General features: G+C 39.0%; 6 protein-coding genes, 4 long non-coding RNA genes and 2 pseudogenes across 36 annotated transcripts; 5 read left to right on the plus strand and 7 right to left on the minus strand.

Moving 5' to 3' along the window:
- Positions 1–1,307: 1,307 nt before the first annotated feature.
- Dapl1 (death associated protein like 1) lies at positions 1,308–22,034 on the minus strand. 2 transcript variants are annotated; one of them, XM_048345430.1, is made up of 4 exons: positions 21,938–22,034; positions 13,158–13,245; positions 10,628–10,688; positions 1,308–1,583 (listed from the first exon to the last, which is right to left on the minus strand). In XM_048345430.1, exons 1-4 carry the CDS (start codon positions 21,993–21,995, stop codon positions 1,467–1,469), a joined length of 324 nt encoding a protein of 107 aa, XP_048201387.1. In that variant the 5' UTR covers positions 21,996–22,034; the 3' UTR covers positions 1,308–1,466. The 2 variants fall into 2 exon arrangements, with proteins under 2 accessions (XP_048201387.1, XP_048201386.1); XM_048345429.1 differs by having other exon boundaries at positions 10,613–10,688.
- A 119,895-nt stretch (positions 22,035–141,929) lies between these two features.
- On the minus strand, positions 141,930–381,248 carry Pkp4 (plakophilin 4). 17 transcript variants are annotated; one of them, XM_048345408.1, is made up of 23 exons: positions 381,112–381,248; positions 291,630–291,766; positions 236,497–236,609; positions 215,366–215,400; positions 201,084–201,209; positions 200,778–200,968; positions 197,334–197,883; positions 194,955–195,005; positions 190,639–190,827; positions 188,370–188,586; positions 181,168–181,300; positions 179,432–179,645; positions 164,920–165,103; positions 161,723–161,840; positions 160,218–160,409; positions 159,877–160,050; positions 157,017–157,167; positions 153,841–154,036; positions 149,854–149,938; positions 149,614–149,731; positions 146,717–146,842; positions 144,976–145,049; positions 141,930–142,922 (listed from the first exon to the last, which is right to left on the minus strand). In XM_048345408.1, exons 2-23 carry the CDS (start codon positions 291,759–291,761, stop codon positions 142,674–142,676), a joined length of 3,618 nt encoding a protein of 1,205 aa, XP_048201365.1. In that variant the 5' UTR covers positions 291,762–291,766; positions 381,112–381,248; the 3' UTR covers positions 141,930–142,673. The 17 variants fall into 17 exon arrangements, with proteins under 17 accessions (XP_048201365.1, XP_048201362.1, XP_048201363.1 ...); XM_048345405.1 differs by having other exon boundaries at positions 201,078–201,209; positions 381,112–381,247; XM_048345406.1 differs by lacking the exon at positions 381,112–381,248 and adding an exon at positions 379,997–380,157 and having other exon boundaries at positions 201,078–201,209.
- On the plus strand, positions 254,419–275,346 carry LOC125350647. The gene is made up of 3 exons (XR_007210783.1): positions 254,419–254,632; positions 272,574–272,580; positions 275,335–275,346. It is a non-coding gene; the product is annotated as an uncharacterized LOC125350647 (long non-coding RNA).
- On the plus strand, positions 332,131–334,710 carry LOC125350870 (golgin subfamily A member 2-like). Its single transcript, XM_048345755.1, has one exon. It carries the CDS (start codon positions 332,131–332,133, stop codon positions 334,708–334,710), a length of 2,580 nt encoding a protein of 859 aa, XP_048201712.1.
- Positions 381,249–381,430: 182 nt separating the features above from the next.
- On the plus strand, positions 381,431–655,706 carry Ccdc148 (coiled-coil domain containing 148). 3 transcript variants are annotated; one of them, XM_048345423.1, is made up of 16 exons: positions 381,431–381,640; positions 381,790–381,927; positions 467,126–467,188; positions 468,169–468,290; positions 478,374–478,477; positions 486,054–486,136; positions 486,344–486,495; positions 487,354–487,449; positions 487,532–487,713; positions 516,131–516,269; positions 518,471–518,677; positions 577,041–577,181; positions 603,160–603,278; positions 645,496–645,613; positions 648,492–648,632; positions 655,372–655,706. In XM_048345423.1, exons 3-16 carry the CDS (start codon positions 467,137–467,139, stop codon positions 655,516–655,518), a joined length of 1,803 nt encoding a protein of 600 aa, XP_048201380.1. In that variant the 5' UTR covers positions 381,431–381,640; positions 381,790–381,927; positions 467,126–467,136; the 3' UTR covers positions 655,519–655,706. The 3 variants fall into 3 exon arrangements, with proteins under 3 accessions (XP_048201380.1, XP_048201381.1, XP_048201382.1); XM_048345424.1 differs by lacking the exon at positions 468,169–468,290 and having other exon boundaries at positions 381,431–381,621; XM_048345425.1 differs by lacking the exons at positions 467,126–467,188; positions 468,169–468,290 and having other exon boundaries at positions 381,431–381,621.
- Positions 564,196–564,619, minus strand: LOC125350075 (annotated as a pseudogene).
- A 28,350-nt stretch (positions 655,707–684,056) lies between the features above and the next one.
- Positions 684,057–715,517, minus strand: Upp2 (uridine phosphorylase 2). 3 transcript variants are annotated; one of them, XM_048345431.1, is made up of 7 exons: positions 715,266–715,512; positions 711,841–711,958; positions 706,319–706,477; positions 703,431–703,545; positions 697,206–697,415; positions 695,319–695,465; positions 684,057–685,228 (listed from the first exon to the last, which is right to left on the minus strand). In XM_048345431.1, the coding sequence occupies exons 1-7, from the start codon at positions 715,316–715,318 to the stop codon at positions 685,077–685,079; spliced, it is 954 nt and encodes a 317-aa protein (XP_048201388.1). In that variant the 5' UTR covers positions 715,319–715,512; the 3' UTR covers positions 684,057–685,076. The 3 variants fall into 3 exon arrangements, with proteins under 3 accessions (XP_048201388.1, XP_048201390.1, XP_048201389.1); XM_048345432.1 differs by lacking the exon at positions 684,057–685,228 and adding an exon at positions 689,846–690,741 and having other exon boundaries at positions 715,266–715,516; XM_048345433.1 differs by lacking the exon at positions 706,319–706,477 and having other exon boundaries at positions 715,266–715,517.
- Positions 715,518–900,325: 184,808 nt separating this feature from the next.
- On the minus strand, positions 900,326–902,288 carry LOC125350649. Of its 3 annotated transcripts, none has more exons than XR_007210785.1 (2): positions 901,629–902,288; positions 900,326–900,982 (listed from the first exon to the last, which is right to left on the minus strand). It is a non-coding gene; the product is annotated as an uncharacterized LOC125350649 (long non-coding RNA). The 3 variants fall into 3 exon arrangements; XR_007210786.1 differs by having other exon boundaries at positions 901,617–902,288; XR_007210784.1 differs by lacking the exon at positions 901,629–902,288 and adding an exon at positions 901,315–901,602.
- Positions 902,289–902,377: 89 nt separating this feature from the next.
- Positions 902,378–1,026,987, plus strand: Acvr1 (activin A receptor type 1). 4 transcript variants are annotated; one of them, XM_048345434.1, is made up of 11 exons: positions 902,378–902,707; positions 959,524–959,707; positions 975,361–975,434; positions 994,185–994,448; positions 997,007–997,218; positions 1,000,818–1,000,917; positions 1,004,537–1,004,683; positions 1,008,955–1,009,230; positions 1,013,348–1,013,545; positions 1,024,660–1,024,790; positions 1,025,799–1,026,987. In XM_048345434.1, the coding sequence occupies exons 3-11, from the start codon at positions 975,368–975,370 to the stop codon at positions 1,025,931–1,025,933; spliced, it is 1,530 nt and encodes a 509-aa protein (XP_048201391.1). In that variant the 5' UTR covers positions 902,378–902,707; positions 959,524–959,707; positions 975,361–975,367; the 3' UTR covers positions 1,025,934–1,026,987. The 4 variants fall into 4 exon arrangements, with proteins under 4 accessions (XP_048201391.1, XP_048201395.1, XP_048201392.1 ...); XM_048345438.1 differs by having other exon boundaries at positions 959,524–959,634; XM_048345435.1 differs by having other exon boundaries at positions 902,378–902,644.
- Positions 933,474–937,122, minus strand: LOC125350652. The gene is made up of 2 exons (XR_007210787.1): positions 935,783–937,122; positions 933,474–933,684 (listed from the first exon to the last, which is right to left on the minus strand). It is a non-coding gene; the product is annotated as an uncharacterized LOC125350652 (long non-coding RNA).
- A 3,744-nt stretch (positions 1,026,988–1,030,731) lies between the features above and the next one.
- LOC125350653 lies at positions 1,030,732–1,048,190 on the plus strand. Its single transcript, XR_007210788.1, has 4 exons — positions 1,030,732–1,030,743; positions 1,038,946–1,038,952; positions 1,046,696–1,046,699; positions 1,048,118–1,048,190. It is a non-coding gene; the product is annotated as an uncharacterized LOC125350653 (long non-coding RNA).
- Positions 1,048,191–1,048,194: 4 nt separating this feature from the next.
- Positions 1,048,195–1,050,308, minus strand: LOC125350871 (annotated as a pseudogene).
- Between the last annotated feature and the right edge of the window lie 53,309 nt (positions 1,050,309–1,103,617).

The following is a 1,103,617-nucleotide window of genomic DNA, read 5'->3' on the forward strand; positions in this document are numbered from 1 at the left end:
GCTTTTGTAGCTTGAATAGCAATGGCAGTCTACATTTATAGTTAAAGATTCTTGGTAACTTACACAAGCACTTTATAGTATTTGTAAAAATTCAGCTGAGAAAAAGAGCTTCTATGAGAGCCTATCTTTTCTTTTTCTGGTCATGGGGCTTGAACTCAAGGACTGGGTGCTGTCCTTGAGCTCTTTTGCTCAAGGCTAATAATGCTCTACCACTCTGAGCCACAGTGCCACTTCTGGTTTTTGAGTGGTTAATTGGAGATAAGAGTCTTGAGAGGACTTTTCTGCTTGGGCTGGCTTCAAACTGAAATCCTTAGATCTCAGCCTCCTGAGTAGCTAGGATTGATTACAAATGTAACCCATCAGCACCCAGCCAAGAGCTTAGCTTTTACAGATAACATAAGAAGCATTCCTAGATGAAATTATTATTGTAATTTTCTCCAAACATCTAGAAGGAGAGCGGGAGGCAGGAAAGAGACTTGACACTACCTCTAGCTAAAGTAAGACTGGCCACATAATTATATTGACCCAACCTTTGGGAATTCTTGAAAGTTTCATGATAAAATAACTCAAGTTCATTTAGTAAAATCTACATATGAGTTGTTGTTTTTATACAACCACCACATCTTTTTTTCCCCCTTTCACTTCACATGATCCTCAGGTAATTTCTTGATCCCCATTCACTGACCCCACCCAAAACCATATCTAAACTCTCTCTATTGATTTGTTGGCAAACTTTTATCCCTTTGGTCAAAGACATTTCTGTTGGCAGGAATCATGCCTTATTTATCTTTGTATCACATTGCTTACAATAGAATTTGTTGAATTGAGATGAGCTAACTAAGAGCATCTACCTGTGAGTCCTTGGTCGCTGACTCCCCTCTCCCATTGTCATGGTTCACTTCAGGAGCTCCTGCCTGGAGCTACAGCACATCTGTGCAAGGACAGAGAACAGCTCCTTTGTCCAAATCACCTCAGAATTCTCTCATGATAAGGCAGGTTAGTCAGATGAAGAGACAGGGAAATTATGTTATTTTTAACAAATAACAAAGGACTAGAATCACACATTAGAATGAAGAAGTAAAAACTGAAAAACCAGGCAACTGGCTCTTCCTTCTACCACCCTATTTTAAATGCACGCATTATTGGACTTTGCAAAACTCAGTGTGTTGCTCTCTAAATGTGGCCTGCAAGGAGAAGTCAGTGTAGATGGAGTAACTTAGGGTCAGCGTGCATGAAAAGATGCTTCATTTACTCTATAGAATTTGGACCCTGGCATGTGGTGAGAAGGGGCACAGAATGCATTGGAGTTAGTTTGGGATACTTTATTATCTAAAGTCAGGAGAGAAGATACAAAAGCGGTCTTAATTTACCAAGCAAGTATTCTAGGCCTACAGAAGTTCTTGTCTTTTGGCTAAGCTGTCAGATGCTTGAGGCAGCTGGCAGACGGCTGTATTTTATGTTCTGGCTTAACATTTTCGAGGCTGCTGAATAATGTAGATCCTTTTCAGCGGAGCGACCTTCTCCAGAGCAGGTATAGGTTTTTGATGTGCCTTGTGCCCCGTAGCTGGAAATTTATGGTTGAGCTAAAAGGTGAGAAGGGAAGAAGAAATAAGCATATTGGATTATTTTTTTTTTGGTCATGAAATATTAAGGTAGTAGAAAGCAATATAGTTTGTCAGGGAAATTTCACTGTTTTGTTTATTTCTCTAATAATATTTTATCTTTTCCCATACTACTTTCTGTCTTGAACCCAAAGAACTATGTGTTAAACTGGCATTTACCTCATGTCTTTAGTTTTTTAAATGATAGGATGTAGATAAATAAAGCTTGGCATGGTGGTGCACTAATGAGCTTAAGGCCAGCCTAGGCAAGACCCTGACTTAAAAAAACAAAACCTAACCACCCCCAAAACAAACCAGTATTTGACACACACAAAATAAGCATACATATATGTGTATATATATACACATAACATTATAACATACATACTTAATTTATGCATATATATGCACATTTCAAAGTGATATTTTAAAAAGTAGAAACAATAATCTATATCTGCAGTGCTCTGACATTATAGAAATTTTGGAGGCATTCATATGCATTTACATATCACTATATCCTAAGAAAGGTGCAGGGGACACTGGACAAAATCTTGAGGAGGAGAAATCTCTTTAACTGTCTAAAGATCAGAAAGAAAGAGCCTCCAACAGAATGACACTGTTTGTTATGTCAAAGCATTTGGCGCTGCAATGTTTTCTCTTAAAGTGGCATAAAGACCATTCCATATTATTCTATCTAAATAGCTTCATGAAAGAAAACTGAGAAACAGCTTAATGGCTTTGAGTAACAAAAGTTACCACAACATGAGGAAGAAGACTTAAATGGATTTAAGTGATCATAGCCTGAGACTTTTAGGAATGAATTTCCTGTGAAAACAAGAGACCACAAGGAAATTATACTAAGGGCAGCTTATGATGAGGTGGTTCTCTAATGAGGCTCAATGCTTCACTTTTAGTTTTCATTAGGAGAGTTTGAACTCTATTTTAGATTTGATTCCCATCAACACTGCCCAAGGATACTTCCCCTAGCCCGCCAAGAAAGGATGTACTAGGAAGCTAATTAATCACTATTGAACTTAGATGCCCTGGCTTTGACACTCAAATTAAATAAAAGGAAGAGATAAACTGTCCATGACCCCAAGCATCACATTGTTTATGGCATGTTTGGGCTTTTCTAAACCATGGAAAACATTTGTGCAATACATCTGTTCTCAGATATCCTAGCCCAAGCTAGAGGCACATAGCAGTCTCTTTCATGTGAAACGTTGTTCCAAAATGTCTTTTCTTTTTCATCTTAAAAAATTAAACACATTATAGCGTTATCAGTGGTTATCTCTGGGGCATAGCAGATTGAGCAATTCTTAGTCTTTGTTGTACTTGTCATTATTTCCCTACTTTTGTTTTTTTCTTTTGCAACAAGTAAGTACAAGTTATATACTAATTCAACTCAAGGGTGGTCTCTGCTGATATGCTAGCCAAATGGAACAACATAATTCAGATATTGGTTATGGGTATTGCTTTAGTCTGAAAATGAGCTGGGGACTTTTTTTTTTTGGTCAGGATAATTATTCTCGGTGTGGATGGCATGAATTTCACTGTGTGGGAAGGAAAGAGAAGGATAGAGTGAATGTTCTGCCTTGTCTCTTGTCTTCCTTTTCACATTAGAATGAAAAGGGAAACTTAAGGGTTTACTGACTTCAGCCATTTGCTTCCAGACTACGTGGTTTGGCTTATTTTTTATTTTTTTGGTTGTTGTTGTTTGTTTCAACTAAAACAGATGGGATAATTCAGGTAAGCTTTAAATCACGTTCAAGAAATTACAGGCAGGAAAAACCATCTGGTAAGGTACTTAAGGTCAAATGTAAGGTGAACAAGCATAAGAAAGGAAACACGTAACTGTGGTCAAACAGAGATGGGGCAAACAGCTAAGGTGTGAGGCAAGAAGACAAATAGGCACCACAATGGAGAAAGCCACAGGCTGTTCTTCAGGGGTGAGAAATGATGGGTGGAGTTAGGAAAGGAAAGCGGAAAGCACAGGAAGTTAGTGTGCTAGTCCATCCTTACTGTTTGGTTAACATTTAGTATTATTTGACCATCTCCAGATAATCTCTAAAATTTAGAGGCTATATTTTATTCATCATTTATAATTATAGTGGAATGGAACATGAAATTATCTATTTTTATGTATATGTGCAGGTCAGTTGCATTAATGTAAGCACAATTCATGGTGATTTGCTACCATCACCACCATCTATCTCCAGAAGTTTTATCATCCCAATCTGAAGCTTGAAATCATCCCAATCTGAACTAGAAATAAATAAAAATAGCTTTCCAGAGTTCAATCTACAACCAGCTGTTTTCTAATCTGGCAATTTGGGGGAAGCTCTGGAATTTCTGTTATTAGACTTTGTAAAATTATGGTGCTTGTACAATGAAAAGTGTTTCTTGTCTGATTTATTAGAATAAAAGAATCTAATGAAACTTCACTAAGAAAATACATGTATATTCATTATACAACAGTTCCAAGTCCTTTTTCTCCCAAGTCTCTGGTGATGGCGACTTACTGCCTCTATCAACCTGACTATGCTAAGTTTCTCACAGCAGTTAATTCACATAATGTTTGCTTATGTGTCTGGCTTATTTTGCTAACATATGGTACATTTATGGTTCACTCGGGGTATGGTATGTATCATAGTGCCCTTCCCTTTTAAGGCTGAATAATATTTCATTGTGGTATATGCCACACTTTGTTTATCCATAAATCTACCCACAGATGCTTGGAGGCTGTTTTCACTTTTTGGCTGTTGTGAATGATACTGTAATAAACACTGCTACACAAATATCTGCTTCAGTCCCTATTTTCATTTTCTTGGTGTATATCCAGAAGTAGAACCACGGTATCATCTGGCAGTTCTATGGTTTAAATTATTTATTTTGAGGAACTACCATATTGTTTTCTGTAGCATCTGTGCCGTTTTATGTGCCCATCAGTGAAGCATAAATGTTACAAATTATATTTTAGTGTGACTGAAGTTCTAAAAGCACTGCTCAATTTCTCCTTAGGAGAGAACCGTTACAAATTAGAATAATTGGAAGCTTGAGTTAGTTGTTGGGGCCTGTGGATTGTTTGCCAGAATGATTTCTGCTTCCTTCTCAGTCTTGTTGATTTATTTTTCTTCCCAATCTTTCCAATTCACAAAGTTAGAAGAATTGCCATGGTTATTAGGCTACAAGTATACAGGTTCTGTGGATCCTGCAGCCGAGTTTCATAGCAACTCCTGATTATAAGGAAACAGAAGAAGAGTCAAGTTCTCTTCTTCATATCCCCATCCCTGTCAATCAGGACCATGCTGAAGTAGAAGCGCAGAGGGATGTTGGGTAGACAGTCTGCAAAGGGCCTTAACTCAGAATCTATGAAACTGCAAAGCACTCTTAGGCCAGTCACCAAGTGCACTATCTTTGCTATAAAGTTTATGTCAACGGAGACAAATACATTTTACTTTGAAGTCAGAACTAGAAATAATAGAAACAGCTTTCCAGAGTACAGCCTACAATGATCTGTGTTTTAATCCGGCAATTTTGGGGAAGCTCTAGAATTTTTGATAGTAGACTTTGTAAAATGATAGTGCTTGTAAAATGAAAAGTGTTTCTTACCTGATTTGTTAGAATAATAGAATCTAATGAAACTCCACTAAGGAAATCGGTGTATATTTTGTCTTGTTGTAGCTTCCTTACTGGGGCAACATATTAAAAATGAAAAGCACGCCAGGCCCTGTGGCACATACTTATAATCCCAACACTTGGGAAACTGAAGGATAGCAAGTCTGAGGCTAGCTGAACTACAGAGGGAGACACTGTCTCAAAAATCAAATACACAAAACAAACCAATCACAACAACAACAATAAAAAGAAAAGCAGAACAAAGGAAAATTCCACATTGAGAATTTACCTTCATTTTTGAGTGCAGCATCTGCTATCTCAGAACTTATATTTTTAGTTTCAGAGGAAAAGTGAAAGAAGTGTGATGAAGATATTTGTGATTTAAAGCTATAAAAGAATTTCTAAATGACAGAAACCCAGCAGCAGGTTTTGTTTTAGAGCCTGAAGTTGGGTAGCTTGAGCAGTCTTCAGGTCTTCATTCATCTTTCAGGGATGTTAACTTCCAGCTCAAAGTTGGCCCTTAAATTTCCACACCCTGTTAAGCAACATGCTTAAAACATTCAGTTCACACAAATGAAATTCAAGGATACTCCTACAGTGATGCTAATCTACAGAACAAGAAGAACCTTTTAAAACTTGGAGATGCCTTTGATAAATTTTCTCTTCTCCAGGATTTAATTTTACAGGCATTTCACTGACTTTAGCTAGTGGTGACCCAAAGTCTGGTGAGTTTAAAAAAAATGGCCCAAATTTTAACCAGGCTTCAATGTTCTATTTGCCGTATAATCCAACTCCATTACTAATGTTTTAACTGAATACTTTCAGTGCTGAGATGTGTCATGTGTATTGCTAACTTTAACTTCCATGACTCTTCACAGATTTAATATATTTGGCAGTGTCATCTCTTTCACTCTTTGCTCTAATTTTTTTTTAAAGTAAATGAGCAACCATGAATCTCAGAGGAACTTCATGACTTCTAAGAGGTTAAATAACCTTTAAGTAGTGGGTGGAACTTGGTTTAAGATCAGGTCTGCCAACTTTTGAATCCAAGGAGCTTTTGTGTTTCATGGCACCTTCTTCTGTACAGGAATGCCCTACCATGTTATTAAGCACCAGACAACAGGAATCCTTTTTACTTGGGACAGGAGTGGTGAAAGGGACAGGCTGGAGAGATAGATGGGAAAGGAGAAGTGGGGTGGGAGAAGAAGTCTAGGTGGAGAAATATGGTAACAGTGGGGAAATAGTGAGAAGGAAAAGTTCAAATTCTTTACTTAGATTTTGATAATCTCAATCCTTTGAGAATTGTTTTCAGTCTCCTCAATCTTAAACCCTAGGGCAGCTTTCAAGTAGGATATGCAGAAATGAGTAACATATAGAGAGAATTTGCTGCTGTGACTAAATACTTAATGGCACCCTGTGGACTGGGGGTTGGTTGACTTAGACTCTTCCATTCTTGCAATCGCTATTAGAAATAACATGGATCTAGGGACTAGACATAACTGCAGTGGAGGATGAGAATAAATGCTAACAAATTGAGGTCATGACCTCAATTCTGCTACCATATATCCTATATTTCTTTCTGATCAACTGCATGTTGTTAGGTCTCCTTGACAATAAAGAGTATGAGAGGGGAAGGACACTGGAATACAGAGAAACTCTATCAAGAAGTGTTGTTTTGTTAGTTTTGCTTTTGTTTTTGTCAGTTGTGGGGCTTGAACTCAGAGCCTGGGTGCTGAGCTTTTTTTGCTCAAGGCTAGTGCTCTGCCACTTTGAGCCAAAACTCCACTTCTGGTTTTCTCATGGAACTTTCCTGCCCAGGTTGGCTTTGAACCTCAATCCTCAGATCTCAGCCTCCTGAGTAGCTAGGACTACAAGCGTGAGCCACTAGCACCCAGCTTCAAGCAGTATTTCCATTTTAGCATTTTATGTCTTTTGATTTTTGTGGTACCAGTCTATACAGTTATGTGGCATATTGTTTCATTTTTTGAAAAATCAAGATCGAATTCACTCATAGTGAACTAGCTATTTTAGTATTCTGCTTACTGAGTTTTCATGATTGCATTTCTGTGGCCCCCACCACACATAGGACTATTTCATCATTTCCCTCAAATCCCCTCTCCTGTCCCCAGACCTGACAGCCACTAATCCTCACAGATCTATTATTTGGTGTGTCTCAACCCCAGACTGGCTTTGATTATGAATCACTTTTTGCTTCAGGTGGAACTATGAATTCAAGACAGATTTTCTTTCTTTTCTTAGCATACTAACTTCCATATTTGAGACAGTCACTTATGGTAATTTTGGAGCTTATTTTTGTTGCTGGCTCCTTATCCTTTGCTTGGGATTCCAAATTATAGAAGGCTGGATGCATGCCCAGGAATAGAAGCAAACACTGCCTGAAGGTTTGCTATACTAGGTACTTTGCATGTATTTGTGATATGACTTCATTTTACTATCACACGCTCTTCTTATGAAGTAGATGCTATTAATCAGTGCATTCGCATGTACTGATGAGGAAAGACAAGCCAGAATAGGGAAGAAAACTGTCCATAGATACTAGCTAGTGAGTGACAGAGCCAGCCTAGGTACCAAGCAGATGTGAGAACCTGCTGTCAGATCCAGAAGCCTTCACAGCCTTAGCTACAGTCTGATTGTAGTGCACACTGACTTTAAACAGGTATAGCTACTGTTAAAAAATATTTGTAATAGCATGCCATAATATTCTCTTACAGTTTCTAAGCACAACTTATTAACACTACTTATTATGACACTACTTATTACTATAACACTACTTATTACTTATTAATTAATAATTAGCATCTGGGGGAGAGATTGCTCTTTTTAATCTTTGAAATAAATGATAGTGTTTTTAATGCAAAGGAAAAGAACCCTCTATGTCACAGACATAAACATGGCTGGGTATAAGAACACAATACAGAGTCTAGCATTATTCTTGTTATACAAAATGATCAGTCATTAGTGAGAGGTTCTTTTATTTTGAATTAACATCTATATCCTAGGTGAAGTGTTTCTTCTACCCAATTGCAGTTACAAGTGCAGGTGTGTGTGGGGGTGTCTATTGCCCTGAAGGCAAAGAGCTCAGGGACAGGAATAGGAGCATGAGATGCCACTGTAGCAGCTGCATCACCTTGGTGGGGCTCATTCATCACCCTGGCTTCCAAAGCCAAGGAGGCCAAGAGTCATTTGTGACCTCACCCCAAAACTGACATGGCAGAACCAAGCCATGTCAGAAGACTGTGGCTATAGCTAACAATCAAGAGCTCACCCTGCCACTCTTCCAGTACCATCATGTGCTTTAGACAGATGGTTCATTTCACCAGTATAAACCCAGCTCTCTGGCCTTCACAGAGAGTGCCAAGAGATCATGCTCTGCTTTACACTCTCCAAAGACCTTCATGTCTGGGAAGGCATTGACTTCACACAACAGTTCTTATAGCTACATATTTTTCTTTACCTCCATTTTACAAATGAGGAAACTGAAACACAGGAGACAACTTGCTACATAGTATGCTACATAGTAGACAGTACTAAGTGGGAACCCTAAGTATACCTGCTCAGTTTCTGCCTCTGTTTTTATAAGGTCAGACTGATGGTTCTCAGACTCTTTTGGCAAAAACAATACCTTAAATATAGGACTCTGGCAAGCTGATTATTCAAGCCAAGAGCCTAGAAAGCAGTGAGTGCAGAAAGGAGCTTTCTTTCAAGTCCCACTGTTTATCTACCCAGCAGCCAGATCTTCCAGACAACTCCCTTCCTCAGCTTTCTCATCAACCAGGGGAACTTATGCATATCACAGGAAGGAAGATAAGAGTGGTATTTCCAATTTAAATAGTTCATGTTCCCCACCTCCCTTTCCCCAATAGAGCCAAGGTTGCAGCTTCTAAGTCTCATTGTGTTGTTGCCTCCTCACTTTTCTCCCCTGTGACGCCGCTGTGCACGTAAAAAATCTGTACTCCTTTTCTTCCACTCATGTGTTTTGTTTCCGATGAAGTGATTAAATCTCAGAAATGTTGAGGAGTTTTAAACTTTACTCTAGCAGTAAAGAGGCTACTCTGTCCTGCAGAGGCCACCCTGTCCTGCCCCATCAGTAAATATGGGGGTCGCAGAAGAGAGGTTCTTAATTACCTTGAATGTACTTCCCATAGAGTAAGAGCCCTCACTAAGCTTGTCTACAGAATTTAGGAATAAACTATTGACTCTAACAAAACCATATTGAGGAGTTGAGAATGTGGCTTAGTGGTAGAGTGATTTCCTAGCATGCATGAAGCCGTGGGTTCCATTCCTCAGCACTACATAAACAGAAAAACCTGGAAGTGGCTCTGTGGCTCAAGTAGCAGATTGGTAGCTTTGAGCAAAAAGAAGCCAGAGATAGCAGGGAGCCAGGCCCTGCGCTCAAGCCCCAGGACTGGCAAAAACAAAAACAAAAAACATACTGCTAGACGGGCACTGGTGGATCATGCCTATTGTCCTAGCTGCTCAGAATGCTGAGATCTAAGGATTGTGGTTCAAAGGCAGCCTGAGAAGGAAAGTCTGTGAAACTCCTAGCTTCCAGTTAACTACCAAAAAACTGGAAGTGGGCTGGGGATATAGCCTAGTGGCAAGAGTGCCTGCCTCGGATACACAAGGCCCTAGGTTCGATTCCCCAGCACCACATATACAGAAAACGGCCAGAAGCGGCGCTGTGGCTCAAGTGGCAGAGTGCTAGCCTTGAGCGGGAAGAAGCCAGGGACAGTGCTCAGGCCCTGAGTCCAAGGCCCAGGACTGGCCAAAAAAAAACAAAAACAAAAAAAAACTGGAAGTACCACTGTAGATCAAAGTGGCATTGAGTGAAAGAGCTCAGGGACAGCACCCAGGCTCTTAGTTCAAGCCACATGATTGACCAAAAGATTGACCAAAAATATACTGTTGACAACTTGGCAAAAATAGCACTGGTCAACTATCTTTATAAACAAGCTTTATTGGATAAACCCAGGTAATGTCCAGTATTTCTATAGCCCTAAATCATACAATTTTCTCTAGCCATCCTTGCCTTAAATAAAGTATTTCCTCATGGGAATATTAAGTGAAAGGAAGGTAAAAAAAAAAAAAATGCTGAATTTCCAACACAGGCTGGCTGACTTCTATAAAAACATGCTAGTGTTTCCAAGAAATACTTGAGGGGGAAAGTTTTGCTAATTCAGTATGATTCTCACTTTATTTCCTATCATATTTTTCAAATGATTTATTAAATGGATATTGTTTCTCGGACCAAGTGCAGTATTTTTTTTTTCCAGAATAACATCAAATCTCTGGGTTAGGAGAATTTTTGGTGGTCCATGCCCCCTCCCCCCATCTGTTGGGTGGATACCTTAGTAAAGCACTGTATGATTCACCTGTATGTGTCTCACCTTGTCCAGCGTGTCATTCAAAGCATCTAGCATCTGTATTTTGACAACATTGGCAATGGTGCTGTGAAGATGAAAAGAAACTTCAAATAAGACTCAAAAATGTTTCAATAGCTGGTGGTTCACACCTGCAATCCTAGATACTTAAGAGGCTGATATCTGAGGCTCTCTGGCAACCTACTGGGTGCAGGAAAGTCCTCAGACTCTTATATCCAATTAATCAACAAAAAGCCAGAAGTAGAGCTGTGGCTCAAGTGGTAGAGTGCTAATCTTGGGAGCAAAGCTAAGGGACAGCAACCATATCTGATTTCAAACCCCTGTGTTAGCACATGCATGTGCACATGTGCACATACACAAATAATAATAAAATGTTCACACTGAATGATTTATACAGAGAGCTGTCTCCTTGACCTTTAAGTTTTCCTCTGCTTAATCACACATACAAGGTGAACATTCTGTTTCTGTGTATCCATGTGCATGAGCTTTGTAGGCCAAATTACTATAATAATTGTTTTATTCCCCCATTGAAGTGTTTAGCTAGGTCAATATTCACAAACTGGAACCACTCATGAAATCAACTGCTCACCAAAGGCTCACACTATTTTGACTTAGAGCCCATAGGTTAGTTCTGGTTTCAGATTTCATAAAATGAACCATCTGTAACATGTACTCTTTTGTATTTGGCTTTTTTCTCTCAGGTCAAGTTATTTTGTGGGAAATTTTCAATCAGGGTCGAGTTTGAGGTACAATGTCTCGAAGGAAACTGTGCTTGGCATATTTTTTCCTGGATGGTTCATGCTGGTTAGTAGAAAGTATTAGGGAACAGACATAGATAGATGATGCTTAGAAATGTAGTCTGTGTATATACATATGTGTTATATGGAATGCATTCCATATACACATCAAATATATATAGAATATATATAACAAACATATGTATTTAAAAAAGGTATTCTGTAGGAAGTGCTTGTCTATGGAAATAGAGCACACACCCAAGTAGAAGATGTGACTTGCACAGGAGGATTTACCGTGGAGTTAATTCAGCTTCTATCACAAGCCCCCTCCAAGGTGCCAGGAGTGCCCTAGCCATTTCAATGGTCATTTTTGGTTATTCTTTAAAAATCCCTTCGCCCAGTCTCTATTTTTCCAGTCTCCCATAACTTGAATCTGTCCCCTGCAGTTAGGGCAGCAGAGACTGTTCTTTCTTGCTGTTTAAGTTCTTCCTAATAACTACTAAAAAAACAATGAGTTTTAAAAAGAAGGTTCCAATCACTGCTTTAATGCTTACCAGACAACTCCTCTGCACTGTTTGAATTAACAATGAATCTCCATTTTTCTGAGGTGCAGAGGAATGAATGACCTGCCCATTGGCTGCCTGCTAAAAGTCATTTCCAAGCTCAGATTCTTTAGTGCCTGAGACTCTGGCCCAGACATGTTAACTGGTGTGACAATAAACAAGGTTTACGCTTGAGTGGACCTTTAGAAACAGAACAGACTTTCTAAATTAACCAGCTTGCAAGTCAACAACAGTCTGGTATCTTTTACAATGTGCATTTGCCATCTCAAGAACTGCCCAAGATGCTGGGTCAGAAGATAAATACTGTGTACTCCTCACTCTTTCATCATGGGCTGGCTATTTTCTAAAAATCAGTATGTTTCATTCTAACATGGAGTGGTGGGGAATTCTTTAAAAATTCCTTCCCAGGAAGTAGGAAGAAAATTTGAAAAGTCATTTACAAATAATTTAATATTGCAGAGATTCTCTGAGATTTAAGGTGCCTTGACATCTGTTTATCAACTCATTCAAATCACTCATCCATCAATCTATGGAAACCATCTTAAATTAATAGTCTCTCAAGAATCCCTCATTAGGATACTTGGAGGAAACAGTTCTGTATGCTTATTTCTCTTTAAATGCCCTGGTTTCCATAGCCAAGGCTTAGTGTGGTTGGACCATTGGTGCAAGGAATCCAGCCCACCCTCTTGGCTTGGCTCTGGGAATAGCCAATGTGTCCAGGTCCTGGCAGAGGAGCTGGGAGAAACCAGCTTTAGTAGCTGTGTGCCTTTCAGTAGCTGTGTGTCTGCCAAACATAGTGACTGTTCTTTCTTAAATAATTGAGTGATACATTCAAAACAACAACAGCAAAAAGCATTTGTTTTTAATTCAGGAGATTTGTTTCAGCAGAAAGCATGTTAGGAAAACAGGTTAGACCAGGGACAATATGGGATAAAGGAAACTGGGATAAAAGGGTGTGTGCATCAGGGTTAGCTACATTTAGAACCATGTTTTAGAAGTAGGAGGTGGCTGGGCTCACTGCAGGGGCTAAGGGATGGATAGGGGTCATGGTGAAGCCCAGAGAATCCTCCAAGTGGTAACCAAGTCAACACACATCAAGACCCTCACTGCCACCCCACCCCTTGGCTGGCTGCCCAAATGTATCTGGGAACTTTGTTTGTTCTAAAATAACTTTGAAAGCAGAGCCATTTGAAAATCCTCAAGGTGTTGAGGGAAAGGAGATTAAGCAATCCTTACCTTGATTTCTCTAATCCTGCTTTTTTGGTGTGTCTCTCCAAGATGCTCATTTCTTGCTTTTTGGAAATCCGCATGCCTCCAGCTTTTACTATAAAACAAATAACCATCAATATGGAAATTAGAGAAGGTTTGTCATTCAAGGTATGATGTCAGCTTTGAACATAATTTTCAGATTTCTCCTTTAAAGGTTGAAACTTTTACCTAAAATACCACGAAAAGGTGAGGTGAGAAGAAGGGTTAATGTTTGCTGTTTATACTCAGAGAGGTGGAGCCGAGGTTGACACAGCAGGTTTTACCTTAGGTTTGGGGAGAAGAATAACATACTCCCATAGGTTTTTACATTGAAACACTTTTTTTCTTGTGTTCAAACCAATTATATTCTTCATGGTAGCATTTCACAATTACAATGTGACATTCTGTTTTCCCACAAGATTAAAGCTTTTGCATGGCTTGCATTTTTATGTCAACTAAGGCTTCCAAAAGCTAGATTCTGAGAGATGAGCAATGAGTCACACAATTCAACAGAGGTGCTTCAAATTTCACCGGATGCTAGCCTTCCATCTCAGATCCCAAACTTCTGTGCATCTCAGTTCAGAGGTTATAACAAGTAATTAAATTGAATTAATAATTCTGCCATTCAAGAGATCAATTAGTGTTAATTAAGCTACAGATGACCTAACAGTAATTCAAGTGTTTAACCATGTCAGATGAAATCAACTTTTCAAAAAGAACAATCCCTTTCAGATTGCAAGTCAAAGCAAATACTTTTTTCAGTTCCCAGGAAAATCACACATCTAAAATCTGACAAGCTGAAACGAGAAACAGTTAAATGGACATTGATGTGTTTGAACTTGTTAATTCTTTTTATAGAAATGCCACATGAACAATTTTCTGCAACTAGTTCTCAAAAGTTTCTGAAACAAAGAAAACTGATTTCTTGATGCCTTTGTGAATTGACTTTATCATAGTTCTTTGAAAGTTATTATCTACTTTTTGGAATGCACGGAGGAAGCTTTTTGAATACAATTCAAAAGGCATAAAAAGGTTTACAGGCTCCTCCTGCCATTATATCCCAGCTTCCATATCCTCTCCCAGATATTGCTAAGCTTACAGGTGTTTTTAAAAAAATTTATTTATTTATTTTTTCAAATTTTTATTATCAAACTGATGTACAGAAAGGTTACAGTTTCATACGTTAGGCATTGGATACATTTCTTGTACTGTTTGTTACCTTGTCCCTCATACCCCCCTCCCTCTTCCCCCTTTCCCTTCCCCCACCCCGAGGTGTTCAGTTCACTTACACCAAACAGTTTTGCAAGTATTGCTTTTGTAGTTGTTTGTCTTTTATTACCCTGTGTCTCTCAATTTTGGTATTCCCTTTCAATTTCCTAGTTCCAATACCAGTATACACGGTTTCCAATATACTCAGATAAGAATACAGAGATAGTGTAGGTACAACCACAGGAAGGTGATACAAGAACATCATCAATAATAGAAGCTACAGATACACATGGGACATTGAAAGTAGTTACAACTGTGATATAACAATTGTTTCCATAACATGGAGTTCATTTCACTTAGCATCATCTTATGTGTTCATAAGGGTATAGCTATTGGGCCTTGTGATGCTCTGCTATGACTTGCCTAAACCTGTACTAATTATTCCCAATAAGGGAGACCATAGAATCCATGTTTCTTTGGGTCTGGCTCACTTCACTTAGTATAATTTTTTCCAAGTCCTTCCATTTCCTTACAAATGGGGCAATGTCATTCTTTCTGATAGAGGCATAAAATTCCATTGTGTATATGTACCACATTTTCCTGATCCATTCGTCTACTGAGGGGCATCTGGGTTGGTTCCAGATTCTCGCTATGACAAATTGTGCTGCGATGAACATTGTTGTGCTGGTGGCATTACTGTGATTTTGTTTGTAGCTTACAGGTTTTTTATGTCTTCACAAATATCTTTTTTCACCCTCTTTCTTTCTCCTGTCCTCCCTCCATCTTTCTTTTCCTTCTCCTTCTTGTACTAGGATTTGAACTCAGAGCACTGGGCTAGGTACGCAAGGATTTCTACCACTTTTTGTAGCCATACGTTAGCCTGTGTCATTTCTAGAAAATTGTAGCATATAATAACATGTTTCTACATACTCTTTATTTTTTTCTGTTAGTCTTGTATTGTGGAGAAAGTTGTATATTTATGTACTTATATCTGTGTCTTTCATTTTAGTGTCTATTTTGGAATTCCATTATACAAACTTTCTCTGTGTTTACTTAACCAGTGTGTTGATGTTGAACATTTCATGCTTTTGATTTATTACTATCACAACAATCTTTCAATGGATATACATAATTTGCACCATATGTAAACATATCTACACATGTATCCACACATATATGTATATATACGTGGAATAAATTCCTAGAAATGATATTGTTAGCTGTTAAGAATATGTGCATTTGTGAGATTTTTGTTTTTTGTTTTTGACAGTGCTGGGGTTTAAACTCAGAGCCCCTCACTTGCTAGGCAGGTGCTGTGCCTCTGGAGTCTTATTTCCTAGCCATTTGGAATTTTGTTAACTCTTGCCAAGTTGTCCCTTGCAAAGCTTGTACCAGTTTACAATCTCATTAGCTAAGGTGACAGCAAGTGTTCCTCAGGATTACTAGTAACTATGATCTAGGACACATTGCATTTTGTCAACTACCAAGTTTTAAAAAAGAGTAGGTATCTTGGCTGGACATGGTAGATCACACCTAAAATCCTAGCTACTTTTGTGAGACTGAGATCAATTAGGAGAACTGAAATTTGAAGCTAGCCTGGGAAAAATGTTCTAAAGACTATATCTCATCCAATAAAAATCTAAGTGTGGTAGCATATATCTGTCATTCCAGGTGTGCAGGATGTTTAATAGGAGGATTGTGGTTTAGGCAAAACTTGAGGCCATGCTCAAATAAGAGCAAAAAGGATGAGAGCAAAAAACATGGGGGCATGGCCTAATGTTGTATTGTGCTTGTCTAACCAGTACAAGGCCCTAAATTCAAACCCCAGTACCATCAAGAAATAAAGATAGAAATAAAATATGGTGTCTCATTGTTATTAAACTTTGAGCTTGTTTGCGAGTCATTTGTATTTTCTTTTCTATGAACTGTTCAAAGTCTTTGTCCATTTTTTGCTATTGGTCTTGTCTCCATCTTTTATCTTCTTGATTTATAGGAGCTATTTGTCTATGCGATTCATTGCAAGTATAAAATATTTTTTGTACCAGTTACTGCTTTTTAAAAAAACTTTGTTGATAATGTTTGTGCATTGCAGAGATTTGTAGTGTTATTCAATGTGAAATGCATTGCCTAGCACAATAAAGAGTTCCTTGCTCTCTATGTATTAAAGTGAGGAAAGGAAGTCCACTGGACATAAGCACCAGAGAATTGTGCCAAATTTCATAGAAGTTGAGCCATATATATCTCTATATATATGTATATATATATATATATATATATATATTTTTTTTTTTTTGTCAGTCCTGGGGCTTGGACTCAGAGCCTGAGCACTGTCCCTGGCTTGTTTTTGCTCAAGGCTAGCACTCTGCCACTTGAGCCACAGCACCACTTCCGGCCTTTTCTATATATGTGGTGCTGAGGAATCAAACCCAGGGCTTTATGTATACGAGGCGAGCACTTTACCACTAGGCCATATTCTCAGCCTGAGCTGTATATTTTTTGTGATAAAGTCTTCTCTGTAATTCTCTTTGTCTCTACCTCCAAAAGAAAAATCTATCACTTTCCTCCTCTGGAAGCAGTATAGAATTCTTAGCAGAGAAATAAATGTGGAAAGATTAAAAGCCCACAAAAACATAAGGATAATAGAAGATCACTTTTTAAAAGAATTAAGTAGTTGTACAAAGAGGTTTCAATGTCATAAGTCAGATATTAATACAATGGATTTTTAAGATTAACTTTTTGTGTGTGCCTGTTCTGGAGCTTGAACTCTGGGCCTGGGTGCAGTCCCTAAGCTCTTTTGCTTAAGGCTAGTGCTCTCTACTTGAGTCGCATCTTTATTTCTGCCAGTTTTTCTAGTTAATCGGAGATAGGAGTTTCACAGACCTTCCTTCCTGGGTTGGATTTGACCTACGATCCTCAGATTTCAGCCTCCTGAGTAGCTAGGATTGCAGGCATAAGACACCAGCACCCAGTTCTTAAGATCAGCTTTTTTTTTTTTTTTAAGAACAATAAAACAAGGTAAAACGAGAGTAGAGGGCAGAATCTTCTTCCTAAGAAGATTCTTCTTACCCTACAGTAGTCTTTAACTCTTCTCTGTTTTGGGGCTGTGGATGATAATTTAGTGCTGTAGGAAGCAGAAGGAAACCACACCTTGGATTTCCAGAGTACAGTTCTTTTACCAATTGTGTTCTGTGAGATAACCTCCTCTGTCATCCACATACAGTAGAGAAAAGCAGAAGATAAAATTCTCATAGTATGACATGCCCACTGAGTTATGGATTAAGGCTCTCACTGCCTGGGGGTAGTTCCATCAGATGGAACTAGTTTGTGGGCGATCATCTTCAAAGCTCTGTTGGGAACATTGGTCATACTAGTTTCCCAGGATCTAGATGAACCATCATTTATAACCCAACACAATTATGTTCTGGCCCATTTTGTTTATAACAAATAAGTCTGACTCAATGGATCTTTCCAAGATTTCACCATAGCCAAAATAATCCATTTAAAATTGTAATAATTTCATAACTCCATGTTTGGCACTATATACATTTTCTTGAGACTGTGTAGAAAGATCAGCTAGAGCAGAGCAAAATAAAATATAAATAAACTGCTTAACATTTTAATGGGAAAAGTAAAATTTGAGTATAAATGCTTAAGTATTGAGGACCTTGCAATAAATAAGATGATTTATAAAATAAAGTGTAAAAGATGCTCTTTTGGATAGCTTCATTAGAAAAGCAGAATTTGAGGTGGGACTGTAGCTCAATCATAGAGTGTTTGAAACTAGAAAACCTAAATTAAGAGAGAACACTTTGCTTTCCTAGCTTTGTATAAAAATTGAACTTGTGGTAGAGTTTGTGGCTTATGACTTTTTGAACGTAAACTTTGTAGTTTTAAGTTCTATATAATAATTTCTGGTTAATATTTTTTCCAGACATTTTGTATGTTTTTTGGGAGGTAGGGGAGTGGTAGAGAGTAGTCAAGATTTTAAAAAGCCTACAAGAAAAATTAGAATTTTATTTCTTCCCTAATCTGCAGAAAAAGCAGACACAAAAGTTGGTGCAAATTCTGTTTGTGATCAAGAATTTTAACTTGTACGTTTTAAAACTAAAAGGCAAATGTTTGAAAAATGCCTATTTAGGTTCACAGCTGATTTAGCAGCAAATTTTTAGTTGTCAGTCAGTCAAGACCCAACAAAAACACCTTCAACAAGAAAAGATTGCAGAACAAATCAGGGCTTTTAAGCCAGAGGGTACTGACACCAAGCTAACTTACTTTCTTTTCTGTGGGGAGGGGACTTGAAGTCAGGACCTCATGTTCTCACTTTTCCCTTAAGATTACACTCTACCACTTGAGTCACACATCCACTTTTTTTGGGTGTGTGTGTGTGTGTAATTGGAAATAATGGTTCAGATTTGTCAGCCCAGGCTGGCTTTGAATTTCGATCTTTAGATTTCAGCCTCCTGAGTAGCTAAGATCACAGGTATAAACCACTAGTACCTGGCCCAACTTTCTTTTTCAATCCCAGTTCCAATGCCCTAAGCCTGTGTGGATTTGGTCCCTCAATTCCATCAAGACTCAGTTTGCTCTTTCTTCTGTCATCCATCTGTAGGGCTGCTTCCATGTCTAGAAGTGCCTGTGCTATATAAGGTGCCCAGTTAGCATTGAGCAAATCGCAGCTTTTCCTACAGTCACTCTGTCATCCCCTGTGATGTCTGGGACATTGTATCTCACAATCCATCTCTTTGACTTCATAAACGTGCCCCTTCGACTCTCATAAGTTGAGAGGATAGAATTGAGAGAATCAAGCTTTATTTTGGTTTTGTTTGTAAAACGACACTAGCCCTTATGTAGTCCTAGTTATTTGCCAGGGCTTTGTTAAAAGGTTTTTTTTTTTTAAAAAATTTACCAGGTTTTGTATTAATTTTCACACTTGTGCAAATCTCTTCTCCCCAATTTTTTTCATTCTCCCATGAGCCAGAAAGCTTGGATTCAATTGGCTTAAATCAACTTTAAAAGCGCAGGAAATATAGACAAATTGATGAACGACTGCTAGCCTTTCTGTTCATCTTGGGTTTAGCTCCTCTGGACCACTTTCTACTCACACATTTTTGGTACTGCTTTTCATGTAATGGGGTTCTTATTAAAACTAAGAGTGAGGTAAATCAAAAAAGCAGGCAATTCAAAGCTATGCTTCCTAAAGCCCAGGCCACCTTATGTTTAATGTAGTCTTGTTCCACAGCATAAATGTATAACCAGGACTAACTGAGGTGCAATAGATTACATTAATACACATGAAAGAAACACCTCTAAGCACTCCACACGTAGGTGGGAGAGTTACAGTTGGCTGACTTCTGAGTGGTTTCATTTTTAATGACTATGCAGCAGGCATAAGTATAATTTCCACTGCAATAGCTTTCTGTCCTGATGTTTGTAGCAAGGCCTAATGTAGCTCCAACCTCAGGAGTTGTTGAAATGGGGGAGCATCATTTCTGACTGCAGGGTGTTTTACTAGACTAGCATTTTTAAAGGGTCAATGTTCATGTAACAGATACTTTACATAAGCTATTACTTTTGCTGAGCCTAGGTGGCTCTCATGCTTGTAATCCTAGCTACTCAGGAGGCTCAGTTCTTAGGCTTAGGGAGTGGACAAAAAGAGAGGGATGTTGGGGAGGAAATCTGAGAGGCTCCATCCTCAATTAACTAGCATAAAGCCAGGCTGGAGGCATGGCTCAAGTGGTATAGTGTTAGCTAAGCAAGCCATGTGAGTGAGAGTTCAAACCTCAGATTGGCCTATTTTATTCTAAAAAATGAAAAAATACTCAAACAACAACAACAAACCTATCAGCCCTAATAATAACAACAACCATAAAAAAGTGATATTATTCATGTCCCCTTTTGGGAGCTATGAAAGTTAAGGCTCAGAGGTGTAGGATGAAAGCAGCATTCGAATCTCATTCTGCCTGGTTTCCAAAGTCATGGCATACCTTTCCCATTATGCCAGATTGGCTTCCATTTTGCAGATCTGTATTTTGCTTGTAAAAGTTGAGTGAAGACAGTAGGTCAGCCTCTAATTATTTTTATTCCACAAATAAAATTTAGTGTTACTGCAAACTGGTTCAAACTTTACAAAATGCAGCGAGACCAACTGAAGGATGAAGCTCCTTTGTTCTCTTGGGCTTGGTGGGGAGGCAAAAGTCGGCATTCATCTCCATTCTAATTATCCCAAACCTCTTATCTCTAGTGTCACAGTTTATAATAATTAATTGTTATGCCAGAGGCATCATGACATGCTTGATGGAGTCGTGGTGTGCTATGTACACAGAGTAATTAGCAATCATTAATGGTGGGGACAGAAAGTTCCTGGTGGTTTCAAACTTTCATTTGGTTTAAGTTTATCTCTGTGTTTCTTGAACAGAAATATAATTTAGCAAATCAGATTTTCACCTGACTATTTTGTGAAGGATTGGGGGGTATAGGTGGTTGCAAGAGAACATTGTCTCCTTCTCCCTCTTAAAGTAACTGCTGAGCATCTCTCCTAATAACTTGCACATGTAGTTCCTGACCATTAGTTTGTATCATCATTACCTTTAAATACAGATGGTGTTAAATACCGCTAAATGTAGTTACACACATGTCAATAGAATGCCCAACAAAATCAGGCCACAGTGCCCTTCCACTGTACTGCCCACCAGAAGCTCTGAAACTAGGTCAGACTTCAACCCTTTGAGAAGGCGGTACCTCTCACCAGCTGCAGCCGAGATACTGACATAAGCTGGACTTGGATGTGCACAGAATTCTACCAATAGCTAAATTTTGTAAGTAGAGAACCACAGGTACAAAAACAGTCAAGCTTTTGAGAACCTGTTTAAGGAAAAAATAAGGAAGACAGTTCAAAGAACATAAGACTAACAATAGAGAGGTACACCTCAGCCAACCTATGTAAACACATGCTTCAGTACAATGTTCAGTATTCCAGAGAATTGATACAAATAGCAAAAAAAAACCCAACCTGTGGAGGCCTTTCAAAACCCCATTGATAGCTACCTTTCCCAGCCATTGCCCCTCCAGTCCTGCCCTTGTGTTTGTTAGAAAGTGCTTCTCAGTTTGACAGGCAAACTTTGTCCCAAATAGTCTACTCAATCCCAATGCCCGAAGAGAAAGGGATGGTGCGCTATCTTCTGTGGGGGAGCTGGTTTGCCTTGGTACAAGGTCAGATGAGGTACAAAAATCTTGGGCAGACAGTCTGAGAGCTAGGACTTTGAGGGGGAGGGTTCCATGGTAGCAAATCATCCAGGTGTAGGTGCATCAGAGCAATCTAGAGCCAGGCAAGTACAGATAGCATGGTGATGGTTGGGGGAAGCGGGGCTGACAAAATTCCCAGGGGCCTTTATGCACCAACTAAGAATGATGAAAAAGACACAGGAGAAAATCAGGCCAAAAAAGAAATTGTGGTTGGTGGAGAACCTCTTCTGGGGGTGGAGGGAAGGTTCTGTGAGCTTTGATGAGACAGAGGGGTTCAATGCAGCCATTTGCAGGCCAGAGGACAGGTGGGAGCCTACCTGCAGGAGGACGCCCCACTTTCAGCGGGGCCAGCAAGACTTTTACTTCATTCGCCATGGTGCGTGTGTGTGCCAGGGCCTTGCCAGTGCTCTGGAGGCTGAGTGCCAGCTGCAGCTGCCCTAGCACCTTGCCTTTATACTCACAGGGGAGGGGCCCCTTGAGGGAATTGCTGAGCAGCAACAGTGTTTGTCACCCAGCTCTGTGGGATTCTGCATCTCCTTGGTAAACTTTCTCTTCAAAGGCAACTTTCTTTTCTTCATCTGAAAAGACAGGGAAGGTGTCTACAGGGGACAGGATGTTCTGATTTTCTGTCCCAGGAGGAAGAAGAGACACTTGGGACTTGGCAGAATTCTTTTCATCATCAACTATTCTTTCCTCCTATTAGTACAGTGGAATGGTATGACAGGCTCTTTGTCATACACTGGCAGGATATGAAGGGCAAGACAAGACTTTTGCTTCAACAACTCTGATCTTTTTGAAGGGATGATTATAAACCAGCACTTTGTCTTTGTTTTTCCCTTTGCAATTATAAGTACTTTTACTAAGACAATAGTTGGAGTTATGTACAAAGGATGGAAATCATGTGTTTATCTTTTGTTTTGATGAGAGTCCATATAAACACCTCAAAATACAGAGAGGCTAGTTAAATTAAGATGCAGTGATGGAAATGCAATGTAAATCATAATGTAAATCATGCTTTCACATAACATCTAATGACGTGAAGCTAGTAATAAGTTAGTGACAAAGTAGACTGAAAAATCACCGGATGCAAGTGGGGTCTTTTTTTGTTTGTTTGTTGTAGGGCTTGAACTCCGGGCCTAGGCACTGTCCCTGAGCAATTCAGCTCAAGGATAGTGCTCTACTACTTAAGCCACAGCACCACTTCTGGTTTTCTGGTGGTTAATTGGAGATAAGAGTCTCATGGACTTTCCTGCCTGGGCTGGCTTTGAACAGCAATCCTCAGATCTCAGCCTCCTGACAGATTCATTTTATTGAAACAAAAAGATATGCCTTTAAGTTTAGACAATGTTTTAACTACAGGATCAAAGCTAGCATATTAATGTATGGTCTTCAATACAAACAAAAAGTGCTCTTCAAAGAACATGGATAAGAAAATAAAGACAAGCCATTGTGTGTGTGTGTGTGTGTGTGTGTGTGTGTGTGTGTGTGTGTCTGTCTGTCTGTCTGTCTGTCTGTCTGTCTGTCTGCATGGAGGCTTAACTCAGGGCCTGCCCTTTCACTCAGTTTTTGGTTACAGCTGGTACTCTACCACTTGAGCCACCCCTCTAGTCTAACTTTTTTTGCTGGGTAACTGGAGATAAAATTTGTCAGGCTTTGCTGCTTGGGCTGGCTTCAGACCTTGATCCTTAGGCCTCAGTCTCCCAAGTAGCTAGGATTATAGGCATGACGGCATCAAGTTCCATCACTGTATAAGTCAGTAAAATCAGTTAACTGTTTCTTGGGTAAGGAAGTTTGCTAGAGTATTGTGACAGAGGTATGTGTGTGCTTGAGGAGCAAAGAGCAGGGAAAATCCACACCATCTAGCCAGTACTTGGTGAGAGAACCTCCTTGCAGGGTTCAGAGATGATACCAGGCCCTGTGCTCTTCTTAGATACTGAAATCTCATGGGGGAAGTAGAAAATGGAATGAGAAGAAGGCTAAGATGATTCCTTCTATGGTTGACAAAGTTTATTGTGGCATTGTTCAATAGAAATGTCTGTGGTTCAGCAGAGGATCACAAGATCCCAATAGCTATACCCTTATGAACACATAAGATGATGCTAAGTGAAATGAACTCCATGTTATGGAAACGACTGTTATATCACTGTTGTAATTACTTTCAACATGCCATGTGAAACCGTAGCTTCTATTGTTGATGATCCTCTTGTATCCCCTCCCTGTGGTTGTACCTGCACTATCACTGTATCTTATCTGAGTACATTGGAAACCGTGTATACTGGTATTATAACTAGGAAAGTGAAAGGGAATATCAAAATAGAGAGATACAGGATAAAAAGACAAATGGCTACAAAAGCAATACTTGCAAAACTGTTTGGTGTAAATGAACTGAACAACTCATGGGGGGAGAGGGAAAGGGGGAGGGGGAGAGGGGAATGAGGGAGGAGGTAACAAACAGTACAAGAAACATATCCAATGCATAACTTATGAAACTGTAACCTCTCTGTACATCAGTTTGACAATAAAATTTAAAAAAATAATGACAATAAAGCTGAATTTAGAAAAATGAAAAATAAAGAAATGTCTGTGGTGGTGGAAATGTTTTATGTCCATTCTGACTACAATGGTAACCTCAAGCCACATGTTGACTTAAATATTTGAAATATGGCCATTACAATGGAAGCACTAAACTTTTAATTTTTTTTCTTGCCAGTCCTGGGGCTTGGACTCAGGGCCTAAGCACTGTCCCTGGCTTCTTTTTGCTCAAGGCTAGCACACTGCTACTTGAGCCACAGCGCCCCTTCTGGCCATTTTCTGTATATGTGGTGCTGGGGAATTGAACTCAGGGCTTCATGTATTTGAGGCAAGCACTCTTTGCCATTAGGCCATATCCCCAACAAACTTTTAATCTTAATTACATTTAAAATATGGATGGTGTTGAGATTTACAGTGGAATTATGTTTTGATAAATCCAGTAATTTGAAAATATAAGTTGAAATGCATTTAACACACAACCTACAGAAGATTGTTGTTTACTTAAACATGCTCAGGATACTAATATTTACCTACATCAGGGAAAAAAAAGAGTCTAATACAGAGCCTATTTTTACAATCATGTCTTACATACCTCAAAATTTATTAAATCCTGTACGGAAAGTAAAAGCTTGGTAGTTGTATGTGTATGCTTTAGCCTCATGATTGAGTTGAAAAATCCTAGTTTGAATCATTGTAAAGTGTCCATAGTATTAATTGATATGAATATAGGTTGTTTCCAGCTTGTGTTCAAGTATTGGCCTGGATGGGTCTGTCGCATAACACTTGGGTGTGGTTGTTCGTTGCCTAGATCTCACTAATCCTCCACCTTCAAGTTGTGGGAGGAAGGGAAAACCAAGGGCAATGGAAAGTCTGTATGTAGGGTGGGACAGGAAAGGCCAGGCCACAAGAAGGGACCAGAATATAAGGCAGAGAGAGCTGCTTTGGAGAAAATGTTTTTGTCTTTAGCCATTAAGTAATGTTAAACAGGCTTCCTATCACATCACTCAGAAGTAGAACCTTCAATACATGGAGCCGTGAACTTCCATAAAGGGACCTGGCAAGGCAACATTTCCACAACTTTTGTTTTCAACATGGAAAGCTTTGTTCTTACCGTCTCCTGAGGCATACCCACTTACAGTTTATGCTCTTGAAATCTGAGTTGGAAAAGTTACCTGAGGTAATGGAACTGATGATGTCCAGGACATGGGAGTAAAAGAGAAGCAACCAAGAAAATACAATAGCTGTCAATAGCTAGAAATCCACAGGCATCTCTAAGCATTAACACAGACCTCATGGACCACAGATTTGAGAATTCCCTAATCCAAAAATCTGAAGTCTGACATTCTTTAAAGTCTTAACATTTTTTGAGCACCTATGGGACACAGTAGAAATTTCCACACTTGACCTCTGGTTGTTCATATACAAATGGTTTCGTGCACAAAATTATTTAAAATGGTGTAGCAAGTTACCTCCAGGTTATGTGTAGAAGATGTATATGAAGCCCAAATGAATTTTATATTTAGACTTGGGTCTTACCTTCAAGGCAGCTCATTATGTATATGCAAATATGCAGAAATCTGAAAACAATATAAAACACTTGAGATCTTAAATGTTTTGGAGAAGGGCCGCTCAGTCTATAATAGGCAATATAACCACTGGTTTTTCCTTTACCCAAAAGTGGAAAATATTATAAAGGATAACAGGACTTGGAAAGAGGATTTTTCAAAAGAGTAAACCTGTAAGTGCATCAGTGATACTAGATACTATGTTGAAAACGAACTTACAACTTGTGGGAAAGGAGGACAGGAGAGAAAAACTGGGAGAAAATGAGGGAAGATGTGACACTGTTCAAAAAGAAATGTACTCATTACCTAGACCCATGTAACTGTAACTCCTCCGTACATCACCTTTACAATAACAAAAAGATATTTTAAAAATATGAAACAAACAGTACAAGAAATGTATCCAATGCCTAATGTATGAAACTGTAACCTCTTTGTAATTCAGTTTGATAATAATATATATATATATAATTTAAAAAAATATGAGTAAAAGGGGCCAAGGGAAACTGAGGTCAAAGTGGCTTGCCTCATGGATGGCTCTTTCAGTGCCTGCTTGATCTACTTCAATCTTGTCTCCACAGGACTCAGAGGTCCCAGTCCCAACTCTGACTGGTGAATGTGGTAGCAATGAGAGTGATAGGCTCTTTCTTCCCATGCTCCAACTTTATGTTAGTCATCAAAAGCCCAGACCTGTTTTTAAACTCTGAGTTAAGTGGAGCCCAGATTATTTGCTTTGGGATGCACTAGAATTTCCATTAGGATGAAAGTCTCCCTGAAGGAAGGCAACATGCTATTACCCTTTGAATGAGCTTATAAACTACCTTTTAAAAGAGGCATTAGTCTGGTTAACTGTAGTGGCAGAGTAGACCAAAGTATTTGAGATTGTGCTGGGTAATGCTATAGTCTAGTAAAAATGGATTCTCACCATGGTGAGGTTGCCAGATTGCCTTTTGTCTTTTAAATGGAAGCATAAAATATAGCACTGATGGTATTACTCAAACTTCACTTTCATCATGGTACTTTTTTCTTTTAATTTGTGTCTGAGGAGACATTATTACATTCCTCCTGTGCTCATATTTTTTGTGGCATGCACCTCTTTTTTTCCATTTAACTTTCTCTTAATGTTGCTTATATGTGGTCTTCTAATGCTAAGTTCTGAAAGTATTAGAAATCTTTGTCAGAAGTCTCAGGTAGAAAAGCCAACTGGGTGTGGGTGGCTATTCTGTGTTTGAGTAGTTTAGAAGGAAGCCTCTTCTCAGGGGTTCTGCTCTGTTTTTATAAGATACCTGGACATGTTTAACAGATTTTCATTTTGTTTTGTTTATAACATGCAAAACCTTGGGGGTGTTCCTTTTATCCAAAGACATTTTAAATTCTTGGTTTTTTTTTTTTGTTGCCAGTTGTGGGGCTTGAACTCAGGGCCTGAACACTGTCCCTGGCTTCTTTTTGCTCACACCTAGGACTCTACCACTTGAACCACAGTGCCACTTCTGGCTTTTTCTATATGTGGTGCTGAGGAATCCAACCCAGGGCTTCATGTATACGAGGCAAGCACTCTACCACTAGGCCATATTTCCAGCCCAATTCTTGGTATTTTTAACACAGACATTTTTTGGGGTTTTTTTTTTTTTTTTTTTTTTGGCCAGTCCTGGGCCTGGGACTCAGGGCCTGAGCACTGTCCCTGGCTTCTTCTTGCTCAAGGCTAGCACTCTGACACTTGAGCCACAGCGCCACTTCTGGCCGTTTTCTGTATATGTGGTGCTGGGGAATTGAACCTAGGGCCTCATGTATACAAGGCAAGCACTCTTGCCACTAGGCCATATCCCCAGCCCTGCAGATTTTTTTTTTTTTCTTGCCAGTCCTGGAGCTTGGACTCAGAGCCTGAACACTGCCCTGGCTTCTTTTTGCTCAGGGCTAGCACTCTGCCACTTGAGCCACAGCACCACTTCTGGTCATTTTCTGTATATGTGGTGTTGGAGAATCGAACCCAGGGCTTCATCTATATGAGGCAAGCACTCTTGCCACTAGGCCATATCCCCAGTCACAACACATATTTTTTTGTCTTCCCTCTCCATTTACTATGTCTGAAGCAATGAGCCCAACAATATTTTTATCTAGATATAAGAATTTTTCCTGATAGTTATTACATAGATGTCTTTACATATAGGAGACTTTCCCTGGTCCCAAAGAAGGCTCGGGCTTTGAAGTTTTTGTGACAGATGTTAGAGCCAAGAAGCTAATGCTTTTAATTAGAAGATAAAAATAGATTACTTGTTTATAGACAGTCACTTGAGAAGATTATGAAAACACTAATTTTTGCAATCCTCTATCTTTTTTTATTTAAATTTATTTATTAATTAAACAAAAAATTTTTGATATGGTGTTGTGCAAAAAGGGTACAGTTACATAGTAGGGCAGTGTGTACATTTCTTGTGATATCTTACACACTGTTTTTCTTTCCCTTCCCTAGGTCAGGCAGACATATATACAATACCCAATGTACCAAGAACATATACAGTAGCCACATGGCCTACACCAAAGAAAATTCACCTAGGACTTTAAATGTAATGTCGACATTAGACAATAGGTCGACAGTAGTCTTATAAGAACATACATACATAGCTTTTGAGCTGTTGTATTACACTGAGAGGCCAATTTTTGACCTTTATATGTTGAGTAGTTGTTTGGTTTTAGTTACATAATGTTGGGCCACTGACCCAATCCTGCGGGAAATACCATTTGACAAGCAGTTTTTGGTTTCACAGACCTGGTCTCTACTGTCTCTCCATCACCCCATCTTAACAGTCATATATCAGGGAGATCATGCCCCTTTGTTTTCTGTGTTCTAGGCTTGTCTCGCTCAACATTATTTGTTCAAGTTCTGACCATTTCCCTGCGAATAACAATATTTCACCATTCCTAATTGCTATGTAGTATTCTATTGTGTATAGGTACCATATTTTTTTCATCTGTGGAGGGGCATCTGGGTTGTTTCCATATTTTGGCTATTGTGAATTGTGCAGCGATAAACATGGAAATACAAATGTCTTTTTGATATCTCGGGACCTGTTGTTCAGGATAGATGCCTAGGAGTGGTATAGCTGGGTCATAGGGTAGGTCTATACTGAGCTTTTTGAGAGACCTCCATACTGTTCTCCAAAGTGGTTGTACTAATTTGCACTCCCACCAACAATGGAGAAGGGTTCCTCTTTCCCCGCACCCCCTCCAGCATTTGTTGTTGCCTGAGTTCAGAGTATAGGCCATTCTAACTGGAGTGAGGTGGTATCTCAGGGTTGTTTTTATTTGCATTTCCTTTACTGCCAGGGATGTTGAACATTTCCTCATATGTTTCTTTGCCATTTTTATCTCTTCTCTTGTGAAATCTCTCTTTAGCTCCTTTGCCCATTTCCTAATTGGTTTATTGGGCTTGGAGGGGCTTAGTTTTTTGAGTTCTCTGTAGATGACAGATATTAGGCCTTTGTCTGTTGCTGTGCTGGTGAAGATCCTTTCCCATATAGTTGGCTGTCTTTCTACTTTGGTGGCTATGTCCTTAGCTGTGCAGAAACTTTTTAATTTGTAGTAGTCCCATTTGTCGAGTCTCTCCCCTATTTGTTGTGCCCCTGGGACTCTATTCAGGAAGTTCCTTCCTGTGCCTATAAGTTCTAGCGTCTTTCCTACTCTGTCCTTCAGTAGTTTCAAGGATTCAGGTCTGATATTGAGGTCCATGATCCATTTTGAGTTGATCTTGGTGCATGGTGATAGGCTTGTGTCTACCTTGAGTTTTCTGCATATGGCTGCCCAGTTCTCCCAGCACTAGTAGTTGAAGAGGCTATGTTTATTCCATTGTATGTCTTTAGCTCCTTTGTCGAATATCAGCTGACTGTAAGAGTGTGGTTTTATTTCTGGGTCTTCAATTCTGATCCATTGGTCTTCCGGTCTGTTTTTATACCAATACCAGGCTGTTTTTGTTATGATGGCCCTATAGTAGAGCTTGAAGTCTGGTATTGTGATACCTCCTGCATTGCTTTTTTTTGCCTAGAATTGCTTTGGCTCTTCTAGGTCTTTTGCTGTTCCATATGAATTTATGGATTGTTTTCTCTATTTCAGTGAAGAATGTGACTGGGATTTTGATGGGGATTGCATTGAATTTGTATAACAGTTTGGGCAATATGGCCATTTTCACTATATTGGTTCTGCCTACCCATGAGCATGGGAGGTCTTTCCATCTCCTTGTGTCTTCTTTGATTTCCCTTTTTAGATTTTTATAGTTCTCATTAAATAGGTCCATCACATTCTTGGTTAGGTTGATCCTTAGGTAATTTATTTATTTATTTTTTGGCTACTGTAAATGGAATTGTTTCTATAATTTCCTTTTCTGCTTGTACATTGCTGGTGTACAGAAAAGCTGCTGACTTTTGTGGATTGATTTTGTATCCTGCTACTTTGCCAAAATGGTTTATTAGGTGTAGGAGTTTGGGAGCTGAGTTTTTGGATCCTTCAGATATAAGATCATGTCATCTGCAAATAGGGATAGCTTGATTTCTTCCTTGCTGATGTGGATCCCTTTGATGTCCTCCTCTTGCCTTATTGCTATGGCTAGGGATTCCAGCACTATGTTGAAAAGAAGTGGGGAGAGTGGGCATCTTTGTCTTGTTCCTGAGTTTAGGGGGAATGATTTAAGTTTCTCTCCATTTAATATGATATTAGCAGTTGGTCTGTTTTATATGGCTTTTATTGTTTTGAGGAATGTTCCATCTATTGCTGTTCTCTCCAGAGCTTTTAATAAGTATGGGTGTTGCATTTTGTCAAAGGCTTTTTGGGCATTGACTGAGATAACAATGTGATTCTTGATTTTAGTTCTGTTTACGTGGTGAATTACATTGATTGGTTTACGGATGTTGAACCATCCTTGTGACTGTCATGATGTATAATTTTCTTGATCAGTTTCTGGATCCTGTTAGCTAATATTTTATTGAGGAGCTTTGCGTCTGTGTTCATTAGTGATATTGGTCTGTAGTTCTCTTTTTTTGTTGGATCTTTGCCTGGTTTGGGGATGAGTATAATATTAGCTTCATAGAATGAGTTTGGGATTTCTATTTCACGGAAGAGTTTGAGGAGTATTGGTATTAGCTCCTCACTAAAGGTTTTATAGAATTCGTTGGTGAATCCATCTGGGCCTGGGCTTTTCTTTGTTGGGAGGTTCTTGATTACCCTCTGTATCTCACTGTAAGTTATTGGTTTATTTAGTTGATTTATTTCTTCTTGGTTCAGTTTGGGCAGTTTATACTTCTCTAAGAATTGATCCATTTCTGTAAAATTATTGTTTTTTAGTGAGTAGAGGTTCTGGAAATAGTTCCTAATGATTGTTTGAATATCGTGTGTACTTGTTGTAATTTTTCCGGTGGAGTCCCTGATTTTACGTATATGAGTCTCTTCTCTTCTTTTTTTTGTAAGTCTTGTGAGGGGGTCTGTCAATTTTATTTATTTTCTCAAAGAACCAGCTTTTAGTCTTATTTATTTGTTGAATGGTCTTTCTATTTTCAATCAGATTTATCTCTTCTTTAATCTTTTTTTTTTTTTTGGCCAGTCCTGGGGCTTGGACTCCGGGCCTGAGCACTGTCCCTGGCTTCTTCCCGCTCAAGGCTAGCACTCTGCCACTTGAGCCACAGCGCCGCTTCTGGCCGTTTTCTGTATATGTGGTGCTGGGGAATCGAACCTAGGGCCTCGTGTATCCGAGGCAGGCACTCTTGCCACTAGGCTATATCCCCAGCCCTCTTCTTTAATCTTTGTGATCTCTCTCCTCCTAGTCATTTTGGATTCGATCATTTCTTGTTTCTCCAGTTATTTCAGTTTTATCGTGAGGTTATTCACCTGCTCTGTTTCCATGCTTTTAATGTGAGTGTTGAGGGCGATGATTTTGCCCTCAGTACTGCCTTAGCTGTGTCCCATAGTTTTATTTGTGATGTATTTCATTGTCATTGTGGCTTATGAATTCGTTAATTTCATCTTTAATTTGGTCTGTGGTCCAAGTGTTAGAAAAACAGTGAGGAGTTTAGCCTCCAAGAATGTGTATAGCCTCTGTGGTAACCGTTGTTATTGAGGGTTACCTTTATTCCACTGTGGTCAGAGAGAATACATGGGATGACTTCAATACTTTTGTATTTGCTGAGGTTCTTTGTGTGGGCTATGACATGGTCTGTTTTGGAGTATGATCCATGTGCTGCTGAGAAGAGGGTGTATTGGGTCTCTGTAGGGTGGAAGATTCTGTATAGATATGTCAGATCCATTTGGGATATGGTGTTACTTAGGTTCTCAGCTCCCTTGCTAATCCTCTGGGTGTTAGATCTGTCTATTGGAGAGAGTGGGGTATTAAAGTCACCCACTATGATTGTGTTTGGGTCTATCTTGTTCTGTAGTTCTGTGAGAATTTGCTTGACATATGTAGGGCCTCTTTTGTTTGGTGAGTATACATTTATCACCATGATGTCTTGATTCTGGATTTTTCCTTGTATTAAAATATAGTGGCCTTCTTTGTCTTTTTGAGTTGCTTTTAATGAGAAGTCCAGCTTGTCCGAGATCAGGATGGCTACTCCTGTCATTTTGGTAGGTGCGTTTGCTTGGAAGATCTTGTGCCATCCTTTCATTCCGAGCCTGTTTTTATCCCTTGCTCTAAGGTGGGTCTCTTGTAGACAACAGATGGCAATTTTTTGTTTGTGGATCCATTCTGCCAGTCTACTTCTTTAACAGTTTATATTCAAAGAGATCAAGGATACGAGTGTTTTTTCTCCTTCCATTTTCTTGCTGGGCTGTTTTACCTCTTTTTTTTTTCTTGTCTTTAGTGAGCTTCTCTTTCTATTGGGTTGTGGCTATTGTAGTTTCTTTCTGTTTCTGTCTGTGTGTCCTGTACGGTTTCTGTTGAGTGGGATTCCCCTCTTAGAATTCGCTGTAGGGCTGGTTTTTTATTCACATACTCCTTTAGATCCTCTTTGCTATGGAAAGATCTGGTTTTCCCCTCGAATGTGAACTCCAACTTCGCTGGATATTTTATTCGAGGTTGACAATTGTTGGCCTGTAGAACTTGGATGGTGTTCTTCCACTCTCTTCACGCGTGGTAGGTTTGTGTGGAGAGGTCTGCTGTTATTTGAATCCTCTTCCTATTGTAGTAAATTTCTTTCTTCGCTTTGGCTGCATTCAAAATTTGCTCTTTATTCTTGAGATCTGAAGTCTTGAATATTATGTGCCTTGGTATGGCTTTTCTGGGGTCTGGTCTGCCAGGTGTCCTATAGGCTTCAGTTTCCTGGATGGGGTCCATTGTGAGATTGGGGAAGTTTTCTGCAATCACTTTATTGAGAATATTTTGAAGCCCTCTGCTCTGGTATTCGGCTCCTTCTTCTATTCCAATTATGCACAGATTATATCTCTTGTCTTTGTCCACTAGCTCCTGGATTATTCTGCCCTGGAGCTTTACCGTTTCTTGGAGTGTGGTAATTTTCTGGTTCTTGTCGGCTGCATCATCATCCAAGAGAGAGATTCTGGATTCAATATGGTCAATTCTTTGTGCTGTGGATTCAATTGCGGAGTTTATGGATGTCAGAGAGCTATTTATGGTTGCCAGATCAGCTCTGATTGCGGAAATTTCTTCCTTTAAAGAGTTGTATTTTAAATCTATTTTTTCATGCATTTCACTTCTCAGGATGTTAAAGTCTTCTTTAAAGGAGGTTTGCACTGTATCCATTTTTGCTTCCATTTCTTTCTTGGCTTCCTGGATGTCCTTCGAGACTTCTACTCTAAACTCCTGGAATTGTTTTCTGATTTCATTTCTGACGCTTTCCATCATTGCTGCTAACAAAGCCTCGGTTGTTTTTTTATTCTCCATCTCCTCTTCAGTCGTGCTGCTTTTTGGAGCTGGCGAGTTGGCTTGCCCTTTGACGAAACTCGTTATATTTCTTTGTGATTTGCGCATCTGGAGATCTGTGGGTGGCTTCCCTGGTTTGGCTTTGTGATGGTTCAAGCTGGTCCGTCAGTGGGAGACTAGTTTGTTCCTGGCTCTGGGTTTGAGTTTGGCTGTTGCTCTGGTGCTGATGTTTTTGAGGGGCGGCCCACCCAATTGTGCAGAGATGTGCCTAGCAGAGTGGGCGCTACCACTGGGGGGGCCCTGCCTACCTGTGCAGAGTGTGCCCACCAGAGCGGGCGCTGCCACTCGGGGCCCCGCCCACCTGTGTGAAGCTCCTGTGGAGGTTTGGGCAGGAGGTCCTCTTGCTGGAGGGCTAGCACGCTGCCCCACGCTGGCCCTCGGGGGGGATGGGCGTGTGCACTCCAGTGCTTCCTTCGGGGGTGTGCTGCCCCGAGCTGCCGGGGGCGGGGGAGGCGCTTGTGCCCTCTCGCGAGTCTGCTGGGGGGGCGGTATGCATGAACCCCAGCTGGGCCAAGTATCCGGGTGCGGGTTGGTGCCCACAGACTCTGTGCCTCAGCTGTGAGGGGGGCGTGTGTTCGGGCTCAGTGGGCCTGTGACTGCTGTTCAAAAATCCCGCGAGGACCAAGTGCCTCAGGTGGGGCTTCCAATGCCCACCAGTTCCCGGGCCCCTGTTGGGGAAGGTGCAAGGCCGGTGCGGCCCAATGTGGGCTGACTCTGGCTCCTCTGCTAGCTCCTGTGTCCTCCCAGAGACTGCGGGGGGGGGGGGGGCCCTTGCCGCCTGACTTGTGGCTGGCTCCTTTGTTCCCTCGGAGTAGGGAGGGGGAGAGAGGGAGCTCTAGCCTCCTTACAGGCCTTGGGTCTCTGTTAGAGCTGGTCACTCATTGGGGGGGGCGGTAATGGGGAACTTACTGGTCCCGGGTTGTGTGAGCGTCTCACGCCACCGCAGGCTCCTTGGGCTGTGGTGCTGGGGTTCGGGGATCAGTCGTTTGGTGGTGGCATCCCCGGCTCTCCCCGTCTGCGCCGCCCGGTTCCCCTGCTGCTGACGTCCGATCCTGGCCGTTTGGTCCCACAGCTTCGTTGTCTCTGTCGGTCTGCACTCAGTTCTGTGGTCTGTGGAGCTCCTGCCGTCTGGACTCTGTGCTCCTGGCGTGACTTTTCAGCAGTTGGTTTGCTGGTCCCCTTTCCCAGACTGGCCCTGTTCGGGCCAGGGTCAGCGGGTCGGGGAGGGGTACCCCAGAGATTTTCTGGCTCCGTGGAGGCTACAGGCTCTTCTTTTTTTGCTCTTTTTCGTTTCCTGAGTTCCTCTGTTGCTTCTGGTTGTTGGTTTTGCTGGATTCTTGATGGGGTGTTGGGTGCTGGAGTTCCCAGCTCACTATTCAGTTGGAGCGAGTTGGGGTGCCTCCCTACTGTGGCGGCGCCAACTTCCTTTCCCCCTGCAATCCTCTATCTTTTCCACTTTCATAAAGATAAAATGTACACATCCCATATTAGGAAAAGGCCATAAAAGGAGATAACGAGAAGCAAATGAGTTGCCAAACAGAACAAGACAGCAGAGAAATGCTTGGCTCATTGTTGGTCAATCATTATTGTCCAGGATTGAAATACCTATATGAAAAGTCAATCTGGGAACATAAATAGCAATAGCCAAAGAACAGAGGGGGAGAGGAAGAGATATAAGTTTCCTAGGTCCTTTGTGGGTCACTCTGCTCCATTGATGGCTTCTCTCCCTGTTAAGGCTAGAGCTGAAATCGATATAAAAGACAATCTCAGCAGCATTTTACTGTAATATTTTTCCTTTCGGTCTATAGCAATTTACTTGCTTTGGTTTCTCTTTAAACTTCATTCACTATTATTTTCTTTATGCTCCTCCATACTATGTACTGTAGGTGGATAGCTAAGTGGTAACATTCTCACATGAAGACCTTTCTGTGGTTTTCCAGAGGACCCCAGGGTGGGTTTCTGAGCCTAGAGGCCCCTTCTCATGAACTTGAGTCCCAGGGGTCAGGATCTGACCTGTTCCTATGAAGTCCCATCCTTCTATTGGGGAAATCCTCTCATTCATTCATTCACTTCCAGATTTTTGGTGATTAATTGGAGATAAAAGTCTCATAAACTTTCCTGCTCAGGCTGGCTTTGAACCACAATCCTCAAACCTCAGTTTCCTAAGTAACTAGGATTTGAGGGATGAGCTACCAGAACCCAGCAACATTTTTATTTATTAAATAGATAATACAGTCACATGATTCAAAAGGTAAATGAAAAACTGCATGCCCTTCTGTCGGGAATGGCTATACCTTTAAGACCTGGGACTGCTGGCTGCTAGCCACTCCTACCTTCTCCCTGGGTCTGGAACCTCCCCCGCACTCTGTCTGTAAGCACACGTCTCGTACTGGCACCGGGGACCGGTCTTGGTGGGACTGTGGTCTCTGCCTCTGCGGAAGTTCCGTGATATCACTGAGATGGACATGCTCACCAGCCTATCGTTAGCACCTGGTCAGTCCCTCCCCCTCCCTCGTCATTACTGTTATATAAGCCCCTCCCCTGAATAAAACTTTCGGAAGTCGGTAGTCCATCAGATGGCTCCCCGAAATCTCTGTGTCCAGTGTCTGCTGTTAAACGTAAGGGGGGCTTGGGACGGGTGGTTTCAATGGCCCTACTCCATCTCAGCTTAGTCTCAACTGGGATATGCTCTGCCCTCCCGCTGGCGGGAGTAGCTCGCAGAGCCGAGTGTCCCCCACAATTTATGTAGTCCGACACTCTTCTTCACTTTTTCCCCTGTTACCCCTCTGCACCTCCCGTATCTTCTATGGGAGCAATTAAAGTTACCAGTTTTCTTAAGACATTTCATGTACCTTGGAGAAATTTTTATAATTGTTTTCCTTGTTAGAATGCACTTGGTAACATATACATGCTTTACTTAATCTTCACCTAACTTTTCTCTAGCCACAGACTATCTTCCACCCCTTCCACCCCCACCTTCCCCCACCCCTCATCCTGCAGCTTGAACTCAGAGCTTTGGCACTGTCCCCAGCTTTTTTGACTAGATTTTTGGAGATAAGAGTCTCACAGGGACCTTTTTGTGACCTGGACTAGCTTTGCACTGCCATCCTCAGATCTCAGCCTCCTGAGTAGCTAGGATGACAGGCATGAGCCAACAGTGCTTGGATCCATAGAATATCTTGAAGATAAGTTTTCTCATTAGATGTAAAACTTTGACTCTTATTCAGTGACTTTGATGACTTTCCATTTGTGGGTGGATCCGAATTTACCTGCGCTTTTCTGGTTAAGATTTTAGTTGTTTCTTACTGTTTTCTATTCCAAATATTGCTGCAGGGAATAATATTGTATAACTGCAACTTTGCCTGCATGTGCCAGATTATCTAGAAGATAAATTCCTAGGAGTAGATTGTGAGGTCAAAAGGGAAGTGTGTTTGTTTCACTGGAATTGCATAGTCGCTATCCATAGACCAGGAAGTGCAGCTCCCACTAGGAATAAGTCAATGTCTCCCCCCCACCCCCACAGTTTTGCCATTTTACCACCTTTTGCTCTTCGCTAGGTAGATAATTTTTTTAAGTATTTAAATTTATTTTTATCTGTATTTCTCATAAGTATGAGACTGAATGTCTTCAATGTTTAGGACTCATTTGTAGTTTTTTGTAATGCATTATGTATTTGCAAATAATGTTGACTCTTTATTGTTTTGTTGGTAGTTGGACATTTATCATCATCATTAGTTTTTAGAAGCTCTTTGTATACTGTAGCCAGTGTAACAAGCAACTCTTGTAATTTTCTTATGTATATCAGAAAAGAGGCATACATTATTGATCTAAATGCTGAAAGTTCTCTCCAGGGAATATTCAGTCATTTTTAATGTTGTTGCACATTCATTTAAAATATGTTATACTGATATTTTCAAGCATTTAGAGAAGTGGAGAGAATAACATAGAAAACTGCTAGGGACCCATTTTACAGAGGTTCTTAGTGCATGGCACTCTCATTGTTATTACCCTCTTCCTGCCTGGCACCCACAAGCCCTCACAAATTTTTCTTTAGCTTTTGATTGCCAAGTCTCTGATGCACAGTGTCACAGTGATGGTTTTTGTTTTAAGTTATTCCTACTAAATCTCTTAAGCAAAATGAGCAGCCAATTTTATTACCAACAAATATGTAAGCAATATTTGCATTTTTCTGATGCCTCATAGCTCTTTGCTTACAGAATGAAAACAAATGTAAATGTTGCAATTGATTAACAGATCTGATAATTGTGGTTTGGGAGTGCTGGAGATTAAACCCAGGCTTCCACGTGCTGCCCATGTGCTTGTACCATTGAGCTACACACATCCATCAGCTGTTAAATCTGTTCTTTTTTTTTTTTTTTTTGCCAGTCCTGGGCCTTGGACTCAGGGGCCTGAGCACTGTCCCTGGCTTCTTTTTGCTCAAGGCTAGCACTCTGCCACTTGAGCCGCAGCGCCACTTCTGGCCATTTTCTGTACATGTGGTGCTGGGGAATCGAACCGAGGGCTTCATGAATACGAGGCAAGCGCTCTTGCCACTAGGCCACATCCCCAGCCCACATCTATTCTTAACCTGCCCTTTGTTAGACTTTTAAAAAAGTAATTATTACAATTATGTGTTGAAGATGCTATATCATTATCTTAAACAACTTGTTACATTCTGGGTCTTGGTGGATTTGTTATGTTGCATGAACACATTCTTGTTCCTGCAGACTGGTGTGTAGATCTGGAAGATTCAGGTGATTTGTTTTTTTCGGTTACGAAGATGTATATACATTGGGGGTGTTATTGTGTACTTCCTGCTGAATTATAGCAAGAGGCTCATGAAGTCTGCTTGTCTTTGTGTAATGTTGAGGTTGATCTGTCACTGTAGTTGGCATGCAGCTTTTAAACAATACTGTTTTCGAAAATAAAATTTGTCTCTCTATGGTAAATGAAGTGTCAAAAAAAAAGGAACCCACAAGTGTTGGTTTTTCATAGTTAATACAGAAGATTCAGGGGACACACTGTGCAAGCTGCCTTTTGTCCTCAGTTCAGCAATATGCCATCAGATGTTTGTGGGATGAATTTGCTGGCTCACTGTGTCAAAACATGTTTGGAGTTCAGGCATTTTGTTCCTTCTTTTCCTCTACATTTCACTTGGTCTAGATCATCTTTATTTATTTATTTATTGCCAGTCCTGGGCGTTGGACTCAGGGCCTGAGCACTGGCCCTGGCTTCCTTTTGCTCAAGGCTAGCACTCTACAACTTGAGCCACAGAGCCACTTCTGGCCATTTTCTATATATATGGTGCTTGGGAATTGAACCCAGGGCTTCATGTATATGAGGCAAGCACTCTTGCCACTAGGCCATATTCCCAGCCCTCTCCACATTTCACTTGGAAGAAGAATTTAAATGCTGGGTGTAGGGGATGGCTATACCTTTAAGACCTGGGGCTGCTTGGCTGCTAGCCCCTCCTACCCACTTCTGGATTCTACCAGAAGAGATAGCAAACCAGCACCGCCTTCCGCCTCAGCCATGTGTGATATCATAATGGCGTCAGGCCGAGCCCAAGGAGGCGGTTCTGTGGGCCGTGGTCTCCGCCTCTGCGGGAAGTTCCGTGACATCACTGTGATGGACAGTTCAGTCGCCAATCGTTAATACCCAGTTAGTCCCTCCCCTTCCTGCAGCCATTACAGATATAGAGCCCCCCCCCCCCCCAGTAAACCCGGTGGGAGTTCCAGAAGCTCACCTTGAGATTGCCCGCACTGGCATCCTGTGTTGTTCTTTAAGGGACCGAGAGGAGGAGGGGCATCTCGTGACTACGCACCCCCAAGGTCTGCACACTGGGCCCGCACTCCAGCTTTTCCTCCTGGCGGGATGGGGCGGGAAACGCGTGAGGGTGAAGAGGGGAGCACGACAGAAATGGTGCCCAACAAGGGGAACACGGCAAGCCCTTGGGTTGTGGATGGTATTATCCAGGCATGTGTGGGTGTGTGTGTGTAGTACCCCCAAATGGTGGGGCAGAGCTCAAGTTGGTCCATGCTCCAAAGATACTGGATCAGACTTGTGGGACCCTTGGGCTGAGGACCGAGGGATTTCAAAACATGCTGCTGGCCTTTTCAACCTGGCTGCTAGAGAGAGAGGCGGCTTCCTGCTGCCCAGGGGGGGATGGCTCGCCCACAAGTCCCTCGACGCAGTGCTGGAAAGAGCGGAACCGAGCATGCGTCCCGTGGCAGTCCTGCCATGGCGGTTTCGCGCCAGGCGGGGTGGAGTGGAGTATGTGTCCTGCGGCGGGTGCGGCAGGGGAGTGCAGGTGGCTATTGTGCCTGGAGCAGGGTGGGCGCCGGCAGCGGCATGTGGACAGCGCCATTCCCGAGCCGCTGGCCCAGAGCAGCTTGCCCTCAGGCCCCCCTTGCTCTTTTTCTGCTTCTGAGGCCCAGCGGTGGCAGCGGCAACCTGCAGAGCAGCGGCTTCGTGCGCGCAGTTTTAGGGGTGGCCCACTGGCAGCGCTCAGGTCCGCTGTGGCTGGCAGCTGGCAAGGCAGGCCGCAGGGGTGGAGCAGAAGCTGCAGGGTTTGTGGGTTCCCATTCGCAGCAGCACCTCTCCCTCCCCACAAACAGCCCCAGCTGCCAAATTCCTGGAAGCTGGGCAGGGGCTTAAAGATATCTTGCTGTGTTAAGCCGTGCCGTGAGTCTGTGTTTTATTCATGTTCTGTCTCCAAACTGTTTTTTTTCAAAATGTGGTTTCTTCATTTCCTTGTTAGGTAAACTGTGAAAGTTTTTACCTCCTAGAAAAGGTTTCTCTTGCCTTTTTATCTGACCACGTGGTTCTATTATGGGCAAAATAATATCATTTGCCACTGGAATTCCAGAAAACTTATATGGCTAATCAAAAAAACAATTTTAAGAGCGCTCAAAGTTTATGCACATTGTCTGTATGTCCGTATGTCTATGTCTATCTGTTGGTAAAAGCAAAACAAAAACAGGTCTTGGGCTGGGAATATGGCCTAGTGGCAAGAGTGCTTGCCTAGTATACATGAAGCCCTGGGTTTGATTCCCAAGCACCGCATATACAGAAAACAGCCAGAAGTGGCGCTGTAGCTCAAGTGGCAGAGTGCTAGCCTTGAGCAAAAAGAAGCCAGGGACAGTGCTCAGGCCCCTGAGTCCAAGGGCCAGGACTGGCAAAAAAAAAAACCCAAAAAACAAAAACAGGTCTTAAACCCAAACTGGTCATATTTGGGTACAAGCAAATGTGTCTAAGATGCAAAACCAGTGTGTTAAAAGTCAAGTGTACATCTGATCCTGACAATTCTTTGGTATAAATTAAGATTTTACTTTTCCATTTTTCTCTCCTGTGCTCTCATAAACTCTTAAGATCGAGGAATCAGAATCGTTTTATACAAGTGTGACTATTAACCTAAATTTTCCTGACCCAAAATTAACGTTTTGCTTCACAAAATACAGATTAAAAAAATATATAAGCTAGCCATGTGGATTTTGTGATTAGAAAAATCCTTTTACCCTGCTTGAACCAGAAGGGCATCAGCCTCCAAAAGCCAGAGAATACTCAGAACAACCAACCAGGAAATGCTGGGGGATTTTAAATGTCTTTAACCAATCTGTGTAGAATTTTGCAGGCAATCTTGCTGGAGGTGTCTCTGTGATCTTACTACAGCCTCACCCAGATCCAGCTCATCTCTCCTGCCTGACTCCATCACACATGGCATGAAGCCTGCTAATTTGGGATGGAAGACACAACCACTGCTGAAGCTGAGACTTTTAATTTATCCTAAATCTTTTCCCTCTTAATTATTATTCATTTGTGCTCTTTTCCACCTGCCAGTAAGATCAAATGGTATGATTTAAATTGATGGCACATAGATCTCATGTTCTGTAAGTGTTACAGCAAAACCTTGGCAAGTATTTGTTGGTCAATTCTCGACAAGTTACAGGCTAAACTCTTTTCCTGTTTCTTTCCTCATTGCTAATTGGATATAAAAAAAGGGGGGGGGGGGCTTATGACTAAAACTCCTCAGAATGCAGTTCAAAGCCAGCCAGGGCAAAAGAAAATCTCTCTAAAACTCCATCTCCCAATTAACCAGCAAAGAGCCAGACTGGAAGCTTGGCTCAAGAGATCCAGCAAAAGGCTGAAAGCAACACCATGGCTCAAGTGGTAGAGCACTAGCCTCGAGCAGAAGTACTCAGGGACAGTGCTCAGGCCCTGAGTTCAAACCCCGTGAATGCGGATGGGAGCATGCCATGCCAGCAACAAGTGCCTGAACTCCTGGGACTCAGCCAGTCCAAGAAACCGGGATATGGAGAGGAGTAAGAGGAGAATGATGTCACATCCTAAACGGAGTTGCCTTGTCTCGCCCTTCCAAAACTAATCAGAGCCGGGAGATCAAAAGCAATAGTTACCTGTCCATTTTCCTTTTTTCTGCCAGTTGTATATATGTATATATATTTATTTTAGCCTCTGACTACTCCAAACCGGTTCACTAGCACTAAACACTTCCTCTAGTTATTCCTCCTTCCTTGTAATTGACCACAATTGGGGTTATGTTCTGAATGGAACTTTCCTGGCTTATGCCCAGGATATGTTCTCCTATGCCATTCATGTTAACTAGCTCTGAGAACTTGTCAGTCTTTTGCTTGATCTTTTCAAAAGTCTCTTCTAACAGAATAACATCCCTCACTGAGGTCACCACCTGGGAACTTGCAGTTAAAGGCCATCATCTTTCTACACTGCTGTGCCGAAACTACAGGAGCTGGCCAGAGGAGATCATGACACCCTGGCCCTGATGACCATTCTCGTAGTAATGATGAGGACTTTTGCCAACCAAACTGGACAGTGCTAGGCAAATCAGGGGCCCCTGACCATTTCGCCCCCTTTCAGCAGGAAGTAGTTTCAGAAGAAATGACCTTCGCCCATACTCCCAGCCTGGTGCCCTCCTGTGTCATTTTAAAAAAAAAACAACAAAAGAGGGGGGACAGCCCCCATGACTAGTTAAGGACAGCTATGCTTACATTAAATATCTTAATATCTTAAATTTACTCAAAAAAGAAATTTTAAATCTTCCCAAAACAGTGCGGGAAGGAGCATTGTATGTGCCTTTCCAGATTGGGAAATTAAGCCTGGAGCACTCGCTCTGGAGAAATGTCTCTCCTTGCTTTCTCCCTAGGAAAACAGAGGTAGTGGTGGATTTTTCCTGTTCTCCCATGGAAGTGTGCAAAGCCTGCCTCTGTACATTAGCAGTGGAACAGTGCCAGTCCTGCTTGCTCCCTGGACCCCGCCTGGCGTCCCTTGGCGCAATGTTTTGCTGTGACAATATTGCCCGCAACCTTGCAGAAAATTGGAATGGAGTTTTATTACCTTGTTCTTTCCCTTTTACCTTTCACCCTGCTGCTGAGTTTAGGGGCTCACTTTGGAAAAAGATAGGTGTGAGGATTTAGACACCTTACTTCAATGTTTATGATAAAATGTTTTACTAACCACATGTGTTAAGTTACCACCGGTGGACCAACAGAGATGCCAAAGCTTCGACCTGCTTTTACCTCACCGCCAGAAGAGGGAAACGATGCCTGCATTATCCGGAGTGGCGCAGAAACGGGCTAAGAACTCCACTTTCTCTGGATTGAGCCAAATGGATGGCCCCTTCACCTACCCCTTCCCTTGTGGAAGGGGCACCATATATATCCTATGTCAGCATTTGCCTCATGCCTACATATGCCATATGTTTACAGCATCTCCTGCTAATTTAAAAAAACAAAAGAGGGAGATGTAGGGGATGGCTATACCTTTAAGACCTGGGGCTGCTTGGCTGCTAGCCCCTCCTACCCCCTTCCAGGTTCTACTGGAAGAGATAGCAAACCAGCACCGCCTTCCGCCTCGGCCACATGTGATATCATAATGGCGCCAGGCCAAGCCCAAGGAGGCGGTTCTGTGGGCCGTGGTCTCCGCCTCTGCGGGAAGTTCCGTGACATCACCATAATGGACAGTTCAGTAGCCAATCATTAATACCCAGTTAGTCCCTCCCCTTCCTGCCACCATTACTGATATAGAATGCTCCCCCCCCCCCCAGTAAACCCGGTGGGAGTTCCAGAAGCTCACCCCGAGATTGCCCACACTTGTGTCCTGTGTCGTTCTTTAAGGGACTGAGGGGAGGAGGGGCGTCTTGCGACTACGCACCCCTAAGGTTTGCACACTGGGCCGCACTCCAGCTTTTCCACCCAGCAGGATGGGGCGGGAAACGCGCCGAGGGTGAAGAGGGGAGCCAGACAGCTGGGTAATATGTTTCATTTTTTTAAAATGTTTTTTCCAACTGTCTCTTGTAAGAGTTCAGTGGGCTTGGAAAATGTTCTAGAGATCAGAAGGCCTCAATGGCTAAGGTTGACCTTCAGTTTCTAGAAGACTTTTGCTTGTTTTCTCTGCTGAGCTTTTGCCTTCCTTTTCCCTTCACACTCATCTAGTGCTTGGTTGAGCCCTAAAGTGTCTTCTTCTACTCCACTCTTCTCTTTTATAATGCTTGGTGGGGTTGTTGAATAAAATCTTACAGGACCTGGGATTCAAACCTGGGACTTGAATTGATCAGTCCTCAATAAGCATGAACAAAGGGAATCAAGTTTCTACATCTTGTGCTACTTTGAAGACTATTTTGTGGTTTTTCAATGGAAAATTGCTTTTCCAAAGTCATTCTACAGTATCTGCAATTTCTTATTGAGCTTACACTGGGAAGCAAAATGAATATAATTTCATGGATATCTTGGATAAGAGATAATTCTCTATTATGCAAATAAAGAAATTGGGAATAATCATGCTTTGTAAATGGTTTTTAAAATTATGCCAATCCTATTAGTCCTCTCGCTCTGTCTCTCTGTCTCTCTCTCTCTCTGTCTCTCTCACATGTGGCCATATTGCCTATTATAGATAGAGTAGCTCTTATCCAAGATGTTTAGGATTTCAAGTGTTTCATATTTTTTTCCAGATTTCTGGATATTTGCATATACATAGTGAACTGCCTTAAAGATGAGACCCAAGTATAAACATAAAATTCGTTTGTGTTTCATATAGATTTTATAAACATAACCTGGCAGTAATTTCTACTTATGTCCTATGGGCCCTCAAAAAAAAAAGATTTGAAAGAGTGTCAGGGGCTGGAAATGTGCCTTAGTGGTAGAGTGCTTGCCTAGCATTCATGAAGCCCTGAGATGGATTCCTCAGTACCACATAAACAGAAAGCGCTGGAAGGGGTGCTATGGCTCACGTGGTACAGTGCTAGCGTTAAGCAAAAGGAAGCTCAGGGACAGTGTCCAGGCCCTGGGTTCAAGCTCCAGAACTGGCAAAAACAACAACAAAAAAGAGTGTCAGATTTCAGATTTTTGGATTAGGGATTCTCAATCTCTGGTCCATGATGTCTGTGCTAAAGGAGAGTCCTACGGTTTTCTAGCTGATTATAGCATCATATTTCTTGGCTGCTTCTCTTTTACCATCACATCCTGGGTATCATCAATCTTATTACTCAGATAGCACACACACAATCCTGATAGCTAATGTGATAAACTGATGTAATTACAAAACCTCTTCCTTGAACGTTTGCCACAGATGGCCTTCCGTAGGCCTCTCTTTCCTGTGGGTATAAAGGAAACAGCAATAATTTGTCTTCAAGTAAAAGATAGGTCCTTGTGTGGGTTTGGGAGCAGATAGGTGTGGAGAGGATGGAAACGATACTCTGTTCTTTTGGGTATTATACTGTTGTTGCATTAGGATCTAGTTGCACAAATGGTGGAGGTGCTTTAGAAATTGGAAAACAAGTGAAAATCTGAAGACAATGACAGTTCTTATAGATTAGATTTCAACTGTTACAGCAGAAGAGTTGTGAGAGAATATCCACTTTCTGAAAACAATCTTATATTGAATAGCATTGATTAAGGATTTTAAAAATGGTTCACACAAAGTATTCTTGACTCAAGGTCTCATTGAATAGCCAAAACTAGCCTCGAGCCTGTGATTTTTCCTGCCTGTACCTGCCAAGTGCTAACATCATATGAACCACTATGCCTGGCTTTAAATTTTTCTATTGCACATTTTTTTTTTTACAAATTATATCTGGAAGTAGCATATTATCTCATCCAAGGATCTTATTTCTGAATGAAAAACCTTTTCAATGGTAAAAAGAAATTCCTTATTTCACATATAACATAGGGACTAAAACATGATAATCCTTTCATTTTAATCCCTTTGCTTCAGAGTGCTAGGTCACATACTATCTGAATTCCTGTGTCTACATAGGTAAGAACAGTAAGAAATGGATCTTAAGATGCAGAACAATCATGACAAAAACTTTTCTTTTTACTCTGCCTCTTCAGCTCCTCAATGAATTTTGGCACCAGTTAACTAGCAACACGTGCATTTTTATCTCTGCATACATTTCTATCTTTCAAGGTAATAGGAATGGGAGGGCTGAGAATAGGGCCTGTTTGTTATTCAGGTCATGTGGCATGTGGTTAGCACAAAATAAATGCATGTTATGGACCATGCTGAGAAGACTAGCATGGACAGTACTAGGAGGTATTGTGATCATAATTGTGTGGTACCTGGGAGTGAGTAGTAGTCACAGGAAACCAGTCTAGTTCCATCTCTAGCATTCCTCTCTGGACAGGAGGGGTCACCAAAAAATCTTACTGGTGCATCTGGAAGAAAAATATGACAGTTGTGACCAACTAATATTTTAATGACTTCTCCTTTGCTGTCTGTGTGTTCCATGAGCACAAAAATACCAGGAAAAGACATCTTAAGCCCTTGAACAATGGGAATAATCAGAAAACAACTATGAGAATAAGCAAAGAATGGCATTTTCAAAAATGAGTAGAGGAGGGAGAAGAAAGTAAAAACAAAATTACAAAGAACATCTTGTATAAAATGGAAATTGGGTGGTGGGGTGCAGGATGAGGAGGGGGGGAGCTGATTTCAAGAGCAGACTACACAGAATACCAAGCCCTTTCAAATGCCAGCTTTCTGTGATTTCAAACCAGCAGGAAATGCTTCAGAGGCACAGCAATATCCTTTGCTGAAGCCCATTCAATTTAAAGTGGAAATGTCAATAAGGCTTGTGTGCCTGGGCTCCTGGAGTGGGTGGGGGGAGGTGGGGCTCTTCATGCTTTCTGTTCAGCAGTAGAAAACAGAGCCTTTGGGTCTGAAAAAGTAATTCTTTAAAAAAAAAAAAAAAAGGCCTGTTGAAAACCAACTTTTATTAAGTTTTCTTGCACAATCCAGATGCATTCTGGCTTTTCTCCTCAAATGTTAGATCCCAATTCATTTTAAGAGAAAAACAACTCTATTTCATTGTTTGCTATCCTATGGCATCCACATTTTGAAAGATTTTTACCACCCAAACTGCACTCAATGAGGGATTCACAGTTCCATTTTCTTAATCAATTGTGCAAACTAAAGCTCTGAATGGGTATTTCCTTAATGTTGACTAAATTCTACAAAAGCTTAGTGTCTGAGAAAAGCTGTGAGGCAAGAGTTGCAATCTGATTTTCTGATTGTCCTAAAACACAATTTGGACATTTTTTTTCTAAAATTAAATTTAATTAATTTTTGGCAGAACCAATACTTTAGTTTGTGAAAAGCCACCTCACTCTCTACAAAGTTACTTCTGCTTCATGCGGTGAGATGGATGGTCTGACTATGATAGGAGAGTGTATATGTTCTAATAACCTTTAAAATGAGCTGAAAATTGCTCTAGATCTTGATTTATAATCTTTACAGTCTTTGAGAGGTCTGACAACTGCACGGGATCATAAGTGGACCTATAAGGTAGTTGTTTTTTGTTTCTTTCTAGAGTGATTAGATCCAAAGGAATCCTAATCACTACCTAAAGGATGAGCTGTTTCTACTCTTGCTTTTCCCACACTATTTATAACTATCATGCACTGCTCATTTAGTTACAAATGAAAACAAACTTTCATTTGGGCAATATAGGAACTCTATTATTACATATATTTTGTCCTCAGTTTGCTTATTTATTTCTTCATTCCATCTTCTTTTGATCTATAGAGAGAAAATAGAAGAACTAGCTTTACTCAGAAAGGAAGTCAAAATAACCTTTAGAAAACATGTGGTAATATCTGCCTCTGCTAGCACCTCTGGTTAAAGAAAAAAAAGGAAAAGGGAATTTGATCTGAATATCACAGAGAAAAAAAGAAAGAAAAATAGAATTTAAAATCTTATCTGCCTAAAAAATAGTCATCCATTCGATACTTGGGTCAATGTGGTGAAATTTTGTGAAAAGTGAATTTCTGTAATGATCTTAGTTGCTTTTCATTCTTTTTAAAAACAATGAAATATGTTTGTAAAAATTACTCATGTTAAAAGATACACTCCAGATTTGTTGTGGAAGTCTACCTGTATTCAAAAAGGAGGCAGACAATGACCTTCCCCTTCCCCCCCTCCCCCCACCAAAGAGAATAACAAGTACTAAGAAGGTAGGAGAGGATAAGCCCTCAGGGCAGAAAGAGCCTTTAGAAGTCAGTTAGCCAAGGGACCCATTTAACTTTGTAATACATTCATGTTCTTATTCTATAAGTGGATATGGGATAATATCCATTGAAAGATATTACTAAGGTCCAAAGCTTCAGGTAAAAGGAAACCTAAAAAACCAAACCAAAACAAAACAAAATCCTGCTTCATTTATTCTATATAGCTGAGCATAATTTAAAGATGGGATAGTGTATGGTTTTTCATGTCTGAGGAGTCTGACTACTTATTTGTTAGCTGTAAATTGAGAAATAATTTTCAATGAGTTTCTCATTTCTGCATTTCTTGGGACAGATGATCTTTTCAGGGATGTTTGTAATAGCAGATATTCTTAGAAGATAAGGGGTCTCTTTCCTTCCTGGGAAAGAATAGATTTCTTTCTTATCTAAGATAATAAAAATAATCTAAGCCTGTGTTGTAGCCCAGAGGTAGAACACTTGCCTAACATGTAAGATGCCTGAATTTAATTCTTAGAACTAAAAGCAAAAGCAAAATTCCCTTTGGGAGCAAAAGTTGGGTGAGTTTATTTGCAGCTTCCTTATAAGAAATTCCGGTTCCTCAGCTCTGACCCAGGACCGAGCATTATCTACAAGCACTCATTCTTGTTGCCTCTGTGATTAACTGTCCTAATGCATACAGGACTTCTATATTCAAGCTGAAACTGTCTTGGGCAAACTAGGAAACTGATCTGCACATGAGAGTCATTTTGTCTGTTGTACTATTAAAGTCCTTAAGACCTTCCATGTTCATTGACTGGCAGAACAGATAGTGTGAAAAATCGCTATAGTAACAAAAGCAATGTATAAATTTGATATAATCCCCATCAAAAGCCTGATATCATTTTTTACAGAAATAAAAAAATTCAGAAAATTGATATAGAATCATAAAAGCTCCTGAATGTAGCCAAAACAATCCTGAATAAAAAGAGTAATACTGGAAGTATTTCCATATCTGACTTCTATATTATAGAATCATAGTAACAAAAATGTCATGGTATTGGCCAAAAAGATATCGACTAAAGAAATAGAAAAGAAAATCCAGAAATAAATTCACAAATTCAGCCATCTGATTTTTGACAAAGGACTCAAAAGCATTCGTTGGAGAAAAGACCTTCTGTTATTTATGTTTTTCTGGGAAACTGGATAACCTCAGATGGAAGACTGAAACTAGATATTTGTCTCTGACCCTGTACAAAAACGTGAATTCCAAATGGACAGACTCAATGACCTTAATGGAAGACTTGAAACTTTGAAATTAGTACCAAAAATATAGCGGAAACACTTGAAAATAAGCAATTACTTTCTGAATAGAACTCTAGTTGCCCAGAAAGAAAGAGCCCAAATTAACCAGTGGTATTGCATCAAATAAAAAAGCATAAGCAGATCAAAGGAAATAATTACCGGATTTAAGAAACAACCATATTCATCCACAAAAGATTAATATCCAGAATATATAAAGGAGAGACTAAAAATAATAACATCCAGGGAATAAATGCTCCAACTGGTAAATGGGCAAACAGGCTATTCTCCACAAAAGTACAAAATGGTTAGACACATGAAGAAATATTTGACATCTTTACCCAACTCAATCAAAACAATACTGAGATTTTATCTCATCCCAGTGAGAATGACCATCATCAAAAAAAAAAAAAATAAATAAATGCCAGGGAGGATGGTGGAGGATGGTAGTGGAAAGAGAGTGGGTAAGGAATTTTATACACTGTTGGTAGGAATGTAAACAAGTGTATTCACAATGCAACTCAGTATGGTGATTCCTCAAAGAATTAAAATTGAAGAGAGAATGTCACATGATCTTGCTATCACTTTTAGCAATGTATCAGAAGAGATATAAGTCAATGTATAATAGAAAAACTTACACATTCATGTTTTTTTCTCTCTTTCTTTTTCTTTCTTTATTGTCAAAGTGAAGTACAGAGGGGTTACAATTTCATGTGTAAGGCAGTGAGTACATTTCTTATCCAACTGGTTACCTCCTCCCTTATTTTTTCCCCTGCCTCCCTCCTCCCCATTTCCCTCTTCCCCCATGAGTTGAAAAATTGGTTTACACCATATAATTTTGTAAGTATTGCTGTTGCATTGGTTTGTCTTTTTATCTTTTGTCTCTCAATTTTGGTATTCTCTTTCCCTTCCCTAGTTCCAATACACGTACATACAATATCCAGGGTATTAAAATAAGTTACAGCGGTATCAGAGGTAAAACCACAGGAAAGAAATACAGAGGAAAAGGTGGTACTGTTTCACATGGCATGTTGAAAATAATGACAGCAATGATATACCACTTGTTTCCATAACTTGAAGTTCATTTGCTTAACATCATCTTATGTGTTCATACAGGCATAACTATTGAGCTATTGTGATCTTCCACTAGGACTATTGTAGACATGTACTAATTATTCCCAGTGAGGGAAACCACAGAGTACATGTTTCTTTGGGTCTGTCTGGCTCACTTCACTCAGTATGATTTTTTCCAAGTCCTTCCATTTCCTTACAAATGAGGCAATGCCATTCTTTCTGATAGAGGCATAAAATTCTATTGTATATATGTACTATATTTTCTTGATCCATTTATCTATACCCATCAATATCCCACACCATTCTTTAATGAAATAGAGGAAGCAATCCAGAAATTCATGTGGAACAATAAAAGAACCCAAATATCAAAAACAATCCTAAGCAGAAAGAACAGTGCTGGAGGAATTTCAATACCAAAACTTCAAGCTGTATTAAAAAGCTATAGTAATAAAAAACAGCTTGGTATTGGCACAAGAACAGGCCTGAGGACCAATGAAATAGAACTGAAGACACAGATATGAACCCACAGACCTATGACTACTTAATTTTTGATAAAGAAGCTAAAAACATAGGATGGAAGAAAGACAGCCTCTTCAACAAATGGTGCTGGCAAAACTGGTTCAACACTGGTAACAAACTAAAACTAGATTCTTATATATCACCCTGCACCAAAATCAGTTCCAAATGGATCAAAGACCTAGAGGTAAAATAAGATACCCTGAAAACACTACAAGAAGGAGTAGGAGAAACACTTGGGCTCCTTGGCACCGAACGAAACTTTCTTAATAAAGGCCCAGAAACACAACAAATCAAAGAAAGGTTGGACAAATGGGATTGCATTAAACTACAGAGCTTCTATATGACAAAGGACATAGCTTGCAAGATAAACAGAAAGCCCACAGATTGGGAGAAGATCTTTACCGGCCATAAAACAGACAAAGGCCTCATAATTAAAATATATGTAGAACTCAAAAAATTAATTCCTACAAAACAAATCCTCCAAGAATCAACTGCCGGGCTGGGGATATGGCCTAGTGGCAAGAGTGCTCGCCTCCTATACATGAAGCCCTGGGTTCAATTCCCCAGCATCACATATACAGAAAACGGCCAGAAGTGGCGCTGTGACTCGAGTGGCAGAGTGCTAGCCTTGAGCAAAAGGAAGCCAGGGACAGTGCTCAGGCCCTGAGTCAAGCCCCAGGACTGGCCAGAAAAAAGAAAAAAAAAAAAAAAGAATCAACTGCCCCCTCAACAAATGGGCTAAAGACCTAAAAAGAGACTTCTCTGAAGAGGAAATGAGAATGGCCAAGAGATACATGAAGAACTGCTCTACATCACTGGTTATAAAAGAAATGCAAATCAAAACAAAACTGAGATTCCACCTCACCCCAGTAACAATTTCTATTATCAGGAAAACTAACAATAACAAATGTTGGAGGGGATGTGGCCAAAAGGGAACCCTACTACATTGTTGGTAGGAGTGTAAACTTGTTCAACTACTCTGGAAAGCATTATGGAGGTTCCTCAGAAGGCTAAACATAGAGCTCCCCTATGACCCAGCAGCCCCACTTGTGGGCATCTACTCAAAAGATTAACAAGCAAGACCACACTAAAGCCACCAGCACAACTATGTTCATCACAGCACAATTTGTCATTGTTAAAATATGAAACCAACCCAGATGCCCCTCAGTAGGTGAGTGGATCACATTCATGTTTATAGCAGCACTGTTTGTAATAGCTAAGCCAAGAATTAGCCTAGGTATTCAACAACCCATGAGTTTACAAAGAAAATGTGGTACATTGGAGAATTATCCAGCAAAAGGAGAATGCAGTCATACCATTTTGCAGGAAAATGGATGGAACTGGAGACCATGTTGAACTGAAAAAAGGCAAGCCCACAAAGACAAATATCACATATTTTCTCTCATATGTGGAATCTATATACTCCTCAAGTAGTAATATGGCATGAGTGTAAAAGGGGGAAACTTTTTGGAGGGGGAAGTGATAAAAGGATGGAGATGGAAAAATACCATGGAAATACATTCTCTCTATATACATGAATGAAAATAGCATTGTAAACCTCAAAACTTTTAAATGGGAGTGGGAGATGGGGTGAATTTGATCAATATATATTTATGTTTATTATAAAGATCACAACGAAATCTCTTTGTGTAATTAACTTGTGCTAATAAAAATTTAAAGTAAAATGAAATAAAAATAAAGTCCTTTGTCTCTTTTCTGGGAGTCTTCTGTCTTCTTCCAGAAAGCATGAAACCATGGCTAGGTAATTCTCGAGAATGTTGTATAGTAAGATCTAAGAACTTCACGTTTTTGACAGGTGTCTGGCAAGTACTATGCCAAGGCTCCATGAAGTAAAGCTGTTCAGATCAAATCACCCTATTGGTTGGGTTGTGTGTGGGGTATGTTTGTGTATACCTTCTGGGTAGTTCAAAAAATTCTCAGTCATTTTGATTTTTATTAACGTGATCAGATTGGATTCATGGTTGAGTCTGGTTAGTGGTTAAAATGTCCCCAACTGGATGGAGAAGTCAGTGACCCTGTATAATCCCAGCACCTTTTTAAAAAGCCCCCTTTAATCTAATTTTTTAAAAGACAATGTCTAATGACATTTAATATTCTGCTTAGGCCCTTAGTGACACTTCACTTCCTTCTTTAAGATCTCCAAGAAATAAAAAAAGTTCCAGGTAACAGCTTCAGAGATTATTTAGGTGAAGTAACACGGACAAATTTCACATCTATCATATAAGATTAATGCTACACACAGTCAGTTAATCTCATTGTGATGGAAAGCAAAGTTGAAAATTACTTGTCTTTCAAAACATTTTATAGGTATTTTTGTTGTTTTTAGTGTGTGACAAATTTATGGGTCTTCCGTATAACGGTCAGAGATAATTTTCTTTAGAAGAAAAAAAGAACTCCAGGTTTCCTTGATTTGGAGGATTAAAAATAAACATCTGTGCAGTCTTTTGTACAATTGGAGGCCTGGATAATGTTCAGATTTTGTGTGACAGAGGAATGTTACATTCTTCTCATGAGTTACAGAGAAAGCATATTTAAACTGAAAGTGGTTATGGGATGATTTGAAACTGTCTAGGAAAATGGATTCATTTGGGAGTCTGATTATACCTCAGTTAGCCAGTTCATTTATGTGTGGGTAAGTTGAGAATGACAGACATGAAAAACCAGTGCCTCTGCCTTTATTCTCACGTGATAAAGCCTGGGTAGAGTTCATGCATTATTCTGTTTCTGTTCTGAAACACCGATTTCCATTTCACTTGCAGGCTTAGATCAGTTCTGGTTGTTTTGTAAATGTAATCGGAGAGTCAGTGAATTCATTCTTAAGCAATCTGACTATCTTTTCTGAAGTGGTAACGGTCATGGTAGCTCCTTTGGGGAGAACTATGGCTTGATGTTTATCTCTAGGAAACAGAAAACATTAAAAAATGTTGCATGAAGGAGCTAATTAAACATTTAGTGAGATGTAATCAGACAAACATGGAGTAGCCCTCTCTGACCTGAGCTGAAAATCCATCTACAGCCTCAAATGTTCTGTAGTAAAGAAGCTGTACTTACCAAGATACCTTTTTAGTGTGTGTGCACGCATATATACACATAAATATGTTTATATACATATATACTTACATACATATTTATGTAAAGAGAGAGAGAGGTAGAATTGACATAATATTAACACAGTTTTGCTTTCAAAAATACTCATTGTTTCTCTTTTCCTTAAACTCGGTTGTTCTTACCTCAGTTTCCATCTCTTAATGTTTCCATCTCCTGATGGCTCAAGCCACTTGGTTCTGAACATGGTCTTCTCAACTCCAATTCTTGTCTTTAGGCATTGTCCCCTTTATTTTGTAAGATCTAGGCTCCACAGTTTGATCTTATACCTGTGCTTCTAGTGAAGTATTTGTGGCTGCTCTTTCATGGGCATGGACCTCGAGCCCACAGGCCTAGGATTTCGGGGTTTTTTCCATCAGCCTCCTTCCCTCTCTCCCAGCTTTGCAGTCCCACCACCCTGCCCTGGGCTCATCTTTGCCTCTGCTGTGTGGTTTATACAGCCTCAGGAGACAGCTCTGGATCAGTGATGACCTTTATTCAAAACTAACTTCCTTGCCAAGGTCATGCTAGAGGCTCTGCCTTCTGTTTCATTAGTTTCTAGAGTAGTTTTTGGAGGCTACTGTAACAAAGCATGACAAATTGGGTGCTTTACACAAAAAAATTTTTGTCACCCAGTTTTTGAGACCAGAAGTCTACAGTTACAATGTGGCAGGGTCATCATGCTCTCCCTGAAGCATAAGGAATGATCTACTCCAAGTCTTCCCAGCTTGTGGGAGCATTAGTTCTTCAGTTTTTGTCTTGTTGATGGATGTTTGCTTGTGACTCTTTATAACATCTTCCCTCTCTGCCTAGACTTCTTTTTCAGGACAAAGCCATAGTGGATGAGGGCCCGTCCAGATCATTTCCTCCTGATTAGTTCATCAGCAAGCCTCATTTCCAAAGAAGTTCCCATTGAAAGCCCATCAAGAAATGGATCTAAGGCACAGCATGTGAAGTGAGCCCAGGTACCTGGCTCAGGGCTGTGAGAGCTAATTTCCAACTGAGACCCACACTAAGCCATACACCCCCAGCCTTTTTCTTTAACACAGAGATGCACTCCTTAAAGGTCAGCCACCTCAAAGTGGTTGTTTTTGTTTTCCATTCTAATTTGCACTGAGGTACTCTGCAGGCTGGTTGAGGTCCCACAAGGTCAACAATGGATTTATTCAAGGACATTTATACTGAGTACAGATTTTTTTCTAATTTGGTTATTTTGTACATATCAACTCTGTGGTTTGTTTGGTATTAGAAAGGTTCAGTCTTTTTAGTATTTTCTTTAGCAGAAATAGCCTTATGATCAGTCTAGAATTTGTTTTCTATGTGATTTCACAGCTTAGGGAGAGGAATCATTAACAAACCTGTATGGTGTGTCAGATGAATTCAGATCCAAATGGGTGAAGTAGCCTGACTTCCTGCCATCTCTTCCATTCTGGATCACAAGTACTTCACAGACTCAAAGGTGAATATTTGGAAGAACAATTGTCACTCTTTCCTCATAGCATCCAACTGTGGAATAAAAATTGCTGTCTGGGCTTGCTTATTATTTGCAAATTTTAAAGTACATTTCACTAACAGTTTGTAATTAAAACAGAAAAATCTCATCTAGCACAGTGAGGAGCTCTTCTCCCAGTGGTTTGCTTGATGCTGAAACATTTGAATCACTTTCAAATCCGGTCATTGTCCATTCAATTCAGTGGGACAACAGGAGTTCAGGCTCAGCTTTCTAATTCGGGAGTTTGGCACTCATGGACGCTATTTTGGTTGTTCACTGGGGATGGTGATGGCAGCTTCAGAGAGACCATACTGAACGGCATCTGCCACTCCATGTAATGCTGACTCTGCTTAGTCTTCCCATGGACTTATTTTCCTGAGTGTCTTTGCCAAGCCAATGGAGTAAATCTGAATAGAGCTTGAAACCGTGTTTTTCTGCCCACACCCTCTCCAGAGAACCCAAAGCCACAAGACTGAGAAAATAAACTGTTGATTTAGCAAGGTCAGTGGCTAATGTGTAAATCCTAGGTTGTGACTGTCCAGAGTACTGGACAAAGTCTGTAAAAACAATTGCCCAGCAGAGTCATAAAGAAGCCATGGTATATCAGAGTATATTGCAAGGAAAGATTTAGGGATGGAGTAATGATTTTTTTTTATCAGTATGTACTGCCTTTCTAAAGGAAATCTGACAGAACTCACTAATATTTTGAGCTCAAGTAGATTTTTTAAATTTAACTTTCTTTTTATTGTTATCCTAAAGGTGATATACAAGGGGTTACAGTTATATGTCAGGTAAAGAGTACATTTCTTTTTCAGACAATGTTACCCCCTGGCTCACTGTCTCCCAGTTTTTCCTCCCATCCCCAAATTGTATAGTTCAAGTAGAAGATCTTTATATTGCTTTTTCTTCTTTACCTATAGTGATGCTCTATAGCCTCACTGGAGAGCCTCATACTAATTAACTCAAATGTTCATACAAATACTGGAAAGAGATTGCTCCCAAATGTTCAAATCATAGACCAGAGTTTCTAATGGATGGGGATTTAGAAAAGCAAAGCAAACATGACTATCCAAGAGATGTGTGGTATGGTCTGGGAAGGGGGAGTTATCAGAAAACTAGTAAAATATTTCTGGTGTGTCTGTGAAGCTGCTTTTGGAAGAGGTTAGCATCTGACTTCACCTAAGAACCACTTCTGCTATTTTGGATGGTACCATTCAGTCCTTTAGGAGCTGGAACAGAATGGTAGAAAATGGGCAGACTTACTGTTTGTGAGCTGCGATATTCATCATCTGCCTCAGACCTCAGAGCTCCTAGTTTGACTGGCCTCTAGACTGTGGGATTTATACCAGTGTTCCCTCACCCCCACTCTCCACAGATTCTTACTCCTTCATACAAACAGAGTTCCACCATTGGTTTTCCTAACTCATAGATGGTAGATCAAGAGATTTGTTAGCTTCCTTAATCAAAAGATCCAACCCACGTAATAATAATAATGGTGATGTATGTCTACTACATTGGTTCTGCTTCTCTTGGAGACCCCTGACTAACATACCAAGTAAGGTCAGTCATGTCCAGGCTGTTAAATGTGCTCATTTAGTGACTTTACCACCCAATAGTAAAGCCCTTCAAAAAGCAGACTTTCCTAGAAGGCCCACCTGCCTTTAAATGCATATGAGATCATGCTCACTTGGAACAGTCACTTGTCATGTGAACAGGTGATTCAGGAGATGCCTAGCTAAGGCTAGTGGTGTATTGCTCCACACAGCAGTGGACTGTAAGGACTGTTATGCTCTTCACTGCTGGTGGACTATCCATGAGAAGGGTACTACCCTTTGCTGATGAAGCTTCCAGAAAAAGGTAGATTTCCAAGGAAAAGTCAGGCCACAGGAGTGTTTGGGTAAACTTCCTCCCAGAGTCTTCCTGTCAATAAGTCTCTGGTTAAGCATCTTGGAGACAAGGGACCTGCACAAATGGACTTAAAACAAAAGCGAAGCTCAAATGTACTTCTCAGAACATGGAATGAGGAGTAGAGAGGGAAGACACAGGGAGGAAAAGCCTTGGCAAGAAAACCCTTTCTGAACAACTGTGTTAGGGGGCAGGGTTTCTAGGAGAAGAGAAACAAACTGATATGCTGCTTCATTTGACCCTTCTTTGGGCTCACAAAGATTCAGTGAGGACCAGAAAAATGCCTGGAGTAATAGTGTCCTTGTGATAATGAAGGATCTGTGTTCTACTGGCATGGGACAAAGACACAGTTCACACATCTTGGTAAAGGGGTGGTTAACTAGTGGGCAACTTCTATTAAAAACAGGCTTATTTTATATCCTGGCAGGGAGTCAGGAGTGGCAGGGAGGATGAGGGTATCAGTGGGCTGACACTTCCAGAGGAGCGGCAGAGGTGTGTGAAAATTCCCTAGAGGAACTGAGCAGGGAGCTGTGTAAATACAGACATGGTATAACAAAATATGGTGAAGAAAGGGATAAGTGATTCCCTGTGTCAAAAGACATGAACGTCTCACTTGGCAAGTCCATGAGGAGCATGTGTAAGAGGTCTGTGAAGCAAGAGACATCTTGTCTTTCTTCAGTAATGCCAAATACATTAACCAGGTAGACAGGAAAAATGTAAAAGGGCAAGTTTATGAATTTTCTTCTACCTTTTCTTCTCTTTATTTCCAACATCCAGAGAGGAGAGTCCCAATATTTTTGAGAATAAGGATTTTTCAATGCCAAAAATCTTGAGAAAAAGAGTAAGAGCATTTGTTTCTACTAGGTATTATATCAATAATATTCTTAACAATATGTAATTAATGTCAGTTAGATGTTCATCTTAGTAATCTTAAACAGAACTCTGAAACAGAACTGAAATATAGCTTAAACAACAAAAATAAATTTCTCTGTCATATAAAAGTGTGCTATGGGGGTATTATGATTTGCATGTGGTTTAATTGTGTTTCTAGTCCAAACACCTTTTGTGGTTGAAGGCTTGGGACCCAGGATGGCCCTACTGGGAGATGATGGATCTTTTGGAAGGTGGGCCCTAATGAGAGGTCCTTAGGTCTCTGAGAGCATGTTTTTTTGAGGAGATTATGGAACTGCGGTCTTTCTGTCTCTTCTGACTCCCTATTTGGCAATGTAATGCTTCCAGGCATGTTTCCATTAGATATTACTGCAGTTGGGAGGGCCTTCATCAAGGACACCTAATACATGCACCAGGCCCCTGAACTTCTAAAACTGTAAGCTAAGCTAAAATAAATCTTTTTTTTTTCTTTATGAAGTGAGCCATATCAGGCATTTTATTATAGTAATGTGAAGTTGACTAATAAAAGAGGATCCTCAGTCACTGGCAACATAGGTTAATTCAAGGTATGTGTGTGGGGGGAGAGAGAGACACACACAGAGGGTGAGAGACAGAGAGACAGAGAGAGACAGAGACAGAGAGACATAGAGAGGGTTTAGTGCATGCTTGGTGAGTGCTTTTCCAGTGAGCCACACTCTATCACCCTATTTCCAACTTCCTTTTTTTAAATTTAATTTAATTTTTTATTTATATATATATTTTTATTATCATACTGAATTACAGAGAGGTTACAGTTTCATACATTAGGCATTGGATACATTTCTTGTACTGCTTATTACCTCTCCCTCATTCCCCCTTCCCCCTCCCTCTTTCCCCTCCCCCCTCCATGAGTTGTTCAGTTCATTTACACCAAACAGTTTTGCAAGTATTGCTTTTGTAGTTGTTTGTCTTTTATTACCCTGTGTCTCTCGATTTTGGTATTCACCTCCAATTTCCTAGTTTTAATACCAGTATACCCAGTTTCCAATATACTCAGATAAGATACACAGAAAGTGAAGGTACAACCACAGGAAGGTGATACAAGAAGATCGTCAATAATAGAGGCTACAGTTACATATGGCACATTGAAAGTAGTTACAACTGTGATATAACAATCGTTTCCATAACATGGAGTTCATTTCACCTAGCATCATCTTATGTGTTCATAAGGGTATAGCTATTGGGCTCCTGTGATCCTCTGCTGTGACTTGCCTAAACCTGTGCTAATTATTCCCTATAAGGGAGACCATAGAATCCATGTTTCTTTGGGTCTGGCTCACTTCACTTAGTGTAACTTTTTCCAAGTCCTTCCATTTCCTTACAAATGGGGCAATGTCATTCTTTCTGATAGAGGCATAAAATTCCATTGTGTATATGTACCACATTTTCCTGATCCATTCTTCTACTGAGGAGCATCTGGGTTGGTTCCAGATTCTAGCTATGACAAATTGTGCTGTGATGAACATTGTTGTGCTGGTGGCTTTAGTGTGATTATGTTTGTGGTCTTTTGGATAGATACCCAAAAGTGGGGCTGCTGGGTCATAGGGGAGTTCTATGTTTAGCCTTCTGAGGAATCTCCTTACCACTTGCCAGAGTGACTGAACCAGTTTACATTCCCACCAACAATGAAGTAGAGTTCCCTTTTGGCCACATCCCCTCCAACAGTTGTTATTGTTAGTTTTTTTGATATAGGACATTCTTACTGGGGTGAGATGGAATCTCAATATTGTTTTGATTTTCATTTCTTTTATGGCCAGTGATGACCAGGAGGTGTACAGATGACTTCAGCCACCATCCTTTTGTTCCCTTCCAGGTTCATACTAGGATAGGTGCATGTCTTCTTCTCCAAACTTCTACTAGTTGTGTGTGATATAGAGCACTTTTTCATATGTCTCTTGGCCATTCTCATTTCCTCATCAGAGAAGTCTCTTTTTAAGTCTCTAGCCCACTTGTTGAGGGAGCTACTGGTTCTTGGCGGTTTTGTTTTGGAGGAAGGTAATTTTTTTAGTTCTGCATATATTTTAGATATGAGGCCTTTGTCCGTTGAATGGCCAGTAAAGATCTTCTCCCAATCTGTGGGCTTTCTGTTTATCTTGTGAGCTATGTCCTGTGCCGTGCAGAAGCTCTGTAGTTTGATGCAGTCCCATTTGTCTAACCTTTCTTTGATTTGTAGCCTGCTGTATGGTATTAAGTGTGGCAAGAGGACTCACAACATCACATACACAGAGATTCACAGAGAGAAGGGAAAATGACAATTTAAGAAAACTTAGTAATTCACTAGAAAAGCATTCGTTCATGGTTGAGATAATCATTCATTGGAAAAGTAAGGAGCTATAGTACAAATTCCAGACAACAAGCCACAAGAGGTGAAGGGTTCAAGGCTCAGGATGTCCCTTGGGCATCTAAGAAAGCATACAGAAACGAGAAGGTAAACATTAAACTGGTTGCAGCTCGTGTAGGATTTCACAAGATGGTTGGGAGAAGCTGTACTTGGCAGGTTGAGATGAGACCTTTGGGGTGGGCAAAAGGGTGAAATATGTGAATAATAAAGGACATCCTAGTGTTTGGGTGATTTCATGTATAATATACTTTTAAAGGTGAAAACAACTTATGAGTACTATGTTGCCGTGGTACATGGCTCAAGAATCAAGATGGAAGTTTATCACTTAAATAGAACATTGTAATGCTCAATTCTAATTTCTTTTCCTTTGTGCATTATTGTGAACTCTCCAGTGAAATAGAGAAAAAGCAGAAAATGGACATCCTATTTAATACCATCTTTGAAATAGAAAAGGGACAATTTAAAACTAACTTCCTAGTCCTTTTACAAGATCAGGCCCTCTCGTTTCAGATCATGACAAAAATAGAATGTACGCAGAAAATTGCTGTATATGGTACTTCATTGTGGTAAGAATTAATAGACACTAAGTTTAGCTCTGCATGCCTTTCTGTAGAATAGGAAGCGTGAAGCCAGCACTCGTCTTTGGTGTGTGAATTCTCTTTGGCTGGTTGACTGCCCCCAGCGTGGTAGGCAAAGAATCAATCAGGGTTGAACTGGGAAAGTGGAGTTACTAGGAAAGTTATGGAGGAAAGGATTTGTGATGCCATTGTGGGAGAAGCTGAGGAAGCAATGGCCTCAAGGATTTCGAAGGCCAGAGAAAAAAGTTGCTAATCTGGTGGGCAATTTGGAACAGGTAGGGAAACTCGGAAATAGACCCAGTGAGTAGGGTAGGACCACGAAGGGAAGCTGGTTAAAGATGTTATTCTTTCTCACAGTTGCTTCTGAAGGGCTGAGATCAAGACCTGAATGGGCTGCAGGATGCCATTGGTCAGCAGTTTTGGCAGTTGGGCAAAGCTGATCACAGCCAGGAAGAGTCAGGATAAGCTGGAAGCCATTGACACCTGTCTGTCTGACTTGTCTGTCACCTTTAGGAAATAGTGGCTGTTGCAGCACTCTTGCCTTCCAACTCTTGCAGAACTTACTCTTTTGGCCAACTGTACCTCAGAATCATAAGGGGAGTCCTGGCAAAAATCCTTCCAGTTAAAATCAATTGGACAGAGTACATATCCCTCAATAAAACAATCATAAAAGGAGAACTTATAGCTTGTGCATTTAAAAAATCTTGTACTATTAATGAGCCCCAGTTCACCTGGTTCATATAGCCACAAGTACAAAAACAAGAAAAGCATAGAAAACTAAGCAGCTGCAAAATGTCACATGATGGCTTCCATCTTGTAAGTATAAAATAGCTAAATAATTTTTCCATAAAATTCCCATTACAGACATGGTTTTGGTATCTAGTAACTATGGGGAGGAGGAGGTAAACACTAAATGCTGGATTTGACAGAGCATCAAGAGTAGCATGTTATTGTCTGAGGACCACAAAGTATCCCAGGCCATTTACAAAGGCAATTTATCCCAGGAACAATCTCACTAATGGTTTTCCACTAATGGTGCTTATTAATGCTCATTATAGATTATCGCTCTTAGCACCATTAGGCTTTAATCTCAGCTGTTTTCTGGCACATTAACAATATGGCAGACCACCAAAGGAAGGGTAGTTACCATTTTAATTTTATGCGAAAATTCATTTGGCCAGTGCATTGGATGGGTTGAAAAATTGGAGTCAGATCTTATTCTACTAGGAAGATTTTTAAGAGGCTGTGGAATCTTGTGTGGACAGTCTTGTCTCTATGCAGAGCAAGGGCTTCAGAAAAATGTTTCATAGAAAGCGCCAAAGAAGGGGCCTCTTTGGTTTTGTTTTCCAGAGAATTCAGACATCACTCAAGAGTGTACAGATGACTTCAGCCACCATCCTTTTGTTCCCTTCCAGGTTCATACTAGGATAGGTGCATGTCTTCTTCTCCAAACTTCTACTAGCTGTGCTCAGGGATGGCCCAGGGTGAAACGCGGGGAAAGGACCACTCCTCTACTGCTTCTCCTTCTGATATGCCTTTCTCTGACACTAGGTGTCCTTGATAAACTTTTGATTGCCCAAGGTCACTCAGTGTTGCTTGTTCCTTAGATGAGCTTGGAACGGGCAAGGCTTTGTGTATCAGAATTTCCATTTTCTCTGCCTCTATCTACATGTTCCCTTCCATTGTCCCTCTGAAACCTTCCTTCAGCTAGCAGCACCAGACTGCTAATGAGTCTAAAAACAGTCAGCAAGGGCCTCTTTAATGGGTGTGTCCAGTCTCCCAGATTTTTCTGCCTGTTCTGATAGGCTGATAATTTGGGTAAGCCTTTGGCAGTTTCCACTGGCCACCTGCGCCACCTACACATAAACTAAATCATGGACATAAATGTCTGGTTAATTGTTAATGTGATTGATGTTTACCGATTGCTCAAACTCAAAGGTCATAAATTTGTAGCATGTATGGCAGCTTCATAAATGCTTATTGGCTGAGATAATCTTTGAATAGTCTTTGTCTAGGGATTTTACTGTCTATAGACAGGTAGGCACCAGTATTCCATGAGACAGAGTAGAGAAACTGCTGAGAAAAAAAGGGATAATTATGGAAAGCAAAGCTGGATATGTGAACAGATAGGCAGAATCCATAGCAAAGACATGTGAGATGCTAGGCTAGGCTTGTGGCAAGAAAGTGAGCCATTGTTGGGGTCCATCATGGAAAAGATGGAGAAGGCCCACCTGGCATGTAGACATGCCAGGCCACAGGACTGATCAACATTGATTTAGTTAGTGCTTTATTCAGAGTTTCATACAGCATTAAGAGCATGTCTTTTCTGAGAGTCTGGGATTACTCAGAGACTTAGCCCTATATGGTTCATGTCCTGCTACTCACATCCTTAGAGGTGTAGGCTACTTTTTATACAACGTAGATTGTCTGTAGAGCATGTTGGGTGGTAGGCATGTTGGGTTACTCTTTATTGAATATATTCCATGCTTTTCACTAAACCATCCACAGGGGAGGCTGGACTAATTTGGTACCCTAATGTTAGTTTAGAGTTCTTTGCACAAAGTAGAGATGGAAGCCGGGTACCAGGGGCTCACACCTATAATCCTAGCTACTCAGAAGGCTGAGATCTGAGGATTGCAGTTCAAAGTCTGTGAGACTCTTACCTCCAATTAACCATCAGAAAACCAGCTTGAAGTTGTAGAGTGCTAGCTAACTTTGAACAAAAGAGCTCAGACACAGCACCCAAGCCCTGAGTTCAAACCCTACAACTGACAAAAAAAATTACAGTAGATATGTCATTATGATGGTCTTTGGCTAATTCTTTTGACCACATAGTGAAGTAGGGTAGGAAGAGACTTGGAATGAGCCATGGTTTTGTTGATTGGTTGGTTATAAATTTGGGCCATGTAAAACCTCCCTGGTTCTCAGTTTCTTCACTTATAATACAGAAACCTGATGATCTTTGCCTATCTCTCTACTTCCCAGTGTCCTTGAGAAGGTCAAATCAGATGATGCATATAGAAGGGTTTGGTTAAATCTAAAACACCGTGCAAATGTACTTTGTGTATATGCGTATTTATAGCTATATCGATAGTTTATTTACTAAAATACCCTTGAATAAATATTTGTCCAAAAAGAATGTTCTAATAAGTCTGCTTTACAGTCCCAAGACTTCAGAGATTCAGTGTTTCAGAGAGGGGAGTGAAAGTTCTCTGAGTTGAGGGGCATTTTCTTAGTTTGCCTGGGTTTTGCTTCTGCACATGGTGAGAGAAGACAATACAGACAATGACAAGAACTAGAAACATGGAACCTTTATCTCTGGGCTACACTTCTAGGTCCACGTGGACTTCTAGATTCACTAAAAATTTTTAAAATACACCTTGGGTGAGAATTTCTACCCTCTTAAGCTCGTTGTCACCCTTCATATGCCATCTGCCAGGACATAAATATGAGACTTTAAATTCATTTGCTTAATGACTTTCAGAAAGCAATAGCAGGGAAGTTGGCACAACTAGAAGCCAATGTGTTCCTGAAGGGCTAAAATTAGAGGATAAGGTCAGCCACCTCAGGCTGTGACTTCACTGGTGGAGCAGAGGTGGCAGCAGGCGCTGGCTGTGGCTCAGAAGGAGTGGAGCTCAGGATAGGAAAAGCACCAGCTAGACAATACGGTGAAAGAAAACAAGTTTTTATACTGTGCCAACTTTCAGAGAAGGAAAATAATCTACTGAAATGCAAAGGAATATGTATTATACCTATTGCTATTCTCTGTGGCCCAGTATACACTTTTTAAATTGGTTGTGATAAAATATATATAACATAAAAGTTATCTGTCCAGTATTTTTTTAGGTGTATAGCTTCATGTCATAAAGTACACTCACAGTGTTATGTAACTGTCACCAACCTCCACTCCAGATCTTCCTAATCTTCCTAGGATAAAACTAAACCCATTAAATATTCACTCCCCATTATTCCTCCCCTTCATGCCCCTTTTTACCTCTACAAACTCTTATAGGTATGTCATATAAGTGGAGTCAGTTTTTATCTTAATTGGCTTATTTCACTTAGCATAATATTCAAAGTCCATCCATCTTGTCACAGGTATAAGAATTTCCTTCATTAGGTTGGGCATTGTAGCTGACATCTGTAATCCTAGCTACTCAGGAAGCAAAAAGTGGGAGGACTGAGATTCAAGGCCAGCCTGGGAGAAAAAGTTTGTGAGACTCAACCAATCAAAGCTGAGTGTCCTGGCACATGCCTGTCATTCCAGCTATGTGTCTTTGAACATACACTAAAGATGCCAAAGCAAAAAGGAGAGAAATGAGTGCCATGACCCAGCCATTAGACCATCTGCTTAGTAAATAGGAGGTCCTGAATTCAAACCCCAGTATCATCAAAAGAGAATTTTCTTTTCAAGCCTGACCATCTCATTTTATTTTGACCTCACTTTATCTATTTATTCCTCCTTCACTGGACACTTGGGTTTCTGTAAATAACACAGATACAGGATACTGCATCCTGCTGTTGCTTCTGTAGTGTAAATGTGGTTGAGTTCATTGTCGTGTGCTAAGTCTCTGGGTGTAGGGTTGTCATGTCAATGCCAATACTATGGAGACTGCAGTATTCTCCATCCCTACAACAAACACATACAGATCCCAATTTTCCCACACCTTCAATGTCTTCTACACTTCCTAAATGTGACATGGGTTAACACAGCAGCATGCCTGTCTCACAAAGATTTGTGGAATTGCTTTTGATCACAGGTCCTTTGAACTGTGATTATTTTCAAATTGTGACTTGGTCTTGTTCTTGGTGGTCATTTTTGTGGTTTGCTTGGGGGTACCTTGGAACACTAGGCTATGACCAGCTGTATTTCTACCCTGATCTCAGAGAAGATTCCATCTTGGCTTGGTGGATTATCATTTCTAGCCTCTCTTAAGAAACATGTTATTTTCCACTTTGCTCCAGGCTGTGATGCATACCTAGACATCACATACTACTCATAAAATCCCTTGTTTTAGCTAAATATAGTCAGAATATACTGATTTGAAGCATATGCATGCATGAAAATAAAATAGTTAAGGTAGTTTAGAGGAACAAAAACACTAGCTGTGGGAGGAAGAAAGTTGCTCTGTTGTGGAAGGGGGGGTGGGCAAAAGCAGTGGGGTGTGGGATGGGCATTAGAGCTGCCCTGGGCTTCATCTCCCCTAGCTTCCTCTGCTTAGGACAGTAGGCTCTTAGGTACAACTGTTGGTGGTGTGATAACACAGGATGTAGAAGAAGCAGCTCTTCCTTTTGGGCTGCCCATCACTGATGTCTGCGTGTTCAATTTCCCGATATTCAAAGAGCATCACAAATATAACATGGAATGTGTTTTCCAAATTAACTTTTATTTCTTCCTTAGTATTATTTTTAATGCCTTAGATGAGACTCTTCTACCTCTGGCTTTCAAGTATTTTCTGAGCTAGTTTCTCCTTATTTTACCTAGGCAGCTCTCAGGGTTTATTTACCTGATTACTCTTCCCCAAGCTGGCAGCCAAGGCACCTCAACCAGCCAGAAATCCACTTATCACTCAACACACAAAGCCAGCTCACAACATGCATCCACCTGCCTCCAACCCTGGGAAAAGACAGCTTTAGACCTGATCATTGGCCCATTGGTAGCTTAGATTGACTACGATAAACTTGGGTTAGGCTGGGCCAAGAGTGTCAGATTCTACCATGAACTTCTGATGAGTAATCCTGCCTTGGCCTTGCTTGACAAATGTCTTTGCATCCAGTGACTTGCATAGTTACCACAGTGGTGATTGCCTCCTCCTACCCATGTGCGTCAGACAAGTTTCTACCTGACCTAAGATGGCTAGGAGGCTGACAGGGAGGGACTCTGGAGCCAGGAGGCCACCTTCTTGCACAGCCAGGCCTTAGAAACTTGTTCTGACTTGGGAAAGAGGCACCTACTTGAAACAACCATGGTCCACCAAACGTGTTGGAACAGAGACCTGAGGTTCTATGAAGCACTGGGCTGTCTTTTAATTGATTAAAATCTTCAGTGTTCTTTGAAATAAAGGTATCACTTGCAAATAAACAAGTTTTTTAAAAAGAAAATATATAGAAAAAAATTAAATCCTGCTTATTTCCCTTCCTCACTCTAGCTTCTCATTGTTGGTAACACACACACACTCACATTTTAAAGAAAAAAACAACAAGTATGCATATGTGTTTATCATGTATGTCAGATATCTTTCTCATCTGAACCTGGAACACAGAGCTATTTGTCTCTTTATTTGGGGGTAGGGAAGATATGCAGAGTCTGTTGTTCTATGCAATGGTTACAAAGGAACTTAGGTATTGCATACTCCTTTGGAGAGTCATAATTTGAATGATTTCTGATTTGAGGTTATTTCTCCTGGTGAACACCCTTGTCTCTTAAGAGCCACTCTGTGATGGCAACTTCTAGGCCTTTCTGTCTTTCTCCTTGCCTCTCTTGAGTTCCTGGCCTGTTAGGCCAACTTCCTTACAAACAGCTCACCCAGGAGGCCCTGTCTCCTCAGCTCCAAAGCCTTCAGAAGCAAGGCTATAATCCTTACCTGTTATTCTATCCATCAGGTCATCCAAGAGAGAAACTGTTAAATCATTTTTAATACTTTTCCTTTGGTTGTTCAATAAATACTTCTACTTCTAGCTTAAAAATGTCTCAAAACATCTCCCTGTTTTCTTTCTCCCATTGATACTGTCATCACCTCCTTATTCAACAAGTACTTATGAAATATTACAGTGTGCCAGTCAGTCTTACCATCCAGGAGTTCATGGGTTAATAATCTCATTCAACCTCCAGAGGGTCTTATTATATCATAACTCTGAACTCATGCAGGAGCACATACTACCCCCTGCTGCTCAAGATTCAACCCAGCTTCTTGACTGGACAAAGTCTTTCCATGATGTCATGGGAAACCTCTGCAGTTTTACCATTGCCCTTCTTTCCGTGGTTAGGACCCAGTGCCCACTGGGGCTGCATGCCTCCTGTGTTCCACACAGCTTGGAACACATCACAGTATGTAAGTAGTCTACTCGAATGCTAAGATTCTTTTTGTTTGTACCAGTGCTGTGACTTGAACTAAGGGCCTAAGACTCTTGCTTAGCCTTTTTGATCAAGGCTAATGCTCTACCACTTGAACTACACCTCCATTTCTGACGTTCTTGATGGGGTTGGTGTTGAACCACAATCTTTAGATCCCAGTCTCCTAAGAAGCTAAGATTATAGGCATGAACCTCTACTGCCAATATCCAGCTTTTTCTTTGTTGTTGTTTTGGTGGCAGTGACCTCAGGGCCTTGTGCATGCTAAGCAGGTGCTATGCTATTGAGCACACCTCCCACCCAAACGCTAATGCTTCTGTCTTCCTTGAACTCTCCTCTGGCCTCAGCTTCCAGATTGTCAGCAAAAAGACAAGGGCTGCATGTTAGTATCCTGGCATGCAGCATGATTTCTGATATAGAATAGTAAATAAAAGAAGTGGCTATTGAGTCAGCTTTCCATCACTTTGACAAAATACCTGAGAAAAGTCACCTCTAAAGAGGCAAAGGTTCACTTTGGCATACTGTTTCAGAGGTTTCAGCCCATATTCACTTGGCTCTGTTGTTTCTGTCTTTGTTGTGAAGTAGAACATCATGGCAGAGAGGGCATAGTAGAGCAGAGTTGCTCATTTTGTGGTAACCAGGAAAGTGAGGAAAGATAAAAGGAGGGAAAGAGGAAAGAAAGTAGAGGGAGAGGGAAAAGGAAATGGGAACAAGAAATAGGAGAGAGAGAGAGAGAGAGAGAGAGAGAGAAAGAGAGAGAGAGAATAGCAAGACAAACCTGTATTTGAAAATATATGCCCCCAGTGACCTATTTTTTCCAAGTAGCCTGTTCAGCTATGAACTCATTAGCTCTCTAATCATTCAATCATTTCCCAATAATGCCACTAATTTGGAACCAGTCTTTAACACTTGAGTCTTTGTGGACTATCCATGTCCAAATTGTAACAGGTGGGTGGGTACCAGGTTGGTCAACCTCTGGATTGAACACTGCTTTATTGCAAACAGTTTGAGCAAAAGTTTCTTTAATTCTTGAATATATTGATTACGAGTAGCAAAACCCCATCTCTAATTAGCTTAATCACAAATTGGTTTATACAACAGTCCAGTCCAAGGATACAGCTGCACTTAGTGGGTCCAAACAATATTATCGGGGATTTCATTTACACTCTCTTGTCTCTGGTTTGTTTGCAGGTGTCCTCTTTTTTTTTTTCCTTTTGAAGTTTGGCAGCTGTTGATCTATGTCCTTACAGTTGCTGATGCACAAGAAAGAAATCTCCTTTCTCTCAGCATCTTTCTCTCATGAAGTACCTGTTTTGCCATAGAGCTTAAAAAAATCTGATTGGCTAAGCATGAGTAACACACCCATCCTTGGTGGAGTGCTGAAAATGACTAGCCCTGGAAGAACATAGGTCGGGCAGAGCTCAGAAATAAGTATACTTTAGTTGCATATTTTTGCATTAGACTAGAAGTTCCTTACACTTGTCATTAGAATTTTTAAAATGCACATTCTCCAGAGTAATAGAGGGAGGAAGGGTAAGCAGATGCAATTATATTCAATGGACAACTGGGTGAAAAAGATGAACTATGTAACTTGAGGGTGTGGATGAAAGGGTGAAATGGGAGAGAACAGAAAAAGAGTGACTTTGACCAAGAAGCATTATATTCACAATCTGATCCCTTTGTGCAACTACTTAACAATAAAAGAAAATGCAAATTCCCATGAAGTACAACTAGGTAGGGACCTAGATTTCCTATATTGCTTTGCAAGCTGTATTAACAAAATTGGACGAGGTGACTTAAACAACAACAATTTACTTTCTTCCAGTTCAAAGTTCCAGTTCCAGTTCCAAGTTCAAGATTGACTTCCAGTTAGGACTCTTCCTGGCTACATAGCTGCCCACCTTCTGTCCTCACATTGCCCTGCTTCTGTGCGGGAGTGAAGAAAGAACTCTGGGGTCTCTTCCTCTTCTTATAAGGACCTCAGTTCTAGTGAAGTAGGCCTCTGCCTTTATGGTCTCATTTAACCTTAATAATCCCTGTAAAGGTTCTATCTCTAAATACAGTCATATTGAGTGTTGTTAGAGTTTCAATATAATCATTGCTTTGGAGGAGAAAGGGGATAAACTCACTCCCTCTCTAGATAGAACCAGCCAGAGCCTAGAGCCCCACACCCTCAGATCTGAAGGACTGATGTCCTGTTATGGATTCTCATAAGATTCTCTGGTTGCTGTTCTCTGAGTTGGTTTCCAGTGACTATGGAGACAAAATTTAGTGATTAGGAATTTTTCACTTACTTTCAAACTGGTTTGAAGTTGTTGGAGTTCTTCATTTTGGGAAAAGTGCAATTATACACTGTTGTTTAATTACTCAGGGAAGTCAGCTAATAAAGCTACCACCCTGCAAAGAGGGCTGGTACCCATGGGGTTTCAGTCTTAATTTGCTGCCCTTTATATTACATTACAATACTCATATGGCAATACTAATAGAAGAGTGATTACAAGGCCATTGCATGACCATGAGGCACCATTTAAGTTGCTCAATAAATTATTGCAAATCACTCATGGGCTGATTGAACTTCTTCAGAATTATATTTTGAAGCCCTAAAGCACACACTTCAAAAATATGACTTTTTAGAGATACCATCTTTAAAGAAGAGATTAGGTTAAAATGGGATATTAGGATGGAGTCTCAACCCTATATGACCCTATATACTGGTGTCCTTAGAGAAAAAGGGACACTCACAGAGGCAAGATAGCTGCCTGCAAGCCAGGAAGAGGTCTCAGGAGAATTGATACCTGCTGACACCTTGATCTTGGCCTTTTAGCCTCCTTATTTTGAGAAAATAAGTTCTACTGTTAATGCTATCCAGTCTGTAGGATCCTGTTATGGTAGCCCTGGCACACTAATAAACGAGCTGAACAATCACATTTCACTGCATTCCTCCACTCAACAAATGCATTCCTTTACTCAAACACTGCATTCCTTCACTCACTCCTACAAAAAGACACAGCCCCTGCCCCTACTCAGGCTGGTGTAAAGAAAAGAGACAAGAACAGTAGAGAAGAATCTGGAGGTGAGAGTCTGGCTGATGTTATGTCTCATCTTAGGTCCACAGCAATGGAGCAAAATGACCATGGACTGAAACCTCTGAAATAATGAGTCAGAATAAATCCTTCCTCCTTTGAGTTATTTTCCTTAGGATTTTTGTCACAGGACTGAAAAACTATTATAGCAGAACACTGCCATAGTAGTAATATTATCTGATTTTTCTAAGCAAGAGAAATCAAGGATATTTTTTGTCATTTTCTAGCTGCATGCACTATCCTAAAGCAACATATATACTTCCCAGTGCAGCAGCTTAAAGATTAGATGATCAGTACCACATGGTTTCTTTTAATGATGATACATGCAGGGGTCCAAGACTAACAAAGACTAACAACCTGTGCCCTAAAGAGCAGTTTCCAGTTCAAAGGCTCCCCAGCAAGGACATTGTGTTCTGCCCTGGGGAGAACTCTGGGGCATCCATTAGTCATTTGGTCAGGTGGTGGCTAGAACTGACTCAGAACAGATTGGTTTCTGTGATAAACCTTTGTTCTGGCCTGGTTAGTTCTGTGGCACGCTGGGCAGCCTTGTGTCTGGGCAACTTTCACCTGCACTTTTACCATATAGAATTGCCCTTTACAATTCATGTAGACTTAAATGAAAACCGGTCCAAGAACTTTAGTTATCTAATTCGCTATTCTTGGTACAGCCTTCTCTTACCAAGTTCTTTACTGTCCCCGACCCAGCTCGTGAGACCACCGGGAGCCCATTGTCCACATCATTCATCCATTTTGTGCTGCATCCATCAACGGTATGACTCAAATATCCCCTCTTGGCCTCGGCGCAAATCCTGCTGCCCTTCTGCTTTCCAGGCACTTCTTGATTGAAGCACCAAGAAATGAAATTCCAAGATGCTATGGAGGTCATTGGTATTATGCTGCTGCCATCTCTGTTTCAAGACCAATTATTTCCCTTGTCCCAAATAAAACCCCACACTCACAGAATAGTTGCTCTCTATCCAGTAATCTCCCTTATGCCTGGATGCTGCTAATCTGCATTCGGTCTCTTTGTATATTCTGAATATTTCAAATAAATGGAGATTCCTTAACATAAAACCTTTTATGTCTACCTTGATTCAGCTTTTTGGTTATACTGTTTTCCTGTTTTTTTTTTTTCCTAGTTGTATGTCAATATTTTGTATCCTTTAATGGCTGAATAATAATCTATTATAATTTGTGTACCATGACTTATTAAATTATCCACTGATGGATATTTGTTCTTGGCTCTACTGAACAGTTCTACTGTGAACATACATGCATTAGACTTTCTCATTGATGTGACAAAGTACCCTGATGTAGATGACATAAGGGTGGAAAGATTTCTTTTGCTCATGGTTTTAGAGATTGGAGTCCGAAGTCTTTGGCTCCATTGATTCTGGCGTGTAGTGAGGCAGAATGTCATGGTGGGGGGAGCATGTAGAGGAGAAGGAGGCGGTTACCTCATGGAAAATAGGAAGTAGAGAAGGAGGCAGGAAGGGAGGAGTCTGAGATGAGATAAAGCCACCCAGAAGCCATCCCAAAGCCCTTTTCTTCCAGCTAGATCCCATCTTTGTAGTTTTCAGAATCTCTCAAAATAGAAACATCAATTGGGAATTAAGTTGTTAACACATGAGTCTATAGGGGACATTTCAGACCCTAAAAATACATAGACACGATTTGTTTCTGAGCACTTGTTTTAAATTCTTTTGGCAAACCCACCTACAAGTGGGTTTACTGGGTTGTATGGCAATTCTGTTTGATTTTCTGAAGAGCCGTCACACTGCTTTCTAAAGCAGCCAAATCATTTCACATTCACCCTAGCATTGTACACAGTTTCCAACCTCTCTACTGCCTTCTTACACGTCATGTAAAGTTTTGCTTTTTTGGGGGGAGGGACTTTATTTTCCTATTACAAAAAAACAAACAAAACTTAAATCCTTTCAACTAAACTGGTTGAATATGTAAACTATGGTCATTTTTGGTAACTGGAAAGTCTGCCTTCATTAATTTAACTATGAAGAATTAAATGCTGCTTTTCAAGTTATTTTACTTGCTACAATTTATGCGAAGGCCTTACTTACAAAAAGACTTCTAATAACTTTTGTGTCTACCCTTGATTTGATTTTCTTTTTCCTTCCTTCCTTCCTTCCTTCCTTCCTTCCTTCCTTCCTTCCTTCCTTCCTTCCTTCCTTCCTTCCTTTCTCTTTCTTTCTTTCTTTCTTTCTTTCTTTCTTTCTTTCTTTCTTTCTTTCTTTCTTTCTTTCTTTCTTTCTTTCTTTCTTTCTTTCTTTCTTTCTTTCTTTCTTTTTTGTCAGTCATGGGTCTTAAGCTCAGGGCCTGGGCACTATCCCTGAGCCTTTGCAATGAAAGCTAGTGGTCAACCACTTTGAACCACAGTGCAACTTCCGGTTTTCTGGTGGTTAATTGGAGATAAGAGTCTCACAGAGTGTCCTGTCTCAGATGGCTTCAAACATTGATCCTCAGATCTCAACCTCCCAAGCAGCTACGATTTCAGGAATGAGCCATCAGCACCCAGCCTTGATTTTGATATTCTACACCCAAATTCCTATCATACAGATGGCTGTATCCTAATAATCCTTAAAATTTTCCTGTAATTATCTGCCAGCTTACAGCTCTCCATTGTTAGATTTGGCCATTCTAGGCTGGGATTCCTGCAGACAGAAGTTCACAGGCTTGGACAGAACCACGACCCACCACTTAGTGGATGGGTGATAGGTAGGTATTTGCAGTGGGTATAATTAGGAGAGCACATGAGCTCCCCCTTGTGGTGAGTAGGAGTGAGCCTACACACTCTCTCACTTTTCCTGGTGATGGCACAAGCCTAACAATTCTTGACATTCTAGGGATGAATTGAAGACAAGTGAGAGGAGCAAGCATGCTGAGCTCTTCGGAGAACCACAGGATGTAGAAATTTGGCTTTATTTTATTGAAGGAACAAAGCAAATGACTCAAGATTGTCTTCACTTTATCGTGCCTACAAGAAAGTCTGGATCTTGGAAATGACATTTGGCAGCATTCAAATGAATCATCCATGCAAAGATGTAAGACTTCTTAGTAAATTATGCCTCTCATGTGCTGGGCTGGAGCCTAGATTTGTGGTCATGAGTACCCTTCTCATTTTTTGTCTTCTGCTGTAAAATTGGAAGAGAACACAAGTCCTTCTTCCTGTTGCCTATGAAAAGACATTTGCTCATGTCTCATTTACACAAAAGTGCCTGGTCACAGAAAGGAAAAAGTAAATAAAACCTCACTTGGCTCTCAGTGTGGCCACATTTCAAAGTATATATGCTACAAAGCCACAGACATGCAGCATTCTGAGAGAAAGAAGTCTCCATGGCAAGTAATATAAAGTTGGTTTCCAGGCATACATGAAGGATATGGAGAAAGAGCACTTTATTTCGGTTTTATTTTGGTCAGTTGGGTCCCATCCTCAGATGAAGATCTAAATATTTTCCAGACACAGTTTTAGAGCTCCTACAGTACTGGTTTTCTAGCAACACTAGAAAGGCAGTAGCTTGGGGTAGAGAGAAAAGCATTGGACTAGGAGCTTTTTTCAACTGAGAAGTTATTTCACCATAAAAAGAGGCAGCACAGGATACAAGAAGGATGCATGATTTGCAGTGGAAGTCTTGGTGTTGAGTCTTAGATCTTCTCTGTCCTGGCATTTTCCCATTGCTCACCTGGGTGTGACTTTTCTGCCCCTTTTTCCTTCCCATTCCTTGGGGGACCTTTAAGTAGCTAAATCTAAGGAATGTCAGCAAATTATCACATTGTTTTAAGATCACAAGTGCTGTCATTAAACCCCAAAGTTTATTTCTTGGTTGACATGGCCATTACCATTCTTCTTATTACTAATTGCAGAATGCTAGCGTTCAGGCTGGAGTTGCTTTCAGCTTGGTTGTTGGTCAACACACGAGCCTGAACATCTATTTTAACCACTCTTCTATCTATGTAACATGGATAGGGAAGGCTCCTCCTTCCCACAGATGTCTAGTTAAATTTGGTCTGACCCAGTTATGGTCCATTTCCTTCCTGGACACATGTGCATCCTTTGACCTGCCACCTTTGCTTCTCCAGACTGCAGCCCCCCTCCCCTAGGGCTCATGCTTTCTTCAGTCTTGTATCAGCTTGACACAAAGCTTGCTACCTCCTAGAAGTGCCCAGAGGATTGTGGTACTGGAAACTCAAGTGAAAACTCAAGGGGAGTGGTGGGACAGGCAGCCTTGGAAAGCTCATATGTGGGGAACCAAGCGGCCCTTCCTCCTCTGACTTTCAATTTTTCAATCATCCTCTTCATCTTTTGTTTCTCACACAGCATGAAAAAGACAAACCCTAACCAGACCATTCTGTCCACACTCTTTTTTTTTTTTTTGTCATGGGGCTTGAACTCTGGGCCTGGGTGCTGTCCCTGAGCTCTTCAGCTCAAGGCTAGCACTCTACCACTTAAGCCACAGTGCCACTTCTGGTTTTCAAGTGCTTAATTGGAGATAAGAGTCTCACAGTCTTTCCTGCCCCAGCTGGCTTTGAACTGCAATCCTCAGATCTTAGTCTCCTGAGTACTAGGATTATAGACATGCGACACTAGTGCCCAGCTTCACTCTTTTTAAAAAAATCAAATATATTCCCATCAGAATTAGCCTTCTCTTCCCAGAAACAATCCTAGTGCATAGGTTTTTCTCCAGCTCAGCACCCTGGCTTTGGAATTTCATCCAAGGCTTAGGGCCTCAGAGCTAGGAGGCAAATTCCAGGGCTAACTTCAATAAAGCCTGCCAGGATTTGTGAGAAGTTCACATACTACACCATGACCTATATTTGGCATTTTCAATACAATTCTAAAGCAGGTGGCTTCCACCATGACAGCTTATTATTATGTAAGAATTCTCCTGCATCCTTTGTCATACACTCTCTGCTGGTTCCTACTGCTGTTGTCTGAGGAAATGACCATCTGGCTGGGACTTCCTCCTGATGACCACTAGAGGGCACATGGTTTCCAGCTCACAAGGCCTCTTCTACAACCAATTTCTGGTGCTGCTTTGCAGCATGAAAGGATCAGGTTGTGTGTTTGCTTGTTTGTTTGTTTTCCCCCTCAGAAACAAGAGCAAAGCACTTGAAATTCCCTGGATGCTACTAAGACATTTTCTACAGCATTCTTCTGTGAAATCTGGCTTCTAGCAGCAGACTTTTCTGGCGGGTGGAGTTGTCAGTTCCCATCTCTATTCTCTTCAAGAGGAAGAGAAAAGAACCACAGAAGCAGCACAGATGAGCTTTGATTCCCCCCCCCCCCCGCCCCCCCAAGCCAGATTATTAAAGTGAATATGCTTGTCGGCTCCATGTGTCTCTTCAGTGGAAATAATGTGTCTGGAATTTGGACATACCTGGGATTTGTCTTCTATGTTCTGGCTTCCTGTCAAGATGGCAGATTAGTGTGGCTGCTGGTGGCCTCTCCCAGGTCCACCCTGGAGGGGCATCAGGGTGGGGGAGGGGAGCAAAGCTGGAGACCCAGCAACATGAGATTGGATTTTCCCTTGGGTAGGTTCCTTGGAAAGCCGTGGGGCTCCATTCTCAGTGGGGAGTTATGATAGGTCTACATCCTACTCAGAGGATAGGGATCATGATAGTACTGAGGAGTTCAGAAGTACAAATACAGTATTATTGATCACAACCTTGGAGTTGCCAGAATAAGGTCAAAATTAGAATGCTCAATGATTAAGCTACAGCAGGTGAGAATTCAATGGGAAATGGAAATTAATCAAGAATTGTGGGGCTGGGATGTAGCTCAGTGGCAAAGCACTTACCTAGCAAGTGCAACTTCCTGGGTTCGATCCCCAGTACCAAAAAACAAAAGACAACAACAACAACAAAAAAGAATTGTGTCGTGTTGTGGGTGAAAACTCTGAAATAAGATGCTAAGCAAATCCTCATAATACAGCACCTAAATGCTCTTACCAAGTTTGTGACTTTGGATGGAAAATACAATCTCCACTGAGCTTCAGTTTCCTCATCTTTAAAATGGGTACAGTTTCTGTGGCCACAGTTTGTGGTGGAGATTTCACATTATAATATGCCTTACAGTCCCCTGTGCTTGACCCTTCCTCATCTTCTTTCTTTACTATGGTTAGAATCTAAAGACTTAGTCATTTAAAAGCATTCCTTTGTTGGACCTGTAATCTTAGGCTACTCAGGAGGCTGAGATCACAGTTCAAAGCCAGCAAGGCAGGAAAGTCCATGAGACTCATCTCCAGTTAACCACAAAAAGCTAGAAGTGGTGCTAGGGCTCACAGTGGTAGAGTGTTAGCCTTGAGCACAAAAGCTCAGGGATAGTGCCTAGGCCCAGAGTTCAAGTCCTAGGACCAGCAAAAAAATACAAATAAATTAAAAAATTACTAGATTTGTGAAGCTGTAAGAGTCAGAAAATTGTATATAAATGAATAAGGAAAGCAGTACCATCTTGGTAGTGAGATATCATGAGGCAGATGATGTAATGGAGAGACTTCTTATCACAGGGCCAATCAATGCAGCTTAGCAGAATCACCAGAGCTTCAGATCCTTTCTATACTTTGGCTCTGCCACCCTCAGAAGGTTGACATTTGTCCTTGTGTCCCTGGCATCATGGCTCTAAGATGGCTTCCATACCACTCATCTAGCGACAAGTGGGTCTCACTGACCAGCAGTGGCCACACTGTATTTGTCTGTGCCAGTCCTGCTAAAAGAGGATACAGGACCCTATGTCTTCTGGAGCTGCTGGCACCAGAGAAAAACCAGGCCCGATGAGGCAAAGAAAGAAGGAAGAGGTGGTTCTTGGTCTGGAGACCCGAGTCTTTCCCAAGCACTAGTGGATGTGGGGTACATTGTAAGTGAGTGCTCCATATGTGTCACCTAAGTCCTTGAGTGCATGTACTAAGTGAGGTCCCAGACAAGCAAGCTAGCATTAACATATTGCAGTGTATGCAAGCTCTGCAAGGGAACAGAGGCAGAGACTCAAATCAGTGATCAGGGAGGATTCACTGGTGGAGGCATGGTAGCCAAAGGACAAGGGAAGAACTTGCTAGATGGCTGGGGTTTCAGGACAGGAGCATGAATGAATCCTGGAGTAAGCATGCTTATGAGATTCTCAGGGCTGAAAGTTCACCATGGGATCATGGGATAGAGGGGGCTGGGCAGCCTGTGAGGGCCAGTGGTGCAATTCTTGGATACCATGGTGGTGCCAGCAATGGTTTGGGCACATCAAGAGCACTGTGGGGTGCAGTTAATGCACTGGGGCATAACCAATCTAATTATGGTTCATTTGAAAGTGGTTTATCAAAAAATGTAGTAAAAATGGCAGATTCCTAACCAGTATTATCTTTAAGGCACATCGCAGAGAGTATGATGCTTGGTTTTCTGCATGCACTACTATGACTTGGTGATTCTCAGAGGTTGCTGCTATTGCAGGTGAGGAAACTAAAGCACCTGTCTGGATCTTCTGTGAGATGGCATGAACGGTGTCCTGTTTCACCCACAGAATGGTACACTGAATCTATCAGCATGACGTGGACAGGAGTTAGGGTTATTGCTGCTGGAACATGCCTGAAAGTGGCCTTGGAAGAAGAGAGCCAAGTGAAGACAGGAGCTCAGGGAGAGGGTACTGTGAAGATGGAAGCAGAGGTGGGATGGCACAGCTATGAACCAAGGAGCATCCAGGCGAGCCTCGCACAGACCTTCACAGACCTTCAAACTCTTTGTTGAAGGGATATTGAAGGACAGAGTGAGGAATCTGAACGAAGTCAGATGGGGTCACTTTTAGTGTCCCTGATCCCCCTCTCCCACCGCTTAACAGCTTCAAACTCCCGCCAACCTCTGTCTCTGCAGTTCCACAGCCTCCTTGCCCATTTAATATAGAGCAGGCGAAAAGGATGCTGGTGGCCTCCAATAAAGAGACAAATGTTGCTAAGAGCTCTGGGCCAGCCTCATGGTTGTGTATGACATTCCCAGATTATAGCAGGATGCCCAAATCCTGTCTGCTGAAACCTTGGCTCTGTCTCAATGTGATGGATAGAATTAAACTTGGTCTAGACTTGTGGGAAGTCCAAGGGGATTTATAGTCCAATATAAAGGAATGGAAATTCCCAAGCTTGCTTGACTTTTCTAGGTGTCAGGATTAATTCAGCCTTCCACATTAGGATGTTCACTAGATTCTAGATGGGGCCACCAGGCCTTGTCTTTTCTTGATGTGCAGTGTGATGGGTTGTTACCTGCAGGTGCATCCTAGTAACACCTCCCCCCCCGCCCCCTGCCGCCCGCCATTTGGGGAGAAGCTGTTCCTGCATCTGGAAGATGCAGAGGAGAGCCATTTGGGGTGAACAACTAATACTTTTCAAGTTTCATGTCCCAGGAAACTTCTGAAGACCTTGAACATGTACTTTTTTTTTTTTTTTTAAAGCATGTCCCTCCTACCTCCCTCTACCGCTGTCAAAGGGACTGGAAGCAAAACCAGACTCTCTGCCTTTGAATTGTGAGCTGTCATTTATTAATGCCAGGTGATTCCATTTGTCCATGTCTCTGTTTTGTTCACCTGCAAAAGAAAGCTAGTAAAAGTAAATCATGGAGTCACTTTAAAGATTAGAAAAGAACACACATACCCATACACACACAGTACATTTTCACCTCTGACTGACTGGAATAAGGACTGAAAAAAGTGAGAAATACTCTTGTCACATTTTCATGTGCAGAAATGGGTCCTTCCAGTTTCTGGAGACAGCTTTGCTTTCTTGGCAATATGCCATGACAGGAAACCTCCCTCTGCTACCCTCAGATGGACATGACTGGGGACATCTGACCTCTTCCCCACAAACCTTTTACGTTAAACTTTTACACTGATACCAAAAATAGGGTAGATGCATGTACAGTTTCAAGAATTACTAAATAAGGTAAAACTCTCAATGAATATCTGTGTTGGAAGATAGAACCTTGCCAGCCATCGCCAGAACTGTACTTTCTTCCTTCCAAGCATCTCTTCATGTCTATTATGAGCCCAGAAATGCTTTATTGCTTCTTTCAGGGTAAAACAGGTATCACTGTGGGCCTATCTGATCATGAGTCTTCCTTTATCTAGAAAACCAAATGGTCCATGTCTCTTTCATGTTGCTCATGTTTGGGTTTGGAGCAGGGGATAGGAGGAAGCAGAGAAGCGAGATTTCTAAAGGAGATCTTAGGTCCACACAGAGATTTAGGAATGTTACCTTCCTTTCTGGGCTATGCTACACACACTGTCACTTGGGAGGGAACACTGAACTTGGTGTTATGTAGCTTAGGGAAAAGAGCCAATAGTCACAGCTCATTAAATCTCATCTGCTTCCTGAGAGTGGGAGAGCCATTCCTGCCCACTCAGGGACCTGAGATCCACCTAAAGAGCTATCGCCTGCGGGTTCTCCTGCTACAACCTTGTATTTTGCATGGGAGCAGTCATCCTCTGACTTTTCTAGATCAGGGCCTTTTACACCCAAACATGTTCCTTCTCATTCTCCAACCCCCAGCCTAAAATAGTATAAAACATTGCTAATACTATCTTTAACACAGAGCCCAGATCTCTGGCTGTGGCAATATATTGTTAGATCCAGAAAAGGAGAAGCTGAGAGGGTGTGGTAAAGGTCACTGGGACTTCAGCCTGGAGTCAGAAGCTCAGAGAACATCAGTCCTCAGGGACTGGGGTGTGGAAGGGAAATGAGGGCTATTGGAGGAAATTATTCATTGATGGGGTGGACAGCTAGAAACAATATCTAGGAAGCACAACTGAAGGATGGCATGGTGTGTCTGTTTCATTTGTATAGAGCAAGGAATCCAAATAATAATGGCTTGGGTATATAAAGACTAATTTAACTTGGGAGTTATGCACAACAGGCAGGGTATGCTGTTTTTGATTGTTAGGAAGCTAAACTTCCAACTACTTGCATTGTTGTCATTAATGTTGAAATAACATCCTCAAGGACACTTCATGCTCCAAGATAGTTGCTAAAAGGCCAGCCATTACCTCCAAGCTTTAGGCTGAACAAAAAGAAGGGTCAAGAGGATATGTCTTATAGCAAGGTGTTCTTTTAAGTAGGCTCCCCAGAATCTATATCTGACAACTTTTTCTTCATTGAATATGCTTAGCTTAAAAGTAGTCTGGGAAAATATAGCCTTGGCTTCCAAGAATAAAGTTGTGGTTCTTCTGGAAGGTATCCAGAGAGAGTGAACGTGAAGGTGGGTGACCAGTACCTTCTCCCCATACCTTGAGACAGTGGAGACTCATGGTGAAAGCCAGTGGACTTGGGATCATGTTTGGGCTGGCAGTACCATCAAGGTCAAGATGGTAAACACTTCCAACACAGAGTTCTCTCGTTTGTAAAACAAGACAAACAGCCCAAATAAGAGGCTGGTAAAAGCCCAGACAGAGTTGGCTACAGTGCTGGGCACCATGAAAGCAGTCCAGTCCAATGGCTACTGCTAGGATTCTGACTTAAGAGGCTTAGAAAGCAAAATCATGGTGCCCTTAATGTTCACATATGGTTAAAAAAAGTATAAACCTCGTTTAAATAAGATGCAACCAGCCATCCCTCACCAATGGAAGCATGATTCTCACTGGGGCCTGATAAATTCAGTTAGCCTTGCATTCTAGTGTGAGAGGGTCTCACCAGCGTGGGAGATACCATGAACTTGGAGCCTGTGAGTGTTCTCTAACTCCCTTTCTGTCAGCCTGGCCGGGTTGTAAGCTCAGAGACTGCACACTCTGCTCTGCACTGGGCCCTCTACCTTCAGATGTGTCCTAAGCTCTACTCTTGCTGGCTGGGCCCCACTTAGAGCTCTCCAAATCTTTAGGTTTTTACTGTTTGATGGGTCTGCTTTCCCCCAGATCTAGGGAACCACTAACCCCTTCTTAATCTGTGCTTCCTAAAGTGTGTATCTACAGAAACATAGGTCTCAAACACTACTCCAGTACCCAACACATGTGAGAATTACTCTGCACTCTAGTCTTACTTGGAGGACAAGCAGTGAACATAAGCAGATTGAAAGTTTGGAGAAGTCCTGCAATGCTACAAAGGTTAAGAAAAATATTTAAAATATTAATCGACTTGGCATTTCCCATTTACCAATTAAGATACCTGAGCCTAGAGGTCACATGAACCTTTAGAAACCTAATTTCCTGGTTAATGTTGCTTTTCTGTGATATGTAGGATTCTTACTGGGTTCCTTTTTTCTACCAAGGAGATTGTTTCTGAATCTCACTTGCAACTCTGAACTGATCACTGTTTTTTTTTTTGTTTTTGTTTTTGGCCAGTCCTGGGGCCTGAGCACTGTCCCTGGCTTCTCTTTGCTCAAGGCTGCTATAGCACTCTGCCACTTGAGCCACAGCGCCACTTCTGGCCATTTTCTGTATATGTGGTGCTGGGGAATTGAACCCAGGGCCTCATGTATACGAGGCAAGCACTCTTGCCACTAGGCCATATCCCCAGCCCCGATCACTGTTTTTTGAAATGAATAAGTGATGCACCTTTTTCTGATGCCACTTAGAAACCAATCCGCCCTATTTCCTTCTGTTCTCTGGGATGAGATCATGTCTCTAAAAAGTGCTTTAGAAACCATCAAATGCTATATAAATGTTAGTTGTTACTATTTCAATGACTCACTCTGGTGCTCCAAACTTCTCTCTGGGAAGGATTTTCAGAATTTCAGTTTCATAATACAAAAATAACTGAAACCCACACACATAGTAATGGTCATTTCTACACTGTCACTGTAGTAAGAAACTAACTACAAAGTATGCCATATCTCCATCCAGTACAGGAAGTGGATTCAGGAAACTCTTTTTTAAGGTCCCAGGTTATATCCAGCCATACAAACACAGCAACCACACATCGTGTCCAGACACCCCTATTGTTCAATGACAGCCTTTTCTGGATTGCTCTGAAGCGGAGCAGGAAACACCAGCCAATGCCTGAATCCCCTGTACAATGGACTCTTCCTGGCTTGGAGACCTTGGAGCTTGGTTCCTCCTTCTAACAACTGAGCAATTTCCAGAATGAGCCATGAGTCTGGAGTTAACCCTGAAGTCTACTTTGTCAGTCTCTTTCCAATGTCTACTCCAGAGCAAACAGGGGAAAGAATGAAAGGGGTTTAGTCCTGGTGGTTCATGCCTATAATCCTAGCTAGTTTTGAAGGCAGACGCTGAGAGGATTGTGGCTCAAGGCCAATCTGGGCAAAAAAAGGCAGAAAGACCACATTTTAGCAGAAAAAGATGGGTGTGGTGGTATGTGCCTGTCATCACTGAATCTCAGTTCTGGACAAATGAGCCTCAGCCAGAAAAGTCAAAATCCACAGCCAGAAGAGTATCTCAGGCATCTCCAAGCAACTCCCAGCCCTGAGAGATCCCAATGAGAATGCCTTTAGGACAGGAGCAGGAACTCCTCCCTCATCTTTCTGAAGCATCTTCTCTACATCTAGAAACAACCTGGAAAGGTTTCTATTTTTCCTTTGATGGGGTCTGAAAAGTGTATTGCAGTGCAGGTCTCCCTCCATCTGACATGTGCATGAGGAGTGTGTGTGATCACAGACTGCTACAGGCTTTGGTTGTAGGGACCAAAGAAGCCCACTAAGCAGAGACCCTTGATCTGAACTTTGCTGATAACTGGCAGATTTGCTGACAGGTTGGTTAATGAAGCGGAGTCTGCATTTCAGACAGTGACCTCCAGGTGGCGCCATGTCGCAATGAATACCTACAAGAGGAGTGGCTATGCCACGTGGAGCTTTTCTAGCTCCATTCAGAGGCAGGGGATAACCCCACAGCACCTCAGAGACATACACCCCCTTCCCAAATCTAGGCCTCCCGGATCTGATTTAAAGATGGTAGAACTTTGATCATCTAGAAGACAATGGTTCAGGGAAGGCATCAAGTCAACTGAGGACACTATATGGAGCCATTTGCTTTGGCCTTTTACCAGGAGAGAGATGACCCATGCCCTGGGTCAGGACCCCAGGGATAAAGGTTCATGTCCACATGGGCAATTGTTACTTGAGTGTCCACGGGTGGCTATCCTCTCAGTTGTCAGGCAAGAATGCATTCAGGCCCTGAGCTCCCGGAACAGTGTGTGTGTGTGTGTGTGTGTGTGTGTGTGTGTGTGTGTGTGTGTGTGTGTGTGTGTTGTGCACGCATGCGCACATTTCCCTCCTCTTTTCAAGTCTGTCTGGTATCAGGAAGTACCACAAGTGAGCAGGACATAGGATGGAGCCATCCCCTCAGAAGGCAGGGCCAGCAGCCAGGAAAAGGAAGAGTAGGTGAATCTGGCTTTTTTCCCTGTGCCACGGCCATTCTTTACACACATGGTTGACCTGCATACCTGCCAACCTAGGCACAGGACAGGCTCCTCCATGGCCTGGATCATTTCGCAATCCATGGCCATCAGAAAGAAGCAAGGGAACTCTCAGCACCCAAGTTGATTCTGGGTTTCTCCATTTTACCACAGGGCTGCCAGAGTGCAGTCATTTCACTTTTGCTGATCAAGACTATTCAGGAATCTGTGCAAATGGCCATTACTTAGCCAGGTGGCTACTCACATTCACAGAACCCTCGAAAGGCTCCATGCCGGCCCTGGTGGGGGGAGGGTGAGAGAGAGAGAGAGAGAGAAAGGGGGAGGGGGGAGAGAGAGAGAGAGAGAGAGAGAGAGAGAGAGAGAGAGAGAGAGGAGAGAGAGAGAGAGAGAGAGGAAGTGCCTCTTTCAGCCCTCACACCAGAAACAATCTGGTGTGCTGTACTATCTAGTACAATAGCCACTCACTATAAGGGGCTATTTGAAAGTCATTACAATTAAAATTAACTCCGAAATCACACTTGCCCCACTTTACATGCTCAATAGCCACATGCAGCCAGTAGCTATAACAATGGACAGTAGAAGAATAATTGCATTATTGTCAAAAGTTCCATTGGATGTACAGTTCTGTGGCACGTGGGGCATCTATGGGAATGGTTTGGGCACCTACAAGGTGGCAGAGAGTTAATAAGAGGCAACGCGGGCTCGGACAACCCATGTTTTCTGATTTCCAGAGTTTTAGAGACCTTGTGAGGATGTTCTTAACTGATACCTTCCATGCCCTATATGGGGTGGTGGTAGTTATTAGGACTTACAGTAGTTTAGAAGCACACTGCAGCTTGCTGTTCATCTGTGATATTCTTCCCTACCTCCCATTTTGAGAAACTCTTACTGAGCTGAACTATGTGTCAGGGGCCTGGTCTAAGTTCTTCTACAGGCCTGATTTAATTCTCACCACCTCTGGGAGGTGAGTACTTGCATTGGAATTACTGTCTACCCGAGGAACAGATTCCTTTCTTCTTTCCACATGCTATTCCTGCTGCCGCTCATCCCCGAGAGTATTCCACTCCCACCTCCAGAGAGGGGAGCCCACCTCTTGGGCCTAAGAAGTTCAAGATGAATCCTTTGCCTTCAATAGGCCAAGGAACCCAGGGCAGGGCCTGGGTGTGGTATTCTTAGCAAGTAGCTGCAAAGTGACTTCTTTGGGCAGATAGGAAACAAGAGGAAGTTGATAAGGGTTTCTGGGAAAGAAGCTTGCCTTCTCTTAAAGAGACATTGACTGGAGGAAAAAATATCTGTTTACCAACCCTGTACCATGTCCCTAGTCTGGGCTGAGGCCCTGGCTGGCCAGCCTGCTTTTTACTTCCCCAATAAATCCATCTTTTTACTTGAGACTGTCTCTGAGTGGCGGACTCTTGGAGGGATGGGGGATTCCCTCCCCCCTCAGACCCCATTACATTGTGGTCCCCTCCCTTGGAGGGACCCCATCACAATGATTATCTTTTGCTGATTGTGATATTTGGGCTTAAATGAACTTTGGTATGCCAAAGTCACCTATGTGGTAAATAGCAGAGACAAAGTAGAAATATAGATACATTTTTTTTTTCCTTTTCCAGGGCTTGAACTCAGGTCCTGTATGTGTATGCGGTACTACTTGAGCCATGCCTCCGGTCCTGCTTTTTGCTGGTTATTTTGGAGACAGTCTCAGTGATTTTTTTTTTTTCTGCCCAAGCTTGCCTTGAAGCTCAATCCTCTGGACCTCAGCCTTATGAGTAGCTAGGGTGAGAGGTGAGAAATGCCAGTTCTGGAGTTATAGATGCTTTTGACTCCCAAGTACATGTTCTTTTATTTTCATCATGCTATTTTTTAAACTAAAATTCATTTTTGTTCCCCTTAAGTAGTTGCACTAAGGGGTTTCAGTTCAAGATATCAACTTATTTTCATATTGTTCTTTCTCACTTGAACTCTACCTGCATCTCAAAGGATCTGGAAGAGAGACTCCAAGAAATGACATCACGAAGGCCTCGAGAACAGGATTTTACCTTGCATATTACCTGAGGATGCTCAGAGAGTCTAGTTTTTATAGGCACTTGCAATACATATGAAGACTGTTAAAACAGCTGAGAAACTCCTAGATAACTGCTTAAATACAAGCCTTCACCAAGTGTTTCAACTAAGTACCTAGGCTCCTCCCAAGGACTCAGCTTGAGGTCCCCTGATCTCACTTCTGTTTAGTGAGTGGAGGAGCTCAGCTGGCTGGTGATGAGCAGGTGACTGAACTTTCCACAGGAAGCTGTGGCCATTGCCCTAGAGGGACTTCTTTCAATCTTTCTGGATTTCAGGAGAGGGCTGGAGTCCTGATCTCTCTGTCTTCTTGGCTAGTCTCACGGTGTCTCTTGGCTCCCTTGCTCAACAGTGCTTTTGACCTTACCAGTTAATGAAGGTCATCCTCCCAGCAAATATCACATTAAACATATCAGGCACTGATCAACGGAGAGATTTCCTCGTAGAAAGGTCACGGCTGGAAGGCATCATCTTTCCCCATCCTCTCTGACAATAGCACCAGCTGAGAAGTTCCAGGGAGGCGCAGGTATTCAGTTCATAAAGCCCCTCGGAGATTACCAGAGAGTCATTGGCTGCTCTCCTGCTGTCATGCTGCATGAACTCAGGCTGCCATTGAGAACTTTTATCTTTGTTCTCTTGAAAAGGGCTGCTCACATTGAGAGCCAACAACGTGCAAAAAGTAGTGGTTTTTATGCTATACAAGGGTTTGAACTCTGGGCCTTGTGCTCTTGCATAGCTTTTCCACTCAAGGCTGGTGTTTTATACCACTTGAGCCACATTTCCACTTCTGCTTTGTGCTGGTTCATAGGAGAGAAGAGTCTCTTGATTTGCCTGCTTCAGCTGGTTTTGAACCTCAATTCTTACATCACAGCTTCCTGAGTAGCTGGGATTTCAAGCATAGCTACCAGTTCTCCGAATTACTTTTCTTGATGCTTCATGAAATGATGGCATTGTTAGACATGGAAAGCTGCAGTGAGATTTTTCTCTCGCATTCTCATCCTACACATTTGCTCTCCTGGACACATTGGCTGATGATTAAAATACCGCTTTTCTCCAAATTGAAGGCCAAGGGTTGATGACCTATGTTCTATGTAGTAACAGGGCCACTGGGATGTTCTGAACAGGAAATTAGACCTAAAGACCCAAAGTAGGTGTGCCTCCAAGTATTGATTCCTCCCATATACACCAAAGATCCAAGTAGGATATAACCTGCAGGCTACAGGCACCTTTGGGTCTGGGTGCCGTAAGACTGTTGGGACTATACCATTGGATCATCGTATTTTTCATTTCCTTTACAAATGCCCCAAGCACCTGGCCTACCTCTTTTCTGTAGGTTTCCCACTCTACACATATGATCCTCTGGGTTTCACCCACCGCTTCACATTAGCTCTGGTGGGAACGAATGTTGAGAATCAGGGAGCTCACATTGAGACTAAAATGTTAAATTCTAATAAAAAGGGATGGCATAAGCACTAATAAGGGATGAACAATGAAAGGCAGACTATGAGACATATTTTCTTAGTAAGGCCTCACTGACTATCCTAGATTGAGACAGGACTGTGCCTCCTTCCCATAAAGATGCTTTGAGGTTAGCAGGGGTTTGAGGGAGGGAGGCTGCAGTAGGATCCTGCCTGGGTCCTTAGGCCCATTTAAGATCATTTAAGACACTGCTGTGTTTGTGGATCCATCAGCTGGAACATCACTGCACCAGTATTCACCAGAGAACAGGATGTGAAGAGAGACATTCTCAGTAGACTCTATCCACAAGGATGTGTCACAGAAGTTCTAAGATTGCTTATGAAAGGTGGCACCATTCCAGAATCTAGCCCTAAGAATGAAGTCTTGTTGGTGCCAGTGGCTCATGCCTAATCCTAGTTGCTCAGGAGGCTACGATCTGAAGATCATGCTTTAAAGACAGCTGGTCGGAAAAGTCCCTGTGAGACTTGTCTCTAATTACCAGCTGTCTTCAAAGCAACAACAAAAACCTCCACACTACTGGAAGTGGTACTGTGGCTTAAGGTGGTAGAGCGCTGGCCTTGAGCAAAAGAGCTCAGGAACACTGCCCAGACCCTGAGTTCAAACCCCATGACTGACAGCCCCTCCCCCACAAAAGTCTTAACCAGATACCATGTATGTCTGTTGTGTTGGTGGAGGTTGTGTAATATTGCCTTCCATTTTCTTCTCACCTCCTCCTAAGTTAGTGCCAGTTCAGGTTTGTCCAACCCAGGACATAGTACTACTGGGGAATTCTTTCCCCCAGTTCTAGATTCCTGGCTCAACCTACTGAGCATTCTCTAATTCTTTCTTCTAAAGTCCTTCATGCCTGGCTCCTAGGAATCCTCCTATTTCTTTGCATCATTCTGCATCATCCCACAGGTCAAGCAACTCCAAAGCCATGGAAGAGGGCAACTTCTCTCCGCCCTCTTGCTTCTAGCCTCATAGAAGCATTCACTACCCACCCACCCCCAGCACCTTTCAACCCTGCTTCCTCTGTCCTCTGCCTCCATCCACAAGCCTCTACACTTCCGTTTGAATAGAAGCATCTAACATCTCCCACTAGCCCATTAGCTACAGCAACAAAGATGATCCAATTACAGTCATAACAGGTGATTCTGTTTACTTCTCTGGGGCTACAATACCAGGCATAGAGAAAGGACCCTGGAGGGGCTCTGCTCTCCAGTGTCCAGCTCTCCAGGCTGTGGGAGGTGAGAAGGGCCAAGGATTCCCAAGATGCTGGCTGGCAGGCATGCTCCTTGGAACATGGCTCTGGCCTTTCCTGCTTCCAGAACTGTATATGGAAAGCAAAAGTGAGCTCCTCCAGGCTTCCAGGTGTGTAAGCTGCAATTGCGTTCCCTCTTGGCTTCCCCATCACCCCTGCTGCAATGCTCTAATGATACTGGGAGCTCACCCAATCAACTACATTGCTATGACATAGGTCCAAAACCTCCACCCCAAGTGCACAGAGTAGACTTTCCTCCCAATCTGGTTAGGCAGATGGTGCACGTGTCACTGTCTTTAGCTGAGTGGGCTTCTGAGCAGTGACCTTTCTGAGCCATAGGCCCACCAGGCTCCTGCTGTCCAAGCTGTAGAGAACTCTGGAAGCTCACCACAGGGCTCACTTTCCAAGTCTTTCACTTATTCCTCATGTGATAACGGACAAGTGATTTCACCTCTTTATGCTATAAAGTCAGCATAGTTTTAGTGCCTACTGGATAAAATCATAATGAATAGTTAATGGCCCAATGTGTTCTAGAAAGTGGCAACCATTGACAGGAGAAATAATAATGATGTTCATACAGGTCCTGTACCACAAAGAATTTCCTAGAGAAGAGATGACCACTGCTAACTCAAATGACTAAATGCATAACTTTCTTGCAATCACCAGATTTTTCCCAATGTGACTCCCTGTTTGAACACCACAGATTTATGGGAATTATCTCACCCTTAGCTTGGATTCAGATGGTCATTTAGCATGAGGCAAAGCCAGATAAACACTGGCACATCTCTGTCCAGACTCTCTCTATGAGATCTGCCTGAGGAAGCCAAAACTTGCATCCAGATGAAAACTGTCATCCCATCTTTCTTAGCTAAATTCAAACTCCATGCTGATAAGTCTCCCACTCTCCATTACAGCCATTTGGAGATCTTCATATGCTCAGGTTGAGGAGTGATGAACTGAGCTCTGTGACCTGGCAAGGATGTCCCAAGATCATTAGCCCAGGCCTAGCTCCTGAGCATGCCATCAGGCCCAGATGGCATCATGCATGCTCCTTGGAGTTTGCCTGTGCTGAGAGCTTGGGCTCACCATCCGTCTTCACCTGTGTCCTCCAGCACCCAGCTTGCTAGACACAGTTTGGTATCCTTGGGCTTAAGGGAGAACACATGGTGGAGGTATTTTCCTGAGACTCATTCCTAATCATCATGTGCACAGCCAGCAGGTGTAGCTGCTGGAAGAACCTGAGGCCCAGGAGGTGAATTTGGAATGCAGATATCATGAGCTCAGCCCAGAGAAATGGAACTCATCTTTGGGGCAGAGCCAACTGAGGCAGCCAAGACTGGGAGACCAGCCTGGCAAAGCCCTCCTCATTGGATCTCCTGGGAGAGGTGCCTGAGGGCTGAGTGCCAGAACTGGCCATTCTTTACAACATAAGGAGCTTCATCATCTCGTACCCTGCTGGTGGGGGCAATAGACAGTAATGGAGCAGCTGCAAGGCGCCACGCTACTTCTTGTAGACAAATTGCAGAGGTCTGCATTGGAAACAAGCTCTGGGCTGTGTCAGCCATGTCAGTTGACAGGACTGGGTGCTTGTCAGTTCCTCAGGCTGGAGAACATCTGTTGCCGTGGTGTGCATAGTCTCTTCTTGAACAGCTCAGAAAAATAATAGTTATTTGCAAAAACAGGTGGAGTGCTTGGAAGAAAAGCCCTGTATAAACAGAACACAAACAGCAGGTTGCTCTGCTTCAGGCTAATCCAACTCTGTCCTCACCCAGGTTTAGTCAGCAAGGCTGCAGCTTCCCCAGAGAGGACACTTGAGGCTCCAGTGGATGGGCACTACGAGTGCATCCTAGGGGTCAGAAGACCTTATGCCAAGTTACTCAACTCCTCCTCCACTTTATTTCATCACCTGGGAAACATGGAAAGCTGAGGTACTTTGCTGTCCTGTCAGAGTTAACTAGATAATGCTTAAGATATGTGTTGGGGCTGATAGAAGTAGTCTGATAGGAGCTGGTGGACAGAGTATATGAACTTCCTTACTCGTGCCATTTGTAGTTTCCTGCAATCCTTCCTTTAATGCTATATACTGAAGATAGCCTTTTCTGGATTGGGGACTGTATCTCCAATTTACTTCCCTTTCTTCAAGGCTTAGGGATTTAAAAATGAGGTCCAGCTCTCTCTCTCTCTCTCTCTCTCTCTCTCTCTCTCTCTCTCTCTCTGTGTGTGTGTGTGTGTGTGCGTGCATGTGTGTGGTGATGGGGTACTGGGGTTTGAACTCAGGGCCTCATATTCACTATACAGATGCTTTCCCATTTTAGCCACGACTCCAGCCCCAACCTTCAAGATAAGAAAACTGAAGATTAGATTGTGTAGAGTCCTCCAGCTAACTAGAGCTGGAGCCAGGACATTGTCTTCCCCAATTCTTAGGGTTGGCTTAGTTCATAGAGCAAAGACTCAATACAGAATTCTGTTACCAGTCAATGGGAATGATGAGGGAGGATCTTATCTTTGAATGTGATGCACTGTTGTGTTTTGTGTGCCGGTCTTGGGGCTTGAACACAGGGAGGGCCTGCCACTCTACCACTTTAGTCACCCTTCCTTCTGGCTTTTTGATGATTAACCCAGGATAAAGAGTCTCGGGGACTTTTCTGCCCTTGCTGGCTCCCATCCACCACAATCTTCAGAACTTAACCTCTTGAGTAGCTAGGATTATAAGCAAGAGCTACTGATACCCAGCCCTTTTCTTTTGCTGGTCCTGGGCTTGAACCTGGGGTCCTGGTTATGTCCTTGAGCTTTTTAGTTCAAGGTTAGTGTTCTATCACTTTGAGCCACAACTTCATTTCTGGCCTTTGGATAGTTAATTCAAGATAAGAGTCTCACAGACTTTCCTGCCCAGGCTGGCTTTGAACCTCAGTCCTCAGATCTCAACTTCCTGGGTGACTAGGTTTACAGGCATAAGCCACTGGTGTCCAGTTCCAGCTCTCTCTCTCTCTCTCTCTCTCTCTCTCTCTCTCTCTCTGTTTTAGAAGAAACTTTGACACACAGATTTGCTGCTCCTCTTGGGAGAGCAAACAGTGGGTGTAGTTCACTGTTTCTGAATCAGAGGGCCAGAGTGCACCCTTGAGGCTGGACTGAAGATCTAGAATCTATAAAGCAAGATAGACAGATAGTGTAGTAGGAGAGGGGACTACCAGAAACCCTCCTCCAACCACTTAGTTCATACTGGCCAGAATTTGTTTTAGAGAAAGCTTGGTGACAATTTATAGGCTCAGTAGTATACCCTGGAGGAATCCATTAAATGCTTGGTGAAGGACAGGGACAGAGCCCTGTCTTGCTGGGAAGAACACATGACCTAGGGCCATTTCTTGGTGACCTAAGGTGACTTCATGTAGGAGGAGGTGGTGTGAGCCATCTACAATCCTCATCAACAATATTGCTGTGGATGGTCTCTGTCTTTTGCGTGTTTGGCTTTAACTATCTTTTTTGTTTTGTTTTTTTTTTTTTGGCCAGTCGTGGGCCTTGTACTCAGGGCCTGAGCACTGTCCCTGGCTTCTTCCCGCTCAAGGCTAGCACTCTGCCACTTGAGCCACAGCGCCGCTTCTGGCCGTTTTCTGTATATGTGGTGCTGGGGAATCGAACCTAGGGCCTCGTGTATCCGAGGCAGGCACTCTTGCCACTAGGCTATATCCCCAGCCCTTTAACTATCTTTTAAGAAAAATAACCCAGCTTCTTTTTAATCAGTAACCACTGTAATCAGGAGCAGCCCTCAGAGGCCAGTAGGAGTGGTTAGTGGGTTTAATCAGGAAAATGGCTGGGCTGTCCTCTCTGAGGAGGACATGAAATGATGCCTTGGATGGCTTTCCTCCTTGCCCAGACGCTTGTCCTCATTTCAGTGGCGAGCCAGCTGGCTGTGCAGGACCGCCATCTCTCAGTGTCTGTGCTGTGCCAGGGGATACTGCGAGAGGCATAAATATTCAGTAAATAAGCTCATGTGAGTGCAGGCCATCCAATGGGAGCTGTGAGGTGATAAAGTCGAGTAGAACAGTATCTGTGACATGAGGCAGGCAAGTAGAGAGACAGAGAAGAAGGCAAAGTGAGGAAAGGCCTGGCCATAACACACAGGCTGTGCCTTCCTGGACTGATTAAAGACATCCTTTCCCCTGGGCCAGCTGAGGCAGGACAGCAAAACGGAGGGAAGGGTGGCCAGAGCAGGGTGCTGGTGGAGAGAGGCACAGGCAAGCTAGTGGATGCTGAGGCTTGACTGGGGGAAGGTGGCCTGACTCTGTGGACACCCATCTCCTGTTCTTGCCCTTCCTCAGGGGCTGGGTGGCCTCTATGACCCATGCGGGTCATGCATTTCAAGTTAACACCAGGAGAAACTAGGAGAATACCACTGGCAACAAGGAGGAAGTAACATGAGAAACCACTGGTTGCTCTGGTGCATCCTTTTGAGTTGTTCAGCTACAGAAGGGATCTGGTCCTTCCTGAGTTTTGTCCCGTTATTCTATTTTTCCAAGTGGGCTCAGCCACATGCCTGGTTGGTCCTCTTACCTAGCCAGCCACAACCTAGCTCCTGAGCGTCCTTTTCGCCGTTCCTCATGCTACGTTATGAAGAGTTTCTATAGCTCCTGTGGGCATCCCCAACTCCTATATGTTTCTATGTTGTTCTTTAAAAGTTTTCCTTCCTTCCTGTGTAGGTAGCAAATGCACTCAGGTGAAGGGATGGCTTGTATGGTTTCATTTCCCCCATCTGTCCCCTGCACCTAGGCACAGAGCTCTGTTTGAAGCAACACAACTCCTACTCTGAGCCCATGCATCATATAAGAGGCTGCTTGCTGCATTTCTCCTCACACCCAAGCTGTGCACACCTGCAGGGAACAGATTTTTCTAACCACACTGTTTTCAATGTTTCTCTTGACTTAAAATTTCAGTTCCCAGAATGTGTATGTATGCATGTGTTGGCCAATTTTTGCCTACCTTCAAAACAAATCAAATTCTAACTTCTTGGCTTTCTCTCAGATCTGTGGGTTATCACACATGTGCCCTAGGAAGTACATAACCTCATTTTGAGAGATCTGGATGGCTGAGAGGGAATAGCACCCCAGCATTAGAGTGCAAAGGACATCTCCCTGGAAGGCAGGTGCTATCACTTGGGTCCTGCACATGGGACCAAATGTGCAACACAAAAATGTCAATTGTCTTCCTTTGGAAACTGTCCCTCCTCTTTTGGATCAATTTAATTACAGGCCCGGATGCCCACTGGGGGTGGGAAGCTAACTGGGAGCCTTGGATTTCAATAAAGCCCAAACTGCTTTGAAATCCAAATACAGCCAACCTTCAATTATCCATGCTGAGGAAAGGGAGCATGGATAATCCTGAACAGCAGATGATTAAAAATCATTTCTTTTGGCTTTTGGGAGGTACCATATGCTATTTGCAACAGAGCAGCACAATTTCCTCTCTAGTTGTGTTTTGCTCCAATTAATATTGCAATGAGCTTGCATTTCTCCTCATGCATCAGCTGATGGCAGAAGGAGTCTGACGGAGGAGGCTGTTCAAAATCACACTGAGTGGTGGGGGAGTCATCATGAAGAGGACGACAGAACTGTGGCCTGAAACATGGAAGGAAAAAATCCTAAGCTCTGGATTTTCTGTCTGAATTTGGAGAGAGGGAAAAGAAGAGGAGAAGGAAAAAGTAGCAAATCAAACCCCAAATGGAGGGATCACATAGAAAAGGGGAACACCTTCTGGGGCTCTAGATAAAGCTTTCTACCATCTCCTGAGCACCCTCGTGCTCAGGGAAGAACTTCCATCCCTGGTTCTATTTTACAGAAGTTCAGCCAAAAGGTAAAAAAACAAAAAACAAACAAACAAACAAAAACAAAACAAAACACTGAGAAGCACTGAGTTTGTTAGTCTTCTCCATTTTTAATGCTGATTTTAGCATTTTCTTAAATAGAAACAAAAACAATCTTCAGAGAGTAGATGCTGAAATAGTACAGAGATGGTTGCAGGAGACATCTCTTCAGATCACCCGGGCTACTGGCTCTGTAGCACACAGCACAGTGACTCTGGCGTTCCTGTCCCCTTGACCTTGTTCCCACTGTTTTCTCTGCCTTAAATGCCCTTCCCCTTCCTCTCCCATGCAAGGTTCATCCATCTTTCAAGTCCCAACATTTCCCACCACACCCATTGGAAGCACTCCTTTTCCACCTTTCTCCCTCTTCCTCTTTGAGCATGCAGAGCATTCTCAGCAGTCTCTATTTAAATCTATCTGGAGCATAAGTTTCATCAGCTGCGAGGAGGGACTACCAGATCTCTAGCATCTGGTTGTTTTTGTTGCATGGAAGGTGCTCTTTAGGAAAGACATGCAGGCTAAATTCTACAGGTAGTTATAATGACACTAAGCTTGGGGAGTGTGGTCTCTTCTGGGGGACTTGGGGAAACAGCCCTGGCTGGACCCCACAGGTGCTGCTTTGAAGTAGGCTAGGTAGGGCTCAACTAGGGGTTGTGAACACCTGCTGTGCTAGCAGGGAGGAAGTTCCATCCTTGGTTCCATTTCTCAGAAGTTCAGCCAAAAGGTTAAAAAACAAAACACTGAGAAGCACTGGGGTTGAGAGTGTTCTCCATTTAATACTGATTTTTAGCATTTTCTTAAATAGAAAAAAAGCTTCAGAGAGTAGAGGCTGAAGTAGCACTTGAGATTTGCAACAGCATCTTTGGACTGCCTTGACCTGAAGCTGCCTGTGTCCTGCCTCTGAGTATCTGCCCCAGAGCTGCTTGGTATGTTACATTTAACACTGGGGTGCAGTGTGGGCTATACAGCAGTATGTTGGCCCCAGTTCCATACTCAGCCATCATTGCAATGAATTGTGTGAATTGTTGCTGCTACATGGCATTGAGCTTCATTGCCATTTAAGTGATTTCAAAAAAGATTATGCTACTATTTGGCACTGAAATAAAAAATTATTGCACACATAGATGAGCATGGAAACAGAAGCAGGGCATAAATTTGACGTTAGTAAAAATAAACATTTTCTGGAGGAATAATCGTACTTACTTTCTTGCAAAGAAACCACTCATTGGATCAGTTACTTTAGAGCTTTGCTGACTCAGCAAAGATCTTGGGCCCCAGCCACATTGGCCTCACCTAGAAGCTCGTCATGGCTGCTGAATTTTAGGCTCTAGTCTATATCTATTCTGTATTTACAGCTTAGCAAGATCCCCAAGGGATTTGTATGGACATGAAAGTTTGAAAAACAAAGCTTATAGGATATAAAAAGGGAAGATAGCCACCAGTAAATAAAGCCAAGTTAGGGTTTGCCAACTCCAGAGATTCAGCTCCAGGTGGGAGGAATCTGGCCAAAGCCATGGAGTATATTTAATGCTCCCCAGGTCATATTAATGTCAGAAAGATGGAAAACCACTAACGGTGAGAGGTAACAGGGATAACTTTTTAGACTAGCATTCTGAGTTTTTTTTTTTTTTTTTTTTAAGGAGAGGCTCTTGGGGAGAAAATGATCACTATAACACCATGAAACATGGTAAAAAATTAGTAATAAGAAGGTAGGCCTGGTGGCTCAAGCCTGTAAGTCTAGCTATTTAGGAGGCTGAAACTGAGGGATTGTGATTCAAGTTCAGTTCCAAGGGAAGGAGTGAGAGTATTTCTTTTTTCTTTTCTTTTCTTTTTTGCCATTCAACAAAGCAGTTTATGAATAAATCTTCACAAGTGATTCCCAGACACACATGAACTTGTGACACAGTAAATCACATTACTCACGCACTTCAACTCCATCCAATCAGTTTCTTTAGTTTTCAGTCAAAGGCCTTCAATAATCTCTCCACCTGCATAACCACTTTTCAAAAACAATCTGTTTTTATTACAAAAATCTGGCCCTTATTGAGAAAGCTTTAGTCTCTCAAACATAGCCAAGAGAAAAAGCTCCAAGCCACCCAGGATCTCAGGTGAGGTACCAACTCTTGTTAACATTTGCATGGGGATACCTGAGTGTCTTTTGCTTCTCTGTATCCTGTGCATCATATTGCACATCTGCTTTAGAAAAAAATTGGTTTGTATTACTTACATAGGGGGAGAATTTCATTGTTAAATCTCCACTTTTGTTTACACTGTACTCCAATCAAGTTCACCCCCTCAATCACACTCCTTGCTCCTTCTTACAAAAATAGCATCCCTATGGATTTCCTTGCACTGTTTTCAGAGTTGCAAATCATTTATTTTGACAACATTCAACCTCCTTTATCCTCCCTACCACCAATCCCCACCTCCTGCTAGTCCCTACATACCCACAACAGAATCTTTCTCTTCCCTCCATCCCCCTTTTGATGATCAATTTTTGTTGAGTTTTTTTGTGTTGCTCTCATATATATTTGCGATGTATTACACAGTTATCCATCCTCTTTCCCCTCTCCTTTCCTGAGGAGTATCTTAACTTGATTAATGTTCTATGTTTAATGACCTACATACTTAGGTTTATGGATATGTCCAATGTACTGTACATGAGTAAGACTGTCTTTTAAGTCTAGCTCCCACATATAAATGAAAACATACAATTTGTTTTTGGGCTTGCCTTGTCTTAGTATGATATCCTCTGATTACAACTATTTTCCTGCAAATAGCATGATTTTATTTTTCTTTATGACTATAATAATTTCATTGTACATGTGTACATATGTAGGGGAAGATATAGATAGATATATAGATATAGAGGGGAAAGAGGATGGATAACTGTGTAACACATTACAAATATATATATGAGAACAGCACAGAGAAATTAAACAAAAGCTGAAGATTAATAGGGGAATGGAGGTAAGAGAAAGATTCTGTTGTGAGTATCTAGGGACTAACAGGAGGTGGGGTATAGTGGTAGGGAGGATAAAGGGGGTTGAACATTGTCCACATATATCTTTTATTTATGTTTTATTTATCTGTTGTTGGACACTTTGGTTGTTGCACTGTTTGTGAACAGTGTTACAACAAACATGGATATGCAGGTGTCTTTCTGTGTATTGATTTACTTTCCTACTTACCATAGTGGTATGGTAAGATCATAAGGAAGATCTATCTTTTATGCTTTTGAATAGTCTTCATACTGATTTCCACAGAAGCTGTATTAGTTTGCATTTCTACCAACAGTGTCTGCGGGATCCTCTTTCCCTCATCCCCTCTAGCATTTGTTTTTGTTTGCTTGAGGGCTGCCACTCTGATGAGATGGAATCTCCATGTGGATTTGCTTTGCATTTCCTTTATGGCTGACAATGTTGAACATTTCCCCTATGTATCTATTAACCATTTGTATTTTTTTATGAGAACTGTCTGTTCATTTTGCTTGTCCATTTCTTGACAGGATCACTTGTTCTCTTACTGTTCTGTTTTTCTGGTTCTCTGTATATTCTGAATATGAATCCTTTTTCTGTTGAACAGCCAGCAAAGAACCCCCCCCCCACCCCGCCCATTCCACGGCTGTCTCTTAGTTCGAGTTCACTTTTCTTGACACCTATATGGTTTTGTAGCTTGTTTTTCCAACTGAACATCTTCTCGGCTGACTCTACCTTTTGCCTTTTCTGCTCTGTCCTTATCTTCATAACTTTACTAAGTCAATCACCTTTCAACTTGACCTTCTGTTGTGAATTCGGGACTCTCCTTGCATCGTAATGGTTAATTCAGTTCAGAAGCATGAACATGCTCCTCCTGGAGTCACAAATGGCTCTACCATCTGGACACCCAACTGTTCTTTCAGCTGTACCTGAGGTCATCCTAGATTCCTTGGGCATCTCACAGCTTAATTTTAACTGACTGTCAAAGCATGTGTCCCTTTTTAAATCCATACTGCTTTAGAGTTCTATTTAGGTTATCATCATCTTTACCTTTATTTCTCTGGCCTCCTAACTAATCTCTTTGTCCCCACATAATCTGAGTGATGCCATAAAGTCACTATTATTACCTTTATGATTAAATCACAGTCCTTACCAAGGCATTCAAAACCCATGTGATGCAACACTTGTTTGAATAATGCACCGTACACACCCCTCCTTTGAGTCCTCAATCTACTAGGGAATGCTCTTTGCTCTCTCTGTTCTACCCAAAGCACACTTTTAAAAAATTTTTATTAATTAAATTTTGTTGACAAGGTGTTGTGCAAAAGGGGAACATTTATATAATAGGGTAGTGAGTACATATCTTGTGATATCTTACACCCTCGTTTTTCTTTCCCTTCCCTAGATCAGGTAGGCATATATACAATACCCAGTGTACCAAAATCATACCCAGTAGCCACGTGGTGTATGCCAAAGAAAATTCACCTAGAACTTTAAATATAACATCAACAATAGAGTTTGCTTATCCTTGTCTTATATGATCATATGTACATAGCTGTTGAGCTATTGTGATCCACTGATAGGTCTATCCTTGACCTTTTTATGTTTAGTAGTTGTTTGGTTTTAGATACATAATGTAAGGTCACTAAAGCACACTTTTGATTCCTTCTTCTGTGGAGTATTACTCAGCTTGCTGGTCTTACATGGTTCCCAGAGCTGGATTAGATGCCCTGCTGAGTGTTCCTGAAGACCTTCCCTCCCAAAACTCCCACCACACTGAATTACATTGGTCTCTCTGCTTAGCAGCTTTCCTTCCAGACTGTAGCTCAGTGGCCATGTCTATTTTGTTCATCATTAGGTCTCCAGTATCTAGTGACAAATAACAAAGCCTTTTTTTTAAAAAAAGAACAATGGATGATGGAATCCCCACATCATGTAACCTTTTAATGAAAAAGTATCTGCTCTGTACTGTGTTCTCAGTTGCTATGCAAAGCCATAACAAGGGCCAAGTCACACTTTCTATATGGTACCTGGGATCCTAACATGAGGAGGTGGCTGTAGGCTAGCAGTCTCTCAATATTTCTGTGCTACATTGCCTTTCCTAATTCTATTCTCCTTTTCCTAGTCTCCTCCTGCTTTGCAACCTTCAATTCAAATTAGCCAATATGAATTTTGCATGAGCTTAGTTTTATTTTTCACAGTGGAAACTCCTTATCTCTTCATTAATAATAGACACCATTGTAACCCAAAGCTCTGTAGCTTTTCAAGTAGAATCATGTTAACGAATATCAGGAGCTAGCTTGCTATTGCTACCAACATCTCTAACCATTTAGTGTTGGTAAAAGTAGAGATATGGAAGCCTGGTTCCCAGTGTTTCTTTCAAGGAGTTTGGTTTCCTTCTTGAGAATCTTGTGAATCTCGAGCTGTCTGGCACCACCTGGGGGCAGATCTGGCCTCACAGAGTGTTAGGCATATGTAATTTGGGATTCCTCTTTAACAAAAAGAATTCAAGATTATAAACCTACCACTCAAAACCCTTAATAATAGTTGTGTGAATGCAGCTCCCTGAAAATCAGCCTGTCAGATAAATCTGTTCACCATCTTCTATCTTAATTCTTTTTTGCTGCTTCAGACATTTAATTTGAAATATTTGTGCATCTATTTTTTGGTGCATCTAATTTTAGTGCATCTATTTTTTGTTGTTAGTAAGGAATTACACAAAAGTGTTACAATTCCTTATGTCTGGTAATGAGTACAATGTTTCTTGGACAATGTCACTTCTTCCTTCACTTTCCACATTCCTCCCTCCCCCATCCCTGCACATAAATTGCATAGTTTTTACATAGTGTATATTGAATACCATGACTGCATTTGTTCATCCTTGCTTCATTCCTACACCTCCTTTTGCCCACTCCCCCCCCCAGAAGACAAAAAAGGAAACAAAACCACTAACAATAAAAAATAACCACAACAAGGAAAAAATGTTTCCATTTCCTAGAATTTGTTTTGGTAAGTAGTATTTTAGATGTTCACAGAAGAGTTGTACCTTTGGGTTCCTACTCTAAGAGTACTCTCCTTAAGTCTGTTTGTGTATAAATGTATACAGCCCTATATAAATTGTTGTGTCTAGTGATGTCTTAGATCTCGCTTCTGCCTATGAGAGAAAACTTGCACTATTGGTCTCTCTGAGTTTGGCCTACTTCATTTAACATTATTTGTTCTAAGCCTGTCTATTTCCTTCCAAATGACATAATACTCTTTCTAGTGGATGAGTAAAATTTCATTGTGTATATGTACCACATTTTTTGATCCACTCATCAATTGTAGGGCATCTGAGCTGTTTCCAAAATTTGGCTATTGTGAGTAATGTATGAACAGTAATGAACATGGAGATGCAAGTATTTTTTTTTTTTTTTGCCAGTCTTCAGGGGCTGGGCACTGTCCCTGAGATTCTTTTGATCTAGGCTAGCATTCTTCTGCTTGAGCCACAGCACCAGTTCTGGCTTTTTCTATTTATATAGTACTGAGGAATTGAACCCAGGGCTTCATGCATACTAGGCAAGCACTCTTTCAGCCCAGTGCAAATGTCCTTATAGGGTCCTGACTTGTGATATACTCAGTAGATACCCACAGGTAGTATGACTGGATTGTAGAGAAGGTCTATGTTTAGGGTTTGTTTTTGTTTTTTTTGAGGAACCTCCAAATTGCCTTCCTGAGTGGTTGTACTAGTTTACATTTCCACCAACAGTGCAATAGGGTTCCTGTCTCCCCAAATCCCCACCAGTACTTGTTTTTGTTTTTGTTTTTAATTTTTATTATCAAACTGATGTACAGAGAGGTTACAGTTTCATACATTAGGCATTGGATACATTTCTTGTACTGTTTGTTACCTCATCCCTCATTCCCCCCTCCCCCCTCCCCCTTTCCCTTTCCCCCCATGAGTTGTTCAGTTCACTTACACCAAACAGTTTTGCAAGTATTGCTTTTGTAGTTGTCTTTTTTTTACCCTGTGTCTCTCGATTTTGGTATTCCCTTTCAATTTCCTAGTTCTAATACCAGTATAGACGGTTTCCAATATACTCAGATAAGATTACAGAGATAGTGTAGATACAACCACAGGAAGGTGATACAAGAACATCATCAATAGTAGAAACTACAGATACACATGGGACATTGGAAGTAGTTACAACTGTGATATAACAATTGTTTCCATAACGTGGAGTTCATTTCACTTAGCATCATCTTATGTGATCATAGGGGTATAGCTATTGGGCTCTTGTGACCCACCAGTATTTGTTATTGTTCAAATTCTTGATGTTGGTCAATGTAACTAGAGTGAGATGGAATCTCAAAGTTGTCTTAATTTGTATATCCTTTATGGTCAGAGATATTGAGTATTTCTTCATGTGTCCATTTGCCATTCTTCCTTCAACTGAGAAGTCTCTCTTTAGTTTGTTTGCCAATTTATTGATTGGTTTTTTACTTGGGGGCATTATTTCTGTGCTACTTGTAAATTTTGGATATTGGGACTTCGTCAGATGTATTTCTGGTAAAGATCTTCTCCTACTCTGTTGCCTGTCTTTCAAGTATAGTAGCTATGTCTCTTGCTGTGCAGAAACTTTTTAGTTTGATATAATCCCATTTGTTAAGTTTCTCTCCTATTTGCTATGCCCCTGGAACTCTTTTCTGTAAGTTCTAATGTTTTTACTACTCCATCTTGCCATAGTTTCAGTTTCAGGTCTTGAGTTGTTTCATTTTAATTGTTATAATTAGAGAAACTGAGGCCCAGTGACTAAGCTTAAGGACTACTCACTGACTATCCCTCTCTACTGTGGGACCTGAAACTTGTTATGAAGTGAGATGGATTTTTCGATATCAACTAATTTCTCATCTTCACCCTTCACTTACACAGGCCACACCAGATTTCATGGTGGGGAAGGCCAAGATAAGACAAAACAAAGCAACCACAAAACACTTTCCATTGAAGTCTGCTTCTGCATGGACAATAAAGTGCTTGATTTGGTGGAAAGAATTCTGGGTGGGGAGTTGGGAGAAGTTCTTGTTGATATTATTGAACATCTACAAAAATAGTCATGCTTATGCTGATCTTGAAATGGATTAATCCTGAGCCAGATAACAAGTTTCTGCTCCAGGTTAATAGAGAAAAAAGCCAAGTTGTGAACTTAGTGGAGCTGTGAATCTAACAGAGTCCTCCAATAAGACTCTACTTTTGCACAAAATCATGTTGACTGTTGTCTTGCCAGCAGTAATGACGGTGTGTCAAGAGTGTGTGCAGGAGTGGTGGTACAATTTAAACTACAGTCCCAACTGTGTGCCTTGAGGGTATCCTTGCCCCAGTGTCCTAGCTTCTAAGAGTTGACTTCACAATCTTGAAAGCCCTTTGCAACTCTGCAGTCTTCTAATACTAAGTAAAGTTGTAATGAAAACAATAAAGGTAACGTGTATGGTGGCAAATACCTGGAATCCCAGCCAAGGCAAAAGGATCAGGAGTTTGAGATGGCCTGGATTAACAGTGAGACTCCATCTCAAAGCAAAAACAAAACAAAAACAAAAATAGGCCCCTTGCCACCACTAAATGAAGTTGGCCTGCTAGTCAGGAATACTCTTCTATTGCTTTGTTTGTTTTGTTTTACTGATGAACAAGATAAGCAGGACCTGGCCATGCAGGGTGTGGTTGCTCTGCCTGGGTACCTTCTATTTGAAAACACTAACTTTGACATGTGTCAAGTCCTATACCCAGAGAGGTTGTGCTGTGTGAACTGCCATGCACTGGTTGCTGACATTTGGGTCTGTCCTGTGGCACATGGGAAAATGTCTAGCTTGGGGAGACTGGGGAGCTGAGGTGTCTGGATTCTCCACACCATCCTCTCTGAGGGGCCAGAGAGAAAGGGCAAATGGTTATGGGACCAGGGAAGCAGCTATGGATAGCAGGCTGGAGGAGGTAGTCTTAGTACTGCTGGAAAGAAGTCCATTTGGGTCAAAGTTTCTGAAGCCTTAGAGCAGAGCTGTAGAGGGGAGCCCCTCACCTATGATGGAGAGATCAGAGGTTGTCACACAGTGGCCCTCAGTAGTGGGCTAATTCCCTCAGTTTTGAACAAGTATGAGATACTCTGCTCCCTTAACCACCCACAGTCAAGCCTTGGGCACCTGGGACATTCAGGTAGGGCCACAGTGGTTTCCCTGTGGCCAGGTTTGGTGACCTCCAGAGTCAATGTTTGTCTGTGATTGCTGGTTCTGTTGTGTTTGCTGAAGCTCTGTTACTTGCATACTTACAGGCCTGATCAACAACTGGATCCATGGCTTTGAAGGGCACCTTTGTCCAGGAAGAACCCCCTAGAAGGCCAAGGGCAGGGATGGGGTCACTCCCTATTTGTTCTAGCCTGGCTGTCAGCCCTACAGCTGCAGCTGGCACTAGGCATGAGGCCGGGCCTGCTGAGAAGCTGGGTGAGGAAAACAACATACTCCTTGAAGCCCAGAAAGACTCACTAGTAGTAGAAGTGGATACATGTGGGATTATTTTGGGACTTCCCTGCCTTCTGCTTTGCAGAGAGTGATTAGTGGACTCACTGGGGAGGCCAAAGGACAAAGACTAACAAAGTCCACTTGTTAGGAACTCAAGAGTTCCTCTATACAGATGACCCCACCTCAGCCAAGCCAGTGCAAAAGGCTCAGCCTATGGAAGTAAAGCAGGCAATATCTTTGCCTTGGGCTCTCCTCTCTGGGAAGGGGAGGGAGGAGCCAGGCAGGGTAGATCTACTCTCATCACCTGGGCAGAGCTAGGCATGTTAATACTAGTTATCTGAGTGATTCTGTGCCAAACATTGTGCTCAGTTCTCTGTTTAGCTGCACAATGAGCCCTATAAGGCAGGCACCAATAGCAGCATTTTAGAGCATAGAGATGAGGGAGCAGGTGGCATGCAAGGTCACTTGACAGGCAGGAGCAGGGCCAGGAAGTGACCAGTTCTGTCCATCTGGAATTGGAACTCTTCAGGATTCCTTTGAATTGGATTCCCAAGGACTCTGTTGGCACAAAGTAGGAGCCAGTCTTGGCTCTTGGCCATTCTTCAGAAAGAGGGTGCTGTCAGTAGGGCCCAAGTGGGCATGAATGGGGGTGGGAATGAGTACTCACTTCCCGTTTTCCTTTCTTCCCCTGAAGCTGTGCCTGGGTTCCCACTAGACACTCAAACAATAGGAACATGACATCTGTCTGGCTCAATTCACTTCTTGTTTATCTGTTCTGTGAATGCCTCTTTTGATCATAAACTGAAGTAAAATGGGTTACATCTGGTTCGTCTACCAAGAAGAGTGGTGGACACTGCAGGAATTAAGGTGCTGTGGGGAGGCAGATAGATAGCAAGTATTGACCAAAAGAACGTGAGCCCCATATACTGGAAACTCATGGCTATGTTGGTGCATGCTGGGAGGGAGGCATTCTATCTTTTAACAAGAGAATGGTGACTTTTTTCCAAAACCTTTTATCTGGTGTTGAAGGAAAGGTGATTCACAAGGATGAAGACCAGTTGCACATAGGTTCAGACTGCTTACCTGGGGCACAGGCTCCATGAACAACACCTGATGGTATGCATGCTGCTTTGCCACACTTTAGGCTGATAAGAGTGTGACTCATCAATGCACCGACTTTTCAGACATCATAGCTGGAAGATCCTTGGTGAGGGTGTGAGAGTGTATGTGTATATGTGTGCATGTTTGTAACAAAAGTTTCAGCAAATTGTGGAAAGCAAGTTGAAGAGGTTCTGGAAGTTAAAAAGAAATACAAACTTCTCTTTTTTTTTGGTACTTCTCCCCATTTTCTCTTAAGCCAAATGCTCGTATGTGAAATTTGAATACAGTAATTATTTTAAGTCAAATCAATCTTGGAACAGAGTTAGAGGTTTATAGACTCCCTTGGTCGTCAGTGGATTGCTGATTAATGATGCTGGAGTCAGTAATTATCCTGCTGTCAGGAGGCTGAGTATCCTCAATAAATCTAGGCTCATCTACCTTTCCCAAGACACCAAAGAGGAGTGGCTTGATTTATCCCCCAATTGGCACAAATTCTCTTTACTATACCTAAGAGAACTCTCAACTCCTTAATGGTTAGAGAGGTCAATTTTCCTATGGTTTGTATTGAACAACCTAGAATTGAAGTCTCCTTGCCCATGGCTGTAAGGACATAACTTGGGTTTTTCTTTTTATTACCTTCTGGTTCATTTCTCTCTCAATATATCTATTTCATTAAAAAAAGGATCTGGACTGTGACTTGCAAAACTGGTGACAATTCCCATTCCTGTTGGAATCCATGCCTATAATATATGCCCTCTGTTTAGGAGCTGGAACTTATTTCCTTATTCCTTGAGCCTGAGCTGGCATTGTGACTTGCCGGGGCTAGGAGAAGGCAGTGGAAGTGACAAGGTGATAGTTTCAAGGCTGGTGTTCAAGAAGCCCCTTTCTCTTCCCACTCGCTGTAAGAACCCAGCCAAGTTGGGCTTTGATGAAGCCCAGACTTGGCTGATAAGAGGCACATTCCTCGACCATCCCATCCCATTGCTAGAAGCAGAGCCTACAAGACCTGCTGCTAAGCTTGTCCAAGACCAGAAGTGTGACCCAACAGAGCTTGTCTTTAACATCCTACTTGGTGAATAATCATGCACTAGACAAATGACTGCCTTGGGTTTGATTTGATGGGCAAGTTAATAGGTAACTGATGCCCCTGGCTACCTACTCTGACCCCCCAGAATCTGAAGCCACAGAGAATTGGAGGTACAGACAAGGATGAGGTATAGTTCTGGTCTTTGAGGAATTTGCAGTTTGGTGAGGCAGACAGCCCAACAAACATAATTCCAATGGAAGTGACAAGGTGACATTTTACTGAGCATCATTTAAGTGCAAAACATGGTGCTAGGATTTTTTTTTTTCTATGTCATCTTACTTAAATCTTGCTGCAAGCCTGGAAGGCTGACACTAGTATGGCTCACTTTATGGAAGAAGACCCTGCTATGGAAGGAATATAAGTCAAGTGCTAGCTCGTGGTTTCTGTCAGTCCTTGTTGCCCCTCTATGTCATGCACAAAGCATTATGGGACCAGAGGAGGGGGCAGCTGGCCCTCAGAGTAGGAGAGAAAGCCTTCCCAGACCCTGGCTGAGGTCATAGGACACCGAGGCAGCTCAGGCAAACTGTTGTGATCATGAAGAAGATGGATATGCTGCTTTTGGATGAAGATCCCAATGGGGAGCTTCGAATTTGGATAGACTGGAAAGGGCAGGCTAGAACCAGGGGAGGCTGGGGTACGTAGGATGGAAGGAACTCTGTTTGCTCTCCAGGACAAGAAACATTATTCTTCATTACTCTTCTTCAGAGTGTTCAATGTCGGGTAGTATCTGATTGGGAAGCTCTGCATCGAGTGGACCGTGTGTGTGTGTGTGTGTGTGTGTGTGTGTGTGTGTGTGTGTGTGTGTACTGGGACTTGAACTCAGGGCCTAGGCATTGTCTCCAAGATTTTTGCTTAAGGCTGGTTCTCTGCTCAAGGCTGGTGCTCTATCAAAAAGCCACTTGTGGCTTTTTGCTGGTTAATTGGAGATAAAAGTCTCATGGAATTTCTTATCTGAGGCTAGCTTTGAACTTCAGTCCTCAGATATCAGCCTGTTGAGTAGCTGGGATTACAGAAATGAGCCCCTAGCACCTGGCTTAGAAAGGACCTTTAAAAGCACTTTATTACTAAGAGGAATTCAGTTTTTTCCTCTGTTGCTTTTTGACAATGTGCCTTTAAGATGTTTATTTTTAAATCAATTTTTACAGTGTTTCTGAGGGCTTGGCTGGCTGAAGGGACTCACACTGCACAAGGTCCTGGCACCTCCTATCTACTTCTGCTCTAACCACCATCTGTTCTTTGTAATGTCTGCACAGGGGCATTGAACCAACAACATGTGGTTCTTGACATTTGCAAAAGCCATGTTTAACCTGTGAACCCCTTGAGGATAGCACCCAGAGGTTACTATAATTTGTGTTCCCTTGCTAGAAGCAGAGGTCAGGTGTAATAGCAGTAAGCATGGACAGACCACTGCATTCAGGCACTCTGGTGTTTCTGTGTTAATTCACAGGAGCACAGACGCTACCACTGCCTTGGTTTCACCCGAAGAAACAGGCAGCAGGGACAGCTATATCTGAGGCCTCACAGTTAAGTAGGAGCGAAGCATGAGTTATGAAGCCAATGGTCGCTAAGGTGGGGAGGAGGAGGAAGGCGTGGGGGCAGGGAGAAGAAGGTCTTTCACTTTGTACTGCAGGATATCTGTAATTACTCTGGGGTGAAGATGTGATAGAGAAACAAGCTGCCTGGACACTTCTGTTCCTTCCTCTCAGCCCCACCCAAGGGCAGGCAGGCTGTACTTAACTCCGCTTCCTTCTCTATGTCTCCAGAGCCTGCTCTCATGTGGGCCCTGGCCTGACCACAGCAACTTTTCTAGGCTCCTCCTAGGCCTACTTTGGGGATATATTTCATGTCCTTTTGATCTTCTTCCTGATCAGTGCTCTTCTGCACTGTACATCTGAATGTCATCAGACTAATAGAGTGATTAGTAAAGATAACCAGCTAACTTTATTTTCCCTCTTATGGTTATAGCTAGATTTTTAACACTGACCATGTATGACTCCTATACCTACTGCTGCAGCCAGCCTGGCTACTGGGAGAAAGAGATAAGATTTGAATGCCTCAGCTTAGACCTGTGATCCTAGCTACTCTGGAGGCTGAAATCTGAGGATAGAAGTTTGAAGCCAGCCAGATCAGAAGAGTCCATGAGACTCATCTCAAATTAGCAACTAAAGAGTCAGAAGGAGAGCTGTGGCTCAAATGGTAGACAACCAACTTGAGTGAAAAAGCCAAGCAAAAGTGAAAGGTCCTGAGTTCAAGCCCCTGTGCTGACACCAAAAAAATTAATATATTTTTAACAAAAAGAAAGGAAAATAATAGAAAGCTTCAGTTAATCTCCTTAGTAGCAAGAAGAGTTGCTAAGGAGAAAGGAGTCAGTAATTGTAGAGCTTCAGTAAATTCTATTTTCTGGCAAAGCCAGGGATGTGAACTACAAAAATCCATTGTTTTTTCATTCTCTTCTCATTCCAAAGAATTGCCCTCCTCTCTCTCACCATCTGCAGAGAAAAGGGGTGGGAGGCTGTGATATAATCATGGATGCGGATAGATAAGATCTTTCAGATGTGTAATCATTCTGAAGCAAGTGTTAAGAGTTTTTCCATGTCATCTTATGCCTCATTTTCTGTAGTGACTCTGCTTTCATAGTCAATCTTCCTCAAAATAAGAGCAGTCATTTTCTCTCTGATTCTCTGAAGCAACATGGCAGACAAGTCTGTATTGTGTGGTTCAGAGAGTGGAGGCATGCTACCTCTTCCCTCCCTGAAGAAATACACTTTCTAAAGTCCCAGACACTTCCTTTCCCTGCTTGCACAGTGGCCAGTGATGGCTGAAGAGGAAATGAAGGTCAGGGAGTAATTTTGATCCTCATCCTGTATTTAGGATTCCAGCTTCCCCCCTCACCTCCCTGGTGGTTTTGTTTAGGAAAACACCACTTGTTTTCCATGGAACAAAGGTTTCTGGAAAGCAGGAAGGCCATCCTAGCAGAGCCCTGTGTGGGGAAGTGAGCTGGAAGCAAATGTTCTACCAGCTCCCTGCGTGAGTTTTGGCTGGGGAGGACCAGGGAGGCTTTAGGGCACAGGTTCCTGGAAGGAAGCTTGGGAGGTCAGACCGCACCCATTTCTTGCAAAAACAAGACTATAGCCTGCAATTTCAAGAACTCAAAATTTAGGGAAAACTTCTGTAATTCAAAAGCTGCAATTCTTCTAGGAACAATCTTACCTTTTTTGGGAGGGGGAGTGTGTTTGACACCTGCAGAATGGAGACAGTAACAGTATTCTCTCCTCCATGGGGGCACAGACTTAAAGAAGGTGCAGGTGTAGAGGTTGCTAGGCTTGGGAAAAATGCAATGGATTAGTCTCATCCTCACTCCCAACTCTATGGTATATGTATATGTTCCATTAAGACAATGTCCATTCACCCTTTGGGGGACCTGAGGGGTGTAGCTCATACAGGCAGGTCCAGTCCATTCTCTTGTAAAAGCTGAGTCCTGAGATAATTCCCTAGATTCTGTAGATCAATATTTTCAAAGTGTCAAGTACTATAAGATATTATTAAATATTCTGGGAATGTGTGCTTTATATTTGATTTAATTTAGGAAACACTGGATTAGAAAGTTAAGCCTGGTCTTTTCTGCAGATCTTCTCAGAGCATTTATCACACATTTCTTGGAATGACTCATGGAATCAAATGAAGCTTTTCTGACATGTTTTTGATCAGAAAGGAATATTTTTCTCCTGGTACAACTGTTAATTGGTCTCAGAACAAAGTAGAAAATGCCAGTGTTCACTCTTCTGCCTTTGGCTATACAAAATATCTATAGTCAATTGATTTTGGCTAAATAATATTATGCTATTCTTATCAGCAACATTAAAAACATTTTCTCAGACTTTTACTTCAGGGAAGATGAAGTAGGGCATGCTTTTGACTGATCCTTCTCTTAAATGCATAGGCATTCTCTTAAAGCCATAGGCATTATATGTCAAATAGATGTAAGAAGATTCTGAAAGGTTAGGGATTGGCTATGTACCAGGATCTGAGGAGGATATAGTAGTGTGTTCATAGTTTTTCTTTTACCTCACATGATCCAGATTTTCAGATAAGGATAATAGTACCCAGAAAACAGCAATGAGCAAATCAAAAAAGCCCCCCCCCCCCAAAGTCATCACTAAGCCAGGCATTAGTAGCTCATGCCTATAATCTTAGCTACTCAGAAGGCTGTGCTCTAAGGATCACAGTATGAAGTCAGTCCAGTCAGGAAAGGCTGTGCGCCTCTTATCTCCAATTCACCACTAAAATGCTAGACATAGTGGTGTGGCTCAAATGGTAGAGCACTAGCCTTGAGCAAAAAGGCCAAGGAGGAACACCAAGAACCTGAGTTCAAGTTCCAGTTCTGCCTTACACTCACACCCTCGTCTCTTCTCTCTAGCCAAAGGACTATGAAGGCAGCTTATCAAGAGAGAGATTGATAAAGACAACAGCTCTATTTCAGCTAGATAACAGAAAAAAACTAACACATATGTACTCTTTTCAACAAAGACTCCATGGAGCCCATGACTTCTGAGTTCCTTGTGCCATGGAAGCCCAGCACTTGCCCCAGAGAGGGTCAAGAAGTGGCCTGCATGCTTATCCTTGTTGGCTGATAGTGCTATACATACTCTTTCTTCACATGTCAGCAAAAACCACACAGAGACTCTGTTGGTTCTGGAGGTCAGAAGTCCATCCCACCCAACAGTGATGGTGTGGTGACACTCCCTAGTGGAGACTCAAAGCTGTTTCCATTTCCCAGTGGTAATCAAAGGAGCAGAAAGGAAGTCAAGGCATTCTGAGATGAAGGAAAACCTGTAGAACTGCTTCCGAGCAGACCTAGCTTTAAAACATTGCTAAAGAAAATTTTCTACACAGAACAGTTTCCATTATTGAAAGAAGAAGGAATTTTGGAATATCAGGAAGATAGAAAGAACATGGTAAGCTCTAAAATAGAGGTAATGATAATAGGATTTATCTTTCCTCCTGAGTTTTCTAAATTATGACTGGTAGTTAAACAAACTGCAATGTGATCTAATGTGGTTATAAATGTATGCAAAGAAAATATTTAAGGCAGTTAGTTCATAAAAACAGGTGAGTATAAAGCAATGTAAAGGAAAGTAAGTTTTCTATAATTTCCTTACTGGTTAAATAACACAAGTATACAGTGATAAGTTATATATGTGTATATGCATAATGTTATATATAAATTATATATTATGTTATATAAATTATACATATGTGTTATATACATATATATACAGTGTATATAGTAAATAGAAAATTTACTAAAAAGATGCACAAAGAGGTGCTCAAAACTTTACATAAATCAAACTGAAATTTTATAAAATATTTAGCTAATTCACTGGAAGGTGGGAAAGAGAAATTGAATCTGGATGTCAGTGGTCCATGCCTATAATCCTAGTTATTCAGAAGGCTGATATCTGAGGACTGTGGTTTGAAGCCAGCTTGAGCAGGATAGTTCATGATACTTTTATCTCCAATTAACTAGAAAAAAGTCAGGAATGGACTATGGCTCAATCGGTAGAGTGTCAGCCTTCAGTGAAAAATCTAAGGGACAGCACCTAGGCCCTGAGTTCAAGTCCCTGTACTGGCACACACACACACACACACACACACACACACACACACACACACACACACACACACACACAAAGGAAGGCAGGGAGGGAGGGAGGGAGGGAGGGAAGGGGAGGGAGGGAAAGGGATAGAAAAAAGGCAAGGAAGGAAGAAAGAAAGGAAAGAAAGAAAGGAAGGCAGGAAAGAAATTGAAAGCACATTGGACAAACAGAAAATTAAAAAAATGAGAGACTGTCCTAATATATTAATAATTAGCCATAAGAGATCTAAAATACCAATTAAAGGCATAGACTTGGTGAGTGAATAAAAAAATCCAAGCCTCACCACACATAATTATAGAGGTGGCTCAGAATAAAAGGATAAGACCACCTCACATTTCATTACGATGATCATTTCAAAGAAAATACACACAATAGAAAATGACAACTATTGGTAAAAATGTGGAGAAAGAAATTGGAACTGTTGATCCAATGATTTGGAACAGAGAGTGGTAATGTAAAATGGTAGAGCTGCCATGGAAAATAACATGGTGGTTCTTCAAATAATCAAGCATAAAATTACTATATGATCCTGCAATTCCACTTCTGGGTATGTATCCAAAAGAAATGAAATAGGAATTTTGGATATTTGTACACCTGTGTCCACAGTAGCATTATTTCCCCCTCAATAACAAAAAGCTAGAAGCAACTCATTTGTTCATCAATGGATGAACAAATAAGCAAAATATGGTATATGCACACAACTGAATGTTATTCAAACTTTTAAAAAGAAAGAACTTTGGATATATGCTACCATATAGATAAAACTCAAAGACAGGATGCTAAGTGAAATAAGCCAGTCACCAAAGGAACAATATTGTATGATTTTATTTGTATGAAGTAACTACATACATACATTTGTAGGGACAGAAAGTAGAATTGTTGGTCCCAGGGACAGAGGCAAAGGGAAAGGGCAGTTTAATGGATACAGAGTTTTAGTTTGGGAAGATGAAAACAGTTGTAGAGGTAGATGGTGAGGAGGGCGGTACAGCAATGTGAAATGGTAAAAGTGGCAAAAATGTAAACAGAAAGTCTCCAGCAAACAGACATAATCAAAGGGAATCAGGAGTAGCTATATTAACATGAAACAAAGTATATGTCAGAGCAAAGAAAATTACCAGAGATATAGAGGGGCATTATAAAATGATAAAAGGGTCAATTTGCCAATAAGACACAGTAGTTCTAATTGTGCATACACTGAAAAACAGAGCTGCAAAATATGTAAAGCAATCATTAATGAAATAGTCAGGAAAAAGAGGAAAATCCACAATTACAGTAGGAGACCTCTGTGCTCCTCTCTCAACAATTGATCTAAGAAGCAACCAGGCAGAAAACCAGCAAGGATAAAAGAACTAAGCAATATCAGTCTACTGGATCTAATCAACATTTATAGAAAACTCCTCTGAACAATAGCGAGTCCACGTTTTCATGTACACCACATCTTGAGCTGAAAACTAACCTTAACAAATGTAAAAGAATCAAAATCATTTAGAGTAGGACCATAGAGCAATCAAACTAGAAATCAATAAGAGAAAAACAACTGAAAAATCTCTCCAAGACTCAGAAACAAAACAACACAGTTTCCAATCATCCATGGGTCATAGAAAAGGGCTCAGGGAAATAAAAATATCCTAAAGTAAAACAAAGTGAAAACATAACCTATTAGCAGATAAGGCAGTTGCAAAGGAAGTTTGTAACACTAAAGACAAACATTACAGATGTAGAAAAGTCTCATATCAATAACCTGAGAAGTTATGGAACTGTCTCAGAGCAAAGCAAAATAAACCCAAAACAAACAGAAGAAAATAATAAAGTAATACCTGAAATCCATTCGATTGAAAATATATACACTATCAGTGATACAAAGAGCCGATTTTTTCCCCCAGTTCTAAAGACTGAATTCTAGGCTTCATGATTGTTAGTCAGGTGCTTGCTCTGCTCCTTGAGCTATCCAGCCTGTGCAGCTTCCAGCTGCTTCTTGCATTGGTTAATTTTGAGGTAGGGTCTAAGTTCATGATTGGGCTGGCCTGCACTGCAGTCTTCCTGCTTGTGATTCCTCGTGTTGCCGGGGATGACAGGCACGGACCACTGTGCCTAGTTACTGTGCACTCCTGTAGAGTGTCCTGGGATAGCAGATGTGCACACCTCTGGCATGCTATTGGTTGAGATGGAAATCTTATCAACTTCTTTTTGCCCAAGCTGGTCTCAAACTGCAATTCCTGAATTTCCTCTTCCCAAGTAGCTAGGATTAGATGCTTGAGCCAACAGCTAAGAAGAATTTTTTCAATGATCAATAAAACTGGTAAGTTTGGAAGTAAAACTTATAAAGACACAAACTATAAGTACTAGGAATGAAAGCGGGGTATTCATTATAGATCCCGAAGCTATAGAAAGGATAAGGGAGTGTTGTGAACAACTCTATACATGTTTGACAACTTAGACCATGCAGACTCTTTCCTTAAAAAATGAAAGCTACTGTGATTCACTTACATGAAATATGCAGTTTAAATAAGTCCTATGGTAACTAGGAAACTGAATTTGGAGTTTAAAGATAAAAAAACAAATCTCAAATATTGAAAGGGGTGACATTAATCAAGGTGCACTACATTCATAAATGGCTTTGTTAATGGAAACTCCTTTATACAACTACTTAAAGACAATAAACATATTTTAAAAAATCTCCAAGGGAGCTGGGAATGTGGCAGAGTGGTAGAGGGCTGGCTTAGCATGCATGAAGCCCTGGGTTCAATTCCTCAGTACTACATATGCAGAAAAAGCCAGAAGTGGCACTGTGGCTCAAGTGGTAGAGTGCTAGTCTTGAGCAAAGGGAAGCTTGAGGACAGTGCTCAGATTCTGAGTTCAAACTCCAGGACTGGAAAAAAAAAAATCTCCAAGACCATGGGCTGGGAATATGGCCTAGTGATAAAAGTGTTTGCCTCATATACATGAAGCCCTGGGTTCGATTCCCCAGCACCACATATATAGAAAAGGCTAGAAGTTGCGCTGTGATTCAGGTGGCAGAGTGCTAGCCTTGAGCCAAAAGGAATTCAGGGACAGTGCTCAGGCCTTGAATCCAAGCCCCAGGACTGGCAAAAAAAAAAAAAAAAATCTCCAAGACCTAATGGTTTAATTGGAGAATGCTACCACATGTTATTAAGACCAGCTTGATGCAGAAGGAGGAATAAGCACCTATTAATTCATTTATAAAATGGTTATTGTATACTATCTGGCTATCACAATATCACAATGAAATACATGCCAATGAGACTAACATAAGAAATGATGACAACAGAAGTCTGGGAGGGTGGGAGGAAATGGATTTCTCACGGGATCTCCCTGGAGGTAGGATCACTCCTGGACTGCTGGTGGGAATGTGGAATAGCGTGTCTACTTGGAAAGCAGTTGGGCAGTTTCTTAAATGTGCATAAACATGCAACCACCATATGACCCAGAAATTGCACTTTTGGGCACATACCTCAGAAGAATGAAAATATACATTCACATTAGAACCTGTTCATAAATGCTTATAGCAGATTTATTTATAATAGCCCCTAATTGGAAACAACCTAGATGTCCTTTGATTGGTGAATGACTAAACAAATTGTGCCACTCAACACCATGGGATACTACTCAGCAATGAAAAGGAACGAGCCATGGATACATGCAGCAACCTCATTTAATCTCTAGAAAATTAAGATGAGAAGAAAGAAGCAATGTCAGAAAGTTATAAACTTTCAAACTCCATTTTTGCAACATTCTTGATATGATAAAGTTATAGAGGTAGAGAACAGATTAGTGGATGTTTGGAATTTAAAAGGTAGTCAGATTGCAACAAAGTGGATCTCCGGCTGCAAATGGCAACTTGAGAGCAACATTGTGTTGCCCATCAGCATTCTGTGTTGGTTGTATCAATGTCAGTGGGCTGGCTATGATATCAAAGTAGGATTCTGTCTAATCTTCTGAGGATACTGGGTAAAGAATACACGAGTTCTCTTTGCATTATCTCTCACAGCTATAGGTTACCTCAATATCAAAAGCTTGAAAAACATTCCATGGGGGATGGTGACACATGCCTGTAATTCCAGCATACAGTAAGCTAAGGCAGGAAAATTGTGAATTGGAGGTCAATCTGGTCTACATAGCAAGATACTATCTCCTGAAAACAAAACAACAAAAGTACTCTTTTAGCTTGATCATTAGATGATACATACTATTATGTGCCACATAACAAAATAAAACTTCAATATTTGATATGGATAGAAGAGCAGGTGAAATTAGAGTCTGTCTGGCAAGACTAGCACTAAACGGGGGAAGCTGGTCATCTCCAAGGCAACTGGGAGAACCAGGGGACCAGGAATGTCTTAGGAGAAGGGGTGGAACACATGTTGAGAATAGATTCAGAGCTGGTGTAGGTGTGAGTCAGTTCCCTGACTTATTGGTGTGTGAGCAGGGAAGGTTGTCAGTCTTATCAACCTTGGTTGTATGGAGATTGCCAGGCCCTATGGGATGCGGGGAGGAACCCAGCCATCTGGTGAATGAAAGCATCTCACTGATCCACCAGTAGTTAGTCTGGAAAGCACAGACACAGGCACTCGTTAGTCAACATCCAAAAACCACCGCTATGTGAATTGCAGGATAAAACAACTAGTAATATAACTCAGTGCAATATTTATTCCCTTGTGAAGTGTGTCTCTAAATGATCCAGGAGACTGCTCTGCTACGTACCCCAAGGAAAGAGTGACAAGTTAGGTACAGGTATCAGAAACTATTTTCCTTCAAAAGTAAGTAGCAGATAACGAACCTGTGCTCATTAGAGGTGAATTGCTTTTATTTTTAAATTTTGGGGTGGTCAAACCCAGGACCTTGACCATGGTAATAATTGCTCTACCACTGGGCTACAAACCCAGTCCATAAATTGTTTTTAAAACATGCTAACTAAGGCAATGGTATATTCCAATGGTATAACTCCTTTGGACAACTAACCTAGAGTTTAGGGAAATGAATACCGAGAAGCTGGAACTGTGTTATTGTTGGGGCAGACAAATGGAGAGAGGAGGAACAGATGAATACAGTAATAATATTCAATGCATGTATGTGACAATGGACCCAGATTACTTGAGGGGATGGCTAGGATTGGGAAAGATAGGGGAGAATGATGGAAGGGGTGACATTGAGAAAGAGATATTGCATTCAAAAATTGATATGTTGAATTGAAAGCCCTTTTTACAACTATTTAAAAGTAATAAAAATGTCAATTATTAAAAATGGCTGAGAAAATTCAGATGCACTAAATGCAACATGAAAAATGTTGTAGAAGTTGCTTTGATGACTGTAAATGCACTTGTAATTCGGTGACTGAAAAAAGCAGATTAATAAAGAGGACATCAGCCCCTTCCTGTTTGATTTTAATTGAAAATATGTTCAGGACTATTCAAGTTTACAGAAAATTGAATAGAATGTACATTTATTCTTATGTTTCTTCCCCATCTTCCTGATTTTTCTATTATTAATGTCTTGTATGACTATGTTACATTTGTTACAACTGATGAAACATTAATAATGATATTATATTATCAACTAAAGTCCAAGGATTATATTAGGGTTACCCTACTCTTTCTGTTGTTGCCTTTTTTTTTTTCTTATAGTATCATACAGAACACTTTCATGGCCCTAAAAATCTTTAGTGCAGAATTTTTGGTGGACTTGTTTTGAACTCATTTGGTAGATATTTATGAGGACATGGGATGACTTATGGTAAGAGTATATTTACTTGTGCGAGGAACTGCCACAAGTCTTTCAAATTGCCTGTACAGTTTGCGTTTCAACCAGCTATGAATGAAAGTTCCTGTTCTTTCTCATCCTCACCAGCATTAGACGGTGGCAGTATTTTGGATATTAGCCAATTTAAAAGATGTATAGCAGTAATAGTCACTCTCCTACGTGGGTAGGAAAGTTAACCACTAAGAATGCTACTAGTGATTTTGTTGGGGTATAGTTTTTAACCTTGTTTCTGTTGTTCCTCTTATTCAAGATTAACACACTAACATTCAGTACTCATTTAATTATTAAGGGGTGTTTCTTTATTCTGAATTTTCCAGTTTGAATATGATATTCTTGAGTGTAGTTTTTTTTTTTTGGCCAGTCCTGGGGCTTGGACTCAGGGCCTGAGCACTGTCCCTGGCGTCTTTTGCTCAAGGCTAGCACTCCACCACTTGAGCCACAGCGCCACTTCTGGCCATTTTCTGTATATATGTGGTGCTGGGGAATTGAACCCAGGGCCTCATGTATATGAGGCAAGCACTCTTGCCACTAGGCCATATCCCCAGCCCTGAGTATAGATTTTTGACATCTATTCAACTTAGTGTTTTCTGAGCTTCCTGGATCTGTGCTTCATTGCCATTAATTTTAGGAGATGATTAGTCATTTATGTTTCTAATAGCTATTTTCTTTCTTTCTTTCTTTCTTTCTTTCTTTCTTTCTTTCTTTCTTTCTTTCTTTCTTTCTTTCTTTCTTTCTTTCTTTCTTTCTTTCTTTCTTTCTTTCTTTGTAATCCCATATGTGTCTATTAACTTTTGCAGTTTGTCCCACAGTTCTTGGATATTTTAGTATATATTTTTTCTTTTTCATATGTTCATGTGTTTATGGCCCTACCAATCAACCTCATTATTTTTCCCTCAAATGTGTTTATCAAAAGCATTCTTTATTTCTGTCAGTTTTTATCTTAAGGTTTTATTTTCTTTAATTTTCATTTCTCTTTTACATCATCTATTCTTGCATATAGTTATTTTTTCCCTTAGCATCTGTAATCACAGCTACTTTAAATTCCTGGTCTGATCATTCAGTCAGATTCTATTGCTTCTTTTGTGTCTTTAAACTGTATGTTTTGACTTTTAGAATGCCTTGTAATTTTTCATTAAAAGCCAACCATGATTCATGGAGCAGACAGAACTCAGTAATGTGATGCTAAGGTGTGAGAGGAAGAAGAGGCAATGTATAGTCCTATGATTAGTCTAGGTCTTTCCATAAGCCAGTGCCCTGGACTTGAACTTCATACTGCTTCTCAGCACCCCACCCACAGTCCCTTAAGTAGTTATGGGAGTGCCTGCTAGATATTTCCACTACTCTTGAGTTGCGGTTGGGTATTTATCTTTCTTTAGGTAGATTAAACTCTGGAAAAATAATTCCTCCTGAGGGCAGGTTTGTTAAGAGAATAATGCTCTTTTGTATTTGAAAAAGGGCTCCTCATGCAGGAATCAAGAGGGGAGTTTTCTTTCCATCTTCATTGTGAGATCCTGACAGGGATCCTAGAAATAGAATCATATAATTGTTAATGTTCAGACTTGTCTACTGCAACCCTCCAACAACTCATCAATTTCAGTTCAGGGTTTTCTATCCCTTCAATGTTTCCCTCTGACGTTCCTGTTCCTGGATTTCTGCTACCTTGTTGTGTGGGATTTGCTGTGACCTCCGTCTATCTCTCCAGTTTGAGGGGCCAGTTTGTCTGTGGTCTCACTTCTGTGATAGATCTAAGAGTCATTGATTTTCAGTTTAGTTACTATTTTACTTGTTAGTGTGGAGTAACAACTTCAAAGCTTCCGTACATGCTGGGCCAGAAACCACAAGCCTAAAAGGTTGTTTGAGATAAATATAAAATTGTTTCTTCAACTTTTTACTTTACACATCACATGACAAACAGGATCCTTTCATTTTCCTTCTGGAAAACGGATGTCAGAAGATATGAGCAGAAAATCCCAAGAGGCATAGCCCTCCTTTGTGGGGAGGGGGTAGGGGGTGAGGGGGTAGGGGGTGGGGGGTGGGTGGGGAGCTCTGTAAGCCAGAAACCTCGGTGTTAATTTTTTCCCCAGAAATGCCATGACAAGTCAGCTGCCAACCTGCCTTCCCGCTGAGGACAGATTTGAAGTGGGACTCTTGCAAGGTTTCTCCCTGTCAAGGAACAGGTTTCTGTGAGCAAACAACAACAACAACAAACAAAAACACAACCTATCACATGAGAATCAAATGAACATTGTTTGTACCATCTTGGGGCAAACATAGCCAGGGGCATTTTGATGTGCCCAATCCTTCCTGAGTTGCTGTGCTTTTATCAACAGTGCTTTCACTTCATTTTCTTAAGAACACAGACTCCAGAAAATTTAATTTATATGAAGGTACTCTAGGTGTGTACTCTAGATAGGCTGTGCTCAAAAGCAAGACAGTGCAGAGGCTGAGTGTGAGGACCAAGATTCAGATTCGGCAGATTTCTGTGACAGTGCTATTTTATGTTATGAGCCAAGGTTCCTTACCCCAACATCAGCCACTTCCTTCTGCGAGAGTGAGTAAAACTGACACAATACAGGGAACTCTTTCGGCCTAGTGGTTAGGATATAGAAGGGAGAAACACAAGTTTCTAGAATTTGGTTCTTTTCCTCTCTCTGTCTGTGTTTATGTGTGTATTTGTGTGTTTGTATATGTGTGTATATATGGTATGTGTATGTGTGTTTCTATTATGGAGGTCCAAAGAGAAACAAGGAGGATAGAAACAAGGAAGTATGAAGAACTTGATATCTGGGTGATGGAAACTGTTTCAATTATCTACTGTTGGATAACAAAGCAAATTACATGATAAAGCTGCAGCCATTCCTAATACCTGTAGGTCAGGAATTTGAACTGGATGTGGAGGAAGGCCTTGCCCAGTTGTGTGACATTTGGGACATTCCATGGAAGGATTAAAGTCTAGATGGGGGCTGGAACTATCTGGAGGTATCTCCACTATCTAGGTAAGGGCATGAGACATTTCTCTTCTCTCCCCTCTCTTGCAATCCCCTTCCTGTGGTCTCTACCATAGAGACCTCAGATGAAAATCTATGGCTCAGAACTCACCATGTCATTTTCAACTGACTTTACTGGTAAAAGTAGAGGTAAGCTCACTTAGATTGGATAGAGAGATTTAGATGTTGCCTTTCAATAGGAGATGTGCAAAGAACTTGTGGCCATGCTTTAAAAGGAAGTCAGATATTGCGGTCCATGTCTGTAATTTTAGTACTTGGGAGGCTGAGGTAAGAGGATCATTAGTTCAGGGACAGCCTGTGGTACTGTATCTCAACAAGACAAAACAAAACAAATTGCAGCAACAGAACACCAAAAAGCAACAACAAAAACCAACCAACCAACCATAAACACCTCATTGCAAAACCTTCCACTAAATACCATGGATTCTACACAGTTCCCATGTTCCTGTGGCATCCATTCCCTGTGCTCTTCCATGGAGGAAAAGCTCTGTGTAGGACAAGCACACAGAAGAGGAATGATCTGCTCTTTTGGCACCTAACATTGGTTGTAGAGAGCAAAGAAATGGCTGCTCTTTTCTTTCACTTCTGCCAGCTGTTCTATGTGTATTTGGGGGCTAAAAGTGGGCATGCACCTTTCTTATTTCAAAACACAGGCTGCTACCACTCTAGCCAGAAGGTCACTCCTTCCTTGGGTGTTGCAGGTTGAAAATGCATGTCCCTTAGGAAACTCAGAATGCAACCTTATTTGGAGGTAGGTTTTTTTTTTCAGATGTAATTTGTTCAAGATCTTGAGATAAAAACCATCCTGGATTTAAGGTTGCCTAAACCTAGTTACTGGCATTCTTATAGGAAGAAGGGAGAACCTGGAGCCTTTCAGTGAAGAACATTATGTGAAGACAGGGCCAGACGGCTGGGGTTTGGCTCTGTGATAGGACACTTGGCTAGCATGCACAAGGCACTGGCCTCCAGCCCTAGTACAGCCAAAAATACAGGGGCACACTGAGTTTGCTGCTACATGCCAATGAAAACATAGGGCCACCAGAAACAGAGCCAAAACAAGCTTCTCCCCTAGAGCCTTTTTGAAGGGAATATGACCCTGCTGACATCTTCATTTTAACATGCTAAGCCTCTGGAATTGGGGTAGATAAATGTTCTAAGTCCCCCAGTGTGACACAACAGCCTAAGAAGTTGATGTGTGGGATCCATGAAGAAAATTTACTTGTAGTACTCTTGGACCAACAGAACCAGTGGAATGAAGTTTATAATCTCATCCAGGTCACTACTGACATTTTAGGCCAGATCTTGTCCGGTGTCTCAGGGGAAGTTTATCAGTATTCCTAGAGACAGGTAGCACCCTCACCCCTGTGTCATACTAAAAATGTATTTAGTTTTGGTTCCCAGGGGAGGCAAGACTCATCGTTGGTTGAGAGCCACTGTGTTAGGCAGACAAGCTGTGACCATGGAGACAAGGGCTTTGAAGAATTGGAAACAAAGAAACACTTAGGTTTTTGCCTTTTAGGTTGCTCTGCAGGCTAGCAGGAGACAGGTAATGAAATTGATTTGATGATTGGTTGTTGGTTGTCCCTTCTCCTGCTGACTTCATGCTCTCTCGGGCCTGGACACGTTCTGTGGCTCATCATGTTGAAAGCCTATCCATTCATTGGGAGAAAGAGAGATAGCAGAGAGAGAATGAGCGAGCACACTGCAGAATCCTTGCGGGCCTTGGGCATTGGCTGGAGCTCCTCTTGGGAACACTAGGAACTGTGGCTGGCCCAGGAGAGCACATACCTTAGGCCCCATTTGGCTCTGGGAGATATCTGTGGAAGGCTGGAGAGAGGAGGGCTGAATACAGGTGAAGCTCAGGTCTGTGGAGGCCCCAGAAGACTTTGGAGGAAGAAAGCCTAGTTAAGACAGGACTTACACATCCATTGATTCCACTCCTAGTGTCCCCCCTACCCTGCCCCTCACCCTTTAATCTTTTTTTTTGGCCAGTCCTGGGCCTTGAACTCAGGGCCTAAGCACTGGTCCCTGGCTTCTTCCCGCTCAAGGCTAGCACTCCGCCACTTGAGCCACAGCGCCGCTTCTGGCCGTTTTCTGTATATGTGGTGCTGGGGAATCGAACCTAGGGCCTCGTGTATCCGAGGCAGGCACTCTTGCCACTAGGCTATATCCCCAGCCCTCACCCTTTAATCTTGACATCATTCGTTTTCTCTCCTAAAGCACCAACACGTTAATTATTCAGGTGCAGCCACTTTTGTTTTGTTTTTTGGTTGTGACAGAAGTCACTAATGTGCAGCTAATAGGAACCACAGGTCATCTCAGTCCCCATTGGAGTCTCACACCAGAGTTGTGACATTTCCACGGTTGCTGGGAGGGGAGAGGTGCCCAACACAGGCCACAGGACTGGGAGACTAGCAGATCAGCTCATCTATTCTTTCTGTCTTTTTTCCCTTATTTTTTTTCTTTTCTTTTCTTTCCCAGGCTGTTGTTCTTTGGGTGAGCAAACCATGAATCAAAATGAATCAGTAGGTGTGGCAGGTCAATGCCTGGCAGAGACAAGGTCTTCAAGCTAGTCCTGCCTTTAGAGCTGCGTACTGGGCTTCCAGCTGCGGACTTCACACCTCTCTGTCTCTCTGTCTGTATTCCTCTACCTCTCTCTCCCTCTCCCACCATCTCTCTCTCTCTCACATACACACACACACACACACACACACACACACACACACACAAACTTTTGTAAAAGGTCAAGTAAGAACCTCAGTGACTCAAGCCCCCAAACTCCTCTGAGTAACTGCTATCCAATGAATCCTACTCAGTCCATATGGAGATGATTCTCCATATCTTTTACTGTGTAAACTATCAACCCTGATTCCTGAAACAGAAGAATATTGAGTTAAAAATGCGACCCGGGGCAGTCAGAGTGCTTCAGAGAGCAAGAAGGCCAGTAGTGAAAATTCGTAGGAAGAGAGAAATAAAGATCTTGTAAATCTTCCCACTTAGAAACCAGGAATAGAATAGATCCTTGTATCACAAACCATTGAACCCCAAATATGATAGGCATCCATTTCTCAATTTCCTTCTCTTTGCATCCTTATTTATTTAGATTTTTTTTGATTGGATGAGTCTGCCTTCTATTTTGTCCAGGAAGCCCCTTGGGAAAAGCTTAGTCTACAAATTTGATTGTCCACATTTTATATGAGGACAGAGGACCTGAAATTCAGATGACTTTATACTTGACTTAATTTTGGGTCGCTGTCTAGTTTCTTGAACAATTTATTTCCAATTTTTTCTCTTTGTGCTTTCTCTAGGATGCTTCTTAGATAAATAATTTCTTTAGAAATACTGCCTAATTTAATAGTTCCTTCCTCAGCTACAATAAGCTACTCAGTTTGTCACTTAACTTTATTTAAATTATGTTCATTTTGTATATAGGGAATCTATTTGGATATTTACAAAGAGTCTTTGTGTATGTGTGTATGTGTGTGTGAGAGAGAGAGAGAGGGGGAGAGAGAGAGAGAGAGAGAGAGAGAGAGAGAGAGAGAGAGAGAGAGAGAGAGAGAGAGAGGGGAGAGAGAGCGCGAGCTGGTCCCAAGGCCTTGAACTCAGGACCTGGGCATTGTCCCTGAGCATGTTTGCTCAAGACTAGTACTATAGTTCTACTTCTAGTTTGGGGATGGTTAATTGGAGGTAAGGGTGTCATAGACTTTCTTTCTGTCTGGCTTTGAATCGTGATTCTCAGATCTTAGTCTCCTAGTAGCTAGGATTATAGGTGAGAACCACTAAAGAGTCATTTTTTAAAACATCTTCCTTCATGTATATTTTTAAGTTATTTAAAGTATATTAAAGATTTATTTGGAATTTTATCTAATAATGGCTCCAGGTGCCTTTTAGCATCTAATTTTTTGTTGGTAGTTTTTTTTTTGCTGAATTTTTTTATTGTCTTTTGTTTTTTGGTACTGGGGATTGAACCCAGGATGTCATACTTACTAGGTAATAGCTTTGCCAGCCCAGGATGTTGCACTTACTAGGCAAATGCTTTACCAGCCCTGTTGGTAGTTTTTGTTGACTCCATTTATGGTGGCTTATTTCCTGTCCATTATCTAATATGCTATTAGAGTTCCTCTACATTTGGGAATTCTGTTAGTAAAACAAAGTTCTGTGCTATCATTCATGTCCTGCTGCCCACTTGCTGCCAAGGGCTAGGGAGGAGTGGTGAAGACTGTCAGCCTCCTGCCCCAGTCCATTTTCTTTCTACCAGTCAGTCCCTTGGTATTGGCCTGGGGGAAGTGGCAATGCAGCTTGCCCAGCGCTGGTCTCACCTCTGGTAGGCCTGGTTCTGCATTTCCAGTCTAAGACCTAGACTTTTCTCTTCCAGAAGTGAGAGGCATCCCTAACATGCTACGAATTGGGGGCATGGTGGCATGGATAACTCTTTCCTTCCTGCTGCCTTCTTCTGTGTATCTTTTCATTTTTTAAAATCTAAAACAGCACTCTGGCATCTCGCCTGAATTCCTTTGCTCTTGTGAAGGTAGTTTGGTGTGTGAGTGTTGCTCAACGACTAGTATTTGTGGGGGGATGATCACTGGAGGATTGTACACAGCTGCCATCTTGTTCTGTCAGTTATTTTTTGGTACGATATTGCCAAACTATCTTTTAAAGTCAGTGCCTTTTTACATTCCCACCAGCAACAAATGCGAGTTCCTGAGTTTCACATCCCTATCAGCTTCTGCAGTGGTCAGTTTTTGTCCATTCTGACAGTGTGTAGTAGCATTTCATTGGGGTTTAATTTGGCTATTTCCTAACAAGATGATGTTGATATTGTTTCATAAGTTTGCTTATCATGTCTCTCTCTATATAGCTTTTTTGGTGAGGTATCTAGGGATTTGGGCTCTTGTTAATCAAGCTATTTCTCTTTCTCTCTTCCCTCTCTCTCTCTTCCCTCCCTCTCTTCTTTCCCTCCCTCTCTTTCTTTCTTTCTTTCTTTCTTTCTTTCTTTCTTTCTTTCTTTCTTTCTTCCTTCCTTCCTTCCTTCCTTCCTTCCTTCCTGTTTTTCTTCTTCCCTTCTTCCCTTTTCCTTTTTGTTCTTTTGGTGGTTCTTGGATTTTCTTAGAGTTTTGTGCTTCCTAGGCATAAGCATTATCACTTGAGCTGCTACCAGACCACTTCTTAAGTTATTTTTGGTAGGGTTTTATTTTTTGCCAAGGGACAGCCTCTGACTATAATCCTACTACCTATGGCTATGTATCTTGGATCAGAGGCACATGCCACCAGGCTGGATTATTTGTTGGGATAATGTCTTGCTAACTTTTTGTCTGTTTTGTCCTTGAATTTCATTCTTCCTGATCTCTGACTCCTGAGTGGCAGGGATTTTTTTTTCAAGTGTGACCCACCACCATACCTGTAATAGGGAGGTCAGATCTGGCCAGTGCCATCATTAACTGTGGAGGAGCATCAGATGGACTCCAGATCAGATTCGAGCAGAAGCCAACTCCATCTTCACTAAGATCTCCCCCACCCTATCCAGGGAAGTTCTTCTTCACTGTGATAAGATTGTGTAAACTTGCTGACCTCCTAAAGCATGGAAGTTTCAAGGAATGTTCAAGGTTAAACCCATGCCCTCCTATGAGTAGATATATCCACCTGCATCATGTGAGCCCTGCCAAATCCATGCGCCAATTCTAATTAGAATGATAGGTTGGTTCAAATAGATATCAAATAGATATTATGAGACAGACTGTAACTCTATTGGCCACCTGCGTGCGGCCTAGCATGCTCTGTAAGTGTTGTATCCTCATTGGCCCCCTGCATTTGGCAAGTTTGGCTGTGATGTTTGCCTTATAACCAGGCTGGAAGGACACATGGTCACGCGGTTCCAGCTCTGGGCTGTACACGTGCGGGCCACTCCAGCTCCCGAGTCTGGGCCCTGACCCTGCACACGTGGTCGGTAGTTTCGGCTCCCGAGTCTGGGCTGCGACCAAGGCTGGTTGGTTCACTTTTTGTTCACTTTTTACTTCCCCAATAAATCTGTCTTTTTGTCATCTTGTAGCTGGAGACTGTGTGGTGGACTCTTGGGGGAACCAGGAATCCCTTCCCTTGAGGGAAGGGGGGCGTTTCATCGTAGCGAACCCCCACTCTACTTCAATATCCAGCTTGTTTTCTTATTTTTGACCTTTAAAAACTCTTTATATGTTTTAACTAATAGTTCTTAATCAAACTGACATGAATATATTATGATAATCTTTGTCTTTTCTGTTTCTTTAGACATTGGCTCTTGTAGAGCTGAAGTTTTACATTGTAGATAAATGTAAAATCTCAGAAAATCTACAATCACTCACTATACAGATGATAAAACTGAGATTCAAGTCATGTCTCTAATCCACAGTAATGGCTAAGCCAAGATTTATCATCTATCCACACAGCTCCTAAAACAGGATTTCTGACCTGAGTCTCATAAACACAGTCTTGTAGAGGGAACAAGGTGAAGCCAAGCTACCATACACAACACAGAAACCTGAGGGTTTCCTTTTCTGTCATTTTGGCCTACAGCAGAAAACTTGTTATCATGTCTGACAGTTCACCTGAGGTCTCCCTGTCTATGTCCTGTTCCTCTAGACCCATCTCTCAGTAGGTCTTAGGAAGTTGGCCCGAGGGAGGGGCTGTGCGTGGTGGGGGCAGGCAGCATGTGGCCTTTACACTTGCAGCTGCCACAGTTCCTGTCTTCTTTTCCCTCTGTTCTCTTTTGTGTCTGGGCTTCAAATTCTCCAGGGCAAAGATGAAAGTCCATTTCATCTTTTCCTGTGTGTGAGAAAAGAACAAAAGATGGATCTTCTTGGCTCTCTCATATCATGGACAACTAAAACCCTACAGGAGAACTGAGCACGGATTATAGACAAAGTTTAAACCCATTTTTTCAGGAATTAGGCAGCTTACAAATGAAAGCAATATCTGTGTTTGGACAATGACTCTCTTGGGGCCCTTGTGGATTTAATGAATTCTATACATCAAATATCTTTAAAATCCTCTGAGGCAAGATCATACAAGTTGACCCCTATTTTGCTGGGCCCCAGGAAATATGGCAGGCAGTAGTGGGGAGACAGAGAAGAGCATCAGCCAGGCTGGGCCATGGTGGCTGACAACCAGGCTGACCTCCAGGTGTCCCACCCGCAGGGCTCCCTGAGCAATGGATGCTCCTGGGGTTACCTGTGGTGGGAACCTAGCTGTCTAGGAGCATGGAGACAAATCATGCCTTCATTTCTCTTGGGAATATGCAGAGGAGGAAGAAGCAATTATCAGAAGCAGTGGTCCTCAAAGGTGGTACATACGACCCCTGGAGTCCTAGAGACCCTCTCTAGGATCATGATTTGAAACTATTAATCACCACATTACTCATTTGTCATCTTCACTGCCTACTCCTCTTTCCAAATGCTGATTCTAGAGCTTAAATTCAGGGCCTGGGCACTGTTTCTGAGCTTTTTTTTTTTTTTTTGCTCAAGGCTAGCATTCTACCACTTGAGACACAGCTCCATTTTCAGCTTCTTTGGTGCTTAATTGGAAATAAGAGTCTCAGAGACTTCCCTTCCCAGGCTGACTTCGAACTGCAATCCTCAGATCTCATCCTCTGGAAAAGCTTGGATTACAGACGTGAGCCAGGTGCCCAGGTCCTTTCCCTTCTTACCCTCTCATTAACATACAGTGGTGACTTCTGGAGACCAAGTCTGTGTCACATCACAACTCTTACAGAAGTAGTTATGAGAGAATGTTTGAGTACTACTTGAATTCCTGAGTATAGGAGCTGAGGCCTTAGTACAAGTGTCCAGGCTATATCATGCACCATCTCTTGTCTTCTACACAATACATGGGTCCTGAATTCAGTAGGCTATTTTGAATTTAAGTCTAAAAAGATATGTATATATATATTTATAAACATATAATATACTTATTTATAAATTCATTTGTAAATGTACAGACTTCATAAGGAAAAAAGAAGCTTCATTTATGAGTGAGAATAACTTTTATCTACTTTTATTCCAGAACTACTGGATTTCTGAATCCAGTGTGTACTGCATGTCTTTTCAGTGCCTTTAATATGAAGCTTAAAGGTACTGTGGATCTCTGAGAGAAACACATTACATTGCATTTTGCAGATGTATTTGACTATAAATCTTCTTTCAGGAACAACTTGTAGAGCTAAAGTCCTGAGGAATGTACATTGAGAAAGTGCTCCTGAGTGTTGATGCCACTGCTTAGTACTCTAGTGAGGGAGGTGGGAGAGCTGGCCCTGAAGTGTTCAGTGGTGTGTGTGTGTGTGTGTGTGTGTGTGTGTGTGTGTGTGTGTGTGTGTAGAAAGATGGTGTATAATGAAGCAGGAGGCTAGAGAAGTGAAGTGTGTGGGGGAAAGCAATGATGAAGACTTTCTAGATCCAGAGGGAAATGTGGAGTCCCAGGGATGGAAGATCAGAGCTTCCCCCCTGGTGGGACATGATGCTAGAAGAGATGGGAAGCCCAGGGCAGATCTGACCTGTCATAGTAGAGGACTTCATAACCCTGAGGTACTGAACATCACCCCTGTCTTCCTATCTGCTCTTAGGGAGGGGTCCTGCTTTCTTTCTGGAGACTCAGTTTAGTCTCTCTGCATGTTTGTGCAGGGGCTTCTGAAGGCTCAAATACTCTGAAGTGGAGGAACTTCTAGAGAGATCCTGAGCATTGAAACCCACTTTCTTGTGTGTGAGGTGGATTTGCAAATTGAAATCAGAGCTTGAACTAGAGTAAAAGTCAGGATTGCAGTGGTATCTAGGTAAAACAAACACACCCAACAGTATGTGGGGTCTCCTGCCGTGCAGAGCAGCCTGAGAAGTGAGTCAGGTACTTTGGCCCTCCCCCGAGTAGCCGACATCTCTGAGCTTCCCTTATTTCTCCTCCTCTCATCAGAGGATGCTCTTCTGCTCTTGTGCTTGAAGAGCAATGAGGACAAATGAATAAGTGAAGAAGAGGGTGCAAGGTTTAGTCAGGGGCTAGACTTCCCTTGCTTTCGGGCAGAGGCTGACCTGCCTCACCTGTTGCCCAGATCAAGCAGGTGAGCTGCTCTTAGAAGCTGTTCTGGGGAAGTGTGATTAACTGAGCAGGAGAGGATGTCTCTTTGGGGTTCTTTGATTGTAGAAAGTCTCTCCTTGCACATCTATGTAGACTTGGAGTCTAATTTTTGAACGGGAAACCTGATAATTTCTTTCAAAGACATCAATTTTGACTTGATTCAGTGCAGTATTTTTCTAAACATTACAGTGGATTTGCATTCTTTGAATCTATTTAGGCTGGGAAGCTAGTAGGAAGGCTGCAGGGGGATTCTTGGCTGGTGGAGGAATTGGCATGGGTTTACTTCAGCACAAATATAGATTATACAAGGGCCTAAAGGACTGGGATTTGCTCTCCCAGGAAAGGATTAGTATCTAGAGGTTCCAGGCATCTATCCCTAGTTGATATGACCTCGAGCCATTTATGTTACAATTCTAAGGATGATCTCTCTTCCACTGTGTACCTTGCTTAGGATTTTTGTGAAGGCTGAGTGCAATGAGGTAGTGAAAGCATATAACACAGTGTTTAACACCTAATCTATTTTTTTAAATAAATACTTTTATTATCTTTAAGGAGTTGTACAAAGGAGTTGTCATTCAACAAAGCAGTTTAAGAATATAATGTGTCTTGTATACTTAATATCTAAGTAAACTCCCAGAAAATGGCTTTATTGTTACTATTAAGAGAGGCCAAAGTGCCAGCATTTCTTTCATCCTTACAACCACTGGCAGGCGCTCACTGTTGCTTCTTTCTGTCTTTCCAACTCACCCTTCTTCCTGTTTGCAGGTTCCCTGGGTTTCCTCTTAGTCTAGTCTCTGTCATTTTCCGGTATTTCTTGGTGTCTTTACTCAAAATGAACCCAGTGTTTAGCCCGAGTGCCTTGTGCTCTCTGAGTATTTCTTGACAGCTCACTCTGGACTTGATACCTGCTTTGTGCATACGTTGCAAGTTCCTGGGGCAAAACAAGATTCAACAGCTTCCAGACTGCCCACAATGCCTACAGCTGTGTGTGTGTGTGTGTGTGTGTGTGTGTGTGTGTGTGTGTGTTTGTGTGTGTGTGTGTGTTGCTCACAGTGAGCTGAAGTGACTCTCACTCAGGTGGCTTTGGGCAGCAGCTGCTGTCCTGGCCCATCAGAAATACAAAGATTCACAAGGCTTTAGGGAGGTGCTCCTAAGGTCAGTCACTGACTGACTTGGTCAATCATTATTTTTGCTTACAGACCTGGAACATTTGCTAAAATTCCCTTGCATGAGTATGGCATGTTGAAAGTTATGTTTGGTCCAGTGGGGTGGGGCTTCTGAGCACAGGTGACTGGCTTCCTGTGTTTAGCTTATCATCTACGATATAGCACTGTAAACTGAGTCTTTCATGTCTAGGAGAGATGAGCTCCCTAGATTCTGCTCAAGTGTGCAAGTAATACAACACAAGCTTGTAGCTCATGTTCATAGGAGCCAAAGTAGCAAAAGGGCAGTGATCACCTCATAACATCATCAGCCATCCTGCTCCTTGTTATGTCCATCTCACAGTTCAAAGTGCATTCAGCCCATATGCAAGAGTCCTCATTAGTCTTAGCTCTTCTAGCTGAAAAGTCCAAGTGCAAACTCTCCCAAGACTGAGGGCAAACTCAGCTGTGAGCATCTGTTAAAACACACACACACACTTCTAAGATACAATGGCAGAGAGAGACTTCCCATTCCCAAAGTAGGGAATGGGGATATAGAAAGGAAGGATGAGATGAAAGTAAAACCAAAATCCACGATGGGAACTATTAAATCATGTAGCTCCATGCCTGGTATCTGGGAGTACGCTGTGGCATGATATGAGTTCTAAGGGTTTTGGAAACCTAGAACCTGTATTCTTACATGCTGCTGCCCACACAATCTTCCTCCTGGGATGTCTCTATTTGCTGACTGAGTTTCTCTCTGCAAGTGATTCATATTTCTTGTACCTCTAACTTCCTGATAACTCTAGTACAGCTTTGCCTTTACTCTCACAGGTTTCCACATCACTTTCTCAAATATACCCTGCATGGTTGCTTGCCCTGTCTCATATATTCTGGCCACCTAGGCTTTTCTTCGAACTCTCAGTGGAAGCCCCATGACCTACAACTCTTTCTATGCCCCTGCAAACCAACATCATATGGATGTTGCCAATGTGTGCTGATGACATGAGCCAAACTGGGCCACTAGAACCACAGCTCTACTTCTGACTGCCTGGATTGCTGGAAACTGGGAAACGAATTCCAAGAAAAACACTTTCCTAGACATCTCTGTAGCAGAATGATCTAGGGCTCTCTCTCTCTCTCTCTCTCTCTCTATTTCTTTATTGTCAAAGTGATGTACACTCACTGCCTTACATATGAATCTCTAACCCCTCTGTACCACACCTTGACAATAAAAAGTTTAATTAAAAAAAGTGATGTACAGAGGTGTTACAGTTTCATACATAAGCAGTGTGTACATTTCTTATTCAGCTTGTTACTTCCTCCCTCATCCCCCCACTTTCCCCCTCCTCATTTCCCTCCCTCCATGAGTTGTACAGTTGGTTTACACCATATAGTTCTGTAAGTATTGCTGTTGCATTAGTTTGTCTTTTTATCCTTTGTCTCTCGATTTTGGTATTTCCTTTCCCTTCCCTAGTTCCAATACACATATATACAATATCCAGGGCACCAAAATCAGTTACAGTGATATCAGGGGTAAAACCATGGAAAAGAAAGACAAAATAAAAAGGCCATAATTTCACATGGTATCTTGAAAATAAAAGCAAGAATGATAAACCACTTATTCCCATAATTAGAAGTTCATTTCGCTTAGCATCATCTTATGTGTGCATATGGACATAGCTATTGAGCTATTGTGATCTTTTGCTAGGATTCTCTTTTTTCTTCAAAAAGTTTACACTTTTATAACTTTGAACTGCCAATTCCTGAGTTGCCCTGAGGAAATTGTACCTATTGAGCAGATGCAAAGTCCCTGGTTTCTTTTTAATGGTGCCAATCTCCACATTTTTAGCTGTAATTTTATATTAATTCTTTTTTCTGACTAAACTGAAAGTTTTGCAAATCTTTCTGCTCTGTTTTATGTTCTCACTTTTCACTGTAAGTCTGGCTAAAAGTCAGCAGTACCCATGCTGCTGCTTACATACCATGCTGCTTTGAAATTTCCTCTACCAGATACATTTCTTTGCTCACTCTTACACTTAAACCTCATACAAAGTCTCAGGGTATGGACCAAGTGTAGGCAAGTTCTTTGCCAGAATGTTTCATGGATAGACTACTCCAATTCTAAACAGAGTCCTCATATGCCTCTGAAACCCTCATGAGAATCCTTTACTGTCCACATTTCTATTAGCATCTTCCATTAAAATCTGCTTACTGGTTTGGGTGCTGGTGTCTCATTCTTGAAATTTTAGCTACTCAGGAGGCAGACATCTGGAGGATTGTGGTTTGAGATTAGCCTGGGCAAAAAAGTTTGCTAAGGGCTGGGAATGTGGCTTAGTGGTAGAGTGCTTGCCTTAGCATGCATGAAGCCCTGGATTCGATTCCTCAGCACCACATAAACAACAACAACAAAAAGTTGGGAGTGGCACTGTGGCTCAAGAGGTAGAGTGCTACCCTTTAGCAAAAAGAAGCCAGGGACAGTGCTTAGGCCTTGATTGTAAGCCCACAGACTAGCAAAAAAAAGTTTGCTAGACTCAATCTCCAAAATTACCAGCAAAAAACAAAGTTGGAGGTATGATTCAAACAGTAGAGTACCAGTCTAGCAAGTATTAGGCACTAAGTTCAGAAAATCCCAGTACTGTTAAAAAAACAAAAAACAAAAAACAAAAAAACAAACAACCCCACAATTGCTTACCTTCTCCTAGGCTTTCTCTAGTTTGCTTCTCCAAACTTCTTCAAATTTCTCCCACAAACGAATTACATTGGCTTCCAAATTATCAAGTAATTATCAAGTACGCTTAAAGCAATAGCCCCATTTCTTGGTATCAGTTTCTGTGTTAACCTTTCATTGCTGTGATAAATACTTGCTATATCAACTTAAAGGGAGAGAAGGAATATTTTGGCTCAAAGTCTCAGAGATTCCAGTTGATGGTTATTTGGCTCAGTTTTTTTTGGGAAGGCTCTGTAGTGAGGTAGAACATCACTGTGGGAGCATGTGGAAGAGCAAAACTGCTTACCTCAGGGAGACTGGGAAGCAGGAGAGAGAAAGAGAGAGGCAAGGCCAGCATACTAGGGCCCCAGTATCCCCTTCAAGGACATTCTCCCTCAAATGACCTAACCTCTGGGCCAACCTCCTAAGGTTCAACAACCAACCTTCCTTCCTTCCTTCCTTCCTTCCTTCCTTCCTTCCTTCCTTCCTTCCTTCCTTCCTTCCTTCCTTCCTTCCTTCCTTCCTTCCTTCCTTCCTTCCTTCCTTCCTTCCTTCCTTCCTTCCTTCCTTCCTTCCTTCCTTCCTTCCTTCCTTCCTTCCTCCTCCTCCTCCTCCTCCTCCTCCTCCTCCTCCTCCTCCTCCTCCTCCTCCTCCTCTCTCTGTCTGCCTCTCTCTCTGTCTCTGTCTCTGTCTCTGTCTCTGTCTCTGTCTCTCCTTCCTTCTGTAAGGTTCACCAGAAAGGAAACCACCACATGGTTCAGGCAGAAAGGAGTTTATTGAGGGGAGAGCAAACTGACGGCCTGCATGTACAAGATGGAGGTGTGGGGAGACAGAGAACTTTGCTTTTTTGCTGGTTATGTTGCAGGTTGAGTATAGCAAACTTTTTTTGCCCAGAGACAGAGAAAGAGAAAGAGAGCAAGAGAGAGTAAGAGAGAAAAGGAAAGTGAGAAAGGGAACAAGAGAGAGTAAGACAGAAAAGTCAAGAGAGAAAGAAAAAGAGAGAAAAGAAAAGGAAAGAGAGCAGGGACTCCTCTTGAGCCAGATTATACAGAGAAAGGTGGGAGATATATATGGCCAGGTGGATTGGATGTGACCTCCAAGTGTGCCGGTTACCTAGGTAACTCAGGTACTGGGTGCAGACTTAAATTGGTGAGGGGCATCTGCATGGAATCCTCCCAAGGTTGGACCTTGTACTTTCTCTCTCTTCTTTCTTTCTCTTTCTTTATTATTATAAAGGTGAAGTACATAGGAGTTGCAGTTTCAACTACTTTTCAATCACATACAAGCTGAAAACAAAGCCTTTATTATGTAGGTCTGTGGGGGAGATTTAAGACCCAAATGATAACACTCAGTGGTGATATATCATTACCACAACCCATTCCTGTGGCCTTAGAGAGATTTTCTCCAATTACAATTATATAGTAATAGACCTGAAGAGTTTGAATACCACCTCCCTTTTCTTGATAGCTTTTTCCTTATAAATATTCATTATCAAAGAAGTGACTTAAAAGGATACACAGGGATAGAAAAAAAGTAAGAAAGAAAACCTCATTATTTATGAACTGATTAAACATACCATTATCTTTGATCAAAGTTAGAGACAAGAAGGAGATTTGTGGTCACTGTGGCTCATGATAATCACAGTGATTTTTTTTTTAAAGTGGACACATAGATATTTAAATCATTCACCTACAGGATGTGCCTCTTGGTTTATATTCACAAAATACTTTTAATGAAACCTTGAAATGCATTCCTTATAGCAAACAATTTCTAGGATGGCTGGATCCCTTCCTATTGTAATGGGGTCCCCCCAAAGGAGGGGACCACAATGTAGTGGGGTCTGAGGGGGTAGGAATCCCTGATCCCTCCAAGAGTCCACCACTTAGAGATAGTCTCAAATAAAAAGATGGATTTATTGGGGAAGTAAAAAGTATACTGACCGGCCAGGGTCACGGCCCAGTCTCGGGAGCTGGAACCACAACCGTAAAAAGCCAGCTGGCCAGCCAGGGCCTCAGCCCAGACTCTGGAGTTGGGACAATGAGCTTAGGGCCATGCCCGGGGTTGGGTTATAAAGGCAAATACCACATGGTCAAGCCTGCCACACGCAGGTGGCCAATACTTACAGAGCATGCCAGGTCACTCACAGGTGGCCAATGGAGTTACAATCTGCCTCAGGGAAACTGTTTGAAGTAACCTATCATTTTAGTTAGAATTGGCACACTGATTTGGCGGGGCTCACATGATGCAGGCAGATATGCCTACTCATGGAAGGGCACAGGTTTAACCCTGAATGTTCCACAACTCAGGTAGTCAAGCAGTTTACACAATCTTATCACAGTAAAGGGGAACTTCCTTGGATAGGGTGGGGGAGATCTTAGTAAAGATGGAGTCGGCTTTTGCTCTCTTTAACTAATCTGAGATGGAATCAATCTGACACCTCTTAACAGCCAGTGATGGCGCTGGCCAGATCTGACCTCCATATTACACTATGACCACTATTTCCAATTTGGTGCCCAACTGCGATGAACACTTTCATACAGTCCTGAAGAAGCAAGGCTTGCTTCCTGGCACTTATTCTCACCCCTGGAAAGGAACAAGGCACACCTAGGATTGGGCTGGGATAGTCTTTGACTATGGAGACTATTAAAGAGAGACCCTAGGGAGGCTTTATCCTCCCTGAAGTCATTTTATTAGGTAATCAGTGGATGGAATCTTATCAAGGCACGGGAAAGCCAAACACATTAGCTTTCATTGCCAGCAAATAAAGGCACATTTCAGGGATGTTGGGTAGTAAATTAACAGTTACAAGAGATTTCTGAAGGAAGAATTGGATATTTTCTCCACCAATATCAGGATTACACCTTTGACTGAGAATTAAGTAGTGTTTAATTTTATTTTCTGAGACAATGCACTGGTCTGCTCTGGAAACATTGAGACCTGAATGGAGGGTGAAATAGCCCATCACATCATTAAGTCTTTATCAAAATTTCCCCAACTGTTCATGGAAGTTTAATAATGAAAGAGCTAGTTATAGCCTATGCAAATGATTATGACAGCACAAACTGCTTTTTAGTGATTTCAAGTTAGAGAATTAGGCAACAGCAATAGGCACAAACAGCCACTTAGGGGACATGCCAGCTGCTTCCAGCAAAGCTGCTGATATAAAAACAGGGAAAGGCACTAAAACAGACTCAATTCAAGTCATAATTTGCTTGCTAAAAATTTCCTGTTTGTGTCTGCAGTCTTCAAGGAGTGTCCTGAGTCAGGGCGTTCCTGAGGACATGGAGTTGATTCACACCGTCATGTGAGTTCACATCCTCCCATCACAAGGGTACAGAAGGCTAGCAACAAAAGTGAAGACCTTTGAAAAGTGAGAAAAATCGTGGCTTATACGAGTCCTTCCTGATTCTGAGGCCCAGTTTAGCCCATGGCACAAGCCAGAAAAAGGCAGCTGAAGGTCAGAGGTGGCAGCTACCATTGGCAGTCCCAGCCTCCTTTACTTGCTATTGCACATTAATTAAGAGTAAGAAAGGTCACTTCCTCACCAGGATTTTCTTGACCTGCAGCAAAGTGTCCTTTGATTTCAAAGTCTGCCCTGCGTTCCTAGAGTTCAATAAGCCCCACTAGCTGTTCTGCCCCTGATTTCACTGGCCTGTTTTTCTGCTCCCCACACCGGTCCAGAACTTTGCTGAAAAGACTGGGTTCCCACATTTCTTCCCTGCTACCTAGGGGCCTCTGAGGCAGGTGGATGAAGTGTTTATTTACACCTCTCTTTGGCTCATTAGATAAAAGGGGCACACACTTTTCTTTCTGGCAACTTGTGTAGACATGAGCCTGTTTTACTTTTTCACTTCTGTTGTCAACACACACACATAATCTGTGTACTCAGAGATTGTTCAACTCCCACACAGTGCTTTACAAATATATATTTTTCCAGAATTCTGTTCAAAATTAATTTAGTATGCTTCCAGCTTTGAAATGAACTTGTGGATAACTAGAAAGAAATTTTGTGTGAAACCCTTTTCTGTGAGAAACTATATAGTGGATGTTTTGTTATGATTTGAAATAAATTGGGTTTTCAATTTAGGAGAGCCTGTCTTAACTTCAATTCTAGATCTTAAGGCTGTCTTAAATGATGCTATATTTCTTTAATGGGATTTTTTTTTCAATATTTGGATTTGAACTCAGGGCCTCATGCTTGCTAGATGAGTACTCTACTTCTTAGCTATACCTGAAGCCTTGTTTATTTGCTGATTATTTTTAGAATAGGGCCTTGCTTCCTTCCCAGACTCCTGCCTGGACTGTGATCCACTTGCTGGAACTGTGATCCTACCAATCTCAGTCTCAAATAGTTTGGAATGATAAGCATATACCACTGGGTCCAGCTATGCGTTGAAAAGGGAGTCCCACAAACTTTTCTGCCATGACTGGTCTTGAAGCATTTTTTTTCCAATATCACATGCCCAAGTAGCTAGGATTATAGGTGGGAGCCACTAACACCTGACTTAAATTCTTTTATTGGGATAAAATTTACATGCAGAGAGTGCTGGTCTTACACGTACATTTTGTTTTGATACCCATGCACAACTGTGGGCCATCCCAACCCAAATATTTACATAATCTCAAATCATTCTCCCACCCCATAGACAACACGGTGCTAATTTCTCCACAGATGAGCACTTTCTGTTCTTGAATCATTAGTACTTTGTGACCTTTGAGTAACGTTTGTCCATGTCATGGTACCTATGGCTCATTCTTTTTGTGTTTAGTATTCTATTATGTGAATTTATCATAATTTTATTCATTCTTGGATAATTCTTTTGTTTATCCATTTTTCTGTTGGAAATTTGGGTTGTTCCTAGTGTTTTTTTGTGTTATAAGTGCATGCTTTAATATACAGGGCTATTTAAAAAAATCTAATAAGTGAACAGCAATGGCCTGGCTTTCAAATATGCTTTTCTTTGTAATTCAGTTTGATCATAGAAATTTTCTCCTATCTGGTAGATTTATAGAGGTGTTCTTAAGGTACTGTTGAGGATATTGCTGACAGTATTGTTGAGATCTTAAAACCAGAGGACACCTGGTACTCATGGGCCTGTGTCACAGCCTAACCTAATCACACACCAACAGGACCAGGACTCAGGTTTCTCACAATGGGTTCATGCAACACCAACAGTGGTAGATCAGATGAATTTTTGGTGGTTACAACAGGGGCATTTTTATGTTTAATAGTTAAGCATTCAATTTTTATCAGTTATCGTTAGAAAATTCAAGAGAGTAATGAGTAATATTTAATAAATACTAATTTGGTTGGAATTCCAATTATTAAATTTGTAAAACACCAGCTGACTATGCACTGGCTGAGTGATGCTTAGCAAGTTAAACTCTCAGTTTGTAAGTACAAATCTCACACATTTGCTGTGACAGTGAAATGTGCTATTCTTTAGTACTAGCCCATACTCAGAGTGAACTGTTGGTATTTCAGTGCAAGAAATCTTTTATATATTGAGTTGGCACTTGAGCCAGCTAGCAGTCAGGCTGCCTGCACCCTGTTCCCTGCCTACCCCACTCTCTGGCCAGACTCAGGGAACAGCCATCTTCCTGAGGGTTGACTTCTGTATACTGCTTGGTGACATCAGGATAGCAAGACAACACCAATATTGTTTCAGCCATCAGGCAGCCTGACTGCTAGCTGGTAAGGGATTATTGGTAGTGTGATGAGGCTGTGTAAGCAGCTTTTGTAATACTTATGAAATGTCCATGGACTCAACTTTAAACATCTGACTCTCCAAGTTTAAGATACCACTAACACTCCATATCTGCAGAATTATCTGATGACAAGGCAGGATGGTAGTGAGGAAGTATGGTGGGCAGCTGAGTGGCTTCGACTTGACTGTACTGTGAATGACCAAGGGGCCTTTCTGGGTACTGAGGCCTGGCCTCCACCTTCTCTGGTTCTGGTTAATCCTCTTGCATCTTCTAACATGGGATCCATTGAACTCTGATCTTCCAGTGTGGGCTGGAAGTGGGCTGGTCTTGGCTATGCAGAGCCAGTCAGCCTTCTTCCTGAAGGCAGAATTGTGTGTGTGAGTTGGTGACATGAGGACAGCAAGAGTGCACCAATATTGCTCAGGCAGAGCTTGTTTATTCCCACTGTTTGGGAATGGGCTCAGCTTTTTGATCAATGACCCAGGTTTCTGTTGTTAAGTTTCTGTGTATATTTTTCAGTCACAAGTTAGGAGCTTTATAGGCTTCAGATCATCCATGGCCTCTTTACGGCTCTGTTATGTCTGATTTGGAGGCCTGATTAAGTTCTTTGCAAATCAAATTCAGATTAATTGTGGGAATTCTGCCTCTCACAATGAGGTCAGTCAGCTCAGGAGGCTTCAGATGGTTTCCCTGTCTCCTCAGTGAAGTCCTACAGCTTAACTCAGACACCAAAACATCAGGCTCAGGACAGTCAGTAATCCCATTTCAAAGACCTGGTATCAATTCCTTGGGAAAATTTGAGACTTCTCGCATTTAGAGAAGGCTGCTTCCTGAGCTGGCTAGGGTATGAGGTGGTCAGCACACAGGAAGGAGGGAAGTCTAATTCTGCCGTCTGGCTCAGGTATCCATCTAGTAAGCCCATACCCCAGAAATCTCTCCCCATTTGCAGACATTAGCAATCTTCCTGCTGACTTATATTTCCATTTCACTTCACTTCCTAATCTTGGGCAACTGTCTATTCAGAAAAGCACTTTTTTTGTTATCTCTTTTTGTGTACTCACAAATGATGGGCCTGTGAAAAATTTTTTAAAAAAACAATCATGCTTGCAGTCTAAACTGCAACATCTATACAACCCTCAGGAATACCCAGGCTTTGGGCTCAGGGATAGCAAATGTAAGACTTTGGAAGACCTACCTGACTTGAGGCCTCTCGAGGTTAGTGGCTTTTACTGTCCCCACAGATGGAGAAAAACTCACATAGTACTGGAATTCTTGCTTATGATGTCTGTAGGGCTTTCCCTATCCCATCTCTAATCTAGGAACCAGTTTCTCAAAGACTTGATCAGCAAACTAATTACTTAGAATTGAGTTGGCTTACTACACTGATGCCAACAAAATAAATACTAATCCAGTGTTCTTATGTAATAACCGAGTTCTTAAAAACAATGCCCAAAGGAATTTTTGCCAATTTAGTTATGGCCAGCCTCCCAGATATAATTTTTCTTATGTGGAAAGTGGAATTAAATACATACAACAATCTGACAATAACAACAAAAACCCAATACAATAAAACTATAGAGTGCATTCAATTCAAAACAGAGCCCAGGAAAAAACAGTATCAAGAAGAAGAGAAGGAAAAGTCCTCACTTCATTCTTTGGTGTGGCCCATCTCATAGTCAGAAGATAAAAAGAGAACAGGGAACACACTTCCAAGGATGAAATTTCCACATTTATTTTTCTTTCATGTGCATAGAAAATGGCAGTGACGTGTCCTATGAAAGAGGCAGGGAATGGGCATGGCGCTGCGATACCAGGCTGGACATTGTGCTTCCAAAGTTCACTATTCATTGTGAAAACAAAGGTGTCCACGTTGTTTGAAACTGTTAGCCATTCCTTGAGATACCCATTTGGTTGTAAGCTGTCACTTTCTTCAACTCTCTTTTCAAATGACACACTGCATTACAAATGATGGCACTTAACCAATGTGGCATTTCCATATTTACACCAACAAAAGAAATTTACAGGACATAATAGCATACAATCTTGACATTTAGTAATAGCAATAAAACATGAAGGGCATCCATTTTTTTCTGTACAAACTATCAGAACATAACTTTATTCACATTAAAAAAATCATCTCTTGAATTTGATTTGACCTACACATACCCCGTCTCATTTCACCCATTTCTCAAACCTCTCGTCACATCACCCACACCTTCACCAAGACTATAGAACCTACAAGTAGTTAGATCTAACACCTAGATAAAGCTTAGAAAGTCCTCTCCCACGGATTTCCTCACTTCCCTGAAAATTCCTCAAAAGAAAATAAAATATACTCTTCACTCATTCCTTCCATTTCACTTTCATATTTCATCATCAAATCAGCAAGATGGACTTTTCACCTCAATCCAAACAAGATTAGAAAGAAAGAGTTCCTCTGCCCAGTGTCTCAATGCTACACCCACGAGTCTGGGGACCCTGGGTACTGTTCTGCTCTATAAGAAGGTCGTTTAGTGGAATAAAAGTCTACATAATTTGTGGTTGATTTCAGTCCATACTGTGTTGAGTAATCAGTAGAAGCTGGAAAGTGAACTCGGTCATCAAAATAAGGATCTTCATAGCTATGAGGAGACTGCAAATACAATCTGTAAGCATCAAAATTCTTTCTGTTGGAGTCATCTTGACTATAATATAGTTGTTGATGCTGTTGACAAAATAGAAAGGCAAATAAATGAAAGCACTTCTTGAAAATATACACTGAACACTAATGTGGGCTTTCTGTTTCACATTTTTCAAGCTCTATTTGTGGACTTAAGGAGTTGTTTCAGGTGCACCCATGTGTTTGGAAGGATTTTCAATTATACATATAGACAGGCCAGCCTGTTTTGCTCAAGTCCTGTCCTAAAGGCCTCTAGAGAAGCTAATGCCACAGCAGAGCACAGGAGCTCTGCTGTGTGTGCTGCTCGAGGGGCCTGTTACCTCTAGGCCAAATTGTAAGGAGGGCCTTGATTCTTGCTTTTACATAGCTAACCTTGACTACTTAATAGATTTAGTTGGGAGCTAGATTTCTGGTCTCAGATAATTGTGTGATTATGCAGTCATCTTTAAGAACATTTACCTTCGAGGATTGAGTCCATCGTTTAATTAAAAAATAAACAAACAATGGGCTGGGGATATGGCCTAGTGGCAAGAGTGCTCGCCTTGTATACAGGAGGTCCTAGGTTCAATTCCCCAGCACCACATATACAGAAAATGGCCAGAAGTGGCGCTGTGGCTCAAGTGGCAGAATGCTAGCCTTGAGCAAAAAGAAGCCAGGGACAGTGCTCAGGCCCTGAGTCCAAAGCCCAGGACTGGCCAAAAAACCCCCCCCTAAAACCCCCCCAAAAAAACAGAAATGTGTTTTGATGAACACCAATCTTCCTTTGGAAACCCTGCTATAAGTTGTCCTATTAAAGGGATAAACAATGTCAAGGTAGGAGAGTAGTAAAATTAGCAGAGATGTATGAGCACATACAGTTTTGAGGAAAAGGCTTCATTAAGCCCAGAACTAATGAGTCCATTTGAAGAAAGCAGTCTGCACAAGTGAGCATTTACACAGGCAACCCACTCCCCATTACCTTCTATGCTGCTTTGATCTCACATTAATTTCTCCAAATCATCATAGTTCTTGTGTCTTCCTTCCTTATCATATCCAATACCTAGACCCCTCAAATTTACCATATAGATATCAGCATCTTACTCTAATACTAAATTAATTCTAACATTTACAGCTAAAATCTACCAACAGAAAACTCTTGATAGAAAACTCTACCTTCTCTTTTTAAGGTAGTTATAATTCTGAGGCTCTTTTCCTTGACTAAAATCAAGTGAAAAACAGAAACTGGGTGTAGTGGTATATGCTGAAGTCTCAGCTACTTGGGAGGTTGAGACAGGAGGACAGCTTGAGCCTACAAGTTCAAGACCAGCCTGAGCAAAATAGTGAGACCCCAATCTAAAATCAAATTTCAAATATGTTACGAACTACTTTGTTTTCCCATCTACAAAGAAAAGATGGCAGCATGGAGAGAGGCCTCCTCTGAAGGATAGGATTTATTTTATTCTTGTCTTGGGAAAATGTAATTGTTCTGTGTTTTTGGAAAATAAAAGGGGACATCAGATGGCTTAGGTGGAACCATCAGATGGCCTTGAGAAGTCCCTAGCACTAGTTACAAGGCTCTTGCGACAGCAGAGCAAGGGTCTGCCAAATACACAGGACTCTGGCATGAGAGCAGCTGCCCTCCAGCGGGGGCCAAGTCCACTTTGACCTCTGAGGTAAACAGATCTGGCCTCAGGGCTTTTCAATCATGGAGCTGGAAGAGGGGAGAAGTTCGGAAGATGGAGAATGAAGTCTCTGAGAAAAAGGACAAGATGCGAATAAAGTGTGTGTGTGCCAACCTTTCCTCACCTAGAAGACAGAAGTTATTTCAGAGCTGGGGGGGGCAAAGGGCAGGAAGGAGTGGGAAGGGACACGGTTGAGTGCAGAACACATATTATGGACTCAGCTGTCCCCACTAGTGGTGGTGTGCGGTCTTAGTAGCACTGATGGGTATTCAAGAACATGAAGCTACCACGGAAGTAAAACCACAAGTACATTTCTAAGGAGGCAGATTTCCTCAGGCCCTGCCAAGTTGGCCCAGTTTTGGGAAGTCAACCCGCGTTGGCCCCCTTACTGTGTTCCTGCTAATCGACCTTCTGTACAAAAGATATTGCAAATTCACCTGTAGCCGTCTATTTTGTTCTCTTGCTGGTGAGGAATAGGAACTGATGTAAATTGGTGAAGGTTTGCTGGAGCCTGTAAGAAAATATTTTATGAAATTAAAACTAATGCTCATTATTCTGATCCGTTATGACTGTTGTAGTCTCCCTACAGTAGGGCGACTAGTACTCTCCCCAACAGGGCCTGCCTTCCCCAGAGCCAGGGAGGACAGAGAGACAGAGAGACAGCAGTCTTGCCTCCCTGGATCTTGCTTGGCTGCTGTGTAGCCTGGGGCGGGTTGGGGCTAAGAGCAAAAATGAGCCATGTGTGCTTTAACAAAAAAGCAACATAAATGCAAGCTCATCCCCAAAGGGGTCTTTCTCAAGTTCTGCTCAGCCACGGGGGGATTTCTCTGCCTGGCTTTGAGCAGCAGCACTCTTCTAAGCCTCTGAGCTACAACTAGGATCAGAGAGAAGGTATATGAAATATGAGGCTGAGCTCTGTACTTTCAAAATGACTGTGATCCAAAAGTGCAGGTTCTGGGAAGAGCAAGCACAGGCATGTACTCAACAACGGGGCCACATGTGTCTGCCATGGTGAAGCAGGTTGTAAAATGAAAAGATCTTGGTAATGGTGTTTCAGAGTCTATATAGTTACCTTCCTATTAGTTTTAAGGCTACCAAAGATTTTTATTTTTTTCTAAGAAGGAGAATGAAACTTACTGGAGGCAAGTTAGTTTATTGAAGCAAGCAGAGAAGACACAGAAAAGCATGCATGCTGAAGAAGCAATCTTTACAAGCAGGCATCTGCACATCTAGACCAGCTACACATTGGAGTTTGTATGTGTGCTGCCTTCTGCACAGAACCTGGTATTTGAGATGTAGCATCTATAATTTCCTGAGCTATTAAATGCCATGGTAACAATAGTCAATTAGTAAACAGCTCTGTAAAATCACAGTTTCAAAGACAACGGTACAACCGAGACTGCTCCCCCAGCAGTAGTTAAGTTGCTGCTTGCTTTTATTTCTTTTTAATAAATAGATGTGTTTTTTTTTCCTTTGAGGCAAGATACTTTTGGTTGGGAGGGGAGCTCAGACTGATTTGAAACTTCTGGTATAGTTAAATAATTTTTCTGGAGCCCTTTATGAATATGATATGAAACATCAACATATTATATATGTTATTCTTATAAGAAATAACCACTGAGGAAAATCACATCATACATTCACTTTTTCCCTAGGAAATAGAAATGGAACTGACCACCACTCTCTGGTTTGAATTTGGAGATGAGCCAGTCTGGAACGTGCAGGCCTCACAAAACCACACAGAGCCCAGGGTTATATAACATGAGGAACATGGAACCTCTCTGTACATCACTTAGACAATAAATAAGGAAAAAGAAAAAAAAACTTCGAAAGAAAAAAATGAGAAACATGAGAAACATGGAGAGAAACTGCCAGGCAGTCAGGGAGTGGAGCAAGGAGCCTCCCCCCATCCCCCCCGCCACGGGACAGCATAAATGAGCTCTCATTTGAATTCAGTCCTCCTTTTACTTTGGGCAACCCTATAGTTACATTTGCTTAGTTTGCTTAAAAAAATGGAAAAGGCAACCATCCTGGGAGGAGGGAAGACGGATTGGGAACATGGTTGGCTGCTGGGGGACCAGCTCAATACAAGCACAAGCTATTTCCTAGGACACTGGCCGAGTGACCAGAAATGTGGCTTTTCCAGGTACTGTAGCATACACCCAACTGGCATCTTACCAGGGTACAGGCCTTTGTGTGTGGCATCCCCTTGGCTATTGTAATACTGCATAGGTGGCTGGGTCCTATCGTACTCAGAGCGGTCTCTGATTCCTAACAGTGCTGGTGAGGAAGAGGTGCTGCCAACTGAAGGAGAGGCAAAGGAGGAAAGAGAGAAAGAGGGAAAGAGAGAGAAATCAGATTGTCAGTGTCTTTGGAAATTCTCTCCAGGTAAACAAAGGTCAGTCATTAGGAAGCTACACAGTTGGTGTTTCAAGTCAACTCTGAGAGGAGCTAGCAGTTGAGGAGCAGCCAGATCTGTGGATCTGGAACCCACACCCCATAGACTGAGCACTGTTAGCACCAGTAGTGGCTCTCACGGCAAGAGAGAAAAGTGCATTGCAGAGCCCAGCATAGCTACAAGGCTTTGCCAGCGCTGTGACCACTTGAAGCTCAGCCCTCAGAAACACAGTGAGTCAGGAACTTCACAGCCATGCATGGGTTACATTTGCTATCTGGCCATCCCAGTTTAGTTGCTTGTAAACAGCCATCTATTATCTTTATGTGTGGCTCTTCAGTAAACAGATTTTATGGCATGTTTTCTTTTCTAATTATTTCAAAAATATCTGCATCTCTAAATGTGCTTGATCAAGAGTGCCTAAGCTCATAAAATTTATAATTCTCTTATGGTAGTCTATTGTCAGGGAAATCATGCAAGCTCATTAAGGCTGAGGAAGCTCATCTAGAAGTTCCTGGTACTAAGCCCGGACTTCGCAAGGCCCAGACTTCTTATCCCAGTTTCGGCCAAACATCTAATAATGACATGACCATCCATATATAATTATTATAAGGTTTTTTGTGTTTTTTTTCACAAAAGGGAGAAACCTGTCTGGCATGCAAGTTTGTTACAAATGAGTGGCTACTTATTCATGTGATACACTTAACAGTCCCCCAACCTTGGCCCCAGTGGTTTGCCAGGCACAGATGCCTTCACAAGGAAGCAGACATTGACTAAAGTACTTTCTCTATGCAGTCACTTCCCACCGACAGGACACTGGTGTGTTCAATATAGGTAAGCACATGGGCAGGGTCTACAGGGCACTCATCTGCCTGCTTTTCTGGAAGGTGGTAGGACAGAAAAGACAGGCTTGCTTCCCATAATTACAGGTGTTTCCATAGGTAGAGCCCACACTAGTGATAAAGGATGGAAGGTAAGCATTAAGAATAACTGTAGTAGAAGAAGAGTGACATATAACCTATACCTCTGCTACTTTGAGCCTCAAATAATTTACTTTGTCAGTCATGGGCCTTGAACTCAGGGCCTAGGCGCTAGAAATGTACCCACTGCCTTACGTATGAAACTATAACCCCTCTGTACATCACTTTGACAATAAATAAGTAATTATTAAAAAAAATAACCTACCTCTGAACAGAATGCAAGGGATACTTAGGAACAAGGACTAGGGCCAGCCAATATATTTTTTTTCCCCAGTTGTGGAACTTGAACTCAGGGCCTGGGCGCAGTCCCTAAGCCTCTTTGTGCTCAAGGCTGGCACTCTACCACTTGAGCTACAGCACTACTTCTGGGTTTTGAGCGGTTAAATGGAGATAAGAGTCTCATGGGGACTTTCCTGCCCAGGCTGACTTCGAACTGTGATCTCAGATCTCAGCTTCCTGAGTAGCTAGGATTACAGGCACGATCCACCAGCACCTGACATTTTTTCAGCATATATGTCTAAGAGGTCCAAAGAGCAAGCTTGTTGCTTAGTAACTATATGCTACTCTGAGATGGTTCTTTTTGTGTATATATTCCTTTTTTTAAGTAGCAAATTTCTTTCTTTGCCTGGCATCTTTCTTTCTAAGTCCCTAAAGATTCTTCTGTAAAAGAAGACAGCCTCAGGCTTTGTGAGGAGGTTAAAACCAGAAATGGGGCTTTGGAGACAACAATTCATGATTTCAAAACAAAGATATAAATATCTACCATACATAGTAGGTGCAGTTGTGTTAAAAAAAATTCCTAGTACAAGGGGGACTTTCAATTTATCAGCAACCACTGGGCATATAACTTTGTTTTTTGGCCATATTTATTCCCATGAACAGTAAGACGGCAGCACATTTGACTAGGGCAGATAATACACAGATGTCAGAATGCACAGTTTAAAGCCAAATAAAAATAAGAACTCTATTAACTTTCCTATTTTATTTAAGAATTAAATTTACTGGACTGACTTGGCTTGGTAGTCATAATCTGCCCTTACCTGTGAAAAAAATTTAGGCTGCCTCTCAAATCATTCCACCAAGTTGAACACTACAAATAGGTAGGGGGCAGAGATTCCCAACTTAAAAATCAAAGGGAATTTTTAGAAAGCCACCGCGGTAAGGCATGTTCCTAGGGCAGTGGGTGCCAGCGGCTTGTAATGAAGCCACACCAGGAGGTTTCACTGGAAAGGAGATGGCCCTTAAGGCTGTGGGCCAAAAAAGTCTAAGTTCAAGAACCAAGTGGTTTCAAAAATGTAATTCCAAAGCCAGTTTGAAGCAGATTCCAAATTGATGGCCAGCTTGCAGACAGGACATCATCAGTGTGCCCCAAGTGTGGCCCCATTACCCCAATCTCCTGCATCAGTTACCCGCACGCTGGCTAGTTACCTGAACCTAGTGAAGCAGAAGCAGGGGCTGGGGGAAGCCCTGGGAGTTTTTTCAGATGCCACAGCTGATATAAATAGTGCAAATGTTTCAAATGTAAGGAAGAAAGCGGGCTTATTGTTTACAACAGCAGCAATTCCCAAAGAAGGCTCTGAGCTTGAGGTGCAGTGCTACAGAAGACATGCTTAATCAACTAATGTTTAGTCTTCCCTGATGGGCAAACATTGTTCTGTCATGGGAATGTTTTCCAAGAAGAGTGGTTATTGCCTACTGACCTGACTGAAGGATGGGTGACATTTGTTGGTTGGTGGTGGACAAGGAAGGATGTGATTTGAATCGGTCTCGCTCTAACGTTGACACAGGTGTAATAAAATGGTTCTGGTTCCACCCATCCTGGAAAGTGAAAAGAGAAAAGGAAAGCTCTTAAAATGAATAATGGCATTTCACACAATAAAGGATTAGGAATGTGTGTTCTGATGAATACTAATTAGGCCAGAGCTATTCTTGCAGGTTACCTTTCTGTAAATGCTCCGGAGGTCCCGATATTGCCACAATGTATTCAAGACCTGTGCTGCTGCCTTCACCACTTTCAGGGATGACCTAGGGAGAGAGCACTGTCAATAAGGAATGTGGGCAGTATGGCCTCAGGCCCCACATGGAGAAACTCAGGCTGCAAATCAGTGGCCAAGAAAGAGGCTGTCACTTTCAGGATCAAAAGGACAGGGGCTGCTGCTGGGAGACATCCTGAGTAATCGTGTGTGCCTGGGAGTTCAATACCCAACCAGTGGTGGCAGAAATCAAAGTGAGGCCCTCAGGCTATCAGGTGAGGCTGTTTTAGCTGTCAGCACCAACCCCCCTTCAGACTGTCACGGGGCTCCTGGAGCTGTGGGTTTAAGGTAACTATGACCACATGCTGTGGGATTAAGGTGACTATGACCATATATCCTATGTTTGCAGCTATCCCAAATTAATGTTTTCTCCTTCATTATAAGGCCTTTGAATACATACTTTAATTGCTTGTCACTGACACCTCTACTACAAACTTGTTAGGTTATAACAGTTGGAAAATATGGCTTCCACTCTGTGAATGTTGATGCTCTGCTTAAGCCTTGCTGACCCACAAGTAACTGGGTTTACGTGGGGGAGGGGGCAATGATGTATATCAGTGCCTGCACAGATGAATAGGCACAGCTTTCTGCCTTGGGTAAGGTCTTTAGCTCACGTGTGTGTGTGTGTGTGTGTGTGTGTGTGTGTGTGTGTGTGTGTGTTTACTCATGGACTAGTGCTTGAGTGAGCCTTGAGGATAACCTAATGCCTCTATTTTAAGAATAGATTTTAACACTGAATGTTTGACTATAAGTGTATATGAAATCTAAAACCTGATTTCTTCTTATCTTCCCAGTCAAATTAATCATGTGGAAGGAGGAGAAAGGCACGCAGGCTGCAAACCACTTCCTTTGCCTCTACCACTGCAATGTGGGCTGCTAAAGTACTGAAGGCTTAGGAAAGGAAAGAGCATAGCAAATTCAGGGATTTTACGGGCTCTGGTAGTGTTGGTGAGACCTCTCTGCATCCACCGCCCAAGTCAGCATTTGCCTACAAATAGGACAACTGTAGCACTTGACAAGGTGGGACCAGGCCTGGTTTATGATACTGAGATAGTAGATGTTTCTAGGCACAAGTTCTATGAACAGAAACCCGAATCTTCAGAAAAGGATCTTTTTCTACTCTTCTGCAGTACTGTTCCTTAAATTATATAGTCACATCTCTGACTTCTCATCTTCTATCTCTTTTGAAACGCTGGTATGGGGGCTTGAACTCAGGACCTGGCAAAGTCACTCAGCTTTCTTGCTCATGATTGGCTAAGCCTTACCTCCAGCCCAGCTACACTATAGTCCAGGGTGGCTATGAACTCATGATCCTCCTGTCCCATCTTTCAAGTGCTGTGATTACGAATACAAATTCTTGGCTCCTCTTCTCACCAACAACACTTACTTCCACGGTGATGGCTGTTTCACTTCTCCTAATACATCACTGAGACTATTGTTGATTTCCAAATTTCTATGTTCAACCTGAGCCCAACCTCATACACTCTGCTGTTGATGGTACACTTAATCTGAAGGACTAACACACTTCTCAAAAGCAACAAGTCCAGATCAGATACTAGCTCATCCCCCCCGAGAGCTTCTCTATCTTGGTAAGTGGCAGTTCCACTCTGGGTCTCATTTGCCAAGAGCCTTGAAGTCATCCAGGACACTATCCTCTTCTGCTGCACGATTCTACTGAGTTCTTGCCAAGGATGAGGTCTTCTTCACCATCTAAAGAGCTGCTAGTGTGGTTGCCACTGGGGGGAGGGTTAAGGTCATTTGATTCACATTCCTCTTCTGCTGAATGCTCTCCCATGGCTTGAGTTTTACTTGAGAGTTTAAAACAAATTTATTTTATGAATCTACAGGATCCTGCATATGTGGCCTCATTGCCTCTCTGACTTTTTTCCTTCCCTGGCTGTGTGCTCCAGCCTGACTCCCTGCTGTTGCATTCTATCATAGGGCCCTCTTACTGTCCCTCTGGCTGAAATCCTCCTCCCCCAGAGAGCCACCATAGTCCTCGATCCTCCGAATCTGTGTGACCCAAAGGCTCTCTTCCCATGGGGTGGGCCTTCCTAAATCACCTTCCCCGATCCTGGCTTGTCTTGTCTACTTTCCCTGATATTACTATTTGTCCTACCTTCAGCATCATCTGCTATGTTTTGTGTGCTGTTATTCACATAGTGCCTAGTCTACCTACAGTGGGACTGAAGGATCTGTTGGGCTCACAGCACAGAGAACAGTGTTTAACATACAGCAGCTAGGAAACAGTTACTGAATGAAAGAATCATGAGGGATGTAAGTGTGTGGAGACAGAAGACAAACTTGATTTGAACCAGGACTGATTTGTGTTTTTGTGGTTTTTTTTGAGAAGGGTCATGATTCTATTTTTTAGTATGTACAAGTTTGATATTTCTACAGCTTCTTCTTGTGCCTTGCACCAGTGCAGACAACTTAAAGTGATTATGGTTACCTCAGGAGAAGGGGAGACAGGGGTAATGAGACCTTACTTAACTCTATCTGTAATGTTTAATTTCCTTGAAGATAACAAGGAAATTGTATGCATTTGTTATGCATGCACTAAAAACACCTTATAAAAAAAAGGACTGAAAGGAAATACTGTTTATGTTGATACAGGGATCTAAAGGGTAAGAATATAATATGCTACATTATTCCTCAATTTTAGAAATCTCTTTAAACATATAGACTGAAAAACTTAGTAAGACATCACATGAATTCTAGCACTACCATTGAGCGAATCTAATTAGTATTTTCTGAGCACCTATTTGGGGCCAAGCTCTGTTCTAATTAGGACACAGAAGTGAATGAAATGAGAAGTCCCTGCTACTGGGAGAGATGGATACTAAGAGAAAGATTTATATAACACATGTTGGTAGGGATCAGAGCTAGGAAGGAAATATAGTGAGGCACAGGGTGGAAAGTAAGGGAAGGTGTAGCATTTCCCCATAGTGCAGGGTGCCTGTTTTCCTGTTGTTTTGAGCCAGTGCTAAGCATCCTGGCTTAACATTTCACTGGTCTGAGCACAAAGGAAATTTATAGTTACTGCTATAACTCCAGGCCAAGGGGCATTTTGCTTTTGCCACTGATTGTCCCTTCCACACTTGTGCTGCTTCGTCAGTTAGTGTCATCCAGAAGTAAAGGGAAATGTGTGACCAAGTGCAGGGCACATTCTGAGGCCACACAGCAGACCCTCTGCAGAGTGGTGGTTTTCACACTAAGCACCTGGCAGTGGAATCAATCCCCAAACAGAGCATTCAAGATGGTTTTTGTAGAACATGTCCTCAGGCTTGGAGGAGACCTCAGGGCACAAGGGAGATGCCTCCCACTCCTTTAGGATTTCCTTAATACTGGCATTTCTGATTCTTCTAGGTGCTGACATGAATAGATGTGGCTGGTGTTAAGAAATTGCTATGGTCTGAATGTTTGTGTTTCCCCTAAATTCCTATGTCCAAACCCTGACCCCCAATGTGTTGGTGTTTTCTTTGGGAAAAGAGGCCCAAGAGAGCCTGACCACACCACCAGGTGAAGACATAGCTAGAAGTCACCATCTATAAACCAGAAATGGCCCCGATCAGAAATCAAACTTTGCAAGATGATGAGAGATAGTTTCTGTGGTTAACCAAGTACCCAGTCCATGATATGTTATAGCAGCTTGAGCAGACTAAGATAGAGGTAGAAAATGGCGGAGGGGTAAGGGATGTTAAAATAAAATAAAGCTAGAGAAAAGTCTACATGTTGGAAAACACTTCTTCCAACATTTCAGGATGTAACTGCTGGAGCTGGATTAGCTTGTCAGCCTGTATAAAATAAATAAATAATTCTACAAAGGCCAAATCACAGGGAAATGGCAGGAAAGAGCACCTTACTTGTGGCCCAGCCTTGCAACACACTTGCCTGTCCCCCCTGCCTTTGGTGATGTTCACCAGCTTCTCGATGCCTCCTGAGTCGGCCAGGGCCTTGGCATTCTCCATGTTTTTGCTGGTGACCTCGTGCAGGGCACAGCAGATGGCCGCCATGGTCTCGTCTGACAGTATGCTGGGGCCGTTGCCGCCTGGAAGCCGGTTGACCAGGTCTCGCATTGCATATTTACCTGCCAAGTGCAAAAGACTAAATTCTACTTTCAAAAAGTATGTGTTTTTTTTTTCTTTTTGGTTATTGCTGTTGAAAACCCTTATACTATAAAGGATTAAAACAAATAAAACCCACAGCAAGGAAGAAAAGCACCAACATTCACATTTACTACTATGCTACTTGAAAAAAATGAATGATTTATAAAACATTACTGCCATGGCGTTGCAAAAAGAAATGTTATTGCACAAAAGTCAATTAGACTGACCATGGTGCTTTAAGTATTTTCAGGAATAGTGTGTATAATTAGGAATTGGGATAGTAAGTTTTATTCTTGACTGAATTCAACTGCAGCAAAATAGCCCAATTTCCTCTGGAAGCATTTAAAAACTTACCTTTGATTTTGGATCAAGCAAGGCTGCCACACAATACTTTTCATTAAACCTTCCTAGGTCTCAATGTGTAAACTGGGCACAGTGTTTTATTAATTGAGGTTGTACATTGGCCAGTCTGACATTAGCAGCAGCAACGTACTATTCTCTTAAAGAATTTTGCTATGCAGAGTACAGGTATGTTATCTCCCAGGAGTAATGCAATAACCATAACAATAAAGTACTCGATAGGAGGAGGCTGAGGGAGTTTTGTAGCTATTGAAGCAATTCTTTATAAATACTGAGTTTCTCTTACATCTCTCTAAAAATAGATTATCTCCAGCTTTTTCAATTTCAATTACCAACTGACAAACTGAGATAAATGCACTCCAAACAAAAGAAATTAACTAAAGCTCAAGTAAATATTTTCTTAAGTTTTTATTTTTTTCCTCTCTCTCTATGCTAATGGAGAGAGTAAATGTGGTTTTCATCAAAGACCTATTTATATACAGTGGTGTATATACTGACAGGCTGCTACAGGTCTTGTAATTTCCTGTATGTCTGAGGAACGCTCTAGCTTACTCACAGCAAACATTGTTAAGAAGAGCAGAAAAACAGTGACGACACTGGAAGCTCAGAAGACAAATGTGGTATTTCAGCACAGATGATAAGTTAGCATTGCTAATTTTGAATACTCACGAATGACCAAAAGGTACATGACATGCAGTTTGTCATTTTGCTAAGGCATAACTTTAAATTGCACTCCTGGGGCTTGAATCGCTGCCTCTCAATGGGCCCAGCTGCCCCTCAGATCCTGCAGCTCCCGGCAGAGGTAGGCCCCACTCAGCTGAGTGTACAGTAACTATGATGAACTAACAAAACATTGACACACACCCACAACATACATACAGACATATATGTCCAATGTTTATGTGGTTGTTTTGGTGAAAAATGGTCCAGAAGAGAAAGTCTCTTGCTAGTGCTGATGCTGAGGAAAAAAAGAGGTGTTCAAAGAAAAGGGTGGGTGCTGGGAACAGAAGTGCACAGTAAAGTAGAGCTGAGCAATGAACCCAGGTGGGGCTCCGATCTCACAAATAAGGAATCTTTACAAGGATATACAAAATAGTTATCTTGTATGCTTGGTCTTCCAGGTGTGGAAAATAATAAGCCAAAAGATGTGTAAAATATTTTTTCTTTCTTTAGAAATGCCCAAATGATATGTGTTTCTTATATGAAATTCAAAGAATATGGATGAGGGAGGGGTGACAATGTTCTCATTACCTGACTCATGTAACTGTAACTCCTCTGTATATCATCTTTATAATAAAATTTAAAAATAAAAAAAACTGTAAAAAGTAAAAAAAAAAAAAAAACACCACCAAAAACAAAGATTATAGATGCAACAGAAACAATTTGGAAAAAATCTCTTCAGGATTTCTTGCAAGGAGGTGTGGAAACTTGAGAGTCACAGTCTATCTAATTGGATCAGGTAGGAGCAGGATATGAAACTCTTGAAGAGACCTCCCGGCATCTCTGTTGTGATATAATGGCTTAAAGGAGCTATGCTAAAAGCAGGCTAATCTGGACAAGAACTTGAAACAGCAATTCTGCCAGGCACTGTGTCAAGGACTTTCGTTCTAAGTCACCACATTTAATCTTCATGGCAACTCTAAGATACATATTATTGGCCTGTTCTCTCTCTCTCTCTCATTCTTACCACTCATCTTTTTAATATAAGTGGAATCTACAGTAACCAGCTGTGAAGCTCATCCAGTTGCAGGAGTTTCCCTCAGTCTCTCTCATTTCTTCCAATTGTTAAGTCCTGGCTATACCATCAGGAGTGGTCAGCCCCCTATCAGAGTCTGCTAAGGAAGAGTTCCTTTCCAACCCAGATGAAGGGACTGAGCCAGCATGGGGTTATAAAGGACAGTATGGGATACAGGGCCAGGAGGCAGTGATTCAAGACTGAAGCTCAGCTATTGTGCTCCTCTGCTAGGACTATTCTAGATATATACTAATTCTTACAAATGAGGGAAACCATGAAACTCAAGTTTCTTTGTGTCTGGCTTACTTCACTTAGTATGATTTTTTTCCAAGTCTTTCCATTTCCTTACGAATGGTGCAATGTCATTCTTACTGATGGAAGCACATTGTGTATATATACCACATTTTCTTGATCCATTCATCTACTAAGGGGCATCTGGATTGGTTCGATATCTTAGCTATGGTAAATAAGTACTGCAATGAATATGGTTGTGCTGGTAGCTTCAGTGTGGCCTTGTTTGTGATCCTTTGGATAAATGCCCAGAAGTGGGATTGCTGGATCATCCTAGCAGAGGAACACTAAAATAGCTCAATAGTTGTGTACATATGACCATATAAAATGATGCTAATTGAAATGAATTTGAAGATATGAAAACAAGGGGGTTTTCATTTTTAATGTACCGTATGATGTTACTTCCTTTTTCTTTCCTTTTGGTTTATCCCGTTGTCACTGTTTTTGATTTTGAGACCTTGTGCCTTTTTATACACATTTATCTGATTTGGGGAAGGGAAAGGGACTAAATCAACAGAAGAGAATTTTAAATATTGTTGTTTTCCTTTGTACTTCCCCTATTCACCAAAATGTACCTATAAGTTCCTTGTTGCGAACGTCCAGTGCCATATTCCTCAGGGCAGTCGCCACAGAAGAGACCACTCTATCATTATCCATCCTCAGAAGCTCTACAAGGATGGGGAGCCCTTTTTCCTTTCGGACAGCTGCCCGGATGTATGCTGCAAACTGGGGAGCAGAATAAGGCAATCAGTAATTTCACATTGAGTGCCAGTCTTGCGTTACTGCAATCTAAAAGGGATGTTTCCAAGAGATGAACTAATAAATTAAATGTTTTCTTCCCGACTGGAGATTAAATCTGTGGTGCCAGAAAAAAGAAAAACAGAGTTAGAGAGAAAGATAGGTTGGGATGACTGATTTAAAAAGAAATCCCAAAGCCTGCAGATCTGAAACCACCATCTGTCAGATATTTTTGTGCACAACAGAGAAAGCAGTGATTACTTTCTATCTCAGATACATAAACATGATTAAGGAAGGACGGTGTGTTTTCTTTGCATTTGGCTCCGTGCCAGGTCTAGAGGCTCTAAATAGGCTAGTAGAGACAGTAACCAACCCATCAGTAAACATGAAAGGAGAACATGTCTCAATTCAGGCACTTATTTTTCTGTATCCTCTGCAAAATATTTAGATTTCAGTAACTTGTTAAAGAGATTGCTTGGAAAAATCCTTCGCCTTTGAAGAAAGGGAATTTTCCAGAAACATTAGCATCATAATTCACATACACTGTAAGAGGAAGTATGACAGTGTGCAAAATGCATTCTCATTCAAGATTAGTTAGCTACTTTACACCACATGAATTGGAAATGAAGGCTGAGTTATCAGTAAAACAACCAAAAAGCCCATCAGAAAATGGATCTTTAATCTTGTTTTGAGCTATGAGCTTTATTTGACATTTTAATCAATGCAAATCATCCTTTGGAAATCAGGAAAATTGAAAGATGCTGCTCATGGAACATCTAATGCCTTCCTGTGGTGGCCAAGTCATGAGGACAAAGATTCCCCCACTGGTATAGTTCTGTGAACATTAAAATATGTGATTGACCTCCTTGTCTCCTGAATACCAACATAATAATAATGCAAGTAAGAGGAATAGATAGATGCCTTTCAGAGATCTGATTAACATTCTTCACATGAAATGGTACCTTTATTTTCCAAACCTAATGAAATCTACAGGTGGGGAAAATAGACAACTCTTACTATATAGGGTGAAGCACTCATGCAGTCTGACGTCTAATTGAAATTTGATGGAAAAATCCTTTCCTGCCTCACTTGGAGACCAACTTGCAGTCAGAATTCTGTTTTGTTAGTGAGGCTCTAATACTTTGACTCACTGCTTCTGATACACGAAAGCACCTCAAATACAAGGTTTATATTTTAAGTGAGCTTGTCATTGAACTTGGAGTCACTGAATGATAGATCTACTTCTAAAAAAAAACAACCCTAGAATCCGATGTACTTTAATTATTGTCATTTTTAATATCATCAAATGATTCTTTGGTCACTAAAGCTGGGTGTGAACACTGGCCTATAGCATAAATACTTATAGATCCTTATTTTCCAGGAACTGCCCTCAGTCTAACATGTTAATCTCTGTAAGCCTTACAACTACCTCATAAGGTAACTTCATTTTACAAATAAAGAAACTGAAGACAGAGATCATAGGCCCAGATGATATGTACAGGAGTCTGAGCCAGCACTTAGCACTAAGTTTAATTGGGAGTGTTAATAAGGAACAACAACAAAATATATTAGCTATCATAAATATCTATCTATCTATCTATCTATCTATCTATCTATCTACACACATCAGCTGCTACTTGCATAAAATAAACAATACTTGGGCCTTTCAGTGGTCTTTACATGTGTAAAAGGAGACAGACATGAGAGCTGGGTACTGTGGAAGAGAGGACTAGGGGAGCATCTGTCTCCTTTCCCATGGTGCTGCCTGACCTAAGCTCTAACTTGGGCTCCTGTCATCTCTCAGTTGAATGCTGTTCTGGTTCCCAAAGGAAGCCCTAACTTCTCCTTCTCCTCAATTCCCCCTCAGCTAGGCCACAGAAATAATCCATTGGCATCCACATGGGCCTGTGTCACTCATTTGCTTAAACTCTGTCTGAAGACAAGGTCCCCATCCTAAGGCTTGACCTTCAGGCCTGAATGTGATACCTTGCTCCAAGTCAATCATTCCTGGCCCACTTTCTCAGTGGCCAGCCTACAGTCTGCACCCATGCTATCCTTCCTTCCCATACAGAAGGCTTTATTTCTGTTTTGTTTTTTTGCCAGTCCTGGGGCTTGAACTCAGGGCCAGAGCACTCTCCCTGGCTTCTTTTTGCTCAAGGATAGCACTCTACCATTTGAGCCACTTCTGGCTCTTTCTATATATGTGGTGCTGAGGAATCAAACCCAGGGCTTCATGTATACAAGGTGAGCACTTTACCACTCGGTCATATTCCCAGCCCAGAAGGCTTTATTTCTAATGTCCCTTTATCTGCATTGTCCCCTCTATAGTACAACTTCAGACCCTGCTGGCTTAGTTTTACTCCTCCATAGAGCTTCAATCTGGAAGCACTGCCCTGCAGGAAGACTTCCACCTCTGCTCTACTTCTCCCTAATCTTTCTTCCCTGTCCTCTTTCAGGATCCCATCGAACAGTACCTATACGCTATTCTAAACTGTCAACAGTCTGTTTGGCTCACTGCCTTCAGTTTTGTATTGCCAGCCACTCTGCTGTATTATCTCTGGCTCCCCAAGTCAACTGCTTTTCTCCTTTTCCACCTCTCTCTCTCTTTCACAAACTCTAAACAGCACATCCTTTTCACATCTCGGCAGATCTGACTGTAGAGATGGAAAAAAGTGTAGACAGAGGTAGACATCTCACCTTCCAGTTGCCAGCAGAGAGGTTCTGGAGAGATCCAGCAGAGCCTTCCAAGGTGGCTGGGTTGGAACTTTCTGCTAGAAGAGTCAGATATGGTTTTACCACTGAAGGATGCCATAGCATTTCAACTCCCTTGGGAGACTTTGACAGTCCTGGAATAGGGCCAACTCCATCCCACTGCAAAACAACAGCTCACAGTAAGTGGAAGCAAAATGACAATTACCTTCAATACTCGAGAACATTCATCTTTGCTGGACCCAGATTTAGCTACATAGGAAATTTTGTTTTTGCCCAATATGTGAATTCATCCCAGAAAAAGAAAACACATGAAATAAAATGCTAGCCTGATCCTCTTGTGGCATCCTCTTTTTCTTTTTCTTCTTCTTCCCCCAGCAGCTTGGCTCGGAGTCTTTGCTGGGAGATTCTTTCCCTAGCAAGTCATCGAGCTCGTTCAGCCCGAGTAGCCGCGCTTGAGGGACCTCGAGCTCCAGCCGATAGGACAGGTTCCTCAGGGTGCACACACAGTTCTCCACCGTCTGAAACCCAACATGGCGTATAATTAAAAACACCACACTACTTCTGTACTGAGCACGTGCAAAGGCAATAAATGAGAAGGACAAAGGAACTATGTCTTCATTTATGGGAGCGTAAAATAACCCAAAGAAAATATACTAGAGATTTTTGTGCGACACTCAAATGGTGGGATACAGATGTTCTCAGTATAATCAAGGACCTGATTCTATGCTCACTAAAAATGCCCAAGGCTCTGGCTCAGTGCCATTGAAGGTTATATTGCACTTAAGATACCAAAACCCTATTCTGCCATCACTGTAGGTCCTTGGCAAGACAAACTATCTCATCACTTCCTTGCCTCCTCCTCTATCTCCCACTACCCCTTCCATCTGATGGGTGGCTGCTGATTTATTCCTATTGATACTTTGCTTTCTTCATATAATCTTTTGTTCTTAAATGTCTGTATCACACAGACAACTACAGTCTCTCTCAGACTCACCAAGTTCAGCACTTGTCTAATTTGCCTACCAACTTATTTAACCTGTACTCAATTTCGCTGAAGCTCAAATAAAAAGTAGGCTGTTATTTGAACCTCTCCTCTGCTTTTTCCCTAAGCCTATCACTTATTATTTTTTTCTCTTATGAACCAAGGTCTACCAACGGCCTCTTTTTATTCAGCCCATCTTGACACCATGTATCTGTCCCACTCTGTAACTCTGGATACTCTGGCTCAATCTTCCTTTTCTGAGCACTTTCTTCATCATCTAGGGAAGCTCATCCTTGATTGTCACAGCTGGAAAATGACAAGTAGAATGCTCTAGGCTCAGGAGGGAAGAAAACAGAAGGGCTCATGAAGAAGCTCATATTGAGAAACCTAGGCCAGGGGCAGGAGGAAGACATGGAGGAACATTAGAAAGTGCGGGCTGTGGGCTGCACTAGGGTGAGAAAGGTAGAGAGGTCAGGGGTTTCTGAGCCTTGACTCAGTAGACATGAACAGGGATGCATCTAGGAATAAGGCACACAGAATTGGAAGAAGCGGTAGCAGGGATGTTTACTTGGAGTATGAGCCTGGGAGGCCATAGGAAGAAGTGAGACTCAGGGTAGGGTCTTTATTATACCCAGTCATGAGAATTTCATGGTTCTAGGGATATTGTTTTCAGTTCTCATGTTCCTGTCTTTCCCAACTTGCTATTCCTGGAGACTCATCCTTAGATCTACAAGGTATTCTTACAAGTTGCTTGAAATTTTCAGAAAACTGATGGCATGCAAATAGTGATTGGCAGCAGTTGTCACCTGCCATTTGGGGATGGATACGCAGGGTCAGGTGGCCACTGACCTTGCTGTCGTAGTCAGATGTGTTCACGCACGTGTGGATCACATACAGCAGCGAGTCCACCAGCCCCTCACAGGATCGCATTTGTTTCCGTGCTTCCTCCCCTGCAGAGCTGAGGTTCCTAAATGAGAGGACACAGGTGGGAGCTGCTGAGATGAACAACTCACTCCTTAGCCATGAAGCCTACCTTAATGATACCAGAACAGTTGATGGCAGCCATTTAGGAGGAATTTGGAAATTTGTATTTTAGCATTCCCAAAGCTGACAAGAGTGGCTGGTGCCTCATTATCACACAGGAGAGCAGGGCCTCTCAAGCCTCACTGAATTACTCTCAGGACATGTCACCATATAGAGACCCATCTTCCTTAGTGTCCTCATGTTTAAGAGAGAAAAACAATGTAACCATCTCATAGGGTGGTTGTGAGGTAGAAATTGTGCATACAACACAAGAAAAGTATCAATTTACAAAAGACACACAACTTGCTGTTAAACTTGCTTTTCCTCCCTTGTTAGGTGATGTAAGTTTGTGCACCTATTAATACAATATTATCCATGTAGCAGGTGGTTATTGAATACTTTTGAAGAAGCAGAGGAAAACATAGCATTTCTTACATAAAAATGTCAAGTTAAATATGGATGATTGCTTATGTTAAGTTTTTTTTTCAGGGTTGGAGGTGTGGCTCAAGTGGTAGAATATTTGTCTACCAATAGCAAAGCCCTGGATTCTAGTCCCAGTACCACCAAAGAGGATCAAGTTTTTCTCATATTTTCAATTATAGGACATCTTGAAAATTATTTTAGGTCTCATTCATATGAAATTTTTGGTAACAATTTGTCTTAAAAATTATGTAGTTCAGCCATGTGCCAACGGCTCACACCTATAATCCTTAGGACTCAGGGGGCTTAGATCTGAGGATCATGGTTAGAAGTTAACCTGGGGAGGGAAGTCCATGAGATACTTATCTCAATTAGCCACCAAAAAAGCCAGAACCAGAGCTGTGACTCAAGTGGTAGAGTGCTAACCTTGAGCAAAAAAGCTGAGAAAGAGTCCAGGAACTGAGTTCAAGCCTAAGTATTAGCTCCCCGCAAACCAAAAGTGGCTCAGCAGTAGTCTGCCTGTCTAGCAAGTGTGAGGGTCTCAAGTTCCATCTATAGCATCATTAAAAGAATAATGATGCTATACTATAATGATTATGAGGAATGAAGATTAGTGTGAAGTTATGCAAATGGAGAATATGTAAAACCATTAATCCCTCCACCTCAGGCTCTGAGCTCTACACCTCTCTGGCTTATCTCTATTTCACTGCCTTTCCTCTTGGCCTCTTCTGCCCCTGGTTTCATCTAGGAAACCTGGGCTTTGCTTTGGTCCTCTCTCCTTTTCATCTTTGCACCCTCCTGGGTGCCTCTTTCTACTTACTCTACAACCTGCAAACAAAGTGTTATTTTTGGCCCTGAGCTCTCTGGAACTCCAAATATATACTCCCACTGCTTCCTTGACTGTACCACATGGGCAGCAAGTTCACGTTTTAAATTACACATGATCAAACTCCCAGCTGCACTCCTCCATTCATCTTCTCCCTTCCCCTCATCCTGTCATCTCAAAAACATTTCTATTACAGAGATCTAGGTGTTATCCGTAGTTGCTCACCCCTTCCTATTAACCCATGAGTATGCCTTGTTAACTCTTTCTCAACAAAACAACAGAATCTGCCTAATTCTCTGTAGCCCCTGATCCTGGCCACCCTTAGTGCTTGCTTGGATCACTGCCATTATCTTCTACATCACAGTCAGAAACCTGCCCATTACTCCCCAGCTTATAACCCTCTCATGGTACTTAGAATAAAAAACCAACCCTGCCTCATAAAAGCCAACCTGATTGTCAGCCACCTTGCATTTTGCTCACTAAACTAGAACTGCAAACTCATTCCTGCCCCAGGGCCCATATATAACCACATACTTGGCCTGGAACACTCGTTCTCCTGTCTCCTAATTCTCAGGTGAATGGCTTTTGGGATAGTTCAGATATAGGCTTAAGTTTTTACCTATTTGGCAAGCAGAGTAATTACTCAGCTGCTATATTATCCTTTTTTTAAAAAATGGTGTTATCATTTTCTGGTTCCCTTATTGATTTTCTTCAAGAGCATGTGGTTCCCTAAGAGCTGTGAGCCTTGTCTGTTGAGTTCCTGAGCACATTGCCAAGTGTGAATACCCTGAGGCATTCAGGGTGAAGAGCATGTCCGCCTCACCTTTCCCCATCCTGGATCTAGGTGTGGGAGAGGATGACAAGCTGCCGCTCTAGGGACTAGGTCATATGACATGTCATATGATTTAGTAGGAATTTTCTGTTTTCTACTCTTCCCCTTATACTGCCTGCAGGTCTGACAGCCATCTGACTGGAATGACTCTCCTTCCTTCTCAAGCTCCCTGCCACAGGGATGCACAGATTTCTTAGTGTGAATAGTAAGTAGTGCTCACTGTCTGACACAATACTGAACAATTCCACATGACTTCTCCTGACTCTGAGATGGTGCTGCCATCTCTATTCTGCAGAAAAACAAACTAGGTCCCAAAGGTGGACAGGACAGACTGAGGCCAGAGCCCACTCTCTGATTAGCACACCACTCGGTGCCAAGGCCTCTCTGTTAGGTTCCCAGGGAATTGTTAGGCTGGGAGATGGAATAAAAGTGAGCTGCAGAGGGTTAATGGCAGATAGAGAGTTGCATGGTGTATACTTTCAAGAGGTTTATAAGTTTTAAATGCTAAAGGTAATGACGAAAAATAGCACTTGGGCTTGTTTTCATTTGTTTATAAGATTCCAAACAATGATGGCTTAAATTTTCTTCAAGCAAAATAATATTTGAATAATAATTCAAAACATTTTGAATTTAAACAAAAACCAGGCTGCAAACATGTTAGCATATAGAACATTATAACTAGAAAAATGTGGTTATAGTGGAAAACACTGGGATTTTGGCAGTGCACTTAGACTGAATAGCCTTTCTGAAGAATTCACATTTTTAAGACGGCTGTGTGAAGGCCATAAGTCTGTGCTTATAATATAGTAAGCCAGTCCGGCTGCCTACATTGTGAAGCAAAACTGTAAAACTAGGTAGATGTTAATAAAACAAAGTCCCCATTTTACTTATGACACACATTATTTAATCAGAGCATTAATTGCAAAGAAGAAATAAAGAATTTACCTCAGGCAGCCTGTTGTGTTACGCAGAACTAGTGAAGTCTGAAATTTAATCTTATGATCATCATCAAAAGAAGAGTTATTCCACCCAGAATGTGGAACAATCACAGTGTTGGTTAAGGGTGAGAGAGCATCACGAATGATTGTCATCTTTACGGCATCACATGAAGATAAATTCCAAAGAACTCCTAAAAATATAGAATTTCAAAAGTCAGACTTCCAGTTAGAGATCCCACAGTTTTTTTTTTTTTTTTTTTTTTTTTTGGCCAGTCCTGGGGCTTGGACTCAGGGCCTGAGCACTGTCCCTGGCTTCTTTTTGCTCAAGGCTAGCACTCTGCTACTTGAGCCACAGCGCCACTTCTGGCCATTTTCTGTATATGTGGTGCTGGGGAATTGAACCCAGGGCCTCATGTGTACGAGGCAAGCACTCTTGCCACTAGGCCATATCCCCAGCCCGAGATACCACAGTTTTAAGAATGAAATTAGCCTGAACTGATATGAACTCAGTCTGTTACAACTAACCAGTGGTCTCTTTTTCTAAATGGCCAGGTGCTTGGCTTCTAATGATTGAATGGACATAGGTGAGCTTGTGTTAGTATATTCCAAAGTCTTTAGACCTATTTTTAAGATTCAGAGACACAGGCAAGTTACCTGTGGTTTTTGCAGAACAAATTGAGTTTCTCTGGGTAGAGGAGTAATCCAAGCAATGGTCATAAACAGAGAGTGCCTGTGGTTTCTGTTAACCTGTCCTTCAGTGCATTATCCTTTAAATCTGTGACTAGACACTGTGGAAAACTTTCCTTTATCAAGCCTCCAATTTGCAGGGGGGGTTGGGGGGTGTCTCTCATAGCTCAAGCTTAAATACAATACTTGGAGTAACTTTATTATCTTGGGAGGTGAATGTATTTGCTTCATCTTCCTCATTTGGATCATTTCATTATTTTAAGCAAGTCTTTTTGTTTCATTTTGTCAGCCTTGCGGCTTGAACTGAGCACTGTTGCTGGCTTCTTTTTGCTCAAGTCTAGCACTCTACCACTTGAGCCATGGCATTACTTCTGGCATTTTCTATATATATGGTACTGAGGAATCGAACCCAGGGCTTCATGTATGCGAGGTAAGCATTCTACCACTAGGCTATATTCCCAGACTCAAGCATGTCTTTTAAGAGTTTGATTTCTGTTTGTTTCAGGATGGCAAGTTAGTGTCATTCCTTTTAAGATGCATGTGAAACTAACAATAAATTAAAAATCACCCATACTGTAGTTCATATCAATTTTTTTAGGACAAGGGACTGGAAATGTAGCTCATTGGAGTGTAATTTAAATTGTCAAGCTTTTTAGAGGGGTTTCATTTCTGTCAACTCTGACATGAGGCAAATCATCATTAGAACACACTTTCCAATAATTGTTCATAGAGAAATTAGGGCAAGACTGAGATGACATCTACTTTAATGCAATTCTCACACGAATACAATTTTTCCCCTAAATTAAAGGGTAGAAAGATAGCAGCTAGTGTTCTGTGCATTGTAGCTCTCAGAGACAAACACTCCTGATATATCACTGGCAAACAACTTGAGTCTTCATAAACTACCACATGTAGTATCATGATGTGGTACCATGGTCCTATGGAAAATAAAAGAGTTGGCAAAATCCACCTATGACCATGGGAGTGTGTCAGCCTTATAAACATGATTTATCAAAAGCAATGGGCCAGAGACAAGCCTGAAAACTGCTGCTCCAGGGTATTGTAGGCCAAGCTGCCAGCCCAGAACCTGCCGACTCAGCCTTCTTTGGGCATGAAATAAAGAAGAGAGGCAAGAAAGAGCCGACAAAAGCTTTCCCTATCATGGGGGGGGGGGGGGTGAATGGCAGAAGTGCAGGGCTAAAACTGAAAAGAGAACAGGAGGGCAAGCCTTTCCCTTGCCTGCCTACACACTGACAATGAAGGCTGATGTTTGTGTTCTGTGTTGGCCTGCACTCCATATCTGTGCCCCTGCTTGGCTTTTTATTACTTTGGTTTCCCTTGTCTTTTTCCCCCACCATAACTGCAGCTTTTCAGGAACCTATCCTTTGAGGTGGCCTATCTAGTTGGCCTAGAAGGCTCTTCCTTAAAGTAGGATGGGCATGGGCCTAGGAAAGCATTCAGACCACTGAGGATCAGGAAGACTTTGGTTTTGAAAGTTTGTTCTGTCCACTATGACAGATCTTGGCTGCTTTGTTTGGTGTCCCACTAAGCAGACATTTGACATTTGACAAGCACTGTCATAGGGCAAAGCAATAGAAGTTAGTGACCACAGAAGGGACCTGAGAGCTAAAAATAAGAAACTACTCCTTGTTGGTCTGTCCTGGACAAATAACAGAAGATAGGAGAAAGAATGGGTAGAGGGTATGCATATTTGCATGCGCTAGAACGCAGCTGCAATGTGGCTTTCACATTTCCTGATGAGTCCAGCCATAATGGACACACAACAGCCAGCCGTGGTGTCAGCCTACAGTCCACAGACCATTGACAGGCAAGGTGTCATTTCCTACCTTTCCTGCTGACAATTTTATAGCATGTGATTCCTAAAGTCATTGGTGTAATTCTCTGTCAAGGCCTTTCAAATTACTCACTTCAAAAAATTCAGCTCATGGGGGAGACCTTCATTTTCCAATAAACTACTTGCTACTTCACAGAGTAAGTGTATTCTAGTAAAGTTAACAGCAAGACAAGGCTCATAAAAAGCAAAGCCAATCAAATTAGAGGCTCTATGTAAAGTCAGATATAAAATTGCTCCTTAGTATCCACTGGGGTTTGTTTTGAATGCCCCTATGGATACCAAATAAGCAGATATAGAATGGTTGGTATAGTTTCATATGTTCTCTCCTGCACATTTTTAAGTCATTTCTAGATTGCTTATAAAACCCACAAATGTAAATACTATATAGTTATCACATTATACTTTTTTACCTTTTGAACTTTAACTTGTTTTGGTGCATTTTCTTATTAATGTCACTTACCCGATACTAAGATTACAGGCATTCACCACTGTGCCCAGCTTTCCTAAATAGTTTTGATATGCTGTGAGTTGACTATGAATGCAGATTCTGCAGATACAAGGGACTGTGAAGTGTACAAAAGTTAAAAAACTGGTATCACAAACTTTATGTGAAATCATGAGGGGTCTAAGTTGACCCTGAGGATATCCTGCTTCCCTCCCTCCTTTTCTTTTCTTCCCCTTCTTCCTCCCTTTAGTGCTGATACCAGGACTTGAACTCAGGCTTTTTCTGCTTATGGCTGGCATGTACTGCTTGAGCCATGCCTCCACTTTTGGCGTTTTGCTGGCTAACTAGAGATAAGAATCTCGAGGATGTAGCTGCTTGGCTAACCGGGGTTCTTACATCTCAGACTCCAGAATAGATAGAATGACAAAAGGAGCTGTATTTCATCATCTAACGTAGTATTGGACATAACAATGAATGTTCTTCAATATAAACAAAGGCAAAGTTACCATTTACTGTGGCTTTATTCTATTATGCATTGTTAAGATGCATAAATGAACTAGCTTTCCCATTTGGTTATTCCATAATTTCGAAATTCCACATGTTGACTTCTTAAAGTATGATGAGTATTACATTTCCAAATTCGATTTTCATTTAAATTTGATTAGGCAAGTTTAAAGAGCTATCCAGTTATCATCCATGTTTTTATGTACTGTTAGGCATATGCAGGACACATAGTAGGTACTCAAAAACATGCCGAAGGATTAATTTTATATTCTATATTTGTTTTTGGATTCTTTTCTTTTCGGTATTGAGGATTGTATTCAGGGCTTTGTACATGCAAAGCAAGTATTATATCACCTGGGCCATACTCTCCCAGCCCTGTGCCTTTTCTTTAAAGTATTTAGGAGTGTTGTTAAGGTCTACAAACGCAGGAAGAAGGCCAGAACAATGTTCTGCATTTTTACCAGGATGGGTCAGCCTGCCTGTCACATTGAGACCACCATCTTAGTTATGGGGACAGCAGAATTTCACTGCCATTGCATTTTCCAGAATCAAAAGAGCCATACCAACACTCTAGAATTCCCATCCTTCAGAAAAAAAAAAAAAGAGCAGTGTTGCAAGAATATAAAATGAAAGTTGTTAAATATGCAACTCTTCAGTAGATAAGCTGATTATGCTATCTTTGGTCACATAAGATGACTTATTGATCATAAAATCAGTCTACTACTGAAATTCAGGCTTTCATTTCTATAATGAAAAATTGTTCAAAGCTATTCTTTGCCAGGAAAAAAGAGATTCTATTTTTGCTAAGCATGTGCTATTCTGCAGGCCGATACAAAGGCAGCTTCGTCACCCTGCAGTGCGCATCGCTGCATTTCTACCATTCTGAACTTCACACAGAATTGAAAGAGCTACAACATTTGGTGTGGATTTAACTATCCATTTTCCAACATCAAAGTTTCAAGACATTGATTTTTCTTCCCTAATTTCTATTCCCCAAATAAGGTTACATAAAGGCCAAAACAACTAGTTCTGATGAACAAATACTAGATGAAAAAAGGCTCAATTAAACTTAAAAGCCTTAGCTATGGGATGATTAATTTGGATTTTCTACTCAAAGAAAAAAGCACCATTCTTAAGACCACCTAATAATACCTGTGTGTACTCTAGGTCACTAAAAAAGTAATAAAATCATGTTCTTTCCACTTAGTCTATCTAGGGCTTCATTTAATGGGTCAGGAAGTTATCTTGCTAGGGTTGTAAGTAATGAATAGAATATACACCAACTCCCAGATGTACTGAGACAGATGAAAAAACGGAGAACAGGAGGATTAGCATTCTCCATCAGCAGGATAAAGCCCTGGCTCTGACATCCTAATGTAAAATTTATTTAAAAAGTACTTATTGGCATACTCTATTATCTCCTCGTGCCCGAAGAGAAAGTTAAAAATAAAGTATAATTTGGTTTAGGAGGCTGGGGATTTTATTTAATTTAAAGTAATTATTAGCTATTTGTTGTGTGGAGTAAGAATATACACATATAAGTGAATTTAGAAAATATTAGGAAATTTCACGCATACTGTCATCTAAAAATGCTGCTTATTTTCTACTACAGGAATAAAGTACACATAAATATGAATAACTAATAAGCATAATGAAATACTGCCATGAGATGAAAGTTCATTCCCACTCCCCCAAAGAATGAATAAAGCAGTTAAAATACCATTTCACATAAATCTATGCTGCAGAATTTTGAAAGAGCTCATGTTTAAAACAAGCTTTACAGCTATTCTAATAGCCTACAGATAATTTTATAGCCAAATTAGAAGCTGATTTTACAGATTAATTAAAGAAATAACAACAATTTGGAAAGTGTGTTTTTTGAAGACCATTTAAAACTAACCAAACAACATTTGAAGTGATTTCTCTGGTAGCATAAACACACAACAACCTACACGTTTGTCTTCCTTTGTCATGAAAGATAATTTTCTACAATTCATTTTTATGTAGCATTTAATTTGTCTTGTTTCCTAATGATTTTTTTTTAAAACAGGAACCCCATGTTTGTAGATATTGCCAAAATTAAATGAACAATCAAAACAGGCCCAAATACTAAGGCATTCTAAATACTGGACATACTATGCTTGCATTTGCTATCAAAAGCTAGCCTCATTCTTTAGTTCTTTATGTCATTAATGAGATAAGTGTAATTGCCTTGTCCTTGGGGTATGCAGAATTTAAAGGAGACAACAAATGTGTTCACAAATCAACCAGCACAACCATGCTCTAGTTCTCTGGTTCAGAGGTAGTCCTTTTCTGGCAATTTTGACTTGTGGGAACACACTGGTGCCACACACACCATCTTGCAAACATTCTTTAAAAATAGGGAGAGAAAATTATAGTGGATTCTAGGCATTCACACACAGTGAGGCCAATGGAGGATACTCGTTGGGGAGGAACACAAAGGTGTAATGCCTTTGTGACACTGATCACATAAAAAAATGTCTATCAAAATGAACTCCAGGAAAGAGAAATAAGAGGTTTCTTTATTTTTTCATTTTCTTTTTGTGTTCCTTGTTCATGTGTTTGTCTTTGGTAGGCATGGAGAGGGCACAGAAATGGAGGGACAAAGGGTAAACAAAGGCAGCAGTGAAGACAGAAAATGAACTATACAGCTTATGGGTAAGGACAGGAGAGGGAAAAGACTGGGAGAGAGCGAAGGACAGAGTGACATTGTCCAAAAAAGACACATATTCATTACCCAATTTATCAAATGGTAACATCTCTGGTCATCACCTTTATAATAACAATAAATAATTAACATCAACAAAAAAAGTAATGCAAGTTGGGTGGAGGTGTTCAGCAATTAACCAAAGAACTAGGTTTAGTCTGAAGCACTTGGAGGAGTGACAGGGTCTGATGTAGGGAAAACACTGAGGCTCAAACCTCACAGACTTCTAATCTGGAAGAATTCTGGGCAGAGCATTAAAGTAATACTGTGGGATTTAAAAAATTTTAAAAAACGGGGGTAGAGGGCTGGAAGCATGGCTCAAGTGATAGAGTCCCTGCTTAGCAAGGGGAAGGCCTTGAATTCAAAACCCCCAAACTGTAAATAAATGAAGAAAATATTTTTTAAGTGAGAGTAGAAATGTTAAATTATGCCAGACATGGTGTATCATGTCTGTAATCCTAGCCACTTAGGAGACTGACATTGGGAGGATCATAGTTCTAAGCCTGCCCAAGCAAAAAGTTGAGATCTTCCCCCCCCCCCCCCGCCCCCACAGTGCAGGGGCCATGCCTATCATCCTAGGCATGGGGCAAATGTAAACAGGAGGATCACTGTCCATGATGGACAAAGGAACAAGCAAGAAGGCTGCTCACTGCATATGTAGTGTAGGAAATGTAGAAATCTCAGAAACCGACACTCTTGTTATCAAGGCAGGAAGGTAAGCCTCTGGTCTAAGCACCTGTCTATTCATAGCATGTGACCACCCATTAGTATTTTGCAAAAGCCTATCTCCAGTTTTTCTCTTTGCAGTTGTTCCTGATGTTCTCCTCTGATATCTAAGTGAGATTTTTACAGACATCTGTAGCTTCTTGGAGAAAGTGACTATGTCATTATTTGGCCAACCCCCTCCCTGTGCAAGTTTTACTTAAATTTACAGATGTCAGAGCTTTTAGATTTATACTGCCTTTACCCAACACATTGTGGAGGTTGAGTAACCATAATATGATGACTCAATATATGAAAGGCTTCAAAATCTGATTTTGAACTTTTATATTATAAATGCTTAATCAGTATAATTTAGGTAAACATTCTAAAATGTGAAAAACTATATAGTTTTAAATATGTCTGACTCTAATCTGCACATAAGGGATGCTGACTTTGTACAGGCCTATGCTATCCAATATGGCAGCCTTCAGCCTCATGCAGTGACATTTCCTGACTACAGGCACAGGGCCTAGGGCCTCCTCGTTGGCCTACTAGGTCTGCTAGTTGCATTCTGTACTGCAGAACTGGCCTTGTGAATAGTAGAAGTGCAGTGATCTCTGTGGAGGCCCTGCCTTGCTCACCTAGGCACTCTGGCTTTTACTGCCCACAGCAGATGCATAATCCCTGTCAGGCAGGTCAGTCTTGCTCTGTGATGGAATGGTACTCAGCTAGTCTGAAGGAAGGAAGCTATCTAGGAGGGATCAGGACCAGAAGGGACTTGATTAGGGGACTTGCTTAAGGTCCCTTAAGGGACATACCAGATGAAGAACATGAAGGCTAGAAATGTAGTGTCTTCAGATAACAATTACTACTGGCTTGTGTTTCTACCTATAATTTTGCAGGCACAAAGATGCAGCATAGTCATTTTGAGAAGTTCTATAAATTTCTCTAGATTCATTTACAGAATCATATTTGCATTTCAACATATTCTGGTTTATCCTAGGTAGTTTTGCCATTCATGGATATGTGGAGAGGATTAATTGCACAGATAGTTACATGGTTTTATGTTCCCTGGAAAGACATTTCTATAGAAAATAAATAGGCTTATGATTCAGGAATGTTGAGAATTACTCATCAGGGACATAATGCATGGTTCCTTTTGTTAGAGGAATTAATATCAGGGATCTAGTCACATAAAATGAAATCTGGGACTTGTTCTGAGACAGTGGCAGCCAGGACAGAGCACTGCCTCCTTACTGTTCTGTGGGTTACATCAAAGTCTGACAAAGAATTATGTTATTTATACCACCAAAGTGAGATCCCCTATAGTCACTGAAGTTGTTATTTCCCATAGCTGCCTTGCAGGTGGAAACACACAAAAAGCACATTTATTCTTCTGTAGCTGTACTAAATCTTCAACCTACTTGTCTGGTATCGGAAGATGAAAACAGCCTAGAGGGGGAAGTGACTCATGGTGAGCTATAGGGCATCAAGAAAGTTCAGAAAATGAAAAGCACTTGAGAAATCTAGTCTGGGATTTCCTGGACATTTTTGTCTTGGACTTACTCCATGTGCCCTACTTCATATTCACTGGCTCTCCAGTCCTCCAAGAGTCAGTCTCTCTCTCTTGCTGGGAAATGCCACCGACCAACTGTTAGGCATCTAGTTCTCTACATGACCTCCTTCTCCCTTTGACTGCCTTATTTTCTTCAGCATTCACAAGCCTAAGCTCAAAATCTAACACCATATACCACTATATGGGTACATCTTGTCATATTCAGAGAATAAATCTTGAAAGGCTCCCAGGAGCAAAATTACATTTCAGTAAACTGAAGCTTTATGATAATACCTGATCATGGTTTGACATGACCATACCAGTGGTGGGTTTAAGGTTATTTCTACCTAATGCGGAGAAAAATTCAGACAGTTAAGGTTACTATACACATTTTTTGGTAGTATTTTGAAAGAACTAGGGAAATGACATTTGGAATATAGGAAATTAAATGCTCAGATTTGCTTCTGTTTTGTATCTCTAGTGGCTTGGGGACGGGCAAGGGTGCAAAGGGCCAGGGCAGAAAAAGAATTACAGTTCACATGTCAGGACCTTAATCTGAGAGTCACTCACTCAACTGTTCTCCAGTTGTTACTCTTTCGTAGTGTGTGTGTTTGTCTCTGTGTGTGTGAGTGAGTGGGAGTGAGAGGGAGAGGGAGAAAGAGAGACAGAGACAGAGACAGAGATGCAAGTGTATATATGATAATTACTTTAGGGTCTTTTCCAGTTCAAAGCTTTCTATAAATTAAGAATTAGCCCATTTATAATAAACTATTTTAGGCTCATTACCAATTAAAAAATTTAAATGTTGCCATTTTATTTCTTGTTACCATTTTTCAAAGTCATCATTTGAAATGTGAGTTGGAAGAGGGAGGGATACTGATTGAATGATCTGTATTGTTGCTCTTTAAAGTGGACCCAATGGTAAGAATTCTTACTGGTTTTGGCTGAGAAGCATGACTAGGTAACTGAAAAGAACATACAGATCTACTTGTAGCTCACATGGTCCACAAAGGCAAGGCAGAAGGTGATAGATTGTCTCCTGTTTGGTCCAGGGAAGAGATGATTATTTAGAGGCATAATAAATGGTTAAGGGGACATGTTTAGTAAATGGTTTCATCCTGTAATGTGAGCTCAGTTTATGCTATATACCACCTACTCTGTTCTTACTATTGATTAAGCTTTGCCTGGCTCATTTATTCTTACTAAGTGCACAATTTTACTATTAATTTGTCACCCAATTAGAAAAGTGAGACTAATGATTAGAAAGGGAATGTGCTCCGTTTCATGTTCTGCACAGTGTCGGAATATATTGCTGGCATCCAAAATATCAAAATAAGAGTGCAGGAATATTGTACTTAGCTATGTGAATGAATATTACTTTCTAAATTGTATAGAATGAATATAGGAATGACATGAGCAAAGTCTACTCTTATTAAAGAATAAAATAAGGCTACTCTCTTGTAGCATTAATAAGAAGAAATTATTGTAGTAATCTTAGGACATTTGTAAAGAGCAGGCAGCTGGCTTCAGATTTTGGGTGGTAGTTTTAGTTTCTATGGTTTTAAAAGATGAAAATTTCAAGATGTTCAGTAACTAGAAAGCCATATTTCCTAGTTTAGAAAAACAATATTGAAAAAATGAATTAAACATATCTTTTAGTGACAAGACATTCTTATTTTCAATCTATAGCTTGTAGTCTAGAAGACATTAATTTCATAACCTGACTCTGACAGTCATACTTTGTGCAGCTTTGAAGTTTATATTTTCAAGGTTAGGGGACTTTAAATTTAAGAAAACAGTCAATGCATCTGTATATATCAGTAGTTACCATAAGAAAAGCTCATAGGTTTCACCCTGGAAAACGTTCAACACAATGAAGAAAACCCAAGAATCATGTTACATGTTAGAGAATCATTTTAATGAACAATGATAGCCATACTATCTTGGGAAGATACACTTGGCAGACTAGTACATTTTCCCCTTGAAAATGAAGATGTAGACAGAAATACAGGCCTTAAGTAGTTTTTATATTTAAAGCAAAAGCAAGGCATTTTAAGAAGAAGAATAACTAAAAATTCCTTCATTTAAATACAGTAAGAATTGCCCAACTAAAACAAAGAGGACAAGGAGGAAAAAAAGATGAGATTAATAACTGCGTTGAGTTACTTAATATGAGAACAGTAGGAAACCTAGGTTCAAAGGAATGGTTAATTTCCTCAGTACAGTTCACTGCACTGAATAAACATGTTCAACAGTTCATGATCCTATGTTAACTGAAGAACTCTTAGGCTACACATACAAAGGCCATGGGTCAAGTAAGGATGGCCAGGGCCATGGTATGTGGGGATGACACTGGTCAAATATTAAAATTAGGCTATGGGCAACTGACAGGCATTGCTGGGGACACAGGCACATAGCACAGTGTTTCTTATGTCCGGAAGAGAATAGTTCAGACTAGAGCACACTTTCCTGCTTAAGAGGGGCCCAATGGGCTGAGTTGGTATATAGGGCCATCCTTGGGCAAAATGAGCTCCCAGAGGTTTGTCTTCCTCCCATTTCCAAATCATGACAAATATCTTGTGCTTTTGGTACAAGCTATGAGCCTCCAGTCCTAGTGGGTTCAATCACATGATAGGTGCTTGTGTGAAAGCAGTTCTGGGGACTCATGCTTTGGATGGCTGATTGGGCAAAAATGAATTTTGAGATTCCATTTGACTTGTGATTTTACAAATTAAAGAGCTTATGAAACTATGACTTGAGGAAGTACTAATGAAAAAAAGACTCAAGGATCTCCGGACACAGAAACAACTCTGCTAGATTCATATTGTGACTTGATGGTGTCACCTTAACTAGATGATGTTTTTATACACAGGAATCAAATGCAGGGTGACAGCTAGACTTTGGGAACTAGAAATACACTTCGGAATCCTCTAGTCCAAATACTTTACATCTGGCAGCTGAGCAATGAGCAATGTGTGGACACACCACCCTCTCCCATTACAATGTTACGAAAGGAATACATCCGATGCAAGCCGTTCATTTATCAAAACAAACTGGTTGTAAAAGTATGTAATTGTAAAATACCAATTTCCTCAATATATACCCCCTTCCTCCAAAATGATTAATGTTGGGAAGCTCCTGGCAAATATTTTCAAAAGAGAAATATCAGGACTCTTCAGAGTTTTATGTTGAAAGATGCACTATTGGGAAAATGGTGCTTTTTTGAATAGCTCTTCAAGGCCATGACCCACATGTTGAAACACCTTATGTTCATAATGACTAGCCATGTCCATACATATAAGTAATGAGATAAGATGGGAATTAGTACTCAAGTCACAGCATGCCCCAGGTAAATTGGGATGGAAGGGACTTTCGTAAGTGCAGTCTGGCTCTACTTCAAATAACGTAGATTTACTTTTAAATAAAAATAATTAAAAAAAAAGATCACCAAACTTTCATGGACTAGTAAATTTACCAATTATTTGGGGTCAACTCAGCAAAGGCAATGTTTCTTTCTTCAAAACTTCAGAAACAAAAATTTACGAAAGTCTGATTTCTTCTGTGAGAAATCATGAAAGAACAGAAAAAAAAAGAATAAAAAAAACGGGTGAAAGCTGTGTTTTTTGTCAGATTGTCTTGGGCTGATCTAAGTAGAGATGCATACAGAACATTCTGCAGTGTTGTTGGCTCAAATGCATGTTATTGCAATTGGACATTACACAGTAGGTTCAAACAGATGGGGAAAAATACACTGTTTTCCTCCTCTTCCTTTTGTAGGCCAAGCTAGGTTTTCTATCATCCAGAGACTTTCCTATCCATCCTGTGTGTCCAAACCTGACTTCTACTAAGTATGGCCATTGTCACATTTCCCAACATCCATAGCCCTCAGACTCTGCAAACAACACCATCTCCTTTGTCATCTTAGGAGGCAGCTTCAGATCAAGTTTGGATATAATAAAAAATGATGTCTAGAATGGAGATAATGATGTTCATTTTCTTAATACTAAATAATTTGTTTCAATTATTATATTTGCACACATATAAATTCTAAACTATTTCTAGCTTGAGAGGATAAATACTTCAAAGGCTTTTCAAAGAAGAAATATAAACTATTAAGTGAACATGTAACTTAAAAGGTTGAGACATTAATACTGAAATACACAGACAGGAAGTCCATTACCAAGTTCAAGATGAGAGCTGGAATATATTTTACTTCTAGTATGTAAATTCTATACCTGATTTGACATGCAAGGAAATATTAATATTGTATTTTTAATATTTATATCTTATGAAAAAATTGATTCCCATTAGATATTACATGCATGATGATTTGCTACATTCCCAATGGTTACTGAATTATTTCTGACAAAATTTACAACTCTGATTTCATAATAGAAGCCAGTAGGGAATGGGATTAATTTCAAAGAAATCTTGCTTAAAAATCTGAAATTAAATATCTCAGGCATAAAAAATAGCACACAAAATATGAAACAAACATGTAGGTATCCACCATCTAGCTTTATCAAATATTAATACTTTGCTATAGTTATTTTTGATTTCTCTAAAGAAATAGAGGTAGAATACATTCTCCAGTCCCATTTTCTTTTCTCTTTCCTCACAGAGGTAACTACTGAATCTATTTTATCATTCCAATTAGAAATCTTTAGTTTATGTGCATCTATCTAAAAATAATTTATAGTTTGAATCTACATGTGCAAAAGCTTTACACAAACAGTATCATGCTGCAGTTATCTGTAAATATTTCTCAAGATTTATCTGTGCTGCTATATATAGCTCTAAAGTGCTTATTTTACTCTTGTGTGGTTTCACAGTGTGAGGTACCACAATTTACTCCTTTCCTGACAATGAATACTTAGTATTGGCATTCTCTATTATAAATTACCAGTGGCAGTTCTATATTATAAATAATGCTGTCATTAATTCATCCTTCTGCATAGTGGTCCCTTTGTCTGAACCTCAAGAATGCCAGGACACAGGTACTTAGCCTTGCATGTTCCAGTATCTCCAAACAAACCACCATCTCTCATTCCTTCATGTCTCTGTTCTCCTATATGACCATTACGCCTCATTTCTCTAACTGTTCCCTCTTTAAGCCAGTGCCACTAGATGGGTGATCTCTTCATGGACTTCTCAGGCACCAGGCTTGTTCCCATCAAATGAATCCTCTACTCTACTTCCTGCAGGCCGAATGTATTTTAAAACCCCAAATGGCCATGATATGCTCCAGTGTCCTTACTGCATGTAACACACAAGTGCTTTGTAAAGCACTAGGTATGCAATCTCTTACAAGACTTGTTTTCTTCCAGTTTTATGACACAACAGTCCCCTTCTGCTGGTAGGAAGAAGAGTCAAGTCCCATGTCATTCTGAGCCTCTGCTTGTGAGTGGAAATATTCCCTATTGTTCAAGGAATGTTCCTACCCATCTCTATGTTCCTGATGCAACCTCTATGGAATCATGGCGCTTGCCACATTGTCCTGAATTTCACAGAACCATCTATAATTCTTCTGCCTGAGTGCTACTTGTGGACAGGGCCTGGGTTTTATTTGCTCTTACATTCTAGTGGCCTAGCAAAGTGATTGGGAAGCAAGCAGATTCAGACACTGGATGAATGGAAGGAAAGCGGGAGAAAATGAGGGAGGGGATAACAATGTTCAACAAGAATTGTGCTCATTTACTTATGGAACTGTAACCCCTCTGTATACTGCCTTTACAATAAAAAAATAATAAATTTAATACTGCCTAAAAAAAAAGAAGAGACAGAACCAAGTATTTAGCCCTCCAGGAACAAGATGTTTGTTAGTTGATAATTATGCATTGATAAGCACAGTAACTGGTAATGAATTGATCTCTACAATTACCTTCTGAATCCTTAAATTATAAGATGGATTTTTCATAGTTGCTATTTCTCTCTCATCCATGACTTAAAATCCTACAACTCCTTCATAATGGTACTATAGAAGGGTAAAGTCTAGAATGTTTTTTGACATTTCCTCTAGGTCAATGTTACCTTCTATACTTACCTGTAACAAGTTCCCTGACTTCGGCATCAATAGATTTTCTCAATAGTCGCAGCAAGGCAGGTATCCCACCAACATTCTTCATCGCTATTTTATTTTCATCTGTAGACTTGCCAAAAACAAGGTTTCGGAGGGCACCACAAGCATTCTTCTGAACTTCCAAAACTCTGTGGTCCAAAAGGTCAACCAGATGCTTGATTCCCCCTAGTCTATAAACCTAAAATTAAGATATATTGGGTACCAGGTGTAAGTGGCATGTGATTAATCAGTAATCAAAAAAAAGTCTCTCTTTAGGAAAGATATTGGGAAGTGTATACCTTCAAAACTTCTGAATGTTACTTTTTACTTTAAGTGGATCACCTTTTGTAGATTTTCGGGACACACTCTATAAGGATGCTCCTTTCTTGGATTCATGACTTAAAAAGTGATGGCAGGCAGCTGGGCACTGGTGGCTTATGCCTGTAATCCTAGCTACTCAAGAGGCTCAAGATCAGAGAATCAAGATTCAAAGCCAACCTAGTCTGAAAGACCATCTCCAATCAATCAGCAACATGCCTGGCTGGAGGTATGACTTAAGTGGTAGAGTCCCAGTTGTGAGCAAAACAACAATAACAAACAAAAACAAAACAAAAACAAAACAAAAAACCCAACAGAAAAAAACTTGAGAATATGAGGCCTTGTTCATACCCTGGTAGTGGTACAGAAATATTAGGGGTACAGGGAGTACATTTAGGCAGTGTAGTTTTTTGCCAGGCTTCTGAACACACACTGGGAATTACTTTCATTTCAAGAGAACAATGAGGCCACATGTATACATGATGTCTGCAGGATCACAGACCATAACTGGAAGGTACTTCTGAATAAGTTATTTAGTGTCTAGAATTAATTCCCTAGGCAACTCTTTTTATACTCCCATTAGTTTGTGATTTCATTAGAATATTTGTTAACCACTTCTGGACTTTATTCACTACATCTACTTGTAGCTCTGTAGCAATATATCCACTGCATATTAAACTGTATATGGGGGGGGGGGCTGAAATGTTAAGACTCTTTGGTTTATGGAATACCAGTCAATGACCAGTAACTTAATGTTTCTAAAAACACCTAAATGCTGTATCACATGAAATACATTAACTCCCAAGTTCAGTAATGATATAATTTTTATTCTAGTAGACTTTTGGCAAATATTTCTAAAATGAGGGTTGAATTGACTTTTGCTTCAAGCTTGCTAATGATGTGAATACATGATTTGATAAGGCTGAAAGCACTCTAGGAAATATATGCATTCTACTTTTTTTCTTAGTTAAGAAGCAAAAGAACATTTGAAATAAAAAATATCCCTTCAAGAAGGGATCTTCAAACGGAACAAGGAAACTTGAGGGGATGTGTGGGGTTGGGACAGATGAAAGGGGAGACATGGATCAAGATGGAATGCACTTGTAAACTGACACACTGAGATGAGACTCCTTTGTGCAACTACTTGATGATGATGATGATGATGATGTTGATGATGATGATGATGATGATGATGATGATGATGATGATAGAACTTTAAAAAAGGCATCTGGTATTTTCCCTCCCTATGGTGATGCTGTAGATTGAACCCTGGGACTCTAAGTACACACGTTGTCCACCCCTGTGCTTCCTCCTAATTCTGGTTAACTTTGTAAATAGTGATTGTGTGGCTGCTAGCTGGGAAGCACCAGCCCCTGAGCCATCCCAGGCCCTGTGTCTGATACCTCCATCTTCACTTTGTTGTCCCCAAAGCACAGGTGCTGCAGGTAGGCCGCCGCATTGGCCTGCACGGACGGGAATTGGTGCTGCAGCATGTGGATGACTTCAGGTAACTCCGGATCACGCCAGGCGAACTCCCTACACAATGGAAACATAGATTCAGCAAAGAAGGTGTGTTGGGAATAACACACTGAACAGCACGTTCTTCATAGGGGGAAAAGGCTCAGCGGAGACAAAAATAGGACGTTACAAAAATCTCTAAGTACTTAAGTGTAAATGATTGTTTTCCCCTGATGAGCATACGCTAAGGTCTAGATGCTTATGAGCTTAAAGAAACCATGATGCAGGGCTGGGGATATGGCCTAGTGGCAAGAGTGCTTGTCTCATATATGTGAGGGCCTGGATTCAATTCCCCAGTACCACATATACAGAAAATGGCCAGAAGTGGCGCTGTGGCTCAAGTGGCAGAGTGCTAGCCTTGAGCAAACAGAAGCCAGGGACAGTGCTCAGGCCCTGAGTCCAAGCCCCAGCACTGGCCAAAAAAAAAAAAAAAAAAAAAAAAAAAAAAGAAACCATGATGCACAGATGCACAGAAACAGAGCCAGGGAACAAAGCAAATTCTTAATATGGTAACTTTTCCTCTCCAGTGTTCCTCCTCCTGATTCTAATTTTATGCCTTTCTACCCAAGGAAGAAATCTGCAGGTGTGAGGCCCAGGTAAAGAAGTATACTTCAGCTGAGTGTGGTATCATGCCTGAGAAGAGAAAGGGCTGATGGTGAAGGTCAGAGCTGGTGTCAGTCTATTCATGAGGAACACAGTCAGTACAGATTCTTAGGAAACTTAGCATTTATACTTGCTCTTGAATATAGAGACAATTATCCAAAGAAAAAAACACCACAATTATACACCAGTAGTCCTATTCAGAGAAAAGCACTGTTGACATTTCCTAGACTTTTCTTTATATGTATGGAGATATGCTCATGTGGGGGTATAAAATACTTTTTCCCCCCAAGAAATTGGACTGTTATTAAATAGTATTTGATATGTCATGAGTATCTGATCTGTTCTGTGTCAGGTACTTCTTTAGGCCATATGTATTATGTGTGCACATAGATATGTACATTTATTCTAGCTTTGTTCATTACAAATATTTCCAATTGTCTGTCTGTCTGTCTGTCTGTCTGTCTCTCTCACACTACAGCACCATTTCTGGCTTTTCCTGTTTATGTGGTACTGAGGAATCGAACCCAGAGTTTCATGCATGCTAGGTAAACTCTCTACCACTAGGCCACATTCCCAGCCCAATGTTTCCATTTCCTTACAAATGGGGCAATGCCATTCTTTCTGATGGAAGCATACTCCATTGTGTATATATAACACATCTTCTGGTTCCATTCATCTACTGAGTGGCATCTGGTTGGTTCCATATTTTAGCTATAGTAAATCATGCTGTAACGAACATGGTTGTGCTGGTAGCTTTAGTGTGGTCTTGTTTGTGGTCAGCTGGGTAAATGCCCAGGAGTGGGATTGCTCGGTCATAGGGAAGCTCGACGTTTAGTCTTTGGAGGAACCTACATACTACTTTCCAGAGTGGTTGAACAAGCTTACATTCCCACCAACAGTATAGTACTATTCCTTCTTGGCCACATCCCCACAGAATCTGTCATGATTAGTTTTCTTGATAATGGCCATTCTAATGGGGGTGAAGTGGAATCTCAATGTTGTTTTGATTTGTATTTCTTTTATAGCCAGAGATGTTGAAAATTTCTTCACAGGTCTATTGGCCATTTTTATTTCTTCTTTGGAGAAGTCTCTTTTTAAATTTTTTTTTTTTTGCTTTTTTGCTTTATTGTCAAAGTGTGATACAGAGAGGTTACAGATTCATATGAAAGGCAGTGAGTATATTTCTTGTTCTACTTGTTACCTCCTCCTTCCCCCTCCCCCCTTTTTAAATCTTTAGCCCACTACTTCCATTGTCTAGTTTTTGTTTTGTGCTAGTCCTCAAGGCTTGGGGCTTTTATGCTCAAGGCTAGTGCTTGACCACATGAGTCACAGCTCCACTTCTGACTTTTTGGTGGCTAATTGGAGATAAGAGTTGCACGGATTTTCTTCTTCGGGCTGGCTTTAAACTGCAATCCGCAGATCTTAGTCCCCTGTGTAGTTATGATTACAGGCATGAGCTATGGGTTCCTCAGCTTACTGCTTAGCTTTTGAAACCCATAGTTTCACTTAGTCTGGCAAGGTTCCAGGTTTACAGTCCACTGCAAAGGAACAAATCACTACATACCTGGACCCATATATATGTACTGACTACTTGCTCTATAACAAAAATTTACTGAACCCTTACTGTACTAGAAGTGCACAGTATGTACTGGAGGTAATTTTAAAAAATAAGAATTAACAAAATGAAAAAACGGGCTTTATATGTATAGGTCTTGCATGCTAAAGTAAGACATTGCTTTTGTTTTGGTCATTGTTTTAATTTTTCTTGCAGTATTGGGGAATGAACACAGGGTTTCATGCCTGAGCTACATTCACAGTGCTTTTGTTTTTATTTTGTTTCTGAGATAGCACTTGGCTAATTAGCAAAACTGGATTAGGTTTGAACTAATGATCTTCTTGCTCCTGCTTCCTGAGAGGCTGAGATTGCAAGCATGTGCTACCATGCCAGGCAAAAGTTTATTCTTCAAAATAATAAGAGGAGTTAGCAATTAGTGAGATTACCTACATCACATATTGTATCATGAAATTTATATTTATTATGTCATTTGTCGGGTGGTAAGTACTATTATATGTCATTATATACTTGTAAAAATCTGGGAATATAATTAAGTGGCAAAAGTTAGTAAAACTATGTTCTATATGTGTCCACTCATAAAAAATTGAAGGCTAATGGAGATTTTATATACTTAAAATTGTATACTTACAATTTTATATGCTTACAATTTGTATACTTACAATTATTATATAGATATTTAAGTAAGGGCATTCTCTATAATAGTTGTCTTTTAGTGCAATGAAGATGTGTTAGCCATTTCTGATGAAAATCTTTCTAAGCCTATTATGTAAATCTACGCTGTAATTAATAACAGAGTGCAAGAAGTGTGATTTAGTCTTTCCTTGATGAGTCACAACATTAAAAGCATATATTTTGTTCTTTTCAAAAGGCTTAATGATAGTCACAGTTCCCTGACATCCCTAGGTGTCACAGGGCCAGACAAGAGAAGGGTGTCTTCTGCCTGGGGCTGAACAATTTGGCTTGGTTGGCATTAGTTCCAACCTTGACTAGACTTTGTCCTCCCATGAACATCCATAAAGCTGACTAAAATGTGTGAGGCAACAATTACCAGGATCTAGACAATAGGCTCTACAAGAATGAAATCCTTGCTGGGGGCCAGTGGCTCACTCCTACCTAGCATCCTAGTTATTCAGGAGGCTGAGATCTGATGATCATAGTTCAAAGTGAGGTTGGGGAAGACAAATCTGCCACCAACCAGTAAAAAGCCTGTACTGGAGCTGTGGCTCAAGTGATAGAGTGCCAGTTTTGAGTGAAAAAGATAAGCAATGGCCCAACACATTGAGTTCAATCTCTAGTACTGGCACAAAATATATATGCAAGCAAATAACATAAAATGAAAAAGAATTAAATCCTTGAGAGGAGGAAAATGCCTACAAAATCCCATAGCCACTTGGCTTTCTACTTTGGGTCACTTGGTTGAAGATGATGCAAGAGATTGAGACCAAGTCGTACCTGATGAAGTAGGTGAGCTGTGGGGAGGGAAGGACAATGTAATTTAGTGATATCAAAGCAGTTAGACTCCAGTCTCCTTGGCGAGCAGACCTTGTAAGTGCCTTAGGGATTTAGTCAATGCTCTACAAAGGCCATGTTTGAAAAGGAAAGACCATGCAATATACTTGGGGCTATGTTCTACAGCTGAACTGAATCTGAAATAGGCCAAAGAACAGCAAAACCAATATTGACAAGATTAAAACCATCTGCCAATAATTTAGTTATCAGCTATAACAAAACTTTGCACAAAGTAGAAAACAGAATCTGGGTTCCCCATAGTGTATTATCTGCAACAGTCACATATAATCAAAAAGCCACTAGATAAGATGAGAGATAAAAAAAGAAAAGCAACCCATAGAGATAACTTATAGACAAACCAGATATTGGAATAATCAGGAGACCGTTAAAATAAATATTACAAATGAGCTCAAAGACTTAAGGAAAAGATGTACACAAGATGGAAGTAGATGAAGAACTTCAAAACAGACACAAACAAGCAATAAGGTTGACTTTGAAAAGACAGGCCCAAACCTCCCAAATAAAATTATTCAAAACAACATCAACAGCAACAACAACAATTGCAACAAAACTAAAAGATGAGTACTGGATCCTGTGCCTGTAATTCTAGCTACTCAGAAGGCTTAGTGATCTTAGGATCATGGTTCAAAGAGAGCCTGGACAGGAAAGTCCATGAGACTCCTTACATCTAACTACCAAGAAAAAGAAAGTCAAGTACTAAAAGTGCAAGCCTTGAGCAAAAAGCTGGCATGTACACGTACGTACACACACACACACACACACACACACACACACACACACACTCTCTCTCTCTCTCTCTCTCTCTCTCTGAATAGGCTTAACAATAGGTTGGGGCTGGGAATATGGCCTAGTGGCAAGAGCACTTGCCTTGTATACATGAAGCCCTGGGTTCAATTCCCCAGTACCACATATATAGAAAATGGCCAGAAGTGGCGCTGTGGCCACTTCTGTTTGCTAGCCTTGAGCAAACAGAAGCCACGGACAGTGCTCAGGCCCTGAGTCCAAGACCCAGGACTAGCAAAAAACAAACAAACAAACAAAAAACAATAGGTTGGAAGCTGTAGAAGAAAACCTGCTAAGTTTTAGATAATTTAAATGAAAGAAACCCACTCTGAATACGAGAAAAAAGTTTTTTTCAATGTTTTTAAGAATAGAGGTCAAGGGGCTAGGAATATGGTCTAGTGGCAAGAGTGCTTGCCTCATATACATGAAGCCCTGGGTTCGATTCCCCAGCACCACATACATAGAAAACAGCTAGAAGTGTCACTGTGGCTCAAGTGGCAGAGTGCTAGCTTTGAGCAAAAAGAAGCCAGGGACAGTGCTCAGGCCCTGAGTCCAGGCCCAGGACTGGCAGAAAAAAAAAAAAAAGAAAAAAGAATAGAGGTTGAATAATTTGTGATGTAATTAAAAATCCTCTCCCCATCCCTTATTTCTTTAAAAGACTATTATCAGCAAAATTATTAACACCATATAGGTTTAACCATGTACATAGACATTAAGTACTTGATGACACCAATGTTGAGGGGAATGGGAAGGGACATATTCTGCCCAGTATCGCAGTCCAGTCCTTGAACAGAAGAACCAACAAGAACATGGACATCCTTTGTCATCATCAATTTCCATAGCAAATACTTTTAGGTTTCTTTCTTTAGAAAAATTATTTATATTACTAATAAGTTTGTCTCCTAAATTAAAAACATAAAAAAAAATCCACAGATTTCCTTTTACCTCTAACATACCAGTAACTTTTTCAATTTTATGGATAATTTATCCGGTTCATTATCATATAGCATTTCAAAGAAAAATTTACAAGTGAATAAAAATATTAAAGTGGCTATTTGCAAAACTGAGAAGTAGAAGTTGTCATGAGTATTCAAACTTCAAATTCACCCCAAATTCCAGTTTCAGCTAGAATAAATGTACCAATTACTATAAGATAATCACATATTCATCTTATGAAATGCATTACCAAAAAAGTTTCACACAATCAGCTAAACATAACAGTTTTATGCATTAGACTATGAAATTATCATAGTAGGAATAGCTGAAATACATTATCATACATGAAATTCTTGTTTATGGTGAATTATATTAGAGGTCAGAGCTGAAGTCTTCAGGGACACATATTAAATTCAAAACTCAAATCACACTTCACTGCATTTGCAGGTAACAATCATTTTCTCTGCAGGTCAAGCTAAGATATGATATAAATTACCCATAATTCAAAATCTTTTTGGGAATTTCTGCATCTGTTTGGGTGGCCTAGTCTTTTGTCCTTCAAAGATCTAAAAAAATGAAATAATTTAAGAATATTTCTCATAATTATATGTAGGAAGTGCTATTATACAAATTATTTTTTAAACTCCTTTAAAATGGCAAATAATAACAAGGAACAGAAGAAAGTTAAAAAAATTTAGGTATAGCAGGGAAATGGCTTTAGTGAAGTATAGAATTTGGAAGTACCCTATTTGAGTGGCTAAAACCTCATTTTAATTCATATTCTTTAGAATAACTTGGTAGGTTGCTAAAAATGAATTGATAATTTTAACAATTTTCCAGTGAAACAACTATCAGTGGGCGAAGAGTGAATGAAATCTTGCTAATACGTGCCTTAAAATAACACCAAAGCTACTTAAAACTTAGGAACATATTTCATGATTCCAGAAATGAAAATTCTCTTTTAGTTTTGAAACATATTTGTTGTCTAGCTATTGTAAAATAGATTTCATTAAAGATGAAGCGAGTTAAAAAAATCAATCAATAATGAAATGATTCATACTTACCTTAAGAGTGTTGTCTATGTGGCTCAATAAAATTTAAAAAAGACAAAATAGGTTTTCTTTGCCAAATACATTTTGCTTATGGGATATGAGAATTTCTTGAATGCCATATTCTCCTAAATGGTAAAATTCTTTTCAAAGGACTTAACAGAAATTCTACAGAGCATTGAGCAATATGATTTGAAATGTACACAATACTGATCTTTTCTGGCTTAGAATAATATATGCTTTACTGAAGCCAGTGCCCAAGAAGTTGGTCAGGATCAGGGAAGAAGGTAAAAGGCTCTTTCAAGTCTTTTGTTTAAGTCTTAGTAAATGCCTATCTCAGATAGTGGCCTGGGTAAAGTACTTAAGTGATGAATGCTTCAGATATTCCCACAGATCTATGCATTCTCTAAGCTCTAATTAAAGGATGGAAAGAATCAATCTATCTTTAAAAAAAGAAAAAGAAAAAAATTATTTTCAATAGCCAACACAACAGGAATACAACTGGAAGTGGTAGAGATAAGGTATAATTGATATTATAGTAGATTTTAAAGCTTAAAAAAGTCAGGATGGAAGAACCATAGTATTGTGGAAGTGCCCAATTGGAACTTGCCTGGGGTCTTTCTGAATGCTGTCTATTGATGGAGATCTCGTTGTGCCATCATCAGCAGGCGCAGAGTGGGGAAGCCTGTTGTAATTGCACTCTTGGACGCGGTATTGTATTGGCCTGTAGGGCTCCGCGTAGGTAGCTGTTGTGTTCAGGGCATAATTATTTCTTTGGTATGTAAGAGTACTCCGTTGGCTGGATGTCCTTTGCAGATTTCCAATACCTAAGAAAGTCAACATTTTGAAAAGATTAATATGTTCTCCACTAGGTCATACTTCAAAAAATTTTTCCTTTCAATTTTTTTTTTTTTTTTTTTTTTTTGCCAGTCCTGGGCCTTGGACTCAGGGCCTGAGCACTGTCCCTGGCTTCTTCCCGCTCAAGGCTAGCACTCTGCCACTTGAGCCACAGCGCCGCTTCTGGACGTTTTCTGTATATGTGGTGCTGGGGAATTGAACCTAGGGCCTCGTGTATCCGAGGCAGGCACTCTTGCCACTAGGCTATATCCCCAGCCCCTTCAATTTTAACATATGTAATTTTAATATGTTTATTAAGATTTAGTTCTTTAAAACTCCAAATAAGAAATGAATCTGAGAAACAAATGATAAAGTAGTAAAGTGTTGTAATTTTATTTGCATGAGATCTTAATTCAAATTCTTTGTATTTTTATACCTTTAAGTAGTTGTACAAAGAAGTATCATTCAACTGAAACTATCAAACCTTTAAACTTTGTGTACTCAGGTTACTTATTTTGACACACTCTTCAACCTCTATACCTATGGATCTTGATAACATTGGAAAATCTACCAAAGAAAAATACTGAAAGATGAAGTTATTCTATCACTATGCTCATGTTATTATAAGATGTTATATACAAAACTACGGTTTACTGTATTTAATATTTCTGTATCACTTATTATAGCATGTATCCTTCCAATGATTATATACATATTCTTCATGCAATTAAAAAGATCATCATCTGGGCACTGTGGTACACACCTGTAACCCAGATATTTCAGTTTGAGAGTAGTGTGGTTATGGTAGTGGGTTCCAGGGCAGCCTGAGCTATATATCAATGATTATAGCCAGGTGCCAGTGGCTCACGCCTGTAATCCTAGCTACTCAGGAGTCTGAGATCTGAGGATCATGTTTCAAAGCCAGTCAGGATTCTTATCTCCAAGTAATCACCAGAAAACTGGAAGTGGTGCTGTGGCACAAGTGGTAGAGTGCTAGCTTTGAGCTGAAGAGCTCAGCAATGTAGCACCCAGGCCCAGAGTTCAAGACCCATGACCAAACAAACAAACAAACAAACAACAACAACAAAAAACCCAAGCCAAAATAACAAAAAATGATTATAACATTTCTCAATCTGATCAAAGAAATTCCAAATTCCTATTCACAGAACACAGTAATAAGTGATTAGTTCCTCATTATCATTCAAAGTTGGTGCTTTTTATTAGAAGGAAAATTACTCTGTGGAGTAAACTGTAAATTTCTAGAAAAGAACAAATACAAACACTCTTCTCTCTGCTGGTGTTCTGGGAGGTATCTCCCCTTAAGGAGCCCCTGAAGCTGAGGGGTTATCATTGCTCGTTGGAGTTCTTGTGTGGAGAATATAGTAATAAATCTGTAAGACTTTTTTTTGTTGCTGTTGTTTAAAGAAAAGCTGACTCTGAGAGTACAGGAGACCATCCCGCATTCTTCTGGAAGGTCAGATCATCTTCAGGTCCAGCTTTGGATTCATGAGTGAGGGTGGGAGGCTGGGGTACGGGTGCCTGAGCTCCCTGTTTTAATAAATGCTTCTACTGCATTTTGTTCTGATTTAAATCCACCACAAGGGCTAGCTAGTTTACATTATACATTTCTGTATTCTGAATAACTCTAACATGTTAAAACATGCAGCTGGGCTCCTTACATGCTAAAGATAACTATGTCAACTATATATGGATTTCCTTAATACTTGATTTAAGGAACAAAAATTACAAAGAAATATTTCTTCAACAGTCTTCCTCTCTGTATCTGGTTTGTTCCTAATCCGAAGACAATCACATTTGTAGCTTAACAAATTTATTCCTAGATTAATTTTTGTACAATCACCATGTTCATGGATTATATTAGAGTGCAACTCATCACATAAAAATATTAAACGAACATCTCTTTTACTATTTACTGGTTGCTTATCTAATTGCTTGTCTAACAACTAAATGGGCCAGGGCACACAATTTCAATAAAATCCTTCTCCTGGTGGGCCAGTGAAAGCCAGAAAGCTGCTGCCCACCTGAGCCTGTGCGGTACAGTGCTGTCTGTGATCCCTGGAGCTCCACAGTTCCATGGTTTGGGCTGCGGTACACTGGGCTGTAGTAGGTCCTCCCCTCATAGATAGGAGTGATGTGCAAGTCTGGAGACACAGCTGAACGAAGGTCTTGCCCAAGCTGACTGTGCTGACTAGCATACGAACTCCGTAAGCCTAGAGGCAGCAAAATAAAATCCTTCACACGTAAGGAAACCATGGTGGGATGGAGAACCTTAAAGTCTTAACCAACACGGCTATGCACATGTTCAACATAAACACTCAAAGCAGTAAGTTTTATAATGAAGCAGTATCCAGTGCGAAAAAGATTTATGCCAGGTGCTGGTGGCTCACACCTGTAATCCTACTCAAGAGGCTGAGATCTGACGATCATGGTTCAAAGCCAGCGCAGGCAGAAAAGTCCATGAGACTCTCATCTCCAATAAACTACTCAGAAAAAGCTGGAAGTGGTACTGTGATTCAAGTGGTAGAGCACTAGCTTTGAGCACAAAAAGGCTTGGGGATAGTGTCCAGGCCCTGAGTTCAAGCCCCCGGACTGGCAGAAAAAAAAAAAAGAGAAAGATTTCATATACCATACAGTTCAAAAATAAAATGTTCTATTGCTGTGAGAGGAAAAAATACTAAATGGTTTGATCTACTTGAAATTCACTGCCAAATTGCAAAGGTATTATATGATGGTGAGCAAGTAGTAATAAAAATAATGTTTTGGTCAGTGATAGTCTATATATACCTTGGTGCTCCTGTGAAAATACACTGCCTATTGATATAGTTGCCACTTTAGGCAACTATGCTGTGTATGTTGTCTTTGTGTCTATGATGGCTGCATATTAAAAAAATAATAAAATAAACCCAAATAAACAGAAAACCCCAGTCGATTGAAACTGGGTACTGGTGGTTCATGACTATAATCCTAGCTATGCAGGAGATTCAGATCTGAAGGATTGAGGTTTGAAGCCAACCTGGGAATAAAAGTCCTCCAGACTACTCCTCTTCCAATTAACCAGCAAAAATCTGGGCTAAAGGTGTGGCTCCAGTGGTAGAATGCCAGCCTTGAGCAAGAAAAACTAGAGAGCTGGCAGCAGTGGCTGACAAATGTAACCCTAGCTAGTCAGAAGTCTACGATATGATGGTGGCGATTCAAAGCTAGTTTGAGCAGAAAAGTCCATCAACTCTTACTTCCAATTAACCAAAAAGAAACCAGAAGTAGAGCTATATGGCTCAGGTGGTAGAGTGCTAGCCTTGAGCAAAAAAGCCAAGTAATCACAAAGCCCTAACTACACACCCTAGCAGTGGCACAAAAACAAATCAATCAAAACAAAACCATAGACTAAAATATTTGAGAATTATGCCTTGCCTTTAAGTGTCCCATCACTGTACTAAGAGTGGTTTATGCCTCTTTTCTCTTGCCCTGTTGATTGCCCCATCTCACTAAGTAGAAGACCAGCACTGAGAACAAAGGATCTAGAGTGTCCCACATGTATACATCTCAGATCAAGCTAAAATGCTAATTAGGAAAGGTAGATGCTTAAGAACTAGAAATGTCTTTATTAATTCACATATGATTTTCTGGAAAAATACCAGAAATTTTATGCTGTATTGAAATATTATGAGTGCATACTAATAATATCTATTATTAAGAAATGTTATTTTACGCTACCATTGTATTTACTCTTTCTTTAAAAAATAATTAAATTGTTGCTTTTACAGGAATTCACAGGCCAGATGCTCATTAAATTCTTTCTAGCATAAAGAAAAAGTACAAAGCTAGTAATAACTTTGAGATTATTTAATATATTTCTGATTCAAATTGCTACTGATAAATGTTTATAAACATACACATATATATATACACATATACATGACTCAAGACAAAAGGTCAATTTAAAATACATTTTGATTTTATTTTTAAGTGAATTAGTATATTCTCTATTATGGTGTTAATAAGTTTATGATTTGTCATTGTTAGTAATTAAAATCTTGTCACTTGGTCAGAATACCAAAATTACTTTCTAGATATAAGCAAGAGGAAGTATATCATATCAGAAGTCAGCATATATTTTCTTTAAAAAGGTTGCAAATAACACAGTAACTAATTATAAAAAGATAGGATCATTCCCATCTCGTTAGCTCAGTTAATCAAATCACAAAAGCAAATGGCCTGAATATAAGTGATAATTACATGTTGCTTCCTGAGGAGTGGCAAGAAAGTTAAATACTTAAAGCTTCTAAAGTGAATGATTATTACCTACTCTGGGCAACAATGCAACATGGGAAGAATCTAAATAAAACAATATGGGTTTCAGTATTGGCTCCCTGAATTGCTAAAATAAAAACTACAGGTTCATAAAATCTAGTAACCTTGCCAAGCCTTCTTAAGCCCAACAGGAAATTTGATTCACTCCCATTATAAAGCTACTTCCTTTAGGGCTGGAAGAAAGCACAGATCAGTGTCTGTTTTGTACCCCACACTGGATACCGCCATGCCTCAAGGACCAAAGGCATGTGGGATGAGGCACCCTGAACTCATGAAGCCTTTCACAAGCACGAGGTTTAAGAGGGAGGTTAGCCTACCAGAGATGGATTTAGAGGTCTAAAAATGACCCTATAAGTTGAACTCAAGACCCTGTCTGTGCTTGCTCTTTGGGTCTTTGGCACTTTTCAAAAGTGCCTCACATATTACACTTACATAGCTAGGATGACAGGTATACGGCATTGAGCTCAGCTCTTGATTGAGATGGGACTTCAAACCATGATCCTCCTGATCGGCAGTTCCCAGGTAACTGGGATTACAAGCATGAACCACTAGCACCTGGCGTAGGATGGTTATTGCATATACATATTTAGTGCCAGTATTGGGGCTTGAAATCATGGCCTGAGCATTTTATTTTAACTTTTTCACTAAAGGCCGGGGCTCTACTACTTGAGCCATAGTTCCACTTTCAGCTTTTTGATGGATAGTTGGAGATAATAATATCATGGACTATCCTGTCTGGGTTAGCTCCAAACTATGATCCTCGGATTTCAGCCTCTCAAGCAGCTAGGATTAAAGGTGTGAGTAGTTTGAGAACTTGGAAGAAAAAGTACAGGCACTGCTTTAGTTAACTGTCTCATATATCAGGCAGATGAATATACCTATCCCTCAGTAACCCTATCAATGTGTCATGCCACAAACAGAGCCACACTCTTGACTCAGCATGAGATGCTGAAGATCAGTCACACTTGGACAGTCAAATGAGAACTGGATGCTGCTCAGCTCAGCTGAGCCCAGAAATGTGGTGTAACAGCAGAGCGTTCTGCACTGACTTCCATAATGCCATATTCTGCCACTGCACAGACCCACCTGGATTCTTTAGAATTCACGTAATTTGAAAAATTTTGTAAACTTTTACTTGGATTCTGGGATAGAGGCAATCAGACTTTTACCCTTTTAAACTATAAAAGGTAACCGGCAGAGACTGCCTTGCGATAGAATTATTACATATGACAGGCTATAGTAGAATAAATAGCTTAGAATTATAGTAATAAACACCCATAGGATTATAATATGTGACAGGCTGTAGTGGAATAGTTGGGAATTATAGTGCCATGTAGAACTTTCTTGATATTATTGTAATTCTGAAGAACATAACAATGACCATTATTCTGTTTGTTTATGCTCATGCTTTTCTTTAAAAACATATAGAGACCCATAGATCAATATTCAAAAAAATTATCATAGCCACTTTAAGTATACAAAGCCCACCATAACTTAGTACCACTAAGACTGAGATATAAGTAATTATGTTTTATGATTGGTATTAGAAATAATGTTCCGGAAATATTTCCAATTAAGTTTAAATAATTTTTACTTTTTGTTCAAAGATGGAAAATACTGATATGCCATAATATTTATTCAACCAATAATTTCTATTTACAACCTCAAAACAGCTCATTGGTTCACCTGTCAAAGTCATACATTTCATGATTCAAAATTTTTATACTTAATTAGAAATAATCATAAATTTATTTTTAAAATATTGATTCTTAAAACTTTCCATACTAAAATGAGTAGTTTAGGTCATTTATTTTTTGTTTTTATGGTAAGAAATTTATATATACATGTGTCATTACTTGAATTATGATCACTAAATATTCAAGTCTCTGAATTTTTACAGAATATTGATTAGGCATATTAATTAGCAATTAGTCCTTTCCAAATCAAAAATGATTATAAATATTACAAGCTCATTTATTTTCTGAATTTATTTTAGAACAAAAGAAAAGAATTCACAAGTAGGATTTACAATCTGCATAAATGGTCAGGTGAATCACAGGAAACAAAGATTCTTGAGAACCTAAAAAAAATTAGTGAGAAGCTAGATCTAATATAATATACACACATATATGCACATATATAAAATTATACACACATACATATTTTTTTCTTCTCTTGAAAAGCAGAAATCTAATCTCATCTGCATGTTAGAAAACAGAATTTAAAACAACTAGCCCTCACAGAGTTAAACATGGAGACAGAGAGGTGTATGCTGCCTCCCCTCCCTGGGTCTGTCTCACAGATTTAGAAGCTGGGATTTCAGGCACAAGTGGAAGAAGGGTGTCTTCAGGACTATTTATCTTTCAAGGTTTCCTTGGGAAGCAGAATTTCACAAATGATTTCTACGTGACTTTGTTGTAAACTTTTTAAATGCATAACAAAATATTTGTGACAAACACATTCCTTTTGATGGTGCAATTTTGGAAAAGAGGTAGTTTCACTGCTAGGATTATCTCAGAGCTCAAATTCAATATGAATTTTTCCCAAAAAATTGTACATTAAAAAATAAAACAACAGCTTCACACTGCCTAGGTACCAAAGAAAAAGACATTAGCTTTTAACCACATAAAATAGAAAAAAATTATATAAATAACTCCAAAAACAATTGCATCAATAACTTCAGAAATAAAAAAGATAAAATATAAAAATAGCTTAAGACATATATTACAGAAAGATAATTTAAGTATAAAAGGTTTTTATAGATTATAAAATGACAATATAGCTGAACCCGTGTCTCTAGGAAAGGTAAAATAAAATAGCTGATAAATATATGGGGTCTTCAGCCTTAATCATTACCTAATAAAGAACATTTAAAACAATGAGACACAGCTTCTTACCTACCAGATTGGCAAGGTTGAAAGACTTGGATGACATGCAGTACTGGGTGCAGGGAGAGAGGTACACTCTAAGTATAGGTGAAAATAGAAGCCCACACAAACTCCTTGGAGGGCAAATTGACAAATTTTCTACTTTAAAAATATGCACACATGCTATAGCTAACATAGTACCCACCAAATCAAATATGCAGGAGGAAGAATATATACTGCAATCTCTAACAGCTGAAAATGACAAACATCCTAAATGACCATTGATTGGAGGGCAATTAAGAAGTAGCACACACAGAAAAGAGCTCTGTATCTTAAAAAAAAAAAAATATGAGTAGCTGGGTTTTAGTGGCTCATGCCTGCAAGTCTGTGTACTCAGCCTAGGCAGGAAATCATGAAGCTCTTATCTCTTATTAACCCCCCCCCTCCCAAAAAAAAGCTAGAAGTGGAACTGAGGTTCAAATGGAAGGGCATTAGATGAGCTCAAAAGCTTATCGACAGCACCCGGGCCTCAGTTCAAGCCCAGGACTGGCAAAAAAAAAAAAAAAAAAAAAAAAAGAAGAAAGAAAGAAGGAAAAAGAAAAAGGGAGGAGAGTGAGAGAGAGAGAGTGAGAGAGAGAGTGTGTGTGTGAGAGATTTTTAGACATACTAAGTGAAAACAATAAGGTATAGAATATACCTATAGTAGTATGTTCATCATTAGTGTATAAGGTAACACAATACAGTATGTGTATATTTGCATCAATGCATACTACTTTTACCTGTGAATATCCTGAAAAACATTCTTTTGGCTAATTAGGAGTGGGTAAAGGAGAGCTGGAAACATCCGCCAATCATTTCATATTTTCCTGTATAGTCTTAAGTTTTAACATTCTGTTTATATTACTTTAAGGACAAATTTTGTTTTAGTAAAAGGAATCAAGTTTTTATAGTTTGTGCAAAACCTTTTGTAAAAAAAACTAAAAGGAGTCAGCTACCTCCTAGATGAGTTCTCTCTCTGATTTAATGCAGATTGCATGTGAAGATACTTCACAAGTTCTTTGTGCATTTCTCATGGGAATGTCAAAATCAAAGCAGGAACAGGTAAGATTTATATTCTACTCCATATCCCTTATGCATTTCTTTAGGAATTTTAAGTTAAATTAGGTTAATTATAAAACAGATATTCTCATACCATATGTTAAGCCTTGCATGTGAAAAATCCGTTATTAAGAGAAAAAAAAAATCAATATTCAGGGTTAAGGATGCAGCCTAGTGGTAGCGCGCATGCTTGCAGGCACAGGGCCCTTTTCTGAAACAAATCCAAACGAAAATCTTTAAGTAGCTGGAAACAAAATAGGTATTTTCAGACCTCACCATTGAGGGGAAATCTGTCTCTATCTACGAGAGTTCTGTTGATGGACGTGTACACGATTTCACGGATAACCAGGTTGGCACGAGGTGACGACACCTTGGGCACCCGCTGCAGTGGGTCCCCAGGGATAGGGGGCCCGGGGCCTGTGGGTGCTGTGGCCAGTACTCACCAGTCAGGCTGTCCGGCCGCGGAGGGACCATCCTCTCGTAGATCTCGTACGGCTGCTGTGCAAATGGCTCTGAGTCGTGAACAGTCCGTGGCAGGGAGGGTCCCAGATGCTGCGGGACGGCGGTCATGGTCGCGCGTTTGGGGGACGACGACCCCACCTGGCCTTGGGATGGGGAAGCGACTCGAGTCTGTACATCCGTCAGGGTCAGCGGGGACCCCACCCTGCCAGCGGTTTGGTACTGAGGGGCTGGTCCGTTGGGATTGGAGGTCTGCCGGGAGGTGACCGACCCGATCCTACGCACAGCGGTCGGGGAGGCGGGTCTCTGCGAGTAGGGTGAGGCCGCCCTTGGAGCAGGCAGCGTGGTGGAGGAGTACGCACCGGGGTTCAGAGGCCGGGGGTCGGTCACTGACGGAGAGCCAAAGCCACTACCCATAGAAGTTCTCAGTGACCCCCGAGAAGGAGACACGCCTGTGCTGATAACATAAGAAGGAGACTGTGCTCTAGATGGAACTGAACTAACTCTTCTCATGGCCCGATTGGCTACTGATGGCTGATGAGAGGGGGGGAGAAAAGAGAATGGGTTTATCCAGGGGTTTGTGTCCATGGTCATTACCAAAAAAAAAAAAAAAAAAAAAAAAAAAAAAAAAAAGCACAAAGCTCACTATAGCAAGCGAATTCATAATTTATTTTAGGCATCCAAATGTCTTTTCTGCATCATGATTCAGAGTTAGACCTTAAAAGATTTTCCTCATTGTGCTTTTCTTATACATTAAAAAGCAACTGAATCCTAAGATGAGTCTGAAGATATTTAATGTCCCTCCCCCATTTTGGTCTTTACATTTCTTACACTTTTGTCCATACATTTTTCACAGCACAAAGGATGTTTTATTCCAAGGGCTACAAATAACTCATGAATGAGTTAACATACTTTCTTCCTTGTGAGCCACAGGTCAGTCATGATAGTACAATTTTGTAAAACAAAAATTTTATTTAAAAAATAGTCTAAATGTAGACAGAGGCTTATTTATAAAGTCTTTATGGTTGGCCCTATTAGCAAAAGAAACAAGTTCTTTCAGTGTGGAAAAAGATGTGAATTTACTTCATAGTGTGGTTGTCTAGGTACCCTAGCCAAATACATTTATTCTTTTAAGCAACTTTTAAAACTTCTTCTGGTCTTTGAAGTCTTAAATTTACCTGGTAGATTTAAAGAAATGCAACAAAGACACAACAGAATCTGGCCTAGATGCTCAGAAGCTACTGATTTTTGGCCTAGCCAGTGGCAAAAGACCAAAAAGGGGGGCTGGGAATATGGCCTAGTGGCAAGAGCACTTGCCTCATATACATGAAGCCCAGGGTTCAATTCCCCAGCACCACATATATAGAAAATGGCCAGAAGTGGTGCTGTGGCTCAAGTGGCAGAGTGCTAGCCTTGAGCAAAAGGAAGCCAGGGACAGTGCTCAGGCCTTGAATCCAAGCCCCAGGAAAGGCAAAAAAAAAACCCAAAAAAACAAAAAAGACCAAAAAGGAAGCAAGTGTCCCTGCCTTGAAATATTCTACTCAGAATCTAGAGACATCTACAAACATGACAAGTTTCAGATACTTTTCTTGATGCTGGATGGAAATGAAGAATGGATAGTTGGACGAGAAAAGTGGCGAGGGGAACAGGAATGGGAAAGCAGGCTGAGAAATGAAATTAGACAACAGGGCTCTGGTTGAGACTTGGATCACACTGACTACACTGACCAAGTGATTGTTAGGCCCTATTGCCATCAACTCCTACCCACTTTTAGTTGTGGGAAGCAGGGATAAGATATGGATTTCACACTCTTAGTAAGAGGATGTTTGCTTGACTTCCAGGTGTCATAATCAACTGGATGGCTGAAATATCTCTTTTGAGACCTCAAGCATGCTAAAATTGAATGATTTGAGGGCAGTAATAGCTATGAAGAAGAGGTGAGGTGAGGAAGGAGGTGGATGTTAAGTAGACAATAAAGTAATGGATAGGGTTGAAAATCTACTGACCAGATTACATGGAAATTGCAATGTAATTCTCAACCTTTAGGCACAAAACCATCTTAATATAACTTTCTTTAAAAGAGAAATAAGCTGGGTGCTGGTGGCTCATGCTTGTAATCCTAGCTACTCAGAAGGCTAAGAATTGAGGGTCTCAGATTAAAGCCAGCTGGGGCAGGAAAGTTGATGAGACTCTGATCTCCAATAAACCACCACAAAAGGCCAGATGTGTAGCTGTGGCTCAAGTGGTAAGCACTAACCTCAAACAAAAAAGCCTAGGGCAGTGTCCAAGCCATAAGTTCAAGTCCTAGGACTAGCAATAACTATGCAAAAATGTGAATTTAGACTTGTAAAAATAGAAATCCATCTAAGTGGATGACTATTTTAAGTGATTTAACTCAAAACTTCTCAAACATTTCCACCAAAACACCTCTAAAAGCAAATGAATGTGTATACAATTTGAATTTGAAGAGTGGAACCTGAAGCAGCTTGCTACGAGTACAAGAGCTCCCACTGTAGATTAAAAGTCATGATCTTATCTTTTATAAATCAGTTTTGGTGCTGGTAACTTGGCCTACTTCTGATTTACTCCTGGATTGCATTATGAAGAACACAGTGTCTACTGAACTTCTGATTGTTTGCAGTTTTCTTTTTCTTTAGCTCCAAAAAAACCCTCCAAGTACAGAGAGAGAGAGAGAGAGAGAGAGAGAGAGAGAGAGAGAGAGAGAGAGAGAGAGAGAGAGGAGAGAGAGAGAGAGAGAGAGAGAGATCTCTTTATTGTTTACTATTGCATAAGACTCCTGGCTGCTTGTCTTCCTCCAGGCTTACGCTGGTGGAATGAGGTGAATGAAATTGCCATGAGGAAGGACCTAAGGAGCTTGCGTAAATATCTATCTGCAATATTGTCTTTTTTTTTTTTTTGCCTTTCAGATAGAAAGCCTTAACTCAATATTCTAGTAAAACAAAGAATTGCACTTCCAGAGATAAAGATAAAAACTTTGGACCAAGTTTCTTTATGGAAGTATGGAAAGAGTGCTCTGCCTTCTAAAAATTTCTATAGCATATATAGCTGCAGTATTTTTAGGAATTCAAAACCTCTCAGAAATAACATTCTACTTAGTTCTGTACTGTCTGACTTGACAGGTCAAACTTGTTGCTTCTGAAAAAAATTACTATGCCTAGGAATATACCAGAATTGAAGTAATTAATACTATTAATAGGAGTAAATTAATTTGAAGCAAATGTATTTTTAGGTTTAAGCAAGAAACTTCCTTAACACTCAAATAGTACAAAAGGTTTTTTGTGACTTTAGCCAACATATAAACTCAAAACTGTATACATTAGATTTTCTTTTAATAAAGAATACCTATAACAAATACTAAACAACGACAGAGTAATTCTTTACAAAGATCTTGATTGTGCTTGGCTTACCTGAACTAGTGTTTGTCCTTCAGCTCTTGAATTCCTCACCAAGTGATTATTAGTTGATCCTATGAATGAATGCTGTTGTCTATTATCTGCCTTGCTCAAAGTCTGGTTGTTGTGGAAACTCCCTGCTTCTTGGTACCCACTGTCAGAATATGAATTCATTTGTGTTGAACTTCTTGAATTACCCAATGACCCTGCAGGAATGAAACCAGCAGGAATATCTTTATTATAAACTTCCAAAGTTTACTTTCAAAAAGAAAATATGAAAAGCAAATCTAGTTCTTAAAATATAATACAACAGACCCTCACTTTCATGAAGAGATGTCTGTTCTGGTGAATAGAGGGTCCCTTGATCTGGCTCTGTCCTGATGAGATAGTTGTTGGGATGGCCAGCATCAGAAACTCTAGGTTTGCTTATACCAGTATTTGGCACATCTGTAAGAATAAGTTGAATCAGCTAAATATGACAATATTACATAAGAACTTACTTAAAAAGGCTTAGGTATCTATCAGCAACATTTTCCAGTATCTGTTAATACATTTTTATAATAAATAACATAGTTCTCTTGATTCTAAGCTATGTAAATGTGTTCCACGTACACTATTATTTTTTTCTTAGTTTCATAAATGTTGTTTTTCTTGACTAATGGATCTAAGTTAACTTGTGAAATATATCAAACCAAAATCTGAAAACTGATCGATGGCCCCCTTGGAAAACTCATTTCCACCTAACTTCCTCCAGAAAGATTAAAGCTGAGCGAAATTACTTAAAATATGGTTTCCTGTGTCTCAAACTTTTAAAATATAAACACTGAACTCATGATTCTGAGCTCAGTGATGAACCCTTGGAAGGTAAAATACACTTTTTTATGTTATGCTCCATATCACCTGCAATCAAAGAAGCTCTACATAATTTTCAGAGTTGGTGGAATAGAAATATCTAACATCATAACCACCTACTTAGTTATTTCTTTAGTCTTTGCCAGATGATATGAAGTCAAAGCTAAGTGTTATTTTCCCTGATCAGACCTGATTTCTATTTTCTTCTTTTATTTTCACCTGGACCATTTGCCACCTTGAGCTTGGAGGAGGAGTGGAGGCGCTTGAAACCAATTGTCTACTTCCCCATTCCAATATATGTGTTATATGCTATGAATTTACATGGTATAGGGCATGTGCACTTTTCCTATTGAAGAATGGTCTTTCATCTAATGTCTAAAACATCTATCTCCTCATGTTCTGATTATCCCCACCACAAGTCTTTTCTCAGAGTTAACTTTTACTTCTTTCCAAGACACTTCAAAGATTTAACTAATTCTCTGTCAACATTCTGAGTTCAACACACAACCCTAAGAATGCCAATGTCTTCATTAGTTTTCCTGATTCTGCTTGTTTTATTAGGTTCTATAAGCCAGGCTTAGGGACGAGCGGGTGGATGGGATGGGGGAATCTAGAATGGAAGGATAGGAAGACATTTCTAGAGGAATTAACTTTGACATGAAATTCATTTACGACAAGAAGCCAGGTTTTCTTTTCTTTATCATCCCTCTCTATTACAATATAAGCTCAAGGAGGGCAGACGTGTCTCATCTGTTTGGGGTTATATCCTCAGTGCCTCAGCTGGTGCACTGTTCTCAGTAAACATTGGCTGAACATTCATTCCCAGGAACAATGGCAGCTTCCCTTTACTGGTTCCACGTTCATACCTAGTATTGTGCTGCGGCTTTACTGTGTCCAACAAAGTTGGGATATGGAAGCAAAGTAAAATTTTTAGGAATTGCTGCTCAAGTTAAAGATTAATATGAGGTCTAGAGGAGAATGTGGAAATTATTTTGAACCTTTATCTTGATGTCAGATTCAACCTAACGTTTTGTTTCCTGGCCTCTAGAAAGACAGGCTGACATTCTTAGTGCAACTTCAACAACCTGTCTGCTGATACATCATTTGACAAGAATACTTGGAGGTGGCGGAGTTCTGTGATAGTTCTGAATTCTCAAGTCTGGAATTTTAAAAAGATTTTTGATTATATGCAGTTTCTCTGGCACATTCTGAAACATGATCTTAGTCACTGCCAGCCTGTTAATACTGGAAAGTGAGCTGCATTTGTAAATCTATTTTGAGTTTCCAGAGTTTTGAACATTCTTACACACTAGTGCTTGAAGGAGTTTTGTTCAGGATTAGACAGAGCAGAGAGTGTGCTAGGCCAGAAGAGTTGCAGAGATCAGCAATGGCCACAGTGGCTGCAGAGGAACTGGGAGATGCAGGCCTGGCAGAAGCCCATCCTGTTCCACCTAGGAATAGAATCTCCCCCCCCCCCGACCCCCAAAAAGCTAAGGAAACAGGAAGAAATTATAGATAAAAGCTGCACTCATCTTAAGGAGTCACAAAGTAGGGAAAATGCTCAATTTCAATAAATGATAAAACCTGGGACACCAATACATCACGGGGTTAACTTGAAACACCAAGTGCTGTGCAGAGTCGGCACTGGAAAACTATCACCATGGAAACAAAAAGCTACTGGAAGTGTGCATATGCTGTCTGTGTAAAAAAAGAAAGAAAGAAAGAAAGAAAAACCAAAGCCTTACTATTCAGAGCTATTATTTAAATAGGAAGAGACAAAGATACATTCTAAAAATCTATGCATGAGCAATGGCATCCTTCCAGCTGATGGAATATTTTCTAGAACCATGCTAAAAAAATCTAGAAATTATGCTTGTTTTAACTCTTCTTTATAAGGGAGTATTTAAAACAAATAAACTCAGAGCAGGCAAAAGTTATGAGATATGTGTGGAATCAGTACCTGGAAAAATAAATAAAATTATCCTAACCCTGCACCCTTCACATGGTACCCTGACTCTGTTATAGTTTTAAATGTAATGTCCCAGGAGCCAGAATACAGAAAAGAACACTGAGGTGGTTGCTTAAACACTAACGACGCACACATTCCTCTGTTCACAGAGTTCAATGTGACAATGTAGTGGGCTGGGCTGAGATCAGAGATGAGTTTTTAAGTATATGTAAGTGAGACATGAAAAAAACAACAACAGATGAAAGATTTATTTGATATGAAGTAGCAAGCAACCAATTTCATCCTATAAATAAGCTCTGCAGTTATTTTTCCAGTTGTACAGTGGAGTACCACAATTATGAGTATCTATAGAGACAAAAAGATCCTTAAATCTCTCCAGTATCATAAAAAAGTGATTTTCAAAGTAGTTTTGCTCTTATTTCCCTGAAAACTTGTAAGTCACAAATTACATATTCACATGTACAAATGTATGTACATATAAATAAAATATTACTGACTGTAGAATAGTAGGGGTCACGTTGGGCAATTATGTACTACTAATGCAATATTCCTATAAGAAGAATGTCTTTTAGAACATCTCATATGGAATAGAGGGAGAGAGTAGCCAAATTCACCAGATACAGTATGAGATTAACCATTTCACATCCAATGCTGTAACTTAGAAGTGAACAGTTGGCAAATAATTTAGTTTGATCAGCACAAAAAAGTAAGAGGCATCATATAAGTCAAAATGGCAAACAGTATGTGAATGCTACTTCCTTTTGTATACCGAGAATACTATTACTTAAAAACAAAATCACAAACATGTATTCTGAGACACTAAAAATATATCTGGGGGCATCAGTGTTTGAAAGTCACTAATCTTCAAACAAAACGTGAATCTAAAAATGTAGAATTTGAACACAATTCAAAATTGGATAAATCTCCATCTGTGTCTAAAATTAGGGAATTATCGGAATCCCAGTTCTCTTGCCTGTCATATGTTATCTGAAAGCTTCAATTTTGTATAGGTGATTAATTTGAAAATGTAGAAGACTCTGTGTAAGAAAAACATTAGCAGGTCAGAGAAAGTAAAGGTACAGAGATATACAAATCTACTATGTTATCCACCCCAACAAGCTCATAATAAAAGATGGAATATAATGTGAATTACTACCTTTAATGTTATGTATACCCTTAAATACGCAAAATGCGTATGAAATATACTCAATAAGTCTTTACGAAGACTTTGAAGTTACTAAAATGGCTCTGCTTTGTTAATCTGTATGTCTTGCTGTTTATATTGCATGCAGTGAGAGGGTCTGTACTAAGTAAAATCACCATGGAAACAGGAACCTGGAGATCAGTAAAGAGATTTTTAGTATATACACCCTTGTAACTGGTCTTTCAAAGGCACACTGTGACCTCATGCTGGCTTCTTCTTGTCTGTGCCTATTCTAAGTTGCTATGGTGCTTAGGATTTGCCCTTATATTAAGATATGGCGTGGGTTTTGGCAGGACTCTTGGGATTGTATTAGCACATACTATTAAGGCAGACAATACTGCCTTTGACAGTTCCTTCCAAAGGAATGCTTGGTGAGGACTTACTTTGACCATGAGTCTCAGCTTAAGGAGCACAAGCTAGGAGGGAATGTTTTCCACAGTGGTGAAGAAATATTGTAGACTTTCCTATATTTAAGAAGGAAAGCTCTAGGAGAAATTGTGGAGGAGGACTTGGGAGACAGCATTCCAAAGACTTCTTTACTACCTGCTATAATAACCCGCTGTGTTTCTGTAGCTGCTTAGTGAATTATCTGAGGGAATGAGGTTATCCAGAAATTCTACTTTAGAGTAAAAGTGCAAATAGGGTGAGGAAAACACAAAGCCCCAAAACATTCTTGAGTGCACATGAGTAAAATGGATGTTGGCTGTTATTTGAAGAACAGTGCAGACACTTGGAGTTTGTTAACTAAAATGTAAAGAACTTTATCTTTGAAAAGCTAAATTTTAACAGAATTAAAGACAAGAGAAAGGGAAGAAAGACCATGTTTCTTGAAATTATTTCATCTAGTTTTCTTGATGTTTTTGGATGTTATAAATATTGATATTCTTTTAAGTAGTAATACTGGCTCTACAACTATATTATACATCTAGAAAATATTACAGACTTGAGAAATATAAAAACATTAATGAAGTGCCTTCTAGTTCACTTTATTTTTTTCAATGACAGTAGTAATATTTTACTTTTTAGATTTTTAAAACTTTATTGTAAAGGTGATGTACAGAGAGGTTACAGTTGTATAAGTCAGGTAATGAGTACATTTTCTTTTGAAAAGCGTCACTCCCTCCCTCATTCTCTCAGTTTTCTAATTCACTTTAAACTCTGCTCTAAAGATCAACCAGTTTTCCTTGCTATTTACTGTAAGAACTTGTCTGCCTTGTTCAACTTTGTGGTTTTTATATAAACTAGTATAATAGTGCTTTACTTCCTACCATAACAAATTTAAAAAGTATCTTAGTTGTGTACATCACCAGAAATATCTTGTTTATAAATACTTTAACAGAAAGCCATTAAAATAATTGTCAGGGGAAAAAAACCCGAATAGGTATTCTCATAAATAGTCGTAGCAAAATGACTACGAATTAAGCATTTTTAGTCTGAGTACTAAAATACAGGTGGCACATTGACCAGAAGAATTTATACTTCATATCTACAAAGGAGGAAAAGAACAAGGAGGAAAGACATATAAAGATGAAAAGAAATGGATGAGATACATTTGATCAACACCAAGTTAACAAGTGCATGTTAATAGCCTTTGGTTCTTGTTTCTTACCAAGAAAGCTGAAAAAAAGATTAAGGAAGGATCCAGCTGTAGTAGCCCATAGCTATAATCTGCAGACTTTAGAGGTTGAGTCCAGAGGATCTTGACTTTGAGGCTAGACTATACCACATAGTAATAACATTAATCCAGCTACCAGAAGGCTGAGATTGGGAGGATCACAACTTGAAGACAGCCTGAGCAAAACAGTTGGTCATGAGACTAACGAATTAATCAACAGGATGCTAGGTGTGGTGGTGTGCACCTGTCCTTCAAACCATGCCAGAAGCATAAACAGGAGGATTATGGTTCATACTGGCTGAGACAAAACTGGTGACCGTGTTAGAAAATTTTTAAAAAAGGAAGGCTAAAAATGGAACAAGTTGGGTAAGAAATGTACGCCCTCCCTTATGTATGAAACTGTAACACCACTGTACATCACATTGACAATAAAGAAGTAATTCTTTTTTAAAAAGCTGAGGATATGGCTCAAGTGAGAGTGACTTGCAAATATTTGGCAGGTGCTCTAAGTTCAAACCCCAGTATTGTAAAAAAAAAAAAAAAGTCTGAAGACATTCATTGTAATGCAAAGACATTAGTACTCTAAACTATTTTTCAAAGACACATTCCTTTTGGAAGATAAAATGCTACAGCACATAGAAAAAGGAACATCTGACAGTGGGAAATATAAGATACTGTAGATAGCTTTTGTTATGAAACAAAAACAACTCTCTTAAAACTACTCCATATGAACATATAAAGGGTAATATTCATTGTCAAAAGAAATAAATGGTTCTTTTGAAATACAGCTTTCCTATACTTTTCTCCTGGTTACTGTTTTGGGTAAACTTTATTGGGATAAACGTAACTGTGGACTAACTGTAGCAAAAGAATGGACTGTGGATTTATAGGTTGCAGTCTTTCTGATACAATTGTAAACTGAAGAACTGAATGTATTGAGGAAGTGGAAAACTGGAAAGTTAAACTTGACAGTTTAAATATTTACTTGACATGTTTGTAACAAACATAATATGTTAAAGTTTGAAATGAGTCATCTAATTTTCACACAAAGTACTAACCCACTATATTTATGCTTTAGGGATATGTTTAATACAACATGCATAAGATCATATTGCTAAGGCAAAATGTTAGGACACAAGATGTGGGTATGTAGCTGAGGGCCTTAGCCTCTTGAGAAGTAGAATCATAGGCCTAGATCACCAGACCTGGACCATTTAAATACTGTGATTAAATTTCAAGGACAGGTTGATTTCCAGTCACCACAAGAACTAATCAAATAATAGGATGGTCAGGGATATGCTGAAGTCTCCATGGAATGTTATGATGGAATGTTAACAAATATTTGATAATGTAATCTTTTTTATTGTTTAATCTGTCCATAGACCTAATGATATGAGGGAATCTGAAATGAGTAATTTTACAGTTTAATAACTTATTAAAATGTTAAATATTCACCAAGATACACAATCCGGCACTCTGGTATCATAGTAAGCACAGGAAGAGGAACAGTTGGTGCCAATAATGTTACAATTATTAAGCAGCCTCCATTTATGAATGGATATTATGCTCCACATATACATGCAGGCATTCCTATACAGGTGATTCCACTCCTAGAAAAAGATTGAACACAGATACTAAGATACCTAGTGGTAATCTTTACCATTGCTTTTTAAAGTGATAAATGAAAAAAAAAACACCATTTACTCACAAGAGATTATATATAAATTTTCCTAACAATGGTAATGCTTGGGAAAAAATGTGTACTATATAGTGAAAAAGAAAAAAGGAAGCTATCTTTATATCCTGACATGGAACCTAATGGTTTTACACTGCTGTTAAGGAAAAAGATGTAAGTCCAAGCATATAGTGTGTGTTATATTAAACCAAACACAAATATGGTTGTTTAGACACACACACACACACACACACACACACACACACACACACGATGAACAAAAGAAAATCTGGAAGACAAACTATGGATGGGTTAAAATGGTATATTTTCTTCCAGATTTTCTCTTATTCATGGTGTGTGTGTACATGTGCATATGTGCGCATGCATATGTTTAGATGTAAGAGGCATAGTTAATGCATGAAATATATAGGAATAAAGCTAGTTTTCACCTGTTACTCAAAATTTTCTAGATTTTTAAAATGGTTGTTCTTTTCAGGCAAGAAGTGTGTTGCTTTTGTAACAAAGTATTAAAGAGTGAGAAATATCTTTTAAGGGCCCCATGGAATCCACAGCAGTGCATTTGTGGCAGTTGACTGCTGGTATGATCATGTGGCCAGCAGATCCAAAAGAGATTTAAGAACTTGGACTCCAAGCTTGGTTTTAAAACAAGTTCTTATTCTCATGGTATTTAGAAGAGAACAGGAGGGAATACAGGATGAAGAAAAGTCATTTGTTAGTTTACAGCCATAATAAATCATAACATCTGAAACCTTCGATAATATACTTGGTCTTTTATACATGATTGCTGATCTAATAGTGTTTAGGAATATGTAATATAAAATATCACTTCCTTCTGTATCTCCTTTATAAATTTGGTCTATTTCTACTGATGTATAAAGTGTTCCCACTTAACTTCATGTTTTATCTCATGATGAACTGATGATTTCTTTTATGTGTTGCAAATTAGTTGCTCCAGATGGAGGAAACAGAAAGATGGATTGACTTAGGGCTAGGCTGTCAATTGTCTTTTATCTTCAGTATTTGTGTATTGTGTTTTGTAAGCTCACTCCAGTGGCAGAAACGATAGCTATACAGTTCAGAAGCACAATACACACATATACCAAATGTAAAATCTACTTCTAGGATCTTAAATTTAGCAGTACACATTAACTATTAATGTCTCATAGGAATGGTTTAAATGGCCAGCATGTTAAAATCACAACATTTCCATGCATGTTACACAACAAATGAATTTAAATCTGAAGGGAAATAGTTTAGCTTATTTCCTTACTATTGTTATTCCTTTCCTTCCACATTTATTATCAAACATTAAAACTCTTTTGTGCACCTAACTGCTAAGTTGTCTCTTCTATTCTTCCAGATCTACTAGATGAATGTACCTTCTGGGCTAATCAGAATTTTTCTGCTCTTTCATTATCTTGTGGTTTTTGTGCACTTGTAGAGGGCAAGGAATGAGGCTAATTTCCCTCCCCTGTGCTTCACAAAAACACAATGCAACAACTGGCAACAAAGCTGGGTGCTGGTGGCTTACACATTCAACCCTAGGTTCTCGAAGATCATGGTTCAAAGCCAGCCAGGGCAGGAAAGTTTGTGAGACTCCTGCTGCTAATGAACCACCCAAACCTGCTGAACTGGGGCTATGGCTTAAAGTGGTAGAGTACTGTCTTGAGCAAAACAGCTGAGAAACAGCTCCTAGTCTCTGAGTTTAAGCCTAGGGACAAGCATCAAAAGCTCTTAACAAATAAAATTAATTATAATTGCCTGGAATGTGCCAGATCCCAGACAATTATAATTAATCTTCCCAAGCCCATCAGAAAAACTGTGACATTGTGACTGGTAGTAAATTTCACCTCACAAAATGTGGCTGGAGGATGTAAGTAACAACCAGTGGTCACTTGATGAAAGGACTCCATCTTGGACTGTGAGGTATAGCTTCTTTCTGATGGTCAGCATAACTGATGTGGCTGTATTTTACAGTTTGTGTGGCTTTCATTTCTTAAAAGAGTGCTAACTCCAAAGGTTTCTTTTCATAAAAAATTCCATCAAGTACTTTCCACTACGAAGGGACGTATGGTAGAATGTATAAGGTCAGTCTTTTCCTCAGCATCTACTTACTGTTCCAATTGTATTTTCCATGATTCTGAGCTTCTTTTCTGAAAAGCCTCCCTAAACTTGGAAGGAACACAAGAAATCTACAAATGTACAACATGATACAAAGAAGTGAAGAGTGGAAATTGACACACTACAGAATGGAAACAAAGGAGCAGGCATAGACTGTGAGCTCCTGTCTGAGGCGAAGACACAGTTGTTAAAAACGTTAAGCTAAAGAAAAGACAAAGCTAAGAAACAAAACATTAAGCTTCTCTTCTAATTAAAGACAAGATGTGCATTTATGCTTTAGAAAGTAAATGTGTAACACTGTTAAGCTAGAAAACACAGAATAATGAAGAGAGAAGGTAAAAAAGGCAGGATAGTGATAAAACATGAATGATGCAAAACAACTTTATTACTTCTAGGGAAGCAATGTAGACCTGACCAAATAAAAATGTCTGGAAAGCTTGGCAATTCTGCCTCAGTCCTTGTTAAAAGACTTAGCCTTTTTATTTTGAAACAGCCTACCATCGCTGGAGAGGTTAAAAACCAAACAGCTACCCCAAAAGAAGCCCAGCTAGATTCTCCTGAGGTGAATTATAAAGAAATGGAAATCATTTTTTGCCTAAGGCATCCTAAGTTTTCCCTTAGAAAAGAATGCAGCAGTAACTTAGCTATTTAAAAGCAAAATTTAGCAGCTGGGCTCAGTTTCTGCCATTTCAACGGAATGCATTATCTTCAGGACAACCTGGGTAGGCCAGGCTCTCTCCCTGGCCTGTATCAAACCACTGGCTGCCGAACAATTCACCTTCTTGTGGAGAGGCTTTTCAAGGGCTTAGCTTTCCAATAAAATTGGTAAAAGTTTAGAAAGGGAAGAAAAAGAGGCAGAGAAATTGTCTGCAGGCAAATGTCCAAAATATGAAAGAAAAAAGGAGAGTAACAGATCTTCAATCCTAATTCCTTTTGTGTAGTCCTTCCTTACACAGGAAAATAAGAAAATGAATAAAGGCGTGGATTTGGTCAAGCCCTAGTCAGAGTAGACTTGATATTTTTAAAATTATTTTTCCACATTTAAGCCACCCCTGTCTCACACAAAAAAGTAACACTTGCATAGATAGACAAAGTGAATATAAATTACTTAAAATATTTTCCTGGATATTTAGAATTAGATGGAATGTTTTTATAAAACAAAAAATAATGTGATGAAGACAGCTAAGATATGATATGATGATAGTAAGGATAAAATACAGCAACCCCCATCCATGTCTTTTTTTTTTTTAACTGTATTTTTTTAATGTTTTCTTTTTTGGTACTGGGGATCAAACCCAGGACGTTGCACTTGCTAGGCAAGCGCTTTGCCACTGAGCTACATCCTAGCCCCCCCATCCATGCTTAAAGAATCAAAACTAGAACTAAGCTCAGGAGATGGGCATACTTGCCATCAGTGAAATGAAATACTACTTTATAATCCCTAGAACAGCAATGATCAATGGGACAACAGTAAGTGCTGGAGACCACAGGAAGACCCATTATATTTTACTGAGGGAAAAGTCAAATGGTACAATGACTTTGATTGTTTTAAAAACTGAAGCATAGAGCTACTCTATGTAGCAATCTTATTCTGTACAACACTTAAGAGAAATGAAGATGCACATCTAAAATATAAGCATCAATGATGAGAGCAGCATTGTTTTTTTTACAGCCAAAGGGGAAGTAATTAAATGTCTATCAACTGATGAATAAAGAAAAAGTGTCACACTCATCCACTGGAAGAAGTACTGACACATGCTAAACAAAAGGGGTGAACCTTGCAGACATCATGCCAAGGGAGAGGCCACATGCTATATATCTTGAATGTGTAGCACAGGCTAATCAAAAAATTATATAATAGCTTGGGCAGAAAATGGTGCTGATTAATTAGCATATGGTTTAAGAGTAATATGTTACAAAGAAACTGTGGTAATGGATACCCAACACTATAGAACATTAAAAAGCATTCAGGGGCTGGGGATATGGCCTAGTGACGAGAGAGCTTGCTTCGTATACATGAGGCCCTGGGTTCGATTCCCCAGCACCACATATACAGAAAACGGCCAGAAGTGGCGCTGTGGCTCAAGTGGCAGAGTGCTAGCCTTGAGCAAAAATGAAGCCAGGGACAGTGCTCAGGCCCTGAGTCCAAGGCCCAGGACTGGCAAAATAAAAAAAAAGCATTCAAGTGTATAGTTTAAAGAGGTAAATTGTACAGTATGCGAGTTCTAGCTTAACAAAGTTACTATAATAAAAATAAAGGGAAACAAAATTAAGTTCATGTTGTATGTGTTAAATCAGCAGATACAACCACAATACTGGCCAAGGTCCTCTTAGGTTGTAAAGATTTGAAGTACATTTTGAGTGAAACTAAGAATCAAAGAAATGTTCTTGGGAGTTAAAAAAAAAAACAACAACACCATAACTTTTCAATCTACATTTCATAATCTATATGTCATTCCTAGATGAAAGTATTTATCTCACACATTAGGTAGATTTAAAAAAAACACAACTTTGCCAAGGATTGAGATTCTGGGCATCTATGCAGAATGATAAGTGATACCATCTAAAGGCTTAGAGTTTAATCATAAAGCTAAGTACACACACTTAAGTATTCCTCAGACGGTCAAGAAACATTTTTTATTCATGCATGCATGCATGCATGTATTCCTCCATTCAGTTGGTAGATTGCCTTCCCTAGACACAAGGTCTTTGGGGTGCTCTGGTGAATAGGGAAGACGCAGTGCCTGCCCTCAGTAATGACCTTACACGACAAAGTAAGGGAGCAGTGCTGTGTCTTAACTGACTGCTGGCAGGTGATGTCAGATTGCTGGTTGTTCTCTCATTACCTCCCAGCATAGGCTGTTCTCCTGAGCCTAAGCTTTGCTCTTCCACTCAGTCATCCCTTATCCACAGCACTTTGAGCCACATAATAAATACTAATTTGCAAGCTCCTATCAGTTTAAGAGTGTCTTCCTAGGGCTGGGAATATGGCCTAGTGGTAAAGTGCTCGCCTTGTATACATAAAGCCCTGGGTTCGATTCCTCAGCACCACATATATAGAAAAAAGCCAGAAGTGGAGCTGTGGCTCAAGAAGTAGAGTACTAGCCTTGAGCAAAAAGAAGCCAGGGACAGTGCTCAGGTCCTGAGTCCAGTCCCCAGGACTGGCAACAAAAACAAAAACAAACAAACAAAAAACAAGAGTGTCTTCCTGCACATTTGATTAAGGCTTTCTTTAGTAATTACATTTATAAATGCTTACTGAATGGACTCATATGCTCATTTTCATCATCTCAAATTCCACACATCCAACACTAGTCCCGAGCCGGCTCTCCTAAGACTGGCCTTCATTATCATGCTTCAGGTTATTTCAACGGAAGCAACATCCTTCCACACTCAGACTTCAAGGTTAGCATGGTTTCTTCTCTCCCTTATTAAACCAGACTAAATCCTAGGAATCACTAATCATGTCTCATATACCAAATTCTGCAATACCCTTCCAGCTTGTCTTTTTTCTTTCCCTTGCTTTTCCTTTTTCTTTTTTTTTTGTCAGTCCTGGGGCTCAAACTCAGGGCCTGGGGCTGTTCATGAGCTCTTTTGCTCAAGGCTAGCATTCTACCACTTTGAGCCACCATGTCACTTCTGGTTTTCTGGTGGTTAATTGTAGCCAAGAATTTCACAGACTTTCCTGCCTGGGCTGACTTCAAACCATGATCCTCGGGTCTCTGCTTCCTTAGGAGCTAGGATTATAGGCCTGAACCACTGGCGCCTGGCTCCAATTTGACACTAATTTTTCCTTCCTCCAGTTCAAGACTCTGCTGTTTCTCCTGAAGAATGTTTTAAATTGTGTGACTTTTTGCTTAAGATTTTCAAATGTCTCCTCACGACCATTAAATGAATGGAGACTCCCCAAAATCTCTATAATATGACCCAATGCAGCCCTCTAAACATCTGTAATTTTTATTATTTCCTATACCAGTAACGCTCCTACTGTCTATTCTCCTATCCAATAACAATGCCTTCTGCAGCCTGACCACCTTCAGGGTCAGGTGGTCTCCAGCAGAGCTACAGGGGGGCTGTCTATTTGGAACAGTGTCCCCATATAATACTCACTTGCCAGTTGGTCACATATTTCATGGTTTATCTTTCCTTGCTGTTAGTAAGTCTTGTTAGGTAGCTTTTCAAATGATTTTGGTGCATGATCAGTTTTGTATAACCATTACAATTCTTGAGAACAGCATCTTTGTAAAATACCAGTTCCTGGTACGCTCCATAGAGACATCAGAATCCTTCTACCAAATGCAGATAAATTCAGATACTGGTCATTTGGTGATCTAACATTCCTTCAATTCATACTTTGTTTGAAAAGTGGTAAAGTTCTTAGATACCTATTCTAATATTTTAATCTTGAGGGTTTACTATAGCTCCATGGTGTCGGGGGCGGGGACAAATGCATGTTGTGCTATCTCTTGTCTGCCAGGCAGGAGGCATGGGATTCAAGCCCAAGAGGTACTCAATAAACATTTAATGAAATGAAAACTGAGCATGAGAACACCAAATATTTGTGGTAGTGGCAGGCGCTCTCCTTAATGTAATTTATTCTTCAAAATGTCATGAGTATAGAGTAAAAAGATAGACTATATTAAAATATGCCAGTTTATATTGTGCTATCTTAGGAGCTACCATATTTCACTGTGGGCACTGAAAGAAAACAATTCTTTCTAGTAATTCTTTTCTGAGTATGAGAAACATCGTAAAGACTTGATTTATATAAATGACTAACCAGCTTTCCCAGATTAAATGATACCTTTATGTGAAGACATCCTTCTGTTTCCATATGATGGAAAAGAAAAAAAATCTAGATATAGGGTTGAATAAAAAATGTCGCTAGGCAAATCTTCGTAATTTACAGAGAAAATCACCTATTCATGTTCAAAATTAGCATCTTAAGAAGTACAGAAAACTACTGGGTCATGTTAAAAATTAAGCATGTTAGTAATTAATATGTTAAAGTAAAACATCTCAATATTACCACTATTAAAGGCTGAGCTTAACCAAGAGTTAGTAAACTAAAGAGTAGATTAATTGCTTCTTTTTGTATGAATAAAAAAACAAGAACTTTTTATATGTTCTTAAAAAAAAATCATACCTGTTGATCTCCAAGGAAATGACTTCTCAGTTGAGCTAAGGAGAAAGAAGGAAAAAATATTATTTTCTTGGTCATAAAATTTAACTGCAGACTTGTTTTGAATCTGAACATTTTAATTCTCATATTCAGTTATATACAAGTATAAAATATCCAAATAAAATTTAAGGTTACCCAAGTTGATTTTTTAAACATATTTATTTTTCCACATCAGTTTGGAGCAAAACATATTTTCTACTTGGAAATTCAAGCAAATTACAAAGTGACATGGTTGTGTATATATAATTATGATGGAAATATATTCAATAGATATATGATAACAGAATAAAGAAACCCATTAAGAACTGTAAACAGGAGAGAGAGAGCAGTTAAGAAAGAGTAATACAGAGGGAAGGAATTTGATCACAGTATATTATATGTACCTTTTGTACAATTAACTTTGACACAAAATATCCTTTACATAAGACAAAATAACATAACTAAGTAGCATGTTCATAGTATTTATGTGATGTTTGAGGTAACACAATAAAATACATATATAACATACATTTTAAATAAATGATTCTCAGTAGATACAAAAGTCAGTGGGGGTCAGTTCTGAATTGGATGTTGCCTTATAAAATTTAAACCATAGTAATGGAACAATATAAAGAAGTATAAGATCTTACAGTTAGAACAAAGTTTTAATTACATTTTTTCCTTGATTAAGAGTATATATTTAAAAACCTACCTGTGTGGCTTATTGCCTAGCCCCAACCAATACAGGGCATCATGGTGTTAAGGGACAGAGAAATGGAACACAGGAATAATATGCTGGCAGGCAATATTTTTACCATATGAAAAAGTAAGCTCCACCTTACATATATTATCATTTTTTTTAATTTCAGAGAGAATATATATTTGGGCAAGTTAAGTGTTGGGTTTAAACCCAAGATAGTCTGATTTCAAAGTCAATGCTCCTATACACTGTACTTAATAAGAGAACAGCTCCAGTCTCATTTCTCTGTCACACACATGTGTACAGATACAGTATATCCAGGAAAAAGTCTAGAAGATAGAAAGCTAAGTAGTTGTTTCTGTGGGATGAGAACATAAACATTCCAAATTTCTATTTTTGTTTTTAAATTTTTTGGCATACTAGGGTTTGAACTCAGAGCCTTTTGCTTACTAGGCACTTGAGCCACATCCCCTGGGCTTCCCCCTTCCCCCCTGAAATTTGCACTTTGATTTAAAAAATCAACCCAACAACCACATACTGAAAGTGTTTTTGATGTGTTTAGTCAATTTATGAAAATATGTGTTATTCCAGGCTTAAGGAAACAATATGTAAAATGGAGAACCTGGAATAAACAAAGAAGATCATTTTAGTACTACCACTCTAAGTTCTTGTTAACTTCTGGATATTTTCCTGAGTCAGTAATGGGTTAATGGAACTCTTGCCAAGAGAAAACTGTACATTCAGTAAGAACTTTCCAAGCTTCAATTGTGTGTGTGATTTGCTTTTTCTTTGTCACAGAGCTGGCAGCTCCCAGCCCAGAACCCTGCACTAGCTGCAGCAAACGGGAGACACACTGCTGTCAGTGAATGAGGCCAATCACTTCATGCTGCTCTCCAGAGCCGAGCAGTTCTCCTTTATCTGAGGCACTGTGAAGTGATTTCAAAAGGAGAAATCACTGATGAGGGAGAAAATGAAAATTTGGTCCAATGTCCATAATAGCACATTTGTCTTGTTCCTGAGGGCAGGTCATTGTGGTCTGGGAGTCTCCAAAAGTGGCTCACTACTCTGAATTTTGATGCCTTTGAATCTGTATTGGTTATTTGATTCTATTATCAAATTACTTTCCAATTACACCAACACTGTGTCAACAATCAAAACAATCACATACTGTGACAATATTAAAATACCTAGAAATGTTTACTATACCTCAAGTTTCTTGGAGATGCCATAAAAGTTTAGCATTTTCTAGGCTTGAAACTTATATAACTTTAGTGAAACAGTTTATGAGATTTTTTTGTCTTTAAAATTATAAATCCAAAAATATAATTCAGAGTAGGTGCTTGAAAGCAGTCAGGGGCTATGGCTTCTTTGTTCAAGTATGTATCATAATGGCGCTGTGGCTCAAAGTGGTAGAGCACTAGCCTTGAGCAAAAGACAGTGCCTAGGCTCTGAGTTCAAGCCTCACAACTGATGGAAAACAAGTACATAAAAAAAAATGAGGAAAGATAGAAATCCCTATACTCAAGTATATATCATATCACCTGAGGCCCAAGAGATTCTTTTTTTTTTTTTTTTTTTTTTGCCAGTCCTGCAGCTTGGACTCAGGGCCTGAGCACTGTCCCTGGCTTCTTTTTGCTCAAGGATAGCACTCTGCCACTTGAGCCACAGCGCCACTTCTGGCCATTTTCTGTATATGTGGTGCTGGGGAATTGAACCCAGGGCCTCATGTATAAGAGGCAAGCACTCTTGCCACTAGGCCATATCCCCAGCCCCCAAGAGATTCTTTTTTTTTTTTTTGGCCAGTCCTGGGCCTTGGACTCAGGGCCTGAGCACTGTCCCTGGCTTCTTCCCGCTCAAGGCTAGCACTCTGCCACTTGAGCCACAGCGCCACTTCTGGCCGTTTTCTGTATATGTGGTGCTGGGGAATCGAACCTAGGGCCTCGTGTATCCGAGGCAGGCACTCTTGCCACTAGGCTATATCCCCAGCCCCCAAGAGATTCTTAATCTATATTGTTCTTATAATACAAATTGTGAAAAAGTTCTCCAGTCTCTTGAATCATCAGGTATGCTTAGGCTGGTTTATTAGTTTGAGCAAGTCAAGTTACTTTTCCTCTGTGGTTAGGAGGCTCCAGCAGCCTTAGTCTTGTGTGACAATCACAAAAACAATATTTTTGCTGCTGAAAAGGCTTTTTTTTGGTAAGCGAACTACAATAAAGTATTCCTAGGTGAAGGCAGTGGGAAGCTATAGTTAAAATTAATTTTTCCTACTCTAACATAAAAGATACTATATTATTCAAGTAAGATAATAAGGTTTTAAAATAGGCAAAATCGGGCTGGAGATATGGCCTAGTGGCAAGAGTGCTCGCCTCGTATACATGAGGTCCTGGGTTCAATTTCCCAGCACCACATATACAGAAAATGGCCAGAAGTGGTGCTGTGGCTCGAGTGGCAGAGTGCTAGCCTTGAGCAAAAAAGCTAGGGACAGTGCTCAGGCCCTGAGCCCAAAGCCCAGGACTGGCCAAAAATAAATAAATAAATAAACAAATAAAATAGGCAAAATCTTGGACATATTTTGAAGACTATGTAGTTTGTCAAGTTATCCTCACATTAAAAAATTAACTCCACACTAAATTCTACAATGCTATATAATACTAATTATGTGTTATTCAGAAGATTACTTTCCTTTTGAACTCTTCACTTTGTTTTCAAATTGTTCATTGCCCTGTGATTCTGGTATTACTAAATAAATACTAGGATTTTGAGTTGATAGTTTAAGTAACTGATGTAACCTGCTTTTTTATGTTCTTAAAGAACCAGGCAGATCTGTGTTAGAAGTAGCTTCATGCTAGAAGTAGAGGCGTATTTCCTTTCTCTTCTCTTTGCAAATCTATTCCTAGAAACACTTCCTACCATGATAATAGATGCCTTGTCTGCAGGCTCTGTGCCCATAAGTGACTCTATCATTCTTTTCCATGTCTCTCCTGAATATGCCAAGCTGCTTGTGTTCTAGAAGCTTCTACTGGAATGTGAAGGGCATTTTAAAATACAAGAACCCAAGGATCCAACATCCCTTTGTTTCAATGGGAAGATGTACTCCTAGTTTCAAATACCTTAATCACCAACAAACTTTTTGAGGGAAATCTCTATAAGTTTGGGATTGTCTGGTCAGTCTCCGAGGAACAATTAAAAATAAATTCACTAGTAAATTAATAAATCAAAGCAATTCATTTTAATGTTAAAAGGAAGAGATTATGCATTCATTGTCATATACATGAACACATAGAAAATGACTGTAACAGTCTACACACTTCTGAGATTCTTTTCATGCAGATACAAATGGAGCATGGGTGGCTCCCCCTTGTAATCTTAGCTACTTACAAGGCTGAGATCTAAGGATTATGGTTCAAAGCCATCCCAGGCAAGAAAACTTTATGAGACTCTTATCTCCAATTAACCACCAAGAAATGGAATTGTGACTCAGTTTGTATAGCATTAACCTTGAGCAATAAAACTAAGGGACAGCACCCAGGCCCTGAGTTCAAGCCCCAGTTCTCAATGTGGCAAGCTAGTGGGAGAGGGTGTACAATATGGCTTGTGATGTGAGAAGGTAGTAGTGTCAGTGAACACTGGTCCTTGGATACCCAGATTGACAATATGGCTCATGGGCCTTCCTAGAAACTCTGTGAGTTGACATCAAGTACTTTTAAATTATTTCCTTTTCTACTTATGCAAGATGGAGCGGAATCTATGATTAGTAACTAAAAATGCTGACTGGTAATATCTTAGAAGAAACACAAGCAGGTCCTCTGAAGGAAGTGCAAACCCCTCTCCTTAGCAGTAGACCATATTTCCAACAGCATACCAGATATTAGATCATGTCACACTTTGCGCCCAACACATTATAAAGCTTAATAGTTTTGGTTAAGGTACTAGGGTTTGAGCTCAGGCACACTACCACTGTAGCCACACCTTTATCCCCAACCAAGTCCCTCAAACAGGCTGTTTTTTGGTTAGTACTGCACGACCACACTGAGGAGCAGAAGTCATTGTATTAACTGTTCTCTCTATTGTGTGTATGAACTTGAAGGACATAAAGCTGCTGTGCTCACAGATGTGTTGTAAGAGACGAAGGCAGCATCTGGCACATGGCTCTCACTGAAAATGTCATCTGAATTAATCTCTACTACATTGGGGGCCTCCATCTTCTCATCCTGTTTTTTTTTTTTTTTTTCTTCTGAATATTTTTTCCGGCTTTGATCTCTCATCCTTTTAGGCTTTCTTCCCTCCAGCCACTACAGTGGTATTTTTTTCAGACTCAAAGTTACATTATTTTCCCATTGGGAATGAAAACAAATCCATAGAAGACAATGGAAGCACCTTATGCTGGCAAAGATACAAACATCATAGGAGGGCCCAGAAGGTCCTTCCTGCAGCACCTGGTTCCTTCTGCTTTAACCTTTTCCACACAAACCTATATTCTAAGCACTTCTAAGTACTTCCAGTTGCCTCATACACAAAGCTGCTTCACACGTTCAATGCTATTTTTGGAGCAGAATATGCAGGAACACAGTCTGGAAATTTTTTTTAGGGTTGTTCAAATTCCAGAATGTATGTATATATTCCACAAAACTGAATACTCTAATAATAAAGTTTACTTTTTCTTCATATCATTTCTTACAAAAACAACAATATTCTCAAAAGGTTCTGCTTTATGAAGCCAGTACCAGCTTCCTCCCAATTCTTCTGGTTGTTGTGAGCCAGCCTTCTTGGACCCTACTGGGTAAACATTAGGGGAAAGCACAGTGGGAAACTGGGCAGTCACATGTTGTTAGCCAGAATGTTAGGAGGTTGTTGTGTTTTAAAGTAAGCCCTATGTGATTTAAGACAATTTTAATCATTTAAAAAAGGCCTCAGATTTCTTCCTTGATGAAGCATTAGCTTTCTTGAGTTCTCTTGATTTTTTATACTGAGAATACCATCTTTGAACATAATATCTGTGAAAAAATTAGTTCTTGAAAGCATTTACCCTGTTTGGCCAATTAAATTTTCTGTATTCAGAATGGGAGCTATGTCACAAGTGGGACAGCTCCTGACCAGCAAGGTCCTGAGTTCAAATCTCAGTATCACCAAAAATTTTAAAAAAAGGAATATTCCCTCTAAGATTTGCTTTTGGCTACACTGCATAAATTAAACTTAAAAAAAAAAATCTCCTTCTTCTGATCCTTAACAAGGATGCCATGGATGTGCGCACACATTTGTATTTATGTGTTTTTGTGCTAGTACAGGGCTTGCACTCTCACTGGGCTTATTTTGCTTACAGCTGGTACTCTACTACCTGAGCCATCCCTCCATTTCCAGCTTGTTGCTGATCAGTTTGGAGGTGAGAATCCTGTAGATTTGATTGCCTGGGCTTGCTTTGGACTGAGATCCTTGATCTCAGCCTACTGAGTGGCTAGGATTATAGGTGTGAACTATTGATGTCCAGTTCATAGGTATAATTTTATATGAATACATGGAAGGCATGGTTGAGAAGTGAGAGGATACACAGGTAGAAAAGAGATTTCCCTAATGTTGTAAACCTGATGTTCCAAGAACTCATACCATCTACCAATAGGTAATTTTTAGGTTCAATTCATTTTATTTTTCCTAGTTTGGGAGCTGGGGAACTCATCGTAGGTTTCACTTAGATAAGAATCGACTAAGAAATAATCAGATTTACTTTCTGTCGTAGAACCAAAGCAACTTGAATAGTTAGAAAAAAACTGAATAATTCATGATGATTCTTCCCGAGACAGATGTGTATAGGTCTTTGTTCCACCACTAAACTATTTAGGTAAGTCAAAAACAGAAAGGCAAGATAAGGAATATGAAATACATTTGCCTAGAGGAGAAAGAGCAATAGATATTTTGATCTATCACATTATTAGCCTCTTAGGGGCTCTGAAGACCTTAGCTTAAAAAAACCTGTAGCCTAAAAAACCCCCCAAAAACTGTAGCCGACATAGTAAGGACACCCTCCCCCTCCCTCTCCCCCTCCCCCTCTCCCCCCTTCTCTTTTGCAAAGCATTACTATGAAAGTAATTATTGGTATTTAACTGCCTTTTCAGGAACCTCTACAAAATATAGTGTCTATAATCTGTACAAAATATTTTTTCCCCAAATTCATAGCTTTTCACTGACAAATGCTTGTCTTTATTGTGCTATTGGATCCTGGGCCATTCTCTGTTGTCCAGAGGTTAGGGCCATTCCTTCTGAGAAAGAGCTACTTACTCATTTTGGCTTTTCATGTGGATAGTCGCTATTGCACCTCTCATCAAAAGGTTATTCTCAAGGTCTCAGCAGGCAGGAAAAATACAAACAAAGAATAGGTCCATAATTGTAGATTATTTTGCATATGCTATGACTTTGACCCTGCAATAGTATAGGGCCATAATTTGAACCAGGCAAGGCATAACAAATGACATAGGGCATTGGGTCTCTTTTCATAATTATGTATTTGCTGTGATACTAAGGTTACCAAAAGTAAAAATGCACTGAGAGTAAAACAATATATCCTTTATAATAGGATATAGTAGCTCCTAATCTATCAGCAACAGGACAGAAGCCATAAGTTGTCTCCCATTAGCAGCTAGAGATTTGCATTGCTCCTCCACCCTAAACCCAATTGTAGGGGCTGGGAATATGGCCTAGTGGCAAGAGTGCTTGCCTCGTATACATGAGGCCCTGGGTTCGATTCCTCAGTACCACATATACAGAAAATGGCCAGAAGTGGCGCTGTGGCTCAAGTGGCAGAGTGCTAGCCTTGAGCAAAAAGAAGCCAGGGACAGTGCTCAGGCCCTGAGTTCATGGCCTAGGACTGGCAAAAAAAACCAAACCCAATTGTAGATGTGAATGATAAAGTGAGCAAACAAGACAGCTATGGGACAGCAGCTCTCACACTTTATCAAGTGAAGTAAAGGTCAGAGATCTAGAGTCTAATTATAGGATTTCCCATTCAATAACATTTTACTGGATAAACTTGGCCATGCACTCAAAGTGTACTTATAAAAATCATGAGCAACAAACAGGAATAGCAAAGTACTCCTGGGACTTGATGCCATTGGCCCAGGCCTATAAACCTAGCTACTCAATCTTAGGGTTGTGGTTTGAAGCCAGGCAAAGATGCCTGTGAGGCTCCATTTCCAAAATAACCAGTAAAAAACTGGGCTAGAGTCCTGGCTGAAGTGGTAGAGTAACAGCTGAGCAAGCAAGCAAGGTGAACAAGTATGAGACCCTTCATTCAAAGTCTTGCACTGGTAAGGAATAGGGGAGAGTCGTGGTAGTTTTCACTGGCTACTAGCAAGTATGAGTAAAGCATGTGGTGGTCATCCACTAGGCTGAACATTTTGGTATCCTCTAGCTCTATTTTGTTTTCACTCTTGCTTTTACAATTTTCCATTCTACCTGTTCCTCATACTGCTCAGCCGTAATTGTGTAAACACATTCTGAAAAAAGGTCAGATAAAAATAAATAATATTAAGATCAGTTTCCTAAAGCAAAAGCTACTTATGTGATATACAGTGAAAGCATTTCAGAACCAGGAAATGCACTCTACATCACCTTCATGGGGACTGGAGGTGAACATATCTCAGAAGATACTAAATATTCTTGACAAAAGCACTTGTGTTAGTGCTTTGAATCTATGAATAAAAGATTCAGAAGGCCATATGGGAAGAGGGAGATCAAAGAGGATGTAGTATTAGACAAAATAAGACAAACAATCCCCCCTGGCATCTCCATAAATTACAGGAAGCCTGACTTTTGTGGAGGCCCACGCCACAACAGTGTCCTGGCAATTCAAAGCAGATAACAGAATAGAAAAGTTTTCTAACATCTAGGCTGACATTTATTTGGAAGAGAGAAAGTAACTGAGATGAAAAGAGTTAAATGGCTAAACACAATTCTAGACTCTCCTCTGAAGTACTCTGTCAGAACCCAAGATCAGGTCAGGCAAAGGGGCAGTATGAGAATACAGTTTACTGGAAATTGTCTTTTTTCATGGTCTTCAAAATGTTACTGTTTCTCTCCAGTCTATTCTCTCAAAATTATGCAAAAATGAAGATAGGGGAAAAATTTTAAAAATTTACAACAAAGAATATAGTTTATATAAAATATTTTTCTTTTACAAATGAATAAAGAAATTCATGTAAGGCTGGACTTAGTAGAGAGAAGGAAATGGTTCCTATTTTTCCACTTGGTCCCCATTCGAAAAACTGAGCACAGCACTGCACTGGTGTAAGCTGTAGATATCTATAGTAAGAGACACATTGGCACTCAACACCTTTCAAACTGATAAATGGATTGCTTTGATGCCCACAATCTCAATTTGTCCATTAGAATTTAAAATGCTTGGAAAAGTCTTTGTAAAAGTAATTTTTTTATTAAAAAACAATTTCAAGATAAAAGTTTTAAACATTTACTCCCCCTGACCTATTACACAGTTCTGATATTCCAGGGAGGTATGACAGCACACACCTATAATCCCAGTGCTCAGAAGCAAGAGGCAAGAGGCAGAGGCAGACCTACACAGTAAGAACCTTAGAAAAACAGCAGCAGCAACAACAGGTAAATTATTTATTCACATACAATTCTTTCTCTACACAGAGATAAATCAAATTGAATGTGTCTAAAGAATTATATTCACTTTCTGTCCACTGAATAGCCAGAGTAAGATTTAACTTAATTATAATGAATAAAGTTCCTTTGATTTTGAAGAAAAATTGTATTCCAATTATGAAAATGAAGAGGAATATATGTTTTTGCTTTGTTGATAAGAATTTCTCCCTGTAATGCCCTTTTCTGCTCTTGCTTCATAGTTGAACACAATAAACAGAGACTTTAGTATTAAAAAAGAATGAATTAGAAATGGCTTTGTGGTTCAAGTAGAGGTAGAGTGCTAGCCTTGAGCACAAAGACACTCAGGAACAGTGCCCAGGCCCTGAGTTCAAGCCCCAGGACCAGAAAAATAAATTCCAGAGTGTTTGCCAGGTGCTGACAGCTCATGCCTGTAATCCTAGGTACTCAGGAGGCTGAGATTTTAGGATCATAGTTAGAAGTCAGCCCAGGCAGAAAAGTCTATGAGACTCCTTTTGTTTGTTAGTTTTTCAGGTATTTCAAATTTATTATTGCTTATTTTGTGGCTGAGCACATGCTGTGTCATGTAGAATATTCCATTAGTTGTTTTTCTTAATTTTATTTTTATTGAGAAGGTGATGAGCAGGGGGGTTATAGTTACTTAAGTAAGATAATGGGTACATTTGTTTATAATCACTGTTACCCCATCCGTCATTATTTCCACATATCCTTCTCTACTCCCTTTCCCCCAAGTTGTAAGGTTCAAACCCCACACAATGTCAAATGGGTATCAATGTTGCATTGGTTCATCCTTTGTCCTGCTGTTTCTGTGATTCCCTTGGGGCTCCTTAGGAGATTCATTGCCAATTAACCACCAGAAAAACTTGAAGTAGAGCTTAGCTCCAAGTGGTAGAGCGTGAGCCCTTAGCAAAAAAGTTCAGGTACAGTGCCCAGGCCCTGAGTTCAAGTCCCATGACTGGAAAAAAAAGAAAAGAATGAATTTACACATGGGGGTGGGGCACAGTCCAGGATCATCAAACTGGGAGAAAGCCTAGGTGCATGAGCAGATAGACAATATTCAGCAAAGCACATACAATGTTTCTACATAGTAAAAGACAAAGAAATTTCTGGAACACAGGAAAATGAATTTAGACTGTTTTCAATCCTCCTGAAAGCGTTCGCAAATTCCTAATTAGTTTCGCACTTCCATACCCATCCTATGTTTTCTCTTATCTATTTACCCACTCTAGCCCCATATAACTATACACAAGTTCCAAATTACCAAACAAAGGAATGAAACAAAAAAGTAGACTATTAGGAATAATAATAATAATGTACTCAGTCTAATAAAATAGGTATTTCAAAACAGTGTTTTGATACATAGTGGGTGATAAACATCGTTTAGTGTTTAAAATTTCTAGCTTCAATATCTAGCATTTTTCTTTGAAGAAATATGAATCCAAAAAGAAGCATGAGTTTACAAGATGACAAGGAGTTAGTTAACCAGCTTCACCCTTCCTCTATTTTCCAGAACATTCTAACCTCTAGACTTATCCTTAATTTACCACTCCACTCAATAATGTATCTTCTGCCTTTGTATTTATGTGAACATTAGCTTCACTTACTATTTGAAAGTCCTCACTGAGAAGAATTTTGCTCAGAAAATAGATATATGTGTATATTTTGTATTCCTTAAGCACCAGTTCTTGTATTTGGGCTGGCCAATTTGATATGAATTATTTTCTCTGGCTCAATTGCATCATATGGATAATGTAAGTAAAACACAGATCAACCTATAAGTGGCTTAGAGTGAAGATCAGAGAATCCTAAAGTAATTGCCTAGTCTTCCTTTTTCTTAGAACAAGTAAGGTTAGAGAAAATACTCTCATATTGTAATCTATATGTGAACCAGAAATGTTAAGAGGAAGGTCGGTGGGATGCTTAAGTCTTTGAAACAACTTCTTGATACCCCAATAGCACATCAACACGGAAAACACCATTGCTAGGGGCAAATATATAATTGGAGGTTATAAGACGCATTTTTTTAAGCTGTGAAAATCTGTGGCTAGAGACTTTTCTCTTCTTCAGTTTTAGTGTGTTTTTCTCCCTATTTAATAGAGGAGTAACACAATAGCAGAGTAGAAATATCTATGCAAAAACAGATTAGATTGATTTGTTATTAAATAGACTGTGAAGCCTCAGGGAGAAGAGCTATAATAACAATCAGACATTACAAAGTCTGGCAAACTTGTCAGTTTTTTCTTATTTTCTCTCTCCCTAGGCAGACATGCCATGTTCATTTTTGTGGAAAGTTGATTAACTACTGAAAATGAACAAATGGATGGTCCTCACTTTTACATAGATAATCACATTTTCAATTTCCTTTCCCATCCATCAGTGGATCAGAGCTGTATTTAGTGGTTCTCTGAAGGGTTAAGGAAACATCTCTGCACATCACTTTTTCTGCTCTTATCCTGTTGATGGATAATGAGAATGCAAGTTTAACACCAACTTCCTTCTCTTCCATCAAGAAGATTAAAATGATTACAGGAGAGAATGGCAAACTCCTTCTAAATAATTAATGACAGAAAGTACATTAATGGCGGTACAGTCGTTTTCCAGAATTTTTGAATGAGTATTTCCATGACTGTTTGTATCTTGGTGGTGTTGATGAGGAAAAGCACACACAAGCACATGAGCACACGCCACACATAAGCAGCCCAGCAGCACTTGCAGGTGGGACAACAAATCGTGGAGGAGGTAGAGTTGGAGGCTGGGTTATGGCTGTCTTTGGATAGAGTCTGGCTGGGCTGTGGGGAATGAACACAACTGAGGCAAGTCAGGAAAATCAGAAGGTATTTTCAAGAATGTTCATTGGTAACATGGATAGAAACTGGTTGTAGTGGCTGACGTTTATAACTGGGAGGACTGTTGTTTAAGTCAGCCTGTGCAAAACTTAGTGAGACCCCAACTCAACGACAAACTAGATGTAGTGACATCCTCATTGTCAATCTCAGCTACATTGTAGGCAGAAGTAGGAGGATTGTGGCTTGAGGCTAGTGTGCGCAAAAGACATGAGAGCACAACAGAAAAAGAAGGTAGAAAATATTTAAATTGAGGAAGTAGCTCAAGTGGTAGAGGGCCTGTCGAGCAAGTACAAGGCCCCAGAACTAACACACACACACACACACACACACACACACACACACAAACACACACACACACACACACAAATAAACAGGAATAGACCAGAGGTAATTTCAATAAAGAAAAATATAACATGTTCTTAATTATATGTGGAAGCTTAAAATTGTATCTCAAAGAAGTTGAGGCTAGAATAGTGGTTATCAGAGCCTGTGAGGGTGGAGAGTGGGGGACATAGAAAATGTTTAATGGGTGGCCAGGCATCATCTATAGGAGGAAAACCTTCTCATGTTTTACAGGACAATAGGATAGCTTTGTCTGACAAAAATTAAATATTCCAAAGTGATTAGCAGAGAGGACTTTAAATGTTCCTAACATCAAGAAATAATGTCTATCATGAGAAATATGAAGATGATTTTTATCTGATACTTACACATATTTATCTACTGAAATGTTATGCAGTATTAAATAAATCTGTACAATTACTATGTGTCAATTAAAATAAAATATAATAGGAATATTATTGCTACATTAATTATAATATTATAAATTTTCAATAGAGAATGGTTATACCATATAATGATGTTTAAGTATTATAGCTATTTAAGAATGTAGAAGGTAAGCAGTAGGTAGCTCAGACCTATAATCCTAGCTACTCAGGAGGCTGAGGTCTAAGGACTACAGTTCAAAGCCAGCCTGGGCTAGAAACATCTGGGAGACTCTTATCTCCAACTATCCACAAAAAGCCAGAGGTGAAGCTGTAGTTCAAGTGGTAGAGCACTAGCCTTGAGCAAAAAGAGCTCAGGGATGGTGCCCAGGTTCGGAGTAAAAGTCCTAGTTTAAGAAAAAATGAACTAGTACCTATGTGTGTCAAAGAGAAAAATCAAGGTACAATTATACATATATTATACTATTTGTACACATTTAAGAAGCAACATAAGCTATTAGCCACATTTATGATATTCATATATATGTATATATTCAATAATACAGTTACACAAATCACAAAATGACACACAAATAGTTAAGCTATAAAGAAGGGAGAATGGGTCAAAGGAAATTGCATTTCGTATTTATTTCTTTTTTAAAAAGGAGCCAATAATGAACTCTCAGTAATTTTCAATTCTGGGATGTGAGTACTTGAATTTTTGTGATATCACTCACTATACTTTAACATTTCTTAAGATAAAGAAGATTAAAATATACAAGCAACCTCAAAATGATACTCTAAAGAAAATGTAGCATTTAAGAGTATTGCTGTTGCTTTGATATGGCAAACTAATGATTAATTCCTATGAAGCTGTAAGATATTTTTTTTTTCAAGAAGCATCTTAAAATTTCCTATACAAGCTGCATTAGTATTTAAGTATTTTAACAACATGAACACATGCTTTTAAAAACTTAAGATTAAAGAGTGAAGGCTAGAAATATGATTCTTGTTTTGATTCAATAATTCATTACTGCTAAATAATTTAAGACTGATAATTACAGAATGTGAACCATGAGAAATTTCAGGAAATGAAATAACGTTATTCTAATTAAAATGGTTCTTTTAAAGATAATTAAATAATGGCATGATACATATATTTTAAATGCATGGGTCTCTTAATTTTAACAAGTAAATTTTCCTCTTCATTAATTAGAAAAATTAACATGGCTGTGCTTTCTCCATATTCAACCAAATATACACAGTAGTACTGAAATAATCTGAAACTAACACTAAATCTAAAATTATGTTTTTGTGGTTCCTCTAGCCTATATCCACTTAACATTTTAAAATTCTTAGTCTAGGAGATAGCTAACTCATTTTGGAATTATTCACTATAATTAAAATGTTTGTTTCTTTTTTGTGCTGGTCCTAGGGCTTGAACTGTTGGTCTAGATACTATAACTGAGCTTTTGCTCAAAGACAGTGCTCTACCACTTGAACCACAGTTCCACTTCTGGATATTTTGGGTAGCAAATTGGAGATTAGAGTCTCATGAATTTTCCTACCCAGATAGGTTTCAAACCGTAATTCTCAGATCTGATCCTCCTGCATAGCTAGGATTACAGGTTTAAGTGACTGGTTTTATTCCATTGTTTAAGGACAGTATTAAACTAGACAACAAACAACTTTTGTGTGGTTACCATTCCCGAGGCTTGAACTTAGGTCAGGGTCTGAGTACTGTCCCTTAGCCTTTTTGCTCAAGACTAGTAGTCTACCACATGAGCCACAACTTCTGGCTTATTGCCAGTTAGCTGGACTTAAGAATCTTATAGACTTGGGCTGGGAATATGGCCTAGTGGCAAGAGTGCTTGTCTCATATACATGAAGCCTTGGGTTTGATTCCCCAGCACCACATATATAGAAAACGGACAGAAGTGGCGCTGTGGGTCAAGTGGCAGAGTGGTAACCTTGAGCAAAAAGAAGCCAGGGACAGTGCTTAGGCCCTGAGTTCAAGGCCCAGGACTGGCCAAAAACAAAATAAAACAAAAACAGAATCTCACAGGCTTTCCTGCCCAAATTGACTTTAAACTCCAATCCTCAGATTTCAGCATTCCGAGTAGCTAGGATTATAGGCATGAGCCATTGGTGGCCCAGCAGTATTTGGTATAATGTCTGAATTTTATATGGTTGCATTGTTAGCTTAAAATAAGGAAAACCACGCTGGGTATTGGTAGCTCACTTCTGTAAACCTAACTACTCAGGTTGAGATTTGAGGATCACACCTCAAAGCCAGCCTAGGCAAGAAAGTCTGTGAGATTCTTAACTCCAATTAACCACTAAAAAAGCCAGAAGTGGAGCTCTGGCTCAAGAGGCAGAGTGCTAGCCTTGAGCACTGCTTTAGCTCAGGGACAGAGTCCAAGCCCTAAGTTCAACCCTTGGGACAGGCACAAAAAATAAAAGTTGCCACTCTGAGTGATGTGTATGTCTTAGATGTAACTAGCTTGTACTTGAAATGGCAATGAGACACACTAATTAAAAACACCTTTGGGAAAAACTGCTGAACAAAGTGCTCCAGATAAGTGACTGCTGGAGAGCTGCATGTCAGGCCGACTTATTTTCTATCTTTCAGATAGGTGACATTTTATTTCACTGTGTTTATAACAGGAATTATATCAGAAAAATACAGTGTTAGTAAAATTTGTTCACAACAATTTCTACTTCGTAAATATTCACCATGTAGACCTCAAAGAGTGTCTCTGATCATTATTTTCACATATTTAATGGTTTATTCCTTCTTTTGTATGAATTACAAATGGATCTTTTATTTGTTTCACCACTGAGAGTCACTAATGACCAAATATAATACTATGAAAGAAAATTTGTGATGAACTCTGTAGAACATGCTTTACCTACTATAAACTTAAAAGTAAATCAGCACAGACCACTAGCTCAGTAATAAACAAGAATTTATAACATAAGAAAGGGAAAGAAAGTGAGCTTTTGTTGAGATAGTGGGAGAATGGATGACAAGGCCCAAAGAAATCTTCTGTGTACTCTCCGTATCCCCAATCCAGGAACATGAGGAGCAAAGCCTCAACATTGCTTCCTCCTAACCCTGGGACTCAGCAGCATTCCTCACAAAGAAAGTATGGTGTAGCCATACAGTGGAATGTTACTTGGAAACAAACAGCATCGTGACACATGGATGAATCTTGGGAATACTATGCTAAGCAACAGAAGCCAGACCCCAAGGATCATACACACATGTAAGAAATGTCTAGATCAAGCACATCCATAGAGACAGAAAGTAGTGGTGCCTGGAATTGGGGGAAAGGAAGAATGAGGTAAAAATTCTATTGAGTGGGGAGGGTTTCTTTTTTTTTTTTTAATGGGGAATTGATAAAAATATTCTAAAATTAGGCAGTGGCAATGGTTAAATAGCTCTAAAATATGCTACGAAAACACTACAATTTGAACTTCAAAAGTCTAGATTTTAAGGTATGTGGGAAAAAGCTCATTAAAACTAGTTGGTTTTGGCAAGTAAGAGTACTTTAAGTCAAAGGGACAGAACTATATCACACAGTTCTGAAAGTGGTAAATTAAGTAAAAAAAAATGGTTGAGGGACATTCATTCAACCTTTCCAAGGACTCTTCGTCTTTAAAGAGTGTGTTATTTGAGGAAGTTCATTTCCCAATGACTTAAACATATTCACCGAAGAAAGAATCTGAACCATACAAGAGCATTTTCTGTTACTCTCAGGCCTAAAACATGTATAGAATTTTTAATGGGATCAGTGAAAGTCTGATGAGCAGGCACCAGCAAATGACTATAAATTGTGAAAAACAAAAAATGCTGAATGGCTATAGGGAATCAAATCTTTTCATTAAAAATATAAGTTGGGTGGGGGGAGGGGGTGGGGAGCTGGGCACTGACAGTTCATACCTGTAATCCTAGCTATTCAGGAGGCTGCGATCTGAGGATTACTTGAAGTCAGCCAGGGCAGGAAAGTCCCTGAGATTCTTATAACCAATTAACCACCAGAAAACTGTGGCTTAAAGTAGTAGAGCACTCGCTGATCAAGTCTTCTACCTCAGTGTACATGCCATTGGAAGGCTATAGTAATTTCTATCTGATGCCAAATTGCATCACTAGGCCTCCAGCAATTGCTTCCTTGAGAATTTTTTTTGCCAAGCAGGAGTCACTAGAAGTTGTTTAAAGAATAAGCCTGTGTGTCAAAGTGAAAGTTTAGGAACAAGACAGAAAATTACTCATGGGAAAATACCTTAAAGGAAAAAAAATGCTAAGAAAGAAATGCAACGAACAGCAAAAAGCAGCTGCTTCATATTATAAAAGTTTATGAAAATGTTCTCTATGTTCTCTAGGTGGTAGTCACAAAAGTGTACACCAAAGTGTCAGTTAAATTCATAAAAGCGCTGCTACAGATGAGTGGATTTTACTGTAATTTATACTTCTATAAACCTGAATAATTCAAAGTACAGGAGGTACCTGGGAGTTAGAAATTTCTTTATTCCTTCTTCCACTTTACAAACACTCCAAGATGACCATTACTTAATACTATAGTTAAAAAAAAAAAAAAAGGCTAAGTATATGGCTATGGCCCCCTCACTCAGTGACCTTGGGTGCACAGGAGGCAGAAGCAGCAGGATAGGCAGGTTAGTAATGCAGAGCAGGTAGGCCCTTAAATCTAAACTCAACTAAGGAAAGAACAATCCTCTACTGTGATACTGTGGAAGAAAAGAACCAAATCCCATCAAAATTAGTATTTGAAGGCTAGGAACTGCCTCAACAGGAAGTTTAGGGGGCATATTTCCCCTGTGTCTCCTTGTGAGTTTCCTGTGGTAAGCTGTATAATAGAGTACTCCCTGAGAATCATTTGTTACTAAAGTACATATGCTCTATGCCCAGTAGACTGCAACACAGGACATTTCGCATCTCAGCACTCACTGCTGCCCATGACACTCATAGGCTCTGCAGACAGAAACAGTCATAGTGGGCAGCCTGCTTAGTGCACCTGAAATTGCTCCATTCCGGGACATATGCTCAACCTAATCCTGAGTGCAGCTCAGTGGTGGAATTGGTCCCCTGGAGAATTCCTTTTTGTTAAGGTGCTACTCTGTCCCTTTGTATTCCATTTAACATCAGAAACACCCCCTATCAACCTGCTTTTGTAAATGATTGGCTAGAAACCACTGAAGGTGCTACTTGCTTCACCTGTCATCTTCTAATGAGACCAAACAAGAGAAAAGATTTAAGCCTCTGCCCTAGTAAAGGGGTAGGTGGGAAGGCGGGGCAGGCTGTGAAGAATCCTCCTGAGCAACCTGGTTTGCTTTTATGTCATAGACACGTAATTTATGAAGCTTATTAGTACTTTTGCCTTTAGCATACCTACTAGGATAGCAGAAGTGGTTCTCTCTCTTTCTTATATAAAAGACATGTGGCAACTTACATTTTTGGTACTGTTTTAAACTTGACTTCATCTTATTTTTGAAATTTTTAGTCTTCATCTTTCCCTAATTTCCACATTCTATTTTGAGCTTTTATATTTTTAAAGGTATTTCAAATAATTTGGGATAAAGTGAAATATTAAAACACACAGATAACATTTATTCAGAACAAATGTATAAGCCCACATTTAAGGCTATGTAAAGTGTTGGTCTAATACATCCTCTCTGGATATAGGTTAAGAACTATTATAATATATTGATATTGCTAGACTTTTTAATACTTTTTTGTGGAAAATTAAACAAATGGAAAAAATCAGATAAGAAATTATTGAAGACTATTGCTTCTAAAAAGTCATTAATAGAAAAACTAAGCAAGTTCACTTTATGGCACTCTGTAAGTCGATTAAAAGTGTGAGAGAACCGAAGTGCTCATTATTAAAGCCACTCAATACAAGGTGATCTGGAAGATATTCTTATTTTTCCTTATGTAAAGTTAATACAAATAATTCAAAGGAAAAAGTAAAATGAGTATTTTTGATTTTTCAAATGTCCAAATCTTTTTGCCATATTGTCTTCACTAAGAATGAAGAATTATTGAAGACTATTGCTTCTAAAAAGTCATTAATAGAAAAACTAAGCCATATTGTCTTTACCCTGTGAACAGTGAGGCAATGGAATGAATAAAATCCAACAGGAAGCTTCATAAGAAGCAATTCCTCTTTTGAATTAATTAGAAATGGCTGGCAGGAAAGGGGATGTAGGTGGTAAAATCAACTTTCAATTTATATCCTTATACTGTGGCTCTAAAAATGGACAGTTAGAGGAACTGGGAGAAACAGGGGAGAGGTGTATCTCTCAAATAACACATTAAAATGTTTTCTCTCCCTTTGCTAATATACTGTTTTCTAATATTTCCTTGTTAGAGTATAGACCTTGCAGTCATTGATCAGAACAACTGTATCCATAGTCTTTTTAGGTCCATAGGAAAGATCCTGAAGGAAAAGGAAATACAGATACAAAATGGATGGCCTGATGGCATAGCATCCTCCAATGAGCTCAAAACCTACTGGACCACATTAAACTTTATCATTCATTCAATGATATTCTATCTGCAGAGTATCCTCTAATGAGCTCAAAACCTACTGCATTATATTAAACTTTACCATTCATTCAATGATAATCTATCTGGGTGACAAGGCTTTGGGATAGGAAAGGCCTCACCACATAACTGATAAGCTGACAGGGGCCCAGTCAGACAATTCTGATTTTCTATGAGAGAGAGAGAGAGAGAGAGAGAGAGAGAGAGAGAGAGAGAGAGAGAGAGAGAATTTTCCCTGAGGAACTTGGAAAAGGCTGTAAGGAAATATTAGCATTTAGTTGAAGCATCAAGAATAGAGTAAGGCAAGCCAAGTGGATCAATTACCATTTCAATTAGAGTTTACTAAGATTACCATTGAAATTACCATTTCAACTAAGAGTTTATTACAGTTCTTCATACTAATTGGTAAATACATTGGGGAAATGTATCAGACCATGTTATTATTTCCCTTGTTAATACTAAAGCTGTAGATAAATTTTAAAAATACTGAATAGAATTAAAACTAATGTCTGTTTTGATAATCTTTCTTCATTTCTTTGATAAATTACCTCATTGACAGAATTAGAAACTTATAATTTATAATTTCATACCTTGACTTTTAACTATAAAAACTTGCTTATGTAGAAAACCTAGCTAGAAAACTTATCTAGGAAAGTGATCACATAATTTTCTATTTGGTTTTAAAGGAGTTTTTGACTCTTCTATGTTTTATGCATTAATGAACACAGCAATATACACAAATTTCAACAATATACATGATTGTCAAGCTAGAAATGAAAAATTCAGGGAAATACAATTTACAGCCTAATAGTTTAAAATGCATACCAACAAGTGGCATGAAAAGGGAAACTGAAAATAGCATTTTATTCAGCAAAAAAAGAGGGGGCTTTTTCCCTATGAGTAACAGACACTGAGGAGTAGTAGAATTATGTGGCTAGAAGTAAATGAGGTAAATTATTGTGGTTATATCTATTCAAGGGCAAACAAACCCGACTTAAAAATGTAAGCAATAGAAATATTTTACAGGAGACTTTCTAGAAATGTGTAATTACTAAGAAAGAAATCCACAGATAAGATGGTGAGCAATTTAACTATTTTATTTGAAGTTTGCCATAGCAATCTATACAATGGTCTTTTTAAGAAGAATCAGAGAGCTGATTCTGTTTTTCAGTCAAATACTATTTATACTATATTTATACTGTATACAATGAACTATATTTAAATTCCCGATGCTTCATGTAGTAATTAGTAATTATATTCTAGAAAAACAACTAAAACTTGCCAGTTAAAAATATCCTTTTGTCGAAAAAAATCCACATTAAGTTTTCAAAGCAACAGTCAACAAGGTTTACCAAACAGCTGGCAATTAACTGTGAAATATCCATCAACTGTGTCTCGATACAAGAAATCAAATTTCTGTAGGCAGTATAGCTTCTTTCACTATTGAAGCTTCCCAATAAAACATACAACACTTTAGGCACAGGACTGAAAGGTAATCAATATTGTAAGAGGCTTCTCAAAATTAAAATAAATTGACCTTTTTGTTGTCAAACTCTGGAGGCAAATTAACAGGACAACACTAACAGAATCACCTGCTACTTCTAGGACAACATACTAAGAAATGTAACTTGAGGAGGTGTAAAGAAAGAACCACTGGTCAGTACCTGGTGCTGGCGATGCTTGGTGATTCTGCTCCAAGCCTACATCTTTCTAGCTGACTGGCAACAATCTGCCTTTCCACTTCCAGTTCTCGAGTAAGTCGTTGAAACTGAAGCTCCTGTGATTCAAGGGAATAAAAGGCATGTAAGGCAGTGAAGCTTGCTGCTGAGCCAGATATGAGAATTAATGTATGTAACAGGAAACACAGGAACATACCCATAACATAAATCTATCTGTAGTGGGGCTTTGTCAAGTGCTAGGTCTAGATGACATATATATGTGACTATTTTTAACTTAAAGGGACCAGAGTTTTAAGTTTTTGGTATGTGTTGTTTTTTTTTCAATCAGTCTTTTGTTGTTTTGTGGTACTGGGGTTTGAACTTGGCACCTTATGCTTTATCACTGAGCCACACCTCCAACCTCGTTTCCCCCTCACTCTTGTTATTTTGAAATTCGTATCTCTTTCAGGCATGTGCCTGAGCCAACACCTGTCTGCTTTAGGTTTCCCAGTGTGGCTGGGATAACAGGAGCACACTGTCATGTCCAGCTTCCCTTGTATGGATGAAGTCTCACAGACGTTCCCCTGGGGCTGCTCAGGAACCAAGATCCTCCCAAACTTAGCCTTCCACATAGGTGGAGATGACAGGCATACACCGCTGTGCTCACCTGTGTCCAGAAGGGATTTCCAGAACTTTCCTGTCCAGACTGTCCTCAAACCAAACCCTCTCCATCCTCAGCTTCCCAAGTAGCTAGGACTATAGGTATAAACCAATGGGCACCTGGCAAGTAATAATCCTTTAAACAGTATTTCTGTAACATGCCATATTAAACTTAAGGTTTGCAGAGACTTCACTTGAAGAGTTTATGGAAGCACAGCAACCTATGGGCCCCTTCCTGCTAATTGGCTGATTTTTTTCCCCCATAACATAATGTATGGAAGAACAGCATTAAAAAAAAAAAGTAAATCTCCACAAGAATCACTTTGCCACGTTTGATAAAAAGCCACTTAAGTAAGGAAAAACCTATTCTAATCCCACAGAAAATCTCTATATTTGTCTACAACATAATCAACAAAATTTTCTATGTTCACAAATGTATTCATGTGAGCAAAGGAAGAGAGAAGAAGATGAAAGAGAGTAAACTACAATGTGAAAATGTACTAAAGCTGGAAAGATGTCTAAGGAAATTAAACTCTTCAATCTATGCTATATCACGAAGGCAAACAAGTTCTAGTGTAAGAGAAACGCTTGCATTTTATTTGTACTTCTTTCATTGTTAGCTTGATAGGATTTTAATAAATAAATAGTTTATCATCCAAAAAAGAATCTGAACATCAAATCACACACAGTTTGAAGGCTTTAAACTACAAATCACATCTCTAAGAATATCAAGACTCTCTGTATCCTATTCTCTCTCAATAAGTCTATTTAAAGCAAACACCAAACTATAAGCAGTTCAACTTGACAATGACTATTGGTTCAAAATACTAGGCATATGAAACCTAAAAACTAATCAGGAATAAAACTAAAATATCTTATGCATTCATTATAAAATTTTAATTGAGGAGAACATTAACTTCCTGTGGAATTAGGCACGTGTAATCTATTTGAAAGCACTGGCTTTGCAAAGCCCACAGCTATTTAAAACAAATAAACAACAAGAAAAAAAACAATAACCTCTGACTCTTTATCACCTTCTGATATTCAGAATCATTTCCTAATGAACTCAACTGATATAATCACATTGGATAGGTGAATATTAACTAGCTTAATAATACTGTACAGTATGATCACAGTAGGTAAGGACAATGCCTGCCTCTGCCTAACAATTCCTAGACTGCTGGTTCTTAATAAAAAGAACCAGTAACAAAAGACCAGATACACATAAATTGTACAATATTCAGATTCAAGCTAAGGCAATCTTATCAAGTAATATTATACTTACCTTGCACTATTTCTTTGCTCTTATATAGCATGTTTTTGTGCCAGGTTCATTCTTTTATTCATTTTACTTTATTATTATACACATATTTTCTCACAAGACTAGCAGGGATCACTCAAAAATCCCCAGTATTCCTCAGACCACTATAGTACCTTTGTCCACGGCTTTCAATGGCTTCCTAGAGACTGGGAGCTGGAGTGCTTTCCTTGTTTTAGGACAGTCAAAAGCTACCATACCAGAGCAGGATTAAGGTTTGTTTCAAATAAGAACTCAGCAAAACCTAGAGGTCTAATGGCTAGGTGATGCATCTTAAAAAAGAGATTGATCACACTATAGAGGCATATGTGAATCATTTTTCCTTTTTCTAATTATTTAAATTTAATTGGGTATTAACTTGAAGTGGTGAAAGATTGTTTTGGGGGGGAGTTTGTTGCAATGGTTTTGCTGTAAAAAGTGTTTCAAACTCTGCTGAAGGGTTTGTTAGCTGAAAAGTGAGTGCTGGTAACAGTTCACCAATCCGTGGCTGCTCATTCTTGCCTACTTTTTCCCTCCGAAGGAGGTTAGCATTGAAGGTGATATGGAGAAGCCTGCATGCATGTTTAGTTCTTTGTTTCTTCTCCTTCCCTTTCCCCTGCCATCCCTTCATAATTCCTCCTCCCTTCCTTCTCCTTCGCTTGCTCAACCTCTTTCGTTCAGTATGTGTAACTTGAAGCTAATTAGTACTACTGGATATCTGACTGGAGCCACAGATACAGAATCTGTACTGTTCTTACTGAAACACAGCATGGGATTAACATTAAAATTAAATAAAACAAACCTAAATGAAAAATGCCGAATACATTGTGCTTCCATCCTTTATACTTCTAAAATAAAATCTCTGGTCCAAACATATTGACAATGTTATGTTTGTCTGAATGTGAAAAGATATAATATACCCCATTCCAAAAATCATTTATGTTTCCCAAAGATGTATATTTTGCAAAAACAAAAATGTTGCTTGTAATCTGGTTGTGAAGAATACTGAGTCATCTAAGTCTTTGACATGTCCTGTTTTCCAGGCCACTTAACACAGTATTTATGTTAATCATTAAAGTATAACATGTATATTTTAAAAAAAGAACTCAGCAAAAGAACTCCATTTATAGAAAACAATTCCACTGTAGATTTTAAAAATCATGTTTGTAACTGTCTAAATGTCCTTGCAAACAACCTTGTAAGGAAATGGCTGAAAAAATTCCTTAGAGGCAAAGGTAGAACAGTTTCCCATAACCTCTTTCCTCAGCAGAGACAAGTGAGTTTGGCACAGTCTAGAAGATGCACACTGTTCTAGACTTGAGATTTCTGACATCATTAAACAGGAAGCTCTTTTCTCTCTTCTTCCTTTCCGCTGCACTCCAATATTAGATTTCAAGGTGAAGATCCCAATTGTGTATGCAATATGTTATTGTTAGTAGTTTATCTGACCCAATTACATATATGAACTGGACAGTTCCTGAAAGCTTAGTCTCAAACTCTTTTATCCAGTCCTAGAACCAAGTGTGGAATCCATCAGTGAACACTGAAGGAACCTGAGTTTTGCTTAGTGAGGTCAGCCTGTTTCAATTAGAAGGCACCTTGCTTTAAACAGCTACAGAAACCATCACAGTTGAGTTGCTAGGAAAGCCTGAGTTGTTAGAAAAGCCAATGTACCTGTGATATAGCTAATGTTCTTATTTAAAAGCTGGGTGATTCCATTAGTAGTCTTATGAACTGAATAAAGTCCACATTACTTTCCTATTGGCTATGGAGCCCATGGCATTAAAAATCATATATTATTATTATCATTGTTATTATTATTATTGTGTGTATATGTATGTGTGTGTGCCAGTTCTGGGGCTTAAACTCAGGGCCTAGGGTGCTATCTCTGAGCTTTTTTGCTCAAGTCTAGTACTCTACCATTTGCAGTCCACTTCTGACTTTTTATTTTATTTTATTTTTTCTATTTATTGTCAAAGTGATGTACAGAGAGGTTACAGTTTCATATGATAGGCCTTGGGTACATTTCTTGTACTGTGTGTTTTGGACTTCCCCAGGCTGGTTTCAAACTGTGATCCTCAGATCTAAGCCTCCTGTGTAGATATGCTTATAGTTGAGAGAGCACAGCTAACTGAAGTTTTCAGTTTTTTTTTTTTTTTTTTTTTTTTGTGGCCAGTCCTGGGGCTTGGACTCAGGGCCTGAGCACTGTCCCTGGCTTCTTTTTGCTCAAGGCTAGCACTCTGCCACTTGAGCCGCAGCGCCACTTCTGGCCGTTTTCTGTATATGTGGTGCTGGGGTATTGAACCCAGGGCCTCACGTATACGAGGCAAGCACTCTTGCCACTAGGCCATATCCCCAGTCCCTGAAGTTTTCATTTTTAATGAAAAATATCTGTGGGGCGCACCGACCAACCCCACCTGGTCCCGCCCCAGAGGCGTGTAACTGTTGTACCGCCTAGGGAAGAGGGATCCCGGCTAGCCCCTCCTGCCTTCCCAGTCCAGAACCGGAAAGGCGGCTCTAGCTGGCCACGCCTCCCAGCCTTAAGACCACATGCAGCTAGATGGCAGCCAGTTGTAACCTGGGGGCATCCTGCTAATTTTGATGTAGACTTAGGCCGCCCCTTAGGGAGGTCCCATGGCCTTCCGCCCTTGGCTGACAGCTCCGACCACCAATCGTAGCCCCTGGCTAGGTATGTTACACCCCTCCTCTTCCTGCCTCTATTGCCCATATTTAAGATCGGTTCACACCAAATAACAGAGAGCGGTCTTGAACTTCTTTCTCCCTAGTAGTCTGTCTAACCTCCGGCGAAAGGTTGGGTTGGGCTGTGTGAGGGCAACTCGTGGCTCGTTACCTATTCTGGGCTTACCCTGCGCAGGGCGCGCTTCCTCACCTCTCCCGCTGGTCAGGAGAGCGCCCGGGGCGCAGGGACCCCTGCAGTATCCTAACTAATGTGTGCCCACACTTCTTATGAGCTTTGTTAATGTGCCAGAAATCAGAGTACCAGGTAGCTAGAAACTATGGGATTATGCTGTGGGTAGTGTCTAATGTCTATAATCCCAGCTACCCAAGAGGCAGGCATTGGTAGAACCATAGTTCAAGGCCAGCCTGGACAAAAAAAAATTAGTGAAATACTATCTCAACCACTAAACTGGGCACACATCTTATAATACTGACAACATGAACTTAAGTAGTAAAGTAATGGCTTTAGGCCAGAAATTTTAGTTAAAAAATAACTAAAACAAAAAGGGACATGGGTGTGGCTTAAGAGGTGAAGCACCTATCTAGTAAGCCTGAGGTCCCGAGTTCAAAACCCAGTACTGCCAAAAGAAAATAAGAAACATGGGATTTTTGAATGCTATCTAATACATATGAATATTTAAAAGTAAATATGTGCTTGCTTTGGTGTAAAATGATGGCGGTTGCCCTACAGAAGCTGGCTCCAGGGCGGAGGACGAGGATATAAATATTTGACAATTTTGTCTCTACTGGCTTCTTAGATTGACGGATGAGGAAGAAAGCATTTCGCACTCAGATAAAAACACATCCCATGATTTCTAAAATAACTCATTAAGATGATTATGCAGAGATATAAACCTAGCTATCTAATTTTTTAAACAATATCCTCCAAACATATACTATGCAAGCTGATCCTTCAATCAGAAAGCAAACCTGGACATGTGGGTTATAGGGCGATCTTATGTTTGTTCTCTTTTGAGAAAAAAGGGGAGTATTAATGTTAGAAGTGTTTTCCAATGATTTTGTAGATGGCAACTTTCTCATACTTTGGCAATCAAATCCATAAACTTATACAGAATGTCAAGGCTATGATAAGCTATAAAAACAGAATCAGTTAAGATATTTTCCAAATGTCTTCTCTAGCTTTACTTCATCTCCCTCATGTAAACAATGATAATTGACTATGGAAAGAGTCAAAGGTCTAGAAGAAAAAAAATAAGCCCTGCTTTCATGACAGAGGAAAGAGATCAGCTGGTGAAAAAGCTCAAGGCAGGATTTGCTGTTCCCGATGCCAGTAGAGGGCCTGGTTTGAACTTCACTGGTGTCTTACTTGAAAAAAAATAATAAGAAAAAAGACCAGACCTAGACTTGCTCAGAATTTGAGGCTTAGCTATGGGTTTCAATTCTGCATGGTATCTAATATTCTTTCTTGTCTAATCTGGCATTTCTTTCCCCTCTCCTCCACAGGAGTTCATCCATGACAAATATTCTGAAGACAAAATTTCATCTTGGTGAAAATCAAATCTACAAGACTCTTGTATTTTGACTTCTTACTATAGAATGATAAAACAATGAATTTCTGTATAACTGAGTCACAAACCAGCTATAACAAATATTTTTTAAATTCCCATTTTTTGCTTCAGATTCATTGAGAAATAAAGTACTATAAGTTTATTTTGAAACACAACAATCCGTTGTGCTTCTGCTATGGCATACTTACAGATCCACAAAAGATATACCATGTTGCTTTGTATATCCATATGATTTATGTAAAAGGAATATTGGTTTTTTTGTAGAATGCTTTGAGTACTTCAATATGATATTTAAATTTATCAATATCAATACATGTGCATCTAGTTTACTTTTACTGCCCAATAGTACTCTATTTTACAGTTAGAGCAAAATGTTTTCATTTTCTCATCATGATGAGCCTTGGGTTGTTTCTACTTGCTTATGCAATTAAAATATTCTGTGAAATAGACATTCTTGAATAAAACATCTTATGCCTATCAAGACAGACTTCTCCAAAGAAGCAGAGGTAGAATTTTGAGGTTAAAAAAAATGTGGACCTCTTCAATTTTGTTTGATGACAGTTTTTAGACTCCTTTTAAGAGTAAATGTATCCATGAGGGACAAGGCAACAAACAGTACAAGAAATGTTATCCAATGCCCAACGTATGATACTGTAACCTCTCTGTACGTCACTGTGATAATAAAAATTTGAGAAAAAAAAAAAAGAAATACAGAGGACACTTCAAAAAAAAAAAAGAGTAAATGTATCCATTAATAATCTACCTGGCATTGTAAGAGAGTTCTGACTTTTCCACATACTCATGGTTACTGATACCATTTGCATTTGAGGGCTAAAATCCCAACTCTCTTCCCTTCTGTAGTCACATACTTTTTTATTCTGTAATTCCCTGGCTAACAACTTCTTTTCCTGGGTCTAAAGTCTTAAGACGAAAATTCCTCCCTCCTGCCAGCACCTAGACCTGCTATCCTCTTTGGAACAGGCTTTTAATCACATTACACTAAATGTGAATGTGTACATTTCTATCCCTGGACAAGGAATCTCACCATCCTTCCACCTTGGGCATCACTTAAGATCAGCAGCTTTGGCAGCTATCTTCACAGTACTAGCAAATTTTAATGCTTAGTCAGCAGAGGATTCTTTGATTTCAGGTTTCCTTTCTGTGAATGTTTTCCTTTCTTCCTAGCTTAGCAATGCTTTAAAAAGTATGATGTAATCACTCAACAGTATATTTAGTTTCATTCAGGAGAAAATGGTTATTTAGCTTGTTAGATCTACATCACAGGCTTTTCATATTTTCTCCTAATGTCTCTTGGCTATATCATGAAGAGTTTCTTAAGGACTACATTTAGCTAACTATTTCCCTCTTTGCCCTGTTCATGATTTCTCTCTTGTACCATATATTCTTTTCCCCAAAGGTATTTGCCATTTCAGATATTTCTACTTGGTTCTTTTACATGTCTGCTTGCTCTTGCATGCTCCTTTACAGTAACAGATTTCCCTTCTTTCCTTCTTATTTACGTTTCCTTTTACCTAAATTTCCAGCTTCCACAGTCCTAAAAGGGGTGATTAATTGGAAATTCCAGTACCTCTTTGAAACTGGAATATTGGGTATCCTGCACATGCAGACACAAGACAACTGTGTCTGTCTGGCTCCGGAAATGTTCAGTATCGAGTATTCATACTCCTATCCACTCTGATCAGCAGGAGTAGCTCCAATCAAACTCCCAGTTGTAAAGACTGATGCTGGCACTAAAAGCAGAAAATGCTCCACCCTCCTGTGGCCACCTCATTTCTCTGACCCTCATTAAACCCTCATGGACAGACACAGTGTCACATCTCCTGACCCTTTCCAACTGTGCCCTGGCAAAGTCCCACGACAGATTACAAACTGTTCATTTTTTCATCAGGATAGTCTCTATCTCTGTGTTACCAAGAATATCCTCTTACTGAATATCCTTTAACTGAAATATAGTTCTTTTCTAAAAATACAACATTTTCCTATAGTTCTCTGGAGAGAACCAGGCAGTCTTCCACACCCCAGTCTGAGGTGCCTTGAAGAAGGGAAGTGACTTTTATCTAACTCCTTGCCACCTCTGCTTCTGAGCACAAAGTTGTTTACAACATCCTCATTGTCGGTATGTTATGCAATTATTCTCATTGTCAGGGTTGTGCTATCAATGTCTTTGTCTCTTCTAGGATGATCTTGCTTCTTTTTCTTTTTGGAATCCTCAACATTTCATTTTAAGACATTTCTATCTAAAAACACCATATATTAGTGTTCCTCAATCTGCCTTCTTCTCCTTTGACCTCTTTTGATAAATATTTTATTTTATATTGATTCCTTTTTAAAGATATAGTGTCATTCTAGACACTATCATCATTGAAATCCAGATTCCAAATGTTTTTACAATTTTCTAATAGAAATGTTAAACATTTTTAATATAAATTAAATTACATAATAATTTCAATAAACTCATATGTATGCAAAAAATTATCTCATATTAGCAATACATGTAAAACACAATGAGGATTCAAGGGGTGGTTCAGGTGGTGAAGCACCTGTTTAGCAAGGTCAAGCCCTACTATCATCAAAACAACAGCAGCCGGAGGCTGGGAATATGGCCTAGTGGCAAGAGTGCTTGCCTTGTATACATGAAGCCCTGGGTTCAATTCCCCAGCACCACCTATATAGAAAATGGCCAGAAGTGGCGCTGTGGCTCAAGTGGCAGAGTGCTATCCTTGAGCAGAAAGAAGCCAGGGACAGTGCTCAAGCCCTGAGTCCAAGCCCCAGGACTGGCCAAAAAAAAAAAGAAAAGAAAAGAAAAGAAAACAACAACAGCTGCAACAAATATGAGAAATCGTCAATACCTTTCCATGCCCTTAAATCTCATCATGAAAGCACTAACTACCATTTACATTAAAACATGAAAACAGACATGGTTACTGTATGATAAAATTACTTAAGAAAACATAGTAGTGTACAAGCAGAAAGGGAAAAAAGGAAAATAACCTCAAAAAGAATAAATATCTAGGAATTAACCTAACCACAGATGTAAAGGACCTATTTAATGAAAACTATAAAAATTTAAAGAGAAAAATCAAGGAGGACACCAGGAAATGGAAAGACATTCCCTGCTCATGGATAGACAGAATCAATATTGTCAAAATGGCCATACTGCCAAAAATGATATACAAATTCAATGCAATCCCCATCAAAATACCAACGACATTCTTTACTGAAATAGAGAAAACAATCCAAAAATTTATATGGAACAAAAGACCTAGAACAGCCAAAGCAATTTTAGGCAAAAGAAGCAATGCAAGTGATACCACAATCCCAGATTTTAAGTGCTACTACAGAGCCATAACAACAAAAACAGCTTGGCATTGACACAAAAATAGACCTGAAGACCAATGGAATAGATTGGAAGACCCAGAAATAAAACCACAGACAGTCAACTGATTTTTGACAAAGACATACCATGAAAAAAACACAACCTTTTCAACTATTGGTGCTGGGAGAAGTGGGCAGACATGTGCAGAAAACTAAAAGTGGCCCCCAGCTTGTCACGAAGCACTAAGATTCAACTCAAAATGGATTAAAGACATCAATGTCAGACCTGCAACTCTGAAAGTATTGCAGGACAGAGTAGGAGAAACACTAGAACTTACAGGCACAGGCAGGAACTTCCTGAACAGAGTCCCAGGGGCACAACATATTGGAGAGAGACTTGACAAATGGGACTATATTAAAATAAAAAGTTTCTGCACAGCTGAAGAGATTGCTACTAAACTAGAAAGACAGTCAACCAAATGGGAAAAGATATTTTCCAGCAAGGCAACAGACAAAGGCCTAATATCCATCACATACAGAGAGCTCAAGAAACGAACCCCTTCCAAAGCTAATAAACCAATCACTAAATGGGCAAAGGGACATAGACATTTCTCAGAAGAAGAAATAAAAATGGCAAAGAAACACGTGAGAAAGTGCTCACCATCCCTGGTCATAAAGGAAATGCAAATGAAAACAACACTGAGTATCACCTTACCCCAGTAAGAATGGCCTATATTCTGAATTCAGACAACAAATGCTGGTGAGGATGTGGAGAAAGAGGTTGGAATCTAAACCACTAGAACCACTCTGAAAAGCAGTCTGGAGGTTCCTCAAAAAACTAAACACAGACATACCCTACTACCCAGCCATACCACTCCTCAGCATCTATCCTGAACAGAAACCAGGATATGACAAGGACACCTGCACCTCCATGTAAATTGCTGCACAATTCACTATTCAATAGCCCAGATAAGGAAACAACCCAGATCCCCCAGTACAGAAGAATGGATTAAAGAAATGTGGTACCTGTGGAATTTTACACTGCCATTAGAAAGGATAAAATAATGGCATTCACTGGAAAATGGATGGAACTAGAACAAATCACGCTGAGTGATACAAGCCAAGAACAGAGAGACAAACGGTGTATGGTCTCCCTGACATGTGGGTGTTAGAATTAAAATGCAAAGAAATAGAATAAAAGAAAACAGGTCTCAAGATACCAAAATGCAGTAAAAAGAAAAGAGGACACACAATGAGTGGGAAGTGTGTGAGAAAACTAATAACAATAATAAGAATATAGCAGAGGGGACCATCAGCTATACTGGACACTGATGAAAGGGAATTAAGGAACTCATGGGTAGGAATGGGAAGAAAGGAATGAGTGAAAGAGGGAACAGAAGTTGCTAAACAAAAGGAACGTAATGTACAAATCATCCAAAATGGAGAAAACAATTTTATTGTTGAAGTTCACAGACTTCATAAGCTATGTAGAATCGAATGACAATTTTCATCATTGTGAAAGTTAAAATGTATGCTATGAAATACATGTAATAACTTAAACCCAATAAAAAAGAAAATATTGGTTTTTGAACCATTATTGCTTTTTAAATCTCCTAAAAATAATGTTTCTGCCTTAGTATACTGTGTCATATAGAACTAAATAAAAGGTTAGATTTTTAAAGATCTAGTCATTTGACTCAAGTACACTCTGCCTATACCCATGACATTTTATGGTATTAACCTTCCTCTATTTCCCACATTCAAAAGATGAGTAATTATGGCCATAATCATTTCCATGAGTTTCCTCAGCTAGGCATAGGGATCTATTTTTAAACATTTCCTAATCTAAACTGGCACTAAGACCAAAGCAGCCATATATAGGTCTTGAACTTCTCAGCATTAAGATGTAAGTTCCTATTGTAGAGGCGATAAATATCCTGATCATTTATCACAATCTAATAATAATAATAATCTAATAATAATAATAATCTTAATAACTGACAAACCATTATGATGTCTACTTGGTAGTACCTAAATCAATAAGTAATTAATTATAGAAATAAGTAGGTATGTGAACTCTTCCCTTGTGTCAGTAGAATCAGGATAACTGAACTAGGGGATACAATGCATATACGTTGCTATATACATTGCTATAATACAATGCTAGTTACACATTATGTCATATATAGCTTAAATGTATTATTATGCACGTTTTAAAAATTGAAAATTGAAATGAAAAAGGTAACCCTTTTGTCGACATCACAAAAACCTAGCTTACAAATGCAAGCACTGATGTTGTATAGCCTGGAGACATGGGAGATGTTCATTATTACTGTGACTTCAATGCTCTGAGCTAGTCAAAGAGCTGTGTATGTAATTTATTATAACTACAAAATTCTAATAGAAGATGATCAATTGTTTTATATTGCTACTAAACCACACACACACACACACACACACACACGCACACACACACACACACACACTACCAGGCTCAAGCTGCGGTCATTAGTTTTAATGAAGCAGATTAGACAAATAGCAACGTTTACTAGTTACTTTAAATTTATATTCAAAGGCTTAGGCTTTTGTCTGTAACTTAGTCACTATGGCTCATTCATTAGAAAATGAAAATGAAGTAAGAAACACACAAGCAAAGTTACTGCTTAGAGCCAAGTGCAGATGAGAGGCTCAAAGCAAGCAGGTAAAAATCAAGGCTGATTGCTTCCCCTTCTCTCAGGCTCTCACTTTAAGTGTTTTCATCTTTCAACACTTCCTCCCCTTCTTGTACATTAAATGCTTCTCAAATCCTGACACTCAGACTTTAATGCTGGCTGAATCCATTTTCTTGCTGGGCATTCTTTCTCATGCTCTTATGCAGGTTCACATTAACTTTAGGCTGTTAGGATGATTTCTCACTAAAGCTTCTCCCAGTAAAGGGACATGGCTTGGCCTTTACGTTTTCCAGATATAACTGAAGGTTCATACTACTCAGTAACCCTTATCTTTTACTGATTTTACTGGGTTCTTAGCTTTATAAGGGTGTGTGTGTGGTCGTGGGGCCTAAACTCAGGGTGTGGCCATTGTCCTGAGCTTCACTTTATAAGGGTGTGTGTGTGTGTGTGTGTGTGTGTGTGTTCCTGGGGCCTAAACTCAGGGTGTGGCCATTGTCCTGAGCTTCACTTTATAAGGGTGTGTGTGTGTGTGTGTGTGTGTGTGTGTGTGTGTGTTCGTGGGGCCTAAACTCAGGGTGTGGCCATTGTCCTGAGCTTCACTTTATAAGGGTGTGTGTGTGTGTGTGTGTGTGTGTGTGTGTGTGTGTGTGTGTGTGTGTGTGTGTTCGTGGGGCCTAAACTCAGGGTGTGGCCATTGTCCTGAGCTTCTTTGTGCTCAAGGCTAGTTCTCTAGTACTTTAGCCAGAGCTCTTCTTCTGACTTTTTTGAGTAATTTATTGGAAATAAGAGTCACAGATTTTCCTGCATAGGTTAGCTTCAAACCATGATCCTCAGATCTCAGCCTCCTGAAAAGCTAGCATTCCAGGCATGAGCCACAGGTGCATGGCTCTATTTTTAAAATTTTGTTCAATAGTTTTCCTTTCTTTTTTCTTTTGAATAGCTTATTATCTTTAAGTAGTTGTACATAGGAGTTGCCATTCACCAGAGCAGTTTATCTGTACAGTGCATCTTGATAACTGTCACGCCTTCCAACATTCTCACCAGCCCCATCAACCTTCCCCTTCTCTCACTTTTTAGGTGATGTATTGAAAAAAAATTTTTTGCCATTTAACAAAGCAGTTATGTGTACAATGCATCTTTATCTGTGTCACCACTTCAATATCCTCACCACCATGCCTCCTTCAGCCCAACCCTTGCCATAGATTTCTCAGTTCTCTGGTGTATATAATGAATTCTTGCCAGCCTTCTCTTCTTCTCCCTGTTCATTCTTCTATCCCTCTTCTTTCAGCCCCACCTTCCTTTCTTACAAGTACCCATATGGAATCAGCCCAGATGCCGCTCGATTGACAAATGCACCAAGAAAATGTGGTATATAAACACAATGGAATTCTATTCATCCATCAGAAAGAATGATATTGTATCATTTGCAAGGAAATGAAAGATTCAGGAAAAATATTAAGTGAAGTCAGCCAGTCCCATGGAAACACAGGTTGCATGGTTTCCTTCCTCTAAATCTATAAATAAACACATTGGGTGGTAAGCAAATGGTTACAAATGAATGAACTGAAGCATAGTAGACTCTACGGAGAGCTCAAATAGTATACTTCTTTTAAAAGACTAGTACAAAATTTTAGAGGTATTTTTAATTCCATATCCTAGACCAACAAAGTGAACAGTTACCCTCTCCTCATTAAGAATTGACTTGTGCATTCAAAATTAAGATTTGAAACCAATTATGGCCTTCCCAGCACACCCTATAGTATAAATCATAAAAATCCAACTAAGCGTTATTATAAGCACTTAATACAGTTTGGCCCTCAATATTTAAATCTTTGGCCACACCACTTCATGCAACTATACTGAACTAGTTGTATTTCTTTATACGTAACACTCAAGAGGTTGCCTTATTCCATCCATAAAAATTATCACCTTTCTGTGAATACCTACAGTCCTTTGTTCACCATTGGGGGGTGCAGCATACTGCCATTACATTTTCTCCACTGCCTAAGTTGAATTCTTGAATGGAATCTGTATTTCATTCTTCTCACTATCCCTCTGGCTCCTTGAAAAAAATAACAAACCCTTTCCAATTTATTCAGACTGACTTGTATACTATATTTCATTTGATTGACTGCATGGTGTTAAATTTATTAATTTCTTAGTATTTTTTGTAGATGGGAATAGCACAGCTTGCAAAGTCTTTTTTGAGCATTCCCAAGGTTAAGATTAAGCATCTCCTTAATATAATTGTAAAGACAATTACAAAAATATATGGTACAAAGGAATGTTACTTTTATTTAAAGTAACAGAGGCATGGCTGAAGCTAGAACCATTTTACTGACTGTTCTTTTAACAAATTACCTCTACTAAGATTTTCATATTATTAATGATGGCAAAGATAAATAGTATTTTTCAAAAACGTGTGCATAATTTTAGTAGCATTTTGCTTATTGTTGACTCTTGTCTTTCATTATTTTACCTGTTGCTACCAGCCTGATTCTCTGATTTCTTTTTTTTTTAATAATTTTATTTTTTCTAATTTAGTTATTTTAATTTCCCATAGCACCTTGGCAATGTTAAAAACAAATACAAGGATGTACTTATTTTAACATTTTATGCATAAGCATGTGCCACAACATTTTGGGGAGGGGGGCAGTTCTGACAACAGGACAAACCTAAGCAATGGACAAAATAGAAAGCCAGGTAACTAGTTCTGATACCCCACTCCCAACACTTGAGATATGTCACCCAGGGACACATGAATCAAGATTTAAAAACAAAACAAAAGAAACATTGATGTGGGCATTTCTTTGTATAGTACAACTTTGTATAATACAACACTAATCAGTGTTCTCCGAAAGAGGACAGTGTAAATCCTTTTGAGGAGTTTTTATAAATTCTTAAATATAATATATGATGGTTTTTTTTCTAATTTTTTATATTTCCTTACTGTTTGGTGGCTACTAATTGAACTCAGGCTTTTTTTGGCATATGCCTTTATAGGTAGTCTGAGCTTTGAGGAAGACTCTTGGACATGTCAGTTTTCATTAGGTGAATGAGGACATTTTAAGAAGTTGAATTTGTTTTCAGGTTGACAATAAATTCTCTTTTAAATTTTATCTGATTATTAAATAACTTAATGTTTATTTTTGAAAGCCAAGAACTTTTTATGAATTTTTAAGTAGAAAGTTCCAAAAATTGCAACTCAAATATCTACAAGCTATGTTAAATGTTTTTATTTTCAGTTTTACAGCAGAGAACACTGCTTCTCTGATTTCTTTTTTTTTTTTTTTTTTGGCCAGTCCTGGGGCTTGGACTCAGGGCCTGAGCACTGTCCCTGACTTCTCTTTGCTCAAGGCTAGCACTCTGCCACTTGAGCCACAGCGCCACTTCTGGCCGTTTTCTGCATATGTGGTGCTGGGGAATCGAACCCAGGGCCTCATGTATACGAGGCAAGCTCTCTCGCCACTAGGCCATATCCCCAGCCCCGTCTGATTTCTTAAGCATCATGTCCTGCTCATCATAAAATCAGAAGTTTTTCAACACTGACACAGCATTAAAAAAAGCAACAATTATGAAAACTTCTGTGAATTTTAATATTTCAATTGGTAAAACATCAATGCTGTTTTTATTTCTATTTGACTTCCTTCATACAGATTAGAAATAGTGAATTTTTTATGACTAAATTTTTTTCTTTTTTGTGTGTGTCAGAACTGAGACTTGAACGCAAGGTTCTGGTACTCTTAACTTTTTGCTCAAGGTTGATACTCTATTACTTGAGACACAGTTCTACTTTCTAGCTTTTTGTTGGTTAATTGGAGATAAGAGTCTCAGGGTCCTTTCTGTCCAGGTCAGCCTTTTGAGTAGGTAGAATTAGAGCAAAAGCCATAGTGACCAGCATAGACTCATATTTTAATATACATGTCTTAAATAAAATATACAAATATATGTGCATCATATAATTCTTATGTAATTTTCTAATCGTGGAGGTTTTCCTTACACTTAAAATTCTTATACTTGTAGAAGTCCCACTTGTCAAATAAATATTGAAGAAAGGTGACACCATAAGGAAAACAAATACATGGGAGTCAGTATTAGGTGTCACTGTCAATAACAACTGTAGTTGTCATTTAACAATAAGGCAATTATTTGGTAGAATTATTGCCAAAATTGTATTGTTATTTTCTTTTTTCCCCAAAATTTTTATCTTCTTTCAAATGTAGTTTCTTGAATATTTGATTAGCATTTACTTTAAATCACATTAAGAAATTAGAAAAATAGTTCTAACAACATTAACCATTTATCATGTTTCTGAGTACATATATTTCAACATTACTAAATGACCAATGATGCATGTCACCAAATATTAGATGCTTATTTAAGGGTTAATTGACTGCACAGTACATGGTAATAATTCAGACAAATCATTATTTGCTGAAATGAAAGGCTAAGAAGAATAAATGACCAATGTCCTGATTCCTTTATGTAGACAAGTTACTGCATACACAGCAAAATATAGATAGAAGAGAAACAAGGCCACATTTAATCTTTTTTCTTTAGAATAACATCTAGCTCAGAAAGATTCTTATAACTATGTTGGGTTTCTGAATATAATAATTGTTCTGTTTGGTCTGCAGATGTTTTATGCCCAAAGTGTGTGTGTGTGTGTATGTGTGTGTGTGTGTGTGTGTGTAGTAAAATTAGAATGTGCATTTATTAGTTGTACTGCAGAAAGCTAAATGGTTCCTTGAGAATGCTTGTTACCTGGCTGAAGTAGTAGTAGAAGCATTTTTTAAAATCCTAACTCTATAATTTTTCATTTTAAACTTCAAAAAATTACACTAGGCTTCTTGGGAAATAAAGTTAAGGGAGATAGCCACATTGGTACTATTGATGACCACACAGTATATTGAACCCACAAGGATGATTAAGACATAGGATGGAACTGAGGTCTGTCTAGCTAGAGATAAGAGTCTAAGCTCAATGAATCTGCATTCAAAAAAATGCACATTTCAGCCTTCAGGTCCACAGGGCCTTATTCTTGGCATTTTTCATATGTTATAGTCTACTGCTGTGCTTTGACTCTCTTACTTTCCCTCAAAAACTCACTATAACTTCGCTAGTCATTCCTATTGAATACCTGTATATTCCTTATTAATCGAGAAAGGGAGACAAGTTAGGGACAGAGGCATACTCAATGACAAATTGTGCATTCAGCCTATCTCTACCCTGGATTCAATCTTCAGCACCATAAGTTAACTAACTAACTAACTAAATCTGACTAGTTAAGTAATGTTACTTTTTGTCTTTCTTATGTTAAGTCTAAAGGCTATCAGTAAAAAAAAAAGAAAAGAAAATTTTTTCTAGGAAAAAAGGGTGCCAGATTTGACTACATATTATTTTAGCTTTACAGAATACTTGTCTGAAAGAATGTTTAAATTAGCACACTAAGATTTTTCCCTTTTGCATATAGTACATGCTCAAGATCTGATTTCATTTTCTTATGATTTAATGTCAAATGTCTCACTTTCTCTTTCTGTTAAGTCATAATAATAATATTACTGGGTACCACCACTAAGTCAATGCTGACTGTGGGTAAAATTCTCTCCATATTTATTCTTAAAGACCTTAAAAAGCACAGGCCAGTTTGGGGCTTAGCAATTGAGAACTAAAATAAATAAAGAACATGTTCAAGGTTACACAATCAGGAAAAGAAGGACTAAATTCTTGTTTTAATACATAAAGCTCAAAATTAAGGTTGTTTAACTTTCTATTCCTGAGGACCATATTTAAAACCCAAATAGACAATTATGTCAAAATCTTCCCAAATCAAATGAACCTTAGAATTTGGTAGAAGCAGATACAAATACACACAGAAACTTACTAAGAAAAAAAGTGCAATTGGCTGTGTGGCACATGCCTATGATCATAGCTGAGATCTCTCTGAGGATCACAGTTGAAAGCCAGCATTGGAACCAAAGTTTGTGAGATTTGCATTTCCGATTAACCACCAAAAAAGCTGGAAGTAGAAATGTGGCTCAAGTGGTAGAACACCAGCCTTCAGCAAAAATGCTAAGGGACAGAGCCTATGCCCTGAGTTCAAGCCCTAGTGAATGTGCACACACACAGACATACAGATACACAGACATACATAGACACACAGACTGAATTTAATGGGAAAAGAAATGCTAGTTTATTTAGAGAAAAGAAACCTTACTACTTTGAACCATACACATGCATGTGTGGGCACATGTATGTGAAAGTTTATAGAAAATAAAGATTTAAATATCTATATAAGCAAGTCACCTAAGATGAAGTATAAATGCTAATTAAAAACTGGGGGTAAGGGGTCAAAATTACTAGCAAGCAGAAAGAAATGAGATAATATAGCACCATTTTTCATCATATTGGCAAACATTTTAAAAACCAGGCACTATTTGAATGTACTGATGCCAAAGTGTGATTTATTATAATGCTCTGGAAAGTTGGTTATATCTATTAAAATTAAAAAATCATACTCACTATGTATTCCTTACCTTGTAATCCTTCTTTCAAATATCTAGTCTGAGAGATAAAAGCAACTGTATATGTAAGATATTCATTGAAGTAGCACTAGAAATAATTTGAGTGTCTATTCATATGGCAGTATTCTGAAGGGGAATAGGTACACTGGCAGCAAGCCATGTAAACATTGGAAAGAATGTTGCTTGAAGATGACCATTTTATATGGTCATTAACAGATTAGCAAGATCTGAAATGTAAGAGGATACAGTTGAGAAAGGGATGAAGAGGTTGTTTACATTTTACATCATACTTGTTTTTCTTGAGACAAATAGTAGGTGATTTCTTTAAAATCTTATTCAGAATTAAAGAGGAAAGCAATGAATGAAAGGGATTTTTTAAAAAGTATTATTTATATTTACCAGGATAGATCCTGTTTGGAAGCAAAGCTCAATTCCTGGAAAAAAAAAAAAAAAAAAAAGGTGGGGGGGGTGGGGAGGAAGGGACTGAGACCAAAAAAAAAAAAAAAAAGGATATTTTGTTTCAATAAAGTTACTAAAATATTTCAGTGGAGTTATCATAATGTTCTAATAACCTGTAAAGGTTACTAGCTGTTAGTTTAAAACCTAGTACTTGTCAGATAGTAAAATATAGTACATTGAGAAGAGCATGAAGAAATAAGATAGATGAAGAGATGTTTACTCCTTTAAGATTGCAATAAGACACCAATTTTCCACTACCCATATGCTTCAATTTTAATCTATTAAAAAAGAATGTTTTAAAAATCAATCTTCAAAAGAACATGAAATATGATAATAGCACTAAATATCTGATTTACAAATCCATGATGTATGAAAAACTGATCGATACCACTGCACTCATTTCTCCTGGAAATCCATCTAATGATTCAATAAAGAATTGGTATCTTTAGAAAGATGATTCCTGGCTCACTCTTTTAATTTTTTTTAGTGGTACTGGGCTTGAACTCAAGGTGTTTTCTAGTAGGCCCTTTACCATTTGAGCCATGTTTCTAGCTGTTTTGTTTTTGCTCAGTTATCTTTGAGATATGGATTTTTTCCCCCCTGAGGCCAGCCTAGACAGTGAATTTTTTATTTGTGATTCCTGAAGTAAGATGACAGGTTCCTATCACCACATCCAGTCTTTGCCATTGATTTTGGGACTTGTGCATGTTTTTGCACTGGCTGCCCAAGAATCACAATCTCAGCCTCCTACACAGCTGAGGAGGCATGCTGCTGCACCCACCCTACTGTCTGTTATGGGGTCTCACAAATTTTTTACCCAGGCTTGCCATGAACCATAGTCTTCCTCATTTAAGCTTCATGGGAAGCTAGGATTATAGACATAAGGCACTGAACAAGGATGGCTGACTCTTCAGTTGCAATTACTCTTCTTTCATAAACTTCTTTCAAAACTAGTAAGAAAAAAAGTTCAGCCATGCCTATAAATAAAATATACATAATTTTTCTTACAAATTCTATTTATCAATACACTGAAAGCAAAAGATGTAAAAGGACCTATTGAACCTTAAGTTTAAAACATGACAGGGCTAAATCACTTAATCAAGTGGGACAATCAAGTGGTAAATGGGTAATATTAGCCATTTAACATTATTGGTAATACAGATATTAGTCATTCAATCGTGATGATCATTTTGGTTAGGCATTTAAAGTAGGCATGATTTCTTAAAGCAATACTTGTCAAGACTGTTAACAACTTCACAAAAGTTAGCAGAAAGGTCTTATCTATAAGGATCAAACCAGTCAAACAGCTTCTCACTCTATAACTTAAAAGACTGGTTTGATTACATATTCATACATGCATAAATTTGACTGTGCTGGACAGGAAAAAGGAAGAAGTGAGGGAGGAGGAGAGGGAGAGAGAGGGGGCGAGGGAGAGAAGGAGAGAGGGAAAGAGGTCGAAGGAGGAAACAAAGAGACACATGTGCATGTGGACTCTGGAGCAGTGTGGTCTAAAGCTGATGGTGTTCTAAGCTGAAGCGATTTCTCCTGAGATAGCAGAGAATTGAATCACAACATTATGACTGAAGGATGAAAACCTGTCTGTGTTTCAAGATGCCAAGTCAAAGTAGGCACCTAGCATGAAAGCTGAGGAGGGTGATAGACTACATGGCTTGAAATCTGCCTTATAAGTTGTGGGACCACCAAAAGACATAAGGTATGTGAAATCTTTCCTAGACTTTCAAGTTCAACCCACAGTTCCTAATCATAGATTTTTGTCTTGATGTCCTAGAGCAGGGATTGGGGAAGCTTTTCCATAAAAGGCCAGCCAGTAAGTAATTTTTGGCTTTGAGCCAGAAAGTCTCTGTCGCCATTGTTTGCTTTACCCTGCCTGCGAAAGTAGAAATAGGCAGGTCATATAAATGAATGTGGCTGTATTCCAATAAGATGTTATTTATGGGTACTGAAATTTGAATGCCATCTAATCTTCTGGTGTCACCATTCATTTTCTTTTGATTATTTTTCAACTATTTTTCACATGCAGCTTGGAAAGCAAGACTGAACTGGAATCACACCTAATTTTATGGTCACCAAACAGTCCTTTCCTTTTGATTATTTTTTCAACTATAAAAAAATCTATCACCAAATATTCATTTTCTGTTGATTATTTTTCAACTATAAAGAATCTATAATATTCTCTGCATGCACCTTGTAAAACAACAGGTGGGAGACCAGATTTGGTCTGTGGTCCGTCGTTTCCAAGTGCTATTCTAAAGTTGAAAATTCTAACACTTACAAGCATATAATTTAAAATAGATTGGAACAAAGAATGGAAAGATTTGCTTCTTTCTGAATCCAGGCTGTCACCCACTGGCTGTATAATAATGGACAAGTCACTTTTCACATCTATAAATCCAGGTTTAGCTATCTGTAAAATGAGGACAGCACCAAAAATGAAGTTAGTTTGAAGTCTATGAGAAAAATGTTACAATGCTGTGTAAATTCTAAACATGTTTTAAAAGAGGCTTTTAGAAGGTTAAAAAAAGTTAATTTTTGAAATATTTTACTTTAGCTTGGTGCTGGTGGTACAAACCTGTAATCCTAGCTATTCAGGATGCTGAGATTGGAGGGTTATGATTCAAAGCCAGCCCAGGGGGACAAACCCAAGATATTCTTATCTCCAATTAATCATCAAAAAGCTGGGAATGGAGTGTGGCTCAAATGGCAGAGAGCCAGCCTTGAATGAAAAAGTTAAGCGCTCTCTCTCTCTCTCTCTCTCTCTCTCTCTCACACACACTCACACACACACACACACACACACACACACACACACACTTAAGAGGTTCACTTGCCAAAAATTTGGGGGCTCAAAAAAAATCCTAATTTGTCTTATGGATGTCTTCCACTATATTTAGTAAGGATTCCACTTTTACTAAGTTTAACATTGAACACTGTTATTAACTATGCAGCTAACAACTTACTGCTTTCAACTTATCATATTTTGTTCTCTTGTCTTATGAAGAAGATGACATTTTATCATGAAATCATAGAAAGTAGTAGCTGATTGTCCCATATTCCTTTGAGGGGTTTGGTGGACGATCCTTCAAAAACTACTTTTGGCTGCCACAGGTGCAGGAAAATCCACCTCTGCTACCTTGGTGTTCTCTTTACACATTTCCATATTCATCTCAATAATCACTCCACTCTCTTGAGAGTGCCCCAGTCTCCTATTATGTTTATTTCAGTTCTCTCTCCCCAGACACACTTCTTGTGGCTCTTGATTTACTTAGGTCTCATTTTACCTTCACCTCTTTGTTCTGTCTGTTACTATAAACTCTTCACCAAGTATTCTGGCCAAGGTCATCACTGACCTGTGTCTTGATGGAGAAATTGAATGTGCCCTTTAAGGTCTACATCTACCTTGACCTTCTGCATCCTCTAGCATCACTGACTTCTTACTTTTTGACATTTCTCCTTCCCCGTTCACTGCCCCTGGGTGGTTGTTTGTGGGGTTTTTTGGCCCACTCTCCTCCAAAACTAATATTTTTCTCCAGTTACACTTTCCTTCATAGGATATTTCTTTCCTATCTTTTGTAAGACTGGTTTTTCTAGTCCTCTACTCACTGCACAAACTTCTTATAGATGATTTCATCAACAGCAATAGCTGACATTGACTAAGCATGTACTCTGTACCACTTCATATTTTAAGCTTTTAAATCTCAATGAGTAAGGCATTGGCCTCTCACTAACTGTGCTTATGAGGCAGTGATGGTTCCCTTGATTATTTAGAAGAGATGGAGGCACTGGAGGTTAACTTATGCCTGGCACACAGGGACAAAGTAGGTCCAGCATCCCTTACTAAGGCTCACCTATATTTTTCATGTCTGCTGCTCCTATAGCTTCAAGTCATGGCTGTGAACCTTACATCAACAACATTAGTACAGATCTTCTATTTTTTAAGTCTTTTTGAGGATGATCAGCCATCCCACGGCAAAACAAAACAAAACAAAACAAACCCACCTGAATAAAACGTATTAATGTATTCTCTCATCTGTCACCAGCTGCCTCCTACAAAATCAAGCTAAGTCCATCTGAACATATTCTAAACACAAAGGCCCATCTTGTCCTATGGCCCACCATCCTTGAATCTAACTCAGAATCTTCAATTTAACTATACAGTTGTGACATAAAAAAAGGTATATTAGGATGGAAAACATTTAAATTATACTTTTATGCATGTTGCAATATCAAATGGTAGGTAAAAATAATGATTTGGCAAATTCTGGCATTTTCTTACCAGTGCACAAGTTAATCTGAACAACACATTATATTAAAATGGCACACATGTGTCTGGACTTAACAATGGCAGAAGTTCCATTAAGTGGCTGTTTGGTGGATCTCAGACTCCTTAGGGAATTATAGAATTCCTTAGATATTTTCTGGCTTATTATCACACCTCATTCATAAGGCCAAACACACAAACACACACACACACACACACACACACACACACACACACACACACTTAAACATTGGCCTGTGTTTTGAATCAATCTAGATTTAAAGAAGCTCCATCTAAAGTTCCATTTAACGAATTACAATAAACACAGTATTTTTTTCCCTATTTGGTTTTTAATGATGAGCCATTCACTGTAGTAATGCTTCCATATGTTTAACATAGTGAGCAACATAAGTTGAAAGCATTTTGTTCAACTATTTAAAGTTAATAAATAAAAAACAAAAACAAATGGTGAGTATAAGTTATACTCAATGAATGACTTCTATTTACAAAGTTCTAATTGAATTTCTACAACTTCCCAAGAGAAACATATTGTTCTTATTTTAGAGAGGGTTCCACACCCTGTAAAAGCAGAACAGGGACCTAAAGGCAGAGATGCGATTCCAGAGCTCCTTATTACTTTCAGCCTTACATCCTGAGCTCAGATTATGGCAATAAAATTATTCCAAGGGGTTAGAGTGGAAGGTAATTATTTCTTAAGAACAGCACAAGCCTAAGTAATACATCAAAAGTTTATGACCTGCTTATTTTACTCTGACTTGATCACATTCTTCAATTTAATCATTGTTACTCACAAGTCTTTGACATTATCTGAGCATGACAGAATACAAAACAGTGATGGTCAGAACTATATAGTTTCCAAAGATGCAGTGACACAGCTATGGATGTAAAGAGTCTAGTTTGCAAATGTTCAGGAATGGTCTTCTCCATAATTTCCGATTAGTGCCTTTTAAAACACCCAACTCACTTTCTAGAAAGATGGACTACTTTCACAGGATTTTTACTCTCTTGGCATCACAAATAAGAATTGTTAAGTACAAGTCAAAAATGGAAGAGTGTTATCTTGCTTCATTTAGCTATCTCTACTTTCCATTCTGAATTTTCTATGAGTTCTGTTTTGAAGCTCATTATTGTCAATATATCTGATTGAGAAAGAAGCTAAACAAGTCCCAGGTGAGACTGTACCATAGCAACAGGCTTGCCATGAATTCTTGCGGGAGAATTTCAGATGTATTTGATTGCCTATTCACACTCTTGATTACAACACACCAAGCTTTTAAACTAAATTGTAAGCCATTAGTGTATTGAAGAAACTTAAAAAAAATTACTCTGTGTGAAGATATTTTTCACACGTACATCACATCCACATTGATTGTTTGTAGCCCTCCTTCACTTTCATTTAGAAAGCAAGGGAAACATCTTTCAACTATTGCAGAACTTAACAATGTCACAGGACTGTAATGTGATAAATAAGACATTATGCTTTATGATTGGAAAATATTACATTTCAGTTCAAATGTTTCTTTAATCTTCTATTTTAATTATGAGAGTATAAATGTCCTCTTCTTAGGACTTGATCAGGAGCTTAAAAGTATCTTGAGTTAGATCAACATTGCCAAAATGAGCTATAGAAAAATCCAAAGTGAGTCTCACACCGTGAAATTCTCTCCATAGGAATGGTAGGTATATAGAGAATGGAGTCTACCATTTCTGCGATGATCAGATTGCAGCCAGAGAGGACAGGTGGCAGGGGCATAATCTATCATAATCATAAGAAATAAACTGAACATATTTCCAGGTAAGTATGGATTATTACATCTTCATTTAACCTGCATTTTCTACACTTGGCTATGAGTTGTGCTGGAGCAGAGTAAAACATTTTAGAAAGGCTTAGATCAAAGGACAGAGAAGTATTTAGGTAAAGTTAATATATTTCCAGTTATTTATGCTAATAAAGATGTCCACTGGTGTGAATCTAAACCAAATTATATTTGGATTTGCAATGCTTGACATAATGTTTCTGTAGTAGATTTGCCTTTCTAATTACATTGTGCTTTGTTATTAAAGTCAGTTTATGCTTCTTTGATACAAATCTGCTGCATATGAAGGTGGGAATCCTGAAAGCTGCTGGGCAGAAGCACAAATTCACCCAATTGATTCCTGAGAAGAAAAAAATGGATGGAGCAATCTCAAACTTCCATCACTTTATAGACACTCAAATTTTACATAAAATTCACAAGGGTCCCTAATTAATATTGATCATTTTTGCTGATGTTGGAGCTGGCCTTCTTAGAAGCATAGGAAGTTTCCTGAAGTACCTAGAACACAATAGAAGTATATATGTGCTTATGTTTAATTAAACATTGTTTTTAAAAGAGACAATTCGCTTGAGACTGATTAGGCCATTCAGGACATGTTACTGTATCCTGGAATACCATAGAATACATGGAGTACAATACTATGGAATCATGCAATGTTGCAAGTACTATTTGGTGCATACTTGTTTTGACCATTTAGCATAATCACATCACTCTCCTATGTGGGACATTCTCAGTTTTCTCTGGAAAAACCTATCTTCCCTATTCTTGGACCAGTAGAGTGACTCAGAATATGCGAGTGACGGCTAGACAGAGAGAAGACACCGAGAGAGAGAGAGAGGGGAGGATAGGAGTCAAACTGGCCAGAGGATAAAAGGAGCATATCTTCTTAACAACAAATCTCCTAATCTCAGTGTATTCTGACAATTGGATGGGTTGAGAACCTCACATATCATCAAGTTGTGCATTTGCTCTTGAATTTTACTCTAAGCAGCATGAAGAAAAGCAAGCCCACACCTTCAGTATTTGGTCTGGAACTTTGCTTAGCTAATATCCAGTTCTATTTCTCACAGAGCTCCCATACAAGTGTGAAAGACAAGTCAGCTACGTTTTACCCAATAATACTATTAAAATGGCTTTCTTTCCTCTGGTTGTTAAGGGAGTAAGGGTCTTGTGCTTACTAGGCAGACACTACCACTTGAGCTATGGCCCCAGCTCTCTTCCAGTTTCTGTATTCTCACTAACATTCACATTTCTACCAGCATTTTATTTAAAACAAGGTAGAGTTTATCATGCCCCTTACATTTTTCCAGTTTCTACCTATACTCCGATTCCAAAGCCAATTTCATTTTTAAGTATTTGTCCCAGCAGCACAACACTTCCTGGTGAAAACATTTGACATTTTTCTCTTTTGGCAACTATAACAAATTACTGAAAAAAAAATCTGATGGATAGAAAATAAAATCTTATTCCCTCAGTGTTCTAGAGATGAGAAATCTGGGATCAATTACAATGGGCCAAAACCAAAGTGTAAACTGGACATTCCTCCATAGGTACTTAAGGGAAAATAATCTCTTTGCTCCTGATAGGTTCTGGTGACTGCTAGTATCTCAGACTTCCCGCCACATCACTCCAGTCTTTGGCTCCCCTTTCACATTACCTTCTCTCTTCCTGTGTTACAAATCCTCCTGTATTCCTATCATATATGGCCCCTTGTGATGGCATTTTGATCTTACCCACACAATCCAAGATAATCTTCCATCTCAAAGTCCTTAATTTACATCCTTAAAGACCTCTTCGATAACATTTATAAGCTCTAGGCATTGAAATCTTGTGTCTTTGTATAAGACCATTCTCTTGTTTATTTACTGATAGTACAGAGGTACAGTATATTAATTTACTATAAACAAATGTTGGTGAGTCTTGTTCAAAGTGACCACTTATTAGTGAATATTGCAATAAATATTACAAGATTTCTGAAGTTATGTTAATGTTAAATATTTATTTTTTCATTTGCAAATAAGTGTAATTAACTCTGAAAACAATATTAAGATGTGGCCGATATGACATTAAGTAGTAAACACTGGTAAATTAGCAAATAGAAGTAGTCAGACTTAAAATATTTTTTCAGAAAACATTTTTAAAAGATCATAGAAACAGGTGTAGGTTTTCGACTTGTGCATATGTGTACACTAGGGCTTGAACCAGGACCTCTTGCTTGTTTGGCTGGCGCTCTACCACATGAGCTATGCCTCTAGCCTAACTTCTTGCTGGTTATTTTGGAAATGGAGTTTTGCCAACTTTTGTGTCTGGGCTGGCTTTGAACCTTGGTTCATTGCCTTGGTCTCAGCCAGTAGCAAGGATTACAGGTTTCAGAAAGCATTGTTCACTGGAATAGGCATCCTGTTGTTTGGTTAAATTACTATTACACTTTCATTGTTTGTGGTTAAGGAAGCATAAGGTAGTCAGACTGCAAAAGGGAGAATATTGGCTGATATAGCTAAGTCTGATATAGCTGTCTATAGCTAAGTCCCTGCAAATACATTCAATGATCCTAGGAAGTGGCAATGAGACTGATAGATGGATGAATCCTATTGGCATACTACATGAAGGAAAGCAAGACATAGAAGGGCACTGGTTATGCTAAACAAATGAATGCCATTTTGGTAATAACCTACAAGGAAATACTAAGGTTCTCTATAGCTGCAAAGACTAAAGAAAAACATGCCTTTGCTAATAGCTTTTAAACGTCACCAGACAGCACAGGCTAAATGGAAATCTTACCAAGAAAACTGTTCTTTCCCATTTAAATCTTGAGAAAAGAAAGTTACATTGAAGAATGATCAATATTTAATATTAAAAATAATAGCGGGCTGGCAATATGGCCTAGTGGCAAGAGTGCTTGCCTCATAAAAATAATAGCAACTAAATAACTGGATTTGTAATTTGTAGTCACAGTGTCATATAAAAAGTATTAATAAGCAACAAAACAAGCTAATCCTTTTTTTCTTCTTCTGTTATTGCACCTCCAGAAGGCCCAGTGGTCCGGCCTGTGTGCTTTTAAGCTGTTCATCAAAAACATTCATTTTGCATACATATAACACCAAAATAACAAATCTTAAGCACCTAAAAATGGTCAGTCCTTCATAAAATCCAATCACAAACATAAATGACAAGAATAGTTTTCAACAGCATCTCCCTAACAAAGTTGCATGAATTTTCCAATGAGACTGAGAGAAAAACTTCAAATTGGAAAGTTTGGGAACTTTTCAGTGAAAGACTTATCCTGAAAAATAGCCTTAGCCTTAAATGTTCTCTGTGTTGATTGTGGTACTTACATGACTGTATTCATGTATCAAAACTAACAGAACTATATGTCTGCAGAGTAAATTTTACTGTATGTAAATTATAACTCAGTGAAATTATCTGATAAACACGAAACACATATCTCCATTTTCTTTTTATGAAGTTGCAACATTTTAATCTACAGGTATAATTTTGACAATACTATTATAAATTTAATTATCAATCCTTTATGCATATTACAATTGATTATTACATTTGAGGCAGCTAATAGATTGCTTTAACTTCTCTTTGACAGATTTTTTTTTTCCTTGAGCAATAACATACATTTACTGTTTTTGCTTAGGGTAGAGCCACAGAATCATCCAGTGGTTCCAACCTGTAACCTTAGCTAATCAAGATGCTGAGATCTGAAAATCCACATTTGAAGCCAACCAAACCAGCCAGCCCAGAAACAAATCAGTGAGCCTCTTATCTCCAATTAATCAGCAAAAGAAGTCAGAAGTGAAAGTGTAGCTCAAATGGTAGAGTGATAGCCATGAGCAAAAAGCCAAGTGACAGTGTAAAAGAATTCAAGCCCAATTGCCAGCACTAAAATAACAATAAAATACAATAAAATGGAATAAAATCAAAAATTTTAAAGCCATAAGAGAGTGAAGTCTTGATCCTTATGTTTCCTTTCTTCTCCATGATGTTGGGCAGTACCATTACCACTAGTGACAAGGTAAAATACTTACATTAGGTTGAATTTTTTTTTAATGATTTTAAAACCACAATCATACATTTCTAAGGAATGATCTTAACTGTATTTTACAACTTCAGTATCCTGTGAGTTCGTAAAATGTGAGCAGTAATATAGAGAAAACACATTCTAGCTTAACACTTGTATCAATAATGTGAAAATATAAGTACAAAATCAAAGAAACTTGAACAAATCTTTTGTTAGTGCAAAATATGAATGTTGATATAATGGCAAAATTTTCTATCTGGCTAGCATAAAAAATGATTAAAATGCTGACTTATGTAGTTAAAGCAGTCTCTATATTCATTAACATATTACCAACTAGTTAGGGGGCAAGGAGCAGAATCTGTCTCTTTCTGAACAAATTCTTGTTTTCAAAATGAATTTTATAGGCAAAGAAAACATTTTTTAGCTATATAAAGCTACAAGGTATTTGAGGAAGTACTGGGGTGTTTTATTAACCCCTTTGATGTCAGGCCAAGCAGAGATGGAGGTGACAAGAGACAAAGGAAGCTGACCCATGAACTCACTTTGAGGGATACTCATGTTCTTCCTATACAGGAAGGCCATCAGAAGAATGAACCCAACCCAGTAAGGTCCTTTACGGAAAAAATCTGGGCACTAGTGGTCCATGCCTATAATCCTAGCTACTTGTAAAGCTGAAGATGGAAGAATTGTAGTTCAAAGCCAGCTTGAGTAGAAAAATCCAGGAAACTCAATCTCTATAATGGGAAGCTAGCAGACTGAGGAGAGGCAAAACCCTATTTCAAAAATAATGTGGGGAGAGGGACATTACTGACTACAGAATGGCTCAAATGGTAGGGAGCCAGCCTACCAAGTGTGAGAACCTGAGCACAAACTCTAGTACCTAAAACATGCTCAAACAAACAAACAAACCCTAAAACAAAACAAACCTCTACCAAGAGGAAGCAGGACCACCTGTGAAAACATTAGGTCTGATTTGTCCATCAACCAACCACTGACCTCTAAAACTTACAGGAAAATGATAAGTAGATGAGTGAGTGAAGAGCAAGGGTTAATCTTCTTTTGTCAAGACTCATCTATGTGCACTTACAAGAGGTATTATAATTAAAACACAATGGTGAAGTCCCTAATTTAATCATATTTGTAGATGTTCATAAAAACACCAAACCAAATGGCTGAACTCTGTACAATGAAGGGAAAGATGAGCCAATGAGAGGGAGGATAAAATATGGATAACTTGAAAAGGACAGTGGCACTTAAATACCTAAGGGCCAGGTCTGCCCCAGTGTTGAAGGGAGACCCCTCTCAAAAAATAACAAGCAGAAAATAGTGGTAAGAGTGCCTATCTAGCAACACAAGAACTACAGTGATAACTCCAGCACAGCCAATCAATCAATCATTTAAAAAGCAGAGGACAGACTCTGAAACTGCACCAGTGTGCTCACTGTCCCATCTCTAGAGTTGGGTTACTGATCACTCAGGAGCGAATGTACTGATTGTCGAGTTGGAGATGCCTGGACCTAGGAAGGCAGCAATGCAAGAAGACACGGAGACAAGAATGTTGCAGATGCTTTTTAAAACAAGTGAAAACAATATGAGAGATCAAGTGTTTGAGACAGTCTTTGTACATGAAGAAAATGGAACTCAAAGTGAAAAATTCCTCACGCATATCTGACTGGTATCCAGAAGGACTTTGGGGAAGAAGTTGGGTGAAAACGGGAGGTATGACTCCCCTGCCTGTTCCTTCATTGCCCAGCCTGCCACTCCCCACTCCTACAACACAGAAACACCAGAAACCCATAAAAACCGCCTCCAGAAAGATGAAGGCACGCAGAGTGGGAAAACTTCCCAGAATCACAATGACGTCCAAATCTATGTGAAAATTGACCCGGGTGGAAAGGCACGTGGTTCTGAGCAACCTGGAAAAGACTCTCCCTCTCATTCCACAAGCACATCTGCTCACAGAAGGACCAGCACGGGCCCCAAACCATATATGTGCAAGAAGTGTGGAAAATCCTTCTCATTCTTGAGTAGCATCCAGCGACACATCAGGGCCCACACCAGAGAGAAGCCCTATGGGTGTGAGCAGTAAAGGAAAGCCTTCAGCTACCTGACTAACTTCCAGCAACACAAACAAACTCACACTGGCAAGAAACCTTACGTGTGCAATCAGTATGGAAAAGCCTTTGCCTTCTACAACTCCTATCAGCAGCACAACCAGACTCACACTGGAGAGACACTACGTGTGTAAGATGTGCGGGAAGGAGTTCACCAGCTGTATGTCCCTGCGCTACCATGAAAGTGTCCACACAGGAAAGAAACCCTATGTGTGCAAGCAGTGTGGGAAAGCCTTTCCCTGCACCAGCTCCATCCGCAGGCACAGCATGATTCACATTGGCGGGAAGCCCTTCCTGTGTAAACACTGTGGGAAAGGCTTCATCTCCTCCAGTTCCTCCCGCATCCACAAGCGCATTCACACGGGCGAGAAGCCATTCATGTGCAAGCAGTGTGGCAAAACTTTTGTGGGTCATCACTCTCTTAAGTGTCAAGAGAGTATCCACACGGGGGACAAACCCTATGTGTGTGAGCAGTGTGGCAAAGCCTTTTCTTCCCTGAGCAATTTTCGAAGACACAAGCAGATTCACACGGGCGGGAAGCCCTATGTGTGCAAGCAGTGTGGGAAATCGTACCCCTATAATGGTTCCCACCAGAGGCATGAAAAGAGCCACACATGAGAGAAATCCACAGAGGAGGATGCATGAACCGCCATGTGTAATAGTATGAGATGCTCAACATGAAGAATGAGCCCAGGGGACTGGGGACATGGCTCATGTGGTAGAGAACATCAGCCTACCAAATCCCAGGGGGGGGAAATGGCCCAGAGCTGGGGACAGGTGGCTCACGCCTGTCATCCTAGTTACTCAGGAGGCTGAGATCTGAGCCTCTTTGTGCTCAAAGGCTGGTGCTCTACCACTTGAGCCACAGCACCACTTCTGGTTTTAGAGTGGTTAATTGGAGATAAGAGTCTCAATGGGGACTTTTATTTTCTGCCTGGGCTGGCTATGGACAGCAATCCTCAGACCTCAGCCTCTTGAGTAGCCAGGATTACAGACATGAGCCACCAGACTCAGTTATATTATTAAAGCCTTCATTTGTAAAATAATTTGTCCTTCATTCAACATATTAAATGTTATATTGTGCTGATGTAAGGGTCTTCTTTCCTAAAGACCACAAAGTCAAATGAGATGTAATATCAAATGAAATGTAATGAATTATACCAATAAACTTCAAAAAAAAATACCAAAAACCAACCCCCCCCCCCAAAAAAAAAAAAACAGAGGACAAGGTCAGGTATCAATAGCTCATACTTGTAATTCCAGCTACTCAGGAGGCTGAGATCTAAGGATTATGGTTCAAAGCCAGCCTGGGCAGGAATGTTCATGGGACTCTTATCTCCAATAAGTAACCAAAAAGCCAGAAGTGGTTCAAGTGGTAGAGCACTAGCTATGAGAACAAAAGATCAGAGACAGTGCCCAGGCCCTGAGTTCAAGCCCCAGGATTGGCACAAAAAAGAAAAGCACAGTACACTCATTTATAGCTTTATTTGTTTCAGGGATGGAGATCAAACCTACACCTTTGTACATATTAGGTCAAAGTGCTTTATCACTGAGCTACAACCAAAGCCTGCATCTTTTTGTGACACAGGGTCCTGTAAGGTAGCCCAGGCTGGCTTTGGACTTACTATGTAGATGAGGCTTGCCTCAAATTCTGGATACTTCTGCGTCAGCCTCCCAAGCTTATGTAACCATGCCCCAAAAGTTTAGGTGTTGAGGGAATAAAAACACAATTCTATTCTGTCAAATATCTTTGTCAGTATAATACTGGAAACTTAGCATTTATGGGGTTGTATTTTTTTAAAAGAAATTTCTTTAGTGAACACCCAGAAGCCAAATATTAAAATTTCCCAAAAGTTTAAATTTTTACTTATTCATCTATTCTGGGTTTTTATTAGAAAATATTACTGTAGCTGTTCAAATCTTAAAATGCTTCTCAAACACAAGATGTGATTGCTACAACACGGTCCTCAAATTTGTGAGTCAAATATGATTTTATTAAAAACTAGTAATACTGGCTCTTTAGGTCATTTCCATAAAACCATTTCCTATCAAAGCACTCCTAAGAGTCTGAATCCCCGTCTGACATTCAAAAGGCTTTTTATCTGTATGCTACTAGCCTGATTTAATGCTAACCACTTAAGAATGAGTTATGGTTCAAACTAGATAAGTTCAGCTCGAAAGGCCATACTGTGAATGGCCAAGCCATACCACTTGTCACTAAGGACACCACGAAGTCCAGTGCCTCTCCTAATATCACACAGTGTCCAGTGATATACAATAAACACTTAAAGAAAAAAACATAGTCATTTGACTTAATTTGTGCTTTGTGAATCTACCTTGTCTCTTACCTATTCCTTTTGCAAATCTTCAGGCCAAGCTTTGTACTATGTCTCTGTGTAAATCTCCTGCTTTTTACTGTAACCCGTGTCCACCTTGATGCTTCCAAGCTGTTTTCCTAGGTGTACCTTCTATCTTGAGCTCCACTGCTTGAGAGGAAATCTTTTTCTTGGGAGTGAAATCAGCTTGAATTTGACACCTTTCTTGGGCTGCCTACCACTACATTTTTGGCTTATGCTCTGTGCGTTTTCTCGACCATAATTTCACTTTACTTTCCTGTACTCAGAGCAAGTCAACCAATCTTCCAAGTATCTTGTGACTATTTTTAAAAAGAAGCTTCTCAAAGCATCAGGTTAAAGACATAGTTTCTATGGTTTCTTCCACTTGTCTTCTTTATTTTACTTTTTTATTGTTATTATAAAGGTGATATATAGAGGGGTTAGAGTTACATAAACACCTGACAATCTTTATTTCAGCATTTCCTATTTGTACATTCCTCTGAATGCCATGAGAAAACAGTTTTCATAATACTGCAAAAAGAATGAAGCAAAAATAGGAAGAAAAAATTATCTTTAACAGGCTCTGTGGGATTAACAGAAAGGGGGAATAAGAATGAATGTGGTCAGAGTAGTTTATTTGAGAGCATGGAAACAGAACAATGAAACCTGTTAAAACTGTTTTTAGGAAAAGAAGGGGGATAAGCAGGGGCGGGCGGGGAAGGGATGAGGTTGATTTGTGAATGCATGGAAATGTCACAATAAAATTTCCTTCATACAATTAATCTAGGCTAATAAAATAAGAAAAAATTATATTGAAGCAAAAAACTTTAAGACAAAAATAAATTGAGTAAAAGAACTTGCTATGGCATAAGAACCTTACTGGGTTTTCCTTTTTCTTTCTTTTGTGCTACTACTAGAGCTAGTAATTCAGGACCCAAGAGCTGTCCCTTAGTTTTTCCACTCAAGACTGGTGCTCTATCCCTGGAGCCACAGCTCTACTACAAGCTTTTTGCTGGTAACTGGAGATAGAATCCCATGGACTCTTCTGTCGGGGCTGGAGTCAAGCTTCAAACCTCAAACCTCAGCTTCTTGAGTAACTAGGAGCCACTAGTGCTGGCTGGTTTTATTTTAACAGTATTCAAAGTATATTTGGAAGCCAAGTATGGTAATTTGCACTAGTAGTCCCAGCTACTGAAGAGGCTCAAGAGGGAACATCACCTGAGCTCAGAAGTAGAAGACTAGTATAGGCAACATAGCCTGGGCAAATGTGTCTCAAAAACCAAATGAAAATAAGTAAATATACGTTTTATATAGAATTTTCCACTTAAATAAAATTCAATTCAAATGAGTCCTTGGATAGTGACACAAATTCAATATAGTTTAAAATTGGACAGTCAAATGCAGAATTCACATGTCAATATGTATTGCCAGAAGAGCCAATTAAGTAAATATCTATTTAATCTGAGTTTACACTCCATATTTTTTTCAGGATTCAAATCAGCAAGAATAAGTCAGTATCCACCTCAACTCAAAATACATTTCTAATTCTGAAATACTGTCAAAAGTGCTGCATATAAACTTTCCTTGACTGATTATGAGAAACTGAGCATAGAGAGGAAAAACTGAATCTTGAGAATTACATAAAGAATGTAATCACAATTCTCTGCATTTATATAGAGATTTTACCTTCAAAAAACTTTTCCATAATCATTAAACTAAATTAAGCAATGCATTTAAAAAACCATACGAATTTACAATTAGGAAAGAACATATAGTACCAAGTTATAATAGAGCATGACCCTGGGGATAAATGTATAAACATTTGTGCACAAGCACCCCTCCCATACCCCTAAACCTGTGACTGCAATTACTTGCGGATTTGGCTAAAACGTATGAGAATTAATTTTCAGTAAGTATGAAGATTATGAACCGAATACAGATATTACTGGCAAAATTCTAACATGTACAATTGCTCAGACCCCATAATCATCATATATAAAAAGCATTGGCCCATGAGATTTTATTAATGCTCTAGAGTATTTAGCAAGAGCACTTGCCCTCTAGCAGTTTAAGTTTATAACGTAAAAGAACAGACTTACTGATACTTCCAGTTTTAAAACTTTTCTTCACAGCTTTTTTTTTTTCTGACAAAACAATAGGAGACAGTGCTGCTAGTCAGGATGCCAAAAAGAGCAAAAGGACAGGTGAAGGAGCAGAAAGAGGGAGAGTGAGCAGAGCAAGGGGCTAGCTCACAAGGGAAGAGGGTGGAGGCTCTGGGTAAGGAACTTGAGCCCCCAGGAACGTAAGACTTCTCTCTGAGCTAACTGAAACTGATTCGGTGTGATGCCCAAGTGTCATGTGTTTAGAATTTCCAAAACAAATGTCGAAGAACTGGGCTGGGCGTGCTCTTTCATGCTTTGGACCCAAGACTACAAGTGATGAATTTCACAGTATGATTAATTCCAACAGTGTGCACTGATGTATGGAGGGCAGAAACAAATCTAAGCCTTACCAATAACAGGCCGGAAGCAGAGTTTCATTCATTAAGCTCTAGCTTTCTTAAGTCAATTCACTGCTATTGCTGAGATTACAGCTATACATAACCACTTATTTCTATGTAAGCACTTCCTTTTATCATTAGTCACACAAGCTCTTCTACCCCATCAGCAATCAAGTAAGTAGTCCCATTGTCCAACAGTGAAACTAAAGCTTGGAAACATTCTATGGCTGCCATAGAGTTCCAACTAGGAGGTGGTTTTGCTTGAAGCCAGCATGGCACTGGTGATCTCTGCGGTGGTAGGACTATCAGGTGTGCATGGGGTTAATTGCTTATGAATTACTTGACCTCCAGCAGCTAGTAATCCACTTATACCCCAGGCTTCTTGCATCATAAATGAGATAACCCTCATAAATCCTAAACTGCAGAATGATGGTGAAATTAAATGAAGTGCACTTGTCATCATCAGCACTTAAGTGCTCAGTAAACACTACCTACTATGTTAACAACAAAATTCTCCTTGCCATATAGTGCTGATCTCCTAAGTTACTTACGATATTTTGATCAATTGCTTAAAACAAGCAAACAAGCTGTCCTTGATCCTTTGTGGTATTTAATAATTTTTAATTTCTCCATCATTTATAATAAAGATCAATTCCATAGAATTAAAATTTCTGGTTATGCATTTTTTCCTCAAGTGTTAATTTATTCCTAATTTCAAACTACTGATTATACCCTGTGACTGATTAAATAGAATATGGGAAACACATACAGTTTGCATGATGACTGAGATAGTGCCATAAATGTGAGCAGCCCTGTGGAGAAACCTCTGGTTCCCTGGCCCAGTTTCAATTTTTCTGTCAGGTCCCCAGCTGGTGCTACCATTTTTCCTCTTCTACTTTTGATCTACTTTCTCTTCCCTGCCCCTTGGTGTCTCTCCTCTCCCCACTGCTTAACCAAATTATGTACATCTAAAACACATTCACACAACAATGTCTGGTAATTCAATTGTATAATTTTAGCTAATGTGACTATGATTTAGATGGGGACTAACAGGCAAAATAGAAGCTTTGTGGTTATTTGGAGGTATTTTAGTGTAACTTTAGTATATCTGAAAGAGCTGAAGTTGCCAATAGCCCAACTTCTACACCAAGGCACACCCGTGTGTGTATGTACATGAGTGTGCTTCAGTATGGGTGTGTGGGTGCTATATGTGAATGTATTAGGTATTCAGGATGGTTACTATAGTAAAAATATTTTCAATTATTTTTATTTCATAGTTTGGAACACAGAGTGGATTTTATTTTCAAAGTTTACAGATGATTAGGTCAATAAACACCAACCTCTCACATGCCAGGTACTGTAATAGGTATTGAGAATAAAAAATTGAAAAAGACAGATAACTACTTTACTTTCATAGATCAAAATGTTTTACATTCAAAAGGTTTTCTTTCTGTCTTAGAAAGGAGTATTTTAGTTTGGAGTTTTCCTCATGTTCAATTATATACTATAAAAGAAAAAATGTTCAGGCAATAGAGAAACATTTCTTTAACATGAATACAAATGTAACGAGATTCTAAATATTCTAGAAAGAAACGTAATATTACAAAGATAAATTTAATGTTAAAACCTTGTAGTAGTACAGTAGTGTTTTCCAAATGTAGGAACTGATAAGAAATAGTAATAAAACATTTAGGATCTCATAACATTATTAATTACTCATACTGAGGATATTCTGTAATTTTGATTATTTTATTAGGTGGTGTGAACGTAACAGTTCAATACAAAGAGTTTGCTTTTGAAAATTGTTTATGAATTCTAAAAGTTGCTATGTTAAAACTTAAGGGGAAAATGAACTTACAGAAATACTTTAAAATATATTGGGAACACAAAGTAATAAAATCTTATTTTATCCTCCATTGCACTCCTTTCATTAGGGAAACAAAACCATGTTGCAGGAAAAAAAAATCTAAGAAAGTTAATTCTGGTCCTTAATGGGCAGCCATGCAAAATTCATCAACAGATGAGTAAAGTTAAAGGAGGCAGGAGAACAGTGGAGCACCAAGGGTCAGATGGGGCACTCCTCTTCCTAAGTACGTGGTAGCACAAATGCTGGCTGCACCATTTCAGTTGAGCACATGTTGCTTGTCAGTGGAACTACAAGGAAACAGCCTTTTCTAGCCCATGCTCTTCCAAACAAATTTGTATGGGCTCCATGGTTTCCTTTTCCCCACCTGTTCAGCTGAACTGAGAATTGCCCTAAACCCAGAGATGGCAGCAATATAGTAAAGTGCCCTGGCAAGCTTTGTAGCATGCTTCTCTCTGCACTGTTTCATAACAGAGAAATATATTTCCATTTTGCTAAAGCCATGGTATTTGGATGTCTCACTGGTAACAGATGCAAAACCTGAAAACCAATTAACACACAGATTTTTGACAGAACTGTGTTGGTTCCTACCTGCTTTAACATCTGAAACTGCTAACCATGTGCTAATGATGCTCCTTTAAAAAGCATATTAGAAGGAGGGTGTCAGTGGCTCATGCCTGTAATTTTAGCTACTCAGGAGGCTGAGATGTGAGGATCATGGTTCAAAGCCAGCCTGGGTAGAAAGGTCCCTGTAACACTCTTATCTCCGATCAACTATCAAAAAATCGGAAGTGTGGCTCAAAGTGCTAGAGCACTAGTAGCCTTGTGCAAAAGCTCTCAGGGTGAATGCCCAGGCCCCAAGTTCAAGTACCACGACAAAAAAAAAAAAAAAAAAAAAAGGCAGATGGGAAAAAAGGAACCATGGAGGCCATACAAATTCATTTGGTAGAGCATGGGCTAGAAAAGACTGTTTCCTAATAGTTCCATTTGGTGGCACATACCACTGAACTCAGATTTATGGGAGCTGTGTAATAAGAGCCTGTAGGCCAAGTATCTATATAACAATTACAGATTAATTGATTCTTTGTTCCCAGCTACGTGAGAGTCTAAGTCAAGAGGTCTGCAAGTTCGAGGCCACCAGGCAGCTAATCTTCCCCCATTCCCCAAAAAGCCCTCAAATAATCTTAAATTTCTTTTTTTTTTTTAACTTAGTAAGAAAAGTAAGTCAGAAGCTCATGTCTGTAATTTTAACTACTGAGGACGCTAAGATCTGAGGGTGGCATTTTAAAGTCAGTCTTAGCAGAAAAGTCTGTGATACTCTGATCCCCAGTTAACCAACAAAAAGCCAGAAGCAGAGGTGTGGCTCAGGTGTTAGAGCACACCCTTGATTGAAAAAACCGATCAAGAGCATGAAACTCTGATTTCCAATTCTCAATAATATGGGCTAGACATTTTAAGGCATGAGAGTTTCAGGACCTGGAACATACTGGGTTGCTTCTGTGTGTCATGCTCCACTGGGATCCAAACCAACCCATAGGTACACTTGCCTGAAGAGCCAGACTTTATTCACGACTTGGCATAACAGCCTGCAGCTTATGGCTGCAAAACAATCAGATTCAGCAGACTATTCTTTCCAAGTAATGACATAATATTATTTGAGACTGTAGAATGCTCCAATGCATTTCAAGTAAGCAAGATCTAGCAAGAAAAGAAAAGTGGGGTGGGGGGGATAATCTTAATTCACAAAAAAGAATTGAAAGATTGAGAATTGACTATCTATGGTAGATGAGATAAAAACAAGTTAGTGTTTCACAGGAAATAAAGAACAACATAGGCCAGACGATATGGTTCACATCTATAATCCCAACTGCTCAGGAATTGGGAGACTGGGAGGATCAGCCTTGGGCAAAAAGTTAGTGAGACTCCTTTTCAATCAACAAACCAGTGTGATGATGTGTGCATGTAGTCCCGGCTATGAAAGAAATTTTAGATACAAGGATCATCATCAGCCCTAGGCAAAAATGCCAGATACTACCTGAAACATAACTAAAGGAAAGAAGGGCTTGGAGTGGCTCAGGTAGTAAGAGGGCCAGCTGAGCAAGCAAGCTGAGTGATCATAAGGTGCAGAGTTCAAACCCTAGTACTACCAAAAAAGTGACTATTTTGAAAATTGCACACCTTATCAGCTTTTCAGCATTTTAAACATGTGGTTTTAAACAGGTAGTTAACTGAAGTGTCACAACAGCCTAAGGACTGGTTATTCTTACTGCTCACTTGATACAATCGGAAGCAGTGGAAGTTATTTGTAACAGTCTGCATTTGATTCCAAGTTGTCTGTCTGACACGATGGCTTTCATTAGTTTCACCACTGGAAGATGTGCCAGAACACTTTTCTGCATTCTTTAGGAAACTATAGGGAAACCTTAGGAGTTTACTGATGTTATCGAGGATCATCCTGTTATGACTATACATAATACAAGTAAAAATGTAAAATATTCAACCATGATACAAGGGTGTCTTAAAACATATCAGAAGTGCCTAGAGACTCTACTAGAAGGTTCTGGGCACTGGCTGGGTGCAAGGAAGTCCTGGGTAGATGTATTAATCAGTCCACCCAAAACACATCAGGAATGTTCAGCTGAAGACAAGAAGGAGCCATGTTTTCTTAGCTCACTTCTTGATGGTAACCTGGTTGGCTGGTTGGCTCTCCATTGGCTAGCTAACATTGCTCTGAGCTCAGGGGCCTTGCCCTTCCAACAGACCAATCCTAACCATCTACAGGAACCAAAACATCACTGTTTTTGTTGATGAAGACTTTTGAAGCAAAAGCCTTCTTAAATACTAATTTGAGAAAGTCAAGCTGCTAGCTAGAAGTCACAGGACAACCATAGTTTGTATCTAGTGATATTTTGTGGCCCATCTACTCTCCTTAATTATACATTTTAATCTGTCTGGATAAAAACGTTAAGGCTGGACTTTTTCTCAGATAAAAGAACGGAACTGGAAATTAGCTATTTTTTTGGCATGGTGCTAGTCATAAAATAAGACAGTCCTAATTACTACCTTTATCTTCCTCTGTGTAGAAATATATCATAAGGGAATATGTGCAGTATACCGGTGTGAGCTCTGCCAGGTCTCATAAATCGGTTCGAGTGATTATGCTTGGCTTTGGAGTGCATCCAGGTTATGGCAGGCAAGAACAGATTAGGGGTGTGTGTCATCACAGCAGTGACATACTCCTGCCTTCTTTGAAAAAGCACGTTATTTCTTCAGGCTTTTCTGTGACTCACTCCAGCTACATTTTCAATGAAATATTGCTGCAAGCATTCAAAAGCTGGAACGTATAATCCTGTCAGTACAGATGTCTGCTCTCTTTAAAAAAAAAAAAAAAAAAAGGTGTGACATCATTTCAAACTGCAGTCAGTCTGCTGTTCCCTGGCTGTTGAGTTGGATATGCTCATGTCTGTACAAGTAAAAGAACAAGTCTAATGGGGACCTAATCAAGATACAAGAACCAGTTTTTCATTTTCAGATATACAAAGGTTCATTGTCTAAACAAATTTCTTTTGGCTATAATTTTTTTTGCAAATTTATTTTTTTAGTAGCCAAGGGAAAAAATACCAGATATAAGATATCAAATTACATGTCATACGGTAATATTTTTCTCCTCTTCTGTAGCTCCCCACCTCAATATTTCTGAGGGCCGGAGATGCTTCTGACTTGGTCCTCACTTCTCCTGAGTAGTTCATATGAATCAAATATACATTAGTATATTTGGATTGTGTTTCCCATTTTACTTTCCATGAAACTCAAAATATTTTCAACAAATGAAATACTCAAATACCGAAAGCTAACTAGTATCTGGTAACATTCTGGCAAGTTCATATCCTGCAATACGGCAGTCCAAAAATAGAGTATTTGTGTGTATTAGTCTACATTTTCGTCATGATGATTTATGCAATTCCCTTCAAGGAAATTGGTAAAGAAATATCTGAGAAAGTTTTTAATGAGATTTCTGAATGTATTCTATAAAGTGGTAAGAGTTGGATTTGCAGGATTATGTAAGATAACTCATCTCACATCACACAGGTCCAGACAGATAACGGATCTTTTCCATAAGACTGTGAGACAACCTGACAGCATGAAGTTCATCCCGCATATGACCAAACCTCTAAGTCTCCTTGTGTCCGAAAACCTTTCCATAGGTCACATCATCCTCTGAATACTCCTCAGTATGGATGTAAGGATCCCTACCTTGCACTGACATTTCTACTACCTTTAGAATAATCCCACTAGTGACTGTTTTATGAACACTTAAACCAATTTTAGTATCATAGGATCACCAATCATAAGGGCACTGGTGACCTCACATAAGTAACCTAGCTCAAGGTCACACAGAGGAGGTGGAGGAGGAAGCTCTGACCCTTAGCGACTTCATACTCTATCAGATATGAAGATTGCTGCCAGTGGAAATATATTTTCCATGTTTATATACAAGCCAATTGAGTTTCTCAACCACATCTCATCCAACAAGTTTTCCATCTTTTGTAACCTATGCAAACTTATTTCTTTTCCTCCCTTCTCTGTTAACCTTGGCCTAAGGTAACTTTTTTTTTTTTTTGGCCAGTTCTGGGGCTTGGGACTTAGGGCCTGACCACTGTCCTTGGCTTTGTTTTGCTCAAGGCTACCACTCTACCTCTTGAGCCACAGCGCCACTTCTGATTTTTTCTGTTTATGTGGTGCTGAGGAATCAAACTCAGGGCTTCATGCATGCTAGGCAAGCACTCTACTACTAAACCATATTCCCAGTCCCTTAGGGTTTTTATTAAACACAAAATGTTTGTTCTAAGAAATCTGAAAAATACAGTGTGTGGGTGAGATATCTGAAGAAATAAACTTAACATATAGAAGTGTCTTCTTGTGTTTTATTAATGATTGCAGATGGGGAAATATATATATATATAATATGAATATGCATACCTATAGCAAAATTGATCATTGCAAACTTACAACTGTATGCCTTATGCTTTCATCTGAAATTGTATACCTGTTTCATTAAAAACACTTTAAATCACATACATGTACTCTAAAGTAATCATTCTACCTGTACTGAATCACCTTATTGCTAATTTTTAGATATAACAAGCATAACTATAATTGATGTCTTTATGCTGGTATTCAATTTTTCCTAAGGCTGAATTCCTAGAACCATGACTATTGAATCACAACCATTTTTAAGGATTTACTACAGATCATTACACTAAAATCACATAGCTCACATGGCTGCTCCAGTTTACTTTCACCAGTGCTGTGTGGAACTGCACCATCACTACATCCACCTAATACTTGATTTCACTGTAGCCAGTACATTAAGCAAAATATATTCCCAGTGTTTTAATATTCCTCTGCATACTGGTAAGCTAAAACATTATTTCACATGCACATCTGTCATTTATATTTCTTTCTTTGTCAACTGTCAGTTGAAGTCACATACCTTCCTTTACACACCCCTACCCCATTTGTAATTACTCTGCATAGATTAAACTGATTCAATAGGCACCTGCTACTAAATTCCTATTACTTACCCTGTCCTGTGCTTAGGACACAATTCTTACCCTGGGCAACTAAAAATACCATTGGTAATTTCCTTATGAGATGTTTTTAAGGACATATTTTAACCTAACTAACATCATACTGCCAATACCATTACTTAATTACAATTAGAATAATACTAACCTTTCTTAGAAATTATGATAACATGTAAAGGAATATGGTCCCAGCTTAAACTCTTGATTATTTCTTTATCTGTCCTGGCAAATTCAAGAAGCCAACAAACCATGACTCAAGTCATTAAAGTTTATTAGATGCAAAATTCCTTAGTCCTAGGACAATGAGAAATATAACTCAATTCCAAAGCAAAATGTTGCACTGTCAATTCTCCCAGAATAGTGTACATAACAGCTAAATACTTTATTTTTCTTTTATTATTATTATTTTTTTTTTGGTCAGTTGTGGAGCTGGAGCTCAGGGCCTAGGCACTGTCTCTGAGCTCTTTTGCTCAAGGCTAGCACTCTACCACTTTGAGCCACAGCTCCATTTCCAATACTTTAAACATTCTCATGAAGACCAGAACAATGTTCTGAACAATAGTTCAATAATCAGAACAATATTCCAAAGACAGTAACAAAACAATCTAAACTATAGTTAGGAGTATGTAGCTTGAGGACTACAAGAAACAGGAAATAGAGGAGCTGAAGAATGTAATTGGTGACTCCCAATAACCATTGATTTCTGATTTAGGTAACTGCATACCATGACTTTCTCATTCTTCAGTAATGAGTTTAATAGAAGGAGTACATCTTAAGTAACAAAAAGGGGAGCAGGGAACAAGAGTAAATATAAGGAGAGTATCTTTTGTTTAGGTATGCATGTACGTGTGTGTGTGTGTGTGTGTGTGTGTGTGTGTGTGTTTCTGGTATTGTAGTTTAAACTCTGAAGCTCCCAGTTGCTTAGCTTCTTGGTAAGCTGATCTCTACCATGTAACCTTCACTTTCAGCCCTCCATTGTGCTGTTTATTTTGAAGATGGAGCTTTGTGGACTTCAGTGCCCCAGATAGCCTCAAACAGTGATACTTCAGATCTCAGCCTCCTGAACAACAGGCATAAGTCTGCAATTCCTAGACAGGTCTCATTTCCATAGATAATGGCTATTATATCATGATCTCTTTAAATCATTGTGCCAAGGGCTGTATTTTCTGCTCAGCAAAGTTGTTTTTAAGCTACACTTAAGTATTGATTTGTTCCTAACTACTTAAAATCCTTTTCAGGAAAACCCACATTTCCTTTAAATCTTCTTTTTGAGGCCTTCATTATGTCTAGTAGCACTTTCCCTAATTTCCCAGGATAATTTCTCGAATATACTTGTTATCATCCATAATTCAATTTTTTTCTATCTCCACTTTTCTCTAACAAATGCACTACAGGGTTTAATTGTTTCGCATACATATCCTAAGTATGAGTGTTTGGTTATAAATCCCAGAATCCCTGGGTACGCTTTGGCAAATACTCAGTTTCTCTGAACGTCAAGTTTCCTTATCTATAAATAGCAGTAATGAGATCTATCTGCATAATTTAACATTTTCAGTTACAAGCAACAGAAAGACCTTTGGCTAATTTAAAGATAAATATAATTTACTAAAAGGATATTGTACTACTCAAGACTACATTTTCCCATCAAGCATAGAAATTAGGGACAAATAAATTGGGATTAGATGCTCCATGGCTCCAAGAACATAGTTTTTGTTATATTAACTCAACAAGTTATCCTAATATAAGGAATCCTCCATGCAACTTGTTAAATACTATGCCTGGCACAAGGTGAAGACCACACTGGATCTTTATTCCACAGAGATCACTGATTCTAATGTCAAATTATAACTTTCTAAGTTCTTTGTTTCTTTCAGTAACAATAAAGGCAGTAATGGTGGTGCAGAAGCAGTGAAGTGTCACAAGGGAAATACCGGGCCTGTGTTATCACAGCAGCACTGTGCAGTGCATTGGCGTTGATGAGCCACTGGCCAGTCTAGTTTTAGACTAAAAGGAAAGCTTTCCAAGTCTTTTAACAGGGCAAGAATATTTGATGCAGGATATGTATCCCTCTCCCTCCCTCCCCACCCGCTTTTTCTAATTAGGTCTTCACTGACATTTAAGGGAAAACAAAACATCATCAAAAGTTGAGGAAATTTATTATGTAAAAGCTATTCAACCTGATAAAATAGTTTCACATCAATAAAGTGAGCTTGCCCAACTGTGTAGTATAGATCAGATAAGTTTAGAATCACAGAAAACACAGCAATAAACGTTATTTCATATTCTTTCCTGTAGGCCTTCAAATCTTATCAATCAGCTGAGGACAAAACCAAGATCAGCAATCAACAAAATAGTTCACATAATCATTTAATAATAATGTCTTCTTTGGGGAGAACACAGAAAAGGAGGGAGGAAAGGTGAAATGTAATTGTGCTATTCAGTAAGCATTAGGTAAAAATGAACTATGTAACTTGTGGGCAGGAATGGGAGGGAGAAACTGGAGGAAAATGAAAGGGGGGGGGGGGGAAATGTACTCATTACCTGACTTAGGAAATCACAGTAACCCCTCTGTACAACACATTAATAACAATAAAACTATATTTTAAAAAAGAATGTCCCTTTTCCTTATTCTTTACTAATGGAAAGAAAAATCAAGATCCTACTGCTAAGAGTTTACATTATGTACATTTAACAAAATATTATTAAAGAACAAATGGGAAAACTCAAGCTTTCCCTCCTAACAGTCATAGCCTTAAAACAAGAAACATGAGGGGTCTAATGTATGCAATGAAAAAGGGAATGGTAATTTACTCCACACTTGAGCAAAAGAACTTTCAAAAAAGATAAGGCAATTTATAGTATCATTGGAAAGAGAAGAAGTCTCATCAACTCTGTGAAGAATCAGTATTTATAAAGTAATAAAAAAAAAAAAAAGCCTGGTTCACTCCTGTGATCCTGGCTATGCAAGCAGGAGGTTGAGGCCCATCGTCAAAGCCAGTCTGGGAAGATAGATCTGACAGATATGTGTGTCCAATTAACCAGCAAAAAAAGCCAGAAGCAGAGCTGTGGCTCAAGTGGTAAAACGCCACCTTGAGTGAAAAGAGAAGCAAAAACACAAGGCTCAACCTTCAGTACCAGCATATATAATTTAAAAAAATTAAAATGTAGAAATACCAAATGTAGGCAAAATAGTAAGAGTTAATTCCTTCATAGCTGCTAATTAGAAAACTATAGACATGGCAAAGAAACCTGATCTTTTTTAATTAATTAAATTTTATTGACAAGGTGTGCAAAGGGGGTATAAGGTAGTGAGTACATTTTTTGTCATATCTGTTACACCCTCATTTTTCTTTCCCTTCCCTAGTTTAGGTAGGCATATATACAATATCCAGTGTACCAAAATCACATACAGTCACCACGTGGGGTACGCCAAAGGAAATTCACCTAGAACATTAAACGTAATGACAACAATAGAATCCTCCTGTTTCCTTCTCTTGGAGTTGTTTTGCTTACCCTTGTCTTATATAATCATGTGTACATAGCTGTTGAGCTACTGTGATCCACTGAAAGGTCTATCCTAGAACATTTTATGTTTGTTTAGTAGTTGTTTGGTTTTAGATACATAATATAAATTCGCTGACCCAAACATGTGGAAATACCATTTGAAAAGAAGTTGGTTATTTTGCAGAACTGGTCTCTATTGTTCCCCCCACCGTGCCCCCAACAGTCATATATCAAGGAGACCATACCCCTTTGTTCTCTGTAAGAACCCTGATCTTGATTTAGCCTCTAAGAATGACTTTGGGAAAGTATATAAATGAAATACAGAGCTACATGGGTGATGCCACATGCCAAAAAACCTCAGTGATGCCATGCTACTTTGTACGAAACTTAGTATTAGATACATTGAAATAACTAGAACCCCAATTACTGAAGGAAAATTAAGTATTATTTTAAGAGCCAACGAGATATCAACTGTAAGTACAATGCCTTCCTATTTGATAGCTATTTTCATTATTTGAAATATGATTATATAGAAGATAATTTGCTTCATGCCAAATTTCTTTTCAATTTGTTTACAGATTGTTTCTATAAGTGTAACTCCTGGATTATTAAATTTTGAGTGCATAAAATATTTTAGGATTCTATAAGTTAATACACACATTTGTCTGAACTCAATAAAAGGACTTTACATTTAAATTATTTTTCTCAGAAATTTCCATAACAAAAAAATCATAATGTGAATTGCTTGCTGTAATCACTAGACCTGATTACACTGAAAATAATACTCATAAAATGTAACATATGAACAGATGATTCATTTCTGCAAAGTAACAAAAATGACTATTCAGAAATTAGGAGCACTTAATCATGAAGATAAGCACCAGAAAATCAAGTTTCATGTCAGCACTGGAGGAACATTAAGGTTATACTTCAAGGGAAAAGTACCCTCTCTCCCCAGAAGTAATTCTGTAAGAAAGAGTGATCATCCAGAGCAGAGAACTCAGTGTTAGCTGGTTTTGTTATCCATTGAATTTTACCATCTCAGATGTAAGAACATGAAGTTTGCATGTGCAGGGGAAACACTATTCATAAATGAATAACTTAACTCTGAAAGAACTGTGAACTGGGTTACTCAACTGAAAAGGAAATTAAAATTTCAAACATACATAGTCAGGGTTGACTTAAAATATTAGCAAAGGAAAAATATTCTATTACCCTAAAATGTAAATAGAAGGTAATTCTAATTCAATGGCAAAATTTAAGGTGAAAACATATAAGCTAACAAATCAATGTACAACTGGCATAATATAATACATAGAGATCGCATGCTTAAAAACAAAAGGGGCAATAGTTCATGTTCTTAGATCTTGTGATTCAATTACTATTGTGGAGCTACTGGCTCCACAATAAAATATGCAACAGGCTTTTCCCTGTGCATTCTCCTGAGAATAGAAACTATATGAAACTCGTCATTATGTCTCCTTAACAGACACCCCTTTCCTATACAAAGAGCTTTTGCTCACCGTAGGCTTTCAGCAAGTATTTTTAATTAATGAGACAACAAGGCTAAGCTATGCACAGAAGGATAGTGTGTGTTTATTTCATAATTATCTGGAGGCACCTACTACTCATTTAGCACTTACATGCGTGATCCCACTATATGTGAACAGTCAAATGGAGTCTGCTCAAATTCCTAGAATTTAGGAATTGGTCCGAAAAACCCTGCAGTCTCAACAACTTAAGAAGATGTTTCAAACTAAATTCAATAGAATACTAGTCTGGAAATATAACTGAGATCACGTTACACTGGAAAACTTTGCTACCAGGTCAGATGGTCATCAGATTGTCAGAAAACATAGCAACAAGCTGGCTATCTTGGTAGCCTATTCTTTAATCATAGATATTTGAGGCAAAGGAGTCATTGCATCATTAATACATAGGAAATATGTTACATTTTGATTTTTACAAACAACTCAAGAGAACTGACTTTTTTCGGGCCAAGGTATGAGCATTTAAAATTCTTGAGTTCAAACCAAATTATGTCACAAGAGCTTTACCATTTGACTCATTTTGAACCTAACTTGTACAATATTAATAGAGAGTAAAATAACAAAATCTGGTCATCCCACAGAAATCACTAAGAGTCTTACCTTTGTTTCATGATGAAGCTCAAGCATGGTAGACTTCATTATAAGTTAGATAATAATTACAACTCTTAGTTTAGTTATCAAAAGAAAAAACATAATAAAGTTATCTCTGGTACTAAGGACTGAAAAAAGGCATTAATAATTGCACTTTTAGTGCTTTTAGCTCAACCATGAACTGTTTGTTTACAACTAAAATTTTAAAAACTGTCTTCTGTTTGTAGCTCAAGTGTGTTAAAGGATGATTTCCTTGTAAATAAACTCAGGGCTGAATAAGAGGAAGCTGTAAAGGCAGGTGCCTAACAGTTGAGTTGTTTCAGTTTCAGAAGAATAAAGTAAATAATTGTACTGGAACTTGTTCAGTTCTGGGCATCCTGCCATACAGGAAGGGTGTGTAATTATTGAAGCTAACATGTCCATGTAAAAATGAAGTAATATCAATAGGACACAGTTTGGCTCCAAATTTCCTTGTTTTAATCTTCACCAATTAAGGAACTCTGACTTTCATGTCACTCATATTTAAGTTAGTATGGACACAGTGAAGGTAGAAATTTTAATTTCCACAAAAGAAAAAAAAATATATTGAAAGCTCTCTCTCTCTCTCTCTCTCTCTCTCTCTCTCTCTCTCTCTCTCTCTCTCTCTCTCTCTCTCTCTTCCTCCCTTCATATCTCCCTCCCAATGCCTATCCTGGGACTTGAACTCAGAGCATAGATCCTATCCCTGAGCTTTTTTGATGAAGGCTAGTGCTCTACCACTTAAGCCACAGTCAGCTCCATTTCCAGTTTTTGCATGGTTAACTAGAGGTATGACTCTGGTGTGTTTTCCTGACCAGGCTGACTGTGAACCACATTCTACAAATCTCAGTCTCAGGAATGGCTAGGATTACAGATGTGAGCCATGGGTGGCCTGGCAAATCGGGTTCTCTTTGAGAGCCCAACAGATGAGGAACATTGTAATTGTTACCCATCAAAGACAACAACAACAACAACAAAAAGTATACACAGCACCTAATTTGTGACCTCATTAAAGAGGAATGCACAAAAATTTAGCATGTCTTACCAAATTGATTCTTTGCTTACTATTTCTTGCCATCTTGATTGGCCTTGACCTTAAATCTGGACTCCCAGTTAACACCTTAAAAGCATGGCCAAGTTCAAACAGATATCTCAGTTAGTCAAGAAACTTTATGATCTAAGAGTCTAATAAATATTACATACGATTCTACAGGACACAAATCACCACGCACCCTAAGAAACACATTGGTTAGCACTATTCATGATTGACTATATGGTTCTCTTTTAAAGAATATTTTTTAAAACTAAAGGACCATATTTTATCAATCACAAAACTCCAATGTACTCTGCCAAATGACACTACCCTGATCATTGCTTCCATGTGCTTGTGAAGTGAGTACTCTGGCCCAACCTAGATGTATGGGGTGAGGAGTAAGGCTTTGGATGAGCATCCAGTGTCCTGTACAATCAATCAATTTGGTCTACAGCTTCCACGGGAGGAAGCAGTCTTGTGAGCACCACCTTTGGGCATACTCCATCTAATTATCACACGGAAGACATTAAGCTAGTCATTCAGCACCGTCAAGTTTGCCAAGTATCTGAAAACCATCAGGATACAAAATACGACGCCTCTCCTCTAAATGTATTTATCTTGGACTCCAGGGTTCTTATTAGCAGGAGACTTAAACAGCAGAACCTGTCAAGTGACCATCCTGATTATAACTAATGCATGGTTAGACCTTCAACTCAAACTTCCTGTAACTTTACATTCAAATCAAACTATGGCAATCCTTCATTATTTGGGTTGTTTTAACATCTCAGGGAGCATGATCTTCAACATTTCTCTAGCTGTTACCCATATGACCTCATGTACATGACATCCATAGATAATAACAAGATAGCCACACCCTTTTTTTGTTTGTTTTTAGGTTTTTTTGTCAGTCCTGGGGCTTGGACTCAGGACCTGAGCACTGTCCCTGGCTTCTTTTTGCTCAAGGCTAGCAATGGACCACTGGAGCCACAGTGCCACTCCTGGCCGTTTTCTGTACATGTGGTGCTGGGGAATTGAATGAAGCCAGGGCTTCATGTATAGGAGGTAAGCACTCTTTGCCACTAGGCCATATCCCCGGTCCCGCCACAACCTTTTATTCCATACACTTTATGCTCACCAATTTGGGCAAATAGGACAAATAATATTCTTGTCAATATTTGGTCATCAATATGAAATAAATTTTACTTGCAAAGACTGGATGTAATTTCTGGACCATTATGAGTATGGTACAATTTAAAACAATTTAAGAACTAGAATGTACACATGTATAATAAACTGTCTAGATGCTATTTATTAGACTCTTCCTCACAAAGTTTCTGTGAATGTGGTTTCAAGGCCCATTTTATGTTAATGAAAATAGCAATTTACAAGTCAATCTATATGGATGAGCATTAACTCCATTCTCCCTTGAACATTCACTATTGCAAGCCCAATATATTTACTCTAAAACCTGGCTCTGTCCTTAGCTGGCCAGTTATATAAATCCAAAGTAACATAGGATTAAGAGTCACAGCAGTGAAGTAAAGTGCTAATGGAAATCAGAAAATAAGAGGTAGCAATGTACAGAAGTGAACAGTTTCAGCATTTGGACTCAAGACAGACCTACTCCTTGAGCCATGCTGCCAGCCTAAGGAAGCTCTATCTGACAAAGTGTGGACTTTTTCTGTACATGCATATATCTGTGACTGACATCAAGGTAAGAAGTACTACTGTTTCATAAAAGAAAGAGAATGTGGATTCAACATTAGGCCAAACATCAGGAACAGCTGCTGGCAAGGGAGGCCTTGCGACAAGCCTGGCCAGTGAAGAAAGATTGTATGGTTTTAATGACAACCAAAAAACAAGACATATATTTAACAGACTAGAAATTTGTTAAGAAGACTGCTTTGAGTTGCTTGCCATTTTCCTCCATACCATGCCTTACAAACTGCCCAAGAGCACATATGAGATTTATTAGCTGTCTGGATGTACTTAAAACTTTTGCTCTCAAAATTCAGATGCATGTTAAATGATCTTACTTTGCAGCTCTTTTTTTTTCCCTCCCCCAGCACTGGGGCTTGAACTTAGGGCCTGGGCACAGACCCTGAGCTTCTTTTGCTCAAGGTTAGCACTCTACCACTTGAGCCACAGCACCACTTCCAGTTTTTTCTATTTATATGGTACTGAAGAATCAAACCTAGGTCTTCATGCATGCTAGGCAAGCACCCTACTACTAAGCCACATTCCCAGTCCTTTTTGAAGTTAAGTGCCTTGACAGTTGAAGTTGCAAAGAACTGCCATGTTAATGAAACTTATTTTCACATGTTTTATTTCTCATAATATACACATAAAATGGTTCTCATTTGTGAGGCCAGTAAAGTGAAGGTTTGAAGGTTTAGTGCTATGCCTAAGTAAAATACGGACACAGCACAGATATTGTTCAATGTTCAAAATGTTTTATCTTCTGACATCCATGTTCAACACAAGTCTCACTGAATCCCTACATATATGTCAAAGTAGAGCCACCAGCCCCTCTGGACAACAGCCTTTTTTTTTCCCCACCATCAATATAGGGGAGAAATGACAACAGTAATATTAGCCTGACCAGATGCAAGCTACTGTTACAAGCATTTTACGTATGTTAATCTAATGTCTTCTCTGACCTTTGTTACTCAATTAAAAAAAAGGAAACTGAGAAACAATGAACTTTAGAAATCCTGAGCTCACAGAATAAGCAGAGAAGTCAGGATGGGTCCCCTTTGGTATTCCCTAATGACACACCCTACCAGAGACCATGCTGCTACCAGTCCAGTCTGTGTCTTACAACCAGGAGAGCTGACACCACCACTCCATAGTTACAAACAGAGCGTGGCAAAGAAGGGTCTCATTTTTTAGAAGTCATTATACATCCCATCTAGGAATAGTGATCTTTTGATACTTATTGATCTCAACATTACTCATTGTATTTGACTGTAACACATAAGCTAAAAATGTCACTCAAGTACTTAACATCAGAAATATCAGAAATTCATGACAACTGCAAATATGTATTATGGATTCAAATTCCTCAAAACATAAAAAGATAAGACTAGAATACAGCTTCCCACTAACTAAATTACCTTGGAGATATTATATCTACTCTTTTAATAAACTACTATGTTTTGCTAGTGCCTTTGAGAAACTGGAATTATTCTTGGCACTTCCCATGAAATATACACTATTTCCAAAAGAAAAATTGTGATGTATTCTGATATCATCAAAGAATTCTAATTCCAAAAATCACAACAGATTTCCATATTTTTCTTAATATGTAAGACATCAGGTTGTCAGGTATAAAAATAAAGTTCCCCTTGCTATACTTGCTGCAGACACTTTTTAGTTCTAAGTCAGTATGGGCATTTTGGCCAATTTACCATGCTTCACCAGACCACAGTAAACACTAAGAGCCCCTATGAGTCAGTCAGTCTTCTCATCTTCCAGCCCTTTAGAGGAGTCCTGACACTATTAATTGCTATGAGATATGTCATATTTCCCCCTTTGCTAACAGTAATAGCGGTTTTATTGCCTTGTGTCTTAATGTCCCACTTTGTGAAATATTTAATAATTTCAGTGAGGTACAGAAAATGTTTTGACATCTTGCTACTAGAATGAGTTGTGAAAGTATTTTCTCACACAGCTCTGATGTCAGGTATATGTTGTAGGTATGGAGCGATTTTGTTCATGCCACAGGAATTGTTCATTGCCTAGTTTAAATTATGGCAAATTATTTCTTCATTCTGTTATCATTAGTCATTTGATGTGCTGACAATAATTTTTTTAAAAGAACATCTCAGAGAATATGCAATATTTAGTTCATTTCTTGAGATTAAAAACATGTGTGGTTTAATTATAACACATTTTAAAAAATGGTAGAAAAATGGAAGGGGTGGCATTGACCAAGACATATGAAATTGTAATCACTTTGCACAAACATTTGGTACTAATAAAATATTTTTTAAAATGAATATTCAAATTATTTCAGCAGAGTAATCATCATGGATTTTTTTGAGGGGGGTACAGAAATTCAAAAGGAAATTCCAGAATTCCAATTTCTCTGAGTCTTATTACTAAGATCTAATTTTAAAGGTTACTTTAGTCTAAAGGATATAGTGTATTAGTGCTTTTAAAGAGTACACGTGAACATGACATTGAAGCAAACTGGAACAATCTGACAAGTTTTAGAACATCAGCTCACAAAATGAATATGTTTGGATTTAGACAAACATACAAATACAGCTTTTTATCCAAAAACCACAGAGACAACTCTAAGAGCTATGTTAAAATGCTGAAAATATCTAAGGTGGACAGAGTCCCAATAGGAAAGTCAGCACTGTGAAATACGCTTCACAAAGCTTGGCGTGCATGCATACACTCTGCGATGTGGGGCAGACAGAGACACCAATCACCATCGATTTTGTCCTTACTTGCAGCCGCACAAGTATCCTGCATGATCCGATTCTGACTGGCAACTGGAGCGGCTCTACATGCCAGTCATCCCAATGTACTCAGGGATGTAAACACCTTATAATTAGAAAACGTGAAGGTGTCAAGGACGTTAGACAAATTGAAAACACATCCAAAGATTAATTTTTTAAAGGCATTGAAGAAATAATTCATTGCAAATTTCAATAAGAGGATGTACCTGCTCCTTCACAGAAGCTAGAATAGTGGTGGCTGTGGTCTCGGGTTCCATGCCTGGGCCAGAAGAGGCAGCTTCCTGGTGGGTCTGTGTTTGTCCCTCCTCCACCACTGACGCCTGCTGAGGAGCGGGCATTCCTCCTGCAATCAAGCAGGCAAAGGGTTAACACTTTCTCCTGGGTGCCTATGGGGACTGAGATGGCTCCTAAGAACTATAGTAGATTTCTACATTACAACTCCTTCAGTGTGTCGATTTCTGGAAGGTAATATCTAGGGCCAAAAGTATAGCTTCTATTATAAAAAAAAATGAAAATGATAATAAATACTAACATAATATTGAAAGATCATCATAATATAAAAATGACCTAAAGCGTTGGGAAAAGATTTCTTTTTATGGGGGGGGGGGGGGGGAGTCCTGGAGCTTGAACTCAGGGCCTGAGCACTGTCCCTGGCTTCTTTTTGCTCAAGGCTAGCACTCTACCACTTGAACCACAATGCCACTTCTGGCCTTTTCTATATATGTGGTGCTGAGGAATCGAACCCAGGGCTTCATGTATATATGGCAAGCACTCTACCACTAGGCCATAGTCTCAGCCCTGAGATTTCTTAATTAAAAATACATTAAGTAAAGATGTCAGAATCCCATTTAATGACTGAATTTCCTGAAGAAACACAGTAAATATGATAAACTTACCAGCTAGTTAAATAATAAACATTTTAGGTTGCTACAAGTGTCAGTTTTCAAAGTATGCACATACATAACACATACACAAACAGTGACCGACTTACAGAACAGGCCTAATGCATATAACAGGAAAAAAAGAATGTAAAACTCAATAAAGTCTTAAAAATAAATACAAGTATGCAGTGTTGACACAATAACTTAATAACTTGCAATACAGATAACCTTGGAGGGGTCTTATGGTTGAGTTGGTTTCCTTATAGAAATCTAATTATCTAAAGATGGCAATGGCTAGGGAAATAGTGTTGAAAAAGATACTCTATTTGTCAGTTCCTCAGACTGTAGCAGAATGGTTCTTAGCAGGAGATAGAGTGACTCTCTAAGATAACATTCCCTGAGACTAGCCTAATGCTGGCATATGTAATAGATGCTCAATTAATCACTGCTGAATAAATGAATATATAAATGAAGTTAGCACCTTTCCACCATCTCATTCCAGTCATTTAGCAAATCCCACCAGAACCTAGAATGCCCAGGAGACAGTATTTGTTTAGATGTATTTTTCATACACTCATATAGATAATGAATATTGTCCTCAACAGTCTTCATAGTTTTTCCAAAATATCATGTTGGGATTTTATTTCAATTTCTTATCAGCTACCGTCTACAATGTTGATCTATATTTGATCCAGGGATTTCTTCCCCTTTGTTCATTTCATTATCAGCACATGATTTACAAAATCTTAAGTTATAAATATAAAGGAAAATGTGTAAAGGAAGGCACAGAAATGGAGAGACAAAGGGCAAACAAATGCAGCTGTGGTAATAGACACTATGTCAAAAATGAACTACACAACTTGCGGGTGGAGGACGGAAAACCTGGGGAGGGGATGACATTGTCCAAAAAAGAAATGTATTCTTTACCTGACTTATGTAACTGTAATCCCTCTGTACATTACCTTTATAACAACTTATTCACAAAATTTTAAAGGAAGACATGCACAGCACCTGAATTCCCATCTTAGTCCTAACTCTCCTAACTTCCAGGTTGGTAGAGAAGGTCCGGGTTCTAGTTTTCAGCGTGGTGGTTACTGCTGTATCAATAAGCACAAATGGACAACAGGTCCAGTGGGTTTATTTATGCATCCCCCCCCCCCCAATGACATCAGTTCCATCAGGAATTCTCATGCCCATTCTAGAAGGTAAATTCTCTACCTCCGGTTTCATAGCACACTAGGTAAAATGGGTCCAGTCAGCAAAGAGGGTCTTCTCAAGTATGACTGGAAGGAGGAGCTCCTGGCTGGGAGCACAGTGGGTGACAATGAAACCCCGGGTACTGTGGAACTCTGGGTACTGTGGGACATCACCACACCTCTGAGCCTCATGAGCCTCACCGATAAAAAATAGCTTCCAGCTGGGAATGTGGCTTAGTGGTAGAGAGCTTGCCTAGCATGCATGAAGCCTCACCGATAAAAAATAGCTTCCAGCTGGGAATGTGGCTTAGTGGTAGAGAGCTTGCCTAGCATGCATGAAGCCTCACCGATAAAAAATAGCTTCCAGCTGGAAATGTGGCTTAGTGGTAGAGAGCTTGCCTAGCATGCATGAAGCCCTGGGTTCCATTCCTCAGTACCACCAGAAGTGGCGCTGTGGTGCAAGTGGTAGAGCACTAGCCTTGAGCAAAAGTAGCTCAGGGACAGTGCCCAGGCCTTGAGTTCAAGTCCCAGGACTAGCAAAAAAACAAAAACAAAAAGAAAACAAAACAAAACTCCCCATTTCTTTTATGCAACACATGAAATAATTTTATCGTATATCTATATTTGGTAAGTTACTGACACATACAAAACACATTTAAAGTATCAATTAGACAAAATTCCCTCCTGTATTTATTTAGTGCTCATCAAAGACAAATGAATTCTGCCAAAGAAAATAATGCCTTAAAGAATTTAAAAATTCTGTATTAGTATTTAAGGCAAGATATGAAAGTATTCAATGTTGCTGAGAAAAGAAACGTACACCTTAAAAATAGCAGATGGTTTGCAAAGAACAAAAATGTTACTATGCAACAGTGAAACAAATAATTGCAAGAACCAAAAAAATTAAATGTCATGAAACAACTGATGCATTTGATAAGGAAAAAATTCAGTAAACAAAGACAATTTGAGAAAAAGAGAAACAAAATCTTTGAACCAGTAATTACCTATTCTTACTATAAATAAAAGGTATCATACTATTTAAAGGAAGATAGAGGAAGCAGGAGGCAGTTATGGCTCATCAAGTAGATGATGCAGCAAAACATGAATCAGACCAAGGTAAAGAATAGAAAGATACAAATGATGACATTAACACTAAAGTCAAGAGAAAGAAGTCTGAAGAGGATATAAATTTGTACAGAAGATGACTACAGGGTTACATTCAGTAAAAGAACATTTCATAGGCAGGAATAATGTTGAATTCTGATTTCTCAGTGGCTGTGATACAATACAGTTGCTCACAATGGATGAAGAGCCAGCTATAAGCCTATGAAGGCTACCTGTCCATTTTCTTGTAATTCTTACAACTGTCGATCATTTACTAAGTTGGAAGCTATAAACTAAGTAAGCCGAAAGAGAGATTGAATCATCTTTCTACCAAGTGCACAGGTAAATATTCATAATAAGTAAGGCCAAAGAATCATGTTATTCCCCTTCCCAAATGGCAAGACAAAAAGCCACAAGTAATTATAAAACCAAGAGAGAGAAATCAGGCTTTGTGATTTTTCTCATGACCTCAATTTTACTTGATGTGAGTGATAACATTATGGAGACCAGAGAAAACTGCAGACAGCTATATTTTTTAGGGGTTCAAAGACAGAGAATGTAAGATTGCCAAAAAGGGAAATGACATGGTTCTATTTAGAAAAGGACAAGGTACATTTATCACATTAAATTTTAGAGCTAGACAAGATCTTGGGTAAGATTTAGAGAAAGATGTTATTTAAGAGTCATTTGTAAAACCCAGAAGCATACAAAAGGAAGGTCATGTTAAGTTGCTCTAATTTCCATCTTTGTCAGGGTAAGCATGGAAATGCAGTATGTCTAAACTGTAGTAAGAGATGTAGGACATTTTAAGTCACACAATGATATAGTAATTAACATAAAATGGGGCTGAAATAAGGGCAAGTGGACTCAAATATCTATCTAAAAATAGCTAAATAAAGCATCAACTTATGTAGGTTTAAAGGGAAATGCCAGAGAGTTCTAAACTTGCCCCAAACCTAACCAAAAACTCTAGCCATCAGAGAAATAAGTATGTACAGAGTATGCCTGCAGTCTTCAATAACTGAATTTACCAGACAATAAAATTAAAATGCAAAAACTACAATTTATGTGGCAGCAATGATCGGAGATAAAAACAACAGGATAAATGAGGGTTCCTGTATTTATTTAGGTTAGCTCAAAAGCCTGCTGGGCAAAAAAAAAAAAAAAAAAAAAAAAAAAAAAAAAAAAATGTTGACACTTTAGATCCCAGAGCAATATGAATGAATCACTGCTCAAAAGCTAAAGTCAGCTTACATTGTGTTAATATTAAGTATACAAGAAAACCAGAGGGAAAAGTGGATACACAACCTTTTCTCAGGATTCTTGAAACAGACCCACTTTTAGTTATGAGTGAATAGAGGATAGATCTATTCAAAAGGAAGACTGGGGTGTTGAAGAGATTCAGTCATGACTTCCCATCATTATTTCCTATTCCTATGAGCAGCTCAAAGCCTGGCAGCACACAGGAGGAATACTTTGTCAGTGGAACAGAAAGGTTGAAATGGAGAAGGTAAGTACCAAGTAGAAAAGCTAATTCTGAAACCAGGCTTCACAGGAAGCTGAGCTACAGAGGAAGTTAAAATTGGAGAAGCCAGGTTCAAAGTTAGCCTGGACAAAAAAGTTCATAAGCCAGAAGTGGAGATGTGACTCAACCAGCTTTGAGCTAAAGAGAAATGTGACAATGCCCAGTTCCCTGCCCCAGTACTGGCATGTGCCGTGTGTGTGTGTGTGTGTGTGTGTGTGTGTGTGTGTACACACATACAATCACAAAATTTAGGAGAAATATTACTATGAATAGTTGTACATTTTCATTATACATTTTAGTAAAGAAAAAGAATCTTTTATGCGAAAGTCATTATAGTGTTGGGTATGTATATACATGTATGTACAGCAATCTTATATTAAATCATAACTGATAGCCATTTTCTTATGCTCAGGACACAGGCCACACATACTCAAGAGTGATGACTGAAAACTATATGTTTAAGTTAAGGATGCAACATATGAGTACAACTTATGGCTCAAATATAATTAGTTTTATTAAAAATGTGTACAGGACAGTCATCTCTCTGCTAAATCTTTAAGGGAAAAGATCAATTAAACCTAGATTCTACTCTATTTCTTTTTGAAAAAAAAAGCATCATTTTATTTGTACACTTAAAAAGTTGTACATAAAAACTCTCAATACAGTTCTATAAAACTGCCAGGGGAAAGGGAAGGTGATACCTTTTTTATTGATCATTAAGAAAGTTATCCAGATAAACAAAAACGCAGTAAAATGTTTAAAAAATTAAAGAACATTTTCCAACTATAAATTTATAAATATAAAACAAATTCACAAATTACTCTGAATGCTAAATAAATATCTAGTTAATAAACTCCAATTTAATAACCTCCAGCCAGCACTGGTACGGCAATTCAAGGATATAAAATTGGGCTCATTCATGTCTCTCTTTTATTTCTTTCTGATTTTCTTCCCAGTAATCTCTGTTCATCTTCTGCTTCATCTTAACCAGTGAAATAAATTCGAATTCACATATTTCACCTTCCTTTTTTGAGTTGGAAGCCTGGGATATAAAATGTTATAATGACAAAAACCATAATTTAAATATTTGTAAGTAAAATAATAATGTTTGAGTACAAATTAAGAAAAATAAAGGGCAACTACAACACTTCAATTTGGTTCAAAATATAATAATGTAGGAAAACAAAAGTAGTCTGTGTAAGTATAGAATGAATAAAGTATTTTAGTAGCAAAAACAAAAAATACTAAGTATTATTATCTAAGAAAAAAGTTTCTCTTTGTTATACTTACAGTGAAACTGGAACAGATATTATGGAATCAAATACAGTATGAGAAAATTGAAAATATGTCTGAAAAGTAAAAGTGTATTTAGAATGTTATGGACTACAGTCTAGAATTATAAAAGGGACACTAGATAAAATTTTCAGTTAAAATTTTTTAAATAATCTTGCAATAGAAACAGGAACAAAACCTGCAACCATTTGGAGGATTAGAGGTAATTACAAACCTTTCAATCAGGCAGTTCATCCAAAACATTTATTTATTGACAAGAATTTATATAGAAGGGAGCTACAAGCTAAATGCCCAGCAATTAAAGGGAATAGTCTATACAGAATAGATGTTTTGATTTATGGACATAAGTATGTGTGTGTCTATGTCTGTGCATATGTCTCTGTGAGGAGTTTTTTTGTTTTGTTTTGTTTTACAATACTGATTTTGAGCTCAGGGCTTTGTATTTGCTTGGTAGGCACCCCATTGTTTAAACTATTGCTTAAAAAAGAGCCTTCTTGCTCTTTTTGCTGTTAATTGTTGGGATAAGGCCACTTTTTTGCCTGGGCCAGAATGGACCTCCATCCTTTTATTTACATGTCCTGCTATAACCAAGATGACAGGTGCATGCCCTCACACAGAGCTCTTGCTTGGAGTCTTGTGAACTTTATGCCTAGGCCGGCTTTGACCTGTGATCCTCCTGATTTTACATTCACAAAACAGTAGTAGGGATATGCTTTCATTTATAAGTTAAGCTGGCACTCTCACACACACTTATGTGCATGTGTATACATATGTATACACAGTAAATATATATATATATATACGTATCCGTATACATACATATAGAGGTTGAAATATTATATATATATATAAATATATAAATATATGTGTATGCAAACAACATGCGAACAAAGCCTTTCCAAGAAAAGGCTAGATGGGCAATATGGAGATCCTCATCCTTATTAATGACTAGAAAAATAAAAATAAACACATCTAGGAGATATCAATATACAATCAGAATAGCAAAACACTGAAATACTGGCAAGGATGGGGGACAATGATAACTGATAATACTGTTGATGAACATGTGAACAGTACCATTATTTTGGAATATATCTTGGTATTATCTAGAAGAGCTGTCAATAAACATATTCTTTTTTTTATCAAACTGAATTACAGAGAGGTTACAGTTTCATACACTAGGTACTGGATACACTTCTTGCATGGTTTGTTACCTCGTCCCTCATTTCCCCCTCTCCCCTCCCCCTTTCCCTTCCTCCCCCCATGAGTTGTTCAGTTCATTTACACCAGTTTTGCAAGTATTGCTTTTGTAGTTGTCTTTTTTATCCTGTGTCTCTCGATTTTAGTATTCCCTTCCAATTTCCTAGTTCTAATACCAGTATACCCGGTTTCCAATATACTCAGCTAAGACACAGAGATAGAGTAGGTACAACCGCAGGAAGGTGATACAGGAAGATCATCAATAATAGAGGCTACAGTTACATATGGCACATTGAAAGTAGTTACAACTGTGATATAACAATCATTTCCTTAACATGGAGTTCATTTCACTTAGCATTATCTTATGTGTTCATAAGGGTATAGCTATTGGGCTCCTGTGATCCTCTGTTGTGACTTGCCTAAACCTGTGCTAATTATTCCCTATAAGGGAGACCATAGAGTCCATGTTTCTTTGGGTCTGGCTCACTTCACTTAGTATAACTTTTTCCAAGTCCTTCCATTTCCTTACAAAATGGGGCAATGTCATTCTCTCTGATAGAGGCATAAAATTCCATTGTGTATATGTACCACATTTTCCTGATCCATTCGTCTACTGAGGGGCATCTGGGTTGGTTCCAGATTCTAGCTATGACAAATTGTGCTGCGATGAACATTGTTGTGCTGGTGGCTTTAGTGTGATTATGTTTGTGGTCTTTTGGATAGATACCCAAAAGTGGGGCTGTAGGGTCATAGGGTAGCTCTATGTTTAGCCTTCTGAGGAATCTCCATAGCGCTTGCCAGAGTGCCTGAACCAGTTTACATTCCCACCAACAATGAAGTAGGGTTCCCTTTTGGCCACATCCCCACCAATAGTTGTTATTGTTAGTTTTCTTGATATAGGACATTCTTACTGGGGTGAGATGGAATCTCAATGTTGTTTTGATTTGCATTTCTTTTATGGCCAGTGATGTAGAGCACTTTTTCATGTGTCTCTTGGCCATTCTCATTTCCTCATCAGAGAAGTCTTTTTTTAAGTCTCTAGCCCACTTGATGAGGGGGCTATTGGTTCTCTGAGGTTTTGTTTTGGAGGAAGGTAATTTTTTTAGTTCTGCATATATTTTAGATGAGGCCTTTGTCTGTTGAATGGCCAGTAAAGATCTTCTCCCAATCTGTGGGCTTTCTGTTTATCTTGTGAGCTATGTCCTTTGCCCTGCAGAAGCTCTGTAGTTTGATGTAGTCCCATTTGTCCAACCTTTCTTTGATTTGTAGCCTTTCTGGGTCTTTGTTAAGGAAGTTCCATACTGTGCCAAGGAGCCTAAGTGTTTCTCCTACTCCTTCCTTTAGTGTTTTCAGGGTGTCTGTTTTGATTTTGAGGTCTTTGATCCATTTGGAATTGATTTTGGTGCAGGGTGATATATAAGGATCTAGTTTTAGTTTGTTGCATGTGTTAAACCAGTTTTGCCAGCACCATTTGTTAAAGAGGCTATCTTTCTTCCATACTATTGTTTTAGCTCCTTTATCAAAGATTAAGTAGGCGTAGTTCTGTGGGTTCATTTCTGGGTCTTCAATTCTGTTCCATTGGTCTTCAGGCCTGTTCTGGTGCCAATACCAAAGCTGTTTTTATTACTATAGCTTTATAATGCAGCTTGAAGTTGGGTATTGTAATTCCTCCAGCACCGTTCTTTCTGCTTAGGATTGTTTTTGCTATTGGGGTCTTTTATTGTTCCATATGAATTGCAGGATTGCTTCCTCTATTTCATTAAAAAATGGTGTTGGGATATTAATGGGTGTTGCATTGAATTTGTAGATAGCCTTTGGCAATATTTCCATTTTGATTATATTAATCCTCCCAATAAACATATTCTCTACCCAAGTAATCCCATTCTTAAGTAGAGACACTCGGGCCTGGACGTCCCTGGAAGGACATGCAGATATGTTCACAGTAGCACTCTTTGTAAGTTCTCTAAATTGAAAACATCTCAAGTGGCCATTAATAGTGGAATAATAAATATATTGTGGTATATTCATTAATGTATTTCACCTAGGGCTACAGATGAACAAAGCTCTAGTTTCACAACCATAATGTTGAATCAAAGAAGTTGCAAAAAGATTTTTTAAGTGGAATATCATTCATGCCATGTTTAAAAACAGGCAAGATAAACTATTAATGAGGGAATACAGGTATAGACATGCAAAAGCAGCAAAGAGACGACCACCAATGTGGTATAAGGGGCCACTTCTGCAGGGAAGGAGAGGCTGTGATTTGGAGGAATAAGTTGCATGAATGTACTTAATTTTAAATATTATTTTTAATGCACTTCTATAGCTATTTCTCATTTTTACAAAGGAGAAGGATTAACACAGTAGAATTGATATTACGCTATGCTATCGTGTAATTCACAAATAGAATTAATGTTATATTTTAGAATACTTAGAATTTATAAAGTCAATCAGTTAGCAACTTAACTGCTAAACATTAACCACTTTTAAGAGAGTTAAACTAACTCAACCTTCATGACTCATAAATTCCTACAAGGAATTTATGTCAATAAGAGGAACCTATGTTACAAACGTTGTGACCTATACGTTTTCTGAAAATAAAACAGAGTTAATAAGTAACATTAGAGTCAACAATGCTCACATTCCTGTGCAACCATTCTGGTTATATGCGATGGGCTTCTGGGTATTACACAGTGTTGAGCTAGCCCTATCACAATCAGGGAGCACCACAGAACTGTTAAGAAAACCAGAAAGTCTATCATGATGAACATGGAGAGCAATTAGGCATTTCCAACTTTTCTCTTGAGCATGTTATTTCTTATGGAGAAGAAATAAAATAATGAAAAGAGAGGGAAAAGGGAAGGAGCAATGAGAAGAAAAAAGAGAAGGGAATCTCTTAGAGAAGAGAATGGATTCTCCATTTCTCTCATTTTTGGTTGTTTGTGTTAAGCAGTTAAATCTTTATAGCTATAATGAAAAGAGAAGACCTGGCAATCACAATAAATCCAGAGTTGTTCCTGTAAACATAATGACTGCAGACCCATTTTAAAGTAAGTGGAGGAAATCAGAACATAAACCAGGTAAAGCCTTGGGAGGAGAGTTGGGGGCTCAGAGATGAGAGGATTCCAGATTCCATGGGGCCAAGATCAGGATGACCAACAGGACATGAGGAAGGGGGACAGGGAGTAGGAAGGGGAGGAAGGGGAGAAAGGGAAGAGAGTGAAGAAAATTCTCCAAATCTAAATATGAATCATTTAAAATGGGATAATAATTAACATGAATGAAACAAATTACCTCAAGTCAAACATGTTGAAGTTTCTGGGTCCCAGGTGTAAAAGGCATGGGGGGGAGGGGAGAAGGAGAATCAGTTTGGAAACCAATCTTGTCTCAATTACAGTAGATACAGAAATAGCTTCCAAATACTTCCAAAACTTACAAGTGAAATTGAAGGCAAAATAAAAGACATTTTATGACACATCACGGCTTGGAATTTGCTTCAGGAATCTTTCATAAGTTCTGCAACCCAAATTCAAATATGACCAGAAAGGTTATGACACTAAAAACACAGTGAAACAATTTAGAAAACGCAGAGATGAAACAGATTTTGCTTCTATCTGGTATCAAGCAAGGAGAGAGTGAAAAGCTGGCAAACAAAGTTGTACCCGTGTCCTGATCTAACTTGAGGAGAGAAGAAATGAAAAATAGAGGACTGGTGACTAGGTGCACAAGACTTTGCAGATTCTCTCAGGAGGAGGCAGCATGCAAGGTCTCCCCTTACTCCAGCTGGTCATGTGATTTGCTTGGACAACAAGATGGTAGGGATATGATCTTGTGAAGCACCAGAAATTTAATTCCTAAATAGCCTCAAAGCCCATTCTTTTGAACTGAGATTCCCATGCTGTGAGGGAGCTCAGGAGTCCAAGAGATCCCAGCCGTTCTAGCCAAGAGCTCAGAGAGTGTAAGACTGACCTTAAAATAACTGAAAACCATGCCCTGATTAACCTACCCTACCAGCTGACTACAGCCACCTGAGTGAATCCAGGCAAGAGCAGAAGAATCTCTTTACCAAAGTGGAAGGGCCAGAACAAAAAACTACTGTTGTTTGGGCTACTGAGATTTATGATGGCTTGTTTTCCATTGAATAAATAAATATACCCACCAAAATAAAAGATGAGATAATGAAAATAAAGCTTCTTTTGTTTTAAGTTTAGTAAGTTTTTTTTAAAATGTTCTTTTTTTGTCAGTGATGGGGGCTTCAACTCTGGGTCTGGGCACTGTCCCTAAACTCTTCAGCTCAAGGTTAGTGCTCTACCACTTGAGCCACAGCACCACTTCTGGTTTTTTGGTGATTAATTGGAGAGAAGAGTCTCATGAAATTTTCTGCCCAGGGTGGCTTTGAACTGCAATCCTCAGATCTCAGCCTCTTGAGTAACTAGGATTACAAGCTTGAACCACAGGTACCCATTTGTATCATAAGATTTAAAGACATAAATTTTAAATGTCGGATTTTCCTTATACTTATTTGACTGCATTAGATATTGATCTATAAAGTAGGTGTTACCTAAACCACATAGACAGATAAAAGTTGACAGCGTACCAAATGTGTTGCCCTTTGTAAGACAAAACAAACAACTAAGTGCAATGAAATACGGGTTTGGAAAATGGAGAAACTAAGAGCTAGAGCTAGCACACAGAAAAGTTTCAAGATATGCAGATACCGGAATGCTATTCCTGGCAGAATGGACTGACTCAAGTTGGGAAAAGCCCATTTACAATGTATAAATTTAATTAAGCAAATTGACTTTAGGTTTCATAGATTTCTAAAAACAACCTCCCTGGACTGTTGTTTTCATAGAATTTGCAATTAAAGGTAAGGTAAGACATATCAAACTTCAATCTATTCAAATAAAATATTTGTTACAATCATTAGTTCTTTGCATCAAATGCTACTGTTAGCCAAAATTAAAGACAATGAAATCACTACTACAGCAATATGAGGATTTAAAAATACAGTTATTGATATGTGAACTACTAAAGGCAACAAAATAAAGTAAACTGCCTAATTAAGGGCTTGTGTATTTAATAATAGTTATGAAGTATATTTAAAAAACTTATTAATGCAGCAACACCTCATTATCTTAAATAGTAGCTGTCTTTGTATCTCTGACATTGGCTTTATGTTCTATATGAACTAACTGAATGGCTTTTCAGTGTCTAGGAATGTAATCCAGGATCTCAAAGGCACTCTTCACCCAGAAGCTGGGCTTTTTTAAAAAAAATTATATTTTCATTATCTTTAAGTAATTGTACAAAGTTATTCAACCAATCAGTTTATAAACACAATACATCTTGATGAATGTCACCTTTCATTATTCTTCCCCATCTTTCCCAATTTCTTCACTCCTATCAATTTCCCCAGTTTCACGGGCTATGCATTGAATCTTATGATTGCTCTTAGATTAAGTAAAAAATTAATTCATTTGTAAATTAAGATTCAACTTAAATTTAAAATTCTCAAAGAAGGCTCCTTGGCTCATTTCTTACAATTCACAATGAAGTTTCTATTGTAAAGTCAGTAAAGAGTATATACAGCAACGTTTGGCATCTTGTTAAAGTGGGATCTAGGCACCAATAGTTCCAAGTGTAGCTTGAAACATGAAAGTAATGTAAGACTGAGGACTGCCCCAGAATGTTCTTGTGAACATAATCTCTGGTATCAGAGATCAGAAAGTTTGAGAAATATTAGTGTGGAATATCATGAAGGCTCTGGGAAATCATGAAGTAAATGAGCTTGGTAATCTCAAGATCATCAAGCCAAAATTAATTTAAAAACACACAAACAAAAAACTCCACCATTTTTCCTGTACTAGGGATCAAATACAGGAACTCACACATGCTAGACAAGTCCTCTGCCCCGAGATATTATCTCTAGCTCTTCCACATTATTTAACTAGTGGCTTCCATCTTTTCAAGGACCATCCATTAACATTCTTATAGCATACTTGGAAAATCTTTCAATGTAGTAATCATTCTTATTAATGAATTAAATGTAAGTAGAAATAGATACTGCTCCACAATTCAAAGTAGGCTCTAATGATTCATTACATGAAGACAAAAACATTAACTGCTTTTCAAAAATTTATATAGAAAAATTTAAACTTTTTTCAGTAAAGATTACCAAAACAAAATTTAACATGAAATTGTCCTTGGCTGGTAAAATGAATACCAAATTTTTGAAAACTTAGCTTGTAATTGAAGGACTGAATTGCTTTCCAAAAAAAAAAAAGAAAGAAAGAAAGAAAGAATCAGCTTGCTCCAGGCCATTTACAATTTTTCAAGTATCTCTTTAGAGTAAAAGAAAATACTAGCCATAAAAAGATATAATAAGGGGGCTGGGGATATGGCCTAGTGGTAAGAGTGCTTGCCTCGTATACATGAGGCCCTGGGTTCAATTCCCCAGCACCACATATACAGAAAATGGCCAGAAGTGGCGCTGTGGCTCAAGTGGTAGAGTGCTAGCCTTGAGCAAAAAGAAGCCAGGAACAGTACTCAGGCCCTGAGTCCAAGCCCAGGACTGGCCAAAATAAATAAATAAATAAATAAATAAATAAATAAATAAATAAATAAATAAATAAATAAATAAATAAATAAATAAATAAAAAGATATAATAAGAAAAAAAACTTTACTGTAGATTAACAATTGTAATAATGTCCTTTGTTTCCTCTGCCTTCTGCAAGCTAAATTGCTGGACTAATGGTTGCCTTTCAGGCTTTTTCACAATTTTCCTTTGTTCCCCCCCCCCCCATCAGATACTGAGACTCTAATTATTGGCAGGCACCCTACCACCTGAGCCATGCCTCCAGGCCCTAGTGCTGTTTTAGACTGCATATTTAATGCTATTATTTTGTTTTTACAAAGCCAAATGCACTTTCACATGTAACATCTCCAAACAGCTTTTTGAAGAAAGCACAAAGCACCAGCCATTATAAATGGATCTATAATTTTGACATATACAGAACAAGTGATGGACTGAGCAGTAGCCTCCAATTACTTTTCTGTACCACTCCAACAATACACTATTGGTTCAGTATGGGCAGGCACTAATTTGATGTAGATCATCACTGCATTCAAAGCACCTAGGAAAGTACTTGAAACAGCAGTACATAGTATTCTCTGTCTTTTCTGTTGAAGCACAAAACAAACTGAAACAAGGTAAAAAACAGACAAGGGTAGGTTTTATGGCCATTAAGGGTCCACAGGCTAGCAGGAAGAAGAGCAATAAAAATAGTATGATAAATGTAATGGTTAAAATGCATAAAAGTGACCACAGTAAAAGGGAGATGAAAGGTCAGCTTTCAGGGAAAAGGAAGGGCAAGATGAAAGTCACTACAAAACACAGTGTGTTGTGTTGGGAGAATGCCCATCATCTAGAATCATGGTGGAAAATGAGGGAAAGGAAGAAGAGGAGAAAATCGAGAGAGAAAAAAACCCAGGAGGTAAGAAGATAGAGGAAGTATGAGGACAGGAAGAGAGAAAGGATCTTCAAAACTAAGATCGAAGTGGAGGTGTGGATAAGGGGGTAGAATGCCAATCTGGAGAGGAAAACAAAAACAAGAGAATGTGAGGCCCTGAATTAAAGCCCCAATAGTGGCACAAACAATAATACCAGTGACAACAACAAAAACAGACTAAGATGATGGTGAACATTGTGAAAAAGAATTAAACCAAAACAGTGCTTTGCTAGGAAACATGGTAATATAGTCTGGAGTTATAATTCTCCTTAAAGGAGGAATTAAAGAAGATTAAAAGCTCCAGTTGCTAATAGCTCATGCCTGTAATTCTAGCTACTTAGGAGACTGAGATCTGAGGATTGTGGTTCAAAGCCAGCCTGGGCAGGAAAGTCGACAGGACTCATCTCCAATTAACCACCAGAAAACTAAAAAGAAGAGTTGTGGCTCAAAGTAGTAGGGTGCTAGCCTTGAGTAAAAGAGTTCAGGGAGAGTACCCAAGGCCAGAGTTCAAGTCCAATGAATGACCAAAATAAAGGAGGAAGGAAGGAAGGAAGGAAGGAAGGAAGGGAGGAAGGGAGGGAGGGAGGGAGGGAGGGAGGGAGGGAGGGAGGGAGGGAGGGAGGGAGGGAGGGAGGAGAAGAGGAAGAGGAAGAGGAAGAGGAAGAAGAAGAAGAAGAAGAAGAAGAAGAAGAAGAAGAAGAAGAAGAAGAAGAAGAAGAAGAAGAAGAAGAAGAAGAAGAAGAAGAAGAAGATTGAAAGCTAAACTGTGTCAGGAGAGTACTGGAGAAATGTATGAGAGGCCTGATGAGAAGCTGAGAAGCAACCATCAAGGGTAACAATCCTCCCTTCCTTCCATTTGCCAAGTCCCTAGAGATGCAATGATGAACAGAATCCTAAGAAACCTCATCTTGCATTGTCCATGTGATTATTTAAGATCACAAAGATGTACTCAGGTACGCCCCCCCTCCTTTGCACCAGACACATATGGAGTTGCTATTTAAACCTAGAAGGAGCTTCAATGAGAAGAACACTTAAAAATAAATAAAAGAAGTTATGATTGGATATGGATGTAAAAACTAGGTATCAATAAATGTAACCCCCTCAGGAGCTTCAGAAATGATAAAACTAGCTGGGTCCCAGAGGCTCCTATCTGTAATTCTAGCTACTCAGAAGCTAAGATCTAGAGAACAAAAAATTGAGGCTAGCCTGGGCAGAACAATTTGCTAGACTCCATCTCTCCAAACTAGCTGGCAAAAAGCAGGTTTGGAAATGTGACTGAAGTGCTAAGACATCAGGCTAATAATAAGCACAAGGCCCTGAGGTAAAACTGTAGTACAATATAGGTATTATTCATCAGGCATGATCATCATTAGATTTGAAGAAGTGCAAAGAAAGGTATCTTACTTAGGTTGCTACACTATGTGAGGAAAGAGAAAGAAGAGGAGAGATCACAAAAAAAATCTTCATGCTTAAATGAAATCTATCTTTTCCTTTCTGACAGGATCCTGGGTTTACCAAGGCAGCAGCCACAGTGGTCTTGGAGAAGCCAGTTTAGCAAATACTGCAGTTTTGTAGTTCTGAATTAAGAAATCAGTGTCCAATTAGTACAGTACTCCTAGATCCTAGAACTCTAACTGAAGACAGCTTGAAGTGTGTAGTGTCTTCAAAGGTCAGTGGTGTGACTTCAGAGGAAGATGGTGTTGCTACTAGTGTTTTCCCAAGATAAAAAACCCAGCTGAACTGTGGCTCAAAGAGATAGAGTGCTAGCCTTGAGCTGAAGAGCTCAGGGACAGTGTCCAGGCTCAGAATTCGAGACCCAAGACCAATCAAAAAACAAAACAAACAAAATGGACAAAATATTTTTATCCTAAATATTTGTAATATTTTGTTCAAGCCCAATACTGACCAAAAAAAAAAAAGGAACAAAATATCCCAAAGCATTCTAGTTATTTTTCTCTTAAATATTCTTTAATATTTGTAATTCTACAACACTAAAAACATATTTTACCTCATTACTTTTTATATTTTGATTTTTAGTCTGTGTTAAGTAGTAAATAAATTCTATAAAATAGTCTTACAGTGTGATGAATTACATAAATTTGTATAAAGAAATGGATTTGTGTGTGTGTGTGTGTGTGTGTATTATATGATACAATTTAGGCAATATGACAAAAATCTGTCCTGAAAGAACATGTATTTTGTGTTGTTTTTTTTTTAAATAAATGGTTACTAACAAGTTCAAAAAAAAAAAAAACCCAGCTGAGATTGAGAAATTTATTAAAAGATTGACACAAAATCCTTGCAAATGAAAAGGTTAGTCAATATGAGTAATACATCTCTTAGTCACACATGCTGAAAACAACTAAATACTCAAAAATGAATAAGGCTTCAGCTCATACAGTGCTCTATGCACACAGGCACACCACGGCTGTTCAGTCAGAATCTGTCCCACTTGACATGGCTGCCTAAGGTGTTTTATAAGCAACTGTGCCAGGTGAGCCTTGACTGTGGCCTTGTGGTGCAGTGCTCATGTATTAAAATACCACTGTGAGCGTATTAACTCCCCTCTTTCAATATTCACTGGTTTAAATCATCTTTTGAAGATGGTATCTTAACTCCTGAATATCACTTATATCAATCATTTGTTTAACAATTCAACTTTTTGGTAGCAATATATTTAAATTTTATATATACTGCAAAAAATTCCAAAACTAAGAACAGGGATAATATGACACAGTATTTCACATATATTAGAAACAATGTGGAGCCAGGCATTGGTGGCTCACACCTGAAATTCTAGCTACTTGGGAGGCTGAGATATGAGGATTACATTTCAAAACCAGCCTATCCAATTAACTACCAAAAAGCCAGAAATGATGTTGTGTCTCAAAGTGGTAGAATACTAGCCTTGAGTACAAAAGGTCAGGAACAGCACTCAGACCCTGAGTTCAAGTCCAAAGATCTGCACCAAAAAAAAAAAAAGTAACCACTTAAGGCAACATTCTTACTTTGTACATCTTTAAAATAAACATCCTTAGGGGCTGGGGATATGGCCTAGTGGCAAGAGTGCTTGCCTCATATACATGAGGCCCTGGGTTCAATTCCCCAGCACCACATATACAGAAAATGGCCAGAAGTGGCGTTGTGGCTCAAGTGGCAGAGCACTAGCCTTGAGCAAGAAGAAGCTAGGGACAGTGCTCGGGCCCTGAGTCCAAGCCCCAGGACTGGCCAAAAAATAAATAAATAAATAAATAAATAAATAAAAAATAAACATCCTTAATATAGGTATAGACTCATCTTCAAATTGCACTGAGTAACCAGAAAAACCTCTCTCTAGATAATGTCATATTAAAAACAGTTATAATTTATGCCATATTTATTGGTATACTATCTTATTCCATACTTTACTTGCAAACTGCCCATTTTTATGACTAAACATGACTAAATACCCAATGGGACAGTTTCAAATGGGATGGAGATGTTTTTATGACAGGCTTTTGTTTACATGTGACTACCTCAAATGTAAAGATTAAATGCTATATCTTAAGAGAAAAAGTATATGTTTCAGTATAATGACATAGTAGAAGGTGGAGCTTTGACTCTAGTAGAAGAGCACCAGCTTTGAAATGAAAAGCAAAGCAAGAATGTGAGGCCATGAGTTCAAGCCCCAGTATATATGCACATGCACAAGCTTGGACACACGCGCGCATACGCACAGACAAAGAAAAGGGAAAAATATTTCATTTGAAAACACCTTCCTAATAGTTGGTTGGCTGACTCCTGTCTCTGTCTCTCTCTGATAAGTACATTTGTTACTGCTTGCCAGGAAAAAATTCAATCAAGTGACACAGTTAACTGGACAAATGTAATTTATCAGATAAATAATACATTAGATTTTTCAAAGATAAATCAAATTCTCCAACACACTCATTTCTTCCAAAGGACAGAACACTGTTTTGAAGTTCTGGTAAATTAGAGCATTCAAATAAAATTGCCTATCTAAAATTAGCCCAAGGCACTCTTTTGATCAACATAATACAACTTGTTCAAAAACAGTGTTGATTTAAAGGCCCTGGGAAATGGCTCTGTGCTGACTGGTCATGAGGTCTCAGAGGACTCTGACATGGTTTTTGCAGACCTTCAAACATTCCTTCTGGTCCACATTCCTTGGAGGCCTCTCCTTCACCTGATTCAAACTCACCCAGTTTTCTCTTATACTGTCTGGACTTTTTAAACAGGAATTGACCTAGGAGCAGGCTAGAGGTAGAGCTCAGCAGAAGCTTGTGTGCTTAACATGTTCAAGGTTCTAGGTTCAATGTCCAGAACCAACAAAACAAGAACGAGAAACAAAAAAATGGTGAAGAGTGATAGATCAGGTACAGTAATAGCGAAATTGGAAGCAAAAATTCGGTGGCGATTTGGAAGGGGTCCCTGCATTCACTTGTCCCCAAGAGGCAGCCACATGATGCAGCACTTTCTCTCCATAGGCCTAATCCCATGCCTTCAGTGAGCTGCTAGTACCAGGGGAAGTAGATTCACCCCCTCCTCTGGATCACACTCTAAGCTCCAACCCTGCCCTCATTGTCTTTTCAAAGTCCACAAGAAAGTGTAAATCCAAGTTGATTGCCACCATTTCTTCCTTTTACACACATATAACTTGTACATTCCTCATGATTACAAAGGCACTTCATGCATTCTGGAACTGCTATTTTTAAGTGGGGTGAAAGGTTGGATGACTCACCCCTTTAATCCACCCAACCCAGTTCAAGTCTTGACAACACACAATGCTTATTTGCACCCGCTTGTTTTTTCGTTAAAATATTCTTTTGTCTACTTAGATTGAAGTTTATTGAGACCACGATATGATCGCTGTCCTCTTGTCTGTGTCTAACATGTGTGCTGAAGCATTTAATAAAATGCTTGCTGACAGAAATGGATTTACTCTCTGGCACAATAACACCACACTTACACAAAAATGGTTAATATATTACATTGCTCATAGTCAGACACAAAGAATCACTGAAAACTTGCTTCCTTAAAGAAGCCTTTTGTTCATTAGTTGGCACTAAAAATATCAGAAAGAATTAGATTTCATCTTTAACCTTCTGAGTTAGGTAACTTGTTTCTTTTTAAGTGAGAGCTTTGAGTTTCTTAAAGCAAGAATTTAGGAAAATAACCACAAGTCAAGGAAGCTACATTCCATTTTCAGGAGATAATACAGCTATGTCACAATGCAGTCACACCAGGAGCTCTAAATTCTCACCTGCAGAGTGAATAACTACACTGTACTTTCAATCTGACCCTGTGAATCAGTTATAATTCTAGCAACAATCCAGAAAGCTGTTATCAAAGTCTTGATTATATTTCAACATATGGAAATGTCACCTGACAAATGAAAGCAAGAAAATGAAGGGCTGCATTATTTTACCTTTTAAAGAAATTTTTTATTCCTGCCAAAAAAATAAACCAGATTCCAGTGTTTTGATTTAAATGAACAAATCAAAAAGCAGCATTGGGCCAGACACTGGTAGCTCATACCTAACATTCTAGCTATTCAAGAGGCGGAGATGTGAGGATTGTGGTTTGAAGGCAGCTTGGGCAGAAAACTCCATGAACTATCTCCAATTAAGCATGAAGGAAGGAAGAAGAGAGAAAGACAAGAAAAGAAAGCAGAAAGTACAGCTGTGGCTCAAGTGGTAAAGCTTGAGCAAAAAAAAAATCTCAGGGATCACTCCCAGGTCCCGAGTTCAAGCCCCAGGAAAGCACATGTGTGTCCCCATATACGCACACATGCACACATGCACAGCCCTGCCCCTACTGCACATGCAGCATTTGGTGATTCTAAGGGTCTGGTAAAATATCTGAAAGACTTAGCTATACTTACATCTCTTATAATTTTGTTAATCTGATTTGCTTAACACTTCATTTACTTAGAGTGCAAAGAAAACTTCACTCTATCAAACTGAATTGATTATATATAATTAAATCTAAATTAATGTGACACAATCAAACCTCAAAAAGTACTTTGAGTCTAACATATGAAGGTTCCTAACACATTTTCGTGCCATTTCAACTCAAATAACGAAGCTACTGACAAGAGTTTTGGAGAAAATCTACCTAATACACTCTGAAAGGTAGAACAAGCAGCAACAAAGTATCAACAATAAAGAGCAATTTACTAAATATTTAGAACACTTGGAAGAACAAAGAGCACATATTAGACAAGTTCCCACAAGTGCACTAAGCTCTCTTTACAATTACGGGAATAGTACCGCGTAACACTTTGATGCCCAATCCTTCTCCTGAGATTATAAAGGCTATGTCAGAAGTACCATCTGTCCATGCAGAAATATGTGTGCTCACAACTCAAGAATCACAGCAGCACAGATAATCTTCAACATCAGAGGTACCATGACAAATAAGACAATTTAATGCTTCCTGAAGATGGGAGCAAGCTGGCACTTTGATGGGGCAGAAAAAGAAACTGAAAAGGCAATCTGTTCACTTTCTAATCCAACATTCTCTCTTCTTCCTGAGTCACTACAGCTACTTTGAAAGCAGCTAGGTCTCTCAGCACTAATTTTCTACCTATATATCAATTATAAGCTACAACAAAGCCTGCATTAGAATTGCCCGCATTAGAATTGTGCACAAAATTAGGAATTGCCTAGGACATGCAGCAATTTCTAACATTCCTTCTTTTACAATTTGCTTCTATTTCCAAAGTCATATATGGAATGTCATGACCGTTGGGTGGAGAAAACTGGTTATTCCTAAGAGAAAAAGCAACAGTCATTTTGTGGCAGAGACTCAATAAGCAGAGGTGAAGCAAGCCAATTACAGGTGATGGATGCATGAATTTTTCAGTCCTGGACAGAAGTCCAACACCGGAGAATAATAGCTCATACTCTGCAGGCACCAGCAACCATGATGGAAAGCTTTTCCTCCACAGTATCCCACATTCAAGGAAGGCCTCAAACACTACTATGTTTTCAGATTGCTTCAACAATGTAATTTCTCTGCTCTTTTGATATCTGGGAGAAACAAAAGAAGTTTGAGCAAGACCGTAATGGTAACCTCAGTATAAAAGAACTGAAAAATATTAAACTAAGATGCAAGTCTCTGCTTCTCTCCAGATGGGTAATTCATTTCCCCAAGGAGTAGAGTTTTTCAAAAGAGGAAAGTTAAACAAAGCAGGGGCAGAGAAAGTGTCAGATAAGACACATCAGAAAGACTTGGGGTACTTTCATATGGCCATGACCATTTGACCATTTGACCATTATGATATGTAAACCAGCAGACTTTCAAATTATTAACAGCTGCTATGGTCAGCTACAACTTTACAAGGCCACCGCACTGATAGCATAGACTTATGTTTAGTCCCTTATTATGGTCAGTCACATAAAAACACTGAAGATTGGTAGAATGGCTCAAGTGGCAGAACACTTGCCTAGCAAACACAAGGTCCTAAATTCAAACCCAAGTAAAACACAAATGAAAACAGATCTCTATAAACTTGAAATCATATTTCTTGATGCATCTCTACTTCTGTACTACTATAACATATGCAACCAAACATGTCAATGTAAAGATGCCCAAAGAATGGACATCTAACTTTGGCCTTGGAAGAAAGAGAAAGACAAGATAGCAATGGCTGAACAGAAAAGCCTTATGCTGACCATAGAAATAAATGGACTATTTCTATCCTTTCTTTGTAAATTACAAACTGCTGTTCAGAAGGAGTGGCAGCAACCTAACAAAAACACTGGTTCTAAAAAGTGCAACCAAGAATAACCTTAAAATACCTATAGTGCCTTTAGAAAATACTAGTTCTTTTCTTAACCACTTTTGATAGATCCTCCTTAGTGAAGAACCAAACACTTCAGCCAGCAGTTTGTAACCCATCTATCCAAAAGTACTTTAAAGTGAAATTACATCAGTGGGAACTTATTGGCAAAATTTTGTGTCAACATTTTATTTAGAAGAAATGGGGAGATATTCTCATTCTAAGTCTCTTTTCATATCTATTGTAGAATATTCTAATTCACAAAGTAATACTAAAAAGTTAAAAACAGACACAAAATTTTTGAAGAAATGTGTTGTTTGGAATTCAATTTTAAATACAACTCCATGAAGAGTAGTACTTAAGTTGAGTAGAAACACTAGCATCAAGGTAGGTCTGGTCCCAATACAAGAGTAGCCAATAAGCACTTCTGCCAGATTGTACTGAGGTCACCTGTACCCAGATCTAAACATTTTTGTAGGTAAATTATGTAGTGGTAACATATACTCAAAGACCAACAAAAGCAATAGCTTCAAAAAACTCTAGATGGGGAAGTATGTAAAGATCATCCACTTGAGTTTTCCAAATGCCTTCTTAACATTTTTAAGTAACATGGATGGAAACACCAATGTGCTCCTCCTGGGCCCCTGTCACCTCCTCAATCACAGCCAGCACTGAAAATCTCCAAGTTGGACCAGCCCAGACCCGGCCAAACAACTGAAGGAAAATCAATGAAGGTTCACAGTGCAGGGCAAAGTGACAGGAGGCTCAAAACCAGAATGCAGGCAGCCCACTTTCAACCTTCCCTGTGGGTTGGTTTGGTCTGGGTTCTTTCAATTACAGTGGGCAAATATAGCAATACAATTTTTTAAAGGGGGGGGGAGGGGAGGACTGAAAAGTACTTAATATCACATAACCAATCTTTTCAAAATCCACAATAGCTTGGAAGGAAAATGGCTTATTGTTCTCCAAATGTTTTACTTATTATTACAAAATGCAAGTTGCTGGTGCTCCCAACTGAAGGATGTGCCACTTGTGTATGATATCATCTTCTAGAACTTTCTCTTCTGGAGAAGCAGGCCCTGCCCCCATCCACATGCTTATTTCAGGAATAGCATCACACTGCCCATCCCTCCACCTGCATTCACACTTGCTGTCCAGACCCAGATACGCCCATGGCCCAGCATTTTGTCCTTTACCTCATTCTGCTGAGTCGATTCACTTGAGGCTTTCTTTCAGCCCAAAGCCCACAGATTCTCTCTTGGAAACTACACTAAGCCCTTACTCCCTTTCCTACTCACTCTCAGGTTTTTCATCCTAATAAACTTATCATCACCTGACGTTTCTGTCTCATCCAGGCTCACCTCAAATAGAAGCTACATGACTAGAGAACAGACTTGATCTAAATCAAGAGCTACTGTAAGCATCATACACAGGAGGAAAAAGCTGGTGACACCTTGGTTATATGATCTGGGGTCAGTGTCCTGATTCCTATTCCTGGTAAGCTGCAGAAGTTGTTAAGGGGCTGGTTAAGTCTACATTTAGTGGGTGGGTGGAATCTTCACACCTTTATGATCACTTCTAGGAAATCTGATTCTGGTTAAAGCCGTTTTGATTTTTCATGTGTCCTAGACATCAACAGAGTGTCCTCCCAGACATTCAAACTCAACATACCGAGTGCTGAATTCATAGTCTTCCTAATGCTGCCATACAGTTATCTAACACACTCATACAAAAATTTTGTGAAGCAAGCAGGAGCAATATAAAAGTATTTTATAAACTAGAGTTCATAAATCATGCTGATTAGAACCAGGGCAACAATGAGGTTTCTCTTAACTGTAACCTGAAATCACTAGTTAGCTATTCCATTTTTATAGTAGAAGAGGCATTTCAAAGGCTGATAGAACAAGTAAGTTGATAATCTGTAGTAACTTTTATTTGTTACATACAATAAACAGGACAGCTAGCCAAAACAAAGGTAAGTCATTACTGAATTGCACAGAAATAGCTGATGAACATAGATGCTCAACATTTATAAACTATGATAATGCACTTTTAGGATGCAATAAACAATTGAACATTCCTATAAATTCGTATGAAGAGTTTATAATAATGTCTAATTTGCTACCCACATTCCAAATAAGGTGATAAAGCTATTGAAAAAAAAACATATTTAGAAGGTCACAAAGCCAGTGTGAATAAATGAAATCCTTGAAGGGTATTACTCCATATTGCAATGAGCAATTATGTATTACTAGTAAATAAGTAAATGTGAAGGCTTAATGAACAATTCATCCTCCATTCTTGCAGGGCAGAAGAGCACGAGAAGTTTAAGAGAGCTCTTGGGCTGGGGATATAGCCTAGTGGCAAGAGTGCCTGCCTCGGATACACGAGGCCCTAAGGTTCGATTCCCCAGCACCACATATACAGAAAACGGCCAGAAGCGGCGCTGTGGCTCAAGTGGCAGAGTGCTAGCCTTGAGCGGGAAGAAGCCAGGGACAGTGCTCAGGCCCTGAGTCCAAGGCCCAGGACTGGCCAAAAAAAAAAAAAAAAAAGAGAGAGCTCTTGGTCAAAGTTGGATCAGCCCAAGTTTTTAAAAGGGGAAGTTTGCTTATTTTTATTTATTCCAATCTTTAATTTAGCATCCATCTATTGATTATGAGGCACTGATTCTATAATTTATAGGAACCTGGTTATACTGACTTTCTAATTCCAATACAAAGTTGGCTGTACAGAAGATATTGGAGTGAGGTGGTCATAGCTCAAGCCTGTAATTCTACCGGCTCAGGAGGCTGAATGTTGAGGAAGAGGTTTGGCGCCAAGCCCAAACAGGAAAGTCTGTGAGACTCTTATCTTCAATTAACTGCCAAAAAGATGAAAGTGGAGCTGTGCATTAGCAAAAAGCTAGGGACACCACTCAGGCCCTGCAGTTCAAGTCCCAGTACTATTACCCCCCTCCCAAAAAAAAGAAAAGAAAAGAAAATCACTGGAAATAGTCCACCCTCAAATTATTAACAAAATGCAGCAAATATACATTTGTCATTTACCAGGTAATATCAAGCATGCTGTCAACACTATATAAATTTAAATCAACATAAGAAAAATGCCATATTCTGAGAATAGCAAGAAAGGGAATATGTGGCTAAAGAAGCAACTTGAATTTAGCTAGGTGAACCATAAAAATCTATGGGTAGCTATACCCACAGTCTATTACATCTTCAACTCATTATATTTGAAAATTGCAGTAAATTGCTACCAGAAATCCTAAGTCAGTGATTTTCAAAGTATGCTTCTGCAGTATCAGCAAGCAGCTTAGAACTACCACATCACGAAGTCTTAACTGTACAGCTCAACATTTTATAATCAAAATATTAAAGATACATCTTATTGGGACAGGAATGTGGCTTAGTGGTAAAGTGCTTGCCTAGCATGCATTAAGCTCTGGGTTCAATTCCTAGTACCACATAAAGAGAAAAAGCTGGAAGTGGCACTGTGGCTCAAAAGGTAGAGTGCTAGATATAAGGTTCACCGGAATGGAAACCTTCCACATGGTTCAAACAGAGAGGAGTTTATTGGTGGGAAAGCAAACTGCCAGCTCATACATGATGGAGGGGTGGGGAGACAGAGAGGAAGGAAGAAGAGAAAAAGAAAAGGAGAAAGAAAAGGAAAAAGCGTGGTGACTGTGTTGAGCCAGATTATATAGGAAAAGATGGGAGGTATGGCTAGGTGGATTTGATGTGACCTCAGAGAAGAAGGTAACTGCCTCCAGGTGCGCCAGTTACCTTGGTAACTCAGGTACTGGGCACAGACTTAAACAGATGGAGGGCCTCTGCATGGAGCCCTCTTGAGGGTGGATCTTACATTCCAGCCTTTTAATAATCATAAAAAGGGCGTCGACTCTCTCTGGTTACTTCCCGCTGGCAAGGGGCATCAACATTAGGGGTAAAAGGTGGAGATGTGGCCCCTCTGGGAGAAGGCAAGCAGCAGCTGGCCCTTGGTGGTCCTTGAATGAAGCCTGGAAGAAGACTCAGAAGGCAGGGGCTGCAACTTATTAAACCATAAATACTTGTCAGAGTTATTTCTTTAAAACTGCCTGCTTTTTCCTTTGGCTTGCAGAGTAGATCAAACCCAGAATGGCTAGCCTTTGATACAGAGAACCTAGAGGGGGGTTCTTGGAACCCAGCCTTCATCACACTCTCTAGGGAACAAGACAAAAGGTTGGGCCATTGAGACTGATTTTCTAGCCTATGAGGCATTTTGACTTTTTGGAGTAGTCTGGTGAGGACATAGCCGTCCATAAGGATGTAGATGGGGGTCCACAAGGACAGAGTGTCAAATTCTCAATTCACGCATCCCTGAAATGAGAACAGACTGGCCAAAAAGGCATAAGGGGGTCCCTCTGGCATGGTCAGACAGAGGACCTGGAGATGGGAGTCATTGACCAGATGTAGAGAGGAGAGGAGATGGTGTGGGGGATGCATAGTTAGCAGTGGTAAAGGTGAGAAGTTCAAGGTGTTTCCCCTGGTTTTTGGCAGTTTAGTCTGAGGAGGGGCAGTCAAGGGGTGTCAGAGGAGCAGAGGGAGGAGAGGATCCAGCGACTCCTGACTCTGTTTCCTCCTGAGTCATGGCACTAGATGTAAGGTTCGCCAGAAAGGAAAGGAAACTGCCTACATGGTTCAGGCAGACGAGTTTATTGAGGGGAGAACAAACTGCCAGCCCACACAAGATGGAGGCATGGGGAGACAGAAGGGAAGAAGAGAGGGAGAGAGAAAGGGAGAGAAAGGGGGAGAGAATGGTGCTGTGGCTCAAGTGGCAGAGTGCTAGCCTTGAGCAAAGAGAAGCCAGGGACAGTGCTCAGACCCTGGGTCCAAGGCCCAGGACTGGCAAAAAAAAAAAAAAAAAAAGTTCAATTTATTCGACTGGGGAGTAAAAATATTTCTGAGCAAATGAATAGCATAACCTTTGCCTAGTTGCTAAATTTTCCAATTAGAAAAAAGAAGTCTATACCACTTGGAAAGTCCAAAATTTTAGCAAAAAGTTTCGATGGGAAACACAAGCTCTTAAGTTTTGAAAATGTAATGAACATGATTTGAAAAAAATATGAATTTATAAACTTATTTTATTTATTTTATCCAAATATTCTCTGCCTTGTAGAGTTACTAGATAATAAGTTTATATATTATTCAATTTTATAAAGTTTATAATTATCAAAATATTTTTGAATCATCAGATGGGAAATCAGCAAAGAAAAAAAAAGGAACATTCACAGCTAATTGGTTTACCAACTAAATGTGAAATGATTTAAAGACAAAGCAGTACTGGAATTCCTTGTGATAGGTCCTCCACATAAGTTGACACATATCTATGAAATACTAGAAGCATGGTTGAGTAGTTTAACAATTTGCAGAGTGCTTACATCATCAAACAAATGTTGCTCCCAGAAGAGGCTCCAACTTCTTCACATGTGTTAGGGCTCAAACTTTTTAATTAGGATTAAGAATTCCTACAAAGGGAGGTTCTAACTAGATTTACATAAAACAGATGTGGATTGCAAAGCCAGGCGAGTTATAAGATAGGCCTAAAGATTTTAGCACTTACCAAGAATTCCCTCAGCATTCTTTAAAATTCTTTTAAATAGAAGATCACAGAGCAGAAAGTCTCAAGGATTCATGCCAAAATTTTATTTTAAAACTGGAGCTTACTAGTCTATGCTTTTATGAATGTCTACTTTTATTCCTATAAATAACATACTGTAGAGTTTGTATGAAATGTAAGCAAGCAATGGGCAACACTACCAGAACCTATTATCATTCTGAGTTAACAAAAGTTTGTAAACCATGCTGTGTGTCCATCTGTACCAGGTGTATCTCTCTGTAGGATGAAGTGTTATGTCCTATGGAGATGACCTAGGCTGCAGGACTAGAAACAATTAAGTCAATACTAAGGAATCAACTAGAAAGTAGCTGGGGTGATCCCCAGAGATCAGGACCTGGAGAAAAAAAGAGGTGATCCGAAGACTTGTCACTTGGAGACAAATGTAGGAAACTTGAGGCTGAGAACAGAAGCTCAGGGACAGAGCCCTGAGCGAGAGGCCATCGGTCACTCAATTCTTAAGGACAAGGATATTTGAAAGGCAATTCAAACTGAAGATACCATCCTAGGGGCACTAGCTTAGGAATGAGATTTTCTGTAAGCTTTTTGGAGAATCCTCCCCTAACAATAGGAAGATGGCTTCTAAGAGACCAGAATGAATCCTAAGCTGCTGAGTGCTAATAAAACTGGTCACTATTGTGCCCAATATGCTATTTCCCGGAACCATTTTCCAGGTTCAGTCAAGCTGGTATAGTTGCCTAAAACATAAAAACACTCTTTCATACTTGCTAAGAGCATGAGATGTCATCATCTTTAAAATCCAAGTGAATGGTCTACTCGTTATCATGAGTCAAACAGTTTTGATTTTACTTTATGTAGTTAAGTACTTTGAGTTCTCAGAAAAACTCCAAATAGGAATGTAAGCACCTATCAACTGTGCTTCATAAGCCTATCCACACACTACCTGCCCAACACCAGCAAACCAAGCCCTTGAGTGAGTATAAATCATCGTATGACCTTAGTGATATAAAGAACTGAAAAGATGAGGGACAAGGCAACAAACAGTACAAGAAATGTATCCAACGCCCAACGTATGATACTGTAACCTCTCTGTACGTCAGTTTGAAAATAAAAATTTGAGAAAAAAAAAAATAAAAAAAAATAAAAAAAAAAAAGAACTGAAAAGTACGTGGGAAGATGTAGGTCACAAGAAAACCTTACCTACTCAAAGATCTGCCCAATACTGTGCATTTGCTGAGATGACAGAAGAAAAAGGAATCAAAATAGGCACCATTCACCAAACTATGAAACTTGGGGTCTGGTGCTTAAATTTCCCTCTTCAACCAAACACTTCACATCAGAAGTGCCAAGGCCCTGGGGCACATGCAGTTTGTAGGTCTTGTAGCGCCTCCACTGCAGTTCAGCTCTGTGGACTGGGCTGAGCGAAGGGTGCATGTCAGTGGGGTGTGCGGGCAGCTGCTACGTGAGAACTCCAAGCAGGAGTCTGTGTAGGGCTGGGAGGAGAAATCTGTGAAGATGACTACAGCACAGCTTTGAGTAATGTAGCATCTGTGGAATGCTGAGAAGCAGAAGTATAGACACCAACTTGGCATGCAGCTATTAGGAAAAAAATGCTTCATTCTTAAGTGACATCAGTGGATAACCAGAAAAGCAAAAAGGCAAAGCTGTAAGACAACTCTCAACACTGGGCACATTTATCATCACCACCTCTACCATCATCATCATTGTATTATCCCAAGGGTTATTAGTAATGTTAGTCTTCTTGATAATGTATGTCCCAGAAGTCAAACAGTGTGCTAGAGACCACAGCTCAGGGAGTAAAAAGGCTTAGTACAGAAGAATAAGGAAGCCTGCCCAAGGAAGTACAGTATTCATGGAGTACTGCTGAGATGGACCTTCTTTATGGAGTGTCCAGGATGCAAAGTTTAATCCATAAGCCTTCTGTGCCCATGACCAACCATAATAAATTCAGACAAAGCAAATGCTCTACAGAATGTCACCCAGTCAGAGGTACCAACTAGCAGGGGAGCTGGGTAGGGAGGTGAACCCTTATCAACTAGGGATTAAACAGGTCCTAAAGGCACAATTTTCAAAGGAACTCAAAATACAACTGCCTTCTCAATAGTCCATGTCCTATCCCAGATACCTGAATATCTGATTGGTTTACTTATTATTAATTTTTTTAAACCATGATTAAGGCTGAAAGTAGGAAACTCCTTATAAGAAGCAAGAAGCACCATACCTCTGGGCCAAACAGTACAGGAGAGCTGTCTCAATATTTGACATGGTCTTGTGGACCCTGTGCTTAAAGTCAGATTGTAACTTGATAGTACCTTCCTAGGAAGTGCCTCATTTTCTCCTTAAAACCTACCATCTGCAGGTTTATTTTGGGGAGTATTTCTGTTAAGTTAGATAACCATCATATTTTTTGTTGCTTGGGGTAACAAAATACCTCTATCAGCAAAAGATTTTGTGCCTTTTCTTTAATGAATCTAGGCTTTCATGAGAATGGATTATCTTTATTTTTTGCTATTATGTATGTTTACCAAAGAACAAAAGCATATTTGTTAGGCAAAAATGAAATTTCTGCATGCTTAATAATAGACTGTGACTGGTACAATCATCAAAGCTGTCATTACTAGCAGTTATCTAGATGATTTCTTTCTCTAGAGAAGCCACTGAACCACCCAGGCCTTCACATTTGTCACTGTCTGGAGGGGGAGGGCGAGTACTGCACTGCAGTTAGGACGCTCTAGCTTCTTGCAATAAAGAGAGAAATGATGGAAGTTCTAAAAATAAAGTAATTAGGAAACAAACATGCCAGATTAGCCTGCCCTGATTATTCATGAATGTAAAATACACTAAATTACTTTAGATACTGTCCATAAAAGTGCCAAGAACTTACCATTGAGGATGACTTTCATGACTGCTTTTTCTAACATTAGTACACTAATTAGAACTTTCTCACATTTCTGAGAGATTACCATCTCATCTTCCGATACATATTGTGTATGATAACAGAATCAGAAGATGCAAACTCAAGTCTAAAGAGGAGAGAGGAATTCATACATCCCACCCTGCTGGAAACTGGGTAGCTATAATTGATGTATTCAAGAAATCTGAGACTAATGCATGTGCATGGGCAATTTTTGAAAAATTGATCCAAATAATACCAGTCAGTTTTAAAAAAGACAACAACAGGTTGTTTCTTCTTCCAGAAATAATTGACCTCATTTCTCACTGAGTGGATGAAGAATAAGTACAATGGCATGATTTAGAACACATTGTCACAGAGCCAAACCACCAAGCTTTGAAGCCATAGTAGGGGTCAGTGGTGTTTCTTGGCCACCCACATAGATATAAATGTTCCAATGTTCCTCCAGGCCAGTGGACTCATGCCCAACTTTTCTTTAGAATGATCAACACTGACCTCTGCTACTCTAACTCAAATACAAACACATGCTGAATACTAGCTATCCAGCCAAAACTCGGTAGTGTTACAGTTTCTCTATAATTGGAGACATAACTGGGTCATAAAAAGTGGTACTGAGAATAAGCTAGAAAGCTGATCAACTGCCATCAGGCTGTTGGGTTTACATTTTGGATGGGGGACTCCACCAGGACACTGGACACTTGAGTTGGTTGATGGCTTACCTTCAGACAAGTTTTTTGACAGTGTTGCTATAAAGGGATAATTTTTTTTTTAAATCTTAAACAACAACAAACTAAGCCTGAAGCTAGTGGCTCATGCCTGGAATCCAAGCTACTCAGGAGGCTGAGATCTGAGGATCGCAGTTCAAAGCCAGCCTTGGCAGAAAGTCCCCATGAAACTCTTATTTCCAATTAATCATTCAAAAACCAGAAGTGGAGCTGTGGTTCAAAGTAGTAGAGTGCTAGCCTTGAGCAAAATTGCTCAGAGACAGTACCCGGGCCCTGAGTTCAAGCCTTATGACCAACAACTACACAACAAAAACTGTCTAATGGCTGGGTACTGGTGACTCACCTGTAATCCTAGATCTTCAGGAGGCTAAGATCTAAGAATCACAGTTTGAAGCCAGCCCAGGTAGGAAAGTCTGTGAGACTCTTAGCTTCCTAAAAACCAGAAGTGCTGCTGTGGCTCAAAGTGGTAGTACAGTGCTAGCCTTAAGCAGAAAAGCTCAGAGGCAGGGCCCACACCCTAAGCTCTATGACCACAAACAAACAAACAAACAAAACAAAACAAAACAAAACAAAATCTTGTCTAAATGAGTCAGGTGTGGTGTTATATGACTTCAATCTCAGTACTCAGGAGGCTAAGGCAAGAGGATAATAAAGCCATAAGGCTGGTCTGGACTACATAATGAGACACTGCCTCCAATTGTCAAAAAAAAAAAAAAGACTAATGGATCATTTAATTTTATATATTTAAAGTTAAGCTTCATTGTAACCACTTGTAAACTGTAATAAACTGTTCAAATTTAGGGCAATCTAGTGGTTGCTCTCCTGAGGGCACCATATAGTGTTTCTGAATACTGCTTTCCTATTCTTCCTGCCTACGTTCTATACTTGCTTTGCATCCAAGGAGCTCTGACCTGATGCACTGCCCCACCCTAGTCCCCCAGCTCAGGATCTAGGCAAGGAGGGAGCTTTACTTTCTCTCTTGAGGCCATATTTCTATAATGGCATGGTAAGCAGAGACAGAATGTACTGGATCACCAAAAATCTCTCAGTCCTAGAGGAAATAAATCATTCAATCCTCCTAAAACAAGTAGGAGGTGTGCAATAATATTTGACTAAATGGAGCAGGTATGTATAAAGACAAAGCAGGAATTATGGTTACAGAAAAAGTATTCCTTACCAACCTATCCCTAATACTTAACATTGCAACATCTGGCTGGGTGCCAGTGACTTGAAGCTGTAATCCTAGCTACTCAGGAGGCTGAGATCTTAGAGTTGTGGTTCCAAGTCACACCAGACAGACAAAACTATGAGACTCTTATCTTGAATTAACCAGAAAAAGTCTGAAGTTAGAGGTATGACTCAAGTGGGAGATTGCCAGCTTTGAGTAAAAAGTTAAGGGGCAGTACCCAGGCCCTGAGCTCAAGCCACAGTACGGGGGAAGAAATGGAGGGTCCCCAAATATTTTGAGGAAACATCCTGAGGAAGATGGCTATAAGACCAACATCACCACAACACACTAGATTCCCAGTGATTGATACCACTAAAAGGAAGCAAAAAGACACTCTACTCGCAGTCATATGGAAATTTTCGGATAAATCTGTAAAACTAATATGATAAAATGCTAACATTTTTAAAGTATCTCACAAACAAATGAAACTAAGTAGTAAAATACAGTGTCCATCATAAGAATAGACAGAAGACTACAGAAATGCTTTTTTGTTCTGTTTTGTTTTAAAGATAAGGTTTGGGGCTCATTTCGAGCCAACCTACATTTCTATTTTCATAGTCATGTACATTTCAAACTATGTAGAGTTTAAAACTATAACCCATACCCTCTTCAACCATCCTCACCTTGCCTCAAAGCCATTTATCATTCATTTATCACCTATATGGTTTTGTTAAGTCAGGAACAAAGGCTTAATTTTCCCTTGCTCATTCCCTTCCTCTCCTCATTCTTTCTATCATAGTCCACATCTAAGTTCCTAGTACACTAAGTGAACTTGAGTTTTATCCTGTCTCTACCCTTTTGTTAATTTGTGGGGGATGTTCAGGTTGTTTGTTTTGTGCTTTTGGGTCTTCACTGAACAGGAAAAGTTTATTTGTGACAGTATTTGAAATAACATGCTGGGCGTCTACCACATCGAAAGATCGTGTTACAATAGCAACATCAGCAACCAAGTACTGAATACTTCGCATGAGTACTTCACAAACTCCTATTGCTTAAACTTCAAGGCAAAATTCAATGACACATTAATCCTTCTTTCATAGTGGGGAACACAGATGCAGGAAAGTTAAACAACTTGTCTTAGGTCACACAGCTAGTCTGGTCCCCAAACCTAGATATATCTGACTCTAGGGTCACCATCAGTTCTAAGGAAGATAAAATAATTCCTCCTTAATTCACATTTACTTTCTCCATATAACTTATATTTTTAGCACTGGTAAAGTGTAAGCTAGAGAACTAAAGAAGAATAGGAAAAGAAGGAAAAATAACTTGGAGATGTAAACTATTTAAAGAGAGAGAAAGGACGGCCAATCAAATGCGTATCAATGCAAATGCAACCTAACATAGAATGGCCAAGTTAGCACCCACCTGCACAAGGCTGCAGGTTTCATTCCCAGGGCCATATTCAATAGTCATAAAAAAAAGTATTTGTTTAAACATACCATTTTACAAGCACAAAGCTTTTAAAATACAAAGCTATGATTTATAGCTACATAGAAGTCAATATATAATAAAACTTTATTTACAATTGTACCTATTCTCCCAGTTCTAATGGGGTTTGAATTTGAACCCTTGTGCTTGCTACACAGGCAATTTACCACTTAGTCACATCACCTGTTTTGCTATAGGTAGTGTCTCACATTTTTGTCCGGGATAATCACAGATTATGATCCACTTCTGCCTCCTGAGTAGCTGAGATTACAGGTGTGCAGCCTCACACCTAGGTTTAGAATTTCAGTTCTTAATAATACAAACAACTCAGTAAAAAAAAAAAAAATCTTTGTGGGCTAGAGTGAATATTTCCTTGCAGTACATTAGAAGTCATTAGCCAAATAAGATTTTGTCACTCTTTCTAGTCTTTGTCAGTATGACCTATGAAAAGGTGGTACTTCATTGTTTTAATAGTTTTTTTTAATACTAATAAGACAGAACCTTTTTCTTTTTTTTATCTTTAAAAAGAGGGGGCTGGGAATGTGGCTTAGTAGCAGTGTGTTTGCCTAGTATGCATTAGGTCCTAGGTTCAATTCCTCAGTACCACATAGACAGAAAAAGCCAGAATTTAAAAAATATTTTTTAAAAAGAAAATAAATAAAAATAAATTAGGGCTGGTAATGTGGCTTAGTGGTAGCGTTCTTGCCTAACATGCTTTATGAAGCCTTGAGTTCAATTCCTCAGTACCACATAGACAGAAAAGGCCAGAAATGGCACTGTGTCTCAAGTGGTATGTAGAGTGCTATCCTTGAGCAAAAGAAGCTCAGCGATGGTGCTCAGGCCCTGGTTTCAAGCCCCAAGACTGGCAAAAATTAATGAATTAATGAATTAATTAACTAACGAAAAAAAGAAAACAATGGTCATTTATTCTCAAGGCATATGTACCAAAATACTGTATGTAAGAATTATCATTATCTCACTATTAAAAACAAAATAAAAATAACATTTGTAACAGTTAAAATATTTGCCCAAATTTAATTAGCCAGCATACAGCAAAACTGAAATCTCTATTTGGCTTTTCACATAATGGTTTATTTACAGAGTTAAAGAACTATCAAATACATTTTATCTATAATGAGAATATTTAGTACCATGAAAATGTCTTTGTAATTAGTTTAGAAAATTTTGTATTTAAAATCTAAATAAAAAGTAATTGAATAATGAAAGTGATCATTACCATATTTTAAAGTGTTTCTACTATATGTGATTGCCTAGTTCATATATTCTATCCCAAAACAAATCAGCTTTAATGCTATTAATCATCATTTCAAACATATCAGCTTCATAATTTCCTCATCTACTTTCAAAATAACTAAGATAGATTTCAAATTACTTATTCATACTACTTCAAATAAGTTTCTAATTCACAGTACATTTTTGGTATATGTGGTATTTCAAATAAACTTCAGGTCAGACTATATAAAAATCACATATTTTTTAGTATGAATAATCTTTCTTGATTTATACAGAACTCATTTCCCCCTTAACAATTAAAAGAAGTGTGACACTGAGGTGAAATGATTTTCAGAATACACATAATCAAAATCTATATCCTCTTGTCCTTGAGTGGTGAAGGCAGAATAAAATGCCTGGAGTAGTGTGACGCATGAGTGTCTTCCTTGAAGTATAATGAGAAATATGCTAAGTGCAAACAGTGTTTCCCTCTTCATCAGGGAACCATTTACAGTCCCTAGATCTTAAAAAGAAAATGATCTAATTTTTATAATGGCAAGAATCTGCCTATCTCCTAATAGGTCTGAAAATGTCAGCCTTGTTTAAAATGCATTTTTCAACTCTTGATTCTATCTATCCTTTTCCTTCCCAAAGACCAAGAAATCTAAGTAGTGCAGTTGGCAATTGCACTGGAGGATGAAAGAAGATTGAATGGAGAGAAGCAACAGTCTCTACTACACTAGCGATAAAGTCTCAACATTCCTGAAATGTCAGTGGGAAGTGTTTTGCCAAGTGAGCAAGCAAATGAGAAGAAGGCTGACTATGCTTACCACCACCATCTGGCAAGTGCTAGACATCCACAGGGAATAGAGACCTCCTGAGACCCACTGAAATCCCAAATTGGCCAATAACATATCACTGACATGCTGACGCTGTAGCAACCTAGAGAGCCTACAGTGTAGCAAGTAGTAGGAATACTGGCCTCAAAGCAGAAAGTCAAAAGAACAAAGTGGAACACAGGTTGCCTGCTAGACTGACCACATGGAAACCGGTAAAGGAAAGGGGCAGAAGGAGACTATGGGAAGATCTGGTCATAAAAACAAATGGAAAAATAAATGAGGGACGAGGTAACAAACAGTACAGGAAATGTATCCAGTGCCTAATGTATGAAACTGTAACCTCTCTGTAATTCAGTTTGATAATAAAATTATATATATATATATATATGGAAAAATAAGACAACTATTTCCATTTGGAAAAAAAAGCCCTTGAACTTAAAAGGAAAAGATGGCTCACTGTTTAATGATGTTTGTAGTCAAAAAAGAAAAAAGCAAAATAACAGTGACTTAATAAAGAACATGAATACACTAATATTAGGAAAATGAAAGAAAAGGGATGAAAGGCAGAAATTTCCATCCCCCTAAGAAAATCAAGAATGTTTGAGAACGCCCCTGAGGCTTTCTCCGGGACACCCACGCGCCCGTGTCTTTCCTTGGAGGGCATGGGGGATCTCCCACTATGCTCACCTGAGGCTACCCGTGGTCTCCGCTCCCACGATTAATACTTACTGGCCAGGGGAAATGAGAGAGCGAGAGAGGAACACACATGGAAGAGGCAGAGAAGCCCAGGACCCCCACGTGGATGGGGGGTAGAGCGAAGCCCGGCACTACACAGTCTTTGATTTAAAGGGGTGGGCCACCATGCTGGCTGTTCAGGTGTTTTCTGAATGGAGGTCGTTGACTTTGGAAAGCTGGAAGTAGGCTCACTAGAAACAAAGCATCTTATGGGATTGACTTGGGTCCTGGCTTAGATACTGGAGGACAGTCTGGAATCTGGAGGTTGCTGGATCAGTTTTCCCTGTGGACCATTCTGCTCCATTTTCTACAGGGACTGTGGTTTGGCATCCACAGCTGCTGGGGTCTAATACCAGTATATACAGTTTCCAATGTACTAAAATAAGGTACAGTGAACCAACAGTCCCCTCAACAAGTGGGCTAAAGACTTAAAAAGAGACTTCTCTGATGAGGAAATGAGAATGGCCAAGAGACACATGAAAAAGTGCTCTACATCACTGGCCATAAAAGAAATGCAAATCAAAACAACATTGAGATTCTACCTCATCCCAGTAAGAATGTCCTTTATCAAGAAAACTAACAATAACAAATGCTGGAGGGGGTGTGGCCAAAAGGGAACCCTACTTCATTGTTGGTGGGAATGTAAACTGGTTCAGCCACTCTGGAAAGTGGTATGGAGATTCCTCAGAGAGGTAAACATCGAGTTCCCCTATGACCCAGCAGCCCCACTCTTGGGCATTTACCCAAAAGACTATAAACAAGAACACATTAAAGCCACCAGCACAAAAATGTTCATCACAGCACAATTTGTCATCGCTAAAATATGGAATCAAACCAGATGCCCCTCAGTAGACGAATGGATCAGGAAAATGTGGTACATATACACAATGGAATTTTATGCCTCTATCAGAAAGAATGGCATTGCCCATTCATCAGGAAATCGAAGGACTTGGTAATAATTATACTAAGTGAAGTGAGCCAGACCCAAAGAAATATGGACTCTACGGTTTTCGTCATAGGGAATAATTAGCATAGGTTTAGGGTAGTCATAGAAGAGGATCACAAGAGCCCAATAGCTATGCCCTTATGAACACATAAGATGATGCTAAATGAAATGAACTCCATGTTATGGCAAAGAGTGTTATATCACTGTTGTAATTACTTTCAACTTGCCATGTGAAACTGTAGCTTTTGTTGTTGTTGATGATGATCCTCTTGTATCCCCTTCCTGTGGTTGTCCCTGTGCTATCACTGTATCTCATCTAAGTACCCAGATACTTTATGTACTGCTATTAGAGAAAGGAAAGAGAATATCAAAATCAAGAGATAAACGATAAAAAGACAACTAACTCCAAAAGCAATACTTACAAAACCATTTGGTGTAAACCAACTGAAGAACTCTTGGGGGTACAGCGAAAGTAGGGGAGGAGGTAACAAATTGTACCCACTGCCTTCTGTATGAAATGCTAACTCCTCTGTACATCACTTTGAAAATAAGTAATTACTGGAAAAAAAAAGAAGAAGTTAAGGGAGCAAATGTTCCTTCTTTGGTTCAGACTGAGGAGTTAAGTTGAGAAATCCTAGTGACAGACATCTAAATAGAGTATTTCCATGTCTACCAGTACTTGTCTGGCAATCTCCACTAAGGGAATAATCAAGTCCTCTACTCCAGGTAGCCATATTAAGAACCAAGAGAAGACACAGTAGCCTACCTACAGGCTACTAGAACATGGATGGGCTGAACTTAAGGAAGATGATGGTCAAGGGATACAGAATAGAATCTCACATGAAAACAAAATCAGATTACCTCTGGTAAGAGTTTGGATTGGGCTAAACATGGAGAACACAAGCTGATTACCACTCACTCAAAATTTATCAAAGAAGAAAGCCTGGAGAAGAAGAGAAGACAAACAAAGGCTGGAGAGGTCATGGTGAGCCACCAGTAATGAGGGGATGCTGGTCAGTAAGAAAGAACAGGCAGATTCATAGACACCAAAGGAAACTTCAAGGATTGTTGACACATGAGAAAAATGAAAAGCCTGCTGAATAGCAAAAGATAAGAGCAGATTAGAAATGTTCTCCAGTTAAAGTACTTATTGGACAAGCTGAGGAGAGTCTCTATCATTCAAACACCCATAACAATGAAAGGAAATCAGGATTACATGAGCTCTTTTTTGCTGAGAGTTTATTGTGTTTTCTCTGTAACTCAAAACTGCATTAATATATGCAACTAATACCAGCAAATTCTGGTACATTACTTTCACATTAGAATGAAGGGAGAATAATGGAAAATCTGGCTCTGCAAAATATGGCATCCAGGAGACAGCTATATGTAGTTATGAAGTATTAAAAATGTGGTCTGTACACAAGTATCATAGGGGAAGCACTTTAAGAGAGTTGAGATGGCTGGGACTGGGAGGGAGAGAACAACACTGACATCCTCACTGGGCATCAGAAAGCCTTGACAATTTCAGGTCAATTCACTTCAGTCCAGAGAAGAAGCCCAGGGGAAAGGCTGGAGAGATCCATCTTGGCTCTGAGTAGAACAACAAGGCAGCATGGGAGAGGAGGAGCAGCAGCAGCATCTGGGAAACACAGGACCAGGAATGGATCATGCTGACAGAGGTAGACAGGCTATGAGGCTAAGAGACCTTCAAAACAACATGGAAGGAATAGTGAAATCCAACAGGCTACAAGAAAGAATGGGGTTCACTGGAGGGATTTCTAAACCATGAAAGAATGGACACAGAGCTGTGAGGGCACAAAAGAAAAGGTATCAGTTACTTCTGTTGCAGGTTGTTCATCTATTCTCTGAGACCCAGGACCAAAGTTGAGCGTTTATGGTGTTGTGCAACACAAGAAAGTGTATAGCAACAGCCTGGCAGAACGCACTTAAATGCCTCCAAGTGACCAGAGTTGTGTGAGGAAGGCCAGGAAAGTTCACTTGTGAAACTGTACCTCTCCAGCAAGAGCAGCCCCCCCCCCCACAAAAAAAAACCTGCATAGAGATGTGGGGGGGAGGAGCTGCAGGTGCAGCTCTCATAGTGACTCCATCCATTCTGCCTGAATCACAAGACTCTGGCCACACCCTCTGTGTTCCTGTTTCTCTAACCAATGAGATACAAGCATTGAGGCCACGCCCACATTCCACACTGTCTAGTAGCACTGGGACCCCCTCTATTGGCTCACACCACTAGAGCAGTTGAAGGAGGTAGAGGTGGTGAGTGTTGAATGCGCGAATCGAGTTGAATTTGGAGATATAGTTGCAGGTTGACTGAGTTATTGGTCATTCTGAGAATGAGCCTGGGAATGTGGCCCCCCCACCTTCACCAGCCCAGTGCTGGGTCTAAACAAAAAAGACAAAAAATACTAGCTGCAGGAAGAAAACTACTGCAAAAATGCCAGCAGAGGAATAGTGGTAGTGTGCCTGCAGAATCCAAGAACAAGAAGAAAATGAAAGAGGGAGGTAACCCCAAGATGAACACCACTGGGGACTGTACTTTACTCAAGGGTGCAGCCAAGAATCACGCAGACCCTGAGCCTCCCCCCACCCTGAGCACTGTCAGAGCTGCCGGGGTCCAGAGCGGCACAGGTCCCAATAACAGCGACAGCATGGAAAGGCACTGCCAATGCCTCGTGCTTGCCTTGGACTACAGCAAAAGACACAACCAGCAGCTCTACAGTGAGATCCAACAGCTGAAGCAGGAAAAGAAAGACCTGCAAGATCAACAGGGGAAAGAACATGAGAAGAAGACCTGTGTGTTCAAAGCAGTGAAAGCAGATCTGGAGCAGCACAGGCTATCCGTACAGATGTTGGCATCAGAAAAACCCAGTTTACAATCTGCCCTGGCCCCCACGCAGCGGGTGGCCAATGAAAGCGCCCTGGAGCAGGAGGCTCTCACCAGCCACCTGCAGGCCGCACAGCAGCGAGTGACAGAGCTCAAGCTCCAGTTGTCTGCGGTGTCCACCATGCAGAAGGAGACCGAGAACAACAACACAGAACTCATGAAAGCCCTGAACCACGTGAAGGTGCAGTTCCAGGAAAAAGCCAGAAGCTATGAAGACCTGGAGGACAAGAACACCAAGCTGCACAAGAGGCTGGAAGTGCTTCTGACACAGAAGGCTGACATGAGGATCCAAATCCACAAGTGCCAAGAGACATTGGTGGAGCAAGCAGAGTTGCAAAGACAACTAAACGACATGAAAGAGTTGGTGACAGCATTAAAGGTGGAGAAAGACACCTTTGCAGAGGAGCTGAGGGCAGAGAGCTCCGCGGGGAAGGAGAAGGTGCAGCAGCTCTCAGAGCAGGTGAGCCAGCTGAGAGAGGAGAAAAAGCAGGGGGAGAGGCAGGTGTGGGAGCTAGAGAACAACCTGGTGGAGCTGAGAGCGCAGCTGGCAGAGCTGCAGCCCCCGAAGCCCCCCACAGGGCCATCTGAGGCTGAGCAGCAGCTGCAGGCCCAGGCCCTGCAGTTGCAGAAGGAGCTCAAGAGCCTGGAGGGGCAACTGCACATGCAGTTGAAGGAGAACCAGAGCCTCTGCCTCCAGAACCTGGAGCAGCGGCAACGGCTGCGGGTCCTGGAGAAGAAGGCCGAGGAAAGGGACCAGCATGCTGAGGCTTGGCTGAAGATCTTTGAGATGATGGAGAAGGAACAGAAGACCAAGAGGCGCATGCTGGTGCGCAACCAAGAGCTGAAAGATGAGCTGGCCCAGCTGCAGGATGCCGTGCAGAGGCTGAGCGCTGAGAAGCAGGAGCTGGCCAGCCTCCTGCGCTCAGAGCATCAAGAGAAGACAAACCTGCGGGAGAAGCTGGAGGAGCTGGAGGAGAAGGAGGTGCCAGGAGGCAAAGAGATGGCTGAGCTGAAGAGCCAAGCGGCTGAGGACCTGCAGGAGCTGCGTGACAAGTACCTGGCGCAGGTGCAAGAGGTCATAGCCACCCGTGAACAGCACAGGGCCTCCGGCCAGCAGCTGACCTCTAAGAAGGAGGCCCTGAAGCAGCACCTGCTGAGGCAGAGCCATCTGCTGGAGCAGCTGAATCAGGAGCATGGGCGGCACAAGTTGCTGGCCCAGATGGAAAGGGAGAAGTTCCAGGACACTCTGAAGTGTCTAGAAGCCACAAGACGCGAGAATGCTCAGCTGCAGGCCCAGCTGAGCACCATGGCTTTCCTGAGGGAAGGGGAAGGCCTAAGCCAAGAAGGAGACAAGGGTGAGGAGGCGACTCCCCCCACTGGGACTGTCCCAGAGGATGTGGACAACCTGCAAAGCATGTGGGATTTTTACATGGAAGCGCTGTCCATTGCAGAGTGCAAGAAGGCGAGGCTCAGCCGGCAGCTGCAGGAGCAGCAGGCCCGCTGTGGGTGCCTGAGCCAGCTGGCAGCCCAGTGCCAGAGAAAGCTAGAGCGCCAGGCCTCCTTCCCCAAGCGCTGGCTCCAAGGCCTGTTGGGAGGGTGGAAGCAGGAGATACAGACGCCTAAGAAGAACCTGCATGTCTGCTTCCCCGAAGACCTGGCCGACAAGGTGGACACCCAGAGTCCAGTGGATGCCCTGCAACATCGCTGCAGCCAGCTGTCCCAACACATGGCCACCATTGAAGAGACCATCGTGTTCTACAAAGAACAGATGAACATCCTGGAGAAGCTGTGTCAGGAGAAAGACAAGTGTGTCAGCCAGCTGTCGGAGGGGAAGAGGAGGAAGATGAAGGAGCTGAAGGAGCTGCTGCTGCGCCTTGCAGGGGAGGGCACGGAGTGCCAGGATGTGGTGCTGGCAGCCGCCCAGGCCCCTGCTGCCGAGGTTCCCTCACACCTCTCAGGCCCCATGCAGAGGGAAGTTGTGCAGGAGCAGCAAGAGTTCAAAGACATACATCTTAGAGAAAAGTTGGGGCCTGTCCCTGCAGAGGCTGGGGCGCCTGGACCCCTGGAGAACCCCACTGCGGAGCCTCCTGTGCTGCTCCTACCTGCCATCCAGCCCCACCAAGAGCCCGCAGGCTTGGGTCAGGGGCCCTGCCTCCCTTTCTTCTACAAGACTGGTAGAAATGATACACTGGGAATAATTACTATTTAAAGAGCTGGCCACCACTGTCTAGAGAACTGTCCGCCTGTCTCCTTTTGGACATGGCACCTGGGTGGCAGGCCTTTCCTCAGGCTTTGTTATAATGGGGGCCAGGAAGGAGGAAGTGTAGGCTAGATAGGGCAGCCACTACTGAGTGGTGGCCAAACTTCACAACAGTCCACTGGTTGCTAGCCAAGATGCCCAGGTGACGTTTATTACAAAGACTAAATTTTTTCCAAAGGAGAGGCCACATAAGGGCATGTGTTTTGCTTAGCATATTGTCTTAGTGATGTTATTTTATGAATTACTTATATTCTAGCATACTGGTATTTTGTGAGATATCTTATGTTGGTTTATGGAGTAGTTTTCATGATTCTTTATTTTTTTGAGGAGAAATTTTAATTTTTTCCTCAAATGAGTTATTTCATTATTTTATAGTATATGTTGGTGCATTCATGTGTTTTTCATATTGTTCACCAGCAATACAAATTTATTTTTAAATTTTAATATAAAATGCTATTACAGTGGTGAGAAAATAGCACAAACTGAAAAAGAAGAATATGTTATTAAACCTGACAGTTTGGCAAAAAGAAATAGGAATAATATAACAAATGGAGGTTTTCTGCAGTGGAAAAATATACAACAAAGTACTGAAATGTAATGGAGAATAATACTCGATTATAAAATGTCTACAATGGGAATGTCAAGTATTCACCTTTTTACTTATGAATTGTTGAAGTGATAAATGTAGCATATTCATTGAATCAAATAAAATATTAAAATTTTAAAAAAAGAATGTTAACAATTGCTCATTTAACAAATGTATAACCATATCCTTGAGAAATTAGGAGATGAATGTCTGATAAAACAATTGGAATTTTATACTACCTGCAAAAAAGAGGCAAGAAAGTTAAGGAACTGTTAAATTATATGCCTTTCAGTATTATACTTATGCACATGCTTAGTAATAAAAAATAAAAATAGAAACAGTAACCAATATTAAAACAAAAACAATTAGGAAAATACATATTATTAGGTGAAGGAAATGAATGCTAAGCATAAGGATTATATCTGAGTCTGAACAGTTGATTCAACATTCATAAAAAAGTCAAAACTAAGACATTTTTTTTTTTTTTTTGGCCAGTCCTGGGCTTGGACTCTGGGCCTGAGCACTGTCCTTGGCTTCTTTTTGCTCAAGGCTAGCACTCTGCCACTTGAGCCACAGCGCCACTTCTGGCCATTTTCTGTATATGTGGTGCTGGGGAATCGAACCCAGGGCCTCATGTATATGAGGCAGGCACTCTTGCCACTAGGCCATATCCCCAGCCCCAAACTAAGACATTTTTAAGTAAACTACAGATCATTCATCTTTGTTGTTGTTGCTAACAGCACTGGGGTTTGAACTAAGGTTTGTGCTTATTAGGCAGGAGTTCTACCACTTGAGCTATGCCCCCACCCCTTTTTTTCTGGTTATTTTTTTGACATATGGTCTTTGCATTTTTGCCCACTGGACCATGATCCTATTTATGTTTACTGCTTGTAGCTAGGATGACAGGCATGTGCCATTATGCTCAGCATTTTCTGATGAATTGGAATCTTGTTAATGTTTTTTTCCCAGGCTAGCATGGAACTTGTGATAGTAGCATCCCACATTGCTGGGAAAACAGGAATGCACCACTGGTCCCAACTATATCATTTTTATTATTCCACACACTCTACTGTAAGCACAAAGTTTTCATAAGAAAAACGGAAATAAAGTAATCAAAAGGGAAGTGGTTAGCTAGAAACAGAACTTAAAGTGTAAGAATCAGAACAATTAAAGGAAATTTCTGTTTTACCATGAAGAGACAATGGGACCAGGACAGTTGTGTGCAGGTAAAGGCAGGTTGCTAGTTGCTAAAATATAAGGAGTTGGAGATGTTTAAGAAAATGCAAGAGGAGGCAATAAGAATTTTTTTTTCAAAAAGATAATTTTCCAATTTTAAAAAAAAGGATGATGGGGGACAGAGGAGGTGGAGCTTCTATTATAAACAGCTTATGGACTACTTGACAATATTCTAGTATATGGCATAAACACAGTATTATGAAGAATCTGGCCACTCATAATGCATTTTGACAAAATACGAATCCTAATATAAAAAGGGAAGAGTTATTACACTACTAACATGTAACCCAGTTATTATATAAAATAACCAATTTAAAATAACCTTAACAGAATGTGCATGTTTGATAACATTTTCAATGTTAAATAAATGTTAAGAGTGGAATTTATTCTTAAACTTAAAACAGAGGTAGAGTTTTTATCATTTAGCAAATGCTCAAAAATGCTCAGAGCAAAAAGAAAGTTGCTGAACAACATATTTGGCTTGACTAATTTCTATTTATGTGTAAGAGCCAGTTATTTCTAACCTTGGCTCCATATTAGAATCACCCAGGAAATTATTAAACTATAAGTGTCTGGGTCCCCCACCCACCACCACCTGAATAGTGTAGGGAAGAAGAAAGGAAAGTAGGGAGAGGTTTGGGATTTAGATGTTTCACTTCTTTTTTTTTTTTTTTTTTTGCCAGTCTGGGAGCTTGAACTCAAGGCCTAAGCACTGTCCCTGGCTTCTTTTTGCTCAAGGCTAGCAATCTGCCACTTGAGCCACACACCACCTCTGGCCTTTTCTGTACATGTGGCACTGAGGAATCGAATCCAGAGCTTCATGTATATGAGGTAAGCACTCTTGCCACTAGGCCATATTCCCAGCCCTTCACTTCTTATTTTGCACATCTGTGCTTTGCTTGACTTCTAAAACAATGGAAATACACAATGGTATAATTCAATTGGACACATTTCTATTAACAATTAATAAAAGGAAAATTGTTTATAAGTTTTAAAATGAAAACAGGAAAATATTTTTTGAATTATGTTGCAATGTTTAGCTGTCTATTACAGCACATTTATATAAAACAACAAACCTAGTATAGTTGGAGTACAAAAGCCAGTGAACGGCAATATGGTACCTACCAGGATGGTGTGAGACACAATGATGGCTTTGCTATGCTCTATGTTCATAGGCCTCACCCTATAGAAAACTGCGGCCATTCAAAGACTTTTGACCAAAGCAGTGACATGATTCCAGATGGAAGGCAGCTAAACTGTAAAACGTAAAACTATAAAGTTAGAAGAAGAAAATTCTGCCGGGCACCTGTGGCTCACTCTTGTAATTCTGCCTACTCAAGAAGATGAGATCTGGGAATTATGATTGGAAGTCAGCCTGGGCATTTGTGCAAGAGATTCTCATCTCCAATTAACCACTGGCTCAAGTGGAAGAACATCAGACTTGAACGAAAAAGCTAAGGAATGACATCCAGGCCCTGAGTTCAAGCCCCAGTACTGACACCCCCACACACCCCATGCACGAGTGCATGAGTGCACATTCCCTCCCCCCACCCCACTCCCTACACACACAAAGAGGAGGGAAGAAGACAGGAAAGTCTATGAAACTTGTACCTCCAATTAACTACCAAAAAGCTGGAAGTGGAGCTGTGTGACTCAAGTAGTAGAGCTCTGAGTTCAAGGCCCAGGATCAGTATGATAATCTATGATTAATAGGTAGAATAAATTCTCACTCCAGACATATTTTAATTGTTACACAGATCCCAATGTGGTATGAACCCTTTCTGTGGTGATGGGACAAGGAAGCAATCTAAATACTAGACACTGAGTGAGTAGAAAGATAAAACTGGATGTTTGAGCATCAGAAAATGCTGAACTAAAGTCAGAATGAACAAGCTAATGTTGACACAGCAAAAAGGAGGGAGTTTTTAAATAAATTGCTGAGCGGGAAAGATTCAGTGAAGGAGAATAATAGCATTTATGTAACATCTTACATAACACAAAATACGTATCATACAAGAGTACATAATACTCTGGGACTGACCTAAAATAAAAAGAATACTCATTGCTGGTCACTTTAAGAAAGAGTACAGGGGCTGGGAATGTGGCCTAGTGGTTGAGTGCTTGCCTCATATTCATGAAGCCCTGTGTTCGATTCCTCAGCACCACATATATAGAAAAAAGCCAGAAGTAGCATTGTGGCTCAAGAGGTAGAGTGCTAGCCTTGAGCAAAAAGAAGCCAGGGGCAGTGCTCAGGCCCTAAATCCAAACCCCAGGACTGGCAAAAAAAAAAAAAAAAAAAGAAAGAAAAGAAAGAAAGAAAGCATAGCATATAACACATCATACAGAGTATACACTACAACAAAAAACAAATACATCATATAAAGTGCCTATGAAGATGGTGGCAGATAAAGGAGATGAGAATAAAGTAAATGAATAAGGAAAACACTGAAGCTAGATGTGGTGGCTCACTAGTAGTCTTAGCTATCTCGGAGGTTCAGGATTGTTCAGTGCTGTCCTGGGCAAAATTTTTGCAATACTCCATCTCAGGCACTGGCTGGATATGTGGCATGTGCCTTTCATCTCAGCTGAAATCAGGAGGCTGAGATTAGAAAAGCTCAAGTTCCAGTCCAAAAAAGCAAAAAAAAAAAAAGACTATCTCAACAAAATTGGGTCTGTTGGAGCATATCTGTCGCCCCAGCTATAACAGTGGGTATAAATAAGATGATTATGGTCAAGAATGGACTAAGGAAAAAGTGAGACCCTATCTAAGAAACAACCACCGTTGTATCTACTGAAAAGGCTGAGATCTGAGGACCAAAGTTCAAAGTCAGCCCACTCAAGAAAGTGTGTGTGACTGTTATCTCCAATTAACCACCAAAAGCCTCAAGTGTAGATGTAAACCTTGAGCAAGAAAGCTCAGGGACAGGGTCTAGGCCCTGAATTCAAGCCCTAGTATGGACACACACACACACACACACACACACACACACACACACACACACAAATAACCAGAGAAAAAAAAGGATAGAGATCTGGCTCACCTGGTATATAGGCACTTGCTTCGTAAACACAGTCTTGAGTTCAAACCCTATACCACTAAAAATAGAAAATAATTTTCTTGACAAAGAGCTACCAACTGAGCTGCATAAACAATTCAACCCTTCCTGAACTTTAATTTTAAAATGCCTATAAAGAAAAACCAGTAAATAAAAGGAGTAGAATGAGGAGACCCAGACAAAAAGAATCGAGTTCTGGCAGTCCTTGGTGGTATTAATTCATGAAAACTACTGAGACTCATGCTCACCTGAAATCCGAGTGAATAAATGGTGAAATCACGTTAATCATCCCTCACATCCAATCCTGAGAAACCCCACGCCTGCTTATCCCAACTTGCTACCTTCCCACTTCCAAACTGCAGCCAGCTGTGATAAATCAGCTATTCTCACCATCTAACACTCAAGAACATTTTTTAAAGAAATAGCACTAAAATGAAGATTTGTTATAGGCTTTTTGAAAGTCTATCTATGTATACTTTTTTTTTCTTATAGATAACATGTATTTCTCCTGTGGAAGAGTTAACATTCAGTCTGGTGACTGTAACTAGGAGAGCACAGAGCCCAGCAACAAAGATGGACTCCGAAAGTCCCCAGCAGGCCCATTTACACCTACCTACTAATGTGCTGTCACAGGACAGTGTTTAAGTTAAATTTATATATTTGGGCTCACAAATCCAAATTTCACCCTTCAAAATAAAAAAAAAATGCTAGGTAGATGCCACATGTTATCAAATTGGGTGAAAAATACTTCAAGTAAATCTCACAATTTCATCTATTGTCTCTAATGGTACATGTGATAAAAAAAAATCGGAAGCTGGGTTCAGTGGCAGCTCAAGTACTACAAAGCTAGCCTTGAGCCAGAAAGTAAAGATAGCATCTAGACCCTGAGTTCAAGCCCCAGGACCAGCACACAAACACAAAATCTTCAAGTTGGACTACCCCTAATTCCTTAGTAAGGACCAAGAACAAGACAATTACTCATCTCAGTCTGTTGTTTTCTCAAAGGCAGCTGGGTGGAAGCAGCTGTGAGGGCTGGGCCTATGCCAGACTCAGGAACCCAGCTCTTCTCACCTTAGTCTTCCTCTACATCTTGTTTTAAGTTTTGCAGGTTATCATAATGTTTTCACCATATATACTTTTGTCTTGTTGGATAAAACCAGCTTCACAAATGATTTTCCACTGATCCCAAATGGCATAAAAAATTTGGACATAATAAAAGAAATAGGGCTTAAATTTGGCAAATGAGCAAAATACAGTTTATGAGAGGCACTTTTAAACCACAGTGACAAGGGCCTTAGGAAAGAATCCACCTGCCTCCATCCAGCTGTGAACTTCCAGTGTCAGAAGGGTGACCATTACTCCAAATGGCACATGAGATCCCGAGTGCAGTGAGTATGGAAGGCAGTCCAGGGTACCATGCCCACTGCATACAGCACAATCATTTCCCTAGCAAGTTTTCTTTTGGGGGGGTGTGGGGTGTGGGGTGTGGGGTGTGTGTGTGTGTGTGTGTGTGTGTGTGTGTGTACACCTACCAAGAGGCTTGAAATCATGGCCTGGGTGCTGTCCCTCAGCTTCTTTTGCTCATGGCTATAGCACTGTGATCCAGTTCCTGAGTAGCCAGGATTACAGGTGTGTACCAGAGCCTGGCTTCAGCAAGAGTTTTAAGGGTTTTGGATGGGTGTTAGCTTCAGAAATTTCTAGATTTGTCAAGAACACAAACTCAAAAATGTTAAACCAGCCTTCATAAAAAGGCAGCTGAGTTACATGAATCTTACAATGACCACAAGATTTCTGAATAAAAAGAACTTCACAGTACCCCCAAAAATTATTTTAAATGAAACACCTGTACTAAAATGTAAAATACTGGGCTGAGAATATGACCTAGTGGTAGAGTGCTTGCCTCATATACATGAAGCCTTGGGTTCAATTCCTCAGCACCACATATATAGAAAAAGCCAGAAGCATGCTGTGGCTCAAGTATAGGGTGCTAGCCATGAGCAAAAAGAAGCTAGGGGCAGTCCTCAGGCCCTGAGTTCAAGCCCCAGAACAAACAAAAAAATTTAAAGTACTGAATTCATACAAGTAGTGAAAATCAAAATCATCAAGTTGAATTCCACTCATTTTAGAGATGAAAAAAATATGACTAAGAAAGATGCAATTTGGCTCCAATGCCACTGAAGTAGTTCAGGCAAGCCTGAAATGAAGTCTTCCTTCAGGGGCCCACTGCCTAGCTCCAGTTCCTATTTGTTTCTCGACATTCTTTGGACAGCTTTCTTTAAACCTTTAGGAGCATCATCCCTGCCCTGACTCAGAGTAGGATTGTAAGTGTTTTCACCAGGAAAACCATCAAAAATCATTGATAACATTGACAATCACAGGGGGTGATATACAAAGAAATATTCTATCCTCTAGAAGTGAACAAAGGAGCTGGAGATGTAGCTCAGCACTAAGGGAAAAAAAGTGAACAATGAATTCAGTTAGTCAGTGTTCAGGAGAAAGGAATTCAAGAAGTATGACTCCAAGGGACAAGATCTCTGGAGGCCAGCCTCAAAGCTACCTGAAGTATACTCCCAAAGGGACACCTGGGTAGAATCGAGTGCCAAACACTCAATACAGTGTTGGTGACAATCTTCCTAGGCTCCTCCACATGTTTAAAGTGTGAGGCATTACTAGCAACATACTAAAATCCAAGAAAAAAAAAAACACGTGGTGCATATGGGAACTTGGCCAGGCAGTATCTCTGGAAAAGCCTCAATAATCAAATGAAGAAAAAAACAAAGTCATCTCTGAAGGAAATGAAAATGCTGAGGAGATGGTGAGGAATTCTAGTAGAATGAAAAGTACCTTCAGGGCTCCTAGAGCACAGCAGGCTTAACCAGCACTTGTTGAATTAAACTTCCCCTCCATACTTGCAGCCTATGGCCCCCAAACCATTCTTTAAATGAACTGGTGTCATGAAAAACATATGTGGAACAGCAAATGGATCAAAACAATGCTTACAACTAATTTAGTAGGCAGCAGTAACCTTGCTGTTGAGATGACCTAGAATATGGTTTGCTCCTATGGAATTAACTCTGAAATTAGTAATTCCACAAGCAAAACTATCTTATTACTCATAATTTAGGTATATCACAGGAGTTTCCTACTATAATGATTTCATGTTATATTTATCACCATATTTATTTGGGAGGAACGGTGTGGTGGTGATGTGCCAGTCCTGGGGTTTAAACTCAGGGCCTGGGCACTGTCCTTGACCTTTTGAGAGCAAGGCTAGTCCTCTACCACTTAAGTCACAGTTGTACTTCCAGCTTTCTGGTGAACAGAAGGTCAGAGTCTCACAGACTTTGCTGCTTCAAACCACAATCCTCAGATCTCATCCTCCTGAGTACTTAGGATTATAGGCATGAGTCACCCGCACCTGGCACCATATTTATTTCTAAAAAGGCTTTCTTCCAAAAGCACCTGCCAAATATTATTCATTCATTCATTCATTCAATTGTTCATTCTCCCACTCATTCATTCAACAACCAATCCCTTTGAAGTGGAATAGTGTCTTCAGCAGTATAGTACAACATCCTTACTCAGAATTCAAAATGACATAAAGAGAACAGCGTGGAATAGTATTTGTAGAAACTATTTTAACATTCGAGTTCTTCCAGGACAAGTTTGTCCAAATTTAACTTCAACAATTACATAAACATTTTATCTGAACAAACTCAAACTTTCAGAACCACTGTACAATTTACATAAATGTGCTCTTAAAAAGGCTGTGTGGCTCATGGCTGTAATCCTAGCTATTCAGGAGGCTGAGATCTGAGAATCTCTCAGTTCAAAGCCAGCCAGGACAGAAAAGTCCTGGACTTTTCTGTCCTGGTATGACTCTTATCTCCAATTAACCACTCAAAAACTGGAAGTGGTGCTGTGGTTCAAGTAGTAGAGCGCTAGCCCTAAGCAAAAGAGGCTCAGGGACAGCACCCTGGCCCTGAGTTCAAGCCCACAATCTACAACAACAAAAAAGAAAGGCTGTTTTCAGCCGCAGGAGGGTCTTAAGGACTCACTACGTGAGTTGCGCTGTTTTTAATTATCACACAAAGATAACAGGTTGTGTGAAAAACATCACTACAGGTTGAATCATATTATGAGAACCTCCACATTCTGGTCACGTAATTTGCTGCCTTCTCTGTCCCATATCTGCATAAATTTATTCTTTATGTTAGGATGTTGATGTAACACATTTCATAAGGAATATATCATAGAACTAAGAACAGGCACAAGACTATATTGTATGGAAGGTGTTTTTCTTAGCATGTTTCTATAATTCTGACCTGGCCAGTAGTGAAATAGTCCTGCTAAGACTGCCATTGCACTCACATGTTTTATTATTCATCCACAACCCAGCCTAGATAGATGATGGGCCTCATGTTCATGCTTAAGACATCATCTCAAGCATGACAGAATGAATTTCAATCACAGTTATCCCCATACTTCATGACAATGGACTCTTCGTTAGTGATACGTGCCAATTTGTCTTTCCAGGCATCTTTCTAGACTGTTCTTTGAACATAGTTTTCCACGTAGCCACTACTCATTCATTGTGTTTTATTTAGTTCAATCTCCAACAAGAGCTGGATTTTTAATATGGGTTACTACATTCTATACACACACACACAGACACACACACACACACACACACACTTACACACACAACCATGACCTTCCACAATGCTCAGAAAGCTGGGTAGTATCTATAGGTCTTACAAATCTCATAGTCCTTCAAAACTTGGTTCTTTAAATCCTCAGTTTGACCTAAAATTTAGTGTTACACAGTCAAACAATTAGTTTACCAAAACCCCATTAGATTATATGCAGCAGTGGAAAATGTTCAATCATATTCTGTTTAAATTTCTGCAGTTCGCCATGATTTATTACTGCAATAACTGAGAGGGAAAAAATTCTACATTGTGTGACACAATTAATATTGTCTCCATTCTTTACAAAATTTAATAAAATTTTCTTTCTATATGTACATATATTCAAATAAGAAACTAATTTTAATTATAGCCTATCACAAAAGAAGTTCAAAATTGAACTGCAAAGTTATCGTCTAAATAATTTTACTATGACTTTAAATTATGTGTTATAAAATTCTTTTTTAATCAAATTCCATTTTTGTAATTCTGTTAGTTTGAACTCTATTATTATTGACTATATAGATTTAGTTAAAAATACTCAAGGTGGACAAAATCAGGATATGCATTTTTATTTTTGCAACAAATGTTTGGTATTTAAAAGAGCATTAAGCAGGGCAGCAGTGGGTCAAAGCTGTAATCCTAACTACTCAGGAGTCTTGAGGTCTGAGGGATCATTGTTTGAAGCCAGCCCAAGCTTCAGAGTCTATGAGACCCTTACCTCAGAGACAGTGAGTCCAAGCCCCAGGACTCACACCTACTCAAAAGCTATAATGAATTAAGACAGCAATTTACTCTAAATATAACTTTAATTAGATTTATGTGCAAATATATTTTGATTATTGGTATTAAGGATGGGTGCTCAAGCTAATTAATACCTATTGTCACATGTGTTATTAAAACAATACTACAAAAACAAAACTTTTGACCATTTATTTTTATGGTACTGGAATTTGAACTTAGTGTCTTGCACTTGCTTGAAGTGCTCTACCACTAAGCCACCACTCTAGCTGATATTTTCTTAAATTAGAATCAATAAGCATATAAAAATGTCATTACCATTCCCTCATTTTAAGATGATATTGAGCTAAAGGGTTCATTGCTTTGCTTGTAGGAGGCCTTTAGGCAAACCTCTGGTAGTTCATGTCTGTAAACTGGGGAGGATCACAATTTGAAACCAGCCCCAGCAAAAAGTTTACATGACTCCATTTCAACCAAGGCTGCTGGAGCTGTCTCCCCGGCTATATGGAAAGCATAAGTAGAATGATTGTGGTCCTGGATTCCCTGGGTGAACAGTGAGACCCAGTCACAAAAATAATGAGAGGAAAAGGGCTAAAAGTACAGATCAACTGGTAGAGTAGCTGCCTAACAAGCAATCTTTGAGAGCACAAAACCTCCACCACCAGAAAAAGAGGGAAACCCTGGTTTCATGTAAAAATTCATTGCTTGCTTTCTTTTATTTATTCATTCATTCAACAAATGTTTCTGTGTTCTGTGTCTATAGAGTTGTGGCTAATCAATTGTGATTAATCAGTTAATTCATATAAGATGAGTGGTATAGTGCCTGCCACATAGTAAACATTCAACAAAGTGTGGCTATTATTTTATAAAAGAAACTGAACATTGTATTGTCGTTTTGGAACCTCCAATTACAGAGGAAGGCCAGCCATACACGGCCATGAAAGACACAGTCAGGCTTGCAGTCTTTCCCAACAACAACAGTAAGTAGTGTAAGGCTATGACCTAATCAAATGTCCTTTTTTTTTTTTTTTTTTTTGACTTGGCATTTGGAGAGAGAAAAGTGAGGTATACTGAGATGTAATTATGCTAAACCACAACTATTTTACTATTTCATTTTTATTGCCAACAACACAACATTTTCTTAATACCTTCCTTTAGACAAAGACACTTGGGCTGTGCAGGCAGATTCCTTGTTTTCTGTGTTTATACAACCAGGAAAACTTCTACTTACTACAATTAACTTGAAACCACATTCCTAAAGAACAGGTTCATAGCTAACTACCCATTTGTAATAGCAAAGAGGCTATTTATTAACACTTTCTAAAATGCCATTTTAAAACTTTCTAAAATGCCAAAGGTCAATTATCATCACCTTTTTCAGAGGAAATATGCCAGAAGCCCATTAGTTTTGACTATCTTTGAGAAAGACATAGACTACATATCCAGTGTGAAGCAATGTAAAATTTAGGGGTGGGCAAGTGAAAGAGAAAAATCTCTGTAAGAGCAGACTACATGAATACTGTGATGAAATGCTAACCTTGAGCCATACACAGCTCTAAAATTTGCCAAATGAGGAAGGTGATGAACCTTTGAAGAGAACCTCAATGCTTGAGTTCTCAAAGGCAAGTTAAACTAATGCAGTTCACTCAGGTTCTAGAGACTTTAAAAATGTTCAAAGATTCATTTTCCTGTTATGCTTACCTCTAATGTTCACAAACACATCATACAGATTCACTAGTCAGGCTGGGACTAGGTAATCAAATGGCTGAGGAAAATCAAATTAGCTGACAATGGTTTTCTGCTGTCAGTCCCTAAAGCACTTTGCAGAAGTCAATGAGAACCAATACCTTTTGAATTATTTGTTAATTTCTCTATCTCTTAACACTGGGGCTGGGAATATAGCCGAGTGGCAAGAGTGCTTGCCTCCTACACATGAAGCTCTTGGTTCGATTCCCCAGCAGCACATATATGGAAAACAGCCAGAAGGGGCGCTGTGGCTCAGGTGGCAGAGTGCTAGCCTTGAGCGGGAAGAAGCCAGGGACAGTGCTCAGGCCCTGAGTCCAAGGCCCAGGACTGCCCCCCCCCCCAAAAAAAATACTGCCTGCAAGTTTCCTTACAGCAGAATATAATTCCAAATTCAACTTGTTTAAAAAAGGTCTTAAAGTGGTTTAATCAAAGAGTTAAGCAGTTAGGTAAAAAAGTTTCAAGCTCTAAAAAGAATAAAAACACTTTGGCAGAAGACCCTTAGAATACCATCTCAATGTACAAAAAAGGTACTTGCAGCCAGATGTCTGTGGCTCACAACTGTAATCCTAGCTACTTAGAAGGCTGACATCTGAGGATCACAGTATGAAGCCAGCCTGTGCAGTAAAGTCCCTGAGACACTTATCTCCAATTAACCACCACAAAGCCAGAAGTGGCACTGTGGCTCAAAATGGTAGGGTGCTAGCCTTGAGCAATAAGAGCTCAAGTACAACACATAGGCTCTGAGTTCAAGCCTCATGATTGACAAAAAATAAGTTACTTGCATCCAAGTGTGGGGAGCACTATCTACAATCCCAGCACAAGGTAGGCAGAGGCTTGGACAACTGCAAATTTTGAGGCAAGATGGAGATATATAATGAGATTCTATTTCTGAAACACAAATAAATGCTCTCCAACCTGACACATAGATTCTCTCTATAACACTCTAGTACATATGTTTTCACATCTTGCTAGAGTTAATATCCAAGTAACTACACAGATTCAAAAATGTATGTGAAATCATCAGGTATTGTCATAGCTGAAAATACAAACTTCAGCAACGGAAGAACAAAAAGAGAGAGAAAATGCTAATGCGAAAAATTACAACCTCTGAAGAGCACATTGCTTATAATGCAAAAGAAGGAGAATCAAGAATTCCCAGAATGGAACTACAAATTAGGGAATATAAAAAAATGTAGTGATGGGCTGGGGATATGGCCTAGTGGCAAGAGTGCCTGCCTCGGATACACGAGGCCCTAGGTTCGATTCCCCAGCACCACATATACAGAAAATGGCCAGAAGTGGCGCTGTGGCTCAAGTGGCAGAGTGCTAGCCTTGAGCAAAAAGAAGCCAGGGACAGTGTTCAGGCCCTGAGTCCAAGCCCCAGGACTGGCCAAAAAAAACGTAGTGAAAAGAATAAAACAATATAGGACAAAATGCTCCACCATGAAAACTGGACAAATAGGGAAAGGAAACTAACTCTGTCTTCAGCACTTACTTTTACTTTCCAAAAGGTATCAAATTTATAACTCACAACACTGATTTTTCTTATGTGGCACTAGTAAAGTGGCAGCTACTCATAACACAAATGGTATAAATGACTACTTTTGATGTCTAAATGTCAGGTCTTAGCCACCAGGATTTCCACGGGGATGTGGGAAAACTACTTAAGAACTTATCACTGAGTTGGACACTGTTGGTTCATACCTATAATCCAAAGTACTCAGGAGGCTGAAATCTGAGGATTGCAGTTTGAAGCCAGCCTGGACAGGTAAGTCTGTGAGACTCTTATCTCCAAAAACTACTCTGAAAAAGTTGGAAGTGGTGCTGTGGCCCAAGTGGTAGAGCACTAGCCTTGATCACAATGAAGCTCAAGGACAGAACCCAGGCACTGAGTTCAAGCCCTGGGATGGGGAGGTGAGGAGGAGGAGGGGAAAGCTAATCACTGGTCTGTGTGTAGAACAAGAACCACTACGTGCACCACATACTTCCAGAAGTAATTTCTCTTCCTTTGCAGTACTATCTGTAAGTAAAAACATCAAGTTCCAGAAGGGCTGTAGAGAATTAAAGAGAGTAGTCAACTTAACCTTTATGAAGAAAACCAAAATAGTAACAAGGAAGAGTATAAACCTAAACTAGAAATGACTATAGATGCTAAGACGAGTGCTACAGGATTGGGAATGTAGCTCTGTGGCATATTACTTATGTAGGCTGCACAAGGCTCCTTGGTTCAGTACCCAGTACTGGGGGAAGACAACTTGCCACCAGTATGAAAGGCATGGAATACAGAAGAGAAGGATATTGACAGGAATAACAGGCACAAGCACATTATCTTTCAATATGGGGATCAGTATGAAATCATAAGGCTCTAAGGCAACAGGTTAAAAATAAAATAGAGGGCTGGGGATATAGCCTAGTGGCAAGAGTGCCTGCCTCGGATACACGAGGTCCTAGGTTCGATTTCCCCAGCACCACATATACAGAAAACGGCCAGAAGTGGCGCTGTGGCTCAAGTGGCAGAGTGCTAGCCTTGAGTGGGAAGAAGCCAGGGACAGTACTCAGGCCCTGAGTCCAAGGCCCAGGACTGGCCAAAAAATAAATAAATAAATAAATAAAATAAAATAGAAAATCTATCACTGTAACTTCGAAGCTTTAAGATGACTTTGATCTGCACTATCCAATAGAACTTCCTATGAGGACAGAAACACACATTTGCCTATTAGGCATTGCTCAGTAGGGGGTACTGAGCATGTGATATGTGACGTGGCGAGTGTGGCTGAGAAACACAACTTTCTATTTAATAGTGACATATGACTAGACAACACAGATCTTAGCACATGAAAGACCACAGGTAACAACTCCATAAACACTGCTGATCCTACTCCTCAAGTAGAATATAGTAAAATATTACTAACATTAACAATGGTTAGAATCTGACACTAAAGCTATACGCTAATTTGGCACCACTTTAATAGTACATAGGGGTGGAGAACATTCATTTGTACAACCACTTTTGCTGTTTTATGCGTTGTATGGTAGTTAATTCTCCACATATATTTTACACACTCATTATCATTCGACCCTACCAAGTTCTCCTCCTTCAAAAGCTATCATAGGGTGAGGAAGATGGCGCCGCCACAGTAGGGAGGTACCCTGACTCGCTCCAACTGAATAGCGAGCTGGGAACTCCAGCACCCAACACCCCATCAAGAATCCAGCAAAACCAGCAGCCAGAAGCAGTGGAGAAATGCAGGAAAACAAAAAGGAGTAAAAAAGAAGAGCCGAAAACCTACACGGAGCCGGAGAATCTACGGGGCACCCTCCCCCCCACCAGCTGACCCTGGCCGGAACAGGGCCAGGCTGGGAAAGGGGACCTGGTGATCCACAGACCGACAGCCGGGAGCGCAGAGTCCAGACAGCGGGACTCCACGAACACTAGGGAGAGTGCAGACCAAGACACACGGCCACGGCGGCGACAGGAAATTCGGGCCCACACCAGGAACGCACGGACGTAAGCGGCTGGGGAACCCAGCGGTGCAGAAGGAGAGAGCCGGGGACGCCACCAGGATCTTTCGCTACACCCGAAGGACCAACGGTGGCGCGGGACACACACACAATCCAGGACCAGTGAGTCCCCCATTACCCCCCTCCCCCAGCGGAAGACCAGCTATCAGAGACCCAAACCCTACAAAGAAGCTAGATCTCCCTCCCTCCCGCTCCCCACCCCGAGGGAACAAAGAACCCCCAAATCAGGCGGGAAGCTCCCATCAGGCACTGGGAAGTCACAGGAGTTTAGCAGGGAAAGGGTGGAGCAGCCCCAAGACCGCCCAAGATCCTGAACTGGCCGAATCGGCCCTACCCCCTTCCCAACAGGGGCCGAGGGACGGCCGGTAGTGCAAGCCCCACCCGAGGCACCTGGACCTCGTGGACCTTTACAACTAAAATCACAGGCGCGGGTGGGCAATACCAGCACAGCAGGGACACCTGGACCTGATCACGGGCCCGCCTTGCAGCAGAGGCACAGTCTGAGGGCGCTAACCCGCGCACGGACAGTTGATCCCACTGGGCCCCACACATACCACCCCCCACAGTGGACTCGCGGGAGGGCGCAAGCACAACCCAACATCCTGGGATTGTGTACAGGGCCGCAGTGGCAGCGCACAGGTGGGCGGGACCCTGGCGACAGCGCCCGCTGTGGTAGGCGCGCCTACACAGGAGGGCAGAGCTCTCCATTGGCCCATGCCCACTCAGTTTGGCGCATTCTGCACAAGTGAGTGGGCCGCCCCTCAACAACACCAGCCCCCGAGTGGTCCACACAGGAAGGTGAACTGCCTGAGAGGTGAGCTCCTCTGATCAAGATACAGAGCAGAGGGCTTCATCATATTTTCAATAAAGTTATTGTAGAAAACTTCCCCAATCTCACAAGGGACCCCATCTAGGTAAACGAAACCTATAAGACACCTGGCAGGCCAGACCCCAGAAAAGACACCCCAAGGCACATAAAATTCAAGACTTCAGATCTCAAGAATAAAGAGCAAATTCTGAATGCAGCCAAAGCGAAGAAAGAAATTTTCTACAATGGGAAGAGGATTAGAATAACAGCTGACCTCTCCATACAAACCTACCAAGTGCGAAGTGAGTGGAAGAACACCATCCAAGTACTACAGGCTAACAATATGCAACCTCGGATCAAATATCCAGCGAAATTGGAGTTCACATTCGAAGGGAAAATCAGATATTTCCATACCAAAGTGGATCTAAAGGAGTATGTGAATAAAAAACCAGCCCTACAGCAAATTCTAAGAGGGGAAACCCACCTAACAGAGATCTTACAAGAGATACAGACAGAAACAGAAAGAAACTACAATAGCCAAAGCCCAACAGAAAGAACAGCTCATTAAAGACAAGGAAAAAAAAAAAAAGAGGAAAAAACAGCCCAACAAGAAAATGGAAGGAGAAAAAACACTCTTATCCTTGATCTCTTTGAATATAAATGGTTTAAACTCTCCGATATAGAGGAGCAGACTGGCAGAATGGATTCACAAACAAAAAGTTGGCATCTGTTGTCTACAAGAGACACACCTTACAGCAAGGGACAAAAACAGGCTCCAAAGGAAAGGATGGAGCAAGATCTTCGAAGCAAACGCACCTGCCAAAACGGCAGGTGTAGCTATCCTGATCTCAGACAAGCTGGACTTTTCATTAAAATCAACTCAAAAAGACAAACAAGGACACTACATTTTACTACAAGGAAAATCGAGAATCAAGACATCACGGTGATAAATGTATACTCACCGAACAAAAGAGGCCCTACATATGTCAAGCAAATTCTCACAGAATTACAGAACAAGATAGACACAAACACAATCATAGTGGGTGACTTTAATACCCCACTCTCTCCAAGAAACAGATCCAACACCCAGGGGATCAGCAAGGGAGCTGAGGACCTAAGTAACACCATTATCCCAAATGGATCTGACAGATCTATACAGAATCTTCCACCCTACAGAGACCCAATACACCTTCTTCTCAGCAGCCCATGGATCATACTCCAAAATAGACCACGTCATAGCCCACACAAAGAACCTCAGCAAATACAAAAGTATTGACGTCATCCCATGTATTATACCTGATCACAGTGGATTAAAGGTAACCCTCAATAACAACGGTTACCACAGAGGCTACACATATTCTTGGAGGCTAAACCCCACAGTTATCCAACACTTGGGCCACAGACCAAATTCAAGATGAAATCAACGAATTCATAAGCCACAATGACAATGAAAATACATTACAAAGAAACCTACGGGACACAGCTAAGCAGTAATGAGGGGCAAGATCATTGCCCTCAGCACTCACATTAAAAGAATGGAAGCAGAGCAGGTGAATAAACTCACGATGAAACTAAAACAATTGGAGAAACAAGAAATGACGGAATCTAAATCGACTAGGAGGAGAGAGATCACAAAGATTAAAGAAGAGATAAATCTGATTGAAAATAGAAAGACCATTCAACAAATAAATAAGACTAAAAGCTGGTTCTTTGAGAAAATAAATAAAATTGACAGACCCCTCACAAGACTTACAAAAAAAAGAAGAGACTCATATACGTAAAATCAGGGACTCCACCGGAAAAATTGCAAGTACACATGATATTCAAACAGTCATAAGGAGCTATTTCCAGAACCTCTACTCAGTAAAAAACAGTAATTTTATAGAAAGGGATCAATTCTTAGAGAAGTATAAACTGCCCAAACTGAACCAAGAAGAAATAAATCAACTAAATAAACCAATAACTTACAATGAGATACAGGAGGTAATCAAGAACCTCCCAACAAAGAAAAGCCCAGGCCCAGATGGATTCACCAACTAATTCTACAAAACTTTTAGTGAGGAGCTAATACCAATACTCCTCAAACTCTTCCACGAAATAGAAACAGAGGGAGAAATCCCAAACTCATTCTATGAAACTAATATTATACTCATCCCCAAACCAGGCAAAGACCCAACAAAAATAGAGAACTACAGACCATTATCACTAATGAACACAGACGCAAAGCTCCTCAATAAAATATTAGCTAACAGGATCCAGAAACTGATCAAGAAAATCATACATCATGACCAAGTAGGCTTCATCCCACAGTCACAAGGATGGTTCAACATCCGTAAATCAATCAACGTAATTCACCACATAAACAGAACTAAAATCAAGAATCACATTGTTATCTCAGTCGATGCCCAAAAAGCCTTTGACAAAATACAACATCCATACTTATTAAAAGCTTTGGAGAGAACAGGAATAGATGGAACATTCCTCAAAACAATAAAAGCCATATACAACAGACCAACTAACATCATATTAAATGGAGAGAAACTTAAATCATTCCCTCTAAATTCAGGAACAAGACAAGGATGCCCACTCTCCCCACTTCTTTTCAACATAGTGCTGGAATCCCTAGCCATAGCAATAAGGCAAGAGAAGGACATCAAAGGGATCTACATCAGCAAGGAAGAAATCAAGTTATCCCTATTCGCAGACGACATGATCTGATATCTGAAGGACCCAAAAAACTCAGTACCCAAACTCCTACACCTAATAAACCATTTTGGCAAAGTAGCAGGATACAAAATCAATCCACAAAGGTCAGCAGCTTTTCTGTACACCAGCAATATACAAACAGAAAAGGAAATATGGAAACAATTCCATTTACAGTAGCCAAAAAGAGAATAAAGTACCTAGGGATCAACTTAACCAAGGATGTGATGGAACTATTTAATGAAAACTATAAAAATCTAGTAAGGGAAATCAAAGAAGACACAAGGAGATGGAAAGACCTCCCATGCTCATGGGTAGGCAGAATCAATATAGTGAAAATGGCCATATTGCCCAAATTGTTATACAAATTCAATGCAATCCCTATCAAAATCCCAGCCACATTCTTCACTGAAATAGAGAAAGCAATCCATAAATTCATATGGAACAGCAAAAGTCCTAGAATAGCCAAAGCAATTCTAGGCAAAAAAAAATAGTGCAGGAGGTATCACAATACCAGACTTCAAGCTCTACTACAAGGCCATTATAACAAAAACAGCATGGTATTGGTATAAAAACAGATCGGAAGACCAGTGGATTAGAATTGAAGACCCAGAAATAAAACCACACTCTTACAGCCAACTGATATTCAACAAAGGAGCTAAAGACATACAATGGAATAAACATAGCCTCTTCAACTACTGGTGCTGGGAGAACTGGGCAGCCATATGCAGAAAACTCAAAGTAGACCCAAGCCTATCACCATGCACCAAGATCAACTCAAAATGGATCAAGGACCTCAATATCAGACCTGAATCCTTGAAACTACTGAAGGACAGAGTAGGAAAGATGCTAGAACTTATAGGCACAGGAAGGAACTTCCTGAATAGAGTCCCAGGGGCACAACAAATAGGGGAGAGACTCGACAAATGGGACTACTACAAAATAAAAAGTTTCTGCACAGCTAAGGACATAGCCACCAAAACAGAAAGACAGCCAACCATATGGGAAAGGATCTTTACCAGCACAGCAACAGACAAAGGCCTAATATCTGTCATCTACAGAGAACTCAAAAAACTAAGCCCCTCCAAGCCCAATAAACCAATTAGGAAATGGGCAAAGGAGCTAAAGAGAGACTTCACAAGAGAAGAAATAAAAATGGCAAAGAAACATGAGGAAATGTTCAACATCCCTGGTAGTAAAGGAAATGCAAATAAAAACAACCCTGAGATGCCACCTCACCCCAGGTAGAATGGCCTATACTCTGAACTCAGGCAACAACAAATGCTGGAGGGGGTGCGGGGAAAGAGGAACCCTTCTCCACTGTTGGTGGGAGTGCACATTAGTACAACCACTTTGGAGAACAATATGGAGGTTTCTCAAAAAGCTCAATATAGATCTACCCTATGACCCAGCCATACCACTCCTAGGCATCTATCCTAAACAGCAAACCCCAAGATATCAAAAAGAAATTTGTACTTCCATGTTTATCGCAGCACAATTCACAATAGCCAAAATATGGAAACAACCCAGATGCCCCTCCACAGACGAATAGATCCAAAAAATATGGTATCTATACACAATGGAATACTACATAGCGATTAGGAATGGTGAAATATTATTATTCGCAGGGAAATGGTCAGAACTGGAACAAATAACGTTGAGCGAGACAAGCCTAGAACAGAGAAAACAAAGGGGCATCATCTCCCTGATATATGACTGTTAACAAAGGGAGATGGAGAGACAGTAGAGACCAAGTCTGTGAAACCAAAAACTGCTTGTCAAATAGTATTCCCCACAGGATTGGGGCAGCGACCCAACAATATATAACTAAAACCAAACAACTACTCAACATATAAAGGTCAAAAATTGACCTCTCAGTAGAATACAATAGCTCAAAATCTACGTATGGACGTTCATTTAAGACTACTGTCGACATATTGTCTAATATCAACATTGCATTTAAAGCCCTAGGCAAATTTTCTTGGGCGTGGCCACGTGGCTACTGTTTATGTTCTTTTTTTTTTTTGGCCAGTCCTGGGCCTTGGACTCAGGGCCTGAGCACTGTCCCTGGCTTCTTCCCGCTCAAGGCTAGCACTTTGCCACTTGAGCCACAGCGCCGCTTCTGGCCATTTTCTGTATATGTGGTGCTGGGGAATCGAACCTAGGGCCTCATGTATCCGAGGCAGGCACTCTTGCCACTAGGCTATATCCCCAGCCCTGTATATGTTCTTGATACATTGTATATTGTATATATGTCTACCTGACCTAGAGAAGAAAAAGAAAAACAGGGCGTAAGATATCACAAGAAATGTACACACTCTCCTACTATGTAACTGTACCCTTTTTGCACAACACCCTGTCCAAAAAATTTGTGTTCAATTAATAAATAAATTAAATTAAATTAAATTAAAGCTATCATAGTACTTGTAACTGCATTTGAAACAAGCCAATTTAAAAAATGGACTAAGATTTTAAGTATTTCTCCAAAGAAGATATGCAAGTAGCAAGAAGCATATGAATAGATGGTCAAGTCTCTAGCCATTAAGAAATGTGAATCAAGGGGGCTGGGGGCTGGGGATATGGCCTAGTGGCAAGAGCACTTGCCTCGTATAATTGAAGCCCTGGGTTCGATTCCCCAGCACCACATATACAGAAATGGCCAGAAGTGGCGCTGTGACTCAAGTGGCAGAGTGCTAGCCTTGAGCAAAAAGAAGACAGGGACAGTGCTCAGGCCCTGAGTCCAAGGCCCCGGACTGGAAAAAAAAAAAAAAGAAAAGAAAAGAAAAAAGAAAGAAATGTGAATCAAAACTACAATGAGCTATTGTTTAACACCTACTAGAGAAGTTATAATAAAACACAGATTACAGGGTTGGAGGCATGACTTAAGTAGTAGAGTGCCTGCCTAACAACCTGGAGGCCCTCAGTTCAAAACCAAGTACACATTCTTATTTTAAAAAGTAGATAATAAAGTGTTGGTGAGAATGTGGAGGACTGGAGTGCTCAAACATTACTGATGGAAAAGTAAGGTTGTACAGCTGATTCTCAAACAGTTTGAGGCTGTCTCTAACAATTCTAGGTAGATACTCAGTAGTGAAAACATGTATGCACATAAATACATACAGGAAACAGGAACAGGACACCAGTAACTCACACCTACAATCCTAATTACCACAGAGGCTGAGATTTGAGGATTGTAATTCAAAATCAGCCTGGGCAGACAAACTTATGTGACTATCTCCAATTAGCCAGTAAAAGGTCAGAACTCAAAGCAAGGCTCAAGCCACAGAGCACCACCACTGTGAGCAAAAAAAGCTGAGTGAGAATATGAGGTCTTGATTTGAAGCCCCTGCAATCCCATCCCCAAAGTTAATAAACATCATTGCTCATGATAGCTAAAATATAAAAACAACCCAAATGCCCATAGCTGATGAGTAGATAAATGTAGTATATCTAGACATAGGAATATTACTGAGTCATATAAGGAAATGGCACATAGATTCAAGCTAAAATATAAATCAACCGTAAAAACATTAGATTAAGCAAAAGGCAATTCTATGAAATGTCTAAAATAGGCAAATCCACCAAAACAAAAAGTAGATTGGTGCTACTAGGGCTCAGGAAAATTGCAAGTATCTGCTTAATGGATACAGGGTTTATTCTGGGGATGCTGAAATGTTTCTGGAATTAAAGCTGAGAGCTGTATAACATTGTAAACATATTTTTTAACACTAAACTGTATACTGAAAGGATGAATTTGGATATGTAAGTTGTATCTCTGTTGGAAATTCTCAATTCTTAAAATTCTTGAAAATTTGTTAGTATCCTATGTATAGAATTTTTGTTGTTGTTGTTATCTTTTTCTTCCTTGAAAGACAAACTGGTCCTTTTATTAAATGAGTTTTCTGAAAGCAAAAATCTACAAAAATTCTACATAGAGGGCACATTTTGTGAATTGATAGTTACTTAAAGCCACAAAGGAGCCATGTGACAAGAAAGCACTAAAATTTCTGAGGTGGCACTTCTGAGCTGATGACAGCCGTATACTCTGCCCTAGAGACAAGGGGAAAATCTGAAACCTGAACCACAAATTCTGGAAGATTGAATATTCACCCTTTCTGAAATCCTGAGACTTTCTCTCCTCAGGGACGAAGGACACAAGGATTACACTACATAAGCAGCCCTAGATGATGTTAGGGATGAAGCAAAACTGGGGAGCCAAATTAAATGTAACTCCTGGTTTCCAACATTAAATGAGTAAACAAGCAATTTTACTTAATTTGTTTTGGTTTGGTTTTTTGCAGTCCTGGGGCTTGAACTCAGGCCCTGAACACTGTCTGTCCCTGGCTTCTTTTTGCTCAAGGTTAGCATTCTACCACTTGAGCCACAGCATGACTTCTGGCTTTTTCTATATATGTGGTGCTAAGGAATCGAACCCAGGCTTTACAACTAGGCCATATTCCCAGCCCTTTACTTAATTTCTATCCTAGAAGTCACAAATAGAAATGAGGATAAAGAAAGAACACTGAAATATAAACTTTTAATAAATCTCACAAAGGGGTCAAATACCTTAGAAATAAATACATTTCTGTGTTACGATCAGGAAAAGGTTTGCTTATCTGGATTCCATAGGAAATCAGAGGCTCTTAGTCACTTCCACAAACCACAGAGAATAGACTTGCCATGTGGCGTGATTTCCCTTAATGCAGCTGATTATTAGTCTTCTAAGCTGATGAAGATATGATTCTAAAAAATGACAATCTCCTTACACATTAATATTGAAGAAAGTTATACATTTAAATTATGATAAATTTTAAAGTTAGCTAACATTTAACATCTAAATTGTTGGACAGCTGAAATGGCTAAAAAATAATGATTTTTAATGGACCCCTACTAATGGAAAGCAAAAACAATGGAAACCTTTCAGTGAAAGCTAGCTGGGCAGCGGAGTCTAGGAAAGGAATGGGAACTAGTCTTCCTGAAGTACTTAGTGGGCATGGTTTACAATATCTCTAATAACGGGTGGGGGGGGGGAGACAGGAAGTCATAAGCAGAACAAACATTTCAAACATTTCCAGCAAATACAAGCCTATGTTTATAGAAATACACATGTGAAGTAAAAAGAAAAGATAATGAGGGTAGGAACTAACCTGGAACTCTCAAGCAAACAGTTAAAACAGGATTTAAAATTTTAGTTTCATGAGCATTCAATACAATAATCTCTATAGTTTTCCATATATACTGATATACTCTATAAAAACTTAAAATAAGCTGGACAGCACTGGCTCATGTCTGTAATCTTAGCTACTCAGCAGGCTGAGATCTTAGGATCGAGGTTCAAAGCCAGCCAGGACAGGAAAGTTTATGAGACCCTTATCTCCAATAAACTACCAAAAAAAAAAAAAAAAAAGAGCCAGAAATGGAGTGGAAGCTCAAGTGGTAGAGCACTAGCCTTGAGCTAGTGCCCAGACAAGTTGCACATGCACGCACATGCATGCACACACATGCACACGCACACACACACACACACACACACTGGAGTTTTATAATTCTTGATAATAAAATATGTTTTCAATGCCATTTGGTAACCACCAAAATATGTAAATTGTTCACTTTTTTTTTGTGCTTCAACATGTTGAGGTAAGCCACACTAATAAGTTGGGTGATTCTATCAGAATATTTAGAGAGCTACTTAACAGAAAAAAGATAAGCCACTACTGCCAGTGAAGCAGTGGGCAGCAGGCAGATGGCACCTGCTGATGACCCCATTTATCTTTTTTTTTTTTGGCCAGTCCTAGGGCTTGGACTCAGGGCCTGAGCACTGTCCCTGGCTTCTTTTTTGGCTCAAGGCTAGCACTCAGCCACTTGAGCCACAGCGCCACTTCTAGCTGTTTTCAGTATATGTGATGCTGGGGAATTGAACCCAGGGCCTCATGTACATGAGGCAAGCACTCTTGCCACTAGTCCATATCCCCAGCCCCCCCATTTATCTTGATTAGAAGAGCATCTAGTACAACACTTCTAAAGCATATTAATGTCTTTTGACATAGGAATTTGAAGACCATGCAAATTATAGGCATAGTCCAGAGCAGTTATTAAGGTATGATCTGAAATTCATAGCCATGTGCTTGCTTGTGAGCATCCCACTGTACAACATCTTAAACCATTTACTGAGAGAAGGAAAACACACCATGTAAAATGATTCTTTTTAACAAAACTTTTCACAATGATTCTCTAATTAGAAAGATAAATAACAATGTCATTATTATCAAGGTTGAAGCTATAACTTCTATTCAACAGCTTCACATTTTCTAATAGCTAATATGAAGTTAATATTAAGATTCAAACCACACCCTTTCAAAAACAAAACTACAAATTTAATATCCCTTTGCCAATCTATTTTAGAATGCTGAAAATGTTTTCAGCCTGAACTATAAATTTCTTTATAGAACATAAAAGGTAAGGGAATAAACTTTGTCCCTGGCTTATCATTTTTATGTATGAAGTATTAGTATAGTTATCAACTATTTGTGTATCACTGAAGAGTTGCTACAGCATAGCTGGTGGCATGAGGCCTTGGCCATATTTTTAATCAGGAAATTGTTGCCAGGCAATTGGACCCTTGCCTAATCCCATTCAATCAACAGGACAGCAGAACTTCAGGAAACATTAAGATTGAAACTTCACTCTTCTTTGCAGGATCTAGGCTCTGCTGTGACTGCCTGAGAATTGGGCCATAAATCTATACTTCAATGGTGCTGGAGCTGATAATTTGGCACTAAAGTGTTGTCCTTTGGAATGGTTTTCTTCCAGTTCTTGGACTGGGTGGGCCTGAATCATCTGTTCTTTTCTTGGGGGGAGGGCAGAGGGTAAAAGGTCCTATACTTCTATCTAGATTAGCTGATGAGCAAGATAGTATGTTAGCCAGGATGAACCATACTGGACCTGCAATTATGAGCAAATGGGACTTCTCCCTGCTGGAGACTTCAGAGGAAGACTACAAAAAGATACGTCTCAGATGTCCCAATGAAGGAGTGAAGAAGTTATTGGTTAAGGGCTGCTCTTGGAAAAGGAGTCCCTCAACACTTCTGATTTGTCCCAACATAGTGGAATAGAAGCTTCTAGTCATTTAATTCTCAGGTGCTTACAAAAGAACCTGTTGGCTTAAGTATCATGAGATATGTCTAGGACACAGAGTTATTTTTCTGCTTTTCCCATCCATTAGTACACAAAAATAATTTAAAATGCTTAGATTAAAAATACAAACTGCAGTATTTACAATTACCATATGCCTACTCTGCACCAAGTTCTTGGCTGGGTACTGAAGATTAAAACATGAATGAAGTCAGTTCTATGAATTCTGAAGTGCAGATAAAGAGGAAAAATACATACAAGAAATAAACACTCTTAATAAACCATTCTTAAAAATAGGACAAGAGATGCTAGGCATTTCAGAGGGAAAGATGAGCTTTTCCAAAACAGGTGTGAAAGTACTTAATGGTTCTACTGGTACAAAGGAAGACTAGCAGCCTGGTCCAGTGGTACACTGCTGTAATCCCAGCACTAACTACAGGCTAACACAATGATTTTGAGTCTTAGGCCAGCTGGGACAGCATATTAAGATCCTGTCCAAAAAACAAAGACAAAAACCACAGGAGGAGGAGGAGGAAGAGGCGAGAAACCCCACCCTGAATGGCAAGAAGAACAAAAAATGCCATACAACTTGCCAATTCACTTTTTTCTTCAACTCTTGTGAGTTAAAGAAAGACTTGGAAAACCTGGAATGTATGGCAAAGGGGGCACTTGCAAGGTCAGACTTGTTTAGTGAAGGCACATAATGATGGATGCCTTAAGAATTGAGCTACAGAGCTGGGAATACAGCCTAGTGGCAAGAGTGCTTGCCTTATATACATGAAGCCCTGGGTTCAATTCCCCAGCACCACATATATAGAAAATGGCCAGAAGGGGCGCTGTGGCTCAAGTGGCAGAGTGCTAGCCTTTAGCAAAAAGAAGCCAGGGACAGTGCTCAGGCCCTGAGTCCAAGGACCAGGACTGGCACCAAAAAAAAAAAAAAAAAAAAAAAAAAATTGAGCTACATTGTTGGCAAACAGATGCTAAGTGTTAGCAGACCAGAGACTATTGTGAGACCTCAGGAATACTGCCAGAATCCCTCTATCTCTATGGTGGAGCAAAAGCTTTAAGCTGCTGGAGATAGGCCAAACTAACCCACTTTTAATCTAGTGCTTCAGGACACTGGTAAAACCATGTGGCTGGTGAGAATCTTTATCCATCTCTAAGCCACCTCACTGAAAGAATAAGCTAAAAATGGCATTCTCACAACTTCAACACCCAACTCCCATACTTTAGTCAAGCCATCAACCTAAGCCTTTCCTCAACAAATACTGTGACGCCATCATGAATGGAGTGAGGAATCTCTCAAGGCCTTGAAAGTAAGGGAGAAAGAACTATGGACCAAGACAGGGGTGGAATGGAGAGGGAGGATTTCACAGTAAAGACTTAACTATGTTAATGGGATATGCGTGGAGCAAGCCAAAGAACAGAATGAATAGAAATCGGAAGGATGGGTTACAAATCACTTAGCATGAATTTTCTTTGAATGTTGCCATCAGCGTGGATGCTTAGGTATGCAAGTTTCATTTTTGCTTAAAATCAGGAGAAAACCTATGAATAGATCTCTGGATTAAATTTAGCATCAGATTTAATTTTTACAGTCAAGAACAATTAAATTGTCTGTTCATGTTTTCTGGATCAAGAGAGCTATTCACCCTGAAATGCGTAACGTTATTCTCATTGTGAATGAAAAGCCTTCAAGTGCTGACAAAAGGATTGTGCTTTATTTCAAATTGTGCACATCACTGCAGTAACAGAGGCTCATTACACATATGAGAGAAGACACACTGGAAGACTCATCTCTTCTAGTTGATTTGACATAAGCAGTAGCATCCAACTTAAATATCAATGAATGCTTATTTGAATATTTCTCCAGTCTTATTCAAAATCAGTATCATCAGTTACAAAATCAGGATAATTTCTTTTTTCTATTGACTGCCATTTATTGAACTAAGCATTATTTCAAAGTAGTCATCATCGAAAAGCAATTTCTTTTTTTAGATACTTCATTAAACTTAACAAAGGCATTAATCACTCTGATGACTGAAAATTTAAACATGCCTAAATTATTCAGTCTCATTACACGTTACCAAATTTTAAAAATACCTGGTCAGCTGCTCTCTAAAAGAAAAAAAATGCATTCTTCCTCAGCATTTTTTTTCTGCTCCAAGAAGCTCATGAAACCAGAAACTACATGAAACAAGAAAGGTAAACAACAAAGTATCTTCAAATTGATCTTATCAGTTCCAATATGTTTACCATCAAATTGAGCTACATAGACAAGAGAAGGCTGTGCACACTCATTATAACCTATACTTTTCCTAAGAGGAAACCCAATCACCTAATATTTTTTTAAGTACTATAAAATGAGGCCACAGGCTATATTGAAATGTTATATTTTAAATGTTAGAAGCTTAAATATTAAAATATATATATTTAAAGCAATTGTTATATCTTAGGGGTTTTTTTTTTTGCTTCAAAGCCAAGTTTATGGAAATTTAAAAACTGGGTATTTGTATGGCTTATAAGGTCAGCATTAAAAGAATACAAGATGACTGATTGTCTTGTAGTTGTGAAGCAAGATACTAAGAACACTAAATGAATTGCTTTTCTTGGGTAGATTTCCTTACTCAGTATACCAAAGTACTACGCATACCAGGTTGCTTTGCATTTTAATTCTGAGCAATTTACTTTTCTTCTTTCATCCCCAGAATCATGGACAATTTAAACTAAGCTTCTTGAGGTCATGTGCTCTGCCTTTTAACTCCCTCACCACAGACTTAAGCATGGGATTGGAGAAGAAAGTAAGAGACTATGGGAAACTCAAAGTTGCTACCTAGATGAAGGAAAATCTTTTTATAAACAGTAATGATATTCCTGGGAACTCCAAATTCTGCTCCAATACTACTATTTTATTTATCTTTTGATCAATATACATTAGTTGTACAAGGGGCTTTCATTGTGGTATTTCCATACATGCATGCAGTGTAGCCCATCAAATTCCCCCCTCTAGGAACATTCTTGAATCTAATAAAGGCTGTCTATGACAAACTCACAAAGAGCATTATATTTATGGTGAAAAGTTAAAGCCACTTCCTCTAAAATCAGGAGCAAGACAAGGTTGTCCGCTCTCTCCCCTCCTCTTCAACATAGTACTAGAATTCCTTCCCAGAGCAATAAGGCAAGAGGAAGACATAAAAAGGATGATCCAAATAGGAAAAGAGGAAGTTAAACTTTCTCTCTTTGCAGATAACATGATCTTGAATCTAAAGAACCCATACACTATTCCCAAGTTACTTGAGCTAATCCCAAAACTTTGGCAAAGTAGCAGGATATAAAATAAATCCTTAAAAATCAATGGCTTTTCTATATGCCAACAACCTGAAAAGCAAGACTGAAATCAGGAAAGCAACTCCTTTTACAACAGCCTCAAAAAAAACATAAAATGCTTAGGAATAACCTTAACCAAAGAAGTGAAAGACCTATGATGAGAACTTTAAAAACCTGAAAAAGGAAATCAAGGAAGAACTTAAGAAATGGAAAAACTGGGCTGGGGATATGGCCTAGTGGCAAGCGTGCCTGCCTCGGATACACGAGGCCCTGGGTTCGATTCCCCAGCACCACATATACAGAAAACGGCCAGAAGCGGCGCTGTGGCTCAAGTGGCAGAGTGCTAGCCTTGAGCGGGAAGAAGCCAGGAACAGTGCTCAGGCCCTGAGTCCAAGGCCCAGGACTGGCCCCCCAAAAAAAAAAGAAATGGAAAAACCTCCCATGCTCCTGGATTGGGAGGATTCACATTATGAAAATGGCAATATTGCCAAAGGCTAGGTACAAATTCAATGTAATGCCCATCACTAGCCCAACACCATTCTTTAGTGAAATAAGAGGAAGCAATCCAAAAATTTATATGAAACAATGAAAGACCTAGGATAGCAAAAACAATCCTAAGGAGCTGGGAATATGGCCTAGTGGCTTGCCTTGTATACATGGAGCCCTAGGTTCAATTCCTCAGCACCACATATATAGAAAAAGGCCCGAAGTGGTGCTGTGGCTCAAGTGGTAGAGTGCTAGCCTTGAGCAAAAAGAAGCCAAGGACAGTGCTCAGGCCCTGAGTTCAAGCCACAGGACTGGCAATAACAAACAAACAAAAAAAGCAATCCTAAGTAGAAAGAACAGTGCTAGAGGAATTTCAATACCAAACTTCAAGCTGTTTACAAAGCTATAGTAATAAAAACAGCTTGGTATTAGCACAAGAACAGGCCTGAGGACCAATGGAACAGAACGGAAGACCCAGAAATGAACCCACAGAACTATGCCTACTTAAGCTTTGATAAAGGAGCTAAAAAAAAAAAAAAAAAAAAAAAACAGAATGGAAGAAAGACAGATTTTTTAACAAATGGTGCTGGCAAAACGGGTTCAACATCTATAACAAACTAGATCCTTTTTTTTTTTTTTTTTTTTTTTTGCCAGTCCTGGGGCTTGGACTCTGGGCCTGAGCACTGTCCCTGGCTTATTTTTGCTCAAGGCTAGCACTCTGCCACTTGAGACACCACAGCACCACTTCTGGCCATTTTCTGTATATGTGGTGCTGGGGAATCGAACCCAGGGCTTCATATATATGAGGCAGGCACTCTTGCCACTAGACCACATCCCCAGCCCCTAAAACTAGATCCTTATATATCACCCTGCACCAAAATCAATTCCAAATGGATCAAAGATCTCAAGGTCAAATCAGATACCGTGAAAACACTACAAGGAGTAGAAGAAACACTTGGGCTCCTTGGCACAGTATGAACTTCCTTAATAAAGGCCCAGAAACTCAACAAATCAAAGAAAGGTTGGACTGCATCTGCACAGCAAAGGACATAGCTAGCAACATAAACAGAAAGCTCACAGATTGGGGGAAGATCTTTACCAGCCATACAACAAAGAAAGATATGAGTTTCCTTAGGCCATCTTCATACATGAACATATTTGTGTATATTCATTCTCCATCATCCCCTTCCCTTCTTCCTTGTGCCCCCAAGTAGTCTCACAATTGCAATCCTAACACCATTTCTAACATAAAAAACTGGACCAGTGTCACTGGACTAACACCAATGATACTGGAAACTTGCTTCTATAAAATTGCTTTTAAGATATTATAACACCAGTGAAATGGAAAACAAATGAGCCAGTCTGTGTTCAATTCCACATCCCTTCCAAACCCCAGAAATCAATAGTTGTTGACCAGAAGTCACTAATTTCACTGGAAACACCAAATGATAAGCCCAATTAAAATTTAAAAAACAAAAACACTTGAGATTTTAAGTGAGAACAAGATCACACATTTGTATACCACATGCTTTCTATAATTCACTAATCAAATATTTACTTCTTATTTTATAATAAGGAATATACACTTAGTCTTTCTTCCTGTCTCCTAGCACAGAGTTTATATAATTCTTGTGACTTTCTGAATGATAGACGTGAAAAAAGAGCACAAAAAGAGCACTGTAGTATTTTTCTCATTGTCTGGTTCATGACATAAAACTTCTGGAATCCTTTGAACTTTCAGCATGTACTTAAGGTCAGGACTGACCTCTGGGATACCAAGTGGGCAACTTGAGTTGGAGCACCTGGTATGAGGGGAAGCCCCAACATCTGATGTCAGAAGGTGACATGAAGCAGTATTTCCTCATCTCACAGTTACAAAACAACTATCTTGTTTCAGAGGACTGAAATATGAAACAAACTTATGGTATGTTTTAATATCCTTTAACAATCACCAACTATGACTTTTAATTTAAATTTCCTCACTTGTAAACTGAACATCGCACACTACCTATTTTACAATGAATGGAAGAGTTGAATATTTATATAAATGCTTTGGAATGCAAAGCTGTGCTGTTTGCTTGATTATTCTAAAAGCATCTATTGTTTCATTATTTTACCTGTATACCACTGCCAATAGAAGATTCTGCAATGTGTGTGGCTACTTAGCACTTCAAACCTGGATAGTATGAATAAAGAACTAAGTTGTTTTTATTTAAATAGGCTGTGAAACCAGTGGTAATAGGAACAACACAACTCTGCAGAAACATAAAATAGCTTCCCAATGTTAAAATGAAAATTTCCAGAAATAAAACGTTATTTCCTTAGCCATAGTTTTCACTCTTCTATATGGGACAGTGAAATACAAAAACTAAGAGGTAACAACTTGGAGAAGCAAAACTCTAGCACAAGCTCATTTGTTGTGCTGTGAGGTCTCCAAGAGAAGGTCAATAAGATATACCAAGTGGCATATTAATGCCTATTAATAAAAGACAAATAAGAGACCACTTTTAGAGAGTACAGTCTCCTTTATTAGGTGTTGACTTTCAACACACTTCCTCTCCCCCTCCCCCTAGTTCTGTGGCTTGAGTCCTGAACTGCACTCACGGCTTTTGCTTTTATTCTGTTTGTGATAGGGTCTAACTAACTTTGTCCAGGCTGTCCTAGAAATCCCTACTTATTCTTTTAAAATGATAGTGAGGTTTGAATCTAGGGCCCTATACTTGGTAGGTAAGTGCTCTAACACTTGAACACTTTCAGCGCTTGGTTTAGAACTAAGTGCTCTTAACACTTGAACACTTCCAGCCCTTGGTTTAGAACTCTCAAACCACTGCCTCTACATCCCAAGAAGCCTCAATTACAGGTGTGCCTGACCATAACTGGCCCATCTCTACTTCAAGGGTGACCTCAAAATGAATGTCACTTGGAACAGAACCCTGCAATCAACAAAATATAATCTATTGAAGGAACTACCCATGAGAAAAGTTAACCAAATAGAACAAAAAAAAAAAAAAAAGCTCAATACAACAACAACAAAACTATAATAGGAAGTTTATAATGAAAAGCCAGTGAACAAGAAAGGACACTTAGAAAAGGCTTGCTGACCAGAACTGGTTTGAGGCCTCACAGAAGAGGAAGGAAGGATTGAGGTCTTTGAGGACTGGAAGATGTGATCTCAGCAGGAAGAGGCAGGAAACTGAGACAATGAGGAAGATTCAGGAAGGAGATTAATCAGAGTTTAATTGTGAAGGGCTTTAAATATGGAGCTTGGATGTGATCCTACCGGGTAAACCATGGGGAGTCACAGAAAGTTAGAGAAAAATGACAACTAAGGTGGTAAAGTATTTAATTATTGATCCACAGCAAGCATCTGGGGCTTCAGGTGATCAGAATATCGCTACATGAGAAAACCACAATGATGGGTGTGGCACGGTTCTATCCTGGGCAAGGCTCAACACAGCCAGTAAACAAAGAAGCAAACGTGTGACTAGTGCTCACTGCAGAGTTGTGTGCAAAACAGACAAGGACAGGAGAAAGGTTTAAACCTAGCATGGTATAGGGTGGAGAGAAGAGCCAGGAAAGCTTGCCTTGGGAGGGATGGAATGAGGTGGTTTTGTTTCCTAGGTTTTTTGTTTCTTTGTTTTAGGTGGGGGTTCTTTTGCCAGTCATGGGTTTAATCTCAAGGCCCAAGCATTTTGCTTAAGGTTAGCACTCTACCATTTGAGCCAGAGTGCCACCTCCGGTTTTTTCTGTTTATGTGGTGCTGAGGAATTGAACCCAGGGCTTCATGCATGCTAGGCAAGCACTCTACCACTGAGCCACACTCCCAGCCCAGATGATTACGTTAGACCTTGAAGAAAAAAAAAAAAAAAGAAAAAAAAAACAAGCGCTTACCAGGCACAGAAAAACATACTAAGAAAGCCTTCAGGAAATATATATCCTGTTGTGAAATTAAAAAGTGCTAAGATTAACTCATACAAACATAGAAAAAGGATCAATTTTTTTTTAAAAAAACATAGTATTTTAAAAGTATATCATAAGCCAGGCACCAGTGGTTCACACCTATAATCCTGGCTACTCTAGAGGCTGAGACATGATAATCAAGGTTCAAAGCCAGCCCAAACAGATAAAAATCCTTGGGACTCTTCAGTTAATCAACAAAAAGCCAGAAATTGAGGCAATAAAGTCCCGTCCAGGAGCAAGAAACTCAAATGGGATAGGCTCTTGAGTTCAAACCCCAGTGTAGTACACATAAGCACACATATGTGCATGCATGCGTACACGTACACACACACACACACACACACACACACACAGTTCTTGTGCGGGGCACCAGTGGCTCATGCTGATAATTCTAGCTACTCAAAAGGCTGAGATCTGCGGATCACCATTCAGAGACAGCCCAGGCAAAAAAAAAAAAAGTCCAGGGGGCTTATCTCCAATAGACTAGCCCCCCCCCCCAAAAAAAAGGTGGAAGTATACTGTGGCTCAAGTGGATGAGCTGAAACCTTGGGCAAAAACAGCCCAGGAGCAGAGCACAAGTGGTTCACGTATGTAATACTAGCTACTCAGGAGGCAAAGATCTGAGGATTGCAGTTCAGGGCCCCACTACTGAGCCTCTCCCGGTGAAAAAAAATCAGCTCAGGGACAGGTTCCAGGCCCTGAGTTCAAGCCCCAGGACACCCACAAAAAAGTTATTATATAGCTGTTGTTTTAGAATTGCTTTAGGATTGCTTGTGGAAATGGAGCAAACACTTATCTTGAGTATAATTTTAGGAGACTCAATAATGACACTAAAAATATTAGAATCAACATAAACAATGCATAGCAAAGTTATTTTTTGTTTTATTTCCTGCTGGACCTGAAGCTAGAGCTCTGGGGTCTAGGTATTGTCCTTGAGCTTCTTTTGCTCAAGGCTAGTGCCCTACCACTTGAGCCACAGCACCACTTCCAGTTGTTTCTGAGTAGTTTATTGGAGATAAGTCTCACTGACTTTTCTGACCAGGCCTGCTTTAAACAGTAATCCTCAGATCTCAGTCTCCTGAGTAGCTAGAATTATAGGTGTGAGCTACTATAGCTACCAGCTTACAAAAAAGTTTAAAACCAATTAAAGAATTTAATGTTAGTTAAAACTAAGGAAACACACAACTTTGACATTCAAGGTTAAAAAAAATATCAAAAGCTAATCAATCCACCAACCATGAAGATTTTATTTGGGCCAGATATTATTTCAAACCTCTTCTCTGGCAGAAAGTACACATAAAAACCACACAAAACAAGATGTGTGGGCATGTGAGACACAGGACAACAGGCAATGAGACAATGAAGGTCCAACAAGGAAGGACCTTAGTGGTGCTGGAAACATTTTGGTGTCTTGACTCAGTCAACGTCAATATCCTATTTGTGGCATTACACTATAGTTTACCAAAATTTAGCATAAAGGGAAACTGGGTGAAGAGTAAGAGGCTCTCTGAATTATATCTTACAACTGCATGTAAATAAATAATCTTCTTACAGTAAAAGAAGATCTTAATTTAGGCAGGTATGATGATGCAAGTCTGTAATTCTAACACTTGGAAATGGAGGAAGGAGGATTGTAAATTCAAGATCTAGTGAGATTACCCAGGAGAAATGACCACTAAACTATATAAGAACATTCCTAACTAAATTATTAAACCAAACAAAGGTATAGTGTACTCACTATATTAGAACAAGATATGATCTTTCCCAAATTATTTCCTCATTCTTTGGAAGTACTGCTGTTTGAACTCAGAGCCTTGTGCTTGAAAAATGTGTACTTTACCACCTGAGCCACATCTCCAGCCTTATCTGCTTTTTCTTATTTCAGATTTGGTCTTGTCATTTTTGTCTTATCTCCTGGAACTGCAATGCTTCTTACTCCAAGGAGCGGAGTGACAGACATGAGCCACTGTATTGGCAAATTTCTTGTCTTGAAGTATCTAATATCAATGATAAGCATATTTTAATACCTAGTCCTTCAAAAGTCATTATTTACTTTAAATTACATTTACCCTGAAAATCTAAATACTAAAACTAAATATTACAAACTCACAAAAGGCAAAGATATAGAAAGTTTATTTAATATTACACTTTCAAAGCATGGCCCAGCTGGTCTTAGTGCTTAATGGCTGTCTAGTCAGTTTTAGAAAGAGTATTATGTAAAGGGATCTCAGTATGGCTAAAATTCAGATAATTAAGATTACAATGAATATGCATCTGTTTAAAATTTTAAATTAATGTCCTTAGTAGCACATTTGATAGGTGTTAGTAAGGCAATTTTTTTTCTAAACAAAAATTTAGGTTTTTCCATGGAAACATGTATGATTCGGGTCAGACTACTACACAAACACAATTAACAAAAGGGCAGAGGATGAGTGTTAGAGAGATTATTTGAATTGTAAGTGAAGCTGTTGCAAAACATCTTTTTATTCAAAATTCATTCATTTATTCTAGAAACACTAGAGTTCAAGATTAAGTGATATGGAAAAACTGAAATCTCTGCTGCTGAGGGGCTCAGGCAAGAAGAATCACTTTCCCATGGATGCAACATATTCATAGTGTAAGTATCATAAGGATAATGGACTTGTGGATTAATATTGCATCTATGGAGAATTGTAATCAATATTTGAGCAATGTTTTGGAAGACGGACACTTGCTAATATGCTACAGATTTCAAACTAACATTAATTTTTCATCTGCTTATAGTTTGTTAGATATTTAACATCTCCACTGTTTATCACGGGTCTCAAAGTAATAGTAGTTCTTGTGTAAGTCCAGTTGTATTTTCTGATTCCTATTTCAGTGCCATTTTTTTCCTTTTTTTGTCTAGTGGGGAGAATGGGGTTTAAACTCAGTGCCTGATGCTTTGGCTGATGGGCTAGCACTCTACCAACTGAGCCACACCTCCAACCCCTCAGTGCCTTCTTTAAACGGACTTTGCTTCTTATTGGGTCACTAACAAACTAACAATAAGTAGAAAATTCCCTTCAGTGTGTTAGTTTGAGAGTCAAGGTAAGATTAAATGAGATCATTTATTCTAGCCAATGTCACAAGAGATTTTCAAAACATTCTTCTGTCTATTCATAACAATGGAAGGGAATATTTTCCATTAATTTAGACTCAAAAAGACACATAAATTACATGGAAACAAAAGAAAAACACAATAACCCAAAGTACTGCTATAAGAAAATGAAAACAAGAACTTACCAAAATGGCAAGTCTTCAGGAATACATTATAGTTTCTGACAAATAATGTGTCTTCATTGTGATTATTCTACATGGGTTATTTGTTTAAATGTTTCAAGAGATATAACCAAATAATCAAGTTCATGTCTAAAACTTGTTTTGAAATCACTATTACCACTGGTAGGCAACAACTTTTCACATGCAGATCTTTTAAGAAGAAAGCCAACTGGCTGTGCTGAACACATCTCTCTAGATTCGAATAATTAACCAAGCAACAAACACCTAAGCAAGTAGAAGTTAAAACCTAATTATCTTGCAGCTAATTATTAACACATATAGAACAATTTTTACATGTTTACATGCCAAAGTTTCGAAGACAATCTTCTCCTGTTCATGTCTTATCTTTCCTAACTAGACTGTAAAATGCATCATGGATTCTGTAAAGGCAGAAATTCCATTACCAAATCCAACACAGATTATAGCACTCCCAGAGGAAGGTCATCTTTTTTGCCTGTGAGGCCTTGCAAACAGTCTGGTATACAGCAGCGGACTAATGAATGTTGGGGGAAAGAACCTAAAATGAATCATCCTGAAATAGTGATATCTTTTGGAAAAAGTAATATCCAAACCTGAACACCAATACCTCACATACAGGAGGGCTCCAACAAATATCTTAACAGCACATTTAATTGTGTTTAGGAATGAGAACTGCCCCTAATGACTGAGCCACTTGGGAATAGAGCAGATAACAGTAGAGATGTTCAGATGTGAGGGAATCTCACAGGCTGGGAGACCTTGCAGAGACATAATTAGGAAGTGTACAGGCTGTAAGAGAAGATGTCAACCTGTAGACAAAACAGTATGGCAACCACAAGGCACATGTGTCTACTGAGCATCAAAATGTGGCTAGTCTAGGCTGAGGTATGTTGTTAAAAATAAATGTAAAATAATACATTATTGTTTTTTATATTGATGACGTGTCAAAATATTTTGATACATTGGGCCAAATAAAATATTAGCACACTCACTTAAAAAAAAAAAAAAGAATCGCCTCTAACTCAAATTCTTACTTTCTACTCAAATTAGGGTTCAAGTGTTAAACAACCAACCTGAATATTTTAAGCTAGTGTTTTCCAAGGATATGGAGGGGTGTCTTTTCATGCCCTGCATAGTGATTTCCCTCTTGCCCCATTTTGGATAGGAGATGTAGGAGAAACTTTCTTCATTAATTTTTCAAACTACTGTTTTTGCTCTTACGAAACACAAGTCCAAGTAAAAGGCTCATTCTGCCAAAATCTACCACCACAATTTCTCAAAGTTGGGGGATTTACTTATAAAACTTGAGTTGAATGAAAAAACTGATGAGTATATATAATAAGATAGAGATCAGTGAGTGCCTAAGAAAATATTTATAGAAAATGTATTTTGTGGTTGTTTCAGTCCCTTCAGGAGTAATCAAACCATTTGAGCAAATGTTAAGTAAGGCCTTCTCATTTTAACAAGTCCCCTATAACCGTTGCCCTAAATTACCCTGAGTTTCCATCAAACCTCTGGAAAATTTAGTTTTAGGGGGGGTGAAGGCTTCAGTAGACCCACAGGACTGGCTGTTAACAAATGAATCCCAGTGGGATGGAATTGGGGAGGGGAAGAAACCAACTGTGCTGTGTGTGGCCTGTGTTAGAGCTTGTTGCTCAGCTTCTGCTGGTTGCTGCCTTGGGAAGCCCCCAAGGTCCTCTAGAATACTTTACACAGCACTACCACCAGCAGATATAGAGTCCTTGATTCAGCCAGATCACAGGTTTGTGTGGCCTGCACACTTACATTTTCAGCTTCCAGGAGCTGAGAATTTTCAAGCATACAACTTCAATTTCCTCCCCTTATCCCAGAGGGTAAACTGTAATAAGTTCTTGAGGAAATGGTGTGTTCTTGCTAAGGAACAAATGTAACCGAAAAAAAAAATGCCTCATTTTCTGAGTGTGAAATATTAAGTACTAGATTGATGCTAGAGAGCATCTAGATGGACTTACTCCTTTAATAAATAAATAAGAAAACAAAAGCTCAGGAGTCTCTGTCTCTGACTGGGACACACTTGCCTAGCACCAAAGCCTGGGCTAGAACAAGTGCCCTTTTATATTCATTAAACCATAGTTTGTTGTTTTATCTCTATTACCTTCCAAATCTCCTTCCTAGTTTTTCCCCTTTGGTAGTCTCAGGCAATTTTTCCTTCTTGGTATTTTGTTTCTAAAGGTGATTAATTTCAGAAAGAAAAAGGGAGTATTAAATGATCAACACTTACTATGACTTTCTTCATGGGTACTAGCAAATAAATATATTGTCTAAAATGACTACTACCCAGTATTATAAGTGCAAAAAAAGTCTTCCTATTTAGAAAGTATGTTTTACATTTTGCATGTGTTTCTCTTCTGTTCCTGCAGCATAATACTATGTCTCTACCTTTTAAACATAACAGCATATTAAGGCATTTGCCCAAATCTACAACTTTTTGGTTAGAGATATTTAATACCTCCTTAATGCCTAACACAAAAGGCTACTTTATTAAAAAGTATGTCTAATTATTTTTGCTGGATTCTCTTCCTCACAATCTCTTGTAAACTATTAAGACCATAATTTTTCAATATTTTTCCTTGCAATATCCAGCTTAAATCTATAACCATTTTGAATAAGCCTGCAACAACTTGTCCAAATATAATAGATGCTTCAGAAAGTGTCATAAATCTGGCATTGATATAATAATAAAAATGAATTACATGCCTTAAGTGCTGGCCCTGAGCAGGCCCTGCTATAAGTACTTTTACATGTATTGGCTCATTTAATCCTCATCATATGAGGTGGGGACTTTCATCCCATTATACAGATGAACAAAATGAGAATCAGACAGATTGGCTAGAGTTGCCAGACCTGAACCCTATCTGCTAACCATAACACAGCACTGCCTTTTTCATGTCATGTTCAGTGTCAACATGAAATTCTAAAGCTTTCCTGATCTCAACTATCACAGTTCACTTTGAAGTGAGATGGGGTTAGAAAGCAAGACTTCAAGAACATTATAAACACCCTTCATTTCTGAAATGCTACTGTTGAAAAACAAAACTGAAGTTACTTACCATAAATGTTTAAAAGGTTCAAAAATCTCAAATGAGAAAGCCAACTTCCTGGGGCTGGGGATATAGCCTAGTGGCAAGAGTGCCTGCCTCGGATACACGAGGCCCTAGGTTCGATTCCCCAGCACCACATATACAGAAAACGGCCAGAAGCGGCGCTGTGGCTCAAGTGGCAGAGTGCTAGCCTTGAGCAGGAAGAAGCCAGGGACAGTGCTCTGGCCCTGAGTCCAAGGCCCAGGACTGGCCAAAAAAAAAACAAAACAGAGAAAGAAAGAAAGCCAACTTCCTGTTGCTATGACTTCTACTATGAAGGGGAATGAGGACTTGTGGGTGTGGGTGTGGGTGTGCTGGTCCTGGAGCTTGAATTAAAGGCCTGGGAGCTGTCACATTTTCACTCATGACTGGCAGTTGACCATTTGAGCCACAGAGCCACTTCCGCCTTTTTCTGAGTAGTTTCCTGGAGAAACTGAGTAGTCTCACTGCCTTTCCTGCCTGGGCTGCATCCAACCCCAATCCTCAGATCTCAACTTCCTAAGTAGCTAGGATTACAGGTGAGATTCTCAGATCTCAGCTTCCTAAGTAGCTAAGAATTGCAGGTATGATACTGAGATCTCAGCCTCCTAAAATAGCTAGGATTGCAGGGGTGAGCCACCAGTGCTCAGCATGCTTATGACTTGTGTTTGTGCTGGTACTAGGAGCTATCCTTTCACTTTTGCACTCAAGGCTGGCATTCTACCACTTGAGCCACAGCTCCACATTTGGCTCTTTAGTGATTACTTGGAGATAAAAATCTTGGGGATTTTTCTGCCTTAGTAGGTAGGATTACAATTACTATAATGATCTCCCATGCCTGGTTGCTTAGGACACTATGAAACAGCAACAACAAACAACTGAGGACTTGAGAAATGTGGAGCTGAAAGGTAATTTAGAGAAATGTAATCTGCTCCCTGGGTTCTTTTAAAAGGAGGATGCTATCATCCAAACATTGAATGATTCGTCAAGGTAAAATGGTTGAACAACAAATCTTCTCATTTTGGGCTTAAGATGCTTTTCAGCTCTCTCAGTTTACAACTTAAGAAAATATTTATGATTTACAGCTCCAGTAGCACTTCATCCCTTATCTAACTTTACACAGAATGTCATTATTTTAATGACAAAACTCACTCCAATTCTAAATCTGATCTGCAACACTAAGCACCAGCATCTAGCTCTACTTTGGGCAAGTGACATGGGCCCCTCCCGGCAGACAAGTTGTGTTGCAGATGGCAATGTGGAGGAATCCAGATTAGAATTGTACAGGATTCACACCTGGTTATTAGCAATCGCTAGATTCAAATTCAATAGAGGCTAAAAGCCAATCACTGGTTCCCCAGGCAATTCTTTCCCTTCATTGTGCATTCTGAACTTTGTGTATACGTACCTATACATATACATATTCATATATGTATGTATAATATGTGTCTTCCTACAGGGACTGGCACCCATCAAATCACCAGGAATTATCCAGTTTATGAAAATACTTATGTGACACAACTACTAATTCAGATACCTCCACATATTTTATAGCACTAAAATTTTACTGTTCAATCCTTAATGAGGTCATAATAAACTATGTTATCAAGACTTTGAATAAGATCATCAGTGATATAGTCAGCATTTATAGGTATATTAAATGTAAACCTAAGTTATAAAACAAAAAAATAAAATTATGCCAATGTCATTAAACGTAGAAGCTGTTCTAAGTTTATTGAGATGTACTGTCATGTAATATGCTTAATTAACTAAAGATAACATAGCCCCCAAACATTACAATAGTTCCAATGAATTTTTTAAAAGGCAACTTGAGCCTGCTGAATGTTGTGAAGCCAGCAAGCACATAAACTGTTGCTCTTGGCAAATTGAGTGTGTTCCCTTCACCCCGGGGCGGGGGGGGGGGGGGGAAACCTGCTATTTCTACAGTACTAAAATGACCTGCTGAAGGCTAACACCACCGCAAGGCAGTATATGAAGTCTGATATCCATGTGTCTTCAAGTTTTAATTCTTCTTTCCTTCTTTGAAGCTAGCTTCAAAGTCTGGCTATGAAATAGTTATTGCATTCTGCAAGCATGCCTAGTCCACTGGTGTTGTACTTCATATCTTTGTTCCCCCCTTCAGTACAGAAAGGGTGCTATTGAACCATTTAACCCATGGATAAAGTAATTATCCCCCAGTACACGGAAGGTGTAATGACAATTTCCCATTGTGACATGTAATTCCACAGACATTTATGCCCTGGAAAATCCTACAATCTCTACTTCATCTCTAAAAATGAAGGTATGCTGTCCACTTTAAAGTTGAGCAAGGTAATGAGTTACCTCTTCATTAAAAATAGAAACAGAGCTAGGTGCCAGTGGCTCAAGCCTGTAATCCTAGCTACTTAGGAGGCTGAGATGTGAAGATTGTGGTTCTAAGCCAGCCAGGGCAGAAAAGTCTGAAAGTGGCCCTGTGGCTCAAGTGGTAGAGCACTAGACTTGGAGCATAAAGAGGCTCAGAGACAGTGCCTAGGACCTGAGTTCAAGACCCAAGGCCGACCCCCCCCCCCCAAAAAAAAGAAGCACCACCAAAATATGAGTTCTCAATATAGCTCAGATTTCAAAGTAGTCAGGTAAGGAACATCAACTGACAGATGGTTGGCATCAAGCAGTGTATGAAAATCTATTTAAATAGAACTCTGGCTAACAGTAAGGAAATTACTGTTTATAAACTGGCAATAACTGGATATTTTTAAATGAATTTAAGTGAACTTAGAATTCTTAAATTTAAATTTACATTGCCAATCTGTATAAACCAGAAAGAAAAATGCAATTGTGATTCAGTAGAGACTTCATTCAAATACTCAAGGTCATACAATTACTAAAGTTTTAAGTAAACTAAATTTGGTAGGGTTTTTTTTTAAGTTGATATTATGTCAGGATGATTCATGGAATTAGTCTGACTTATTCCACTGGTAAGCACAGTAATAATGTATAAAAATTTTCTTTCTGGCGGACTACCAGCTGCTTTTTTTTTCTTCCTTTATACTGTATGCTTCCTATCTCCCTCCCCAAAACAGTATAGATAAGAATTAAGACACTTAATACTTTTCTCCAATTGAGACTCTTTACTATACGACACAAGACACCAATGCAGCACTTAAACCTTACATAATGGTAGATTAAGAGAGAATGCATTTGGCCAAAAGAGTTTAGCTTATTTCCTCCTGTGAAAGACTACCAGTTGCAAAGCCTCCTCTATTCAAACATCACTGAGAAACTGAATGGGTTTCTAATCCAAAGCCTGCCTCTACTTGAAGCAGGTGAAGCTATTTGCACAACTAACCATGTATCATTGTAATTTGTTTTTGAACAGAGCTTTCAACTTCCAACACAGCAGAGAAACTAAATTTGCCTTCTATTTGGGGGAGAGGGGGCTTCTGCTAGGGATAGAACTCGGGGCAGGGTATCACACAGGCTGCAAAATCCCAATTCCTTCTGCCTAGCTTTTTACTTTGTAATCTTGATATGAAACCAAATAAACAGGAGTTAAACTCTGATGTAATATGATATTGTTACATAATAAAAGTTTCCTGTTGGCATTTACAAACACCCCCCAAAATCCTCCACAGCAGTTACTGTACACAAATTAAACCTCTAAATTAGAAGGTTCACTGATTATGGACATACTTGAACAACAATGTAGCAACCAAAGACACAACCCTTCATTTTCTTTTCCTTGGATCCTTAACTAAATGGCTCTCACTGTATATACTTTTCAATGCTCTTGATCCACACAAAGTAGGGGTTTAAAGACAACTGATTGGCTAGACAACTGCCTTAGTTTACTGAGTCTGATACAAAATAACAAGTGCAGAGAGGTTTTTATTATAATAAAGGTATCCTTCAAAGCAAACTGTCAAAGCATACATTGTATGCTTTTCAACATCCAGAAACGCTTAGCTCAGGCATTGTTATTTGCATGTTGCCATTTTCCATAACTGTTACATTGGCACACCAGACATGAAAATACCTGTATGCAATACCGTAGTACATTCGAAAACAGACGCGCTTTCCCCTTAAAAAAAAAAAAAACTAAGCTCAATCTGTCAAAAATTGCTTTTCTGTATTAAGACAATAAGATTCGACAAAAGATGAGTTCTAACCATTGATTTTATATACAAATATTTATCAATCTATAAAAGTTACAGGGCTGTTATTTTTAAGTCAAAGTCAGTAGCAAAAGAAAAAGAACTAAGACCTGCACTAATAAATTATATCTTGAAATATATGATTGCAGTGTCCCCGTTGATTCCAATGGTAACTGACACGCCCCGAATTTAACTGTACCAGACAGTTCTATCTGTCCCATCGCTGACCAAACACTGCTTCTCTGTTTCTATTCATTATGTATTATACGAGGTCTAAACACAGCCTCACACGATGAGGGGGAAAAATTACAGTTCTTTTAACAACAAAGTAATGCACTCAAAAATCTCTCTTGCAGTACATTCCGGCCCATAAGCATTAACAGACTTTATTTTTGATAGATAAAATATGTTATCTGTGAGCTCATTACTCTTACGAACCCTCAGCTGTTTCTTGCAGATTTTCAGAAAACCCTAGTTTAAAAAATAAGCGCTTTGCAAACCAAACTTGCAAAGAGTCTATGCAATGATCAATAACCTTGCTTACACTGCAGTCAGCCCCAAATTCAGACTTGGAGACCAATACGGGGGGGAAAAAAACCAAAAAACCAACAACCACGAAAGCCAAGGTGGAGCCCAAAGAAACTAGCGCGCTCCGGCCCCTCGGCCGCCCTCTCTGCCGCATGTAGAGGAGCGATGGGAGAGTGGAGTCAGGCTCACCAGCTTAGCTCGGAAGATGCTCCGGTGACCTCTGTCTGCGCAGCCGAGAGCTGGGCCAGGAAGGCGCTAGTGCAGCCTCGTCGGGCCGTGCGGACTCTGCCCCTGGTGCATTCCTCGCATTCCTGCACAATCTGTCGCCAGCCTGGGAGCTGGCAGCCTACGTCCCTACACACACACACACACCGCCACACACACACCTGACTCTAGCTGCGCCCCGAGCGGCCACGGCCGCCGCACCTCCACAGCCCGCGCTTGAGGTCGGTCGCACTCAGCCAAATCCCGGCCCCACCGCTCTCCCGCTTCACCTCTCCGGCTCCGGGAGAGGCAGAGAGGACCGGGCAGCCCCAGCGGGCGGACAGGGACACCCGTTTTGCCAAGGGGTGCTGCTGCAGCTTCCCTCAACTCCTGGCAGGGAGACGAGGAAGCGGCGGCGCAGGAGGGCAGCGGGGAGGCCCGGGCTGGAGAAGCGGGAGGGGTGGAGCGTGACTATTCGCTGCGAGGAGAGGGGCGCGCTGGACCCGCAGGAGTGAGGGGCGCGGGGCGGGGGGGGGGGGGGGGCGGGGAGACAAACGCAGGAGCGAGCCGCCAGCAGGGCGTGGGAGGAAGAGGAGTCCGAGGGCCAGGATGCAGGTTCTGGGGCTTGGGAAGAGCAGACGAGACAGCTCCCGGGACTGAGGAAGGCGGGTGCCCCAGGGTGCTGGGGGCGCGAGGCGGCGTGCCAGGAGGGCGGGAGTGGGGACGCCGGCCGGCAGGGGTCCGGGCAGGATAGCTCCGCACCGCGCTCAAGTTCGGGGTCCGGGGTGGAGAGGGAGGGTGGTCGGGATCGAGAAGCCCGGCGTGGCTGGGGAGGGGTCCTGCGCGGCGCGGAGCAGAGACCCGCGAAGAGTCGTCGCCGGTAGAAGAGCAAATGGAGGGTGAAACTTGTGCGCCTGCCGGGGGGAGGGGAGCGGGAGGCGAGTGCGGGCACGAACACGAGGCGGGGTGGGGAAGCGAGGCGGCCGCGAGGCCGGGGGACCGAGTAACGGAGGGGGAGAGGCAGCGCCCATAGGAAGCGGGGGCGAGGGGCCCGGGGGGCGCGGGACTCCTCGCGCCCCGAAGCGAGCCCGCATACTTACTTTCCACGTTAAGCAGCGGCCGTCGTCGCTCCAGAGATCGGGGACATCCGCGCCGAGGGATCGCCGCTGCGGCACCCGAAAAAATTAAAAAAGTGCCGCGGCCAAGCTGCTACCCACCCCTCCCTCCCCCACCCGCCCCCTCCCCCGGAGAGGCTCTCCCACCACCCCGGTGGCGGCGGTGGCCGACAAACCACTCTACCCCGTGCCCATGGTGCCGCCTCCGCGGCCGGCGTCAGTGAGGACTCAGCCCCGGAGCCCCCTCTACTGCCCAGAGGCCGCCGCCACCGCCCGCCCAGCCGCCAGCCCGCCAGCCCGGCCAGCCCCAGGCTCCCGGGAACGTCAGCACGCTGCCGTCTCCGGACAAGCTTTCCTCCAGCCCCATTGGTCGGAGGGAGAGACCTGGCCCTCCCTATTGGCCCGGCCCTCATATTGAACGTGCCAATAGGAACCGCGGTCTCAGGTCGCCATAGAGACCGATGCTGTTAAGCCGAGTGAGAGGGCCTGAAGAAGGTGGGAGTTGAAGGCGAAGGTGCCTCTGGCCTTGGGCGCTTGGAGAGGGGTGGGGGACTAGAAGTACTGGGGAATTCCTTAACGCTGGCTTTGAAATCTAATGTAGGCTTTGCTTTTTTTTTTCTTATTGTCATCCAACTGTGCACGGTTTGTCCCTGGCGTTAAAAGCTAGAGCAACCGAACCCTTAGACTTACCCTTGACAGTGAGAGCCTGCGAGGGGGCATTCACTTTTCCTGCCTCTGGGAAGGGAAAGCCCTAAGGCTTTGCCCTTTGACCCTTGACATCTTGTGCAGCTTCTTCTCCAGGTGAGTTTGCACCTCCACCTTTAAATCACTGGTTTTGCCTGAGGCCATTGAACCACTTGAGTTGTACTTGTTCTTCCCACCCACTCCCCCTTCCCAGTGGAGGATCTTGGCCTACATTTGGGGGTCATTAACGTTACCAAGAGACTCAAAGAGTATTTTCTTTGCGTGTTATTTTGTATGGAAACAGGCTGATGGATTGATGATAGATGCCAAAGAATCAACACATAATATAGCATGTACTTTCCTTCCCAAACCATACCTCTCTTATCTCCCCCATTGGCGAGTATTTATTAAATGATTCTGTATATGGATTCTCGCTATGAACTTAACAGGTGCGTACTCCTCTTCTTTTTTTTTTTTTTTTTTTTTTGCCAGTCCTGGGCCTTGAACTCAGGGCTAGCACTCTGCCACTTGAGCCACAGCGCCACTTCTAGCCGTTTCCTATGTATGTGGTGCTGAGGAATTGAGCCCAGGGCTTCAGGTATGTGAGTCAAGCACTCTTGCCACTAGGCCATATCCCCAGCACATGCTCTCCCCATTACATGCTCTTTTAAGAAGTTACATCTAAAGAAGGATACAAGTGACAGCCTATCCTTCATTGCCTTCTATTTGTTTTCATGAGGGAACAATTGATTACAGCTGATACTTTTCTGGCTACTTTCCAATTAAATTGTTGCTAAACTTGATAAAGAAATGGACTGAAGCATGAGTCAGCAATCAAAAAAATCTTGAGCTTTAATAATGTGTGCTATACTTTCATTTAAATTCAGTTAGTGATAGTTTGTCAATACTACTTATTTTTTATCAACAATTTTCCTATTTACATACTACCTTTTTAAATGGGGCTTCATGAATTTACTAATCTTTGAAACATTAACTGCTCCATCATAGAGCCACTGGTAATCTTCTCTTTCTTCTTTAGGTGATTTTTGCTATTTTTTAAATAACCACTTTAAAAAAGGAAACAAGCAAACTGTTTATCTTACTACCCCTCAAATTAGAGAAACCATATTATACTGTGTGAAAAAGCTTATAGGATTTTAGAAATTAAAAATAATTTGTTCAGGGAAACATTAATGTATGCACATGCTACCTATGTGATGTACTATGATCTGAATTTTAAGTTGGATGACACGCTTTGCTCTTGGTTTTTATCTCACTTCAAGGATTACAAAACATAAACTAAGTAATCTTAATACAGTACCATGCTTGGAAAATTTTTACCCCTCAATTTGCAGTAAAATCCAAGAACATTTGGTAATCCTGTGTGGAATTGGTCTGTGGAACAAAACAGAAATACTGCATGTAAATGTATTCTCTCAATATTTTCCAAGTAAAGGACCAGCAACAAGAGCTAGGCAATGATATCTCCTGTCTTTTCATCATACAACTAAACAGCTTTGACTTATGCCTTTCTTTGATGTGTGTTTGTTTTGTTGGTGTGTGTGTGTATGTGTGTGTGCAAGTGTTTGTTGGCATATGGGTATGTGTGTGCATGCTTAAACTCAGAGCCTGGGCACTGTCTCTCAGCTTTAACACTCAAGGCTAGCATTCTGCCACTTGAGTCACAAGTTCCACTTCTGGCTTTTTGCTCATTGGAGATAAGAATCTCATGTACTTTCCAGATAGACTGAACTCAAACCAGGTCTCAGCCTCCTAAGGAGCTAGGATCACAAGCCTGATCCATCAGCACCCAGATGTTTATAGGAGAATCGAAAAAAAATACAATACATTTTTAATAAGACATTGTGGTGCACTGTCAAAATAACAGTAGTTTAGGTTTTATAATTTTCAATTATACTACTGCATGGATGAAAAGTCTGTCAGAAAGAAAACCTGGACATTTCCCTTTTTCCTTTCTTGGGCTACCATGGAAAGAACAACCAAAAATCTAGCTGTTTTTTCTACTATAGTGACCTTTCAATTTTGTATTTTTCTAAGAGTATGCGTTGATTAGTATTTTGTTGTTGTGTGCTTCATATTTATAATGTCACATGTCATTTTGCCTAGCTTTCATGTCAGTAATTAAAATGTTACTAAAAATCCAAAACGAATGTCTCCTAAAATCAGTTGTCACTCAATTTTTCTTGTCATATTAAGTGGAAAGGTTTCTTTTGAACTTGCTTTGCATACTAAGCCTCATCAAGTAAGGCTGAGGAATCACTTCATTCCACTAAATATTAATTTATCATCAGGAGGACAATTATCTAGAGCACTTACCTGGGATATTATACAGAGTACTTCCCCCAAATCTTCTCCATATCTGCACTTCCAAATTCCCACTGTTCTTGAGCTCCCTCAGATTCTACAAAGGATCTTACTTTGTGCTTCACTGAGGGGAATCCAGCATGAGGCTCCTCAGTTTAACTTTTGTAAACCTCTGTCTTAATTATCATGCATGTTCACATCCTTCAGCCCCTGGGGAGAGCCAGGGCTTCACTCTTAAGCTCATACTCCAGTTTGCTACAGAACATGAGAAATCCTCTCTCCACTGTGATCTTTTCTGTATGGATTATAATTCTTCTCTTATCTTGTAGATCCTCTCTGAAGAGTTTTCCTAAGCCTTCATATCTAGCCTTTTATGAAACCGCTTCCCATTTATCCTGCCTTCATCTCCATCTACTGCCCTTCCCTTTCACCAAGAAACAACACAGAGGATTTCTTGAGGCATTTATTTTGTCACCCCTGCTGGTTTGCCCTTTGAACACTACTCTAATGATTCTGAAAATTGTGCTATTTCTTCTCAAAATCCAAGTTCATTTTACCAATTAACTTTTTCATACAAAAATACCTTTTGCTTTGGAGAAGCAATGCCCCAATTCCAGGTTTCTAGGGGAGAATAGAAACCTTACCTAGCTAGAGGACCCATAGAAATGCAAATGCCCTACTTGAATTGAGAAAGCTTTAAACAAGCTAGCATTAGCTAGCATCGTTCTACATGCTGAGATGTTGTGGTGCAGAGAGACCCTTGGCAGGTGAAAGTGCTTGGGACAAAGTTGAAAAGATCCAACAGATTGGGTGACACCACCTCAAGTAAACAGCAGAAACCATTGAACTTTTCAATTACCAGCTCTGAAAGAAGTCAACTTGATCTTTTCAAAGATTAGGAACACTTGTAACTTTCCAACATTTATTGTTTTTATTGTAACTCATAATGGTTAGTGATAAGTTCTTTGTAAAGTCAGAAAACAAGCCTTAGGGGAAAGCAGGAAAATTGTCTCACAGTTACTACTTCTACGGAAGTGGTGGAAAAAAAGAAGACAAAAAAAAAAAATCCACTTGGTGTAAATCAACTGCACAACTCTTGAGGGGAGAGGGAAAGGGAGAGGGGAGGTGGGAGGGAAATGAGGGAGGAGGTAACAAGTTGAACAAGAAATGTACTCACTGCCTTACATATGAATCTGTAATCCCTCTGTACCACACCTTGACAATAAAGAGAAAATATTAAACAATAAATAAATAAATACCTGCAAAACTACCCTGAGGATGATAGTTATCTTTTAAATAGGAATGTTAAAATAGCCCCTCAGCAAATGAGGAAAGGAGCTATGGAGTACAAGGCCTGGCAGGGCAGGTAGGTTTTAAAAGGTTAGTTCAGTTTAGAGGGCTTTGGGATTGCCTGGGCAGCTCTTTTCTGAATATGTAGATCTATAGCCCCTCCCATCTTAAAGACCTAGCCCAGTTTCCAAGCCCCTTGACTCTGTCAAAGCTGATTTCTACCCCAAAGTATTTATTTCACTTGTCACTCTACCTCCTAGGGTAGTTGTGTATCAGTCCTGTTCCCTAGGAGAAGAATTGGATACTTGACACTACCGTGACTCTCTTCTTGTAGGAAAAGCTAATAGTCTTTTTGTGTTTGTTTTTTTGGTGGTTTTCCTTTCTCCTTTTCATTTTAGTCCTTGGAAGAATTTGACTTCAACCATGAAACAAACGGAGTCAGTAATGTTGGGAGGTAATTAGGAAAAGATGACAGTAGACATTCAGTGTGGAAAAATGAGGTAGACCATAGTAGAGCAGAGAAGTTTGGGCATGTTGCCTGGGAAGAGAGAAAGGCCTCTGGCCTTTCTGCTATCAGATTATAGGGGAGAGTGGGAACCCTGTGAAAAGGACTGGCTACACAATGCTCTGGCAAACCTTAGGGAACAGCCCTCATTTACCATCCATTTCCTACTTCCCTTCCTCTCTATCTTATCGCTTGCCCCCTAGCAAGAAGCCTTAAGTCCTCTTTTGTCTAGCCTTAGTCTCTGCAATAATTGTGGAAACTGATAAAGTGATCTTAAAATGGCAATAAATGGCAACAAGAATACCCAAACTAATTTTGAAAAAGAAAAGCATAATGATCATATCTAATTTTAAAACTTTCTCTAAAATTAAAGTAATAAATGTAGCAGTGGAGTCATGATAGCCATTTTAATTAATGGATCAAGAAGGTACAAAGTTTAGTCCTTACATTTATGGCTAATTCACTTTCGTATTTGTTTATTTTTGCCAGTCCTGGGGCCTGAGCACTGTCACTAGCTTCTTTTTTTTTTTTTCTTCTCAAGGCTAGCACTCTACCACTTGAGCCACAGCACCACTTCTGGCCATTTTCTATATATGTGGTGATAGGGAATTGAACCCAGAGCTTCCTGCATACAAGGCAAGCACGCTTGCCACTAGGCCATATTCCCAGCCCTTCTGGCTTCTTTTTGCTCAAGGCTAGCACTCTACCGCTTGAGCCACAGTGCCACTTCTGGCTTTTTCTATATATGTGGTGCTGAGGAATTGAACCCAGATATGCTAGGCAAGCACTCTACCACTAGGCCACATTCTCAGCTCCAGTTTTGTTTTCTTTTTCTTTTCTTTCTTTCTTTTTTGGTAATGGGGATTGGACACAGATACAAGCATTGTACCACTTTAGCTATCTCTCAGTGTTTTTCAATAGAATCTTGCTAACTTTGCTGAAGCTGGCCTTGAATTGTCATTCTCTTGCCACCATCTCCCATGTAGCAAGGAATACAGATGTGAACCACCACACCTGCCTTGTTTTGGCAAGATTTTATGATTATGGCATCAAAAACATAATCAATAAAACAATAAAATGATAACTTGAATTTTATCAAAATGAAAGTATTGCCTTTCAGAAGTCATCAAGATACCAGTAAGAAAATGAAAAGACAAATCTAGAGTTGGAAAATAATTTATAAATCTTATAATCTAGTAAAGGAATTGAAAAATAAGCAATTCAGGTAAAATATTTTAATAGTTTTTTCACCAGTTATATATGCAAATGGTCAATAAGGACGTAAAAGTATGACCAACATTATTAATCATTAGGAAAATTCAAAATAGAACTATATTGTATCATACCATAAGATTCTACTAGAAAAATACCAAGTGATGACAGACTGTGGAAAAACTGGATTTCTCATGAATTTCGGATTGGAAAGTAAAATGGAATAACTGTTTTTGGATAATAATTGGCAGTTTCTTTCTTTTGTTTTCTTCTTTCCTTCCTTTCTTCTTACCTCCTTCCCTTCCTTCCTTCTTTCCTTCCTTCCTTCCTTCCTTCCTTCCTTTCTTCCTTCCTTTCTTCCTTCCTTCCTTCCCTCCTTCCTTCCTTTCTTTCCTTTTTTCCTTTTTTTTCTTTCTTCCTTTTGTAATGCCCTGGCTTGGTGCTAGGTGCTGTTTCTGAGCTTTTGTGCTTAAGACTGGCATTTTACTACTTGAACCACAGCTCCACTTTCAGCATATTTTAAAATTTATTTATTTACAAAGTCTCTTGGACTTTGTTGCCGGGGCTGGATTGAAACTGTGATCATCAGATCTCAGCCTCCTAAGTATCTGGGATTCTAAGGATGAGCCAGAGACAGTAGATCATTGGCAGTTTCTTAAAGTGATAAACATTAACTTACTATATGACCTTTTAATTATACATCAAGAAAATGGATGTCAACCTAGAGATTTTCGCATGAAACATGTAAGTATTATTTATAGGACTAGAGGCATGGCTCAGTTGTGCGAGTGCTAGCCAATGAGTAAAACCCTCAAGTACCAAGGTCAAGTCTGTCTCAGACCTAAAAAAAATTTATTATTTATTATAATATATTGTGTAAATGATCCACATATCCATCAATGTTTATAATAACAAAATGTGGCACAGTGGAATACTATCTAGGTATAAAACTTACTAAATACTGAAGCTGGGTGCAGTAGTTCACATCTATAATCCTAGCTACAGGGCTGAGAATGTGGCTTAGTGGTAGAGTGCTCGCCTAGCATGCATGAAGCCTTGGGTTCAATTCCCTAGTACCATATACACAGAAAAAGCCAGAAGTGGGCACTGTGGCTCAAGTGGTAAAGTGCTAGCCTTGAGCAGAAAGAAGCCAGGGACAGTGCTCAGGCCCTGAATCTCAGCCCTATGACTGGCAAAAACAAACAAACAAAAAAACTAGAAGAAATAATCCTTGCTACTTGAATGACTAAATTTGGGATCATCACAGTTCAAGGCCAACTTGGGACAAGATCATCATGAGACCCCCCCATTTCAACAGAAAAAAAAACACAGCATGTAGTATAGATCTGCAATTCCAGCCAAAATGAGAAGTATCATCTAGACTGGCCTAGGAAAAAGTGAGATAACTATCTGAGAAAATAACCAGAGCAAAGAAGGCTAGAGGAATTCCTCAAATGGCAAAGCACCTGACTAGCAAGTGGAGTTCTAGAGGTCAAACTCAAGTACTGCCAAAAGATAAATTAGATAGGGCTGGGGATATGACGTAGTGGCAAGAGTGCTTGCCTCATATACATGAAGTCCTGGGTTCAATTACCCAGCACCACATATACAGAAAATGTCCAGAAGTGGCACAGTGGCTCAAGTGGCAGAGTGTTAGTCTTGAGCAAAAAGAAGCCAGGGACAGTGCTCAGGCCCTGAGTCCAGTCCCCAGGACTGGCAAAAAAAAAAAAAGATAGATAGACAGGCAGACAGAAAGGTAGGTAGAAAGGTAGAGAGAGAAACAGAGAGAGACAGGAAGAAAGAGATGCAAATACACATTATGAACACTATGCAACATGACAATACTTCATTTTAAGGGTCACTAGAGGGAAGAAAGCTAGACACAAAGAAGACATGTTATGTGATATGATTTATATAAAACTCCCCAAAAGAAAACAAATACAGAGGTAGAAGTCAATTTAGTGAATACCTTGGAAGGGGCGTGGGAGGATTGAATATAAGGGTTCTAACAATGTTTCCTAAGTGATGGAAATGTTCTTAAACTGGATGGTAGTAACATTTGTATAATGCTATACCTTTAAAAAATACTCATTTATTTGTAATGAATTGATTGATGGAATGTAAATTATATATATATATTTTTTATAAGTTGTGGGGCAGGGGAGGTTTATGCTGGTACTAGGGCTTGAAATCAGGCTTGGCTGCTGTTCCTGAGTGTATGTGTGTGTAGTCTAGCGCTCTACCACTTGGAGCCACAGCACCACTGTGGGCTTTTGTTTCGGTCGTTCATTAGGGATAAAAATATCATGGATGGGGCTGGGAATATGGCCTAGTGGCAAGAGTGCTTGCCTCCTACACATGAAGCTCTCGGTTAGATTCCCCAGCACCACATACATGGAAAACGGCCAGAAGGGGCACTGTGGCTCAGGTGGCAGAGTGCTAGCCTTGAGCGGGAAGAAGCCAGGGACGGTGCTCAGGCCCTGAGTCCAAGGCCCAGGACTGGCCAATATATATATATATATATATATATATATATATATATATATATCATATATATATGATATATATATATATATCATGGACTTTCCTGCTCAAGCTGGTTTCAAACTGTGATCTTCAGATATTAGCTTCCCAAGTAGCTAGGATTACAGATGTGAGCTACTGGTGCCCAGCTAGTACAAAACTTTTTTTAAAAAACAATTTTCTCTCATGATTGGAATTTTCCAAATCACATTTTATTGGATTTAGACCTTATTTAGCATTTTAAAAACTTGCAAAGAAAAACTGACATCAGGGAAGTTAAAAATTATAGAAAAATACTAAGCCATAACCTTTGCATAATTGGTTATGAAACTGAAATTTGAACATCTTAAGTGAAACCAATACTCTACTTCTTCTATATCTTTCTGGTACCTATTTTAGTTATTAAATCCATTAAGCAAACCATGCATAGAAACAAACTGACCTTAGATGTAGAATTCTTCTATTCTTTGGTACTATGCCAAGATTTTCAAAATAAAATGTTTCCTATCACATGATTATCATTAAAATTTATTAGAATTTTCAATACTATCTGTATCATATTGTATATCTTTTTCTTGTGTAAGAATTTTTTTATTATTTATGCTTTGTGATTTGTATAATATTAATAAAATATACTTAAGGAATTTAAGGTAAGTAATTTTGGAAATGTGCTCAAAAATGTCTGTGAGTTAAGGTGTGTGACAGATTGCATTTGAAGACTCCGTTTCCGTAGAATGTGTTTAGAGAAAAATGTTCATTTTCCGCTGTTTCTATTTTTTGGTATTTGATTTCTTTTTGGTTGTTACTGTTGTAGGTTTTTATGTTTTTTTTTTTATTTCTATCTCAGGAACTAAGTCTTTGGAGAACTATATTCTAATCTTATTCATTTGCTCTTTTCTTTGTTTTCAAGGAAATTATATCATTTGCCTCTAGCAAGTCATCTTTGACACCCTATAATCAGCAGAGAAGGTGTTCATTATTGTGACCCCACCTGAGAGAGGTCAGGGCTGCCTCCATCACGGTGCAGTAGAATGTAGCCTTTGGAGACTATGCCATTTTTTTTTTTTAATTACAAAAGAAAGAAAACCAAGTTATTGCTATAAAGTAGGGAAATTGACAACAGGTATCAAAGTACACCAACACAAAATTAATGCATTTTATGAAGTCAGTAGAAATCTGTGATTTATAGTGTGGCCATGGAAAGGTAACTTATTTTCCATTGCCTCTGTCCCACATTCCTGGAAAAGAAGCTTTATGTACTTCTCCACTTCCATAAACATTAATTATTAACTTAAAAATGTAAACTATATAAACTTCTGAACTTTTTGGTAGGGCTGTGCCTCTGTACTTCTGGGTTTATCTCAGGAAAGGCTTCCTAATTTCTACTTTACATCTAATTTTTTTTCTTTCTTTCTTTTATCAGTTCACATTAGGTAAAATGTTTTTACTAGCTAACATAAGTGCCAAAGATAACATAATCATGAGCATTTTACCAACTTCTTGTAATTTTCATCCATTTTGGAAAGTTTTTTTAATAGACTTATTTTAGGTATTTAGCATAACTTCTTTGGGCAAATGTGCCTCAACTTTAAATATATTTCAAATATTAATTTTTATGTTTTTGGGTTTTTTTTTTGCCAGTCCTGTGGGGCTTGAACTCAGGGCCTGGGCACTATCCCTGAACTTATTTTGCTCTAGACTAGCATTCTACAACTTGAGCCACAGCACCATTTCTGGCTTTTTCTGTATATGTGGTGCTGAGGAATCAAACCCAGGGCTTCATGCATGGTAGGCAAGCACTCTATCACTAAGTCACTAAGCCTTCCTTTTCCTGCCTCCAGGCTCTTACCTTATCTTAATGAAGGAGTTCCTGTTTACTTTAAAAAAAAAAAAAAAAAAGCCAAGCCTGAGAGCTAAGGTTCATGGTTCAAAGTCTGCTGGAGCAAAGTCCCCTAGGCCCTGAGTTCAAGCCCCAACAAAACGCCAAAGACTGCCATGGTTGTGCCAGTTCTGGACCTGTCTGTTGTTCCCCGGGTGGGGGGGGGGAGGGGCGAATAGTAAAGGGTAGTTGAGGGGGTAGGTCATGTGAGTAGGCAAGTGGGGAAATCATGGGGTAGACTGGGAATGACAAGGCTAGGTGTGTGGGCTGTAGACTAAAGTCTAGGTTTACCTGTGGTCTTTACTACTGGCTTTTATATGATCTTAGACTTAAACTTCCTCATTTGCAAAATGAGAACAATGTTATCCAGATATTATTATAAAGATCAAATAAGACAAAATAGGTGATGCTCTTAGGATCATCTCATAAAATAGAAATAATTTCCACCCAGGCTAGAGAAGAGAAAGCTGAAGCAGAGTAGTACCACCTTTGGGAGAGGGAACCTATGCCCTGTTGACTGGCCCTTTAAGGAGGACATGTTTGCCCTGCTTCCTGTTATATCTCTCCTAGTTATTATTTTGGGATGTTAATATGGTGCAAAAGTATGAAGATGAGGAAAAGTAACAACATTTGTGGGTGATAATCCTTTTATTTAATTTGAAGGGACAGCTACCTACAGCATTTTTTTTCCACTCAAGTAAACTTTCTGTTTGAAACATGATTTTTTTTGGTTTTCTACCATGTTCTTGAAACAAGCATGCCATAATTATTATTATTATATTCTCAAACATTAAAGAGAAAGATCCAGGAATTGTCCTTTGTATACCTTATGTGTGTATTATTCCATTTGAGAACAGCAAGGGAAAAATTGTTCTCACTGAAGAATGCTAATTGAAGAAAGCATTTCTTTACTAATAATATGAGGAAAGCAATGCATTCTTAGGTCTTTCAAACCACAAAATAGATATAGCCACTAGTGAACAAAAGCCAGTTATTTATTTTCTATACAACCTTTTAACCACTCATTGTTTTTAATAGTAGGGCTCTTTTTCATTCTCTGTCAAAGCAAGTTTTTAAGATGTAATAGTTCTTTTTATAAGGAAAAGCCAGCCAAATTGAATAGCAAGCTTTAAATTGGGTACAAAACATACCTTCCACATCAATATGGGCTTTTTTTAAAAAGAGGGGTTTATCTGTGTTGCTTAAGAAATATCATTATGGGGCTGGGAATATGGCCTAGTGGCAAAAGTGCTTGCCTCCTACACATGAAGCTCTTGGTTCGATTCCCCAGCACCACATATATGGAAAATGGCCAGAAGGGGCGCTGTGGCTCAGGTGGCAGAGTGCTAGCCTTGAGCAGGAAGAAGCCAGGGATGGTGCTCAGGCCCTGAGTCCAAGGCCCAGGACTGGCCAAAAAAAAAAAAAAAAAAAAAAGAAGTATCATTATACCTAATACCCTAACATGTGAGCATAAAAATATATCACATCAAAAATAAGGCACCAGTGCTAGACACCAGTGGCTCATGCCTGTAATCCTAGCTACTCAGAGGCTGTGATCTGAGGATCATGGTTTGAAGCCAGCCTGAGTAGGAAAGTCCATGAGACTCTTATCTCCAATAAACTACTCAGAAAAAGCCAAAAGTGGCACTGTGGCTCAAGTGGTAGAATGCTAGCCTTGAGCACAAAGGATCTCAGGATCAGCACCCAAACCCAAACCTAGAGTTCAAGAAACTCCAGGACCAGCATAAAATTACTATTTACTAATTAACTATTAAGAAAAAGTAAGGCACCAGGGTAGGTCCTGGTGGCTCACCCCTGCAAGTCTAGCTACTTAGGAGTCTGAGATTAGGATTTTAAATGAAACCAGCCTGGACAAACGAGTTCGTGGGACTATATACTCAGTTAACCAGCAAAATGCCAGGATAGAGACATGGCTCAGATGGTAGAATACCAACCATGAGCAAGAAAGCCAAGCAAGAGTTTAATTCCCAGTATTGTTATTTAAAAGAGAGTGGAGAGAGGACATATGAAATTTTTTCCACTAGTAAACTGAAATTTTTTAGCATTTACCAAATTATATTATTTTAGGTACCTGATATATATATATGTCACATATATATATATATATATATGGCAGGTAGTCAATCTGCATAATCAGTATTTTACTTTCCCTCGTAATCTTTTAAGACAGAAATCATATTACAAATTAATAATGACAAAAATGATTCATATATGTGCCTAATTTTCAGTAGTATGTGTGAATTAAAAGCAGAAATATCTATGAAAGTAGAAAATAGAATTTCTGAGACATTGGGTTTCATATAGCAAAAACTTTGGTCTTTTAAGAAAAAACTTCAATAAATTTTTATTTCAAATATAAATGTAAGAGGAAAAAAGATAACATTGAAACATATAATAAATATGTAAAATAAGTAAACCTCTTTAGTATGTATAGAAAAATTATACTCTGTCCTCATTTTGGCAACTGCTTAATTTTGTATTTATGATTTACATTAAAATTTTTGGTGATAGTCACTTAAGAAATGCTGTGTGTGTGTGAGAGAGAGAGTGAGAATGTGTGGGGGGGGTGGGGGGCGGGGGGTCGTTCTGGGCTTTGAATGTTCTGGCACTATCCTTGAGCTTTTGTTCAAGTCTAGCACTCTACCACTTGAGCCACAGCTCTACTTCCCACTTTTTGGTGGTTAATTGGAGAGAACAGTCTCATAGACTTTCCTGCCCAGGCTGGCTTCAAACTGCAATCCCCAGATCTCAGCCTCCTGAGTAGCTAGGATTATACAATAAGCTACCAATGGGGGCTGGGGATATAGCCTAGTGGCAAGAGTGCCTGCCTCGGATACACGAGGCCCTAGGTTCGATTCCCCAGCACCACATATACAGAAAATGGCCAGAAGCGGCGCTGTGGCTCAAGTGGCAGAGTGCTAGCCTTGAGCAAAAAGAAGCCAGGGACAGTGCTCAGGCCAAGAGTCCAAGGCCCAGGACTGGCCAAAAAAAATAAATAAAATAAGCTACCAATGCCTAGCTATGAATAGAATCATTTTCACCCCTTCAAATATTTCCCTAACTATCCCTTTCTAGGCAAATATACATCTGCTTTTTATATTTTGTTTTATTTTATTTTGTGTCATCACAGCTTAATTTCTCTCTGTTTAATTATTAGAGATTCATGCATATTGTTATATGATGGCAATGTTAGTTTCTTTGCATTTGCCATATTAGTTCATTGTGTGTTCACATTAGTTCACTCCTTATTGTTTCATTATGTTTTTCTTGCTTTATCTGCTAATTGATGTGTGTTTGGGTTCTTTCAGTATTTGGTAATTTTGAGGAACCTAGGAATATTTATGTACAAGAGTTTGTGGAGGTGTATATTTTGTTTCTGTTGGAATTTCTGAGCCCTAGTCAGTTTATGCCTAACTTCTTAGAGAACTGCCATACAGCTTTCCAAGCATTCTATATACACTGCCCTCAGCAGTGGAACTCAGTCCAGTTACTCCACATTCTTGTCAGTGTTTCAGTTTTAGATATTCTAATGTGTATGTGGCGGTGTCATTGTGGTTTAATTAATATTTCCTTGCTAAATAAAGATGTTGAACAACTTAATTTTTACTGGGTGTTTGTGTATCTTTTATTGTGAAATATTTGTTTAGATACTTTAACCTTTTTAAAATTGGACTGTTTATCTTATTGTTGATATATAAAGATTGTCAAATATGTATATAATAGATATTTTCACCAAGAGGATTGTTGACATTTTATATTTCAGAATAGTACCTTTTCTGCAACTAAAGTTTTAATTTTGATTAAATCAACTGCATCAGTTATTTCTTTTATTGTTTATGCTTTGGGTATCTTGCTTAGAAAATACTTTTCTGAATAATAAAGAAATTATTATGAGCTGATACCTCATGCCTGTAATCCTAGCTACTCAGGAGGCTGAGATCTTGAGGATGGCAGTTCATAGCCAGCCCAGGCAGGAAAGTCTGTGAGACTCTTATCTCCAATAAACTACTCAGAAAAAGCCAGAAGTGGTGCTGTGGCTCAAGTGGTATAGAGTGCTAGCCATGAGCAGAAAAATCTTAGAGACAGCACCTAGGCCCTGAGTCCCAGCCCCAGGACTGCCTCCTTTTGGACTGACAGAGTGTCTCAAGTAGTGAGTACCTGGTACCTTAACTCCTCAGAAAAGCATTTCAAAGGCTTACATCATACTTTTTGTGTGTATATGTACTTGAGTCTTATATTTTCTTGGCTCCTTTTTCAAAATATGTTTTTCCACTGCTTTCTAGAATACCAGTGTGATTTGATTTTTCTTCTTACTTGCCATTTATTTTAGAACTCCTTTTTAATCTCATCATCCTTTACCTGGCACTTATATCTTGGTATTTTTCAAGGTTTAGTTCTAGGTACTTTTTCTCTTTAATGGCATATTCTCTTCCTGAGAATGTAAGTAACATTAAACAACTCTTGTTGCTAGGCACTGGTGGCTCACACCTGTAACCCTAGCTACTTAGGAGACTGAGATCTGAGGATCACAGTTTGAAGCCAGCCTGGGTAGGAAACTCTATGAGACTTTTTTTTTTTTTTTTTTTTGGCCAGTCCTGGGCCTTGAATTCAGGGCCTGAGCACTGTCCCTGGCTTCTTTTTGGCCAAGGCTAGCACTCTGCTATTTGAGCCACAGCGCCACTTCTGGCCTTTTTCTGTATATGTGGTGCTGGGAATGAACCCAGGGCTTCATGTATATGAGGCAAGTACTCTTGCCACTAGGCCATATCCCTAGCCCTCCAAGAGACTTTTATCTCCAATAAAACTACTAAAAAAGCCAGAAGTGGTACCACTGTGGCTCAAGTGCTAGAGTCTCACCTTGAGCAAAAGAAGCTCGGGAACAGCTCCCAGGCCCACAGTTCAAACCCCAGGACCTGAAAAACAAAACAAACAATAAGAACAACAAAAATCTCTCAAACTAATGCAAATCAGCAAAATCAGCAAATCCAACTTGTACCTCCAACCTAGACTTCTCCTACATGTTTAGATGTAGGAAATGTCTCTAAGGCAACTCAGAATCAAAGAAACATAGACTCCATGCTTTCCCTCATTTGTAATCCTAGCAGAGGATCACAATAGCTCAATAGCTATGTACATCTGATCATATAAAATGATGTTAATTGAAATGAACTCCAAGATATGGAAACAAGAGGGTTTTTTGTTTGTTTTTGTTCAATGTACTATGTGAAGTTATCTCTTTTTTCATTTTTTTCCCCTTTGGTTTATCCCCTATTGTCACTGTTTTTGATTTTTGGTACCCTGTGATATATATATATATACATTTGTCTGATTTGGGGAAGGAAAGGGGAATAACAAAGTAGTGAGACAGAGGACAATAGGTGAATCAATTCTACAGTGATACGAGACACTGTTGGAAATGAACTTTACAACTTAGTTGGGGAGGGGATGGAAGAGTGAGAAAATGGGAGAGAACAGGGAGTGGGTAACACTATTTGACAAGAAATGTACTCATTACCTTACTTATGAGACAACGGTGCCCCGTCTGTATATCACCTTTACAACTAAATTTGAAAAGGAAATAATTGTGACTTTCTCACCTACTGTGACACCTGACCCCACAGGGAGCACACTTCCTGTGTTCTCTGTTTTGTGAGTTATTCTTCTGCCTAATCTAGTTGTGCTATTCAGAAACCCTGAGGAGATCTTGGACAGTTTCTTTCCTTTTATTCCTCTGAGATCTCTGACGCTGATTGTTCATATGTTCTCCTTTTCAGCACATTCTGCATTTTTACCTCTTAAAATCTTAAAATTTCTCACCATTGTCACTGGAACAGTCCAAGTTAAATATAATCTTGTACCAGATTCACTATAATAGTCTGTTAAGTTGCTTCTGTATATCCCCTCTAATACTACCTAAATCAGCTCTCAATACTCCAGACTAAAGTAGTTTTCCAAAGTGCAGTTCTGTGCACATTACTCTTTTCCTGAAATCCCTCAATAGAGTTTCATTGATTTTAGGATAAAGACCCTAATCCTAAACAAGGCCTAAAATACCCCACAGGGCTTGACCCTCTCCTGTCTCTCTTACCTATCTTCTGGTCCCAGTGCCTCTGACAGTTCAGCCATTCTGATTTACTTATGTTACTGAAAGATACTCTCTCTTTTCTTGCCAGAAATCTTCAGCATATAACATTCTATTTGGAGTATCCTTTTCTACTTCTCCAAATTCTACTTCTCCAGGTTAACTGCTATTTTTAAAAAATAGATTTCAACTTATGTGACCTCTTTGAGAAGGGCTTTCCCTCTATAAATAATACTTTCCATAAAATTATACAAAATGGAATATGTCAGTGCTTTGTCTTCCAGTAGAAATCATTCATATCCTCAGCATCACAAAAATATTTTTGAACAGATGAGTGAATTAAATACTTAATGATAACTTTAATAAGTAGGCTTTCATGAGCAGAATAGACTGTTTACAAAAATTTGTTGACCCTTTTATGAATTATTACCTAATATGTATTGTTGTTTCAGACATTATGAATGATGGTTTATTTATAGCCTCATGAGGGAAGATGATTTTTTAAGTATAGTTAAAAATTTACTTCTAGTTCCTATGCAATTTCTTAGTGTCTTTCAAAATGTTTCCACTTTCCACTGAATAATTGTGCATTCTTACAAAGGAGAACATGGTGCCTCATTTCTAATGAGGAACATAAGCTTGTAGAGCAGTTCTGATAACTCTACATATGTACTTACAGTCACTGTGGAAGGTTTGAGATTTCTGTGTGAAGTGAAGTAAGATAAATATGGAAGAGACATACCTCCTGATCTCATTCATATGTGAAATATTTAGAAAATTTAACCTCACAGAAGTTAAGAATAGTAGAGTTGCTAGTAGTATGGAGAATATGAGAGAGGAAGAAATCTTGAAGGGTTGGTGAATAACTTGTTATTCATAGGTAGGAGAAATATATATTTGTGTTCTAGGATATATGATGGTGTGCAAAGATAACGATAATGCAGATTTGAAAAATGGCTGGAAGAGTTATATTTGTCTTAATTAGAAAGAAATGTTAAATATTTGGAGACGTGGATATTTTTCTCCAGATTTGAATACTCCATAGTATATACAAAAACCAAAATATTGTATGACACTCCATAAATATGTATGTTTATATGCCAATTAACAAAAATATTCAAGCCCAGAGTAATTCAGTTACTCTAACTATAGTTAGTAAGTAACAGAGCCAGGATTTATGAGACTTCAAAATCTATACCTTATGTGCTTCATGAGTTCATTATTCTTTTTACCATGGAAAAACCGAGAAATACCTTTATCTGTGTTTTTCCCATGCAATTTATGACATCAAATTCAATTTTAGTGTGTTCACTGCTGAATCAATCTCATGACATCAAATTAAAGATAATTTTGTAAAAAAATGTTTCATTACTCATTTTTAATATAATTTTTCGAAAAGTAATTAAATGTTCATAGCACTATTTTACAATTTTATGTTTAACCATTTTGGGTTTTCAGTTCTTTGGAAATCGATGGAATTATTTGACACTTGTTTCCAAATATTAAAAGTTAATCATTTAAGCCTGTTAGCTTAATTAGTTAGACTGTTATCTTGGTATTGATTAGAATACAGTTCTGTTGACCTCCTTTGTTTTTTTTTTGTGTTTTTTTTTTGCTTGTTTATTTTGTTGTTTGCTGGTCCTGAGTGCTATCCCTGAGGTCCTTTTGCTCAACACTAGCACTTTACCACTTAAGCTACCATATCACTTCCAGCTTTTCCTGTGCTCAATTGGAAATGAGTCTCATGGTCTTTCCTGCCTGGGCTGGCTTTGAACCATGATCCTTAGATGTCAGCCTCTCAAGTTGCTAGGATTACAGGCGAGAGCCACTGGGACACGGTTGCCTATTGACCTCTTATAGAAAAAACTACTGCCGCCTCTTATTTGGGTATTAATTTCTCTAGTAATGTCATGAAGCACAGGACATGAGCTTGTAGAGCTAGTTCTGACCATCCCCCTTTAATTTTTAAAAAAATGTTTACAAGAAAAGTTTAATTATTAAAAATAGTTTTCTCAAATATTGCATTTAAACTTACCTATTATCTGTTCTACATAACAAGCATCTATTCTTTTTATAGAAAATTATTTATTAAGTTACATACATTTAGAAGGGACAGCCTATACTGAAACCTGTTATACTATTTCTAATTGAGTGGTGGGTTATATATTAGTTTTATCTACATGTCACATTAAATAAATAAAGTAATGAATGACCCCCTTTTATATATGTACTTCCTGTCACTGTGTCAGATATTCCTGTGTGAAATGAAATACATACAGAAGGAAACACAACAACAAAATTAACAGAAAATCAAAGATTGTATTGTGCTTATAACACCTACCCACCCAAATAAATGGGAGATGATTATTGCAACTTTTCACTTTTCTGAATTTTAAAGTATATTTCTTTTTTCATTTTATTTTTTTCCAGTCCTGGGGCTTGAACTTAGGGCCTAAGCACTGTCCCTGGCTTCTTTTTGCTCAAGGCTAGCACTCTACCACTTGAGCCACAGCGCCACTTCTGGCTTTTTCTCTATATGTGGTACTGAGGAATTGAACCCAGGGCTTCATGTGTACGAGGTGAACACTTTACCACTAGGCCATATTCCCAGCCCTAAGGTATATTTCTTATAACATATATGTATTTTCTTTTTTTTTTTCAAATTTTTATTATCAAACTGATGTACAGAGAGGTTACAGTTTCATACGTTAGGCATTGGATACATTCTTGTACTGTTTGTTACCTTGTCCCTCATGCCCCCCTCCCTCCTCCCCCTTTCCCTTTCCCCCCCTGAGGTGTTCAGCTCACTTACACCAAACAGTTTTGCAAGTATTGCTTTTGTAGTTGTTTGTCTTTTTTTACCCTGTGTCTCTCAATTTTGGTATTCCCTTTCAATTTCCTAGTTCTAATACCAGCATACACGGTTTCCAATATACTCAGATAAGATTACTGTAAGGAAATGGAAGGACTTGGAAAAAAATTATACTAAGTGAAGTGAGCCAGACCCAAAGAAACATCGACTCTATGGTCTCCCTTATTGTGAATAATTAGTACAGGTTTAGGCAAGTCACAGCAGAGCATCACAAGAGCCCAATAACTATACCCTTATGAACACATAAGATGATGCTAAGTGAAATGAACTCCATGTTATGGAAACGATTGTTATATCACAGTTGTAACTACTTTCAACGTTCCATGTGTATCTGTAGCTTCTATTATTCATGTATATATTTTCTCTCTTCTGTTCATTAAGAAAGCATTTTTAATGTTTGCTACATGCCAACTATCATTCTAGAAGATATAATGAATAAGCTGCACAAATGTTTATGCCGCATAAATTCAAGTATAATGGAAAAGACCAACAACTAAGCAGCAAATTAGTGATGATTGTGGTTAAGAAAACATAAGAGATATTCTGACAGATTTGGGGATTGATGGTGTTACTTTGGACAAAATTACCTCATATGATCTAAGATTCTGTAATTGAAAAATTCCTTGGAAATTATCATGTGCAGCCCTTTTATTTTAGGTATATGAAAATTTGATCTTACAATGATTACATTACTTGTAGGGTTTTCTCTGTAAACCTAAACTGGCCAGGATTTGAGCTCAGGTTTTAATATTACAAAATCTAGTATTTTTTCCAGAACCCCCCCCCCCTTTTTTTTAAAGTTTTCCCTGGAGCTTGATCTCAGGGCCTGGGAGCTGTCCTTGAGCTTTTATGAGCTGTCCCTCAACTTTTTTGCTCAAGGCACTGTACCACTTGTGCCACAGCTCCATTTCTGGCTTTTTCAGTAGTTAGTTGAAGATAAGAGTCTCATGGACCTTCTTCCCCGGGACTGGATTCAAACCATGATCCTCAGATCTCAGCCTCCTGAGTAGCTAGTTTGTTTTAATCAGAATTATGCATGCTTTTTATTTATTAAATATTTGTGCTGTCAAGGCTCAAACTCAAGGCATCACTCAAATGAGGACAAGCTTAGTATTCTAAAATATGGATATCAGAACATGAATGAATGGATGAAGCTCTGGTCATTCAAGCTTCAAGCCTTTGGAGAGTAAGCACTTCCAATATATTCAAAACTTATACCATGAAAAAGTATTTGTTGGATAGCATCTGAGGACATATTAACTTTTTTACTTTATTTGTATTTTCAATTTTGAAAAATGATTATTATTTGCATATTTTAGTTTGGGGTGCATATTTAAATATTTTAGATTTTTTTGTGCCATTGTTGGAACTTGAACTTAGGATGGGCACACTGTCCCTGAACTTCTTTTTGCTCAAGGCTACTGCTTGAGCCACAGTGCCACTTCTGGCTTTTTCTGTGTATGTGGTACTGAGGAAGGGCTTCATGCATGCTAGGCAAGTACTCTACCACTAGGCCAAATTTCCAGCACAAGATTTTTTTTTAACTGGGCTTTGAACTTAGAACTCAAGGATTCCTGCTTTTTTCCTGCTCATGGCTGGCATTCTACCACTTGAGCCATACCTTCACTTCTGGCTTTTTCCTGGAGATAAGGGTCTCTTGGATTTGTCTTCCCAGGCTGGCTTTCAACTGTTATTCTTAGATCTCAGCCATTGAGTAGCTAGAATTATAGAAATAAACCACTGGTACCCATACATACCAACATTTTAAAAAGCAAGTTAGCATTAAGGATGATTTTGTATAGAAGTGGATTATTTCATAGTATAAAATCATTATTCTGGGGCTGGGGATATAGCCTAGTGGCAAGAGTGCGAGGCCCTAGGTTCGATTCCCCAGCACCACATATACAGAAAACGGCCAGAAGCGGCGCTGTGGCTCAAGTGTCAAAGTGCTAGCCTTGAGCGGGAAGAAGCCAGGGACAGTGCTTAGGCCCTGAGTCCAAGGCCCAGGACTGGCCAAAAAAAAAAAAAAAATCATTATTCTTGTTATTACACAAATTCTTATTTTTTCTAATTTTATTCTATTTTGGCAAAATACATTTTCTTTCATAATGAATATACACACATACACACTTTAGTTTGCAACAAAAAGACAACAAGATGACATTTAAAATGATGTAATAGTGTATGGATGGCCCACTTAGGAGCTCATTTGAAATATCTGTTATAATAAGTTGTTAAAATTCTCAGTATCCTTCACTTAACTCTAATGCAAAGATTCTTATTTCTTTTTTTTATGAGTCAAATAACAGGATCTAGATCCTTTATTCACTCTGCCACACTGTTTTCTTTATATATATATATATATATATATTACCAAACTGAATTACAGAGAGGTTACAGTTACATACATTACAGTTACAGTTTCATACATTAGGCATTGCATACATTTCTTATACTGTTTGTTACCTCGTCCCTCATTCCTCCCCCTCCCCCTTTCCCTTTCCCATCCCCCCGTGAGTTGTTCAGTTCATTTACACCAGTTTGTAAGTATTGCTTTGGTAGTTGTTTGTCTTTTTTTATCCTGTGTCTCTCGATTTTCGTATTCCCTTCCAATTTCCTAGTTCTAATACCAGTATACCCGGTTTCCAATATACTCAGATAAGATACAGAGATAGTGTAGGTACAACCACAGGAAGGTGATACAAGAAGATCATCAATAAAGAGGCTACAGTTATATATGGCACGTTGAAAGTAGTTACAACTGTGATATAACAATCATTTCCATAACATGGAGTTCATTTCACTTAGCATTATCTTATGTGTTCATAATGGTATAGCTATTGGGCTCCTGTGATTCTCTGCTGTGACTTGCCTAAACTCTTTAAAAATTTTAAAACTTTCTCTCCAGAGCTAGACCTTTATTAATGAACTTCTTTCTATGTAAAAACTCTACTCCTTTAAGAGCTTTGATTTGTTTATGCTTATTTTTTTCTGTACTTCTTTTAAAATTTCCTAACATCTTAGTATGTGCTTTACAGTATTTCTATTCTAAATATTTTGGGTAAACTGTATATGATTAAAATCTTGAAAGATTAAATAACCCCCTAGGCAGGGCAGTATTTAGTTCAGCATTAGCAAACTATAGCCCCTAGGCCAAATCTGGCCAGGTCTTAATTATCATTTTATGCCTAATGGCTAACCTAGAACTAGACTTACAATAGATACTAAGCAAATATTTGTGGAATAGAGTTGATTATGGTTTTACCTTAATTACTTTTAAAAATTAAATACTTCAAATTAAAAACAGATTTCCTCCCAGTATGGTTTTATTAAAATGTCACTACAGAGAAAATTAGCTCAATAAAGTGACCATTATAAATAATCTCCCCAGGATGATTTGTAATACATTAAAAAGAATGTCTTTTATGCAAAAACTATTAGTTTAATGGAATAATATGTTTGTGAGAGTCTATTTGACCCCCCGATGCTTGCTTCTCTTAACATTTTGCTTTTTATATGAAGATTCCTTGAACAATTTCTTAATATTGTAGGCATAACAGCTTATTAAATTCCTAGACTCAAGTGCATTCTCCTCAAATATTTTTAGTAAATGTATTCTGGTAACTAGTGTGGGAAAATTGTTTGGGCAGTAAAGTCCTTTTATATGGCTACATATGAAATGCAAAACTATAATAATTATTGTATTACTGTAATGGCAACATTTGTTAACTCTAAAACTTTAATAATATATTCATTACTTGTATTAAAGTTTCACAAATAAATAAATCTAACTTTAAATAGATGATAGCTTTTCTAAAGTCCTCCTTTCTTTTCTTCTTCTTTTCTTTTCTTTTCTTTTTTTGAGACAGGGTCTCAATATGTAGCCCAGCCTGGCCTTGAACTCCTAATCATCTTACCTGAACCTCCTGAGTGCTGGAAAACAGGCATGGTTCATCACTCCCAGACCCTTGTTTTCCTTCTTTATAAGCCTGTTCTCGTACAATAGGCAAAAATATCTGTGAGAACTTTAGAGAATTTCCATGAAGTCATAAGGATAATACAAGGCACTTCTCTTTAAAAAGTTCCTACCCTTCTCTCTTCAAAATTCTTATTATTTATTTCTGAGTATGAGGCCAAGGAATCTTCCTTCTTAAAGTATCACCACCCCTAAATTCTAACTACTTTGACCATTACAGTTTGCATACATATATCAAATTGTCACACTGTAAGACATAAACATGTACAATTAAAATAATAGTAACAAATAAAGTATAACCCCTCAAGTGGTTTACTTTATGAGAAGTATAGGAAACAATGCTTTATGAATATCTTCATAGGGGATGTCAGCAAGATGGTGAACTAGGATGTCTAAACCCTTGTCCCTCACAGAAACAATGATTTTACTATGTACAAATGAAAATAGTTCAGGAAAACATCAGAATACACCAGAAAACTATGCCTCGAGGAGTACCAGTACTGAGGACAGGGAAATGTTAGAAGCCTTTTACCTGCATTGTCCCATTCCTTTAGTCTATCACAGCTCATCACCAAAGGGGATCTCCTTGTCTCCAATTTTTCCCTTATGGAGAAAAATGGGAAGACCCTAGCAGCTTTACCATCATAGGCCCTGGCAACTTTGCCACCAAGGAGCCCTGAAAGTCTTTGTCACTGAAACTCCAGTTGACAGAGTTACTGAAAGCCTACATTGCTGTGTCCTCCAGAGCCAGGACTGCCTTTGTGAACCTTTGTGCTGGAGCTAATCTACTTTCTCAAGACTTATACTACTGCATGCCTCTTCCTCAAACCCTTGTTCCCCACACAGGCTAATTATTGCTATGTACCCACACTGACTCACTACCCTAATAGGCACTTGTCCACAGGAATTTCTCCCCAGGAAAGCCTGACTAAATTATCGAAATGTTAAGTTCCACTTCCAATATGCAGACACCAATTTGAGATCACAAGTACAATAAAGCAAAAAAAAAAAAATAGGTGAAACATGAAAGCACTAAAAGAAAATAATTCCCAGTAATCATCTCCCAAGAAGTGATTGATTAATTGTCGGGCAATTGTTTTAAAGAAGCTGAGCAAGATAAAGAGAACACACAGATAACTCAGTGAAATCAGAAAATACTTGAGCAAAGTGAATTTAACAAAGATAACAGTCATGAAGAAACATCTAACAAAATTCTGTGTATGAGCTGGGTGCTGGTGGCTCATGCCTGTAATCCTAGCTACTCAGAAGGCTTAGATCTGTGGCTCTTGAGTCAAAGATAGCCCCCACAGGAAAGGCCATGGCACTCTTATCTTTAATTAACCACCTAGAAATGAAAGTGGAGTGGTGGCTCAAAGTGGTAGAGTGCTAGCCTTGAGCACAAAAGCTCGGGAACAGGCTCAAAGTTCAAGCCCTACAAGTGACAAAAAGTGAAACAAAATAAAATTCTGTGACACACACACACACACACATACACACACACACAGAGTTAATTGAGTTTTGAATTCATGGACTCATGCTTGCTAGGTAGGCAGGTACTCTTTTATTTGAGTCATATTCTCTTCCCTTTCAAATGTCAGTTACTTTTTTTCAGATGGGATTTTGTAGTTTTGCCCCATACTTCTACCATGCTCAATTTATTTGTTGCAGCTAACTTTTTTTATGGCTGTCCTTGAACTGTACTCTTCCACTTCCCAAATAGCTGGGGTTATGCATATGACTGGCCCCAAACAAATCTCTACCAATAACAGAAAGAATAAGATTTTTTTTTTTAACTAACAGAATAGAGAGCCTCAACAGCTAATTCAACCAACTAGAAGGAAAAAACCAGAGAAACTGAAGACAAGTCATTTCAAATCATCTAGTCAGAAAAAAACAAAGTGAAATGAGAGTCCAGTGATGTCTCAAAGATGAAAGTTAGTAGAGAAGCAGGCGATCGGGAAAATAAGGTTTATGCAGCTTGCAGATGGCAGGATAAGTGGCTACACCAAACCAGCCTGACAAGGAAGTGAGGACGGGGTCTACAAAGGAATGAGGCAGTAAGGAATGAGACACTAAATCTTTGGCACCAGGACCTTATAGGAATTAGAAAGGAGACCCACATGCCAATCAGAAAGCCATCTTCCAAAACTCCAATTATCCATATTTAACCCAAGGCCAATCTTTGTAACTGGGAAAATAGCACAAGATGGCTGAGATGGCTTATGTTTTAGGGGATCTTTATGCTCTCTTTCTCTTCCATAGTTCTTTTTTTTTTTTTTTTTGGCCAGTCCTGGGCCTTGGACTCAGGGCCCGAGCACCGTCCCTGGCTTCTTCCCGCTCAAGGCTAGCACTCTGCCACTTGAGCCACAGCGCCACTTCTGGCCGTTTTTCTGTATATGTGGTGCTGGGGAATCGAACCTAGGGCCTCGTGTATCCGAGGCAGGCACTCTTGCCACTAGGCTATATCCCCAGCCCCTCCATAGTTCTTTTCTAATGAAGTATCCTATCACCTTTACTCATATTTGCCTCTTGCCTGAAGTATTCTCTTCTCAGATGCAAGTATCCAGGTCAGCTTAGTTGCCCTAAATTTCTAGTAACAAATTTGGCATTACCCAGTTTACCAAAAACTTAGGGAGTAAGTATCGTGTCTTCTTCTGACATGGATTCAACAAAAGTGAACAGGGGTCCACACTAGTAGACCAATATTTAAATGATGGAAATCACACAGGATAAAAGACAGTAGTACATGGCAGAAATCCTACTTAAAGAAATGCTAGAACACTCCACAAATCATGGAAAAAATATCCAAATTCCAGAATCCCAAAGGAATCCATACAGGTTGAACAGGAAAAAGAACATTATATTATAAAAGTCAAGGCTAGTAGGGCCCTAGTAGCTCATACCTGTAAACCTAGCTACTCAATATATTGAGATCAGAGGATTGCTTTTTGAAGCCAAACCAGCAGAAAAGTCCATGAGTCTCCAATTAACCAGCAAAAGAGCTAGACCAGGGGTATGGCTCAGATGGTAGATTTGCCTGTGAATGAAAAAGCTGAGCATCAGCTTTCACAGAGAAGGCAGGTTTAAATAGCACCTCCTATGTCTAAGAATCTTGATCATTAATATCCAGAATTTGGAGTGGAAGTAGGGGAACTTAACTGGCTTTTCAGTATACTTACTTATTAACTTCTAGAGACTGAAATTTTAAGTACCCACCATGGGACTGACAATGGATTTCTCAAGAAACCTGACAACTCAAGGTTATATCATATATGTAGAAATTTCTAAAGATGCAAGAACAGTAAAATAAAAAGTGAGAACTGATAATTCAGTCAAGTTGCAAAATGAAAAATCATACTCAGTGATGTTTCTTTACATAATGATTTAATCCAAAAACAAAATTAAGAAAGTAATTCTATTTATACCATTAACAAAATAATAAAACACACAGCAATAAACAACCAGAGAAATTAATGACTCCTGTAGTGAAAATTGTATGTTACTGTTGACAAAAAATAAGGCAGTCACAGACATCCTATGTTCATGGAATGGCTGGGCTTACATTGCTTAACGTACTTGCTATCAAGAGACCTACATGTTCAATGCAATCACTATCAAAATCCCAATGGTTAAAAAAGAAGAAATGTGGAAGCTTTTTTTTTTTTTTTTGTCAGTTGTGGGGCTTGAATTCTGGGCCTGGACGTCTTCCTGAGCTCTTCAGCTCAAGGCTAGCACTCTACTACTTTGAGCCACAGTGCCACTTCTGAAAACTTCCACATTTCATAAAGAACTAACTACAAAAGATCTCAAATAGCCAAAGAAAGCTTGGGTGAAACTGAAGAGATTTGGAAGCCTCACATTTCAATATGGACTATAAACCTACAATAACTGAAACAATGTAATACAGGAATAAAAACAGACACAGACAATTGAACAGCATAGAAAGCACAGACATAAATGTATACACCTGTAGCTATTTTTCACTAGGATACCTGTAGCACATACAGTGAGGAAAAGATTGTCTCTTCGATAATTAGTGCTCAAAAAACTGGAGAACCACATATATCCATTTGGATCATGATATCACACTTTATACAAAATTAAACTAAAATTTTATTCTAGACTTAAATGTAAGACCTGAAACTATAGTAGTAATAGAAGAAATCAGGATAAAACTTTCTTGACACTGGTTTGGAAAATGAACTTTTTGATATAACAACAAAATAGCAGAGATAATAAAAACAAGGAAGAGAAAATACTTGTAAACCTTATATCTGAAAAGGCATTAATATCCAAAACATATGAGCAACTCTAACTGACTCAATTTAAAAATGAGCAAAGGACCTGAAAGATGTTTCTCAACAGAAGACAAATAAATTACTGCCAAGTATTTGATAAGAGTCTCAACTTCACTCATCAGAAAAATGCAAATCAAAATCACAAGGAGATGTCACCTCCTTTAGAATGACTATTTAAAAAAAATCTGAAAGTCCAAACTGTAGAGAAATATTGTTGATGTAAATATAAAATGGTACAGAGATTTATGGAAAAAAACTATGATGAGCAATTCCACTTCTGGGTGTATTGCTAAGGCCAATACAATTAGGCAAATGCATTGCAACACTGTTCACAGAAGCCAGGATGTGTAAATAATGTAAATAGCTGTCAATGGATGAACACATAAAGAAAATATAGTACAGGGATATAGTGAAATCTTTGTCATTCTTAAAGAAAGAGCTGGGTACCAGTAGCTAATGTAATCCTAGCTACACAAGAGGCTGAGATTTGGGGATTGCAGTTCAAAGCCTGCCTGGGCATCAAAGCCCATGAGATTTCTTATGTCCAAGTAACCTCCAAAAAGCCCAAAGTGGAGCTATGGCTCAAGTGATACACCACCAGCAGGAAAAGCTGAGGGACAGGGCCAAGGTTCTGAGTTCAAGTCTCAGTAAGCACACATTCACAGACTGAGTTCAAGTCTCAGTAAGCACACATTCACAGACAGAGAGACAGACAGACACACACACACACACACGACAAATTGTGAGTTGTGTTTGTGACTAAATGGATGAATATAGAATATAATAACTGAAATTAGCCTAACACAGAAAGACAAATACTGGAGAATCTCACTTTAAAATATCTTTTTTTTCCCTTTTCTTTTCTCCCACCTCTTATTTTTTTAGTATGACACCAATATGCACCCAGGTCTCAATATAGTTTTAAACTCATAATCCTCCTGCCTCAGCTTCCTGTATGCTGAGAATACAGGTATGTATCACCATGCTTGGCTGGAAAAAGAAAATCTAATTTCTTTGTAGAATTTAAAGTAGTCAAATTCACAGAAGCAGAGAGTGAAAAGATGGTTGTCCAGAACTAAGAGAAGACAGAATGGGAGATGTTGTTCATGGGGTACAAAGCTTCCATTATGCAAGAGGAATAATTCTGGAGAGCTAATGAACAACAGTGTGACTACAGTTAACAACACTGTATTCTATCTTCAAAATTTGCTTAAAAAGATACATCTTAAGCATTATTGCCATAAAATAAATAAACATAGTTATGTCAGGTTAGAGGAGAATATGGAAAAATAATTAATTAAGGTTATTTGACTATATGTTAATTAGCATGACTGTGATGATTATTTCATGATTTATACAATATCAAAACACTAGTATATACAGCTTAAATATTTACAATTTTTATTAGTCAAGTGTTTTTCATTAAAATAGCACTTTCATATTTTCTGAATCATGTATGAAATGGTTCAAATAGAACTTGAAATCCTTACTAAGACCCATAATGTAATTCCAACAATGAATGAGCCCTTTTAATATTAGAACTTTCAGTCTAACACATTCAAAGTACACTAAATATTAGACAGTCTTATCAGTTATGTAGAGTAAGGTTCTTTTTGAAAATTTATTTATTTATTTTTCTTATTTATTGTCAAAGTGATGTACAGAGAGGTTACAGTTTCATACGTTAGGCCTTGGGTACATTTCTTGTACTGTTTGTTGCCTCCTCCCTCAAGTAAGGTTCTTTTGAGGTTTTAGTCACTGTGTCTTTTTCAATATTTAAACCTTATTTGGGTCACAGATTTCCTTTAAGAACTTGAGGACATCTGTGTAATCTCTCACCAGGAAAATTATCACAAAATTTTTTACATATAATTACAAGGCTGTGACAAACTTGGAGATATGATGATGGATTCCAGCCATGGGCCAGTTTAAGATCTATTCTTCTGTTGTGGTACACTTTATTTTTAAATATCCTCTATATGTAGGTATCTTAACATATCCTTAATTCATTTTTTTCTGTCAGATGCTATACTACCCAAAATGCAATAAATAGCTTGTTTGGTGGCATGACTTTCTGGTTAAATAAGGTGTATATTTCCATTTTATGACTTTTAAATAACATGTTGATTTTGTAAAATTTGAATATATTTTGACACAATTCTACTTTTGAGGGAATCTATCTATAAAAACGCAAGCAGCTGAGTTTGTTCATGGACTGGAAGAAGAGGGTTGCTTGAGGCAGGTAGAATCCTGATAGACTTACTATATGCCTGGGAAGACCAGGTGAGGGGATTGGAAACCAGCAATGAAAATCCTCAGGCAGACCTGGGTCAGCATGAGCTCTTCGTCCCTCCTTGATTTCAGAAATGAGAATTCAGGGAGAAATGTGAACAGCTTGGGTGGCAGATGGCTACAGAAGAGAATCATTTCTACTCAAATTTGAATATTATATCAAAATCCTTGGCAGAAAGAACCTTATTTTCTTCAAGGTCTCAAGGGTGAAGTCAGAGGAGGAGAAAAGGAAAGAAATATTGAGGGAGGGAGAAGAAAAAATAGAAGGGAAATGGAGAGAAGTCCAGGAAAGAAATCAAGTTTATTAATTAAATGAAACTGGGCTCATTTCTGTGAGAATGGAATCTGCCTATTGACCATCACTTCAAGAATGTGTGCCTTAAAATGACTTTCGGAATGTACTTAACTGTTAGTGGATGATTATTCAAGAGTCACAAGGCCTACATGCATACAATGTATATATATCGTGGCTCAGGTCTCTCACTTCACCTGCAAAAGTGTGGCACTAGAAACAGACCCTACCCCATAATAGGGAATGTGGCTTGGTAAGCACAGGCCAGTTGTCATTATAACATTCCCTTTTCTATGTTGCCATCTTCACATATTAGTACTCACTGAGGTTTGGATGACTTTTCTACCACAAGTCTGGCTGTTACAGTTTAGTCTCTAGATTTGTGATATTGGGAGATGCTGTGGACTTTTTCGGAGTCCTTATGGGAAGTCCTCAGGGCATTGGCCCTCAAAGTAGATTATGGGATCTGGCTTGAAGATGATTGTGGGATCTGGTTTCTCGGGCTTTCTGCTTGCTAGTTGTGAGGTGAGTGATGTGCTCCTCTTCATAGTTTTCACCATCTGGTATCTGCACCAGAGGTCCCAATGGGGTCACCTGATCTTGGATCGGAACTTCCAGAAATGGGAGCAAAATAATCCTTTTCACTCTCTAAGATAGTGGCGTCAGGTGTGTTACTCTGCTAGTACAAATCTGATTAATATAGTTCTTTTTTTTAAGACTTGCATTTCTGTTTAAACTTCAAACAATAGGAAAGATATAAAGAACATTTGAATCTGTATAAGGACTTTGAAAAGACCTTCGACTTATTGAGCTTTGTTTCTTGTAATCCAGCTCTGAGTAAATGTGAGTCTGGACAGGTGGTCACAGAGCAGTCAGATTTGGGAAAGATGTGTGTGGAGAGATCAAAGAGGAAACAGATGTTGGTCTAGCCAGCCAGGAATGAGGCCCATGTTTCAGCCACAGGGCTCTCACTTCCAGATGCTAGATTATGTTCTCCCATGTAATCCTAAAAAGAGTTGTAGAAGTCACCATGCACACACATACACACATGCACACACACAAACTTGGAATTCATATACATATTTCATATACTCCTGAGTCCTAGCCACTCTTCCATATGGCTTATACTATCACAACCAAACAATGTACTATCCATAAAATGCAATTAGTGTTAATAATTAATTCCTGTTGTGTCTCCTATGACAAAATATGGGTAAATAAGGTAAGTTGTTAGGTTGTTTGGGGGAAATTTTAAAGCCACAATTCAATTTTATTAAACTATCTTTAAAACAATATTTAGTGCTAATAAGCCAAACATCTGACACATTTTGTTCATGGAAACAATTAAGCTGAAAATATTTTACACGTATTTCTAATATTTTCTACAGTTCTTGCTCTGTTTCCATTTCCTTTTGCAAGTTCTCTGAAAATCTGGGCAAGAAAGCTAATGTTGATCAGATGTATTGTGTCCATGTCGTTTCTCGTGTCAGTCTGGATTGCCTTTAATTAACTGGAGCCAGCCTATTTGCTTCACTTAGATGTAGTGAACATTTTATATTACTCATAAAGCCTATGGTTGTAAGAGTATGTATGGAAGCACTTTAATTTCTCTGTTTAAATTTGGTTTTATTGTTTATATGTTCAAGGCAGTGTATGTGGCTTTTCATTTTCCTAACATAGGCAATTAGTTAACTAGTTTTAATGTGTAATGCTTGATGTAGATAAAATGCTGTATCCAAGGAGAAGTTTTATTATTATAGTCTCCTGTTCTCTTCCAGCCCTATGTGGAACCAGTTGTGGCACTTCCTTGTTAACCATTACAATATTTCTCAGTGAGATTTAGAATTGCTATAAATAGATATTAAATAAAACAAAAAAAATGAAAAATTATATTCTTATTTTTCTTCCCCAAGCATGTCTGACAAATTTATTTTTTTTTCAAATTTTTATTATTAAACTGATGTACAGAGAGGTTACAGTTTCATACGTTAGGCATTGGATACATTTCTTGTACTGTTTGTTACCTCGTCCCTCATTCCTCCCTCTCCTCTCCCCCTTTCCCTTTCACCCCATGAGTTGTTCAGTTCACTTACACCAAACAGTTTTGCAAGTATTGCTTTTGTAGTTGTTTGTCTTTTTTTACCCGGTGTCTCTCGATTTTGGTATTCCCTTTCAATTTCCTAGTTCTAATACCAGTATAGACGGTTTCCAATGTACTCAGATAAGATTACAGAGATAGTGTAGATACAACCACAGGAAGGTGATACAAGAACATCATCAATAGTAGAAGCTACAGATACACATGGGACGCTGAAAGTAGTTACAACTGTGATATAACAATCATTTCCATAACATGGAGTTCATTTCACTTAGCATCATCTTATGTGACCATAAGGGTATAGCTATTGGGCTCTTGTGATCCTCTGCTGTGACTTGCCTAAACCTGTGCAAATTATTCCCAATAAGGGAGACCATAGAGTCCATGTTTCTTTGGGTCTGACTCACTTCACTTAGTATAATTTTTTTCCAAGTCCTTCCATTTCCTTACAAATGGGAAAATGTCATTCTTTCTGATAAAGGCATAAAATTCCATTGTGGGGCTGGGGATATGGCCTAGTGGCAAGAGTGCCTGCCTCATATACATGAGACCCTGGGTTCGATTCCCCAGCACCACATATACAGAAAAATGGCCAGAAGTGGCGCTGTGGCTCAAGTGGCAGAGTGCTAGCCTTGAGCAAAAAGAAGCCAGGGACAGTCCTCAGGCCCTGAGTTCAAGCCCCAGGACTGGCCAAAAAAATTCCATTGTGTATATGTACCACATTTTCCTGATCCATTCGTCTACTGAGGGGCATCTGGGTTGGTTCCAGATTCTAGCTATGACAAATTGCGCTGCGATGAATATTGTTGTGCTGGTGGCTTTCCTGTGATTTTTGTTTGTGGTTTTTTAGATAGATACCCAAAAGTGGGGTTGCTGGGTCATAGGGGAGTTCTATATTTAGCCTTCTGAGGAATCTCCATACTGCTTACCAATGTCTGACAGATTTAAAAACTGTTGAGTTATAGTTGTGAACCACAATGCGAAGCTTGTTCTTTGAGGTTAGGTCATGTTTGCCCAGGCTAGTCTCAAACCGTTGTCTTCCTCATCTCTGCTTCTCAAGTAGCTGGGATTACAGGTATGCACCACCACTGCTGGCCTCTAATTTTATAAATCTCTTTAATTTCTAACATAAAAGCTATGCTAAAGACACCACATGGGAAACTGTAAACTGATCTAATAGAAGTTAAGGTTGTTTTATGATAAATGCAGATTTTTAAAGACTTGTAACTTCAAAGTCTCATGTAAAGTAACATTGCAAGAGTTTGATCTTTCTGAATTTAGAATGCTAAAAATAATTGATACTAACAGCTGTCTCCAATATGATCATATTATCAACTGCCTACAAAATTGGGAGCTTTTGAGTCAATTGAGCCTTTCCTACTTCAGGGGTTGTTTGGCAGTCGTTTACCCATACAGCTTTGTGTTTCATAGTGGCTGGCACTGGAATATTGCTTGAGTAGGAGGTTAAGATCTAAGGATCGTGGTTTGAAGCTGTCCCAGGCAGAAAAGTTAATGAGACTCTTATTGTCAATTAACCAATCACCAAAAAGGCAGATCTGTGGCTCAAGTGGTAGAGCACCAGCCTTGAATGAAAAAGGTAAAGGACCATACCAAGGCCTTGAGTTCAAGCTCTAGTAGTGGCAAAGGAGCGTGTGTACACGCGCGCGCGCGTACACACACACACACTGCTGCACAGACTGATTAGGGTGATCCTCCATCCTTGCCTCATAGAGCCCCCATTCAACCATAAACGTGATCCAGATAGGACAAATTCTGTGGTTCTTCCTTCTTTTTTTGGGTGGGGGGCATTACTAGAGATCAAAATCAGGACCTCATGCTTATAAGGCAGGCACTCTACTTGAGCCATGTTGAACCCCCTGTTTGCATTGGTTATTTTCATAGGAAGGTCTGGCTTTATGACTGGGGTTGTAATCCTCTTACATGTACTTACCCATGAGCCAGGGTATGATAGGTGCACAGGGATTGTGCTTTCTCAGTGGTAGCTGGAATAACAGGTGGTCCCTGCTAAACCTACCCAGCCACTGGTTGAGATGGAATCTCTTGAATTTCATTTTTGCTTTATTTGGCCTTGACCTGAAATCCCCTGATCTTTACTTCTTAAGTAGCTTACATTACCAGCTTGGCTTGAGCCACCGTACCTGCTTGTGGTTTCTGTTAATTATCAGATTTCTTTTTTTTTTTGGCCAGTCCTGGGCCTTGGACTCAGGGCCTGAGCACTATCCCTGGCTTCTTCCCGCTCAAGGCTAGCACTCTGCCACTTGAGCCACAGCACCGCTTCTGGCCGTTTTCTGTATATGTGGTGCTGGGGAATCGAACCTAGGGCCTCATGTATCCGAGGCAGGCACTCTTGCCACTAGGCTATATCCCCAGCCCTGGATTTCTTAATAAATTATTTTTGGTGCTGGTCCAGGGATTTGAACTCAGGGCCTGGGTACTGTCCTTGAACTTTTTTTCTCGAGGCTGGTGCTCTGTCACTTTAAGCCACAGATTCACTTCCAGTATTTTTGGTGGTTAATTAGAGACAGGCGTTTCATGGGCTTTCCTGCCCAGGCTGGCTTCAAACATCCATCCTTAGACCTCAACCTCTTTCGTAGGTAGAATTACTGGTGTGAGCCAGTAATGCCTGGCTAGATTTCTCAATGATTTTCAGGGCTAACTTTTAATGGGAATTTGCTCTACACAAGGTACTGTGCTGAGCTTGACATTTCTACTTTATCACTGCATATAGCACAACTCTACCACTTGGCAACTAGTGGTATTATACATTATAAAGGCTAGTGGATGCTAAGAGAGCTCATATAGTTTACCCAAGCAAGCATATAGTAACTGACGTACAAGTGTGACTAGAAATTTAGCACAGTTAACCTTTTTCCATTCTTTTGCTCAGCATGAGAATTCCAGCAAGATGTGTGCATAGTATAAGTGACAGGAAAGTTTGTTAGGAAAGAAGTATGGCAAGGAAAGAAATTTCTTGGCATTCCTTCAGTTCATTTTTATCTATGTTCTGGGTATAGACTTAAGTGTTAGATTTATGTGGAGAAACAATTAGGGGCAGGAGGCAAAAATATGCATAGTTTGAGTCCTGATTGCCTGTGAGTCCTGGTTGGTCATTAGATCAATTCTAGTTCTTCTGGGTTCCTGGAGAAGTTACTACTCTCATCACTCGAGGGAAGCAGACTGATTCATGTGAGATGATTTCTCCATCTCCAGGGTGCAGCCTGGACATTACCAGTAATTTTCCTCATTTGGGGTGATCTATGTTGCAAAGTTCTGCTGTTCCTTAGGAGTAGTTTTAGTCCTTGGCATAAAGATGTTATCTGTTAGTCTTGTTTGTCAGGGAACCCAAGGTGATTGCAAAATGAGCGTGGAGATAACAGCTTAACTCAATGACACACACACAAAATGGAAGCAGACATGTCTGGCTCTCCTCCCACCCCCTCCTGCTCATGGCAGTAAAAAAAACTTTTTTTTTTGCTGGTCCTAGGGCTTGAACTTAGGACCAGGGTGCTGTTCCTGAGCTTCTTTGCGCTCAAGGCTATCATTCTTCCACTTGAGCCATAGTACATTTTCCAGCTTTTTCGGATTAGTTTATTGGAGACAAGAGGCTCACAGTCTTTTCTGCCTGGGGTGGTTTCTAACCAGGATCCTCAGAGCTCAGCCTCCTAAGTAGCTAGGACTACAGGTGTGAGCCACCAACACAAGGCTTGAAAATGACTTTCAAGTGTCTGTTGCAAATATATTTTCAATATGATGAAAGTGGTTTGTCTATGGTAAGAACAATAATATTAGACTTGGAATTGCCTGTGAGAAATTCCTATCCCTAGGTCCAGTCTACAGAGCTGGCTGCATTTACCTGTGAGCTGAACTATCTTTTGCTTGACTATGCATTTTCCCATTGTTCATAACTAACTTCTACTTCTCAGTAGGATTGGAATTCAAGTCTGTTGTGTCCACACAATCACTATTGTATGTTTGCTGTGTCATGAGGACCAATTTGTAGCCTCCAAGTTAGATTGAGAACAGCTTTGGGGAGCAGGGATAACTGTTTATTTTGATGGCCTTAAATTTATTCAGCCCATCTGTCTGCTAAATAAATAAATTATTTCAGTGCTTTGTGTATATTTGTGTATGTGGTTTTTGATACAGGACCAATAATTCTGGCAGTGTTGTGTTACAATGGCTTTATAAATTTTGTACTGAATGCCATTTTGAATTGTGTAGTATGTGGGGCACATTAGGGACAGTGGTCTATTGTTTTACCTTGGAAAAGCTGCTTTCTGTCAGGGTTGTGAACAGTTGTATTGTTCAGTTCATATGAAGGTCAGTAGTTCTAAAATCATGCAACCCAATGCTGATGTAGGAGATATTTCCTGTATGTTACAGGTACTTTCCCTTGTTGGCTGTTTTTGGAGAGAAGGTGTGTATACATATGATCTTTAACATATGTCTCTTGGTGAGCATGCATCCAGTCTTAACAGTCTTACCAAATGGACTCTAACATCTCTATTTTATGAAATCCCAACATCACTGTGATTCTATTTTATATTACTGGTTTATGACATTTTGTCTCTGTGCTTTTGAAACCCAGGCTCTTGGTGAGGAAAAATGATTTGTGGTCTTTTTTGTTTTTTTTTGGTTAAAAAATATTGAAGCAATGGATATAGTTTAGCTTGGCAGCTTTTACAGGTGACTTCAGTTTCTGCATCTTGAAGCCTGTCCCAGCTTTTCCCTTGGCTTAAGAGATGGTTTCTTTTCTCTCTCTCTCTTCTTTGTCTTAGCTTGATGAAGTGTTAAGATTTGTTCATTTCAAAACAGACCATTTAAAAATGAAGGAAGCACATTGTTTAGTTCACTAGACTGGGAGCCTTAGAGACATGTTCTATTCTCAGCTCTGGAAAAATCTCTGAAAGCTAAATCACATGATACCCCCTCCCCAAGCAGACAGAAAAAGTATTACTCTTGTTTGAGATATTCCATTTTGCTTTAATCAGTGTTGAAAGCATAGTATTAACTGGAAAGACCTTGGCAAAGTTAAATAGACAAGCCCTAAATTCTGGCAGGGAGTATTACTTTGACATACACTCCCCTCCTCCCTTTAAGAATCTTTTCTTGACTGTAACCCTTCATTTTCAGAAAGATAATGAGAGATTAGTATATTTACAGAGAGAAAAACACTTTGCATGAAATTTACAGAAATGTTAGCACATTTTAATCCTGAATTATTGTTGTCTGGGCTGGGGTCATTGTTGTTGAATTGAGGTTTCCCTGATCTGTGGTAGAGGCTGTTAGTGGTTCTATGCCTGACACCCCAGGGGAAGTGATGTCTTAGATATGTGGATCCAATTTTCTATGTATTTTCTATGAGATTTTTTTTAATTCCACCAAGGTAGATATGCATTAAAAAGAAAACATACACAAAAAACTCCCAGAACTTCCTTAAGTGTGAAAGGAAAATTATAAAGAAAATAACAAACTTAAAACTCCATCATCATAAGAAAAAGATAAGATTTCTGAATTGGTGTAGTGAATAGCACAGAATATTTAATGAATTGGCTTTGTACCTCTAAACAGTTAGCATAATCTTTCTATCTCTTTTCTGTAAAGTAAGAGAGTAACACTCCAGATGACTCATGTGGGACCAAGTGATAATTGTGAAAGAACTTTGTAAAAGACAGATGTTGGTTGTGCTAGTGATAGATCCCGCCTTAGAGCAAATAGACACACTAAATACTCTGTCCAGTTGTTTTTCTTCACTTGGTAGAAGCTCTGAGAGATAATTTCAGACTATGGGTTGGCCCAGGGTGGATTCTTACTGATCCACCTTCTCTTCTGTCTGGGCTAAAGTTCTCTAGAGGAGGTAATGTGAACCCTAGCTTACATTTTATGTCTTTTGTGCTTCCATTCTGTTCATTCTTTCTCTCAAGGAGAGCTTTGTCTTTTCTGAGTTAACCCCACCTTGTGGACTTTTCCTTTGTCCCTTTCCTTCCAGGGTTTTATTTATTTATTTTTTTTAACCTCATCTTCTCTTGCCCTAGTTGCTTTATTAGGATATCATTTATAGGAGGATGTTGAGACTGATTGTTGCCTTCTTTGCTTTACCTGGGCTCCTGTGTGGATCTGGTTGTTGTTGGTCCTGCTGCCTTTGTGAATGAGGGGCTCTTCCTTCCTCAGCCTCTCAGCCGAGGCTCCAGGTCAGCCCTAGGTGGACATTGATTGATTCTCTCCCAACTTCGAAAGGCTCCTTGAAGCTTTCCAAGTGAATTTCAGTTTCTAGCTTGAGAAGGCAGAATGATGACTGAACACAGTCCACATATGTTTTTACTCTTTTTAATAATAATTGTAATTCTGGTAGTATGGGCATTAGTAGTAGTAATTGGAGAACTAGTCACAGAAATGCTGTGCATCATTTATTGCCTTTTATAACCATGTATGATAGAAGGTTTCTATATACACTATATTACTTAAATGTCTCAAAAGCTTCCTGAGATGAATCTGCTCATGTGTGTGTGTGTGTGTGTGTGTGTGTGTGTGTGTGTCTCATGGTGAGGTTGCCAAGATGAAGTAACTTGTCTGAGGTCACAAAACTAGTAATCTAGAGAATCAGTATTTTAAAAAAGGTGTGTCTGACTTCAGAACTAGAATATACTGCTACATATTCTGGAATACCTTGCTGTTGGGGTACAGGCCCCAACACAAATAAACATAGGGGCCAGGTCAGAAAAATTAGTGGAGTTGGCAAAACCCTGGTGTCAGTGTGATGATAGGTGACAACTCCCATTGTCCTCAGTGTCAGTGCATGCTATAGGGTAAGAAGAGGGACTGTAGGTATTGAGGAATGCATGTCTTATCAGCAATGACAGCTGCTACTTCAACTTTATTCTCATAAAAGAAGATGATGCTTTTGTGTGTGTGTGTGTGTGTGTGTGTGTGTGTGTGTGTGTGTGTGTGTGAGTCCAGGGGGTTGAACACAGGGGCCTGGGTGCTGTCCCTAAGCTTTTTTCCTAGTTGAGCCACAGCTCTACTTGTAGCTTTCTGGTGGTTAGTTAGAGATAAGCCTCATAGACTTTCCTTGCCCAGGTCGACTTCAATCCATGATCCTCAGATCTCAGCTTCCTAAGTAACTGGTATTACAAGTGTGAGTCATCAACACCCGGAAAAGATATGCTTCTTTTTTTTTTTAATCAACATTTTATATTGAAAGTTGACAAATACGGGCTGGGGATATGGCCTAGTGGCAAGAGAGCTTGCCTCATATACATGAGGCCCTGGGTTCAATTCCCCAGCACCACATATACAGAAAACGGCCAGAAGTGGCACTGTGGCTCAAGTGGCAGAGTGCTAGCCTTGAGCAAAAAGGAAGCCAGGGACAGTGCTCAGGCCCTGAGTCCAAGGCCCAGGACTGGCCAAAAAAAAAAAAAAAAAAAAGAAAGTTGACAAATACAACACTTAAATACAGTGACACCTTACAACTGTATAGAGAACATGAAATGATGGAGGGCTGGGAATGTGGCTTAGTGGAAGAGTCCTTGCCTAACATGCATGAAGCCCTGGGTTTGATTCCTCAGTACCACATAAACAGAAAAAGCCGGAAGTAGTGCTATAGTCAAGTGGTAGAGTGCTAGCCTTGAGCAAAAAGAGGCTCAAGGACAGTGTCCAGGCCTTGAGTTCAAGCCCCAGAACTGGAAAAAAATATATATCTCCAGATCTCAGCCTCCTGAGTACCTAGGATTCCAGGTGCCAGCCACCAGTGCCTGTCTATTTTATATACTTTTTTAATATGCAGTTTGTATGTTATTTTTATTCATTTTAATCTCTATAGTACTTATTTAACTCGAGGAAAAGAAATGTGAGAGGTTAAATAAGGATAACAGCTTGCCAAAGTCATTTCTGTAGTGAGGGGTTGAAACTTCCTGCTCAGCTTTAGACCGCCTGTACAGTGCAATGGTGCAGTGAAGTTCACTTTGTGAAGAACTCACTTGGACCTGGTGCAGTCTCCACATGGCCACTGCACTTCCTTTTGTTTCAGTGGGGATGGTTCCTCTAATCAAAACCTGTACACTACTGGGAATTCTCCCCTGTTACTTTATCGCCCTACCCAAAAAGTTACCCTTTAGAGATTCTTTTCTGTTATACTACTATTCCTGGGGAGTTCCTTGGTTCATTCACACATCAACATGATATGTGATTACAACCTTCACAAAGCCAGCTGAGGTAATGGGAATTTTCCTGGATGGCAGGGAGGAGGCAGGGGGCCAATGTGTGGTATGAGTTATAGGATGAGATGGTGGAAGCTGTCATAGGCCTTTCAGACACAGGCATTGTTTGTTGGCCACTCACCTTGTTCCTGGAACTCTCAAGTGTTTAAAGCTGTTTTATTACTGGTGACACTTTTAATCCTACTATATTACAAGAATGAAGGGTGGTTATTTTGGAACTTCTATGTGTGTGTGGAGGGGTGGGGGTTTACTTGAGCTATCAGCTTTTTCACTCAAAGCTGGAGCTCTACCACTTGAGCCATGACTCCAATTCCTGATTTTGGCTGGTTGATTGGGGATAAGAGTCTCTGATTTGTCTGCGGGGACAGGTTTCCAACTGAGATCCTCAGATCAGCTTCTTGAGTAGCTAAGATTAGAGAGCTGAGCCACCAGCACCTGACTTTTTATTTTTTTAACATCTTTTATGCTTGTAAAATGAAAATGCAATCCTTAAAAATTTATGGTTTCTGTTTCGATTAAGAAACAGATCCAATTAATAATTAAAGAGAAACAAAGCTGAAGAAATAATCACAAAATGGTTGTCTCTCAGGGATAGGACTGAGATAGACTTCTTATGTATTATTTGAATTTTTTATAATATGATAACTCATTTTCAAAGAAGAACAAACAGAGTTTTACTGTTAGAGCAGGGTAAAAGAAAAATTCTTAGTTGTCAGGATGTAGTAAGAATTCGATGGGCAGCTGGGTTTCAGTGGCTCATTTCTGTAATCTTAGCTACTCAGGAGACTGAGATGTGAGGATCAAGATTTGCAGTCAATCTGCAAAGTCCATGAGACTTATCTCCAATTAACCACCAAAAAGCTGGAAGTGAAACTATGGCTTAAGTGGTAGAGTGCTAGCATTGAGCAAAATTTCTCAAGGACAACGCCCAGTTCTTGAGTTCTGGTCCCAGGTAGGAGAGTGCATATACATACACACACACACACACACACACACAGACACACACACACACACACACACAAATTTACCAAAAAAGGGTTTACAAAGTTGAAATCTGTACCTGAATGACAGGGATCCTACCTAGTGCATATGAAAGAGAGCAGTTGGGGCTGACTTGAAGTCCCCTCCTTGGGAGACTTTTCCTTAGTCTTTCCTTTTTTCAAGGAGCATAGGGATTCTCCATAATATTTTTCTGGTGCAAGGGAGAGTGAAAGATGGAGGAATTCAGGATTATTCAATGGCAGAAACTCACTGACATCTGTTAAACCCTCATACAGTACTGTTAATTATTTGACAGCTTTGCCTCAAGCATTCCCGTAATGTTTCCTATGCCAAGCTCTATAGAATTTGCTTGTACCTTCTTGTAGCATGAATCCCAGAGTTTAATTTTTTTCCTTTTTCTTTCACTTTGGAAATGAGGTATGAAAAGTTTGGTCCTTTTGTCATGGTTGTCACTTGGGGTCCTTTGCGCATTTGCTCATTACTTGTCAGGGGAAATTCTTGGCTTTTCCTTAATTGTCTTCTTGCAATTTTTGAAATGTCTCAGAATTTAAGAGTAGTGTGTGAAGGTGTACATGTATCAGCACATAATAATTAGGAGTTACCTTCTGTGAATACACTCAAATCTGGTGGGCAGTGTTAGTAGTGAAATAAGATTCCTGATAGTTATTTAAGAGTTAAGAAGACTACAAAGAGAATATCAGGGTCTAGGCATTGAGGAAATTCTTCCACCATTAAAGGCCAACCATAATCAGATCCTTTGAAATTAAATTTATTATGTGTGTTGATCCGAATGCATTGAAAACATGGTTCTCAAGTGTAGCAGTGTTGAAATGAAGTATCTTTGGGAGGTAATTGAGCCATGAGGGCTCTTCTCTCATGGATGGATTAACCTACTCATCAGTTAGTAGTTATGGCTTCAGTAGCTCTGTTGTAACAGCAAACTCTGGCAAGTTTGCTCCATTTCATACATCACTTTGCATTTGGCAAGTTGACTTATCAGGTTCTTAGTACATGCTGACACGTGCTCTTGAACCTCCTGGCCTTTAGAATAATATATTAAAAAACCCTCTATCGTTCATAAATGGCTTAGCATGTGGAATTCAGTTACAGCAACAGAAAGTGGATGAAGACATTATATAATTATTCCATTTTTCCACCCCACAGCTATCTGGTACTAGGAAAGGTTTTAATTGGTGCATTGGCCTACTATCTGTAATATACTTGAAGATAAGATCCATTCATTTTGTTTTCAAGAAAGTTGGTCTACAGCAGTGTCTTTTAATATGACATGTTCTCCAGTAGTTTCTCTTTAAAAATCTATCCACCTCTGATCTGTTCTTGTCAGCCCAGTCTATTTAATTTTGGCTGCCCTTTTCTGTATTGAAGCCATCAGTGCTCTTGGAACCAGCACATTCCTGTCAATTCTCTTTTTATCCTTTTTTTTTTTTTAACTTTGTCTCTATTCAAAGCTGCCCCCTTGGCCCCTTCAGTTCAGGAACAAAGATTTACTTGTTGGAACCATGCATGCTCTATACAGCAGTGCTTCCTGGATGTATGTGTGTGTGCATGTGTGTCTGTGTGTGTGTATGAGTGTGTACATGTGCATGCTCTCTCTCCCTACAGCTAGTGAAACCACTGCTATTCAAAACTCACTTTGAACATCACCTGCCCACCCCCATTGACCTTCTACCCCAAACAAAATTAGGCCATCTGCCCATGTGCTTCAGGAACACATTGTATGTATCTCCAATATCAACTCTGCAGACTGGTATGAAGTATGGGACAGTGCAGGCAGTGTTAGATTTTCTACTTATAATTATTTCTCATCTAAAGCTACTGAAATAAGCCTTTCTAACTTTCAACACTTAAGTTCATTCTGGCACCTTTACTCAGTTTCCCTGTTATTCCACCTTTCATTTCATACATTGACTCATATTCAGCATGTTATAGAAAGTTGTAGTTACTTTTATATGGTTTTAAGAGGATTTACAGATTATATTTACTTTTTATTAAACCGAAACCACCTTCATAAGCTGGATGTGTGATTTAAATGCATTTCTACAAAGAATCTGGATTGTAGATAATACTTGTAACTTGAACACAAGAAGTGAGAGAGATATGTCAGAGTTGACTTTATGAGTCTTTCTGGACTTGCTGGGAAGTATTGAGGCTTGTAGAAGGTGCAGTGGAGCTGTCATTAGAGTCACTGATGACAAAAACAGTAGCAAAAGCAATCTAGTGTTGTCTTATGCAAGATTTAAAATTACCAAGGTCATTTAAAATACAGATTAATGTCAATACATGCTATCTAGAAGCATTAGAAATAACTTAATTTTTTTAATTCCACAGAACAGTGGTTGTCTAACCCTTTTGCATTAGCTGTTTTTGAGACAGTGTCTCATTCTATACCTGGGACCTAGCCTGGACCACAGTTGTGCTATTTCTGCTTCCTTTCATAGCTGAGATGACCGGTGAGAAACACCATCATGCCCAGCCATTATTCTTCCCCTATAGCTGGAATGACAGGCCTATGCATCGGGATGAAATCACAGAAACTTTTTGCCTGGGCTAGCCTGGAACTTTGATCCTCCAGATCTCAGCCTCCCAAGGAATTAGAGTTATAGACCTACAGCTGAATCTACCCTAGCAGCCTTATTTGCATGGCTTATTTTGTCCTGAGGTAGTAGAAGTAATACAGTAGTATGGTAATAAAAATGAAGAGGCCCCTGCTTCTGTACATTTTATTGAGATCATGTTTAGAGCATTGAGGACTGAGACTGTTGCTTTCATCTTTGTAACTCTAGCACCAGCACAGTGACAGAAATATTGCAGATACTCAAGAAATACTGAATGAGTGAGAAAAACAATGGAAAACTAATACAGGAAAATGAGTGCTGTGCAGAAAAACCCTACCAAGTATAACCTCAAAGTACAGGTGAGGAGTCAACATCCAAGTGTCTGATGACTCAGACCCAGGAAGTGGGTTTGTGTCTGGGTAGATGGTCAGATTATGACTTTGTAATGTAAATATGTCTGGTGAGCTCATCACTTTGTGTCTCGAAGGAAAGGACTGCCAGTTAAATGAAAATTTGGAAATCTTCCTCTTTTGAATTGCACCCAGATTCTCAGCTTCTCATCCAGGTCTTGTCCCCTCTCACCTCTATTCCTTTTAGTTCCTATCACCACAGAACACTGGCTGGTCTGAATTACTGAATGATTTTTACTGATATCTATGCATTCCCTGTCTCAAAGATAAGATCATTCATTTCAGCTCCACTGACATATATAGCCCTCATGCCCAAGCTTCATCCTTCAACACACTTAACCAAAAATACTTTAAGCTCATTTTGTGACATTGTACAAGAAATTTTACTTTAACACTCAAGTTATTTTTTTTTACTACTTAAGGATTAGTTATACTTGGAAGTTCTGGGTTTCTAATGTAAGAGTCCTGAAATCATTTTATTCATAAATAACAAGAGTGGTTAGAAAAAAAGCAGTATAGGCTAGCAATAAACTTATGCTTTTACAAGTAATGGAAGTCTCATTTTCCCAATTTTCTGGAAGCAAAACAGTTTGAATAACCAGTGATATAAAACACAGTCTCATTACTTTGGTAGCAATGGTGTAATTCATCTATGCCAACTCGATTAAATGTTCTCTAAGATTGTACAGTAGTTGTAAGCTGACCTAGTATATTTTAGTGCCACCAATATGAGCATTTTAGGCTCATTATAGCTCTGAGTTCAAACCTCAATATTGCAAACAATAATGTATGCTTTTTACAAATAATATTGCTCTTTTAATTAAATGGTAAATGTAAAACATTTATTTTGAGCACAAGTTTTGTTTTGTTTTGCCAGTACCAGGATTTGAACTCATGGCCCCACACTTGCTAGGTTTGCTTGCTTCACTAGTGCTCTACCACTTGAGCCATGCCTCCAGTCCAGCTTTTTGCTAGTCAGTTGGAGATGAAGAATCAAGGACTTTTTTCCCCAGGCTGGCTTCAAATTGCAATTCTCTGAATCTCAGACTCCTAAGTATCTAGGATTGCAGGTATGAGCCACCAGCACTCAGCTGATGACAAATATTATTTATTACATTACTGGGAAAGAATAGCAATGATCGGAAAGCGGTAGAGTTTGATTCTTTGATTCACTACTTGTATGCACAGGAGGTGATGGACGGTAAGTACTATTGAGGGTTAGAAACTTGTCCTTTGAATCTATGCTGCACCTGCCATACTTAGTAGAGCAGATAGCTCAGAATAAGAATCCAAAAAGTATTCATGAAATAAATGATGTGCTTCTGGGTCTCTTACACCCCTCTCTTCCTTTGGATAGTGCTCAGATATGGCAAAGGGATTTCTAAATTTTGTTTCATTATTTTGTGTGTGTGTGTGTGTGCGCGTGCGCACGCGTGTGCTTGCGTGCTTATACTGGGACTTGAACTCAGGGCATTTTGCTGGTTAATTGGAGATTAAGAATCTGGTGGACTTTTTTTTCCTGGGCTGGCTTTGAACCATGATTCTCTGATCTCAGTCATCTGAGTAGCTAGGGTTACAGTTGTAAATCATCAATGTCCAGTAGTGTTTGTTTTGTTTTAACTTTATGAATAAGTTGAAGGAAATGTTTTGCTTCTTGATTTCTTTATGGATTTGTGAGCTCAAGATGCTAAGCATTTCTGATCAGTAATACTAGAGAATGGATCCTACTCATCCTTAACCATGTGCTAGAAGTGGTCTATGTTATGTAGAAAATACCGTCTTTATATGCTTTTATACTTCATGCCCTTTATTTAAGCATTATAGGAATAGGTAGTGTAAACCTTATTTACTTTATTTAATAAAAGTGGAATAACATATAAAATGCAAAAATAAATGAAGTGCATGCACATAGCACCATACCACTGCATGCTCAGAAAGACAAATGTCAACTAGTAGCTACTTCATGGGATAGTGGCTTTCCATTTCTGATCTGGAGAATAATGGTCATATATGGAGATGTTGAGGGGTTCTACAAACAGGAAATTGCTTTCTGCCAACCATTTTATAGTACCTGAGTAATGATCAGGATTCTTAGTTCAATGCAATCTAGACAAAGTAAATTAAACAAATTATTGGCTCAGGAATGCAAAAGAAAGAAAGGAAGGAAAGAAGAAAGAAAGGAGAAGGAAAGAGTCAAAGGAAGAATGAATGAAAGAAAATAAGAAAAGAAAAGAAACAAAGAAGAAACCAGAATACAATACCTGGTCTCGGAATAAAATACCTGTCCCTCTCAGCACATGGCTTCCTGCTCACATGTTCATGTGGCTTCATGAACATCATTTCTGGTTCCTTTAACTTTTAGTAGGAAGCATGTTTGAGACAGCTGTGAAGATCTGTGTCTTAGGACTTTTGCCATGGGTTAAAGATTGACTCAAACTTTCCATAGTGTCAAAATCTTGGAAGAGGAATTTTGTTTACAAAAGCTTAGCTATTAAAATTGTTTAAAGGCTTCTACTCTATGTCACTCATTTGCAACCCCACCATCTTAATTTTGTCCCAATCCATGCCTTTCTAGCATCACAACTTTCATTGTGACCTTGCTCTCTCCAAGCTGTTCCCTGCTCTTACCTCTCCTCCAGGCCCTTTGTCCTGAGCTTTCCTGTTCTCTGTATTCTGATAAGACTTTTGGTCTTTCCATCACCAGGTGTAGAGAATCTCCTTCAGCTTTCTGTTGGAGAAAAGTTGAGTTGCAGTATTATGTAAATAATATGTACATATGTACATATGTAAATAATATGTACATAATTCTGCAGTTGCAGTATTATGTAAAATAGAGCAATTGTTTTTCACTGTTGCTTTGCTTTTTAAAAATTATATTTCAATAGTTGTATAAGGAATTGCCATTTAACAAAGCAGTTTGTGAATACAATGCATCTTGATCTGTGTCACCTCTTTCAGCATTCTCATCCCCCTTTGACCCACCCCTTTCCATTACTTTTCTTAATTTTGTAGTATATACAATTATTTTTTAATTGCTTTCTCTTATTCTCCTCTTCCTTCCTTTCTCCCCTTGCCTCTGACTCTTGATTTTATGTTTGTTTATATTTTGTCAAGTTGGAGAGAGAATGGAAAATACATTCATTCTAAAGACTGCCAACAGCTGCTGTAACTTGTAACTACTTGTAACTTGTAACTACTCTGAGAATTTGATTAGTTTTGTATTCTTTCAAACATCATTAAGGAAAAGTATAAATATTTGTGCTAAATCCATCCAGGTAGTTTTCCTATCTGATTTTGCACTCATGGGATTATAATGACATTAATACCAAATAATCACCTAGGTGACATTGTCTCCTCAGTGTAATCTATCTTTCTTTCTTTCTTTCTTTCTTTCTTTCTTTCTTTCTTTCTTTCTTTCTTTCTTTCTTTCTTTCTTTTTCTTCCTTCCTTCCTTCCTTCCTTCCTTCCTTCCTTCCTTCCTTCCTTCCTTCTTTCCTTCCTTCCTTCCTTCCTTCCTTCCTTCTTTCTTTCTTTCTTTCTTTCGTTCTTTCTTGTGCCAGTACTCAGGGCCTGCATGCTGTTCCTTAGGCTTTCTCCTCAAGATTATTGCTCTACCAAAGGACCTATTCTCCCCTTCTGGCTTTTTAATGGCTAATTGGAGATAAGGATCTCACAGACTTTCTTGCTTGGGCTGGCTTCTGATTTGAGCATCTGGATGGTCCTCGGGTCTCAGCTTCATGAATAGCTAGGATTACAGATGCGAGCCACAGGTAGCTGGATAATAATCCATTTATTACTGTGTTTATAAGCACCAATGGCTATTCTTTAATAACATTAATAACAACACTTTTGGAGGGTAATGAAGGTGGAACTTAGGGTTTCCCACTTCCTTGGGCATGTGCATTAACAAGTGATCTATGCTTCTAAGCCTGTGTTTTTCTTTTCATGTTTTTCTGTTTTGATTAGTAGAGTCTTGTTCTGACCTAGCCTTGGACCATGATTCTCCCATTGCAGCCTCCCAAGTAGCTAGATTATAAGTTTGAGCCACATTTCCAAAGAATAACTAGTTTATTTTTCTTTTATAGTACCAGAATTTGACTCAAAGTCTCGAACTTGGTAGGCTTGAGCATAACAACCATCCCTTTTTTGCTTTAGTTATTTTTTAGGTAGTGTCTCACATTTTTGCCTGGGGCCAGACTCAGATCATAATTCTCCTACCTCTGGTCTCCTACATAGCTAGGATTACAGACACAAATGACCATGTCTAGTTTACTTTTTGAGGTTGGGGTTCTCAGTAACATTTTGCTTGAATAGAAATCTTCTCAATTGTCACTTCCTAAGTACCTAGGATTACAGCATGAGTCAATAACATTTCTTTTGGTCAGTTGTGGGGCTTGAATTCAGGGCTTGGGCACTGTCCTTGAGCCTCTTTGTGCTCAAGGCTAGTGCTCTACCATTTGAGCCACAGTGCCACTTCCAGTTTTTGAGTGGTTAATTGAAGATAAGAGTTTCATGGGGATTTTTCTGCCAGAGCTGGCTTTGAACCATCAACCTCACATCTCAGCCTCCTGAGTAGTTAGGATTAAAGGCATGAACCACTGGTACTCAACAATTAATAACATTTTTGATGAGCTTTTTGACATCAGATGATGTGAGATAAGTCATCTTTTCTCCCAATATGGGCTGCTTAAAAGTTCCTACTTTGGCTTGGTTGCTTGTCTCTTGTTGATTATCCTGCTAAGACAGTATCAGTAAGCAAAGAAAGGAAAAGAGAAAATTCTTTGAGATGGACTTTTGAAATGTAAGGTCTTAACTGATTGCTCCAAAATAGAAGGGAAACTAAGCCACCTCAGATTGTTCAAGAAAATAGGAGAGGATGTGACTATATTTTGAGATTACTTGGGTACTGTTAATCTTATTCAAAGTCCTTTAATGGTCACTTTATGTGACTACATACCACTCTCTTAAAACTAGCCAATCCTGAGCAGATTGTGAACCTGAGCTCAGCCAATCCTAGCAGTGGGGCAGGGTCTGCTGGGTTGGGGTTAAAAAGGGAACAGCCTTCCTGTTCTGTGTGCTTGCTTACCAGAGTTTTGGCTTATGGCTTACCCTTCTGCTGAAGTAAACCTTGCTTGGCAAGTTCCCTTCAAGTTGGTGTCCTTATTTCTTCTCAGCACTCCTATCTCCTGAGCCATTTCTAACAAATGAGTTTAAGAATATTTGTGTACTGCTTGCTATAGTCCTTCAATAACTCTAGGAATTCTAGCTATTCTCATTATTATGATTATGATTATGATTATTTTTCATTAGTGAAGTTTGAACTTAGGTTCCTGTGCTTGTCAGGTAGGTGCTTGACTATTTGAACTATGCCCCTAGTCCTATCCTCATTTTAAAATATCAAAAACAAACATAAAGTACCGGGCTCGCGTCGCCTCCCCAGGTGCGGGGATTAAGGCTCTGCTATGCTTCTAACAACTCCCTTTCTCACGCTCTCCCCTGGTCACCCGACCCGCAGGCAAGGCCAGGGTGGAGTGGGGGGCTCAGGAAAGACCTCAGGTGCACGGGGGCCGTAGGAGATCCCTCCTTACCCATAAAGAAAGCCAGGCGTGCGCGGATCTCGGAGACGCTTCGTGAGCAATCTGATTTATTAGGGTGGGGCAAAGGCTAATGGTAGGAAGGGAGGAGAGAAGGGTGATCGGCCAGAATGCTGATAGGCTGGCGAGCTTGCCATAGGACCCCCTCAAGAGCTAACGTCACTTGGAAAGCGCCACGCTAGGGGTGAAAACCCGAGACTGGGGGCACATGGGCTGGTGAGAAAGTTTGGGGGGCTGTTTGCAAAGCCAGTTCTTCTGGTTCCGGACCCAGAGAATTGTGGCCTGCTTCCACATTTCCCAGGGCTGGGGGAAGGGCGGCGTCTTGGGCGCGCTCTCCAATGCCCATCAACCTGAAGGCCAAGGGTGAATCCCAACAATAAAGAAATTAAGAAACTTGACAAAGTCCCCAATCTGGATTTTGCCTAACAATAGGCCAGCTCTAGAGTTCACACTACCTCACTACCTTAGCTCATGTGCTTTAGTTCTGTGATATTTTCCCTGTTAGCAAGCACTATGGAACTATTCCTGCCACTCCTGTCACTGACTGCTCATACTTATAATCATTTTCAACAGTAAGGGCTCTTGTTAATGTAATGAACATCTCTTTTTAATTTCTTAGAATAAAAAGATTCCAGAAAATGTGAGTGCTTTCTATTCCAGGGATTTTACTCTCTTAGATTAATTTAAATATCAACTGTTTTTAGAACTTTCAGTAGAAATCTACTAAACCATAAACATGACAAAGTGGAGGTGCATGTTTTTAGGAAGAACAAAATGTTTCCTCTAGTCAGTTCCCTTTTCCTCTTCTTCCATTTTCAACAATCAATTCTAAATGCATTATCAAAAGAAGAAAACTGATATTTAAGCAAGATGGAGAACATGTGGTGCCCCAGGGCACAATGCAGAAATTCTAAATGGTACTTACTTAGGACAGTTGCCCTACCTGTGTCCAAAACCATATAGAATAGGGATGGTGTGCATATTAGAACTCAGGTGAGGTAGGGTAGCATTATACAATGGAGAGTAGCCTGACACAATGTGTCAGTGCTCAGGCAAGGTCAGAAGGCATCACCACAAGGAGCCCAGTGTGGGGTTTGAAACTCAGCTCCAAGGGAGGCATGTCTACTCGATGGAGCAATGCAGCCTGGGGGTTCAGAGCAATGCAGAAATGCATCAGTTTGGAATGTAATATATGATGAAATATTGAAGTCCACGTGAGTGGAGGTTGGGAGGGCACCTGCTGAATGTTGTTGGGTTCCAAATAGGGCAAGGAAGATGTGTGTAGAGGAGAGGTTGAATTAGGGATGAGAAGTTGGGTTTCTCACTCTTAGAGAACAGCATGGCAGATATAGGAAGGGAAAAAAGGTAGAATGAGCGCTACATTGGTATATTGAAACATGGGAGAAGTTGATATGTGGAAGGGATCCTGGAAGAGTGTGTGTGCGTGTGCGTGTATGTGTGTGTGTGTGTGTTTGTTTGTATAAAATGAATCTCTGAAAAAGAAATAGAAGACTTGGTGAGTTTATGAGCCTGAGCATTGTCTTTTGTTAACAGTTGTGTAAAAAAATATTAATGGAAGGAGCTCCACCCCATAATAGGATCTATGAGTAGATGGTAATTCTTAGGATTATAGAGTCTGGAGCATTTGAGTGTGAACTGAGAGAGCATTGAGAAAAACTTCAAACTGAACTGGTCTTTGAGGTTGAATATTTAACTGTACCTCCTGGTTAAAAATACATGTGTTAATTTAAAAATTAAGTTCTAAAAGGATGCATGTGAAAGTTGCCTTCATGGATAGAAAAGCATGACTGATTAGTTAATCATAAATGTTTCGTGGGGAGTTTTGGAAAAGGAATGTAGAGTCAGAAATCACTGGAAAGGGGAAAGGGTAAAGCCAGTGCCTTCCAAACCTGCCCTCACCAACCTGAAGTGTGCATCTGTGAGCAGGTTACTCAACTCCTGTGAACTTTAGGTTCCTCACCTGTAAGATGGGCTGATTGAAGCTATTCTGTATGCTCTAATGTGTACTTGGTAATTTCTTTTTGCTTTATTCCCTTACCCATTCATGCCTGTTTTGTACTGGATGGGATAGTTCACATCCTAGATATTGTGGAATGAAAGCTGATCTTTGCTGAACATAATGTATTCAATTTGGTAATACGTTAGTTGTGAAAAGCCAGGCCACCCTGTCTGTCTTTTAGGATCTGAGGAGGGGGCACAACACTGAAAACATAGAAGACAATGCAGAGCCTTCTTTTCAGGATAACCTTATTTAAATGGCAGATGGGTGTGGGAAGATCATGACAGATTAGGGTCTCTTCCCTTTTCCAGGAACCTTCCTCACACTCCAGGAAGGATGCTGAATTCTCTACGAAGTTGTCTGAATGTCTGTTTGACCTATGGCAATGTGGAGGTGAATACAAGGAGATCTGGAGTGGCGGGGTGGGGGGGGGGCGTGTAATTTGAGGATCAAAATTAGAAGGTAACAGTCTGTAGCCTAAGGAATAAAATGAATCAGTTTTTTTAATTAAAAAAATTATCTTTAAGTAGTTGCACAGAGTGTTTTATTTCAACATGTCAGCTTATAAGAACAATGCAGGGGCTGGGAATATGGCCTAGTGGCAAGAGTGCTTGCCTCGTATACATGAGGCCCTGGGTTTGATTCCTCAGCACCACATATACAGAAAATGGCCAGAAGTGGCGCTGTGGCTCAAGTGGTAGAGTGCTAGCCTTGAGCAAAAAAGAAGCCAGGGACAATGCTCAGGCCCTGAGTTCACGGCCTAGGACTGGCCAAAAAAAAAAAAAAAAAAAAAAAAAAGAACAGTGCAGTTTGATCAATGTCATCCCTTTCATTATTCTCCTCCATTTCTCCCAACCCCTACCTGTGACTTCAAATTTCCTAGTTCCATCTCACCTATATCCATTGAATATGATGACTGCATTCATGCACTCTTCCTCTCTCCATTTGTCTACCCCACCCCCCGACTCCCTCCTTAACACCACAGGATGCAGCTTCTTGGTATTCGTCTTGTTAAACTGTAAGTTGATTAAAGAGGGTTACCACTGGAATTCTCCCTGGTATATGCCATACTTTAGTTGATGTGTGTGTGTGTGTGTGTGTGTGTGTGTGTGTGTGTGTGTGTGTGTGTGAGAGAGAGAGAGAGAGAGAGAGAGAGATCCTGTAGATGTCTACATATATAGATAGAATTTAGATTCAACTTCTAGGGAGAAATTTGTATGTTTGTGTGCACGTACATATGTGTGCCAGTACTAGAACTCGACATCAGGGCCTGAGCACTCTCCCTTAGCTTTTTTTGCTCAAGGCTGGTACTCTACCACTTGAGCCATAGCTTTCATTTGATGATTAACTCGAGATAAGAGTCTCACAGACTTTCCTATACAGGTTGGCTTTGACTTGTGATCCTCAGATCTCAGCCCCCTAAGTAGCCAGCATTTCAGGCATGAGACCCCAGCTCTTGGCTGCATTTTCTAGACAAGGAAAGTAAGGCTTGGACAGTCTCAAGATGTCTTGTGCTGAGGAACTTGGAGGACCAAGCCAAAATGTATGTTTTGTTCATTGTACACACATACCTATTACCCACTCTGCCCACTGTTATGCATAGTACATTGGACTAGAGCATTGGCTGGACCAGTTTTTCCAGTTTCAATAACTGCAGAGTGGATACAAAGTAGACTTTCTGGGAGGACCAAGGCAAGGAAGTGGAATCGTTCTATAGAAAAGAGGAGGTACTGTTAAGGCCAGGCAACCTATAACAAGAAGAGGCTGCGCTTTTACGGAGAAAGTCAAAACACATGAAGTCTTGCTAGGACACTGAAAAGTCAAAAGTGTTTTGTTTGTGTGTTATGGGTGACATTGGCCAAATAGGACATTAAAAATCACTAGTTCCTTATTTATGAAACTGTAACCTCTCTGTAAATCACTTTGACAATAAAGAAATGAAAAAATCACTAAAAAATGAATCCATATTGATTAAAAATACATAAATTGTATGTTTGGTGAGTAATTAAAATAATTGCTTCCAAAGTGCTTTTCCACAAAATATGGACTGACTCCAAGTGGAACAGCAACGACTTTTCATTGGGAGACCTCACCAACACTTCTTGAATTAAGTGGGGAACATCCCCAGTAAAGACAAAAGGAAACCGGGCAATCCTGTGAGAAGAACACATCATCGTTTTTGTGGTATTGCTGCCCCAGATGCATAACATGATCCTAATCAGAAAGAAACACCAGACAAGCCCAGTTTGAAGGACAATCTACAAAAAAAACCTGGCATATAATCTTCATAGTGTCAAGATCATGAAAGTCAAAGGCAGGATGAAAAGCAATTCCAGGCTGAGGGAGACTAAAGAGACATGACAACCAAAAGCAATGCTTGATTTGGAACTGGCATCTTTTGATATCAAGGACATTATTGGAACAATTGGCCAAACTTAAATGATGTCAAAGGATAAATCGATAGCCATTATTACCCATGTTAAATCTTTTGTTGATGGCCATCTGATGATGGCAGCGGAAAATAGTCTTGTTCGTAAGGAAGATACCCTTCAATATTTAGGAGTGATGGAGAATTAAGTCAGTAATGTCCTGTGAAATGGAAGATTATTTTAGATTGTATTTGCAATTTTTCTGTAAGCTAATGATAATTTCAGAAAATTAAAATTTTAAATAGGAAATTATTTTTCTTCTAGTACTTCATAAAAATAAGGGAATTTTTCTTTGAAATTTATAGTAGGTATAGGAATAAAAACAAGAAAATAAAACTCAATTGTATTCCTATTGTTTATTTCAATTGCATTTACATATATATGTTTGTGCTCATTAAATACACATGTATACAGGTATATATAAGCATAAGTAACATATTTTATTAATAGGATTTTTATATAAGATTATTTCTATTTTGTGTTTTGCCTGAGGATTTTTATATGTCATTAAATAATCTTCTGTAGTATTAGTTGATTTTTTTGTGCCAACCCTGGAGTTTGAACTCAGGACCTGGTCATTTTCCTTGTGGTTTTTGTTCAAGACTAGGCACTCTGTTACTGGAGCCACAGCTCTGCTTCCAGCTTCTTGGTGACTCATTGGAGATTAAGAGTGTCATAGACTTCCTGCCTATCTTCAAACTGTGATTCTCAGGTCTCAGCTTCTTGAATTCAGCTAGGATTACAGGAATGGGCCGCCAGCTCCTAGCACATGAATAATTTTTAAGAGGACACACCTATTAATATCACATAGGGTTTTAAGTTTCAACATAGAGTTTGAGAAATACTGCCATCAGTCCACAGTATCTAGGCTGTCTCTAATTTAATACTACCAAGAGTAATGTGACTATGAGCATATTTATACATGTCTCCTGACAACTGCACACACAAATTTCTATTGGGTACCTGCAGGGAAGAATAGCTCGGTCACAATGGCTGAACTGATGTGAACTGAAGAAGATACACCAACTTACATTCTCATCAAGGGTATACTAGTATTCTGGTGGTTTAACTTTTTTACTAACATGGGGCATTTCCTTTTTCAGTTTACTAACCCTATTTTATTGATAAGAGTATTACACTGAGGCTTTAAATTGGATTTTCTTAATTAGTAAAGTTGAACATCCTTTCATTTATTTATTGGCATTTAAGCATCCTTTTTTTTTTGTGTGTGGGGGTTGTCTCTTTAGTTTTTCTGCTCTGTTTTCTATTGGGTAGCTTTCCTTTTTCTTAATAATTTGTGTCTTAAAGGATATATGTTCTGGATGAAGCTCTTGTTAAATATATATAATCAAATATATTCACTTTTTAGGTTTCCTTTTCACTCCTTTAATAGAATCTTTGCTTGAACAGAACTTTTAAATTTCATTTCCCAACTGGCTTTATATTTATGATAACATTTTTTTCTTTTCTTTTTTTTATTATAAAACTGATGTACAGAGAGGTTACAGTTTCATACGTTAGGTATTGGATACATTTCTTGTACTGTTTGTTACCTTGTCCCTCATACCCCCCTCCCCCCTTATGATAACATTTTAAAGAACTCTTTGCCAACTCCAGAATCATGAGTAAGTTTCCTTAGTTTTCTCCTGAAAGCTCCATTTTTTTAAATCCTTCAAATTTAGATCCCTAATACATCTGGAAATGATTTCTGTAATGGTTGGGAGGTAGGAATTCAAGCATCGTTTTTTCCATATGGATGTCTGAGTGATGCAGGAACATTTATTGAAGACTTTTCTATACTGCACAGCAGTGTGGCTCAGCTCTGTCATAAATCAAGTGATGATACAAGTTGGATCTGTGTCTTGTCTCTATGTTGTTCAGTGGTCTGTTTTCCCACCCATGCTGTGTTAGCACACTGGCTTTTTTTAAACTGTAGTTTCATAATGTATCACAATATATAGACCTCAGTTCCTCCAGCCTTTCATCATCAAGATTCTCTTGAGCATTCTCTGTCCTTTGTTTTTTCTTATTTAATTTATTTATTAATTGAACACAAATTTTTTGACAAGGTGTTGTGCAAAAAGGGTACAGCTACATAGTAGGGCAGTGTGTACATTTCTTGTGATATCTTATGCCCTGTTTTTCTATCCCTTCTCTAGGTCAGGTAGACATATATACAATATACAATGTATCAAGAACATATACAGTAGCCAAGTGGCCACGCCCAAAAAAGTTCACCTAGGGCTTTAAATGTAATGTCGATATTAGACCATATGTCGACAGTAGTCTTATATGAACGTACATACGTAGCTTTTGCGCTATTGTTTCCCCTGAGAGGTCAATTTTTGACCTTTATATGTTGAGTAATAGTTTGGTTTTAGTTACATACTGTTGGGTCGCTGCCCCAATCCTGTGGGGAATACTATTTGACATGCACTTTTTGGTTTCACAGACTTGGTCTCTACTGTCTCTCCATCTCCCTTTGTTAACAGTCATATGTCAGGGAGATCATGCCCCTTTGTTTTCTGTGTTCTAGGCTTGTCTCGCTCAACATTATTTGTTCGAGTTCTGACCATTTCCCTGCGAATAACAATATTTCACCATTCCTAATCGCTATGTAGTATTCCATCGTGTATAAGTGCCATATTTTTTGGATCCATTCGTCTGTGGAGGGGCATCTGGGTTGTTTCCATATTTTGGCTATTGTGAATTGTGCCATGATAAACATGGAAGTACAAATGTCTTTTTGATATCTTGGGGTTTGCTGTTTAGGATAGATGCCTAGGAGTGGTATGGCTGGGTCATAGGGTAGATCTATATTGAGCTTTTTGAGAAACCTCCATACTGTTCTCCAAAGTGGTTGTACTAATTTGCACTCCCACCAAAAATGGAGAAGGGTTCCTCTTTCCCCTCACCCCCTCCAGCATTTGTTGTTGCCTGAGTTCAGAGTATAGGCCATTCTACCTGGGGTGAGGTGGTATCTCAGGGTTGTTTTTATTTGCATTTCCTTTACTACCAGGAATGTTGAACATTTCCTCATATGTTTCTTTGCCATTTTTATTTCTTCTCTTGTGAAGTCTCTCTTTAGCTCCTTTGCCCATTTCCTAATTGGTTTATTGGGCTTGGAGGGGCTTAGTTTTTTGAGTTCTCTGTAGATGACAGATATTAGGCCTTTGTCTGCTGCTGTACTGGTGTCTTTCCCCTATTTGTTGTGCCCCTGGGACTCTATTCAGGAAGTTCCTTCCTGTGCCTATAAGTTCTAGCATCTTTCCTACTCTGTCCTTCAGTAGTTTCAAGGATTCAGGTCTGATATTGAGTTCCTTGATCCATTTTGAGTTGATCTTGGTGCATGGTGATAGGCTTGGGTCTTCTTTGAGTTTTCTGCATATGGCTGCCCAGTTCTCCCAGCACCAGTAGTTGAAGAAGCTATGTTTATTCCATTGTATGTCTTTAGCTCCTTTGTTGAATATCAGTTGGCTGTAAGAGTGTGGTTTTATTTCTGGGTCTTCGATTCTAATCCACTGGTCTTCCGATCTGTTTTTATACCAATACCATGCTGTTTTTGTTATGATGGCCTTGTAGTAGAGCTTGAAGTCTGGTATTGTGATACCTCCTGCACTATTTTTTTTGCCTAGAATTGCTTTGGCTATTCTAGGTTTTTTGCTGTTCCATATGAATTTATGGATTGTTTCTCTATTTCAGTGAAAAATGTGGCTGGGATTTTGATAGGGATTGCATTGAATTTGTATAACAATTTGGGCAATATGGCCATTTTCACTATATTGATTCTGCCTACCCATGAGCATGGGAGGTCTTCCCATCTCCTTGTGTATTCTTTGATTTCCCTTATTAGATTTTTTGTAGTTTTCATTGAATAGGTCTGTCACGTCCTTGGTTAAGTTGATCCCTAGGTACTTTATTCTTTTTTTGGCTACTGTAAATGGAATTGTTTCCATAATTTCCTTTTCTGTTTGTCTATTGCTGGTGTACAGAAAAGCTGCTGAGTTTTGTGGATTGATTTTGTATCCAGCTACTTTGCCAAATTGGTTTATTAGGTGTAGGAGTTTGGGTACTGAGTTTTTTGGGTCCTTCAGATATCAGATCATGTCATCTGCGAATAAGGATAACTTGATTTCTTCCTTGCTGATGTGGATCCCTTTGATGTCCTCCTCTTGCCTTATTGCTATGGCTAGGGATTCCAGCACTATGTTGAAAAGAAGTGGGGAGAGTGGGGCCCGGGGCGCGCAGAGCAGAACTAACCGACCCCAGCCCGGGGTCGCATTCCTCTTGCTCCGGCCCCACTGCTCCACTGACATGCTTCCGCGGGAAGCGCGCCCCGCTCCCTCCGCCGCCCGGCGCCAAATCGCCACGGCGGGGCAACTCTCTGGCGCCGCGTCCCGCGAGCCTGTGTCTCCATGCTTCTGCCCCGTCTGGATGGGCAGGACCCTCCTCTAAAATCCTACTTAGCAATCTGTGGGGATACTGTACCCCGAGCTTCTCGGCCGTACAATTCGGTCCCCGTCTGGGCGCCATTTATGTTGGGGTTCTGGACACCCCCTTTCTCCCCCCACGGGGAGAATGGTAACCACAAACTCTATGAAAGAGCACCCAGCCTGGCCCTCCGCCAGCGGAAGGCCAAAGGCGTGCTCACATGGGCAAACGCTAAGTTGAGGACGGGTTGCTGAAGCTTCCCCTCCCCCCAGTTCCCCCCACATGTTACCGAGGGCGGAGGCGAAAAGGAAGGCATCAGGGACACGCTGCGGTGGTGAAAAGCGTCTCAAAGACTTTAATATGGAAGGGCACTTATATAGAAGTAATGGTGGGAAAGAAAGGGGGCTGGCCAAAGGGTCAGTCATAGGCTAGGGGTCACGTTCATCAAGTGACATCACGAAACTTCCCTTTGTGGGCGGGACAACCCCATCATGGTGGCACGCACGTGTTCACCTCCCAAGGGGTGGAGGTCAAAAGGTGGGAGGGGCTTCTATTGTCCCAAGGCTGGTGGAAGGGCAGTCTTTCCCAGGCCATAATAATCCCCAACAGTCTTGTTCCTGAGTTTAGGGGGAATGATTTAAGTTTCTCTCCATTTAATATGATATTAGCAGTTGGTCTGTTGTATATGGCTTTTATTGTTTTGAGGAATGTTCCATCTATTCCTGTTCTCTCCAAAGCTTTTAATAGGTATGGATGTTGTATTTTGTCTAAGGCTTTTTGGGCTTCGACTGAGATAACAATGTAATTCTTGATTTTAGCTCTGTTTATGTGGTGAATTACGTTGATTGATTTACGGATGTTGAACCATCCTTGTGACTGTGGGATGAAGCCTACTTGGTCATGATGTATAATTTTCTTGATCAGTTTCTGGATCCTGTTAGCTAATATTTTATTGAGGAGCTTTGCATCTGTGTTCATTAGTGATATTGGTCTGTGGTTCTCTTTTTTTGTTGGGTCTTTGCCTGGTTTGGGAATGAGTACGATATTAGCTTCGTAGAATGAGTTTGGGATTTCTCCCTCTGTTTCTATTTCGTGGAAGAGTTTGAGGAGTATTGGTATTAGCTCATCACTAAAGGTTTGGTAGAATTTGTTGGTGAATCCATCTGGGCCTGGGCTTTTCTTTGTTGGGAGGTTCTTGATTACCTCCTGTATCTCACTGTAAGTTATTGGTTTATTTAGTTGATTTATTTCTTCTTGGTTCAGTTTGGGCAGTTTGTACTTCTCTAAGAATTGATCCATTTCTGTAAAATTATTGTTTTTTGCTGAGTAGATGTTTTGGAAATAGCTCCTTATGATTGTTTGAATATCGTGTGTACTTGTAATTTTTCCGGTGGCGTCCTTGATTTTACGTATATGAGTCTCTTCTCTTCTTTTTTTTGTAAGTCTTGTGAGGGGTCTGTTAATTTTATTTATTTTCTCAAAGAACCAGATTTTAGTCTTATTTATTTGTTGAATGGTCTTTCTATTTTCAATCAGATTTATCTCTTCTTTAATCTTTGTGATCTCTCCCCTCCTAGTCGTTTTAGATTCTGTCATTTCTTGTTTCTCCAGTTGTTTTAGTTTCATCGTGAGGTTATCACCTGCTCTGCTTCCAGTCTTTTAATGTGAGTGCTGAGGGCAATGATCTTGCCCCTCAGTACTGCCTTAGCTGTGTCCCATAGGTTTCTTTGTGATGTGTTTTCATTGTCATTGTGGCTTATGAATTCGTTGATTTCATCTTTAACTTGGTCTGTGGCCCAAGTGTTTGATAGCAGTGTGGGGTTTAGCCTCCAAGACTATGTATAGGCTCTGTGGTATCCTTTGTTGTTGAGGGTTACCTTTAATCCACTGTGATCAGATATAATACATGGGATGACGTCAATACTTTTGTATTTGCTGAGGTTCTTTGTGTGGGCTATGACGTAGTCTATTTTGGAATATGATCCATGGGCTGCTGAAAAGAAGGTGTATTGGTTCTCTGTAGGGTGGAAGATTCTGTATAGGTCTGTCAGATCCATTTGGGATATGGTGTTACTTAGGTCCTCAGTTCCCTTGCTAATCCTCTGGGTATTGGATCTGTCTCTTGGAGAGAGTGGTGTATTAAAGTCACCCACTATGATTGTGTTTGCGTCTATCTTGTTCTGTAATTCTGTGAGAATTTGCTTGACATATGTAGGGCCTCTTTTGTTCGGTGATGTCTTGATTCTGGATTTTTCCTTGTATTAATGTGTAGTGTCCTTCTTTGTCTTTTTGAGTTGATTTTAATGAAAAGTCCAGCTTGTCTGAGATCAGGATAGCTACACCTGTCATTTTGGTAGGTGCGTTTGCTTGGTAGATCTTGCTCCATCCTTTCGTTCGGAGCCTGTTTTTGTCTCTTGCTATAAGGTTGGTCTTTTGTAGGCAGCAGATGTCAACTTTTTGTTTGTGGATCCATCCTGCCAGTCTGCTCCTCTTTATCGGAGAGTTTAATCCATTTATATTTAAAGAGATCAAGGATAAGGGTGTTTTTTCTCCTTCCATTTTCTTGTTGGGCTGTTTTTTCCTTTTTTTTTTCTTCTTGTCTTTAGTGAGCTGTTCTTTCTGTTGGACTTTGGCCATTGTAGTTTCTTTCTGTTTCTGTCTGTGTGTCTTGTACGATCTCTGTTGGGTGGGGCTCCCCTCTTAGAATTCGCTGTAGGGCTGGTTTTTTATTCACGTACTCCTTTAGCTCCTCTTTGGTGTGGAAAGATCTGGTTTTCCCTTCAAATGTTAACTCCAATTTTGCTTGATATTTGATCCGAGGTTGCATATTGTTAGCCTGTAGTACTTGGATGGTGTTCTTTCACTCACTTCACGCTTGATAGGTTTATGTGGAGAGGTCTGCTGTTATTTGAATCCTCTTCCCATTGTAGAAAATTTCTTTCTTTGCTTTGACTGAATTCAGAATTTGCTCTTTAATCTTGAGGTCTGAAGTCTTGAATATTATGTGCCTTGGGGTGGCTTTTCTGGGGTCTGGCCTGCCAGGTGTCCCATAGGCTTTGGTTACCTGGATGGGGGTCCCTTGTGAGATTGGGGAAGTTTTCTGTAATAACTTTATTGAGAACATGTTTAAGCCCTTTGCTCTGGTACTCAGCTTCTTCTTCTATTCCAGTTATGCACAGATTATATCTCTTGTCTTTGTCCATTTGTTCCTGGATTAGTCTTCCCTGAAGCTTCACCGTTTCTTGTAGTGTGGTCATTTTCTGGTTGTTGTCGGCTGCTTCATCGTCCAGGGGAGAGATTCTGGATTCCATATGGTCAACTCTTTGTGTTGTGGTTTTTTTTTTTTCGTTTTTTTTGCCAGTCCAGGGGCTTGAATTCAGGGCCTGAGCACTGTCCCTGGCTTCTTTTTGCTCAAGGCTAGCACTCTACCACTTGAGCCACAGCGCCATTTCTGGTCATTTTCTATATATGTGGTGCTGTGGAATCGAACCCAGGTCTTCATGTACATGAGGCAAGCACTTTTGCCACTAGGCCATATCCCAGCCCCGTGTTGTGGTTTCAATTGCAGAGTTTATGGATGTCAGAGAGCGAGAGCTATTTATGGTTGTCAGATCAGCTCTGATTGTGGAAATTTCTTCCTTTAAAGAGTTGTATTTTAAATCTAGTTTTTCATGCATTTCAATTCTCCGGATGTTAAGATTTTCTTTAAAGGAGGCTTGCATTGTATCCATTTTTGCTTCCATTTCTTTAAAGGAGGCTTGCATTGCATCCATTTTGCTTCCATTTCTTTCTTGGCTTCCTGGGTGTCCTTCGCTCTAAACTCTTGGAATTGTTTTCTGATTTCATTTCTGACGCTTTCCATCATTTCTGTTAACATGGCCTCATTTGCTTTTTTATTCTCCATCTCCTCTTCAGTCGTGCTGCTTTTTGGAGCTGGCGAGTTGGCTTGCTCTTTGATGTTATGTTTCTTTGTGATTTGTGCATCTGGAGATCTGTGGATGGCTTCTCAGGTTTGGTTTGTAGCTTTGCCCTCCCTCCTGTGTAGACGCATCTACCAGAGCAGGTGCTGCTGCTGTGGCCCCGCCCACCTGTGCGGGGTATGCCTACCAGAGTGGGCGATGTCACTGGGGGCCCCGCCCACCCGTCCGAACCCGGTGTGGACCCGAACTTCACTGCCGTCGTATGTCTTGGTCCGCACCCTCCCTAGTGACCATGGGGTCTCCCGCTGTCTGGATTCTGTGCTCCCGGTGGGTTCCCCTTTCCCAGCCTGGCCCTGTTAGGGCCAGGGTCGGCTGTTGGGGGGAGGGTGCCCCGTAGATTCTCCGGCTCCATGTAGGTTTTCGGCTCTTCTTCTTTTTTTTTTTTTTTTGGTCAGTCCTGGGCCTTGGACTCAGGGCCTGAGCACTGTCCCTGGCTTCTTCCCGCTCAAGGCTAGCACTCTGCCACTTGAGCCACAGCGCCGCTTCTGGCCATTTTCTGTATATGTGGTGCTGGGGAATCGAACCTAGGGCCTCGTGTATCCGAGGCAGGCACTCTTGCCACTAGGCTATATCCCCAGCCCACGGCTCTTCTTTTTTACTCCTTTGTGTTTTCCTGCATATCTCCACTGCTTCTGGCTGCTGGTTTTGCTGGGTTCTTGATGGGGTGTTGGGTGTTGGAGTTCCCAGCTCGCTATTCAGTTGGAGTGAGTTGGGGTGCCTCCCTACTGTGTCGGCGCCATCTTTTCCTCCCTCTGTCCTTTGTTTGTGTACATTTGAAATCAGCTTGTGAGCTTTCAAACACATAGTAACCTTCTAGAATTTCAGGTGAGATTATGTAAAGCAATTTGGAGAAATTGAAATTTTCACAATTTTGAGTCTTTTCTACCATGTAAGTAAGTTGCTCTGCTGCACTTTACAAGTGGTGGGTCCAGAATTCAGTCTTTCACAGCCCAGTACTACTACTGTGTGCCTCACTTGTAAGGTGGTGCTTTAAAAAATATTCATTTCCTTATTGTCAAAGTGATGTACAGATGGGTTACAGAGTGGTTACAGTTTCATACGTAAGGCAGTGAGTACATTTCTTTTTTCTTTTTTTTTTTTTGCTTGCAAAACTGTTTATTGTAAATCTACTGAACAACTCATGGGGGGAAAGGGAAAGGGGGAGGGGGAGAGGGTATGAGGGAGGAGGTAACAAACAGTACAAGAAATGTATCCAATGCCTAACGTATGAAACTGTAACTGCTCTGTATGTCAGTTTGACAATAAAAAAAAAAATAAAGTAGGGAAATAGAAAAAACCAAACAAACAAAAAACCAGAAACTAGAAGTGGAACTGTGGCTCAGTGTTCCAGTGCTAGCCTTGAGTGAAAGAGCTTAGGGAAAGTATCTAAGCTCTGAAATCCACTCCACAAAAAAGGAAAACAAAAAGAATACAGCCAAAAGCCATGATACAGTGCTGCCTTAGAGTTTAGTTCAGAATGAGTACCAGAGGCCATGCTCGTATGTCCTTCTTGGGGCATCTGTGGATGGACTTCCTTCTGGAATACAAGCCTGAGGCCACCTCATCAGACCCCAGATTCATACTGAGTGATGACTTCTCTGGGGACAAATCAGAAATTGCAGACTTAAGGCAGCTAATTGCAGACTTAAGGCATTGTCCCTGGCACCAGAGTAGTGATACGTTATGCAAGGGAGAGACTGTGTTGGAAGTTTTGCCTCCTGTACAAACTCCTATTAACTGGGGTCACTTAGACACATGGTATGTGAAGGGTGGAGGCACATTGCTTCCAGAAGCTCCCTAGACACCCCTCATCCAGCTGCCAGGCTTGATCTCTAGGTAGGCTGCTAGAATTTGCCCACTTCCTTCTGGACATCTCAGGAACCTCAACCCCTTGCTGGGGACCTTGGCAGAAGCCTGTACCTAAATAGAAAGCTAGCTACACTCTTTGAAAGTTCAGTGTACAGAGGATTACTGAGATCCGCACCTGGACTGGTTTATTATTACAGAAAAGAGGAGTCTATGCCTAGAACCCTCATCTCAGGACCCTAAAGAGTCAAGTACATTTCTTATCCAACTTGTTAACTCCTCCCTCATTTTCCCCCGCCTTCGACCCTCCCCATTTCCATCCCTTTCATGAGTTGTACAGTTGGTTTACACCATATAGTTTTGTAAGTGTTGCATTCTTTTGTCTTTTTATCCTTTGTCTCTCCATTTTGATATTCCCCTTCCCTCCCTAGTTCCAATACACATATATACAATATCCAGGGTACCAAAATCAGTTACAGTGACATCAAGGGTAAAACCATGGGAAAGGAAGACAAAAGAAAAAGGAAATAATTTCACATGCTATGTGGAAAATAACAACAATAATAAACCACTTGCTCCCATAACTTGGAGTTCATTTCACTTAGCATCATTTTATGTGTTCATACGGACTATTGAGCTATTGTGAAATTCTCCTGGGATTATCCTAGACATGTGCTATGTACTAATTATTCTCAATGAGGGAATCCATAGAATCTGTTTCTTTGGGTCTGGCTCACTTCACTTAGTATGATTTTTTCCAAGTCTTTCCATTTCCTTATGAATGAGGCAATGTCATTCTTTCTGAGAGATCAAGGCATAAAATTCCATGGGGAATATGTACCACATTTTCCTGATCCACTCATCTACGGAGGGGCATTTGGGTTGGTTCCATATTTTAGCAATGACAAATTGTGTTGCGTTGAACATTGTTGTGCTGGTGGTTTTAGTGTGTTCTTGTTTGTGATCTTTTGGGTAGATGCCCAAGAGTGGGGCTGCGGGGTCGTAGGGGAACTCTATGTTTAGCCTTTTGAGGAACCTCCACACCACTTTCCAGAGTGATTGAACAAGTTTACATTCCCAACAACAATGTAGTAGGGTCCCCTTTTGGCCACATCCCCTCCAGCATTTGTTAATATTAGTTTTCCTGTAATGGACATTCTTACTGGGATGTGGTGGAATTTCAATGTTGTTCTGATTTGCATTTCTTTTATGGCCAGTCATGTAGAGCACTTCTTCATGTGTCTCTTAGCCATTGTCATTTCCAATTCAGAGAAGTCTCTTTTTAGGTCTTTAACCCATTTGTTGAGGGACCAGTTGGTTCTTTGAGGTTTTGTTTTGGAGGAATTTAATTTTTTGAATTCTACATATATTTTAATTATAAGGCCTTTGTAATTCTGGGCCTTTGTTAAGGAAGTTCATCCTGTACCAAGGAGGCCAAGTGTTTCTCCTTCTCCTTCTTGTAGTGTTTTCAGGGCATCTGATTTCACCTTGAGGTCTTTGATCCATTTGGAATTGATTTTTGGGCAGGGTGATATAAGGTTCTGGTTTTAGTATGTTGCAGGTGTTGAACCAGTTTTCTCAGCACCATTCGTTGAAGAAGCTGTCTTTTTTCCATCCTATTTTTTTAACTCCTTTATTAAATGAGGGAGGAGGTAACAAACAGTACAAGAAATGTATCCAATGCCTAATGTATGAACCTGTAACCTCTCTGTACATCAGTTTGACAATAGAAATTTTAAAAAAATAAACTCCTTTATCAAAGATTAAGTAGCCATAGTCTGCAGGGTCATTTTGGGGTCTTCAATTCTATTCTGTTCTTCCTCGGGCCTGTTCTTGGGCCCATACCAAGTTGTTTTTGTTACTATAGTTTTGTAATACAGCCTGAAGTTTGGTATTGTAATTCCTCCAGCACTGTTCTTTCTACTTAGAATTGTTTTTGCTCTTCAAGGTATTTTGTTGTTCCATATGAATTTTTGGATTGCTTCCTCTATTTCATTAAAGAATGGTATTGGGTTATTGATGGGTATTGCATTGAATTTGTAGATAGCCTTTGGCAAAATTGTCATGATAGTGCTGTTTTGATTTCATTCATTCATTCATTCATTCATTCATATGCATGATCTCACTGTTTAATGCAGACTGGCCCAGAGCTCATTATGTAGCCCAGTCTATTCTCCAACACTGGACCCTCCTATCTCAGCCTCCCAAGTGCTGGAATTATCAGCCAATGTGTACTATAATGGTTGGCTGATTTCAATTATGCTTTAAGTAAGTCTCTTTTGTTTGTCTTTCATGATTTATTCTTTAGCAGTATCTTTTTTAAAGTTCCCATTATAAGAATCTCCCAATATTTACTTTTTCCAATCCTCTATTATTACGCATTTAAAAAATTTTAAATTTACGCAGTTTTTTCCTCCAAGTAAATAATTTTCCTGTAAGCATCCTTGTAAATGCATCATTTTGTGGTCATCATTCACCACCTCTGGAATTGTCACTGGTTCAAATGATAGGAATAAATGTAAAGAGTTTTGCTATATTGCCAAACGTCTTCCTATTTCATTTGTCTAATACTCACCAACAACATGATAGAGGTAATACCTCCTAATTCATATTTGTTTTTAGATCTTTCCTAACATGATTAGAGCTATTGCAGTTATTATTTTAAATTTTATGTCATTGATGGCAACTAATCAATGATAATTAAATTACCATATTATATGTTAATATTTCATATTATTGACCATTATATTTTAAACTAAAGGTAGTGTGTGTGTGTGTGTGTGTGTGTGTGTGTGTGTGTGTGTGTATACTCATGTGCCATTCCTGGGGCTTTAACACAGTGCCTGGATGCTGTCCCTGAACTTTTTTGCCCAAGACTAGTGCTCTAACACTAGAGTGGAGCCACAGCTCCACTTTCTACTTGTTGGTGGTTAATTGGAGATGAATTTCATGGACTTTCATGCCTGGGCTGGTTTCGAGCCACAAGTCTCAGATCTCAGCCTCCTAAGTAGCTAGAATTATAGGCATGAGCCACTGGCACCAAGCTCTGAACCAAAGTACTGTGATGGAACTTTTAAAGTCAAACGGAAAATCCTGTGTAGCTACATTCTTACTGCTTGTCCCTGAGTTATATGATACTTTGCCCCCATCTCCCCTTACTTTTGACTTCTCAGGCAAAAAAGGAGAAGTCTTTCTTTTTTCTTTCTTTCAATGAGCAAATCTTTCCTGGCTTTCATACATTACTCAGAGTTTCCGTAAGAGGTCTTTGATATCATTGTTCAGATGATTCAATATAGGTTCTTTTGCTAGAAAATCACAAAATAAAAGATGGTGAAGAATTGTCTTCTTTTCTCCCGGCTGATGGGTGGGTTGGAACTTCCATGGAAGCAAGTTGAGCCTGACATCCTGTTACTAAAGCTTTCCCTTAAACACTTCTTAGGTCTTCTTCCTTCTCCAGAAGGAACAGCTTATCTTGAGTTAGCCAGCTTTTCTTGCTGGAAATCCTACCCAAATCACCTTCTGACAATATATATTTCTTTTTCCTCCTCATTTTCCCCTTCCTGCCCCCCCCACCAGTTACGTAGTTCAATTTTTCACTTCCTGCACATTAAATACAATTGCTGTGTTTGCTCACCATCCCTCCACTCCTGTGTCCTCTTTGCCCCATCCCCCAAGAATAAAACCTACTTTCATTTCCTGGTATTTGTTTTGCTAAATACTACTTTAGTGGTTCAGAGAAGTTACACCTTTTGATTCCTCTTCTAAGTATATTTATTCTAATTGACACATTGTGGTTATGCATATTTATATGGCACTGGGGCATTTCACTATATGTACACAATCAATAATGATCAGTCCAGTGCAACTGGCATATCACTTAACTCAGATTATTTTTTGATACCTCAAAATTATCTACTTTAACTCCTCTATCCTAAAATGTTACTGTGCAGTGCATCTAAACTATAAGTTTGCCTTTATGAAGGAAGAATACTGTCTTTTAAAAAATCTATACTTGGAATTGGAAAGTAGAAATAGAAAGTTATTAGATACAGGGGAAAAGCTGGGAGAAAATGAGGGAGGGAGTGACACCATTCAATAAAAAAATGTGCTCATTACTTGACTTATGTAACTGTAACCCCTTTGAATAGCACCTTTACAATAAAATTAAAAGAAAATAAAGTTATTAGGTGTTCCCCTCCCTTCCTTGTCTTCTCTCTGATTTGCTTCTTTTCATTCTCCCCCACCCTCCTGCCACACACTTTTTCTTTCCTTTTTTTTTTTTTTGGCCAGTCCTACCGCGTGGACTCAGGGCCTGAGCACTCAAGGCTAGCGTTCTACCCCTCAAGCCACAGCGCCACTTTTGGCTTTTTCTGTGTCTGTGGTTCTGAGGAATTAAGTTCTGCACTCTACCAGTAGGCCAAACTCCCTGCCTCACATTTTCTTTTCAACAAGCAATTTTTTTTATTGTTGTAAAGGTGATCTACAGAGGGGTGACAGTTACATAAGTAAGGTAATGAATACATTTCTTTTTGAACAGTGTTACTCTTTCCCTCATTTTCTCTTGCTTCCTTCCCCAACCCCACTTTTTTTTTTATATCAGTACCAGAGCTTGGACTCTGGACCATATGCTTTTGCCTGACCTTTTCCATACAAGGCTGATACTCTACCACTTGAACCATTCCTTCACGTCCAGCTCTTCACCAGTTAATTGGAAATAATCTATCAAATTTGTCTTCCCAGGCTGTCTTTGAACCACAATCCTGAGATCTCAGTCTCTAAAGTAACTAGGTCACCTGGTTCTTTCTTCATTCTTTCTTCCCTTCCCCATAAGCATTATCTTAACTCTTTAATGTTTAATTTTTCACTTCCTAGACTGGCTATATTTTCAAACTCAATTAGCAATAATAGAAAATAAATTAACATTATTTCATTCATTTAAACTGGATTGGTGGTGGCCATGTTGTATGCATTGTAGCTTAACAGTTTTATAGTCTTTGTTGTAGATTGCTATTTTTCTTTAACAATTACGAAAGCTTTTGGGTAACATTTCAGAAGAAAATTGCTACTGTAAAATTGATCCTTTATGGGAAAATATTTATTTTGGACTGTTGTAAACCCACCAATATATTCTTCTGTGTTACTTCTTTTGTGTGTAAACCCACCAGTATATTCTTCTGTGTTACTTCTTTTGTGTGTAAACCCACCAATATATTCTTCTGTGTTACTTCTTCTGTGTGTCTGATGTATGTGTGTGTGTGTGTGTGTGTGTGTGTGTGTGTGTGCGTATTTTATTTATTTATTTTCCAGTCTTGGTGCTTGCCCTGTCCCTGATCTGATCTTTTGCTCAAGGCTAGCACTCTACCACTTGAGCCACAGTACCACTTCTGCCTTTTTCTGTTTATGTGGTACTGAGGAATGGAACCCACAGCTTCATGCATACTAGGTACGCACTGAACCATTGAGCCACATTTCTAGCCCTCCCCCTCCCACCCCGGCCTGATACTTTTTAACAGTGTGATTAACTTTTGAGTATGTTTTATTTCCATTTTCAGAACTACCTACACATTTTTTTTTTTTGGCCAGTCCTGGGCCTTGGACTCAGGGCCTGAGCACTGTCCCTGGCTTCTTCCCGCTCAAGGCTAGCACTCTGCCACTTGAGCCACAGCGCCGCTTCTGGCCGTTTTCTGTATATGTGGTGCTGGGGAATCGAACCTAGGGCCTCATGCATCCGAGGCAGGCACTCTTGCCACTAGGCTATATCCCCAGCCCTACACATTTTTTTTTAACCTACTCCCTTTCAGATCTGTTGAAACTGCAAAGGAAACTATAGGCATTTTTTTAATGTTAAGCTATTAGAGTTTTAAGATGGAATATTTTGCTTGTTCTTCTTTCCTGCTGCTATTGAAGAGCATTGAGGGTAATGTTTTATCTCAGATCTATATTGATGGGTATTTTTTTCTAGAACATTTTTATGCTACTTTATATGTAATTGTATAAAAATCTTCTGAATGCCTCTGTTATACCAATGTATAGCAGTTGAGAATTTTGTTTGGCTGAAAATTATGACACCTGAGCACAGAAGCTTAGAGATTAAATTTTTTCATAACAGAATGCATAGAATTCATAAGAGCAGATCAAGAGATCCTTGATGGTGTTCCAGACTCAACTCAGATTTCTTTTCTGTGATTGTTATTCTATTAGTGCATGCTATTAGACAGCATCCTGAAGTCCAGTTTCATAGCCCTATTTCAGGAAGGAGGAAGTCAGAGAAGAAGGGACAGTGCCTATATAATAAGGATGATTTGCCAGCCACTGGTGACATATGCCTGTAATCTTGGTTACTCAGGAGGCTGAGATCTGAGGATCCAGGTTAGAAGCCAGCCTAGGCAGGAAATCTGTGACATATTACCTCCAATTAATGACCAAAAATGCAGAAGTGGAGCTGTGTCTTAAGTTCTAGGGCACCAGACTAAGCCAGAGTACAAAGCCTTGAGTTCAATACCCTCTACTGGCGGGAGGAGGAGGAAGAGGAGGAGGAGGAGGAGGAGGAGGAGGAGGAGGAGGAGGAGGAGGAGGAGGAGGAGGAGGAGGAGGAGGAGGAGGAGGAGGAGGAGGAGGAGGAGGAGGAGGAGGAGGAGGAGGAGGAGGAGGAGGAGGAGGAGGAGGAGGAGGAGGAGGAGGAGGAGGAGGAGGAGGAGGAGGAGGAGGAGGAGGAGGAGGAGGAGGAGGAGGAGGAGGAGGAGGAGGAGGAGGAGGAGGAGGAGGAGGAGGAGGAGGAGGAGGAGGAGGAGGAGGAGGAGGAGGAGGAGGAGGATCTTCTTTTTATTTTCTGAGCAGATCTCATGCTATGTTTCATTGGTTAGAACTCTATCTCATGGTCACTTAGAACCCCAGGACTATTGAAGGAATGAAAAACTTTGCCTTGAACAAAACTAGAAATCTTTTGGGGAAGAAACAGAAGGAGAATAGATGCCAGCACCTTGCTGTGTTTGTCAGTTTGAAATTTCAGATGATAAATTTCTCTGCAATAAAAGCAAAAAGCACATCTTTCCATGTAATGGTTGAACTCTGTATCTGTAACCTTACTTGTGGCTGTGGCTTTTGCAGTTTTCTTTTAATGAACAAGCTTGTAATCAAGAAAAAGAGCACTGAATGCATTTATAACAACTAATCACATGCAAAAGTGCAGGGTTTTAAAACATTTTGTTAAAGAAGGTGTCAGGAAAAAATTACCTCACAAGGCACAACCCATCTGTATGAAAAATATATAACAATATTTCAAATTAAAGGTAAAGCTAACAGTACTTTGGGCTGGCCATCACAGGCTACTGCAACTTAGCAGGGTCAAGTTGTCCAGGAATTGGCTTGAGTTAGTAGGTTGAGAAATGCCTGTGACTGGTGCCTGGAATCTTACCAGCAAAACCCAAGAGACAGTCATTTATAAATGAATGCCATTTAACTCTACAATAGAGCATGTTATTTAATGATAAACATTGTTGTAGTAGTGTTTATGACTCTTAATTATATAAATAGATACTTTGTAAAAATGCAAAGATTTCATTTTGGGTGGAGCTAAGTCCTTTTTGATATAAACCTCCAGTTGCAGCATCTGTCTTAGTTTGGAATGGGGTGTGTGTGTGTGTGTGTGTGTGTGTGTGTGTGTGTGTGTTACCTTGAATTATATTGTGTACCTACATATTTATGTAATGATATCACATGATATGTATCTTGGTGCACTTTGCTTTCTTCACTCAGTACTCTATATTGAAGATGAGGTTAGATCATCTATTTACTTCTATGTGCACACAATCCCTTATTTCAACCAAAGCCCTGGGAAGAATAAAAGACACTGGATATCCTTAGATTACCAATAAATGAAGACGTTGCCCAGCATTCTTCCTGCGGGGCCATGTGCTTTGACTGGCAGCCGAGTAGCTGGTAAGGACCCACTGACAACTCTAGTTCCCATGAACTAATAATAGTCAACATCAAAACTTGGGGTATATTTTCCTTCCTCACTTCATGTTCAGTCTTAGTGTTTTTTTGTTGTTTTGTTCTTATTGTGCATTTTTATTTGGTGATTTATTTATTTATTTAATTTTGGCTAGGCTGGTGCTGCTCTAATCACTGAATCATGACTCCAACCCTATTTTCTGCTGGTAATTTTGAGACAGTCTTAATTCTTATGTAGGTGGAGGCTAGGGTGCCAATGCAACTGTGTTATGCTTCCTGGTAGTAAGGATAACAGGCATGTGCCACCATACAATTCTTTATGGAGGAGGGGTCTTGTGAACTTTTCTGCATGGATGGCCTTGGACTGTGATCCCAATAATCCTTGCCTCCCAAGTAGTTAGGATTACAAGCATGAACTACTACTGGCATCTGGTCAATATGGAATTCTTTTTTCTATGGTCTGGTCCTGGAGCTTGAACTCAGGGCCTGTGTGCCATCTGAGTTTCTTTTGCTCAAGGCTAATCCTCTGCCACTTGAGCAACAGCACCACACCTGGCTTTTCATCAAGGCTAGTGCTCTACCATTTGAGCCACACTGCTACTTCTGTTTTTTGTTTTTTTTCTTCTTCTTCTTCTGTGATTAATTGGAGGTAAGTCTCATGGACTTCCTGCTCAGGATGGCTTTGAACTGCTATCCTCAGATCTCAGCCTCCTGAGTAGCTAGAATTACAGGCAGGAGCCACCAGTACCCTGCTTATAAAGTTTTTGATTTTTATTTTTGTCTTTTCTTTTTGGATACTGGAGACGTTGCATTTGCTGAGCAAGGACTTTACCACTGAGCTGCATCCAAGCCCCCTATGGCTAATTCTTTTTTTTTTTTCTTTTATTGTCAAACTGATGTACAGAGAGGTTACAGTTTCATACGTTAGGCACTGGATACATTTCTTGTATTGTTTGTTACCTCCTCCCTCATTCCCCCCTCCCCTTCCCCCTCCTCCTCTCCCCCCATGAGTTGTTCAGTTGCTTTACACCAAACAGTTTTGCAAGTATTGCTTTGGAGTCATTTATATTTTTATCCTTTGTCTCTCGATTTTGATATTTTCTTTCACTTCCCTAGTTCTAATACCAGTATATACAGTTTCCAATGTACTCAGATAAGATACAGTGATAGTGCAGGTACAATCATAGGAAGGGGATACAAGAGGATCATCAACAATAGAAGCTTACGGTTTCACATGGCATGTTGAAAGTAATTACAACAGTGACATAACAGTCATTTCCATAACATGGAGTTCATTTCACTTAGCATTACCTTATGCATCCATAGGGGCTTAGCTATTAGGCTCTTGTGATCCTCTGCTATGACTCTATGGCTAATTCTTAATAATAATTTTTATTTTACACAAGTAAGCCTAGATTTCAAACAGGGTAAGGGCACATAAAACTGTGTTTGCCTGTCATGCTACCATGATTTAGGAATGAGACTATGATGTAAAAAGCAATTAGTAAGGGCCTTTTCAGTAATGTGTATTGAAAGTCTCTCACACGCTCAATTCTATTCTAGATACTCTGGAGACATAATCATAACACCCTAAAGGTCTTGCATCCATCAACCTTACATACTAGCTACAATGATGAACAATGAGAAATTTAAAAACTATAGGACAGGCATGGTGGTACATGCCTGTCATCCTAGCTACATGGGAGGTGAAGATTGGGAGGATCAAAGTTTGAAGGTATCCTGAGCATAAGCTGTAATCCTATCTATGCAGAAGGAATGGGTAAGAAGATTTTGGTCTGAGGCTTCCCATGGGCAAAATCACATGACCCTATTTTAAAAATATAAAGTATAAAAGGGATGGAAATTAGACTCAAGTGGTACAGTGTCTGCCAAGCAAGTACCTGGAGTTCAAACCCAGTACCACCAAAATTATGTTTTGGTCAGCTGACTAGCTATCTAAATCATCTCTGCCATCTTTATTCCCCTTTGCCATGTAGCATAACATATTCATAGATTCTGAGGGTCAAGACTTATGTGGACATCTTTGGGACTCCATCAGTCTACCTTCCATAGCACTGTGTATCTATGGGTCTGCAAATGGTCGGAAAACTCAACACATTGAGTTTGCTTCCTATCATGGAGAGCAATGGGAAATTACTTGGTAAATAATAGATTTCTGTGCTATTTGTGTGTGTGTGTGTGTGTGTGTGTGTGTGTGAGAGAGAGAGAGAGAGAGAGAGAGAGAGAGCAAGAGAAAGAGACAGAGAGTGAGAGAGAGAGAATGTTGTGGGGCTTGAACTCTGGGCCTGGATGCTATCTGTGAGCTCTTCAGTTCAAGACTAGTACTCTACCACTTAAGCCACAGTGCCACTTCTGGTTTTCTGGTGATTAATTGGAGATAAGAGTATCAGGAGCTTTTTCCTGCCAGGGCTAGCTTTGAACTATGATCCTCAGATCTCAGCCTCCTAGGTAGCTAGGATTACAGGTGTAAGCCAATGACACTTAGCTTATATTTGGTTTTTTTGAGCATCACTCATTTGAACATTGTATAATGGAGGCTGGTGCTAAGAGAACAGATGAAAGCATATTGCAGGGTCTGGGAATGTGGCTAGCACTATAGTGCTTGCCTAGCATGCATGAAGCCAATTCCTTAGAACCACATAAACAGAATAAACAAAGTGGTGCTGTGGTTCAAGTGGTAGAGTGCTAACCTTAAGCAAAAAGAAGCCAAAGACAGTGCTCAGCCCCTGAGTTCAAGCCCCAGGACTGGCCAAAAAAAAAAAAAAAAAGCCAAAGCATATTGTAGAAATCATTTTAAAAGACTCATAGGGGTGAATTACATAGTACCCTTCTCTAATTAAATAGACTAAAAGTAAAGGGAATCAGGATTGAACTGTACATCAAGACTATGTAAAATGAGAAGGTAAATTCCAAACTGTGTTACAATGTTAAGAAATGTCCCAAATAGCAAGTCAAGTAAGGAGGAAAAACAGTGAGTCTTTCCAAAGGAGAGGGGTCATGGTCACTACTGTTTCTTTATGACCCCCAGATTGGAGGAAAATTAAGAAGTATATAGATTAGAGACTCACTATGCAGCTGGCCTCAAAGTTACCATGTAGCCCAGTCAGGCTCTGAATTCACTTTCCTTTGGTCTCATTTTTTTTTTTTTTAGTGCTGAGATTACAGATACTCAACACCATCACACACAAAGTTATATATTTTTCATAAATAGAACTGATTTTCCATAAATTGATTTTGCAAATCTTAGAATTCCTTCTAGCGACTTATAGTCAAAGATTCTAAGATTATCAATGCAAATGGTATAAATCCATATATACCTCCCCCAAATATCTAGACTCCCAGGTTGCTTACATACCTTTTCTCTTGGGCTATTAGAATTATTATTAATGACTATTAAAATACAGCTTAACCTAAAGTTGAGTTCCTCTGGGCCTTATGCCATCTAAAATATAGAAGAAGTACGGTCCTGAGCGGCTGTACTTTAGATCCCCCCACATACTTAGAATCCTAGAAACTCCAGAAACAGGCTCCCTCTAGTTTATTTGTCTTGGTTAACTCTTTTCTTTCTACTTAATTATAAATAGGCTAATATTTGGATCATTTTATTAGAAAGATTCCTATAGGCTATCTTTCTTGAGACATAAAAGTAGAGATATTGCCAGGTGCTGGTGGCTCATGCCTGTAATCCTAGTTACTCAGGAAGCTGACATCTGAGGATTGCAGTTCAAAGCCATCCCTGGCAGGAAAGTCCATGACACTTTTTTTTTTATACTTATTTATTGTCAAAGTGATGTACAGAAAGGTTACAGTTTCATACATTAGGCCTTGGGTACATTTCTAGTACTGTTTGTCAACCTCCTCCCTCATTCCTCCTCCCCCCCCTTCCCCTCTCCCCCCATGAGTTGTTCAGTTGCTTTATACCAAGTGGTTTTGCAAGTATTGCTTTTGGAGTCATTTATCTTTTTATCCTTTGTCTCTCAATTTTGATATTTTCTTTCACTTCCCTAGTTCTAATACCAGTATATACAGTATCCAGTGTACTTAGATGAGATACAGTGATATCGTGGGTACAACCACAGGAAGGGGATACAAAAGGATCATCAACAAAAGAAGCTATGGTTTCACATGGCATGTTGAAAGTAATTACAACAGTGATATAACAGTCGTTTCTATAACATGGAGTTCATTTCATTAGCATCATCTTATGTGTTCATAGGGGCATAGATATTAGGCTCTTGTGATCCTCTGCTGTGACTAGCCTAAACCTGTGCTAATTATTCCCTATGAGGGAAACCGTAGAGTCCTTGTTTCTTAAAAACCTCCCATGCTCCTGGATTGGGAGGATCAATATAGTCAAATGGCAATATTGCCAAAGGCCATCTACAAATTCAATGCAATACCCATTAATATCCCAACACCATTTTTTAATGAAATAGAGGAAGCAATCCTGAAATTCATATGGAACAATAAAAGACCCCGAATAGCAAAAACAATCCTAAGCAGAAAGAACAGTGCTGGAGGAATTACAATACCCAACTTCAAGCTGTATTATAAAGCTATAGTAATAAAAACAGCTTGGTATTGGCACAGGAACAGGCCTGAAGACCAGTGGAACAGAACTGAAGACCCAGAAATGAACCCTCAGAACTATGCCTACTTAAGCTTTGATAAAGGAGCTAAAAAAATAGGATGGAAGAAAAATAGCCTCTTTAACAAATAGTTATCGCAAAACTGGTTCAACACTTGCAACAAACTAAGACTAGATCCTTATATATCACCACACACCAAAATCAATTTCAAATGACATTGCCCCATTCGTAAGGAAATGTAAGAACATGACACTCTTATCTCCAATTAACCACCAGAAAACCAGAAGTGGCGCTGTGGCTCAAATGGTAGAGTGATAGCCTTGAGCTGAAGAGTTCAGGGAGAGTGACTAGGCCCTGGAGTTTCAAGGCTAATGAATGACAAAAAAAATTTTTTTTGAGATATTTACAAAAAAGTGGTATGGAATTTGCTTCATAAGCAAATGTATATGAATTATAAAAGAGCAAAGATTTTATGGATTTCTTTTGTTTGACTATGGGTTTTGTTATATAGTAAAAGAGCAGAAGTATTTTAGAAAAACTTCATATTCATTTTAAATTGATTATATACCATTTTGTAATCATTAAAGATATATGTGTATGAATATACAGGGACATAGAAATAAAATTATAAAGAAAAAAACCAGTAAATTATTACATCTATAGAAACTGTGTATAAAAAACTGTTTATCAGGAAACATATGGCCTAGATTTCTGGTGTCTGCAATACCCTGGGATCATTTCAGCCTGTAGGAGGATTCCCAGCCTGTAGGAGGAACAATGGACCACAAGCGGCAAGTTCGAATGTAACAAATGAGGAAATTCTTTCATCTAGAAGTGGGACAGACCTTCATGTTCATCAGAGAACACACAGGAGAGAAACCTTATGAATATAACAAATGTGGACAGACCTTGGCATGGATAATAGAATTCACACAGGTGAGAAACCTTGTAAACATAGAAAGTCTTTCAACCAAAACTCACTTTAGCAGGCATAAGAGAATTCACACATGTGAGAAATGTTAGGAATGTAATAGATGTGGAATGTCTTTCACCTGGAAGAAAACTCAGTTTGCATTGGAGAATCCAAACAGGATAAAAGCCTTGTGAATGTAAATCCTTTTTTTTAAAAAAGAACTCTTAAAACAGCCTCAGATTGTGTGGTGAGCAGCAACTAGAGTAGAGAGAGCTAACAAAGAATATTGCTCATAAAGTTTACTTGCACATATGAAAATACAATTAGGTTATTAATATGGAGAAGATAACATGACATCCTACATAATTTCATAGAAAAGTACATTCTGTGCATATTAGGTAACATAATGAAATCTACTGAATAATCAACAAAAAATATTGTCTCTAAGGTAAACATAATTGTCTGCCTACTGAAAAAATAGTCAATATGTTTAATGAAATTAGCAGCAAGATAAACTTAGAAATCAGACTACTCAGTAAATTTTTAATTTGTCATTGAAATCGGTTATTTTAGAGTATGTCTCTTTCAAAAGTGTTACATTTGATTTTAGATAATCAATCTCTTGTTTAATGTGTACTTAAAATAAAGGTAATCTCTTAATGTATGAAACTGTAACCTCTCTGTACATCAGTTTGATAATAAAAATTTTAAAAAAAATTAAAGAAATTAAAAAAAAAGGTAATCTTAATGGCAAAAATTGATAAAAAATAATGGCATTCACATGGAAATGGTCAGATCTTGAATGAATAATATTGAGTGAGACAAGCCTAAAGCACAGAGGACAAAGGCGCATGGTCTCCCTGATATGTGGTTGTTGGAGGGGGAGGGGAGAACAGTAGAGATCATGTCTGTAAAGCAACAAACTTCTTTTCAAATGGTATTTCTACATATTTTGGTCAGCGACTTTAGATCATCTCTCTAAAACCAAACAATTACTAAATAAACATAAAAAGGTCTCAATAGCTACAGACATATGATTATATAAGATGAGGCTAAGCAAAATGAACTCCAAGAGATGGAAACAGGAGGATTTTACTGTTATCAATGTTTAATGTACTAGGTGAGTTTCCTTTGATGTACCCCCTGTGGTCACTGTCTATGATTCTGGTACACTGGATATTGTATATATGCTTATCTAAACTGGGGAAGGGAAAGAAAAAATGAGGGAGGGTATAACAAATATGACAAGAAATGTACTCACTACCTTATTATGTAACTATACCCTCTCTGCACATCATCTTATCAATAAAATTTAATTTAAAAAAAGGAAATTATACTAAGTGAAGTGAGCCAGACCCAAAGAAACATGGACTCTATGGTCTCCCTTATTGGAAATAATTAGTACAGATTTAGGCAAGTCATAGCAGAGTATCACAAGGCCCAATAGTTATACCCTTATGAACAAATAAGATGATGCTAAATGAAATTAACTCCATGTTATGGAGACAATTGTTATATCACAGTTGTAAATACTTTCAATGTTCCATGTGTATCTGTAGCTTCTATTACTGATGATGTTCTTGTATCACCTTCCTGTGGTTGTACCTATACTATCTCTGTAATCTTATCTGAGTATATTGGAAACCATGTATACTGGTATTGGAACTAGGAAATTGAAAGGGAATACCAAAATTGAGAGACACAGGGTAAAAAAAAGACAACTACAAAAGCAATACTTGCAAAACTGTTTGGTGTAAGTGAACTGAACACCTCAGGGGGGGAAAGGGAAAGGGGGAGGGGGAGGGGGGGTATGAGGGACAAGGTAACAAACAGTACAAGAAATGTATCCAATGCCTAATGTATGAAACTGTAACCTCTCTGTACACCAGTTTGATAATAAAAATTTGAAAAAAAATAAAAAAGGAAAAAAAATAGTTTCATGAATTCTAGTTTCTTCTATAACTATACAAATATGGAAACCATAGTGAGTATGTATTGAAATTACTGTTGCCCCAGCTTCTTTTAAGATGTTTCTCTGCTTTTTGTAAAATAAGGAGAATTTAGAAATCATGCTGAAGCATGAAGAAGTCAAAACTAACTAATCTTATTCCCTAGAAATTTGTTCTCTTAGATATTTGGCAACCAGAATTAGAACTATTGCTTTCTTTTCAAGCTTTTTGTTATTCTTCTTAAAGCCCCTTTGTTCTTGCATATTTTACAAATACAAGTTCTACAAATTACTTTTACAATTTATTTCTGGACATATTCTGGTTTTATTCTTTGATGTGAGGTCTTTTTCTATTGTGTTTGAATCAATTATATTTACTCTGAAGCTTAGCAGTTGAGCTATTTCTTGTTAGTTCTGAAGGTTTCTCTTTTGGTTTCATTAGTTTTTTCAAGACAATAAATTTTATCTATGTGAAATAAAATACATAATGTTTCATGATGGAAGTAATATGCACCACTCTGCTTAGACTTTTAGAGAATTTTGAATGCTCAAAAACAGCATTGTTTTATCTATGTAATATTTGAACTAATATTGAAAATGTCATGAGATTTTTCATATTAGAAAGGTCAGACGTTGATGCTATATTAAATGGATACTTGTCATAGTTGTTCTTATACTGCTTAACCTGGTAGTATCTCCATCAACTTAGAAAACTCACCCTCTTGCAGAAATTGACCAGTTAGTGAGCTGAGTTAACAAGCTATATGCTTTCTAGTCTTAAGCCAAAGTACATTTTTCCCTTAGTGTAGTAAAATTTTTAATTACAGAACAGAAAACTACAAAGTTTATCTCTGTTATATTATCTCATTATGTAAATAATCTATTATTTTCCCCCCTCATCTTTTTCATCTCCCTATAGAGACTCATTAAGCTTATGTTTGTTTGCTTGTTTTAACAAAAGATGAAATTCTCTACCAAATCTGTAAAAATGAAATTTTATATTACAATTTTATCAACACTGTAGCCACTGAAAAGTTCTCATTACAGTATATTTTGAAGTGCTCCTACTGTGCCCTAAAAATCTCATGAAAATACATTATTTTAAAATATTTTCAGTAATATAATATATCTAAAAGACTCACCATTTTGATAATACTCAAACTGTTTCTAGAATGTCACATAATATGAATGTAGAATCATTTTCTAAAATTAGTGCTAATTTTTTTTTTTTCCAGTCCTGGGGCTTGAACTCAAGGCCTGGGCATTGTCCCTGAGTGTCCTTTGCTAAAGGCTAGCACTCTACCACTTGAGCCACAGCGCCACTTCCATATTTTTCTGTTTGTGTGGCACCGAGGAATGGAACCCAGGGCTTCATACATGCCAGGCAAGCACTCTTATCACTGAGCTACATTCCCAGCCTGTTAAATTATTTTTTTTTTTTTTTTTTTTTTTTGGCCAGTCCTGGGCCTTGGACTCAGGGCCTGAGCACTGTCCCTGGCTTCTTTTTGCTCAAGGCTAACACTCTGCCACTTGAGCCACAGCACCACTTCTGGCCATTTTCTGTATATGTGGTGCTGGGGAATCGAACCCAGGGCCTCATGTATATGAGGCAGGCACTTTTGCCACTAGGCCATATCCCCAGCCCCCAGCCTGTTAAATTATTTAACACGAAAAATTTTTGTCCAAGTAGCAGTTTCTCAGCTGAAAGCATTTAACCACAGGCTTCAGTAGTCAGTTTGCGTTTTTCCGCTGGCATAAAACTACAAAGGTCCTGATATGTGCACTTGTTTCAAAATCAGAAAGAATTGGTTTCAGTGCAGTTTCTTAGTCCCTTCTCTGATATGTATAAAGATCAATGTACTTCTGATTTTTTTTCATATTTTTAGAGCTGAGTTAAAGCACTAACCACAGTACAATTTTGCACAGATGTGTGGATATTCCTATTAAGTAGGATAAACTTCAGTTTAGTTTAGGCTAGGCACCATGTAATTTCAGTTCAGGCTGGCTTTGATTTTCATGATGATTTTTTTATGTCAACATTTGTGTATTATAATGAGGTGACTGTGTGTGTGTATGTGTGTGTGCGTGTGTGTGTGTGTTGTTACTAACTTGAACTAAGGGCTTTGCCCTCTGGCTTAGCTTTTTCTTTTTCTCTTGTTTTTTTATTTCATTTTGATAAACATCATTTTATGTGATGTTATGAGGCTTGGCTTTTACACTCAAGATTGGTATTCTTCCACTGGAGGTACATCTCCTCTTCTGGCTTTTTGCTGGTTATCTGGAGATAAGTGTTTCATGGACTTTTCTGCCTGCGCTGGTTATGATCCTCATATGATCCTCATATCTTAGCCTCCGAGTAGCTAGGATAATAGGTACAATCCTATACAGCTGTATAATTACAGTTGTAATCCTGTAATGTGTTATAACTATAGGTATAATAGATTTTGAACCTGAAGTATCAGTGCTTATCACTATGGTATCTGGTCCTAGTAATTTTTCTGAACCATCTCAAATGCTCAAAGAAGAAGGTGGACTCGGGAAGTTATTTACAAACTTTAAAATTCCAAATCTGTGTATCTACTAAGTTCTCTGACATAGAAATACTACAATTCAGTACTACTTCTGTTTAGTAGTTCCTTACTTTTAGAATTCTTGAAAAGCAAGAGTATTTATTCATGATCCACATCAAAAGACACAGTATATAGGTCCAGATATGTTTTCACTTGGTCTCTTTTATAGTTGGAACTAAAATAAGTTTCATCTTCATAAACACAGATTCATTTTTGATTTCTAGAGTGCATTTTGAAATTCAGAATCCATTAGATTTTATTTATAGAATGTTTTAGATTTCCAAAGTACTCTAGAGATAGTGCAAAATATTGGTGAGTTGTGGTTTCCTCTGTGATTTTTTTTCTATAATAAAGGTGATAAATTACAGAATTAGTCCAAGGTAGCTGAAAGGGAATCTACAAAACCCCATTTTGTTTCAGAGCCAGAATCTCTTCAATCTCATCACTAAGAAAAATGAGTCTAAATCCAAAGGGTCTCAGCTATCCATTAAGGAAAGACTAACCTAATCACTTAGAGAATGAGTGATATGTCCTGCTGGGTGGAGATGACAGACTTGCACAATTAAACCATAGGTAGAAGAGTAGAATGAAAACAACAGAATTGGTACTATAGGCCACAGCTAGCATACCAGCTTCAACTTGTTTGTTCATAGTCTTGCTTTATGCGTTGGCTTATATATTACAAAAAGAAAACGATGAATTCTGTTATCTTTGTTGTAGAATCTTCAGCTTTCTTTCTTTCTTTCTTTCTTTTTTTTTTTTTTACATTTCTTGCAATATTGCTTCTTGTCACTTTTCTTAGCTTAATGGATAGCCTCACAGGGCATTTAAGCTTGCCACTTTTGTAGTAGGCTATAGTATTAAAGTAGATGGAAAGAGCTGGGTACCAGTGGCTTACTCCTGTAATCCTAGTTACTCATCAGGTTGAGTTCTGAGGATCGCAGCTCAAAGTCAGCTAAGGCAGAAAAGGCAGAAAAGTCCATGAGACTCTCATCTGTGACTCAACTGGTAGAGTATCAGACTTGAGCAAAAAAATAGCTGAAGGACAGTACTCAGGCACTGAACTCAAGCTCCTGTATTGGCACCTAAAAAAGTAGATGAAAACAAATAAAATAGTTAAGGTAGGGAGATAGGCTACAATATGGACTTAGAAGTTGACATTCTTCTGAGTAGCCAGAGGGCAACATTATTATTAATTATTATTATTATTATTACTTTATTTAAGACAGGTCCAGAATGGTTTTGAGCTCATAGTTCTCCTGCTTTAGGCCTCCTGAGGAGTTGGCCACACCTTATTTATTTCCTCAAAGAGAATTTATTGACTATGCTGTGTGGATACTCAGGGATATAATCAGAAAGAGGAATACAACAGAGTACAAGTTAGCAGACATCAATCAGTAAAAATGCAGATGTAAAGACATACTAGTGATCACAGCAAAGAAAAGTATAAGAGACAAACATGCAGTCCTCTTGTTTACATGGAGAGGTCTAGTTAGGTATCTCTGAGGATGTGATAGTTTAATCAAGATGAAGGATGAACAGAAACCAACTAGATAAATGCTGGCAGGAAGTGTCTTAGTATAGAGGAAACAGCCAGTGGGAAAGCCTTGATTGAACATGATATGGAGTAATAAAGAGAAATAGAAAGTATGTTGGACTATGTGAAAAAGATGAGGGTGGAGAGATGATGAAAGTGAAGCATACTAAACTATATAGGACATCAGAAAGAGTTGGGGTACTATTTAAAAAGTGGAGTGGAAAACCCCTGAAGGGATCCAAGCAAGACTTTTAAGAGGTTACCTGAGTAGAGGATGGGCCGTGCGGGCACCAAGTGGAGCTGCTGCTATAATGCAAGCATAAGTGGCATGACTCCTTTAAATGCAATAGAAATGGAAGACTGAATGTTCACCTTGGAAGAAGAATATTAATGGATAAGATGTTGGTATGAGTAGAAATCAGCCTCTAGGGAGGATCATCAATCATTTTAAAGCCTTGAAATGAGACTTTTGTGACCAAGGACCTATGGAAATTATACACTGGAGTTTATGCCCAAATAAGTTGGAAAATAACATAATTTATTGTTTTTTAAAAAACGGATTTATTGTCAAAGTGATGTACAGAGGGGTTACAGTTTCATATGTAAGGCAGTGTGTACATTTCTTAGCAACCTTGTTACCTCCTCCCTCATTTTTCTCCCCCCTGCCCCTCTCCCCAATTCCCTACCCTGCCCGAGTTGTACAGTTGGTTTACAGTATACAGTTTTTTTAAGTATTGCTGCTGCATTGAGTAGCCTTTTTCCCTTTGTCTCTCCATTTTGATGGTCCCCTCCCCTTCCCTACTTCCGGTAACATAATCTATTGTTTATTGACACTGTTTGCAAAAGTCATGGACCTTTGCCAGTTTATCTTCTATTTAAGATGGTTTAAGTTATTGCAAAGGCCACTGAATATGGCTAGTTTATCCTAGTGGATACTGTTAAGTAGCCACTGGGCTAATGTAATGGAGGCACAAGAAGGTGGCTTAGTTGAGTGCTACTTCAGGTTGGGTTGAGGAAGAAAATACCAAGGTAGATTTTGGGTTGGGGTGTGTGTGTAGGGTGATGCAAGGTATTTACAGGAAACCAAACCACTGAAGAGAAAGCAGAATTAAGCTGAGGAAAAGTCCACTTCAGTTCAGGTCCACCAATGTCCAGGTAGGAAGCTCTGGAGCAACTTTTTACCATCAGTGTCTCACCTTGAGCCTGGACTGTTTTGTCATCCACCTTACTGAGTCACTTGGCATTGGCTGTCCCTGGAAGTATGTACCTTTGCAGCTGAGTCCAGCCTGGAAGAAGTGACAAGCTCAAGGTCATCTGTAAACTGCACTACCACAGCCAGGGTGAGGGATCTGGCTGGTGTATCACAAGCGAAAAGCAGACACACCATTCTAAACACCCAGTGTTGATGAATGGGCACAATTCAATGAAGGAGGATTAAAAGCAAACAGATAGGAAGAAATGGCCCACGGTGAGAATGGCACAGAGGCATATACTAATAGAGTGAGGCTTCCAGAGGCTCAGAGGAGCAGATAGTAATAAAATAAAGAGTAGTGCCTCACTTTGAAAATATTACAATTAACTTTAAAAACCATTTAAAAGTTGAATAAAATTTATATTCTCTTGTTCTTTGACAGATACAGAAAACATGAATAAGAGAAACTGTCCATTTATGACAACTCAGAAAACTACTAGCTCAGGTACTTATTTTTTCCAATTCCAACTCTGTTTTGTGATTTATAGGAGAGTGTGCAGTAATAATATAAAGTTGAGATAATGTAAAGTTGAAACCTTCATTTCTAACTTTAAATAAAAAAGCACACTTTCTGTTTCCATTGACTTATTGACTAGTTCTCTTACAATGTATTTGTTTTAATCAACAATAGCCAGGACAGCTTTGTCTTCTACATTTGCCTTTACTGCATTCTGAACCTCTTAAAACCATTCAGAACCTGCTTATAGTCATATAATTCCATTTGAGCCACTTCTTCACTTCCATATAACCTATGACTTCTTCAATAAATACTAATTACTTCATTTCATACAGCTTAGTTATTTATCTTATATAATTAAGACATAAGTCTATGTGTCATTGAATTCAGGCTGACTCTCCTATTTATGATTAACTTTATAAAAAAGTAAATATTTCAATAAGTTAGGACATTGTATATATTTAGGTAGCGAATACCAGGTTTACATAATTTGTAATCTTATGCAAATCACTAAATGTTTAGCTTTCACTTTTAATTTAATTTAAATTATTTTGGCCTAAGTTAGAAACTCATCTATGGCTTCAAATTTACTTAAGTAATTTGAATAGGTATTAAACTTATGAATAAAAGTGTTCACAATTGATGCCTAAGGCATTTTAAATAAAATGAAGGCTTTCCAATTGTCATCTTGGCATTATACAATTCTAAAATCTACAGTACACTAATTCACATGGAATTGTTCTTTCTATGTTCTTCTAGAAGTAATGTATGCAATGAATGCAACAGCTACATTGTAAGAGTTTTTAGAAATAGAGGTAAAATGTATTATGAATATGTAATATATCCTACGTTTGCTTTTAAAATATTTTTCAATGAGATTTGAAGACAACATCTTTTCTTTACCTATATTGTCACTTGAATAGCATAATACAATTCCTCTGTCATTTTTCTATTTTTATGAAAAATAGGTAATCTGGCATTTGGTATGGAAAATGAGATGAGAAGAGCCAAGTATAAACCAGTGGACTATCAACAACTGCATGCCTTAACCGAAGCAAAAAAATTAGCTTCTGCTTCCATAGAGCTAAAGGTTAGAAAGTATGCAAGTGTGTGTGTGTTTCTAATTTGGAACAGCTGAACTACTAAGAAGTATAATAGTATTTATATTGCAAAAACAAGTGGCTGTGTTGCCTTTAACTCTTCTACTATTAGTAATAGTGAACAGTAGTTAATATTTACGAAATGTTCTTGGGCACTGTTAGTTTATAAGCATTACTCATTTCATATTTTTAACAACCCTGTGAGGTCTGAATTCATCTTTATTTTTTGATAAATAGTTACTTCATTTGCTTTCAGCAATTTCAAACAAATCTGAAAAATGAAAAATTCTATTCACTGCCAGCCATGGACTATCATCTTCCTTAGGGTCTTTTTCAACATTGTATAAATGGGGATTCTAGAATCCCCATATTTGCTCAAAGGTATGTTCCATGCCATGACAAGGTCAACTTGGACTAGAGTTGAAAGTGACTATGTGCAAATGATTGTGCCAGTATTTTAGAACTATATAGAGTTTAGGATTAATCCTGTAGGATATTTCTCTCAGGCACATTATAGAGCTCTTTAGAATCAATATTTTTGTGGGTTGGTGCATTGAAACAAAATTTTGGTGAAGCAATGCACTAATTTACAAACTTTCTTTGTATTCCCAATTTTACATATTTAAAATGTAAACTCTTTTTTTATTAATATCTTTAAAAATTCTAATAAATATGAATTCAAAGCACATTTGATACATTAGTCTATACATATTATCCTATATCCATATTTATATGAGTTGAGTACTTTAAAACTGGTTTGTGGGCTGGGGATATGGCCTAGTGGCAAGAGAGCTTGCCTCGTATACATGAGGCCCTGGGTTCGATTCCCCAGCACCACATATACAGAAAAAGGCCAGAAGTGGCACTGTGGCTCAAGTGGCAGAGTGCTAGCCTTGAGCAAAAGGAAGCCAGGGACAGTGCTCAGGCCCTGAGTCCAAGGCCCAGGACTGGCCAAAAAACAACAACAAATAAACTGGTTTGCATCATTGGTTTGCTTCAGATATACTGTATTTCATGGTATAGGAATATTTAAAGAAATTTAATAGAAAAGTCACACGACTGCCATCATAATAACACTATTTTCCTATCTGTGAGTTTTATTCTGACATTTTGCCCGTTATATATACATATATATATATATACACACACATATATGTAATTTAGTCCATATTTTATTTTCTTCCAAAGTAAACATAAAGATGAAATCCTGTATACTTTTCATGTTTCATACCACTTTTTTATTTCTTATATGATACTTCTTCCAGTGTACGTAATTTATGGTGTGCCTACTTGTTTGCCTTGACAATACTGTAGTGAATAAATACCACACTGACTTGCCCTTATGCAATGTACTGTTCAGTGGGAGAAGAGTCAATGTCTATCAAATAAACCTAGAAATAAAATTAAATTAAACATAATCTGCAATAAAGCATACTTCCCTGTAAATAATAGCTGAATGTTTTCCTATTTGAGTTCCTGGAAAATGCTTTTTTGAAGAAATGACTCTGGAATTGAATCTTCAGGCCTATTAAAAACTAAGCAATCCCAACACACAGGAGGCTGGCACAAAGGAGGACTAGAAATTTGAGACCAGACTGGGGCTACATGGCAAGACTATTAAAAAAGAAAAGAAAAGAAAAAGGAGAAAGAATTAACAAATCAAAGACAAGTGTCCCAAATCCTGTATTCTAAATAGAAAATAACACATGCATTTTCACACCTGATTTGGGGGTATTAGTTTGCATGCTATTGGAAATGGTGCTACTATAGAATCTTCATACTCAGACATTCTTCTGTGTTTCCAAATGCTCTGTATCTGTAGTATAAATTAGCATAATTAGATGTCTGAGCGAAAATGTATGAATATTTTTAGTGTTTTTGAGACCTGTTACCAAATATCTTTCCCAAGTTAATATTTTAGTAAAGATAGCAACATAAACATATCTTTTATATCCTTTTCATGCTGAGTATGAACATATATACGTATATATATATTATTATTAAATCAAACCATCTATTCATGCATCCATCCGTAATCTATGATGTACCAAAATAGACACTTGGCTGGATGTAGAACAGTTGAATGTTTAAATCAGAATCTGGTCAAAGCTAATTTCTCTTTTGTAACAAACTTGCTATCAAATAATAAGCACATTTAAGACTTTTCATTATTATTTTAGTTTTGAAATTTTGACACTAAATACAAAAACAATCATTTCTCAACACTTTCAGCTGTTAGATTGCATCTCTGGTGACTCTATTATACATTTGAGAGGTTGACTAGTTGCTCCTTTAAACAGGTATTTTAAATAGTGTACTGTATGTTCTGTTGATAATGGAATATAACTCAAGAAAAACCTTTTTAGTTATGTATTTTTCTTTGTGTCCCAGTTTTCTTAGCTTGGCAGATCTTTTCAGCTACAAAACATAATTCATGGTCTGTTGTGACCAGTTTCATGAGTTTCTATATTCTATTTTTAGTGTCTATAGATTCATAATAAGTTTTTGAAAAAAATATTTTGTACATTGCCTCTTGTATTACACATACAAATTTTATCTTGTACCAAATAATTTTCTAGCCATTTTCTCCATACAGTTCTTACGTTTTTGTTTTGTATTTTTTAGTTCTTACGTTTTTTATTATATCTGAATTAAAGAAGATGAATTGACAACATTCCCAAATATGGTTTGGGGAGTTTTCTCATTTAATTTAGAGGCAGAAAATTTGATATTTTGGTTTTAGTTTATGTTTGCAGATGTAAAGAATTCCTAACTAGTACTTTTCTTTGTTAAAGTCTTGTGGCTTTAATATGATGTAATAATTGAAAATTAAATGAAAGTTGAGTTTACTTTCTATTTTTATGTAGTTGTACTAAAGTTTATTTTTTCATGTTATGGTTGCTAATTTGCCAAACCTTCTGTACCAACTAGAATTAGTTATGCCATCTATGTTGGTCTTATGTTACTATTTACATTCTTAATAAAATGTGTGGCTTAAAAGTTTGGTTACTCCTAATGTTACATAGCCAAATAAATTCTCTCTTAAGATTTGTATTAATTATCAGTATATCTCCCTGTTTATTTTACTGTATAAATGTGCTTACTTTATGCACATGAAGTTAACAGTTTTAACAGCTGTTATTAATTATTACACCATTTTACTCTGGACATATTAAACATATTTAAATTGAATGACAATGTTAAAGGATGTACGGAGAATGCTATTTGCTTAATTGGTATTATTGATGCTGCTGTATTGAGTAAGTGTGATACTCATTTACATAATCAATGTGCCATTGTTTATGATAAATTTTTAGATACCAAATGAGACACTGAAGTGAACATTGAGTCATTCAGAGATTAAAATTAAACCTGAAGCTGTAACATAGATTTGTGCTGGAAACGGAGATCAGTTTTTGCTAGACTGCGATCATTTTGCTAAATTGTTCCTTTGGTATTTATTAGGTAGAGACACAATCATTATAATTATTTTAATTTGAGTTTCTTTGCTTAGCAAAACGGATAATTTTTCTTGCCTACCTCAAGTATCAATAAATTAATGTTTTTGAAAAACCTTATGGAAAACTATAAACATGTGGAAAATTAGTATAAATAGTATAACGAATATCTATGTAACATCATCTGACTTCAACAATGATACATTTCACCCATTGTTTCCTTTACAGCTCTGCCTACAAAACTTCCCCCAGCAGATTGTTCTGCAGCAACTTTTTGACATCATTATGTCTTGCACAAAATTATTTCAACATATAACTCTAAAATGTTAAAACCATTAGAGTTCTAGAAGACCATTATTATGTCTAAAAATGTTTTTAATAGATTCATGTGTGAATATGTGTGCATGTGCCTGGCCAATAATGGGACTTGAACTCAGGGCCTGGTCACTCTCTCTTAGCCCTTAGCTTTTCACTCAAAAGCTACCCCTTTGCTTCTGGAGCCACATCTCTACTTCTGGCTTTTTACTGGTTAGTTGGAGAGAAGAGTTTCAGAGGGGCTGGGAATGTGGTTTAGTAATAGAGTGCTTGCCTAGGATACATGAAGTGCTGGATTTGATTCCTCAGTACCAAATACACAGAAAAATCCAGGAGTGGTGCTGTGGCTCAAGTAGTAGAGCACTAGCCTTGAACCCAGAGAGGTTCAAGGACAGTGTCCAGGCCCTGAGTTCAAGCTCCAGGACTGGCAAAAAAAAAAAAAAAAAAAAAAAAAAAAGAGTTTCAAGAACATTCCTAGCCTTCCTGCTGGGATGGCTTTGAACCACAATCCTCAGATTTTGTCACCCTGTGTAGCTAGGATTACAGATGTCATCCACCAGTGCCTAGAGCTCTCTCTCTCTCTCTCTCTCTCTCTATATATATATATATATATATATATATATGTATGTATGTACATATATGTATATATATTTATTTATATTTATATTGTGCTGGTCCTGGGGCTTGACTCATGGCCTGAGTCCTATCCTTGAACTTTTTTTTTTTTTTGCTCAAGGCTAGTGCTCTACCCCTTGAGCAACACTTCTACTTCCAGCTTTTTGGTATTTGATTGGACATGAGACATTCACAGACTTTCCTGCCTGGACTGGCTTCAAACCATGATCCTCAGATCTTAGCCTTCTGAATAGCTGGTATTACCAGCAACTAGCTCAATAGTTGCCCTTTTGCCAAATTGTTACATGGAAGATTGATGAAGGTAGATAAAATTGTATCTTAGGGGCTGGGATATAGCCTAGTGGCAAGAGTGCTTCCCTTGCATGCATGAAGCTCTGAGTTCAATTCCCCAGCACCACATGTACAGAAAACAGCCAGGAGTGGCACTGTGGCTCAAGTGGCAGAGTGCTAGCCTTGAGCAAAAAGAAGCCAGGGACAGTGCTCAGGCCTTGAGTCCAAGCCCCAGGACTGGCAAAAAAAAAAAAAAAATTTGTATAGCTTTCTTTTGCTTTATATTTGTGTTGAAAGTATTTTATTGAAGCATAACTCACATATGATAAAATGTACACATTTCAGTGTATATTCCATCAATTTTGGCAAGTATATTGTTATACCTGTAACTTGTAATTGCTCACTGATTACTGATGTTTATTTCTTTTCCTTTCCTTCTTTCTTTCCTTCTCTCTTCAACTCCCTCCATCACCATCTCCTCTTTTTCTTTCTTCTTGCCAAGAATATGGCTTGATCTCAAGGCCTCATGCTTTCCCTTAATGGTTTTTGCTCAAGCTTTGGGCTCTACTACTTGATTCATGCTTCTGCTTCTAGCTTCAAATCAAGATTCTCACATCGTGGCCTTCTGAGTAGCTAGGATTACAGGCTTGCATCACCAGGGTGTGACCTGATATTTGCTTCTGAAGATGGATTCTTTGCCCCAAAAGACTTTTGTAGTGTTTTGGGATACCTATTTAGGTAATATCTTAGATAATTATAATACACCTCACACTGGAGGCTTCCAGTTTCTGATTCTTTTATGAATTTATTATTTTTGTCCTTTTTTCAAAGGACTTTTAAATCATCTGTCTGCATAAGTCATTGCCTACCCTACATGATGAGTTCATATGTCATATTGCTCAATAAAATGAACCAGAATGATGTAGAAATATCTGTTGACAAAGCTACAACTTTAAATCATTGTATTTTTTTTCTTATTTATTGTCAAAGTGATGTACAGAAAGGTTACAGTTTCATACATTAGGCCTTGGGTATATTTCTTGTACTGTTTGTATCTCCTAATCATTGTCTTTTATATATATATATATATATTTTATTATCAAACTGAATTACAGAGAGGTTACAGTTTCATACATTAGGCATTGGATACATTTCTTATACTGTTTGTTACCTCGTCCTTCATTCCCCCCTTCCCCTTCCCCTCTCCCTTCCCCCCCCATGAGTTGTTCAGTTCATTTACACCGAACAGTTGTTTTTTTTTTTATTTTTTATTTTTTATTTTTTGGCCAGTCCTGGGCCTTGGACTCAGGGCCTGAGCACTGTCCCTGGCTTCTTCCTGCTCAAGGCTAGCACTCTGCCACTTGAGCCACAGCGCCGCTTCTGGCCGTTTTCTGTATATGTGGTGCTGGGGAATCGAACCTAGGGCCTCGTGTATCCGAGGCAGGCACTCTTGCCACTAGGCTATATCCCCAGCCCAACACCGAACAGTTTTGCAAGTATTGCTTTTGTAGTTGTTTGTCTTTTTTTAACCCTGTGTCTCTTGATTTTGGTATTCCCTTCTAATTTCCTAGTTCTAATACCAATATACCCAGTTTCCAATATACTCAGATAAGATACAGAGATAGTATAGGTACAACCACAGGAAGGTGATACAAGCAGATCATCAGTAATAGAGGCAACAGTTACATATGGAATGTTGAAAGTAATTACAACTGTGGTATAACAATCGTTTCCATAACATGGAGTTCATTTCACTTTGCATTATCTTATGTGTTCATAAGGGTATAGCTATTGGGTTCCTGTGATCCTCTGCTGTGACTTGCCTAAACCTGTGCTACTTATTCCCTATAAGGGAGACCATATACCTTCCTCCAAAACAAAACCACAAAGAACCAATAGCCCCCTCATCAAGTAGGCTAGAGACTTAAAAAGAGACTTCTCTGATGAGGAGATGAGAATGGCCAAGAGACATATGAAAAAGTGCTCTACATCACTGGCCATAAAAGAAATGCAAATCAAAACAACATTGAGATTCCATCTCTCCCCAGTTAGAATGTCCTATATCAAGAAAACTAACAATAACAACTGTTGGAGGGGATGTGGCCAAAAGGGAACCCTACTTCATTGTTGGTGGGAATGTAAACTGGTTCAGCCACTCTGGCAAGCAGTATGGAGATTCCTCAGAAGGATAAATATAGAACTCCCCTATGACCCAGCAGCCCCACTTTTGGGTATCTATCCAAAAGACCACAAACATAATCACACTAAAGCCACCAGCACAACAATGTTCATTGCAGCACAATTTGTCATAGCGAGAATCTGGAACCAACCCAGATGCTCCTCAGTAGATGAATGGATCAGGAAAATGTGGTACATATACACAATGGAATTTTATGCCTCTCTCAGAAAGAATGACATTGCCCCATTTGTAAGGAAATGGAAGGACTTGGAAAAAGTTATACTAAGTGAAGTGAGCCAGACCCAAAGAATCATTGTATTTTTTAAGACTTTACTTTTCTTTCCTTTTGGCCTGAGGATACAAGTAGAATCAACAAGCGAATTTCCAGAAAACAAAAAACAAAAAAAAAATAAGGATGTTGTACAAAATATTAGACGAGTATAGTGAAAAATAGTAACTTTATTTATTTTGGCTTTTATAATCTATTTAATTGCCCTTTTCCTGGGTCCAAGGCAATAGTATTGATTCCCTCCCCCCATAAGCTGTAAAAACATAGCCAACTCTTCTACAAATGTATTTGAATTTTTTGTGCAACATGTATCAAATATGACAATGAACTCTAATTTGAAAAGTTGTACCTGTCAACAAACTTTAGGGCCTGAACATTGTAAAATGTTGGAATAAGTTTAGATACTCTTTTTTTTTTTTTAGTTTAAGAAGAGGTTTAGGGGGCTGGGGATATAGCCTAGTGGCAAGAGTGCCTGCCTCGGATACACGAGGCCCTAGGTTCGATTCCCCAGCACCACGTATACAAAAAAAAACAAAACAAAAAAAAAAAAAAACGGCCAGAAGCGGCGCTGTGGCTCACGTGGCAGAGTGCTAGCCTTGAGCAGGAAGAAGCCAGGGACAGTGCTCAGGCCCTGAGTCCAAGGCCCAGGACTGGCCAAAAAAAAAAAAAAAAAAAAAAAAAGAAGAGGTTTAGATCTATAGACCAGGCTAGTCTTGAACTTAGAATCTTTCTCTCAGCCTCTTGAATGCCCTGCTCATGTTTACACATTTTTAAAACAAGTGCTAGAGTATCAGACTTTAGAAATGCTAGATGTTCTTATAGTTCTTTTAAATTAGAGACCACTAGATATTTGTCTGCAGTACCTTATTTTTTTCTTAAGTTTTATTGTGGCACTAAGAACTTCTGTGGAAAAGATTGACTCTGTACTTTCTAAAGTAGTCTTTAGGCTAATTTTTTAAAATATCCTTAATCAAGAAAAGCAGATAAACTCAAGGTTAAAGTAATCAGTGAATAACACCTAGCAGTAGCATGCATTATGAAGATTCCTTTCTGGGAGTTGTCTTCTGCAGTTTTAATATCCTCATTATTGATCTTTAAGATATCATCAGAGTGCTTTGCTATTCTAGTAGCAGAGAATTTATGAAACTTGCATATGTTATGAAATTTCTGATTTGTACTTCCACACATGTTTAAAACAACTTGTACATGGAATATACAAATTCAGAGTACATGACTACAAGTCAGTCACCCCAGGAAGCAGACCCCACTTGAGGATTATTTGATATAGAGGAATCTAATGAGAGCAAATGATCATGCAGGTGACAGGGCTAAAAATCAGAGGCTGATGAGGTAATAGAGATTAACAATCACTGAAAACCACTTACATCCCTAGGTCAGAGAACCCAAGCAGTGGGCTGAAGTTATCAGAAATATCTAGAACTACATTAGATCTTTCTAGAGGCAGTAACAGAGAAAATGCAATTGTTCCAAGGACTCCTCTAAGAGGAGAAAAGAGCAGTGAGGGTAATGCTTTTACTTCTTTCTTTCCTTTTAATCTTTCAAGGCCAGTATTTTCCTTTGGCTAAACCCAATTTGAAGCCAACCTGAAAGTCACAGGCTGCTCTCTGATTTGGAGATCAGAGAAAAGGAAGGAATTGGTCGAAGGCAACAGATCTGGGCCTTGCACATTTGGCAGAAGAAACCTGAAAGTACTCATTATTTGCTGCAGTTTTGAAAGCCAACCAGTTTGGAGAAAATTAAATTTAGTTGAAAGTTTTTAAGTGTTCATGTTATGTGATTTTTTTCATTGTCTTTTGTTTAGTGCAAAAGTATTTGCCTAAATCTTAAAAAATGTATATTTATAGGCAGGTGCTAGTAATCTTTGCTATGCAAGAAACAGATCTGGAGATTTGGAGTTTGAGGCTGATCTGTACAGAAAAGTTTTCTGGATTTCATCTCCGAAATAACCAGCAAAAAGCAGGGCTGGTGATATGACTTACATAGAGTGCCCACCTTGCAATTTTGAGGCCCTGAGTTCAAACCCATATCACCCAAAAAATGTATTTATAAGGACATGGAGTTGAAAGACTAAAATTATGCATTTGAGGTCATAATTCTAGTAATTTCTGAGTCTGGGTCTAAAGCTACCCTGTAATATCTCATCTAATGCATCTCTCCATCATATGCTGAAATTTTAGATAAACACTAAACCAAACAGCAAGGCTCTGTGTGATTCAGATGTTTATTTATGATCTTGACCAAGCCTTTAGACTTGCTTACCTTCGAGGTCCTCAACTGTAAAATGGAAATAATGATCCCCATAGGATCTGGAGGGAAGATTTGTCCAAAATGGAGATATGTTTGTGGAAAACTCCTGAAACATTTTCTTGGCCCATGTGAATTAAGACACTGTTTATTATATGCATGGAATATAAAATGGCTTCACTTTTCTTTTCATTATTTGATCAATATTTGGTCAGTATTCCAAGACATTTTCTCTTTCTTCTCTTTGCTGCTTAAAATAATACTTATTTATTTTGATTAGCATAAATTAATTCTACAAAGGGGTTTCATTGTGATGTTTACATATATGCATATAATGTACTTTAATAAAAAACCAACCTCTTTATATTCTTTCTCCTTCTAGTTTTAAAGAATGTTTAAATTATTTTGACTCTATATGTATATTTATACAATAAAGAATATTTATATATATACATATACATATATGTGTATGTATACATACTCTATTATATATTTGATATATGTACTACACAATACTTATTTTAAGTGGGTTGTGTGTCCAAAGATACACTAATAAAACTAAAAATCATTAGTACTTAGAAATACAGATTAAACATTTCTGTGTATAATGAATTTTTCAAAACATAGAGGCTGCTGCTTTTTTATTTTTGCCTAACTGTAGATCAGAAAAGCAGTGGACATGTCAAAGACATCTAAAGAACAAAGGTTACTAAAACAACACAAGCAAGTGTGGTGGAAGGAATACCGGAGGCTAAAGGAAGTCAGGTAAGAACTGGGGGGGGGGGGGGGGGAACTTGGTAAGGACACACAGAATGACTACAAGTTAGTTATCTGGCCAGATGCTCTATAATGGTCCAGGTTAATTAAACATGACAATCAGAATTTAAAGTTCCAATTTGAGTCATATGCAAATCTTTTCATTGCCTCAGTTTAATCTTGAATCCAGGGAATATATTAACATGACTTTTCTTTCCTGTAGGGAAAGAAAATAATAGTCTTTATGGGTCAATCACTTGCTCTTCTGCATTTTGCTTGTCCTAGGCTTGCATTTTGCATGGGTTCTATTGTGCACAGAACCCTGTAATGTTGGTCATCCCTTTGAAGTGATTATCTTCTGAGGACTGCCCTCTAATCACATTCTTCTTTACATCATGGGACACATAGTAGAAGACATGTAAATGTATTTTATACATTGATGTAAATAACCTGAAGAGTTTACTTGTTCAGTGATTTGTGTGATATAGTTGTATCATTGCTTACTTATGAAACTTTGATTTTTGACTTTGTTATTTCCTTCCAGCAGTCACTTAAAGATGAAGTAAAACGAAATAATAAATTATATTTGATATTAATTGTAATGTTTAAAAATAAATTTCTATTAAAAAATCAAGACAGAAAGAGAAGACAGGTGTTTCTCTTTCATTAAAAAAAGACATATGGGGGCTGGGGATATAGCCTAGTGGCAAGAGTGCCTGCCTCGGATACACGAGGCCCTAGGTTCGATTCCCCAGCACCACATATACAGAAAACGGCCAGAAGCGGCGCTGTGGCTCAAGTGGCAGAGTGCTAGCCTTGAGCGGGAAGAAGCCAGGGACAGTGCTCAGGCCCTGAGTCCAAGGCCCAGGACTGGCCCCCCCCCCCCGCCAAAAAAAAAAAAGACATATGGTTTAGTTATGAAGATATACTTTTAAATATGGATAGTATTAGTCATTTGCTTTGTATTAAATTAGACAATTTCTGTGATCTTAAGCTAAGTCAAGTTTCAAATATCATTAATGTTACTTTTGATTTAGATGCTTTTCACAATAGGATTTTATTCTGGCCTGTAATTTTTGTGTTTGAGGTAAAAGGTTCATGGCTGGCAAGAGTTTTATTATAATGGCATAGCTCAAAATTATATAGACTTGATTACCATACTTCTGTTATAAAAACAAGTAAACTGGATTACATCACTTTTTTTTTGTATGGAGGATCAAACTCAGGGCTTTGTGCTTGTAATACAGGCACTCTGTCACTTGAACCAAAACTCCAGCCCTCCTTTCCATGGTCATTTAAAAGGCAGGGTGTCTATGTTTGGACTGGTTTAGGCTGTGATCCTTCTATGTGAGCTTCCACTTGTCACTGGTACATACCACTGGGCCCAGCCATTGTGCTTCCTCCATAGCTGAGGTAACAGGCTCACCACCAGAACCATCCAGTGGTTGAGACAGAGTCTTGCAAACTTCTTTTTGCCTGGGCTGGCTTTGGACAGCAATCCCTGTCCCCTAAGTAGGTAGGATTACAGGCTTGATCTACTGTGTCTAGCTACATCAGTCACATCCTTCAAAAAGTCATCTCTTGGGCTGGGAATATGGCATAGTGGTAGAGTGCTTTCCTCGCATATCTGAAGCCTTAGGTTTGATTCCTCAGCACCACATCTATAGAAAAAGCCAGAAGTGGCGCTGTGGCTCAAGAGGTATAGTGCTAGCCTTGAGCAACAAGAAGGAGCCAGGGACAGTGCTCAGGCCCTGAGTCCAAGCCCCAGAACTGGCAAAAAAAAAAAAAAAAAAAAAGTCATCTCTTTTTTGAAACAAAAATATTTGGACTTTCTGGAATAGTCTTAAAAATTTGCATAACTTGAAATATCACAATAAGGAAAGCCCTTAGGACGCATTCATTATAGTGTTCAGAGTCACAATCTCAAATGTAATCAAACATAAAAGAAGACACTGGAAAAATTGTTCTTTTTTTAAAAACTGTCTGTTCTACATTCTGTATATGTTGTTTCTGAGCTAGATGATAAGGCATATATATCATATTATGGAAAGCCAGTCTGCTGACTGATTTGGAATGACACAAAGACAGTGGAAGTGAGGAGCCATTTAGTAATAATGACCTAATGTCTTGAAAATTGGACAGGAAAGAATTCCAAGAGAGTTTGCAATGTTCTTCTAGAAAGCAGGCTAATCCCAAAGTAAGGTCAGTGAAAGTGAGAACAGCATTGCAAGATAAGCTGGAATGATGGTTAGATTTTTGGAAGAGTTAGAATTCCAGCAAGTTAGTAATTTAAGGTTTATCAGTAATTTAAACTTTATCAGTATTTGTCAACCTTCAACAGTCTCTACACTTTTTAACCAAAAGGTTCTCAATGCCTCACCCTTCGACTCTTTTTGAAAATCTCAGGGTTTCAGAAGACAAGGGCCTACCATGTCTAATACTGTAGGATAATTTGGTATGTTCCAGATAATACGTACTTTGCTCACTTTATCTCACTCATCCTTCCAATGGACCTGTAATGTAGGGTTCATGGCAAGCCAGTGTTACAGGTGAGACTTATTGGTCGGAGAGGATTATAGTTACTTGCAGAAGGTTGAGAAGCTGTTTTGGCTGTTTTATGTAGATCGGGTACTGAAATATTTGCACTTATTTCTAGTGTTCCATGGCCCTGGAATTAAACACCTGTTTCATTTTTAATACTTTAAAATCTGTACTAAGAAAAGGAGAGGATGGTGCCAAAGTTCTAGGGGGAGAACCATTCTCCTCAGAGCACCCAAATATACCACTCCTTCCTTTTTCTGGCAACTTGTATGTGCTCTTAAAGTTTTGGGGGTGCTAATTTTATAAGGAAGCTGAACTTTCTGAAATAGATTTTGGTCTAACTCCATGACAAGGCCTCTATCTTCCATGTAACAATTGCAAAAGCGTTTTGGCAAAAACTATCTCCTGGCAAAACCTATGTGCTGGGAAAATCATTTATAGTAGTACTTCTCCTCCACCCATAAAAAAACCAGGAAAAATCCTGTCTCAAGTAGGAAATTGGCTTAGCAGATATCAATGTCTATCTATATATGCATTGATATGATTGCATAGATGATTATATAATGGAATACTACCAAAATTATTTAGAATTATAACTAAAAAGTAATATTAAGCAAAAAAGTTCCTACAACATAAAATGTTATTACATTATTGTATAAAACATTATACATTGCATTATTATAGCAATATAAAATACATGTAGTTGGGACTAGATTTTTACTTGAGAAAAATTAAAATAATCATTGTATTAAAATATTGCTATTGCAATATTTTCTTTTGTAGTTATGCACTATTTCCTATACCATTTTAATTTTGTACATTCATAATTATACTAAAATTATGACTTAATTAACAGCCACAAGCAATTAATAGATTGTAGCATTGTGGATACCCATTTACAGCAAGTTATGTTTTCACACTAAAAATAATTATGTTTTAAAAAATATTATAAAAGATTATACAAATTATTACTGTTATCAAAATAATACTTTTATACTCATTCCCCTAAATTAGAGTAAAAATTTTAAAAATTCTTTGTCATTTCTGACAATTGTTTTGAATTGGCATACATTGTCAATATAAGTACGTTTCATTATGGTATTTGTTTACATGCACACAAGGGCATTTTGAACATTCACTCCCTCCTTCATGTTGCCTTTATTCCCCTTCTCCTCTCCTCCTTTTCAAACAGCATTTCATGGGCTTCACCATGCTGTTGTATATGTATCTATTTGTGTGTGTATACATATATATGTATATATACATATATCCTTTTATTGTCTTCACCCACACTCAGTATCTTTTCCTTTCCTCCTCCAATTCCTACTGGTCTCTTTTTTATATTTATGACATCATTTCTGTTTGCTCTTTGTGATCATTGTTGATTGTCGTCATCATCATCATCATCATCATCATCATCATCATCATCATCATCATCATCATTTTAGGTCTATATTTCACAGATAAATGAGACCATGGGGTATTTGGCTTTTTTTTCCTTTCTTGCTTTCTTTTTTGCCAGTCCTAGGGCTTGTGCTCAGTGCCTCAGCACTGTCCCTGAGCCGCATTTTGCTCAAAGGTAGCACTCTACCACTTGAGCCACAGCACCACTTCCAGCCTTTTCTGTTTATGTGGTACTGAGGAATTGAACCCAGGGTTTCATGCATGCTAGGCAAACACTCTATCACTAAGCCACATCCCCAGCTCTGATATTTGGCTTTTTGAGTTTGGTTTACCTTAGTCAACATGATGATCTCTGGTTTTCTTTATGACAGAGTACTAGTCCATTCGTATATATGTATGTTTGCATATACTATCAGTTCTTAGCACCTTGATTAATCCCCCATTTCAGCTATCATGATCGGAGCTGCAATAAACATGCATCCACAGGCATGCTTCTGGTATAGTGATTTACTCTCCTTTGAATCTGTGCCCCACGGTGATATAGTAGGGTCATACAGAAGGTCTACTTTTAGTTTCTTCATTTTATTTTTTTGAGGAGCCTTCATACTAACTTGTATAGTTCTTGTATTAATTTACATTCCCACTAACAACATATGAGGAAGGGTTCTTTTTTCTCTGCATCCTTACGAGGATTTGTTATGGTTTTGATGTTAGCCATTTGGACTGAGATAGTTAGGACCTTAGTGTAATTTTGATATGTGTTTTCTTTATGACAAAAGATATTTGTTCATGTACTTATTTGTCATTTGTATTTCCTCTCCTGAGTACTATCTATTGAATTCATTTGTTAATTGTCTGTTCTTTTGCTGTTTATGTTTCTGAGCTTTATGTATATTCTGGGTAATAATCCTTTGCCAGTTGATAATTTTTTTCTATCTCATTCTGTGAATTGTCTCTTGATTCTGGCAATTTTTTTAAATTGTGTAGGAACATTTTAATTTTTTGCAGTTCTATTTGTTCATTCTTACTCTTACTTCTTGGGCAATTAGAGTCATATACCCAACATAACTATCTATGCTTATATCTTCCAGAGCTTTTTACTATGTTTTCCTTTGGTAATTTTATGTTTAACATTAATGTCTTTGGCTCATTTAGAGTTGATTTTTGTGTAGGGAGAGAGGTGTGTAGATAGCCAGTTTTCCTTCCTGGCCCTATTTGTTGATCAGACTATCTTTTTTTCCAGTGTATGGTTTTGAATTCTTTTGTGAAAAATGATATGAATGCAGTTGTATGGTTGCATATGGACTTCTATCCTGACCCATTGCCTTGTATTACTATGGCTCTGTAATATAATTTTAAGCCCAGCATTGTGATGTGTGGCTCTTTGGCTCAGGATGTTTTTTTTTTCATTTTGCTGTTTTGCTGTATTTCTACATGAATTTTAGAATTGAGTTTTCTGTTTTTGCAAAGAGTGGCATTGTGATTTCCATGGGAATTACATTGAATCTGCATGTTGCTTTTGGTAGTGTGCCCATTTTTACAATATTAATTCTTTCTACCTAAGAACACAGATATTTTCACCTTCTGATGTTTATTTCAATTTATTTCTTTAAGGATTTATAGTTTTCATTTAGTGGTCTTTTACTTCCTTAGTTCAGTTTATACCTTGTATGTTTTAAAGGCTATTGCAAATGGAACTGTTTTCCTAATTGTCCTTGAAGTCTTCATTGCTATATACAAAAGCTACTGATTTTTGTATGCTGATCGTGTATCTTGCTGCATTGCCAAAGTGCTTCTTGGATCTAGGTGTGTGTGTGTGTGTGTGTGTGTGTGTGTGTGTGTGCAATCTTTAGGGTATCAGTCATTTAGCCACTTGAAGACATTGTGTTCAATTATTCTCTATAGTTTGGTGGGAATGGGTGTTGGTTGGGTTGATGGGTTATTTCTTAATACTGACTTGCGGTATAATTTAGCAACAATAAATTCATCAAGTCACTGCCAATCCAAAGATTTACATGCAGTAAAATCCCATTAGCAATATTATATAATAGATTATGTTATATATGAAGGGACCAGTAGGGTGTACAGTAGGGAGAATAGAAAAAACAAAAATTATGTGTTAGAGTTAAAATATAGGTGGTACAACTAAGAAGAGTGAGAGAAGCAAAAAGGAACTGGATAAGGAGTATGAGGGCCACAGGTACCCAAACTATAGTACCCAAAATATAGTTCAATTACTGTGGAGAAGGTGCTACTGTTAGGGACTGCAAAGGGAATGAAAAACCAAGAATAAAAGCAAGAGGTGGAATAAACCACTAGTAGACTGGTTTATGAGTGAGAAAATGGTAAAGTGAAAATAAAAAGTACAGAGTAAAAAAAGGCAATTTATAAAAGTTAAAAAAGGAAAAGGAGAGTCTATATATTTTTCTTGTTGGGTTGAAATGTGTATATGTGCTGAGATCAGTCAGCAAACTGGGTGAGCTCCTTCAATCTCTGCTCCTCCACGTTGTGACTGTAGTTCTCCTGCTGTTGCTCAAAAGTGTTAATTGGGGCTCTGCAATGATCTGGTATATCCTGGTGCATGTTCTGTTGTTGGTTAAGGCTCTGGGTCAGGGTTAGCTGGTGGGGTGGGGCTTAAACAGCCCCGTGGAGTAGTGGCAGTTCCCTGGGTTTGGTCTACTTTGCCCCAGTTCAGTAAGGTGGTTCTAGGCTGGAAAGTACAGTTAGAGTTGTGTGGCTGGGTTCTCTGAGTACACGTAGTGGGTCACAAAGCACTCTGTCACTCTCAAACCCCAAGGTTTGCCTGCTCACAGAGCCCATGGCTACCTCCATTTAGTGTCTTTTTTTTTTTTTTTTTTGAGTGTAAAAGATGAGTAATTCCTATCACCAGATACTGCACTCTAGTTGTAATCTTCCTGTATTCTTCCTTTGTTTTGGAATAGAGATGCAGACCCCAGACCCTGAGCTCTAGTTTGGCACAGTGAACCAGATGCCATGGAGCAAGTTATCCCACAGGTCTAGTGCCATGGGTGAGGCCTAATCAGCCAGAAGTTTTCCCTGGAACCAGATGAACTTTCATCCCCATCCTGGGCTTGGCTAGGTAGCATTCCTGAGGGGAGCACTGGCCATAGAGAGCTCACATGGCTTCAGCCACTCACGGGTGCAGAACCAGGGATGAGATCTTTTAGTGAGCCTACATAGCTGACAGTTTTTGCCAGGAGACAGGAATTTGCATCTTTGTACCAGCCATTTCAGAGCTTTGAAAATAGCCCCTTTCTTGGTTGAAATCTGCCTAATCTCTTCCTCTTTCTCTTCCATTTCCATTGCTAATCCTGCCTTCAGGCCCAACCTCCAGCTTTCTGCCTTGAGAATCTTTGTGAAACACAATTCTGAGCAGGTGAGGTTGGCTTGCCATCCTTCATTCACTTCTTGGCAGTGCCCACAAGGAGTGGTGCCAGGGCCTGCTGTACACTGCCTTTGGCCATGCTGTTCCTTCTGCCCATGTTAGAATTTAGTACATGGTCTGAATTAAAGAACGGATGGACAAAACCACATTTAATTGATAATTCCTCCTGCATTTTTTTAACCTGCATGTACATTTATAATTGCAAAATGTTGACTAAAATTATGTCTGTTTCAGATGTAAATTGGAATCTGAACTAAAATCTTTTTTCAATGAAGATAATATTGGAAATGAATGTCTTAGTGACCTTACAAATTTTGGTGAGATTTATTTGTTTTTTGATCATATATTTGAAGAGAAATTTTGGCATGGAAGAATAAAAAAAGGGCCACCAGTGACATGCTTTTTGAATATTAACAGCTACTTAGTGTTTTTTGTTTCCCCAAGAAATTTAAAAGTCTGTACTCCAAAGACTGGTTCTTCAAGAACCTTAAAAAATAAGGTGTTTCAATGTTGTTTCATCACAGAACAAGAACTATTGGAACAATGGTGTACATTTCTGGACAGGGTGATAAGTCCTGTGCTGCGGCTGAGAACAGATCTGAGGTACAGACAGCATCACATTTTAAAGTATGCAGAGCTTCAAATGGAGTTTAATGCAGTTTTAGTACTAGAAGAGGTCAGTATGTTACCTCTTGGATGTGTATGTGTGTGTGTGTGTGTGTCTGTGTACCTGTTTTGGGATTTAAGCTCAAAGCTTCACATGCTCATTTGGATTTTTTTTTGCTGAAAATTGCTCAAGATTTATGGCTCTATTTCTGGCTTTTTGCTACTTAATTGGAATTAAATATTCCACAGACTTTCCTGCCCAGGCTGGTTTTGAAACTTAATTTTCAGATCTCTCCAAGCAGCTAGGAACATGAGCATGAGCCGCCAGAGCCCAGCATATTACCTCTACTTTTAACAATGTAAGGTATTTTTTGTCCCACCTAGAACAGTTTCAGATAAGAAACGTGTCTTGTGTATATAAACAGGTTGCTTGCTGTTATAAACACAGGCCCAAGTCTGTCTGAGTATGCACATTTTAATTTGTCTTTTTGCTTTTGTTCTATCCTTTCCCTTCAGTGTATTACTCTCTGTATGGTGGGATCAAGTCTCTACATTTCCGCTATTCTGCAGTATAATTATATTGTCTTAATGAATAATAATAATACAAACAAACCCATGCCTGACTGGGGACTAGAGGCAAGGTTCCAAAGGAAAGGGAGAAGTGATTGAATTAGAAAATTTAAGTTTTTTATCTTACCATGACCAAATCTAAATGTGAGTGCAGGTGGCTGTGAGCCTTCTTTTTTGCTTATGTATCTTCATTGAACTTAATTTATCTGATGAGCTCTCCCTGGTTTGTCTTCAAGGACTTTTTCTCTTATCTAACCATCATTTATTGGTTTTTGGGCATAATATTCCTGTCTTTATAAATATGGGTTGAATAGCAACAATTGGCTTATTACTTATTCCACATGTCATTGTCCTCTAGGTTGACTTGGTAAAGAAACAATTGAAAGCTGTCTTTGAAAGACTTAAACTGGAGCAACAGAAGATAGAAAATAATCTTTCAGACTATAGTACGAGAGTAAGTATAAAATAGCTAGTAATTTATTTGCTTTTCTATTTGTAATTTATATAAACTATCATGTAATTGGTTTTTTTTTCAGATTCTAGATTATTCTTCAGAAGAGAAAACTAACTTGCTTAGGGCACTGCCCCTGGAAGTAGAAACTTTGGAATGTCCGTACCCTGATCTGAAATCTTCAGTCCTTAAAGAGTTTTGCAACTTTACAAAGAAATATCAAAAGAAGCTTGATGATTTGGATTTGCAGTTACAAGATACCTACAGGTGATCAGATAAAATTAATGAGTTCTGTAGATTCTTTTTTTGCCAGTCCTGGAGCTAGAAATTAGAGCCCAAGCACTGTCCTTAAGCCTTTTTTGCTTTGTTAGCACTCTACCACTTGAGCAACAGTGCCATTTCCAGCCTTTTCTGCTTATGTGGTACTGAGGAGTCGAACATAGGGCTTCATGTATGCTAGGAAATCACTCTACCACTAAGCCACACTCCCAGACCTGTAGATTCTTAACACTAAAATTTACCTTTTCTTTAGGGTCACTGTATTCCTGCCTTAATGATTGTAGTTGCTAATGATTGAAATGTCGTTGATGAGTGTTAAATTTATTGAATGGAGAGGAATTTTCCCTAAATTCCTGTGTAATGATTTGTACAAAAATTTTATATGTTTAAAACATGATGATAACATCTATCTTACTATCTTATTGCACAGGAAGGTTTTTTTTTTTTTTTGGCCAGTCCTGGGCCTTGGACTTGGCCTGAGCACTGTTCCTGGCTTCTTCCCGCTCAAGGCTAGCACTCTGCCACCTGAGCCACAGCGCCCCTTCTGGCCATTTCCCATATATGTGGTGCTGGGGAATCGAACCGAGAGCTTCATGTGTAGGAGGCAAGCGCTCTTGCCACTAGGCCATATTCCCAGCCCTAAAAGTATTTTTATTTTTTTGCCAGTCCTGGGCCTTGGACTCAGGGCCTGAGCACTGTCCCTGGCTTCTTTTTTTGCTCAAGGCTAGTACTCTGCCACTTGAGCCACAGCGGCACTTCTGGCTGTTTTCTATATATGTGGTGCTGGGGAATCGAACCCAGGGAGTCAAGCACTCTTGCCACTAGGCCATGTTCCCAGCCCCACAGGAAAGTTTTTAACTAAAAGTTTTTAGTGACTACTCAGTTCCATTTAGACATATAAAGCACTTTGAAGTAGAAATTTAGAAATCAGCACTAATAATTGATTATAATGAAATATACCTATGTTTCTTGTAATCCACTGATTTTGTCTTATGGCAAGACACCAGAGTATGTTATTCAGATTAGAAAATTTTCTTAGCAAAGTACTGATGGCTCATGCCTGTAATCAGGAGGAGATCTGAGGATCCAAGTTTGAAGCCACCCTAGACAGGAAAGTCTATAAAACACTTGTTTTCAGTTAACTACCAAAAAGCTGAAAGTGGAGCTGTGACTCAAGTGATAGAGCACCAGGCCTTGAGTGAAAAGCTAAGGGATAATATTCAGGCCGCAACATCAAGCCCAAGTACAGACACAAACAAAAATTTTCTTGTGTATGTTAAAATTTTGTTTGTTTGCTTGCTTGTTTACTTACTTAGAAAATAGGCTTTGGGTTGTATCTTGAGAAATGATAATCCTTTCTGAATTGCAAGTATAATGGCCAGTGGTTTAAAATTCAGTTTACTAGTGATCATCTTCTCTGATGTCTTCTGTGTGATAATTCTCTAGTAGTGCTTGTATGTGAGCTCTCTCTCTCTCTCTCTCTCTTTTTCCAGTCCTGGGTCTTGAACTCAGAGCCTGAGCACTGTACCTGGCTTTATTTTCCTCAAGGCTAGCACTCTACCCCTTGAGCCACAGCACCATTTCTGGCTTTTTTCTATATATGTGTTGCTGAGGAATCGAACCCAAGCCTTCATGTATGCAAGGCAAGCACTTTACCACTAGGCCATATTCCCAGCCCCTGTATGTGAAATTTCTTTGAAACATTTTATTAAAAAAACACCTTCTCCTTCTATAGTATTTATCTCAAAATTTTCAATAAAGAACTTATATTTAAAAGGAAAGGAAAATTATAGAAGGGAAACATTTATACCAATTGAAAATAAAATAAGAGTTTCCTAACTGCAATGGGAGATAAAAAATTTGACAGAAATTTATATTTCTTATTAGTTGTTATAATGCAGCTCCTGTAATGAAACTACTTGTGTTAAGCAATGAATAACAAGAGAGCTTGCATAAGTCCTTCCAAACCGGGTTCTAGGACAAAATCCAACTGTATAGACAAACTGCTACTTATCTGCACATACTTGAGATGGTACAGCCAGTCTTGGTGATATTAGAGCCTTCCCTGACTTTGGTTTCCTTCTCTCTCCCCTTTGAAGATATCCCTGTGTTTCTGTCAGATAACTTTTGGTCTCCAGAAAACTCCTCCTTCCCCTTCTCTTTCCCTTGCTTTCTTCCTTCCGACCTTGTAATAAAGCCGAGAAATAAATGAATAATATATGTGTACTTGATAATTGATTAATTACCTTTTAATTGGAATTCAGTTACAGTGAAGCATTAGCATAACCATGTACATCTCTAATTTAGTTTACATCTCTAATTCTAAAACAAATAGGTTTTCCTGTTCTCCATCCCAACCTAATTATAGAGATTTTAGAATGTTTTGTTTGGCAGAGGGATGAAGCATTATTATCAAACTGATGATCCATGGCTGTAACTTTCCTACCAAATACCTTGTTCCCTTGGGAGAGCTGGATGAGTTAGTGCTACCACTTGGCTAGCGGTGTGCTGTGCTTGTTTCATTCTGGGAAGACCCATCAATCATTGTCCAGTTCACTCCCTTTTGAAGAATCTGAATTTTTCTTTTTTTGCATTTCTTTTTGCCAGTCTTGGGGCTTGAACTCAGGGCCTGAGTACTGTCCCTGGCTTTTTGTTCAAGGCTAGCACTCTACCACTTGAGCCCCAGTGCCACTTCTGGCTTTTTCTATATATGTGGTGCTGAGGAATCCAACACAGGGCTTCATGTTTGCTAAGCAAGCACTCTACCATTAGGCCACATTCCCAGCCCCTGAATTCTTCTTTTGTGAAAACTTGTGCCATGCAGAGAAAGTTGGGAATCACAACAACACAGAAACTAAGTAAGGAATTAGATGAATCTGTACCACATGCTAAAATTTCTGCAGAGGTAAGAAATTTGGAGGATATAGGGAATTTTGGTGGAGGAAAAAATGAACTTATGAACTCTGGAGAAAGTAGGCCGGAGGATGTTTGAAGAAGGATATTAAATGCTAGGCCACAAATCCCCCAAGGATAAAATAATTAGTTATATTTGTATCCTTACACCTAGCACAGTCTACACATTACATCTTCTAAGTGATTGAAAGTGAAAAAGATGATGAGAAGTGTGGTCAAACATGTTACAGGGACAGTAGGAATAGGTTTTGGAGAACTAGAAGGTTCATAAACTTTTTGTTTAATAGTCTGCTTGCCAATTATAATTATCTGGAGTTCACTTTATATAATGGATGATGTGTTTTACTTGATGAATATTTATTGACTAATCCTTCATATACCTCTGCTAAACTGCTCAGTTCAGCAAACAGAGAAGTCTGTTACATGGCTTTGCCTCTGAGAAGGCTTGAAATATTTTGGAGAAGAAACATGTATACATATACCCTGGCAAAATAAAAGTTACATGCAAACATTCAGGCAGTAGGTAATGTATCAGCCATAAAGATGGAATGAATTTCTAGGAATTAGTTTCCTGAAACTTCTATTTGCCAAGATCTACCTTTACGTGTGTGTGTGTGTGTGTGTGTGTGTGTGTGTGTGTGTGTGTGTGTGTGTATTGGTTGATTGCGTGGTCTCTTTCCCTGAGTTTTTTCAGCTCAAGGCTAGTACTTAATTACTTGAGCTGCAACTCTACTTGTGGCGATTTTTGTGATTAATTGGAGATAAGAGGCTCCTGGACTTTCCTGCCTGGCCTTTGAACTGTGGTCCTCAGATCTCTGCTTCTTGGGTAGCTAGAACTACAGGCCTGAGCCAACAGCATCCAACTTAGCTTTACTTTTATAGGACCATTTTTTCTTTTTTGTTATAGTTATTAGGTCTTATGGAAATTCTCAGAGAGAGAGAGAGAGAGAGAGAGAGAGAGAGAGTGTTTGTGTGTATATGTTTGTGTATGTCCATGTGCATGACTGTGGGATTTATTGTGAGCATAGTGCTAAGTCAGTTTATTTTGAGTTTTTAGTTATTTGCAATGAAATGCTAATTTGACATATATAATAACTACCCAAAGTCCACAGTTTACATTAGAGTTATAATCCTACTACCTAGAGTTATTCATTTTCAAACTTTGTTTAAGTGTTATTACATGTTTTATTCCTTTACTGTGGTTTGGTAAAATTTCAAATCAGAAGACCATACCCTCTTCTCAATAGTTTCTATAACTCAAGAATACATCATATAAACATACTTGAATATATACACGTATATACACACACAATGATTTGTTTTAGTTATAAATTGTAGTAGTGAAAAATTGAACAAAAAAGTAATAAGGAAGAGTTTGATATTATTGTATATCTAAATAACTTATTATTTGATAAAAAAATTCTACAGATGACAAAATATGACAACTTACAAACTTACATTTACTGACCTGAAAAAATATCCAAGGTTAGAATGAGGTTGAGGCACAACTCAGCAAAACAATAGATATAGACACTGTGTAATATGAGAAAAAGAAATTGCAACCTCTGCACACGTTGCTTTTTTATATCTGAAACAATTCATGACATATAACACTCATTGCCTCTGGGGAGGGAAGGCAGATGTCTGAGAGATGAAGTGTAAGGGAGAACTTCCATTACACTTCCCTTTCATTATATTTTATCAATTTTGAACCATGCAAACATATTTTCTTACTAAATAGGTAATTTTTAAAGGGAAAAAGTTGACCAGGGTCAAAAGTAAACAACCAGCATCAAAATATTGGCATCAGGTTAAAATTTCTAATTGCAAATTAACTTAATAATGAGTAGCTAAAAGGGAAAAGAAACAACAAAGATGAAGACAAGTTGTATTTATATGTTCAAGAAAAATTTACTAGGCATCTACTGGTATAAAATGGATAAAATTCTCTGTTGGAGGCATACTAAACTCAAACCTACTCCATAAGTAAACTATGCAAGTTGTATGTAAGAATGTTGAAAGGATGCACTGTATTCATAAACTGCTTTGTTGAATGGCAACTCCTTTGTAAAACTACTTAAAGATAATAAAAAGTAGTCCAAAAAAGGAAAAAAATATATAAGAGTAAGAAGGAAAGATGATATTGGTATTGTGAAAAATTTCAAACCTGAAATAAAAGGTTGAGGAAGGCTGGAGGCATAGTTCAACTGGTAGAGTACCAGCCAAGCACACACAGGGTCCTGAGTGCAAATCTCAGTATTGCAAAACAAAAACAAACAATAAATGAATAAATAAAAGTTTGGGGATTGATCCTGGTTGATGATGTGACATTGAAGCAGTCAGGAAATGTGGAAGAGAGCTAGCCAGGTAGACACTTGACCTGAAAGCATTCTAGGTAGTGTTTATGTTTCGGTGGCCCTTTTCTTAGAAGAAATGAAAGCAAATTACAGATTGGAACTTGCATGAAATGGAGATGAAGACAATTTGTCATTTCATTTTGTTTTGTTCAAACTAGGAGAACCATCAATGTATTTGATGGTGATGAGAATAATTTTGGAAGGGATAAACTGATGCAGAGGAAACAGGACTTGCTGTCTGGTGCTTGGAGTTGAAAGGAGGGTTGGGATTTAGTGGAGAGAAGGAGATGGAGTGCAGGTGACTCACATGCCTAAGTAAGAGCTAGGGGATGCAGGGGCTTGTGATGCAGTGTGAAATACCGAAGCTGGGAGGTGAATAGCTATCACCGTGGCAGTTTGTGGCAATTCTCTAAATACAAATGAATAAGAAATGCATGGGCCTCACTGGTCATTGAAGCAATGGAAAATAAAACAGTACCTGTAAAAATGGTGAAACAAAAGAATTTCATCCAAGGTTGAAAGTGGTATGGGGAAAGAACATTTTTCAAAAATATTTGATTGACATATAATTTTTTAGACAGCAATATAGCAGTATGTCATCAAAAGATCTTATGGGAATGTTTGTCCCTTTAGAAGTGATTTTTAAGGAATAATCATAAAATTATATAAGTATTTTACTGCAAGTTGTTCAACATTAATCTTTCTTCTCATTAGTTACAGAAAATTGTCGAATATTAATAGTTAGCAAATGAGGGATCAGTTTCATCAAGTGTAGTATTATATATCCACAGTAGCAATACCAATACTGATCAGCAATACTGATATTTAATGCAGCAGATAGTTGTAATGTAAAAACAAACCATAAAATAGTTAATTTTTTTGTAGACACTGGTGGCTTATGCCTGTAATAGTAGCTGCTCAAGAATCTTGACACCTGAGATGATGGTTCAAAGGCAGCCAGGACAGAAAAGTTCACAAAACTCTATTTTAACCAGAAAAAAAAGCAAGCAAGCAAGCTGGAGAGAAGGTGTGGCTCAAGTGCTAGAGGTCCAGCTATAAGTAAAAAAGCCTAACAAGAGCACAAGATCCTGAGTTCGAGCTCTGATACTGGCACATTCACACAAAATTGTTAATAAAACATGAATTATCTCTTTTTTTCTTAAGTTACTACATTTACATGTGTACAACCAAAGGGTGCAAAAGCCTCGAATCTTAGCCACTCAAACAAGGAATATAAATTATTCTAGGTGATAAGATTATGAACATTTTTGGTAGATTTGGTCTTTATATTTTATAAAATATAAACACAGGTTTAAAAAATCTAAGAGGAGGAGATCATTGATATTTAGTGACATCTACATATGATGTTAACCTATAGTTTATCCCATTTAAAAAGCTTCATTTTTGCTGGTATGATGGTACATGCTGTTGATTCCAGGATTGGGAGGCTGAGGCAGAAGGATCACAAATTTGAGGCCAGGCTGAGCTACCTACTGAGAGTTTGTTTAAAAAAACCAGAAGTTTTGATTTACAGATGAAGAAGAAACTGGGACACCTTTTGGCTGAGCTGGTAGATGGTTCAGCAGGAGCAAGTCTCTTCTGTCTATCTGAGTAGAAATCTTCCTCTCAGACTATGCTACCTCAACTGGTTTTTGTTGGTGGTGGTTGTTGGGCTTGAATTCAGGACCTGGGCATAGTCCCTGAATTCTTTTGCTCAAGGATGGTGCTCTAGCACTTTGAGCGACAGCTGTACTTCCAGGTGTTTTTTTTTTTGTTGTTGTTTGTTTGTTTTTTGTGTGTGTGTGTGTGTGTGTGTGTGTGTGTGTGTGTGTGTGTGTGTGTGTTTAAGTGGTTAACTGGAGATAAGATTCTCATGGGCACTTTTCTGCCCTGTCTGGCTTTGAATCAGGATCCTCAGAACTCAGCCTCCTAAGTAGCTAGGATGATATAGGTATGAGTTACTGGCACCCAGCTACAGTATTTTGATGTGCCATGAAGCTGAGAAACCAGCTTTGTACTAGGTTAAGTGCCGTTTTATGTTGACCACAGGGGTAATTTACAATGTTTAAGTAGCTGTATTAAGAAACTGAAATTTAAAGATAAGATATATTGAAAATATATTTTACCTAACTCAGTATTTCTAGTGTACTCTCATTATAACATACAATTGTTATTTTTAAAAAATCATTTTTGATCATGGTATGGGGGCTGGAACCTAGGGCCAAAGGACTCTCTCTCCCTTATCTTTTTATTCAAGGCTGGTGCTCTATTACTTGAGCCACAAGTCCACTTCTAGCTTGCTGGTTTATTGAACATAAGAGTGTTGTAGACTTTTCTGGGCTTGCTTCAAACTGTCATCGTGAAATCTCAGCCTCCTAGGACTCCTAAGATTACAGGCATGAGCCACCAGCACCTGGCTAAAATAATCAATAAAGACATGCTCTCTTTTTCATGTAGCCTCCTAAATCTGCTCTCTATTTTATACTTACATCTTGAGTTTGGATTCATCACGTTGTAAGCCATATGTGGCCAGTGTGGCTTGAATATCATGGCTGGCCCAGCTTCAAAGGAATCTTCTGTTTACTGAAACACATTTAAAAAACAATTTGGCTACAACTGAACCTCGTCCTTTATTTTTTTTTCTCAAATTTTTATTATCAAACTGATGTACAGAGAGGTTACAGTTTCATACGTTAGGCATTGGGTACATTTCTTGTATTGTTTGTTACCTTGTCCCTCATACCCCCCTCCCTCATCCCCCTTCCCCCCCCCCCCCCCCAGGTCTGAACCTCGTCCTTTTTTCATGGTGTTTGCAAAGCTATTTAGATTCTATTTGGGCTGTATTTCATTAGTAACACAAAGACAAGTTTAATTGCTTGTTTTAGGCTCAGATAAGATTGTGGCTTTAATTCCATAACATTTGGATGAATTAATCATATAGAGGAGACATAATTGTCTGATGCTCCATTTAGCTGTGTCAGATCTGAAGGCAATATGTGGGAAATGTGGTAGAGCAGTGAGAAGTAATTTCTATTTTATTGTTGACAGGTATATTAAAGTTTATAATGGTGGGTTATAATTAATATTCTATTACTTTATGAAATCTAAATCCACATGCGATTTAAGATCCATAATACTTTCACAATTCTGCCCCTTAGTTATACATGTATTTCTGATGCTTATACTTTACATTTTTAACTAAATTGTTTGAATTTTCTCTATTTGTTAGTAACATTTACTGTTTAGTGTATTATGAGCATTTCATTTTATGTATTTTTCCTCAATACAGAAAAATACATTTATTGGAAAAGAAGTTTAAAGTTTTTCTTCACAAAAATGAAAGATATGCTATATACTTATCTACTGGTTTACTGCTTTGAATATTATCAGATATTAATTTTATAAAATTAGTGTTTGCTAAGCTTATATGTTTCAACTCATCTGCTAAATACTCTTTTACAATCTATTCTTTACTATATTTATATTACTGTAATATATTCTTTATTATATTTATAGTTAGTTTGTTCAAAGGAATTATAGCATTGGACATGTCCTCTAAGCATACCATCTATTAGTTAGTTTGTATGTAGAGGCATATAACCCTATATGTTATTGTGTATGATTTTGTAATAGATATAACTTCCACATTTGGGGCAAAACAAGTGCCATTTGTCTCTTCAAGTGCTTGACATCACTTAACAATTTTTTACATCCTTCCAATTCCATGGAAATAACATTCTATATAATACATTTTTTTTTTTTAGATTTTTGAAGAATCCAAAAACCACCTTCCTGAGTGGTTGCACTCCTTTACATCTCATCACCAGGGAATAGGGTTCCTTTTAATTGTTTCACAAATACACACATTGTCTTTCATCCTAATCTTGAATCAACTGATATTTGTTAAAACAGGTTGCAGTTTTACACAACATCTTACCCTCTTTTTTTTTCTTTTCTTTTTTGCCAGTCCTGGGGCTTGAACTCAGGGCCTGGGCACTATCCCGGGCTTCTTTTTGCTCAAGGCTAGCACTCTATCACTTGAACCACAGCACTACTTCCTGCTTTTTCTGTATATGTGGTGCTGAGGAATTGAACCCAGGGCTTCATGTATGCTAGGCAAGCACTCTATCACTAGGCCACATTCCCAGCCCTCTTAAAATTTCTCTAATCCTAACCAGAGCCGTAACCCTCACTCGAACACTGAGGCTAACATGGACCCTAATAGTACACAAATCCTAATATTAATAGCAAAACTTTATTTCACATTTATGTTAACACTTACTTGGCCTGTAGTTCTAAAATTAACATTCAGTTTGACCCTAAATTTTCCATTTCCATTTCCCTAACCCTAACCCTAACAGTCACACTAAGTGACACTGAACTGTAAATGTAAGAAAAATAATGTCATTAAAAAATTCTTCTAGGCTGAGAATGTGGCTTAGTGGTAGAGTGCATGCCTAGCATGCATGAAGCCCTGGGTTTGATTCCTCAGTTCCACATAAACACATACACACACATACACACACACACGCTGGAAGTGGCACTGTGCTCAAATGGTAGACTGCTAGCCTTGAGCAAAAGAAGCTCAGGGACAGTGCCCAGGCCCTGAGTTCAAGCCCCAGGACTGGTAACCAAAAATAAAATCTTCTATACTTCTAATTGTTAGAAGAAAACTTACTTTCATCCTAAAGCATACCATTCTGTAACCCTAAACATAGCCTGAAATAGAAAACCAACCATAGCCATCATCCTAATGACACTCAGCTGCTAAAAATAACATAAAACACTAGTTTTCTTTCATCCTAAATTTGAATCAACTGATACTTGTTAAAATAGGTTGCAGTTTAACCCAATACCATACCATTTTTCTAACCCTAACCCTAACCCTAACACTTAAACCCAATTGACATCCTCATGTGATTAATCTCCAAGAGATCATTAGGAAAATACTGTACTTTCTTTTAGATTTCATGTGTATTTTCATTCTAGTTGTTAGTAGAAAACTCAGATTTACCCTAAAGCTTACTCTTCCCTAGCCCTAACAATATTGCATACTAGAAAATGAAACCTAACCTTAATCCTATGACTCTTGAATGCTAAAAGGAACAAAATACACTTTTTTCTTCCATACCTGGAATCAACTGGTTCTATCTAAAACAGGTTGCAATTTTACCCAGTACTTTACTATATTTCTAAACCTATCCCTACCCTTACACATAATCAGAAACTTAACCCTAATAAAGAAAAGTGAGAAAAGTATTGTAGTTTTTTTTTCAAATTTCATGTGTATTTTACTTCTAGTTGTTACTGGAAAACTCAGTTTTACCCTGAAGCTAATCTTTTCCTCTTCCTAACCCTAACGGGAACTAGGAAACTAACCCAAATCCTATATGTAATGAGGACCTAATGCTAACAGGAACAGATTCAAAACTACCCCTGCCCTGACATCAACTGGTGATTTTTAAAATTGGTTACAATTTACCCAATTATCTTATCTTTTTTTTTAAATCCTAACACTTCTTGTAAACCTAATAAAAAACTTCACCCTAATGATCCCAAAGAGTAATACTAAGGAAAATACTGTAGTTTTCTTTTAGCTTTTACATGTATTTTACTTTTTGTTGTTAGTAGAAAACTCACTTTTACCCTAAAGCTTACCCTTCCTTCACCCTAAACAAAGCCTGAACTAGAAAACTCGTCCGAACCCTAACACTAATGACCCTTGGTTGCTAAAAGGAACACAAATATACTTGTTTTCTTTCATCCTGACCTGAAATCAACTCATACTTAAAAAAATAGGTTGTAGGTTTACCCAATATCTAACCCTAGTAAACCTCTTGTTGATTTTCTGTATGTAGGATGTCTTTAAGTATCTTAAGTAGTGCTAGTTCAGTAGAGATACAGTGTTTCAATTTTTCTTTGTAATGGAATATTTATATTTGTTCTTTGGCTATGCTTTACTGGATACAGTTATCTTGGTTGGTAGTTGTTTGCCTTTAAGGAGTGGCATACATCTTTCCAGGCTCTATTTGCTTTCATGCTCTCAGCTGAGAAATCTGTGGTTACTCTGACTTGTTTTCCTTTATTAGTAGTCAATTTTTTTTTCTCTGACAGCTTTTGTATACTTTCTTGGTCTCTGTCAATCCTGTGTGGATTATAATGGGGTGCTGGGATGATCTTTTGTGGTCTGTTTGGTGTTCTAAAGGTCTTATATCCAAATGGGTTTTTCTTTTAGGATATTTGGAAAATTCTCCACTAGAATCCTATGATATATGTCTCCTATCCCTTTAGTTGCCTAATCTTCTTCCTTGATACCTTTCAGCCACAGATTTTGTCTTCAAATTGAGTTGGAAAGTTCCTTCAAGCTCTTTTCTTGTTTCTTGTATTTGTTGTATATAATTACCACCACTCACTCTATTGTATGTGCTCTACTCACTTGATTATATGTGCTCTATCTTCTAGCCCTGAAACTGTCTTCTACATTGTCTAGAAAACCCAGATTTACCATAAAGCTGATTCTTCCTTAACCCTAAACCTAGCTTGAAGTAGGAAACTAAGAGTAACATTACCCCTAATGACCCTCCAAAGCTAAATGGCATGCACAAATACCCTACTTAAATTTATCTGGACATAGAATTAACTGTAATTTGTTAAAATGAGTTGCAGTTTTACCCAATATCTTACCCTTTTTCTAACCCTACCCCCTTCGCTAAACATAATCAGAAACCTAACCCTAATTACTCGAAGAGTGAAACAAGAAATATATTGTAGTTTCTTTTTAATTTTGCATGTATTTTAGTTCTAGTTCTTAGTAGAAAACTCAGCTTATCCTTCTAAAAATGAAAGTTACCTTTCTCTAACACTAAACCTAGCCTATACAAAAAAAAACACAACAACTCTAATACTAAAACTAGTGACCTTTGAATGCTAAAGCAACACAAATACACTGGTGTTCTTTCATTCTAACCTTGAGTTAACTGGTACTTGTTAAAATGGGTTGCCTTTTTAGCCAATATCTTACTCTTTTTCTTGCCCTAAACCAAAATGGATTGTAATAATGAGGCTAACTCTGATGTTAGTGCTATGTGAATCCTAATATTAATAGCAAGGATTTATTTCACATTCATATTAACATTTACTTGGCTTGTAGTTCTAAAAATTTACTTTCAATTTGACCTGGATTTTACAAATCCCTAAGCAAACCCAAACACTAACACACTATGTAAGTCTAATTGACCCCAAATAATAGATGTAAAGAAAATATTGTAGATTTTTAAACAAATTTTCATATGTATCTTACTATAAATTGTTAGTAGAAAATTCACTTTTACCCTGAAATTTACCCTTCCCCAACCTGAACCCTAACCCTAGCAAAGCAAACCCAAACCGAAAGCCAAATGACCCTCAAATGTTAAAAATTATACAAATACACTAGTTTTCTTTTATCCACTCCAATCAAATAATACTCATAAATACACATTGCAATATTACTCTTTCTCTAATCCTAACCCGAACTTTTCCGGGAACATTGAGGCAAACTCTAACCCTAATAATACTAGAGTATTAATATTAGTAGCAAGACTCAATTTTACTTTCATATTAGCACTTATTTGGTTGTAGTGCTAATATTTATTTTCAGTGTGATGTTAAGTTTTTCATAACACTAACCCTAAACTACACTAACCCTAAGCCTAAACCCCTAAGCCTAACCATAACCCTAATATTAACCCTGTCCCCTAACCCTAATGCCTAGCATCTACCCCAAATTCTAACCCTCTCTCCTTATTCCTAACCCTAGCCCTAATCCCTAGTCCTAATCCTAATGCTAGCCATAGCCCTAATCTTTGCCCTAACCAGAGCCCTATCCCCAACCTTACCCTAGCCCTTGAAACTACCTACTGTGGTTGTGGTTGTACTACTTTACTATTTTATCAACCTCCTTCCCTCCATTTGTGTCTGCCCTTCTTTGCTCTTCCCCAAAACATGTTTCTATTTTCTGGTATTCATTTTGTTAAAGAGGTTTTTGTTTTTAAATTGTTCAGAGGAGTTACACCCTCACACTATCCCTTCCCTAAGTATACCAAACTTTAGTCAATTTGTGTGTATATACATAACATCTTGTATATGTTATCATGCACATTTGAATTTTAGATCTAAAAATCTTTCAGATTTTTTAATGTGTAAAATAAATGAATTTATATGTATCTGTTTCTTGATGAATATAAGAGAAAAAGAAAGGAAAAGGCTCGCAAGTTGTCTGACGCCTGCTTACTTAGATGAGGTCACATGCAAGTTTTGACACAATAATTCTTTTTTAAATTTTTTGAAAATACATTCTCAGATCTGTCAGAAAGATTCAAAGCCTGAGCATGTGCAATGAATGTTGGATTCTACATTTCTGGTGTGGGTTGGTTGGAGGGCCAAGGATGATTAATAAAGATATTCTCACAAGAAGAGGCATAATTACTTGATCTTGCTGTTTTCACTTAGTCATGTTGATTAAATAATCCCTTCAACCAATGTCCTGGGTCCTTGTACCTCCTATATTCCCTTAGTGCATTCCAATGTTATTGCAGACAGTGCTGGAATTTATATCTGTAGAGTAGATGAGTAATGGTTTTCTTTGTCATATAGCTATAGTGACTTTGTTAGAACACTGAATATATCATCACAAATAATGCCTTTCTGGTTTTATGCCCTATTGAGTCAGAAACATTTTGTGAGTATTCCATGTTGTTTATGTTTGTTAGGGGGATAAGATATTTTTAAAATTCTCTTGGCTATGGTGGAATGCCTTTTATTAAAGGAAAAATTAGAACCAGGTTTGTAGTAACACTAGCATTTGCTTACTTGTATTTACATGTGTATTACGTACTCATGAAAAGTATATCCAAGAACAGTGGTTACAATTATCTACTCAACAGTCTTCATTGGTTGCACTATCACAGATCACACCTGCTTTTATTTTTAAAATCAATACTTCTTATTTATTGTAAAAGTAATGTACAGAGAGGTTACAGTTTCATACATTAGGCCTTGGGTACATTTCTTGTACTGTTTGTTACCTCTTCCCTCATTACCTCCTACCCCCTCCCCCTTTTCCTCTCCCTCCATGAGTTTTTCAGTTAGTTTACACCAAATGGTTTTGCAAGTATTGCTTTTGGAGTAGTTTGTCTTTTTATCCTTTGTCTCTCGATTTTGATATTCCCTTTCACTTTCCTAGTTCTAATACTAGTATATACTGTTTCCAATGTACTCAGATAAGATACAGTGATAGTGTGGGTACAACCACAGGAAGGGGATACAAGAGGATCATCAACAATAGAAGCTACAGTTTCACATGGCGTGTTGAAAGTAATTACAACAGTGATATAACAGTCATTTCCAAACGTGGAGTTCATTTCACTTAGCATCACCTTATACATTCATAAGGGCATAGCTATTAGGCTTTTGTGAGCCTCTGCTGTGATTAGCCTAAACCTGTGCTAATTATTCCCTATGAGAGAAACCATAGAGTCCATGTGTCTTTGGGTCTGGCTCACTTCACTTAGTATATTTTTTTCTAAGTCCTTCCATTTCCTTATGAATGGGGCAATGTCATTCTTTCTGATAGAGGCATAAAATTCCATTGTGTATATGTACCACATTTTCCTGATCCATTTGTCTACTGAGGGGCATCTGGGTTGGTTCCATATTTTAGCTATGACAAATTGTGCTTCAGTGAACATTGTTGTTCTGGTGGCTTTAGTGTGTTCTTGTTTTGGGTAGATGCCAAAAGTGGGGCTGCTGGGTGATACGGAAGCTCTATGTTTAGCCTTCTGAGGAGTCTCCATACCGCTTTCCAGAGTGGCTGAACCAGTTTACATTCCCACCAACAATGAAGTAGGGTTCCCTTTTGGCCACATTCCCTCCCACATTTGTTATTGTTAGTTTTCTTGATAAAGGACATTCTTACTGGAGTGAGTTAAAAAAAACAAACAATGAACAATATCACTAAGTATGGATTATTAAAATAAAAACAGTTGGAAAAAGGTAAGCAGATTAAAGCTAGTCACACAAAAATTGTCAATTTACATTCTTCAAAACATATGGACTGAATTACAATAATTTCATCCTCTTTCTTTAATAATTACTTACTTATTGTCAAAGTTATGCACAGAGGGGTTACCGTTTTTTATGTCAGTCCATGGGTACATTTCTTGTACTATTTTTATCCTCTTTTTACTATAGAGCAAATACCTTTTTGTACCTGTGGAAAAAACTATATAGAAATAAAATTTCACTATGGTTTAAAAAATAAAATAAAAAATACTTGTATTTATTTTAAAGTGACACAGGGAAATGGTACACATTTTAGGGAGCAGTGAAATTTCAGTACAGGTTTACATTGGGTAATGTGTCACTTCAGATATTTATATGTCTTTGTGTGGGGAACATTCAATTTCTAATGGCTATTTAAAAGTATTCAATTAACTAATCACAGTTATCCCAAAATAATATAGAAAGTAGAAGTAGTTCTTATATCCAGCTGGAGATCTGTTAACCATTCTCTTTCTGCATCTCTCTTGCTCCTGTCCTTCCCAGGCTGTGGGTACTTTCATCTGATCCTCTACTTCTGTGAGATAAGTTTCATATTTTACATGTATAAGCAAGAGCATGCAGTATTTTTCTTTCTGCACTTCACTAATAATGTACTCCAGTGCTATTCATGTTGCTGCAAATGACAAAATCCCTTTTGATGGCTGAGGAATATTCCATCCCATTTTAAATATCAAATTTTCTTTATTCACTTGTTGGTAGATACATTGATTAATCTGTATCTTAGTCATCATGAACATCAACAATTCTATTTTTTGTCTTTTTGATAGTAGCCAAATCATGTCTCATGGTTTGGTTCACTCTTCCCTGATGATCAGTGATGCTAGACTTTTTCTTTTTTGAGATGCCTATTCAAGTCATTTGATGATTGGTTGGATTGTTTAGGGAGTTTTTCTGTTAAGTTGCTTGAGTTTCTTTATAACTTTGGAAATTAGTCTCTTATCATGTGCATAGTTTGCTTTTGTCACTCCTTTCAACATCCCCTCCCACCCCTCCCACTCCACCCCCTCCCTTACTTTTCTTACTTTTTAGGCTATATATTGAACTTTTTGCCATTTAACAAAGCAGTTTATGTGTTCTTTAAAAAATGTTTCTGGTTAAATTCATTATCTTACTAGGCATTTTTTCTTATATCAATTGTAAATGAGATTGCTCCCATGATTTCTTTCTCAGCAATTTCATTATTTTTTCTCAGAAATATTTTATTATTTTATATGAAAAAGCTCTTAGTTTATGACGTTGATTTTTGTATCCTGACACCTTAATAGATTTGTTTGTAAGCTATAATACTGTTTTCTTCATGTAGTCTTTAAGTTTTTCTGTACATAAAAGCACACCAATTGCCAACCGAAATACTTTGATTTTTTTCTATTTTATGTGGATTCCCTTTCTTCTGTTATCTTATTTTTTCCTCATTTCATTTCTCCTGTCTTCTAATACAACTTTGAGTTATGTTGTTTTAGTTTTTCATATGTGCAAATAAACTACTTTGACCATATTCATCTTCATTTACCATCTGCTTGTCTTCCCTTTGTTGGTACCCATGCATGAAAAGATACTGGTTTACTTTCCTGTCATTCATTTTTTTTCTGAATAAATACTTCTTTATTGTCAAAGTGATGTATGGAGGGGTTATAATTTCATAGTAAGGCAGTGGGTGCATTTCTTGTACAATTTGTTACCTCCTTCATTCATATTTTGTAGTGTGTATTCACTGTACCAATGAATTTACCTGTAGTTTTCCAAATTTGTGTATATTTTAACCATTACTATCATCTGTACTGCTTTCTTTTTCTTTTCCTCCCCCCAGTTCCTATTGGTCAATGATTTTCACTGCAAGTTCTTTAGTATTCTTCATATATAGCTGCAGTGTATTTCAAAACTATTCACCCTCCTCCAATCTTGCTTCCTGTATTCACAAGATTTGGTTCTCCAGCCCCCTGCTTTCTCTTTGTGGCAGTCCTGGGGCTTGAACTCAGGGCCTAGGCAATGTTCTGAGCTTCTTTTTGCTCAAGGCTGCACTCGACCACTTGAGCCACAGCACCACTCCTGGCTTTTTCTGTTTATGTGGTACTTAGGAATGGAACCCAGGGCTTAATGTATGCTAGGCAAACACTCTACCACTAAGCCACATTGCCAGCCCTCAGCCCTCATTCTCTCTCCTCTCTCTCTCAACAGTTCTGAGGCTTGAACTCAGGGCCTGAGCACCATCCCTGGTTTCTTTTTGCTCAAGGTCAGCACTCTACCACTTGAGCCACAGAGCCAGTTCTAGTTTTTTCTATATATGTGGTACTGAGGAATTGAACCCAAGGCTTCATGTATATGAGGCAAACATTCTACCACTAGGCCATATTCCCAGCCCCCTCTTTCTCTTTTGAGTATCTTCTTTACTACTAGTTTTAATACAATTTACTACTGATGGTGGCAATCATCCTTAGGACTCCTTTGAGCATTTCTTGTAGGACCAGTTTGGTGATGATGAATTTCGTTATTATTATTTTTTTACTTTCTATTTCTCCTCCATTTCTTTTATATGTATATATATATATATATTATTATCAAACTGAATTACAGAGAGGTTACCTTGTCTTCTCCATTTCTGATGTTAGCTTTTCAGGGAATAGTATTTTGAGTTGACAATATATTTTTGTTTAAGATTCTAGGTATATCAAGTCACTGTTTCTGTTTTATAAAGTTTCTACTGATTAATCTAAGGAAGAACCTCTTATATCTGACATGAAATTGTTCTTTTCCTCTCTTTATAATTTTCTCTTTGTCTTATTATTTTGAAAGTTTGTCTATAATGTGTATGAGACAGGATCCTTTTGAGGAGGGAGGTTTGAGTCTATTAAGGATATTTTGAGCTTTCTGTAATTTCGTGTCCATATTCTTAATAAGATGGAATATTTTCAGCAATTATTTGTTAAGTATTTTCTCCATGCCATTTCTTTTCTCTTCTCTTTCTGAAATGCACTTAATGCAAAAGTTTGTTCATTTAATAATGTCTTATGTAACTGTAACCTCTTTGTACATCACCTTGACAATAAAAATTAAATAAATTAATTTCACACTTAAAAAATGTCCCATAGTTTTCAAATGTTCCTTTCATTTTTCATAATTTTTTCTTTTCTTAAAAAATCTGATTGGGCTATTTCAAAAGACCTGTCTTCAAGCTCTGGCATTCTTTCATCTGCTGTATTGGTTTTCCTGTGGTATTTATTTTATTAATTGTATAGTCCCAAAGTTTCTGATTTTTTAATGTAATCCATCTCCTTGCTGAATTTGTCGTTCTATGAATTTCCTTCCTAATGTTGTTCAATTGCCTATACATTTTTAAATCTAATAAAATTACTTTTTTGACAATTCATTAGTTTCCTTTTCTTTACAGTCTGTTCCTAGAAAGTTATCACATTCCTGGTGAGTACCACATTCCCTTGCTTTCTTTCATTGCTTGTGTTCCTAGATATTTGTGACTAGCACATTGTTGCCTCTACCAGTTATGTATGGTGGCAGTTTTAGTAAAAGTCTTTCTTCTGCTTGTACATCCTGGGTGTTTGTTAGACATATTGTGCAGGATTCGTTTCTAGGTTGGCACTTTAATGTCCATATAGTTTCTTCAGCTGTAATTAATATTGGCAATGTCTGCAAAGTATCTTAGTGCACTACTGTGTAAGAGTTGTGGGAAAAAAAAAGAGTTGTGGGGTTGGCTGGGGATGCAACTCTCTTAGGTGAGCTGGCTCTCAACTCTTAAGTGCAGTGTGCTCAACTGTGAATGTGGAGCACCTATCAGTTTCTTCAAGTCTTACAGGGGTGGAACTATCCTACCTAGCTGGACCAGGTGGGTGTGGCGTGGCATGCCTGATGACAGAAAGGTGCTTCTGCAGACCACACCACGGGGGCACAGCTGGAACACCAGTCGGTGTCTAAGGGCTACAAAGCTTACTTTAAAGGACTTCTAGGGGTGGAGGTGGGGATGGGGGAAGGGACCAGGTACAAAGGGATATATTCCTAGATGCTTTCAATGGCCCAGGCTGACTGGACAATGCTTTCTGGGGCAGTGGGTGAGTGTCACACATGAATTCTTGAAACAGTGTCTCACTTAGGAAGTACACAATATAATGACAATTAATGCTAATTTTCAACACTTTAAAGAGATGAAAAATCTTAGTTTTATAAAATGGAGGGAATGTTATTTACCAGAAGTTTCTATCCTTAAATGTGTGTGAAATCAAAGTAATCATGAAAATAAATTGATCAGAGGAAATGGAAACTGCAGGTTGTTGGGCTAGCCAATGGATTTTTTTTTAACTTGTGACTGGTTAATATCGAGTTTGTTACTAAAAATATGCATCTGTTGGGCTGGGGATATAGCCTAGTGGCAAGAGTGCCTGCCTCGGATACATGAGGCCCTAGGTTCGATTCCCCAGCACCACATATACAGAAAACGGCCAGAAGCGGCGCTGTGGCTCAAGTGGCAGAGTGCTAGCCTTGAGCGGGAAGAAGCCAGGGACAGTGCTCAGGCCCTGAGTCCAAGGCCCAGGACTGGCCAAAAAAAATAAATAAATAAAAAAAAATATGCATCTGTGAGCAAGTAAGAGCAAACTCCTTAAGGATAAGATTGTAAAATTTTGACACAGGGGACTATAACATATTTTATATATCAAATCAGTTATTTTTAGCAAGTTTCACTATTGCTTATCCCTTGAAATTCAGCTAGGGAAAATGTAATCTGGTTAGGAAACCACCATTATTAGAAATGACACTCTTGAGAACCAGTAAAGTAAGGAATTGCAGTTCCTGCATTCACAGTTTTATATTTACTTGCCATATTGATACTTATAACAACATGAAATTGAACACCATGAAAGAATTAAACACTCTTAGAGATGACTGAGAAAAGTGTATCATAATGTATTCTTGTAACTTCTTAATGACTACTGCTAGTCTGTTTCAAGTAATAGTATAACATTTTTATGTTGCAATTAAAATTCCAGAAACCCTGATGATAGCTAATTAATCTTTCTTTATATTAACCCAAAGAAACAGACCAGTTTTATTGTTTTATTATTCTTGAGTTATACCTGGAAAACGGAGTCCTACGATTCATACAAGGTAACGTTATTTTATTCAGCTTTAATGAAGAGTATTTGTGCTTCCAAAAATGAAGAAAAAATGGTATCTTACAGGCAGATTTTGGCTCAATACAAGGATTTAAAAATTAGAGCAATCATTTGTAGATTATCTTGTCTTCACTCTATTCATTTCAGTTTGAGATATTGTTTTGCTTTGTCTTATAAATGGCCTTTTGTGTTGAAAATTTATCTGCCCCCAGTTAGCTCAGAGCTGCAGGGCTGGAGAGCCTTTATTTTGCCAAGGGCCTTCTGGATATTTATAATATCATTCTCTAGCAATACAAAATTATCAATACAGGTAGCTGATGTGAAGCAGATTATGTCTGTCCTGATATGTACCAAATGACTTTGCTGGTGTATGAACCATAGGTCAGATATTCTTTACCCTTGCCAGTGCTCTCAGTCTATACCAATTCTGTATCTCTGTCATCTCTACATCCCTTTGTAGTATTTAGTATTTTCTTTCCAAAGAAATATTAGGATGCTACTGTGTGTGTGTACATGTCTTTGTGTGTACATGTGTATATGTGCATGCTCCAATAGTGGACTTCAACTCAGGGCCTCACATTCCCAATTTGGCTTTCTTGCTCATAGCTGGTACTCTACCGCTTAAGTCATGCTTTCAGTTTGGCATCTTGCTGGTTGTTGGAGATGGCCTCTCACAGACTTTTCTGCATTCAGATCACCGACTTCAAATTGAGATGTTTCAAGTCTCAGTTTTCTGACAGAATGCTACGTTTAAAAATGTAACTTGTTAGTCATTGGTTTTTTACTATTAGTAAGGATATCAGTATAAGAAAATATTCCACTGCAGTGAAAACAATTGAGGTAATGAAGGAATTTCTCATTTACCAAGAAGTCTAGAAATGGAGAAGCCTAGGTAAGGCTTGCCTTCCTACAGGCTAGGTGGCCTTCTGTCCTGTGTAACTGTGACAGTTCAATGACACCAACCAGAAACTAAAGGAAACAATCCTCATCCTCCTCATCCTGATTCTCTTCCCTCACCCCCACCCCACCTCATCTGATAGTACTGGGAATTAAACTCAGGACTTCATGTCCATGCACCTCTCAAACATTGGCTCAGGGAACAGGAAACTTGTAGAACGATGTCTATGAGTGGGTTGTGATTGGTATTCACTTCCAAGGCTGGAGATGAAGAAGCAGCAGGGTGGGAAGGTGGAGGAAAATGGATCCTGAATAAAACCAGCATTCTGGTGGTTAGGAGCAAGAGTAGGTAGGAACAATGTCTGCTGTAAGTTTTTTTTCCTTACATTTTTATGATGATTTTCTTGTATCCCCTTCCTATGGTTGTACCTGCACTATCACTGTATCTTATCTGAGTACATTGGAAACTGTATATACTGGTATTAGAACTAGGGAAGTGGAAGGGAATAGGATAAAAAGGATAAAAAGGATAAAAAGGATAAAAAGACAAATGACTCCAAAAGCAATACTTGCAAAACCATTTGGTGTAAACCAACTGAACAACTCATGGGGGGAGAAGGATAGGGGGAGGGGGAGGGGGGGATGAGGGAGGAGGTAACAGTACAAGAAATGTACCCAAGGCCTAATGTATGAAACTGTAACATCTCTGTACATAACTTTGACAAAAATAAGAAAAAAATTATTATGAATCTGGTGCAAGGAATAATTGAGCCATTCTATTTTATTTGTAACAGGCTATTTTATTTTGATCACATGATTCCAAAAGTTCCATTAAAATCATATTGCATTTTTAAGTAGTAGTAGATGGACACAGAGGACAAGGAATTGTTTAGAAATCTTGCCATTACTCCCTATTCTACCTTTAAAAAGTCCACATTCTAAATAAAAAATTAGGCCTTCTATATTAAAAAAACAACCAGTGCCCAGTCTGGGTGGCTTACACCTGTAATCCCAGCTATTCAAGAGGCAAAATCTGAGGATTGCAATTTGAAGCCCATCTGAGTAGGAAAGACTATGAGGGTCTTTATCCCCAATTAACCACCAAAAAGCCAGAGTAGAGCTTTGGCTCAAATGGTAGAATGCTAGTCTTAAGGAAAAAAGAAACTCAGAGACAGCACCCAGGCCCTGATTTCAAGCCCCAGGACTGGCATAAAACAAAACAACTCAAAACAACCAGAAGCACTAATAGTATGCTTCCCATTTGAAAAATGTAGCTCCATAGCTCCCTAATAAATAATGTAGCTTCTTCTGACCAGAGTCCAATTCCTAATCCTATACCCACTACTATTAAAACTGTACCATATTGTTCACTTTCCTATCATCCTTTAGAAGAATGAGGATTTGATTACCAGTGTAAGTTCTGGCTGTACCCCATGGGTCACATTAAACAAAATTATTTTTCAGTGAATTCTGGCTACTCTTCTTAGAGCCCACTTCATCATGGTTGTCAGGATGCGACAACTACGTTGTCCCGTGTGAATAGTCAGATTAGAAGCCCAGATACCATGGAAGTGAGAATGACTAAGTAAGCGTAAATCTCCCAGGGAGAGAATGTAATACACCCAAGGAAATGTGTGTGGGGGGGCAAATTCTGTGGGAAATGAGTCTGGGTCCAGGGACCCCCACTCAATAAATCAGGCTGCAAATCAGAGATTTCTACTTAGACATGAGACCTGAGTGGCATGGTTGGTGGGTGACCAGGCACCAGTGTGGGAAGGCACTTCTAGTTTGGGAAGATGACAGTGAAAAGTCAAATAAAGTAAAAGTCAAATAATGTGGCCTGAAGTAGCCAGTCAGACAAGCATTATGACAGAGCTGTCTTTCATCCACACTAATCTACTGGTAACTGCAATCTTGCTACTTAATGGAAGACAGGGTCTCCTCTGACTTACCATACTCCAAGAAATAAGAATTTTGCTTTATGCCAGCTTCACTGGGGCCACTTCCATCTTAGGTAGTTTCAAGTGCTGGTAACCAACTAACTACATAGCTCGCTTCAGAAAGTACTGTCTTTGTGCCTGGAAAACTCTGTTCAGTTGGAGAAAAACAAAGCAGCTTTCTGCCCATCTACAAACACAATGTTCAGTTCCATAGATTTGTTTCTGTTGATCAAGTGCTGATAAGCATCCTGTTTTCCATCTTTGTCCAACCGCTGCTTCCAAATATATTCTGAGGGAAGTGGTTTAAAATGTTTGTGATTAAAAATGAGTAGCTAACTTAATTGTGAGTCAACTTCAGCATTTGGAGGGACTCAAACAGAATTACAGAAATAATGGACTGAATTTTCACAACCTCATTTTCCTTGTGTTTCAAGTAGCTGTTTTGTTTCACTTCCTGGAAAACCATAGCGACATAGAATCTGAGTATCTTTAGGGGTCGGGGAGGCTGACTGGGAATTCAGTGGTACATGGCCCACAATTCTGTAGGCTGGAAGTGTGAGAAATTCAATAAAATTGTAAACTATAAATTCTTTGTGTGCTACGACAAAGAAGAAAATTTCAAAGTAGAAAATTTTAAATTAGAAAGTACAGAAAACTGAAAGAGTAGACATTGAAGACAATTGCCAAAATCTTTTGTCTAGATATTAACTAAATTTTTAGTATAATTTTAAGTTTCTTTACATTTTATTTAGATATATGCACATATACTTAATAAAACAAAATGTATGTATACATATATGTATCACAAAATGTTATGTTTGTTATATATGTGTATATATCCATATTTGTCCATATATGTGTTTATATAGATGTGTATGTATAGTGTATATGTATATATGTATAGTGTGTTTTGCTTTAATTTTTTTTTTTTTTTTTGGCCAGTCCTGGGCCTTGGACTCAGGGCCTGAGCACTGTCCCTGGCTTCTTTTTGCTCAAGGCTAGCACTCTGCCACTTGAGCCACAGCGCCACTTCTGGCCATTTTCTGTATATGTGGTGCTGGGGAATCGAACCCAATGCCTCATGTATACGAGGCAAGCGCTCTTGCCACTAGGCCACATCCCCAGCCCCTTTGCTTTAATTTTTGACAGTCTTGCTATAGAGCTCAAAATGGCCTTGAACTCTTAGTTCTCTATAGTGCTGGGATTATAGGTGTGCACCACCACACTTGCTAAAAATTATAGATGTTTTCCAAACTAGCTGAAATATGTTTGCTAGTTTTGTTATCATAATGACTAGTAAAACAACTAGGTACAGTGCAACAAATGGAAGATTAATTAGAAAAGGCAACTGTCTAGATTTAAGCTTAGAAACATGGAGATGCTGAATATAATTTTATGTGAGAGGCTAAAAAGTGGCGATTCTAGAAAATGGCTACTTTGTGAGACAAGCATTTTTTTTTTTTTTGACCCGTCCTGGAGCTTGGACTCAGGCCTTGAGCTCTGTCCCTGGCTTCTTTATGCTCAAGGCTAGCACTCTGCCACTTAAGCCACAGCGCCTCTTCTGGCCGTTTTCTACATATGTGGTGCTGGGGAATCGAACCCAGGGCTTCTTGTATACTAGACAAGCACTCTTGTCACTAGGCCATATTCCCAGCCCGAAAATGGCTACTTTGTTACTGTATAATGTTTGGACATTTCTATTAGATTTTTTTTTACTGCCTGTACTTAAGATATATATGCAGGAGATTTCTCCCTCCCTCCTAAGCAACATTCTAATAGAAATGTATGGCTATGACATGACTATTGCCCATGAGAGTATTTGCCTTAAGATTTAAGCCTGCAGCTCAGAAAACTGCTATAAATACTCTAAAAATAATAACATTGTGAGTATTTCTATGTAATTTCCTTTCACAATATTTTTCATTTTTATTCTACTTGTACTAGAAAAATATGACTGGCAATCTGGATAATTATGGTAAATAGGAAAAGCCTCACATCAACAAGAAGTTCAAAATGATGTCATTACTGTTCATGGTATACTTGATTTTGAAATATCTGGTTTTAATGTTTTAGAGTCATTTCATATGTCTAAGTGGTTTTTAACATTGTCACTAAAATGGCACCTAATTAATACATTCACACAATATATAAAATGTGTGCACTGAGTGCCACAAATTTTCCTGATGTTCTGTTTATTTATAGCATTGCTTAATATGTGATTTCATTTGAAAAGCATTTTTCTAAATGCCTGCTATTTACACTTTCTCTTTGTACACAACCACAATCTTCTCCCACTCTTCAGTAGGCAAGATCATCAGAGTTTAAAAGTACTTCTCCACTCATGAAAAGATTTAAGACATTTTTGAAAGTAATGAGTATTGCTCATAGATTATCTTAGGTTGGGCCCAGTAGAAATACAATTGACAGCTGGCTTCCTAGAATAAGTGTTGTGGGGGAATGTTCTGAGGAGGCAGAACAAGGCAGGGAAAGTGCCTAAGCCGGGAGGCCCTTTTTGAACATCAACTCTGCCATTTGTTCCCCCAGTGAAAACCTGGAGTAAGGATGATGTCACAGATTGGTCCTATCTGGAAGCAAGTGTACTGACGGTCCACAGCAGGTTGTCAGTCACTGGTTGTGACTGGTTGTGAGGTTGGGAAGGTAGCCACTTGGGTAAGACTGTTTCCAATTGGCTCTGGGGTAATTCTCCAGACAATGGATGGACATCACATAGTCATTAGCAAGACTTCAAGCATCTTGGTGAGGAGAAGTCCATCTAGTAGAAGCCAAGTGGCATGGCATCAGCAGCCTCCACTATACAGATGAATGCAATGGTGTAGCGAATGTGTTGGAACCAGGTTCCATCATGTTCCCCTCCACAGGACTCACACACATATGCATGCTTATAACCAGATAACAGTGGAAATTCAAACGCTGGCAAAGGCCTATATGTGTACACAGAACTGATTCAGACAGAACTAAAACATTTGGTATGTTCAATGGATGAAGTAATCACAAATCTTTTTTTTTAAATGCTATCCTGAAGAAATATCCTTTTTCTTGGTAGATCACCTCCAACTCTCTTGCTCTTCTTTTTATGGTGAAGATGGAGAACATTTCTTTTTGGAAAAATAACTCTTCTTTTTTTGTGCTAACTTACCAGCATAGTGAAGTACTTCACAGAAAAGAAGTAATTTTGTGTGAGAACAATGGAATTCTTATTAGTGTCACTGATTTAAAGGGCATCATATTTTGTTTTAAACTGTCAAGTATTTTTCAGGGGCACAATGACAAACGAAAACTTTTCTGTATTGCACAATTAACTTTAACTTGTCAGATCATTGATAAAGAGTAGAAATAAACAATGGCAAGTCTCTATTTTAGATCAAAGAAATGTTTGTTGCTAATAATATTTCCTCTGATTGCATTTGTATTTGATTATTCTAATTTATTAAACAGGAATAATAATATGCAAATAAACTCAGAATATAAAGAGACATTAATTCAGTTTAGAGTTCTAGCTGTTAATTCAAACTTTTCACTTTGCATAAGACTTGGCTAATACTTTGCATCAAATGGAAATCTTACCAGTGCTTGTGTGATTTCTCAAAGGAACAAGATTTTGGAGCAAAATGAAAATGTGATTTGAAGATAAACTTGAAATGATTCAGCTTACAACTGACTTATTTAGTGATCTGAAATACAGCACTATTGGCTATCTGTTTCACCCTAATGTAAAGTATTACCTGAAAGAAGCATGAAGCTAAGAGGATAAAGTAAAAGATAATGTTAGACTTTCCTTTGGACTCAATCTTTAAAAAATTTTTTTTTCTTATTTATTGTCAAAGTGATGTACAGAGGTTACAGTTTCATACATTAGGCCTTGGGTACATTTCTTGTACTGTTTGTTACCTCCTCCCTCATTCCCCCCTCCCCTCTCCCTTTCCTTCTCCCCCCATGAGCTGTTCAGTTGGTTTACACCAAATGGTTTTGTAAGTATTGCTTTTGGAGTCGTTTGTCTTTTTATCCTTTGTCTCTTGATTTTGATATTCCCTTTCACTTTTCTAGTTCTAATACCAGTATATATAGTATCCAGTATACTCAGATGAGATACAGTGATAGTGCAGGTACAACCACAGGAAGGAGATACAAGAGGATCATCAACAATAGAAGCTACGGTTTCACATGGCATGTTGAAAGTAATTACAACAGTGGTATAACAGTCATTTCCATAACATGGAGTTCATTTCACTTAGCATCATCTTATGTGTTCATAAGGGCATAGCTGTGGGGCTCTTGTGATCCTTTGCTGTGACTAGCCTAAACCTATGGACTCAATCTTAAATAAATGTCTCCCTCAGTCTATCTTTATTTTCCTGTGATTATTGATCTAATTCTATATATTTATGTTTTTCTCCAGTGCGGACATAGGGACTTTTTTCAAAAGACACACAAAAAATACCTCCTTCATCTGTGTGTAAAGAATTTATTATTTTTAATTTTTTATGATTTAGTGATTTTTTAAAATATTGCCCTAGCTGAGATAGTATAAATATTTTTTTTAAAACATTATGTTTCAGCTCAGCACTGGTGGCTCATGCCTGTAATCCTACTTACTCAGAAAGCTGAGATCTGATGATCATGGTTCAAAGCCAGTCCAGGCAGGAAAATCCGTGAGACGTATCTCCACTAAACTCTCAAAAAAAGCTGGAAATGGTGCTGTAGCTCAAGTGGTAGAGTGCTAGTCTGGAGCTCAGAGAACTCAGGGCCAGAGCCCAGGCCCAGAGTTCAAGCCTCAGGACTGGTAAAAAAAAAATTCTCATCAAATTCTTCAAACCATGCTTTTTGGAAGACCAAATGAACAATCATTGTATAAGATTTTTACTAACTTACAAAAAGTCTTAGTCACATGTGGTGACACCTGCCAGGAATCCCAGCTACCATGGAGTGTGAGGCCAGAGGAATTAGAGAACAACTGGATAACATAGCGCACAAACTTACTTCATTTTATATAATTATCACTTGCTGATGGCTTGAACAGTTGAGGTCCCTGCATGTTGTAATGCATTTTTGTTTCCTCTAGAAACTTTCAATTAAGTAAAGAAGATCACTGGGTTTACCAGATTGTGTTAGATCAGTATTCTGGAGAACTCTTTGGCAGACGGACTCTGTATCTAGATATGTTGCAAAGATATTTTCCTCACAAATCTAGGCATGATTTGGTAAGTACTGGATCCTTCCTACATATTGGTGAATTGAATTGTTCTAGTGTTGAGCAATGCTTAAGTTGAGTGTGCATGTGCATGCATTTTCTACACTACAGAAAATAGCAGATTACAGGTTGAAACTATGTGTGTATGTCCTTTTCTCAGGTCTGTACATTTGAAAGAGGTGGGGGCCAGTTCTGGCAGCATTTATTCTTTCTTTCCCCTTTCACCACAGAGATCTACACCATGGCTCCTTCACTGGCATCTCACTATCAGGTGCCCATGTACTTATCTGCATACCCTCATCTGTTCTACCATGTCTGGGTTTTGCCTGAAAGTGGAATGCTGTTCTTTCATGCATGGAGCCTGTCATGCCTCAGTCTCTCTAGGCACTGAGAAGCCAACACTTGTGACTTGGCCCTTACACATACCCTCTGTATCACCTTGCCTGCCTGGCTCCACAGCCCAAATGCAGAGCCCAGAACATAAGTAAATGTTTATCCTATGGTGGACAAAACCACAAAGATAACAAAATAGAAGATACCATGGCATCAATTAATTTTGCAATAACTCACCTTATATGTGGAAAACAAGCAGATGAACTCTTGATTTTAAATGAACTGTGCTATAAAATATTATCACATACTGTGCACTTCTGCAATTATTTCAAATTAATCAAGTAGCAATGGTAAGTATGGGTATGTTACTGTATGCTAGTCCTGTAGAAATTCCTTAAGCACATATAATGGCAAATGAGCATCATACCACTGTTTTTCTTATTTTCTGCTACAGAAATGGAAACAAAGCTAATGTCACCATCCTCTCAAGTCTTCCTACCCCCACCTCCACAACAATTTTTTCCTTTTATTTTTGTGCCAGTCCTGGGGCTTGTGAACATAGGGACTGGGTGTTGTCCCTGAAGGATTTAAAATTTTTCCCTCAAGATTAATGCTCTATCACTTTAGGCTAGCTCCACCTCTAGATTTTTGGTAGTTAATGGGAGATAAGAGTCTCATGAACTTTCCTGTTCCATATGGCTTTGAACCATGATCCTTAGATCTCAGCCTCCTGAGTATCTAGGATTATAGATGTGAGCCATAAGTGTCCAGCTCAGTTCTTTGTTTTAATTCTGGCTTTTAAACTTAAATCTGTTGTATAATGAACCATTTGCTCTGGATTTAATTTTTTTCTCATTTGATTGATTTAGAGCTTTTAATCTGTATCAATTCTATTTGCTGCTACAACTAGCTATCTGCATTACCATTCTACTATTGACACGATAAACATTTTTACTTTCTATGTTGAATTGATAGTATCTGTTTCTTTAGGGTATATGCCTCCCTTATTGCTATTTCCCAGATGTTAAGGATGCTTTTGGGTTTATGGAACAAAGCTGAGAAGTTTATACAGATTTTAGGAGCTGGTTTAAGTGAGACCGTATTCTGTTTCCCTCTGTACCTGATGAACCATATCTTAAGTATTCTTTTTAGATAGGACATACCTTATCTTGTATATTAGCTTCTTTTCTTCCTAGTGCACCAAAGAGATGTGATCAGTACACGAAAAAGAATAACTTATCTCAGTGCCTTTCAACATCAGAAGTCATCCTTTGAATGAGGAGATTTTTGGAATCACCTGCAGAGATTTCTCTCTCCTTAGGCTCCCTCTAGCTCTGTTCTTCCTCCCAAACCTGTACTTGCCACGGTTGAGATTCATGAAGGAGAAACCAGCACAGGATACTATGTTCCTCAAGAGTAAGGAAGTGACATATTGCCATAATTAGTTTAAGTTTAGCATCTTAAACTCAAGATTAGTCACTAAGGACTAATCTGAGATTTTCTCAATTCTTATAGTCATTTTTTTGGTTGATTACACACTGACTAACTGAAACACTGATGAAAGTGTTAAAAAGACTGTATTAAAGTTATATATAGGTGGAAATATTGCTTTTTGCTTGACAAATCACTGTTATTTAAAAGCAGAAGTTGTTTGAGATGCCAGCTGGTTTGATTCCATCATGTATGAGGAAAATAAGGATTTATAACATTAAATGACTGTCCATTGGCAACCAGTTAACTAGTGGGGGACAAGTTAAGCTTGTCCCCCATTTTTCAAAATCACTGATTATAATTACTTTTATTCATTTTCATAAGCATGACATGAACTAAAGGTCCACTTTCACAGTGATAAATGATTATCATTTATTATCTTTTCAGGTAGAACATGAGAAATATTGTGTCCAACATCACTTTGCTAAGGAGCAGCGAAGGATGCTGATAGAAAACTGGAGTAAGAACAGGAAAGACTTTACACAGAAGGCAGCGATGACGCTCCTTGAGGCCTGTGTAGCTCATGAATTGGAGAGCACATTGGCAAAGGACAGGAAAAAGCAACAAGAACTGTGTGCTCATCTGAAAGCCAAGGTAAAGATACTTTGGTATTTGTGTAGATGTCATTTGAGAACCTGTTTTTCTTTTTGCTTAAATTTAAACCTACCATTCAGTTTCACTGTAGAGCCTATCTTAAATGAAATGGTTAGTTTGAACCACAGGAAACAACAATTCTTTCAGGCAAAACATAGTCAGCAAACATTAGTGTTATATTGTTCAACCTAAAGTTATAGGATATTAATGTTGAAAAATTTATGGGTATATCCAGCAACAACTATAGATGCTGTACACTGGAATGAAGTGCTAGAAGGAAATATAGGATGGAATTACAAAGGAGCTGAACAATTATGGGCTTTTCATTTATATCAAAGATATAAAGTTATGGCCGGGTGGTGGTGGTGCACATCTGTAATCCTAGCTATTTGGAAGACTCACATTGGGAGTATCCTGGTTCAAGTCCAATATGAGAAGAAAAATTGTTAGACTTCTCCACAATCAAGAACTGGGTGCAGAGGTATGCACCTGTGACCTTAGTTAAGATAGGAAGCCTAAAGAGAGATTGATAGTGGCCCAGGTATGCTCCTGCACAAATGTAAGACTCTATCATAAAACAACCAGCTCAACAAAGGGTGAAGTCAAGATATGAAGTAGAAAAGGGCATTCATCAGAAAATTTATTGGGGCAAGTTTTTACTGGGCAATGAATAACCCTCCACAAACTGTGGGGGAAGAAATAGGATTATCCTCCTGTTAGTTGGCCTGATTGAGGGCTGATGTTGGATGCACACAGGGAAATCAGCAGCAGTTGCCTCAGTGGCAGAACTGAAAAGAGTATCTGCTCTGTTGGAACAACTGCCATCTCCATGCCAGTCATAATGTCTGAGCCCTGGTGGCCTGATGCAGACACACTACCAACCCCCAGGGCATTGGCAGGGGCCAGGAAAACAAATTATACTCAGGTGGAAATGCAACAAAGTGCCCCAGTCTTGCTTTGATGATATATGATAGAATAAGAGGATGATGGCACACCAAGAAAATTTATTCACTTAATAGAAATAAAAACCTGGAAGACATTATGCTGTAGCCATGAATAGGTATGTAAAAACAAACGTTCCCGTTTTATAACATTACAGGAAAGTGCTTGCTCCACATTATTTTTAATAAACCAGAAAGGTATTTCTTTTCATACTGCATAAGTTTAGGCCTGAAAAGGAAAAGAATTGAGGCTGGTCTACAACAGACTACAGAGCTTATACATGTTCCTTCCCCACCCTAGGCTGATAGAAAATGCACAGGATTAGGGGCCAGGACAAATCCTACCTCTTCTGCACACTGTTATTAGCCCTTGTGCTGTGGTGCAAGTGATGTTTACTTTGCATTGTATTGTATGAGGTAAACATACATACAGAAAAATGCACAGTACTTAAGTATACTATTGGATGAAGTCTACTTACATATACACCCAGGTAAAACCATTGAGATTATGAGCTGGAATGTTTCCTGCAGCCCAAAAGGCTTCTTCATGGCTCGTCTCAGTAAATACTAACCCATTTGTTATTGCTGTTCTGACTGTAGATGATTTTTGTCTAGTCCAGAACTTCCTATGATTCTAATCACACATTAAGTCCTCGCTTCCTTCTTTCAGATTACTCTCATTTGATTTTTTAAAAAGTCATTGTGTTGTATTTCACTGTGTGCACATAGTACAATTTTGTTATATGTTTTCCTATTCATAGAAATGTCCATTCATTCCAGAATTATTTTTCCACGATGATAATGACACTATGGTTATTCCCTTTTTTTTTTTAGTAATAATTACTTATTTATTGTCAAAGGGATTACAGTTTCATATATTAGGCCATGGGTACATTTCTTGTACTATTTGTTACCTCCTTCTTCACCCCCCTCTCCCCTCCCTTATATTCTCCCCTCCACGAGTTATTCAGTTGGTTTACACCAATGGTTTTGCAAGTATTGCTTTTGTAGTCATTTGTCTTTTTATCCTTTGTCTCTCGATTTTGATATTCCCTTTCACTTTACTAATTCTAATACCAGTATATACAGTTTCCAGTGTACTCAGATAAGATACAGTGATAGTGCAGGTACAACCACAGGAAGGGGATACAATAGGATAATCAACAATAGAAGCTACGATTTCACATGGCATGTTGAAAGTAATTACAACAGTGGTATAACAGTCATTTCCATAACATGGAGTTCATTTCACTTAGCATCATCTTATGTGTTCATAAGGGCATAGCTATTGGGCTCTTGTGATCCTCTGCTGTGACTAGCCTAAACATGTGATAATTATTCCCTATGAGAGAAACCATAGTGTCAATGCTTTTTTGGGTGTGGCTCACCTCACTTACTATATTTTTTTCCAAGTGCTTCCATTTCCTTACAAATGGGGCAATGTCATTCTTTCTGATAGAGGCATAAAATTCCATTGTGTATATGTACCACATTTTCCGGATCCATTCGCCTACTGAGGGACATCTGGGTTGGTTCCATATTTTAGCTATGACAAATTGTGCTGCAATGAACATTATTGTGCTGGTGGCTTTCATATGTTCTTGTTTGTAGTCTTTTGGGTAGATGCCCAAAAGTGGGGCTGCTGGGTGATAGGGGAGCTCTATGTTTAGCCTTCTGAGTAATCTCCATATCACTTTCCAGAGTGGCTGAACCAGTTTACAATTCCCACCAACAATGAAGTAGGGTTCCCTTTTGGCCACATCCCCGCCAACATTTGTTATTGTTAGTTTTCTTGATAATGGACATTCTTACTGGGGTGAAGTGGAATTTCAATGTTGTTTTGATTTGTATTTCTTTTATGGCCGGTGATGTACAGTACTTTTTCATATGTCTCTTGGCTATTCTCATTTCCTCATCAGAGAAGTCTCTTTTTAAGTCCTTAGCCCATTTTTTGAGGGGGCTGTTGGTTCTTTGTCGTTTTGTTTTGGAGGAATTTAATTTTTTTAGTTCTGCATATGCTTTAGATATGAGGCCTTTGTCTGTTGTATGGCCAGTAAAGATCTTTTCCCAATCTGTGGGAATTCTGTTTATCCTGCGATCTATGTCCTTTGCTCTGCAGAAGCTCTGCAGTTTGATGCAGTTCCATTTGTCCAACCTTGCTTTGATTTGTTGTAATTCTGGGCCTTTATTAAGGAAGTTTCATCCTGTGCCAAGGAGCCCAAGTGTTTCTCCTACTCCTTCTTGTAGTGTTTTCAGGGTATCTGTTTTTATTTAGAGGTCTTTGACCCATTTGGAATTTGGCCCATTTGGTGCAGGGTGATATATAAGGATCTAGTTTTAGTTTGTTGCAGGTGTTGAAACAGTTTTGCCAGCACCATTTGTTAAAGAGACTATCTTTCTTACATCCTATTTTTTTAGCTCCTTTATCAAAGATGAAGTAGGCATAGTTCTGTGGATTCATTTCTGGGTCTTCAGTTCTGTTCCATTGGTCTTCAGGCCTGTTCCTGTGCCAATACCAAGCTTTTTTTTTTTTTTTTTTTTTACTCTAGCTTTGTAATACAGCTTGAAGTTTGGTATTGTAATTCCTCCAGCACTGTTCTTTCTGCTTAGGATTGTTTTTGCTATTCGGGGTCTTTTATTGTTCCATATGAGCTTTTGGATTGCTTCCTCTATTTCATTAAATAATGGTGTTGGGATGTTGATGGGTATCACATTGAATTTGTCGATAGGCTTTGGCAATATTGCCATTTTGACAATATTAATCCTCCCAATCCAAGAGCATGGGAGTTTTTTCCATTTCCTTAGTTCTGCCTTAATTTCATTTTTCATGTTTTTAATGTTCTCATCGTAGAGGTCTTTCACTTCCTTGGTTAAGGTTATTCCTAGGTATTTTATGTTTTTTGAGGCTATTGCAAAAGGAGTTGCTTTCCTGATTTCAGCCTCTGTCTTCAGGTCATTAGCATATAGAAAAGCCATTGACTTTTGAGGGTTTATTTTATATCCTGCAACTTTGCCAAAGTTTTGGATCAGCTCTAGTAGCTTGGGAGTAGAGTCTATGGGGTTCTTTAGGTATAGGATCATGCCATCTGCAAAGAGAGAAAGTTTAACTTCCTCTTTTCCTATTTGGATCCCCTTTATGTCTTCCTCTTGCCTAATTGCTCTGGCTAGGAATTTTAGCACTATGAGAGGAGAGAGCAGACATCCCTATCTTGCTCCTGATTTTAAAAAGAATGGCTTTAGCTTTTCACCATTTAGAATTATGCTTGCTGTTTTTTGTCATAGACTGCCATTATTCAGAAATGTTCCCTGGAATCCCAGTTTTTCCAGGGCTTTTATCATAAATGGGTGCTGGATTTTATCGAATGCCTTTTCTGCATCTAGGGATATAACCATGTGATTCTTTTCCTTGCTCCTGTTGATATGGTGGTTTACATTAATTGACTTGCGTATATTGAATCAACTTTGCATCCCTGGGATGAATCCAGTTTGATCATGGTATATGATTTTTTTTGATGACCTGTTGAAATCGATTAGCCAGAATGTTGTTGAGAATTTTTGCATCTATGTTCGTCAGGGAAATCCGTCTATAGTTCTCTTTCCTTGATGAGTCCCTGCCTGGTTTTGGGATGAGGGTTATACTGGCATCATAGAATGTGTTTGGTAGCGAACTTCCTCTTTCAATTTCATTGAAGAGTTTGAGAAATATTGGTGTGAGTTCTGTTTTGAAGGCCTTGTAGAATTCTGCTGTGAATCTTTCTGGACCTGGGCTTTTCTTGGATGGGAGATCTCTTATTGCAGTTTCTAATTCAATGTTGGATATGGGTCTGTTTAGAAGGTTTAAATCTTCATGGTTGAGTTTGGGATATCCATTTTTGCTAGGAAATCATCCATTTCTACCAGGTTCTCAAATTCGTTGGCTTAAAAGTTTGTAAAATAGTCCTTTATTGTGTTCTGAATTTTGGTTTTTCTGTGGTGATGTTACCTGTTTCATCTCTGATCTTGTTTATTTGGGTGTGCTGTCTTCGTTCTTTGGTCAGATTTGCTAGGGGTCTGTCTATCTTGTTAACTTTTTCAAAGAACAAACTCTTCCTTTTGTTGATTCTTTTGATAGTTTTTTTTATTCTAAGTCATTGAATTCTGATTTGATTTTAATTATTTGCTTCCATTTATTGGCTTGGGGTTTGGCTTGCTGTTCTCTTTTGAGGAGCTTAACTTGCTTCTTTAAGTTGTTGAATTGCTGTTTCTCCTGTTGATGTAGGTACTCAGAGATAGAAATTTTTCTCTGAGTACTTCCTTTACTGTGTCCCAAAGGAGCTGGTTCTTTGTGTCCTCATCTTGGTTGAATTCCATAAACATTTGAATTTCCATTTTAATTTCTTCAATGATCCACTGATAGTTCAGCAATGTGTTGCTTAATCTCCATGAATTTTAGGATTTTCTGTGGTGGCTGTTTGAGTTGAGCTCTCATTTTATTCCATTGTTGTCTGAGAGAATGTAGGGAACGATTTCGATACTTCTGAATTTGTACAGATTTTCTCTGTGCCCTAAGATATGATCTATTTTGGAGAATGTCCCATGTGCTGACAAGAATGTGTATTCTGGTGTTGCTGGGTGGAATATTCTGTAGATGTCGGTTAAGTCTAGTTGGTGTATGCAGTTGTTTAGTTCTGAGGTTTTTTTGCTCAGTTTTTGGCATGTTGATCTGTCCAGAGCTGACAGTGGAGTGTTCAAGTCTCCAACTATCAATATGTTTGGGTCTATGAGTGTTTTTAGAATCAGTGGTTGATGAAGTTGGGTGCTCCTGTATTTGGGGTATAGATATTTAGGATGGTTATATCCTCCTGTAGGAGAGATCCATTTATTAGTATGTAGTAACCTTCTTTGTCTCTTCTTACCATTTTTAATTTGAAGTCAATTTTATCTGATACTAGGATTGCAACTCCAGCCAGCTTATGTGGGCTATTTGCTTGGTAGATTTTATTCCAGCCTTTCACTTTTAGAAGATGTTTGCTTTTGCTGGATAGATGTGTCTTTTGGAGGCAGCAGAAACATGGATCTTGAGTTTTGGTCCAGTTTATGAGCCTATGTTGTTTAATTGGAGAATTAAGTCCATTAATGTTGAGAGTTAGGATTGAGAGATGATCATTTGTTCCTTTCATTATAGCTATGTTGTTAAAAGCTGTTTCTTCCCAATTTTTGATCTAATATTCTGGTTTTCTATTTAGGGTTCATTTCTCTGTCTATATTGTGATCCTGATTATTTTCCATGTGTAGTACTTCCTTGAGGATTTTCTGTAAAGCTGGTTTGGTGAAGACCTATTGTTTCAGTTTTTCCTTACTGTGGAAGACTTTTATTTGACCTTCAGCTATGAATGAGAATTTAGCTGGTTACAGTATTCTTGGTTGATAGTTATTTTTCTTTAGGGTGTGGCATATATCATTCCAGGCTCTCCTTGCTTTCATGGTCTCTGCTGAGAAGTCTGGGGTAATTCTGATTGGTTTTCCTTTATATATGATTACTTTCTTCTTCCTAGAAGCTTTAAGGATTCTTTCTTGGGCTCTATTTATTCTGTTTTGATCACACACAATGTGGCGGGGAGATGTCCTATTCTGGTCTGATCATTTTGGGGTTCTGAATGCTTCTTGTATCTGGATAAGCCTATCCTTCTGGATATTTGGGAAGTTCTCGGCTAATATTCTGTTAAATAAGTTGCCTATTCCATTGACTTCTTTCTCTAGGTTTTTCATAATACCTATTAGTCTTAAATTGGGCTTCCTGATTGTATCTTGGAGATCCTGGAGTGATCTGTTTTGCAGATAGGATTGGTTTTGTATTGTTTTTTGTTCTTTCTCCATAGATTCTAGGGAATCTTCAGTTCCTCAGATTCCATCCTCTGCTTCATCTAGTTTGGTCTGTAGGCTAGCTACTTGATTTCGAATCTCCCTTCCTTCTGACTGGTCTTTCTTGATGGCTACCATGTCTTTGCTAAAATTTTCTTCTAGGTTATGTATGGACTTCTTTACTTCATTAACTTGGTTCTGAGTGGTGTCTCTCAAATCTTTTAGCTGGGTAGCTATCTTTTCATTGGATTCTTGAAGTTCATTTATTTTTCTATTTGTGGAGGTCATGAAATCCTCTATTAACTTTTGGTTCACCTCCTTACAATCTAGAATAGTTGTCTGAAGAGATTTAAACTTTTCATTTAACTTTTTTTATCAGTAAAGTTTGTAGAGCATTTTGAAGGTTCTCTTCTAGGTCTTTGATTGGCTGCTCTGCTTCCTGCTTGTTTTGAGTGGGAGATGAGTTTCCCTTGTTTGCCATCTTTCTTGTGCTTCTTCTGCCCATTTGGATTGGAAATGCCAATCGACAAGCACCTGTGAGTACCATTTAAGACCCAAAGCAGACCTTACCAAGCAATGTTGTATAAATCTTAGTAGTTCACAATTATATACAGATACCTTCCCTTCTCTCCAATCCCCTCCCCCAAGTTTTACAGTTAGTTTACAACATATTGTCTTGTAAGTATCACTGTTGCATTGGTTCACCTTTTATCCTTTGCCTCACCATTTTGATATTCCCTTTCCCTTTTTCTAATTCAGTTAAGCATATATACCACACCTAGGGTAACAAAATCAAATACAGTGACAACAGGGGCTAAACCATATGGAAGAAAAAAACAAGAAAAATGAAATAATTTCACATAGTACATTAAAAATAACAACAAATGAAAGCTAGATCCTTACATATCACCCTACACCCAAATCAATTCCAAATGGATCAGAGTGTTATGCCAAGTCACAAAACGACCAGCAAGAAGACCACCGAGACTCAGACGTTCAGAAATGCAAAAGCAAGGCAAGGCTTTATTTAAGCGGGCCGCAGCCCGGGCCTCGTCTTACCCACTGACACAGCGGAGGTTAGGAGGAAGCCCCGAGCTGCAACTGCACAGGGCTTATAAAGGCAAAAAACAAAGTTACAGCAATCAGGTGTTCAAGCAAGACAAAAAACAAAGTTACAGCAATCAGGTGTTCAAGCAAGCAAGATTAGGACATGGGTACAAATCTGATTGGTTCAGGGCTCGGGGCATTCCGGGGGTGGTTAGAGTTAAGCATTCTCAGGCGGTTAGAGTTCTTGACCGGCTGGGCCCTAATAAGCTTGCCCTAGGTTTGCTCATAGTTTAAACAGACAACAAAACGGGGGCTGCCTGAAAATGGGTTTACTTTAACTCTTCATTCCCTCCTTCAAGAGACCTTGAGTTAAAAGCAGATACATTGAAAACATTGAAGGAAGGAATAGGAGAAACACGTGGGCTCCTTGTAACAGGTTGAAACTTTCTTAATAAAGACCCAGAAACACAACAAATCAAAGAAAGGTTGGACAAATTGGATTGCATCAAACTGCAGAGCTTCTGCATGGCAAAGGACAAAGCTTGCAAGAAAAATAGAAACTGGGAGAAATAGAAACTGGGAGAGACTGGGAGAAATCTTCACTGGCCATACAACAGACAAGAGCCTCATATCTAAAATATACTTAGAACTAAAAAAATTAGGTTTCTCCAGAACAAATCCTTAACAAAACAACTGCCCCATTAACAAATGAGCTAAAGACTTTCTAAGTGCAGTGAGCCAGACCCAGAGGATCACAATAGCTCAATAACTATGTACATATGACCATATAAGGTGATACTAGGTGAAATGAACTTCAAGGTATGGAAACAAGTGGTTTTTCATTGTTGTTGTTAGTTTTCATTCATTCATATGCCTTTTATATATTCTGAGGACAAGTTGTATTTCCTTCTTTTTATTTTTTCTCATTAGTGCTTTGTATTTTCATTCTCTAAGGATGTTTTTGATTTTTGTTTTGGAGGCACTGAGGTTTGAACTCAGGCCTTGAATTTGCCACCTTTAGTCTTTACTGGTATTTGTGGATGAACAAAACTTCATTGTACTTAAAATATTGATTTTTATTTTTATGTGTTTTTGAGACCCACAGTAAAATCAACATTCTTTTAAAGAAAGTTCTATGAGTATTGACAAATTTGTGACATAAATTACCACCATAGTCAGGAAATAAAATAGTTCTATCATTCTCAAAAATGCTTCATACTTCTGTATAAGAAATCCTTGACCCACCTCCAGCCTTGGGCAACCACTGACCTGCTCTCAGTCTCTCTAGTTTTGCCTGCTCTGGAATGGTCATATAAACATAGACACATGGAGTAGATGACCCTTTGAATGAGATTTTTATTCCCTTAGTATGCTGCCTTTGAGTTCAAGACATGTCATTTTTTTGTCAATAGATTCTTCTCTTGTATCAATAGTTGTTTCCATTGCTGTTTCAGTATTTTATAATATGGAAGTATCATAGTTTAGTTATGTTCAGGAATTTGCAACTTATGTTACTATGCTTGTGAATAGTGGTTTTGGGTTTCTGAGCTAGCCTGTATTTCTGAGAGGGTCTCTGCCCCATTTCTGTTCCCTCTGCTGTTAGATTGTCAGTATATACTTGGTAGTTATGTAAAGAGGCTTTCTGTTTTCTTGCTGTTTATTGGTTCTCAGGCTTACCCAGTGGTCTGAGCCTCTTCAGTATCCAGCTTGTTTCCCCATGCCATACAAACAGCCTCCTGTGGTTCTTGTAAAGGTGATTTTCCTGCCCCCCCTCAGGAAGAGATTTTCCTTGTCCCTTCCTTCAGCTGCAGTGCCCTGAGGGCTTGACACTCCTTCTCCAGTCTGCAGCCATTTGACCTTCAAAGTTTGTTTCAGTTCACCAAGAGGGGCACCACCTTTGGAAGCTCCTCTGCCCTGGCTTCACCCTTGCTTCTGAGTAATCTGTAGGATTGGTGCAGGAAGCTGTGAATGGGTGCAAATTCCCCAGTGTCTATAGTTTATATAGCTTCTATTTCCTCATGCTCCACTAAACCATTAAATTTATGAGTTCATTTGAATTTTAGCTCCAGTCTTCCTGCTCACTCCTATGGTGAGCTTATCTCCACTAGGTGCTCTGCTGCAGGAAAGCCATTTCTCACACTGCTTCTCCCCTTAGAGGTGTCAGTCCTTGACTACATTTCAGGCTGTTTTATTGTTTTGTGAGCTCTACCCTCTGAGGATTTAAAAAAAAAAAAGAAGTCCTGAAGTAAGCAATTAAATTCAGCATTAAATTTTTTTTCTGTATAAATAGTAGCAACGAATCTTTCTAACTTAATATACATAAGTGGAAGCTAGAAAGTTCTAATGAAGTACTTGCTATTCATCAGTTTTTAAGTTTTAAAACATTTTATTTATTTATTTATGGATTAAAAAATATCTTTGAGTAGTTGTATGAAGGAGTTGCCATTCAACAAAGCAATGGCTGTGCTCCACTTGTTAATGTGCTCTAATTAAGAAACTGTTGTCTAGAGGCAAGGGGTCATTATCATAAGCATCCTGTCCAGAGTTTTTTCTGATCAACTAGGCTCCTGGAAAAGTGGCAAGTTGAAGGAAAACTGTATGCCCCACACTAAGGGGGCATTTGTCTAAGAATAGCCCCTCTAGATATCAAGGCAACGGAACTGGTAGGAGGGAACGGGTCAGCACTAACTACTGACAGGCTTCCTTGGAGCAATGCTAGTCACTGGTCAGTGAGATTTTTGCTGTTCTCTTTACCATGCCTTTCTTAAAGAGTCTAAGCATCAAAGCATAAGAAGGAAAACCATAATCAAACACAGAGGAAAGACCTATTATTAATCCACTGTAACTGGATGCTGATTTTGTGAATTGTTTTTTGGTAGTGCTGGGGATTGAACTCGGGGCCCCCTGCTTACAGAGCAGGTGGTGCACCATTTCAGCCTCAAACAGAATATGGCATCTTCTCTGAGAGCATGCTCACAATAGGGTTGCCATGTTTTGAATATGGTTTGAGGATAAGCCCCTAGGATTGTGTTCTGAAAATTTAGTCACTAGTGTGGCAATATTGAGAGACAGAGGAACATAATGCTGATCTCACACAGTGAATTAGCTCATGTGAGACAGGACTATTGTAAAGCAAAGTTACCTCACATCCCTGGCCCCTTCTGCATGCAGCCTGTATTCTTTCTCTACCACATTGCCCAGGAGGACCCCTTCTGGCCCTGTATCCACCTGAACTGTGAACTGAGGGTTCTAAGCATCTAAAGATAAACCATAATCTGAACACAGAGGAAGAACATATTAATATGCTGGAACTGGTTATTGATTTTGTACATTTTTGTTGTGGTAGTGCTGAGGATTGAACTTGTGCTTGCAAAGCAAGTACTTTGTTTCATTCTTTATACATTATCCAGCATCAGATGCTTTCAGTTGTTCCAACAGCTTTCAGGGATGCATACTGTAAAGGCTGAATATAGACAGTAAATGGAGAAATTTGAACACAAAATTGGATGTTTTCCTATAGTAATAGTGTTATTGGTGTTTGTGTTCCTCATAGGGCCTGAGACTAATTAAACTATAGCTGGGGCCAAAATGCATTATCAAAGAAACAAATCTAGAAATCATACAATAATTTAAAAAATGTTAAATTATAATTTTTAACATAAAAACTTGGAGATTTATCCCTATCCATCATTTTACAAATCTGAAGACTCAGCCTGGAAGATTAAGTGCCTTACCTAAGGTTCACAGTAGCTCCTTCAACTTGAAATCCAATGCCATCTCAGCCTCATAGTTTGCATATAAGAATCCTACAAAATAATTGAAGATATTTATTATGCTGTAGTTCCCAGCATGCAATATATTAGATTCACAGAGTGTGAAAATATTACTTCATTGTATTATAAATTTGACCTTTCTGAAACTAATTTGCTAGCTACAATAAACATTAATTAAACATTTAACCGTGATTTTGTCCTTAGCCTTAGAATTTAAAGGGCCTTTTGCTAGGCGATGATTTAGGTGACTTGTGCCTTTAAAGAAAAGTAGTAAAGGAATTGTGAGATAATGCATACCCTCTCTGTTCTATTTTTGTTTTCTGCCAGTAATGGTTGCTGTAGCAAGCAAAGCCATTTAGATCTCTCACTTGAAAGAAGAGATGAAGTGGAAAAGGAAAGTATTCAGTCTCCTGCTGCCACAAAACCTGCATGTTTAAGTAGCAATAGGGCAAGAATTCAGAGCTTCGTGCTTGTTAAGGCTGGTGCAATACTGCTCATTCACATATCCAGAAAATCCTGCTTGTTGATTCCCTATGTTTTCCTGATATGGAGTCCCTGCACCGTGTCCAGCCTACATCACTGCACTCTTCATTTCTTTACTTATTTGTCTTTCTACAGTTGGCCTGGGGAGGCTCTTTTCCAGAGCTGTCTCATAGTTGCTTTCTTTGCTTCCTTGCTAGATGTCAGTGCTTCTGGCAGCAAGAAATATCATGTGGATCCTCCATGCCACAGGAGAGGTCTTGGTCTTGTCTATAGCCTTCCCATTCATTTTATGACTTTTAGGATGCTCAACACTCCCTTATCTAACACCATACACTCATGGGCCCAGACTCTCAGGAGACAATCATGTCCTACTTTATTCAGGCAATTAAGTCACTGAGGAATTCTTTCCTCTCTCATTTTGGGTCTTTCTGTCCCTTGCCAGTCCCTGGCCTTCCTACAATAAGATGAAGACTAGTCCTTCCCTTAGATTAGGAACTCTGACACACTTAATTTTATGACCCAATTAATACTTAATGTTTTCCACCTGTGTGTCTTTCTTACTCTGTTCATTGTTTCTCTTAGCTAATAGACATGGTTGACTGCTTCCAAAGAAAGCTTCTCTTGGATTTTAAGTCATCCTCTACTTTAGGGAGGACCTATGTCTATCCTTTCATTTGCAACCCGATTTTTTTCAAGGAATAGTCTATGTTACTTCTTACTCGAACCTTGGCTTCCTATTCTTCTTCACTTTCATACCCACTTGACAAATTTGAGAAATTTTCTCTCTTAACTTTTTCCTTTCTATTTCTAGACCCTGGACTTTGTTCCTGAACTATTAGCTATGCTTTCACTTTGACCTTTGGGGCACTAGCCCTAAGTGGCTGACAGAATTCTCTGAAATGCACTTCAAGGTACCTTGACAGTTCCTCAGTGGCACTACTTTGCTTAACCTAGCTAAATTCTTGGCCTTCTGGGTCCTCAATAACTTGGCCCTTGGCAATTTCTAGTCTCCTTTCTCTGGATACTTCACACTTCACAATTTAGAAATAGCAAATTCCTTAAAATGTACGATTTCTCTTCCCAAAACACTGAATTGCACCTTACTTGGTTCCTGTCCCTCCTGTTGCTTTTGCCTTTGCAAAAGGAATGCCTTGCCTACTTTCCTTTACCTGGCTAACTCTTAGTTATCACCAGACAGCACAACCGTCTGCTGCAAAAGGTCTTTCTTGAGTCCATTATTAGACAGAATGAATTCTTGGTTTTCTCTAATCCCTTGCAAGGAACTGTGGTTTGATAGTTTCAATATGCTTATAGCATATTGAAAAATCTATGTTGCCAACACACATGCAAGTATGAGCCCTATCTTTTTTTCTGGAATATTTTTATTTAAGTAGTTGTACAAAGGAGTTACCATTCACCAAAGCAGCAGTGTATCAACACAATGGATCTTGATTGTCACTCCTTTTTAACATTCCCACCTATCCCTTTCCTTCCTTACCTTAATTTTAGGTTACATATTTAATTTTTTTGCCCTGTAACAAAGCAATTTATATGTACAATGCATCTTGATCTGTGTCATCACTGAAACATCTTCATCTTCCTCCAACTCACCCTTTCCCTTATATTTCTCAATTCTGTGGTATATCTAGTGAAATCATGCCTGCATTCTCCCTCTTCCTCCCTTCAGTCTTCTACTCCTCTTCCTGTGGCTCCACCCTCTTCTCTTGCACATACCCATTTCCTGGTACCTATTTTGTTGGGCTTCTTTTTAAAAGAACTACACTATTTGTACTCTCCGTGGAGTCTAGAAAGACTAGATAAATGAGATTGCATGAAACTTAAAGTTTCTGCATGACAAAACTAACATGCTAAATAGAAAGCACACAGAATGAGAGATAAATTTTAAAAGCTAAGCAAAGGCCTAATATACAAGATATACTTAGAGCTAAAAAAAATTAACCTTTCCAAAAATAAACCCTCACAGAAACAACAATACAAATAATAGGTAGGCCAATGATTTAAAGAGAGACTTCAGAAGAAGTAAAAATGCCAATAGACACCTGAAGAAATATTTAACATCTCTGGCTATAAAGAAAATTCAAATCTAAATAGCACTACGATGTTACCTCCCCCCAGTAATAATGGCCAGTATCAAGAAAACTAACAATAACAAATGCTGGCATGGATGTGGCTGAAAGGAAACTCTAATACACTGTTGGTGGGAGTGTAAGCATGTTCAATCACTCTGGAAAGCAGTGTGGAAGTTCCTCAAAACTAATCATAGAGCTACTCTGTGGCCCAGCAATTACAATCCTGGGCATTTATCCAGTAGAACACAAATAAAGCCACACTAAAGCTACCAGCACAACCTGTTCATTGCAGCATTATTTACCATAGCCAAGATATGGAATCAGCCTAGATGCCCCTCAGTAGATGAATGGACCAAGAAAATGTGGTATGTATATACATAGGGGATTCTACTCATCTGTTGGGGAGGATGATATTGCAAGGGAATGGAAAGGCTTTGGAAAAATTATTTTAAGGGAAGTAACATAGGTTGCATGGTTTCCCTCATTTGTGGTAGGTAGACTGTGCCTATAAATCTACAAGTAAACACTCTGCGTGTTAAGTAAGAGGTTACAAATGAATTTAAATGAGCCCTATGTTAATCATCTTGGAACAAACATTGCTTATCCAGTGCATTCTCAGTGTTTAAACATGATAGGTACTCAGTAAATACCAATGAAGTGAAGTGGATGAGCTGCTGGCATTTTTCCCTTTTCCTTACCTTCTGATATGGTGCTATTTTTCACTGTCTTCATCCTACTTTATTTATGAAGAAGTTCACTGTAGAAACAAGTATATCAGGTGCAAAGTCATTAAGAAGTGAAGTGCAAGACTTAATTATCAACACTGAATATGCTAAGATGTCAGATCTAGTTTTAAAAATAAAAACTGAGATATATTTCAGGCACTAACAAAATCACCAGGCACTCAGCTCTCTTCTCTCCATCTTGATTTTTATGTTTGTTCCCATCTCTAGCTGATTGCATGGCCTAGAAAAGAAACCGGAGTGCTAGCCATGAGTAAGAAAGCCAAGTGAGAACACGAGGCCCTAAGTTCGAGCCCCAGACCAGGCAACAAAACAAAACAATTCCTTCAAACAACATCACCAGCAATAAAGAAACCAGAATAGTTAAGGGCATCAGATAATGTTGAAGTAGATAATCTTTTTTCAAGAGGTATCATTTGATACTCTTTCCACATCTAATACTTTTTCTTCTATAATCAACTTTTCTAATGATTTCAGCCTCCTTTACTGTTAGAAAGCAGATTTGGAGGGAATGGAAGTATGACTCAGTTGGCAGAGTGCTATCCAATAAGCAAAAGCATCAGGTACTGAGAAATAAAGACTTGGACTTGGCTTCCCAAAATCAGATTTGAATAAAACTCAGTGTCTCATACTATGGCTCAGCTTTTTTGCTCATGGCTGGCACTCTAGCACTTGATCACCACCTCCAGACACACATTTTTTTCTGGTTAATTAGAGATTGAATCTCTTGTGAACTTTTCTGTCGGGATTGGTTTTGAATTATAATCCTTCAAGTCATAGCTTCCTGAATAGCTAGAAGTATAGGCATGAACCACTGGTATCAGCTTAAATAGAGAGGGCTTTTAAAAAAATTCTAAATTCCAGAGATGAAGAATAATTGATATCAGCCTCACTCACACAGTAGGAAACTATAAAATGAATAAAATGTATAAATAGTGTTTGTAGGCATTGTACAACTAGTGCATGGGTAAGATTTGAGCCTCATATTAACCCTGGTTTTCTTCATGAAATCATTTTTCAATATGGAGTAGAGGTATATTACTCTAACAGGAAAAAACAGTCTTTGTAAGTGAAGGATCAGAGATGGGATTTTGGATTGCAAAGGTAGCTACTATTTGAAAGAGAAGATAAAAGAGGTGAAGTAGTGGAAGATAACAGTCTCTAACATATATATATATATTTACATTTGTATTTATACTTACATAAATGTACAAATGCACATAAATATCTCTTGAGGTCTTTGCCAACTTATAATTTCTGATTTACGGGATAAAATACTAAGTGGCCAAGAGAAAACAATTACTAGATAGCTGAGGACTGAGTGGAGATTCCAAAGGTAAGAGGCATAGAGTTAGGAGCAGTTGTAAGAATTGGAGTTTTAGTCCAGTTTAAGTGGAGACATCTTGACACGTAGACATTCAGCTGAAATCCCTAAAGTGCCGTGGCGTGAGTGTAGGACCATACTCTCAGACTGTAGACAAATAGCACTGTGACTCAAAATGCTAAGAGCACTAACCTTGAATGAAAAAACTCAGGGACAAAACCCAGGCTTTGAGTTTAAGCCCCACAACAGACAAAAAAAAAGATTATGGACAAGACTGAAAAACAGCCAAAAATTTACCCTAAAAATTAACCAAAAAAAAAAAAAAAACTAACAGTATTTCAATTTTCTGGCTATTTAAATGTCTTCCTTACTAAGACTTAACATTAGTTGGAGGAAAATAACACAAGCACTGCTTCTTTAATATATCACAATGTCTAGCATATAGTAAAAATCTTCACACAACCCAAACAGATGTCTGATAAAATTAAAGACTAGAGCAGTCTCAGCAAACATTCCAATAATGTAGTTGAAAGAAAGGAACTTTAAAACAATTATTATTTATATGTTAAAGCAAGTAGAAATAAGATGGATGAAAGGATAAGCGTATGTAATATTTTAGTTTGGAATTAAAACATATAAAATAGGTCAAATAGAACTTGTAGAAATGCAGCATATAGCACCTACATTAAGATTCCATTGGATGGGCTTCAACAACAGGACATAATAGACGACAAAATGGGAGATTTTTTTTTTTTTTTTTGGCCAGTCCTGGGGCTTGGACTCAGGGCCTGAGCACTGTCCCTGGCTTATTCCCGCTCAAGGCTAGCACTCTGCCACTTGAGCCACATCACCGCTTCTGGCCGTTTTCTGCATATGTGGTGCTGGGGAATCGAACCTAGGGCCTCGTGTATCCGAGGCAGGCACTCTTGCCACTAGGCTATATCCCCAGCCCCAAAATGGGAGATTTTGAAGGCAAGATAATAGAAAATATTCAAAAGAGCATAAGGAAAAAACAATAAGATGAAGAGGAATAGAGGAGAGGACATAAAAGGAATGTGGACTATGGTTAGAAAGTACACAATGTGTGCATTTAAAGCTCCGGGAAGAAGAAAGGGACAATGTAATAGCCTCAACTTACCAAGTCTGCTGAAAAACATCAACTTATATTTTTAAGAAATTCCACAAACCCCATGATGGGTAAACACAAAGAAAAATCATACTTGCTTATGTGATCACTGAAGTATAGAAAAGGACCAATAAAAAGCAAGAGGTTTGTGGAGAGATTGATGTGGCAGGCAGATTCATTTTGCCCATGTAATTGCAAACAAATACATCATGTCCTGAGGTCTCTGGTCATGTCAGCAACTTCTCAATTCCGCTGGAGGTAGTATGGCCTCTACCAAGAGAGCTCTGAACTATGGAAGTCTGTATTTCTTTTTTGGACGCGTGTTCTAGAACTTGCTTCTCTATCCCTCCCAAAGATTGGTGAACTATATAAAATCTTGTAACTGATATGTTCCGTGTAAGCCAAGTGGGGGGAGGGTGGATTTTGTTGTGTGCTTCTAAAAACTAACACAGATGATGACTGAGTCCTGCTACACTATTATAATTGGCTTACTTACTCAAGGTTAGAAATGAATAGGAACTAGAACCAATAGTGACTCATGAGTCTTTTGGTCCAAGCTGTAGGCACACAGAATGCTTTATCAGATTGCCTTTCTGGTAGAGCTGACCACAAAAACCTTGCCCATCGGTTGCATCTTCTAAGTGACCAAATATAGAAGAAAGGATACTTTCACCACATAATAACAATCTACTAATATCAATAGATACCACTTACTCCCCCTCCCTCCCTCCCTCCCTCCCTCCCTCCCTCCCTCCCTCCCTCCCTCCCTCTCTCCCTCCCTTCCTTCTTTCCTTCCTTCCTTTCTCTTGCCAGTCCTAGGACTTGAACTCAGGGCCTGTGCACTGTCCCTGAGCTTCTTTTGCTCAGGGCTAGCACTCTACCCTTTGAGCCACAGAGCTACTTTCAGCTTTTTCTGTTTATGTATTACTGAATAATCATATCCAGGGCTTCGTGTGTGCTAGGCAAGCACTGTACCACTAAGCCACATTCCCAGCCCTTTTTTTTTTTAATATTTTTATTATCAAACTGAATTACAGAGAGGTTACAGTTTCATACATTAGGCATTGGATATATTTCTTGTACTGTTGTTACCTTGTCCCTCATTCCCCCCTCCCCCTCCCCCTTTTCCTCCCCCTTTTCCTCCCCCCACCCCCGTGAGTTGTTCAGTTGTTCAGTTCATTTTCACCAAACAGTTTGTAAGTATTGCTTTTGTAGTTGTTTGTCTTTTTTTACCCTGTGTCTCTCGATTCCTTATTTTTATTTCTGTCATGAACTCAGGGAGTGTTTCCTTGGTAATGAGAGATATAGTATGTTGGGTATTACTCATCTCTACATAATATGCTTCCTTGATCAAAGAAGATGAAAGAAACATAACGAGATTACTTAAGTATCCAGTGAACCACAGAGACCAACAAGAATTCAGTACTTTCTGCCAATTTAAGACATTTTTTCATAAGTGCCTTGGCATTCCATTGTGCTGTGCACCATCACGTAATCCACGTTAGCAGTGAGCTCCTTGCGTCTCTGGTTTCCCCATAGTCTCTGAGACTGGGGGCATTTACCGAAAACTACCCCATGGTTAACCGTGTATACAACATTGCAGAATCAAGGGAGCTCTGAGGATCCACAGGCATCCATGCCACATTGGTTTTGATCACAGCAGCAGATGGCATTTTCTATATCCAGCTACATTGTACTATCTGTGGCTCTTGGCAGGTAGCTAATTAAAATTCCATAGGGTTTGGAGACTTCATGACTATGAATTAGTTCCAAGTATTATATTCTAAGTAGCTCTATGAAGCATACTTGCCTGCATTAGGGCCTATTTTACAAAATTCAAAACAGGCTGTACTTTTTAACATCCTTTATAATGAGAGCTTTATATTCTAGTGACAAGATATAATAGCATCTCACAAGATGTTTTACAAATGAAGATACTTGATCTGGAATAAAGATGTTTGTATTTTACAGCAACTTCCTGCACTAAAATTATCAGACAATCATAGTCATAAGTTCTGTGAAATTTAAAGGTGAAGCAATAACTTGGAGTTGAAAGGCTAATATTTTTAATGCTGTTACAATAAATACATGAACATTAAAATAGTCTGTCTGTCCAGTGGAACAGAATAGAGAACCCACAAATAGATTCATACATCTAAGGTCAGTTGATTCTCAACAGAGATGTGACGTTTATTCATTGAATGGTCGTATTATAAAAAAAAATAGTGGAATATCCAAATTGAGAATGTCCAAACTGAGAACAAATAAACCTCATGCCCTTTACAATATGTGATTCAAAAAATAATCATAGCATTTTATTTATAATTTAAAATGTACATGCATGTCTTATGCCCTTTAAAATACTTTAAAAGGGATCATACTTTAAAATACTTTAAAACTTAAAAATATAATGCAAAAAGTATGACCACAAAAGAGAAAATCTTTCCAGTCTTGGCTCAGGGAAAAGTTAATTAGACACTACACTTAGGTGAAACTGTAACCCCTCTGTACTTCACTTTGACAATAAAGGGGAAAAAAAGAAAGAAAAGCTGATAAATTGCACATCCTGATAACAACTGAAAGAAATCAGCAAGACAGTAAGAATACAGGCTACCCACTAGGAAAAGTACTTGCAATTTACATGTCGAATGATTGAATCACATCTAGGTTTTATAAAGAATTCTAAAAAATTACAAAAAGAAAATAACCAAAAAAACTTTTTTAAAAAGCAAATATTTGGGCATGTGAACAAAGAAAACACAGCAAATAAGATATGAAAGGGTGCTCAACGTTATTATCCAAAGACAAATTAAAACCACAACAGGGTGGCAGTACAGACTCGTGGACTCTAAAATGGGATAATCTAGCCTTGCCAAATAGTGACAGAAATGTATACTCGCTTACATTCTCATCCATTGATTATTGGGAAGGCAAAATGATACAGGCCCTTTGTGAAGCATATGACAGTTCTTCATGCTGTTAAACTTATCATATGATCCAGCATCCCTACCCATAAGCATTTACTCATTTAAAATAACAACTTATGCTGAACACAAAAATCTCTACTTATCCAGACATAGTGGCTTGTGCCTATCGTCCCAGCTGTAAACAGAGAGCATAACAAGGAGGAAGCAGTCCAGCCCAGATAGAGACATGAGATTCTTTCCCCAAAACAATGAAAACAAAGTGTAGGGGATATGGCTCATGTGATAGAATGCCTGCATAGTAAGGAAAGCCCCCAGTTCAATCTTCAGCACCAGCTAAACAAACCAAAGTGCATCCCTGAGTGAACATTTATAGAGTTTTATTTATACTAGCTAGAACTAAAAGCAGTCTAAAATGCCTTCAACTGGGGATAAACCAATTTTGATACTTTTATACAATAGGACATTACTCAGCTATACTAAACAAGACATTTGCTAGGTATGGTTGTGTCTATCAGGCACTCTGAAGTGGAGACAGAAGATTTGTGAGTTAGAGGCTAGTGAGAACTCATCTCAAAAGCAAACCATTCAAAACAAAACCACTACTGATCTATTCAACAATATGGAAACATATTAAATGTTCATTGTGCTAGGTGAATAAAGTCCAATTAAAAAATCTGCATATATGTCATTTCATTTCTATGATCTTGCCAAAGACAAAACAGAAAATGATTTTCTGGTCACCAGGGGACTGGAGAAGGAGGGATTTCTCTAGCCAGCAGGAAGGAGGAGAGGCAGTAGGTCACACTGGTACCCTTCATATTTGTATTCCAGAAATTTCACAGTTGTCGTACTACTTTTATGACACAGGACTCACTGGTACTTTCAATACTTGAATGCAAGACAGTCTTTTGTAGATGGTCTATGCTCAGCCAAACTCCAGAGAATATTGCTGCGGACAAAGGGAGGAACTTCATAGCAAACGCCATGGCTATTGATCACCAACAAGAAACTTGCTCCCTGTGTTTCTATTTTGTGCATAGTCTCTATGGACCATTATCCAAAAGGCCAAACAGAAGGCCCTTTTCACTGTTCATTTCTCTTAGAGGACAGAGTTTATGGTGTATTTTTCAGGAAAAGATTAAGAGGACAAAAAAAAAGAGTTGAGTAGGTGATAACTTTAGTCCTCAGCTTCTCTTAGTTTTATATGGCAAGGTCTAGTATGTATATAACTACAGGGTATGGTGGCTCCTTGTATATTGTATAGAGTGAAATATTAATAGCACAACTTTCTCTGGAGTTATGGCCTTTCCAAGTAGTACAGTAGGTAAATGCATGCTTCCCCTCCTCCCTATCATCTCCCATATTGCACTCATCTTCAGATATAAATGTTTGTACATCAGTCTTGCTTTACTCTCTGTATATAAAAAATCCACTGTTAGCTTCTATTAATATCTATACTTATTATCAATCCTAAATCTTAAAGGATACTCAATAAACACCAGCATTAACTTTATGTACACTTTGTCAAGTTAGATTTGTATCAAGTTAGCTTTAGTAAAAAAAGAAATTACAAAAAGAATCTTGTATACCAATTTAGGTTGCCTGAAAATCAACTTGGGTTTATCTGGCTTTGATGTTCTTCATAGTTTAAAAATTACATTGCAAATTTGTTTGTGGCATTAATTTACTTGAGTTTTATGTAGGTAATTCTCATAGTTTTTTTTTTAAATAACACAAGAGCTCATTCTGTTTTTTCTGTATTATTTTTTCAGCTAGACATTCAGAGGGCAGATCTGTTTTTTATGGATTTCCCTTTTACCCTGACAATGTTGGACTTGGAAATCTCAAGGCAGTGAGTGAGGGGATAATTGGGTAGAAAGATTCAAATATTGATTCTTTGCTCTGAGTCCAGAGGGTGTAAACTATCTTTGATCTAAAAAATTTCAAGGTCAAGATTGACAGTGTGAGAATAGATAGTTGAGAATATCTTTTCAGTGTGTCATTTATTTTCATAGAACTCTGTGGGAAATAATAGAGAAATTAAATATATTATATATTAGATGAAATCTCTGCATTGATTTTTGATATTCAAGTACATTCTACCTACTGGAGCATTTGATACTCTGAACAGTATCTTCAGCATTTATTATCAGGCTGACTCTAGCCAAATGAATTCCCATTAGAGTATTTTTTCCTGCTGACTACTTGAGAAAAATCCCCATTTTGAAAACATCTAAAACAATGTATATGGAGTTTCTCGCATATTTTCTCATTGTAACAAATGTTTCATTTAGTTATAGTCTTGCTGGAAGTTCTTTTTTTGTGTGTGTGTGAGTGAGAAAGACAGACTGGTGAAGAAATAAAGTTGAACAAAAAATGAGAAAAATGGTCTGTTGATGCCTGAGGCATTTGTAATAAAAAGAATCAGGTTTCTGAGCATGAAAAGACCAAAAGAGATGTTAAAAGTGATTCTTCTGGGCACTGTGCCTATTTCTTTACTTTCACAAGAATGGAATTTGTAAAAGGCCTATGCTGAATGCCTGAATATTTGACAATGACATACATTGTTTATTACTAATATATTTCCTGATGATTACCTTTACAAAGAGTGTGATTCTTTCATTTACTTACTTGCCAACTACTTTTTGTATGCTAACCTTTGTGCCAGGTTCTGTAATAGGCCGTGGGCATTAGGAGATGAGGAAGACATCGTCAGGAATCTCAGGGTCATCATGGACTGTGAGAAGTACCAGGGGAGAGACACATACAAGAATTATGAGAACACAGAGGAAGGAATGTAATCTAGAGGAGGGGGCAGGCAACAGTGATAACACAGGAAAAGGGAGTCATTGGTGCAAAATCCTAAAGGATGGTGCTTGTCAGCTTGGTAAATGAGAATGTGAGGACATTCCAGACATTAGGGACAGATGAGCCAGACCTGAAACAACATGAAGCAAGTTGGTAATTCATCTTCCTTTCGGGGTCAGAGGGTTAAGAGAGGTAGGTGGTAGAGATAGGTGTGTGCTGGACCTTGCAGGACCTTGAGTGAAATGTTAAGGAGATTGAATTTAGTCTGTGTGATAAGGAACAATTGAAATGTTTCAGTAGGTAAGGGATGCATTTGTCAGTATGATAGCTGGGGATGGTAAGAACAGAGGTAGATTTTGTGAAGAGAGGAGGAGAGGCAGTTAGGCATTGATTGCTGTAGTCAGGGTGAAAGGTGACAGTGGTTGGAACTAGAGTGATGGCATCAGAAAGAGGAACAGACATAAGGAAATTCAGGAAATCAAACAGAACAAGATGAAGGAGAAGAAAATGCGATATGCCCAGGTTTCTGTTTTGGTTATTGCATCAATAGATAGATGGATAAAGTAATTCATTTCATGAAGATTTAGTTACTGAGTGTATGCTAGCATTCTTCTAAGTGCAAAGGGAGTAAAACAGAATTCTAATCCTTGTAGAGCTTAGTTTCTAATGGAAGGTGGGAGTACTTGTAAGATAAATAAGGGAAGTGGTTAATGCAAGTGAGTGGTAAGTGTTAGAAAAATATTAAGGAAAACTATAGCAATTTCGATAGACTATTTGTGGAAAACCTTTTAAAGAGGAAAGCAATTGAGTAAAATCCTGATAGAGATGAGTGAACATGTTGTGTATCTAGGGGAAATACAACTCTAAACAAAAGCAACAAGTGCAAAGACCTTACCTCTTGTATTTGAGAAATAGCATTTAGAATGTGTGGCAAGGGATTGTGTGATCTGACTTGATCTAGCCAATCTCTTGACTGCTGGTCTGTGAGCAGACTGAAGGGGAAAAGGCAGAAGCTGAAAAAAATCCATCAGTAAGTTTGTGTAGAGTGCCATATATAATAGTGCCTGCACTGGAGGATAGGGTGTAGCCAATGCCCAGAACTTCCTGGATGCCAGCCCTCCTCTCGCCCAGTTGGCTCTGATGCCTCAGTTCACCCACTTGGCCTAGTACCATCTTTCAGCTCACTCTCCTCCATAACTTCCACATCTTCCAGTTGCTTAGTACCCTAGAACCAGACCCAAAAGTTTTTGGATTTTTTCAACACTTGATAACTTAATATAGCTCCACTCTACCCATAAACCCTCACCATCCGAATATTATATTCACATTTTGACAGCCATTTTCCTTGACTTTTGTCACTGAATATTATTTAGATGTTTATATCTGTTTAAACTTTTGAGAAAGGAATCAGATAGGGCATTATTGACTTGTGTGTGGCATTTTCCCTTGATTTTTTTGTGTATGGCTGCTACATACCACAATGCATTGATCCATTTTGCAGTTAATGGACATTCAGGTTATCTGTGCTAAAGGAACATAGTAACATATTCTTGTACTTCTTTCTTGTTATGTACATTTCTGTAGGGACTGTACTTAAAAGTGAGATTTCTGGTTCATAGATTTTGTGTATCTACAACTTTGGAAAGTACTACTACCCTTTTTCTCAAAGAGGTTTGCCAACTTACAGCTGCTTTACTTAAATACTTTTAGCCAGTTGCTAATAGCTCATGCTTATAATCCTAGCTACTCAGGAGGCTGAGATCTGAGGATTGTGCTTTGAAGCCAGCCCAGGCAGGAAAGTCTGTGGGACTTTTATCTCCAATTAGCCACCAGAAAACCAAAGTGGTACTGTGGCTCACAGTGGTAGAGCACTAGCCATAAGTTGAAAAAGCTCAGAGACAAGGCCTAGGCCCTAAATTCAAGCCCCACAAGTGATAAAAAATAAAATTAAAAAATTAAAAACCAAAATTTTCCACATTCTTGCTAATATTTATATTTTTAAACTATATTTTAAGCTAATCTTTTGGACATATTTTGGTATGTTATATTTTTGTTTTAATTTGTAGTCTCTCTCTCGCTCTCTTTCTCTCTCTCTCTCTCTCTCCTCTCCCTCCCTCCCTCTCTCTCTCTCTCTCTCTCTCTCTCTCTCTCTCTCTCTCTCTCTCTCTCTCTCTCTCTCTCTGTCAGTAGTATGGCCTGAACCCAGGACCTTTTACTCTTCAATTCCTCTGATTTCCAGTTGAGGGTCTTCAGTTGGAGACAGTGTATTTTAAACCTTAGACTTTTGTGTAAGAAATTGTTCATGGCTTTCCCCATATTTCTCAGTTGGATTATCTTTTAATTTATACTTGATCATTATATATTTTATAAATTGGGTTGTATGTGATGTATATAACATTTCAGATATGTTATTTCCAATCTGCAGAACTCATTTTTCTTCAATTTTCCTAAGGGCTTTATTATTTTGCCTTTGATATTCAGACCTATTATCTACTTTATGGTAAAAGGTGAAAGTCCAATTTTATTTTTTATTATAAGGACACTTAGTTGCCCTGTTATCTTTTCTTTTTTCTTTCTTTGTTTTTGCCAATCCTGGGACTTGCATGCAGGGCCTAGGCACTGTCCCTTGGCTTCTTCTGTTCAAGGCTAGCACTCTACCACTTGAGCCACCATGCCACTTTGTGCTTTTTCTGCTTATGTGGTGCTTGAGAAATTGAACTCAGGGCTTCATGCATGCAATGCAAGCACTTTATCATTAAGCCACATTCCCAGTGGGCCTGACCATCTTTTACTCTGAGGCTTGCTCTGCAGTCCTGTGTCATAAACTAAGTGTCTGTAAATGTGTGGATCTGTTTCCTGATCCTCCATTCTATTTTACTTATCTATTATTTACCAGGGACCAGTACTGCCTTGATTGATAAATTTAGGTTTATAGTGTTTGTTTATTTATCCTAGATAAAATCTTCTTATGTTTCTCTTCATAAATTTCTTACTAATTCTTAGACTTTGGGATGATAGTTTCAAAACTGTTTGCCAGGTTCTAACACAATTTTTGTTAAGTGTTAATACTGTAAGGAAAACAGATACAATTTGAAAGAATGGCAAATACCGCATAGGTAGAAGCATGTTATATCTTACTTGGGTCTTCCTTGATTTTAATTTTTTGTCAAAATTCTATAATTTCTTCGCAGAGCTACTACAATCTGGCAGGATGTATTCCTATATATTTGCATTTCTTTGATGCTATTAAAATGTCTTTTAAAATATCTTTAAAATTATAATAAACACTGTGTGTGTATGTGTGTTTGCCAGTCCTGAAGCTTGTAGTGATGTCCTGGTCACTGTCCCTGAGCTTTTGGCTCAAGGTTGTGTTTTTCCATTTGAGCTATATCTGTACTTACAGCTTTTTGGTGCTGAGTTGGAGATAGTCTCTCTTTATTGCCTTAATGGTCTTCAAACCATGATTCTCAGATCTAAGCCTCTTGACTACTTAGGATTATAGGAATGAGCCACAGGTACCTAGCTATTTGCTTACTTTTTTAAACAAATTTTAAATGTATGTGTCCATTTTTTCTAATCATTGTTTAAAATTTCTGGCTCAGATTTTATCTTCATGAACATCCTGTTTTTAATGTAGAGTCTATTTCTGACAATTTTCACAAATGTGTTTTTTTTCTGGTTGTGGCTCATGTTTTTTATTCATATACTTGTGTTTTGGTTTTTTTGTCTTTGTTGCACTGAAAATGTTCATAACAATAATTTGATGCCTAGTGATGTTATCTTCTTTCTGCCATGCTTAAAAATGTTAAAATCCAGGACTATGCCTTGAGACTTGTTCTGGTACTGGGGCTTGAACTCAAGGCCTTGCTGTCTTGCTCAGCCTTTTTACCTATGAATGGTGCTCTACAACTTGAACGACACCCTCAGTCTAGCTTTTATTTAGATCTCAGCCTCCTGAATAGCTAAAATAGAATGTTTTTAATCACTGAAATGATCTAAGGTCCTACAACAGAGCAATGGGGACTTCCTACCCTTGGTGAATTCCTTTAGCCTAAGGATCTGTAGCTGCAGCTATTAAAAATTCCCCAGGGAAACACTGACCTGTTGGGGTTTGGACAACCCCCTTTCTCCCCCCACGGGGAGAATGGTAACCACAAACTCTATGAAAGAGCACTCAGCCTGGCCCTCCGCCAGCGGAAGGCCAAAGGCGTGCTCACATGGACCTGTGCTAAGTTGAGGAAGGGTTGCTGAAGCCTCCCCTCCCCCCAGTCCCCTCACATGTTACCAAGGGCGGAGGCGAAAAGGAAGGCATCAGGGACACACTGCAGTGGTGGGAAGCGTCTCAAAGACTTTAATATGGAAGGGCACTTATATAGAAGTAATGGCGGGAAAGAAAGGGGGCTGGCCAAAGGGCCAGTCATAGGCTAGGGATCACGTTCATCAAGTGACATCACGAAACTTCCCTTTGTGGGCGGGACAACCCTATCATGGTGGCACGCACGTGTTCACCTCCCAAGGGGTGGAGGCCAGAAGGTGGGAGGGACTTCCATTGTCCCAAGGCTGGTGGAAGGGCAGCCTTCCCCAGGCCATAATAATCCCCAACACTGACCTACCTTAATGCAACCCTTCCTTTGCCATATTCTCAGAAATGCACCTCTCCTCTCAGTGAATACCATGATGAATCAGTTTTTCACAAAAGTAGTAGTTTTGAGAAACTACCTAAGTTCCTGAAATTTACTTGTCATATGAATTTCATAATGCCTTGTTATCTCTTTAAGGAGTTATTATTACTAATCCATCATTTTTGGATGAATATTTTAAAGCTATGCAGCAAATATTTGGTCTGAAAAATCTTGCCAGTCATTACTAATTTTACTCTCAAACAAATTTATGTTTTTAAAAAGCAAGTCATCAATATCTGCTGATTATCTGTAGATGTAGTTATAATGGGACTTTACTTATTTGCTGGCCAAATTGGCTTGGTTCATTTAGGAACTCGTTAACAGTGAGCAAATTACTTAACCTTTCTAAACTCTGAAAACTCTGAATGTGGCTTAGTTATAGACTGCTTGCCTAGCATACACAAATCCCTGGGTTTGATTCCTCAGTACCACATAAACAAGAAACTCAATAAAAGAAATAAAAAATTAAAAGTGAAAATTATAAATCACGTGACATAGTCCTTGGCTCTAGTGAATACTTCATAGCATTTAGTCCTAATTTCCTCTCTTTGAAAGTGAGGGAAAGCCAGATGCCACTGACTCATGCCTGTAATCTTAGCTACTCAGAGGCTGAGGTCTGAGGATCATGGTTCAAAGCTAACCAGGCTACAAAAGGCCATGAGCCTATTATTTCCAATTCACCAGAAAAAAGTTGGCAGTGAATGTGTGGCTCAAGTAGTAGAATGCTAGCCTTGAGCAACAAAGCCAAGTGAGAGCACAAGGCCCTAAGTTTAAGCCCTCTAGTACCATCACACACACACACACACACACACACACACACACGCACACACATGCACACACACACCCCAGAGAGAAAAATGGCAATATCATTATTCTCTTTGTTAATGACAGAACATTAGCTTCATTTGGAATATTCTCAGTAGGTGTGAACTGTAAGTATCACATATGGTCATTATTATCTCAAAGGAATGTAGGGTGATTTAAAGTAGTTTCTGAAATCTTTTGCTGGACTTTAATGAAATATTCAAGCCTGCTGTGAATACTCATTCTGGTTGTGTGTTGCCCAACGTTAATATGCAAATAGGCTTATTCCCTTGACTGCTTGCATTCATCCACTCTGGACAACTACATGTAGTGATCCTAGGACATTTTTCAACAATGCTACACATTTGCAATATTAATTTGTAAACCCCAGTTCGACTTAAGGTTCTAATTAATCCCTTTAATTTTTGCTTCTTAAGTTATTGAATACCAGGATCTGCCTAGCAGATAGTGTGTGTGGATATGAACATGTCACTTAATAGTCTAAGGCCTCAATTTCTTCACCTGTCAAGGAAAAGAGTTGGACTAAATTATCTCCAGCTCTAAAATTCTATAATTTGCATTTATAATGCAATTTTAGTATCTCTCTAGTCAATTTGCATCTGCGAGTGAATTTCTAGTGTTAGCTGGGAAATTTGAAATTTGTATTTATAGGCTACTAATTAGCATTTAACAGCCTACTTTTTTCTATTTGTCATATTAACAAAGCATACGTATACTAGAACAAATATGTGACATTTAAATAATGGAGCTCAGTGTGACCTATGAGGCTTTTTCAAAGCCTATTCCAGTACCATGATTATCTATATATAAACATCCATATTGGATGCCTCCTTAGTTCAGAACATTTCAAATGACTGAAAGGAAAGTCCTCATCAGTGATAATAAAAATGCCACTTTGTATGTCTGAATGGAATTTCAGTTCACCTAATATAACACTGCATGCCTGGTCTTAGAGTTAACCCAATAAAATAATGAGGTATTTTTTTAAACAAGCTCAATAAATTTCTAGTACCTTATTCTGTTTTCATCTGACCTGATAAGTAAGATTATTAAAAATTTCAAGTCAAGCCCGGCACTGGTGGCTCATGCTAGCTACTCAAGAGATTGAGATCTGAGGATCTCAGCTCAAAGGCAAGAAAGTTCATGAGACTCATGTCCAATTAACTAAAAAAGCCAGAAGTGGAGTGATGGCTCAAGTGTTAGAGTGCTTGCCTTGAGAAAAATAAAAAAGCTCAGGAATACTACCCAGGTCCTGAGTTCAAGCTCTGGACCCACCTACCCCCTTCCCCCCCCCACCCTTCCGACAAAGTTTCAAGTCAAATGAATCATTTACAACTAAATACCAACATTTTATAAGACTTTACCTTAATCACTTTTACTTTTGGAAGTGAGATATTAGGCATTAAAAAATAGAGAAGAGTAAAAGGAAGAAAAGAAAAAAAAGGAGTAAAAAGGAGGAAGAGGAAGAAGAGAAGAAGGGGAAAACAGAAGAAGGGAAGGGAAGGGAAGAGAGGGAAGGGGAAAGGGAAGGGGGAAAGGAAAGGGAAGGGGGAAAGGAAAGGGAAGGGGGAAAGGAAAGGAAAGGAAAGGAGAAAGGAAAGAGGAAAGGAAAGGATCTGGGACTATGGCCTAGTGGCAAGAGTGCTTGCCTCATATACATGAAGCCCTGGGTTCAATTCCTCAGCACCACATATAGAAAAGGCCAGAAGAGGTGCAGTGGCTCAAGTGGTGGAGTGCTAGCCTTGAGCAAAAAGAAGCCAGGGACAGGGCTCAGGCCCTGAGTCCAAGGCCCAGGACTGGCAAAAAAAAAAAAAAAATAAAAAAAGGAAAGGAAGAATAAACCTTCCCAGCAATCTGTAGATATAATGATAATTCTGGTATTTTAGAGTGAAGAGTTAAGCAGGATATAAACTTAGGGTACTACAGGCATTGACTCAATCTAGAACTTTAATGGTAGAACAAGGGCTCAGCAAAATATACAACTTTTCAAAGTCATTATATTGACTTACGTTTTTCAAAAACAATACTAGTGCTGTCAGATGTTTTTTCAATTTAAACTTTCCCCATCAAGAATCTTTGACAAAATATATTGAATAAATATAACCAACTGTAACTCTGATTTCCAGCTGTTACTAGAAGTCTCCAGTGAATATACTTTGATTATAAGATGAGATTGACAGCAATCTGAGACCAGATCCCAGGATGAGGCTATGGAGAAGTGTTAATATCAAAAGCCTTTTCTTACTTTTTTGGGAAATGATAAAACCCAAGTGCTACCTGGAAACAAATGCTATGGTCCCCTGCTTATGTTTATAAATATTGTGGATGGAAGCTGTGTCTAAATATAAACAATATGACAATCATTACTTTACTTAGTTTCCTTCACTTTGCCAAATACTTTGACTTTTTTTTTTTTCTGTCATTAAAGCTATCTTATGAGGAAGAAAAGGTCATGGAGTCACAGAAAATTGACCTGCCAGAAATGATGTTGTTCATTGGCATTTTTTTAAATTAAATTTTTTTGGGGGCCAGTCCTGAGGCATTAACTCAGGGCCTGAGCACTGTCCCTGGCTGCTTTTTGCTCAAGGCTAGCACTCTGCCATCTTGAGCTACAGCGCCACTTATGACCTTTTTTATATATGTGGTGCTGAGGAATCGAACCTGGGGCTTCATGTATACAGGGCAAGCACTCTTGCCATTAGGCCATATTCCCAGCCTCTCATTGGCATTTTCTTGAGGAATGGAATATGGTTTGCAGATTTTTTGCAATGACATTTCTCAGATGTTTTGTGGGGAAGTAGAAATAAAAGGACTGTTCAGAGAAATGTAAGTGTTCCTTCTTTTAATTTTCCTCCATATTCATTCCCTCCAATATTAATGCCAAATACAGTGAGTTGGCCTAATTTCCACCTGTATTCACATTTATGGCTAACTTATATAGTAAGTTATACAATTCCTGACAATCCATCTGACTCCATTAACCTGTTCCTTTCTTGTAATCCACTCATTTTTACTTCTGAGGATCTTCTTTGTCCTATTTTTCTTATATTCTATGGCCATTTGTCAGACAAAAATAGACTAGTCACATTCCCTCACAGAAATTTCCCTAACACAAGCCTTATGATCCTAAGTCTATTTCCCAAATAGCCACCAGAATAAGTATCTTAAACAAGCCATTTGACTTTGCCACATTCCTACTTAAACTTGTTTAGTGGCTTCCCAAAACCCTAGGCAGTGATTGTCAGTTTCTTCAGACCCAGTGCTTTTTATGTGTAAAATATAAATAAATGAAATACTGTGTAAGCCAGAGATCTGTGGCTCACAACTGTTTTTGTTTTTGTTTTTGGGTTGATCATGGGGCTCAGCTTCAGGCCTGGGTGCTGTCTCTGAGCCCATTTGTGCTCAAGGCTAGCTCTATAACACTTGAGCCACATTGCCACTTGTGGCTCACAACTGTAATCTTAGCTATTCCTGAGATATGAGGATTGTGGTTTGAAGCCAGCCCAGGCAGAAAAGTCCATAGGACTCTTATCTCCAATTAACTACCCCATAACAAAACAAAACATGGAAGTGGAGCTGTGGCTCAAGTGATAGAATGTTAGCCCTGAACAAAAAAGCTCAGGGACAGTACCCTGGCCCTGAGTGCAAGCCCCAGGACTGGCACAGACTCACACAAAAATACTATGTAATATCTCATCTGTGCTCTCAAAATGATATCCATAGAATTACATGTGACTTACATAAGTAACTTGAAAATAAACAGTGTAATGTAATGAAAATAAAATAACAGTATAAAATAATTTGCATGCAAATGTGTAAATATCTGCATGTGACACACCAGCAGACATGCAGTGATTGTGGCCACTGTGGGGTAAATGGGTCCAGAACTCTATATTCGTATTTCAATCTCTGAGCAATGTTGCTGTCAGTGACATAATTTTCTAGCATGGAGACACTCATGGATATAATCTATTACATCTAATCTAATATATAATCTTATGTAAACATGAATTACTGAAAAATCTTAAACTGAAGTTTCTGGGAGGAAATCTGAGTATATGCATTGCTAGCAAGCCTTCAGGTAATACTCATGCTACTGGCCCACTAACTATATGTTTATTAAAGTGTAGACTAGAGGTACTTTTTTTTGTTTCTAGAGGTTTAATATCATCTGGTGGTGTTGTAGTAAAAGCTTCAAGTCCCTGAAATATTTGATGAATTCTAACTTATATAGCATGGAGTTATCTCTCTGTTGAAGTAACTGACATCCTGGAACATAGCCATAGATAGCTAGCAACCTTAGGATTTATTGAATTCTGTGTTAGGGCAAGGAAGGTGCAGAGAAAACACTCCCCCTTCTCTGAAGGGTCAGAGGCTGAGGTGAGAATCTTCTTTGAAGTATTCCAGATATTTTTCATGAGGTGCACTAGAGCAAGGCAGATCCTGTTAAATCTATACAGAACCTTTAGTGTCATGTCATGTATCTCTCCACTTACTCAGGTACAAATTAATTAGTTTTTTGTTTGTTTGGTGTTTTTTTTTTTGCCAGTCCTGGGACTTGAACTCAGGGCCTAAGCACCGTTCCTGGCTTCTTTTTGCTCAAGACTAGCACTCTACCACTTGAGCCACAGTGCCACTTCTGGATTTTTCTGTATATATGGTGCTCAGAAATTGAATGTAGGGCTTCATGTATGCTAGGCAAGCACTCTACCACCAAGCCACATTCCCAGCCCTTAATTAGGTTTTAACTTATCTTTAAGTAGGAAAGTTTATGAATACAATGCATCTTGATCAGTGTCACCCTTTCAACATTCTCATTCCCCTTTGACCTACCCCTTCCCTTATTTTTCTTAATTTTGAAGTATAGATGTTGAATTCTAAACCATTCTCTCCCCCTTTTCTTCTTTATTCATCTTCCCCTCTCCCCTTAGCCCTACCCTACTCTTGCAAGTACCCATTTCTTGGTACTTTTGTTGGGCTTTGATTTAGTCTTTGTAAAGAATTATACTATTTGAGATCTTCATAGAGTCTATTATGCTTCTGTTAAGTCATTTGTAACCCCTTGCTTACCTCTCAGTTTGTTTACTTACAGATTTATAGGCACATTTTAGCTACCACAATGAGGGAAACCATGAAAACTTTGTTCCTATGGGTTTGGTTTATTTCACTTAATATAATTTTTTCCAAGTCTTTCTATTTCCTTATGAGTGCTACAATATCATTCTTTCTAACAGATAAGTAAAACTCCATTGTTTATATATGCCACATTTTCTTGATCCATTCATCCATTTAGGGGTATCTGGGATGATTCCATATATAGTTTATGGTGAGTATTTCCTCAAGGAATATGGTTGTATTGATGGCTTTACTGTACCTCTGTTAGGATTCTATTGGATAAATGTCCAGGAGTAGGATTCCTGGGTCATAGGGTAGTTCTATGTTTAGCTTTTTTTTTTCTTTTTATGCAACCTCCATTCTTCTAGCCAGAGTTGTGGAACAAGCTTACATACACCAACAGTGTATTCACTTTTGGCCACATTCTCACCAGCATTTGTTGTTTATTTTCTTGATGATGGCTATTCTAATTGGGATAAAATGAAATCGCAGTGTTGTTTTGAAGTGTATTTCTTTTATGACCAGAGATGTTGATCATTTCTTTATGTGTCTATTGGCTATTGTTAGTTATTCTTTGGACAAATCTCTCTTCAAGTCATTAGCTCATTTATTAATTGAGCAGTTGTTTCTTCTAGGGTATAATTTTTCAGGATTTAGTTATTTGAGCTCTAAGTATATTCTAGATATTAGGACCTTGTCTGATGTGAGCTTTCTATTTAGTTTGTTAGTTATATCCTTTGTCATGCAGAAACTTTTAAGTTTGATGTAATCCCATTTATCATTTTTTCTTTGATTTGTTTTATTTCTGATTTTTACTTAGAAAGTTGTGACCTGTGCCTAAAAAACCTTGTGTTTCCCCTATTCCTTTCTGTAAAATTGTGATGGTTTCTGGTCTTATATTAAAATCTCTGGTCCATTTTGAATTGATACTGGTGGAAGGTGATAATAGCTTTTCTGTATGCCAACAAGAAGATAGAGTCTGAAATCGGGAAAACAATCCCATTTGCAATTGTCTCAAAAAACCAACCAACGAAACAAACAAACAAAAAAACAAATACCTGGGAATTAACCAAAAGTATGAAGGACCTCAATAGTGATTTTTTTTTTTAATGTTGAAAAGGAAATTGAAGGAGATTTAAGTAAATGGAAATATCTAGGCTCCTGGATTGGAAGAATTAATATTGGGACAATGGCACTACTGCCAAAAGCAATTTACAAATTCATGCAATATCTATCAAAATCCCAACAACAGGGGCTGGGGATATGGCCTAGTGGCAAGAGTGCTTGCCACATATACATGAGGCCCTGGGTTCGATTCCCCAGCACCACATATACAGAAAACGGCCAGAAGTGGCACTGTGGCTCAAGTGGCAGAGTGCTAGCTTTGAGCAAAAAGAAGCCAGGGACAGTGCTCAGGCCCTGAGTCCAAGCTCCAGGACTGGCCAAAAACAAAACAAAACAAAATCCCAACAACATTCTTCAAAGAGATAGAGAAAGCAATCTAAAAATTCATATTGAATAACTAAAGACTCCCCAAAGCAAGAGCAGTCCTTAGCAGGCAGAACAGTGTCACAGGAATAATAATACCAAATTTCAAACTCTATAAGAGAGCCATAGTAAGGAAAACAACTGGGTACTGGTACAAAAATGGGCCTGAGGGCCAATGGAACAGAATAGAAGACCCAGAAGGCCAAAGACCTATAACCATCTAATGTTTGATAAAGGAGTCAAAATACAGACTGGAAAAAAGAAATCCTCTTCAATAAATGCTGCTGGCAAAACTGGATATACACATGTAGAAAAATCACTCATTTTTCGAAGGAACCTAGAATACTATGACACAGAAGCCTGGAAGGAATTCAAGGCTGGCTAGAACCTCTAGGGTATGATGACTTTGCTAACATCAGGGTATGGCATTTAGGTAGAGCTCCAGTGGGAACAGCTTCAGATTCAATTTATGCAAAGGCAAAATGGCAGATTCTTCTCTGAGGGCTGCCAGAAAATGTTTACCAGATACATACTTACTAGTATATCCTCTCTTAGGCTCTAGAAATACTTTAGAGGTACTCTATAATGACAGGAGTGAGTGTAATGAGATAATACATTTGTGCTGAGATGCTAATATGATTTGTAGTTACAGATCAAAGTCTGGGGACATGGCACATATATTGTTATTTACAATCATCATTATTATTCCTCACTGTTTTTCCTTATGTATGTTGGCTAGAATTATCTTAATATATACTTTTAACTCAAGTTCTTCTCCACTTTAGTTTGACAGCTTCTATTTCAGGTTGACATGACTACTGTCAAAACTGCCTTCTTAATTTTTACCAAATACTCACCTAGATCAAAATTTATGGCTCAGGAAGTGAACTGGTGTTTTTGTTGTTGTTTTCTTGTTTGTTTTGCTAGTCTTGGTCTTGAAATCTGGGCCTGGGTGCTGTCACTGAATTTCTTTTGCTCAAGGCAAGCACTGTACTACTTGAGCCACTGTGCCACTTCTGTTTTTTTCGAGTAGTTTGGTGGAGATAAGAACTTCAAGGATTTTCTGTCTGGGTTGGCATCAAATTGCAGTCTCCAGCTCTCAGGGTTCTGAGTAGCTCAGATTATAGGCAAGAACCACTAGCACCATTTTTTTAAATATACATATCTTCTTCAAAAATATTCAGTTATTGGGTTGGAAATGTGGCTTAGTGGTAGAGTGCTTGCTTACCATGCATGCAGCCTTGGGTTTGATCCCCCATTACCACATAAACAGAAAAAACTAGAAGTGGAACTGTGGCTCAAGTGGTTGAGTGCTAGCCTTGAGCAAAGGAAGCTCAGGGACAGTGCCCAGTTCCTGAGTTCAAGCCCCAGGACTAGCAAAAAATAATAGCTCATTATTTACTCCTCATGTACTCCATCATTATCTAAAGTCATAATCTCATGTTAGAATTTTTAAAAAATGGCTATCTTTTGTGTCCCTAAACTTCAATTCTTTTTTTTGAAGAAAATTATTATATGTACTTATGAGGCTAGTATATGTATACATGATTGAAGTGGGTAAAATTCAAGCTAATTAACATATCCATCAACTCAACTACTTATCACAGGTGTTCAGTTTCTGAAACAAGATAGAAGGTTCCATGCTTCCCAAAGTAAGCAGAAGTATGAATATTATAAACTTGGCTTCAGGAAAGCTTTTCTTGAACCTTGACTGAATACTTCAGAAAGATAGATTTCCCCCATTTGTTTATGTTGTACTGCCCTTTCCTTCACAATAAGCTATTTACATTCACTTTGCACAGCACTCTGAGACCCACTCTTGGCAACAGTAGATTCTCTAGTTTTATTGGGAGATACAAGTCTATCCTGGATAGGTGATATTTTCATTTTTGAGTTTCCTTTTTCTTTCTTTCTATGTCAAAGATAAGAATTATCAAAAGATTTGACCAAGTTCTACATTTTTTTCCTTTTAACTTTCATTCAGGGATACTTTTCTCCACTTATCCAAGAACCATACTTCATTTTTAGTGAACCAAAAGTACAGAGACCTAGTACTGAAGCCTTCTCTTCCATCAAGTAGAGCGGCTTGCACTTTGGACCCATATATTAGTCTGTACCTCAGTGCTTTCCCTGTTTGTCCTTGAGACTGTTCCACGATTTTTCTTAAGTCAGAAATTGAGCTATGGTTCCTTGAGATTTCCCTAGAAACTCCTAATATAAATCTTTTGAAAACTTCTTAGAATGCTGTCTTGAAGCTTGTCCAACAATTTTCATGCCTTCTCAGTGCTAACTTGTTGGTTCTGATTTTAGCCATCTGAGCATCAGACATAATTTTTTTAAAGTTTTTATTATAAAACTGATGTACAGAGAGGTTACAGTTTCATACGTTAGGCATTGGATACATTTCTTGTACTGTTTGTTACCTTTTCCCTCATACCCCCCTCCCCCCCTCCCCCTTTCCCTCCCTGAGGTGTTCAGTTCACTTACACCAAACAGTTTTGCAAGTATTGCTTTTGTTGTTGTTTCTCTTATTTTACCCTTTGTTTCTCAATTTTGGTATTCCCTTTGAATTTCCTAATTCTAATACCAGTACACACTGTTTCCCATACACTCAGATAAAATTACAGAGATAGTGTAGATACAATCACAAGAAGGTGATACACGAACATCATCAATAGTAGAAACTACAGATACACATGGGATGTAGTTACAACTGTGATATAACAATCATTTCCATAAAATGGAGTTCATTTCACTTAGCATCATCTTATGTGATCATAAGGGTATAGCTATTGGGCTCTTGTGATCCTCTGCTGTGACTTGCCTAGACCTGTGCTAATTATTCCCAATAAGGGAGACCATAGAGTCCATGTTTCTTTGGGTCTGGCTCACTTCACTTAGTATAATTTTTCCAAGTCCTTCCATTTCCTTACAAATGGGGCAATGTCATTCTTTCTGATAGAGGCATAAAATTCCATTGTGTATATGTACCACATTTTCCTGATCCATTCGTCTACGGAGGGGCATCTGGGTTGGTTCCAGATTCTTGCTATGACAAATTGCGCTGCAATGAACATTGCTGTGCTGGTGGCTTTACTGTGATTTTGTTTGTGTTTTTTTGGATAAATACCCAAAAGTGGGGTTGCTGGGTCATAGGGGAGTTCTACATTTAGCCTTCTGAGGAATCTCCATACTGCTTGCCAGAGTGGCTGAACCAGTTTACATTCCCACCAACAATGAAGTAGGGTTCCCTTTTGGCCACATCCCCTCCAACAACTGTTATTGTTAGTTTTCTTGATATAGGACATTCTTACTGGGGTGAGATGGAATCTCAATGTTGTTTGATTTGCATTTCCTTTATGGCCAGTGATGTAGAGCACTTTTTCATATGTCTCTTGGCCATTCTCATTTCCTTATCAGAGAAGTCTCTTTGTAGGTCTTTAGCCCACTTGATGAGTGGGCTATTAGTTCTTTGCGGTTTTGTTTTGGAGGAAGGTAATTTTTTTAGTTCTGCATATATTTTAGATATGAGGCCTTTGTCCTTTGAATGTCCGGTAAATATCTTCTCCCAGCCTGTGGGCTTTCTGTGTATCTTGCAAGCTATGTCCTTTGCCATGCAGAAGCTCTGCAGTTTGATGCAGTCCCATTTGTCCAACCTTTCTTTGATTTGTAGCCTTTCTGGGTCTTTGTTAAGGAAGTTCCGTCCTGCGCCAAGGAGCCCAAGTGTTCATCAGACAAAATTTTTAGACTTGAATAGAGGAGAGGGCATGGAAGAAAAAGATCAAATAGAATGAAGTATGATTAAATAAAACTTCATTTAAGGATGGGAATGTGGCTTAGCAGTAGGGTACTTGCCTTGCATGCACGAAGGTCTGGGTTCGAGTCCTCAGCAACACATAACAGAAAAAGACAGAAGTGGCACAAGAAGTGGCTCAAGAGGTAGAGTGATAGCCTTGAGGGAAAAAAAAGAAGAAGAAGAATCCAGAGACAGTGCTCAGGCCCTGAGACCCAAGCCTCAGGACTTGCAAAATAAAAACAAAAACAAAAACACAGAACTTGTTTTATTACAGGAAGACAAAGTGAGTAAAAGATTCCCAAGCTGTAGTGGCTAGGGAAATAAAAAATACTTTATTTTTGTCAGAAAATAAGAAAGTTTGGTGTTAATAGATTTGCTTAAATATAGTTATTTCTCTAGATAAAATTCAATGGTTACATTTTATTTGATTTCCGTGTACTAAAAATGGAAATATTTCAAGCTTCTGTGTGAGAGAGTTAGAAGAGTACAAGTAAAACTCTCAAAGTAACTATAGATCTGCTTTACTAATATCATTAGTTGGTAAAAATGAAAATGATAAAAATTAGGCTAAAACAATGAATTGTGAACCAATTTTGCAAAGATAATGTGTTATAATGTTTACAGTGCTTGATTAATGTAAATATCAAGTGATTACTTGTATAATTTCTCTTCTTGTACATTTTTATCTGAAATGAAATCCAACTTGAATGGTTCATTATTCTCAGGAGCTGTTTTTTTCCAACATCAATCTTGACATCTTATAAGCCTTAAATAAAATCCAGAAGCCACCATCTAATAAGATTCATAAATGCATTTACCAAGATCAGTTTTTACCTTTTTTGAAAATACTAAAATTGTTTTCTATAATATGAAAAGTAAGCCCAAAGGTACTTGTAGTTACAATAAATGTATATGTAATATGTACATGTAAGACATCTATGCCCCAGATAATTGAATTATTGAATTGAATTGTCAAGAAACTTGAGGTCAGTACTAGAAAAAGAAGAGAAAAAAATTGAGAAATAGGTCGTTTCTGAGTAAGACTAGCTTTTTTTTTTTTTGGACGGTCATGGGCCTGGGTACTGTCCCTGAGCTCTTCCAGCTCTAGGCTAGTGCTCTACCACTTGAGCCACAGCACCACTTCTGGTTTTCTGGTGGTTAATTGGAGATAAGAGTCTCATGGACTATTTTGCCTGGGCTTGCTTTGAACTGTGATTCTCTGATCTCAGCCTCATATGTTGCTAGGATTATAGGTGTGAGCCACAAGCACCTGGCTAAGACAAGCTTTTTTTGTGCTTGCTAACAAAAGCTACATTTATATGGACAACAAGGAGAAATGGAATCTATTGTGAAAAGTGGTAATCACCCAAATCATTACAAGATCCCAGGTTCACCTGTGGATTGTTCCCTATCTGGACAGTTTTAGGTGCAGACTTCATCTTGGCCACTGGCATGTATATTTAGAAGCTAAGAGTGATCAAAATCAAGTGCTGTGTTTCTTATAGAGAATAAGGAAATTGTCCTTTCCTATGTGCTTCTGTACTAAGCGATACATGGTATTTTATTTATTTAATTAATAGTTATTGGCAGTATTGGAGTTTGAACTCAGATCCCCTTATTCAATCTGCTTGCATACATGACTGGTGCTCTACCACTTGAACTGGTATTCTTGTTCTGCTTTTTGGGAACAGTCTCATAGACTTTTTTTTTCTTTCTGTTTTTTTTTTCTTATTTATTGTCAAAGTGATGTGCAGAGAGAGGTTACAGTTTCATATGTTAGGCCTTGGGTACATTTCTTGTACTGTTTAAGAGTGTCACAGACTTTTTGGTTGTTTTGGAGACAAGAGTCTCACATGTATTTCTTCTTAGGTTGCCTTTGAACCACAATCCTCTGCATCTTCCCTCCTGTGTAGCTAGAATTACAGGCACAAGCCATTGGTTCCAGGCAATATTTTTCTTTTTAATATACCTAAAATACTCTATTTACATACCTCATGGTTCTAATTGAAGAGACAAACTTAAATATTAAAAGTTCAAAAGGTTAAAAGGTTTAGCCAGGTATTGAAGGCTCAAACCTGTAATCCTAGCTATTGAAGAGATTGAGATATGAGAATTGCAATGTGAAACCAGTTGGGTTAGGAAAGTCTGTGAGACTCTTATCTCTGAGTGACCAACAAAAAGCCGGAAGTGGAACAGTGTCTCAGCTGGTAGCTGCTAGCCTTGAATAAAAAAACACCAAGGCCCTGATTCATAGCTCTGGGACTGGCACACTTGCGCATGCATACATGCGTATGTGTGTGCGTGCGCACACACACACACAAATCCAACAGGTTATCTTATGTCTTATGATTGAAGATAGGACAAAAGTAGTAGTACTCACCAAGAGAAAACTGTATTCCTTATAAAGAATGTTAGTGTAGATTGTTCTTTGTTGTGTTATTTCAAAAAGGTGACTTAGTCTTATCTCCTAGAACTTCATCAAACACAAAGACTTGTGTACAAATAATTTGTTTTGAAAAAGTGGGCTCAAGGAACAAAAGCAGTGACTTTAAAAGAGTCAACCAAAGAAGGATACATTAATTTGTTCATCACTATGGTGAGCAGCACTGAAGAGTCAGAGAGAATGTGCCTTAAACATATTCTTTCAAGGGATGGAAGAGAGAAGTCTTACCCAGCTTGCATTCAGTGTTTGCCAAGGGTGGTCCCATAGCCTGTAAACTTTCCTACAGCTCTAGGTTGATATACATGCGTCATAAAAAAGAACACGTTTTTGCAAATACTTCAAATGAAAGAAGTTAGCAGAATTTTACAGGGTATAAATAAGGTGAGGTCATGCTGCTGCTGGTTCCCATAATCACAGCTGCAGTCAGAAGGTTGACCGAATACCAAATAGTGCATAGAGCTGTGTTCTCTCATTAGGAAAATGCAAATCAAAAGCCCTCACCTTATCTCCTACGTGGATGGTTATTAGCAGAAAGACACATGATAGCATGTGCTCATGAGAAAGTAGAAGAAGGGAACTCTATACACTTCTGGTGAGAATGGAAACTGCTATAGCCATGATAGAAAACAAAATCGAGTTTCTCCATAAAATTAAAAATATTATACTACTAATAATAAGTATTAAAAATACATGGTCCAGCAATTCATTTACTGGGCATATTATCCAAAGGAAATGAAATCAGTACCACACAGAGATAGCTGCACCCTTAATGTTCACTGAAGCATTGTTCACAATAGTCAAAATATGGAAGCAATATAAGTATCTATCAATGGATATATATAATTGTATGTATATATATACGTATATATGTATATATACGTATATATACGTATATATGTGTATATATACGTATATATACGTATATATATATATATATATATACATACAATTATCCAGTCATATAAATAAGAAAATCTTTGCGTTTGGGATAACAAATGAAACTTTTGCTTTTATGCTCAGTAAAGTAAGTTAAAGAAATAGAGATTCTATAATCCTACTTATATGTTGACTCTATAAATGTTGAATTCATAGAAGCAGAGAGCAAAATAATGGTATAGGATTGGAAATGTTGGGGGAGATTTTGGTCAAAGGACGCAAACATGAAGGTACAGAACAAATCCAGGGAACCTAATATACAGCATGGCAATTGCAATGAATAATGTTAATTGAATACTTGACATTAAATTGAATTTTGTCTCCATAAAACCAAACTAAATCAAATCAAAATGGATTTTGTGATCATCAATTCATCCATGACATGCCCATGACTTTCAGGGATCATATATGAGAAAACTGAAATGTCAGAACTAATCTGACTTTTCTTAAAGTAAATTTCATATGCCAAAGAAACATTTGCACATAATGTTGTTTAGAATTACTGGCCAGTTATACTGTCTCTGTTGTGACAGCATCTTTTTCTGGCTGAAAAATAATTATCAATAAGCAAGACACACTCAATAGGACATAGACGTAAAAGACAAAATTCAAATTTCTAAATTTCTCAGTGTAAGTGGCAATTAGATCCACACCATAATGCTTTAAATGTTCTGTTTAATATGATTTTATGGATTAGGATGGAGTTGTCTCCTTGTCTGTTTAGTGTAGAATTTTATGCGCAGGGTCACAGTTATTCCTCTGAGAAGCATATGCAGAGTAAGCCATTAGAGGATTGGCGAAGTTAGATGAATGTATATAAATGAGCTACAGTGGAATTGTCCTTGAGAAGTAAAACCGGTTAAGTCTTGAACATAAAACCAATGAATTTAGAACAATGCACATTGCTCTAGTGTTCATTTCTCCAAAACATTCATTTCAAAGGTTTACTAAGAGTTTATAGAAAAGAATAAGATTTCCTATTTTTTATGAACATACTGTGTTTTACTAGAATAGTATTCTGCCTCTTCCTTAGTGTCTATTTGGAAGAAATTCAAGATACTGAAATTTACCATCTTGTGAATTCTCAGGATTTAATGCATATAACTTCTGTGACCATTTTTTTAGGATAATCAGAGTGAAGACCTTGGCATGAATATAATTACCCCTAAATTTTTCATTTTATCTTCTTACTCTACCTGTTTCTATAATGAAGCTATTGCCTTTTTGGGGGTGGATTCTGACAGTTCTTTCTAGAGAAAGATATTCAGGCAATGCACATCTATATTGATATGTGCTTTATCTAGTTTGAAATATGAGTGGCTGAGTATTGTGCATCACTAGTGAAAGTGGCTGTGCTGATGATAATGGAAGCCACTTTTTTTCTGTGATTTTTCCCTAGTTAATCTTCTTGTGATCTCTGTTTGACTTTTCTTTTTGGCCTTTTGTATGGGTGAGATGTAAGGAGTTTCTCCTGGTAAGAGATGAAAGGTTCTGCTAAGTTCCATACAGTATTCCTTGTTGATTCCGTACTCAAGAAAGAACTAGGCAGAGCAGAAGAAAGTACTCTCCCCGCAGGCTTCCTGTTTAGGTGCTATCAGTTAGGAAATCCATAAACTGTAATCACTTTTATCACACTCTTAAGAATCACTTCCTTTAATTTTCATTCTCAGCAGTGGTCTTCATTTCATAGCTCCAAAATAGCCTCATTCTCATTAAATGTTTTAAAAACAAAGTGTTCCAGTGGTTACTGATCTATGTGCCATCCTCTCAAGGTTCTGTTCATTAAAATAATAACTCTTAGAAAAATACCAGAGCTATGAGCTCTACAGTTATGCTAACAAAAACCTGTGATTTAAAAAAATAGTTTACAAATGCTTATTTACATAATATACACAGCATCTCTCACCCTCTCCCTTTAGACATCATAATCCCCTAATTACAGGAAAGGGTTTTAGATAACTTCTTTTATTCTCAGTGATCCATTTCTTATGCATTAATTAGAAACATGCCTTGTTGGGTAAATGTACTAGGTATTTTGTTTGTAGTTTATTTTTAACTGCTGTCCAATGTATGAAAACTTAGAATCACAGATTTAAAGGAGAATCATTTCTGGGGTTGGGTGGCTTTGAGGAAAATCTCAGCATTGAAGTTAGATTTAGGGTTTATCAGAAAATTGCTTCAAATTTCTTCATAGATATTTGTAATACCTTTAAGAATGAATTTTGGTGTATTTGTGTCCTTGTGAATGTAAGCTTTTGTACTCACTTAAAAGTTACTAGTGAGCCACTGGTACCTGGCTGAGGACATTCTTGGAATTTAGCTTAGTAGTAGTACTTATGCATTATAAAAATTGTCTAAATATTGCCTCAGAGTACAGATGATGATGAAGCAAAATAGCTGAATGTATTTCTCCAAATAAATTTGAGGAAGTAATAAGTGAAATACTGAATACTCTAAAAGAACAAGTACATATAGTACTTACTTTACATGATCTGAATTCAAAACATGAAATTAAAAAAATATTTTCTTCTCCAAAAAGATGTTTTGGTTATACTTAGCACTTTAATACTTTATGTTAATGAGTTTTTCTATTCATAATTTCATATCTATATTTCATTCTCAACTAGATTATATGTTCTCTGCCTCATTCTAATAAGCACCAAGCACCAGTTATACATTTGTTACTGTATAGTTCAGTAAAATGGTGCTACTATTATGGAAAATCTTCGTTTTCTTCTGGCAGTGCATTAAGCTATCACCATGTTACTGGTTTGAGTGTTCCTAGAACATTAAACTTTCAAATGTCAGCCTAGTTTTCAATCTTTGTAGATCTTTGGCTACAAGTAAACATGACCCATTAACCTTACATTGCTATTTTTCCTGCAATAGAAAAGTTAGTCTTGTAACATTTCTCCCAAATTTAACCTTCAGTGGTCTCATGTAAAAGTTTCTCAGTTGAGAACATTTACTCTCAAGTACAATCATTTAGTTATTTGAAGTTGACTGTGCACACAGCACATAAAAACATTATGTGATCTATATATTTGCATTACTAGTAGTTTTGCACAAATGGATTCATTCCCTAATGAACTGGGGACAAGTCAAGCATAATTTGTAAACATGGCAAGTTTTAAACACTATACCTAATCTTATACCTGTACTTTAAGGTTTCCAGTTGAAATGTCATTGTTTTCTCATCTGAAGGATTCTCTGCCACAGAAACCCAGAGGTTGGTGGCTTGAGGAGAACACTTGGAGATGGTGGCTCACTGGATTTTGCTCCAGCAATAGTTCTGATTAGCTTGAAACTTGAAAAGCAAGCTAGGAGTTGAAAAATTAGCATTACAGTTTAGATTGTTTGGTAAGCTTTCAGTCTTCCTTTCACTTTTCATGGCTTGCCATACACTACTGGTGAGTTATAACCAGGTCCTCTTTGTTATTTTGCATGATCCTTGGTCTTCTATTAAGCTATGGTTGGTTATTACTAAAATTTCTAGACTGAGGGCCTGGGATGTTATCTCTCTCTCTACTACCCACCTTCATTTTCTGTGTCATCTTTCAGTCTGCTTTTCATATTGCTGAATTTCCACCTGTTACTCTTTCTTGCAGCCAAGCCCAGGAAAATAGGTGTTGCTTTCTGCCAGATCTTTTCCTTTGTCTCAATACAGAAGTTTTCACTGGCCAATCTGCTGAGTTTAGCCTAGGAGCTGAGGCCAACATCTGAGTCTTCTCTTCACACAGCTTGAGAGAAGTCCTAATGACTTTGCTCTCCCATGGCGGTGGCAGCTCCGTTTTGGCACCGAGGCCTTCTTCCTTTACAGCGGAGACGAGGCACTGAGGAGCACAGCCAGGAGCACTAGAGAGCTAGCTGAGGATGGCCCTGTGTCTGATTCAACCTCTATAAAAACATCTTTATTATCTTTTCTATGTTCCAGGCACTGTATTACATTCTAAGGGAGATAAAAAGGAGAATAAATCATTGCCTTCTATCTACTGGGATCTATCTATACCTATATCTATATTTGTATCTGTATCTATGTGTATGAATGCATCTCTACCTACCTACCTACCCACCTACCTACCTATCTACCCATTTATAGCTAGCAAGCTAAGTATCTGTTTTCCAGTTTAAAATGTCCCCCACATACCCGTGTGTGGAAGGCTTGGTTTTCAGCTTGGTCTTCAGCAGTTGGAAAGTAGTTGGAACTTTTAAGAGATGTGGTCTAGTTGGAGGTTTTAGATTATTGGGACATTCCCATAAAGGTAATTATTAAATGCTAGTCTCTTGCCCTCTCATCTTCTTCCTAGCTACCACTCACTCCTACCCATGGTGTGTTTTCTTGCTTCAAAGCTCCAGTGCCAAGTAATGATAGACTGACACTTCAGGAACTTTCCTCCTTGTAAGCTGATCACCTCAGATATTTTGTTGGACCAGTGGAAAGCTGATTAAAACAATCTGTTTTTCATAGAGTATATATCCCAAAGAAAGGACCAAATGTATTGTCTTTTCCTGTCGCCTTACAGTCTAAATCCTCCTGCTTTTTTTTGGTGACTTGTTCAAAGCTGAACTCAGGTCTTTACAACTGTGGGAACCCTGAATGATTTTTAGTTTACCTTGTTAATCAAAGGATAAAGAGGTATAAGGGTTGAGAGGCTAGGTGGAAGTGTGGTCTGCATAAGGAATTTATCAGCCTTAAGTCCCTACTAATGTTATGGGACAACAACAGTGAGACACAGAATGGCAGTCATCTGGTCATGAGTTTTATAGACTAGATAAGCATATAACTACTAAACTGATGCTCTTTAGGTATTTTTTTTGTTGGTTGTGGGGCTTGAACTCAGAGCCTGGGCGCTGTCCCTGAGCATCCTTCTGCTGAAGGCCAGTGCTCTACCAGTTGAGTCACAGTGTCACTTCCGGCTTTTGAGTGGTTACCTGGAGATAAGAGTCTTAGGGGGCCTTTTCTGCCTAGGCTGGCATTGAACTGTGATCCTTGTATCTCAGCCCCCTGAATAGTTAGGATTATAGGTGTGAGCTAGCAGCACCTGGCTAGATACTTTTTAACTCATCATAGAAATCATTGAGTACCTTCTTTGGAACATTCACTGTTCCAGGAGCAGGTTTAGAAGGCAATTAATTTCATATTTCATAGTCTAATGAAAAATAGACAAGAAAACCAGTCCGTTAATAATATAATTTATATATTGAATGACTACAAGTAAGAAGCACGGCAGCTGGGAACAGACTACCTCAGGTACTAGTCACATGTCAGAGACAGGCTAGGCAAATGTGGATGTAGTCATTGGGATTGACCTTGAAGGGTTGAGGAGCAGGAGTGAGCTTCTCAGGTAAAGTCCTGGGACAGAGTTAAACAAATGTGTAGGAGCAAAGAAGAAAGAAAGAGTGAGAGAAAGAAGGAGAGCTGACCTGTTTGCTCTGGGGAGTGATAGAAAATAAAGTTGTGTGTATGTGGTCAAAACCAAATATACTTTCAGAGATTGAGTCTTCCTTTTACAAGTTAGAAAAATGCGGTGTTCAAAATACATAAATAAGTAGTTATAAAGCTACTTGAAATGCCTACCCCAAAGCCACTATTTTAGCGATTTCTTAGGAACAGAAAAAAAGTGTGACTGTTAATCAAACAGGTAGATGTGTGCATAATGCATCAAGTAAAAGTGTTGAAAATGGGTTAGAAAGTAACAGCAGCCACCCAGGAACATAAATAACACTTGTGAGGTACTTTGGCTTTTCCCCCCTCATTTATTCCTTCATCCCCACATATCTGCTGATCATGTGTTAATTGGAAAACATAATGCACTAGAGATTCTATAGTGAGCCAATCAGATAGATCTCTATCTTTCAAGGTGTCAGTCTAGTGGAGAAACTAGCACTGGTTTGCTAACTGCAAGCTTGACTGAATAGCTCATTTCAAACCATTATAGGCATCTCAAAGGAAAAATAGTGTTATGGGCACACATAATTTAGGAGCTTTATCTCATGTGCTTGGTAAAGGGTAAAGCTTCCCTGACAAATAAATCTAGACATTGGGGCTGAATAAGTGTTGATTTTTCCAAGAAAGAATAAGGGAATCAGAGGGGAAGAACATTTTAAGCAAAGCGAACAGTTTGCACAACACCCATGTAGCTGTGAAGAACATGGCAGGAATCTGTCTGCTCAAAGCCCATTGCTCCTGGGGGTGAATTGGTAATGATCAGAGGATTATGAATTGGAGCTGAAGATCTGGGAAGAGCTAAAACCTGGTGGGTGAGCTAGTAGTTTATAGCTGGAAGTTTATGCTTTGGCAATGAGTGAAATACATCAGACAGGGAAAAAGGGTGTGAGTATGGAGTTAGACATGATAAGATGTGTATTTTGAAGAATAATCATTCTGGCCTCAGTAAATTAAGGGAGGGGATGTATGGGAGCTTATCTTGAACTAGATTGGAAACTGTGGAGATTGAGAGAAATAAATGAGTCCCAGAGACAATCTGCAGAGGTAGGTAGTAGATTTCAGTATATGGAGTATCAGGGAAGCTAGTGTTGAGATGGTTTCTGAATTCCTGCCCTGTGCAAATAGATGTTATTTGCATAGCAACCCTTTAGGTTGTGCATAATTATTTTCCATTTTCCATTAATCTGAAGTTCAAAGTGGCTAAACAATATGCCATAGGGAACACTATTAATAAGTAGCAGAGGTAGAACTCAAACTCCATTTTATGATTTCAAAGCCTGGTTTTTCTTATCTGTGCTGTACTTCTGAGTTGATTGCAAAAGAAATTAGGGCTGTGCTCAATGATGGTGCATAATGGTCTCTAGATCATAAAGCTGTGGAATCTTAGTTCTAGTTCTGGGAATGATTATACAGAGCTTCTTTGAATGTGACCTGCAGTGAGCAATGTACTTTATATCACAAATGAACATGCAGAGTGAAAACAAAAGTTTCTTATAACAGCATTATTACCTTATCACCAGATACACTGTTTTTTTTCTGTTCTCATATACATCAACCATTATTAGATACTACCCACAAAAGAGATTTCTTAATCTGTTGTGAGTGGTTTGAAAAACACTAACTGAACTCTCTTAATTTTGGAAGAGAATATGAAGCCCAGAACTGAGAAGTGATTTTGGAGGACCTAATATCCCATTGGAAAGTGAGTTCCTGACTCCTGGTCTAGGTTTCTGAGCCATTCTGTTAGACAGTTTGGCTTTTTCAGCCTCATAAATAAAATTGACTGATGGTTTATAAATTTTGTCCCTTGAGGGGAATAAAAGCTGTTGATTATTTTCTGCTTATTGGTATTGAGTTTGTCTCTTCCACAGTTAAGTCATGTTTTACACTAAGGTTAGGCCCTCCAGGATGCAATTAAGTCAAACATCGCACGATTTTTATTTGAAAAGAATAGGATATGGAACAGTCAAAATAATAATGGTGCATAACTCTTTGAGATTCTGAAAGACTAATAAAAAGCCACAGAAAACAGAAAGCAGTTATCAAAGACAAGTGATAAAATGTACTTATGAAATTATCTAAGAAATCAAAAGAAAATGTGAAACCAAGAGGAAAATATAAATCTATATGCTAAGAAAAAATGCCAAGTGCAGAATAGAAATCTTTAATAAAATCTGCAAAATCACTGTAATTTGTGGATGAAATTTAAGTATAAAGGGAACATATAAGGAAAATATGCTTACATAATAAGTAATATGAGAAAATGATGGAGCATTTGGAAAAAAATTAATGGAACTGTGAAACTGTTAAAGATTTAATAAAATGAAAAATTAAAGTTTACTTAGTTGAAATGAATTTATAAACTTATAGCAGCATTGAAGGAGGAGACAGAAAAAAGGGTTTTCTTGCTAGGTTAAACACATGCCCCATAACCTTGAAAGAAATATGAATTAATTATTGGACAAATTTTCTGGATATTTTCCTCACCAGACAAGCAAAAGTGAAATTTAGGGCTGGGGATATAGCCTAGTGGCAAGAGTGCCTGCCTCGGATACACGAGGCCCTAGGTTCGATTCCCCAGCACCACATATACAGAAAACGGCCAGAAGCGGCGCTGTGGCTCAAGAGGCAGAGTGCTAGCCTTGAGCGGGAAGAAGCCAGGGACAGTGCTCAGGCCCTGAGTCCAAGGCCCAAGACTGGCCAAAAAAAAAAAAAAAAAAAAAAAAAAAAAAAAAAGTGAAATTTAGGAAGTATTTCTATTTTGCTTTTTTTTGGTTTGTTTTGTTTTTGTTTTTTTGGCCAGTCCTGGGGCGTGGACTCAGGGCCTGAGCACTGTGCCTGGCTTCTTTTTGCTCAAGGCTAGCACTCTGCCACTTGAGCCACAGTGCTACTTCTGGCCGTTTTCTATATATGTGGTGCTGGAGAATCGAACCCAGGGCTTCATGTATACGAGGCGAGCTCTCTTGCCACTAGGCCATATTCCCAGCCCTATTTTGCTTTGTTTTTTGCCAGTCCTGGGGCTTGAACTCAGGGCCTGAGCATGGTCTTTGGCTTCTTTTTGCTCAAGGCTAGCACTCTACCACTTGACTCATAGCACAGAGGTCAGCAAGCCCTATCCTTCCCTTTAACACGAGACAAATGAGCAAGTCATTTGTTATTTGTAGTAGATGATCATTTTTAAAATGCTATTGTTCCTCTGTTAGGTTCAAATCTCCTTTGTTCAAAGATGGTACACTTGGCAGAAATATTAAAATATTAACTAAAGATCTATAAAAATATCCTGTAGTTAAGAATCTAAATAAGGCTTTTCTTATAATGGGTACCTAACTACCACTGAGGCAATGTTCTTTAGTAGTTATTACTGCTACACAGTTATGTTTACGTACTTTGTTTAAAGCTCTATAATTAAGCAAAGCCTTTAAAATAAAACTGCTAGCATGTTTTTCTGGGCTATTCTTTCTTTTGCTTAGTATTCACTCAAAAGCCTTCTGTGCTTTTTGAGCCTATTGTGCTAATATTGATTCTTTTGCCCACCTACCTGCTTTTTTATTATTAGGCATCTCAGAAAAATCCAGTAATGGTGTCTTTCTCTCTACATGGGAGCCATCCAATCTCCCGACTCTCTAGGAGGACCCATTGGATAAGAATTTTTTCTACGACACCCTTTTACTCCAGAGACTTCACCTTTTTCCATTGTGCATTCTTAAGAGCCCAGTTTTACCTTATTACTTAGATACCCATTGCTACTGAGCTAGTTTCTCATTGTCAAGATTTCACAATTCTGGCCTCAACACTCCTATTATTTTCATGGTTCACTAATAATTATAAGTGATGTTGTGAATTATTGACTTCAAGTAAACATCAATGGGTCCTTGACTGATCCCCAAGGTTCAGATATTAAATGAAAGAAACTTAGCCTCTGGATGCTGATTCCTTGCTCTGGTTCCTCCTCTGTTCCAAAAAAATTCTTCTTTTTTCTCTCCTTCAGATGTTACCTGACACCTACATAGCATTGACTATTGATTGTTGAATTTTCTAGGTATTTTCATGATCCTATGGAGTATGCATCCTTTTTTTAAACAGACATACACATTTTAAAAATTACTTTATTAAACTTTTTTTGTTATTGTCAAAGTGTGGTACAGAAGGGTTACAAATAAAACAGACATACTCTTGAAGCATCCTTTAGACTTGCAAATGTTGGGGAAAAGCAAATTGTTAATTAAACTGTTTATTCCAGTTTGATTGATCTGATTTTTGTCTTTGTCTCTTTTCTTTTGGTATTTATTTATTTGCTACACTTGCCTTAGATAACAGAACTTTCCAGTTATAGATCTTTCCTTGTGTCTTTTCTTCTTTAAATCATATGATGAATATAAAAGCTATTCAATGATAATTCCCCTAAAACATGTTCTAAATCGAAAGGTGAGAAGTAGATCCAAAACCCAAACTTATTTGCATTGCAAATCTATAAGCACAGTCTCAGCCCTCAGGAAAGCTGGGCATACTCATTATTTGCACACACACACACACACACACACACACACACACACACACCCCGTACTTCAAAGTAGTATAGCCTCCTTCCTACTGTCTCAGAATCTTGATAAAATATATTGTCAGTTAGTGGATAAATTGCATTAGACGTCATATTTTATGTTTTTCAAATAAGGTCCTAATATGGACAATAAAAACATATGCAAGGCCTATCATTTCATTTCAATACTTATCAACACATTAGTTGGATTTGTTTTATTCATATTTTCATCTACTCTCCTGTGCCTCTTGGGTAATAGTGAAAATGTCGACATTATGTCATTTTATCTGCTAAGATTTAAGTATAGCTCTTTAATACCAAAAGGAATAATAAAAGAGCATAATCACAGAAACCTTCATAGCTGTACCTAGAAACTTTATTTTCTTAGTGCCGTCTTCTAACCAATAAATACTGAAATGGCTCTAATTATTTCATAATTTCTCTCTACATTTGTTCTCTCCAAATAAGAATGTGAATGTCCAAGTGTTGCATAAATGTTTTGCAATATGTAGTTGTCCTTTCCTCTTTATTTATTTATTTATTTATTTTTTCTCAAATTTTTATTATTAAAACGTATTATCATACGTTGGGCATTGGATACATTTCTTGTACTGTTTGTTGCCTTGTCCCTCATGCCCCCCTCCCTCCCCCCCTTTCCCTCCCCCCCCAGGTGTTCAGTTCACTTACGCCAAACAGTTTTGCAAGTATTGCTTTTGTAGTTATTTCTCTTTTTTTACCCTGTGTCTCTCGAATATGGTGTTCCCTTTGAATTTCCTACTTCCAATACCAGTAAGCACGGTTTCCAATATACTCAGATAAGATTACAGAGATAGTGTAGGTACAAACATAGGAAGGTGATACAAAACATCATCAATAATAGAAACTACACATACACATAGGACGTTGAAAGTAGTTACAACTGTGATATATCACTTGTTTCCATAACATGGAGTTCATTTCACTTAGCATCATCTTATGTGTTTCTAAGGGTATAGCTATTGGGCCTTGTGATGCTCTGCTATGGCTTGCCTAAACCTGTACTAATTATTCCCAATAAGGGAGGCCATAGAGTCCATGTTTCTTTGGGTCTGGCTCACTTCACTTAGTATAACTTTTTCCAAGTCCTTCCATTTCCTTACAAATGGAACAATGTCATTCTTTCTGATAGAGGCATAAAATTCCATTGTGTAAATGTACCACATTTTCCTGATCCATTCATCTATGGAGGGGCATCTGGGTTGGTTCCAGCTTCTCGCTATGACAAATTGTGCTGCGATGAACATTGTTGTGCTGGTGGCATTACTGTGATTTTGTTTGTGGGCTTTTGGATAGATACCCAACAGTGGGGCTGCTGGATCATAGGGGAGTTCTATATTGAGCCTTCTGAGGAATCTCCATACTGCTTGCCAGAGTGGCTGAACCAGTTTACATTCCTACCAACAATGAAGTAGGGTTCCCTTTTGGCCACATCCCCTCCAACAATTGTTATTATTAGTTTTCTTGATATATGACATTCTTGCTGGGGTGAGATGGAATCTCAATGTTGTTTTGATTTGCATTTCCTTTATGGCCAGTGATGTAGAGCACTTTTTCATATGTCTATTGGCCATTCTCATTTCCTCATCAGAGAAGTTTCTTTGTAAGTCTTTAGCCCACTTCATGAGGGGGCTATTGGTTCTTTGCAGTTTTGTTTTGGAAGAAGGTAATTTTTTTAGTTCTGCATATATTTTAGAGATGAGGCCTTTGTCTGTTGAATGTCCGGTAAAGATCTTCTCCCAGTCTGTGGGCTTTCTGTTTATCTTCAGAGCTATGTCCTTTGCCGTGCAGAAGCTCTGCAGTTTGATGCAGTCCCATTTGTCCAACCTTTCTTTGATTTGTAGCCTTTCAGGGTCTTTGTTAAGGAAGTTCTGTCCTGTGCCAAGGAGCCCAAGTGTTTCTCCTACTCCTTCCTTTAGTGTCTTCAGGGTGCCTGTTTTGATTTCAAGGTCTTTAATCCATTTGGAATTGATTTTGGTGCAGGGTGATATATAAGGATCTAGTTTTAGTTTGTTGCATGTGTTGAGCCAGTTTTGCCAGCACCACTTGTTAAAGAGGCTATCTTTCTTCCATACTATTGTTTTAGCTCCTTTATCAAAGATTAAGTAGGCATAGTTCTGTGGGTTTAATTCTGGGTCTTCAATTCTGTTCCATTGGTCTTCAGGCCTGTTCCGGTGCCAATACCAAGCTGTTTTTATTACTATAGCTTTCTAATACAGCTTGAAGTTGGGTATTGTAATTCCTCCAGCACTGTTCTTTCTGCTTAGGAGTGTTTTTGCTATTCTAGGTCTTTTATTGTTCCATATGAATTTCTGGATTGCTTCCTCTATTTCATTAAAGAATGGTGTTGGGATATTAATGGGTATTGCATTGAATTTGTAGATAGCCTTTGGCAAGTGTTGCATAAATGTGTTGCAATATGTAGTTGTCCTTTCCTCTTTTTTTGTCATTTATTTTTTTTAGTCTTTTAAACTTTCTCAATTTCAATATTGCTGATCTGTTTTTTAAATCTAACATTTAATATTTTTCTCTATTGGCTAAATTTTCTATAACTTGATACATATATCTAGAGATTTGATCAGATTCATTTTCTTTTTGTTTGATTGTTTTGTGCTGGTCCTTGGGCTTGAACTCAGGATCTGGGTGCTCTTCCTGGGCCTTTTTTTGTTTGTGTGTTTCTTAAAGCTAGTGCTCTACTGCTTGAGCCACAACTTCACTTCCAGCTTTGTGTGTATGGGGGTGGGGGGGGAGTGTTTAATTGGGATAAGAGGCTTCAGACTCTTGTTTCTCTGCTTTCCCACAGACTGCTTGTTTCTCTTGTTGCTAGCTTGATTCACCTATTGAAAGTTTCATCACAACTGTTAATATGAAGTTTTTTTAACCATTGATGGTCATTAGATATCATACATTATATAATTAGTACAAATTATGTATTCTAATACAATTGTATCTTATTTCTTGTGCTTTATTAAACTATGTTCTTTAATGAATTAGATAAAAGACAATTATTGAGCATACTACGATACACCCATACTGTGCTAGACAGTACAAGGAAAAGGCAAATATGTGGGCTATGTTCTCTGTGAAAACTATCAGTACGTTTAAAATAAGTAGAAACCAGGTACAATATGGCACATAAAATAAGGGCAGAGTGAGGCAAAAGAAGAAAATGACTTAGAGAGTGTTTCATGGAAGATGGGGGCCAGGGCAAGGTCATGAGCTGAACAATGAACATTTTATGAGGCAGAGGACATCTCAGGGTATCCTAAGTGAAATTGAGAATGATTCCCTGACATTGAGAATAAGAATGGCCATGTAAAGGAGGACACAGAGGCAAGCCACCCAGATTAAAATTAGACATTTCTTTGGAGTGACAAAGTTAAATTATATTGAGTTCTTACATTGATGGACATCACCCACATCTTTTTCTAAATATGTGTGATGGAAAGATTTTGAGTAAACCAGGGAAGTGCTCCCAAGCCCAGTAATTTTTCATAATTAGAATATCATCTGAACTTAAAAATTAAAAACTCTATGACCTTCCACCTTAGTCATGCAATGTAAAGCAACAGTCACACTGATAACTGTACATGGTCATCAGGAATAAAAGCAAACTACAGAGAGACTTCTGGTTCCGCAGACCAAATCAGATATTTGAAAAGGAGTGGTAATTACAAAGGATGAAATGTGAAGCAAATTATACATACTTAGTTTAATTTTGGAAAGGTCAGATTTAAAGTATACAGAGAAAGTCAAGTCCTTTAGAATTTGTTACATAATTTGATTACAGTTTTAAAACACCATTCCTAAACTGGGTGCCAGTAGCTCACACCTATAATCTTAGCTACTTAGGAGGATGAGATCTGAAGATTACATTTTGTAGGAAGTCTGGGCAAGTAAGCCCATGAGACTCTTATCTCTGATTAATCACTCAAAGCCAGAAGTGGAGCTGTGGCTCAAGCAGTAGAGCACCAGCCTTGAGCACAAAAATCTCAGGGACAGCAGCCAGGTCTTGAGTTCAAGGCCTAGGACTGGCACAAAAGGAAAAGAAAAAAAAAAAGAAAAGGAAAGGAAAAAACCCTCCAATCCTAGAGGCCTTGCAGACATGGACCTAGAAATGATGAACCCATAGAAAAGGATGAGAATATCCAATAATAAATATTGAAAGACTAGAGGGCAAACAGAGAGAATTGTAGAATTGGAGGTACAGGGTAGACATTGGATGCAGGAATAAGAGTGGAAAGGATAGTCAACAGATCAGGCACCATTGTGAGGTGAAAGAGAGAACAGAGAATTGGTAATTTGAGAGAAAGAGAGATTGCTGACAGAACTTGACAGAGCACTTGGAAGTCAGTTACAGATAGAAGATGAACTACAGAAGGGAAAGGCAAGGAAGCAGCAGTAAGGACAGAGGCAAGGATGATGTCTGTGCAGCCTACAGTTCTTAAGGAAGCACATAGGACAGGAAAAAACAGCACATGGGGAATCTGAACTCTGCTTGAAAACCAGGAGTGGTACATGCCCTTTCTCATCTTGATAATCATGCCAAAATATATTTTTAGGAAACTCTAAGTTTAAATTTAGCTAACACAAAAAGAACTGAACTCTTTAGATTCACTTTAATCTTATTTTTAGGATCTCATTTTTTCAATTTATTTTACTTATTAATATTAATGAATGATGTATTAAATATGTGTAATATTGGATATTTAATTAGGAAGTTTAGTTTTTCTTCTTTAAAAAGAATTTTGCACACATTGGCAATACTGACCACACTGCCTCCTCAGGCAGATTGATCAGGTGTTTGTTTTATTTTCTTGGTTTTGTTGATTTCCTGCTTATAAAGAAAATACAACTTAATCACAAAAATTTTACCCACACAGAATAGTTTAAGGAATAGGTTTTAAAAAATAGTATGAAATGCTGTCATTCAGAGACAATCAATATGATCATTTTGATCATATGATCAAACCTCTTCCAACTGAATTTATTTCAGTGGATATATAAATAATATATTATACTAATGAAATTACACTTTTTGCACCAAGTCACATACTGTGGATATTTTCTATGTCAATGGAATTAGAAATTTAGCATCCTTTTTCAATTGTACAGCATGCAGCTGTACCATAATTAAATTAGTCATCCTTTTTGCTAAACATTTAGACTCTTCCCTAATTTTCTAGTTTAAGATGCATGACAGAGAACATTCCTAATGGGTACAGTGGAGTGCAGTTTGTCCAGTTGATTGCCTTGTCTCATTTCCTGAAAGCAAGGTTGTGGATCAAAGGTGAGGCATATTTTATTGTGATAGACATTTCCAAAAATTGCCAAAAAGCCTATAGAAAAGCTAGAACAACTGTGCTACCTATATAAATGTTGGTACCAAGTTAATTTTTTCCATGTCATAATTTCTTTCATATTAATTCAGGTATTTTTCCATACTTAAAAATATGAAAGCTGATATTTATCAGTTGTTTTTAAACTTTTGAAGGTCATAGGATCATTTTAGAATTTTTGAGAGTTGTTTAACTTACTTTCTAGGGAAAAAACTACTATGAAAAAGATTTAAAATAAATTTATTTATTTGTTTGTGCTGGGTATGGAATCAGGGCCTTGCATATTCTAGCAAGTGCTTTATCACTGAGCTACATCTTCCACCCAGTTTTTTTTTCTTAAATATTATTTATGGGAGCTCACAGATCCTCTGAAGTTAAAAAAAGAAAAAACATTATAGTGTCTTTACAAATTCACTCCATAAATCCAGGTAAAGATCTTCTGAATGGCATTATTTTAAAGCTAATTTTTTCTTTTTAATATTAGCATACACATATCATGCACAAGTCAATCATACAATCAAACACATGACATTTATATGTTCCTTTGGACAACATCCGACTTGCACTTGGTAGAGAAGTCAGTTACTTAAATGAGATGTTGCTGTGTGTTTTAGGTGTTTCAATGGAGAGCCCATCAGGAAGAGGTAGCCAGGCTGGAAATGGAAATTTCTGCCCGAAGAAGAGAACAGGAGAAGAAGAAAGAAAAACTGTGGAAAAAGAAGGAATTACTACAAAGAGAGGAGAAGAAAGAAAAGGTAGAGAAGTAGTCTACTGATGCAAATGTGTGAATGATTATTTCATTGAGTTTTGATTCTTTTTGCCATTTGACATAAATTTGCATAGGCAGCACTGGGAACACAGTGAGAATCTGCTGAAGGCTTGCTTACTTATTCCAGTGGCCTTGGATGAGAACTTACACTGTTGACTTCTAGCAGCCACAGGTACCTGTGATTGTAAGAGGAGATGCTGAGGCAAAAAGGTAAAGGGGAGAATTGTGGCTCTTCCATGTCTCGTGTGAAGAGGAGACATGGTGAAAATTGCAAGTCCTAGGAGATCATCTTGAAATATGTGGCAAGTGATTGCTAGAAATGTTCTTTTTGGCAGAATATATTGAACCAGAGACAGGAATGCGACTCACGGAATGCCAAAAAACAACAACAACAAAAAAAAACCCTACAAAACTCCTTTAAAATGTTTACTTTTTGATTTATTATTTATTGGATGGTTTTGTTTTTCATTTATGGACACAAATTATCATTTTTTCTTGCAAGTGAACATTTGTTTTACAATCTTAAAACTAGTCACCAAAAACTTACTGAGATAATTGTTGATAATCTGTGGAAGGCAAGATACATTTGAAGTTTAAATACATACATAATATTTACTTAAGCATTTTTATTTGTTTCCAGAATTCATGGAATTTGTAGTAAAGGTATTTTTTAAAATCAGTTTTATTAACTAACTTTCTATGGAGTTGCTGACTCTGTAGAAATAATTCACAAAAAAGCAATTATTTTCTGATCAGCACAATGAGAGGAAATCAATACACCTGTATATTTCTACCAGTTGCAAATATAAGGATCCAGGAAAAAAAAAAAAAAAAAAAAAAAAAAAAAAAAAAAAAAAAAAAGCTCTCTGGCAAAACTGCTTACGGTCCTGAAAACAACTGACAAATTCATAGGCATTGGTGGGAGACTATATTTTTGTGAATGTGGTTGACATTTTTGGCTGTGTGACCAATGACGTCAATCAGGTCCTTGTCTAGAACTTTTGTCTTCAAAATTGAGCATATGAGAGATACGGGAATGATAGATTTTTTAACTAGCCAGTTTTTCTTCAATATGTATACTTCACTGGTCATTGTTCTTGATTTGTTTTGTGCCTTTACAGGAGCAAATTGGTATAGAGGAAGTGTGATTGGGAAAAACAACAAACATGTAGGACCATTTCACAAAGTCAACTACTAAGAAGATATATTTCACAGTTCTTACATTTTTAATTAAAAAACGAACTCAATTTCCACCTCTAAGGAAGTTGGGTGGTTTCATTAGGTTCCCATCAAGAGTGTTGACAGTTAAAAGGAATAGTTGCAGGTACCTCAAGAACACATAAATATTGAGCCTGTCAAATAACATAAGTAAGTCATGCATCTTTGTGAGTCAACTTCGCGATTATTTCCTGTCACAGAAGTATGGTATTTGAAAAGTGTGTCCTTGTAGTTTTGACTTTGACCTAGGCCCCTCCCATATCTTTTCTTCTCTGTGAATTAATATAACCACAAAAGTACTGTATTTCTAACATTACATGTTAGTATCATCTTAAATGTCATATAAAGAGATTTAGATACAATCCCATTATCAAGACAGAAAATACATTAAGTGAATAACTCAAGTCTTGAGAATGGAAGTAAGGGCATTTTATTTTGGAAATGAAATTTGAGTTAGATAGTTGGCATGGATACCCAGAAGAAAATGGAAAACATTGTTAGCTGTCTTCGCTGTCTGGAAATATGCTCTTCTATCTATCCTTGGGAGGGTAGGACAAAGGGGGAACAAATGCAACATGATACTCACTAGACCCTGTGTTGAAAATGAACTATACAACTTGTGGGTGGGTACAGGAGGGAATTGGGAGAAAACAAGGAAATGGGTGAAATTGTTCAAAAAGAACTGTACTCTTTATCTGACTTATGTAACCATGAGTACACTGTACATCACTTTTACAATAACAATAAATAAGGAATAACTAATGGAATCATATATATTATATGTAATATTTCCCTGATATAGTCTCTCTTCAGCAGATATGAGGATTGGATGTAGGCTGCAACTCAAATACAAGAACCTGAGGATTCCTAAGTCCTATATATGAAATGGAAAAGCATTTCTATATGTCCCATGTACTTTCTCCCCTATATTTTAAGTGATCTCTACATTAGTTATAAAACTTAAGAACAATTAAAAAATTTCTAAAGGAGAAAGGTAATTTGAAAGCTAGGAGAAAAAGTCTTCTAGAGTTAGATATGGGGCTCATACTTGGCTTCATAAACAATACTAAAATAAAGAAACATCAAATAGCAATTGAAGGAGTAATTAGACAATTACTGTGAACAAACTGATGAAAGAGGTGACTAGTTGACATTAGTCAGATATAAATTACACTTAAATATTCTCCTTACATTTTAGAAAGGAGGATTGAACTTACGTCTTTGGGAATTAAGGAAATATATATAGAAGAGACATCACACATTTTATACCCAGAATACACAGCTCAGCTTCTGATTATATTCTATTAAGCATCACACAGGGCATTTCTTCACTGTCCTGAAGGTCACAAGGAAGGACACTGTAAGAGATGCACTATTCAATGTTCTATATTGCCTGTGTATGGTACAGGTGCATTGATGATTTGGCTAGCTGTAATCTAGATTTCTTTTCAATCTCCAGCAATTGAATAGAACAAAATCTATGATTGATTTCATTTATTTGACTTTAGGGATACATTTATATATAAGACAAAGCATACGGAAATCAAAAACAATGACAAGAGGAAATAAAACAAAGGGAAAAAAGAACCACAAATAGTACAATAAAAAACCTCTTGTTTGCATTTCTTGGAATTCATGTTGATAAACATAATTTTATATGATCACCTGCACATAGTTTTTGAGCCCTGTGATCCTCTCCGAAGAATACCCTCCTTTGTTGTCACCGCATGAGTTTTTAGAGTGTTGTTTAATTATTCCAAGTGTAATTTCTTTTACTGTCCATTGGGATTTGTAGATTTACAGATACATTCTAATGATTACAAATGAGGGACAATGATTTACAGATACATTATAATGATTACAAATTGGGTCTGGCTTACTTTGCTTAATATAATTTTTTCCAAGTCTTTCCATTTCCTTATGAATGGGATGATGCCATTTTTTTCTAATGGAAGCATAGAATTCCATTGTGTATATATACCACATTTTCTTGATCCATTCATCCACTGAGAGACATCTGGGTTGATTCTGTATTTTAGCTTTGGTTAAAAAAAAAATGCTGCAATGAACATGGTAGTGCTGGTGGCATTAGAGCATGCTGATTTGTGGTCCTTTGGGTACTTGCCCAGAAGTGGGATTGCTGCGTCATAGGGAAGCTCTATGTTTAGTCTTTTGAGGAACCTCCATACTGCTTTCCAGAGTGGTTAAACAAATTTGCATTCCCACCAACAGTGTAGATTCCTTTTGGCCACATCCCCACTAGCATCTGTTATTATTAGTTTTCTTGATAATGGCCATTCTAACTGCGGTAAGGTGGAATCTCAATGTTGTTTTGATTTGCATTACTTTTATGGCTAGATATGTTGAATATCTGTTTATGTGTCTATTGGCCATTCTTATTTCTCCTGCAGAGAAGTCTCTCTTTAAGTCTGTAGCTCACTTATTGATAGGGTTGTCGTTTTTTTGATGTTATGCTGTTTCTTTGGAGGGTTTAGTTTTTTGAGGTCTAAGTATATTTTAAATATGAGGCCCTTGTTTGGTGCATTGCTAGTAAAGATCTTCTCCCAACCTGTGGGCTTTCTATTTATCTTGCTAGTTATGTCCTTTGCCATGTAAATACTGGTCATTTAGATGCAATTCCATTTGTCTATTCTTTGATTTGTTGTGATTATGGATCTTACTTAGGAACTTTCCACCTATGCCAAGGAGCCCTAGTGTTTCCCCTACTACCCTTTCCTGTATTGTTTTCAGGGTAGCTGGTCTTACAAGAAAGAAACTCCATTTGTAACAGCCTAAAAAAATAAAGTACCTAAGCATTAACTTAACCAAAGATGTGAAGGACCTCTATGATGAAAACTTTAAAAACCTGAAAAAGGAAATTAAAGCAGATTTAAGGAAATGGAAAAAGCCTCCCATGATCCTGGTTGGAAGGGTTAACATCACGAAAGTGGCAATACTGCCCAAAGTTCTATACAAATTCAATGCCATACCCATCAAAATCCCAACAACATTCTTCAATGATATAAAAGCAATAAAAAAATTCATATGGAGGGATGACCTGCTTATATTTTTAATGGACTCAGAAATATATCTTTGTTTTCTTTTCCTTCTTCTTCTCTCTCTTTTTTTTTTTTTGCCAGTTCTGGGGCTTGAACTCAGGGCCTGGGCACTGTCCCTGAGCCTCTTCATGTTCAAGGCTAACACTCTACCACTTGAGCCACAATGTCACTTCTGGCTTTTTCTGAGTAGTTTGCTGGAGATAAGAGACTCTTGGACTTTCCTTCTCAGGCTGGCTTCAAACTGCAATTATGCCCCCCCCACATACAACATTTAAAAAATTCATATGGAATAATACAAGACCCCAAAGTGCGAAAACAACCATTATCAGAAAGAATAGTGCTAGCAGAATATCAATACCCAACTTTAAACTCTATTACAAAGCCATAGTAATCAAAACAGCTTGGTACTGGCACAAGAATAGGCTTGAAGACCAATGGAATAGAATAGAATACCCAGAAATGAACCCACAGATCTGTAGCCACCTAATCTTTGATAAGGGAGCTCAGAACATAGAATGAAAGAAAGCCTCTCCAACAAATGGTGCTGGCAGAATTAGCTATACAGTACACATGCATAAAACTGAAGTTAGAACCATGTATATCACTATGTACCAAAATCAATTCCAAATGGATCAAAGACCTTAATCTATGTTTAAAATTTTGTCTTTATGAACAGTGATGTATGTATCTCTGTGTGTAAGCACACGGTACTTGTGTAGTTGCTAAGTTGTACTTTGTGTAGCATAACTATGTGTTTGAGGTAGGAAAGAAGATTTCCATACAACTCAGATGTATTGCCTAAAAAGTTTTGATATTTTACATATATTAGCCCTAAACACAGATTCTATTTGTTTTGACTTCGGCATGGTAGAGGCAAATCTTGCTTCTCATGGCTTAACCACAGCTTGGCAGATAATCCCATAGGTAACTCTCTTGACTTAAGACACATTGCTTTGCTTTGCTAACTTGTATTCTGTTTCTTTGCAGCTGCCATTTTGCCTACCTGGCTTACTCCATTCAAAATGGAGGAGGAAGAGAGAGAAATTGACATGTGTAAATTCTTATCATGACATTTCTAAACAGGATAGACTCTCCCTCCTAGTTCTCTTTCCCAGAATTTCCTCTTTGGAGGCTCATTAGCTATAGTAATGTTTTAGGTTGTATCTAGTGCTAAAGTTTATTCCTGTAGGTGCCAGGGTCCTCATATTACTTTCTGAATTTTATATCTCTGATTGTATATAATAGTCACAATTTTCCTAGTTTCGACTCAAGGAAAGTTTGATTCGTGAATTGTTAGATGATACTGATAATTTCTCACAGGGATCTCTCATCTTTTGAAATGATTGTCATGATAAAATCAGAAGATGACACTTTCTAAAAGCTATTGTAAGAAATTAAATTATTATGTTAGCTATAGTTAGAGTGTCTGGTTTATAGTATTGGTCCCTGAACCAGCTGTCACCATCTGTGGCTCTTAGGGTGATGGGGATAATATAACAGTTGTTCTGCATCATAAAGTTCCAGGCAGGTTTTGTTCCTATAAGATATCTAATCCAGAGGGCCAAGACATCCAAGACAAGCGTGATTACAGCTTTGCTACCACATAGGTGATTTTAAGTAAGGTTCAAATACAAAGTAGACATCTCTTGTCTGGTCTAGCATCTTGTAATTCTTGCCATTTCTTGGCAAGTCCCAACCCAGGACTGCAAACCACCAGAGTGAGGATATTGCCATGATACCTCCCAGGAGGCCTGTAACCTTCAGCTTTATCTCAGAGATGTTTCTGGAGAGAGACTCTATCATTATGTGAATTCCCTGCTAAGAGTAGAAAAAGAAAGGTCAAGAGTTTTGAGTATATGGAGGTGGAATGCACCATCACCTAAAAATGGGGGAGTGGATTTAGAATTGGAAAGTAGGAATAAGCTGAAATAATTTTGGAGGTATCATTTTGAGGTTGTGAAAGACTAGATAACCTTGAATAGGTGACTACTAGGAATATAGATGCTAGCAACATGGCTTAGGAGGAGAAGGTGAACATATTGGTAACCCAAGAAAGGAGGGTCACTGTTATTTGATGAGAAAGTCTGCTGAAGGTGATTACTACAGCTGAGTGGAAAACAAATTCATTGGTAATGAACTTCGTAAGTGATGAGCTAAAATTTCCATGGTGTTGAAGGTACTGACTTCTATCTGCCACAGTTAGAAGGAGTATGAATTGAGAAAAGGAAAGACACAGACATGATCCTTTGAAAAACCCCTGTTGGATGGCTCAGTTGAAAAGATGAGCCTACAAACATCCAATCGTGTACTATAACTTCAGGGGGGGAAAAAGCCAGAGTATTCAGTAATATAAAAGGTACTTCCAAAAGTTTGTTAAAGAAGCTTCTCATTGATCAAACTAGAGGGCTTTCAGGAAGTAAGGCTGCAGCTGGAGGTCAAGAGAGTGAAGGGATTATCGTAAACAGACTGTATGTAGCTTTTGTCTAATATACTCAACTCCATTGAATCCCATAAAATCTATTGGGATTTTGGAGCAAAGAGGAGTGAAAATGAGAAAGAGAGGGAAAGAGAGAGGGATAGAGGGGAGAGGGGAGAGGGAGGGAGAGGGGAGAACTGGAAAAGGGGAGAAGGGAGAGAAAGGGAGAGGGGAGAGAGGGACAGGAAGGGAAGAAAGAGAGAGGAGGAGTGAGAGGAGGGGGAAGGGGACAGGGAAGACAGGAGGAGAAAGAATAAGAGGAAGAGAGAGGTATAATGTGAAAGAGGCTGACAGAATTCTACTAGTGGGAAGTAGCATTGCTCATAAAACTTATGGGCTGCAAGTCTATACTCTGTTCATGGAAAAGGCAAGCAAGATAATTCACAGTCTGCAATCAAGAGGCCAGAGGGCAGAGTTTAATAGGCTGGGTTTTGGAGACTATGGCTAGCGCCTACAGCAACCTGGCATTCTTGATACTTCCAGTGTTGAAAGAAACCACCCACCTGGGCTCAGAAAGAGTGGAGAATACTGAGATCTCCCTGTGAAGGGATGGACTGATATAGCAAGGTAGGAAAGAGGGACAGTGTTTCCTAAACACAAATGGCAGTTTGTTTCCTAAACACAAATGGCTCCTGAGTGGAGCATGCTCAGGTCTCCCTAGTTTGTCAAAGTGAGGGGTAGTGATTTCCTTGATGAGGGGAAGTTCCCAGCTATGTGAGGAGTCAAAGATGCACATTTCTGCTACACTGGCTACATTTGCTGTCACCTGGCATGTCAGTGGCTCTGAAATGATACTTGACTAAAGGCTTACAGGAAGGACTGCAGCCCAAAGTACAACCTTACACTCACCTTACCACACTATCCAAGTGGTGCATTAACAACCTCATTGAGAAGGGGAGCCAAGAAGTGCATAGAAATGAAGATTTTGAAGCTGATCTGAAAGGATCTAGTTACCAGAATAAGGATAAAGAAGAGCTATTGTGGAAAGAGAAATAAACTATAAACTGGATAGCAGATATGGAACACAAAGAGCCTATTATAAGAGGAAAACAACTCAGGTTGAGTTTAGCTCATAGGCTTTTCACTCTCTCAGATTTAGGGTCCAGCACTTGCTAGTTGTGTATGACTATAATGGGAAATTACTTCATCTCTCCAAATTTTAGTGTTTGTATTTATTTGATATTGAAAAATTAAAACAATACATGTAAAGTATTTAGCACATGCTTGGTACCTAGAAATGAGTCCATAAATAATAAAATAATTGTCAATATTGTTATTGTTACTCTAATGGAACAGTACTAGGAAAAACTTCATTAGAATTAAACAAGAAGGGTAGGAATGAAATAATGCTAACAATATTTACAGCATTAGTATTAAGATTGGCTTAGAAACTAATGTTTTGAGCACAGTCCTTGGTGATTTTTACTTTTTAAAATTATTTATTGTTATTGTAAAGGTGACGTACAGAGGGGTTACAGTTATATAAGTCAGATAAATTTATTTTTAGTTTTGAACTAGCTATTCTTATTTGTTAGGAGAATACTTCTGAAGTGACAACTTTGTTGATACCAGTGACTGTGTAACTCTTTAAGTTCTAGTAAGATGAAATTTTCTAATCATGGCAGAGAATGCAGGTATCTTTACCTATAGATATTCACATGAATCCAAAGGATTGTGATTCACTCATATATCCTATGGTTCTGGGGTGTTAGTTAACAAAACATCATTGTGGTTCAAGGTCAATAATCTATCGGAAAAATAACTAAAGCAAAAGGAGACAGGGACATGACTCCATCAGTACAGTGCTTGATAAGAAAAGCAAAGCCTTGAGTTTAAATTCCAGTAATATACTTAATATACTTATATACATGCACACATATATTACTATATATACACCTTATATATATAAACTAAAATACATAATAAAGTATGTAGATTTGTAATTAGTTAGGCTGAACATGACTACATACAGCAAATCAAATGTGTACTTGTTTATGCATATGTGTATCCAATTGCATACATAGGTACTTCGAATATGGCTTTAAGATGACCTTCCTGCCCCTTTTAGGGAACACTGATGAAGTTCTTATCTGTGCCTTTGTTCTCCTTATTTCCTGGCCTTGTATCAGGTAACCATATTTGGGGCATCTATCTTCACACTGGCCTATGCTGGTCTGATTGCTTCCTAGTGTGAATGCCCTTATATTAATTGAAGTTATTAGTTTTGCACTAGTTAATCAAAGTTCAAGCCTCGGAGTATAGACTTTTTGCTCTGACTGACTCCAGTAGGGCTCATCAACTCTCATTCTATTAATTTTCCTCTTTTCTTTTGGGCCCTTAATTGCTATTGCATGCATTTGTGCACCACAGGAACTGAAGGATATGGAACTGTCCTCTGCAATTTCCTTCAAATGCCTGTGACTGATTGCCTTTCATCTCCATTGAGTGCTCTGCTGCAGCGGAGGGAGGGTGATATAGATTTCTGGGTTTAGGTAGTAGAAAAAGAACTTTTTGGAATCAGAGCAGTGCCTAGAAAACACAGCCCTTCAGAGATAGTACCCTCTGGTGCTGGCCCAAGCCCTCTAGATCCTTTTCTCTCATGATTCTCCTTTCTCATCTGTGTAGCAATCATGGAGACTGATGCTCCTTCGAAAGGTGTGTGAGAGGGAGAGGGGATGGAGACAGAAAAGAAGTAGGAGAGGGAGAACTAACTGGATTCCATAACACTGAAATGACTCAACATGTAAATATTTACTTTAGAAAATATACCACTGGGGTCACCTGAAATGTCAGCACAGAGTCACTATGGCAGCCTCTCCACACTGTTGTGACATTCAAATGATTGTAAATAAGCTTGTGACACTCTTACATTTTCATAAAATGGAGAATATGGAATACAAGAACTCCCATAAACCTCTTGGACCTCAAAACCATGTCTTTGATGTCCTCTGAACATGAGCCTGACCTCTGTTTTAACATCCATCCACTCAAGTCTCTCAGCACAAGCAGCCTCTGCAAAAGAGCCACCTGCCACTAGACTTGAAGTGTGTCTGTCGGGCTGAGGACCAATCTGTTGAATTACTTCCTACATTCTATTTTGTGCCTTTCTCAGTCCCAAACTTCTATATATAGGAAAGCTTGAGGGAGTGTTTTTCCTGTTATTTATATCTATTTTTATTTGGGTATCTGGTGAAATGCTCCAAATATGGAGACTAAGACAGCCTAATGGGTACATTATGATAGTTTAATGGTAAAAAGGGGAAGATAGCAAATATTTTATGGAGATAGGATTCAAGAATAAGCTGGAGGATTCAGAGTTTATTTTCTCAATATTTAATATCAGAACTCCAAATAATATATTACAAGAAAGCTGACATAGAACAGGAGGCATAATCATCTCAAAGAAATGAATCAAGAATCAACCTAATTAAGAAATGCTCAGTTAAAAAATGCTCAATGTTCTTTATTTTGTTATTAAAATTTACAAATGAATACCAAGGCAAGCCTATTAAATGAACAGAGGATAACTTTCTAACATGAGATGAAAAACCGTGTAGTCAACTCTCAGTGTGAATCAATGGGGGAAGGCATGTCAGCAATCACAGATTGACAACCAGCCATGGAGGAGGCTCACACTCCAGGTTTCAACTGTCCTTTAAAAGCGAAACTTTCTACTACTATTTCTTTTTAAAACATGGGAAAACTAACACTTTTTTGTTTGTTATGACATAATTTTAAGACAAAGTTAGATAGAAAACAATAACAAAAAAAGAGGAAGAGGAGAAAGAGGAGAAGGAGCAATAAGAGAAAGAGGAGAAGGGAAAAAAAGCAAGAGGAGGAGAAAAAGAAAGAAAAGGAGGAGAGAAAGGATGACTAGCAGCCAGATGTATTTGATGTTCTGCAGAAGATTTCCCAGTAGGCAGTTTTGGAGGAAGAAACTTAAAAATGAACTCCAGGTGTTAATGTTTGGCTATAGTTTCTGGCTAGGTCTTGATTATTCACAGTGAGTTGATGTAATTAACAGAATCCTTAACAGTGTTTGTCATGTTCAGCATACTTCTCTATGTTTGTTTAATCTTTTTAACAACTCTAAGGAGTTGAAAATATGATACTCATTTATAAATGAAGAAAATGAGACATACAGACATTACATAGTTTTCTAAAGGCTACCTAGTCATTCAGTGGCCTAATTAGTTATTTTAAGCACTATGCTTTGCTGTTTGTAATTGTGTCTTTGTCTTACTGGTTGTTGTTTGTGGTTCATCTACTCTGATTTCAAGCTATTTGTTTTAGCATCATATTCAAAGATTTGATCCTGACTTCATTTACTCAGAACTGTCCAATGGATGCTTTAAAGGCACCTGCCTGCTTACTAGTAGAATTTCTTCTGTTCTAAGAGTTCACATACTCACTGGATCTGTTCCATACTCTTCTCATATTCTCTCAAATGTCTTTGAGTTAATGAGCTACTATAGTTAAACACTTCCACAAGAAACTAGATTCTGTTACAGATTTGTGACTTCTTCATTATTTCCTTAGTGTCATCCAAGTTGAGTAGGCTGAAGAAAATATTAATGATTTTTATACTTTTTTTACTGCTTGATATTGTCATGAGGAGAATTTCCACAATCTTCTAATATCAAATCTACCAACTATCAGAGTCTATATCCATGGCTCTGCCTTCCCTCCTTTTATAGCATTGAAGCATGTGCCTTCCTGAGAGCAGCCTCATGAGCACACTGCCTCTGGTCCCATCTCACCTACTCAGTGTTGTCACAATCTTTCTCCCAACACACTTACCTCCTTCTTCTTCATCTTTCCCATAAATATGGTAGTGTACTTTCCATGGAAAAACTATTCTTCACATGGAAAAACTATCTTCTTCACAAGATATCTTCTTGCCATTCTATAACCTTAACATTGTGATTCTGACTCCTTTCTTCCATCCCTTTTAGTTAAAAACTACTTTAATTTTCTTTAATTCACACATTAAAATTAAACATAATAAAGAGTATCGTTTCAGTAGGTGTGTACATTGTGTAATGTTCAAATCAGTGTGAACCTATCCATTGTCCTCAAACATGTATTACTTCTTTGTGGTGAAAATATTCAAAATCTTTTCCTCAAGATTAAAAAAATGAAGTACATAATTGTTATCTAGATGTGCAGCAGCACAATATGATTTCTTATTCTTTTTTTTAATTTTTTTTCTCAAATTTTTATTATCAAACTGACGTACAGAGAGGTTACAGTATCATACGTTGGGCATTGGATACATTTCTTGTACTGTTTGTTGCCTTGTCCCTCATGCCCCCCTCCCTCCCCCCCTTTCCCTCCCCCCCCAGTTGTTCAGTTCACTTACACCAAAGAGTTTTGCAAGTATTGCTTTTGTAGTTATTTCTCTTTTTTTACCCTGTGTCTCTCGAATTTGGTATTCCCTTTGAATTTCCTACTTCCAATACCAGTAAACACGGTTTCCAATATACTCAGATAAGATTACAGAGATAGTGTAGGTACAAACATAGGAAGGTGATACAAAACATTATCAATAGTAGAAACTACACATACACATAGGACGTTGAAAGTAGTTACAACTGTGATATATCACTTGTTTCCATAACATGGAGTTCATTTCACTTAGCATCATCTTATGTGTTTCTAAGGGTATAGCTATTGGGCCTTGTGATGCTCTGCTATGGCTTGCCTAAACCTGTACTAATTATTCCCAATAAGGGAGGCCATAGAGTCCATGTTTCTTTGGGTCTGGCTCACTTCACTTAGTATAACTTTTTCCAAGTCCTTCCATTTCCTTACAAATGGAACAATGTCATTCTTTCTGATAGAGGCATAAAATTCCATTGTGTAAATGTACCACATTTTCCTGATCCATTCATCTATGGAGGGGCATCTGGGTTGGTTCCAGCTTCTCGCTATGACAAATTGTGCTGCGATGAACATTGTTGTGCTGGTGGCATTACTGTGATTTTGTTTGTGGGCTTTTGGATAGATACCCAACAGTGGGGCTGCTGGGTCATAGGGGAGTTCTATATTGAGCCTTCTGAGGAATCTCCATACTGCTTGCCAGAGTGGCTGAACCAGTTTACATTCCCACCAACAATGAAGTAGGGTTCCCTTTTGGCCACATCCCCTCCAACAATTGTTGATTTCTTATTCTTATCTAAATACAACTTAGTACACTTTGATTAACCTTCTTTCCCTGCATGCCCCCACACCAGCCTTTGGTAACCGCTATGCTAGTTCAAATTTCATGTTATGAACATTTTTAGATTGCGCATGAGTGAGATTATATGCTTCTCATCTTTCTGTTCCTGGTTTATTTTAATGACCACGAGTACAATTCATGTTGTCACAAATGACAGGACTTTATCCTTTTTTTTTTTTTTTTTTTTTGCCAATCTTGGGGATTGGATTCAGGGCCTGAGCACTGTTCCTGGCTTCTTTTTGCTCAAGGTTAGCACTCTACCACTTGAGCCACAGCGCCACTTCTGGCCTTTTCTATATATGTGGTGCTGAGGAATCGAACCCAGGGCTTCATGTGTACGAGGCAAGCACTCTACCACTAGGCCATATTCCCAGCCCAGGACTTTATCCTTTTTAAGGAATGAGCAATATATATATATATATATATATATTTCATTTTCTTTAATTATCAGTTAATGGTCACTTGGGTTGTTTCTATCTCTTGGCTTTTGTGAGTAATGCTTCAATAACAAGGCAGTGAAGATATCTCTCCAACATACTGATTTTACTAGTTCCTTTGGCCATATCCCCAGTATGGGGATTACTGCATTATATGCTAATTCCATTTAATTTGTAGAGGAACATAATGTTCTCTGTACTAGCTATGCTAATTTATATGCTCACCAGCAGTGTGTAATAATTCACTGACTTTTCTACATTCTTGTCAGGTCTTATCTTTTTTGTTGTTGGTCGTGGGGCTTAAACTCTGGGCCTGGGCCTGGGCACTGCCCCTGAGCTGTTCAGCTCAAGGCTAGCACTCTATCATTTGAGCCACTGTGCCACTTCTGGTTTTCTGGTGGCAAATTGGACATAATAGTCTCATGGACATTCCTGCTTGGGCTGGCTTTGAACTGAGATCCTCAGATCTCAGCCTTTCGAGTAGCTAGGATTACAGGTGTGAGTCACTGGCACCCAGCTAGTACTTGTCATCTTAAAAAAAATTATAACCATTTTATGTAGAGTCCAGTTCATGCATCATGATGATTTAGGTTTGCATTTTATTGGTGATTAGTGATATTGCATTTTTTTCACTCTTGTTCTTTCTTGAACCATTTGTCCCTCAAGTAGGTACTTGCCAAGGTCATCACTGCTTTCTGGGTCCAGTGGACAATTCTTAGTCCTCATCTTTCTTGAACTATTATGATGGAGTTATTTAAGGAGGTTGTACTCCTCTTTGGATAATTTGACTTACTTCTAGTAAGTCATTCTAGCAGTGTTCATCTACCTCAAATGTATCTAAGTAAACTTAGATGGCTATTCTTCCATTCTGTCTCTTAAGCTTTGGAGTGCCCTAGGGACTAAGTGTTTATATAATCTCTGGGTGATCTCAACTAACCTGACATAACATAACATAACATAACATAACATAACATAACATAACATAACATAACATAACATAACATATAACATTCTTTCATTGAATAGTGACAATATCCCTGGACTGGTTTTCTTTCTTAAACTCCAAATTCATACTCCACTGTGTCAAATCTAATATGCTCAAACAATAGTCTTGCCTTCCTTTCAGAATTGCCCCATCTATTCCTTCCTATATCTCAGCATGGAAATCTGTACTCCCAGTGCTCATGCCAAAAGTCTTTGATTCTTAATATCCCACCCCCCAGTACCTTTAGCTGTTGGCATGGATAGAAAGACTTTTGCAAAAATCTCCCAGTTCATTTCTCTGCCTCTTCCCTTTTCACCTCTTCCCCAATCTACACATAAACCACACTGATCTTTCCAAATATATCTTCAGATCACATCACTCTTCTGTAGAAACCTTCGCAGTAGCTTCCCATTCCACTTGAAATGAAATTCAGAATCCTAACTGTGGCATAGAAGGGTCGACATGATCTAACTCTGCATTGCACCTGCACCTTCTGGATCTGACACAGCACTGCTCCACCCACTCTGCTCTAGCCACAACTACTATGTCTTCCCCTGAGAGACTATAGTATATACCTCTTACACTCTTGCACTTGCTGTTCCCTCTTTCTAGGACAGCCTCCTCCCCCTCCCCCAGGATATTTGCATAGCTCACTCCTGAATGCCACTCACGGCCCATACACATGTCATCTTAAAGAACATCCTTGATGACCCATTTAAAAACTGAATTCACCTTCCCTGTCATTCTCTATTATATTGAATTAATTTTTCTTTAATATTTATTTATTGACCTTTTCCATTTCCTTTCTGCAATGCAAACCCCATCACAAATTGTATATTTTCTTCATTTCTTTAACCTCAATGGCTGATGAAAGTCACTCAAAAATTACTGGTTGAATAAGTGAGTTTAATGGGAAAGCTATCTACAACTACAGCTACTAAACTACATATACCATGCAACTTAGATGTTGTAAATGGAGGAAGAAGGCATATCAAACTTGGACGCTGTCATGTGATGGATGGCCTTGGGCAAGTTCTGCAGCCCCTGGGAGACTTTGCCTCCTTGGTAGGAAAATGTGGTGTTTGGATTAAATAATCACAAAATCACCTCAGCTCTAAGAAACTATGATTGAATGACTCTGAAGTTTGATTGCTTTTCACTTTTCACTCTCCTTGACACTTCATACTTGGAAATACAACATTCTCAGTATATACACTCCCTTCTTAATGAATGGCCAGAAGAGAGAAATTAAACAAGACTGCTGACAAATTCATTTCAGCAATACTAACATATGACACAATCATTATGTAATTTTTAATGCCCAAACTGAAAATAGACGTTCCTCTTGAAGAAGACATGACAGTTATTTTTTAATCCACCTGGCATTTCAATTAAGAAGGAGATAACTAATGTGTTTACCCTAGAATACTTCCCTGGCTCATCCTGTTTTAAGGATGTAGGATGCATCACAGCAGAAAATAGCTTATTGCCAATTTGAGTAGGCAGCTCTGCTACAGAAAAATGTTCACATAAGTGACTGAAGTGAACACTGCTTAAAAGGAATTAATGTTGTTTATGCACATAGACACAACCTAGTTCCACACAATTCACTACAAACAGCATTGATAGTATTGTGCTTTGTAGCCCAGAGAGTAGGGGAGGGAGTGTTCGTGTGTCTCCCTTGGCCTTTGACTTCTGGTTAGGTTCAGCCAAAGTGGAACACAGGAGATCAGAATAAAGAAAGAGAGGGAATTGGGGAATTTTCCCCCAACTCCTTGTTCTGTAGGGCTGTGCTAACTAACTGTGTGTGTGTTCCACAAATCTTTCCACTGAGTTTGGTAGCTTTCCCCACCTAGGACTTCACTGTGTCTGGTCCACAGGTGGCAACACAGCCAAGCACTGAGTGATCCCTTGTGATTACCCTGCATTCCAACCTTCCTGTTTCATTTGTCCCTTTATTACATTCTTCTCAATTTATCCTAATTTTGATTGTGCCATCTGTTTTCTATTAGGCATCATTAAAATAGGAAATCGGCAAGAGAACCACAGACAAAATGAAGGAGATGGGAAAATAGTTATGTCAGCAAATCAACAGTAAACAAGGGTGTTGTAATTGAATTTGGCTGAAGTTAAAGGAAAGCATTTAGCTTTTTCTTGCTAATGGCAGCTCACCAGAGAGGGAGCATGTGTTAAATGAAAGAATAAAACTCATTCAATAGGTAGCCTTTTGAATAAAAATTTATAATTTAAAATTGATTTGAAAAAATTTAATGTTATTTATAAGCTATTATAAATAACATAATGTTATGTTAATTTTATAAGGCCTATGGCATAAATTTAAATTACAGTGCTGTGAAACTTTTCTACAAAATGAAAGTGAAGCCATATACAAGGCGATAAAAAAGTTGACAATGCGCTCTCTACAGATATGTCCAATATTTTTGACATTTGACTTTATATAGGAATAACATTTGCAATCTTCAAGAATAAGCAATAGTCATGTCTTACCTGCTTCAACATATTTATTTATTTTGGACAAAAAATACAAGAAAATACTTCTGTATTATTTTATCTCCACTGTACATACTTTGGAAAACACAAATATGCATATAAAATACAATAAAAATTACATTTAATTTTAAACTACTGCAAAAAGAAAATTATTAATAATGACTGTGTACTCTTTTTATCTGCATATATAGTTGCATTCTTTTAACCTGATTTCCTCATGTGTGAATCTGTCTTACATACATCTACCCCACATTTTCCCACACATAATTTCCACTGATTTTGTAGTATTTCATCAGAACAGTGCATTTAGTTAATCTCACATTTTGGGATAGTTTACTATTTCCACTTTTTTTAAGGCTGTGGTGAACATCCTTGCATATAAATCTTTGTATATATCCTTGCATGTTACATCTTACATGCTTCTTTTTTATAATTTATTTCTTTATTGTCAAAGGGATGTTCAGTGGGGTTACAGTTTCATACGTAAGGCAGTGTATACATTTATTATCTAACTTGTTACCTCCTCCCTCATTATCTACCACCTTCCTCCTCTCCATTTCCTCTCCCCCCCGATGAGTTGTACAGTTGGTTTACAACATATAGTTTTATAAGTATTGCTTTTGCATTGGTTTATCTTTTATCCTTTGTCTCTCCATTTTGATATTCCCCTTCCCTTCTCTAGTTCTAATACACATATATACAATATCCAGGGACATGCTTACTTCTTAACTTTGAAATTTTTGCCAGCTATTTTTTATTCTTATTCTCAGATTCTTGAAAACGCCAATGATGAGCATATTCATTAGCTCAGAGACTAGTAGATGGACTGCTCAGGTTTATGACATTAACAAGTGCTGAAATAGAAATAGTTTAAATTGTGGATGGATACGCGATCCATTAAGTTCAAATAACCAGGCAGGAAAGTGACAAAATTCGTCTCCTTCTTTCCTTCCCTCCCTTCATTCCCTTCTCTTCCCTTCCTATTCCTTCCTCTCTCTCTCTCTCCCTCCCTCCCTCCCTCCTTTCCTTCCTTCCTTCCTTCCTTCCTTCCTTCCTTCCTTCCTTCCTTCTTTCCTTCCTTCCTTCTTTCCTTCCTTCCTTCTTTCCTTCCCTCTGCCCCTCCTTCCTTCCCCTTTGTTTCAATGCTGGGGATTAGTTTTTGGTATGGCATTATTTTTGCTAGGCAAGTGCTCTATACAGAGCTATGCCCCATCCCCTCAACTGACCTCAAGTTGAAAACCAAAGATCTGGCTTTAGTTATGTAGAAAGTTACTCAATTCCCAATTTTTTCACTGCTTTGCCCTACAAAGTAATTTTATTCATGCATTTTTTAAAATTCTGAACTCTAAGTCAGTCCTAACTTGAAGCACACAGTGTTATACTACAAGGTATAGAAGAGATGACACTGGATAAAAGGTTTTTGAGAGTGACTAAATAGAGCTAATAGTTTGATTCTGGCTCCTACAAACAACTTGACTCAGAGAAGTGTCAGGTCTGCATGCTCTTTTAGGATTAAGTGTCCCCACACCCCCACATGACTTAATAAATTGACTAGCTAGTTGAGAAGTGTCATCATTGTCTATTCAGGTGCTTAGAGATTTATACGAGCCGACATGTGAAAAATGTTTTGTGCAATGCAGTCTTTCTATATTCTTTTTCATTGGATCAATTTAATAAATATGTCTTAGATGTCTCTTTTGCAAGATGTAATTCTAGATACAAATAACTATTCCTATAAAAGAACCTTCCTTACATTCTAGATTTTTATGCAAATGTATCAAAATTATGTAACAAAATACAAGTGATTGTAGCTGATTTTAATGGTGCAGGCCTGTAATCCTATCACTCAGAAGGCTAAAATAGGAAGATTGTGAGTTTGAGACCAACCTGAGCAACATAGCAAGACCCTATCTCAAATCTATACCGATTTGATTGGTGTGTGTGTGTGTGTGTGTATGTGTAAGTGTGTGTGTATGTGTATGCATGGTAAATGGATTGTGTAGAAAGATGAGTTATTCTTCAATTGGTCGATTTTTTTAAAATTTTTATTATCAAACTGATGTACAGAGAGGTTACAGTTTCATACATTAGGCATTGGATACATTTCTTGTACTATTTGTTACCTCCTCCCTCATTCCCCCCTCCTCCCTCTCCCTTTCCCTTCCCCCCCCATGAGTTGTTCAGTTCATTTACACCAAACAGTTTTACAAGTATTGCTTTTGTAGTTGTTTGTCTTTTTTTTTATCCTGTGTCGCTCGATTTTGGTATTCCCTTTCAGTTTCCTAGTTCTAATACCAGTATACACAGTTCGATATTTTATGTGGTAGAGATACCATCACCGTTCTTAATGAAATGATCAGAAAAAAGTTTAAAATTTTTTAAAGTGAATATTTTTATTTTATGATATCTGATATTTTAAAAGTATGTAAGAGTGCTACTTTTTTTTTTTAGGGGAATTGCATATTCCAGGCCAAAAGTAGAAAGGAGATCTTTTAAGTTTCAAGGAACTATCTAAGTAAATTAGATGCTAGAAAATAGGCTAGCAATATACTTTATCTTGATGGTTTGGAGGTAATGGAACTGGATACTGTGGGACTCATATGTCATATCTTTTATGTGTCTGGTTAAGTGCTATGGCCTCCTGCTGAAAACTTTATTAAAGCTCTCATGATAATGACCTGGGGACAATGTGTAGAGAAGTCTGGTCACTCAAAGAATCAACACCACACAGATAACATGAAATTAGAGGGTCTCACTTTCCCTTCTATAATGCTTTAGTTTTTTCTGCTTTCTGTGAATAAATAAGAATTTCTCATTTCATGCTGAATTTAGTGGTTATATATTATTAGTATAAGTTTCTTAGAGTTCAACTTTGATGTATTCTCAAACCATCAACATCATGCTTACCAGTTAAGTTTTTAATAAGAAAAAAATGATTTCAGGATTACAATATTAAGGGAGGATATAAAAATGATATTAAATCCTTTAGGGAAAATAATGTAGTATTATTTTGGCACATAAATACATATGGAGAATACTTTATTTCTTCAGTTTATTTACACTTATACTGACTTAACTTTACCAAATTGAATAAAGTATGTGAAATTGTGAAAAGGAACATCTTGTGTTCAATACAAATCAAAGGCAATAAGAGAAGATGGTACTGAGTGCCTTTTTTTTAAAGAAACTTCATGTAGAGATTATAAATTCAACTCCTCACTTTCTAAACATTCCCTAGAATGTTTTAAGGATAACACAAAAAGTGTAAAAGTCAGTGCACATAGAATCTGTATCTCAACAAATGTCCCAAAGGGCTAGTTAAGACACCTTTAGTCTTAACTTTAATTTGAGGCTTGCAAGACCAATAATTCTTGATCCACATTTCCTGGTCCTATTACTTGATGAAAAGTGAAGGGAACTGTCCTTAGGGAAGTATTAGTTCAGCCTTTACCATCCTGCAAATAATGCTGCTGGCCTGCCTCCCATCCTCAATTTTGTTATTCTTAGACTAAAGATGGGAAGATGCATCTCCTCACCTAAACACGATCCATTAAACCCTATTTTGTGTCAGACATGATACAAGGTACTAGGGATGCAATAATATATAATGCACGTCAATATGGGAAATTCTATGCTAAGGAAACATCAATAGGCTATACGTAGCTATATCTGGAGGAAAAGGAGAGGAAGAAAGGCTGAGGAGACTGTGCTAGCATGGATTCTTAGAGGATAAGCAGGAGGGACTAACCAGGCACAGAAGAGCAGTTACAGGCCCCATTCCAGTAATTGCCCAAATGTCTAAGGAACAATCTAGGGCAGAGATTCAAAGGGTAGGGCAAAGAAAAGAGTGTAATAAATCATAGGCAAAGAGCAATTGGTGTGCCCAGAATGGACCTATCTTGCCCTGGCATTTGTTCTGTTCATAAGTACTGAGCCAGACTGATAGGTGGAGGAGGGAAGTTAAGTCATTCTACTGGAAGAAGCTGAGAAGAAAGCAACTGATGTGATGTTATTTGCCACTTTCTACCTTCTATCACATTCTTGTTATAAAGATCTCATCTAGTCCTGTGGAATCAAATCACATTTTCAATAGATAAATGCTTAATTTCGACTTCTAGCACTCACCTGAGCTATCAATTTGGACTTCATTTATTTTGTTGGGGTTTTTAGCCCCTTGCACTCTCCTGACCTGCGGGAGAGATGGGAAAGCACACCCCTATCGGATGAGCCAAGAGAGGAAAGGGTGACGACTGCCTGCACCCAGCCCTCCCTCCAGCCCTCCCTCACCAGAGGACAATCAGACGCATCCAGGAGCTAAGTCCAGTGCAAAGTCTCCTTCATTGAGGTAGATCCCACCATTAAATAAGGCACAGGAGCCAATCAGGTCAAAGATTGGCAGGAAGGGGAGGGCTGTACGTGCACCTATCTAGGGACTTTGAGGGGAGGCCTGAGCTGTCCGTCAAGGGTGGAGGGCTGAGGGACTAATCCTAAGAGGTGGCCTAATTTTATGATGGCCTCCGGGTTCACCATCAGGGCTATCTTAGCCACATGTGGTCCCAAGCCTGGGAGGCGGGGCCAGCTAGTTGCCTCTTTCTCATGTAACACGCCCTGACATGTGCCACATATTTTCCTGGAATCTCCACTTAGAATTGTTATCGGCACATCAAGCATTGTATGTTCAAACTTGAGCTCTTCCCTTTGTTTTCCAAACTTTTCATCTCAGTTATTGAAATCAACATCCAACCTGTTATCCAAGGCAAACCCTAGGAATCATTCTCCTTGACCATGGAATCCCTTAAAGAACACCCTGACTCCAACTCAGAAGCATTTCTCAAATCTGAACACTTTACTGTCTCTAAGTTCATGGGACTCTGTCCTCTTCGGTCTAGTCTTCTTACTGTTCTATCCAAATTCTGCTTAACAGCCACTGTTACCATTTTTAGTGGAACTTGTGTCTTCTCACCTTAAACTTGTTAATGACTTTTCTTTGTTTCAAGTACTAAATCCTGACCTAATTATCTACTTCCCCCACAGTTTTTCAATAGCACTTCTTGTCTTAATGTATAACACTTTTCCAATTGTGTCAGCCTCCTCCGAATCCCCAGCATATGAGTGGCCTTTCCTAGCCAATGGCGTTGGAGTCACAGCTTCCTGTTCCTGCACTTTCCCCTGTGCCCCCACATGGCTTCCTCTTGTCTTCCATATTTCATTCAACTGTCAAGGTACTTGAAGGCACTGCAATATGCCTTCTAAAAATTCTACCTCAATGATTCTAAATCATTTTCTTAATTATTTCCTTCTTTGGAGCTAACACAACATGTAATAGCCTGTTCATTTTTTTACTTGCTAGAATGTTCTGGTATTATAAAGCAGCAGCCTTATCTATTTTTAAGTACTGTACTCAGTGTACATAGTACAGATATCTAGCTTCATACATGTGCTCAGTAAATACTTGTTGAGCAAATGAATCCCTGAGTCAGTACTCTTTAACATGATAGGTAAGTATTAATGGAATAAAATATACAGAGACACCAAGTAAAACAAGAATTAAAAAGATTGTTTGGCCAGGTACCATTGGCTTATGCCTGTAATCCTAACTACTCAGGAAGATGAGATCTGAGAATCACAGTTCAAAGCCAGTCTGAGTAGAACATTGTCTCTTATATCCAATTAACTACCAAAAAGCTGAAAGTAGAGCTGTGACTCAAGTGGTAGAGTAATAGCCTTGAGCAAAAGAGTTCAGGGACAGTGTTCAGGCCCTGAGTTCAATCCCCAGGAGGAGTGCACGCGCGTGCGCACACACACACACTCACACATATGATTTATTTGACCCTTGAAAAGTCACTGGGGAGAGCAATTAATCTTCCCTGGATTGTTATTGATATATTTGGGCTTTTACTACATGCCTAGAAATAATCTGCCTTTTTCCCTGATCAATTCCTCCTATTTGGAAGGCAAAGACTAGAATGCCATGGTGAGAAAATGAAAAACTGAAGAACAGTAAATATTCTCAGTTGTTTGGGAAACAACAATGAAGGCTGTGGTATTACAGTCTGAAATTTCCAAAGAAAGTCCTTCTAAGCTTCTTTTAGTGGGAGGGATCTGTGGTTAATTCTATGTGAAGAGAAGGAAGAGGCAAAGACAAAGGGGATGAAGGTAGAGGGATGGAAGAAAGTTCTAGAGAAGAGGGATATAGGCATGGGGACTGCAGTCCTGATGAGACATCATCATCAACAGAAGGAAGGACACTTCCTGCTCTGATGGGCAAGACATCTTTTAGAGTTGCTGTTTCCTATGATAAACATGAGGACTGAAGAAGATACAGAGCTGAACTTAGCAAACCTGTTTTGGAATATCATTATGAAAAATTGAGAGACATAGACCAGAAATGCATCAAGTGAATGTGTATTGTTTTGAAGATTTGATTAAAGTCATAAATTTGATACCAGTTTCTAGAAATGTGTCATCAATCAAATGGTTATTAAATGCACACAATGTTCTAGACATTTTAGTTTCTCTCAGAAGTGCCAAGATTTAAAAAAAAACACCATTTCAACAATCTAGTGAGAGAGAGAGAAAAATATATACTAATTAGCAAAGCATTGTGATGAGCACCAAACTAGAGGAATAGCATTATTTAACTGGATCCCAGAGGACAATGGAGGAAGAGTTCAGTTCTGGTCACAGAGTCTATGCTGTAATTCAAGATTTCAGAGGGAGAACTGTTTTCAGTGATAAAGAGTCCTGGAGGAGAAGGCAGTTCCCTGGAACGGAGGAAGTCTGGAACTGTGAGAGTAACAGGGGCTGATGTTGTCTAGGAAGAAGATAAAGGATGCTGTGATGGAAAAGGTTGGGGCTTGGGTATTTGAATTCTTGGTTAAGTTACTTTTGAGTGACCTGGAAATCCACACATACCCAGTGATAAGGACAGGTAAAGGGTAATCTATTCCACTAGTAAAAATGTGAAATGTAGAAACGATTAGACAGGAGAAAAATATCATAAGCTTAAAATGCCATTTTTAATGAGGAAAATGCTCAAACCTTGTCCTAGCTCCATGGCACATGCTACATGGCATATGAGAATGTAAAGATAATTCATTTAAGAGAATGTCAGTAGAAAAGAAGAAGCAGTTCTGAAAGCTGAAGGCATAAAGGATTTTATGCATGATGACAGAGGTTCCAGGGGATCAGTAGAGAGCATTATGAAGGAATAAACTGAGAGCTAGGGAGAAGGAAGAGTGAGAAAGAGGGATGAAGGAGGTAGAAGATAGACAGGGGAAAAGGAAAGGAGGAAGAGAAAGAGAGAGGGAGTTGGGCAAGCAAGCTCACATCATAGCAATAGATGATGCTATAAGAAAGCCAGAAAGAGAAATAATTGGTCATAAGATTCCCCAAAGCCCCCAGTATAGCATACTTCTTGGAGCTCCACAGAACAATATATCAAGTGTTGTCAGAGATTTGAGGATGTTAGCACCCTGTTGTTAGCCTGCTTATATCTAGGTATTATCAGCAAAGGGCTACTGCCCTTTCTGAAAGGCCAACAAGCAAACCCTGATGTGTTGTAACCAAGAGAAAAAAATCCTCTTTAACCAAATCGGGTTCCTTTTAAAAATATTTAGTTTTGAAGTCACTTTGTTTTCCTCTGATAATGAGGGACCTGTTTACTGGAAGCAATAAAGTAAAACTAGGTAATGCAGAAGTATAAAAATTGCTTATAATCCTCTGAGAGGGACAAAGTAATTATTGTGAGGATTTCTGTACTTGGCTTTTATGTTAGAACTCTGGATTATTCTTTTCTAATCAGTGTTTCCTCTGTCTCTCTCTCTCTGGATATATATACACACATATATATACATATATACATATATATGTATATATATGTGTGTATATATATGTATGTATATATACATGTATATATGTACACACACATCCTCTCTCCCCTCCCTAATTCATACCTCAGTCATCTCTGAAATAGTTATCACTTTACACTGAATCATTAAACATGAAATGAGGTCATTAATTTCTATGAATTTCTGTGGCTGTGACCATGTTCCTTGGGAAATGTTCTAAGAATCAGAGACCATATTGCTAGTTCATGTCAGGAAAGCCCTTAGTTTTTCATATCCACCTCTCAGAAGAAGCATTATATGGAGAGTGAGGCTAATAAACTCAGCTGATCTTACAGACACTCTGCTGCCAGTCACTGGCCTAGTGTTGACCACTGTGGAGTCTATGTGTCTTTTGCCAGCAAGATCCAGTCTCTTATAGCAGATATAACATGGAAGCCCAGGGTGGTAGCCCAGGCTTCTGGTATAATAAGCACTAACTTCAACATTAATGCAGAAAATTCCTCAAAAAGTTCCAGCCTCATGAACACAGTACATATATACTTTTGGTTTTCTAAATTCTACCTCCATTTGCAGAGAAGAGAAATAAGCCAAGCATAGGTAGGAAATGTGTTCACTTTTGTGAACTTGATAAGCTTGACCTTTATTTTACCACATAAGTCAGGACCACTAAATACCACAACCTGGTAATTTGTTCTTTCCCTCCTTCCTCCCACCTATCTCCTGCCACTTCCCCAGAAGCAAAAAGCTTTCAACATCATGCTGTCCATTAGCATAAATAAGCCCATGCTTTTAAAGTAAAAATAGTTTTAATGCTATATTTGTTAAAGACTGCATTACCATAAGAGCAGAAAAATATTCTTGAGTAACAGGTAGATCACATGCTTTAGAAACAATAACATGCTTTTATTGTGGTTCCCTGGAAGTTGATTATTTTAGCCAACATTAAATCCTTGGGTCTTAGCACAGCTGCATTTCCACTTCAGAAATTGTTAAATCACAAGATTTCTTGGGACATATAACTTCGTGTTTTAAATTATTTTTCTCATCAATAAACTACAGGCAATTTTAAGGAACAATAACAACAAAAAGAAGAAATACCATTTAAATTCAATCTTTGCTATATGAGCCAATGGGTACTGTTACAGCTCTCCTTACTGTTTTAAATCTATTATTAACTTAAATTTGATGTAACATTTATACAATAGATAAGAAAATACTGGGCTAAGAAAGAACAGAAGTGGCAAGAAATGGAAATGAGAGATCTCCAGCGGCTGGAAGAACTGAAGAAATTGATGGCTGAGCAGTCAGTGAAAGACAGAGAAAGGTAAAAGACCCATTGTGAATTGTGTGATAATGGAGGTGGTAATAGAATCTCCTGTAATGTGTTAGGATAAACAATATCAGAGACAGCATTTTTATACCTAATGTATCTATTCAATATTTATATTCACAAATGGATAAAATGACTTTTATCATGTATTTTAAACTTTCATTTTATGCATAAACCTCTAGTTTTCCATTTTGTTCCTTAGCTCGCTTCCTAGTTAAAACCTCACAGAGGACCTGATAGCATTTGATTGCCCGCCGGGTGCAGGAAATTGTTCTGGCAGCTGCTGTCCCTTAATATTTTGATCCAGAAGGGGGAAATCATTATTCTAAAAGGAAGGAAAACCATTTACTATGACTGGGAGAGGGGAACACAATGCACAATTATAAAGAGCTGGATAGTATTCATAATATACTTATCCAACACATATATGAAAAAATTTTCTAGACTCTCCCATAAATATGTAATTTGAGAGTTGGAAAGGGCATTTGAGATTACCTAGCCCTGTCCCTTCATTTTAATATGAATACACTGAGATATTAAAACTATTTTCTAAGATTACTGTGTTAATCAGAGTCGATCAGAAAATAGTAACAGTATACTAAATATGAATGTGAAAAGTATAATGTGAACAATCATCATAAACTCTAACAAGAACCTTTGTTACATTAAAAAAAATTAGGCAGGCTGGATGCCTGTAGCTCATGCCTGAAATCCTAGTTACATAGGAGGCTGAGATCTGAAGATTGAGGTCACAGTTCAAAGTCAGCCCAGGCAGAAAAGTCCACTAGACTCCTATCTCCAATTATCTATTGAAAGCCAGAAGTAGGATGGTGTCTCAAGTGGAAGAGCGCCGGCTCTGGCAAAAGCCTGAGGTCCAGAATTCAAGCCCGAATACCAGCACACACAGTCAAAAATATGAATAAACAAAAAGAGAGAAGTATAGAGAACACTAGAGAATTCAGTGGAAAGTTCCAGTGGAAGAAACACATTTGTAATTGGGGACTCTCTTGTATGATGTGGATCCAGACCACATTGTAAAGGCTATTGTTAATATCCATGGCACGTGGAGAAGGTCATATGTGGGCTAATCCAGAACCAGATTCCATTGGCACAGTCCATCGGGAAGCACCCTATTTGGGCTTCGGCTATCCAAATCTGGAAGCTGACCACTGGGAAGCATGTAAGACTCAAAAGAAAAATCTGATTGTGATGATATCTCTAAATTTGATGAGAAACTGATCATAGGGTGGCGGCAAGGATGCCAAAAGTGAAACATCTCCGGATGTCTATGACCAGTGTGATGGGAACAACTGAAAGGAAGTTCTCTCCTTTTTCAACATCTTTCCAGCACCCATTTCTAAGAAACTGCGGATTCAGCTCCATTGTATCACAGCAGATGACAATCAATGGACTTGGAACGGAGAGGCAGCAAATTAATAATAGGCGAAGTTATCTAGTTTAATTAACTCCTTAGTCATCTTTTTTTTTTTTTTGTCAGTCCTGGGCCTTGGACTCAGGGCCTGAGCACTGTCCCTGGATTCTTTTTGCTCAAGGCTAGCACTCTGCCACTTGAGCCAAAGCACCACTTCTGGCCATTTTCTATGTATGTGGTGCTGGGGAATCAAACCCAGGGCTTCAGGTATAGGAGGCAAGCACTCATGCCACTAGGCCATATTCCCAGCCCTTAGTCATCTTTTTACAAGAGATAAAGATAGATCTTTCATTTTCTTAACACACGTTTCAGTAAGTTTTCTTCCAAGAATGAAGTTAGTGTTTACCTGTTTGTTACCTTAAAAAACAAACACACAACTCAATCCTTTCCACTTAATTTTCCTGTCAACCTAATATTACCCTGAAGAATAAAGCCTATTAAATTTGCTCTTCAGAGTGTGTATGTACATAAATCAATACATATACACACATATGTATATATATGCATATATATGTATCACTTTGGAAGGCATACCTAATTTATGCAATAAGGTTTGCTAATATGTAAGAAGTTTCTTCTGTGGCCCTGTGACAGTTATTTCAAAGTCTACTCACCAAGGTGGCAGAGTGAGTTCAGAATTACAGATAGATGCTAGTTACTTCTGGATTCTCTGGATGAAATTCATAGCAATTTCCAAGCATCTCAGTACTTTAGAGTTGTGTATAATCTTTTACAGAGAGACCCAAGAAATATAGAAAAGCCAGAATTCTAGGTTACGAGGTCAAGCAACCAAGGGGAAACCAGAAAAACACGTATAAATCAAGATACAAGTAAATTGCAGAAAAATGGGCCATGATGTGATTTAAAATTAAGGAAGTAGACAACAAATGCCAAATAACAAAATGCTAAAGGTTAAGACAAAGTTAGTGGTCAAAGGGCTAGTTAGCCAATGACTTTTTAAGGAAAGAGTAAAGACGCCCAGGTATTAAGAAGGGCTGGAAGGAAAGAGAACAGATGTGGAGTCCTAGCAATAGCAGACATGCTTCTAATAGAATCATCCCACATAGCAGGGAGCTTCTTTGATTACACACTCATTTCAGACTTTTGCTTCCTGTCCCAGTAATTATCAAGATTAGCTGATTCAGAACTTCAGTTGAAAAGAGGGGAAAGAAAATCAGATTAATCCACATTACATAACAGGAGAAAAATAGCCACATTATAGCACAACAAGAAGCATGAAGAACTTGGGAGCCATGAGCCAAGGTTTTATTCTTAACTGTTCTGTGAATCATGTATGACCTTGGGAAAATCATTTAACCTTTGTAAGGAAGCATCATTTTTTTCTACCTAATGTTTCCAACATTTTTCATAAAACATGTAATAACGAAAATGTTCTTATAAAAAGCAAAACACTTAAGTTAAAGCAAGTTGTCAAGCTCAACTATAATGAAAACAAACCTTCAGTACATATAAAACTACGAGCCTACTATATTAGTCAGCTAGGACTACCATAAGAAAACAACATATTTTAAGTGGTTTAGACAACTGAAATAACTTTCCTCATAGTTCTGGGGGCTTCTCTGCCTGCAGCAGGGAGCCTTCTCAGTGAGTTCTCAGAGGAGATGGGAGATAGCATGTCCTCTGTCACCTTAGAAGGCACTAATCACTTCAAGAGGGTCCAACACTTTCAGAAGGCCTCATCTCTAAAATATTCAGGGTGAAAGGTGTCAACATACGATTTTTTTTTTTTTTTTTTTAGTGCTACTGGTGTTTGAACCCAGGGCTTCACACTTGCTCAGCTGACACTCTACCACTTGAGCTATACTTCCACTCCAAAGTTTTGCTGTTTATTTTGGAGATGAAATCGAGTGGACTTTTCTGACCTGGCTGACCACAAACCTTCATCCTTCAGATCTCAGCTTCTAGAGTAGTTACAATCATAGATGCCAGTACTCAGCTCAACATGTAATTTGTTTGTTTTTTTGAAAGAGGGACATATTCAGTACAACCATTTGTGTTAAAAGTTTATGTATATGCTTGTTGCTTACAAACTGGGACTTAATGGTTGCTGCTAGCCTAGAATGTCTTTGTGCCAATTAGAAAGATGCCCCCTTCTGGCATCAGAGTGCACATAAATTAAAGAAATTTAAAATAAACCAATCAAACCATGGCATATAGCTTGGCAAGCAGAGACAAAACAGGACATCCTGACCCATTTATAACCTGGGTCAGGAACCAGTTTAGTAAAGCACAAACTTCAGAATGATATATAGTATTACTGAAAATAGACCTACCTAATTCTTTTGAGAGTGTATATATTATTCATAACTCTCCTAAAAATTAGCTCTGTAGACATTTGGAATTTATTTTTATGAATGATGTGAGCTAAGTGTCTGACTTCTATTTTTTTCCTAAATTGATGGCCAACTATCTTGATACCAATTACTTAATGATTCATCCTTATACACCAATTTTGAAATGCCATCTTTATTATAGATTACATTTTGAGTTTTACTTTTAGATACACATGGACTTTTGATTAAACTGGAAAAAAAAACACACATCTAGGCCAGGTATGGTGGCATATACCTGCAATCCCAGCTACTTGGGATGTGGAAACAGAAGAAAGATCAGCCCAGACAACGTTATCTGAAAAATAAACATACAAAAAGGATTGGTAAATCCTATAGGATTCTAGTAATGACATTCATAGTCAGTGAAATTAAAAGAGGATACTTGTAGTAGAGAAACATAATGGCACAATGCCTACATGCCTCTTTATGTTTATTTAAAATTATATATGGGAAAAGGGAAAAGGGATGAAAAAGTACAACAGTGGGGCTCACTGGACACTGATGAAAGTGAACTATACAACTTGTAAGTGGAGATGGGAAGGAGGGACTAGGAGAGAGTGAGGGAAGGGAAGACATTGGACAAAAGGAAATGTACTCATTACTTACCTTATGTAATTAATTGTAGTCCCTCTGTACATCCTCTTTGTAATAACAGTAAATAATAATTTTTAAAGGGGTTAGTGATATGGCTCAAGTGATAGAACACTTGCCTAGCAAATGTGAGATCCTAAGTTCAATCCCTAGTATTGAAAAATATAAATGAACAAAAGGCCTGATGTATACTGCTATTTCTACATGGATCCATGGTATTTCAAACATTCTGTTTTGCTATCTGATAGAACAAGTATCTACTCATTGTTCTTTTTGAAAATAGTTATTCTTGTGGAGCTTAAAAATTCTATTGACTTTGCAATGAAATGAAGTATGATGACATATCAAATCTAATACAGTGTCCAATCTAGGTCTTTGCATCCAATAACTAATTCTAGGTTGTTCTGAAGTCCTTTGGAAAGTTTCATAGATTTTTCTGGTGAATGTTAACGAATTATCTTGGTAGAAATTGGTGAGCAGAGAGGCAGATTATGTTTCCTTCAGTAAGCTCTGTGAAAAATGATGTCTGCACTAAGGAAATGAGGATGGGGAGGCAGAGCTGGTACAGAAACTGAGGGACATTTATGAGGAATTCATGCCGCCTAGCTGTGGTGACTTCTTACACTGATGTTGGGTTAGGGAAGACAAAGAAAGAAACATGGTAGAGTATGGTAGAGTTTATCTGGCCTCCTGAGTTGAGAGCTTTAGCTATTTGGTTTTCCATTTCTTCTCTGAATTTCTAACAAATTCATTTGTCTCTAATTTTTTTTCTTTCTCTATATCTTCAGCCATATTCTATAAAATTTGAAATGATGTTTTTATTATTTAATTTTTAAGGAGCATTCAGTTCATTTTTGCTATCCTGATAATAAATTGGTGGACATGTAGGTGCTTACCAAAGGTAAGGGTGTTAAGAATTTTCAATTTCCTCTACTTTTCTTTGTTTCATAAGAATGTACAAAAACTCAGCATGTTTCATTGAACTAGTAAACACTGCTACTTTTTAAATTTGACAAAATTTTCTTTATTGAAAAACAATTTTATCACAAAAATGTTCATTCACATATTTCTAGTTTTCTCTTTTTATTCTGGAATATTTCACTTAGGTGGTACTTTTTAAGTGTTTGTAAACAATATATATCTCAGTTTTTCTACTTAGCTTCCCTCCATCTACTTTGACACACCAATGAGTAGAGGGGGCTGGCATCAGAAAATTTTACCTACCACACCTTTCTACAGTGTGGGATGGCCACAGGGAAACATGATTTCCAAGGGAAAAAATACATGAAATTGGAAGTGGAAATATGGCTCAAGTGGTAGAACACCAGCCTTGAGTGAAAAAGCTAAGGGATATGCTACACACACACACACACACACACACACACACACACACACACACATTATTTATATATAATACCTATCTATCTATCTGTGAAACATTGTGAAAGAAGTTTTTATTTCAAGTTAATAAAGGATAATTTCCTTTTCCTTCTTTCTTTTTAAATATTAGGGTTTAAACTCCAAGCAAGTACTCTACTACTGAACCATGCCTTAGCCCTTTGTTGGCACTAGTTAATCTTGACATAGGTTCGTACTTACTGCCTGGGATCACCATCTGACTGTTTCAGGCTTCACAGAGTCGCTAATATGGCTGACACCTACCACCATGTCCACCTTCTTTCTGTTGAGATAAAGTCTTGGGAACTACTCTGCTCACGCTGGTCTAGAACCGTAATCTTCTCAATGCTATCTTCCTGCATAGGCCACATAGATCATCGTGAGTACCAATGTGACTCATGAACTTTCTTGGCTGGCCTATCCTTAATCTGTTATCATTTTCTGTTCAGCCTTCCAGATAGTTGAGATTGTAGGCATAAGCCACTGCCATCTAGCTATTTTTTCTTTGTGTTTCTACATTTTCTTAATTTCCACAGTGAACATGCATTTCTGATATTAAGAAAAAGCAGCACTGGGAAAATAATTTTTAAAAACCTTTTCCATTTTATTGATTATCTGCTTGTGGACTTCAAATTGGTGGGCAAATTGGTAAATAATGTGACACTAAGCCAAATACAAGGTATTAAATAGAAGATACTCTTCATTTTTTTAAAGGTAATTGAAATCCTAGTGTTCAAAATATGTTGGGAAAGATAAGGAGAATGATGGAAGGAAATATATTAAGATGCATTGTACTCATAAATTGACATGATGAATTGAAACTCCTTTGTACAACTACTTAAATATAATATAAAAATCCAAAGTAGACACAAGAATATACATTTATTTTTTATTTAAATGCACCATTTATTTATGTATTGTCTAACCTCTTTATTTCTACTCTCCACACCCTTTTCTGATCATCCCAGCCATTCACCATTTTGATTCCCTAATTGTTTTCACCATCTTTCTTTCCCACCCACTGCTGGAAGTTAACACTTCCCTTCTTTTTCATACAGTGGTTCTTTCTTTCCTCCCAGGTGGGCCTACCTAAAAAACTTTGTGTCAGTGCCAGAACCCTGGTTGCTAAAGCATGAAGCTCTATAGAGATGCAATGGCTCTATCCTCTTCCACACCTTTACTGAGGAATAGTGAAAGATTATGCTCACAGAAAGTTGGGATACAGTATGGCTACAGCTATTTTCTTGCATCTCTTCAGCATCCTTGCTTCCCTTTACTACTAAAAGTTACAGAGTATGAATATCAGACCTTGCATTCTCCTATAAACAAGGGCATATCTCCCTCAAAGATGACATTTTGTAGATGCTGGGTAGAATGTTCAACCTCTAACATTTCTTTTTTTTTTTTTAATTGTCAAACTGATATACAGAGCGGTTACAGTTTCATACGTTAGGCATTGGATACATTTCTTGTACTGTTTGTTACCTCCTCCCTCATTCAACCTCTAACATTCTGAAGTTTTGGTCTCTTGAGGCTAACATTTACCTTCCTTTTACAGTATTTATTAGAGTAAATGTAATTGTGGATTTTCATATGTTTGTTTTCATCATTGTTTCTTGTGGTTTAATAAATAACTTGCCTTTCTTAGCTCATATCCTTTGAAATTACCTTCCAAATGCTTTGAAGGATTTCTAAAAAGAGATTTACTTTGCTAAATAGTTGTGGATATCACGCCATAACCAGAGAACTGAAACTGGTAAAAATAGCAAGTAACAATCCAGGCTGTAAGAAGTTGAGCAGCCACTGTGAAACACCACAGCAGCTGTTCTTGCATTCTTTGTTAGAATCACCTGGGCACAATGCCCAGCCCAGACCCCAGACCAACATTATCAGTAATTTGGAGGGTAGGAGTTTAATCTTAAAATACATTTAGGAAAATCCTCATGGGATTAGATGCTACAACAAAGTTTGAGAACAATTACACAAGAGTTCTCTCTATACCTTCTTAAATATGGAACAAATTGTTTATTGAGTTCTTGAGAAAATCTCACCTTTTTAATAGAAATGTTCATAATTTCTTTTTCCCCCAAAGCTATACCTATACTGAATTTAGTTCAAGAAAGTTATGTAGATGTGAATTCACACTTATGGAGGAGTTTTGATCAATCCTAGAATTTCCCTTTAAGAAAAAGTTGTGTATGATTCTAACTACCCAGTTGTGTGTACAGTAAAAAAATACATGTTAGTTGTTAATAAGTTTTTTCTCCTATTGTAACATCATTTTTCTGTGTTGTGATACAGAAAGTATTTGAAGTTCAAGGATATGGGTGACCATTTTGGAAGAAAGAGACTAGTACCAGCTGCCTTCCTAACACTAAATTGGCTTTGCTAATCTAATGTGTGTCTTGGGGTGCTTGCCAACACCCAGGAACTGACAGTTATTGCATTATCTCAGTAGTAAAACCAGATGTTGCTCTTTATTTTCCATGTCTTTTCTTAACAATGGACAAATTTCAGCATGTTGTTTTGGAAGAAATGAGGGGCACTTGAAATGATAAAATGTTTCAGATTTTTAAATAGTATCTTTAGTAAAGTGACTCAGAAACTTTAAAAATATTTGTTTTGTGTTTACTTCTCAGCATGAGATTTTCCCCAAATTAGTGGAAATGTTCTTGTTCATTAAATCTCTGTCAACCAAATCCCCATTCCATGTGGGTGTGCTAACCGATGTAGTTCAAAAGTCACTGTGAGCCATTAAACAAATAGAATTCTTAGTAAAGCTAGCTGGTTTATCTTTTTAATGTATATTAGAAATGCTTTGAAAACTAGCATTGATTTAAAAGATGAAAAGGGATCTCATTGGTAGCCAACATGCTGTTTTCCAGCCCATTGATGTAATTTTGTTGGTAATAACACTAATAATAACAGTATTTATACCTGCTCATCAAGATAACGTAACTAATTGTGAGGAATGTGTTCATAAACTGAGGCATGGTTGCACAGATTACTTTGATATAATTGTATTCTTCCTGAGGGAGTTTAGCTGAGAAAGCCTGATTGACAGAGGGAGCTTAGGAAATTGATGAATACAGGGTATACAGCAATTTTCATATGAAAATCAAGCTAGTAGGTTGGGCCAAGGGGCAGACGGAGTACCAGCTGGGCAGAGAATGCACAACTGAGGGTCTTCCTGAAGGTGTTGAGGGATGATTTAGTTACCAATGTACGCAAGTCTGGTTGCCCAGCTATGCACCTTCTCAATCACAAGTAACTGAGAGAATCTTTTGTGTAGTAGATTGAGCTGATTTTTACTTTTTCCCCCTATAACTTTGATTTATGATTTTAGATATCATAGCTCATTAAAAAGACTTCAGGAGTTCTACTGTATGCCATGTTGATCTGTCTGCTGCAGTTATTTGGGTTATAAAATGAATTGTCAGTAAGTACATACTTGGTAGGGGGTAGATGAGTTCAGAAATACTTTATCACACATTTTCTGATCATATGGTATTCCATGAATAAGTATTGTTTTTTAATTGGTCATTTTGAAATCTTGTTTTTAACAAATTTTTGAGACAATCTCCAACTGAGTCCAGGCTAGCCTTGAACTAGTTATGCTTCTGCCTCAGCATCTTGAGTAATTGGATTATAAGTTGGTACCACCACACCTGGTAAAATAACTTTGTATTGTATAATTAATGCTACAAACATTTGGAAGTTTCTTTTTGCATATAAGGTTGTTTTGAAACTGTATTTGCTTTCTCTCATTCAACATTTACATCAATATGGAGAGGTGATTGATTGACTGGATTTCCACAGCTTTAGAGGGACACCGTGGCTCTGCTTCACACAGTGTTTTGTGAGCAAAGTGGAAGCCATTTCTATATACTCTGTTGATGTCTTTTTCACCAACCATTAGGGAGTTTCACTGAGCATTTTTAGATAATGGAATGCGGACCTGTGGGCAAAAAATTTTCAAAGATTTTACTTTAAAATATTCAGGGGCAGATAGGCAGAAACTTGGCAAGTGTATTTAAATAAACCAGGCTTAAAAACATGGACTGGATAAAAGGTAATGGCAATGTTCACAGAATGCCACTGCTATGTTGGATGCAATACAGCACATGGATATAGTACAGCATAGTACAGTATAATAAAATACAGGCTATGCTTGTCCTTTGTTGGGAACTACCCATCCCACCAATACCCCCCCACACACACACATCCACATCCACACAATTACAAAGTAATTTTAAGAATTAGAATGTCAGTAAAGGGAGCATGTTTGCAATCTAGTTTGTTTTCTTTTAATATATTTTGTTATGTGTTCCATATAGTCATTATAGTCATTTGAAAGTTAGGAGGAACTATAGAAAGCATGTAAGCCCGCGCTTCTTGTATGAACTCTGATTCTGGTTTTTAAACAATAGAAGTCATTTCTACTTGAATTTTGAAGTAAAAATATTTAATTGAAAGCTATTAGATGGGTTCACAGAATCATCAGTATGATGGCAGACACAACTGAGAATACAGCTGAGAATAACAGACAGGAAAGAGCCAGAACTGAAATCCAATTCCCTCTGCAGAATCATCCCAGAAGTCAACCACTGATCACAACGCCATGGGTGCTTCTCCCTCTGCTATTTCCTAACTCTGGGCATCTGCTGGAAAGGCTGCCTTTCTTCACCATCCTGCCATCCTGCAAAGCCCAGTGTCTCCGTAGATTCTCTGCAGGCCATGTTTCTTTGTGTCACTGACTTTCAAAGGATGTGATAGATTGAAACCAGTTCAATGTTTATCTAGCTGCAAAAGTGTCTAGGAGAGCAGATATTGGGTATAGGTTCAGAATGAGAATTTCTTCCACAGAAGAAGAAGACTCAAGCTGAGCTGCTGAAGACAGAAAGAAAATGAAAGGGAATGTAATGTACAATTTAAATGAACACATAGCCTCTTTCTATCCTTGACTATTAAAACCTTACCTCTTGCCTAACCCTGTGTGATTATGTGGTTTACAACATCACCCTATTGCCAAAGGGAGTTAACTCATTCTTGTTTTTTATAACATCAACTTCAAATCCAAGATTCCTAGGAAATGTGTTTTTGAACAACTGCATTCTAGCCATAATCCATCCTAGTATTTCATGAGCTGCTTGACCAAGAACCAAGCTTCTAGTGAATAAGACTGATGGGTTATCCCTTCCTTCTAATTATTTTCTGATATTGGAGTTTGAATTCAGGGCCTTGTGCTCATTCCAATTGCTTGCTTGTTCAGCCCTCTACCTCTTGAGCCATGCTGCCAGCCCTTGTTAATTAGAGATAGGTTCTGCCCAGTCTGGCTTTGAGCAACAATCCTTCAAATCTTAGCCTCGTGAATAGCTAGTATTACACATGTCAGACCTCACTGCCCAGCACCTCTAAATTCTTTGAAATGACCTCTGTGCACTATTGCCATCCTTATTGTCACAGATCTCCAATTTTAATTGTGTTTTTACTCCTTCCAATCAATAGGCTTGTATTTTTAGCTACTATCCACAAAATTTTATGAATCCATGACTTACTCATTTGTCCATATTATTTATATGCACCATTCCTTTAGCTCAATTAAAACAAACTTTGAAAACCATGCTTTTTTTTTTTTTTTTTTGCCAGTCCTGGGCCTTGGACTCAGGGCCTGAGCACTGTCCCTGGCTTCTCTTTGCTCAAGGCTAGTACTCTGCCACTGGAGTCACAGCGCCACTTCTGGCCGTTTTCTGTATATGTGGTGCTGGGGAATCGAACCCAGGGCTTCAAGTATATGAGGCAAGCGCTCTTGCCACTAGGCCATATCCCCAGCCCGAAAACCATGCTTTTAAAGCTATGCTTGCATGCAATATTTTCTTTCTCCACCCCCCCTTCAAGAGCATCTCTGAGCAGGAGTTCCTTTATAGCAGTCTCCCTCTACCTGACCCTGGTGACTCAACTGTAAAAGTGGATCATGTTTTTTCTTTCTATGTCAGCTACTTAATAAGAATGCTCCACTCACCACAGCTATGGGCTGAGAGAAGAATGCTAGTGTGGCAAGAGTTTCATACTGGGAGTTTAAACCACCTGGATATACTAATGGCCTTTGTCTTCAGGTCAAACTCACTTAATATGTTTGTCAGTCTACTGTCTGTGCTATGGGCAGTCCCTATTTTAACAGTTTACTATGTGTTTGTAGAGTCTTATTGTCACCTGATTTCTTAGGGCCATGAATCTAACCTTTGTCTAGAAAACAATAGTAACAAATTGAACATTCCTTATTGTTGTAGTAGGGAATAAATTTATTAAAATGTAGGAAGCAATTATCTAAAGCCTACCATATTTTAAGTGTTCGACAAGTGACAGTTTCATAGCAAGTACCAGGATCTAATAATGAGCCACTAATTATTCCTACAAGAAAAATAATAACTTACAAAAATGCACAGACCCTGAGGCTCTCTACTGTACAAAAACATAAAGGTTTTGACATGTTTTAGAGAACATCAGAATAATTAGGGCACCATAAACACTGTGTCTCAGGGTCAGGTGACACTGCTGTCTGCTGTGTGGCTTGGACGGCTACACAGCTTTCTATAGATCTGACCCTTGCTCAGAACTGTTGTCTTTTCAGGTCACCCACTTAACTGATTGGTAAGGAATTCCCAAATGATGATTTTTATTTTGTCCCAAATCTAAATTCTATTACCTGGCACTGGTGTGTGTGTGTGTGTGTGTGTGTGTGTGTGTGTGTGTGTGTGTGTGTAGAAGTTCAGTGTCCTTCACTTTGAACATGAAGTTAGAGCATCTGTATTGAAATCTTGCCTTACTACTTCCCACCCCTAAGGCCTTCATCTCCTTTCCTCCCCCTCTGAATACTCCCATGTAATTGTTGCCAGAATAAGAGGAAATGACATATGAATTACCTGTAGTGAAACACTATCATATTAGTTCCTGACCACACTCTCCTCCTTATCTCTAGTGTTTAACCAGCTGCCTCCTGAGCTTTGCCACATGCCTGTCTCTCTAGCACTTCAAATTGCCCCAGGTGGAGCAATCCATACCTTTCTCCAGCCTTATCTCCATTTCCCTTTCCACAAATGACACCAGAGCTCCCCCACTGTCCGGTTAGAAGCCCAACTCTTCCCTCCTGCGCTTATTAAATCCTGTGACTTTATGCTACAAATGATTACCTCTTTTGTTCTCACTCTGACAAGACCCCTCCCCTGAACCACGTCAGCCTTGGCCCCAGTGCAAATACGTTCAATCCTGCCATTCTCATGTCAAGCACACTGCAGTGAAGTTCTTTAGGCTGAAGTTAAGATTCATCAAGGTTGCGTATGGAATGCCCCTTTTCAAATCCCACCAGCTTATCTCTCACTTCTCTGACTTAGCTTGCCCATTCCATCCTTCTCCACACTATTTTCCCCCTCAGGAGCCCCACAATCTCTCTTGCCTTTACTCTGTCTTCAGATGGATGTTTCTTTAATAGGGAATACTCTTGTGACCAACTAACATTCTTCACTTCTCTACTCAAGAATAGGACTTTTTCAGAGAGACCATCTATGTACCAAGTGAGCTTAGGTCTTGTTTATTACACACACACACACACACACACACACACACGCACACACGCACACGTTATCTGTTGAGATAAGTTGTAGCCATATTATAAACTATCTTCTAACTTATTAGTATAAACAATTAGTATAAACAATATAATTACATGATAATTAATAAAAAGGCACGGAGAGGGATGGGTTATCTCTTCTCTATATTTGGAATTTCAGTTGAGAAGACTCGAATGGCTGCAAGTGACTTGAAGGGTTGGGCAGGAAGAGTAATCTGGTGACTTTTGAGTTGTGCATCTAGAAAATCAAGCTTAGTAATTGATGGGAAACAGGATCCTGAACGTAAAGTATCCTCCAAGACCTGTATGTTGAAGGCTTGTTCCCCCGCCCATGACAGTAGTGGGAGGTGATCGAACTTTTAAGAGAAGTGTACCTGCATTATCTCTGTATCTTATCTGAGTACCTTGGAAACCGTGTACACTGGTATTAGAACTAGGAAACTGAAAGGGAATACCAAAATTGAGAGACACAGGGTAAAAAAGACAAACGACTACAAAAGCAATACTTGCAAAACTGTTTGGTATAAATGAACCGAACAACTCATGGGGGGGGGGGGGAAGGGAAAGGGGGAAAGGGGAGGGGGGAATGAGGGAGGAGGTAACAAACAGTGCAAGAAATGTATCCAATGCCTAACGTATGAAACTGTAACCTCTCTGTACATCAGTTTGACAATAAAAATTAAAAAAAAAGAGAGATAGGACCTAGTGAGAGGAAGTTTGGTCACTGGAAAACATCCCCTTACAGAGAATTTTGGGACCTTGCCTTTTCCCTTTTCTCCTTTTTACTTCCTGGCACCATGAAGTGAAGGCATTTCCTCCACCTTGCCCCACCATCACTTCAGTCCTGAAGTGACAGGGATGAGAAATCATGAACTGAAACCTCTCAAATCATACACCCCAAATAAGCTTTTCCTTCCTTCAAGTGGAACATCTCAGGTGTTTTGTCACAGTGACAGAAAGCTGAGTAATATAGCTGGGGACTGTCAAAGTAGAGTGATACAGTCACTCTGCACAGTGTGACTTCTCAGGGGAGAGTCACTTCACACATTATGCCTTGGGTCTCTACGACCTCACTGCCCATTAGTGAAAGCAGAAGCTTTCATTGCTTAGCTTTGGAAATTACTGGTCAAAATAGAGGTGCGATCTATCCAGATTTAAGGGAAAGGGATTTAGACCCAAATTCTCAATCTAGGTTGTGTCAAAGAATTTGTGATAATTCAAAAACAAATCACAGTGCCTTCTACCTGTTCTATCTTAACACATTTCAATTACTTATTAAATTTATATTTTCTCCAGCAAATTCCAGTAAATTCTCTGATAGAGGAACTTGTATCTTTTTTTGCAACCACATCTTCATATTTGGCCTATTATTGGTAACTTGATCTTAGTAATCTTTAAGAGGAGGAAAGAATAATACTAGATCAAACCTGGAGACATAGTAGGTCATCCCTCATTGAAATCAATGATTGATTGACTGAGGTATTAGGAATTGAAATCAGGGCCTCACACATGATAGGTTTGTACTTTACAACTTGAGTTACACCCCTTCCCTCTTATTTTTATTTTGTTTTTATTTTTATTTTCAGAATAGGATTTTGGCAACTCTTATGTGGGCTGGCTTTTATCTTGAGATCCTTTTGCCTCTATCCACATGTGGCTGGAATTACAGGGGTGTACTACCGTGACTATTCTTTAATTTTTTTAAAGTGCCATTTTAAAATGACCAACCTTAACCAATAAAACTCGGTTCTTAAAAGTCATCTTGTTACATAGTTTTAATGTTCACCTCTCTTCTATTACTTTTTCACTTAATGCTCCTACATTCTAGGCATGAATATTTCTCTGACTGTGAACATGCTGTCTTTTCACTGTTACACAGCTATTATAGGACCTATTTTTTCCTTTGTTTTGTTTTATTTCTGTTGTTGTTGTTGAAGCCCAGATCAGTTTCCAGTAGCTTCCTTATACTGATCTTTCTTCTATTGCTTGAGATTATATAGAACAAATGTAACACTTCCTTCCTTTGATAATATTTAAGTATTTGAGTAAGAGTATTGCTCCTTTGTTACACCATCTCTGTCTCTATTTAGAACTTTCTTTTATAACTCCTGAAAGGAGTATGTTTTCAACTCATTAGCCATTTATAATGGAGAAAAGTTCAGGGGGAAAATGCTCACTTGACTAAAGCTTAATATCACTATGTAAGTACTAGTAAAGGATATGAATTATCGCCATACAAGTTACTACTTAGAAATCTATTTGTATCTAATGTTCACTTATTTAAATGATATAGTATATATAAAAAAAACAAATTTCTTTGCACAATAGTATCAACATGAGATCAATCTGTCAAGAAGAAGGTACCTGAATACATAGAATAGACAAGAAGGGAATAAGGGTCCTTTCTCCAGTTCTGAAGTGGGTACTGTGTGCTAGTTACTACCTACATTAAAACACCTGCAAATAACACTGATTGCAAACTTGGAGGCAGAAGCTTTTGGACTTCCTTAATCTTAGTGGCCTGGAATGCAATTTGCATCAATTTAACAGAATAGAGCTGCTCAGACCTGTCACACCATCCACTGGGGCTCTTTGCTAATGTTAAGTGAGGCATTAAAAAAGTAACCAATACAAAAGTTCAATTGTAAATTTTTCTCTGTTGTTCTTTGGGTCTAGGCCTCTTGCCTGGTTTTTGTACTGCCTTGCAAGCTAATTTATTTATTTTTTTTACATTTTTGAATGGTTGAAAAAATGAGAAAGAGGGGCTGGGGATATAGCCTAGTGGCAAGAGTGCCTGCCTCGGATACACGAGGCCCTAGGTTCGATTCCCCAGCACCACATATACAGAAAACGGCCAGAAGCGGCGCTGTGGCTCAAGTGGCAGAGTGCTAGCCTTGAGCGGGAAGAAGCCAGGGACAGTGCTCAGGCCCTGAGTCCAAGGCCCACGACTGGCCAAAAAAAAAAAAAAAAAAAGAAAAAATGAGAAAGAATTTATACCATGTGAAAACATTATACACAATGAACATTTCTGTGTCCATAAGTAGAACATTGTTGGAGCAGAGTCATGTTTATTTACTTGCTGTAGCTGCTTTTATGTTTTGCAGTCACTGAGCTTAATGAATGTTCTAGAGACAGTATTGGCCACCCTGAGATGTTTATTTGTCCTTTTAAAATTAAGTTTATTGGCCCCCATGCCAAGTAGGGTAGTAGAAGAAGGGAGAAGCATTAATACTGCTACTTAAAAACAAAATATCCTTATATCTTTAGGATCTAGCTAGCCTTTTTCTAAAAGTTTTATTTTCAAGTTGATGTACAGAGGGGCTATAGTTATATACATAAGGTAGTGAGTACATTTTTTTTTGTCAGTCCTGGGCCTTGGACTCAGCGCCTGAGCACCATCCCTGGCTTCTTCTTCCTGCTCAAGGCTAGCACTCTGCCACCTGAGCCACAGCGCCCCTTCTGGCCGTTTTCCATATATGTGGTGCTGGGGAATCGAACCGAGAGCTTCATGTGTAGGAGGCAAGCACTCTTGCCACTAGGCCATATTTCCAGCCCTCGTGAGTACATTTCTTATCAAACTTGTTACCTCCTCCCTCATTTTCCTCCCACCCTTCCTCCTCCCCAACCCCCCCATTTGTACAGTTAGTTTACAACATATTGTAAGTGTTACTGTTGCATTTGTTCACCTTTTACCCTGTGTCTCACAATTTTGATGTTCCCCTTCCCTTCCCTAATTTAGATAAACATATATAAAATACCCACTGTACCAAAATCAAATACAGTGACAACAGGAGCTAAACTATAGAGAAGAAAAACAAAAGAAAAAAGAAATAATTTCTCATAGTATGTTAAAAAATAACAACAATGATAAACTACTTGTTTCCATATTTTGGAGTTCATTTCGCTTAGCATCATCTTATGTGATCATATGTACATAGCTATTGAGCTATTGTGATCTTCTGCTAAGATTATCCTAGACATATACTAATTACCAATGAGGGAAACCATACAGTCTATATTTCTTTTGGTCTTCCTCACTTCAGTTAGTATGATTAAATGGGCTAAAGACTTAAAGAGAGACTTCTCTGAGGAGGAAATGAGAATGGCCAAGAGGTACATGAAGAAGTGTTCAACATTCCTGGCCAGAAAAAAAATGCAAATTAAAACAACATTGAGGTTCCACCTCACCCCAGTGAGAATGGCCATTATCAAGAAAACTAATAACAACAGATGATGGCTGGGATGTGGCCAAAAGGGAACCCTACTATACTGTTTGTGGGAGTATAAACTTGTTCAAGCACTCTTAACTAACCTTCTAATAATTGAACTGGAATTCAGGACTGCTAACAAAAGCTGACATTCCTTTACACCAAATGGAACGTTCTACTCTGATTGCATCTCTTTTCCAGAGGAAAGTACTCAGAGCAAAAGATCAAAGCTTTTCCACCTAAGGAAAGCTAATTAGCAGCGGCAAAACTCTTGTGTCTGTGTATATGGATCCATTTTAATGGACATAATTGTTCTTTTCCCTTCATAATTTTCCTTTTAAATTTAAAATTTGATAAAATTTCAGGTTTAAAAAAGAATTATAAGCACAAATAATTCCTACTCAATCTGCTTTTTCTCAATATTTTGCTCTATTTGCTTCATCATTTGTTTATTCTCTCTCTTTTCTCCCTCTTTCTCATATACACACACTTTGTTTAGACACTCATTTGAAAGAAAATTGCAGACATCTTGAGACTTTACCAGTACTTCAACATGCATTCGAATATGAATTTCAAAGTATTACCTAATAATCCTGTAGATTTCATCAGTATCTATTATAATTCCACTTTGTCTCTAATTTTATTAATTTAGGCATTCTCTCTTTTGGTTTGCCATTAAAGAAACAATTGTTTCATTGATTCTTTTTAACTTTAATAATTATATTTGTTTTAAAATTTTCTACAATATTTTATAATCTAAGGCATGTTGTTTTGTCAAATTATGTTCTTTTTTTCCTTTCATGCATTTTAATTGTTATCATAAAAGTGATATACAGAGAAGTTACCATTACATAAGTCAGATAAAAAGTACATTTCATTTTGAATAATGTCACCCCTTCCATCATTCTCTCCCAGGTTTTCTCTCCTATCCTTACCCATAAGTTGTATAGTTCATTTTGAGCATAGTATCTAATGAATACCACTGCTGTATTTTTCACTCTTTTTCCACCATTCCTGTGCTCCACCATACTCTCCCAAAGACACATAAATGAATAAACAAAACAAAAGGAAAAGATGAACGGCAACAAAGAAAAAAAAACCCTCTTATTTCTATTTGCTGAAGTTCATTTCAATAAATATTATTTTATATGATCAGATACACATAAGTATTGGACCTCTGTGTTCCTCTCCTAAGAGTATCCCCCTTTGGTATCACTATGTGTGGATGCTTAGAGACCTATATAATTTATCATATACAAGTATATATTTTTTAAACATTTAGTGTGTTTACTTTAGCTTTATAGGCACATTTTAGCTATCATAAATGAGGGAAAACATGCAACCTATGTTTCTCCAAGTCTGGCTTTCTTTGCTTAATATAACTTTTTTTTTTTAACCAAGTCTTTCCATTTCCATACAAATGGTACAATATCATTCTTTCTGATCAAAGTTTTTTAATTAGCTTACATCAATTATGGGGGTTATTCCCACGCATTTGCAATATATTCCAATCAATGTGACCCCCCTCCATCCCACTACTTTCTTTTTCCTTCCCAAACAATTTCCATACATTTCATTGTTCTATTTTCAGAGCTTCAAACAAGCTATTTTGACCCATCATGTTGAGTCTTTTATCCTCCTTGTTAGCATAACTCCTTCCTGCTAATGCCCACTCCTTGAACAGAGCCAATGTCTTGCCGTCTCCATTCCCCTCTTGATCAACAGCTGTTAGTGAAGTCCTTTATGCTTTTGCATGTAGACTTACAATGTTTTACAAATTTACCTTGGTCATAGGTTAGGTCCACTTTTCCTCTTTGGAAGAACTTGATACAAATTTTCATAGTAAATTACACTAATTTATATTCTCACCAACAGTATATGATTATTGATTGATTTCCCCCCCCCCCCCCGATTCTCGTCTGCACTCTTTTTCTTTTTTTTTTTCCAGTCCTGGGGCTTGGACTCAGGGCCTGAGCACAGACTGTCCCTGGCTTCTTTTTGCTCAAGGCTAGCACTCTGCCACTTGAGCCACAGTGCCACTTATGGCCATTTTCTGTATATGTGGTGCTGGGGAATTGAACCCAGGGCCTCATGTATACAAGGCAAGCACTCTTGCCACTAGGCCATATCCCCAGCCCCACACTTTTTTGTTATTTATTTTCCTAGTGGTTGCATTCTGACTGGAGTGAGATAGAACTGCACTGTGTTATCTGACTTGCATTTTTTATGGCTATGGATACTGAGTATTTCTTTTTCTATCAGCCATTTGTATATCTTCTTGTGAGAACTGTCTGTTCATTTCACATGCCCATTTATTAATAGGATTATTTGTTCTCTTGCTGTTTATTTTTTTTATTTCTTTATTTTTTATATTAATCATTTATCAGTTGACTACCTGGTGAAGATTCTAATCCATAGGGTGCTTTTTTGTTTTGTCTTTTGATTCTGGTGATTATTTCTATTGCTGTGCAGAAACTCTTTAATCTGATATCATCCCGTTTTTCAATCTGGCTCCCATTCTCTGGGCAACTGTGTCCTATTTAGAAAAAAAAAACAAACAACACCAAACAACCTTCCATATACCTCAAACTTCCCAGGGTTTTTCTACATTTTCATATAGTATATTTAAAGTTTCAGGTCTTACTTTGAGCTCATTGGTTTAATGCTGTTGATTTTTGTGCATGGTGAGAGATAGAAGTTCAGTTTCAGTCTCCTACAGTAAATACCAATTTTCTCAGCATCATTTTTTGAAGTGGCTGCATTTTCTTCATTGTATATTCTTGGCTTCTTTGTAAAAGGAAGTTAGTTGTAGATTTATTTTTGGGTCTTCTATACTGTTCCATTGGTCTATTGGTCTATTTTTGTGCCAATAACCATGATGTTTTTTGTCTCTGTAGTATAATTTGAAGTCTAGTATTATGGTAGCTCCAGTGGTACTCTTTTGACTTAGAATTCCTTTGCTATTAAGGGTCTTTTTTTTTTTTTTGCCTCCATGTGAATTTTTGGGTTGATTTCTGTAATTTTTGTGATGTTGTGATTTTAATGGGTATTATATTGATTTGTACATTGCTTTGGGCAATATGACCATTTTTATAACATTAGTCTGACAATCCATTACTACAACTCAATTAATGCAATTGATATGAATCTCCCGCTTATGATGAATTGATACAAATCTCCCACTTATGAGGAGATTGGGAGTAGCACAGGCATCTTTGACTCTCTTTTGCCTCATAAACTTGCCTCCTTAATGATTTTCATCAAAAGTTCAGAGGAAAACAGCATTATTTTTACATGTGGAGACTTTGAAAAGCAGGTCAGGAGGATTGGGACACCCTCAACCTGGTCATTCCCAAATGAAAAAAAAAATCCCTATTTCTAATGAAATCTATGCAGATAACCATATTTTGATAATAGTTGTCATAAAGTAATCTTTGTTACCTCAGAACTCCCTGTGAAGTAGACTTGGAATTTAAAATCTTTAGGGGAGTAGAAGTTCTTGAACTGTACATTGGTCTTTTAGTTTTCTATATCAACAGGAGAAAGTTTATGCTTCTGGTAACATACCTAATGGAACCTAAGATATATTTAAACTTATTTCACCATTTCTTATGTTTCTACTCATCAAACCATGCTTACAAGATGATAGTTTTTGGACATCATTTTTTTAACTACAAGGAAGAAAACATGAAGCCATTACAGGTATTATGTGAAGACATCAGCCAAACTAAAATCTTAAAGAAATCCCAGATAGGGATGAAAGCAAAGGAATGATCTAACTCCTGCCTAAAATCGTTAACTTGAATATGAGAGACTTCCTGATTCCTGGCACATCTCAGAAAATGATGATATAATGGCTATGAAGTTGAGCCAATCTTTGCAGAGTTGAAGGGTGGATAGACTTGTCTTTCATATAGGAAAACAGTAGTGGTATTATTTTAGACCCACCAGCCTGTTTAATTTATACATTTAATAATGACTATTGAATAATTGTTATCTTGGGACACGGTGATGAACAAAGACACTGTTCCTGTTTTTCAGCATTTAAAGTCTCAGAAAGAGTCAGATATTCTTGGTGAGACCAAGCCCAAAATGCTATGAGGTAGCACTTAAATTAGGCAGTGGATGACAGGAATGAATAAGAAGTCTTCATGAGGAAGTCTTCCAGGAATGGGAAATGTCTTCTTAACAAATGTCCATGGCACTTTTAAGGAACAAAGTAATTTAGTATAGCTAGAAAATAGAACTTAGAGTTCTTAGAGTGTATTAGGGAATAGTTGTGTTATGAGATGAGTTAAGTAAAAGGCAAATTATGGGAGTTTTCTGAAGGCCTTAAATTTTGCAGTTTTTGAGTAGGATAAATTGTGTCTGTTTTAATTAATATATTATTTCTGTAATTGCATTAAACAATTATTAAATGAACTTAGTGGTTTATACCTTTTATATTCAAAATTGTATAGTAATTTATTAATAATATATACATAGTGATTTTAACAAATTCCAGGATCCTAGAAGAACGTTATGTGGAAACTATATCTACCATTAGAGTAGCGGTAAAAATACAAATACAATTATCAGTGGAGATTGCACATATTAATGCATAAGTGGATTTGAAATTGTATTAGGCATATGAGTGGACCTGCGCATCATTAGGGTAAGGAAGTTATGTGCAGCCTTGCCAGACTCTCCCACAAAATGACCTTAGGGACACCATCAGAAACAGAATGTTATCAGGCTGTTTCTTTGGTTTTATTCAGTATCATATATCTTATGTAGTTATAGCCTTATCTCATAGTTATACATATCTCTTACTTTGGGAAGCCTTAGTACATATGATCTTTACTTAAGCTTAGAGATTTGGAGAATATCTACAAAGCTGGACTTCCTATCTATATGTTGGGGAAATTCAACCATCCTATCTTCTATTGACTGTATTTTCTGGTGACTTTTCAGTAATAATACTCCCTACCTTCAAATTAAGCTTCAACAGGACCATTGATTAAAATAGTTGATTAAAAATGTCTTAGGGAGGAAATATCTTAAGACAATTTTCTCTTACTGAATCCATCTAAAGTTCTTTTGATGAAATGCTGTAAGTTGAGTCCCTCTTGACTTCTCCTGAGTGGAAACAGAGAACAATGACTCCTCTGTATCAAAGTCCCAATCATTCTTCAGGATCACTTGCAGTTTCCCATTAGTCTTATCACTGCCATGTAAAGGAGTCTTTCTTTCTTTAGATTTCCCTAGTCAGTGTTCTGATCCTTTAATGTTTGCTTGTCTCCTCCTGAATTACTTCTTAAGGATTCAAATATTTATTTTAAGACATTTAATGATCTTTCTTCCTAGCATTTTAGTAGATATCAAGCTGGACTTGAAGTTATTTCAATTGAAAACTAGTTAACTCAAAGTAATTATGCAGCTTCTCCCTAGAACATATAGGTATGTGTACACACACACACACACACACACACACACACACACACACACAGAGGTCTAAACACATATGTACAAAGTAAAGTTCAATACAACATAGTTTGTAAAAGAACAAGGACAATGAGCAGAGGAAATTAAATTTATGTGAAAGGATTTCTGTCTTGGCTTACAGAATAAGGATGATAAACAAGTTAATGTGAACCTTTCTCAGGGTGGTTATTAGATTGAGTCATCTTTGCACATTCTTTGACTGGATTTGTGCTTGACTACACTAAAAGGAAAGATTATGTAGAGGCAAGAAGATAGTAAATCTGAGAAATTTAACCCATAATTAGATTGTAATTTTGTGGTTTCCATCTTAATGCTCAATGGGTTTATAGCCAATCATGCACTTAACAATTGGCTGTGGGTAGGAGGAGGCATTCAGGTTAGGACCTGAACTGTAGTATATGCTGGTTTCTAAGGCACAAATATCTCCACCATATCCAAGGTCAACTTGCAAGATGATGTCATTGAACACGGAGTTGGGAAAAGATGTATGATTGTGCAACATTATGTTTAGGTATACAGACATAACCTCAAAAGCATCGATAAACGTAAAACATATTAAGATATCTAGGAAGAGATAAGTTTCATGTATTCATTATATTTATTTTAATATAATCTTTCATTATATGTTTATATTTTAATGTATGATTGCTGTATTTACCAACTAGCCCTCAAAGATCCTGAACTTTGACAGTTGGTTCCCCCAGTTGACATGAGGTGGCTATGGTGTGTAACTAAGTTTACAAGTACCCAGGAAGAAGAAATAAATCATATGGCTAAGTCTCACGAGAAGATCATTCTGATTCTCTGTGCATCATGTGGAATTGCCTGTAAGCAGATCTGACATTTCACATTCTCTGGGCTGCCTCCACCAGTGAATTTTACTAAAAACAGGAAGTAAAGTCCTAGGCCTTCCTACATCCAACAGACCCTTGGCCCTTGCCCTGGCTTGTACAGTGATTCTGAAGGCAGGTGGAAGTTGTCCTGGAAACAGAGTTTTGTATAGTAGTAGTTTGGTGAGGCTGGGTGTGGAGTTTGTGTTTCCATCTTTCTTCTTGTTGAGGCAGATATCTTTGGGAGCAAAGTAAACAGAAAACTCTCAGGATGTGCTAAGTATTATCTTTTTAAAATAGTTTTCTGCGTTGTCTTAACTAGGGATGAAAAATTCTCAAAAATGGAATGAATATTTGTTGATTTTGTTAAATTGAGGGCTTTGACGCTGTCTTTTTTTTGGCTCAAGACTGGCACTCTACTACTTGAGCCACAGTTCCACTTCCAGCTTTCTATTGGTTAACTGGAGATTTGAGTCTTATGAAATTTCTTGCTCAAGCTGGCTTTGAACCACAATCTTCACATCTTAGCCTCCCGAATAACTAGGATTACAGTCATGAGCCATCAGAACTTAGTGGAGTGAATATTTTTTGATAGATGTCTTAGAAATTTTTTAAAAGGAAAGTAAAGAAAACAGAAGCTAGAGGCTATTGATATTATAAACAATATTAACAGAAAAGGGAGAAGTTTTCTGGGAATAGCAGCAAATATAAAAAAACAAAATTACTTGGTGGCAAATGAATGCTAAATGATGATGAATCCTCAGACATATAACTGGAGGGTTGATAATTTTAGTGTGGAAATTGATAACTTTAGTGTAGAGTACCTTTATGCAAAATTGCCAATTATGAAAGCACCTCTGAAGACAATAATATAAGTCAATGAATATATTGGGGAAAATGGAAAATGACAAATACAGTAAACTGTGTCTGTGAGCACTTGGAGAGTAGAAAAACAAAATCCACATACTTCAAATATGGAGGATAAGCCAATAAAGCCAGTGAACTGGAAACAGCATTAGAAAACACAGCATAAACTGGGAGCTGGGAACTGGGAGCTAACATCTGTAATCCTAAACTACACAGGAGGCTGAGATTTGAGGATTGAGATTCAAAGCCAGCCTGGACAGGGAAGCTTGTGGGACTCATATCTCCAATTAACCTCTAAAAAGCTAGAAGTTGGAAGTGGAGCTATGGCTCCAAGAGGTAGAGTGCTACCCTTAAGCAAAAGGGCTCAGGGACAGTGTCTGAGCTCCCCATGACTACCACCACCACCACAACCACCAAAAAATTTTTTTTTAAAGCTAGAAGTGAAGCTATAACTCAAGTGGTAGCCTTGAGTAAAAAAGCTCAGAGACAGAGCCCAGCCCCCGGGGTTCAAACCCCAAGACCAACACACACACACACACACACATACACACACACACATATACACACACATACACACACACGCGCACACACACACACACAGAGAGAGAGAGAGAGAGAGAGAGAGAGAGAACGCAAAGTATAACAGATAAATTCTCCTATATAGATTCATATGGGGCATTGGTGGAGGGAGGACTTCACACATGCCCAGGACCAAAATGAGGTGAATGGATCCCAAACAAGACAGCAGCAATTGTAGCACTTGTAGACTTATCAGAATACCTTAGGTAATAGGACAACACAACTCTCAGGAGTCCATGGTATGAAAATATAAAGAGTATATGAGCAGGATGCAGATAGGATACTGGAGAGAGAATTATACTATAATCAGAAAGGGCATATACACAAGGCCAAATAAAGTAAAAATAATGTGAACTTTGGACTAGATATTGGAAAGCCTAGAAGGCACAGTGCAAAAGTAGTAAGAAATAAAGTAGCAGTCAATGGACTGTTCAGTAGAACAATTTTCTTATCTCCATGATACTGGGTTTTCTATACCATAGCACCAATCCTAGAAAGGCAGTGGTTTCAAAATTTTAGAAAGCAAAATTATTACTTGGTGAATATGTGAAATACAGATTACAGAACCTAGGATTGAGAAACTGTGTTTTAAAAATAGGCATAATTGAAGATTCCAGTGCAGCTGGTTTCTGAGTAATACAGTATTAACTAATCCATGTCCCCTGCTCATAAAACAGGGCTGGAAACACCTCTGTGCTTGGGGTCGCACCTGGGGAGCAAGTGCTAACTCCTCTGAGAAGCAAATTCAGGGCCCAGCTGGGACAATTAACTGTGTCAGCTGCTTTGGGAACATCCACTCCTTGCATTTGACTTTATATCTTTGATTTTTAACCTTGCATATATATATATATATATAATATTGCTACTATATATTATACATTATATATGCATAATTTCAAATCTTGTATAGAAGCAGGTGGAGTATAAATCCTAATTAAAGTAAAAAGATTACAGTCTCTCTCTCTCTCTCTCTCTCTCTCTCTCTCTCTCTCTCTCTCTCTCTCTCTCTCTCTCTCTCTCTCCTCATGCCTATACTTGGGTTGGGCCCTGGGTACTGTCTCTGAAGTTTTTTTTTTCTTTCTCAAATCTAGCACTCTACTACTTGAGCAACAGGTCTACCTCTGGCTCTGTGTGTGTATGTGTGTGGTGCGTGCACATGTGTCTCAAAACTCTCCTGCCTGGGCTGGCTTAGAACCACAATCCTCGGAGCTCAAGCTCTTGAATAGCTAGGATCACAGGCATGTTCCACCAGTGCCCAGTTTGGATTTGCTTTATATTCATTCAGGAGTATATTAAGGCATTTTAAATATTAGTTGAGTAATAAATAAGTTTATGGTGACTCTGGCCTGATAATGTATATGTGATACCTTTAAAATTGTATGCATTTATACAAATAGATGATTTTCAAAACATAAGACATTTCACATGAACCTAATGAGTATGTGTATGTAAGTGTTCCTATAAACACTTTATGTAGTCAAATATGCTTGTTTTTATTATTGAAGAGGAAAAGTCCACAGGTTTCAATCAAACACACTTGGAGAAAAATGTATCATTTTGTCAAAATATGTAGCTTTTTATTCTTTATAGCTCTTCCAGATCTCACAGATGAAGAATTATCATTACTAGCTTGATTGAGATGGTTTGAAAGTTCTAAGTGTTTCTAAAAGAACAAGGATATTGAGGCTTTTCTTTTGTTTTTACATTGGAAATTTTTGGTGCAAGTTAATCTAAGCAGTGCTCCAAAAATTCCAGCTTCCTAAGACTTTCATCTGGATTTTATGTTGGATGGGTTCAGAATGGACCATCCTCTGGTATATTTCAGTTGGACTTATTGCAGAAAGACTGTCTACAATTACACTGATATCTGTATGTGAACAGGCTAAAGCATCGAATTGAGGCAATCTCAGCAAGGTATTTCTCCTTGAAAAAAATTTATACATGCATATATACACATACATATGTTATACATAGTATATATACATATGTGTGTATATGTACATATATATATATATATAATATTGTGTGTGAGCAAATGGTAAAATTATTTTCAAAGCCAAGAACCTGGGCAGAAGATAGATTTCTTGATGTGACAATCATCAGACAAAGCAGAGACATGAAATCAGGAAGATGTATATTCAGAAGGGGGCTTTAGGGAGTATTCTTGTCTCTTGAAGGATCTGACAGGATCTGACAGATAGGAGTTAAAACATCTGGGAGAAGACAAAGACTGCAATACAGAGTCACTTAGATATGTGAGTTGCCTTTTCATATACATGACAAGGTTGACTATGCCTCTAAGAAACTAAAGTCATATAGACACTAACTTACAGCTTTAGGAAAAAATAAAATACCCTTCTTTATTCCTACAAAGACAACAGCACTAATTACCTAGTAGCTTAGGTCAGAGTAAGCAACCTAATTTTAAGGGGTACCATTAATAATTAATAATAACTTTTTTTCAGCTTAATGTGGACTAACGCCAAATAGTGGTTCACATCTTTAATGTCAACACTCAGGAGGCTTTGGTAAGAGGACTGTGAGTTTTAGGTCAGCATGAGCTACAGAGTAAAATCTGAGGCCAGCCTGATATATATAGTAAGACTTAGCTCTTTTAAAAAGGTAGATGAAATAAGCTTCCAGCATGCTTACTGCTTATAGTGTCAAGACATGGCTCCAAGTGGAGAGCCAATCCCTGTCCTCTGGGCCTGATCAGAGGACTCCTTAGGATGGGAGACAGTGCTTTTCCTTTAGGGAGTTTCTCACACCATTGCTTTACTCTCTGTGTTGATATATACAGAGCCCTTCTTTTAGTGGCCTTTGTCAACTCTGTTGAAATTGACCAGTGTTGGGCTAGTATAGCATTTATTGAAATAAAAATTTGTAAATGTTAGGCAGCTATTTGTTCACTCCAAAAACTTAAGAAACCCTCCCCTGCTTCCCCTTGGATATTTTTCCTCCAGCTACTCTCAAGTTAGTGGTTTAATTGTGGGTAGGATATACTATGGAATTTTAAATATTGTGATTAGTTAGAACCCCATTTCATGATACTTCTCTAATTTCCTGTTCTCCAGAAATTTCTCCATGTCCTTTGAGAGGTGACTAAAGAGATGTCTGGTGAAAGATGGTTGTGGGTGTCTCTTGCTTCATGTAGAAAAGAAAGATACAGGGTTTCTGAAGATTTATTTCCATTCCTACCTAAACATGACTGAGAACATATCAATGCATATATCCTTATAATAGAAGATGAGGCTCAGTGATCTAGGTATTATTTGTAAATTATGTGCATCCCTGTTGTTTATTACCTTTTTCCATAGATTTGGCTCCTTCTCTGCTGAATTGAGAATACTGTTTTCAAGCACATGTGCTTGGCATTAGGAAAGAGCTATACAAATCTCTCTTGGTCAAAATGCCAACTTTGGCACCTTACCAGAAAATATGGAGGAATACACCCCAGAGCTCTGGGGAAGAGTCTTCTCCCTGGAAATATAAACAGCAAGAAAAAAATATAAACAGCAAGGCTCACTTTCTGTGAATCTGGGTGTATTTTTTATGGAGTTATCTGTCTTTAAAGAAAAAAAAAAGTGACAATGAGTCTAGGGCTCAGTCCCAAAGGCTTGATCTTGATACTGAGTCTGCTGTGTGAGTCAATTAAAAAGCTGGTTGAACTCAACGATAGCTGGAGTAAGTCAGCTTCCAAGAGATCCAAGGGGAAAACACTAGACACACACACACACACACACACACACACACACACACACACACACACACAAAACCCCACAGACCCAAAATATAAATTATTATGATAGTTTTTTAAAAGCATATTTTGAATGTCTAACCAACACATTCTACTAAAGAAAACAGTTTATCATGTTCTTAGAGGGGAGGTTAAAAAGGTTACTTTAAAAAAAAAGGAAGTGAAATGAAAGAAAACAAAAACCCCAAAGGTGTTTATGAAAGTAACCATTCTGTTACACTGATTTTTGTTTCCTTTACATCAAATGTTAAAGAAGCTGTTTGCAAAGCCTCTTTGCTGATCATTTTTTAGACTGAAAGAAAATCAAGGTTGACTTCATTGCCTTGGGCAGCTGAATCACTGAAAAAAATCTTGGGTCCTTTTGATGTTTGGTGTCTATAAAAGTTTTGAGAGACCTGAGAAGGAAGAAAGAATGTAAGAGGGCTTTGCAAGCAGTATTAGAGAAACCAAGTTTTATTACTATTACTTACGTAAATTATTTGCTTGAGGGAGAGGACTATGCTTGCTTTCATGTTCTGTGCCACTCCACCCACCACTATTGTGAACAAGAGAAACAGTTAAGACATAACTAGACAATGTCTACCTCCCAAAAATGGGCAAGGATGGGCATTAATGCCATCTCTCACAGTAAATAGAAGTTAAAATGGATTAAAAAAAAAAACCCAGACTGTTATGATCTTACAACATGGTGGTCTGTTTTATTAACACTTTGTAAACATATTATGCACAATGCTTTGTTCAGTATTTGTGATCCTGAGAAGGTTCTCTTTGAAAAAAAAAATTTTTTTTTTTTTTTTTGCCAGTCCTGGGCCTTGAACTCAGGGCCTGAACACTGTCCCTGGCTTCCTTTTGCTCAAGGCTAGCACTCTGCCACTTGAGCCACAGCGCCACTTCTGGCCATTTTCTGTATATGTGGTGCTGGGGAATTGAACCCAGGGCCTGATGTATACGAGGCAAGCTCTCTTGCCACTAGGCCATATCCCCAGCCCTCTTTGAAAAATTTGACTCCAGAAATTTATATACCTTTTGAGAATTAATTTTTAACCCTCGAATAAACATAAACACACATGCTTAGTATTTTCTTACCTTTGAAAACATTTCTTACCAGGTCCTGGTGGCTCCTCACTCTGGAGGGTGAGATCAGAGGACCATGGTTCAAAACCACCCCAGGCAAGAATGTCTATGAAACTCTTATTGCTAATAAACCAGCAAAAACCCAGAAATAGAGCTGAGGCTCAAGTGGTAGAGAATTAGCCTTCAATAAAATAGCTAAGGAACAGTCCCCAGGCTCTGAGTTCAAGCCCTAATACTTGCACAAAACAAAAAATAAAAAGGAAACAACAAGTTTCTTTTTCTTTACAAACTTAAGTGGAATTAAAAAATTCTTGAAAGCTTTTGCTATTGTAAGTTAAACCCTAAACCTGAGCTTCCTTAGTTAACATCACTAAATAATCATTTAGGTTCTTAAAGATTTTTAAAGTATAATATACATTAATTGAAAAAGCTAAACTGTATTAACCACTAACCATCTATGAGTTCAAGAGTCACTGTGCAAATTACCTAATTTGTGTCAAATGGCAGACATAATATCTCAGTGAACTCATATGGCAAGTGATAGCTTCTGTGTCTACAAAGGCAGAGCCTTTGATTAGTGCTTCTAATTACTCTGAAATTTGTTTTTTTTGTGTGTGTGCTGAAGTATGACTGTTATACATGTTTGCATATGGTGCTTTCCTATACAATTATTAAATAAGTCAATGTATAGAAGCAATTAAGCAAATAAATGCTGCTCTTCTTAGATAACATTTTACCTTTCAGTTCAGCATAAATAATTCCTGAAAACCATCCTATCGTTCATGCCCATGATGGTACTCAAAAAATCGTAACCCTAAAAAGTCTGCATTGTGGATGTTGTGAGTTAATTTTGCTTTTGGCATTCATGGCTTCTGTTTGTCTGAAGAAACCAGAGTCATTTTTGTTCTCCAGTGATTCACCTTCTCCTTCAGCTCCTTGAATGATTATGTTACAAACAGTACTATATCCACAAGAGGGAAGAACATCAGAACCAGGAACCACAGACAGAGCAGCTAAAAATAGAGAAATAGGAAGACAACAGGGTAAATTGGAAACAGTCTGCAGCCCCATTTCTTTTTTTTCTTTCAAATTTTTATTATCAAACTGATGTACAGAGAGGTTACAGTTACATACGTTAGGCATTGGATACATTACTTGTACTGTTTGTTACCTCGTCCCTCATACCTCCCTCCCTCCTCCCCCTTTCCCTTTCCCCCCATGAGGTGTTCAGTTCACTTAGACCAAACAGTTTTGCAAGTACAGCCCCATTTCTATGCCCTGTGAGAGAGGAGAGTGTGAAGCTTCGATAAGGCAAGCTAGGTGCCCTTGGCATCAGTACATAGAATTACCTATGGGGTCAACCCATACTTCCCTCACACACTAAACCTAGTGTGGGGATTTGGAATAAGAGGTCATACCAATGTGATGGATTAGCCTTGAATAAGAAACACATTTTCACTCTCCTTTTCTCAGAGAGCCATAGTGAGGTGCTATGTTGAGAGGGAGCCTACCGAAAGAGACTGATCTACTCTGGAGACTTGAAAACAAGGGACAACCATGGCTTAGGGAGCCTTGGAACACCTTGCCACTGAGTCTGGATGAGAGATAAGCCTCAGAAGTGGCCATGGAAAAGGAGAGAATCTGATGTAGACCTGCATACGAGTTTATTCAGTAGGGAGCTCAGGCAGTGAACAGATCAGTGGCCCTATCAACCCTGGCAAGAACAAGTCCCACTGCCTGAGTGAAAAATTGCTAAAAACAAAACACCAAAACTGTGAGTGGCATTGTGCTTGCCCTCCAGCCAACTAACTGCAGGTGTCTGTTCAGAAAGCTCAGAGCCCAGGCCCCTGGGATCACGTAATATCCCCTTGCTTCTTCCCTCTCACAGGGTGGTGTAGTCTGTAAACACTGAGACTGGCAACCAGAGTGAAGTTCTTCATTGCTAGTATTTTACAGAAAAAAAGAACATAAAAGCTGAAAGAGAAAAGTGCCAGGTAATCTATAAAGGCAAATGCTCAGTGTAGTAGCAAGTTTCTCAACAGAAACTTTAAAAGCAAAGGCAAAGAGGGTATGAAATAATGCTTTCAAGCCCTGAAAGAAAAATAGCTGCCAACTCAGATTACTGATGCAGCAAAGTTGTCATTCATATTTGAAGGAGAAATTTAAAAACCTGACATGTAAAACTAAAAGAATTTGTAGCTATTAACTTAGCATTGCAGAATATGGCAAAGCAGTCTTACATACAGAAAATGAAGATACACATAACAATGAAAATACAGGAAAGAAAGAATACAGAGTAGCTCACTGGAGGAGTAAATAAGCAAGCGATAATTAGGAAAGAATAAATTACTATAAAAACAAAAATTATTGCATAATTTCAGCAATGACTCTGAATAAGAAAGGTTTTTATTCTCCAGTCAAAATACACAGACTGGGTGTTAGATTAGGAAACAAGACCCCACCATTCTTTGCTTACAAGAAATGCACATCTAGAGCAAAGACAAACACAGACTTACAGTGAAAAAATGCAAAAAGATTTTCCAAGCCAATAGTGCCCTCCAAACAAGCAGGAGGACCTATACTTATATCTGATGAAGCCGATTTCAAACCAAATAAGTTATAAGAGACAAAGGCTACTTCATACTAATAAGGGGAGCAATCTGTCGAGAGAGTAATAATTGTTAACATCAATGAACCAAATGTTGGTGCTCTGAACTTCACTAATCAAACATTTCTAGACATAAAATCACAGATAGACTCCAACAAAATAAAAGTGGATAACTGTCCTCTCACCAATAGATAGGATGTATAGACCAAAAAGTCAATAAAGAAATTTAGAATCGAATGACACTACAGACGAAATGGACATAACAGACATGCATAGAACAGTCTAACAACAGCAGCATGCATGTTCTTCTCAGAAGCCCATGGAGTTTTATCCAAAACAGATCATTTTAGAACCTAAATAAACTTTTAACAAGAAAATTTAAATAACCTTTTGTTGTTTTACCAGACAGAATGAAACTAGCAATCACTAGCAAAAGAAACTATATAAAATATTCATACATTTAGAAATTAAACCATATAATTTTAGATTATTAGTAAGTCATTAAACCAATAATGGAGGAGGAATAAAAATTCCTAAGATCAAGTGGATATGAACACACAGATTACCAAAACCTTTGGTTTTTTGTTTTTGTTTTTGTCAGTTGTGGGGCTTGAACTCTAGGGCCTGGGCGCTGTCCCTGAGCTCTTCAGCTCAAGGCTACATTCTACCCCTTGAGCCACAGTACCACCTCCATTACCAACACCTTCGGGACTCAGAAGGGGCAGAGGAAAGTTTATAGTATGATCTCCTATATTCAAAACTCATAAAAACTAAAATATAATGGTGTACCATTAGATTAAACCAAACCTGAAATTAGTAGTAGAAAGACTTAATAAAAATCTTTTCAGGGCTAGAACATAGCTCAATGGCAAAGCACTGGCCTAGCAAGTGCAATGTCTTAGGTTTGATTCCTAGTACCAAAAGGAAAAGACAAAAGAAAACCAAGATCACGACAGCAATACTCATAAGACGGTATGTTGGAAATTAATTGTACAATTTGGGGGGGGGGTGTGGGGAAGGAAAGTGGGAAAAAATGAGGGGGGGGTAACAAGTTTGACAAGAAATGTACTCACTACCTTACATATGTAAGTGTAACCTCTCTTTACATCACCTTGACAATAAAATTAAATTTAAAAACACAATACAAATAATGAAATGATGAGTTTGTTCTTTAAAAATATAAGGAAGATCCACAAACTCTTAAGCAAACTAACCAAATTACTACTTACCAAACTAACCACATTACTAAGAATAGAGAGGAAAAGGGGGGATAATCATAACAAATGACAATGAAATTCAAAAGATGATTAATACTTGGAAAACTTACATTCTAGTACATTGGAAATTTTAGAAGAAATGGATAAATTTATACACATATGACCGATTAACCAAGAGGATATAAACCATATAAATAGATCAATGATGAACAATGATGTTAAAGCAGTAATAGTCTCTCAACTAAGAAAAGCCCAGAACCAGATGGATTCAGTGGGTTGCAGCAAATTTAAAAACTTCCATCAAAGGAAATAGTTATCTGAATGAAAAGACAACACACAGGATGGGAGAAAATCTTTGTAATCAACTTATTGAACAGAAGCTTAATATGTAGAATTTGTAGAGTGCTCAAACTTTAAACAACAAAAGAAATCCAATCCGAAAATAGGCAAGAGTTATCAAAAGAAGTCCTAATAGCAAATAAATTCATGAAGTAAGTGAGTAAACTTTTCTAGAATTGTCACTAGGGACTAAAGAAGCCTCCTCTTCACAGGTACTCTCTGTTCCCAGGGACCACAATAGAGTAGTGTCACCTTAGAGAAACTGCTTTCCAATTCTAAAAACTATTGAAAGGACCAACCAAAAGTGGAGTCAGGTGGAGTGTGTCATCCAGAGGCTAGGCATTTATCATCAGCAGTGTTGCTTGTGTATGAGATTAAAATACATTTTGGTTACCTTTTATTATTATTTATTTGTAGATGACAGTTAAATATCTGAAGATAAAACACCTTATATTGCCTATATCACATGTGAAATGTTTACAATGAATAGTCTAGGAAAGTCGGATAGCAAGTGGAAAAGGCTAGGAATAGTTCAGCTTTACAGCTCTGGATTCTCTCAAGTTCTTGTTGTATAGTCTCTGCATTTTTATATCTCTACCTTCATCTCAGGTGAACTCAGGCAGCAGGCTTGGAACTGACTGCAACCAACAACAAATGTACTTCACTCCCATTTATGGGTTTTTGCTTCCAGTGTAATAAAATATAGCTTCTACCTCCTGGCTGCAAAAACTATTACAAAAAAAGTGGCTCATACTTTTTATAAGCCCAAGATGCCTTTGAGTGACCTCCTGTTTGATTTTTCTGACTCTAAATATGAGCCAAAAGCCTGAGGTTTTCAACTGTCATCAAGATTCTCAGTGGTGTTTGTCCATCAGAAGGAAAGAGGTTCAGTAACAGCCATTGGTACAGCTGTCCAGCCTCTGCTCTAAGCCAAGCCTAAAAGGGCAGTGGTCACTCAGAGGACCTGCCATTCATATACTTTTGGCCACTTTTGGGAGAGCAGGAAGAGGGGAAGGGAAGGACAGGGTTGAAAGATGCTTTACTGTTGAATGTCAACAACACCAAGCTGGAATTTCTAGCTGGGGTCAGTTCAGAGGCATGTAACTGTGATGTTCAGTACTCAAACAAAATGAGTATGTCTAGGCAGTAATGTGTACCTAATTTTGTCTGGATCACAATGGTCAAGCAGGGCCCTCTAATGTGTGATGCAGCAGCATTGCATGGAACATTGTTAGAAATGTAGATGTTTTGGGCCCCACTCACTGCGATGGAATCAGAGACTCTGGAAGTGTCATCCTCCAGGTGACTCTGATGTAAGCTAAAGTTTGAGAAACACTGAGTTGTGAAACTTTGATCCCCCATGTAGGCTGCTTGCTTAATAGCACCATCTGGTCCACTTGTCACCAAATCCAGCCCATGATCAGATTCTGATGTCATTAGTAGGGCAGGGCCCAGGATGCTGACATCTGAAGCGTTTTTTTGTTGTTGTTGTTGTTGGTGGTGGTGGTGGTGGAGATTTTTGTTGTTGTTGTTGTATGTTTCAGTGATTCTAATGGCAGTCATAGTTGAAAACCAGCATCACAATCTACCACAATCTCAGACACCACTCTTTAGTTTAAGAAGTCGTAATCGATGCAAATAATTTATTCAGAAACCCATATTACCAGAAATATTAATTTAAATTGGCATATACATAACAAACAGGAATTATGCAACTTAACAGGGTGATAACCTTTTTATTGTTTGTCCCTACCATTGTACCTAGAGCTGTGCATGGCATCTACTAAACTATGTGCTTCAATAACTATGTGTTAATTTAGTGAATTAACAATCAGTGAAAGAATAGGATTCCACTAGCCTTACAAAGGAGCCAGTAGGCGCTCTGAACTGCAAGAATGGTCTCTGGGGTTGGCAGGGGTTCATCTGTTTCTGGTTCTGCAAATGTGCTTTGAGTCCTCTTTGTTCTTGCCCAACGCACGCCCATCTGTACCAGGATCTCACAGCCTTGTGTCAGGATTCACATTACTATTGGCAGACACTGGGCTCTGCTGTTGCCCTCACCAGAATCCCCATGGCGTGGGAGTGTTCCTAGCTATGGGTAGCTCAGAGGGTTATACCATGCATGGTGAACATTTGCTCATGCATTTTCCCCTTCCTTCCCTCTCCTCTTTTGTTTGAGAGGTGCTGGCACCTGGCCTACCTTGGTTTTGATGTACCCATTGTTCCTTGTCCCAATACCCTGTGAAAAATGGAGAAGTGCTTTTACTTGCTGGGATGAATCACCTAGTGAGTGGATTGGAGCCAAAAAAAAAAAAAAAAAAGATTTTCCAACAGGCAGAAACACATCCCCCACAATGCTAGCCCTGAAACCCCTATGGCAGGAAAGCCTCTTGCATGAGCTTGTTTAGAGCTTTCCTGTTCAGTAGGAAAGTTTGTGACTTCAACACTAAGTAGTAAGTTTGTTTATAAAGCACCTTTAATCACTTCTCCTAAATATTTTGGAGGTTTTCAGTCCTCCTGGAACCCACACCTTAAGAGTTGTCTCTACGCTGCTTTGTTACCTAACTCCTCCTCCTCCTCCTCCTCCCCTCCTCCTCCTCCTCCTCCTCCCCCCCCCCCTCCTCCTCCCTCCTCCCTCCTCCTCCCCCTCCCCCTCCCCCTCCCCCTCCCCCTCCCTCCTCCCCCCTCCCCCTTCCCTCCCCCTCCCCCCCCTCCCCTCCCCCTCCTCCTCTTCCTCCTCCCTCCCCTCTCCCTCCTCCTCTTCCTCCTCCTCCCTCCTGCTTCTTAACTGTAGAATTTCCACTATTTCTTACTGAGGACTCCTTTCCACCATTAGTTGCTATAGCTATTGAGACTGGAATGACCTGTGACTCCAGATAGCAGGAAAGCCAAAATGTATTTTGCTCATTTCTTCCTGGAGTTTCACTGAAGCCAATGGAGGCTGTACAGCCATTCAAGGTGTTTTTCAAACCACCTACATTTGTGGACCCACTCCTTAGAGCATAGTCTCCCAGATGAGATATCAGTGCTCCATTTCTGCATGAAAGCTTACTGTCCCTTCAACTCTATGCAGGCCTGGAGGTTTAAATAAACTCCTATTCAGGTTATTGTTAATGCTGTGCCAATTCAACAGCAGCTGTTGCTTTTGAACAATATGATGCTTTTCCTCCCCCCAAGAGAAGTGGAAACTGCCTCTTCTGCAGTGCTTTCAACCTTTGTAGACTCAGGGAGCGTAAAATAGACTGAGAAATGAATGCAAGGTTCCTGTTTGGGAATTCAGAGCACAACTTAAAAACTATTGAGTTTAGCCACTTCCTGACATTGACTTTCATAGCAACAGTTTAATTTGGAGAAAATCTGCTACCTCAAATGGCTAAAAGTATTTATGTGGAAAATTTTCCAAATGATTGACTTTACTGTGTTGCTATTTTCTTTCCCTATGAATATGTGAGTGTTTGGCCTTCTCCCAAGAGCTTTTCTGCATCACTTCTCTTTAGGCAAAGAATTTTTCCCAGCTAGAGTAGAAGAAGGACTAAGACTTTCTCCTTTTAAAATGAGGTTGAGTTTAAGCCATAGCATCTGTAAAAATGAAGAATGAATGTGTGTCCTCTGTCCTTAAATTTTTCTATGCAGGTCTTTAAGGTCATCAGATTAACTTTTATTCATCTGTGGCCAACCCTGTGCTTCCTCTAGTAATCAGCTCTACCCTGTGTCTCTGCTCCCTCTCTTACTTCCTTTATGCCACTAGTTCTTCAGCTATTTCTTTCCTGGCTGCTCTTGCTATGATCACCCACGATGTCCTGTTATTATGTTTGAAGGTGTTTTCCAATCACTTGCAATTATGTACTCTTCTTTGAGTGTAGTACATACAAAATGTGCAACAATTCTTTTGGACTATAGGGTCGTTTATACCCCTGCATGTTCCTAAGGAGTTTTCATTGTCCCTGAACTTGGTATTTTCTTGGAAATCACTCCTAGGCCTACTTGTCTTCTAACCTTCCAGTCTCATCCTGGATGACACCATGTGCTCCTGTGGGTGGCTTCCATTCCACACCTTTGATGACAGTCCTCTCTGTCTCTCCAGCCCAGCTCTCAGAAGGTAGTTCTGGGTCCAAATCGGACCTCTATCCTTCTTTTTCCTGTTCCTCTTTTAGGCTTCCAGTATTAGAGAAAGACACCATTGTTTACTATACCAGAGTGAAACTTTACATTCGTTCTGTCTCTCTTTCCCTCCCCATGAGATGAACTAACCTTTTTTATTTATTTTATTTCCTTTGTATCTTTTAAATTCTTATCTTCTCTGACCTCCCAGCAATTTCCCTCCTACCGTAGGTCAGAAAACAATCAGCTACTGTCTGAATTGCTCTGCCCATTTTCTATAGTACAGAGAAATTTATTCTGATCATTGTATATCTCTGATTAAAAGCTCTCACTTTTGCAGAGTTCCCGTGACATGATCCCATCTTCACTCCTCATCCTGAGTTCTTGGCACCCATCAACCTTGCATTGTTCGTACTTGGTCTCTCTGACTTCGTTTTTAGTTCTTCAACTACACCATGCTTTCTCACCTTTGGACTTTCACATCTTATTTTTTTCTTCTGCCTGGCATATGTGTTATCTTTTATCTTTTCTTTTCTTTATTTAAGGTCTGAAAGTAGTACCCAAACTTGGCACCTGACACTTTTGGTCATTGGCTGGTTCTCTAACACCTGAGCCATGCCTGCAACCCCTACCTTTTCATTCCCTAGGTGAAATTTTGCTACTTTGTTGAGTCTCATATTTAGATGCTCTCAAATCTAGCAAAATTGCCTTTACCCCACTGTCTTACCAGCGAATAGACAACCCTGAACTATAATTGCCTCAGTCATTTCACTCTTAGTATTAGATTGTCAGTTCTCCCAGGAGAGTCCTCCATGTTGACCATTGTGCTGCAAGTGCTTGGTACAGCGCTTGATTCTGACTGGTGACTAGCTTAGTAACTATCTAGTAAATGAACAGACTAGCTCCAAAGTAGATGTGAGTTACCCTTCACTATGACTCTGGTGTATGTTGGAGTTTCTTCCTCACTGGCAAGCTCCCCTAGCAGGAACAGCTATTACTTTCCCACAAAGCAGAGAAGGGAAAAACTTTGTTGCAGACAAAGCAACCTATATATCCCACAGGAAGAGAAACTTTCCAAAGGTTCCAGGAATTAACATATGGTAATTGCTAAGTCCCAGGGTATCTTTTAATTGAACCTTCACAGTAGTTCACTTAGATTGTACTCAGTGCTTAAATTGAGTAGAACCTCATTAGGGAGGTTGTGTCATGCCTTGGTGATACTGGAGAAAATAAGAAATAGAGCTTTCTGTGACATGGAGGCATGGGCAAGAGGGAGAATTCTGGACTGTGGGTCTTTTAATCCATTCTTCCTGACTGTTCTGACTCATGATGTTGAAGAAAAACTGGAGGATGGCCATGATCTCCAAAGGAAATTGGGGTTTTCCTTCTAAATCCCATGCTAGCTTTTTGTTCCATGAGCACCTACCACCTGTTTTCCTTCCCTGTGCTTCTCTTCTGATGCCAGCCTTCTGAGCTACCAGGTATTCCTTCCTAGGAACATACCTTCTTAAAAGATGACTGTCAGGCTCAGCCCACCAGTGGCTTCTCTGTGCCTCCCCATCCCTGTGCATCCTTGGTGCTGCTCTTGTCACATAGAACCTTCCCCTTCCCCATGACCTTTGGTGACTAGGGTGAGACAAGCTGCTTATCCTTGTCCAGAAACCCCACATGTGCCCTCTCTTCCCAGAAGACATCCCCTCCTGTGTTCTTGTCATGCTTTGCCACTCAAAATCCTAATCCTTCAGCCCCAGTTCAGATACTGCTTTTCCCATAAAGCTTTCTCAAATTCCTGGAATTTCGACCTCTCTTAAGGCACCATGTTGAAGTCTTCTATGTGACTTGTCTGAGTGCTATGCTGTAAGCTTCTTGATGACATGCCCACAGTATCTGGCCAAGGGTTTGGTGCATGGTAGGTATTTAGAAGGGGGGAAGAGAGATCAAGGGGAGAGGAGGGAAGGACAGAGCTGGAAGGGATTGGATAGCAAGGAGTAGGCTTGGACTCTGGGAGAAGTCATCTTGGATTTGATTTTTGATACTGTCACTCACTGGGTCTGAGACTTTGGACAAGTTGTATCATTTGCCTTTGCTCCCAAAGGGGCAAACTAGGATCTCTGTAAAATAGGACAAAAAAGAGTACCCTAATATATAGTTGTTGTAAAGTCTAAATAAACAAAATTAATACCAGGAAATGGACACTTGCAAGATGGAATGGTGAAGACAAGAGGAGAAGGGGAGAAAAATGAAGCAGAGAGGCAGGAAAATGCAGGCAAGAATTCATTTTATACACCACAGAATTGAGAAATATAAGGGAAAGGGTGGGCCAAAAGGGGTTGAAGATGTTAAGGTGGTGACACAGATCATTATACACATAAACTGCTTTGTTAAATAGAATATATATATATATGTATATATATATCCTAAAATTAAAGTAAAAGGAGGGAAAATCGGGAGAGATAGGTGAAAATGTTGAAAGGGATGACATTGACCAAGATGTACTATGTTCATAAACTGATTTGGTGAATGGCAACTCCTTTATACAACTACTTAAAGATAATAAAAATATTCATAAAAATAAAAAAACAAAGCACTTAGCATAAGTTCTGGTGCTTAATGAAGCCTCAGAACATGAAGGATCTAGAGATGGTACCTTTGTCAAAATGTAGGTATGTGGTCTAAGAAAAAAGACCCTGTGACTGATGTCTCAGAGAAAACTAAATCTAAGCTGGTAATGGTAGAAGACAGCAGAGAACTCAAGCGATTACCTTTTTTTTTTTTTTGGCCAGTCCTGGGGCTTGATCTCAGGGCCAGGGCACTGACCCTGAGCTTTTGCTCAGGGTTAGCAAGCATTCTACCACTTGATACACAGCACCACTTCCAGCCTTTTCTGTTTTTGTGGTACTGAGAAATTGAACCTAGGGCTTCATGCAAACTAGGCAAGCACTCTACCATTAAGCCACATTCCCAGCCTGTGGAGCTTACTTCTTTGAAAAAGATGTATTGCATCTTTATAATGTAAGAGATGAAAAGGGCAAGAAGATGGCAATGGAGACTGCCCTAAAACAGGTGACAGAAGATGGTCAAATCTGTGTTATTAAAGAGCTACTTTAGATGTGTCAGGGTTAATATCTGATTATTTTAAGGGGGATGCAAGTCTACTGAGAAAAGAAAGTCATGTTTATGCTGCCATCTAGAGATGTCAAAGTGTAATTTTTGAAGTTTCTTAACACACCCAGTCAGTGTTTCATATATATATTATATTATATATATAATTTTAGTAAGCAAAATGATATTAGAATACTGTTGTCATTTCTAATACTTTGCTCCTTAAAATGTTTATATTTAATCAGGAATGCAGCCTTTGTAACTATGCAAATTATTTTAAAACATCATCAAAAGACTGCAGCTGTGACTCAGAGGGTGGGCTGGTCATTGCTTGCAGATTATCAGCAGCTGTGGCAGCCATGGTTTAAAAGTATGAAGTGTCTTCCATGAAGAATGAAATGAACTAGGGTTTACCACAGACCTTGCTGTGCTCCTCTGGTTGTTAATAGAATTACTTGTAAATTGCACACACTCATTTTTCATTTTTTGGATAGGGAAATCAAAAACAAGTAAAATTGAAATAGGAGAGTATGGCTACCTATGAGTGGCATTTTGTCCTGCACCCAGCTCCGTCCTGCCCATATATTCTCCCCAGTAGTTATACTGCTTACCCAACTCACTTGTGTGCTCTTTGTTTAAAAAGGGTTAAATATAGACAAGAATTGTTGGAGAGACGTTTGATGGAAAAAAAGGAAGTGGCACTTCAAGAAGCACATGAAGAAGAGGAGAGAGCTAGGCGACTAGAAGCCCTCCGGAAGCAGGTGTGAAACGTTTATAGGTGGTTTATTTGTTTCTCTCTTAATGTACTCTTCATAACATTATTATTAAGAACAAGCTGGGGTTTAGTGCATGAATCTGTTATAAAAATCCAAGAGCTGGGAATATGACCTAGTGGTAGAGTGCTTGCCTCGTATACATGAAGCTTTGGGTTTGATGCCTCAGCACCACATATATACAAAAAGCCAGGAGAGGCACTGTGGCTCAAGTGGTAGAGTGCTTGCCTTGAGCAAAACTAAGCCAGGGACAGTGCTCAAGCCCTGAATTCAAGCCCCAGGACTGGCAAAAAAAAAAAAAAAAAAAGACAGAAAACAAAAAAAACATCCAAATGGGAACAGTGATCTTCGTGGGAAGGGTGAGATTTGTAGTAGACCATTTTCAGTTTCTGTATATTAAAATAACTTGTTTGCTGACTTAAAAAATCTGTGAAGGTTTAAATATTCCCACATTACCTTATATTATTAGCTGAATAGCATCCACTTGTAAGGTGAACCTTTCATCTACTCAATGGTTTTATAGAGTACCAAAAAAAAAATGTGGTAGAGAAAGAAATCCAACTTTGGAGTAGAAATCTCAGTTTGGAAATCATCCCACCATTAACAAACACATTAAAAAGTACTTAAAGTATCTTTTGTGAAGAAACACAAACTCCTATTACTTTGCCTAATAATATTGGCAAAACAGATAAAAGTAGATAGTAGATGGCAAAAATATAATTTAAGAATTTGGGACATGTGATGAAATAGTTTTACTGGTAATTTTTTAGAACTCTGAACCCGAAGTGATTGGTTGATCTCACCAACTCTAAAATCTTAGCCAATAGGAAACAGTTGTCTGTTTTACCATCCATGTGCATGAAGGTCATATAACAACTTAGATGAGAAACTGACCTTGGGTGACCTTCACAAGTTGGCTTTGGTTTGCTATTCACTAGCAGAGTACAGTTAAGACATTTAATTAACCTTCCTTGACCCAATTTCCTCATTTGTAAAATGTGATAATAGTACTTGCTTTAGGGGTTTGTAATAATGCAAGTTGAAATCTATGTTTATTAAGTGTAACATATTCTTTTTGTGTGTGTGTTGTTTTAATTTTTTAGTATAAAACTGATGTACAGAGAGGTTACAGTTTCATACGTTAGGCATTGGATACATTTCTTGTACTGTTTGTTACCTTGTCCCTCATACCCCCTTCCCCCCTCCCCCTTTCCCCCCTGAGGTGTTCAGTTCCCTTACACCATACAGTTTTGCAAGTATTGCTTTTGTTGTTGTTTCTCTTAATTTACCCTTTGTCTCTCAATTTTGGTATTCCCTCTCAATTTCCTAATTCTAATACCAGTATACACGGTTTCCAATATACTCAGATAAGATTACAGAGATAGTGTAGGTACAATCCAAGAAGGTGAAACAAGAACATCTTCTAAACACTTTCAGGTATCACCTGGCTTCATCTTAAGAGTAACTCTATAGTAACTACTACTAGCATCCCCCTTTTATAGAAGAGAGAACTGAGGACTCACAGAGGCCTAGTGCTTTACAAAAAGTCACACAGCTGCTAAATGTGAGACTCAAAACAAGATGGGCTAGTTAAGTAAAAGTACATAATGTAAATACTGAAAACTCATCAATCATTGTCTTCTTCATGAAATTATATTATAGACATCAATTCAAAGCATAAGGATTCTGGTCATCCTAGCTTTGACAAACTTCAAATTGCTTAATCACTAACAAATAATTTATACTTCAGACTTTTGATGTTAAAACACCTGACATATTCTTGTTCAAAATATCACTTTGCTATTACTCAGACAAAATATGAAAGGCCATGGTGTGTAATTATTTGATACTGATTATGATAAAATCTCTTCCATCTATAAGTCTTTTGAAAAAGCAATATCAGAACCCATTATCTGTAATCAGTGTTTAGAATTGTAGTCTAAGATACTTTATCGAGGAAACCTACAATGATTATAGTAGGTTTACCTTCCAGTTATTTTATTATAGTTTCCAAATGGAATTAAAATGCCATTTATGTCACAATAATTCTTGTAGAATTAACAGGCAGGTGTTGAAAATGCCGCATATAATTTACAAAATTAGTTGCGTCTTTTCATTAAGATGAAGATTTGAATTATCATACAGGATAAGGAAATTTGTGTTGAAATGACTGTGCAGTTTGGGAGTAGAAAGAGGAAAAATGATCGTAGTCCTTAGTAATCTAATTGCCTGATACAATAGAAAACTATCCATCTTCAGCACTCACAACACATTTGGCTTTACTGTGAGTGATATGACGACTTAATCATTAGCAAGTAACATTTGATTTCTTTTCAGTGCTTGTGGTCAACCCAGGTCTTTGAACGTGCCACTGAACTATATCCAGAGCTCTAACCATTAGCAAACAATTATAACAACCTGACCTTCGATAGTTTGTTTGATATTTATTTTAACTCCTTTGTAATTTAGTGGAACTGACCTGGTTTTAATATTATACTAGTAAATTTTTTTATTTTTTATTTTTTTGCCAGTCCTGGGGCTTGGACTCAGGGCCTGAGCACTGTCCCTGGCTTCTTTTTGCTGAAGGCTAGCACTCTGCCACTTGAGCCACAGCGCCACTTCTGGCTGTTTTCTGTATATGTGGTGCTGGGGAATTGAACCCAGGGCTTCATGTATAGGAGGCAAGCACGCTTGCCACTAGGCCATATTCCCAGCCCCCCTGACCTGGTTTTAATATTGTTTCTGCCCTTGCCACTTAGGTTGTGCCCTTAATAAAGTTTGTTTAGTTGTCATTAATATGTATACTGTTTTCCATAACTGTTTATATTGTACCTTGTTCCCAGTAGTCATATATTTCCTTTTCCAGGTTGCTATTATCGCTCAATTTGATCCCGTTAGGATGATGTCAGATACAGTGGCATGGAAAGCTAGGATAGACAGTGACACTGATGAAGAATTTACTCTTCAAAAGCCACTCTTCACATTGAACACATACAATGAACAACAGGTAATTGTGGGAATTCACATGATAGATATGAAAGCAATGATGGGGGTAGGAAGAACTGTGGAAGTGTGTGTTGGGTGACAAATTATTTTCAATATTTATCTTTAAAGATAGCAGGTAATAGCATGATTTTTACTTCTTTAGTAATAGCATAAACTGAGTGCTTATTTCTTAAGATTATAAAATGGATAATGGGTCACAATGGAATTAAATAGTTTTGAATCCACCATTGAAATTATGTTTTCAATAAGAATTAACTTTGTAAAGATCTATTCAAAAGTTGTTAATGTTGTTTTTCATAGTTTGAATATTTTTCTGTGGTATTAAGAACTTATATTTAAATTTGTGACATGAATCCTGTTAAGTAATCAAGTACTGATGCTGAGGAGACAAAATATCTAGAAGTAAAAATTAATAGAAGATAATGCATGAGAACCAGTGGTAAGATATAACATTTCCTGGGGAAAAACCATTGGAGGATTATTTAATCATTCTACAAACTTAGGAGTCACAGTACCTGGAACTGAGATGGGGATTTTAAAAAAGATCTTTTAAGTGAATAGAATGAAGGGATAGATGGTGGATGGGAGGATCTAAGAATGGATTGATGTGACTGAAATTTAAGGAAGAAATTAGTGCTTACAAATCAAAGCTAAATACTTATTTAAAAATGAGAAATTTTCAGTTATCTGTTGCTTACTGAATCTTTAGTCTCTCAACTATGCACTGGACATTCCAATAGAGAACAAAAAGTTAAGCATGTTTATTTACTAGTTGAACAAATATTTCTGGAATATATACTTTATCCTGCTTTGTGTAAGATGTAGCTCAGGCTCAAAACAAGATAGACTAGTCCTGCCAGGGAAGGGAGCTGAGGACTTTGGTTGGGAGAGGAAGTCACATGTACAGAAGTATATCCTGAGGATGAGATCAACCCTTCAATGCACCTCTCAGAGCCCCTGTATCTAGGGAAAGGAATGAATGCTCACCCCTGACTGGAAGATTAGAGACCAGATCAGAAAGGGAGTTTCTGAGCTTTACACTCATCCAAGATTTCAAGTAGATGAATTTACTAGGGGTGAATTTCAATAAAGAAATAAAATAAAATAAAAACAAGCAAAAATAGATTGAGCATACATAAAGAGAGGTATCACTTATAGGCTGTGTGATATCTCCAGACACATGGGGCCAAAGTAGGGAAGACAGTTAGGGCCTGAAAAACTGATGTTAAAAGTCTCAGTGGCTAAGTAAGTTAGGATTGATTTTACAAGCTGAAGAGAGTGGGAAGAGGCCCTTTCTAGTATGTCTTCAGTGAGTCCATGGCGAGGGATATATGACAAGTGCTGAGACCTGAGACTTTGAAAACATAGTCAATTCTGCTGCTAAGGCATGTGGCCTTCTTCCTGTAAACTGGCATGAGACTTTTTTTATTTTGAATTTTTTTTCTTTATTGTCAAAGTGTGATACAAAGGGGTTACAGGTTCATATGAAAGGCAGTGAGTACATTTCTTGTTCTACTTGTTACCTCCTCCCTCATTTGCCCCCTCTCCCTCCCCCTTTCCCCTCAAGAGTTGTGCAGTTGATTTATACCAAGTGGTTTCTAAGTGTTGCTTTTTTTTTTTTTAAGGTTCATAAGGAGGTTTATTAGTGGGGCCACAGTTCCCATGGGAGAGGGAGCTACATGGCATCTGCACCTTATCCAGGTGGCAGCTTCTCTCTCTGGGGGTAAAGGGGAAGAAGGTAGGTAGTGAGTAGGAATGGCTCATTGGATATGGGTGGTTCTGGGGGCTAGTGGGAGGAGCTGAGGACCTGAGGCTAGGGAAATGCTAACATTCCCCCATTTGTTGTTTATTAATAACAGAGGAGGGGTACCAGGCCAGGAGTATGGGCGGAGGTTGTTTCTTCTGGAGCTACTTCCTGCTATAAAGGGGCAAAGTAGTCAGGGGTCCCTGATTTGTCATTTGGCCTGGTACTGTCCAAGAAGTGTTTGACAGTTTGGTTGGTAAAAGTCCTCATCATTTCCAGGAGAATGGTTGTCAGGGCCAATGGGTGTCATGGTCTCCTCTGGCTACCTCCTGCAGCTTGAGCACATCAAGGAGTCACTGGGGCTTGGGTCTTCAGGGTCCATATCTGCGCAGGGCAGAGCAGTGTAGTAAGAGGATGGCCTTGAACTGTAAGTTCCTAGGTGGCCTCCTGGGTGAGGGATGTTATCCTGTTAAGAGACTTTTAAAAAGGTCAGGCAAAAGGCTGACAAGTTCACAGGACCAGTTAACATGAACAACATGGGAGAACACACCCTGGGCACAAGCCAGAAAAGTTCCATTTGGAACATAAACCCAATTGTGGCCCATTACAAGGAAGGAGGAATAACTGGACTGGGGGCAGGAAGGAAGTGCTTAGGGATAGTGGACTGGTTGGGAGTAACTAGTCAGAGACATATGTGTGTGTGTGTGTGTGTGTGTGTGTGTGTTGCTTTTTGAATGGTTTGTCTTTTGTGTGTGTGTGTGTGTGTGTGTGTGTGTGTGTGTGTGTGTATGTCTGTGTATGTTGCTTTTTGAATGGTTTGTCTTTTTGTTCTTTGTCTCTCAATTTTGGTATTCCCTCCCCTTTCCCCAGTTCTATTACCCGTATAGACAATATCCAGTGTACTTGGATGTAATACAGTGGCTGGGAATATTATGGCCTAGTGACAAGAATGCTTGCCTCATATACATGAAGCCCTAGGTTCGATTCCTCAGCACCACATATATAGAAAATGGCCAGAAATGGTGCTCAGAATGCTAACCTTGAGCAAAAAGAAGCCAGGAACAGTGCTCAGGCCCTGAGTTCAAGGCCCAGGACTGGCAAAAAAAAAGTGGCATGAGACTTTAAAGCAGGTAAATTATATAGTCAGATTAATGCTTCAGCAGTGTGACCAATTGGAAATTTGGTCAGGATTGAGAGAAAAGCCATCTTTTCTATCAAAGTGGATTACTTAAAAGCTCCTGCTTTTTGACTTGGTGGTTTGGTTCTTATTGATTATTCTGCTAAGACAGTATCAGCAAGTTAAGAAATGGAAAGAGGAACTGCTTTGGGATAAGGAAGGATTTTTGAAATGTAATCTTTTGTCTTAACTGATTGTTCCAAGATGTAATTAAGACACCCTCAGAAGATATACCTTAGATGGTTCAAGAAAGAGCAGAGGGCTATGGGTACGTTTTGAGATAGTCTGGGTAGTGTTAATCTTATCTCAAAGTCATATATATATTATATATATATTATCAAACTGAATTACAGAGAGGTTACAGTTTCATACATTAGGCATTGGATATATTTCTTGTACTGTTTGTTACCTTGTCCCTCATTCTCCCCTCCCCTTTCCCCTTTCCCTCCCCCCCCCATCAGTTGTTCAGTTGTTCAGTTCATTTTCACCAAACAGTTTGTAAGTATTGCTTTTGTAGTTGTTTGTCTTTTTTTACCCTGTGTCTATCAATTTTGGTATTCCCTTCCAATTTCCTAGTTCTAATACCAGTATACCCGGTTTCCAATATACTCAGATAAGATACAGAGATAGTGTAGGTACAACCACAGGGAGATGATACAGGAATATCATCAATAATAGAGGCTACAGTTACATATGGCACATTGAAAGTAGTTACAACTGTGATATAACAATCGTTTCCATAACATGGAGTTCATTTCACTTAGCATTATCTTATGTGTTCATAAGGGTATAGCTATTGGGCTCCTGTGATCTCTGCTGTGACTTGCTTAAACCTGTACTAATTATTCCCAATAAGGGAGACCATAGAGTCCATGTTTCTTTGGGTCTGGCTCACTTCACTTAGTATAACTTTTTCCAAGTCCTTCCATATCCGTACAAATGGGGCAATGTCATTCTTTCTAATAGAGGCATAAAATTCCATTGTGTATATGTACCACATTTTCCTGATCCACTCATCTACTGAGGGGCATCTGGGTTGGTTCCAGATTCTAGCTATGACAAATTGTGCTGCGATGAACATTGTTGTGCTGGTGGCTTTACTGTGATTTTGTTTGTGGTCTTTTGGATAGATACCCAAAAGTGGGGCTGCTGGGCCATAGGGGAGCTCTATGTTTAGCCTTCTGAGGAATCTCCATACTGCTTGCCAGAGTGGCTGAACCAGTTTACATTCCCACCAACAATGAAGTAGGGTTCCCTTTTGGCCACATCCCCTCCAATAGTTGTTATTGTTAGTTTTCTTGATATAGGACATTCTTACTGGGGTGAGATGGAATCTCAATGTTGTTTTGATTTGCATTTCTTTTATGGCCAGTGATATAGAGCACTTTTTCATATGTCTCTTGGCCATTCTCATTTTCTCATCAGAGAAGTTTCTTTATCTCAAAGTCTTAATGGTCACCTTCTGCAAATACATTTTATCTTCTTTAGCCAATTTGGAGCTCAACCAATTCAAGCAGAGGGGTAGGGCCTGTTGTGTTAAGGAGAAAAGGGAGCAGCCTGCCTTCTCTGTGTGCTTGCTTGCCAGATTTTTGGCAGAGTGTACCCTTTTGCAAAGTAGTAAATTTTGTCTTGCTGAGATAACTCTTTGTTTTCATGTCTTTAGTTATGATTCCTGTGGTTCAGGAAAAGTATATTTCTAACCGGATGGTAACAGAATCGGGTGAGGTTCTTTTAAGATGACAGAGCCTTGCAGAAGTGGTGTCAAAGGAGTCATAAATGCATCTGCCTGAGAATGTTGCTGAATACATGCTGATCCCAATCTAGATAGAAATTAATATCAGGAAGAGCCTGCATTGGGGATTATGGCCTACAACCACTATTTATTGTCTGGGTGCATTTGTGTAAGCTATTAACTTCTTAATATTTGTTTACTTCATCTATAAAATAATTATTATATTCCCTGTGAGGATTAGAAATAATAAATAGCAACTGTCTAGAATATTGCTTGTACCAAGTAGTAATTCAGTGAGTTATAGTTGCTACGTGGTACTTCCATTAACCACATAAGAAAGCATTAGGAAAACAAACCTGGAGAGAAGGAGAATTTGTTATGTTCAACCTGGAGAGAAGGAGAATTTGTTATGTTCACATCATGTTTAGAGTAAAAATGTTTGGGAGATATTTACAAGAAACTGATTAGCAACCTCTGGAAATTACAATTGGGGTATGGGTAGGATGGAGTTTTCACTTCATTTATATCTTTCATTTGAAAATAGAAGAAATAATAGAAGAAAAATTATATCACTCAAGCCTGGAGCTGAAGAGAGGTGATTACATACAGTAGCATACACATTGAAAATGAATCATTGGGAAGAGATAAGAATGAATAGAGAGACTGTGCTGAGACAGACAAGATGCATATGTCAGCTCAGTTGATGGCTTCTCAGATGCAAATTTCTGTACTGTTCTTGAACTAGTACTCATCTTGCCCTTATATCTGATAGGTTGCCAAGTTCTATTGAATCTCCCTTTCAGTATTTCTGACAGTTCTTCTTTGCTACCAACTTTGAGCATTTTTTTCATGTGTAGACATTCACAGTTGATTCCTAACCACTTTCTCTTGTCACCTTAACTTCTTCTAACCTTGTCCATCATCCTAAGCAACTACTGTGATTGTATAACTTTCATTCTAAGAGCAGAACAACCCACTCCTACCCCCACTGCCAGCACCTTCACATTTATGGCATGTCCTTCCAGCCTTCTGGATTCAAATCCCAGTCTGAGAATCACCTGTTCTCCCAGTGTACCTCAGTGGCGCTCAGTGTTCTGCCTAATCCCTGTTCCCAGAATTGATCTACTTCTAAGTTTGTATGTGACTGCCTTCCTGGTTCTCTCTCTTTCTCCCCTTCTGCTTAGCATATTAGGTTGGACTTTGGCATTAGCTGAATTGCTTCTTGGCTGAGAACAGAGCCAGTATACCTTCATGTTTTACAACTCATACAGCATCTGTAACATGTTACCACAAACTGCAGTTATCTGGGTATCTTATTAACCCCATTCATTTAGGGGGATTCAAATCCAGGTGAAATGCCACACTAAGTAAAATCCCTATGTGACCACATTTTTATCATGATAGACAGTATCTGTTGACGTTTCATGTTCATAGGAGGGAAAGAAGAATCAGGCCCCATTAGCTATAAGTGAAAATAGGAATTGATCTACTCATCTGTCTACTCCCACTTATTGTCAGATTGATGGAGGCATTTTCTACTTCTGTTTGAAATAGAAATCCTGCCTTGAAAAAGAGTCTATTGATTTTGTTTTTCAAGTAGTGGCCATGTGTTTAAACTTAATTTACATATTGTTAAATAATAGAGAAGTTGAAATATATGTTTAAAGACATGTACAAGATTGATTTACTTGTTAAAATAGATTTATTGTAATCAATGATAACTCATATTTTATAACTCTAGCCAACAATAAATAATCAATGACAGTGTTGAACAAAAATTTATTTTATCTCATCTTTTAATCATTTGCTGTATTATATTTTGAATAATCTAGCATACAATATTCTGCACAACCTATGTTGGAAACAAGTAACATCCTAAAAAGAGATCTCAGAAATATTTGGACATTTCTAGTAAAAAAAAAAAAAAAAAAAAAAAAGAATCCAAATTGTAATCACAGTAGTCATAAAATTTATTACCATTTAACTATCTAACAAATTTGCTGTTTGTGATAATATAAACCTAAATGATAAGATTTATCTTAGTTCAATAAGTTGTAATTTATTTAAGTTGTATTTTATTTCTACAGATAATTTCTGACCCTAGACTTCGCTTTGAGTTAGCACTTCGAGAGGCGGGACTTCATAAAGCATTGTATGCCAAGGAAGTATTACCAAAAATCAGCCCTCAGAAACCTCCAAGAAAGGACATGGAGTCTACTGTGTTTAAAATCTAGAGTGCATGTTCAAATCTTACTATATGTAAACAATATTTTTCTCTGAGAACATTTATACGGATAACAGTAGTTACCATTTTCTAAGATTTTTAAAAACAGATATAGAAATCATAGCATCTATTAAAACAGTGTTTCTTTTCTTTTATGTTTGTAGAATTCCATGTACAAGCTTTTATATCTTTACCTTATATTTAATATTACCAAATTCACCAAAAGTATGGCACATTTTGGTATGTATCCTATCATTTTGTAAAATACATTTTAAAGACTGTTATCACATAAAAAGAGCTCAAAGTATAAGCATTTATAAGAATTATAAATTATGTAGCTTCCACCTGCCAATATTCATTTCTGCTTGTTCTTTCAGAATTTGGCATTTTGATTATGGAAGCTTCATTAACATTAATACTTCTATTATTTCTTGATTATTATAAGAAGAGAGTCAACCTTTCTCTAAATTTAGAAACCAATTTGGTACACCATGTTTACTGCAAACTAATCATCAAAACAATTCCATTTTGTAAATTAGCCCATAGCAGTAAATTGGAAATTAGAAATAGCATCTCAAGCATAAGAATACCTATTGTAGTTTAGAAAAATGTACTTGGATGTACTTAGAAGGAACACTTGAACATTTACAATTTTATATTTCAAATGCCGCCAAAAGCTCCAAAATATCTAAGAAATATTTAGATGATTTCATAAGAAAGAAGCAATTCAAATAAAATTTGAGCATAAAATTTTGCTATTTCTAAAAAGTGCTTAGTGCACCTAGCTAATCAGTGTTTTGAATGTTGCCATGGTTACTATTAAAAAGATACTTATTTTATTTGCTCTATTGCTGGTTCCCTTCATTTCCCACCTACTTCCGGCCCAGGGGTTGTAATTGCCAGGCAGTTACTGGAATAATGTACAAGAGGGAGAAAAGCCAGACTGACTGGTGGGTTCTTTATCTTTATGATTGTTCCCAGAATGAGAATAAGTAAAACAAGTAGTCTACCTTGTAAAAATAAGTTTTCACAGGAGATGCTGTGGCAAACACCATATTCATGTTGTATAATTCATTCTTATACCTCTCAGTTCAGCCTTCAGTATTATCATAGCATCTCATAAAAGAGGGAAAAGAATCTTTAAGAACAAGCATAAAGGGGCAGGTGCAGTGGATACTCAGAAAGTAGGGATTGTGAGGATCATTGTTCAAGGCCAGCCTGAGCAGAATTTTAGCAAGACTTCAACTCAACAAATAAGCTAAGTGTGGTGATTTATGTCTCTAATCCCAACTAGATGGGAGTTATAGGTAGGGTGATTATAATCTGAAGCCAGCCCTGGGCAAAAACGTGAGACCTTTTCTAAAAATTAACCTACAGCAAAAAAAGGGATGGAGCTGTGGTTCAAGTGGTAAAGTGTCCATTCTATGTGTTAGTGTCAGGCTCGAGTCGCCTCTCCCGGCGTGGGGATCAAGGCTCAGCTAGGTTTCTCGCCGCCCCCCCCTTTTCTCGCCCTCTCTCCTGGTCACCCGGCCGGCAGATAGCCAGGATGGGGCGGAGGAGTCAGTACTGACCTCACGTGCGTGCGGCCTAACGAGAACGCCTACCCACCTCCTTACCAGTAAAGAAAGCCAGGCATACGCGAGTCTCGGAGAAGCTTCAAGAGCTATCTGATTTATTAAGGCGAGGACATGGACTAATGATAGCAAGAGAAGGGAGAAAGCTGACCGGCCAGGATGCCGATAGGCTGAGAGCTATCACATGATCCCCTTGAGCTAACGTCACTCGAAAGCACCGAGCCAGGGCGAGACTGGGAGGCACCTGGGCTGGCGAGAAAGTTGGGGGCTGGGTGCAAAGCCGGTTCTTCTGGTTCCGGACCCAGAGAACCGTAGCCTGCTTCCGCATTCCCCAGGGCTGGGGGAAGGGCATCAAGTCCCCCGTCAAGTCCAAAGGCTGGATCCCAACATGTGAGATCTGTTTTAAAAAAGAAAAAAACATGAGAGGCCAGGGGTAGTAAGTATTTGTCTTGAGGGTCTCTCTTAGAGCCATAATGTTCTTTTATGTGCTATAACACCATCCCATGGAAGCCCTGCTATGTCACGATAGGTCCCACCAAAAGGCAAGGCATGGATGCTACTCAGTCTAACACCCTTGCCATTAGCAACATCCTTCCCAATGCCTATAGGATCATATCCAAACTCCAACTGAGTATCAACTCAGTGACGTGTTGCTCACAGCCCAAGTTTACTAGCTTAAGCACATGCATTAGGTGGCACTGCCGTCAGAGAGAAATGAAGACTTGATATTGTGGGTTAAATGAAAATGGGAGTGGACATTTGGGCATCAAACTTTATTTTCTTTCTTTTTGAAAGATAATATTATGCTCAGCACAATATGTGCTTTTCCTCTCATACTTGATCATCATCATGACCTTATGAGATTGTTACTCCCAGTCTTATAGATGAGAAAGGTTAAGAAAAATAAGAATATGCCTTAGATCAGTTGTTTACAAATGGAGACATTAATTTAGTGAGCCATGACTACCACTCAAACGAAACAAAATAAGAGCTAGGCCCTGGTAGCTTGTACCTGTAAACCTAACCACTTAGGATGCTGATACCGCGGTTCAAAGCCAGCTGGAAGAGGAAAGACCTGAGACTCTTATCTCTAAATGCCAAAAGAGCTGGAAGTGGAGCTGTGACTCAAGTGGCAGAGTGCTAGTCTTGAACAAAATTGCTCAGGGATAGCACCTAGGTCCTGAGCCCAAGCCTAGGGACCAGTGAAACATTCATTAATGAATCAAAACAAAGTAAAATATCAGAAGTCCAAATGATTATAAAGGTAGGAATACTTACTAAAATAACCCCAATGAAATATCAGTTCACACCCACTAGATGGCAACAATACCAAGAAGCCCATAGTGTGAAGCGGTGACCGAGCAATGGAAAGCACCCAATGGTGTAAGCTGGGAAAGGTCAGATGCACATGAGGAGGGTGACAGAATTCACGCCCTCTGAAGCTCCTGCATGTATTTGAAGGGAGACCAAAGTGGGTTTCCCAAATAAGAACAAGCCGAATTCCTATTCATAGTAGAGAGATATAAAAAAGTATATAAAAATGTCATGGATGACATTGCATGTCATAAAAAAAGGAAAAAATGTATCAGCATAGACATACTACTTAGTGAAAGAGGTCAAGCACAAAAGCATAATGCCATGTTTTATTTCACTTATCTAAAGTACAAAGACATGCCAACCTAATTTATATTGCTTAGGGATACACAGGTGCTAAAACAATAGAAAATAAAGAAATACTAAAAATGAAGCTGAGGTGATAATTTCCTTTAGGAATAGGAAGCAGATGGGGATGTGGACCTCTAAGTCTCTGAAAACATATCATGGTTAACCAAGATAGCAATTATATGATGTTTATAATCATTTTAATAGTATATCAGTGCTTTATAGACTGTTATATATCAATGCAATATATTCCAAATAAAATGAAAAATGATATTTAAAAGGCAAATTATTACAAGTGTAATCACTTAATATTTGAGTATATCAGAAATTATCATTAATTTAATTTCTGATTTAATATTCTTAAGTTAGGAAGATGATCCTATTCAGGGAGTTCCATTTACTTTGGCATATGATAGGATCCTTTTTATTTTCTTCCTTTCCAGTACTCCTTTCTTCTACACTTAGGCTCTTGTCTACTTTGCCTGGCTGAACAGAGATAATTCATACCCAGTAGGCCTAGCCTTTATGCCATAAAATGTGTTGGTGGTGGTGATGGTGGTGGTGATGGTGGTGGTGTGGGTGGTGGTGTGTGTCCGCACACACACATGTGGGTTGGTTCATAATAAAAAAAATTTAGTGGATAATGGTGCAAAACCAATTGAAAATGTTATTTGTAATCCCAACCTGATTCAACTTTACTTCTTTGAAGATGAAGGACTTATCTCACACTGAAAAGAAAGTGTGCTATTTTGTCTGGAAGGAATGTCCATCCCCCTCCACTCCTACTAAATCTACAGATACCTCCAAGTGTGTTGGGTATCTCTTCTGCTTCCTGTAGTGGAGAGTTCAGCTCTTCCTCTGCCTTAGAGCACCATTTCCATATGTGCTTTTCATTTTAGTCCCTCCTGAAGTCCATGAGCGTTTCTCATTTCTGTCTATTCTTCTCTTCTTCTATATCTTCAAGTCCTCCATCAGCATATTGTTGGAATAAACTCCAACTTTCTAAGTAAATTCCCTGTAACTCACAGTGTCCTCTAGCTACCTGGCTATTTCTCTACTCAAGAGAGTTCTTCAAAAAAGTTGCTTGTAGCAACAACAAATGCTGGAGGGGATGTGGGGAAAGAGGAACCCTTCTCCACTGTTGGTGGGAGTGCAAATTAGTACAACCACTTTGGAGAACAGTATGGGGATTCCTCAAAAAGCTTAGCATAGACATACCCTATGACCCAGCCATACCACTCCTAGGCATCTATCCTGAACAACAGGTCTCAGGATATCAAAAAGACATCTGCACATCCATGTTTATCGCTGCACAATTCACAATAGCCAAAATATGGAAACAACCCAGATGCCCCTCTACAGATGAATGGATCCAAAAAATGTGGTACCCATACACAATGGAATACTACATAGCTATTAGAAATGATAAAATATTGGTATTTGCAGGGAAATGGTCAGAACTTGAACAAATAATGTTGAGCGAGACAAGCCTAGAACACAGAGAACAAAAGGGCATGGTCTCCTTGATAAATGACTGTTGGGGCCGGGGGACAGTAGAGACCAGGTCTGCGAGACAAAAAACTTCTTGTCAAATGGTATTTCCACAGGTTTGGGTCAGCGACCTTACATTATGTATCTAAAACCAAACAACTACTAAACATAAAAAGGTCTAAAATAGACCTCTCAGTGGATCACAATAGCTCAACAGCTATGTATATATGACCATATAAGACAAGGATAAGCAAACTCTATTGTTGACGTTATATTTAAAGTTCTAGGTGAATTTCCTTTGGCGTATGCCACGTGGCTACTGTATATGATTTTGGTACACTGGGTATTGTATATATGCCTACCTGATCTAGGGAAGGGAAAGGAAGAAGAGGGATATCACAAGAAATGTACTCACTTCCCTATTGTGTAACTGTCCCCCTTTTGCACAACACCTTATCAACAAAATTTAATTAATAAAAGAAAGTTGCCTGTAAACATTTGATGTCTCATCTTTTGATCTTCCAGATTCTGACATAAGCTCTGATTTTGCTATAACCTTATCCTCTCCTGAGGCTGTCAGAAAGGTTTTCAATAAACTCCACATTGGAGAATGATGACTGCTTTTCAGTGTTCATCTTGCTGACTTGGGGGCAGTATTTGCTTCAGGTAACAACAGCCCATCTTGGGACACATTCTTCCCTTCTGTGATACCATGCACTTCCTTCGGCATGCCTCTGTCACTGTTACTGACTCCTCTATCTCTGTCCTTCTCTAATTGAAACTGTTCCAGATTATACCTGCTAGCTCTCTAAAGGAAACCCCAATGGGATAGCTTTCAACACTATATTTTTAGCTTTTAAATTAGGCTTTTGATTATCCTTAAATTTATAGTTTTCTTTCTCCATTCTTTTTTTTTTTTTTTTTTTTTTTGGCCAGTCCTGGGCCTTGGACTCAGGGCCTGAGCACTGTCCCTGGCTTCTTCCCGCTCAAGGCTAGCACTCTGCCACTTGAGCCACAGCGCCGCTTCTGGCCGTTTTCTGTATATGTGGTGCTGGGGAATCGAACCTAGGGCCTCGTGTATCCGAGGCAGGCACTCTTGCCACTAGGCTATATCCCCAGCCCTCTTTCTCCATTCTTTTTCTACCATTTGCAATTTATTTATGGAAGGAACATATACATTTACATGTAGGCTTTTCTGTGTTGGGTATTACCCACACTCTCCTCTTGGTATAATGTACTGACTTCCTTTGACTTCTCTATCCTTTGTATTTGCTGTAAGTTGTTAGTTGAGTCTGGTGACTTTATCAGCTGCAGACCACCTCACCACGGCAGTGTGTTATCTCACACACAATACGTGGCTGAGCCGTGGGTGCTTTGGAAATATTTTGTTGCTACTAACTCTCAATCCTTAGATCCAATAATTATGACTCATGACCAATATACTGTGATTCAATTACTCATCTTCCTTGATTAGCTTAGAAAACTAGAGGGTTTTGATCTATTAAAATGTGATTCTAAGAGCAGTAAGTAAAAGTGTCCTCTGGTTTGTTGGTTTGTTTGTTTTTCCATTCTTGTGTATTTATTTGTTCTTGCCAGTCCTGGGGCTTGAACTCAGAGGCTTGAGCACTGCCCCTGAGCCTATTTGTGCTCAAAGCTAGTGCTGTGGCATTTGAGCCACAGTGTCACTTCCAGCTTTTTCTGAGAAGTTTATTGGAGATAAGAGTCTCACAGACTTTCTTCTTCCCTGGGCTGGCTTCGTACTGGTATCCTCAGATCTCAGCCTCCTGAGTAGCTAGGAATACAGTATGAGCCACTGATGCCCGGCTTTGTTTGTTTTGGCTTTGATTTTTCTTAGAAGTTTTCAAAATAATTAATTGGTTTTCTTCTATCCTCCGAAGGTGATTAGTTTTATTTTACATTTGTGAGGTCATGGATCTTAATGTCAGAAGAATATTCTTATTGATGCTTAAATTGTCCCTTAGATTCCAGTGGCCCCGTATTCCATTTAGACAGTCTGATAGACTTAATAACTTCTTCATTATTCCAGTTATTCATTACTATATAAGAAAATGTGTGGCTCAAAACTATAATTCATTTTTCTTTCTTATAACTTTGTGATATGACTGATTTCTTTAGGTTGTTCTTATTTGGAGTCTACATTAATTTCTTATCATTCTTAACAAACTATTCACAAATATAGAGTCCCAAACAAAATGAGTAATTCTTATAGTTCGGGGGGTGGGGTGTCAGGATTGGGTTTCACAGGGCTATATTGCATTTTGGAAGCTGTAGAGTAGAAACTTTTTTCTCTAGATTCCTGAATCTGGTCACAGATTGACAGGTTTCCCTTCTTTTGTCTTCAAAGCCAGCAATATCAAGTCCACTCTCTCTCACATCCCATCACTCTACATTTTTCTGCCTGCTTCTTCCACTGGAAAGGATTCCTCAGATTGCATTGAACTCCTGTGCAGGATAATCTTTTTACTTGAAGACCAGGTGTGAGGACCTTAATTGGCCATGCAACATGATACATTCACAGATTCTGGGGATTTCGAAACGGTATGTCTGGAAGGCATTTTCTGCCAATACAGGGTATTGTGCACACTACAGTTATTGCTAGTTGTAGCCAACAGGGAAAAGCTCAACTTGTCTGGAGGGCTAGGAAGACTACAGACTCAGCTATGGCTGGTAGTACATGCTGCTTTAACTGAATGACCTACTTATGACTCTCATTGGCTCCGGCTTCTCATAGAAGGGTAGCTGAATTCCAAGAGCAAATATACTCAAAGTTAGAAGGTCTATTAAGACCTGGTGGAACTGCCCCAAATCTCTCTCTTTCATCAAAGTGATCATTAAACTAACTCTCCAAGATTCAAAGGGTTGAAAAATGAGCCCCATTTGTTGGCTGGGTGTGGCAATGGCTGTTCACATTGAAGAAGAGTTATATGAGCTAGGAGATTTTTTTTTTGCAGCCATCTTTGAAATTCTGTCACATTTGTAATCTCTCATGATAAGATAACCCAGGTTCATTTTAAACATTACCTGCTCTGACCTTGAATCAATCTTTGCTTTAACAAACTCTGGTTCCTTTGGATAGAAAATGGTATTTCAAGATTAAAAATTGGTTGCTTAAGGTAGACATTGCTTCTAGGTTGACCTTTCAGGCCTAACTTCCTTCCTTCCTTCCTTCCTTCCTTCCTTCCTTCCTTCCTTCCTTCATTCCTTCCTTCCTTTGTTCCTTCATTCCTTCCCTCCCTCCCTCCCTCCCTCCCTCCCTCCCTCCCTCCCTCCCTCCCTCCCTCCCTCCCTTCCTTCCTTCTTCCTTCCTTCCTTCTTCCCTTCTTTGTTTGGCTAGTCCTAAAGCTTGGATTCTTGAGTTCTGGGCCCGGGTGCTTTCCCTGAGCTCTTTTTGCTAAAGGCTAGTGCTCTACCACTTGAGCTACCACTTGAGCTACAGCAACACTTCCATCTTTTCTCTATGTTTTAATTGCAGATCAGAGTCTCAAGGGGACTTTGCAGAACAGGCTGGAAACCTTGACTCTCAGGTCTCAGCCTCTTGAGTAGCTAGGATTACAGGTATGAGCCACACAGTACCAGCTTCCAGGCCTTTTTAATGAGCATTGGTAGAGTCTACATACACACATATGCATGTACCCATATGTGCACATCTATACAAAGTAACCTCCATATATAGAAAACATATTAATTCTATTTGTGTGTGTATGTGTGTGTGTGTGTGTATTTATGTGTGTGCCAGTACTGGAGCTTAAACTGTGGGCCTTGAGCTCTAGCTTAGCTTTTTCACTCAAAGCAGGCATCTACCACTTGAACCACACTTCCACTTCTGGCTTTTTTTCACTAGTTAAGTGGAGATAAGCATCTTTCATGTTTTTCTGATCCAGCTAGCTTCAAACCTTGATCTTCAGGTCTCAGCCTCCTGAGTAGCTGACCATTCTATGAGGTTCTTACTTAACATCTTGTACTTTGCACTTGTATTTATTTTTTCCTCATTAAGAATTTTGGTAGTCAATGACAAAAATGTTAAAATATTTTAACATAATTACATTTTGACATAATCACTAATTATATTATCTCACATTGTATACATATAAGACTTAAAATACTAATATGATGAAAATAATTTTTGATTACACACTTCCTATTTTTTCCTGTTGTGAAAATTTCACTGTATTATCATGGATTGCATAAATGTTATACACTCTCTCATTGTCCCTAAATTAATCTTACTTTACAAGTTAGTATGTTTTTACTAGTACCATAAAGTTTTATATCAATATCTCTCACTTTTCATTTTGATTGTCTGAATCATGCTTTGTAGAGAACTCTAGGGATCACTTATGGAAACTACATTTTCTGAGATTTGAGAATTAATAATAGTTTTTGACTGTATTTACAGTTGAACGTCAGGTTTCCCTGGGTATAAAATAACATACTTAAATTTTCTTTCCTTGTATAAAATGTCAAGTGGCTGGTTATAATGTAATTTATGTTCCTCGATAATTACTTAATGTTTTTGCCTAACTAAGCCAGAGATTTGGGTTTGGGTTTTTTCCCCCCACTTTTGTCACGATACAGTAATTTTACTGTAATGGTCATTCTAAATAACACTCTTTCATAAACCAGATTTGACTTTATTCCTGGGGTTGTTTTTAAGTTATACTTTTAAATATTTGTTATGTTCCCTTTAAACTTATGTTCTATATTTTAAGTATGCTGTCATGATATGTTGCATCTTCTTTTTTGTCATGTTTGTTGCCTTTTCTTGAATCCTGTTAGTTTTTCCCAGGCTTTGCTTAGAGAAATTTCAAATCTATATAAAAACTGGCAAGTAAGATCACTATACTTTTCCCCCAGATTCACATACTGTTTAATATTTTACTCAGTTTGCTTGCAATTTTTGTCTTCTCTCTCTTCCCTCTCTCCACCCCCCATCTTATTCTTAACCATTTAAAAGCAAGCTGTCAATGCTATAGCACAGTATACATTTACTAAGGGTAAGGATGCCAGTTTACATAATCCCAGAATAGCTAAATATAGTAAATCCATCATTCATAAATACCTTCTCCCAGAAGAAATCTGTTTGGAAATTTGAAGATGGACTTTTCCTCATTTCTGCAAAAATATCCATGATATTTACACAGACTTCATTAAATCTACATATTGCTTAGAATTGTATGGACATCTTCATGATAGTATCTTCTAATCCAATAACATGGGATAACTGTGTTTATTTTTTCAGCAACACTTAGCAGTTTCTGTTTGTTTTGTTTCCTGTTCTTTTGTTTTATTAAGGCAATGTTTTGTTATGTAGATCATGCTGTTCTAGAATTCATTGTATAGCCAGATTGACTAAAATCTTGGTCTTCCTGTAACTGAGATTATAGGGGTATACCACTGTGTGTAGTTTATTTTTGTACCATTTCTGTGCAAATCGTCTCCACTCATGCCTGAGTCATTTTCTATGTGCTTATTCTTTTGGAGATATTATAAGTGGAATTATTTTCTTATTTTATTTTTAGATTGTTTACTACTGGTATACATAAATATAAGTGTTTTTTTGTATATTGATTATATAGCTTGCTGGATTCATTTATTGTAACGAGTTTTGTTTTGATGGATCTTACCTTTGTATATATGATCACATGGTTTGCAAACAGAAATCATTTCTTCTTTTTAAATTTATTGCCTGTATTTCTTTTTCTTTATCTTTATTTCTTTTTAAAATTTCTTTTTCTGACCTAATTACTATGAGTAGAATTTCTAATACTATGGTGAATAGAAGTACAGAAAATAAGGAAAGGGAACATTCATATTTCATTCCTGAACTTAGAATTTAAGGCTTTACAATATACAAACAGAAAAGGAAATTATGGAAACAATTCCATTTACAGTAGCCAAAAAAAGAATAAAGTACCTAGGGATCAACTTAACCAAGGACGTGACAGACCTATTTAATGAAAACTACAAAAATCTAATAAGGGAAATCAAAGAAGACACAAGGAGATGGAAAGACCTCCCATGCTCATGGGTAGGCAGAATCAATATAGTGAAAATGGCCATATTGCCCAAATTGTTATACAAATTCAATGCAATACCTATCAAAATCCCAGCCACGTTCTTCACTGAAATAGAGAAACCAATCCATAAATTCATATGGAACAGCAAAAAACCTAGAATAGCCAAAGCAATTCTAGGCAAAAAAAGCAGTGCAGGAGGTATCACAATACCAGACTTCAAGCTCTACTACAAGGCCATCATAACAAAAACAGCATGATATTGGTATAAAAACAGATCGGAAGACCAATGGATTAGAATTGAAGACCCAGAAATAAAACCGCACTCTTACAGCCAACTGATATTCGACAAAGGAGCTAGAGACATACAATGGAATAAACATAGCCTCTTCAACTACTGGTGCTGAGAAAACTGGGCAGCCATATGTAGAAAACTGAAAGTAGACCCAAGCCTATCACCATGCACCAAGATCAACTCAAAATGGATCAAGGACCTCAATATCAGACCTGAATCCTTGAAACTACTGAAGGACAGAGTAGGAAAGACACTAGAACTTATAGGCACAGGAAGGAACTTCCTGAATAGAGTCCCAGGGGCACAACAAATAGGGGAAAGACTCGACAAATGGGCTACTACAAAATAAAAGTTTCTGCACAGCTAAGGACATAGCCACCAGCCAACGATATGGGAAAGGATATTTACCAGCACAGCAACAGACAAAGGCCTGATATCTGTCATCTACAGAGAACTCAAAAAACTAAGCCCCTCCAAGCCCAATAAACCAATTAGGAAATGGGCAAAAGAGCTAAAGAGAGACTTCACAAGAGAAGATATAAAAATGGCAAAGAAACACATGAGGAAATGCTCAACATCCCTGGTAGTAAAGGAAATGCAAATAAAAACAACCCTGAGATACCACCTCACCCCAGTTAGAATGGCCTATACTCTGAACTCAGGAAACAACAAATGCTGGAGGGGGTGCGGGGAAAGAGGGAACCCTTCTCTATTGTTGGTGGGAGTGCAAATTAGTACAACCACTTTGGAGAACAGTATGGAGGTTTCTCAAAAAGCTCAATATAGACCTACCCTATGACCCAGCCATACCACTCCTAGACATCTATCCTAAACAGCAAAACCTAAGATATCAAAAAGACATTTGTACTTCCATGTTTATCGTGGCACAATTCACAATAGCCAAAATATGGAAACAACCCAGATGCCCCTCCACAGACGAATGAATCCAAAAAATATGGTACTTATACACAATGGAATACTACATAGCGATTAAGAATGGTGAAATATTGTTATTCGCAGGGAAATGGTCAGAACTCGAGCAAATAATGTTGAGCGAGACAAGCCTAGAACACAGAAAACAAAGGGGCACGATCTCCCTGATATATGACTGTTAACAAAGGGAGACGGAGAGACAGTAGAGACCAAGTCTGTGAATACTATATATGTTCTTGATACATTGTATATTGTATATATGTCTACCTGACCTAAGGAAGGGATAGAAAAACGTAAGATATCACAAGAAATGTACACACTGCCCTAATATGTAACTGTACCCTTTTTGCACAACACCTTGTAAAAAAAATTTGTGTTCAATTAATTAAAAAGAAGAATTTCAGGCTTTAAAAAATTCACATTGGGGCTGGGGATATAGCCTAGTGGCAAGAGTGCCTGCCTCGGATACACGAGGCCCTAGGTTCGATTCCCCAGCACCACATATACAGAAAACGGCCAGAAGCGGCACTGTGGCTCAAGTGGCAGAGTGCTAGCCTTGAGCAAAAAGAAGCCAGGGACAGTGCTCAGGCCCTGAGTCCAAGGCCCAGGACTGGCCAAAAAAAAAAAAAAATTCACATTGAACCAACCCAGATGCCCCTCCGTAGACGAATGGATTAGGAAAATGTGGTACATATACACAATGGAATTTTATGCCTCTATCAGAAAGAATGACATTGCCCCATTTGTAAGGAAATGGAAGGACTTGGAAAAAATTATACTAAGTGAAGTGAGCCAGACCCAAAGAAACATGGACTCTATGGTCTCCCTTATTGGGAATAATTAGCACAGGTTTAGGCAAGTCACAGCAGAGGATCACAAGAGCCCAATAGCTTATACCCTTATGATCACATAAGATGATGCTAAGTGAAATGAACTCCATTTTATGGAAATGATTGTTATATCACAGTTGGAACTACTTTCAACATCCCATGTGTATCTGTAGTTTCTACTATTGATGATGTTCTTGCATCACCTTCTTGTGATTGTATCTACACTATCTCTGTAATCTTATCTGAGTATATTGGAAACCGTGTATACTGGTATTAGAATTAGGAAATTGAAAGGGAATACAAAAATTGAGAGACAAAGGGTAAAGTAAGAGAAACAACAACAAAAGCAATACTTGCAAAACTGTTTGGTGTAAGTGAACTGAACACCTCAGGGGGGGAAGGGGGAGAGGGGAGGGGGGTATGAGGGACAAGGTAACAAACACTACAAGAAATCTATCCAATGCCTAACATATGAAACTGTAACCTCTCTGTACATCAGTTTTATAATAAAAACTTAAAAAAATTCACATTGATTATGATATTACTTGTGGATGTTTTTTGTGTACACCCTTAATTATTTTGGACATTTCCTTCTACTGCTAGCTAATTGAGTTTTTTTTGAATCAGTGATTTCAAATGCCATTTCAGCATCATTTCCCATTTTTGGTCCATTAATGTGATATATTATATTGACTGATTTTCATATTTAAGCAACTCAGGAGTAAATCCCAATTTTTCATGATGTATAATCCTTTAATTGTGGTAATAAATTCAATTTGCTAGTATTTTGTTGAATATTACCTTAATGTTTTTTAAAATATAGATCCATTTTAAAGTAGATTATTCTTTATTTGAGACATTTATTATTGTAAAATATTTTATGAAATTCTTACTTTTTTAAAGTATCATCTGTTACTTTTTGCATGTGTGTGCTAGTCCTAGGGCTTGAACTCAGGGCCTGGGAACTGTCCTGGAGCTATTTTAGATTATTTTATTTTATTATTATCTTTACGTAGTTGTTCAAAAGAGTTGTAATTTACCAAAGCAGTTTATGAACACAATGCATCTTTGATATATCTAACCCTTTTTACTATTCTCATGCATCTTGGTCAGTGTCACTCCTGTTAACATTCTCATCCATCCCTAACTACTTCCCCCTTCCCTCATTTTTCTTAAATTTCTAGGATATGCATTGAAATTTGACTGCTTCACCTCCCTTCATTCATTTGTTCTTATCTCCTTGACCCTATTCTACGTCATCAAGTACCTGTTCCTGACACTTATCTTGTGGAACTTTCAAAGGAATTACACAATTTGAGTTCTTCCTTGAATCTACCATATTTTAGTTAATATACTTGTAAACACATGCATACCACCCAGTGTGTTTTCTTATATGTTTATAAGCTACGTCTAGCTTCTACATCTGAGGAAAAATGTGCAACCTTTGTCTCTCTGGGCCTGACTTACTCCATTTAATATATTCTTTTCCAAGTCTTCCCATTTTTTTTCACAAATGATACAATATTATTCTTTCTAATAGTTAAGCAATTCCATTGTGAATATATACCACATTTTCTTGATCCATTCATCCATTGAGGGGCATTGGGGCTGATTCCATACTTGGGCTATAGTGAATAGTGCTGCAATGAACATGGTTGTGGTGATGGCTTTCCTGTATTCCCTGAGCATTTGCTCAAGCCTAGTGTTCTACCACTTGACTCACAACTCCATTTCCAACTTTTTCATGGTCAGTGGGGGAGATAAGAGTCTCATAAACTTTCCTTTCTGGGCTGGCTCAGAAACCTGAGTAGCTAGGGTTGTAGTCTTCCACCACTAGTGCCTGAACCCATCTGCTGAATTTTAATTTATTTGTTACTTCTAGTTTACTCTTTATTTTCTAAAATATTTTTCTCTTGTTTATAGTATTTTATAAGATGCATTACCTAAATTCTGAATTTTTCTGATTTTGATTAATGTTCTTTCATACAATGTGTCTTTTCAGCATTTTTTAATTTTTTAAAAGAATTTTTAACTTAGTTATTTTAGCTTTTATGTTATAATTTTAGTCTGTTGTATGGTAATATCTTTCTGATATGAACTCCTTATCTTAAGACTATCATTCTGAGCTGCGTGCTAGTGGTTCATACCTGTAATCCTAGCTACTCAAGAGAGTGAGATCTGAGAATCATGGTTTGAAGCCAGCCTGGGCAGAAAAGTCCCCATGAGACTCCTATCTCTAAATAACCACCTGAAAACTGGAAGCAGTGCTGTAGCTCTAATATTGGAGCCACACCATTGAAGGAGGGCATCTACCATGGTTGTGGCTGCCTAACCATACCATTCACACAACTGGTGAACATCTGACATTATATACCAATCTCTCAGAGTTAGAAACTCAATTTCCCTCATATCTTGTGGTAGATTATCTGCCCATCTGGAGCATTCATTGAGATGTCATTAGAGATCTATATGAGAAAGCAAGGATCCATTTTCTGGCAAGAATCTCAATGGAGTCTTGGTTATTGGGAATGCTAACTTATAGTTAAGCTAACTCAGTGGTGCTTTGGTACATTAATCTCCTGGTAAAAGTTGAGCATCTTTCCTTCTTGATATCCTCTAACACTATTTCTCTGGCCCTTGCAGAGAAATTCTACTTAACATCCTCTAAAAATTGCTTTCCTACTTAAATAACTTGAGTGTCTTTCACTGTTTACTCTCTCATATGGATGCAATGATACAGTTGCCTTTTTTTTTTCAGATCAGCATCAATATTTTTCCCTTGCACATAATTCTTCCATTTCTGCAACCTGTGTATTCAGCTATTATTTTCACTTTCTTTACAAAATAGGAAAATGGGAACATTTCTTTGGAGTATCACCATAATTGCTGAGTACCGCTTTCATAGAATGTCTCCTACTCTGAAAAGAAGATAAACCTAACGTTATTTTCATCCCTGTTAAAGTGCTCAGCCCACCTTTCCATATCCAAAGTGTATTATTCATAGAGTCCAAATATTTGTAAAAAGTGTAGAAAGGGTAGATTGTAGCTGGGTAATTTTTCATTGAGTCTATATTTCCTTATGTTGCTCTTCTTTAAACAACTCCATTATTTCCTTAGATTTTTAAGTCCAGAACACAGAAGTAAAACATGAAGCCATTTGAAAGATAAAAGACTTTTTTTTGTACTGGTCTTAGGTCTGGAACTCAGGTCCTGAGTGCTGTTCCCAAGCTTTTTTGTTCAGGCACTCTACCACTTGAGCCATAGCCCTGCTTGTGGATTTTTAGTGGCTAATTGGAAATAAGAATCTTTCCTGCCAAGCTTGTTTCAAACCTCAATCCTCAACTGTCAGCCTCCTAAGTATCTAGGAATACAGACATGAGCTAGTCCCCAGCAGAAACTTTTTTTTTTTTTTTGGCCAGTCCTGGGCCTTGGACTCAGGGCCTGAGCACTGTCCCTGGCTTCTTCCTGCTCAAGGCTAGCACTCTGCCTCTTGAGCCACAGCGCCGCTTCTGGCCGTTTTCTATATATGTGGTGCTGTGGAATCGAACCTAGGGCCTCGTGTATCCGAGGCAGGCACTCTTGCCACTAGGCTATATCCCCAGCCCCAGAAACTTTTTAATATCAAGACTTTGCCTAAGAATGTCATGAATAGACTCTAAGATTTTTTTTAAAGACCTCAGTCAAACCTCAGAAGTGATAGCATTTGACTGAAAAATCCTGGAATTCTACTGTTTCTGACATTTGATTGATTTCTTTGGTGATGAATGCTCCATAGTTTACTGTCAAGCACTAGAGAGATCTTGATTGGGCAGGAGGAATTCATAGTTTACTTTGAGCTTGATGTAGCACTGGATGACAATAATGGATTTACAAACTGCATGACCCCTTGTGGGACCCAAGGCATCTTCAGATACTCTGGGATGTATGGAAAAATCAAACTTATCATGTACTTATTACATTCCTAAATCTCCAGACAGGTGGTTTGAGATCTCTATGGTATTTTTTTTCACCAATGAATACCTGTATTCTTTTTCTTTCCTATTCTCAATAGTATTTCGGTCTAAATCTTTTCACTACTTAACTCAACTCTAGTTTGTATTTAAGTATATGGGGAATTGGTTTCTAGTTTTTACCACTTTTATTTATGGTTTTTTAAAGTTATTTTCACTGGCATCAGTTATTTTTCTGCTTAAATTGTGCAGTAAAATTTAGTTCATTTTCAGAGATTTGTTAATGTCAAACTTTACTGATCATGACATGTGCCTTTGTGTCACTTTGTGGACATTATTTCTCCCAAATCCAATTTACCCTTGATCAGATTTGGATGGCTAAGATTTTTTTCCTTAAGATTTGATTCTTCAGGCGCTGTTTCATCATTGGCTATATTTTCCTATATGCTGGTTTTTTATTTGGATTTTTATTGTCTACAAAAATTGCACATAGTTATAATGTACCCATAGAGTTTCAACACATATGTCTATATCTGTCTCCTCACATACTTATTCTTTCTTTGGGATGAAAACATTTAAAGATCCTTTTTTAGTTTCTTTTAAATGTATAATATGTTGTCTACAATTACAGTCCCCACACTGTGCTAAATACATTTTTCTAATGTCACTGGAGGCGTCACTAATCTCATTACATATATTTGTTTCCCCAGAGAAGCCATTGTTTTATGTGGGAAATTAAGGGTGGGAAAAGTTTAGTTCCACTGAGCTACATCTCAGCCCTGTTGCTTTATTTTCCTTGCATTTTTCACATTTTCTCAGAAATGTCAGTAATCCTTAGCACCACATATGCTTTAAATTCCTAATATTGATAGACAAATTTTAAAAATTTGCATCATTTCTCGAGATATTTTACAATAATTCTGTTAATCTGAAATGTTTACCTACACAGTATAGTTAAAACATGCTGCCAAAGATCCTTATTCATATTGCAATGTGATAAAGTGATAGTCTGGAAAGATCATTCAAAATAACTCATATTGAGACTTATAAAACACATAAAACTTTATTTGGAGATGGAATTGAATTACTCACTAAAGGAAACTCAGTACAGGACAGTACAACATGTACTTAATGTGCTACATGGAGCAGTACCCTGTTAACCTCTTTTGATAAAGATACAGATTATCTGTAAAGAGTGTTTCCCCATCTACAATATTATGTCAATATAGCCAGTTGCTTAAAACTGACTGAAGAGTGGAAGCTTCGAAGTTTATGTTTCAAAGTAATTTGATTTTCTTTTGGCTGTTTTCAGAGTCCAAAATCTCTGTATCAATTCAATTCCACAAATTGCCATGTGAGAAATGGAAAACTTCCTCATCTTCTAAACAGGTGTAGATATAGAAAATTGCATGAAGTGTACCACAGCAGAGAGAAAATTGTGGATGGTAGGCATTAAGAATATTGGGATGCAGAAACAAAGTAATTGAACAGCTTCACAAAGTAATAGCAATTCCTTCTGGGATCATCCCAGAAGGAAAGATAACATGTTTCTGGGAGCAAAGTTTGTGCTTCTATACCCTATTTACTATTTGTCATCCTCATAAGAAAAAGAGTACACTACTGAGTGAGGGTGGCTCACACCTGTAATCCTAGCTAGTCAGGAGGCTGAGATATAAGGATCTTGGTTTGAAAACAACCTGGGCAGAAAAGTCTCCATAAGACTCTTATCTCCAATTAACCACTCAAAAACTGAAAGTGGAGCTTTGGATCAAAGTGGTAGAGCACTAGAACAAAAGAGCTCAGGGACAGTGCTCAGCCCCTGAGTTCAAGCACCATGACTGACCAAAAAAAAAAAAAAAAAGAGTCTGCTATTCTGATGTGTACTTTGTGAATGCAGTTTTTGTACCTTTTTGGGCTTGAGAACATTTTCTGTTGTGTTGCACTCGGTCATTCTCCATCTCAACCACATTCTTTGTAAATATAGACCTTGAATGGCAGTCAAGGTCCTTGCACTTTGTCATCTGGAAAGTACTAAATATTTAGTGTACAAATGTTTATCAGCACAGAATCAGACAATGAATGTTTCAAGAAGGCATCTACAGGAGCAGTGTATAGTCAGATAAAAAGATAGGTGGTGCCTTGGGTGTAGTTCATTGGTAGATCACATGTTTAGCATGAGGCCCTGATTCTGATCCCTGGGTCCAAAACAATTTTTTTTAAGACAGACTTTTGAGCCCTGACTAGCCTATAGCCCAGGATTATCCTACCTCAGCCTCCAGCATTCTGTGCCATCACAATTGTCTGAAACAAATGTTTAAAGAAGGAAGGGAAGACTGAGAATGAGAGAAATAACCACAATTGATTAGAGTAACTCAGGTATAAAGTAATGTGGAAATAAGATCTGTGGAGTCTGATACTGAGAGAAAGAACAAAAGAAAGGAAGGAAGGAAGGAAGGAAAGAGAGAAAGGAAGAAAGAAAGAGAGAGAGAGAAAGAAAGGAAGGAGGAAGACTGAACTTATTAATTCCTTTCCCTTTGCAAAGTTCTTTAGAGACACAGAAGAGCAGGCAGGCCGGTCCACAAGGCAAGTGTTCAGCACATGAAAACATATAGTCACATGAAAATATTCAGACTCTACTGAGCCCAAAGATGTGAATGGTCTGATGTTTCTTTTCTTTTACTGTGAATTCTGAATGAGTGTTCTGAATTCCAAGTGTCCATGCTACAGGAAGATAAAGAAGCTCCTTGTTCAACACCAGGCCCTGAGTCTGCTGTTCCTGTTACCTGCATTTTACCTCAGGGCTTAGAGTCCGGGTTCTGCATTTATCTTGTCTCTAGTTACTTTGTAGTTCCTTGTTGACGGACAAGGACCCATGGGTTGCCCTCTCTAACCAAGATCTTCTTATGATACCTACATTTACCTGTTTCTTGTTGCTGATCACATGCATGAAGGCTAAAGATCATCTGTTGTGTCAGATAATTACAAATACATATAATGCTGTAGCCAGAGCATTAATATTTATGATTGTTACCTAGGGAGGGACATGAATGAGAAGAATCTACTGCAGTGAATAAGTGCACAAAAACAAGAGGACAAAATGCCAGCTGCTCCTGACTTAGAACACAGTTGGAATGCACTGAGAAATGACTGTAGTACTTCGAAGCCATAGATGGGTAATAGTGGGCACCAAGGGTATCAAGAGTCCATCTGTGGGTTTCAGGACAACTCACTATCCAGAGCAGGTCTCAACGACAAGAGTTCTCACCTGAGCCCTGGTGACGTGCAGTCATCTTTTTCTCCACCTGTCTTTTTTAGTTATTTCATTTTTGGTGGGCTTGAACTGGGGCTTGACCTCAGAATTTTGCACTTGCTTGTCTTCGCTTGACTGTCACTCTATTACCTGAGCCATGCCTCCAGCCCACCTATGTACTGTTTTATAGACTGAGCGTGTGTGTGTGTGTGTGTGTGTGTGTGTGTGTGTGCGCGCGCACTTTAGGGGATAATCTCTTTCATTTTCCTCACTGTTCATAGACTCAAGGTCTAATATACTGTTTCTTAGCCTTATTATCCTATATCAGCCTAGTAACCTTTAGGTCCAGTTTTGGGGTATCATATGACCCCTGCTCTATGTCAAAGCCACTCAGTTGCACTGTCATATCACAAAAGGAAACATACATAGATAATATGGAAGCACACGAGCCTAGCTTTGTCCCAATAAACTTTATAAAAATGGGATGAGGCTGGATTTGTCTTTCCTCTGTTCTAGAACTGCATATTTCCATGTTTACATTCTTCTTCCCCTATGAGTTTGGACTCCTTCTAACTTTTTCTGTCCCATAAGGCTTTCCATTAATTTTTTATGAGCTGAACATAACTTCCTTTATTATTATTATTTTTTGGCTGGTCCTGAGGCTTGAACACAAGGCCTGGGCACTGTCCCTGAGCCACTTTTTGATCAAGGCTAGCACTCTACCACTTGAGCCACAGGTGCCACTTCCCAGTCACAGACTTTACTGCCTGGGTTGGCTATGAACCTCGGCCCTTAGATTTCAGCCTCCTGAGTAGCTGCCATGAGCCACTGGCATCCAACTTGAATATGACATTTTAAAATAGCTTTGTATTTATCTAGATTTGGGTTTTTTAGGAAAGACAGAGGGATTTAAGAAAATAATATCTAGTTCTCCATTCTGTTTGGTAATATGTCTCTTAAATGTCAGTTTTCTGTTATTATGCCTTGTACATTCTCCCATAAATAGGCCATAACTAGTATCCTTTTAATTCATTAGTTATGTCAGTTTAAACCTATGTTCTATTTTATGGTTAGCATGGCATTTCTATTCTTTCCTTTTCTTATCCCCCTTTCCCTTTCCTCAGTGCTTCACATTATCCTGTATTTTCTTCTTTTCTCCTCTAATTACTTGGGAAATCAATGTTTTATTGAATTTCTTTTGTCAGTAAGCTTTACATTTCAATCCACACAAATATTCAAGTCTAAAATCATTCACACTTCTGTCTCCTATCTAGTAATGGTAATTCCTTAGGAAACTTTGACTTTGGTCACACTTCTGCTTTTATTTTATATAGTACTTATTTTTCATTCTCCGTGTTGATTTGTCCATGTTTGCCATTTGGTCTGATCACCATTGTTTCTTACATCTTACTCATCCTTGTTGTCAGATTTTCTCCTGAAATATATTGTTTGATTAGTTGTTTTTTGAGCAATAATCTAAATGTAGGGACCTCTCTCCAGCTCTGTTTGCTTAAAAAGTGCTTTTATCGTCACCCCTGAATGATATTCCCCTGTTATAGAAATCTCATGCTGGTAATGTTTCTGCTCTGAAGTCTGGTGGTAATATCTGCCTTTCCTTTTTCTCTTAATTTTTTTAGGCATTTTCACTACAATATTTCCATGTATAATTTGTCTTTACTTATGTTTTTACAAGATTCATGTCTTTTACCAGTTCTAGTATTTCCTTAGTCATTACATTTTGCTAGTTACTTCTTTATTGGTCTTTCTATTCTTTCCTTCTGGAACATCTATGTGAATATGCTATGTCTTTTTTTTTTTCTATTTCTTAGTATTTCCATTGTTTCTGTGTTGCATTCTTAGATTTGTTTCTCGGCTCTGTTTTACATTTTGATATTTCTTCAACTGTGTCTAATCTATTTAACTGGCTTGCCAAGTATTCCTTAAAATTACAAATCTCACTTTTTGCCATTTTCAAGTTTTGAAATGCTATGAAATTTAAAATGTCATTTACAAATAAAATTTACTCCTTGAATTATTATCATGCTTAATGATCCTGCATCCTGGATAAAAATTTCTCTTGAGCAGATGTTAAACCTATCTCTTATTAGATCTGTGACCTGGGGCAAAGTTATTTAATCTCTCTGTACAATGAATATACAATCATTGGAAAGAGCAATAATGTAAAAAACCTGGGAGGCAGGTTCTAAAATAGGTTGTATATTTCAACTCTAGACCTGACTTGAAGTAGTGTGTTTAGAACCCAAGATGAATTTCTCAAGGAAATTCATCTTTTCCTCATTGTCTGGAGTCTCCTAGGCACACGGCAGATTTAGCAGTGATAAGCTCAGTCCTGACTCTGTCTTTACATTTCCTCTTTTTTTTTTTTTGCATGATTTGATTCTTTTCTGAAATGTCTCTGGTAGGTTCTGTAGATGATAGTTGCACTTGAGAGTATATCAACTCTTCATCTTTCAGAATGCCTCTCACCCCCCCCCCCCCACTTTATCTTTCTAAGAATCCTATTTTACCACTGTCTTCCTTATGAGGTTTCCTCCCTGTCCGTCTTAACCTTCACTTTTCTTCCTTACAGCCTCCCATCACTTCCTACCAGTATCTTCCCTTCTCTGGAAGTATATTTTGGCCCCACATAGCCCCCATATGAAATGACAATCTGAAAAGATAAATAGTATTATGAGTTGGCCTTCTGGAGCCATTGAGATGCCAAAATATTTATTCCAAGGGCAATACTTAGTGAGTTAGATGCAGGAAAATTTCATTTTAAACTCACAGACTTCAATTCTGTGGAAATACTCCCTGGTGTCTTCCTTCTTTTGTTCTCTCCAGTGAGTATTTTAGACTTAATCATCTTTTCTGATAGCCATATCTTCTCATTGCATTCTTGACTCTGATGAATGTACTTTATAAAACAGCTTTGGTCAGCTATATTATCTTGCATCCTCCCAGATGCAAAGATTCAGGTCTCCTTGGCAGAAATAGAAATACTCCTATATGGAGGTAAAGACATCAGGCTAAAAAGTCTTCCTGCTGGTACCCAACCCTTTTACTCTGATTCTTCACATGTAACTTTGATTTTCTCCAAGCAAACTTCTGAGAGTCATGTGACTTCTGCCTGTAGAAATGCCAACCCACAGGCAGGAAAATCAAGACACACAACATGAACTCTCTAAAAATGGTTAAGCTGGGGTTTGCATTTTAAAAACCACCAACTCAACCACATTGAGCCTTTATATTTGTATTATAGTAAAATATATATAGTCTTTGCTATTTGGACTTTTGTTGCACATACAATTTGTAACAAGAAATATATTCATATTTTTGTCCACAGTGTCCCTGATGGCCCAGCTCTGGAGCTTTTTCATTACCTCCAAGTGGAGGACTGCATGCATTCAGTAATAACTTCCACTTCTTCCCTTCAGTCCTTGACAACACTGATCTACCTTCTTCTGTATAAATCTGGTTACTCTAGGAACTTCATTTAATTAAAATCATACAATGTTTTCTTTTTTTTTTGTGCCTGCCTTACTTCATCTAATATAACATCCTTGGGATTTATCCCTGTTGTAGTATGTGTCAGAATATGATGATACTTTGCTTTTTAATACATTTCATTTTATAGGTATTCTTTTTGGAAAGCTGATTTTGTGAGCCATAGAGCCGTACAACTTTTCATCTGCACTGACACTGAGATCATAGCATCTCTCACTCAGTCCTTTAAATGCCACTCTCTCCCACAGCAATGGCTCCAGCTCTGTCACATTGGAACTTTCAGCCTTTTAGCAAAAAAAAATGTTGGAAACACATCATCTGCACATGAAAAGTATTATTCTGAAATATGTAAGCTGTTTGACTAATCAGGTGAAACTTGGGAGCCATTAAACTTCTCTGGCATCTCAAATGGAAAGACTGACTAAGAACAACAAAAACTAGAGATCTGGAGACTTCATCTTATCCTAATCCATCTCTATGCTTCGTCTACTTGGAAACTGTGAAATGCAAATAGTCCAGTCACAGTCACCCAAACCTTCAGGTTCTTGTTATTGTTTCATATCTTAACCTTATTTCTGCCTCTTCCAATTTATTCTCCAAAGACATCTAACTGGTCTAGTTTTGTATCTTTCAGTAACATCCCAGTAACAGTAAATTTTCCTTAACCTGACTTTTGTTCCACATAATTGTCTCTGGAATTACTTTTCCAACCTCAGCCAATCAAGATTTTTCATTACCTTAGTTATATTTTCTATATTTTCCTCTTTGCTCTTTTTTCATGCTTTCCCTCCATGGCAACATGTTGCCTGGAGTCTCTGTCAAAATTATGGCCCTTAGCTTAAAGTACATCTTAAATACCCACCTCGTCCAAGAAATTCAAATCCTTGACACTCCATATTATCATCCCTTTTTTTATACCATACAGAACACTTTTGCTTCTATCTCTCTTTTTAGTCTATTCTATTATTCAATAGTCATTCATATATTAATTCTATTCTATTCTATTCTATTCATGCCACAAACAAATTAGGCAGCAAATTGCTTTAAGGAAGTAACTGTGTCTTGCTATCTGACACCGATCTCAGAAAGTAGGCGGTTTATAAATACATTTGTACTCTTGTATCTTTGTTTATTTGAGGGGGGTCCATGGCACTGTAACCTTGGATTACTAGTGAAACCAGCTCTTTAAAAACCATCTTCAATTTGCAGGGATGGAGGAAGTCAGCACTGACAGTTGGTTTATGAAGTATAGGAAATGAACCTCTGCACAGGACAGGTGACCTGGTGACATTTATTTAGTTTTACCTCATCACTGAGGGGTTGGGTATATATAATTTTGGGAAAAAAATACCAATTCAAAGGAACTCATATGAAAAACAAATTTATTTACAAATTTGTAAAACACAGATTTTTTTCAAATTTTTATTATCAAACTGATGTACAGAGAGGTTACAGTTTCATATGTTAGGCATTGGATACATTACTTGTACTGTTTGTTACCTGGTCCCTCATACCCCCCCTCCCTCCTCCCACTTTCCCTTTCCCCCCATGAGGTATTCAGTTCACTTACACCAAACAGTTTTGCAAGTATTGCTTTTGTCGTTGTAAAACACAGATCTTTAAAGAACTATTTTTTCTGTAGTAACAGGGTAAAGGGCAAAAAATTAGATGACAAGGATAATTTTTATATTTCTGGAATATCCGCAGTGCTTCAAGATACTCACAGTTGACAGTAGACATTATTAGCTTTTCTAGGAAATTCTAGAAATTTATAAAAATAGAACAATCCTAAATTATCTTTTTGGTAGGATAATTCTAGACCTACCCTTCACAAAATATAAGATTTTCATTTCTAGGTTGTTTGCTTAATGATTTTTAAAACTATACTTATAAAAATAATACTTATACAAGTTTCAGGGGAGAAAAAGTTTAATGGTGGTCTTTTGTTCTCAAGGGAAAATTGCTCAGTTTGTCAAAAAATAAATGTTAAAGGGACTATAGATTGAAAGGCACCTATTGGGAGGAACAAAATCACAGCAGAAATGAGGAAAATCTTTGAGAAGTGAATAATAAAGCAGATTGAAAATTATAAGTTTTTCATTATTCATCTTAAAAGAAGCTGTACTGCAAAGTGTCTGCTATTATTGCAGATTCTTAAAAGACAAGGGTAATAATTGCTCATTTATTTTTAAAATGAACAAAAGAAGACCTTTAACAATTGGAGGTTAGTTTACTTAGCTCTCACTCTGAAATCAATATTGTAGACTAGATCTTCAAAGAATCCACATATGACTGGAGGTGAGAATGGTAGAGAACTTGCCTAACAAACTCAAGGCCCTGAATTCAAACCCCAGTGTTCCTTTAAAAAAAAATGTTATGTCTAGAGGCACATAGTGTTCCTGGAGGGGAACTCTCTATGGCTTTGTATGTGTCAGACAATTTTAATTTCTTTTCATGACAGAAAATACTTATAGCTTGGAGACAAGCAGAAGAGTCCATTTATCTGTCTTTTACTCAGGTTTCCAGTTTTGTCATGCACGTGATGCCCTGCAGCCAGCTAGCAAAGTAAGCTGAGCAACTTGCTTTTCAAACTGTCTTCCCTGGAGCATATGAAATCGCTTCAATACAATAATACATTCTTGTAGAGAGAATTATCTTTCTAAAAGTATTAAAATTCTTTTGAGGAAGTGGCGCTGTGGCTCAAGTGGTAGAGTGCTAGCTTTGAGCTGAAGAGCTCAGGGACAGTGCCCAGGCCTAGAGTTCAAGCCCCCATGACCGACAAATAAATAAATAAACCTAATAAAATTCTTTTGAAAAGAAGATGAACTTATAGTTACCTATGATTATTATAGTGTTAATATTACATGAAAATTATATGTGTATGTATGTGTAAAATCCATCCAATCTTGCTGTGCACTGGGCCATAGCTGCAGATGTAGAATGATTAAGGCACTGTTTTGGACATCAAGGAGTAAGGGTCAAGTAAAAGAGTTTGATCTTTCTAGAACTACTCTGGTGCACAACCATCTGAAGACTTTTAGCAGTTGAGCCAGAAGACCACCCATTTTTCTAAATCAATGGCTCTCAAACCACCATTTTGGGCCATTTTAAAATAGCTTCCAAATGTGGAATGGATCCTCAAATGGATCTATCTTTTTGAAAGGCTTTCCTGATGATCCTAATGTATCCCATGATTCAGAGATATATGAGAATCCTGTGTCACAGGACCACAGGGCCAGGTCCTGGAGCAAATACAATGACAACTCTACCTGCTCATTAAAGTGGGAGTTTATAAGAGGTATTCCCTGAAGAGTGTTAATTCCTCATTTAACAAGTATTTACTGAGTGGGTAATACTGTTTGTTGTAGGTGCTTAGGGATGTAGCAGCAAGCAAAGCAGATAAAGTTTGCCCTTGAGAACCTAGTAGTCTAGACATCAAACATTAATTAAATAATGACCCACATTGTAACATAATCATAACCTGTAATTGGTACTCTGAAAACACAATGGAGGGCACTATGGGTAGATGAAGAGCAGGTGAAAGGATCTGAATTGAAGATTAACAGGAAAAGTTTCCAGATAAAGACAGTTTATAGTTCAGTTTTAACCAATAAGTAATAGTAATATGGGGCTCACCAGGAAAAATAGGCAGCAAAATGCTCTAAAATGGAAATAGATATTGTCACTGAGTCTCTATTATCCTCAAGACCCATTTGATGGACAGAATTTAGGACTGGGGCACACATCTAAAAGAACTGGGTATATTTCCATTCCACTGTTCTCTTGGGAAAACACTCTCTTTGGATGATTTTATGGCTACTATCTTTCAAAGCACTGTGCCTTTGCAACTTCAGGTCTTGAGTAGAATTGAGGAATGAACAGTGATGTCTGGGAGGGCAAAGACTGGAAATGGATCTAGGTTGCACAAGAGGACCATGCTTGGCCTTAACTCCCCTTTGAAGACTAGTGAAAAGACTTTGAGCCAGAAAACAACCTAACTTAACTTCAAGAATAGAGACTTGAATTTTAAGGATGAAACTGCCACAGGAGGCTGGAGGAGAGACAATGGTAGTTGGCTAAGCTCTGATGCAGAGGGGTTGGAAACAGGGAGACTAGTAGGAGCATACCTTTGGAGAATCAGTTCATAGGTCTTGGCAATTGATTGTATGTGAGAGTCAAGAAGAAAAAAATATCATCAAAGGAATTTTCAGAGAAGAATGAAGTCATTATATTCAATGTGAACATTTGAAAATGAAACCAGAAAAGAGAGAATGGATGGGGCTGAGAGCGAGAGAGAGAGAGAGAGGGAGAGAGAGAGAGAGAGAGAGAATGATGAAAAGGGGTGAGAATGATCAAGATGCATTGTACTCATAAACTGACATTCGTTGAATTGAAACCTTTTGTCCAACTACTTAAAAACTATTTGTTTTAAATAGAAATAAAAGAATTGCTCCACCCTTGTGCAACTGAGACAGTTTTACTGAGATAAAAAAACACTGGTTAGGAAAATATGCATGGACATGCCCACACACACTCCTAATTTGGAGGTGAAAGAAGGATTTGGTGTGATTATTTTGTTATCTTACAGCATTCTCTTGTAGGAAAATGGAAAACAAAGATTTTTCCAGCAGCGAATAAAAAAGTTCAACCTGAAGACTTATGAAATCACTCTGGTTTCTAATTTGACTTGAAAAATAAGAAGTAAAAATAAAGTCTATCAGAAAGTATGATTACTTTTAACTCTTGTTTTCATGCTTTGTATTGGATGGCCAATTATTAGAATATCTGGAGTTTCAGGCATTTCTCTTTCCAAAAGAAGCTCACAAACCCAAGATGCTTTTAGGATATTGTTTGTTGTTGCTACTCAAGAGAAAAACCAAAAATATTCTCCTGACAGAAGGCTAAATTAGACTCAACCAGCCTGGAATCTAATGACCATCCTCAAGGAATCTGACCTTATGTCTACATTTTGCCACATTCAACAGCGAAACAATGAAAGGTTCCAGGAACCAAAATATCTGCATCATGGTTGGAATGGAATTTTATCTGAATTTCAACCATATAAATATATGTACACAATATTATATATTATACAAATTTGCAATGATCTACTTCCACCTTCATCCATTCTTTCCTCAGTATGTCCATTTCACAAGAATACAGAAGGCAGGATTAGCTCACAGAGAATATGGTGTGACCGGTAAGTGCACCTTGCCTCCCAGAGAGCTGAGTGGTATAGGGGTGTATTAGCATCTGGACAAATTCAGTTGTTGGTAATTCCTTAGCCAAGTTCACATTGAAACAAAACATATATACAACCTCCTCAAAGCACATTTCCTTAAAAGAAAAAAATAAGATTACCAGAAAGCAATTTAGTCATTGTGGTTTCTGAAGAAAGAGCTATCTTTGAATTACCAGGAGTTTTCATTTTACAATAAATGTGTAATCCCGAGTTGTTATGGTTTGTGATTAAATCACAAACAGAGGCCCATATAAACCTCTAATCCCATTCTGCTGCACTGAGATTGTGTGGACACTGAAAAGAAGTATGATCATACTTCCCTAAGAATAACTCTCCCTTGCAGATCTCCATTTTTGACACTTTTTCTGTCAATATTTTAAATGTGCATGATCAATTTCTGCCATTTGTCCAACATCTCGAAGTGCCTGACAATATCCTAACATGAATTTCTGGACCTATTTCAGAAGGAGAATGACTGGTAACTCTCTGCACATGGATGATCTATTTTGATGTGAATTTAATTAATGCTATATATGAAACTCCAAATGTCACAGTCCAGGAGTTTAAAATTTTAATTACTTGACTGATTCAGTTAACTTATTCGAAAATGGAATTTGAATTTAATTTGGATATTAAAGTCTCTTACAATAAGTTCATTTTTAAGACAAAGAAACAAAGAAATCTCTCCATTATGATTTTAGCAAGTGACTGGTGATGATATGAACATGCTGCAAATAATACATAGTCTCAACATCACAAGTTGATCTACCAACTTGAAAGGGAGAGTTGGTTTGCCAAGTTATGACATCTGGTCATGAAGTCCAAGCTGCTTTTTGATGAAATTTGCAATTAGCAGCTGAGGCCGTTGCTGGTACTCCACCAATACATCATGGGACAGGTTGATCTGGTCAGAGTGGAGTCTGTCAAGAAGGGTCACACAGACCACGGCAGCTGGTTGAGCAAGTAATAAGATTACTGAAGTGAATCACAGGAATATTCACTTAAAGCATCCACATATGTAGTACATATATTTTGTGCTATTTTCCCCCTTATGCATGATCTTCAGAGCTCCTAGCCTTTTATAACATGTATATTTCTATGGAACTCTACCAATCATTTCATTGAGATATTTAGATGATGATAAGAAGATTGTGGTCACCCCCGCTTCTCCCTTTCCTTCACACTTGGTTGGATTCAGGCTTACACAAGCACTGTATTCAATATAAGAACAAGGAGAGAGAGAGACCCAAGCTCCAGCTTGCAATCCTATTTTTTAGCTCCTGGAGAAGGCTTGTCCATGTGAGAGTCTACCTAGGGAACTTATTCCTGAAGTCACATTTTACTCCTTGGTAATGCCCTTGATATTGCCTACTGCAAGACCTATTTAAGAGTAATGTAAATAAAGAAGAGATGTGGAATGTTTACCCAGGAAATACCAATCAAGTTAAGCATTGACCATGAAACTTGAAAGATCTGAAAGGTAATATACCAACACAAAAATCAGTTTTATGGAAGAACAAACAGACTTATAAAAAATAAGAATAATATCCTATGATAGATAAGAAGCTAGGGAGAATGGAACCAAAATCTCTCCAAAATTCTTACTTTTGAAGTTCCCATAAGAGCAGCATCTTTGGTCCATCACAATAGAAAAGTTCTAGAGAAAAAATGGCTGCCATATAAATTCTTTATTGTACATTTGAAGCCTTTGAGCCATGGAGTGTGGCTACCTGCATTGGCACCGATGGCAAGCACTTTAAATTGATTACAATACTCTTCATCTGCCCCTGAATCCATTTTGGAAGAAGAAAGTGCAAATAGAATTAGGTATGTCTGTATTAACAAACTCTGAAGGCATAAAATAAAGTTGGGTGTCAGTGTAATATTTGTTTCTTGACCTACTATTTCAGGCTACTTTGGAAAATCTGTATTTTAAAAAGTGTTCTGTAAACCTAATAGCATGCTATCTTTGAATTTTACTTTTAATTGATGAATAATAGTTATATATACTTAAGGGGTACAATTTGATATTTTGACATGTGAACATGGTAGAAAATGAACATAATCACCTCATATGCTTACCTTTTTAGATAAAAATCCCTACCTTTAGTAGTTATGAGATAAGAGTTTATGGCTAGCGTTGCCATCGTGAAAAATAAAGACCTAGAATTTTTCCATCTAACTAAAATCTTGTACCCTTTCTCTAATATCTCCTCATTCCTCACATTGTAGTTCTAATTTGCATTTCCTTGAAGACTAGTGATGTGGAGAATTTTTTATAGCTATCTATTGGGCATTTGTATATTGTTGTGTAAAAGTTCCCTGCAGGTCTGTTTGGTTTTATTTTTAAATCAGGACATTTGTTTCCTTTCTTTCTAATGGCATGAGTTCCTTATATATTTTGGACATTAAAAACCCTTTAAAGTATGGAGCTTGCAAGTGTTTCTCTCCTAGTTTGTATATCTTTTGTCTTTGGTTTATTCCTGTTATATGCCAGACATCTATAATATCTGATTCATACAGCTAGGGCATGAGCTAGTATTATTTTTGCTCTGTTTTGACAGATGATGAAATGAAGGTTTAGAAAGGTCAAATGGATGGCCGGTTTTGATGCAACTGTTAAATAAGTAGCCAATGAATTCTCAGCTTCCTAACCTGCTGAGTTCTCTTCTGTATCCCTTCTCTCCTGAGCCATTTGCTTGCAGGTACTGCTGCCCTGACCTATCGACCAAACTGACCTTGCATGTTCAGTGACGTGAACAGATGGGAAACTATTCTACATCTGCTGAATTGAATATTTCATCAGATAGGACCCTATTTATTCAAAATTCACTTGATTGTAAAACCACTTGGCTGAACAGGCAACTGAACAAATGAAAGAGCTAGAAATTTCCCCCAGCTTTTCTAGTTAATGATCAGCAAGTCTGTGAGGACTGACAGAGGTTGGCAATAGCTAGAAAAAGTTGCAAGTCCTTTTCTAATCTTTCCCTTGGTAGAACCATGAAAGGAAAGAACACTCTGTACCCTGCCCAGAGCAGGAGTCATTTTTGCTAAGTCTTTTCTGGAATTCAAGGGTAGTACCAAAGATGGAAAAGAACAGGTAATAACAATCTCAGTGATGTTTTCTTGACCCTGAAGAGTCCATTAACAAACAGCATATAATAATCTTGTCTCTGAAAATTACTATTTCCATGACCAATTAAAAGGGACTAATTACCCAAAACAACTTGTCAAAATTAAGCCTGACAGCTTTGCTACCATAATCCTCAGATTAGGCATGGAGGCTGGCTCCAGGGGCAGGAGGGACACTTAGTGACCTAGCTGTCAGTAAGGAGGTTGTCAGCTAACTGAGCCGAGGATGGAATGTAATGAGAACCTGAGGTCAGAACACTGGGCTTAATGTACCTAGAGCTGTACTGGGAATGGATGCTCAGTGATTCTCAGCCCTTTGGCATCATTCAGGGCTCCTTTGAGAGCTAACAAAAGTGGTCATTAGAACCTCTTTCACACAAAAATGCTTCTATGTACAAAATGTTTATGCAAAAAGCCCAGGTCCCCAAAGCCCATGTATCAAAACTTAGGACTCCACGAAGCCCTGGGAGCCACTGCTTTAACTTTGTCTTTAGAGAAATCTTCTGGAAAGGTCTTCTCTTGCACTGGGTACAGATATTGAAGCTGGACCACAATACCCATACTTACAGCCATACAGGCTGGCCTTTGGAAAATGTGAAAATGACAGGTTGACACTGGGGCTCCTGGCCTGGCCTTTCTATCCACTCTTCTTCTACCTCTTGCAGGCTCTTTTTATATCCACCACACTTCCCTTTCTTCTACAGGGTTGGAGTTTATAATGTGAGTATTCATTCAGTACTGCCTAGTAAATGAAGGATAGAAATAATTGTTTAATCAACAACCCAAAGCCTTTGTACTTCCTTGGCTCCCCTTAGACATTAATCTCAGGCTGTTTGCGATGAATCACAATCCAGGTAAAGACAATTTGTATTAAAAGAAGCTGATCAAGTCTAGGAACATACAAACAATTTGTTCTCCTAGGTTGATTTTCTTAGAATGGGGCCTATTGGTCACTGGTATCAGAACAAGAGATGGGTAATAATTCTGTCTTTTAGGTTCCATCCCACACAGATGAAACTAGCGTGGGGTAAAGGGTGAAAGGTGAGAGAATAAATTATTTGAATGGCCATTTTTAAAAATTGATGCTTTAGGGCTGGGAATGTGGCCTAGTGGTAGAGTGCTTGCATAAAGCCCTGGGTTTGATTCCTCAGCTCCACATATACAGAAAAAGCTGGAAGTGGTGCTGTGACTCAAGTGGTAGAGTGCTAATCTTGAGGAAAAAGAAGCCAAAGACAGTGCTCAGGCCATGAGTGCTCAAGCCCCAGGACTGGCAAAAAAAAAAAAAAAAGCTACTTTAAAGACTTTAAAATCTGTCCCTGGCTTACATCAAATTACCATAAATGTACATATCTAGACCCTAACTATTTATGTCCCCAAAGAAAGGCTACATTAGTTGCTGGAAGCAAGGTTTCCTTTTCCTCCTTTTGAGGAATTGTCTTATATCTTCTTATAAAAGTGTGGTTTAAAACCTTGCATGTTATAATATAGCTGATCATTTCATTTGTTTTAAATTTGGATAATGTCTTGGTGAAAAAAATCTCAATTTCTTCCTTTCATTATATAATAAGGGCCAAATATCTCACTTTTACTATGGTCTCTGAGAAACTCAGAGTTTCATTTTTTAGGTTTAGAATTGTACTACCAGGTGGCTACTTTGATACCTAAACCTCTTAACCTATTCTCTTAAATAAATGTCTTAAATGTATTCTTCTTCAACTAATAGTTGCCACTCACACTTTTTTCAATAGTGGTGACGGGGCTGGGGATATAGCCTAGTGGCAAGAGTGCCTGCCTCGGATACACGAGGCCCTAGGTTCGATTCCCCAGCACCACATATACAGAAAACGGCCAGAAGCGGCGCTGTGGCTCAAGAGGCAGAGTGCTAGCCTTGAGCGGGAAGAAGCCAGGGACAGTGCTCAGGCCCTGAGTTCAAGGCCCAGGACTGGCCAAAAAAAAAAAAAAATAGTGGTGAGCACAAGTCATCTTTTTTTTTTTTTTTTTTTTTTTTTTTTTTTTTTTTTTTTTGGCCAGTCATGGGCCTTGGACTCAGAGCCTGAGCACTGTCCCTGGCTTCTTCCCGCTCAAGGCTAGCACTCTGCCACTTGAGCCACAGCGCCGCTTCTGGCCGTTTTCTGTATATGTGGTGCTGGGGAATCGAACCTAGGGCCTCGTGTATATGAGGCAGGCACTCTTGCCACTAGGCTATATCCCCAGCCCCTCAAGTCATCTTTTAATAGAAACATGCTACAGCTTGCACCAGAGAATAGTGAAGGAGCCATGTACAGGCAGAAGGGAGGACTCTGATTAAAAATGTTTAAAATCTTACAAAACAAGAAAAAGCAAGCTGCCCTGTGGACATAACCTTCACAATAAAATTAAATTTAAAAAAGAAACAAACTGCTTTTTAAAAATATTGTTTTTGTAAAAACTAAATAATAACTAAAGTAATAACTAAAGTCAGGATTATGAATACTTTTACCACAAATGATAAATGTCTAAGGCAATGGGTGTGCTAGTTCCCCATTTGATAACGACACAAGCTATTCATATCTTGAAACAGCAAACTATACCCATGAATTTTGCATAATTATAATATGTCAATTTTTAAAACACTGAACTGTCAAGCATGTTGGTGTACAGTGGTTATATCACACTACTCAGGAGGCTAAAGCAGGATAATCTCAAGCTCAATGATTAGTAAAAAGACCCTCTCTCCAAAAACAAAATAGGAAATAAATTATTTATCATTGCACTTAAGTTTTCAGACTTGACGGACAATTCTATGACCAAAAATAACAGCTATTCATAGTGTTGGGTATCTGCTTAACATCTGATTTGATTTCATTGCTAACAATTGGGATATGCTCAGCCTTTAGGGTTTGTTGGATGAAGTAGTACCATTACCTGTTCAGAATACTTAAACCAGAAAAAAGTCACTGACTTCTCATGGTATATTCTCTGGATCTTCTGCCCAGAGACCACAGATCTTGTGGTGTCCATGTCCATAGGGAGATTCTAGACAAGATGCAGAACAGCCCATGCATACAGAGTTAACTTCAAAGTCCTGCCCTACCACCCCTCTATTGAGAAGGCAGAGACATTACTTAACCTGTTATTTAACCTGTGTCCTTTTCTCTTGAGAGGGTGAAGAGAATTAAGTCTGGTTTCCTCCTACCTTTTCAAAAATAATGTTTCAAAATCCTGATTTATCTCTATTTTAGGCTTAAGCAATGTTCTAGCTCCAAACCAACTATAATCTTTAATTCTTGTAATATTTTTTGGGTCTTATCACTGGTCACTGTGCAGTTGCCAGGGTCCAATAATCTTCATGGCTGGGAACAGCAAAGGAATGTAATAATGGAATTAAAGTCAGCTTCTGTTCCCTTTTATTGAACAGTTATAAAGTAACAATATGAAGACCAAAAATATCCCCAAAGTTACGAGTATCTGTCAAAAGAAATAACACTGAATTCTTCCTTTCCCCCAAAGAAAAGCCACTGTGAGTTGTAAACAACTAAAGACATTGAAGATAATTTAAGCAGAACTTAATCTTAGATAAATATTAGGTTTCATATATTGCCAGGAAAGCACATGTCAAAAGGCAGCATTTGACTCTAAAAAGCTGGATAAAGATAAATATATTTATCAGAGGTTCACAATGCAGGTGGATTATCATCTTTAACCAGAAGTGTGCGGGTTTAATTAAAGTAATTTTTACTTTAAGAGAGGAACAGGTAGGTGCATCATATAAAATGATAGATGCATTCATTCAACATGATACCATGTGTCTACCATGTTATAGTTTTGTATTTATTATAAGGTTTCACCTTTTGATGTATAATTATTTAGAGAATTCCCGTACCTTCCTTTCTCTCTATTGTTTGTTAAAGCAGCATTGGATGCTTAATTCTCTTGCTCTGGATAATGAGATGAGTAGAGTGCCAGTGATTCATGGGTGCTGGTAGCCTATTGCACGTAGGCAATAGGCTAACTACCAAGCAACAAGACTCTGAAGGACTGCAGGTATAGCAAAAAATAAATAAATAAATAAAAATAAAAAAGCATTTGTATAAACCTAATGGCAAAGGGAAACGTTGACCTATTTGGACGGTTAGCAGGCACTCCAGTTTTTCAGATGACTCCAAACCAGGATATCATTGATGAACAACAGATTCCATTTTATGGCCATTTTCCAAGGCCAAGAAGAGTCTAGCAGTCATCCTTTTTATTCATTCACTAATTTATTTAGCAAATATTTGTTGAATGCCTATGTGGCAGCCATTACTCTAAGTGCTGGGGCTCTATTAGTGATAACAAAGTACCTGTAGTTACAATGTTCATATCTTAATGGAGAGAGATAGTAAATATAGGCCTTTATGCATCAGTCATGTGAACTAATATATAAGCTAAAAATAACCAAATAAGTTTGATAGTCATTGGTGGTAATCAAAGGAGAATGACAGAATGAGTGGATTCATTTGTGGAAATTTGACATCAATTGCAAAGATAAGAAGTGGTCATCAACATGGACGCAAGCCCGGTGCCCAGTAGATGCAGAAAGATTTGTTTCTGCACTCCATGAATAATTCCATTTGTTTCTGGACTCCATGAGTGATTCCTCTGGAGTACAACCATGGGTGTCTAGAAAACTTATATGTATAGAATGTTCTTCATAAGATGAAATTATCACTTATCACCTTAGGAATTCATATTGGCTATTCACTCATCTGGTAGTATTAAAGATGCAGAGAAAGCTCTTTGATAGAGACAGAAAAGACAGCCACCAGAGAAGGCTGGAGAGACAGCGTGGAGTGGGTCACCACGAACAGACACGGAAGGTGAGTTGTAGGTGGGGACAGGGCTGGGAAACCAAGCAGCCATGGAGGTCTCTGAGTGCCAAATGCCTATCTTGTGTTGCTTACCATTGGTGTGTTCTAATGTCCCCTGTTTGAGTAACTGCTTGGAAATGCACCCAGACCTTCCTTAACGCATAAAAATATGTATAAAAATCAAAAGATGCTGCTCTTCCAGGGACAGCATACCAGCAATCTGCTCTGAAAAAGTGGCATCTGTAGGAGATAAGGGGCCCTGCCATCATGAAGAAATTTGGACAGGAATATTACCAAGAACTACCAAATTAGTCAGAGTTGTAGATGCAGCCTCTAGTGTGTGCTTCAGGAACCCAGAGAGACTGCTCCATGAATAAGCTGTAGGGAGGGGTGGGGGTAGGAAAAAAGCTCCTTACAGGCTGAGATCAATAACCAGCAGGATCTGGAACTACAGAATAGTAGAGGAAAGCCATAAAGATGAGAACCTGGAGTGTCAGGGAGCGCAATGTCATGGAATCATAGCAAGGTCCGAAATGCTCTTATAACAGAATAGCTTCTCTCAAGTTCCCAAAACACTCTAAAGAGGAAGACTTGGATCAGGGTTCAAAAGCCTAGAACTCTCTGGCTGCCACTAGGAAAGAGCTGAGTCACCATACTTAATCTGAGCAGCATGTTGGTGGGTCATCCATTTATGTTTAGTTAACTTGGTTTCCAGAGTCTATTCATTTATATACTACATGGAGCAGTGGCTGGAGTGATCACTTGTTTCCCTAATAAAGAAATTCCTTCAAGATGTGTGTTCATTGGACTGTTCCTTGAACAAAGTCAAGCTGTCTGTCCCACTCTCGTTGATAGAAAAACAAACACTATTATTCTTAAAGGGGGCATTAACTATGACCTTCTTAACAGCATAAATGTGTCTTTACTGTTTTTCACCCATATATTCAGGGATTTGCCTGTATGTATATTCTGAGATGCCAATAATAAAGGTAATGGGTCTGCTGTTCATCTCTTCTTAGGAGCTGTAGCTTCCTTCTCAAATGTATTCTTGGAAATGTAACCACAGAAATTTGGCACCGTTAGCTCACACTTGCAATAGTATGTAGGAGGCTCAGATCAGGAGGATTGTAGTTTTAGGCTAGCCTGAAGAGGAACTCTATCTCAATAAAAAGAGATGGAGTATAGTGGTAAAAGAGGTGGGCATAATGAAATATTCCTGGCATCCCTGCTATGACAGAAGCCTAAGATGGGTGAATCATGAAACCATCAGCTCAAAAAAGGGCTAGCGGTGTGGCTCAGCAGTAAAGAGCTCCAAGTATAAACCTCAGTACCTCCAAAAAACTGTTGCTACATACATTTAATGCTTAATGTGTATACTGAAATTGATTGACTATAAAGAAAATACTAGAGTTCAAATTCTGATTGTGTTAAAATAAAGAATTATTGGGCTGTAACACTTTTTAATTTTTCTGGAAGTACTTTTCTGAAAGTACTTTATGCTTACAAAGTGTGTGCTCTCTTGCTAAGCCACTCCTCCAGTTCATTCTTTTGCTTTTGTTTTTCAGAGAGTGTTACACTTTTTTTTCTGAGTCTGTTCCAAGACTACAGTACTATGTACGCCTTTTGCAAATAGCTGGGTTTTCAGGTCTGTGCTACCATTCCCGTCCAAGCTGTAATTCTGTATTTTGTCTTTAAAGCTTTTACTCTCTGGATAGCAGAACATGACACTCCCCAGGTACACTCCCAATAACTCTTACTACTCCTCTTCAGTCTCTTCCAGCTTTTGAGTATTAACTTCATCTATGTCGACATTTTTCTGTCATCTCATCCACTATATGGACTTGAATGAGATTTACAATTTTACTCCGGCAATCAAACCTCTCATGGGAACTCTTAAGTCCATCTGTGGCCTTGTCCTCCGTTTGGTAAGATCTAAATGGATCTTCACCTTCAAATCCTCACCTAAAATTGTTTTATCCCAATAATGATAACCTTTGAGGTAAGCAGCAGTCATTCTTATCTCCTCCTTCTCTACCCAAATTCAAACCACATTGTCAACAAGCCTTATTGGCTTTGCCTTTAGAATGTTTCTAGAACCTGACCAAGTATCCTGACCTCCACTGCTGTCAACCTGCCCTGTTAACTTGCCCATTGTTTCTCACTGGACTTTTGTCTTCCTACCAGACTGCCTCAATGTGTGTGGATCGCTTTATTTTACCTGAGTCCACTTATGGGGACAGATGGAAATGCTGAAAACTTAACTGTTATTCTTCCACCCTGTATGCACCCAAGATGCTGAGCAATATGGCTCTGTCACCAGCCACTGTTTCCATAGTCCTTTTTGACCCCCTTTTCCCTCTTTTTCTGCCTGTCTCCTGTCCCTTCTTACTCCTCTTCCTGCTCTGGCTACAATCCATTAGCTTCTTCCAACTCAACAGTTAGAATCACTGCGATGAAATGTGTGTCAAATCTGGTCACTTTTCTATTCAGAGCCTTCCCATAGCTTCCTGTTTACTCAGAGAAAAATCACAGTTCTCACATGACCCACAAAATCTTCACTACCCCCTCATTCACTGCTCTCACCCCCTCTGTGTATTCTGGTCTCTGTCCTGCTCCTCCAACACATCTGTATGCTGCTGCCTCTGGCCTCACATTGACATCTACCAGAATGTGCTTTCTATGTTTCCTTTTCTCAAATGGCACTTTCTCCCTAGTCCTTTCCCTGTTCATGCTAATTAAAATAGTGATTGGCAGACTATTTCAGGAATCCCATTTGCATCTTGTCTCAATAATTCAATTGTAATAGAAAATCGCAGCTACTACCAGGATGAAGAAAATGAAACTTACTGTCAAATCCCAGCTATATTTCCAACCAGCTGGTGCCCTTCAGCACCTTGTTCTTGACCCTGATGCTACATTTCCCCATATTCATAGTGGGAATAATGTCCTGTGCTCTCAAAAGACATGAGGAGGTAATATATTACAAACAATTATAAAGCATGCATTTGTCCCAAAGTAATAAATAGCCAACCCCCTTTCTCTTCCTCTGAAGTGTGAGCCGAGATGCATGGATGGCTTACCTTTTAGGCCACAGAGTCCACACATGGATGCAAACACTGTAGATTCCATTTCTATATTCCTGACACCAGCTTTGTATGCTCTCTTCAAGTAATCTAACTTTTTTTCTCTAGAAAAAGAACACAGTGCTCCATCTAATCGACCTTGTCCTGAAAGAGAATGGAGAACATTTAGTGGCCCATGTTCCACTTTAGGCTTCCCTAATGGCTGAGGGGATAGCACCGATACAGGAGCGGTGAGAGAGGAGTCCTGCTCAAAGATGCTCTCAGCAATGATGGTGTTTGTACACAGCATCTCTCCATTTGGCCATTGTGACAGAGACAGCCAGATGCAGGCAATTGGTACATGTCCTCCCTCACATTCACCAGCAGGCTGCATGCCGCCCTTCTGCACTCCTGTCTTCCTATCAGACTGTCTCAATGTGTGTGGATCACTTTATTTTACCTGAGTCCACTTGTGGGGACAGATGGAAATGCAGAAAAGCCGGACACTTATTCTTCTACTATGTATGTACCCAAGGTCACTCCCCAGGAGGATTCTGAGCTATGTGGCTCCATCACCAGCCACTGTTTCCATAGTCCTTTTTTACTCCCTTACCCCTCTTTTTTCTGCCTTACTCGTGTCCCTTTAATGGTGCTTCCACTGTGGCTGTCAACTTTCCGCCCTTCCTTCTCTTCTCTCTAGCACTGCCTGCCAACACCTTGAAGACAGTGTTATTGAAGCTGATTCAAGGGTAGATGTCCCCAAAGCTAAGCAGATAATGTCAACAGATTGATGGGAGTCTGCTCACATCTACTCCCTGGCATGTGGCCCCGAAATGGGCCAGAGCTGCCATTACATATTATTTTATAGTTTAATATTACTTTGTGTTATTTCAAAAAGCCCCATATCTGGATGTTTATATAAAATCTCTAGAAATTACAAGTGTCAAATAATTTCCACACAGATCAAAGAAAACAGACTCCAATAGGCAGCCATTTGCAATGTTGATCTTAAACATGTGCTGAATGAGTCTCTAAATCAAGAAACTGCAAACCAGTGGCCTATGGTAGAGATATCAAGCCCCTTCTATTTTATAACAAACACAAGGTGAAACACCTTGACTATCTTCAGTTAGCACGTAGAAAATAGAACTTTCTCCATGCCTCATTTTTAACAGTTCAATATTATAACTGAAGTTTGATCCATTAGAAAACAAGTCATTTATAGTGAATTCTAATACAATTTGAATATGAACACAAATGCTTTACAGAATTTCTTGAATGTCCCCTTTACATGATACCAAGCCTCTGTAGATTTTTTTTTCCTGGAATGAACCAGGGTATGTCTTTGGAGGGTGTTTTGCCTTGTTCCTCACTCCTTAAAACAAGAGCTGTTATTTCATATTGGCCTTCAATTTGGGTCTAGATAGGGGGAAATTAGGAGCTGAGAAATTAATGCTCCACTTTGAGACCACCCTCTTCCTGTGGGACTGATTCACACAAACATTTCTTCCTGCTTCCTAGCTTCCATTTTTATCTGGGATATCAGTGAACAGCAGAGTTATAGAACCAGCATAGTTCCCCTCTTCTAAAGTCACTGGTTTAAGTTAAAGGCATGAACAGAGATAAGATTTTGTCAACATTACTAATTGCATTTCAGTATTCAATTTGTTCCTAGAGGATTAAACCCACTCTCAATATAAATTCATTCCACATGTTTCTCTAATGCCTACTGGGCCCTTGTATGGCTGTGGTTTAGTAAGTTAAAAAGCGATTTCCGTTTCTTTTTTTTTTTAATCCACAACTATTAATTTCCTAAAGCAGAGTTTTTGGTATAAATTATGGGATTGCATAACAAAGAGTTCCTGGAATTTTCTGTTATTTTCACAGTTTAGAAGTTATTCTCACCTTCATAGAAGTCATAGGTACACATCGTGTGGCCGATGAGGGTTGGGAAGTTGGGAATTTCTTTGCTGCAGTTGAATAGCTCTTCTACCAGTTCCTTGTCAAGTTCAGTACTTCGAGTAACAATGTTGTCCAGAATCACCTGCTCAAACTGGGGCTTGAAGAAGGAATCTACAGCTGTGTCTGTTATTACAACCGAGCCTGGTGCAATTCCTGCAATACAGGAGTATGTCAGTCATCACAGAAGACAATCACTTAGAGTTCCCTTATTTAAAATGACATTATAGTATGTAACCTGTTCTGCCAACATTAAGTAATGCTAGTTGCTAATGATTCTCTGTGTTTTCATCTTTAAAATTATTTTCTTTTCCAAATGCAAGTAAATAACATCCAGAACAGGCATTTCCATTTGCTGTCTTTCCAGATTCACATTTACAACATGATGGGGTTTAGATTTCAAGACAAACATGACTCTTGGACATGCAAATTAGTACCAAGCTTCAGGCTCATTTTTGAATAAATTAGGTCAAGAATAAACTAAATGAGCCTGCCAGCAAGTAGCTTTCATAAAGTGATGTGACTACTTGATAGTTAATCTTCCCTGAAACTCCTTGATTACTATAATTTCTTGGCACTTTCCTCCTCTCTTCCTTCAGATTCTCATCACATTCGCTCCCTCTCCTCTCTGACTCCATGTAAATTAAGCTTCTCTTCTGACCTTCCATTGCTACAAAATCTGGCTTGCTCAAGGGATTCCTGCTCACTTGAGCAACCAGTTTCTGCCAATTCTTATTCTCCCAGCCTGGAATATGTTTACATCCTCTCCAACTCCTGACAGTCAGGTGTCTGCTTATGTCCTTCCCTGCACAAGGTATGAATCCAGGGAGGAACAAAAGAATAAACACAAATAGATAAAAAGCAACATGGATCAGTGTTTACCCACCTTTCTATATATGTGGTACTGAGGAATTGAACCCAGGGCTTCATGTATACGAGGCAAGCACTCTTGCCACTAGGCCATATTCCCAGCCCATGACCCACCTTTCAATACACTGATTTCTATTGACAGCATGAATAAGATGATATGTCCTAATTTTGCCCTCGACTCTCTCTGTTCTAACATTCATCCTACTTTTTACAGCTACGTGCTTATCTGTTTCTCTGATAGAACAGAACCTATGTGAAGGCAAGAACAGTACCTGCTCACTGCTCTCTCTCTCCAGGTCTAGCATCATGCCTGTCGTAATAAGGCATTCAATCAAATCTGCTGAATGAGTAAAAGCTTCTGTAAAGATGCCATTTGGAATGTGTCTGCAACCCACCTATCTCAGTAAATAAAGCTTATTCTTATTCTTGGTGTATTGATCAAGGTAGAGTTAATTACAGACATTTTAGAAGATCCTGCTCATGACCCATGGTGGCCTCTGAAGATAGAGTGTTAATAGGTTATATACCTTTTATATAAGCCAAACAAGTGGCTTCTTCAACAGCTTACCAAGCCCCAAGAATAAGAAAGCAATTGCGAAGCAAGTTGAACATGGGTGCAAACAAAATTATGTTATTCACATGTGCTCTTAATATTAGGTACACTAATGCCCTGTGGCTTTAGTTACTCAAAGACAAAAAATATTTACTCCAATACCTTTTTACTTATCAAGATATGTTTGTTCATTCAAGACCCAATTGTGTTTGCAAAGAAATACAGTACCTCTTTCATCTTCAAACACAATAGTGCTTAAAGCAAATTAAATGGCCAGCCGGCCAATGGTAGCTTACACCTGTAATCCTAGCTACTCAGGAGGCTGAGCTCTGAGGATTGAGGTTCAAAGCCAGCCCTGACAGGAAAGTCCATGAGTCTCTTTTCTTCAATTAACCACTAGAAAACCAGAAGTTGTGCTGTGGCTCAAGTGTTAAGTGCTAGCCTTGAGCTGAAGAGCTCAGAGCCAGCACCCAGGCTCAGAGATCAAGCCCCATGACTGACCAAAAAGAAAAAAATTAAATGAACCCATCTTATTTATAAGCTTACAGTTCTTAATGGGGCTATAAGTTTAAAAGGAAGGTGTTCACACCAGAATTCAGAGCTCTTCATTGTGAGTTTGGTGCCATTTTGTTGCAGAGTGTATCATATTCCAAAGAAACAAATGAGCTAGGTGATTGCTGGAATGCTTTGTCCTAGCCTGGGACTTAGGAATAGCAAGTTGCAACTTCCAAGCCAGAACAGCACAGTCTATAAGTGTGAGCTCCACATATCCTACAACTCAAGAATCATGAGCAACATTAATACCGATGGGATCTACTTCATCCCTGGTATGTGGTTACTTGCTACTTATTACTAGGAATATTATTAGACAAATTATAATCTGGAAGGAGTTCTGATGAAACTCAAGCATCTTACATCCTTTGTTTGGACATCCACAAATAACCTTTCTCCCATGTATGAAGGGCCTTGACTGGACGTTGTTTCTGGATCACAGCTGTAGAAAGGCCACAATGCTTTCAATCTGCCTGCTTTTAATGAAGTGTGGCTTAGCCATCTGTGGCTGTGATATTGGATATGCCATTCTCCAATTCTTTAGGATTGGATTTTTAAGATCTAGTCTTGTTCCAAAATTCTCCCTTGTGTGATTCTAAGACCATTTTCATCCAAAATTCTCATTCCTTTTTATAGTGCCCATTCAAGTCTTGTCACTCAATCAAACCTTTCTATGTGCAATGTCCTGGCTGTGTTTTCATGTGATAACATGTGAAAACTATACCCTGACAAGACATTGTAAGATCTGCTCCTTAAGAAAAGGTAGAAGATGCTCTTACACATAGTACTAGAATTCCTAGCCAGAGCAATTAGGCAAGAAGAAAATATAAAGGGGATCCAAATAGGAAAAGATGAAGTTAAACTTTCTCTCTTCGCAGATGACATGATCCTATACCTAAAGAACCCCATAGACTCTACCCCCAAGCTACTAGAGCTGATCCAAAACTTTGGCAAAGTTGCAGGATATAAAATAAACCCTCAAAAATCAACGGACTTTCTCTATGCTAACAACCCGAAGACCGAGGCTGAAATCAGGAAAGCAACTCCTTTTGCAATAGCCCCCCAAAACATAAAATACCTAGGAATAACCTTAACCAAAGAAGTGAAAGACCTCTTTGATGAGAACTTTAAAAGCTTGAAAAATGAAATTAAGTCAGAACTAAGAAAATGGAAAAACCTCACATGCTCCTGGATTGGGAGGATTAATATAAACAAAATGGCAATATTGCCAAAGGCTATCTACAAATTCAATGCAATACCCATTAATATCCCAACAGCATTCTTTAATGAAATAGAGGAAGCAATCCAGAAATTCATATGGAACAATAAAAGACCTAGAATAGCAAAAACACTCCTAAGCAGAAAGAACAGTGCTGGAGGAATTACAATACCCAACTTCAAGCTGTATTATAAAGCTATAATAATAAAAACAGCTTGGTATTGGCACCGGAACAGGCCTGAAGACCAATGGAACAGAATTGAAGACCCAGAATTGAACCCACAGAACTACGCCTACTTAATCTTTGATAAAGGAGCTAAAACAATAAATAGTATGGAAGAAAGATAACCTCTTTAACAAATGGTGCTGGCAAAACTGGCTCAACACATGCAACAAACTAAAACTAGATCCTTATATATCACCCTGCACCAAAATCAATTCCAAATGGATTAAAGACCTTGAAATCAAAACAGGCACCCTCGGGCTGGGGATATAGCCTAGTGGCAAGAGTGCCTGCCTCGGATACACGAGGCCCTAGGTTCGATTCCCCAGCACCACATATACAGAAAAACAGCCAGAAGTGGCGCTGTAGCTCAAGTGGCAGAGTGCTAGCCTTGAGCAAAAAGAAGCCAGGGACAGTGCTCAGGCCCTGAGTCCAAGGCCCAGGACTGGCCAAAAAAAACAAACAAACAAAAAATAACAGGCACCCTGAAAACACTAAAGGAAGGAGTAGGAGTAGGAGAAACACTTGGGCTCCTTGGCGCAGGACGGAACTTCCTTAACAAAGACCCAGAAAGACTACAAATCAAAGAAAGGTTGGACAAATGGGACTGCATCAAACTGCAGAGCTTCTGCACGGCAAAGGACATAGCTCGCAAGATAAACAGAAAGCCCACAGACTGGGAGAAGATCTTTACAGGACATTCAACAGACAAAGGCCTCTAAAATATATGCAGAACTAAAAAAATTACCTTCTTCCAAAACAAAACCGCAAAGAACCAATAGCCCCCTCATCAAGTGGGCTAAAGACTTACAAAGAAACTTCTCTGATGAGGAAATGAGAATGGCCAATAGACATATGAAAAAATGCTCTACATCACTGGCCATAAAGGAAATGCAAATCAAAACAACATTGAGATTCCATCTCACCCCAGCAAGAATGTCATATATCAAGAAAACGAATAATAACAATTGTTGGAGGGGATGTGGCCAAAAGGGAACCCTACTTCATTGTTGGTTCATTGGTGGTTCAGCCACTCTGGCAAGCAGTATGGAGATTCCTCATAAGGCTAAATATAGAACTCCCCTATGACCCAGCAGCCCCACTTTTGGGTATCTATCCAAAAGACCACAAACATAATCACAGTAATGCCACCAGCACAACAATGTTCATCGCAGCACAATTTGTCATAGCGAGAATCTGGAACCAACCCAGATGCCCCTCAGTAGACGAATGGATCAGGAAAATGTGGTACATATACACAATGGAATTTTATGCCTCTATCAGAAAGAATGACATTGTTACAGTTGTAAGGAAATGGAAGGACTTGGAAAAAGTTATACTAAGTGAAGTGAGCCAGACCCAAAGAAACATGGACTCTATGGTCTCCCTTATTGGGAATAATTAGTACAGGTTTAGGCAAGTCATAGCAGAGCATCACAAGGCCCAATAGCTATACCCTTATGAATACATAAGATGATGCTAAGTGAAATGAACTCCATGTTATGGAAACAATTGTTATATCACAGTTGTAACTACTTTCAACGTCCTATGTGTATGTGTAGCTTCTATTATTGATGATGTTCTTGTATCACCTTCCTGTGGTTGTACCTACACTATCTCTGTAATCTTATCTGAGTATATTGGAAACCGTGTTTACTGGTATTGGAAGTAGGAAATTCAAAGGGAATACCAAATTTGAGAGACACAGGGTGAAAAAAGAGAAACAACTACAAAAGCAATACTTGCAAAACTGTTTGGTGTAAGTGAACTGAACACCTCCGGGGGGAGGAGGGAAAGGGGGGGAGGGGGTATGAGGGACAAGGTAACAAACAGTACAAGAAATGAATCCAATGCCTAACGTATGAAACTGTAACCTCTCTGTACATCAGTTTGATAATAAAAATTTGAATAAAAAAAAAGAAAAGGTAGAAGAAAGAGGTTTCTTCAGAAGTTTACCTTAGCATAATCTGGATCCATAAAGCAGGCCCTTTTATAGTTTGCCTGACCAGCCAAGAAAGAAGAAAGGCGAATGCGCCTTTCTTTAGACAACTTTAGGAGGCATCATTTGACTTTCTCTAAAAGCCCAAGCAATTTATATCTGGTAGACTGATGAGAAAGACAGATAAGAAAAGGATATACTCACAGAGATGAGCTAGATGCAATATTTTCTTAAGAGCTATGCGCGCTACTTTATTTAGCTAATAAAAGAAGACAATCTTTTACTTGAATACACTTACAAAATTGTGTAGGCTCAGAACTTACTCCTAGCTAAGAGTGGTGGCACATGCTTATAATCCCAGCACTTGAGAGGCTGAGGCAGTGTGATCAATAATTCATAGTCATTGTGGGCTATATAAGTTCAAGGTGGAAGGAAATGAAAGGGGAAGGGGAAGGAAGGGAAGGGAAAAGAAGGTGAGAGAAGGGGAAGGGAAAAGAAAAAATTACCTCAAAACACATTTCTAGCAATTCTACTCTTCAACATATAGATATTACTAAGACTGTTGGGCAATAGGTACTAGGTTTACATGGAGAAACAGAAGAAGAAGACGAAGAAGAAGATGAAGAAGAAGAGGAGGAGGAGGAGGAAGAAGAAGAGGAAGAAGAAGTGAGAATATGAATGTATTTTCTTAAATTTCCTCAAGTTCGATCCCCAGTTGGATTTCTATATGCTTCTAGGTATGTTGGAGTAGTTTGAATGAACATAAATGCACATAAAATCACTGACTTTTAATGGTAGAAATCAAGCCAACTCACCGATTCCCCCTGATGTACCCATTCTGATAATGGTAACGTCACAACATCGTGCATGGTGTAGTAATTTGATGAGTTCATGAAGCATAATAGAAATGGAGGGGATGCCCATGCCATGCTGTTGAAAGAAAAGAGAAAGTCATTATACTTCTCACAAATGGATGCATGAACAGGACATATTTTCTTCTTTCATTACAAGTTAGCAGCCCTCGGTAAATTTACATAATCATTAAGACTTTGCCAATGCTGAGGAAAACATAAGTCATCTCTAACTGACGCCTACATGACATGCTGATGGATGTATCCATCTGTGAGGATCAGAGAGAGCATCTCACTGCCAGTTAAATGGATCTTCAAGAGCAGAGCTGGAGGCGGGGGTGGTATACAGGTGTGTCAGGGTGCTGTTATGAGGCTCTTTACAATGAGCCCATGTAACAAACTTGTTGTGTAATTGCCTTGATATCAAAGGAACATAATTTTGGCTGACATATCACCAGCCCTTCTCCACCCCAATAAGCGAACTTGTAAATCCATTTTGTTGTTCTCATGTAGTCTTGATTATTCACCTCTTAACTTTGGTGAACTCGGAAGAGTTTTAGGAGAGAAATATAGATTCAATTTCTACCCCAAATGTGAAGTTAAACAGGTAGGTGATTTGAAATTGTTATCAAGGCCAGTTTTCTTCAACAGTTAGAATTTCAGCAGTAGAATCAGTGTCACCAAAATAGAGGTCAACACTGGCTAGATTTAGTAACTCTTGATGATTATACTACGTTCTAATAATTCTTCAAAAAGATGTTCTGTGCTGTCATTTGTAGAAACTTGAACTGAGATTCATGTCCATGGCTCCGTCACTCCTAATATAGTAACAGAGAGTCAGAACTGTCCCTCTGTATATTCTACTCTTGGGCACAAAAACTGGAATATCACTGGAACCATGATTCTGAGGTGTTTTTTTTTTTTACCTGACACCCCCCTTTGCAACAAGATTATTAAACTACAGAAACTTTGAATCTTCTGCTCATCATTTTTGGTTCCCAACAAAGGCATCCTGAATTCTGAACACATTGGAAGCCTCCTGGATCCAGGACTGAAACTTGTATTGATTTGTTTGTTTGAGATTAGAAAGGCTGAAGCTTTGGACTAGCTTTGCAACTAATGAATAAACTATTATTTTTTTTCTACTGCAAATTAAGAGGACAAATTGTTGTTTGAGATTTTAGGTTCCTTCATAGTCAGCTATTTGGTAAGTTTATAAATATCATTTATTTTGCCATTTGATGATGAGTGACAAATAGACTTAATGCATTTTTGCTTAAGTTGTACTCTCTCTCTCTCTCTCTCTCTCACACACACACACACTCACACACAATAGCTGTGGAAATATTTTCAAAGGGGTGCCCATTGGGAATGCCTTGCCAGCTGATAAGGCCCATTTTATTTGTTTTTAAACCTTAAGAAGGTGTACATGTTTTAGTTCCATGGGCCAATTTATGAGTACAATGCATTTTGATCAGTGTCACCCCTTTCGTCATCCTCTGCCATCCTTCCCAACCCTATCCATATCCTCAATTTTTGGTAAGGCCTATTTCTAATTGACTAACCATAGCCACTTACATTTAAAAAGTATTCCTTCATGGGACAGCTGGACTAATTTCCTGCTCTCTCTCTTCCTCCCCCCTCACCATATATATATACATATATGTGTGTGTATATATATATATTATATATATGTATATCACTACTCACTTATGGTAGTTTCACTTTTCAATAAACTTACTTTTTTGTCCTTCCTTACTAAGCATGCAAAAGTCCAATTAGTCTAAATGACCCAGGATAGTTAGCAAGACAAGGTGTGCCAGAATCCAAGAATATTCAGATCCCTTCTAATAGAGACATTCTATAATTGTTTATCAAATGATCAATGGATACAGAAATGGATTCTGTCATCTGAGTCCAAAACAAGCTGATAGGCACTCTTGGACTCAAAGGAAATCAATGGCTTTCCTACCAGCGTTGAATACGTTTCCTTCATTAGCTAGGCTTCATCCATGGTTATCTATACTCCATCCCTGAATGCTGCTAGTCGTCTGAGTGGCCAGTGGATGGTAACTGTCCCCTAGTGTAGGAGCCACTTACAACTCAGCTCTTTAGAGTTTTCACACCTCCACACAAGGGAGTTGTCCCCCTGTCCTCTGGCATGCCTGGTTATGCACCTTTATGGGGGCTACAGTGTTCCATCTGTGATGGGCTCAGCCTTGTGCTTCAAAACAAAAGCCTGCACAGAAGACAAGCTGAGTAGGCAGACTGGGTGCCCATGTACAGGGCAGACACTCTCCTGAACACACACCACTTATGGAGGTTTACATATTCTCTACAGCCGTGGATAATTCCTTTTCATTTTGTCTCAGGGCATAGTGCATGCCCAGCACTACTGACATGTTCTAGGTGAGGAGAAGCAATTCACAAGAACTCAGTGGTGACACATTAGCAGCTTTTTAGCAAGCTTCTCCTAGTGGTAAAACTCCCCATTTAGCAATTCTGAAAATTGGCCCCTGTACACTAAAAGCTCAGCATTCTCCAAGCTGTGTAAGGGACAGAGAAGAGAAAATTACTGGGAACGGAGGATGTTGATCAGTTACAAAATGTAAAGAGGGATGGAGCATTTGGATGCTTTCTTTAACTAGAATAGCTACATGATGACTGTAAACCAAAGTTACCCTTGCCTGCCTGCTAGGCTCTGCCTTGAGGAATCTTTCCAGTAATGAATGTCATACCTGAACACTTGGTTTAATTGTGTAAGAAGGCAAAGCAGAGGTGGGCAATCACTATGCACAAGTTACTATTTTGGTCTTTAGCCTATGAAGTCTGACATGTTGCGATGTACTTACACTGATGGAGAGCACAGGGCCGGTTTTGAACATGCAATATCTGTCTGTTCCAGCACAGATGTCCTTAATGTCGTCTCCACTTCTGGCCAACCCAAGCTCTTTGTGCATAAACAGTGCAAATGCTTTCATTCTGTTGGGACTTCCCCCGACACAGACAAACTGTCAACACAAATACACAAATACCTGCCATAGTCACTAGGAAAGGAGCCGAGCCTTGGATTTCAACTCTAATGCTTTTATTTTATTGTTTAGTTAATTTACTTAAGAGTATGTGTAGAGGTCATGGGTTATGCTGGTGAATTAACTCATTTCCACCATTATTCTTGAAAGGAAAGCCACCAGATGCAGCTTTATATACTTAGGAAAGAAAATAAGAAAAATCATAGTCAGTGTTGACATTGTTCAAAGAGATGTTTCCTGGTGGTTTTGTATCAAGTAACATCAATCAACATCTTAATTAGTATAATCAGCCTAGGATTAGGCCTTAACTGGATAGATATTTAGCATGTAAGAATGAAGAACATAGAATGAAGTGTGGTAAGGGAGATTGCCCAATTTTACCTGTTTTTTGATTCAACTACCCCAATCATAAGTTTTGTTACTAAATGCACTGTAATCACTTAAGGCTTTAAAGGAATTACGGCAAGATTTTCAACTTCTCGTTGAGAAAAAAATCCTCATGAAACTGATCTTACTGTTAGAAATTTTCAATCTTATTTTAGACTTTCATCTATCCCAGTGATTTGGTTATATTTTTCTTTTATTCACATTTCAGCCTCTGTGAAATTAGGGTAGGTGTTAGAATTAATGTGTCACATCTAATAAAATGCAGTACTAAAATCTTCATGTTCCTGTGCAACCTCATGTTAGGGATAGAAAGGTGGATGCTAGGGACAGAATCAGTATGAACTATTGGTGGCACAGATGAGCAGCCAGCTGAGTGCAGACCATTAGGGATCAACCACAGAGAATCCAAGAGCCAGAAGGAAGCAGAGCCCACAGAAGGGATCAGGAAAAAAGTTACCCAGAAATCTAAGCCAAACAGAATGGTACATGGACTTCATAAAAGCTCCAAAGCAGAGAAGGTGACATTGTTATTGGCCTGCACTTTGAGCTGAGGAATGCCTGGCTTTGAACCCCAACCCATTTCTGATTAAGTGACTGGCTCAAACTCTCTGTATATCTCAGACCAAAATAAGAAAGCACAGCAGGCCCCAGAGACTATTGTCAGGATGAAATGAAATTGCATATGGCAAAAGACACTGTACAGAATCAGCCACCTGCTCAATGTCCACAAATGGCAAATATTATTGTCCATATTACATAACAATTTCCTGGCCTGCCTTCTGAGCTTACTTATAGCTTCTATCTTGTAGAATTTTTTACAAATGAAGCTTCTTCAAGAAAAGGCAATTGGTGGTGCCTGAGTGATGTGGGCAGAGGATCAGAAGAGTGCTGGCCCAGTGCCTTCCATGGATGAAAGAGATCTAAGGAAACAATACCTAGCTGAGGTTAGAGAGGGGACACTCCATTCACAAAGGCTTGATTCTGTTGGGTGGTCTGATTCTATGGTGCATGTTGTTTGCATTTAGCACTCATTCCTGTGTTACATGCATTCATTCTCAATTATGGACTGAAATTACTCTTTTATCCAGGACTTCTGCTTCTTGTCTACCCTATTATTGTCTCTTCTGTGGTTTCTTAGGCATTTCACTGGTAGAGCTTTCAGCTAGTAATGAACTTCAATAGGAATCAGACACAAATATTGGGTAGCAAAGATGATAAGACCTGGCTTAAGGCAAATTTTCTTAAAAATTGTCATCAACCACTCAAGGATCTTTCTCCTCTATAGGTATAGAAATTTGAGACTTGGCTCAAGATCTGTCTATAAAAAGAGATTTAAAAAAAAAACTTGCAGTAGTTTGAAAATAACTTCACTATGTAGTGCCAGTGAATGTAAATTACAACTATTCAGATTGACCATAAAACCGAAACAGATGCTAGAATAGCTTGCGGGTTGAGCTCTTCTTTGAAGTGTAGATATTGCTGTAATCACCAGGAACTTATGCATATTTCTGGAGACAAAAATGATATGCATGGACAGAAGTAGCTTAGTTTCTTGAAACCTTGACTCCTAAATGAGACTTTCTAAACATCATCTCTAGACATGATTTGCAGTCTGGCTACTTTAATGAGAAGTAAAATAAAGCTCAAGACCACCAACATTGAACTTCACTGATTTAGATTCCAAATGGTATATTTATTGTCCTAGTTTTATCAAAGAAGATAAAAATACATTGGGAGGGCAGCAGAGGCATAAAATACATGAAGGCCTTCACCAACTGACAGAATAAACTCACTTCCAAATACTCCCAATAGCTCAAAAGACATAACTTTGCCATATTGTATTAATCAAGTACATAAGAGCAGTTTATGTATTTTGCATGTTAACAAGGGAGTTCAAGGCCAGTTGCCAGTGGCTCACACCTGTAATCGTTAGCTACTCAGGAGGCTGAGATCTGAGGCTCATGGTTCAAAGCCATTCTGGGCAGGAAAGTCCATGAGACTCTTATTTCCAATAAATATTTCCACCACATTTCTCAATTGTTTCATTTTTTCCAGTGAGTGTGGCCGACTCTGGTGAGCTATTTATCACAACTGTTTTTCCTACTTTCTGAGCTCATGGTTAACCTTAACTTCCCAGGCTCCTTTCCACTTAGATGAGGTCAAATGCCTGTGTTTCAGCCACTAGTCTGTGAGAAGAAGTGAAGTGGGCCTTAGCTTATAGAAATAGATGTTATGTTATGATTCTACATACATCTTCACTCATCTTCTGGCTAGGGGTTGACATCCAGGAAAACTGCATGCCACTCCTTGAAGGAGACAGAGCAGCAAGATGCAAAGAGCCTGGCTCCTTGAGTAGTAAGTTTGAGGAATGTCCCCCATCAGCCAGGAACATTTTTTGTGTGCTTAATGTCAGCAGTAAACTTGCATGGTGTTTATCCACTAAGATTTTTAAATATTGGATAGCAAAACCTTTTAAAAATATAGTAACAATAGGCAGAAAATAGGAGGTGATTTGTTGTCTGAGTCTTTCAGTTTTCAATTTTATACTGCTAGACTTCTTTTTCTCCAAGAATATTAAACATTACTAGTAGTATTGTTAATAATGATCATGATCTCCATGAGGACAAGGCTAAGTTTTCCGGTGCTGACCAATTGTGTTCCTTCTTGTTAGTAAGGATTGCTGCCCTGAGATTTAAGAGATTCAAATGATTGAACCTAGAACCTTCTTATTCAGAAAAAAAAAAAAGGCTGCCCCATGCTGGGTGCTGATGGTTCACGCCTGTAATTCTAGGTACTCAGGAGGCTGAGGTATGAGGGTCACTGTTTGAACCACTCCAGGCAAGAAAGTCTGTGAGACTTTTATTGCCAATTAACTATGAAAACATAAAAGTCAGAAGTGGAGCTGTGTCTCAGGTAGTGGAGCAATAGCCTGGAGCTCCCAGTCTCTGAGTTCAAGCCCCACTGGCAAAAAAAGATAAAAGAGATTTCCCTGTATAGTGGTAAGGGAGAAACAGACTCTTAGACATGCAGGTAAAAGACCATTTTCTGTTTAGAAAACATATCCTGTATTTTTAATTTATTAACTAGATGCTTACTTTAGATTTTTAATTTTGCTACATCTTCCACTCCTCAGAGTCATTCCTAGATAAAGGTCCTAGCAAAATCATTGTGAGGCATGAACTCCAAACCCACCATTCGAATTCAGGTCAAATCCAACTAATGTGCATCAAAGACAACCTTGATCAATGGCTCTGAATATAAACTTCAGAAACAAAAGGAAAGAGAAAGGTTAAAAAAGATGAAGCAGAAGATGGGCAAAGCCACACCAAGGCAAAGAATGGTGAGAATGGAGGAAGGGAAGGTTGTGTTGATGCAAAAAAAATCCACTCACCCCTCACAGCTTGCTCCTCAGAGAGAGGTCAGGAGGAGGAATCCTGGACATCATTTATCTATTTCCTTTCTTCTCCTTTCCTTCCTCTCTCCCTCTTTCTCTTCTTCTTCCCTCCCTTCCGTGTTCCCTGTCCTTTCCATCTTTTCACGTATCTTCATCTTATTATTTCTTATAATTCCTTCTACCTTGCTTCCTCTTCTTCGTCATCCTCTTTTATTATCTCCCCTATTGGAATTAATATACTATTCAGCCTTTCTGCAATTCAGGGTCCACTTGGTAAAATGAAAAAGAGCCTTGGAATTTGCACTTAGCAAAACTTGGTCCAAGATCCAGCTCTGCCATTCTGGTATAATTTTAGCTTCCTTTGACTTCCCTTAATTCACTCCTTTTAACTATTTCTATGAACTATCCTAAACAAATAAAAATAAATGTCAAAACTTCTTAGGAGTAAAATTGTCCATTTGAGTATATTCATAATTGAGAATATTTTAACACAAAAAATTTGAAATAGGTTATCCAATTTACAGCACAGCTCCTTGAACACTGTTGTTTTATAGAAAATGTAGTAATATAGGGAAATATTAATAACATCAAGTTAAATGAAAATACAGGATGCCAAGTTACATCATGACAACTATCTTAACATTTATCTGTTTAAAAGGAATGGAAGAAAAAACAAGTGGAGGGGCTGGGAATATGGCCTAGTAATAGAGTACTTGCCTCATATGCATGAAGCCCTGGGTTCAATTCCTCAGCATCACATATATAGAAAAAGCCAGATTGGCCGCTGTGGCTCAAGTGGTAGAGTGCTAGCCTTGAGCAAAAAGAATCCAAGGACAGTGCTCAGGCCCTGAGTTCAAGCCCCAGGACTGGCAAAAACAACAACAACAACAAAAATAAGTGGATAGTGTCTAAATATAGGTTGTAGGACTATGAGATATGTTTTAAAAACTCAATGTTCTTTCACGTATCTTCCTAATTTTTTTTACTTTCATAATTTTAAATAATGAACAAGAATTTTTATAATTCATGCATATATAACAAATAATGTGGCAATATAATTTTACCAGAAGTATTCCATAAATAAGTTTCTTGTGAAATAACAAAATTCTTAATAATATGAAATACTAGGCAATGGTTATTTTCAAGAAGTGGAACACTATTGTTAGTACTTTTGAATTCTTCTATGATTTAATAAAATGAGAATTAGTGAGGTTTAGCAATAAATGAAGATGTTAAGTTGTAAACTGAATCTACTATGACACCAGGAAACCTGAATGCCAAGCAACATTGTCAATAAGGTTGTATTTATCTCCAGGGAACAGAGCAGGCAAACAATCATATTTGTATTGGATCTAGTTTTGGTGCCTTTCTGCTTTGTTGGGGTAGAAATCATTGCTCATGATGGTCACACTCTGAACTGTTTGAGAATGTGTGTGACTTTGGCTATAATTGGGACCCCTGACATTCTCTAGCCAAGGCTGTAAAGCTTGTTTGGAAAAAGTTAGAAAAAAAATAACAGAGGGAAAACAATCATTTTTCTTGAATTTACAAGTGGTTTTACCTTTATATCCCCGAACATTGCTGGTAGGTTGTGTGTTCTTGTTCCTAAATCTAGGTGGTAGAGAATATCTTCATCCATCGTATCCAGGTAAGGATTTTTAACATGTACAAACCTTTTCCTGGGAGAAACACACATACACACGGTGGGGGGGGGGGAGGAGGTTTTTAAAAATATTTGGAGAGAAAGTACACAAAAGGTAAAGGCTATTGGATTGCACCTATCACTATTACTAGCCAAAATATCGGGCATAAAACTTCTTATATCATTAAATGCAGTACAACAATGATAATAATAGGCTAGCATTTGCTGTGCCCTTACTGTGTTCCAGACACAGAAGTCAGCATAAAAATTGTGCAATGCATTAAAACTCCACAAAACAAAAACTTCAACTCATTTGATCTTATAACCACTCTGTTAGATAAGTGACAAAAGTCGTCTGATTTAAAATGAGAAGGCAAGACTTACAGAAATTTTGTTAAAATACACATCCAAATTTACAGTCCTCTCCATTAAGTTCATACTATCCCTAGAGGTCTTTGTCTGAATGGGAGGCTGTGCAATATAAAGTATTGAGCTCCAGAGTAAAACCACCTGGGTTTTGTCACCAGTTTGAAGAAATATACTCATGTACAACCTTGGGTACATTACCTTTATTTTTCTTTCATTTCCTCATACGTGAAATGGGTATAATGAATAATTTTAGGCTCATTATGAGCCATGAATTAGATAGTGTTTGTAAGGGCTGGTAGAGCCCTTACTCAGTGGTAGAGCATTGTATCACATACACAGGCCTTGCATAATAACTCTATACCACTTTAACTATTAGTGATGACGAATTATCTTCCCCATACCATAGTGAGTCAAGACATCTTTGCCAAGAATAATCTGGAATTCCTCACTATTTTTCCTCCCATTTTTCACCTATCAAGTTCCTACTCATTCTTCAAAGTCCACTTCAAGTTATTACCCCTTCGCTTTTCCAAGAATTCCTGACCAATTCAATATTATTTTCCCTTACTATGTTTCTAAATAATTTGTTTCATATCAGTGCCATTAAATAACATTTCACATTGTCACAGTTAATTGTTGTCTTCTCTGAGAGATTGGAAATTCCCTATGCATGCTCTCTCTTACATCTTTCTTTAATCCCTAAATTTTAACAAATCCTGTTTGTTAACTTGAGTCTAACCATACAAAGTGTGAAAAAATACTATTAATTTCCCCTCAAAAACAATAGATATAACAGATTCTTACTCAGAGTCTTGAAGAATAGATTCTCAGAATTAGACTCTTAGAGAATGCTCAAATCAGCATGGTTGTTGATTATATTCTCTTGTATTGATTCAGATAAATGAACATATATGTACACATTTTGAATATAAATGTGTGTTATGGAAAATAGTACAGACTCCTCAAAAAACTAAAAGTAGAACTATATTATGATCCTGAAATTCCACTTATAAGTGTATATAAAAGGAAATTAATATCAGTATGTGAAAGCTATGTCTGCATTACTATGCCCATTTCTTCATTATTTCTGCATTATTCACTATAGCTAAAAATATACAATCAACCTGAGTATACTTAAATAGGTGAATATAGAAAATATGGTCTATATAATACATGGAATACTATTTGGTGTTTTTTTAAAAAGGAAATCTGGTCACAGATAATAACATGAATTGGAATAGAAGAAAGTATGCTACGTGTAATATTCCAGGTCAGAAAGACAAACTTTCTCTTATATATGGGATGGGGGGGGGGGGAGCTGGGGGAGGGGCAAACAAAGGAAAGATATGTATTAGAGGCAACAAAGACTCATTAGACTGGAGGAGTAAATTTTAGTGGTCTATCACTTTGTAGTAACCACAGATAATAATAACATGCATTTTTTCGTTTTTAACATTTTCAGGACAAAAATAGAATTAAGGAAGATGGTGGATATGTTAACTAACAATTGAATTTTACTGCAATATATACATAGATCAATACCTCACTTTGGGCTGAGATGTAGCTAAGTAGTAGAATACTTACCTAGCATGCATAAGGTCCTGCTATACAGCAATACATACACACACACACACACACTTACAGTGTGTGCACACATGCATATATACTTCATATTGTATCCCATAATTATGAGCAATTATCATTTTAATTAAATAGAAATGAATAAAAACAATTACTTTTTTATTTTAAAGAGAAAATCTTACTTTGGGTTTTATACCAAATTCAACCCAGTATAAATTTGTTACAATACTTTTATCTTCCTAAAATATCTAATTGTTATTAAATAAGGTTGAAGCAACTGTCTCCTCCTCAAACTTCTGTTATGCCTTTGTCTCCCCCCACCCCAAGATGTTGAATAAATTTGGGGGTGGGTGGGTTGTTTTGTTTATTTCATTCTATGACAAGTTACATAACATGGGCAGTATTAAATAGTGGTCACAAAAGAAAATGGCTGTCTGGGAAGAAGGTTTTTTCAGCACCTTCTATTGCCTTCATGGCCACTCTCTCTCTCTCTCTCTCTCTCTCTCTCTCTCTCTCTCTCTCTCTCTCTCTCTCTCTCTCTCTCTCTCTCTCTCTCTCTCTCTGTCTTCTCTCTTTTCCTCTGTCTGTATTCTCCCCCCTCTCTGTCTGTGTCTATCTGTCTTTGTCTCTCTCTTTCCTCGGATTCCTTGAAGGAATCAGGATGGCAGGACAAACACTGTTTGACTTGGGTAAGTGGAATATTTTGTAAAATGCTGACATGGTGGCAAGACATTTCATACAACACTCAGGAAATCAGGGGGAACTCACAGAAAATCCTTAAGCCTCATAAAGATTAATGCTCTATTATATTCTGTTAACCTGAGGCAGAAATTGGAGCTAAATGTGCAGGCAGCTTCAGCAGATTTATGTCTACCCCTGAGATGAATAACATCCACAGTATTTCAGAAGTGAATTCTATGTAAAGTTCACCACAAAGCATATGAAATCATTTCATAACACTTTACAACACAGCTGAATCTTCCTTAGGCACTGGGAGGTCCCTTTAATTATTCCTCAGATACAGCCCATGACCTCCATACTTAATTCAAGCTGAACTTTGAGTTTGTGTTCACTCTTGCAGCTTGGTTAAACTTTTGCATGTTTGTGGTAACAACTTCTTTTGCCCATTTCCTTAAATGAACCAACCCTGGCCTCCCTTCCTCCAGTCCATACCAAACCAAGAACCAAGGAATGAAAATGTTATTGGGAAGCAATTTTGCATTGTTCTTTCATTTGTATTTTGAATTATATTTCAACATATTATGAATAAGCCTAAGAAATTTGTATTACTCTCTGAGCATCTCATATAAAATCCAAGAAAGTTCCCTTGATCAAAAATAAAAAATAACAAAACTGAAAGCCCCAAACAAACAAAAAAAATCAAATCTGCTTACCCACGGTATGCATGCTCATCAGGTCTATTGGAGGCAGGTAAAATGGAAGCCATATTTTGTAGTATCTGATATTAGGAAAGTAAAATATTGGAATTTGCTATCAAATTATAGATGTAGTCACAATAATTCAGCTCAATGTTAGAATTGTACTCTCCCGTAAGACTCCTATTTTCTTCTGAAATTACGAGTGGAACTCTTGCTTTAGCATTTTAAACTCTCTGATCTATTTCAAATATTGTCCCTAGCACGTCCTTTTATAGTATAAGTGTCTCTGTAAGCATCATTCCTCAAGAAGATAGGCTCTTTTTGAAGGTGTGGCAATCCTATCTCTTTGACCAGGTTGGTTAACTTGTTAACTGTTTATGAGAGCACTTGCCCCTTTCCTTTGACTTTGGTCCCAATGTGGGCATGTCCTCTCTCGTTTTCCACACCAGCCTCATCAAAATATCTCCTAAAAATGTGTCCAGGACACGTGAGAACTTTCTGTTCACAAACATTTTGTTTTCACATTCCTTCCCACCCTTTGTCCATTTGATTTCTTTCTCTCTATGTTTTCTTGTCATCACAAATAAGAAAAACAGCCAAGCTCAGGACCTCAGAATGCCCCTTCATCTGAACTTTGCCCATTTGAGTTCACACAGATGGTCTGATAACTAAACAAAGCTTATTTTCCCGGGGTCTCTTGAGCTAGTTAATTGCTATGTTGCCTCTAAAATCGACTAAACCATGTGCTGGAGTGTCAACCCAGGTGAAATAATGAATGAATAATGAATGAATAACCTAATATTTTCAGAAAAGTCTATGTGAGAAGATCTGCAGATTTCTTTTACTTTTCATGTAGTGGAGATGAATATGGAAGTCACTAGAAGAACTTCATCCTCATCCTTTTCTCTCTTGGCCTTGGTAGTAAACAGCTGAAGTTTTATGCTGGTAAGAACTTGATATCATGACTTTCAAAAAAATTTGAAGGTAAATGTTCACAAGTGCCAAGTAGAAACAGACATAAGACATTCCACCATACATGGATTTTTCTTATGCATAACAAGCTAGGTACTGGTGGCTCACACCTGTGATCCTACCTATTCAGGAGGCTGAGATCTGAGGATTTTGGTTCAAAGCCAACCCAGGCAGACAAATCTGAGAGACACTTCTCTCCAATTAACTAGCAAGAAGCTCGAAGTGGAGCAATGGCTCAAACGATAGTCATTCTTTTTTTTTTAATTTTTTATTATCAAACTGATGTACAGAGAGGTTACAGTTTCATACATTAGGCATTGGATACATTTCTTATACTGTTTGTTACCTCGTCCCTCATTCCCACCTCCCTCCTCCCTCTTTCCCTTTCCCCCCATGAGGTGTTCAGTCATTCTTGAGTGAAAATGCCAAGTGAACACACCTAGGCCCTGGGCTGTTAATCCCCAGCACCAACGCATGCATGCATGGACACACATGTGCATGCAAACACAGACACATACACACACACTATATGTAACAGTCAGCAATCACCTCCTCATCTCTTCCAGAGGTTCCCTGTTACAAGTTGCTTCTCTTTCAGTAGTAATTATTCTTGGAAAACTCCACAAATTTTATTCTGATAGCTTTCAATCCACTATGGCCAGACATCAGTTTTTAGAATGAGGAGGAAAGAGAATGGAGAAGTCTACATTGGGAAATGATCAATGTAACCTGAATCTTTCAGCAACCACTACCAAATAGAAATTAGTATTTTTGCCCAAGATATCCAAAGATTGTGGCCAAAACTTATCCTGGAAAACTTGGAGGCAAAATAAGCCTGAATGTGCATGTTGCCTTTGTATTTTGGGACAGTGGTTCTTGTTTGTTGTTAATAATGATATGTATATCTCTTCACCTGATGACCCATTCAAGCTGGTATACCCACTGCCCTTTTTCAATAATCAACCCACTGGCCCCTGGGCCCATCCTGCTTCTATTTGACATTTCATACACATGTTTCCATTTATCTTCAGGGAGTAATGAGGAAGACCACCAAATTCCAATTTGGCATTTACCACTGCTTCTGTCAGATGAAAGTGTTAGCTAATTGGGTAAGTGCAAGGTAATTAATATCTCTAATGATTTAATTAGACTAATTAACATGCCTGCTTCCAACACAGACTCTGTCTCCAATGACTTTGGTCACTAATGGTGCCAGGTTAAGACCAGCTAAGATGTCTGGACTCCTTATCACTCATGGAGTGTTTAGGAGAAGTGCAGACTTGTTTTTGTAGAATTTTGGAATGTAGAGTACTTGCTCCTGTCTTCTGAGCAGTAAATTACCTTCTCCAGTGTTCAGTCTTCTGAAGACCCCATCCTACTCTTACAGTCCATTGCTCACTGGAGCTTGTTTGGTTGTTGTTGTTTTTCTAAACCAGTTTTGTTTTTGTTTGTAGATTGCCTGTATCATAAAAGGCCAATCCCTCTACCAAAAATTAGGAAACTGTTTTGTTTTTCACAAGCATGCATACAGGAGTGCCCAAGGGCAACTCAGGTCCTGCTGCTGAGTGTTTTGTAAACAAGGGCTGGGTGCCAGCAGAGTCCTGTGACACACCATAGCCCAGTAGTGTGAAATGAGGGCCTCTGCCAGCTCCACCCCTCCCCTGTTCTGCACAATCCATGCCTTGCAGCAGCCAGGCCCATGATGAAATGCTTCACTCTCCACCAGCTTCATCATTTTCTTATTCTCACTCCCATGACATTTCACTATCTCCCTTAATTCTGCCTCTCACCTCCACTCCAGCTGGGTGTCTTAGACTTCTCTCACTTGTGGGATTTCTGCTGAGTATGTGAGACTTCCATATGTGGACATAGGACCATAGCCACCCCCTAAAGCAAGGAGAGGCACAGCTAGGAACTTGGAGCTCCCAGAACCTTATGCAAGGGCCTGGACATGTACCTGTGCCAGACACTGCTTAATCATGAGGCTCCAGAGAGGAAGAGGATGATGTCTGCCCTAAAATCCTTTTACTCTACTGGGAAAGGGGTAGGAGTGAATAATGGATGACAGCCACTGTAAAGAGGAGAGACACAGAGTGCAGAACCTTTCTGGGAAATGTGATGCCTGGGTCCCTGCTGCTGCTGCTGTATCTTCTCATCCCCTCTTCCCCTCCCTCCACTCCTTCCCACTCTCCCCTCCTCCTCCTCCCCTTCCTCCTCTTCTTCCTTTGGTTGTACAGAGGGTTGACCCTAGGACACTTACTATACAAAGTATGCACCAGTCCTTTTGTCTTCATTTTATTTTGTTTTTAAGATAAGGTCTTGCTAATTTGTCCCTGGATGACCTCGAATTCTGAGTTCTCCTGCCTCTGGATCTTGAGTAGCTGAGATTGTAAGGGTGCACAAACCATGCTACCTTTGCCTAGCATAAGGATGGAGAGAGTATGAAGTACTCTACACTGGCTCAGGGAACACTGCGGGAAAACACAGAGAGGTGATAACATCTTCATAGTCAGGGAGCCACTAGTAGATAGCTCTATATGGTTTGTATTCCCAAGTATTTCCATCAGTACATCGCAGGTGGAGCCAAGGTGGCTTTTAGTTTTTGAGATTTATGCTACTTAAAAAATAAAGGCCATATTTACCCAAAGGATCACAAACAAGACCATACTAAAGCTATCAACACAACCATGTTCATTGCAAGACTATTTACCATAGCTAAAATATGGCACCAACCCGATGCCCCTCAGTAGATAAAAGGTTCAGGAAATTGTGGAATATATACATAATGGAATTCTATTAGAAAGAATGACATTGCCCCATTTGTAAAGAAATGGAAAGACTTTGAAAAAATCATATTAGGTGAAGTGAGCCATACCCAAAGAAACATAGACTCTATGGTTTCCCTCATTGGTAATTAGTATATGTCTAGGATTGGTGTAGCACATAATCACAATAGCTCAAAAGCTATGTGTATGATCATATAAGATGAAGCTAAGCAAAATGAACTCCAAGTTGTGGAAACAAGCAGTTTATCATTGTTGTTATTTCTAACACACTATGTGAAATTACTTCTTTTTTCTTTTGTTTATCTTCCCTGTGGTTTAGCCCCTATTGTCACTGTATTTGATTTTGGTACCTTGGGTATTGTATATATGTTTGTCTGAATCAGGGAAGGGAAGGGGAACATCAAAATGGTGAGACAAAGGGTAAAAGGTGAACCAATGCAACAGCAATACTTACAAGACAATATGTACTAAATCTACTGTAAAAATGGGGGATGGAGAACTGGGCAGGAGGGAAGGTGGGGGAAAATGAAGGAGGAGGTAAGAAGTTTGACAAGAAATGTACTTACTACCTTACATATGTAACTGTAACCCCTCTGTATATCACCTTGATAATACAAATTAAGAGAAAAAAAATAAAGGCCCAAATAGGCTCAACTGATTATAACATGCTTAAAGTGTATTTACACTTAAAGTAACTTAACTCTGAACTCTTAATGCTGTAAATTAACTCTGCTATGCACAACACATTTCTGGGTTGATAAAAAAAATCACACAGTATACACAATTTTTTGCAAGGATTTATTTTTTTAAAATTTTTATTGTCAAACTGATATACAGAGCGGTTACAGTTTCATGCATTAGGCATTGGATACATTTCTTGTACTGTTTGTTACCTCCTCCCTCATTCTCCCCTCCCCCTCCCCCTTTCCCTTTCCCCCATGAGTTGTTCAGTAGATTTGCACTAAACAGTTTTGCAAGTATTGCTTTTGTAATCGTTTGTCTTTTTTACCCTGTGTCTCTCGATTTTGGTATTCCCTTTCAGTTTCCTAGTTCTAATACCTGTATACACCGTTTCCAATGTACTCAGATAAGATACAGAGATAGTGCAGGTACAACCACAGAAAGGGGATACAAGAGGATCATCCACAATAGAAGCTACGGTTTCACATCGCATGTTGAAAGTAATTACAACAGTGATATAACAGTCGTTTCCATAACATGGAGTTCATTTCACTTAGCATCATCTTTCCAGAAATTTATATGGAACAATAAAAGACCCAGAATAACAGAAACAATCCTAAGCAGAAAGAACAGTGCTGGAGGAATTACAATACCAAACTTCAAGCTGTATTATAAAGCTATAGTAATAAAAACAGCTTGGTATTGGCACTGGAACAGGCCTGAAGACCAATAGAACAGAATTGAAGACCCAGAAATGATACCACAGAACTATGCCTACTTAATCTTTGATAAAGGAGCTAAAAAAAATAGGATGTAAGAAAGATAGCCTCTTTAAGAAATGGTGCTGGCAAAACTGGTTCAACACATGCAACAAACTAAAACTAGATCCTTATATATCACCCTGCACCAAAATCAATTCCAAATGGATCAAAGACCTCGAAATTAAAACAGATACCCTGAAAACACTAAAGGAAGGAGTAGGAGAAACACGTGGGCTTCTTGGCACAGGATGGAACTTCCTTAACAAAGACCCAGAAATGTGACAAATCAAAGAAAGGATGGACAAATGGGACTGCATAAAACTGCAGAGCTTCTGCAGGACAAAGGACATAGCTGGCAAGATAAACAGAAAGCCCACAGATTGGGAGAAGATCTTTACCGGCCATTCAACGGACAAAGGCCTCATATCTAAAATATATGCAGAACTAAAAAAATTACATGCTTCCAAAACAAAACCACAAAGAACCAATAGTAAACACAATTTAAAGGTACTTTAATTATTCCCCATATTTAACTTTATCAATGAGTATATGCATATATGCCAGGTGTTTGTCACTTGGGAGTGACATCTGCTCACAAGTACTTGGGAGGCTGAGACAGAAGAATCACAGTTTAAGACCAACCCAGGAAAATAAAGTTACTGAGGCCCTGTGATAAAGAACAAGGAATAATGGTTCACTTCTATTATCCTGGCTATATGGGAGCTATTAATAAGAGGATCGTGGGTTGAAACTAGGCAATATGTGTAAGACTGAAAATTAAAGTAAAAGAAGGCTGTGACTGAGTGCTAAGGTTCACACCTGAAATCCTAGCTACTCAGGAGGCTGAGATCTGGGGATTGCCATTCAAAGCCAGCCTAGACAGGAAAGTCTGTGAGACTGTTATCTCCAATTAACCACCAAAAAGCTGTATGTGTTGAATGGCTCAAGTGGTAGAGGTGCTAGTCTTGAACAAAAACACTCAGTTAGAGTCTAGGCTCTGAGTTCAATTCCAGGACCAACCCCTCCCCCCTACACACACATACACTATAGTGATGGCTCTAGTGGTAGAACACCTGCCTAGCAAGTGGAAGATCCTGAGTTGAAACTCCAAGTATCACTAAAAATAATAAACAAACCAATTAAACAATCTCAATCTAATCCCCTAGCCCTTGAGATAGACTTATCTCTTTGAGGCATTAAGATTTGTTTCTGAAGAATCAACACCAACAGTGGGAGTGGCAGCCATCAGATCGACTCTTCATAGGGTGCCTAGAAAAGTATATGAGGTCACCTGGAGCTATAGAAAGTACACCCCTGGAAACAGTGTTCTTACACACACACACACACACACACACACACACACACACACACCTCACAAACCATAGGAAATAGGCTGGCAAGGCACAGACTCATTCTTTTTCCTCCTTTAACAGTCCCATTGCAGGCATGGTTGCTTGTTTATTTATTTATTTATGTATGTATGTATGTATGTATTTATTTATTTATGCCAGTCCTGGGGCTTGAACTCAGGGCCTGACCACTGTCTCTGGCTTCTTTTTGCTCAAGGCTAGCCTCTAGCTCTTGAGCCACAGTGCCCACTTCTGGCTTTTTCTGTTCAAGGAATCAAACCCAGGGCTTCATGCATGCTAGGCAAGCACACTACCACTAAGCCAATTCCCATCCCATCCCAGAGCAGGCATGCTAATGAAGGTTCTATCCCTTCCAGATTTCTACCCACTAACTTTGCCTGAGAACTTGCTATTCTGCCCAAGGTATTGTTGAAGATTTTTCTAAGATACTTAAGGTATTCATTTGGATACTATACTCAATAAATACAAAGTAGATGCCACTATCCTCTGAGAACTGTAGGAAAAGCCAGAAATGAACTCCATGTTACGGAAACAAGAGTTATACCACTGTTGTAATTATTCTCATCAGGCCATGTGAACTCATACTACTTTTTTTTCTCTTTTTCCTTGTCTGTTTGTTTGACTGAGTGGTTTGTCTAGTTTTGTGGCTCTTGTAGTCCCTTCCTGTGGCTGTACCCTCGCTACCACTGTACTACATCTGAATACCCTGGATATTGTCTGATACGTGTAATAGAACTGGGGAAGGGAGAGGGAATACCAAAATCAAGGGACAAGGAACAAAAAGACAAAGCATTCAAAAAGCAACACTTAGAAACCTTTTGGTGTAAACCAACTGCACAACTCTTGGGGGGAGACGGGAAGGGGGAGGGGAGGAAATGAGGGAGGAGGTAACAAGTAGAACAAGAAATGGACTCACTGCCTTTCATATGAATCTGTAACCTCTCTGTATCACACTTTGACAATAAAGAAAAATGGGAAAAAAAGAAATGAAGAAGACAGTTCTTGTTACTCAAATTTCTTCAGCAAAACACTGGCATCCATTAATAGAGAAGACACAATTACCCACTTCTCAGGCTAGTGTGCCCTTGTCGACTCATGCTAAGTGTCTTCAGCAGCCTCTTCTTGTCAAATAGTAAAGTTTCTGGGCTAAAAAGATCTTTTCTTAATTGTTCATTTTATTTTTCCAATACATACATGTAGCTGCTTCAAAATCTTTATAAAAGGCAGGAACTATTTATGAACATACACACACACACACGTGCACGAATTTGTTTCTTTGCAGTGTAGATGTGTTCCATTTTAACATGATTACACACATGTGCTAGAAAATGTACCTTATCTCCTATACCCCATTTAATGTTCCACACTACTCTCACCCTCCCAGTACCTGGGACAGGGGATGGTGAATTTAAACTTGCCAATTATCATCATCTTCATGTTTTTGATTCGTAGTCTCACTAGACCACTTGTTTTCTTGGAGATACATGCTCAGTATACCCAATTTTCTCTACTATCCAGCACTCCTATGTGAGGTAAGAAGCACTGAGTATGTGGTCAGGGTGAGGTTTTGTGTAATGTGTCATCAATGAGGAAGAGGAGGCCTTCTAGGCCATGTTCGTTGTATGATCCTTTGCCTCTGTTGTGAGGTGGCAGTCAGGTATTGTCTGCAGTTTCTATGAGAGACTTGGAGCTCTTTGGATGTAATTCATGAGAACCATGATGCTAGCAGGCCCATGTGGCCAGAGTGGACAAGATGCTGGCACTCTCCTAACAATGGACAAGGACCAAGCTGAATACAAAGCTTCTATCACTCAGTCTCACGCCTCTCCAGGATCCAGGAAGGATGCCGGCCCCTGCTCCAGGGTCTCAGGCTGAGCTGTACCTGGTTGGATATACTGAATTTCCTCCAGGTAGGTGAAAGGTAACCAAAGACCCCAGTCTGCTCCTAGCACTACTTTTGCCTTCTCACACTCACACTAGATAAGTTCTCGTGTGTGTGTGTGTGTGTGTGTGTGTGTGTGTGTGTGTGTGTGTGTATTTCTCCCTATGTGAAGTTCCTGTATCATCTCCAGAATTCTCTCTGGCTTCTAGCAATTTCTGTGTTTGAATCCATCTGGACTTGTTTTGATGTGTTATTGGAAGCTCAGGTTTGAAATCTTTGCTTTTTATTCCCTCACATTACCTCAGCAGGGACTCAATCTGGCTAGGCAAAGAATCGCAATTCCCTACTCCACTTCCCATCCCCCAGCAGATGGATGGGAACATGGACTATGAAGAAGATGATGCACACAGAAAGGAAAAAAATCCCTTAGTAATATGCTTCCAAAGTAGTATATTTATTATAGTTACTATAGGCAATAAAAACTGTAAACCCTGGCACTAATGCAGCACACTGCAGGGTGTATATTGCTTCCCCTGCAGTTCTGTTGAATGCAGTGCTCTATCTATGTCAGGCTCAGGAACAGGGCTGTGTAGAGGGCTGTGGGGGTAGCAGGCACAGACTTTATCTTGAGCATGTTCCTCTGAGGATGGGCCTGGGAATTGACTCCTGCCTGGGTCACTTAGAGGATTCTAGGTCCTCCTATCTTTGCCTGGGACTGCAAGCTTCCTGTTTTCAGTCCCAGAGAGTCAGTATTTTCAGGCTATGAAAGGTTTCATAGTTGTTCATGAAATTCAGAAATACAAAATAATATCACATTTTCCAGCACCCGCAACTGGGATCTTTGTAAAGTAGACATTTGTTTCCTGACCATTTGATCTTGTATTGGACTATGTTTTGTAATAAACTAAGCAAGATTGCTTCCTACTCTTCCTCCAATCAAAAATAAGAATGGCAACCTATATGATGAAAAAATAAAACAACTTTTACAATGAAAAAGTAAACATTTGCATCATTACAACTTTTATTTATTTTTTTCCAGGATTATATTGCTTCCTAATATTTATAAGCAGGAATTTCTCTTTGGACAATGATTGAAAATAATAAATCAAAGAACAAATATAAAGTGTGTGATCATCTATTTATAGAATCAACAGTGGTCAATTTCTATAAATAAAATAGGTGGAGATGGGAGGGGAGGAATGGGAGAGAACAAGGAAACAGAGGACACTATGTGAAAGGAAATGTACTTATCACCTATGTGTGTAAAGGTAACCCTGCTGCAGATCAGCTCTAAAACAACAATAAAGTAAATTAGAAAAAGGCAAACAAAGAAAAAAGAAATTGATCGTTGTCAATTATTTTAAAGGAAGCTTTTTCTAGGTACTTGGAGATTAAGTCAGTCATCATGTTATCACTGAGGACCAAATATGTGCTAACTATACCAATGCTGGATGATGAGTAATGACATGTAGGTTTGTTCTTCTGGCAACATGCAAAGGGAAAGAACATAACTTGCAATTGCCCTGGCTTCTCTGTGGCTTCTCTTACCAGGAACATGACTTCAAAGGGTGTCAAAATCTTTACTTTTCTATTCCCCAATGATTGATCTCAATGCCAACACCAATACTTCATAGTGACAAGACAACTATGAAGAAGCCAGCTGGGACCAGCAGTGCCTCAAGTGGCCTGTTCAAAAGTTCTAGACTTCAGAATATGCCTAGCTTCTCTTTGAGAATTTTCCTGATCTTGCTGCCTAAGGAAAGGAAGCGGGAAACACAGGGTATATAAGAAAAACTCAAGAAATGCCATTCCATTAAAATAAAGTGTGGTATCTTACATCAACAAAACAAAAACATTGCAAAGCTTTTTTTTTAAGTTCAATATCATGACATTTCACTAAGGAAAAAGAGGAGGAGAAGAGAAGAAAAGGAGGAGGAGGAGAGAGGAGGAAGGAAGGAAGGAAGGAAGGAAGGAAGGAAGGAAGGAAGGAAGGAAGGAAGGAAGGAAGGAAGGAAGGAAGGAAGGAAGGGCATGAGGAAGGAAGGGAGGGAGGGAGGGAGGGAGGGGAAGGAGAAAGGTAGGAAGGAATGGAAGGAGGAAGGAGGGAGGGAAGGAGGAAGGAGGGAGTGAAGGAAGGAAGGAAGGAAGGAAAGGAAGAAATGGAGGAAGAAGGGAGGGAGGGAAGGAGGGAAGGAGGAGGGAGGGAGGGAAGGTGGAAGGGAAAGGAGAGGAAGAAGAGTGGAAGAGGAGAAGGAAGATGGAGGAGGAGGAAAAGGAAGATGGAAGAGGAGGAAGAACAAAAGATAAGGAAAAAAGAGGAAGTGGAAAGGAAGGCCAAAGGGAAAGGGAGAGGGGAGGGAGAGCAGAGGGAGGAAGGAGGGGGAGAAATTTGTGGTGGCTGTTAGTAACACCAGTGATTAGACTTTCTCTGGGCCAGGCTGCAGCTAAGCAGTCCCAGTGCTGCATCTCATTTAATCCTAACAACAACGTTATGAGATGAACAGTTTTAATTTTCCCAATTTCCAGATGAGGTCATTAAAGGTTAGGGAGGTTAGATGATGTATCCAGGATCCCAGAATGAGGAAATAGAAACTAAAATTCAGATCCAGATGGGCCTAGTACAAGGCCATGCAAACTCTCCTATATCACCACTTCTGAGAAATATTAGAGTCCAAATCAGAGAGTCCAAAGAAAATGGTATCTTAAAGCTGAAAAATTTAGGGAACATGTCCACAACATTTCACGGTAGAGCTGAATATTGTTGAATTAACTCATTTATGGGGAAAGAAGGCCTGACCATAGGTGTGTTGATGTGTCTCTTTCAAAAGCATCTGCTTGCCAGATGCTTGACTACAGGATGCCACTTCTTACAACTTCACCCAAAGTGCTGAGCCTACTCCAGCAAGTTCTGTCCCTCTCTGAACAGTCCCCGAAAAGTGAGCTAAAGGCACCTGGCTGAGGCTGTGTCTGTGGCCTCCTCGTCCAGCTTTCTAGCTGCTCGTTGTTCACCATTTCAGTGACCTGGACCTTGGAGGCAAAAGCTAGAGGACTCTGTTTCAACACTAGGTGAAGGTGCCCAAGCAGTACGTGCAGTGAGCAGGGAAACCAGCCTTCACATCAGGCAGCAGCTCTGCGAGTTACACAAACCCCACACTGGAGGGAGAGAGGTGACAAGATTTCTTAGAACTCATGGAAGGTTCCATTGTCACCTATAACCAACAACCCAGAATATTACTGCTGCTCTCTAAGAGGACTAGGGTGGGATCCTACAGCTAGTGCCTCATGGAGGCAAGTCCTGAAATTTCAAAGCTGACTGGTTCTGATCTGGGTACAGTTGAGCAAAAGAGAACAGTTTGTTTCATGGCACTCTTCACACTGCAGAGTGCAATGCATGAGTTAAACATTAATCCTTTGCTAAAAATGTAGAAACCCTTAGTTATACAATCCTGGTCACATTCCCATTTCTGTTAATGGTTCACCCCAGTTATGTCATGACTTCTCAAGAGTATAATTCTTTTCAACACTCACCTTGACTTTGCCTTTTATTTTCTGTTGTTTCTTTGAATGCTTGTGTTCATGTCTCTGTATTCATTCTTCTAGTTACATTTTTTCACCTTGAAACTTTTTAAGCATAAAGACATGGGTAGACATAATAACTACACTTATTATGTAGTTACCACACAAATGGACAAGCATTTACATTGTTCCACAATTGATATGATTTTTTGTAGGAACTATTTCATTAAAGTCCTGTCTGGTTTTCTTAACTGATATCACCTTTCTCCCTAAAGGAATTGCTATTCTGAAAGGGGAAAATTGGCAGGTATTTTTCTAGTATTTAGAAATGCTTATGTATAAGTATTCTTTTGTAACTTCATGAGCAGGTTTAATATGTACTAAATATAACATCTTACATATGTTGAACGTGATATTACATGATATTTACTGCATATGACATACATATAATTTTAATTACACCATGGTGTTGTTACTACAGGTTGAGGATCCTTTATCTAAAATGCGTAGGCAGAAGTGTTAGAAAATCTGGCTTTCTTGAGTAATGTTTATATTAACTATCTTGAGTATAAGAGCCAAATCTAAATACAAAACTTATATTTCTATACACCATATCTGAAGGTAATTTTATACAATATTTTAAATAATGTTTTTCATGAAATGAAATATTTGCACTGTGAATCATTAGAATCAAATAGGGAATTTTCCATTCATAGACATTTTTGTCAGTGTTCAGAATGTGTCAGGCTTTGAGGTATGTCAGAATTCAGATTTTTGAACCAGAAGTGATGGTGGAGTGTGTGTTTATGTGTGTCTGTGTGTGTGTTCTACAATTTGCCTTTTCTGGTTCTTCTCGTTTTCCCTATAAATTAGCCCATGTATAGCTCCTTGTATATGCACATGAGAATTTCTCTATTGTATGATCTTATGTTTGCATGTAATCAATTTGATTTTAAATAGGCTATAAACTTATAATTTTGTAAGTTACAGTGGTGCCAACGGTGCACAATATGCCATTTTTCCCCTTGCCAGTACATTTGGTAATTTTAGCCATACCATTATTAAGCCAATGTGCTCATTGTAAAAGTGTCTTTGCTTTATTCTGTATTTTTCAGATTATTAGTGAGATTAAACAATTTTACATATGTTTATTAGTTATCCAAGGCTCTTCTCCAATGCCTTCTTGTTCATTTTCTTTTATTCATTTTTATTCTAGGTTTTTCATCTTTGTCCACCTGATTTGTAGTTCTTTATATATTCTGGATACTAACGATTGGTTGCATAAGTCATCCTTTACTTCCACTACTCATCAGGAGTCTAAGTGATTAAAAATACAAGTGTATTTTTACATTAAAAAATAGCCAGGCACTGGTGGTTCACACCTGTAATCCTAGCTACTCAGGAGACTGAGATTTGAGGACCATAGTTTGAAGCCAGCCTAAGCAGGAAACTCCATGAGACTCTCATCCCCAACTGATCACTAAAAAGCCAAAAGTGGAGCTATGTCTCAAATGGTAGAGCACTAGCCCTGAACAGGGACAGCACCAAGTCCCTGAGTTCAAGCCTCAGGACTGGCACATCATCATCATCATTATCATCATCATCATCATCATCATCATCATCATCATCATCATCATCATCATCATCATGTTGAAATGCTGGATATGGTTCCATCCCTAATCCCAGCCCTCTGGAAACTGAGACAGGAGGATATCAAGTTTGAGTCCAGCAATAACTGCATAGCAGTATCTTATCTCCAAACCAGACAAAAAAATCATTGCTAGTATATTTTTACTTACTTTTTGGTTTACTTAGTTTTACATTGTTTAAGTTTTTATTAGGACGCTAATCTTTCTGTTCATTTATTCTGATTTTTTCTGATTGCTTCTTCATTTCATGTATGATTTTAATTTGTGAGCTATGTGTGCTTTTACTATAGGAATCTAGTACACTTTAGTTTATGAAAAATGTCCCTTGATTGGCTGGGAATATGACTTAGCAGTAGAGTGCTTGCCTAGTATACATGAATACCTGGGTTTGATTCCTCAGCACCACATAAACAGATAAAGCCAGAGTGGCTCTGTAGCTCAAGTGGCAGAGTGCTAGCCTTGAGCAAAAGAAGCCAGGGACAGTGCCCAGGCCCCGCGTTCAAGCCCAAGGACTGGGAAAAAAAAATGTTCCTAGATAGTAGTTTTGAATTTGCCCTTCCCAGAGGCTCCAACTGTGCCACCAATCTTTGCCACCAGTTTTGCATTGATGTCTTACTACAAAAACTTCTGCACCACACACATAGTATAAATTGTCACTCTACAACTACAAATGACACTATATCTTACTCTCCAGAAACTGTTTCTTCTACTCACATGGGCTGACAAAAACAAATTTTCCTTGCATTCTGAGACTGGTCATTGAAATAACTAATCCCCTCCCCTGAAGGAAAAGAATTCCCAATGTCTTAGTTTAATGCAGAGTTTCAGCCTCCTATAGGTCAAAATTATGTGTCCACATTCCAGAAAAACTCCAGGGCCTTGTATAAAGGTATATTCCTTGTCTAACCAATCCTCATCAAATCATAATATTAGCTCCTAAGATTCCAGTCCTTCATCCTGAAACTAAGGGTTATGTCTTTCCCTCTGTAAAGCTCACCCTTGTGTGGTCTTATTCAATGCTCCTTTATGTTTAAGAAAGTTGTCCATGGGGTTCAGTGTGCCAGGTTGCTGGCACATGCTTTATTTAACAAACAAAAATAATTACTGCCAAAACGTAGACAGAAGATTTGTTTTATAACTGACTTGGTGCACAGGGAAATGAAAACCATTTACTACAAAGAAGATGCTCTAGCATACAAAATTTTTCTTTCACATAACCTTGATTTTTGTTAAGCATTTCAAATAGCTGCAATCTTTGTTAAGCACCAAAGAATCAACAGAAGCAGTTTTGGGGGCCAGTGATCATGTTGGTTTTCAAGTCTACATTTCACACAATTATGCTATGATCTATGATTTAATTTATGGGAATGAATCCATCCTTAATTTTTTTTAGTTACTTTTGAGTCTTATGTCTGTCACTCATGTAGGGTGCCAAAACACTGCAAATCAACCTTTAAAATAAGACTAGCATGTCACACTATATATTTTAAACACTAAATTTGATTTGAAAATATTTTAAAACAAATGTCTTTCAATGAGTTCTTTTGAAATGGTATAAGATGTGATTTTTTTCAACAACATGACATTTTGGATATATTTTCTTTCCCCTCTTCAGAGCCTGCTGGATGAAAGAAGGGTCAGTGTAACAAGGAGTAGAGATGTTCTACACTAATTCTAATCCTTTACTTTGCCTTAATCCCTTCTTCATTCCCCTACTAATGAGGGTACTGCCTGGGGAACAAAGTATAAGAGGAAGGCCTTCTGAGAAAAGTCATAATTTTGTTTCAAAGCAGAAAAAGGATTTCCAAAGTTTACCAGTTCTGATTTTAGCTGAGCTAGCTGGGAAAGAGAACTATAGCTTTAATAAGTTTGAAGGGAGTAAAGCATCAAGACATTTTAAAAAAACAAACAGGCCAACAATAAAGCAAATGATGCATTGTTCTTGAGTCTAAACAGTGGAAAGTAATTGTATTCAGAGAAAGGCCATCTTCCTGCTCTGGGAGCAGTGGGAGGCAGCAAGCACCATTCTATTACAGAATATGAATGCTACTCTAGGCTAGAACAAATTACACCTAAAGACACAGTATGGGCTTAGGAGAAGAAGTCAAGTGGTAGAACACTCAGTAACTTGGTGTAATGTCTGCAAGGAAATAAAAGGTAATGAGAGACAATGGGTGGACTGAATAGACAATTCTTCTTAAGCCAGATGACCCCATGCATCATTGGGTAAGCTCTTCATATTTCCATACTTATCTGCTGGAGTTTTATTCTTGGAAATAATAGCAATTATCTTATAAGAATGTTGGAAAGATAAAATGAGAAAATGTTTATAAATATGTAATAAAGGATGACAATGGTGACATCCATACCGTTTATTATGTCAATATATTCATTAAAATTATGGAACATGCCAATAATGAAATACAAAATGCTATGTCATTCATGGGACCCAAACATCCTACTGAAGTAGAAAGGCTCCACCAGGCAATTCCTGGAGAGCTAAGAGGCTGAGCAAGGAAATTTGTATGGCTGTGTGGATCTCAGTACAGAGTCACTTCAGTACAGAGGATGAACCTGCAGAACCGCCTACATATCTGTGTTCATGTGATGCCTGTAAGACAGGAATGTGACTCGTGCTATCTCAGAGGGCAGCTAGCTTTTCAGCTCTCCACAGTGACTGTAAAGGAACAATGGATGAGGTAGCATGGGGCTCAGCCACGTCTTAATGACTTCTTTTGCACCTCATCGTACATTATTCTGCATGATATAAACTTATTGTTGGAGAGCAGAAACAGATGACAGATCTTCTTAAAACTTCTTTTTCTTAAAATAGAGAAATGTGTGAGCACAGAAGATAATTTAGTGAAATAGAATGGGTTTGTGATTCTTTTTTTTAAGACAGTCTTACTGTGTATGTGTCTTAGGCTGACATGAAATTCACATTATAACCCAGGCTGACCTTGAACTCTGAATTCTCCTGCCTCAGCCTCCTGATTGCTGGGATTACAAATATATACCACAATACCTGGCTGGTTTGTGGTAATTTATTCATTTTTGCTTGTATTATGTACTTAAGGCTGTCTAGATGATAGAGGTTTTGCATATGTGATCTTATTTCCTCTTCATAATAATTCCCTGATGTAAATGTATTTTACAATATCAGTCCACTCCAGTGGTAAATAGTCCAATTTAGCCTCTGCTAAATTTCACACTTTCCTCAACCTCTACCAAAAGAAACATTACTAAGACCAAATTTTTATGAGTTGAGTATCTTATAAAGCCAGATGCAAATAGTTACTTAATTTTCTGGTGAATAATAACATCATGGCAGAGAGGAAAAAGCACTGAGTTAGGAGTAAGGATAGCAGGATTCTGATCCCAACTCCATATTTAACAGGCTGTTCAATCAAAAGAAACCATCAACCTATCCAAGTGTCCAAGGATCTCATCTAAGTAGGCAGACTTCACTCAAGTTAGACCCATAAGTCCTGTCTGATTTCTGGGTAAGGCAGGCAGAGATAGCTTGTCTGAAATGGGTGAGAATTTTTTGTCTAACTAACACTAATCTATGGGTAGAGGTGTGGCTCAAGTGGTAGAGCAGCTCCTCCCCAAGTGCAAAGCCCTATGATCAAAACCTAGTAGTGCCAAAAGAAAAAAGAAAGGAAGACAGCTTAATAACACCAACATAAGTGAGAGAGTAGCCAAAAGCTCAGAGTGGTTCAGTTTGAGTCTATCATGTAAAAGAATCCACACAATTAGAACAAGAAGTTTAACATAAAGAGATGTTAACAAAAAATAAATAGAAATTAGAGTAACAAGAATTGGCTGTAAAGAAGTGAAGAGAACTAAATCTGGGAAGAGCAGAGTCATACTGGGAGTGTGGCTCAAGTGCCTAGAAATAGCAGCTGTGTGGCTTAGACCAACTCTAGGGCTGAGACAGAATAACTTCCATAGAGCTTCTTGCACTTAAGCCTGAGATTCAGACCTTGTTTGATATGGCCTTGGGTCATGAGAGTGAAGCCCTCATGACTGGGATTAGTACCCTTAGAGAAGGAACTTGGAAGTGTTCTGTTGTCTTTCTGCCATGTGAAATAGAGAGGATAGAATTTGCAATCTGGAGGAGGGTCCTCAGCAGACCCAGTCACACTCAAATCATGATCTCAGACTTCCAGAGTCCAGAACGATGAAAAAGAAATGTCTGTTGATTAAAAGCTACCCCATGCACAGTCCTTTTTACAAGAACATGCACTGACTGACAGAACCATTATAAGGAGGGCCTGACTCCAACTTACAGATTTGCAAATAAATAACGAACCCCACACCAGTGGGACTTGGTGAAAAATCTCCTTATAAATTGTCAGGGAACGCTGATCAAAGGATGGTGTCTCAGTAGAAAGATTCTGTTCTGAAAGTTTGCCAAGGGCTCAAGGGAGAGCTATTGACCATAATACACTGAACAAGCCAAGCACTGGAGGAACAGCGTCTGTATTTCAGGACCTGGACACCAGGGTCCCTGGGGAGCTGCAGGAGCTGAACCCTGGAAAAGTTGCTTCCTGTTTATAAGCCTGCTAAGGGAGCTCACTCCACCAGAAAATATCTTCCCACTCCCACCCCTCCCCATGGAAGGAGTCATTGCTGAGCAAAACAAAACAAAAGCAGAAGGCAAACTCTTTCTCCTACAATGTCTCTCCATCACCCTCTACTGGCATGGCAAATATTGTCTAAAGGAAAAACTATTTAAAAGGAATCATTTTCATAGAGAGCACAACGAATTATAAAATAGGATCCAAGAGGCATCTATGTACACAGAGGCATCAAAATCAGTCCCAAAATGGAATATGGGGAGAGGGAGCTTGGACTGTGTCTTATTATATTTAGTGATCATTTATTCCAGAGGCTGGGTCCAGACACCTGCTGATCAAATCAGGCCCCATTAGCAGCAAAGACTTGTCAAATTTTGAATGTGAATAGCTTAAGGAAGGCCATGTGTGTTCTAGTTTTCCACTGTCCTCCCCAGTAGGTGAGCTTCATACAAATACATATTAGCATCCCAGTCTGTGATCCCCCAAGAGATGAAACTAAAGCTTAGAGAATTTTAAACTCGGGCTACAACTTGGCACCACCTCCTGGGCCTACTCCTTTTTCTGACATATTTAAACAAAATACAAGGTGGAGTTAATACCACCATGTTGAGTGCTGGTTTCTCTTGAAACTTTGCTTTGAATTTGAGCTGTGTGTATTGCAGAGACTCTGCTCTTTGCATAAAATCAGGAGCTTATTGGGAAAAGTGTGCTCAGATAATTCTCTGTGGTGAGAAAATAATGAGGAGTTTATGAGGACTTGCATGTCCTTAGGTTAACTACCTTGATATTAACTATGCCCTCATGTAAAATCCCATTCAAATCTCTTAACCACCACCAGTCCCTCACAATCTGTAATTACTACTGCAACAACAATTCGATTGATTCGCCTTTTCTCCCTTCGCTTGCATTTTCAAAACCATTACTTGCCATCTGATGAGGTTGTAGAGATTTCTATCGCTGCACCAGAATGGGAAATCTATGCTATTTTCATTAAGTAACTAAATGTTAGGCCATTTCTGATTCTTAAACAATTTTACACTCTAGGCAAAGTGAGAAAGAAAACTTTTATTGCAGAGTTGTTGTAGGACTGCTGATAATGGTGTTAGTAGCAGCAATGCTTTAGAAATGCAGAATGTCATGGCTTATGAAATGCTTACATATATTATTTTATCGAAAATAAATCATCAAGTTTAATGCTAGTTCTTTTTATTTTCTAATTTAAGACTTCAATTTGAAGATGCTAAGGTGAAAGATGACTTAAAAACATTCTAGCTGGTTCTGAACACAAATTCAAGCTTAAATGTTTTATTTTAAAATGAAAGAAAATTATTCGGGATATGTGTGAAAATGGGGCATAAAGGCTTCTTGAAATGGGTTTGTGAATTGAAAGAAAAAGTATGATGGAACAGATGACCAAGATATATTTATGTATGTATGGACATGTCAAAATGCAAACCCCTTTTGTAATTAGTTGATGCTAATGAAAATTGTGAGGGGAGAAGAAAGTAGTAATAATAGATACAAGAATAAGATAAAATACATTTACAGAACCTGGTAACTACTGAAATCTTAGATATATATGTAAGTTTCAGAAAATAACCTGGCCCACAGGATTTGCAATTAAGTAAAACTGTGAGTATGTATGTATGGAATGTGGAGCATGGTAGTGTGTGCCTTGTAATCCCAGTCCCAATCTCAGGTAGGAAGAGCACTTGAGCCTAAAACTGTTAACGCCAGCCGGGGCAACAGAGTGAACTTCTCCCTCTAAAAACAACAGCAACTTGGAAATTGGGGAAATATCATCTGCAGCAATGGGTTATTATTCAACTTCTCAAAGTTTGGGATGCAGGTGCATGGTGCAAGGGGGATTATATATTTCTTTTATTGTCCCAGAAAAGCAGATGGGAGGCACTCCCTATTCTCTTCATTTTATTTGCCTTTCTATGTCTTCTGTCCTGATAGGGAAAGACAAGTGTTTCTTTCTGTTCTTTTTTTTTTTTTTTTTTTTGGCCAGTCCTGGGACTTGGACTCAGGGCCTGAGCACTGTCCCTGTCCCTGGCTTCTTTTTGCTCAAGGCTAGCACTCTGCCACTTGAGCCATAGCGCCACTTCTGGCCATTTTCTATATATGTTGTGCTGAGGAATCTAACCCAGTGCTTCATGTATGGGAGGCAAGCACTCTTGCCACTAGGTCATATTCCCAGTACATGTGTTTCTTTTTAAGCATCAAAGTTATACTATGAGGTATACTATATAGTATATACTATGAGGTATACTATATATAGTATTCTATGTTCTCCCAATTCTTTTATGCATTCAAAAATATCTGAGTACCTACATTCTGTTAAGCAATCTTTGCTGTACTAAAAACCCAGAAATGAAATAAATAGCACATTTCTGCTCTTGGGTAGCAAAAATTGCTAAAGGGAACAGAAAACAAGTTAATCAAGTAATCATTGAGTGTATCCTATAGTAAACAATGGAAAGAAATGAAGCTGGGTGGGGAGCTGCCACAGGTGGTGAGTGATGCAGATCTACAGCAGAGCCTCAGAAAGGCTTTCCAGAGGAGGCAATTGTGCAGAGAACATGTCAAGTGTTTGAGAAAGGGCTATGCTTATTTTGTAAGCACTCCCTCCAAAATAGCTGCAAGCAGATTCTAAGGGATGATTGTGAAACTGCATCTGTCACCTTGAGGGTAGAAAAGAGAAATCAAAAATGGAAGAGGAGAAGCAGATTGGAGTCTTTCTAACAATGGACTTGAGCACTTGAAATGTAACTAGTGCTCAACAAATGTGTGTTGAAGCTGAGTACAGTCAAGCTTTTAGCTACACATAAATCTAGTTAATGTTGCAATTCTATCAAGAACAGCATTTCGGAATGCCAGTATGATGGACTTCCCTTATAGTTAAGCTAGTTTCTATCTCTGCATCTCATCCATCTGGTCATCCTCAGAAGAGAAAAGAATCGATGTTATCTTGAGGAGGAAGAAGATATAATATATTATAAGGAATAAGGGAAGACTCAGCTGTACGAGAAAGGAGGGAATGCCTGACCGTACTGACCTAAAGGAACATGTAAAAAGAAAAAAAACATTGTAAGGTTTGTTCTTTGCATCTTAACCCTGGGTCAAACATTGAGTTTGTAAGCTCTGAGAGATACAGAGGAATCTGAAACATCAGGAATGACAAGGGAAGCAGAGGTACTCCTTCCTATGGTTTTCTCATTTCTTATAAATACAACATTGCTGTCAAGTTAAGGCCCTACCCTTATAACCTCACTTGACCTTTATCAGTGTTGATAGGGTTTTTTTTTTTGCCAAGTACAGTTTGACTTTGAGCAGACATATTCAAATCTCAGCCTCCTAAGTACCTAAGATTTTAGGGGTGAGCCACTAACAGCTCACAAGAAAAATCTATTTTAAGAGTTCATGGGAAGGAAGAAGAGGGCAACATCAGATCTGTATTTTTACAGATCTTCACATTTTCTAATATTTTGCTGTCAGTCACAGTGGAACTATGAAAGCATTGTTCTTTTTTAAAAATGTTATTGTTATTATAAAGATGGTGTACAGAGGGGTTACAGTTGCATAAATCAGGTAGAGTAAATTTCTTTTTGGACACTATCACCCTTTCCCTCGCTCTCTATTGCCCATTTTTAAAATACGTTAAATGTTATTAGAATACAGCTACACCCATGCCTATACACATTGTTTAAAATGTTTTTCAGTATAATGGAGTGCTCAAAGAAATTATGGCCTCTACAACCTAAAGTACTTACTATTGGGAGCTAACAGAACCTACTTAGAGTCCACACTCCAATGATGATGAGAGCAATGATAAGGAACAGCTGGGAAGTTGCTCATTTGGTAGAATGTTTGCCTCACTTGCATGAGGCCTGGGTTCAAACTTCAGCATTGCTGCCAACAATAACATTTGTGAACATATGCCATGTTGGCCATTTATTGAGGACAGTAACTCTTAAAAGCAGCAAATGAAATCTAATATACAAATGAAGGCACCGAAGCCCAAAGATGTCTGATCGAAGTGACACTATAACTAATAGGATGCCACAGTTTGTTCTTTTAATTCAGTCACTTAATACCTACATAATGAGAGGTTCTATTAGTGTCCAGTGCATTAGCCATTAAGGACATAATTGTATTTTTTGTACTCTAGGTAAAAATAACCCAGTCCATTATAGCTCAAAGTAACTCTCAGCACTGTTCACTGAAAGTTTGCAAGTATACTTCCTCCTGGTCTGCCTGTACTTTGAAATCTCTATTCTCACATTTTCTACTACAATTTCATGGGGCAAAGGCGAAAATAACATAAGACCATTGTTCTCTAGAGAAAGACTCATTGGCTTGCTATTGGAAAACCATGAATAGTTGACTTCCAATTTTTTCCTTGCTATTTTCTTTAGTCTCCTTCCTTCTAACAGATGAATAAAATCTGAATTAAACCTGAATTTTAGATAAACAATAAATAATTTTGATATAAATAGATCTTGTATAATATTTGGGGATGTATAATGTGTCCATTGTTTTTTAAATTATAAGGTGTCCATTTTTCTTTGCTACTTCTGGCAATCTTGCCCCAAACCACTTTTTTTGTAGCTTGATGAATTAGCCACGATGGAGAAGGAGGCCCTTATTTGGAATACCTCATGAGTTAGGAAGAAATGCACAGGATTTATCATAAGAGGATATATGTGCCCAACAACTGGGCACTGGCCCTACTACATATTAGTTCTGTAAAATAGAAATATTAGTGCCTTTGCTGGGTGCTGGTAGCTCACACATATAATCCTAGCTACTTAGGAGGCTGAGATCTGAGGATCATTGTTTGAAACCAGCCTAGGCATAAAGATTCCACGGAGTTCTTATCTCCAATTAACCACTCAAAAACCGAAAGTGGTGTTGTGCCTCAAGTGGCAGAGTACTAGCCTTGAGCACCAAGAGGCTCAGGGACAGTACCCAGGCCCTGAGTTCAAGCCCCACAACCAAAAGAAAAGAAAAGAAATATTAGTACCTGGCTGTTAGGATTTTGTGCATACTCAGTAAAAAGTAATAAAGTATCCTTGGATTTGGCTAAGTTTAGTATAGCTTTGTTGTTGTTTCTTTCCAATTATAGACTGAGGTTTTCCATACAGATATTCGGACACACTCATCTCCTGGACACAGTAAATATAGCATTGTCTCCTTTCTGCAGAATAAGGAACCATGAAAGACATTCACCACTATTTGCTAAAGGCATAGAGGCAAAGGGTATTAAGTGAAGATGGAGAATAAACCGTTTGGCTCCAAGTAAATTTGCTCATTCATCTTAGCTATGCCCTCCAGTAGTTCAAATACTAAAGAGCAGCTATTCTTCAACAAACTGTCAACACAGCACTGTCAGATTTTTGTCCCGTTCCTTACCCATAATTCATTTGAGTTATTTAAATAACCATTACTGATAATTTAATCAGAAAACGTACAAAAATCCTCTCTTGATTTATTAATTCCATGGAGGAAACGAATTCAAATTCAATTCAAATTCAAATTCAATAGATCAGGCTGCAATAAAATGAAGAATATTTTATACCTATCTCCCTAGCGTGCTCCCTGGTGAATCTTTGTAATTTTACATCATTTGTATTATCCACTTGCAAGTTCTGTCCTGTTTTGAAGTCCATGATCACATCTACAACCTTAAAGATTCCTTGGAGAGTAGATTTCTTGCCTTCTTTGTCCACTCAGAAAATGCCCAATTCTTCTAATTCTAAGGATTAAGAGTAGAGACTGGAGTTTTATGGTTGGAATTTATGCAGTTTTTCATCTCTTACCTTGTTTGAGAAGGAAAACAACATAACGAAGAAAGAAACTAAGCCAAAACATTCATATAAATAACTTGGATCCAAGTGTTTTATTCTGTCTTAACACTCTTTGCCTCTATGCCTTTACCAAATCGTGGTGAATGTCTTCCATGGTTTTTTATTCTGCAGAAAGGAGACAATGCTGTGTTTACTGTCTTCAGGACATGAGTGTGTCAGAATATCTGTATGGAAAACCTCAGTCTATAAGCATATGTACGACTCATAAATTTCTTCAAGCTCTGTGCTCAATTCCTGTATTGGAAACTAAGCGCAAAAAGCTTCATTTGTGTTGTTGACTATGATTCTTAATAGTTTTGGTGGGAAGGAAAATAAAACTGAAGAAATCAAAGAGATTGACTATTAGAAGTAAAAAATGAATCACCACAGTAAAGGAAAAAGCTTAGAGCCAAGGGAATTTACAATGGGGCCTGTTTGTTCAATAAATAAAATCACATACAAGCCATTTCGCTCAAGTAAAAACCGTCAACAGGATTTAGGCCTTTAAACAAACATTGAATCTAAATTTTAATGTGTAACCATAATAAACTAATGGAGAACATTCACAAAATTCTTTTCCCCAAGCAATATTCCCCCGTTCATCTTAGAATCCCAAATGAAAACTAACACACTGTTCTGATATAGACTAAGGTCTTTAAAATGGTCTTTAAAATCCCAAATGCATGAGTCAATTAACTGCCTGGCATTCCTTCTGCCCACAGAAAATATTAGTCTGATTGCTACAGCCTGTTCTCCTCAAATATGATTTCCATGCACCTGTTGTTCACACAGAAAAAAAAGGCTCACTAATGTATCACACCCCCTAAAAAGAAAAGAGGTGAAAAAACTATCCCCTTCTGCTAATAAATACTAGGCCATAAACAAATGAAGAGGTTTACAAGAGAAGAGGAGGCAAGAATACCTGATGTCCTGAATTGAATTGGGCCAGGAAAAAAAATAAGCTGAGATTAAAGGAAGACTGAGGCAAGAATGGGGATTTTTATCACCCCTACACTATCCCCCATAGGTGCTGTAGCTTTGAGAATGCCACTGACTGATAAACAAATCCCCATATCTCTCTCCATCTGTCTTAGAACCTATTATAAGTGGTGCTCATCTCTGAAATAAACTACCCATCTCTAATGCCTTATTTTTAATTTGTTGATCACATTTATAGCATCAAGTAATTTTACAAGAAGGCTTCACTTTGACATGTCCATTTAATCAGACTCATCTCTCTCTCATGCTTTCCATACCCACTTTCCCTCATTCAAAATCAATTTCAGCAAGCTTCACTTCCCATTCTCACATATGTACATAAAGTATTTTGACCATATTCACCCTTCTCCACCCTCTCCATTCACCCCTCGCCTCCCACTATACCCCCACCAGAGATAGGACATGTTTTATTTTCCTGTCATTCATCAATTAGTGTATGCTAATTGTTCAAAGGGTTTCACCATACTATTTCACACATACATGTATAACATTTTAATCTCATTGCCCCTTCATTTACTCTCATTTTCACTATCCCCAATACTCCCTATTATTTAACAGCTTTCATTTTACTGTCTTCATTCACAGATACAAAGGATTGAGCACTATTACCCCTCTAACATTCTCCCTATCCCCACAAAGTCATAAAATTATACACAATATATATGTATATATACATATATATAGCACATATGTATGTGTGCATATATGATTATGACCCAATAGATACTTGAATATATTTTCATCTTTTTAGTCTAGTATCCATATATAAGAGAAAACACTGTCCTCCAGAACCTGACTTACTGCACTTAACCTGATCATCTCCAGTTCCATCCATGTTCCTGAAAATAGTATAATTTCATTCTTCTTTATGGTGGAATAATGCCCAATTGTATACACTTACCACATTTTCTTGATCCATTCATCAGTCACAGGGCATCTGAGCTGATTACTGAGAATAATATTACAATAAACATAGGTGTGTAAGGGCCTCTACTGTATTCAGACTTACATTCCTTCAGATAAATGCCCCCAAATGGTACCATTAGATTATCTCCTAGTTAAATTTGTAGGTGTTTTTGAGGAACTTTCATACTTATTTCCATGGTGGTTGTACTAATTGACATTCCCACAATCAGTATACAGAGTTTGTTTTTCTCGTCATCTTTGCCAGCATTTGTTCTTGTTCATATTCTTGATGATCATCATCTGACTAGAATGAGAGGAAATCACAAGGTCATTTTGATTTGCATTTCCTTTATGGACCGAGATATTGAGTGTTTCTTTATATATTTTTTAGTCATATGTACTTCTTTTGAGAACTGTCCATTCACTTTATTTGCCCAATTATTAATTGGGTTGTTGATTCTTTGGGAGTTTAGATTTTTTTGAACTCCCTATATATTCTGGTTATTAATTCCTTGTCATAAGTGTATATATAGGAAATGTTTTCTCTCATTCTTCAGTCTAGGGACTATTTCCTTTGCTCTTCAGAAGCTTTTTAGTTTAACGCAATTCCATTTGTCAATCCTTGTTCTCAACTGTTTTACAGAGAATTTTCTTTGTATCTGTGTTGGCTCTCCCTGCCTTTGCCTCTAGAGTTCAGTACAGCTCATCTGAATCCTGATACTCATAGATATACATATACATGCATATATAAGTTCAATGTATAGAAAGAATATATAATGTGCATATATGTATATTCAATGTATAATATATAACATATATACAATACCACGTATATAATATTCAACATATATTGAATATATATTTATATGTGATCTGAGTTATTATGAGAAATGAATATTGTAATAAATAAATCTGTGTTTGCCAATGGCCATGAATACCAAGTGAAATCAGGAGTACTGGCTGAATTTAAGCCAATAAACAATGTAGCTTATGAATTTATTGTGATATTGTAGAAAGAAACAAATGTTTCTATTTATGTTTGTAGCATTGCTCACTTATGACAATACCCCAGTAATATGCAGCATTCAGCCTCCTGCGTCGCCAGGATTACGAGCATGAGCTGCCAATGCCCGGCTTCATTTTTATATATTTTTTTAAAGTTTGCCACTTGATTTTTTTAGCGCAAAAGAAGGGATGACCTTGTCTTAAAAAAATGGACTTATTTCCTGATTTAGTAAATTATAACCCCTCTGTACATAATCTTTATAATAACAATTAATAATATTAATAATAATAATTTCAACAGTCTACAAGATCCTGCTAATGAAAGTCTTAAAAACAAGAGGAGAGGAGTTCTGTGCCCTTTTCCACTGGTCTCTGGGGCCTTGGGAAAACCCATATGATACCTTTGAGAACAATCCCTACCAGAACTTAAAATGGATGTTGGCAGCCACATCCTCATACCAGCGAGCTCCTCATACACTGACCCTCAAAGCTTGGGGAAAGAAAGGTTTAAATTCGTGTCATGGTATGTGAGTTGATAAACTAGCAGTCACCTCTGTTTCTTATCCCATTGGGTCATGAAAAAATGTCATCACCTGGAATGAGCCTTATATTTGGTTCTACTTAAATGAACCTCAACACTCCTTCTGCCAGAAGCCTGTAGCATTGTCCTGCTGCTGATGGTGTTTATGAGGTAGAAAGTACACCACAGGACACCCCAAGTTGCTTTAGCTATAATAAAACTTGGAATAAGTACAACATGAGATAGACATTATAGGCCAAAACTCTCACAGGAAAAAAAACACAACTCTCTAGTTGGGCATTGGTGGCTCATAGTTGTAATCCTACCTACTTAGGAGGCTGAGATCTGAGAATTACTTGTCTGAAGACAGTCGAAGCAGGAATGTCCCTGAGACCCTTATCTCCAATTAAGCACCAAAAAAGCTGTGGCTAAAGTGGTAGAGCCTTGAGCAAAAAAACTCAGTGACAGTTCTCAGGCCCTGAGATCAAGCCCCACAACTGAGACACACACACACACACACACACACACACACACACACACACACACACATCTGACATATAAAAAGAACTATGATAACTGATTTTCACCGTTGCAGCTCAGAGAGACTATAAATTACTAACCTATTTTCAAAATACTCTGAATTTTCACCAACCAAGAACAATGATTTTAGTTGCTATCATTTTATAGATCTGAATTCTTTTAAAATCATATAATGTGTTTATAATATATAATGACATTTTATTAACTGTAATATCTATGTAGTTACAACACATAAATAAAATTTTGACTGAAAGGATTGATTCACTCCTGATTCTCTGATATGCAAAAAGAAGATGAAATTTACATAAGCCCCTAGCTCACTTCTGATGGTGAAAACACTCAATTACAATTCTATCAGTCTACTAGAGAAGCTTATAGGGGAGGAGCATGTTATTTTAACAGAACATTTTTATATTTTTTGATAGCACTGGAGTTTGAACTCAGGACCTCATGCTTGCTAGGCAAGTACACTATCACTTAAGCTGTGTCTCTAGTCTTTCTATTTTTCTTTTGTTGTTACTAAAGCTCCAATCTGGGGCCTCATAGTCTCACTCTACTTGCTTTCTCATAGCTGACACACTACCATTTAAGCAATGCTTCCAGCAGCTTTCTGCTAGTTATTAGGAGATGGAGTAGATTTTCATAGACTTTGCTATGCAAGCTGGCTTTGAACCTTGATATTCTAGATCTCTGCTTCTTATGTGTCTAGGCCACTGGCACCCACCTTACTTTATTTTTTTTAAATAGAGTCTTATAGAATCTTTTTTTTCTTACTCAGATTGACCTGGATCACAATCCTCCTATTTATACTTCCACATACCTGTGATAATAGGAGCATCCCACTGCACCCAACTTTTTAATTGCTTGAAGTGGAGTGTCACAAAATATTTTGTCTGGGCTGACCTTGAACTTCATTCTTCCCATTCTTAGCCTTCTGAATAGCTAGGCTTATAAACCATCACATATACTTTATACACTTATTACAGCTCTCCTTTATTCATAATTTTGAACATAGTATAGGTAAACTAGAAAAGAACTGACTATTCTATTAATATATACACCCAAAAACTTCTATTAAAAGTCCCCTGTATGTAACTCTGTCTCTTATTTTTTAAACCCCAACTTCAGACTCACTCCTTACAATTTGGCAAAAAAAGAAATAAAAAGATTATGACAAGCAGATCATCTGACAAGGGAGTTCTTGAACTAACAAATAGTGAGAAAGTTAGGTGCTTAACAGTGACAAGTGACATCATAGAAGATTTAAAAAGCAATTGGAAGGTTGGCTGGGAAGTCATAATGGATTATATTTGTGTGAGGTTATTAGAGAATGGAAAGTATAAGTAAGTAGACACTATTAAAGTGAGATTATAAAATTAATTATCCTAAGCCAACTATTGTGTAATCTTAGCTACTCAGGAGGCTAAGATCTAAGAATTTTGGTTTAAAGCCAGACTGGACAGTAAAGTCTATAAGACTCTTATCTCCAATAAACTATCTTTAAATGCTTTGAAGTGGAGCTATGGCTGAAGTAGTAGAGCACTAATATTGAGCAAAAATGAATCTGAGTTCAAGCCCCAGACCTGGACAAAATGAAAGCACAGCTACTGTCCATTTGCCTCACTCTTTAGATCTCCCCTGAAGTCTAGGACTTCCATTCACTTGCCACATCAAACCTCTTTCCTAAGAAATAGAGCTCTTATCAACATTGAGTTCTCTCTGTCTCATTGACACTTAATTCACATCTACCAGATCACTCAAAGCAAGCCAAAAAAAAAATAGCATTGGGAAGTTAATCCTTTTCTACCACACAGCACTACTAGGTTTACTTTGGTGAAATTGTCCCACAGCTGATGAGGCAGGAGGGATCATGGTTGCAGTCTAATGTCCCAGCTTTAGATCGCAGCAAAATCTTCAAATTACCTGACAGTTACTCAAGTTGAGCATTTCTCTCTCTTAAAGTTTGATCTTGAGGTGACAGTAGGACAAAAGAGAATACAATTCCTTCCATTTCTGCTTTTCTTTTTACCTACAGTCCCTCAGGCTTCCTTCATTAAGTTCAACTATGGAACTTAGTCATATTGCATAGAATGGGCCTCTTCTCTGTACTCCAGAGTGAAATCTATTGTTGGATTAAAGTTATTTCTTCTAAAGGGGATTTAGAAAATCTTCTCTCTCCTCCAAGTCTGATTTTTCTTTTTCTTTCATGAAAAGGGCTCAAGATACAGCCCAAGCTGAGCTAGAACTTGCTATCCTTCTGCCTCTGCCTCCTAAGGGCAGTTATTCCATGTGTGCTAGCTCCAAGCCTGATTTAAGCCCACTATTTTCTCACAGGATAAGTAATTTCAGAGTTTAGAGGTAGAATGCCTCAGCAGTATAAAATACAAAGAATATGGCTGAAGAGAGACAAGAAAATATATAAGTTTAATATTTGCAAAATATTATTATTATACTATAGAGAATAAAAAGTATATTTATAAAGGTGGTAGGAATGGTCTGAGGGGGAGAAGTGAATGTAGACATGTGGAGCAAAGTCAAAATTTTGATTCATGGAGCATTACAGTGGAATGCATAAGCATCCTAGTAGATTCCCCTGTGTTAGAAAACTCTAGTTATGGACCCCCACGCTAGGCCTCCATTTGGCACTTTGTTTAGGTTTACCTCTGTTCTCATGCCTATACATAGTATTTTATTATTTGATTTAGCTAGAGTGCTTTTCTGATCTTTAAGCCAAAATATCTGAATGAACATAAGTAACCATTTAAGATTTTCATAACACACAATGTATACCTTGTATACATGGGCATAGCTAAGTCCTACTTCCAGATTCCTGTAATGTCTATTTTTATTGTCAAACTGATATACAGAGCAATTACAGTTTCATACTTTAGGCATTGGATACATTTCTTGTACTGTTTGTTACCTCCTCCCTCATTCTCCCCTCCCTTCTCCCCCTTTCACTTTCCCCCCATGACTTGTACAGTAGATTTACACTAAACAGTTTTGCAAGAATTGTTTTTGTAATCATTTGTCTTTTTTACCCTGTGTCTCTAGACTTTGGTATTCCCTTAAAGTTTCCTAGTTCTAATACCTGTATACATGGTTTCCAGTGTACTCAGATAAGATACAGAGATAGTGAAGGTATGACCACAGGAAGGGGATACAAGAGGATCATCAACAATAGAAGCTATGGTTTCACATGGCAGGTTGAAAGTAATTACAACAGTGATATAACAGTCGTTTCCATAACATGCAGTTCATTTCACTTAGCATCATCTTTTGTGTTCATAAGGGTATAGCTATTGGACTCTCTGCTGTAACTAGCCTAAACCTGTGCTAATTATTCCCTATGAGGGAGACCATAGAGTCCATGTCTCTTTGGGTCTGGCTCACTTCACTTAGTATAATTTTTTCCAAGACCTTCCATTTCCTTACGAATGGGGTAATGTCATTCTTTCTGATGGAGGTATAAAATTCCATTGTGTATATGTACCATATTTTCCTGATCCATTCATCTACTGAGGGGCATCTGTGTTGGTTCCAGATTCTAGCTATGACAAATTTGGCTGCGATGAACATTGTTGTGCTGGTGCCTTTAGTGTGTTCTTGTTTGTGGTCTTTTGGGTGGATGCCCAAAAGTGGGGCTGCTGGGTCATAGGGGAGTTCTATGTTTAGCCTTCTGAGGAATCTCCATACTGCTTTCCAGAGTGCCTGAACCAGTTTACATTCCCACCAACAATGAAGTAGGGTTCCATTTGGCCACATCCTCTCCAACATTTGTCATTGTTAGATTTCTTGATATAGGACATTCCTACTGGGGTGATAAGAAATCTCAATGTTGTTTTGATTTGCATTTCTTTTATGGCCAGTGATGTAGAGCACTTTTTCATATGTCTCTTGGCCATTCTCATTTTCTCATCAGAGAAGTCTCTTTTTAAGTCTTTAGCCCACTTGTTGAGGGGGCTATTGGTTCTTTGCGGTTTTGTTTTAGAGGAATGTAATTTTTTTAGCTCTGCATATATTTTAGATATGAGGCCTTTGTCCATTATATGGCTGGTAAAGATCTTTTCCCAATATGTGGGCTTTCTGTTTATCTTGCCAGCTACGTCCTTTGCCCTGCAGAAGCTCTGTAGTTTGATGCAGTCCTATTTGTCCATCCTTTCTTTGATTTGTTGCATTTCTGGGTCATTGTTAAGGAAGTTCCATCCTGCGCCAAGGAGCCCAAGTGTTTCTCCTACGCCTTCCTTTAGTGTTTTCAGGGTATCTGTTTTAATTTCGAGGTCTTTGATCCATTTGGAATTGATTTTGGTGCAGGGTGATATATAAGGATCTAGTTTTAGTTTGTTGCAGGTGTTGAACCAGTTTTGCCAGCACCTTTTGTTAAAGAGGCTATCTTTCATACATCCTATTTTTTTAGCTCCTTTATCAAAGTTGAAGTAGGCATAATTCTGTGGGTTCATTTCTGGGTCTTCAATTCTGTAACATTGGTTTTCAGGCCTGTTCCGGTGCCAATACCAAGCTGTTATTATTATTATTATTATTATTATTATTATTATTATTATTATTACTATAGCTTTATAATATAGCTTGAAGTTGGGTATTGTAATTCCTCCAGCACTGTTCTTTCTGCTTAGGATTATTTTTGCTATTCTAGGTCTTTTATTGTTCCATATGAATTTCTGGATTGCTTCCTCTATTTCATTAAAAATTTGCGTTGAGATACTAATGGGTAGTGCATTGAATTTGTAGATAGCCTTTGGCAATATTGCCATTTTGATTATATTAATACTCCCAATCCAGGAGCATGGGAGGTTTTTCCATTTCCTTAGTTCTGCCTTAATTTCATTTTTCATGTTTTTAAAGTTCTCATCATAGAGGTTTTCACTTCTTTAAGGTTATTCCTAGGTATTTTGTGTTTTTGAGGCTGTTGCAAAAGGAGTTGTTTTCCTGATTTCAGCCTTGGCATTCGGGTCATTAGCATATAGAATGGCCATTGATTTTTGAGGGTTTATTTTATATCCTGCAACTTTGCCAAAGTTTTGGATCAGCTCTAGTAGCTTAAGAGTAGAGTCAATGGGATTCTTTAGGCATAGGATCATGTCATCTGCGAAGAGAGAAAGTTTAACTTCATCTTTTCCTATTTGGATCCCCTTTATATTTTCTTCTTGCCTAATTGCTCTGGCTAGGAATTCTAGTACTATGTTGAAGAGAAGGGGAGAGAGCAGACATCCCTGTCTTTCTCCTGATTTTAAAGGAAGTGGCTTTAGTTTTTCACCATTTAGAATTATGCTTGCGGTTGGCTTGTCATAGACTGCCTTTATTATATTCAGGAGTGTTCCCTGGAATCCCAGTTTTTCCAGGGCATTTTATCATAAGTGGGTGGGTACTAGATTTTACTGATCGCCTTTTCCACATCTAGAGATTTAACCATGTGGTTCTTTACCTAGCTCCGGTTGATGTGGTGGAGTACATTAATTGACTTGTGTATATTGAACCAACTTTGCATCCCTGGGATGAATCCAGTTTGGTCATGGTGTATGATTTTTTTGATGACCTGTTGAAGTCAATTGGCCAGAATTTTGTTGAGAATTTTTTTCATCTATGTTCATCAGGGAAATCAGTCTATAGTTCTCTTTCTGTGATGAGTCCTTGCCTGGTTTTGGGATGAGGGTTAGACTGGCTTCATGGAATGTGTCTGGTAGTGAACTTTCTCTTTCAATTTCATTGAAGAGATGGAGAAATATTGGTGTGAGTTCTATTTTGAAGGCCTTGTAGAATCTTGGTTGAATTCCATAAACATTTGAATTTCCGTTTTAATTTCTTCAATGACCCATTGATGGTTCAGCAGTATGTTGTTTAGTCTCTATGTATTGTAGGATTTTCTGCGGTGGCTGTTTGAGTTGAGCTCTAATTTTATTCCTTTGTGGTCTGAGAGAATGCAGAGGATGTTTTTCATACTTCGGAATTTGTATAGATTTTCTTTGTGCCCTAAGATGTGATCTATTTTGGAGAATGTTCCATGAGCTGCCGAAAAGAAAGTGATTCAATTGTTGTTGGATGGAATATTCTGAAGATGTCGGTTAAGTCTAGTTGGTCTATGCAGTTGTTTAGTTCTGTGGTTTCTTTATTCAGTTTTTGGCGTGTTGATGTATCCAGAGGTGATAGTGGAGTGTTAAAGTCTCCACCTATCAATGTGTTTGGGTCTATGAGTGTTTTTAGAGCCAGTAGTGTTTGTTTGATGAAGTTGGGTGCTCCTGCATTTGGTGTGTAGATATTTAGGATGGTTATATCCTCCTGTAGGAGAGCTCCCTTTATTAGATGTAGTAACCTTCTTTGTCTCTTCTTACTGTTTTTAATTTGAAGTCAATTTTATCTGATACTAGGATTGCAATGCCAGCCTGCTTTTGGGGAACATTTGCTTGATAGATTTTATTACAGCCTTTCATTTTTAGAAGATGTTTGCTTTTGCTGGGAAGATGTGTCTCTTGGAAGCAGCAGAAAGATGGATCTTGATTTTTGATCCAACTTAAGAGCCTATGTCGTTTGATTGGAGAATTAAGTCCATTAATGTTGAGAGTTAGGATTGAGAGGTGATCATTTGTTCCTTTCATTATATCTATCTTGTTAAAAGCTGTGTCTTCCCATTTCTTGATCTAATATTCTGGTTTTCTATTTAGGGTTCATTTCTCTGTCTGTATTGGGATCTTGATTATTTTCCCTGTATAATACATTTTCGAGGATTTTCTGTAAAGCTGGTTTGGTGGAGATATATTGTTTCAGTTTTTCCTTACTGTGGAAGACTTTTATTTGACCTTCGGCTATGAATGAGAGTTTAGCTGGGTACAGAATTCTTGATTGGTAGTTATTTTTATTTAGGGTTTGGCATCCCTCATTCCAGGCTCTCTTTGCTTTCATGGTTTCTGCTGAGAAGTCTGGGGTAATTCTGATTGCTTTTCCTTTATATGTGATTGTTTTCTTCTCCCTAACAGCTTTAAGGATTCTTTCCTTGGACTCTTATTCATCCCGTTTTGATCAGAATGTGTCGGTGGGATGTCCTATTCTGGTCTGGTCGGTTTGGGGTTCTAAATGCTTTTTGTATCGGTATAGGCCTAACCTTCTGGATATTTGGGAAGTTCTCAGCTGATATTCTGTTAAATAGGTTGCCTATTCCATTAACTTCTTTCTCCAGGTTTTCCTCAACACCTATTATCCTTAAATTGGGCTTCCTGGTTGTGTCTTGAAGCTCCTGGAGTGAGCTGTTTTGTCGATTGGATTGGTTTTTGTATTGATTTTTTATCTTTATCCATCGATTCAAGGGAATCTTCAGCTCCTGTGATTCAATCCTCTGCTTCAGTTAGTCAGGACTGTAGGCTAGCTACTTGATTTCGAATCTCTTTTCCTTCTGACAGGACTTTCCTGATGATTTCCATGTCCTTGCTATACTTATCTCTTAGGTCCTGCATGGACTTCTTTACTTCATTAATTTGGTTTTGAGTGCTGTCTCTCAAATCTTTTAGCTGGGTAACTGTCTTTTCGTTTGGCTCTTGAAGTTCAATTATCTTTCTAATTGTAGAGGCCATGAAATTCTCCATTAATTTTTGCTTTGCCTCTTCACGCTCTAGATTAGTTGACTGAAGAGATTCAAACTTTTCATTTATCATTTTTATCAGTAGACTTTGTAGAGCATTTTGAGGGTTCTCTTCTATGTCTTTGATTGACTCCTCTGCTTCCTGCTTGTTTTGAGTGGGAGATGAGACTCCATTGTTTGCCATCTTTCTTGTGTTTCTTCTGCCCATTTGGATTGGGAATGCCAATCTACAAGCACGTGTGAGCACTGTTTAAGACCCAAAGCAGCCCTTACCAAGCACTGTTGTGTAAATCTTAGAAGTTCACAATTATGTACAGATACCTTGCATACCTGTGTATAAAATTAGATTTGGTGTTCCTAAAGAATACAATTTTGATATAACAACCAATCCTGAGCCCTGTATTCAGTAGTTACTTAGTTACTGTTACAACTCTATGAGCAATTTTTGTTCTTATATTAAGTTCTCTTTGAACTGGCTGGCTTTGTCTTTGAACCCCTTTGATTCACTCTGATTGAGCAGGGATACCCTCTATCCAATAACCAGAGGTCAATGGAATCTGGAGGTTCTGGAAGTAAGTCATGAGGGTAGGTTAGCGGTAGTAAGGAGAATAGAGTAACATGTATGGGGGAGGGGTGATGATTTGGTTAATTTCAGTGATGTGGAAATGTGGAGAAGAGTAGAATCAGTAGAAAGAACAAGGTTAAAATGACAGACAATGGAGTGTTAGCAGAAAAGTGTGGAGGTGTTATTCATAGGAAAGTAAATTTTTAAAGAAAGAGAATGTGAAGAGAGAGATAAAGAAAAATTAGTGGAAGACAAATGCACAAAACAGAGAAAAGTTATTTAAAAAAACAGAAAAATGAACAAACAAAAAACTTGATAAAACAAACAGGTAAAAATGTAAAACAAAAAACCAATGATGTTTCAGAAATGAAAAAAAAAAAAAGCTTAAAAATGTTTTGAAAAAAAATGGAATCTTGGGGCTGGGGATATGGCCTAGTGGCAAGTGTGCTTGCCTCGTATACATGAGGCCCTGGGTTCGATTCCCCAGCACCACATATACAGAAAATGGCCAGAAGCGGAGCTGTGGCTCAAGTGGCAGAGTGCTAGCCTTGAGCAAGAAGAAGCCAGGGACAATGCTCAGGCCCTGAGTCCAAGCCCCAAGACTGGCCAAAAAAAAAAAAATGGAATCTTCCTTGTTTGGGTAGGCTTTCTACAGTCTCTGGTTTCCTTGCGATGGTCTGCAGCAGTCTATTTTGCTGCTTGGCTGGTTTGACTTGCTTTCAGTTTTCAGGGGTGGATCTGCTCTGACCCTCCTCCCCTGATAGTGAAATCCTGGGGCTCTGTGGTTCACACAGCTTGGAGGTAGGCCTTGGGTGTCCACTGTAGATGAGGACATGAACAGTCTTGGGAACCATGGCTCCTCCCATCTGCTGTGGGTCCGCTGCCTTTAATGCCTGGCTTTGAATAGTCTGTGGACTCAGCAGGGCAGGGAGCCTCTGGCCTGGTTTACCTGGCTGAGAGTCGCTTGCCTGAGGGAGTGTTGGGGTTCAGCTTTGGCCTTGAGGGAGGGAAGGGCAAAGGAGAGCTAGCCTGAGACGCTGCCTTTCCCCCATCCCTGGGGCAGTGCGGAAGTAGGCCACACCTATCTGGGTCCAGAACCAGAAGGGCTGGCTTTGCAACCAGCCCCACAACTTCTCGCCAGCTAGCACATGTGCTCCCCATTTCGCGGTCTTTGCCCATGGCATGGTGCTATGCAAGTGACGTTAGCTCATGAGGGGTTCTTAAGACAAACTCACCAGCCTATCACCAGCTCTTGGTAGATCACCCCTTTTCTCATCACCATTACTATATTCGCTGTTGGCTACTCCTTTATTAAATCAGATTTGTTCTTGTAGCTGTCTCCGAGACTCCACGTATGCCTGGCTTCCTTCGTGGGTAAGGAGGGAGGAAAAGGGATCTCGCTCGGCCATGTGCACCTAAGATCTTCCCTACCCCCCCACTCCACCCTGGCCTTGCCTGCGGGTCAGGTGACCAGGGGAGAGGGTGAGAAAGGGAGCACAGATAATAGAGTAAGCCTAGCATCCCCGCGCCAGGGGAAGTTCCTCCCTCCTGGGCAGGACGGCCTCCTGGGCGGAGCTGGCTATGGAATTCAGCTCTGTTTTGGGCTTGGAATAAGGCTTCCTCTGTGATGGGACCATTTATCTGTCTCGGGAACTGTTTGTTCTCCCATCTGGTTGCTCCATGCCACCGGTAGCTTCTCACCACTTTCGGTTTTAATTTAGAAATTCCAGTGGGCAGGGCAGGGCACCTCTGGCTGAGTTCACCCGAGTGTGTGAGCTACAGCCCAGGATGAGCCTCCCGCCTGGGCAGGGGTCATTCTCCTGGGTGGAGCTGGCTCTCACTGGTTGGTCCCTCTTGCCCCTTTCAAAGATGGCTCCTTCATCCACACTTTCCCCAGACCCACTTTAGTTCCAGTCTGGTCTGACCCTATGCCAGTGTCAAAGATGGCGCTTTTCTCTGGCTGTGGGGGAAGGGCTACCTTCAAGGAGCTGCTCTGTGGGCACAAGTAAGAATGTATTTCATGGGATACTCACACTTTCTCTGCGATTTCGGCTCATCTGTGTTCAGCCTGCGATCCGCATGTGTCTGCCGCCATCTCATCTGGAGGCTTCCTCCCTGGTCGCCGCTGTGTGCTTTAGGTGCACGAAGTGTGGGGCCCTGTGCCAGTGCTGGGACTGGTGTGGCAATGGGTTGCCTCCCAGACCTCAACTCTGTGTTTTCAGGCCTCAAATCTGTGTTTTCAGGCCAGCAAAATTGATTTTTCCTTTCTGGCCAGAATCCCTGTACTGTTATAACTTACTTGGGCTGTCTTTCTAGGAGTAAAAATTTCCCAGGAGTGGGAAAACTGCGATGTTGGAGGGAGCTCAGCTAGGGCTCTGCTGCTCCTCCGCCATCTTCCCAGAAGTCCCTGTAATGTCTTTTTAATCCATTCCTCTAAAGTGCTATAGCCCCAGGGCTGCCACATTACTGGAGCTGACCTCTTTGTTCTTCTGCAGCTCCTTCTTTACTTCATGCTCTCCAGCTGAGAGATTTATCTGCTGTTCTCTCTCTTCTCTATAGGGTCAAGTTGGATTTGCATTAGTGCAATTTTCAGATTCTATCCAGTTATCAAATACGATTTCCAACTGTGCTCTCCAGGCAACTATTCCAGGCAAACTGACAGTCAAAGGACCCATAAATAGTGAGTGACACATTGTGTATGCTTGCCTTCTACCTGTCCTGAACCAATGTTTGCCCCCACTCACTGCTGATATAAACCTAAAACATTTTTACCAAGTCCTACTCGATCCAAATGATTTTTCTTACTCTGAAGGACTAGTTGTTCAGGGTCTTATCATGCTACTTTAGCTATAAAGAATATTTTATTTTTGATAATGAGTAATATCAGTTGCTGAGATTTTTAATGTATTTTTTATTGTCAAAGTGATGTACAGAGAGGTTACAGTTTCATACATTAGGCATTAGATACATTTCTTGTACTGTACGTTACCTCCTCGCTCATTCCCTCCTCCCACCTCGCCTTTCCCCTCTCCCCCTATGAGTTGTTCAGTTCGTTTACAACAGTTTTGCAACCATTGTTTTGTAGTCATTTGTCTTTTTATCGTGTGTCGCTCGATTTTGGTATTCCCTTTCAATTTCCTAGTTCTAATACCAGTATGCATAGTTTCCAATGTCCTCAGATAAGATACAGTGATAGTGTAGGTACAACCACTGGAAGGGGATACAAGAGGATCATCAACAATAGAAGCTATGGTTTCACATGGCAGGTTGAAAATAATTACAACAGTGATATAACAGTCGTTTCCATAACATGGAGTTGATTTCACTTAGCATCATCTTATGTGTTCAAAAAGGCATAGCTATTGGGCTCTTGTGATCCTCTGCTGTGACTAGCCTAAACCTGTGATAATTATTGCCTATGAGGGAGTCCATAGAGTCCATGTTTCCTTGGGTCTGGCTCACTTCACTTAGTATAATTTTTTCCAAGTCCTTCCATTTCCTTATGAATGGGGCAATGTCATTCTTTCTGATGGAGGCATAAAATTCCATTGTGTATATGTACCATGTTTTCCTAATCCATTTGTCTACTGAGGGGCACCTGGGTTGGTTCCAAATTCTAGCTATGATAAATTGTGCTGCGATGAACATTGTTGTGCTGGTGGCTTTAGTGTGTCCTTGTTTGTGGTCTTTTGGGTACATGCCCAAAAGTGGGGCTGCTGGGTCACAGGCAAGCTCTATGTTTAGCCTTCTGAGGAATCTCCATACCACTTTCCAGAGTGGCTGAACCAGTTTACATTCCCACCATCAATGAAGTAGGGTTCCCTTTTGGTTACATCCCATCATACATTTATTATTGTTAGTTTTAGAAATGGCAATAAGTGATCTCCCATCCAAGAAAAGCCCAGATCCAGACAAATTCACAGAATTCTACAAGGCTTTCAAAACAGACCTCACACCAATATTTCTCAAACTCTTCAATGAAATTGAAAGAGAAAGTTCACTACCAGACACATTCTATGAAGCCAGTATAACCCTCATCCCAAAACCAAGCAAGGACACATCACAGAAAGAGAACTATAGACTGATTTCCCTGATGAACATAGATGAAAAAATTCTCAACAAAATTCTGGCCAATTGACTTCAACAGGTCATCAAAAAAATCATACACCATGACCAAACTGGATTCATCCCAGGGATGCAAAGTTGGTTCAATATACACAAGTCAATTAATGTACTCCACCACATCAACCGGAGCTAGGTAAAGAACCACATGGTTAAATCTCTAGATGTGGAAAAGGCGATCAGTAAAATCTAGTACCCACCAACTTATGATAAAACACCCTGGAAAAACTGGGATTACAGGGAACACTCCTGAATATAATAAAGGCAGTCTATGACAAGCCAACCACAAGCATAATTCTAAATGGTGAAAAACTAAAGCCATTTCCTTTAAAATCAGGAGCAAGACAGGGATGTCTGCTCTCTCCCCTTCTCTTCAACATAGTACTAGAATTCCTAGCCAGAGCAATTAGGCAAGAAGAGAATATAAAGGGGATCCAAATAGGAAAAGATGAAGTTAAACTTTCTCTCTTCGCAGATGACATGATCCTATGCCTAAAGAATCCCATTGACTCTACTCTTAAGCTACTAGAGCTGATCCAAAACTTTGGCAAAGTTGCAGGATATAAAATAAACCCTCAAAAATCAATGGCCTTTCTATATGCTAATGACCCGAATGCCGAGGCTGAAATCAGGAAAGCAACTCCTTTTGCAACAGCCTCAAAAAACACAAAATACCTAGGAATAACCATAACCAACAAAGTGAAAGACCTCTATGATGAGAACTTTAAAAACATGAAAAACAAAATTAAGGCAGAACTAAGGAAATGGAAAAACCTCCCATGCTCCTGGATTGGGAGTATTAATATAATCAAAATGGCAATATTGCCAAAGGCTATCTACAAATTCAATGCAATATCCATTAATATTCCAACACAATTTTTTAATGAAATAGAGGATGCAATCCAGAAATTCATATGGAACAATAAAAGACCTAGAATAGCAAAAACAATCCTAAGCAGAAAGAAGAGTGCTGGAGGAATTACAATATCAAGCTTCAAGCTATATTATAAAGCTATAGTAAAAAAAAAAAAAAAAAAAAAAAAAAGCTTGGACTTCCGGGAAGATGGAGGAGGAGAAGCAGAGCCCTAGCTGAGCTCCCTCTGACATCGCAGTTTTCTCACCCCATAGAAACTTTTAGTCCTAGAAAGACAGCTAGAGTAAGTTCTAACAGTACAGGGATTCTGGCCAGGAAGGAAAAATCGACTTTGCTGGTCTGAAAACACAGATTTGAGCTCCGGGCCGCGTCCCGCCACCGCGCCAGTGCCGGCTCCAGCACAGCACCCGGCACAGCAACCGCACTCTGTGCGGCTAAAGCACAGAGCGTAGACCAGCGAGAAATACTCCAGGTGGCGGCTGAGCACGTACGGGCTGAAATAGCAGAGAAAGCGTGAGTACCCCACGAAAGATATTCTCACTCACGTCCTCAAAGCAGCTTCTGGAAGGCAGCCCTTCCCCCACTGCCAGAGCAAAGCGCCATCTTTGCCATTGGCATAGGGTCAGACCAGATTAGAACTGAAGCAGGCCTGGGGAAAGCGAGGTCAAAGTAGCCATCTTTGAAAAGGGCAGGAGGGACCGAACAGTGAGAGCCAACTCCACCCAGGAGAACTCCCCCTGCCCTGGTGGGAGGTGAGTCCTGGGCAGTGGCTTAGCCAGAGGTTCCCCATCCTGTCCGCCGGATTTTCTAAATTTAAAGCAAAAGCTGCGAGCAGCTACCAGTGGCATGGAAACACCAGACAGAGGAACAAACACTTCCTGGGACTGCTAAACAGTCCCATCACAGAGGAAGCCCAATTCCCAGCCCAAAACGGAGCTGCATTCCATAGCCACCTCCGCCAAGGAGGCTGCCTCCCCCAGGCAAGCAACTGTCAGCCAGGTAAAACAGCCCAGAGGCGCCCCGCCCTGCTGAGTCCACAGCCTATTCAAATCCAGGCATCAAAGGCAGTGGCCCCCACAGCAGACAGAGGAGCCACAGTTCCTGAGACTGCTCACGTCCCCATCTACAGAGGATGCCACGGCCCACCTGCAAGCTGTGCGAACCTCAGAGACCCAGGATGGCACCAACAGGGGAGAATGGTCAGAACAGATCCACCCCTTGCATACTGAAATCAAGTCAAACCAGCCAATCAGGAAAATAGACTGCAGACCATTGCAAGGAAACCAGAGACTGGGGAAAGACCACCCAAACAAGGAGGACTCCATTTTTTTTTGATTTTCAAACATTTTTTAAACTTTTAAAAAAAAATTTTCTTTTTAATTTTTTCACATCTGAAACATCATTGGTTGTTTTTTTATTTGTTTTTTATTTGTTTGTTTTCCATTTTTACTGGTTTGTTTTATCAAGTTTTTTTGTTTGTTTGTTTGTTTGGGTTGTTCCTTCTCTGTTTTTTTTTCCTTTTTATTTATTTTTTCTTCTTTTTAAAATAATTTTTCTCTGTTTAGTGTATCTGTCTTCCAGTATTTTTACTTTATTTCTCTCTTTGCGTTCTCTTTCTTTAAAAATTACTTTCCTATGAATAACACCTCCACTCTTTTATGCTAACTCTCCATTGTCTGTCATTTAAACCTTGTTCTTTCTCCTGATTCTACTCTTCTCCACATTTCCACATCACTGAAACTAAACCAAAATCAACACCACCCCCCAATACATTTTACTCGATTCTCTTTACTGTCTCCAACTTACCCTCCTGACTTACTGCCTGGACCTCCAAGTTCCATTGACTCCTGGTTATTGGATAGAGGGTATCCCTGCTTAATCTGAATTAATCAAAGGGGTTCATAGAAAAAGCCAGTCCTAAAAGAACTTAATATAAAAACAAGAATTGTGTATAGGGTTGTAACAGTAAATAAGTAACTACTGAATATAGGGCCCAGGATCAGTTGTTATATAGAAATTGTAATATTTAGGAACACCAAATCTAACTATATAGACAGGTATACAAGTTATCTGTATATAATTGTGAACTTGTAAGATTTACACAACAGTGCTAGGTAAGGGCTGCTTTGGGTCTTAAACGGTGCACACAGGTGCTGGTAGACTGGCATTCCCAATTCAAATGGGCAGAAGAAACACAAGAAAGATGGCAAACAGTGAAGTCCTATGCCCCACTCAAAACAAGCAGGAAGCAGAGCAGTCAATCAAAGACATAGAAGAGAACCCCCAAACTGCTCTACAAAGTCTACTGATAAACATGATAAATGAAAAGTTTGAATCTCTTCAGTCAATTATTCTAGAGCGTGAGGAGGCAAAGCAAAAATTAATGGAGAATTTCATGGCATCCACAAAGAGAAAGATAAATGAACTTCAAGAGTCAAATGAAAGATAGGTACCCAACTTGAAGATCTGAAGACAACAATCAAACCAAAGTAATGAAGTTAATGAAGTAAAGAAGTCCATACAAGACCTTAGAAATGACATGGAAATAATCAGGAAAGACCAGTCAGAAGGAAAAGAGGTTCTAAATCAAGTAGCTAGCCTACAGTCCCGACTAACTGAAGCAGAGGATCGAATCTCAGGAGCTGAAGATTCCTTAGATTCTATGGAGAAAGATAAAAAATCAGTACAAATCCAGTCCAAACAGTAAAACAGATCGCTACAGGAGATTCAAGACAAGATCAGGAAGCTCAATTTAAGAATAATAGGTATTGAGGAAAACTTGGAGAAAGAGGTTAATGGGATAAGCAACCTATTTAACAAAATATTAGCTGAGAACTTCCCAAATATCCAGAAGGGAAGGCCTAAACAGATACAAGAAGTATTTAGAACCCCAAACCGACCAAACCAGAATAGGACATCCCACGACACATTGTGATCAAAACAGGATCAGTAGAGTACAAGGAAAGAATCCTTAAAGCTGTTAGGGAGAAGAAAACAATCACATATAAAGGAAAAGCAATCAGAATTACCCCAGACTTCTCAGCAGAGACCATGAAAGCAAGGAGAGCCTGGAATGAAGAATACCAAACCCTAAATAAAAATAACTACCAATCAAGAATTCTGTACCCAGCCAAACTCTCATTCATAGCCGAAGGTCAAATAAAAGTCTTCCACAGTAAGGAAAAACTGAAACAATATATCTCCACAAAACCAGCTTTACAGAAAATCCTCAAAGATGTGCTACACAGGGAAAATACTCCAGATCACAATACAGAGAATTGAACCCTAAATAGTAAACATCAGATTAAGAAATGGGAAGACACCGCTTTAAACAAGATAGTGATAATGAAAGGAATAAACAATCATCTCTCAATCCTAACTCTCAACATTAAGGGACTTAATTCTCCAATCAAACTACATAGGCTCATAAGTTGGATCAAAAATCAAGATCCGGGGCTGGGGATATAGCCTAGTGGCAAGAGTGCCTGCAAGAGGCCCTAGGTTCGATTCCCCAGCACCACATATACAGAAAACGGCCAGAAGCGGCGCTGTGGCTCAAGTGGCAGAGTGCTAGCCTTGAGCGGGAAGAAGCCAGGGACAGTGCTCAGGCCCTGAGTCCAAGGCCCACAACTGGCCAAAAAAAAAAAAAAAAAAATCAAGATCCATCTTTCTGCTGCCTCCAAGAGACACATCTATCCAGCAAAAGTAAACATCTTCTAAAAGTGAAAGGCTGGAATCAAATCTATCAAGCAAATGGCCCCCATAAGCAGGCTGGAGTTGCAATCCTAGTATCAGACAAAATTGACTTCAAATTTAAAAAGGTAAGAAGAGACAAAGAAGGCTACTACATACTAGTAAAGTGATCTCTCCTACAGGAAGATATAACCATCCTAAATATCTACACACCAAATGCAGGAGCACCCAACTTCATCAAACAAACACTACTGGCTCTAAAAACACTCATAGACCCAAACACATTGATAGGTGGGGACTTTAACACTCCACTATCACCTCTAGATACATCAACACACCAAAAATTGAACAAAGAAACCACAGAACTAAATAATTGCATAGACCAACTAGACTTAACCGACATCTACAGAATATTCCACCCAGCAACAACAGAATACACATTCTTCCCCACAGCACATGGAACATTCTCCAAAATAGATCACATCTTAGGGCACAAAGAAAATCTGTACAAATTCAGAAGTATCAAAACCATTCCCTGCATTCTCTCAGACCACAATGGAATAAAATTAGAGCTCAACTCAAACAGCCACCACAGAAAATCCTACAATTCATGGAGACTAAACAACACACTGCTGATCCATCAGTGGGTCATTGAAGAAATTAAAATGGAAATTCAAGTGTTTATAGACTTCAACCAAGTTGAGGACACAAAGTACCAGCTCCTTTGGGACACAGCAAAGGCAGTACTCAGAGGAAAATTTATATCTCTGAGTACATACATAAACAAACTGGAGAAACAGCAACTCAGTAATTTAAGGAAGCACCTTAATTTTCAGGAGAGAGAACAGCAAGCCAAACCCCAAGTCAATAGACTGAAACAAATAATTAAAATCAAATCAGAATTAAATCAATTAGAGACGAAAAAAATCCAAAGAATCAACAAAACAAAGAATTGGTTTTTTGAAAAAATCAACAAGATAGATAGACCCCTGGCAAACATGACCAAAAAACGAAGGCAACACACTCAAATAAACAAGATAAGAGATGAAACAGGTAACATCACCACAGAAATAACCGAAATTCAGAAAATAGTAAGGGACTATTTTGCAAACCTTTATGCCAACAAATTCGAGAAATTGGAAGAAATGGATGATTTCCGAGAAAAAATTCATATCCTAAAACTCAACCATGATGATTTAAACCTTCTAAACAGACCCATATCCAGTATTGAAATAGAAACGGCAATGAAGGATCTCCCATCCAAGAAAAGCCCAGGTCCAGACTGATTCACTGCAGAATTCTACAAGGCCTTCAAAGAAGAACTCACACCAATATTTCTCAAACTCTTCAATGAAATTGAAAGAGAACGTTCACTACCAGACTCATTCTATGAAGCCAGTATAACCCTCATCCCAAAACCAGGCAGAGACTCATCACGGAAAGAGGACTACAGACTGATCTCCCTGATGAACATAGACGCAAAAATTCTCAACAAAATTCTGGCCAATCGACTTCAACAGGTCATCAAAAAAATCATACACCACAATCAAACTGGATTCATCCCAGGGATGCAAAGTTGGTTTAATATACGCAAGTCAATTAATGTAATCCACCACATCAACCAGAGCAAGGTAAAGAACCACATGGTTTAACTCTGGATCCGGAAAAAGCGTTCGATAAAATCCAGCACCCATTTATGCTAAAAGCCCTGGAAAAACTGGGATTCCAGGGAACATTCCTTAATATAATCAAGGCAGTTTATGACAAACCAACAGCTAGCATAACTCTAAATGGTGAAAAACTAAAGCCATTCCCTTTAAAATCAGGAACAAGGCAGGGATGTCCACTCTCTCCCCTGCTCTTCAACATAGTACTAGAATTCCTAGCCCAAGCAATAAGGCAAGAAGAAAATATAAAGGGGATCCAAATAGGAAAAGATGAAGTTAAACTTTCTCTCTTCGCAGATGACATGATCCTATACCTACAAAATCCCACAGACACTACCCCCAAGCTACTAGAGCTGATCCAAAACTTTGGCAAAGTTGCAGGATATAAAATAAACCTTCAAAAATCAACGGCCTTTCTCTATGCTAACGACCCGAAGATCGAGGCTGAAATCAGGAAAGCAACTCCTTTTGCAATAGCCCCCGAAAACATAAAATACCTGGGAATAACCTTAACCAAAGAAGTGAAAGAACTCTTTGATGAGAACTTTAAAAGCTTGAAAAATGAAATTAAGTCAGAACTAAGGAAATGGAAAAACCTCCCATGCTCCTGGATTGGGAGGATTAATATGATCAAAATGGCAATATTGCCAAAGGCTATCTACAAATTCAATGCAATACCCATTAATATCCCAACACCATTCTGTAAATGAAATAGAGGATGCAATCCAGAAATTCATATGGAACAATAAAAGACCTAGAATAGCAAAAAAAAATCCTAAGCAGAAAGAACAGTGCTGGAGGAATTACCATACCCAACTTCAAGCTGTATTAGAAAGCTATAGTAATAAAAACAGCTTGGTATTGGCACCGGAACAGGCCTGAAGACCAATGGAACAGAATTGAAGACCCAGAAATGAACCCACAGAACTATGCCTACTTAATCTTTGATAAAGGAGCTAAAACAATAGTATGGAAGAAAGATAGCCTCTTTAACAAATGGTGCTGGCAAAACTGGCTCAACACATGCAACAAACTAAAACTAGATCCTTATATATCACCCTGCACCAAAATCAATTCCAAATGGATTAAAGACCTCGAAATCAAAACAGACACCCTGAAAACACTAAAGGAAAGAGTAGGAGAAACACTTGGGCTCCTTGGCGCAGGATGGAACTTCCTGAACATAGACCCAAAAAAGCTACAAATCAAAGAAAGGTTGGACAAATGGGACTGCATCAAACTACAGAGCTTCTGCAGGGCAAAGGACGTAGCTCGCAAGATAAACAGAAAGCCCACAGACTGGGAGAACATCTTTACCAGCCATTCAACGGACAATGGCCTCATATCTAAAATATACCCAGAACTAAAAAAATTACCCTCTTCCAAAACAAAACCGCAAAGAACAAATAGCCCCCTCATCAAGTGGGCTAAAGACTTACAAAGAGACTTCTCTGATGAGGAAATGAGAATGGCCAAGAGACATATGAAAAAATGCTCTACATCACTGGCCATAAAAGAAATGCAAATCAAAACAACACTGAGATTCCATCTCACCCCAGTAAGAATGTCATATATCAAGAAAACTAACAATAACAATTGTTGGCGGGGATGTGGCCAAAAGGAACCCTACTTCATTGTTGGTGGGAATGTAAACTGGTTCAGCCACTCTGGCAAGCAGTATGGAGATTCCTCAGAAGGCTAAATGTAGAACTCCCCTATGACCCAGCAGCCCCACTTTTGGGTATCTATCCAAAAGACCACAAACAAAATCACAGTAATGCCACCGGCACAACAATGTTCATTGCAGCACAATTTGTCATAGCGAGAATCTGGAACCAGCCCAGATGCCCCTCAGTAGACGAATGGATCCGGAAAATGTGGTACATATACACAATGGAATTTTATGCCTCTATCAGAAAGAATGACATTGTCCCATTTGTAAGGAAATGGAAGGACTTGGAAAAAATTATACTAAGTGAAGTGAGCCAGACCCAAAGAAACATGGACTCTATGGTCTCCCTTATTGGGAATAATTAGTACAGGTTTAGGCAAGTCATAGCAGAGCATCACAAGGCCCAATAGCCATACCCTTATGAACACATAAGATGATCCTAAGTGAAATGAACTCCGTGTTATGGAAACAGTTCTAACTACTTTCACCGTCCTATGTGTATCTGTAGCTTCTATTATTGATGATGTTCTTGTATCACCTTCCTGTGGTTGTACCTACACTATCTCTGTAATCTTCTCTGAGTATATTGGAAACCGTGTATACTGGTATTGGAACTAGGAAATTGAAAGGGAATACCAAAATTGAGAGACACAGGGTAAAAAAAGACAAACAACTACAAAAGCAATACTTGCAAAACTGTTTGGTGTAAGTAAACTGAACACCTCCGTGGGGAGGGGGTTATGAGAGACAAGGTAACAAGCTGTACAGGAAATGTATCCAGTGCCTAACGTATGAAACTGTAACCTTTCCGTACAACAGTTTGATAATAAAAATTTGAAAAAAAAAAAAAAAAAAGCTTGGTATTGACACCAGAACATGCTTGAAGACCAATGGAACAGAACTGAAGACCCAGAAATGAACCCACAGAACTATGCCTACTTCATCATTGATAAAGGAGTAAAAAAAATAGGATGTAAGAAAGATAGACTCTTTAACAAATGGTACTTGCAAAACTGATTCAACACCTGCAACAAACTAAAACTAGATCCTTATATATCACCCTGCACCAAAATCAATTCCAAATGGATCAAAGGCCTCCAAATTAAAACAGATGCCCTGAAAACACTAAAGGAAGGAGTAGGAGAAACACTTGGGCTCCTTGGCACAGGACGGATCTTCCTTAACAAAGACCCAGAAATGCGACAAATCAAAGAAAGCATGGACAAATAGGACTGCATCAAACTGCAGAGCTTCTGCAGGGCAAAGGACGTAGCTGGGAAGATAAACAGAAAGCCCACATATTGGGAAAAGATCTTTACCGGCCATATAATGGACAAAGGCCTCATATCTAAAATATATGCAGAACTGAAAAATTACATTCCTCTAAAACAAAACCGCAAAGAACCAATAGCCCCCTCAACAAGTGGGCTAAAGACTTAAAAAGAGACTTCTCTGATGTGGAAATGAGAATGGCCAAGAGACATGAAAAAGTGCTCTACATCACTGGCCATAAAAGAAATGCAAATCAAAACAACATTGAGTTTCTATCTCACCCCAGTAAGAATGTCCTATATCAAGTTGTTGAGATTGTTGACAACTGCTTTTCTCTGTGTTTCCTAGCATAAGTTAATTGTATACAGGGTTTTCTGAAAATATTTTCAGTTCATTTGTCCATTTGTTAATTGGACTTTTTGTAACTTTTATGCATCTTTATTGTTATTGTAAAGGTAATAGTGGGGTTATAGTTATATAAGTCAGATAAAGAGTACATTTCATTTTGAAAAATGTCCCAGTTTTTCTCTCCCCTCCCTACTTACAAGTTGTACAGTTCATTTTCACCATAGTGTCTAGTGTCACAGCTGCATTTGTTTACCCTTTGTCCCACCATTTCTGTGCCCCTTGTTGCCCTCCCAAAGAAAGATAAATGAAAAAGAAAACAAAAACAGCAACAAAGGAAAAAACTCTGTTTGTATTTTTTGTTTAATTTCTTGAGCCTATCACATTTTCTACAGAGTAATATTCTTTTAAGTCAGATATTCATTTATTAAATCCAAGTTTGAAACAAACAACCCCAGGCAAGTTTGACAAGTAGTAACCTTCCTGGAATGTTTCAAAAGACAGTTATGTTGATCAAGTTTTATTTCGGTTAACCTTTTGTTTTTCATTTTCTCTGTCTAGGTTCTTTTCCTGTTTAGCAGTTAAGAGCATGTGCATATTTCCTCACATGACAACAGGGCAGCATTAGCCTCTTGCTGGTAAAGGCACCCAGTAGACTTTTACTTACAGAGTAATATTCTATCTGTTCCATATCTGGCAAAGTATTCTCCCATTTTGTGGGTTGTATCTGGATTCTAGAGTGCTTCTTCTTTTTTTTTTCAATGAGGAAAGATTTATTTTGGCTCAGTTTCAGATGTCTTAGTCCACCAAGACAAGGATAGCATGCTGGAGAACAGTAGTTCAGCCACAGTAGCCAGGAAGCAGAGAAAAAGAAAATGCCTATTTTTTTAAACCAGTCCTGGGGCTTGAACTCAGGGCCTGAGCACTGTCCCTGGCTTCTTGTTTTGCTCAAGGGTAGCAGTCTACCACTTGAGCCACAGTGCCACTTCTGGCTTTTCCTATGTATGTGGTGCTGCAGAATCAAACCCAGGGCTTCATGTTTTTACAAGGGAAACACTCTACCATTAGGCCATATTTCCAGCCCTAGAAAATACCTATTTTATAGTACAGGTTTAGGCAAGTCATAGCAGAGCATCACAAGGCCCAATAGCTATACCCTTATGATCACATAAGATGATGCTAAGTGAAATGAACTCCATGTTATGGAAATGATTGTTATATCACAGTTGTAACTACTTTCAACGACCCATCTGTATCTGTAGCTTCTATTATTGATGATGTTCTTGTATCACCTTCCTGTGGTTGTACCTACACTATCTCTGTAATCTTATCTGAGTATATTGGAAACCGTGTATAATGGGATTCGAAGTAGGAAATTGAAAGGGAATACCAAAATTGAGAGACACAGGGTAAAAAAAGACAAACAACTACAAAAGCAATACTTGCAAAACTGTTTGGTGTAAGTGATCTGAACACCTTGGGGTGGAAACGGAAAGTGGTAGAAGGGGGGGGAAGGGACAAGGTAACAAACAGTATAAGAAATGTATCCAATGCCTAACATATGAAACTGCAACCTCTCTGTACATCAGTTTGATAATAAAAATTTGAAGAAAAAAGAAAGAAAGAAAGAAAATGCCTATTTTAATGTTCCCCCATCTTATTGGCAATCAAGATTAGCTATCACAATTCCACACCTTGTTAACACCCTAATACATCTCCTGGAACCATACTTTATTTTAAAATAAAAACATATTAGGTCACTATTTCACCTAATGGAACAGAATTAAACTGTGAACAGGAGAAAATGCACTACTAATTCCTTCCTCTCAAATGTTCCAGAATTGCGCTTTGCTGTGATCCCCTGTAAAAATAAAATTAAGAAATATGCATTCTATAATACATTCTATATATGCATTAAGTATAAACATAAACACTTCCATTCCAAAAGGGAGAAGTGGGATATGGAGAGGAAGGATGAGAACAGTGAAAGATCAAAACTCAGAGCGAATATTACCTGCTCACATGGCCTCTCTCTTGGGCTGGCTCTGTTCACTGCCTGCAGGTTTCGTTAGTAGATGGTCCATGTTCTAAGATCTCCATCACATCTTTGACTTCACTCTCACAACATCACACATCACCATCTCACAAGGGCTGCCTATGATAAATCTGACCAGGCTATACATTACCTGGCCTTTCAGATTTTCCTTTGAAAACTAGGTGGAAGCCTCCATGACTGCACAACTTTCATGTTGCATAGCTTCAAAACCAACATCATGTGGATGGCACTAAGAGATATGCCTCTAGCCTGAACAGTATCCAGACACCTTGGGAACATGGCTGTATCAGATTGTAGTGCCTGAATAGCTGAATGTATGTGTGTGGGATGAGGGAGTGGTTCCTGAGATGAGTAGGTAGAGGCTGTGCATCTGAGCTAGTCTCAAAGTTTTTCAAATGTGTTAAAATTTTTACACCATTGAGGCTCAGAGGGTGGAATATTCCTGCTGATTTTGGAGATGCTCTCAAGATATCTTGGCTTCCTGTTACTGGCTCTAGTTTTTTCATCAGCTGTATTTTTCTTCAGCTCAATTTCACACACATTTTTGGCCAAACATACATTTTAAATCTTTCTGGGCTGCTTTTTGCTCCCAATTCTCACTATAAACCTGACTAAAAGCTGTCAGCAGTACCTGTATCAAAGCATGATATTGGGCTGCCTCAAAATTTCTTCTACCATACCTATATACATGAACATATTAACTAAAGTACCATATAGTCAGGGGAGGATTCCAATGGTATAACTTCTTTGAACAGCTAACTTGCAATTTAACAAAAGAAATACCAGGTAGCTAAAACTTACATTATTGGGGGTATGACCAAAGGGCAAAAAAGAGAAAGACAAATATAGAGAGGATGGGTGGGAAAACACAGTCATAATATTCAAAGGGCATATGTGTAAATGGAACTGGGTCAATTGAGGGCATAAGTGGCGAATTTTCTGTTAGTTTTTTGTTATTGGCACAAAACTCTGACATAAACAACTTAAAGAACTGGCTCATAGAGAGTAGCAGTACCTCCGGGAAGACAGCAGAGGAGCTGCAGAGCACTAGCTGAGCTCCCTCTGACATCGCAGTTTTCTCACCCCATAGAAACTTTTACTCCTTGAAAGACAGCCAGAGTAAGTTCTAATAGTACAGGGATTCTGGCCAGGAAGGTAAAATCGACTTTGCTCATCTGAAATCATAGATTTGAGCTCTGGGTGGCATCCCACCGCCCCACCAGGGCTGGCGCGGGCACAGCGCCTGGCACAGCAACCCGCACTCTGAGCAGCTAAAGCACACAGAGTAGACCAGGGGGAAATACTCCAGACAGTGGCTGAGCACGGATGACATGAAATCGCAGAGAAAGCATGCTGGTAGACTTGCATTCCCAATCCAAATGGGCAGAAGGAACACAAGAAAGATGGCAAACAATGAAGTCTTATCCCCCACTCAAAACAAGCAGGAAGCAGAGCAGTCAATCAAAGACACAGAAGAGAACCCCCAAACTGCTCTACAAAGTCTACTGATAAACATGATAAATGAAAAAGTTTGAATCTCTTCAGTCAATTATTCTAGAGCGTGAGGAGGCAAAGCAAAAATTAATGGAGAATTTCATGGCATCCACAAAGAGAAAGATAAATGAACTTCAAGAGTCAAATGAAAGATAGCTAACCAGCTTAAAGATTTGAGAGACAACACTCAAAACCAAAGTAATGAAGTTAATGAAGTAAAGAAGTCCATACAAGACCTAAAAAATGACATGGAAATAATCAGGAAAGACCAGTCAGAAGGAAAAGAGATTCGAAATCAAGTAGCTAGCCTACAGTCCCGACTAACTGAAGCAGAGGATCGAATTTCAGGAGCTGGACTCCTTAGATTCTATGGAGAAAGATAAAAAATCAGTACAAATCCAGTCCAAACAGTAAAACAGATCGCTACAGGAGATTCAAGACAAGATCAGGAAGCTCAATTTAAGAATAATAGATATTGAGGAAAACTTGGAGAAAGAGGTTAATGGGATAGGCAACCTATTTAACAAAATATTAGCTGAGAACTTCCCAAATATCCAGAAGGAAAGGCCTAAACAGATACAAGAAGTATTTAGAACCCCAAACCGACCAAACCAGAATAGGACATCCCACCGACACATTCTGATCAAAACGGGATGAATAGAGTCCAAGGAAAGAATCCTTAAAGCTATTAGGGAGAAGAAAACAATCACATATAAAGGAAAAGCAATCAGAATTACCCCAGACTTCTCAGCAGAGACCATGAAAGCAAGGAGAGCCTGGAATGAAGCATACCAAACCCTAAATAAAAATAACTACCAATCAAGAATTCTGTACCCAGCCAAACTCTCATTCATAGTCGAAGGTCAAATAAAAGTCTTCCACAGTAAGGAAAAACTGAAACAATATATCTCCACTAAACCAGCTTTACAGAAAATCTTCAAAGATGTACTATACAGGGAAAGTAATCAAGATCCCAATACAGACAGAGAAATGAACCCTAAATAGTAAATATCAGATCAAGAAATGGGAATACACAGCTTTAAACAAGATAGTGATAATGAAAGCAACAAACGATCATCTCTCAATCCTAACTCTCAACATTAATGGACTTAATTCTCCAACCAAACGACATAGGCTCATAAGTTGGAACAAAAATCAAGATCCATCTTTCTGCTGCCTCCAAGAGACACATCTATCCAGCAAAAGTAAACATCTTCTAAAAGTGAAAGGTTGGAATCAAATCTATCAAGCAAATGGCCCCCATAAGCAGGCTGGAGTTGCAATCCTAGTACCAGACAAAATTGACTTCAAATTTAAAAAGGTAAGAAGAGACAAAGAAGGCTACTACGGACTAGTAAAGTGATCTCTCCTACAGGAAGATATAACCATCCTAAATATCTACACACCAAATACAGGAACACCCAACTTCATCAAACAAACACTACTGACTCTAAAAACACTCATAGACCCAACACATTGATAGGTGGGGACTTTAACACTCCACTACCACCTCTGGACATATCAACAAGCCAAAAATTGAACAAAGAAACCACAGAACTAAATAATTGCATAGACCAACTAGACTTAACCGACATCTACAGAATATTCCACCCAGCAACAACAGAATACACATTCTTCTCCGCAGCACATGGAACATTCTACAAAATTGATCACATCTTAGGGCACAAAGAAAATCTGTACAAATTCAGAAGTATCAAAACCATTCCCTGCATTCTCTCAGACCACAATGGAATAAAATTAGAGCTCAACTCAAACAGCCACCACAGAAAATCCTACAATTCATGGAGACTAAACAACACACTGCTGAACCATCAGTGGGTCATTGAAGAAATTAAAACGGAAATTCAAATGTTTATAGACTTCAACCAAGTTGAGGACACAAAGTACCAGCTCCTTTGGGACACAGCAAAGGCAGTACTCAGAGGAAAATTTATATCTCTGTGTACATACATCAACAAACTGGAGAAACAGCAACTCAATAATTTAAGGAAGCACCTGAATTTCCTTGAGAGAGAACAAGCCAAACCCCAAGTCAATAGACTGAAACAAATAATTAAAATCAAATCAGAATTAAATCAATTAGAGACGAAAAACCATCGAAAGAATCAACAAAACAAAGAGTTGGTTCTTTGAAAAAATCAACAAGATAGACAGACCCCTGGCAAACCTGACCAAGAAACGAAGGCAGCAGACTCTAATAAACAAGATACAAGATGAAACAGGTAACATCTCCACAGAAATAACCGAAATTCAAAAAATAATAAGGGACTATTTTGCAAACCTTTATGCCAACAAATTCGAGAACTTGGAAGAAATGGATGATTTCCTAGAAAATATTCATATCCCCAAACTTAAACATGAAGATTTTAACCTTCTAAACATACCCATATCCAGTATTGAAATAGAAATGGCAATGAAGGATCTCCCATCCAAGAAAAGCCCAGGTCCAGACGGATTCACTGCAGAATTCTACAAGGCCTTCAAAGAAGAACTCACACCAATATTTCTCAAACTCTTCAATGAAATTGAAAGAGAACGTTCATTACCAGACTCATTCTATGACGCCAGTATAACCCTCATCCCAAACCAGGCAGGGACTCATCACGGAAAGAGGACTACAGACCGATTTCCCTGGTGAACATAGACACAAAAATTCTCAACAAAATTCTGGCCAATCGACTTCAACAGGTCATCAAAAAAATCATACACCACGATCAAACTGGATTCATCCCAGGGATGCAAAGTTGGTTTAATATACGCAAGTCAATTAATGTAATCCACCACATCAACCGGAACTAGGTAAAGAACCACATGGTTTCATCTCTGGATGCCGAAAAAGTGTTCGATAAAATCCAGCACCCATTTATGCTAAAAGCCCTGGAAAAACTGGGATTCCAGGGAACATTCCTTAATATAATCAAGGCAGTTTATGACAAACCAACAGCAAGCATAACTCTAAATGGGGAAAAACTAAAGCCATTCCCTTTAAAATCAGGAACAAGGCAGGGATGTCCACTCTCTCCCCTGCTCTTCAACATAGTACTTGAATTCCTAGCCAGAGCAATTAGGCAAGAAGAAAATATAAAGGGGATCCAAATAGGAAATGATGAAGTTAAACTTTCTCTCTTCGCAGATGACATGATCCTATACCTAAAAAATCCCACAGACTCTACCCCCAAGCTACTAGAGCTGATCCAAAACTTTGGCAAAGTTGCAGGATATAAAATAAACCTTCAAAAATCAACGGCCTTTCTCTATGCCAACGAACCGAAGACCGAGGCTGAAATCAGGAAAGCAACTACCTGGGAATAACCTTAACCAAAGAAGTGAAAGAACTCTTTGATGAGAACTTTAAAAGTTTGAAAAACAAAATTAAGTCAGAACTAAGGAAATGGAAAAAACCCCCAAGCTCCTGGATTGGGAGGATTAATATGATCAAAATGGCAATATTGCCAAAGGCTATCTACAAATTCAATGCAATACCCATTAATATCCCAGCACAATTCTGTAAATGAAATAGAGGAAGCAATCCAGAAATTCATATGGAACAATAAAAGACCTAGAATAGCAAAAACAATCCTAAGCAGAAAGAACAGTGCTGGAGGAATTACCATACCCAACTTCAAGCTGTATTAGAAAGCTATAGTAATAAAAACAGCTTGGTATTGGCACCGGAACAGGCCTGAAGACCAATGGAACAGAATTGAAGACCCAGAAATGAACCCACAGAACTACGCCTACTTAATCTTTGATAAAGGAGCTAAAACAGTAGTATGGAAGAAAGATAGCCTCTTTAACAAATGGTGCTGGCAAAACTGGCTCAACACATGCAACAAACTAAAACTAGATCCTTATATATCACCCTGCACCAAAATCAATTCCAATTGGATTAAAGACCTCAAAATCAAAACAGACACCCTGAAAACTCTAAAGGAAGGAGTAGGAGAAACACTTGGGCTCCTTGGCGCAGGACGGAACTTCCTTAACATAGACCCAGAAAGGCTACAAATCAAAGAAAGGTTGGACAAATGGGACTGCATCAAACTACAGAGCTTCTGCAGGGCAAAGGACATAGCTCGCAAGATAAACAGAAAGCCCACAGACTGGGAGAAGATCTTTACCAGCCATTCAACGGACAATGGCCTCATATCTAAAATATATGCAGAACTAAAAAAATTACCCTCTTCCAAAACAAAACCGCAAAGAACAAATAGCCCCCTCATCAAGTGGGCTAAAGACTTACAAAGAGACGTCTCTGATGAGGAAATGAGAATGGCCAAGAGACATATGAAAAAATGCTCTACATCACTGGCCATAAAAGAAATGCAAATCAAAACAACACTGAGATTCCATCTCACCCCAGTAAGAATGTCATATATCAAGAAAACTAACAATAACAATTTTTGGAGGGGATGTGGCCAGAAGGGAACCCTACTTCATTGTTGGTGGGAATGTAAACTGGTTCAGCCACTCTGGCAAGCAGTATGGAGATTCCTCAGAAGGCTAAATGTAGAACTCCCCTATGACCCAGCAGCCCCACTTTTGGGTATCTATCCAAAAGACCACAAACAAAATCACAGTAATGCCACCGGCACAACAATGTTCATCGCAGCACAATTTGTCATAGTGAGAATCTGGAACCAGCCCAGATGCCCCTCAGTAGATGAATGGATCAGGAAAATGTGGTACATATACACAATGGAATTTTATGCCTCTATCTGAAAGAATGATATTGTCCCATTTGTAAGGAAATGGAAGGACTTGGAAAAAATTATACTAAGTGAAGTGAGCCAGACCCAAAGAAACATGGACTCTATGGTCTCCCTTATTGGGAATAATTAGTACAGGTTTAGGCAAGTCATAGCAGAGCATCACAAGGCCCAATAGCTATACCTTTATGAACACATAAGATGATGCTAAGTGAAATGAACTCCATGTTATGGAGACAATTGTTATATTACAGTTGTAACTACTTTCAATGTCCCATGTGTATCTGTAGCTTCTATTATTGATGATGTTCTTGTATCACCTTCCTGTGCTTATACCTACACTATCTCTGTAATCTTCTCTGAGTATATTGGAAACCGTGTATACTGGTATTGGAACTAGGAAATTGAAAGGGAATACCAAAATTGAGAGACACAGGGTAAAAAAAGACAAACAACTATAAAAGCAATACTTGCAAAACTGTTTGGTGTAAGTGAACTGAACACCTCAGGGGTGAAAGGGTAAGGGGGAGGGGGTAGAGGGGGTATGAGGGACAAGGAAACAAACAGTACAAGAAATGTATCCAATGCCTAACGTATGAAACTGCAACCTCTCTGTACATCAGTTTGATAATAAAAATTGGGGGGAAAAAAAGAAAAGAAAAGAAAGAGTATACCTAAGAAGCAACTTAAAAAAAAAAAAAAAGAACTGGCTCATAAGAGCATGGTGTTCATTCCATTGTGGTGGTAAGGGTATGGTGATGGAGAACAACTGATTTCATGAGAGACAGGAAGCACAGGATAATGCCTGTGCTGTACTGAGAACTTATGGTAAGTCATGTGCTTTACTGGATTAACTCATTTGATCTTCATTCCGTCCCTATGAGGCAGATACAGTGAGGTGCACATGGCAGAAGACAACACTGCCCGGGGGGGGGGGTATGAATAAAGCGAGGTTCATGCCAAGAAATTATATTCCAGAGGCTATGCTTGCTGTTAGGTGGCGTACTGCAGCCTAGAGAATTACTCTTTCTAACACCTATCTGTAATTTATCTTCCTGAATTTATCACCAGAATGGCAAGATACTACATTCTATGCATGCTTCTAAGAAAAAGCATAAAATAGATTCTTGAATGATATTCCCTGTTATGGGGTTCAAGGGAGGGGATTCCCCATCCCTCCAAGATTCCACCACTCAGAGACAGTCTCAAGCAAAAAGATGGATTCATTGGGGAAGCAAAAAGTGAACTGACCAGCCAGGGATACAGCACACATTTGGGAGCTGAATCTGCAACAGTGAAAAGTGGACTGACCAGCCAGGAACACAGTGTAGACTCAGGAGCTAAAACTATCACCCCAAGCTGTCCTCAAATTGGGGCTTATAAAGGTAAAAGTGTAGCACAGATGTAGAGGGTTGGCGCAGGGGGTAAAGCAAGCAACAAATAAGTTAAGCAAGTGTGGCACAGATGTAGGAGGTTGACGCAGGGAGTAGAGCAAGCAACAAACAAGTTAAGCAAGCCATTTACAGAAACAGAGTTTTGGAGTCAGGATAACCTAATCTACTGCCCCCCAACATTTCCTACCATGTTTCCCTAATCAAGATGGAGTCATCTGTACTCCCTACAACATTCCCCTAACTGGCCTTTCCCTTGGAAACATCTTTTTTTTTCGATGCAAAGCAACATGCATTTTCTCATGTACATTTACTCTATGAAATTTCTGGCTGTTCTTCCCATGAATGTTTTGTGAAACCATAGGTGGCTGAGGGGCCATTGACTGGAGGTAGGAGGCCTCTACATGCCTTCAGTGAGAATCTTACTTCTCTCTTTCTAGCCACCTACCTGGCACAAGACCACAGCTGCACAGCTTTGTACCAAGGGGATTTACAGCATACAGGAGGCTTTCTCAGGCCAACTCCTTTGAGAGGGTTTTTGTATGATGTTGGAAGGACACCCCTAAGATCTTTCACTGAGTGCTCCTCAGCCCTATGATTTAGCAGAAACCAGTGAGAGCAGAGAAATGTGTAGCTTGGAAATGGACTTTAAACATTTGAGCTTATGCCTTCAAAGGGGATTTTTCCCAAGGGAAGTTTTCCTCCTGTTATGAAATGAAAAGCTACAACCATTTAGAACTGCCTTAAGATGTGGTGAAATGAGGCTTTGAGCCTGTCAACATTTGGCTCCTCTCTTTCAGGAGGGCATTTGGGAACATTATGGGCCGAGACTAGGCAGGAAAAAAGTTGGCATGGCTGCTTTGTTTTGAGAGGATTTCAGGTGGAAATCACTCATCTCCTCCAAAGGCCTTCTCCCTACAAACAGTATGGCACCTTTCTCCCTTCCTCTTAAGTCAGCACAACTAATTCTCTGGTCTGCCTGTGTCTGTGTCTATGAATCTCCATCTCTCTGTCTGTCTCTGTCTCTGTCTCACTGTCTCACTGTCTCACTGTCTGTCTGTCTGTCTGTCTGTCTGTCTGTCTCTCTCTCTCTCTCTCTCTCTCTCTCTCTCTCTCTCTCTCTCACACACACACACACACACACACCTCAACCCACTGGCTTCCTTGAGAAGAACAAAATGCATACCAAGGATTGGCTGCTAAACCTGGAAGCAACTTGGTCAGTGTTGACATGATAAAATCATTTAAGGACTTCCTGAAAATCTCTGCTGTGTGTCTGTATTTCTGCCCACAGCTGCCGATTTAGAAAAACTAACAACACACCATGAAATCCTGTTTGATCTCAGCCCTCCTTTGCTGCTAATCCAACAGGACAGAAAAGTGGAGTTTGTTTCAAAGGGTAGCTTTTGTAATCATGACAAATAGTAGACACTTCCCTTTCCAGACATGTCAGGGGATGTTGTGCATTACGGGAGGTGTTCAGAAAAAGAACAGTTGCTCTTACCTAATCTTCCTATGTCTTTCATCTCCAGCCTTTCCCACCTGCACAGGATTCAAGGAGCTGCATAGGTCTAGTCAGTCAGCCCAACAGGGATGGGAGGGGTAATTCACAAGCAGGAGTAACTCTATCTGCAAGAGAGGAACCTGTTTCCCTTCCTGGCCCATCTGAGCCTACTTGAAAATGGTCCTTGACCTGGCCTGATGTTCAGAGAGAGAAGTAAGTCAGCACCATTTGACCGCAACTCACTGAAGAAATGTGGGTGAACCCTGCTCTAAGATTTCCTGGAAATCCAGGAACAAAGATTAAATCAGAGAATAGATGGGTGTTTTATTTCCGTTGAGAAACATCAAAGGAGGCCTTAAAATAGTGTCTCCCATCCATGAAATATGATCTGATTCTTGAGAATTTGATTCCAAATCCTTTCTTGGGAATTAGATTGTACACAGTTTTAATGCAAGTAGGGCAAGGTAGACTCATTAACTTTATCTTCACAGCTTCATGATTATTTTCAGTGAGGAAGAAAAATTCTCAGGGCAGAAAAGAAATTCACTAATTAACTGACCACTTTTATAATTAGTTCCCATTCAGTCCAAACTTTCCAAGAGTGCTGGTGTTTACCCTTGCACAAGGTCTTTGTTGAACACTCTCATGAGGGCACAAGTAAATGCCAATCAAATGCAAATTGATTGCAACCAAGTGAAATTGCATACCCTGCAATAGATGCAGGCTTTCAGCCAACTGGGACAAGGATATTATTTGAGCTTCAAAGGAGTGATTTGAGAATCAAAAAAATATTTTTAAAACCATGGGGACATGAGTGAAGCCCTTTAATATTTTTGCCAAGAATGACCAAACTCAATATTTGTAGCAAAGATCTAACAAAGTAAAGGAGGTCTTAGAATTTCATCAACAAAACTTATAAAGTCAATACTTGATTAATTTTCTAATTATAGAACTTAGTAAATGATTATGAGGTTCTAAGAAAGATAAGATCAACACTATTTTATATATTTCCTCATAACAAAATCACAAAAATATTTTAAAGTGACATTTATTGTGAATTTTTGCTGAGTTTTCTGTTTAGTTGGTTGAGTTTATTCATTCATTTATTGTTTTAAGGACAAGGTCTTGCTTTGTAGGCATAGACTAATTGTGTAGCCCATGCTGACCTTAAACTTAAGGTCAGCCTCAACCTCCTGAGTGCTGGACCACATATACAGCTCAGCATTTTGCTTCTTGTTTTAAATTATTTCCCTTAAAAATTTTTAAATACCAATTATTTTTGGGTAATGAGAACTACCTGTGGTTCTTCATTTCCTATACATTATTTCAATTAATACTCACAGCCACCCTCTTAGACTAACCAGCAATTATCACCACATTAACAGGTAAGAAAATTGATGTCCTGGGAGGTGATATGAACAATTCTATGAAGTTAGTAAATATTAGTTCCAATAACAAAGGCAATGCAAGTTGTTTGAAAATAAGAAAATTATGTCTCTAGGAGGCCTAATGACTGACCTTTTGCCATGTGAATAGTCATGTTTGTCATATTTAAACCCATATTTTCTAATCAGCAGACAAAGTCTTATCTACCATATTTCTTCACAGACAAAAACAGCAAAGTGTAATATAACCAATTATGAACACTAAAAATGCCCTGGGAGGGGGGTACGGTCTGTGGCATATTCAGAAAGCAGGGTTCTGTTGCAACCTTCAGTAGGAGAAATCAAGGAATAATTACTGTTTGATAAAAGGATATGTTTTATTTATTCCAGACTGAGAAAAAATGGTTTCGTGAATACAGTAAGCTATATCTTCCTAGCTGATCCATTTGCCAAAAGGACCACAATGTAAACACAAAGCACATAGAAACATAAGATAGCACTCACATGTGGACACAAAATAGCATTCATATGTGGAAAACCTAAACTCACACAAAAATGGCAATCAGATGTGGAAAACCTAAGTTTCTCAAGCACAGTTAAGCCTAGAATAGCAAGGTATATTTGTACCTGTGATTATTAGTGGATTTCTATTTCTGGCTTTTTTTCCCTTCTTCCTGTCTTAGTAATGCTAGGTCTAAGTACAGAATTCTAGATATTAATCCAGAAATTGGCACTTTACCTTTGATAAGTTGATGCAAACACTATAACTAGAGTGATTATAATGTTAAGTGAGCTTTGAACAAATAGAGTTGGAAATCCAATTATCTTTCCATAGAAAGCTTTTATATAGAATCATTGTTAAATAAAAGAAAAAAAAACAGTGGGGGAGTTAGAACAGCAATCTCTCCTGCCTGCAAAAGGACACAGGAGAATTTCATTCTGCACATATATTAATCCATTCAAAATGGAGTCAGCCCACATAAGTCATTTAACTCCTGCTCTACTTCTGGCTACTGGAGGCTTCCATTTGGAAGAGGAGCTGAAAGCCAGGATCATACAGTTTGAGTAAGAAACAAGAGATGAAACACAGAGTTTTACACAGAGAAGAATGACTTAAAACTAACTTCTGAAATGAATGCGTGGGCTGGGAATATGGCCTAGTGGCAAGAGTGTTTGCCTCATATACATGAAGCCCTGGGTTCGATTCCCCAGCACCTCATATATAGAAAACGGCCAGAGGTGGTGCTGTGGCTCAGTGGCAGAGTGCTAACACCTTGAGTATAAAGAAGCCAGGGACAGTGCTCAGGCCCTGAGTCCAAGGCCCAGGACAGGCAAAAAAATTTTTTTGAAATGAATGCACAACACCCCTCCCATGTAACCCTCAGAACTTAGCAGAGATGAGAAAAAAAAATGGCTTGCAAGGTTCGGATTCAATGAGACCTTGGTTGGCTTTTATAGGCATATGAACCATGTTGTGGTCTACTTACAAATATTCTCTGCTGGGTACCAGTGGCTCATGCCTATTATCCTAGCTACTCAGGAAACTGAGATTAGTGGATTGTGGTTTGAAGCAAGCCCAAGCAGGAAAGCTCATGAGACTCCTATCTCTAATTGATTATCAAAGTGCTAGAAGTGGAGGTATGGCTGAAGTGTTAGAGTAACCAGTCTTACGTGATAAAGCTAAGCTAAGGAACAGCACACAGGCCCTGAGTTCAAGTCCTAGTACAGGCACATACACACAAAAGAAGTAGAAGAATGCAGACTCTAATTGATAGGCTCACAGATTTCACAAAAACTTTAAGCAATATCCATGCTGCTAGTTCATAAATTGGAGTAGCAAGAACCATACCTTCTACTTAATTATCAGTGACTGCTATTAAAGTTATAGTTAGGAAGAGATCAGAGATCTTCTGACCTTTGGACATTACTAGTTGTGTGACCTTGGTGGTAGGGGGGTGTAGTTATTTAACTTCTTCATATATTGTTTTCATGAAATGCTGGTTATGAAGATTAAATGAAATAATGCTTACTGCAGTGTCGGATGTATAGCATTTACTTTGATACTGACTAAAACCTTGTGTCTTCCCAGCTTCACTTAAAACATATAAAGTAAGTCATTGTTAGGGGAAACACTCAATGACACATAGCCACAGTATTGCTAGTGCCAGAAGTTTAGCAGAAACATCATCTCTCTTGATTGCTAGTGGAAAGCCTTTTCTAGCACTACTATGCCTGTGCCTTAGTTAGAAGCCATTATTAACTGGGACACCTGACCCCAGCATACACCCAACCTCTGTCCCAGGCTCAAACCCAGAGAGAACACCACACACCCAAGTATTTTTGCTAAAGCTAGTCCAAACAGATCAGACCTTCTGCTGTGAATTATGAAGATTACTCAGATAATTGACTTAATTGGGAACAGAAAGTATCTGAGTGCAAGCAGCCCAACTGGATTAGATCTCTTCAGTACACTGGGAGATAAGTTCCTGCAGCTCTCCATGGAAAGTGCTTCCTTCTTGGAGAAAATTATGGGCACCCAGTGAAATATGTGGTATGCTCTATGCATGTCACTAGTCTTCACATCCTATTCCCCAAGGATAAAGTTAAATCTTTATCCCAAGCATTGGACACATGCAGCCATCTCTCCTTCCCTCAATAGAATTTTTAGTGCCCGCACTTGACAGTGATGTCTTTTGGGAGGTCAGGAAGCAAAGAGAATAAAAAACTCCCTCCTGATGTGATTTTGCAAATGGGCATTAGCCACAGGCTGTTTTAGTGCAAGGGTAAATAGCAGCACAAAGTCCTTCCTTTCTCTGCCATAAAAAAGAATGAAATGACTTCTTTCCACAGCAGTGCTGAGATATGAATAACTGAACTGGAAAAATATTAGCTGTCTGTCTACTGTTGCTGCATAATAAAAAATATATATCATTCCAATGTCTGCCTAGCAAAAAAAAATTACAAAAATGCTAGCAAATACATGTTGCAAAGAATCTCCATTGTGGTTGTCTTTATTGCTGGCACAATCAAAATGGGACTATCAATCCAGTGCTCTAAAATCAATTAGTACCCACTTATTCTAAAGACACAATCCTAAAAAGTCAGAGTCACATCCTGCTAACATGAATAGAATTTGTTTTTGTTTCTACATGGATTGGAGCCATTTTGAAAATCTGGTTGGTAGAAAGCCCAAGGGAGAGAAGACACCTGAACAAAATACAAACAAGGGCTGTACTTGATACAAATGTAAACCCATGTGTTGTGGACGGCTTCAAATTTGAGAACCTGAGAATAAGATGGTTCTGCAGGTTTAGTGACCGAATATAAAGCCTTTTCTTCTTAAATGACCAGTGGCGTTCTAATCCAAACTGAGATGTGAAGATAAATAATTGGAAGCACTTTTATCCATTGTGGGTTCATTTTTAGATGCCTACCCTTCTTTCAAAAGCCCTATGCCACCACTACAACTCAAAATTATCTAAGATGTTGCTTTGGCACCATTGTTTGTGCAACAGTTTCTCTTCCTCTGTTACAGATTTAATTGTATTCCCCACAACCATGACCAAAATTTCAGGGTATCAAATTCCTAACCCACAGTCCCTTCGTACATGACCTTATTTGAAAACAGAGCCATTGCAGGTGTAATTGTAATTAATAGTTAAATGAAGTCATACCAAAGTAGAGCAGGGCTCATAATCCAGTATGACTCATATCTTAATTTAGCAGATGACCAGTTGAAATGACACACATAGATAGATACCTAGAGATGGAAGCAGAGGCCAATGATGAGGCTGTATACTTAGGAATGCCAGGGTTAGCTGGCCTTCACCAGCGTCTAGGACAGAGGCACAAAACAGATTGTCTTTCACACCCTTCAGGAGACATCTACCCCATTACCATCTTGGTTTGGCAATTCTCCCTTTGAGAACAGTAAGAGAATAAACTCTTGTTTTAAGCTATCCAGCTTGTTGTGTGTCATTTCAGTAGTCCTAAGAAATGACCATAGCCTTTTTATAATTGTTACATTTCTATTCTTTAAGTCAAGGTAGATCCTGATTGGCCTCTTGCTATGAAAATGAGTCTGAGATGCCAGAAGATAAATGAGCAGGAAAATGGGAAACTTTCCCAGTAACGTGTATACTTCAGACCAAGCCCGTGTTTTGTTGAAGATATGACACTTTCTTTCCAAGAACATACATAAGACCTTGGAGTCTCCTCCATTGTCTGTCTGGTATCTGTCACTGTAAAGCAAAACACATTTAGAGATGTGAAATTTTGACTGTGTCCTCTTCAACTGCTTACCATTCTTTGATTCATTCAATGAATATTTATCTTCTGCCCACAGGGACAGGAAAGTGACATGTTGAGAACTTAAAAGTAACTGGTCTTATCTTCCTTTGCCTTTCCATAAACACTTATATTCACAGCATCCTTGTTACAATCTATAGTTGATTGATTTTGAAGTTGTGTGCTTCTGTAAGCTTTACTTACACAAGCATATGACCAGATAAGAACTCACAAAATTTCCACTCAGTTCCTTTACATAGAATACTATGTTGGTCATAGTTATGCTGGAATACAGCTTTCACTGTGCATGATTCACAGTAGGTCAACAGTAATGGACTGATAATGAATGCTCATGCTGAGAGCTCTCTATTGTAAACTACTATAGGTTCCTGTTCTAGGATTCATCGACAATGTCTCTACTGAACCCATGGGATATAGTACTACTAAATAGGCTGAAGACCCACTTTGTATTCCAAGATTATTGGAAAGACATTAAGCCTGGATTATACTTGAAAAATAAAAATGAAAAACAGAAAATGTAACTAGTATAACAGACTGTGTGATCCTATGAATCTTGGAGTATCTTGGCTTAAGGAACTTAGCAAGCATCTTTCCATTTCTAATAATAATGCATTGAATTTTGTGCTCTAAAGAAGAAAAGCTAGTATTTTTGTTTTCAAATGATTCCTTCTCCTCTTTATGTTTATGAGCTTGGTTTGTTTTAGGGTCTATGTTCAAGATCCCTTCACTGTCCACGTGAGTCACATGTGGGAGCAGCAACAGCATCTCCAAGTGTTCAATCATGCCGGACTGACCTCATTTCTCAGAACTCATCAATGTAGGTTTAAAGTGAACCTGAACTTCCTAGATTTTTCCTATTTAAGGAGCTTGTAAGGATAATAAGTGAAAAGAGGTTTAGTATGTGGACATTTGAACAACTGCTACTAATGTAAAAAAAAAAATCTCTGGACCAGCCCATCCCTCTACTGGACAATTATGTGCTGGTTTTTATGCAGTGTTAAAAAGTTTGGCTGATCATTAGTTTCATCTATCAGCCTAAGGATTAAACTCCTCTGGCTACCAGAAACTTATAATAACTGTTTACCAATACCCACAGAGACTATGATTGGCTAGCCAAACCTCAAGCCATGTCTGTGGGAAGCAAGATCACAGTGTCTGAGAGGTAGGGAATTTATTATGAGCCTATCAGTGGGAGAAAGAGTTCTTCCAACTAGGACTAGCACAACAGGGTTGGGTTCATATGCTGCTCAGCAACAGTAACTATTAGAGTCTGCATCAAGATCCTTTAATGCAGACATCCCATTTTTTTAATAGATCTACGTCTAACGCTAGAGTTTCTAACACTCTACTTGAAAATATCTATACCAGTATTTTAATAAATTCTGATCAAACAAGGAGATGCCAGAAGGGAAGGAGCTCTCACTACACCTCTGTGTTATATTTCCCAGAGCCCTGCCTGATACCTGGCTAGAAGAGAGGCCCAATGCCTGCTACAGTGACTCTGAGTCCTCCGGTTTGCAGTTTGGGGGAGGAATGCCTTTATGTAAAATGAAATTACTGGCTGGTGTGAATGTGCCTGGGCTCCATACAGTTACCTCAGGAAAGCCTGCCTCAAGTGGAAGGGGACTTCTGGGGCTGTTTAGAAGCTGTTCCTTAGATAAGGACACACTAGCTATTACCCTGTAGCCCCGGAATAGACACAATAAACTTCTATCCAGTGCCTTACAATGTCTTTCTCAGCAATCACCAGGAATTTTCTTTTCAGCTTGGGTTAATAAGAGGGACTCCTTGGAGTACCTTAGGCACATGACAAATCTCAGGCTTTCCTCCTGGGAAATGAATATTTGTTTCCCCCTCCCATTCTCCTCTTCAAGAGTCTCACCACTCAAGGCCTTATGGTCAGTGGCAACCCCTCTGAGGTTCGCCAACACTGAGCTGGTTTGAAAAAGAACATAGGTAGGTCATCCAGCCAGGTTTCCCCACACATCATAGAAAGTACTGACACCTACTTGGTGGTTCTTTCTCTCAGAGAGCACCAGAGTGGAGGTCTTTGCTCTGCAACTAAGTTACATGTCAACAGGATGTTGATTTCCATTCTGGGATAGGTGTGGAGAACTTTGCCTTCCTGCTCAGGGACAAAAAAACATACTTTCCATCCCCAGACAACTTCAAAGACAAAAGCAAGAGCACCAAGCCAAGCACTCAAGCTTGGAATTGGGAGGCAGTGATAATGATCAAACACTTGGATATCTCTGGGTTTTCCTCATGGAGACCCTGAACATAAATCTAAGCTTGAGAAGCTTCCACTTGAACCTGAAGCCTATTCTGGCTCTGGGTCACTACAGCCAGCAGGTTAGTCCTGTATCAGCTCAGGGCAAATTTTGGAGGAAGAAAAGGTGATCCCTAGCACAATCTGTAATCTCCCTTACAGGTTAGTTGCCTTTGGCCCCTTTCTCTGACTCTTCATTCTTTCAGGGCATTGCAGTCCTTAAAGCAGTTTGGAATGAGCCAATGGATTAATTCATGGCATTCTAGTGAAATTATATTTTTAATGAGAAACTCAGGGAGAGATTTATGCTAATGTCGAGTGAATCCGTCATAATGGTAGCATTTTAGAGTCATGTGCAGGCTCCTTCAGGAAGGAGGGATCTTGGGGCCCTTCAAGTAATATGAAACACAGGGTGGCTCTCAGCAGGCAGATCGTATATGGAGTAAGTTGGTTATTGCTGCTGTTGGGCCCAAGGAATTTTTGGGCACAGAGAACATTTGTTAGGCAACCCACTCCCCATCTTTCTCTCCCTCCATGTGGAAAAGAGACATGCAAGCTGGCTGCCTGCTCTGGGTCCCTAGAAGATCCTCTCTGGAGAAGCTGTCCTTTAGCATGCCCTGTCTAATTCCATTCCCATCTGGGATCATACAAGCATCTCATCTCACTTTTCCTCTCAAGAAGCCCAACTAAATATGGAAGGGAGGACAGGTGAGTGTGCCAGCTCCTGTAAGTGTTCTGGGGAGGGGGAGACCCAGGCTACAGCCTGCTCCCATTGTCCCCAGAGCTGAGGGGCAACATAGCCCCTCATGGAGTAGCATTCCTGCTGCAGAAACAGTTACACAGTTAGCCCAGGCTAACTTCAGAAGAAAAAAAGAAAAAAAAGAAAAATCAACCTCACAGCCACCTGTGTGCTACCTGTGTGCATCTCCTCCCATCTCCAAAACACTTCAGACCAGAATTGAGGGAGAACTCTGAAATTTGAGTTCTAACCACTGGGGTGTTGCCTATGCTTGCTATCCTAAATGACCTCTGGCCTCAGGGTGGTAATTATACAGTGGGCTTTGAGGGTTTAGAGATGGGTAGGTTGATTTGGGTATAAAACAGAAAGAATATACTATTTCCCTTAAAAAGCCTGTTGGGGGGGCTGGGGATATGGCCTAGTGGCAAGAGTGCTTGCCTCATATACATGAGGCCCTGGGTTCAATTCCCCAGCACCACATATACAGAAAATGGCCAGAAGTGGCGCTGTGGCTCAAGTGGCAGAGTGCTAGCCTTGAGCAAAAAGAAGCCAGGGACAGTGCTCAGGCCTTGAGTCCAAGCCCCAGGACTGGCAAAAAAAAGCCTGTTGGGGCTAGAGCCTGCAGTGATGAAAGAGGTCAGGAAAGTGTCATTGGATATTACCTGCTCCCTACCCTAACATTTGCCCTCTGTGAAGCTTTGTGCAATGGAATCTGTGCTGTCTATTTAATAGAAAGAGCATGGCTATTTAGGGACTCAAAAACTAGTAGGGGATTTAGCCCAATAACCTAAAATTCAAGGATTCCAAGACCCAGCCTTTATTGTCAGCTGTAATTTCTGTGAGTCTTCCCTTCACACACCCTCCCCACTTCCCAGATAGGGTCCTTGCACTCACACCGCACCACAGTCTTTGGCTCCCAGTGATCTCATAATCTCAGCTGCAGCCCTTGCATCTTTCTCCCCCCATATCACACATCCTAAAGGCCTGCCATCTCCCTCCAGATCTACCGCTATAGTTTCCCTATAATAAGACTGGATCTTTCCAAAAGTGTGGCTTATGGTTTTACATCCTTTCCTAGAAACCTAGTCACATTCTCACAAGGGGTTCCAGTTTTAAAGAAACCCCCCCCCCCAAAAAAAAACCCTTATCTTTGACATCCTTTCCTGAAGAAGATAAGGCAAGAACCTGTTTGTGTGTACCTGTCTGTTCACACCCAGAGCCTTTCATGACAAATCGGCCTGCTGAGGTCTGGGAGCCTTTGTTGGAAAAATTTAGCATGCCCTTCCTAAGCCACCAATCCCATTGGGGAACACAGCATCTCTCCTCATTTCACCTGTCAAGGAGCCTCTCTGCAAGTTGCTCACTGAGACTACCCTGGAGTATTTCTTGTGGTGGGTTATCTTTGACTTTATCCCAATCCATACCAGTATTGAACAGGTCTAATTCTACTCAATTCCTATTTCTAACTAAATAATATCAGCCATGTCTGATTCCAATTCTGCATTACAGCAGCTTCTAGCTGTCAAGTTTTAAGTTTGTATTCTTTTCTCCAAACCAGAGATTTTCAGGTCTTTTGCTTATTTTTCATTTATTGTACTTCCTGGATCTGTATCATTCCTGCAGCTTTCCCCTGAGCATCTTCTGGTTTTCAATGTATTTCGTGAACAATACTGCTCAACACTGAACATAATATGCGGCTGTCTGAAGCTGTGCTGGGTGGGGGGGCAGGGGAAGACCCCTGAGGGAGATGCTTTGAAATTCATTGTGATGATCGTGGTCACAATTGGATTCTAGTAATCTTTGCTTCAAACAAGAAAGAATAAGAGCATTTTACCCAACCACCAATTGCAGCTTAAAAGAAACCAAATATGAAGGAAGTGAAATTTTCAGTGTCGTTGCAGATACTGAGTTTTACTTTCCCAGTTTCCTCTCACAGCCTCCTGGTGGTAATAGCTGTAGTTTGAGTGAGTTCTACAAAGATGCCCATGTGAAAGATCAGCCATTTTTTGTGTTACCAACCTGAGAGATAACTAGTGCAAGTTGGAGAATGAAGCATGTCAAAGCCATAACCTCCAACACATACTAGCTACCTTGCAAATCCTTGTTAGGAAAAGCTGAGTCAACCAAGGATTCCCAACAGTCCTAGAGATGTCCCCACATCCCAACACCCCATCTCTGCACTTCTCCCCCAGCTCCCAAGACTGCTACCAGTGCCTCTGCATCTCTGAGGCTCCTTTAATAAAACAGAGGAACAGAATGGAGCTCTTACCATTTAAGGAGAAATTCTACCAGCCAGGTGGAGTGACACATGCCTGTAGTCCCAACAGCAGTAAGTTCAAGGTCAGGCTAGATTCATAGCAATGGATTCATAACAAGACCTTGTCTCAAAAGAGAGGTGGAGGGAGCATAAGGAGGGGGAGAGGGTGTTAGAGAGACCACCAAATAAACCAGACACCCTCACATATATAACTGTCTGTCATGTGTTTAGGACTCCAAAGGCCAGATCCTTGTTTGATTCTGGAGGACTTTCATGTAGATACGTGATCTTAAGAAAGTAAATTCTTTTCCAGGCCCTTAATTTACTTCTCACCCCCAATCAGTGAAGCCAAACTAATGGGAGAAGAAGCTACAACTAATGAAAGAGAAAGGCCTAGTTTCCGTTGTCATGGAGGCTTACAAATTACAGGATTTTCTTAATCAATCCAGCCCACACTCATATCTTGCTTCTTTTTACTCATGACACATTGCTTTTCTATACCACTTGTTTTGCTTTTCTGTTTTGTACTCTGTTTATTTTTATCTTCATAAACAAGAAAGAACAATCACCTGTGGAAGAAAACTCACCTAAGTTCCCTAGAAAGCTGAAAAGACTTGCCTGCAGATGCAGAGCTGTTCCCCTGATGTGTGTGTTTATCAACCCCAGCTAGATGCTGAGCTCCTCACAGGCTGGAAGAGAGCAGGCCAGCCCAGCCTTCCCTACTTGTTCCCTCTGTGGCTCCTTTTAAAATAAATGTATTCCAGGACATCTTAATATCAATCTAAGTGAGAGGGTAGGTCTATAATCAAAGGTTTCTTAGCAACTTGGCTCTGAGCCATTTAGTGTGGCCATGAGAGACTTTTGATTGCAAAGACCCCAGCTGTTATCTATGTATTCTTTGGACTGACTCATCTCATATCTCTTCCTAAATAGGAGGTGTTGTTTTTGTGAGACAGTACCAGGATTTATGATAAGGAAGATAAAACACACATGCCCAATGCCCTACTTGATTCCCTGGAGTTCTGCCCAGACAGGATATCACGAGGACCCTTATTTTCCCAGCCTTAATCCCAGGAGCCTGCCTCAACAGACCTGCAGAGAACCCAAACCTAAACAGTAAGCAATTGTGCCTGGAGCTGTCTACAAATGTTTTTAGCCTCACCAAAACTGATGAACTTCATCCCTAATAGAAGAGCATTCAGAATCATGGACTCTGGAAGATAACTGAGTCATGGAGTCTCCTCCTGCATGAATGGAGTCAGGTTCCCTTATCTTAGGCCTGGATGGAAGGAGCTTGACCCTTTTGCTCTTCCACATATCTCTCTTCTGGAAGACATGATATGCATATAGCACCTTAAGAAACAGACACCTGACCTCATCTGACAACCGAGCCTGCTGATGCCTTTATCTTGGAGTTTTCAGCCGCCAGAGTTATAAGAAATAAACACTTTTTATAAGTCATCCAGGATCAAGTATTTTGTTGTAGTGGTATAAAGATATCTCGATCTAAGGTGACCCCCTTGGCCAATTTAACATATAAACTTTTAGGAATATAGATGATCTGTGCAATTGTGCTCATACTACATTTCTTCTGTTTGCTGACTTATTATAGTGATCTTTTAAACCCAGGGTTTCATAAAATAATACTTTATTTATATCATTGTTCCACTATCAAATTTCAGAATGCTTTTGTTCCTCTTCCAAGTATATTTTCCAACTCCATTGTCCCATTCATTGCAATGGCTAACTCAGACCATTGCCAAGCTGCCGAGAGCCTAGCTTCCCTCCCCAGTGATCTGGCAGGGGACACTTCTTCAAATTATCCATAATGATGTCTTGCAAAGTTTTCTTCCAAGCCATAAGCTCTCCTAACTGTACAAGTTTTGTTTCATCTTATAGGGTTGTGTTGGCAACACAATTTCTTTCATTTGTAATTTTTTAACTGTTTGCAAAATCAAGATTTGAAATTATAAGAATCTATCTCAGGAACAATTACTAAATCTGTGTCAAATCTCTATATCTCTTTCTGAAAATTCATTTACATTATCCTCTCTCTACTGAAGTATAAAACAGCAGTGACTGAATAATTCAGGGTAATAAATCTTTCCTAATAGTATTTTGATTTTTTAAAAGGTTAGAATGACCTAGTATATGAGAACCTTTGTGAGTTCTTGAATAACAGCTGTATTTATATCTATATCTATTTTTGTATCTATGTCTCCCTCTCTTCTAGGAAATTTGAGGAGAAAAACCTTTGCCTTATAAATAGAGAGGCTTCAGTTTATACTTCTTTTCTGAAGTAATTGTTAATAGTGTTTTCTTTTAGTTTCCAAAACGTCTCACTTTGGCCAATAAATTGTATGATCACTCATAGCAAGAAGTATATTTACATATATCCTCTCATTTGGTGACTTTCTCAAAGCACTCAACCCATTGGCTATTCACCAATCTCCCTAAGAGACTAATATCTATGCAGCAGCCAGACAAGATTCAAAGGCACGGTCCTTAAAAAGTAAAGCAATGTACCTAATTATCTAAAGTGATATTAAGATATCTACAAGTCTTGAAATTTGGCTACCAGTCAACACAGCATCTGTTTCAAAGGAAACATTAGTTTTTAAGAAATCAACATTAAAAAAAAACACACTCTAAGCATGAGAAATGCAATTAGTTGAGTTTGATCTGAGAACAGGGCATTTAGTTTGCTATTAGTTTAAATGAAATGTAATATCTCTATTTGGAAGGAAATTGCACCTATTACTTATTTTGTGGTTGAACCATTCAGACTTACATGATGTTTCCTTTAAGATAGAATTCGTGTCCAGTTGCTCTTGCAGTGAGCATGTTGCATGGAATGAGAGACATGTAAGCAGGAGGCAGCTGTAGAGGCTTCTGGCTGATAAGGCCCAGTTCAGAACTCAACCCCTGGATGGGCCATCAGCGTTCCTCTCCTTGCTTTCCTTTGGCAGGGCAGGCTGCCTGTACAATGCTGATCATTACCCAGAGAGAAAAGGAACACACACACACACACACACACACACACACACACACACACACACACACACACACACCACCCTCCCCACTCTCACCCTACCCTCTATTCCTACTTCTTATTCTCCACTCTCAGAAAATCACTCTGAGCACCAATACCTGCTTATTTACCATGCAAGGTAAAAGCAAAATAAAGCATCAAAAAAAAAATTGCTTCTTAAACCCTACCCCTTTGATATTAATCCACTCCTGGCTCTGAGAGGTGACAGAACAAGTATGAGTCAATGAGCCCAGGTCAGCACCTTCAAAGAGAAGGCATTTATCACACTCACTGTGGGATATGGCTTTACTTTAGAGGGTCATTAAATAAGCTGCTTGTCTTTATGTGATGTGGGGCACAGACACTTGCATCATTAAGAGGCAGTTCTAGCTGGCCCCACCTCTTTTCCCAGCCCTGGGGCTGTGTGGCTGTTAGCCCCACCTGCCTTCTCCAGGTCCGGAACTGGAAAGGCGGCTCTAACCAGCCCCGCCTCCCACCTCAGACCGCCTCTGCGCCAATATGGCCGTGGGTGATGAACCCAGAGGTGGTCCTGGGGGCCGTGATGACCGCCCTTAGGGGAAGTCCCATGATGTCACTCCTGATGGACAGCTCAGGCATCAAATCCCAGCCCCTACATAGGTGCACTTACCCCTCTCCTTCCGCTGCCCTCTGACCCATGTAAAAGAACAGCTCATTGCCACCATTAATCGAGTCTTAGCGCTGACTGGCTCCCGGGCTGTCTGTGTGTGGTAGTTGGTCGGCCCTTTCCTCTTCTTGGCCCGTCCGGGTGGGGCATGTTTTCCCATCTCTCCTGCAGGACTGGAGAGCCCGGGAGGCTAAAACCCCCCGAAAATGTGACCTGCTGCATTTTCATATTAAAAACAGTCCCGCTGCTGGTGACACTTGGCAAGGTTAGAGCTGTATCTGGCAGGGAGCATCTGGATAATGCAATGGAAAAATGGTCTCACTAATGGAGCTACTTATTGAGAATCCATGTTTCTTACTATGTGTCTCCTCCAACTATGTAGCAGCATGGAGAAGGTTCCTTTAAGAACCTAAGAATCCCTTAAGTTCCCAGTCCCAAGGACAGACTATCTCCTACAGGGAACCTAAGTCCTGCCCTCTGTCCAAACTTTCATTTGATTTCCCCACAGTGAACTGGATCACACATAGAACAGCCAGAGGACAAGTAACTGTCCCTCAAAACAACTGGGGCCTTGAGGCACTGCCATGGCCACATGCTGACCTCCTTCTCCTTGAGAGCTGAAGGCACACACCTAGAAGGAACACTGCCTACACCCCAAGGGCAACAACTCAGAAGTGTTCAGCCCAAATGCTACTCTGTGATGCTGAGAAAAGAAGAAAGAAGAAAAACAGCTCAGGAATCTCTCCTACACTTTCTACATCTCTAAGAGACAAGGCCCGCCCCATCACTTCTCTTGTCATTCTTCCTGACAGGAAGAATGTCTTCCTCCCACCATCTTGACAGAGAGCATGCTGGTAGAAGCAATGAAGAGTGATAGAAAAGAAGGCCACTTTTCAGTCAGGGTGACACTTTCACCTCCTTTGATGATGCCTTTGGCCTTGCAGAGTTTTTATTTCCAGAAGAAACTGAAATGAGAGTGTATGATGGGGGACCAACTTTCCCGTGTGCCTTTGACCTACTATAGATATCTCTGGGTACATTGTTCTTCATTCAAATGAACCATGGAACTTCCTCAGTGCGAAGCTCTATGCAAGGTACACAAATATGCTTGAGTATGAAACAAGATGGTTCAGAGCTGGCTAAGGGATCAGCAATGCTGTGTCCTACATTCTCCATTGTCAGAAGACTTCCCTGTGCTTTTCAGCCAATCCCTGTGAAATTATTTCACCTGGGGGTTAACTCTAACTGCGTTAGCCAGTGTTTGTGCCACTGGGACAAATAATGTAACAGTTTAAAGGAGGAAATATTTTTTTCTCATGGTTAAGGCAGTTGCAGTCCATCATAACTAGATGTGTTTATTTACTCCAGTAGAACAGTTCTCCTAATGGCAGCTAGAAAGCAGAGAGAAAGAAAATGCCTATCCTCATAGCCATTCTCATTCCTCCCATTCCTTCTCATGGAGATGCCTGTCTAGGGGAAGGTGTCATCCACATTCAAGGTGAGTCTTCTTCCCTCCTAGGCTAATCCTCTCTGCTAACACCACTACCAGTGCCCCAAGAGATGTGCTTTACTAATCTCCTAGGTTCCTCTCAATCCAATCCAGTTGACAAGATTAACCATCATACCAACCATTGGCCACACTCTCTTATGGCTGCAGGCTCACAGTGGCCAGGCCAATATCTTGGTCTTCTAGAGGTACCAGACTGTGGTAATAGGGATGAAGTTGTGCTGTGGTTTCCTGAAGGTCTCAAATGACCTTGCTTGCAGCCCACAGTACTTCTCTTACCTTCTGTGGTCAATCCAGGACAACACAGTGCTGCTACAATGCATTGACTTGCCGGGAAGAAATGCTCAGGATTACACCTGTTAGTCCATAGTCAGGCTGTCCTGTCTGTCCCACAAGTGCTCTGGAATTATGTTTTTCTAGAGCTTTTGTGATCTTCCTCCCTTTCATTTTCTGGTCTGACTATGGACCAAATAAAAGAAAATTTTTATCAGATGCTACTCTTGCATAGGAGGGGTAAATGGGAAGAGGAAGGATGGGTGAATGTGTCAGTCCTGGGGACTGATCTCAGGGCCTGGATGCTGTCCTTGAGCTTTTGTGTTCAAGGCTAGGCACTTGAGCCACAGCTCCACTTCTGGATATGGTAGTTAGAGATGAATCGCACAGACTTTTCTACCCAGACTGCCTTTGAACCATGATCCTCAGAGCTCTCCCTCTTAAGTAGCCAGGATTACATGTGTGAGCCACCAGTACCATGGTACAGTATGACTTTTTAATGATCAAGTTGTACCTTCTGGTTCACAAAAAATCCAAAATTTTTGTAATGCTTTTTAAGGCACTTTCTTTGAGTGTCATTTTTCATTTTGCAAAGACTACAGCCTTTGCCTTGAACAGATTTTTATCTTTTTTCCCTGGGATCTAATGTGGAAATCTCACAAATATCTTCATCTATCTAGTACATGTCAGTATTTGGTGGAAATGAGAGTTTGAAGTCGCATTTGTTAAATCATTCCTACTTACATCCTTAAAATGAATGACGTGTTTATTTTTTATTATCTTAGAGTAGCTGCATAAAGGAGTTGCCATTTAACAAAGCAGTTTATGAACACAATGCATCTTGAGCAATGTCATCCCTTTCAATGTTCTCGCCCATCCCTCCCAACTCACCCCACTCCTCACTTTTCTTAAATTTGTAGGATATACATTGAATTTTTGGCTTCTTTTCATTCATCTACTCCTTAATGAAAATAAGCTAAATCCACGATAACCTGCTAAACTGATGCGCAAGATTGCCACCTAGTGTCTATTACAAAAACTGCCACTCAGACCTTTAGGGTTTTCTCCCAGGGTCATTGAGTTAAATGACTTCCGATTTTATCTTTTTCCATGCAATTTAATTCCTGATCCTGCTCCTCCACAGGCCAACTTGTGGAAATTCCCTGGAAGTTTGAGGAATAGAAGTCTCAGTGGTTTAGTTGCAAGAACCTTTTTTTTTAAATTGTGGGGGGGGGGGGGGGCGGTGTCATGGTCCTTAAGCTAAGTTTTAGTCTGGAAATGAAAAGAAAAACAAAACCCACCAACTCCCATTTAGGATCTGGTCCTACATTTAAAAATGTGTTCAGGGGGCTGGGAATATGGCCTAGTGGAAAGAGTGCTTGCCTCATATACAGGAAGCTCTGGGTTCAGTTTCTCAGCACGCCAGAAGTGGTGCTGTGGCTCAAGTGGCAGAGTGCTAGCCTTGAGCAAAAAGAAGCCAGGGACAGTGCTCAGGCCCTGAGTCCAAGCCCCAGGACTGGAAAAAACAAAACAAAACAAAAATGTGTTCAATTAATGTCTATATCATCATTCCCAAAGGAAAAATAAAATCAACATTTCAGGTTTCTGCAGTGTTCGTATTCTAGGAATTGGAGTGTGTAGGGATGGACTCTGGGATCCACATATTAGAGCTCCTCAGGAGATTTATCATGTGTATTAAAATGCTCAACAATGCTACATTTTCATCGACCAAGCAAAGAAATTAGAGCCCTAGTCCTGGACAATTTTGACCCCGGTTGTTTCCCCCAGATTCTCTGAAGGACGAGAGTCATAGCTAAAGGTGATTCCCCAAAGCCCTTCCCAACCCAGACATCTGCTGTTCAAACAAGTAGAACACCATAAAAGACCACAGTCAAAAGTACAGCATTCACATGTGTCAGATGCCATGACGAACTCCCTTGGAACAGTTAAACACTTTAACGTAAATGACTATTAGAAAGTTGGAACACCTCTTGTCTGAGGGGTAGGCATTAGTAAGCTGGACAGATGGATGAAGAGGGGTAACGAGGGAGAACATAGTCAAAGCACATTCTGTACTTTCATAAAAGTGGAAAGAAAAACTTGATGACACTGGTATGGGAAAGAGAAGAGGGAGGAAGGACAGTAATGGAGGGGGTGGTTCCAATCAAGATGCCTTGTATGCCTGGCATCAGTGGCTCATATTTGTAATCCTAGCTACTCAAGGAGCTGAGACGTGAGGATCCAGGCTCAAAACTAGCTTGGGCAGAACAATCTGCAAGACGGTTCTTTGTTTTTTAAAAAACTTCATCATTTTATTTATTTTTTTGTTTTTTTTTTCTTATTTATTGTCAAAGTGATGTACAGAGAGGTTACAGTTTCACACATTAGGCATTGGATACATTTATTTCTTTCTTTCTTTCTTTCTTTCTTTCTTTCTTTCTTTCTTTCTTTCTTTCTTCTTTCTTTCTTTCTTTCTTTCTTTCTTTCTTTTTTGGCCAGTCCTGGGCCTTGGATTCAAGGACTGAGCACTGTCCCTGGCTTCTTTTTGCTCAAGGCTAGCACTCTGCCACTTGAATCACAGCGCCACCTCTGGCCATTTTCTGTATATGTGGTGCTGAGAAACTGAACCCAGAGCTTCATGTATACGAGGCAAGCACTCTTGCCACTAGGCCATATTCCCAGCCCCTGGATACATTTCTGTACTGTTTGTTACCTCCTCTCTCATCCCCCATCCCCCTCCCTTTTTCCCGCTCCCCCCATGAATTGTTCAATTGGTTTACACCAAACAGTTTTGCAAGTATTACCTTTGTAGTTGTTTGTCTTTTTATCCTGTGTCTCTCGGTTTTGGTATTCCCTTTCACTTTCCTAGTTCTAATACCAGTATATACAGTTTCCAATGTACTAAGATACAGTGATAGTGCAGGTACAACCACTGGAAGGGGATACACGAGGATCATCAACAATAGAAACTATGGTTTCACACGGCATGTTGAAAACGAGTGATATAACACTCGTTTCCATAACATGGAGTTCATTTCACTTAGCATTATCTTATGCATTCATAGGGGCATAGCTATTAGGCTCTTGTGATCCTCTGCTGTGACTAGCCTAAATCTGTGCTAATTATTCCCTACGAGGGAGACCATAGAGTCCATGTTTCTTTTGGTCTGGTTCACTTCACCTAGTAAAATTTTTTCCAAGGCTATCTACAAACTCAGTGCAATACCGATTAATATCCCAACACCATTTTTTGTTTTGTTTTGTTTTGTTTTGTTTTGTTTTGTTTTGGCCAGTCCTGGGCCTTGGACTCAGGGCCTGAGCACCATCCCTGGCTTCTTCCCGCTCAAGGCTAGCACTCTGCCACCTAAGCCACAGCGCCCCTTCTGGCCGTTTTCCATTTATGTGGTGCTGGGGAATCGAACCGAGAGCTTCATGTATAGTAGGCAAGCACTCTTGCCACTAGGCCATATTCCCAGCCCGCCAACACCATTTTTTAATGAAATAGAGGAAGCAATCCAGAAATTCATATGGAACAATAAAAGACCCTGAATAGCAAAAACAATCCTAAGCAGAAAGAACAGTGCTGGAGGAATTACAATACCAAACTTCAAGCTGTATTATAAAGCTATAGTAATAAAAACAGCTTGGTATTGGCACCGGAACAGGCCTGAAGACCAATGGAACAGAATTGAGGACCCAGAAATGAACCCACAGAACTATGCCCACTTAATCTTTGATAAAGGAGCTAAAAAAAATAGGATGGAAGAAAGATAGCCTCTTTAAGAAATGGTGCTGGCAAAACTGGTTCAACACCTACAACAAACTAAAACTAGATGCTTATATATCACCCTGCACCAAAATCAATTCCAAATGGATCAAAGACCTTGAAATTAAAACAGATACCCTGAAAACACTAAAAGAAGGAGTAGGAGAAACACTTGGGCTCCTTAGCACAGGATGGAACTTCCTTAACAAAGACCCAGAAATGCTACAAATCAAAGAAAGCATGGACAAATAGGACTGCATCAAACTGCAGAGCTTCTGCAGGGCAAAGGACGTAGCTTGCAAGATAAACAGAAAGCCCACAGATTGGGAAAAGATCTTTACCGGCCATTTTATTTATTTATTTTTTTTTTTTTTACTTTTTCTATGCAAGCCTAATTAGCCAGCAAAAATTCAGACATGGGGATGTGTCTCAAAGTGGTAGATCACCAAACTTTAAAAACATAGTAATAAAATTAAAGCTAAGGAAGAACATGAGTTAAAGCCAGTACTGACATCACAGGAAAGAAAGAAAGAAAGAAAGAAAGAAAGAAAGAAAGAAGAAGAAAGAAAGAAAGAAAGAAAGAAAGAAAGAAAGAAAGAAAGAAAGAAAGAAAGAAAGAAGAAGAAGGAAGGAAGGAAGGAAGGAAGGAAGGGAAGAAAAGAAGGAAGGAAGGAAGGAAGGAAGGGAGAAAGAGAGAGAGAAAGGAAGGAAGGAAGGAAGGAAAGAAGGAAGGACAGATCCATTGAATACAACTAATTGATGCTAGTAAGGAAGAAAGAAGAGGAGGAGGGGAAGGAGGAGGAGGAGGGGGGGAGGAGGAGGAGGAGGAAGAGGGGGAGGAGGAAGAGAAGAAGGGAGAGGGGAAGTGGGAGAAGGAGGAGGGAGAAGGGGGCAGAGGAGGAGGAGGAGGAGACTACAGTCATCTGTTGACTTTATCCAACTCTTCTACTAAGACTGCCTGTGTGGCCATGTGAGGTGCCTGGCCCCATCCTGCATGGGAAGGAGAAAAAAGCAATTAGAGATAGGAAGGGCTCCCTTGAGCCCTCTCCTGTCTTCCTGTCTTATCCCTGCAGTCATGGGCAGGCCAGCATGGCCTATGCAGGAAATGGCAAACCATTAACCAGCCAGTGGCAGTGGGCTGGTGAAGCAATTGGATCATCTTAGCCTCTTCCCCAACAGTACATTCTGTAATCTCATTTTGAGCTTTCAGAGGGAGAATAGCTTCTTCCTGCCAATGAATTTAGGAGTCCTGTCTTTCTGATTTCTCACTTAGCATTAAGTCTTTGCTGTTGTAGTCATTAATTCCTATGGAGTGTCACAGTAAGAGATGACATCTCTACCAACATAACAAACTGGCAATACCAATGTATTGGAGAATAAAACAGCACTGGGCTGAGTCTCCAAGATTTTCCCTCAGCCACCCTATGACTTCATCATAGTCTCCTCACACCCAAACCTGATTTCAGCTCATCCCATCATCACAGACTTCCCACTCTCACTCTCCTCCAACCATAGATATTATCTAGGTCATAATCTGTACTTGTCCAGGGTGACTCTGTTATCCCTGTTCAGTTCTAAATGTGTGACATTATCATCATCTGGTTTTTATTCCTGTAACCCTGGAGATAACACCTGTACCTGCCAATAATGCAAGATCAATACATGATTGAGCAAATGACACAGGAAATGAGAAAAAGTGAGTGGACAAATTAAAGAAAGAAGGGGTATAAGATGATGATGGTAGAGAATCTTTACATCTATTTTTTACATCAGCCTAGAAGACGAAAGAAGGCCCAGTTCAGGACCCTGGAGCATGCGAGAAGCTAGGAATGAAGGCCTGTGCTTAGGGCACATGGTTTCATAATGCTGCTAGTGAGAAGTCAGGTCTGAAAAATCAATTACAGGCTGAGTAGCCAGTCTCCAAACAATTGGGACCAAGCATCCCAGATTTCAGATTTATCTTCCTCCTTTTAGAATGTTTGCATATGCATGACATATACTGGCAATGGGACCCAAATGTAAACATGTAATTTATGTTTCGTATATACATTAAATATATAGCTTAAAATAATTTTCTAGAACTTTCACTTCCCCTTCCTTCCTTCCCTTCCTTCCTTCCTTTCTTCCTTCCTTCCTTCCTTCCTTCCTTCCTTCCTTCCTTCCTTCCTTCCTTCTTTCCTTCCTTCCTTCCTTCCCTCCTTCCTCCCTTCCTTCCTCTCTTTCTTTCTCTCTCTCTCCCTCCCTCCCTTCCTTCTTCCCTCCCTTCCTCCCTCCCTCCCTCTTGCCTTCTTTCTTCTTTCTTTGCAGTGCAGGGGTTTTGAACTTAGGATTTCTTGCACATTAACAAAGTGCTCTACCACTTGAGCCATTCCCCAGCACCAATTTTAGGGAATATTTTAATGCATCGGAGTTTTGGCTATAAGTCATTGTAATAGGACAGGCATAGATTTTTCTAAATGAAGTAAAAAAAATGTACAAATGAAGTAAAACACAGCATATAAACAGGTCCATTAGAAAAAATTCCTTAGTAAAAGCAAGTACAATTGCAAATAACTTTTACATATATAAAGTATGTGTGCTTGTTAAATATATGTTTGTGATATAAAATATACTTCTTTACTGTACCTAGTAGATAAAATATTTAGAACCCACTCATCTAAAAAATTTCAAATACTGCTGGGGATATGGCCTAGTGGCTAGAGTGCCTGCCTCGTATTCATGAGGCCCTGGGTTCAATTCCCCAGCACCACATATACAGAAAATGGCCAGAAGTGGTGCTGTGGCTCAAGTGGCAGAGTGCTAGCCTTGAGCAAAAAGAAGCCAGGGACAGTGCTCAGGCCCTGAGTCCAAGCCCCAGGACTGGCCACAAAAAAAAAAAAAAAAAAAAAAAAAATTCAAATACTGTAATTGTCAGATCTTATCTAATTTCAACTATACTCAGAACAGGTAAAAGTCCTTCCTAGAGATTTATAGCTTAAGAAGAATTTACTGGGCATGGAAACTAATACCTTTAATCATAGCACTTGGGAAGAGAAACAGAAGGATCACAAGTTCAAGGCCCAAATCTGTAGTGAGACAATGTCCAAAAATCCAAGGAATGTAAGTGCTCTGTGATAGAGCCCTTGTCTTGCATATGTAAGACCCTGGGTTTGATCTCTAGCCCCATAAAAACAAACAAATGGAATCTCCCCTCTGTTTTTAACTCATCCCATTTGCTCCACTGTCCTTCCCACAAAGGTAGGAAAAAATAACATTGTAAGTTACTAGAAAAGAAGTGATGGAATCCAATTAAAATGCTCAATTCCAAAGCAAAACTTAATGAATTTATATCACAGATCTGTGAGCATTCATAATAAGTGGGAAACTAAAATTTAGATCCTAAAGGAGGGGAAATAGCAACTGCTCTTGACATGGATTTGAACTGAAGCCAGAGGACAAATGTTTCTCCTCTGCCATGTTTTTTCATCTCCCACTGGACCAAAAGCCAGGTGTTAGGCTTTCCTTATTTTGCCATAACACTGTCCCCAGTCTTGTATGTTGACACCATAGGAGATTATAATGCTTCCTTGTTTACCAGCAGTCTACTGGATTCTCCTCTATTGAATTTCAGGGTTAGACCAGCAGCCAAGACCAACCCAGAAATGTGCTTAGTCTGGCTCAGTGTTTAAAGCAACTTTACATTGAGACTTTTAAAAGTCAGAGGACTCCTTTTTTAAAATGTGTGTTATTGGCTTTTCTTGTTTAGTCAAAATATTTAACAGTACAGGCCCCATATTGATGCACAAATACCATTGTTCCTAATTGAGGCCTGTAGGACCCCTCTATTTTGATATAAATAATTCCCTTTATAATCTTAGGTTCTTTATTTTCTTTACTTTAAAACACCCTCTTAAGAAGGGCTCCATAAGTTCACTAGATGTCCAGACATATCCACAGAACAATGACAGCTAAGAGCCCTCAGTCTGGCCTAGTTCCCTTCATTCCTTCCCACCATTCTTTACTTTCTCTGAGTCCCTTCTCATTTCTCAGGTTCCAATGCACTAATGCTTTCCCCAAAGTCAGAAAACACTTTCTTGTAATTATACACTTTCTTTTAATTATAACTCTATTAAAAATTAAAGAAAAAAGATAAATGAATCCTTGTTAAGATGCTGCACTTACCTGTGCTTTCTCCTTGGCTCTGGTTGTGTTCAACATACTTGAACACCTGTGAAACACAGCCACTGGCTGGCTGAAGAGGTTGAAAGCTGTAAAGAAGTCATTCCAGAGCCTGCTAGGTAAATTTCAGCTCTGTGTCTGGAATCTTCCACTCCTGCAACAGTGGACTTCCCAGCTCCCTGACTTCCTCATGCTCTGTTGCATGTTTCTTTCTTCCTGGGACCCCAGAGATTGTGAATGGTAGGGTATTTAGAGTGCCTGGATCTGTCAATTCAAACTAGAAGAGGATTGATTTCTCTTTTTCTTTTACAGCAAAAAAGCAGAGCTGGCATCTCTGCCCTGCAGTGATATCACATATTTTATCTTACATATTACACATTATACTCGACATGCTTGTTTCACATTTACCTTTGTTTTCCTACTCCTCTCTGCTCTATCTCCTCATCTTATGAGCATCTAGAAATTGAAAGGTCTTAGTGCCAAAGGGAGAGGGTGTCTCCTCCCACAACAACTTAACCTAGTACCCATGCTCACTATTTTCCTGACGTTTCCTGATATAAAAGTTATCTGCTCTCCTTTCAAACCAGGGAGACCAACGAGCATCCTGTACTAACAAGTGAGGAGTCATTACCTTTATTTGTGGTATTGCAGCCTGCTCTTGTCGCTCAGATGTCCAGCTCCTTTGGCTTCTTCCCTTAGGCTGGAGTAGAAGGAGTGGAGAAGAGAAAATGAAGTGAAGGGAGAAGATGGCTGGAATTTAAGTTCATTCAGTAGATTACCAGTGAGAAAAAGAATGGAACATTCCCCATCCTTTATCAATACCTCAGCCCAAGGAATTAGCCTAATCCAAACAGTCTTAACAAGAGCTGTGGATTATGTAAACAATTGTATTCTTACAAATATTTCTGGAAGTAGACTTTTCATGAGACTCACAGGAAGACCCTTTATTTAATAGTGACCAAAGCTAGTGCCCTTTGGATAATGCTCAATATGGCACAGCATAGAAGAGGCTGTGTGCCATCTGATATCCAGTAACTATGACAAAGTCTAGTTTTTCTATGAGACTGCAGTGAGAAAGAAAAGAAATAAATGGAAGAATACATTGCTTTCTCATTTTCAAACACAATTATTATTGCTTATAAACTAGGTTCCACATATTGTGTTAATTGGAATGCCAGTCTGTGTGTTCATATATATATATATATATATATGATATTCACTTATTTAAAATATGTATATTTAACATACTACAACTATTTTTCAAGTACGGGAAATTTAAAAATTGGGGGGAAAATAAAATAAGTGTCATTTCATTGAGAAATGTATTTTTAGGAGTTTGACATAAACAGAATTGCAACTAACTGATGAAGTTTGCCTACAAATGAAAGGCTATTGAAGATCTTAATTAGTTTTGGACTTAAATTTAATTCCCCATGTATGGCTTAACCTCATTCAAGCTAGCCACAGGCCTATATTAGCTTATGGACTTACATATCCAAGTGCTATTGTTGGCATGAACTTTTAACAATTTCAACACACATGTACAGATATTTACATTTCCCTGTACAATAGCTGGCATTAGCTTTTGAATCCTTGTTTCCACTTAGGGAAGAAAATTTAAATGTGTTCATTTACGTTAAAACTCCATTGCTTCTGGAATCAAAATTCAATATATTTTAGGAAAACAGTCAAGTCTAGATTCTTCTCTGCTCCAAATTCTATCCAAGAGGCATGTAAGTATTTGGAAGGCATATGTATTGTCCAGAGAAGTGAATTTAATAGCTTAAATATGTTGTTCTATTATTCACAAGGTACTTCTGGGTCACCTTAACCATAAAAATGGAGAATATTTTTTAAATAATGTTAGGCACACTCCATAAAAGTTTTACAACTCACTTAAAATTATAGACAAGCCATACATTTCAAGATGAAGATTTAAGTTCTGGTTGTTTAGCGGGTCTTGGGAGACAGAAATTGCTGTGTCAACTAATGTTGTGCTCTAGATTTCATTACTTCCTTTATGTTTTTTTAAATACCACCAGAATAAAGTTTATTTAAAATGTCACACTTTTCAGACAGCACATTATGTTCATGGAATATACTAGTAACATTGCCATTACTCTTACTTACTATGGTAGATTGGTTATGGATCCTCTGCCATAATATCCTGGCTTATTAATGTACTGCATAATAAAAAAAACCACAATAGATAGCTCCATAATTAGCAGCTACAAAATCTGATCACTCATTATCTCTTGCTCTTCTTTTGGTTCACAGAGACAAATTGAACAGGATTAGATGTCTAAGGTGTCAATCAGTGAGCCTATGTGGTAAGGAGAAAATGAGATGATATTAACATTTATTATTGAAAAAAAAGCTCTTTCTTTCTCCAGGATTATCTATCTTTAAATTGGTCTGGACAAATCTCAGATTGAAATTCCCCAGAAGAAAAGGCCCAATTAGACTCTACAAAACTCAGACCCACATTTGTTTATCTAAAAAACAAAATGGAAGAAGTATATCAACAATACAGAATCACAAATCATTTATTCATTCACAGAGTGTGTGTGTGTGTGTGTGTGTGTGTGTGTGTGTGTGTGTGTGTAGCTTGAACTTATATTTTCGTGCTTTCTGTTAGCTGTTTTGCTCAAAGCTAGCCCTCTACCACTTATACAAGACCTTCATTTCTGGCTTTGTTGCTGATTACCTAGAGATAAGAGTCTCAAGGACTTTTCAGCCTGTCTTGGCTTCAACCAGTCCCTCCAGGTCTCAGTCTCCTGAGTGACTAAGATTACAGGTATGAGACACCATCACCCAGCCACAAGCATTCTTTGTAATAACAGAAATCACTTATAATTCTGAAAGTGAAAGCCTGGAATAAAATCTATCAAGCAAATGGCTCCTATAAACAGGCCAGAATTCCAATACTAATATTAGATAACATAGACTTCAAATTAAAATTAGTGAGAAGAGACAAAGAAGGACATCACATACTAATAAAGATATCTCTCCTATAGGAGGTTTAATCATTCTAAATATCTATACACCAAATGCCGGAGCACCCAACTTCATCAAACAAATACTACTTACCCTAAAGATGAAACAAGACATTTTTATTGTACTTTTTGCAATTATTTCCTTTGTTTTATTCCATGTCGTCACTTTTTTTTTATTTCTGTATCCTTTGTCTTATATATAAGATTATCTAATTTGGAGAAGGGAAGAGTAATCACAGAAATGGTGAGACAAAGAGTGAGCCAATTCAACAGTGATACTCTCTAGACTGTGTTGGAAATGAACTTTACAACTTGAGGTAGAGAGGAAGTGGGTAACACTGTTCAAAAAATGTACTTGTTGCTTATGCAATCATAACCCCTCTGTACACCTCCTTTACAATAAAATTTAAATTTAAAAAAGAAATCACTTGTAAATGGCAAAAGCAAAGCATTTAAAAGACAACTTGAACCCTACAAAGTATTCTATAAATACCAGACACTAGAAGATAGTTTCGATAAAAAAGACTAAAATGTCTTTTTTCAATGGAGATTTTTTTAAATAAACTTTTAAAAATTCCATTAAAAAAAAAGTATCAGTGGGGATGTGGAGACAGAGGACCCTTGTGTTCTGCTTGTGGGGTTTGAAAATAGTACAACTGCTATGGAAAGTAGTTGGATGGTTCCTCAAAAAGTTAGAAATAGAATTACTATATTAGGCAGTAATTCTACCCTTAGGTCCAAAAGTTCTCAAGCCAGGTGCCAGTGGCTCAGGCCTGTAATCCTAACTACTCAGAAGGCTAGATCTGAGGATCTCGGTTCAAAGCCAGGCGGGACAGGAAAGTCTTATCTCCAATTGACCACTAAAAACTGGAAGTAGCACTGTGGTTCAAATGGAAGAACACTAGCCTTGAGCACAAAGAGGCTTAGAAACAGTGCCTAGGCCATGAGTTCAAGCCTCACAACTGAGAAAAAAAGTATTAAAAGCAGTCTCAAAGGAAGACTTCACACCCATGTTCACAGCAGCATTACTCAGAGTAACCATGAGATAGAAAGTATTCAAATATCCATCAACAGATGATAGGTAAACATAAGGTGCTATGTCCATAAAGTGGAATATTATTCAGCCTTAAGAAAGAATGCAAGCCCATCACCTTGCAACAGGAAAGTATCTTGAGTGAAATAAGCCAGTTTTAAAATGACAAATATGGTATGATTACACAGTACAAGGTAGCTAAACTAGGTAATTCATTAAACAGAGAGAGTAGGGCAGTGGTTGCCTAGGGCTACAAGGGGAAAGTAATAGAGACTTGATTGATTCATATAGAGTTGTATTTTGAAAAATGAAAATGCTATGTGGATGTATTTAATGACAAGGTGAATACACTTCATCCTAGTTTATAAGTTTACACCTATAAAAAGAAATGGGTAAGCCAGATGCCAGTGGCTCCTGTCTATAATCCTAGCTACTTTTGAAGCCAGCCTGGGCAGCAAAGTCTGCAAGACTCTTGTCTCCAATTAACTACTCTCCATCCCATCCACCTTCCCCCAAAAGCTAGAAATGTGTCTGTGGCTCAAGTGGTAAAACACTAGCCTTGAACAAAATTGTTCAGAGACAGTGCACAAAGACAGGCACAAAAAAAAAAAAAAAGTTTAAATGCTGGGTGCAATGGTTCATTCCTGTAATCCCTGCTATTTGGAAGACGGAGATTGGGAGGCTCTCTGTTCCAGGCTAGCCAGAGCAAACTCATTCAATGGACCCCATCTCAACAGAAAATGCAGGATATCGTAGTGTGTGCCTTCTCATCCCAGCCAAGGTGGGAAACTTAAGTAGGAAAATTGTGGTCCTGCCTGGCCCATGCCAAAGGTGACAAGGTATTGCAAACCCAACCAGAACATGAAACTCTGGAGATGTGTGCTCACATTTCCTACCTCCCTTACAAAGGTGAAGCCCTGAATTCAAGCCCCAATACTAAAGAACCAGGGGGAAAAAAGGCTTAACATAATAAATTTTATTCCGTATTTTTCTTTAATAAAAAATATTACACCTTATAAGATTTTTAAAATTTTTATTGTATGTGCAGAGGGGTTACAGTTACATAAATCAGATACTGAGGACATTTCTTTTTGAACAGTGTCATTCCCTCCCTCCTTTTCTCCCAGATTTTTCCCTCCCCCCAAATTACATAGTTTATTTCCAACATAGTATCTAGTGTCTAGTGAGTGTCACTGCTATATTAGTTCACCTTTTAGGGTTTTTTTGTATGTGTATGGGTTTTGTGTTTTGTTTTGTTGTGCTCATCCTGGGACTTGAATTCAGGGCCTGGATACTGTCACTGAGGCTTTTGCTCAACTGTAGTACTCTAACTCAGCTCCACTTCTGGATTGTTTTTGTTTTGTTTTGTTTTTGGTAGTTAATTGGAGATAAGAGTTTTGCAAACTTTCCTGCTCAGGCTGGTTTCAAGCCATGATCCTTAGATCTCAGCCTCCTCAGTATGAGCCATTGGTGCCTAACAAACTTGCTAGTTTTTAATGGCTAACATGAAAATTATCTAAATAATATTCACAGGATTTCTTATGGGCTACGAAGGAAGGCAATGTTATTTTCCATTCAGTTGCTGGTTCAAGTTCTCTGTCTCCTTGAAACCAACAAGTCTGAGTATTCTAAGATCAGCTGTCACCAAGTATTCTTTCGAAGTGTATCATTTTTCAGAAGCAAATCATAATCCAAGGGTGGCTTGAGATCGAATTTCCCTAGAAAGGCTAATGGTTTGGGTGTTTGGGGGTGGATAGTGTGATCTCTTTTGGGAGAGGACTGTGGGTTTGATCTTAGAAACTAACGGTATTAATCAGTAGTAAACTCTAAAGGCGCATGCATGCTTTATGTTTCATTGCCTAGGTTTACACTGTGCAGCAGCAATTTGCTAACCACAATCTTGATGAAATATCGCTGTGTAGCAAAAGGAACATTTATTATCAGAAACATATTTCTTGTCTGACATTATGGAAGGGAAAGGTACCGATTAACTGTACTTTTTTAATAAGAGATGGAGTGGTATTGGGAAACTATTAAGGAAACTGTGGCTTTAGCTTGACTTCTAGAAAGCCCATAACAAAAATTTACAATCTTCCAGCCTAATGCTGCTGCAGGGCCTCTTCTAGGGCGCCACTGAGTAAGTCAGGGAGCAATGCAGGGGGTGTGGTGCTGGGGGGCGGGGCGAGGCGAACATCTGCTGATGTGTTTGCATAACTTCCCTAATTGATTCCATCACACCTCCTAGAAGACTAGCTGCTAACTCAACCCCATTCCAGCTCTGGTCTGGCTCTATGATGGCAAAGCCTTCAGAGATGATTTGCTAGCTTGGAGCTGTGACACAAGCTGTCAGACAGATGTGCAGTAAGTACCGCAGCCAAGTGCACAGCACATTTTCTTAAGTGGAAATACCACATTAGAGACAGAGGAGTACTCAGCGATCAGTGGGCACATTGCTCTCCTGCAGCTCAGTTCTTCCCCATCAGATACCTGCGGAAACCAGTGACTGCTGTGCATAAGGGAGGAAGAGGCCTCTCTGCACGCTGCTCAGCACAGACAGCGGCTAACAGAAGCCGGTCTCGTGGGAAGCCCCTGTCTGTGGTTTTCCATGTAAACAACATAAAACAAAACCCCTGGGCTTGTCGTTTGCACAAATGAGCTCTATAAAGCTTTTCTCCATATGCATGTGCTAGTTTTCTGTTCAACCTTAGATTTTTACTACTGCTTACAGTGTGGCTTGATCCAGATATGTAATAATGCCTAGTCCTTCTTTACAGGAAAACAACTAATATTTATTGAGTGCCTCTCTTCATCCAGGGGCTCTGTGCTTTATCACTTCCTCACCAAACACACCTGGTCCTGGTGCATTGTCTAAATTATACTACTGGATGTTCAATCTGGGAATTTTGTTTCTGATCTTCATTTTCCAGAATAAGAAAGATACAAAGTTCCAGGTGATGGGCTATCTTCTCACCCTATGAATTCCCTCCCTTCCAGTCCTTTCCACTCCTAGGACTCATACATTGTCTGGTTCTAGTCAGCCAGACTGGCCCCTAATAGGACAAATAGATACTCATACAACATATGGTATGGTGAAAGATCTAAAATTCCTTTTCATTGAAAACAGACACTTCCTGCCCATGTCAGATATAGGTACTAAGATGTATGGATGAGAATTTGTTAAAACCAGATGTGGTTGCTGCCCTTGTAATACCATGTACCTGAGAGATTGAGATTGGAGGATCACAAGGACCCAGGAATTTGTGTCAAGCTTGGGCAATATAATAAGACCTCATCTCAAAAATATTAATTATTAATATATCATAAAGTGGAAATAAATTATCTAAAATTTCAAAAATAGGGTATTATAGCTTTCTGTATAATAAAATATCTATATTTAAAATTGTTAATGATATGATGGATATTATTATCATTGTAAGAATATTGTTAATTGGATAAAGATTATTAAAGTGACTTTGTAATTACTTTTTTGTTTAATTTTTTCATATACATGAAAAGAAAAATACCCACTAAAATAGTAAACGTTACTATCCCTATGTGGTGATTTTATAAATTATTCTTATATTTATAAATTATATTTATTCTCTTGAATGTATCTTAGTAACTTCCAAATATGTCACAAAAGTGAGAAGTAATAAATTTTTAATAAAATTTTTATTTATTTATTTTTTTGCCAGTCCTGGTGCTTGGACTCAGGGCCTGAGCATTGTCCTTGGCCTCTCTTTGCTCAAGGCTAGCACTCTACCTCCTAAGCCACAGCACCACTTGCAGCTTTTTTTGTTTATGTGGTGCTGAGGAATCGAACCCAGGGCTTTGTGTGTGCTAGGCAAGCACTCTACCAATAAGCCACATTCCCAGGCTAAGTTTTTAAACAATCTTATTTTGAGAAATCTATTTGTGTGTGTGTGTGTGTGTGTGTGTGTGTGTGTGTGTGTGTGTGTGTGGTGTACCTAGGCACTGTTTGAACTCAGGGCCAACGCACTGTTTCTGAGCTTTTTGGTTCAAGGTTAGCACTCTATTGCTTGAGCCACAGCTAAATTTGGGGGTCCTTAATTGGAGACAGGACTCTCACAGCCTTTTCTGCACAGGATAGCTTCAAACCATGATCCTCTGCTCTCAGCCTCCCAAGTAGCTAGGATTACAGATGTGAGCCACCAGTGCCTGGGCAGAGATCTCTTTTTAAAGAAAATCCAACATGTGGCCAAATATCCCAAGGCAACTCATAACAAAATCACATACAATAATAAAATTTGTAAACACAATTCAAAGAGCACAGTAGCAGTTACATAAGTTATGGGGGAACTTGAAACATTATGCATGAAATATTATAAAGACTCAAGAGCATATTTTCAAAATCTAAAACAAGATGTGAAGGGAAAAATCAAACTGAGAATTTGAAGTAATCCAACACACTGCAACATTTATATAAAACCAAAGCAATGGCAGAGCACCAGTGGCTCATGTCTGTGACCCTAGCTAATCAGGAGGCTGAGATCTGACAATTAAGGTTTGAAGTCAGCTTGGGCAAGAAAGTCTGTGAGACTCATCTCCAATTAACCAACAGAACATCAAGAAGTGGCACTGTAGCTTGAAGAGTGAAGGTAAATCCTACTTTGAGGCAGCAGTGACTCCATTTTGAAACTGTAGCCATCTTGTTGTTTATGTTGAACTGTAAGAACTGACTTGTTTGTGCTGAGACTGCTAAACTGTAAATTTCTTGAACAAAGCTATCTTAAAGCCAGCCAGGCCCTACTCTGTGCCTGTAACCTTGAGCCTGCACAAGCTCTGAGAAATAGCCATGCTAGCCAAAGATAAACAGGCACTGTGAGCCCTCCCAGGCCGCCAAATACTCCATGTAGCAGGGCAGGTTGTCAGAACACAGAGGGCCAAAGGACTGTTTTGGTAACTTCTGTCCACCCTGGAATGTTTTTACCCCAGAGCCAATCAGATCTGTAAACACCAGGTTACTGTAACTTTGTGGTTTTTGCCTTTATAAACCCTGTGAGATTTCAGCTCAGGATCCTCCTCCCTATCTCTGCTGCATCAGTGAATGGGACTAGACCCAAGCTGCATCTTGCATGAATAAAGCCTTGCTTTTGCATTTCGGAATGTCTGACTCTTGGTGGTCTTCTTGGAGGTTGTCTTGCGACTGGGGCATAACAAGCTCAAAGTGATACAGTGCTACCCTTGAGCAAAAGAGCTCAAGGACGGTGTCCAGGCTCAGAGTTTAAGCCCCATGACTGATGAAAATAAATAAATACATATATACATAAAGCAATGTCCTGATGGGAGAAATTTCTTTTGATTATGTATTACAAAACAAAACAAAACAGGCTCATGCCTGTAATCTTGTTCTGAAGGCTGAGATCTGAGAACCATGGTTTGAAGCCAACCTAGGCAGAAAAGTCTAGAAGACCCTTATAACTACAAAATTCCAATTAACTATAAAAAGCTGAAAGTAGAGTTGTGGCTCAAGTGATAGAGCACTAACCTTGAGCACAAAAGCTCAGGGACAGCACCCAGGTCCAGAGTTCAAGCCCCAGGACAAGCCAAAAATAAAACGAAAACCAAAGACTTCTTCATGTTTGCTTTTCTGTTATTTTTTTCTCTTAACAGTCAAATGAAAGAAAGAAAAAAAGAAAGGACGAGAGGAAGGGTAGAGAGAGAGAGAGAGAATATGCTAACAATAAAGGCAGAACTGAGAAGAATATGAGTCATGTAGTAGGAAGCCAGGGTTCTTGGTGTAGGTCCTAAGATAAAAAGGTAAAAATATATGACCATAGGAAGAGAGAAGAAAGACCCCAGAAGGAAGAAATCTTGTAAGTTCTCATTTACAAAGAATAGACAACACACTCCCATCCTCACCTCACTACCATTTACAACTATTCTTATTCTTGGATCTTTTGTTGATTTAGAAAATCTTTTAGTAATCAAAAAATACCCACCAACTTAGGAAGAGGATATAAGATGACTGTGGCTTTAGGACACCTAGACAAAAAAGGTAGCAAAACATACCTCAAAAATTAGCTAGCCAAGTGGCCATAGTGATCTTCCATAAGTAATCTCAGTTTCTGGGATGGAGGAGATAAGAAGATCTTGAGCAAAATGAAGCTCGGGGATAGCACTCAGGCCCCAAGTTCAAGCCCCAGGATCTGCATTAGGAAGTGAAGAAAAAAAAAAAGCAAAAGGCCGGGGCATTTGTTGTAAGCAGCACAGAACTTGCTTGGCAAGCTCTAAGGCTTGGGTTCAAATTCCCTGGACTCTTCCATAAAACACATTTGTTGGGAAGTATAACTGACAGAAAAGTGAGGAAAGGATGGTGGGATTAGGTCAATGTCAGGTTGCTCTATACATCTCTGATTTTTTTTATACTTGGACATAACAATTTTTATCTTTACTTTAAAAAAAAAAAAAGACATTGCTTCTCTTTCTACGTCCCTCCCTCCACAGATTATCTGTGTGAAAACTTCATCTTCTATATCCTTGCCCGTTGAGACTGGCTTTCTACATTGGCACACAAGCCAATCAATGTCGTTCATTGCTTGAGCCACTGCAATTGGCCCAAGGGCAGTCATGTGGTCCAAAGTAAGCCAATCGGTTTTCTTCCAAGTTTTTTTTCTTTTTCCAACTCTTCGCTGAGAAAAGAAGATCTCTTCTCTTCAACTAGGCAGCCATGAATACAGATGTGAACCTAGAACTGCAAAGAGCAGATAAGAAGCTGAAAGAGACAATCAGCAACAACTTTCAGAAGGGACAAAAAGTCCTGCTAGCATTGAGAGTTCTTATTGCAGATGCCCCTTAGTCTAAGACTTCCTTTGTCCTTCTGGCTGAATGGTTGTAAGGGCCATTCCCTTCCTGTTCTACTGAAACTAGTTCTAGTTTTATTTTTACTGTGAAGACAGTACTCCCCAGAAGAAGGGTTGGACACTGTCTAACTCTGTTAAGTGAAGTGGACAAGTACAGGTCAATAGCTTTTTCAGGATAGAGAAGAAGCTAGCAGAGCCCCCACCTGACGCCCCTTCACTTACCATTAATGCACCGAATATCTACTGAATTCCCACCACCATGCCACCTCGCCTGTCTCTGGCCTTTTATGCTGAATGCGTGAATGCCTCTTTACTTTCATTCAACCTACGGAAAAATTAAAAGAAAGGATGTCATTTATGCCCATAACGGTGAAAATGCAACAAATCTTTCATGGAAAATTGACAAGTAACCACAAGATGGCGCTGCTACGCAAGGAAATTAAAAGTTAATAGTGGGTGGGAAGTATTCCAACACCCAAGACAGAAAATTCCAAGGACAGAAAACGGTTATCTTTCCTCACTGAAAAAATAAATGAAGAAAATATTTTAAGGTTATATATGTTCCCAAACTTTTTATAAATCAAAACCCTGTTATTTTTTTATAACAAGTGTGGAAATGGCACCCCAATTGAGAAGATAATAATGACTATGACCTGCGATATTCTCCTCTCATAGATTCTGCCCACATCAAGTATACTTGCTAACCTTTCTTCCTGAGGCTTAAATTTTGCATGTTTCCATGTTTTTAATAAAATGCCACAAGATAAAACTGAAGTGCATTTACATATTATTTACAGACTTCTGTGTGTGCTCTGTGTTCAAGATCAAAAAGAAATGAATGGCGCATATATATATGTATATATTATACACACACACACAGTTCTGGGGCTTGAACTCAGGGCTTGGGCACTGTCCCTGGGTTTCTTTTGCTCAAGATTAGTACTCCAGCACTTGAGCCACAGGTCCACTTCCAGCTTTTTCTGTTTATGTGGTACTGAGGAATCTAACCCAGGGCTTCATGCATGTTAGGCAAGCACTGTACCACTAAGCCACATTCCCAGTCCAGTATTAATATTTCACTTAACATGCTCTTATTTTCTTCCCTCTTCTGGTCTCTGGTCTCTCAATCTAAGTTAAATCACTTGGATTTCATTATTTTTCTTTACAGTTTAAGCCTCTTGGCAACACAGGAGTAATAACAATAACATAAGGCCTTTGACATTTCAGAAAAAAAACTCAAACAGGCAAGAGAGGGTGAGCCCTAAGTGTACCTTTTCAAACTAGTGTTTTCCTGGATCAGGTGACCATGGATGATGGGAGGGGATGGTGCCACACCCGGGCTGTGTGTGGGCAGGGAGTGTGGGTATGCATGCAGGGGATGCCCAAGGAGGAGATGGTCCTCCTCTTTCCAGGGTACCATGCAGTTTCATTAACTCAGAACCTAGAGTATCTTGTTCAGAAAGAAAACCCCTAAATCAACCTGCAGAAAGCACAGAGACCTTGGCTTCCAAGTAAACCTGGGGCTATGCCAAGAAAGGCCTTTTTCGTGAAGACTGTGGTCTTGAGCCATACTTCATCAGCATGCAGACTCCCAGTCAAACTACACTCCAAAAAAAAAAAGTGCATCTTGGCTATCTTTCAACTGTAAAAATCGTTGTTTGCCTCTGGTTATGAGATATGTGTGTAAGAATTTATTTCTCAAATTCCTGGTTAGAGGTTATAGACTGTATCAATAGGAACTTTCACTCAAATGTGCTATTATTGTATGTATCTAGTGTTTAATGATATTTGGAAAAGATTCAAGGACAGAGAGGGAGAAGTATTGCCTTCTGTATTAATACAGAATTCACAAGCCTTAGAATGAAATACGCCAGAAACTTTGCTGAAGAAATTTACCCAATAGAAAGCCAATACAATGTATTTTAAAGTTTAGTGATTCAATCTGAAATTAATGGTACTGTCCTATAATTTTTTGCATATGTTAGTTACAGTATTTAATATTTTCAATGCCTATGAATGTCAGAGGATCTTTATGTACATTCTGAATATATTTTAAGGAATAACTTAAATGGTAACAAAAAGCTATTAAATAAAGAAGAAAAGTACTTTGACATACTTAGGTAACTTTCTAAGGAACAGCTGCCTCCAATTAAACAACAAATACTTTATAAAGATTCTTGGAGGTTCAGTGTTCCTTCAGTGAACTAAAAAAATCAGGAAAAATGGACTTCATTAGCTACGACAGAATTATTGAAAGGATATTCGAAATGGCATTTAATACCTGCAAAGATAGGAACAATCAGTGGTTTAGAGTTTCACCATAAAGATTGGTAAATAACACTGATTACAGGTCTTATTCAAACAGAAAATAATGAATGTGTAATGAAAGGAGAATAATGATCCAAATTGCTCTTAATCTTGGAGTCGTGCCTATTGATCAGCTTGGAAGTAGCAGTGCTAATCGCATGGTAAGAAAGCCAAATGCTTTAGAAGTCATTAGCCTTGGGGAACAGGATACCCATTTTATTGTACTAGGATGGTATTTTATTGAATAAAGCCTTCAAACAACAGAGTATTTAAGAAAAGCTCCAGGGTTAACCCAAGTCAAATAACATTCTTCTTTTCTATCCCACTTGGTAACTTGTAGAAGCCATTTATGTACTCCTAACATAGCAAACATATTCCAAGCACCTACTGGTGCCCGGCACACAAGAGAATCAAATAAGTAATGCCGACTTCTGAAAGACAATTATTGATCTCACATTGGCTTGCTCTAATAAACTAAAAAAGTAATGATATGCTCAAAACAAGTAAATATGCACATTAGGCTGTCCTTCCTGAAACCCTCTGGCAAATTTTCATGAACAAATAAATATAGAAGGAAGAAATACATTAAAGAGACACAAAAGCTATTGTGCACACCTGTGCACTACTCGGGAAGCTGAGAACTGAATATTGTGGTTCAAAGCCAGCTGGAGCAGAGAGATCCCCAGGAGTCTCTTATCTCCAATTTGCAACTCAAAAACCAGATGTGGTGCTGTGGCTAAAAGTGGTAAAGCAAGTGCTAGCCTTAAGCAAAAGAACCCAGGGGCAGTGCCCAGGCCCTGAGTTCAAACCTACCAAAAAGAAAGTGACATAAAGTAATTTGAAACATCATAATTTCTCATCGATAGGAAAATCTTCAATAAATTTTGAATTTGAAATGTCCTTATTTCCCATTAGCCCATGTACACAGTTACAAGTTGAATTCACGTTATTTTTTCAGCCAATTTTTCAGAGATAAACTATAGATTATTAAGCTTAAAAGTTGGCAACTCTTACTTTAACCTAAACCGTGACACACATGGGAATCGAGGTCTGTAAAACACATGTTCTGCAAAACACATGCTCTGCTTACTGATATATTTGGGCCAAAGAATTAACCATTGTTAACGTTTGCCGTGTGGGGGCAGCAGAGAGCACTGTCAGAGCCTCTGAGGTGCTCAGGACCAGGTGCCTGTCAGGAACTCTCAGGGCCCCAGAGAACTGGGCATGATCAATCTGTCATGGGAAAGTTATGTGAGTGGAGAGATTGGTACCCAAAACAAAGCCAAGAGAAATAAGGAAAGTGGACGGGAAAAAATGAATGCAAAGTCACAAATACCTGAGTGCTGACTTTTAACATGCATCACCTCAAGCGAGGCCTGTCACATATGGTGTCTTTCATGTAGAAAGTGGGTATGCAGATATCACCACCTTGCAAAATGATCAAAAGGGTATGCAATACCGTGTGTAAAGTACCTCAGCACATTGCTCACCGGTTCATACAAAGGGCTGAGCAGATGTGAGCTGAGTGCTGCTGCCAGAGAAACTGGCAAGGGAAAGCTGAGCGCCTATCTCAGGGGGAACACAAACAACACCTCATGATATCAGTCAGGGAGGCGAAGCAGCAGTCCAAAGGGAACCATGATGGTGAGGAATCTCTCCCCCATCTCTGAGTTGAGTGATGGGTTTTTCTCCTCTCAGATCCTTTATACATCCACCTTTCCCCTGGGAATGCCCAGGTCTCCCCATCCTATCTTCAAGGTACCTTGCTTTTGATCCAGGAGCTGCACTAGAACCTGCCTGGTGTCACTTCACAGGAAGCCTCATTGTCTGGCATTGTTTCAGAATGAGAGTAGGTAGAAAAAGCTCACTTGGGTGCACATAGTAGGGCAACCACTGGAGGTTGTGAGCTTGTTTGCTAGAACAATTAAATCTTGACAGTTGTTCTTATTTTTGTACTCAAGCAAATGGCCCTTTCCTTTATAAAAAGATCAAGGAAGTATCTCCTTTGTTCTTGAAAAAGATGGTAGTTATCATGGACCTGAGGACAAAGGCTGCATTCTCCAATTGATTAATGGGTATTCTACTTCATAAAGAGGTGTTCCTGGCTGTGAGGGAATATTTGGCTCTGGGTTGGGAATCTTGATGGGGTTTTTTTTAGTGCCATACCTAAATCCCAACAGTACCAAGTGGTCTTTGTAGTGTCAAGCACTCAAACTGATTCTTTTAGTACTTAGCAGACTTTTTAAAGAAATCAAACATTGTATTTTTCCCCATTTGTATAAGTGACACGGCCCTATAAATCCCTCCCCCCCCCCCGCCAATATTCAAACCAAAAACTTCTCTATCCACTCATTCCTCCACCAATGAGGACTATCAAGTCTTACTGCAGTTATCTCAAGCTACAGTGGGCTCTTGTTTCTCCATCATGTCTACCTCCCCAACCCTGCCTCTATGGATTTTTATCTGGGCGAGCCCCTACTGCTCCTGTCTCAACTTTCTCTCTTGACCTTGCTACTCATCCTTCCTACTTTTAATATATAAAGTAAATAAAATAAAACAAAGCCAAGTAATCCTGCTTAAATCCTTCCAGTGGCCCAGTGTTCTCAGGACAAAGACTCAAGTCCCACCTCCCATAGCCCATGTAGGCTTGGTAAGCTATGGGGAGTGGAGTGAGAGAGTCCTGGCCTCTGAGAAGAGCTGGCTGGGCAAGGCAATAATCAAACCATTCAAAGTGTGGGCTGGAAGAGAGGCAAAGGCCAGCCTGGGCTCCACAGACAGACCCTGAAATATTTCTAGATTCCTTCTGAGAAGGAAACTAAGTGGAAGGATGAACACCCTTTCTCTATTGGTGGGAGGACAATAATAGAAACATAAGTAATTCTCTCAGCATTCGTGTTAGTAAGTTCCAGGGAATACAACTTAGGGAAGGAAGCAGCTTCACATAAAAGCACAGCAACCCTCTCAAAAGCAAGAACCCCACATTGTACAACTTCCATAGAATAATGGCTTCCATTTACCAAGTATGTGCTAAGGGCCTGACTTTATGCCAGTCATTTTACATATTTGATTACAATAACCTTATAAGATAATTAGAAGAAATTATTGTGATGATCTCTGTTTTTGATATGGCTTCAAAGGTTACTAAAAGTCAAATGAATAATGATGCACAAACTTTTACAAATTACCACATTACCTTTCTTCATGAAGAAAAGGAACAGATAGACTGAGTAGTTTATCATTACCTGATACAGCATATAAAGTGGATATTTCTTTCTCATCTGTCTCCTCAGCAGAGTTCCAGGGGTGGAAGAGGCTATCTCCCTCAAATGGACTAATGTCTGAGACACAGAAAACTGGGAGTGGACATTTTCCATTGATAGAAGAAATGGAAGTTGACAAATGCTTTCATTATAATATTTTCATGCAGGGTTTTATAAAAGTTGGAAAAACATTAATGTGACTATCGTCCATAGATTTGGTGTCAGATATATTTTCTTCTTCTCTCCAACAAAGTGCTGCTATTAAAATACAACCATGCCTTATTCAACCAAAGGTTTCCATTAGCAACAAGAATTAATTAAATTATGAGTCATTAGCAGATGACATACTAAAGCAGATTATTCCCTTACGATTATTGGGGTTTTTTTTCTAATTATAAAAGTAATAGAGTAAAGGATACAAGCTAAGCTTAACCATTTTGAAAAAGCAAAGACATTCTATCATGAAAAGATTTTCAAGACATATTTCTGGTGAAAACAGCAAGGAGATGAAGAATAGTGCTCATGGCATGTTTTTCTCCTTGGGTATAATAGTAATAATTGTTGTGAGCATACATGTGCTTGGCACAATAGTAGACCTGTCATGTGAATTGTGTAATGCATTTTAACAACTCTGTGTTGTCAGTGTTATACCCTCATTTATATAGCATTATTACCCACTATTTATTTTTTCTAAACAATCTGAAACTTAGAAACATGTTGCATTACGGAAAGTGGCATGTGCGCGCATACACACACAATTACACACATATGAATACCTTACATTTATATTTTCTTCTTAATCTTCACATATTAGAAGCTACGAGACTATCCTAGTACCAATAATACCATTTCTATCCTTCTGGGTTTTGGTTTTCTCTCTTTTCACATGTATATTTTCCTTCACCACGAATGAGAATTCTGGCTCCAATTGTGGCCAATGTCTTTGTTTATTGAATCCACCCCCAGTCCATAATGCATCTACTACTTCCTCCATTGCCTTTCTCCTTCTTGTAGCCTCAGACTCTCCCCCATTAAACCCTAACACCTCCCTACCAGGCTCAGACACAACACAACACCAGTACAGGCCCCTCCCTGTGATGTACCAAAATCACCATCTACCACACACCCCACAGGCAAGCTCCCTTGCCATCGGGGAATGGCTATTAAGAAAACGATCAGAGTTTAAAACCCCATAGTTTAGCATGTCGTAGTCCATCTTAATAAGTTAGCAAACCTAGTAGGTTAGTATCTTTGCAGACCATCTTACACATAGCAGCAGTTAGATAGAAAGAATAGATGGTCATTTGGCCTGTCATTTGCCTAAGAATGAAACATAAGAGAGAAAAAGAGGAGAAATTGCACCAGGGAGGAAGCTATTTTCTGAGTTGAATCCCCAGTAGCAAGACTTTGCCACTGATGTCACAACAGTGTTGCCAGCTAATAATGGGGCTGCTCCTTAACTGTCAGAGAAATGCAAACAGCACAACATTAAAATGTTTCTATTTTTTTCCATCCTCACAATAGCAACACAGCAACAGAGTGCTGATCTCCAGAAGGCAGAGACTGTGAAGTTAAGCACACAGTAAAGCCACAAGCACTGGGGTTGGTCTCTTTCTTTTGAGATATCAGGTAATGTATCCAAAAGGCTCAGCCTCTACTGGGATCCTCTGTGGAGCTTTCAGTCTGAAATCACTCATTTGTCTCAGTGACATAGAAATTTTTCGGGGATAGGTAGCCTTCCCCTGCCCCCAGGCTATCTGACTTTCTCTTTTCCTCACTTGTCTTGGCTAAGTGGCTTCCAGGTGTTTCAGAAAGCAATAGAAGAGATTCAATAGAGAGAGCAGATAACTGGATGGGCCAGGCGTGCATCTTCCTCTCACTGCATTCAGCAGCAGCTTCTTGGACCTTGGTTCATCTGCCCTGGCCACAGCTGGACTCAAGTCTGTGCTTTCTGTCCCCTGTGGAGCTCCCCAGGTTGAAAAAGGTACCTCAAGCTCTTCCCACTTTCCATGTTGTAATTCTACCCTTCATTGCCTTTAGTTCTATCTGTATCTTTCCCAGCCATCTGTTTTTACTTCATCATCCCCTTCATTTCCTATTCACACCCATCCCTCCCAAGCTTTCTACCTGTGGACTTTGGAAAGCGAGGTGAATCTGGTATCTTCAGCACTGCTGAAAAGTGAGTCTTTAATGGCAGCACCACTTATCTCCTCTTCTGTCTACATAATGGAACAATTCCCCTTTTGTTGGTGATCATTCTGTCCAGTCAACCTGTAGTAAAGCTTATAGAGGAACCACTTGAGGGACACAACTGAAGAAACAAACCTGCTAGTAAGGCTGCAAATTCCCAGGCATAAACAACCAGCATTTTGCTTTATTAACTATCAGACTGGGACAACAATTGCTTTTCCCATACCAGATAACAGAAACTCAAAGTTTCCTACCTTAAGAGCAGGAAATCCTGAACACACACACACATGCACATGCACACGCACACGCACACACGCGTTGTTTAAGGCCAGGAATAAATTGTTCTACTCTGGGTAAAGTGACTCAACTAAGTCCAGAATTCTAGAACGTGTTGAATACTTTTCATTTGCTCTTCTATACTTCCCTTCCACACTCTTCTCTGTGCTCAGGTAAGACATTGACTGGCCTGCTGCCCCATGTTCCTTTGCCCTTTGTTTCCCATCAGATGCACCCAGAAGAGAACACTGGCGATCTGGAAAAGTGTGGGTCAGGATATGAATTTATTTACTTGATCTCTCTGTGGGGGTCACCAAGTGGGGTAGGTGCCTCCTGCAAGGTGACTTTCTCATTCCAGCTCTAGTCACTATTCTGTTCTTTGTACTATCAAGACTTCTGCTACAGGGGCTGGGGATATGGCCTAGTGGCAAGAGAGCTTGCCTCATATACATGAGGCCCTGGGTTCAATTCCCCAGCACCACATTTACAGAAAACGGCCAGAAGTGGCGCTGTGGCTCAAGTGGCAGAGTGCTAGCCTTGAGCAAAAGGAAGCCAGGGACAGTGCTCAGGCCCTGAGTTCAAGGCCCAGGACTGGCCAAAAAAAAAAAAAAAATCAAGACTTCTGTGTCCTTCTGCCAGTCAAGGTACTGCACTGTCCCAGTGATTCCGCTAAACCTGCCAACTCCTTTAGAAATAATCTCTTTATTAAACCCTCCTCAAATTACCCAATCCAAGTAGACCACCAGTTCCCTGGTACTAATCTGCTACTTCATAAGGTCTCTGCTTAAGCTAGGCTAAAACAAGTGCATCTAAGACTGTAAGAGCAAATCATTGGGAACATAGGTAACTGGAGGTTGGGGCCTATGGATAAGAATTCAAGAAACTCTTAACTCATATAAACAATGGAGAAACTTTTTTTTTTGGCAGTACTGGGGCTTAAACTCAAGACCTTATGCTTCCTAAGATGAGCTTTACCACTGAACTACACCTCCAGCCCTGTTTTTGCTAGTCATTTTTAGGATAGGGACTCATTTCCTGCTCAGATGAACACCTGGACTGTGATCTGCCTACTGTTGGTTTCACATAGTTGCTGGGATCACTGGCCTATGCCACCACATCCAGTTTCTCTCTGTGGAGATGGAAGTCCCATGGACTCTTCTGATTGGGTCACGTAGGAGCTGCAATCCTCTGGATTGAAGCCTTCCACCATAGCATTGGATAATAGGCACATGCCATTGGACCCAGATTTGGTTTGAAAAAGAGTCTTTTGAACTTTTCTGCTTTGGCTATCCTTGAACCATAGTCCTCTCAATCTCAGTCTCCCTGTGTGCCCATTACATGGTGGTCCCCGTAAAAAAGGATAATCCAGGATCTTCATATCCTGGATTTAATGCACACCCATATCATTCAGACATACCTAATGCCATACCTATTTGAACAAATGTCCTCAAAATGACTCCAACACAACTTTCTGTTGTTATATATTATTAGAAAACTCTGGAAATTCTTGTGCTATATAAACTATTTCCTATCAGGGCTCTGTGTGTGTGTGTGTGTGTGTGTGTGTGTGTGTGTGTGTGTGTGTGTGTGTGTGTGTGTGTTCATCATGAGCATGCCAAGATTTAACCCTCTCTAAGAGTCCAGCTGCTTAAGGGTGTTATTCTTGTGAGTTTTAAGGACAATGAACATTTCATTTCAAGATATTGTTCTCAGGCAATGGTTTCACAACAATGAATAAAACACCCCAAATTAATGTTTTATTTTGTCACATACCTTATTGCTGAGCTATTTCAAAGCCAGTATGGTTAATAAAGACTCAGCTACATGGTGCAAATTGAGAAACAACAGTCTGAAAAGGTGGCTGTTGTCTCTTAGAGGGTGCCATGCCTGTCCATTGCATGGTGGCATCTTCTTCATAAGAAAGGACACAGGCCTTGGGAATCAAGGAGTGAAAGTAAAGAATGAATCTGTCTTTTAGAGTAAATTCAAATATTCACCTCTAGAGAAATGGGAGTTTGCTAACAACTTCAAAGTAACTATTTCCAGTCCTTACTCTCACTTTCTCCCCATTTTTACTAGGCAACGAGACTCTTAAAACTACTGAAATCCAATTTTAGCTACCTAAAAATGAAAGGACCTTTATACATGCTCTGTGGTAAGTAATAGCCTCATAATAAAAGAAATGAGCCAACATTCCAAAACTGAGCAGTAGAATGCCTGGCAGTAGAACAAAACACAGGAGTGCCAACCATAAACTACTGTGAGTATTCCAAAGACATTTCCTGATGTCCTGATAAGCTGTCTAGTCCATCGCCGATTTGGTCTAATAAGTCAGACACGCAGTTCCCTGATTTACAGGCAGAAAAATTACTGCCAGAATTTAGCACACTGTAATAAAGAAATGTTCTGAGAAAGCAATACAAAAAGACTTCTGCATACAGCTCTTCCTTCAGCCTGCAGGACTACACTATTCCAGGGGTCTGAGAACACACACTATGGTTGTTAAAGATTAAAGCTGAGATAATTCTCTTGGTCCTCCTACAGTTAACTGCACAATGTGAACTGATAGAAGCAATTAGAGTTTATTAACACCAGTGGAAACGTCTTCACAACCTAGTTTATCACTCAAAAATATATCATATTTCCCTAAAATTACTCATTTGATGTCTGGCCAGAGAGAATGTCATTATAAAAATGTTCTATTAAACTTCTCATTGTTGTAGACACCAATCAATATGTCTCCAGGAAAGCAAAATTCAGAGTTGGAAAAGTATCTGAGCTCTAATGAGTAATGCTGAGCTTATCCAAAAGGCTGACTTTCAATCTGTTTTTTTTTTTTTTCCCTTGCTGGATTCAAGAAAGCTCTAGACAGAATTAATAGCCCTAAAAAACTTCATATAATACAACTCTGGCATTTTTTAAGAAAAATGGCTTTTAAAGATTTAGATTTACAAGGAAGAAGTTTCTTTAGGATCTAACTCTTAATTGCAAGTCCTTTTTAGAGACTCAAAATTAGGTGACAATATACAGTACAGAAAGTTGAGTAATACTGAATTCAGATTCATTTCTTTGATGAGGGTAAGCAAATTATACAAACATGTGAAAATAAATTGATAAGATCAGTTAACCATAAAATAATAGCTCAGGAAAAAAAATCTTAGAACCAATCTCTACCAAGAAGTGTATTTAGGCAGCGTTATTATAACCTAAACAAAGCAGTGGTAAGCTAAGAGAGCCAAAGCTGTGGTAAACCCAGAAAATCTCTTTTGTTCAAAGGAGAGAAATTGCATCATTCCTGCAATAATGGGGGCAGAGTGTGGTTTAAGAGCAGAGCATCTTTTACCCTTCCAAGGTTTTCTGTCTGGACCTTGGCATGACAAGCAGCTAGAAAGAGAAAACCAAATACTTGGAGATCCAAACTGTACAATCCAAATGTTTTAAAAGAAGTTTATGCAAACAGGCCTCCTCACACTAAGCTTGGACTATATATAGGTAAAACCAATCTGGAGAACAATTTAGCAATGTATATCAAGGGTCTTTAAAATGTGCATGTCCTTTGAACAAGATATTTCAGTTTAGCTTAAGAGTATAATCAGATTTTTTTTACAACGGTGTTCTTCAAGAAAAATACAAAAATAATTAAAATGTCCAAAAAAACTATTAAAGTTTTCCCTCAAGTGATTAATATGTATTATGTTAAGTAGAAAAAATCAAATTAGGAAACAACATGTCCAGTATTTTTCCATTTTATACCTCTGCTCATGCATGTGTTGCTCATATGAAAAAAAATATGGAAAGGCTTAGAATAATTTTTACGGTCCCTTTTTTTTGTATTTTTTCTCTGATTTTTAAAAGAAGTTCTTTCTTAAAGACACACTTAGGGCATCCAACTACCCAAAGTGTGGATTTATGGTTAAGTAAGGTGATGGAGCGTTAAGCCCCAGTGTTGAACTGCTCAAGTAGCATGTTCTAAATTAATCTCCTTCATTGTCTATGGTAGCTGCTGGCCTGTCAGTGCACTATAGCTGCAAGAAGTTGGGAAGTTGCATCAATGTGTGTTATATTATCCCTTACTTATTTGTGCCAATTGAAGTAAGTGGAAATATGGAACACATCAACATAAAAATCCTAAGTTAATTTGCGCTTGGCCGTGGAATACAACCAGGCACATGTGCTTAGTTGTGAATCTATTCACCCCCACCCCAACCCTCAGGCTTTGTCCTCCCCACCTCTTGGCCTGGGTCCCAATTGCAGCTTGGGGCCATCATGGCAGCACTGGAGAAATCCCTAGGAACAACACCAACAAAAATAATAGAAAAGAAAATATCTGAGAAAAGATGGTCTGATGACAGGTTTGGCTCGGAACCGTGGATATTTGTATGTATAAATGTAAAAAGACCCATACATAATCAGCCATATATTGTTATTTTACCTAGAGAAGTAAATTTTTCATAATCCTTAATCAAGGGCAGTTTTATTCATGTGGAATCCTTCAGATTTGGTAAAAATGATGAGGAGGATAATGGAAAGTGTTGCCTAAACTGGCCACATAGTTTAAGAAACCTGACACAAAATTAAAATGTGGGCCTCATGTTCTAAAATTATTAAGAAATTCACAGAGTAGGGTACTGGTCACTTATGCCTATCATCCTAGCTACTCAGGAGGCTACAGCCTAGAGATTTCAGTTTAAAGTCATACTGAGCAGAATAATTCATTAATAATCCAGACTGAACATCTCCAATTAACCAGAAAAATGTGGACTGGAGGCATGGCTCTAGTGGTATAGTTGTAACCAAAAAAGCCAGTGAATGAGAATGCAAAGTTCTTGAGTTCAAGCCCTACTACAATAAGTACATATATATGTGTGTGTGTGTATATATACATATACATATACATACACACACACACACACACACACACACACACATACACACACACACACAGAATTCCAGAAGCTGGAATGTAGCTCAGGGGTAGACCACTCACCTAGCAAGTACAAGATCCTGTGTTCAATAACCATACCTAGCACCACAAAAAAATAAATTAAATAGATATATATCTACCTATATAAATAAATAAAATTATTTGAATTTTCAAGACAGTGATAGTAAAGCATTAAGCCAAATTCAGGGTCCTTCAAAGCTCAAGGCTCTGTATAAATGTATGGATCACTTGCTTATAAATCCAGTCCTGAGTCTTGGAGTCAAGTAGATAGTGGATCAAATTTTATGTTTTTCATTTACAAAGTGGCTATCTTGGGTAACTGAGTTAAACTTTAAAGGTTTGGCTCTGTCATATGCAAAATGGAAGTGGTATGAGTACAACATTATCCTCAGGATGGTTATGAGAAGAGGGAATTTAAGAGGCTCTTGACTCTCAAGACTCTATTTTCTCTGTCTTGTATGCTTTAGTTAGAGTTCATATTCTTTGTTGGTGGTGGTAGTGGTAGTGGTGGTCATGGGGCTTGAGCTCATAGTCTGGGCATTTTCCCTGAGCTCTTTTGCTCAAGGCTGCCACTCTACCAATTTGAGCCATAGCTCCATTGCAGTTTTCTGGTGGTTAAGTGGAGATAAGAGTCTCATGGGCTTTCCTGACGGGCTGGTGATTCTCAGATCTGAGCTTTCTGAGTAGCTAGGATTATAAGCATGAGCCAAGGGCACCCATATTCATATTAAAAAATGCAAACTTGAGTGTCTTGCTTAACTTATCTATTTTCTTCTTCCTTCCCTCCCCCTCCCTCCCTCCCTCCCTTTCTTCCTTCTTTCCTTCCTTCCTTCCTTCCTTTCTTCCTTCCTTCCTTCCTTCCTTCCTTCCTTCCTTCCTTTCTTCCTGCTTGCCTGCCTGCCTTCTTTGCTTCCTTTCTGCCTTCCTCCCTAAATTTCTTTCTTTCATGTCATATCAGTCTTTGAACTCAGGGCATAGAGTATACTACTCAGGCTCTCTACCACTTGAGCTGTGCCTCTAGTCATGGCCACTCATTTTCCACAAAGCTAGGATCTGTACTAGAAAGTATGAGTTTTTAATCTACTTCCCTAGACTTGCCACCTACCTATCTCCCATATGTATCAAGATCTAAAACAATTTGTGATGGCTTTCGCTTTTCTTAAATATAAGCAATTATAACAGGCACAGGTGACCTATAACAAATGGCTGTTTGTGCTGAGCACTGTGCTGAATAGGCTGTTGGAAGGAATGTTCATTTTCCACTTCACGTTTCCTCCCACAAGAGGGAACCAGGTAAGCTGTAACCCTTCTGGATCCTCCTATCCCTCATTTCTCCTCCATGGGGAGGAAAATTAGTCTCATTGATAGATTTGGAAGAAACCATATTTGAAATCCAGTCTCTTTCTGTAACAAAGCACCACAGAGACAGCACATGAATTAAGTTGATTTTAGGTATGTTGTGAGCCCAACAGCAGGGCCTTTGCCTGATTGGGAGACCTATTGTCTAGGATTCCTGTTACCAGACAGTAAGCCTTCATCTTTAGCATTTAGCTTCAGGAAGCCGAAGCTCTCCATCATCCACGTTACTAAGAATGCCAATCCCCTGTCTACCTTACCCTTGTCTGTTTCATAGTTGCTTCAGCACTTAGGTCCAGAGGATGAGTAGTAGTATTCAAGGCTACTCAAGTATACAAATGCAGTCTGAATTCGTTACTTCCTTTAATCTGCATAACCACCATATGAGAGAATCATTTTTATCATCTGATTTTTGCAGTTAAGGAAAGTGGCATAATCAAGATCTGAATGACTCCATGTGATGCCAAAGATTATGCCCTTAAAGTTTCCCTGTTTTGTTCTTGCATGGAAGTTTAATAATAAACTGATAAGAACATTCAAAATTTAGGTTGACATTGAAAAGAAGTTAACACAGTATTATATCTAGTATACTTATATTCTACTTGGCAGGAAAGTAAGCCAGGCTAAACTTAAATTTCAGCACATGCTGAATTTTATTTTAGGGAGAACAAGCTGCAACCACAATAAAGAACTGTATTTACAGCTAGCAGCAGTACCCACATTACTCTATAGATCACATTCTACAATCTGAAACTGTATTTCGTGTTCTAAAGATCTGAAATGTAAACAGGAAAAGGTATGTTTCTGAAGCTTTTTCATTAACAATCATAACATTGGCTTTTTTTCCCTTAATTTGTTCATATCCCCTCAAAACATGCATAAGACATCTCTTTGATGGTGAATCTGTTCTGGTTTGAACATCTGAATATTTTCAATCCATTGTGAACCCTTCCCTCTTTACTCTGGAAGGCTTGCCCTACCAACCCATGTGGTAAGAAGGCAGTTTTGAACACTTGAGGTAGACTGCCTACTCAAGGAACAGGCACCTGAAGAATGAGCTCTATCTACCTCTGTTCTTTTATGCATATATATGAGTGAGTCATCGCAAACCTACCAATAGCAATTGAGAGTGATGATTCACACCTATAATGCCAGCATTCAGGATCTTGAGCCAGGAGGAATATGGGGCTAGCCTGGGCTACAAGGAGATAATCACTAACATTTATGTCTATAAATCAAATACATCTCCAATTAATCCTAGTAATTATCATTCTTGTCTTTGATATAAATTCCTACCAAAACTTTATTCAGTGAGCCCCGCCTTCTGATTATAAGAATTTCAGCAATATGCAGTATATTCCTCTTTATCATGTCTACATCACTCTATCTATACTTTGGCCAGCAAGGCATGTTTTCCAGTCATATTTGTCTAATTTTTTTGATTCAATGCACTATTTTTTTAACCACAAACACAATACATACAAAATATTCACAAGCCAATATACCATTTTAAACACAATTTGCCTACATTTCCCATCTGTATTGCCTGAATATGATATGTCTATTTCAATACAGTGCTCAGCACTTCTGGTTAATTTTATCTTCAACATTCTATCTTAATATTATAACTGGAGCCCTAAGAAAAGAGAAGATGAAAGAATATAATTTGTACTTCATGTCGTCTTCATTATTTTCAAATACATTTTTCTTATAACCACCTCTATAGTTTATCAAAACATACCTAATAGTATCTGTTAGCTCTTTTTTTGGCCCAAGAAAAATGGAAATCACAGGAACTCTTTGTGTCGAAAAAGCAATGAATAGGGCTCCCTTGACAACATTTGAGGAATTGTCTTATCTCTGAGAAAGGTTGACTAACAGCAAGCCATGAGAAGTACTAGAGAAATTATAAACTCTAAACCTGGGGTTCCATCCTCTTGAGTTGCCACACTTAAGTTTATGTAATTTACTGACATAGGGATTATTATGCCCGATTTTTAAAACATAGATGAAGGGGATGAAGATGTAGCACAGTAGTAGAGAACTGGCCTAGCATGCATAATGCTCTAGGTTTACAATAAATAATTTTACTTATTAAAATAAATAAACTATAGGACAAGAACTTGTGGCTTAGTTCAAGAGCATGTCAAAATGCAATGGAGAAAGTTTATCATTTTTATCCAACTACCCTGATGATGAAAAATCACCTCCAATTTCCAAATTTCCTAGAATACATAATGTAAAGAATCTATTTGCTTTGTCTTTATCTTCTGAGGTTATCTGACTCAAGGCTGAGAATTCCACATCAGACTCCCTAGCTGTTGCCCTCTCTGGTAGACTTTAATTGGCCATCCTTAGTGTTCTGCCATCAGCTTCCCTTTACCCTTTGCCCTTTAGCCTCTTTTTAGGCAAGAAATTCTAAGTCAGTGGTTATTAGGGAAACAGACATTTAAGCTTTAGCTTCAAATGCCCCTTTTAATCAGGAAATCTCAAGAATATTTGTCATGAATTTCCCAACTGCAAACATAACTGGCAATTTTCCCTGTGGAAAATATAATTTTTAAAAATGTAGAAGGAATGATCAGCAATGAGCCTACTCTGAAAAGGCCATGTATTTCAAAGTTTCTGTTTCTTAATTTAGTACTGGCTTGGTGGTTTAATGTCAACAATGATCTCCCTTTTATTGGTCCATTACTCCATTTGTGAAATCAAGACACACTCCTACCTGGAAAGACAAAAGAACTGAACTGTAGAACTTGGCACAAATGAATTTCATGGGAACCTCGCTTATCTACATATCCCAAGGACATATCTGTCTTGATAATGTTCCAGAATTCTGATATGAATCTCTTACTCGTTGTACTCACTAAAGGGTTCACCAAAGGACAAATAGAATGGAATGCACTGCCACACCATTACATGGAAATACCTCATCACTATCCAAAGGAAGACACATCAATCACTATTGTTATGTCTTCATCTAAAAGCCTGCCTCTTCCATGGCATAGCTGACGTTTATATGCAGTTGAAGCAGGAAAGTATGAGGAAAGCTTTCTTGTATACTCCAAGTGTCTTGCCAGACTCCTCGGGTCCCTACAGGAACGTCTTACTCTTGCTGCTCACGGAAAGCACCAGGGAACAGATGCATTCCAGTTTGTGACAGGAGAACAGCCTGTGGATTCCGCCTACTCCCTTCAATCCATCTGGGAAGTGGGTGAGATCGGGAGCCCACGGAAAGGGGGGCTCTCCTGGGAATCCCTCGGGGTACCGTGGCTATTGGTACTTTGTTTTCAGTAGATGGCACTGTGTCTGTGGAGATAATCAAGGGGAAACCCTAGATGGGAAATGGAATTGTTTCTAGAGAAAGCACATCGCATATGAGAATGCATGGTAGTGTGTGTGTGTGTGTGTGTGTGTGTGTGTTTAGTAACATGATAACACAAATACTACTCAGTATTCATGTTAGCACTCCCTTTGGAGCTCAAGGAACTTAGTGATTTATTATGCTGGCTCAGACTCAGGGCTGTGGTGGAGCCCAGGGCTATCCTGTGAGGGATAGAGTTGGGATAAGAATAAATCACTCTGAATGTTCACTTACTTTGTCATCCAACACACACACATCAGCACCTGCACTCCATCTGTGCCCTTGATTCGCACCCTGAGCAATGGTCATCCTTGATGCTAGACAATAAAGTCTGCTACCCAGGAATGCTCATAACAGAGTCAAGGCAGCCAGTAGCTTCTTACACACTGGTAGTCTTGTTTTGCAAACATTGTCCCTTTGTTTATCCATTCTTTTCCCTTTCTGACAATCAATTACTTCTTTTCTTTTCTGAGTGTTTCCAGGAAAATAAACCCCAGCACCAAAACAATTGTTTTGTTTTGTTTACGCCATTCGTAATCTTTTAAATGTAAGCAGAAAAGTTCAATTTTGCTCTTTGAAAAATGATCTGCAGGCACAGAATATGAGATAGAGCACCTGTGAGCCAAGCAGTATGCTGTGAAAGTAACTGAATATTCTCTCTTTTATTCTGTCTAATACTCTTGAAACAGATACCATACTTCCATTTCACAGATGAGAAAAGTTAAAGCTTACCAAGTTGAAACAACTGACATGAAGTTGTCCTTGCTATTGACTAGGCGTATGATGGTATTTTAAACATTTGGGAAGTCTGCCATGAGACTTTTGGGAAATGTCTGTGTATAAGAAACTTGCCATTTCTGTCCCTTGACCTTGCCTTGTGAATAGAACCCCCAGAACTGCAGCAGTCATCTTGAGACATTTACAGGGGCCAACCTCAGAGAACAAGATAAATATCTGAGGAAGACAACCCACAATAGCAGGAAGATCTTGGGACCTTGGTGATGCTATTGAGCTCCTGAATTAATAAATCCCAGAACTTCAGATTTATGCTTTAACCACTTTGTGATCTGTCTTCTGTTACTTACAGTCATAAATTTCCTAATACAACCTATATGCCTTCAAGCCACACAGATAACTTGGAAAAGGGATCATTTTTTTACCCAGAGGCAATCACACATTAGGTAACTGTCTGTCTATATGGTAGGAGGAGAGAATCCACTTATCATAGCATCTATATTGGGTCACACATAATGATTAGATTCTCCTGGTTTGCATATGATTACAGTGTTTAACTCTAGCTCACAAGGATCCCTCGTGACTGAAGTCTGGGCCCCCAGAGTGGTGTTAATGGGAGATGGTTGGAACTTCAGGAAGCAGGTCTGGTGAAAAGTTGTTTTGTCAACTGGGGATGTGTACTTGATATTGAATTTGGAGAAGGAAGACATTTGACAGGAGCTGGAGAGATATCTCAGCGGACTCAACAATTAAGCTAGCAGATCTGTAACAATGTGCATAAGATATCACTGTAGCTGATAACCTTCCATTGACCTCCAGAGAAGATAGATAGAAATAGGGAATTGCATAAGGAAAAACAAGAAAGCATATATACATTCATATATCAATGGCTTCCCTTTGCTTAAAATTTCTTTCAGATATCACATAAAATATCTCTTATATCCAGTGCTAAGTCAGAGATATGTTCAGAGGGTCATTATATTCATGAACATTATGAAAGATTGAGCTACATAACTTGAGGGTAGGGATGGATGTGGAAAGATGGGGAGAATAATGGTAATGGTGACTTTGTCAAGATGAATTGTATTCATAATCTGACTTGTGGAATTGAAACTTCTTTGTACAACTACTTAGTATCAATAATAATAATAATACCATACAGAAGCCATCCAAGGGGGACTGGTAATGAGGCATGGGACATGACCAGTGGATCCAACGGTAAAAGGCCCACTCTTCTTTCTCTTCTCATTTTCAGGAAAGTGGGTTCCCAGCTCTGCCACAGTCTTCTACAAAATTCTTTCCCACAGATAAGACATTCCATAAGTCTTTAGAATAGTGATGGTGGCTGAGGCCTTGCAGATAGGGAAAGCAAAGCTACTCCAGAATATATTTATTCTTACTAGAACAAGACTCTGAGCTTGTAGGCAACAAGGGACTTAGTGTCATTTAACCACAACTACATGGTCTCCTTGAAGGTAGTACTGTGTTCAGTACTTAGCACTGATGTTTGCTGCTACAAATTTCACATTTGATGTCAACAACAGCCTTGACAGATAGAACTCATGCTAATGAGCTTATGCCTAGTACCCATCTCTCCCACCATGACCACTGTGTTCATCTATCCTCAAGCCAGCACAGAACAGGTAGAGTAGGCTCATATAGCTGGTAAATCTTTTTCTATGGTTTCTGTATGGGGCATTAATAGGAGATGTGAAGGTTTTCTCATTTGATTCCCATTCTCATTTTTTTTCAACCATGTCCTTGTTTTATTCTCTCATGAGCCTATATTTCTTCTAACATCAAACCACTTATCCCTCTATACAATGCAAATGAACAGGTGATCCTCCTCACACTGCCCATTAGAAGAATTTCCTCTGACTACTTTCAAAGTAGTCAATCTTTCAAAGCCCTTTGCAGCTCAGTCACTTCCATTTTTAAGCACTCACTTATTAAGGTGTTCCATTTGTAAACTAAACTTGGGATTTTTCTCTTCTACCAGCTTATGCTAAATGATTCCCAGTGGGATCATAGCCAGGTGAAGGAGAGGTGCTAGCACATGGTGGTAGAAGTCATGGGGTTCTGGGCAATGTGTTTATTTAGCCTGTGATTTGTTTTTTCTCTCTAGTCAATTTCATGTTTGGTGCTCATGCTTTTCTTTTCTTATAATAGACTGTATAGGCCTCAAGCAACCTTATGACTTTGACGCTGTATGTAAACCCAGGTCATGATGAGAAATCTGAAAGCAATGACTTGGTGTCTTGTATCCAGGCATTTCTACCAAGGCCTATCAGTATACCAAGAGTTTGAGTTTGTTGTTGTTTAATGCTCCAGATTAATTTATTTTTATTGTTATTATAAAGGTGATATATACAGCAGTTACATTTACATGTGAGTACATTTCTTTTTGGACAATGTCTCTCCTTCCCTTGCTCTCTCCCAGTTTTTCCCTCCCTTTGCAATCACAGTTGTTCATTTTCCACTTAGTGTTTGGTGAGTACCACTGCTGCATTTGTTCACCCTTTGTTCCTACATGTCTGTGACCCCCTTCCCTTATTGTCCCAAAGACAGATAAACTAATGAGTTTGGGTTTTTAAAAGGATGTCATTATTTTTTCTCCAGAATCTTACAAGCCTATGTTGTTATTCACCACTGTGTCTTATTAGGTAACCACATTGCATATTTCCTGTCAGTGACATCTCTAATAGCATAGAATCTATCTGCAGGTCCTTATGACTTAGATCTGTGGCTGATCTCTTTTCTGCACTGGGAACTTTTCAATGCTTGCAACAGTTATTGCCTGGTACACAGGCTATAGCAATATCCCCGAGTGTAAATATTCTGCCAGAATTGGAGGCAGCCCATCAGGGGGAAGGGTTCCTCTGTAGGAGAGATATGAGAGGTAATCATTTGTCTTTATTTTGACAGCTGTGCCATAATACTCCGATATAAGACCCTAAAATTTTACTTATGTGTCAGGTTTCTGCTTCTTTATAGAGCTTATCTCATCTATGACATGTATGTGTCTTCGCAAATCCTTTAGTATACTAGGCAATTATTATTCATTAGCTCCAATTAACAGAGTACCACTGATGTAGTGGGTCATTGGGAAGTTCTACTGGATGTCAGGCACTCCAGATATCTTTCAGTTACATTATTTTTGGAAGCCAGACAAATAACAGCTTTAGGAATAAACAGTATCTGTATATTAAAATGCATTTGTGTGAATGCAAGCTCTTCTTGATCTTTTTTTCTGATCCAAATATAAGTGAATGATTTTGCCAATTCAGTGGCCATGGACCATGTTGTTGAAACCATGTTCATCTGCTCCAGCCATAGCATAAATCATACCCAGAACATTGGCTGCCCCTGAGCCTCTGCCTCTCATTAGGATAATTATGTCCACCTGTCTTATAGCAGGTCCATGCTAATACCCACCCAAAGCTATCATGGAAACTAATTTTGTATGTATAGTTTCAACCACTTTTTGACTTCATAAAAAAAATCTGTATCTATACCATTTTATGTTTTATTTTGTTTTGACATCTCAATTCCACGTTTCAATTTCATTTTCTCTGTGCCTCTAGGATCCATACTAGTAGTGTATTCATACTATCCCTTTAGATCCTTGATAGTGTATTAAATCTTATATTTTAAGGGATGGGACCCATCCAATAACTCTCACCTACTCAACATGGCTTTATTCAGTGAGGTTTCATTTTTTTGGCACTGCAGTTTGGGTAGTACTGGGGTTTGAACTCAACGCCCTACACCTGCCAAGCAGGTGCTCTTCCACATGACACATGTCCACAGTCTTCTTTCACTTTAATTATTTTTCAGACAGTCTTAGCAAACCCTGGCTGAAAATGTGAAAATGTGAGCCCCTATCCAAAAATTAAATAATAAATAATTGGTTGGTTAGGATTGGTATTTGCAAACTTTTTTCCCCCAGGCTGGCCTCAAACTATCATCCACTTATCTCTGCCTCCTGAGTAGTGGGATTATAGGAATGTCCCTCTCTACTGGCCTAGCTTGCTTAATGAAGCACCATCAGAATCTAGTCCCAGTAATGTTCTCAAGCTCCCAGTAGTACATTCAAATTTGGTCTTGCAACTCCTCTGAGTGGAGCTTCTTTCCTTTCTTATTGACAGTCTGATAGATCTCCAGCTATATTTTGTTGGAACATAGCCCTAGTTTTAGATCTAATGTCTGGGATAAGGTCCTATTACAGCAGACCATGAGCTATATACATGATACCTCATAGCAGCAGTTTCACCTACATGTTGCCTTGTGGGGAAAGGCTTCTTTCTTGTCTTCAAGTAAGGAGGACATATTAGCTCTTAAGGGTGAGTGACAAGGGATAGCACTTAACAGTACAAAGCCAGCCTGGCCAGAGAAGTCTGTGAGACTCCATCTCCAAAATAACCAGTTGGAGGACTGGCTCACATGGTAGACTACCAGCCATGAGCAAACAAGCTGAAAGAACATGAGGCTCTGAATTTAAGTCTTTATACCAGCAAAAACAGGAGAAGGGGAAGGAGGAAGAAAAAGAGGAGGGAGAGAAGAAGGAAGAAGAGGACAAATTACTGTGTCAGTAGGGCTGTGTTCTCTGGAGGTCCTAGGAAAGAATGTAGTTCCTGACTTTTCTAGCTTCTGGTGGATGCCAGTATTTCTTCACTTGTGGCCATACCACTTAGCTTTCCTTTGTCTTCATAACATGTTCTCATGTAGGAATGAAATCTGCCCCCCTCCTTGTCTCCCTTGTATAAAGATAATTGTCCTCTGTGCATGTTGGTGGCTAATCACAGGAATAAGGCAGGAGGTTCACAAGTCTGAGGCTAGTCTGTACAACTTAGTGAGACCTTGTCTCAAAATAAAATAAAAAGAGTGAGGGATATAGTTCAGTGGTAGAAATCTTACTTTGCATGGTTAAGACCTTGAATTCAATCTCTCACACAAAAACAAAAGAAATGTTATCATTACCTTTAGAGCCTACTAAACCATATCTGCAAGATACACATACACAATATGCTTACCTGAATTAGGGAAGGGAAAGAAAAATGAGGGAGGGTGTAACAAATATAACAAGAAATGTACTCACTACATTATTATGTAACTGTATCCCCTCTGTACATCACCTTGTCAATAAAATTTAATTTAAAAAAGTTCAGTAACACAGGAAAAAAAGATACACATACACAAACACATACACACACACATTAAAGATTAGTTATTAGTTAAAGATTAGTTAAAGATTACTTATTTCCCAATGCAATAAAAACAAATAGCAGTGACTGGGTAACACTTAATAAAGACTGACATTTGATTTGCATTTCTGAAAGCTGTAAGTCTAAGGCTGTGTGACCATGTGACCAAGCTTGGACCACAACAGAACTTATCCTGCATCATAACATGATATGAAAGTGGAAGGGACAGAACAGAAGAGGTAGCCTTGCTTTCTTAAAATAATAATAACTCATTCTGTAGAAAACTAGCTCACTCTTTCTGATAACTAACTCGCTCAAGCATGTACTAATCTTTCTTCTGTACCCAATCAATTCACAAACACCCATTTCCCAACTGTGACGAGGTAACAGACAAATTTCATGAACCCACAAGCTAAGCATGGTATTCACTTCTATAATCCTAGCTTACGAGTCTGAGGAGAGGCTCAAGAGTTCAAGGCCAGCCTGGACTACACAGAAAGACTCTATCTCAAACAATAATCAAAAACTGTAATAACATTAGTTTCAGAGGAAATAAAATCATATTCAAAGCATAGCAGGACCTGATATATTTAGGATCATTATTCAGCCTTCCACACAGATGGACTGATTACAAACATGCAATACACAGTAACTTTTGGAATTCTGACTTTTCTAAGAGAAGTTTGCTTTCAGAGAACTCCAAATTGAGAAAGAGGAGTTTCATTTATCTACCAACTGAAAGAGAGCTACTATACATATTAAGACACTGTGATGACTAGAGAAAACAATGGGTAGTTTCAAGTTTAAGTTCCATCTCCTAATCCCAACTGAATGGAATGAAACAAAATTTCGCCATGAAGAAGCCAGGGAGACCATTCTTGTCATCCCAGAACTTGGAATCTGAAGCAGGAAAATTCTGAGTGACAGAGAAGCATGAGATATATAGTGAGAACTTGCCTCAGAAACAACAACAAATACACCATTTTAACATTAGTAAAGCCAATAAACAATGGACAGTTCATTATAGTTAATGTTAGGTTTTTAAAGTAGGTAACCGGTAAAGGAGAACGCCACGCAGTATTCAGGCAGGAGAGAATGTTTATTACCGAACTGCTGGCCTGTGGCCAAGGTGATCCATGGCCAGAGAGAAGGGAAAGAGAGAGAGAGAGAGAGACCCCCACCCAGCCCTGCTTTATTTAGGGCAGGGGCAAGGGGTGTTGCCAGGTGGATTAGGAGGTGACCTCAGGGAAAGGGGAGGTAACTGCCTCCAGGTCTGCAGGTTACCCAGGTAACTGGGTGGGGGCATCTGCATGTAGCCCTCAGGGAGAGGACCTAACAGTTAACATCTCAGTAATACACCAGAATTTATTTATCTAACCATGTAAGATTCATCGCGTAAGAAGTCAAATTGTAGTAATAAAACTAGGTAACACTGACTGAGCATATATTAAATACCTACTAGTGGGGCTGGGAATATGGCCAGGCAAGAGTGCTTGCCTCATATACATGAAGCCCTGGGTTCGATTCCCCAGCCCCACATATGTAGAAAACAGCCAGAAGTGGCGCTGGGGCTCAAATGGCAGAGTGCTAGCCTTGAGCAAAAAGAAGCTAGGGACAGTGCTAAGGCCCTGAGTTTAAGCTCCAGGACTGGCAAAAATAAATAAATAAATACCTACTAGTGTGCTAATTACTTCCCATATATTGTCTATTTAATTCTCAATGCAAGATTTTGAGGTAGATTCATTCATTAAGGTTCTTGGGTTGCATCCTATGCACCCAAACACAAAAGATTTATTGAAAGTCCTGTGGCTTAGAAATCAGATGAGATGAGCAAATAGAGTCAGGGTGGATGAAAAGCCAGCCGCAGGCCCTTGTGCCTTTCTCAGGCCATGCCACTATCTTTGTATAACAGCCTTTCACCTACATGAATTTTACACATGGTTTTTATTTCCAAGCAGAATTAATCCAATTCTTCAGGGATAAAGTAACTTTCACTAGTGTTACCTAGGATATGTGAATGCGGTAGACCAAGGGGATAGGCTTAGTTATGACCAAAAAATAAAAGAAGAAGAAGAAATGAAGACAAATGGAACAGACAAAACAAAATGGCTTTACAAATACTATCAAACTTCACAAAGTTTACCACTTAGTAGCAAGTTGTAACACCCCAATTTGAGCCCAGTTCTGCCCAATCCAGAGCTTAAGTGTGAACCACAGTTCTCATCTCACTATCTGCTATACCCAAAGATGAGATCAGGAAGCTGTTAAACATGAAGTTACCAGGAAGATTTGGGGTATTTTGATGAGTTGTAAGAGTTGGAGAATGAGCAGGTAGGTTCAAAATGCTATGCACTGGGAACACAAAAGTTGAACCAATATGCAAATGTTTCATAGCTGCTGTGGTTGCAAAAAGCAGTAACTGTTGGGAGCCAAGCGGCAGCTAAATTCTTCCTGACCTCTGGCTGTGTTTTCAAGGACGTGCAAGGAGATGGCTTAATGGAAAATTGGAAATGCTTTACTATGTCTGCCAGAGTCCATTCTTATGTTAACCAACCTCATCCTGTCTTAGCTATCATCAGATATTGCTCTGGAGTCCATTCTTATGTTAACCAACCTCATCCTGTCTTAGCTATCGTCCATATTGCTAACTCCAAGCCTTTCTGTGTTCTGGAATTTTAAGCCTATGCTATTTCCTGGTTTTCAAACTGCATATAAGCTGGAAGTTAAAAATAAACATGGCTGCAGTCTTGAGTTACAATCTTGAGCTGCAGACCTACCAGACCCCATCTTTGTCTCTTGTCTTTTTTCTCTTGTCTTGTATTTTTCCTTTTCTTTAATCCTTGCCCCCCTCATTCAGGAAATGAGCAGGTAGGTACAAAATGCTATGCACTGGCAACACAAAAGTTGAACCAATATGCAAATGTTTCATAGCTGCTGTGGTTGCAAAGAGCAGAAACTCCATGAAATGTAAGCCAAACAGCTTTTGTTGACTCAAGTGAATGGGTCATCTAGGGAAGGGTGGGTTTTTTAAGTTCTGTCTTCCTCTGTTTTAGCTTCATTCACAGATCTGCTCCCTTGATATGAGGCCAAGATGGCCACCCGCAACACCAGACCAGAATAATAACAGCCAGCAACAATGAAAAGAACATCTCCTTTTCTCCAAAAATTCACTGCAGTTCTTTCAAAGGATTTCAGCTGGTTCTTTGTAACTAACATGCTTGAAACAGTGTCTAGGGGATGGTTTTAGTCTTCCTGGATCTCCTGGTCCCCCTATCTACTCCTGGATCTCCTGGTCCCCCATCTACTCCTGTGGAAGGGGAAGTAAAACCACATGATTGACAGGCACACTAGGATCATAAAGGGTGCACTAAAAGTGTTACTTTAGAAAAGGATGGAAGTGATGACATGCAAGGAGAAAAAAAAAATCACAGGTTTCAACTTCTATGACCCAGAGACTCTGTCTTCTCAAAGCTTTTATGTCTTTGCTATTCAGAATCACCAGTACCAGAAGTGAAAAGTAAAGACATGAAATATGTTCTACAGACCAGAATTTAAGAAAGTCTGAAGATCTCATTGTGAATGCTTCCAAAGAACAATCTACCAACCAGCTTGCAACATCGCTTGAGAACTTGAACGAAATGAAAACTCTTAGCCTCTTCTGCATTGGACTCTCCTGGTATAATTTTTACACATGCTGCTTAATCTGTACTAAGCTACAAAATGAAAGCAACTTCAGGAAGGACACTGGGCCAAAACTGGACGTGATAAGAATAAATTAATCTTGAAGCCCATAAATTGGTTGTTAAGATACTGTTGGCTGGGTATTTTTCTGAGACTTGAGAGAGGTAGTAGCCATGAAATATCAAGTGAAGACTTAGTAGTTGTGTGAGGTGCTGCCATTTTCTTTTCATACTTTCTGAAGAAGGTGAGAAGATAAAGACAGTTATGTTTAAAATGAAGAAAAGCTTTGTAATAATTTAAGACTGTATATAGTTCAATAAGCTATGACTTCCCTATGGTGAACTTCATGTTTCAATCCCCCTTCCACCCCCATTCCTTCTTCTTCTAGACTTGAAAGATTGAGTTCAGAACACATACTCAGCCAGGTGCTGGTGGCTCATGCCTGTCATCCTAGCTACTCAGGAGATTAAGATAGGAGAATCTGGGTTTGAAACCAGCATGGCCAGGAATGTTCGTGACACTCTTATCTCAATTAACCACCAGAAAAACAGAAGTAGATCTGTGACTCAACATGGTAGAGCACTAGCCTTAAGCAGAAAAACTCAGGGAGAGCACACAGGCCCTGAGTTCAAGCCCCACCACCATCACCACCACCAGCAACAACAAAATAAACTCACATAACTCTCTATGTTAGTCAAGTTTCTCCAGAGGAACAGAAGTGCTTAAGTATGTGTGTGTGTGTGTGTGTGTGTGTGTGTGTGTGTGTGTGTGTGTAATTACAATAAGATTAAGTCCCAATCTCCAAGATTTGGAGGTGGGACTTCAATCAAAATAATATAGAGGTCATATGGGTGGACTTTTGAGATTTAGTGTTCTTATAAGAGATACTAGAGCACCCTCTCTGTCTCTGTCTCTGTTTTCTCTCTCTCTCTGTCTCTGTTTTCTCTCTCTCTCTCTCTGTGTCTGTTTCTCTCTCTCTCTCTCTCTCTCTCTCTCTCTCTCTCTCTCTCTCTCTCTCTCTCTCTCTCTCTCTCTCTCTCTCTCAATACAGAGAAAGTACAAGGCAGGAAAGGAACTTTTCCCAGGAACTGAATCCCATAAGAATTTTGATCTTAGACTTCTCAGCCTCCACAGCTGTGAGAGAACACATTTCTGTTGTTGAAGCCCCAATGTGTGCAGTATTTGGTAAATGGCTGCAGCAGCAGACCAAGCCACTCTTCTCATGGCATCCTTAAGACACCTCTTGTATCAATGGCCTTTCGGCCAAAGAACAGTGACAGCAAAGCTTCACTAGCTAGGGCATCTCAAACTTGGCTGCAAATTAAAATCACCTAGGGAAGTTTTTTAAAATTTTGACACCCAAGCTCTCCTCAGAACAACTAAATTGGGATTTTGGGGTATATAATTTTTAAGTCATATCCTAAGTGATTTTGTTGTATGTCAGACAAAGTTAAGAATCAACCACTTAAGAGAGCCAATACTCTTTCCTGGCTCTGTTCTTTTTTTTTTTTTTGGCCAGTCCTGGGGCTTGGACTCAGGGCCTGAGCACTGTCCCTGGCTTCTTCTTGCTCAAGGCTAGCACTCTGCCACTTGAGCCACAGCGCCACTTCTGGCCATTTTCTGTATATGTGGTGCTGGGGAATCGAACCTAGGGCCTCATGTATACGAGGCAAGCACTCTTGCCACTAGGCCATATCCCCAGCCCCCTGGCTCCATTCTTAATCATTCATTGAATCTTACATCTAGTGACATAACAAGAAAAGTTGGTGCTTAAATCTTGGTTATCAACCTTTAAATTAAGAGACATTTGACAAAGTACAGTACATTTCTGAGAGTGTTCTGTGAGGGTATTTTCAGAGGCAACTGACATGTGAGTCAGTGAAGTGAGTTACAAAGCTTTGACAGTAGGTAGCACCAGTGAATGGGTTGAAGACCTAGATGGGACAAAAAGTGGGCAAAGGGCAAAGTTCGTGCTCATGCATTCATTCCACTCTTCTTGCAGCAGGGTAGTTTTTGTTGTGCTATGTTGTATTGTGTTGTGTTGTGTTGTGTTTGCTGCTATAATCTCCCAAGGCATTAGACTCTTCAACCCTTCGCTTTTACAGCCTTTAACTTCTTCAGCCTTTGAAAATGAGATCACACTAGCAACTCTTTCTCCATGGGTCTTCCAAACCTCAAGCATCCCACAGGAGTTGATGGTGTACTATGGGTCCTTCTTATTTTGAGTCTTCCAGCTTCTTAGACCAAACATCAAACAAACATTGATTTCACTGATGCTATAGCCTGCAGAGATAGCCATTGTGGGACTAATCAAAATTGCCTCTGGCTTTTTAAAACAGTGTAATAAATGTTGTCTTATAATGATATGTGTTTATGTTTGTATATTCTGTTAGCTACATGCCAACAGAACCCTATCTTGCAAGTGTTGAAGAAGAAAGCATGGAGTTGAGTCCCCCAACTCACTAAGCAAGCTAATAATGTAGCTATAATGTATGCCCTTTGGAAATACTTAAGAAAATGATGCAAATTGCATTTTGCTGTATGTTAGAAATCTTTTTTTTTTTTTTTTTTTTGGCTAGGCCACTGCTGTGGATTTTCCTCAGAATTCATATTTGGAACTCTAACCCCCATGCAATGGTATCTGGATGTAATTAGATTGAAGGAGCTCATCAGAAGGAATACATCTAGACAGGAGTATTGCCCTTATAAAAAGGGAAAGAGACATCATGTTCTCCCCACCCCCTTTGACAGCTCAAGCAAGAAAGCAGCTGTCTTCAAACAAGGAACAGAGCCTTCAACAGAACCCAATAACATTGGCATCCTGATCTTGGACTTCTAACCTCCAAAGATGTGAGTGAAATCTTATCTCCTTTGTTGAAGTCAGCTAGTCTATGATAATCTTATTCTGACAGACCAAGTCAAGGGAAAGCATTCTTTCCATTGTGGGGACAGTGTAGAGGAGATTATTATTTAAGGAGATATGAATACCAAAGTCCAGGTGGAATGTTGATGAGCCAAGTACCAAAAGCATGGAGAAAGAGAATGTAGATATGAAAATTGAGCTATCAGGCTGAAATTCCTGCAAGTGTGAAACTGACACTGTGGTCTGAGAAAGAGGCAACTAGTCAATAAGGGTCACAGAAAGTGCAAATAGCCAATTGATAAAATCCCAACATCATAATAGTGCAACAGCAGCAGTATTAAGCCCCTTTGCCTACCTGCCTATTGTGTCTCGCTTGTACTGACAACCTAATAAAATTTTACTTCTCCAATTCTGGCTTTTTTTTTTCTTTTTAACCAACCCATGGTTCAAAAAAAAATTCGCTAACAGGCAGTTTTCTTTTGGGCCCTAGTTCTTCCCAATTTTATGTAGTTTTCATAGGCCTTTCAATCCCAAACCCCTATGGCCTCAACTAAGGCAATCTCTCTAAAGAGAATGACAGAAGGACTAAGTGGCTAGAATGGGGCTATTTCTGTGTCATGACCTAAAGAAAGAAAGTATCTATTTTGACTAAGATCCTATATCTTCTGGCTTCTTCTTCCCCAAACCTGACTTGAGCATTTCCCTTGGTTCTGTGAGCTTTATTACATCCTCCCAATAAGTTGCTTCTCCACTTTGGTGAGTTAGAGTTTCTTTCAGTTGCTTGTAGAAATTAGCACCTAGAAGCGGGCACTAAAGCAATAGACACTGCTGTGGAAAGAGCAGGATTTGATGCCAGGCAGCAAGAATTCCCAATTCAGGTGAAAAAGCTGAAGCCAATTATTTTCTTGAACTTCACAATTATTATAACCAATTTCTCTTTTGCACAGCCTACTAAACTGATTAATGGAAACAATTTATGCAAAATGCAAGAACTTATTTTAGGTTTTTTTTTCTTTTGGTTCGTGGTGATGGGCTGGGACTATTGTTGAGTCTGTGCTTTTTTAACCCCTTAGAGTAGCTTCAGAGAACATTAATACCTGGCTACAAAGCAAGTCTTTTCACAGCCTTGAAGCCAATAAATGAAAACTGGAAACATAGGCACAGAAAAAAGCATACAACCGAATTCCCTCTGAGATCGTTATAGTAGAAAAAGCCTATGAAAAGCAAAAAGATAGAGAACAAAAGGTGAGCATAAGAATATGAGGTAAGCATAAGCGTAAGAATGATCATCACCATTTGTTAAATCCAATATGCCAGACATTGGACAATTATGTAATTTAATCCTACAAAAGCAATAATATTATGTTTTGTTTTGTCTTATTTTGTTTCTAAGTTTGAGTTGCAGAGGCAAGGAATTGAACTGATTCCATCAGTCATTCTTTTCTGTTACTGGCATGATATAGTCATCTGTCTAGACATGACCCCTATTTTTTTCTTATCTTCTTTATCCCTTATCCCCATGTCTGTCTAATGCATCCTTCCTATCTATTTGCCACAGACTTACAAGATCCATAAACATATGGAGTATAGTATCTACTTTTAAAATGTATACGAACAGATCATACATGTAGCACTATGCAATTGTTAACTCACCATTGTGTTTCTGAGATCCATCCATATTGAGAGAGAAACTTAATCTACTAAAATTGCTCCATTGTATACAGTACTGCCATATTAACACCCTAAACCTTATTTATTTTCTCTCAATATTGACTTTCTATTTTTTTTCCTGTTTCAGAAAGTGTCAGTCTCTCTTGAATCTTTCAATTCATTGTAATACAGTCTAAGATTGACTTAGAAGGCAAGGCAAGGATCAGGTGGCTCACACCTACCTACTCTGGGGGGTGAGTTCTGATTTACATCCAGCCAGAGAAGAAGAGTCTCTGAGGCTCTTATCTCCACTTAATCACCAAAAAGCTGAAAGCAAAACTGTGGCTCAAACAGTAGAGCACTAGGCTTGAACAAAAAAAAAAGCTGAAGGACAGCTCCCAGGCTCTGAATTCAAACCCCAGTATCTACTTAGCACCACACACACACACACACACACACACACACACACACACACACACACACACACACAGAAATAGAGAGAATTAACATGCAGGAAAGTGAGAAAAGCACTGAAATAGACTCAGTGGAAAGGAACTCCCAAAATATGAGTACACAACTTCTTTGTCTGAACTCATCAAGTTCACAGCCATCCCTCCCATCCCCCTTAGGAGCATATTTTGGATCTGTTTGGTCTAGCAGTGGCAGCTCGAGATCTTATGACTGATTTCCCTGACTCAGAGCACCAGCACAAAAGGGTCTGTCCATGAGCACTAAATTCTGGAAGGCATGAACTCCACCATAGACCATGCAAAGCACATGAACCAAAGACCTGGAACCCACATGGCATGATAGGAACCAAAGAGGCATTTTGTACTGCATGACTATTCAGCACCATGTTGGCATTCCTCCCAGCCACCATTTCCTACCCCTAACTACCTAGCCAGAGCCAGCTAATTCTCCCTCAGTATTAGCCATTTACCACCTCACTTAGCAAATTGTAGCAGGAAGTAGTTCCGGAAGAGACTAGTGCTTATCTGTATCATTGGCCTGATACAAATAGCTCTCCCTTCTACCACACTGCCCAAGTCAGAGACCTGTGTGCAGTTTCTTGATACTCTCTCTCTCTTTCCACATCATGCTTCTCAAATGTGCTTCTCAAATGTGTCCCCTTTTCTTCATCTCTATTGCAAACATGATCTCACACTTTGTTACTGAAGTATAGAGTGAATTAGCAATGTGGGCAACTGCAGCTTTTTAGAAATCCAAAATCTCAGAGTCTATTCAAGAATCACCTGCCTGCCAGAGGAGAATCTGCATTTTAACACAATCCCCAGGTGATTCATTAAAATTTGAGAACATGTATTGATTTTTGACAAAACTCATTAACTGGACTCCCCACATCTGTCATTAGCCCTCTTAAATTCCTTCTTTACATTGAAGACCTCTGAAGTCACTTCTCTCATAAAAGCCCAAAACTAGTTCCTCATTACTTAGAGATAGTAACAATAGACATACAGAATACAAAGCCCTGTGGAAGTATTCTCCTGCCCCATCTCCAGCCCCATTCTATTTTACCTTGCATGTAACAGGTGCTTAAAAGCTCCTTTTGCTGCAGAACACGGATTCCCTACTTAGTCCCACAAATTAACTAAAAGCACCATCAAGTAGGCATTCCAGACTCCACTTGTATCCTTTACCCTCAACCATTTTCTCCTTCAGTCACTTCACAGCCATCTGAAAACCAGAAAGAACAGGAACATTTGCCAGGTGATGATAATTTGTTTATTCTGACCAGACCCTCCTCAAGTAATAAAGCAATAACAACTTCTCAGGAGCCCTTCCCAGTAAAAGGACTGAGATGATAATCACCACAACACACCCATACTGGAAAATGTTTAACTATGCATACACTGCACACATACCCCTCTCCAGTTCTTTCTCTACTTCATAGTTTATGTATCCCCCCAAAGGGCAGAAGATGGGTTAGTATGCTACCCTTCCTCTTCCCACAGCTTCCTGTGTCATGTCATAAATGTTCATTCTTTTGCCCTCCACCATGTCCTTTGAGTTGGCATATATGTTTTGAGTGTCCACATGTGACATGTGGAACTCCTGGAGTGGGCCTGGAGTCTAAAACTCCAGTTTCCTGTGGACTCCAGCCATGCTGGCCCCTTTTGATTCCTGTGTCTGGCCATGCTTTCCCCTAAACAGGGCCTTTTAACATGTTTCTCTCTCCCATACTCAGGATGCTCTCCATTGCCCCCAAACATAGCTGATATCCTCTTCACAGCCCAGGAGAGTGACTATTCACTTGCTAAGCTTTCGCACACTATGCATCTTTAAACGTTGATCACAGTTGTATGTAAATAATGGCATGTCTTTCCAGGTTCAGTGACCTGAAGTGCGAAGTCAGTAGACTAAACAGGACATTGTTACTTCTTTCCAGTGCTTAGCAAAGTAAGTCACTCAATCAGTGTCCGTTAACTTAATGAATATGAATGAATGAATAATCTCGGGAATTCTGTTAGCTCAAGGTGGCCCTGCTTCCTTAGCTCAACTAGAATAAAAAATCTGAAAAGGCAGCCATGCCGTAAGAGCTCAGACCTATCATCCTAAATACTCAGGAGGCTAATCTGAGGATCCCAGTTCAAAGCCAGCTCAGGGAAGAACATCCATGAGACTTTGATCTCCGATAAACTACCCAAACAAATAAACAAACAAACAAAAAACCAAAAGTGGAGCTTTTTTTTTTTTTCTTCAAGTAGTAAAACACTAGTCTTGAGCAAAAGAAGCTCAAGGAGAGTATCCAGGCCCAGACTGGCACCCCCAAAAAAATTAAAAATGGAAGGGCAAGTATAATTAGACCACCAGCAAGCTAATTAGGGATGAAAGCATCCAATTCTGTCAAGTACACACTGCACATACTACAAAGAAAACAAAAGCTGCCTACCCTAGGGTGAGGGTAAACATCTCATTGCCTAGCCAGTGCCCTCCTCCAGAATACACTCCCAACGTGACCTTTAGAAGAACTTTTGTATAGAGGAAGTCTCTTTTGACCTCCAGTGAATAAGAGTATGAAGTGGTGTTTGCTTTTTGCCCTTTGTTCTCTAGTGAGAAAAGTCTGGAGGCTTGGTGTAAGGCTTAGTAGTACAATTGCCTTCCTTTCAAATGCTAAAGAGCAGCTTTGCTCCAGGTTGGTATGATCTGAGAGTTGTAGCAGTCCAGTGGGCCTTTCTGTCCCTTTCTTTTTTGATACCTTATTTCCTGTAGGCTATGGATAACTTCATAATTAATTAAAAGATCAGAGCAATACAAATGCAGTCAACATTGCCTTCCAAGCACATCTTTGAAGTGAGCCAAAAGGCTACATTTAGGAACATCCTCCAGGTAAATTCAAGCTGTAAAGTCCTCTCTTCTGAAGCTGCTAGTTAAGCAACTAACAATGCAGTTAAGATGCCAGCATTCCTGACCTTATCCATGCAGGGGAGAGATCTGAAACCCAGATGTCAACTTAATCCAAACCACAGGCTGTCAAAGACTTTGACTTCTATGCACAGATGTAGATCTGGGTTTTAGAGGCATGATAATTATACAGTGTAGAAGGCACCCAAATTTAAGAAAGAAATAAAAAATCAAGAATAAAGTCAAATACGGGGACTCTGGAAAAATCTGCAACTGAAGGCCTCTATTTGGCTGAAAAATGTCTATGTCTGCAGTGGCAAAGAGTATTAGAAAAGCCAAGCCTTCCAAATCCTTGAACAAGTGGCACACAGCCTAGTCTTAATTAGGTAATCTGTAAAATGGGCCCTTCAATCCCTGCTCTGCACAGACAGGAAAAGTAAATAAAAGTATGGCAGAGAAAGTTATTTGATAGGTGGGGCTCAATAGAAATACTACATAGCTTCTCCTACAGCTACCTTTTTCCCATTAGCAGCTCCTTTAACTTTATGATATTCTTGGCACTGCCTTAATCCATCCACAATATATATTATTACTTGGACACAAAGGGATCCTACTGGGCACAATGGCCTGTACCTGTAGTCCCAGGTATTCTAAACGCTGAGGCTGGAAAATCACTCAACAGGAGTTCAATGTCAGGATGGGTAACATTTCTAACTTGTAGGTGAAGTCAATACATTTTTTTAAGAGAAGGTTTGATCATAAGTTTAATTTATTTTAATTTATTTTAATTTCCTCCTATATATACGTTTTTCCTTGCTTCTTTCTTAAAGACTCAGTCCACTATTGTTTATTTTTTTCTTTGTTCAATTTGTTTAATTGGATTTGATGTTTAATTTTCTGCTACTGTGCAAAAGGTACTCCTAGGGTCAGTCTGGGGTGTGTTTGTGTGTGTGTGTGTGTATGTGTGTGTGTGTGTTCAGACTGAGGATCTTATTGTTTACTATCCATGAAGTTTATCATCCCTGACTATGTTTATAATTCTGAAAGCATCTGAGATTATAATAAATCAAAACCAGTTAGCAAACCTGAAGAGAAGTGGAAAAGAAAAATAAATAGAATGGTAGTGTAAGACATGTAGCCAGCAGGCTGATAGTATAGGAGTTCTTTGGGAAATCTTGGGCCTCATTTCCTATGCTGGAATCAACTCCTAGTTTTGCCACTTTCCAGTTTTTAACCTTTAGCTGTATTCATTTGAACTTTCTGAATCTCACATTGCTCATCTGTAAAACTGGGACATTTATAGGACCTTCCTGAGAATTTCACTGTGAGGATTAAATGAGAAAATCCTCTCAAAGTGCTAAGAACAGTCACTGGATCAAGATAAACCCTCAATAAATGTGAGTTATTATTAAGAGCACATCCTGTGTAGTCGATAGTGAGCTTTGGACATGTCACCTCATGTTTGTGGGAGTTTAAATGACCTACCTGAGATGGGAAAATGTGAGCAGACAAGAAGTGACATTTAATAAGTCTCTATTTACTGTTTGTACCAAGTCAAAGACCCAATGAATTGTAGCATAAATAACGTTTCCCGAAAAATTATGTGACTCCGAAACTAAATGTTAAAACATATTTCCAGCATAATCCATCTTGCATACTGCTCCTATATTTTGCTCCATGATCAAGTTGTCCTCATCCGATGATATAGGTAATGTGCTAATTTCCAGCATTATTTGTGTATTTGAAGTGCTGGGGATCAAATCCAGGGTCTTGCATGGACTAGGCAAATGTTCTTTTAGTAGGCTACATCCCCAGCCCTCTGGCTAGGGTAATTGTGAAGGCACATCATTGTGGGGTTCTGTGGAGTATATTCCATCATCACTTCAAGATGGGAACCCAGATATTTGACATGTTAAGCTGGGAAAGTCAGTTTGTTCCCAACTAAGGAAAACCAGTAGTTAAATGAACAACGACTATTAATTTGTATCCACTCCAAATTTGGAGCTGCGATGCTCAGCAGAATGCCTTAGCAGAGAATGAAGAGACTGCTTCTGGAAATCTCCATGTAGGAAATGCTGTGTTAAAGGAAACAAACTCATTGAGTATAGAGGACCTGAGGCAGGTTGCAACTTCTCCAGCACTATAAAGCTTTAGATAAATGACTTCCTCCCTGAAGTGACACCAGTATTACTGTGACCAGGAAGATGGATGAGGAGACAGGAAAATTATATTAACATAATATAATTATATTATATTTGTATGAATATGAAAAGAGGTAGGCGCATGTTGGAACTAGAAAGCAACCTACAAAGCAGTTAAGCTTCCATCCATTTAAAGTCTAAATTACAAGGAGTAGAGATAGTTATCTAAAGCTGCCTTCTCCTCTGGAAATGGAAAAACTTGCTAATCCTCTGTGAATGGTTAGAGACAGCAGGGTGAGAGGCTTACCTGAGAAAAGAAGGCCCTAAAGCTCACCTAGTTATCTCTATGTTTTGGGTAGGCCCAGAGACATCTCCATACTTTAGAATAATAAATAATACCCACGTTTGTTGCCCAGAATTGTTGTCTAAGGGTTGGGAAAGCTGCCCAATAACCACATACATTCCCCGATCTCAGAAGGAGTAAAGGCAGCAGGTAACCGCTTTACCACCAGTCTTTAACTCCCATTTTCTGCATGGGAAGCTCAAAATGTTCTTCTCTCTTTCTCCCTCCTTCTTTCTTAACTAAAGCATTCACCTTGTAAGACTCTCATTTTTGTGGAACATTCTGAAATGCTTCTCACATGTGGATTTCAACGACTTGTGATTTCGTGTAGAAACTGAAAAGCTGAGGGAACACCACTACCCTTCTCCAGTGACTTTCCCCACCTTGCCTCCTTCACACTCGCAGTGTGAGGACTCAGCACAGAAGTCCTGGGAAGGTGAAGTGCAATGTGTTTGGATGTACACATGTCACCTCTATTAAATCACTGCTAATTGCTACTTCTTGTTGCTTTTAGGATAGTATAGGATATAAGATGGTGTAATATGCTCAAGTTTCTTACAGAAAAAAATTATATGCATAGTACATGATGGTGCATGTATCTTGAAATGTCTAAAAGGGATTTTTTTTCCCCAAAAAATGGCTTGTAGTGGTGTTTACATCTTATTTCTGTATTTGTGAATTGTTTGCATTCTTTTTAATGTGTATTTTACATCGGTTTATCTTAATAAATTCTGGTAAAAACAACAAAGAAGCCTGTGCTAAAGAGAGGATCTTTCAATAACTGTGATTTTCTCAGATTTCACTAATTTTTAAAGTATTTTATAACAACTCTACAAGGCATCCCTACCTTCATTGTCAGATCATGTGGACAAATCAACCTAGCCTGGAAACACTTCTCTCAAAATCCTATGGCCTGGGCTGAGAATGTGCTTAGCATGCATAAAGTCTTGGATTCAGTTTCAAGCACCAAAAACTAATAATAATAAATTTCAATTTAAAAACTTATAGGTGGTTCACACCTATAATCCTAGCTATTCAGGAACCTAAGATCTGAGGATTGTGGTTCCAAGCCACCCCCGGCAGGAAAGTCAGTGAGACTCTTATCTACAATAAAGTACAAAAAAATGCAGGTAGTGAAGCTGTGGCTCAAGTGGTAGAGCATTAGCTTTGAGCAAAAGAAGCCCAGGGAGGGCTGGGAATATAGCTTAGTGGTAGAGTGTTTGCTTCATATACAAGAAGCCCTGGGTTCAATTCCTCAGCACCACTTATATAGAAAAAGCCAGTAGTGCTGCTGTGGCTCAAGTGGTAGAGCATTGGCTTTGAGCAAAAAAAGAAAAAGAAGCCACAGACAGTGCTCAGGCCCTGAATCCAAGCCCCAGGACTGGCAAAACAAAACAAGAAAAAGAAGAAGAAATCCAGGGACAGTGACAAGGTCCTGGATTCTAGCCCCAGGACTGACACACACACAAAAATGAATTACATGGACTGTTTTTATTATTGTTGGCTTGAGTTGCTGATAAAACTTTAGATACTCTTTTCTAGCTAGCTCCTTTAAATAGAAGCATCTAACTTTTACACTACTATGAAGATTTATAACCAAAAGGGTCTTAATTTCATCAGAGAATCCCCAAATCATAGCACCTCAGAAATCCTGCTTTTTATAAAAAGGCTAAAGGCTCCAAAAATTACCTTCTAGGAAAACTAACATATGTAATTTCATCCAGATCTTTGCCTAGCTCTTTTACTATTGAGCCTTGCTCCTCTCATGGTTGAGACTCATAACGTGTTTATCGCTCTGTCTTCAGACCTGGTCCTCTCTCTAACTGGCTCTGACCTCTGTTCTTCTGGTCCCACAGATCTGATATTGCCTCTTCCCATATAATTTCCAAATAGTTGTTTTTTTCCATTCTAATTTCCCTTTGCATTTCTGTAAAACAGTCATGGGTCAGTTAGTTCAGCTTCAGTAGTTGCTACAGTTGTTGCAAATATAAAAACTCAAATATGCTCAAAGCCAAAGTAATCTTTTTTCCCCTATAAACCATAATTCGTCCCAGTCAATCAAGGCCAGCCAAGACTGTCTTTCCATTTTCAACCTCTTCCTTCTCTGTGTCCAGCCATCATTTTTAAAAATTATATCCTTTGCTTCCTTCTCAGTCTATTCTTCCCTCCCAAGTTCATATTCTTGCTTTCTATAAAAGCAACACAAGGGAGAGAAGTAAAAGAAGCACTCACAGTGGGACTAATATGTAACCTAGAACTTAGTGTAAAATAAAGTATTTCATTGTGATGGAAGGGCATCCCTAGACACAGCCTGGTGTAATGAAAGAAGGGCAAGGAGCTGGTATGGTATGCTCGGTATGTTCAGAAATTCTCAGGGACTAGATTGGACAGGGTTGTTCATTCTAGTAAGATCTTGAATTCCATTATCTAAGCAAGGAAAAAAATACACTTATCTGTTCTAAAATTGTCAGGGTGCTAAGGAAACAAATCAAAGAAGCTGCAGTTATGATAACAGTGATTTAGGCACAACATAGTTTGCTCTTTGATTCCATTGTTTGCTGAGAAGATGTTGGTGGGAGAGAAAAAGAATAGGAAATAAAAGCAAAGGAGATGTCCCTGAGGTTGGTGGCCTAGGTGTTTAGAAGCAAGATTCGCTTGCAAGAGAAGCACAAGTTTATCCTTGTGCTTGTGAATGACAATACAGTTCTGTCTGTGGCCTGTGGAGTGGGATGTGTCAGTGGGATATGCAGGTGGAGAGTCCCAAACATGCTATTACCTCCATGAGTCTGATCTCCTAGGGAATCTATTCTAGTTTCCTGTTGATACGTGGCTTTTATTTATAAATCAACACAGCAACACAGAGACAACCTGTCTACCCTGAACTCTCCTATGATTCCTTTGCTGCTACCACTTTACCTTTCCACTGCCCCATTTTGGCTAATGATTTTTTTTTTTAATTTCTCAAATACCTTGTCTTGGATTCTTGGATGATTTTTTATTCCTGACCTCATTGAACCACCAACTTTTTCTCTTTCAGCTCACTTATTTTATGAGCACACATTAATTATGCAATATGGATGATTTCATTGTGATATTTACATATATGCACATAGTATACTTTGATCATATTCACCACCACTCTTCACTCTATCTTATCTTCCCTCTTCTACTTCTGTTTTTTGTTTTGTTTTTTACTTTTCTAGCAAATGTCTTAAATGGGTTTCACTATGACCTGTGTGTTTATGCATACAATGTAGTTCAACCATTCTTCCCCTTTGCCATCTCTTCTCTCCCTCCTACCTTCTGCCACCCCCCCACCAGTGTCACATTTATGTTTACATTCATTTTAAATCTAGCTATAGCTTGGAAATGTGAGAGAAATCATATGGATTTCAAGTTGCATCCACTTTCCTGAAAATGATATAATTTAATTTTTCTTTAATGGCTGTATTATATTCATTGTGTATGTATGCTATAATTTCTGTATCCACACATCCATTGATAGATACATGAGCTGATTCCATAATGTGGCTATTGTGAATACTGCTGTGATAAATATGGGTGCTCTGTTGTATGGTCACTTGCCTTCCTTGAGGTATAAATACATGTCTAGCAGTAGTGCAGCAAGATCATGTGGTAGTTTTAGTTGCAGGTTTTTTGAAAAACCTCCATTCTGATTTCCATAATGGCTGGACTAATTTATATTCCCACCAACATATAAAGGTTTCTCCCGACCCCCTATCCTTGCCAACAATTGTTTGTTTGTTTGTTGATGATGATAAGCATTTTGATGAGTTAGAGGGAATCTCAGTATTATGTTTCCCTCGTGACTATGGTTATGAACATCTTTTCATGTTTTTATTGGTCATTTGTACCTTTTCTTTTGAAAACTGTTAAATTCATTTGTTCATCTGTTAATTGGATTTTTTGTTCTTGTGAAGTTTAACTGTCATATATTCATATATTTTGGTTATTAAAGCCTTGTTGAATGAATAGCTGGCAAAGATTTTTTTCCCCCAATTCTGTAGACTATCTCTTCATCCTGGTAATTATTTATTTAGAGGTAGGCACTGAATCTTATCAGTATTTTTTACAATGTTTCTCAGTTCCACATATCTTCTGACTCTTTTCACTGTTGTGCCTAATTCTTCCCCTTATTCTTCCTAAATATTAATATTAGCCACCTCCTAAGATGATCTTTTCCTTCTTGGTGATCTTCTAGCAATCCATTCTGTCTACCACTATAAGGATACCCTTCTTAAAACCCTAAATTCTTCTTTCACTCCCTTTCTCATTAACTTCCTTTGATGTGTTGTCATAACAGGATGAAGTTTAAGTACCTTAACCTTGTACAATTTATCCTCCAGCATTCTATCCAGCCAAATCCAGAAACCTAGCACTTTGAGAATGTCTTCTTCTCTCTCCAGCCCCCAATCTATTACTAGCAATCTTATAAACATATATGAGGAATGAAAAATATTTTCTAGAAATACCTTGAAATGCAAAGCAAAAGAGGTGTTTACTATCCTGGCACAGTCCCAAGTAAGAAAGACTTCACTGGAAGTGACACTGTGGCTCAAGTGGTAGCACACCAGCCTTGAGGGCAAGAGCTTAGGGACAAAGGCCAGGCCCCACAATCAGCAAAAAAGAAAAAAGAAAAGAAGAAAGACTTCACTGAGCATATTTGCTTAACCTGTCACATTAGTGGGATCCAATCACAGAGCTGAACAGTACATTAGGGGAAAGAAAAAGAAAAATGTAGAAAGAAAAGAAAGGGATAGAAAGGCATATCGAAGTTACCCATGAGTAACAGATATCAAGGATCTCAGTCCTGTTCTAAATAGCTAGTCTTCACACACAAAAAAATGACCACCTTCTGTCTCTGAACTCAAGGGCAGAAACCAAGTCTTGCCTCTTTCAGTCCCCAAGCACCCAGCACAAAGGCCAGCACATAAGTGGTGCTCAGTAAATGATTCTTAAATGAGTTGTCAGTAGTCAGCATACTTTCTCGTGCTTTGTGTGCCTTTTCCAAGATGTCCAGAACAATATTGAAGAGAGAGAGAGAAAAAATCACCCAAAAAGGCTTTTAAAAATATAGTATATAATGGGAAAATTGATTCCCTCCAACATAGTCTTGTCAGTACATTTCCAGAATTGTACTTGACTTTCTGTCTTTTTTTCCAGTTATGAACAACTTCCATTAACTCTTTCCAGCAGCAGTCACTCACTGTCAGTAACTGCCCTTGTTATGCCGTTGTAATCTGTTTGCCCCCTTGATAACATATTACTCTGTACTAGTTGCTAATGAAGTTCATTCTTTTTGCCTCCACCTCTTCTCCATCTTGCCAGACCATTTGGAATTCTAATCCTGTCCTGGATGCTCGCCTTCCTAGCTGACGATGGGTGTCATCTGCTAACAGCATGCTATCATCTGTCAGCTCTAGGAGCTTATTTTCTGTTCTATCCATGTAAATCATTGATGAAATATTAAAGAATCAGCCCAGAATGGAGTCCTGTAGGACACAGTTCTAATATCCCTGAGTTTGACATAAATGTCATTGGTAATGAACTCGTCAAACTACCTACCACAGAGCTACCTTTTCCCAGTGTGTTGACAGAATACAGAATAGTACAGAATAGGGAAAGTAATTGAAAGTCCTTGTATAGCCAAATAGCTAAGGGAAAGTTTAGAGAGAAAACCAATGTACTGACTACCCATTTTTCTGTTATGTATTTTGCACACATTAGTTTAATTATACCTTCTACTCCTTTAGAGGTATAATATAGAGAGAAGTTAGCACTGTGAAGCCTAAGGATAGGCCATCTGATGCTGCATATGTATGAAATGGACAAGATACTGAAATTCATTGTGCCTTAATTTTTTTTTAATGGTAAAGTTCACCTCTGAGTGTTCTACTACATGAAAGACACTCAAAAGGAATTTGGAACACACTGCATATTCTACATTATAAGTCATTATTTTCATACTAAAGTTGAAGAAATTAAAGCCAGTATACAGGAGAGTCAATGGTATGATTCCAACATTCTAGTAAGAGAAGGATTTGAACTCAGAACCTTGAGCATATTAAGCATGAGCTACACTATCCAGCTATGCCCTTAGCATGCACTCTGCAAAATTTTAAATTTATATCCCAAGTACTCACAAAGAGATTGCCAATGGAACTGTCCCTAAAAATCAGAAGTCTATTAAAGTGTATGTAAATCCCATAATTTTGGCCAATAATTATTTGTTTATTTATTTTGGTGGGACTAAGGTTTGAACTCCAGGATCTCATGGTTGCTAGATAGGAGCCCTAGTGCTGAGCCACTCCTCCAGGTTAAGCCAATATGTCTTTGCTTTTTGATATTTATGTTTTGTAAGAAAGAATCAATTGAAGTTTTAAGTAAAAATCGTACAAGATTAGGTTTGAAAAAAACTTCAGGGATCATTCAGTTAAAACTACTGACTAATAAAGGGCTCTTTTGTGCTTTAATTTTATTTTTACTAATTAAATAAGTGCTAAAACCTCAAAGCAGAAATTGTGGAAAACTCTGAGAAGCTCAGAAGAGTAAAATCAACCTCATTTCAAAACTTAATGATAAGTACTATGCTTTAATAGTATTAAATTTCTCTTCAGTATTGTCTTCTCACATAAGAATGTCTTTACATGATATACTATCACTCTCTATGCTATTTCAGGGAGCTTTTTTTTCCCCACTCAGTAGATCATTAGTATTTGTCCATGTTGTTGTTTCATTGATTTTTAATACCTATAGAATCTGACAGAAGTAATGAATCCTGAGAAACTGTCGTAACTAATTTCCTACTGTTGGACATTTAGGGTGATTTTGTTTCCTATTATAAACAAGGCTAGGATGAAGAGCTTTGAACCGTGTTGTTGCGTAAGTCCCTCATTATGCACAAATCCTTCTCATCCTTAACAGATGGTCAGCCAGCCTCTGTTTGATCACTTCCAGTAACAGGGAGCTCACTTCTTTGCCAGAAAGCTCATTCCATTTATGGACAACCCTAATTGTTAGAAAGTTCTTTATTTTTAACAAAAATCTGTTCCCCTTAACTTACACTCATTGATTCTAGTTTTGTGATCTGGAATTACCCAAAGCAATCTTTCCTTTTTATACTTGGCAGCCCATCAAATACTTGAAGAAGACCACAATAAAACTCCCTCAGTAATCTCTTCTTAAAGAGAAATTCTCATGCTTATGAGCCTTTCTTTCCTCCTCCTCCTCCTCCTCCTCCTCCTCCTCCTCCTCCTCCTCCTCCTCCTCCTCCTCCTCCTCCTCCTCCTCCTCCTCCTCCTCCTCCTCCTCCTCCTCCTCCTCCTCCTCCTCCTCCTCCTCCTCCTCCTCCTCCTCCTCCTCCTCCTCCTCCTCCTCCTCCTCCTCCTCCTCCTCCTCCTCCTCCTCCTCCTCCTCCTCCTCCTCCTCCTCCTCCTCCTCCTCCTCCTCCTCCTCCTCCTCCTCCTCCTCCTCCTCCTCCTCCTCCTCCTCCTCCTCCTCCTCCTTTCTTTTTCTTCCCTACCAGGATGGCTTCTCAATCCTCAGATCTCTGTCTCCTGAGTAGCTAGAATTACAGGTGTGAGCCAAGAGCATCTGGGTAATGATTATAAATCTTTTGATTTAAAAAAAAAATAGGTGAGGAACCTATATTGGTAGGAGGTTCCTCATAAAAGATGAAATCTGGTGACAGGTCATATTTCCCTTTTTGATTTGGTCTCCTGAAAGCTTCAAGTCCAATTGGTGGCTTCATTTTTATAACAGGATAGTCTGCCCTTAAGGAACTTGTTGTTTTGTTTGTATGTACACATGTGTCCTTATATCCAATCATCTCTATCTGGCCTCTGACTTTCATAGCTATATTTTTTCTTCCTTCTCCAGGCTCTCACAAATACTCTTTGGTACAAAATGTATGAAAATCAAGTACATCTTGCTGAGTATAGTTGTACATGCCTATATTCCCAGCATGCCAGAGGCTGAAGCAGGACCCCAAATTTGAGGCCATCCTGTGCTAAAGACATCATCTTAGTTCTCTTAATCATTAATAATGACCATCAAATTTTCAATAACTCCTCTGCCACTCACCAGCACCATTTTTGGTCCTTGAAAGACATTAGATTACCCATCTAGCACAGGAATGATTGAAGTGGACAATTTGTTCTCTACCAAAAGGAAAGTGGATGATCACATCACCTCCAAACACAAAGTACTATTAGCCCCATTACACTTGAAAGACAGAAGCTGGAAGAGGTGAGATTTGAACCCAGATCCTCTAGCTCTGACTCTGGAAGCCTATCTTTTCTGAAGCACTCGAGCTTCAGAACAGCTCTGGTCAGACCCGGCCAAGTGGATCTCACCACTATTGGGCAGAAGCCCGGGGCGCCGCAGGCTTCTCCTTTCATTCGGGAATCTAGCTCTGATTATCCACTTCCCGCAGCGAGTAGCCTGGTGGCTGCCAGTTGCATGTGGCTTGACGAAGATAGGAAAGGACATCCAGGCGCTCCTCCTCCCGTGCTCCCGGATGGGAACCAAGCAGATTGGCTTCTGTGTGGAGGAAGAGGATGTGAGAAACCCCAGGCAGCAGGCAGATCTCACATAGGCCAGAACAAAAAGCCCTCTCCCTGACGCTTGCTTGGTCTGTCTGGAGGGGGCAGGTAGGAGGCCTCAGGCACTGTCTGTGGGCCAGAAAACTGGGACTTCTCAGCCCCAGGCGCTTCCTTCTCAAGCGCCCTACCCGCAGAGACTCTGTGCTGGCCTCCCTGGCCCATCTCTGCGGCTGGCAGCCTGGCCCAGCAACACTCAGTGTTGAAACCTTAAAAATAGCTCGGTTCCCTTCTGGGTTTAGCAACTCACACTTGAAAAGCCCTTTATTCTCTATAATGAATAGAGAGCAGGGACTTCTCATTGACAAAGAAGAGCTTTAATACAAAATAAGGCAGCCCGATGACAGGCTTTGAAGCAGTGGAGAGAGAGAGAGCCTCCATCACTTACCTTCCCGCAGCAAGATACTAGCCTTCTCCTCTGGCTATTCCTGGAATAGAGGCCTGGAGAGGCTTTTAAGTTGCTCTTGCTGTCAAAGGCTCATGTAACAGTGGGCACCCTCTCAGGTGACAGCAGAGCAGCCTTAAGTTGAAATTGCAATCTAATTAATGAACCAAAGGAGTAGAAATCCTGAAAGAAAGGTTTAACTCTTTACTGTCCTCCACTGGTGACCAGACAGTGGAGGGTCTGGAAATAAAGGATGGAGAGTTGAGGCTGCAAGGGAGCTGATGCTTGCTTTGGTGGGAAGAGCCACCTTTACCTGAAGCCAGAGTTCCTCGATGTATGTATTTTTCAGAAAGATAAAGTTGTTCAGAGGGAGAAATGAGATAAAACTCCCAGTCTACAATGGCAAGTCTCATTTCAAACTTTTTTTGTGTGTGTATGTCTGTGAAAAAAGCCACTCTAAAACTTGACACAAACGTATACACACACACACACACATGCACGCGCGTGCGCGCGCGCACACAGAGCTCATTTTACTTTAGTTTATTTTTCAGCCAGAATCTGATTTTTCCCAGACTGGCTCTCATCTTCATACTCCTTTCTCTGCCTCTTGTCTACTTGGGGTTGTGTAATGCTTGCTTTTTAGGCAATCTTGCTGAGTTTTTATACAGGCTGGCTTTGAACCTCAGACCTCCTACTTCTGCCTCCTGTGTAGCTAGGATTACAAGTGTATACCATCATGATTTCCCATTTCAAATAATTTATTTTATTTAAGAAAAATGAAATGTATCTCCAGAATTCTATTAAACAGATGAGAAATTCATTCTCCATTATTATTTGAGTCTCCACCCCACCTCTCAGAAACATCTGAAAGCCTGTGAATCACAAGGAAAGGAACAGTTACATATTTGAATTAGTCAGGATAATTGAAGATTCCCCCTACCCCCCCCCCCCGCCAGTACTGTTGTTTGAACTTGCTAGGTAGGTACTCTACCACTGAACCATTCCACCAGCCCTTTTTATGTTGGTTTTATTTGTGATAGTGCATAGCTTTCTGCACAGGCAAGCCAGAACTGTGAGTTTTTTTTTTATTTGATGATAAGTATAAACCACTGCTGTCCCTCAAACCCCCATCCTTTTATCTTTGTTTCCTCAAACCTCAATTCCCTGATCTCTGCCTCCTAAGTAGCTGGTTTTATAGGCCTGAACCTGTGAACCTTGCTACTTAAAGCTAATTCTATGCAAAGGAGGGGAGGAGGTTCTCTTAAATCACATTATCTTAAGACAAAAAGTTTATTTCTTACTCACAGAAAGTCTAAGGATGTTCCTAGTCAAAAGGCACCCCTTGGCACTCTGCTTCAGGTGTCCCTCCGGAACACAGGGCCTTCCATCATGACTCTCTGCTTTCTGCCACTAGGACTTGAGATAGAGGTGAACATGAAGAGATTCTGAGGATCTCCTTAAAGGCCAGACCCAAGATTGGTGTACATTTTCCCTGTCTGTGCTGGATCAGATTCAATCATTTCACTTCATATAGATACAAGGGAGCTGGCAGAGAAACAGAAGTGAACTGTGCTCAGTAAGAAAAAATAGTTATTTGTTGGGGACTCAGTTTTGGGCCTTGGTGGGGGAAGGTGCCAAGAGTGAGACGCTGCCCTTCCCCCAGCTCTGGGACAGTGTAACAGTGAGTCCCTCCCACCTTCAGTCCTCAACCGGAAAAGAAGCCCCCTGCCCGTAGGGGGCGAACACGTGCGTGCCACCATGATAGGGATTGTCCAGCCCACAAAGGAAGTTTCATGACATCACCTGATGGGCAGCCCAGCTTAGCCAATAGCCCAAGTCCTTCCCTTTCCCACCATTACCGCTATATAAACCCCCCTCACAATTAAATCCTTTGAGACTCATTCAACCATCTAACCATCTCCTCGTTATCTTTGTCCTGCGGTTCCTGACACATTATGGGGGGCCGAGGAAGGGTTTTCGGCATCCCACTTCAGCTTAGAGCTGTCCGGTAAGGACACGCCTTACTCCTTCTGCCGGTTTGAGGGGTAGGGCGGAGCTTCTTCCATAGAATCGAGGTTCAGGCATTCCCTCTGGGAGATAAGGAGGGAAGGGGTCCTAGAGACCCCAACATTTGAGCATCTCCTCCGGAGAAGTGAGGAGAAGGGGTCCTCAGAGATCCTGACAGTTATTGATGAGGTTTAGTAATCTTTGCTGAAACATCTCTCTTCAGGCTACTTTTATTTCCTCCTATTCTTGACATGGGATCTAGAAGCCTGTAGCTCTTGGGATTCAGTGCGGCTAGAGCCACATCTTCTGCAGTCTCCTCCTTCTCCTGGAGCAAGGCATCATGGGCCCATCAAATTCACTCTCCTCTGCCTGGAAGACACCTCTTTGGCCTTCACCAAAGCCCCTTCTTCTCTTTTCTTTTAGTAATCACAGAATAAGTTTAACAACAAGCTCAATCTTCCCCAGAAAATAAGAAGCAAGGTTAGTTCAAATTGTTTCGGCTTCGGCCAAGTAATAGCTCAACCACCTTCTTGGAATAAAATTAGGAGAAAACTTAGGGGAAAACAAACAAGAAAAAACATAAAGCATATTATACAAATCAGTACCGGAAGAAATCTTGGTGTTACCTAAGTACAAGAAACACCTGACAATCATGAGACATTTGACTCAAGATCACCATAAATTTGCAAATGCAGGAATGTTGTCTTATGTTTTAGACTTTTAAAGTTTTTTGGAGACACGATCTCTCTGTGGTTAGCTTCTAAGGCTAGCCTCAAATTTACCACCCTCCATTCTTAGCCTTTCAAGTGTTGGAATTATTGTTCTATATTTTAGAAGTACTAAAAACTACCATTCTCAGTTATTTCAATTTGGTTTGAGTTTTTGGTTTCACCATATTAGGATATAGCTTTCTTTTCAACATTATTTTCATAAGGGTAAATAGGTCAACATCACTGAGATTAGTCAGAAAGTGGGAACGCAAAGTTCAAAAAGAGCTGGTAAGCAAGTGACTAGGCTCAGACACAAGCCAGACAAGCTCATTACATATGCAGTTATGATACTGGGCCAGAGTCAAATGCTTCAGCCAAATAAGGAATTATTACTTAATTGGTATCTCCAAATCTCTCATGGATGGCTGAGAACTTTGAACAAGAGAGTTCCTTTTAAGTTACCCAAGGAAAAAGGATTTTCTAAAATTATACCTGAAGAATTTTATGAGTTCTGGTCTCCAGACTTTTGAGTTTCACTTAAGGGGCTGAAAGAAATTCAAATATTATATATCCCCACAATGGCAAATATCAGAAAACATTATGACTCAGGGGAATGGCTTTAGAAGAAGAAGGGAAGAAATCTAACTTTCAGAAGTGGAGAAAATCAGGAATGATGAAGCTACAGCTGTGTAGTTTAATACTTGTCTAGATTTTGATAATCAACAGCTAATTTGTAACTTCTTAAAAGAACATAATAATCACTTCATATTATGATCAGTTTGTTCATAATAAGTCACACTTTTGAATCAAATGAATCCAAATTATTTCCTTTTTTTTCAGTTGGCAGATTAAGAGAATATCATGGACCTGCTTTATCTGGAATATATTGAAGGTCTCAATAATAACATATTTTGATGGATTCAAAGCTGTTGCACAATCAAATTTAGAAGTGTTGATTAAGATGGTGCTTTGGGTACAGTTAATTAATAAAAATTGCTCTTAACTAAGTTCTGAAGTAATAGACATATAAACACAGGTGCTGGGAGGATGGAGAAAAATCCTCCCCTTTGTTTTTGGTAACCAGTGGGAGAATATGACTTGTGATATGCCTACAGTCTGGCCGTTAATATTTGCTTATATTCCAGTCTTCAGCGATAGACACAGCTAGGCTGACCTGCACTAGCCTCAATGGCAGCTAAGTTTTGGTGTAGGAAAAGGTCTGTGCTATGCACAGAGGCAACTTCCAAGAAGAATGGCCATTGTCATTTCTGTTTCTAAAGTATGCCAGCCACTAAACATGGTGGCAGACAGAATGAGTGAACTGGAAATGGTAGAAGTTGTGATCCTGACAATTTTGGAAATGTAAGAGTTCTTATTTTATGGGTCACATTTGAAATGCAGAGATAGCAATGCAGTGATTCCTTCCAGCAAACATTGGGATCACCTAGTGATCTTTTCCTGCCATTACAGTCAGCATTTTGCCATTTGAATCATATGGACATAAAGAAAGAATGTACTTCTTTGAAGTTGATACTCACATGAGACTACTGAAATGACAGTTGAGCATTAGTGACTCACATCTGTAATCTTAGCTCCTTGGGAGACTAAGGTATCATGGTTCAAGGCCAGCTCAGGCAGAAAAGTTTTCAAGAAAACTTCTCACGGGAATGCTGGACATATGCATCATGCCTGTTATCTTACCTACAATGAAAAATCTAATAGCTGATTGTAGCACAGGCAACTCAAGACCCTATCTCAAAAGTAACCAGCCCAAAAAGGGGCTGGAGGCATAGCTTGGTGTTAGAGTACCTGCATAGCAACCACTAGGCCCTGAGTTCAAACTCTTAGCACCACCAAAATAAGTACTGATATAACAAATAGTGGGACATAATTAAAATCATTTCAATTAGTCAGGCCCTAGTAGCTCATGCTTATGATCCTAGCTACTCAGGAGGCTGAGTTACAGGAGACAAAAGTTCAAAGTCAATCTGGGCCAAAAAAAGAGAGAGAGACTCCAAAAGCAACCAGTAAAAATCTTAAGTTGGAGGCTTAACTCTAGTGGTAGAGTACCAGTAAATTAAACTCAAAATCTTGAGTTCAAACTCTACTATCAACACCCCCCCAGCATTTCAATTAATTTCAACAATCTCCTTAATATATTTAAACAGCAATAAGTATGGCCTTTATTTATGTCTAAAAAGTTTAGTAAGAAAAAATTCCATATACCACACAATTGCTCAGATACAAGGAAAAGACAAAACAACTATAGCATTGGTTTATATGAAAGTATTATTCTAGACATTTTATTTTAACTGAACTTAAAAGGCAACTACTCTGTGTGTACTAAAAATGTTAAGATAGTGACCTGTGTGTACTAAAAATGTTAAGATAGTGACCTGATACATTTGTTCAACAAAGGATTGGTTACCAAATATCCCATGGCAAGTATGGTACAGGGATCTGGGAGGTTAATGGTGGCACAATATCTGAAAGAATCTACCCAATTAAGAGTCTATTCTTTAAAAGCAGCATTAATGAATCAAACAGGAGCACTGAAGAGTAGAGACAATACAAGTTCTTCAGGTTTTACAGGACAACTTCTGCTAAAATATATAGGAAGAATATTTGATTTTTTTTTAGTTCTTCTGTGCTGTAGGTAGAAGTTTTTCTTCAGACTGGTTCCTCCTTTGGTTAAAATATGACTTCCATTAGTTCCTGGAATTACAAGCGTCCTCATTAGAAAATCTTTTTGCAAGCTTTCAACTACAGTCTTTACCTCAGCTGATTAATCCAGTTTATATCATACTCCCACCTTTGGTGAGTGGCAGGCTCATAATACTAGGCACTTGTTGACTAAAGTCTTAATTCTAGAACAAATTACTTGCAAGAAAACTGGCATTATTATGACTGGCCTGAGTTGAGGATAGGGTAACATGAAAAAGGGAGGAAAGTTCTGTGTATAACATTGGGTTTCTATTTGAAAAGAGAACAGCTAAATTGGCACTCTTGAGGGAAGGAAGGTCCTCTCATGTGGATGGAAAGAGAACCTAGGGTCTTCTCTTCTCCCTTTCAGGAAAACTTGACTTTTTCTGCTCAGTGGTACCTTCCTTCTTGTGGCAATAATTATAATTCATTCCCTAAAATTTCACCTACTGCTTTACACACTGCTGACACACTGTGTGTGACTCATCACATCAATTCAATTAGGAAGACGATGGTATAAGGGCTCATTCTGGTCAAAGTATAAATTGTGCTCTCCAATCTGTGTTTACTGGAATGAAATCTAACCTTTTGATCTTCATCTGTTGGGCTCCTGTGTCTATTTCTAATTAATTAATAATCCTTACGGGGCATAGTTATCACCTCTAAAAACATCAACAAGTGTACCCTCAGCATCAAACTAAAATCTGGAGGATTCTGAGAACTGTGTCAGAATTTAATTGTGAGGCATTTGGCTGCCATCAGATATCTGGATAAATTGGATAGTCAGAAAGTTCCAAATGCTCCCTTTTTACAGGTATAGTCATGGAGAAGGTGGCTATCCTAGCAAACAGAATCATGTCTTTGGAAGTTTTCATGAACAGACTAACTGACTATCTTTGAACTAGATGCTTTATCTTTAAAGTAGAATTTTGGTTGTGTAATTCTAGTACTAAGAGGCTGGATTTGGAGTACAAAGACAGTGTCAACTACACAGTACAATCCTAACTCAACAAACAAATCAGCCAGCTATTTTATGATATAATCCAAATTTTCCATTTATGAAAATATACTTTGTAGATGGGATTTTCAACATGTAGTCCCTGGAGCATCTTGAGCACCATCTGGTTAGAAATGGAGATTATCAAGTCTTACCGTAACCTTCCTGTTATGGTGTAAATTGCACACCACTCTTAATGATATGCTGAAACTCTAATCCTTGGTAAGTACTTCAGAATGCATCCTTATCTGATAATTAGTTAAGCTGGAGTCAGGACCAGGATGAACTAAGGTAGTAGACTATTTTTTTTTCTGGCCCTGGGGCTTGAACTCAGGGCCTGGGCACTATCCCTGAGCCTCTTGGTGCTCAAGACTAACTCTGTATCACTTAAGCCACAGCGCCACTTCCAGTTTTTGAGTGGTTAATTGGAGATTAGCGTCCCACAGAGACTTTTCTGCCTGGGCTGACTTTGAACCACAATCCTTAGATTCAGCCTCCTAAGTAGCTAGGACTACAGGCATGAGCATCCAGTGCCCAGCTTAAGGTAGACTCTAATCTAGTATGACTGGTGTCCTTATTAGAAGAGAAGAGAGAGACAAGGATAAGGAAAGAATTCTGCTATGGAGGCAGAACAAGTTACATAGCTGAAGACCAAAAAACATAAAAGGTTATCACCCATCCACTAGAAGCTAGGGAAAGGCAGAGATACAAACATTACCACATTCTTGAGAATGAAAACAATCCTACTGACACCTTGATTTCAAATGTTTCCCAGACATGGGAAAGAATAAATTTGCCTTGTTTTAAACCTATGCCTCATGTTAACTTTCTAACCTAGCTCTAGAAAATGAATATACCTAGAGAATTAGAAGCTCCCTTGGTAGGAGCAATAAGTTTGTATGCAATAAGTACTCCAGATGATTCTGTTGAAGGTTCAGATTTGACAAGCACTGATTTTTACCTCTACATTCTGGTCTCAGGACCAGAATATGGGAAATGTTTGCTTTCTGAGCTGCTTAATAAGAAAGAAAGTTACTAGTTACATATAGCTACCAGACATTTGAAATGTGGCTAGTCTAACTTATAAGTGAATTTTTGCATTGTATTTAGTATAATTTCATCCTAAAATAAACAATTAAATGAAGTAGTGATATGCATTAGACAGTGGCAGGTCATCATTTTTGTTTTTAGTCTTAGATGGTGTGGTTTGCAAAGCTTTCAGGACTAATGATTTTGTTTAGGTTATCCCATAATTTAATAGCCAAGACTAGTGGTATACCCTGTGTGCTCAGAAGTGAATTAGGAACTTCTGGATAGCATAAAATAAATAGATTTCAGGGTCTTTGCACTTAAGGAACTTCCTGTTTATTAACCAGTTTTCATTGTGTTTCTTCCAGCTTCTGTCAAGCCTGAAAGTGTTAGTTCAATGTTAAAGGGGCGTTGGTGGTGGAAATTAAGCAATAATTAGGAGAGATGATGCTTGGCAGGGGCTTTTTTATCTCAAGGCTACCAGATTTTGTTCATGGAATTTGAGAACATGAGTGATTTGCATATGTTGCATAAATTTGCATCTTGTATTCAAGAGACCTGACTCCAAGTCTATGAAGTACAATTTAATTAATTAGTGGAACCTACTATAGTTGTATTCAGAACAGAATTCAGGGCTTCACATACATGAAATAGCTAGCTGTTGACAACAGTTCAGGAGACTCCAGTCCCATTCAGAAGACTTACACAAGAGGAGCACAGGAGGGTCAGAGAGACACCAAGAGCTTTGTTATCATCCCTGACCCCTGTCTTCAATTCTATGCATCTCAAACCCTGTGCATCTGACACAGTGGGTAAAAGGAAGCTCCACGAAAGTATGCAATTGTGCCTTCTGTGATTTCTTTCTTTTTTTCAGTGTCTGTTTCCTTCTCTTTGATATTTCCCCACCTCACTTTTTGCTTCATTGTGTACAGTTGAATTCTGCATGGATGTTAACAGTTAAAAAAAGAAAAAGAAACATAAAGGAGTGAATATCTAAAGAGAAGTAAAAGGTCAGGTCTGTATGGCCCTTGGTTTCTTCTTTTTTCTGTGTCCTCTAATATATATCTGCCCACCTACTCAATGTGTTCTTCTCAGGGCTTATGTTGGCCCCAAATGACACAAAGTTAAATCACACAGAATCCTTGTCTGAAAGGAATTTCACATGGGAGCTAGGCATGATGTGGATATAGACAAATGATGATGACCAAAAGATAGAAAAAAACTGTGCTCATATGGAGAGGTGTGGGGAATAATTTCATACAGGAAGAGCTTAAAGCAAGAGAAGAAATGTGATTGGGACAGTGTATTCTAGGGAGACACAACAGCATGTGGGAAAAGGCATGGCATGCGGTGCTTAACATGCCATAAATATCATCTAGTATGAGGGGAAGTGGGAGGTCATGCAGGGGTAATTTTCCAGACCAGTCCATAAATGTCTTGTTAACTTGCCTTCAGAGGAAAACTTGTACAAACAAAATTGGATACTTTAAACCACTTCACTTAGTGATGACTTGTGAATATAAAACATCCAGTACAGGCTCACATATTTAATGCTGGGTCCCCAACTGGTGTCCCCATTTTAGAAGGTTCTAGAGACTTTAGAAGAGGGACTCAGTTGAAGACTGTAAGTCACTGAGAATGTACCTTTCAAGATTATTCCTGGTCCCCAAGCCCTTTTTGGATATCTGTTTCCTGTCCACCAGGAGGTAAACAACTTCCTCTGCTACATGCTCTACCACTATGATGTTCTTGCCAAGCACATGGGACCAAGAAACCACAGGCTCAACCCTGTGATACCATCAGCCACAATAAATTTCTCCTTCCATCACTGCGATGAAAATGCTAACACAAACAGGAAATTGTGATGCAATGACTGTGTGGTTCTTAAGCTTTTGGAAGTGGTTTGTGGCAGAAATTTGGAAGTTTTTGTAGGTAGAGAAAGCATAGAATGCTATAAGAAGAGGGTGGTAGGTGACTCTGGGTAATCCTTCTGGTGGGAAATCAGCACATCGGAATGCTGACAGGAATGCCACAGTAAAGCTCAGAATCACAAAGTTTTATGAGGAATTCAACTAGATGCCATCAATGTTACATTCTGGCAAAGAACTTGCCGATGTCCTGAGACTTCTCGTGAAGCTGGATTTAAAGTTGATATACTAATTAATCTGGCACAGAAAATTCTGATTAGGCCAGCATTCAGGCTGTAGTATGCGGACTGCTGGCTGCTTTAACCAGGTTTACAATGAAAACTGTGCCCAAAAAAGTAGAGCACAAAATTTGAGAACATGTCGTTGGCCCAGAAAATGAGCCTGCTTAACATTGCAGACAAGGAGAGCAGGGCTGCGGAAGAGAATAGCATCATAAAAATAAGTACTTTGTAACAGGGTAATAGAATAGATGCCTTGAGGGGCTCTTGAGAATTGTCTGGACTCTACTAACCACAAGATCAATTTAACATATGTGAAAGATTTTATTTTGCAAAAGATAGTTCCAGGGCACCCTGCATTCACAGAGCTGCCTAGGTTCAGGTGACCAAGCTTTCAGAAGCCACAGCCATGCTTAATGAAGACTGGCTACTGCTCAAGCTAGTAGCAGACAGCCCACTGCTCATTCTGAGATTCTGTGTGTGATGCAGGTCTTGCACTAACATAAATGTAAGCATTGGAAGGTTAAAGAGGTGTCCACATTTCAAAGGAAGACCTGGGAGATTAGGAAATATATTGTAATGTTACAATTCCTGCAGGCAGCCTCTGATAAGATGATGGATAAATCTGTAAAAGTAAAGACTGAACAGCAGTGGAGACAACAGGATGTTAAAGATGCCAGGAACATGGAAAGTCTTCTTAGAAAATCTTCAGGCAACAGGTAGAGCTAGCCCAAAAGAGAGACCATCGGGTCTATAGGCAGTAAGGTGATAGAGATGCCCAAGCTCATTGGAGTTCAAAACCTGACACCATGTGACTTGAATGCCAGACAAGGTAGCATCAAATCTGATGCTTCTTCACCAGGTTTTGGTCTTGCTTTGGTCCAATCCATCCTTGCTACTCAATTTCTCACTTTGGGGATGGTAATGTTTACCATTGTGTTTATCATTGTACCTTGAGGGTATGTAACTTGTTTGTTTGTTTGTTTGTTTGTTTTACTTTATTGGGGTACACAGGTAAGAGTTTGCCTCAAGTCTCAGAAGAGGCTTCAAATCTGGGCTTTTTAACAATGCCAAAACTGTTCATACTTCTTTAGAGACAACTGAAATTCACTTCACATTATGAGATGGACATGAGGCTTTGGAAACCAAAGCAGAATGTAATGAAATGTCCTCCACAGTCCTTTGACTGTTTGTTTCTCTGTGGGTAGTCCCTTTTTGAAAGGTTCTGGGAGCTGTCAGATGTAGGACTGAGTTGGAGGAAGTCACAGGACATTTACCTTGGAAAGTATATTTGATCCCCAGTCTCTTCCTAAGACCACTATAATATGAACTGGTCCACACTCCTCTTGCTCTGACTGACTAAAACCTGAAACCATGAGTAAAATAAGTCTTTCCTCACTTAAATTCTGTCGGTTGGACACTTTGTCACAGTGGAAAGAAAAGTCACCACTACACGGAGGTATAAAAACACAGCAGAAAACCCCATAGGAGACTATATGATCTTTCTTTTAGGCTCAAAGTCATTCCCTCACAACACTTCCTGACCTATATTACCTATGTACCTACCATTAATACTTCTGGCTCTTAGCCCTTTATTTCTAGAAGAAGCATGAGTTCTCTTTTAAACTAAGTTGATTAAAAACAGGCAACTATAGTATACATGCTCTCTTTGCTGCCTGCATCCAAAAATATCTCCTGCATTGCAGGCAGCCTGTAGAGTTTCTTCTTCAGAAAGAACTGAAGGAAGGGAGGAAGGGAAGGAGGGAGGGAGGAAGGGAGGAAGGAAGGGAGGAAGGAAGGGAGGGAGGGAGGGGGGAAGGAAGGAAGGAAGGAAGGAAGGAAGGAAGGAAGGAAGGAAGGAAGGAAGGAAGGAAGGAAGGAAGGAAGATGAGCTGAAGGATCATCCTGAAGTCATCAGACCAGTCACTGATAGATTCCCTTTGAATGTTCTTACATTTCATTGTGATAGCTTCTACTCTCATACTCTCATTCTTTTGAGAACTTCAGAACCAAAATGCATCTACATGCAGCATCAGAAATACTGCAAATTCATCTGGAAACCCCAGTTATCAAATATGAAAGCCACAGATCTACCCTCTCACAGCAGAAGTGCAGGTTGGCACAGAATAGCAAGCATGTCTATCTCCCTTACCTTACCCATGTATTTGTACTACATGGAAGAGTTGGCTTTCATATTCCATTGATTTATGAAGTATTTCAGAAAGACACAAAGCACAGAGTATAAGAAAACTAATACTCATTTGTGAATATATAATAATAAATACTCACTTGGACTCACAAATGAGTATTCATTATTACACTCACAAATGAGTATCATTATTATCTACTCTGTACTTTTGTATTATTGTATTTCAAGCTTAGTCCAGTACTCAGAAGACTTAGGCAAGAGAATCTTTGCCAGCTCATTCTGTAAAAACAAAAGACAGAGAGAAAGAGAAAGAGAGAAAGAAAGAAGAAGAAAGAGAGGAAAGAAAGAAAAACAGGAAAGGTGGAAAAAGGAGTGGGAAGCAGGAATTGAGGGAGGAATAGAAATAGAGAATATGACATTTCTTGCAGTGAGTAATTGTCTTTGTTATGTATATTATGATATGATGTGTTATATTTTTAATATTTTAATATTCATAAAGATGTTGTCTAGTAAGGTCTCAGTAAGAATTTAACAACTAATTCTCTATAAAATGGGGGGAAAGACTTGATTTCAAGAACCTGCCCATATCTGTGGTGTAAAAATACTCCCACCAGGGCCAGTTTCAAGCTCCCTACAATGTCAGTGGGAAAAGGTGAACCCAACAGGTGTGATCCAGCTCTAGCACCCCACTGATTTGTTGTGGTCTATGTACAGTTCATTCACTTGATTATTTTCTTTTCTCTCATTATTGTTGAATTTGAGATTTATTCATGATCATACATCTATTTTTAGATGTTTTTCACTTTCATGGTAATAAAGGACTGATTGTCTGAATGTACCAAAATTTCTTTTTCCTTTGATAGATATTTAAATTGCTTCCAACTTTTTACTCTTAAAAATGATGCTGTACAAATGTTTCCCATGTACTTCATGGGTCACAGATGCAAAACACTTTTTGAAATAAAAACAGAATTGGTGGATCTTATGTATGCCTGTTTCTTATGACTAGATTTTGCAAGACTTTTCTTCTAAATTGTTGGTGTATGTATGTAGTTATGTACACTAGTTGTGTATGTATGTCACCACTATCTTCATTTTCTCTTACTCTCAACGTTGCCAGATAATATGACTTAATTGGATTTCCCTCAAGCCCCAAACTGAAATGTTAAGCATCAATAGCCAATGGGACAGTGTTTAAAAATAGAGCCTTTATGGAGGTACTGAGGTCATGAAAGTGAGGCTTCCGTCTGATAGAATTGAGGTCCTCAGAAGATGAGGAAAAGCCACTGGAGTGTTCCCCCACGTGCTAAAGGAAAGGCTATCTGAAGACACTGATATGGCCACCATCTATCCGGTCAAGAGGGCCCTCAACAGAAACTGGAGTTTGCAGTCTTGATGTTGGACTTCCAGCTTCTAAAATTAGGAGAAAATAGTTATCTCTTTATTTAAGCCAACCAGTCTGCAGGAGTTTGTTACCACAGCCCAAGCAAACAATATATCAGACTTTCAAAAATTTGCCATTATGGACATAGAGGTGTGGCTCAAGTGGTAGAATGCTAGCGTAGAGCAAAAAAGCTCAGAGTCAGTGCCAGGCCCTGAGTTCAAGCCTCAGAAACAGCATAAGAAAAGAATATGTATAATTGTAGCTGGCTTCACGTCTATAATTCTAGCTACTCAGCAAACTAAGATCTAAGGAGCCTGGCTAAAAGCCAGCCAAGGCAGGAAAGTTTGTGAGACTCTTATCACCAGTAAACCACTAAAAAGCTGGATGCGAAAAAAAAGCTGGATGTGGAGCTGTGGCTCAAGTAATAGAGTGCTAACATTGAGGAAATGAAATTGCAAGTTCAAGCCCCAGGACTGGCAGAAGCAAAAGTTTGCCATTAAACAGATAGTTTTCAGTGCTAAAATTTTGTTTCCTTCTAATCAAGCCTCAGCTCTTACCCAGATTGAAGAAACTGTCAGACTTGTCTCCCCCTTAGTGATCTACACAGTTTACTTACTTCTACCTTTCTCATTTCAAGGTTGCCTCACTTGTGCTGATTTTCTCAGGTTCTGCAAGTATACTGTGCTCATATTCATCTCTGGGCTTTCATTAATGTAGCTTTATTTGCCCAGAATAGTATGTCTCGGTGTATCAAAAATCTTATCCATTTTAAAATTATACAACTTACAACTCATTCTCTGAGTTAGGACTCCTGGTTCCAGAATAAGAAATTCCAAAATAAACTTTCCTAGATCTATAAGGTATATTTGATTTCATGAAAAATAGAATGATTGCCTCAAGAATGTCTAAAAGCAAATATTGCTTCAATATTCCTCACCTTGTGTCCAGAGTCACTCCACCCTACACTCTCTGTCTACTTTCCTTCACTAATGGGCCACAGAAAACCCAGACTTCCCATATCTTCCCCTCCCCCCTCCATACTCTTTTTTCCCCGTATTTTTTTTTTACTTTTTTGCCAATCCTTTGGCTTGAACTCAGGGACTGGGCCCTGTCCCTGAGCTTCTGTGCTCAAGGCTAGTGTTCTACCCCCTGAGCAACAGTTCTACTTCTAACTTTTTGGTGATTAATTAGAGATAAAAGCCTCATGACTTGACTTCCCAAGCTGGCTTCAAAGTGTGATTCTCAAATCTCAGCCTACTGAGTAACTAGGATTGCAGTTGTGAGGCACAGGTGCCTGACTCAAAAATACCTTTATACATGCACCACTAAGTGAGTTCCTCTATCCTACCCTATTGTTTTAATATCCTGTGGCAGAATTTTTTGAATAATTATGTATCTCCAACAGTCATGTGTTGAATACTATCCCCAATGAGATGATGTTAAGAGATGCAGATCTTGGGAAATAATTAGGCAATGATCACTCTTAGGAAAGAAGTCAAAAGGGGATTATTTGCCCCTTCCACCGTGTGATAATGTAAGTAGAGGGCACACTATTTATGAAGCAGACAGCAAGCTCTGACAAGATACCAAGTTTGTTGTTGCTTTGATTCAGGACTTCCTAGACTCTATAAGACATATGTGTTTGTTTTTTATAAATTGTCCCATTCAAGACAGTTTGCTATAGCATTCCCAAACAAACTAAGACATTTGTAAAGAAGCAATCCTTGTCTGGGCACTGGTGGCTCATGCTTATAATTCTCAGGAGTCTGAGATCTGAGGATCCTTGGTAGATCCAAGATTCCATCCTTGATAGGACAGAATTACATTCATTATCATGTATTACATGTATTATCCATAAAATGATCCCTTTTCTCCAGTCCTCACAACTCCTTTCCACTTCTGAACTGCTGCTGTACACATCTAAAGCATCTCCCCATTAGCAGGAGCTTGTGTTGATGCTAAATCATATTCTTCTCAAAGTTTAGGACCATGTCTTCATTTCCAATGTATTTTTCAAAGTCCATAACAGAGAACTGAGCATAATCATGAATCTGATAAATACTGGTTCTTGGTAATACTAACAGAGGCAGGTCTCTTACATCTCTTTCTATTGATTTTTTTTTGGCAGTACTGAGAATTGAACTCAGGAGGAACTTGCACTTGCGAGGCTGGTGCTCCATCATTGAGGCATGCCTCCAGCCCTACTTGGTTAGGTTGAAGATGAAGGTCCTTGGGCTTTTCTAACTGAGCTAGCCTTGGACTGTCATCTTTTAAATCTCAGTTTCCTAAATAGTTCAGATTATAGGTGTGAGCCACTGGGACCCAGCCATTTCTATTGATTTTGATTATTGTTTTAACTCTTGAGGTTGTGATAAGATTCTAGAGATAATAACATAGTTTAACCTGACTTAACCTGGCTTAACATGGTGCAAAGAACATTGCAATTTAGAAAACATGCTCACATTCAATTCAATGACTTCTACAAGTGAGTAGAAGATGTGTACTGTCCCCATTGTACAAATGAGGAAACTGAGACTCCGTGTGGTTGACTTTCCCAAACAGATTAGCTACAGCTTGATTAGCTTTGGGGAGAAATTATTTTCTATCCTTAAAAAGGGTTGAGTGCTCAAGAAGGAGGAGTGAAAGGCTCTACAACAAAGAGCAGCCTGTGGAGATGGCCCCCAAGAAACTCTGATGCCCTTCCCTCTTGTGAGGGCTCCATGAATGGATGAGCCTGTGGAATCTCTACCTTCATTTGGTCACTGGTTGCCTGGAACATGTGCGGAAGCCTGAAACCAAAGCATCTTTGTGGCCCTGAATGTTACTAAGGAGAGCTGCAACCCACATTTAAATGCCAGATGACAGAAGCAAGTGGCCAAGCAGTGAAGGCATTTTTTGCCAAGTTGGAATTGGAACAAGTGTGACTAAGCCAATGGGACTAGAGGTGGCAAACAATTCATGTCTGGTTGGAACCAAGCACTGTGTTGGCGATAACACTTCCAGAACAAGCAAGGATGACCATAAACCTCTGTTCCAAGGAGCCCTGTAAAGGAATGAGCCACACATGCTCCCGTTTTTTTCCACAGGAGTTCACCAATAGGGCCTCTCTTTCAACCTCAGCATGCCCCACAGGCACTGCCAGCCCTCCCCCGCCTGCTCCTAGCCCAGCAGAAGCTTAGAAAGGCAGAACTTCAGGGCCCAGACATCTTGTTTCTGTTACATTTGCCAGAGACTTGCTCCAGAGGAGGTTTGCATTGTGTTATAATCACATGGTTTACAAAATGATAGTTAAGAGTCTGTTAGTATTTCCACCCCAAACCTCATATTTTCAGCTGCTCACAGTGACTCAAATATAAGAATTCTCTTTAGGCTGAAATTTGGCACACAGGGTCTCAGGCCCAGCTGGGGAGCAATTTCAACCTTTTTTTGGGACTGGATTTCAATAACATCCATTTGGCTGTTTTTGAATAACAGCAGAAGTACAACAGAAGAGAAGTTCGCATTTTTATAGCAAAATGTTACCATTGTGCAACTAGAGAATTGGTATGGGGTGAAGAGACCCACCTCATCACCTCCCAATAAATCTTAGCAGGTGATTAGCCTTTGAGTGGACTAAGCATGTATACTATTTTCTTAAACATACATTAAAAAAATACCAACCGCTAATCTGTTGTTCAGAACAGAGGAGAGATTTTGTTTAATAACATATTGTGTTTTTGAAAAGCCAAGTTGACTCAGGAACAATGACACATACCAGTGGATATTGAATTTCTACGACACCCACTCCTGGTGCAACTAGGGCAGCAGCAAATTGTAGGATGCAATTGAGTTCGCAAATGGAAAAGGAAAAAAAAATTGCAAAGGAGTAGGGGACAGAGAGGGAGGGCACAGCATGGCTATAAACATGACAGGAGGACTATTGCTGATATCCCAAACCAGAGTTCTGTTTTTTTCTTCTGGAAGTAAATCCTTGTCCCTCACCTTTCTGCTCACTAATGACAGGTTCCAAAAGAAGCAAAATGCTAATAAGTTGAGGTGTTTTTTTTTAAACTAAATTAATTATTCTTTTTTTTTTGAAAACTGAAGAATAAATATTTATTTTTGACAGCTGACCAGATTTATGTTTCTTCCTGTAGTTTTGTGCACTAGATTTTATTTTCTTTTTTTTTTCAAATTTTTATTATCAAACTGATGTACAGAGAGGTTACAGTTTCATACATTAGGCATTGGTAAATTAAATATTCTTAAAAGGTATAAATAGGTTGGATGTGGTCATACATATCTGTAATCATCTCCATTCAAGAGGCTGAGATAGGAGAATCATGAGTTTCAGGCCAACCTGGGTCTACATAGCAAGTCCCTGTCTCTAAATAAAACAAGAATACAACGCTGCACAAGCCCCCCCTCCAAACAAACAAAAAAAGGCATGGATAATAACAAAACACTCATATATATAAACTGAAACAGGGCAAATAGAATGAAAGTTTTCTTTTCTTTGTGTACTTATCAGCTTTTTTTGTCGTTGTTTTTGGTTGGTAGTAGTGCTTGAATTCTCGACCTGGGCCATGACTGGCAAAAAAAAATTTTTTTAAAAATTTAAAAGACTGGCAATGTGGCTTAGTGGTAGAGTGCTTGCCTAGCATACTTGAAGCCCTGGGTTTGATTCCTCAGTACCACATAAACAAAAAAAGCTAGAAGTGGCCTGTGGCTCAAGTGGTAGAATGCTAGCCTTGAGCCAAAAGAAGCCAGATACAGTGCTCAGGCCCTGAGTCCCAAGCCCCAGGACTGACAAGCAAGCAACAAATGAATGAATGAATGAATGAATATTCCTGGGTTCTACCACTGGACAGTTCTTACTAATGTCAAAGTTGAGAACTTAAGTTTCAAGAGCATATTTCATGCTTGAAGGAAGACAGTTCTAACTCCAGCAAAGTGATATTTCAGTATGCTTTAAGAAGGTTTAGACTACTACATATGATAGAGATGTATACCTAAGTATTTCTAAAGTCTAGTTTCTTCTCATACTTTTGGTTATATCTAATGGCCTTTTCTGCCATTTAGGAAAACTGTCTACTACTGACATTCCATCAGTTCAAGCCTTCAGGCTCATCAAACCCTATATAAATAGAAAAACAAGACACCTTGATTGACAGCCACCCTGCTTCTCTGTGAGCTCCCTACAGTTCCCTGATCACAAGGATCACTTGTGTGACCCTAGGTCAGTTACTAAAACTCTGGGTGTCAGTTCCATCATTATTGCTACCCACGTGGTGCAGCTAGTAGAGTAAAAAAAGCAAAGATCCTAATGGCATAGAGCCACTGAATTAACCAGCCATACAACATACGCTCTCTGAAGGCAAGGATTATTGTCTGCTTTCTTTTTTGCACATCTTCAGCAATTAATGCAGTGGCTAGCACACAGTAGGCGCTCATTAAATATTAGCTGAGTTGAACTAACATGAAGATAGACTCTTCAAATTTGGGGCAGGAGACTTTGTAATATGAGATTGTCTATTAATTATGGCCTAACATCTTTTTTTTTTTTTTTTTTTTTGGCCAGTCCTGGGCCTTGGACTCAGGGCCTGAGCACTGTCCCTGGCTTCCTTTTGCTCAAGGCTAGCACTCTGCCACTTGAGCCACAGCGCCACTTCTGGCCATTTTCTGTATATGTGGTGCTGGGGAATTGAACCCAGGGCCTCATGTATACGAGGCAAGCTGTCTTGCCACTAGGCCATATCCCCAGCCCCATGGCCTAACATCTTGACTGCAAACATCTTGACATGTCTATTCTGTATCATCTTTTACTTCAGTTGTCTCCTCCATACCCCTACAAACATGCTTATAACAGGAAGTAAGTGAGCACAGTGTGACTCTGTGATGGCTGCTAGTTCATGCAGAAGTGGGCCTGGAGCTGGCCTCAGACAGTGATCCTATTGCCCATGCTTCCTGTGTAGCTGGGATTACAGACATATGCCACCATGCCCAGGCTTGCTGAGATTCTTCTCACAAATGTTTTGTCTGGGGCTGGCCTCCTGGAATGCTCTTCATAATCTCTGTCTCCTGAGTAGCTTGTATTATGGGAGTAACTATCTGTGCCAGACTCTCAACTCAACCTTTAAGATGTCCTTGGCAAATTCTCCAGTCTAATCCTCTTCCTTTGTCCACATAAATATCTCAACCAATGAAATTCTGAAATCCACTACCATCTCCTTGTTTTTCCATGTGGCAATAATGGAAAACCCTTTCTATTCTAGGTGTTTATACACAATTCTGAAGTTACTAGTTTTTTTTATTTCTAATCAGTTTAAATGGCTTTATAACTTTGTTTTTACCTCTCTTTGAGATTCCAATAAAATGTAAGAACTGTCTCTCTTAGCCTGAAACTGTGGCTGGGCTCCATGTCTATATTTTTTCTTTTTACCAGAAGGACCATTTACTACAGGGTCCATCTGGTCAGAGGCAAAGACTGTTTGCTATTCAGATGGCTGCATATACATCTGTAGGTTCTGATCATTCTTTTCTTCTTATCCATTTTCCATTTCATGTTTTCGAACACCTGGGGACTTCATCTGTTGGCATTTTGTCTGTAGGACTCTAAGCACAGAGCAGTGTGTGGCTGGGGACACAGAAAACATGGCTCTCCACAAGCCAGATTCATGGCATTCCAATGAATGAAATGATGAGAGAGATCTGAACCCAGGAACAAGATTCCTGGCTTCCATATATACCTGCTAGCTAAAATATGATCTTTTAAAACATCCAGTTACAGTGCTTTGAGCACAGACCTGTCCATACAGTGGTAATTTCCTGTAAGTACTTGTTAGTTAGTTGAATTAGTTGTTGAAATACAATTTGCTCTGGCTATTTAAAATTGTTCACCATATACTCTACATCTTTAATATTCATTCCCCTATTCCTCTCTCTCCCTCTCTCACTCTCTCCCCCTCCCTCTCTCTTCAGCACACATGCACAATGCATTTGGAAAATCAGGCCTACGGCTGGGTCTATACTTGGCCAATGTCTCCAAGGTCACTAATGTTACTTCTTGCTTCTGCTGTGTGGGAGCCAGGGAGTGAGTCATCAGGGTGAATAATGCCTCTGTAATACTACCAGATTGTTTGTCTCCACTTCAAAGCTCTTAGTTTTAGCAGAATAGTATTTCTCCATCCCACCCACCCAAACAGCAGTCTGGATGGCTGAGAGGCAGCAGTTACATGAACAGCACTATCACTTCCGTACGCTGTGCTGGGCACACACAGCCCTCACATGCCTTTAGAGATATAGGCATGCCCTTAGAGATATACCTTTCCTGATCAGTCTTTAATCATTACATGTTCTTTTAGGTGTTCATTTTCTTTTCCATTCACAGAAGATTCTTTTTTTCTTTTTTTTTTTTTTTGCCAATGTAATCACATAAGAGTCTTTGTTACAAGCTCGAGCCTGAGCTCACGGATCATCACTGACACAGAGGGTCTGAATCAAGAGCCCGGACCCTCCATTCAGCAGGGTTTTTAAAGGGTTTGGGGGAACATTCCATGCATCACATCATCACACAGCAAATCATGTCACACTGCGGGAAAGTTATAAAATAATTCTTAAGAATGATTGGCCTAATCAGTGGCGGGGACGGGCCTGGTGATAACAGAAGAATTTTTATCTTCAAATTTAAGAGGAGAGACAGGAGAGGAAGTGGTGAGGAAGAGACACAGAGAGAGAGAGGGAGGGAGAGATTAGACCCAAGAATTTTCCCCCACTTGACAAAATCTCCTCTGATGAGTAAAGACTCATTACATGACCTTGGTGTACCTATTGTGCAAAATGACCAAGATGGAAGAATAATAGAGGAACTAGTTACTGAGCATCCAACAACAAAACTTGGTGCTTTATACACATATTTCATTAACTCCTAACAGCTGAATTAAGCTTCATTATCTTTCCTTCCCTTTTCTTTTCCTTCTTCCCTTCCTCTCTTCCTCCCTTCCTTCTTCCCTTCCTCTTTCTTTCTCTCTCCCTCCCTCCCTCCCTCCCTCTCTCTCTTTCTTTCTTTCTTTCTCTCTCTCTCTCTTTCCTTCTTTCTTTCTCTCTTTCTTTCTTTCTTGACAACAGGTCCTGCTGTAGACCAGTCTCAAGATCTCTGTGTAGCCAGGGCTGGCCTTGAACTTGTGGTATTACACAGTCAAGTGCTGGTATTACAAATATGTGCCACCACGCTTCATTATCTGTTTTTGTTTGTTTGTTTGTTTGTTTGTGCTGGTACTGGGACTTGAACTCAGGGCCTTGCACTCTTATTTGGCTTTTTTATGGTCAAAGCTGATGCTCTATCACTTGAACTACACCTCTCTTTCATATGTTTTGGTGGATAATTGGAGCTAAGAGTTTTCTCAGCCTTCTACATAGCTAAGATTATAGATGTGAGCCACAGCACCTGGCTTTGTCATCTTTTTTTAAATGAGTAAAGCGAGGTTCAGAGATATTGACTGATCTTGCCCAAGATGATAGCTAAGAACAGAAAAGAGAAAAGTAACTGTATAGCGCCAAGACCCATGCTTTGCTGATGAAAGAGGGAATATTAACCAATCTAGATTACTCAATTACCCAGGCCCTGCTTTTCTTGATCCCAATTTATGAAGTCAATGGAACGAACATAATTTTGTCTGATCATTCATTTCATGTCATTTTAGCACAAATTACCTCCTGATTGTGGCCAGTATTGTTTAGGCACATCTTTCTGCACTACTGCACAATATGTCCTAGACGTTCTGCTGGTCCTCATTTATGTCCTGCAGGTGCTAATCAAATTTCCTGTAGGCCCAAAATAATGGTGTGATTTATCTTCCAAACTGGGACACTTGGAGGCAGAAAGTTTAGTGCTATTAATAACTCTACTGTACCTGGTCACTCTCTAAGAACAAACTATAACCAAGTTAATATGTCATTTGGAGGAAGCCACTAACAGTCCAGGCAAAACAAGAGTAAGGGAGAAATTCTTTCAGATGTTCCAACCTTTATTGGAGCTTTGCATTTCGGTGTCAGTCTTATTGTAGGTGATGAACCAAGAAAGGTAGCAGAAAATCATTCATAATTAAATATTGCCCCTATTCTTTAAGGAAATGACACTCAAACTTTAGTGTGCAAATTACCATTTAGGCTTTGCACCTGTAATTCTAGCTGTTCAAGAGGCTGAGATCTGAAAATTGCAGTCCAAAGCCAGCCCAGGCAAGAAAAGATGTGAGATTTTTATCTCCAATTAACACCAGAAAACCAGAAGTGAAGCTGTGGCTCAAAGTGGTGAAGTGCTAACCTTGAACATAAAAGCTCAGAGAAAAAGCACCTAGGCCCTATGACAGACAAAAAAGAGTCACCAGTTAAGCTAGATTTGGAGGTGCAAGCTTTCAATCCTAGCTTGTGGGAGGCTAAGGCAGAGAGATCAGGAGTTCAAGTCCAGCTGGAGTAAGTACTAAGAGTTCGTCTTAGAAAAAAAAATATCAGTCATCCTAATCTAAAGTATGGATCCCTGAACTCTCTGCCTTAGAAATCTTGGAAATATACTCTGAGATAGACCAGGGAAACTATTTTAACATATTCCTGTAAATATTTCCTTCTACTCTCCATGAAGGAGTGATAAATCTTTGAGTTGCTAGATATGTTTAGCCTGATTTAAACACCATACAATGTATACATGTATTGTAATTTCATGTAGCAACCATAAATCTGTATAATCTTTATGTTATTATACATCGGCTAAAATTAACTTCATCTTAAAAAATACAAAAAGATTTTGAACTTGATAATTTATGAAGTACTATGAGAAGAAAACAGATATTCTTTGACACAACATCTTTACAGTCACTCCATGTACACGGGTCCACAATGACATGTACAGTTTCAGAAGTCCCCAAGGACTCAACAGCACAACTCTTTTACAATGTTAGGATGTCTTCACAGATACTGCCTGTATGACTTAAAAACTCTTTGAATCAAAATAAAGCAAGTTAACCTGTTTTGTTTTGTTCTTTGAGACAGGGTTGCTGAGAATGGAACAAGTGCCTTACATATGCTAAGTGTACACTCAACCACTGAGCAAGACCCCACAGCCCCTTAAAATTATACTAACCTTATAATCAGTTTCAGTATAACTTCTTAGGGATACTTAGCCATGTGTATGTATATGCATATGTGTATGAGTATATGTGTATTCATATATATACATGGCTAAGTATATGTATATATATTCTTACTATCTTTATATTGACTTAAAGAAAAGAGAATCATGGTAACAGTAGTTACTATAAATGGAGGCGTGCACTTGTGTCAATCACATAGCTATATTACCTCAAATACAAAATCCCTCTAAGGTAACTGATGTGACCTCTGTTTCTTCCATGGTGGACCTCAGGATCAGAGAAGTTGGGTGGCCTGCCTGAGGCCTCAGAACTCCTGGCTGGCAGAGCTACAATTAGAAAGGAGGTCAGCTGCCTCATGCTTGAAATATTTAGGGAACTTGAAAACACTTTGTAAATATTGGTGGGAGGGGGAGGGGCGGAAACCTTGTTGGAAGGCCAGAGCAGGCACGTGAACCGGTATAACCTTTCCAAAATAACAATTCAGAGGCAGGACCTGAATGGTCTCTGGAGACATTTCTTTGGCATTTCTTTGATATAGAAGGGCTTGCTAGAGCCCATTACCCATTCACATTTGGGATAGTTCAGGGTGCAGCTCACCATTTTCCAGGCTAGCCTTTGGATTTCTTTCTCTTTGTTGGCTGTGCTGTTGCTCGGCTCTTTATTCATATTTTCAAGGAAACACAAGTAGAGCGAATGTTCTCTAATTGCACTCCCTTCCTGCAGTACGCCTGCTCCTCCAGAGCTCCGGGCTGCTTCCATACGCAGCTCGCGTGTGGAAGGGCTGGTGGCAGCTGCAAGTTGGTGTGTGACACATTGAGTAGTCATATTTCTCTTCTCTGTGGCCCTCCAAAGCCCTTTCCAACATAACTTTTCCCCATCTGTTCTCGTTTGCACTGCATAATAGGGGACAGGTTTTGGAACTTAGAATTCAAAAAAAAAAAAAAAAAGAAACATTTAGAGAAAATAAAAAATGAGATGGAATTTGAGTAGAAAGAAACTCACTGGCTTCCCACCCCCACCCTCCTTCCTCAGTGGCTGGGATCATTACCAGAGTATTAAATTGATCAAGTTTTGAATCTAATTGATTCACTTCATATGGTAGTTGAGAAATGTGTGAGAGAGCATTTTAGTTTCTTTTAATTGTCTGTATAGCAATAACATAGACAAGCGTCAGGACTGAGGCCGCAGTAGATACAGCTTTCCTAGTCCTGACTTCAAGCTTTTGTACATTTGCTGGAACTCTCTAATAAGTCACATTAATTATCTCCTGCCTCAGGTTCCTTCTCTATATGGTGGATGGCTGATGCAAATTTCAGAATATTTAGAAATAACATTCTCCAAAGTGCCTTAAACTTACCTCTGTGCCCTGGACAATAAGCAATCTACAAATAATACAAATTTCTTTAAAACTTCAAAGTAATAAATGTCTTCTAATATATGTTAGGGGGGGAATAAACTGCCAAGAGCACAATATACCCTTGCTTTTATAGATATTATTGCTTGGGATAAAGCTAAAGTAGGCATGCAAGCTTAAAATGAACAAAATTAATGAAGAATATTTGGTAAATAATAAGTGTGAATATGAGAAGAGAAAAAGAGCACTGCTTAGAAAGGAGTTAGTGAGCCAGGAGCCAGTGGTGTACACCTATAATCCTAGATACTCAGAAGGTTAACATCTGAAGATCACAGTTTGAATGAAGCCCATCTGAACACGGAATTTCATGACTCTTATCTCCAGTAGTCACCAGAAAGACAGAAGTGGAGCTGTGGTTCAAGTGGTAGAGCAGGAGCCTTGAGCTAAAAATCTCACAGATAGAGCTGAGGCCCTGAGTTCAAGCTCCAGGAATGGTGGGAGTGGGGGTGGGGAACGGAACAGAAAGGAAAGGAAAGAAAGCAGTTAGAATAGAGTTGTCCTTTATTATTATTATTCTTTCCTTTGGTTTTTAGAAAGCTTTATTTTATGGGCTGTCTTTGATTTCCTAGTGTCAGACTCCCCATTCTCATTGAATGGGAGTGTATTATTATCATTGATCTTACAGGAGTTTATAATATTATGGGCTTGCATAATCTCATGCAAGAATCTGATGCAAGTTATGGATTTCCCTTGAAAATATGCATTCCCACATACACACCAACTTCTGTAGAATTTCTGGGTTGCCAAGAGTATTTGCCATCTCTACAGATTCCTGGAGATTTAGGTGCTTACCTTTAAAGTTGCTGCTCTGAATTCTTGAGTTCATCGGTCAGCCTTTAAGTCACTTTTTTTTTTTTACATTTCTTTAAGGAAAACCACCTTCAAGACAGGCCAAGGGAAAAATTCTACCTGCCCTGCTGCATGTGATTATGTCGATGGCACAAGAAATATTCAGACCTCCACTTAGCCTCATCCTGCTTTTATTAAAAGAATAACAACAACAAAAAGTCCACTAGCGGAGCACTCTTATGATTCTAGCTACTCAATAGGCAAATATGTGAAGATCTTGGTCCAAAGTCAGCCCAGATAGACAAATCTGAGGGACTTTTTATTACTAGCCAGCAAAAAATTGGAATGGCAGGTGTGGCTCAAGTGGTAGGGTGCCAGCTATGAGTTGAAAAGTCAAGTGAGAGCATAAGAGTCAACACTAATAAACAAACAAAGAATAGCAGCAACAAATCACTACATGAAGGTCTGCCATTGGGACCTGTTGTTGTGTTTGTTCAGTTCAACTGTTCATCCATTGAGATTTGCACCTCCCTATTCCAACAATGTGAAAGCTGCCATTTTTCACATCCAGAATCTGGCACCTGCCCCAAGCCAGACTAATCAGCATTCCTCTACTTTCTACATCTGAAATTGAAAGAAAAGTACCTGGTATGAGACTCAAGAGAGGGATTTTATTTGTTAACTCTGCTGAGAGGTGAAAGGGTACATAGCCTGGTACATTAGACATATAGTTTTATTAAATATCCTTGGCCCTCTCAAGAAGTGGTAGAATTATCTACTCCATTTTACAGAAAAGGAAACTGAGGTTGCAGAGTTTTCGTGCTTCCACCCCTCCTGAGAATTTGTGTTCAATTAGATAAGTTATTTCTGCAATATATGTAAATACACTTTTTCCTTTTTCTTTTCTTTCTTTACTAAACTAGTAGCATACAATCCATTTTCCTGCCTGGGCAGAGATTTCTTTTCTGAGTTAGCATGCATTTGGAAAATAAAGAGAGTTCATTGTGATACTTCCATACATGCATCCTGTGCTCTTTGAACAAATTTACCCTCCTCACCATGTTTCCATTCCTCTTTTCTCTTCTTTTCCATTTTTCTAACAGTGTTTGGTGGATTATATTATGTTGTATTCATAAAAATGCTGTATTCATTGTCACCTCCCAGTTTCCCCTCCTTACCCCTCCCCACTGATCCTTTCCTAGACAGTCCCGGCTTCACATTCATGTCTTTTACCATTGCTATGTGATTTTTGTTTTTCATTTACCAATCTGTTGATTTGTTCACTTTATAGCAAGAACCTCACTATTGTCGTGGTGCAATCTTATAATCCCAGCATTCTGGGAGGCTGAGAGCGGAAGATTTTTTTTTTTAAAGTCAGATTCAGACTGTTTACCATAGTGAGCCTGAAATACACACACACACACACACACACACACACACACACACACACACCAGAAAATCCTATAAATTATTTAACAATTTGATGAGGATTTGACTAGGAAATACTTCTAGAATGTAACTGCAAGGTCAAAACATATGTACATTGATAATTTTGCAAGAAAATATCCAATTACCCTCTGTAGATCTTGTACCAATTTCCATATTGACCATCATGTGTGTGACTAACTCCGGATTCCTAATCATTTCCAAATATTCTAATCTCACATCTAGAAGATTTAGTGTCTCTAAAATGTCTAAATAATTTTGTTTGAAAGAAAAAAAGGGAGTAGAGGTGTAGCCCATTGGTAGCAAACATGCAGAGCATGCCCTAGGCCCTGAGTTTGATCCTAAACACCTGGGAGTGAGAGGAGAAGGTTTACATTCAGTTTCCTACCTACTCAACCCATTCATATGTATTTAAAAAGGTGAGATTTCTTCTTTGTTTCTCTCCTGTTGTATATTTCCCCCTAGTTTGCTTAATACTTCCTCTAACTTTCAAAGGAAGCTAGGAGGACAAATTGTTTAAGGTCTTGAAACTCTCTCAGCTAGTGAGTCCTGCTTAACCAGAGGTGGTTTATCTCCAGACTATTTATGCTAAGCCTCTCCAGTAAAGTCTCCCTACTGCTCTTTCCCAGATGCCAAATATCAGACATCCCTACAACAAAGCCCCCTGCCTTCAATCTTCCTCAGAGTCTGCCTTCTCCACCATTCTTCACATTCTTTAGGAAGTGGATGACTTTGTGGAAGTCTGAAACCCCTGCCCAGGAAGTGGCAAAAGTCTCTTAGAATAACCAAAACAAGTCCTAGAAGAGCTGTTGAGTTCATCTGTATTTCAAGCTAATTAAAAACCTGAAAATTCATGATGACAGAATAAGCAGTGACCAAAACCTGATAATTTTGTATGAATACATGACAGAATGAGCAGTGACCAAAACCTGATAATTTTGTATGAATACCATCATTTAAGAAAATAAAATAATAATAATAATAAAATAGAAAATAAAAACCTAATGGGGAAATGGAAGCATCCACTACTATACCTCTCTTCTTTAAATAATTCATACCCTTTCTTCTCTTTTAGATGTTTTAGTTACAAATTATTAGCCAAAAAGAACCAGAAGAAGTGTCCTCTTTGTAGTAATGGAGCTTTGTCTCCACAGGAACTTAAGTTCATTTGTGAAACTTTCAAACATGATTTGAAAGGCTTCTGTGAGTCAACTGCTAGTGAATCACACAAAAGAGGCCTTTATTAATAAGCATATTCTGTTCATTGCAGAGAAATGAAAGCCTCAGAATTCACCAAATGTTTAAAGAGAAAACAAAAAACAATGTGGTAAACATATCAAAACTTGATGGGCTGTCTAGGTAATTGGTTGTTTCTGTGCACCTGGCTCCAAAGACAATATTTAATGTGTAATCTGCTTCATTTGCTTGGGGAAGTAAGTGTAACCCTACCCTCTAGATCACATCTGCATTAAAATGAGGGGAGGCAGAGTCTCTGTTGGTTCAGTGAGTAGAAATTTATGCACATGAGTTGTCTTTTACGTGGAGACAGCAATTATACCCCTAGAAATGCAGTCTGTGGGAGAAAATGACATATTCAAGACTGGGGAACAAAAGCCTAATGATAAGGGGACATTAACAAGGTTGGGAACCCCCTCTCAACAATTAACAGGATCATTTACAAAATCTGCAATCTATAAAATTATGTTAAAAACATGTTTTTCAAAACAATGTACTTTTTCTTTCTTTCTCTAAGGGAAAAAACAGTCTGAACCATATAAACAGAATCTGTTAGTTATTCTACCATAACAAATAACATTTTAAAATTTCTTCTTTTAAAATTAAAACAAATATTATGGAGTAGCAAGTGATCCTTCATTTAACAGCCTTGTAAGAACAGCATAAAAGATATGCAAGAGTTGATCACTTTTCTATGAACCAGTTGTGTTTAAAACAACAGTTCTTAGATGGATTTCTAAGACAGACAAAGAGAGAGAAAGAGAGGGAGAGAGGAGATGGAAGAAGAAGGAGATGGGGAGGGAGGAAAGAAAGAAAGAAAGAAAGAAAGAAAGAAAGAAAGAAAGAAAGAAAGAAAGAAAGAAAGAAAGAAAGAAAGAAAGAAAGGAAGGAAGGAAGGAAGGAAGGAAGGAAGGAAGGAAGGAAGGAAGGAAGGAAGAAAGAAAGAAAGAAAGAAAGGAAGGAAGGAAGGAAGGAAGGAAGGAAGGAAGGAAGGAAGGAAGGAAGGGAAGGGAAGGGAAAGAAAGGAAAGAAGAAAACAAAAGAAAAAGAGAGAGAAAGGGAAAGGAGAAAGTATGAGGAAGAGTGGTAGAAGGTAATGTATGAACAAAGTACATTGAATGCAGTATGGACATGTCAAAATAAGGTCCCTGTACAACTAATTGATGTGAACAAAAATGTGGAGGAAAATGAAAAGGAAAGAAAGAAAAGAAAAAAGGAAGGATGTATAAGAGAAAAGTAAAACTGTTAGCAAAACTATTTTTTAAATTATTTGCCAGCAGACTTTAATATTTGAATTGGGGGAAAAAAATCAGAGATATGGAGGTGAGTTTAAAATTCTGCTTCTACCATCTTCTCTGGAGACTTTCAGAGAACAGAAAGGATGCATTCTTCATTTCTCCTGTCTCTCTGTCCTAACTGATAGGAGTTACTGATGATTGCAGTTGGCCATGAGCAATAGGAAAATGCAAACCCATCCTAAAATGTAAGGAAATTGCCCCATTCATAAGTAACTGCAGCCCTGTAGACTGGACCTAGGGTTAGGACCATCTCATAGTCAATGTCCGTAAGCATTGAAATCCCAACAGCAATGCTGTTATTCTCACCACAGAGACACTTTCACTCTATTGAAAGCATATTTGCAACAGGCACTTCAGACTATTTTTGCTGCCATGTAGTAATTGAAAGCAGGGGGAAAGCCTAGCATAGGTGCTTTCATTGTGTGTTGGTCATTGTTCTAAGCCACTTGCAATAACAGTGGATTCGAGGAAAGATAAGATTCATTTATAATATCTTTATGACAATGGGCTAAAGCTACCCCCAAGGAACTGCTTAGCTTGGCAGGACAGATAACCCTCAAGTGAAGATAATTATCCATAATGACCAGACTTCACCACTCTGGAGCTGGAGAAATCATCTTATAGAGACAGGATCACTTCTCTCAAGGGATGATAACAGTAACAACTTCTCTAGAACCCCCAGAAAACTAGGACATAGATAATTAATTACCAGACAGGCCACACCTATAATTGGGGGTCTTAAACTCTGCATAGCTTTGCACCCAGGCCCTAATGGTTCTAGTTAAACCTAATGCCTCTGTCTGTAACCAGATGATGGCTGCAGAAAATGTCCCCTTTCTGTGGTATAGGTAAGTCACATAATCTCTCCTCTGTATTTCTTTCCTAATAAACTTTCCTATCACTTTCACTATATTTGGGTTTTGCCTGAATTTTTTGCATGCTGGATACAAGGTCTGAGGTTGTTAACTGAGCTCAATATCCATTATCACTACTTCCTGGGCAACTAGAAGGGTTTATGTGACACATCATTGTGTTCAATGTACTAGCTCTGTCACCAAAGGAAAACCAGGTGCTATCTCACAGGGATGGAATACAATAAGTTTATATACACTGTTAGCATTTCCCTAGCCTCAGGTCCTCAGCTCCTCCCACTAGCCCCCAGATCCACCCATACCTAATGAGCCACTCATACTCACTACCTACTTCCCCTTTACCCCCAGAGAGAGAAGCTGCCACCTGGATAAGGTACAGACGGCATGTAGCTCCCACTCCCGTGGGAACTATGGCCCCACTAATAAACCTCCTTATGAACCTTCTTCTGTCTGTGATTATCTCTGCATGGTCCTCTGGGATGGCTGATACCTATACTTTCATAAACTACCATTTGTTTTTGAGGTTTTCCAGGTTTCTAGTGCTTGGTCCTAACTTTTAAATGAGTATTTGAATGTGCATAATTTTTGTTTGCTTGATTCATTTTGCTTCAAACTTCAAAAAAAAAGTACTAATACTTTTTAGTGCTGTGATAATATTTCTTTTTTATTTATTTTGGTTTTAGAAAACTTTTTGTCTTTCATGAATTTCTAGCATGTTTTCAGAAAGCTATGCTTGTGTAAGTTCAATAAATCGGGCTTTTAGAAAAAGAAAGTTGGGCTGGAAATATGCTAGAATATTTGCCTGGCATGTGGGTTCCACTATGTCATTTTAAAAAAAAAAAGTTGAATGAAAAAGATGCCATTCTCAATCCTAACTGTTGGGATATACCAAGAATTTTAAGTGAAAATAAGCATATAAGAGTTTAACATTTTCTAGATAGATGTGATGGATCATGCTTGTAGTCTCAGAGCTCAGCAGGCTGAGATAGGAGAATCAAGAATTCAAGTAAAGACTGGAATACCTAGCCAAATTCTGCCTCAACAAAACAATTTTTTTCTACTGTTTTCTGAACTACAAGAACATTAAAATTGGGGCTGGGGACTATGGCCTAGTGGCAAGAATGCTTGCCTCGTATACATGAGGCCCTGGGTTCAATTCCCCAGCATCACATATACAGAAAATGGTCAGAAGTGGCGCTGTGGCTCAGGTGGCAGAGTGCTAGCCTTGAGCAAAAAGAAGCCAGGGACAGTGCTCAGGCCCTGAGTCCAAGCCCCAGGACTGGCCAAAAAAAAAACCAAAAAACATTAAAATTATCAATACTATAAAATGGGAAAAGGCGCGCCAAAACAGGATTAGAAGACCTAAATTATACTTTGCATTATCTCTTTTGAAAGATATCACTCAAAACTTTCAAGCCTTTTTTTGTTTTAACAAATTGAAAGAAACTAAAAATAAGAATAGTTCACTGATATGGTTTCATTGACAAATCAATGGTACCATCCTCATTATAGTCAACAACAATGACAAAAAATGGGTATAGGAAAGAGACTGAGAGAACCCATGGATCTCTGAATCAAAAGAGACATCACAAGCTACCAGCCAAATGAAATGAATGATCACTGTCTAGATCTGGATTTAACACAAACCTTCTGATAAATTCTTTAGAAATTAATAAGGAGAAATTAGACATTGAATTGAGGATTAGATGACACTAAAATAATTTTTCGAGGTCTGCTAATGACATTTTTAAATGTGTAAGAAATGTGTGTTTTAGAATTGCTTACTGAAATACTGGAGATGGAAGGTCTTGAAGGCTGGCATTTCCATTAAAATACTTAGACTAAAAGGGAAAAAGAGAGGGGATTAATCCCAGCTACTCAGGAGGCTGAGATCTGAGAATGGCAGTTCAAAGCCAGCCCAGGCAGAAAAGGCCACGAGACTCTCAGCTCCAATAAACTACTGAGAAAAGGCTGCTGTGGCTCAAGTGCTAGCCTTGAGCAGAAGCTGCTCAAGATTGGCAAAAAACAAAAGACTGCCAGCCAGCAATTTTTGTTTTATTTTCAGAATCAAATAGTATCTGCTAAAATTGTTCTGGTTATTAATTTCCCTGGTGCTTAGTATGTAAATAGTGGAGAATCAAACTACTTCGTATGGACAAACTTCTGATGAGTACTTGATTTGTCACAAAATGTCAGTTGGCTGTGCTCAGAATCCTTTCCCTGTGTCACCTGACTTCTCAGACGAAAGGTCAGAGCAGCTTGTGAAAGGTCACATGGGGAGGAAGTGGGGGCATGTGGAAGGTCATGTAAGGGAGGTCATGTAAGGGAGGTCCTGTGGAGAGGCTGTGTGAGAAGTAAGTCATGTGGGCAGGTGGGAGGCTGTGTGTGAGATGTCATGAAGGGAGGTAATGGGAGGAGGTTGTATTGGGGAAGCCGAGGGGAAGGTCATATCAGAGGTTACCTGTGAGTTCACTTCCGGGGGTCATGTCCAGGCAGCCTTAGCTCCCTGTTATCTCCAGTTGTAAATTACTTTTACCTTCTCGTCACCAAATAACCATTTCTATCAAGGACCAGTGACTGTCACCACCATTTTTTCCTCTTGCAGTATGGGTATTTCTTTCCTATTCCAAGCCTTTTTCCATTATAAAGAGATTTGAATGTTTTCACATTTCACATCTTTTTTTTTTTTTTTTGGCCAGTCCTGGGCCTTGGACTCAGGGCCTGAGCACTGTCCCTGGCTTCTTCCCGCTCAAGGCTAGCACTCTGCCACCTGAGCCACAGCGCCCCTTCTGGCCGTTTTCCATATATGTGGTGCTGGGGAATCGAACTGAGAGCTTTATGTGTAGGAGACAAGCACTCTTGCACTAGGCCATATTCCCAGCCCCCACATTTCACATCTTGAAACTCCAATTTCTTAGATGTGATCAGTAACATCTTTAGCTGTTATAGAGTGGGACGCTTATTTCCTTCACTCCAAATTGGATCTCTGTGTTGGAAATTGGAGGATTTGGTAACCTTTTGTACTCTGTGGTAAAGCACTAAGAGGAACAAGTGAATCATAGGCAAACTTTAGATTATGCTTTGGTTTAAAAACTCAAGTTTGTCAAAGGAAAAAGTGAAATGAGATTTCGTGCATTTTATACTCTGGTACCACTTGGCCCAGAAATTGATTTTCAACTTGTCTAGGGGTAGATGAATTTGATTAAGCAAAATTTATCCAACTACTTAGGAAAACCAAAGTTTATTTATTGCAATTTTAATTTTATTGGTAGTACTAAATATGTACTTTTAAGGACTTGGGGTTAAACTGGAAAACATTTGTATTGCAAAATATAAGGAACTTTGTGCATACTGCCTCCTTTCTTATTCCTAGTAATTTCTTTAATACCACAGAAATAAAGAGTCCCCTAGAGAAAGGCAGGGAATTTCACATTGTAAGTATGTAGGATTAAGTTGAACTCAAGTTAACCTTTAAAAGTTACTGATAGATTAGAATTTTTATCTGGTCACTCCTGAACAGGAAAGGAAAAAGAAAAAGAAAAAAAGAAAGAAAACCCTTTTAATACTCTGATGAATTAAAATAACACTAACATTACAGTAGAAATATAGACGGGGATAGTAACTAAAAAGAAAATTATAAAACATGGGGGCTGAGAATCTTCCTTAGTGGCTTGCCTAGCATGCATGAAGCCCTGGGTCCGATTCACAGGACCACATATACAGAAAAAGCTGCAAGTGGCACTGTGGCTCAAGTGGTTATTGCTAGACTTGAACAAAAGAAGCTCAGGAACAGGGCCCAGGCCTTGAGTTCAAGCTCCACGACTGGCAAAAAAATTAAAATTAAAAAATTAAAAAGGACTGGGAGTGTGGCTAATGGTAGAGTGCTTGCCTTGCATGCTTGAAGCCCTGGGTCCAATTCCTCAGTATCATATAAACAGAAAAAGCCAGAAGTGGTGCTGTGATTCAAGTGGTAGAGTGGTAGCCTTGAGCAAAAGGAAGCCAGGGACAGTGCTCAGGCCCTAAGTCTCAAGCCCCAGGACTGCTAAAAAGAAAGAAAAAAAAAATCAGTTGATACCTTTATGAATAAGGCCAAATATTACCAATCAAATAAATGTAACAGCTCTGTCTCTCTCTGTCTCTGTTTCTCTCATCGAATCCAAGTCTTTACACAGACTAGGCAAGAACTCTACCACTGAAGTACATATCCACAGCTCAAAAACAGGTAACTTTGTAGATTTCCAAATCGGCACGATAATAAAGGTGTAGTACAATGGACAGATCACCCGAAAGTGACCAAGTCATTCAGCAAGGTTTGTGACAGGATGTGGATTCTGACTTCTGTGAATGATAAGATGTGGTCAAAAGCTGTGCTACTTTAGTATTCTCAGAGAACATCTCATGACCAAGGAAAATGCTCATCACACAACTTAGAGGAGTAAGAGCACTGTGTGTTTTCACATACAGTGCAATATATGAGCACAGATAGAGTAACCTCAGTACTTGTGAGCTTTAAGACAGGAGGATTGTCACTTTGTGAATAACTTGAACTATGCTGTCCAAAACATTAAACTTGTTTACATTGGGCAACAAAATTATGTGATTTTACCTTCTTCAAAATACTATTTTTCCTGTTTTCTCTTCATATTTATTTTATAGTGAATATTACATATTTTTCACTAAGTTCTTTTTAAAAAAATTCTTATGAGTAACACTTTGGGAAATTTTTAGGAAATACATAACAAGAATAAAAAGTATAAGATAATGTAAGAGATTGCCAACCAGTACAAGATTTCTTTGGTGGGTAATGATAAAGTTTTAGAATTCATTGTAATAATGGTTGTACAATTCTACGATTATACTACATCTATCTCCCTTTATTTGTCTAGAACCATCCTTTAAGGAGTATACACAGAGGAGAAGTTAAGGAGGGGGAAGAGAGCATCTGAGAGACAGTGGGAGTTGTGGAGTTTACTTTTCACTATAGAATTTATCCATTTACATTTTGAATTTGCATCACTTGTTTAGATGCTGGGGATGAACACAGGGCTGTGTACACTCTATTGCTGAGCGACATCACCAGACCCTGAGGCCTTTTTGTTTTTGTTGGCTGTGGGACTTGAATTCAAAGCCTGGGTGCTGTCCTTGAGCTCATTTTGCCACTCCTGGCTAGAGCTCTACCACTTTAAGCTACAGAGCCACTTCCGGTTTTCTGGTGGTTAACTGGAGATAAGAGTCTCACGTACTTTCCTGCGGTGGCTGGTTTTGAACCACTATCTTCAGATCTCAGCCTCTTGAATAGCTAGGATTACAGCCATGAGCCACCAGGGCTTGGTCTTTGTGGCATTTTTTTTCAGCAATGACATAATTATTAGGGAAAATCTCCTTAGTAAAGGAAAATGGCTGGGGATTAGCAATAAACAATGTAAAGGAGCATGCCACTTCCTTTCTGTGTAATCGCTTTCAATCACTTCCCTTGCCTATGAGTGGTGAGAGCTATAAGATTTGACCAACCCACCTCTGGGCACTGTGGCTATTTCCAGAACATTCACTCTATTTCAGTTCAACCAGTCCTCTTAAACTTCTAGAAATCTTGGTTCCTCATCCCCAGAAAGGTCAAATGCAGCCTCAGAAATATCAGATAATTCGTTTATAAGGACTCTAATTATGGTCCAGGGATTTCAAAAGTGAGAGACCCAGATGGAATTTACTATCCAGGCTCCATGCCCAAGGAGAAAGTAAGCTCCAAAATCTTAAATTGCCCACGTAAGGTCACATGACTAGTTCTCCATTCTCTGTAATTAACCTTACCTGTTGTTCTCTGGAGTTTCATTCAGGAAAAGTAGGTTAATAAAGATGAAGCTTTTGGATTGTAGGTATTGGTAGAATTGGGGCCATATTAGGACTTAGAAAATTAATTTGATTTTTTTTAATCTATAAAAATGGCTTTATGAACTAATGCTCAGAGGGACCAATCAGCAAAGAGAAAGTTACCTAAAATCTGAAAAGACACCCATGATGCTGGCTTCTACCAATGATCACCACAGGGACATTTGAAATGTATATGTTTAATGTGAGGAGAAAAATTAAATCAATTTTCCTGAGAGTACTCACACACAGGACTAGCTACTGAAATCCACCACTTCAATGTAGCTAAATTAACCATAGGTAAGTAAGTTAGAAACTCAAGGAACTTCAGCACTTAGGCAAGGCCAGGGAGAGGTCTGAGGGCATCTAACCCTCAAGTCTAAAAGAAAGTGGGTCAGTAAGAAATTGGGATGCAGGCAAATGATGCCAATGAAGCCTCTGAGTCCTTTGGGAAATTTCCTTCTGGAAAGAACAGACCAACTAACAGAGTACAAAAATGCCAGATTTGAATTCCATTCTCAACCACCTCCCACTTCACAAATATACATCCATATGTATTCCTCACCAGTTAGAGTTTGTTCCATGACTGTCAGATCTCTTTGAAAATATGTGCATTTCTATTTTTATAATGTTTATTATTTCTACTTATAAAAGTAATGTTATAGAAAAAATTAGGGAGTGCACACTTCTGTTTTGTGCCGAAGACTATGTCTCTCAGGTTGGCAAATTACTTGTTGAAATAAAGTCTCTTTGTAGTAAAAGAAGGAAGGAAGGGAGGGAGGAAGGAAGGAAGGAATAAGAGAGGGAAAGAGAGGAAAACAAATAACTCCTCCCTCAAAAAAGTCAGCCATATACCATGACAAATACTAAGCATATGGAAACATTTTCTTCTAGTCTTTTTTTCTTTGTGTAGATGTATACATGGAGGACAAATGTGTTTATACAGGTTAAGGAAATAGAGTGTTTGTGTTGTATTTTTCAATTTGTGTTTTATTGTTGGCACTTCCAGAGTTATAAGATGCGGATTATCCTTTTACACAAAATCTCTTTGTGATTGATGATTCTTTTCACAGCATAAATTCCTTAACTATGATTACAGTGTCAAAGGGCACAAATATTTAAACAACGTTTTATATGTATCACCTAATTATCATTCAAAAACTATTTTGTAGTTTACATTGTTCACAGTAACTACATCCTTTATAAAGTCAATCTTATAAATAGAAAGCAAGTTTAACCATGACCAGTAGTGTGAAATACTTGCATGGAGTATCTTCTTTCAGTTTTGTTTGTATTGTCTTTTCAGTTTTAGAGAAGGTAAACTTTTTGGGGGTGGGTGGGTGTGGGTGTTGGTCTTGGGGCTTGAACTATGGGCCTGGGCACTGTTCTTGAGCTCCTCAGCTCAAGGCTAGTGCTCTACCACTTTGAGCCACAGTGCCACTTCCTGTTTTCTGGTGGATTTTCCTGCCTGGGCTGGCTGTGAACCTCCATCCTCAGATAGATATCAGCCTTCTGAGTAGCTAGGATTACAGGTGTGACCACTGGTGCCTGGCTTACTTGTTTTTTTTTCCCCCCTAATTCTAGTGTGCAGTAGTTTTAAATTTGCTTGTCTGTTTGTTTCACTTTCTATTAGATAATTTGTTTTGTTGATTTTTGTATTTTATAGGCCAGACACCAAAGTCAAGTATGTAATTCCAGTTACTTAGGAGTCAAAGATCAGGGTATCTTGGTTTGAGGCCAGCCAAGTTATAAAACTCTGTGATACACCATTATAATTAAAGGGCAGGCACCTCCTATCCTGAGTAACACTGGGCAGCACAATAGGAAGGTTGAAGCCCAGAACAGCCTGGACATAAAGTGAGACCCTACTTCAAAAATAACCAATGCAAAAACAGGTTGGAGATGTGACTCAAGTGTTAAGAGCACATGCCTTACAAGTGTAAGGCCCTGAGCTCAATCCCCAGTGTTACCAAAGTGGTAGACATTGAAGATTTTAACTAGCTGAACATATGTCATCCATAGTTTCTTTTCCTTTTTTCACTTTTGGACCTTACTGGAGTTTAAACTCAGGGCCTTGTGCTAGCTCAGCTTTCTTGCTTGGTGAGTGCTCTACTGTGACTCTAACCTTGCCTCTTATTTTAGACATTAAGTCTCATAGAACTTTCTGCCTAGGCTGGGCTGGAGCATTGATCCTCTAGATCTCAGTCTCCAGTGTGGCTGAGACTATAGGCATGAGCTCCCAGTAGTGGGTACTTCTTTTTATTTTCTATGTGATTGTTGTCTAAAAATATTTAATGGAAAATTTTGGATACATACAACATTTTAGAGAACATTTTTACATAGTCATGCCAAGCCAATTGTTATTTCTTCCATAGTTTTTATTTAGAAAGTCATTTCCCATCTAAAGTTAAATATTTATGTATACTTGCTTGGTACTAATTTATGATTTAAAAAAAATCCATTTAATTCTTAGCTGGGCTGTGACACCTGCCTGTCAGTCAGAAAGAGGATGAGAGGAGAAAGGATCACTTGAACTTAAGAGCCTGAGACTAGACAGGCAATAGTGAGGCCCCATCTCAAATGAATAACAACATGTAACTATTTATTCCTTTTGGAAATATTTTTTTTCAGAAATGGTATGAGAAAAATCCCTAACAGAATTTTCACCAGATGCATTTAATGACTACCTTCCTCTTCCTGAGTGACTTTATAGCACTTCCTTTATCACACAGTTGGCCAATGGTTGGATGCTAGTTTGCATGTAACCTGCTTTGGGGAGGGGTGGGATCAGCTTCTTAAGTATATGGTGGGCAGCTTGAGTCCTTGCATGGCACCCACAGATGGCCAATATGCTTGTATGAAATACTCAATGGATGTGCCTTTGATATACCTGGAAAGTTGAATTAAAAAACAATGTCTGTTTTGATTGGCTTGATCAATTTTTTTTTTCCTTACTTGCTTGGCTGGAATTCTATCACATGATTCACAGCTCCAGCCTGTTTTTGCTTCCTGGTTAGAGATGGAGTGTTATTGATTTTTCTGTCAGGGCTGGCTTCAAACCAATCTTTGGATCTCAGCCTCCAGACTGGCTAGGATTATCGACATAAACTAATGATTTCACCTCTTATTAGCTTTTTTTTTTTTTTTTTTTTTTTTTTGCCAGTCCTGGGGCTTGGACTCAGGGCCTGAGCACTGTCCCTGGCTTCTTTTTGCTCAAGGCTAGCATTCTACCACTTGAGCCACAGCACCACTTCTGGCCTTTTCTATATATGTGGTGCGGAGGAATTGAACCCAGGGCTTCATGTATATGAGGCAAGCACTCTTGCCACTAGGCCATATTCCCAGCCCTGTTATTAGCTTTTGATTTTCGCTTTGACCCTCTACTATTGTCTAGTCATGTCTACCATGAAAACATGATATTTGTTTCTTACAGGCCTCAGCATTAGGGCTAAGTTTCAGGTATCAAGGACTTTCATCATTATCTAAGAACAGAATTTAGCAGGGACTGTTTTTCTCGTATTTGAGTAAAGTATAGATGATGTACATTAGTTTCTTCATGATAGGGGCTGAGCTCAGGGCCCTATGCATATCAGGTAAGGTGTTCTATCATGAGCTACACTCCCAGACCTTTCCGCATACTTTTTTTTTTAAAGTACACAGTATCTTGTTTTTCCTTGAGGTTGCTTGGACCATTCCCTGTCTATTTATTCCTCCTATGTAGTTGGTGAGACAAGACACACACACACACACACACACACACACACACACGCATGCGCGCGCGCACACACACACTACCATAGCCAACTATTGGTTGATGGGTCTCTAGAACTTTTTTTTTTTTTAAATTTATTGTCAAAGTGATGTACAGAGAGGTTACAGTTTCATATGTTAGGCCTTGGGTACATTTCTTATACTGTTTGTTACCTCCTCCCTCATTCTTTTGTTTTGTTTCTTGTGCTAGTGCGAGGACTTGAACTCTGTGTTTGCTATCACTGAGATTTTGTGCTCATGGCTAACACTCTTTCACTTGAGCTACAGCTCCATTTAAGGTTTTTTTTGAAAGTTAATTGGAGATAAGACTTTTATATGCTTTACTGCCCAGACTGGCTTTGAACTGAGCTCCATAGATCTCAGTCTCCTGAGTACCTAGGATTATAGATGTGAACCACCAATGCCTGCTTCTAGAACTTTTCATCTAGGCTAGCATCCTAATCATAATCTCTTGCTTGAGTAGCTGTGATTATAGGTATGAGCCCATCTTAATTTAATATGTTATTCTTAAAAAAAAAGCCATGTAATTAAAAGGACAAATTTTACAGATTTACAGAGAATTTGGATATGCCTGGTGAGAGTGTGTGTATTATGTATGTATAATACTGGCTTTAAAAGAACCAGCTTAAAAGAAATTTAGAGACTTCAAAAATGTCATTTTCTTTTTCTTTGTTAAGGCAGGGTCTTGCTATGTATCTGGGCTGGCCTTGAACCTATAATCCTCTTGCCTTGTCTTACATATGCTGGGATTAGAGATGTGTACTATGACACCCTGCTACTTTGTCTTTATTGGTAAACAACTTCAATACCCAGTCTTCAGTGTACAAATAAGTGTGAATTATCACACTGAATTTAATTGAATGTGACTAATCTAGATGTATACTATTCTGCATATGCTTGTAGATATTACTTAGCCATGAAACCCAAACTAAACATGAACAAAACTATAAAATCAACACTTTAAAATAAACTCAATGAGAAAGACGATACTGCTTTGTGCTCATATCACAAACATGGCACAACTGCCTATATGACACTCTTGCCTGCTGAGGAGAGGGCTTTAAAAAAATCTTCCAAGCAGGATTGTATGTGCTCATTACTAAGCAAGCTGACTTATCAGACCTTGTTCATCATCCCAACCATCAATCTTTATTTTCCTTCAAGAAATCTTTAGAAACTGAACTCCAGCACATCAATTCATCTGGATTTTTTTTTCTTTTACCAAGACCAGTTCTGGAGTATCTTAGAAAGAAAGGTCTTTCTTTGTGGAAGTTGATAAGTACAACAAGCAAAGTAATTTCTGCTTCATAGGCTTAACATATTCATTTATCCCATTATGAAACAAAGGCCTCTCTCTGAAACTAAAAAGAAATGACTTCAAGATGAAAGTAACCATTATTTATTTTAACAAAATAATTAAAAAATTACAATTTGTGTCTTGTACTGTTTATAATCTGAGAGTTATTATTTGTGGACCGAGAGCTTAATTATAAAATAGCTGTCTGCAACATTTCATGGAATAAAATTTCTCAATTTTATAGGAAAATATCATACAGGACTCTTGGGCTGTTCCAGACCCTGTTTCCTAATAGTTGCTGAAAGCTGTTGACTTTTAGAAAGAACATGTTGATCTGGGCATAAAGGAGGAGGATATGCAGAAAATGGAAGAGAGGCCAAGTCAGCTAATTAAGTAGAGTCATGCTCCCTGAAATACACAACTGAGGAGATCTGAGAATATTTGAATAAGAGAAGATGTATTTCCTCCAAGTTACTTTAATGGTGTGATTTTCCACCAGTGTCATGGATTGGATCCTAAAGTAAAGCAGCGATTCTTAACAGGGGGAGATCTTGCAGCCTAGGAATCATCTGACAAAGTCTTATTACAGTGTGCTGGCATCTATTGGGTACAGGTCAAAGATGCAACTAAACACATTTCAATGCACACATCAGCCTACCAATTACCCAGCAAAAACTGTCAATAGTGCCAAAGGTGAGTTGTGGATTTGAGTGTCTAAGTCTGAGGGTGTTATCCTGTGTGCACTGGGCTATAGTGTAGGGTCATGCCTCAGTGTTTCTTCTTTTTACACACACACACACACACACACACACACACACACAATGATATAAAGCCATAAGTACTATGTAGACCCTTCCCATACAGCCTTTTCCAGCACAGATTAGTCAAAGGAGGATGGAGTTAGAGGGTTGTGCATTGAGCCACATGGAAAGACCACCATATAAAGAAGAGATAAATGTACCACTTCAAAGCAGATTCATCAATTCATTTATTCACTTGTGGAGCTAGTCTTTATTAAGAACACACGTAGTATTCTACTTGGGCTTGGTGATAGTCGTGGATAGCATCAAACCTGCCCCTTCATGGGGCTTACAGCCATGAGACGATTGACTAGGTTACCAAAAAGGGGCCATTCTGTAAAAGGACTCTGTAAATGTCAACGATGGACACTTAAAACACAGCTGGAAAAGATGTCCTCAAATTTGAAGGAGACAGCCTTTATTCCCTTCTGACACTAAAAGTGTAACACAAGGTCAAAACAGTGACAGGATACTCCAGGAATTGACACTGCCAGCCCTGATGTAATGTTTCTTAACAGTAGGGAAACAGCTAGGTACTGTTGCCTGGATTTGACCTGGAATTTCCATACCTGATGTCTATCAAACATATAGGTACAAAGCCCTTCTCAGGGGGGAAAAACAACACTAAAGAAGCAACGACCATCTCCAGATTCTTGTCATTATAACACCTGGAGATCATATGTTTTTAGCTGGTCCTTGTATATATGCCCTTGCTTTTAATTAGATTATCAACCCCTGACCTACAACGGCCAGGTCTTCCATTTCCTTTGCAATCTTTTGCAGCACTGCAGTCACCCAATAAAATGCCCTCTGCACAAACGGATCTGTAGAGATAAAAATACTTTATGGTATTCCCATTTATAGGTGTCATGCTTTTATTCTGCTTTGTGATAGGACTGTACATTATAAGCTTCAAGAAGGCAGAGAAAATGGCTTGGTGCTCCCTTACACACGGCGGGCACCCTGCAAAATGTGATGCTTGCATGGCCTTTTGATTCTCTGGAGAATATTAGCACACTGGGGAGTTTCTGTGTATCTGAGAGGTTGTCAGCCTTTCCGCAGTGGTTAATGTTCCTGTACACTAAGGACAGGGTTCTAGTACTGCAGACATCCCTCCCTCCGACCTCCCCCGTCCCTGATGCTTTATTTTTATTACCAAGAAAGCCGCCTGAGAAGGTGGCAAACGCTGGCATAACCCCAGACCTAGCGAAGGAATGAACTGAAAGGAAGGAGATTTGAAGGCAGGTCAGACATGGTCTGGATGGCTTCAGAGAATCCAGCCTCAGCCTGACAAGCCGGACGAAAGCTGCAGGAGGCCTGCAGTTCCCCGGCCCGAGAGAGGGTGGAGGGCAACCTTCCCCCACCATCTCCCTCCTACCCTCTCTCCCTCCCGCGCGTCCCCCGCCGGCCCCGCGCGCCCCCGCCGGGAGCTGTCCAGACGGCCCCGCCCGCGCCTACCTGGGCACTCACCCGAGCCGCGCGGCCTCTCCACCTCCCACCCCAGCCGCCGGGGCCCCGGCTCGGGCCAGCGCCGCCGCCTCCAAGGAGCCTCGGGGGCGGCGCCTCCACCTCCTCCTCCCCCGGCCGGCGGCCACCGATCGGGCGGCCAGACAGCGCCGGGGGTGGGGCGGGGGGTTGGCGCAGCCAGGCTTGGAGGGGCTCGGCGGCCTCGCCCCCGGGGCCCGGCGTCGGCCGGGGGCGCGGGGCCGGCCCCGCCCCGCCGCCTTGCCTAGCCTCTCCCTCCCGACTCCCTGGATCCGCGCCGGGAGGAAATGATGTGTTGCTGGCTGGTTAATCACAGCTCCAGACACTCATTGGCCGGGCGCTCCGCAGCCACTTCCTCCTCCTCCTCCTCCTCCCGTTCCTCCTCCACCTCCCGCTCCGGCTCCTGATCTTTGCAGCCGCCGCCGCCGCAGCCTCTCCGCACCGCCCCCCCCCCCCCTTCCCCCGGCGCCCGGGGAACTTTTCCACTCGTGGTCCCCGTCTCCCCCGTCGCCCCCGGGGGCCGCCTCCAGTCGGCGTGCCTGGCCTTCCCGCCCGGCCTCCCCGCCCAAGCCGCAGCGCTGCGCCTCGGGAAGTTTATTCTGCCCGCCCCCTCCCCTTCCTCCTCCTCCTCCGGCTGCTCTTCACCCCGCCTCCCCTCCCTCTTCTTCCACCTCCCCCTCCCCCCGGCTCCTTCCCCTCGGGTGGCTGCCGCCGCCGCCGCTGCTGCCAGCCTGCTCCACGACCAGGCGCGCCGGCCCCAGGGCACAAAGCCCCCGGGCACAGTCCATTCCGCCCAGCACCGCCGCCGCTGCCGTCGCCGCCTGGAGCCGGCTGTCGACCCTCCTCCGCCCCACAGAGTTCCGGGCTCCTTCGCCGACTGCGCCGCCCCGCCCCGCCCCGCGCCGCCCCGCGCCGCCCCGCGCCGCCCCGACCTGCAACGCCTGGCTGCCGGGAGCACTCCACCTTCCTCGGCGCAGCCCCCGGCCACGGCGGGACCAGAGGTGAGGGCAGGTCGTCGGGCGCGCTCGTTGGAACCGGGACCGAGACCGGGACGACCGCGGGAGGTGGGAGCCGAGCGCGAGGGGAGGCAGGGATCGGGGGTGGGAGGGTGGGCGTCTGCGGTGCCTCCCCCTCTCTTCCATTCTTTCTCCCGCGACCGAGCTCGAGTCCTCCCCGCCCCCCCTTCTCGGTTGGGAGAAGCAGCCGGGGAACAAACTGTCTCGCTTTGGGCCTGAACTGCTGGTGGGATATGCAGGACAGAGGCATGGAGTGTGTGTCGGGGTTCTGGGGTTTGCACTCTGTGTGTGTGTGTGTGTGTGTGTGTGTGCGCGCGCGCGTGTAGTGAACTCCTACGGGTTGTGCGCCTCGGACTTGTAAATCGATCTGGCTGTCGGGTCCCACACCGGGCTCACCTTTCCAGCTGAGCTTGGTAGAGAGTAAAGAGATGGACACATCACCCCCACCCACAAAATACCCATCCTTTCCAAAAGGAATTTTCTGTTGGAGAGACAGCCAATAAACTCTGCTCAACTCCTTCCCTTCCTCCCCTCGGTTCTTTCTAGCTGCAGTTTCAAAAAGCTTCAAAGCCAGGAATGTGGGATTCATCTTCCGATCCCCAGAAGGCAAATGTGGTTACAGATGTTGCACGATACTTTTGCCAAGTTTAAAACCCTGCCTTCAACACTGTAACCAAAACAGTGAGGCTAGACCCTTGGGCGGCCAGGGGAGAAAGGTGGCTCTCTGGATTCAATGGCTTCCTCCCGGTTCCTTGAGTTCTAGACTGGCTCATTTCTATCTAGTTAGTGCCAGATGCCAACCCCCCGACCCCCAACTCCTGCCTTGCACCCCGACTTTTCAATGCTCTTTGTATGGAGGAAGCTACTAAGGGAAGAAAGCATTCCATTTAGTAGTAAGTAGCTGAAGAAACGTATTGGTTACAAAGTTGTAATTAATTTGGCTTTTAGAGAGAGGTGAAGGCTGTATGGTGGGTTTTTCTTTTTTGTGGCTTTTCTTTCTCTGTTGAGGTATACATGGTGGGTGTAGGAAGATGGGAAGACGATGCCATCCTATAAATGTTCTGCCTGTTATTCTTTAAAAAAGAAACCCTTGAATGAAGATATAACTCAATGATTTTTAAGAATCTTGTCCCAAAGATACAGGCTGCTCTGACAGTCCAAGGGAAGGCGGTGGCAAAAAATAGACACCATCTTCCCTGTTCCCCCAAAAATTCTTCCTGGAAAGGTGGTGGTAAGAAATTTAAGAGAAGAGCTGATCCATGTGGCGGGCCTTAAATGGAAACACTATATAGTATATCCTGGCACTTGTCTCTGGAGGTGGGTTGCTGGCCAGAGGCCCGGGCTTGGGCAGCCAGCAGACAGACTTTAGACTTGTGCTGACCTCAGACACCGGCCCTGCCTTGCAGCCTTGCAGCCTTGCAGAGTTCAGACTGCTCAAGTAGAAATATGCTCACTGGGGATGCTGGGGGTCAGGAAGTTATTTTTGGTTTGGGTAGAATCTGGATCACCATCTTCTAAGATCAAATCAGAATTTTGTGATTCAGTTACTTTTGTTTTCTCTGTTGGAATTAACACACAAAAGTGTTTTGAAGCTGAAATTGTCTTGGATAATGAATGACTTTTCTGTTTCTACTCTTAACCCTCCTGCTGAGACCCCAAGATGGTATATGATACTGAGATAAATTTTGGCTAGATGATAGAGGTCAAGGACTGGGATAGGTGTGGATAAGGCTCTTGCTCTCCTTTTCCAGCTGTATTCCTGAGTTTTATCTTCAATAAAATTTACTATAGTTAGTGCTCTTACCACTCTTGCACCTTGGAAGAGACTGATCATTTGAATACTAATAAGTTACTTGTTAGCAGATAACTTAAAAGGATATTAAGGATGCAGAGTGAAGATGCCTTACTAAGTAATGCGAGCTAATCAGTATAGAATTTAATTCATTTAATAATATCGTACTGGCTTCTTTTCAAAGTAGTGAGTTACCAGTAATAGTGACTGAATTGGTTGATAGAAGTTATGTCTCTAACGTACTCATGGTTAAACTGAACTCATCCCAAATGACCATGTTGAGGTGTCTAGGTAATTCTTAGAGTTTGATTGAGTAGTCTAGCCTTCTGGGGAATGGTGTGTGTGTGTGGGGTGGGGTGGGGTGGGGTGGGGAATGGTACAGAAATGGATTTGAAAAATGATCCTGCTCTTCAGGGTTGTAAGGTGAGAATGGAATCAATGCTGTCCTCTGTGGCTTGTTTGACTGTTGGATCCTTGTATCTTGATTTATTTTGTATATAAGGAGATCTCATTAGATATGATGGTAAGCCATCAATTATGGAGAAACGCTTTTGTGTATTTGTGTAAATCTGATGACTGTGGTGTACTGCATAATACAAATGTCCAGCACTGTGCCCTGCCCCTAGACTCACCTTTCCAAGGCATTTCCATAACTATTATATATATGTTAAATAGTTTTACCCTTCTCCAAGAAGAAATTGAAGTTTGGCAGATTTAAGTGTTGGAGTGGGGATTTGAACCAGAGGTTTGTGGGATTCTAGAACCCATTTACTTGGTCACTGTTGTTAGGGATTAGCAAACTTCATCCATTCATTTACTGTCTTCATGATTATTCCATGGTAAGTCATTGAAAAATGACTTAATACTTAATATTTTTCTTTAAAACATTGGTTCACTTGAATATAATTTAATGACATCTTTTAAGAAGAAATAACTTATTGCTGCTATACTTGGAAAGCCTGCTAGCTCACTTACTAGGAATAGAAGATAATCATAAAGATGCATTATATTTGGACCGAATCCTCAAGTTCAGAAGAAAAAATACCTGATCCTGTGTGCTCTAGGGATCTAGGATAGAGTTGGATGAGGCTGAGTGATACAGAATTGGTGATGTTGTGGGTTTTTGATTAGGTGATGGGTTCATAGATGCAATCTTATTTTTAAACTTTATAACCTACATATATGGTACATCTTTTTCTATAGAATGATAAAGGAAATGAAACACATGATCTTTAACATAATGAATACATGGGGACTATGGTACTGTGCGGACTGAGACATAGCTTAGTGCCTTGCAGGGTAGAGGCACAAAACTGTCTGATTGATAAGACCCCCAGGAAATAATGTTAAGCAGCTGATGATTTCTTATCTTAGTAGGGCTGAGGTATGTCCTCTCCTGTTTTCTCCTTTCCCCTCTCATTTCCAGTGTGGTGACTAAACTGATAGTTTAATTGGCACTGGGGCTTCTCCATAGTGCAGTTAAAGAAGATGGAGCAAGGCTGGACCTGGTAGTTTTCTATCTCACTTTGTCTTAGGTGTCTAGTACTTGGAATGGAGCACAGAATGCTGGCATGGAGTGTTAAAACACTTCTCTATTTGCCAGACAGTGGTGGTTAACACCTGTAATCCCTAATCAGCAGGCTGGGATCTGAGAGTTAGGGTTCGAAGTCAGCCTGGGCAGGAAACTCAGTAAGAGTCTTATCTTCATTTAACCATCAGAAACCCAGAAGTGAAGCTGTGGCTCAAGAAAGTGGTAGAATACTAGCCTTGAGTGAAAAAACTAAGGGGACAGAACCCAGGACTAGAGTTCAAGCCTCAGTACTGACACCAAACCAAACCAAACACTTTTCTTTTTGAACCATTGGTAAAATGATCATTCAGAGCTGGAAGCAAGATCTTAAGTTAGAACAGTGCCTGAATAGAATGCTGACAACTTTAAACTGGTGAGGCTTGGAAATAAAGCCGTCTGAGATTTTAATTGGAATCCACAGTCTCGTATTTTGTTTTCCCAGGCAAGTATTAGGCACTGTGGCTTTATTCCTGGAAACAGGATTTGGAATTGGGTTTCCTGGTTTAAAATGCCTTCTTTGATCTCTGGGAGTGAAAACTTTGTTTCTTTCCATGGCCAATTCTAACTTTCAGAAGATCCAAATGGAAGATTTACCTCTTCTTTTTAGCTGTTGGACTTAGAAGCTCTTGCTTGTCATGCTAGTTCAGGAATCAAAGTTCCAAACCACAATTGCCTGTTGGAAAGGACATTTGAATGCAAGATTCCTTTTGAAAGAGCTTCATCATCTTGGTATAATTGGCGCCCCTGCTGTCTTTGCTTAAGCTGGGAGGTAAGTTGCCTCTCACAATTAGCTAAGACCTGTTGGGGGAGGCTGAGGATATAGCTGTGTGGTTGAGCACTTGTCTAGCATGCTTGAGGACATTAGTTCTTGTAAAGTTAAAACCAATACACCCCAAGTGTCTCCATGTATCTAAGTAGATGTACAGTTGATGTGGATGCCCGTGATCTTTTAGGCAGTTTTGGAAATATGAGCCTGTTTCTAAGGCTAAAGAATTCTTATGTGGTCCCTGAGAGTTTTATTTTCTAGAGCAGGTAGTACTTAGTTGTTTGTTTTTGGAGTTTTTCATCTCTTACCAACATTCTACTTTGCCCATTAAGGTTGCTTCATTGTTTACTCTGGGTATTTGGTCTTTATTTCTGTGGCTGGGAAAGGAACTTTACATTTCATGCTTTCCAAATTCTGTGGGGGTACATGTGGGTGGGGGAGGTGGGAATGAAAGGAGGGAGCAGTCACATTTAACACAGTGTCCTGATCTCCAAGAGGCCAGCCCTCCATCCACCCTGGGTAGCCCTTGGCCCCCTGGCCCTTTAACCCTTCCCCTACCTCCTCTAGGACTCAGACTAATCTCATTGCTGGCAAGAATGTATTTTGCCTTTTGATGGACTCCTAGCATTTTATTACTCTCACCCCTCAGTTTGGGTCTTGATTGATCTCTTTGAGGACAAGGGCTGCAAGTTATTCATTCTTCCATTTATTCATTGACATGGTTCATTCCTCTTTGCTAATTAAAAACCTTTCAAATGATCTCAGTAGGCTTCTTGAGGGCAGAGGCTGTGTCTTATTCCTCTTTTGGGTAATTTTTGCACCTAACACAATGCCTGGCCTAGATCACACCGCCAATAAATGGTTTTGTAATTGAATGAGTGGATAACTGCATGCTAGGGGAGCCAGGTACCTTGTCCTTTAGGGAGTGGGAAAATCTCAAGGTAGATACTATTCACTAAGCATGATTCTGGGTGGGAAGCAGGGATGAAAGATACTCTATGACTTAGAAGTGAGGAACCTCTTTTTGTGCCAGGGGCCATTTAGATATTTATAACAACACCTGAGAATCCTACAACATTATCTATTGAGGTAGATGGTTGAGGGCAGTTGACCAGAAGCTATACTCATAAGCGCTTTTTAGGTACACATTATTTCAGGTCTGTGGGCCAGAGATTTCCCAAGTTTGTTAGGTAAAAGTACCTGCCTTTGACCCTCCCCTTGTCCCCTCTTCTTGGTACTGGGTATTGAGCCCAGGACCTCTCGTACTAATCACATGCTTCACTACTAAATTACTCCTTCTATCCTGACCCTTCATTTTTTTATGCTTGACTGTATCTAGTACTTAGTTAATTCAGTATTTATTGTATTCTTCTTAGTGTTGTTTTTTTTTTAAATTATGAGAGACACCTCCATTTGGGGAAAGGTTTCAGTAGATATTTTGTATCCTGAAGTACCAGGAATTCTTTGTGAATTTGGGACTCAAATACTTGAGTTGACTCCTTTCTTCCAATTTTCTCCTGTGGCCTATATGCCCAAACAGTTGACAGTTTAAAAACAGAATGGTGGGCAGTACTTATGTCAGAGGTGAAAGAATGTAAATGACCTCTTTGGAAAATGGAGGGAACCCAAAGTAAACTCTCAGTTGGCTTTAAGTGTTGGTTTGAGTAGGCATAACCTCCTAGAACTTTCCAGCTTGAGCACTTGATGACTAGGTGGTTTGCTCATTTATGAAAGCCAAGATTGGCCATTCAAGGTTACCTAACAGTGTATTTGCCATTGAAAATGAAATTACTCTAGGCTTTATTTCTTTTGTGGTCAATGATAAACTACTGATTGAACCACTCCAAAAATAATCTTGAGTTTTAGGGGAAATGAGCAGAGGTGATAAAAGAAGATAACAGGTGATACTGCACAAAGCTGGGTGTTAAGAAGTAGGATGAATCTTGGGGTTGGGAGCAATTGCAAACTGAGAAAAATGTGTTATGAAAAGAGCTTGACCAAGCATTTTGATATAGAGGGGATGGATTGGGTCATATTTTAAAGGAAGTATTGAATCTTCTACTGGTAGAGCTTTTGCTCTAGGCAAAAATGAAATGTACTTGATTACTGTTCTTAAGTTAATGCTTATAAGCAGAAAGTTGAAGCACTTGTGTCTTTTGTCATAATGTTAGGGACTTACACAAGAATTATACATAGGAATAGTTGGGCAGGAGAAAAGGGCTATATGGTTCCTTTTTGTAAAGGAAAATGGTAATGGATTAAAAAGCATGCCAGATGATTTTTTTAAAACTATTTTTGAACTTGAGGAACCTGATTTGTAACATGTGGCTATAACAAGTCTCTTATGTGTATGACCCATTAAGAACTAGAAAGCTTACTCTTTAAACAGTTAGACATAAACATTCTGTTTAAGTGTTCTGATCCATGTATTTTCTACCAAGACCTGGTACACATACTCATGCATGCATACATACATATGTGCATATTAGAAAGAAAGATGAAATACAAGTTTTACAAAATAATATTGTAATACTTCCTAATTTCTATTCAGTTTTTATTAAAAAATTCTGATCTCTAGCTACTAAATTGATTTCAAAACTTGCTAATGGGACCTAATCAGCAGTTAAGAAAAAAAAAAAACTGTTCTGTGCCAGGTACTGTGGAAATTAGCCTTAATTTGTTTATTGAATAGTTGCTAATGTGGATGAGGATTTTTTTTTCCATTTTGCATGGATTTCATTCATTCTATACAAACCTCACACTTCTGTATATCTCTCCTCCAACAAATAAATCCTTTTTTGGTCTTTGCTTGTTTCTTTAAAGAGACTGATATGTTACTAGTTCTAAGAGTGTATCATTATTATGTTGATCCCAGTGTCAACATGAGGCTGATTGGTTAAAAACTGATGGCAAGAGCCCTCAGTGTGTTCATTTAGAGGATATTTGAATGGGATGGTGACTTTCAGTAACAAGAGTAAAGCTGAGTACATGTCCATACCAAAAGGATGGGAATGTGACTCCATGTATTAATTCAGAAATAAAAAATGAAAATTTGGTAGGGAGAACCTCCCCTACCTTCTTTTTTTTTATTTTTTTCAAATTTTTATTATCAAACTGATATACAGAGAGGTTACAGTTTCATACGTTAGGCATTGGATACATTTCTTGTACTGTTTGTTACCTCGTCCCTCATTCTCCCCTCCCTCCTCCCCCTTTCCCTTTCCCCCCATGAGGTGTTCAGTTCACTTACACCAAGCAGTTTTGCAAGTATTGCTTTTGTAGTTGTTTGTCTTTTTTTACCCTGTGTCTCTCAATTTTGGTATTCCCTTTCAATTTCCTAGTTCTAATACCAGTATAGATGGTTTCCAATATACTCAGATAAGATTACAGAGATAGTGTAGATACAACCACAGGAAGGTGATAACCTTTTTTTTTGCCAGTCCTGGGGCTTGGACTCAGGGCCTGAGCACTGTCCCTGGCTTCTTTTTGCTCAAGGCAAGCACTCTGCCACTTGAGCCACAGCGCCACTTCTGGCCGTTTTCTGTATATGTGATGCTGGGGAATTGAACCCAGGGCTTCATGTATATGAGGCAAGCACTTTTTGCCACTAGGCCATATCCCCAGCCCCTACCTTCTTTTAATTAACTTACTTTAGCAATACAGGAATAGTGTATTTCAATATTTGTATTTCAAGATATAAACTTAGCCCGGTGCTGGTGGCTCATGCATGTAATCCTAGCAGTTTAGGGGGCTGAGATCTGAGGATTAAGATTTGAAGTTAGCTGGGGCAGAAAAGCCTATGATACTTTATCTTCAATTAACCAGCAAAAAGCTGAAAGGGGGGGTGTGGCTCAATAGGTAAAGTGCCTGCCTTTAGTGGAAAAAGCCAAGTGAGAGCATGCCCAGTACTTGTACACACACACACACACACACACACACACACAAACACAAACACACACAAACACCCGACACAGACTTAACTGTTGCCATTGTCTTTATTGGTAAATTTTTCTGCCTTCTTGCTCCTTCCTCTTTCTCCCCTTTTTTGACCTTCAATTATTGAGCATTTCTCAGGTCATCTGTACTTGGGGCTAAGCAAGGAAAGCTCAGTAAACCAACTTGACATTCAGGTGGACTTGAGAGGAGTTACGCATCTCACTGTAAACGGCTGAGTGTTGTATCTTGGTCATAAGATATAGAGGGATAAGGATCAGCCAACACCTTTGAGGAAGTAGTTGTTTGGCCAGCCTTTGAAAGAGGTACCATTTTGATGTTATCATTGTGACTGGTGTCTGTTCCTGTGGAGGCTGTGGATTAGGCATCCTTCCAAAAAAAGAGTTTGGGGCAGGTAAATAAATATGAGTTATTTGATTTTTGTTCAGGAGCCAGTTTGTGCAAAACATAGTTACTCAACTTTTAATCAGTAGAATCAGACTCTGTGTCCAGCAATGCCGAGTCTCTGGGAAGCATGCAAGACCAGAGACAACAGGTCAGTTTGGTATTTCATCATGTGACTTTACGGTGGGAAGTTTTTAAGGTGAGAGCTGTAGAAGCAAGGTAAGAAAGAGATTTGGAGACACATTCTGATTTCCTCAGAAGGCCAGCCTGAAGGTTAAGATCCTGCATGGAAAGCAGGCTTTCTCAAGCCCTCCTCTGCATCATTCCACTTAGTCTTATTACCCCCATTGTACAGAAGGAGAAAAAGACTTAAAAGAGGTTATGTAGTACGCGCGAGTTTCATGCCTGTGAACTTTAATCCAGGCTGTAAGTTCCCAGCTCACCGTTCTCTACAGCAGAAGTGGGAAACTTGTAGTCCTGAGCTGCGTGCACTTCACAGTTCTGTTCTGATATTGAACTTGAAAATTTTTCGCAAGTTAAAAATGAGATTTCCCTTAAAAAAACCTATAAATTTCACTTGGGTGTTGGTTCACACCTACAACTACAACAACTATTACTACTACTACACCTAATTTCTACTACTCAGGAGTCTGAGATCTGGAGAATCTGAGTTCAGAGCCAGCCTGTCTAGGCAGAAAAGGCGGAAAGACTCCATTTTCAATTAACCAGTTAAATGCTGGATTGGAGGTATGTCTCAAATGGTAGAGTGCCAGATGTGAGCAAGAAAGCTGAGTGAGAGCATAAGGCCCTGAGTTCAAGCTCTGGTATAGGCAAGTATGAACACTTGTGCACGCCCTCCTATCCCCTACCCCACAATCCAGGTTTCTAGCTGCTCTTACACACTGTTCCTGCAGAGCTGCTTGTGATTGCATCTGTGTTTTATTTGCCACGGTCCCTGTTCACTCTGTTTTCTCTGACACTTGACGCGTGGTGCTAGTTGCTAAATATTTTCTTTTATAGTTTCTTCTTGCCCTAGTATGCTTAGACTCCTATCGTGCCTGCTAACTGCAGGGCTCCTGTAGTGATATGACCTGGAGACCTCTGCTCTCTTGGGCATGGGCGATTTTGTCTATTGGTGAGGGTGGATGCCCAGAAACCAGGAAGAAAGTAAAATAGATGAAACAAGAGGTTTAGGTTAGTGGGGATGCTATAGAACTTGGTCAGCAAGTCATGTTTGTGATGAGAGGGAGGGTGGGATGTATGCAGACAAGACTGACTTTCGAAACCTGAAATGTGAAATTGGCATGAGGAGCTGTTTTGGAATAGCTTGTGGTGTTGGGGTGTTGATGTTCTGGTGGAATAAGGGTGTGGAAGAGGTTTTACTTGAGCTCTGTGAGATGTTGAAGACATGGAGAGGAGGGTTTGAGGTGCTGGCTTTGATTGGCCATGGCATCTGTATTGGAGGCAGGTGAGAGGACAAGCATGCCCCAGGAAGAGCATGCTGAGGTTTTTACTATGGAGCTGAGGTCTGCTTGGTAAAACCGGCCAGCCACAAATAGTTTAGAGTCTCTTATTGACTTTTTGAGAAAGGGTCAAATACTTATCTCCCAAGCAAGTCAAATGTTTATCCTAGTAAAAGAGTAAAATAACAGTCTGGCTTTCAAACATGGGAACTTTTGTTGTTGTTTTGGTGCTTGTACAGGGTCTTGAACACAGGGCCTTGGCACTGCCTTTTCACTCTAGGCTAGCGCTCTACCATTAGTTTTGGTGGTTAATTGAAGAGTCTCTGGACTTTGCTGTACAGGCTGGTGTCAAAGTCAGACATGTTCTTTGATGGTGACACTTGTAACCTACATGCGTTCTGAGTTTACTGAGCATTATTTAGATGAATCTGATTCTAACAGTTTTGACTCACAGGTAATAGAGTTTCTGGAATTCTAAGATGGGAACAATGCCATCGGTGAATGATTGAATTCCCTCCTCCTCTCTTTGTCTCTGTCTTTCTCTTTATTCTCTTTTCTCTTGAGATTTATTTTAGCCAGTTTAAGAATGGAATGTCCTTTACAAATTCAGATGAGCTTTATTCTCTGTTGCTGTGTTTGCTTAGGATTCCCTCCAAGTCCTTGTTTCTTGATTAGTAAGGTCCACCTCAGCTCATTGCCCTTCTACTCGACTCATGAAGGACTTATTGTTGTAGGATGTTCTGTGTGCAGGTGGGGTGAATCTTTCTCAGATGTGGGTGCTGTTTGTGAATGCAAATCTTCCAGAAGGCTGTTCTTTTCTTCTCAGGCATCTGACTCCTTTTGAGTACAGTACATACAACTCTAACTTTAAAAAATTGAGTTGATGTTTTCAATTTTTACTCATAAATAGCTTTATTTTTACACTTGCAATTAATAAGATTTCCTACACATGTTTTTCCTACGGAATCAAGTACTTATATAAGATTAAATAATGTCTTTTATTTTCCATTCTTGAAGAAAAAAATATCATTATGAAGAATTTTGGGAGTTTGAGATGGAGCCCAATGGTTGAGTACTTGCTTTGGCATGGAAGGCTCTGTGTTCAATTACTAGCACCCTAAAAGGGGAATAGAGTGAGGAAATACACGTAGCTGCATTTATATATGCAAGCATATATGAATACTCATGCATTTGAGACAAGGTCTGATTGTATTGCCTAGGTTGTCCTTAAGGATTTGGGTTATAACAATCCTCCTGACTCAGCCTGCCAAGCAGCTGGAACTACCTGTGTATACCACTGTCCTGACTATCAATGCATGTTTTTTTTTTTTTTTTTTGGTGGGGTGAGGTACCAGTCTTGGGGCTTGAACTCAGGGCCTGAGTGTTGCCACTGAGCTTTTTCACTCAAAGTTAACTACTTAACTACTTTACTCAGTGTCTACGACTTGAGCCACAGCTCTATTTCCAGCTTTTTGGTGTGGTTAATTGGAGATGAGAGTCTCATGGACTTTCCTGTCCAGGCTGGACAGGAAACTGTCCTGTCCAGCCTGTGGTCAAACTGTGGTCCTTGGATCTCAGCCTTCTGAGCAGCTAGGATTATAGGCATGAGTCACCACCAGCACCTGGCTTACTACTGTATTTTTGTTTGTATGTGTATTGTATTTTTTGCTCATATTTAAATTCTGTAACTTTCCCCTTCCCAACTTAACATTTTTGACTTGAAACATTTTTCCTGTTCATATGAACAGTTACTGTGTGTGTGTGTGTGTGTGTGTGAGTGTGATCATAGGATTGAACTCAGGGCTTCACCCATGCTAGGCAATCCTAGGAAGAATGCTGAGTCTGTCCAATCATTTTGTACTATAATTTACTTAACTTTGTACTTTAGGTACATTATGTATTCAAGTATTGCAGTGACTGTACATATGTAGAAATACTTTATTAGTTTTGGTTTTCTCATTACTAGAAGTCAATTATGGTCTTAAATATTATATGGAAAATTCTAGAAATAAATCTTAAAATAATTTTATTGTACCAAATCATAACTATTCAAAGTTGTTGCTAATCTTTTATTGTACTCAATTTATAACAGGCTTTCTATGTATATACATATTAGGAAAAGCATAGCTTTTGTAGGATTTGGTGCTCACCATGGTCAGGCATCTACTGAGGGTAATGAAACCCATCTCCCCCTATGGACAGGGAGGACTGCTCTAAATTTATAGATAGATAGCTCTGACAACCTATATACCTACCTACCTCCTGAAAATCTGGGGCTAAATTTCAAAGATTAGAATCGCTGAATCAAATGGTGTTTCCATTTTAAATTTCATATAGGTTGTATCATATGTGCAATATGAACTAGAGTTGCCACTTGTGATTGTGAAGCACTGTGGCTTGATGGTAGATGAGAGAACAACCAGACACAGCCCTGGTCTGTTTTTGCTGTGTCCCAGTCATGTGGCCCAAGAAAGTCATCTTTTCTGAGGTGCTTTCCCTCCCTCCCTTGTCTGTCAAGAAGGGCAGATGCAGTCCTTTATACAGTTTAATAATCTGTCCATTCTGTTATAGTCTCTCTCATCATTTTTGGTCTTTCCAGTAAATGGAGCTTGATGATCCATCCATCACCCCCCCCTTTACTTTCCCAGTGTCAATTTGAGTCTGTGAGTAGCTCTGGGTTTTGGGAACCTTGCTAACCACAGCTTTATTTTGATCATTTTAAAGCACAGTGTCTGGTTTGTGCTTTATGTAAAAAGCAGAGCTTATGTGGTTGATTATCTTGTTTTCCCCCTTTAAATATGATGAATGGTAAGTAGGCAGTTAGTGACCAAGAAACTTGTGCAGTCAGCTTTTTATTATTGATCAAGAATGAGACAATGGATTTTTAGTCTTAGGGAAAAAGTTTTATTTTAAAAATAGCTTTAGAAAAAAAAAGCAATAGGCTTGTGATAGACAGTCTTTAAGAAACAGCAAAATTTTATTTCTTACTGGAACACACCAGAGCAGACAGCTTTTGATATTTGGAAGCATTTTGTAATCTGAAGAAGGGAAAAATAGGGTTTGTGTGAAATTTTGAAGTAGTTAATTAGTATATTTTAATAATATGATTGAATTTCCTGTTGGCTGCTAAATTAGATATTTAAAAATTTAAATGAAAGTAAACAACAAATATAAATTCATGTTTATGTTCTGCACTGTACTTTTTCTCTAGAATTGGCTCCCACCAAACCAACCAGTCCCTTCAGATTTCTGTTGTTGTTGTTTTAATGAGATAAGATCTTGCCATATAAATAGGCGGGTCTGGAACTCACTAGGCAGCCCAGGCTGGCCTGGAACCCATGATTTGTCTGCCTCAGCCTTCCAGGTGATGGAATTGTCAGCATAGGCGACCACTTTCAGTTTCATTTGGTTTTACTAGTTGATAGACTTAAAACGTTTTTGTTTTGTTGTTTTTTTTGCAGTCCTGGGCCTTGGACTCAGGGCCTGAGCACTGTCCCTGGCTTCTTTTTGCTCAAGGCCAGCACTCTACCACTTGAGCCTCAGCGCCACTCCTGACCGTTTTCTGTATATGTCGTGCTGGGGAATCGAACCCAGGGCTTCATGTATACGAGGCAAGCGCCCTTGCGACTAGGCCATATTCCCAGCCCTAGACTTAAAACGTTTGGGTTGCTAAAATTTTCATGAGTATGTTTTAGCTCTTGATTCTTCATTTTTTTTGGCCAGTCCTGGGGCTTGGACTCAGGGCCTGAGCACTGTCCCTGGCTTCTTCTTGCTCAAGGCTAGCACTCTGCCACTTGAGCCACAGCGCCACTTCTGGCCGTTTTCTGTATATGTGGTGCTGGGGAATCGAACCCAGGGCCTCATGTATATGAGGCAAGCACTCTTGCCACTAGGCCATATCCCCAGCCCCTGATTCCTCATTTTTTAAAAAAAGCACCAATTAAATTTTTTCCCCTTCCTCCCTGCTCTGCTCCTTCCATATTTCTTCTCTTTCCTTTTATATTTTTGTTTTATTTTATTTGAGAAAGATTTTACTATATAACCAAAGTTGGTCTCAAACTCTGTTTCTCAGGCTGGCCTCTAATTTGTTATCTTCCTACCTCAGTTTCTAGAGGGCTAAGATTACAAATGTGTGCTACTATCTTTGCCTAAATTCTCTCCCTCTGTCTGTCTCTCTGTCTCAATTTCTGTCTAGCTCTGTCTGTGTGTGCTGGTCCTGGGGCTTGAACTCGGGGCCTGGGAACTGTCCTTGGTGATTAAGTGAAGATTAAGAGTCTCATGGATTGTCTTGCCTGGGATGGCTTTGAACTGAGATCCTTAGATCTCAGCCTCTTGAATAGCTAAGATTACAGGTATGAGCCACCAGTGGCTGGCATAAATATTTACTCTTATAGCTATAGAGTCACAAAAATGTAAAAATAAGAATACAAAAGAAAGGACACATTTTTTTTTGGCCAGTCCTGGGGCTTGGACTCAGGGCCTGAGCACTGTCCCTGGCTTCTTTTTGCTCAAGGCTAGCACTCTGCCACTTGAGCCACAGCGCACCTTCTGGCCATTTTCTGTATATGTGGTGCTGGGGAATTGAACCTGGGGCCTCATGTATATGAGGCAAGCACTCTTGCCACTAGGCCATAACCCCAACCAGAAAGGACACATTTTAGGTGCTCCACAATAGAGGATTTATTTATACACATGATTTGGCATCGTGTAATCACTAAAAAATACTATTTTAGATGAATTTTCACGAACAGATGTCACTTTTAAGTTACCTTCTCAGAGGCTTTTGTTGGCTATTCCATCTAGTTAGAGTCTTAATTATTTCCTGTGTCTTATGCGTGTATCTGTATATAATGTTACTCCATCTGTGGGCTAAGGAGTCCACACATGTGCCCCTTGTGCTGCCTAGCCACAGTAGGTGTGCAAAAATGTTTTGGAATGGATGAGTGGCCATGAAGTATGTACAAAATAACATTAAGCAGAAAAAGCAAGATATTAAAGACATAGTATAATGCCGTTCATGTGTATCATATATCATTCCATAAATATAAACATAAAGCATAGTACTTTGCAGATTTGTGGTTAAATACATATGGATGTAAAGGGGGAAAGCACTAAGAGCTAGCATTTTTTTGTGCTGTGAGCCATGCATAATTTTGAAGAGGCCATCTTTAAATACAAAGTAGTGAAGTACATATTGGAATATTTTGTCACCTCCATCATCTGTTTTACCCTTCCAGCAGTGAAGGTGCTCACCTTACCTGCAGGACATTACCGTGTCCTTTTCTCTTCTTGAGTAAAACCTCTACAGTGTGACAGGTTTTATATCTGCTTTAGGATTAAATTGTGATCTGAGAGTTGAACTTTTAAGAAACTGGTTTTAATTTCCCATTAGTTGGAGTGAAAGTAGTGCAAGTATATTAGTACAAGTAGTCTAATTAGTACAAGTGTCTAATAATCATTGACACATTTTTAAATGTTCTCTTAAGTGTGATAAATTGCTCATGATTTTTACATCTGTGACTACATTAAACCTGCTAGAGTACTTTTTTCAGAAGGATTTGTTAGAACTTAGAATTGTGAGGTAGAGTCTTGGTAGAGTGATGAACACAGACTGAGAAGGTGAAGTGATGCTTCATATCTTCATGTCTCCTCCCGCTTGTTAACTTGTAATCTGCTAAAAGCTATCAGAAGATTTTTTTGGACTTACGTTTCATTTCAAGGAATCTGGGAATCTTGTTTTTTTTGTGGTGTATCAAAACTATGTGATGCTATTCTTTCGTGATTTGATTCTGTCATATGTAGATTCTAACTTAGATTTTACTTATTTTTCCTGCTCATGCCCCCCCCCCCCAGAAAAAGAAATTCAAAATCACCAGACTCCATGTTGTAAGTCTTTTTTTGTTGCTGTTATTTTTTAATTAAATTTTACTGAAAAGGTGATGTACAGAGAGAGGGTACAGTTACACAGTAAGGTAGTGAGTACACTTCTTGTCACATCTGTTACACCCTCCCTCATTTTTCTTTCCCTTCCCTAGTTCAGGTAAGCATATATACAATATCCAGTGTATCAAAATCATATTATGTCGTAAGTCTTATTTCTCTCCCTGTTCCCCTTCCTCCCAGCCCTCTTCCCTTCCTCTCCTTTTCCTTTCTCTCCTCTTTTCCTTCCTTTCTTTCTTCTGGCTGTCTGCCTGCCTGCCTGTCTGCATTTCTGTTTAGCCTAAGCTGGCCTTGAACTTGAACTCATTATATAGACTATCACGTGGTGGCTTTGAACTCTCCATTACCCTTCCTCAAGTTTCTGAATGCTGAGATTATAGGCATGTCCCATCATGCTGGCCAGTCTTTTTTTCACTTTTTCCATTCTTCTTTTCTTTTTCTTTCCTCGTGACAGTGATCAACAAACCCAGAGCATGTTAACCAACCTATGCCCCCATGTTATTGCCTTTCTGTATAGGTTTATTGAATATTCATCATATGCTAGACATAGAATGTGTAGTCAGAAAGGTTGCCAGAGAGAGCTGGGCTTGCCAGAGACTGAAAAACAAATAACAAAGGTACAAAAGTGAGACACCAGAATGGAGTTCTTAACGAGATAAAGTTGGGATGTTCATTTCCATTTAAGGAGACATCATGGGTCACCTTCCTAGGGAGCAAGGCTCTTAAGCTTCTTGTGAAGGTTGAGAGGTCATTATCAAGAGTCCAAAGGCTGTCCATGCCCCAGAGGTTTGCAGGAAGTACAGTAGCATTTAAAACTAAGTAAGAGCAGAACTTTTCTCCTTGGTGAAGTGCTTGAATCAGAAATAGTAACATTGTTTGAAATGAATGCAATATCAGGTCTACCCTGAATCCTACTGAACCCAAACCAACTCTGTCATAGTATTAGCAGGTGACTTGTAAAACATTGAGAAACATCGATGTAGGGTACAGCAAAGGGGAAAAGTGAGAAGACCTGCTTAGAAGTTTTGATTATTTTCTTTTCTTTTTTTTAAGTAAAAAGTATTTCCCCCAAAGTACTCAATTGGGCAGCATTTACCCCAGAAGTGTTTGTTGGAACCTAAATTGTACAAAAGATAATCTATAAAAAGGGATCTTCAGGGCTGGGAATATGACCTAGTGGTAAAATGCTTACCTCGTATACATGAAGCCCTGGGTTCGATTCCTCAGCACCACAAATATAGAAAAAAGCTGGAAGTGGTGCTATGGCTCAAGGGGTAGAGTGCTAGCCTTGAGCAAAAAGAAGCCAGGAACAGTGCTCAGGCCCTGAGTCCAAGCCCCAGGACTGGCCAAAAAAAAGGATCTTCAGATAAGTGTGAGAAATGCAGGACATTATTTCCTTCCTCAGACAATGTACAGTGTACATCTAAGAATGACAGTTCCTCATCATAGAAAATCATTAACTTAATCGCTTTACTGGGATATCCCTAGCGTCTTACAAATTTATTCCACCAAGGAGCTCAGTGCAGCCTCACAGCTGTTAACCTCCCAGGCTTAGTGGGGCACATTCTGTTAAACATATTTTGGGAAATGCTGGTGATGCTTCCCAAACTTCAGACTGCTTTATATGCATTGGGAGTGCTGCTGTCTGGGTTTGCTGGGACTCAGGAATCTTTTGGGATGTTGGACTTCCAGTGCTAGAATCCTGGGGTAGAAGTTGGGCACTCTTACTATTTTTTTACTCTGTGTGTGTGTGTGTGTGTGTGTGTGTGTGTGTGTGTGTGTGTCATATATATGTGACTTTTTAAAAACACACATACATACAACTTTTTTTTTTCTAGCTTGGCTCAGCCTTTTTCCCTAAAGAACTGTTTCAGGAACATTTTGATACAGTTGTTCACAAACTTATTTGCGTTCCTGAGCCCCACCCCATGAAGTTGTGATTTAATTGGTCTGGGATATGGGGTGGAATTTTTTAAAAGGTCCCTAGGTTAATCTAGCATGTGTGCAGTTGGTTTAAGCAATTATACTTGTGGAAGTATAGTCTGATGTGCTGCTTACAGATTTGTTTCAGTATGTGATAGGGAAAACATCCATTACAAAAGAGAATGTGACCTAGTGGTTCCTACTTGCAATCCTGTAGATCCTGTAATCTCAGGAGGTTGAGTTTGGGAGGTCTCTTGTTTGAGGCCATCCTTAGCTAGAAATGTGTGAGATCCAATCTCAACCAATAGCTGGGTGTGGTGATGTATGCCTGTCATCCTAGCTATGTGGGAAGCTATGAGTACAAGGATGGATGTGGTTTCAGACTAGCCAGGGGAAAATACGTTCAGAGATCTCATCTCAGTAGAAAAAGCAAAATGTGGTAGTCCATTCATCTGTCTACCAGTGACAGTGGGAAGTGTATATATGAGGATTGAGGTACTAGGTGAGTCTGGGCAAAAAAGCAAGACCCTGTGTTGAAAGCAACCACAATAAAGAGGGATGGAGATGTGGCTCAAGTGGCACAGTGCTTGTCTGCATAGCAGGAAGTCATGAATTTAAATTCCACTGTGGCTCAGCAGCAGCATGTTAGAGTGAACCACCCCAGTATATTCCCTGAAAATCATTAGAAGAGTAGCGCTTTAGCTAAGAGGGCCAGAGTTTAGTTGGTGACAAGTATGGCTGGAAAGCATGCTGAGGATTTTAAGGTTGTGTGAGCAGTTGAACTGATAAGATGTGCTGATTGATCTAATCTGCTGGGTAGGTTGAGGAAAGAGGATGAGAAGCTCTGAAGACCATAGGGGATGCCCGCAGGTGACAGGCTCAACTGGACGACATGTATATTTGAGTGGTGTGACAGGCCTGGGGATGCTCAGTGGAGCTTTGTAGTCAGACACAACAGAGCAGCCCAGAGGAAGGCACTGGGCTGTGGATGGATGAGAGCCTGCCCTGGGATAGTCCAGGCCACAGTGAAGTTTAAGTGGGGAGTGATTTGCCCCCAAGCTTTAGGGTAAATGCCTTGGAGAGGAGGGAAGTGCACCTATAGCCCAAATGTGTCTGAAAATGTGAGGGAGGTCCTTTGGCAGGTACTTCTATGGCCTGATGTGCAAGAGCTAAGGAAGACAGTTTGTGTTGGTTAATCAGTTCATCATTAATAGTATTTGTTAATTATAGTGGGTTGAAGAGGCAGCAACTGGAGCAAGTTACATTTTTTAAATAGATATTTTGATTGGGACAAAAAAAGAGACCAGGATGGTATGGGACCTTGGAGACTAAATCTAGTTTTGTTCAGGGTTAGTTCTCTTCTGGTTACTTATATGGTCATTTCAATCATGAATAAAGACTGGCCCTGTTCAGATTTTCACAGTGGAATACCATAAATTGCCTTACTTTTTAATGTAGCTTCTTACTTTATCCTGAAACCTCCCATTTCTTTCCCTCTCTGAAATAATCTCAATATCTAAACTATATGTATATATATATATATATGTTTATAAATGTCATTCGAGATTCTTTTTATGGTGACAATAAGGCAGCATGCGATTAAGAATTGAACCTTTGTCCCGATGTCACTCAGATTTGGAGAGGGCTTTGTGTTTTCATAAAGCAACAGCACATTTAGTGATCCTTTCAGTCACCCACTGAAAGAAGAGGACAGAAAGGAGTAGTATCCCACTTTACGGAGGAAAGAGCCTCTGAAGGTTAAATGCATTAAAGAGAACTTGCTGATGACTAATGATTTAGTGATGGGGCCAAGATGGAACCCTGGCTCTGTGGTGCAGTGCCTTTTCTATTTTATGGGTGGGGAGGATTTCTCTGTTTTTCTTTCAATTAGTAAATTCCCTGCAGATAGAGACAGTGTTCGTTGTTGAGCTGTTATTGACTAATTTTCTGCTGCTGAGAAGCAGCTTCCTTGGGTGGTAATGGTGGGAAACTTTGACCCAATCTTTCCACCCACAGGATGCTTCTTCCCATCTTGAAGTTATCTCTGAATAATAGAGTTCCACAAAATATCCCAACAAGATTGAAGAAGACATCGTAGATCCTATAGCTTTGAAATTGTACCTCATATGGAGTTTATCAATACCTTGAGATCAGCAGAATAGCATTGCCTGCATGTTTTGTAAATATTCAAAACATACTTCATTTTTGTCACCCTGTTTTGGCATTCCTTTATTCAGATGGCCCTTGGCCTGAGTTGGGATTATGTCCCAACAAACCCAGTATAAACTGAAGATACACCCAACGCAAATTGAAAAGTGCACAGTGCATTTAATAACTTGGTCTAGAGACATCACAATTTAGCCATGTGAGAGAGGATGGAATATCAGCTGCTTACCCTGGTGACCTCACGACTGACTGGCAGTTCTCTCTGTTGCTCACAGAAAGGGAGTCTGTTTTACCACATTGTTAGCCTGGGAAAGACAAAAATGCACAATTCTAGGTGTGGGAACTAATGAGTATATATCACATTTGCATCAGTGTAAAGTGAAAAGCCTAAGTTGAACCATTGTAAGTCAGGGGTGGTCTCTATTTTAATATATAAATCACCTACAGTGGAGGGGCCTAAATGCTCTCTGGTCTTCAGGAAGGTGTCCGTTCTGTGTGAGGTTCTTCGATGAACTATGTAGAGAAACACAAGACGAATCTACTCTCACAAAGCTTAAGGCGCTACAACTTTATAGGGTACACAGTAGACTCTTAATAGTTACTATATTGAGTTTATGGAGGTGTTTTGTGTTACACAATCCATTTTATCACAGTGAACCATTCTCCCCCCTTCCCCCCCCCAAAAAAAAAGCACCAAAAATCTTGTATCAAGTTTGACTATGAGACATTAAAGACACAATAATAGATTTGGGGTAGGGGATTGATAAAAGAGAATAAAGAAGTGGAATCAGCATATTTTAGAATGGGTTTCAACAGAGCAGTGAACAGTTGAAAAGGAAAGAGTTGCTTGGGGGGAAGCTGGAACTGCGTGGAAGTAGCTTTAACTGAGCATACCAGGAGGGATGAAGCTGAGATAGGAATTATTCAGATCTGATTTGTCATGGAAGAAATACTGAAAGTGTTCTTCAACCTTCATTATAGCCAAGGGACAACATGTGTGTGTGTGTGTGTGTGTGTGTGTGTGTGTGTGTGTGTGTGTATGTATGTATATATGTATATATATACATATATATATATATAGTGTGATAGTATGTGTCTGTCTTATCCTAAGGGCTGGTAGGTTATAAGCTCTTGCTAGAATCATGTGTAAAAATCTGTAACTCAGTGTATATCACTTTAAAAAAATGAGATTATATTCAGTTTAAGAAGAAGAATAAGAATTTGATTCCTTATGTTTATGTTACAATTTTAGTTATAAGCTCTTGCTAGAGTCATGTGTAAGAATCTGTAACTCAGTGTACATCACTTTAAAAGATATTTCATGAGGTTTATTAGGCTTAGGAAGAAGAATAAAAATGTGACTCCTTATGTTTATGTTAAAATTTTAGGCTACTGGTTCATTATGAAGTAAGGAATGTTTCAGTCATTAAGAGAGATCAAGGCAGATGAGATAATGTTTGGTCATCAAAAATGTATCATTAGGCGCTTGTTACTTTTGGGAGGAGAAAAGGGCAAACTATTAGTCAGAGAGACTATAAAGTCATTTTCCTCCTTTATTTAGTTACTCTTGCTGAAGGACCATTGACCCAGCAAGTGTGCTAGTAGATTTTACAGAATACTGAAGACTTTTACCCAAGACCACCCACAGTTGCTCTGCCTCCTTTGTATATAGTTGGCTCTTCTGAGGAGTAGGGTACACATGAGTTACTCACCTAGGGAAGATGCTTTAATTAGTTTAAAAGTGCCCCTGCCAACTCGGAGTAGGCAAATTTTCACCTTTGTGAGGGACCCATCAGTTCATCTATAAATGGTGGGCTGTAGTGTCAAGTTTGTTAGGCATAAAGGCACTATGTTTGGGGTGTGCTAGTTCTGTGGCAAAGATAATTTTGTTTTTCTTCATTCTCTAATTTCTCTGTTGTCCATTTTTCTGAGGATTGAAATAATCACCAAATATTCACAGAAATCACTGCAGATAAGTAACTATAAATATGTCTATGAGAGATGTGTATGAATTATTAGAATAAAAATGTGTTGGTCTTTTGTGACTTATTTGATTCATGATTTCCCCTGCCTTCCCCTTCTCTCCCCTGCCCTCTTCTCTCCTCTTTTCTTCCCTTCACTCTCTTTCCTTTCAGTTATGTGTTAGATATGTGATGGCAGCATAAGGATCAAAGTTGCTATTCCTGGCTTCACAGTTTGGTGAGGGAGACACATGAATCGCTGGTTGCATTACAGCTTGGCAAGTATAGAAGGTGTGCAGACTCTGGAGGAGAGATCCAGAAGGGAAACACCTAACCTTTCAGAGGAAGGATGTAGGAAAAGTTATGACACAGAGGAGAGGTGTTAAATGCAGACTAGGTAGGAAGTTTACCTGGTCTAGCATGCTGACATTCTGTGCAAGCTGGAAGGAATAAGGCCATGATTCATGCTGGAAACTGCAGGTAGTTTAATTGACCTGTAGCTTAGGGTATGAGCAGAAATGCTGTGATTCTAGCCTGGAGAGGCTGAGCCAGACTACATCACCAAGACTTCTTATTGTATGTTGTATGTTGTTCCCCAGATTGTGTGAGTTATTGGGGAATTTTAGGCAGGGAAGAGATTTGACCAGATTTGGATTTGGGCTTTGCAGTAGTCACTAGCAGCAGTTTTGAGGAGAGCTGTGTGTGTGTGGGTGGTGGTGGTGGTGGTGGTCCTGGGGCTTGAACTCAGGGCCTGGTTGTTGTCACTGAACATTGTGCTCAAGATAGCACTCTATCACGTGAGCCACAGTGCTCCACTTCCAACTTTTTGGTGGTTCATTAGAGATAAAGATCTTATGGACTACTGCCAGTTTGGCTTTGAACCGCAATCATCAGATCTCAGTCTCCTGAGTAGGTAGAATTATAGGTGTGAGCCACCAGGTGCCAGCTTTTTTTTTTTTTTTTTTTTTTGGCCAGTCCTGGGCCTTGGACTCAGGGCCTGAGCACTGTCCCTGGCTTCTTCCCGCTCAAGGCTAGCACTCTGCCACTTGAGCCACAGCGCCGCTTCTGGCCGTTTTCTGTATATGTGGTACTGGGGAATCGAACCTAGGGCCTCATGTATCCGAGGCAGGCACTCTTGCCACTAGGCTATATCCCCAGCCCCAGGTGCCAGCTTTTGAGGAGAACTTTAACAATTGTTGTCTAGTTCAGGCATGAACTCCTGGGAGGCTAAGTCACGAAGATGAGGAATTCCTGGGCATCCTATTTTGCACATAAAACCAATCAAATAAAATTTCATAAATTTCCTTCCTTCTTAGTTCATATGTTGAATGAAATCCTAGCCTCACTGTGATGGTTTTTAAAGACAGGGTCTAGTGGGCTCATTAGATTTAGTTGAGGTCATGGAGGTAGGGCCCATTTGAAGAGATTAGCATCTTTATTGGAAGAGATAGCAGGGAGTTTGCTGTCTCTCCACCTTGTGAGCACACTGCAGGAAGGGCTCCTTTTGTAAGTCAGGAAGACAGTTCCCGCTAGAACCTGACCACCTTGACTTCAGACTTTTGGCCTCTGCAACTGTGAGAAAATAAATTTCTGTTGTCAAGGGCAAACAGCCTATGGTGTTTTGTGATGGCAGCCCGAGCTGACCAGTGTAACCTATTACAGTAGTTCTCTCCATGGGCCTGTGTTCCAAGACTTTGCTCTATGCCTGACACTTCAGTGAGTACCAAACCCTATGCATACTGTTTCATGGTTTCTAGTTTAATTTGTTACTCTTGGTTGGACTGTTTCTGTTCATGCCTTCCCTTCACACATTTAATGATTTTTTTGTGTCTTAACAAAGCACTTAGACACTATGGTTATAATGTTTCCTATTTGAAGGTGACAGCAGTAGTAGCTAGACTTCTTTCTTTTTTGACTTCTCCATAGTTTTGTGATAGAAGATTTGTTCTAACCACAGATCTAGTTAGAAGTCCCAGCATATAAGGATTAATTGAGCCACTGTGTGGTTAGAGAGTTTATAGGTTAGAGTAAACTTATATTACACTATTCTGAAATGCATGCAGTTTAAAGCTTCTGAATTATGTCGCTCTCTATTTTAATGTTTTGTTGTTTTTAGCTAAAACTGCTGTATTTCAGAGGGTCCTATTTACACAGTTAACTACCAGTAGAAATCCTAAAGTATTTTTATTGATGTTGCTGCAAGACCCCTTCCCTCCCTTGCTCTCTGTTTGTCTACTGTGCCCTTGACTTTTATTTTTGTTACTGTGTGTCCTTAAATACTGTATGACCTTAAATTTACCATGATGACTTTTTTTTGGGGGGGGGTCAGGGAATCGAACCTGGGCTGTGGCGGTGAGAGCACTGAATCCTAACCACTAGACCACCAGGGAGATGACTTTTTTAGTTTGTCAGGTACTTCCTATAGCAGTAAGTTTTTGGGCTCCATTTTAAACATTTTATAGAAGATAGAAGTTCTAGACAGTTCCCTGTACATAGAGACTTAACAGATAACTCTCTCTTTTTTCATTTCTTTATTTAACATATATTTCTTTAACTCATTGTCCATGGCACCCACAAATATTTCCCAAGTGACTTTTGTTATATGCTTTGCTAAAATATAAATGTGTATATTCCCTTGGACGGTCAGTTTAAGAATTGTACTGCAAAAGGAAACTGAATTAATTGTGTATGACTTACTTGTTTTTTAGGGTCAAGGTTCTCCAGGACTGGCATTTACCAATAGTTAAAGCCCATTCTCTAATCTTGCCTTGGACTATGTCTTTGTTGCCAATCTTCCCTTATTTTTACTTCTCTGGAAGAATGTAGTGATCATATACATCTTCCAGATTGTTCTCTGTTAACTTTCTCCGCATTTTGAAATTTTCTGAGACTACTCTTCCTCTCTTTCACTTCCTTACTCTAAGATTCTCTATATTTGCATTGTTCAATAAGGTAGCTGTGAGCCACAATCAGCATAGAGATGTTAGTGTCCATAATGAATCTACTGACTTCAAGTTGAAAGCCAGAACAGGAAATGCTGACACATGGAGTAGAAGGTTAAGGTCGACTATTCCGGGAATTGAGAGAAGAGCATGAAGGAGAAAAGTGGTCACGATTTAACCAGTTACATTTGCTCCTTGCTCTTGTCAGGTTATATGTGTGTGTCCGTGGCCCTGTCTTCTGCTAATAATGAGTCACTCTTGAAAACAAAGTCAGTGAAGAAATGCACGTTTTTTATTTAAATAAAATCTTATGAGTAGTGTGCCCAGAGATAATGAGTTTTGGAAGTAAATAAGTCCATAAAAATTGGCAGCTGTAACATGTGATTTTGTGTAGTGCCATTATCTTTGCTAGGTTATTTGAATGCTATACAATAATATCTGCAGGCATTTCCCAATGTTTGAGTATTTTCTAAAAGCCATAGTTTTTGTCAGTACTATTAAGCTTAACAGTTCTCGTTTACTAAAAAAAATTAAAAAGAAGATATTCAGGATTGTGAATGAAGAGTACTGGAAGTACTTTAAAAATTTATAATTTTAGGAATTCTCAGGAATTTCAATCTTGATGATTATCTGTAGGGAAGTTGGAAACAGTAGTCCACAGTGTTTGTGAGAAGAGCGATTTGTTCCTTACCTATAATGTGACAGGTATAGAAACTGAGATGAAGTGGTTGGGGATTGTTATGGCAGTCCACAGAACATGTGATCAGTGAACTTTACTCACTGAACAGAGTGTTCAAAAAAAAAAAGACTTGGTCAATTATAGATGGTACGTTTAATTAGATAGTTGGAGTTGGTGAGAGGTAGTGATTGTTGGATTGTCTTGGATTGTGAGAAGAAGCTGGTTGGAATCAGGAGCCAGTAAGATTTGCTGTAGTAGTAGCTTCTAGGTTATTTTCTCCTTCCATTGTATCATTTGCAAAATGAGTATAGGTATGAGAGACATGCTTAAGATTATGACTATGTCATTGTTTCTTAAACTTGCTGAAAATCTACTTTGTCGCTAATATAATCTTTCTAATTTGATTATATAATTCCCTTGAGCAGTGCATCACCTGATCATTAGAAGTAGTTTTAAATTGCTCAGGTTGTCTCAAGATAGGGAATGATATCTTTTTTTTAAAAAAAGTTTTTCTTTATTGTCAAAATGAAGTACATAGGGGTTATAGTTTCATATGTAAGGCACTGAGTACATTTCTTGTTCAACTTGTTACCTCTTCCCTCATTTGCCCCCTCCCACCTCTTTTTTTCCCTCTCCCTCCACCCCCCATGAGTTGTACAGTTGGTTTACACCAAATAGTCTTGTAAGTATTGCTTTTGGGATGGTTTGTCATTTTACCCTTTGTCTCTTGATTTTGATATTTCCTTTCCCTTCTGAAGTTCTAGTACCTGTATGTACAGTATCCAGGGTACTTAGATGAGATACAGTGATAGCGGGGTACAACCACAGGAAGGGAATACAAGAGAAACAAAAAACAAGCAACAACAACACATGGCATGTTGAAAATAATTACAACAATGATATAACACTTGTTTCCATAACTTGAAGTTCATTTCGCTTAGCATCACCTTATGTGTTCATAATGGTATAGCTGTTGGGCTATTTTGATCTTCTGCTATGACTAGCCTAATCATGTACTAGTTATTCCCTATGAAGGACACCATAGGGCTTATGTTTCTTTGGTCTGGGTCACTTCACGTAATATGATTTTTTCCAAGTCCTTCCATTTCCTCACAAATGGGGCAGTATCATTCCTTCTGATAGAAGCATAGAATTTCATTGTGTATATGTATCACATTTTCCTGATCCACTCATCTACTGAGGGGCATCTGGGTTGGTTCCATGTTTTAGCAGTGACAAATTGTGCTTCAATGAACATAGTTGTGCTAGTGGCTTTAGTGTGGCCTTGCTTATAATCTTTTGGTAGAAGCCCAAAAGTGGGGCTGCTGGGTCATAGGGGAGCTCTATGTTTAGCCTTCTTAGGAACCTCCACACTGCTTTCCAGAGTGGTTGAACAAGTTTGCATTTTCACCAAGGGGATAACTTTTTCCAAACTCCTTTCCCACATTCTACTGCATTCCCCTTGCACCCTTGACAGTAGTCGCAGTTAGATTGTTTGGGACTCAGCCAGTCCATTTGTTGTGTACTCAGCTACCCTGAATATAGTGACATAAAACCACAGCCATTTTGGTGAGTCAGAGATTTAGAATATGCAAAGCAGGGAAAATTTTGCTCTGTGTACAATGTCTGGGGGCTCAATGGGAATGCCTGGAGGCTGTGGGGCTAGAATCATCTGATCACACATTTCCTCCATTCTTTCATGTCTGATGCTTAGCTGAGGTTATCAGTTGAAACACTTACCTGTGGTCTATCTCCATGGGTTATTGTAACTTCATCAGAACATGGAGGTGGACTTCCAAGAGCAAGTGTCCCAAGAGACATAAATAGACTTTCTAAGCCTGGTCTTTGAAACTGATACCCTGTTACTCCCACCATATTCTATTGGTCAAGTTGTTAAACAGTCCAGGTTCAAGAGGATGGTTAAGAATCCTACCTCTTGATGGGAAGAGAGCCAAAGGATTTTGGGGACCATGTTTTAAACCACCACAGTCAGGCTTCCCATTCTTGTCTAAGCCCAAACCCTTCTCTGTCAGTTGTTCTCCCTGCCCTCTTCTCCTCTCATTCATGTATCATCACCTACCCCACACAGCCTGTGTCATTGCTCATTCTTTGGCTAGAATCAGTCTGTTCCTCCTTGTTCCAATACCATTACTCTTTGTATTCTTTTGTAGGTTTCTCCCTTCCCCCTATTTTATTGTTGGATTACAAAATCTTAGTAAGATTGTGAATTATTTTCCCTTGCATAGCTACCTTGAATAGAGCATTCAAATTGAGTCTCAAATTTGAGACCCTGGTGGGTTGGAACTTAATAGTGGTCAAACTAGAAATTTTAACAAGCAAATAAAAATCTCCCTTGTAAAATACAGATTGCTTTTTATGTATTTTTAAAGCTCTAGAAAATTAGCTCTCTGTTGTAAAGCAACCTCCTTCCCCACTCTCACTCCCCTAACACCATTGACCGTAATATTAAATGGGAATAGATTTTTTTTTTTCCCTTAAACTATTTCTTTCTGCCCAGGTGAAACCTTGACACTCAGGCCTCAGTACTTGTGCACACTCTTGTTCTCACTTCATGACTGGGTCAAGTTAGTGAGTTTTACCCAAGGTTAGAATGAAAGGAAACATAAGTTTTCAATAAAAGCTCATGCATTGCAAATATAAGAATTGTTTAGTGACATTTGCAGTCTTAGTTTTATGTATGCATATTTGTAATGCGTTGCAATGTAAAACACATTTTGTATTTTAGATATCAAAAATTGAATCAAAGGCATTCCTAGCTAACCGCCCCCCCTTGATCTTCTCTAGTGCATTCATTTATTTCATTTTGCATGGGACCTTCCTTCCTTCCTTCCTTCCTTCCTTCCTTCCTTCCTTCCTTCCTTCCTTCCCTCCCTCCCTCCTTCCTTCCTTCCTTCTTCCTTCCTTCCCTCCCTCCCTCCCTCCTTTTTTTTTTTTTAAAGCATATTCTTGAAGTCCTTTCTAACCCTATCTACAGGCCCCTTTTGGAGATCATGTATTATTACATGCTTTTTTAACTCAGTCTTATTTTCATTTATCTAGCTCTCCTTGCCTTCAAAAATAGCCTCAGTTTCCCAGTTTGGGATGTTGCCTTTTTTTTTTTTTTGTTGCCTCTGTTATGGAGACTTAAAACCCACTTTCTTAAAAAATAGGAGAGGGGTAGAGTTAGGTAATTCTCCGTTCAGTTATGTTTTCTTAAGGTGTTCTAGCCACCCACTGAATAAAAGCATGCAGCTTAGTGAGTTTTTGCACCTGTATTTATCTGTATAAGCATCACTGCAAAGGAAGATATAAAACATTTTCATTACTTCAGAGGAAAACAGCTTATTCCCAAGTTCTTTCCAGAACACACTGGATGAATGAGTGGATGAGTAGAGTCTATCTTACTGCCTTGTGAAGGACAGTTTTCTGCCCTTCTCTGTAGTTTTCCTTTTGTAGTTAAGCTTCAGTTTTAGCTAAAAAATAACACATGGAAATGTCCAGAAATGAAGTATCCTGAAGTTTTTAAGTTGCATGTCCTTTTGTGCAGGATGTCTGTTTTATTTTAGCATACTGTTATATTTGTTCTTTTATTATGCATTACTGTTATTTATCTATTACTGTGCCTAATTTATAAATTCAGATATTTACAAGTATGTATATGAATGGGAAAATAAACATGTATGTGTTGTTATTCACAGTTTTAGGCATCAACTGGAAGGCATTTTTGAATAAGAGGGAACTTATGTAATTTATAGTTTGAAAGTCATGAAAGTATGAGGTATCTGATTTGGCAGGGATTAAACAGGGAGCTGGGATATTAAAGAAGACCAGCTTGGGTGAGCCATGGGGAAAGAACAAGGAGGAATCATGTCAGAAAGAATTTAGAGAAGAAAAGTTTATATAAATTCCAAAGGAGAAAACTTAAAACTTACTTAAAAAAAATTATCTCTTTATTGTCAAAGTCATATACAGAGGGGTTACAGTTTCATAGATAAGGCAGTGCGTACATTTCTTATCCAACTTGTTATTTCCTCCTTCATTCCCCTCTCCCCATTTCACTCCTCCCCATGAGCTGTACGGTTGGTTTAAAGCATGTAGTTTTGTACAACATTGTGCAACATTGTTGTTGCATCGGTTTGTCTTTTATCTTTCCATTTTGATATTCCCTAGTTCCAATACATGTATATACAATATCCAGGGTATCAAAATCAGTTACAGTGATATCAAGGGTAAAAAAGGGGAAGAAAGCCAAAAGAAAAAAGCATAATTTCACATGGTATGTTGAAAATAACAAAAATGATAAACCACTTGTTTCCATAACTTGGAGTTCATTTTGCTTAGCATCATCTTGTGTGTTCATATGTACGTAGCTATTGACCTATTGTGATCTTCTGCTAGGATTATCCTAGATGTTTGCTAATTATTCCCAATGAGGAAAACCATAGAGTCTATGTTTCTTTGGGTCTGGCTCACTTCACTTAGTTTAGTATGATTTTTTCCAAGTCCTTCCATTTCCTTAGGAATGGGGCAATGTCATTTTTTCTGATAGAGGCAGAGAATTCCATTGTGTATATGTACCACATTTTCTTGATCCACTCATACATAGGCCTCAAAAAATTAAATTCCTTCAAAACAAGTCCTAAAAGAACCAACTGCCCCTTCAACAAATGGGCTAAAGACCTAAAAGAAACTTCTCTGAAGAGGAAAGGAGAATGGCCAAGAGACACATGAAGAAGTGCTCAACATCACTGGGCATAAAAGAAATGCAAATCAAAACAACATTGAGATTCCACCTCACCCCAGTAAGTTTCCATTATCAAGAAAACTAATAACAGATGCTGGAGGGGATGTGGCCAAAAAGGGAACCCTACTACACTGTTTTTGGGAGTGTAAGCTTGTTCAACCATTCTGGAAAGCAGTATGGAGACTCCTCAGAAGGCTAAACATAGAGCTCCCCTATGGCCCAGCAGCCCCACTTTTGGGCATCTACCCAAAAGATTACAAGCAAGACCATACTAATGCCACCCGCACAACTATGTTCATTACAGCACAATTTGTCATCACTAAAATATGGAAGCAAACCAGATGCCCCTCAGTAGATGAGTGGATTAAAACTTACTTTGCTATTGCTGCTCCTCCAGTTTTTTTTTTTTTTTAATTTGAAACAATGTATAGTCTACTTCCCTTGAAATTATTCTTTATTCTTTCATGTCTGGTCCCTTTGTCATATAAGTAACATGGTTGGTTCCCCCCTCCGCCCCCCCCCCCCCCCCGCAAAGATCTTTCTTCACAAAGGGAAAGGGAAAGTCTATTAGATACTTGCTTCTAGTTCTTTCTCTTCCCCTTCCCCCTGGTTGCTGGTACTGTGTCTTGAATTTAGGACTTCAGATTTGTTCACCTTTATTGCTCATGGTTGACATTCTATCACTTGAGTCATGTCTCATCCTTGCTTTTTGCTGGTTAATTGGAGATAGAGTTCTGCAGACTTTTTTATTTTTTATTGTAATTTATTTATTAATTAAACAAAAATTTTTTGACAAGGTGTTGTGCAAAAAGGGTACCGTTACATAGTAGGGCAGTGCATACATTTTTTGTGATATCTTACACCCTGTTTTTCTTTCCCTTCCCTAGGTCAGGTAGACATATATACAATACACAATGTACCAAGAACATATACAGTAGTCACGTGGCCTACGCCAAAGAAAATTTGCCTAGGGCTTTAAATGTAATGTTGACATTAGACAATATGTCGATAATAGTCTTATATGAATGTACATACATAGCTTTTGAGCTATTGTATTCCACTGAGAGGTAAATTTTTGACCTTTATATGTTGAGTAGTTGTTTGGTTTTAGTTATATAATGTTGGGTCGCTGACCCATTCCTGTGGGAAATACCATTTGACAAGAAGTTTATGGCTTCACAGACCTGGTCTCTATTGTCTCTCCGTCACCCGATCTTAACAGTCATATATCAGGGAGATCATGCCCCTTTGTTTTCTGTGTTCTTAGGCTTGTCTCACTCAACATTATTTGTTCAAGTTCTGACCATTTCCCTGCGAATAACAATATTTCACCATTCCTAATCGCTATATAGTATTCCATTGCGTATAAGTACCATATTTTTTGGATCCATTCGTCTGTGGAGGGGCATCTGGGTTGTTTCCAAATTTTGGCTATTGTGAATTGTGCAGCGATAAACATGGAAGTGCAAATGTCTTTTTGATATCTTGGGACCTGCTGTTCAGGATAGATGCCTAGAAGTGGTATGGCTGGGTCATAGGGTAGGTCTATATTGAGGTTTTTGAGAAACCTCCATACTGTTCTCCAAAATGGTTGTACTAATTTGCACTCCCACCAACAATGGAGAATGGTTCCTCTTTCCCCGCATCCCCTCCAGCACTTGTTGTTACCTGAGTTCAGAGTATAGGCCATTCTAACTGGAGTGAGGTGGTATCTCAGGGTTGTTTTTATTTGCATTTCCTTTACTACCAGGGATGTTGAACATTTCCTCATATGTTTCTTTGCCATTTTCATCTGTTCTCTTGTGAAGTCTCTCTTTAGCTCCTTTCCCCATTTCCTAATTGGTTTATTGGGCTTGGAGGGGCTTAGTTTTTTTAGTTCTCTGTAGATGACAGATATTAGGCCTTTGTCTGTTGCTGTGCTGGTAAAGATCCTTTCCCATATGGTTGGCTGTCTTTCTATTTTGGTGGCTATGTCCTTATCTGTGCAGAAAAATTTTAATTTGTAGTAGTCTCATTTGTCGAGTCTCTCCCCTATTTGTTGTGCCCCTGGGACTATATTCAGGAAGTTCCTTCCTGTGCTCATAAGTTCTAGCGTCTTTCCTACTCTGTCCTTCAGAAGTTTCAGGGATTCAGGTCTGATATTGAGGTCCTTGATCCATTTTGAGTTGATCTTGGTGCATGGTGATAGGCTTGGGTCTACGTTGAGTTTTCTGCATATGGCTGCCCAGTTCTCCCAGCACCAGTAGTTGAAGAGGCTATGTTTATTCCATTGTATGTCTTTAGCTCCTTTGTCGAATATCAGCTGGCTGTAAAAGTGTGGTTTTATTTCTGGATCTTCAGTTCTAATCCATTGGTCTTCTGGTCTGTTTTTATAGCAATACCAGGCTGTTTTTGTTACGATGGCTCTATAGTAGAGCTTGAAGTCTGGCATTGTGATACCTCCTGCACTGCTTTTTTTTTGCCTAGAATTGCTTTGGCTATTCTAGGTCTTTTGCTGTTCCATATGAATTTATGGATTGCTTTCTCTATTTCAGTGAAGAATGTAACTGGGATTTTGATGGGGATTGCATTGAATTTATATAACAATTTGGGCAATATGGCCATTTTCACTATATTGATTCTGCCTACCGATGAGCATGGGAGGTCTTTCCATCTCCTTGTGTCTTCTTTGATTTCCCTTATTAGATTTTTATAGTTCTCATTAAATAGGTCCGTCACGTCTTTGGTTAGGTTGATCCCTAGGTACTTTTTTTTTTTTTTGGCTACTGTAAATGGAATTGTTTCCATAATTTCCAAAGCTGCTGACTTTTGTGGATTGATTTTTGTATCCCCTGCAGACTTTTTTTTGCCCCGCTAGCCTCAAACCTTGAGTTTCCAAGTCTCAACCTTCTTTGTAGATAGGATGATAATCATGAACTACCCAACTCATTCTTCTTAATAGTAACTTGATGTTCCTACACAGTACATTGTACATATTGTTTTCTTGCATAAAACTCATTAATGAGGTTTAAGTGTGTCCTCATTCGCTAATAAAATCAGTAGGGCCTAGATTGATATTCAGGTTGCCCTTTAGGTCTAGGTATGTCAAGTGTTACCTTGTCTTTAGCCTCTGATGGAGCAGCTTGCCTTTCTAAACTATTTGTTTCTCTGGCCACCTTGTGTACTTGCTCTGTTTCTTTCTTCTGCCTCCCAACCTCCCCAGCGGCATTTCCTTTGCCATCTGGATTAGTTTCCATAACAAATCAACATGGTACTGGTAACAGTAATGGAAATGAATATTTTCATAGGTGTATAGGCCATAAGTGTAATATCAAGGCTGTGCTCCCTAATGTTTGGAGGGGAGACCTCTTCAATGCAGCCTTCCCTTTCAGCTTCAGGTATCTCCACATCTTTCTTAGCTTATGACAGCAGAACACTGAACTCTGCCGGCATTGTAATGTGATATTCTCCCTGCCTCTCCATGCGTCCTCTTGTATAAGGATTTTTGGCACTGGATTTAAGTCCCAGCAGGATAATCCAGGATGATCTCATCTTGAGATTCTTAATTAATGTAATAAATCTGTAAAGACTTCCTTCCTAAATAAGCTGTGACTTAGCCAGAATTTTGGTCACTGTGACTAGCACCTGAAAGGAACAATTTGAAGGAGGAAATGTCAGAAGTTTTAATCTATGGGTAGTTGGTTCCTTTGCTTTGGCTTGAGACTAGACAGAACATGATGGTGGAGTGGGCAATGTAGAACAGAGCTGTTCACCTATGGAAGCCAGGAAGCATCAAGAGGAACAAAGGGGCAGGGAGAACTTAGAACCTTCAAAGGCAAGCCCCAGTGACCTTCCTCCAACCTGGTCCTGCTTCTGAGCTTCTACCATCTCCCAATAATTACATCAAAGTATGTATTCATTAGTGGGATAATCATTGAATAGGTCAAAGCTGATCCAGTCACCTCTCAATGATTGGCTCTACCAGCTGCTACCAAACCTTTTAACACTTGAGCCTTTTGAGAGATATGCCATATGCAAACCATAACAAACTCACATTTACAGATTCTAGAGTTATGATATAGACCATTTGCAGATTCAAAAATATATATTATTGTGTGTGTGTGCACGCGCATGTGTGCATGCATGTGTGTGCATGAACTAATTGGTCCTGGGGCTTGAACTCAGGGCCTGGTCACTGTCCCTGAGCTTTTGTGCTCAAGCTCTACCGCTTGAGCCATACCTCTACTCCCAGCGTTTTTGGTGATTAAGGGGAGGTAAGAGTCTCACAGACTTAACTACCTGTATTGGCTTTGAATTGAGATCCTTAGCTCTCATCTTCCTGAGTAGATCCTCAGATCTCAGTTTCCTGAGGAGCTGAGATTACAGGCATGAGCCACTAGTGTCCAACGTATGAACATATTTTTGGGTGCTACTGAACAACCCACTGTATCATCTTAGCCAGCAATCATCACTTATTTCCTTGACCTTTTGACACTACTGTTACGTGTATACAACTTAGTTGGACCCCATCATTTCTATGTTACTGTTACTGGATAAAGTTTGCCCCTTTGGACAGAGTATAAAGCCACTGCATTTGGGCTGCTAAAACATGTTTTGGGCTAGGTAATTTATAAGTAGTCGAGTATAGTTCTGGAGGTAAGGAAGTCCAAGATCAGGGTGCTAGCAGACCTGGTGTCTGGTGAGGTTTTTTTTCCTACCTTCAGAATGTCAGTTTCTTCTTTTTGTTTTACATGTATGCTTTAATATACTCTGAGAGTAGAAACTTGGTCATATTTCTATTATAGCCATAGTACTTTTATGACTGTAGTACCTAGAAAGACCTGTGGTAGAGGTGCATGGCTTCCTAGTTGAGGGTGTGAATGAATATGCAGAGGAAAGGCAGTTGACTTGATGGGGTTCAGAACACACTCTGTACTTTGTAATCTGTAGTTTATTTCTAGCATGGCCTTTGTGGAGGGTCAGCCAGTTGGTTAGAAGGGAGATCTGTTTATACTTTTGAGCACTAGTATGCCTGACCTATGCCAGGTGCTGGCAATAAGATAATACAAAATATATCCTCCAGTGTCTTCTCTAGTTCTGTATTGTTTTTAAATTTAAATTACAAAGGTCACTTCCCTAGACTAGTTTCTGTTATAGCCAAGTGATCTCCGTTAGGTATTGGGTAGATTTTTAACCAATAAGTCTAATTCATTCCTGAGAACTTTGGTCTATTGTACTGTCTTTGAGAAGCAGCTTGGTAAGTCTGGTCATTTAATTATACATTTAGTTGCTCTGTCTAAGGAGTCCTGGTGGCCGTCTGTGCTTCTTTTTGCTCTCCCCAAGTTAGCCACAGCATGTTCCCTTGCCCCACCATCCCCATCCTGTGCTCATATAACTTTAAATAAAAGAATGAATGTAAAAGTTGGAAATTCTGATTATTTTCAGGCAGTTAAATCTGTGAGACTCTTACCTCCCCTTAATCACCAAGAAAGCTGGGAGTAGAGAGTATGGCTCAAGCGGTAGAACTTGAGCACAAAAGTTCAGGGACAGTGACCAGGCCCTGAGTTCAAGCCCCAGGACCAGTTAGTTCATGCACACACATGCATGCACACGTGTGCATGTGCACACACACAATTTGGTCTTCTGTCTCTCCCTTCTTATTACAGTTTAAAGCCTGTGTATTGCATTTTTAACAAATTATCGATTTCAACTTTCTTTTATTTTGATCTTTGGGGATTAGAGGCCAAGGATGTACAAGAGAGGAACAAGAAGCAGGACTTGCCAGGGCTTTGAGTAAGCTTGTGTGTATGTTTAATGTTTTGTCATGCCTGGTTGGTTGTGCTGAATTTCTTGAGGGAACAGCCTACAGTTCTGTTACCAACAGAGAAACAGGAATTGTGGTTCTGCTGGGACCACAGCCAGGTGGTATTTATAGTCTGTAGTGAATGGGCTGCGATCCCACTCCGGTTCTGGATACACCTCCTGTCTGAAAGTCCCCAGTGTTCTTGAACTGCACCCTGCCCTTTCTGGCCAGACAGTAGTTAATGATAAAGTAGATGGCAGCAGGATGTGGCGCATGATGGCCTTGGCGGCTCACAGCCTGCAGGTGCTTGTGCTTTGGCTGACCTGAGCACACAGGCAAGACCATTTGTCCCTCTCCTATTCTGCTCCTGGCTGTGCTGGTTTCCTGGTCTTTCCTGGAGCTGGCTTTGTTGACATGGAGAGATGGCCCATTCACTAACTCAGGTGTCAGATTAACTTTTACAGCACTGAGGGAAAATGCAGATCATGAATTAGCTTCCTCATCCTCTGGAATTCAGATCTGACAGCTAGACCTGCCTTAGGGCACAAATCAGGTGACTTGGGACGTTTCAGTTCATGCTAAGTGTAAGGACTGGGAGGAAAAGGTGAAAGAATAAGTTCTCATAGGAAATAACAGAATTTGAAAATATGTCTTGTTCATTGGCAAAGTATACTGGATATACATACACACACTGTACATAATACATATATACATATACACACGTACATCTGTATGTGTGTGATCTTCACATGCTTTTAGAATGCAGTGAGGTTTTATCTGTCTAGTTTTTGTTTCAGGGATGGAGAATTCAAGCTTCACCAGCTTTGATAAAGTGAGGACTGAATGGCTACCTTTCTGTGGCGTTTTTGTTAGGGTAAGATTCAGGTCTGAGTTGATTGCAAAGGCCTCAAACAAGGGTCCCTTGGACCCTGTTATTTTCCACTCCTATTCTCAGGCAGGCTATTCCTGTGCCATCTTCTACATTCCAGTGTAACAGTAAAGTGAAACCTTGCTTTTTAGTAAAATTTTACAGTCACTAATTTGAAGAGGTCACCGCCCACTCCCAAATTGTATACCATGTGCTGATTGGTTGGGTCCCTCCATGTTTAGCTCTGCAGGACTTAGAATAGCAGAGTGTGTATCCCAGACCAGATTGAAGGGTTGTAACTTGAAAGTGGATGGTGACAGTCTGAAAACTGGGAAGGAAATGAGTTCTACAAAATGATTTCATCAATGGAATTTTTGCCTCTATCAGAAAGAATGATATTGCCCCATTCATAAGGAAATGGAAGACTTGGAAAAAATTATACTAAGTGAAGTGAGCCAGACCCAAAGAAACATGGACTCTATGGTCTCTCTCATAGGGAATAATTAGCACAGGTTTAGGCTAGTCACAGCAGAGGATCACAACAGCCCAATAGGCCTTATGAACACATAAGATGAGGCTAAGTGAAATGAACTCCATGTTATGGAAACAACTGTCATATCACTGTTGTAATTACGTTCAACATGAGATGTGAAACCGTAACTTCTATTATTGATGATCCTCTTGTATCCCCTTCCTATGGTTGTACCTGCACTATCTGTGTATCTTATCAGAGTACATTGGAAACTGTGTATACTGGTATTTGAACTAGGAAATAGAAAGAGAATACCAAAATCGAGAGGCACAGGGTAAAAAAAGACAAACAACTATAAAAGCAATACTTGCAAAACTGTTTGGTATAAATGAACTGAACAACTCATGGGGGGGAGGGAAAGGGGGAGGGGGAGGGGGGGAATGAGGGGGGAGGTAAACAGTACAAGAAATGTGTCCAATATCTAACATATGAAAGTGTAACCTCTCTGTACCTCAGTTTGACAATAAAAATTTAACCAAAAAATGATTTCATAAAGCATGTTAGTGCCATTCTTCAGCATGAAAGAGCACTGTTCTTAGCTTTTGCTTAGTTGTTAAGAAGTGGCAAGTTCTTGGTATATTTTCTGGGCAAGTCCAGCTTCCTCCATAAGCAGAGAGCCAGGTTTGATGTCCCTGAGATGTTCAATGCAGGTGATCAAATTACAGAAGGCTCTAAGGGAAGCTATACTTGGTAAGCTCAATGGTGTGACATTAGCTCACTTAGCTTTCACCATGTGCTGTTCCATCAAGGATTGTGTCTGGATGGCTCTTCTCCATCTATGTTTTGTTTGTCTCCAAAAACACGTGTTCTCATTTCTGTCTGGCCATTCTGATTCATTCTGGGTGACTGTCTTGTCAGCTTGGAGCTGGGGAGAGGGGAAGACAGGCTGCATTTTGGCAGCATTTCAAGCCTGGAGCAGCATCCTGCAGCCAGCACCATAAGCTGTATAATTTGTCCATGGAGGCCTATGCATTATAGAAATGAAAATTCTTTGCCTGACAGCATTCATTGCTTAGCATGCAGCAATTTGGCTGTCAGAAACAGCTGGCCCTGCAGGGTGGGACAATAGAAAGGGAGACCAGAGAGAGGCCAGTGCTTACTCAAGTCTCCCACTGTGAGAGGATCAGGTTACTGAGACTGTCATTAACAACTGACTGCTGGGGGCTCAGAGGCACAGCTTCTAGGGAGCAGGAGTCTGTGGCTCAGACACTTAGTGATTTTTTCCCCCCATTTTTGCTGAGTAGAATAAAAACATTAAAAATAAGCTACTGACCTTTACTGACACTCAGATGTTCTGCTGTGTCTTCAGCTCAGTAGGGTACATTTCTAGGGAAAAGTAGGTATGGGGTTGGGTGGCTGGGCACCTGCATGTTGTTTTAGGATCTACTTACCTAGAACCAATGCTGAAAAGACTCACATGAGCGACTCTATGACACCTGGTCAAGCATGAAGCAGAGACTGGTGCGTGCATGTTCCTGACCAGAAAGGATGAGGTGAGGGATGGAGGAGCTGTGTGGCCCATAGAAAAGCTGCTCTTAGGCCCGAGTCTCCAGTGTGGCTGGCTGTGCACTTTCCTGTATTGATTTCGTGACTCACAGAGCATGATGGAAGCAGAAAGCACTACATTCTTCAGCTCCAGAGGAGACAGCTGTCTGTTACAGGAGGACATAGTTTCTGGGCTGACTGGTACCAGATTTTTTCCTATTCATTTATACACTAGTGATATGTTCACTATGATTGTCTTGTAAAGGCTCTCAATTTTTTTTTCCTCTTGAGAAAACAATTCTTCAAAAGTCTTTTCATTATTATTCTTGACTTTTATTTCACAACTGGATTTCCGAGTGAGGAAAATAGTTATTTTTTTTAAAACACAAATGTCTTTTGTTATTGTTGTTAAAAAAGCTTCGTGTTGGGCTGGGGATATAGCCTAGTGGCAAGAGTGCCTGCCTCGGATACACGAGGCCCTAGGTTCGATTCCCCAGCACCACATATACAGAAAACAGCCAGAAGCGGCGCTGTGGCTCAAGTGGCAGAGTGCTAGCCTTGAGCGGGAAGAAGCCAGGGACAGTGCTCAGGCCCTGAGTCCAAGGCCCAGGACTGGCCAAAAAAATAGCTTCGTGTCCAGGGCCTGAATGCAGTTTAAAGCCAGGCAGTGGCAAGTCCTGTGCTGATTTGAAGCCAACAGGGTTTCAGAGGTACTGGGGGGGGGGGGGGGGGGGCTTGAGCTAAGGTCACCTGTTGGAATTGATGGCTATTCACTGTGACTGGAACTGTATTCCCTCCCTCCCGCTTTCCTACTCTGTCTGTTTCCGTTTTACATGATAGAGGCTGGAGTTCCCAGATGTTGTTTGGATTAAATAGCATGTGTGGGGAGGGGAAAAAAAGCTTTCTTAATGATAATAACAGAGTCAGACTGGCTGGTTCTGTACTGACAGGAAAATGGAGAGATAAAAACTCCATTAATGGTGTGTGCACTGCCTAAGTAGCCAATAAAACAATGCTGTCCTCCCTGGAAGCCAGTCCCAGCCTGGCAGTGCCCAGCCAAGTGCAGGAGACAGCAGCTGCAGAGGGGCCAAAGTGTTCTGAGTGATTGTTTGGGGGGCAGGAAGGGATCTTTGTTCTCTTCCCCTGTCTTCCCCTCCTGCCCTGGTCCTCTCTTCCTCTTCCTGAGCCTCCTTCACTTGCCCTTTCTCCTCTTTCTCCTGTTCATTTTCTAAGATGAGCCCCTTTTTATGCTGGCTGTTCCAGAATTTAAGGCACATCCGATTAAAACTTAATGATTATTCACAGAATGAAGTGGTAGTTTCCAAGCTTACTTATTTGGGTTAGTTTGAGTTTGTGACCATGGAAAATTTTTTTTTTTCTTCTGGGTTTTGTGCTCAGGGCCTGGGCACTGTCCCTGAGTACTTTTTTGTTCAAGGTTGTTGCTTTACCACTTGAGCCACAGCTCCACTTCCAGCTTTTTGGTAGTTAATTGGAGATAAGAGTCACATAGACTTGCCTGCTTGGACTGGCTTTGAATTGTGATCCTCAGACCTCAGTCTCCTGAGTAGCTAGGATTACAGGTGTGAGCCACCAATGCACCGTTGGACATGTTAATTTATACGAAATGTCTCCATGGTTATAGTCCCTTAAAGTGTGATAGTTTTCTATCTCAGAGGGGATACTGTGTCTTTCCCCAACATCTTCAGATCCCCATATTTAAATAAGTAGTTAAAGAAAGGGTCTCATTTTGGAAGAGACAATTGGAGAATGGCAAAGGTTATTTTCATCAGCATGTATTCTGAGAATCTTGCCTGAGCTCCTTCTCTCACTGGAACCCTTCTGGTAGGTCCCAAGCTAGGTTATGCTGTCTGTTACTTTGGGAACTTACTGTCTCCTGGTCATGCAAGGCCTTAGGGTCAAAAAGGGGAAGGAAGTACTCTACAGGTAGAATAAAAAGCATCCCTGTACATTTAAAAGAGAAGAGAGCTGATATTTTGTTCTGTCTCTGTTACCTCTGAGCATAGAATTGATGTTTCTTTGCCTTCCTGTCAGCTGCCTATTTGCCTCCCTGACACTGGGGAATCAAACTCAGAACCTGGCACATGCTAGGTAAGCACTCTGTTATTGAGCAGCACCTCCAACACAACTACTTTGACTTTTATTCACAATGTTACAAGGGAATAGGGGCAGATAGTTGAGTGTTGATTTTGTACCATGGTGTAGCCTGTAGACTTTAAATATATGTTAGGAAGTTGGTATCTATAGCCTCATTTTACAGGTAAAAGGAACAAAACCTGAGAGATTAACTCAACGTCACAAAGTCTGTTTCTCCTGTTCATGGGTTCAGTTGGAAGAAGACATATAACTGAACCCACAATCTGGCATTTATGATACATAATTCAGGTGGACATCTCTTGAAAAGAAGCTGTCCCTTCTCTAGACTCTTCAGAATATTTGTGGTGTGGACTGTAGGGTACACAATGACATTGATTATTTGATTGATTGATTGATTGATTTGATTGATTGGGATTCACAGCCCTAGCTCCATACATTACTTTCAAATCTGAAAGTCCCCATGGTAGAGGAAACAAATTTGTTTACTTTTTATTACCACACTTGTGAGGGCACACACTATGTCAGGTACTCTCTGGCTGAACTGGGACACAGAATTGAAGAGCATCTAGCTTTTCTGCTATCTGAGGGGTAGTGACCAGTTCTTAATGGGCAAAGCTAGGGATGAGGAAAACAGCCACTACTCAAGCACCTAGAAGTGAGGTTTTAGGGGGAATTTTTTTGCCTCCCTGACTGGAGGACTTTGAGCAGAGGCAAGGCCCTTGGGTTAGAGGTGTTAGGAGGAACAGTAGGGAATGTTTTCAAGTACAACTTGCTTTCATTTTTTGAACTCCATGTATATATGGGCTTTGTGTTCAAATTCATAATCCTTTGGCTTTTCAAGGGTTGGTAGTTACGGGTGTGTGTCATCAGACCCAGATTTCAGTTGCACTTTTATTATATGAAGATAGTTTTTCTTACTCCCTTGGAATGGTGTATCAAAATATCAAGGGTCTAGGTAACTTAAAAAGACTAAGAGACTTAATTTTTACATACCTGGAGGTTGGAAAGTCTAAGGCATTGGCTCATAGGTAGTTATTTCTTGCTGAGTCCACAAGTGGTAGAAGGGGCTAGGTAACTCTGTGGGTCCTTACTTAGCGTTTTAATCCCACAGGGCACTAATCCTAGGAGATACTGTGCTTATCACTTTACCTCTGCTGATTCGGTTTTGGCATGGATTTTAGGGGCCACAAACATTCAGAACACACAATTGGTTGAAAATTTTTATATAGCCTATAATTGTATGTATATGTGAAGAATGAGACTAGAATCTGTGAAATTCTATTGTTTTTGAGAAATGGCAATAAGTGCATGTGTGAGATTCTTCGTTCCTCTAGTATTGTTGCTTTTGAAGTACAAAAAACCTTCATAGTTGGGATCTACTTAGTTATCTCTTGAGGGAGATAACATCCTTACATATGGAAGCTTTTTCCAGCATTGGCATGTCCCTACTTCTGTGGAGTATTCACATTTTCTGGTATCTTAAAAAAAAAATTACCCAAATGAACACAAACAGGCCACACTAAAGCTATCAGCACAACTATGTTCATTGCAGCATTATTTACCATAGCTAAGATATGGAGCCAACCCAGATGCCCTTCCGTAATTGAATGGATCAAGAAAATGTGGTATATACACACAATGAAATTCTATGCTTTCATCAGAAGGAATGACATTACCCCATTCGTAAAGAAATGAAAAGACTTGGAAAAATAGTATTAATGAAGTAAGCCAAAGAAACATGGGTTCCATGGTTTCCCTCATTTGTAATAATTAGTATATGTCTAGCATAGTCCTAGCAGAGGATCACAGTAGTTCATATGACCTTATAAAATGATGCTAATTGAAATGAACTGCAAGGTATGGAAACAGGAGGGTTTTTTTTTTCTTTTTGTATTTGAAGTACTGTATGAAGTTATTTCTTTTTTCCTTAGTTCCACCCCCCCCCCACCCTCGCCTTTTTGGTCCATCCCCTACTGTAAGGGGTTAACACTGTTCAGCAAGATATAGACTCATTACCTTGCTTATGTAACTGTAATCCCTCTGTACATCACCCTTACCATAAAATAATAAAAAGAAAAGTAACCTTGCCTCTCACACTTGTCTTTACCAAAGACACTTGAAGTTGTCTGTAACTCAGAAGCCGTATGTGTGTGTGTGTGTGTGTGTGTGAGAGAGAGAGAGAGAGAGAGAGAGAGAGAGAGAGAGAGAGAGAGAGAGAGATTAGGATAGTCCATCTAAAAATATACTTAAAATAGTTTTTAGACATATATATGATTCAGTCTTTGGTGGATGTAGTGTTGGGGATCATACCCAGGGCCGAATGCAGTCTAGGCAAACCCTCTACGATTCTACTATGTCCTTGGTTTTCTTTCTTTCTTCTTCTTTTTTTTTTTTTTCTTAGAAACAGGGTCTTACTATGTAGCTTAGGCCAGCCTTGAACTTACAATCCTTCCTCAGTCTCCCAAGTGCTGTGATTACAGATATGAAGGGCTTGCCATCACACTTGGCTTGTGATCTATTCTTCATGGGTTCAAAGTAGAAAACAATGGAAACATGTCCTTATGCTGGTGTTAAACCAGTCTCAATTTGGTGATAAGTTCTAAGTGACTAAGTTAAATTTGTGCTCGTGTGTGTTATCTGAAAATGAGCCTAATTGTTCAGCAATGTTGTTGACAGAATCAAAAATGCTATTCATGAAACAACTAAACAAAATTTAAAGCTGTTATATAAAAGTCCCTCCCCAAATGTTTAAGGCTTTGAAAGTTAAAACTAATAGAAGCTAGCCTTTTCTTTCTTCCCTACCAACTTAAAAAATACTCGATTTTAAAACTTACAGAAGATTATCATCTCCCTCCAGGATTCAAAATGTAAAAAAACCAAAGTCAGGGGAGGCACATGAGTTTAGTGACCTGGAACTTGTTTTTTTTCTTAGAATTGTTGACAGTGTGAATGGTAAACATGGGCAGTCCCTAATGTTCTTATTTCCTTTTTCTATTCCTGTGCTTTCATGTCTTGTCTTCTAGTTGAAACAGTTCTGAGGATATTGAGTGTTTCTTGCTGTGTCTATCTTAGTGACATGCAACTTCCTGTTACCTAGAGAGTTACCCCCCCCCCCCTTTGAAAAATTATATGTGGCATAAAGTTTACACATATCTCATGTATATATGTATATACACAGGTACACATACTAATTAAGTTTTGTCTTTTGTGTATGCATTTGTTTAGGTGTGTGTGTTTATGTGTGTCTCTGTGTGTGTGATTAGTGGGGCTTCAACTTAGCTCCTGGGCACTGTGCCTTAGATTACTCACTCAAGGCTGGTACTCTACCACTTGAACCAAGCTCTACTTCTGGCTCCTTGCTGGATAAGTGGAGATGAAGTCTCATGAACTTTCCTGCTTAGGTTGGCTTGGGACCACGGTCCTCAGATGTCAGCCTCTTGAGTAGCTAGGATTACAGACTTGAGCCACCAGTGCCTGGCTTAAGTTTCTTTCCTTTTAAACATTGCTTGTACAAATAGAGCACTTGAATAATAATAATGGAGTTAAGAACTCAGTGAACAATTGATTTCAGGGTAGGGGCCTAGCTCAGTGCAGAAGCATTTGCCCTGGGGTTGGTCTCAGTATAAACAAGCAACAGGAATTCAAAGAATGAATTAATTTCACATTGGAACTTCTGGCCCACTTGGGAATTTGGGTTATTGACGGTATGTATAGATAGTTTGTATTAGTTGTTGAGTAAATTGCTTCTTGAGAGTTGCAGTATCACAAATGATCAAAAAGCTAATGTTTCAACTTGTGCAGATGTAAATTAATCACAGGTGTGGAATCTCCAAGCTTGGGATGAAAATACTGCCAACAACCAACTTTGGGCAAGTTTCATTTTAAGAGAATTAATATATCAAAAAAATCTGGGTATAAAACTATATACTCTAATTAGAAGTAACCAAAAATCAAGAGACTGTATTTCTGTTAGTGGACTGAATACTTAACAACACAAGAGATACAAGTATGGAAAATATCTGTGCTTTGTGATTGCTGATATAAAATTGCTTGAGTTTAGGAATCCTGAGAGTCACACATCACAGATAATGTATTATTGATAACAGCATGTAATTCTAGAACCAAGCCTAGCTCCACCCTCTTATTCACATTACTCCCACTCAAAAGTAAGTGTACTTGGAACTCAGAAAAAAGGACTCCAGAGGGCATTCCTTCAATTCTAGGCAGATTGGTTTCAGTCCTGACTCTTCACTTGCCATATTCTTCTGTTTCTTGGTTTTCTCCAAACACTTCTATTTTTTCTTAGATATGTTTCCATATTATGTCAGTTCAGGCTTGGGGCTGATGATTGGTGGCTTCTTAATAGTCTTTGAGTAGATGAGAGATGTCCACCTGTTTTATAGATGAGGCCACAGCTCAGAGTAATTTGCTCCAGATGGTACTGTTTGGGAATGGATAGACAAGATTCAGTGGCAAAGCTGTGTGACTGTGTGGCTCTTTCTGCAAAAGTGAATTAGGAGACAAAGAAAGGCACAGCATATACTACAGAAAGGAAAGCAGTTCAGAGCATAATAGTATTTGCCATAGCCCATGTTAGTAGCTTTCTAACGTGACAAAATTTCTGAGATAACTAATGAACTTTAAAGTGAGGAAAAGTTTATTTTGGTTCATGAGTTCAGAAGTTTCAGCCCATAGTTGTCTGGTCCTATTGCTTTGGTCCTCTGATGTCATAGTGCATTGAATTAGGGGCACTTGGCAAAAAAAGTCACCTCATGGCTACTGGGAAAGAGAGATGATGGAGTCAGTCAGTGTTTCAGTATCCTTGTCAAGGTCACACTCTCAGTGACTTAACTTCCCTCTTTTAGGCTTTACCTATTTGGGATTCCTCCACCTCCTAATAGTGCCATAGGCTGGTGACTGGACAGTGGCATAAATATTGTGAGGACACTTCCAAACCATTGCATGGTGGGAGGAAGAACTTTCCAATTGCAGCCCTTTAAGTCACTTTGTAAGTATTTAGGACACAAATAAGTGAGAGTCAAGCTGCAGGAATTGTACAGGGGGCTGGCTCCAAGTGAACATCTCAGGAATAATTTTCTGGGGAAAAAAGAAACATTTTCCTTGTGAAAAGATGTATCTCCTTTTTTACTGACAACATCTTCATTTCTGACAATGGTCCATTGTATTGTTAGCATTTGTGTGCATTCTTCAATTCTCTCTTTTTCTTTCTCTCTTCCTTCTTTCTGTAAAATTAAAAAAAGGAGGATTATTTTCGAAATGCTAGCGTACATTTGTATTAACTGAAATATGGTAGATTCAAGGCAAAACTCAAATAGTGTAATTCCTTAGAAAGACAAGTTCAAAGTTCAACAAAATGGGGGCTGGGGATATAGCCTAGTGGCAAGAGTGCCTGCCTCGGATACACGAGGCCCTAGGTTCGATTCCCCAGCACCACATATGCAGAAAACGGCCAGAAGCCGCGCTGTGGCTCAAGTGGCAGAGTGCTAGCCTTGAGCGAGAAGAAGCCAGGGACAGTGCTCAGGCCCTGAGTCCAAGGCCCAGGACTGGCCAAAAAAAAAAAAAAAAAAGTTCAACAAAATGAGCACCAGGAAACAGGTACTTGAAGTGGGGATGATAGGGTCATAGGGAGAAGGGCAAGTGAATAACAAGAAGTGGGGACAATGCAATCAAGAGTTCAATATGTATCCTAAGAAAAGTAATGGAAGAGGTGGGTTGGAAGAGAGGGTAAGGATGTTGAAAGGAGTGACATTGATCTGTATTCATTTTCTGCTTTGTAAAATGACAACTCCTTTATACAGCTACTAAAGAAAATAGAAATACTAAATGAGTACTAGAGTAGGTAATACCCTCAGTCGAGGGTAAATCAGTAGGAAGCTGTGGTTGAATATGTATGTTTAGTTTGAACATTATCTTTTTATACAAAACGTGTAACACTTATAGATTTCTCTCCAGAGTTTAGGGAAGAGATACTTAAAAGCTGAGATAACACTTAAAAGTAGATTCTGGGGTTGGGAATATGACCTAGTGGCAAGAGTGCTTGCCTTGTATACATGAAGCCCTGGGTTCGATTCCCCTTACCACATTTATAGAAATGACCAGAAGTGGCGCTGAGGCTCAAGTGGCAGAGTGCTAGCCTTGAGCAAAAAGAAGCCAGGGACAGTGCTCAGGCTCTAAGTCCAAGGCCCAGGACTGGCCAAAAAAAAAAAAAAAAGTCTACCGTTTCTAAACAAAATTATTTATATTTATTGTTTATATTTCCTTGGAGGATCCTTGTTTTGCTTTGAATCCATTAGTAAGGTATATCCATTCACTCATCACCCCTTATTAAGGATCTACTATTTGTAAAACTGCCTCTGATACTTTGAGGGTAAAAAATACCTGTTTTCTTTGAGCAGTCCACAGACTTGCTAGGGAAATAGAGTGTAAATTTGGAACACTGAAATGTGGTCATGGTACTCAAGCTGGAAGCAGAGGTGTATATCAGATTGTTGGACAAGAGATATTTTGGGTAGACATATGCAAAGGTAAAAGGGGACAAGCTCAAGTTGTCCTTGGAAAACTGTAAGGTACAATTAGGGTGATGGCACAGATGTAATCATTAAATGGAACTGGAAGCCTGGCAGAAGTGGTAGAGTACCAGATATGAGTGGATAAAGCTAAGTAAGAGTACAAGACTCTGAATTCAGTCCCCAGCACCAATAGAACAACAACAAAAGTAGTAAATAAATAGACGAATCTGTTTTTCTTATCAAGAAACATGCAGGTTGTTTTATTTTACGATAGCAGTATAGACCTGGCAAGTGCTTACAAAATATACGGTTTGTCCGATATAATTAGGGAGAAATAGTATACACATATATGTAACATTGGAGCAAGAAAACAAAGTTACTCAAAATGTGATTAACATTTCTTTTTATCTTTTAACTTTATGGATCTTCTTTCGCTTGTTACCTTGTTTTCTCAGCACGGGGAGCTGAGCTACTCAGCCTGTGTAACCTTGTGAACACCTTACATGTCTTAGACAAATAATAATTTCAATGAAATGATTAGAAAAGGAGTATCACATAACTTTGGTTGTCTGTTTTTTTAAGGTCTGAAACCAGGACTTGAACTCAATACGTGACGCTTTGACTCATTGGCTAGCATTCTGCTAACCCCTGTTTAGTCTATCTTGTTAAAACTTGATTCCCCTGGTGAAAATTTTATTTAAGTTGGTAACTGACATAAATATTTTTAAGAGGGCATAAGAATATGTGGCACTTTTTACTCCTGCTTTGAAACCTAGGTACTGATAAGGATTTTCTTTGGTGGGAGCTGGTGGCTTATGCCTGTAATCCTATCTACTTAGGAAACTAAGATCAGAGGATAGAGGCTTGACACAAGTAAGGGGAGGTGGGGAGGAGTCTTTGAAAATGATCTTCAATTAAGTAGCAGAAATGCTGGAATGGAGGCATGGCTCAAGTGGTAGAATGTCAGCTGTAAGCAAGAATGCCTAATGAGATCACAAGGCCTTGACTTAAGTCTCAGTACCAAAAATGCACACACATGCACATTTTCTTTATCACATTTGCTTGTTTCTGCTTTTCGGTAATTTTAAACATGATTTATTCCATATGTATTAAATCAGGTTGACCTATGTTAGACCAGGATTGGAGCTGGAGCAGGATGTTGGAAACAGAGGTCTTACCTTTGAGAGGGTCTTTACAGAAGCTTTGCTAACATATCTGTATAGTGCAGTAAATAGGCACAATGAAACAAAGTGCCAGACATCCTATTAGAGAACCAGAAAATCTGGTCCTGGCCCAGTGGGTGGCATCCCTGTGAACTCTCGTAAAGGTGTTCAAGATCCTGAGCTGATGAAAGGCTGTATGGTATTATATGTGAAGGTAATCATCAAGGATTACCACATTCTAGTGAGACAACAGGTAAAACATGGATGCCTTGTGGTCACAGGGAGGATTGAGGTGTCGCTGGGATGGTGTGTCCACACATGAACACTGAATCCAACTGACTGAGAAGGATGAGCTAATTACCATTCAAGTCTGATTCTGTTTAGGGGTGGCAGGCTGGTAGAATGGAAGAATGGCAGATTCTTCTTTCTTTCTTTCTTTTTTTTTTTTTAAACTACCTGTTCTTAAACCCTCTCCACTCAGGGTGCTCTGATCCTCCCCTCTGCACCATTGAAAGGTGACAGCGATGCCAGGGATGGAGCCATGTGGATTTATACCTGGAGGATGTTATGGAACTCAGTTCTCACCCAGACATAGACCAGACTCCATGGATTAACCATAGACTTCTTAACTAGTTAAGGGCTGATAGAATAGAATAAAATAAAACAAAAAAAACCTGGCAAAAGAAAAACAGTTAAGGTACAAAGTTTGAAAATAATAGGGAAAATGTGATGGGTTCTTTGGGCATCCTTTTTTAAATATGTATATATGTATATATACACGAAATATATTACACGCATATATATATACATACATATATATTTAAGTAGTTGTACAAGGAGTTTCTATTCAACAAATGCATCTTGATCAATGGCTCTTGATGCCATTCCTTTCAACATGCTCACCCATTCTTCCCAAACCCATTCCTTCCCTATTCTTAATTTTGTGGAATATACATTGAAGTTTTGACTGCATTCTTCCACCCCCACTTTCCTCCATAAGCTTCTTTTTTTGAGCTACCAACTGCTCTTACAGGCCTTTTGAATTGGTAGTGTCAGCTGGCTAGAAATGCTGTGTCTGTTTCCTTCCCAAACAGTTTACACAACAACATTGGACATGGAAAAATATTTTTCAAAAAGAGAGAGAGGGGGGCTGGGAATATGGCCTAGTAGCAAGAGTGCTTGCCTCATATACATGAAGCCCTGGGTTCGATTCCTCAGCACCACATATATACAAAAAGGCCGGAAGTGGCGCTGTGGCTCAAGTGGTAGAGTGCTAGCCTTGAGCAAAAAGAAGCCGGGCACAGTGCTCAGGCACTGAGTCCAAGCCCCAGGACTGGCAAAGTGAGTGTGAGAGAGAGAGAGAGAGAGAGAGAGAGAGAGAGAGAGAGAGAGAGAGGAGAAAGGAATGTTTTATGGGCCACCTATACATAAGTTGTGTGTGTGTGTGTGTGTGTGTGTGTGTGTATGTGTGTGTGTATCTTTCTGACTTGTGTGAAATCTACTCTTTTATGAAGGTGTACCCCATACCTAATGGGGAAATGAGAAGGGTGTAATTATATTCAGTCTGTAGCCTTTGTAGTTGGTGTCTTATAGCTACAAGTGGAGGAATATGGTCCCTGAGTAGAGGCTTGCTTGGTTCTTTCTAGGCTTTCCTGTGGAGCCCTTTAAAATACTTAATGAGTAGCTTTTAATCCAGCATTATTGCGCACATCTGTAATCTTAGTTACTGGGAGGTGGAGGCAGAAGGATTGTGAGTTCAAGACCAGTCCTGGCAACATTTATGAGACCCCCATTTCAAAACCAAAATAAAGATAATAAGGGTAGGGACATAATTTTAAGTGGTAGACAAGGCCTGGATTCTCTACCCTGAAGTAATGTGTATGAATCAGAATGCCAGATTTCCTCCATATGATTTCAACCTCAGTCATCTTCAGTATCTCCCCTTCTTACTCCTTCATGTGGAGTTTATAATAATTGTCTTTATTAGCACCCACTGTACATGTTTTACTTCACACGTGGCCACTTTGTAGGGAAATTATGATGCCCGTTTTGCCTGTGGGGGGACTGTTGCAAGGACAGTTGGCTCAGGCTGTGTGACTATTGGATGGCAGGGCTAGGATTCAACTCAGCACCTGGGATTCCCTTGTCTACTGTAGCTTGCTGCCTTTGTTCCCTCAAGTCTTACCCTTGATCCTCTCACTTTATTTGTCTGGCACAAATAAATGAGTCTTTGGTTGGACAAATGAAAGGGATTTTGATGGACCGCCAAACCACTTCAGTGGAGGGTTTTGAGGTTACAGAGTCTAAGCAGGTTATCTTCAGAAGTGTAGTCTGGTACTTAATTATGCTCAGTAATTAAGTAATCTACAGTTGGTCCCTCTCCTCTGAGCCAAATTATATGTTAAATTCTGGAGAAGTTTTGAGAGTTCTGAGAGTTTTGCCTTAAATCCTGTTGCTGGGGCCCAAACATTAGAGATGTCTACATTGTATTTCTCTTTGGCCAATTTTTAGACTAGGAGACCAGTTTTCATCTTCCCATGAAAATATCCTGGAGCTTGTATTCTTTCCCTCATGTTTTGTGGTTTCCCTCCCTTTACTTCTTTAAAAAAAGCTAGTGAGCCAATCTCCACTCAGTCTCTAGATGTATACCTGGAGAAAGAATAGTGCTTCTGTGAGTTTTTTCCCTGGATTCTTGGGAATTGTACTGTGTGTTTTCCTAATCCTTAAGAAAAAAAAAATCAGTTATCAGCTAAGCGGGAAAAAAAATGTAATTCTTTTTCCAGAGCTAAAACAGTTGATATAGAAACATTAGTAGATAGAAGCAATCCCCTGATGTCAAATTGAAGGCAAGAACAGGAAAAGGTGACACTGGCATTGAAAGAGAAGGTTGATATTTCTTGAAGCCAGGGCGGCAGGATAGACTTGGAGATACTTGGTCACCATTGCTTGTAGTAGTTGCTGTGTTGTAAATGTCTGCTACTACCAGTGAGTCACCCTTGCAAATAAAGTAAGTTTCTATACATAGCATACAGTACACAAATCCTGTGTGTGGTATTGCAACAGAAAAAAAAAAAAGCTCCAAAATAAGTTTTTAAGTTGGCAGTCTCAACATGTGATTCTGTGTTCTAAGAACATTGCTTGTAGGTTTGAATGTAGGTTATTATAGAGGTCAACAAAGTTTCTCTCTAAAAAAGGGCTAGATAGTAAATATTCTAGGCTTTGCAAGCTGTATAGATTGGCACAGCCATCATCTTTTGCCATTTCACTGTGAAAACAACCATAGACTAAATGGAAAATGAACAAATGTGCCTGTTCCAATAAAACTTTTATTTATAAAAACAGACTGTGGGCTGGGTTTGCCTGGTTTGGACTACTGTCCAATAATGTTTGCTGGTATTTTCTAAATTTTAGTGTTTTCTACAGGCCACAATTCTTTGTAAGCAGCACTGAGTCTCCTATTTTTCATTTAGCAATGTTTTTGGATAACTATATAATAAGCAAAGTTTAGAGGTAATTTTGTCATTGTTGTCTTTCATTTGAATTTTTGGGACAGGGTCTCTCAGAACTGTTTCCAAGGCTATCTTCAAGCTTCTGCTCAGGCAGTGCTCATATCTAAACCCCCCAAGTTGAAGGAACTACACACTCAGTCACTATTTGGATGTATTTTAAGAATTTTGGGAAATTCTAGAGAAGTTCCTGGAAATTCTCATGTTTCATCCTCAAATTAAATACTAATGTTTGTTGAGAATTTGGAAACTCCTAGGGTCAAGGAGTTACTTTTTTTTTTTTTTTTGCTAGTCATGGGCCTTGGACTCAGGGCCTGAGCACTGTCCCTGGCTTCTTTTTGCTCAAGGCTAGCACTCTGCCACTTGAGTCACAGCGCCACTTCTGGCCATTTTTTTTTCTGTATATGTGGTACTGGGGAATCGAACTCAGGGCTTCAAGTATATAAGGCAAGCGCTCTTGCCACTAGGCCATATCCCCAGCCCCAAGGAGTTACTTTTGTCTTCCATATTTCACTTCCTGATTCACATTGCACCCATCTTTCTCCTGCTCTTTGGAGCTCTAGTGTTTAGGGCAGGGCAGTTGAACAGTATCTCCACTCCACCCCCCCCCCCCCCCACCCCGCTTCACTTGGAGATTGGAATCTTGGGAACTGACAAAACCCCATTGACTTTCTCCAGAATTACAAGTGGATCTGACCCCCCCCCCCCCCCCACACACACACTGTAGTCAAGTACTTAGAGTAAATTATTCTTCAAGAATACGTAATGTTCATATGCCTGCTTATACCAGTGTACTTTTTTTCTTTTCTGTGATACTGGAGATCAAGCCCAGGGGCTGTCATATTCTAGGCAAGTGCGCTATTGTTGAATTACATCCCCAGTTTCCCATATTGCTTTAGAGCCAACTAAAGAGAATGTTTGTACTGTCATACAAATGGTTTATGTTTTTTATTTGGGATTGGTATGTTTAAACTTTATTTGCCATAATGCTTTAACACTTTATTTATCCTAAAAGGTAGACAAGGAGAAGGAACTAAGAATATCTGATATGAACATTCAGCTCAGTGCTTACTGCCAAGAGATTTAACATAGTTGTCATTAATAGCAGAGTCTTAGAGTAAAAAAAATGAACTCATTTTTGGCTTTGTCATATTAAAAATTGTGACTTTGGCCACTGTTAAACCAATGTGAAGAATTTTCTTATGTATAAAAGGTGATGTATTTTCTTTCAGTTATTGTTAGGATTAAATCAATATAAACAATGGGGCTAGCACAGTGTTGGAATTATATAACTAGTAACAATTAAAGATGGGGCAATTTATTCTATTTCATGGAGTAGGAAACTAAAATTCACATTGAATGATTTGTGTCTGTCCCATACAGTAGGTTGTAACCCTCAGTTTGGCTGACTCCTAAGTCCTTGTTCTTGCTACCATATCTCATTTGTTTTCAAGTAATTATGGCTCATAGTAATTTCTCAGGAAGGAACAACCATGGTTGTTTGTGTGATTGGGCTGGTTGGATGGATTGGGAAGATATGGAATAGTCCTTAGAAGGTAGGAATTTGAAATGTTTGGAAGTCAATTTCTAGAGCTTATAACAAAAAAGTTGAGAAGACTTGCCTGGATTTTTTTATTCTCTCATTGCTTAGTTGCTTTGTTGACTGCCAAGAACTTGTTTGATAAGTACTTGTTATGGTTTCTGATTTAGAACCCACCACATTATAAGGATTTCTTTTTTAAGCTGCTACGAATGTTCTTTTAAGCTGTATTTAAGATAAAAGTATTACTAAGTTTAATGCCTAATATTGGAGGTAGAAAGTTGAATTGCACCTTTTGCCTCGTGGCTATCTTCCACCCCCTTTACAACAATGTGATTTTGATTTTTGTGGCATATATTTTTCACACAGCTCAATTTTCTTCCAGTAATTAAAACTCCATAGCCAGACAAATATGTTGGCTAAATTTTTGGAATAAACCTTAGGTCAATGAAATCCTAGTGCCAAACTTTCTAGACTTGGTTATATAGATATTTATCTGTATAAATATCTCTGACTTTCCCTTGTGCCTTGCCTTGCCTTCCTTTCTTTGCCTTGCCTTTCTTTGTTTTTTTTTTTTGGGAGGGGGGTAGTGGTGGTGGTGATGGAGGAGGAATTCTTTTCATATTTTAAATCATTCTTACTCTTTTTGAGATCAGGCGCTTCAGGGTGGTATGGCCTTAGACTCTTACTCTTTTTGAATACAACACTTTCTACTACCTTTCAGGTCTGCTGAGCTTGCTTTTTGGTGAATGATATTTGTGAGGAAATAAGTTCTTACTGGAAGATCACATTTTTCAACAGTATTTTACCAACCTTTTCTTGCTTGTAGTACACGGCAGTTTGACTTCAGTCCATAGTTGAGGGCCCAATGCATTTTAAAGCAAATTTTAAATTGCACTTAAGGATGGGACAGATGAATAATGTGTGATCCTTACCAGTTTTAGGACAGACCCAGTGTATGGAGGAGAACTAAGTTCTATAGTAAGTCCTAGTGATTGTAAATGACAGAGAATTAGAATGAGAAAGATCTGGAAAATTTACAAATATTTCAAGAAGGCTGATTAGTGGCAGGAGAACCTGAATTCAGGGATATGATTGGTTTCTCGCTCCTGAAGGATGGGAGCAGTTTCATGCAGTCAAGATGACATGGCTTAGATGGAGTAGTTTGAAAAATCAGGTTGGGTTGTAGTTCAGCTTTGGGCATTTGCCTAGCAAGACTGGATTCAGTTCCCAGACTTCAAACAAAACAACAAAAACAAAACAAATCAATTTGACTTTTAAATAGAGTAACAGAAAAAGAAAAGTATGCATCAGCATTCAAGCATATTCTTGTATGTCTGAACCTCCACAGATAAAGCACCTCTGACCTCTGGCCTCTTCCTGCTCCTAAAATGAAGTTCATTGATGCAGCCGGAAAACAACTTTAGTGTGAAGCCTACCTATTTCCCTGGCCCCCAGGATCCTAGGAAATCCTAGCCATCTCAAAAAAAAAACACAAAAAAAACCAATATTGAAAATAGTTAATATCTGAAACAGTGCTTTGTGGGTACTGCTCGGGGAAGAATGTTCTTAAGGATAGTCTCTTTGGGAATGTATTTTTACTCTATCTTTGTTCAGTGATTTCAGAAAATGACAAACTTCATGTTGACCTCTCTACAGGGAGATTTTTTTTTATTGTGTCTTATTTTTAGTGTGCTTTTTTTTGTGTCTAGATTCTCTTTTCAACTAGCTCAGGAGCCTCGCTTTAGACTGAAGTGAGCAATGATTTGATAGTATCTGCAAACCTTTCTCTTGAATTCCAAGGTGGCTGGGGAAGATAGTCTTTTCCACATAATTTTTTAGGAATGTTGTCTTGTAGAGAGTTGTTTTCTGCTTAAATTTATTGACGTGAAAGTTTTCTTGGCAAAATGTTGCTTGAGGTTCAAAAAAAAAGTCACAACAAAGGAGCTGTTCAGTGCTTTGTGTCACTAATCATTTCAATGGGAAAGTTTGGTTCTAATAAAAATTTCCTCTTCCTTTGGCAAATGTTGATGTTTTTCAAGTCTTCCTAAAGGAAAAGGGAGGTTGGATGGCTTTTTGTTTTTTGTTAGTTATCTAGAATACCCTTTCCCTTCCGCTTTTGTTCCCCACCATTGTTTTGTAAGTCTTTCAACTAGACTATCTACTACTGTGAATTGAAAATTGACCAAAATCAGATTATTTCACTGGTTATTCCAGAAAGGGTTTCTCTTATACTGGTTAATGTCTCTAAAAGGGATCAGGGATCTGGAAAGGGAGGGGGCCTTTTTATTTTTATTTAGTTTCTATTTAAATTGAAAGTTTACTGTAAAGATGATATGCAGAGGGGTTACAGTTAGGTAATGAGTACATTTCCTTTTTTTTTTTTTTTCCTTTTTGGCCAGTCCTGGGGCTTGGACTCAGGGCCTGAGCACTGTCCCTGGCTTCTTTTTTTGCTCAAGGCTAGCACTCTGCCACTTGAGCCACAGCGCTACTTCTGGCCATTTTCTGTATATGTGGTGCTGGGTAATTGAACCCAGGGCTTCATGTATGTGAGGCAAGCACTCTTGCCACTAGGCCATATCTCCAGCCCGAGTACATTTCTTTTTTAACAGTGTCACCCCCTCCTTCCTTTCTCCCATTTTTTTCCCTCCCAAGTTGTAAAGTTCAGTTCTAATATAGTGTCTAGTGAGTATCACTGTTGAATTAGTTCACCTTTTGGAGAGGGAATTTTTACTGTAATTTTACTGAATGTGTACTGCTAAGATTTTTTTTCTAATGGTGTAAGAGTAAGTACACTTTAAAGGAAAATTTAAAGTTTACTAACCTTTTAGTTGTTCATATAGTTTATAAAAATTATACAGGCTAATGTGGATCTGTGTCCTCAACATACTGCGTATGAGTGATTTCAAACATTTCCATCCTTCATTTGTAAATCAGTTTTAATTTCATGGATGCAATTGAAAAGGCTGTCAAGTGTGTACTTCCTTTACCTAGTACAGTCACAATTTCAGAGGTTTCTTGGGCTTTTAGTTGATTTTCTTTCTTCTTTCTCTCTCCAGCCCCAAGTGCTTGTGAGCATCGTACTGCTGTAGCCAGATTTCTGGAGATCTCATCATTCCAGAAGATTCCAGGAGCACCTCTTCCACTGCCCAGGTCTCCCAGTGAACAGAGTGAGTGCAGTTGTGAGCCAGGGCATGCTGCTTGAAGGAGTGTGGGCCACTGTGACCTGGAGCCATCTCTAAGGTAGCGGAATGAACTTTCCCTAAGACTTCTCTCTTCAGCAGTATTGTTGCCAGAGCTGGCAGTTCAGCCATTTTAACAAATAGCCTCTTCTAATGCTTTTTGGCAGAGATGAAGTCTACAGGGTAAATGCTTTACCACAAATGATTCTTTTGTTACAGTATATGAATCTAATATAAGAACTTAAGAACAGCCTACTAGTTCTCAGTTTTTATACTGACTGGTAAACTTGTTGAGGGGTAGATCTGCACAGCTTTTCTTTAACTTGAGCCAAGCTCAACAACTACCAACATTTTCCTACAAATAAAATGCTTCTCATATTCTTTATCCCTTAGGGCCATAGTATTTATTTTTTTCTTTTTCTCCTTTGTCACATATGAACCCATTTTGAAAAGGCATTTTTATAAATAAAATATGCATACTAATTATGTTTGAAAATTGATGCATCATGATTACACATTTTGTTTTACAAGATGCTTCTCTCTTCCACTTGATATATTGTGGACAATTTTCCTTCAAGAAGAATTTAATTTCTGTCTTAAGTAATGCCTGCTTTGTGCTTCTTATATGACTCTAACATAGTAACCAGTCCTCCGATGAGAGGTTAACCTGTCATTTAAAAGGGGCTGTGGAAGAGGAGATCTTTCACATTAGGGGAGAAAACAAGGCCATGACTGTTGACATTGGGCTTTTAGTCATTAAAGATGTGAGTTTATATTTTCCAGGGCTGATGATGAGCTACTTTGGGCTGGTGCAAGGTACTGGTTGTGTCAGATTTTCATTTTCTGGAGGCCATGTTAATAAATAAGCATAGTTGTTAGTTCTGGCCACTATCTGATTGTTTTGAGATATTTTTCTTGCTCATGGTGTGAGTTTAAATTAGTTTTCAGAGGATGTAATGAATAACAGGGATGGATGGCATTAAGAAACTGATTTTCATTTTGTTTATTTATTTGAGTTGAGGAAGAAGAGATGATGGTTGTAGTTAATCATTAACTCTGTTATTCTTAATTATAAAGCAGGATTAAAATTACTCAGCTCAGTTGTTGCCTAATGTGGCAAATGGTGGTAATCACTAGAGAGGTTTTTAGGTATCGTGGTTGGGAATGAATATTTGTACTTTTGTTATGAATATTCGATTATGAATGTTGATTTTTACTTTGTATGAATATTTATTTTAGAGAGGTAATATAATCAGTGTATACAGATTGAAAAGATACACAGAGTATGGGGTGGAAAAATGTCTACTTGCTCTTCCTGTTCCCCAAATACCAAGTTATCTTTTCAAGCAACCACTGTTAGCATTTCTCTATGAATCTTCCAGAGCATATATAATAAACAAGTACAGAACCTGTATACTGTTCCTTTTTTTAGAACTCAAATGGTAATGATATGTAAATTTTGTAACTTTTTTCATTAAAAGGATACTACTTGGAAGTTCTATATTAGTGTACATATTTAGGGTACTTCTGCTATAATAAGTTACTGTGATTTACTTAAGTAATACTATATTGATGGCCATATCGATTGTTTATAGTTTTTATTCTTGTACAAAGCCATATGGAATAGCCTGTGTAGACTTCATTTCAAACATGAGTTGAACTGTGGGGTTAAAGAACATATACATTTTAATTTTGGTAGAAATTTATTGCAAAGATGATGTGTTCATAGAGCTTAAATGGTGTTAGATCTCACTGACCAAGAATGCATACACTGCTTCCTCACGGTACCAGTCATTGTGTGATGGCCAAACCAGAGGTCTTTCTCTTTGCCACACTAATAGAGATAGGTGAACAATGTCAGTTTTAGTGTAGCTTTTATTTCCATTTATCTTATTTTAATTGATATTGAACATCTGCAAGATTAAAAGCCATTGACATTTCTAGTTCTGTCCTCTTTATGCTGTGTCTCTAGTCTGTTTTTCCTATTGGGCAATTGATTTTTATTGTCAACATATTGTCTTCTTTTCAAAGCACTAATTGTAATGATCAATTCATAGCTTTCTTTTCTCATTGTGATATGTACTATTTATTTAATTTTATTTTTGTTTGGTCATTTGCATAAAAATAAGTTATTTTCATGTGATGATTATTAAACATTTGCAAATGTATCAAACTAAGAACTATTTATCAAGAACTTGTATTTATCAGGAACTTATTTTAGGTACCTGACTATATATATATATTAGTAATGAAAACAGACCCTGATTCTTGTTCTATAAAACTATGCTTCTAGAAGAGATCGTCAGTGAAACATGAGTAAAAAGATTTGTGCAAGTACATATATATATAACCAGCCCTTTTCTATCACAGTTAAAAGACCTTACCCAGTTAGAGATTTAAAAACCTGTCTCCTGGTTCCTGCTAATGTGATGTGGATCTTTTTTTAGGTTTTTATCTTTGACCCATCTGGAATGTTAGATTTGATCCAACTTAAATTTTCTTTAGGGGCTCTATTAATTAGAGTAAGGCTGAGTTCCTATAACCAAGAGACTTCACTATACTATAGTTTAAAAAACACAGAAATTTATTTTTCTTCATTGTCTAGCTAAACACATTAGCAGAATAGCCCAAATCCACTATTCCTTAGATTCTATCTGTTTTTTGCCCTAGTATGATTGCAGTTGTCTGCATGGCCTTATCTGGACTCTGTCAGTAGGAAGAGCAAAGGAGAAAGTTCAGAGTAAGTGATCCAAGCTTATAGATACCACTGCAGATTTCATTGGGGAGACCTTTGTCATGTGGATACCCCAAACCCCAGGAGATCTAAGGAGTCTTTGTTGATCACCTGGATAGAGGCCAAGAAGAATTGAGGAAGGAACTTTTGCATTGTCTAGTTATTGCAATACCCTCCTGCTGCCACTAACTGTGACTACCTGGCCTTTGGCATTCCCGGAGCACCACTTTATAATCATTCCAATTGTAGTAGTTCCAACATTTTTCTTCTGCCTGTGTCTTTCCCTTCCCTCCCTTTCTTTCTCCCTCCCCTCTTCCCAGTGTGTGGGTGTGTGTGTGTGTGTGTGTGTGTGTGTGTGTGTGTTGACATTTGTCTTGTGTTGGTAGCCCAGGGAATCCTTGAATGGTCAATTTTTAGGCCCCAGACTTAAAAGTGCTTTACAGATGTGCACTACCAGATTCAACTTATCTTGGATTTCTTTTGTATTATAAATTCCCATTGCATTTACTTATTTCCTAGATATCCATTTATTACTTACTTGCTTATGTAAATGCTAGTCACTTTTAACTCTGGAAGCTTAAAGTCTTATTTATTAAAGTCTTATTTCACAGAATTTTTGTATTTATTTATTATTGCTACTTTTTAATCTAAACTGGGGCTTGAACTCAGAGCTTGGGTGCTGTCCCTGAACTATTTTGCTCAAGGCTAGTGCTCTATCACTTGAGCCACAGTGAAGCTTCTGACCTTTTCTGAATAGTTCATTGGTCTACGGCCATACCACCCTGAACTTGCCCCATCTCGTCTGAATAGTTCATTGGTGATAAGAGTCTCATGGACTTTTCTACCCTGGCTGGCTTCGAAGCATTATCCTCAGAGCTCAGCCTCCTGAATAGTTAGGATTACAGGTGTGAGCCACTAGCACCTGGTTTATAGGTGATGAAAAAGGGATCAAATATTTATACTGACACTTCCAATGCAAATTCAGTTTCAAAGGTTTTTACTTACCTTTTTGGAGACAGGATTTTGCTTTATAAAAGCCTAGCCTGTCATCAAACTCGAGACCCTTCTGCTTCAGCCTCCCTAGGGTTGGGATTACAGGTGTTACTTTAGCTTTTCTGTGTTATAACCTTATCTCCTTTATTTCATAGAGGATATTCTGGGTCTAAGAACATCAGGCAATGGTAGAATTGGGGTACATTATAATTAATAATTTTCTTTTATCTGTGTTATATAGACAATATTCTTAGTACTGCCACAGCACTAGTACTGCACCGCCACTGCTTCAGAGACCTGAAAAATAATTAAAGCCTGTTTTCTTTTTTGTAGACTACCTCCATTCTTCCCTTTTCTGGGGGCAGAGATTATTTATAGTTGAAAATTTGCAGATTGGGACTCTGGTAGCTTTTAGATGGCATTTGGAAGAGGAATCCTTTAAAATTTGTTAAATAAGATATTGGATTTGTAGTTATGTTTAGGAAATTGGGTTTTTTCTTTTAATTATCTTTTTTTTTCTTTTTTGTGGGCCTAGGGCTTGAACTCAGGATCTGGGCACTGTCCCTTGGCTTTTTTGCTCAAGGCTAGTGCTGTACCACTTGAACCATAGCTCCACTTTCAGCTTTTTGCTGGTTAATTGGAGATAAGAGTGACTTTCTTGCCGGGGCTGGCTTCAAACTGTGGCATTAAAATAGCCTCCTGAGTAGCAAGGATTACATGTGTGAGCCACTAGCACCCAGCTAGAAGGTGGCTCTTAACTGTTTCAGAATTTTTTGTAGAATGCTACTGACATCTGAGATTCTCATGAAAATTCCCAAGGAAGAAATGGGTACGATAAGGAAGTAAGATGTCTGGAACTAGGGTGTAGGCTGGTGCTTTTTTTTTTTTTTAATTAGACATCAATAAAACAGTTTCTTACATTTTCTCTGTTTCTATGTGATGGCTGTAAAAATTTTAATGATTAATTTTATAAGCAATAACAAGGCAAATATTGATGGTAATAAAGGTAATGAAGGAATAGATGGGAAATAACTCTAAAAATGGATGATTTCATTCTCTGTATAGTGGTTCAGCCTGAATATCTGAACACAGTGAACCCTTGGGCTAAGAAATAGACAACATCTTGAGCAAGAAAAACAGAAGGCTGAGGTGTGGAACCTGAGGGAAAGCAAGATTTAAGAGCTGAGTGGCAGAAGAGGAAGCTAACCGCTTCTAAGCAAACTGACTTAAGCATTAAAGTAGCAGAGCCCAGGGAAGTTCTTCAGGGAAGAAGGGTTATCTATATCTCCCCTTCTATAGAATGGACCAGGAAGAGCCCTCATAACTCTCAGAACTAGCTGAAATGTTGGAGGAGGAGAGGACTGGCCCAGGGTCCCATCCCAGATGATAATGTCTAGGGAGAAAGGCTGTGGAAATTTGTGTTGAGGACTCTGTGAATTAGGGCTGATGGGGCTGAGGAGAATTATGACCTGAGGGTGGAGTGCTACATTGTCTGACAGCTCTGGACTGAGCTCTGGACTGAGGACTGGGTGGAAACTTTGGAGGCAGCTAGTGTGAATGGCTCTTCTACAATGCTTCTTACAAAAGGACGAAGAGGGTAGGGAAGAGAGGACTTGGGGTTGGCCCAAGTCCTACTACCTTTTGGGCAGTAATTGTTGGTTATGAATGCTTATGATAATACAATAAAGATTGCTTGCTAGTGGAGAGGTTATCAATGCTTTTCATTGCAGGATGACTGAGGAGTCAGCCTATGCATTTATTTACTCCTTTGTTGCTAGAATGATTACTTTTGGGAAAGGAATAGATTTTTTTGTTGATTGAAGGAAAGCTTGGTAATTGTCACAATGGATTGATGCTTTAATTTGTTACTACTTTAAATAACATACTGAAACAGCACAGGCACCAAATTCATCTCAGCCCTGCTTTCCAGATTCTTGTCGGGTGCTGTGGCCCATTCCTGAGGATAAAGAAGGAAGGAACACCCACCCCGTGTTCTCACAATTGACATTTTCTCCACTTCCTTGCTGCATGTTAAATGATAATATTGAATGTGTAAAACCTCCAATATCCTGTAGGGAGTATTTCTCAGTTTGTGTACATGTTCCTAGACATACAATGTGATATACCCTGATAAACCCATTGTAAATAAAAAATACTGTAACTTTAAGGTGCATTTCATGCACTAATCTAGCTGAATATCACAGTCCAGCAACACAGATACCTGTGGAATTCATTTTTTTATTTTCTTTTTCTGATCAAGTGTCTTCTGCACTGGCCATTGATACTCTGCTCTGCCTCAGAAGAAAGTGTTGTCCTAACATTGCAAGCCAGGAAAAGATCAAAACCTGAAATTCCAAGTGTGGTTTCTTCTGAATGTGTATCATAGATCTTAAACTGGGTACCATCTGTACTTTGGAGGGATTCACACATTTCCATGAGTTGTGGTTACAGTATTCCAAGGCTGTGGGTATGGACTGAGGTATTCCTTCCCTATTCCTCTGCCTCGTGTGCATATGTATGTATCTTTTTGTTTTCAGCACCAGAATTATAAATGGATTTTATTATAATTTTCTACCACTTAGGCTTCCCTAAGTGAGTATCATGTGGTGGTTTTGGGTTTTTTTTTTTTTGTGTGTGTGTGTGTTTTGGTGCTGGTCCTGGGCTTTAAGTCAGGGCCTGGGTGCTTTCTCAGAGCTTGTTTCTGCCCAAGGCTAGCATTCTACCATTTGAGCCATAGTTCCTCTTCCTTGTATGTATTTTTAAATTCATTTCTTTCCCCCTATTTAATACAGTGTATTTAATCACGTTTGCCATATCCCTGTTGCCCAGTTTAGGTCAGTGAGTGTTGTTTTTGTGAGTAGGCATTCTTTTGGTGTTATCCCTTTCCAGTCTCTTTCCACCCAGTGCCCATCTAGAACCTTCTTTGCCTCATCCCCTTGTCTCCTCCTTGTTTTCTGTTGTGGTTACTTGGACGCTAACCTGTTCAACTTCTGCAGACCCTTGTACATGGCTCCTTTTCTTTCTCATGATTGTATTTATACTTTTGATGGATATATTTAAATGAACAGCTGTGCATTTGTTGAGTCATACCACAATTATCTGATTTTGCTTTCGCTGCTTGACTGGCAAAAGCGAATATCAAGCTAAATTGTGAGAGAATTCCATTAATCACATTCTCGCCGAGAGAGGGGAGAGGAGAAAAACCACTAAGAAAAATCTTTTTAAGGACTAATTAGTGATTCCATTATTTAGAGTAGGTTGATCTAGTTACTATTTAATGTGTCACTGGGAAAAACTATACAAAGGTGTAAATAGTTATATAAAGACTTGTAGCCAAAATTCTCTTCAGTAATTGATGTGCAGAAAGTTTCTTGCTGGTACTTATTTATATTGATAAGAAGTTTTCAAAAGAGCTTTTTTTTTTTTTTCTGAAAAGGCCAGGGTTTATAACTTTCGGTCCTTGGATTCCTTGAGTAAGTATATTGTTTTAAGGTTCCTGAAAAGATAACATCGGATACAGAAGGCAGTTTAACTTTCTTTTCTTCTCCCCCACCCCCATCCCCATGTACTAATTGCTAACCGTAACCTCTGTTTGAGTCCCTGGTTTCCACCAGCCAGAGCTATTTTTCTCTTGACACTTCCTCAGGGTTCTTTCTGAAGTTTATTAATAGGTATGGAAGCATGGCTTTCCAAATAGTGCCAATAACTGTTAGAAGACTTGGGGAGAGATAATATGTCAATTTCAGACTTGTGGGAGATGTATTTCCAAGCTGCAGAAGCTGTCTCAGAGGTCACTGGGAATGGCTCTGGCCATATCAGCGGATGTCTGCAACCGACAGCCAAGCAGGCCTTTCCAAATGGGATATTGTCCACTGGAGAGTTGTCTGCTGTACTGAGTCTGCCAGGTGTCTTTTTGTTTGGCTACTGCTCTTGGATGACACCTCTGAAAACTGGAATCCAAGTTACAAGTGATATCTTTTAATTTATCTCAAATACCCAGTTGCTAGTACATTAAATTGAGGTCATAGAAACTGCTTACCCGTACTTAGTCATTGCCTTTTAGGCTGTAGAAAACTTAAACTTTACCGTCCTCTCCCACACAAACACCAAAGCATAGGATAGACTAAGAAGGTAAATATTAATGTCTTTTTTTAAATTGATATTGAGTACCTAGAATGTGCCATTCTTGTGTTGTCATCACGCAAAGCCTTATCCTTGTGCTGCTTATATTTCAGCAAGTGGAAAAGGGGAGAGTGTCGAGGGCTTCAAAATAAAGTAATAAGTAAGTGGCAGATTTTGCTCCAGGTTAAGTGTTTTGAGGGAGACATTGCATGATGATCTAAAGTATGGGGGTGGTGGAAAGGGCTGAAACAAGAATGGGTTGGAGAGTAGAGGTGAGAGAAAGGAGGATATAAAGGGTTGTTCTTATCTCCACAGAAATAGCCTCTAGAGACTTCCACTGACAGAGGGATAAAAGGACAAAGGGAGGGATGGGAGGAGAAAGAGAGAGAGAGAGACAGAGAGAGAGACAGAGAAACAGAGAGAATGTCCTTCTCCCTGTTATATCTCCTCTATCTTATTCCCTCTATTCCAGATTTTTGTATGTCTATCAAGTTAGCCTGAGAACTGGGACACTTGTCACACACTACTATGTGCCTGTAGCATCATTTATCTGAAAACAGGAAGGATAGAAAATCTATTGCTATTAGGTTACAAGGGAAACATAAGGTTATGCACATTAGAAATGAGACAGAAGGCAGAGGCCATTTCTAATTGAGAGGAAACGAGATTTTAAATGGCCCCAGAGGTTTAAATTGAAGAGTTGTATGGGAGAAAGTAAGAGGGATCTTCTTAGCCACAGGTTACAAAAAAATGGATCCAGCACAATTTTCCATCCAAGGGACGGGGAGGAGTGGGGGTTCTGAGAGGCACTGAAGAGAGTGTACCAAAACAGCCAGGAGATGGTGGGAGCCTCTTGGGTGGAACCAGTTGGAAGAGCTGAGGCTGTTTGGTACAGAGGAATGAAGTAGAAAATGTGACACAGTCTTGGTGCAGTCAAGCATGTTAAAATAAAACCTAGTTTTGAGGTACCAGAAGGCATGTGGAGGACCATCAAATCACCGCACTCTAAACATAGCTTAGTTTTTATTTGGATATTTTCAGGAGGGTCAGTAGTCAATTTTGTTCTATAAATAAATATATTGGGGCTTCCTTGTTTCTTACATGGTTAAATGTTCCACTCAGTCAAGTCTTATATTAACCACCCCTATTTGTTTTATAGATTGTATCCCTCCTTTTATTTGTCCAAACTATGTCTTGGGGTCCATCTGTCACAGCTGGAATGCTTATAGTGTAATTCCTTCAGTCAAATCCCTTTCTTTCCTAAACTAATCTATAATTATTTCCTCCAACCACAGGATGAACTGATCCAGGGGCTGGTTTTCCATTCTGTAGGACTTGTCCAAGTAGCTATTTGTATTCATCTATTGCAAAAGATCAAATTACATGCTAATATTCTCAAAAGAACAGCCCACTAGAAACCCTCCAGCAGTGAAGTCTATATAAAACCAAGTCCTGGCAACTTGTACATTGCCACTTCAGACAGTGCAGTGTTAAAAATATTTAACAGGTCATTTGTGAACTGAAGAAAAGACCCTGACTTAACTTACATGGTATGGTGGCTTTGGACTAGCCTTTCTTTGTGTAGCTGTAGCTGACAGCTCATGCCTCTTTCGCTCTGTCCAAAGGCTCAGGTAGTTTGCAGTAAGCTGCCCTTGGGGTAGGTCTTTCTCTATGAGCTTGGGGAAAATCATCGTTTTCACATTATCTAATCAGTTACTATGGCTTGTTTTTGTCCTATATGGAGGTGGCTGTGAGTATGCCTTTCCTAAGAGTTTTCTGTCTAGAATATGTCTTACTGAACTTAACTTCATACCTCAGGGGTTTTAAACTAATTTCTGTTTTTATTTTGAGATGTGAGGTACAAGAGAATAGAAGATGGGTGAGAAGTGTATGGGAATGAGAAACTCCTTATACTGTCAAACATGCTTGACATGACGAGCTTTTCTTCTAGGAGGCAGGAGATGGCAGTGGTGGGGGGAGTAATTGGAGGTTTCAAAGTATATGAAATTAATTTTGAGGTTAGAGAAATGCAAAGAAGGCTTGATTGAAAGGTGACTCAATAACCATGTGTAAAGATTGCTCCCTGAAAGAAAAATCAAGGTGTTGGAGCTCAGAATTAATTAAGATTATGTATTAAGGATGAATAAACCAGATGTCTGAGCTATCTATGGCTGGTCAGTTAGTAGACATTATGTAGTGTGTGCTTCATTAAGATCATTAAATTCTGGTCAGATATGGCCTTTGGTTTGACCTTGTATTCTTGGGTTAGTTACTTCTATGGATCCATTTTCTTACCTGGAAAAAAAAAAGGATTACTATGAGTGTATTCACCATGGAATGTTCCAGGAAGAGAACGAATTAGATAATGCATATTGATCCCTAAGCACAGTGCCAGGCTCATTAGTAAGTGCCACTACTATTATACTTCAGTGTTGACAGATTGCTAAGAGGAAGTAGAATTCCTCTAATTCTTTCTCTGCTTCTTCCTTTTATATTAAATAGCATGATGTTTTTTTTCCTTTCATTGTAGAAGGCACAGCACAGGCTGCATGAAGAGATTTTTTTTAAAAAAGCACTTATAGAATAGTGGTGGGAGAGCTGCTGTGGGTGGTGAGCAGGCTTAGGTTACAGAGTGACTTCATGTGGAGAGTATCAAAGTCATTCAAAACAGGTATGAGTGATTGTCAACAGTTCTTTAATGGTTCTTTTAAACTTAGAGATGTTATACCTTTTCAACTCAGAAATGGTAAAAATTCAACCCTATCAAAGAAAATACCTATAGAATAAGTAGGAACTCAGTAGATTAGGTTTTGGATGGAAACCAAATGGGTTTAGGTCACCAGGTTAGACAAGTGAACATTTGGAGAATTTTCTCATAATATTCCTATTATTTTTTATATGGATAATAAATTGTGTGCTTCTGATGACTCTAGGTTTTAGAAATATCCTTTGTTTATCATTGCATGTTTATAAAGTAGATCCTCCTACAGTTTTAAAAGTTGAATATACAAGTGAATTATACTCTTGTTATTTTGTGACAAATAGCAAAATGATTTCTGTAATACACCTCAAAGTATTTGTGACTTTAAACAGTTATAAAGTCATCATGAAAAAAGGAAGTGCTGAACTTGGTGTCAAGCCTGCACGTGTTAGCAATTGAACTAACCGCCAGCTCCTTAACTAGATATCATTCTGATCTATAAATGGAGTTTGAAAAGTACCCTGGGATTCAGAATGTGGTTCTGCTCTGCCCTGGTGATTGTCTGCTTTTAGTAGAGCATATGGGAATGTTCTGTCTCCCAAGAGGGTCAGCTTGAGACATTAAAAAAAAATGTTACTAATATAAAGAGGGTCCTTTACTTAGACAGGAGGCCCTTAACCATTTTCTGAATAGTTTTTTTCTTGTGTCTGAAGCCTTAAGAAGTTAGAAGAGAGGCAAAAATTTATACTCTGAAAACTTCATGCAATGCTTTGCCATCTCCAGTACCCCATGGGTTTTTCAGTTAGGGATTTTGGCAGTTGATCATATCTGAGATGAATAGTTAAATATCTCCTTATTAGACATTTATATCCCATTTTTAAATTAAATTTTATTGACAAGGTGTTGTACAAAGGGGGTACAATTACATAATAAGGCGGTGAATAAGTTTTTTGTGATATCTTACACCCTCATTTTTATATCCCATTTAAAAACACTCATATGTGTAAATATTATTCCTATGTTACAGACATGTAGTACATTCTTCCTTGTCACATGCCTTTGATGTTAGAAGGGCAGAGGAGACTAACCAACATTAGCATGTTGTTTAGTATTGGACAATTTCTCAGGCTGGAATGCCTGGTGCCATCAATGACACACTGTAGTAGAAGAACTGAGCATGGCAGGAACAAGGCAGTGATTTCAGAGCATGGCCCCAGAATCACTGTGGAACACTTTGTTCTTCCAATGATAGGCGAGGTTGGGTTTTCTGTATACTTTAACCAATATAATGTGTAGCAGATTAAATATGGAATCACATATGAGAACCTTAGTGTCTTCTAAACCAAACATAGAAATTTTTAAAAGGCATGATATTACTTACCACTTTTTTTCTTCATTTTCCTAAAAACAAAAAAATTCTGTTTTGAAATTTATATAGAAATGATACTTTAGTGTATTTTAACATGAACACAGTATTTTACAAAACTCCTTTAATTTCCAATACAGCACATCTCAATAGATATAGCCCACATTAACAAACTCCAGTAATTTCAAAGAGTATATAGAAGTTCTGAGACAAGAATTTTGGAAGCCATTGCAGCCAGGCATCCTTGAATTGTTGAATTGAGGCTATCTTTATTTTTCATACCAATTGCTCATTCTTACCAAGAACAGAGAAACTGAAAGTTTACTTTAGATAGACACTTTTTTGGGAGTATGATTTAAAATTAGAAAGAGATCCTTGGGCCTTCAGATCAATACTTTAGCTGTTGCTTCTTCTTCTTCTTCTTCTTCTTCTTCTTCTTCTTCTTCTTCTTCTTCTTCTTCTTCTTCTTCTTCTTCTTCTTCTTCTTCCTCCTTCTTCCCCCTCCTCCCTCTCCCCCTCCCCCCCCTCCCCCCTCCCCCTCCCCTCCCCCTCCCCTCCCCCTCCCCTCCCCCTCCCCCTCCCCCTCCCCCTCCTCCTTTAGGGGCGGGGCTGGAGAGGCAGGGTCTTGCTATGTAATCCAGGTTGGCTTGGAATGTACTATGTAGACAATGCTAGACTTAGTATCTTTGTCTCAGCCTCCCAAATTCTGGGATTATAGGAATGAATCACCATGCCTAGATTGATGCTTTCCTTTCCTTTCTCCTTTTCCTTTTCCTTTTCCTTTTCCTTTTCCTTTTCCCCTTCCCTTCCCTTTTCCCCTTCCCTTCCCTTCCCTTCCCTTCCCTTTTCCCTTCCCTTCCCTTCCCTTCCCTTCCCTTCCCTTCCCTTCCCTTCCCTTCCCTTCCCTTCCCTTCCCTTCCCTTCCCTTCCCTTCCCTTCCCTTCCCTTCCCTTCCCTTCCCTTCCCTCCCTCCCTCCTCCCCTCCCCTCCCCTCCCCTCCCCTCCCCTCCCCTCCCCTCCCCTCCCCTCCCCTCCCCTCCCCTCCCCTCCCCTCCCCTCCTCCTCCCCTCCCTTCCCTTCCTCCTCCCCTTCCCCTTCCTCCCTTCCCCTTCCCCCTCCCCTTCCCCCTCCCCTTTCCCTTTCCCCTTCCCCCTTTCCGTTCCTTTTCCCTTCCCTTCCCCCTTCCCCCTTCCCCCTTCCCCCTTCCCCCTTCCCTTCCGTTCCCCCTCTCCTCTCCTCTCCTCTCCTCGAACTCAGTGCCTGTGCACTGTCCCTGAGCTTTTTCACTCAAGACTAGGACTCTACTACTTTGAGCCACAACTCTTCTTCCTGTTTTCTGGTGGTTAATTGGAGATAAGAATCTCACTGGCTTTCCTGCCTGGGGTGGCTTTGAACTGCAATCCTCAGATATGAGACTCTTTATTTAGTAGTTAGGATTACAGACTTGAGACGATGTTTCTTAAAATTATAATATGACCAGCAAGTCCTAGAGTATACCACTTTTACCATCTTTTCCTTTTAGGCATGTTTTTTGTTTTGTTTTTTTCAAGTTGGAAGTTAATGGGCAGAAGAAACACTAAACACTGTGCACAAAATGGCAGACAGTAAGCAACACTGAACTTGTCCTGAAATGATGTTTCATATATTTAAAGCTGCTGTTAAGAAGATTAGCTTAGTGACTTGGATTTATAACCATTTTTTCCCCCTGCCTTCTATTTTGAAGCTTAAGGGAGTGTGTTAATGTTGCTTTACATAGTGATAATTTGTGGATAGGCATTTTGGGTCTGGGCCTTTCTTGGCTAGACGTGGAAAATATGGTATACTATTATATGACTTTTACAAACTATGTGAACTAAAGTTGTGAAAATACAGATTTTTCAATATTATTTCTTTGTAGTCATGGATAGTGGTGGGATGGGGGCTGCTAATTCTTTAAATTTTAAAGTAGAATTGAATTTATTAATTTAGAGGGGATTCAGTTTAACAAGAATCAAATGGATACCTGCTTGCTTTGGCAGTAATTGAATAAGACAAGACTATAGATTTGTTGTGATAGAGCTTAGTAACAGATATGTTCAAAAGTTCCATGGGTTTAGCTATATAGCTATTAACTGTGATGATCTCTATGAGTGAAAACTAGGAAGGTAGGTACTTGAGTGTTTAGGCTAGCTTTTGAAAACAGTGATATTTGAGACTTGAAGGCCAAGTAGGAACTAGTAAGATCAAGCCAGAAATAAAGCCCAGCCAGAGGGGCATCATATACCATGGTTCAAAGAGACAGAATTGAGCAGGCCAGAATGCTTGGATGAATGGAGTGCTTGGGGCTAAGAGAAGACATGGATGATGGTGTTGGGAATTGGGATTGGTGACCATGAAGATAGACAAGTGGGAGGAGGAATTAGAATGCCTTACCCTTGATCTGACCATGGGGTTTTATCAAATGTTAGTCTGTTTTGTTGTGTGATAATACAAAATATTAAAACAGGTAATTTATAGAGCAACTTTTTTTTTTTTTTTTTGGCCAGTCCTGGGGCTTGGACTCAGGGCCTGAGCACTGTCCCTGGCTTCTTCTTGCTCAAGGCTAGCACTCTGCCACTTGAGCCACAGCGCCACTTCTGGCCATTTTCTGTATATGTGGTGCTGGGGAATCGAACCCAGGGCCTCATGTATATGAGGCAAGCACTCTTGCCACTAGGCCATATCCCCAGCCCTATAGAGCAACTTTTGATGGTTTTTATTGTACAGAAAAAGTCTTGTTATGTAGCCCTAGCTGACTTGGAACTCACAGTCTTCCTATCTCAACCTTTCTAATAGTGGAGATTTCAGATGTGCCCCACCATCACATCTAAATGCTAGAGAGTTCAAGAGCATTGCACCAACATCTGTTGAGCATGTGATGCACTAAAACATGGCAAAGGGCCTTGCATAGTGAGACAGAGCAAGTGTGCTAATATGGGTCTCTTGTCCTCCACTTATAAATGAAATTTAAATGAAATTTTCTGTCTCTGTCCTCTTACAAAGCTGCTCATGCCATCATGTGGGCTCCACCCTCACAACCACATTGAATCCTAATTCTCTCCAAAGACTTCTATCTTCAGACACTTAACAAATGATTCAAGAGATTAAGTTTTGCAATCCATGAATTTGGGGGGACAAGTTCCATTCATAGAATCAAGTGTTTTGTGTATGCTAGAAGGACAGTGAAAGTAGAGGAGAGTCACCGTCATTTTCCTGTGCTGAGGAACATAGATGATACTGAAGGAGTCAGCTTCTAGTTCAGAGAGACCAAGATGAGAGACTTGTCAGTCTCAAAAAAGCCCCTTAGAAAAGAATATGTGAACATGGAAACAACAGCAATAGTAAAAAGAGTTCCACACGATTTTGTATACTTTAAAACATATAAGACCAGTGCTGGTGACTCATGCCTGCAGCCCTCGATACATGGGAGGTTGATACTGCTCGTGGTTCAAGGCCAACCAAGGCAAAAAATAATTTACAAGACCCCCCATTTCAACCAATAGCCAAGTGTGGTAGCTGAAGCTTTTCATTCCAGCAATGCCAGAGGCTGAGATTGCAAGGATAAGGTTCAAGGCCAGCCTAGGCCAAATTTTTTTGAAATAGTTCACAAGTTCCCTTCTCAATAGAAAGAAAAAAAAAAGGGTGTGATGGTATGTGTCTTTTGTCCTATATATGATGGGAAGTTTAAAATGGTTTTCAATGGCAATGTGAAGATAGTATGTTTAATTTCATACTATCTTGCAGTTCTTTGCTTATGTTTCTTTTTTTCTTTGTCTACAGTGGTACAATGGTCAGTGGAGTGATGATTCTTCCCGTGCTAATGATGATTGCTTTTCCTTCCCCAAGTTTGGAAGGTAAGTGACTCACAGCTCTTTAGGAGTTAGGATTAATGTGTTCTGTATTGTGTTGCTTAGTAGAAACTATTCAGTTCTTAATCCTATCATGCTCATCATATCCTTTTTTTTTTATAATTAATATTTGGCAGTGTTTGAAGTAAAAATTTGAAGTAATATTCTGGTATGTATTACCAGTTTTTTAAAATACATTTTTTCTTATACTGCCCATGGGAAAATAGAAATCAAAAGGAAATTGTACACTTAAAATAAAGCAGTATTATGAACAGATTCACTGAATTCTGTCCTAGTCAAGCAGGAGCACACTGGAAGACACAATGAAGGACGGTGCCTTCCTGAGTTGCGGTTTTACTTTCCACATTTTGATTTCCCAGGGTCAGTCATGGCTCAAAAATATTAAGTAGAAATTCTAGAAATAAGTACTTCCTAAGTTCTAAGTAACTTTTGTTATATAGTACCATGTAATAAAATTATTACAGTTTTATTATAGTATGGTATTATACTTTGTTTTACTATTGGTTGCTGTTTATTATTTAATCCTTATCATAATGAGGCATAGGAAAAAAACAGCATTTTCAAGGTTTGCGCTTATCTGTGGTTTCAAGTATCCTTGAGACATCGTAGAACATATCCTCCAAAGAAAACAGGACCTATATAATTGTAGTCTACATCTTTAAAAACACATTGCAAGTGTTCTGTTAGTGGCTTTGTTGTCTTATTGTCTTAGTAAGTTCAGTGATGATTTTTCTGAAATATAAAATAGGGAACTGTTGACCCTCTGCCATAATTTGGATGAGAAATGATCCACTTTGTACTAAGTTCTTAGTCCCTAGCTTGGCCCTATTGGGAGGTATGGAAAACTTCAGAAGCAGGGCATATTAGGTCTTCTCATTATTGGGGCCTTGTGGGACCACTACACAAGGGGTTTGTGGGGTCCTGCTCTTCACTTTGTCTTTTGTACCTGACTTGAGAGATGAATAAGGTCACTCTTCTATGTATTCCTTCCATGATAGACTGCTGCCAAAGCCCAGAACAACAGGGTTAGTTAGTCTTGGGTAGAAAGCTGCAAAATTGTAAGCCAAAATAAACCTTTTCTCTTGTCAAGATATCTCAGGTATTTGTTACAGTAATTGGAAACCTGACTAATGTGCCTTCAATGTTTATAGTAGCTATATTTTGAGAAAGTTCAGTGGACATCAAGACAATGTAATATTTGCATTGTGGTTGTATGTGTAACAGGTATTAGGTTAAATTAATTATGTGAAGTTTTTCCTATAAATGAAATAGTCAAAACTTGTGGGGTATAGGCTATGCCTTAGCCCATTTGGGCTGCTAGAACAAAAATTACCACAAACGGAATGGCACATAAATAATAAATCTTTATTTCTGACAGTTCTGGAGAGTAGGAAATCCAAGAAGATTTGGATTTGGGGTTAAGCTCATTGCTCATAGGAGGCACATTTTCTCTGTGTCTTCATGGGGGAAGGGCAACAATAATCCGAGTCATGAAGGTCTGCACTTAAAATCTTATTACCACATAGGCCCACCTCCTAATGCTGTCACCTTGGCTGTTGCTACTGCTGAGGCATTCAAGGCCTTTGCCCTTTCAGTAGCTCCAACCACTCAGGATTTTCAAAAAGTTACTTAGGGGAACTGGTGCTCCTTTTGAAATCTTTTGAGGACAACAAAAAGCAAGAGGAGATAATATAATAGTTATTCATAATTCTATGCACTTAGCGTTAATTGGTCCATGACTTCGTAGATTTGTAAAGCATAAACTACCTTGTACCCACACAGTTTTATTCAGGTTCCTCTTTGGAGAACAGTGTGTATGATGGGGCACCAAGGCTAAAAGATCCTGTTTATAAGTTCTTTGGGTTATAGTGGTCTGCTTTTTGTAACTGGAGAACTTCCAAAACATATTGCCAACACTATGGAAAAATCAGTGTTTAATATACTAGAAATTCATTTAGTTATTTTTGCTATATTTTAAGCTTGTATTAATTGGTCTCCTCCTGTGCTTTTCCCATATTCATTGACACGTGTGGCCTCTGTCCTATATGGGAGCCATTAACAGGTGTATAGCACTTGAAATACGGTTAGTAGGAGTTGAGATATGCTGGGAGCATAAGGGAAAAATTGGGTTTGATGACAATAAAAATGGTAAGCTTCATCCAGTTCATTTTACTTTTGTGAAAAAGTTTAGGATTATGTAAGATGCCTCATTTAGTTTATTTTGGACACTGTTAATCAGAGACTAGTCAGTCTTTAATCTGAAGTAGTCTAGACTGCTCTAAGTAGTGTTGTTAAAAGACATTGCAGTAACATAAATAACAGTTGTGTCAGTTAGTGCCAAGAACATTTGGAAACTGGATCCTGGTAAGGCAATGTTGAAAGAATAAGAGGAAGAGAATTTATATTAAAGCGGAAAGATTGGTTAACAATGGTTTTCAATTACCCCCCCTTCAGTTTTGCCCTCCCCCTTTGAGTTCCTTGACAATTTCTGAAGATATATGTCCCAACGAGTTTGTAAGATTTTCTCCTTTCTTTTAAATTTCTTAATATGCTTTTTACTCGAATTTTTCCTCTAGAGAATCTTGAGGACTAAATTCCAAACTTTACCCCTTTCTCTAGGCATTTTATCAGTTCTGTATGGTATTAGGCATTGTGCTTCTGTTGATAGCATGCATGGGCATATGATAGAGGCTGGATAGAAAATAAATACAGGTTTAAAGATGAGTTGGCAAGAAAAAGAGGGGTAAGAGAAAGAATTGGAAAAAAAGAGAGGTGGGAAAATGTCACAGTGCATTCTTTTTCTGCTTCCAGCTTTCCTGTTTCACAATACAGTGGAAATACACAATGAAACAGCCCTGTTATTCTGTGCGGATGTAGAAGTGAATTGCAACTGAGATTTTGCTGTTTAATGTACTATTGGTTCAAATATGTTCACAGATATGGACAAGAGGGTAGGAATAAACATATCAACTTTGGGTTGAAATGCTGTGTTTTCTTTTTAAAGAATATGCAGTGAGTACTCTAAGCCAGAGCACTCTAATCATGATCACAGTTGCTGTCTTCCTTCTTAACTCTTGTAATTGTCAACAGTGTGCATATTCTATGGAATATACTTACTGGGATTTTTCTGGGGAAAAAACACACAGAAAACCCTATTCGTAATAGACTCTAACACACTCAACTTTAGTTGTAAAACAAATGTTAAGTATAAAATATGTAAAAGAGATAAGTTACAGAGAAGATAACAAACTTCTTACTAGCACTTTAACTTAAGCTTTATAGACTACTATACTAGTTTAAAAGAAAATAGACCCATATTTCATGTTTACATAGCAGCAAAGGCACCTTAGTAATTACATAGCAGTGATATTACATGTTACTCTTGGGGCATAACTAAAAATCATGGAGATTTGCTCTAATATATTTTGTTGTATAATCTGAGTGCACTAAACAAACAGGCAGACAAACAAACAAAGGGCAGGTATGGTGGTTCACACCTGAAGTCTCAGCTACTTTAAAGCTGAAGTGGGAAAGTTGCTTGAGCTTAGTAGTTAAAGGAAAGTCAGAGCAATACCCAGAGACGCTGCTCCAAGCAAGCAAGCAAGCAGGGAGGAGAAAGGTTGGGCAGTGGATACTTAGGCACAGTTAGATGGGAGAAATAAGTGATTTGTGGTTAATTTGGGGGACAACCGGTAAGGATAATGCTATTTCAAGAAATGTAGAAAAAGAAATTTTGAATGTTTTCTTTCACCAGGAAGAAATGTGAAGTGTTTGTATGCTTACCCTGGTTTGAGGATTATACAATATACATAGGCGTCAAAACATCACCTGGTTAAATATCTACAGTTTTATGTGCTAATAACCTCTCACCCACACACCAAATTAAACAGTTTTCCTCCATTGTTTCCCAAATGCTTTTTCTTCCTATTCTTTTGTTCATTGTCTTTTCTTTTTTTAATGTGATGCTGAGAACCAAACATTTCTTATTGATTACAAATAGTGGTAACATTTTAAAGAGTAGGTCGAAAACAGTAATTTAGATTGAGTTTGAGTGTACCTGAAGACATTTCTCAAGCTATATGGAACACTGAATACACTGGGCAAAAAGGGTTTATTTTATTCTATTTTATTTGTTTGCTAATACAGAAAATTAGAAAATACTGCTTACTGTAACTACCTTTTTGATGATTATAAGTAGTATCTATTAATATTTAGTATATACTAACTGTTGGTCTGCTTTACTATTTCTGATAATGATGTTCAAGGCCTTCAAACATTATTAGTCTTCTGTATAATCCAGCCCATTGGAGAGGATGAGAAGAGAGCTCACAATAGCATGTGATGAGGCCCTTTCGTTTCTGCGTTTGTATTTTTTCCTTCTCTTGTCTCTCCTACCAGTAATCATCTCTCCTGTTCATTAGCTATACAACTCTAGCGACAGGAAAAGTTTCATTTGCTCTCACAGAGAAGAGCACTTGAGTCCTAATTACCTATGTATTCTTCCCCTTCCTTCCCATTAATAGGACTAATCATAGTCAGACACTACTATTATGCCACCAGGGAGAAGGCAGAACCTCCGTGCTTGGCTTTCCTTTTGTCTCTGTGTGCATTTACAGGTGACAAGACCAAGACACAAGTACTTAAAATGGAGTATTGCGCCTTTTGACAGTATTTCAAAGTAAAGACAACCCACATTGTAGTAAATTTACAAACCATTATAACAGCATAGGAGGTTGGATGTAATACAGTTTTGTTGCAAGTGATTTTGGCCTGTCCTGAGTCCTAAATTATTTCCGGAGTTGACTGGATTTTAGTATTTCCAAAGCTATCACCACTCAGACTTTCCAGCCCAATTACTCAATGAAGGAAGGAAGGGGATAACTTCAATGGACTTTTTGTTAGGGTCCACAAAGGTGCCCCTCTTTGCTACTGGGGGGAGAAGAGAATAAGCCTTTCTTTGAATATCTCATTATTGAGGACTCAGGAAGTTCTCGAAGGGGTGAGTGAATGTAAAATAAATGTCTCAGTATTAAATTTGTTGCTCTCATTTCTGATTACTGTAATCTATTCTCTTTGTTCAGAATGAAATCTTTTTTCTTTTCATCAAATTAGGGACATTTTTAGGGGGAGGGGTGAGATTCACTGGGCAGTTTGCCATAGCCAGGGTCCATGATATAAATATAAGGAAGCTGAACCCTTTTAAGATATTGTTTTCATATTGTCAAATTTATTTATTTAACAAAATGTTTGTCAATGAGCTGTGAGTGGGGAGCTGCAACAAAGCTTGTTGTTAGCCTCCTTTGTGGAAAATGTTCATTTCCTCTGTGGCTAAACTCATTTGAACCTTTTAAAATAGAGATTTTAAGAGGGGAATGTTCAACACTCAATCAAAAACAGTTAAATATTGAACATAGGAGTTCATAATGGGACTTCGTTGAGGTCGTCAGAGCGCTATATGTTAACTTCAAAGCTTTTTCCTTTATACACACAGGTAGATCTCAAGCATGAAATGAGATGCCTTTTCCTCTGTAGAGAAGTGAGCAACATGAGAAGCTTGTAGGATTGTCAAGTACATAACTTTCCCTTTTTAAAAAATAAAAACATCAAGAAAATAAAAGTCTTAAAAATTAATTTCCACTCTACTGATGCTGAAAACTGTCTTCCGGAATGGCTGCAGCTTAGATGACTTCAGGCTAGCTTCCACAGATAATGATTATTCAAAATAGCCCAAATTACTCAGAACTCATGTCCTTCCTAGGCTGCATAAGATGCAGGGTGGGGTGGTTTTCCCAATTCTGAGTGTGATTCACAGCAAGAAACATTTTATAGTAAGACCTGGTGTGTGTGCAGGACCCACACATACTGTGCTTCTTAATAATGTTCCTTTATTCCTTCTTGACTTAATTGAATTCACTCCCCACAAATGGGTCAAAGCCCATTGTTTCAAAAGGAAACACTAGTCTGTTAGCTTCACTACTGACCTTAGGACTTCTGGTATATTCTCCAGCAAATCTGCCTAGAACCTGTTGATTTTTCTTTTCTTACAACTTCATCCTCTCTCTTCCAGCCAGTGATTTGACAGGAAGAGGGAAGTTTACATTTGCGCCTTCTCAGCCTTGGTCATAACACTGGAACAGCTGCTGTCTGATTCTAATCAGCTGAATCTGAGCCCCGAGAGCAGGGTATTTCCCAGAGCCAGAGTTAATTCTGTGGCTAAGGCTAATTCTTTGTTATGGGTTAGAGTCGAATGTGAACTTTCTGAGGATAAGGATATTTGGGAAGCTGGGAATATGGCCTAGTGGTAGAGTGCTTGCCTCATATACATGAAGCCCTGGGTTCGATTCCTCAGCACCACATATACAGAAAAAGACAGAAGTGGCACTATGACTCAAGTGGTAGAGTGCTAGCCTTGAGCAAGAAGAGCTCAAGGACAGTACCCAGGCCCTGAGTTCAAGCCCCATGACTGACCCCCCCCCAAAAAAAAAAGCATATTTGGGGAATGTAGGAAGGAGAAAAGGAATAAGAGGAAGGATTTTATTGTAGTGGTAAAATTCACCATCAAGAAAAAAAAAATTATCTAACCTGTAGTTTTTACTCAGTGATTATTTTTGGAGAAGAAAGAAAGGAAGGATGAAGATGGTTTTTCTTTTAGCTATAATGATCAGTCTTCTGAATCCTGGTACCTACACTAAGGCAAATTGACAACAACCCAAACCCAGAGATTTATGTAAGAAAGTTGGTAAAGAATGGGCAAGGGCATAAACCCACCCACAGTGTGATTCAGAATTTGATTCTTACTCCACAAGATGCCATACAGAGTTACAGTCATCTTTCATTTCATACTTCCTAGTTCATATACTTCACATTTTCAATTTTTGCAGAGAGTTAAAATAATTTTTGACAATCAAATGAGTCAATGAAAAAGTGTCTTCTGAAAAGAAAGTATAGAAATCAAACTTACTTATGGAAAGAGACTTAGGCCCACACCATCTTTGGTCATCTCTCTCTCTCTTTTTTTTTTTTTTTTGCTGTTTGACCATTTCATCTCTTTGTTCTTGTTGTCATGTGGTAGGGTGGAGATAGCAACTGTGCTTATCTTGTAGTGAGGTGCCTTCAGGAATACATTTTGGACACTGTGAGCCATGGACTGAGACAGACCAGGACTTGGTCATTATTCACTGTGTTTAGCTCTAGTGTCTTAAGATACTGTCAGATACATAGTTGGTGCTTAAGTGAATAGATAGTGTTTACTTTAGTAATTATGGGAATATAAACATGAGAATATATAAGATACAAAGGAATTAGCTCAGGTTTACATTGAAATTGTAAATCTTTTCCTTATGGGGAAGGCTGTTAAGTCATAGAGAATCTGAATTGGGGATTAGGAAGGCAGAGTTTTTGAAGGAAGAGTAGGTACTAGAGCAGCAAAGGAAGGGCATTTTAGTCAAGAGAAGAATGAGCCTAGACAAGTGACTTCATGGGAACACAAGTCATGAGAAGGAATTAATTAGGGTTGAGCAGAACATTGTGCTTAAGGTGGTTTTCTGAAGGCAGTGGAGAGCTAGTGAAGACCGAATTTGTGTGTCTTGAAAGAGTAGTGTGATGGAAGTCGATTAGGGATTGTGGCATGATTATTAGGAAAGGGATATAAGAAAAACTAGTCCTCAGGACAGTTTTAGGACAGTCTGACGTGCATGCTTCATTTTCAAAGGCATTCCACCTAATCTCAACGAAATGGTGAAAAACTGAAACAAGCTAGTTCAAAAAAAGTTGCGCTCTCTTACAGGTAGGTCACAAATAACAGCAACAAAACAACAATCTAATAATAATTCCACTGCTAATTTTGCTATGAAAACAGAAGTCTGAGCTACTGACTTTTCTAGCAACTTGGCAAGACATTTAAGGCCTTTTTCGCTGGCCCTTTGTTCCTGGGTTGCCATGGAGTGTCAATAAGCCCAGCTCAGAATAACCCAGGCAGTGAAATGAGAGGTACAGCCTGCTCACTGGCATGCTGGCTGGCCAGGTTACATGGTTTTCGTCGTTCCCATCTTGGGAGGAGCACTGGGCAGCTGGTTGTCTTGGCAGCTGTGAAAGGTGTATGTCTCTTGGCTGCCCGGAGTTTGAAACAGAACCAAACTTGCCTGTCTCCTGAGCATGTGAAGCTCCCCAATGAGCTGATAGCAACTGAAAATAGCCCACTGAGCACCTGTCCCTTTGTACATCAGCCCCTGGCTGCCTGCCATTTAGGACAACGTGGACTCCTTTGGAGAACAGGTGAAGTCTGAGCAGATTTTAATGACTCTCAAGAAGATCTAGGGATTCTGGCCATACTTTAAAAAAATAAAAGAAAGAAATAAAAGGAGAGAGAAGGGAAGAGAAGAAGGGAAGAGGAAAGGAAGGCAAAGAAAGAAGCAGACTTCTACACAGGTCCATTGGCATTTGTGTGGTTATTGGGGCCACAGTGGCTTTGTATGTACAGTATGTGTCACAAGGCTCAGTACTGTTCTCCTTTCTCATCTAAATAAATTTTCTCTTGTAAGGGAAAGTTTTCCTAAAAAACTCTTGGGTGCAGTCAACCATAGTTTATGCTGCCTCAGATTTAGAAAGGTGAGGTTGTGAGTTAAACTATTTTGTTTTATTTTTACCACTGTTCTTTAATTGCTTGTGTGTGTGTGTGTGTGTGTGTGTGTGTGTGTGTGTGTGTGTAGAAGGCTTCTACAAGGTGTCTTCTTTGCTAGATTATTATTTCCCAGTTGTCCAAATGTGGGCACATGCAGAATGGCAGAACAGAATCACAGCATGTTGTGAGCTGTCTGCTCTCCTTTGGGATGCCTACCATTTCCTTCTGGGCTTTCATCTCTCCAGCAGGCTTGCCATTGTTAGACAGGTTTGGCATGACAGTGTGGATGGAAGCAGTCTCTGGAAGGAAATACTTCTTCAATGACTGGTGGTATTAAAGCTACTATTTAAAAGTGACCCTCCATAGGTTCTTGGGTTATCTTTAGTCTTGCAATGATCTGCAGCTACTGGAACCAAAGCAACTCTGTGGTAACTTGCCTGTTGCTCTTGACTGAGTTTGTGTTTAGGTATTCTTGCCCCTCTGCCAGTGGCCTTGTGACACATCTCAGATTTAGCCGGCTTTCCGCTGTTGAGGTCAAACATTGTTGTGGAAAGTGGGAATGATTCACCATTATGCAGAGATCATGGTGGAGAGATTGTATGTTCATAAAGCCAGTTCTGGCTCATAGCACTCTGAAAAGGTATCTTCTCTTTCTACTTGGAACTTCCCTGTAAGCTTGACCAAAAAGAATAACTCAAGATGCTCCAACTCAGCCTTCTCATGGTGACTATGGAATCTATATAACTAATAAGCCAATTGTCAATATGTTGAATTTTTGGACTATATTTATTAAGACTGATGAGAAAAGAAGATAATGCAAGGGAATCAGGCTATGAAGGCTACTGTAAAGATGCAAAAGGACAGTTCTCATGGGACTGAAGACGTAGGATCTCTTCTTTGTTAACATTTCATGGGTTTCTGTACTAGCTAAGGACTTTAAAAGTGAATTAGGAAAGAGGAGTAGCAATATCAGAAGTTTGGACTCTGGGCTAATTTTTCACCCTATTTTGAAGTTTTAATCACTTTGGCCTTAGCTAGGATGGAAAGACAGTGGTACAGAAATTACCTTGATCACTCTGCTCTTCTGAGATAGGATAGGGTAGGGAGCTAGGAAAGGGCATCTATTAACTCAGGATATTTTCCCCTTTAGTTCTGGATGCTACCATTGTAGCTGTGTTCAATATTGGACTGATTTATCTATGTGATTTGAAGCCTTCTGGAAATGGCGTAAGAGCCAAAATTGACAAATTTAGGGAAGACCTAGTCCCTGAATACCAGAGAGAAGCCTCGAGGTAGCTCTTTCATCAATGTTCTAGCCTTCTTAGGGCCCCTTGTTAAAGGGTTTCCGATATATCTAAATGTTTCAATGCTGAATCCAGGGAGGAAACCCACAGCAGTGTGCCATGTACTCCCTGGCTATGGTCACAGAGGTGGGAAACATTTAAAAGTGAGTCAAGGGGCTGGGAATGTGGCTTAGTGGTAGAGTGCTTGCCTACCATGTATGAAGCTGTAGGTTTGATTACTCAGTACCAAATTAAACAGAAAAAGCTAGAAGTAGCTCTGTGGCTCAAGTAGTAGAGTGCAAGCCTTGAGCAAAGCTCAAGGACAGTGCCCAGGCCCTGAGTTCAAGCCCCAGACCTGGTGGGGAGGGGGTCTTGGCCCTTCTTGTACAGCAGACAGCTTCCAGCCTGAGATATCTCTTATATCTCTAAATCCTTTCTGTGAACGGAAAATTCACATCACATTCCCAGATACCTTGTACATCTAAACAAGGAATAGCTTCTCTGAGCCATTTATAAATAAGTTACTAGGATTCTCTTCTTCTTCAAGTTCAAACTCTCTAGATTGGAGCTTTGCTGAGACAAGGACTTTGGCACATATGAAGAAAATGCATTTTGTGGCCTATGAAAATATTCCTCAGTACATAATTCCCATTAGGCTTTGCAGTCATGTTTCTTAGTGAAGCGGAAGACAAAGCCACTGTGAAGCAGACGTTAAAAAAGCTTGAAGACAAAATGAAGAGGTGATTGTTTTCCTTTTTAGTAAGGAATTGTTTCACATGCATGGTGGATGTGTGAAAGCAAGTCCCTGCTACCTTCAGAGAATCATAAAAAAGCACACAAAAAGAAAAACCCCACAGGCCAGTATTGTTTTAGGTCATTATCCCACAATGTTCTTTAGTCTGTTAGTCACTTGAACACAGACTGAGTTTTTGGCTTTGAAATTGAAGGTGTGGCTGCTGCAATGGGTTTAATTTACAGAAAATCCCCCCCCCCCCACCCCAGACAAGGAGTCAGCCCAGACACAAAGTAAACAGATGGCACATTTTTTTTTTTTTTCTTTCTCAGCTTTAGTAGTTCAAATGCAGGATGACTTAGGAATCCTTATCACCTTCAGCTATGATGCAATTCTTTCTTCCCTATTTCCTGTTGAACTCACCATTGTTTTACTGGGGGGGGGGGGCAGTGGGAGGGATGGCACTAAAGATCAGGGTCAGCCTTTCCTCTGCTAAGCAGCTACGTCCTGTATGGATCACTCCACACTGGCTGCCCTTGAAGGCGCTTAGCTATGTTTTGATGACCTTGATCACTGTAGCTTTGTAGCCACCCAAAGTCCTCAAAGCATCCAACCAGTGGAGGACCACCCACAGAAGCCCAGATGTTCTATTAGTGGATTAACGAGTTCGTTATTTTAGAAACTCTTGTATTTTACTTCTGTCTTTGACAAACAAGTTCAGGAAAGCCTACTGTACCAGAAAAAGTACTAATTTTCCACACATGGGAACTCAAAGTAGCCAACAGATGTGCTGGTGCAGCATGCTCGTTTAGGAGGAATTGTTTGCACAGACATGCCGGCCCAGTGACTAAGCCTTGTCTTAAGATGTGTGCTGACATCTGAAAACTTTATAGGGCTCAGTCTGTTAAAAAAAAAAAAAAAAAAAACAGCATCAGGTCTCTTCCCACCTTCAGATCCTTCCTGTGAAGAGAAAATTCATGTCACAGCAAATATTCATCAAGCTTGAACACCTGCCAAGTATTGAGGCTATTGCAGGGCATCTAACTGTGAGCAGGACAAGTGGAGTGCCACCCTCATGGTGCTTTCAGTCTAGAGCAAAAGACTGGGCATTCCACAGCCACGTGAATATAAATGCTGGGTGTTAGCATAGGAAGTGAGATCTGCATGGTTGATGGGTAGATGGAATGCTGGCAGGGCCACAAGGAAGCATTCAATGTGAAGAGGGTTCTACATTGAAATACCTTAGTATCTGGAAGTAGGGAAAGCCTTCCAAGAACTTGCAAGTGTACAACAGGAGGATGAAGAGTGATGGAAGCCAAAGGGAATCAGATTTGTGTTGCTGAATGAATGGGGGATACCATTTTCTCAGGGAACACTGAAAAGGAATATATTGTAGAGGCACTATGAATTAAAAAAAATCTTAGAATTTTTTGTTCTAGTTTATATGCAGTCTCATTTGAATGCTTCTGTTCTTTCTCATAACTACTGGAGTACATTTTCTTTTTGGCTTTACAACTTTACTAAGCATCAGTCTCTGATTAAAAAAAAATATGGTTCCCCTAATTGAATGTTTTATAATAGGAGAGCATTTGGACACTTGGTTTATATTGCTCTTGAGCACATTTCCTGCTTTCTTTCTAGAGGATCAAATGCCCTTCAGTAGCCATTATGGACGGACCTTTGTGTTCCTGTCTTAGGAGCAAGCTTGCTGGCACTGACACCTGGCATTGCGAAATCCTTTCTTAAGCCTTTGTTTAATGCCAGAGATCTCAAATGTTTGCAGATTCTGGAGGGGTGCCAAACTGCTCTAGGATTAGGAGACGATGGAAGAACTTCCATAATCTATAAACCTAATATAAACTGCCATCTCAAATGAGTGAATTGTTTAGACTGTTGGAAGGATGCCAAGGATGTTTGTAGTTCCTTTTTTTAGCCTATACAACTTCTGAGCTATTGGACTTTTATAATCACTGTCTAATTACTGCATTATTATATGTGCTACTTTGGGGTGACTAAAAATTTTCAGTCAATTTCTTTCTCTGATCCCTAGGATGGATCATAGTTACATTTACTTGTTTATTTGTAACATTTTTTTCATTGGTCTTGTATTAAAGATCTTAAGGGGGCAATGTTGGGTTTTTTCAAGCACCATTTGGAGTAACAATCAGTTTTAATGCCTCAAAGTATTATAAAGTTCATAGCTGAGAAGGTAGGGGTAGATAAGCCCCTAGTTTGCTAAAATCCCACCTAAGCACAAATATGACTCTTTTTACTATGAAGTAGGATTATAACCAACTACAATCTTAAGAAGTCCGTGATGCTCTTTGCTCTGCCACTTCCTCTGCCAGTTTATGATTAATCTCTGAGTAGGTGTGTCCAGATGGTGAGCTGAGTATTGACCAGAACAAGACAAATCTTTTAAAAGATCTAGCCGTGGTGAACTCCTGGGATTCCCAGCCTGCTCCTCTAGCTTGTGATGCTAGCCCAGTCTCCCACAATCCCAGTAGCCTCCCTCTCCTGAAGAGAAGGAGAAGGAGGAAGAGGTGGTGGAGGAGGAGGCAGCTTCCATTTGTGGTCAGAGTTTGCTGCTGTTCCCAGCCAGCCCTGCCAGCCTTTTCACACAGCCCTCATTCTGGTGATACAAAGGGCACACCAAGCCAGCCATAACACTGAGTAATTCCGGAAGGTGTCTTCTAGAACAAATAATGTGGGTGAGCTCTGCAGAAAGGGAATACCTCTGGCTTGACATTTAAATGACTGAATTATTTAAAAATGAATGTCAATTAGGTGGAGTAGACTTGCTGCCTTCTGCCAGGGCACTTCCTGGTTATTTGCACAGGCAGGTGCAAAGTACTTTACATCAGATATGGTGCTTCCTGTCTGTATTGTGGAAAATCCATCACAGGACATAATTATCCATTCCTCCATGTGCCTTGATGTATATTGTATTTATGGTCATGGCCCAAGAGATTAGGGATCTGCACATTTTTATGTTAGACTTTTAAAGGCATTCCCTACCCACACGCCCACCCCAAATAAAATATCACAGGCCCACACATGTTATGTGATTCCTAAATTTGACAAGACTGAAAAAAGTGATTCATGGGCATTTAAGACCTGTGGTAGTCCTAAGTACTGTGGATATTAAGATCTGAAATGGTTCTACCTTGTTTTTAACCTTTGTTGAATTAGTAATCCTAGCTCAAAATATCCTTTTGGCATCTCCTTGTACTAACCTAGTCTTGTCAGATGAAATGTCCACAGTGGCATTTAATGAATGTATGTGTAATGTCAGTCATTCTCATCTCCCTATGAATTTAAGGTCTTTATATTTGTGTTTATAGTTTAAAAAGATAAATGCATGAAGGACTATGCTAATGTGTTCTATGGAAATGTACTAATTAAAAAGATGAAATGTTGTGTGAAGAGCAGAAGAGAAAAGAAGTTCAAGTTTTATACTTTCCCATTACTAATCACTGCACTCAAGAAGCTTATGGTTCCCCCATCAAAGATTGTGAGTTAGTTATTACACATCATTAACAGCCATTTTGCTTTGCCTTTTTCTTTGTCCTTGGTATGATTGGTATGATATGCAAATTCTGGTTCCTTTTACGTTTGACTGAAAAGAATTACTAACTCGGAAGTAGTCCTTGGTTTTGTTATACAATTATAAGGAGGATATAGAAGATTGAAGGAGAGTATTTGATAAGAACTGAATACCTGATAATAGACATTCTTACTGGGTTGAGATGGAATCTCAGTGTTGTTTTGATTTGCATTTCTTTTATAGCCAGTGATGTAGAGCACTTCTTCATGTGTCTCTTGGCCATTCTCATTTCCTCTTCAGAGAAGTCTCTTTTTAGGTCTTTAGCCCATTTGTTGAGGGGGCCATTAGTTCTTTGAAGATTTGTTTTGGGGGAATTTAATTTTTTTAGTTCTATGTATATTTTAGGTATGTATGGCCGGTAAGGATCTCCTAGTCTGAGGGCTTTCTATCTTTCAAGCTATTTCCTTTGCTGTGCAGAAGCTCTGTAGTTTGATGCAATCCCTTTTGTCCAACCTTTCTTTGATTTGTTGCATTTCTGGGCCTTTATTAAGAAAGTAAGAATGCCCATTATCAGGAAAACTAATAATAACATGCTGGAGGGGATGTGGCCAAAAGGGAAGAACCCTACCTACTACATTGTTGGTGGGAGTGTAAACTTGGTCAACCACTCTGGAAAGCAGTGTGGAGGTTCCTCAGAAGGCTAAACATAGAGCTCCCCTACAACCCAGCAGCCCCACTTTGGGGCATCTACCCAAAAGATTACAAGGAAGACCACACTAAAGCCACCAGCACAATTATGTTCATCGCAGCACAATTTGTCATTGCTAAAATATGGAACCAACCCAGATGCCCCTCAGTAGATGAGTGGATCACGAAAATGTGGTACAAATACATAATGGAATTCTATGCATCGGTCAGAAAGACTGATACTGCCCCATTCATAAGGAAATGGAAGGACTTGGAAAAAATCATTACTAAGTGAAGTGACCCAGACCCAAAGAAACATGGACTCTATGGTTTCCCTCATAGGGAACAATTAGTACACGTCTAGCATAGACCTAGCAGAATAGCTCAAGAGCTAACACATAAGATGATGCTAAGTGAAATGAACTTCAAGTTATGGAAGCAAGGGCTATATCACTGTTGTAGTTATTTTCAACATGCCATGTGAAACCATGCCCTTTTTTTTTTTCAATATTCTCTTCCTGTGGTTTTACCCCTGATATCACTGTAACTGATTTTAGTACCCTGGATAATGTATACACGTATGTTGTAACTAGGGAAGGGAAAGGGAATATCAAAATCGAGAGACAAAGGATAAAAGGACAAACCAACACAGCAGCAATACTTACAAAACTATATTGTGTAAACCAACTGTACAACTCATGGGAGGGGAGGGAAGTGGGGAAGGGGAAAATTAGGGAGGAAGTAACAAGTTGAATAAGAAATATACTCACTACCTTACGTATTAAACTATAACCCTTTGTACTTCACTTTGACAATAAAGAAAAAAAAAGAGGTGAATACCTTTAACTCAGTTTGTGACACCACAGGTCTAAGATCTGGTTAAAGTCAAAGTCACTTGATGCCTGTGTATGCTGTAGAGGAGTGGGTGTAGAGAGCTGACTTTTACTAAATACTGTAATTATTCGAGGGTTCTCCCTTTTGGCAAAGTTCTTTAGGTTATAGTATAAACATCTGTCAGACTGTCTTCTCATCCTGTGAAAGACTTGAGACCTTGGGTAAGCAGTGTCCCTTCTTGTATCTTTGGATTTAGAGTTTCGTTTGGGTTGGAGCTTTGATAACAGTTTATCCTGAAAGCACGTAAGAGAAAGTACTACTTTGACATTTTTAATTAAAACCACAATGTGTCATTAATTCTTTGGTAATGTGGCTCATTCATTTCTTTGTCTGTTCTTGGTGGCACTGGGGGTCAAACCCCTGGATACCCATGTTACCATGTACTGTGACACTGAGGTATACTCCCAGCATCATTGGTGAACAGGCTCTTTATATATAATCCAAAGCTGTTTGGAGTTGTTGTTCCTAGTGGGTCTTAAATGCAAGGAGTTGAGTAAATTATGTTCTTAGTATTGTAAATCTATGAATAGCTACTTCTCTGTTTTGTATGTATGTACATACATATATGTGTATATATATGTATCTATTTGCATTACCAGGGTTTAAACATGTTCATGGCTAGTGCTCTACCACTTGAGCCATGTCTCTGGCCCTGCTTTTTTAGGGAGTCTCACAGACTTTTCTGCCTGGGCTGGCCTTAAGCTATGTTCTTCTGCATCTCAGCCTCCTAAGTAGCTAGGATTGTAGGTGTGAGCCACTAGTACCTAGTTACTGCTTCCTTATTTTTATTTTTATTTTACCTCCTCATTCCAACATTAGCCTGTCATCTTAACCTAGTACCAGCTAGCATATACTCCTCAGTGTATGAGCTCTGTCTCTCTCTGTCTTTCTCTCTCTGTCTCTATCTCTCTCTCTATATATACCATTGGTTATACATGAATTAAAAATGTAGTTTTAAAGTATAAAATGTTATATTCCAATATGTAAAGTAATATTTAAAATGTAAACTATTTACAGTTTTTGCATTAATTGCCTTATTTCACAGTCTGAAAAATATAGTCGTTTATTATAGACCACAAACAAATCAGTATGACACTATTAACTGTCCCCTTTACCTCACCCATTCGTTTCCTTCCAAAGAACCATCACATTTGGGCAGCATAGTTGGCAGCCCTCGCCCAGTTTCATGCCACTCAAGATTGGTGAGCATGTCTAGACTCCCTAGAAATATTATCTTGCAATTCTCTTTTGGCAAGTATAAACTTTTTGCCGGATTATGTCAGCAGATATATATGTTTCATATCCTCATAGAAATAGATAGCTGCTGGAATTCCTGTTGGATTTCTCTAGGCAGGGAAAATAAAGGCTATTTCTTTACTCATTAAAATTTTTACTCATTAAAAATGTTTAAGGGCTCTTCATTCTCATGGGTGAGACTGGTGACACACATAGCACTGTCAGCGGCTATTTTGGATTTTCTGCTTTCAGGCATGCCTTTGCTTTTGGATGAGCCCCTTGTGGCTTTCAAAAGAACTAGCAAGTCAATTATAAATAGAAGTCTGAGTCTCTGTGTCTGCATGCACTTACTCTGTGTGATGAGGCACCCACATGACAGTGGGCAGTGAACTATTTTTTCACTTCTTTGAAAAGGGAAAAAGAAAGATTAAGAACACTTTTCCCTGTTTGAGATAACCCACATCTCCACACACCCACACAAACCTGTGTAAATGAACTTGACATTTTCCAAGACCTCACCTTAAGGTCTTCTCTTGAAAGCACAGCCATCTGACCTGTTATTTTAAGAAAGAAGCAGTTCATCTCACAGATCCACTGCTGAGGGGTTCAAGGATCAGCAAGTACCCTGTCTGTGCCATAGACCTCTGGAGGAGCTCTGAAAGCCTCGTACGAACAGTGCTTCAGGGACAGTGGCCTTGCCTAACTAATCAGTGGCCTCCAGTCTGGACTGCGTATGTTCTGTCCTCATTTTCCTTCCCACTGGTGTAAACTGTTGAAACCAGCAAGTCTAAACTAGTCAATCCCACAAGAGGGGGAAGAAATCTGCAAATAAGTGTTTTCAGAAAGAGTCAGTTGGGAGGTCTGTTTCCTGTCCTTCCTTATAATATGGCTCTGCTTCTCTTTTGTTGGATTTTTTAACTTGGCAGGTTCCTTTGCTCTTAGAGGGTACCTTATTGTAGAAATTAGCTTTCCCTGTTCTCCTTGTGTCCTCATTGTGGGTTTTTGGTACCATTTTTCTCCTGCTAGGTGAAAATTAATTATTTTGGAAGATGTACTGAAATTTAACTTCAGGGATTGATATTAGGTGGGCTTGAGCCATGCTTCCCTCTAGCCCCTGTTTGAAAATCCTTAAGCAGCTATTCATTCCCATCTGAATCCACATAAAATTTTAATAGTCTATGATCGAATACTTAGTCTAACCATCTGGCTGGAAATATTAATAACATAGAGTTGTGGATATAGTCTACTAATCTTGAAAACTGATTATATTAGTGTATTTCTGAAGTGGTTAGGTTCTGAGGCAGAATGCTAGTCTGTATTGTTTGGTTCACTAGTTGTACAGAGCTGACAGGAACTGTTTTAAGCTGTTTTAGGTAAGGAATAAAGATGATAGACATTTTGTTGTAGTAGAACATGTTATTTGGATGCAGGAATTGGGATGGAAAGGCACAACAATTTCAAAGTAAGGTAAACACTGTCTCTGTGGAGAGATGATAACTAGCCTCGGGCTTAATATGAGGTTAAAAAAAAAAAAGAGGCCACAGCATATGCAAGTGCATTCATTAGTTGAGAGGTGATGATTATTTGGTGATTGGTCAAGTGGTGATGATTTTCTGCTGGGAATGCGGTTAAAGTGGGTCTGGAAAGATGCTGTTTGTTTCCATGGTGGTATGTGTTTGTGTGTGTGTGAAACTCACCCAAGTGATATTTTCCCCTTCCTTTCTCTCCTTTGCAGATGAGAATTCAAAGGCCAGCCCCAAACTGTACATGTGTGTATGTGAAGGTCTGTCCTGCGGGAATGAGGACCATTGTGAAGGCCAGCAGTGCTTCTCCTCACTGAGCATCAACGATGGCTTCCATGTGTACCAGAAGGGCTGCTTTCAAGTGTACGAGCAGGGGAAGATGACTTGTAAGACCCCACCTTCACCTGGCCAAGCCGTGGAATGCTGCCAAGGGGACTGGTGTAACAGGAACATCACTGCCCAGCTGCCCACTAAAGGTTCCCATGGCCTCCTCTTGTTCTAGATTGTGGAGTTTTATTAATGTCTTGAGTGTGTTTGGGTTTAAAGGTCTACTCAACTACAAGGTTTTCCCCCTCCTTTCTGAACCAGAGGCAGTGAGCCACATGGAAGGTTGATGTAAGTGAGGGAGAAAAGGTCATATTCTTTTGGAATCTAAAGTAGGGTGGACATTTTAGGGAAGATAGCATTTACCTTGGAGACAGATTGGCAGCCCAATTCTCTTTAGTTGGCTATAAACCAGGTACATGGCTCCCCACATCACTTTCTGTTCAGAGGCTGTGATGTCTCTCAAGATTCTGAAGTAATCCTGCTTAGTAAATATATATCTCTAGGTCACACATGTTGGGAGAAAAGTAGAACGTTAGATTGCTTCCCAAATGGACTGCTTTTCTTTCCATATGAGGAAAGAGACAAAGGCTCACTTAACCTCCTCTCCCCGACATCATTGCTGAATCCTCTAGTCCAGTGAGAGATAGATAGCATGAACCCTGTATGGAATCTTCTTTGTGTGTTTATTATGGACTCTATATTCTCTGAAAATCTGTCCTCCTCTAAAAGCAGTTCCCTGTAAAATGAACTGTAAATTGCTATCTCAAGTCCCTGCAAAGATGAACACAGACACACTCTAAGCCAAAATTATTCTCTTAATATGGAGTACACTTTTAATAGGTATAATTATTTAATTTTGCACTCATAAAATAAGAAGAAAAAAAAACCCAAAGTGGAGTAAAAGAAGCCATGAGGAGCACTCACTGACAGAACTGTCAGCTGGCAGAGAGGAGGCAGAAAAAAAACCAGAATGCTAATAAAAGATCATGTTATAGAAATTTTTAATGTTACAGATAGAAAAGGTTACATTCTGATGAGGAAATAAGAGTGAATAATGCAAGGTTTAGAAAAGAGAGATCAAATACTTAAATGATTAAAACAAAAAAATGTATTTCCCTTGTGTTTTTTTTTGTTTTTTTTTTGTTTTTTTTTTTGGCCAGTCATGGGCCTTGGACTCAGGGCCTGAGCACTGTCCCTGGCTTCTTCCCGCTCAAGGCTAGCACTCTGCCACTTGAGCCACAGCGCCGCTTCTGGCCGTTTTCTGTATATGTGGTGCTGGGGAATCTAACCTAGGGCCTCGTGTATCCGAGGCAGGCACTCTTGCCACTAGGCTATATCCCCAGCCCTCCCTTGTGTTTTTTGAGTTAACTTTTTACCAGCAGGGTAGGTTGGTCATGAAGAAATGTCTGCTTTCCTGTGAAGATTAGGATGTCAGCAATAGGAAAGTCCTCAGATGCAAGACACTGCTAAACCCAAAGTCTTAACAGATGATTTACTTTCTTTATTTAGAGTATTTCTCATCTAAGAGGCTATGTCTACAATTTAAAGTTGAGTTTAATTGCTTTAATTTAATGTAAGTTTAATGTTTAGTTTACTTTATCATGGAAATGATAATGTAACCACAGAGTGCCAGATGAGCCAAGGCTTGGAAAATTAAAGAAGTTTAGTATAAAGAAACTTGACTTCAGAGAGGGTTGCTAAAGGGGCCAGGAACATTGAGACAGGTAAAAGCAGATGTAGAAGAGAACAGGGCTTTGAGATAGAATGGCATGAAGGGGCTGCGATTATTATTTAGGGATCCTTTGATTATAGACCATGATTATAGACTGTCCCTGTCGAAGAAGTTTTGATTTAACTCACTGGGAAAACAGCCTTTGAGAATTTTTTTTTATGTGTGTTTGTCCTGAGATTTAAACTCAAGGCCCGGGATGCTGTCCCTGAGCTTTTCTGATCAAAGCTAGTGCTCTACTTGAGCCAAGGTTTCACTTCTGGCTTTTTGGTGGCTATTTGGAGGTAAGAGTCTCTGCACAGGCTGACTCTGAACCTTGATCCTCAGATCTTAGCCCTTGGAGTAGCTAGGATTACAGGTATGAGCCACCAGCACCGAGCAGCTTTTGAGAATATTTACCGAAGTGTTACATTGGAGTGAACAAGTTTGAACAAGGAAGGGAATCAGTGAATGACTATGTGAGTGAGTGAATGCACAGATGTATGAATGGGTTTCTATATAGAAATTATGATGTAAAAAGATCAGTGAGAATTCAACATTAGATATACATTCCATATTAAAGAGTGAACAAAAAATGTGTAATTGGGTTTTAACATATACATGCTTTTTCTCATAATTACAGCATAGTTACAGCATAGTATCTGTCTGTGAAGGCTTGATACAGAAACCTCTTTACATCTCAGATCTAGTTAATAAGAGTGATACCAAGATTTGTAAAGTACTATGTATTTTAAAAGCACTTTCACATACAGGCATTAATACAATCAAACCTCAGTAGTATTTTTCAAATTCTTGTTCTATCTAATTGAATAAGTTTAAATGGCTGGGCTGTTGGCCAGGTTTTAGGAAGTATTTTAACACTTTGTAACTAGCAAGACTATGTGGTCAGGATTAGAAGCTGCTTGTTAGGATATTGGTTATGCTAAATAACAAGGAAACAGTGATCCTGACAGGCAATTACTCTTTTCTTTTCTCCAGGGAAATCCTTCCCTGGAACACAGAATTTCCACTTGGAGGTCGGCCTCATTATTCTCTCTCTGGTGTTTGCAGTATGCCTTCTAGCTTGCCTACTGGGAGTAGCTCTCCGAAAATTTAAAAGGCGCAACCAAGAACGCCTCAATCCCAGAGATGTGGAGTACGGCACCATCGAAGGGCTCATCACCACCAATGTTGGAGACAGCACTTTAGCAGTAAGTGTGACCCACAGGGAATCCTGAGCATAGCGAAGATGGCCGAAGATACTTTCTTCCTCTGGCCAACAGTGCGTGGGCAGTGCACGTAGAAGTCATTGGTCACTTAGTCCTAATGCTGTTCAGTCTCCTTATGTGAGAGCATCCTTTTCAGTTATTGAAGGAAGTGGGGAGTGGGAAATGAGTTATTTTAGCAGATTCTTGGGAGTTACCTTTATTTTGGAAATAAAGGAAAAGGGATAGAGAATGATTACCTGCAACTTTTGAGGGCTATATACATTGGTGGCATTCAATTGCTTCATTTTTAGGGACTCCCCCCCCCCCCCCCCCAAATAAAAAAAAAAAGGAAAGCGTTTTGAAGGGAAGCACCATGCTGGTGACTCATACCTGTAATCTTAGCTACTGAGGAAGCTACGATTTGAGGATTTGAGGATTGTGGTTCAAAGCCAGCCTGGGTAGGAAAGTTCATGAGAATCCTATCTCCACCTAACTACCAGAAAAGCTGAAAATGAAGTTGTGAAGTAGTAGAGCATTAGCCTTGAGCACATAAATTCAGGTACAGTCTCTAGACCCTGAGTTCAACTCCTGGGACTGAGACAAAAGTAAAGGAAGGAAGGACTTTTTATATAATAGTAAATCTATACCCCTTCTTGATTATTCCAGCACCCTCTAATTTAATACTTAAAAAATACTTGACATCCAAGTAACTACTAGATTTTTGTGTTCCTGGGCTGCCCCCTTGTGGGGAGAGCAGTCATTTGGTTGAGTCAGTACTGTCCAGCAATAATTTGTAAACCAGCTATATATAATTTAAAATTTCCAAGTAGCCACTTAAAAAAACAACCCAAAGCATAAAGTAAAGCAGGTATAGTTAATTTGAACAGTATGCACAACTCAGCACATGCAATTTTTTAATAATTTCAGCATATTGCCAGTAAAGTTACTGAGATATTTTACATTCTTTTGAGTGATTTTTTAAAAAAAATGTGTACACATTACATTTGCAGCATATATTAATTCAAGATAGCTTCACTTTACTTATTTAACATGCAAACCATTTTATTTATACATTTAAAAATCATTCTTTTAGCCAGACATGGTGGTGCATGCCTGGTAATCCCAGCACTTAGGAGGTAGAGGCAGAAGGATCATGCGTTTGATGTCAGCTTTAACTATGTGCAGCAAGATGCTGTCCCAGAAAACAAAATCAAAACTAAACAAAAAACTTACTCTTTAGCATATCTTAAAATGGTGACATCACATTAAAAGTGACTGCTTTCTTTTAGCTAGTTCAGAATTTTGTTTTGTCAAGCATTAATTAAAAAAACTTTAGTCCAAGGAGAGACTACTGGTAAATAAAATTACCTCAAGCTATATAAAGAATGAAGAATATAAAGCAAATCCTACATGGGTATGACCTAGATCTCTGAGAAAGTCAGAAGTTTTGTGAATATTAAGAGGTATAAAAGACACGGATGCCAAATTGAAGATCTCCTTGCCAACCTAATGAGATGAGAGACAATGAAGGTCATGTCTTTATAATGTGATTCAATGTTGATGCTGTACTATATATCATCTAAAACTGTCTTGTATTGAGTCACCTTCCTTTTTGCTACGGAAGATGCATTTTGGGCAGTGGCTTTGTGTAGCTCAGGTGTTCAGCTGGGTCGGACCCACCTCAAAGGAGCTGTTAGCATGTCTGATGGTTGATTCAGGCTAGGAAGCATTTTCCCCTGCCATGTGCCCTAACATTGGGCCAGTAGTCAATTTATAAGAAAGAGAAAATACATGTAAACGTGTATAGTTTTCTTCTAGGTACGGAAGTTTGGTATCATGGAATTGGGACAATGAGCATAGACACACCAGTTTAGAAACAGAAAAGTGTAATTATTTTGTTTGACATTTACTCAGAAATCGATTCCAAGCTTTAAGGAAAACTAAGTGAGTTTATTTAAGAAAATACGAGGATAAATCCTCACAAAGCTTTAGCAAAGCAAGACCCTAAAATAGATTAGTCAGAACTTTCTGCTTCATAGCTGCTAACATAACTAATTGCCAGGGGTAATAATTGGAATATCCAATGTAAATTACTGTTTAAATAGAATCTAGGATTTGAAAGAGGAGCAAGTGCATGTGCCAAAACAGTCATCTAAGCTCCACCAAGTCACATGATACTATATCATGACATAGTAACATAGTAAGGAATGTAGTTCTTAAAGCAAGTTGTCATTGTTCTATGTGCTTGCTTATTTAAGCAAGATGCTCATCGGTGTGATTCAGCAAGGCATTCCCATTCCCTTTACTGCTGGCCTACATTTTGGGACCCAGAAGTTGATGGAGATGTTTATTACACTTTGATTGACTTCATGTTCCCTCTAAAACACATAAACTGAGTTTGGAGCCAAAAATTATATACATTATGATAAGCTACACATTTAAGTTCAACATTAATTTGCAGAATTATTTTTCTCATAAAGTAATTGAATGAATAGAGGGAGAAAAACAGCAAGAGAACAAATGACTAGGAGGTATAGAGTATTTCATCTACACTCATTTTCTTGTTGATTATCCCTTTTATGGTTTGTAAGGGCTCTGAATTTCTTCCTGTGGATGCTCAGCTTTTGGTAATTCTGCTGATCAACAGTATTTTGCTCTGAGACTGAAAGTGAAGGAAGATGAAATTCACAGAAATCAATGTATTGCTTCAGTAGGACAGTTTAAAAGTATGGGAGAGGAAGAGTACTACAAATTGCCACCAATACCACAGGCACAGTATTGTTTATTACACAAAGTTGGTGCTTGATACCAAAAAGACTTCATATTCTTGGCTTACACTATGTGTAAGAAAGGAAGTTTAATGAATGAATTAACTAAGAATCCTTTTTTGTCAGTATGTTCATTTGTAGAAGTCGCTTTGGGAGTCTGGTTTTAATGAAATTCATAATTTAATTTTTTCCTTAAAAATGACAAGTAGATGTTAACTTAGTGACCCTTTTGCTCCTCATATCCCTAAAAGATAACCTCCATCCAGGGAGTCCATCCCTGCTGAGTGTACCAATTTAATGGTTCACGTGGTTATTGGAGCCTTTCCATTTTTAAAAACACTACATTTGTTTGTTCATAGTCCTAATTTGTTTGTTTCTAATTAGGCTTTCTTAGTTGGCATGGCAACTACAACAGATCATTTGATAGACATTTACTGAACATAGCACAATATGGTAAATTATACCCAGTTCGTGGAGTTGAATGCTCTGTCCTTGTATTGTCCCTTCTTGCCCTATCCTTCCCTGTTCATCTGCTTCCTCCTGTGTTCTTTCTTGCTTTTAAAATTTCTTTATCCAGGAAATATACTGGATTCTATATATTCTGTATTTTGAAAGGAGGGGGGCTCCAAATCCCTCAGAAAAACCTATTAAGGAAAGGGCTGGTTTTTAGTTTTCCTAGGAAACAAAAGCATGCCTTCTCCAATGGGGCTTTCCTTGCATGCCAATGTGTGTATAGACGGATGCCCTCATGTGAGTTACAATGTCATACCTGCTAAAACTAAACCAGGAGCTTCTGCTCAGCTGTTTCTTTTTTCTTTTTGTCTTAAACCACAGGATTTATTGGATCATTCATGCACATCTGGAAGTGGCTCCGGTCTTCCTTTTTTGGTTCAAAGAACAGTGGCTCGACAGATTACACTGTTGGAGTGTGTCGGTAATTCTTTTTTCCCTTCGTTGGTGGGAGATACACAGTATGTTGTGGCTCCAGATGTAGGATGTAACTTGGAAGTTCTGTTAGTTCTGTTTCTGTTGCCTACTGCTTCCATGTTAAACTTAAGGAAAGACCAAGCTGCTGTGTGTTGCAGCTTACCACATGTCAAGCCATGTGAGGGAGCCCAGTGGTCTCTGTTCTTTATGGCTCATGCTTGACTGCCTGAATGTGTTGACACTACTGTATAGAGGATGCCCAGACAAAAGCTTTCAGTTGCAAATAACCCTTTGGGCTGATGGAAATACTTAAAAATGAATTGATTTGGCTCTTTCCAATAGCATAATCTGACATGACTAGGTTTATTGACAGTAAAGTTCTTTACTGCAAATTTCTAATCCTTCTCATTCTTCCCCTCTTTAAAAAACAAATAATTTTAACAAATATATCTATTTATTAACAGTTAAAATGAAATAAATTGCATGAACAGTATTTTCCTAACTACTTTATTCGAGCAAGAGCTATATATTTTCCATAGTCTATAGTTTTCCCCATTTAAGAATATATATTTACATTGATATAATCACAGCATATGTATAATTTGTGCTCCTTTATTCTTTTTTTGTTATTATTGGATTTGAACTTTGAGGATTGAACTGGTTAAGTAGGTGCTCTACCACTTATTCTATGATGATGATGATGATGATGATGATGATGATGATGATTACACTGATTCTGAGGTTTGAACTCAGGGCATAGGTACTGTTTCTGAGGTTCTTTCCTAAAGGCTAGCACTCTACCACTGTGAGCCACAGCTCTACTTTTAGTTTTTTTGGTGGTTAGAGATGAGTCTCACAGATTTTCCTGCCCAGGCTTGCTTTGAACAGTCTTCAGATCTCAGCCTTCCAAGAATCTAGTATTACAGGTGTGAGCCACCAGCACCCAACTTACAAATGCTTTTTAAAAGTTTGGGTGTTTGCACTTGGCAAATGAGTTTTCAATACTTTTTCCAGTGGCATACAAGAATGGCTATAGAGCAGGGATATAAAGTTACCATATACCTCCTGTTGTCCAGGCATCATAGCTCCTGTCCTATCATCTTTTGCTTTGGGGAGGTAGCTGTACATCATAGCTTCCTGCACCTCCTCACTACTGACATAGATTCTCTTCTTGTCTTCATGGAGAGTTATTCCTAAAGTTGGTAGTAGAAATTGAGGAGGTGGGCAGAGCAGCAGCTGTGATGCCTTTTCTCTAGGTCTGTAGTTTCTGACATTGCTTTCCACTGTTCATGACTCCTCCACAGCAGACTAAGAATAGAGAAAGGTAGAAAAGCCCTGTACAGGCTTATTACATACAACCAAAGCTGTCTGTCTTGTACAATCCTGCGTTCTGCCTGATTCTGAATAAGGAGTTTAGGTAGTAATGGGAAGAAAGCCCTCTTCTTTTCTGTCCCAGATATTCACCATTTATAGGGTAGCAGTGTAGCTCAGTACTCTCAGATTAGCCCCAAAGTCCAGTTGCACCTTTGTGAATACATGCCATTTCTGGTTCCATAAGTATTCTTTGGCATGTTTTGGAGCAGTGCATATTTGATTGCATTTTGCTGGGTTAAACACTAAAGTCTTCACTGAAAGCAAGGTTTCTTTAGAAACCTGTGGTGTATGCTACAGCTTTCAGTGAAAAGAAAGTTATTAAATTGCCTGGATGGTCTTATTAATTGTAGTTCAAAAACCTGGGAAGTTGGCAGATCAGTCCTTTGCAGTTCCCAGTAACCTCTAAATTTCAGATGCCTGGATGGATCTTTGTAGGACTCTCTGATGAGGACTATCAGGCAATTCTCTTTTGTTTTAGGGGCTTCTGCCTAAGCTTGCATTTGCAAAAAGCCGTTGACAACTGAGAAGTAATTTGAAAACCATTGAAATAGAATTCTATTTTAATTTTATCTACATACCCTGCCACATATCTTCTGTTTTCTTAAAGTAAAACCAAAAAAAAAAAAAAGAGATTTGACGCAACTTTATATCTATAATTCTTTGGGATATTTTTCTTTCCTTTCCAATGGAAAAAATGAAGAAAAAAAATCAAGACATAAAATGGAACCCAAGGCAGGAAAATATTAGCATATATTTTTTTCTAGCAGCTGATTTTCATAGCATCTTAGTGCTCTTCCTTATCTCTAGCTCCCAGTGCTGAGCAATTGCTTTGACTTGATTAAAATGAATCTACTAAATAGATTTTGTATTATCTGACAGCACTTATCAGCTACACATAAAGTCCTTTTAGATCAATCATTGGTATTGAATAGGGATGTTGGTTTTCATCAGGGAACCCACTTTCGGTATCTTGTCTCTCCCTGTCCCAGTGCTGGGTATGGAATTCAGGGCCTCATTCATGCTAGGCAAGCACTCTCTCTGGGCCATCATACCCTGCGTCTGATTCAGTGGTTTTATTGAGTGCTCCGAGGTGTCCTGTGGACAGGCCTGCCTTCTTTTCATGTTTGGGATGCTATCCCAAACTAAGCCAATGCTTTGGCTTAGTTTTCTAGAAAAGCACTATTGTTTTGTACATGTGGGTGCTGCTGTAGCTGCTAATCACAGCATTATGGTCCCTGTTGCCATGTGTCTGGTCAGAAAGCCTCTCTGCCCTGTAAGCTATGTCTCCTATTGCGTTGACATCTAGGCTGATTTGGCCTCAAGTTGGTCCTCATGGTCTCCAGGTAATTACCTCCCATCCCAACCCCTGATCACCCCTACATGTAATTACAGAGAAGAAGGAAAAGGGACACATACTGATAATGAACATGAGACAGGTCAGTTCACAATTAAGTCACTACAGTTTTCAAAATCTCTTCCTAAGTATCCTTTTGAGTACAGTATAGCCTTTTGTGGCACAGCAGGGGCTATCTAGTAAATAAATACTCATGAGCAATATGAGAAATCAGAATAGTTGTAAATTTTCTATTGAAATATACCATCCTATAAGAAGGGTGGTGATGAATTCAACAGTCTCCTATCTAGTACTGTGTTTGGTTGTATTAGGTCGTGTGTGTGTGTGTGTGTGTGTGTGTGTGTGTGTGTGTGTATGCTGGTCCTGAGGCTTAGGACCATTGGCTCTGAGCTTTTGTGTTCAAGGCTAGCATTCTACTACTTGAACCACACCTCTACATCCAGATATTTTTGCTAGTTTATTGGAGATAGGAGTGAACCACTATCCTTAGATCTCAGCCTCCTGAGTAGCTAGGTTTACATGCATGAGCCAATAGTGCTTGGCTGGCTGTAATAGATTTTAATCATCAGAACATACTTCTGAAACTTAGACATTTCTTTTTGAGGAATGAAAGTGTATACTTTTTGTGTATACAGATTTGTGTGCTTAGAAAATCCCTGTTGGATTGAGAACGAAGGAGGGAAGGAAGGAAAGAAGGCATTGAGTTACTCCCATCACACACTTTTTTAGGCCTTCAGTGCCATATTGAAATCTGATCATCTATACTCTTCTCAGTCTCACCCACTTGCATGTTAAAGAGTTGCAGGTGCTAGACTCACTGGCTTTCTTGTAGGAATCTCTGGACTGGCTGCTTCTTGTGCACTTACCTCCAAGGTCACCTCTATCTCACTTTCCACAGGGAAAGGCAGGTATGGTGAAGTGTGGAGGGGCAGTTGGCAAGGGGAAAATGTGGCTGTGAAGATCTTCTCCTCCCGGGATGAGAAGTCATGGTTCAGGGAGACAGAGCTGTACAACACCGTGATGTTGAGGCATGAGAACATTTTAGGTAAGTATGAGCATATTCTTCTGAACTGATTTGGGTAGAGAAGTACCTACCCCTGCTCTGGTTTGCTGAGTATGAGTTTTAGTCTCTCTTGGAAACTTCTATTGGTATCCACAGCATGCATGTTCTGTTTTATTTTCATTTAACACCAATTTCTTGTTTAAATCTGGAAATAAGTCATAAGATTGTGTGGATGATAAGAAGGAAATCCCTTATTGCTCATTCTTATTCCTACATCTGCAGCTCGTTATTTAAACAACAAAAAAAATTGTCCTATCTTGTTCACTTCAAGGCTTCTAGAGTTGTTCTAAACTCCACCCTTTCTGAATATTTATTACTTGAATCAAAGTAAAAAAGATCTTTGGACTCTTTCCTAGAGATTCACAGCTCTCAGGGACATCGTAATGAAATGCACATTCTCTCAAACTAGGCATCATTTTTAAAGACCAGATTTACAGAGCAATTCAGCATACATCTTAATTTGGAAACTAAAGCTTAGCAACACTTGTGAAATATGCAAAGTGCCCACTGAAATGTGGCTATGGTAATAGAAGGAGTGAACGTATTCTTGGGGGACATTGACTTCTGTAGTTTTCAAAGTTTCTCTAAATGTGTTCATACCAATACATGTATAGGGAATGCTATTTGGAATGCTGCTTTAATAGAAGATGAAAATTTTTTACAGAATTTTAAGTGTAAAGGATAGTGTTGGCTATTGGATTAGGTCTGGCTTTGGTCTTTCTTATGGTTAGATTAAAGATGACATGAGAATGTATTTCTCTTCTGCTGCTATCAACTTTTGGAATCTGAGGAGGCCTGTCAGTAAATAATGGTTTGTAAGTTGCCCAGAACTCTGCTTCAGACCATTCCAGTTTCTGCTGTTGATCTCTTCCATTCCTTTTTCTTTTTCTTTTTTTTTCTTTTTTTGGCCAGTCCTGGGCCTTGGACTCAGGGCCTGAGCACTGTCCCTGGCTTCTTCCCGCTCAAGGCTAGCACTCTGCCACTTGAGCCACAGCGCCGCTTCTGGCCGTTTTTTGTATATGTGGTGCTGGGGAATCGAACCTAGGGCCTCGTGTATTCGAGGCAGGCACTCTTGCCACTAGGCTATATCCCCAGCCCCACTTCCATTCCTTTTTCTATCCCCTTGGGTCCTAGTCCTCACCTATGCTCTTCACGTGCATTGTTGCTGTCATCTTTCTACTCAAAGTGGGCTTGACTATCCAAAATTGACTGCAATTTCTGTGATATCTAGGCTTGACATTCAAGACTCTTGCTTGGGGGCTTTAAGTAGAATTATGTTCTCATTCAGTTTCAGCAGGATTGCCATTGCTTGGGTTTACCATAACACTTAAGTCTCTTCTTTGTTCTTGTTGTACTGGATCACCTAGTAACCCCTTCCCACCATCCAACCACCCCTTCCTTTGTCAGAACTTTGCAGTTCCCCTCCAGTTTCTCCCCATAGAAATTGTGCTGCTTTGCACATCCACACCTTTTTCTGCTGTAACTCTTGTCACACCCTACACTGTATGGCAGTTACGGACCTCAATGTAATAGCTACCACGGCAACAGTAACAACACCAAAAGTCATAGGCAAGAGCCACCCCTGAAAGTATTTGGCTTACATGCTCTCATGTAATTTTTACCCTAACTGTAAGAAAGTAAGTACTCTTATTTTCCCAGTTTTAACTAATGAGGCAACTGATATGCAGAGAAGCAAAGCAAGAGATGAAAGAAATCTAGTGAGCATGTTGGCTCTTACCTGTAGTTCTGTGCTGGGCACTGCTGTCTGTTAGATTATCATCTAGCAGTAGAGTTGCTTCTGAGATTTGGAGTGAGAATTGCCCATGAACATTCCAACTTTCCTTCTGCCTCTGGAACTTACTAAGATTAACAATGAATTAAGAGCTGATTGGATGAGAAGCCATGATGTACAAGAAATAAGTTTTCCTAGACAGTGGAATTAATCTTCATAGGAAATGCACATAGCTTTAAGCTTACAAGGTATAAGACTTGAAGGAAGGACACACCCGCCCATCTCCTTTCATACTATGGGACTCGTAGATTCACTATGCAAAAATACTCTACAGTATTGCTTACTATGCAAATCATCTCTCAGCCCTGCACCTCAGATAAATGACCTGTGATACCACTCCATTGTACACTATGGCAAGACTTATTTGCATAGTTCTTGCATTCATACCCAGTGCTGAACACAATATCCAGCATATGACAGTACCCAGTAGATATTTACTAAATTAGATTTAATCACAAGAGAAATTTAAAAGATACTTTTGCAATATGCTTCACAATAGATTCCCTTAGTATGAACACATAGGATTAGACATTGTTTCTTATTACACAATGATGTGCAGAAATTTTGAATTTATGATATCTTTCTACTCTTCATTATAATCACAGCCATATGGATGAATTACTATCTCAAGAAATATCATAGAGATTGAAAACTTTCCTTTCCCTGCTTTACCAGTTTCCTGGGCACAAAGGCTTTATTTTCTGTGACCATTTTCTCTTTTATCAAAAGAGCGTATTGTGTTTTGGAAAAGATACTGCTGCTTTTTTTTTTCTCTTTTTGTTTAACTTTTTGAGGCAAGGTCCAACTGTTTTGCCCAGATTGGTCTTGAGCAATCTTCCTATCCAGCCTCCCAGGTAATTGGGAGTGCAGACACATGCCACACTGTGCCTTGCTCACGATCCCTCCCACGTGTGTGTATTGCTAATGCTAGCTTCCCAAAATATTAAACTCTGCCCTTGTTGCTTATCTCTTTCATTAAACTTACCATAGAATAACACAGAATATTCTTGAAGATGGACCAGTTTGAATTGGAAGCCTTCCTTCTCTGGTCTGGAAATTAGCAGATAGGTGGCTAATGGAAAGTTGTGTCATGATGGCGGGAACAGTGGTGTTGACTAGTAGAGGCCCACTGTGTCTCTTTGGTCAAAGTTACATTTGTTAGCATTCTTTTTCTCATCACTGAAACCAAAGGGATTGATTAATCTGAGCATTTGCTCCGAAGTCTTGTTTTATACTCTTTAAAAACACAACATAATGTGTTCCCCTTCACCCATTTGGAACACACAATTCAATAGCATTAGATGCATTTGCACCATTATGTAGCTGCTGCCACCATCCAACACCAGAGCTGTCTCAGACTATTAAAATGTACACTTTTTCTCAGCATTTCCTGAGAATAATGAGAAGAGAAAGAAACAATATGCAAACAAATTATAAAGTTGTTGTTATGGTTTTAATTGAGCTCTGGGCTATGTTAAAATATAGTAGATACCAGCTAGTCTTCAGTACTTGCTGCCTATTAGGTATTGCATGATTCATTTTCAGCATAATGTCTCTTTTGTTTTAAAAATTACCCTGTGAGATAAACGTTGCTGATATCTTCATCTTAGAAGTGAAGAAACTAAAGTGGAGATTTTTTTGTGATGGGCAAGATCACCTGTTTTAAGATGTTGGAGCCAGTTTTGTAATCAAGTTGTATGGCTTTGGGGCCACTCTGTCAACAGTTATACTATTCGATGGCCTCTGATGTCACAGCTGCCTGACATACTTGATTCCTTGGGAGCACTGTCACTGAGCTCACAAGGGACATAGATCACCTTGCTTCAGAATGAGTTTTATGTGCTCTTGAAGAGCCAGCAAGGATGTCTTAGATTGTGAAGCAAGAGACATTTTCTCTAATCCTTTATCCCATGGTATGAACAATCCAGTGGCTGCACCAGAGTTCCAACTGCAGGTACCTATGCCACCTCCATCAGTAATAGAGTGCTTGGTGCAAAACACAAATATCCAACAAAAGTATTCAAGCATTGTGAAGCAAATACAGGCTCAAATACTTGAGAGATAAACTGAAGAAGAATCATGATGATTTAAATGTCATTTTTCCTAAAGGCTTAGTACATAATTCATGGGGCAGAGAAAAATTTTAAGACTTAACGAACTTAGGGAAGGTAAGGGAGTAAAGATTTGCTTATTATTTATTTAATCAGAGGTTTCTCTTCATTGGGGAAAGATTGAGTTAGAGGCCATGTACATATAATTTCTTTTGAATGGGGGGAGGGTCTTATGACTTGGGGCATTTATTTTCAGGGAAAGTTATAAAGATTAAGGGTTATTTTGGTATATTTAGGTTTCATAAGAATGTGTCTAGGTCTCTACACCTGTCAGTGTCTCCCTTCTGGATAATAAAAGTTACAGGGTATGGAGGTCTCACATATGTTAATTTTGTTCTTGCTCTCTCCAGGTTTCATTGCTTCTGACATGACATCAAGACACTCCAGTACCCAGTTGTGGTTAATTACACATTACCATGAAATGGGATCGTTGTATGACTACCTTCAGCTCACCACGCTGGATACAGTTAGCTGCCTTCGAATAGTGCTATCCATAGCCAGTGGTCTCGCACATTTGCACATAGAGATATTTGGGACCCAAGGAAAACCAGCCATTGCTCATCGAGATTTAAAGAGCAAAAACATCCTGGTGAAGAAGAATGGACAGTGTTGCATAGCAGATTTGGGTATACTTTAAAAATATTTTTAATTTCCACTTTTACTTGTGTTGAATTCCAGTGTTTGCTAGGTCATCCCTCTTTAAAGCCTGATGTGTTATTATGAAAAACTTAAGGCCCCTGAAAAATTGAAAGAACCTTACAATCAAAATCGTATACTCACCAACTTGGATTTTCTCATTAATAATTTATCCTCTTTTACTAAGTAAGCTTTGTCATCCATCTGTCCATCCATCCATCCTTCTATTCACTATAATCTTTGAAACATCTGATGTAAACTAAAGATAAAAAACCCATCTTTCTTGTAACAGCTTCAACATGCAACTAGTTCACTGGTATATAAATTAGACACATTGTTTGCTTATTCTTTTAGGTGAAATATGTGATCTTATGACCATTCTAAGAATTTAAAAAATGCTATAAAACCCATTTTGTGGATTATCAAGACTATGGCTATCAATTTCCCATTGCGTACTTAGAAACTCACCTTGGGGGCTGGGACTATGGCCTAGTGGCAAGAGTGCTTGCCATACATGAAGCCCTAGGTTTGATTCCTCAGCACCACATACCTAGAAAAGGCCAGAAGTGGTGCTGTGGCTCAAGTTGGCAGAGTGCTAGCCTTGAGTAAAAAGAAGCCAGGGATAGTGCTCAGGCCCTGAGTTCAGCCCCAGAACTGGCCAAAAAGGAAAAGAAAGTCACCTTAGGGCTCATTCAATTAGTTTCTGCTTTTTACCCTCAGAAGCAACCATTATTATTTCATTCTGAATTCACAGATTCTCACACAAAGTAGGCTCACATTTATGCATTTTTAATGAAAGTGTTTGTCTTTATAATGGCTCCTGAAAGCATTCTTCTATACCAAAGCAAAATGACCAGTTTGGGAAAGAGGAAAGTAGTCTTCAAACTTCCTCATTCATTATTCTAAGGAAATGGCTTATTCATATGGTGTTAGGGAACTACTAATGCAGCTTTAATTGTACTATACATAAGATAATTTTCATGTATAGAGGCATTTTCACTTAAACCACGTTCATCCTAGACTCCTAGAATGTTGGCTGAATAATTGTGCTAATAAGAGCTGAGTTACAATATTAGGGTATTCACTCTACTAGACTATTGAGAGCCCTAATTTTTCTTGATTAAATATGTTTTATAATATAGTTATTGTTAGAATGATAAGGGCTTAGACAACATTTCTTTTAATTATGTTAAATTTTGAAGTTAATTTATATTTCTGTTTTTAAACACAGGGGAATTTTCTTCTTTTGAATCTCTTTTTTATAGTCTTTTCATTTTAGAAAATTATTTTGTAATATCCCCCAAGTATAAGAGCATGATCTCAAAACTTTCTGCAGGCAATTAGTTCAGTTGTAGTATAGGACCTGAAGGCTTGTGTCATAGCTGTTTGAGCAGTCAGGGTGATTTAGGTTTAATTTCGGACTTTGCTTAATACTTGTCCTATAGTTTTGCACAAATCTGTTTACCTATGTGCAAGCACTGCTTACATTCACTCAGAGGACCAAGCAGTCTTAGTATGAGGAACACCAGTTATAGTTGCTATCTACTGAGCTTCTTTATTTTCAGTAACTTCCACAATAATGTGTTCATATCACTAAAATTCAGTCAGGCCTCCTTCACAGAATTATTATCAATGCTGGCAAGTAGTAAAGATTTAAATCATAACTGCTGTACAATTTAGTGGTCCAACAAGGACAGACAAAGTGAGATAGTGCTTAGATTCAGTATATGGGACTTGATAGAAGAGAATGGAGTACATTTTTGGTTAAGTTTGCTTAGGTAACGCTTCAACTGTATTCCTTCTGATCTGTAGACTTCCAATTAAATATATAAGCTAGTGTAAAAATCTGTGCCAAAAAGTCAGTATGCAGAGGATTGATAATTTCATGGAGGTAGTAGCTCTTGTAAAACCATATCTTCTGTAGTATTTTTCACATCACACCCAGAGACTAAGGAGCAGTCTCTAGAAATACTGTTCTATAATAAATACTGCAAAGACAGCTATTACTTTACAGCATTAAGCCATCCACAGAAGTTGAAAGAATGATAGGGTAGTTACTTAAAATCCTCAACACCTGAACTCAAAAATTACTGAAGTTTTGTACATTTGGCTTTATATGTGGTATATGCATATTTTTGTTAATGTATTTGGGACTAGGTTGCAAACATTAAAACACTTGACTCCTAAGTACTTCAAAATGTGTTTTCTAAAATATACCCTATTGCATAATCACAGTTTATCTCACTTAACAATTCTTGATAATTGTTTATCATTTAATGTCCACCATTAAGTTTCTCAGGTTTTTGTTTGTGTGTGTGGTGAGACAATTTTTCACTGTGTAACTTGAGCTTTCATGACATTTTTTTATGTATCCCATGCTGGCTTTAAACTTGTGATCCTCTTAGCTCAGCCTCCCAAGTGCTTGGATCACAGCTATGTGGTACCACTTACAGCATTTTTTTCCAGTTATTTTCAAAGGAGAATTCAAATTTTACATATTATATTTGGTTTTGTCTCTTTAACAATTATATCACTAGGTAAGAACTTCTCCAGTGATGTGTTAGCTTGCAAGTTCCTTTGAAGGTCAAGAATCTAAGGAGGACTTAGCAGTGTGGTTCTAATACAGTGAATCAAGGAGGTACAGCCAAAGCTGTTGCTCAAGGCTGGAGTCATCACCACACTTGACCCAGGCACATCCATGACAGCAAGCCTCAGTTCCTTGTCATGTAGACCACTCCACAGAGCTGCCTAGTATCTTAAGGTGATGAGTAAGCCAAGTGAACAAACAAGGAAGGAGCTTTTTGTAACTTTATAAGGCCTTTTGTGGCTTTAAAGACAGTTGTTTGTCTCTTCATGAATCCATGCAAAACTCAAAGTATGAATAACGAAGTGTCACTTGATAAAGGGAGAAGTTAAAAGAACATGTGGGAATATTTTTAAATCTCAGTAGCTAGTACCAGCAGATTCCATTTAAACTGGAATCATTCTGATATTTTGACATTGGTTCTAGAAATGGTAGAAATATTCACAGGAAATATTCAAGAAATATTCACAATGTCCATTGAATCATGGAGATGATTATAAAAATAAGAGGAGATGTGCCAGTCTTCATTAGTCAGTGATATTTGCTGACATCTTTGCTAATTATTAAGGTGAGGTGATATTTGCTCTCTCCGTGACAGTGCATGGAGTCAGCATCTCATATATTTGGAGCTGTGGGCTGGGAGCAGAAACATTCTACAGATTGCTTATGAGATTTCCAAGGGATCTTTAGATTACAGAGGTTTACAGGGCAGCCTGTTTCCATTAGACTTTTCATCATTATCCTGAGTGTTAAAAGCAGTCATTTTCAGTTGGCCTGTGTATGTGTCAATAAATAATCCCATCCTCAAATAAACCATGCACAGATCTGTCTATCCCCCCCTTGCTAGTGAGGATTGCCAGGTGAGTTGTCTTGCTAGTTGACTGAGGAATTCTTAAATGAGCCGTGGTCAAGTGTTTCAGAACCATTATTCTGAGAACTGCTCTTTGAATGGAGGTCTGGTTTAAGACTGTTTTCTCAGTTCTAGAGAAAGTAAGTTCTATGGATTTGGTCAGCCTGATTGCCCAGATGGGCAGCCCTTCCTTTAAGGATGTAACAGTGTCTGTCACAGCCTTCTCTTTTATAGAGTGACCAATTACCTCAAGTTCTGAGTCTCACACTGTTTGAAATTTGTGTTTGGAAACTAGTGGGAGCAGTGGTGGATTTTTCAGAGCTTCATTTTCTCCTTGTTAGGACACTTTGAGGCTCACTTATGACATGCAAGCCTGTTTTCCTGTCAGCTTCAAACATCGGCCCCATATTGCTGTAGTGCATTAGTGCTCAACATTTTTTGTCTTCTAGAGTCTCATGTATTAACCTAATAGCCTCATAATGTTTCTAGCCTTAGTCCCTCTCGCTCTTCTCACTCCAAAAGTCATGAGTAAATACAGGGATTATTCTGGGTGTAACACAGCAGCAAGTACACCTACCACCAGAGGGCACTTTTGATTGGGCTTGATTTAAATCCTTTAGCAGCCCTCTGAGACAGGAAGTGAGTTAATGATGTGGTTGTCTTCTTCTCCTAGGCCTGGCAGTCATGCATTCCCAGAGCACAAATCAACTTGATGTGGGGAACAACCCCCGTGTGGGCACCAAGCGCTACATGGCCCCAGAAGTTCTAGACGAAACCATCCAGGTGGATTGTTTTGATTCTTACAAGAGGGTCGATATTTGGGCCTTTGGACTTGTTTTGTGGGAAGTGGCCAGGCGGATGGTGAGCAATGGTAAGCATCTGGTCTAATATTGTTCATGTTCACATTTTCTTGATGCTACTGTTACAAGGAGAAGGGGAATGTAGAGGCCCCATATTTATTGTTCCTTCAATCCTTTTGTCTGGCTGTACATAAGGCATTTCTATTTGACTTACAGCTGATAGTATTATGTAATGACATTATGTTTGAAATTCAGAAGAAATGATGACTGAAAAGTATTTGTTTTAGAAGAGATTATTATTCCTTGGTGTTCTGTTTGGATTGATGTATATTTCATTTCTTCCTTTTGTCTTCCTATATGACTTTCTTATCACCTCCTTTCCTCTTTGTTTTTTCTCACAAGGTAGGTTTAAATTAAGAATACGCAAAGAAACTTAAGGGTGGATTCTGCTTCAGTGGATGTTTTTTCTTTCTTACGATTTGATTGTTGAGAAAAGGCCATTTTCAATTCGGAAGTCATTCTTTATAAGAAGCAGGCTGTACCTTTTGAATGAGTCTAATTTAAATTGTGGGACCCTGGATCAGTGGCTTGTGTTGATTAGTTATCTTTATGGAGGAATTTGATGAATTGTTGCCATGGCACTTGCCATTCATTTTTAAATTGTCTCCCCTGTAGTGAGCTCTCACACTTGTCTTCTGTGTACTTAAACCATCCTCAAGTACCTAGTAAATTCTTAAGTACATTGTAATATAGAAGTACTAAGTAGTTGTCTTTCAAATGAGGCCTTCCCCAACAATGTACAAACTGGTTTTTGTAGCACCATTCCTTCAATCAACTTGATACACTTCATATTTTCCACAACTAGAAAATTATTTCATAGAGTGTATGTCTGAAGTGGTCCGTAGAAAACAGAAGAACCTATTATGTATTTAAATTTCTATTCGTTTTTAAATTATATTTTATGTTTTTCCCTCCTGACGCAATGAGAGAAGTAATGCATGAAGTCTTTAGTACCCCCAACTTTCTACTTTTCCCTTTCTTTTAATGTCCTTACTTTCACTGATACTTTTTTCTAAGGGTAGAGGCTTGTGGGGTAATCATAATTTTTATGACTAGCACAGCCACAGATTAGGACACCCTGTGAGGGATGTGGAATTGGGTAACTTCATATAGGTCTAGTGTACAACAATTAAAATGGGCATACCTTCACTGTAGCTTTAAAATCGTGCAGCAGCAGAGTGTGTATTCTTTGAACACATGCTCTGGAGATGCTAAGTCAAATTTTTCAGATGAAACCTATGTGTGGATGGATGATAAAATATTTTTTTTCAAAGTCCTTTGTTCTTTCTTAATGGAGCCATGGACATTTTCTTGGTAATTGTTTCCTAATCATCATGAGTGGCTGTCTTAGTTTGTGCCACTGAAGTGCCTTGAGAATTGTTGGCAATAAAGTGTGTGTTTTGCTGATTTATAAAGTTCTGAACTTTGCCTGAAATTGCGCATCTACTTCATTTCGTCATTTCTCTTCAATCATTTTTGAGTGCCTTGGGAGTGAAAAAAAAACCTAGTTCTGATGAATACATCTTACCAGAGATGAGAGGATTGGTATCAGAATAAGCTTTGTGATGGTGTTATTGTTCACATGTATAAGAAGCTGGTGTCCCTCAGCCAACACAGTAGCTTTTCCAGCTGTGGCTATGCCGGCACAAGGCCAGGCAAGCCTGTTTGGCAGAAGGTTGGGATTCTCAGACTTTGAAGAACTCATGTTTCAGACTTGCTCCCTGCGTCACGGGCATAAACCCAAATGGCTTTTAAAGATCAGTTGTGATTAATAATAGTTTGAAGCTAGAGTCATTTGTTTAAAATTTAGCTCAACAAATGTTAGCTTGCTTGCTAGATCCTGTGATTAACATTATTTTGGGGTAAAAAATAAAGTCATGGATGGTAGAGGTTGTTTTTGATTTATTGCTCTTCCCTTTGCATCATCATATCTGTGGGTAGCGCTTCTGGTCTGTGGTGTGATTTGATTCTTAGAGGGAGCTAAGGATATTTTTATGTCTCATTTTAATTCATCTTTTGTTTTTTGGCAATGACTAATATGATGTTTTTCCCTTCTCTTTCTCTAGTCTCTTTTCCCCCCATGAACATTGTATGTATACACACAGCATGTGCGTGCTCATGTGCGCGTGCACACACACACACACAAAGCCATAAATTATCTGAAGTGAAGTTTGAAAGTGTTTAATGCTTCTTGAAAATGTTTCTACTAGTGTTAGTATTTTAATTTTTGCTCTCCCTAAACAGAAAAGGTGTGTGAAAGAAAAATGAGAGAACATGAGGAATGACTCTGATAGAGTTCTTATCTCACAGAGCACAAGGCCCTGAGTTCAAGCCCCAGTGGTAAAAAAGGAAAAATTTCCCCAAATTCTATTATTTTTATTTTTTCCTTCTCTGTTCACTCTGGGACTTGAACTTGAGGCCTTGTCACTGTTCCTAAGTTCTTTTGCTTAAGGCTGGCACTTTGCCACTTGAGCCATAGTTTTACTTCTGGCTTTTTGTGGTTAATTGGAGATAAGAGTCTCATGGACTTATCTTGCCCAGACTGGCTTTGACTGTAGTCCTCAGATCTCAGCCTCTTAAGTAGCAAAAATTACAGGCATGAGCCACCAGCTTCTGGCTATCCACCAATTTTTAAAAACTTGGTTGTTATTATGTAAATAAAATTCTGTGTCATCTTTTTAATGTTTGTCTATCTTATATTTTGGATTGTCACATGATACTTTATTAATGTAACATTTCCATGTTGTTAGACGTCCTGTCTCCCTCATTTAAGGTTTATAATAGACATAATTGTGGGTATAACTTTTTCATATGGAGAACTGATTTCTAATCTGATCACCGAAGTAGGCTTAAAGGGCAGAATAAGGAATTTTTTATGGCTTGAATACCTTCCTCAATCCAAGGTATGATCTACCTTTTTCACTTTCTTATCAACTTTAGGAATTGTCACTAAAAGAACATAAGTTTTTGAAGTTATTGTATATAAAATGTACCTCATATGTTATATTAAGAAGGTTATAATTATGAATCCTTTGAGTTTCTGAACCCATTATAAAAATTGATGCTCAGATAGTTCTCTTGGAGCAGTTTAATCCTCAAGTGAGCCATAAGCATAAAAACATGTAGTTTTTTTTTTTGTGTGTGTGTGTTTTTATTGAAATTTTACATTTATTTTCTCTAATAATAAACCTCATGCTGCTTCTGTACAGGAAATGAGAGTTAAGTCCATTTTCACATTTGAAAATGTCTCATGAGTATCTTTTGGAATCTTTACATGGTGTTAGTGTGACACTGAATTTGGAATGGGCTGGGTGGCAAATGATTTTCCTACCTTTGCTGTGGGAATTGCTCCATGAATTAAAGGTGGGTGGGGGGCTGCTTAGATCAAAAGCTGTAAACCTGGAGTGGGCATCAGAATCATTCACAGTACTTGTTGGGTCATTGCTGAGCCTCAGCCCCAGAATTTCTGTTATAATAATTCGAGGGTAGGAAAATGTGATGCTAAGGTATTTGAGTCTTTTAATACCCCAACACTCTCTTTTTCCTTTTTAATATCCCAACTTCCACTGATACTTTTTTCTAAGGATTGAGGTTTGTAGGATAATCGTAATTTTCATGACTAGCACAGCCAGTTTAGGATAGCCTGTGAGGGAAATGGAATTGGGTAATTCACATAATTTTAGTATACAGTAATTAAAATGGACTTCCTGGTAGCTTTTATCTGACAGCAGAGGTGTCTGCTTTGAACACACCCTCTGAAAACATACATTTCTGAATAGAGAACTTTTGAGAAGGCACTGTGTCCTGACTAGGGCTACCAGTAATTCCTGTGTGACTCTACCCAGAGGACAGATCTGTGACACTGGGCACTTGGTGTCCATGCAGCTCATTGTGAGGGGCCTTTGCTGTGTCTGGTGCCGTGGCTCTCCAGGCCATTGCTGCACACAGGAGCTGTACTGACTCAGCTCTTTGGAGCTGTATGGTACGTTTCCTGAGCACTGAAGACAGGAGGATCAGTAGCATCCCAGGCCCTGAGAGGACTGGTCAGTTTCTTCATTGAAAAAAAAAATACAGATACTACATCTACTTGAAAAGGGCCTGATGATCACATGAGATCATATCAGATGAGCACTGGTGTGTATGTCATATGCCCTGAGCATATTGAACCCAGTTTCCCCTCTTTCCTTGCATGATGCTACACTTTGCTCAGATAAGACATTCATTTTCCCTTTCGCTGTCCATAGGAAGTTTCTGTGGAAGGACCCTTGTTTCACTGGCTTTGATTATTTTGTGGTGATAAAATCTAGTGATTAAATGTGTCAAACCCTGTCTGTGTTTTCACGGAGAAGTCCTTATTGGCCAAACCACACCTCTTCTGGGGTAGAGATGAGGAAATACTTGTAGAGAGAGTGTATGCTTGGTGCACACATTTTGGAAAAACTTCTAATGAATCCTTGAGTTTGCCAGGGAGCCGAGAGTACTTCTGTTCCCAAGCACATGGGCTTGTGTACGGAAACCATGACAACTCTCATTTTTTCAGCAACTCCGTAGCCAACATGTTTCATAATTCCTATCAAATACTTGATTGTGTATTAAGGTTTGAACAAACGCATGAATCCTGCTAGGAAAATTTTTCATAATTTTAGGGGTCTTAGGGCTGATATAGGACAAGGCCCTAAGTTCAAACTCCAGGAGTTTTCTTCATTTGTTTTCATCTTTAGGTAAGTAACAAAGGGAAAAAAACGTAGAGGTGAGAGAGACAGAAGGATTTTCCCTTGTGATTTCCTAGAATTTCATGTCTGTGATTTAGAAATCTAAAACTGAAGAAAAGCAGTGAGCTGACCTCAGGCTGAAATAACCAGAAGCCATTCCTGATGGGACTGTTTGCTGCCTAATAGTCTTGGTTCCAAGAGCAGTACCCGTCAAGACAAATATTGATGTCTTCAGCCTTGCAGTAGCCCTAGACTTTCATATGTAGCACCTTTTTTCTCCAGAGACCTTCGCAGCTGCCAGTGCTTAGAACGCAAATGCTTCCAAAGGCTTTGGAGGCAAGCAGGGTAAAACTCAAGGGACAGCACTGTAGTCTTTCTAGACATTTTGCCCTTATCACTGACCTCTTGGGGTAATACTAATAAATAATATTTAATAGGGTCTGACTACATAGTAATCTATAAGCCATCAACTTACATGCTTTGTTACCGCTATGTGAATCTCATGAGAGGTGAAATAACACTGTTGGGTGTATCTTGTTGAACCATGCCTCACTAGGACAAGTGCCTTCTTGTAAACCTGATAGCATATACCCCTGTGTGACTTTGTTTTTCCATATCCAAATGCCACATGTACCAGTAGCATGTAATCTTTTCTCTTTTCAACCTTAGTTTAATACAGAAAGGAAATTAGTATCACTACTGGAATTGAGTGGCCAGTACCACATGACATAATAGGAAAAGCAATAATATAAATAAATATGCAATTAATAAGATGAGAAGTTTTGTCCACAAACCATATTAATTTTTTTTCATATGCTACTCCTACAGGAAGCACCTTATTAATTTACAGTTTTCTCTGAAGGCAAATATGAACTGCTCTCTTTATTCTTTCTCAAATGACTTAATTTCAAATGCCCGAATCTCTGAAGGATTCAGTACTTTTGTAGGAATTGACTGTGGAAAGTTGCTCTGTGTATGGGTTCAGATGCCAGGACTCTGTTCTTGCCTTGCCAAGGTCTTGAGTGTGACTCCCTGAGTGAGAGGGTTTTTTTTTTTTTGCGATGAGTGCCTTGCAGCGTGACTTCTTCTTTCTCATCATTGGCTTGTTGGAGAGAATTCTACAATAGAGACAGAACACTATTTTAGTTTGGTTTTGCTGGTAATTAGCTGTGAGCTTGAACAAGTATTTATCCCTGTGTGCTCCCCAGGTTTTTTGTTTAGAGGGAAGGAAAGATGTAATATAAATGGCTCTAACATCACCTCTTTTTCTCACCTGTGAATTATTCAGAGCATTGACAAGTCCACAGTCCCTTAACTACAACTGAGAAGTCCCCAAAGCTCTTTCTACATTACTTGGCAGAATACCTGACCCAAACTTTTAAACATCACCCTGACCTGAGTGGACACGAGTCTGTATATTACCTTTGTTCACTGCACTTTGTATTTAACTGTACGTATATTTTTTTCTGCAGAAAAGTAATAGCACATAAAATATGGTGCATGCCTCTTTATAAAATGTAGGAAGTTCTAAATACTGTAAACATACCTAATATCCAAATTTCTAGATAAAGGATTATGAACATAATCAACATTCACATGCATGGGTGCCATTGTGTTAGGCTCTGGAAAAGCTATGGTGCAAACACAAGCAAACACAAAATAAAATTTTCATTTCAGGCTCCTTACATTTTGTTGTAAACCAGTGGCTTGAGCCACTAAGGTTAAGGTATAGAAGTTGGTGTAGGTGAGCACTGAGCTTTGGAGCCCTGCATGTGTGGGCCTTTTCAAAAGACACAATGTTAAACTAAGTCATAACTGGGGTGAATAGCAAGCTTGAGAGAATGTGAGATGCTGTGGGAATGAGAAAGGAACTGCCGAGGAAGTCTTAGAAGCACTGTGTTGATGGAACTGCAGGCCAATTCAGCGTGGCCCATGCCCAGGCTTTTAAGGACATTGATGAGCCTTGGGCAGTAGTGGGGATTGAGCACCACCCGGTTGGCAGTACCACTGGATACCCATGGGGAGGGTACACTGAGCTTCCTCTCAGTTTTCCTGTAAAGGTCCCATTGGAGGCAATGGGATATGATGGAGGAAGGCAGAGAACGACATGAAGCAGAGACCTGTAAGGTGTACCTATCCAGGGATGGGTGATTGGGTTGTTGGTCCAAGGCCTCAGAGAGGGGAAACTCCAAGGAAGATCTTGTTTCTGGACACAATGGCACTGTAAACTTGTCAGTGCATGTGTCAAGGACATTCTTGTTGTTTTTGCATGTGAACTTTATGGCGTTTAATGTAAATATGTTGGAAAACCACAGTGGCACAGCCAAGTAGTTTACTCAGGAAGAGTTGCTGATGGTAATGGTAGATTTGCCCTAGAGAAGAGAAAAACTTTTAATTAGGTGCCCCAGGAGACAATCAGTTAATTATGCCTGAAGTTGTGGGAAGTATGAATAATTTCTTTGATTTATCTCTCATGTCTCCTTCAAGTCAGCAGCTGCTTCAGAAGAAGGCCTAGCTGTTTATTCCTTTTTTGACCTGATCTGATAGTTCTTCTTTCCCTGCCTCTGTGTCATTTGCTCTTTGTACCACTCCTCTGGTACTTGACATATTTTATATTTTTAGTTGCTTTCCTGACTTGTGCTGTCCTCTTTGATGGTTCATGATTTGGTAGTTTCTCATTGTGTGTTACATTTGTAGGACTTACAGTTCACTTTCTTTTGCCTTGGTACCTTGACTGTTTATTACTTGTGTACAGAAACAAGGAACAGTGGTAAGACAGTCACTTCTTATCGTGACAATGTAAGTCACCTCATTGTCTGTCCCTATCACCTACTGACCAAGCCTTTTCTCCCTCTCTCTTGGCCACTGTGTCTACCAGTTTCACCCACAGGGAGTTTCCTCTATCTTTCCAAGTAGAGATGCTCGTTATTAACCTTTTCTTTGCCCCATACCTTCCCTCTGCCTTGTGTACACCCTCTCCTTGATGTTTTCTTTTCTCCTGACCTCCCATCTGCCTCACAAAGCTCTGAGCTCTAGTAAGCACTGTGCTCCAAATGCACCCAATTTATGGATGGTACTTAGGAAACAACACACATATTTCCTTCTCTGAACCTTGTTAAATACCCTCCCCCTGCCTATTTTGCCCACCTGTCTCTTACTCATCTATAATGCTAGTTTATAACTTGGTTGTCATCCATCTTTTTCTACCAATTTCTCATCACCAGCACTGCATCTTTTTCTATGTCCCTACTGCCAAGCACAACTTCTGGTGCAGAGTTTAAGGGGTCAAATGACAGGTTGGTTTAGGAGCTACCCAATATAGTATAGTAAGAATTTCTACTTTAGCCTTTTAACATAGAAAATAAATAGTAGAATGAAGAAAAACTGTCAAGGATTTTTTTTTTGGAAAAAAATACATTTTCTAAAGAAAATAGAGGGACTTGTGTTGACCTCGATATTGGCTCTTTTGATAAATGAGAATGTATCTTTCACTTTTACTACCCTTGTCATCTCTCATGGTATCCCACATGTAGCAGGTAGTAAATGCTTTCATCCAATGGAAATACTTGCATCCCTTGCCTAGAGTAATGGGATGGTTAATGGCTGCCTTTTAATACAGGTGTAAAATGTTGGAGAATCACAGGTAGAGTCAGATAGAAGCAACCATTGTCCAGTGGTGAAAGCAAGAAAGGCTTTTCTAAGTCTCAGGTAATCAATTAAATGGTCTTTCTTTTTACACTTGATCTCCTTTGTTAGAATATGGCAACACTTAATAAGATTAAAATGTAGGGAAAAGAAACACAGGGAAACTTCATCTTTGAATATAGTGAAATCTTTGTTGGGTGTCACCAGGTCTTATACTCATACACCCAACTATACTTACTTTTGTTTTATGTTTACAGAGAAATCCAACCTTGTTGAATTGTGGTTTACATTCATGTAGTCCTTCTCATACTCACCAGGCAAATTACTCAAAAGAATTGTTTTGCTCGATTTTTAAAGAATTAAGACAGAGCTGGGCACTGGTGGCTCACACCTGTTATCCTAGCTACTCAGGAGGCTGAGATCTGAGGATTGTGGTTCAAAGCCAGCCCAGGAAGGAAAGTGTGTGAGACTCTTATCTCCAATAAATTACTCAGAAAAAGCTGGAAGTGGTGCTGTGGCTCAAGTGGTAAGGTGATAGCTTTGAGCACAAAGAGGCTCAAGGACAGTGCCCAGGCTCTGTGTTCAAGCCCCAGGACAGGCAAAAAAAAAAAGAATTAAGACAGGTTGTTAAATGTATCTCCATAGAAAAACTGATATTTTAAATAAAAGGCCTATCTCTCTGACTATAAGTCATGTAGCTTTGGAGTACATATATAAATCATCTTAACAGGTCTATGTTCAGTGTATTCTAGGTGTTATCCCTTACTACTAAAAGTATTTTGTTTGAATTTTTCTAGGAATCTGTATAAGATAACCAGGTAGAAATTTCTGAGATGAGATGCACCAAGCTTTTGTAAAGCAGTGGTTTAGGACCAATAGGAGTTGTTGATAGTTTGCTAAGAAAAGTTTTAATCCTTTGATTGATACTCACAATAAATGCAGGTATGCAATGTGGATGCTATTTAGAATTAAGAGATACTATTAAGCAATTTTAAAGTACAATTTAGAGTATTTTCCATCTCCAACTCTTTAGTTGAATTTGTGAAGTTTAAACAAGTCTGTAGTATTTCTCAAGGAGTGATCCTTGGCATATCTAATCTCCATAAGTGGTTTGCATTTACATGAGATTTGTGAGTATTGACTCTCACTGTTAAGTATTATTTATTTCTGCAGTAACTGAAAAGGGGATTCAGCTTTTAAACTGGCCTGAAGGAACTAGAAAAACATATTTGTAACTTCTCAAAACCTCTGTCTTTCACATCAACCTGGGTGTATTTAGGAATGGAACTAAGTTACAGGTACTACAAGTTATCCTCTGACCAAAGTGTTGACGCTGTTGTTGTGGAAAAGGAATTAATTTTCTTAGTTTCATTGGTATAAGTAATAAGAATCACTCTTCTAATTCCACAAGATAAGTGTTAGGTTTTTATTTTTGTGGAATCACTGTTCTTTGTGAAAGGTAAGGAGTTCATGTACTTTTGCTGGGAAAAAGTTTATAAACCATTGGAAATGGGGTAGGAGCTAAAAGTAGCCTGATTCAAATTTGTTTTGTGGTCAGTGATGAGTTCATCCTTTTTCATGAGTCCTATGCCTTTTTGAAGGCTGTCCTCTCTACATTTCATTCTGTACCAACAGTATGAAAATAACCAGCAACCATCAGACAAATAGCTGTGTCCTATAGTTAGAGCATACTCCTGCATTTACACTGAGTGAAAAAAGGAATATTTTATATGATTTTAACAAGGGGAGATAGAGGAGAGTGATGGAGGAAGGGAGTTTGTTCAGGGTATATTGAATGCAAATATAGAAATGTCACAATATATAGCTAGTGTATGCTAATACCAATGCTTAAATAATAAAAAGTAAATAAAAGTTAAAAAAACGAACAGACAGGTGCTGGTGGTTCATGCTTCTCATGCTACCTATTTAGCAGGATAAGAATGGGAAGACTGGTTTGAGACCAGTCCAGGAAGAAAAGTTCACAAGATTCTTTTCTTATCCCAAATTGTATGGGAGACTGAGAGTGGGAAGATTGTGGTTCTAGGCACGCCTGAACAGAAAAGTTCAGGAGATTCTGTATCTGAGGAAAGCAAGATATGGTAGTACGTGCCTGTGATGGCACCAGCCATGGAAGCCTGAAATAAATGAATTATAGCTTGGGTGTGACCCAGAAGGAACCAAGACTCCATTTCAAATGTGTGCCAGGCTCTGGTAACTCCCACCTGTAAAGCTAGCCACTCAGGAGGCTGAGATCTAAGGATAGAGGTTCAGATCTCAGCCTCCTAAGCAGCTAGTATTACAGGTGTGTGTCACCAGCACCCAAATAAAGTGATAATCTTGGTTTTTTGTTTTGTTTTCTGTTTACTACTTATAAAAATGCTTTATTTCGACTTGTTTTGAAATGACTAGATTTATGTGCTTGCTTTAAGTGGTTATTAAAGGAATTTCAGTCCTAGGTCTCCCTGTAAGATCACAGTGTTTTAGACACCATTGGAACATTTTACATTTTGTTAATACATATTGCTACATAAGAAGTTTTTACTCATTTTCTTTTAACAATTATTCCTTTTACAATTCCTGACAGGGTGTATATTTATTGTCTTTTCTCCAATTACTTTAGGATCTATCTATAGTTTCTAGAACTGCCTGTAGGCCAGAGGAGAATTAGTGTGCTATCCTGCCACATTATGAAGCATGACACCTGTTCATAAATCCCTGCAAGAACATTGACTTTCTTGCTAATCCAGTGCCATCTTGTCCTGTTGCAGGTATTGTGGAGGATTACAAGCCACCATTCTATGATGTGGTTCCCAATGATCCAAGTTTTGAAGATATGAGGAAAGTAGTATGTGTGGATCAGCAGAGGCCCAACATACCCAACAGATGGTTCTCAGATCCTGTAAGAGTACCAGCCATGTTCTTAGTTGTACAGAAAACCTCAGCCCTCAGTTATTTGCTTGCTTTCTGAGTTTCAGTGGCCATTGGTATCTGAGATCTACACTGTGTATCTACTGTTTTCAAATTTGTTTAGTAAGTTCTCAGATCCTAATTGAGCAGGTTTGGAACAATTGTCTTATTCTTAAAGCCCGGTCAGATTGATCTTCCTAATGATTGACAATATTTACAATCAATCCAGGAAGTAGCAGAGTAATAACTATTGTGATTTGCCCCAGGACTATAGTTTTATGTGTAAACCAAGACTGTTAGGGTTCTATTTTTAATGTCCTTTCACCTTGCACACCTGAGATTCCAAACAAGCTACAAACTGCTCAATGCTGAAGAGACTGTGCTGCTGCTTATAAGTAGTAGTAGATCTAAAATACCTAACCTGTATTTACCCAGAACAATGAAACCTGTTGAGATTGTTGTAGGAAGAAGGGAAAGGAGAATAAGAGAGGGGGTGAGTTTGATCAAGATACAGTGTATGTCTCTTTGGAAATGACACAGTGGAACCCTCTTCCCCCCATATAACTAATATTTGTGAATACAAACATATCTAATTATTTTAAAAGTCATACATGCTGTTTCTTAAAAAAGAATCTTTTGAGATATGACCCTGTTTGCAAATTTGACTGTTATCTAAGATATGGGGTTGTTTCTATTGCTTTTAGTACCTATAAAACCATTAAGGGGTCTAACCTGGCCTATGGGACTTAACTGATAAAGTAAGTTGATAGTATTCAAAGTCCAAAGGGCTGAGTTCATGGAACTCTTCTGAGCAGCTTTCTTATCAGTATGTAAGTCATTGGATATTGGTTTAAGGAGGATGACAATCACATCTTCAACTTTACAAGGCCTGTAGTGTTCGTTAAAACAGCTGACAAGATATCTGTCCAGCTTCTAGGGGCCACTAAGGGACTGCTAACAGCCAGCTTCTCACTATGGTGTTTGTTCTTTTTCTCCCCAGACATTAACCTCCCTGGCCAAGCTGATGAAGGAATGCTGGTATCAGAATCCATCTGCGAGACTCACAGCTCTGCGTATCAAAAAGACTTTGACCAAAATCGACAATTCACTAGACAAATTGAAAACTGACTGTTGACATTTTCATTGTGTCAAGAAGGAACATTTGATGTTGTCCAGCTAGGACCTAATGCTGGCCTGACTGGTTGTCAGAACAGAATCTGTCTCCCTCCCTAAATGGCTGCTTGGACAAGGCAGACACCTTACCCAGCCAAGTGCTGTGGGACACCAAAACCACCCTAACCTCGCTCAATGACTGTGAACTGGGCATTTAGTGAACTGTTCACACTGCAGAGACTAATGGTGGACAGATACTGTTGCAAAGGTAGGGAACTGGAGGAACAGAGAAATCCTACAAGAGATCTGGGCATTAAGACAGTGGCTTTGCATCTTTCACAGGTCTCCTAGACACTCCCCACGGGAAACTCAAGGAGGTGGTGAATTTTTAATCAGCAATATTGCCTGTGCTTCTCTTCTTTATTGCACTAGGAATTCTTTGCATTCCTTACTTGCACTGTTACTCTTAATTTTAAAGACCCAACTTGCCAAAATATGGGCCGTCTTCAGATAATAGGAATTCAATTTGGCAAAACAAAATGTAATGTCAGATTTTGCTGCATTTTACACATGTGCTGATGTTTACAACGATACTGAACATTAGGAATTGTTTATACACAACTTTGCAAATTATTTATTACTTGTGCACGTAGCAGTTTTGTGAAAACTGCTCTGTGCATATGTTAAAGCTTATTTTTATGTGGTCTTATGATTTTATTACTGAACTGTTTTTAACACTATACTCTGAAATAGACATTTTTCTTTTATTACCAGTTAAATTCACATTTTAAGTGCTTCACATTTGTATGTGTGTAGACTGTAACTTTTATTTTCAGTTCATATGCAGAATGTATTTAGTCATTACCCATGTGACACCACCGAATATATTACTGATTTAGAAGCAAAGATTTCAATAGAACCTTAGTCTTGAACGCTGTGGGGGAAATGCATTTTCTTCGGAATTATCCATTATGTGCATTTAAACTCTGCCAGAAAAAAATAACTATTTTGTTTTAATCTACTTTTTGTATTTAGTAGTTATTTGTATAAATTAAATAAACTGTTTTCAAGTCAAATGGCGAGATTATTTTCAGTGTATAAAAAGAGATGTGTGTAACAGAATGTATTTTCTATGGGAACAACAGAAGTACAAAACAAATCTGAGAATTGAATTTGCTTTTCCTCATTTTCAAGACAAGTAGAGTGATGAACCAAACCTGACTGTACTATACTATAAGGATATCCTACAGCTGAAATTTGATATTAGAGACTTTTTTTTCTCTTCTTTGACTGTGAAGTTTTCCCCTTCATTGTCCCCAGCTTTAAAGTGAGAGTAGAAGTCCTCTCTGACTTGTTTTCTCACAGGAAGTTGTGAGTGCAAACAGGAGTAAGGATGCAAGGCATTTCCTTAGTATCAAGTACAGGTAAGTGCAGGGCCATCTTGAGTAGCTCCCTCTGGTTCTTGGGACTCCATCTTTAGCGATTTTCCATTTTTTGCACACAACAGGATTAAAAAGAGCTCCGAGTAGGCCAAAAAAAGAGATGTGGTGAGAAAGTTCTGGAAGGTGATCCAGATGTAGGTTAATAACTTCATTAGCATGTATTTACTTAGAGGGGAGATAATTGAGTCACATACAATCTTTTTAATTACAATTTTAATTTGTATCACATATTACATAAAATCCACTATCTTAATTTGCATGTAAGTCACATCATAGTGTAGCCATCTCTATATTACCAAACTCTTTTTAATCTTATGAAAGCTACCTATGCTCTGCATCTCTTAAGCACTAACTTTCCATTCTTCTATGTATGAATTTGATCACTCCCAAGTTTCTCATTTAAGTGGGACCATATAGTAACTGCCTCTTTATAAAACTGGGTTATTTCTCTTGGCACAGGGACTGTAAGTTTCATCCTTGTTGTAACATGTGTCTGGCTAGACAATATTTTGTTTAACCCTGTATCCACTGACAGACATGTCCATCTTTTAGCTCTTGTGAGTAATGTTGCCATGACCTTGAGTGTACAAATATCTTGAGTTTTTGCTTTCTATCCTTTTGTATATACTAACAAGTACAATAGACTTTAATTCAAGTTTTGCTTCCGTACATAAAAGTACATCCATATAAAAAGAAGCATGTTAATGATTTCTTTTTCCCCATCCTGGTGCTTGAACTCTAAGCCTGCGCACTGTTCCTGAGCTTCTTTTGCTCAAGGTTAGTGCTCTACCACTTGAGCCACAGTACCACTTATGGCTTTTTCAGAGTAGTTTGTTGGAGGTAAGAGTTTGACAGAATTTCCTGTGCAGTCTGGCTTTGAACTGCAATCCTCAGATCTCAGCATCCTGAGTAGTAAGGTTTACAGATGTGAGCCACGGGCTCCTGGTCTTTGTGAATTTTTAGAAATGGTTCCCTAAAAGCAGCATCCAGATGAAGAACTCAGCTTCCAGAAGTTTCCATGCTTTGCTCTCCAACTTCAAGACAAATATCCAGACTCCTAATAGTATACATTATATTCATCAGTAAATATATTATTGCTGGCTACTTTGTAAGTGGCCCCTTATTCAAGAATGGTATCACTGTGCCTCAGGGTACAGATATTACCCACCTATTTTTTTTAACAGTATTGTTCAGTGTATATTCATTCCTGTCCACCAATTAGTATTTTGGTTCTCCATCTTCCAGTTGTTCTTAGCATGTTCCTCTTTTCCAGTTTAGTCATTCTGGTGGACGTTGAACACATATTTGGTTTTAGAGCTCAGTAGGTTATGTGTGAGCCTCACATTGCTGTCTTTTCCTACATAGTTTCAACCGTCACATTAATTGCTTTCTTACTGATTTTGAAGCATAACCTCACTTAAGAATAATGTTGCCAGGAACTTGGGTGTGAAAAAATCTCTTTTGAGTTCTTGAAGTTGGGGACACAGATGAGGTGAGAAGAGGAAACAGTGGCCCTTCTGGAAAGCAAATTGAGGCAATTCATACCATCCTGGGATCCAGTATTTAGGTTTACTGATGTGCCAGAATGAGCCTTTCTGCTTTTAAGACCAAAGTCAGCAAAGGTGATATACCTTTATTTGTATAGGGCTAGAAATGGACTATGTTCTCTAAACTGCAGAGCTGCCACTGAGAACTCTGAGGTGAAGACAATTTGATTTGCCCATTCTTCAAAACAGTCCACCTCCTACTTGTTCCCCCCCCCTCCTTAATTTAGCAGAGATGTGCTGTAAAACAGATAGGATGTCATTATCTCTCAAGGGCATTGCAACCATACATGAAGATGTTGGTTCTGAACTTAAAATTCACCATTTTATATGCTGCTTTGTGAGGCTTAGGCTACAACTGCCATCTTGGCTCTGCCATCCAGTATCTTCGAGGGATCAGGACCTTTCTGCTTCCCTTCTAGGATCTCTTCATAATTGGCTTATTAATTCCCCTTATTATTTCTAGTGTAGGAACACAGTTTTCCAATATCTTCTTTTTAACCTCTTTGTTTTGCCTAAGGGCATCTTTCAGTGATTTCCTAAGAAAGCATTTGTGGGAGTAAATTTTCTTGAGACTTTTCATATCTGAAAATATCCACCTTCACATGTAATTAGGAGTTTAGGAGAGCCAGGTTTAGTGGCACACATTTGGTAATCCCAGCTACCCGGAAGGCTGTAGTCCTAGGTCAGCCTGACTAAAAACTTAGTGAAGCCTCATCATAACCCAGAAGCCAGGAATAATGGATTATCTCTGCAATCTCAGCTCTATGGGAAGCATAAGTAGAACAGTTGCTGTTTAGGCTTGTCTAGCAAAAATGCAAAACCCTGTCCAATAACTACAGTAAGAAGTACTGTTGATGTGGCTATGCAAGTGTGTGTATGCCCAACAGACACAGACAGAAACAAATAATAAGAAATTGCAAGTTGGACTTTTGAGTTTTGGAAATATTACTATTACCATACTATATTCTTTGTTGATGTGGGAAAGTGTCATGCATTTTAATGATAAATTTAGTAGCTTGTTTTTCTCCACAGATGTTTTAAGGATTTGTCTCATGGTTTCTGTCACCTTTGGTTCCTATTATTTGGGTGTTACACCTTCTGCACTGGTGCAGTTTTTAAAATTGTCCTATTTCCTAGACCAGTGTCTGAAATATGGCAAATATATGCTGCAGAGTATATGAACAGATGTTCTGGTGATAATTCCAGTAGTGCTACTTAGATGACTATGCTAGGCCAAGTCTTCTCGTGCTTTAATTTTGTCTTCTGTACCAGGAATAATAGTATTACCAATCTCACAGATTTCTTGTGAAGATATAATGAATCACTAATTATTATCAATTCTTTCGTTGTACTTTGCAACATTTATACTGCAGTTTTTATTACCCAGTATTCTTATATATTTAATGATGTGTTTTCTATTCAGAAAGTGGGAAGCTCCTTAAAAGTCAATTTAAGTATAAAAGCTGCCTTTATAATTACCTATCTCTCACTAACCAGTATGCTTTGTTATGTTAACTAAAATTTTTCTTACTTCATTTTGAAGACACATGGCATACTGTCCTCATGCTATTATTGAGCCTTTCCTTATGTATTTAGTCATGTAGTTACCATTTCAGCACTTCTTTCTCGTGTAGATCTGATACCATTTTCTTCTGCCTTTAACATTTGTTGTAGTGTCTTTCCACTGGTAATTCTTTCAATCTTTGTACATCTGGAAAGTCTTCATGTTACTTTCAGATCTGAAGGATGTTTATGCTTACTACAATTCTTGGTTGACAATTTCATTACTTTAGAGATACGGTGCTGCTGTTTTCTGGTTAGCATTGTTTTCTAGGAGAAATCTGTCATCCTTATCTTGATTCTTCGCTATATTAATAAAATATTTCCTTTTCTTTCCCTTGGAGACTTCAATTACACATGTATTAATAAAATATTTCCTTTTCTTTCCCTTGGAGACTTCAATTACACATGTATTATGAAGACATTGTCCTACAATTTACTTGTATATATGGAATTATTTTTCTTTTATATGTTTTATTTTGTGTGATTTCAATTGCTCTGTCTTCAAATTCACTAATCTTTACTTCTGCAATGTAAAGTCTGTCATTAATCCCATCTAATGCCTTTTTCATTTCATGTGCTTAAGTTATTTTTAACCTCTAGAAGTCCAACTTGTACATTTTGAAAATGGTCTTCTATGGCTTTCCTTACCATTTTGGCCAAGTTTAATATGGTATATATGACAATTACTTCAGTACCCTTACATTCTCATGTGTGTCAATTCTGAGTTAGATCCATTCAGTCAAATACTATTTTCATTGTATGTCATATTTTCTTGCTTCTTTATAACCCTTCTAATTTTTTACTGGAACCCTGACATTATGAATTTTACCTACTGGGTGCTACGTATGTTTCTGTTCCTATAAATACTCTTCTACTTTTTTTTTTTTTCCTTTTTGGCCAGTCCTGGGCCTTGGACTCAGGGCCTGAGCACTGTCCCTGGCTTCTTCCCGCTCAAGGCTAGCACTCTGTCACTTGAGCCACAGCGCCGCTTCTGGCCGTTTTCTGTATATGTGGTGCTGGGGAATCGAACCTAGGGCCTCGTGTATCCGAGGCAGGCACTCTTGCCACTAGGCTATATCCCCAGCCCAATACTCTTCTACTTTGTTCTAGGAATAGCTTATTCTTTTGGTTCTTTGTTTGGTGGACCGTAGCAATATTTAGTGGTTATCTCCCACTACAAAGACGACTTTTTTTTTTAATAGATGCCTGAGAATTATGAGTTCTTCCAACTTCACTGGTAGAAATAGACATTCATATGAAGACTAAGGACAGTTGTCTCTAAACTTATGTTGTTCTTTCTTTAGCTTTGTTTGGCTTCCTTATAATGATTAGTACCCAGCTGAATACTATACAGGCAGTATGAAACTATGCCTCCTGGAGATCTTATTTGAAATCTTTATGATGTTTTACATGGCATACTGTAATAAATTTTTCAGTCTCCAGTTGATATATTAGGGCAATGGTTCTCAGATCTTGTCCCTAAATCAATAATATAAAAATCACCGGGAACTTATTACAAATAGAATTTATTATATAACACTTCAAGCATACAAAATCGAAAACTCTAGGTAAGAAGATACCATTTAAAGTGGCAATTGGTATTTTAACAAACTTTGAGGTTAATCTGATATGTGCTAAAGGTTGAGGATTAATGACGTATAACGTGCAGATTGAGTACATGGGAGGAAGTGTGTTAGGAAATATTAGAGGGGATCAACCCTCATGATCAGGCAGCTGCCAATCTCATGTTGCATAGATGAGCCTACTCAGGAAGAGGACTGAAGACAAATTGCCCACGCTGACCAAACTGATGGCAATATAAGAAGTAGAAAATATGGTTTTTCTTTTTGGAAAGTTTTGTGGTCAGAAAGTTCCAAATCTCTCCTCCCTCCTAGCAGAGAGGATTTGAGATTTGAGAGAAACTTGGGCATTGGCAATAACTGGTGCTTATTATGCACGTAAGAATTTCAAGAGAAGCTAAGAGACTGTGCTCAGGAATCCTGTCCCTGGCTTTTGGGATTTCTTGGATCCTAAAGCCATGCTTTGTAAACAGGTTATTGGCTCCAGAGAGGGAAGTTGGCAATATCATAAGAGGGGAAAGGAGTTCAGGGCACAGGGCAGTGGGCATTGGACAAGTGTTGCAAAAATGTTGGGCAAAAGCATTTGTCTTGAGAAAAATGGCCTTTCCCCATCAGTAGGCCAGGGTCCAAAACAGGAGGATGTGGCTAAAACGAGCTTCTCTGTCCTCTTGCTCTCCCTTGACAATACCATGGACTTTCCTCTCTGTACTATTTGAGGATAGGACGAGAGAGAGAGAGACAGAGAGAGAGACACACAGAGAGAGAGAGTGCTCTAAAACTGTTCATATTTTAAGTGATCAAGTACTGAGCAGGAAAGATTGATAGCCTGAAAAACCTCTTTAGAAGGTACAAAAAAGTAATCATATGTTTGTGTGTGTATTAAGATAACATATATGTATGCGTATATATAACTTTGATTGTTGTTGCTGGTTGTGGGGCTTGAACTCAGAGCTTGGCACTGTCTCTGAGCTCTCTTTTGTTTAAGGCTAGCACGCTACTACTTTGAACTGCAGTCCTCAGATTTCAGCTTCCTTGGTAGATAGTATTACAGGCACGAACCACCAGCACCCAGTTAACTTTTTTTTTTTTTTTTTTTTTTTTGCCAGTCCTGGGGCTTGGATTCAGGGCCTGAGCACTGTCCCTGGCTTCTTTTTGCTCAAGGCTAGCACTCTACCACTTGAGCCACAGCACCACTTCTGGCCTTTTCTGTTTATGTGGTGCTGAGGAATCAAACCCAGAGCTTCGTGCATGCTAGGCGAGTACTCTACTACCATGCCACATTCCCAACCCTCCAGTTAATTTTTTTTTAAATAGTAAAAGGGATGTTTTTTGTAAATAGCCAGGCAATAGTCACAGCTAATACAATTTCCTCAAATGTGTGAGACTTTAGGAATTATTTAGAGAAGTGCTATATATTCTTTGCCCATAGAGCTGTTCAGTACCCTATCTGGGAGCTTTATCATTTGTTCCTATCTCTTTATTCAATTACACTTTTAATGATTTACTACAAGTCAAGCTTGTAGCTGGTGCTAAAAACCAAGGTAACGTGACATTCATGCAAAAATGCAGAATATGCTACCTTTTTTAGTCCTGAGCCAGGAAAATATTTTTCTTTGTCTTTTCCTTTTTCTCTTCGGTCTTCCCTTGCTTCCCTCTCCTTCCCTCCATTCTCCCTTCCCATATCTTCATTTTTCTTTATAAGGAACATACAGTCCCTTCTGCCTGAATAGAAGCTTTGTGTCTGTTTCCTGTAACCAAGTCAGCTTGGTCTTCTATCTGCACACTATATTACTTCACCACCACCATAATCAAGTTCCTAACTTAGAAGCCTCTCTAAAATGTTAGTATAATAGTTAATTACAAAAATAACTTACCATTGCAAGCCATTAAGTGTTCCAGCACCCTAAAGGCTTAACATTTATTCATCTAGCATATCAATGTATTTACCTCTCATTTATGTGATCTTTACTCCTGCCTTGTAGTGACTGTCCCTATAGTTGGGGGATTTTGAGCTACATGATCATTCTCTTGACCAACTTTATTACTTTGTATTCCTAGAGGCACCCCAGTACCTATCCGGAAAATTACTACCTATAGAGAAGAAATTGGTCTCTAGGTCATTGTTTTCAGGCTGTTGGTTAACCCGACTGTCTTCCATTCTAGAATGTGAACTTCTTGATAGTAGGGATTATTTGACACATATATGATACATAATGTATATTCTTTTTCTTTCCTTTTAGAGAAGTGGCAAATGGTGGCATCATTTATGCTGCTGGGCCTTCTGATAGTACCTGTCATAATTGACATCTTTGATCCAGGGTGATTACATTTATTATTAGTAATAGTAGATCTGAGTGCTGTAGATTGAATCAAACTTCTTGCATATGCTAGACATGTCTTGTAGTACTGAATTACCAGCCCTACCTCCCCCACTCCAGACCATCAAGGCTCTTACATTTGAATGAATCCAGTTAGCTGGGAATAAACTAGGAATGAGTGATAGGGACTGGTATACAATGGAGAATTCCTGTACTATTCAGTCCTAGATGATTGCTGAAAATTCCCATTTTTCATGCTAAATCCAGACTCTGGATTTACTTATAAAATTAGTCAGTCACAGTGGTGATCTTAGAAAAATTGGAGATGCAAATATTTGACATGATTTCTCTGACTTTTGTAAGAGAGCTAAACATGGTTGCTTTGTATTTTGTATTTGTTTCTTTAGCACATGGATACACACATAGAAACTCTCAAAAAGGAGTAGTTTGTGTTGCTATCTGGAAATAGACCTGATCAGATGGAATAGTCATGAAGGTGGTGGGTGGAGTACGTTCTGATGTGATTGGTCACAGGCAAATATCTCAAATGGAGAAAGAACTTGGGTGAGAAAGGGTGAAGACTAATGTGCACAGCTCTTAGATAAAGGGGACAGTGTAGAAAAATATCAGTACTTTCCCAAAAGGGCTTATGTTAAATGTGTTCATCCATTCAATTGGCAATTCCTAATATATTACTAAGGTTTTGGGGTTGCAGAGTCATTGTATCAAAATACTAGGTGATAACATCCGTTTTGCAGTTAGTGGAGTGTCTTAATCTCTTGCTGGAGAAAAACTCACGTTGTCTGAAATCACACTCACTCATCATTATTAACATTTGCTATAAGCCTAGAACATCGCACAGTCACTGAAAGAGGTTTTTTTCCCCACAAAAAGATGATTTTGAAATTTTCATGTATGCATATGAAGTGTTGATAATTTCCTGGGGGAAAGCATATCTTTAGAAAGGTGAGAAGCATATATTGACTAGTCAAACGTGTCTTCCACAGCTATGTGCCAGGTACAGTCATAAGCAACTTCTACTGAGGAATGATGACTGGATAAAAGAAGCAAAAGTGGGTGATATCTATCTTTTCAGAAATGCACATTGGTTTGTGAAGGAAACAGCCACCAGGGAGCATGATCAATGAAGTTACAAAATGAGGAGGAAAAGAAAGAAAGTAGGGAAGAAAGCAAACATTCTTTTGACTACCAGTTTCTACCAGTTTCTCCTCACATGAAAATATACTGACTTTGCAATCTCTAATATTGCAAATTGTAAAAATTTCCCTCTATTTGTTTATCTAACAAAATAATTTTGAATTTTATTATTGATTAAGTAAAACAGGGGATCAACAGCTAACACTTATTGAATGGAAGACTGAACATGTAAGCACAGATCAATATACCCAGCCATTGTATTTCCCCTGTAGCTGGGATAACAGGCTCATGCTATTAATGGCACCTAGCCATTAGTTAAAATAGATTCTTTTTAAAAATTTAACTTTATTGTTGAGGTGAGGTACAGAGGAGTTGCAGTTACATATGCAAGGTATTGAGTAAATCTCTTGTTATACTTGTTACCCTCTCCCTCATTTTTTTCTCCTGAAAATATCATTTTTCCCCCCCAGGCTTCCCTTGAGCTATGATTCCCTGAGCTTTATTTCCCAAGTGTCTAGAATTACAGTCTTGAGCTTCTGCAGTCAGCTTAGAATGGCATTTTTAGAGCTGAAAGGAAACCTTTGTCAATCTGGAATTTTATACCCTGTGAAAATATCTTTCAAAAATGAGGCTGAGGGGCTGGGGATATAGCCTAGTGGCAAGAGTGCCTGCCTCGGATACACGAGGCCCTAGGTTCGATTCCCCAGCACCACATATACAGAAAAAACGGCCAGAAGCGGCGCTGTGGCTCACGTGGCAGAGTGCTAGCCTTGAGCGAGAAGAAGCCAGGGACAGTGCTCAGGCCCTGAGTCCAAGGCCCAGGACTGGCCAAAAAAAAAAAAAAAAAAAAAAAAAATGAGGCTGAAATAGACTTTTTGAGATAAACCAAAGTTGAAAATACTCACCAAAACTTACACTACAAAAATTATTGAAGGAAGTTTTTCAGACTAAAAGAAGTGGTATCTGACACAAATTCCTATAAAAAGGAATGAAGAATGATGAACAAGATAAATATATTGCACCTGTATTTTTTTATTTTAAATGATAGCTATATTAATATCAGACAAAGTTAATTGCAGGATAAGGAGAATATCTAGAGATAAAAGGAGAGACTCTACATAAAAATTATCTCATTAAGAAGGCATAAAACATCACAAATGTCTATGGAACTGATACTACAGGTTTTAAGAGTGGAGAGATGAAATAAATCTATAATTATAGTTGGAGAGTTTACTGTTTTATCAGTAATTTCAAAGACAAGTAGAGACCCAAATGATTTAAGTGAATTTATTGAAAACTCTGACATAGCTTGGTGTGGTAATTCATCTCTAATTCAAAGTACTTGGGAGGTGAAGACTGGGAAAATAGCAGTTTGAGGACAGACCAGCCCAAAAGTTCATAAGTTCTATATTAAGCAGTAAGATCTCCATATGATGATGTGTGCTTATCATTCCAGGCATGTGTGAATCATAACTAGAAGAACTGTAGTTCCAGACAGCAAAGTTAAAAAGTGAAACTTTATCTTAAAAATTAATAATGAAAATCAACAAGGCTTGAGGGCATTGCTCAACTTGGAGAGCACTTGATTAGCAAGTGCAAGCCCCTGAGTTGAAACCTCATTATCAAAAAAGAAGAAAGGAAGGGAGGGAGGGAGGTAGGGAGGGAGGGAAAGAGAGAGAAAGAGAGAGGAAGAAGGGTTGAAACAGTTGACATTATGGACTTTCTATTCATCGATTGTAGAATGTACATTCTTTTGAAATTTACATGAAATGTTTACCAGAAGAAATTGTATGGTGGACCATAAAAGAAGCTAATAAAAATTATAAAAGATAATCCAAAAGGAATTAAGGAAACAAAAAAAAACCAGAAACAAAAACGGCAAGAATACACATAAATGATTGATTTGATTCAATAATTACATTAAATGTAAATGCTCTAAATATTCCAATTAGAAAGCAAGACCCAACCCTACCTATGTTGCCTATAAGAAATTAATTTAAATATAAAGAGACAAATAAAAGTAAAAACACATAAAAGGAATAATCTAAATCCTAATCAGAAGAACTCTATTACTATCCACATGCCACCTTGTCAACAGCATTCTTTTTTTTTATAATTACTTTTTAAAAATTTTTATTGTCAAACTGATGTACAGAGAGGATACATTTTTATATGTTAGACATTGGTTACATTTCTTGTACTGTTTGTCACCTCTTCCCTCATTCCTCCCTCCCCCTTCCCCCTTTCCCTTCCCCCCCATGAGTTGTTCAGTTGATTTACACCAAAGAGTTTTGCAAGAATTGCTTTTGTAGTCATTAGTCTTTTTACCCTGTGTCTCTCGATTTTGGTATTCCCTTTCAGTTTCCTATTTCTAATACCAGTATACACGGTTTCCAATGTACTCAGATAAGATAAAGAGATAGTGCAGATACAACCACAGGAATGGGATACAAGAGGATTATCAATAATAGATGCTACGGTTTCACTTGGCATGATGAAAGTAATTACAGCAGTGATATAACAGTTGTTTCCATAACATGGAGTTCATTTCACTTAGCATCATCTTATGTGTTCATAAGGGTATAGCTATTGGGCTCTTGTGATCCTCTGCTTTGACTACCCTAAACCTGTGCTAATTATTCCCTATGAGGGAGAACATAGAGTCCATGTTTCTTTGGGTCTGGCTCACTTCACTTAGTATAATTTTTTCCAAGTCCTTCCATTTCCTTACAAATGGGGCAATGTCATTCTTTCTGATAGAGGCATAAAATTCCATTGTGTATATGTACCACATTTTCCTGATCCATTCGTCTACTGAGGGGCATCTGGGTTGGTTCCAGATTCTAGCTATGACAAATTGTGCTGCGATGAACATTGTTGTGCTGGTGGCTTCAGTGTGTTCTTGTTTGTGGTCTTTTGGGTAGATGCTCAAAAGTGGGGCTGCTGGGTCATAGGGGAGCTCTATGTTTAGCCTTCTGAGGAATCTCCATACCACTTTCCAGAGTGCCTGAACCAGTTTACATTCCCACGAACAATGAAGTAGGGTTCCCTTTTGGCCACATCCCCTCCAACATTTGTTATTGTTAGTTTTCTTGATATAGGACATTCTTACTGGGGTGAGATGGAATCTCAATGTTGTTTTGATTTGCATTTCTTTTATGGCCAGTGATGTAGAGCACTTTTTCATATGTCTCTTGGCCATTCTCATTTCCTCATCAGAGAAGTCTCTTTTTAAGTCTTTAGCCCACTTGTTGAGGGGGCTATTGGATCTTTGCAGTTTTTGTCAACAGCATTCTTTAAGAATTACTTTAAAATTGGGTGATACATATATGGATGGGTTTCCTTTATTGTTCATTTTCAAGAAACCATTGCTCTTTTTGTTTGTGGATGAGTTAACTAAGGAATACTAGAGGCCCACAGTATCAGTTTTATTGTGTAACTTTAGATTTTAAGATATGAATTTTAGAACAATTAATATTATTTCTTGGTGTTACTATTTTTTTTTTTTTTGTTTTGGCCAGTCCTGGGCCTTGGACTCAGGGCCTGAGCACTGTCCCTGGCTTCTTCCCGCTCAAGGCTAGCACTCTGCCACTTGAGCCACAGCGCCACTTCTGGCCGTTTTCTGTATATGTGGTGCTGGGGAATCGAACCTAGGGCCTCGTGTATCCGAGGCAGGCACTCTTGCCACTAGGCTATATCCCCAGCCCCTTGGTGTTACTATTGATCAGTCTTTCTCTAAATATTTAGAAGTAGCTAGGAACAAATTTCAATGAGTGAGACGAATCAAGTTTTCTTTTGAGTACTCTAGTTTGAACTCTGGGTCTTGTGCTTGTCAGAAAGGTGCTCTACCATTGAACCATTCTCCAGACCTCTTTTGTTTTTGCTTTTTTAAAGGAGTGTCTGATATTTATTCCCCGATAAACTTAAACCATGTTCCCTCTATTGACAATTTTAATTCACTGGTGTGATAAGTGCAGACCATTGTATCCTGATTTTATTGGTTCTGATGAGGTCTTGCAAAGTTTTTGCCCTGGCTAGCCTTGAACCATAACCCTCTCAGTCTTTGCCTCTGAAGCAATTGAGATTTCAGGAATGAGCCTCCACACCTGGTCAGAACTTATTTTCTTAATTTTAATTATATCCTTATTTCTTTGGGGAGGCTGTCTAGGGCATAACTCCTCATCAGTATGATTTTTTCTTTATGCATGCAGTTACTTAAGAATTAGATATGGCCAGGCTCTGGTGGCTCACACCTATAATCCTAGCTGCTCAGGAGGCTGAGCTCTGAAGACTGTGGTTTAAAGCCATCCCAGGCAGGAAAGTCTGTGAGACTCTTATCTCCAATTAATTACCAGGAAAATAAAACAGAAGTGGAGCTGAGACTCAAAGGGGTGGAACACTAGCCTTGAGCAAAAAAGTTCCCAGGCCTAGTTCAAGACCCACAAATGACCAAAATAAATAAATAAATAAATAAAAGAATTAGATATAGTTGATCATTGGTTGGTCATGCCTTTAGTCCTTGCTACTCAGGAGGCTCAGACCTTGAGGATCCTGGTTTGAAGCCAGCCTGGCCAGAAATATCTGGGAGACTCCATTTCCAATCTAACCAGCATAAAGTCTGGTTGGAGAAATAGCTCAAATGGGTGAAGAGTCAACTGTTAGCAAAGCGAGCTGAGTAAGCATAAAGTCTTAAGTTCAAACTTTGGTACTGACAAAAATAAACAACAAAACCTGAATCTAATTTGTTTCTGGAACAGGTGTTTGAATGTATGGGCTTCAAGCTCACTCAGCTTGTTTTGCTCATTGTTGGAGCTCTACCACTTGAATTACACCTCTATCCCTGATTTTTGCTAGTTATTTTGAAGATGAAGTTTTCCAGACTTTTCTGTTCAGCTAACTTTGAAACATTATCCAGATCTCAATCTCCTAAATAGCTAGGATTACAGTTGTGAGCTTCCAGCACCTGGATTCACTTTTGTATATTTAACCATGCCAAGATCTATAATGGTAAATAAAAATACCTTGTCTGAAGGAATAAGATTTTCAGCAAGGCAGGAACAGTAAAAATAAAGTCTGAGTTTTATTTTAATGGATGCTTGTAGTTACAATGATAAGATATTGAAAAAAAATCTCCCTTCATCATTTAATGAAATCTTACCATGTATAGGACAGTGTAGAATAGTGTTATAGAATACCAATAAGCAGTGTTGTCTTTAAAGAGACTTTACCAACCTGTTCAACATTTGCTCAATGAGATAAGAAGCTTTAGTAGACCTAAGCTTTAACAAAAAAAAAAAAGCCTTTTTTTTTTGTTTTTGACCTTGAAAGAAAGTAACTACTTAAAATCATGATTCAGCTGGTAGTCACTATGAAGATAATATCTTCCTATGGAATGTCAAGGTACTTTATGGGGTAGATAAATAAATATTTTTTTCTTGACTAAAAAGAACAATTCTCTTGACATATTGTTTGAGATACATGACCATGTTTTTAAATCAGATGACCCCAAACCTTTTAAGTCCATAGTCAGGTGTCTATTAGATTATTATATTAAATAATGTAAATAGTAAACACACAAGTTGTGAATGTAAATTAATTTCTTTGGGATTTGTTACTCTTTTCTTCTAACTACTTAATAGCCCAGGAGACTTTCATAACCACCTCTATAAGGAAGGATGCCACATATGAATCTGGAATGAAAGGCCAATCATAACTAGTGGATTTTGCCTGGGGAAAGTTGATAGACTAAGGCATGCAGAAAGATTATTTTCCTGCTTCCTGACCTCAAGAGATTAATTTAGAATTAGAGCTCTCATATTAGAATTTTCTGGCAATGTCTTAAAGGCTTTTTTTTTTGGTCAGGCATTTGCCACTTAATAAGCCATTTAAAGAAAAAGTAAAGGTCACAGCTAGCAGTGTTGCAGTATACATTTAAAAATTAGCTGTTTTAACAACAAGAAAAGGCCTGGTTGCTTGCATGTCCTCATTATCATGGGATAAACACTACTATCAAACCAGATCTCCAAATATCAAAAGAAAGAATGGAATATAAAATTGGGAAGAGATGTATACACTTGACTTTAGCTTGGTACCATCTTTGAGTAACATCCCTAGAAAGACATGTTGGTTGAAGGACCTTATCCAATTTGAGGAATCATTTAGCAGCTCTCTTACAGAGAGATGACAGCTAGTGTTAAATGTGAACAGCTCAATTGAGAAGCTGTAGCTCCATGCAGAAAATTCTAAATTAAGAATCAGAGAATGAGATCTATACATAGTACTGCATACTCTGAGAACTGCAGAAAGTCCAGTTTTCTTTGAATTGTTTTTCTAACTCATAATGCTTTAGAAATTACAAATTCACAAACCACTATTTTTTTTCTTTTAGATAGGCAACAGATTTTAATTTAATAGCTATTTAAAAATTTTCATTGAACAACTACTGGGTCTCTGCTCTATGTCAGGTTCTGAAACAAGAACTTAAATCTGCAATAGACAATTTCTTTTCTCCCATGGAGATTAAAATGTGGATAGACAGAGTAGTTTTTTATATGTTTACACAGGAATGCTATTTATAATGAAAAGAAGGGCCAGCTTCCCCCAGGAAGTGACCATTGAGGGACAGCGTTTAATTTGTTCATTTCCGCAAGAAGCAGGCAGATGCAATCACAGTACTTCCCCTAGTAGCACTTGCTTTGGTATGCTGTCCAAGACTGTCAAGGTAACTCTAATAGAAGTAGTTTCACATGACCATATTGCGTCTAGTTTGCTGGAGCTGAGTTTCCATTTGGGGCTATAAGTGAGTTTCTCAGAAGTGAACTAATGTATTCTAAAAAGAATCACACACTCCACTTGAATCATTAGACTTGTAAAATGTTTCAAGGACATCTTGGAACAAGCCATTTATCTACAAATCATTTTATTTAGAAAGAAAATTGGGTCAGTAATAGTATTTATTCTGCTATAAGTGGTCAGTTTAAAAAGCACAAGCGAGAGGGAGCATGTAAAATACAAGCTGACTGGAGATGAATGGACAAGGAGAGCCCTAGGGTACAGGTCTAGGGACATGTATGGTATTATCTGTGTGCATATTTTGTGGTGTGCATGTGTATATGTGTGTGTTTGTGTGTGTGTTTGTGTATACATGTGTGAAGAAAGAGTTCAGAACAGAGACTTATGGGTAAGAGTTGAGTGGAAGGTTAGAAAACAAAGATGATAATTTTCTAGGGGGTCAAGCATTAGCTTTTGATGTGTGGATTGTTTATGTGCTAATTATTAAATAATTATACTAACAATAAATCATTTACAAAGGGATTTTCTGTAAATCATATAATTAATATTTTTGTATCATCTCCATGTTAGTTTAGGTGGTGGTGGTATGAATACTCACAGGTACTGGTGAAGGAAGTGAGTTCAGAAATTTTGAGTGTCTTTGTCCACAATCATAGTGCTAGGCTGAGATCATGCTTAGATAAAGGGTAGACAAACCATGTTTATATATCAAATATAACCTACTGTTTACAGAAATGAGGTTTTATTGAGACACAATCATGCCTAATTATATGATTTATTCTGTGACTGTTTTTCCCAATTGTAGAATTAACTAGTCAAGACAGAAGGTTCAACCAACAGTACATATTCTATCTGGACTTTCATAGAAAAAAAATAGTGATGCCACTTTTAGTGCAGTACCACAGTGACAATCTATTCAGCTTGATGCCAGTGGAGTATATGATTCCAAACTGAGCATGACACTCACAGAATATTTCATGCTGCAAATGCCAAATTAGTACCATTATGATAAAACACACAAACCACTCATTTGTCAATGGTGTTAAAGGTGATGTTGATTGCTTGCTCCTCAAAGGCAAGAATGTGGCTTTGTCCAATTTGAATCCCTACACTCTTCATATCACTACATCTGAGCCACATATATAATGAATGCCTGATGAGTATACCTGTTGAATTCAATCCATCAGGATCTGCCCTTGGAAAATCATAACTTGACTTCTAGACCAGGGTTTCTGGTACTGGAGCCATAGTAGCTCTGCTCAGATGCCATAGGCTTGCTTAAGAGTCCTTCTGGCAGTTCGGGGAAGAATGGCACCAGGCAAGCACAAGCTAGAAGATCACAAGCGTCACCTGGTTGTTAGGGCATTGAAAAATGAATTGGCTACTAACTTTTTAGCATTTGTTTGTTTGTTTTTGTGGGTCATGTGGCTTGAACTCTGGGCCTGGGTTCTGTCCTTGAGTTCTTTAGCTCAAGGCTAGAGCTCTAACCCTTTGAGTGACTGCACTACTTCCAGCTTTCTGGTGGTTAATTGAGGTAAGAGTCTCAGGGATTTTCCTGCCCTGGCCTTTTTTCCTGCCTGAGTAGCTAGGATTACAGGCATGAGCCACTGGGTCCTGGGGGCTACTAAAATTTTAAAATAAAAAGACTTTATGAAAAAATTAAATTTCCAATTTTGCTTGAAAAACTGGAAAGTCTGTCAACACTAAACTATCTCATGATTGCACACCTTGGAGAAAGGTAGCAGCTGCCCTGTTTTGAGGTGTGTATTTATATTCTTTATCCTAGCACTCTAGCTCACAGTTAAGGGGTTGTAACTTCAAGTGCATGGATGAGCCAGGCAGACACATGGGAGTGACTGGAACAAGGCAGAAGGAGCCCTGGAGACAGGAAGAAGGAGGGGAGAGTACAATGTGAATCAAAAGGAGCCCTGGTGCTGGCCCCTCATGCCTGTAATCCTAGGTACTAGGTGGGCTGAGATTGGGATTGAGGCCATTTACGACCAAAAAAAAAAGTCTGTGGGATTCCTTTTCAAAGGAGAGCTGATGCGGTGGCAGGTGCCTGTTATATTGGTTATGACAGGAAACCTTACATAGGTGTATCACACTTTGGTGCATGCTCATCAGGAAGCAAGACTGTGTCTTACAGATAACCAGCAAAAGACAGGAATAGAAGTGTGGCTCAGTGGTAAGATCATCTGCCTAATAAGCATGGTACCAGAATGCATACGGAAAGATAAAAGGCAGAGAAAGGGGTGGGGGTGGAAAAAGAAGGAGTGAAGGGAGAGGGGAATAAGGAGAAGGGAGAAAGGAAGGGAAGGAGGGAAGAAGGGAGAAAAGAAGGGAAGGAGGGAAGGAAGGAAAGGAAAAAGGGTGTTAGAAAGAAAGAGGAAGGAAGGAAGGAAAAAAGAAAGAAAGAAAAAGAGAAGGGGAACTTGGGAGATAGATGAGCTAAAGGGAGAATACTCTCCAATCCTTTCATCAAATAAGGGCTAAATTTCAGAATCCATTTTTCCAAGAAGCTAACTTGCTACCATTGCCACTGTCGGGGCTCAAGACCCTGTCTCCCCGTTTCTTCCGGGGAGATGCCCAAATCCCAAACTATGAAAGAAACTTGGCTCTACCCCTCCCGCCTGCAGAAGGAATAAAGCGTATCTTTATGGACAGCGCTAAACTGAGGAGAGATGCCCAAATCCCCCTCCCCTTCCCCCTCACGTGTTCGTAGCCGATGCAGGAAAGAGATTCCTGGGAGCCGGTCTGAATGTTCCACCAGTCTCAAAAAACTTTAATCAGGGGGAGGTTTTATAACGGTAATGGCAGGCAGGAAGAGGAGGGACTAATTAAATATTAACGATTGGCTGAATGGGCTGTCCCTCAAGTGATGTCACGGGACTTCCTCTATGGGCGGAGACCACAGCCTCCCCAAGAGCCGGGTCTCTGGGGGCTCTGCTGCCATGATGGCATGCAAGTACTCGCCCCCAAGGGCAGGGACTTCTCTTCCGGTTGAAGCTGGAAGGAGGCGGGTCGGGCTAAAGCCGGCTGTCCTCTTAAAGGCACAGCCATCCCCAACATGCCACAGTCCCTATACTGTCCAGTTTGCCACAGCCTTATGACTAGGTGACACTGAGCAAACGTGAATACAGTTCAAAAAAATAAAAATCCCAATAAGGTGTGAGGTGGGAACAAAATCCCAAATATGTTCTACTCAAATGGTCTTATTTTAAAAGTTAGGTTCACCACTGTATATTTTCATCACTTTATGTATTCATCACTTTATTTATTGTCCCCAAACTTTTTTCTGCCGTTTTATGTCTTTTTACCAACTATCTAAATTTATTTCTTACATCAAACTTAAGTGACCATGTTGCTTTCATTCTTTTTACTTTTTTCATTCATGTATGTTAATAGTACAAAGGACTTTCATTATCGTTCCATACATGCACAGAATACACTTAGGTCAGATTCACCCCTCTATTATTCTTTCTTGTCTCCTCTGCCCTCTATTTGAGCAGTTTTATCATTCTGTTTTCATTCACACATAATGAAGTAAATTTTTTTAAATCACATTCAACCCTTCTGTCTCTTCTTTCACTCTTTCCACCCCCACTGGGTCCCATATCCAAATATCCTCAATTTTACATTTATGTCATTTTTTTTAGGTCTAGATTCTCTGATAGAGACCACATGACATATGTCTTTCTCAATCCAGTTTATTTTACTTCCATGATTATTTCCAGAACAAATCTCAAATGACAAAATTTTATTCTTCCTATGGTGGAATAATACTTCATCATGTATTTATACAATATATGTCCTTATATTTTCATCAGTTCATTGATACCTAGTTTGATGGATTCCATAGTTTGTCTGTTTGAAAAGTGTTTCTATAAACTTAGATGTGAAGATATCTTGATTGTTGACTTACATTTCTCCATATAGCTAGATCAACTGTTATTTTCATTTCTAGAGTTTTTGTTTATTTTTTTAGGAAGCTCCATATGGATTTCCATATTGGCTGTGTAGATTGTATTCCCACCAATAGTGTATAGGGTTTTGTTTTTCCCCCCAGTATTTACAACCGTATTTGCTGTTTTTGTTTCTTTTTTCCCCAAAGTTTACTGCTTTTTATATTTTTATATGCTATGTCAATAAATGCATAAGCAAAATTAAAGTGTTACAAAACTCACAATATTTTATGCTAATTTGATACATAAATCACATTTTCATATACCTTAAACAAGAAAAGTTTTAGCATACAAGCACCTTAGAATTCAAATTCTAATTTAGTACAAACATTTTTTTCTGGGCTAAAGGTATATTTATCATTTATATTAAAATTTTTAATAAAATATAGTAACAAAATAGAACATTGTCATTCTGTATATAGAACAGTATACATTTAAACTGAGAATTTAAGTTATTAAACATTGAGTTTATGACATGTATTATGTATTCCTTTACATTTAACCAACAGATTTTACATGATTTTTGAAAAAAAAAATGGTTTCAACTGTATACCAAGTCAAAAGCAGAAATCTGAAGGAGCTCATGTCAGAAGGCATTTATTCTTGGCATTGTCTTCCAGTGAAAAATAAAGTCAATGCTCCATGGACTGTGCCAGTGCTAACACTGAGAAATGTGAGATGAATTTTGCAATGACCTAGAAAGTTTTAAAAATACCAATGCCTACTGACTTTAATCCCAGCATTTAGGAGGCTGAGACATAAGAATTGAAAGTTTGGGGCCAGCGTTGGCTACATAATGAGACATAGTCTCAAAAAAACCTAGAACCCCAAACCCCCAAACCTATGTCTATATACTATGTTTGTAATACAGAATTGCTAGAAGGCAGGCCATGGGGCATAGAGATTATTTTAAAATGCCTCAGATGCTGCTGATGGGCATCAGCTTGGAAGGCACTAGAGAACTTGTCCATAATCAGAAAGGTCAGTTTTCAGCTGAAAGATTTCCCACTTTGATTTTGGTGAGTATCTTGTTCCCTTAGATAGAAAGTATGTTTGTTTGTTTTTTCTGTTTCATTCATCACAGTCTTCACATGAAAGGAACAGAGCAAGGCACAAAGCAGTTACTAAATATTCTTTTGAGTGACTACTCGATTGATTGCCTTACATTTCTTTGTATCTCCATCTTGTCCTAGATCATGAATCAAAGAATTCAAACATATCTATGGATATAATAAGTGACTGAAGTAGTTATATAAACATGCTTTAAAAACTCATGTTTTAAATATAAAAGTCAGGTATACATGCCTATGATTATAGCATTCAGGAGGCTGAGGCATGAGGAACTTGGGTTTGAGGCCAGCTAGTGAGATCCTGTCTCAAAAACAAAACACCCCTAAACAACCCCCCCAATCAACAAACAATAAGACCCAGCCCCCAAATATATAAATCTATCAAAAGTAGAAAAAAACCATAAAAGGGCGTGCAATATTTAGCAACTGAAAACTCAATGAACTTTCAAATATTCTTCATATCCTTACATTTAGGAACAAGAAACTAGTTCTTTAGCTAATATCCATAATCACATATGTAGATAAATTTTCTTAAAAAAGAAAAAAAGGATTACAGCTTAATCTTGATCACTGCTTAGTTTTCAAAATTCAAATAAATAAAAATTTAGTACAATCACAGTAACTTCTGCATAATTGTTTTTAAAAAAGGAGTGTTTCTGTCTAAAATATTATCATTACTTCTTGTTATATCCTCTCAGCTGAGATCCAGGAGCTGCTTAGCAGTCTCATATTGATTAACAAAACTATTTTGGCCCTTCTCTACATGTTTATTAGGACTTCCTAAAGTAGCTAGATTCTCAGATATGGCTTCATTTCTCAGCGTTTCACCAGCATGAGATATTTTCATTCTTTTAGTATCTCAGGCTATGCAACTTTGGTTTCCTTAAATTCAGCATTGGTTGCTTGATTGTAGGTTTGTCACCAAAAAGTGCTGCTTCATTCTGTGGTTGGAAATCTTTTTTGATATATCAAGGGATATTCCTTCTGAAGCTGTTTCAATTTTCTTTTTTTCTCCTTTACAGATAAACTTTTACTTTTAATAATAGTCTCTAAAAGTTCTGCAATTGCAGCTTGAGAGGTAGAAACCTTCTGTTCATCAAACTCCTGTGCACTAATCTGCTTACAGTAAGAGTAAGTTGGCAATGGAGCAACCAGTACCTCTCCAGGAGTTTTAACACAGCTCTTCCTTAAGTAGTCAAGATGTTTCTCCACTGCAGTCTGTAAGTAAGAGGGTACTTGCAGAATTTCTTGATGATGATCCATTAAGAAAGGAACTAATCTTGCAGCAAGAAGCTCATCAAGATCCACTTATTCAGCATAGCGTAGTACACATCGAGGAAACGTATGTATCATCAGTGATCTTGTACCCACTGCATCATGCAGTCTGGGCATATCAACATTTTGACTCATTCAAGATATCATGCGCATTAAGAGCTGAAGCTTCCTCCAATTTGGCAGGCGAAGTAACAGACAACAACTGCAGTGCATCGATGGCAACTCTCTCTAAGTGAGGTTGCAGCATGCCTTGTGTGCCAGTCAACACAGAAGAAGCTGAGGTAAAGACATTCCTGAAAGTTCTATTGTACTTTTGCACAGTCTTTTATTGATTGTGGTGCTAAATTCTGCAAGTCCACTTTCCAGAGCTGTCTGGTCACTTGGATTGCACTGTCTGAACTTTGGTTTCATGATAATTTCAGCCACCGGCATATTGATATAACTATTCCATCTTGTAATACTTCTTAAAAGCAGACTGTGAGATCTACAAAGCTGTTTGGAATTGCATTTTCCATTATATAACTCTTCTTGGTCTTGAACTGTCAAAGTAGAGGTTCTCTTAAAACCAACACAGAGTAGCTTGGGAATACTTTGCTCTGAATGATGATTTAATAGGGATTCTTGTTTGGGATTTGAATCTAAAAACTGTTTATGTTGTTCTTCTACATTCACAACAGAGTGATGGAAGATATTGGACACCTTTCTCCTTGAATTCCCTGGCAAATCTACAATTCCTTCCAAAGAAGAGCACCTTGGTTTGATGTTAGAGGACAAAACATGCATACTACTTAAAGGGCCTATTAAGTTATGGCAGCTTCCTCCCCATTATGTCATTAGCATTGGATCTTCTAGTTCTTAAATTAACTAGCTGCATTTTCTTAGCATTTTTTCTTGAAATCCTTGATCATTTATCTGTAGTTTCTCAGTTGAATCTGATTCTTCTTTGTTTTTATCTTTGTGAAGAAGACCGAGAAGGAGACATTCAGTTGATTTGAAGGAACTCATATTGATTAAGTGAAGAATTTTTGAAGACTATGGATCATCTTGGGTTTTATGTATCCCACTGGGTCTATCTGAAACTGTGATGTAGCCACAAACAACCAAAATGTTCACAAATAATTCATAGTATTCAAATGTAAGTAGAGGTTCAGGGAGATCTAGAAAATAATCTGCAATTGTTCTAAATACATCTCGTTCAAATCCAACATAAGTTGGACTACTTGTATCATTACTTCTTGGCCAATTTGCCAGGCACTTCATGGCAGATACTACCTAGTGAGGAAGATCATCTGATTTGTCTTGTAGAACAATGACTCCATGCTTACTTGTGTTAGCCATGTTGTACATTATATATTGAGGAATTATTTGATTTGGATTTATGAGTTCTTCTAGAGCTGGCACACATAAAATAGTTTGTAGGTAGAGCAGAATAATATATTTCCAAACATCTTCAATATCTTCTTGGCTTAGTTCTCTAGTATCCGTAGGGTTTTCTTGATCTTCATTGGTTACTTCATGATTTATTTTCTCTGTTTTCCTGAGAGTAAAATAATCCATGCTTCTTAGGGGTTCTGTGAGATAAGTTTCATAATTTAAAAATGCTCTCTTTATCTTTGGCAAAGTTTTCTATGTTGTTTTTTCTCAATTCTGGATGCCTCCTTGGAAGACTTTTAAGTAGAGAAGTTGGAGGAAATCAGCTTGGTGGCCCAGTAAGGCCTGGGAGGCCCACCCCGAGGGTCCATAGTCAGTGCCAGGTAGCACTCATAGTCTGTTTTTATTTCTTGATGACTACAATTCTAGCTAGGTTGAGATAGAATCTCAGTGTCATTTTGATTTACATTTCCTTTATAGCTACGGATGTTAAATGTATTTCATGTAGTTATTAATCATTTGTACTTGTTTTAAGAGCTACCTATTCATATAACTTGCACATTAACTAATTATACTGTTTATCTTTTGGTAGTCAATTTTTAGATCTCTTTATATTCTATGTACTAATCATTTGTTTGATAAATAGAAGATAAATACAAGGATCACATTAAATAACAGGGAAGATGATGGACAAACTTGTTTCCTCACTCAAGAAAATTGTTTCTATTTTTCCCCATTTAGTACAGTGTTGACTATAGCCTTATCACATATAGCCTTTTAATATGTTGAGGTAGATTCTTTCCATTCTTAGTTTTTCAGAGCTTTTTATCATGAAGGAATGTCATATTTTGTCAAAGTTTTCTTCTAACATCTATTGAGATAATCATGGATTTTTGTCCTTGATTCTGTTTATGTGTTGTGCCACATTTACTGACTTACTTATGTTGAACCATCTTTGTGTCTCTGGCATGAAACTAACTTGAAATTTGGTTTCTATAATCTTCTTTATTTTGTTTTATCTTTATCCAGTTTGTGACTAGGTAATATTGACTTTATAGAATGAGTTATTTTATGGATGGCTTGAGGAATATTGGAATTAGTTATTCTTTAAAGATCTGGAAGAATTCATCAGGGAATCTACTTGGTTCTGGAAATTTTTTGTTGGGGGACAATTTTTTCCTCATTAGCATTGTTTGTTATTAATCTGTTCATGTGGTTTATATCTTCTTATTTTAATTAGGGTAGGCAAAATGTACCTACAAATTTATCCACTTCTTTTCTTTTTCAGTTTATTAGAATATAAACTTTTGAAATATTTCTTAATGATATTCTGAATTTTATTAGTGCCTGCTGTAATATATCTCTTGCTTCTCTAATTTTATTAGTTTTTCTTCTCTTTTAGTTATGTTGAACAACCTTTTTTATTTCAAAGAACTAACTTTTTATAGTAGCTCTTTCATTTTATACTCTTCATTTAATTTTATTGTCAGGGTAATGTACAGAGGGGTTACAGTTACACTCATAAGGTAGTGAGTAGATTTTTTTTGTCAAAATGTTACCTCCTCCTTCATTTTTTCTCCCACTTTCCCTCTTCCCTAATCCTCTCCCCCAAGTTGTACAGTTAGTTTATAACATATTGCCTTGTAAGTATCACTGTTGCATTGGATCACCTTTTATCTTTTGTGTCACCATTTTGATGTTCCCCTTCCCTTCCCTAATTCAGATAAATGTATATACAATATCCAGGGCACCAAAATCAAATACAGTGAAAATAGAGGATAAACTATAGGGAAGACAAACTCAAGAAAAAAATAAATAATTTTACATAGTACACTAAAAATAACAACAATGAAAAACCACTTGTTTCCATATCTTAGAGTTCATTTTTCTTAGCATCATCTTATATGATCATATGTACACAGTCATTGTGATCCTCTGCTAGGACTATCCTAGACATATACTAATTATTACCAGTGAGGGAAACCATAGAGTCTATGTTTCTTTGGGTCTGGCTCACTTCACTTAATATGATTTTTTCAGTCTTTCCATTTTCTTACGAATAGAGCATTGACATTCTTTCTGATAGAAGCATAGAATTCCATTGTGTATATATACCACATTTTCTTGATCCATTCATCTACTGAGGGGCATTTGCATTTGGTTCAATATTTTATCTATGGTAAATAATACTGCAATGAACATGGTTGTGTTAGTAGCTTTAGTGTGGCCTTGTTTATTATCCTTTGGGCAAATGTCCAGAAGTGGTGTTGTTGGGTCATAGGGTGTTGGGATCCATCTTTCGCCTTAATGGAAGGGGCTTGATGCCCCTCCCCCAGCCCTGGGGAATGCGGCCCTGCTACCCTCTCTGGATCGGAATCCAGAGAAACCGGTTGGGCAAACAGCCCCCAACCCTCTAGCCAGCCTGGCGCCTACCAACCCCGCCTGGCTCGGCGCGCTCGAGTGACGTTAGCCCTTGGGGGTCAGGTGATACCTTTCAGCCTATCGACATCCTGGCCAAACCCCTCCCTTGGAATCATCTCCCCTTGTCCTTCTCTCAATAAAGTTAGTTTGCTCTAAGAAGCTAGCTCCGTTGCATATGTACGCCAGACTTCTAGCGGCAAGGAGGCGGCAGATCACGTGCGCGCCAGGTCGGAGCTATCTCCCCCGTTCCACTCTAGCTTATTTGCAGGTCGAATGACTAGAGGAGAGGGCGTGAAAGGGAGAGTGGAAAGGAAGAAGTAAGAGTCCGAGCCGGGAGGGGCAAAAAAGCCAACAATAGGGGAGCTCTATCTTTAGCCTTTTGAGAAACCTCCATACTGCTTTGCAGAGTGGTTGAACAAGTTTACACTCCCACCATCAGTGTAGTAGCAAGAACCAACTTTTGTTTAATGGATCCTTTGCTCCTTTAGTCTCAATTTCATTAATTTTCACCTCAAGTTTTATTATTTCTTTCTGTTTACTATATTTGAGTCTTTTTTCCCCCTCAGAGCTTAAGGTATATCATCATGTTTTTTATTTGTGATCTCTCTGATATTTTAATGAAGGCACTCATAGGTATAAACTTCTCTTCTTAGCACAGTCTCAGAGGTTCTAGTAAGCTGTGTTTTCATTTTCATAGGATTCTAGGAATATTTTTATTTTCCCCTTTATTTCCCTAATGACCTACTGATGATTCAGGGTAAATTGTTCAGTCTCTATATTGTTTTCTCCTGTTCTCATGAGTATTTTCTGTAGTTTCTTTTGTTATTGATTTTGTATTTTACTTCATTATTGTTTAATAAAAGTAGGAAATTATTTCAACTTTCTTGTATTTTCAAAGACTTATTTTATGTCCTATATAATCTACTTTGAAGAAAGTTTTGTGGCCAGCTGAAAGGAATGTGTTTCTGCAGCTATTGGGTAGAATATAGGTGTTGAGTCCATTCAGTCTACAGCATTATTTAATTGTGAATTACCCTTATTGATTTGTTTGTTTGCTTACTTTATCTGGAAGACCTGTATGAATGAGGTATTAACATAACCCTTTATTAATTGGACTGTTACTCTGCTTCTTAAGCAATTTTATAGTCATATGATTGATTTTTTTCTCTACTTTTTCTAATATGTAACAGTAGATAACTAACTACTAAATGGAGCTGTTAAAGTAGAAGCAGTATTTTTAATGGACATCTTGCCTGGACAACCTGTATGGCATCCACTCTTGTCCATCTCCAATTAATCTCCTGTCTTTCAAACATAGTGAGTTTTTAAACATACAAATATGATCATGTTAGCCTTTTTAAAATTAAATTGCCTTTCTGAATTCCTTTTTTTTTTTTCAGTGAATGGAAAATGCATTCACTCATATTCCAATCCAAGGTAATTGGTATATCATGTTGTCTCTACCATTGAAATGCATCCAACATCTGACCATTTCTTGCCACTGCCAATTATCACCCTTATCTAAGATGTCATTTTCTACCTGAATTATTATGGTAGATTTCCAATTGTTTCTCTCTTGCTCTCTTTAAATTTTTTAGTGTCAAGGTGAGGTACAGAGGGGTTTCAGTTTACATACATGAGGTAATGAGTACATTTCTTGTCAAACTTGTTACTCCTCCCTCATTTTTCTCTCACCTTCCCTCCTCCCCAATTCCCCCCACCCACCTGAGTTGTACAGTTTGTTTACAACTTATTGTCTTGTAAGTACTGCTGTTGCATTTGTTTGCTTTTTACCGTTTGTCTCACCATTTTGATGTTCCCATTCCCTTTCCTAATTCAGACAAACATATACAATGCCCAGGGTACCAAAATCAAATCAGTGACAACATGGGCTAAACCATAGCCAAGATAAACAAAAGAAAAAAATAATTTTACATAATATGTTAAAATAGCAACAATAATAAACTTCTTGTTTCCATATCTTGTAGTTCATTTCGCTTAGCATCATCTCATGTGACCATATGTACATAGCTATTGAGCTATTGTGATCATCTGCTAGGACTATCCTAGACATATACTAATTCTTACAGTGTTTACCCAAAGGATCATAAACAAGTCCATACTAAAACTACCAGCACAACAGTGTTCATTGCAGCATTATTTTCCATAGCTAAAATGTGGAATCAACCCAGACTGAAAGAAACATAGACACTATGCTTTCTCTCATTTTTCTCCCACCGTCCTATGACTTATATCCACAGAAAAGTAACAGGCATCTCTTTGAATCATAAATCAGATCACTTTATGATTTAAACAATCTAATAACTTTTCTTCTTACTCAGAGTAAAAGCTCCAATGCTATACTAATTACTTCAACTAAGATCTTTTCTAACTTTCTAATTCCTCGTAGTACTAATTGAGCTCCAGAAACACTTGTTTCTTTGCTATTCCCTAATTATTGTAAGGATGTTCTTATCTCAGGATACTTTCCTCTAAATGACTCCTTTCTTCTTTTCCTCGTCCTCCTCCTCCTCCTCCTCCTCCTCCTCCTCCTCTTCCTCCTCCTCCTCTTCTTTCTCCTTCTCCTCCTCCTCCTCCTTTTCCTTCTCCTTCTTCTATATTTCAAACATTATTTCATTTGCATAGTTTGACAAAGCACAAATAAAATACTAATGAAATGCTAACACTAATTACAAATGAGGGAAACCATGGAGCCTATGTGTCTTTGGGTCTGGCTTACTTCACTTAATATGATTTTTTCGAACTCTTTCCATTTTCCTTATGAATGGGGCAGTGCCATTCTTTCTGACAGAAGGATAGATTTCCATTGTGTATATATGCCACATTTTCTTCTTCCATTCAACTACAGAGGGGCATCTGGGTTGGTTCCATATCTTAGCTATGGTAAATAGTGTTGCATTGAACATAGTTGTGGTGGTAGCTTTCTTGTGGCCTTGTTTGTGATCAGTTGGGTAAATACCCAGGAGTGGGATTGCTGGATCATAGAGGAGGTCTATATTTAGTCTTTTGAGGAACCTCCATGCTGCTTTCCAGAGTGATCCAACAAGTTTACCTTCCTACCCACTGTGTAGTAGCATTCCCTTTTGATCACATCCCTGCCAGCATCTACTATTATTTGTTTTCTTGATAATGGCCATTCTAATTGGATAAGGTGGAATTTCCGTGTGGTTTTGATTTGCATTTCTTTTATGTTCAGAGATATTGAACATTTCTTCATGTGTCTGCTCGCTATTCTCATTTCCTCTCCAGAGAAGTGTCTTTAATTTGTTAGCCCACTTATTAGTGGAGGTGGTTGTTTCTTTGAGGATTTGTTTGTGGGAGATTTAATTTTTTTTTATCTCTAGGCATATTTTTTATATGAGGCCCTTGTCTGTTGTATGGCTAGTGAATATCATCTCCCAATCTGTGGGCTTTCTTTTTATCTTGTTAGCTATGTTCTTTGCTATGCAGAAGCTCTGCAATGACTCTTCTTTACTGCTAAGTGCTAAAGAATATATTTAAATAAGAAAGCTTTTCTAGTCATTTTTTTCTCACATAATACTTCTAGGCCACCATTATCCACATCTTTCTCTTTGTTTCATTTATTCTCATGGGACATACTACCATCACCTGACACAGTAGGATTTTTTTCTTTAATTCATATATCATTCTCCCACTGAAACATAATCCCGATAGGGACTGCTTTCATTGCTCAATCCTTTTCCTAGTACTGGTTCTTCCCACAAATCCAGCTGCCTCCTGGCCTTGAGACCAGTTTGATCCCTGTGCCCTGTCCATTATGTCATTTATTTCATCATGGAAATGTAGAGGATGCCATTTGCCTTCAGATTTTCATAAGATCAAAGAAGGAACCATACCCTGCATTAACTATACAGGCTCCAGAAAAACATATTAAGAAAGTTTTCAAATTAAAGCAACTTAGATTTTATGATTAAGTTTTCCTCATTTCTTAAGTTCTAAGAATTATGAAATTTGGTAGAAGGAGCCATGTATAAAAGCTGTCCCCAAATCTCTATATGAAGGAATAGAAACCCTGAGAAATAGAATGAATTATTGGAGGCTATAAAAGTAGGTAAATTTCAGAACTGGGAATAAAATCCTGGTCTGATTTCTAGTCTAGGTTCCTAAGAAACTCTAGGGACTTACCATCAGTTATCTAAGTTGATGAGGTGGGCATGACTAAGTTAATGCAAATCAGCCCTCCCACCACTGAATTCAGTACTGAGTTTCAGGGCCCCACATCACAGCGTGGGGTGTTCAATTATCTCTATTTTTAAGTATTCAAGAGTCAGATTGTATTACAGACCAATCTGGGATAGTGGAGACAGGGGATCGGCACCCAAAACCCCTCAAATTTAAGATAAATTCACTGTTCTCTTTCTTGTTGTGTCTAGAAATTGAGATGTGTTCCTTACTCTTTTCTAGCCAGTATATAATTCTCCTGTGTACACATCTATTGGTTCAAGACCTAGTATGTGAGAACAGATTGCCTGAGGGAAAAAGTTTGTATTTAATCAGACAGTTCTTGTTCCAAATGGAAAAGTAACCTGAGGACTTTGGTGGGTGGATTCCTTTGAGAAGGAGTTGTGGGACTCCAAGTGGCACTTGATCAAGTATATTTATAGTATATCATTAAAAACTCCCTAGTGTCTTTTTGATGTGGAGACAGCCATAGTGTGTAGGGGTTTAGAAAGTGGTGCCATACTGAAGAATGCTGTCTCCACTTACTATGTGCCACTAAGCCAGAAACTAAGCCTCTCACTTTCTGTTTCTATGATAGCAAATCTAAATTTCTCACTTTGAGTTTCTGTGACGCCAAGTGGTGATTTAAAATGGCATCTACCTGGATGGTTGTTGTGCACCATTGAAATATTTTATAGGGCTTTGGACTATATATGCACATAAAACATATTTGTAACCATTTTTATACTGTAGTTACTTATATGATTTGTTTTCCTTCCTTTCTTGGCACAGAATTACTTCAGTAAAAGGGGTGACTTTTTGGAGAGTACCTTCCCTTACCAAGACCTATAGGACAGCTGGTAACACAGTGTATAGAGAGACAGGAGAAAGACAAGAACTGCAAATCCATGCTTCCATATCAACATTTATTCTTCAGGGAAAAAATGAGTGGTTGCCCTCTCCTATTTTTTCCTTTGTATCTTCTGTCTTGTGGAAGACACAGAAATTGGCCATCTATATCCTTTAAAGAAGGAAATACCATTCTGGTGGTCATAATTTCTGAATTCTTTATCTGCTCTTTCTTCTACACTTTGATGCTTTTTTTTTTCTGTGAGAAGAAGATAGTTTCCAGATGTCAGCTTTCAGCTGCAGGAGGCTGTCTTACCGAAAGCTGCACTTTTCCTGGGAAAAAGCACATAATTAGTGATGATGAAAGCACTGGTAGCAAGACCTGACCATTTTTCCCCAACATGATTCACTCTGAGGGTCTGCATCCTTTTCATTGAGCCCTCTGGCAATGGCATAAGTGTTCTTAGCTTGCATCACAATTTGACTTCTCCTTCTGCCTTGTCTTGCTTTTTTGGATTTCTTCCCACAGAGGCTGATTCCTGATGCACTGTGTGCAAACTCTGTTTTGACATTTGCAGAACCCATCCTCTGAAATTGACTCACAAAGGATGTAACTAACATGAAGAATGAGTTTTGAAGCCATTGAGAAAGTGAACATTTAGAAAATTATTGATTTCTCAAGTTCTCTGTTTTAATATAAAATGAGTGTAATTATCTCTAATTTATAAAGGTGTTGTAAGGATTAAGGGAGAATGTAATGTGCCAGGCCATAATAATGAGTTGTATAAATAAAAGTCTCTCTCCATTTTATCTTTTTGTTTTCAATTTTCTTGTTTTCTCTTTCTTCACATAACTTGTTCATATTTTTTATCTCAAGAATTCATTTTCTTTTGCATTTCTTGTCTTTCCATCTATTACCTTTTAAAATGTATATAAATTACTTTTTGTTATCTTCAAGTAGTGGCATAAAGGGGTCATTTTATAAAGAAGATACATCTTGATCAATGTCATCCCTTCCATAATTCTCAGGCATCTCTCTCAACCCCACCCATCACCTCAATTTTTCTACTTTTAGTTTCATGAATATACATGGAATGTTATGACTGTTTTCACTCACCCTTCCTTTTCTCCCTTGTCTACCCTCTCCCCCTGGCCTTACCCCTCACACACTCCACAAGTTCCAGCTTCCTTTTATTTGTGCTGTAAGCTATGCTGTTCAAAGGAATTACACCATTGGAATTATCCCCTGTAAATGTGTACATTTTAATTGTTCCAGCATAGTTTTGGGAAAATGTGTAGGCATTGGATCCAGTACAATCAAGTTATAGAACACTTCCATCACCACAAAACATAGGCTTCCCATTGAATTGTGATCCTGCAACTGTACCACAGGTAATCACTGATCTGCAGTTGCAAAGTTTGACTTCACAGACTTGCCCTTGCTTGGTTACTTGCTCAGCTGGTCCTCTACCATTGGAGCCATGTTTTCAATCTAGTATTTTGCTGCTTAGATGATTACTTTGGAGATGGAGTCCTAAGGACTTCTCTGGACAGACTGGCTTCAAACCTTGATCCTGGAGCTTTCATTTTACTACATAGCTAGGACTATAGGCATGAGCCACTAGCACCTGGCCATTGATCTGTTTCTCTCACTGTATATTGGATTTATCTTTTCAGAGTTTCATATTAATATAATTTACAGTGTGTACTTTGTTTCTGTCTGGCTTTTTTTCTCTCTCAACATAATGTTTCTATGATTATCCAGGTTTTTGTGTACTTTTTACTGCTGTGCAGTATTCTATTGTATGAATGTATTACAATTTGTTTCTTCATTTACCAGGTGTTGGACATTTGGTTGTTTCCATTTTGGGTTATTATGAATAAACCTGCTATGAACACTCATGTACAAGTCTTTATGTGGATATATGTCTTCTTTTTTGGGAGTAAATATGTAGGTGTATAATTACTGAGTCATATGTTAAGCATATGTTTAACTTTATAAGAAAATACTGTATTCCACCAAAAAAATATACATGGTTCAGTTGCTCCACATTCTATCCAACACTTTGCATTGTCAATCTTTTTTTTGTTAAATGTAGCCACACTACTAGATATGAAGCTAAAATATCTCATGGTGATTTAAATTTACATTTTCCTGATGAATAAAGACACTTTGATTTCATTTAAAAACAAATCATAGGATCTTACTATTTGTTCTTCCTCTTGACATAGTCAGCTGGATGCTGTGATATACATGTGTACGACCACCAGTCCTGCAGTATTGCTTCACTCTTTAATCGCCCTTTGCATATCTTCTGTGAAGATTTTTAAAACATTTTGCCCACTCTAAATTGGATTGTTTCCTTGCTATTGTACTGATATCCATTTGGTATATATTTTAGATACATTATAAGGTATACGTTTGTGAATATCTTACCCTGATTGTATTTTGCCTTATCATATCTTTTCTTTCAAATTTTTATCAGCATCAATTAGTTGTACCAGGGGTTTCCATTTTGACATGTCCGTGTGTGTCCACAATGTACCTTGATCAGAGTCATCTTCTCCAGCCTCTCTCTCGTTTTCTAATCCCTCCTTTCAAACAAATGTCAATTGGCTTCATTGTTCTATTTTCATAAAGTGTTCTGGCTATACTCACCTTCCTTCATTATTCCATCGACTCTCTCCTCCACTATATAGACTTTATTATGCTGAGGTAAATTCTTTCTATTCTGAGTTTCTCCAAAACTTCTATCATAATAGGATGATGAATATTTTCAAAGGCTTTTTCTCTATATTTGCATCTTTGATTCTTTTAGTCTGTATTATATTTATTTATGTATGTGGTACATATCTGGAATGATACTAGTTTGATCAAGGTATAGATAATTTTTATGGGACTTTGAATGCAATTTGCAAGTATTTTATGGAGGTTTTTGCACCTCTGTTCATCAAAGAGATTGGTCTATAATTCTCTGTTTTCATTGTGTCATCTGGTTTTGGAATAAATTTAATACTGGCTTCAAAGAATAAGTTTAGTAGTATCCCATCCCTTTCTAATTTATGAAAAATTGGAATATTGGCATTTGTTCTTTCTGTAAAGAACAACTATGGCTCTTTTATGGCAGAATTCTTCAGTGAATCTACTAAGGTCTTGGCTTTTCTTCATTGGGAGTCTAATATTGGTTTAATCTTATTGCTTGTATGGCTCTATTTACCTGGGTTATATCAGCTTGCTTCAAGATGCTTTTTGATAAGTGAAGTACATCTTGAAATATACCCACTTTTCTAGATTTTCCAGTTTATTTGAATATAAAAGTTCAAAATGTATTCTCTTGTTCTTCTGAATTTTATTTTTATTTGCTGGGATAGTCTTATTATAGCCTCTATTTTTATTTATTTGGGTCATTTTCTTCCTCTGTATAATCAGACTGACTAATTGAAATTTTTATCCTTTTATTTCACTGAATATATTTTTCTATCATTTTAGTTAATACTTCTTTTTCTTTCTTTTTGCCCATAATTATTATGTTTAGTCTTTTAATAGTGTCTTTGAGATTTTTCTTTCTTTTTAAAAAAATTTTTATTGTCATACTGATGTACAGAGAGGTTACAGTTTCATACATTAGGCATTGGATACATTTATTGTACTATTTGTTATTTCCTCCATCATTTCCCTCTTCCGTCCCCCCCCCCACCCATGAGTTGCTCAGTTCATTTACACCAAACAGTTTTGTAAGTATTGCTTTTGTAGTCATTTGTCTTTTTTACCCTGTGTCTCTCGATTTTGGTATTCCCTTTCAGTTTCCTATTTCTTATACCAGTATACATGGTTTCCAATGTACTCAGATAAGACACAGTAGTGCAGGTACACCACAGGAAGGGGATACAAAAAGATCATCAATAATAGAAGCTACGGTTACACATAGCGTGTTGAAAGTAGTTACAGCAGTGATATAACAATCATTTCCATAACATGGGGTTCATTTCACTTAGCATCATCTTATGTGTTCATAAGGTTATAGCTATTGGGCTCTTGTGATCCTCTGCTGTGACTTGCCTAAATCTGTGCTAATTATTCTCTATGAGGGAGACCATAGAGTCCATGTTTCTTCGGGTCTGGCTCACTTTACTTAGTATAATTTTTTCCAAGTCCTTCCATTTCCTTACGAATGGGGCAATGTCATTCTTTCTGATAGAGGCATAAAATTCCATTGTGTATATGTACCACATTTTCCTGATCTATTCGTCTACTGAGGGGCATCTGGGTTGGTTCCATATTCTAGCTATGACAAATTGTGCTGCGATGAACATTGTTGTGCTGGTGGCTTTAGTGTGTTCTTGTTTGTGGTCTTTTGGGTAGATGCCCAAAAGTGGGGCTGCTGGGTCATAGGGGAGTTTTATATTTAGCCTTCTGAGGAATCTCCATACCACTTTCCAGAGTGGCTGAACCAGTTTACATTCCCACCAACAATGAAGTAGGGTTCCCTTTTGGCCACAGAGAATTTCAATGTTCTCTTTATATTTTACCCTGTTTGTTAATCTGTCTGTTCAAAGACAGTTACCTTGTCTTTGAGCCCTGACATTTTGTTTTCAATTTGATGCACTCTACTGGAGAGAATTTCCACATTTTTTGTTTGACTTGTTGAGCTTTTCATTTCCAGAATTTAAGTTTAATTCTTTCATAGGATTTCAATATGTTTCTTGAATTCCTCTTTTGTAGCCCACATAAAAAAACTTTCCCAAGTCTCCTCAATAATTTTTATTTGAATTTTCTCCTGCAGAGAGGAAAAAAAAATCTCTTATTTTTGTGTGCATGTATTTGTGTTATATGTAAATTGAGAGTGGGGGCTGGTCAAAATTAGTTATCCACTTCTGTGCTGTTTCCACTTTACAAGTATCACTTCTCTGAGTATTGGAAACCACTGATGATTGTGTGCTTCTTTCAAGTCTATGGAACAGGCAATTTTCCACTTGCTACATAATTTCCTCTGGTTTCTAGTATGGCAGTGTGTATGCCACCTTCATAGTATCCCTCTAATGTGCACCATAGGAGTAAACAAATGGTATTGAGTTATGTATCTGTATCAGTTATCTGATAATCTCAGATTCTTTCCCTGAAGGTCTCAATTCTTTTAGATATCACATAGAAATTGGGAGATATACATATTCTTCACATTCTGTGCTCTCTCAGAGTTCTCGACTTTGCCTGAGAGCCAGCCCTTAAAGCTACCAGATAGCTCCGGATTTTGAGTGTTCTGTTAGACACAGGCTTGACTTTGTTTTCCAGTGGTCTTAAGGCACTTGGAATTGATCATGTCAGATGAGATGGGCCACAGTCTTTCCAGCTCTTCACTACTTGAGTTTCTGATGCTGCTTTAACCTGAAGGCCTGCCTAGGGTGGGGCTACTGAATACGGAGCCTGTTGCTGCACCCAACATCCCTAAGTTCCCACTGTATGCTCCCAGCTCTCCAGTGTTAGAATCTCTCCCACTGTATGTTCACCTCTGGTGAGAGTTTTCCACCTGACTGCTGTGGATGGGTAGTTTAAGAGTTCCCTGGTTTGAGTTTTGAGTTTTAAGTCTCTAGTATGGCTCAGTCTCAGAGTGCTTGAAAACAGATAATATAACCTGATTACCCTTGCAGTCTTGTAATCTGAGAGAGTCTGCTTGGTTATAGTCCATGTGGCAAGCAGCTAAATAAATTTTATCACTCTGGTAACTGCTGTAATCTGCAGGTGAAGGGAATTTGCTTTTCTGGAGATGGTTCTAATTAGGGCAACGGGGCTCTCACCCCTAACCCCAGTCTTGAATGGAAGGCACTCCTCAATGTGATGCCTCCGTGCCACTTTCTGAGATGTGCGAGTGCAAGGCTGTCTTGCCTGATGCTGTTTTGTCATGCTGGACAGTTCACCTGCCTGCCAAGTCCATGCACTGGGGTTTAGGTTTGTAGGAGATGTGGCTCTTTCCCACACTTCAATCTCTTGGTCTGCTGTACAGGTCTCCTGGCTAACTTTATGGCAAAGGCATTGGCTTCCACTCATTCTGAGAGGCTGCAAACTGTTTACTAATTTTCTCTGTCATCTGTCTGTTTCCCCACATTTCGCAGCTGTCCCTTTCTTCTTTAGTGATTTTCAGTACTTTCCCTCATTTCTACTTTTCTAAATATAGTCTTCCCTTTGTTTCTTAGACTTGTTCTCATCTATGGAGTCAATGAAGAAAGCCACTACTCCACCATCTTGCCTACTCTTTGCCTACTCTAAAACGGTGAAGACTTCCTTATATGCTTTTCAAAGAAATGCATTTGGCTGTAGAGTTCTTCACATTTAGGCCTAGGGTCAATTTCAGGTTAAATTCTTTCAAAGGATGTGAAGTATGAGTCTCACTCTTCCATAAAGTTTTCATTTCCTTTCCATTGCTTTAGAGTCCCAGTGCCCATGAATTTATTTTGGCACCCTTGTCAAGGTCAAATCTGATTTGACATTAATGTAAGTTGTGTGTGTGTGTGTGTGTGTGTGTGTGTGTGTGTCTGTGTGTGTGTCTGTGTCTTTACATCTGTTAAAAAAAAAAACAACAAAACAGAACAAAACAAAACTTTTTTTTAAACTTAATTTAATTTTTTTTCCAGTCCTGGGCCTTGGACTCAGGGCCTGAGCACTGTCCCTAGCTTCCTTTTGCTCAAGGCTAGCACTCTGCCACTTGAGCTACAGCGCCAATTCTGGCTGTTTTCTATGTATGTGGTTCTAGGGAATCGAACCCAGGGCTTCATGTGTATGAGGCAAGAACTCTTACCGCTAGGCCATATTTCCAGGCCCAAACAAAAACTTTTATTTTTTTTCAGTTCTGGGAACTGTACTCACCATGCTAGGTGAGTGCTTTATCACTTGAGCCAGACTCTGAGCCCCAGAGGAACATTTTTTGTTTCAAATTCAGGGCTTTACATGTGTTTGCCATGGTAAACCTTACCATGTTAAGTGCTCAAAAGCACTTTACTAACCTACCTTTAGAACATTTAAAATAACAAAAGGATTTATGCTAAAGATTAAATTATACTAAAGAATTAAGGTTTAAATAAATGAAGAGATGTGTTGTATTGCTTCCAAAGGTTTCATTTGTTATTTTAAATGTTTTCCTAAATACCACATCCCATTTTTATGATTAATTTACAGAAATGCAGCTTTAGTTGCTATGTTTGTTTTTTTGTTTAAAATGTGTTTGCTGGTTTTAAGACATGTTCTCACTAGATAGTCCACAGTAGCTCACTATGTAGCCCCAGCTGGCTTTGAACTTAATCCTTCTGCCTCTGTCTCCCAGGTGCTGGAATAATAGGTTTGTGTCACCACATGCAGCTATCTTGTTTTTTATTCATTAATTTGCTAAGTCTATATTAATTTATCTCCAAAATCTTGTTATTTATTTTTACTTTTAAATATTCATATACTGATTATGTTCTGTATGTTATCTTATTGAAGATGTCCACAGAACTTTTTGTCCTATTCTGGAATGCCTTTGTCATCTGAGCCCGGTGAATGACATTTTCATGCCTTCTCCCTTTACTGTTGTCTGGGGATTGCTTCCTTTGCCCATTATTTGGGTTGTATTTTCTGTGACCTGAATATCACATTTTCTTTTTGCTTCATTTAGCACCACATTAATAGGGAAAATCTTCCTGTAATTACTTGAGGAAGGATACATGAGTGGTCACTTTGTTTCATTTTGTTTTTGTTATTTATTTTTTGATGGGGGGAGTTTTATGCCTTTTTTTGCATTGATTCATACTTTTCTGGTTATATTTTCCTAAATAGTTTTTATTTGATTAGAGATATTTTCCTTTTGTTTTCTAAGAGTTTTATCATGCTACATTTTTTTTTCTTATGTGTACAGGTCCTGGGAATTGAACTCAGGGCTTAAGTGCTGTCCCTAAGCTTCTTTTACTCAAGATTAGCACTCTACCACTTGAACCACAGCTTCATTTCTGGCTATTTTTTTTGTAGTTTATTGGAGCTAAGAGTCTTCCTGTCCAAGTTGGCTACAAACCATGGTCCTCAGAGCTCAGTCACCTGAGCAACTAGGATTAAGATGTGAGCCACCAGTGCCCAGCTCTTATTACATCTTATTAACTGTTTCTGATGATAGATATTAGGGTTGGAGTACATTTTTTTCAGAACTGAAAACCTACTTCATTTTCTTCTAGCTTTCTAGTATTGAGGTTATGACATTTGATCTCTTTGTGTGACCTAATTTTTTTCCTTTGCAGAAATTTTTGGGTTTTACTTTTAGCTCCACACATTATAAAGTATCATGAGAATGTATTTTTGTTTAAAATATACATTCCATAGTTTATATCCAGAAGGAAAGTAGAGAGAAACATTTATTTACTATTACTTTGATGAGAGTACAAACCCAGAATGAATAAGCAGCAATACAAATTAAGTGGAATTAAAGAAGAACAAGTATACAGAGGAGATGCTAATAGCCTGCTATACCCAATGAACCTATGGATTATCCATCCAAGAGAAGAAAGGGGAAATTTTATCAGCTCCCAATTCCTGTGGATTAAAATTCTGTCCTAAGATATAATTGTATGTGTCTGTATGTGTGGGTGTCAAATGGGGCTCTGAGATATCCCACTTTTCAATGTAAATAAAACATCAGATCAAAATGGAAGAGCACAGAGAGTTGGAATGAGGTGAGATATGAAGCTTGGCGGAATTTGACAGACTGAGTTGCCATTGCAGTGACTGACTGAAACAGGAGACAGGAATTATGTGGCTTTCTTGCTTCCATGGTGCTAAGTTCTAGATAAGCCTTTCAGTATAGAAAATTTGTTTGTTCAAGTTTGTAAGCAATTTCTTAAATTATTTCCCTGATTATTCTCTACCCCTACCTCATTTTCTCTTTCAAGAACACCTATTAGTCAGATTTAAGACCATTTAGCCTTTTCGTAAATTCTTTGGTTTCTTCCATATTTCCACATTTTGTAGTTTTGCCACACTTTGGGGAACATTTTCTCTTATATCCTCTTATTCTCTTGGCTTTTTAAATTTCTCCTAACTTTCAAATTTCTAAAGGATATTTGTTATTTCTGAATGTACAAAGATGCATGCACGAGCACACACACACACACATGCACCATGCACGTACACACAAACTCCTGTACTTGTTCAATGTTTGTAATATTTGTCTTTGAATTTTCTCAGGAGCAACAATAACTTGTGTTTTATTTTCTACATTTTCTTTTATGAAAGTATTGTTTCTCTGGTATTTTATCCTTGTCTTGTTAGCTTTGACTTCAGTCTTCATCTTAGACTTGTCCTCCAGATGTTTGCTGATTATATGTTAGAATAGTCCCCAAGAATATAATTGAAAGCTCTCTGTGCATGTTTGAGCCATTTAATTAAAGAGCTTCCAATATCATTAGTGTGAAGACTACTTTTTTTTTGGCATGGCATATTCCTTAGGGAAAACGCTTAACAATCTTTGACCTAGAGGGTACATGCCAGACTACTAGTGCTTACACATCCAACTGGAGAATAAGCTAAGGTTCATATTGAATATGTGAGTTATTATATGTACTCTTTTGACATAAGGTTAAGTTATCCTCATTCAGTTGTATCTGGGGTCTTCTAGCCAGAAATTACCACTTTACCTTCATCAAAAGGATAAACTCCAGTCTGCTAAGTGAGGGAGGGGAATCCTGAGCTTTTGTGCTCAAGGCTTACACTCTACCACTTGAGCCACAGCATCACTTCTGCATTTTTGGTGGTTAATTTGAGATAAAGCATTTCATGGACTTTCCTGCCAGGGCTGGCTTTGAATTGCTATACACAAATCATAGCCCCAAGAGGAGCAGGGATTACAGGTGTGAGCCATTGATGCCTGACTAGTTAGTGTTTCTTAAACAGACCTGAAACCAACCATCCTGATTTAACCCTACCTTCAAGCATCTAGAAATACCTGGTTCCAGGAATTTCAGAGTGTAAAAAGGAGTTGTTTCTGAGCTCTGATCATTGCCAGTTTAGGATTTAGCGTCTTGGGTCTGCTAAATTACCCATCTGTTTTCTAGCTTTCAAAAATTTGTGGCTGAGATTTCTTCTGTTCTTTTTTGTAGAATCTTTTCCCAAATCTCTTTTTCATGAAATACAAACATATACTTGAAGATCTGCGTTTTTCCAGCCTAACAAATATAGTTATTGACGAAGTTAAGTCTACTGGCATTCCACAGTTTCTTGTGTCTTAAAAAATGCAGGTTCACTCGATTTGTGTGTACCATAATAGCATTTGTTTCTCTTAACGTGTGAACTCTAGCTTACTGGGAGGTTACAAAACTCTGTGCAGTTGGTACAGTAAATAAATAAATTCATTCATGAATTTTTGCTCCATCCCAGCACAGTGTAATAGAATTGCAAGTCCCTCAGATGATTTAACTTTTTTCCCACTGACCTCAGGGTCTAGATGAGAGAAACACATTCAAAGCAACACCAACCGTATTATGAAGTTTCAGTATGTATTTTATTACTGAAGAAATTTGTAGCTGCATTCTATACTTTCTATGCCTTCTATTTGTCTAAGTGAAAAAAGAATTAATATCCCTAACAATGATCTAAGACACTAAGGTAGATTGTATCAAATAAACATCAAAATACATTCTATATTTAGCAAGGTGCCAGCATAGACATTTCAGAACAAGATTTAGCAATGAGAGTGGAACATGAAGTGATTTCATTTATCCATAAGCATTCAACAAAGTTCCCAATTCCCCAAAGTTATTCTTGCTTCATGGTATGAAGTAAATAATGAATAATTGCCCAGCATATTTAACTAGGGAGTATGCTAATTTGGAAGAATCTAAGTCTACAGAATTGGAGGCTTGAGCCCACATTCAGCAGCAACAAACTGTTTTCCATCCAGAATCTGTTTTAGCAATTGCTCTGTAGTTGCTACCTCTAATGAAACTCCATAATCACAATGAGTCACTGAAGCAATCTGCTACAGAAAATCAATACTTCACATATCAACTCACAAATGTCAATGGAACCACTCTGGAGACAATTTTCTCCTCTGTGCCCCCGGGAACCCAAACAATTGTGATATAGTCCTTTTCTTTGAGAAAAATATCTATGTAGATTTATTTATTTATTTATGTCTGTCTGTCTGTCTCTGTGTGTGTGTGTATGTGTATGCACGCGTGGGCACGTGTGTATGTATAAAACTAGAAGTATAAAGTAGGAGAGTGTATGCTTAGTTACTTGTAGGGAAGTCAGTGGCTTTAAAAGTAACACTGAAGAGGTAAGAAGAAGCAGATAAAGTCAGAAAATAGGAGGAGAAATTAGCTAAGTAATTCTACCTTTTACATCTTAGTTCATCCTTAGGCTTTGATGAGTAGGAATTCAGGGGAATAGTTTAGATTTAGAAGATGGACTATATTGGCAGTTTTAGTGAATATACTTCAATGTGCAGTTTTGGCCACAAATTTCAAGGTCGTTTTATATCTAAGTGTATGGTATTTAGGTTTCTTTTGGTGAAACCCATATTAAAATTTTTTTGACCTCTTGACAATCATAGACAATGTTAGGTATGTGTGAAGTTAGATGCTCACATTATATCAGCAGGAATTTCTTTATGCTTGTTTTTTGTTCTTCTATGGTAGTTTGAATTTTAGGTAGACAATTTCCTTCTGGTAGAAACTGGATTTCTGTCTTATGGGGCCCACAAACTTTGCATCTCAGAAGATTAGAGAACCTTCAGTCTTAGCACCATATATAAGAAGTCTCTATGAGAGACTCTGATTACCTTTTTTATGGAATAATCATGATAAACAAAGGATGACTAGTTTTATCATATGCTGTGATGGAAGGACAATTTCACAGTTAATAGCTGCACTAGGAAAGGAGACACAGGTGTGGATACTGTCATAGAATAATTTATGTTAGCTTAACTTATGCCCCAAACAATTTTGTGGGTCTATTGTATGAATTTCAGGTAGTATATAGTAAGAATCATTGACTAAAACATGTGAAAGAGTGGGGGGGGGGTTAAATTTGGAGGTATTTCATTTTTTAGATAAATCATTACATCTTCTAGACATCACCAACAAACCCACTTCTGAGACTAAATTACAACTTTGGGACCTAGTTCCAATAATGACAACATACCTGATATGCAATGACAATGCACTCATGAATACAGTAAACACTATATATGTTAAGTAGGTGCTTTCTGGATTCTTCAAGATTCATTCGTTAGTATTTTATAATAATTTTCTGGATATTCATAGTCCTTTCTCCTGGATATTGAAAAGCACATAAAATTGCACCACAGAGCTCTAATCCTCAAGACCTTATGGCCTGGATTTTAAAAAGAACCAAATTTTCAATTCCATGTCATAAGGAAAAAGTACTCATAGAAAGAAGACAGAAGACCAAGGCCTGAGACCTACAAGAACTAAAGGGGCAGGGAAAATGTGAATGTATGGGGCTTAGAAGGAAGGTTGGTGAGGTGAGCAGAGAAATCTTGGACATCAGATATATGGCATAGGTTTTATTTGGTTAATCAGTAGTGACCATCTTGAGCAATGTGTGGAGAAGCTTCAGGGCAGAGAACTGCAATCAGTTAAAATGGTCAGCCAGGGAACTGACCATAGTAGCACACAAACAACTCCAATACTGCTCCAGAGCATTTGGTAGATTAGTGTAGGAAGCAGAACACAAATGTTAACACAAATGTTTAGATGGTGCATGGAAAACTAGGAAATAAAAAAATCTATTCTGTCACAGTAAGTCATGTCAAATAAGACACATGCTAAAAAAGTCCTCAGGATTGTTTATGGGGGCCAGGGTAGTTTTGGGGGACACTAATAGAACAAGGATTAGTTGATGACTTTAAAAATCACCTGTGTGTTTTTGGAAACACATTTGTACTTAGTAACCAAATAGAAGCAAGAATATTCAAGTAGATTGCTAATTAGCAATCATCTGTGACCTTATTTTAATGTGCATTTGTCACTTTCAGTTGCCACTCAATCAATTTAAGGATGCTACTTTTTATATAAAATAACACAAAGTTTCCAAGCATCTTGGAAAATGTTTTCCTTCTTCCAGTAATCTAATATTTATTGAGGACTCACTGTATGCCAGGTGTGCAAGGATATGGTATACAAGCTGTTTATGACACATTTCCTCTCTGTGTTTAGTCTGAATCATTTCTTTAAAACTTTAGTATAATAAATGTTCCCATGGCTATAGCAGAGAAGAAAAAGAGATTCATTCTTCCTCAGGATATAGGGAGTACTTTAGTGAGAAAGTGATATTTGAGGCAAGACTCTAAAATGACTGGATGCTTTTGGATCCATAATTTCTCTTTATCTGTGGGCTTTAATTTATTTGTCAAGTATTTATTGCATATTTACGAAGTGCCAAGTATTGTACTTGTGTTTACATAGAGAAAACAAAAAAAACACCTTCATTCTTATTCTCAAGAAGACTAAACTTGGCTGTTTGGGAGATGTGAATAACTAAAAGAAAAACAGCAGAAAGGAGGGTAATGTTTTAGAATTGAGAGGAAGGCAAGAATGAGAGAAAAGGAATTAATTAAAAAATTACTGTACCAATCCTATACCAAAATGAAGACAAGCTGATATCAAAACCCCTATTTTTCAACAAATAAGATGATGTTACCATTCTTATATAAATTTGGTTTCAAAAGAAATATGCATTGTGTTGATGGTCTGTATCATGTAATCATAAAAGGTAGGATTCATGAGTTAGACCACGTGCATTTAATATAAACTTCAACAGTTCACTGTGTCTTAATTTCTGTTAAGTAAATAAATTTATGTAATTTGTGATAGGAATAGTATCTATATGTCTCGGATTAAATTAGTTAATATATGATAAACTTAATATTCCCCTGGCACATAGCAAATAGTTAATAAATATCAATTTTTTTCTCCATTTTCTCCTCTACTCATTTCTCTTCCTTTTTTCATTTTTTTTTCTTTTTTGGTGCCAGTCCTTGCACTTTGGGCCTGGAGTCCTTGTTTGTCATGCTTGCTAATAGCTGATACTCTCCCACTTGAGTCATGAGTCCTGTTCAGAATTTTGCTGGCTGATTAGAGATGGAGTCTTGGAGACTTTTCAGCCCAGGTTAGCCTTAAAGCTCTATTCTCCAAGGGTTAGGCTTCTGAGCTAACTAGGATTATAGAACTGAGAAAATAGAGCCTGTTTCCTTGTTTTTATTGTTTACTGTGGATTGAGTCCAGGCAAAACACACATTTTAACATGAACTCCCCAAACCATTATTATTATTTTGAAGATCAAGAAGTAAACTGTATTAATATCCCTATTCAGGCTCTACTTTATCAGGAGATTCTGAGACCCTTGCAACTTCCTGAATCCTGGTGACCCAGGTATGAGACCTAAGTGAAGAAAGATAGACTTTCAGATTTCCATATTCCGACAATACAAAAATCTACTTAAATACTTAAAAAATATGTACTGCTTTGGTTTGGATTTTAAGTGACCTCCAAAATTTCATGTGCTAAAGGTGTGGCCACAAACAGCTGCTATTTCTATGTGTTAGAACCCTTAGGAGATAAGGTCTAGAAGGAGGAAGTTAGGTTATTAGGACCATTCCCTTCAAGGGGATGCTGGAACTTTGGTCCCTTTGTCTCTTCCTTTGATTTCAGGCTGACAGGAAGCGAGAAGCCTGCCTCACCCTGTGCTCAGGACTGTGATGTTCTGCTGTTGCACAGGTCCAAAGTGAATATCAAGCATCCAAGAACTGGACCTCTGAAATCCCAAGTGAAAACAAATCCTCTCCTTTCATAAGTTGATTCCTTCAGATGTTTTGTCACCATGACGAAAAACCGACTTATGGAAAATTGGCATTGAGGGCTCATTGTTATAACTGTACTAGATAATACAATTCCCCCATTTCAGAAGTTGATACAATTGGTTTGCATGTACAATCAATGTAATAAAAAAGCACAGCTCTTATGTGTGCAGATCAACTCTGTTTCCTATGTTGCCACCTCCCTGCTCAGAGCACAGATCTTTTTTTTGGGGGGGGCCAGTCCTGGGCCTTGAACTCAAGGCCTGAGCACTGTCCCTGGCTTCCTTTTGCTCAAGGCTAGCACTCTGCCACTTGAGCCACAGCGCCACTTCTGGCCATTTTCCGTATATGTGGTGCTGGGGAATTGAACCCAGGTCCTCATGTATACGAGACAAGCTCTCTTGCCACTAGGCCATATCCCCAGCCCCCAGAGAACAGATCTTTAAACCATACCAGAACATTTCAAGGACCTGGTTAAGGTTTCACAACACTGACTACTGTGTCACCAATGAATGTAGAATTGTTATTTGTTGATTTTAAACCCAGAATTTTCATTTTTGCACCTGTATTTCATAGATTTATGTATTTGTTTTTGGCAACGTGATAGATCTCTCTCGGTCAAAGCTAAGATTCTGGATTCATAGAAGTCTATTTTGAAACAGAACTACATTTCAGGACTATATCAATAGTATTGAAAGCTATTCAACATGAAGTTCTGGAGATTCTTGGATGAGGTGGACTGAGATAAACTAGGTTTAAATAACATTCCATGCTTTCCCACTATGAATGTTTCTTGCAATTCAGTGTATTAAAAACACCAAGCATTCCAAACAGTTCTATAAATGCCTGTTTGCAATATTAGAACTCAGAGATTGAGACAAGAGAGTTATGAGTTTGAAGGCCAGTCTGGGCAGCATACCAAGACACAATCTAAAAAATATCAAAAAAAATCAAACAATCTAAAAAAAAACTGGGGAAATCTATTAATTAAATATGGCCAGAGTCTCTTTCGTATACATGTAGTGAATTGTTTTTGCAGCATCATGTGCTCCTGTATGATCTGCTCCAGAAGCAAGGAGGCCAACTGATTAAGAGTTGGAAACTCTCAAACTGTGAGCCAGAAGAAATTTTCTCTTTGGAAGATGAATATCCTGGGAATTTTGTTACAGCAACTGAAATCTCACCGGAACAGTTTCCTGTGTAAATTTCTCACAAGATATGACGGATAATTTGAAATTCCGTCAAATATTTTATGTCATCATTCATTACATTTCTCAACAAAGCCTTAAATACTTGAAGGAAAGAACTGCCAAAAATTATTTTCAATCTCTGTTGAAATTTAGAAAGCTGCTTGTTTGTAAAGAACATCAGGATTATCATCTGCTTCTTCCTCAGCTGCATTCAGGTGTTTGCTGGCATTTCATTTTATTGTATTAGTTATAAATTCTCATTTAGGAGGACAAAGAGATTTCCTACAGTGCAGTGAGGTAAATAAAACATTAATTTATTATCCTGTCCTGTATGGTTTGTCTGAGTTGGCTAGGTAACTTTTCTCCATAAGGACATTGATGGATCCATGTAACATATATGTCATATGTACACATATACACACGTATACACATATACATATACTTACACATATATACATATGAGAGGCAAGCACTCTACCACTGGGTCATATTCTCAGCCCCACATATACACGTATGTATTATACAGGTTGTTCAAGGTTTTCATATAACCTGTAACATTTTCCCATACACTTAAATTATTTCTTGACTTTTTTTACAACATTTAATAAAATGCAAATACCATGTAAATATATTTTGTTTTATATTGTACTATTGTTTTCCCATTACCACTAAGCAAGCTTGAGTGGGCTAAAACAATCCAATATTCAATCATAAGTAAACCAACCCAAAAGTACCATGGCATTTCTATTACACATTATGGTTATTTCTTTTTTTTTTAATTGTCAAACTGATATGCAAAGCGGTTACAGTTTCATACTTTAGGCATTGGATACATTTCTTGTACTGTTTGTTACCTCCTCCCTCATTCCCCCTCCCCCTCCCCTTTTCCCTTTCCCCGCATGAGTTGTTCAGTAGATTTACACTAAACAGTTTTGCAAGTATTGCTTTTTTAATCGTTTGTCTTTTTTACCCTGTGTCTCTCAATTTTGGTATTCCCTTACAGTTTCCTAGTTCTAATACCTGTATACACGTTGTTAGATTGTGTTATTCAGGGAATAATGATAAAAATGTCTATATGTGTTTAACATAGTCATAAATACTTCCCTTCCATGCTTGGTTGAGTCCAGAGACATGAAGGGCTGGCTATATTTTAGATGCATCTCGCTTTCCTTCTGAAATGTGAGTAACTAATTATTAAAGAAAGATATAGGCCAAATTCTTTAGCAGCAATGTCACAGCTGTTGTTTCTATTTCATGTTCTAGTGTCATTTACCTAGCAAACTGCTATTTTATTTGCCTGAAGAAACTGTCTGTCATCTGTTGCCCAGTCAATGAGAAGTCTGGCAATGGTTGCACACAATTCAATAAGAATTTGTGAAAGCGAATGTCCAGATGTTTCTATGTAAGAGAAAATACCATCGTCATCTGTCCATTCTCATTGAGCACTTCTTCATAAACAAAGAATGTTCATCTCAGTTCTATTCTCTAGTTCTTCATCCCAAACTTAGATTTCTTTGATTGTCTCTAGCAAATCTTTAACTTTTTGGAATCTGAGAAACTTTTCCTTATTGTTCAAACCAATAAAACATAAGATTGTATTATGATTTGGGCTTTTTACAAATGAAAATATTAGCTTTCTGAGAAACCTCTATACTGTTTGTTTACCAGAGTTGTTGAACAAATTTACATTCCCACTAACGATGTAGTAGGGTTCCCTTCTGGCCACATCCCCTCCAGCATTTGTCATTATTAGTTTTTCTGATAATGGACATTCTTACTGGGGTGAGGTGGAATCTTAGTGTTGTTTTGATTTGCATTTCTTTTATGGCCAGAGATGTAGAGCGCTTCTTCATGTGTCTCTTGGCTATTCTCATTTCCTCTTCAGAAAAGTCTCTTTTTAGGTCTTTAGCCCATTTGTTAAGGGGGCCGTTGGTTCTTTGAGGATTTGTTTGGGAGGAATTTAATTTTTTGAGTTCTACATGTATTTTACATATGAGGTCTTTATCCATTGTATGTCTGGTGAAGATCTTCTCCCAATCTGTGGGGCTTTCAATTTATCTTGCAAGCTGCGTCCTTTGTTGTGCAGAAGCTCTGCAGTTTGATGCAGTCCCATTTGTCCAACCTTTCTTTGATTTGTTGTGTTTCTGGGCCTTTATTAAGGAAGTTTTGTCCGTGCCAAGGAGCCCAAGTGTTTCTCCTACTCCTTCTTGTAGTGTTTTCAGGGTATCTGATTTTACTTAGAGGTCTTTGATCCATTTGGAATTGATTTTGGTGCAGGGTTCTATATAAGGATCTAGTTTTAGTTTGTTGCAAGTGTTGAACCAGTTTTGCCAGCACCAGTTGTTAAAGAGGCTGCCTTTCTACCATTCTATTTTTTTAGCTCCTTTATCAAAGATTAAGTAGGCATAGTTCTGCGGGTTCATTTATGGGTCTTCAGTTCTGTTCCATTGGTCCTCAGGCCTGTTCTTGTGCCAATACCAAGCAGTTTTTATTACTATAGCTTTGTAACACAGCTTGAAGTTTGGTATTGAATTTCTTTCCAGCACTCTTCTTTCTACTTAGAATTGTTTTTGCTATTCGAGGTCTTCATTGTTTCACATGAATTTTTGTATTGCTTCCTCTATTTCATTGAAGAATGTTGTTGGGATTTTGATGGGTATTGTATTGAATTTGTAGATAGCCTTTGGCAACATTGCCATTTTCACAATGTTAGGCCTCCCAATCCAGAAGCATGGGAGCTGTTTCAATTTCCTTAGTTCTGCCTTAATTTCCTTTTTAAGGCTTTTACAGTTCTAATCATAGAGGTCTTTCACTTCTTTGGTTAAGATTAACATAGAGCTCCCTTACAACCCAGCAGCCCTACTTTGGGGCATCTACCCAAAAGATTACAAGGAAGACCACACTAAAGCCACCAGCACAACAATGTTCATCACAGCACAATTTATCATTGCTAAAATATGGAACCAACCCAGATGCCCCTCAGTAGATGAGTAGATCACGAAAATGTGGTACATATACCCAGTGGAATTCTATGCCTCTATCAGAAAGAATGACACGGCCCCATTCTTAAGAAAATGGAAGGACTTGGAAAAAATCATACTAAGTGAAGTGAGCCAGACGCAAAGAAACATGGGTTCTATGGTTTCCCTCATAGGGAGTAATTAGTACATTTTTAGGTTAGCCATAGCAGAAGATCACAAGAACCCAAAAAGCTGTGCCCATATGAACATGTAAGATGATGCTTAGCAAAATGAACTCCACATTATGGAAACAAGTGGCATATCATTGTTGTAATTATTTTTAACATGCCATGTGAAACTGTACCTTTTTTAAAATCTCCTATTCCCTTCCCGTGGTTTTACCCCTGCTATCACTGTAACTCATCTTATTACCCTGGATACTATATACACCTGTATTAGAATTGGGGAAGGGAAAGGGAATTCCAAAATTGAGAGACAAAGGACAAAAAGACAAAAGCAGTACTTACAAAACCATTTGGTGCAAACTCATTGGGGGAAGGGGGATGGGGAGGTGGGGAAGAATGAGGGAGGAGGTAACAACTTGGATAAGAAATGTACTCACTGCCTTACATATGAAACTGTAACCCCTCTGTACTTCACTTTGACAATAAAGAAGAGAAAAAATAAATGAAAATATTATGCCTATCATTTATTGAACACTAGATCTTTAAACTTTTGAAATACTTTTCATTTTCTTTCAGTCATGGCTAATGGCCTTAATGTTTCTTCAGGTCACCATTTGGTTCTATTGTATCTCTCTTCTATTATCACCCAGAGCAATAGAGTGTTTCTGCCCTCACAGTTCCTGTCACATTGGTGTTAAAGTATATATTTAACTGAAGCCGTATCTATGCCATATATTCCAAGCAGAGGTCAGAGATGTCTTGTTCCTTGTTTCCCTCAGGATTACTACTGTCTTAGTAAAAAACAGATGCACAGTAAATATTTGATGAGTAAAAAATGAGTTTGATCATATGACAATGCCTAATAGAATCTTTATATATTTAGACTCTCAGAAGTAGAAAGGGTATTCACAAAGGATTTCCTAATTAGTAAAGCAATAGAAAGTTGTGCCTCTTACTTGCACAGTGAACTTTTTTACTGCCTCTTAGGGATATATTTTATCTTTTGGTCTTCTGAAAAAAATGTAAATATGATTTCATTTGTATCAGTCAGCTGGTATATGAACACAAATTTACAGGATATAATGTTGTCTTGTTCCTGTTCCACTCTTGGGTTTATCATTCTTCTACATACGTACTAAGATTAGCACAAGGCCAGTTATATGTAAAATTGTAAAGTGGGATGAATGCATAGTGCTCCTGCACCTCCACCTATTATATCTTGTCTGCCTAGAGTACCAGGTTGAACTTCTGAAGGCAATTACAAATGTTCTACTAGAGTATTCAAGGCTAGAGTTTACTTCCTCTTACTTGCTTTGCTGTGTTCTAAATGGTTTTTGTTTTGCCTTAATAGCTATAGGGTTAGCAATCTATGACCTGTACACAAAAATTTTCCCTGCTATTTATTTTTGTAAATAAAGATTTATTGGAACACAGTTGGAACCTGAAATGTTTGCAGTTTGGTCTTTCACATTACAACTTGGTGACTTTCTAGTTTTAATCCCCAAATCCTGGGGATATTGGAATCTAGGAGCTTGAAACTTTACATATTGTCTCTGGATAGAAGCAAAAGTATCAAGTAATTTCTTCTCAATATACAAATCTTGGGTCCTGCCCTAGCTCTACTGAAGCAGTGTCAGTATTGTACTAGCATCTCTAGATGACTTATGTGTGCATCAAAGTTGGGAAACAATGATTTGTTGCATGGTTACAGGTCAGGTACTTTGCCTATGAAGAAGGCCAGCCTTCAACTTTTGTTTGAGTTTTGGACCCCATAGGCCATGGGAAATGTTTGATGCCATTCAAAAGCATGATATTTCATTAGGTGACACAATGCTCCCTTTTCGTTGCAGTGATAGAAGTGTAACTTCTCTGTCTCTTTCCACCTCATTGTTTCTTATTTCTTCTCTCTAAAAGCTCCAGTTGGAAAGTAACCCCTTTGGAAGGTAAGAGAGTAGGTGAAATTTTGAAAATAATTTGTTTTGATAGTTGTAAAACAAACAAAAAGTCACTCAAAACAAGGTGATATGTTTCTGCTGCTTTTGAAATACCATACTGGAGACAATTCTCAGAATCCTGAAAGAATACAGTTGCACAACAGAACACTGTGATTGTGTTCTGTACAAGAAACAAGCTTATTGCCATCAAACAATGGTTGCCCATCAATACCAATGTGGACTTTGAAATGTTTGGGAAGTTACTTAAGGGGTAAGGCAGTGAATGAGTCTGATAGCACATGATGTCCTTCTTTAGAGCAGGAGATGTGTTTATCTTCCCTAAACAATCCAAAATAAAACCTGAATTCAAGGACATAGTGTGTTCTCTTCTTGTAAATGAGCAGTCTCAGTGTGTCAATTTGGGAAATTTAATAAATCACATCACTCACTCTATCACCATAACCTTTTGACAGAGTGAAGATGACATCAGAAGTTGGCTTTGTTCTCTATTTTTGCTGGTGCTGCTGTGCTCAAGACATTTATCTCACTAACCTTGGTCCTAGATTACTTTATCAAAGAGGAAAGAACACATTTTTTATTTTCCTGTATTAGTTTGGGTAAAGACACATTTTATGTTTTGGAGCTTAAGAATCATAGTCCTACTTGCTTTCAGTTTACCACTATAGCAAGGGATGGTGATAATTTTAAAACTATGGTTTTGATGTCACTTTTTGCCGCTCACATTAAACTCATTTCTATAGCTAGCAAATAATAACTTTGGATGCTATGATTTTCTTCATCTCAATTTGCAATTTTATCAATGCAGTTTGAAAATGAAATTTAAAAAGTGAAAGAGAAGACACTAAGAATATAAAAATATAGATATTTAGGTCCTTGAAATGAAAATTCATAGTGTGGATTTATTGTAAACTCTCAGCTAGGCAGGACTGCAGCTTCAGGCCCAACAGGGTTCTTGTGCTCCCTGCTACCCCTGAATGACAGGATGCCTCATATTTTGGAAGCACAATACATATAAGACAATTATGCAGATGTATTGCAAGATGTTATAGCTAATCATTTGCTAGTGTGTGTGTATGTATGGGTGTGTGTGTGCGCACATGTGCATGTGCGCTGGTCCTTGGGCTCAGATGATAAAAGCTAGTGCTCTATCACTTGAGCCACAGTTCCACTTCTGGCTGTTTTGGTAGCTAATTGGAGCTAAGAGTCTCAATGCCTTTCCTACCCCTGCTAGCTTTAAATCACAACCCTCAAATCCCAGCCTCCTTAGTAGCTAAGATTAAAGGTGTGATCCACCATAGCCAGCTTTGTTTTCTTTTATTAATGTCTAGGGTATGGAAACTATGTACAAATATTGTCCATATGGAAGGAAAGCTCACCTCCCTCTTCAAGTGGGGTAAATTATGTTCTTCTGTTCTTTTTTTTTTTTTTTTGGCCAGTCCTGGGCCTTGGACTCAGGGCCTGAGCACTGTCCCTGGCTTCTTCCCGCTCAAGGCTAGCACTCTGCCACTTGAGCCACAGCGCCGCTTCTGGCCGTTTTTGGTATATGTGGTGCTGGGGAATCGAACCTAGGGCCTCGTGTATCCAAGGCAGGCACTCTTGCCACTAGGCTATATCCCCAGCCCTGTTCTTCTGTTCTTGATTAACTAATTTAAATTATGAAGAGCACAAACAGCTTCCCCAAGCAGCCTCAGTCTACCTCTTTTGGGCCACATGCTATATCATCCTTTTTTTTTTTTCTGCTACTGCTTAGTATGGGATAGCTATTGCTCCACTGGACTGACAGAGTTAATGTTCTAGGTGCCACAGGATGCTACACTGTTTCATGTGTGGGCTAAGAGTATCTTTCATCTATCATCTATGAAAAGTAGAGATTAAGGTGGAGAATAAATAACATACCAAGTATTACAATCAATATTAGGGTATAAAATTTGTGTCATTGTGCCCTCAGAGGACTCTGCCAAATAGGAAGATCTAGTTTTAACTTTTCATCACAAATTCAGTTGTTTCTAAATCAATCTTTCGTGTTGCTTTTGACATTAAGGGTGTAATTACTATATGGCTGACATGAGTAGGTCCTGTATGAATTAGTTTAGGCAGAGCCTTTGCTCTTTGCATGTTTATACTTCATGACAGACATAATAGACCTACAGTGATGACTAAATAACCAGATGGGTGATGACAAATGTGCTCGTTAGCTGCAACAACCCACTAATTCAAGAATTTCGAATTTTGGAAAATATCATCAATCCAATAAGTAAAAACCAGCCTCTGCACACCCAGAATAGAAGTTGTTAAATATACCAACTATGTCAGTGAACTTTACTTGCAAGAAAACAATTCAGCCCTCTCTTTGAGCCACTTTACTCTTTATCTCCTGAAAAATCTTTAACATGATTGGACATCTGCATGCAGCTTGTAGAAAATTGCAAAAAAAAAAAAAAACCCAGAACCCCTAAAACCCAAAATCCTATTTATCTGTAAGCATTGTTTGATGAGACTAGATTAAAAAATACTTTAAATCTTGTTCTCCTGCAGTTTCACAAAGACAACTTAAGGTGGAAAACCTTTAACTGAAGTTTCATTCTTCTCAGCAAATAGTTCTCGGCAGCCAGCTCAAGCTGCTTCAGTTTGTCAGGAGCTGGATAGGGTGTGTTCCAGAAGCAGCTACTGTAGCGAGAAAGGAAGCCCTATGAACTGGAAAGGAGTCAATGGCATGCTCAACTCAGGGGTGGAATGGAGACTCATTCAGGAAGATTTGGGGTGTTACCTGCTTGCTCCCTTGATTTATGAAGGGTCTTTTGTTACTGAAATGTGTGGCTAAACGGATTCTGAGAGTGATTTTGTAATAGAATGTCTGATGGTGACTGTGTTCTTGAGGAAAAAAATAGTAAGTACAAAAGACTAATGGAAAGGTTTCATTTTGATGAATTGTAACTTGTTCTACGTGCCAGTCTCAAGTATTTGTTACTCATTTAAATGAATGGCTCAATCATTCAAAAGTTAAAATTTTCTGACCAAATAACTAAGAAACATTCCTGTCTAGGTCATGTCACTGAGGACTATCTCTTAAACACTCTTTTTGTTGTTGTTGTTGTTTTGTTTTGTTTTTATGCTTAGATCTGTTGAGATCTTAGGACAGTATTGATTTTAGTCCATATTTTGCGAAACGAGAGACTATAGTTTGTGGAGAACTGACTTTCTCTTGGCACTCAGGCAGCATTTGATAGAGCTCTAACTAGCACTCTCATTTTCTGGCTTCTAGCCTAGTCATCTAATAAGATACTTTGTCCCTCGTTTTGTTCAGTAATATACTTCCACCAGAGAGACTGTCTGCTTCATAGTGGAAAAACAGTCACAAAATTAGAGACTTTCCTTTTCTCACAGGCAAAACTTTTCTTAGGGGTGGGAATGTAGCCTGCTTTTAAAAATTAGAATATAAGTTGGAATGTTTTTATATTCATTGCAACTCCAGCAATCCTATCAGCCCAGACTATTTTTTTAAGGTGGCATAAGGAAATCACCCGTTACTTACTTTCTAGGAAAGGCATTTTATCCTCCAGCATCCTGAAAACTTGAAGAAATACACTACAATATTCTTTTGACTATTTTCTTAGTATCATATATGAGTTCTTTGAGTTATATTGGGAACATATAGCTTGTATTCCTAATATCCAGTACAATACAATGAATTTAAATATCAACATCCATGGACGAGAGCTGACTGATATTCAATTTGTCTTCATTGGTCCCGGAAAGATTCCATTTCTGTATGTGACTAGATTCTTAGCCTTATGTAAGATAAGTAAGTGACTTCTTTTGGAAATTAAAAATTCAGTTATTGGTAAGTATGTGTCCATTATAACTTTTACATGTGTATGCAAAAGTACATGTGGAAGCATATATTTGATGGGCTTTCTGGCCATTAAAATAGTTTGCATCTTTGGGGGAAATTCTGGAGGGAAGTCTGCTAGTAATAGTCAATTGGTAAACTGTAGGACTTTGTCTTGCCTAAAAACTCTATGAATTAGAGAATATAGTTAGAATGAATTAGTTATAATCTTTCTCTGTGGTGAGGAATGTAGATTATGGAGTACCCAAAGGACTTCATTAGGAGATGGTTTCACTTATAAGCAGACTATCAATCTACCTATTTTGCTCAAGAGCAAGATTCAAACTTATGGGTAAAATATTCCCTTGGGTTCAGGCACATGCCTTGAGAAAGTTTCACTAATACCTATTTAGAGTAACTGTTTATGATTCATGAGCTAAGCAGGATTATTTTCCTGTGTCTTACCCAACCATTTGTAAATTGGTCTGACAGAGGGCTTCCAAAGAATAAATAAACAGAAAAAATAATCGGGGTTAGATTTCTGTTTTCTTAAGTTGAAATCCCTGTTGTTTATTTTAGATCCAATCAAGTGCCTTTTATTTTAAGCGTTTGATCAAATATTTATTTTTATTGAGGTCTAAATGTTGACTGTAGGTTAATTTCAGCATGTAAACTTTAACATATGGTAAAAAGTAAATATTTCTCAGTTATATCGTGTAGTTACTAATGTTTGAATATACTATTTTAAGTACAAAACATGCATCTCTTGGGAACTCAGACAAAAAATAATAAAGTGATGTTGTATACCTACCAGGTCACTCCCTTCTCAGTGAAGGTTTCAGTGACTTCTGTTATGAACAGGGTATTTTTACTCATAAGACTGTAAGATGAGACTTTGTAAAAACTTGAAAAACACAGAAGTGAATCAAAACAATGACTTCAGTCTACTGAACTGAATAGAGAAATTCTACTTCTCAGGTCTTCCTAGTGTGTACAATCCAAGGAACACTGCAACAACCATACTTACTATGTGCATATATGCACATATATGCACTTTTTGATTTATAAAACTAGAATCACTGTACATAGTGATAGAAACACTGATACATACTTTATGGAAACCTGGATTTGAGTGTGTGTGTGTGTGTGTGTGTGTGTGTGTGTGTGTGTGTATTTTCTAGGGATCAAAATCAGGATCTTACACTCTCCCTTGACTTTTTTTTTTTTTTTGTTATAGCTGATGTTCTACCATGGAGCCATACCTCCAGTTGGACATTTTGCTGATTAATTGGAAGTTGGCTTAAATCCTTGACCTTGAGCTAGGATCACAGGCATGATCCACTAGCTCCTGTGTAGCCTATATTTTAAATCCTGAATGTTCACAACTGTGCATATTCTTTTTAGTAGCAACTCATTATTCCTTGGTGTATTATTTATTTATTTTTTTGTTTGCCATTCCTGGGGCTTTGACTCAGGGCCTGAGCACTGCCCCTGGCTTCTTTTTGCTACCCCTTCAGCCACAGCACCACTTCTGCCTTTTTCTGTTTATGTAGTGCTAAGGAATAGAACCCAGGCCTTCATGCATGCTAGGCAACCACTCTGCCACTAAGACACAGTGCAAGTCCCATGGTGCATTAAAAAAATCATTTTTGTAAATAGATATTGAAGTTATCCACAACATCTTTTCTATGAATATATGCTTACTGGTGAAAATATTCTCTTAGATTTCCAAATAGCAAATGATATAAATGATAAATTTAGTAAGTAACATCTATACATGATTAAAAATTCAAAAAGTTTACATCAGTATGTAGTACAGAAATAGGTATAGTAAAAACAATACATCTTTCTACTGGTATTTCTTCATTTTCTTTCTGTGTGTGTGTGTGTGCGCACGTGTGTGCGCGTGCATGTGCGTGCATGTACATGCACATGTCACTGAAGTTTAATATTTGGCCTTGCTTCATTACGTAAGACATACCTCCAAGTCTTTTGTCTTCAATTCTGTTTTCAGGCACTATTCTTGGTTGAACTTGTTTGGACTTCTGCATAGGTAGGATGATCAGTGCACACTGCATGTCCAGCTTTTTTTTTTATTGAGATGGATAGTTTTGCTCAGGCTGACCTCACACTGGGATCCTCCTCATGTGCACCTTTTGAGTTGATATAATTATAGATGAAACCCTCTGTACTCAGAAAGTTTCCTTTTTTCCCCTCTTTTAATTTCTTTATTGTCAACATGATGAATAGAGATTAGAGTTTCACATGTAAGGCAGTGAGTACATTTCTTATCCAATGGGTTAACTCTCCCCTCATTTTTCTACCACCTTCACCTTCCTCATTTCCCCCTTCCCTGCCTCCCCATGAATTGTACAGTTAAAACAGCATATTGTTTTGTAAGTGTTGCTGTGGCATTGGCTCATCTTTTATCCTTTATCTCTCCATTTTGATGTTCTCCTTCCTTTTCCTAGAGTTTCCTTCTTTCAAAAGGAATCTTTCCAGAGGTGTGTGTGTGTGTGTGTGTGTGTGTGTGTGTGTGTGTGTGTGTGTGTACAGAGATTTTCCTTCATATATGTTACTATAATACATATACTCCTTTGACTCTGGCTCTTTAATATAATAATGAACCAGTCTGGTTAGGTTGCCTATTTCTTTTTTCCTGAATATAATTCACATGTAAATAATGTGACATTATTATTTTTCAGTGCTGGGTGTTAAAAATCAAGGTTTTGTGCATGCTAAGTAAGTACTGTACCACAAGATAAGCTACCAACCTATAATATAATTTATCTAACATCTTAAATGTAAATATCCTTTATTGTTTCTGAACTTTGCTGAGTCCCCTCACTTTTTGAGAATCTTGAAGACTTCTATCCTTGTAATTACAGGTTCAAATCAGCAGGCTTGATGAGTAACTGATTAAAAAACATAAGGGTATATTATGGGGAAGTAGACAAAACATCCTAGGAATTTGCAACATTTAACAGTTTAACAGAAACCCTCCTTAGATTATATTATTTCACATTTCATAATCTTAGTGTCGTAAAGGGACAGCTGAAAAATATAGCTAAAATCATAGTGATAAAGGAAGTGGGAAAAGTGAAATGGTTCTGAGGGGAAGGAACAGGGAGGATAAGGGAGAATGATGGAAGGGATGACACAACAGCAAGCACTGGATATGCAGAAGGATATGTCAAACCATAATACCCTAGTAAGCCTTTTGAAGTCCAGAAAAAATTAAATTAAATTGAAAAATGAAGTTAAAAGACAATTGTCAAACTGGCCAAAAATATCATACACATAAAATAATAACTGCTTACACACATATCTTTAAATTTCATAAAGATGAAAGATACTGATGGAAATGAAATTATGGGTAGCTAGTAAAATGTAAAAAATGTTCAACTGAAAATTAAAATAGACATGTGTTTTGGGCCATTAGAGAGGGAAACAGAAAACTTATAAAAACCAAGAGAATGGAAATTCATGTGTTCATACATTGCAGGTAACATGCAACTTGCAAGTACCAAAAACCCAACCTGTGCTTAGCATATCTGAACCAGCAAATGCCAGTGGTAGAGATCTTTTCTACATACTGATCTGCGTGAACTCAGCTATATGATATATTTTTTCAATCTCATTTATGAAATTTATTTTACTTAATAAAAATTTAGAAGAAGTCTAAGCTACTATTGGTCCATAAGAATAATAAATATTCAAATATGATCTTACATTATAAGAGCATTCCATTCTTCCATAAGAAGAATGGTCTAAGTGAAGAAATAGATTGTGTCCATCCATAAAGAGTTAGGAATCATAACTGAAAAATTTAAAAATTTTACCATTCATTCCCTGATTAAACTACTTTATTCAAAGCTGTATATAAAATACTAGCCATCTTAAAATTAGTTTGTTTAAATGTGTGTGCAAATGCTTGTGTCAGAGAGAGAAATAGACAGAGAGACAGACAGACACAACTAGACAGTGTCACCAGAGGACAATAAACATCGTTGAGAAGACAATCCAATGCCAAGGGCATGAGGCCAGCACATATGTCAATCTTACATTGGTGAAAGAAAAATATTTCATGACATTTAAACACAGCTATATGACAAAGGGCAGTAATGGTAACATTATAAAAGGGAAGAGAATGCAGTTTGGCATTAAATGTGTATCCTAAAAATTTAAGAAAAGGGAGGGAAAGGATGGGTTGGCAGGTATGGCAGGTGTGGATCAAGATTTACTGTATTCACAAACTGCTGTTGAATACACCCCTTTGTACAATGACTTAAAGGCAATAAAATATTTTTAAAATACTAAAAACAATAAAAAGAAGAAAGAATATAAGTATCCATTAGTGGAGAAATGACTTGATATGGAAAATTCTGATATCAACGTTTTCTCAAACACATTATAATGAAAAAGCAAGTGGCAAACTGCTTAGTGTGGTTTTATAAATGATGAGAACTCCTCCATACAAAAATATGTATCATATGTGTGTGTGTGTATACCATATACTTTTGAGAAAAGTTCTTCCTTAAGTGCTGCTGATAGGTGCAGGGGACCTGTGGGTAAAGGAAGCAGACAATGGGGTGGGAGTGAAAGCAAGCATGGGAGATTTTCACTTAGATTCTCTGTATTTCTTTGTTTGCATCTAGAATGCATTCATATGTGCTACTGCAACTTTTTAAAAGTCACAGTAACATGGCAATCCTTATATCATACTTGCTGGGAAGTGTAAGGGTAGTAATTATTATTATGCCTAAAATCTTGCCTAAGATAATTTGTTTTTGAGAATACAGTTTAGGAACCAATTATGAGACTGAAAATACACAGGGCATGTAATGATATTGTCCATCACCATTACACTTAAGACTTGCCCTTGCACTGCACATGTTTTAAGATTATGCCTAACTCCTCATTAGCATGGGAGAGCTACGTTATAACTAGGTTATAATGAGGCGATTTTTTTTTTTTTTTTTTTTGCCAGTCCTGAGCCTTAGACTCAGGGCCTGAGCACTGTCACTGGCTTCTTTTTGCTTAAGGCTAGCACTCTGCCACTTGGACCACAGCGCCACTTCTGGCCTTTTCTATATATGTGGTGTTGGGGTATCGAACCCAGGGCTTCATGTATATGAGGCAAGCACTCTTGCCACTAGGCCATATTCTTAGCCCATAATGAGGTGATTTTGCTGATAAAGTGTACTTCTACCCAACACGCTAAATTCTGTACTGCAATAAGTACTGTCACATTCTGGGATGGACTTTATCTGCTGAAATCCTGCTGAACTTTTTGCTGTTTAAAATGTAAAGAAAATAGTGGGGCTGGGGATATAGCCTAGTGGCAAGAGTGCCTGCCTTGGTATACCCGAGGCCCTAGGTTCGATTCCCCAGCACCACATATACAGAAAACGGCCAGAAGCGGCGCCGTGGCTCAAGAGGCAGAGTGCTAGCCTTGAGCGGGAAGAAGCCAGGGACAGTGCTCAGGCCCTGAGTCCAAGGCCCAGGACTGGCCAAAAAAAAAAAAAAAAAAAAAAAAGAAAATAGTGGCAGAAGGCTGGCTTCCTAGTACCATTAATTGTGAAACTTACTTAGAGTTGTTTGGCAAAGCTGGTGTATAGAGGCATCGTTAATCTTTCCTGAAAGTTCATGAGAAAGAGATTGATGGCCTAATATAACTAACTATTTCCCCTTCTAGTCTGGCCTTTTTAGTCTACCATTTTTTTTTTTTTTGGACAACTATCTGTATAAGCAAATCAACACTGAAAACACCATGTCAATAATAGTGTAATGTGTCTCCAATAGCACAGAGGCACTAAAGGGTCCAGAGGCATCAAGGAACAAGGAAGGCAGGCCCTGTCTATTCTGGTGGCTTCACTACTTATTTTACATGGCACATTCAGGATCTCTTATATATCCAGTGAAGAATGCTGGGTGCATTACAAGACAAAATAAGGTCTAATGAGTGATAGAAAAGCGCTAATAGTATGTGTTCCATAATATCTCAAAATGAGTTCAAAGGACAGGCTCCAGTGCTAAGATGATGGGTACCATCTCACACCAAGGACAGTTTTGCCAATCTTCAGAGATTCATGCTTATGAACTACTTGGAGGTTAGCAGTTGTGTGAGTGAGATAATGATGGCTATTAACTCAGTTGTAATGAGAAGATATATTTTATTAGAGACTACACTAGCATATATGCACAAACAAAATACGGTTTGGAAAACTTTATTATTTCAAAACTACTATTTCTAACTAGTAATAGGTAATAAAAAGGATTTAGTTAAAGAAGCAGGTTGGGCTTTATTCTTGATATCCAATAAAGTCTTGTTTTTAATCAAACCTTTGAATATGAATCAGGTGGCTTTAGAAATTCCAAAGAGCTCTGGGCAGATGAACAGTATCATTGTGGAACATAGAATGACCCAGAATATTTGCAATTTGAACAATGATAAAGCTTAGAGAAAGTTTGGGGTGCTACAGATCCTAGAGTGACATAAAATCATCAAGTCTGCTATGAGTACACTCATTTTTTTACGTGGTATGTGGAGTATAGTTAAGTAAAAAGAAATTTTGATTTTTAAAAAAAATGGAGCATAGCAACTTTGCTTGCTTTTATCCAGTGGTTTTTAACCTTCGGGGCTTAAGGACCTCATTGAGAATCTGCACAAGGCTATGGAATGCTTCCCAGAAGGCACATTTGCATATTCAAACGATGTTTTGAATATTAATAACCTATACACTAATGTTCTTGTTCCTATTAGAAAAAGTAAAGGAGCATAACTAATAACTAACAATAGACATTGTTAATTGAGCTTTAAAAAAATCAGTTTTACAGTTCTCGCTCAGATGTACTGATTTCAAAACTTCAAGGGCTCAAAAATACATTATTTTATAGTTTCTTCATTGTTCCTGATGAAAGTAATTGGATCTTTCTTGGATCAGGAAAATGTGGTACATATACACAATGGAATTTTATGCCTCTATCAGAAAGAATGACATTGCCCCATTTGTAAGGAAATGGAAGGACTTGCAAAAATTTTACTAAGTGAAGTGAGCCAGACCCAAAGAAACATGGACTCTATGGTCTCCCTTATTGGGAATAATTAGCACAGGTTTAGGCAAGTCACAGCAGAGGATCACAAGAGCCCAATAGCTATACCCTTATGATCACATAAGATGATGTTAAGTGAAATGAACTCCATGTTATGGAAACGATTGTTATATCACAGTTGTAACTATTTTTAACGTCCCATGTGTATCTGTAGCTTCTACTATTGATGATGTTCTTGTATCACCTTCCTGTGGTTGTATCTACACTATCTCTGTAATCTTATCTGAGTACATTGGAAACCGTCTATACTGGTATTAGAACTAGGATAGTGAAAGGGAATACCAAAATCGAGAGACACAGGGTAAAAAAGACAAACAACTACAAAAGCAATACTTGCAAAAGTGTTTGGTGTAAGTGAACTGAACATCTCATGGGGGGAAAGGGAAAGGGGGAGGAGGGAGGAGGAATGAGGGACGATGTAAAAAACAGTACAAGAAATGTATCTAATGCCTAACGTATGAAACTGTAACCTCTCTGTACATCAGTTTGATAATAAAAATTTGAAAAAAAAGAAAGTAATTGGATCTTTCTTGACTGATCAGAGAAGCAAGGACTTTAATGTCAGTTTGATAACATTTAACTTTAACGACAGTTTAATGTCAGTTAACCCTGCCAAATAAACAGTCAGGAACAAGTAATTTCAACATCCCAAGCCTTCCTTTACATCATCTGTGAAGTGGGAGGACTAACACCCTTCATAGGAGAATGATAAAGACAAAAGGAAGAAACACATGACACATAATTACAACACACATGCTCCAAGCATGTAGTATGCACTATAAATATTTATCCTTCATTATAGGCACTCACAGAAACTGACTTGTTAAGTGGCAAAAATATTGTCCAACTATGAAATAATTAATTCAAATAAGAAATCCCTGTCTGTCAACATATATGTACTTTCATATGAAAGTTTTACAAATTAGTAGGGAACATTTCAATGGTACAAAAAATAATATACAAATGGTGTTTGAACAATTGAATAACAGTAGTTTTGTTTTGCATAAAAAGAATTTGACTTCAGGCAGCATGCTTCAGTGATTTGCTTTGGATAGCAGAAAAAGTCATTACATTTTCTTTATCTTTTTTTTATCTGAAAAATATCCTTCAATAAATGTCTTATCTTAAAGTTAAAAAAAAGAAATTCTTGCTTGCAATATTTACTTTGCATATGAAGAACAGAAATTTGACCCTCAAATGAAGAGCAAATAGTAATGGCATGAGCTGGAAATGGGTTTTACGTGAGTCACAGGATGCACAAATATATCTCCAAGGCAAAGTGCACTGACCCCTAGATCTACACGTCTCCTCTTCATGCTAACCCTAATTTTGCAAGAATCTGGAAAGGCTCTCAATTCCTATCACTTTTTTTGTTTGTTTGTAGGACTTTATTTTTCATTTTTTGTTTTACAAAGTGAAATATAATTTTTTATACTTATTTATTGTCATAGTGATGTACAGAGAGGTTACAGTTTCATACATTAGGTCTTGGGTACATTTCTTGTACTGTTTATTACCTCCTCCCTCACTTCCCCCTGCCTCTCCCCCTTTCCCTCTCCCCCCATGAGTTGTTCAGTTGTTTTACATCAAATAGCTCTGCTCCTATGAGCGCATAAGATGATGCTAAGTGAAATGAACTCCATGTTATGGAAATGAGTGTTATATCACTGCTGTAATTAATTTCAGCATGCCATGTGAAACCGTAGCTTCTTTTGTTGATGATCGTCTTGTATCCCCTTCCTGTGGTTGTACCCGCACTATCACTGTATCTCCTCTGAGTACACTGGATACTGTATATACTGGTATTAGAACTAGGGAAGTGAAAGGGAATATCAAAATCGAGAGACAAAGGATAAGAAGACAAACGACTCCAAATCAATACTTGCAAAACCATTTGATGTAAAACAACTCCTATCACTTTTAAGTTCTCTCATCAATACACTAAATTCCACATTGTGTGGAGAGAGATTCTTTCAAGAGTCCAAAGTGCTTTTGAAGTGGGAAAAGAATTTTTTGAAAAAAGCATGTTTGCATTCAGGAACAAACAGAAAGGAATAGAATGGAAAGGAATATCTGAGTATGCTGTAGTCAATCTTAGGTTAGATCTCAAGATTTTTGGAGATTTATTTTGACTGTTTAGTTGACAAAAAGAATATCAGTGTTGCAAATGGTTTTAGTCAAAAGTGGGAATTCACAGTTAGGAAAAAGAGATAATAGTAAATAAATGCTATGAAATAAGAACTCGGAAAACTGAAGAGAGCAGCCCAAAGCAGGGAAACAGTGGTCACTGAAGCAGATTTCCGTCATTTCCAATGTCAACACATCTTTGAGATAACCATGGACCCGTGGGGTGAATGAGCAAGGAGCGATGGTTGTGATTAGGTACTTTCCTAAAGCACAGTGCCAACTTATATTTGCCTCTGTCCAATGGTTCATACTTTTTTTTGGGTCAGAGAAGTGATTTCTCTAGAGAAATAGCTTGCATTCATATATAACCACAGTGTTTTGTAGATTTGCTTTCTCCTTTCTGAAGTCCTTTATTAGATAAGAAAAGGCAAACAACCACATAGCTTTGCTTCAGTTAATTGTGATACTAAATAATAGTGTTATTAATTAATGATTATGTTAAAGATATCATGATAAGCCCTTTATTTACATTAATATATTAAATTTTAACCTCTATGCTAGGGCATTAACAATTATATTGATCTCATTTTTATAGACAAGAAAGCTGAGGCATAGTGAAGTTAAGTATTTTTCTTATGGTTCCAGAGATAACAATTTCTGGCAGGCCCAGAAACCATATAGGTGGGCTAGGTGTCAGAAGAAAAATGCTAACTCATTTGCTTATACTATCTCTAAATTTGAATAGACCTAAGATTTCATATTTCAACCTAGGCTCAAAGGATTTGTGAATTATCTGCATTTACATGGCATGCTATGGTGTGTGTGTGCTATGGTGTGTGTGTGTGTGTGTGTGTGTGTGTGTGTGTGTGTGTATACCAGTGTACATGTTCAGGCACAATGTTTGATTTTCAGAGGGTCAGTAGCTTTTATCAGATTACCTTGGAAGTTTCTATGTATGAGAATAAACAACTCCTCCATGTTTAGCTCTGGATTATTTTAGGTTGTCACAGAACTACATGCTTGGGTCACAGTGACCATCTTCCTTCTACTTCACTTACCTCACAGAATTGCTGTTATTAAGTTGCTTTTTGGAATTAAGTTTAAAGTTTGAATTAAGGAACACTACTAGACATACTTGTACAAAGCCTACAGTGTTGACTTTAGGTATATTTTTCTGTATTTTCTAATCTTTCAATGTTTTCTAAAGAAGGTTCTAAGTATTGGATTACTTTTGGATGTAGGATAGCATCCTCTTGTGTATGTATAATAAAGAAATAATGGTTTTTTCCTTATTGCAAAGCCAAAAAGTCAGAGTTAAATCGACAAGCCAACTTTAGTACCTTTGTGGGAATCTGTAATCTGCATTTTCATATCTTCACTTCCTCTCAGCTATGAAGTATCTCCTTGCTCTTCTATATTCCTTTGTTTTCATATAGATTAACATACTGTGTTATCTATCTATCTATCTATCTATCTATCTATCTATCTATCTACCTATTTATCTATCTATCTACCTATATCTTTGAAAGACATTTCAATTCCTTTGTGAAACAAAAAGGGAACATAAATTAAAATTTTAGTTTATTTTCCCTTTCTGGATCCTACTACCCCATGTTTAAAAAGAGACATAGCCTTGAAATCTTGTAAAAAATTTGTTTATTTATATCTTAATTTTCAGTGATCCTCAGTTGTGGCAGTATAGCAGACTAAAATAATACAAAAATTTTCAATGGTGAACACTTTTAGTTTACCCTATTAGAGACCAAAATCTTGACTTATTTCCTCCTCATAAATAATTTGAGCAAAAATGGATTCCTTTTAGCGATCTGGGGTACTTATCCAATGTTTTTTCCAAGCCAAGGCTGATCCTCGAAGTCCTAGATCTACCTAAGTATCTCACTACCAATATCTCAGCCTCTCCCATTTGTCCAACAGCCATTTCAATCTCAAGATCCAATGTAGAACTAATACAGATCCACTTTAGCTTCTCAGTACTTCCTCTGCGAATGGCATCTTTGTCCATCTACTGCAGACATCAGAATTCTGGGAAATGTCTTATTCACTCCACTCCCTTCCTATCTTCACTTCCATTAATACAATTCTTTTTCCCATCTCCCTCGCCAAAATGGGTCCCTGCCAGTATCCTTTTTACTCAAATGGCTGCATAATCATCCCTGCCAGTGTCCCAGATTTCACTCCTGTCTAGACACAGCCCATTCTCCACACTGCAAGCTACAGTGACACTAGCATTTCTGTCTAATTATAGCATTGCCTTGCTTGAAATTCTTCAATGACTTCCTATTTAACAACAGAACTCAAATCCTTAATATAGTTTTTAAAAAAAGGAACCTAGGTGATCTGAATACTGCTTTGGATTTATCTCCCCACTTTTCATGCCTTACATCATGGGCTTTAGTCACATTCCTGTATTTTCCCCTTGTAATGTTTCTTATAATTTAGTTATTTGTGTAACCATTGAAGATCTTTCTCTGTGGTTTGAAATAAAATCTATGAGCAGTGAATGGGTACCTTTCTTTCACAAAGTTGCCAGACATTAGGAATATGGTTCATGATAATGTCACCTAGTGAAATACATAGTAGGTGTTGAATAAAATGAGTGATAAATGAGATGAACAGGTTAAAAATCCTACTCCAAATCATTATATAATTTTTACCCTGTAGAAAATATTGAAAGTTGATTTTGCTAAATATTCATTTATTTTGAGAAAATTCTAGGCATTAAAATTTAGTTTAAAAATTAGGAAAGGGAAGACTGGCATTTAAATTTATTGAAATCTACAGTGCACAAAAATCTTTAAATAACTTAAGTGGTATTAATTTTATTGTAATCCTCACAATTTCCTAGCAAAGATTCATGGGTCAAAGAAGAAAAGTCAAGAGTAATGTGACTAGAGTAATGTAGCTACTACACAGCAGAGATAGGTAGCAACTCAATGGCTTCAGAAAACAGGTATTTCTCTTGGAACAAAGTGCCAGATTTATCTTCTTGTATCTTGTAAGGCTAGAGTGACATCATCCAGGTGGATTTAAGAAATATGAGGATGCTGGGATTTGGATCTGCTTGCTTCCTCACCACATAGTGATGTTTTTATATTGTTGGTGAGAATGTAAATTGGTTCAGCCACTCTGGAATGCAGTATGGAGATTCCTCAGAAGGCTAAACATAGAGCTCCCCTATGACCCAGCAGCCCCACTTTTGAGCATCTACCCAAAAGACCACAAACAAGAACACGCTAAAGCCACCAGCACAACAATGTTTATCCTAGCACAATTTGTCATAACTATAAGATGGAACCAACCCAGATGCCCCTCAGTAGACAAATAGATCAGGAAAATGTGGTACATATACACAATGGAATTTTATGCCTCTATCAGAAAGAATGACATTGCCCATTTGTAAGGAAATGGAAGCACTTGGAAAAAAATATACTAAGCGAAGTGAGCCAGACCCAAAGAAACATGGACTCTATGGTCTCCTTCACAGGGAATAATTAGCACAGGTTTAGGCTAGTCACAGCATAGGACCACAAGTGCCTAATAGTTATGCCCCTATGAATGCATAAGATGATGCTACGTGAAATGAACTCCATGTTATGGAAACAACTGTTATCTCACTGTTGTAATTACTTTCAACATGCCATGTGAAACCGTAGCTTCTATTGTTGATTATCCTCTTGTAACACATTCCTGTGGTTGTACCCTCACTATCACTGTATCTCATCTGAGTACACTGGATACTGTATATATATATATATATATATATATATATATATATATATATACTGGTATTAGAACTAGGGAAGTGAAAGGGAATATCAAAATTGAGAGACAAAGGATAAAAAGACAAATGACTCCAAAAGCAATACTTGTAAAACCATTTGGTGTAAACAAACTGAACAACTCAGGGTGGGGAGAAGGAAAGGGGGAGAGGGAGGGGGAAATGATGGAGGAGGTAACAAACAGTACAAGAAATGTATCCAAGGCCTAACGTATGAAACTGTAACCTCTCTGTACATCACTTTTACAATAAATAAGAAAAAAATTAAAAAAATAAAAACTGAAAAAAAGGAATGAGTGAAGAAAGAAGGGTATTAGTAGCAGTGTTTGATATACTCTCAAGATGAATTAATGTCCCTGAGAACTTAGAATCCAATGGGGCTTGGTACAATAGTCTTAATCTAAATGAGATAGGAAATAGCTTTTCATCTGCTGCCATGCCATGAACTATTTGATTGTTGAATCACTGAGATTTATTAAATCCTATAAAGAACTCTTATTTTCCATTCCTTTGTTCTTAAAGATGTAGGAACGGGTTGGCTATTTCTGTCCAATAGCACTACATGTTTAAGGACTTTGAAGAAGCAGGTGACAACTAGGTTTATATTCTCTGATCTACCTTAATTTTTGGGCTAGGCCTGTTAAGAAACAGTTTGCTACAGCAATGTAATGAGACAACAATCCTTCCCAGTAGAAACTCATTTTGGTGCTTTTGGTGATGAACTTGATTGTCATTGTGAAGAGAGAGATATGGCACTACAGTGTGTCAAGGGTTTGTGTGGGAGTTTGGAGGTATAAACCTGTACTTTTTCTGGAGTTTTAGGTGGGAGGGGGTTTCTGTCTCACTTGAGAATTGCATAGTTCTGGAATTAGCACATGGCTAAGGGGAGGATTCTTTGAGGAGGATGAGCCAACAGAAGGTGGGCTTAGGGAAGAAGGAGGGGCTGCCCACTGCTCTCCCAAGTCAGCCTTGTTCTCATGCAGAAGAGGCCTCTGCCTGGAGCTAAAGAGCAAGACTCTACAGGAACACAGACAAAGCATGAGGAAATGATGTTTTATGAACTCTACTATTGCCTGGCTTGTTTTGTGTTCCTCATTGTCATCTCTGAGATTTAAGTGATGTTTGTTGCAATGTTCCCTCCAGCATCAACTCTGGTGCTGGAAACTGAGGAAGCAGTTGCATTCCACAGTCATGTGGTATAACTAGAGGTGAACATTTCCTTCTGTTTCTTGTCCCTCATGTCCCCACTCTCTGGGCCCATGTGGTGGTAGAGATCTGTTTGGAGTATAATGTTAAGATGAGACAGTTCCATTGATTCCAATTAGTAATGATTAGTCCATTAATTCAGCTTGATGAGAGCCTAGTGGTGATAGTACCAAAATGGTCTGAAAGAAATCCCTCAGGGTTCCATGAGAAGTATGTTAACCTCTTCTGCAGGCAATGCCTGAAATGATATATAACATATTATCTCACACTGTATCCTGTCCCTTAAGGGTTCCACCAACTCATGAAATTGCTATACTAAGGACCATGCTTCTAACATGTAAAATCTTATTGGGGGGGTGGAGGGAGTTCACCTCTGAAACATAGCTGAGCCCAATTGATTTCATATGTTAAGAGCAGAATAGTGAAGTAAAGAAGATAGATTCCCTGACTTGGAATGCTATAGTCTAAAATCCAGAGGTGAAGAAAGGTGGTTGTATTATGATAATATGATAAGTGACATGAAATGTCTTGTGGTAGCAATCTGGAAGTAGCACCAGCAATTTGGAAGTTGCACCTAACTTAAAAACTTAAAATGCTACGATGAAGGTTGAAGTTATGCTAAGAAATGAAAAAGGAATAGAATTTAGATATAAGAAAGGGGATGTGGCGGAAAAAATAATGTCAACATATTAAAAAATAAAAAAATATATATGAGACAGCTTGAAGGGAAGGGCAGAGAAGTGAATGAGGTTGGATGGATAAGCAGTAGTTGGGGGTTTAAGGGCCATTAGGCTAAATAAGCATGTTTGGAATATAGGGGAGTTCTATGTTTAGCCTTCTGAGGAATCTCCATACCGCTTGCCAGAGTGGCTGAACCAGTTTACATTCCCACTAGCAATGAAGTAGGGTTCCCTTTTGGCCACATCCCCTCCAACAATTGTTATTGTTAGTTTTCTTGATATAGGACATTCTTACTGGGGTGAGATGGAATCTCAATGTTTTGATTTGCATTTCTTTTATGGCCAGTGATGTAGAGCACTTTTTCATATGTCTCTTGGCCATTCTCATTTCCTCATCAGAGAAGTCTCTTTTTAACTCTCTAGCCCACTTGATGAGGGGGCTATTGGTTCTTTGCGGTTTTGTTTTGGATGAAGGTAATTTTTTTAGTTCTGCATATATTTTAGATATGAGGCCTATGTCCATTGAATGGCCGGTAAAAATCTTCTCCCAATCTGTGGGCTTTCTGTTTATCTTGCGAACTTTGTCCTTTGCCCTGCAGAAGCTCTGTAGTTTGATGTAGTCCCATTTGTCCAACCTTTCTTTGATTTGTAGTCTTTCTGGGTCTTTGTTAAGGAAGTTCCGTCCTGTGTCAAGGAGGCCAAGTGTTTCTCCTACTCCTTCCTTTAGTGTTTTCAGGGTGTCTGTTTTGATTTCGATCCATTTGGAAGTGATTTTGGTGCAGGGTGATATATAAGGATCTAGTTTTAGTTTGTTGCATGTGTTGAACCAGTTTTGCCAGCACCATTTGTTAAAGAGGCTATCTTTCTTCCAGACTATTGTTTTAGCTCCTTTATCAAAGTTTAAGTAGGCATAGTTCTGTGGGTTCTTTTCTAGGTCTTCAATTCTGTTCCATTGGTCTCCAGGCCTGTTGCGGTGCCAATACCAAGCTGTTTTTATTACTATAGCTTTATAATACAGCTTGAAGTTGGGTATTGTAATTCCTCCAGCACTGTTCTTTCTGCTTAGGATTGTTTTTGCTATTCTAGGTCTTTTATTGTTCCATATGAATTTCAGGATTGCTTCCTCTGTTTCATTAAAGGTAGTGTTAAGTCATAGAAGGATTTTAAGTGGGTATATTGTGGTCTCAAGGTTGTAAACATCATCATGATGATCCAACACACTAAAAGCTATCAATTCTTGTTCCATGTCAGTCATTCTTCGGTACTTCCTTGCTTGTGGCATTTAATACTAACAGCAATGGGTAGAGGTAGTGGAGGTAGTGGAGTTTGGAAAAGTTAACTAATAAATAATACCAGCATATAAATCCTGCCAAGTGACATTAAGTGATATGATTATGTTTGTGCTACTGATGGAGTGTGGTATGGGTTACTGGAAAGGACTGAAGGAGAGGAGACCAATGAGGGAGTGTTTATGATCCTTCAGGTAAGAAACAGGTTGTGATCTCAATGAGTATGGCTGAAAGAAATGAAAAACAGTTTTTTAAAATACGTTAGAATATGTAGAAACTACTGGCTAGTTATCTGAAAGCCAACGAAGCAGGAAGAAGTAAAGAAAAAGGTAACATACCTAGTTTGAGCACTGACAATTACTGAGCTAAAGGGGGAGGAACAGGTCAGAGAGCAATGTTCTTTATTATTATTATTTTTTTAAATTATCTGCAAATAGTATTACTATTTCAATTTTTCTGCTTATGTGTACAATTCATCTTGATCAGAAATGTTCTGTTCTGCTTTTAGATTTGGTGCATTGGGCTAATTTAGGTTATTTGTGTAGAGATCATGTTACAATATATAACTTTGGAGTTCAGAAGCCAGATGAAGGTTAGAGACAGAGATTTGGGGCACTTTAACAAAGAATTGAAGTGGAAGTTGCAACTACGGTAAGGTGAGGGCATTTGAGGTGTGCCCTTGGATGTGTTCAGGATCTTTTGGGGGTCCACAAGGTAGAAGCTACTTCTATAAGTAATACATTACTTTCCTTTCCCATTTCAGTCATACACAAGTGTATACTGAAGCTTTTCAGGGGCTTAAAGAAGTGTAAGGATGTCCTGGCTTTGAAAATGAGTGAGATGTCCTTGCATATTCCTTTGTTGTAAGTATTTCTCAGTTTTTATTTCGAGTGTGGTTAATGTTAATAAAGGTTTTCAGGGTCCTAAAAAAACCCTGACTGTGAAGAGGTCATGCTATCAAGAAGTGTGTGAGCAAGAACTTTGTCTTGATTCCACAAGCAACATAGTCCTGAGCCTGCTAATGGAAAGTTGTTCTGATGGTGACCTTGAGGGTACATTAAAATCGATAACACAAAGTTATGAGGATTATGAGAATTCAGGTATGAAATTACTAGGGCTTTTGACTGGAAACAACAACTGGAGTGACAACGGAAAAACACAAAATATAACATAAATGTGACTTGGGTATTGACTGACTCTGTTACTGTTGAAGAATTGAAATGAGTTACAGATCACTGGCCTTGGAGCAATGGGATTGGTAGGAAGGTGTTCCTGTTGCTACGTTTCAAGCTCAGGAAAGAAGTGATTTGTGGTATGAAATAAGGATTCATTAGGTAAATATTTTCCAGTTGAAATATAATGACAGCTGCAAACATAATCTAATTTTTGTTAACTGTAGCAGGAAGAAAACAATGAAATTAATTTTAGTAATATGTTTTATTTGAACACATAATTAACATAAAATTATTAATAAGGTATTTAAAAGTCCTCCTTTTTGGTGTTAGGTCTTTGAAATAGGGTGGACATTTTACATATATGGTACACCCCAAATCAGACTAGACCCATTTCAAGTGCTCAGTGGCCATCAGTGGCTTTGGCTACCACCTCCTTTACAGCAACTTTGAATGACTTTTTGCTTGAATCAAACCATCAGAGCCCCCGTGGTGTTTTTACATGTTCTTTTGGAGCTATTTTTCCCAGGAAGTGATGGGTTTGAATTGAGTCATCTATCTCTCCTACTTACTTGTGACCTTGCTTGTGCATGTGGTAATTATTGGGCCATTCTAAGGCAATGGTCTAAGCAGTGGTAGCTTGTGTACCTGGAACTGAGTTTCTGAGCAGCCTTTTATAGGGCCTGTACTAAATGTACCCAATCAGTGCAGCACTGATGCTGGGCAGAGGAAGGAACAACAGTTTGGATTTTGTGGAAAGACCACATTCAAAGTACTAAAGGCTGTGAAAATCAGTAGGGTAGTACCCATCTTAGAAACTGTACTACCCTACTGATTTTCACAGCCTTTAGTCTGTTTTGATGTTTAGATATATATACACACACGCGCATGCGCACACACACACATACACATACACATCTGCTTTATTAATTAGTGATATTCTGCAAATGTTTCATATCCTTACAGTTTAAAGTTCATATATTTGCCTCTCTTGTGTACATGAGATTTACTCACACAAAGTCTGTTTTGCTGAAGGGTTATGAACCCTTCACTGGGTATGAGAATACAGAAATCTGATGTTAGGTTGCTGTGGCAGTAATACATACAAGTAGATGGTTAAGAGAAGGGATATTAAATCTTGAGAACCATATTTGCATGTAAATTTCTTCCTAGTGAAATGGAAAAATCTGCAGATATTTTGTTGTGTACAAAAAATAGGAAAGACCTGCTATATCACATCTTGAATGATACATTTCTGTTGCTTATATTAAATAACAGGAGGGGCTCAGTACATTACAAGGAATATTTTTGTAACCAAAGATTATTTTTAAAATATGTTGGAGTAACAGTGGCTTAATATTGCAAAGATGTACATATGTGTGGAAAATATAATTCCAGTCCTTTCTTGTTTTCTATGAAGATATTAGGATGCAACTATACTATAAGTATTTATAATTATTTATAGCTTACCAGCTTTGAGGTTTCAGTACACTCAGAGTAGTTAACACTTTACTTCAAAACTTTCACAGAATTGACTTTGGAACATGAACAAAAGGATGAGGAATACTTGAAGAGCTACTCAAAATTACTCATAAGTAAATAACCCGATGCTGGTATATAAACCTCTGGGTTGTGTCCCAGAACTTTGCACCAGGAATTCAGAATATCCTGACATCTTCATTGGCTGAAATAATTGGCATCTTCATTGGTAACTAGTAAGAGCAGATACTTACTCCTTAAAAAAAATTAAAATAATGGTCTTAAGGAAAAACTCAAAAAAAAAAAAGAAAAAAACTCACATACATGAAGCCCTGGGTTCAATTCCTCAGCACCACATATATCTATAGAAAAAGCCAGAAGTGGCACTGTGGCTTAAGTGGTAGAGTGCTATCCTTGAGCAAAAAGAAGCCAGGGACAGTGCTCAGGCCCTGAGTTCAAGCCCCAGGACTGGCAAAAAAAAAAAGAAGAAAGAAAGAAAAAGAAAAACTCATCTCTGCCATCTTAGAGAAATTCTTTAGAACAGTAGTGCCCAAATAACATATGTGAGGGGCATAGGTAATTTGAAATTTTCTAGCGGTACATAATGTACCATAGCACATATATACACTATATCACATATGTTAGACATACAATATATTTAATATATATTTAACATACATTTAAACATGTATTATATATTTATGGTATATTATATAAATATGTAACATATAATTTACACATACTTATGATATATTAATATAGAGTGCAACATATATAAATATATGGTATAATATACTACAGTGTAGTAGAAGACAACCTTCTGTCAGTACAACAAATACAACAGCACCTTCTTTTAGAATCTCTGTGGAAGGACCTGCCAGAAGTGGTTACAATTAGCTTTCATTTATATTTAAATAGGTGCAAGTAGAAGGAGTACATTTTAAAGATAGCAAGCATAGTACTAGACTACATAATTGTACATGCTGCACTTCTATGTGGCTGGTAGTGTGTAGGCTTGTTTATGCCAGCATCACATCAAAAGTGTGAGTGGTGCATTGTGGTATAATATTATGATATGGCATTATTAGCTAATATGAATCTTTCAGCTCCATTATAATCATCAGGGACCACTGCCATGAGGTCCATCATTGACTGAAATGCTATTATGTTAAATACAAGTGAATGAAAGTGAATCTAAGCTGTCTAATTAAATCATTTTGACTTGGAAGCAATTTAAAAATGGCTAATGATATCTTTAACATTCTCATTTTTGTACCAAGTCTGTGAACTCTAGCATGTAATTTACACTTGTAGCATGTGTTGCCAAATTTGTGTCGATGCATTTGCAAGTGCTTACTATCCACATGTGGCTAGTGGATACCATAATGACAATGCACAACTAGATTAAGTGGAGATCACTGTTTGTTCAGAATGTTGAGGTATTCAACACTAGATTTCCTGGGATAACAATCTTACTTTCTTGGAAAATAAGACCTTCCTTAACCGCAATAGATTTTGCTTTCTATATTCAGGACAATATAAACATGGGAGTGGCATTAGTTTAATGCCTATGATTTAATAGTACTCTCACATACAGTCCTTTTTTTATTTGGTCATAGTTCTGAGAAATTGGAATGAAGTTCTATTTTGCAGAAAAAGACCCAGAAGTGCACTAAGTTCTGTCCAAGTTCTAAATCTCATGATCCAATTTCAGAGTATAATCTATGGTATAGTTACCAAAAGCAAGCCAAGACAGCCAAAGTATAATATGGCCTGGCCCTTTGCTGATTTTTTTTTAAAGCATTTGTTTTGTGGATATCTGGAAGGGCTGAGAATGGGTTGATCCATTCAAGGTGTTGGAGGAAGAGATTTTGCCTCCAAGTCCTATGACCATCTTGCTCAAGCAATGCGTTTCTGTGTGTGTAGCTCAGGTGAAAATAGCTCCAATTATGGGCAGGCATCACGGGTGAATAGAGTTTAAGCTAATTTCTATTCATTGGTGATGATGTCCTTGTGTTTTGAATCACAGTCTAGGTGGGATTCGACAGTCCACAGTCCTTCCTCTCCGTTCAAGCATGGGTAGAACCCCTTTCTCCTTCTCCCTATTTTTCAACTGCTGCAATCGTAGCTGTGGAGATAGCTCCCATTGGACTGGTCCTTTACCCCCTTTGCACTTTGCAGATGGTCCCATCACCTGGCGCAGGTGGGCCAGCTTTGTTTAGAGGGAATGGTAAGACATCCGCTTCAGGGATGAAGTTTGTTAAGGCAAAGCTATAGGTCGCAGAAACTTTGGGGCAGTTGGTTGTTCCCAGAGAGGGACAGAGAGGGCGCACGTTC

This window comes from Perognathus longimembris, chromosome 4 (genome assembly GCF_023159225.1).
Source record: "Perognathus longimembris pacificus isolate PPM17 chromosome 4, ASM2315922v1, whole genome shotgun sequence".
NCBI lineage: Eukaryota > Metazoa > Chordata > Mammalia > Rodentia > Heteromyidae > Perognathus > Perognathus longimembris.

Coding starts and splice junctions, on each gene's coding strand:
- Dapl1 (XM_048345429.1), bottom strand. CDS start 21,995: ATGGCGAATGAAGTAAAAGTCTTGCTGGCCCCGCTGAAAGTGGGGCGT. Junction 13,246..21,937: donor AGTGGGGCGTCCTCCTGCAG/GTAGGCTCCCAC, acceptor TTTGTTTTATAG/TAAAAGCTGGAGGCATGCGG. Junction 1,584..10,612: donor ACAAGGTGAGACACATACAG/GTGAATCATACA, acceptor CTCACCTTTTAG/CTCAACCATAAATTTCCAGC.
- Pkp4 (XM_048345405.1), bottom strand. CDS start 291,761: ATGCCCGCTCCTCAGCAGGCGTCAGTGGTGGAGGAGGGACAAACACAG. Junction 201,210..215,365: donor ATTTCCTTGGAGATCAACAG/GTATGATTTTTT, acceptor TTATTCTTACAG/ATGTGCCAAATACTGGTATA. Junction 142,923..144,975: donor AACAAAATAGACGGCTACAG/GTGAATTTGCAA, acceptor TTTTGTCAACAG/CATCAACAACTATATTATAG.
- LOC125350870 (XM_048345755.1), top strand. CDS start 332,131: ATGAACACCACTGGGGACTGTACTTTACTCAAGGGTGCAGCCAAGAAT.
- Ccdc148 (XM_048345423.1), top strand. CDS start 467,137: ATGAATAAGAGAAACTGTCCATTTATGACAACTCAGAAAACTACTAGC. Junction 486,496..487,353: donor CAGTTTTAGTACTAGAAGAG/GTCAGTATGTTA, acceptor ATTGTCCTCTAG/GTTGACTTGGTAAAGAAACA. Junction 645,614..648,491: donor TAGAAGCCCTCCGGAAGCAG/GTGTGAAACGTT, acceptor TTCCTTTTCCAG/GTTGCTATTATCGCTCAATT.
- Upp2 (XM_048345431.1), bottom strand. CDS start 715,318: ATGGCTTCCATTTTACCTGCCTCCAATAGACCTGATGAGCATGCATAC. Junction 706,478..711,840: donor CAATGTTCGGGGATATAAAG/GTAAAACCACTT, acceptor TTGTGTTGACAG/TTTGTCTGTGTCGGGGGAAG. Junction 697,416..703,430: donor GGGTACATCAGGGGGAATCG/GTGAGTTGGCTT, acceptor CCTGTATTGCAG/GAATTGCACCAGGCTCGGTT.
- Acvr1 (XM_048345434.1), top strand. CDS start 975,368: ATGGTCAGTGGAGTGATGATTCTTCCCGTGCTAATGATGATTGCTTTT. Junction 975,435..994,184: donor TCCTTCCCCAAGTTTGGAAG/GTAAGTGACTCA, acceptor TCTCCTTTGCAG/ATGAGAATTCAAAGGCCAGC. Junction 1,000,918..1,004,536: donor TACACTGTTGGAGTGTGTCG/GTAATTCTTTTT, acceptor CACTTTCCACAG/GGAAAGGCAGGTATGGTGAA.